Consider the following 1,153,433-nt stretch of genomic DNA (forward strand, 5'->3'; position numbering starts at 1 on the left):
TTATAATTTAACTATCACAGTGATACACCTATGGCCAGGTGGCTAAAAATTGTAATGATTTGCAGTTTATAGCTGGAAATTACAGAATATAATAATATAAACATTTAGAATTATTTAAAGATTATAATCTCTACTATGGATTTAATTAATGTACATTGATGACGATAATTAGACACTTAGTTACACTTACTAAAAATACGACTGTGTACACACCTATCAAACCGTATCTCGTTTCACCTTTAGGATCTCTGTGTTCTTCTTACTGTTCAGTTTACTTTACAAAATGTTTGCACCAATTCACACTCTCCTTTTTATCATGCAGGACACAGTGGATTATGCTGACTTAAAAAAAAAGCCAAAATCTCAGATTAAAACTAGATTTATTTCTCATTCATGACGCATTTCTTTGTTGGGTTACTGAGGCTTTTCCTCTAGCTCTCCTCACTAGCGGCCCAGGCTAGTAGGGAAGTGGCCAGCACCTAACCCATGCTTTGACAAATCACAGCCCACAGGCCACATACAACATGCTGTCTGTTTCTGTAAATACATTTTTATTGAGATTCAGCCATACCCATCTATTTACATATTCTTTCTGGCTAATTTTAACTAAAACAGCACAGTAAAATACTTGCATCAGAGACCCTAAAGCCTGCCAAGCCTAAAATATTTGCTATGTGACCCTTTTCGGAAAGTTTATTGACCCCAATCTAGTACATTTCTTTGGCTGACTGTGGTAAATGGAAAGAAATTGGGTCTGGTGAGCCATTCTCTGGCTCCTAAAGTTTAATTCCTAAATTGATTGAATTTCATCACATTTTATCTTTTAAGCACGGGATCATATGTTCTATTTACCTTGACTTATTCTCAGTTTAGCAGTATCTGCCTATTAATTTTATACTGTAAGGACAGCTAAACTGAGGATAAAAAAGTTGGATCATGTTATTTTTCCCCTGGAATATTTCAGTCTTTAGTTTTTTGTCTCATGATATTGGATACTGATGAGAAGTCTTAGACTGGTCTGATTTTCTCTCTCCCACTCCCCACAGCCTCTCTCCCTTTTACTTTTGTGTGCAGTGACCTGAAAAATTATTTTCTTATCTTGAAAATAACAGCATTTTAACCAGGGTGTGTCTCAGTGTATAATGTTTCCTCAATAATCCAATCAGTTTTTTTTTTTTTTAGTAACACCACATGCCTTTTCAATATACTTATTTAATTCTTCCTTCATTGGAAGAAAATGTTATTCTGTCATAGCCTTTAATAATTTTTTTCTCTTCCATGTGTTGGGTGGTCTACCAAAGAGACAAAGATTATCCGGATAGTGGATAATCTGTGTCCTCCTTACCCACTATATTCTTTCTAGTTATCTTAATTAGTTCTTTTTCCACTGTTTGGCATTCACTGTAATTTTTAAGTCCTTTCTCTGTGCCATTTTATTTCAGCCATTTTTATTCACTTTCTTGTCTCAGGCTCATTGCTTTTGTAGTATTGTTGGCTTGGTTCATGATTTTGTTCCTGTAAGTCTAAAATCCTCCTATTCATTTAATTTGGCACTTTAATCATCTCATGTTTAATATCTCATTTCATTAAAAATATGCTGTCTTTAAATTCTTCTGTGGAAACAACCATAACATTAGTAGGGTTATTTTTGTGTGTCTGGGTTTTGTTTAATCTCAAACTTGACTATTTCATCACTCTGTGGTCTTTAGTTTACCTTCTTAGATTGTTGTGAGTAGATGTCATTCTGCCTCTTTTCTCCTTTCACTCATTTCTAACTCGAACAATTTTATTAACGTTTTGTTTTCCTGATATGGTACGGTTAAATTCTCCTTAACTCTCTTTACTACATTATCTAAGACTTGTTTGTATCTAACATTTTGTTTGAGAGATATAAATTATATGTCCTCTTTGGTGTTCCAAGAGCCTGAGCATGGGCCAGTGTTTGTGTAGGGGAAGGTGGGAGTGGGTTAGGGTCAACAGTGCTACGTTAGAACTATGTATTCAGTCTGGGAACCGGCAGTTTGTCAGGAGTTCTGTTACAGGGCTTACACCACCTGGTTGGAATATGTTCCATCCTTTCTTGAGATATTTTTGAGCTTTGAATTTTTCCCCAGTGCATTTGGATCCTTTTGCTTCTGGAAAACACACAACCCAGATATCCTCGTCAATTAATTTTGTTAGTTTTTGAGTTAGGAAATTCCAGGATGAGCCAGTCTTTACTCTGCCATATTAGTTAGGAAATGCCAGGATCAGCCAGTCTTTACTCTGTCACATTAGTTAGGATGTTAAAAACTATTACAAATGTCTTAATTTTGTCAATTTTAGAAATGCCTCAAATTACTTTTGGAGGAAAGCAATATATAAATAATAAATGATAGAAATGTTAGCCCTGTATAGCTGGTTCTCTCGTATAAAACCTCTATCAGTAGTTGGAATGTGGCTTCACGTTATGCCAACAAAATGTTTTGAATGAAATTTAAACAAAGCCTCTTAAACAGATTTCTAACATAACTTTTTTTTCTTTTATAATCCATTACATTGCTTGATATGAAAGTGGCAGGAGTATTAGCTGGCAAGGTGATACATAATTATTATTGAGAGTACAGAATGGAATCAAATAGTCTTGGGTTCAAACTTGGTTGTTTCTGACCAATGGAATGACTTTGGGTGAATCACTTTACCTCTCTGATCTCTAGTCTCCTCTTATATTATCCATATCATTGGTTTGTTGTGACTTCAACTGTAGGTGAAGTACCTGGTATAGTCTGTCATAGAATATCCTCAATGAATAGTAGTTATTACCGTTAGTTAATAATTTACAGTTTTATTCAATTTAGTAAAAGCATAAAGTGACAACTATACTGTGGCTTTGCCATAAATGTAAAAACACATAGATTTGTATAAATGTTGTAGCTACATCTTGCCACGGTAAGATATGAAGAATAATTTTTGAGAAATTTGGAGACCTGGAAAAAAGTGTGTAAAAATTTTTCCATATGTTTTCTTAGTATAGTAGAACTGAAATAGTTCAAATAAATCTCATCTATATTAGAAGGTAAACGATTCTTCAATTATTTAATTTTCAGTTATTTTAAAATAACTTGATTCTCATTTATTGTGATTCTTTCCCATTTGGAATAGTAATTTCAGTTTAAAATCTCATAACCATTTTATACATATTTTAATTATTTAGAAAACTGAAATGTTAACAAAATATCTTTTAGAGTCACATGCTTTCCAGCTTTTCTTCTTTGGTAGTCAGTTCTCTCATATCTTCTTTGGTGAGAGAAACCTCCACTTGCGACTTATGAATGAACAAGTGAAGTACATGAATTGATAAATGTAAATTAAATTAACTGAGTTTATTGACTGTTGATCTTTGCAAAACCCTCAACATCTACCAAAGAAAATAATTTATAAAAAGCCCCACATGTTTGGATAGAGCAGTCTTCTGCCAAAACAAAACGGTAATGGTTAATAATGTTACATTTTTCTTAGTGCATTTTTTAGTTTCCTACAAGATAATCAGAGAAAAGACAGTTTTTCATATACTGGTTATGGGTGATTCATGTTTTCTTCCTTAGATTTATTTGTTACTACTACATTTCAAAAAATCAATAGAAAATATTTTAAAAATCAAAAGCAAAGTTAATTTAAAACTTTTTATGGGAAAAGTACACTTAAAAATCAGAACATTTGATTTACAGAAACCTTTGATTTTACAGAGAAAAAGCGTTTTATAAACAAACCCCACCTAATTACGTTATTTCAGTGTTCATAAGAATTATGTTTGTCTATTTATTCACTTATTATTTTATTTTGAATTTTTACCTTGTTTTTAGATATTGACTTTCCACTTGTATATACATCAACAGATCCACTTGAATTCTTACAATATACACCCAGTGATCTGCTAAATCAAATTCAGAAGGACAACTGCTATGAAATTTTGGTAGATTTTGTTGAACTTTAATTTCCTTTTTAGTATGGCTATGGATCTCTAGGCCTGTGACCTTTAATCTGTTGTGTAAAACAGGAATACTACTTTACCTTCATATTTACAATTTCCTGTAAATTTTTTCCTGAAAATAACTTATTTCTGCCTAATAATGCAATCATAAGGGTTTGTTCATTATAAAGTGTTATTCATAATTTTATTGAGGAACTTATTTTCAGGATTCTAATAAATCATTGTTTCCATACAGAAAAGTTTTATAGGCAGTTCTTAATCCATAAGTGCAGATTTTTCAAGGTGCATAACTTAACTCCATAAGTGCAGATTTCACAAAGCGAGACAACCTGTCTTTAACCCTCTGAGAAATGCTTCCAAGTGATAATGGTCCACCCTTTGGTATTATTCTGCCAATACGTATCACTTGTCTTGAAGCATTAGGTTCTACTAAGGATGTGCTACCCGTGGCAGGTTGACCTTTCACAGAGCAGTTGAGCTTCTTTAAAAATGCAATCACTATATATTAAGCAGTAAAAATAGAGATAATGCATACCTGCTGATCTAGAGGGTCTTCAGATTTTTTCATTACCTCTGTCTTTGTCTTTTCCCCCACTTTCAGAAACTGTAACATATTAAATGCATTCCATGATGGAGAAGTTAGAAGCAGCGTTCTCATAGCAATTACCCATTGACTTTAGACTTTGATACTAAGGATAGAACTGAGCCCAACTTATGGCACTAAATACAACCTTTCATATTGCATATCTTCAACAAAACATAACCCAAAATACAAAATAAACAAAATAAACCCAAAATACATCATCAGAAAATTAACATATAGTAATCCATTTTATAGATCCAAGAGCCATTGCCCTTTGAAGGATCAAGTAATCACTGTTTTTCCCATTCTTTGTCTCCCTCATAGGACAATTATGGCGTCGTACTTGGAAAAACCAGAACCCTGTCTAAAATGGCTTATGGCATTTAATAATATAAATCTCCATTTTCAGTGCTTGCATAAATCTAATGATTTTTTTCTCTTGAGCAAAGAGACTTTAATGCCTTCCTGGTGTGTTTTGCAGAGCACTGGATCAACATCACACATGGAATATATTTGTAAAGAGACAGACAGAATTATGTCATACCCAGAAGGGATAATAATCAGGTAACAAGCCTGCATTTGCTGCATTAATCATATTTTTGTGACTAAGAGAATTAAGAATAGAGTTGGTTATTATACTCAGGTTGACCTTGTTCTCAGTCTCCAGTTTTAGTGTGGCAAATCTGTTGCCCTGTGTCACTGATAAAGTAAGGCTAATAATGCTTAATACCTCCTCATTCGCTTAGGACTTTGCTTTGGAAAGTAAAATTTCACATTTCGCATGTTACTTGAAAATGTTTATGTTATTCAGGTGCTAATGGCTCTGCTGGCAAAGAAAACTAAGGCGTACTCTCTTATGATGATTTGAAAACGATTTTAAGTGAATAATTGCATTAATATTTTAAGTCAGTTGCACTTCATATTTAAATCATAGGATTTAGGGTTATTAGCATTAAGAAAACTTAAAATGTAGATCTTAGGGGTATTAGGATTGAGGGAAATGATAAAATGGGATTATAAGGAGAAATCTCATTTTGGGTAAGATAATGTTACACCTGGTAAAAGATAATTTAGTAAATATTTTTGGGTACAATTTAGCATTCAATAGCAAATGAGAGTGACTGGAAATGTCATGGTTTATTAATAAGCTTTGGGGATAAATTTGGTGGAATAAACGTATAAAACAGTGTGGTTGCAATACTCGTCAACAAACTATCAGTTGAACTAGAGTTATAAGCACTGCACTAATAAGGTATTTGTTAATCTAAAGTCATATAATAGTGATGCTCATAACTGATAAAACTCAAAAGCGTTTGAAAAGCCATGGATGAAGAGTCTTCCTATTAAGAGATGGTCAGTTTCCTAAATGATGCCTCATTGCAAAGCAGTTGCACATGTCTGTCAATGTCAGCTTGCATAGAGAGAAGAATACAGAATGGGGTAGAGCCTGTGTAGACTTTATAGCCATTTCTCATTTTTCTTGTTAACAGAACTCCAATTCTGTGCAGGCACTGAATAGCCATATACTAAAGAGAAGGTCATATATTTCAGAATGTACATACCAGGGGCTAATTTTGTTCAGCTAAGCCTATGATTATAATTCAGTTTTCATGCTGATGGCTCAAACATGTGGTTCACTTCTGGCTCAATAGAGATGAGGAAAAATCTGCAAGGAGGATTCTGGAAAAGACTGTTATTCTCACTGATATCAAGGAAAAGTAGAGGCAAAATAGAAGTCTTCTCTCTGATGGATTCTTTTGTGACACCTGAAATTTTGGCACTCATTTTGGGAACATAAGTTGAGCCAGCATAAAAGAATTGGTCAACATACCTGTAGGCAGAGAAAAAGCATAGAAAGACTGACTCATTATGATGTTATGTATCCATTAAATAAGGCAGTCATTCTGCCTCTGATCTTTTTATATGCAATATGAAATTTCTATACTGCCAAGTTAGCTTGGTTTGGTTCTTCTCTAACTTCCATATAGTTGATGCTCAGTATTCAGTATATTGAAGCAGTTATTTGTGTTAGACATTCTTTCTGAGTGGATTTGAAAGCATTGAAAGTTTAAATCAGTGGCATGGGTATGTAAATTAGGGTTGCATTCATCCAAGTGTATAGGACAACTTTTAGGTAATATTATTCAAGTTTAGAGCAGAGAGGACCTAAGATAACATTTCCTGAATTTTCTTCCATCTCACCATTTTACAGTGAATACAGTGAACTCCAGAAATGTTAACAGGCTTACCAAAGATAGCCTAGCTTTCTGTACTTAGAACTTTATTTAGATCTATGTTTAAATACTTGTCTTTATTCCTGGATCAATTTTCTTTACATTATACTATGCTTTATCTTGAAGCTTAGGAACTAAATCAAATGTCTGATTTTAATTATTGCCTCAGAACCTTATAATGTAGTTGAGTCTTCTTTAAAAACCTTGGTGGTATTTATGAATTTTCCATATTAACCAACAGCCTGGGCTTAACTATTGGTGTGTGCTAGTCACTGTCCATGGTGCTATCGTAGTGGAAAGAAGAAAAGAACTTCCTAATAATGACTTGATTCTTACTTTTTAATATTAGACAGTCATATTCCTATGGCACCATTTATATTAAATTTATATGCTAATTATTGCCCATTTTAAAAATAACTTATTCACTGTATTTGTCTTGAAATTAAGATTTTTAAATTGTCTTTATTATATTGGGAAGAGTTTAGATTAATTTCTTCTCAGTTTCTATATGGTCTGTAGTAGAATAGTTTAAAATTATAACAGGATAATATAGAAATTACGTGATTGAGTTTTACTTAGAAGTTTTCGGCAATGGTTTAGAAGTGGTGATTTAATATATTTTCTTTAATTTTTTTCACAAGTATATTGACATCTCATGCTGCCATAAATGAATTATTCATATTAAGTTTAAGGAAAGTTACATACTTTCCTCAAAGTATTGTAATTTCCTTACCAAGGCCAATGAGACATATATGATCTAGCCTCCCTAGCCTCTTTCATGTCCTCCTAAGCTCCTCCTTTATTACTTGTTCCAGCAACAATTGCCTTCTTGCTGTTCCTGAAATACACCAGCATGCTCTAGTTTACAGTCTTAACTCTAAATTGTTCCCCCTTATAGACGTCTCTTTTCTTCAAGTATGCGAGGACTCACTCACCTCCTTCCTTCTGGTATTAGTTAAAATGTCACTTTCTCTGAATAGATGGCAAAAAACAGAATTAAAATTGATTAAAAATATTGACAACATTGTTATAAGTCATATGATAAAAGGCCCAATAAACTGTTTTCATAAACCCCCTAAATTGTTTTCATGTTGCTGATAATAGATGTACCATAAGTGCTTCTTTGACCCTAATAGCACAGAACAGCTCTCTTTGTAGTTATTTATTCAGCTCAAGTATGAAGAATTTCATGTATAGTTTTTCATTTATACAATTCGATATGAGAACCCACTTTAGAGATAAAGTAGAGGACAAGGTAACTTTCCCAAAGCTGCTTGGCTTGTAAGTAATATAACTGGGAGTATACATGTTTTTAAATAACAGAGATATTTTAATTTCTAAAAAGCATAATATTTATTTTAAAAATTTAAAAGTTATGATTGAACTTTCCTTCTCTTCAGCAAACTTTATTTCTTTTTTTGGTAAGAGCATTTTAGTGCTTTTCAGAAATAGGTTACATTATTTTGCTTCAAAATGTTTTCTCTTTTTTTCTTAAACTATTTTCAAGATAGAAGAATCTTTATCCAGTCATATGCAAAATTCAATAAAGCATAACTTTACATAAAAATGTAGAATTTTGGGATTTCCCTGGTGGTCCAGTGGTACAGAATCCGGCTTACAGTGCAGGGGTTGTGGGTTCGATCACTGGTCAGGGAAATAAGCCCACGTGCCACAACTGCTGAGCTCGCGCGCCTCAACTGGAGAGCCCACGTGCTGCAAACTACAGAGCCAATGTGCTCTAGAATCTGCACACCACAACTAGAGAAGAGAAAACCCGCACACCACAAGTAGAGAGAAGCCGGTGCACCGCAACGAAGAGCCCATGCCTCAACAAAAGAGATCCCTCATGCCTCAACGAAGATCCCCCGTGCCGTAACTAAGACCCTACACAACCAAAAAATAAATAAAAATAAATATTTTTTTTAAATGTAGAATTTTATGTCATCCAGATCTTTAAAAATCTATAGAATTTAAGCCAGCATTGTTGAGTCCCATAAACATTAAAGTTCTCACCTTGACCCTGGACTCCAGCTCAGTTTCAGATATGGCTCCATTTTTTGTAAAGGATATGAGCAAGACAATGATTTAAAAGAGAATACACTGCAGGAATCTCTAATAATCCTAAAAGAGGCATTAAGTAAACCATGAAGATCATGTCTGAGTATGACCCCAGTGGATCCAAGAAAAGATTCATGGTAACATGGGAAATTTTGAGTATCTCTGTTTCACATGAGCAAAGTGGTAACAGCCCAGATAATTTAGAAACATCAAATGAATTGGATCAACTGACTTCATTAAAGCATGACAAGTTTATACTGTGATAATTCAAGTTTTTCATTAAAATGACTTACATTAGTCCATGACCGTGTATTCTGTTTGCCCACAAATGTAAATACAGTTATTTGAAACTCTGTTATTTATGAAGCCAGAAGTAAACTTTTTTTTTTTTTTTTTTTTTTTTTTTGCGGTACGCGGGCCTCTCCCTGTTGTGGCCTCTCCTGTTACGGAGCACAGGCTCCGGACGGGCAGGCTCAGCAACCATGGCTCACGGGCCCAGCCGCTCCAGGGCATGTGGGATCTTCCCGGACCGGGGCACGAACACGTGTCCCCTGCATCGGCAGGCGGACTCTCAACCACTGCGCCACCAGGGAAGCCCTGAAATAAACATTTTTAAAAATCAAAATGAAGAAGCGTGTTTGAAAGGGAATTTTTTTAAAAACTTAGAGAATTATGATACTGGGGCAAGTAGGGAAATAAAAGGAGGAGTGGTGGAGATTTTTTTATAGGAAAGAATTACTGAGGAGCATATGCATAGGTGAAAACAAGTGTTGTTTTCCTAAATTCCATCATTATTTGCTCTGAGAGACAGTTAACAGTAGTTCTTCCACATATCTACCTGTTTTGACACATTGCCTATTGAATAAGCCAGATATGTGCCAGATAAATGGTTTTCTGACCATGATTCTGCTGGCTTGGGTGTAATTGCCCTGCCACAATTTGTTTATATACTTCATTCTACACTTTCCTTTTTCTGCTGCCTCTTAACCTTCCTGCTTCAGTTTGCCATAGTGGTTGATGCTAAAATGTGTAGCCCTGAGGAGACAATCCCAAAATGAATAAGACAGTTGGAGCCTTATACCATCAAGTAAAACAGACTCCTAATACTTGAGTTGTCTCAGTCTAAACGTAATGAAGCTTGCAGCTTGTCCTAAAATAAAAATTTAAAAAACTGTTTGAAAAACCTGTATTAAACTGACTAAAAAGGAAAATGGCTTGATTATTCTGATAGGATATTGGACAGAAAATGTTGCCCAGGACATGGTCTGTCTGTTAGCACTGATGGCAAAATGACCTTCTCTTTGACTTAAGAGATCACATGTCTCAACTTGATGCTTCAATAATTTCTCATCTACCAGTACTTAATGGTGTTCCCAGAGTCTCCCAACATTACTAGAACAGTGTAGGTGAGACCAGATAGATATTGAATGGGAACTGACATTTTAGTAAAATCCTTAATACCACTCAGACCTAGCTAGCTATAAAAATACCTTTTCCTTTCTTTTCATCTCTTTTGCCTTTTCTTTTTCTTTTGCATTGTCATGAGAAAAGCTGAGATCGCTTAAGTCCATAAATAGAAAAGCTTTCTGACTCCTCTAATTTACAGAACATCATACTTTTGTGATTTTCTTCTTACTTCTGTGACTTTTTCTTCTCAACTTTTTTTTTTCTGATTCCTGTTCCTTATTTTACTCTCTAGATGGAATATATTTGGCTGTTTTGAATCTTTCTCTTTTCTATATACATAATAATGTATACATGATATATTTTCTCTCCATATGCAATGTGTCATCTCTGTATAATGCATCTCTATACTCATAGTATATCTTCTCTACGTACACACAAATGTATCACTCGTTAATATGCTGTTGAAAAATAAAGGAATATTTAATTATAGCCAAACAGATTCATGACATATTAGCTTCTAAAAACTTGGAAAACAATTGTGATCAATCAAATAGCATGTTATATAATAGAGAATATGCTTTCTGATATTCAGATTGTTTATATTTTAAGAGGTTGGACAGTAATTTTTTATCATTATTATTATCTTATGCTATTTATTTCATTTTCTATATATGTATACATATATAGTATATGTATATCATAATTCACATATATTTGTATACAGTAGAATAGCAAAAATATTCTTAAAACATAATAGATCAATGAATAAAATGATTCTTAAAATTTTTACACATTACCCCATTGTTTATTTAGCTGATTTTTAGATACAGATTTTAGCCGTTTTTTAGATACAGATTTTATTAGACTCAATGGATATTCTGTGGCATTTATGATGGAATGATAAGGGATTAAAATTTTTACCAATGTATCATGTGTTAATCATATTTGGTGGTTCAAATGATCAAAATCACTAAGTTAAAATATTTGTCACTAAATATACTCATCACCTGACTATATTTTCTGTAACTCTCCTACACTACTTTGGCCTTTTCCAAAGAGTTGTAATTGGAGCTATAAATTGGAATCAAGCTAAAATAATTTATTGCTTAAAATGGCATATCAACTTTCTTTGGACAGTCTAATGCTGAATTATCAAATACATGAAAACTCAATGGCTTAAAACAATAAGCATTTATTAGACCATGAGTCTGCAGTTCAGTGATTTAGCTGGGGTTAGCTGGGGAGTTCTGTTCATTTTGGCTGGACTTATTCTCAGGTCTGGGAATCAACCAGCTGTAAACTGATGTAGGCTGGCTATGGGAAAATTGGTGCAACTGACTCTGCTCCATGTGCCCTTAAATGTCTGGGTTGAGCATATTCTCTTAGTGAGGACAGACATGCAAGGGCACAATTGAAAGCTTGGAAGTACTTCTCAAGTCTCTGTTTTTAAAACACTTGCTAATATTCCATTGGCCAAAGCAAGTTTTATGCCCAAATCCATAGTAAGGGTGGGAGAGTACTGTTTGGTTTTAGGTCAAAAAACATGGACACTGGGTGGGGAGTAGAATAAGGTCAATAATGAAAACAGTCTACCACCTATGGTATGAACACATTGGATACTACTGTAAGGGATTATAATCATCTGTGGAACATATTAACCTAAACATACATAATATCTCTCCCTCAAAAATTCTCATTCAAAGTGTATATGTGTTCAAAAATCCATACAGATGATTGAAATGTATAATCTGATTGGGAATCTCTAGCCTAATAAAATTAATACCAAGAGATGTGGTGTGGCAATTTGATTGGCCTTAAACAGAATATACTTAGATTTTTGGAATTGTCAAGTAATTTACCAGATTCAGGGCATCCACAAAAATTTTAGGAGAAGTAAGCCATGGATACAAGGGAAACTTTCTTCCTTATGGCTTGTGATTTATCCCTTGTGCTTTTCAAAATATAAAAATCAAGAACAGTAATATATCTAACATCAATAAAATGTTCCTCCTAGATGCCTTGTTTCATGTTTTCACTTGGTTTACTACTTCATTTTCTTATCCAGTTTTTTCCTTTATCCAGACTTCCCAAAGGATCTGTCTTCATTCTATGACTTGCTCTGATTCAATAGACTATTCTAATAATAACTTTGTAATAAACTCTAACTCAAGCCTGTGCCACAAAATAAATTTACCTTTAGTATTTTAGTGTCATTCGAATTAATAATATGAGAATGTTATTTTCCAATTCCATCATAAAATGTTATTTTAGTACAAATATCTTGGTATGCCAGAAGTCAGGTTGAAAATACAGAAATAAGAAAAATATATGTGAAAATTGATTTATGAATACACATAAATATATGCCAGGATTCTACTAAGTTTTAACATAGGAAAAAAAAACATAGACTGTTTTCTCTTTTAATTTTTCCATTTTTTTAATGTACTTCATTTACTGGCTTTAAAATAATCTATCATCAAGAAACTTCAATTCTTATGAAAAAATAAGGTTATTTTTCGTGGTCAAGAATATTATTGGTGTAGTTCCAGTTTTTGCCTACTTTTGCTTTTGTTGCCTGTGCCTTGGTGTTTTATGTGTGAAATCATTGCCAAGATGTCATGAAGCTTTTCTGCCTGTGTTTTCATCTAGAAACTTTATAGTTTGGGGAGTTATGTTTAAGTCTTTAATCAATTTTAAGTTGATTTTTGTTTATGGTGGAAGATCAGGGTCCAATTCCACTTTTATGCATGGGGATATACATTTTTCTAAACACCATTTATTGAAGAGACCAGCCTTTCCTCATTGTGCACTCTTGGCACCCTCATCGAAGATCAGTTGACCATATGATGTGTAGATTTATTTCTGGGTTTTCTGTATTCTGTTCCTTTGGTCTAAATGTCTTTCCTTACGCTAATACCATACTGGTTTAATTACTGTAGCTTTGTAATGTATTTTGAAACAAGGATTGTGTGATACCTTCAGCTTTGTCCTCCCTTCTCCAGATTTTTGGGTTATTTGGGTCTTTTGTGCTTCCAAATACAGATTAGATTGTCTTTTTCTGTGTCTATAAAAAATGCCATTGGGGTTTTGATAAGGATTGCATTGAATCTATAGATTGCTTTTGGTAGTATGGACAGTTTAACTATATTAAGTATTCCAATCAAACTAAAAATCTTCACCACAGAAAAAGAAACAATCAATAGATTGAAACAACTAACAGTAGCATTAAAAAATGAACTAAGAATTTGAATAGACATGTTTCCAAAGAAGAAATACAAATGGCCAACAGGTTTATGAAAAGATGGTCAACATCGTTAATCATTAGGTAAATACAAATCAAAACTACAGTGAGGTATCACTTCCCTGTTAGGATGGATATTAAAGGAAAAAGACAATAAGTGTTGAGGATGTGAAGAAATTGGAACCCTTGTACCAGTTTGCATTTTTTAGAATGCAAAATGGTGAAGCCACTATGGAAAACAGTATGGAGGTCCCTCAAAAGATTAAAAATAAAACTACCTCATGATCCAGCAATCTCACTTCTGGGTATTTATCTAAAATAATTGAAATTAGGGTCTCAAAGAGATAGTAGCACTCCCGTATTGTAGCACTATTCACAATAGCCAGATATGGAAACCAATCTATCCATCAGTGGATGATTGGATTAAGAAAATGTGGTATAAACACACAATGGAATATTATTCAGCCTTAAAAAAGAAGGAAATTGTGCAATATGTGAAAACATGGGTGAATTTTAATGATGTGCTAAGTGAAATAAGCCATCCACAGGAGGATAAATACAGCATGATTACACTTTTATGAGATATCTAAAGCAGTCAGACTCACAGAAGTAGGGAGCAGAATGGTGGTTGCCAGGGACAGGAGGGAAGAGAAAATGGGAAGCTTCTAACAAATGGGTATGGAGTTTCAGTAATGCAAGCTGAATACATTCTTGAGATCTGCTGTACGCTCTCATGCCTAGAGTTAATAATATTGTATTATACACTTAAAAATCTATTAGGAGGATAAATCTCATGTTAATTTTTACAGTAATTAACACAGTATAATACAAATAAAAAATAATATTATTGGGTAAATTAGAATTAAATGCCATATTTGAAGAAGCTATTTAAATGCCTGATCTACAAGTCCTGGTTTCAGAAAGATGGACCAGAGAAACTCTAAAGTGCTTGAGGCATGTTTCCTGGCACCATCTTCCGTCACCTTTTTGGAGGCTGAAGCCAAGACTCATAGCTTAAAGGGTGGGATTGTTGATTGTCAATGTGTTACTAATCAAAAGCTGAGCCCCCAGATTTCCAAACCAGACATATTTGCAAAACCATTGCAATTTCTTGTTTTTCTTCCTGTACCAGCTCTTCATCTCACACTCCTGAAAAGCCATGCATGACTTCATTCATTATGATCTATGCTTCAGTTTGAACAGTTCAGGAATATTCATCAAGATTTGCCATTAATCAGTTAAAGATGTTCATAAACAAAGCCAATGAATAATTCATATAAAATCAAGTACATGTGCTCTCATGATGAATAATCATGAACTGATCTGGAATTTGTTAATGACTTATGAATATTTATCTCTCGATGGTACTCGTGTGCAATTAACAATTCCATGAAAACCGCCTCCTTTTAGGTTTCACCTTGTACTTTTGCTGAAGACGCCTTTGGGACCATTAAGTATCTTTTCTAAAGGATTATAATACAATAAAAATTGTGAATGTGCTGTCATCTGCAGGACGTACTAAACACACACAAAATCTAATTTATTTCCATAGTCTCAGTCTGGCAGATTTTTCTTAGATAATATTGTGTTTCACCATATGATCTTCTTATATGACAGGAAGATTGCTATGTGAGGCTCACTTAACCAGTCAGATGTGAAAAAATAAATCAAACGGAAAACCAAATGCCGGAAATAACATTTTCCTTAAGCAGCTGCTAATCTTATGCCAGGTGCAGAATGTGCTACTCTTCAGTGAATGTCTTCTTCGTATGCCCTCTGGCCACTTGCAAATTGGAAATTTCACAACAACTTTGGATTAGGTATTTATGTGCCATGAGATACTTCAGCCTAGAATTGTCATCAGCTGGCCCTTCTCAGGATGAGGAGAATTAACAAGCAACATTTTTGGAACACTTCAAGTGTTCCAAGTGCTTGGTAATCATTTACCAGTTAATCCTCCTTTGAGGGAGGTCAGCCCTCTGCCCGAATTTTTGCATGAAGTATTTCACACAGATGTGAAATAATCTGTAAAAAGGCCCCAGTGCAGCAAATCTGGGGAAAAAGAAATAATCGGACACAGACCTGGGCCAAATTGAGGAGCAAGAAAATTACACCTTTGGTTGCCCATGTGGATGTTCTTTCTGCAAGCTTCTCTTATTCTAAGCACAACCAGGAGTCAATTTATTCTTCACTGCAATCCTAAGAAGTTGGTACTAGCATTGTCTCTATTACACAGATGAGTAAACTCAGGCACACAATGGGTAAATCAACTGTTCAGTACACTGCTAGTAAGTGACAGAGGTGGAATTCAAATCCATGCAGCAGGGCTCCAGACTGGGCTTGTAACCATTCTGATATGCTATCTCTACTTCCCTGTGATGCCTCTGCTCCCCCATTTTGTGTCCTGCCAATCAGGATCATGCCACCATATCTAGTCCACCCTAGCAATCAACTGTATACACATTTCTGCAAAGTTTTCCCAAAAAAGCTTGTTTTATGTCCAGTTACTCTCTTTTCTCTGTTAGGGAACTACTAAATTATCCCTACTATGCCCCTCTATTTGCTCCCTGAAGTGTTTTGAAAAAGAAACCTTTGGAAATGCTTTTAAAATACCATATAAGTAGGTATGTACTGTGTCTGTTTTAAAAGACTAGCTATTCAGAAAAACTGTGGAATTTTATATCATTGTTTACTCCAGAAAATCCTAAAATGTATCTGGCTCCTTAGAATGGTGGGGTGCTTTTGCAGTTAAGCCAGGGAGGGGATCATAACTAACTGGGTGTGCACACAGTAGTGATGAGGGCAGGATTGAACCAGTAAAGATCACGTGTTCTTCCAGACCTTATATCCAAGATGCCAGGACATTTTTATAAGTGTAAGTGTGGTATTGTTGGGTGTATTCAGGCAAACGACTTTGAGACTATAAATCCCATTGATGTCACACATTGGGTGGTTAAATTCCTCAATTTACAATGAAAGTTAATGGTTGCTATGAGCTCAGTCTCTATTCATAATTATTATTCTATTTGGAGGGAGAAGGGAGAGGTCTATGAACTATTTTGCTTTCCTTAGAGTTCAGAACAATTTCACACACTTTTAAGTGTTTATCTCTGGACCAGATATGTATGCAGATTTTTAAAACACTTCTCTCCCATTTCATCAAAAGGTTAGTAGTGTTTTTTATAATCAATCATTTTTAATAAATATTAATGGTACAATGGAAAGGATATCTTATTGTTTCAAAAGGGCCGTTAATATATAATGGTCAATATAAAGATATAACAAAGAAAGTATGAAGTCTAATTAAGAGGCTGAATTGAAAAAACTAGGTTCTTAGGAACATTTCTAAAATTACCCAAAATGCTGATCTTCATAGAGTATCTTTTTTTTTTAACAGCTTTATTGGAGTATATTTGCGTTATAGTGTTGTGTTAGTTTCTGCTTTATAACAAAGTGAATCAGTTACATGCATATGAATATCCCTATATCCCCTCCCTCTTGCGTCTCCCTCCCACCCTGCTTATCCCACCCCTCTAGGTGGTAGCAAAGCACTGAGCTGATCTCCCTGTACCATGCACCTGCTTCCCACTAGCTATCTATTTTACATTTGGTAGTGTATATATGTCAATGCTACTCTCTCACTTCGTCCCAGCTTACCCTTCCCCCTCCCTGTGTCCTTAAGTCCATTCTCTATGTCTGTGTCTTTATTCCTGTCCTGCCGCTAGGTTCTTCAGAACCATTTTTATTTTTTTGAATTCCATATACATGTGTTAGCATATGGCATTTGTTTTTCTCTTTCTGACTTACTTCACTCTGTATGACAGTCTCTTAAGTCCATCTACCTCACTACGAATAACTCAATTTCGTTTCCTTTTATGGCTGAGTAATATTCCATTGTATATATGTACCACATCTTATTTATCCATTCATCTGTTGATGGACACTTAGGTTGCTTCCATGTCCTGGCTATTGTAAATAGAGCTGAAATGAACATTGTGGTACGTGACTCTTTTTGAATTATGGTTTTCTCAGGGTATATGCCCAGTAGTGAGATTGCTGTGTTGTATGGTAGTTCTATTTCTGGTTTTTTAAGGAACCTCCATAGTGGCTGTATCAATTTACATTCCCACCAACAGTGCAAGAGGGTTCCCTTTTCTCCACACCCTCCCCAGCATTTATTGTTTGTAGATTTTTTGATGATGGCCATTCTGAGCGGTGTGAGGGGATGCCTTATTGTAGTTTTGATTTGTATTTCTCTAATGATTAGTGATGTTGAGCATCCTGTCATGTGTTTCCTGACAATCTGTAGATCTTTTTTGGAGAAATGTCTATTTAGGTCTTCTGCCCATTTTTGCATTGGGTGGTTTGGTTTTTGTTTTTTTGTTTTTTTTGTTTTTTTTTTTTTTGATATTGAGCTGCTTGTATATTTTGGAGATTAATCCTTTGTCAGTTGCTTCATTTGCAAATATTGTCTCCCATTCTGAGGGTTGTCTTTTTTATGGTTTCCTTTGCTGTACAAAAGCTTTTACGTTTCATTAGGTCCCATTTGTTTATTTTTGTTTTTATCTCCATTTCTCTAGGAGGTGGGTCCAAAAGGATTTTGCTGTGATTTATTTCATAGAGTGTTCTGCCTATGCTTTCCTCTAAGAGGTTTATAGTGTCTGACCTTACATTTAGGTCTTTAATCCATTTGGAGTTGATTTTTGTGTATGGTGTTAAGGAGTGTTCTAATTTCATTCTTTTACATGTAGCTGTCCAGTTTTCCCAGCAGCACTTATTGAAGAGGCTGTTTTTTCTCCATTGTATATTCTTTACTCCTTTGTCATAGATTAGGTGACCATTTGTGTGTGGGTTTATCTCTGGGCTTACTGTCTTGTTCCATTGATCTATATTTCTGTTTTTGTGCCAGTACCATACTGTCTTGATTACTGTAGCTTTGTAGTATAGTCTGAAGTCCAGGATTCCTCCAGCTCTGTTTTTCTTTGTCAGGATCGTTTTGTCTATTCAGGGTGTTTTGTGTTTCTATACAAATTGTGAGTTTTTTGTTCTAGTTCTGTGGAAAATGCCTGTGTTCTATTTCTGTGAAAAATAGGGATTGCATTGAATCTGTAGATTGCTTTGGGTAGTAGAGTCATTTTCACAATGTTGATTCTTCCAATCCAAGACAATGGTATATCTCTCCATCTGTTTGTATCACCTTTAATTTCTTTCATCAGTGTCTTAAAGTTTTCTGCATACAGACAGGTCTTTTGTCTCCTTAGGTAGGTTTACTCCTAGATATTTTATTCTTTTTGTTGCAGTGGTAAATGGGAGTGTTTTCTTAATTTCACTTTCAGATTTTTCATCATTAGTGTATAGGAATGCTAGAGATTTCTGTGCATTACTTTTGTATCCTGCTACTTTACCAAATTCATTGATTAGCTCTAGTAGTTTTCTGGTAGCATCTTTAGGATTCTCTACGTATAGTATCATGTCATCTGCAAACAGTGACAGCTTTACTTCTTCTTTTCCGATTTGGATTCCTTTTATTTCTTTTTCTTCTCTGATTGTTGTGGCTAAAACTTCCAAAACTATGTTGAATAATAGTGGTGAGAGTGGGCAACCTTGTCTTGTTCCTGATCTTAGTGGAAAAGGTATCAGTTTTTCACCATTGAGGACGATGTTTGCTGTGGGTTTGTCATATATGGCCTTTATTATATTGAGGAAAGTTCCCTCTATGCCTACTTTCTGGAGGGTTTTTATAATAAATGGTGTTGAATTTTGTCGAAAGCTTTCTCTGCATCTACTGTGATTGTCATATGGTTTTTATCCTTCAATTTGTTAATATGGTGTATCACATTGATTGATTTGCGTATATTGAAGAATCCTTGCATTCCTGGGATAAACCCCACTTCATCATGGTGTATGACCCTTTTAATGTGCTGTTGGATTCTGTTTGCCAGGATGTTGTTGAGGATTTTTGCATCTATGTTCATCAGTGATATTGGCCTGTAGTTTTCTTTTTTGTGACATCTTTGTCTGGCTTTGGTATCAGGTTGATGGTGGCCTCACAGAATGAGTTGGGAGTGTTCCTCCCTCTGCTATATTTTGGAAGAGTTTGAGAAGGATAGGTGTTAGCTCTTCTCTAAATGTTCGATAGAATTTGCCTGTGAAGCCATATGGTCCTGGGCTTTTGTGTGTTGGAAGATTTTTAATCACAGTTTCCATTTCAGTGCTTGTGATTGGTCTCTTTATATTTTCTCTTTCTTCCTGGTTCAGTCTCGGAAGGTTGTGCTCTTCTAAGAATTTGTCCATTTCTTCCAGGTTGTCCATATTATTGGCATATAGTTGCTTGTTGTAATCTCTTATGATCCTTTGTATTTCTGCAGTGTCAGTTGTTACTTCTCGTTTGTCATTTCTAACTCTGTTGATAGGAGTCTTCTCCCCTGTTTCTTGATGAGTCTTGCTAATGGTATATCAATGTTGTTTATCTTCTTGAAGAACCAGCTTTTACTTTTATTGATCTTTGCTATCGTTTCCTTCATTTCCTTTTCATTTATTTCTGATCTGATCATTATGACTTCTTTCCTTTTACTAACTTTGGGGTTTTTTTGTTTTTCTTTCTCTAATTGGTGTAAGGTTATGTTGTTCATTTGAGATGTTTCTTGTTTCTTGAGGTAGGATTGTATTGCTATAAAGTTCCCTCTTAGAACTGCTTTTGCTGCATCCCATAGGTTTTGGTTCGTCGTGTGGTCATTGTGATTTGTTTGTAGGTATTTTTTGATTTCCTCTTTGATTTTTTTCAGTGATCTCTTGGTTATTTAGTAGCGTATTGTTTAGGCTCCATGTGTTTGTATTTTTTACAGATTTTTTCTCGTAACTGTTTCTAGTCTCATAGCATTGTGATTGGAAAAAGTACTTGATACAATTTCAATTTTCTTAAATTTACTAAGGCTTGATTTGTGACCCAAGAGATCATCTATCCTGGAGAATGTTCCTTGAGCGCTTGAGATGAAAGTGTATTCTGTTGGTTTTGGATGTTTTTTATGTTATTGCTTATAATTATCAATTAAGTCCACCTTGTTTAATGTGTCATTTAAAGTTTGTGTTTCCTTATTTATTTCATTTTGGATGATCTGTCCATTGGTGAAAGTGGGGTGTTAAACTTCCCTACTGTAATTTTGTTACTGTCATTTTCCCCTTTTATGGCTGCTAGTATTTGCCTTATGTGTTGAGGTGCCCCTGTGTTGGGTGCATAAATATTTACAATTTTTATATCTTCTTCTTGGACTGATCATTATGTAGTGTTCTTCTTTGTCTCTTGTAATAGTCCTTATTTTAAAGTCTATTTTGTCTGGTATGAGAATTGCTACTCCAGCTTTCTTTTGATATCCATTTGCATGGAATATCTTTTTCCATCCCTTCACTTCCAGTCTGTATGTGTCCCTAAGTCTGAAGTGGGTCTCTTGTAGACATCATATGTACAGGTCTGGTTTTTGTATCCATTCAGCCAGTCTTTGTCTTTTGGTTGGAGCATTTAATCCATTTACATTTAAGGTAATTATTGATATGTATGTTCCTATTACCATTTTCTTAATTGTTTTGTGTTTGTTTTTGTAGGTCTTTTCCTCCTCTTGTGTTTCCTGCCTAGAGAAGTTCCTTTAGCGTTTGTTGTAAACCTGGTTTGGTGGTGCTGAATTCTCTTGCCTTTGTTTGTCTGTAAAGGTTTTAATTTCTCTGTTGAATGTGAATGAGATCCTTGCTGGGAAGAGTAATCTTGGTTGTAGGTTTTTCCCTTTCATCACTTTACATATGTCCTGCCACTCCCTTCTGGCTTGCAGAGTTTCTGCTGAAAGATCACCTGTTAACCTTATGGGGATTCCTTTGTATGTTATTTGTTGCTTTTCCCTTTCTGCTTTTAATATTTTTTCTTTGTATTTAATTTTTGAAAGTTTGATTAATATGTATCTTAGACGCAAGACGGAAGAGATATGGGAACATATGTATATGTATAACTGATTCACTTTGTTATAAAGCAGAAACTAACACACCATTGTATAGCAATTATACTCCAATAAAGATGTTAAAAATTTTTTTTAAAAATGAAAAGTAAAAAAAAAAAAAAAAATGTATCTTGGCGTGTTTCTCCTGGTTTCATGCTGCATGGGACTCTCTACGCTTCCTGGACTTGATTGACTATTTTCTTTCCCATGTTATGGAAGTTTTCGACTGTAACCTCTTCAAATATTTTCTCAGACCCTTTCTTTTTCTCTTCTTCTTCTGGACCCTATAATCCAAATGTTTAATGTTGTCCCAGAGGTCTCTGAGACTGTCCTCAATTCTTTTCATTATTTTTTCTTTATTCTGATCCCTGGCAGTTATTTCCACCATTTTATCTTCCAGCTCATGTATTCATTCTTCTGACTCAGTTATTGTGTTATTGATTCCTTCTGGAGGATTTTTCATTTCAGTAATTGTGTTGTTCATCCCTGTTTGTTTGTTCTTTAGTTCTTGTAGATCCTTGTTAAATGTTTCCTGTAGTTTCTCCATTTTGTTTCCAAGATTTGGAATCATCTTTACTATTATTACTCTGAATTCTTTTTCAGGTAGTTTGCCTATTTGTCTTCATTTATTTGGTCTTATAGGTTTTTACCTTGCTCCTTCAACTGTAACATTTCTTTTGTCATTTCTTTTTTTTTCTTTTTTTTTTTGATGGGTAGTGCTGTTTTCCTGTCTTACTGGTGGTTTGTCCTGAGACATCCAGCCCTGGAGTTTGCAGGTAGTGGATAGAGCTGGGTCTTGGTGCTGCGTTGAGTGCAGGCAGTGGATAGAGCTGGGTCTTGGTGCTGAGTTGAGGATCTCCGGGACTCCTCGCTCCGACTGATATACCTTGGGGTCTGAGGTTCTTTTAGTCCAGCAGTTTGGACTCAGAGCTCCCACCACAGGAGGTCCAGCCTTTACTTTTGCTCCCCCTTCTCTCCCTCCCACTCCCTCAGGACCTGTGCAGCTGGAGGGGTACTCAGTGGGCAGAGGATCAGGCCCAGTATCTCAGCAGGTTCGTGGGGGCCCAAGTGAGCAGGGGAAACCTGACCACGCTCCCTTTTGATCCTGTGCCCTCCCAATGGTTCCCCAATTTCCCCCTTCAGGTGTTGGATCCCTTCTCCTCCCCCAGCTGCCCCTCAGGGGCACCAGTCCCGTTCCACCTCCACTTCTCCTCCTCCTTCACTCCCCCCCATGCCCGACGTCCTACCCAGTTGCTGGTGGTTCCTCCCGTCCCCTTAGGTGTCTGTGGTCCCCCACTGGTGCCTGGTAGGTGCCCTAGTTCTCTTTCATTTATATATTAGTTTAACATTGTCTCCCTAAGAAAGAATATGTAAGGACCAGTGGTCTTCTAAATATCTATAAAATTTTATGAAAATTGTTCTATTCACCTTTTTCATAAAGACGTTGTATGCCATGGTCTCCAAATAAAATAGCTTGATTCAGCAGCCTGAAAACATAGCTTTTATTATTAGAATTAATAATAATTTTAAATAGACTGATTTCATATTCAGGATTTTTCAAAATTTTTCTCTTTCAGTTTGGTGACACTTTGTATAGATCTTAGACATTACTAATACAGATTATTCGTTTGTAAATCTATTGTAAAGATATTGCTTTCTCATTTATATTTATTACTTAAAAACTGTAATTGCTATTTTAGCAAAGTAAAATATGTTTTTGAAATAAATGTCTTGTATTAGTTCATTTACCCTCTCTTATGTCTCACATGTAGTTACTGTTATTACTATGCCTATATTAAGAAGGAAAAAAATCGACACAGATTTATTTAGTTACCCAGAGTTGCAGTTAGTAAGTGGCCAAGTTCAGGTTATACATAGGCCTTTTAAATATAGAACTTGCATTCTTAAGCAATAATAGGTTTTGGTTTTATTTTATTTTACATTACTTTTTCTCCACCTTTATTGAATCATAATTGACAAATCCTCTTTTTTTTATCTTTATTAGAGTATAATTGCTTTACAATGGTGTGTTAGTTTCTGCTTTATTACAAAGTGAAACTGCTTCCCACTAGCTATCTACTTTACGTTTGGTAGTGTATATATGTCCATGCCTCTCTCTCGCTTTGTCACAGCTTACCCTTCCCCCTCCCCATATCCTCAAGTCCGTTCTCTAGTAGGTCTGTGTCTTTATTCCTGTCTTACCCCTAGGTTCTTCATGACATTTTTTTTTCTTAAATTCCATATATATGTGTTAGCATACGGTATTTGTCTTTCTCTTTCTGACTTACTTCACTCTCTCTGACAGACTCTAGGTCTATCCACCTCGTTACAAATAGCTCAATTTCGTTTCTTTTTATGGCTGAATAATATTCCATTGTATATATGTGCCACATCTTCTTTATCCATTCATCTGATGATGGACGCTTAGGTTGTTTCCATCTTCGGGCTATTGTAAATAGAGCTGCAATGAACATTTTGGTACATGGCTCTTTTTGCATTATGGTTTTCTCAGGGTATATGCCCAGTAGTGGGATTGCTGGGTCATATGGTAGTTCTATTTGTAGTTTTTTAAGGAACCTCCATACTGTTCTCCATAGTGGCTGTACCAATTCACATTCCCACCAGTAGTGCAAGAAGGTTCCCTTTTCTCCACACCCTCTCCAGCATTTATTGTTTCTAGATTTTTTGAAGATGGCCATTCTGACTGGTGTGAGATGATCTCTCATTGTAGTTTTGATTTGCATTTCTCTAATGATTAATGATGTTGAGCATTCTTTCATGTGTTTGTTGGCAGTCTGTATATCTTCTTTGGAGAAATGTCTATTTAGGTCTTCTGCCCATTTTTGGATTGGGTTGTTTGTTTTTTTGTTACTGAGCTGCATGAGCTGCTTATAAATTTTGGAGATTAATCCTTTGTCAGTTGCTTCATTTGCAAATATTTTCTCCCATTCTGAAGGTTGTCTTTTGGTCTTGTTTATGGTTTCCTTTGCTGTGCAAAAGCTTTGAAGTTTCATTAGGTCCCATTTGTTTATTTTTATTTCCATTTCTCTAGGAGGTGGGTCAAAAAGGATCTTTTGTTTTTAAATCTCTAATAGTAATACACAGCTGGTAATAAAAATGCCTCTTTTTTATCCGTTCCCAGTTACTACTTCCTTTATGCCTCCATCTTCCTCTTTTAAAAACTGTCTCCACGTTTCTAACTAATGTAGTTTATAGAGCTCTGTCTTTATTTTTTACTGTTAGACATTACTTATTATCTTACATTATAGAAGAGGATTTAGCTTGTAGAGTTCATCTTGCCTTTGGGACTCTACTTCTGTAGCCTTATTCCTAAAATACTAATATCCAACTTCCTGGTGAAGTCAGATTTCAGTGTTTACATTTTTATGGTTTTGCAGATATTGCAGTTGAGCCATTGTCAGAACTCTCACACTTAATTGACATACTAAAGATACTAACACCTCATTTTTCTTAATTGATACATTTTATTACAACAAAATTAATTTCTGTTCAATAAAGGATACCATCAACAAATTTGCAGTACATAACAAAACACATTATCCTCAGAGTCCCTATAGAGTGTGAAAAGTAAGAGCAGTCTGACAAGATTTGTTACATCTAAATGTAAGCATCACAATTGTCAGTTTAACACTTCATTTCTTTTATGAGTTTTTCTTTATCTTGGAATTACTTCATTCACTTCAGTTGCTTTATTCTATATACTTATCACTAAGTCAGCACCCAGATGCTTACAAAGAACTGTAAAATTATTTTCAGTATGGCCCAATACTTCATATACATCTATAAGTTTTATTGTTTTTCCCTTGCTGTGTCCCTCTGGGACCTCTCTGTCCCCCTGCTCCCATCTGACCTGATTTTCCACAAAGCCTACCGCACATATGGCTTTGAAACGTTACTTTTCTTTCGTCATCCTGAGAATTTTCTTCCTCTGACTTCCCTGTTGGATCTCATGTCTTCCTTTTTGGTGCTTACTTCCTAATTTTGGTGGAGTATATTCTCTAAGAGATCAGAAGTAAAGCATTTAAAGACCTTATATGTCTAATCATGACTTGACTTTACATTAAATATATAGAGTCATAGGCTGGAATTATTTCATCGGCTTTTAGTTTTCTACGTTTATCTTTAGAAATGTCCTGCAAATTCTGTGTGTAATCTTTTTCCTTCTCTGGAAAGGAGATCTGAATGTAGGTCTAAAGTGTCACTATGATCTTGCCTGACTTGCTGTGGTGTTTTTCTTCCTGTGTTATGTGGCGTAATCAGAGAGCCCTTACAGTCTGAATACCCATAGGTTTCAAGTCTGAGAAATTTCCCTCCCTGTATCTTTCTTTGTTATTTCTTTCTGGAACTGTTAATTGCTGGTTAAAATTTTTGATGATCAAATATTTTCTCTTGGTCAGGGGTCAGCAAATGTTTCTGTAAAGGGCTAGATATTAATATCTTAGGCTGTGGCAGGCTGTAGAGTCTCTGGTACAACTACTCTAACTCTGCAAAAGCAGCCATAGAAAACACCTGAAGGAATGGGTGTGGCTATGTTCCAGTAAAGTTAACAAATACCGTCAGTAGGCTGATTTGGTTTGTAGGTAATCATTTCCCAGCCCTGATCTTGATCCACATCCACTTTAGTGAAATCATTAATTTTAATTTTTATAATTTTCCAAATTATTGTTTTGGATATACTAGGCAAAATAACTCAAACAACATTTGCATAAACAAAACAGAACAAAAATATAGATTTGTTCTTTTCATTGGTACAACACTCTTTTAAAAACACATTTTTTTTGGCCAGATGTACCAAATGAAGGACTTTAAAATAACATTGACAGCAACATTGTAATTTTAATGTGAATAATTCTAGTATCATATTAGCTTGTAGTTTAAGGGGATTTCTTTTTTATTTTCTAAATAATTTTAAGTACAGGTTTTTTTTTGTTTGTTTGTTTTTTTGCGGTACGTGGGCCTCTCACTGCTGTGGCCTCTCCCATTGCGGAGCACAGGCTCCAGACGCGCAGGCTCAGCGGCCATGGCTCATGGGCCCAGCCGCTCGGCGGCATGTGGGATCTTCCTGGACTGGGGCACGAACCCGTCCCCCCTGCATCGGCAGGCAGACTCTCAACCACTGTGCCACCAGGGAAGCCCTTAAGTACAGTTTAATTGAATTCCCTAGAGACAGACATCTATTAAGGTAATCATGCTCATTTTTTCCTAGTCACCTGGGATATAATGTAGTGATTATATAACATTATTATTTAATTGATAGGCTAAATCTAGGTTAATCATGGTGTTTGATTCCAGTTGCTTAGAATTTAAGTAAGATTTTAACATATATATTTATCTTACTGTTCCTATACAATCTTTTTTAAACATATATGTAATTGATTGCTTGAATCCATGCTTTGTGTATATGGAGCCTATATTAAAAAAATGTACTCAATCTAGGTGATCAGTAATGGATGTTGACTTACCCTAAATAGTTTTACGTTTTTTAATCTCTTCTCACCATGAGACATTTGAATTCAGAGCTAACAAAGAGAAAAGAAGTCATTAAGACAAAAGTAGATTAAAAATCAAAAAGTGGTCGGTGTAAATAAGAAATGCTAGATTAGATAGTAATAATAAATATCTGCCAAGGATAAGGTAAGATGTATTGATCACTTTTATGCTGAGTAGTCTACCAGTTCATATTTTGTGAGGTTTGATTGTTCAGCTATTTCAGTTTTTAATTTCTTTATACATACGTATAATAAATTCCCATCACCCAAATTAGGTTTTAGATACACTGTTAACCTAAAAAACTTTAAAATGCATGTATGAATTATATAATGTGCAATTAGCTGTTCTTGTAAAGCTTGGAAGAACTCACTGGTGAGTTATATAATCCCAGAGCTTTATTTGGATGTAATTTTTTAATTCTTTCAACGTTTTCTGCAGTTATTGATTTATTCATATTTTCTCTTTATTGAGTCAATTTTTTCTTTACATATGTTTAGAAAAACATTAACTTAATGAGATTTCAAATTAATTAACCTATGTGTGGGCATGGTATTGATATTTTCTTAAAATATTCTACATCTCTTTTAAATATGTTAGAAATGTAGGGATCTAGAATGACAGTGGTTTTTATTGTCTCTGAAAGTTAAAATGTTCAGTCACCTGGAAACATTGTAAAACTCTTTTGAGGGTTACCTGCTCAGATTACCTCACACTTGAAGGTGGTTTCTCAATTGTTTCTTTGCAGAAATAAATAGCACTTTTCAAACCCAGATAGGTATTATTGGCATAAGTCCAAAGGCAATTATAGCATAAATTCACCTTGAAGAATATTTGAGAATTCTGATATTCCTCAGTTTAGACCTCTTTGTCAAAGAAATCCTTGATATTTTTTGTTCCCGTATATATTTGTGAGTCTGAATTTTCAGGACATATGGCCATTAAAATAAGAATAAAACTGGTTAAATAGAGACAATTACATGTGCATTGTCATTTTTCAAATTCTTCCACATTTTCAAATACTTATTTAAGCTTCATTTTAGCATATTTATTTTGAAAATCACTTTTGAGTATAATTAAATTTTACTTTTGCTTTATTGTATAACTTGTATGAATTTCCTTTTTTCTGATGTGGTAATCAACTTTTTGATAAAAAAAATGGTAGGAGAAATATGTCTTTGTAATACTGTTTCTGTATTATATATAAATAATAACTGAATTTCAAAGGGATAAAATATGTTTCATACAAAATTTTGTATCTTTGAAGATTATATGGCATTTTTTCCCCAGGAAAGAATAATAATTATCAGATTCCCAAAGGAGACTGATGCACAAAAAAGTTTTAGAATCACTGATTTACTTTGTGAGACTTTAGTAATGCTCCCATTGATTAAATATGTTAGCTCTTATTTTTTCCTCTAATCTATATTAGCTAACACTTTTCAGTTAAATAAAAGTATTCCTAGCAGCAGTTATTACAGTACTTTTTCAGTTAATAGAAATGTCTCTTTTTTACCATTTAGCATGATTTTTATCATCTGATTATAAATTGTGTTAAGTAATATTCTTCTACTGATATTTTAATAAGAGTTTTATTTGTTTTATAATCAGGACTGGACAGTGATTTATATTATAGAATTTGACATTTCTTTAATTCATGATATTTTTCCTCCTTTGAACCATGTTAGCAATGAAGCATATTCATAGATTTCCTGGTAGAAAATGAATTTCTAGATTAAAGAAGCACACAATGATCATAAGGCAAATACAATAAATTTTTCATTCATGATGGATATATGGTATAAAACAAACCCACCATTAGCTAAATTGATGAAGAGAAAACAGAAGAAGGCATAAATATTCAAACTAAGAAATACCAAGGATAGCCATTGAAACATAAGAAATTTAAAGAGACTACTTTGCAGACCTCTATGCAAACAAATTTGAAAACCTCAATGAAATGGATAATTTCTTAGGGAAATACAGCTTAACAGAATTAACCCCAGTAGCTTCAATAGGGCAATTTCCTAATCAAGAAAATTATTAAGGAACTATCACAGAAGTGCCAGACCCAAATGGTTTCACAAAGGAATTCTACCAAACCTTCAAAAACCAGATTGTCTCATTGCTCTATAAATCATTCCAAAGCAATAGCAATGAGGAAAAATTTTAAATTCCTTTTAAAAAGCAAGTATAACACCAATAGCTTAGGCTCCTTCTTCTCTTTGCTGTGGTTTTTCATCCTTTGCTTTCTTTCCCATAAGCCTCTTGACAGGGAGGAAGTGACATGATAGTGTGAGAGATCATATGCTGCTATGTGGTGAATTATTATTTTTCTTTACTCAAGTTATTTTAAAGCCTCTGCATTCTCTGTCATCAAACTATAGTGAGGGTGTTATTTGTGTAGAATGTGATTTTTCATTTTGGTTTGTTGATACTTGATTATTACTGGTTAGAGGTACGTAGAGTGAATTTGGGCTCATTTTCATTAGATGTATAATGTTATTGCTCCACTGTTGGCATGTTTTTAATCCTTTTGCCTTTGTGATGTGCACACTTGCTTATATTAGAGTGTGACTTCTTTCCACATTTATTGCTTTTTGCTGTGAATGCTACTTTGCTTGAAAATTATAATTCACCATCTTTATTTTTCATGATTTTCTCATGTAGCCTTTTCTCTCCTTTTATTTTAAAACTTTCTAAGTCATAGTATCTATGGCATAAGGTTTGATGTGGAGTAAATGATTTAATGTATGTAATTTTCTTGTGCTTTTTAGAACTTCTTGAGTTCTGTCCTGATTAATTGATTTCCATTGCATGATGATTTTCTGAAATAACCCATGATCACATGACTTAGTAACTCAGTAACATATAGCTTATGGATGGCAGTTTAGAACTTGCTTCAGATCCCTCTTTTCCTTTGGGATCTACTCTCAGCTAGCAGCCATTCACAACTTGTGATAAATGAGCTAGGATATTATTCTCAAGTGTATTATATGCTACTTCGGAAATCTCAAAAGGCCTAAAACTGTTGTCTTAGTTTTTTGTAGCAGGAAGTACAATGTAAAGGACTTGCTTTTTATCTTAGATATCCCAAAACATCATAGAACATTGTCATCCAGACCTCCGAAATTTCACCAGTGCAGTAAACCCCTTAATATCTGTAGAGTTTCTCCAATAGTGTACTGGTAAATGTTTAACAATCAGCTCTGTAGGGAAGAAAAAAAGTAGCGGTTTTTAGATATGTAAATTCTTTCATGGAAATACTCCCACCATGGCTGATTTCAGATTATCAAAGGGGCATTCCAAAATGTGTACTTGTGAAGAACTATGCACATTTGGATCTCACAAGCTGTTGCAAGCCAGCTCCAAGAAATATCTTTTATATTCTGACAATGAATTACTAGGTTATCTAGGATACTTGTAGCATTCTGCTCACCAGGATCAATATGGTGTTATTGATAGTAGATTGTGTGTGATATTCTGTAGACCACATCTAAGAACATCATACGTGATTCTGTGTGGCATATCAAAGAAAATCAAAGTCTGTGTGGATATATTATGATAGAAGAAGAGAATGAATCTGAGTTCTACATTGAAGTTGTACTGCTGGCCTTAACATATAAAAGCAAACTGCTGGGGGCTTCCCTGGTGGCGCAGTGGTTGAGAGTCCGCCTGCCGATGCAGGGGACGCGGGTTCGTGCCCCGGTCTGGGAAGATCCCACATGCCGCGGAGCGGCTAGGCCCGTGAGCCATGGCCGCTGAGCCTGCGCGTCCGGAGCCTGTGCTCCACAACGGGAGAGGCCACAACAGTGAGAGGCCCGCGTACAGCACAAAAAAAAAAAAAAAAAAAAAAAAAAAAAGCAAACTGCTTTTGGTCTCCCCATCTTGGAGCTCAAGAAGGAAATTTTTGCCAAATCAATTGCTGCATGCTAAGTGCCAAAGACTGTGCTAATCTGAGTTATTCCATGTGGGGCACGGCAGTTTTAATTTAGATTACCATTTTGATAACACTGTCATTCTTTACATCGTCATCCACCATGATTCATATGGTTTTAACCAGAGGCCATATAAGAGAACTGAAGGGGATATAATGGGGCCAACCACAATGAAGCCTTCAATTTTTTTTTTTTAAATGTAGGTACACTGCTAATTGCTATATTATATATTGATATATTTTATAACTAAAACCAAATACAGGTACAGTAAAACTCTGATTTTTATTTTAATTATGAATGATAATTATTTGAAAAGAAACCTTTGGTTCAAAGAAGTTTATCATAGAGCTATCTTTGAAATAGTAAGAGTTACAAACAGTTTTATGTATTATATTTTCATAATTATAATTCCACAATATTTTGTCTTTCTTCATTCTCATAGAAATGTTCAGAAGACAAGCTTTCATTTTTTTAACTTTCATCAAGCAAAGAACATATCTCAAGGGTCAAACTCAATGAGTATTCACCAAATTGAACACAGTACTGGAACTAGCACCCAGGTCGAGAGACAGGGCATTATTAGGCTACCAGAAATCTTTCTTGGGTACCGCATTACACTTAGTACCCCCAGCAATAAAGATAACTGCTATCCTGACTTCTAAGAGCTTAGATTAGTTCTGCCTTTTTTGTTATTAATAGAACCATACATTATGTACACTTTCGTTTCTGACTTCTTTGTCTCAACATTTTACTTGTGAAATTTATCCATGCTGTTGCATGTATTAAGAGTTGCACATCATTCCTGTTATTGTGTTGTATTTTTCTGTAAGTATGTTACATTTTAGTCAATCTAGAGATTTATAAGTAACAATAAGGAATACCTTTTCAGATATTTGTTGGCTTTTTAAATAGTACCTTTTGTGAATATCTGCTTGAGTCTTTTGTACATTCTTCTGTTGGATTCTCTTTCTTTCTCCTATAGTAAATTTGTTTTGGATGTCATTTTTTTGTTAGATATATATACTGCAAATGTTTTTTCCACTCTGTGGGTTGTGGTATCTTTTGCCAAGTATTAAGATGGTAATACAAGTTTGATTAAAAGAGGAGCTCTTAAAAAATTGTATTTGCATGTATTCCATCCTTCCCTATTTATTTTCTTAAAGAGATGATTTTATCCCTTGATATATTCAAGAACGAGCATATTCTTTTTACCAGTATCTAAAAGAAAAACTTTTTCCCCATTGCCTCTCTGTTATCTGAATTATCAGACTATTTTGCCCAAGAGAGGCCATTAGTATACTAAGTAGTTTTTTACCAAATAGGTAAAATTCAGATATATTAATTTTTAGTAAACCAGCATATTGTTGATATTGTTATCAGTAATGGTACCAACTAATTCCTAGATGTCAACACTTCAGGCAAATTATTTCATATGTTAGATTCCGTTTCCCCAAGCAAATTATTATAATTGTCTCCTCTCACCTTATTTTTTAGTAGATGAATTGAGAATTCTGCCATTTTATGGTTGAATGCATATAGATATGTGTCTGTATCATGCAGTGACACACACATACATATAATTTAAAATAGCGATTTACTAGAACTACCATACAACCCAGCAATCCCACTACTGGGCATATACCTTGAGAAAACCATAATTCAAAAAGAGTCATGTACCAAAGTGTTCATTTCAGCTCTATTTACAATAGCCAGGTCATGGAAGCAACCTAGGTGTCCATCAACAGATGAATGGATAAAGAAGATGTGGCACATATATACAATGGAATATTACTCAGCCATAAAAAGAAACAAAATTATTTGTAGTAAGGTGGATGGACCTAGAGTCTGTCATACAGAGTGAAGTAAGTCATAAAGGGAAAAACAACAAATACTGTATGCTAACCTATATATATGGAATCTAAAAAAAAAAAAAAAAAAAACGGTCATGAAGAACCTAGGGGCAAGACAGGAATAAAGACACAGACCTACTAGAGAATGGACTTGAGCATATGGGGAAGGGGAAGGGTAAGCTGGGGCAAAGTGAGAGAGTGGCATGGACATATATACAATACCAAATGTAAAATAGATAGCTAGTGGGAAGCAGCTGCATAGCACAGGGAGATCAGCTCAGTGCTTTGTGACCACCTAGAGGGGTGGGATAGGGAGGACGGGAGGGAGGCACAAGAAGGAGGAGTTATGGAGGTATATGTATATGTATAGCTGATTCACTTTGTTATCAAGCAGAAGCTAACACACCATTGTAAAGCAATTATACTCCAATAAAGATGTTTAAAGAAATAAAAAATAATAAAATAGCGATTTACTTGAGGATAAGTGCAAATAATATTTCAGGCCTGTAAAATATTTAATTACAGGTATGAGTTTGACAGCATTTATTACTGTGATTTGCAACAAGTATGTAGGATTGAAATATAAAGATGTTAAATTTCCTCTAAGCAAAGGCATTGGTCTTAAGACTTTTAACTTCTTATATCCATACATGCATAACTCTTTTCCGCTTGACAAAATAAATTGGAAAAGTGTGGGAAAGGCCATATGGAGCTATTTGCCATTAAATACTTTAAGGCACTGCGTTTTTTTCAAAGTGTGCCTTAATAATAATCATTATTAAAAGAAATCATTAAATAGAAGTATAAGTAGGAATGAGAATAAAACACAATAGGGAATTAGTAATACCAGGATCATTTAGATTTTGCAAATTTAAAATGTCTAGTCTTTGAAAGTAGCCTAATATTTCCTGCAAATTGCATTAAAATAATTGTACAAATTCTTTTCTTCTGCATTGACTTTTTTGTGTGACTAAATGATTTAAGAACCAAAACAAATGTTCCTTTGAATTATTTTTCAGTTTCAATCCATTCCTTAGGGGCCATTTTTTTCTTTCTTTCTCTATTGCTTGAATTGGAAATTTTAAATCTAAGGCCAAAATGTTCTCTGGTGCATTATAAACATATTTTTCCCCTATGCTTTTGAGTTTGCCTAGATGGATAAGATAAAGTCATAAAAGAATGGAGGCATAAGATGTTTTTAGAATTGTCTAACATACAGCTACTTCTCTAAATTGAAGAAGTACTCTTTCCAAGTAAAGTTCTCTTCATATACACACATACACATATTCATGCATAAAAATCAGCTAAATAAGTCACATGAGACATTTTCCTTCTAAGAGTTTTATTTCAGAAAACATACAAACCAGCTGAAAGGAAATAGATTACAGAAAATATACAGCTAATTTATTGTCAAATTCATTCAAGTTAAAGGGCTCAGTGGAGCCAGCAGTCATCAAGAGGAAGGAGGGAAATAACGTAACAGAAATATCTACAGCGTATTATTTAACCAACAGAGAAATGTAATGGAAGAAAAGTGTGGGAGTTCTGAGTGGGGGGCTCCCTCTGGAGTGTGTTAGGGCACTTGTTGTCCGTCTGTTTTACAGGAGAATGCAACTGGGCCTCCAGTCACTTCATTTTGTACTTGATCTTTTTGGGGGTGGAATGCTTCCTAATCTCTGTGATATAAAAATACCTGTGATAGTGTCCTGCTGAGAGCAAATGTATACAGTGTCCAAATGACTATACTAATCTTCATGTTGGCACATCTCACATATTTTTTGGACATTTCATTGTAGTCATTTTGTTAGAATGAATACAGCTGGTTTTTATTAATTTAGCTAATGAATCAGCACATTTAAATTAATCTTCTTGTAGTTTAATAGCTTCCTTCTCTAAAGTTCCAAACAAGAATTTCTTCATCTGAGAATTTATTTCAGAAACTTTTAGCCCTTTAGAAACAGGCTAACCAATATCTTTGAAACCTCAGAACAATTTACAATTTCAAAAACAGCATCAACATATTATGATCTCACTATTCAACACAGCCTACTTTTCTTTCCTAAGTTTATCCTTTGAAGGTAGGATAGACAATTATCTTGTGTTTTTCTTCAAACTTTTAAATGCTGTATAAAGATCCTTCCATAAAAGACTGCTAGGCCTAACACTACTTTTTTGGAAATCCTTAAAATTTCTCTAATGGTTGGTACAATTTGTGCAAACTGAAAATGTCAGCAGGGAAAAAAAGAATTACTAGAAAGAATTAGAAACTCTTCAAAACCAAAAGCAACCTAAGATACATTTTCTTTGTCTGAAAATTGAATTCTCTTTAAGTGATAAATTTCATTGCCACAGAAAATTCGTAATAAAAATTTTTTTCTTCAGTCTTATACTCACAAATGCAACAGGAATGTAGCAAAAGATGAGGTTTCTTTTTCCATTTAGGAAATCCTTACTTGAAGTAAAATTCTGATAAATCCATTTTTATTCAGTTTTCTTTTCTGCTTCACCCAAAGTAACATAAAAATAAAGTATAAAATTTTTTCTAAGAAAATTTTTATTGCCTTTATGCAACTGGGCTTCCATTGTAATAGGATATTTTGTAGGACAATGGAATGTAGCCCTTTCCTTCAAGGGAATGTTCAGAGTGTGGTTAGGAAAAGGTGGAAAAGTGGTGCTGAGTTTCTATTTTCAGAGTATTTAGGATATAGCATTGATGTGTCTGTTCTCCTCCGTCATTCACTTACAGACTGCCACTACCTGACAGACCTAGTCCACATAACTTAGTAAGAAGACATGACCAATAGTGTCAGGGAGGGTAAAAATACTTCTGATCAATGCAAGAGAACAGTAGTGCCCTTGAGCATATCTGAGAGATTGCCTAATACCACTGTATCTTGAATCTATATTCTGTATTTCAGATATATTGCGGGTGGCCGGGGTGCTCAATACCAAATAACTGTGACTATTTTTAGATATGAAAGAACAAAAAAATGGAATTTCCTCGTCTTAAAATATTACAACAAGAGATAATGTATCCCCCCACCCTGCAAAAACCAGCTTTGCTATATCAGATACAATATAATTTAGTTCTTTGGGACTTTTTTTCTGGTAACAAAGTAATATAAAATCAATGTAAACATTAAAAAATACAGAAATTAGTATGTCAAATTCACCTTCTCAAAGCATATTTTTCGAAAACTTGACTCTTGTATAGAATGAACATGTCAAAGAATTTTTAACTCATTAATGAAGGAACCAGTAGGAGTTAAACTGTAGTTACCAGTGTAACTGAGTATTTTTATACATTTTTAAACAGAGAATATTAGAAGATCTCTAGTTTAGATATAAAACTTGTTAATGTTTTACAGGGCAATAAAATCCCACTGGGCATATCTTTTCTCCCAGACAGAAATCTCCAAGTGACCATGTCACTTCTTAGTTTTTTGAGCTGAAATTAGATGGTACATCACAACATCAAACACAGGTACTTTCTTCTAGAGAATTTAATAACCCTCAACTGAACCTATGAAAACAGTACTCTGGTACGACATTGAAAGAACATCATGTACTTTCTTTTGCCTTTTTTCCAAATTTTGGATAGTTTTTCTTAATAGTCCGCCCATTTTGCTAAATAGTCTCTAAAGAATGTTCTTGGTCACAAAGGTTGACCACATTATGGTTGGATGACTTATTTGTGTAGTTACAGTAAGAGGTGTTTATTGACAATTTAAGTCTCCATAAGCACCCAGTTTTGCACCATTTTGAGTAACTACTGAACATCTACTGGAGAATTAAATCTGTCTAGAAATTTTCATAAAGAAGTTCCGTTTGGATTTTTACAAGATTATGTTGTTTGTTCTTTTATACCAAGGCTAGGAAACCAAGACCAATAAAGTCTCTCCTGTAAACTTTGGGGAATTTTACTTTCTTTGAGGTATATAAAATCTGTTAAGGTCTCTGGTCTGTCAGGAAGGAGCTTCCTTACTGGTGGGGCTAGAAATGTGTAAGAGGTAAGCGGGCTAGTTTACCTGAGAGGCCCCTGTGAGCATTGACTCCGCGTGGGAGCTTCTTCCTTAAATGTGGGCTTGACATATTCTGATTAAATGAGCAGCATTCCCAATATGACACTCTAGGTATGACCTTGGATTCACCATTGATATCTCCAATTAGACCTTAGTAAAAGGATAAGTGATTTTTATTTAACTTCTGCAAATATATTTTCATGAAAAGTGCAGACACTCAGAAGAATATGTTTCTGTAATATGAGGGATAAAAGAGACTAGTAAATTGAGGATACATATAGATTAAGAGGAAGAGAATGAGCTTACTTATATACCCATCAGAAAAATAGAACAATGAAATTAAATCAGTAATATTGCAAAGAACCACAAATTCCCATTCTTAGTTCATTCAGCCCAATGGGATTAATTCTTTTACCTAGTCTTAAGTCAGCTGTCTATAAAGTTTTCTGCTTCTAGATTTGGGAAAAAAAAAAAAAAGCCTAGCTATCCAGATTGAATCTCCTGGTACAGTCTGACAGTTTTCTAAATGACGGCAGGTTTAAGCTCCAGAGCCTGTAACTGTGAGTCTATTCCTTGAAGTATCAGTAGTTTTAAAACACCTTGTTTATTGCTTTCCAGGAGACCTAGCATACCTTTCTTTGCTGAAGACGAACATTTCTCTATATTCTATATAGAACCTTCAGGCAAGCATGAGATAAAAGCAGAAAACATCTGTAGATGAGTCTGAATGACTGTACTTAATTTATTACAGAATCGATGATATCAGTGTGGAGAGGAGTGCAATGAATAATTCATTGGGTCGCAATGAATAATTCTTTCGTAAGAATTTTATCAGTGTTGCCTCTGAGAACATATTAAGGACAGCGAGGGCACTGACAAAACTTTAGGGCTTTCAAATCCATTTTGAAAATTGTAAAATCTCTGAAATATTTATATAATTCACAATTTACTTGTATAAAATCATCCTTTGGTTTGAAATGTCTTTCCATGCATCTTTTATAATAGTGTTAAGCTAGCCAAGAAACATGGAGCTTATCAAATGAATCTAATTTTTTCTATTTCCCTTTTGATTAAGATGAAAAAACAAGCCTGTTTTGTTCCCAGAAACTCTCTGAGAACTCTAAACTTAGTTTTAGATATAAAAGACATGCAATTTTTCCGACTACATTTAGCATCTGATTTAAAGGAAAACAAAAAAGATTAGCAAGCAAGATTTCGTGATTTGATTAAAATAGACTCCTCGGTGCCTAAGAACAATTAACCAGTGTGGCAATATAATGTTTTAAGTAAACATGAGAGAAGGAACCTCAGTTCCTTCAGATATGAGCAATACATCTTCATTGTTTAAATATCAAGGACATGACAGAGTCAAAACAGAAAATTATGTAGTTACTCTGATGAGGCATGAAAATGCAGACATTTGGACATACTGTTTTAATACCCCTTGTTAAGGAATGACAACATACTTGTCATATTAATTGATATCCAAATTCAGTTTTGCATTATTATGTGGCAATTAAAAATGCATAAGCTCCTTTTAAAATGTATTATTAAGGTCATCAATACTAATATTATGCCAAATTTTTCACATATTTCTTTGCTTCTTTTTAGATTTATTATTTGCAGGCAGATTATTTCCAAGGTAAATAAAATCAGCTTCTCTCAAACCTTCTAAAACTTGCTATACACGTTCAAGTGTTTCTCTTTACTTGATTTTGTATATTCTGAAATGACCTGACAAATTTACTTGCGGAGAAAACTACTCTCTTTTTTCTCTTAAAATCAAGAACTTATCGCATACATACAGTCATTTTTTCCATGCCATTATAATTCCTGGTCTAATCTCAAAAATTAATATTAATTATAACTTTCAGTCAGTGTAAGTTCTGTTGCAAGGAGGAAACTGGAACGTAGTGATTGGTAACTGACTGTTAATGCCAAGCATGTTGACAGACAGCAAAGGATCCTGAGCAAAATAATGTGCTACCTACTGATAACCACACCCCTTTTATTAATTCTTAATTGACTAAATGGGCATGTTCATTAACTTGGCCCTAACATACTAAAGTAACATACTAAAGTAACAAAAAAGGTGTCTATATACATATGTGTGTAAATATTTATATATAATTCAGTCTTAATTTTATACAGAAATAAAATTCAGTCTTAATATTTTATGAAGTATCTAAATATTATTTATTAATTATTTGATTTAACATTTGTCCAGGTCCTTAAGTAAGAATATTTATTGGATGTTATATTAAGCTTACATACCAAAATGGTACTGAATATTTATTAATTCTTAATTAATAATACTTATCAATTCCTAAAATACTAGCGTAAAGTTTTAGGAGTTCAGTTGTTTTTGTTCCCAAAGTTTCCCTAATTCTTGGGTTCCCTAATACTTGGTTTATGTGACCTTCATTAGTCTCTATAAGCTAATTAAACAAAGCCCCTTCAAGTTAAGAGATTTTATAATTCGGTATATTGCTATAACATGAAAGAAGGAAGAATTTCAAACTCATATCAAGAGGTACAGGTGTTTCCTAATTATAAACACACAGATATGTAGAGCTTGCAGGTTCGTTTTTACCACCTCAGTCACAAGTTAAAAATGGACACAAAACAATTACAAAAAATCACTGCTGTCTCAAAGGGCTGTTCTCCTTTCAGTGGGCAAGAAATGTTTTCTTCATTGAGTTAAGTTCACAAATAGAAAATAACACAAAATAAAAAACTAAATAACCAGTTTATCTATCATCTCTCACATGACTGAAAAAGAAAAAATTCCCATCCCCTCAGTAAATATTGTCAGATGTTCGGATTGTAAAACTAGAATCCTAATCACTGCTGCTACCCAGTTAGAAATAAGTTATTGGCCATACGCAGACCAGAATCAGAACCAAACTTGATCAAGTACCTGAAACAAAATGAAAACAGAATTGGGGAGAACACGAACAGGAGCAAGGGTGAAAGGGGGGAATGGGGGGTAGCTTAAAGTACTGTTGGAATTTTGGCACTTGGAAATAACTGTAAGGATCCGCCCTACACCCCAATAAAATGTCAAAGGTCTAACACCCATTAATGAGGAAATCACTAAAATGAAAATAGTAAAGCTTATTCCAAGAGCATTTGAGAAGCTGAGAATTTATAGGTGTATAAGAAGGTAAAGCCCAGGGGTAAGACAGGAATAAAGACACAGACTTACTAGAGAATGGAGTTGAGGATATAGGGAAGGGGAAGGGTAAGCTGTGACAAGGTGAGTGAGTGGCCTGGACATATATACACTACCAAACGTAAGGTAGATAGCTAGTGGGAAGCAGCCGCATAGCACAGGGAGATCAGCTCGGTGCTTTGTGACCACCTAGAGGGGTGGGATAGGGAGGGTGGGAGGGAGGGAGACGCGAGGGGGAAGGGATATGGGAACATATGTATGTGTGTGACACTTTATTATGAAGCAGAAACTAACACACCATTGTAAAGCAATTATACTCCAGTAAAGATGCAAAAAAAAAAAAAAGGTAAAGGAGGAGTAGGAGGAAGAGCAGGAGAAGAATGTTGTAAGGGTTAGATTGTTAATTAGGTACAATCCTGGTTACCGTGTTACATGGCAGTAAATCCATAACCTTTGGGCTAGTCTTGTCTACCAGATGGAAATTCACAAGTTAATATGTAACGTCACAGTTTGTAGACTACAATTAAATAATAAATAGAAAAGTAAAAAAACAGATACATTCTCTTGGGTCCTAGAAAATGAAAAGATCCTTATTAGAAAAGGTACATGATGACATTAAAAGGGCATACTATATTCCATTTTGTTTTGTTTTTTCTTTTCCTATTTGCACATTTGTATATTATTCCTTAATATCTTGTACTTCTAAGTGCCAGAGATTACTGTTTGGTGTATAGATTTTTTTCTTATATATATACTTATACTTGGGAACTTTGTATGGGATCTTATAATATGCAGTTTAAGAGCCTCACACTTTTCATGGTGGGGTATTAACTGTCTATTTCATGTTAGACCTCCTAATTCATTAATATGGCCAAATGATTTTACAGATTTTCCATTTTATCCTAGTGTGTCTCCATTCATTATATTATTACATCATATATACACAGTAAAAATTTAAATTCATAATGCTTTTAATCTTAGATTAAAGAGAAATAATTTTAGAACATAAGTATTTCTAAATTTTCAATCATTAGTATAGTGGGAGGTATTTTTCTCTATTTTGTGTTATTTTTAGTTGAGGCATCTGTCTCAATGGTCAGTGAGTAAATGATTTGTTAATACGTGAATCCTTGAACCGCCTTCATTGTGTTTACCATTTTGTATGAAAATGACAAATATACTTGTGTTCAACTGGTTTCTCAGTAATCGTGTACATTCACTTACTTTTTCTTTAGTTTGCTTCCTCAACCAAGCAAGAGAAGCTATGTCTAGTGAGACTGTTGTTCTCTACAAAGTTGCTATGCATATCTGAAGGCTAGCAGTAATGTTATGATTTAACTAGAAATTCTTGAGATGAATAAGGATGTTTTGAATGTTGGAAAAGGATGTGCAGTAGAGGAGTGGAAGGAGAATAGAAAGGGAAAAGAGGGAAAAGGAAAAAAATACTTCATATTACAAAACCTCAGGAACAAGTAAAACTAAATATATACTATCATCCCCACCTCAGTAAATTCATTATAGGTTTATTGCAGTCCTTTTGTAATCTCTACATATAATTTTAATCTGTAGGAAAAAATTATATTGAAAATGATAAATTTTTTTTCTGCCCTTTTAATCCATAAAAGGAAAATATTTCTTAAATAGTTTTAAATTGCCACCATTACTTTATATTTATAGAGTTTATCTCCTAATATTCTTGAAATCTGTGGGCTACTAAATGAGATTTTATAATCTCTCCTTCTAAAATATGCACACATTTTTTTCATGTTATAGAATTTATTAGGATAGTTCTTTCGATTCAAATGAATAATTTTTCCCAGACATATTTATACTCACTAAATTGCTGGGTTGGTCTGATTCTGGTTCTCAATACTACCAATCCCAATCTAAAATGTTTATCCTCAATCCTGATGCTAAACTGGTCTTTCTATGCCAGACATTTTCCATTATGGAGAAATCTGTCACACATCTCATTGGTTTCCTACAGTTTGGTTTCTGTTTGTTCCTCCAAGTCTATCAAATATATCTGTGTATATCCTAATGTCAGTTATGGACTTCAAAACTAATTTCCCTCAAAGGGCTCCCCAAAGATTTCCATATAAATTAGTGTGCACTATTTGGTACTTGTAAGTTCACCTGTTAGGTGTATTCCCTCTCTGCTCTCACCCAAAACAGGCACATTGCTATGTGTAAAAATAATGCATAATATAATTTGAGCTTCTTTGATTTTTAGTATTAGTAACTTTACGTGATATATTCTGGGATATTATGGCTTAATATTTTGTTAGTAAAAATAGAAATATATAAATGTTTCCATATTTTTCCTTGAACTTAAGAACCAGCTCCCTCACAATGCATTGCATAGAGTGTAACAAATTCACAAGTTGACATATTTCACAAAAAAGGACCCAAATCATTGATATCTGGGAGCCTAGAACTTATTACTAAATATTTGATGAACATCAGCATGGTCGTTTACTCCAGAAGCAAATTAACTGAACAATTTCTCACTGACAGATACGTTAAAAGAAAATAATTTAGTTTTTACTTGAGCAGTGTATTTGGAACTCAAGCTTCATGTTACTTTTCTACACTTTATTAATATTACTTTCCGTGTTCTCTGTTATAATCTAAATATCTTTATTACTTTATTATATTTTTATGTGTTTAGGTTTCGCAGATACCCTATTTGTAAAAGGCAAAACACAGCTGTTGAAATATAGACACTTTGGGTTTTAGATGCTATTATGGTGTGTACAGGTTAATACAAATATACTTCAATATTTATCGTGCCTATAGTTATTTCCTTTGGGGGTCTAAAATGAGCTCTCTTATATTTTCATTTCTTTCCTCATGCTTCATAGTTTGTTTCATTTTTCTATTCAAGAGTGATTGTATAAAATAAATCTAAAACAGTGTTCAACTCTATTTGTGTATGAATATATAATTAATATATGTTACACAATATAAACGAAGTATTTCTGTGAGCCTGCTATGTGCAGGTCCCTGTGAGAGGCTTTAAGGAGATTAAGAGAGAAATAAAACCCTCTTTAGAATATATACAATATATTAAATGAAATCATTAATATAATTTTTAATTTATACATATTTTTACCCATTGGAAATTGAGGTAAATTGCTAGGCCTGCTTCTTGGGTCCACACTTGCCAAATCAGTCACACCCAACTTTAGGAATGCTTCATACAATTCCTTAATGCCTCACACTTTTCAGCGCTCTACATGTTTCAAGGAGCTTTCAAATTCAATGTCTTATTTAACTTTTACATCCTTATGAAGGAAAGCAGGCAGAAAAAGAAACAGATCCAGGGTTGTAAAGTGACTTGTTTGGGGCCAAAAACAGAGTGACAAGTGCCTATGAACTTACTTTTGACTTTGAATCCAGGTTCAGGTCTTTCTTCACATAACTTTAGTTCCTTTTTCAAAAATACATTGTTTATGCTGAAAATGAAACTGTTGGTGGTTGCCTGGGGCCACTTCTCTTCTTCAGTCTCAATGGCATCTTTGTTCCCCAGTAGAGAGGACATTGACATGCTTAAAGGACTGTGTGTGAGGTACAATATACAGACACACAGGAACCCAAATTTCAGATTTGATATTTTCTCACACTAATATTGAGAATTTGGACAAGTGTAGATTTCTCTGGTTCCATTTCCCACTCTATGATGAAATGAAGAACTGTTCAACTAAATGTTTGTTCAAGTCAATTCCAGCCAGATTATTGTTTTACAAACTGGTTATTACTCTGTTACAAAATTGAACTTGGCAGCAAATTGATGGGTCTTATTTGTCAACAAGTCATGGCTAACTCTTCATTTCTGTATGTTTCATTATGCGGGTAAATATCTAAAGTGTACTTAATAAAGTGATAAACCTTCAGTGTAGAGAGAAGGTCTCAATGGGAGAAAAACTGTGTGTATAGTCAAAGCACTTATATATGCTGGAGAATATCTTGAAACACATGTAATTATTCTAAAAATCAGTGTTGACCTTCTCTACAAATACTACTTCCCAACAGTAAATAGGATAAATCATTTATTTATGAAAAGCTAGTATAGCACAATTACTGACTTTTGTTACAAATTTGAGATTAAAAATGTCCCAAATCTTGCACAGTGTGTATTTTAAATATCTTGAATTGCTAGTCTTTTGAACAAGAATGTTTCTTTTCAAAATACCCTCAGCCTGATATATTGTTACTATGACATGTCAAATTGAGTTACATCATGTAATAAAACATACTTAGAAGGGTACATTATTTTAGAGTACAGTAGTCTCTCCTTATCCGAGGTTTCATTTTCCATGGTCCGAGTTCCAAAAATATTAAATGGAAAATTCCAGAAATAAATAACTCATAAGTTTTAAATTGCACATCATTCTGAGTAACATGATGAAATCTCATGTTGTCCCACCCAGGACATGAATCAACTTTTTGTCCAACATATCCTGCCCATTAGTCACTTAGTAGCATCTTCATTGTCAGATCTACTGCCTGATATCACAGTGCTTGTGTTCAAGTCACCCTTATTTTACTTAGTGGCCCCAATGCACAAGAGCAGTGATGCTGGTAATTTAGTTATGCCAAAGGGAAGCCATAAAGTGAAAAAGTGAATATTCTTGACTTAATGAGATAAGGAAAAAAATCATGTGCTGAGATTGCTAAGATGTACAGTAAGAACAAGTCTTCTGTGAAATTGTGGCAAAAGAAAAAGAAATTTGTGGTAGTTTTGCTGTTGCACCTCAAAGTGAAAAAGTAGAGCCACAGTGCATAAATGCTCAGTTAAGATGGAAAAGGCTTTACATTTGTGCAATAAGATATTTTGAGAGAAGTAGAGACCACATTCACATAACTTTTATTGCGGTATATTATTATAATTGTTCTACTTTATTGGTAATCATTGTTTTTAATCTCATAGTGTGCATAACTTATAAACTAAACTTTACCAGGGATATGTACCTATAGGAGAAAACATAGTATACGTAGGGTTTGGTACTAGGCTCATTTTCAGGCATCCACTGTGAGTCTTGGAATGTATCACCCCAGGTAAAGGGGGACTACGCTAGTATTCTTCCAAAACTTAGGAAAAAAGCATCTTTTATAAAAGATACAGATGTGCATACCTTAAATTTCCCCACCTGCATCTTTTTCACTAGAAAAAAATCAATATGCCATAAGTATATAAGCAAATCATATGTAAATTGAGGTATCACATTAGCATATCTTTATCAGACTCTTTAAAACATTCCTTACTGAGAAATGGCCTGTATGAAACATTTTTTCTTAGGAAACACCAGATTTTGGTAAGGAACATTTGGAAAATTGAGTGTTTAGAAGAAAGTGTCGTCGCTTCCTTCACAACAGGTACACGTTGTCAACAAGGATTACTTTTCATTCCTTGTTTGACAGCAAGTTAATCCTGTCTGCCTCTTCAGTGCAGAGCAGTTCCATATGAAACCCATGAGGAAACGTACAAGCTTGCACTCACAGAAGATTTAGACGTGATGACAGTTTATTTGCCCTAATTTCTAATTTGTCTCACTAAGAAACTTTATCTCTGATTAGATTTCCTGTCTTAAGTGAGGCCAATATGTAGAAAAGATTATATACCCCCTTATCAATTTAAAATTCCCATTGTTTCGATGTACATTTGCAGTGGATTTTCTATGGCCAGATTTTACATTTCTAGAGACTCTTATCAATACTTACATTTAAGGACACAAGGGTAGAAATTTGGAAAACTATTTCTAGAAATATAAAGAGGATAATATTGAAATAGCTTTAAACTCTTGAAGATATTGAATAAAGCAAATATGTCGTCTTCTTAACATTGTTTAAAAATTCAAAAAATTACAACATGTGAGGGGGAAGTGGAAAGGTTCTTCTTACCACTTAACTATTTCCTCAAGTCCTTACTAGTCTTGGTAACTCTCTGATGCCTTTCAAAATAAGGTTTTATTTGTCTTTTATTAGCTTTGCTAATTATTCTTGACAAGAAAATTGGTCCGATATTAGCAAACCCCCCTTGCAGGATGCACATGTCTCTTTCTGAAATTTAAAGATAAAACATTAATTACAAGAGGACTTGAAGATTTCAACTATATCAATAAACATGTACAATCAAGGCTTCTGGTATAATAATAGGCAAAATTGAGTAATTCATTTCAAATGACTCAGCTGTATTTCAAACTGCACATATGGGGGAAATATTACTTAAAGCCACACCGTATTTTCCATTCAAGCCATTTGTGGATAATAAGAGGAACACTTTATAATGATAAAATGGAATTCATAACAATTTTAGGTGTGTATTCACATAGAAAAATAGTCTCAAAGTATGTAAATATTTTCAAATGTTGAGTAAAGCTTGAGTACTTAGAATCAATTCCACTTGGTCATGGTGTATAATTCTTTTTATACATTGTTGAGTTTGACTTGCTTATGTTTTGTTAAGGATTTTAGTATCTATGATTGTGAGAAATATTGGTCTGCAGTTTTCCTTTCTTATAATGTCTTTGCCTGGTTTGGGTATTAGGGTAATATTGACCTCATAGAATGAGTTAAGAAATGTTCCCTCTGTTATTTTCTGGAACAGACTGTAGAGAATTGGTATCATTTCTTTACATATTTGGTAGATTCACCAGTGAACCCATCTGGGCAAGGTACTTTATCTTTGAAAAGTTATTAATTAGTGATTCAATTTTTCTAATCGATTTAGGCCTATTGAGATTGTCTATTTTCTCCTTGTGTGACTTTTGGTGGATTGCATCTTTCAGAAAAGGTCAATTTCTTCTAAGTTACCAAATTTGTGAGCATAGTGTTGTTTATAATATTCCTTTATTATCCTTTTAATGTACATGGGATTGGTAGTGATGGCTAGTCTTTCACTTTTGTATTTGTATCATCTTAACTTTTTTTTTAATTCTTAGCATTTGAAACACTTATATTACCTATCTGGTCTTGCATATTGTCCACTTTTTCCATTATATCCCTTAGCATATTAATCATAGGTGTTTTAAATTCCCAGCCTTATAATTCTAGCATCTCTGCCATAACTGAGTCTGGTTCTGATACTTGTTCTATCTCTTTGGACTGGGTTTTTGGCATTCAGCACATCTTTTTACTTTTTGTTACAAGTCAGACATCCTGTATCAAGTTAAAGGAACTGAGGTAGGCTGTTAGCTTTATGTTTAACTTGCTAGGAGTTAGGCTGGGTTTACTCTTTGCTGTATCTGTGGTATCAGAGACTAAATTTCCTTTAATGTCCTTGTTTTTATCTCCCATGTTTTCTTTGGGTCTAGAATCCTTAAATAAGGTCTAAGACTTGTATGTATATGTTGTAATCCCTAACTACTATACAAGAGCCCTAGTAAGGTGTGGAAGAAGGGGAAGCATTCTGTATGCCTGTGATTAGGTCTCAGTCTTTTAGTGAGCTTGAGCTGGGTATTTCTCCTCCCCCATATCAAAGGCTAGAGAAGGCTATATTTGCGTATTTCCCTTCCTCCAGGTATGTTCAGCTTAGGTAAAACCCCAGACAGTTAGGCTCAGGTAAAATAGATTCTCTCGAGGGCAGTTCTCTTGTTAAAAAACATAGGGAGCTCTAGGCATATTTAAAAACATACTTTTTCAGTTTTTCCAGCTTTTTTTGGTGTGAGGACTGGAGTGATGACTTAGAAGCTCCTTACATATTAGATGGAAAATCAAAAGTCCTTGCCAGGTTTTTACTATAGTTGCTCTATGATAGTGTGCTCAAATGATATCCTGTCACTCTAGTCATCAGGCCCAGTGCTTCAAATATAAAGCTATTTGTGGTTTTGAAAATCACAGGTCAATTTTTTGACTATCTTTGATGTAGTGTTCTCTTTACCTTGAACACTCTATCCTCTGGTCTTAGGACTGGAATTAACTAATTTCTACTTTTCTTTCAAAGCTCACTTCATTGTCATTCTCCATGGTACTGAGCCTTTGGTCCATCTCCCTAGGCTTGTACTAGCTTCTCTGATAACACTTTTCACAGTATGTTCTGGTTGTCTTTTAACTTGCTTGTCTCCTTGACCAGACTATTTTGTAACACTAGTACTTGTCACATAGGAGTTGTTCCGTTACGGATCATCAAATGGATGCATGAATGATACATGTGATAGACACTTTACTGTTGTATTAAAAAGATGAAAAGAATGGGATTAGAGGATTTTTGAGTTTCATGGCCTATAGACATTGTTTACCAAGCTCTTCATTTTCATAGTGGAGGATGGGTGAGTAGGTTGTCTATATGTAGAAGTATTTCTTAAAAACTCTAAACTTGGAGTCAGTTGATTTTTATTAAAAATCAAACCCTGCAACTTAATAGTTGGTGTCTTTGACCAAGCCATTTAACCTGTCCAAGTGTAAGTTTATCCATTAATAGAGATTTAACGGCCTCATAGGATGATGGACTTGATAGGATTTTCAACCTCATGGGATTGCCAACCTTATAGGATAGTGGGGCTTAAATAGAATACTCCAAAGGAAGGTAATTTATAATCTGCATTGTGTTCCTCATATTGGTTGTGGTTTTCAAGTCTGAAGTCATGAAGTTGTTGAGCAAACAGAAGCAGAACTAGAAACCCAGTTTAATTCATTTTTAGTTCTATAGGTTTGATTATGGCATGGTTCCGCCTACATCCTCATGGTTAACCTGTGGGTCACAGCCTGTGGCTGGTCTTCTCTGGCTATAATCAGACATTTTCATTTCCCCCTGTATACTACAAATAATAACCCTTTCTACTTGTGCAGCGACCAGAACAAAATTAAAGAGTACTAGGTTATAAACTTGCCCTCCTTCCTTGCCCCATAGCCCCACTGATGGTCTGTCTTAGTTGTTAGACACTTGTTTTAAGGTACAGTACTCACAGGGTTCTAGGCAGGAAGTTGTAGTCCACAGGGTGCTGGCCAGAGGCAGTGACTTTTGGAGCCTTGGAAGGCCTGACCTGCCGATGGCCACAAACATGTCTTTCCAGCCAGTCTTGTGGCAGCTGTGGAGTGCTCAGATGGTATTGTCTCAATTATAGACACAAGCCTCAAGTGTGCTTGATTTTTCCCTTGGAAATCTTGATTGCTTTTGTTATAAAAAGACAATGTACTTTGAGGAAAAAAAGAGCTAACCATGAGACTTGCTGCTTGAGTTGAAGAGTCACGAAAAGTCAGTTAGATGGTTAGACCCATTACATACACCTTTGAAGCCCTGGAGTCACCTGTGATAGAAGACAGTCACCTGGAGTTACAAACTCTGTGTTTGGCAGCACTTAGTAGAGATGCAAACAGGTCTACCTTTTCCCTGTGGGATACAGTAGACCTTCTCGATCAAGGACAGAAAAGCGAGTCCACCACAAATTTCACTTCATGAGATAATGATGGCTAGTCTTAAAAGACAGACACAGTCACTCAAAAGAGGTGTCAAACTCCCCAGTCTCAAGTGACTGAGGCCTAAAATATCTTAAAGTCATTTCAGAAGACTACAGAACAAAATCAGAAAGAAATAATGTCTTTAATGAAAATGTTCAGCTGCTTGCCCAAAAAGATGCTGAAAGGAAAAGAGTACAGAAGTTGAAGGAACAGAAAAAAAATAACAGAAAATGTCAACACACAAAGGGAACAAGAAGTCAGCTCTAAAGAGAGCCAGTTAAAAATCTCTGGTTGGGGGCTTCCCTGGTGGCGCAGTGGTTGAGAGTCCGCCTGCCGATGCAGGGGACACAGGTTCGTGCCCCGGTCCGGGAAGATCCCACATGCCGCGGAGCGGCTGGGCTCGTGAGCCATGGCCGCTGAGCCTGCGCGTCTGGAGCCTGTGCTCCGCAACAGGAGAGGCCAAAACAGTGAGAGGCCCGCGTACCTCAAAAAAAAAAAAAAAAAAATCTCTGGTTGAATCTGTGCTTAAGATGATAACTTACCCGCTCTCTTTAGAGAAGATTACACAGATGATGACAAGCTGGCATTGGACAAAAAGGATGTCAGAAATGGAAACCAAGATTATTAGAGGTCAATTTGAAGAATCTCATTGATGCTGTTAACTTAAATGTATCCTTAAATAAAATTAAATGAAAGAAAGAACGAGTATTTAAAAAGTTCCCAAACAAAACAGCCATCTTTCTGTGCAGTGAGAAAATGCACAGTTTGGAAGAGAGATTCAAAAGCTTCCCTTGATTCTCCAGACACTGCCAGAGCTAAATCAGCAATATGAAATGCAGTTTTTCAGAAAATCAATTGAGGAAGTAATTTACTTCTTAGAAGTGGAGGAGAAATTTTACATAGTTTACGAAAACATTAACCTTTTGTATCAAAGCCTTAACTTCTACAGAAAGATGGTCAAAGACCTGGAGAAACAACTGGGTATTCTGTTTCCTTCAACCCAAGGTGGATCAATTCCCATGAGAAAATAGCTCAAGAAAGTTTGTTGGCTATAATATTGACCCAGAGAAAACTCAATGATCTAAGGAAAGAAAATGGTCACAACAGGCAAACGTTGGCTGAATTAGAGTTTTAAATCCAACTTTTTCCAAGTGGCCCCTTTGTTTCTGCTGTTCTACATGAGGCCTAGGGCAGTGGCCCTAGGGAGTTCGGTTATTCTCTCTCTCTCATTAGGACCTCAAGAGAGTAGGAGGGGTGAGATGTGAATTCTCAGGGATCCAGGGTGGTGTGTAGGTTTGACTGAGGCTTAAAGCAGCCAAATCCCAAATATTTATACACTCAGAAGGAATCTGATTTGTTTTCTGTCTTTAAATTAATTCTGATGGATCCCCTTTTGGTTTAACTTGTTACTTAATTGAAGTTGCATTTACTCTTTTGAAATTTTATACAATTATAAACTCTAAGATACTGTTTCCAGAATATAGATGGCTATACTATAATTTTTACAATATATAATTTTATTTCCTTAAACCCTCTAGAATTAGATCATATAATTATTATTTTTGATTTACTTAATTGATATATTATTACTTAAATTATAACTGAAGTTGGACCTGATCAGGTGGACTTTTAAAAAAATAAAGACCATTTCTATATGCTATGGAATATAACCCATCTATAAAAGTAACCTAATGTTTACCTCAATAAATATTGACTGGCCTTAAAATACTATAGGTAAAAAAAAAACCAAAATAAAAACCCCAAACCAACACAACCACATCCCCAGCTAAACTTATTATTATTCTTGTTAGTTCAGGCCTAATTCCACAGATTAATGTTGGGAAGTTAACATTGGCAACCGTTTGTTTCTTAGTTATTCTTTGTGACTTTTGCTTTGTTGCTTATAATATCATTTACTGTTTAAACATTTCTAAATTTTATTCAGTCAAAATTAAGTGTGCTTGTATGACTCTTGAGTTTCGTTTTTCTCCTGGAAACTATCTCCTCAATCTAATTTTAATTTTCTTTTCGTCTCTGTTATTTTTATGGTTACAAATTTTTATATTAAAGTTTGATCCCACTCTGCTTTGCCTAAGGAAGGAGTTAACGAGACTGCACATTATTTCCCCTCACCCCAAATTCCTATTCAGTTTTCCCATAGGGTTTATGAGGAAATTTACGCTTTCTAATTATTTAAAATATCACCTTTTTCAGGTAATAAATTCCCATTTATTTTTAAGTCTGTTACCACTGGGTTTGTTTTTTTTTTTTGATTTGATTTGATTTTACTTGAAGTGTAGTTGGTTTACAAGATTGTTTTAGTTTTTGGTGTACAGCAAAGTGATTCAGTTATACACATGTATTATTTTTCATATTCTTTTACATTATAGTTTATTACAAGATATTGAATATAGTTCCCTGTGCTATACAGTAGGGCCTTGTTGTTCATGTACTTTATATATAGCAGTGTTATATCTATTAATCCTAAATTCTTAAGTTATCCCTCCCTCTACTCCTTACCCCTTTGGTATCCATAAGTTTATTTTCTATGTCTGTGAGTCTATTTCTGCTTTGTAAATAGTTCTTTTGTATCATATTTTAGATTTCACATATAAGTGATGTATTTGTTTTTCTCTGACTTCACTTAGTATGATAATCTCTAGGTCCATCCATGTTGCTGCAAATGGCATTATTTCATTCTTTTTTATGGCTGAATAGTATTCCGTGGTATATATGTACCACATCTTTTTTATCCATTCATCTGTTGATGGACATTTGGGTTGCTTCCATGTCTTAGCTATTGGAAATAGTGCTACTGTGAACATTGGGGTGCAGGTATCTTTTTGAATTAGAGTTTTTATCTTTTCCAGATATATACCCAGGAGTGGGATTGCTGGATCATATGGTAACTCTGTTTTTAGTTTTTTAAGGAACCTCTGTACTGTTCTCCATGGTGGCTGCGCTAACTTACATTCCCACCAACAGTGTAGGAGGGTCTCCTTTTCTCCACACCCTCTCCAGCATGTTTTATTATTTGTAGACTTCTTGATGATGAGCATTCTGACTGGTGTGAGATCATACCTCATTGTAGTTTTGATTTGCATTTCTCTGGTAATTAGCGATGTTGAACATCTTTTCATGTGCCTGTTATCACCACTGTGTCAGTGCTCGTGACAACAGCAAGAGGAGTAGCAGTGTGGAAGACGGGCAAGGATACTACTCTTGCCTAAACAACGTGCTCCTTGATAAACAACCTGGTTCCATGCATAATTCTCCCTGGGCTGGTGGGCTCCATTTCTGCATACTTGGTCCATCTCCCTATCTCAGAGGTGCACAATGACAAAAAATTATCCGAATGGCTGCACCGGGCATCCAGTGACAGTCACCAGGCTAGATGCAGTGACTGGAGAGCTCTAGCCTGACCCTTGGTAAGCAGGACTCAAGCTTAGATTGATTAAGGCACTGTGTCATTGCTGCCTTAACAGTGGGAGCCTCAGAGATGACCTGCGAAATACAGTCTGAACCTGAGAGTCATACGGGGTACAGTCACTTAACAGCAGTTCTCACCTTAGAGATGAGAATATCTTAGGATTGGTAGAGTTGGCAACACCCAAAGAAGACAACAAAGTGTACACGAGCATTTGTATAATTGTAGCACTTATATATGCTAGAGAAACCTGACAGCAGTTGTCCCAGGCAGGCTTCAGTGTATCACAGAGCAAGTTAGTGGGCCAAGACCAGTTCGTTAAAGCTAACCAAGTATCCTAGGTTGTGGCTGGGTTGTGCTGTTCATTATGCCAGCGTTTTAAATGCCTCCTGTTCATCCTACTGGTGAGGAAGGGGTTCCATCCTAGGTTAAGGGGATGGCCATACACATGACACGTGACACTAAGATGAGATTAAAGCAGTTTATTAGTCACATAAAGTCACAGCATGCAGTAGGAAGACGCTGCACACCATGCCAGACCAGCCAGGTTTACACTTGGGAAGGGTGAACAAGCAAGGGCTGTGTGGTATCAAGAAGGTAGGATGGCCCCTCGTTCCAGTGGTTGATGTGTTTGGCTTGTTTGAATAGTTCTGTGGCCTACCTAACTGAAGGCAGGTGTTTGGAGATAAGCAAGAACTGTGCCTGGTTCCCTTGGACTGTAGACTTATACATGGTATCAGAGTCCAGGGGGAGAATTGGCAGTTAGAGCATTCAAAAACCTTTTGATTTCACCAGATGTCTTTAGCACATAATTTTGGGTTCTGTTTTTAGGCCTTACACCATATATGGATTCTCTCAGTTTTTGCTGAAAGTATTTTGAAATTCTGTTGTTAGGTATATTAACATTTAGTCCTATTGCCTCTTCTTGGAGCATAATCCCTTTATCATAATATTTACAAATCATATAGTTGATAGGGGACTCATATGCAGAATACATAAAGAACTCTTACAACTCAACAAGAAAGACAAATAACCAAATTGAAAAATGAACACAGGGTTTGAACAAACATTACTCCAAAAAGTGGCCATTGAGCACATGAAAAGATGCTCAACATCATTATTCATTAGGCAAACACAAATCAAAACCACAATTAGATATCAATTAACACTATAGGATGACTATAATAAAAAAACATATAATAACAAGTTGTAGAGAATGGGCAGAAGTTGGAAACTTCACACACTGTTGGTGAGGATTTAAAATAGTGCAGCTGCTTTGGAAAAGAGTTTGGCAGTTACTCAAAAGGTTAAGCGTAGATTTATCATATGACCCATCAAGTCCACTCCTAGGTATATACTCAAGAGAATTGGAAACATGTCTATAGCAAAACTTGTACATGATTGTTAATAGCAGCCTTGTCCATATTATCCAAAAAATGGAGACAACTCAAAATTTGTCTATCAGGACTTCCCTGGTGGCGCAGTGGTTGGGAACCCACCTGCCAATGCGGGGGGCACGGGTTTGAGCCCCAGTCCCGGAGGATCCCACATGCCGCGGAGCAACTAAGCCCGTGTGCCACAACTACTGAGACTGCGCTCTGAGAAGCCTACGCACCGCAACGAAGAGTGGCACCCACTGCCCACAACTAGAGAAAGCCCGCATGCAGCAGTGAAGACCCAACACAGCCAATAAATAAGTCAGTAAATAATTTTTTAAAAATCTGTCTATCAACTGGCGAACAGTTAAATAAAATGTGGTATATACATCCATACAGGAAAACATTATTTGCCAATAAGAACTAATGAAATACTGATGCATGCTACAACGTTCATGCACCTTGAAAATATTACACTAAGTGTAACACATGAGTCACAAAAGACCACATTTTTTATGATTTCGTTTATATGAAAAGTCTATATTTGGCAAATCTGTATAGTTGGAAAGTAGATTAGTGGTTGCTTAGGTTTGTAGGGGTTGAGAATAAATGGGAAGGATAAAGGATATGGGGTTTCTTTTCAGAGTGATCAGTATGTTCCAAAACTGACTGTAGTGGTTATTGTACCATTCTGTGAATATAAGAAAAAAGTTGAATTGCAAACTTTATATGGGTAGTGGAATATGAGTTATGGTTCTATAGAGCTGTTTTATTGTTTTTTAAAAGGCATGATACAAAGAAAACAGACTAGAGGATTTCATTGGTGAATTTAAGAAATAATTTCTATACAATTTATACAAGATAGAAAAGAAGGGAGTACTTCCCAATTCATTTTTTTTTTTTGTGGTACGCGAGCCTCTCACTGTTGTGGCCTCTCCCGTTGCAGAGCACAGGCTCCGGACGTGTAGGCTCAGCGGCCATGGCTCATGGGCCCAGCCGCTCTGCATCATGTGGGATCCTCCCGGACTGGGGCACGAACCCGTGTCCCCTGCATCGGCAGGCGGACTCTCAACCACTGCGCCACCAGGAAAGCCCCTTCCCAATTCATTTTATGTGGCCAGCATAATGTTGAGATCAAAACCTGGCAAAGACCTTAAAGGAAATTTGCAGGCTGATCTTTCTAGTGAACATAGATGCTAAAATACAAATAAATCAACAACAACAATAAAAAACAAATGCAACAATATGTAAAAGACATATCAAAACTAAGTTGGATTTATTTTAGATATACAAGGCAGGTTTAACCATCAAAAATTAGTGTACTTTACATATTTGTAGGATAAAAAAAGAGATTCATATGCTTTTATTAATGCAGAATAAGCGCTTGATAAAATTGAACAGTGAAACATGATTTTTTTTAAAAACTCCTCTTAAGCACCCCTGGGGAAAAACTAACTTTCTCAATCAGATACAACATACCCACAAATTTCTACAGCCTATATTATATGCACTAGTGAAATTTCAAAAACTTGCCCCTCCAGAGCTGGAAGGGTACAAAGATGCTCAGTCTTACTCTTCTTGTCACCCATTTTTCTAGAAGTCCTAATTTTTACCACAAAGCCAGAAAATGAAATAAATATATAGGAATAGAAAATAAAATGGAAAAAAGCTTTCATTGTAGTATGTGGACAACGTATATATGTAGAAAACCGAAAACAATCTGCATGAGATAAAATTAGTCTGTTAATTAACCAAGATTGCAAGACAAAGGGTCAATATATAAAATCCTATTGCATTTCCAAAATAAGATCAATTAATAGAAAATATTTTTAAATGACAGTGTTTAAATTAGCATCAGAAATAGGCAGTACTTGGGAATGAACATGAAAATGTGTGCAAGAACTTTACAGTGGAAATCTATAAAACATTATAGCGATGAACCAAAGCCTAAATAGATGGCAGGATATACCATACTCATAGCTGGAAGGCTTGTAAGGTAAAGATGTGATTTGTCTCCTAATTTCTCTACATAATTAATACAATCCATATCAAAATTCTAGCAGGTTATTTTTGTGGAAATTAACGAAACTTTTCTAAAGTGGTTGTGGAAGTGTAAAGCAAGACTTTTAGGACCATGACTAGGTGAATTTTCTTTTCATAGTTTCTTTTCTTATTTTGGGATCCCCTTTTTCTTATGGCAGTACTCTACTTCCACAACCCCAATGCTCTTAGAGTTTTCCACATCAAAACGTCTACATTTCATTTGGTGAATTTTATTCCCCTGGTGAAGCCATGGCAAACACTGGAGCCAGCAGCATTTAGAGAAGGAAAATAAGAGTAGTTGTTTTGACACCCTTTGGCAGACTACATAAAGCAAACAGTCCTCAGTCCCCTTCTGATGGTGATTCCAAGATTCTGTTATGAAAACTCACCTTTGAAGCTGATTTCTGTCGTTGGGCGGCATGGACTTACCAACTCGTCAGTTATCCTAATTTTCACAATCATACTGACCCCTTTTAGTTCTCAGTCAATTCCTTTAATCCTTCAGTTCTCTTGTTTACTAAGTCCTTGCAGTCTTCAGAGGTCACTAGCACAGGTATTATTTTATTAGTATTTATTTTGGGCATTTCAATATGTTTTTCAAAAGGAGTAGAGAAAAACCTGAGTATTCAGTCACCCATCTTGACCTAAATGCTTCATTATGCAGATATTTTCTACCAGTCTTTAATTACTATTCAAATTAATTTAAAAGTAATAAGCAAATTCCTGACACCCAACTGTTGACTGAAAGTCAATAGAAGAACAAAAGAAAGAGCAAAACAACTTCCATCCTTCAAAAACTTTAGTAATGTTTTCTGATTATTGAGAATTTTTATAAGCTTCACACTGAATTTTTTGTTTAATGGAATTAAGCATTTCATACTTTACAAAAAGATTATAAAATAAAGCCCTCAGCAAAATACCTCTAATTCGTATACCTATTGACTTAAGCTCTGGAATTTATTATTAAAACAGCCAAATATAAGCAAGCATACCCTGAACATTATGAAGTACGTTTATACATTTTTATGAATTGGTTACTTTATTAGCTGGTTTCAGGGCCTCCATAAAATTGAATGCCTGAAGGATTTTAATAGCAAATCATTGACTTTCCATTCATTTATTACTGCTACCCCTCATTTATATTTTCTTGGCACGAAATTATCTTAACCATAACAGCATATATAACAGCATATATAACAGCATATAATTTTGACATAAGTGGAAATTGACATTATTTACAAAGGGGAGCATTAGCCTGTTATAATCGAAATATTGGACTGCCTTACTATAGGTTAAATACAAACTATTGTATGTGCTCATTCAAGCACCTTTTAATATTCTTGGTTTCCCACCTCCATGTCACGACCTCAGTTCCGTTTCAGTTATTTCCTTTCTAGATTCTTAGAAGACCTCCCCTCTGTTCGACCTATATCCATCTTGCTCTTGTCCAATTATTTCCCACTTAAGAGCCAGAAAGACTTTAATAATATGCAAAACAAAGCATGCCATTTTCTTGCTTAAAATTTTTCAACATATGCTCATTTCTCTTAGGAAAAAAGACAAAATTCCCTCACAGAAAAATTGAGAAACTGCAGAATCAGATCCCTTCCAAGCCTTCCACCCTCCTCACCCTCCATGTTTCACTCAATGTAGTTTTCTTTTTTTCTTTTTCTTTTTTAAAATTTTTGACTGCGTTGGGCCTTCATTGCTGTGTGTGGGCCCCCTCTAGTTGCAGCGAGTGGGGGCCTCTCCCCACTGCAGTGTGCAGGCTTCTCATTGCGGTGGCTTCTCTTGTTGCAGAGCACAGGCTCTAGGTGCACAGGCTTCAGTAGTTGCGGCACACGGGCTCAGTAGTTGTGGCTTGCAGGCTCAGTAGTTGTGGCACAAGGGCCTAGTTGCTCCACAGCATGTGAGATCTTCCTGGACCAGGGCTTGAACCTGTGTCTCTTGCATTGGCAGGCAGATTCTTAACCACTGCACCACCAGGGAAGCCCCTTTTTTTAAATTTTATTTTGGAGTATAATTAATTAACAATGTGTGTTAGTTTAGTTTCCTTTTTCATAGCTCCTTCATTCAGATAAGATTCTAACTATTTCAGAGTGTTTGCATATGCTGTTACCTCTGCTTGGAAAATACTTGGGCTTTTATTTTATAACCGGATTAGTCTCATATTTATCTTTTTACTCAAGAAACTGCTATTTACTACTTACAGAATACCAGGAGCTATGATAATATTGCTGATACAGTTGTGAGCACATAAGACACAGTCATTGGCCCCAAGAATATTAGAATAAAATAGGAAAACAGACCTGGAGCAAGTTCTTGCACAAATAACCTGACAGTTATGAAAGTGCTCCAAAAGAAAAGCATGGGACAGTATGAGCACATAAAATAAGAGTGTAATAAGGATATTTCACCTAATCATAGACGTCAGAGAAAGTTCCCATGAAGAAATGATGATGAACTGAGCTGTGGATGAATAACAGTTAAAGAGGCAAAGTGGAGGGAACAGCCGCAGAAAGGCACTCATGTGGGAAAGATCAAGCAAAAGTGAAGAAATGCATTTCACTTTGTGATTGCTAGTGTGCGGCATTTGCATTTGCCACAAAATGCAAATGTTGAATCTGTACCCCACCAATGTGATGATATTTGGAGATGGGACTTTTAGGAGGTAATTAAGCTTAAATGAGATCATAAGGGTGAGGAGGTTCTAATCAGATTGATGGGGGGACTTATAAGAAGAAGAGGAAGGCCAAGAGAGGACATAGCAAGAAGGTGGCCATCTACAAGCCAGGAAGAGAGCACTCCTCAGAAACCAAATCTGCCAACACTTGCTGTTGGGCTTCCAAACTTCCAGAACTGTGAGAAATAAATACCTATAAATAATACTAATGGAATTTCGTTATGGCAGCCCAGGTAGACTAAGTGACTGATCAAAGGCCTCCTTGACACCCCAGATCTCAAAAATCTGCCCCTGTAAATCAGTTTCATTGCAACCTGCCCTTCTCTTGATCTCCTTTTTTATTTCTGTTTAGTTTGTGTGTTGTGTTTCTTCCTTCCATTGACAAACTTCTGCCCTGTGGCTTGAGAAAATGCTGCTCCAAGTTCCAAGTTTACTTTATGGAGATTACCTTCTAGAGCAGAAGTTAATCTCCCCTTTGAACCCCCAATATTCATATAAAAATTCCAGAGAAGGGCACTGATTGGTCCTGCTGGGTCATGTGCCTGGCATTATTGTGGAGTATGTCTAGGCACTGGGCTCACTCTGTAGCCAGAGTTAAGAGTCTTTTCTAGAAGAAGGAGCAGGTGAGAAAACCATACTGGGCAATCAGAAGCAATCACCATGACAGCCCAGCACTATGCTCAGGTTTTAACCCCCTCCACCACTTTTTGACTCTGTACTTTACTCATTTCTTTGAGAGTATTTCACTTTGAACAGTGGCTTAGTCTTTAAATATTTAGAAAATCATGACACTTAAAGAAACTCTCAGAATCCATTTACAATGTGACTAGTGTAAATATTTTTTTACTTGATTTCAAGTATGTTACAGTGGAATATCTGAAATCATATTGTATATTCGAATTCAGAAGCATTGTATAACTGCAAGAAAAACAGAAAATTAGAAGCTAACTTTTCCAGCTTTTATAAGCACCAAACCTTTTTCTGCACTCACTCGTATGACAAGAATTGGTTATACTCACTTTTCCATTTGTATTGAAAATGATGATTTTACCCATGAAATCTCTCAACACCTAGTAAATTCCTCCCTAGAGAAAATAGTTTATCAAATACGGAAATATTTCACCATCCTTAACAAATTGTAATATGGATAAAAATACAAATGAAGAAAATAAACAGTTTATAGTAAAATAGATAAATTTAGATAGGTTGTAATGTTAACTGTTAATTTAACAGCTGCCAATATATGTTGCTTATCATAAATTCTAGAATAGAGAGTGGTGTTTTGCTTTATGCTTCAGGATCCCTAGGAATCGTTCAAGTGTACAAAGAAAATAAATTCCAGATTACTTATAGAAATCTAAATTTATCTAAAACTTATACTAAAACTATACATAGGAACAATTTTATTTAATGAGAGCGAGTTGTTAACAATATGTAAAATTGAGTGCTTCCTTTATGCTTGGCATTGTTATAGGTACTTGGGATACATCAGTGAATAAAACAAAGTTGCTTGCACTCACAGAGCTGAAGTTCTAAAAGATTCTAATAATGATTTATAGTATAGGTGAAAATTTCAAAGATATCTCACAATAAATGAGGGATCTGGGATTGTGTGCCTATCAGACAGGCCTCTATAAATTGGCTCTTACCTTTGTGAAATCAACTCATTTCACAGTCTAGCCTTCAACCACATAGGTACAGAAACCTGATGTTGCACATACCAAATGGTGCCATATCTGTCTCTCACAGGTGAAATCAAATTAAACTCAACAACACCAGTGTCTGTAACAAGAACACTGATTTACTGGCTTACATTAAAAACTTTAAAGGCTGCTTTTTAGGGACTAAGCTCCTGTATGCATTCTTTCTCTGGACAAAATCTAGAAAAGCCAAGCTATAATCAGAAGATTGCTTGTAGAGCATAAAATTACAACATGGGAATTGAAGAGATGTTTCAGACATTTGCAATATCAGATTTTAAAAAATCTGCTAATATTAGCCTTCTATGAAGTGCCTAGCTCCAATTTTTGTGCAAATTATTTTGAATTCTCTAATACACGTAGGGTGGGAGGGAGGCGCAAGAGGAGGGGATATGGGGATATATGTATACGTATAGCTGATTCACTTCGTTATACAGCAGAAACTAACATACCATTGTGAAGCAATTATATTCCAATAAAGATGTTAATAAAAAGAATAAAATGTACACATAGATAAACACAAACATGCTTACTTCTAGTGACCAATTCTGTGAAGAGCTCTCCCTTTGTCTAGTTAGGAACATGATTCCTCAGTCTCTCCACTGTCCCTCCCTCAGATCTGCTCCCTGGGAAAAGAAAAGGAAAAGGGTGCAGAAAATGTGCTTGTCTCTGCTTTAAATAGTTGTACGATCTTCATTACCTTGCAGTAGACCTGCCTTAGCAAATGTAACACAGGATTTCAATCTGGAACTCCCTCTTGTTTCTCTGAATCTTCAGTTAATATCTAATATCCTCTAATTTCTAACTGATTTGTTTTTTAATGTTATTTTCCCAATCTGTAACACTTTCTGTATTTCTGGGCTTAGTCTCTGAAAGTGGATTTTGTACACTCTTAATAATAGTCCTCACTTTTTCTGCACCGACCACAGGTTTATTATTTTACCAAACTTTCACCAGTCTTTTCACTGTCAACTGTACTTTAAAATTGTCCTTCTTACATGTTTCTGCTGCATCCTCTCTGGATGAATTTATTGTCTTTACTAATTTCCCCAGTTATTGTGTCCTATGACTTTGTGAGGAGTTGAAGTAAGTCTGGTTTATATACAGAGCACAATAAATGCTCCCCAAAGAAGACAATGGCATTTGTGCAAAGGGTGGTACTTTCAATAAAGTACAGCTGGAAAAAGCATTTGTGATACCGGATTCCATATGGGTTATTCATATTCAGCAAAATCAATGGTGCGCTTGTCCTTAATGGATCACTCTGAAACTGGCTTCTAATTCACAGTACAACCCAGGCTTCTCAAATTAACATTTGGAGATCTGCTATACATCATTGCCCAAAGTCTTCATATCGTGACCTGGAAGATAAACCTGAACTGACCTTTGCTTATCGGTATGTCATGGACTTACCCAGGACATGCTGCTTTACTAGTGAAATCATTGTTGCTGCTAGAATATTTATTTTATTTTATTCATTCAGTTAGATGGTTAGTTAGCTACTTATGGTAGACATAGAAGTGCATCAAGATCCCTCTTCAAGCAAGCACTCGTTGTCTAGCCACAAGGACTTTGGAGAGCCTTCTAGCTTTAACTCTGTCAGGTCCACCTCAGCTTTTGAACTGAAGACACGCTTTCTACAGGAAGGCCCCAGCCAATGACTGAGCAAGACTGTGACGTCAGGACATAGTCATTTCTGCTCAGAGTGGTACTTTTCCAGTTCATTTCACGTTTTGCAGACTCTTTGAGCTACACCATGGTTTGATGACTACCCCGTCCCAATCCTGCTCCTCCCATTTTCCTTTCTCAGATATGTCTTCCCAATATAACTGTTGTACATCTAACAACATTTTGGTATCTGACTCTTAGAGGACTCGATGCCAGAACTGGAGTTTTAGAACTGGATTGCTTCCTGCCCAGCTGGAAATGATAACCATATGTCAGGAGGACTGTGGGGCATGGATATTCCCCAGCTCAAGCTGGTAGCTGGTTACTAAAATTTCAGCACGTCACTGGTGCAAATACAGAGACAATAATGCATACAAGGCCAGTTGAATCTGTTGATTGAAATTAAATTTCATTGATACCCTAACTGAAAGATGTTGAAAGTTTAAAAGCTTTTAACAAATAATTGAAAACTAAGTGTGAGAGCCAGAGGGCTTTATCTCCTGCAGGGGGAGAGAAGAGAAAATAAACTAAGGATTTAATAGAGTTTTTAAGTTTCAGTGACATTTTAATATTCAGCTGAGCAGGTCTGTTGTGCCAAGGTCATGACCCTGGTTGGGAGAACCTGGGACCCTGATGCATGGAATCTTGGTGAACCTCAGAGTCTGCATACGTGGCCAGTTCTCCCTTTTAAGAGCTTGCGATCTCCCTGTGAGGGAAGACACTGCAGAAACCTCTCCCAACCAAAGCAACAGGGGTTAACTTGAGGACCTAGCCTTACCTCCTCTCCTGTCTTCAAGCCACTAACAAGGGATAAGTAACAGCATATCTTAGGAATAGGCCACATATCTTAAGGGAGAAAAAGGGCTATATGTCAAAAGAGCTATAATGATTAGCTGCCAGGTATTGTTAGGAACTAGGAGAGTACAAGTAGGACTCAATTTCGAGGGTGCTTGATCAAGACGGTCATATAAGACTGGATAAGAGTGCCTTTATTGCCTTGGGACCTCTTTTGAGATACAGGATTTAACACCACAGGAAGAACTCTAAAATTTACTGCTGAGATGGTACTAGAAACCTCCAGAAAGTGATGGCTTTGCTACACCAAGTTGAAATGCCAGAAATGCTTTGGCAGACAGTTGATAAATGAATTAAAAAGCTCAGGGCAGTGGGCATGAATGAATATTCTGGGTAAAGCATGCTGATCTACCAAAAGATTACATTTCTGGGAAGACCTGAAAGACACCACTGTGAAAGGGATCATATTTTATCCACATTCATATCATCCTTCTAAGTGTCCCCTCACAAAGGCAAGGGCACTCAAATTCTGGATAAGGGCTCCCCAGATGTGTATGGATAAGTGGACTCATGTGGCACATGGGGAGGACAGTGGCAGATTTGGAGATGTGCCACTCAGCTCTTCTTCAAGAAAGGACTCTGACCAGTCGCAAGGACTGTGGTTGTGCCATCAGCCTCAGGTACTAACTCCTTCAGGCCAGCCTCCACTTTTGAGCTAAGATCACGCTCTTCTGGTGGTGGCCCCAGTCACTGACTGCAAAACACTGTGGTACAGAGGCCCAGTCATTTCCATCCAAAGCAGGACTTCTCTGAGGGCTATTCCCTCCTCCGTATTGAGCTGTCAGAATTCATCATTTCTGCATTAGGGCCTGATGGCTCCCCATTCCCAATCCTGCTTCTACCTATTTCCTTTCACTAGTATAACTCGCCAACAAATCTGTTGTACTCCTAACTCTCCTAACTCAGCATCTCCTTCTCAGAGGACCCGATGCACATAGTTTTTTGGGTTTTTTTACAAAGGAACCAAAATGTCAGAGAAGGAAAATCAAAATTTGGTGTCCTGAGTTTAGGTTGGTTCCACAGCCAAAACCTAGAAAAAGTTTCTACTGAGATATCAAAAATAATTACATTTGGAATTTTTACTTAAAACTTTTTGTATTCAGAGAAATTTCCACTTCTGGACTATGATGTAGTAACTAGTAGCAGACTAGCCCTTATGCACTAAACAACTAAAACCTTGAACCAAATATACTAAAAGAAAAAACTTTTCAATATTGTACAATAGGCAGAACAGGGATATTTAATAGAGGGGAAACAGATTTATTATGCCCATAATCACCCTGGTTTCTGCTTGGGAGCACTTCTGGACCATGGAGCATTAAGTGTGTACTGGTTTGAATAGAATCTCCCCCAAACGTATGTTCACCTAGAACGTCACGATGTCACCATTTTTGGAAATAGGTTCTTTGCAGATGTAGTTGGTTAAGATGAGATCATATTGGGTAAGAATGGGCACTGGAACCAACACATACATACAGTATGATTCAATTTGTATGAAGTTTTAGAACTGACAAAAATACAACAGTTTTCTTTGGATGATAAGGTTGTAGGGAGTACAGAGAGAAGGGGTGGAGATTTCTGGGAAGATAAATTAGGGGTACTTCTGGGGTGATACAGTTTTTTTAATATCTTGAGAGGCGTACGGGCTACACTTTTGTGTGTGTATTTGTTTAACTTCACCAAACTTTACTCCACTGTAACTTTCACTCTGTGTACATTGTATCTCACTTTTTTTTTTTTTTTTTTTGCGGTATGCGGGCCTCTCACTGTCGTGGCCTCTCCCATTGCGGAGCACAGGCTCCGGACGCGCAGGCTCAGTGGCCATGGCTCACGGGCCCAGCCGCTCCGCGGCATGTGGGATCTTCCCAGACCAGGGCACGAACCCGTGTCCCCTGCATCGGCAGGCGGACTCTCAACCACTGCACCACCAGGGAAGCCCTGTATCTCACTTTTTAAAGTTTATCGAAAAACTGTGTGTGTGTGTGTGTATATATATATACACACACACGCATATATGTAGTGTATTATTCTGTGAATACCTGAAAAATGCCCTATGTAGTCATCATGTCTTTTTTTGTTTGTTTATATTTTATTTTATTTATTTACTTATTTATTTTTGGCTGTGTTGGGTCTTCGTTGCTGTGTGCAGGCTTTCTCTAGTTGCGCTGAGCGGGGGCCACTCTTTGTTGCAGTGTGTGGTCCTCTCATTGTCATGGCTTCTCTTCTTGTGGAGCACAGGCTCCAGGCGTGTGGGCCTCAGTAGCTGTGGCACACGGGCTCAGTAGTTGTGGCTTGCGGGCTCTAGAGCTCAGGCTCAGTAGCCGTGGAGCACAAGCCCAGTTGCTCCACGGCATGTGGGATCCTCCCTGGCCAGGGCTCGAACTCATGTCCCCTGCATCGGCAGGCAGACTCCCAATCACTGCGCCACCAGGGAATCCCATGCCTTTTCTTAATCTATGAATTCTTCATGATGCCATAACCAAATTTATTTCAATGCAAATAGGTTGCTATATATATATTATTCCTTTTAAATTCTACTTTTATTAATGCTTTAACAATATTTGTTAAACATTAAAATAGAGAGTTTGATATAAACATTATACCAAATACACTGCCTTCTATAAGCACCTAACTGATCAGCAAGTATTAGTTGAGGACCTTTGTAAACAGTCCTCTGCTAGGCACTGTGAACAGAGGAAGAAGTAAACAGAAAACACACTTTAAAAGAAATCAATTACTTGATCCATATGAGACACATAATATTGCTGGTGGAAAATACCTACCATACACTGAGAAAATAAATGACAGTACAGTTTTAAATAGTGCAATACAGTTTTAAAGACAGCTGAAATTGTGACAAGCAACTTTTCAGGAAAGTAGGACTTGAATAGGTTCTGAAAGATCGGTAGCACTTCCTTTTATCCAACCAAATCTGTCTCTTAACAGCCTGACATGCCTAACTTTTGTGTCTGCATGTATGCCAAAAAATAAATAAATAAATCAGTGACCAGGAACTATTTACAGTACAATTTCTTCAAAGCTAACACATTTCTGTAAAATTTATGATATTTTCAGTAACTTAAAGGCCTTCATACAAACACACAAAGTTCTTTTCACATACAAAGTTCATTTAGATAGCCAAAAAATGGTGTTTTGAGGTTTGATGATTTGCTGAAACTTTCCTGCACTTACACTTGGAGATATCTTAAAAATCTCCAGAATAGGGGACCTTCAAGATGGAGGAGGAATAAGCCATGGAGATCACCTTCCTCCCCACAAATACATCAGAAATACATCTACATGGGGAACAGCTCCTACAGAACACCTGTTGAATGCTGGCAGAAGACCTCAGACTTCCCCAAAGGCAAGAAACTCCCCACGTACCTGGGTAGGGCAAAAGAAAAAGCAGAGACAAAAGAATAGGGACGGGATCTGCACCTCTGGGAGGGAGCTGTGAAGGAGGAAAGGTTTCCACACACTAGGAAGCCCCTTCACTGGGGAAGACGGGGAATGGCGGGGGTGGGGGGGGGACCTTCAGAGCCACGGAGGAGAGCGCAGCAGCAGGGGTGCAGAAGGAAAGCGGAGAGATTCCTGCACAGAGGATCGGTGCCAACCAGCACTGATCCAGCCTGAGAGGCTTGCCTCCTCACCCAACGGGGGGCGGTTGGGTGCTGGGAGCTGAGGCTTGGGCTTCAGAGGTCGGATCCCAGGCAGAGGAGACTGGGGTTGGTTATGTGAACACAGCCTGAAGGGGACTGGTGCACCACAGCTAGCCAGGAGAGAGTCCAGAAAAAATCCTGGAACTGCCTAAGAGGCAAGAGACCATTGTTTTGGGGTGCACGAGGAGAGGGGATTAAGAGCACAGCCTAAATGAGCTCCAGAGACGGGCGCGAGCCGCGGCTAACAGCGCAGACCCCAGAGACAGGCATGAGACGCTAAGGCTGCTGCTGCCGCCCCCAAGAAGCCTGTGTGCAAGCACAGGTCACTATCCACACCTCCCCTCCCGGGAGCCTGTGCAGCCCACCACTGCCAGGGTCCCATGATCCAGGGACAACTTCCTGGGAGAACACACGGTGCACCTCAGGCTGTTACAACGTCACCCTGGTCTCTGCTGCCGCAGGCTCTGTACCCCTCCGTCCTCCCCAGCCCAAGTGAGCCAGAACCCCCTAAACAGCCACTCCTTTAATCCCCTCCTGTCTGGGTAGGGGACAGATGCCCTCAGGCAACTTACATGCAGAGGCAGGGCCAAATCCAAAGCTGAACCCCAGGAGCTGTGCGAACAAAGAAGAGAAAGGGAAATCTCTCCCAGCAGCGGATTAAATCTCCACAATCAACTAGATGTATCCTGCATCTGTGGAATATCTGAATAGACAACGAATCATCCCAAAATTGAGGCTGTGGACTTTGGGAGCACCTGTAGACTTGGGGTTTGCTTTCTGCATCTAATTTGTTTCTGGTTTTATGTTTATCTTAGTTTGATATTTAGAGTTTATTATCATTGGTAGATTTGTTTATTGATTTGCTTGCTCTCTTTTTTTTTAATTTTAATATATTTAAATATATTTTCCTTTTTCTCTTTTTTGAGTGTGTATGTATATGCTTCTTTGTGTGATTTTGTCTGCATATCTTTGCTTTTACCATTTGTCCTAGGGTTCTTTTTTTTGTTTTTTAAGCATAGTTTTTAGAGCTTGTTATCATTGGTGAATTTGTTTTCTGGTTTAGTTGCTGTTTCTTTCTTTATTACTTTTTCTATTCTTAATAATATTAAGTTTTTTTTTATTTTAATGACTTTATTTTATTTTTTTCTTTCTTTCTTTCTTTCTTTTCCCACTTTTCTTCTGAGCCGTGTGGCTGACAGGGTCTTGGTGCTCCGGCTGGGTGTCAGGTCTGAGCTTCTGAGATGGGAGAGCCAAGTTCATGACATTGGTCCACCAGAGACCTCCCGGCCCCATGTAATATCATAAGGCAGAAGCTCTCCCAGAGATCTCATCTCAGTGCTAAGACCCAGCTCTACTCAACTACCAGCAAGCTACAGTGCTGAACACCGCATGCCAAACAACTAGCAAGACAGGAACACAACCCCACCCATTAGCAGAGAGGCTGCCTAAAATCATAATAAGTTCACAAAAACCCCAAAACACACCACCGGACGTGGTCCTGCCCACCAGAAAGACAAGATCCAGCCTCATCCACCAGAATACAGGAACCAGTCCCCTCACCAGGAAGTCTACACACCCAATGAACCAACCTTACCCACAGGGGGCAGACACCAAAAACGGGAACTACGAACCTGCAGCCTACGAAAAGGAGACGCAAAACACAGTAAGTTAAGCAAAATGAGAAGACAGAGAAATACACAGCAGATGAAGGAGCAAGGTAAAAACCCACAAGACCAAATAAATGAAAAGGAAATAGTCTACCTGAAAAAGAATTCAGAGTAATGATAGTAAAGATGATCCAAAGTCTTGGAAATAGAACGGAGAAAATACAAGAAACATTTAACGAGGACCTAGAAGGACTAAAGAGCAAACAAACGATGGACAACACAATAAATGAAATTAAAAATTCTCTAGAAGGAATCAGTAGCAGAATAATTGATGCAGAAAACAGGTAAGTGACCTGGAAGATAAAATAGTGGAAACAACTACCGCAGAGCAGAATAAAGAAAAAACAATGGAAAGAATTGACGACAGTCTCAGACACCTCTGAGACAACATTAAAAACACCAAAATTTGAATTACAGGGGTCCCAGAAGAAGAAGAGAAAAAAGGGACTGAGAAAATATTTGAAGAGATTGTAGTTGAAAACTTCCCTAATATGGGAAAGGAAATAGTCAATCAAGTCCAGGAAGTGCAGAGAGTCCCATATAGGATACACCCTAGGAGAAACACACTAAGACACATATTAATCAAACTATCAAAAATTAAATGCAAAGAAAAAATGTTAAAAGCAACAAGGGAAAAGCAACAAATAACATACAAGGGAATCCTCATAAGGTTAACAGCTGCTCTTTCATCAGAAACTCTGCAAGCCAGAAGGGAGTGGCAGGACATATGTAAAGTGATGAAAGGGAAAAACCTACAACCAAGAATACTCTACCCAGCAATGATCTCATTCACATTTGATGGAGAAATTAAAAACTTTGCAGACAAGCAAAAGCTAAGTGAATTTGGCACCACCAAAGCAGGTTTACAACAAATGCTAAAGGAACTTCTCTAGGCAGGAAACAAAAGAGGAGGAAAGACCTACAAAAACAAACAAACAGTTAAGAAAACTGGTAATGGGAACATACATATCAATAATTACCTTAAATGTAAATGGATTAAATTCTCCAACCAAAAGACAATGACTGGCTGAATGGATACAAAAAGAAGACCTGTATGTATGACGTCTACAAGAGACCTACTTTGGACTTAGGGACACATACAGACTGAAAGTGTGGGGATGGAAAAAGATATTCCATGCAAATGGAAATCAAAAGAAAGCTGGAGTAGCAATTCTCATATCAGACAAAATAGACTTTAAACACTCCGAAACCTATTTTACAAGGCCACCATCAACCTGATACCAAAACCAGACAAAGATGTCACAAAAAAAGAAAACTACAGGCCAATATCACTAAAGAACATAGATGAAAAGATCCTCAACAAAATACTGGCAAACAGAATCTAACAGCACATTAAAAGGATCATACACCATGATCAAGTGGGGTTTATCCCAGGAATGCAAAAATTCTTCGATACAGGCAAATTAATCAATGTGATACACCATGTTAACGAATTGAAGGAGAAGAATCATATGACAATCTCAATAGATGCAGAAAACGCTTTTGACAAAATTCAACACCCATTTATGATAAAAACTCTCCAGAAAGTAGGCAAAGAGGGAGTGTACCTCAACATATTAAAGGCCCTATATGACAGACCCATAGACAACATTATTCTCAATAGTGAAAAACTGAAACAATTTCCTCTATGATCAGGAACAAGACAAGGTTACCCACTATCACCACTGTTATTCAACATAATTTTGGAAGTTTTAGCCACAGCAGTGAGAGATGAAAAAGAAATAAAAGGAATCCAAACCAGAAAAGAAGAAATAAAACTCTCACTGTTTGCAGATGACATGATACTATACATAGAGAACCCTAAAGATGCTACCAGAAAACTACTAGAGCTAATCAATGAATTTGGTAGAGTAGCAGGATACAAAATTAATGACAGAAATCTGTTGCATTCCTATACACTACTGATGAAAAATCCGAAAGAGAAATTAAGGAAACATTCCCATTTACCATTGCAACAAACAGATTAAAATACCTAGGAATAAAGCTACCTAAGGAGACAAAGACCTGTATGCAGAAAACTTTAAGACACTGATGAAAAAATATAAAGAAGATACAAGAAGATGGAGAGATATACTACGTTCTTGGATTGGAAGAATCAACATTGTGAAAATGACTCTTCTACCCAAAGCAATCTACAGATTCAATGCAATACCTATCAGACTACCAATGGCATTTTTCACAGAACTAGAACAAAAAATTCCACAATTTATATGGAAACACAAAAGACCCTGAATAGCCAAAACGATCTTGAGAAAGATAAACAGAGCTGGAGGAATCAGGCTCCCAGACTTCAGAGTATACTCCAAAGCTACAGTAACTAAGATAGTCTGGTACTGGCACAAAAACAGAAATATAGACCAATGGAACAAGATAGTAAGCCCAGAGATAAACCCATGCACATATGGTCATCTAAGCTATGACAAAGGAGGCAAGAACATACAATGTAGAAAAGACAGCCTCTTCAGTAAGTGATGCTGGGAAAACTGGGCAACTAAATGTAAAAGAATGAAATTAGAACACTGCCTAACACCATACACAAAAATAAACTCAAAATGGATTAAAAACCTAAATGTAAGGCCAGACACTATAAAACTGTTAGAGGAAAACATAGGCAGAATACTCTATGACATAAATCACAGCAAGATCCTTTTGGACCCACCTCCTAGAGAAATGGAAATAAAAACAAAAATAAACAAATGGGAGCTAATGAAACTTAAAAGCTTTTGCACAGCAAAGGAAACCATAAAAAAGACAACCTTCAGAATAGGAGACAGTATTTGCAAATGAAGCAACCAACAAAGGATTAATCTCCAAAATATACAAGCAGCTCATGCAGCTCCATATCAAAAAAAAAACAGACAACCCAATCCAAAAATGGGCAGAAGACCTAAATAGACATTTCTTCAAAGAAGATATACAGATTGCCAACAAACACATGAAAAGATTCTCAACATCACTAAACTTTAGAGAAATACAAATCAAAAGTACAATGAGGTATCACCTCACTCTGGTCAGAACGGCCACCATCAAAAAAATCTACAAATGATAAATGCTGGAGAGTGTGGAAAAAAGGGAGCCCTCTTGCACTGTTGGTAGGAATGTAAATTGATACAGCCACTATGGAGAACAGTATGGAGGTTCCTTAAAAATCTAAAAATAGAACTACCATACGACCCATCAATCCCACTACTGGGCATATACCCTGAGAAAACCATAATTCAAAAAGAGTCATGTACCACAGTGTTCATTGCAGCTCTATTTACAATAGCCAGGACAAGGAAGCAACCTAAGTGTCCATCAACAGATGAATGGATACAGAAGACGTGGCACATATATACAATGGAATATTACTCAGCCATAAAAAGAAACAAAATTGAGTTATCTGTGGTGAGGTGGATGGACCTAGAGACTGTCATACAGTAAGAGTGAAGTAAGTCAGAAAGAGGAAAACAAATACCGTATGCTAACACATATATATGGAATCTAAAAAAAAAAAAAAAAAAAAAAGATTCTAAAGAGCCTGGGGCAGGACATGAATAAAGATGCAGACATAGAGAATGGACTTGAGGACATGGGGTGGGGGGGCAAGGGTAAGCAGGGGCGAACTGTGAGAGTGGCATGGACGTATATACACTACCAAATGTAAAGTATATAGTCAGTGGGAAGCACCCACATAGGACAGGGAGATCAGATCAGTGCTTTGTGATGACCTAGTTGGGTGGGATAGGGAGCAGGGAGGGAGACACAAGAGGAAGGATATACGGGGATATTTGTATATGTATAGCTGATTCACTTTATTATACAGCAGAAAGTAACACACCATTGTAAAGCAATTATGCTCCAATAAAGATATTAAAGAAAAAGTCTCCAAAATATTACCCAGGAGAATAGGAATATGAGTACAGATTTTCCAAGAACACATATATTGGGAGTGAAGTTAAGTTAGAGCTAAAAGTAATGCCATTTCCTTGCAGTTAGTTGACCTGATTTACCATCCATTGGATAGAAGGCACACGCTGTTTCCTTCCTGCTGGCTGTCCCTCTGCTTCTGTGCTTCTCACAATCGGATTACCTCGTGATTTCCTCAGATATATCCTTTGCTCTCTACTCCATCCTGTGGACTGTTGTTTAATTGGTTTGTCTTTCCAATCAATTTTAGATGACATCTAGTGCTGTATTTCTAAAACTGCTTGCAGTAACACTTGACCTCAGTTCTATCCTTTGAACAATGAGTGGTCAGTAAAGACTGATGTAGTTAAAAAAAAAAAAGAAACTTTTAAAGTAATTTAAAAACAATCAGTGATTTTTTTTTAAAAGGCAGTGAGAATAATTTTACTGAGTCATTAACTATAGATAGATTGAGAATGAGTTTTTTAAACTTCCTCATTTTTCAAACGTCCTATAATATTCTTATAATTTTGCACTTATTTTTTATCAGTTTTTCCTTAGCAAGTTGAATTGTCTCTAATGTGCTAATATACAGTTTAGAATTTAATACTTAAATTTAACATTCCAATACAAAGGAAGAAAAATGATAGAGCATCTTCTTTATGGGATATTTCTTTATTTTTATACAATTTTTAAAGGTTATTTTCCATTTACAGTTATTATAAAATATTGGCTATCTTCCCTGTGTTGTACAACACATCCTTGAGCCTGTCTTACACCAAGTAGTTTGTACCTCCCAGTCCCCAATTCTTCTGTTGCCCCACCACCACCACTGGTAACCACTAGTTTGTTCTCTGTATCTGTAACTCTGCTTCATTTTTGCTATATTCACTAGTTTGCTGTATTTTTTTTAGATTCCACATGTAAGTGATATCACAGAGTATTTTTCTTTCTCTGTCTGACTTATTCCACTTATTGTAATGCCCTCCAAGTCCATCTATGTTGCTGCACATAGCAATGTTTCATCTTTTTATGGCTGAGTAGTATTCCATTGTATGTATGTGTATACACACACACACCATCTTCTTTATCCATTCATCTGTTGTTGGACACTTAAGTTGTTTCCGTATCTTGGCAATTGTAAATAATTCTGCTATGAACATTGGGGGGCATATATCTTTTCAAATTAGTGTTTTTGTTTTTTTCAGATATATACCCAGGAGTGGAATTGATGGGTCATATGGTAGTTCTGTTTTTAGTTTTTTGAAAAACCTCCATACATTTTCCACAGTGGCTGCACCAATTTACATTTCCATCAACAGTGCACAAGGGTTCCCTTTTCTCCACATCCTTGCCAACATTTGTTATTTGTGTGTTTTTTTGTTGTTGTTGATAGGCATTCTGACAGGTGTGAGGTAATACCTCATTATGGTTTTGATTTACATGTCTCTGATGACTGACTATGTTGAGCATCTTTTCATGTGTCTGCATATGAAATTTTTTCTTTGGAAAATGTCTGCTCAGTTCTTCTGCCCATTTTTAAATCAGGTTGTTTGTTTGTTTGTTTTGATGTTGAGTTGTATGAGTTGTTTGTATATGTTGGATATTAATCCCTTGTTAGTCATATCATTTGAAAATATTTTCTCCCATTTGGTAGGTTGTCTTTTCATTTTGTTGGTGGTTTCCTTTGTTGTGCAAAACCTTTTTAAGTTTAAGTAAGTCCCATTTGTTTATTTTTGCTTTATTTTCTTTACCTTAGGCGGTGGATCCAAAAAATATTGATGCAATTAATGTCAAAGAGTGTTCTGCTTATGTTTTCCTCAAGGTGTTTTATAGTATCTAGTCTTTCATTTGGGACTTTAACCTATTTTGAGTTTATTTTTGTATATGGTGTCAGAGAATGTTCTAATTTCATTATTTTACATGTAGCTGTCCAGTTTCCTCAGCACCACATATTGAAGTGATTGTCTTTTCTCCATGGAATATTCTTGCTTCCTTTGTCGTAGGTTAATTGATCACAGTGCATGGTTTTATTTCTGGGCTGTATTCTGTTCTGTTGATCTATGTGTCTGTTTTTGTGCCAGCACCATACTGTTTTGATTACTGTAGCTTTGTAGTATAATCTGAAGTCAGTGAATATGATTCCCCCAGCTCTATTCTTCTTTCTCAAGATTGTTTTGGCTATTTGGGGTCTTTTGTGTTTCCATAAAAAGTTTAAGATTTTTTTGTTGTAGTTCTGTGGAAAATGCCATTGGTATTTTGGTAGGGATTGCATTGAATCTGTAGATTGCCTTGGGTAGTGTGGTCATTTTAACAATATTGATTCTTCCACTCCAAGAACATGGTATTTCTTTCCATGTGTATGTGTCATCTTCAATTTCTTTCATCAGTTTCATATAGTTTTCAGAGTACAGGTCTTTTTCTTCCCTATGTAGGTTTATTCCTATGTTTTTTATTCTTTTTGATACAGTGGTAAATGGGATTATTTCCTTAATTTCTCTTTCTGATAGTTCTTTTTTAGTGTATAGTTTAGAATTTAATAGTTAAAATTAACATTCAATCATACATAGGAAGAAAAATGATAGAGCAATCTTTTGAGTGCTAGCTGGATAAATGGCAGTTTTATCATTTATTGGTTACATTGTTTTAAAGGAAGAGAAACCTCAGTGACTTAGAAGGTAGAATTTCAGAAATGATGAGAAAGTTTTGAAGACATCAGAAATGTATGAGATGAAGATTGAAAAAAGTTGATATAAAGGAAAGAAGGATGGGAGTAAAAACTTACATGATTTAGTCTTGATTCTCTTAAAAATTGGGAAGGAAGAAGGTTTATCGTCATTTTTGCATATATTTATCAATTTTACCTATCAGTTCTAGAATACTCCAATGTAATCTCATTTTATATCTTCAAACTATCCTTGTGTCAGACTCAATCCTCCTTTTAATTTTCTTTTGTTCTCTATTCTTCCTAATAGTGCTCTCACATTTTGTCTTTTAACCACATATTTTACATTCTCATCTCCATTTATTCTAGTCATTATGGATTTTCCTCTAAGGCTTAATTTAGTTTCCCTCATCAGCACACGCAAAAGCAGTCCACTACATTACAAAGAATTACTGAAATATGTGGATATGTAAATCTTTCTTAACTTTCAACTGTGGATATTCTGTTTTTCTCTTAGCTTGTATTGTTGAACGTCATATAATACTCTGTAAGATCTAAATTCTTTTGTCATTATGCATTTGTTTATTGATATGATTCCTTGGCTATATTATTCATAAGTGCAAATAATCAAGGGATAGACTCTTTCCCTGTTATGTAGACAGTAACTCTCTGGTACTCACTAAGATTTTTAATTATGAGGATGGTACATACGTACTCTAATTTAACTCTCTCAGTGATACTTACATTCCAACATCATTTAGGACCGTGTAATGACTGAAATGGGAATGGACAGTAAACAGGACATTTCCAAACTCACTCCTGAATAATTCATTTCAAAAATTCATTGCTTTGGTAATATGCCATTTATTTAAAAGGTGCGATAGAAACTAAAAAAAGTGGAATACATTTTTTTAAACAGGGTTTAGAGAGACCTTTGAAAGTATCTTGAAATTCCATCTCTTCTTTGTTTTCCTAGAGCTGTTTGGCAGTGGGAGATTTAATATAGATTTCAAAACTGTTTATAAAAATTCTGAGGCCTACTCATGAAAAAATGCATAAAGATAAAAGTAATTATCTCCTAGTGAGCATTGAAAATGAAAGTGAGGAACTATTTTGTAATTTAACAGTTGAACTTTCAGGAAATTGAGATTATTCACATATCATTTATGATTAATTTCTTATTTTAAGTAGATGGTTGTATGACTACTTCATTTAAAACACACAAAAACCTTGAGTTTAGCTGTCCAAAGAGACTTATCAATTTCCTGAGCATGTAGTTTTTAGAATTATCACATTTAAATTTTTGCAAGCTTTTACGTATTTTAATGCACAGTATGGACATTGACTTAGTTATTATGTCAGTATTTAATTCTTCCAAATATGTTGATACTGAAAGCAAATTTAAGAATTATATGAGTATGATATTTTTCCTCTTCCATGTTTTTCTGTTTCATTTCACCAAATCAGCCACTTTTGCTAACAGTTACCAAGTTATCTCTCTCCTCCATGTTCTCCCCCTCAGTCCCTCTTTTCCTTCTCCCTTCCTTTTTACTATTTTTTCCCAGCCTCTACTGGCACTTAGATTCCCTGCTCATTTAAAAATGATACAGAATTTTTAGATCGGCAGTCACATTCTGCTGGTTAATTATCACAGCGTTTCCATTTGTTTGTTTGTCTTCACGTCTTCTATTATCAGTGAAAGGTGAAAGTTCTCCTGGAAGTTAAACCCTTGAACTCTTAACATGGGACCTCAAGCACATTGAGAGTTAGGGGGGAAAAAAAAAAAAAAGCCTCTTGCAATCCTAGGTATTTAATACAGTAGTTCCACATCAAAAATACCCACAGGGCCAGTTGTTAACCTTTGCCATCACGTCACTGAGTGGGCTCACGTTACCCTCCAACTGTAGCTGTATATCTTCCAAATGTTGCCTCACGTGTGCCCTAAATCCATTGATCCATTGTTGAGATCCATCATTCATCTACTCTCTCTACCCCACAAACTGTTCAAAATGGGGCAGGGGAGGAATAGGGACAAAGTGGGTTTCTCCTCAATGCCAGCAGAAATTGATCTTCAGTTAAACTAGATATAGGTCCTAGTTTAGTCTGTTTCTCATTGTACTACAAACTCCTGTAAGAGAGCAAACTAGGAAACCTGATATATCACAATGAATAGCAGAGCTCTGTTCCCCTGTTATTCTTTTTTTTTTTTTTCCTGTTATTCTTTTAAAATGGTTTTGGATATTACTGACAAAAAATTAAATGAACACGTACATATAAAGAAGTCTTTAGAAAAGTAAATCCAAGTTTTCCATCTGGAGATGAAAGTTTTTGTTGTTATACACACTTCCAAAGAATAATTCAAACATATAGTTAATTTTTAGGAAATGCTTTCACCCATATATAAGTTATATCAATCAATAGATTGTTTTCATCCAACAAAGGAGAAAGAGCAGAATGATTTACATAAAAGATGAGAGAAGAAAACAAATACAGATGATTTAGTAAAAGTAATTTTTTTTTTTTAGATTGGCTAGTAGCAGCTAGCAGGAAAGAGGACGTTCAGAGTGTTCCGCCCTTGGACGGCTTGATGGGTCTTGAAAGAAAACCATTTTAATTGTTCAAAAGTTCTCCTGACAATCTTTGGGACGTATCTAACAGGCTGTCTCTGTAAAATATCTGAGTCCTTTCTTAACACCTCCTTCTCAGGACTATAAGTGCTTCTCTTATCAGAATTTCCCAAACTGGAGCTGAGAATCACATGACACGGCTATACTTGTTAATGAACACTGTACCATCTTTAGAAATGACATAACTGTCGTTTACTTATTCTTGGACTGTATTTTATAAAATCAGGATGAGAGTTCCATGTCCATCAGTATACAGATATGGTGTCACTCTGAAGGAATAGGTATTCCAGACTCCTGATTTCAAAACCAAACTTCTAAATGAAACACTCCCTGCTAACAATAATCTTCTCCTTTCTCAGTCTTTTCCGTGCAGTTTATTTTATTTTTTTTAATTGTCTGAGTAAAGAAAATTAAGAATTGTTAAATTTTTGAGCCTAATGGCATGTTTACTGAACAGCCAGGAGGTCAGTGTGGCTGGGCCTTACCTTAGCAGAAGAGCAGCAGACAAAGCATCAGATGAAGTCCCATAGCCTGTAGAGGCCCTGCTCTTGGAGGGTTTGTAGACCATTGCAAAAACTCTTGCTTTTACTTGGGTGGATTTGATGTGGTTTACATTTTAACAGGATCCCTCTAATGGGTATTGAGAATAGAATGCAGGCTTGAAAGGACAGAGTAGATGGAATCTATTAATGTGATTCACTGTAATAACCCAGGCAGGAGTTGATTATAGTACTAAAGCGTAGCTACAGAGGTGATGAGAAGAGTTTGGATGCTGGATAAAGGATCTGTTGATGGAAAGGATGTGGGGTGTGAGAGAAAGAGGGAAATTAAGATGGACTCTAGTCTTGTCATTTTATGTGCCTTGAACACGCTACTGAAGCAGCTTTAATAGGATTGTGTGTTTGAACCTGTTATAAAAATAGCCTAAATATTAGATCAGCTGCATTCATTCACATTATTTCAGCCGTCTAGATATGGGATATCTAGTCATCTAGATGTGTTCTAAACAATGGAAAGGATGCTCAATCCCACTCACATTTAAATAAATGCAGTTAAAACAACAAAGAGATGTTTTTATCCTATTACTTTGGCAAAAGCACATTTTGATAGTACACAGATAAGGGTGTGGGAAGGCAGGAATTTCCGTACACCGTACGAATGTGGGAGAGCAGCTTGGTAGGACCGTAGAGGGGTGATATGGCAATAGCCATAAAAATTAGAAGTTCATATCTAACTTTTAACTAAAAAATTTAGAGTTCAAAATTTAGGCCACAGATAGATTTTCAGATATGTTTCATGCAAATATATTGGGGCTTTTTTTTTTTTTAATAACAAAACACTGAAAGTGACTTAACTTCCCATAAGTCATTGGTTGAATAAAGCATTCATCCATTTAATAAATTACTATGCAATAACTTTTAAAAGGTATACAATTTATCTCTAAGATGTATTCTTAAGTAAAAAGTAAAAGGTAGAGAAATGTTTATACTGTACTTTTTAGTGTAAAAAGGTCTATATATGTATTAATATACAATTACTATGTATGTATGCTTTTATACGCATTGAAAATTTTTTAAAGAATACACAGATGTTTAACAGGCATAGCCATTGTGAGGAGAATTTATTACCTCAGGAGAGATCCTTATGTTTGACCTTTTTTGCAGTGCTGGATTTTTTTTCAGGTGCATGTATTATACATTTAGTTAATTTAGTTAAAAATACAAACATTTGACCATCACATAGAGGTGGTATGACCTAATATAAAGCACAATAATCTATAAATGTCCTTTTGTTAGCTTTTGAATTGTTTTAATTTTAATTTATTCTGAAATATCGGCAATGTCTAAGGTATGTGGTCAAAATTACCTGAGTAATTATTTTTATTAAATATATCAAGTTCTATTTTGTGCTCAAAGTTAGCATTGAGTTCCTCTTGTGTAGCTAATAGAGACTGGAGCATTGGAACACCAACCACTTCTTATTTATTAAACTTGTTTGCTTTTCAAACTTGATTTGATCTCCTTCAAGCATTGCATTGCATTGGCCACCACCTACTGGTAGTTACTGTGTTCTATCTTGACTTCAAGATGACCACTCTCTCTTGATTTTTTTTTCCCCCTCCCAACTCCTTTTCTTAAGTTCTTTAACTGGCAGCTGCTTCTCCTATGTGTCCCCCTTAAGGATCAGTTCTCCGCAGGGTTCTGTCAGTCCAAGTTAGGTATTCTTAACTTGAAGTTCACAGACCTAAAAGCCATTCTTATAATTCACGGAGACCTATGGATTTGGATAAGAAAAAGCATCGCAAGGCTTCCCTGGTGGTGCAGTGTTTAAGAATCCACTTGCCAGTGCAGGGGACACGGGTTCGAGCTCTAGTCCAGGAAGATCCCACATGCTGCAGGGCAACTAAGCCCGTGCACCACAACTACTGAGCCTGCGCTCTAGAGCCCACAAGCCACAACTACTGAAGCCCATGAGCCTAGAGCCCATGCTGCGCAACAAGAGAAGCCACCGCAATGAGAAGCCCAGGCACAGTAACGAAGACCCAATGCAGCCAAAAATAATAAATAAATAAATTTATAAAAAAAGAAAAAGCATTACAACTGTATTCATTAACCTTTAGTTTAAAATTTGAAGGTAGGCAAAAACCACAGTAGTGGTAACAGTACCTGTATCTTTGTGACTAATAGAAATTGAATATTTTTATATCACATGACAGTTATTGTAGATACCCAATATATCATTTATACCCACCACTAGTCTGAAATTACAGTAGCTATTAGGTTTTCCACAGGAGTTTGTTATTGATTTATTAGTAAAGAGGCAGATCTGTGATCATAACTCAAATGTGTTTTGTAAATATTTTGATAATTGTATTTTAATAAGTGGTTTTCTTTGTGACCCTATTTATTTAATTCTACACATTTCAATGATTTACTTAAGGCTTTCATAGAGTTTACCAATCTGTCAAAGGAGTGAATAACACTGTGAAAAGGTAAAGAAAGTTAAGTCTTTCTATGGGTGAGCACATCACTTCCAAGACTTCAGTAGTCATCAAGATTCTAGTGATCCTTGAATCTGTATCTTTAATAAAGACTTCTTTCCTGAATTAGACCATCTAGAAGTCTCACGGGAATGTTAAATTCAACTTGTCCCAGTCTGAACTCACTGTCTGTCTACCACTCCTCCCCCTCCTTACCTCAGCCTTCAGATCTGAATAGTCCTGTATCCCCTTGATTTAGTTATATTGCCCACATTCATCTAGTTTCACAAACCAGATCATGTAGTCATTCTTTATTTGAATGGCTTAACAAAAATTAAAAAAAATATGATTCCATCTGGCAGTTTTTGTGCCAGGAGCTATTTGGGATTTGCATCTCAATTTCATTGTATCTTCACACAATTCTACACAAAAAGAAGGTTATTGGCCCCTTGGTAGGCTGAGAAACACTAGCTTAGAGAAACTAGGTATTATTCAATGAGAAAATCAAGATTCAAGTCCAGGTTTGTCTGATTCAAAACCCATGTTGTCTCGATCACATAGGAAGTCAGTAGAGTACATTACGGCTCTTTTCATCCTAGTAGGAATGCAAGAAAGCAAGAGCCATGCTTCTCCCATTCATTCTTCAAACATTTATTGAGCCCCTGCCGTGCTTTAGAGGGTCTCATCTCTCTGTTAGGAGAAAAGATAAAGTTGAATGAGGCATGATACCGACTCTTAAGTACCTTATAGTTTAATCTTTTTGCAACTTAAACCTCTTCAAGCAGAGTGAATTACAAAAATTGGAAAAACATTGTTTTAGCAATTGGATAGGATAATGATAATAATACCAATTTTTTAATGCCAACTGAAATAATGAAAAAAAAGTATAGCTTCAAAGCAGCAGTTACAGGATTTCTTCTGCTGTCTTAAATTTGTTACTCAATCATGTTCTTATTTGTGAACGTATTTCAAAGTTTCCAGCACTGTCTCACGTAATAAATTTGCATACAAATTTATAGACTACCATGACAGAGACCATATATTATTGTCAGTGATTAAAATCTGAGTTTCTACATTATTCTTACTGTGATTAAAACAAACAAAACCAGCACACATTAGTAGGTCCTTGAGAATTCCCTCTATAACAGTTATGCCTATATTTAAATATTTGAATAATGTTTTCAAAATGAACTTATTATTTTCTAAAAATAATGCATGTTTGCTATTTTTAAAAATGCATCAAATCCAAATGAAAAAAGTAAAAGATTATCTGGTATTTATATGCAAGTAAATACTGTTAAAAATTAGATTAACACAATTCCATGCATTTCTCTCATATGTGCCAAGAGAAGAACACATGGATAGATAGCTAGAAATACGTAGATGGAAAATTTTTAATAAAAATTGGGTTATACATGCCATTTTAATGCAAAGTATAAATAGTTAAGTAAAAAAAATTATTTTTCCTCTCAAAGAAGTTTAATTTCTTAGTGTTTTTCAAACAAAAGGAGAAAACCTAGTTCAGTCTAAGAATGTGTTTAGTTTCCCAGTTGAGTGAAGAAAATCTGTTATAATTGCTTCTTTGAAGGCATCAAATATTGTTTACAAGCCATCCAGTAACACTAATTAAAGAAGAAATCATTAGCTCAGTAATTGGGAGGAAGGAAAATCTTGTCCTTGGAAAAAACCCTAAGAGCTGATCCATTTCAATAGCTATCCTCATGCTCTCCACAGAATCACTTTTGCCATGAGCCTGACCTTGTTGGTGGGTCATTCTGATTCTGTCTACTACTGTGTTTACCCTTGGACAACAGGGGCATCATCATCATTCCTGCATCTATTTTCTCTTTGTGAAGCCAGACGCTACCATTTGACAAGCATTTATCACCTCCCTTAACTTCCTCCTCCATTTACAGCCATAATTACCTTTTGGTTAAGAGTGTCTATCTTTCCAGAGACTGATAATTCACGCATGAAGGAATTAATGCATCTTTGTACCCATGTAAGTTGCTTTCACAAACTGTATGTCTACACTGTACCAAAAAGAAGTCGTTGCTGAGCATACTTAGTTTTACAAATATTTAAGGTGCTTTGTAAAGAAGCCCTTTGTCTCATCAGAGTGTACTAGTCTCACAAAAGTCTTCAGAAGGAAATAAGGTATATTGCTCCCTTTTAAAAGATGGAGAAATTTAAAGGGTAGTAATTTCATAATTTACTGGAATTCATAGACTATATTATAACACAAGCAGAATCAGGAACCAAATGTCCTTGTTTCTAAAGGAGGACGTTCTCCAGTACATCCAAGACTAATCCTTGGATTGCTATTACTAGTGAGGGTGCAAGTAGTAAGAAATTCTTAGGAAAATACAGGGAGAATACTGCTTATTGCATTTCAGTATATATGAACTATTCATGCTATCACAAATTTATTAAGACTCCAACAGATTAGTGTTAATTTGATTCAGGAAAGGCATTTTACTTGATTTCTTTTGTTTTTGTTTTTGTTTTGCGGTACGCGGGCCTCTCGCTGTTGTGGCCTCTCCCACTGCGGAGCACAGGTTCCGGACGCGCAGGCTCAGCGGCCATGGCTCACGGGCCCAGCCGCTGCGCGGCATGTGGGATGTTCCCGGACCGGGGCACCAGCCCGTGTCCCCTGCATCGGCAGGCGGACTCTCAACCCCTGCACCATCAGGGAAGCCCTACTTGATTTCTTTTAATGCACTGCAGTCATTTCCTTTGAGAAAGCTCATTAACTGAACCAAAAATAGAAGAATCGGTTATTCCATGCCATCTAGAACATTTGTAACTAGCTGCAAAAATTTTTTTCACAGTTGATTCTTAATGGAACCAAATATTATTATGCCTGCTAGGAAAAGAATTTTGGGATAGGTAAAATTAAGTATATTAAGTTTGATTGATGACTTTTTAATATAAGGTTATATTTTTCTTCCTGAGATAAGACACTTAATTTCAGAACCTTATAATTTGGTCAAACACTGAACATTTTAAGTGTCCATAACCTGGCAAATCAGAGATCCTTAGTCCTAACGCAGAATGATGAATGATTTGTCTTTCCGGAATATAAAAGTAGGCTTAGAAAAATTGTTAATGTAGGGAAATCATTTTAATGGAACCCCGGTCTTTCTTTTCCTGGTTCCTTTTGCCCAGCTCTCTACACAGTCCAGGACTTGTATATTTGTAGTCTGGCTGTCCTTCAAAATCCATTCAGGCCCAGTCATTATCCTCAACTATGATGATGACTTATCTGAAAGTAGGGTCTATTGATTGAAGGACTTCATTTTCTTCTTGAGCTGTGTTCATTGTGATTGCTCTGTTGAACCTATATATGAGGTGAGAGCTGTTCCTCAGGGCTGCCAAATCTTTGACACCTCCATACCTGCTTGAAACAGACTGCCAGCTGAAATCTAGACTTGGGTTTCATGGCTTAATAGGCTCCAAAGGATTATCTTTGCACCATGGTTTTGTTTTAAGTTTATAATCCTTACAAGACTATAGACCATTCACTATAGCAGCTGTGGGACAAATCACCAAGTTTTTTATATTGAATCCTAGAATGTCAAAGTGTGTGACCTTGGCAATAATTTCCCCCCACCCCCTTTTTTTTTTTTTAAATAATGGAATGAGGATGCTTCAGTAGATCTAGCCCTGAATTATCTGGGAAGTTTTTTTCACTATACAGAAGGTCGGATCTCACCTCCAGAGTTTCTGACTTAACTTGTCTGGGTTGGGCCTCAGCCACTGGTAAATGTTAAAGGATCCTTAGGTGACTGTCATTTCCAGCCAAGGTTAACGCCCACTGATATAGTCTCAGTGATGATAGATATTCATCAGCTGAGTAGGAGACAAGACGTCAAGTAATGGTCTAAGCTAGGACCTACTTGCTTTCTCTTTCAAACAAGATCCCAGAAAAGTACATACAAGATATCAATCTCATAACCATACAAATATTAGAAAAATAACTGGCACGAGTTATTTGACTTGGAATTACTTCTCTTTTGTTATGTTTAAACTCCAAATACAATAGGTGTTCACTTTATTTATATAACTGGGATTTGGCTGGTTTTTCTGTAGATAAGTGATAGGTTGGGTTTAGTGGCTTTGGTCTCTTAGTATTCCACTATGCCAAGAATAGGAATAGGAATATAAATATAATGATTTCAACTGTCCTTATCCTCATTTGCTTTAAGGATAGTGTTGCTACCAAGTATTGTGAGCGTGAGTACTTTGGGCACGAGAAACTTAGTTTGGTTTTATATGTATGTGTGTGTGTGTATATATATATTACATAAGAACAAAAAGGATGACTTCCACATAGGTTATTTTTTTAAAAGGACCTATACTTATGTTGGAATTCTAGAGAATGAGCTCACAACTGAGCAAACAAATCTGAGGTTTTGAGATTTAAAGAATATTAGAAACTGGAAGAATGGAAAAAGACACCAAAGAAAGGCTAGGAAAGCAATTGCAAAGCCAGTGTGTGGTAAAATATCTCGGTTCCCATTTGGGATGTGCATGTGTGTGGGCTGGAAAGGGGGAGGAGGCCGTGGATAAAAAAAGCTTTCCCAGAAAAGGAAAATATTTTGTTAAAAAGGTAATATATTTTTTGAAAGGATTGGGTGAAATGTAATAATTTAGAGGGCAACGTATGAGTTGTATTAGCCCTATTTAATACAGTGAGGTTGTAAAATGTGTGATTTTGTTTGGTTAAATACAATGATCAAGTAACTATCATTCATGTGTCCTTAGAACAAAGTGTTGCAATCTTTTCAAACTGAGATTATTTTTAGAGAATCTACTAATGCTAAATCTCTCCTCCCTCCATCTCCGTTCCCTGATTGCATGATACTTCATGCCAAGGAGACACGAAGTTTCCTTTCGGTACTCGAAAGGAGTAATACCTACATAAAGATGCGTTTTTAAAAAAAAAAACGCTCATGATCATTTACGATATCTGTCCTATCTTGAAATATGATTTGGGGGAAATTTGACCAGTAGTTTTTATGTATGAACTAGAAAGCTTCATATATATTACATAAATATGTATATATATTTCTGCGTGATTCTTTCTTGGTACCCTGCCCCACCCACCAGGAACAAGAGTATGTTCACTGATGAAGGGTATGGTTTATACCAGATTTGGTACTGCTGTCAGCTAGCATCTGGGGGGAATGGTGTGAAAACTAGAGGAAAGCTGTGAAGTGGCTGCTATTATTCAGTAATGATGACATCACACAAGTCATGACTTGTAAATCAATAGGAGATGAAAGTCAAGTAAATCCTAGGAGATGTAAGTCAAGTAAATGCTAGGAGATGCCACTGCTGAGTATGCACTTGAGTGTCTCGGGGTGAAGAGCCTTGTAGGGGACTGTCTCTGTCCACCTCCATGTTATTTAAATCTCCAATGATGGCTAAGCAAGCTTTTCAAGAGGTTTTAGAATCAGACTGAAATTAAATAAATACATAATATGAAAAAGCGTAGTTTGTTATTGAAAACCTTAAGTGAATATAGATATGTATGTGAATGTATACATGTTTACACATCCATTTTCTGTTACTATAATTTAGGCATGATTGGTCCTAATTAGAAACTTGCCTTGGTTTAAATCATATTTCTTATAACACAAAGTACTTTACTGAAAAGAAGAAATTGTCCTTGATTCACCTTCTGTTTGTCATGGAAATAAATGCTAGCTCGGGGCTTCATGGATTAATCATAGGGATGATCCTCAGAAATCCTTTCCCTACAATGTAAAATCAGATACTGTGCAAAAGGGAAGAGAGATGATTAGCTGTTTTTCTCCTAGTGTAGACAGTCCCATAGTCTAATCAATGCCTAAAAGAGAAAATTATTTTTTTCTAGAGGACAGCTGTGGATGGGCATCTGGCTTAGAATTAGAAGACCAGGTGTTGTTTCTGTCACAGCTATGTGATATCTTAGGCCCATGATTTATCTTCTCTGACTCTCTAAACTCTCACTGATAAAGTGAAAGTGGTAATTCTACCTCATAGAGAAATTTTAAGCATTAAATTTATATCCTTTTTCAACTGTAATGAACTATGCAAATGATTGTTTTCTACTATGGTTATTAGAATTTATTAAGGGCGTATGAGGTATCAAATATGTAGCACTTCACATAATTTTGTGCATCAGGAATTTGGAAAGTCTCGGCTGGGAAGTGTGTCTCTGACCCTCTTGGTATCAGATGGAGCAGCTGGAACCAGAGGATCCGTTTCCAGTGTGGCTTCTTCACTCACAGGTGTGGTGTTTAGGTGCCCCTTGGCTTCCCTCTCTCTACCTGGCATTACATCTGTTAGGGCCTCCCCATGTGGCTCTGACATCTCACAACATGGTGATCTCAGGGTAGTCACTCTTTTTATGTAGTGGCTGGCTTCCAAGAGAGAGCAGCTGGGCTTCCCTGGTGGCACAGTGGTTGAGAGTCCGCCTGCTGATGCAGGGGACGTGGGTTCGTGCCCCGGTCCAGGAAGATCCCACGTGCTGCGGAGCGGCTGGGCCCGTGAGCCATGGCCGCTGAGCCTGCGCGTCCGGAGCCTGTGCTCCGCAACGGGAGAGGCCACAAAGTGAGAGGCCCGCATACTGCAAAAAAAAAAAAAAAAAAAAAAGAGAGCAGCTGTCAACACCAGTTCAAGGCTGCACCCAGAACTGGCACAGCATCCTCTCCACTGTATGCTCCTGGTCAAAGCCATCTTCAGGACTGCACAGGTGCAGTGGGGAGAAGGAACAGATGCTGTCTCTTGATAGGGTGGTGGCCAGGCCAACTGGGCTTTGAATCAGATCTGACCCGTTATCTTCTACTGCTTACATTTGTTTTTTCTGATATGCATTTAATAAATGAACACTTATAGCTTCTTACATAATACACAAAACGTGCGTGCACACAAAACAGTGTACGCAGAGGCAGCTGTTGCCTGCTATTTTATCTTCTGGCAACATCCAGTCCCTTCACATTTGCACGTGCCTTTGTTACCATGACAGTTGATAGTTGTATGATGTTGAAAGTGTGTGGAATATCAAGGTCGAATATCTGTACTTTATTTTGGCTAGGCTAGTCTAAGTCTAAGGAATAATAGAAGTTGGATGTTTAAGACAGCTTGGTGATGAAAGTATTTTAAGATGTGGGTACTATGGAGGCAGCTACGTCCTCTGCATAAGACTAGTCATCCTTTTCATAAATTTGTGGAAATACATTTGTGGTGTATATGGTATATGTGTTACTTCATCCTTTTCCATTCATTCTGGGGAAATTTCAATACCAGTCTTCCTCTGCTATTCTTTGCCTTGCCTTCTTGATGTCCGTTTTCTTTTGCTTTCTCTTCTCATCTTCTGCTACCTCCCTTCCTGATAGGATCTGAAGGAAGATTCACATCATTGGAAAGTGGCAAGACCTTGAACCCTGTGACAGGGGCCTCTTTTGCCCTGTGTCTACATTCCCGTTCTCTTCTGTGCTGTGAAATCTGATTTCACTACCTGTAAGTGCCTCACAGGAAACAGATGAATAAGAAGAATCATGCAGGCTGGATACAAATAAAACAGCATCTTCAGGATTACCTATTTTCTCCCTGTTTGGTTCAGACATGAGTAAATGGAAATATTTTTCTACTAGAAAAAAAATTATCAGTGATAATTGACACTTAGACTAATTGTAGAAGAGACAATGGGGAGTGGTGGAGAGTGTGGCAGATAGAAGGGCAAAAGCCCTTCAGGAGAGGCACAGGCATTACTCAGCTCCAGGTCACTAGAATCTTGTGAGAATGCAGAGCTATTATTACCAGATCCCATTTTTTGTGAATTCTCCCAATTTTTAAATGTTGATGACTATTTTAAAACAAAATAAAATTCTATATAAATCAATAAAATATATCTTTAGACCAAATTTTGCCCATGGACCCCGGTCTATAAAGTTGACTTGACTCTTGACTCTTTTCTTCCTCTTGAGCTTTAGATTAATGTCCAGCCTCTCCTACGACATCTTCATGAAATATCTAAAATTCATCATGCTTAACATGTCCAAATCAGAGCTCTTACTATTTCCCCCTAAGTTTTCTTATCTCCGGAAATGGCACCATTATCAGTTTAGGAATCTACCTTCATCATCTTTCTATTCCTCCCCATAACCCAGTTTGTCAACAAGTTATACCATTTCTAATCTCCAAAATTTAGCTAGAACACGTCTACTTCTCCCCATCTTCACCACCACTCTTAATGTTTGCTCCATTTCACTTTCCTGGACCAACGCAATAGCCTTTAGGTTGGTCTCTCTGCTTCCATTCTTTTCCCTTTTCATCCATACTATATCAGCGCTGGAGAAATAGTAGACGACCGCAACAAAAACAAGAACATTATTCTTCCACTGGAATCTTTCAATGACTTCCCATTCCCATCGGAATAAAAGCCGTAATCTTTTCCACGGCCTGCTTTTTATAATACCACTCTCTTGCTCACTATTTCTGAGCCACATTAGTCTTCCCTGTGTCATCGAAGAGGACAAGCTCTTGTCCATCTCGGGATCATAGTGGTTGCTTTTCTCCTGGAGCTTTGAATAGTTGGCTTCCTCTCATATCATGTCTCAGCCCAAGTGTCTCCTCAAAGAGGAGTTTCCTGACCATCTTATCTAAAGTAGCCCCTTCTACTCAGTTTTCTCTATCACATCTTGATTTATTTTCTCCATTAATAAACTACTGTTAATTTGATTTTTATGAATTTTTTACTAGTTATAACTTCCCCCCCTTGAATGTAAACTCTGTTAAAGGAGAAATCTCATCTGTCTTGTTTGCTCAGAATTCCTGGAAATTCTCAAATCATAAACTATTCTATGTCTTCTTTCAAAAAATTGAAATATAAATTGATATATAATGTTGTATTAGTTTTAGGTGTACCATATATTAAAAAGAATTTTTTTAATTTTTAAAAGTTTATTTCAAAGTATAGTTGATTTACAGTGTTGTGTTAGTTCGTATGTTTTTTTTACAACACTTTATTCTCACATTTTAAAAATAATGTGAGTACATAGTAAACTAATTCATTTTTCCGTGATAGGGTCTAGTCTGGATCTAGCCATAGGATCTAGCCTGGCATGTGGTATTTGAGAATAAATATTTGAGGGAATAAATGGTTTGAGTACTTATACATATTTAGCATGAAGACATCACTACTTTACAAAAAGCCTCTAATTCTTAACATGCCCTGTGTTAACCTGGACGTGCCGACATTAATCACTGCAGTCAGCACCAACTTTCCTCACTCTCTGTGGACCAGCCACATAATTCCCTCACTTGGCATCATCACAGCTATTGTTTCTTCTGCTCAAAATGATCCTTCAACTCAGACTCCTTTCAGCTAGCCGACTTTTATTCTGTTCTTCCTTCAGATCTCAACTGAATGTTGCTTACGGTAAAGATTCCCTTGCCTGCCTCACATCCCATCACCTGAGGCTTGCATTGGTTTTCCCCAAATATATACTTTCATGTGCTTTTTATTTGTATCCCTTATCCCAATTATAATTAACCAACTTTCTTGTTATAATTTGTTTACCATCTGTAAGGACCAAGTCCGTCTTGTTTACTGGAACATTACAGACTTCCTAGAGCAGAGTCAAAACTGAATACATATTCATTCACAAACATTTGTCAATTTATAGTTGAAAATACAGAACTCACTTTTCTGCCATTTCTGTTCTCCCAGAGTACAGATTAATTACCATTAATAGAAATTAATTAACATGTCATCCTCAATTACTAATACAGGACCTTCATTTCCTAAAAAAGTCCTCCTCCATTACTTTTGGGAGATCTTGAGGGATTTGCATGTGGGCTCATGAACCATTCCTGTCAGCCCCCATAAAGTCTGCTGTTTCCTTTCCTCCTCTCTGACCCTCTCCTCTATTAATATTTGCCACTAGAGGACCCGTGTGAAGGGACTCTGCCACTGTCCCCCAAGCTCTCAGCAAGTTGAATTCCATTTGTTCCTTTAGGGCACCATTGGAATACCATTGAGGATCCTCATACCACCACCACCCCCTCCACATTTTGTGTCAGTAAGAAAACAACCATGGCAGCCAGGCAGATTCAGACCTGTGTTGAAATCTAATGGAAAATGCTTTGCAATTGAAGGATAGGAAAAATAATTTTCCCTCTACCCTTCTAAGTTCTTGGCTGGAACCACCACCCACCCCTCCCTGCACCCCCTCCCGCCCCACAGTAATAAAAGACAGATTTAACAGGAGAAAAACAAACAGAAGTTTAATAACATATATACCTCCTGTATACATGGGAGATAACCAGAAAAACTGAGTAACTCTTCAGAATGACGGAAGTCAGCACCTTAAATACTTCCTCCAGCTAAAGACAAAGGAAAGATGTTGGGGGCAGGGAGGCAGGTTATGGGAAGTGACCAGGAAACACCCAGCCAACAAGGTTATGAAGGGAATGGTGGTTAAGCAGATTTTAAGTTCTTGCCTTCTCCACTGATAAGAGTTGCTAGAGATTTAGAAATTTTCCCTTATAAATGTAAATTTCTCTTACAAAAGAGTCATTTCTACTCGTTTTTCAGAGGTTTTCTTCTGTCTGCTGTTTCTTAAAAATCATCAGCCTAAAATAGCCCTTAAGCCAAGGGAGGCATATTTTGAGGTGGCAGATTCTGCTCACCTTCACAATTCCAGCATGATGAACCACCCCGTACTGATAAATACTGTGACAGTATACAAAGACAAAGTAATGAATGCAGTTTAAGGATCACAGAGCCTGTAATGGGCCTAGGTTTCAGATATATTTATAGCAAATCCATCAAAATGATCAGGGATCCCAGCCAAAGCCGCCTCCTTTCTCCCTTTCCCCATACCATCACTGATGATTGCAAGGAATTTCATAGGCTTATAAAAGTGAAAAACACTGATGTGAGACCAAAGACTAGGAATGGTGCGGAATCTGCTCTTTGGCAGGCAATGTTTTTCCAATATGTACAGTGACTAAACTTTTCCATAGAAAAAATTTTCCACTCAGATAAATCTGCCATGCTTTATGACCAAATGCAAAACAGAATGATAGACACTGAGCAGCCTAGAGACGGCCTGACCTGCCTTTTACAGCCTTGCGGGAGCCAATTTGATTTCTGAGCAGTGAAATGCGTCAGTGCCTGAGAAATACAGAAACACCAGGTGAGAATTCAGAAGAGGTCTGTTGTTAAAATGCAGGAGTTGGAACAAAATAGAAATCTTACTCTTAGAAAATTAGTAGAGATGGAACAACCTGGGAGAGCAAATGTTTAAATCAAAGGAGATAAAAATAATTAAGGGAAACAAAAATAGACTGAAGAGGTGGCCAGTTCTTAGGCTCTGCTTGTAAATAAAGATCAGAGGGAAAAGTGAATATGTCTAGAAATGAAAAGCATTACCGTGAGCAACTTACTTCAGCGTGGATCTCACACGTATTACTTTTGAGATGTTTAAATGTATTGCGTGACTTTTGAATGTGTCCACACAGCAGTTGCAGCTGCATGCTTTGTAATGTCTTTGTTGACTTTTACCACCTGCCAAGTGATGGAAGCTAATACTTCAGTTCAGTGATGAGGGAGTATAAGAAAGCATTATTCACAGTAGGTACTGTTGTATTCAGATGTGCTTAGCCTCTCAGATTCTTGCTGTCATTAAATGAAAGACCCACCAGGGGGAGTGAGGGAACAAATCTCCAAGCCCTGTCCAGGCACCTTTCCAACTGAAGGCACACTGGATTCCAGAGTGAACTGCTCAATATTCCCTCCACCCTCCACCACTTCCCCACCACCACCCCGGTGAATTATTTGCAGCCTGCATTTCCCTGTGGGCAGTTTCTTTCAGATTTACTTTCTCTAGTTTTTCAGCTGCTTTTTTAAGTTGTAAATCCATGCTATGGTTGAGCACCAAGCAATATTCCAGCAAACTCCAGCAGGGAAATATTTTCTTACAGGATCTCTAAAACCTTGCATAGTCACCAGAGCCTCCCCCAGTGCCTTGGCAAAGGTAGCATTCTGGTAACTGAGCCTGGGGACTGGGAGAGGCGACAAAATTAGATGGGAAGGCGATAACACTGCTTAGGGAAGCTCTGGGAACGGCTTAATGACTCAGAATGAAGAACTGGGGAAGCAGGCCGGTCAGCACAATAGATGCAATTAGCAAATGCAATTGTCATCACCATATAAATCCCTCCGTCTTGACTTTCTTCTTTGTATTGCCAAGGCAACCCAGGCAGCCTCCTCCTTTCCCACCCCCTCTATTCCAACAACCCCAGTCCCCTGCCCCTCTCACTTGCTGCCTCTGCCCTTGGAGTTGATTTTAAACAGGTTGCACCTGGATTAGCACCTGTCTGGGGTGGAGGAAGGGCAAAATGGGCGGGGAGAGCGAAGACCTAGGCTTTGCAGCTGAGGTTTTTTGCCGTTGGTTCACACTCTTTCAGGAGTGCCAGTTTAGGAATATTTTATTCCTTTTTGGGATCCTTGCCGGGCATGAAAAACACCTTTCTTTTCATCCTAACATGGGAGTTTGCAGATGGAGAGAAGTGCACCCAGGTGCTTCACTATATGCGCCAGGTGCACCTTTTGCACATTTAAATCTGTCGTTAGAGCTAGTTTGTTGTAAGATGGGCAGTGTTTCGAGTTCATTTTCATGGTCACTGATAGCCAGAAATTGCGAAGAGCAAAGTCACAACTCAGGAAAAGAAATGGAAATGACTAAAAAAAATTGTGTATATATTTATATATGGATATAAACAATAGTAACATCTGAGTGAGAAGTGGTATTGAGGAAAAAAGTAAGCACTTTAATTTTCTGACTTAAACAGTTTTGCCTTTTATTAAACAAATATGTAATACTTTTAAAAATACAAAACTAACCCCAAAATTAAAGTAAAATTCCCTTAAAAATAAAGACAGTCTCCCAGCAATCCCACTACTGGGCATATGCCCTGAGAAAACCATAATTCAAAAAGAGTCATGTACCAAAATGTTCACTGCAGCTCTATTTACAATAGCCCGGAGATGGAAACAACCTAAGTGTCCATCATTGGATGAATGGATAAAGAAGATGTGGCACATGTATACAATGGAATATTACTCAGCCATAAAAAGAAACGAAATTGAGTTATTTGTAGTGAGGTGGATGGACCTAGAGTCTGTCATACAGAGTGAAGTAAGTCAGAAAGAGAAAAAGAAATACCGTATGCTAACACATATATATGGAATCTAAGGAAAAAAAAACGGTCATGAAGAACCTAGGGGTAAGACGGGAATAAAGACACAGACCTACTAGAGAATGGACTTGAGGGTATGGGGAGGGGTAGGGTAAGCTGTGACAAAGTGAGAGAGTGGCATGGACATATATACACTACCAAACGTAAAATACCTAGTGGGAAGCAGATGCATAGCAAAGGGAGATCAGCTCGGTGCTCTGTGACCACCTTGAGGGGTGGGATAGGGAGGGTGGGAGGGAGGGAGACGCAAGAGGGAAGAGATATGGGAACATATGTATATGTATAACTGATTCAGTTTGTTATAAAGCAGAAACTAACACACCGTTGTAAAGCAATTATACTCCAATAAAGATGTTAAAAATAAATAAATAAGTAAAAATAAAAATAATAAAGACATTCTGATCAGTTGGGGAAAAAGTAAGATGTAGAATCGAAGTGAAGCCAATAGCTCCAATAATAGCAAAGCCTTCCCTGAATGCTTTCTGTGTGCCAGGCAGTATTCTAAGCCCTCATTTGATTCTCACAACCACCCTGGGATGTAAGTATTTTTATCTCTTTTTTGTCAGATGAAAAATGAGGAACAGAGACAACTAGCCCAAGATTACTTAATGCTCTGAACTACCAAGTGATACTGCCTTTCATTTTCAAAATTATCTGCTGTGATTTGTTTATAACATTGTATTTGTCCATTATTCCTTTAGGAGAGAAAGAGCAAAGGAAAGGTAGGCAGCTTGATAACATTAAACATAATTAACCCTCAGGTCAACTTGACTTTGGTCTAGCAAATAATTGTATGGATTTTTGGAGTCAGCTATAGGTAGGTGCATACCTAGGCTTCACCACTCAGTAGACTGGCAGGCTAGCTTCTCAGCCTTAGTATCCAGATGTGTACAATGGATTGAATAATAGTTACCCACCTTCTAGACTACCCACTTTCCTTTAGGTTCTCATCCCACCCACCCTGTACCTGCCTACACCTGCCCCCATATTTTGGTTACTTTCTTCCCTCTTGATGGAGAAGAAAGGGCTGGATAAACTCATTCAGATAACATTTTAGTTGCACGGTGCCTTTCTGAGGGGTATTGACACTCTAAAATAGAACCCAGCTAGAAACAAAAATGCTACACCAAAGGCGCCGTTGATTATGAAATATTGTGGGAACGAGATCCTTACAGCAACTACACCCTGATTTGCACCTCTCTTTGTCATTTGCATTTTCTACCTAAGACTTCACTGTAGTTTTTCCACATTAGTCACAGATATAACACATTACAGAGACGTAGAAATGAGGGGAGAAAAGTGAGAGACTTTGTAGAACATTCCTCATACCTGCATGGCCTCCCCATAAGCGTGCTGAGTCTTGGCTCTAAAGGGTGATACGGCCCAAATAAGGTCTCTTTTTTCAACCGGTTTTTCCCTTCAGAGGCTGTTTTATGGGAAAAAATAAAAGGCTGCCCATTTATGTTTTCCCAGCTTTATTGAGGTATACTTGACATAGTACTATTACACTGATATATCGCAAAATGATCGCCACCATAGTGTTAGCTAACACCTGCATCACATCACCTAATTACTATTTCTTTTTTATGGTGAGAATATTTAAGGTCTACTCTCTTAGCAACTTTCAAGTATATAGTACAGTATTATTAACTGTAACCACCGAGTTGTACCTTTTAGATCCCTAGAACCGATTCATCTTGTAACTGGATGTTTGCACTCTTTAACCAACATCTCCCCTTTCCCTCCACCCCCAGCCTCTGGTAACTACCATTCTAGTCTCTATGAGTTCATCTGTTTCAGATTCCATATATAAGTGATATCATACAGTATTTGTCTTTCTGTGTGTGACTTATTTCACTTAATGCCCTCAAGTTCCACCCATGTTGTCACAAACGTCAGGATGTCTTTTCTCATGGCTGAATAATATTCCACTATATATATAAAATCTCACATCTTCTTTATTCATTCATCCATTGACAGACACTTAGCACTTAGGTTGTTTTCATATCTTGGCTATTGTAAATAATGCTGCAATGAACATAGGAGTACAGGTATCTCTTCAAGATTCTGCTTTCATTTCCTTAGGATATATACCCAGAAGTAGGACTGCTGGATCATATGATAGTTCTATTTTTAATTTTTGAGGTACCTCCGTAGTGTTTTCCATAGTGACTGCACTGACTTACATTTCCACCTACAGTGCACAAGGGTTCCTTTTTTCCACATCCTTGCCAACAGTTGTTATTTCTTGTCTTTTAGATGATAGTGATCCTAACAGGTGTAGAGGAATATCTCACTGTGGTTTTAATTTGCATTTTTCTGATGATTAGTGATATCGAGTACCTTTTCATATACCCGTTGGCCATTTGTATCTCTTCTTTGGAAAATGTCTATTCAGTTCCTCTGCCCAGTTTTTAATCATTTTTTGTTGCTTTTTTTTTGCTATTGAGTTGTGTGAGTTCTTTTTATATTTTGACTATTAACGCCTTATCTGGTATTTGATTTGCAAATACTTTCTCCCATTTCATAGGTTGCTTTTGCCCTTAATTTTAGAGACCATCCTTGAATGGGATGTTAAATGGTTTAATCTCATAGAAAAACCTGCTGCCCTCGTGGCGGACTTTGGATTGAGAGGTAAACAACTATTAGTTCAGAACCGACCCACATCAGTTCACTGGCTCAAATACCTGCTTCTAGCCACCAAGGATCTGAAACTTTCCTTGAGCTATATTCAGGCTACAACTTGATAAACACTAGGAAAAAAATACTACATAGTGTTTCTTGTGTAGATCGTGAATTTGGTTGTATGTCCCAGCTGTTCTATTGAGGCCATAGGGTTGGCCTCCCTGAGAACGGTGTGATTTTGGAAGTAGAAAATATAAATTTGGAGGAGAGCCGTCCGCTCCCAATACACACACACACACACACACACACACACACACACACACACACACACACACACGGGTCTCTATCTCTTTGACTTGAATTTTCAGGGAATATTAACATGGAACCTGGAGGTTACAGTAGGGACTTTGGTTTAGATTCAGAGACAGATGAGGAATCATAGAAAGATTTTCAGCCTTATACAAACCTCTTGACTTACCTTGTTTTGGAGAACAGACACAGGAAGGTAGGATAAGAAGCAGGGAGACCAGACAGAGGAGGACTGCGGCAATAAACAGATGAATGACGGCTGCAGTTTGGATCAAGGTCGGTGAATCTTGAAAGAGAATGGATTCTGGATAGACATATATAAGTAGCCTCAAAGGAGGCAGTGACAGGATGAATATAGTACTTGAAAGAAAGAGGAGCCAGAGATAACTGCAGAGTATGGGGTACTCTTTTCTTTGAGAAAACAGGGTTTCATTGCTTTCTTGATTATCATTAGATGGCACTTAGTGGCACAGTGCTACCTGTAAATTGTCAAAATGGGTTAAATCTAGAGAAAAACTATTCCATAGTTTTTTAAGGACCATGCTTCTGTACCGATTGAGTCCCCTGCTGCTAAATGGGCTGGGGTTCTGCATTTCAATCCTGGCGCTGATAGTATCTCACTCTGTTACCTTGGGCAAGTCACGTCAGCTTTCTGGATCTCATTCCATTTCATTTGCAAAAGTAAAATGGCTTTACCAGGTTATCTGAGGTCCATTTCAGTTCAACAACATTCTATTAATCTTTGTGCCTATTACCTGATGAGGCAAACAGCTCACTCTTCATATGTAATTGAGACTAATTGTAAAAATGTCACACAGAAGATTGTCAAATGACTTTCTGTCAAAATGAGTTTGGGAAGTATTTTATTTCAGAAATGAAAACAGAATTATTTTAAAGCATTACCAGTCCGTAAATTGTAGACATTTCTAAAGGTCAGAATATTGAGCCTCAGAAATAAGTGTTTACCAATAAGATAATTGTTAGAATAAATTGCAATTTTTGCTTCCCCCCCAAGAAAGACTTTCCTGTTGGTCTTTTTAGCTTAATTGTAAACCATCAAGAAGAAATGTTAATTAAAACCAGAGGCATTAGTTTTTTCCTCAGTGTTTAAGAGTTTAAAAAAACTCACTCCAAATTCATTGATAGATTCTCCAGTTTGCATTCTTCATTAACTTAGCTCTATGATATTTATTTATTAGACATCAATCCAGGATTTACACTTTCTGAGCACAAAGGTTGTATTTTATGATCAAAGTCCGCCTTCAATGAGTAATTTCAAAATAGTAGAATTTTTATTTTTTCCTCCTGCCCAAGGATCTAATCTCATATTTGCCAAGGAACTATTTTTTTAAATAAATTATTCCATAGGTTGGCTGTTTAAAAGCTATTAATTCTTTCATTCACTCAATATATTATACTATGTGCCAGGTACTATTTTATGTAGTAGGGATAGAACTGCAAACAAAGTCCCTAGGCCTCTGGAACTTTGCTATAGTCTATTTCATGTTCACCTTCTACGTGTCAAATGAACAAACTTAGGAGAACCTAGGGTACGATATTGTCTCTAGGTGTTTAGAATTATAATTCTTAAACAGATGTTGCTGCCTCATGTGTTTAAATCCACGTATTAACTACTATTTGTCATTCTTCCTTCTTTAACTTTCAGTACGCTTAACTCTGAGTACTCTTACCTACCACTGCTAGGTAAGCTGAAATTTTTAGTTAGTTTTTCATAGACAGTGGATCTTTCAACTAGGCCAATGGACCTTGTGCATTTCAATAAATAAAGGTACCATGGTTAAGAGTAAAGAAATTGGGTTGAGAATCAAAAGTTTAAGCCCTGGACCTGTCGTGTACTGTGGACTCAGGCAGTTTACTTATTAACTTGTCTGAGCTGACTCCTCATTTATAAAATGGGTACCTCTTGAAGTTTTCTTAAGGTTCTCGTGAAATGATATATCCTATTATTCTAAACTCTAAAAGGGCATTCTGTCATGCTCATGTCTAAAACACTGATTCTTAGTTTTAAAAGTAGCAACCAAATTTGTTGTAGACCTATAATGTAATACATACACATTAAAGAGAATAAAAATGAATAGCTTTTAATAAACTTGAAAATTTTAATCATCACATTATTTTGTTCATCAAGTATATAGGGTCAGAGAACTTTCCAAGACATATCAATTTGTTTCCATTTTCTTTAACTTGGAATGGGCAAATCAGAACAGCACACTCAAAACAGAGCGTGACAGAAAAGAAAATGTGTTTACCTCTGTTTATCTAAAAGAGGATGAACAAGGCTAATTTGTTTAAAAATGAGAGTTTTATGCATTTCAAATAGTACAAATGGCTTGTGGACACATTTTTCTCATTTCTAGGGTGATATTACCCTTCAGAGGTTTACTGAAAATGACATAGGTGTTCCACAGGTACTGTTGATTACTCATCAGGATGTATTAGGCTCAATGAGATCATAAAATAAGGTACTCATTGAGAGATTTTAGAGTCTCAATAGAGAATGGAAAATGAACGGCACTATCCCTGCAGATAAGTTAAAATGGTCTTTGAGCTTTCCACAGTAAATTTGAAGACTCCAATGGGCAGAACAAAAGAATGGCAGTGGGTGGGATGAAGCACAGGTTACATGCTAAGACCATATCAGTCATCTCAAGCAGGACAAGCCATCATTTTTAGCTGAACGTTAGCCTTATATTTTACTCTCTTTGTCTCCAAGAATGTCGTAGTTCTACTGTCTTACTAGGGAAAGTGTTTTATTTCAGAATATATACTTTAAATATTTGCAGGGAAGCATTTTATCTTTACCTATGTAACATTCCTCATAAATGGTACAAGACTTCAAGGAGATATCACAGACACTGGTGCCTGAAAGAAGAAAAAAAAATCTAAATGGATGGAGCACATTGTTAAATAGTGTTTCTTATTATAAAAGAAGTTGGTATCTAGTCATGTGATTCACACCTGAAAATAATTTATTACATGTTCATGTTTGCTTGATGAAGTACTAGACATAGCCTTTATGGATCAGGAAATAGGAATATGCAGCAGGAAACAGACTAGCATAGATCACCACTGAGGTGATGTTCAGAAACTGAATGAAGGAAAAACAAAACCAATACAAATATCCTACATGGTTGTTTTACATTATATCACCAGGTAAATAAATTAATCAAATGGTAACCGTCTCATGTAGAAACCAAATAAATGTATTTGGGGAAAGTTTCAGCTCATAAATTGATATGTGATGTATGTCTCACACAAACACCTCTGAAGCTGTTCCTTTCTTCCATGCACTAGCAATTGAATGCTCAGTGGCTGCACTTGGCAAGTTGCTCGTCTCATGCAGCCTTCTACCAATTTTGAATAAGAAGAAGAGCAAAATTAGAACTCAGCTCTTATGCCATTGACAAAATAATAAATAGGAACCCACCAAAAATGTGATTAAAGAACAAAGGCATGAGCAACCCAGTTCTGAAGATGTTCATCCTCACCACGCATAAATCTAGTTTAATCTTTCAAAGAATAAATACAGACAGGAGAGCGAGGTGAAAACAGTTGTCAAACCGCAGCACGACAGTCTACATGCAGAAAGGAGAAGGGGTAGTTATTTTAAGAATGTCTTATTTTTGCATTTGATAATATAGACTCATTCAAACTTCTTTCCTCAATAAGTCTTAAATTAATATTTACTTTATTTCCTCAAAGGGCAAATAGAAGACATTTGAAGACAGATAATATGTCCTAAAACACAGGAGTAGATAAATTTGTAAATTTACTGTAGTGGATGTTAAGGTCCACTCAATAGACCCCCCTTTAGAAACAATGCACTCGTTCCCTCCACAGCTGAGGGTGTTCCTGGCTCACAACCCTCCCCAAGAATTGCCTTCTGCCAAAGGGAGCTTTGTCTCCACAACAGGTGGAGGAGTAAAAGGGAACAAAAGTTGAGCACCCTTGCCTCAATTTGGGAAATCTCTTAAGGGGAACGCCAACTCCAGAGCCCCCCAGGGAACCAGATCAGTCCTCTGTGGTCACCCTTTCACAGTCTGTCTATTTCCTCTGACCAGTCCTGCTTGCTTACCTCTCTTTTGGTTGTTGTTCTGAAGAGCACTGCTCAATACACCACATGCAAGCAAGTGTCAGTCTCAGAGTCTGCCTCCTAGGGCATTGACCTTGGCACTGGCCTCCTCCCTAATTAATTATAATTTGAAACTGTGTACACTCTAACAGGAAATTGGAAAATCTCTGCATTTTCTCATTACCTTACCATCATTTTATTAAATTACTTTGCTCATTTGTCTCAAAACATACTGCTTCCCTTTTATTCATCTTTCACAATCTTGATCAAATTCTGATCACATCAAGAATGCAGGATGCTGACTTTTTCTTTTCTGGATGCATGATTTAATAAGGACAAAATTTTGAAAGGTCATTGAGTCCAGTTTTAGTTCTAGTTTTCAAAAGCCAATAGACTATGAACATTCTATTCAGTCCTCCAAATTAGCATTAGTTGTCCCTATTCAAGATGTCCCTGTCTGACAGTTCATTCAGATTTATATTCCCAGACATGGGCTACTACGAAAATTGAATTTAAAAGAAATAAACCAGGAGTTATATCAGGAGCACTGCCAATTCTATTAGGTACAATTTGTATTTTTAAAAACAACTTAAATATACCAATAAAATGATTACCCACTATCTACTAATGTTTACTATCTAGTATATATCACACTAGGTACTTTTCCCCTATTGTCCCTAAACCTCACTACATACTACGGGATAAGTATTATCAGTATTATACAAGGGAAGAGAAATAAGGTTCATGACTATTAAGTAAATAGGCCAAGATTGCATGTTTCATTCGTGGTAGTTTTGAAGCCCATTGGCCAGAGGCTACCAAGGATACATCTGTAGTAATACAACGCCACGTTTATTTAGCTTGGTGTAGCAAGGGAGGACACTCCACAGGCAAACCTTGGGAGTTTCTCAATCTGAGGAAATAATGACAAGCTTTTACAGGGTATTGGGGCTTGCTTTGAGTGGTTTTAAAATGAGCTTTATACACAATGTTCATTGCTTGCAGCACTATTTACAATAGCCAGGACATGGAAACAACCTACGTGTCCATCAACAGATAAATGGATAATGAAGATGTGGCACTTATATACAATGGAATATTACTCAGCCATAAAAAGAAACGAAATTGAGTTATTTGCAGCAAGGTGGATGGACCTAGAGTCTGTCATACAGAGTGAAGTAAGTCAGAAAAACAAATACCGTATGCTAACACATCTATGGAATCTAAAAAAAAAAAAAAGGTTCTGAAGAACCTAGGGGCAGGACAGGAATAAAGATGCAGACGTAGAGAATGGACTGGAGGACACGGGGAGGGGGAAGGGTAAGCTGGGACGAAGTGAGAGAGTGGCATGGACATATATACACTACCAAATGTAAAATAAATAGCTAGTGGGAAGCAGCCGCATAGCACAGGGAGATCAGCTTGGTGCTTTGTGTCTACCTAGAGGGGTGGGATAGGGAGGGTGGGAGGGAGACGCAAGAGGGAGGAGATATGGAGGTGTATGTATATGTATAGCTGATTCACTTTGTTATACAGCAGAAACTAACACACCATTGTAAAGCAATTATACTCCAATAAAGATGTTAAAAAAAAAAAGTAGCCTGAAGCCAACCTAAGAAAACATCTGTTCCTGGGTTCCATGCCAGACTTACTTAATCAGAATCTTTGGGAATGGGCTCTAGAACCAGCATTTTAAATATGTATATCAGATCATCCCAATGCACTCCAAAGTTTAAAAACCACTACTCTACAATATGACATCAAGGAAACAGCCAAGAGGAAAACATTTTAAAGCTATAGACATATAATTGATATAAAAATATTGAAAATAGGATTTTGATTTTTTTCCTACATATTTTTTATTTCCTAGGAGTGTACAAAGGATTTTAGACTGTTTGTTTCCCCTTTCATTTGAGTCTTAAACATTTTGAAATTAAAAATTAAATGTTAAAGATGTTAAGCATATGAATGTCTATCAATTGAAAAGTTTCCCAAAGTTGCCAAATAATAAATGATCTCTATAATAGTAAAGCGAAAAAAAAAAAAGTTGAGCTGTACAAAACAGAGTATCAGTTGAGACTGGTAGGTTGAGAGAAGCAGGAGGTATTTACTGATTGGTTGAAGGCTCTTAGTAGAGATATTTTAACCACGGGGAAATGTTTCCTGTAGTTTTCCTTGGTCCATAAGTCTGTCATTGTGATATATGAGCTAATACCCATTAGAGGGCCCATCAAGCAGTTTCTCAATTGACTTAAAACCCATGGCAGTGGGGCTTCCCTGGTGGCGCAGTGGTTGAGAGTCTGCCTGCCGATGCAGGGGACACGGGTTCGAGCCCTGGTCTGGGAAGATCCCACATGCCGCAGAGCGACTGGGCCTGTGAGCCACAATTACTGAGCCTGCGCATCTGGAGCCTATGCTCCGCAACAAGAGGCCGCGATAGTGAGAGGCCTGCGCACCGCGATGAAGAGTGGCCCCCGCTTGCCACAACTAGAGAAAGCCCTCGCACAGAAACAAAGACCCAACACAGCCATAAATAAATAAATTTTAAAAAAAATTAAAAAAAAAAAAAAAAAAAAAAAAACCCATGGCAGTGATCTGAAAGCAGCCAATGGACATGAGCCCGTTTTACCTCTTCAACTCTATCATGCTACCTTCAACCTGGGCAGATATAAGAATGTAACTTTTACCTCTTCAGGATTGGATCTTATTTACCACAGTTAAATATGCTGACCAGCAGTTTATTTATTTATTTTTATTATTTATTTGTGTATTTGGCTGCTTTGGGTCTTAATTGTGGCCCACGGGATCTTTGTTACAGCATGCAGGATCTTTTGTTGCGGCATGCAGGCTCTTCGTTGCAGTGCGTGGGCTCCAGAGTTCACGGGCTCAGGAGTTGCAGCACATGGGCTCTGTAGTTGTGGCGCGTGGGCTCCAGAGCACGCAGGCTCAGTAGATGCAGTGTGCAGGCTTAAGTTGCCCTGCGGCTTGTGGGATCTTAGTTCCCTGACCAGGGATTGAACCCATGTCCCCTATATTGGAAGGCAGATGCTTAACCACTGGACCACCAGGGAAGTCTCTGACCAGCAGTTTAAAAAAAAGTAAATTTTGGAGTAGACAGGAGAAAATACTATAGAACTATGGAAGGACATGAAAACAAGGATAAGTTGATTTTTAATATCATTTATAATTAGGAATTATTGAAAGGTTTTAAGGTAGAAAACGATATCATGAAAGTATTAGTGGAATGAATTTGGGAAACTATGAAAAAGGTAGTGAAGATATCAAACCCATAAATGGGGATTAGGCAAAGATTTTACAATAGATTTTTTAAATGGTCGATATTACAGAGTTCTGATATTAATTTTACTTGAGCAATACAGTAGTTGAAAATGGTTCTAAGGTCTTGAATCTAACTGACTGAACAGTCAGGGTTAGCTCTTTTCTAAAGAGGAAAGTCCAGTTGATCTGCTTTAGAGCCCCTGATTTTGAAGGGCATATACACTGACACATCTGTCCTTCTCAGTTTCTCCTAGACCTTGTAAAGCAGAACATGAGTGATTTTGCATGCTCATTATAACATTACATAGTTTTGATTTACTGTGCAAGTGGTAAGACATTCATTTCCACAGTTCATCACTGTGGCCACTGCAAACAGACAGTGCGTCCCGTTCTGGAGTTAAATCTGGTGACATGGCTTGACAAAGACGATTTTCAAACATATAAGGTAATTATGCTAAAGTCAGGATGACTTACTTAGGAGACGTTATGGTTACCTATTGTCCTAATAAACTGCCCTACAGGTTAGTGGGTGAGAAAAACAACTACTTTAATATATCTTCTGCTTTAGGGGTCAGGAATTCAGGTAGAGCTCATCTGGACAGTTCTGCTCTCTGTGGAAATGATTTGGATCACTAGGTGGTATTCAGCTGTTAGCTGAGCTGAACTGGGGAGTCTGAGACTGTTTCACTTATATGTCTTACGTCTTGGTGGGGATTGCTGGGGGGCTGGGCTCAGCTGGGCTTCTCTTCCTTTCTTTTGTCATGCAATGTTAGGGCCTCACCATATGATATCTCTAGCAAGGTAGTTGGACTATTTATGTGGACGTTTGGGGCTCCCAGAGACCACGGTGGAAGCTGCCCACATTCTTAAAAGCTAAGCCCAGAACTGGAATAGTTTCACTGTGCCAAACTCTATTGGTCAGTTGTCGTCGGCCAGCCCATATTAAGGGGCAGGGTTGCGAGACCCCAATTCTTAATGGGAAGAGGGCCAAAGCATTTGTGGTCATATTTAGTTGGCCATGGCAGAGTGAGAAGTTGGGTGAGGCCTCCACCCACTGCTGCTTCCAACCTGGCAGGTCCTCTCCCTGCACGAGCAGAGTCCCCCTGCTCATCACCTTCTGACACATCAACCCTAAAGGAACCAGTGATGCTAGAAAGGCCATCCTTAATGAGCGGTACCCATCCTGAAGCCTTTAGTATTTTCGGTGAAAATATATTGTTTGACCTTATCATGGAAAAATGTAGCTTGTAAACAATGTAGAGTGCTCATATTTACCAACTCTCAAAACAACTGAATTGACTTATAATGTAGATAGTTGGAACTAGTGGAAATGTCTGGGATAGCAATATGTATTTAAATAGTATGTGAACTCTGCTTTTAATTTTTGTAGATCAGATAACCAATATATATTTCAATTTTATTTAGATAACTTTTACCAACCTCAATTTTAAAAAGAAATTGGATTCTTGAATGAGATATTTTTAAAACAGGCAACAATTTTGAATGTTTTTACTTAAAGATATCTCTAAATCTAGAATCCTATAGTGGGCAGTGTGCTCATTTAAACAAAATTGTATATATATATATATATATATATATATATATTATGTATATATATACATATATATAATATATATATGGTGACTAATTGAAATAACAGGTAAATACCACGTGTTCTTATTTTCAATCAACAATTCGTTAACAGGGACATTAGTTTAAATGACAAACATCTTAAAAACAATAAATTTAGAGTTGCTGGTTTGTAAACATGTCACCAAGTTAAACTGTTCATTCTAACCTGTATAATTGAAAGTGCATCATAGACTACTGTTGTTATTTAAAGGCTGTCATTGCTTTCATTTTAAGAAACATGTGTTTTTATGAATTTATCTATATTCATTGAACATAAAAATACCACAGATTAAAATATGAAGTCCAACTGGAATTGAAATATTTTCCTATTTTCATAATTATTAGAGATCTACATGCATGTTTGTAGTACCGTATACTTCTTCCCTGTGTATGAGAAAATAATCTCTCTCCTGCATGCATCCTATAGTTACTCAATTTTCAGAAAATGATTATGAGAGAAACATTTTCAACAACTTTCTTCAAGTTAAGTGGTAAAAAGATAAGTTATATATTCGTGGTCTTTAAAATAAATGTTGTATACAGATTATCATTTATCCTCTGTCATAGATGTTATAAAGAAAAAAATAGAAGTTTCTGATAAACAGTCACAGGACTTCACCATTTTTACTACAATCTTTGGGTAGATGATACACATATTCAAAAATGTATTTGTGGGCTTCCCTGGTGGCGCAGTGGTTGAGAGTCCGCCTGCTGATGCGGGGGACACGGGTTCGTGCCCCGGTCCGGGAAGATCCCACATGCCGCAGAGCGGCTGGGCCCGTGAGCCATGGCCGCTGAGCCTGCGCGTCCGGAGCCTGTGCTCCGCAATGGGAGAGGCCACAACAGTGAGAGGCCCGCGTACCGCCAAAAAAAAAAAAAAAAAAAAAAAGTATTTGTTTATCTTACCAGTTAGATATGAAACAACTGTGTATCTACCACTGTTTCTCAAACTAATTAAATAGAATTAGTGTTGGTATTTAATGAGATTTATACATCCCCTTAATGCACTTGATAAACATTAATTGAGCTCCTACTCTTATCAGTCTCTTCTAGGAGTATAATGATGAACAAGGCAGAATTAACCCCCCTTGTCCCGAAGCTCATATTGTTCTAGAGGGAGCAGACAATAAAATAATAAATAAAATAAATACATATAATTTGAGAGAGTAATTAGTGCCATAAAATTTAATTCAGGCAAAAAGAGAGAGAAAGCTAGGTAGGGGGGCAGTGACCCTGTTTTAGATCATGTGGTCAATCAAGTCCTTTATGGAGGTGACATTTGACAGTGCTGTATACATGGAGAGCGTGGACTGTCCATGATCCTGCCCTCCCCCAGTATTTTATCTCTCCTTCCCTGCCTGAGTTCTTTAGTGGCACTAATTAATATCATATATCTATAAATATATATCATAATATTGTATATAAAATGATTTTATTGTCTGCTCCCTTGAAGAGAATGTGAACTTCTAAACTTAAGGATGGCAGATGCCAAGTCAGTCTTATCCATCATTATATTTCTAGAGGGAGTGTTATAAGTATATCTAGTTCTACAGATGAGGCAGCAGGGACTCTTTAGTGATCGGGTGTCTTAACCAAAATCATACAACCTACTAAACAGGATGAGGAGGTAGAAGGAAGAAAGTGAACACATGAGATTTATACATCCCCTTAATTCACTTGATAAACATTAATTGAGCTCCTACATTGAGCTGAGTGTTAATATGTGCCAGACATCACGGTGGGTACTTTATGTATATTATCTAATTTAATCCTTAAAGCAACTGTCGTAGGCTGAATGTTGGCCTCCTAAATATCCACATCCTAGTCCTCAGAACTTGTAAATGATACCTGGTAACAAAAAGAGACCTTATACATGTGATTTAGCTAAGGATCTTGAGATGAGGAGACTAAGTTGGATCATCCAGGTGGGCTGTAGTACGTCTTTGAAGGGGTCTTAAAAGAGGGAAGCAGGAGATCAGAGAGGAGGCAGATACTACTTCGGAAACAAGAGGTTGCAGTGATGTGAGGCCAATGAATGCAGCTGACCTCTAGAAGCTAGAAAAGGCAAACAAATGAATACTCCCCTAGAGCCTCTAGAAGGAATGAGCCCTGTCAACACCATGACTTTAGCCCAGGGAAACTGATTTGAGACTTCTGTCATCCAAAGCAGTAAGAGAATAACTTTGCATTGTTTTAAGCCACCAAATTGGCGGTAGTTTCTTATAGCGCTCCTAGGACATTAATACAGCAGCCCAGCTGGGGAACTCAGGTAAAGGTTAGGTAACTTGTCCAATATCACGACACCTCGGTAACGGAAAGTTAAGTGTTCTATTTCTGTGCTCTCAGATCGTGCTCCAGAGTTTATCATTGTAGGCAGGAATTGCTCCCCTGTTTTAGAGTGTCAAGTAGTTAGAAGTAATTCTTACAGTACTTAAAAAAAGATGGCACAGTAAGTGTGTGGTTTTGTTTTGCTGGGGTTTTTTGATGGGGAAATATTTATTCGTTGTAGGTTTTCACAAACTCAGCATCAAATACACTTCTTCCGCAACAGAGACCACCTGCTCCAGCGGACCAGCAGCCCTTCATGAATTAGACCTCCGATAGCACTCGTCAACCCAGAAGTGCTCTGCTTCCTTCTCAGCAAAACGGACCTAACACTGTCAACAAGGTAATTCTAGCAAGATTGTGCAGCAATGACAGTGCTTACTGGGGTATGAGATCATTCCAAAGTCTAGTGCTGTAGGCTTAGAATGATTGAGTATCAGTATTAGTGGGGTAAAACAGCTGAAAATTCTGTGACAATAATTCTTTTTTTTTTAACATCTTTATTGGAGTATAATTTCTTTACAATGGTGTGTTAGTTTCTGCTGTATAACAAAGTGAGTCAGCTATACATACACATATATCCCCATATCTCTTCCCTCTTGCGTCTCCCTCCCACCCTCCCTATCCCACCCCTCTAGGTGGGCACAAAGCACTGAGCTGATCTCCCTTGCTATGTGACTGCTTCCCACTAGCTATCGGTTTTACATTTGGTCGTATATATAACGTGACGATAATTCTTTAGAGGAGGCCATCAAGCGGATGCACAGCACCCAGTCCTCTTTTCTGGAGGTAAGTGAGGGAAGTGATCGTAGTCCATGTGGCTTATTTTTGGTGTGTCATCCTCAAATCAGATCCCTTGTCTTAAATGGACTTGCCTCCCCTCTGACGCTTCCTTGTTGCTTTGATAAAATAGAAGGTACTGTGCCATATGCTTCTTCATATTCACTTAACACGGTTCTGTTGACCTTCACGCTCACATCCCATTCAGCCTAAATAAGGTCTAGAAGAGTTTATGGAGATGGGATTCATCTGGGTTGTTGAGCTGGGAGCTCAGAAGAAAATACTGGGACATGGAGACTCTTTCCCTCCCAAGGGAAGGTGACCTAAGAAAAGCGTACAGAGACTGGCAGTGTCTCTAAGAAAAGCAGACTACAGCACACCATGGTTGAATGCTTTAAGAGGCATAAAACCTCAGCCTCATCTTGCAACTTCCCTTGTAGTTGAACGTGAGACATTGCTTAATGGAATCTGGGCAGAGGGGAAGCATTCATGTACATGAAGACTTAGGCCTGTTTATTGCCTGGAGTCTTCTGTGGGTAGGAGAAAAGGTAGAACAGTCCACCATTGCAGAGAGACCTGAGGGGGTGAAGTGGCTTGCATTCCTGCTGTTGGAAATGACAAGGGTTCATAGGCCAATGGATGCAGAATAGAGTAGCCCAGCTCAAGTCTTCTTAAATGTGCCCCGTGAAAGAGGGAAGCTGCCAACAAGAGTCCCCAGAGCCTAGCTTCCACACTACAATCCTATGCATTGTGGAGATCCCCCCCGGCCCTCTGAAAAGTCCACACATATGCCCTAAGAGAGCAAACATATAGGAATGCTGTCATGAAAGACAACAAAGGCCTGACTACAAAAATATAAGGAAAGACTGTTGCCCCTCTTCCTCCAATTCCCCCTTTCTCACCTCAGTACAAGAGGAAGCAGAAAAGGAAGGAGGAGAAGGATAAAGGAAAGTGAAGTAAAAATGCCTTTTCTCACGGGAAGACTTTGAGCCATGGGCCAGTCTTGAGTTGTGGAGGAGAAACAAGCTTTGAATAGAATTAGAGATTGAAGCTCTGATTTAGACTGGATTGATCTTTTGAATAAAGTTGACTGAGGGTGAGTCATAATGATTGAAGAGGAAATAGAAGTGACTTGGAAGTTATGAGACTTGTATAATGTTCCATCAGGGAGCAGGGAAGCATCAAAAAGGAATGACAAGTGGAATCGTTGCTTAAAAATAAAGAGACTTCCAGAACACATTTCCATCAAATTTAGTTCACTCCGTAAACCAGTCAATCTCGTAAGATGTGGGATAGAACAGTTAGGGCTTGAGATCAGACCTCCCATATTGCTTTCAGGTTTTCTGGGCTCTGATATCCTTAGAAATCACACTAACATGAGAATTTAGTCTCTCGTATCTTTTATTTCCATTGAATGTGCTTCTATAATACATTGTACAGTGCAGTGACTTTAGTGGTCATCTGTCAGTTCTCTTCCTGCTTTACAAAATCAGATTAACTTTAGATTTCCTTGGTAGGTGTTTTCTCATTTTATTGTTTCAATTTCTGGTTTGCCTAACTTGCCACACTTTGTTCTTGCTTGGAAATTTTTCCATTTTCTCATGTAATAGTCAAACGGGAGAGAGACATGGGATGATGAGAAGTTATAAGATATACTTTTAGGAGCAAAATTTAGAGTATCTTTGATAACACAAAGACAATATTTGGGACTTCCCTAGTGGCACAGTGGTTAAGAATCTGCCTGCCAGTGCAGGGGACATGGGTTTGTTCCCTGGTCCAGGAAGATCCCACATGCCACAGAGCAACTAAACCCATGAGCCACAACTACTGAGCCTGCGCTCTAGAGCCTGCAAGCCACAACTACTGAGTCCACTTGCCCCAACTACTGCTACTCACCGTAGTTGCAGTGAGCCCACGCACTGTGACTACTGAAGTCTGCATGCTCTAGGGCCCGCGTGCTGCAACTACTCAACCCAAGTGCAGCAACTCCCGAAGCCCACGCACCTAGAGCCCGTGCTCCGCGACAAGAGAAGCCACCGCAATGAGAAGCCCACGCACCGCAATGAGAAGCCCACGCACCACAAGGAAGAGTAGCCCCCACTAGCCACAACTAGAGAAAGCCCGCACACAGCAACAAAGACTCAGTGCAGCCCAAAAAATAAATACTAAATAAAATTTTAAAAAAAGAAATAGTGAAAAAAAACCCCAATATTTTTGTTTCTTTAGGGTTTATGCTTTTAACCTAAGGAGAGAAGGAGTAAAGGAGTCATTACTTTGTCTGAATGGTTTCTTGAAAAATTTAAGGTGTCTTGAATGTCATCCAATAAAGAGACTGTCGATTTAAATAACTCAATCATGGTTATATGAAATAGATGGAGAATCACAATGGGAAAGGGAAAACCTATGTTCAGTCATTAAGTGGCCTTAGGACATTTAGAAGATAATTAAATAAAAGCGTCTCCTAAACCTGAGGCAAATTTAAACACTAAATATTAGTAAAGCTGTCATACAAACTGTCTTTAAAGAAGGAAAGCTCTCTTCCCTTTCCTGTACTACTTGGAAATTATAAGAATCAGCATGTCTCAACTTTCCGTTTCAAGCTTCAAATTTTATTCCCCCACCAAAAAAGAAAAAAAATCCAAGGCGTTTAAACTGAAATATGTCAGGTTTAAGGATGGAATTCTCTCGCTATTCTAGTTAAATGTCATGAAAAGCATATCTGTCCATCAAAAATGCTTTCAGCCTACTATATATGTGTCATTGCAGGATGGTAAAGATCTATTCTTTTCCCTGTTATAAAATAAGCAGTTCAGCAACAGAGTCAGATTGTCAAATCTGGTTGGGATCTTAGGGCTTGTCTAGATCACTCCCCGTGTGGTTGAACTCAGTAGTCCAAGGTTTCTCATCTGCTCAGTTACAGGATTTGAATCACTGACCATTTCTGCTGACTCCTCTCCAGTATACCCATTCTCTCTGGAGAGCATTTGTAATTTGTATCCTGGTTCCAAATAGCATACACATTCTTTCCCCAACCCCAGATACTCCCACCCAAAAATACCAAATAAATTTTGGAATGAATTTTATTTTTCTAAATATTTTTTAGTTTCAAAATTCACAATCATGTTGCTTTGTGAAGTACCTTTTCCCCTCCATTTTTTGTCTCCCTATTTCTTCTGCTCTAAGCCTTAATTCCTTAATTATTTACACATTTGAGCATCTTTGGACGGTATTGTGGCCTAGAAGCTGGAGGTCAGTTTTAGGGGAAATAGGACAATCTGTAGGAAGATGACAAAACAGAGAACTTAGACAATTTGACCCATTTCCCAGTCGCTCAATGTGCTTCCAAGGTTGTTGTATTTTGTGTCAAATTGGCTACTCGTACCAGCATGAAAATAAGATAATTTTGATCATGTTTCCGTAATCATTTCTGAATTAGATAGGGGAAGCTTAAGTCCTTTAGCAATAGACTCCGAATTTAATGGCTGAAAAAAGAGACATAAAAGACTTTTGTTTCTTTTTGCGTAGTAGTCTAGGACAGCACTTCTCAAAGTATAAGAAAGAAAATTGTCAGGAAAGTAGATTCTCGAGCCCCACTCTAGATCTGCTGAATCAGAAACTCTGGTGTAGAGGGCCAGCAATGTGTGTTAAACTTTCCAGGTGTTTCTGATGTACATTAAAGTCTGTGGGAAAATTTTTCAGCCCAAGGAGATGTATGTTTATGACAGTGAAAGGGGGTTATCTCTGCTTCACTTAGTCGTTCAGAGATCTGAGCTGACTATATCTTTGCCATGTTCGACTTGCCCCCACGAAACAGGTAAGAGCACAGAGCAGGATATGTGGGAAGTTTCATAGGACCATTGTAGTGCTTCTTACCTAACTTTGGGGGGAATTTCAGCAAATGGCCACAGCGAGCTGCAAGAGAAGCTGAAAAATGTAATGAACTGGTCATATTATGTCCAGTTACTACTAAAGAAAGGAGAAGGGACTTTGGTGGATAGTCTATGCAACAGTCATCAGGTTTGCTGGTGATGTGTTTCATCTCTTTTCTTCTTAAATTCCTACTGATGTTGCTTTCGCTCAGGTACTTTAATTCTGGCATTGTACAAGAGTATTGCATCATGGGAGCTAAAGTAAGAGGGTAATACAAGAAAGAGTAAACAGTTAGCAGTGCCAGATGCTGCCGAGAAATCAATGAAATGAGCACTAAAAATGTCCCCTAGATTTGGCCTGGGGCCAAAAAATGGAGGCCATTGATGACCTTAGGAAGGATTGTTCCATAAATAAATGGTACAAAAGCTGTGTTGGCATAAATTACGTTAGTAAATGTATAGGAGATGAAAAAACAAAGACAGCAAAACATAATTTTTTTAAAAGAGATTAACAGTGGAATGGCAGAGAGATAGGGCTGTAAGTAAGGATGATATGGGATAGAGGCGTAGGAATGATTCCATATAGATGGAAAAGATCTAGTTGAGAAGGTTTGGTTGAATATTCAGGAAAGGGAAGTTGGGTAATACTATTGAAAAATTATAATGGGGTCCAAACACACAGATGGGAGGAGTTACCCTAGATAGGAAAAGAAAAACTGCCTCTAATGTAACAGGAAAGAAAGAGGAAGGAGGGAAAGAGAAAAAAAAATTGAAGTAATAATTGGGGAAATTGAGAGATGAAGTTTCTAGATTAACACAGATGGATTGCTGAGCAGTATGAAGTATGTAATTGAAGTTACTTTGCACAACTCTACATAAAATCATCGTAGTAGCCTGTTAATGTTATATTGGGTTGCTATATTAATTTGGCTGCTATAAGCCCTAAAACTTACATTTATTGGAGTGTGTCTGTTAATTTTTTAGAAACATTTAAAAACTGACCAAGAGTAGGGAAACTATGATATTTTATTTTTGCCTAACCCTGCTGAATTAATCTGTGGTAAGATTTCCTTAGTCAGCAGGTTCATTACAAATATAGCACTTTGTGAAATTCAGTAACTCTCTTAAGGCTTCAAAATGAACACTCATATGGGAGGTTTTTAAGAGCTGACATCATTTCTCCGTATTTTATTGGAATTTTAGAAAATTCTGGAATCTCGTCAAATGAACCAGTATTTCATGTTTATAAAAAAGTAATTAAGAAAATTGTGCCTAATTTAAACATGCAGTTTATGTGCCAAGAAATGGAAAAAAAAATAGGCCTTTGTCAATCATTAAACAAATTTTTTAAATTAAATCTCTAGGTGCCTATAAATTGTGAAGGGACCTGGATATTTATCCAGTGCCAGGCTTTCAGTGCGGCTGCTGTCGGCCTCTGAGTGTAGGATGCGCTTTGCTAGAGCCCACCGTGTGCTCTGAAAAGTTAACTTCACTTACCAGGCGCTCATACTCTGGGCCACGTGGCATCACCCTAATCACTGCAAGTACCAGACTAGGGATAAGCCCTACACTAAATGATTCAAATCAGCCAGTCCTCAGGAAGCCTGCAAAACCTAACTAACCCCACACTGCTTGCCAAAGCTGCCTACCTAGCTGCACCCCACAACTCTAGTTTGCTGTGACTCCCTCCCTGAGTGTCATTCCCTGTGTGGCCCTGCCCAGCAGCCATCTCTCTCAGTAGCATTAAGTAACAAAACATTCAGCCTTTCATCTGCTTGAATCAGTGTGTTGTATCCCACCATCAAAAGAATTCTTAAAGTCTTATAATACAGTTGGCACTATGGCCACAACTACTGACTCTTGGATAACTTCTTTCGAGACTGCTCTTGGCTCACTAATTGGCTCTAGACCACAGGGAGAGCAGTTTGGGATGGAATTTGAGCTTGGGCTTTGGTCTTGCAGCCTGAGGCTACTTGAGCTGTGCTTTCCAGGCTGGAAGATTTGGTGGTTCTGCTTTTAGTCACAGTCTGTGTTTGGCAGAGACCTATTCCAGGGGACTCTCCTTGATGGTGGTGGTGTTTCTTCATCATTATTTGGGGCAGAACTCTGGTTGGTCTGTGTGTTTCAGGGGACTCCTGTGCAGGAAGATGTTGGCTGGGCTCCCACCATGGGAGAGAAATGGCAGCTGGGTGTCATTTTGATGTTGCTCAGGTGTGGGTAGCACCTACCTCTCTTTGTTGCTGCGTATCTCCTTGCTGTCCACAGAGAGCTTTATGCTCCCTAGACTGTCAGGAATATCACAGGCTGCACCTTCTAAGACCAGCCACCCAACATGTAATCCAGAGGGGCCCTCTGGCTCAAGGAAACAAAGATTTCATCCCAGCAACCCCCTTCAGAACACCTGCCAGGTATCCAATTACTTAAATAATACAAGACCACTAACCATTGTGCTTGGGCCTTAGTAAGCGCCCCAACATAACATGCGAAGGGACTGATACTTCTGACACTGGGTCTTACTGCACTGTCCCAAGGAGAGGCTGCAAACCCTAGTCCTCTAGGGGTGGACTGGGAAGGCCTGGAGTAAGAGCCGGCTGCCTAAAGGCAGGCCATGAGCCCCTACCCCTCGTTTCCTATAACCACCTACATGCTTTACACTGAGTGATCAGACAGAGACAAACTGAAAACACAGGCATAGGTGCCTAGAAGCCCAAAACAGAGGGAAAATAATGGAATGAAAGGAAAAAAACCTAGATACAGAGGGAGAAAATAAAAAATGAATTATATATGTGTGTGTGTATAATATTTTTTAAACAAAGGTCCATAACTTAAAACAATTGAAAATCCAAAATTTACTAAAATAATTTCTATGACAAAAAGATAAAAAGGGTGCTGATTGCCTTTTCTGCCTCTACAGCATAGGTGCTAAATTAACTTTAACAACTGCTAAAATGCACCAGTTGACAAAGCTTCATAGATTTAATCATACTGGATCCCATATTACAGTTTTATCAGAAGATCCTACTAAATTTAAACATGGAACTCCCTATAACCCTAGGAGAGTAACTAAACATAAAATACAGGAAAAAAGGGTATTCCTTATTTTATGTTAGAGTCCCGACTAAGTTTCCCATAGTCGTAATATCTATTGCCCTAAAATATTCTATATTGGAAATAGACACTCTGAAATAATGAGTAATAAATTGAAGCTAAGTAAAGTCTTTGGCACTTAGAAACTGGCTTGACAGAAAAAGACCCAGTTAAAATATTAAAGTGGTCCAATTTAAGTTAAAACAGGGCCTTCAAGAACTCAAACTTCATATAAGACCTAATTAATAAAGGGGTGATTATGTCCACCGCCTCTCCATTTAATAGGCAAATTCGCCTGTTCTTAAAGCTTCAAAAATTGAAGGAAAAAAAAAAAAAAGAATAATGCCTCACAGTGGATTCCTGCAACTTTAATACTATGGTCCCATCCATTAAGGTCCCCATTCCCAATACCCGATATTATTAAAATTACTGATGTCATCCAATTAACAACCAGTAAATATTTTGATAGTAAAAGGTTTGGCTAATATGTTCTCTTCAGTGCCTATTTTAACAGCTTCTCAGCATCAGTTTGCCTTCGCCCCCAAGGGAAGCAATGCACCTTTTCCAGCCACCTTCTAGAGTAAGGACCTCTTTGCAATTGTACACAATCTCTGCAGACAACATCTAACTGCATCCACTGTTCTCCATCAGCACGGATATGATATTCCAGCGATGATATCCTCCTTTAAGGACGTTTGTTAACACACTCATTAAGGACATAAAACTCCAGCATCGTTTAGTCAGTGTTGCATTCTGGAGCCAATATAGTCCTTGTGTAGAGATTCTACTTACTCTGATACTGTTACTTACTAATCAGCCTGCCTTGAATGGGGCCCCCTCCAACAAAAGGCTATAAAACTGGTCCAAATTAACATCGATAGGCCCCACGGGGAAACATTCCAGAATGTACACCTGGGTAGTATGTGGGGTTGGTCCAGAGTGGTTCACTCTGGCCAGAGTCTTGGCTGCCTGAACATGGTGACCACAAGGGGCCACACGTGTGATTGTCTTCTTGGCCCTGCACGGTGCTCCCTGGGGTGCCTGGCTTTGATTTCGGGGGCAGTGTCCTTCCTGCCCGTCACTGACGTGTTCTATGCAGATGTTGTTCACTGGGATAGGCAGTAGCCCAGCCCCACCCCACCCCTGCCCTTGCTCCCTCCCCCACTCCCCATGGTCCCCAGGAGGTTCTTTTGCTCCTTACCAGACTCCAGAGCCAATCGCAGTAGGCCTGAAAGCTAGATATGCACCTGTGCAAGCACATGGGGAGAGGGCATGGGTTTGTGATAATGAAGAGTGTAGCCAAGCCATCACCAGGGACTACCCTGGGAGATGCCACATCCTGATCCACATGGGAGAACAGCTATTTATTCTTCCGAGAGTGGTTGTGATTAAAAATTCAACACAAGGGAATTCCCTGGTGCTCCAGTGGTTAGGTCTCTGTGCTCTCACTGCCGAGGGCCTAGGTTCAGTCCATGGTTAGGGAACTAGGATCCCACAAGCTGCGCCGTGAGGCCAAAAACATTTTTAAAAATAAAAATTCAGGGCTTCCCTGGTGGCGCAGTGGTTGAGCGTCCGCCTGCCGATGCAGGGGACGCGGGTTCGTGCTCCGGTCCGGGAAGATCCCACATGCCGTGGAGCGGCTGGGCCCGTGGGCCGTGGCCGCTGAGCCTGCGCATCCGGAGCCTGTGCTCCACAACGGGAGAGGCCACAACAGTGAGAGGCCCACGTACCGCAAAAAAAAAATAATAATAAAAAAATAAAAATTCAACAAAATCAAGCTTGAAGAAGCATTTTGAGTGCAAACATGAAAATCAGCAAAAACAATACGTATGCCAGTTTGAAGGTTGTAAGAAGACCTTTAAGAACATCAGCAGCTAGAAATCCATCAGTGCCAGCAGAAAAATGAATCACTGTTCAAGTGAAACCCTGAAAGAAATGGCAAGCACTTTGTTTCACCCGGCAGTCTGAAACGATGAGAAGAAAAGTCTACGAGAGCCACGTTATGTCAAAAGGGATGTTCATTGTGGCAAAAACATTTGAGAGAAACCCGCTATAAAGAAAATAACATGTGAAGTATGCCAGAAAACATTCAAGCAGAGAGGTGAGGGTAAGCAACACGTGAAAACTCGTGTCCCGGAAAGGAATGTGTGTCAGTGTCCAAGAGAAGACCATCGTGGCTGTGCAACATGCTTGGTCTCAAGAGCCATATTTTCTCTCTGCCTGAGGAAAAGCACCCATTTATGTGTGAATATGCTGGCTGGTGCAAAAGGTTTGCAATAAAACACAGTCCCACAAGGCATGCCGACATGAAGAAAATGAAAATCAAAGTAAAAGCGTCTCATGAAAAATCAAGTTGGGCCTTTCATCTCAGTGGATGTATCTCTTCTAAAAGGAAACACCAGTGAGGCTTCTTTTTGCCTAAATACAGAGAGTTACTGAATGGTATTGATCTCAGTAATTACTCTCAGCTAAATAATCAGGTTGTAGTGTTGAAAGGACTACAAACCAACAAGCTCAGTTACTTTCTCTCAGAAGCACATTTCCCTTTATTAAAAACATTGATTTAGAAAAAAAAAATTGACAGGCACTCGTGTTACTCTCCTCAGAGGCTCCTTCACTACAGAAGTTTTAGCAACCTCTTCTCACACCTCCAGGAGCCTCAGGACTCTTATGAAGGCCATAGGTTGCCTTTGGGCTTCTGATGATAGAAAGTAACCTTGGCTCTGTGCTGTACACCGTTAGAGCAAAATCACTGGCCACATACTGGTCTTTCCTAGAAATTGTGGTTCTGATGGATCCTTGAGCCTGTGACTTTCTATACCCAGTTGCCCATTATGCCTTGGGTCATAAATGCAGCACCCCTCAATCTGAGCACCTCTACTTAGACCTCCTTGATAAAGAATGGAACCAGACCTGGGCCTTCTGGAATATTCCACCTGGAGGAGGGGTTTGTCTCTCCTCTCCTCAGTTTCTTGCCAGATGCCAGGCTGCAGGATGAGGTTGCCCTTCTCCCAGTTACCTTAGCTACCTGGGGAGTCCCTTGGGATCAACTGATGGAACAGCAGTGAAACTTCATAGACTGTATGGGTGGCATTGCCACCATCATAACTGATGCTCAGCGGTATGGCGCTGCTTTCCATCTCCTAACTGGTATGTCCATGATAAAGGACAGGGCCCAAGAGTCAGAAAATTTGCCATTCCACCCCCATAGCGCTGGAGGCCAGATGTAGGGTACATAATCTTCTGGGACCCATTAACCATAGACTGTCCCATGGGCCAGGAACCTGCCCATCTGACATGTGACTCATTTGAGCCTAAACTTCTACCACTCAAAAAATCTTCATCAGTATTCAGGTTATAAGGGATAGATAATTAATCCTGGCTCTCCATCTGATTCCCTCCAGAAAATTAAAATTATTTTTCCCGGACTATTCCCTCAGACAGTGTGGGCTGCTAGGGAGCTAGGAAACTGGACTTGGTAAATAAAAATGGAGATAATATTAGGAGATAATAATAAAATCAACACCATATCCCATAATGATGAAGCCAGACAAGCCTTCATGGGTAATAATACAAGCCAGAGAAGAATTGACATCAAACAGCAAAGGTCTATCAAGTGCAGCCACACACTATTTTGTTGGTCTCATCGCTATTGGTCTGGATGCGTTCATTGGTTTGAAGTCCAGAGGCTCCAACACTCCAAGTAAACCATCGTTTTAACCAAACTTAGCAGATCCTGGAGCCCACACCCCTACAACCTGAAGTCTTCACTGGCTTGTCCATTACCAACCAAGCCAACAACTGAGGCAGAGGGCCCATGGTAATTGCCTAAATTGGAGGGCCTGCCTATAGGCTATGCTGGAGGTCAAAGCTCAGCCACAGATATTTTAATTGACAAACATACCATCCTATTAACAAGATGCACCCCAAATAGGCCATGTGATTTAAAAACCTATCTGCAGTAGAATCCCTCTCATCACCCATCTGGACAGAAACTTGGACAGTTGGGAGCTTTTAGATTTGGCCACCCTTAATCAGGGATTTAATTATGTCAGTTGGGTTCTGGTGCTTCGGTTCAATGATAGCAACTTCGTTGAGGCAAGCGTCATCTTTGCTAGTTGTGCACCCACGAAGCCTTTGTTTGAAAGATATTTATAAGTCGAGCTCCCAGGACCAAAATCACCTTGATATTTTACAAGAAGCTCAGTCTTGTTATAATACCACAGAGCCACAAAAACAAAACCCATGTTGACTTGAGTGGGTATCCACTTATAAAGGATACCCCCAGTGCCATATCCCAAACCACATTGCCCTGGACCAGGAGCTTGTTCTTGAGAAGGTATCACCCTTGATGACACTACTTGGGCCAAAGACTGCACCACTGGAAATGACTTTGCACCCTGTGACAGAAACAACTACTCCCTGGACACTGAGACCACCATACCAGCCACACCCACCAGTTGCCTCTCCTAAGATGCTGACATGAAACAGTTATTGTTGTTTTTTTTCGTTGGACATTAGGGATTCTGTATTTCCTGCGTTTGCTGTTTACTTAGCTTGTGGTATGCTCCTTGTTCTATAGCTATACTTGCATACCTAAAGGGAAATCTTATAAAGGTTACTGCTCTCTGTGCTATTAAAAAATTAATGGAAATTAGTTCTTCCCCAGGTAGGTAACTTCCTCACATTGGTCCACCCTTCAGTTGGACCTCCCACTCCCCAGGGCCTACTCCTACTTCCCTTCTCGCTCTACCTTGCCCCCCACAAGTGCCCACCCTGTGTCTACGACCACCAAAACCACCCCTTCCCCATGGCTACAAACAAGTACGACTCACCTATACCTTGCTGAACTAGCAGTTCACACTCTCCATCAACAAAACTGCTGTACCTACCACCTTGACTCAAGGGATACACCAAGATATTATTATCGAAAACTACATAATTCATACTGTCACACACCTTACAAGTCCACCATGATCTTGTTAGAGACCCCCAAACTTCAGATCTGTTTTTGCCATATAAACAGTAAACTTGGATACGGTTGACCTATTTATACTTCTACTTGTCTCCCTCCTTCTGACTGCCATAATAAAATGTTTTCCTAGGCAGTTTAGGGGCATTTATATGCCACTCTGTAAAAGTCTCCTCTACTACTTGGGCTACTGGAATTCTTCAGATAATTGAACTCAAAACGGATGCCAAGACAACAAGAGGTCAACTGTAAGAGAGGTTTGTTTTTGCGCTGTCTTGACCCAGTTTTCAGGACCTGACTAAAAGCTGGTCAGTTCTGCTTCTTGAGTGGCTGATTAAGTCCACAATCCAGCCACCTCCCTTATCAGGCTCTCACATTCAGGATCACGGTGCATCCATGCTAACTGCTTCAGGGTCAGGAACCAGACAAAACTGAGGACCGTCCCTATGCCCTGAGCCTGAAAAATCATCCAAATTAGCCAACCCACAGGGATCCCTCCGAGCCTCGCTGACTCTCTCCCCTTTATCCCCTACAGCTATAGCTTGCTGATACCTGCTGGGGTGGTAGAGAGGGCAGTTCTTCTGTGTCCCTGTCTGGCAGCCATCTCTCCTCTGGAGTGCTAAATAGCAGACTTCTCCCTTTCATCTATCCAAATGTCCATGTGTTCTGTTCCTCTATCAAAAAGATCTTTAAATCTCATAAAACATGTAGTTCGTTTTCTTTTACTATAAATCAATGACAGGAATGTTTCAGCCAAATCTGAAGTTTCTAAATTCTTAGAATTGCCCCAAAGCAAAAATAAGTCACATCAAGTTGCTGAAAAATTAGATAAGACATTTCTACCTCCAATAAAGCCATGTAATGTAAATGTCAAAGAAACCTAAATGTCAAAAGAAGATTAAACTCTTATAGGCATTGATTCATCATAATCATTTTCCTTTTTTGTCTTAGTATTTCTTCTGTCCTTCTGTTCAAACCGGTTTTATCTGTTCCCTGTAACCTCAATTTCTTTGAGTCATCGGTATTCTAGAATTGCACTCTTCGATACACTAGCTCCTAGTCAAAGTTAAATAAAATAAAATTGAACGATTTTTTCCTTAGGTACACTGACCACATTTCTAGGTCTCAGTAGGCACGTGCTACTAGTTGTGACTGTGTTGGTGGGTGCAGAAGAGAATTTCCTGCAGAGCAGAGAGTCCTATTGGACAGTTCTCTTCTGCAATACCAGTGCCTAGTAATGCCCTCAACTACTTCCAGTATTATTTGTAGGAATAATTTTATGGAGTATATCAGGTATTTTAGGTGAATGTTTGCTAGTTGAAGGATAAGATAGGACAATCTAGGAGGAAAAGTGATGAGAAGTAAGAAAACATGCAGTTAGGGAAAAAAATCATCTTTAAGCTAAAGAAGACAGATATACCAATTATGATAAAAGATTCTGTGCAATCTTGATATCTCAAATCTTTTTGAATTCATCTTTCTTTCTCTTTTCCTTTTTTTTTTTTTTTTCCTACCAGAGAGTGTGTTATCTTGGATTTGATCTCTTCTGGGTGGTAAATGTTTTCCTGGGCACATGTTTAATAATACAAAACAAAAACAAAGCGAGCCTATGCTCTTATGCAGCATCCAGAAGACTTTACTGAATGGGTCTGAAACTATGCTCCAGACAATATGGTTAGCCATCCAGACAGAGCATGTGCACAATGTAAACAGGCTGTCATGCATCGTTTAGGGTTGTACCGTCTAGCAAGTCTTGCTGAGTGGAAGTATGGTGACTTTCCCAAATAGATATGTATTGCAGCAAGATACATTCATCGCAGTTCAGCAAACCACACGTTTAGTTACAACATACAAGAAACAGTGTCCAGCACTGGTACTGGTTTTGAGGTCGCCTGAGCATGTGTCTGAAAATTGGGACGCTTCACCACATGCCATGCTTAAGATTAAACCTTGATACATTAACATTTTGTAAGATGCAACTTACTTGAGCTACTTTTCTGAGCAACAGTATGTGGCCATGATGATCAGCTTGTTTCATGTATCCTGTGTGTGTGCGTGTGTGCGTGTGTGCGTGTGTGTGTGTGTGAATAGCAGTGTTTCTACCCCATGACGCTATTGACATTTGAGGCATTTGAGACCACGTCAGTCTCTGTTGTGAGGGCCTGTTCTATGCATTGCAGACTGTTTAGCACCATCCATGTCCTCTACCTCATAGATGCCAGTAGCACCCTCTCTTACCCAGTTGTGACAAACAAAAATATCTCCAGATATTGACACATGCCTCCTGGGTGGCAAAATAGTCTCCATTTGGGAAGCTCTGATCTATGATAATTTCTCAGGAGTATGAATATATTCATATGTATGTTTCTATAGATGTAAGTATAGTGAGCAAACAGGCTCCTGACAGCAAACATTCAGTATTGCTTTTGGCCTCCAGTCCCTCCACACTAAACCGGTCTGAGATGGTATGGCATAAAGTAAATGCTCAAAACTGCAAATATCAATTCTGTGACTTGTGAAATTGCCTACATGGAAATAAAACCCTTGATTAATAATACTGAATCAAAATCAGCTCGATGAAATCTATCTTTATTAACAGAGCCCTGAGTAAACACATCCTTTTTTTTTTTTTTTTGCGGTACACGGGCCTCTCACTGTTGTGGCCGCTCCAGTAGTGGAGCACAGGCTCCGGACGCGCAGGCTCAACGGCCATGGCTCACGGGCCCAGCCAATCCGTGGCATGTGGGATCTTCCTGGACTGGGGCAGGAACCCGTGTCCCCTGCATCGGCAGGCGGACTTTCAACCACTGCGCCACCAGGGAAGCCCAACACATCCTTTTTTTTAATCAACTAAGAGATATTCCTGTCAGTGCAGAGAGTTTATCGTGTTTGGCCATGTGTAAGTCACCGTTTTTGAAGTGAAATTACAAGGCTGGCAAAGAAGCAATGCTACTTTTCAGAGTCCAACCAATGAGAATAATTAATGAAGCAAATAGCTAACTTAAAGTAATCCAGTTACGGTTTTCATAGTTTATCCTCCAAAAATTGATAGATTTTTTTAAACATCTTTATTGGAGTATAATTGCTTTACCATGGTGTGTTAGTTTCTGCTTTATAACAAAGTGAATCAACTATTCATATACATATATCCCCATATCTCCTCCCTTTTGCATCTCCCTCCCACCCTCCCTATCCCACCCCTCTAGGTGGTCACAAAGCACCGAGCTGATCTCCCTGTGCTATGCGGCTGCTTCCCACTAGCTATCTATTTTACATTTGGTAGTGTATATATGTCCATGCCACTCTCTCACTTCGTCCCAGCTTACCCTTCCCCCTCCCCGTGTTTAGATTTTGCACAAACCAGAAAGTATAAATTTAAAAAACAACAAATAAAACTTCTGAGTCTGGAATTTGGGTATGGTAAGGTCTACTTTGCCCTGAGTGCCTCTGATATCCCTTTATTTAAATTAGGATTAATTACTCATAGATAAAGCATTATGACTGGCCATATTCACACATGCATGAAGGCATTAAGGTCTGAGAATGAGGTTGTACCATCAGTTACAGAGACTCGCTGCCTGGATTGGAAAAGAGAGTAATGTTCTTCCAGATTTCAGCATGGGATCCCTTACTGGTTAATATCCACGGTTCATTATGAATTATTATTTTTAAAATAAATCCTATAATTCTGTGTGAAAAGCTTAATTATTGTATCACAGTTTGATGTTAAAATAGTTTATAAAAAGAAACCATTTTAAATACACAAAATTATAACCCTTTTTGTTTATATATGTTGTTTTCATTTTTAATGTGCTGGTGACCTAAAAACGGGGGATTCCTCTCCATCTCAGAGAGGTTCTGCCAATGTTCTTCTCGTTGCTTATTGTGACATTAGTCTGCAAGGCATTGGAGTAAGAGGTAATTGAACTACCAAGTATAACATCTGAAGTTTCAGTAACAACCCTTTGGCATGAAAGGTGAGGACTGAAAGTGTTTTGCCAAGATTGTGAGGGATGGAATCCAGAATTCAGGACTGTCACCACCATATCACTTTTGGAGTCCAAAGAAATTAAAAAGGATTTAACAAAATAATTAAACCGAGCCCATGACTTGAGGAGCTTTTGTGTTTGGCAAAGGCACTTGAGAGCAGGATCTTCCTTAGCAACCGGTTAATCATGATCTCCTGGCTTGTTCATCAGTATCCCCTTTATCCATTCAGATGCTTTTTTTAATGTACATTTTGCAGATACATGGATCAATCAATCTGTCTAGAGTTTTGGTCTGCTTTACTTAAGTAAAGCCCATTTACCTGTAATATATTAAATAGTATATTTTTCAGCATTTTCAAATGTAAAACACATCAGGAATCAGCACTAATATTTTCTCAGATAAATCGCTGCACTGATTACCATGAAGTACATTGATGTCACTATCACTATGACAACATTATGGCAAGAACTAGTCACTCTAAGCTACCTAGTAAGAGGAATTGTCATCTATATTTCCGAATAAAATGTAACACATATTAGGACCCCTACTTTCTTGCATAAATTAGTACCTTAATGATTAGGGAATGTTGAATCACACTTGGATGAGGAAACCATTGACATTTATGTTTCTCTAAAGGTAAGATTTGAATATTTGAGGACTGTATCCTGTAACTTTTCAGTCGGTTAGAAAGGAAGCAATTGTTTTACCATTATAAGGAGCTATTTGAGGCAATAAATACCCTTCTTTTTACCTGCTTTTTTGTTTTGTTTGTTTTGCATTTAAGAAAGGACAGTGTTGTGATATCAACGAGTAGTCTAAATAAATAAGTGAGCTTTGAGATCTATATGAAGGCTTTTATGTGAAGTAGTATTTGAATCAGTCTTTTAGGATATTACACATATACTTTTAGGATATTGCTTAATTTTTAATTTTCAGCTCCTTATGATAGAAGTGAGTCACCCTCTTGTACTGTTCCATTTTTAATTAAGCAAGGATTCAAAATCTTTTTTTCATTGTTAACTTTAAAAATAACTTGACTCTCAAGTGTTCTCTGTTCCCCTCCCACTAAGGATGTCCTATAGAAAATATATAAAGGTGTACCAGAGCCTTCGGAAGAAATTATTAGTCATCACTAACTCCATTCATCTAGAAATGTACTGCTGCCAATATTTTTAGATTATTTATGCTCAATTTTGTACTTTAGTTTGTACAGTAGAGTGTCAGCATTCTGACATTTGTTGTGTAGAGAACTGTATCACCACACGATATGACATGCAACAGTTGACAAATGGCAATTTTCCCAGTAATGTTTGCCTTTTTTATTTGATCTGAGCCAAATAGAAACTCTGTACAGGAATTCCTTCCTTGTAAGATATGGTTGATTATACAAAGAAAAACAAAGGTATAACCTATCTTGATTTTAAAAGTCTACTTTTCATATTGAGCCGTTAGAGAATATGACAGGCAGGTAAGTGATAGGAGCTGTAATCATGGAGATGGACACTGTGTTACCTTAATTACAAAATTCTTAATGAACATTATCGAAACACTGTTTCTTTTATTGTAAATTTATGTTGTATCGTTAGGTGCTAGAAATGCTGAAAGAAAAACAAACATTCTCGGCAAAGGGTGTGCTATTCTGAGTATATTATTTGATGCAAAAACTCAAGTATGTTTTTTGTATTATTCAAGTATCTATCTGGAACAATTGGGAAAAATAATTGCAAAAATTTGAACATGGATAATATTTATCTATAAACAGCCTGAAGTTTCTCTGAGAAGTGATACGACTAATTCAACATTCAATATATATATATTTTTGTGTGTGTGTAAATGTCTGTATTAGATCACAAATGTACATAATCTGATTATAACATTTCCCCCAGTTATACTATTTTTAGTAGAAAACTAAACAACTTTTGTTTTCTAAATTCTACTTATATAGCTGTATTATACACCATATAGACAAAGAAGAAAATAAATATCATTTCAATAGAAGACATTTTAAATATGCTTCAATTAGCATTTTAAAAAAATTAAACATAGATAAGCATAGATACAGAGAAGAAAAAGAATCAAAGTCTATTGGATATGCAAAAGCTTCAAGAGGAATTTCAGAGTTGTATTTTTAGTGAAAAAAAAAGTCAAATTGATTGCTTTAAGAGATTTGTTTCCATGAGTCATAATTTCCTTGCAAATTATAGTTTCTATTTTAAAGTAAGCCTTTAGCAGAGCATATTGTATATCACTAAAAAATCTGTTCAATACATTCATCTAACCTATTTTTATCATATAATAACACAAGCATTAGATTTCCTGTATCCTATATAAAGTTAACCTAATTTCTACAGTCTTCCCCGCACACACATACAGAAACATACACTTACATGCTTTTGTGTTTATTCTTCTCTGTAATCCAAGTGATATATTTTACAATAATATTATTTTTATGTCTCTCCTTAGAAATTCTTATAGACGTAAACAAATTTAAAACTCAGTACCCTGAGAACAGTTTTTTTATTTGAAGATTTAAGCAACAGTAGATTTTTTGGTAATCTCTGAGAAAGCTAGGGCATCAAAATCATAAAGCAGCTCAAATCTTAAGGAATATATCGTTCAGATCTCATAGGATATTAGTCCTATATTTTATTAATCATTTTAATGTGATGATTACTCCCTCACCTAGTGTTTTAAATTTACTTAAGTTCTGTGATTTTGTAGCAAGTCAGAAATAGAAGGCAACAAAGTACTGTCTTCTTTTTCTTTCTTTAGGCTTTAAACAGCAAGTGTTTTAGTTAATTGCTCTGGAAATAAATAAAATCTGCTGCTTATACATTTAGGGTAAAAGGACAGCAAAATCTTTGTGTTATACACGGACTCTGATTTATTACATTTTGCCTGCTTAAGCTATATCAAATAGCTTTTATAGTACACAAGGAATCCTAACGTTTAAAAAAATTTAAAATGGAAACTTTTTTCTAGTATGTATGTTAGAGTATATATCAAGCCTTAGTTTATTTGCAGTGCATGGTAAAAGTGGCATTTGTGACTAGAATGACAAGCATTCCAGACACTGATTTTTGTCACATCCAGTTCCTAAGGCAAAGTAGTCTGTCATTATTTTACTAAGACAATATCATCTTGATTTACCTTAAAGTTACATTCAGTGTTCTTTTACAAGCAGGTTTAGGCATGACTGTGACTTAAAGATCCCGCGTAACGAAAAAAAAAAAAAAAAAAAAAAAAGGCCTTCATGAATCCAGGAATTTTTCCACATACAGTATTGCATTTCATAAGCTTAATGTTAATACACTTAATTATTTTTCCTTTCTTTTTTCTTGAATAAACCTAATTGGTTTCACAAATGTTTGTTTTAAATTCATTTCTTTTTTATAGATTTTTTTTTTTAATAAATTTATTTGTTTGTTTATTTTTGGCCGCGTTGGGTCTTCGTTGCTGTGCGCGGGCTTTCTCTACTTGCGGCGAGCCGGGGCTACTCTTTGTTGCAGTGTGTGGGCTTCTCATTGCTGTGGCTTCTTTTGTTGAGGAGCACGGGCTCTAGGCACATGGGCTTCAGTAGTTGTAGCATGTGGGCTCAGTAGTTGTGGCTCGCGGGCTCTAGAGCGCAGGCTCAGTAGCTGTGGCACACAGGCTTAGTTGCTCCGCAGCGTGTGGGATCTTTCCGGGCCAGGGCTTGAAACCGTGACCCCTGCATCGGCAGGCGGATTCTTAACCACTGCGCCACCAGGGAAGCCCTAAATTCAGTTGATTCTGTCTTGTAGTTAGGAAATGGAAAATCGACTAGATATTTTTGCTCACCTACAAATTTTAAACCAAATAACCATTTAAAAAGTACTATATTTAGTGTCCACAAAGCAGATATCTTGTGGCCAGAATTTTCTGCCAGGAATACACCATAAGTCTTTTGTTAGTATTGTGAGGAAGTAAGAAAGGACATAGGAAATTTTATTTTCTGCAATATAAATGAGATTCTTTTCCTCTACGATCTCAGAGCTCAGTAAACATAGGGACACCTTAAAATATATTTATTTATGATATTTATTTCATGAGCCCAGGCACTTTCCAGCCTCTGAAGTACACAGGCCTTATTTATTGCTGTATCACCATCTGTCAGAAAATATTTTGAGTTGAACAGAAACAGCAAAAGAACAATCCAACTTGCAGATGTTGTTCAACTGAGAAATTAATTCCAACGACTAAAATTGTCATTTAGGGAGCATGGGTTTATTTGTTTTTTTCATTTTGATACAATAGTTTACATGATCTGACTCCTTGGGATAAGGAAAGAAAATGCTAATTAGTTTTCATTTAGATTTGCATTTGAAATTGCACTTTAGGGCTTTACACAAAAATGTTTCAAGAGCCCTGTGACACCTCCTGTTGCCCTGTGTTCTCTGTTAGCCTACTGTAAACAGCTGATCTGCACTCCAGAGAGAGATTTATAAATACTCTCCATGGCAGGAAGAGTTCAGGGCCATCTTTTGGAAGAGAGTCTAGGAATAATACACAGTGTGTTCTCAACAAGATTTGTTTCCCTGTTGAAACAAGAATAGCCCTTCCAGGGGAAAAGTCACAAAAAGGCAACTTTGGGGAATGGACAGGAAATTCTGAGGGGCAGTTTTATCTGCATTCTCTTTGAGATTGATGGGTGGGCATTTTGAGAACGATTTCTGTCCTATTTGTCTTTTTCTCCTCCAAATCATTCATTCATTCATTCATTTCCTTTTTCCCTCGTGGCGTTCATTTTTTAATTTATTCATTCAACTAACATTTATTAAGCAATTTAGCATTATGAGCCACTTTTTAATGTTATTTAACAAATTTGTTCCAACTACAAGACTTTACATTTTCCTATTACAATATTTTATTTCTTCAAAGCATTCGTCACGGCTTGATACCATCCAAACAAATGTTGCTACATTGTCTGTTGCCCTCTCACAAATTGTACTTTGACAGAAAAAGAAATTCTCTGTGTTGTTCAGTGCTGAAGTTCCCAGATCTGGGGGGCATCTAGTGATAGTAGTGTTGATAGTAAATAATAGTAATAATAATAATTATTATTAATAGCAACTGCCTTTTGCTAAAATTTTTAAATGTTCAGAAATGAATGAATGAAGTCATACTAGAGAAATCACTGGCATTAATTAGGTCCAAATCATGTTAATGCACTTAATGACCAATTGATCCCATAAATTTTCACTTTCAAATAACCCAGAGTTTCCTATAGTCAGAGGGTTTCTGCAATCACTCCTTTTTACCATTCCTCCAGCATATTTGTATCCAACAGGAATTAGAATTACTTTTTTGTGTGAGATCTTAACAATGTATTAAATGAATGATCACTTGAGGCTGGGGCCCTAATTGTCTTTACATTGTATATGATTCAAGAATCCTTAAAGAGGACTGATGGTAACACCAAGAGTCTACCCTTGCTTTGATTCCGGCATCATCTGTTCCTTGCACAGTTGTTGTTATCGGAGTTTTTGTTAATTCTTTTACAAATGGCAGAATGCAGGACAGGACAGTGAAAGTTCAGGTGAGGAATGAACAATCAAAATAATTGTGACACATGGAAAACAAGTCAAAATAGCGAGCTAGTGTTTTACAAAAATTAATGGAAATTCTTGTATTTAAGTTAAAAAAATAGTTGACAATACATAATAAGAAAATGCCCAGAATAATAGTATTATTGTGAGAACAAAATACATCACATTCTTTGAATGATGAAAATGTATGGTGGATATGCTAAAAGCATGAAATGTTATGTTCTTTGATAAAAATGTATGCTCAAATAAAGGATACCATACATTGCATTTATAAGGTGGTTACTAAAAATTTACTTCCATTTCAGCAGGGTCAATTTAATTTAGTCCATGCTTTCCCAAAGAAAGGGGCCTGACTCTCACCACAAAGAAATCCTTGGGTAAAGAATAAATAACTGTCTCTCAGTCAGGTTATAGGTAGAATTCAGGCAATGGATAGTAGAAAGGAGTGGATGATACTCAAGTCACTTCCACGTCTGAGATTTGATTATTGGCTAGATAATTCAAGACTAAAAACCAAAAAAACCCCAAATAGTAACAACAACAAAAACCCCTGAAGGTAAGTGGGAAAAGACAGAATCTTTTATTTCCAGCCATCAAAGGTAGAGGATATATTAATTTTTTTAATCAAAAGAGCTCTCTTGAGAACCTATGATTTTAGTTTCATCTTCTATATTAAAAAGAGCTACGAATGGGTAATTATCACAGATATTTTACTTCTCACTGTGAAAAGAGCACTATTACATGTAGCTTGAATCAGTTAGCCACACATACAAACACAGTAAGTCAAAGATCTTTCAAATACAATTTTCTAAAGCCTCAAGTTAGGAGCTCATTTTTTTTTACTTGTTCACATTCTAATTGTTGCTTATCATCTAAGAGCAGGCTTGTTATATTGTGTTTCTTGACTATGATAAGAGTTAAGTCAACGGAAGCTTGTTTTTATTATCTTTTTGTTTGTTTGTTGTTTTTTGTTTTTATTACCTTAATATGTATTTCAGTATCTGGTGGGGGAAAATGGAAGGGAGAAAAGAGATCAAACTTGTCTGAGATAAAAAGATATGAGAATAATAGAAACATTTGTGAATTCTCTGCTGTCACTACCATTAAGCAGAAGGTGGGCACAGATATTTCAGTTCTGAATTTCTCTAATATTTGGAATATGGCTGAGTGGGCTGCCACACTTTCCTCTCCATGCCTTTGTCAGAAAGAAGAATATTCCATTCACAGATCCCCAGCAACTATTAGAGTAGGTTCCTACCTTGGACTAACCGTACACCTGTCTGTCTGTCTGTCTGTCTTTCTCCCTCTCGGTTTCTCAAATACCTTTTGCTCTAATTATTTTTCTGGCTAATATTCTCCAGTGGAATTCATTAGTTTTATATACTTTACTGATTTTTACATTTTAAACAAGATTGTTCACCAGCAAAGATAATTCAAGTCTTTTTAAGCTCTACAGTTACATTTTGCCCCCAAATCCTCTGAAATTGTCAAATAATTTTTATAGTTGTTTTTAAAAATTATGAAAAACATCCACCTTAAGTGAGTCGATCACATTTTCTAAAGTTAGAGAGTACTTCTTGTTTAGGGTGTGATGTGGGGAAAAATAGTTTGTTTACATTCTGTGGGAGTTTTTCAATCCTCTTAGATTTTTCCCTAGCACATTTATTTTAAATTTTTCATTTAAAATTGTCTCCATCTTTCATGTAAAAAAAAAAAAAATTCTGTAGATAACCAGCTGAAATTTCCGTCTAAAACTTAAAGTTAGTATTCATTCAGTAGTTCAACGGAACCGATAGCTACTATGAGGCATATCACTAAAATTCATTCATTTCAGATAACTGGCTCCTGCAAAAATTTGCATTATGTGTAGAATGAATGAAATGTGTCAGAATCTGTTGTAAAAAGTACAATTTATGCGTATTATGTCCTTAAGATAAAATTCTAAAGGGCTTTAGCTATTAAGAATCTTTTATCATTTTATTTTTATATAATGTTGTGTAACATAGATTTTATATGGTATATTTTAACAAAATTGTGTTAACAATCAAACGGAAGTATTTCCTTCTCTAATTCTCAGTTATTTGTCTTTACAACATCCCTGTACTTGAGGTGACCAAGAAAGAAAATCAAAAATTAATTAGACTGCCTGAGGTTGTCGTGGAATGGGGCCAAGGAAAAAAATCCTGCTCGATCTCTCATCTGGTCATTCTCTTCTAATAGAAGTAGCACAAACTCAGGGAGTATGCGACATTGATTGAACATCCTCTTAAAAACTTCTACCATTGCTGTTTAATTAGGATTTTTCCTTGAACAAGCAAAATGATGCCAATCCATTCTGATATCACCAGCATGAATCACTGAAAAGTTATTTAGCAAAATTTTGCTATGCCTTTAGTACTGTGCTATGTGAAATATAAAAAAGCCTTTTAAGACAGTCCTTCCATCAAGGCGCTGTGTCTAACAAGGGAGATAAATTTAAAAGCTAAATTGTATCTTGCTCCTTCACTCCTAGGAAATAAGAGAAGGAAATGATTAGCATGGGCTGTTATAGTAAATCACCGTGGAAGAAAAAAGCTCGAGCCAGGCCTTGAGAATTTGGGAGGATATCGTTGTGTTGATAGAAGAATGAAAGGCATGTCATGATGGGATAAAATACAATTAAATGTATGGAGTCAGGAAGAAAATAGAGCATTTAAGCGGGAGGAGGGAGCGGCCGTTTTCGAGTGTGGCTGCGGAGTGTGAGTTGGAAACGGTTTTTAATATATGGGAGTGCTGCCAAATAGTGGAGAGCATTGAGAAGTCAAATACATGACTTTAGAACTGATCAGAAGGTTTTCTCATAATGTTTTCTATTCTTTTGATGCTAGGCCTATAATAATTTAATAGACATGGATAGTGGTGTTAACATATGTTACTGTCACTCAGTTCTATTTTCTTTTTCTGTGTTTTGAATCAAATTATATATTTCCTTATGACAACTAGGTGGTACGTATATGTGATGAATACAAACCATCACTAAACCACAATTAAGAGACAAGTGTTTCGGTTTTGTTTTGTTTGTTTTAGTTAAGGTCTGTTCTAAAGCGTTTTTCTTAGAAATCATGCTGTAAACGATGCTCAGGTTCCTATCATTAATCTTCAATCTTGGGTGTCACTGATTTGGTTAAAGAAATTATACTTCTTGCCCCCGATCTCATTTAATGGCCAACAGTTAGTTACTCATGAATCTTTTTTACATACTCTTGCCAGCAAGATCTCTTTAAAATTAAAATTAAAAAAATTTTTTTCACTGCCCCTAGCTCACCCAACTCCTGTTTAAAATTTTTTAATTATGTTGGAATAAATTCCAATATTCTTTTCATAACCTATAAGAACTTTCTTTTTCTGGCTTTGGCTATCCATATAACTCTATCTATTAAGCTTACTCACGTGTTTTTTTCTCCATTTATCTGAAATAGTTACAATTATTCAAAGTGCTGTGTTATTCTGTGACTCTATGCCTTAGCACTTTATGTTCTTATTTATAAAATTCAACTGTTAAACACATCAATTCTTCCAGATGTTCATCAGGCATCATCTCAATGTAGAATCTCTCCTTACTCCCAAATTTCTACCCTTTTCTCCTAAAGATAATCAAGTTTACTAATGTAAAGTTTTACATATAAATTTCTTATAGCAAATATCATATATATTTACATTTTTTTAAATTTTTACATTTTTTCTTCCTTATTGTATTATATACTACCTCAGGGAAATGTCTATACTATATTTATCCACATATTTCCAGTGCTTAATGCAGTGTCTGCAGTATGGTAGATTGTTATTAATATTGGAATTAGAATAAATTTTCCACCTACTGAAAGGAAGAATAAAAAATGTTTGATACATGTTAGCTGTGGAATGGGTATAGAGAACATGTTAACACCAGGAGCTCTAGAGCATGCTTATTTGTCAATCAAATCTTGCTCCATCACTCCCTAGCATATCAAACAGTTGTCACACAATTGCCTTTGGATTTTAGTAAGGTAACTGATTCTCAAGGACAAATATACCACCCACCCCCAATCCAATGTGAATTTATGAAAAAAGCAAGTAGGCCAAGAGAGGCAAATATGAGCAATGGAGAGAGAGAGAGACAGAAAGAGGGGCAGAGAGCACAACTGGTTCACAAGTTCTTGGTTCTTGGTGGCCGTAGTCCACATCTGGCCTAAGATCATTTTACCTGCATTTCTATCACTTGAAACCAATAGAATCCTAAATAATAAAATATACATCAGCATCTGTGAGATTTTGTATATTTGTTGAAAATAAGATGTAAAATGAAAACCACCACTTGAAATAATTGTAGGAGCATTTATTAGCCTTGCTACTAGTACTGTCTTATTTTGTATGTATACACACACACACACACACACACACACACACACACACACACACCCCTACATGCACATCTACACCTACATCTACTTACAAAGAATTCCATAAACATTAATGTGTTCTAAAGAGACACAGGGAGATGTTTCATTATATTTTGAATGAGTTACATCAAAAACTGGATTTGCTAGGGTCACGATGAAAAGCTTATGCTTTTTAATGTAAACACGTACTCTCTACCCCAGAATAAATCATTTTATTCAAAACATAAAATGTTAAAGTAATTTTGATCTTTGAAAAAAGCAATGCTGTGCTTTTGCTGTTGTTGCTGCTGTTGTTTTAAGGTAAAATAGGATGTCCTCTACACTTCTGCAGCTGAAGTGAAGAATGACATTGAAAACAGCTCTTTTCGAACTGGAAAGTACCATATTCATTTCTGAAACTGTAGAAATAGGGGAACTTATAATATGGATGTATAATTTATTTCTCATGTTTGAGGGTCTGAAGTACCTCATAAAAATATGTAAACCATCACACACTTAATATAATAAACCAAACTGATGATTATCGATGATTATAGACTTTGTCACACATTATTCATATTGACAAGTATATTTTTACAATTCTAGACAAATGGTTGTACGGTTGGTGAGACTGTGATTATAAAGGACTTATAAATATATCATCCCAAAAAAAAAAAAAAAAAAAAAAAAAAAAAAAAAAAAATATATCATCCCACATGATATCAAAGGTAGAGCAGAAGTGTTTTTACCCAGTGGATAAATGTCATAATTCAGTAGCCTGCACTAATGTGTTTTCATGTTATGCAATTTGGACCCTCTGAGAAGTAGATGCTGAGGATCTACTCAGAAGGGCTACAGAGGTTTATTGTGGAGTAACACCTGTAACATAAAGAGGGGGAGAAGAAGCAGGATTCTGCAGGAGAAACTTTCAGGCCAGATTTTGGATTTATTAAATTTTGCCAATCCAACAGAGAGGTCTGAATGAAAGGTTGCGTGTTAGAAGAGTCCTTTGTTAAGCAGAAATGACACAACCTCTGTACCACAGTTTACTCAACTATCCGCTGCATCCAAAGAGTGGCCTTGGCTCAAAATTTGTGGTGAATGAGAAAGACTTAACAAGCGGAAGCTGTCATCTGAACCACACTCTCCAGAGCTGGACAGGGAGTCTATCCTTGCATCATCATGGCACATCTCCGTGACTGCCACATTGGAGATATATAGGTTAATAAGAAAGGTATATTTTCATCAAGTTAGTGAGTACAACTCTTTGAGAGACAGGACCATTGCCTAGAATTCCAAATTGTGTGTTTTTAAATTAGAAAGGTTTTGCTTACTGAACTACAGCAGGAAGTGCTTGAGTGGAAAATGGAAGGAGAGATATGGAAATAAAGTCAATATTCTGTTCAATAAAACTTTATTATGTAAAAAACAAGCAGTTGGGACTTCCCTGGTGGTCCACTGGTTAAGAATCCGCCTTCCAATGCAGGGGACGTGGGTTCGATCCCTGGTTGGGGAACTAAGATCCCACATGCCACAACTACTGAGCCCGTGCGCTCTAGATCCCGTGTGCCACAACTAGAGAGCCTGTGTGCTGCAACTCCTGAGCCCGCGCACTCTGGAGCCTGTGCACCACAACTAGAGAGAAGCCCGTGAGCCGCAACGAAGATCCCACGTGCCGCAACTAAGACCCGACACAGCGAAACAAATAAATATTTAAAACAGAAGACAAATACAAACAAGCAGTTAACGTGCATGCACAGTAATCTACAAAACAAGTGAAACACAAGGCCATTTTCAAAATAGGATAAAAATTCAAGAATAAAAGGAAAGACAAAACGAATATAAGTAGAGTTATGCCAAAGAAAAATGCAATAAAGAAAGAACCTAAAAAAATAATTTCTAAACTGGTACACACATTAAATAAACCATACAACCCCTAAAATAACTATCACTTCCAAGAATGGGATTGTCAGGTGTGAAAGTGAGTGTGTGGAATTAAAACATATAATAAATCTTTAAGTTGGGATGTCATGTTGTCTGGTGTTTGTCCTGAGCCCTTCTGCCTGAGATCCTGGGTAATGAAAAATTTATCAGTGCCTTATATTTGATTTGATTTGACAGCAAAAGAAGTATTTGTTATTATAACTTTCAAAATCTGGGTAGAGAAGATAAGTGGATTCACAGTAGTAAGAATACAGTATTCACATCAACTTTAGAATGAATAAAAAGACAATGCTATGTGACAGTGACAGTAGTATCACACTAGTCAGTATCAATTGAAATTTTGGAGGAAAATCACAATTGTCGTTGTCATTTTCACTCCTTGGCTAGACTTTCTCTATTAAATAAAGTAATATTTGAAGATTAAATTTTCTCAAATTACAGTATAAACAAGTTTATATTTGCATTCTTTTCTACTTTCAGTGATAAAATCTAACTTTGGAGCTTTTTTTTTTTTTTTTTTTGCGGTATGCGGGCCTCTCACTGTTGTGGCCTCTCCCGTGGCAGAGCACAGGCTCCGGACGCGCAGGCTCAGTGACCATGGCTCACGGGCCCAGCCGCTCCGCGGCATGTGGGATCTTCCCGGACTGGGACACAAACCCGTGTCCCCTGCATTGGCAGGCGGACTCTCAACCACTGCGCCACCAGGGAAGCCCTAACTTTGGAGCTTTTCATTTCTTTTGACAGCAAGGATTGTGGAAGAATAGACGTAAAATGTTTAAATTACTGAGATTTCCAGTGACCTCTTTCAGGTGGGCATATTGGAGCAGTTACTTAGTCAGCTAGCACCACAATGTGTAATTTAGTAACAAAAATGGTTACTAGGTTACAAATGAGTTATGTTGTCCTTAATGGACTGTAGGGCTGTGAATACCCAAATTAGTTTCCTCCCCCAAATTTAAAAATATTATTCAGGAAACTGGATCATGATGGCAGATTGAGTGAATAAAGGCATATAACTCTCATTTTCTTAAAATATCCCAAAAGGATGAAAAATGTATTTTTAAAAAAATCTCTCTACTACACTGGCAAACAAGAGAGTCATGACCCAGGTATAAAATCATTCTGTCAGAATCAACAGTTTTCATATAAACTAGCTATAGGCAATTAGATAATGTAACTGAAAAATAACAAACTATAAAATACCTAGAAATAGACCTATCAGTAAAGATGCACTGATTTTATGAAGAAATTTACAGTATTTGACTAAATTATATAAAAGATCTGAGCAAGTGGAAACGTATTCACTATTCCTAAATGTGAAGACACATTTGTAAAGATGTCAGGTTTCATCCAGCTTCCCTTCCTGTTGATCTATAACTCAGTGAAATCCCAAACAAAATAACCAAAAAAATACTGAATCAACATCAGTGATTTTTCCACAAAAAGAAATTAATGCCAGAAACAATGTCCACATTGAAACTTTGGCATTATGTAGTTAGGTTCTTTCTTGGCTTTTGATGTAAGAATAAAGATTATTTATTGAGATATGAACTGGGACATTTCCTTATGCCTAGAATTTTAGCCCACCTAAATGTTCCTTCTCCAGAGAAGCTCCTTGTTAAGGACGAGGAGACCACGGTACAATATGCGGCAACAACATCCAGCTGTGCGCCCAGCAGGTGGCAGGAATCATCATGAAAAGAGCTCTATTCACATATGAGGAGATGAGATGATAAAAATTGGCTAAGGATGTGCACGGTACTCATGTGGAGATGATCTACAAAGAGGCTGGAGTTGAAAACCCTGAACTAATGAAAATGCAGTTTACTTTAAGAAAATGGAAATGGCATCTTTGGGACATTTGGTCATAAAACCAGTCATTAAAGAAGAAGATCAGGTAGTTTTGGCTTAAAATAGTGAAACAAATTTCCTGAGGGTTTGACTTTCCCTCCCTCTCTCTGTCTCTCTCTCTCTCCACGCCCCCCTTCCCTCTCTCTCTCTTTGCTATTTTAGTAACATCTTCTGGAAGGGGTGTGCATGTGTGTAGAGGTATTGGTGGAGAGGGGTGTTAATGTAATTAAACAGGAAGGCCATTAGACTGAGGTGGCTCTAATGCCTCGGTAGCTTATGTAAGCAAACCAAAATCTAAGTCAGAGTCAATGCAGTCAGCTCTGAGGAGATGAAACCCAAGAACAACCCATCACAAATAGCCAACTAGGCTTTCCCATTTAAGGCAGCTGTCTAAGATTTAGCCATTCAATGTCCTTGCTTCCCTTCCTCATCTTCTCTCTAAAAAGGTCTCCCCTGATTCCTCTCAGTAGAGCACTCTTAACTACATTGGGTTTCATGCTGCTCAATTCAAACTGATGTATGCTCAAATAAACTCTTGAAAATTTAAATGTGCTCAGCTTATCTTTTAACAGGGGGTGCTTAACAATTTAGGAAACCACTCAATTCCTTTTTGCGTGTTCACCATCCGCCATCAACTTTGTCTGAAACTAAACTACCATGTCTCATGTAAGGGTCCCTCACGAAGAGCCCATCCTCGTGAGATCACAGGTACCTCCTGGAGACCTTCTTAGTTACATCGTGGAGAACTTTGCAGATGGAAGGGAAACTAATGCCTATCACAGCAGTTGGGGATGCTTATGGGTACAGTGATATGGGTGCCAGGGTTGACTGGATGTTGACTTAATTCTTACCAAAATTGTTTGAATAATATAAGAACGCTTTAGAAGTTGTATAAGGGTTTCAAAACAGTGCATTTAAATTGTACGTGTACAAAATAACAGATTCTACAGTTTAACAGATTCTGTGCAACTATAAAGTGTGAACTTAATTTTGAAATTTCACTGTATGTTATATTCACCTATTCATTTATAACTCTATAAATGAGACTATTTGCCTTATTGTCAAATTATATATTTTAGGCATCTTATATATATAATATTTTGGGACAGGTATAAAATCTGTAATATATAGAAATAGCCATGGTAATAAATCATAACAGTCTCATGTACAAAAGAAGAGCTTACAAAACACAATATATGTCAATATGTAATGTGAGGAAAGAGTATCAGGACCATTGTTAGGTGAATAATAGCTAGTTTCAGAAAATACATTCATAATCCCACCCCATCCTTGTAGACACTTTCCTGTAGTCTTTCTCAGTCTTCCTTGGTTGGAATTAATCTCTCCATTTCTTTCTCCTCATGTTCTTTTGCTCCCCAATTCTTACTTTTAAGGAGGTATTCTACTTTATATTACAGTTGGTTGTATAAGAAAATGTCTCCAATACTAGGCAACATTATTTATTTTACCATCCCAAAGGTGTCACAAGATAAATAACTCTTTAAGTGGGTCAAAAGAGTTGACCACACACTTCTCCTTGCAACATTTCCAAATAGCTTCAGAAATAATATAGTTAGAAAGAAAAAAAGGAGTGTCAGCCATTTTCAAAGTTTGTCTGGGAACTAAGTTTTGGAGGCATTGAAACAGACTAAGAATTTTTTAACGTTTCTTATGCCATCTTTGTTTAAAAAAATGAAGCAAAATATTTAATAAGACAATACATTTAGAAATAGGAAATTTCAACCGTGGAACTAGAAAACTAAGAGACTCCCAAGTTCAGATTTGGGCCTTTGATAGCCCATGTTAGCATATGATTGGCATGCCTCAGGTTAGAGATTTCATTCCTTTTGCAGTGGAACTGTGAAGGTTGAATTAGAGGAAGCCAGAAAGAGAGAGACAAGAAGGAAGGCTGCAAGAATCTTTAACTTTGTTCTCTGCTCATTTGCCTTTTGTATTTTTTTTTTTCCATGAAAAGCCTTTTCTCCCTTTTTTTTACCTAAGTGAAGTCTCCATGCTTCAGATACAACCAGAACTTCATCTTAACATCTGCCATGCTGCACGCATGGGTATATTTATCTTTCTCTTCTCTAAGAGCCTGTGTATTTTTATGCAATTACTTTGGTCTGTGATGTTACAATAATATTTCTTGTACAGGCACTGGAACGTTGTTAGAGGATAAGAACTTCTAATTAAAAGCTGAGAAGCTGTCTTATTCACGTAGCCTCTCTGGTACAGAGAAAATGCATATTAATTTTTGGATAAATGGAATTAATTGGCAGCTCACTTTCACATCCCCTAAAAATTTGGGCCCCTATAATATATTACTACTTGGCAGCAGATTTTGAATTTTAACAAAGGCTTCATAAAATCTTTACCAGATATTGAGTGATACTAATTAAATCACAGCATATAGGTGTGATGGTAATCAACTTTACTGTAACCGTACTCAGTCTTTTAACAAATTTAGTCTTTTACTATGTGGACATCAGAGTCGTGAGGAGGCAAAACTAATTTTGGTTTTGGAAAGATTTTGCTACATAAATCACTGTATTTGAAATTCTTTGAAAAGTGTCAAGTATCCTACACATGAATGGCAATGGCAATTATTTTAGTTAATCTCCCAGTCTCTATCCAATTTTGCACTTCTGTCAAAGCAATCATGCTTCTTAAAGTTACTGGACATGGGTCTTAACATACTTTGAATTATATTTTTTGATACATCTTGTTATCACTTGAGCTTTGCCAACCTTAGTTTTAATATCTCTCTTAGAATAATCCCTTTTTCCACATTACAGGTATTACTCTCCTCCAGACGACACACATCTCATACCTGCTTCTTCAATGTAACTTCTAGTAGTTCTTTCTAAATAGTTAAACTCTAATGACCTAAAATCAAATTAAGAGATGTCCACCTTCAGATATGCCTTCTACTTATAGTATTTGTAACAGCAAATACTTATATGGTTATTACCTGTATATTCATTCATGATCATATGCATCTTCTGTGAATGTCGTCTGAGCACAGTTTCAGTCAGATATTTTAACTGGCTGTCTTTATCACTGCCCTTCTTTTCTCATTGGGTGTTGAAGTTTTAAAGCATCCCTTTTTGTTCCTTCAGCTCCTGCACTCCTTCTTTCCAGCTAACATATTCTTGGACAAGCAGCTTTAGATTTTCCTGAAGCTGAATGTTCACATGAATAATATTAAATGTTTCCCTCTGATGTTCTACGGTCTTCTGAGATGTTTTTAAGATGTTTTTGGACTCAATCACTTTGGAATGGAGTAATTTTGATGGCTTTGAGTGACCTTGACTGTCCTTCAAGATAAGCCATCATCACTCCATGAAGTAAAATTTTATAGGACTGGCTTTTCTGTTCTCAGTCAAGAAGGTTGACTCTATCCCCCAGTGAAAAGTTAGACCTGTTCCCATCAATATTAAATTCTGCCAGACACAGAGTTTACAGCATCAGAGGACTGGCCTCCACTGCAGATGGTTCAAGGGCATCAAAGGTGTATGTAATGAGTTTTTTCCTCCTACTGACTTTAAGATACTCTATCCTTTAGGCATCAGATCCTTTGGCTAGGTCATTTTCCCTCAAAGTGCATCAACTTTTTACTGTACAATCAATCAAAGCAGCATAAACCAAAAATTTCAAGGGATGCTCAAAGAGACTTAAGCCTTGTATCCATAATTCAGATAATACCATCAAAGTACCATGCAGCTGCTGCAGGAGTAGTTGGAAAGACATTTTCATGACCATAAACAGGCCCTCCTTGGTTCCAAAGGGCACTGAAGCTCTGCCTCTGGCCAGTAGCTTCAGGGTTACAGCTGCCTGCCCAGAACCCTGTTAGTGTTCTACTTTAAAAGCAGTCAGTGCCTGGCAACCAGGACAGATCATTGGTGGGCAGTGGGGCTGGGGGAGGTGGACTGGTTTTGTAAGCTAGTGATATCTAACTTTGATGCAGTCAGTGCACAACTAGAAAGTGTTATAATTTGTATTGTACATTGGGAAAATGGAAAAGGCCAGTTACAGCCAGAGCAGATGAATTGTGACCACTCTAGGCCCACATGGCCCCACTGGAAATCTAGGAGATCCAAGCAGTGCTATGCCCAAACCAAACCTGTAGAAACTAGATTTCTGGTCCTGGTTCTACCTCTTCAATAGCTTCGTGACCTGGGTCTTCAAAATTACAACCAATATTTGATAAAAGCAATGGAGAGCATAAATCATTTTCTTATGCAGTATCTTATCTGAAAGCCTGACTATCCTGTGAGCTTGACCATTGTGTTAATTCATTCAGGCTGCTATATCAGAATCTCAGAACCTGGGTAGCATAAACAATAAATATTTCTCACTGTTCTAGAGGCTGGGAAGTTACATGATCTGGGTGCAAACATTCAGTTCTTGGTGAGGGCTCCATTCCTGCCTTGAAGACAGCCACCTTCTTTTATCCTCTAATGGTGGAGAGAGAGAGAGAGCGCTCTGGTCTCTTCCTCTTCTTATAAGTACACTGATCCCATAATGGGGCCCCACCCTCATGACCTCGTCTATACCTAATTGCCTCCCAAAGGTCCACCTCTGAATATCGTCACGCTAGAGGTGGGGTTAGGTCTTCAAGATATGAATTTGAGGAGGACAGATTCAGTCTATAACACCATCCTATGAGGTTATTAAATCTCTTAACTGACAAACTTAGGTTAAATGGTTTCCCAAGGTCATTAACTGTTACATTGCAGTTGGATTTTGAATCAAGATCATCTGTCTCCAACTATCATTTTTTGTTTTAAACCATTCTATATGACTTAATAATTTCACCCCACTTTTACAACAAAGTATGTTAAACAGTTTTTACGGTCTATGTAACTTTATAATTCTCTAATCCCAACAACGTTCTTTTTGACTCTTAATACAATAGCAAAGCAACCATTTTTTGTCACACGTAGTATTCACCCATTTCCTTAACAAGCATTAATAGAATTACTCCTATATGACAAGTACTAGTGCTTCAAAGAAAAGGAGCTCACAGTTTGGTCAAGGGGACAAACAAGTTAACACACAATTACAATTTTCAAAAAGTGCTATAATAGAAACAGTACAAACCTGGGGAGGATGCCTAGCCAGCAGGGGTTGGAGAAGGGAGATGGGCCAAAAGCTCAGTTAATATGGGAAATTATACCTGTACTGAGTTTTGAAAGATGAGTAGGAGTTAGTTAATTTCAGATGGTGTGGCCGAAAGAGTTTTGAGCATAAAGGAGAGAATTCATGTAAAAACAGAAAGAAATAATACAGTACTTTGGGAAACTGGTTGCTTTATGGTTTAAGAATTTTGTATGGCAGTGGAAGTGGTAGGATATAGTTTGAGTAGATTGTTAAGGGGGAGTGATGTTTTAAAAATTGTTCATTTTGCTAAGGAATTGTGGATTTCCTCCTGGTTGCACTGAGAAACCAACATATTTCAAGAAAGGGAAGTAAGATGATCAAATTTGACTCAAGTAATGCATTTAATTTGGAGAGTAAATTGTGAGAGGAAGAGGACTGTAGACTGGAAAAACAAAATTGAGGTAGATTGAAAAAAGAAAGGTTGAAAAGAAAGATTAAAAAAAAATCATATAGGTTGAAAAAAAAAAAAGACTGGCATAGGAATAGAATCCTTGGTAGAGTAGTAAGAGAGACAAAAATCAACAGGACATCTGAATGTCTGTATTTAGTCATGGAAAAGACTAGAAAGTCAAAGAGAACTCCCAAGTTTCTGACTTGAGCAACTTCACTGAAGCTGTTGCCAGTCACAATAAAAGGATGATGATCAAGAATGTGTGTGTTTATTTGGGGTGAGGACTCGGAGTTGAAGTACCACTGAGAATTTCACAATAGAAATCCATTTCCAGAAAGAAGTTAGGTGAATGTAACGAAATAGCTCTGAGGTCAAAGTTTTGCTTAAAGGAAAAGATAGAGTTCAGATAACTTATGAAAGTGTGTAGAATGAAATTCAAAGAGAGGAATCCCAACATTTAAGAAATTAAAAGAGAATTGAGCTTGCAAAAGAGATTGAGAAGCACTAACTTTGACAAGAATTGTTCGCAAGGGTTCTCTCTACTTCTCTTCTTACTGCAGTTGAAAAAAATCTGATTTCTACCCTGAAGTTTGCATTGGACTTGCTCCTGCAAATTATCTCCATTGTTAAATCAAATGTGTGCTTCCAAGTCCTAAATTTATTTGACATCTCAACAGCTTATCACAGTGTTGGTCTCACATTATTCTAGACAGTTTCTTTTCTTGCCTTTATAACCTGATAGTCTTCTGGGAGTTCTTCCTAACTCTTTGGCTTCTTTTCTTAAGCCTCCTTTGTTGGCCACTCTTCCTCTAGAAAATCTTTTAATTTTAGACTTCATTCAGGCTCAATTGTATGCCAGCTTCTCTTTGTATACTCTCCCCACAGCTTCAATGTATTTTTTTTTTTTTTTGCGGTACGCGGGCCTCTCACTGTTGTGGCCTCTCCCGTTGCGGAGCAACAGGCTCCGGACGCACAGGCTCAGCGGCCATGGCTCACGGGCCCAGCCGCTCCGCAGCATGTGGGCTCTTCCCGGACCGGGTCACGAACCTGTGTCCCCTGCATCGGCAGGCGGACTCTCAACCACTGTGCCACCAGGGAAGCCCTTCAATGTATTTTTTTAAATATCTACATACAAGTGACACCCACGTTTGATCTTGAACTCAAACTTCTCTTCAGAGCTCCAGACATGTATAGACAACTATTAACTCATTATCCCCACTTGGCTATCTAGTAGGTACCTACTTTACATATTTTGTATATTTTATACTTTCACATTTAATATATTTCATTATATATGCATTATTCATATCTACTTTTGTCTTTACCTAATATCTAACATATCAATAATTATTGATTTTGGTTCTTTCTCCAGAATATGTCTCAAACATGTCCACATGTGCTTATCTTGTCACCATATATATAATTCAATAAAATCACCACACTTACCTGAATGACTCTAATACCCTTCTATTAATCTTCTAACTTTCACTTTTTCTTTCCTTGCAGTTTATTCTCAATTTAGTGGCTGGAGTGATTATTTTAAATGCAAATCTACACTGCTTAAATCTATTGATGACTTACCATAACTTATGATAAAATTTACCACCTTTGTGTTCCTTACAAGGCTTTGTGTAATTTTACTTTTTATTTTTTAGCCTCATCTCATAACTCTCTACCTGACATTTAATGTATTTCTCCAAACTCTCTCATCCTCGATGCTCATCTCCCTGAAATGCTGTCCACCCACTATTAAAAGACTGTTCTCATAGTCAGTGTCATGGACATCAGTTGTCATCTTATTAGAAATGCAGCATCTCAGCACATCGTGAACAATTTAACTTGGGGGTCGAGGAGTCAGAAATGCAGACCTACATCATTTTCCCTCTTCACTCCTGCTTAAAACCTGAAGTCCCAAAATAGATAAAACTTCTTTTGGAAAAGCCTTCTTTGATCCCCTGATAAAGTGATTCTCAAATTAGAGCAGCGTCAAAATCATCTGGAGGGCTTAGTAAATCACAAATTGCTGTAGCCCACCCCCAGAGTGTCTTATTCAGCAGGGCTGGTGTGAAAGGCTGAAATCGGTGTTTCTCGCAAGCTCCCAGGTGATGTTGGTGCTGCAGGTCCAGGGACCACACATGAAGGATCCTTTTGCTCTACTAAGTAGTTCTCAACCTTATCTGCACAGTAGAGAAATACCTGGTGGAGTTATAAAAAACCTTGATGCCTGTACCATATCAAAAGTCAATTGGATAAACATTTCTGGGACCTTGCTATGGGTCCTGAAGTTCCTGCGGCAAGCTTAAGCTTCTTCAGATACCTGGGGGACCTGTAAATAGCATACTGATGTCTGATTGCTGATATTTTAAGGTAAAACACGTTATGTTTTATATTTTCCTTGTCTCTTACCTCTGCTAGAAGTTAAACTTCATATTTGTTGTTGTTGTTTTACAGTTTGGAAATTTCCTTCACGTTTTAATGAACCCAATAGCGCATTAAACTTTTTGTATGTTGTAGTTAATACGGAGACTTAATATATTTTAGCAGGGTGAGGTGGTGCGAGAGGATCGGTTTGCCAAATCACTATTTTAAATGCCATACTGCTAAGTTTGAAATTAAAAATAAAATTTCAGTAGAAACGTAAGAGGGAAAAATTAAGAATTTTCATAACGAGTGGATTTAAAGTAAATGATCTTTTAGTCCAGATTAGGAAAAAAAATAGTGAAGATGGAAAGGGGATAAGATTAGCGTGTTTGTAATCTCAGTTTTGTTATTCTGTTTCCGGTGCTCTGATACATTCTTCCTACTGAATCTCATTTTCTAGGCTCCATAAATATTATTTGCCTTCTGTTGACAAGTTTCCTTTCAGATGAAGAAAATACAATTCTCAATATGTTATACTTAGATTTGTAAGCTACCTAGGTAAAGAGAATTGCTTCAGATGTGTTGGTTGAACAAATGACTTTTTATCCTTTATTCTTTTGACCCTTGGGAGGAGTATTTTTCCCTTTCGCTCTTCATAATATGCTTATTTTATGTGGAAGCCAGTGAATGGGAAAGAATAAGAATTAGTATGAAAGGTTCTGCAGTGAAAGCAGTAGATTAATGATAATGGGCTGAGTGGGATTATTGAACTCATTGATATAAGGAAAAAAAGTAAGAGATGCTTGGACAAAAAAAGAATAAGAGGAACTGAGAACATTCTCTTATGTCTAGTATATCTCTTTCAACGTTTGCTTTTCCCCAACTTCTCTTTGAATGTACATGATAAACTATATGTTATATAAATTAAGATACACACATACATATATTTTCAGGTTTGTTTGATTTTAAAGCTATTCACATATGTAAACATAGAAGAGTGTTTTTCTTATATAGGTATTATTCAGTACCTACTATTGTATGCCATATAACTACATTAATTTGACTCCAGTGTGCTCAGAATAATCGTATTAATGCAAGGATAACACTTAAATATATATATATATACATATTTTCTGTACGTTTCGAAAAGTTAAGCATGCAAAAATAAATCTTATTAGGTAAAAATTTACATTTAAACAATAATTGATCCAGAAACAAGTGGAATGCCAGAGACATAAAAGGTTCATAACAGAACAGTTTTGTTTTTCCGTTTCTATATAAAGGAGTTTGTTTTACAAGCAAAGTAACAAATGGCTTATAACAATCTTCTTGTTGCTAGGCTCTTAGATACCTAAGCAGACCTTATACTTTTTAGGTTTAAGCATAACAAACTGAAACATTATGAAGATGCTTAGTAAAATCAGAAGGTGACACACTACAAAAATTAGAATTTCTCTTTTCTACTAGAAGTTCTTGACATTGTATACAACAAATATTAATTTCTTTTTCAGATTTTCTCCCTTGTTTGTTAATCCTCGTGACAACAACAACATAGCTATGTGAATTAATTTCTTTTAAAAAATATAATGCCCTTTAAATAATTTCTTAGATTATAGCGGTAAACTATCTCCATGGATAGCTGTATATATTTATAAATTATGCATAAAATTTCCACAGTGAACACTCTCCACGAAATCCATTTAAGTACCCTTTAATTCTGTGAACCTCGTGATAGGAATTCTGATTTAAATTAATATTTTAGAAAATTATTTATTTTTTTTTAAAAATCATGTAAAACCACATATTGTATTCTCTTATGGATAAGGCAGTCTCTTCATAAAACCTCCCCCATACAATCTCAAGCTAAGATTCTTTTTTTCATTATATAAAGCACTATTGATTCAATAATTTAATTTTTTTACATGTGCTCGAACAGATGCAATTTTTATGACAATATCAATTCTATTTGTAATCACTCTTACTGTCCATGCCCTGTTGAAGTTAGTTGACCTTTGCTTTGAGCAAGAATAAATAATTCATCTCATAAATTTTCATGAAAAAATATAACTCTGTCTTCCTCACATCTAATATTTAAATCATGGTCCTTTGTGTTCTGTTTTCTCTCTTAGATGTCATTTCTAAAAGTACATTTAAAAGTCCTTTCACGGCCTTTTGGAAATAGGCAACATAAGCATATTTTTAAGCAATTTGAAATTGTATGTGTGTTGAAGAGTTACGGACAATACGCAGTATGTCCATAGATTTCTGTATCACTCACTGCATCTGTGTGAGTATAAACACATGTGCCTCCTCGGGTCCTAGTGTGTTGTATATACGTCACATATACTATAGCTGGGCAGAGAGAGAGGCTGTGAAAACAGTAGAGGAAAGAAAAGATAAGGAAAAAATGTCTTATTTATTGCTTGTTTGTGTCAGGTTCTGTCCAGGCATATTATATAAATATTTCATTTAATCTTTGCAACAGTGCTATGAAGCTGGTATTAATCATTTTCCTATTTTACAAATGAGATAAATTAGATAATGTATGTTATATGTATCATATATGTTTTGGAGAACATATATATTATATATATTTTTTGGAATATGTCATGAAAGAAACAACAATGAACTTGGAGTTAGAAAATCTACATCCATATGTACATGTGAGCATGATTGTCCAGTGGCTGGAGCTGACTTGCCCAATTATGTTAACCATACAGTCTAGCTAGATTTTTATAAATATAGATGCATGCTTTCTCTTCCTTTCAAAGGGGATCATCTTTCCTTAGGAAACTGTCCCTCCATATAAACTTCATATTCAAAAAGGATTTGAATCCGTGTAAAAATTAAGCTGCATTTATTGATGTAAACAGAAAGATGGCATTTATTTTTATCTTAACTCTATTAGTAATAAATCAGTAGATTAATGCATTGATAGTATTGTGTTGTAAAAGCCCTGGATATATTATGTATTATGTGAAATACTAAAAAGATGAAAATGTAGGATAATTGTAAATCTAATCGTATAATAATGTCATTCCCATGATGCTCAGTAATCTAAGGAAGAAGTCAAGTCCAGTTGATTTGGGATGAAAAATAATGATCAGATCAAAAGTGAGTTTCCATAACACTTTAGCAGAAAGTCATTATAAGGGGATATTTAACCAGCTCCAAAGTGAGTTTTAAATAGATTTCCATAAAGGTAAAATCGTATTTTGTCACATAATTTTCTAAAACTACTGAAAGGCAAAATTGAGCATGGAGTCATTAATTTTTGCACACTAACATGGGGGGCTCATCATTCTACTTGCTCACATTAATCAACATACTCCCCCAATTTTGATTTATTTTAGAAAAACTGAACCATGTATTTACCTTTCTTTAATAACCATATGCTTTTTACCAGCTAAAGATTTCTGAGATGCAGGAATACTGATGGCGCTAAAATTTTCTTGAAAATTCTGAATTTGTCAGCATTGCCACTCCTTCAGGGCTGTCTGTTCCGTTAAATTTTCTCAGAATTTGAGCATTGCATAAAGAAGATTTTAAATAGAGAAAAACATTTTAACCACCAAGGTTAAGAATAAAACACTTAAGGGAGTTTTGGACATTTCACAAACCACTAACTATATGTTATCAAATATAAGTGCAAGTGATGATTTTAGCATTGAGACTAACTCTTTATAACATACAGAAAAAAGATCTGATCTATTACTGACTCTTTCATACTGGGGAAAGATGTATATTTATTGATCACCGACTTGATTGTCACAGAATTAAATGCATGGAACAGAAATATAATGAAGAGGTAGTCTAGCTTTGAAGAGTTAAAATTTGGTGGGGAAGGTGACTTTATATCATTTAATATGATATAAGGTATGCACACAGAATGCTAGAAAAGCATGCAAGAAGAACATTTAACTGTATGGAGGTTTGAAGTCATCTTTCTAGTAAGAATGAGTAAGTCTATTTATCTATATTAAATATTTCTTATTGTTGCTTGTAAGAAGCTACCAAGTAAGTCAAATTGTCACCTCCAGTACTTAGTACTGCATTAGGTAAGGTTCTGTGGTTGCAAAACTAATTTTGAGCAAGTATGTTTAAAAAGAATACAAAAAGAAAAAGAAGAAAATTAGACTCAGAGTTAAACCTTCACATCATGGGAGGAACAAAGACGAGGGCAGGGAGCTCAGTGATAGGAATTAAAGGCCAGTCTCCCATAAATCCCACAAATGGAATGATTTTACTTTAATCATCCTCTATCCTGGTGTCATACTCCTAGAATATTTCTGGAAAGGCAAGTTTTTTGTTTTGTTTTTGTTTTTGCGGTACGCGGGCCTCTCACTGCTGTGGCCTCTCCCGCTGCGGAGCACAGGCTCCGGACGCCCAGGCTCAGCGGCCATGGCTCACGGGCCCAGCCGCTCGGCGGCATGTGGGATCGTCCCGGCCAGGGGCACGAACCCCTGTCCCCTGCATCGGCAGGCGGACTCTCAACCACTGCGCCACCAGGGAAGCCCCAAGGCAAGTTTTATTGACCTGGAAACTTGGACTCCTGAGTAACAGTTTGAGCAGGATCACACAAAATGGGCAAAGGATAGTCTCCCAAAGGGAAGCCTACATCTGCTCCCAAAAGAAGGTGGAAAGGATGCTGAGCCGGGAGATGGGCTTGCCCTATGTTTACATGCAACCCTAAACTGTGATCTCTTCCCTCTCAATTCCTCTTTTCCTTCCTTTCATGTTTTCTTTAGGGAGTAGAAGAATGATCTGTATAGACAAATCAAAATTATGCAGGACATTTAAGGACTGACAAAGGAACAGAAAGTACACTCTAGAAATACCTGTCTGACACTCCCCTGGTCTCCCCCGTTGTAACATGTAGAAGCTTCCAAGCACTTTCTTTACCTTCATCCTCCTCTCCATCCTGCTCCTGAAATAAGAGTTCCTCTTCATTCAGGTGGAGTATGTTCACTTGTGATTTTGATCCAGTTTAGTCAGTTTTTTACAGGAACTGTTCTCCATCAGTTTCCTTCATTCTCATTTGTACAGTCCCCAGCTGGTGCGCTGAAGCTTGCCCTTTGCAGAGAAAGCAAAACAAAAGAAATCTTTCCTTCAACCTTGTTACCCTCTCAGTCTCTCTTTTTCTCCTCATTGCTTTTTTTTTTTTTTTTTTTAATTACTCTATACCTGCTAGGTTCATTGACTCATCTCTATTTTTTACCTACACTTTGGTATCTGATACTGAATACTCCACAAGTTGTTTTTAAAAAGACTTCTTGGACTACCCTGGTGGCGCAGTGGTTGAGAGTCCGCCTGCCGATGCAGGGGACGCGGGCTCGTGCCCCGGTCCGGGAAGATCCCACATGCCACGGAGCGGCTGGGCCCATGAGCCATGGCCGCTGAGCCTGCGCATCCGGAGCCTGTGCTCCGCAATGGGAGAGAGGCCACAGCAGTGAGAGGCCCACGTACCGCAAAAAAAAAAAAAAAAAAAAAAAGACTTCTTAACTAGCAAATAAAATCATTTCATGTATTTCTTATCCTTTGTACTCTCAAGTTCTCTGTATTTTCTGAAAGCACCAGATTGAAACTTTCTTCTTTTCAGGCACTTCATATGTGGTTATCCTCCTACCTCTGATAGCTCCTTCTCTGTCTCTTCTGTGACATTTCTTACATTACCTACCTCCAAAGTGTGTGTTTTCTAAGCTCTATTTTTCAACCATTTTTGTTTCATTCCACTATCATGCTTAGACACTAACTAAATTGAGAGGTACAAGTCTAACTTCACCACTAAAAACTTTATTTCTAACTATTGGTTAAGGGTCTTCACCTAATCATGCTGATGCCTCAACCATGCCAAAATGGAACTCGCCTTACAGGTCAAATCCACTGAGAATACTGACACCTCTATTTCTGCTAATAATATCATCTTTCTTCTTGTCAACCATATTAATACCCGGAGATACTGCTTATCACTGAAGCTCATAGCTCTGAAAAACCACTCTCCTGTTTTATAGTCACACCATTCCCTGATTGGCTGCCCATTATCTTTTGCCTAGATTAACATTTCTCAGAATGAATCCTATATTCTTGCTACTCAAAGTGTGGTTGACAGACCAGCAATATAGGCCCCAGCAGGTAATGTTGTAGGAATGAAGAGTCCCCACACCCTGCTGACTTAGAATCTACATTTTAAGTAAGATCCTTTTTTTTGAAGTGACTTGTTTAGAGAAGCACTTTTCTGTCAAATACGAGTTCCGTGAAATTTTTTGGAGAGAGACGGACAGAAATGGAGAAGGAGGGAGGGAAGGAGGAAGGTAAAGAGGGAGGGAGGGAGGGAGGAAGAGAGGAGGAGGGGCGGTCAGGGGAAGGGAAAGAAGGGAAGGGAACAGAAGAAGGCAGAAGAGGACAGAAGAGGGGGAAGAGAAGAGAGAGGACATGTTGTTTTTCCTCTTAAATATTCACAATGTCATTAGCCTGCTTAAAGCCTTACAGCAAAGAAAGAATATTCTGCATGTAATATACTTTAGAGGTCTTATAAAGAGCATGTAGAACACTGTTCTACATTCACTGACTCCCTCATTTTCTGTTTTTATATGGAATTATTGCTCTTATTCATGATGACCAAACCCCACTATAAACAGCCGATGGAAAGATTTACGTGAATACTTTAGGTCAAGAATGCATGTAATAGTTTCATTATATTATTTTTATGTAAACATTTTTTGTCAGGAATTACATGGTAGGATATTTTTAGAAAAAACTCTTGACAGATATTCTCATATTTGAGGCGTGTTATTGAGCCTTGGTGAGACTCATTTGCAGTCCATTCAAAACCTACAGAGTTCATCCTGCTGTTGCTGTAAAAGGAATTTAATTTTTCTCCTTGGTTTAAAAAAAAAAACAGTGTGACACACCCACATGTCTTACACATTTCACAATAAATGCTGTCTTCCTTCTTTGGAGATTTCCTATAAAAACATTGTGAATTCACAGATCGATAAGGCTGCCAAAGCCACTTTAAATTGAGATCCCATTTGCAAGCTCATTAAAGCCCACAGTGATACAGGACCCTGGTCACCACTGATTTGTCAGCTGATGTGTCCGGAATAAAGAAGGCACTGGAATGCTTTCTTGTCCAATAAAACTCAAATTGGCTTTAAGCCTTGTCTTAGCATTCGTAATACGGTTTTAGAACCACAAGACTCCAGATGTCACATTACGCTGTAGATAAAATGATAACTGCAAACAAAACTGTTATGTGGGGTTTTTTTGTTTGCTTCAGTCACTGATGAAAATCACTGAATTAAAAAACTTGGGTAGATGTCAAGTACAGATCAATATACCACATGGAGTTTTAAATCAAGTTAAGGGGACTGATTGAAACAGACATTTCTTATTGTAATTGTTTGGCTTTGTTTTTCATTTGCTTGAGTATTCATTCAGAAATATGCCCATTTTTTGCATATTATTTTTACATGACAAAATTTATTATATTATGCAGATTATATTTTAGAGAGATATAAACAGGAACAAATTATGGTAGGATGTATATAAAAAGATTCACTCTTGATTATTCTTAAAATTAGCATTGAATGATTTCCTATTGCTTATAAATTGTCTATTTGGGGTCCTCAATCAACACATTCAAAAAGCAGTAGCTTAATCTCACAACAATAACTGAAAAATAAATACATGAAAATGAATTTTTAATTCAGTGAGATCGTATTGATGACTTACAGCACGCCAAGCACTTCTGTATGCAAAGAATTGATAGGCAGGTTATCAGACAATTGCATTTATAAATAGCATACTTTTTATTCTTATTATAAATGCTTATTTAGCATATTAAAATGTATTTTAGCATATTTTCATATAAATAGATAAGGTTTGTCATTAAAATTTTTAAAGTAGTATTCATCCCCTGTGAGCTATTTATTAAATTAGTAATCTTGAGTGTTAGAGATGTTAAAAAGGAAAAATAATTGAAACTATTTTTCTATTGATCAAATGGACGTTGAAATTATTCATGAGGTTGAAATACTGAAACCTGGTTTATTGAATCCAGAGCTGACAGGTACTTTAAATGCTCACTTTTTCCTGAGCACACTGATCATGTGCAGTTATAAAGCAATGAAGGGGATTCAGAAAGGTTGTCATTTTTTGTGATACCGTGAAGAAAAATTACTACTAACAGAACATCCTTTTTCTACAGAGTCAGGGGTAGATTCCGGAGAGGATGTACTGAGGTGTTGCATTGTTAGGGAGACAGCCTTTCCCAGTTCTTCACTTATATGCCATAATTGATAAAAGAAAAAGTAACAAAGCCAATGCCTAGCAATTTTCAAACATCAACTGAATAGAGAAACTTCCGGATGCCACTGAAAGTGAAGTATGTTTGCTCTCTTAAATATTAATTATAATTAACGAGCAGAAAAGCGGAAAGTAGAAAAACTGAAAAAAAAATGGAGTTCTGAAGCTAGTTGAAATTTTGTCTTCCTAAAATTAACATTTGTGAGTATATGAACATTTTCTTTTCTTCTCTTTGTATACATCAGTTTTGGAAATTCCATCAATTGATGAGCACTTAACATCTGGGACTGCAGATATGAGTAAGACATCATTTCTTCCCTTAAGGAACTTGTAAACTGATAAAACTAGCACAATAATTATTTAAAGAAAAAGGAGGAATGTAGTAACCTTGAGAGGGGTCCAAATGTAGCTGGAAAATGCACTTTATTCAAGCAACACACAGTTCCCATAGACTATATGTGAAGCACTATGCTAAGAATAAAAATTTAACTCTGGGGATAAAGAAAATCTGTATAGACAAATCAAGTTTAAGAGAGAACCTAAAGGATTGATAGATACAATTTCCAGTGATAAAGAGAGAACAGGAAGAGTACTCCAGGGATACGAAGTTGTCGTGATATGATGTGCATAATGGCAAGTTTAAGTGTGTTCAGGTGATAGAGAATAATCTAATCGGGAATAATAAGTGGTGATGGCTTTAGTAGATGATTACTCTGGAAGCAAAGGTTTATCATAAGTGAAGTATACTCTGGTGGTTATTGTTTCTCATTGCCATGTTCACCAATTTTATAATATTCTCTGTGATATTAGAATGGGAATCTGCAAACTCCATTTCTGAAATTCCCTTACTGTCTGGAAAGCAATGGTGTGTGATTGGAAAGTTAGAGAAGAGAAGGGACTGTCTTTCTGCCTGTAGCTTCTGTCAGCATCCTTGCAGCATCAGCAGACTGTAGCGGCTCTAGTGCTGATTGGTACTTCTAGAGCCAGCCACATAGCACTTTCCAAAGTGGCCCAAGAATTACCCATAAAGTTTCCACTTCATTCACTCACCTCTTGTTCTTTTACGCCAATCCCCAGCCAGGTTCCAACATGCCACCTGGAAGCCCCTTGGTCATCATCGCAGTAGCTTTGTTGAACTCCTAGTTTCTGGTGATACTTTTGGGACTTTGTTTCTCAAGTCGTAGGGGCCTCAGCTACTTCTTTCATATCCCATTTTTGCTTTAGCCTTTTGATATCTGAGTAACCAATTATTTATAGTAAATAATCTATGTTTGAAAAGCCTAGCTTGGTTTCCAATTCTTGAATGTCCCTTAACTGATATGAAAAGCATTGGGAAATACAACAAATTAGTGAATGTAGCAGAGAAGAAACAGACTCCGAGACATGGAGAACAAACTAGTGGTTACAAGTGGGGAGAGGGAAGGGGGGAGGGGCAATATAGGGGTATGGTATTAAGAGGTACAAATTATTATGTATAAAATAATCTGTAAGGGCATATTGTATAACAAAGGGAATACAGCCAATCTTTTATAATAACTGTAAATCGAGTATAACCTTTAAAAATTGTAAGTCACTATATTGTACACCTGTAACTTACATAATATTGTACAGCAACTATACTTCAGTTAAAACAGCATTGGGAGGGGCTTCCCTGGTGGTGCAGTGGTTAAGAATCCGCCTGCCAGTGCAGGGGACATGGGTTCGAGCCCTGGTCCGGGAAAATCCTACGTTCTGTGGAGCAACTAAGCCCGTGCACCACAACTACTGAGCCTGCACTCTAGAGCCCACGAGCCACAACTACTGAGCCTGCATGCCACAACTACTGAAGCCCATGCACCTAGAGCCCATGCTCTGCAACAAGAGAAGCCACCACAATGAGAAGCCCGTGCACTGGAGCGAAGAGTAGCCCCCGCTCACCACAACTAGAGAAAGCCTGCACGCAGCAATGAAGACCCAATGCAGCCAAAAATAAATAAATAAATAAACTAAATTTATTAAAAAAAAAAAAAGTCAGGGACAAAACTTAATTAAAATAAAAAGCATTGGGAGATTTTGCCCGTGGAGGTGGCATAACCAGTAATGTGTGTTACAAAGTGTAACAGTTTGCAAGATTAATAGAATGTATGAAAATCTGGAAGTGTGGTATGCATTTGGGAAACTATTAGTAATTCAGGTAAAGAGAAGAAAATGTGAGTTGATTTGACAAAAGAGAGGTCCTTGCTGACATTGTTAAGAGTGGTTTAAATGACACATAGAACACAGAATACAGAGAAGAGTGTGTTGAAGCACTGAGGATATTAATCCAGCCTGTGTATATCTCTATTAAAAAAGGTTTGCTTTGAAAGAACAGAGAAATTCAATAACATACAAAGAAATTTGTGTGATCAAGGAAATTTTAATAATCTAACAGAGAAAAGAACATATTTATTTATTATTTTGAGAGGCTAATGGTTTCATTAAAATACTGGGAAAATTTTGATATAGTTAGAGTATTGCTAGGATAACTAGGTATTTATATGGTTAATATTTCTTGTGTATATGATGAGTCCTTACATTACCATAACTGCTACTAAATAAATTTCTATAAACTCACCTACTGGGATGCACGTTCCATGAGGCCATGGCCTTATGTTCATTTCTGAATTACTAGTGCCTGGCAAATAATAGTTGCTCACTAAATATTTGTTGAAAGACTTACTCTATATTTTAGTATATCTATTTTCATTAACTTTTATATATAAATGTAATTTTAAATAGGTTTTTGTTGCCAAGTTGAAAGGACTTCCGCAATAAAATTTTATTTAATTAGATTTCTCAGAATCCCAAGTGACTCCATTAGTTACTCTTATCATAGAATCTAGACATAGTACTTTGAGAGATATGTTCGTAATAGGAATACAGGGGACAGAGGGCAAAAGCCTAGGGCCCACTCATTGTGGAGGAGACCACCATCCTCCCCATCTTGCATAAAATCAGGATGCACAAAATCTAAATCATAATTGAAACAGGTAAGTAGAAATATCCATCTCCCAGCAGCTCCAGCAACAGGAAACTCTAAAATTGCCTGTATTGACACTTGATGCTTGATGTAGAAGGAGAAAAGAATCACACAGACACACACACACAGACACACACACACACACACACACACACACATTTAATGGTAATATATTCAGAAGTCTTAGAGAGTCACCACATGCCACAGGGGGCCAGATGAGAGGAACCCTAAGGGAATGGGTTCAACCAAGCAGTGGCAAGCTGAGAGAAAGCAAGGACCTGTGGACAAACGCCTTTTTTGGGGGGTCAGGTGGTGTACACAAACAGAAACTGTGAGGAGAGTTCTTTGGTGCATTTGAATGTCGCGAAGTCTCGCTCATAGGAAAGTGAAAAGGGGAATTTGTGGCAGGAGCAAGCCTTATCACATTGGTTCTTATCATCTGGGTGGGGTGCTCATAGCCTGTTTGTGGGGATGTTGAAGCAGCCAGAAAATATAAAGTTCTAAAAATTTACAATGCAAGTTAACGTTCCCATCATCTAATCTCAGAAGCAGAGAAGACAGAAGTGGGACTAGAGAAATATGCAAAGAAATGACAGTTGAAAACTTAACAAATTTGGTTAGAGTCATAAACCTAAAAACTAAGGCTAAGTTACATTTTAAAAAGGATAAACTCAAAGGAATCAAAGACACATTATAATTAAGCTTATGAAAACTAAAGACAAAGAAAAAATTCTCAAAAGTGACCACAGAGAAGCAACCCATTAATTATAGTGGAACCACTAATTTGAATGACAGTAGACCTCTTATCTGAAATTTATGGGGACCAGAAGGAAGTACGTGGCATTTTTCAAGTTTTGGAAGACAAATGTCAACCACAAATTCTTTGTGAAAATAAATATCAGGGATGAAGAGGAAATAAAGACATTCCCAGACAAAACAAAACTAAAACAAAATTATCGTCAGTCAACATACACTTAAGATTCCACTTTAAAAGTGAGAAAGGTAAAGCATTCTAAAGAAAAGTAAGATCTTTAAACTTTCTTGAAGCAGGATATATTGTAATACTACAACAGTCACTAAGAAGCATATACAAAACAATATACTCAAAAACATCATGAATAAATCAAGATGAAGTCCTAAAAAAATTTTTAAGTCACCTATAGGAATGTAAGAAAAGGGAAAAAGAGTAAACCAACAACAACAAAAATAAAATGTCATACTTAAGATCTAACATGTGAATAATTACTAATAGGTAAATAGTCAAAATACAACAATTAAAAGACAGATTAAAATAAACATAATCCAACAGTATTCATCTACAGCAATTTTATTTTAAATATACAGAGGTTGAAAGTAAAAGAAATAATACTTTGTAGATATTAGTAGAAAAATGCAGGAATGATTATATTAATATCAAATAAAGTAGACTACAGAACAAAGGAAATTACTAGAGACTGAGAGCCATTACATAATGAAAAAAGTTTCCATCTACCAAGAATGCATAGTGATCCTAACTATACATGAGGCTGTATTCTCAACAAAGCCTCAAAATATATGGCTTCTGCTGCCATATAAAACAAATGCCATTGATTTCCATTTGTTCAGATTTGTCTTGATGTGAGGAGAGGAGTGACAACTTCCAAGCTCTTTATATATCAAGGGTAACATTCTAAGTCAAGAGACTATCTTTTTATTTCATTTAGCAATTCATCCTTGAAAATTCTCCTCAAATGTCAAGTACCTAATGAAAAGTTCCATGTCATTTTCTTCCCATTTTTATTTGATTTGATTTACATCATACCCTTCTTTACTCTCCTGGCCCTACTTTTGCTATTGCTATCACCTTCATCTGTAGTCTTTGAATTGCTTGGTGAGCTCTTGATGTTAGGAAAATATGTATCTTTCATCTCTGTATTTATAATGCCTAGCACCATATCTAGCAGGCAGGGCATAATTTCCATGTGTAAGAATAATGAATATTATGATCAGTGTGATGCCTAACCTCAAGAAGTTACATATTTTAGTTGGAGTAACAGGGAAACTAATAGGCATTTTATATACAAGGTGAAAGATACAAGAATTGCTGAGTGCACAGGTGCTATGAGAGTTAACAGGAGGATAAATTGTATGTTTTCTAGAGGAGAGAAGACCTGAACTCGATATGAAAGCAAGAGTTGCTTGACCCAAACAAAGCAAAAGAGGGTCACGGGGGACCAATTTTGAAAGGACAGAGGAAACATCTTGAGTTAAGAGTGTGAATGTGAGTGACAACATTGTGGGGTGAAGACTCACTGACCTATATCTTGTAACATTATGTGTAAGTCTGGCTGAAGCTGAGCAGAATGGTTGATAGCATCACCTTTCTTGATGAGGTGGAAGACATGGTCATTTGCTATGAGTAAGAAGGTCGTGCAAAGTGGGAGTCTCGAAGAGAACCATAAAGTCTGAAATAGTCTATTAAGGAAATGAGAGTAGTGACCTTTTGACAAGTTAAATAAGGGACAGTGATTTGAAACAAGAAGGGGCAAGTTAATGAGAACAGAGAAGAATTTGTTGCACAAGGCGATGTAAGAGATGGTTTGTAGGTAGGGAAGAGGTAGGTAAGTGAGGGGCCATCATATATGCGGGACACTTAGCACTCTACAAAAGAAATAGAGCCTGGAGCCACCATCGAAATCATGAGAATGATAATGGTGAGGAAGCAGACAACTCAACTGGTTTCCACTAAAATACTTAGCTTTGACATTGGCATCTACTTAGTCCTACTCAGTTGTAGCTAGGGAAGAAACAAAAATGATGAATTTTGTGGCTGACTCTATATAACACTAAATACCTTGCATTTTAACTTCATTAAGACAGTTCTGGCTTCTCATGTAAACTTTTCAATAGCATCCTGTATTATTCTCCTCGTGCTTGTCTCTTTTTATTCTAATACATTCTACTCATGGTCACCAGGTGAATCACCCTAACCATTCTCCCAATGTGGTCATTCTTCTGATGCACATTCTGAGTGTTTCATCATTGCTGGATCTAGCTGCTAACGTTCTTGTTGCAGAAAAGTTAAACAGATTGTGGCTGCTTGATGCAAGATAGTATCATTCAGCAAAGATAAAGTGGTTCATAAACTAAAATAAACCACAGTAGGACCAGGCTTAGAAAGGTTAGGAAACAGGCTGACTTGAAGATCTAGATAGAAAGATTTGAAGATGTATCAACTGCAGTACCTTCACGTAGTTTGGGAAACTCAAATTTCTAGGGAGAGAATGCGAGTGGCTTAACTTAGGTCCCTTTACCTTAGGAACAGGGTATCTTTACATTGCAACAAAATTGTTTCCAAAGGAAAACCAGAGTTTTTTACCAAAAGACAGGGAAGTAGAGCTAAGTGGGAGTAAGCAGAAACTAAAACCAGTCCAAAAATCAAAACTGTTGTGGCCTCTCCCGTTGCGGAGTGCAGGCTCTGGATGCGCAGGCTCACCAGCCATGGCTCACAGGCCTAGCCGCTCCGCGGCATGTGGGATCTTCCCGGACCGGGGCACGAACCCATGTCCCCTGCATCGGCAGACGGACTCTCAACCACTGCGCCACCAGGGGAGCCCAACCCCTTCTTTTTTATGGCTTCTATGCACTGTTTTAGTGTCATACAACATTCCAATGTATTGTATAAATAAAGTCAGAAAATGAGTAATAGACAATGGTCCATTAATTCAGTTACTTACTCTCACTTTTATTTTGAATCTTTGGTCTCCTATCTTAGGTTAAATGAAATATAGTGTTGCTACAACTTGGCTTCTCTGGGTCATGGTACCCAGATATTTATCCTGTAGCTTAAGGCACTCATGAAAGCCTCAGGTGATCATACACATCTTTCTAAGATGATTTAGACTTGGAAAAGACAGTGTGTTTTTTGAAGGGAAACAAAGATAAAAGACTTTCCAACTCTTCCTGAATTTATTAATTTTATTTAGATGTGGGTAATTAATAGATAAAATTAATAGATCATTAAACTTGAGTGACCATCTGCCAGGCGTTGAGCTAAGTGTTGGAGCTATAGCGGTTAAAAAAAAAAATTATAATCCTCCCTCTGGTAGAGTTTACGAGTTAGTGAAATTGACAAATATTAAGCAAACAAACAACAAATACACTGTATAATTATCCTAAGCCCTCAAAAGGAAAATATACTTACTTTTCAACACCAGATTATAACATTTACATAATGTAAAATCAACTGCTTAAAGTATTTTCAGCATTTGGACAGATCCTTACACAAATACATTTATTGATGCTGTGGTAATTTTGGCAATGTTTCTAATCCCAACTTTTTTTCAAAGAACTAAAGCTACAAAGGCAAATGAGATATAGTCCTTCCCTCACTGAGTTTACAGTGTAATGAGGGAGAGCCACAGAGAAACTACCTGTACTACTGTACCGTGTTCCATTACAATGTATGCATTGTAAATTTAACAGTTATTAAAATGCATAAATTAATGGCTCTATTAATTATTCTTTACCTTGGTATGACATTTATCTGCTACAGACTATCAGTTACAATAAATATGCATATGCTTGAAATAAATTTTAACATGAGAAATGTAAGGAATCTTGAATTTGTAGTTTAATTAAAATAGTAAATTGTCAAGAAATCTACTTCCAAGTAATTTAAAGTTAATATAAATTACTGACATTTCAAGTGTTAATAACATCCTGAACGGATTAAGCATAGATTAATCAATTATGTGTTATATTGCTGTAAGCATTCTGATTTAATATCTTAAATGATATTTACCTGTTAGAAGTAGAGAAGCGATATTGCAGAGCTTAAGAATATGACATCTGCAGCCAACTTATAAAGTTCCAGTGCCTTTGCCATCACTCATCACTGAATCTGGTCCTTGGATAAACTACTTAAGTTCTCAGTACTTTGTTTCTTCATCTGAAAATTGGAAGTAACAATAGTATCTGCCTCATAAGGTAGTTCTGATTGTTAAATGAGGTGCCATGGTGTAATATATAGCTCTTTGATTAGTGCCTAGAATACTGGAAAAGGATTTGTTCTTATTGAAAATGAATATATTTTGGTGGACAAAAGGTTAACATAAAGGTTTATGCTCTATCAAACCTTTTAAAAAGTATTTTTGAATAAATCTTTCCAAGAAAAAATTTGCTTACTATAGGTGTTAGTTTCCCTGCTTTTAAAACAATATCATGTATTTTGTTTGTATAAAGTATCATGACATCACAGCTTCCCAGGATTATCATAATATGTGAAAAATTTTCCATAAGAGTTTGACGTCAATTCCCATTGATGTAAAGATGCTTATGTACCAGTGTTTCACGGAACTATTCAACCTCAAAAGCCATTTTTAGATAAATCATCCAGGGCAAATATGGTGCCTGAATTCAGGTCATGCCAACTGAGGAAAAGTGACTGATTTTTTAAAATATATTTAGTCATTGTCTTTTAATTATGCAGTTTATTTTTAGTTTGCAAGCTGGCATGTAATGAAGCCCATTTGCAAATTTAATTTTTCATGCTGGCCAAGAAATCTTAGTTCTAAACATTGAGCTGGGTGTAACTAGTAAATCTACGATGAAAAATATTGTTCTTTCTGTTTCTCCCCATAATACTCTAAGAAGATCGACAAAGCTGAATCTCAATAATGTGATATATACCTGATATTGATATATCTAAGAAGAATGCCAAGGCTATAAAAAGCATATAAGAATGATTAGAAAAAGACAACAGTGCACCAAAACACCCCCTCTTTCAGGAGATCTTTTCTTTATGCTGAGTTTTTTGAGAATCTGGCTTTTAAAAATATGGTTACAATCTAAAGATAAGAAATTATTCACTGTAGGGTGAAATGAATTGAGTTTAATAGACATAGCTGTTTAGGGTGTGCAGGTCACATACATGATCATCCTTTCCCTCCTTCAAACTCTTCAAGCTTGATGCAGGGAAATCATAGACTAGAAATCCATCACAAAGAAATAAGAATTCAGTTTAAAACAAACAAACAAAAAAACATGTTTAATTGAGGCTTAGAATGAGGGGCTCTATTTTGTGTACATACTTAATATTTTAATATTTATATTTATCTCTCAGTCAGTATGGACTGAGAAGGTTAATTGAAAAAATACATCCTCAGTTTCTCAAACTAACTTCAAGGACAAATACAACCACAGTTGGCTGATTTCACAGTAGTGAATATAAAGATAATGAATCTTGTTAAAAGTTTCATGATCGTAAAGCATTTGTCTTATCAATGAAGTGCTTTGTTAAATTCACCCAAAACAATTTTTATGTGTATGCATTTTTAATGCATAATGCAAGTGGATATAATTACTGTTGCAAATTTTAATACAGGTTCTTTTTTTCAGGTTACCTGCCATTCTAGAAGTTACAGAAATCTAAGTTTCAGTTTAGTAAAAGTTTAAGGTTTAATGACATAAAGGATACAATAGAAAGCTATTCAAGCTCTGCCCCCAACTTAAGGCAGTCTTTCCTAAACTGTAAATGATATAAACCATATTTAACCAGTTAAATAGCTAAAGCTAAAGTATCTATTATCTTGAAATTTATGGCATTCAGTTATAAATATTTAGCTGTTAAATGAAGGCTTATATTCTCTTTCAAAAATGGCATTTAAAAGGATTATTTGTTACAACTCTGTATCAATGCAATTGAAAAATCTTTGAGTACTTTCTGTTTGTAGGCTGTGTGCAAATATAAATATAATTTGGCCTATAAGTCCAGCGAAAGACAAACAAATAAATGGCCTCTAGAGTATTAGGGAGAATGATGGGATGCTGTTCTAGGGTTAGAGAAGACAAAGGAGAATTAGTTAAATTTACCTATTTGGTTTCTTAGGAACAAAAACACATTCATGAACGAATATGTATGCTTTGTCTTCTTTTAAACCATTGGTCTAAATAATAATGTGAGATCATACAATATAAAATACGGCCATTTTCAGGAATTTCTCCTGAAATTGACTATGTGAATGACCATTGTTAAATGAATTATGGTGTAATCTACATCTCTCATGGAGACAGCCAAATGAATGGCTAGGCTGTATTAGAGTCTGCTAATTTCCCACATAAAACTTCAGTTTCAATACTACAGTTTCTCTGTCATAGGCTCTCTATTTTGTGCTTTAAATCGTGTTTTGCTGCATTTTCTATGGTTCCTTAAGTATGTATGTAGCTTAGGACTTCACATACTGTGGATGCTTTATAAAGTTTGATTGAATGGTTTCTTCAGTAATTCATGTTATCACTGTTCCATCAGACCTCTGTAACACCATTTACCTTCTTTGAAGTAGACAAGGAATTCTCCCTGATTTTAAAAAGGAGCATTCCTTAGGTCAGCAATGTGCTTGCTGCCCCTAAGTGAGTCATGCAGAGTCCACCATCGTTATTCGTTTAAAAAAATTAAATAACTGGAAAGTCCTTTACTTAAACATTAACCTCATAAATTATGACTCCAGTGAAGAGAAGTAACAACCACAAAACTGATAGTCCGCGTGTGTGTGCGCGTGTGAATGTGTGTGTGTGTATGCATGCACAGGAATGCATGTGCGTGGGCACATTAGAACTCTACCAGGCAGTGTGCTGTGTACTTTACATGTGCCAAATTCTTTGATTCTCTAAACCACTTTATGGGGTAGGTGCTATTATTCTCTCATTCTGGGAGGGATCAAGATGGCAACATAGGAGGCTCCTGAACTTCTTTCCTCTCATGGCTGCACCAGTTGTACAGCAGCTACATATACAGAGCTGAGAGAAATCCAGAAACTAGCTGAGTGACTCCTCCACATCGGGTGAATGAGAAAGTACCCACATCAAAATGGGTAGAAAAGGTTGAGACATACTTTCCCCATAAACCCCACTCATAGCACAGGGCTGTGAAATTGGGAAGGAACCCCTAACTCTCAGCTTCTCCCTGAGGAGTGAATGGTTTGAAACACACATCTTGTGCCCCAACTTTTAAGGCTTCCACTCAAGGGATCTGAAAGCCGAAGGGGTTTGCATCCACAAGACCAGCAGGGCTATAGGAAACAAAGAAGCAGTTCTTAACAGGCACTCAGGCACTAGCCACACCCTCACCCCAGGGCTCAGCACAGAGGGAGCAGGCAAAAATACCCATTTATCAGTCTTTTCTTGGAAGGTATTTTATTACATACTTTACTTGATACTGCCTGAGCATCCTGCTTCTAATTTGCATGCTTCTCGGGGCTGGCTGTGATCCTTCACGTTGCCAGAGGGAGCCAGTGGGCACTTCTGCTGCTTTTTCCCTCTAGTGCACTCCAACTATATAAAACCACATCACTCACATCTTTCTTGAAGTAGCTTGTACACATACCCTGGGTGCCAACTTTTATGACAGGCACCTGAGGGACATGGCCATCAGATCACCTGGCCCTGAGAGCCAATGGGGCTTGCATTCACAACTCCAACAGGACTATAGCAAACAGTAGTTTTTGTTGTTGTTCTGTTTGTTTTTTGCTTGTTTTTAAAAATTGAAGTATAGTTGATTTACAGTGCTGTGTTTCAGGTGTACAGCAAAGTGATTTTATATATATATATATATATATATATATATACACTTTTTAATATGCTTTTCCCTTATAAGTTGTTACAAAATATTGAGTATAGTGTAGTTCTCTGTGCTGTACAATAGGCCCTTGATGGTTATCTGTTTTATATATAATTGTGTGTGTATGTTAACCTCAAACTCGCAATTTATCCCTCCCCCTCTCTTTCCCCTTTGGTAACCATAAGGTTGTTGTTTATGTCTGTGGGTCTATTTCTGTTTTGTATATAAGTTCGTAGTTTTTATTTAAATTTTGTTTTAAATTTCAGCCTTATTGATATATAATTGACAGTAAAATTATAACATATTTAAAGTGTATATTGTGGTGATTTGACATGTGTATCTAAATGAAAGGATTCCCATCTAGTTAATTAACACATTCATCACCTCAATTTTTATTCATTCATTCATTCAATCAGTCACTCATTCATTCAACTTACTGAAAACATTTGAGTTCTGTTTTCTTAGCAAATTTCAATTCCACAATACAGTGTTATCAACTGTAGTCACCATGTTTTACATTAGCTCGTCAGACCTTGTTCATCTTACAGCTGAAAGTTTGTACTCTTTTACCAACTTTTCTCTATTTCCCTCACCCTACTCTGCTGTCCCTGACAACCACTTTTCTATTCTCTGTTTCTATAAGTTTGACTTTTTAGAAAAGATTCCACATATAAGTGGTATCATGCGGTATTTGTCTTCTTTTGTCTTACTTATTTCACTCAGCGTAATGCCATCAAGGTGCATCCATGTTGTTGGAAATGGCAGTATTGTCTTCTTTCTCACCACTGAATGAGATTCCACTGTGTGTGTGTGTATGTATGCGTGATAGATACATACACATTGCATCCTTATCCATTCATTCTTTGATGGACTCTTAGGTTGTTTCCATATCTTGGCTATTGTGAATGATGATGCCATGAACGGGGGGTGCAGATGTCTCTTTGAGATTGTCTTCTCATTTTTTGGATCTCTATGTAGTAGTGGGAATTCTGGGTCATATGGTAGTTCTCTATTTAATTTTTTGCGGAACTTCCATACTGTTCTCCATACTGGCTTCACCAATTTATATTCCCATCCACAGTGCCCAAGGGTACCCTTTTGTCCGTATCCTCATGAACACTTGTTATCTCTTGTCTTTTTGATGATAGACATCCTAACAGGTATGAGATAATACATCACTGTAGTCTTAATTTGCACAACCCTAATGACTTGTGATGTTGAGCACTTTTTCACATATCTATTACCATTTGTATGTCTTCTTCAGAAAAATGTCTATTCACATTCTTTTCCCATTTTGTAATTGAGTTATTAGTTTTTGGTTACTGAGTTATGTAAGTGTCTTTTATATTTTGGATATTAACCCCTTCTGGATATGTGGTCTGCACATGTACTCTCCCATTCCATAGGTTGCCTTTGCATTTTGTTGACGGTTTTCTTTGCTGTGCAGAAGCTTTTAGTTTGATGTAGTCCACTTTTTTTATTTTTGCTTTTGTTGCCCATGCTTTTGGTATTATATACAAAAAAATCTTTGCCAGAAACCATGTCAAGGAGCGTACCCCCTATGGTTTCTTCTAGAAGTTTTATGGTTTCAGTTCTTACGTTCAAGTCTCCATTTTGAGTTGATCTTTGTGTATGGTATAAGAAAGGAGTCCAGTTTCATTCTTTTGCATGTAGTTGTTTAGTTTTCCAAACCCCATTTATTGAAGAGATTATCCTTTCCACATTGTATATTCTTGGCTCTTTTGTTGCAGATTAACTGACTATATATCTATGCATGAGCTTATTTCTAGGCTCTCTAGTCTGTTCCATTTATCTATGTGTTTGTTTTCATGACAACACCTTACTATTTTGATGATATAGTTTCATAATAAAGTTTGAAATTAGGAAGTCCAGTGCCAGCTTTGTTCTTCTTTCTCAGGATTGCTGAGGCTATTGGAAGTGTTTTGCAATTTCATATTAATTTTAGGATTGTTTGTTCTATTTCTGTGAAAAATGCCATTGGGATTTTGATAGGGATTATATTTAATCAGTAGATTGCTTTGGGTAGTATGGTCATTTTAACAACATTAATTCTTTGAATCCATGAGCACAGGATATCTTTCCATTTATTTGTGTCTTCTAAAGAAGCAGTTTTTTTTTTTGTTTTTTCGTATTTTTGCGGTACGTGGGCCTCTCACTGTTGTGGCCTCTCCCGTTGCGGAGCACAGGCTCCAGACGCGCAGGCTTAGCGGCCATGGCTCACGGGCCCAGCTGCTCTGCGGCATGCGGGATCTTCACGGACCGGGGCACGAACCCGTGTCCCCTGCATCGGCAGGCAGACTCTCAACCACTGCGCCACCAGGGAAGCCCCTAAAGAAGCAGTGTTAAATGGGAGCAGGAGCACCCCACCTGCACACCATGGTTTACACCCATACTTGGCACAGAAGAAGCACGCAAAAATGCCCATCTGCCAGTTTTCCCCTGGGAGAGGCTTAAATGCATACTTTCCCAGCTGCTAGCAGAGGATCTGGCTTCTAATTACCCAGCATCGAGGTGCTGACTGCAATCATCCCTCTTAGGGCACTGACAGGTCTTGGAACACTCTCAAATACTGGGAACCACTAAGAACAAAGAGTGCAGCTTGGATGATCACAAAGGATTGAGAGACAACCCGGAGCTTGGATCGGACTGATTGATAAGCTTTATCTCCTACAAGAGAGCAGTCTGTCAAGACTATGAGAGGTGGCTGTCTTATCTAAGTTCAGAAACCAACTTGGAGAGACAAGGAAAATGAAGAAATATGGGAATATGTTCCAAACAAAAGAACAAGATAAATCTTTAGAAACCGATCTTAGTGAAACAGAGATAAGTGATTTACCCAATAGAGAGTTCATGCAGATAAGCCAAAGAAAGCAGAGGTAGTTATATTTATATCAAACAAAATAGACTTTAAGCCAAGATGGCAACAAGAGACAAAGAAGGCCATTATATAATGATAAAGAGGCCAATTCGTCAAGATTATATGACAATTATAAATATTTATGCACCCAAATGTCAGAGTTCCTAAATGTATAAAGCAAATATTAACAGATCTGGAGAGAGATATAGACAGCAATACAATAATAATGGGGGACTTCAGTACCCCACTTTCAATAATGGTTTGCTTATCCAGAGAGAAAATCAGTAAGGAAACGGTAGACTTAAACTACACTATAGATCTAACAAGCATACATGGAACATTCATTCCAACACTAGCATTCCTTCACAATGCCCATGGAACATTTTCCGAGATAGATCATATGTTAGGCCACAAAACAAGTCTTAATAAATTTAAGAGGATCGAAATTGTATCAGGCATTTTTTTCAACCACCATGGTATAAAACTAGAAATCAATTACAAGAAGAAAAAGTGAAAGTTCACAGATCTGTAGAGATTAAACAACATACTCCTTAACAACCAATGGATCAAAAAGGAATCAGAGGAAAAATCAAAAACAACTTGAGACAAATGAAAATGGAAACATAACATACAACTTACGAGGTGTAGCAGAATCAGACGTAAGAGGGAATTTGGTAGTGATAAACGCCTACATTAAGAAAAAAGAAAGGTCTGAAATAAACAACCTAACTTTACACCTCAAGGAACTAGAAAAAGAAGAACAAACTAATCCCATTAGTAGAAGGAAGGAAATAACAAAGATCAGAGCAGAAATAAATGAAATAGGGACTAAAAGATAATAGAGAAAAGATAAACAGAATTGACAAACCTGAAAAGATGCTCAACAATCAGTAATCATTAGGGAAATGCAAATCAAAACCACAATGATATGTCACCTTACACCTGTTAGGATGGCTGTTATCAAAAAGAAAAACGGTAAATGCTGGAAAGGATGTGAAAAAAGAGGACTCTTGTGAATTGTGGGTGGGAATGTCAATTGGTGTAGCCGCTATAGAAAACAGTATAGAAGTTCCTCGAAAAATTAAAAATAGAGCTACTATATGATCTGACATTCTCACTTCTCTGTATATATATCCAAAGGAAAGGAAATCATGATCTTGAAGACGTATCTCTACTCCCCTGTTCATGACAGCATTGTTCACAATAGCCAAGGTATGGAAATGACCTAAGTGCCTGTGGACCAATGAATACCTAAAGAAAATTATATATATATGCCCACACATAACAGGATGTGCCTCCACCTCAGCATATGGACCTTTTCTGGCTGCTGCAGAGTATCTGCTTCTCCTTGGCCTTCATTCTGAGTTGCACTTCTCATCCTAGACTTCCTATCCTGTGTCCTTTGATGGGTACCCTGCAGGAACCAGGGGGTGGCTCTCACTCCAGTAAGCAGCACTAACTGGGACCACTGCAAGAGTCAGCAGTGAGGTCACTGTGAGTCCCACCCATGACCTGCCAGCAGTGTTAATCCAACAGGAGCTTTCTCCTTTTTGTGGCCTCCACCACTCAGCACTTACCCAGGGGATGGATGTATGATATATATATATATCATATGACATATATATGATTGATATATATGTATATATCATATACATATATATATATATATATATATATATATATATATATATATATATATATATATAATTCAGCCTTAAAAGGAAGGAAATTCTATGATTTGCAACAACATGAGTGATCCTGGAGGGCATTGTGCTAAGTGAAATAAGCCAGACAGAGAAAAATAAATGCTACATGATTTTACTTATATATGGAATTAAAAAAAAAAATAGTTGCAGGCTTCCCTGGTGGCACAGTGGGTGAGAGTCCGCCTGCTGATGCAGGGGACACGGGTTCGTGCCCTAGTCCAGGAAGATCCCACATGCCGCAGAGCGGCTGGGCCCGTGAGCCATGGCTGCTGAGCCTGTGCGTCCAGAGCCTGTGCTCTGCAACGGGAGAGGCCACAGCAGTGAGAGGCCTGCGTACCACAGGGGGAAAAAAAAAAAAAAGTTGCACTATTAACAGCAGAATGATTGTTACCATGGGCTGGGGGTGGGGGAAATAGGGAGAGGCTGGTAAAAGGTTACCAACTTTCAGTTTTAAAATGAATACATTGTGAGGATCTAATATATAAGATGGTGACATAGTCAATAGGACTGTATTGTATGATTGAAATTTGCTAAGAGTATAGAAATGTTTAGTGTTTTCACACACACACACAAAATCAAATATGTGAAGTGATGGATGTGTTAATTAAGTTGATAGTCGGAATCCTTCCATAATGTATGTGTACCTCAAATCATCACACTGTACACTTTAAATATATTCCAGTTTTGTTAATTATACCTCAATGAAGCTGAAAAAAATTATCCTCATTTTACCTAGGAGAAAACTGAAGTGTAGAAAAGTAATTTTCTCAAGACCATGCAACTAGTCATTGACATACCTGAGAATCAAAGCATGATTTTTCTGTGCCAGAGCTTTGAATGTCTAATACTGTGCTATTCCTCACCAGTGGAGAAACTGGTAAATGGCCGTCGCAGCAATAAGCCATGATGAACTAAGATGTTAGTTTCCTGTCCTATAAAATATGAGAATTGGACTAGATGAGGTCAAAGGATCTATCCATATCCAACGTGTTACGACTATTATTTTTTAAAGGTAGTTCCATAAGATTTTATCTTTTCTGGATCTTCCCCAACCTCCCAGCCTACATCTACTGAGTCATGGATTGGAAACCAGTGGAAAATTTCCCATGTGACAGTCTGCTCAATTTAGGAAGTAGCTCGCCTTTCATCATTTAAGTCAACTTTGGCTAGGGTTTAAATCATGTTTGATATAAATTTGAGCTATTTTATCTTTCTGAAACAATATACTTAAATCAAAAAATTTTAATTACAAAGTAGGAATACATTTCTTTATAGGGCCATATGTCCTTTAAAAGCAGTTGCTGTGACTGGACTGTGTTTCTCTTTCCAATGCTTTGCACTAAATTGATGCTCAGTAAATGTTTGTTGAATAAAATTAACATAAGGTGTTTTTAAACACCAGTTTACATGAAAGTCTGTGATTGAATATGGATTTATATTTACTGTAAGTAATCTATGAAATTTTGTTATTTAAGCTCTGTTTCTCATAATTTTTTGTTTGTTAGCTTATTTCCATTTGTAAAAGGTCAACAAAGGCCTTGCTTGTAATCGCTGATTCAGGACTATTATTTTAGAAACACACACACACACACACACACACACACACACACTTAAATGTGTAACATTCTATTTTCTTTAAGTGTGTGGTCCGGTACTCGATAGACTAGTTGCAGATTTGAGACTCAAAAGTGGGGGGAAACCATGTGTTTCTTCGAGACTATATGGGTCCTAATGTTAGCATTTGTAAAATGCTCAGGAAATGAGATTCTAGAGAATTTTATTGATTGAACTTGTATAGTAGAAAAAACATTTTGGAGGAATACTGGGGGCAGACATTTATTACACAGTGTTGTGGAGTCTGTGAGTGATACGCCTGAAAGGATGCTTTGAGACCACAAGAAGTGAGTCACTTGCCTAAAGTGCCACAGTTACTTACCAGCAGAGTAGAGGCTGGGAGAATTTAAACATCTTTATTCCCAGTTCACTTATCTTCCCAATGCCCTGCATTCAGAGGTTATTTCATTTACTCATTCTCTCATTTATTAAAAATCTATTTGCTATGCACACATCATATTCTAAGCACTTTGATGGTTTCCAGAGGTACCTGAGTGAACTAAACAAACAGGGCTTCTGCCGTTGTAGGTTTACCGACCTTTGGCTTTTCTTCAGTGATTGAATATTATTAAATTATGGAATTTAGTTTGGGAATACATGTTTCTGTGATAAAAGAGATTTAGTTGAAAATTAAGAAATTATTTCTTTCTATATTCCCATAAATTGTGGATTTTGTTGACTAATGGGAATTTATAGAGCAAGTTCATTTTTCTATCACTATTTTTTTTAGATTGATTAATTATACAATGATCCTTATGAAGTTTCTGAAAATTTAGCCACCGTAGAGCAATGAGGATGGGGTTATAAAACAGTGATTTATAAGTTTTCCTACAAAATGGAAAATCCTGAATGGCAGGAGTCAGAGATTAAGGGTCAGCCATTAATCCCCAGCTGAAGATTTTCTTCTTCCGTTACCAAACCTCAGGGACTGTGTGATAGTTTTGTTAAGAAAGCTGTTTCTTCTTTAAATCTCAATAATGTTGTAAACAGTGTTTTAAAAACTAGCCAAATTGGTGTGAAATGCTCTTGACCAATTATTTCAGTACTTCCTGGTTTTTCCTTCTCTACTGCGCCTGGATGTTTAGTTTCCTGCTTGTCTGTAATAAAGATAACTAATAAATTCTCTCTCTCAAGAATGTTTAAATTGTAACTGTTCTTCCTAAATATATTTGAATTTTAAAATAGGAGTAAAAGTAAAGCCAAAAAAAGTAAAGCCAAAATAATAAACTATGGAATTTGAAGGGCAGGATAACCTTCACATCACATCACCTATGGATAAAGTTAGCCTCTGTGTCAAATTATCTCTAGTGTACACTACTTTTGCCTACTTTCTTACATTCCGTTATATATAAGTATGAAAATGTGAAGTTATTCTTCATATTTTTAATATTGATTGTATGTTGTATAATATTTAATAGACAAAAATTGAGGCAAAAATATGTGGCTATTTGACATCATTTTTCATTAGGATTTTGACATTTAAAAAGTTCTGGATACTCTCAATTTACTGTATTGCATGATTTTTAAAAGAAAATATTTTTCTGTTACAATTGTAAATAGGTTGGTTTTGGTCAATTGATATTTATTGGATAATTGAGAAATGCTTTGCACGTTAACTGACCTTTGTTTAGGCCAGTTGTGATTTTCTTTGTTGTGATTTTCTAAGGTAAACAGATCAGGAAAAGATGTATTATCTATTCCTTTTGGGTTCCTTTCCTTCTTCTGGGTTCTCTGTTTCCAGGGTCTTTCTTTTTTCTGCATTAACACCTGTTCAGTTTGATCCTGACTATACAATTCCTAACAACTGGAAGAATGTATGGCAAATACGAAAATTGCTCAGAGCAAGGCAGAAATACTTAAAGGTGTTCATTACTAATAAAATCAAAAGGAATTAAGTTTATTTTTAGCTCAGAAAATTGAATGCTGAAAGTGGATTAATAGTACTATTCAATTAAGTGGTGTGTGTGTGTGTGTGTGTGTATGTGTGTGTGTGTGTGTGTTTATTTAGGAGGGATTGTTTGTAGTCTCCTGATCTATTACAGAAACAAGAACATGAAGGCAAACTGTTGTTAAAGCAAATCACGTTAGTCATTAAGAAGTATTCTTGTCTCTGGGGGTTTGGAGAACGTCTTTAATTTGTAAGTTCTGAATATCACCTTATGTGAGAATAATCTGGAGATATAACAGGGCAGAGAATGAGCAACCAATAAGAAGAAAGGGAGTGTTCGGCAGTGGTAACCAGTAGATTTCACCAGAATTTGTAGCTGACGGTGATATTAACACACGGAAATCACACTAGATATAACACAGGGGAGCTGAGGGGCACGTTTGTATCAAGATACTCTGCAGTTAAGCTGTTAAACACGCTCCTGAATAACTAGCTGGCTTTGCACACATTTTGTAAAACAGGCATCGTTATTTACCGGCTTGCCTTTTTGTTACCCCAATGCATTATTTTACACACAGAGCTCAAAATTTGCATTTTTATCTGTGCCCTAATTGGTTAGACATACATACAACTCTTTTAGTATTCACTTACTCTCCCCCATACTTTTCCTTCTTCATCCTCATCCATCCCCCAATCACCTGTTCCCAGGTTACCAAGTTCTAATATAGAAATAGAGTGTGCAGCTTCTACAGTTGCTAGAAGTGGGTTAGGCAGGTGTTTGATGCAAAATGACCCATCAAGGACTATAGTTAGTAGAAGGGAGAGGGGAGACAGGTATCAGGTTTCCTGTTGGAGGGGAATTGTATCCTGAATGGTAGTAATTGCCGTGAATCAAGCTCAATGTTTCAACAACAGCTGGTCACACCTGCACAGTCTCCTCCCATGTCTTATAACGGGTCCAGCAGTTAAATAGCTGTAAAGCACTGTCTCCCTGTCTCATTTCCCCTGAGTTCCAACAGCAATAGTAGCAATAGCAGCTGTAGAAGCGGCAGCCAGAGATAGGCAGGGCTGTTGCTTGCAGCCGCTGCATGGCGGATTGCCTCGTCGACACACACACACACACACACACACACACACACACACACCCAAACACACACACACACACACCCGCACAGATTTCCAATATCAGCGCATCTTGATATCAATCAAGGACTCAAAGACAGGAGAGAAGAGCATTAGTCATGGACAACAGGTATTTCATCTCTGACAAATTCCTCCTGATGCTTGTTGGTTTGGATAACAAAATAATCATTCTTGATACCTAGCTTGAGTGGGAGACTGGAGGTGGCCACGATAGAGGAGGGGGGAAGTGGGAGGAGTGAGGGGTGGCGAAGGGGACTGCCAAAGCTGACTTTCAGGCTCCGGAAACCTACATCTTTCAGCCTCCGCTGTTTTTGAGTTGCAAATTGTCAGGAACCGGGGGATTGCAGGCAGCCCTTGTGGTTGACTGGAAATCGATTTCCATCTCTCAGACACTAGTTAGAATGGGCTGTGTGTTCTGGAAGGGGGTGGAAGTAAGGAGGAGGAGGTGCTGTGAGCAGAGTTCTTGAAGCTCCACTCCTCTGGGGAAGCCGAGCCGTGAGGGGGACTCCTGACTGAGCGGAGCGTGTGAATTGGAAAGGATCCTGCTAGCTGGCTAGTCCCAGTTCCTCTCCAGAAAAGCAGTTGCTCTGGCTTCAGAGATGTGCCCAGCCTTCGCCTGCATCACACTGCAGTAAGTTCAACTCGACACGGTTGGCAGTTTGAGTGGCTTCTGGGTATGTAGTGCGGGGGAAGGGAAGCTGACAAGAAATGGTGAGGAAAGTTAGAAAAGCAGAGCTTTGAATTCCGCATGAGATATTAAATCGGTTTGTCTCCTTGACTCCTGTCCTAGTTACGGTATAGTCGAGTTACTCTCAGTTATTGGCAGACAGAGACCGCTTGTTGGTTAGGTCTGCAAGAAGCACCCTGTTCGTGGTGATTTTCGGCAACAAAACTGGTACATGCATTCTAGATTTAATTACAAGAGTGGGCTTCTGAAAGTTACTAACGGATAGCAGCTTGCATTTTCAATAGAAAATTTGTAAACAGGTTGGCTTAGATCTTCAAATGCCCAGTTAATTAAGTTTCATTCCAGACTTGTTCCTAACCTGTAAAGAAGCAATCAAACAAAACAAAAGTCTTTGATTTACTTCATTAAATTAAAATAAAATGTGAAGTAGGTCTTTAGATAATTGCTAGGCAACAGTCGAGGCGAGACTGATGTTATGATAAACATTCAAGTACTCTTTAGTGGGTGCAGGATTCCCCCAGTTTCTTACTACTGCAATCATCTCCTCCACTTGCTAAATGGTGCCTTCCTTGTGATTTCTAAGTGGTGGTTTTTTACATGGATGGCTTTATACTTAGAAACAAGCTGCATGGTGTTCACTGGCAAAAAGTGAGGCTTAAAAAACTTTTTTAAAAATGACTTCTACTGGTGGCTCAAATTGCAGATAACCAACTTTTAAAAGGAGGTAAAAACAGGTCAGCAAAGGCCAGCCCATTGTAAAGCAAATGACCAAATGAATGTGAATGCAGGCAGAATACTAAAGGTCTTTTTCAGAAAGGAAACTAGAAATAATTAATCTGAAAACGTTGGGGTAATTCTAACCAGGTCCTCTTTTACACTGACTAGATTTTTATAATGGAGAAAAAAAATGGGAATCTCTTAAGCAGAAAGAATATGTCACAAAAATACGAGACTTAGCTACAGGATCACTGAAGAAAGTACTATATTACTATAGTTTTCTCCAAGAAATATTAATGGAAAAACAGAGGTTATCTACAACAGAATCCAGGATTTTAAGCTGAACACTTTCATGTGTACTTCCATAAATTCTATAGGTTAAAAGGGTGTCAAAACTTAGGAAACAACTATTGTGAAATGCAAAGTAACCTGAAATTCTCCATAATTAGAAAAGAGGAAACTAAAGGTCAGTCTCCTCCAATTAGTTCAGTTTTCAGTTGTGTTAATCTTTTCCTAACCCACCTAATCTTATTTTATTAAAAACATATTCTGAATATAATACGAATTACTTTGCCTACTCATCTTGGGGATCTCCAGATATATTTGTGTTATTATTGAAATATCCAACTTTTTAGAGGTAACCCATTCCACACATGCATAATTTCTTGGTGCAAAAAACTGTCCGTATGACTTAGTAAATCACCAAGTCAAATGTAATCCAGGGGATATATTTGTTATGATAGTGCATGCATGATGGTGGTTAAAATTTTTAGCAAAAAACAAAAAAGAAACAAAAAAGAAAAGGAAACATCTATACAAAGACTAAAAGAACATGTTTGGAGTGAGTTTGCAAGCAGTTCCCTGCTACTCTAGAATAAATCATTACCTGAACCTTAAGAATTTAGCTAAAGAGAAGAAAAATCAGGCTGAGAGCCTGATTGGAATTGATAAGAATTTAGGTTGGATAGGAGTTTGTCAGAATTTCTTTAAAGATAGAAACTTAGGTAGGTGGCATTGAGTTTCGGGAATACCTTTGCTTCATATTTTGGTTGTCCTGCTGGTAAACAAACCTCATGTTATATCTGAGGAGAAGATTTCCAAAACCATTTTTGAAATAAGTAATTATTTTAAAGTTTAAAACATTGGTAAGTTTTGCTGGAAGAGTGTCTGAACTAGACGAGTATCCTGTGACTCATGCTTTTCCTTGCACACTTGAAAGAAGGAAGACTTGTGGCCAGACAAGCCAGACAAAGATCAGCTGGTCCCTCCGTCTAATTCTGCCTACTAATCATGACTGTGATGTTGATACATAAGCTTGAAATGACATTTTAAGAATATCATTTCCTGGATGCTTATTTTCCTGGCTACAGGAACAGAACTGGAACAGAACTGTGCTTATGTATGCTTGATACTCTTGCATTCTTCTCTTAAGCGTAATACCTTTAGCTTAGAAGCATCTGTCTGCAGGAAGCTCTAGATAAGCTATTGAAGAAACGACTTCCTGTTGCCCCTCTCCTATCTATGGCATTTTCTTTCTCTTGTAAAACACCAACCTAAAATATGACCTCAAGTAAGAATCCCATACACCTGTTCACCCTTAGGTATTTTATTTGTCTATCTATCTGTCTATTTATTTATTTATTTTTGGCTGCGTTGGGTCTTCGTTGCTGTGCATGGGCTTTCTCTAGTTGCAGCGAGTGGTGGCTACTCTTTGTTGCAGAGCACGGGCTCTAGGTGTGTGGGCTTCAGTAGTTGGGCTACGTGGGCTCAGTAGTTGTGGCTTGCGGGCTCTAGAGCACAGGCTCAGTAGTTGTGGCACACAGGCTTAGTTGCTCCGTGGCCTGTGGGTTCTTCCCGGACCAGGGCTCGAACCTGTGTCCCCTCTGTTGGCAGGCAGATTCTTAACCACTGCGCCACCAGGGAAGTCCCCACCCTTAGGTATTGACCGGTTACCACTGCAACTCCTTGATAACTCCTTGGATTATTTGCATGTATGATTTTCTCACCACACAATGCATGACTAGTTCCTAGTTACTGTGAGTGCACAAATGCCAGGCCCTAGGTTAAGCACTTTGCTTTTTAATTGAAATGTAGTTCATTTACAATATGAGTTTCAGGTGTACAACATAGTGGTTCAATATTCCTATGATTACGTTCCATTTAAAGTTATAAAACACTGGCTGTACTCCCCGAACTGTATATTACATCCTTGTGTTTTATTTATTTTAAACGTAGTAGTTTGTATCTTCCCCTGTCTTGCCCCTCCCAAGGTTAAGCACTTTAAATGTCTTCTCATTTATGGGATAAAAGCTACAGGAGCGAGATGGCATGCTCTCCCATTTATAAGAAATTCAACCCCAGAGGGAACAAGCGAATTACCTAAAACAGCATATTTAGTAAATGGTGGGCTAGGATTAGCCCCCAAGTGTGACTAGCTCTAACTCTTAGTGACTTTGCCACATTGTTTTATTAAGACGGTACTCTACCATGGATCAAGTGGAATGAGCCTATTGTTTTGCGGATGGTGTGGGTTGAGAGTGCTTGAAAAATTGTATCAGTCAGGAGAGAACTCCCAGCTGTACTGACACCCAAGATTGGATCTACCTACATAGGAGCCTAAATTGACTCTAGATCCAAACGTGGCATACTTTGCAATTCCAATTTCAGTGTTCTGCTGTGGCTTCGTGAACCTTGGCAGTGAAGCTGGGGCGTCTTTGCTGGGACGAAAGATGATGGAGTTATTGTGGGAGTAAAATAAAGAGATCGCATGGCGGGAGGCTGGGACGAGAACTTGTCCAGATTCTGTGTTCCAAGGGACTCTAGGAAACAACCTCTTCGGGCTATGTGTGGGGTGGAGATTTTTAAAAACACACATGAAGCAGAGACTCAGAATATCTCCTTACATATGTCTGATTATAAAAATTAGATTAGCTTGTTTTCAGATAATCTCCTTTGTGTGTGTGTGTGTGTGTGTGTGTGTGTGTGTGTGTGTGTATGTGTATGTGTATGTGTGTGTTTAGGAGGAAAAATGATGATTCAAAGGAAAGTAGGGAGAAAGGCCAGATGATGACTGAAGAGGTAAAACAGTGCTTGGAAATATTACTGGTTCTTGCATAATCACTTTCTGAAAATTTGCCAGGAAATGAAAGGCCATCTTTAAGTGGTGAGGATAAAAACAAAATAGTTCATTTAGGTAAAATTCGAGTCTTAAGGAGAATAGCGTGAATACTGTCATTTGTCATCTTATCACAGAAGACAAATACTAACAAGGAATAAAATGAAAATGTTATGGGCATAAGCCAAACAATATTTTAAGATTGGTCTTTCTCAGCATGCTAAATTTAAACAGATGAAATTCTTTTTCAAGTATTATCTGAGTCAACAGTTGGAAATGAAGAATTTGCCTTTTAGCAGGGAGTCTGTATTGCATTGTAAATTCGAAACAGTGTCCTTGACTCAGTTATTTCATATTGGCAATATGCCAATCACTACAGATCAAGGAGCACAAAAGCTCTCATCTTCAAAATCAAAGTATATTTATACTTTTGTACATGCTCCATAAGGAAAGTTGATGCTACTGAGCTATTATTGTCATAGATCTCGATGGTGATGGGGCTTTGCAAATACATTCACATTGTCAGCCCTGATTCTTTCTCTTTTCCCTTGTCATTTGTGACACTGCAGGTCGAGGTTAGAAGTAGTTAGTTTCAAGCGTTGGTTTTTGAATGTGGTGCTTTGGCTCTCTTGCCCTCATAGTTTAAAAATAATGATAGTAACTTTTATTGTGTGCTTACTACATGCCAGTTGCTTGTATAAGCATCTTGGGCATATAATCTTGAAAACACTCTTATGTGATAATCCTATTATCATCATTATTTCCATTTTATAAGAGAGAAAACTGAGGTGTAAGAGGGTTAAAGGACTTACCACCCACAGTTAGAAATTAGAATTGAGCTGGGACGTGAACCAGGCAGTCTGGCCCTAGAGCCCATGCTTTTAACCAAAAGGCTCCAGGTCTACTCGTAACTGTCACTGGCTTGTTATGTGATTTGGAAATATGCTTACGGTGCAAGCTATTTGTTCACCTCTTTTGTCTCTGCTTACACCTATCTCTGTCTATAACTTCTTTCTGGACACCCAGATCCCCCTGCCCTCAGTCTGTTAGGTTTTACCTGATGATACATCTATATCCCTTAAGCTTCTGCTCTAGCATCATGACCTTCTTGAATTCTATTTGTATTCTACCACTGGCCCAACTGTCCTTCTCTGTGGTTCCACTGAACTGTGTGCTTGACTTTAAAATTGAATATGCCGCAGAAGGTTGAAATAATCTTATCTACACTGAGGAAGGAAACAAAATCTTTTTTTTTTATCTCTGGGACTTCAGTGCTGAGCCTAGCGTCTAATACATTATTAGAGTTCAGTAAACACTTCTTTTATAAACAATTCAAAGCTCTAATTCAATTCTCTGAAGAAATAAGGAGTTCCACTTTCACAGGCTTTACCCCCCAAAAAGACTAGAGAATGGTCTTTCAAATGCAAGTTACAAGGTCTGAGCCACATAGTATATTTTAATACATTGAACTCATAATTAGTATAAAATTACTCAAAAGACATTTATCACCCTCTCTGGTATTGCATATCTAGAGTTTAGGAGATAACGTTTTAGAATATGACAGATGGCGTACTTGCTTCCAAATCATAATATTGAAACTTTTAGTGATATCTAATTTCTGGTACCAATGTATCTTTAAGGGGGAAAAACAAATATTAGCATAAATTGTTCATTAAAGATGTTTTGCTCTGTGGGACAATAAAGTTGTGAAACGGTGCTTTTTATAAATTGTTTCCTGAACTCTTACTTCTTTTGAGGAAAAGTCCTGAGAGTTTGATTCAGTCGTAGCTGAAAAATACTGAGTCATATCAGTGAGCAGACATTAGAAACTTGACTACCACTAGAGAAAAATGAAGAAATGGTGGGAAAAATCAATCCCCATTTCCCCTCCCCCAAAAGAACCTTTTTCCGTTTATGGGATAATTTGGGTTTTACTTATTAATGACTTTGTAAATTTCTTTCAGTAAGTATTCAAGTATTATAACAATGCGACTGGATAGACGTCATGTAAGGTTTTCCAAAATACAATATTTTTATTAAAGGTGTCATCTTAGGTCAAATAATTCTATTTTAGTCTCTTTCCAATCCACGTGAATTAGTTATGAAATATGAAATTATAACCAGGAAAAGGACAGATGGAAGGAAAAGTGTGGTAGCTATTTAAAATCTCTTTGAAATTCCATCAACAGACTAATCTCAGGATGAGGTTACTCCATTGAGGTAGCTAGGCCTTCTTTTGTAATGTAAGTACAATTACATTTAAAGAATCTCAGCTTGTATCATGTTTTTTTTTTTTAATTTTTAAAAAAAAATTACTTTAGTTATTTATTTATTTTTGGCTGTGTTGGGTCTTCGTTTCTGTGTGAGGGCTTTCTCTAGTTGCAGTGAGTGGGGGCCACTCTTCATCGCGGTGCGCGGGCCTCTCACTGTCGCGGCCTCTCTTGTTGTGGAGCCCAGGCTCTAGACACGCAGGCTCATCAGTTGTGGCTCACGAGCCTAGTTGCTCCACGGCATGTGGGATCTTCCCAGACCAGGGCTCGAACCCGTGTCCCCTGCATTGGCAGGCAGATCCTCAACCACTGTGCCACCAGGGAAGCCCTTGTACCATGTTTTGATGATTCATGATGAAGGTGTGGAGAAATTGACTCCGTGTATAATTTCTCAGTACGCAAAGATGCTCATTTGAATTTCATCATTCCGTTCTTACACACTGTGATATAGGGTTTAAACTTATTTATTTACTTATTTTTTGTGTTCAGATTGCCTGGCCTCAAATCTTTACTACTTGTATGACCTTGAGCAAGTTTTATTTAAATTCTATGCTTTAGAGTTCTCTTTGAAAAGCAGGGAGAAATGAAAATGATACCCATGTCGTAGAATTACATGATTTAATCATGTAAGGGGCTGAGAACAGAAGGGACGTAATAAATAAGCAAAAGTATTAGCTATTTATTTATTTTAAAAATTTATTTATTTATTTATTTATGGCTGCATTGGGTCTTTGTTGCTGCGCGTGGGCCTTCTCTAGTTACGGCGAGCGGGGGCTACTCTTCCTTGCCGTGCGTGGGCTCCTCATTAAGGTGGCTTTTCTTTGTTGCGGAGCACCAGCTCTAGGCACGCGGACTTCAGTACTTGTGGGCGTGTGGGCTCAGTAGTTGTGACTCGCGGGCTCTAGAGCGCAGGGTCAGTAGTTGGGACACACGGGCTTAGTTGCTCCACAGCATGTGGAATCTTCCTGGACCAGGGATTGAACCTGTGTACCCTGCATTGGCAGGTGGATTCTTAACTAGTGTGCCACCAGGGAAGTCCCATTAGCTATTTATGGTTTCCTGTTAATTTGGGATATTGCCTCAGGTAAAGAAGGAAGTATCAATAGCAGAGAAAATGTTCTAAATGAAATCTAAATCTATAGGTAGTTTTCGTTTTAGTTTTATATTAATAAAAATGTGACTCATAAAATCTATTAAATGTTACAATAAACACCCTCTATATAGTGTCTTCTTTACTTACTCTTTTGCCCAAAAGGGTTTTATTGAATTACAAAAGAATGATAACAGTTAACAGAGAATAATTAGATAACACATGAAAACACCCCTCAGGAGAGTGGCTGGCACACAATCAACCTTGAGAAATTTAAATTCCCCTCCTCTTAAATGAAAAGCCTCTTATTAAGGGTTTAGTTTTCTTCCTCTTCTTAAAATTTGGTCACAGCTATCATTCATTTAAGGTACAAAATGATCTTCTGTTTTCATCTATATTGACTACTCTGCTGTTTGTACCCAATCAGACTGGGAAAATGTGACCTCTTCTGTGAGGACATTTATTACTACCTAGGTCAGCTCCTTTTGAATTATATGAACTGGAAAGGAGGAAGAAACAGAGGTGCTGTGGAGAAGCATTGCAGGATCCTTGCCCTGAAAACAGACTTCAAGCACAAAAGATGAGTTTGTAGTTTATTCAGCAACTTGTTTTGCTGAGACAGAGGATGTAAGGAAATGTTCTTCCTGAGCTTTTGACCAAGGAATCCCTTTGCTGATTCCTTAATGAAAAGAAATAAGAGCTGGAGAATTCTCACTTGCCTGCCTCTCCTAGTGTGTGTTTTAGAGATTGCAAGCAACCCTCAGCTACTTCTGGGAAATTTAAGGTTCAGTAGGCATAGTTATTAAAAGCATCACCTTAAGAAACAGAACTGCTAACACCATGACACTGTATTCTGTTTCATCCCTCAGTCATGGATGGGCTAGTGTTATTGTCAGGCATGGTGCCAGGCTCAGGGAAGGAAGAGTGAAATAACAGGCAAGTTCCTACGGTACTGAACTCACATCAGTGAAAGAGAAAAACACAGAAGCAAATATACTAAACAAGGAAGCAAGAACATGATTTGTTGTTGTTGTTGTAGTAGTAAGTGCTATGAAAGAAACAAAAAGCTGAAATAGAGAACAAAGGTCCTGTTTACTGGAGGACAGACTGGTTTCAAGACTCATAGGAGCTACTCCCCCCAGCCATGGTTTTATTCATTATAGAGCAGGTTTCTGGTGTTGACAGTGAGTAGAAGGGGATTATACCCATGAAGTAATCCTTAAAACCAAGACAGATGAACTCATGGTGAATCAGAATTTCAGAATTACTGAGCAAAACATTTTCATTCAGTCAAAAACATGACTCCCACATTGCTTTTCCCTTTACCTTTATGTTACAGGACTATTCAGCTTGTGGCAGCTTTAAAAGATTAGAAAAATGCAAGTACTTAATGTTGCTTAGTAACTTCTCTTGCCTGTCATTTAGGGCTGCACATAAACAACTGTAACTTCCCCACACTTGTCCCAAATTACTAGAATCGGGAAAGAGCACACAAGCTGATGAGTCACTTTGCTATCCTGTTGTTCTTAATAAGAGTTCTGATTACCAGGATGGGTTCTTTACTGTTATATAATGTTATCTGCCACACCATATGTCAGAACTTTCTGTTTGGCAAGTAGAGGTTCCTTCCCTGTCACACATGGAAGAAAGCATAGCAGAAAAGTCATTCAGAGGAGGACTGTTGTTTTGTTTTGGGTCCTTGGTTTTAAATGTACTCTGTCCAAACTGTATTAGACAATATTTTATGGGAGTAAAGTGGTAAGTTGTTTGAGCTTCAAGTGGGGATTGTGTCTTGGAGCTATCAGTGCTTCTTTCATTCAAGCTACCTGCATAAGTGCCTGGTGGCACATTTGGTTTTTAGGTTAACAATATTATTTTTATAAGAGCAGTTTCAAAAAATATATAAAATAATGGTTTCAGTGTGGCTCTAATAATTTTTCTATTTTATATGGTTAAATTCTTGAAATTAGTAACTTTGTAAAAGAAGAAAACAATAAGAAGGAAGATCCCCCATGCTGCGGAGCAACTAAGCCCGTGCGCCACAACTACTGAGCCTGCGCTCTAGAGCCTGTGAGCCACAACTACTGAGCCCGCATGCTACAACTACTGAAGCCCTTGTGCCTAGAGCCTGTGCTCTGCAACAAGGGAAGCCACTGCAATGAGAAGCCTGTGCACTGCAATGAAGGGTAGCCCCCTGCTCACCACAACTAGAGAAAGCCCGCGAGCAGCAACGAAGACCCAACTCAGCCAAAAAAATAATGAAATAAAATTTAAAAATAAATAAATAAAAGGTGAGTCAGAGCTATTATTGAAGGAATTAGCACCTGTGTCTTACCATTGAGGAGCATCCTGGGTAAAGAGGATGTGCCATACCCTCTGGTTCTTTAACATCTGTTTTGCTGATCCTAATAAGTTAAAATCCAAACTATCGCAAGACATGAGGAAAAAATGTTTGAGGAATACTAATATGTGTTTTAAAAGAAGAAAGGGGAAGAAATCTTTCCTTATGTAAACATTAAAGTTAAATAGTTTTCTATATTAAGGACTTCTTATAGTTCTTCAGATGCAAGTGTGTGTTAGACTCCCTAGGAGTGGGATTTAGTACAAACTTCCCTGACCTTATTTAATTATAGAATCTCTCCTTCTGGGAGCATCTATTATCTTTGAAAACCCCAGAACACAATTTGTTGTTCGTTGTTGGCGTTCAGTTATTCATTTAAAAAATTTCAAGCATCTAGCATACCTCAGATTAGTAAGTTCTGGGAAGAAAATTATAAATAGAATGTGGCCCTAACATTAAGTAACTCCTGAAGTGGGCATTGGAGGAAGACACATAGATATAGAAGTTATAACACAATGGGCTACGTGCAGCAATAAAAGTAGGTGCAGAGGATTACATGTAAGATTGCTATAGGAGATGAGGAAATAAGAGACAAAAATTAATCACAGATAATTTAGAATTTGAGTTGGATCTTGAGGGAAATTTGGAATTTATCAAAAAAAAGGACAATAAAAGCATTTACAAAGATATATTTAGAGAGCATTATTCTTTTACCCTCTTGTGGAAACCAGTACTCCTTTCATTCATCTAGCATAACTCTTGAGTGAACAGTTGGCTACATGAATAAAGAGATGAGGGCAGCAAACAGGGAAAGAGATGTATAAATTTTGTGATACAGATGATAATCCATTTCTTTGGAATAGATAAGAATCTGAAAAATAATGTAGAATGAGAAAGAAGATAATTTTAGGAATGAATCTTGATGAATTCTAGTATTTCAGAGTGTATTAGAGTAGATGGGATTGTGAAGGAAGAAAATGAATTGTCACAGAGGAGGAAAACAATAACAGATTTGTGGTATATCAAAGAACAGAGAAAAACCTCCCATAAGAAAGACAAATTAATCATCACTGCCAGATATTGCTGAGAGGTTAATTAAGATGAGGAATGAAAAAAAAAAAAATCCTTGGGTTTGAACACAGAGAGATCATTGCTGATCTTAGCTAATGATGTGATTGGGGTGAAACCCCAATGAACATGTTTTAAGGATTCAGTAGGAGCTCAGGAAATGGCGAGAGTGACCCATTCAAAAAATCTGTCTATGAAGCTTTTGAAAAAAGATAGAGCTGGTTCTGGAGAATAATAGAATTTTGAGGGAACTTTTTCTCTCATAAAGTGGGAGCTTTTTGAGCATGTTTAAATATGTATGAGAAGTTGAGATCATTCAAAATATAGAAGCTAAAAGGGAATGTTTGATGGATACTACAGAATGTGGAATTAAATTGGTTTAAAGACATAAGGGATATGAGTTGACTTTGACCAGGAGTAACACTCTCTGTAAAGAAAGAGGAAAGGAAGGAGAAAAAGAGCAATCTGAATACGTGTGCATGTTTTGTAGTGCTAAATTGAGGATATTTCTGGAATTTAAATTTGCTTTATAGAATTTGTACAAAGTGGATAAAGTTTGAAGTTTTTGGATAGTGTTGGAGGATTTACTGACCAGAGACATCTACTAGAATCTGGATAATATTGGGGGGCTATTTACAATGATAAAAATTTACCTCAATGTGTGACTCCCTTCAGCAGTTCAGGATATGTCATAAGAAAACAGTTTATCCAAGATACATTGTTTTATTTGCTTTGCCTTTTATCAATATATCATCATCACCTACCCTCTTTAGTATCATCTGTCATCTTCTTTATTACTCTTTCAAATTTAGAAATCTGGATGACACTTTTTCTTTATATCCCCTGTCTTGATTATGATTGATTAAAGTATATAGGTTGACAAGTCAATTAATACCCTACAGAAATGCCTTAACCACCTTACCTTCTTAGACATTTCACTCTATTCCGTGTTAACCACTGGACAGTGACTCCATTCCTGATATGGAATGATATTACCTGAAACTTATCATCTTTGAAATGATGAATCATGAAACAATCATCACCTCATTCTCTCTACCTCCCACCAGTCTCCAGTACCTTGACCTACCTTGTTTTCTTCCAGTGATTCTTTTCTCATTCACCCTTGCTGTACTATCCAGGCAAGATCTAGTATACAACTTAAATAACTCTTTTGCCCAAGTCTTTATTCCTTTGTATTCTTTTCTTTCCTTACCTTTTCTCGATTGAGCATTCTGGCTTTGCTTTTTCACTTGGGGTATTGAATGCTATTGAAAATCACAAAACCATGAAAGCTAGTGTCATAATAAATTTGTGATCTCCCATCTTAGTCTGACCTTGGTAATTCTGAGTTCCCATGTTTAATTTCCCTTGCCATTCTCCACAGTAGCCTTCGCATAAAGCCCTGCCACACGTGTACTTTATATTTCCTTAAGAAAAAGAAGTGCTTGAGTATCTGTAACCTTTTCCTCTTTGTGTCATTTACTTTTTTTTTTTTGTATTGACATTTAAATATTTTAATTAAATTTGGTTTTAATGTAAAAAATATTAATATCCACAGTTACTTCAACCCCCTCTCCCATTGCCACCCACCTTCTCTGTACCCTTGCTTTTAGACAAAGCTCCATGACATGGCCCCTCTCTATCTCTTCAGTAATGTCTATCGCCACTCTATCCTCTTCCAATCCAGTGTTCCTTTGACATGAAGCTGCTTAAAATACCCTTTCTGTCAGTGCTCCTTTCTCACCTTGCTTGTGTTCCATTGTGTCTTGGGTTCTTTATTTTCTCAGGGCTTAGAACAGTAGCTGGTACAAAACAGGTACCTAAAAAAAAACCACTGAATAAATAAGTGAACTTTGAAAATGCCTCTTTTTTGAGTAGGGCCAATGAGTTAACTTGTAAAGCATCTCTCTGGGTCAATGTTTTTATTCTTGATTCTCTGAAAGCTACTCTTTCTTACCTCCTCTCTGCCTTTTTTCAGTATGGTTCTTACTAATTCTGAACAACTGTCTGTGCTTCAGCATATGTTTTCCCCTTGATACATAATAATAAATATGTTTGCGCATTCTGGAGATAATAATCACGTGATTCTGTTTTGAGAGAATGAGATTATTTTTAATTTGACCAAGTGTAGTAATTAGAGCTTTATTTCTCCAAGTTTAGCAGCTTATGTTAGATTTAGGCATTTGTTTTATTTGTGACACATTCTGTGGATTGATTATTGGCATTCAGTTGTGAAACTGCATATAAAGAAGTAAAAGGATCAGGGTTGTTTTTAGTATTTGACAAGAACAAGCACGGAGACTTTGAGGGCTTCTAGGAAGTAAACAGAAAGCTGAGAGGTCACATATGTGGAGAAAATAGAAAATACCCTAGTCTGTTTTCCCCGGTGCTTAGTCATTTTCTCAGAGCCTCATTTAAATGATGATGTGCCAATGACAGAAAGAAAATATTTTTCTTAGCCACATCAACTACTTATTATAAGAAATGTGGGAAAATTCTTATAGAAATCTTTCATTGTGGTTTCTAGGCACAATTTATGAGTGAGTGGTCACTTGTTCAGATTCTTGCTTTCCCATAACCCTGTCCACCCTCCATTCTTTCCGTAGAAGCAGATATCAACTAAGAAGATACATGAAGGCATTTCTGGGGGGAAACAGTATTCATGTCAACTTTAACTTTAAGTGGATTTATTCATAGCAGTACACTAGTCTACTTTGCAAGTGTGGATTTTTCACTTACGTGTAGCTTCAGAAATCATAGACTGAGGTTGTCCCCGAAAAAAACTTTTGAATTTCTAGTATTTCTCTTCTGTGTACTTTTACCTAAGCAATATAAATAAATAAGGTTAGCTGTGACCTAGAAAAAGTACAGTTAGTCATTTTGTTTAGAACACAATATAGTATGTGCCCTCATTAATTTTATTTGTGGGATTTGAAAAAGTGTAACTTTCCAAGGAAGTGAAAACTGTGTGGAAAGAGAAGCCTTTCAACCTGGGAAACTATTAGATTTTAGGATTAGGTAAATTCTCATAAGCTGATACATCGTTAATGCATATGCTAGATTTTTTTTCTCTTTTTTATTGGATTTATACATCCCTGAAAGAGGTTAATGTATTTCTGTATAATATTTCTTCTAGGCCAAACAGGAAAAAAAATGAAAAACTAATTTTCAGGTTTGAAAAATGAATTCCTTCTTAGGCCTGAGTTGAAGGTGGTAGAGGTCGTAGAGGTCAAGGTTCCCTCTGTCTTACGTGTCCAGATTCTGCTCATTCCACCGTTTTTGTTTTTGTCGGTTGGGGGTGGGATTTTATTTTCTTATTTTAAGAGTCTTTTTCTTTCACTTTCCACTTTATATTGCCAAGGGATTAATTACAAACTATCCATTGATGCCTCTGAAGACTTGTTCTTTCTTATACACTGAGCAAAATGGTGTTGGTCTGTTACTACCCAAGGAATGTTCATTGCCTGTTAGCTAATATGCAGTTCTGTTTCTTAAACTGAGTACCGATTTGTGAGATGAGCTTCCTTTCCTCCCATCTATTTTGGGGCTGGAGGCGATTTTCCAGGTGGAGTTTGTGGTGGGCTAGAGCCAGACCTGCTGAACTTTACGTTTGGTTGACCTGATGAAGCATCAGAAAGAGAAGACAGAAGTATCTATCTGTGGTGCAGCAAGAATGCCACTAAAACGAAGAGGGCTGGCATTTTAGTGCTGACACGGGCCCCCTACCCAGATGGTGATAAAAGACCAAAATCCCAGGTCCTGCACTGTGTTAACTGGGAGGATTCCGCCCTCTGCATGGCATTCTGGTAGTATTGAACTTTGACTGCCCTTGTGTGGAATAACACAAAGCCTCAGGGAGCATTTACTTACCTGCATTCTTAATCCTGTGTTTATTCTCTGCAAGGATTATTTGCTAGTGTAATTGTAAATAGAAGTGAAAGCCAAATGTAGCTGAGTCGTGGTGCTAATTCTTGCCAATGCTAGAATCTGAACCAGACTTTTTTCTTTTGACCAGATAAGAGTCAGTGATACAAAAGATCTTTACTGAGCTAGACATAGATTCCTTGACACTTCCTGTATAACATCAGCACTTCCTGGCGCTTGCTGTTCCATGGTGTTCCTCTTTATCCATATCATACCCCCTAGAGTGCAAGCTATATAGTCTTGTTAAATGTTACAGAAATCATTAAGTTTAAAAAAATTCTGACAAGCCAGTAGACAGTTACCAGCCCTTATTTACTTATACTTCCTAATTTCAGTATTTAAATAAGAGGGCTCAAACACTACCTACATGCAGCCAACTTTGAAACTTAACTTTATAGCAGCGTTCTGCATTCTAAGCAATGACCTAATTCCTAACTTACAGATGCATGGCTCTTTATTCACACAAAGATAAAAATGAAGATGGTCAGTTCTTTCAGGTTTAAAATGCCATTGGGAAAGAGGACTGGTTAAGTATGGGGAAAAGAGGCATTAGAGTCCCAGTTGATTGAATGGTGCAGGAAATATCAACACTGGCAGGGACAGTGAAGGAGACCCAGGTGTTAAGAATAATATCTACTATAGAATTCTTACCCTGGGGTCTTCTGTCTCTGTACATCCCACTAATACCTTAGACAATTATAATTGCTGTCAGTATGCACTTTACAGTTGGCCTTAAAATTTATTAGTAATTTCTGAATTATCAGGTGCATTTACCTTTTATAATTTCTTGTCATCTTCAGCCTCTTCAGCATTTGCCATTTCTGATTGCTGCACTCACTGTTGTGACTCTATCCTTCTTTGTCATGGGTAAGACTGCACTACTATGATAGTATTTCTATTTATTCAGACAGTCAAAAAGCATTTATTGACCATTATTTGCCAGGCACTCAGAAAACAATGCTGTTCAAACACATAAATAATTTCTGTTGCCAGTGACTTTATAGTTTAGTGAGATGGATTGATATTAATGATCTATTTAGTTTAATAAATATACTTGAGCACCTACTTCGTGTAGTTTCTATTCTAGGCATCAGAAATGCAGTGTAAAAATAGTCCATTCAAAAACTTCCATTTTCTTGGAGTAGAGAGAAAGTAAAAATTAAATATATAATATAATTTTATATATGAGTGTCATGAAGAAAGGAAGTCAGGGCAAGTGGAAAGTGATAGAGAATGGGTGCTAATTTAAATAACGTACTATTTTTATTATTAATTTTTTTTTTTTTTTCTTTTTGCGGTACGCGGGACCCTCACCGCTGTGGCCTCTCCCGTTGCGGAGCACAGGCTCCGGACGCGCAGGCTCAGCAGCCATGGCTCACGGGCCCAGCCGCTCCGCGGCATGTGGGACCCTCCTGGACTGGGGCACGAACCCGCGTCCGCTGCATCGGCAGGCGGACTCGCAACCACTGCGCCACCAGGGAAGCCCAATAACGTACTATTTTATGTTTATTTTTAAAATGTCTCATTCTTCTGTGTACATATTACATTTGAACTGTTTTATTTTAATTGAAGTATAGTTGATTCACAATGTTGTGTTAGTTTCAGGTGTACAGCAAAGTGATTCAGTTATATATGTGTGTGTGTGTGTGTTTGTGTGTGTGTATATATGTGTGTGTGTGTATATATATATATATATATTCTTTTTCATGACCTTTTCCGTTACGATGTATCACAGGATATTGAATATAGTTCCCTGTGCCATACAGTAGGACCTTGTTGTTTATCTATTTTGTATGTAATAGTTTGCTGAAATGTTTTTAATATACCCAATAGGTGCTATTAAGGAGGCAGTTGGATAAACAAGGCTGAAATTAAGGGAAGTTGTCGGAGACAGAAATGTCAGTGTCAACAAAATAAATGAACAAACCAAACTGAACAAAAACAGAAACAGAGAGAACAGAGTGTACTGGTTACCAAAGGGGGAGGATTGGAAGGGAGGGAGAAATGGGTAAAGGGGATCAACTGTGATGGGTGGAAACGAAATTGTTGGTCACGATCATGGTACAGGTACACAGAAATAGAAATCTAGTGTTGTACACGTGAAACTTATATAATGTTATAAATCAGTGTTACCTCAATTAAAAAAAAAAATGTGAACTTCGTTTATAGACCTGGAACCAAGAGAGGTCACCTAGAGATTGAATGTAGGTAGAGAAAGTGCAATGCTGAGGCTTGGGGTAAACCAGCATTTCATGGGGTAGAGAAGAGGTGGAGGAATCTGCAAAGGTAAGTGAGAAGGGGCAGCAGGAGAAAGCCAGGAGAACGTACTTTCCAGGATGCCACATAAGAAAGTGTTTCAATAAGAAGAGGCTATTGAAATGTGTCAGTTGCTACTGAGAAGACCAGTGAGATGGCTGCAGATTGACTACAGGACTGGAAAAGAGAGGTCTTGGTTGACTTTGCAAAGGGCTGTTTCAGGGAAGTGATGGAGCAAAAGTCAGACTGAAGCAGATCAAAATGTGAGTGGTTGGTGTTAAAGTACAGAGAAAACAAATTAAACCCCAGTACAAATAAGTCGGAAATTGCACATGAAATGAGTGGTCCAAATATAACAGTATTGTTTGAGCTAGTCAGGAGGGTTTGAAAGGTTTTATGAAGCGATAATAAAGTGAGGTCTGAAGGTATTAACTACATAATAAGACAAGAGTAGAAAAGCATATAAGAAGGCTGTATTGTATGGCAAACTTGAGGGCTGAAAGAAGTCCATGCAGTTTGGAGTGGGTATGTATGGGTTTAAAGAGGAGACAGATGGTACAAGGCTGTTTTGTCTTTAACCTTAGAGTACTGGACATAACTGATGATTTAAGGGAGATGTAGATACGTGGACCACATTATCTGTTTTGATGAGGTTACTCTAGCTGTAGTGTGTATAGGATGAATTGCAGGTTGACCAGATGGACATTGAGTAGCCCATTAGCAAGCCATTGTGGTAATAAAGGTTAGTGATTTTTTTAGCCTAGATTACAGCAGTAACAGTGTAAGTGGAGAGAAAGATAAATCTGACATTTATGAAGTGAATAGTGCTCATGACAATCTGGATATGAGTACATGAGGAAATGAGGTGGAGAAGTCCAAAATGACCTCTAAGCTTCTGGCATTTGTCATAGAGAGGCAGTGTCTTGGCACCATTTGAGAGAAAATTGGAGCAGGGTTCCATGGGTTTGCTGTTATTTTTGTGGGCCATTTTCATCTGCCTACTAGGATTTTCTGTCTATTATCCCACTGACCCCTCAAGAATATTATTAAAACTGAGTTTATTTTCATTCTCCCAGCTTTCTCCTTCCCGTGATCCCAGACTCAGTCATACTGAAGTGTTCCCTCTTCCTAGTACCCTCTCAGCTTCCATATCAGCTGACTCAGTTCCATCTCTTGATCTTTCCCGTCTTCTATCTCACATTTCTTCCTTCTTTTCCATTTTTCCCCCTACCAGGCAATTTCAGACTCTTAAATTTCACTCACCTGTACTCTTAACGTGCTATGTGGTCTCATCATGTTCAATCCATTCCTTGCTTTATACTTCTTTTTTAATCCTCAGTATCAATTTTTCTGTATAAGATTCTGATTTTCTCGTGTCCTTGCTCAAAATAATTCAGTGTCTCCCCTTTTCCTTCTAAATAAGCTGTAGGTTCACCTTGGGATGGCATTCAGGCTAAAAAAAATAAAATCTGTTGGTACGCCTTAACCTGCCACACTGTATAAGACAGTCCTTAGGAACTGCCTGGTTTAAATCCTGACTTTAGCACTTACCAGTTGTGTGATTGGGGTTGAGTTGTTTAGTTACAATTTTCTATTTACAAATGGGGTTAATAAAAGCAACTCATTTACATGGTGGTTTTAAAGTCAAAATTCATGAAATTCTGTTAGCTCAGCCCCTGGCACAAAGCTGGCAATCAGTTAATACAGCTTCTGTGATGATTCTGTGAGCCTCCCACTATGCCCCCTGTATGTTTAACCGCTTCAGAGCACAGCTTTTGTTTCTGTTAGGTGCCACACTAGCCTCCTTGCATGCTTCCCCTTAGAATGCGTTCTCCTTCTTCTTTTTGAAGACTCCCCCCCCACCACAGGATTTCCTCCTGTCTCAATTCTTTCATCTCTTCAAGGACCAGTTCTAATCTCTCTCTGTAGTAAACATTCCTTTCTTACTCAGCCCTTCCCCCTCCCCAATCCCAGGTTCTGTTCCGCCACATTTTTGTGTACTTCGACATATATCTTATCAGCTCCTTGTCTGTAATCCTGCATGTTGCTTTCTTATAGTAACCACACAGTGGTCTTTGAACATAGGAAATTTATTTGTAGAGTATCCATAGTGCTTCCAATATTTGTGAACAAATGACTACAACGTAAGTGGGCAATTCCTTCAGCCACCTGTACATATTCTCTCTTTTCCTTCTCACACAGACTGGTTTTGGCTCTACTCCCCATCAAGAAACATAAAGTTACCTGTCCCAGATCTTTTTCCTTAAGGATAGGAGCTTTCAAGTCACCAGTCTTCTAAACCAATCATTGCTAATGTGTTTTCCTGTGCTCTCAGGAACTGAGTACATTTAACTAAGCCCTTCTGGCAAAGTGGCCCTGCTTTTGTGTTCCAGGTCATCAGTCTGGAGATTTGGGGGTGTTTTTCCCCTCAGTTATACATAATTTGAAGGAAGCAGCCTTAGGAGAAGTAACCAAGCATCAAGCTTAATACTGTTCCACTCAGAGATCTCCAATAATTGGCTTCTTGAAAAAAAGAAAAAAGTGTCATAAGAAAAGAATATTTAACATCTTTTCTGTTTCCTGCCTAATTTCCTGTGGTCTAAGTTCTGCTGAGCACTGGCCTTTGGAGCCTGAGCTGCCGTTTTTTAGGATGTTCCAAAAACATGAATCAGGATTGATTCCTATTTTATTCATGGCTATACTTGGTGGTAATTTGCGCAGCCTGAGATGAGGGTTTATTTTTCCCCTCTGAAGGTTTCAGGGATGTTTCTGTCAGGTTTTGGAAAATGTGCTCTAGGAGAGTGATACATTGAGTGCTGCCTTAGAAAAAGTCAGGCTGTCAGGGAACGTATTTATCTCCATGTTTGGGAAGCAGACCAGGATAAGTACAGACCTTTTAAAAACCTGTGTGAGAACTTTCTAAGGTAAAGGAGAAGGTCAGCCTGACATGGCTTTATGTCCATTTTATTTATAATTTATGGGCTGCCTGGGCATAAAGAATAATCTGGAATCTATGATTATTCAGAGATGAACATTTTTTTTTCCCTGCAGTACTGCTGTGCTGAGGAAGACTTGCTAGTTAAATGGTTCTGCTTCTTTCTGTTTCAAGAATAGATACCATGATATAAGAGAAATAAATAATTATATTAAAAAATAATCTCGGGCTTCCCCGGTGGCGCAGTGGTTGAGAGTCCGCCTGCCGATGGCAGGGGACACGGGTTCGTGCCCCGGTCCGGGAAGATCCCACATGCCACGGAGCGGCTGGGCCCGTGAGCCATGGCCGCTGAGCCTGCGTGTCCAGAGCCTGTGCTCCACAACGGGAGAGGCCACAACAGTGAGAGGCCCGCGTACCGCAAAAAAAAAAAAACAAAAAAAAAAACAAACTCCCAGGTTTTCCTAAAGGAGAGGTCTGCCTGTTTTTGTAAATAGAATGTATTGGAACATGGCTGAAGTCATTTGTTGACGTACTGTTTGTGGCGGCTTTCGCACTCCAACAGCAGTTATGTAGCTGCAACAGAGACCTTTCGGCCTTCAAAGCCTAAGCCTTAAAGCCTTTCTGATCCTTTAAGAAAAAGATTGTTTACCCCTGGCCTAGAAGGAAACTTCGTCCTAAAAGGACATTTCTATTGTGTTTTCTGTAATGACATGAATAGAAAGCTTGCTCTAATTGTGACAAAAGACAGAATTGTGATGAGAGCATCTATTTATTATTGGTATCTTATTCTACTGATTCATTGGTTTGTTGGGTATAATTGTGTTTAGAATAGGGCTAAAAGTGAAAAGACAGTACATTTACATCTGCCTCATCCAGCTAAAGCATTGATTAGGGGCTTAATTAGATATCACAGAGTTAGGTATTATTTGCAGAATTAGTCTACTGGTGTGAGCAAAATGCCAATTAAACATCTAGGTTCAGGTCACCTCTTCTAATAAGAGGTTTCAAAAAAGTGATTCTCCAGTTTGTTCAAAAGTACAAATGGTCACAGTGGTTAATATGAAACCCCAAATCTTTGAGTGCAGACTCCTAGAAAAGCCCGGCAGATTATCTCTATCTCTGCCTGTACCTCTGTCTCTCTTTCCATCTCTGTCACTCTCATCTCTGTCTCTAACATCTCTACCTGTGTGTGTGTATTCTTCCATCTTAAATATTTATTCAGAGAAACTAGAAAATTTGAATTTATTAATGTCTCTTACATCTATATATTGTATATTCTAGTTATGTATTGTTTACAAGCAGTCATTAGTGATCATCTAATCAAATATTAGCACTGTGATAGGTACTAAAGGGGAGCAAAAAGGCATAGCTCCCAACTTCATCAAACCTTCGTAATTGGAGAGGATAAATTTAATACATTGCAAACAAATTGTGTATATATATATATATATACACACACACACACACACACACACACACACACACACACACACACACACATACATATGTATAGCTTTCCTCTTTTTACCTTTTTATCTGAGAGGAGAGGCACGGATCTTAAGTGTATGGCTCCATGAAATACTCACAGGCTGCACACACCCATGTAACCAACCCAGATCAAGAAACAGAAAGTTCCCAGCAGTCCCCCAGGTGTCCCTTCCTGGTCATCCCCACTCTTCAAGGAAAAGCACTTGCCTGACTTCTAACCTCAGAGATTCAAACCTGAAGTTCCTAAAACACTGAGTTTCTGATATGTATAAACCAGGAAATCTGCGTGTCTGTCATCCTTTGGGAAAGCAGATTTGGATATCCTGGGTGTGTGTACTCCCTTCTTGAAGCAGTGACCTACTGGAGAGGAGCAGTTATCCCTTAGGGAGGGCGTGGCTTCTCCATGGCCACCTGGGTCACCTCATTTTGTCACCTTTTGGCCTGCTGGTCACAACACTTGTCTTTCTTCACCTCTAGATAATAATTTCAATGTCTTTGTAATTTTGACCACCCTGAGCCTTTTGTCTGACAATGTAGTATTAGTTGAATAAATAAGGACATCAAAAAAAAAATATATATATACACTAAGTACTTCACTCTAATAATCCTATTAATTTTTTTCTGGAAAGCTTGTTTTTGTATGCTTAAAAATGACAACCTTTCCATTCTTCTTAAAATTTCAACCGTTACTTTTCATCCAACTCTCAGATCGTCATGACTCATATTTCATGTAGAAACACACAACAGAAATTCAAACATTAAAACAGGAAATTCAGCACTGCCTACCAAATTATAACATGATTCCATCCCCACCCCTCCTTCTTTCTGCTAGTATGAGAGAGGAAGATTTGGTCCTCCTGTGGAATCTCAGGTCTTAGTCTATGCTCTGTCAAACACTCTCCCCTTCTTGTGGACTGCCTTCCATCACTTATTCACTCTCATTCTTTCTCTCTCTCTCTCTCTCACCCTTCATTCCTCTTTCTCCCTTATACTCAAATATATTCATATTTATTTTTTTTAACCTGCAAAATCCACTACTCTTTATTTTCATCACTCTATTTGAGACCACCAAAATTTCTTGCTGAGGAAACTTCTGTTAAAAATATGACTTTCATAAAAATACAAAATGACCACATTCCAAAGATTTTATTTGTCATCAATTAATGAACAAATTTGTAAAATGCCCGGACTGATTCAAAAGAGAATTAGATGATGTGAGGTTTACAGAGTTCGTCACTTAAAGGAATGAAGAAATGAATTTAAGAAATGATACAAATGTGGTTAAAGTCATACAAGAAAATAAATAGTAACCGTTGAGTTTTGATATAGAAGGCATTTGCATTTCTCTTGGACAGAAACCATTTAAAATTTTCTTAAAGAAGGGTCATCAGCGTTTCAGTCAGTTCTGCAAGTTAACTCTTATGTAGTTGTAGCATATCCTGATCAATAGTAAATAGGAAGTTGAACAAAGGTACACAACCCTAGAAAGTCAGAAAATCTCCAGTTAGGGTGTGTCGGCTATATAACACCTAGCCACTATACTGAAATGACACCTAGTAATCCTTTTACCTGTTTCCAAATGTAGACACAAGTGTATGATTTAATAGTTCTGTGTACACTCTTAACTCCTAATATTTTCTCAAGGAACCTGCAAAATGTTATTTTGACAGTTTTATTATGTAGAAATTTAAAACACCTTTATGAAAAAAAGTATCAATTAAAATTTTAAAAATGAATGATTTGTTGGGAGAAAATACATTTTATTCATAAAATGAGGAAAGTGTTAAATTCGCTAATATACAATGTTGTACAAAAACCAATTTTAAAAAAGTTACAGAGCCATAAAAATGATTCAACAGGATAAGAACAATTTATAAAAGTGATTCTGATATCTAAGCCTGTGAAAAGATACCCAATCTCAATTGTCACAGAAACAAAATGATGACCATACAACTACCAACAACAGTAATATAGTCCAGAATTCACCCATTAGATTGGAGAAATTTAACAACATTTAAATACATCCAGTATTGACAAGGGTGTAATGAAATTGCTCTCTTATGAGCAAGTTATCAGCAATTCTGTAAATACTGTGGAGAATTTGGAAATCATTTTGCCATAACTTATTAAAATTCAAATTTCTCATCATTTTTGGCCCAACAGCTCCATTATTTTTTATGCAGTAAAGATACTTGGATATAAAATATTGCAGGGATTTTTTATTGCAGCATTATCTATTAGAGTATAAAACTGGAAATAAGGGCTTCCCTGGTGGCGCAGTGGCTGAGAGTCCGCCTGCCGATTCAGGGGACGTGGGTTCGTGCCCCGGTCCGGGAAGATCCCACGTGCCGCAGAGCGGCTGGGCCCGTGAACTGTGGCCGCTGGGCCTGTGTGTCTGGAGCCTGCGTGTCCAGAGCCTGTGCTCTGCAACCGGAGAGGCCACAGCAGTGAGAGGCCTACGTACCGCAAACAAAAAAAACTGGAAATAAGAGCAAATAAGCATCAGTAGAGATATTACTGAGTAAATTATACGTCCATACTATATAATATTCTGTGGATGTCATAAAGAATGAGTTAGAATCACCTGTATGTCTATTCTACTTTTAAAGTAAAAATGGTAAATTGTAGAATGTGTAGCCTATGATCAAATCTTTTTTTCTTTCAGTTTTATTGACATATAATTGACATATTGCATTGTATAAGTTTGAGGTGTACAGCATAATGATTTGACTTACATAAAGATCATATCTTTAAAAAATAAAAACAACTACTAGAAAAGCAATATTCCCTATTTATGATGAGGTTGTATCAGCAAAGAAAAGGTATACACAAAGCTTTACCAATGGTTAGATTAAGGTTATGAGATTGCTATGAGGCTCCTAAAGACCTTTTTAATTTTGATACTTTAGCATTTTATTTAAATGAACATTAATTTTATGATTATACCTGTAATTTTTTCTTTCAAGGCGCTTCTTATGGCATTAGAATGCAATCCAAACTTCTTAACCCCAGTCTGTAAGTCCTTTGTGATTCAGTTCTGCTCCAGCTTGACCTTGAGCAACTCTAGCACTCTTTAACTGCATTTAGGAACAATAGCTAGTTTTTAGTTTATTTTGAAAAAGTGTAATTCTTTCTTACCTTAAAGGCTTCCTATTTACTACCATACACTCTGGCTGGAACCACATTTTCCAAAATTTGTTCGGCTGATTTAGTTTAAATGTCACTTGCCTACAATTGTCACTTTGATCCTTCAATAGAGATTATGTCCCCCAGTCATGAACTCTCATAAGGATTCTGAAGAAGGTAGTTTTTTGTTTTGTTTTGTTTTGTTTTTGCGGCACGTGGGCCTCCCACTGCTGTGGCCTCTCCCGTTGCGGAGCACAGGCTCCGGACGCGCAGGCTGAGCGGCCATGGCTCACGGGCCCATTAAATGTAATTTTTAAAAAGTAGGATCCTATTATGAGAGAAAACAAGGATCGGGCGTCTAATTGTCATTTATTACTTACATTGACAGTTTCTGGATTGTTTCACTTAGAAAGAATTTTGACTTGTCATACAAAAGTCTCATGTGACAGGATTATTTCAACATAGGGTTAATTTACCTTGGAGAATAATGAATGCCCTTGCTTGATTTTTAGCCCCAGCTATAAGGTAGTTATTGTAAACATTTTTGTTGGATAAAAGAAAGGAGTTTTACAAGTTCGTTTACTAACATAAATATTCAAGATCATAGGCATATTCGTTGGACTTTATAACCCTTGGTCATTTCAGATTAAAAAAAAAGTTTTGGCCATTTGTATTAGAACCTTCTAAAGACATAAATACTTAGAATGAAAGTATTATTTTAGATGTTCTGACAAGATGAAGTATAAACTATCCAAATAAGTTGGAAAAGAGAAGTGTTTTATACTTAGGGGGTGAACTCCCATCTGAAGTGATAGAAACAGTCTCTCTTTCAAGTGATATATCTGACCACAGTCATTTACTGAATGCGAAGAGTGGAAGCTTATCATGTTAAATTGTCTCATTAGATAGGCCTGGCTAACTAACCATAGACAAATCAGGTATCTAAACAGGATAATATCCTTTACCTCAGGTCATGAATATTTTGAAACTCTTTAATATAGATCATTTTTATTTGTCATTATTTGGAAAGAGTTACATTACCTTGAGCTGTGAGCCTGGATACACAATATTTCCTTAATAAAAACAAATATATCAGGAATCTGTGTGATACATTATTCTGTCTGGTAACGTGAGACCATGAGTATATCATTTATTCTTTATCAAAGAAAGCATGGATTTTTGAGCCCTAAAATAGAATGACTTATACAGCTATAGGTTTTATTTTGGTGACGGTGATGTTTAAATAGTTGTTGGCATTTGATATGAAGTTGAATGGCTTGGGGGGAATCTTATGACCTACAGCTCCTAAGCTAAAATATATGCAAGGTACAAAATGAATTCAATAAGAGGAAAGCAAAATTAGTTTGTAAGATATTTTAATAGATCACATAATATAAATGATATCTATCTCTGAGTTTTTTACATCCAATAAAAGTGTAGTTTAGGGCTTCCCTGGTGGCGCAGTGGTTGAGAGTCCGCCTTCCAATTCAGGGGACACGGGTTCGTGCCCCGGTCCGGGAAGATCCCACATGCCGCGGAGCGGCTGGGCCCGTGAGCCATGGCCGCTGAGCCTGCGCGTCCGGAGCCTGTGCCCCGCAATGGGAGAGGCCACAACAGTGAGAGGCCCGCGTACTACAGGAAAAAAAAAAAAAAAAAAAAAAAAGTGTAGTTTATAAGGCCTTTCTACCAACTTATAAACTTTGCAGTAAAATGTGTACTCATATAACTAACCTAGTTGCTGACATCATTTAAAGCTTCAATGCAGGAACATTAGAGCAATTGGAAAAGAGAAAGAACAATTGGTACAAGTTTTACTCTGCTATTTATAAATGCAGATAAAATAAAAAGGTGGAAGTGTTAACTTCTGGATTATTATTGACATGCATTTTTTCTGGTTAGCTTGATTTATATATTCATATGTTTAACAGACATAAAGAATGTTTGTTGACAGACTGTATTTGTATATGTGCATATTTCACTGATAAAATGTTATTGGCACATTTCCCTTCTTACTGGACAATTCCAAAGTCACTGTAAGTTAAACAAAATGAAAAGTCTGTTTTTGCCCTTCTGTAAAAATTGGCACAAGTATGAATTCTTTTTTGAACACATACTTATATAAACTAGGCACTAGAGATAACAAAAAGTCATAAAATGATAATCAGTCCCTCAAAGCTGGGCTTTGATTTAATTCTCCTATTTGTGATTTTTCCTCATAACAAACCAACATATTTTCAAAAGCTTCAAGGTGCTGTTATTTGTAGAACTCTGCACTGTGGAGCGTTATTTAATTATCCCCTGGGAAAATTTTTAAATTTGAAGTTACCTTAGTCAATAAACATTAAGCATCTATCATACGCTTGATTTTTTTCTGTAAAACATTCCAAAGCAAAAGAAGTTATATATAAGTTATAAGCCACTGACACATGCAGACCGGCACAAGCTGTGCACAAGGTGACGGAAGTGCAATGCCAGAGTGATTGCCCCAAACAGAATTTTTCAAAAGAATATTTAAGTAGGGATGAGACCAAAAAATTTGGCCAAATTCAGCAATAATATTGTAGAGGGCAAATCACATATGTGAATTCTCGGAGACTGCAGTGACAATATTCGGTAGTTATGAAACTTCCCCTAGCATCCCCAGCATTGTTTCATAAGAAAAATAACCCTCAATTAACTGTGGTCATGTAAATCCTTTGACTATATTTTTTTCACATGCAAGTCTAAAAATATTAATGTCTTCTTATTATCTTTCCAGCACTAAACACAGTTCTAAGCACAGAAAAAGCATGGAGATCTTGAAATGGCAGACATTGACTAGTTTTTATTTTCAAAAACAGAATTTGGTGGATGTTACTAATCTTCGTTAAATAATACACAGCATATGAAAAACGTAGTTTGAGATATAGATTAAAATTTTATTTATAATTTGATTCAATTGATTACAGATATTTACATCGAATGTACTATAGTAGTGCTAGGCATAGTGGACTTGAAGTACAGAATATGTATGTAGCCTGGCTGTTAAGGAGACATGCCCATGTCATCGAATGACCCTATAGAGCATCATATAGTTCAATTTGAATATCAGTTGTACACAAAAGACAAGTCCAGAAATGCAAGTAAGTTATATTGAGTTGAATTTGTTACAACTTATAATTTAAAAAAACAACAATATAAAACTGATTTGGTAGCACTGATGTAAATAAGCATGAAAACCTCAGAAATAGGAAAGTTGGTTGAGTTCTAGCTTGTTTAGGAAAGTTTAGGAAAGTTGGTTGAGTTCTAGCTTGACTCTTAGTACTCAACGCAAAAATGTAGCCATGATAGTTACAAAGGTCTTATTATTGACTTGAATGACGCTTAATAGTGTATTAGGAAAAATCACTTCTTTCTATCCTAATACAGGTCATTTTGAGATAAGGATGTAGTATGTGTATGCAAAATCTAACATGTATGTGCATATTAATTCACATAAATTTCATAATGACCTTTATTGACAATTATTGAGCAACAAGACTGATGGTGGTCTTGATGGTTTTGCATTATTTATTTTTACAAATAAGTAAATGTGAAAACATAAGACATACCGACCAGTAGTTAACAAAAGCTTTTTTATTTTACAGAAGGGTGCAAATTGGTATAGTTCAAATATATACTGTTGAGTTATCTTTGGTTTAATAAAAAAAAAAAAAAAGCATGATGACTTCTAAAAAGTGAATAAAGTATTCCTAGATTTTAAGGTACAAGCAGATACAGGAAGCAGAATTTCCCTTCCAAAATAAAAAAAATAGCATTTGGCATTCAGTGAGGATGTCTGAAAAAGAATAGAAGGTCCTAGATGGTGAATAGTTTTAGAGGAACAGACTTATTTTGTCCGTGGCTTGTAGAGACAGCTTCATTCCTTTATAATCACTTCTTGTAATACGACGTTGATTGAACTGTTGTTAAATTATCTTATTCTTTGTATGCTGTCCTGGATTTCAGGGAAATTCATTTTGACCCCATCACACTGAAATTCTTAATGACACATCAAACGCCTTTGTAGATGATGAGTATTATTTTCTCAAACAGAAGAAAAATCCCTTACCATGCAAAGATGCTTATGGAATTATGCAAAATATCTAATTGTTTAATTATTTTTCCTTAACCTAGCAAGATGAAAAAAGAGTTTGGGAAGGGAAGATATTGCAGAGCTATTTTTTCCTCATACTTATTTTAGAGGAACAACTTGAAAATTTACATGCAGGGGACTGTGTGATCTAAGTTTTTTAATGTATCTAATAATAAATCTATGTGGGGGGGTTGATTATGAATAGTGCCTGCAAGCTCAGGGCACAGTAAATTTTGTTGCAATTGTTACTTTTTTTCAGTTTTTACTGAAAAAAGCCATATTTCAGATGACTGCTATCTTTCGTAGCAATACTCTCCTACTTTTTAAAAATCATATATGTGTACATAGTATCATATGTTAATATTTAGTTTTATATATTAATAGTATATTATTTACTGCACTTTAAAGTAGTGTAGTATTTTTCCTCTTTATAATCTCATGGTGAGATTTTATAGATAAGAAAATTGGAATTCTCATGCATTAATCGCATCTGACATAGTAAGACGAATGAAAACAGTATGTTTATATTGTTTACCTTAATGGATTGAATTTGAAACTTGGAAAATATATACTGTTTCCAATGCTAAGCTGTATCAACAAACTTTTCTCCACAAAAATTGTGTCATAGTGAATGCATGTCCACCGAAATGATCCATGAGATCAGTCGTGATAAAATAAATCCTGATTAAAGAGAAGTGGATGAGGCAACTAAAGAGATAGAGCAGAGGAACTCAGGTCCTTATTTTTTGAGCATTTTCAAAACAGATTTCTCAAGGACAAACGTGTGTGTGTGCGTGCGCATATGGCAGGGTAACTGGATACATCTCTTTATCTTTAACTAGAGAAATTCAACCTCTGATGCATTGACTGTACTAGTAGAATTTTATTCAAAGAAAAAAATACTATTACTAAAAATATTTTTAAATCACCACTGTATATTTTTGATTCATTCTTAGTAACTCAACATTGTTTTTTTTCACATTTTGACTACTTAATAAAAATCATTATTCTATATCTGTGTTCTAACCACCTATGTAATAATTTATAATTAACTTACTAATAGAATACATAAATACTGCCATTACTGAATTCTACCAATTATATTTCTTTAAAGAAACCTAATGACTTTTAAATAATTTCACTCAATTCAGAGATCTTCAGTAATAATGAATCTATAATTTTGGACTGTAAGGGTAACTTTGCCTAGAGATAGTGGAGCTCAAAATTAACTATGTCGTTGTACACGTACATGTCATGGAAAAGCATGTGCATATGCATATGTATGTATATATAAATATGTGTATGCATGTGTGTGTATATATAAAGAATATATATAAAAAGTGGATTGGGACAGTTGATACTAGATTGGTGATATTTGTATTTGTTCTTTCCATTTGAAACTTTTCCCACCAAAATCTTAGGTATATTGTTAAAAAAAAGTAATGTATTTGAGCTTTTACTATTTGCTGTACTTGAGTAACATTCTAAATTTATAGCAGCTTTATTATCTTCCTGCCTTATCTATTTACTTTGTCATTGTGATCAGAGTATAGGGTGTTAATACATTAAATGTTTTAAGATGTTAATTATGGTACTACTAAGCAGGATACTTTCATGATTAAGAACAAAATGTGAAAATTTTTATTTGTCCTTTGTACCAGAACAAGTAAAGATGGCTAAATTGAGGGATTGCATATTTGAATGGAAGACTGCAGAGGGGTAATAGAAAGAGGTGCTGTCTGTGTTGACCTTATGTGCCAAAAAGTAATTTCCAAAACAAGAACTTCCTGAAGATAATATTTGATTCCTAAGAAGTTTAACAGAGATTTTAGAAAGTTCTATTGCTGAGCCAGGGTACTTTTCTTTGAGGGTGATTTGAATTTTCCATTACATGAGTCAATTCTTGTAGTTGATTCTACTCTTCGATTACTTTTTTGAACTTACATTTTGGCATTAGAGGCAAGGGATTGCATTTTAGTGTGTTATGATTGTCACTAAATAGTTGTATTCCTACTCTGTTGATTATCAAATAAGATGTTGAATTCTTAATGCCTTTCATATTGGCTATTTCAAAGTTGAAGAAGCTTCTCAGAGAAATATGTATTATTTATAACATGTGAATATTTTAATAAACAGGTTTCTTTGCTGGGAGCTAGGAGTGAGGCTAGAATAGTCTTAGAGAAAAGGCACCTATAGAGGGCACAATTCTGAAAATAACTAATGGCAGCAAAACAGGCGAAGTTCATTTTCAGAATTTTTGGAGCCACTTGGGTTCTTTAAACAGTGATGATGATGTCACTACTATAGAAATATTCACCGGTAATTACATTATTCATTCAACAAACATTTATCTAGTACCTACCCTAAATCAGTAACTGTACTGGGCATTTGGAGTATAATACAGTATATGACAGACACTTTGTCTAGCTACTTCCTGTAAATTCTGTGATTTTAGAGCAGCTAAGGAATAGGTTTCATTACATATGCCAACAGTAATCAACTGGTAGTATTTGCCTCCAGTGCTTTGTACGGAGGAAATGTCTGAGCCTGCCTCTTGGCTCAACAGTAAAATATTTTAATTATTTATTTATTATCTTGGCTGTTTGAGTGTCTAGTGGTAGCAGGTATATCATGTATTTGTTACCCCAGTTCTACCATTTTCTTACTTAGAATCAGCATTTCATTGGAAAAAATAGGTATACTTTATAGGTAGCATATTTGTGTAATGAACAATATGAGGAGATTAATAAATGATAGTTCTTTTATTAAACTGCAGAAATGACTTACGATGCTCAACTCTTCATCCTTTGCAAACTCATATTTATTTTTGGATCTAATGAATCACCATTTGCCCTTTGCTTCGCAAAGAACTTAGGGAGGTGAATGTTCTTGAGAATCTCAGTCCTGTCTTGATGATAGCTTATTTTTGGCAAAGTGCCATATCCATGATAGAAATTTTAGCGAAAAGCGTTAGAGAATGTTAACATTTCAAACTTCTAAAGGTCATTTAAGATAAAAGTACAGAAACGAAATGGGTAAACATTAAAATTCATTTTGATAATGATCAGGTGTTGTCTGCACCATGCCATCCGTCTTTATATCTTCTCATACGTAGCAATTAAAATAAATATGTTAATATTTTCACAAAATCTAAACAGTGCTGGGCACTTAGTAAAGGCTCACTGAATGCTTGTTATTTGATAGATGGGTGATCTGTGTGTTCCAAGAATTTTTTTCAGCACTATGCTAAGCATGTTTTATAAAAAACAAGAAGCCTGATCCTTCTGAGTCCAAATTCTAGACAGTATTAGCATACCAAGCGTGTAGGCATATGAACGTTACCAAAAGCAGAGAGCAGCAAGCATTTTATAAGTAAATAATAAGCTGTATGGGACTGACCTTAAGGATAGTAAATCAGAATAAGGTTAATCTTGGAACCTAGAGACAAATTTTCTCAAGGTCAGACTTAAGTTAGTCTATGTCAGGATTTCCATAGTTAGAGAAAATGGGAAGAGAGTTTTTTCAAAGATGGTAGGGAAAATATTCTCAATAGAAGGCCAAAGTATTTTCTAAAGAATTAACTCATTATTTCATGTGTTTATTTCATTTCACTCATTTATTCAATGTCCACAAAATTGCTTGTGTACCTACAGCACAGTGCAGGTTATAGGAAGCTACAAGATGGGATTAAACAGGGGAGTGGAGAGAGCACTTCGTATAAGTTATCTGTGGGATACCTAGATGAAAATCTCAGTTTAATATATGGCTCTGTGGGCTTGGATGTCAGGTGAGAATTAGGGGTTCAGATAAGTTTAGAAGGCTTTTTTATATAGGTGCCAGTGGATCCATAGACGTGAGTGAGGTCACTCAGGGAAAGTGTATGTAAAGCCAAGACCCCCAAGATACAACTCTGGGTCAAGGTGTTACATAAAGGGAGAAAAGTTGATAAAGGAAATTAGAAAATAGAGAGGTAGAAGAACAGTCAAAGAGTGTGTAATATAAGTGCCAGATTATAAAACATTATTTAACATTGTCTCCCAAATCATAAACTAGATCTGACATAGCATGAGCGTTAGTGGGTTATCTCTTGTTTGTTTATTGCTGTGTCATGATCCATTGATAGTGGCTAGATACAAGTAAATTATTATAAATGCAAAGCATAATTAATTTAAAAATATGAATATATTTTGTGTATATAATTGTTTCAAAGATAAATTAGGCATGGAACAGAGAAATGCCCATATACAGTAAATGTATGTATATATTCTTTGCTACTAATGAACTACTTCTATATAATTCAATGAGAATAAACTTTCAGAAAAGATTTTATTGAGATGATTGATCATATTTTTTCAGAGTGAAGTACTTAATTGATATGAATTGATTGATTCATTTAAGAATGGGCATTGATAACAACACTATGAAATAGCATTACAGCTTAAACATTTTCCTACAAGAGGAAAGAATGTTTTCTTTTGGGAGGAATGTATGCTCAATTACAAAATTGTGATAAAATGAGTTAGTAAAAAAAAAAAACCTTTAAATTTAAAAATGCACAGGAAATTATGGACCCAGTTAAGCCTTAAGTATTTAATTGTCAAAACATGATAAAGTCTCAAAGTCTCTAAGGTGGGCCCTAATGTGAAATAAAAACCAAGACTGAATTATTAATTGCATTTTCCAAGAATTACATGGGCTGTTTTTAGTTTTTCATTACTCGTTTTGTTGAGGAACATGATTTTTTTTACTTTGTATATAATATTCCCTTTGACAAGCTGCCATTGCTCATCTCTGTGGGTTTGGTTATTTTAGTGATTGTCATCGCAAGGATTTATAACATCAAGTTACGAAGAATTCTGACAATGTTTAGATTATAATATCTAGAAGGACTGTCCTTGCAGTTTGATAAAAATGTTCTATCTTTACCTCTAAGACACAGAGGATTTCCTTTTTCAGTGTCTTCCTGGAATTGTTTTATGTCTTCATCTTCCTTAAGGTATCTGGAATTTGCATTTGTGCAAGGAAGCAAGGAGCTAACAATTGACTAACATTGACTGAGTGCTGAAATATGCAGCAGAGACTATGGTAGATTCTTAGGGTTTCACTTTAATTTCACAAGAATCTCTTGCCGTAGGTACTGTTTTCTCATATCACATATAAGGGAGGATTTACCCTCTTTCCCACTTCTAAAGAGGGAGACTGGAAAATGGAAAAATAGAGAAGTTGAAGGGAAGGGAAATGGTTCATAAAGGTAAAGTGGAGAGTTAAAGGAAGATGGGAGGAAGGCATGAGATTGGGAGCAGAGCCAGAGCTGCTGTGCCTAGACGGTCTCTAAAGTGAGAATCCATCTCAGAGGGGACCGGTAAGCATGGGGGAGCTACAGAAGGAGCAGTGGCCAACGGGAGGTTAAAGGAAAATGTGTGCAGTAGTTTCTTCTGTACTTTATCACAAAACCTTCCATACAGTCCACATATTGTCAGTGAAAGACTGACCTCAGGAGGGTTCTTGGTCAGATGAGAGCCGGAACGAAGTCCACTGACATGGAGATTACATGTTGATGATGAAACGGAGATGCAGAGATGTTAAAGACAGAATTCAATCCAGGCCTGTCTGATTCCAAATCTCGTAATTTGTTACTACATCACGTTGCGTACAATTTGAAATCAGCTATAAATCCAAGGGGTAACACCTCAGAAACGCTGCAGTATCCTTTGTTGATGATACCTTACTTATTATTCTGTTAACGATATCTGGATAGCTGATTTGATTGTTTTGGCAGATATCTCAGAATTAGACATCAGTCAAGGACTCAGTGCTAGTGCTTCTTGCATGTATATCCTAAGAAACTATTTCCTCATCTCTGCTGGTATTATTAATAAGGGTGATTCTCAAAGGAGTAAACAGAAGCCTAAGTTAGTTTCATATTCTATTAAACGTAAAGGAGAAAATATGTTTCATTTCAGATATTTATCTAGGTTAATTACATTTGCTTTTAATTTATAAATATTCAGAGCTTTATTACTGTTTTTCACAAACACTGTTAAGCAAATGACTTTGAAAAATTAGTGTTCCAATTTCAGAAAGCACAAAGTCACTTTTTAAATTTAAAGAGTAATTTAGCAAGTACCATCTTATAAAATAAAACACATTTCAAGAATGTATTATTATTTTTTTTAATGTAAGCCAAAAAATATTGGCCTTAATATATTCTTTATGCTGCTGGAAATTAGTTCTTAAAGTGCTTGAAACCCAAGATACATGACATTTCAGAAAGACAGTTTAAGTAGAAAATGGGTATTTTCTGAAAGTATTTCATAAATTTATGTGACTGCATTAAGAAACAGGACCACTCTCTTCAAATAATTAAATGGCCTATAAAATAGTCACCAGCATCATAAAAATAGTAATTCACCTGGGATTATGCATATCAATAGGTAAAAAGCACCAGTTTACATTGCAGTGCTTTGTAACAGGATTTCTCAACCTTGCTACTAGTAACATCCGGGGCCAGGACCTCCCTGGTGGCGCAGTGGTTGAGAATCTGCCTGCCAATGCAGGAAACATGGGTTCAAGCCCTGGTCCCGGAAGATCCTGCATGCCACAGAGCAACTAAGCCCATGTGCCACAACTACTGAGCCTGTGCTCTAGAGCCTGCAAGCCACAACTACTGAGGGCACGTGCCACAACTACTGAAGACAATGTGCCTACAGCCCGTTCTTCTCAACAAAGACAAGCCACCGCAGTGAGAAGCCCACACACTGCAATGGAGTAGCCCCCGCTCGCCGCAACTAGAGGAAACCCGTGTGTAGCAACGAAGACCCAAGATGGCCAAATATAAATAAATAAATTTTTTTTTTTAAAAAAAAGAAGGATAGGAAAAGTTCCTAACCTATATAAAAAAAAAAAAAAAAATGGGGGGCCAGATAATTCTTTGGGACTTGTCATGTGCAACGCTGGGTGTGTAGTAACATCCCTGGCCTTTACCCACTAGATGTCAAAGTGTCCCCACACCCACCCCACAGTCTTAATCAGAACTCTCTCCAGACATTGCCACTTATCTCCTAGGGGCAAAATTGTCACAGGTTGAGAACTATTGCCCTATCAAAATAATCATTTAACTCCATTTGAGCTACTTTCATACATGATTTTAAGGCTTAATACTTACTTATATTATTCGTAATTATTACAAAATAATTTAGACTTCCTATTTGTGCTTACTTTCCACAAGCTTTGTATAATGTTGTAGCTCAAAAGTTAGTACTAGCACGTGACAGTCTCCATCTCTGTCAATCAAGAAGATTATTTACTACTAATGAATGAATGAATGAAAGTCGTTTTATTTGAGGATGCTCTTCAGAAGACTTAAAATAATGTTTGTGGAACATTCTGCATGTGACTGGATTTATTTTGATGACTGTCAGTTTCTTTGACAACTACTCATTTTACTTTTTAGAAATGGACATTATATCTAAGGGAGAGCCCAATAAATTCAAATATAACTAAAAAGTTAGGTGCCATCTGTATTCTAAACTTAATTGAAACTAATTTTTCTGACTTTCTTGTGTGAGCTGGTTTCTGAATGGGAATTATGTCATGGTTTGCTAAACTCAGGTAGCAAGGGAGCCAGGAACTGTAGTAGGAGAAACAGGGACTGGAAATAAACAAAGACGGGAACTCACAGGTCTCAAAAATATAAGGTAATTTCATTAAAGTCATTTTATTAACCATAACACAAATCCATTGCTTTTCCAGAGTCCCATTAATGGAATTACTATTCACCTGGCTTGTTTGTGATCATCTTTTAGTTCATCAATAGGTCATCAGTTCTTTACAGATTTAGCTCTAGAATATCTTTAGAATTTGCCATTTCCTCTTCATCCCCACCACAATGACTTTTGTGTCTCTCCCTAACGTAGCTCTACTTGTACCCCTGCAAAGCTGCCTCACCAGCAGCTCTGCCTCTAGCTCACCTTTCTATTTTCATTGCCAGCACAGTTCTGTCTGGAATACGAATAAAACCATGAAATTCTCCTACTTCTACTTCTACAAGAGTTACCGATTGCCCAAAGAATAACATCTTAAGGCCTCTACCTGGTTTCTGACTACATGATTTCCCCCAGTTATCATCAGTCACCGCTTTGTGCATAGCCTCTCTTTAGTCCTGTTAACTGGCTTATAACACCCTTAGATAATACACGTGTTTTTCTGTCTTTATATATATCGTTCCTTCAGCCTGGCTAGTTCCTAGTGCTTCTCTAAGGATTCTGCTCAAATACCTCATTTTTTGTGAAACCTTTTCTCTAATGACCAGACATACATACTCTATTTGTATTTATCTCCTAGCGTTTTAAGAATTTATATATATATATATATATATATATATATATATATATATATATGCTCTGTCATTTAAGTGATTTAAGAACAAGTAGGAATACCTACAAAAACATATCTATTATATAAAATAAAGATGATTATAAAGTAACTTCTGTAGCCAAATTAAACTAAGATAAAAATTCTTAAATAACTTTAATTTTGCAAAGTCAATGTCCCACTTTTAATTTAGTATCTTTTTAATTTTAACATATGCTACCTCAAACTTTAAAATTATATTTTGATTCATATTATAATATTCTTAAAGTTTTTATACAATCATAAGTATGTAGTAAATATCAATCCTCTTGGGTTTGAAGTGATTTTCCCATTTTCTCACATTAAATAGTATGTTGTGAAATTTTAGTTTTATATTTAATTCTAAAATATGTAACTTTTATGGAGATAATATTAGTTTTGTTTTTGTTTTATTTAGTTTTTGAGGCTTGGGCTCTGGCTTTGAAGCAGCAGGTTTAGCAGATAACCTTACACATCTTCTCTGTGGTTCATCCTTCACCTTGACTTTATATCCTTTAGCATCCCCTTCAGCCTGGAAGGTGGTCCACTCAGGGTGAGGGCTCGAGGGGGAGACTCCCTGCAGAGGTGCTGTACTACTGCAGTGGGGCAGGTAGGAGCTGTCCTTTCAGCACCCATTGCTCAGCTGTCTCCCCAAATGCCAACAAAGCCCCCCCCAAAGTCTGTCAGGTGGCTCCCTTAGCTCCTTATGTTCCCAGACCATAGAACCCTGCCACGGAATGATCTAGTGCTTTTCCTTTTACTGTAATTGCAAACTATACCCAGTATTTTTGAAATTTAAATGAGAGAAATACAACACATGAGACACAAATGATTAATACCTAGTATAAAATATTAAGAAAACAGCATCCCAGTGGGAAAATGGACAAAGTGAAAAAGAAGAGCCTATTCATATATGTACAAAAAATTACAAATGTCTAATAAATATTAAAAGTTTCACAACTTCACTAAAACTAAAAGAAGTGTAATTAAAAGTGGTTTACCATTTCTGGACCATCAAATAAAAATAAAGAGTAATTTTATTAAAATAATTTAAGCATTTCCTTAGGGCTCAGTGCCATGAGCAGGTTTGCATTTCCTGACTCTGTGCTAGTGCTCTTATCATCACCTCTTGTAGTGTCTAATAGAAAATGAGTTCTACTGAAAATTATTTTAAATAATCTTCCCTGAGGGAAAGCACAGAAAAAAACAAAAGTAAATTTAATGATTTGTGTGACCTGTGTAATCCATTTAAGGCAATAGAACTAAAGTGGTTGAAATAAAACACAAATATACAAAAACTGTAAAGGTGAGTGAGGAGATACAACTGCACTATATGTTAAAAAAAAAGAATTTGTAAAGAGAAGTGATGTGGGCCCATTAGTTTATTGTTTATTTATTGATCATTTACTGTTTTAATTTTTTAAACCATGTCACAAATCTCTTAAATATGGATTATGCTGAAAGTTAAACATTTAAGCATATATTCTTATATTATAAAATCTATTTAATACACTTATTTGAAAGTATAACTGAGCAGAAATATTTTTGTACATTTTACTGGCTGCCTCAGAGTCTGAGAAATATATAAAAAATACAAACAGGGCTTCCCTGGTGGCGCAGTGGTTGAGAGTCCGCCTGCCGATGTAGGGGACACGGGTTCGTGCTCCGGTCTGGGAAGATCCCACATGCTGCAGAGCGGCTGGGCCTGTGAGCCATGGCCGCTGAGCCTGCGCATCCAGAGCCTGTGCTCTGCAATGGCAGAGGCCACAACAATGAGAGGCCCGCGTACCACAGAAAAAAAAAAAAAAAATGCAAACAGTGAAAAACCCAATACATTTATATGAGTCATATACTAGATTTTGTGGCCAAAGAATTTCAGTGGCCTATAATTTATATACATATGCCAGCTACCTTGAAATATAATGAAATTGTGGGAAAATCATCCTGAATTTGAATTCTGAGTTTGAATTTCCCCTGCAATGATGTTCTTCATCACTGCTAAGAGTCATTTTCTTACCAGGATATAGTTAATATAGGGATGTAATGTATCATTCACTGTTTATGAAGGAAGTATATGGCATCATTTAAAATTCCCAGGTGATGTCAATATTTAGAATCTTAGAAGCTTTAAAGAATGTCACAAAATCTATGAATTTTCTCTTCTAAGTTTGTACACATAGTCACACAATTTTGCCCATATTAACAGGGTGTTCAAATATCCCCTGACACTGTCCATGAACAATTTAATATCCTGAGGGGAAAAAGTCAAGGAAGGAGATAATTGTATGTGATCCTCTAAATGTAAATAACATTTAACTATGCCATTTGAAACTATAAAACTGATAAATAAGTAACAGTAAAAGCATCCAATTAAACATTTCTCTAGATTAATGTTGTTTCACTGAAATACTCATCCCTTGGGATTTACCTATCATCCAATTTTACAGTGTAATAAAAAGAATAGAATATTTGTCTTTAGAAAATGATGCCAAAATACCATTTAAAAATCATTTTCTTCCTGACGTATCTCAGTTTTTGTCTGCCCTTCACAAGGTAATTTACTGAGCACCAAATTATTAGGCATTATACACACATATAAAAGAAATAAGTAATGGGAGATAAGTAAAGATGTATATGATTGTTATCAGAGTTCAGGTTTTGTCCAAAAAAGCAGTTATGTTGCAAAAGAGGCAATGAATTATCAAGAATGAGTGACATTTGTGTTTGGTGAGAAAATATTTACTCCCTTAGAGATCTAAAATGTAAAACATTTTTAACTGAGTGCTTTAAGTTAGAAAATTTCACAATTTCTAAAATGACAGAAATGATAGATGATATTTGAAGTATTTATTATGCTGTCCTTTATGGTCAAAGAAGGAAATACCTGGCACATTGTTGTTAGAATGTATCACTTAAGCATGAAAATATAAAGCTGCTTTTTCCATATATCTATAGTTAATGAAATTGTTTCTTGTTGTCATTTTGTTTGTGACGGTGAAAATGAGTAAGATGTCATCAAAACAATAAGATGTCATCAAATTATTTCTTATTTCTTGGTACAATTTTCTGGTCATATGGCTGTTTATTGAAATCACCTAAATTTCTGCTACTAGGCCTTTGTTACAACTTTGGCTATATGTTGCATCTCTTTGGGTGCCCTTAGAGTGTATTGTAAGTGACATCATAACATAAATGGGATCCTTGGATCTAACACAGCTATTGCAAGATGTACATTTAATCTATTTCAGGTGTTTGCATTTAGTCAGGAAAGGAGATGAGAAAGGAAGATATTTATTAAACAACACAGAGATTCCACAATTAAAGGAGCAGTAATCTTTAGTGGTTTGGTAGGAGGAGATTGGAGAAGGAAATCTGTGAACTCTTAAAATGATGGAAAAAACAAACAAAACCCAAAATGTCTTTCCCAGCATCGTACCCCACTCGTTACCTCCTCCACTCTTGTATAGGCTGAAGATAAAAAGCAGTGATCCCTGTACTTCAGCTCTCTTGGTTCATCTTTTGAAGTCAAACTTTCCTATCTTTTTTCTGGCTCACTTACAAGTCTGTTTCTGACTCTGAACAAATATATATTTAATAAAGTAATGACAGTATACACTTGTCCCTGGGTATCCACTGGGGATTGGTTCCAGGACACGCCTCCCTCCCCATCCGAGGATGTATTTTCACATATGACTGAGGAATCAAATCTTATTACCAAGACTAACAAGGAGACCCAGCTCTGACACTGCCCCCCTTTACCTTCTTCTTTTCTTGGTATTCAGATGTCTTGTCCAGGCACCCATCTCTTTTTTGCCCAGATTCTGGTTTCTCTTCCTGACATACCCCACAACCGTCCTCTCTGCCTGTATCATCTCTTGATTGCTGATCGCAGTGTTTCTGCTGCCTGGAAAGCCCTCTGTCATGTTCTCTCTCTCCTGGTGAACATGTGATTCAAGGTCAAACTTGGACCGTGCACTTCCTCTTTGTAGCTCTCCTTAATCTTCTCAGTCAGAATCACTCCCACCTTTGTGCTTCCAAAGCACAGTTATTCACCAGGGTGCCTCATGTAAAGGTGAACGTGTTTAGGTTTGTCTTTCCAAATAGACTGTGAGGTCACTGAGATCCAAGAACACTGCCTAATCATGTTTATTTCCCCCAGAACCCATGACAGTGACATGCACCTGTCACTTGATGACTGTGTGATTTGAAAATCTGCACCTTATCTACTCTGGCTAGTTTTTATCAACTCCCTTGATGATCTACCTTGTCGCTGTATCTTGGTCATTAACTGAGGTTCCTATTCATATCTCTTGGCTTACTGCTATTCTAGTGGTTCTTTCTCTTTTCTCTCACTCCTTGATCTGTTGCCATCTGACACCATGACAACTTAATATCCCTCATGGTGCTCTGCCACCTAATTATAACACACATTTTGCAGGCCAAGTAATTATACTCCCTTCAAAGCTGCCACCTCATTTAACAAATTTTGTTTGTGTTCCACAGGGCAGGATCTTAATCTAATGTAGTTGACTGTCCACTTTTACGTATGTCTTCCATTGCTTTTACCTGTATTCCTATCTCTGTATATACATACTTTCTATTTTTACTTTCCTCAGGAGATATACATTCATATCCTAAAACGAACATGAGAAGAGTATAATCATGCTAGTTTTTTGACTATATTACTGTTGGTCTTCAAAGTCCTTTTAACTGTAGTTATTTTTGAACCTTGGGATCTGTGGACGATCTCTGGAGCAGCATCTTATGGAGCAATTGGAAACAAAAGATATATTAGAAACAAAAGAACCTAAAGCATTGTTCTTGGGTATTTTTTTTTTATAGTGTTGTAGACCAATATTAGAAAACAGTCTTACTTCATAGTCCCAATTCTTACCACAATCTTGAATATTTGTTTGCATTATGTTGAAAAAATGCTATCATAGATCCCTAGAGTATGAACCTTAATTATAACTGAGCGCTAGTATCTTTTAAGTTAATTTTAAGTTAAGTTAATTTTAAGAGGTCACAGGTCAAGTAAGAAATTACCCATACAACAGAAGATTCATTTGCTTTGGACATTTATATTTTCTAGACTTCTGTCTCTTGAGATATTTAGAATTGCATGTGGTACTAAAAATGTATAATAAATTATAAAATAAAAATATGTACACTTAAATTAAAATTTAAAATCCTGATGATAAAGTTACCATCAAAAACTGAGATATACTTAAAGCAATAAACTCATATGAACACTCCTATATATGAAAAAGAAAAATGAAAATAACCCAGTAGAAACATGGAAACATGATGTGAATAAGTAGCTTATTGGAAAGGATATATAACTGGCCAAGGAACACATGAGAAGGTGCTAAGTGTTCTAGAATCTGAAATATGTAAACTAAAACAAAAATAATGGGCCATCTTGTAACCATTGTATTACTTTTACATACCTCCTTAACAGATTACTACAAATTTTTCAGCTTCAAATAACATCCATTTAGTATCTCTTAGTTGTGCCCAGATTCCTGATCCTGATTCATAACTTAGCTAAATTCTCTGCTCAGGGTCTCACAAGGCTGAAATCAAGGTGTTGTCAGGGCTACGTTCTCACCTGGAGGTTTGACTAGTGAAGGATCTACTTTTGTGTTGCCTCAGGTTGTTGGCAGAATTTCTTTTTGTGAGGCTGTAGAATTCATGGAAGCTTGCTTCTTCAAAGCCAGGAACAGAGAGAGAAAGAGACTCTGCTGCTTTAAGTCTCTGACTTCTAGACCCTCTTTCAAAGGGCTTGCTCACCTGACTAGTTTGAGTCCACTCAGAATGATCTTCCTTTTGATGAACTTGAAGTCAGCTGATTAGGGACTTCTACAATCTACAAAACCTCTTGGCATGTAATGAAACCTAATCAAGGGAGTGACCATCGCCATATTCCATTGGTTAAAAGTAAGTCACAGCTCCCACCAAGATTTAAGGGGAGGGGATTATCTAAGTGCATGACCCATTGGGGTTCACCCTCCAGTGTATCTGTCACACTCATGGGCAAAAAGTTAATAAGCTCACTAAAGGAAGTTCATTGTGAAGAGGAATTTGTCACCATATAGTGAAGGGTACTCTACAATCCAGCAATTGCATGTATAGTTATATATATATAGTTATATATAGTTATATATATATAGTTATATAACATGTATAGTTATGTGCCCGGAAAATACATGCAAAAATGTCCAATTGCATTATTTTTTTAATAATGAAAAATTAGTCATAAAATTAAATTCTATAAATAGACTAGATGAATAAATTTGGTACATTCATACAATGAATACTTTTTAAAAGATTTATTGAAATATAATTGATTTATAATGTTGTGTTAGTTTCAGGTATACAGCAAAGTGATTCCATATATATATATATACTTTTTTAGATTCTTTTCCACCGTGCTATACAGTAGTTCCTTGTTGGTTATCTATTTTATATGTAGTAGTATGTATATTTTAATCCCTCCTAATTTATCCCTCCCAATCCCGTTTCCCCTCTGGTAACCATAAGTTTGTTTTATATGTCTGTGAGTCTATTTCTATTTTGTAAATAAGTTCATTTGTATCATTTTTTTAGATTCCACATATAAGTGATCTCATATGGTATATGTCTTTGTCTGACTTCACTTAGTATGATGATCTGTAGGTCCATCTATGTTGCTGCAAATGGCATATTTCATTCATTTTTATGGCTGAATAATATTCCATTGTGTATATATACCACATCCTCTTTATCTAGTCGTCTGTCAATGGACACTCAGGTTGCTCCCATGCATTGGTATTGTAAATAGTGCTGCTATAAACATTGGGGTGCATATATCTTTTGAATTATAGTTTTCTCTGGATATATGCTCAGAATTGGGATTGCAGGATCATATGGTAACTCTATTTTTAGTTTTGTAAGGAACCTCCATACTGTTCTCCCTAGTGGCTGCACCATTTTACATTCCTACCAACAGTGTAGGAGGGTTCCTTTTTCTCCACACCCTCTCCAGCATTTATTATTTGTAGACATTTTGATGATGGCCATTTTCACCAGAGTGAGATGATACCTCATTGTAGTTTTGATTTGCATTTCTGTAATAATTAGCAATGTTGAGCATCTTTTCATGTGCCTGTTGGACATCTGTATGTCTTCTTAGGAGAAGTCTATTTAGGTCTTTGGCCCATTTTTTGATTGGGTTGTTTGTTTTTTTGATATTGAGTTATGTGAGCTGTTTGTGTATCTTGGAAATTAAGCCCTTGGTGTTCACCTAGTTTGCAATCTGTAGGTTTTCTTTTTGTTTATTTTATGGTTTCCTTTGCTATGCAAAAGCTTGTAAGTTTGATTAGGTCCCATTTGATTATTTTCGTTTTTATTTCCATTGCTCTAGGATCCAGATCCAAAAAAATATTGCTGTGATTTATATCAAAGAGTGTTCTGCCTGTATTTTCCTCTACGAGTTTTATAGGATCCGGTTTTACATTTAGGTCTTTACTTCATTTTGAGTTTATTTTTGTATGTGGTGTTAGAGGATGTTCTAATTTCATTCTTTTACATGTAGCTGTCCAATTTTCCCAGTACCACTTGTTGAAGAGACTGTCTTTTCTCCTCGTGTGTATTCTTGCTTCTTTTGTCATAGATTAATTCATCATAAGCACATGGGTTTATTTCTGAGTTTTCTATACTGTTCTGTTGATCTGTATGTCTGTTTTTGTGCTAGTACCATACTGTTTTGCTGACTGTAGCTTTGTAGCATAGGCTGAAGTCAACGAGCCTGATTTCTCCAGCTCTCTTCTTCTTTCTAAAGATTGCTTTGGCTATTCGGGGTCTTTTGTGTTTCCATACAAATTAAAAAGTTTTTGTTCTAGTTCTATGAAAAATGCCACTGGTAATTTGATAGAACTTGCATTGAATGTATAGATTGCCTTGGATAGTATGGTCATTTTTAACAGTATTGATTTTTTTTTTTAATTAATTAATTTATTTATTTATTTATTTTTGGCTGTGTTGGGTCTTCGTTTCTGTGCGAGGGCTTTCTCTAGTTGCGGCAAGCGGGGGCCCCTCCTCATCGCGGTGCGCAGGCCTCTCACCGTCGCGGCCTCTCTTGTTGCGGAGCAGAGGCTCCAGACGCGCAGGCTCAGCAGTTGTGGTCCACGGGCCCCGTTGCTCCGCGGCACGTGGGATCTTCCCAGACCAGAGCTCGAACCCGTGTCCGCCGCATCGGCAGGCAGACTCTCAACCACTGCGCCACCAGGGAAGCCCCAACAGTATTGATTTTTTAATCCAAGAACATGGTATATCTTTCCATCTGTTTGTGTCTCCCTCAATTTCATCAGCGTCTTATAGTTTTCAGAGTACAGGTCTTTTGCCTCATTAGGTAGATTTATTCCTAGGTGTTTTATTCTTTTTGATGCAACGTACAATGAATACTTTTGCTCCACAGCAGTAAAGATGAATGAATCAGAGCTACATATTCACATATATATTTATTTATGGAAGAATTTAGTGAAAAAATGCAAGTTACAGAAAAAGATAATGTGATAAAAATTATATAAAGTAACAAAACATGTAAAATGGTACTTATACAGTGTTCATTATATATACATATATACACACAGATATGTATATGTAATGTATGTATATATATATATATATATATATACCCACACACACACACACACTGATGTTGCAAACACAGTAAAAGAATAAAGGAAGCTAGAAATAATACATAGCAGCGTTAATATCTGGACTTTAAAAGATGTGAGTGAGTTTGTGTGATTGAAAATAATATATGCTTACCAATTAGAAAAAAGATCAGTTGTAACTGTGAACTTTTATATTTGTATTTCAATGAGAAAATTTTTTCAAAGGACATCTTAGGATCTATGTGTTATATTCCAACGAGACAGTTTTTAAAATTTAATCTGGGATTTTTCAGTTCTTAGAAATTAAGCCTCAGGAGGCTAATAAGGCAGAGTTTATTAATTGAAATTTGTTCGTTTATGAGTTCCCTTGTATAAAGTATCTTGAATGCTATCAGATTTCATATTTGATTACAGCATTATTTCTATCATTAAAACTGATAGACATACGTGCTTCAGAGATTCAGTTGTACTATAGGTTCAGGAAAAATTTAATTACTAGTATTCATTACATCATCTAAATTAGCACATTGACACTAAATACCATCGTATTTCTATAAAATGATATTTTTATATATTGTCTTCTGCATGTTTTACATTAAAATTTATGTTTTTATTACTTATTCCCTGTTCTCAGGATAAATTCCTTTTAAAGTACACATGAGACGCTCTTCAAAAGAAAAGAAAGAAAATTTTGTCAAGTCATATCCAATCAAAATTAAATAGGGTGTTAATATTTAGAAATGAAAATGAGAACAGTGAGTTAAGTATGGAAAGAATCTGATCTTTCCAAAAGCATTATATTCAAAAAAACTTTGGGTAAATATCTGAGCTATATAATGAGTTATATAGCTCAGGAAAGCAAAATGCTCAGTTAGTTTCTGACAGAATGTGTACGTGTGTGTTTGTGTATGTGAGTGTATGTGTGTGTGTGTGTTAATTCTGTTGAGAGTCAGCTATGTCTGTTGGTCAATGGAAATACAAATTTACAGAATCAACTTTCCAGGTCTTCCTCCTTTTCGAGTATGTCACAGAAACATAATTGTAACAAATATCTCAAGATCAAAACTGTGTGCTTAAGTGGAAGGAATATATTCTTTCTGAAAGAACTTTGAAGATGGAATCTGTTAGTTGGAAGTAGATCTCACGGCTGATTTAAGCTCTCCCTGGATTTACAAGTGCTGCTATATTTAGGCCATTCTAACCAGGAGAGGCTGAGGTGTGCTATTTCTTTGCTGATCTCCAAACAGCTGCTACTGTTTCTCAATCTTTTTTGAGTTAGACCTGATTTAAAATATTACAACCTCATTTCACACCTTGAATTCTTCTCAGAAAGAGTAATTTAATTTCAGTCTCTTTTTTTAGAAACCCACATTAAAACCTTTGTAATATGGTTCAGTTTGTCACTGTTTCTGGTTTTTGAAGGATGTCCTACAGGCTCTCTTGAATGCATTATACTAGGAATTATTCTAGTTTAGAATCATTTTTTTACGTTTCTTTGGTTATAAAAACTTTCACATTTTTTTTCTTTAGGACAAGTAACATAGACCATAGCCTAATTTCATTAGTCGATTTGTTCTTTTGAAAGAAATCCTTCTTCTTTCAGTCATCCACTATAATAAGCATGGTGCCCTTCCACTACATATTTAACCCTCCTGAGATTATTTGTATTATCATTTTGCCCAATATGTGAATAGAATATAAGGAAGTTAAATATTGTTCAAATTGACAGTTTTAGGGCAAATATAGCTTCAAAGTTACCTTATTAAAATAGTGTTCTCTTAGCCAGTTTAGAATTTATGGTTGAGTTATATATGTTTAACAATGAAAACTGGACATTTATCCTATAGGTAATAAAGAACCATTAAAGGATGTCATATGTAGGAGTCACAAATGCTGATGGATTTTTAGAAAGGGTACCTTGATTGCAGTGCTGATAATGGAATAGAGAAGGCCTAGGACAAATGAATGAAGGAAGACGGCATATAGGTGTTTCGTAATGCAATGACCAGAGGGATGGAGACAGTGTATATTTTGCTTATAGAATGTCATGTGAAATTTAAACTAATCACCATTTTTTACATAAATTTTAGAGAAAAGTGGTTATATTCCAAAAGTTTCTCAAGCTCACTTCTAGAAGTTTCTGTAGTTCATGGTAAAAAAAAAATCGCTAATTTTAAAAGATGTTTAATATCCTTCTATGGCTGTCATCTATCTCTGTGTCTGTAAATTGAATCCAGCTCTGTGTTTTTATACTGTGGATTTACTGCAAGCATTACTTGTTTCTCAGAGCAGACATCAAATTTCATTTAGTAAAAAGGCCCCTAGCGTACTTCAATAATGATTTTCCTTAGGCAGTTGTGTACTGTAACTTGATGTTGAATAACATCTTTAGAGTTGATTATTTTCTAGGGAGTAAAGGTGTGAAAGATATTAGTTCCTTACCAGCAGTCATCAATTTCCAGGAAATGCCTGAGACTGAATTTATTATTTTTTTAATTAACAGAAGAAGATTGTAAACACGTGCATATTTAATTCAACACAAAATCTGAATGTATTATATCAGAGGCTCTTCAGGGAAACAGTTAATATTTGGAGAAATATTTTTACTGATTTTCTGCTTTCTTAAGTTAGGCATGGAAAACAGTAAAGATAAATTTATCAACTTACAATAATCAACATTCTAGGAAGTATCTGTTCCTGTTGAAAAAGTCCCAGGTCAAATAGATTGAAAAAAGCCATTTAATGGCCTTCTTCCTTAATCAGTATCCCATCCTGGGGGTGGAAAGAAAGGGTTATTCTTTTTCATTTTCTCCTCTTTATTTGGGGTTAAATTTGTATTTGGAAAATGTTTATAGAAGACACAAACAGGCCTTCTTCCCTGTCAAAATATAACAACAAAAAAAATGGCATAGGAAATGAATCTTTTCTCTTTCTGGGTTCAGTATCTTTGCCTTTTTCCAATATATTCTGCTAGGTTTTTATTTTTTGCTCTAACATTCTCAGTCTTTCAGCAATCCATTGCTGTAAAGTCCAGAGTTAGAAGAAAACCTGTGTTATTTATACTCAGCCCCCAAAGGCTCTATTCCTCTCTTCAGAGGGAGATGGAAAATACATAGCAATATGAACTTGACCATATAATGTAAGAATGGTAAATTAAAAGTTAAACACACATACACTCATATACATTTTTCATATTTGAGCATACATGAAAATGTAATCATCATCGTCGTAGTAGAATAACAGTTTTTTGTACTTTTGTATGTTTCAAATATTGCTCTAAGTTACTTGTTCTTTTCATTATCCCATAACAAACTACAAAATACTCTGTGCTTTAAAACAACCATTTATTGTGCTCATGGATTTAGTGGGTCAGGCTTTTAGAATGGGCTTAATGGGTTGGCTTGTTTCTGTTCCACTCTATTTGGTGCCTCATCTGGGGAGACTGCCAGCTTGGAGAAGGGGGCTACTTGATAGCTTGGGGTGGGATCGTCTGAAGGCATCTTCACTCACATACTTGAGGGATGATACTGGTTATTGACTGAGACTTCACTAGACTGTTGGCTTGTGCACCTATGTGTGTTGTCTCCAAGTGGTCTCTTCACATGACTAGTTAGCGCTTTCTTCTAGAAAGTCATAGAGTATTACTTCCACTGTAATCTGTTGATTAAAAGGTAGTCATAAAGGTACTCACAAGTACACGGGGAAGAAACAGGGATCACCTGTTGGAAGAGTCTAGCAAGTTTCTAGAAGGGCACTTTACATTCAGGGTACTTTACACTCAATATTTCACACTGAGAGAAGTTCTACCTAGTACATGATCACCATTTTCCCCTCACCTTATGTTCTTTATTCTAAGAGGTGTCCTCCTTAAAACAGTGTGTGGAAAGAAAGAGAAAATTCACTTAAAGTAATTTTCTTAAGAAGAATAAAATAAAATAATAATCCAAATTAAAAACCAGGACTACAAAATGTAGACAATACAAAGCTTGATAGATATATTTCCCTGTTTTGCACTATGAAAGCGTTCCCTTAGAAGTGTCAGCAGAGTTCAGAAATAACACAATTATGAATCTTATATTTAGCCACCCCATAATCTTTTGAAAGGTTTGTAGACTTCTAATCTATTTCCCCCATATGCATACTATATATATGTTCAAATTAAATACTATAGATATAGCTTATATCCTTAGTTACAAAAGCAAGGAGAAAATACCCTCTATTGAGAATCTTTTGTTTATTATGCATCGTGCACATGTTATTTCATTAAATGTTAATACCTCTGGGAGGTGGGCGGCATTATCCACTTTTCATGAAAAAGGAATTAGATAGGTTAAGTGAATTGCCTTACCTAGGAAAGACAGCTCAGAACTTGAATGAGTATACAGATCTATCGGATTCAGAAGTGGTAGGTTAAGAATGTGATTAATTGTCCTTTAGTTGCCTTAGTCTATAAACTAATCATTTAAAATCAGGCTGTTATAGTTTTAAATTAATGGATAGCAATATCACATTAGCTTTTAACTCTGCCTGCTCTGTTTACTATATGCCTTTAATGAGCTCACTTCATGACATTTGTATGTAATTTTTTCATATCTTCCCACTGTTACTTTCCTCTTCCCCCATCATTGCCAAACTAATCTGTCAGCTAATAACATACATAGAGATATAAAAATTGTGAAAACCTAAGTCATCAACCAGAAATCTTCCATTTTCTAATTACCAAATCTATAAAACCACTTGCATCTGTACACATTGGTAAGATTAATTTTGGTCTTCAGATATTTTATGGAGCTTCTCTTTCTATTAGGGACTTTTGAAGTCCTTTTTATTTTTTAAGGTCTTTGAAACAGCAGTCAGTTTCTCTCTCCTGAAGCTTGAACCATTCCTACTATAAATTCTTCTCTTCAATTTACAAATTTTTCCAGTGATTCCTACAAAGAAACAAACAAATGAAATCTATTGGTTCCATATTCTTCTCTCCATCGCTACTTTTAGCTCTCCACTCCCCCTCACAATCACACTTATCAAGGAGTTGATGATATTCAATCTTCCCAGACTCAATTCTACCATGCAACCCATTCCAGTCTGGCTTGCTTGGCCTCAGAGAAATTGTTTTGCTAAGGTCACCAGTGGCCAGCATGTTCCTTTTGGATATTTCAATTCTCTTCATATTTAAGTACTCAGCAACTGTTGAAAAGTGCCTTCTATCTTCTCTTTAAAGGATTCTTTTCTTCCTTTTCTGTAGTCTATCTGACACCCTATTCTTTTTTTTTTTTTTTTTTTTTTCCCAGTGTTTTTCCACTTCTAATTGCTAATATGGGAATTCCTTGGAGCTTTGTCCTGGGCACACTTTCTCATACCACACACTTTCTGCAGATGTGCTTCATATTTCATATTTGTCCCTTCAGATTCCCTATGTATCCTCTTCCCATTTTGCTCGGTGACTCATGGGGCAATTTTATATAAACTGCACCAACGGCTGTCTCCGCCTTCTGGCTTATGATTGGGTTTGGTCAGTGAGAGGCACTGAAGGATATTGGAGAGGTGGAAGATGACAGGATGAGGGAAGTTATTTTCCCATCTCCTGCCCAGCTAAGTCATTCGAAGAGGGATATATCCTGCTACCTAAGTCCATGGCTCCTATCAAATGATCTTGTATACTCTGGGGTTTCTTAGCTGCAACATCCCTAGTCCCTTCAGGCTTAGGGTCATTAAGTTCCCAGCTTTTGCTAGATCAGGATACTGCACCAGCTTCTATTAGCTGTTTTAACCTCTGTCCACACTTCCTAAATAATCCTTTTATTAAACTCCTACTTATTCATTTTAAGGGTACCGTCTGTTTCCTATTGGGATCCTGACACGTGGCATCCTTCACCAGGAAACAAAGACTTAGGTGGAGTTACAATTATAAAGGCTTATCCGGAAATTATTCCTGTGAAAGATAAAAAGGAAGAAAAGCAGGATCAGGCAAAAAGAGCCTTCAAACAACGAGGCAGAACTAATATCTGGGAAAAGAAAGAAGGTGGGAGATGCAGTGTTGGTTATGAAAAGCTTCAGGTTATAATGCAGACATGACAGTCTCAGCTGGTCCACTGGGGTGTTCTGGAGCAAATAGAGATCATTAAAGGATTCCCCCATTGGACAAAACTGGCATGACCCTCATGCATCCATCATCTTTAATCATTGACCTCTACCTGTGAAGAGTATGACCTTGGTTCCAAAGCTGAATGTATTCTAAAGGCAAAAGAGCTCGAGGCTGTCAGTTAACTGTACTCTTTGCAGCTGAATGCAAGTTCTTTCCTGAAGGCAGAGCTTAGTAGCACAGCTTCATGGCTGCCATATCAGGCAAACTTATGTATTTCTTCCACATCTTTAAACATCGTCTGTATCAGACAACTCACAATATCATACCTCTGTCTCTCTTTTATTAGCCCTAGGCCTATGTCACTGTCTACTAATCCTTTAAACTTAGATGTCTCTTCATGAATTTAGCACATCCCAAAACAAATACACTGATTTTTCTATTCTTCTCACACCTGATACTGTTCTAGTATTTAGGAACTTTAAACTCCACCTTTTTTGTACCTTGTGCTCAAGCCAAAACTATAGGAGCCATTCTTGATCCCCTCATCCTGCATACAACGTATCCTATTCATTATCAGATCTGGCTACAGAAATGTATCTTGAGTTTGGCTTTTTACCTTCATCTTTACTATGACTTTCCTAGCTAAAGCCACTACCAGCTGTCATCCAGTTACTGGAATAGCCTCCTATTTGGCCTTCCCACTTCCATTCCTGTCACCTTCCAATCCACTGATTAGAAAAAAACTTCTTAAAATATATGTGGACCATGTTTATCTCCTCCTCAGAATATGTCAATGGCTTCATAACTTACTTAAGATAAATCCTCAGTATGGCCTCTAAGAATGTCCATAATGTGGATATGTCCATATGTGGTCTAATCATGTGCCTCTTTCCCTCTTACTCACCAGGCTCCAGTCACACTTGCCTTCTCTGGACTCTTCTAATATTTCTGTTTTTTTGTCTGTTTGTTTGTTTCCTCACTTCCAGATTCTGCTCAGAATGTTCCTCTCACTCAAGTTTATAACTATTACTCAACTTTTATGATTTAATTTAAATAAAACTTTCCTGTGGATTGCACTCTGAATCTCTTAATCTAAATCAGGGCTGTCTTTTGTACTCTCATAGAATTCCATTACCTGTATTTCATATAACTTATCACAGTTTATAATTATTTATTTGTGCAGTTGGTTTGTTTAATGTGGATCTTTCCCCCAAACAAGATTCAGGAACTGTCTTACTTATAACGACATCACCAGCACTTGGCTCAGTCCCTAGCATGTCACTGGGTCTCAATTTAGACTTCTTTTCATGGATAAATGAACAAATAATTATAAATCAAGTGATAACAGTAATATTCCATTTAATTTCGTCCTATTTTTCTTTCAGAGGTTCTACGATTGATATTTTGGGTCTCATCCTTTTTCACTTCTGTGATTTTTCCATGGGTTACCTTATATTTTGGGATTTATGACCCTTGAGACCCAGTAAATATTTTCAGTCATCCTAATACCTTAAATTCATATACATAGAGTCTCCAGTGTGCCTTAGTGTGTATTAACTTTACTCAATGATCGGAGTCATCACATGCTGACTTTGAATAAATATTTAGAAATCTACACTTAATGCGACTAACATACAGTGCATCCAACCAGCCAGATCCATTTATCTAGACATTGCTTGTACCTTATTCATGAGGAAGTTGATTTCCTTTACTAACTATGGAGACTGTGTTTTAGTCCAGGTACAATAGGCCAAAGAGACTTCTCCAACTCCTCCAGTATAATTATTTCCTGCCACCAACTCACTGAAGTGGCACACCCATTCACTAGATGAGAATGCACTCCAACAGCCAGCAAAGTGGATTCTTCTTGGCTTTCATTTTATATGCCTAAAGAAAACCCCTTGCAGAGGAACAGGAAGTCTGTGAAAGCATCTTAGGGAATCTCAACTGAATACTCTCGTTTTCTTTCTATACATTTATAAAGAGGCAGAGACTATAAGGAAATGTTGCCATCATTCCCATCTCCTTCTGAGGCATAGAAAATAGCTGTGGCTTTTGATTTAATATTACACATGCAACATTTCTCTTTACAGACTTATGATATGTTAGTTCAACTAGTTTAAAAGATTTGATTAGGAGAAGCTTCTCCATTTGTACCCCACCCTTGATTTTTTTCTTATCTGGCTGCATGTCATATGATGAGAACTACCAGAATTGTGAGAAACCAAAGGCTTCCAGGCACCCATTAGGAGAAGGATGAGAAGTTTTATTCAAAGCATATGGGTGTTGGGATTAACCAAATCTAAGAACCAGAGAATTTACTGTGCATGGTTCAGGGATGCCATTACTCTCTAAATACCTCTTGCTAGAATGCAAATGCATTAGATCAATCCAGAAATGCTGTTCTTGATACAAAAAGTAAAGACCTACGTCGACAAGATCATGCTAAATAAAGGAAAGCTAAGTAGTGTTTTTGTTAAATATCTACACGTAAGTTAAATATTGTCCTGATGCTCATGTGCGAGTGTTATCATAAACTGCTTAACTGACATCTCAATTATGGCATTCCTTGGAAATGATTCTCATTTGTACAAAGTCAGTTATATTTCACAACCCAACATAAAACCTCTACGAAATAAAGCTTTTTGTCTTTTCCAACTGTAAAAGCTTTGTATCTCTAAGCACAACTTCTTTTTTTTTTTTTTTTTTTTTGCGGTACGCGGGCCTCTCACTGTTGTGGCCTCTCCCGTTGCGGAGCACAGGCTCCGGATGCGCAGGCTCAGCGGCCATGGCTCACGGGCCCAGCCGCTCCACGGCATGTGGGATCTTCCCACACCGGGGCGCGAACCCTCATCCCCTGCATCGGCAGGCGGACTCTCAACCACTGCGCCACCAGGAAAGCCCTAAGCACAACTTCTTTTGTTTATGTCCATTCAGTTGAAGGGAAGGGGTGAGGCCTCTCAGGAAAGTGAAACCCATAGTGACTTCTGTTCCCGACTCCTTCCTTATGAGCCATTTTCTCTTTATCAACCTCAGGGGCTCCTTCTAACTCTCCTACCCATGTTTTTCATTATGAAAAAAGCCTTTAAGTGAATTCATTCTATAAATATTTATATATACCAAGCACTCTTCCAAGCACTGGGAAATAGCACTGAACAAACAGATAAAAATCCCTCCTCTCATGGGGTGTGTATCTTAGAGCCCATGAGAGGATGGTGGCACAAAATCTAACACATACGTTCAGATGAATATCAAGGGCAAACTCAATACGTATTTTTAGTTGTTTTGTTCTTTTTGTGGAATCCCATCAGGGCTTAAAACCACTTAACGTTACCCCTAATTCTAGTGTGAGGAGACAAATATTAAATAATATAAATAACTTAAATATTTGATAAGATGTTATATTCAAAACAAAAGTGTGATGGAGGGATGGTGTGTAGGAATGTTAAATTTTAAATTTACTGAGAAGATAGCATTCATCTAAAGATCTGTAGGATGTCAGTTAAGCAGTCATTTTGTTTGTTTTTTTTTTTTTTGCGGTACACGGGCCTCTCACTGTTGTGGCCTCTCCCGCTGCGGAGCACAGGCTCCGGACACGCAGGCCCAGTGGCCGTGGCTCACGGGCCCAGCTGCTCCGCGGCATGTGGGATCCTCCCGGACCGGGGCACAAACCCGTGTCCCCTGCAGCGGTGGCAGGCGGACTCTCAACCACTGCGCCACCAGGGAAGCCCAACCAGTCATTTTAAATTTGAGTTTCTTACACTAAATTAACTGGGGAATTTTAATAAATTTCAGCACAGGTAGCCAGGTGGAAAACTATAATTAATTAAGTAATGAATTACTATTCTAATTTATTAATTAACTTGTTGGTAATTTATCAGACAGACCTCTGGAATCATCTCAGTTCATGACTACCCATGGGTGGTAAGGGGTAGGCCATGTTAAGGAAAGGAGAGAGCTCAGGGGGCCAGTTAAGAAGCTATCACAATCCAAGTGAAAGAGAAAGAATCTGAATGAAGACACTGATATTTTTCCAAAATGACATTTTCCCAAAGTAATCCGGTTTCTGGCTTTTTTTGTGTTCTTTCATTGCTCCTTACTACCTTTAGAATAGTGCCCAAACCTCTTTGTTTGACATTGAAATCCTTTCAAAAATTGGCTGCTTACTGGTTTCTCTAATAGATGTGTCTGTATTCCAATAAAACTTTATTTACAAAACTAGATTGTGGGCCAGTGTTTACTGCAGTCAGCTGTTTGCCTACCCCTGGTCTACTTTATGGGACTCTCTCAGTCTTAGCACATGGCTTCCATTCTAAAAGTTATCTCACTAGTATCAGAAACTGCTGAATTCACAGCCGGTTTGTCAACATTCCAGGTAAGAAGTTGGAGGAAGAGAAAAAAGATTAAAAGAGCACTTGTTAGCTCTTTCCTCAAATAGAACCTTCCTATATATCTCACCCAACATCCACTTACATCTCACTGGCCACTTCTTCGTGCAAAGAACCTGAGGAATATAGCTGTTTAGATGGATATATTTTCATTTAATAAAATTAGGGTTCTGTTACCAAGGAAGAAAGAAAGAATGGATATTGGGTGGGTTTCTAGCAGTCTCTGTCATATCTATCAGATTTTAATCACCCGGTGTCAGTTTCTTCATTTGTCAAAATGGAACACTATTAGCACCTCACAGAGTTGTTTGGTGAAGGTTGAATGATCCAACACAGGAATGCTGTTAGGAGAATGCCATGCATACTGTAAGCTCTCAGTAGAACTGACACATTGTTGGAATTAGCCTTATTTTCGTCTTTTGTGTGTTTTGATCTTTGTTGTATTTCCAGTGCCTAGAATGCTTTCTAGCACATAGGAGATCAATAAACACTTTTTTTTTTTGAATGAATAAATGAACCACCATTATCATCAGTTTAGATTTTTAGATAGCAGGCAACAGAAACTGATTCTGGCCCACTTAATCCCTTATTAAAATAATGGTACTTACTTCTAGAAGTGACAAGATACCTGGAGAGTCAGACTCAGACAGGGACAGGTATCCTATTATTGCTGTAATCATTTAGACCAGAGCTATTTTCACACTGTGCTTGGATAACTCCACTCAACATTTAAAGCCCCATGAGATGGAGTCTAATGATCAAAATGTGACGGAATCATCTGTCTCCCTTTGGATAGGAGAGAACGGAGCACCTTTTTTTATAGTCCCACCAAAATGGCATGTACCTGGGGAGAAGCAAAGAATTAGGATGAGATCCATGTGAAGGATGAAATCAGCAGGAAGAAACTGGGTGGAAAGCACAAAGAAATATCCATCACATGTTCTTATAAGTGCATCCCCTGGGAAGAAAAAAGACCTATAGCAATTTGGCCTCTGTTAATGCATCAGTATCTGCATTTTTTTCCATTTAAAAAGCCAACTACCACCTTGTAAAACTGATTGCAGGAACCCTGAAGAGATGAGACCAACAAGAGTTTTTTTGTTTTTTTTCTTAAGGATAAGATGACAGAATTATGACAGTGAGGTTGTGGGATTGATAGAGAACAGTAAATAGATATCGAAAAAAGGTTAGGCACTAATGCCAAATACAGGCACCATGCCTTTAGGTAATGACATTTATATGCATAATCCTTCCAGTCATTTAATTTCATAAATTATCTAAGTAATTGTTTCTAAATATTTTAGTTTCTATGATGATGACAGTGCCAGTCTGCTTTGTCACTGAGCAATTGATTACTGTCTCTGATAAAAAGTTGAAACCAGATGGTTTTTCATTTTGTTTGCCTTTTCAGAGGTAGCAGTGAATGTAGGTCCATGACAACCTCGGGGTTTATTTTTAAGCATGATTCACAGTAGTTCCATCTACTATCATTATGAAAGTCTGTCAGACATTTGGAATTGCTTTAATTTGGTAAATTTTATTGAGATTTTTATAGATGGTAAAATTAAAATTATTGGGTTTTTTTAATTGTTAGGGGAAAAAAACCCAATTTATATAACCTGCCCAAATTGATTTGCATAATTGCAAATACATGTGCTACCACGGATGACCATTCCAAACCATTGTTGGAAAGCTGGTAGACTAGCAGACTGTATATTTAGGGAACTTTAGAGCTTATTTAGCTTCATTTAATAATCTGCGTCTAAACATAACATTTGTTTAGATATTAAAAAATTGATAAGTTTAGATTGATAACAATGACACCATTCTTTGCTCTTGGAATGTGGAGTTTAAAAAACTGAACCAAAAAAAAGTCTCCTTGTATGAAACTAGACCTTATAAAATTTTCTTCACACTGTATTTTTAATCATATTTCTTCTATGATTTGGTGTTAGAAAATGTGTATAAAATGCCATTAGAGTGAGCAATTAAACATTATTATGCAAAATGGAATAACTGTAATATATTATTTAGGGATTAAAAATCTTTAACATTCTTTAACTTGTCAGTTTTTTTCTTTGTTTAATGATACTAATCTTTCAATCTTTCTTTTTCTTTCTGCAGTGCTTTAATACGTTATTGAAACTACAAACCCATATCCACAGTGGTCTCATTGTTGACAGATTGCATATTTTGAAAGCTTGAGGTATTTTATAATGAAACATGCCATGTGGAAACTTTGAAGCATAAATTCTGCCAAACATCTGAATAAAGAATTTCTCACCTGGTATGTAAGAGATCTCCTCACCACCACCATGACAAACCAGGAAAAATGGGTCCATCTCAGCCCCTCAGAATTTTCCCAGCTTCAGAAATATGCTGAATGTAAGTATTCATATTGATAATATGATTTGACTTGGTATTTGCGCTAAACAACGTAATTATTTACTTACCAAAACAGCTTATAAATCCCGTTCAGCATTGGGATAAATACAGGTGTGTCTTTTCTGTTTTCAAGTAAGTGAACTTGAGACTACCAGTTTGGCATGAGAAAAAGGAAAAGGTAAACTTAAATCGAACATTAGATCTCAAAGAAAAAGAACTAGAACTTTAGATGCAAAAGTGAACTTGGAAACACTCCCGCTGTAATAGATGTGAAGCAAAGGATAAGATAGTTTGGGAGAATGGAGACTGGTGAGTCTGTAACCAAGAAGAAGGATAAGCAGAAGTAAGGGGAAAAGTGAGATTTTTTTTTTTCCTGCATAACATTTCAAAACGATTGGGAGTAGGGAGTCATACATACATCATGGCATTGAAATTAGAGGTTGTAAAAGAAAGAGAAGGTGTAGGATCTTACACCACGTTGTTTAGTGTGTGTATTGATACAAAAGATAGGCCATGGTGATTCACTTTATAGTATGCAATTTTTAAATATGATAAGGTTCTTTACACATAAACAGTAAAATTGTATTTATTTATTGTTTTTACCATGGATTTTCAAAAATACATCTGTTTCACAAATTGAGTTTCAACAGTAAATATGGGTAGCAACTGTGTCAAGGTGTTGAAGAGAGAAAATGAAGCAACTAATAAATAGGAGGGAGCAAAAGGCTGGGAGCACGATGAGTAGAGAAAAAATAATATGCAGGGAATGTAATAAGAATGGTGAGTGTTAGAGAATAAAATGCAAGAAGTGGAAAGCAAAAAAAGAACCAATTGCACGCAATAGTGAAAGAGGCAAAAACTGGAACAGCTGGAGGTGCCTATGCAGAGAATTGGGTCATGTAGGAGAGAAGTGTCAGGAGTGAATTGAATCATATTATGAAGAGGCAGAGGAAAGGATTAAACTCAAATGGAGGATTGGAATAATAAGAAATGGATATGTGAGTGAATAATAACACATTTACGGGGTACATAGTATAAGTCAGGAACATTAATAAACAATGTATATCATCCGAAGAGGCCAATTTCATAGGTTTTCCAGACTTTTCCTAACTGGAGAGCTGAAGTGTTCTGGGTGAGGTTATCAGAGTGCTGGTGGGTATTTGTAAGGAAGATGCAAACCCATGTAACCTGTAAGTTTTCTCCATCAATAATGATAAAAATACAGTAACTATTAAATGGAGGGGAGAATCAGAAATTGTTGACATCAAAATGTGGTCCTTATACTGAAAAACTGTTTTGAGCCACTAAAAGCACAATTCATCTACTTATCACATGAAGACAATTTATCCCAGAATGGCTGAATTCTTGTCTGCATGTTTATACTCAGTGATTTCTAAACTGGCTAAAAATGATTTACCTATGTTTTGTAATTACTATATGCTCTTTACTGTTGTGATATATCCAATAATTAAGTAAATATTTCTGAACATCTTCTTTAGGGAGAATATTCTGCTTGGCACTGTAGGAGATGCAAATATGAACAGATATGGACCCTCCCTTTTTGGAATTTACAGTTTAATGAAGGCTAGAAACTAATAGATAAACAATTCTAGGATAAACGATATCTAGGTGAAATATCTAAGTGCTACAAGCAAAGTTTAGGGATCTGTAGGGCAATAGTATGCAGCTAGAGATGGAAAAAGGGAAGGCTTCATGGAAGAAGTAGAATTTGAAATGAATCTTAAAAAATAGATTCATGGTAAATGCAGAAAAAATGATATAAATTAAAAGAAAAAATTAGCATATATTTGAGGAAGTGAGATGAGCTACATTTAGCCACACTACAAATTAAGGGAGTAAGTGGAGGTAAGGTTATAAAAATGAGATAGAATTTAAATATACAACGCTCAACTTGAGTAAGGCAGTGAAGAGTAATTGTAGAATTAAGCGTAGGGCGACATGAACAATGCTATGCTCCAAGAAGCTTAATTTACAAATACAAAAATAGTATATGTGACAAAGAGACTGAAATTAGGCCAGTGGGCTACTGGAATAGACTAAAAAAAGGTGGATGGAGATTGATGACCAGAAAAGCATAGATTCAAATATTACATCATTAAAACTAGTGGAAGAGAACTTGGGCAATAATAAAATACGAGAATTGAGAGAGAGAGAGAGAGAGTGAGAGAGAGAGAGAGAGAGGCAGAAAGAGACAGTTCTAAAATTTAGCTCTAAAAATTTGACTTGGAGGACAGAGGAATTTGGTGACATAATCTCCCAAGTAAAATAAACATAATGGTTTGGTTTAGATTATGCTAAATTTAGCTGGATTATTAAAATATATTTTCCAGTGTTCGGGTACTTACAAGAAACATGCCTGTGGAGGCACTAGTATAAAATAGATAAATTATTGCCATAATAGCTAAATTATTATTTACAATAACTTTTGCTTAGATAGTCAAATTGCATTTGAACTGATAAACAGAATTTAGTACTAAAGTATTAAATATATTACAGGCTGCCACTCTTATTTTATTGGCTAAGGAATATGGAGGTACATTTAATTATATCATTAAAATGCTTGATTTAGTAATAGGTTTGCAGAAATACCTAAGACAAGTGGTAAAAAGAATTGTCATAAATGTAAAAGTTCTAACCTCTTGAGACAAAGATTAATGGGCATTCAATAAGTTGGTAGTGAGTAGTGACACAGTGAGTATAAGAACATGGTTAAAATGGATCTTACGAAAAGACATTTTAACTGTGAAGGAAATGAATAGTGCTGATTCCATGATCATTAGACTTGCTACTCTTTTTTAAATAACCAAGACAACAATGAAGAGTGTTAGACCGAATCCTCTAAGAAGTTTCCTGTATAATTAAATAGCAAAGAATATTATGATTAGATGGATCTTTGTGTATTAAATTGCCATTGTCAAAACATAACAGAAAACAAACTTATTATCCTGAAGATTATAAAAGTGGTATATTTTCCATGCTATTCAGTACATGTGATCAGTTTATCAGCAGCATTTAAGGACCAGATTTTTCATGTTGCAATGCAGTGTTGGCAAAGTGACATCCCTCTGTAGTCTATTAGAAAAGTGATATATTAGATTTTAATCGTTTTGTAACTTTCCATAAGAAATTGTTTATATGTATTAAATGACTAAATTTTAAAAAAGTTATTAATTTAAGTTTAAATTTGCAGCATGCTAAGATTATATCTGATGAATTTCAAATAAGTGTTCTATACTCTTTTGGGGAATGGGGTGGGGTCGTCAGATTCTTGGTTGAGATGAATGAGTTCATGAAACCGCTACCCACAAAACCAAATCATTCAGTGTTGGACTTAAATAATACCATAAAGATCTTTTTCTCAAGTTATCTGATCTTGAGTTCTCTCCACAAGTGCCACAGTATATCGTGCCGTATTCTGTTTAGGCTGCTATAACGAAGTACCATAGACTGGGTGACTTATAAACAACAGAAAATTATTTCTCATAGTTCTGGAGGCTGGAAGTTTGAGATTAGGGTGCAAGCATGGATTCTGGTAAAGGTCCTCTTTGGGGCTGCAAACTGCCAACTTCTTGTATTCTCACATGTTGGAAGGAGCAAGAGAAGAGCAGCAAGCTCTCCTGGGATTCTTATAAGGGCACTAATCCAGTTCATCAGGGTTCTACCCTAAGAACCTCATCTAATTCTATTTACCTCTCAAAGATCCCTCATACTGTGAGGTACGGTTTCAACATATGCATTAGGGAAGACACAAATTTTAGTCCATTACACCCTGTAACTATACATATTGTTTCAGTTTCTAGGCTTTCCTCATAATTAATTGGGGGAAAATTAGAGGGACGTTGGCACAGCATTCCTGGCTAGGCAGGTAGCACATCAGACAGCTGTGTTCAAATCCTGGTCGTACCATATTTTAGATGTCTGACTTTCAAGTTATATAACATCTCTGTCTCCCAATTTTCATACTTGTAAAATGGGAAAAATAATAATGTCGAATGTTGTAAGGATTAAATTGAATGAGTTAATATATGTCAAGTAATGAGAACAGTGCCTGGTGAGTTGCAAGTTATATAACTGTTTACGATTATTATTTTAATAGAGAGGGAGTGAGTGTGTTATGTTGGCTGTTTGAACATATTGTTGATGATCAAGTTAAAAAGTGCTGCATTTTAGAGCATTAAGAGCCAATGTCTATTTTTTCTGCTAAAAGACCACATTCTTCCCACAAGGTAGAAGCTTCTGGTGCTGTTGGCAGCCTCGGATCTGTGTTGTCCCCACAAAGGCTGAAGGCAGCTAATGTGAAGCCTGCTGTGGCTGCCTACAACATGCTGAGCCCATGCTCCTGTTTAGGGTTTCAGGCTGAGTCCCTCTGTGGGGAGCATTTCCATTGATATGTGGGAGAGGAGTATCCTTTTCTTTTCCACTCTTCATAAAAAGTCATCCAGACTGTTGTGATAAGACGGACAGCTCTCACTCCTGCCGTGTAGAGAATTGAGCTTATCACATTATTAGTTTGTCGTTGCTTCCTAGAATCTCTTCATGGATAACAATATTTTCTATGTAAAATCTACACAGTATTTCCAAGTGATTCATTATCTGCCCACGTATCGTCACTTAGGATTAGCTTTTTATTTGCTGTATACAAAGCGTGTTATATAGCGTGTACTTTATTTTTGAAAAATACTATGTTATTACAGTGGGAACACTTCCAAACTCTCATAAATTTCATACTTTTTATAGCAGCTGGCATTGTAGAGAGTTGCAGAATTATTTGATGACTTGTTCTTTTCAGTAAGGACCAGCATGCCTAATATTTGGACCTAGTGTACAGTTTCTTCCATTGAAGTGAGGTGTGTGTTGTGGCTTAGTGGAAAGAGCACAGGCTTTGTAGGCAAACTAATATTCGACAGTGTTGAACCACAGCCCCAACTTCAACTTACTAGCCTTGGGACCTTGGGAAGCTTACATGTACTACCTGTGCCTCAGCTTCCTCACCTGGAAAAGTAGAATTCTACCTCACAGTGTTGTAGGATTTAATGAGACAGTAATCATCATTATCATAAATAATCGATTTTTAGTACCCTATTCTAAATAATATACAAATATTAATTCATTTAATTCTCACAATAAGCCTTAGAGGTGAAGGATGATCTCCGTCAGGCACATTGCCTGGCCTATTGCTATGGCACAATAAGCAATAACAAAGATCAAAACAGTAGTAATTCATTTATATTTCTTACAGAGATCACTTTGTTAATAAAGATTGTTAATCATGTTTCTGAAATAGGGGAATCTAGAACCCAGGATTCAGGTCCTCTTATCTCCATCAGCCACAGCCATCTCTCAAAGGGCTTTTGTACACAGGACAAAGCAAAGAAGCAAAGCTTCTAACTATGGCTTTGGCCCCAGAATACCTTTCTGCTCCCTTATCCTGCTACATGGCGGGGATCCTGTGTCAACCTCCGTGAGCAGTTTTCATCATTCTACCCACGCTGCTTTTCTCCCGTCTCTGGAACCTCCTTCACTCTTCCTTATGAAAAACATAGGAGGGAAAAGAGAGGAGAATAAACTCAGGAAGCAGTTATAATAAAAAGTTTGGTAATGTGCTTGGCCATTTTAAGTAGCTTTCCTCTCCCAAGAAACCCCACCCTCTAGCATGATGATCTGTGTCTTTGAGATGTGTTTTGTGCTTAATCCATACATGATGGGTTAAGGAGACTGGAGGGAGAGACTAGACCTCCTGACCTGTGCATATTCAGTTTATTGTTAAGCAAGTTTAGATCACATGTTAGCCCTCTTTCTAATTTGTTCCACTGGGATTAGCTCTTACGTTTGTGCTAGGCCCTTTGTTACTGTACACTGACTCTATTTTGGGAGGCCAAGCCACTTAATTACTCTCTTTGTACAAGACAGAAGAATAAATGGCACAGAGTCAATTAACATAGTGGCTGAGGACACGTAATTTGGTGTTAGACTAGACTGGGTTTGAGTTCCAGTGCTGTGATGTACACCTCATTTTCTTCACCTTTGTCCTAGGATTGCAATGATGATTAAGGGTGAAGAGGCCTGTAAAGTGCTCAGGACTCAATCAGTTATTGTTTTGATGAGGCTCAGGATGGTGGTGACTGTGGTGGTTTAATATCAAATGAGGACTTTTTGTTCTTTGATTTATGACTCCTCAGTTATACTACTTATGTGGAATGTCTTGATTTTGCCCTGACACTTGTCTGAAATCAGGATCTCTGACTCTATTTTAGATAATACATGTCTCTCATTTCCGACCCTGTTTCTTCTGATTCACATTGATTAGCTCGGCAGTTCCTGGCTCTGACCCAGATTTTATTTCTGGAATGTATGTTGACTGCATAATCTCTTTCGCCTCATCTCTGTCTCCAGTTCCTATTTGTTGTACTGCTTCAGACTGAATTTCCTGTTGGTGGCTTCTCTGGGTCCATATACCTTAAGGTTTTCAATACCTAAATCTGCAGTAGTAAAAGAAAGTAATCACTATGAATGTCTAAGTCTCCATTATTTCAGTATCCTAAAAATATATCATTTTCAATGATTTTTAAACATCTTTTCCAGCTTTTCAAACTTGCCCGCAAACCTTAAATTAAGATTTATGGTCAAACAAACTTTAATAGTGAAGTTAGGACTTCTGTGAAGTATTTTGGTCAAAGTGGACCAAATTAGACTGTGATTGAAAAATTCACAAAATCTCAGTGGCTTAACAAAACAGAAGTTTATTTCTTGCTCCTATTACATTTCCAAATCTGAATCAGCAAATGGTTTAATTTCACATTATCCTTGATCAAAAGTCCCAGTCAGATGGAGCAGTCATCAACTTTAAAATTGGCAGATGCTGTGACAGAGAAATAGACTTTGTGCAATGGGTGCTAGCTCTTAAGGCTTCTCCCTGATAATGTTTTGCTTACGTTTCTTTGGCCAAAGCAACCCACATGACCACATCTAACTTCAAGGGAGTAGAGAAATGCATTCCTTCTGTCTGCCCAGCATTGGGGGAGACTGAACTACTTGGTGAAAACTACTAATGTGGACAGTATCACACAAATAAAATATAACCTATTCTTTACCTTGGAACCTTAAGCAAGTCATCACGATCACTTTAAGCTTGTTTCTTCATCTTATAGAAGGAGGACAGTGCTCCCCACCTATAAATAATTACTCTTGTTTTTATTACTAATATTAGTATGACAGATTGTAACAAAAGTTATCGCAAAGATTCATACAGATTAAATTATGTACTTCATCCTTAATTCAGCTGTAGATTAAAGGTTGTGATTTACTAGAAGTTTCCTTAGATGCCACCACCCACATTACAGCAGGAAGTGCCACACACACACACAAATATGAGTATACAGACTTACACGGACTTAATTTTACTTGCTGATCGTTATTCAGCCAACAGTACTGAATACCCTTCACTCTTAAGCATTATGCTTGGTTCTAGGTAATACAGAAATGGATATCGTAGTTCTTTCAATCAAAGAGGTTAATCTATTCAGAGAGACAAATATCATGGCAAACGATGATAAAGCAGTGAAATACTTACTCCGGATATTATATATGCAAGATTCTTTTTAATTGAGGTACAATTTACATAAAACGCTGTTTTACGTATACAACATAATGATTTGATATGTATTGCAAATGATTACCACAATAAATTTAACTAACATCCATCACCACACAGGTAAAATTCTTTTTCTTGAGATGAGAACTTGCTCTCTCTTAGCAACTTTCCAATATACAATACAGCATTGTTAACTATAGTCACGGTGCTCTGCTATACTTATAACTGGAAGTTTGTACCTTTTAAACACCTTTACCCATTTCACACCCCCCCCACCCCCGGCCCCTTGCCTTGGGGAACCACCATTTTGTTCGTTGTAAGTTAAATTCTGTAAGATTCCACATGTAAGTGAGATTTTACAGTATTTGTCTTTGTCTTTTCTGACTTATTTCACTTAACATAATGCCCTCAAGGTCTACCCATGTTGTTGTCACAAATGGCAGGATGTCCTTCTTTCTAATGGGTAGATTATATATGTATACAAATAAGTTGTAAAGAAAATTATATATAAAATATTAAATGCCATTTATATACCATTTATCTGTCTTTACCATTATCTTTACCATTTATTTGTCTGCGGACACTTAGGTTGTTTCCATGTCTTGGCTATTGCAAATAATGCCGCAGTGAAAATGAAGATGCAGATATCTCTTCAGGATATTGATTTTATTTCTTTCAGGTATATACCCAGAAGTGGAATTGCTGGAAAATATGATAGTTCTATTTTTAAATTTTGGAAAACCCTCCATACTGTTTTCCATAGTGGCTGCACCAATTTACATTTCCATCGGCAGTGTACAAGGTTCTTGTGCATATCCTTGCCAATACTTGTTATCTCTTATCTTTTTGATGATAGCCATTCTGACAGGTGTGAAGTGTTATTGTGGTTTTTAAAATTATTTATTTATTTATTTATTTAATTTTTGGCTGCATTGGATCTTTGTTGCTGCGCACGGGCTTTCTCTAGTTTCAGCTAGCGGGGGCTACTCTTTGTTGAGGTGTGTGGCATCTCATTGCGGAGGCTTCTCGTTGCAGAACACAGACTCTAGGCTCGTGGGCTTCATTCAGTAGCCGTGGCTCGCAGGCTCTAGAGTGCAGACTCAGTAGTTGTGGCACACGGGCTTAGTTGCTCGGCGGCATGTGGGAACTTCCCGGACCAGGGCTCGAACCCGTGTCCCCTGCATTGGCAGGCGGATTCTTTTTTTTTTTTTTTTTTTTTTTTTTTTGCGGTACACGGGCCTCTCACTGTTGTGGCCTCTCCCGTTGCGAGCGGCCATGGCTCACGGGCCCAGCCGCTCTGCGGCATGTGGGATCCTCCGGACTGGGGCACGAACCCGTGTCCCCTGCATCAGCAGGCGGACTCTCAACCACTGTGCCACCAGGGAAGCCCCCTCATTGTGATTTTGATTGGCATTTTCTTGATGATGAGTGATGTAGAGCACCCTTAGGTACCTGTTGGTACATGATCTGCAAATAGGCATCTTTCTCTGAGACACTGTGTGTTTCACTCTGTAGCCTCTATGCTGTGCCCTGGGGATCAGGCAGTTAAGAATGGATTCTCTGTTACAGGCTTGTGGGACCCCAGAACATAAACCTCACTGGCCACCAGAGCCAGTTAATAAAGGGATGCATCCCCTGGGCCCAGCTGCAAAAGCTGGGGCGCTAGACCTGTGTGCAAGCTCCTTTCTGGTATATTAAGCAACCTGGAGTGAGGCAGGGGGAGACAGAGCAAAGGTGGTGCCTGCCTCTGCAGAGTATTGCAGTCAGCCCCTAGATGTGTATTAAATTAGATACTTGCTCCTCAGGCCACAGCTTTTAAGATAAGCAAGTAGTCCTTTTTAATGGAAAGACTGGACATCTTTCCTACACAAAATGTTGCATACTCTCTCCTGGAAGAAACCATTTTACTCATTTAAAATTCTGTATCACTCCATGATCTCCTCCCTGTGGTATTGATCACATTAATGTGTACCTGTATCTGTATCTCTCTATCTATGTACAGACATCTGATAGGCAATACATAATATATTCTCATTTTGAAATTTGAGCATTACAGATTTTAACCTGCTGCCTCTGCACTGGACCTGGGGGCTTAGCCACAGGGAGTCCACCTGAGCCTGTGAAGAGCAGTTTCTCAGTTCCCTATAGCCTGTGGGTCTCTTAGACACAAGCCCCACTGGCTTTCAAAGCTAGATGTTTTGGGGGCCTGTCTCTCAGGTGGAAGTATTCAAAGTTGGGGCACCACATGTGGAGTTCAAACCCCTGGCTCCTCAGGGAGAAGCTGGGAGTTGTGAGCTCCCTCCCAGTTGTGTGTCACCACAGTAGGGGTGGGGTTCATGGCAAGCTTGTGCCTCAGCCTCTCCTACCTATTTTTATTTTTTTAATTAATTAATTAATTAACTATTTTTGGCTGTGTTGAGTCTTCGTTTCTGTGCGTGGGCTTTTCTCTAGTTGCGGCAAGCGGGGGCCACTCTTCATTGTGGTGCGCGGGCCTCTCCCTGTCGCGGCCTCTCTTGTTGCGGAGCACAAGCTCCAGATGCGCAGGCTCAGTAGTTGTGGCGCACAGGCCTAGTTGCTCCGCGGCATGTGGGATCTTCCAAGAGCAGGTCTCGAACCCGTGTCCCTTGCATTGGCAGGCAGATTCTCAACCACTGCGCCACCAGGGAAGCCCTTTCCTACCTATTCTGATGTTGGTTTTTTCTTGTTTACCCTATGCATAGGGGTCGTTCACGTTCACCTAGTTTACAGAGTTCTTTCAGAGCAAATTATTCCATATGTAGCTGTAGATTTGGTGTGTCCACGGGAGGAGGTGAGTTCAGCAGCCTCCTGTGTCACTATCTTGAACCAAAATCTATGCAAGACTCTCCAAGAGCTTTTAACTCTTCTTGTGGATAGGTATTGAAAGGGGAGTGGAATTGTAATTTTAATTGAAAGTATTGAATGGGGGTTAAAAAAGCAGAGAAACTCCAATTAAATATCAGAGCATGTGCTGAGGCATGAAAGAAAGTGACACATTAGGGTAGAATTGGAAATATGTGTTGGTATATGTACCTATTTGTGTCTGAGCATGTATGTGTGCACATGGACATGTGTATAAACACTGAGGGCAAGATCGAAGAATTCAGCAAGTCATAAAATATGGATCTATGAATGGCATTAGTAAAACATTGTCTATCGACATACAGTCATTGGGAGAAAGTAAAGATATTAACTGAGTGGAAAAGAAGAGAGGCAGAGAGAATACCTAAACTACAATTGTAGAATCTTAGCTGTGGAAAAAAAAAAAAAAAAGAGGAAGGATCATATCTAAAGTTAATAGAATAAAAAGAGGGATTTTGTTCTTTCACGTAAGAGAAAAACACATGTTTATAGGGAACAAGGAGGGCAGCATATAAAGGGAAAAACTTGGTGCTGAAAGATTCTGAGCTTATGGCCAAATCTAGATTTTTGTTTTGGTTTTATTCAGTTTTCTTAAGTACTTCTCTACTGTTTATTTACTTAATGTATTCGTTTTGGCCGCTAGCAAGTTACATAACCTTTCTAAAGTTTAATTTTCTCTGCTGTGTAATTAAGAAAATAATAAAACCTACTCACAAGAATGTTGTAAGACTCAAATAAAATAATATGTGCGGAAATGCTTTGTAAAATGCAAACTACCATATGTAAGTTAATTATTGCTTTCATTGTTATTATCATTAGAATGTTCTGAGTTATCTTTCTACTATTTCTTTTCTTTTTCTGTAGTTCAGTATCTCTGCTTCTCCCAAATACACGTTTCTAATTTTATTATTTATTGAATTTTACGTTTGCGTCTATGAGATTATGTGAGAAATACATTCCTACTTCTTGTGGCCCAGTTTTCCAGTTTCTCATCAAATCCTGTGGCCTCTTTCAGAGCCTTGCCTAGGCATCTTCAGGTGCAAGGATTATTTTCTCATACCCAAAAATGTATTTTATAAGGAAGAACATTGCCAAGACTGTAGCGGTCTGAGATCTTACCCTACTTACAGTGTAAGAAGTTAGCTTGCTGAGGCATCGTGATGCTAGAAGAAGATGCAAGACGCCTGGGGCAGAGAAAGAGGACTTTGTTCATCATGTCACAGAAAACATCATGTACCTCGTGCTTTTATTGGCTCCCTACTTTCTTTTATTTTTAATTAATTTATTTATTTTTGGCTGTGTTGGGTCTTTGTTGCTGCACGCGGGCTCTCCCTAGCTGCGGCAAGCAGGGTCCACTCCTTGTTGCGGCGCACGGGCCTCTCACCGCGGTGGCCTCTCCTGTTGTGGAGCGCGGGCTCTAGGTGCGCAGGCTTCAGTGGTTGTGGCACGCGGGCTCAGTAGTTGTGGCTCGCAGGCTCTAGAGTGCAGGCTCAGTAGTTGTGGTGCACGGGCTCAGCTGCTCCGCGGCATGTGGGATCCTCCCAGACCAGGGCTCGAACCCGTGTCCCCTCCATTGGCAGGTGGATTCCTAACCACTGTGCCACCAGGGAAGCCCCCTACTTTAGTTTTCACAGGGAAAGATGAAAAGGGCCAGGTAACCTTTGCAGAAGCAGTGGGTTGAGTCATAGGAGAACTCCAAGTTTAGGGAAGCTGAATGTTTTTTAATAGACAGTAAACAAACCTTCCGTTTGCTCAACAGAGGGTCACAATCAGTGTCTCTCAAGGTTTTTCACTCCAAAAACATCCTTGAAATGATAGTTTAGAGGAAAGAAAGTAGTCTGTGCCCCTCCTTGTAAAACCTGCAGAAACATGAAAGAAACGTTGAGAATTGTCTCCCAAAGAATATAAGCTTATAATAGTCTTTACCACCATAATCAGTAGCCCAGAAGTTGATGAAAACACATATTTTCCCACCAGGTTGCCTTTCATTCTGTATAAAGGCAGCCTCACACTTGTGCCCGGAGGTCTCCTCATCTTGGTCTCTGATCCCTCTTTTTTCCCTGTGCCCTACCACTGGGTTTTCAGATCCATCCTATTTGTGCCCTACTTTTCAAGCTAGGAGACTCACCTACTTTTCTGTATTCATCCAGGGAGGATGAAGGGGAACCCATTTACTTACAGGTATTTTAGAGTCTACTCTGAAAAATAGGCTTAATTCGTAAATTTTATTTAAAAAAATTAGTTTCTTAAAACACATTTATGCACACACACACACCTTTTTCTTACAAGTAGCAATCACCATTAATTTATTTTTCAGTGCTTTATATTATAGAATGAACACAGGAAGGAAGGATCTGGGAGAAAGTGACAAATAGCTCCACTCCAGGCAAAGTCTCCCATTTTGCTGAATGCTTTGAGAACTCCTTGCAACTGAATGAATGTTGAGAGTCCTGCCCCATGTCATAAGTGCCTTTGGAGCAGAATATGTTACTGTTTGAGCTTCTACAGCTGCCAAATGATAAATGACTTCTAGACCTTTTTAAGGCTTAGTTTCTTACTAAATTAGGATACTTCACTGTCCCTTGAAACCTGCCCCCAAACTGAATACAGTGGGAAATCAAAACTCTCAAATGAAAAAAAAAAAAAAAAAATCAGGAAAAGAGTAAAATGCTGGTAGCCACGGCTTTGACTTGGAGAGGAGAGTCCTCCAGATGTTTACACAATTCTGCCAAATCTTTCTCGTTTATAGTTTCCCTATGGATATCAGAGATTAGTAGTGGTATTTTTTAATTTTTGCCAAATGAAAGTCTTTCTCTAGAAATTTACTCATAAAAGCTCTGCTTTAGTTAGAAGATATTCAAGGAGGTAGCCTGTAATGAAAGGAATCCCAAAGAAAGCATAGAACAAAGGATATATTCTGATTATTGGTGGGATATGATTTGATGTGATTACTGAAATACCATATTACCAATATCAAATTAACTGGTTGTGATGGGAAAAAATACTGCATACATTTTTTTTAAACTTATGAGCCTGAATTATTTTAAATAAACCTTTCTGGGAGGGCACATTTTTCCTTCCACTCCCCTCGTATTCACTTCACGGGTGGCAGAATTTTAAAAAAATTAAACGTCTTAAACATTGTGGGCTCTTTGGGGTCAGAAAATTTGTACTCTAATGATCTCCAGTCTTTTTTCTCTTCTTGGGTGTCAAAGACATCAGGTGTTGCTCTCAGCGTCTCTGGGAAGTATTTCGGAAGCAGCAGTGACTGCTTCCATAGGTCATTTATGAGGCACTATTATATGGTACAGCTCTACTGAATGATAATTTCTGCTATTTCCAAAGTTGCTTTCTGGTGAAGGGAACCTTTCAGAATTCTTCCTTCTTTTTCTACTATTGGCTGCCATCACCATTATATTGAGTTTTCTGCTAATTTTCCTTGTATTACCTTATCTCCCAGTGTGATCTAAAAAGCATAGAGTTGAGAAGTAAAAGACAATACCATTAACTTAAGAGTTCCTTAATGTAGTCCCTCAAAGAATCCATCTTGGAGAAACAGACATTCGTAAATTGATCACTGGTAAAATTCCATGTGTCCTGTAATTGTATGTTGCTTCAGTGCTTCTGAGTCCAAATTCCACATTAAGCGAAAGAACTCTTTCTCCTACTTTGTAGTTTCCCTTTCATCTACTCTTTTCAGTTCCTTGGGTATCTGAAAACTTTCAGTATCAAAAAAAGTTTGCACTTTGTGTTTGGCTTCTTTTCACTGTAGTCTGTAGGCTGAAATATTTGGAACTGCTCTCATGATATTTTTGACCTCTAACTGACCATACAGGTTGGCACAGAGGCATGTAAGGAGAGCGTGAGAAGATGCCAGTCAGTCTCTCCTGTAAGAGGTGAAGAATAGGGCAATACCTAAAAGAAGTTGGAATTAACCTTAGTTAGCAACATTAGTCTGCTTAACAGGCGCTGGGTCCACGTGCACCGTTTTTCTGACCCCTTCTTTGTCCTCTGGCAACAACAGAGGCTTCTCAGTGCAGTCAGCCCAGGTGCACAGAACCTTGTACATTCAGACCACTGAGAGTTATGTCCATAGTCTTTCTAGGGAAATGTGGACAGTAATGCCCAGAGATGAACTAAATAATAATAGTCCCCTGAGACTCTGTCCAGAATTCTTCCTCTGTTAGTGCAGACACCTTGGGCTCTTTACACTTTTCTCAGGGTCTTGCAAGTCAGGGGCACCAGTAGGACTCTATTACAGGAAGCCCAGTCAGATCCAATAGGATGGTATTTTGTCCAGCTCTAGGAAAGAATCCGTTCGAAACATAATTTATACATATAGCCTGTGCTATGCATTCCTCCCGATTGCACTGGTAGCAGTAGGTGTGGTGTCCTTTTGAAGTGGATCCCATAGCTTGCCCATGGTGTCACCTCTACTCATGAGGTGAGGTTTGGAAGTTCTCATTTCAGCCACCTAATGTGTCCACTAACATCTCAGCTCTCAATTAGCCATATCTTATGGGTTGATATATGATCCCTCCTCCTTCAACTCTTTCTGTTTTTTTCCTGGTTCTGCATAACCTCTGACTTTTCTTGATCCCCTTGAATTAATAAAAACCACAGAGATATCCAGACATCTTGGAGAGATTGATCGCTGGCAGAGCTTAGCTCTGGGCCATGGAATTGCTCCTACCAGGTCTTGTTTGAGTCTTAACTGGCTTTCTTTTCCTAAACTATCCTCTCTAGCATATTTTGTAAAAACTTTCTAGTGTATCACAGAATTGCATATATTTATTTTATCTTCTCTTGCCCAGGTGATTAAGAACTTAGCATATGTATCTCAACATTTCCTAATTTAATGAAAATTTGCTTTCTAAACTACTGATAGCACAGAGCTCAATATACAGAGATGCTGCCACTTTCTCAAGATTTCTCCAGATTCTCCTCCATATATACATATCCGTACACACACACACACACACACACACACACACACACACACACACATCCTCCACATAATATAGCTTGCTCCTAACTTTGGAGTGGACACAGCATTTTCAAAGCCTATGTTTCTTCTTCAGGTTCACTGCAGAGTCCAAGATGACTCCATGTTGTCAGTACTTTTCTCTTAAAATGCTCTATGTCTCTCTAGTGTCAGTTTAAATGCCACAGTGGAAGCTTCTGGAACTTTCTATAGGATGCTTGATGTAGGTGTAGCCATTCCACAAAATGTCAAAAATCCTGGGCAATGCCTTCTCCAACTGTTCCCATGCTATTACTCCATACAATGTTTAAAGGGTGTTTGGGAACAGTCCATGTTTCACAAAGAATGTAACACCACTAGTATCTGATCAAAAATGTACCTAGAGTACAAAGAAGGAGACAAAACATTTATTCATCTAGTCTGCCCTTTCTTCTCCTGTTTTGTTTCCTCTTTTTATAGCCCTTTGTAGTGTCTTGGCTCCATCTTGCCTTAGTTCCACAGGATCAGCGCTGGCAAGACCATTATTTTGGTGTTCTATGTAGTCACGATCAGCTATTATTCATGGCTTCATCCCATGAGGACAAAAGATAGCTCATTGCAGACCTTGGGTCTATTTTAGAGTATTCAGAATGGTGCACTTTTAAAGCAAGCCAGATGTTTGCATGCTGATATTTATTATTGCTCAGAACACATCTTGGATGGCAAATATAGTATACTATCTAATACTTATAAAGAGATTCTCATGAGTTCACTTTGGTCACATTTTTCTAAGTACCTATGCTTTAACATGTTTAATCCCCATGGCAGTTCTATGAGGCCAGCAATTATTATGATTATCTCCATTTTACAGATGAGGAAATTGAAGCTCTGAGAAATTAAATAACTTGCCTAAGATCATAGAGGTATTAAATTATAGAGCCATGGCTCAAATCAGGTGGACTGTGTCTTGGATCCATGCATTTAATCACTCTGCTGTACTGATTCTTTATATGTTATCCTTTGGGTGATCATTAGTTTAAAAACAAAGTGTAAACAAACAAAATTGCTCTCCAACAGGAATGAGAATAGGAAGGGGAAAAATGAATAAAGGGACTAGGAAGTTCAAATTATTCATAAAGGATGCACATGTTTGCTCTGGCTAAGAAGACAAAATATAAAGTTGATATTTCTTGGAGGCTGCTGGGCTGAGAAATGGATCATTTTCCATGTGTTTTCAGTACACCTTTTAAGGCAGCCTTGAGATAGTTCCGATGGGCAGGGAGTTGGAGTCACTTTGAAAGCAGTAAGAGACTCATGAAAAAATCAGAGATTGTGGGCAGAAGCTTCGATGGAGAAGGTACATTTCTTCTTGGCAGAATCCACTTCCAGGCTTTAGTAGGGAGAAATATGAAGAGGTCCGCCAAAGTTGTTTGAGTATGCATTTAAAGGCTTGACTCCTCTTTATTGCAAGTTTAACACTACAGCTCTGTGCAAGCCCCTGAGCAGGGTAGGTAAAATCAGATAGGCTGCCTCAGGCAACGGTAGTAACAAGAAATGTTGAAGGTATAATCCAGTAAGTGGGCAAAGGGAAGTTTGCATTTGGAGAGTTAATGCAATTGACAAAAATGAAATGAATTAGTCAGGAAGCCCAGGATAGCTCTGTATTTGTGTTCCTTCAGTCCTCCACCTCACAGTCTAGCCTTTGTTGCTGTAATTACAGGTAAGAATTCAGTTATGTTTTTGTTTTCAAAAGGTAGGAATTCGATTTTACTTTTGTTTTGAATAGAGCGTTAATTTTAAGGAAAGAAGAAATTGCCCGCCTCACTTGTTTAACTTGTGAACCTTGAAAAAATATTTTTGGAGGGTGGTGGCAGTGCCTTATTAGGAAGCAGCCAATGAACAGTCTGGTGTATCTGAAACACCATCCTGCTCTAGAGAGGAGCTCTTCAGTTCAAGCCTGTTGGGTGCCATGTATTTCCCACCACCCAGGAAAACATGCAGAACAACAGCTGAATGACTGTTCTGTAGTATCTCTGCTCACCTGTACATCGTTTTCTTAGTTTGTCTCCAATTTATACGTCCATCAAACAAGCTGTTTCTCTTGGGACTGATCCGTGTGGAACAGGTCATTTATCATGAGAATTGAAAAGTCTAAAATTATGATTTTTATAATCAATAAAAATAGAGTCCTAAGTGATGTTGTATATAAGTTTAATGTGATCTTAAATGACAAAGACTAAATCAATTTAGTAATTTAAAAAATAGTAGGTGTAAATAAACTTAATATGTCTTCTAATCTCTGATGTAACTTGCCTTGGTAATTACACATCAAACCATATATACAAATTTCTCCAAGTCTAGGCTAATGAAGGAACTTTTGAGGATCTTAATAATTTTTTTAGCTATATAATGTAATATCTGAATTCTGATCAGTAATGAAGATATTTTGCTGCTAATTTTCTTCTCCAAAATAACTAAATTTGATCCATCTCTCACCCTCCCTTTTTCTCAGTCTGTATTCCCTCTTCATTCTACTTCATTCCTATTTTCTTCCCTCAATCACTGTTTTTCTTTATCATAATCCTGAGAGAGAAAATTAGTATCCTAGAGAAAAATTAGTATCTTAATTGGCAAAACTAAAATTATTACATTCTCAGACATGGGATCTTACTTCATTTATCACTTCTGTTTATTTAGGGAGAAAAAAATGAGGAGAAAAAGATTATGCAACTAAAAGAAAAGTCAATGTGGTTACAGTTATGCTAATGTAGACTGGGGAGTAGGAGCAATTAAAGGAATTAAAATTTATTTTTAAAGGCCATATATATTCTTTGCAGGTAATCTGCAAAATATGGAGAAACAGGGAAAATTTTAATACCTTTAGTTTCACTTCCTTCTCAATTGTTAATCTAGTTATTTTTGTGAGAGTTGTTTAGGGGTAATTGATTTTAAACATCGCCATTTTTTCTCAGTTAAGAAAATAATCATAAATTTAAAAATTTATCTCTGACATTGTATTGTCAACTTTTTACATTTTCTCAGTTGAAATTAACTAAAATATAAAATCTTGTGTCCTTGTGTTTTTTTTTTTTACCTTTAGTAAGATGCTATAATAACTGCTTTTCCCCCCAAAGGTTAATTTCTGTTGCAACAAAAGTATCCTCTCTCTCTCTGTGTGTGTGTGTGTGTGTGTGTGTGTGTGTGTATATATATATAAAATGTGTTACATGTAATATATATTATAATGTATTTTATATATATATATATAATGACACATATATTCAGTAGACCACAGAGATAAATTTTTTTTGAGAAAACACTTTAAAAATCTTGTTTAGGAATAAAAATTTATAATTGAAGATACAAGACATGAAAATCAATTAAAAATTAAATCTTGCAGCTTATCTACATATTTCAATATTCTATCCCTTAATTTAGTTATTTCTTTGTCCTACCTAATTTAAGTTTAGTTTGTACTGAGATTGCATTGCTTTCTCAGTTATAGTTTCTGAACAGTTTTTTTTTTCCACTTAGTTTTAATGTACAAAGATATTCTAGGCTCTTTATACTTGTATGAAATGACATAAGTAGATATAAATTTAATTCTTAAATTATGAGATGAATTGTTCACAATTGTCCACAAAAAAATGAATCAGTTGATCTAAGGAAGAAATGGAAAATTTTATCTGAGCCAAATTGAGGATTATAACCCAGCAGCAGCATCTTAGAAAGCTCTGAGAACTGTTCCCGTCCATTAGAAGTCAAAGCACAGTTATATAAGTTTTTTGAAAAAGAGGGCTATACATTGAATGATGTATTATTGACAGTTTACACAATCCAGATCTGCAAGTATAAAGTGGTGGATCATCATGACCCACCAAGATCAAGAAGGAATGTTATCTTCTTTTTTTTAATTTTTAAAATTTTTGGTTGCGTTGGGTCTTCTTTACTGCACGTGGACTTTCTCTAGTTATGGCGAGCAAGGGCTACTCTTCGTTGCAGTGCATGGGCTTCTCATTGCGGTGGCTTCTCTTCTTGAGGAGCACGGGCTTCAGTAGTTGCGGTACACGGTCTCTAGAGCGCAGGCTCAGTAGTTGTGGCACACGGGCTCTAGAACAAGCTCAGTAGTTGTGGTGCACGGGCTTAGTTGCTCTGAAGCGTGTGGGATCTTCCCGGACCAGGGGTCGAACCCATGTCCCCTGCATTGTCAGATGGATTCTTAATCACTGCACCACAAGGAAAGTCCCAGAATGTTATATTTTTAAGGAGTTGTCTTGTTGATGCTAGGAGAATATTGTTCTTTATGGTTGAGCAGGTATTTCCGCTGATGGGGAGGTTTGGTCAATGCATAATGCAGATACACAATGCACAGTCGTGGGGAGAGAGGAGGTTAAAGGGCAGAGAAACATTTTTTATATTTCAATTTTTTCATGTTTTGCCATAAAATATGAATTTTATTTCACACAATAAAAATATATAAATTGGCTTAAATCCTTGGTGAATTCACCTGAGAATAGATTACATCATCCAACTATACTTAAAATATTGAGTAGAAAAATGTTGTAGTTGAAGACAGCCCTGATTTCTGAGATGAAAGAAAAATCTTCCTAGAAATAAACCTTCATAATCAGAACTTCAAGTCTTTAATTTGTGGTTTTGAGCTTGTAAGAACAATGGTAGAAGGCTCTAATACTAGTATTCGTCATTTGGTAGTTTATACTTATCCTTTCATAAGCTCCCTTACCCCATTCTGTAGTCCCTCACCTATTTAATTATTCTTTAACTATGAGGGGGAACAGAAATGCCATACCCAAATATACCGCTTCAACATAAGCATGATTTTGAGATGGTTATTTTTAAGAAACTGCAGATAAAGGAGAAGCTCTGAAAACCAAGTTAAAGTTATCCTTTTGTAAGAGAGATTCACATTTATAAGAGAAATCTTCATTTGTAAAGGCATCTCCCTCTTTGTACTAGGAAGAGAAGGATGACCAAATCTCTAGAAACTCTTGTCACTGGAGAAAGCACCAACTTAAATCTGAATAAGAAATACACCCTGCTTTACTGTGCTTTTCCTGGTAATCTCCCATAACTGGCCTCCCCTACTTCAACATCTTTCTTTTGTCTTTAACTTGAAATGGTATTTAAGGTGGTGGCTTGGGTCATCTTGGAGAGTTACTCAGTTTTCCTGTGTATCTTTTTGGAAATGTTTTTTAGATGTTAGTAAAGTTCCATCATTTAAGTTAGCAAAACTCTAAAGTTTCAAGTTACCAAAAATATTTGGAAGCTGTTTTTAAGTACACCTACCCTAAAACATAATTATTGCAAAGGCTTACCTAAAAACTCTTATCCTACTTACATCTATCTAAATCACTTGCTTCCAACAGTTGTGTTTAGATTACTCGTTAAAACTTCATGAGACATTAGACAAAGTCAGCCATCATCTCGAGCTAATTTTCTCGTTGACAAATTTTGTAAAAGATAAAAGATGAATTTATTTGACTAGTAAACTCAGGCAAAATAAAAGTTGTATGCATTGTATTTAATGCTTATAACTCTGAGACATGCCTATTTTAATTAAGCCAACAAACTTCAACTAGCTTTTATTTATCGAAGATTATCCCACATCATATGAACTTGAAAAACATTTAGTTAGTTTCTATATTACTGAGAATTTTGGAATACCCCAATCCTTATAAATGCTTGCCTTCAACCCAATTAAATAGAGCTCTTTTACAAATTAATGTTGGCAATACCATCCAGTTGTAGAAAAATAACACATATCTACAGTATACATATATAGACACAAATAATCTTATAGACAGGCACAGATACCTTGTATAGTTACTATTATTTGTAGAAAAGATTTTTCACTTGCCCAGTTTCCAAATGTCCTCCTCCTTTTATTTATTTATTTATTTTGATGAGAAACAGCTTCCTAAAATTTGCGCTTCAAGGAATGGTCCTAGAGAACAGGAGCGGGTGGAAAAATCTACATCAGAAAAGCACAGAGAAAGTATCCAGGTTTCGCCCCCCCCCCCCCCATGATGGAGTTTTGGGGCATATTTCCCTATTATCAGAGGTCTAGAGTACTAACCATTTAATTTTTTTTTTTTTTCTCAAGTGCAGAACAATTCTGTTTCTAATCTCCCAATACCTGCAGGCATTTTGGGATGAGTAGGGGAGGTTTGGGTCTTGGTAGTGCTTTGAATTGCCTGTGGAGCCACACCTCTGGCCTTGTGGAGATTTGACAGACAGGATGGTTACTTGCAAATTCTCAAAGAATTGGACTGCAGACTGAATATCAAGGGCTGACCCACCCAACTAAATTATCTTCAATTTTCTTTATTATATCCTGTTGAAGATTTCCAGCTAAGGTGGAAACCAAAAGATTTATGCCTTTGTAAAGTCTGGATAAAACATTCTAACAAAGGCCTTTGGGTGTTCTTTTTCTGAGTGCATAATTCAATCTTAGACCAATTCACTTTAGCGGGGAAAGCCTCTAATATGGCTTCTATCAAGCCTTGAATATCAATCAGCCTGCAGCATCTACACCACACTATGTGGTCTCAGGCAGTTTTGTTGATTCCCTTTAACATGTCCAATTAATATTGCTTAGATTTACATGCCTTCTGCTTTACAATATTAGGTAGAGGATACATTCTCCAGTGAGCTACAGGGTTCATCCCCATAATGCAGTCAGGTAGAAGAGACACAACCACTTCACATAAAGCTTGTTCACATAGACCATTTTTCCTAATGTCCCTGAAAAGTTAATCAGTCGGTCTAAGAAAGAAGTGGAAAATTTTGTTTGAGCCAAATTGAGGATTATAACCCTGCAGCAGGATCTCAGAATGCTCCCAGAACTGTTCTACCAGCTAGAAGTCAAAGCAGCTATTTAAGTGTTTTGAAACAGAAGGCTACACATTAGATGACATATTATTGACAGTTTACACAATGCAGATCTGCCAGTGCAAAGTGGTGGGTCACCATGACCCCTTACAAGATCAAGAAGGAATGTTATCTTTTAAGGAGTTGTTTTGTTGGTGCCAGGAGAATGTTGCTCTTTATGGTTGAGCAGGTATTTCTGCTGATGCGGAGGTTTGGTCGATGCCTAATGCAGATACACAATGCACAATAGACAGGAGAGAGGAGGCCAAAGGGCAGAGAATAATTTTTTGTGTTTAATTTTTTCATGTTTTGCCATAAAATATGAATTTTATTTCACACTACAAACTTTGAACTTCATTCCATCAACTCTTACATCCTATCTATAGGAATATAGTTAGGACTACACCAACATGTTTTGGTTTCACAATACCGAGGAGGAGAAGTGCTCTTGGCCAGACATAATATCCATTCCCATAAAGCATTCAGGTAAAGTTCACACAAATTCTTTACATAAAGCCTGTTTAAACATTACAGTTTTTTAGGATCCTGTCAACCCTTGCATTTCTATAGTCTTTCAATCCATTTGTTACCCACATTCACCAATGGCTTTTGTGCCACAGCGCATGGGTCTCCTGTAGAGTCCTGGAAACATTTTTTTCTTCACCTCATGACCATTTTACTCACTCCTGTGTAAAAAGCTTTGGGGACTCAGAAAGGAATTGAGCCAAGGGACCTTGGCCCTTTTGTCAGTGTTAACTTGACTCACCGGCCTAACTACTGACCCAAATGGTTGCTTTCTGCCTTCTAGTTTTTAAATTTCTTCAAGCTGGGGTAAATAGAGTAGACTAGTTTGGGGCACTTTAACGTTGGGGGAACAGCAGGAGGGTCCCTATTGGCCCACTCAACCTTTGATTGTGTTGTATCAAAACCTTTGTTTTAACTCCATCAATGTCCATTTTATTTATCCAATTCTTAATAACCATCTAAAGATGTCTACACTGCTGGGATGAGTCCTCGTATTCTCCCCTTTCTGTTTCCTCTTTGTTTTGCCCCAATCAATATTCAATTTATTCACTCTATTCTTTAATTATCATTTAAAAATTTCCAGTGTTGGGAAGAGTCCCTTTCCTCTCCCCTTGGCCTCTTCTCATTCTCTTGTTAATTAACTTAATGTTTTTATTAGCATCTGTAAGACCCATGAGGGGAAGCTGAGACAGCAAGTTTAATAAGGTTTCCCAAAACTGTTTTTCGGTTTCACAACAATAAGATTATATCAGATGCTCCTTTGAAAGGGACCCCTTAATTACAGCATTTACTATGTGACCGGAGTAGTGAGATCTCGGCTCTGTATCAACCTAAATGTGCTCTTCTGTTCTGCAGTGCTCAAAGCTAAAGAAAGGGCTCCCAAACAAGTGATAGTGTAACAGGGAAGAGCTAAATCGGACTCCACAATGGATGTTTCTTTGACTTTTCGTTGCTTTTGTTATTATAATCTTACATAAAGGCCTGCCTCAGGGAACCCTGCCCACCAGCAAATGGCTGCAAGACAAAAGAAACTAACACATTCCCTCACCAAGGCTGGTCATTCCAGATGTTTTGCAAGGCTGATGGCCCTTTTACTTTATTTCCCCACCTCCTCTCCCTCTTCAATTCTATAAAGAAACTGGCATCCAGACCCAGATAAGATGGTTTATCGGAGATAACTAGTCTGCAGTCTTCGAGGTCTGCCTGCTTTCCGAATAAAGTCCTGTTCCTTGCCTCAGCACCTCGTCTCCAATTCATTGGCCTGCCACGCGGCAAGCAGAGCGAGCTTGGACTCGGTAACAACAGTTGACCCTTGAACAACACAGGTTTGAACTGCATGGGTCCACTTATTACAGATGTTTTAAATAAATATGTACAGTAGTACTACAGAATCTGTAGTAGATTGAATCCATGAAAGCAGAACCACAAATACTGAGGGATGAGAGTAAAGTTATACATGGATTTTCAACCGTGTGAGGTGTTGGTGCCCCTAAACCCTGCATTGTCCAAGGATCAACTGCACCCTCATAATCCATTTCAATAAAGGTTCCTCAGGAAGCTGATGATACTGATCTACAAAATGAAACGATTCCTTCACAATGCACCCTCTGGTTTCAGTAGTTTTTTGAAGATCTGCAGCTGTCCAGGGAACCTGAATTATTTGCAGTGGGAATTCAGGATACGTCTGCAGAGGACATTGTGTAGAAATGTCTGAAGCTGGCAGAGCCTGATTACAGAGGCTTGGGAAGTAGGAGTGTTACTGAACTCAGGTTTGGCTCCTTGCAGCTCAAAAGCCAATACTCAAGAGGCAAGTGTCGGCTGGAAAGGAGGGATTGCTTTATCCAAGAGGCCGGCAACCTGGGGAGAAGGTGGACTCATGTCCAAAAACCAACTCTGAGGCTTCTGCTCGACCATGAAGCTTTTTAAAGGGAGAGTCGTTTGGGGAGGGGATCAGAGTCTTCATTATCTTCCACTGTGTGCAGACTTTCTTCTGATTGTTGGTGGTGAGGTAACAGGATGGTGCTCCAGGAATCTTGTGTTCAACCTGAAGTTACCATCCTCCACCTGGGTGGGGGCGTTAGGTCCTTAGTTCCTTAGTTTTAAGAAGAACTTAATGATATTGGTATGTATATTCCTTGAGGAGAAACCAGAACCCGGCCCCAAGACTGCACTGTTTGTTTCTTGACTGCTCCTCCTTTGTTTCTGCATTCCCTCCCTTTCCTGATTAGCGACTGTTTGAATCTGCCCTTTGGAACCCTGGGAAGTTTAGGGAGGCTAAATGAGGCTTATTTCCTACACACAAGAGACAGGGGACATGGAAAGAGTTTGTACTTGGGAGGGTCCCACAGGGTCCTGCTCCTTTCAGGAGGAGTGGTAAGAAACAGTAAAGTGAGCCCTACCGCCTGTCCCAGGAGCTTCTGCTAAATTTATCTCCTGGCTTTCAGTATTTACATGACTAACCTGTGTACCAAGGTCCTGGAGATCAGGCTGGAGTGCTTTCTATAAATCTTGTAAGAAAAGGGAAGTTAAAACAGGCAGATGGGGTGAGATTTTGAGAAAGGAATTTAGATTGGATGTTGGCCTTACTTCTTGTTCTAAGTCCAATTTTTGTTGTTTCATTCCATTAAGGAACTCCTAAGGCCAGCTGTTAATAATTCTTTGTCCTCTTTCCAATTTGATCTTTCTGTAGGTACCAGTAAAAGAATTGTGCAGGATGAGAGCACTCTAAAAACCTTTTAAAAATAGTCCTATCCAAAAGATCCATTGTCTGCCCATTGATGAGTAAGATCTATTAGTATCAATAGTGATTCAAACTAATATGCCTTTTTGTGGCTTGACTAAGGGTGTAAGAGGCAAACCACAAGAATAGTGCAGCCCTCACAAGATTCAGAAAGTTCACTCGCAAAGTTAGCCTCAGAAAGCGAGGACTTTCCTTGTCACGGGCGGTTAAGAATGGTGTAGTGCAAACAGTATCTCCAGGTTCCCAGGAGAATGTGAGATACCTCCAGCAACAGACCCACTAATCTGTGACATTGTACAGGTGCTACCTGAATGGTACTTTTCCAGGACTAACAAAACAACAAGGGTTGAAATGACAAAGGCCCATTATGGACTGGAACCCCCTTATGACAAACTCCCCTGAGCGCTGTCATGGCTGGACAAAGAGAATGCTGCTTACTGGATCCATGGCCTATTCAGCTATCCACCAAATGCATGCCAGTATGTGCATCCTCCAGTTGTTGGAGACCAGAGAGAATATTCTCACTGGAAACAAAGCCAGTCTATCAGGACACAGAACAAGATGAAAGGGAAACCTCATCAGACCTGTGGTTTTCCTCCTTACACCAATGACACACCAAACAATGACCATCTCTGGGCCATCAATAGAAAACAAGAGTACTCATAAATTATTACCAAAGTCGATATACACAATTAGTTTCACAAGTGTTTTCTCCTGCTAATCTAAATTTAGAAAAAGGAAAGGACTCCCACTTTCATCAGACCCTGTAGGCAGAGATTTGTGAACTGACATCATAAGAATTCTTACCTTTTCTGGCTTTTGTCAGAGGTCCCAGGATCGCTCAGCTGCAGTAGTAGTCTTTTAGCAAGCAGTGTCTGGGCAGTAAAGTCCCTTTGTGGGTTGCCAGCTTAAGGATGAAAACTTTTCCCATCTTCCCTTTTAGATTCTTTGGCTCGTGTAGTAATTAACTTGATGTAAGACAGATTAATGGGAGAAAAGCAAACAAAATTTTAATAACATGGCCACCTTCTATATATGTGGGAGACACCTAGGAAAGCTGAGTAAATCTCTGAAATGGCTGAAGCCATCACCTTAAATAGCATCTTCAGCTAAAGAGAGATGTTGGGAGTGGGGATTCAGTTATGGGAGGTGTACTGGGAAAAACACAGTAAACATGGGTAAGGTTGGTTTGCAGATTTAAGTTGATGCCTTCTCCGTTGGTAACAGTTTCTAGAGATTTGGTCATCCTCCTCTTCCTGGTACAGTGAGGGAAAAACCCTTACAAATGGAGGTTTCTCTAATAAATGAAATTTCTTTTTGTTACCAAAAAGTAACTTGTACTCAGTTTTCAGAGCTTCACTTGTGTCTACTGTTTCTTAAAACAGCCAGTTTAAAATAATCACTAGGACAAAGAGGCATATATTTTGTTCCTATTCACTTACCTTCTAAAACTCAACTTTCATTTCCTCTAAATGAAATGTGTGTGACAATAACTTCCAGATATATATTTCTAACCCAATCGTCTCCTCTCAACTTCAGCTCTAACTATGCAGCTGTCTAGCTGACAACCTCAATGGGATGTCTCCTTGACATTTCACATTTAACAGATGTAAAATTGAATTCTTGATTCCCTTCTGTTCCATCAAAATAAAACAAAAATTAAAACACAATTCTGTTACTCCATTAGGTTGTTGCATTTTGAATTTGTGCTATTATCGTTCCATAACTTTAGAATTCACAGATATATATCCAACTTGTGAACATAACATTTAACACACAGTGGGCACTCAGTAAATATGAATCTAATTAACTAATTAAACTTAAGATAGAGAAAATTGTTTTAGTCTGTATATATAGAAAGGGACATGATAGGGTACTCGAAAATAAACAAAAGTAAACTTTTGATATAAAAATAAACTTTTCTGATTTTAAGATTCCCCTCTTCCTAGTCATGGGTATGTTATTGACTTAGATTTGAAGAATGTGAATAGACCTTTTTTATTTTTCTTTTTTAAAAAATCTCCAAGTAATTAAGTGTAGGTAGACCTTTCTGGAATCTGGTTGAATATGTTCACAGAGTACAGAGGGCTTAGCATACTTATTGCAAATACATGAGATGTTTCTAAAATGCCTAGTCTGAGGTTATCACCATGAAATTTTGGTCAAAAAGTATTCAGTGGATTCACTGCAGTTTTCCAGGTCTAGCTTGACTTAACAACAGAGCCATACTTTGTTCTACACTTTTCAAAGTGCTAGTTCTGAGATAAATCTCTTTAATAATTTTAGATTAACTTTGTTAGAGTTTCTTGCCTTAAACCCAATAGAAAAGTCATATCAAGGAAAGAGCACTATCCCCCATAACATTTCATGCACAATCCATTCACATTAAAAGTTCTCCATCTGTCCACCCAGTGATCAACTATAAGTTCATTAAGAATGTGCTTAAGAATTTCTTGTGCTTGTCTTTGAAATGAAATAATTTGAATTTTTCAACAAACTTATTTAATATAAGAGTTTAGCTAGGGCTTCCCTGGTGGCGCAGTGGTTGAGAGTCCGCCTGCCGATGCAGGGGACACGGGTTCGTGCCCCGGTCCGGGAGGATCCCACGTGCCGCGGAGCGGCTGGGCCCGTGAGCCATGGCCGCTGAGCCTGCGCGTCTGGAGCCTGTGCTCCGCAACGGGAGAGGCCACAGCAGTGACAGGCCTGCGTACCGCAAAAAAAAAAAAAAAAAAAAAAGAGTTTAGCTAACTGGAAACCATAAATGATAAACACTATTTCCTGATTATATGTGCAGTTAAAAAAATTTTTTTGAAATGCCTTAAAACGCCCAACCCAAGGGAATTTTTCCAAGTGTTATAATATCAGGCATTGCAAAATACCACTGCCAAATTGTTTTGGTTTTGTTTTGTTTTAGGATTTTAGCACTTACTGGACTAGATTATAGAGACAGTCAACTCTAAGTCGAAATAAAGTGTGGTATAAGCAATTTGGAAAACAATGAAACACGACTGTATCCCGATGTTATATAATACAAGATTGCCATATATACACTAATATATATAAAATGGATAACTAATAAGAACCTGCTGTATATAAAATAAATAAAATTCTAAAATTAAAAAAAAAATACAAGATTTCCTGCATATTATTATACTAAAGGGGTAGGATTTTCTGGATGGTGTATAAAAAAAGAGCAAATTTAAACTGGGTTTAAAAGGTTTTTTGTTGATCCAGAATCTCTGTTGTTTATATAGAAGGTGACCAAGCATGCCCTAAAGCATAGAGAATGATTAGAAGATGGATGATTGAAGGCTACTAGGTAATTTCTATAATGAACTGGCATAGGGCAGTGTGATGAAAGGGTGGAAAAAAATTTGGTAACTTCTTTCTCTCTTCTTCCAACCTTCTATTTCTTCTTTTTCTACCTTTCTCTCCTCCCCACAAGATCTCCAAACATTACATCAGGTGAGGGAGGAGGGTTTTCTCACTGAATATTTCAACCTGTCCTAATCTCTGTCTTTTCAGAATTCATTACATATATTGATTATACCATTCATTTCACTCTTCATGTAATGACTTAACCTAATGTTTATGTACTTTTTTTTTTTTTTAACACTCTTAAGGCATATGATATAGTGGTTAAGAATGTGGTCTTAGAATTATACTGCTTAGGTTTGAATTTTGATTTACAAACTAAGCAGCTTTGGGCAAATTGCTTCATTTCTGTTCCTCAGTTTCCCCATCTGTAAAATGTAGATAATTATAGTATATATGTCATAGGGACATAGGGCTAGTAAGTATAATTTTTACCACTTATCGTTATTGGTCAATAAACCAATTAGTTTATCAACATAGAATACGTATAACTGGAAGTCAATGCCTCTATGTCCATTTATCCCCCTTTTGTATCATATACACTAGGTACTCTGTATGTATTATAAAAATGGAAGATATTGGTCAAAAGAAATCAAATATGGAAAGTGAATGAATCATTTGCATCTGGAAATGGTAGGGAATGGAATAAGGGAAACCAAAAGGAAGAGAAAAGTGGGCAGAGGAGTAGAATAAAGGAAAGAGCAAATATCCTAATGATTAGATGTAATCAGTTCTTTTAATGAATAATTAAATATTTGCTACATTATATTCATTTTTAAACTGCAGTAGAACTATGCCTGTTTTTGTAATAGGCACATATGTCTGACTTTTTGTTTCTGCACATCTACCATCATCTATAGTTATTTTCTCTGTGCCTCAAATAGTACCATCCCTAATACATAGATTTTGAGCATACAGTAGTCCAAATATTGTTTCAACAACATTTACATGCTCTTGTCTTTATCATCATTCCCTTCTCCTCGCTTGCAAAGTGGAAACTTCCACTTGACAACTAAAAGTTGGATTTAGAATCCTGACTGATATAATAATTGGACTGGAGACAATTGTATTCTTTGGTTCTTTTTCTTCACCAGACAGCCATTGCCTCTGCTTCTGTTTCCCTCATGCTGCAGCTATTTTATAATTCCTTTCTTCACATTCTCTACCCACAGCCTTACCCAGAAGTTTTCCAACACTGTGGCAGGAGGGCAGGAGGCAGAATGGAAGGGGGCACCTGCAGGGTTCTATTAGGCTAAGTTTCTCCACGCTGCTGGGGAGCATAGGAGGCCACCCCGCCTATCTCTTTATTGCTCTCCTTTGATGTACATTGGTTGGCATTCTCATCATAGCCTGCTGGTTCAAGATTCTAGAACTGCATGAGTTAGAGGGGGCAGAATTAATAAAGAATAGAAATTGGACCACCCCTGATTTAGCCATTTCATTTTTATTTCTGGAAAATAACTTTCAACAGTCCCTTGTAGGAGGATTGTGACAATGGCCCAATTTCCCTTGATATTTTTGAAACAAGTGTGTTTAGTTGTTAAGGGCCACCCTTCAGTGAGCCTATAGAGGTTTCAGGCTGTTAAGAATTCATGTTCTGATCTTCTGGAACATTGGTATTATCACAGTTTCCTAGCAGAAGTCATGATTTGTATACCCAAGAGAAAATCTGGAGTTTTTCCCAGTTGGTATCTGGGTTGCTTTCTTTTATATTAGCACATAGTAGAGCAATTCAGAATTAGACTTGGCAGATACATGTGACGCCTACTGATTTTTTTTATTGTTATTGTTACCAGAATTGATTCTTGCTGTCAGCATCATGCCATAATCTGTGTGCTTCTGCATGCACATGTACATTTGTATTATTATATTTTACTGGGAATTGATTAAAAATAGACTTTACTTTGTACTGTATCATTATTGTCAATATCTGTGGCAGGGATATGGGAATAGACACTAAGTAGACAATTGGTTTTGACAGTATAATCTAAACATTGTGTCATTCGTGCTTATTATAGATGAAAACATGTATTTCCCTAGTAAAAAGGAAAAAAGTATGTTAATTAACATATCTACTTCTGATTCAAATTCTAAAATCAGTATATTATTGTAGAAGCATAGATATTAGACACCTCAAAAAAGAAAATTCTTTTAAAACTTTGCAAACCAAAATCTAATATTTGCTCAGTTTTTTTTATTACTAATTTCTCCTTGATCATTTTTGTTGTAGTTAATCCCTTAGAATCTTTTATGTTTTTACTTATATTTGGTTGTTTGATTTTTTAAAAATATGGTAATAATATCTGACTCGATTTCATCTTCTTTTAACTAAAGTCAAATATTGTACCTGTGCTTTTTGTAATTAAATTGTTATTCTAATGTAGCTAGACATATATTATGACTGACAAATTGAAACTTGCAACATTTACTAGACTATGAGATGCATTCTTAGCGGGACAAATGACTTAAAGTATCTCAGTGGCATTTAGTCTTACATATGTGTGTGTGGTAGATACAGCTGTAAACCAATATCCTCAGAAGTGAAGGTCTCCATCCCTGAGAGAGATTATAATCAAATTAAAGTAACTTGGAGATGAACTTCATAATACTCTTAGCCCTTAGGTATTTCTTGAAATCTGAAAAAATTGGAATTAGGTCTGAACTTTAGCAAGGATTTGAAATGAGAATAAAAAGGCAAATATTGATGCATAATATGAAATGGAGCACATTACAGACAGAAAACTGTGTCAGTAGTCCATGAGCTTTTCTGTATTAAGTGTGTCCCATCAGCAACGTAGAGCATAAAGTCATACTTCTCATCAGGAGTTCATCCCTGAATGATATTCGCATAAATATGTCGGGTTACCTAGAGGGCATTTTTGGTTCAGAGGTTTCTTGTTCGTTTGTTTGTTTTTTGCAAACATTATTGTTATAAGCAATGTTTGTTCAGAGGTTTCTTTTTTGTTTGTGTGTTTGTCTTTGCTGTTACAATAAAAGCATTCACAGAGAATGTAGGTATCATCCTATAATACCATACATCCGTATGTAAAACAGTGTGCTATGTCCTTGGCTTGCACTATTTTATTTAATCTTTACATTAAACCTAGGAGATATTATTTATACTGTTTTCCAGACTAATAAGATTAAGGCTTAGAGAGGTGGCTTGCTTTACCACGTAGTCAGAAATGGAACTTGGGTCTGTCTGATTACATAGCCCATCCTCTTTTTTCACTTGCTATTCTGACTAGTACTCACCATTCCTTCTGCCTTACAACAAATGGACACCAAAAAACAATCATCAATGATAGGTTCAGTAACTTCCAACCATCAACATGGTTAAGAAATCAGAAAAACTTGGGGCAAAATGTCAAGCTGGTGGTGAATGAAAAGGAACATAAAGATAATGCCTAATAAGCATGCAGAGGGACTCTGTTGCTATTCTCTACAGATAGACAGTAAAAGTGTATTATAACAGCCTGCAGTATAAGCCTTTTATACTTAAAATCTGCACCTTTCTTCTGCAGTTTAACCCAAGGTTATATTTTATCCATTTTCCGGTGTCCAATAAATCTGGTCCAGGGATTTGTCTCTCACAATATTTTCCCAACTGCTTCCTTTATTTTCATGATTGTACACAGTCTGTGATCTCATGACTCCTTTTTGTTGCTGTTGATAGAAGGAGATGAGGAAGGAGAGGAGGAAAGAGTGTTGAGCCTAGCTGGTGGCTAGTTCTGTGGTTTCACGTCCTTTGACCCCCAAGATTAAAGCCAGGGGACTGGGTGTCCAAGAGAACCACTCCTAGAGATCAGAATGGTGGAAGAAGAGATTAAGACACGCTTCTCTCTGTTAGGATCCTGTCTTAGGCAGTAGGTTTGTTCATGTGCCAGGCACCTGCCTAACGCAAGAGGAAAAATAATCATATGAAACGAGTGGCTGGAAGAAGTGAGGCAGACGAGGGGCAACCTATACCTCATCTTTTGGCATGGCAGGGACATGTGAGTTTCCCTTTGGTTAAATGGATTTAGTGAAAGCTGGCCAGGCTTGAATTATATTGGAAGTGCTGTACCCCCACAGGGAGGCCTCCTGGTAAGGGGACCTTGGAAGAGGACCTTGACTAGCTTAGGGTGGGAGGAGAGGATGAGCTGGAGGCAGGTTTCCAGTGTCAGAAGAATGTGCAGTGGGAGGCCCTGAATGATGATTTCATACCTGCACAGGAAACTGTGGGCCCTGCATGCCTGCCCTGTAGTGAATGACAACCAGCAGCCCTAGTCAGATAGGCAGCAGCCATCAAGATGTAAACAAGAAAGCAACAAAGAAGCAAACAAGCAATAATGGATCCCCTCCTTCCTAATGCCTCCATTTTCTGATTATAACCCTTTGTTTTTATTTGTAGTTCATAATATTTCATGTGTAATTCATAATGTTTTCTTTTAAATAATGTAGAACACCAGGAAAATAGTAAATATGAAGACTAGAGAAATTATAAAATACTGTATGTAATTGAAATGCCAGAATAAAAGAGCAGAAGAAATTGATCATGAACATTAATTAATTATGTATTAGAATATGCCCTTCTGCGCTGACGAAGGACAGAAGTCTACTGACAAAAGGGGTTGATAGGATTAATGAAAAGAAACATTTACCTAGAATACTCTCATAATACTTTTAAATTTGAAGGATAAAGAAAACATTTATAAGCACTTAAGCAGGTGATTTCTAAGTAAGGACATTTGATCTAGTTTCAGATTTCTCAACCAATTTTCAGAAGAAAATAAAGTTACATTAGTTAAATGTTGAGTGGAAAATGACTCCAAAATCTAAACCCAACCACAGTTCCATTCATACATGGATACAGGAGACCAATACCCAAATGTTTATATAAGATTTTGTGATCTTGAAATCAGTCAGTCCTTTATTAATCAAAATAGTATTACTTGAAGAAATTTTTACTGTCGAGACTATCTTCAGCCACAATAATACAAATCCTGGCTCAAAGTGGCCACAATACATGTATGCCTATATTTTTTTCCACGTCATCTCTCTCTCTCTCACTGCTTTTCATTTATGTGGGAGCATGATGTTCCCAAGAGCAATCCTGGCTGGGAAGGTTGAGGAAATATGCCTGATAGGTGTACTAAATATGAGAGTAGTTTTCTTCTGAAGTTGAGGCAAAAATTAAATGTTGCATTATTTACATCTGCTCATCTGTACTTCCCTTCCTCTCCTACTAAGGCTCGCTAAAAGAAATAGCTGGAAGTAAGGAATATTGAATGTGTTAGAAATTCAGGAAGTCAAGGTCCTTGGAATAGTTCTGGTTATTAATAAGATTATCATATGCTTCGCACAAGTCTTTGAACACTTTAAATATGGCATCGCAAAAGTAAGAGAACAGTCTGCTTTTGCTTTGAGGATCAGTTCTGAAGATTTCATGAGCTTTGTTTTCTTATTTTTAGATCATGCTTGGTACATGACTGTGTTAATTTTTCTCCAAGGTTTGGATCATACGTCCTCAAAGCTGTATTTCCTAGAGGGGAAGAGATTACAATCGAATCGGAGTTGTGGATTGGGGATAAAACGGAACGGGTGATGGGAGAAGCACTTACTGATGCTGCAAAATTGCTAAGGTGCAGTTTCACAAGGCTAAATTTAACCTAACCAAGCACACATGGTATTTTAGTTGTTGAAATTGTATTGCTTTAAAAATGAGTTCTTAATACCAAGAATAGTTCACATGTGGGAGCTGAGAGAACTAATAGAGTGAAGAGAGTTGAAAGATTGAAGCCTAAAGTATGTGATAAGATAAATTCCAACCAAAATGTGAAACTGGGATAATTTATCTGGGAACCAGGGAGCTGTAGGTTAGAGTATTCTGCAGATATTTTTAATTTTCAGAATTCATTATGCTAATATTTCTACATGTGCAGTGACTTAATATTAAAGCATGATGACCTTAAAAGAATATAGTAGAATAAGAACTAGGGAAAAAGGGGCAGATAAAATTTAAGTTTTCAGGGGAATAAATTTATCTGTTCTGTTAGGAAAAATACTGTGTATATTACCAGCACAAAGAGGAGAGATTTTATTTTATTTTTTACTACCTTTTTTTTTGGGCCCGTCCATGTGGCTTGCAGGATCTTAGTTCCCCGACCAGGGATGGAACCCATGGCCCTGCAGTGGAAGCACGGAGTCCTAACCACTGGAGTGCCAGGGAAGTCCCTTATCTTATTTTAAAGTGAAAGAAATATCTGCCACCATCTTAATGAAAGAAAAATAGGAAAAATAAGTGGTCCACAAACTTAGGACAGGTAATAAAAGTAAAAGCCCAGGACTCAGATATTTGTACACTCAAGTTCATAGCAGCATTTTTCACAAAACTGAAAGGTAGAAGCAACCCAGGTGTCCATCAAATGATGCATATATAAACAAAATGTGTTTTGTATATAGAAAGAAATATTAGCCTTAAAAAGAAGGAAGTTCTGACACCTGCTTGTACTTGGATGTACCTTGAAGACCTTATGCTGAGTGAAACACGTCAGTCTCAGAGGCACCTCTTGTATGATTCCACTTAGGTACCTAGAGTAGTCGAAGTCCTAGGAACAGAGAGTAGAATGATAATTTCCAGGGGCTGGGAGGAGAAGGGAATGGAGAGTTAATGTTTAATGGGTAGAACATGTCATGTCCTTGGGGGAGGAATGAAAAAGTTCTGGAGATGGATGCTGGTGATGCTCGCAGAACAATGTGAGTGTACTTAATTCACAGAACTATACACTTAAAAATGGTTACAGCAGTAAATTTTATGTTATGTGTATCTTACCACAATAAAAAACAGTGGGGCTTCCCTGGTGGCGCAGTCGTTGAGATTCCGCCTGCCGATGAAGGGGACACGGGTTCGTGCCCCAGTCCGGGAAGATCCCACATGCCACGGAGCGGCTGGGGCCGTGAGCCATGGCCGCTGAGCCTGCGCGTCCGGAGCCTGTGCTCCGCAACGGGAGATGCCACAACAGTGAAGCCCCAGTTTTAGAAACTTCAAGTGATGGGATGAAAATGGTCAACTTAGGAAATTGTGATTTTAGGCTGTTTTAACAAATTACGTAGCTAATTTGAATATTCTTTCATTCAGAGTGGATAGAATTTATTCATTCTCCATTTCCACTTTATAAATATAGAATAAATAAGACAAACTATTAAAAGGCCTTCGTATCTGAATAATAAAAACATTGTGAGAAGCATGGATTTTGTTTTAGAAGAGCCAATATTTAAAAGTATGTACTGTTCTTACTGTATAACTCTTAGTTATAATTCTTTACCATTAAACACTGAAAACAATTTAAATATTATTAAAATTGCCCTTACTATTTTTTTTTAATAGAAGTATAGTTGATTTAAAATGTAGTGTTAGTTTCAGGTGTACAGCAAAGTGATTCGGTTATACATACATATATATCAATATCTATCTTTTTTTCAGATTCTTTTCCCTTATAAGTTGTTATAAACTATTGAGTAGAATTTCCTGTGCTATACAGTAGGTCCTTGTTGGTTATCTATTTTATATAGAGTAGTGTGTGTATGTTAATACCAAACACCTAATTTATCTCTCACTATTTGGTTTTAAAGCAACACAACTTTACAAGGATTGTATTAATAGAGAGTGAGAAATGCAGCGTATTTCAAATAGGTCTCTCCTGGGCCTCCAGAGCTCCAGCTTTTAGTTATACCATGATAATCAAAGAGCATTTAAAAAATCTTCAAGCTCATGGCACTCTGCTTGGCAGTGTTTTTAAAGCGTTTGAAACCTTAACATTCCAGAACTGTATTGTCGGATACAGTAGCTGCAGGCCACGTGCGGCTATTGAGCATGTGAAATATCATTACTCTAATTGCTCGTAAATGAAATGAACACTACATTTGAAAGACTTAGTAAGATAAAGGTATCCATTCATATTTTGATATATCAATTACATGTTGAAATGTTAATATTTTGGAAATATTGAATTACATAAGTTATTAAAATTAATTTTACCCATTTATTTTTACTTTTTCTAAGTGTGGCTACTACAAAGTTTTAACTAACTTTTGTGACACACCTTTGTGTCTTGTGTTATATTTAGATGACAGCAAGTGCTGTCCTAGAATGTTATAACCTAAACATAGCCGAGCACCACAATGAGAAAACCAGTTCAGGATGAGACATACTCAGGATAGAGATTAATTGTCAGGAGTGACTAGGTTTCACTAGAGTATCAGAAACCAGACCATAGCTTACCTGTCTTGTTCTATAGTCATTGCCATTCTTTGAGAGTGGCAACATGGGAGCTTCTGCCACTGATCTCTGAATACAGCCTTGGAGAATCATCTTTCCTAGTTTCAGGCAAGTTTCTAAGTATAGTAAGTCATTCATGTTTTCAATATGGATACGTTCTTTCACTTCTCTAGGTAAAACTTAAATAAAGGACTAAAAAAAGTAGAATTCAGTCATCTAAAGGAGCTAACAGAAGATCCTAAGTTACTTAACAGTGATTTGCTTGTACACCAGAGTTAGTGGAAAACAGGGAAGTAAGCACAATCCTAGAAGTTTCATATTGGAAATCTACGTAGACATGTTGTTCCTGTTAATGCAGCATCCTGACATTGCTAAAATATGACAGGGGATGCTGAGTAAAGGATCTGTTACTCACTTTCATACATGTAATCTAAAGGAACAATATCAGAATTTTCTTGAGGAAAGAACTACATTTACTGTTTTTGTTTTTGTTTTAAATTTATTTATTTGTTTTTGGCTGCGTTGGGTCTTCGTTGCTGCACACGGGCTTCCTCTAGTTGTGGCACGCGGGGGCTACTCTTTGTTGCAGCGTGCAGGCTTCTCCTTGCGGTGGCTTCTCTTGTTGTGGAGCATGGTCTGTAGGCGCACGGGCTCAGTAGTTGTGGCTCGTGGGCTCTAGAGCGCATGCTCAGTAGTTGTGGCACACGGGCTTAGTGGCTCCGCGGCATGTGGAATCCTCCCGGACCAGGGCTCGAACCCGCGTCCCCTGCATTGGCAGGCGGATTCTCAACCACTGCACCACCAGGGAAGTCCACATTTACTGTTTTTAATGTTCCTCATTCCCTATCCTTTTACAGCCTAAAACTCTGCTGCATTATTGGCTCTAAATTACTATATATTTTTATTTGATATCTATTTGTCAGGCATATATTCAAGCTGAATTTGTAAAACATATTTTCTAAAACCTAAGAATGAAATACTTTTTGGCAAAAAAAAAATTGCCTACTGTTATGCATTCTTTATTAATGAACACTTATGAGAGGATCCCAGATGTGTTAGAATATTTGCTGTCAAAAACCCTACATTTCTTACTTGGGTGGAAGGTAAAATAAGACCTCCATGTTCCTGGGGATGATGACACATCCCATATAATTCACAGACTCCTTTGCCCTAGTTTCAGTTGAACTTGAAATCTTAAACTTGATGTTTCACTCACTCCTTTTGATATGGCCTTGAAAATATGGCCTCTGTTAGTATTTGGCCTGAAATATCAGATATTAACCCCTCGCCTATAGCAAGAAACCTAGTGCTTATGGGGGAATAGTTAATACTGTTGTAAATTAAATCACAATTGAATTGCACATACAAAGAAATATTTACATATAAACAGTTATTTATAAATAATTTAGTAAAAATACTTAAATTTCTATATAGACTTTCTTATGAGATATTCTGATCTATATTTGTCTCTTAGTTTTATTACACTTTTCCACAATAGCTATAAAGAGGATGCTAGGAGAAAACTTGGCCTACATTAAAGTTAACACTTTCTCAAGTTTTGTTTCTAAAGTTCTCTTTAAGTCCCATTAAAAAATAAGTGCTTTTATATCCACATCATTTGAAAACTTTAAGAAACTTTGAGAGTGTTTGAAGGATGTTTGATATGGCAGAGCCACTCATTCCTGAAGTAAGAGGAACTTGGAGCTGTTACCTTAGTTGTCATCTATTTTGCCCCCTTAGATTTCAGGTGAGAACTTTGAGGTCTAGGTACTTTTCCTGAGTTATACAAGGCCACACAGCTAATTAGTGACATGTCTTGTGTAAGGACCTGGAATACCTGTATCTTAGTACAGTTATTTCCACCGTTTCTGAAGAGCCTCTTGGCCTTTCTTGGCAAAATGAAGCCTATGAATTAAAAGCAAACATTCTACCCTTGTCAGTTTTTACCTGGGTTGCTGTAACAGCCTATGTCCATGCTTTACTTCATTTTTGTAATCTCTTGTGCTATGTTCATTTTTTCCCCCCAATTATTATCTTCATCAAGTTTTCATCCTGTACAAAAACTCCTTCACTGGCTACTGATTCCAGCTCAGTGTCCTTATACTGTCCTTGAAATCATTTAGGTTTGCAATCTCTCTTTCCCTTTTTTTAAAATTCAGTCTTACTACATTTCTTTTGAACTCTTCAGTGTTTTAATGGAGGCTGATGAACATTTAGTAGTATTTATGCATGACTTGAATAGCTCAGAATCTTTTTTTACAGCTGTCCACAGCTTGTTAACCCGTGTGCCCTCTTCGTATTGCTAATTATTTATTACTTTTGTATAGAACTCTTCTTCTTTAAGAACTTATTTGTTTCATAGTAATATTTTCTGTGCTGTAAACATTAACATTTTTTGGAAATAGTATTTTGGGGAATGTTCAGGAAAGGATAATCCAGTCTATTCATTCATAGAAATGTTACTCAACAGAAATCCCATTAGTCTACAATAAAGAGACTGAATAACCATTTGCAACGCATGGATCTAGTTTAAAAAAGGAAGCTCTAAAGGGCATTTTTGTGACAAATGGGGATATTTGAATATGGTTTAGATACTAGATATGAATTGTCAGTTATTTTAGGTGTCATAGTGGCATTGTGACATTGTCATTACCCTTACTCCTAGGAGTTGCATGATGAAGAATGTATAGGTGAGGTGTCGTTATGTCTATAACTTACTATAAAGTGACACCAAAATACGTAAATACACAGATAAATGACAGATAAACAAATATGACAAAATACTACAATTACTGAAGCTAGTTTGAAGGCATGTTTTTCATACTGTGAAATATTTCATAAGCAAAACCAAAACCAAAAAATGACTCTTGTTCTAAGAAGATTCTCTAAAGCAGTAATACCCAAATGTTTCTTACCATATTTGTTGGATAATATAATTCTGGAATGCAGGAGCTCTGTGGTAGAGATGAGAGGATGTGTGTTATGAGGCATTTCCAGGACTTTCAACACCATCCCTTTCTATGTCACTTATCTCATTTCTGATATACATCAATACTGATCTTACCTCATCAGTGTGATTTGACACCATAGTTGATAACTATTTTTCTAATCTGATAATCCAGTTGTTCATGATAATCCCCCATGGGGCAGTGTAGAAGGAAAATAATATTTATTTGGTGCCAATTCAAGATGTTTAACTCAGGATTGTAGACAAAATTATCAATTATTTTAAATTAATAATAACTAGTATTATAGCTATAAAAATGAATGCATTTTTGTAACTATAAAAATGAATAAAAAATCATTTGTTCTTTTTTAATTATTAGAGTTGGACACTATGATAGAAACTGAACATAAAATGGTTAACAAGGCATCATCTCTGTTCTCAAGAGACATAATATAGTGGGTGATACAGAGGAGAGAACAGGCAATTATATGATCTGTGAGGTAAAACTCCTGCAGTTACAGAGAAACTAAACTCTATTTGTCTACTACAAAAGAGAGAATGAGAGAAAGACAGAATTTACCTAATTAACTGAAAAATTATAGGACCGTTAGAGCTTTGGGCTCTAACACTTCCTGCCCTCAGAGTGTGCCTCCATCTGTCAGCTCTGATTTTTCTCTCCAAAAGCATCCTTGTCTCTTCTTCTGGTAGCAGGATGACTCGAGCAGTGATTGATGAATACTTTACTGGGTTATAAATCTGGCAGAAAGAGCTGTCATTGTTTCTAATTGTTCAGGGAAATCCTAGAGCTGATGATGCTAGATGGTGTCTCAGCTCACTTTCTCATCGCCAGGAGTGCTGTGGCTTTCATTGTCTGGGCCTCGATTATAGTGTTATTCCTGTAGCTGTGGAATAGGGAGGGCTTCTGGAACAACACAGTCTGAGAGTAGGAGCAATGCAGATTCTTAAAGGAAATTGGTGTGTCACCGGTAAAGAGAGGGCAGACTATGAATACCAAGTAGGCAAATATGACAGCCATTCATTACAGAAAATAAGATGTGACAATTACAAGGTACCCTGGGAAAGCAAAGGAGGAACACTATACACCAACCAAGGAAATGCCATGTGAATTAAGAACATGAGTACAATGTCATATTTAAAATTTTTCCTCTTACGAACTATAGCACTGTAGGTGCCATTCATATGGCTTTTATAAAGCAGAGAATAATTATAAGTTGTCTGTTTGTGTTTACTTTTCCTTTTATTTAGAATCACATATTTACAGAGCTAGTTATGAAGAACAAGGTATTGTGTCATGACCTTCACTGCATTTTAATTTATACATGTATAAGATCCAGATTCTTTTCAGGAACTTTATTATAGGATCTATAGCCATATAATCATTAGATATAGTACAATGCTCGGCAATAATCCCTTATACATATGTGAAAGAATATTAGTTAGAATTATTCAGATATGAATTGGTTAAAGAACATTTTTTGATCTTTCTGAACCTCACTTTGAATTAAAAAGTTAGCTCTTTTAAAACATAATTACAAATATAGGATATATTTTAATTAAAAAGATATAAATATACTTGAGATTCAAGTTCTGTGAATTCTTAGTAAAATTACTTTGGAAGGAAGTTATAGGCTTAAAAATTGTGAGAACCAAAATGAAGCATAGGGGTCATTTCCTTGGAATACTTATCAAGATGGAATTGTAAGTTCACACCCTTTTGTTACAAAAGCTTACTAGTGTTGATAAATTAGGTATTTCAAAAATTGAAAACAAAATGACAGTTTACCTAAAAAAAAGCTATGCCTGACTTTATTTTTAAAATGACTGGGGGCTGACATCCTCTTCAATGAGAGATATCACAACACAATGAAAAAATAATTGAAAATGCTCAAGAAAATTAACTGTTAAAGTATAATTTTATAACTTGGTATTTATTGCTTCAAGAGTATAGGCAAGTAAAATACTCAGTCTCAAAATTTTGCACAAAAAGTCCCGGAATGAAAGAACTACTAACAAAAACACCAAAAACAAAGAGTGAACTCAGTGTGAAGAAACAATACAAGAGGTAAATCTAATGCACTATTGAGTGGAATAATTAATAACAAGTAATTTTTTTTAAGTTTCAAAAGAAAGTATTAAAATTCTAGACAGTAGTTACAAGGAAAATAAGGGACATCTTCATTTGTGACTGAAATATGCTAACGTTCTTTTGGAAAAGTAATAGAAAAATTGAACTATTTTAGACATTGTTAGAAAAATTATATTGATTATTTGTATTAAACATATAAGACTAATCAAGTTAAAAAGTGGTATCTAGTTTTCTAAAGATATAAAGCAAAGAAAAATCACGATAGATAAGACATACACACACGTACTACACACACTCCCATACACCAGGTGATAGAAATAAATTTAATTAAAAAGCAGTCATAATAAATTCAAACAGATTAATTCAGTAATGAAGAAGAGACGGTGTCTAACAAATTTGAAGAAAAAGAAAGCCATTTGATGTTTTAAAATCAACCAAAAACAAGGAAATGAGAAACAAACAAGACAGGGTGAAGTTAAAATAATGGCAGGAGTTATTTAGGTAAGTTATAATCACTCCTTGCACATAAACGTACTGACAAAATTAGCTAGTATAGCAACGTTAGATAAAAGGCAAAAGCATTAATAAAAATAAAGAAAGCTGTATCCTGGTATTGAGAGATCCAAACCAATGTAATAATAGAGGAGGAAAATAAACCACTCGTGCTTCTTAAAATGTTTGCTCAAATGACACCTTCTCCAGGAGACTTACATTCATTCCTGTATTTAAATTGCAAACTACCCCTAGCTCACACACTCCAAACCCTCCTTTTCTGCTTTATTTTTTCAGCACTGTCACTTCTAAGATTTTTCATTATGTTTATGCTAAAAAAATTTACAAAAATAAAAACTTTTATGTAAATATTAAATATTTACTGTCTCTCTGTATATGGATACATAAATAAATATAATAAATAAACATGCAGCAAATGTAAAAAGAATCAGGATGGTGAAGATCCACTTCAGTTTTAGGACTGGTTATTTCCAGGTAGGATTGAGAGGAATGTGTATACAGGCTTTGGTGAATCTGTAATTTTTTGTGTTGAGTTTTGTAAATGAACTGAAGAAAAATATAACATTTTAACATTTGTTAAGTCTGTGTGGTGGGTACACAGATGTTCATGGTTTTATGCTTTAAACTTCTCCACATATTTGAAATATTACTATGGAATGATAATTTCATCTATCAGAATTTGGTAAAATTTCAACCTTGTTTTTTAAACTAATTATATTAAGAATGATAATAAGTAAAGATTTAAAAAAAATATTCCAAGAGGTTCACAGAAATTAAAAATAATATTTTGCAAATTTTTCACAAAATAGGCTGAGATAAGCCAAATACCTACACTATTGACCTTGCTAATGTTAGGCTGGCTAGATTTTAATGGGTCTATCAACCTAAATGCTGTAGCCCCACATTCCTACTGATTGCAGTGGACATTTGCACAAAAATAATTGCATTTGTAAAATTAATAACAAAAGAAAAATAAGAGAGGCAAAAAAGAATTGTAGAAATGATTGCTCCTTTAAAATTAGGTTGCAGTTATAGTAGTGGCAATAATTTTATAAGCTGGAAATTAAATCAAGTATAGAAATTTTAAAAATCATCTTAATAGTCTTTAATTTGTAATAAAATAGCAAACACTTGATTTAAAAGGAACATAAATTAGGGGCAAGATCCCAGACTTTGACAGTAATTGTAACATTAGACGTAATACAAGAATTTCTCATGGAGATTGTTAATCTTATCATAATTCTGCTTTTAAAACTTGTACATACACTTTTTGTAAAACCTGAGATGTGTGTACATCTCTCTGATTCTGGCAAGCAATATTAATCATCTTCATAAAAAACTCTTAAGTACTAAGAATACAAAATATTTGAGTGACACTTTAAAAATCATACAATCTTCCCTGATTTCTAAAAGCTGAATATCCTAGTAAGGTTCAGAAACCCAGACACAGAAGGCAAAAGCAGAGTCAGTACATTCAGGAAGCTGGAGAGAAAATGTAGTATTTGAATACCACAAGTGAGTCATGGAGGGAGAAGAGGCAGGAGGGTTTGTTTGGGACAGTAGTGGTGGATTGACACTCCCTGATAAGGCAAGATGAAGTGAGGAATCCCATTCCAGTGGTTTTGTCTTTTCTGAATCTGAGAAGTTCCACGTACCATTTCTTTTTTTTTTTTTTGAATTTTTGAATTTTATTTTATTTTACTTTTTATACAGCAGGTTCTTCTTAGTCATCCATTTTATACACATCAGTGTATACATGTCAATCCCAATCTCCCAATTCATCACACCACCCGTACCCCCCACCGCTTTCCTCTCTTGGTGTCCATACATTTGTTCTCTACATCTGTGTCTCTATTTCTGCCCTGCAAACCGGTTCATCTGTACCATTTTTCTACGTTCCACATATATGCGTTAATATGCGATATTTGTTTTTCTCTTTCTGACTTCACTCTGTATGACAGTCTCTAGACGCATCCACGTCTCTACAAATGACCCAATTTCGTTCCTTTTTATGGCTGAGTAATATTCCATTGTATATATGTACCACATCTTCTTTATCCATTCGTCTGTCGATGGGCATTTAGGTTGCTTCTGTGACCTGGCTATTGTAAACAGTGCTGCAATGAACATTGAAGTGCATGTGTCTTTTTGAATTATGGTTTTCTCTGGGTATATGCCCAGTAGTGGGATTGCTGGATCATATGGTAATTCTATTTCTAGTTTTTTTTTTTTTCTTAACATTTTTATTGGAGTATAATTGCTTTACAATGGTGTGTTAGTTTCTGCTTTATAACAAAGTGAATCAGTTATACATATACATATATCCCCATATCTTTTCCCTCTTGCATCTCCCTCCCTCCCACCCTCCCTATCCCACTATTCTAGCTGGTCACAAAGCACCGAGCTGGTCTCCCTGTGCTGCGACTGCTTTCCACTAGCTATCTATTTTACATTTGGCAGTGTATGTAGTGTATATATATCTATATATACACTACCACTCTCTCACTTAGTCCCAGCTTACTCTTCCCCCTCCCCATGTCCTCAAGTCCATCCTCTAGTAGATCTGCATCTTTATTCCCGTCTTGCCTCTAGTTTCTTTTTTTGTGTGTGGTATGCGGGCCTCTCACTGTTGTGGCCTCTCCCATTGCAGAGCACAGGCTACGGATGCACAGGCTCAGTGGCCATGGCTCACGGGCCTAGCTGCTCTGTGGCATGTGGTATCTTCCCAGACCAGGGCATGCACCTGTGTCCCCTGCATTGGCAGGTGGACTCTCAACCACTGTGCCACCAGGGAAGCCCACGCCCTAGGTTCTTCATGACCATTTTTTTTTTAGATTCCATATATATGTGTTGGCATAAGGTATTTGTTTTTCTCTTTCAGACTTCACTCTGTATGACAGACTCTGGGTCCATCCACCTCACTACAAATAACTCAATTTTGTTTCTTTTTATGGCTGAGTAATATTCCATTGTATATATGTGCCACAGCTTCTTTATACATTCATCTGTCGGTGTACACTTAATGTTGCTTCCATGTCCTGGCTATTGTAAATGGAGCTGCAGTAAACATTGTGGTACATGACTCTTTTTGAATTCTGGTTTTCTCAGGGTATATGCCCAGTAGCTGGATTGCTCGGATGTATGGTAGTTCTATTTTTAGTTTTTTAAGGAACCTCCATACTGTTCTCCATAGTGGCTGTATCAATTTACATTCCCACCAACAGTGCAAGAGGGTTCCCTTTTCTCCACACCCTCTCCAGCATTTGTTGTTTGTAGATTTTCTGATGATGCCCATTCTAACTGGTGTGAGGTGATACCTCATTGTAGTTTTGATTTGCATTTCTCTAATAATTAGTGATGTTGAGCAGGTTTTCATGTGCCTCTTGGCCATCTATATGTCCTCTTTGGAGAAATGTCTATTTAGGTCCTCTGCCCGTTTTTGGATTGGGTTGTTTCTTTTTTTAATATTGAGGTGCATGAGCTCTTTATATATTTTGGAGATTAATCCTTTGTTGATTCATTTGCAAATATTTTCTCCCATTCTGAGGGTTGTCTTCTTCTTTGTAGTTTCCTTTGCTTTGCAAAAGCTTTTAAGTTTCATTAGGTCCCATTGTTTCCTTTTGTTTTTATTTCCATTACTCTAAGAGGTGGATCAAAAAAGATCTTGCTGTGATTTATGTCAAAGAGTGTTCTTCCTATGTTTTCCTCTAAGAGTTTTATAATGTCTAGTCTTACATTTAGGTCTTTAATCCATTTTCAGTTTACTTTTGTGTATGGTGTTTGCGAGTGTTCTAATTTCATTTTTTTACATGTAGCTGTCCAGTTTTCCCAGCACCACTTATTGAAGAGACTGTCTTTTCTCCATTGTATATCCTTGCCTCCTTTGTTATAGATTAGTTGACCATAGGTGTGTGGGTTTATCTCTGGGCTTTCTGTCCTGTTCCATTGATCTATATTCCTGTTTTTGTGCCAGTACCATACTGTCTTGATTACTGTCACTTTGTAGCATAGTCTGAAGTCAGGGAGTCTCATTCTTCCAGCTCCGTTTTTTTCCCTCACGACTGCTTTGGCTATTTGACTATAGATACCAATGTGTCTCCATACAAATTTTATGATTTTTTGTTCCAGGTCTGTAAAAAATGTCACTGGTAATTTCATAGGGATTGCATTGAATCTTTAGATTGCTTTGGGTAGTATAGTCATTTTCACAATGTTGATTCTTCCAATCCAAGAACATGGTATATCTCTCCATCTGTTGGTATCATCTTTAATTTCTTTCATCAGTGTCTTATAGTTTTCTGCATACAGGTCTTTTGTCTTCTTAGGTGGGTTTATTCCTAGGTATTTTATTCTTTTTGTTGCAGTGGTAAATGGGAGCGTTTCCTTAATTTCTCTTCCTGATCTTTCATTGTTAGTGTATAGGAATGAAAGAGATTTCTGTGCATTAATTTTGTATCCTACAACCTTACCAAATTCATTGATTAGTTCTAGTAATTTTCTGGTGGCATCGTTAGGATTTCCTATGTGTAGTATCATGTCATCTGCAAAGAGTGACAATTTTACTTCTTCTTTTCCAATTTGTATTCCTTTTGTTTCTTTTTCTTCTCTGATCGCCATGGCTAGGATTTCCAAAACTATGTTGAATAATAGTGGCGAGAGTGGACATCCTTGTCTTGTTCCTGATCTTAGAGTAAATGCTTTCAGTTTTTCACCATTGAGAATGATGTTTGCTGTGGGTTTGTCATATATGGCCTTTATTATGTCGAGCTGAGTTCCCTCTATGCCCACTTTCTGGAGAGTTTTTATCATAGTGCGTGTTGAATTTTGTCAAAACCTTTTTCTGCATCTATTGAGATGATCATATAGTTTTTATTCTTCAATTTGTTAATATGATGTATCACATTGATTGATTTGCATATATTGAATCCTTGCATCTCTGCAATAAATCCCACTTGATCATGGTGTATGATTCTTTTAATGTGTTGTTGGATTCTGTTTGGTAGTATTTTGTTGAGGAATTTTGCATCTATATTCATCAGTGATATTGGTCTATAATTTTCTTTTCTTGTAGTATCATTGTCTGATTTTGGTATCAGGGTGATGGTGGCCTTGTAGAATGTGTTTGGGAGTGTTCTTGCTCTGCAATTTTTTGGAAGAGTTGGAGAAGGATGGGTGTTAGCTCTTCTCTAAATGTTTGATAGAATTCACCTGTGAAGCCATCTGGTCCTGGACTTTTGCTTGTTGGAAGATATTTAATCAAAGTTTCCATTTCATTACTTGTGATTGGTCTGTTCATATTTTCTGTTTCTTGTCTTGGAAGGTTATACCTTTCTCAGAATTTGTCCATTTCTTCCAGATTGTCCATTTTATTGGCATATAGTTACTTGTAGTAGTCTCTTAGGATGCTTTGTATTTCTGTGGTGTCTGTTGTAACTTCTCCTTTTTCATTTCTGATTTTATTGATGTGAGTCCTCTCCCTCTTTTTCTTGATGAGTTTGGCTAATGGTTTATCAATTTTGTTTATCTTCTCAAAGAACCAGCTTTTAATTTTATTGATCTTTGCTATTGTTTTCTTTGTTTCTGTTTCATTTATTTCTGCTCTGATATTTGTGATTTCTTTCCTTCTGCTAACTTTGGATTTTGTTTGTTTTTTTTGTTCCTTTAGGTGTAAGTTCAGATTGTTTATTTGAGATTTTTCTTGTTTCTTGAGGTAGGCTTGCATAGCTATAAACTTCCCTTTAGAACTGCTTTTGCTGCATCCCATAGGTTTTGGATTGTCGTGTTTTTTTATTATCATTTGTCTCTAGGTATTTTTTGATTTCCTCTTTGATTTCTTCAGTGGTCTGTTGGTTATTTAGTAATGTATTGTTTAGCCTCCATATGTTTGTGTTTTTTACTTTTTTTTCCTATAATTGATTTCTAATCTCATAGCGTTGTGGTCAGAAAAGATGCTTGATATGATTTCAATTTTCTTAAATTTACTGAGGCCTGATTTGTGACCCAAGATGTGATCTATCCTGGAGAATGTTTCCTGCGTACTTGAGAAGAAAATGTAATCTGCTGTTTTCGGATGGAATGTCCTATAAATATCAATTAAATCTATCTGGTCTATTGTGTCATTTAAAGCTTGTATTTCCTTATTAATTTTCTGTTTGGATGATCTGTCCGTTCGTGTAAGTGAGGTGTTAAAGTCCCTCACTATTATTTTGTTACTATTGATTTCCTCTTTTATAGCTGTTAGCAGTTGCTTTATGCATTGAGGTGCTCCTATGTTGGGTGCATATATATCTATAATTGTTATATCTTCTTGGATTTATCCCTTGCTCATTACGTAGTGTCCTTCCTTGTCTCTTGTAACATTCTTTATTTTAAAGTCTATTTTATCTGATAGGAGTATTGCTCCTCCAGTTTTCTTTTGACTTCCATGTGCATGGAATATTTTTTTCCATCCCCTCACTTTCAGTCTGAATGCATCCCTAGGTCTGAGGTGGGTCTCTTGTAGACAGCATATATATGGGTCTTGTTTTTGTATCCATTCAGCAAGCCTGTTTCTTTTGGTTGGAGCATTTAATCCATTCACGTTTAAGGTAATTATCGACATGTATGTTCCTATTACCATTTTGTTAATTGTTTGGGGTTTGTTTTTGTAGGTCCTTTTCTTCCCTTGTGTTTCCAACATAGAGAAGTTCCTTTAGCATTTGTTGTAGAGCTGGTCTGGTGATGTTGCATTCTCTTAGCTTTTGCCTGTCTGTAAAGCTTTTGATTTCTCCATTGAATCTGAATGAGATCCTTGCCTGGTAGAGTAATTTTGGTTGTAGGTTCTTCCCTTTCATCACTTTAAATATATCATGCCACTCCTTTCTGGCTTGTAGAGTTTCTGCTGAAAAATCAGCTGTTAACCTTATGGAAGTTCCCTTGTATGTTATTTGTCATTTTTCCCTTGCTGCTTTCAATAATATTTCTTTGTCTTTAAGTTTTGCCAGTTTGATTACTATGTGTCACGGTGTGTTTCTCCTTGGGTTTATCCTGTATGGGAATTTCTGCACTTCCTGGACGTCGCTGACTGAACTTTCCCATGTTAGGGAAGTTTTTGACTATAATCTCTTCAAATATTTTCTCAGGTCCTTTCTCTCTCTCTCTTCTCCTTCTGGGACCCCTATAATGCGAATGTTGTTGTGTTTAATGTTGTCCCAGAGGTCTCTTAGACTGTCTTTGTTCCTTTTCATTCTTTTTTCTGTTCCACAGCAGTGAATTCCACCATTTTGTCTTCCAGGTCACTTATCCATTCTTCTGCCTCAGTTATTCTGCCATTGATTCCTTCTAGTGTAGTTTTTATTTCAGTTATTGTGTTGTTCATCTCTGCTTGTTCTTTAATTCTTCTAGATCTTTTTTAAGCATTTCTTGCGTCATCTCGATCTTTGCCTCCATTCTTTGTCTGAGATCCTGGATCATCTTCACTATCATTATTCTGAATTCTTTTTCTGGAATGTTGCCTATCTCCACTTCCTTTAGTTGTTTTTCTGGGGTTTTATCTTGTTCCTTCATCTGGTACATAGCCCTCTGCCTTTTCATCTTGTCTCCCTTTCTGTGAATGTGGTTTTTGTTTCACAGGTTGCACAATTGTAGTTTTTCTTCTGCTGTCTGCCCTCTGGTGGATGAGGCTATCTAAGATGCTTGTGCAAGTTTCCTGATGGGAGGGATTGGTGGTGGGTAGAATTGGCTGTTGCTCCGGTGGGCAGAGCTCAGTAAAACTTTAATCCACTGGTCTTTTGATGGGTGGGGCTGGATTTCCTCCTTGTTGGTTGTTTGGCCTGAGGCAACCCAGTACTGGAGGCTACCTGGCTCTTTTGTGGGGCTAATAGTGGACTCTGGGAGGGCTCATGACAAGGAGTACTTCCCAGAACATCTGCTGCCAGTGTCCTTGTCCTCACGGTGAGCCACAGCCACCCCCCGCCTCTGCAGGAGACCCTCCAACAGTAGCAGGTTAGTCTGGTTCTGTCTCCTATGGGGTCACTGCTCCTTCCCCTGGGTCCTGATGAGCACAGTACTTTGTGTGTGCCTCCAAGAGTGGAGTCTGTTTCCCCCAGTCCTGTCGAAATCCTGCAATCAAATCCCAGTAGCCTTCAAAGTCTGATTCTCTATGAATTCCTCCTCCCATTTCCAGACCCCCAGGTTTGGAAGTCTGATGTGGGGCTCAGAACCTTCACTGCAGTGGATGGACTTCTGTGGTATAAGTGTTCTCCACTTGTGAGTCACCCACCCAGCAGTTATGGGATTTGATTTTATTGTGATTGCGCCCCTCCTGCTATCTCATTGTGGCTTCTCCTTTGTCTTTGGATGTAGGGAATCTTTTTTGGTGAGTTCCAGTTTCTTCATGTCAATGATTGTTCATCGGTTAGTTGTGATTCTGGTGTTCTTGCAAGAGGGAGTGAAAGCACATCCTTCTATTCCGCCATCTTGAACCAATCCCAAGACACATTTTCACCATTTCTTATACAATGCATTTTCAATAGTTTTGCCAGAATGGCTGCCATTATTTTTCTTAAAATTCAGTACAGTATTTATGCAGAGTAGCAAATGCACTTTTTTCCTGTTAGAATTCTAAGAAGCTTCTCTAGCTCTTGTCTCTGATGTTTTCAGTTCCTCTTCCTCTAAGATGTATATTATACACAAGTATGGTTAGTATGTGCAGTCCTTTGTCAAGCATCTCAATTGGTAATTTCGTCTCACCTGACTTTTTTTTTTTGTTTTTTTTTGCGGTACACGGGCCTCTCACTGTTGTGGCCTCTCCCGTTGCGGAGCACAGGCTCCGGACGCGCAGGCTCAGCGGCCATGGCTCACGGGCCCAGCCGCTCCGCGGCATGTGGGATCTTCCCAGACCGGGGCACGAACCCGTGTTCCCTGCATCGGCAGGCGGACTCCCAACCACTGCGCCACCAGGGAAGCCCTCACCTGACTTTTTGTATTATTTATATATTTTCTCATACCTGTGCTTTCCCTTTTTCCTTAATTAGAATGTCAGTGCTCTGCTGCAAGAACATTTTCTTTAAATTCAATTAATTGCTGAATTCAAGAAATTCAGTTTAACATGGAAATAATTTCCTATAGTATTTCTTTTTTAAAGAAATATATTTATTTCATTTATTTATTTCTGGCTGCATTGGGTTTTTGTTGGTGTGCACGGGCCCTCTCTAATTGCAGTGAGTGGGGGCCAGTCTTTCCTGCGGTGCACGGGCCTCTCTCTGCGTTAGCCTCTCTTGTTGCGGAGCACGGGCTCCAGGTGGGCGCATCTCAGTAGTTGTGGTGCATGGGCCTAGCCGCTCTGTGGCATGTGGGATCCTCTCAGACCAAGGCTCAAACTCATGTCCCCTTCCTTGGCAGGCAGACTCCTGACCACTGCGCCACCAGGGAAGCCCTAATATTTCTTCTTATGAGATCAATATTATGTTTCTATGGGGGAAATTTTTCTAGTGGATTGAATTAAAAGTATTTGCGAAGAAGTAGTATGAAGGGCCTAATGATAATTCTGTAGATACGATGCCTTTTCCTTAAAGCCACTTTGCAAAAAGATGAGGTGTCAGTATATTAAGCAAACCCAAAGTATTCTGATATTACATTTATAAAGTAAGTTTTAAAGTTTGCTCAACAGATTTTTGTTTGTTTGCCTTAGTGTTCATCTTTTGACTTGAGTCTACCAGCCTATTTTAACTGGTACTGTTTCCCTAGCAGTCTAGAAAGACCTTTCTCACTGTTTCTTTATAGCTACATTGTATTCTTTATTACCTAATGAAGTTTTCTCTCTAACAGTCCTTTTTCAATGATTCCCAAAGCTATATACATTTGTTTTAGTAATTGGGCAGGATCCTTCTTTCACTCCTGGCAGTTAACAAATTCATCTTGTACTTGTACATAATTGTAGAGACAAAGTCATTTAAAATAGATATCTCAAAGATACAGTAATATGATTAAAAGAGAATGTAGTTTTTGAGAAGTTAATTGATAAATTAAAAAGTGGAATTATATAATGATAGGTTTGGGAGACCCCCAAAACCCCTAAAATATAGCTTAGTCATTAGGATCAGAGAGACCTGGATTTGAAGTCTTCTCTGATACTTATTGAATCCATGGACACAGATAAATTGTTTAGCATCTCTGATCTTTATTTACCTCCTTTGTAAAATGGAGAATATAATAGGTACCTCAGAAGATCATGATGAGGATAAATGAAATAATTAATATGAATCTGAAGCGTATATGGCATATAGTAGCCATATAGTAGGCATATAGTAGAAAATTATGTTTTCTTTCTTCCCTCTATTGTATTATTCAAGTTCATATTGCAAAAATATGAGTATTGTCTGCTTTTCCATCTTCCTCATCTTATCTTGTCATTGAATGGTTTAAGATGAGAATGTCTTTCTTGGTATATATCAATGTGGATTTCTTTGGGACTGTTATGTAGTCTCCATCTTTCTATTTGGTCTCATTCTCTTTCTCTGCTGAGCTCTTAGTGATTTTATAAGAAGCATCTTAAGTGATCAAGGCCACCCACTGTTTTTAATCAGAGCCACAGAACTGCATGTAGCTGAAAAAGCATTAGAAGGGTAGCTACATGACAAGGTTGAATGCTAATTGGATTTGGGGATTAGAGTGGCATGAATAAGCTCGGCACTTGTTCATTCTCATATATGGTGACTGTTAGAACATTTTGCTCTGGGAAGGCAAAGCAAATGATAGGTTTGAAACAAGGTGAATGACTGTACAACTATCAATCAGAATTCTGTCAAGGTTTCCTGCCACTTGTAAGCAAATCTATTCATGGAACAGTAATAACCACCACACCCACCTACTTGGCTATTTTAAGTAATACAGTACTGAAAATGTCAGAAAATTCTTCAGACAGTTTAAAGTGGCAAGTTGGCCTCTGATCTGTGATTCATCTGATTGTCCATTTTTTATTGCTTTGGAACATTTGACAGAAGAATAACCAATAAGGAGACAGATGTGCTCATATTCAATTTCTAATGGAAACTGTTGGATGTGTTATGTTAGAGCTGAAAACAACCTCTATGAACCTATCAGAAAAGCAGATTAAAGACAATTTTTAAGATGCACCAAATAGTTTTTCTTTTTACTTACAACATATTTATAGATGTCAGCAAAATAAAGCTGATTATTCTGCTTTTCCTGTGCTTTTATTGTCTCTCTTCAAGGACTGGTTTACATTTTCTTAGGTCCCTCAGTTTTACTCTTTAACCTTCTTGCTCTCATGACCATGCCCGTGAATGTCAGCCTTTAAAACATATTGTTGGATTTTTTTTACTTACATGCAACACTTATTCTGCTTGAGGTGTAAAGTTTTAAAAATCATATACTAGCATAGCATAGTATATTCATGTAAGGAATATAGGATATGATTAGTCAGTCCAATTGCTGCTTTACTGCCTCTACTAACTTTCCCAAGATTAGTGACCTTAGGGAAATTGTAGGTTCTCTCTGAGCTGCAGTCCCATTAGGTTTAAATAACAAAAGGATAGCACGAGCTATGTAGGAAAGTTCACATGATGATTACGTGAGATAATGTATGAAATCATTTTGCAAAGTACTTTAGACATGTAGTAATATGATTTTAAGTGCTTTGAATTTTTAATTTGCAATTTCCATCATCTCATAGAGTTCCTTCCCTGCAGCCCACTTTATGTCAGTTCATACCTACCACATGCAGCCTGTGGTACCACTAATTTGATTCTTGTCTTTATAGTTTTTTCTTTAAGTATGTCATAAAAATGGAGTCATATATTGTTTTCATTTTGTTGTTGTTTTCTTTTCTCCTTTCACTCAGCATAATGCTTTTGAATACATCCTCATTGCTTGCATCAGTAGTTGACTCTTATTTCTGCTGCTATATTTCACTGTATTGATGTACCACAATTTGTTTATGAGTTTACTTGTGAATTTAATGTTATCAGCTTTCAGCAATTAAGGATAATCCTGCTTTGAACATTTGAGTACAAGTCTTTTTATTTCTAAATATTTTCGTTTTTCTTGGCAAACCAAATGTATGTAGAAGAAATATTTAAAACAATTATATTATTAACAGGGGAGGTAAAGGCATGTAGAAGAGGGTCAGTTTCCTACATTTCACTTAACTGGCAAAATGGTGACACCAGTTGATTATGATAACCTATATGTGTGTAGTATACTTCCTAGAGAAACTACTAAAACCTCTTGAAGGGATACACTCACAAACATAAACACTAAAGAGAAATCATAATGGAATTCTAAAAGATGTTCAAGTAACCCACGAGAAGACAAGAGAAAGAAAAGGGAGAAACAAAAACAGAGAAAACAAAACAAAAATTCAGACTTAAGCCACTAAATACAAATAGTCTAAGTGAGTCAATTAAAACATATATAGTTCCAGAGTAGATTAAAAATCATGACCAACTGTATGCTGTCCACAAGGAACCCAATTCGAATATAAGGATATAGGCAGATTGAGAGTAAAAAGATGAAAAATATATTTATAATGCAAATATTAAAATAAAATAAGAATGGAAAAATTAATAGCAGAAAATGTAGACTCAGAGCAAAGAATAGTTCCATAAGTAGAGAGGCACATCATATAAAAGCAAAAGGAATAATCTACTGAGAAGACAGAGCAGTCCTTATGAATTTACAGCAAACAATTAGCTTCACAATGTGTAAAGCAAAACTGAAAGAACTGTAAGTAGAAATATTCAAATCTGTGGTTAGAGTTGGAACGTCAAAACTTCTTTTTCAAAAATTGATAGAACAACTAGACATAAAAAAGCAAGGATATAAAAAACTTAACCACACCGTCAACCAATAGGATACAATCATTTTTTAATTGAACTTTCTATGCAACAGTAGCAGAATACTTACATGGCACTTTTCAAGTGCCCATAGAACATGCAACAAGATAGACCATATCCTGGGCCATAAAACAAAATTTAACACATCTGAAAGAATTGAAATTGTATTCGCTGGGCACAATGGAACCAAACTAGAGATCCATAACAGGAAGCTAATAGGAAATCTCAAAACACTTGGAAACCAAACAACATGTTTTTAAATAAACAGTGGGTCAAAGAGGAACTTCCACAGGCAATAAAAATTTAGATTGAACTTAATGAAAATGCAAATAACGGTATTTGTGGGACACAGCTAATGAAGACTGAGAGGGAAATTTACAGCACTTAAATGCATATATTAGAAAAGAGGAAAAATTCAAATAAATATTCTAATCTCTCAGTTCAAGAACCTAGAAAAACAAGACCAAACGAAATCCAAAGGAAGGATGGAGGATGAAATAATAAAGATAGCAGAAGTCAATGGAGTTGAAAACAAAACAAAACAAAAAAAATAAAAATGAAAGAAGAGCTGGTTCTTTGAAAAGATCAATAAAAATTCACAAATCTCTGGAAAGAGTGACAAAATAAAGAGAGAGAAGACACAGATTGACAATATCAGGAATGAAGCAGAGGATACCACTGTAGATCCTGCACACATTAAAGGATAAGTAGGGAATACCATGAACAACTCTACACACGTAAGTTTGACAACCTAGGTGAATTCTTCAAAAACCAGAAACTATCATAAATTCCATAATATGAAGTGGATAGTTTGAATAACCCTATAACTATCAACGAAATTGAATTCATGATTTAATAACTCCCCTAAAAGAAATCCTTGGACCCAGATGATTTCATTGGAGAATTCTATGAAATATTTAAAGAAGAAATAACACCAATTCTATACATACTCTTCCATTAAATAGGAAGGAAGGAAATAGCAGTTCATTTAAGAAGCTAGTATTACCCTTATCCCAGAACCAGATGGAGACAGTACAAAATCAGAAACTATAGACCAACATCCCTCATAAATATGATACAAAATATCTTAACAAAATATCAGCAAACAAAATATGTAAAATGATGCACTATAGTCAAGTTTGGCTGTATTCCAGGGATATCAGATTGGTTCAATATTAAGAAAATCAAACAGTATACCGTTTTGACAGGCTAAAGAATGAAAATCTCATAATTCTATCAATCAGTGCACAAAAGTCATTTTTTAAAATTAAATGTGTATCATAAAGAAATGCTTTCAGGAAAACAGGAATAAAAAGGAATATTCTAATCTTGATAAAGAACATCTACAAAAAAGATACAGCTAACATTCTACTTAATGTTGAAAGACAAATGTTTTTTCCCCAAGATTGGGAACAAGGGAAGTATGTTTACTTTCACCATTCTAATTCAAATAGTGTTTGAATTTCTAGCCAGTGCAATAAGGGAAGGAAGGAAATGAAAAAGCATATAGATTAGAAAAGAAGAAATGAAACTATAGCTATTTGCAGATGACATAGTTGTCTTTGTTGAAAATCCTCAGAAATCATTTTTTAAAACTCTTAAAATTATTAAAGGCGTTTATAATGTTTTCAGGATAAAAGAAACATTTAAATGTCAATTATAATTCAGTGAATTAGAAAAGAACATATGGACACTGAAATTCAAAACAATACCCTTCATAATTACTCAAAAATATACTTATATATAATTCTAACAAAATATGCACAGGACTTATGTGCTCAGAAGTAAAAATTCAGATGAAGGAAATCTAAGACAATCTAAGTAAATGGACAGATACGTTCATGGTCTGGTAGTCTTAACATAGCAAAGATAGAAATTATCCCTATAATAATATACAGATTGAATGCAATTACTATCAAAACCCCAGCAAGATTTCTTTAGTAGATATAGACAATATTATTCTAAAATTTATATGAAAAAGGTAAAGGAACTAGAATAGCCAGAACAATTTAGAAAAAGAATAAAGTGGGAGGAATTAAACTACTCACTTTCAAGATTTTATTGTATCGCCACAATCATCAAGACTGTGTAGTATTTTCAGGTTAGAGACATGATTATTGGAGACAGAGAACACTGAAATATACCCACAAAAACTATGTCCAGCTAATTTTTGACAAAAGGTTCAAAACTCAATGGAGAAAAGAGCTTTTCAAAAAGTGCTTAAGCGATTGGGCATCTTTTATATAAAGAAACCAACAAACAAATGAGCCTAAATTTTAAATCTTATTAAAAAAATTAACTCAAATCACAGCCTTATATTTTAGATATAAAACCTTTAGGAGAAAAACAAATAGAAGAAAATCTTAGGGATCTAGTGCTAGGCAAAAATTTGTTAGACTTGACACTAAAAACACAGTGCATAAAAGGAAAAATAGATAAAATGGATTTCATCAAAATAAAAAACTTGTGCAATACTTTGTTATAAGGAAGAAACGACAAGCTACACATTGGGAAAAATACTTGCAAAACACCTGAGAAAAAGGACCACTATGTAAAGTATATAATGAATTCTCAAAACTCAACAGTAGGGGAGGAGTCATGATGGCGGCGTAGGAAGATGTGGAGTTAGCGTCTCCCCACAGCTAGGGTGCCTGCCAGCCGCTAGTGGGGAATGCTGACCCCCAAGGAGACAGAAGGAACCCCACAGTGAACCAGTAGTATGTAGAGGGACCAAGTGGGGGGGGGGGAGAAGTAGAGGCCAGACAAGATTGGTGCCCCTGAAGCCAGGAAGATCAGGAGAGGCAGGTGGGAGAGTTCCTCAAGGAGGAGCGGGAGAGAAGTGGAGGGCGACTGTCCCACCCACTCAGACACGGGGAGCCTGCTGGGCTCCCAGGTGAAGTCCCCTGCCCTCTGAGATCAGGGATTCGGGCCACACCTGGGCCTCTTTTGTTCCTTGAGCCTAAGCTCCACCCCTCACAGGCCCCAGGGCCTTTTCCAGCCCTGTGGGTCCTGAGCATTCGCCCTGCCCACTGCCCAAACCTCTCTCTTGCTCAGGCCCCACTCTCCACAGCCAAGGCCTTCTTCCCCGTCCTTTTTTTTTTTTTACCTTTTTCCTCCTCTTTATTACTATTGTGGTAGTAATGTACCTTCCAGTTATTGATTCATCTATATTTTTAGTTTTACATTCTTTCTAACATATCTGTTAGTTTCCTAGTCTAATTTTATTTTTTAATTTGTTATTGTTCTTTTTTTTTTTGCCACCCCACGGGGCTTGCGGGATCTTGATTTGTGAGCATGGGTTTGGGTGGAAGCTCTTATGGTGGTAGCTCCGAGTCCAAACCACTGGACTAACAGAGAACCTCAGACCCAAGGGAATATTCATCGGAGTGAAGTCTCACAGAGTTCCTCATCTCAGCACCAAGACCCAGCGCTACCCAATAGCCTACAAACTCCAGTGCTGGAAGCGTCAGGCCAAATTACCAGTAAAACAGGAAAACAACTCCACACATTAAAAAAAAAAAAAAAAATTAGACGGCAAAGAAACATGTCACAGATGAAGAGGCAAGGTAAAAACTTAGAAGACCAAATAAATGAAGGGGGAATACACAATCTACCTGAAAAAGAATTCAGACTAATGATAGTAAAGATGATCCAGAATCAAGGAAATAGAATGGAAGCACGGATTGAGAAAATACAAGAAATGTTTAACAATTAACAAAGATGTAGAAGAACTAAAGAATAAACAGAGATGAACAACACAATAACTGAAATGAAAAATACACTAGAAGGAATCAATAACAGAATAACAGAGGCAAAAGAACGAATAAGTGAGCTGGAAGACAAAACGGTGGAAATAACTGCTGAGGAGCAGAGTAAAGAAAGAAGAATGAAAAGAATTGAAAACAATCTCAGAGACCTCTGGGACAGCACTAAATGCACCAACATTCGAATTATAGTGGTCCCAGAAGAAGAAGAGAAAAGAAGAGAAAATATTTGAAGAGATTACACTTGAAAACTTCCCTAACATGGTAAAGAAAATAGTCACCCAAGGCCAGGAAGCACGGAGAGTCCCATAGAGGACAAACCCTAGGAAAAACACATGAAGACACATATTAATCAAACTAACAGAAATTAAATTCAAAAAAAAATTAAAAGCAACAAGTAAAAAACAAAAAATAACATACAAATGAATCACCATAAGGTTATCAGCTGACTTTTCAGTGGAAACTCTGCAGGCCAGAAGGAAGTGGCAGGATATACTTAAAGTGATGAAAGACAAAAACCTGCAACCAAGATTACTCTACCCAGCAAGGATCTCATTCAGATTTGATGGAGAAATTAAAACCTTTACAGACAAGCAAAAGCTGAGAGAGTTCAGCACCACCAAACCAGTTTTACAACAAATGCGAAAGATACTTCTCTAAGCGGGGAAACACAAGAGAAGAAAAAGACCAACGAAAACAAACCCAAAACAATTAAGAAAATGGTAATAGGAGAATACATATCGATAATAACCTTGAATGTAAATGGATTAAATGCCTCAACCAAAAGGTACAGACTGGCAGAATGGATACAAAAACATGACCCATATACATGCTGTCTACAAGAGACCCACTTCAGACCTAGGGACACTTTCAGACTGAAACTGAAGGGATGGAAAATTATATTCCACGCAAATAGAAATCAAAAGAAACCTGGAGTAGCAATACTCATATCAGATAAAATAGACTTTAAAATAAAGACTCTTACAAGAGATAAGGAAGGGCATTACATAATGATCAAGGTATCAATCCAAGAAGAAGATGTAACATTTATTAATGTTTATGCAGCCAACATAGGAGTAACTCAATATATAAGGCAAATGCTAACAACCATGAAAGGAGAAATTGATAGTAACACAATAATAGTAGGGGACTTTAACACCCCACTTACACCAATAGACAGACCGTCCAAACAGAAAATAAATAAGGAAACACAAGCTTTAAATAATACAATAGACCAGATAGATTTAATTGATATTTATAGAACATTCCACCCAAACTTAGCAGAATACACTTTCTTCTCAAGTGCACATGGAACATTTTCCAGGATAGATCACATCTTGGGTCACAAATCCAGCCTCGGAATATTTAAGAAAGTTGAAATCATATCAAGCATCTTTTCTGACCACAACACTATGGAATTGGAAATCAATTACAGGAAAACAAAAAACTGTAAAAAACACAGATACATGGAGGCTAAACAGTGCACTACTAAATAACCAAGAGATCACTGAAGAAATCAAAGAAGAAATAAAAAAATATATAGAAACAAATGACAATGAAAACATGACAACCCACAACCTATGGGATGCAGCAAAAACAGTTCTAAGAGGGAAGTTTATACCAGTTCAATCTCACCTCAAGAAAGAAGAAAAATCTCAAATAAACAATCTATCCCTACACTTTAAACAACTAGAGAAAGAGGAACAAAGAAAACCCAAAGTCAGTAGAAGGAAAGAAATCATAAAGATCAGAGCAGAAACAAATGAAATAGAAACGAAGAAAACAATAGCAAAGATCAATAAAATTAAAAGCTGGTTCTTTGAGAAGATAAAATTGATAAACCCTTAGCCTGACTCATCAAGAAAAAAAGGGAGAGGATGCAAATCAATAAAATTAGAAATGAAAAAGGAGAAATCACAACTGGCACTGCAGAAATACAAAGATTATAAAAGACTACTGCCAATAAAATGAACAACCAGGAAGAAATAGACAAATTCTTGGAAAGGTACAATTTTCCAAGACTGAACCAGAAAAAATTAGAAAATGTAAACAGACCTATCACAAGTAGTTAAATTGAAACCATGATTAAAAATCTTCCAACAAACAAGGGTCCAGGAGCAGATGGCTTCACAGGCCGATTCTATCAAACATTTAGAGAAGAGCTAACTCCAATCCTTCTCAAACTCTTCCAAAAAATTGCAGAGGGAGAAACACTCCCAAATTCATTCTACGAAGCCACAATCACCCTGATACCAAAACCAGAAAAAGGTATCACACACACAAAAATTTATAGACCAATATCACTGATGAACATAGATGCAAAAATCCTAAACAAAATACTAGCAAACAGAATCTGACAGAACTTTAATACATACACCATACACCATGATCAAGTGGGATTTATCCCAGGGATGCAAGGATTCTTCAATGTATGCAAATCAATCAATGTGATACACCACATTAACAAATCAAGGAATAAAAACCATATGATCATCTCAATAGATGCAGAAAAATCTTTTAACAAAATTCAACACCCATTTATGATAAAAACTCTCCAGCATGTGGACATAGAGGGAACGTACCTCTACGTAATAATGGCCATATATGACAAACCCACAGCAAGCATCGTACTCAATGGTGAAAAACTGAAAGCATTTTCACTAAGATCAGGAACAAGACAAGGATGGCCACTCTCGCCACTCTTATTTAACATAGTTTTGTAAGTCCTAGCCACGGCAATCAGAGATGAAAAAGAAATAAGAGGAATACAAATTGGAAAAGAAGTAAAACTGTCACTGTTTGCCCATGACATGATACCATACACAGAAAATCCAGAGATGCCACCAGAGAACTAGTAGAACTAAGCAATGAATTTGATAAGGTTGCAGGTTACAAAATTAATCCACAGAATTTTCTGGCATTCCTATACACCAACAAGGAGAAATCAGAAAGAGAAATTAAGGAAACTCTCCCATTTACTACTGCAACAAAAAGAATAAAATACCTAGGAATAAAACTGCCTCAGGAGGCTAGAGATTTGTATTCAGAAAACTATAAAACACTGATGAAATAAAGCAAAGATGACATAAACAGATGGAGAAATATAACATGCTCTTGGATTGGAAGAATCAATATCGTGAAAATGACTATACTACACAAAGCAATCTACAGATTCAGTGCAATCCCTATCAAGGTACCAATGGCATTCTTCACAGAATTAGAAAAAAAACTTACAATTCATACGGAAACACAAAAGACTCCAAATAGCCAAAGCAATCTTGAGAAAGTAAAATGGAGCTGGAGGAATTGGGCTCCGTGACTTCAGACTATACTATAAGGCTACAGTAACAAGACAGTGTGGTACTGGCAGAAAAACAGAAATATAGATCAATGGTTAGGATAGAATGCCCAGATTTAATGCCCAGAAAAAGTAGGAAAAGAACACATGAGATATCTCTGCCTTATTTGTTAGAACTACATATACATCTACCATTATCTCAAATTTAAATGTTGAATTAAAAAAATTTCCCCAGTAGTAAACTGCAGCTTTATTTTGCTGAAGGTCAGGTCTGGAATGCTGAGGTTGTTTTCTCAGTGTCCTTGCTCCACTGCCATCTTTCAGCAGATGCTCAGTACCTGTGGCACAGGTGAAACTTTCTGCTGCCTCCCACTCGTCAGATGTAGACTGCTGTCGTGTGTCATTTGGTGTAAGGTGTTTCTAAAAATATATTATATTAGACAACTGATGGGAACGTACTGTATAGCACAGGGAACTCTACCTAATGCACTGTGGTGTTCTAAATGGGAGGGAAGTCCAAAAAGGGAGGGGGTATCTGTATGTGTATGGCTGATTCATTTTGTGGTGCAGTGGGAGCTAACACGACCTGGTAAAGCAACAATACTCTGATGAAAATTAATGTAAAAAAATAGATTATATTATTATTAGGTGTGGCAAGGCCAACAGATCAGGGAATGATTGCCATTGGGCAGATAGTTTGTTGCACTTACAGATCCTAAGAGAAGGGGGCACACCCTGTGACAAGGGGCCACTTGGGGAAGCACCAGGGTCAATCAGGAGGCAGAGGGAGTAAGGAGAAAACTTGAGTGAGAGCCTTTATTGTGATTTCTGTGGGAAAGAATGGGTGAGGCAGGGTAAGCCAGTTTAGGATTGGTTAATTTGAATAATTTCAGCAGGCTGTCATTGGGCCTGTCCCTAGTTGTCTGGTACTTGGCTCTGGGGTAAGGAGAGCAGATGGATTGTGGTCCAGAGTGAGAGCCTGACTAAGGTCATAGTTGGGATATAAGCTCTGTATTGAGATGAAAGCTGCACTCACAGGCAAGGCTTTTGCTCTCTCTAGGAATTAGCTAACCCTGAAAGGAACCATCCCTCCAGGTTCAGCAAGGCCCTAAGATACCAAAGCACCAGAATACAGAAAACCAAGACATGATTAATACACATGGCTTTAGGTGGGATGGGGATGACAGCAAAGGGTTTCCTATCATCTGCTGTGTCCTCGGACTGAGAGATTCTGTATACGTGATCCTCAGGGCTTGTAAGGTTCCAGATTTTCCTGGCCTTACCCCAAAGGCAACATACCTCTGCTTAGTATCTGGGCAAAGTTCTAAAGGGCGAGCTTTTCCTGCTCCTTCTCCAACAGCAGCAAGCTTTTGCTTGGGATCAGGGTACAGGAAGGCTATCCTTCTCTTTCCCAGCAGTGTCCTACTGTGGCTTGTTACTCCGTGCAGTGTCCCTGCGGTCTGGGGTGTGTCTTTGTTCTGCTCCAGCCTCAGTCTTAGCCATGAATTTTTTCACAATCTGTAATACTGTAAGGGTATATGTTTGTGTGTGTGTGTGTGTATTCCTGAAAATTGTTCTGACCTTTGCGTCCTATGAAGTTTGTAACACAGGAGATCTCTGTACCATTGGTTAGAAATGTCATGAAGAGCAAAAAAAGACAGATGACTCTCCCAAATGATTTTCTGCCAAAGAGTTCAAAAACTATTTCGTAAATAATTCTTGGAGCTTATGGGACAAAAAGTTGTAATATAGCCTTCTTTTATCCATAGGTCTTTCAGCTGTAGCTAAAAAGAAAAATTCTTCTTCCTTTCATATCTGAATATTGCACTTTCCAATACTATTCAGATAAATTTGAGTTACCCCAAGTTTTGAAAAGTGAGATAAATATTTACCTTAATCTGGTATTTCAGAAATAATCTTATGATTTTTTGAATGTACAGTATCTGTATATTTTGAGATTATGATTCAATATTTTATTTTCTATTTCAGAATTTTAGCTTGGAACAGTGGGCTTAACTTTCTTTGTGTTACACTCTTCCTGTTATGTGCTCTTTCTCACAAGTTTTTGATGCAGGTGGACTTGGATTTCTAGTTCAGTTCTCTATTACATATTTATGTCATATATATATATGTATATATATATACACACACACACACACACACATATATACATATATGATTTTAATGAACTACCTAGATGGAATGAATCAGTATTAGAACCAAAATATTTTACTTAAAAATAAATCAAATGACAAGGCAAGGTTAGAAAAGGCAAGACCAAAACCATTTCCTAGATTTAGTAAATTTTGCCATTTTCTATACTTTTCTTGAGATACTAAGAATAAGATACCTGAAAATGATTTTAAAAAGCCAATTAGCTGTTTCTAAATCTTTGAAGTATCGTATTTTTATATGCTATTACTTTTTACTGTATATTTTTCTGAGACTTTGATATGATAATCATATGATAAAATAAGTGTAAACTGCCAAGGGAAAATGGAAAATAGAGATGAAAGTCACTCAGAATATTTAGATGACTCTTTCTTGCTCTTTTTCAAAGAAATTACATTGGTACCTTCATCTCACACTACCTAGGGATGTAGGACATGTTACTGTGACACAGCCAGAACCTTAGTTGATGACAACTGTGCTCTAGTAAAACAATAAGAGACTCTTTCATCAGTGTGGCAGTCTAGCCATATTGAGAAGTCTTTAAAAAGTAAGCATGCATTAAAATATATTGTTGTTGAACTCACAAAAAGCGTGGAAAATTCCCAAAGTCCAAAAAAGAAAAAAAAAAAAAAATCTAGCATAAGATGGGTAATAGAATAAAGAAGCCAAGTTGCCCTGGGAAAAAGATTAATACCAGAAAGTTAAACCAATGTTAAGTCTATACATAATCATGATAATTTCTTATGATGACTAATAAATATATAACTAAAACTAATTGATATAGCATATAGTTTGGAAGGGAGGTGATTATGTTTAAAGTGTCCAGTGGCTCTCTTATTGTTCAGATTTTATATTAAAATTAGGCTTTTCCAATATAAGTATGCATAGTCTTATCTCAAGTGTAACCATTCAAAGAATATATTACAGGATACAACATACAAAGCAGAAGGGTACAAGAAAGAACATATGGGGGCTTCCCTGGTGGTGCAGTGGTTAGGAATCCGCCTGCCAATGCAGGGGACATGGGTTCGAGCCCTGGTCCGGGAAGATCCCACATGCTGTGGAGCACCTAAGCCCGCAAGGCACAACTACTGAGCCCACATGCCACAACTACTGAAGCTGATGCGCCTAGAGCCCATGCTCCACACAAGAGAAGCCTCCATAATGAGAAGCCCACGCACTGTAACAAAGAGTAGCCCCGGCTCAGCACACCTAGAGAAAGCCCACGCACAGCAACGAAGACCCTATACAGCCAAAAAATAAATAAATAAAATAAATAAATTTAAAAAAAGAATGTGGGCTGAGGAGGACAAGTCAATAGATTGTGATAATTGAAAAAAATACAGTATATCCTAATCTCACTACATTTACTCTAGGAATGAAAGAGTTTTTGACACTTAAAATGCAGTTAATTTCAATTTACAATAAGAGATTCATGTTGAAAAAGAAACATTAAAAGCATTTAATAAAACTCAATAGATATTCATGACTAAAAATTTTTTATAAGCCAGAAAAACAGAAAATGTCTTCAACTTGATTAAAAGTATTTAACAGAACAATATAAGTATCATCTTGAATGGCAAAACCGTATAGGTATTCCCTCTAAAATCTGGACCTCAGCAAGGATGTCCATTGTCACTACTTATGTTGAACATTATAATGGAGGTCCTTGTCAGTAAAGTAAGAAAAGAAACAAAAGATATAAGGGTTGGAATAGGAGGAGCAAATTATCATAGTATATGGATGATATGGTTATCTATATTTAAAATTCATGGTAACTGGACTTACAGTGATGATCATTTTGAAATGTATGGAAATACTAATCACCTAATTGTATGAAAGGAATTACAGCAGTGTTGCAGGGTAATTATACTTCAAAAACAAACAGACAAATAAACAAACAAACTCATAGGAAAAGAGATCGGATCTGTGGTTACCAGAAGCAGGGGTAAGGGGGAGGGGAAATTGAAGGAAGGCAGCCAAAAGGTACAAACTTCCAGTTATAGGATAAATAAGTACTAGGGCTGTAATGTACAGCATGATAAATATAATTAACCCTGCTGTATGTTATATGTGAATGTTGTTAAGAGAGTGAATTCTAAGAGTTCTCATCACAAGCAAAACAGTTCTTCTCTTTATTTAATGTTGTACTTGTATGAGATGATGGATGTTCACTAATTGTGGTCATCATGATGTATATAAATCAAATCATGTTGTACACCTTACACTTACATAGTGCTGTAAGTCAATTATATCTCAGTAAAACTGGAAGAAAGGTAAAAATATATACATTAACCCAAGGGAGGGTGGAGAAAATTTCTGCTTGCACTTTCTTATTGCTTTTGTATATTTATTTACAACTAATTTGTACAGCTTTTGTAATTTAAAAAATAATAATATTAATGATAAAGGAAAAAATTCAAACATTTTATAAACACATTTTGAGAATTAATAATTGAAGTAACCAGGTGCTGGATGTAAGATAAATATAGAAAAAAGCTCTATGTTCCAAAAACAGCAACCAGAAAATGTAATTTTAAAAAGAGATGTCATTCAAAATAACAACAAAAATATACTGTACCTAAAAATAAATCTAACAAAATTTGTATAACATCTAATGGAGAAAGTTAGAAAGTTTTATGAAAACTTACTAAAGCTGACATAAATAAAAGGAATAATATTTCATATTCATCCTAGGAAGACCCAATATTGAAAAAATATTAATTTTCCGCTAAAGTATAGGTTTAATTAATATTATAAAAAAGCATTTGTAAGTATTATTGTTAGTGAGATTTAAGAGAATGTTGCATCACAAAACAGGAAAATTTATGATGAAATAGAAACAAAGATTAGGAAAACATCTCTGAAATTAAAATTATGATGCCAATGTTAAAAAAATGTTGAGTAATACAATATATATTTGAAGAAGACCTTAATGCTTTGACTGTAAATAGTGGATCCAGTTTACACAAAGGGCAAAATAACAGAGAGATATAAGGTCTAGTATTCATTTAGTAAAAACTCAGAATAAAGAAAGGCATTAAGGAATTTTGAAAAAATATTGATACATAAAAATATCATGTTCAAAATACCATGCAAACTAAAAGGTGTGGCATGGTTTGAGCTGTTGATTGAATATAAGAAAATGGAATCTACTTGATGCTTGAAACATTCTTTTTCAAGTGACATAAGATTAATTTAGCTTTCAGCTCCTTCCCTTAGGGACAAATCACACTGTTTGGTTAAGAAGTAAATTATACTATTATATGCTTATTTTTATAAATGCTAAGTGGTTTTGAAATTTTAGAATCAAAAACCAGGCAAAATATTGAAGTGTGTTACGGTGGGCTAAGATGTGAAAACAGAGAGACCAAACTTTCTGAGATTTAAAGAACAAGGAAGTTTATATCCTTCCTACACAAAATACATGGGGCATGTTCCAGATCTGTGGGTGGTTCTACATCACAGAGTACTTTTATCCTGTGGCCTTGCCATTTAGGCTGGGAGTAGGTCCTGTTCATTTTCCAGGTGGCAAAAACAGGGAAGACAAAGCATGAAGAAGGTGTATCACTATTTAAGTGTCCCAATTTGGAATTAGCACAGATGACTTTCTTGCATTCCATGCCCCAGTTTTACATCTAAGTTGGCCATACGCCCAACTACAAATTTAATTATAGAGGAGGAATCTCCATCACAGAATAAAAATGCAAACATAAAGGTGTGGTTAAGAAAAGTTGGAAAAAGGAATAGAGAAATAGATTGTAGGCCAAACAATTTTCCCAGACTTCATAGAGAGCAGACAACAGATACTTTGAAATTGAAGGCTCAAGAAATAGAGTTTTAGTGAATTATTTGCAGTTATCAGTTATAAAATGTCAATCAGGAGAACTAAAGCTAGTCATATAACCATTAAAATTTTGAATAGATCTGTGTGTTTTGGGGGACGTGTATATAAAACATAGCTCTTTTATATCAAGTAATAAATAGATATTGTGACAAGAAACAAATCACTAAGCAGAATAGAAATGGTGAAAATAGTTAATTCTGGGGTTTCGGTGAGCCTTTACTTTTATACCCTGTGGTACTGATCGAATATTTTAATCAAGTTACTTTAACCATATTACTCTTAAATGATGATTATAAGCATACTACTTCCATAATTAAAAATAGAGTAATAGAATAATGTTAAAACAGGGCAGCTATGTCTCTTAATTAAACCTTTCAATTTCCCTTTGTTAATTTAAGCAATTGACATAAAAATAAAAACAAATATTTTCTTCTTTCTACTAATTCATAATATATTTAAAAGTCACAGAAATGAAGCAATACATACCTTGAAAATGCAGAGCTATCTATACAAGAGTAGAAGTTAAAGGCCAGTTCCCTCTTCAATTCTCTCTTTAAGCTGAAGGCGAGAAATATAAAAACAAATGCTTTCTTAGTTGACTGAATATTTTGTATCAGTAAATGTTACATGGGACCTCAACCTTTTTCTCTTTACTTTCTAGAAAAAAATCAAGCAACTTGTAAGAATGATTCCATCTGCAAAGGGTTATAGAGTAATTAATACTGTAAAATCAAGTCTTAGTTTATTTTGATACAATCCTATGAAATGAGATTTGCTTAATAAGCAGCTAGCATACTCATTTACAAAGAGATTTTAATGTAATCTGTGTAGCATATAAAAATGACTTTTATGGAAGTACTTTATGTGCCAGGTGCTATGGGAAAAATTAAGAAAGTAAGTCATGGTCATTAGCTTAATGCAGCTTGCAATGTAGCATATATAGAGTGTTTTACAACTGGAAAAGGCTTAGAAATTGCACAATCTATCATCTTTATGTACAGATAAGAAAAATTAGGTCCAAGGAATATATTGCCCTAGTAGTACAGGTCTCCAAACTCTGAATGTTATGCTCATTCCACTTGAGAGCACTTTTATTCTTCAATGCCTTTATCTTGATAATCTTTAAGAGCATGATGCTGAGTAATCACTCTGCTACAATGCAAGAAAAAATAGAGAATTTATATACTAGTAATACCTACGTCTACTTAATTATTCATAGCAATATGGAATCTGAAATTAATGTGTCATTTTTACTTCAGCACGTGATTAATGTAGTTAGAATGCAAGTAGATTTGCACCACATTTGAATCATGTACAGATTCTATACACATTAACAAACATCTTCTACTTACACACTGTTATGACAAATTAAATTGGTACAAACTTGCTGAAGAGCAAATCAGCATGATGTAAAAAAGCCTTAGGGCTTCCCTGGTGGCGCAGTGGTTGAGAGTCTGCCTGCCGATGCAGGGGACACGGGTTCGTGCCCCGGTCCGGGAGGATCCCATGTACCGCAGAGCGGCTGGGCCCGTGAGCCATGGCCACTGAGCCTGCGCGTCCGGAGCCTGTGCTCTGCAACGGGAGAGGCCACAACAGTGAGAGGCCTGCGTAGCGCAAAAAAAAAAAAAAAAAAAGCTTTAAAATATATAAAACCTTTGACCCATGTATGTGTCCTTCAGGAATTTATCCTAAGGATGGAACCAAATATGATGTAATGATACGTGTATATATCATGTTTATTATACTTTTAACATTAATGTAAATTTTAAATAATTTCAGTGCTTAAATATAAGAGATTAGTAAATGAAACACAGACAGACAAGGACACTCTGTTCAGCCAATACTAGTGATACTAATGGTTTGGATATATGTTTATTAACATGAAAGAATATTTAAAATACATTAAATATAAAAGCAACTTGAAAAATGCCATGTAACCTGTAATCCCATTTTTCATAACTTCTGATGCCAGTTTTATAACTGTATTTATACATGCATATTGAAAATATTCCAAGAGGATATCACAATGATAATAATAGTCATTTGCAGATAGAGACATTATAGATGGTTATCTTCTTGTATTTAAGTGCATTCCTTTTTTTTTAATGGGCATTATTATCTATATATTCATAAAAAATACAGTAATCTTGCCTTCATACTTGAAAATCTTAATGGCAGAGGGACACATGCCACTTAATATGATGTCATCCGGGGCAATGAGAGCCGGGGCATGTAAAGTAATCTGTGACAGAAAGGGAGGAAAGGAATCGCAGAATTCTAAAGACAATAACAAATTATTGTTTTTTATATTATGAATTTGGATAAATTTGCTGCCAATTTCGTGTAATTGGCCATCTGTCTTGGTTAATTCAGACTCTTAGAAAATCTAATAATTTGGGAAAGATCCTTGCATATGACTACATAGATTCTTAAATTTAAAAAGGGTAATTGATATTCAACTATAATCTGCTCAAGATTTAAATAACAGTTGCAAAGCGACAGTTGTTGAAAAGGTAATCCGATAACCTCCTTCAGAGTAACATTCAAGCAAAACCAGTAAGTATGCCATAGCAAAATGACAATAATAGTAATATATGAATAAGAGAAAACCTAAAATCTTTCACACTTTCCACTTCACACTGCCTCTTCTCAGGTTGTCCATAATTTCAGATTTTAACTGAAACAAATATCCAAACAATTTAGAATTTTCTTTATAGTTGTATATGTGCTAGAATAATGTGCCTTAGGTAAAGCTCTTACTAGGTAATAATGGAAGTTTATTTTAATTTCTTGGAATTCTCTTAATTTAACTTTAACTTTGGAGGAGATACTTTCCCAGTCTTTCTCAGGTTCTTCCTATCATAAAAACAACATCAAGATGATTTCTCCACAGCGTGTAAATCTCTTATGCACATTCAGACTTGTAACTTGTCATTATACTCCTCCCAATTCTGTAGGTGAGACCAGATAACACTAAAGCAAGTCAGAGCCAAAAAACTAACAAGGCAGCTGGCTGTCACACATTCTAGTAACTCAAGCCAGTTTACAAAAGTCACACTGTCAGGAAAATGAGCTTACTGTCCTTTATTTTTTCTCCTTTGCAGCGGACACTACAAAAATTTTGTGAGGCAGTATGGGTTTATGAGAACGTCGCTGTCTAGTATAAACATGATTTTATCGTGATGTTTGACAGGTTGCAACACAAAAGAATTTCCCACAGTTATTGGACAGTATAGTCATTTTTACTTAAGGTTCATTTATACTTCCTGGTGATCTCATCTTTGGTCCACTGCAGAAGCCCTCCCATACTCATCTCCTGAAGTTTTCTATGGTATAGATGGTTTGTTTATGCAGTTCTCTGTTCCTCATTATTGATTACTTAGAACAGGTTTATTTGACTCCTCCAATTGGCTGGCTTATATTCCAACTCTGTTCTTGGCTTTTCTCACACTTGTGGTCTCTTCCTCATTACCTTCTTGGTTATTCTTTAGTTACTTTGAATTCACTGACTTTATACATTCTGTTTCTACTTAGTAGGTGTAATGTATTCATCCCTCATTATCTGAATCAAATCCATTATTGAAAATGTGTTGACTATTGATTTTTTTAAATAGTAGTAGCTTCTATGCCATTATTTTTAATAGGAAAGTTAACATGCATTCCCAGCCTATAAAAACACCCAACCAAATCTTCCAAAGTAGTAATAAATACTGAAGCACCTATACAAAACTCAACAGACTTTTGCATAATATAAAGCACTAATGCGCCAATTACTTAACCATTTAACACCTAATTATTTAGCACTTTTTGAGCTTATTAGTGTATATGTGTGTAGTATATAATGATACTGCTGTGTAAACTATTAGCTACGAATTACCTATTCCCCCTAAGCGGAAACGTGAAGAACGATTAAGTTACAGATGCAGTAAATAAAAATAACCCTTAAAACAAAAACAACAAAGAAACGAGGTAGATTTTTTTTTTTTGCGGTATGTGGGCCTCTCACTGCTGCGGCCTCTCCCATTGCGGAGCAAAGGCTCTGGACGCGCAGGCTCAGCGGCCATGGCTTACGGGCCCAGCCGCTCCGCGGCATGTGGGATCTTCCCAGACCGGGGCACGAACCCGTGTCCCCTGCATTGGCAGGCGGACTCTCAACCACTGCGCCATCAGGGAAGCCCCTATGAGGTAGATTTTAAAATTAAACTCTTGCAGACTTCTTGATTGAAGTGAAAAGTGGGGTGGAAGATGTAGTCAAAGCTGCTGCTTGCTGAAGGGGGAGGATGAGCAGAAGGGGGCTAGAGAGGCAGGAATAAATGCCTGAGGTTTGACCATGTCCAAGTACATGGAACTAGTGGACAGTTTTGTCTTGTTGGCTCTTTTAACTCTAGAAATGGGTGGTTGTAAACTACCAGCTGATGCCGGAGACCACAACAATAAGAGGCTTAAAGCTTGAATTCCGCATCTGTTTCCATTCCCTTTGTTTGTGTCAATAAAACTGGTGATAATATGATAATATGAGATGCTCATATTCCTGTCATGATCACATGCATTTGTCAAATTATTTTTCAAATTTATTTATTTAAGAATGTCCTTGAAGAAATATTACAAATAATCAGTTTAATTAAATCATTGCTGTTGAGTGCATCTTCTTAATGTTCTATGTAATAAAATAGGAAGTATGCATAAGTAATTCTGATTGACACGGAAATATGTTGTCCCAAGGAAAAGCACTTGCTTTGATTATTGGAGGTGCAAGTTGAATTATTCACTTTTCTCATAGTATACCATTTTTAGTTGAAAGAATAATTGGCAGACTGTTTATTCAGGTATTTTGCCAAATTATTTTTATCTGCATGATCTAAAATTTATTTAGAGATTTGTACCAAGTATTTATATTTTCTTTGAATTCACAGTAATAATTACACTGAATGAATTTCTTGCTGTAATTTCTTGCTATTGCATACAAACCAATTCTGCAACATTTTCACTGTTCACAGTAGTAAATCTGGCCTTTTATACTAGACCCAAGATGTGTGTTTCATTAGTTCTCTTCATAAAACTTTTGGAAGTTTACCAAATAGTATAGAACAGTGTGTTTTTCCATACTTTATTAGGCATGAGGTCTGTTTTAAAGCCCAGTTGATTAATATGAGTACCTTCTTGCTCTCAGGACCATTTCACTAATCCTTTGTTAGAGCAGAGTCACCTCCATTAGCACCTCACTGCACATAATGCATCACTCATATCGTATAATATGCCTTCAAGGTTGTCAGTACCCCTGGCTGTAACAGTAACAGTGGTAATGGGAGATGTAAAGATCACTTGTACGTTATCTCAAAATCAACAATCCTGGAAGGATGTCCTTGAGCAGAACATACCCTAGATATATCAAAAGAGCTGTTTGCAGATTTTTCCTTCTTCTTGAATTCTTCTTGAAACTTTTTTTTTTTTTGGGGGGGGGGGTACGGGGGCCTCTCACTGTTGCAGCCTCTCCCGTTGCGGAGCACAGGCTCCGGACGCGCAGGCTCAGCGGCCATGGGTCACGGGCCCAGCCGCTCCGCGGCATGTGGGATCTTCCCGGACCGGGGCACGAACCCACGTCCCCTGCATCGGCAGGTGGACTCTCAACCACTGCGCCACCAGGGAAGCCCTTTCTTGAAACTTTTTGATGAATGGTGACAGAAAGCTTTTCACTGAGCGTTGACTACCTCTTCATCATTTAGCATTACACTTTGGACTTACTACAGTATTGATGCTGAGGCCATGCTCTCCCTGGATTGCTCCCAGGCAGTGACCAAGCACAGTGGTGTTGGCCTGGGGTCCAACCAGGAGCTCACTACTTTCTCAGAGCTTCACCACTTCTGAGGCCTGCCTACCCAGTTTTCATCTTCTTGTCTCCTTTCCCAAGTGCTAGACCTGCTTTAGAATGTAAAGGCTCTCCCTGTCTATGCCCAGTCCCTTTTATTTTTCACAGATATCTCTCCAGTGTCTTTCATGAACGTCTCAGAGAATCTGAACTAACATACCTTTTAATAAAAAATAACTTTACAAAATTCCATTAAGATCCCTGGGGTTTACAAAGTAATGCTTTGGCTGAACATCACCTTTAAAGTTTCTACCCAAATCTAGTGTGTAGTGAGTTGAATAGTGCCTGCCCCCTCCCAGCCCCCTCCACAAAAGATATGCCCAAATTCTAACCCCTGGAACCAGTGAAGGTAACCTTATTTGGGAAAAGGGTCTTTGCAAATATCATTAAAAAATCTCAGGATGAGCTCATCCTGGGTTTAGCGCAGGCTCTAAGTCCAATGGCCAGTGTCCTTATAAAAGGCAGAAGAGGAGGGAGGCGGAGTCAAGATGGCGGTGTGGGAAGACGCAAAGTTAGCGTCCCTCCACAACTAGGGTGCCTGCCAGCAGCTGGTGGGGGACTCTGATGCCCAAGGAGACGGGAGGAACCCCAAAGTAAACTGGCAGCTTGTGGGATCTTCGTTCATGAGCCGAAGCTCCTGCGGTGGGAGCTTCGAGTCCAAACCACTGGACTTATAGAGAACCTCAGACCCCAGGGAATATTCATCGAAGTGAGGTCTCACGGAGTTCCTCATCTCAGCACCAAGACCCAGCTCTACCCAACAGCCTACCAATTCCAATGTTGGAAGCCTCAGGTCAAACACTCAGTAAGACAGGAACACAATTCCACTCATAAAAAAAAAAGAAAAAATGAGACGGCAAAACAATATGTCACAGATGAAGGAGCAAGGTAAAAACCTACAAGACCAAATAAATGAAGAGGAAATACACAATCTACCTGAAAAAGAATTTGGAGTAATGATAGTAAAGATGATACAGGATCTTGGAAGTAGAATGGAGGCACGGATTCAGAAAATATAAGAAATTTTTAACAAAGATCTAGAAGAACTAAAGAACAAACAGAGATGAACAACACAATAACTGAAATGAAAAATACACTAGAAGGAATCAATAACAGAAAAATGGAGGCAGAAGAACGAATAAGTGAGCTGGAAGACAAAGTGGTGGAAATAACTGCCAAGGAGCAGAATAAAGAAAAAAGAATGAAAAGAATTGAAGACAATTTCAGAGACCTCTGGGACAACACTAAATGCACCAACATTCGAATTATAGGGGTCCCAGAGGAAGAGAAAAAGAAAGGGTCTGAGAAAATATTTGAAGAGATTATAGTTGAAAACATCCCTAACATGGGAAAGGAAGTAGTCACCCAAGTCAAGAAAGCACAGAGAGTCCCATACAGGAGAAACTGTAGGGAAAACATACCAAGACACATGTTAATCAAACTAACAAAAATTAAATTCAAAGAAAAAATATTAAAAGCAGCAAGGGAAAAACAAAGAATAACATAACGGAATCCCCATAAGGTTATCAGCTGATTTTTCAGCAGAAACTCTGCAGGCCAGAAGGGAGTGGCAGGATATACTTAAAGTGATGAAAGAGAAAAACCTACAACCAAGATTACTCTCCCCAGCAAGGATCTCATTCAGATTTGATGGAGAAGTCAAAAGCTTTTCAGACAAGCAAAAGCTAAGAGAATTCAGCCCCACCAAACCTGCTTTACAACAAACGCTGAAGAAATTTCTTTAGGCGGAAAACACAAGAGAAGAAAAGACCCACAAAAACAAACCCAAAACAATTAAGAAAATGGTAATAGGAACATACATATCTATTATAACCTTGAAAGTAAATGGATTAAATACCCCAACAAAAAAGCACAGACTGGCTGAGTGGATACTAATACATGACCCATATATATGCTGTCTACAAGAGACCCACTTCAGACCTAGGGACACTTCCAGACTGAAAGTGAAGGAATGGAAAAAGATATCCCATGCAAATGAAAATCAAAAGAAAGCTGGAGTAGCAATACTCGTAGCAGATAAAATAAACTTTAAAAGAAAGACTGTTACAAAAGATAAAAAGGGACACTAGATAATGATCAAAGGATCAATCCAAGAAGAGGATATAACAATTATAAATGTTTATGCACCCAACATAGGAGCAACTCAATACATAAGTCAAATGCTAACAACCATGAAAGGAGAAATCAACAGTAACACAATAATAATAGGGGACATTAACACCCCACTTATACCATGGACAGATTATCCAAACAGAATATAAATAGGGAAACACAAGCTTTAAATGGCACAATAGACCAAATAGATCAAATTGATATTGATAGAACATTCCTCCCCAAAAGTGGCAGAATACACTTTCTTCTCAAGTGCACATGGAACATTTTCCAGGATAGATCACATTTGGGTCGCAAATCAATCCTCAGAATATTTAAGAAAATAGAAATCGTACCAAGCATCTTTTCTGATGACAACACTGTAAGATTGGAAATAAATTACAGGAAAAAAACTGTAAAAAACACAAATGCACGGAAGCTAAACAGTGAGCTACTAAATAACCAAGAGATCATTGAAGAAAATAAAAGAGAAATTAAAAAAAATTCATAGAAACAAATGACAACAAGAACACGATGACCCAAAACCTATTGGATGCAGCAAAAGCAGTTCTAAGAGGGAAGTTTATAGCAATACAATCCCACCTCAAGAAACAAGAAAAATCTCAAACAATGTAACCCTACACTTAAAACAACTAGAGAAAGAACAAAGAAAACCCAAAGTCAGTAGAAGGAAAGAAATCATAAAGACCAGGGCAGAAGTAAATGAAATAGAAATGAAGAAGACCCAGGCAAAGATCAATAAAACTAAAAGCTGGTTCTTTAAGAAGATAAACAAAATTGATAAACCCTTAGATTCATCAAGAAAAAAAGGAAGATGATGCAAATCAAGCAATTTAGAAATGAAAAAGTTGCAATCACAACTGACAATGCAGAAGTACAAAGGATTATAAGAGAGTACTACAAATAACTATATGCCAATAAAATGGACAACCAGGAAGAAATGGACAAATTCTTGGAAAGGTACAATTTTCCAAGACTGAACCAGGAAGAATTAGAAAATATAAACAGACCTATCACAGGTAATGAAATTGAAACCATAATTAACAATCTTCCAACAAGCAAAAGTCCAGGACCAGATGGCTTCACAGGTGAATTCTATCAAACATTTAGAGAAGAGCTAACACTGATCCTTCTCAAACTCTTCCAAAAAATCGCAGAGGGAGAAACACTCCTAAATTTGTTCTATGAAGCCACCATTACCCTAATAGCAAAACTAGAAAAAGGTATCACACACACACAAAATTATAGACCAATATCACTGATGAATATAGATGCAAAAATCTGAAACAAAATACTAGCAAACAGAATCTGACAGAACATTAAAAGGATCATACACCATGATCAAGTGGGATTTATCCCAAGGATGCAAGGATTCTTCAATATACGCAAATCAATCATTGTGATACACCACGTTAACAAATTAAGGAATAAAAACCATATGATCATCTCAATAGATGCAGAAAAATCTTTTGACAAAATTCAACACCCATTTATGATAAAAACTCTCCAGCAAGTGGACATAGAGGGAACCTACCTCAACATAATAATGGCCATATATGGCAAACCCACAGCAAGTATCATACTCAATGGTGAAAAACTGAAAGCATTTCCACTAATATCAGGAACAAGACAAGGATGGTCACTCTCGCCACTCTTATTTAACATAGTTTTGTAAGTCCTAGCCACGGCAATCAGAGATGAAAAAGAAATAAAAGGAATACAAATTGGAAAAGAAGAAGTAAAACTGTCACTGTTTGCCCATGATGTGATACCATACACAGAAAATCCAGAGATGCCACCAGAGAACTAGTAGAACTAAGCAATGAATTTGGTAAGGTTGCAGGTTACAAAATTAATCCACAGAATTTTCTGGCATTCCTATACACCAACAAGGACAAATCAGAAAGAGAAATTAAGGAAACACTCCCATTTACCACTGCAACAAAAAGAATAAAATACCTAGGAATAAAACTGCCTCAGGAGGCTAAAGATTTGTATTCAGAAAACTATAAAACACTGATGAAATAAATCAAAGATGACATAAACAGATGGAGAAGTATACCATGTTGTTGGATTGGAAGAATCAATATTGTGATAATGGCTATACTACCCAAAGCAATCTACACATTCAGTGCAATCCGTATCAAAATACCAATGGCATTCTTCACAGAATTAGGACAAAAAATTTTACAATTTGTATGGAAACACAAAAGACCCCGAATAGCCAAAGCAATCTTGAGAAAGAAAAATGGAGTTTGAGGATTCAGGCTCCCTGAGTTCAAACTATACCACAAAGCTACAGTAATCTAGACAGTATGGTACTGACACGAAAACAGAAATATAGATCAGTGGTACAGGATAGAATGCCCAGAGATAAACCCTCATTCCTATGGGCACCTAATTTATGACAAAGAAGGCAACAATATACAGTGGAGAAAAGACAACCTCTTCAATAAGTGGTGTTGGGAAAACTGGACAGCTACATATAAAAGAATGAAATTAGAGCACTACCTAACATTTAACACAAAATGAAACTCCACATGGATTAAAGACTTAAGTGTAAGACCAGACACTATAAAACTCTTACAGGAAAACACTCTTTGACATAAACCACAGCAAAATCTTTTGGATCCCCCTCCTAGAGTAATGGAAATTAAAAAAAATAAACAAGTGGGACCTAATGAAACTTAAAAGCTTTTGCAAACAAAGGAAACCATAAACAAGACGAAAAGACAACCCTCAGAACGGGAGAAAATATTTGCAAATGAACCAACAGACAAAGGATTAATCTCCAGAATATACAACCAGCTCATGGAGCTCAATATCAAAAAAACAAACAACCCAATCCAAAAATGTGTGGAAGACCTAAACAGACATTTCTCCAAAAAAGATATACAGATTGCACACAAACACATAAAAGGATGGTCAATATCACTAATTATTAGAGAAATGCAAATCAAAACTACAATGAGGTACCACCTTATGCCGGTCAGAATGGCCATCATCAAAAAAGCTAGAAACAATAAATGCTGGAGAGGGAGTGGTGAAAAGGGAACCCTCTTGTACTGTTGGTTGGAATGTAAATTGATACAGCCACTATGGAGAACAGTATAGAGGTTCCTTAAAAAACTAAAAAGTAGAACTACCATATGAACCAGCAATCCCACTACTGGGCATATACCCTAAGAAAACCATAATTCAAAAAGTGTCATATACCACAATGTTCATTGCAGCACTATTTACAATAGCCATGACATGGAAGCATCCTAAGTGTCCATCAACAGATGAATGGATAAAGAAGATGTGGCACATATGTGCATTGGAATATTAGTCAGCCATAAAAAGAAACAAAATTGAGTTATTTGTAGTGAGGTGGATGGATCTAGAGTCTGTCATACAGAGTGAAGTAAGTCAGAAAGAGAAAAACAAATACCATATGCTAACACATGTATATGGAATCTTAAAAAAAAAAAAGAAAAAAAGTTTTTGATGAACCTAGTTGCAGGGCAGGAATAAAGAGGTAGACATGGAAAATGGACTTGAGGACATGAGGTGGGAGGGCAAATTTGGGGAGAAGTGAGAGTAGCATCAACCTATGTATACTACCGAATGTAAAACATTTGGCTGGTTGAAAGCAACAGCATAGCATAGGGAGATGGGCTCGGTGCTTTGCGATGATGTATATGGCTCGGATAGGGAGGATGGGAGGGAGGCTCAAGAGGGAGGGGATATGGGGACATGTGTATGCATATGGCTGATTTGCTTTGTTGTGAAACAGAAACTAACACAGTATTGTGAAGCAATTATAGTCCAATAAAGAGCTATTAAATAAATAAATAAATAAATAAAAGGCAGAAGAGAAGAAGACACAGAGAAATGGAGAAGACTATGTTCCGACAGGGACAGACATCAATGTGATGGGTCAACAAAGCCAAGATTGCCAAGGATTTTCAGCAGCCACTGGAAGCTAAGGGAGAGGCATGAGACAGATTCTTCCTCAAAGCCTCCAGAAGGAACCATCCTTGCAGTTACCTAATATCAGATCTCTGGCCTCCCGAACTATGAGAAAATAAATTTCTGTTGTTTTAAGGCACGAAATTTGTGGTAATTTTTTACAGCAGCCTAAGAAACTTACAAACAGTGTTAGCTTACTTTCAGCAGCTTTTGTGTTCCTGGCAGGTATTTTTTTTTCTCCCCCAAAATGACCGAGAATTTTCTCTGTAGTAGATAGAAGCACATTGATCAGTGGATTCCTGCAGTTCCCTGGGAGGCTGCTACAGCCTCATTCATCTTCTCATTTCTGATTCGTAACTTGTGCAATGGTACACAGTCCTTAAACCATCTCTGAGTGCTCTGTAACTAAATTCCTTTACAAAATTATCACTATTAATCATTTCCTTCTTTTTTTAGATCTCCAGAAATATTTAAACAATGTGGGAGAAGCCTTTATCCTAATAGGTAAATGGCTGGAATATAGCTAAATTGCATCAGAAATCCTCTCACTTAGAATAGCCAGCTCATTTATTAGCGTATTAGCATTTTTTAAAAATTTGATCACAAATTATGGCAAAGTTTCTTGGAAGCATTATAGCAAATATACCAATGTAAGATGTGGACTGTGAGAGATACCATTAAAAAACCCACCACCACCATAAATTTCCTTTCTGAACACTGCCTGATAGGGATATTCAGAAAACCAAGCGACAGTATCCAAACACAGTGTTTCATCTTCAGTCTGCTCTCTGATCGATAACGTGTAAACATATAAAGATTGATTGTCTCATGGTAGGTAAATTCCTCAGCTTAAAGTTGTCAACTGAAGGGAACTTAAAGCCAATCACTTTTCAGAGTAGTAAGTATAATTCTAAATACATTTCTCGATTATAATACCAGTACTAATATTATTAGAGGTTCTAATGTCCTGGAGAATTTGCCATGCCAGAAAAACATATTCCTTTCTGAACTGGAATTCTTGCTGCTTTCTCCTTTTTTCAGTTTATCTGGTAGTGGGATTAGACATCTCCAGATTCCTCAATCTGAACTTTCTGTTCGAAAGTTGGATAAGACTTAAGACAAGTAAGAATTAGAGATGGGAATATTTAGGAGGGGGATATTTAGGGGGTGTGGAGCTGAGTATCCTTCTAGGGTATCTGGAGATGTTTTAAATTATGAATCATAGACTGTTGTGGCTGGAAGAGTCCTAAAATATTGTGTCTTCTAATCTCTCAGTGTTAGAGGGACAAAATCGAGGTCTGTTTTATGAGAGGACTCTCCTACAGCTCATCTGAGAACCAGGGTCTAGAATAATTCCATGTATAGTTACATCCCGCCTTTTCACATTAAAGCTTTCACAGCCTCCAGAGGCATGGTACGGATGAGTGTGGGTACAGAAAGCCACAAGATAAATGTGCTCCTTCTCCTTGAGTTCTATTTTGAATTTAAAATTTGGGGACAGTCTTTTGGAGTTTTACGTTCTTTAAAATATCTATGTGAACAAATTATATTCTTTGAAATATGTATGCCAGCAAAGTAAATAGTTTTCTATTTTTCCAGGTTGCATAATATTGTGTTTGTTGGTAAATGTACAGAGAGCTGCCAATTTTTATGGTCAGAAACTACTTAGAAATTTTGGTAATTTTGTATTGTCTTAAAACAGGACATTATTATCGTTACGACTACAGAATATACTATTGTTTCCAGAATGTCTGATTCCTCAGTAAATGTTCTGCAACTCACAAAAGAACTTGAAAAATAAAACAAAACTTTCATCTTCTGAACTAGCGTGGGTTTCAAGATTTTTAATGGTGTACAGATTTAAAATTGTAACTCAGAGTTGCATTTCATTAAATATTTTGATTGAAACACATATAATGACTGCACTTAATGCTATTGCCTATGAAAGTGAATTTTCCATAACAAGGTCAAAATTGATAATTTAAATATAACTTTAATTGAAATCATTTTACGTTGTATCTTGGTTGTTGCAGATAGGAAGTTTAAAGCATCTAGTGAAAATGCAAAAGTAAATGAAAATTGATAATAATCTGAAATTAAGTTTATGGTTAAAAAAACTTTCCCAGAGCTCAGTATAAATCTGACAGCAGAGATGAGGTTAAGGGCTCACAGTTAATATAATAATACTTAATGTGCACCAGGTACTAATCTCAGCAGAAGCACAAGGAAGATATTATTATTATCATCCCCATTTACTAATAGCAACATTGTCATCACAAATAGTGAATGGTGGTTAATTAGCACTAGCGAATCTAAAAATCTTGATATTTAGTTGAAAATGAGCTCATTAGTTTGAAGATGCCACATCATATTTGTGAAGGAACGACTTGAACAATACTGCATGATCATTTCTTGCAACTATATATATATATATATATATATATATATATATATATAAATCTAGTCTATCTCTCTGGAAAAATACAGTGAATTCAATTTGTAAAACCTACCCTCACTGAATCTAATAAATGACTCAAAATAACTTTTAAAAAGAAAGAAAAAAATATAGGGAATAAAAGAGCAGACTTTAACTTCAAGGAGTGGGGAAAAAATATGTAACTTCAACCATACAAGTTATAAAGTGTTGTCAAGGAACAGAAAGTGTCAATTATCTCCCTGTTACTTTTCAGCCTCTCCAAAATGAACTGAGTGAGTGTGTGCTGGCATGGGTAGAGTCGTCAGAAAGGAAGGGAAGAGCAGGGGTGGTGGAAAAAGGGACAAGAGGCTTATGCCTCTCTAGAGAAATAACCCTTTTCATTACTAACAGTGATGGGTCTACGTAGACCTTAACTACTTGAGCTTTCTATTTTATCCTCTGGACAAGGGGGAAGGCTGAAAAGACAGTTATTAAACAGAATGTTATGTGTCCAAGCATAATTGGCCACTTAAGAGAATGGAGAAAAGTTGAAGGGAAGGGGACAAAAAGAAAGACAAGAACCACCGAGGTACTGTTAGCTCTGGGGAAACACACATAGAAAACAACCTGAAGTACCAGTTTCTCTCTTTCATATCCCATTATGGCTGGTACAAAGCAGGTTGGCGTCTGAGTAGAGGGCATAAAGCTCTGAAAAGCACAGTAACTGCCCAAAATTGTTCTCTCAGACTGAAGAGAATGACCAGCGGAGTCACAGGGGACTCTTCCTGAGTTGAAGTAATGATCTAACACCCGAGGGCAGTGCCCCATGAGAAGTCATTGAAATAGTCTCCTTGTTTCCCCCCATAACTCTCTTGCCCCTCTCACTCCATAGCACTTGGATGGACAAACCACAACCCTAGTTAATTTTAACTCTCCCCCTATTTTATAGCTGACTTAGCCTTCCGTGTGGCCTGACAGTCATGCCCCATTTCCCTTGTCCATTCACTTCCGCTGTCTTTTCAACACCTCACACCTCTCCTCAAATCACCATCTTTTCCTTTGTCCTCTTTGCTCAGCTCATGGCCTTTCTTTCTCCTCCATTGGCTAAAGTAATCAGAGGAAAACTTTACACACACCAACTGGACATCTATCTCCCGCATCACATGAATCCATATATTGTCCCATCTCACTTAGGTAAACTGTCCATGCCCCGCACCCTAAGCCAGACCTTCTGACTTCCTGCTGTGAATGAGATTGTGTTCTTTCTTATTCACTTAAGGACACCATTTTAGTGGCTTTCCCTTCTTTTCCCTTCATTTTCAATTGTTCCCAGTCTACTGGATCATTTCTATCAGCATGCTGTTTTCTTTTTTCTCCTCTTAAAGAATTATCTTGAGTCCACTTCCTGCAGTCCAGCTACTGCTCCAAATTCTTCGCTTCCATTTGTAGCAAATCTTTTTGAATGAGTTGCCTCTGTTTGCTGCCTCCCACCCCTCCCATCTTATTTTCTCTTAACTCACTGTGATAGAGCTTTTGTCTCAGCACTAAACTGAAACATTTCTTGACAGGACACGAATGACTTTCTTCTTGCTAAATCCAGTGATCAGTTTCTGCCCCTCATCTTACTTGACATTATGTGACACTGAATTCATGCCACTTGCTTCTCCTGGTTTTCTTGCTATCTCACTCAATACTCATTCTTAGTCTCCTTGCATGTTCCCCTTCTTTTCCTGATGTCTGAAATTCAGAGTGTTCCATGTCTCAGTCCTTGGTATCTTTCCTACATTTATTCTCTATGTGATATCATCCAGCTCTGGATTTAAACATCATTTATACAAATAACACTCAAAGTTAGTTTTTTAGCTCAGACCCTCTTCTGAATTCCACACTTACGTATAATTGCTTCCTTGATTGCTACACTTGGATGTCTAATAGATTTCTCAATTGTAAAATCCCTAAAACTAGAGTTGAGAACTCTCCATCCCAAGCCTGCTCCCTCTGTAGTGTTCCCCATTTCTCTTTATCCAGTTCTTCAAACATAAAACCTTGAGATCCTCTTGACTCTTCACTTTCACAACCCATATCCAATCCATCAGGAAACGCTTTTGGCTCTGCTTACAAAATACTCTGTCAAAATAAAACAAAAAAAAAATTAAAAAAAAAAAGAAGAAGGGGACTTCCCTGGTGGCACAGTGGTTAAGAATCTGCCTGCCAATGCAGGGGACATGGGTTTGATCCATGGTCCGGGAAGATCCCACATGCTGTGGAGCAACTAAGCCCGTGAGCCGCAACTACTGAGCCTGAGCTCAGAGCCCACGAGCCACAACTACTGAGCCAGCAGGCTGCAACTACTGAAACCTGTGAGCCTAGAGCCCATGCTCCTCAACAAGAGAAGCCTCCTCAATGAGAAGCCCGCGCACCGCAACGAAGAGAAGCCCCCGCTCGCTGCAACTAGAGAAAGCCAGCGTGCAGCAACGAAGACCCAATGCAGCCAAAAATAAATAAATAAATAAAATTAATAATAATAATAATAAATACCCTGCTCCATCACTAATACCTTCAAGCAAAGTCATATCTCTAGACTGGATTAATATAGTAATTGCATAATTATTTTCCTGCTTTTATCCTTGTCTTCTGCAGTCTGTATTCAATACGGTAGAGTGCTCCTTTAAAATAATATTTTGAAGTAATGATAGATTCACAGAAACTTACCAAAAAATATGTACAGGAGGCCCCATGTACCAGCTGCAGATGGTTATATCTTACATAAATATGGTTTATAAAATTCTATCAAAACACTGGTATAATGCACAAAGCTTATTCAGATTTCATTAGTTTTATGTGAACAGAGTGCTTCTTTTAAAACATAAATTAGATTCAGTGTTTTGCCCAAGTCTCGCCTTTTCACAAAAGTCTACTCTAACCTTGTTGTTTAAAATCACAAACTGTCCTGCAAGCTGATAATCCCTTTTACCTTGTACTATTTTTCCATAATAGTTGAAATCTTTTAACATTTTGTATTATGTTTGTTTTCTATCTTCTTGCACTAGAATATAAACCATGTGACCCAGAATAATTTTGGTTTTGTGCAATAATATATTCCAGGTACTTAGAATACTACTTGTTTTAAACTCAATTCATGCCTCTCAAATACTTGAGAGAATAATTGCACACTTGCAGCTGGGGCTTTTGTTTATGCCCTTTATCTTTATTTGTTTTGAAAGACTTGTTCTTTCTCCCTAGAGTATATAAAATTTTATGTTCATTAGTTCATTAACTACTGCTCATACGAGTCCAATGTTATCGTCTCTTGCCAACTCCACACTCACGGTGTCATATCATACTGAAGGCTTGAAATGGCCATGATGGGAATATTTATAAGAGCTAAATCAGCAAACATTTCAAGTCAGCACTCTGTACCCTCAGCAGTTGTTAAACATTTGCCAGCACTCCACTGAATCTAACCAGTCAATTCAGCACCAATTAAAATTCTTTTTTTAATTAATTAATTAATTAATTTATTTATTTTTGGCTGCATTGGGTCTTTGTTGCTGCGTGCGGGCTATCTCTAGTTGCAGCGAGAGGGGGCTACTCTTCATTGCAGTGCACGGGCTTCTCATTGTGGAGGCTTCTCTTGTTGTGGAGCACGGGCTCTAGGTGCACGGGCTTCAGTAGTGGTTGCACACAGGCTCAGTAGTTGTGGCTCGCGGGCTCTAGAGCGCAGGCTCAGTAGTTGTGGCGCTCGGGCTTAGTTGCTCGGTGGCATGTGGAATCTTCCCGGACCAGGGCTTGAACCCGTGTCCCCTGCATTGGCAGGCGGATTCTTAACCCCTGCACCATCGGGCAAGTCCTAAAATTCTTAATTAAAATTGTTTTCCATATCAACTTTTTGTTATTGTATAGATGAGTGGCTCAAATGAGAGCATATATTTTCCTGGTGAATTTCCTATACATTACAATATGCATATGCAGTATAAGTTATTTCACGGGTTCTTAGGACAGTGTCCAGCTGGCTTAGGTTTATTAACAAAATTCTCAGATATTTTGTTTACCTAAGATTCACTCCTACAGACATTTTGTCCAAGGCATTGCAGTAGATGCACACATCAAAAGGTTAAGCATAGGTAGATGAAGAAGGGAAAAAATAATAGCAAACGCATAAAAGTGTTTTAAGGTCTAGTTGTTTAAGAGTATTATCAGCAAATAATGATATTAAAAGGAGAAAGGAGATTTTCTTCATGGTCTCAGATCAAGTTATTCTGGAGTTAAATAGTTGTCTTTCCAGGTAAATAGACGTAGCTAGCTACTGCAATGTGTATAGCCCTTTTCTGGAAGATATTATGGCCATTGTCTTTTCAAGTTAACAATGATCCCAAGAACTTGCAAGAACACGTGGAGAGGAAACTTATACTAAGGACACCTTAAGAGATTATTTTACATCTTTTCCTAGTGTAGTTGTATCATTAGAATATTCTTCTTAGGGTGTATTTTAAAATCCAAGTGTATAGATTTCAACTAGCATATAAGGTGCTACAGTGTGACTTTTTTTTAGCAATAGTTACCCTTTTTTTTTCAGTCTCTTGGTAGTTTTATTAAAATTTTCACGCAAGTAGATGTGAACTTCTGTCTCTTGATGACTAGTTCTCCAAATGTTTTATTCAATACTGCTGTAGGTGTTTCTTTTCTGCTGCTGACTACAATTTAAGTAGAGCATCTTCTGTATCGCCTGAGGAATTGCATTAATAGCAATGTCAACTTCTGGAATTTCAAAATACTATTTTTTGCCATTGTGTCCGGAGGTGAGAGTAGAAAAATTTTTATGTAAAATGTTCTAATAAGTTTTTGTTTCCCTGATAGAAGCCCACTGAGAAACAACCAGACAAAATATATATACATATATAGGAAAATATAGCAGGAAAAATTTGCTGATTAACTCTGTTTCTTTGTGTATCTTTTTTAAGAATCAGAGCAATGGTTAATTCAACCTTACCTGAATATGAGAATCATGTGAGGAGCTTTTTAAAAATCCTTATTTAAAAATCCTTATGTCTGAGATCCACCCCAGACCAATGCAATCTGTATCACTGTGTTTTGGGCCCAGGCATCAGTGTATTTTAAAAATTACTCAGGTGATCGTAAGATGGATCCAGGTTTGAGTACCGCTGGTTTAAAAACAAAACTGTTGTGGTTAGACAAAGATAAAGCTCTTTTGCTGATTTTAAGTACTATATGTAGCTAAGGGAAATGTTAATTATCAAATTTAATTTTGTATCATTTACAGATGGTTCTCAACTTACGATGGGTTAATTTAATGATTTTTTGACTTTATGGTGGTGCAAAAGAAATATATATTCAATAGAAACTGTACTTTGAATTTTAGATTTTGATCTCTTTCCAGGCCAGCCATATGTAGTACATTACTCTCCCATGATGCCAGGTAGCAGCAGTAAGCTGTAGCTCTCACTCAGCCATGGGATTGCAAGGGTTAACAACCCATGTAATTAGAACCATTCTCTACGCATACAACCATTCTGTTTTTTCACTTTCGGTAAATGTTCAATAAATTACACGAGATATTCAATACTTTACTATAAAATTGTTTTTGCGTTTGATGATTTTGCCCAGTCGTACGTTAATGTAAATGTTGTGACCACATCTTCATTAGGCTATGCTATGCTATGATGTTTGCTAGGTTGGGTGTATTCAATGCGTTTGTTTGTTTTTTTGCGGTACGCAGACCCCTCACTGTTATGGCCTCTCCCATTGCGGAGCACAGGCTCAGCGGCCATGGCTTACGGGCCCAACCGCTCTGCAGCATGTGGGATCTTCCCGCACCGGGGCACGAACCCGTGGCCCCTGCATCGGCAGGCGGACTCTCAACCACTGCGCCACCAGGGAAGCCCAATTTTGAGTTTTAAATGACATAAGAAGATCAAACACTTTGCAATCTCCAAAACACTCTACACATGCAAACTTTAATTCATAGTGTTAATAGTACTCAATGCATAAATCGAGTATAGATTCTAAGAGAATTATTATGAGGAGTTCCACACAGGGCAAATTGCTGTCTGCTGTAGTTGAAGGTGGCCGTGAGAAGTTTTGCAGACAAGGTGGCAGGTAAACTATGGCATATATTATGCTTGAACTTCATTTGACATTGAAGGGAATGCTGGCAAAAAGAACATAATGAGAAAAGGAAGGACTCTGGAATCATGAGATACCGTGGGAATTGGATGTCTATATATTGAATTGTAAATATGCAAGGCACAGAAAATAAATATCTCTAGGTACGTTTGGATCATATTTTGAGACATCTATGATGCCAATTGTGCTTCAATTCAAAGACAAAAGGAAATATTGAATGATGATGATGTGTTTGAAGTCTGTTTAGGATGGAACAAAGGAACAGGAATCTACTGGGCACTAGACACTTTGCTAGACACACTATTTCAAGGTCTGTATCATTATTCCAATTTCAAGTATTAGAAAACTGAGCCACAGAGAGGTTAAATATATGCCCAGGGACATTCAGCCAAGAGTTCTGGAGCCAAGACTCAAATCCAAATTTATCTGGCTTTAAATCTTTCCATTACTCCATGGGGCCTTTGCAATTAATCTGACAAACACATGTTGAGTTTTTTGGAATAAAGAAGCAAAGAGGCAGTAAAATCACAAGGGAAGCTTATTCAAGATGCAACAGACACCTAAAGAGATAGGAAGTAAACTAAAAGTGTTCTATTTTTTTATGTAGCATTCTTTAGGACCCATTAGCTTGCTTCTTCTATTTTCTAATCATTGCCAATTTCAATTTACTTTTCAATTTACTTTTATGTCAGAATTATATGAAAGGATTTAAATTTTCCTTGAAAATCATGTACACATTCAGAATATTCCTAACTGAACATTTCTGAAATGTAGCTACTTTAACTCTCATGGCATTGAATATTATGTGACTTAGCCAAACATGAGAGGATTCACAGGGAGCGAGTACTCTAGAGGACCTCTGGGGCGACTCATGCACTAGAGCAGGTGCTAGAAAGACAAGCCAGAATCTCCTCTCTCAATCCCCAGGTAGATTTCCTCCATTTCAGCATATATCAAAAGTGTTTGCACAACAGAATTACTCCTGCTTTTGGGCTTAGTACCACCTTACTTTTTAGATGATGCTGAGAGTGATGGAAAAGACAACCTAAAATGTGTTCTCTTTGTTGTGGTTAATAACATTAAATTACTTCCTCGTAAGATGGATATGCTAGTCAGAAGGCAGCCATTGGTATCCAGTGTTCTTCTCTAAGTTTTCTGCCCTAGTAGCCAAGGCAAGCATTGTTGACTCTGCAATTAGCCCTCTATTTCAGAATTGCCTCGTCATGATCCTCCTTTGCTTTCTAGGAGACCCAATAGTTTGTGCTGAGCATATGTCCTAATCCCTTATCCCAAGGGTTAAAGCAGCTGTTTTAACCTGGCTGCCTGGCATTTCAGTTGCCAATCTTTTTTGGAAGCCGGACCTTTGTCCCATTACAAATACGTATTAACGGTGAATTGATCTCCCGGTTCACAGCTGCCTGCCTGTCTGGCTTCCTGCTTGGATTTCTCAGCCCAGAATCTGTCACTGTGCTCTCATACTTGAAGTTCCAGTATTAGCTCAAATATGACTGAAACGATGTCTTTCACTCAACTACTATCTATTCATCTAGGTGTCACTTCCTTGGTATGTCTTGTACTAGTGGGTAGGTTGGACATAGTTATGCATCCTTTCTTCTCTTTGCTGTCCCAGTGTATTTTTGCTTTTGTTTTTTGACCAAGCCATGTGGTTTGCAGGACCTTAGTTCCCGTACCAAAGATCAAATCTGTGCCCCTTGCAGTGGAAGCACAATGTTCCGCCCACTGGGCTGCTGGGAATTCCCGCCCAATGTTGTTTTGGACAGACAGTTGATTATAATCAAAAGTTAGGAATGTTTATGATGATAGGTAATAGGAACAAATTCAGAAAAGCAATTGAGTTACAAAATAAGTGTGTGTTCCTATAAAGATACTAGAACACAGCAGTAGGTATTTCACAATCCAGTGCAATTTGGGAATCCAAGCAGATATGTAGACAGTTTACGTAAGGGAATTCTGTTTAAATAATACAGGGCTAAGGCAAGATATCTGGAACCCTCTGATGTTCCATGTACGATCTCCATCTATAGAAGATTGGCTGGAAAAGTCAAGACTTTAGTCTCAGGGAGGTTGGACCCAAAGAGTTTACTGGGACGTGAATAGAAGAGCAAGATAAGGCTCCAGGTTCTAAACTAGATTGTGAAGTGGGAATTGGATTGTGGGTAAACTTCAGATGTCAAGATGTTAAAAATGGAACTTGAGAATTGGAAAAGGAGCAAGTTGAGTTGATGGTGATTCATCTGAATATGAATCAGAGCTTCTTAAATTGTCCCAGACCAAGATCATCACTGAGCCTCGGCTCATGGAAAATGCAGTCACAGAAATAGAGATTTTGGCTCTTAATTCATTAATTTATTCCTAGCGGTCTCCCACTAAGAATATTCCAGTGTAAACTATGACCAGTAAACTGTTAAAAAGTGACGTGAATAATTTTGAAGGCTGTTGTTTTCTCCAGGGCATTTATAAATGATTACTGATTGTGTATTCCTATGCATATGTGAAATGAAAAGCCCATCTTCAGGTGGTATCTTCTTCCCCTTAAGTTTTATCATGGAGCCAAGCTATGTTTAAAATAGTCTATTGGGATATATTATTCCAGGATTTACACGTCTATATATGTATGTCTCTGTAGGTATGTACAGAAGGGTCTGAATCTACATCTATAAACAAGAGGAAGTAAAAGGTGTTCTGCTAACTTAGAATAGTGCTTTATCATCCCCAGAAAAGGATTTGGGAGTAAGGAGTCAGCTTCATGTCTCTTTTTAATATAGCACCTGGTCTCTGAAGTAGTATAAGTTTCTGCCAAGGTACACATCAAAGCAATTACTGTAATTTGTTGTATTTTAGGAATAGTTGTGATTATTTCAATCCCAATATTTATTGCAATTCTATTGTTCCAGCTTTGTAATAAATTGAATGCTGTGCAAAAATGAATATGTGCTTTTTCTTCCATAGGGAAACCTTCAATTTAGCAAGGGACACAGAATAACAAATTAACTTTGATCACAGTATTGAAAGTGCTGGCAAGATATATAATGAAAAATATTTATATATAGGAATCTGTTATAGTGCGTGCACACACACACACACACACACACACACACACACACACACCCAGAGAATCTCAACAAAAAGACAAACAACCCAGTTAAAAAATGGTCCAATGGCCAATAATCACGTGAAGAGGTGTTCAAGATCATTAGTCATTAGTAAATGACTACTCAAGTGCAAATCAAAACCATTTTATATCCATAGGATGGCTTTAATTAAAAAACTAAAAAATAACAAGTGTTGGCAAAGATACAGAAAAACTGGAACCCTCATACGTTGCTGATAGTGACGTAAAATAGTACAGCCCTGTGAAAATCTGTTTGGCGGTTCCTCAAAACGTTAAACATAGAAATACCATATGACCCAGCAATTCTCCTCTTAGGCGTATACCCAAGAGAACTGAAGCATGTATTTGAACAAAAACATGTATACGCTAATGTTCATAGCATCATTATTCATGGAAACAGCTCAAATGCACATCAGCTGATGAATGAATAAGCAAAATGTGGTATATTCATAAAATGGAATATTTTTTACCTGTAAAGAGGAATGAACTACTGACACATGCTACAACTTACATTAACTTTATGCTAAGTGAAAGAAGTCAAACACAAAGACAATACATTATATAATTCCATTTGTATGAAAAGTCCAGGGTTTTGGGGTTTCTTTTGGGGATGAAGAAAATGTTCTGGAAATAGATAGTGGTGATGGTTGCACAGCATTGTGAATATACTAATGAACCACTGAATTGTATACTTTAAAATGGTTATTAAAGTGGTAAACTTGTGTTGTGTGAATTTTATCACAATAAAAAAATACAGTCACATACATATAAAACTAAACAGGATTTACTGTATAAAGAAACAAATGTATAAATACAAATGAAAGTATAATTTATAAAATACAGGCATGATGCATTTGATGGGCGTCTAAGAGTGAATTTTTAAAGAGTGTTTCAAAAGCTCATTTGTAAATTAGTTTTCTGGGAACTGGAACATGTTTTATGATGATTCAAAAATCACTGAGTCTTAGGAGGTAGGCAGGAAAGATTATATTCAAATGCTAGGAAATAATATCCATGCCCTGTTTCCTAATAGGAAACTAAGAATCTTTTATTTCCCACATTTTAATTTCAAGCTGTTTTTATCACTGTTATTTAAACTGATTGAGTATTGAAATGACAGCAGTATTTGTTAGGTGTTGTTTTCCTCTCATTTAAATATATAATTCTGAGATTTCTTAGTGAAAATTATATTTTGATAACTATGAGAACATTATGTTAGTAGATTGAATACATATATTTTATTATATTTATATATAATTTTTAAGTCTCATAATATTTGTGTTCTTCCATGACATTATTTCATGCATTAAGATTCTTTTGTTACCATATTAATATGATGAAACTCCTGAAAATTATAAAAATTTTGACAAAACATAATTTAAAATACTTTTCATAACATCTAAACTTTTTTCTTAATTGATATAAAATAAGTTGAGCTTTATGTATGTTTAGAAAATTCTCTCTAAAAATGCCTGCAAAATACTAAGATCTATAGTTTGCCTCTGAATGGATTCTATTTTTCTTATTTATTCAGCAGGGCTATTATTAGTTAATAGACTGATTCTTGAAAAATGCACTGTGTATTGTTAAGTTTAACAAAGAATACCTATTTTTTTTAAAAAACTAAGACTATTTCATTAATTTAGAAGTTATGTTATCAAAAGAAACAGGGAAGAAGCATGCTACCTATTCATTTATTTGCACATTAATTCGTATAATACATAGGCAGTGTCCCCATTCTTGGTCAAAACATACTTTTTCCTGTTTGTTTGGGGTTTTTTTGGTCCTGCAGTGCAGCTTGTGGGATTTTAGTTCCCTGATCAGGGATTGAACCTGGCCCTGGGCCGTGAAAGCACCGAGTGCTAACCACTGGACTGCCAGGGAGTTCCCCTGTTTCTTTTTTTGTGATTGCCTTTTCCAATTAGATAGCCCTTCAAAAATGGTAAAGAACATTTTGCATGTTTGTCTTAAAATTTAATATCTGGTGATATTTATTTATATTTTAAGAAGTCTTTGTTTCTGGACTGTATTATATAACCACAGTAGCATATGTAAATAATTTGTGTGTTTTCTATTTCTTATAGATTCTACAAAGAAATTAAAAGACGTTCTTGAAGAATTCCATGGTAATGGTGTGCTTGCAAAGTATAATCCTGAAGGGGTAAAACCTTTTTTCTTTATTTAAGTTTCATATAGATGTTTGGGGGAGGGATTTCTTAATAAAGAATCCTTGGAAATAGATATTCATATACAAAATGAAATTCATAATGAAATGCTATTCTGGAAGATACATTAAATGGTGTACTACTTTTTTCACTCAAAAGCATTTTGCTAATGAAAAGAACATTTCTATATTGTGTGCTTGGAAGTGTATAGATTATTTATAATATATGCTAGGTTCTTTTCCTAAAAGTCAGAAAACAGTTTTAGAACGGGAGAGAAAGTGTGTCTGACTCTCTCTCTCTCTGACATACAGATGTTAACCCCAAATGAACATTGGCATGGGGCAGGCAGTATTCCCTTGACTGAAGAAAGATTCTGTGATGGCTTTAAGTGGTCTCTTACTTTAAAGAGCAGGCTTGGCTACAAAGAGAGGAATTTTTTTCTCCTTATCTTGTTTTAGCCTGTTACCAATAAGCTTATGAATCTCTCCCTGTAAAAACTTGATGTCCTGTCAATTGCTTTGAAGCATCTTACTTGAATGAATGTCTTTCCCTCCCTAATTATTTGTTAATAACCTTGTCTTTAAGACAAGGTTAGCTGAGAAATGTTACATATTAAATGTTTGATCATCATTGCTGTAAGTTCTTTTGCAGCTTCACCAAGTGACAGTTGGGTTGCATGGGAGCTAAAAGAAACTGCCCTTTGTAGAAGACTCTTTTGCCTGGATATATTATCTAGCCATTCATTAGATAGATTTGTTTGCTGATTAAAATGTGATCTGTTTTTTGTTTTCGTTACCATTGTGGTTTTGAATGTTTACAAAAGCACAGTTCTTGGCTATCCTTAATATTTAACTTCTCTGGGATTCATAGAACTAACATTTTAGTCAAAACCGAATCTCTAAATTCTGACCTCAAAATGTTCATATTGTTTTATAATTTCCTTTTAGTATTTCCAGTACTTACTATTCTTACTCCAATATTTACTATTTTTCCATCCATATTTTTATTCTGTCTGCATTCTAATACACAATTATACTTTTTAAAGCTCTTTAACCTAAGATTTATTTTCTTTTTTAAAAATAAAGTTAATGTTTAGTGCCTACAAATGATGCAGAAAATAGACAATTTAAAGCTACTCCCATTTGCCTATATCATGAGGGAAAAAAGCAGGCATCTGGCCTACATTTTCCTCACATTTCATTTTCCTAGATGCTTTAGAGTGAGAGAAAGAATGTTGGCAGATAAATTGGTAGAACTGAAAATCTCGAAGACCAAGAAAGCAGGGTTGGAAAGGTAAAGATGACAGCTTTACTGAATTGCTGTAAGACCCCAAAAATTCATTAATATTTACATTTCCCAATCATAGTTGAAAACATGCATGTTATCTAATCTACATACAGAGAGAAAAACAGTTTTTTCCCCCTAAAGATAGCTGTCGGCTATAAATTCAGTTGGAACGTGATCTTGTTTGTTTCAATTATTTCTTATTTAAAGGACTCTCAAGACTTAGTCTTACTGATATTATATGTTTCATGGGGATTATTAGTCACCATGTACTGGATTTATTGAGGTAATTACTAGATTCATTGTTAGACACACATATGATGTCAGCCTTTTCAATAATGTAATACCTCTCCATAAGTGCACAGGTCTGCTCTTGAAGTGCATTATTAAAATAATGACAGTTGAAAAACAAAAAAGTTAGATCTCATTAGGACCCAAAAGTATTTCTAATTTAAAAGTGAAATCACTCTCAAATTTTAAAGCTGATAGGTATTTTCCCGTCAGGAGAAAAATTTAAAGTTTTTATGAGTCTTTTAAACACTAGTATGTATTTTACAAAAGCTAATAGGAAATATTTAGGAATATTCAGTTTTAGAAATAAATCTTTAAGGCCTAGAGATTCTGTTGAGTACATGCCTTCATCAAGTTTATAAAAGGTTACTTTAATAGTAGGAAATAATTCATACTGTCAACTCACATGTGCAGTTACCACTCTCTATTGACTGGTCAAGTTGAGCCCAAAGTAGGCATAGACGAGTGACTACCTAATTGATGTTCAGTTGTACAAGAAAAGTGATTAATCTAGTCTTGCTTTGGAGTAAATGACTAATACTTTGTTTTCTAAAATGGAGGTGGCTTGTATCATCCATATAAAATGTATTTACAAAGAGAAAACAACCTAAATGTCTTTTAAAATTGCTTCTCCCCTTTACAAAGTAAAGCTGCTTAAATAGTAGATGCATTATTTTTCTTATGATTCACTTGAACTACTGAATTATAAAAGCTCTGTGTATAAAAGCTTAATCCAATGAAAATGTGACCTGTTTAAGTCTATTTGAATAGAGGAGAAATATTGTGTAATATATGGATGACTCATTTATTTTTAATTTCTATGAGGAAATAAATGACAGACTCATAAAATATAAATTTAAACAATGGCTTTAAAGATTCTTTAAGAATAAAAACTTGAGAAAGGTGTTGAGATAACCAAACAAATATGATTATAAAGTTTTTAAGTAAAGAAACTCATCTTAAGAAAAGTAAAATGGGGCTTTCCTGGTGGCGCAGTGGTTGAGAGTCCGCCTGCCGATTCAGAGGACACGGGTTCGTGCCACGGTCCGGGAAGATCCCACAGGCCGCGGAGCGGCTGGGCCCGTGAGCCATGGCCGCTGAGCCTGCATGTCCGGAGCCTGTGCTCCACGACGGCAGGGGCCACAGCAGTGAGAGGCCCGCGTACCGCAAAAAAAAAAAAAAAAAAAAAAAGTAAAATGACTTTCCCAAGATTAACCATCTAGGTTTGTGACAATAACTGTAGTTGAAATCTGGTTGTCTGGGATCCCAGTCTAAGACGTTTCCTCTTCACTTAATTGGCTAGGCCATTAGAATGAGAGGGAAGACCTGAGGAGATGAGAAGGATAAGGGGAAGGGAAAGGTATTTCACATGCACTGAATGACATTGCATGTCATTGCAAGCATTGCATTGCTTCTGTAATGAGCACAACATTGTTCCATTGCACATAATTATTACCGACTCATGCTCTACAAGGTAAGAGATGCCTATCAGTTTCCACCTAATCTTATGTGGACAATATAAAGAGTACGATTACAGGTAGATTGTAGTGGCCATCCAGTCCTTGTGAGAAGGTTCATAGTAAAACACACTCAGAACATCTCAGATGTAACTGATTCATGAGAGTCATCGAATTTTATACTATGAGAAAGAATCAGTTTGGCATTGCATATATAAATATTTTTTCCCTGGATTCCAAATTCCACACCAAATTATTTCATTGACATCTAAATAGATGGGAAGAAATTAAGCAGTGGCTTATGTATAGAAAGATATTTGTCTTTAAAGGGGTGGAGAGAGGCTGGGTATGTTATTCTAATAGAAGGAAATAGGAGTGGGGAATAAGTATAATCAAATTTATCTATATATATGCTGTTATGTTTTCACATTCTTCTCTGGAAGGTTTTAATTATACTGTATGTGTTATTCATTATATTTATCTCATGTCAATTAGAACTGTTTGCTTATTACATTCTAAGATTGATTGATTCAGTGATTCTCAAATTTTAGCTGGCATCAGAATCACCTGGGGGGTCTTCTTAAAACAGAGGTTGTTGCCTCCTCACCTTAGTTTCTGGAATGGGGCTCAGAATTTTCTGTTTTCATCAGTTTCCCAGCTGATGCTGAAGCTGCTATTTTCGAACCACATTTTTAGACCCATGGATCTAGGGTATGCTTTAAAATCAATGTGTAAACTTGACTTTTTAGTTAAATTATCAGCAATATGAGATGATAAGTATAAATTATCTTACCTTAACGCATGTATTCTTTCTTTCCTTGCATGCGCAGAAACAAGACATTCTTAAACAAGTAAGACATTTTCTTTTCTATTAAAATCTGTCCTTTCTTTATTCTGATGTGAGCTATGAATTTCTTATCTGTATCACTGAGCTATACTTCTGTACCAATAAGATTCGTATAATATACAATATTAACTGTAATACTTATAAAGTTATAAGTGACTGGTTTTTGTTTAAATTAAAGACTCAAATGGAGGAGCTGATTCCTCAGTAGAATCAAAAAGGGTCCAGAGTGCCGGCTTCAGTTTTGTAGACTCTTGAACTTAATTTTCTAATTTCACCAAAATAGAATCAGGCTCTGGTAAAATGATCTATTTAATGAAAGTCTTAACTTATTATTTTACAGTGGGAGATTTAATAATTGCTTTTAAATGAGATGGATAAGGACTTTTTAATTGGTCTACAGTGCTGTTAGAATCTGTGAAGAAAATATGAGTGAAAAGCTCTTGATTTTAGCCCTCCTGGGAAAAAGAGCAATCCATCTGTTGTTTCAACCAGTCTCTCCTAGTAAAGTCCATTTTGTCAAGGAAGTTTTAGGTCCATAGTTCTGTTGGATCCCTAGAATTACAACACATTTTTGAGTTCTCTAAATGGAGATGTTTATATCCTGCTGGGAATATATCTTACTAAAGTGCATGAGCTGTCTAAAACCATAACATTGTCTCCCTTGGACAATACTGGCTATGTACTAGTTGCTTCTTATTCACAAGTTTCCCTGTTGTTTCAATGACAACAAGCACTGCAGTTTCATCCCCAACACGTCCCAGTACAATTGATTACATCAGAATGATCTTGACTGACTTATTAGACACTGGTCCTACATACTACAGTCTCCTAGGATGAAGCACAACTGAAATGGCAACTCATTGACGGTGATGATTTTTACCAGCCCCTTTCACAGGATGGCCTTTCCCTGATCTCTTCCCTGACCTCTGTGGAAACCTACTAGCTCCCCCAAAGACTGTCTACATGAGCTTTATGTTGTTAGGAGGCAACTCCTCAGAGTAAACAGTTGCTTTTATTAAGCAGGTCCTAGTTTTTAAAGGGCATTTGTTGAACACCTTACTCAACAAACACTATTTTGCGCAACCTTCATCCCTGCTCCAGGCTGCTTGAAAACTGGTGACAAATGAGCGTCTCTTCTTGGGGTCAGTAGAATGAGCTTCTTCCTTCCTTTTCCTGGCTCAGCCTTTGTTCCATATGCAGTTGTTTAGTAGGGAAGGAATTTCAGTTGCAGAGTAGAAAGAATGTGGAAAGCTGAGGGTAGTCAAAAGGAAAAAGAATGAGGGCATGCATACTTATTACTCTATGTGTGTTCTTTGTTTATCAGTGTTCTGTGAGTGTAGGGTTTTCTTTTTACATTTCCTGTCATTAGATGATTCTTGGCCTAAGGCTGAGTTAAATTTTCATAGCTCCCTGGGTGTACTCTATCTTTGTACTCAGTACTCTGTACTGGGTTTGTGTTATTCAGACAAGTGAGTTGCTTCAACCCCTTAATAAGAAACCTGGGATTTCAGAACCTACATTTTGTAGTGCTGCTGCCTAAAGTATATTTTAAATGTCTTTAACAAGGATATTGACACTATTATAATTATTAGCAATGATATAAACACCCTTGTATTGTAAGGTATAATTGTACTTCCAGAACCAAATTCAACCTTTACCATTAAAGAAAGCACCTGGAAAGTATAACAGAGAAAACATGGTCTTAGGGGTCTTAGGTTTCCAACTGAACTGAGCTCAAATCCATATCTGCCACATATGAGCAGGTCTTGGACAAGTTACTTCATCTCTCCTAGCCTGAGTTTGTTCACCTATAAAATGAAGACAGTATTGTCTCTACTGGGTTGTTAAAAGGGTTAAATTCTAAAGTATATGCAGAATACTTAAGTCTCTGTCTGCCAGGTGTTCCATTGATGTTTTGAGGCAGTGGCTGTGAATCACGCTGTAAGGAGCAACACAATTTCATATGATAGTTCTGGAAAATTTAGGAAAGGTGAAAGGGAGAATATCTGAGACACACCCCAACCAATCCTGTAACCTTGATTTTCTCAGAGCCTCACTTTCCTCATCTATAAAGTAGTAAATATAACGCTGTCACTCTAATGTCTTCCCAATGCTAAATTAATTTCCTTCTACCGTGAGGTATGAGTGGAAGACATGACATGGGATTTGCTTCCCCTGTCAGGCCTGATTGCAATCCAGAGCGCTGTCCTGGCAATAGTTATGGTGTCTGTTGTATTTGCTCCACCTCTCACAACTGCATAAATGCCGGGACAATTAGTTAGCAAGGAATGGATGTAACATGTTAACCAGTATTTCTGCTTCTCTTCCCTATTACTATCAACACAATTTCAGTCATCTTCCTCCTCTTATCAAAGCTACAACCAGAACACAGTTTTGAAAACGTACCAGCAAATTGAAGAATAAAATGCCTACTACAATTGTTATTAACCCAATTTTGACTGTGTATTACTTATTGTTAAATACATAGTAACTTTTATTTCGCCATGTTGCTTCAGTCTTTATGCCTTGATACTCAGAGAATTGCTCTTGCATAGAATGGAACCACATCCAACAATTTGAGAAAATACTTGCATGGATACTTGTGAGATTAATTAGTTATGTCATAATTAAACAAATCAAGTTGAATAACTTCTTGCAGGTTTCTTTTAATTGCACTGAGGATCAAATCTCAACATTTACAAATAAAACAAACTATTTTATATCTCTGAAAACATCTAGAATTTGAGAACGGACCATCTGCTACATCTATCCTAAATTGAAAGCTTGGATTAATGATGTGACTGCTTCACGTGGCTAGGTGATATCTGTTACAGTTGATATGTCACAGTTGATCCATTTCTCCCTTAGTGTTCTGTAATAAATATACAGAAATTTAACAATAGGTAAATATTTAGGGTATATAAAATACAATTATACTAATTGCTTCCAATTGCTTTCTCTACAGATGAGTTTTAAAAACAAGGTTAAATAATTTGAAAAATAAACTAGTAACTCTCTTGAGTTTAATCATAACAGCTAACTTTGATAAGCAGTATTTAAACATTCTGTGTAGGTTGCTCTTTCATTTCTTTCATAACATTTATTAAATAATTTATATGACTTAAAAATCAGGTTAGAGAAGAAGTGACGCTGGGATCTTCAGGTGATCTTTTTCACTTGTTCAGGGACAAGTAGAGCAAACTCTTTAGGTGCTTGCTACAACTAAAACTTATCTTAAGGTTTGTATGTTGTTTCTGTTTGTGTGTTTTCATCAACAGGAATAGTTGTTTTGAGCAGAAGTACATTTAAGGATATTAGGGGAAAATAAATCTAGAGATTTGTGTAGAAAAGCCTAGAGTGTCTAAGGATTTTAAGGGTTTTTTTTTAATAGGTAAAGGAAATCATGAATGATATTCCTAAGATCAACGAGTTCAATTTTCCACGTAGGAAAATACTTCTAAAGCCAATGTGAACAACAGGCTTAAGTTAAAGAGAAGACCAGGTATGAGTTATTGAAGCAGTCCAATCAAATGATGAAAACTGGGAGGGCAATTGGGATTGTAATAGAGGCTGGGGACAGAGTTAGAACACATTGCAGATATATGGTCAAAAGTAATAGGTTAAAAAAAAAAAGTAATAGGTTACACTTAGTATGTCAAAAAGAGTTACAGTCAACTCAGTTTTCAAGATTGTGGAACTGAGTAGAGGTAGTTATGCCATTACTTTTTATTTTTATACTTTATTTTATTTCCCTTTTTCTCTAATGGCTAGTTTATTGATACACTAGTCGATACATTTGACGGTGATAAACCAGTTGTACTAGGTATGAATATTTAAAAATCAAAATCTGTCTATAGAATTATACTTTGATTAACTATAACATAGTAGCCTTTGAAGTCAGAAATATTTAGGTCCTTGGCACTAACTAGGAGCTTCTGGCTTTGGGCAATTTGCTTGACTTTTCCGAGCCTCAGATTTCTGTCTATAAAATAGGAGTGGTAGTAGCATTTACTTAAGGGGTTATCGTGAGGATTGAAGTATAGCATACACATAACATATTAATACTTAGTGCAGTTCCTGGAACACAATAACATTTAGAGAGTTTCCATTATATGCAACAAACATATTAAGCAAACACCTAATTTTATTTTTCCACTTATGGATAATAGAGTGTATCACTAACTATGAAGATTAAAAGGAGATATTGGAGGCTTTAAGAAAGAGTTTGGCATAAAAGCATGCACTGGTGAGAGATAAATATACAGAAAGTGAGAAAAGCACTTGGAACAAAAATAATTGGGTTGCGTCCCAAATGCATTTATTGCATGTATGTTATATACTGGATATTGTATCTGGACCTGTGGGAGAAATAGAAATGGTTAAGATGATCTTTGCTATCAAAAAGTGTCAAACTATTAAATATATTTTCAAATTGCTGACAAAATGCTTCAACTCAGGGAATTCTTAAGCCCTGAATTCTTAAGTCTTTACCCAGTTGTAAAATGTCAATCCATCACTCTCACATGCTGGCTGAGTATTTCCTAGTCTGCCTTCTACACCTTCCCATGTTGATTTTTCTCCCAATAATAACCCTGGTATATTTGGGCCTTGATGGATTAGAAAGAATAGAATTTATAGGATAGTATATATTTGAAACCATTCCAAATTTTTGGTTATTTTGTTATCATTAGTTTTATTGATTTTATTTTAATCTACAATATTAAATATATAACCATATGCTATTATATTTTAAAGTAATCTCATTTGAGATTTATTAAGTGAAACAGTATATTCCTGCTCAGAAGCTTTTTCTATTTCACAAATTCTTACCATCCTACCTGAATCAGTTTTCTTTGTTGCTAGATTTCCTACAAAGAGGTAATTGAGTGAAATTGTGCTATTTTTTTTCTTCTTTTTTTGCTATTCCAGTGTCCATACTTCAAATATATAAGGAGGACTTACAATGTAAAAGACACTATTTTAGGCACCACGTGATGCAGTGTTGTGTTGGATCTTATAGTCTAGCAGGGAAGAAGAGATACTTGCAATTCTGCCTGCACACATACCTTCATTAAGAGAACTCCCTTTGGAAATTTTCTTTCAAAATAAAGATGCAAGTAAGCAGTCATTAAAAACTGACATTGTTAATGAAAATTGTATATGCATAGTTGTTCCCAAAATCTTTATTGAGTTTTCGAGGAGAAATAATTTTTAGAGCATATGGTGTGTGCCTCAGTAACAGCTCACAGCAGTTCTAGTGACAGCACTGAAACATAGGCAAGACAACGCCCTACTCTGTGAAAGTAGGACGGATTCCTGCTAAGTACAAAATGTAGTTGGATACAGACTCTTGATCACAAGATATACTGAAAATCACGATAAAAATAATCTGCTTAAAATTCTTCTAATCCATTATTTGTATTTCATAATTACTAAAATAACTTGGAGTAGCATTGTTTGTTATTCTTGCCATTTATCGTCTTACTGAAAAACGTGTTTCTAATTTTCTCTTTACTGAGACTTAATAAATGTTAGTTTTAGGTAAAGACAAGTACAACTAATAAATTATGCACCTCTGAGGTAGTAAAAATAATTTCATTTGCCAAAACTAAGCTTTAAAAATCCAATGTGAAATTCACACTTTCACTTTCACTCTTTATCTTTAACAGAAGTTTCTCCATGGCAGTTTTAGGAGACTATCAAGGAGCTCTCTGAAATTTGAAGTAATGAACAATAAATTGCAATACAAAATAAGCATAAACAATGAGACATTTAAAGTGCACAGTTTTCTTCTGAAAGTATTTTAATATAAAAAAATATGTATTTGAAATCTCAGGAAGTTAGCCATGCATGCTACATATTAATTTATATACTTTGGTTCAGTGACCTTTACATCAATGTTCAATTTAATATAATTAGTTAATGATATAAATTAGACAGCAGAATTGAAATGGAAATGGTGAAAGAAAGCCTCTAATTTAAGTTACTGCCTACCTCATTTGATCAGAGTTCTTTTGCCCAGTAGCCAACAGTATTGTACACATAGCAGGTACTCAGTCCATACTTGCTGGTAAATGAATTAAAGTCGTTTCTTTGTGAATGGTTTTAGCTAGTACCTTAATCTATAATAGTTCAATGATTCCTTTTTTCTTTTAAAGATCACTTATTAATCAGCTGTGTATACAAGTTTGTTAGAAAGTGTGAAAATTGGACAATCTTTTGTGTGATATGAAAGTTGTAAGATCCTATTATATAAAATGATCCTATTATATAAAAGAGTCTTATGATCCTATTATGGTCATATGATCCTGTTAAAATGTGTTAGACCATGTGATCTCCTGCTGCAATCCCTCCAGTAACTGTTCCTCTCTACCTTAAAACCATAATGCTTTATTGACTGTCTAGTACATGTTACAGGATCAGCCCCCATCCACACACCACCAAAGATCCTATCTCTCTAGTCCTCCCTCAGTCCTGCTCGGGACCCCTGCTTTTCCTCACTAGCTCCTACAGCAAATCCTCTACAACAGGACCATCTTAATACCTCAGGATATTCGCACCACCTGTTTGATCTGGAACGTTCTTTCTCCAAATATGTGCGAAGCTCTCTCCCTCATCTCATTTAAATCTTTATTCAAAGAATAATTCTCACTTCCTAGTCCTCAGATTTAAAACTGTAAGCACCCCTCCCCCATATATAAACCTTTCCTTCTTTATTTTTTTAGGCAACATTTAATACCTTCAGACACTGTACTTTTATCCTGTTTATTTTGGATTTTTTCTTATTCCCTTCATTAGAAGATAAGCCTCCTGGTGGAAGGAGTTTTGCATATATCAGTAACATTTTTATCACACCACTGAGAACAGAGCCCAGTACAAAGTGGATGTATGCATGATGAACATTTGCTGAATATGAGAAAATCTTCATCCCAAGACTGCCAAAATAAATTAAAGTAATGATAGGATGACGACATTTATTTTCATTCACTTTGAATCTACTTGGATGAATACTAGAGTTATTTCTTTAGTATTAGCAGGGATTTAAACACCAAGAAACCAGATGGTCAGATATAGTAATGAAAGGCATATAGAAATGTGTTTTTGGGTTTGTGCCAACTTGGCAACAACATCTGAGCAGCTTCCCAAGTTTGTATTCTTTACAGATTCTCTGTGTTATCTCCCTAAATAGTCTGTGCCTGTTCCTTCAGGAAAAAAAAATGAAAAAGCAGTTTTCAAAATTTTAAACATCATTTGATGTATCTGTCTTTGAGCTTACAGCCAGTTCGATTTTTGAACACTCATTCAATTGCCTGACCCTACTTTTTTCATTAGTGTTTCGATTGCTATGCATATAAATGATCTCATTCTATTTAAAGGTCACAGTCTTCAAAAACCAATGCTAATGCTGCTAGATGATAGCAGTAGAAAATAAGATACTTAAATTTCAAGATATTCTGCTAAATCGTGAGATAAGGAAAATGTTTAGATTGAGGACATTATCCACTTACAGAAATGTTTGGTACTTTGGACAACATAGAATTTTAGAAAAGATTGGAAAATCTTTTGCTAATAAGAAAAAAATGGGTTAACCAGGAAAGGCATTGAAGATTAATTCCTCAGTGAATCTGAAACACTGAAGCAGCTGCCTTTTGGCTCTGAAGAAGTTTGGGGTTTGCAGCATTTTAAGCTGTGTGTAATGACAGGAAGTGTAAGAGAAAGGAAGTTTGCTGCCACCAATAATGTAAAGAAGTTGGAGGAAGAAGTTGACATCATCAGTAAAACTTCAGTCATGAATAGGATGACATCATCTCATGGAAATCATTTAAGAACTAGGGAAATCTTTATTCTATTCTTATGTCTATGATAAGTTTTTATTTTTTTTTTAAAGTAAGATAATCTATTTTTAAAGGCTTGCTTTCTGAAGGCAGTAATTTGCCAATGTTGCCTGACACAGAAAAATTACAGCAAAATATCTAAGACCCCAAAAACAGAGGGTTAGATTTGGAAAAATGCAATGAAATTCTAGTTTCTTGGACCAATAAAGAGGTGGGCAAATTAAGATAATGAAAAAACCCATCTAACCTCAAACAAGTGCTTCTTTTTACTTATTCCTTTTTTTCTTTTACTATTTTATTTCTTTTACATCCTATGTGTCCAAGGGTGCGTTAAGTGCTTTACGTCAATTTATTATTACGTTTAGGCAGCAATGCTGAACAGTTGATCTTATATGGAGGAAATTAAGGTGTAGTGATGTCAGATAATAAAACTAAGCTATTTTTTGATTGCTGAGCAAGGGAGAGCTACAACACCGGAGAAAATTCTGAAAGTTTTCCTGAGATCTGAAAAAAGAAGGACCAAGGAGAAATGTATTCCTTATTAAGAGGGATGTCATGCATTAAGTTCACTTCTTCCTTTTGGTTGTCTATTTTTCTGGTTTTCATCATGAAATCACAAGCACCAATTTCAAGGAGGTCCTATGTGGGTTATCACACTTGGGATGTGGCAGATTTTTCCTTAAAAAGAGAAAATATGTTTCTTGCCCCAAATCACTCAGGTGGTGAGTGGAGGTATTGGAATATGAAACAAAATCGTTTTATTCTGGAGTCCTTGTTTTTGTTTTCGTTGGTTGTTTGGTTAGTTGTTGTTGTTTTCCTGCTCCCACATCAAACCCTTGGCTTGAAATAATTGTTTTAAAATATAATCTTATTGTAAAAGAAGATTCAGAGAAAAAAATTTCAGCAATTATAGTCTTTGTTCACATTTTGTTACCTGGTTTCTCAAAAAACGAAACAAAAAAAAGTGAAAAACAAGTAAACAACGACAATTTTAAAAAACACCCACCCAAGAAAACAATGAACCGTGTAATGATTTGTTAAATGCAAATGGAAACATTTAAGTTAATATGGTTTTAAGGCCCATTCGTCAAATACCATGTGGAATTCTTCCTAACAAATCAAGAGGTTGGTATTATAGATGAAGAATTTGAGGCACAGAGAACTTAATAAGTTGCCCACTGTCACACAGTTGGAAAGTGTTGGATCTGAGAGTTGATCTAGGTAGTCTGACTTAAAAACCATGCTCTATCATCTGTTATGTTTCCAAACACAGTGCTGACTACAAAAGGGTACAGGAAGAAAAGCAACTATAAGTAACTTTGATTTTAATCACAATGCTTGTGAATGTTTACCATATAAATTTCCTATAACTTTGCATATAGCATTAACTCCTGCGTTCCCCATAGACCTTCTCACATGTTGAAGATTATTGACAAGTGTTGGTCACTCATCCAGCTGAGTGTGGATTACTTCTCTTTTGATACGCCATCCTGAGGAATCCTATTAGTAAGAATAGGTGCCCAGCTCAAGGCAACTTATTTGGATATACTAGTCTGGCTTCTGGCCTCATTTGTGTATTTTGAAACCTTGGCTTCATTCATTGTGGCAATTTGCTTTTTGAAAGTACTTCTGCTAATTGATGCTATTCTTTATATATTCATATTATTCACAGTTTTGAGTTTTGTGGTTCAATCCACTAGTAGAATTTACAATATTCTGTGGTGGAGGTGATTCATTAAATATGGAAGGAAATGAAGTCTTTTTACCACCACCAATATAAACATCTGAAGTGCCCTTCTGAGAATTAATAAGCAAAACAAGACTAAGTTAAGTTTAACCAAAAATGTCAGATTAAGTTGTAGACAGAGTCTTGGAACCATTAATAAATAAAGTGACGTTTTTGGTTTTGTTTTGTATTAGCTTGAGGTTATGTTAGGTACAAAAGCATACACAGTAGATATACTTAAAGGGCATGCGATCTAATCTGCAAAAATTTCCTTTCTCCTAATGATACCCCTGTATGTCTGATTCCCTTTTAGGTTTATTCAAAACAGTACAATAATAAAATTGGCTGTTCTCTACCACCTTATCCCAATATTTTTACATAGGAAAAATAGACTTTTTGTATCCAAAATATCAGTTTATGGAATTAATTTTATTCTCCTCTGCCAGAATTCTGTAAAAATTTAGGAGCCTTAACCTGCCAAGTTTTATTTTTTCCTTATTTTTAGTTTCATGTCAGTTACGTTAAACCGGGTAATAAAAAAAGTGCCCCTCAAGGGCTTCCTATGAGGCCTATAGCCCTTGCAGTCTCTTGATCTGGACAGATGTGGCTTTATCTCAGTTTCTTCTCTGTAGGTTTCCTAGTCCCTTCAAATGGACTACTGGATAGTATCCAGCACAGCTCCAGGGGCCTTCTCTTCCGTGAGGTCTACAGCTATTTCCTAGGCAACATTTATGCATTACTGTCCCTGCAGTCACAAGGAGGGTTGGCCAAGCCCAGTACAATACCATTTTCTTTTCTTTGTCCCAAGTACCTGTAGCCTTGTCCTCCGTTTCCCAGGCAGGAGTCAGATCCTGGCCCACTGTCCTCATTTACTTGGAGAAAGCAAGCTCTCCTAGTAGCTCCTGTGAAATCCTCTCATTAACTTGAGGATAGAAGTGGCTCCCATAACCATTTCCCCAAGTGGACATGGAGATTCCCTAAGTAGCAATGGTTCTTTGCATGTAAATGTCGACGCTTTTATAGTCCTGCAATGAGTAAGAGTGAGCATGGATCGTGAAGTAGATTTCTTTGAAAATCTGCATAGGAAGATTTAGAATTTCACTTTAGAATTTTATATCCATTCGTCTTGGTGTTAGGGTGAACCTTTCATGTCAACCACTTTCTCCAATTGTCAAAAACAATGTTCAGACAAAGAAGGGAGATGAGAGAAATACCTTTCTTTCTGAGTATTCGTGCTGTGTTCATGACTCTGCATTGGCATCTTCACATAATTGTCTGATTTAATCATCATAACAACTTTACGGGATTGGGAATATTATACCCAATTTACAGAGGAGGAAATTAAGTTTCAAAGAGTAAAAATGTTAAGGCCACATAGATACTGTGGATGTCTGAGTGAAAAGCTCCTGGTTTTCCTGCTCCATTATTGCAGGTAAGACATACAAATCTACTCACCAGTGTCAACCTAGGACTGACTGCCCGATTTACTTCTCAAATAGTTACCTTCCTCTTGTAGACTTGGATTTAAAAATGTTTGAGGTCGTGTCTCCTACTAATGATTTTGAGCATAGCACAGAATCTTAACATTGGCTGAGTCTTAAAATATATGTTTAAATTTTTTTTCCAGACAATAGATTTTGAAGGTTTCAAGCTATTTATGAAGACATTCCTGGAAGCCGAGCTTCCTGATGATTTCACAACACACCTTTTCATGTCATTTAGCAACAAGTTTCCTCATTCTAGTCCAATGGTAAAAAGTAAGCCTGCTCTCCTCTCAGGTGGTAAGTTTAATTATTTACTTTAAAAATGTATGTAATGCAAAAACCTCAAAGGGAAAAATCATTATAAGTTCTCTGTAAGCTGAGATGATTTGTTTAAAAATTACCTTTATTGCAGGATTTATCCTTTCATACTAAGACTGTGCAACTAAACATTAGAGAAAATATACTTTATCATTATTCATCACTTGTCGTTTCAATGTCTTAGAAGTCTAGGTTTAGGTAATAATTTTAAGAGATACTCCCATCAAATATAGGAAAGTGCTCTTTTAAATGACTGGAATATATATATATGTGTGTGTGTGTGTGTATATATATATATATAAATATAAATATATGTAGTCACAAGGCAGTTATGTAAAAACATAGTATTTAATATCATTTGTTCAAATTACCAATATACTTTCACATTTTTAGATTTGTAAACTCAGAACAGAGTTTAGATTTTTCTCTTAGATACTTAATTCAGTTTGTCACCATAGAGATGGTTGGTTCTCTCATTAGGTGTAGCTTTTTAGAGATGCCTAATGCATTACTACCTGTCACTAATTGTATCACTCTCCACACAGTCAGGAAAATAGAAATCTCACTATATTACTTTAGAAAATGTGCAATAGGAAACTGGTTAAACAGTGTCGGAGAGTTGAAAAAGTGAAGATGAGCACTGAGACACACTGAGGTAGAACCAGAGGCCTCCCCTGGGTTGGAGTCTTCAAAACCCAGAAGCTTGGAAGGAGGACCTCTAGGACCTGGGAGGCAGAGTTGGGGGGTGGATGTTGCCTGGCAGGTCTCACTGTCAGACTCCTGTGGAGGGGATCCTTCCTGATTGGCTCTGATAGCTCAGGAGCTCAGGGAGGAGTGTGCAGCCCTGGAAGTCAGACCTCTTACAGCATCACCATGGTCTGTGCAGGACTGAATTGCGGGAGCTCACTGCGCCTTCTTGGTGTGGCAGTAAGCTGCCACAAGACTAGAGCGCCTTGCTACTGGCACCAGATCCTGGGACGGTGGGATGCTGGAGAGATCTAACAGATAAGTGCAGGTAGACCAGCAGGAACTTGTCCCTTCTCCCTCCTCCCTTCTCTTGTCTCTCTAGTGCCCCCTGTGAACACAACAGGTTTCCATATGGCAATGGAGAAATATAGTCTACAGCAGTGTTTCCAAAACTCTTTGATCTCAGGACTCTTTTAGGCTCTTGAAAATTATTGAGGACCCCAAAATGCTCTTGTTTATATGGGTGATATTTATTTCTATTTACCATATTAAAGATGACACATTCTAGAAATTACAATGATCGTCCCCTCAGATGTTGACAAAAATAACATCTTTATGAAAAATGACTGTTTTCAAAAACAAAAAAAAAATTAGTGAGAAGATTGACATTATTTCACACTGTTGCAAATGACTAACATCCAACTCCATAGAAGACAGCTGAATAACCACGTCCGCTGCTGCGTTGCCATATCATGTCAGGTAGCCCCTTGAAAAGTCCACTGTACACCCATGAGAGAATGAGAGTGAAGAAAGCAAATGATATCTCAGAATCATCACTGATAGCGTTTTGACCTTACAGATCCCCTGAGAGGGGATTAAGTATCCTGTGGGAGCCTCTGGTCGAGACTTCCCGTCCTAGCGTCACAACATAGAATATCGAAGTGTGGGTAAAGAGGTGAGGAGAATTTTACTAATTAGCATTCTAATAAATAAAAAGCTTCAAACATATAATTAAGAAATAGGTGATTGAGCCAGAAACAAAACTTGGGCAATCTGATGGGGAGTCCACACTATTAAGCCTTACGTTGTGCTGCTTCCCTTTCTGTTAATGGAGTAAAATATTCTTCCTCGAGCAATCACATGTTGGTCCAAGCTTTTTAAAACAGATGATCCCTTCAAAATACAGAGCAATTCATATGCTTATAACCTTTAACTACCCATCAAATATTTTTTGTTCCTGAAATGATTCCCCTTATACCATGAACTGAGAGGACTCCCCACACTTGCTGTTTTCTCTGAATGAGTTCCGTTTAGTTTGTCCTAAAGTGTGGTTTCAGAGCTTACAAGTGTTCTGGGCTGAAAATTTTTATATGAGACAGGTTTTTACTTGGATCTAGAAATGAAAACTTCTGTGTTCTCCATTTCATGCTATAAATGGATTGCATATTCCTTAGAAATAACAAAGTTGTCCCTTATTTAAATTTACATGAAGCAATACTGTCCTTGGGAAACACTGTCTTCTTTAAGAAGACAGATACTGTCTTGAGGAAGAAGGGGGAACATTTTTTGATATGTTGTCTCTCTGAGTCAACAGACTCAGACTAATTGTGTCACACTTGGAGGAAAGAGACAATCTAATTACTTTGGTAGTTTTATAAGAAATTCAGGGCTTCCCTGGTGGCGCAGTGGTTGAGAGTCCGCCTGCCGATGCAGGGGACACGGGTTCGCGCCCCGGTCTGGGAGGATCCCACATGCCACGGAGCGGCTGGGCCCATGAGCCATGGCCGCTGAGCCTGCGCATCCGGAGCCTGTGCTCTGCAACGGGAGAGACCACAACAGTGAGAGGCCCGCGTACCGCAAAAAAAAAAAAAAAAAAAAAATTCAAACCTCAAACCCTCTTTTCTTCAGATAGCACATAGTAAGTACTACGTAGAAGATACCAAATTTACAAGGAGTAGAGGTCAAACCATGTTTCAAAATGGGAAAAAAAAATAAGGAATAACAAATTGTACTTCTTTTGGGACAATCACACATCCTGCATAGACCTACTTGAAAGGAATTGTAAGATAGGCTGCGTAACCCTCATGCAGCAATAATAAATTAAACTGTGATGGCTTTTCAAAGCGTGGCCTCCACATTTTAAGACATAGGTGCATAGTGTCCTTTGTAGGACTATTTCTCATCCTGTGTATTTTCAGAATTACCTTTGATAGTGGTTTTTATTCTGGGAAATAAGGAACCCTAGACAGTAATAAAATTTTCAAGGCCTGGGGTAGCCTTGACTCAGAAACTGAAAGATACATAGATTTTTATTCCTAGAAACTTGCTTTGCAATAATCTAAGTTATCTACGCAAGATGTATTTGTGGTTGAAAAAAATTACAAATGAATTTTGAATAAAGAGGTGCTATGTAATCTGCTTTGTTTATCTGCTCTGAGAGTTCACATGTTTCATTACCACATTACCATCAGGAATATGGTAGCCATTCTTGATTCTGTATATCAATTGAACAATAAAGGTTTCTCAATAAGAAGACAAACTTTTTAAAAGGAAAAAAATGTTATTCTTGTTAATGAACAATGATCACATATTTGGTAAAAGTAAAGCATTTAGTTTTTATAGAATAAAACATTTAAAAATAATTATAAATAGGTATAAAAGTTACGAGTGTGTATGTAGTTGTGTTTCATTGAACCTAATGATCCAGCTGGCATTTCATGTAGTGGATTATGTATTGTTTTGGAACATTTTGTTTCCGTTAAGTGCCTCTTATCTCCTATTTAAATATAAGATGATTAATTCTGCTGTTCCCATGTTGGTCTTTTAGTTTTTAAATATATCCCCAATATACCATTTTTCCAGCTTTCTTATAACCTTTTCTGCTTCATTGTAAATCCCAAATCCCTAATCCTAAACCTCTCTGCTAGTCCAACAACCAATTTCTGATCTCACCTTCATCCCTAGAATCTATCACTTGAACTATTATCTTTACAGAAATGTTTAATTATTTGGAATCCTTTTTTTTTTCCGCAAGTGGCTCACAAACCCTCAACCATGGGTCACTATTATGATCCCATATCTCAGTCCCTGCTATTTGCACACTGAGCATATCCAGGGAGAAATCTCATAAATATGCATGCAGGCTGTTGTCACTACACATTCCTAACACCCAGTATTAACATGGCCTTAACACCTCTTCAGCTTTTAAAAAAATCTATTCTGAAAAGTATTTATTCTTGATACTGTCTCCTAGATCAATCAGGTTAAACTTTTTAAACCTCCTTTAGTTTATTCATATCTTTCCCCTCACTCTCAACAGATGCCATTTTTTTTTTCACATCATACAAAAAAACAGGTGCTGTCTAAAATAAAATGCTCAATTGTTTCCCACACAACCCAAAACGGTTTCTTCAGCTCACAGAGAATACATATTACTAGATTCCAGATGGAGCCCTTCATCTGAGTGAGTGTTCCATAAGGAGTCAAACTAAGTGGATTGGAAAGTCAAATAATTATATTCTACCCAAATCTGCTTCTATTCCTGTCTTCTTTCTGGTTGAAAGGAACCTGAGTATTTATCAATTTCCCTACCCTAAAATCTTGGACCCTTCCTACCCTTCACTGCCTCACTACTTAGGTTTAGTTCATCACAAAATGCTATTACTCGTTGTAACTTCTTCTCAAACATTCTGCCTGTGTCAGTTCGATACATCATTGTTTGTGTCCTAGACTATCAATTAGCATGACTCCCAGCCAGGCCCTGCCCTCCCATCTGGAAAATGTTCTTTCTGACACAGAAGCCTGACGATAATTATTCATGGGTTCCCAAGTACAGACTTTCACAATCACCTTGTGGAATGTTTTTTAAACCTTTATTTCCCAAGTAAACATAAATCCTTGATATTTAAAGCCGATTAAAGCAGAGTTACTTTGCTTTGAGGGTGGTGCAGGAGAGGTCTGAGTACAGGGAGTCCTAGTCACTCTGCCTTCCCCCTGCCTCTGGAGACACCCCTCCTGAAGTGACCTTACAGAGACTCCAGGACCTGGGCAGTGCAGTTAAGAAGATGATAAAATCTGAGTTCCATAGCATTAAGCCAATGCCATGCAGCTTATAGAGTCTGCCTACCGTCCTCATTCTCTGTCTCCTTGCCCCATGCACCCAGATTCTTTTCATATCCAACTGTTTGCGGTGACTTAAAACCTGCTGTGCTTACTCAGGACTCTGGGCTTTTCTGCATGATGTTCCCTCTGCCCTTATTTCACAGCAAAACCCAGCTCCTTCAGGTCTCAGCTAATGCTTCATTTTAATTCAAGAGCATATGCTGTGTACCATGCTATGGATGCAGTGATCAGTAAGATGGGATACCTAGAGAGTGTAGCTGGGAAGCAACCCTGTCACCCTTGTTAAAGTCCCACCATCTGCCTCTTGTAGATTAGCTGGGACATCCCTGCCTCTCTCCAAATCCCACCTTTGACAGTTGTCACACAGAAACTCCTGGAATTAACCCTCTTCAGCTAAATTGTTTTTCTTTTTGTGTAGGATAGCAATTAACAGCAGCTATTAATAACAATTACTTTCTCTAAGAATATGGCAATTAGAAGAGAATGTGATGTGATTTATTAACTGGTTCAGACACTCATACTATATATTCCTGTTGGGCTCCCCAGTGTCCAAAACATTGACTTTATAACAGGAACATCCTTTATTAACCGTAGGTCAGTGTAAGAGTTTTTGTTATTTCTTATTAGTTGTTTTATAGCACACAAAGAGAAGATTTTCCTAGCACCGTTTAAATCAGATCATGTAGTGAATTGACCAGTCGTACCATTTAATTATTCATTTTATTATTTCCTTAATTTATGCATCCAACCATTCATTTTTAAAAACACATTATGTGCCAGGAATTCCACAAGAAAGCTGAGGATGCTTTAGAGTCACGGAAAAAAACAGATAAGTGGTCAGTTTTACTACAATAAAACAAGTGCTGTGCTGTATGTGTCAGGAGCATGTGACTGAGATATTAACCATAAATTGAAATTATCCAGGTAGAGGTAGTGGGAGGGATGGGGAGTGGATTAGAAGGGAGTTCCAAGAAGAGAAAGCAACATATACAATTTCTGTTTAAATCTTAAAATCATGTCCCATCAAAGGACAGTGCACAAACTTTAAGACATTCAATATTTATGCATTCAAAAATATTTATTGATCACTTAACAATGTGTCAGGTACTATTCAAATTACTGGGAGTACATCAGTGAGCAAAACAGAGCTACCCCTCCCATAGTCATATACATTCTAGTGGTGAGAGAAAGAGTCCTAAAAATAAAAATTTGTGGCACGTCAAATGGAATGAATGCTGTTGGCGAAAATGAATCAGATAGAAAGTGCAGGTCAAGGCTGAGGATGACTGAAAGTCCTAGGTTTCTCATGACTGACTGAAACTGGGATGAGGGTCATAAGGTCATTTTTGATGGGCCCAGAGTAGATAGTAGTCATGACCTTGGAAGTATTGGGCACAGCCTGGCGGTAGAGTTGGGGGAGCAATCCTGGCAGGATTAGAGTCCTGACTGCCTTCAGAGAGTGGAGGAAGGTAGACTTCTGGGGAGTCCTGAGAGATCTGGGGCTGTGCCTTGACTCAGTTGGGCTGGGACAGATGATGTGACTGGAGGAGAGATGAGGTGGGTAGCCAGGACCCCATGGTAGAGAGTGTTGTCCGTCATGCTATGTTTTGAATTTTATCCAGAAGAAATTGGAGAGCCATGAAAAGGATGTAAGCCAGAAAATAATTACACTGTCAGTGGTGTGGAAGCTGTCATGAAGACAGATGAGGCTAAAGATATATAAAAAAGTTCCAGGGCTTCCCTGGTGGCGCAGTGGTTGGGAGTCCGCCTGCCGATGCAGGAGACGCAGGTTCGTGCCCCGGTCCGGGAAGATCCCAAATGCCGCGGAGTGGCTGGGCCCGTGAGCCATGGCTGCTGAGCCTGCGCGTCTGGAGCTTGTGCTCCGCAACGGGAGAGGCCACAACAGTGAGAGGCCTGCGTACCGCAAAAAAAAAAAAAAAAAAAAAAAGTCCCAAAGATATTTAAGATTGAGAATAATAAAAACTATCTCTGAAAAACTTCAGGTACTTTATCTTGGGTCCCCTCTCATTGCTCATTTGATGTGGCAATGGTTAGTGAATTCTGTGAAGCTACAATATCAGTCATGGTATTTAGCTCTTTTCATGTTGTCTGTACAACCAGAGAGTCATACCACAATGGCATTTTTTAGACAGAAAAGGAGAAACAATGCCCTTTTGTCCATAAGGAAGTTAATCAAGTTAAGAACAGAAAATTGTGCAATGAAAATGAAGTACTTAAACCTTTGGGAAAATGTTCTTTTGCCAAATGACCTTACTGAGTGTTCTTGCCAGAAGACACACTTCATTAACTGTGCTGAGAAGAAAGTATTACTCTTATCAGTACTGTTTTAAGGATAGTAAAAATGTTTGTGTGTGTGTGTGTGTGTGTGTGTGTGTGTGTGTGTGTGTGTGTAGTGTAAAGTAGCTTTATAGGCCTTTTGTGTCTAATAAGCTACTTCAGTTTCCACCATGCAAACAGGGGCAGGCCAGTTTCCATAAAACACAAATTGAACAGAGTACAAGACTTATGCAACTATGAGATGCGGAGATTCTTGGCACACAGTAGGGCATTTCATATATATTTGTGCTTTTATCACTGTTGATATGCTTTATTGATAATAACAATTATAGTCTGCAGCTTATATACCTACATACAAATTCCCTAGAAATAAAGATACAAGAATTTCTATCCATTGGCCAATAAGCATTTATGTATGTCAGCCATTACATTTTTTATGCCTCTATAGTACCAAATTCAGACTTCTAATCATTATTATTAGTAGTAGTAATCTAAAAATTATTTTACTCCAATAAATTTTTTATCCTGAAACCCTGAAAGCCCTAAAAATCCTTCCCTGAAACCAGAGAAAACTCCGTAACTTCAAGGCCCCATTGATGATAAAATTACTGTCGGTAAAAGAAAAGTTTCTCCCAAATCTCCTCTTTAATTATTAAATGGGTTTGAATATACTGAACTTGATTATATAGGTTTCTTTATTGTTCTGTCTGAATATGCTAAGTAAAATTTTGGTTTTCAAAGTGTTCATTTTTGCTATTAAATTTATTGACCCAAAATAAAGGGGTTTTGTATTTTGAATTGCATCTTAATAATTACATATTAAATGATAGTGTTATCTTAAGATTTTTGCATAATATGTTAAATACTTATTTTCAGTTTTTGAGATCCTCATGAGGGCAATAAGATATTTAGTACTTTACAGAGTCTCAAATCAATCATAATATTATTTAATTCGTGTTATGCTCTAAAAATACTTAGTAGCAAGCTAGAAAATGAGCTATGGTATTGAGCATTTGCTTTGATCTGCTAGAAGAAAAACCCTATGAAAATGGGAGTTTTCATCTCCTTTGTTCAGTACTTTATCTCCAATGCCTGGAACCTGGTTTTACATGCCTGGAACCTGGTTTTACATGACTAATATTAAAGGACCTTAATATTTATTTAGGTTTATGTTTATAAAGGATATGTTAGTTGTATACCTATTAAAAAACACAGTTAAGAAAAATCATTCATAATCCATTTCCCATAAGAAAATGCAAGTAAAGATTTGGTAAATATGTATTTTCGTGGATGTATTAAGTGGATGGCCCAAGGACTGATCTCAATGGAAGATGAATTTAGAGCTCTCAGCCATGGCTAGGATTTCTAATTTCCTTCCAAAGGTTTATGAAATAATGTATGCACTCTCAAGAGTCTTGAAAACCAGACCCTTAAAACAAAAGGTCATTTATTGAGAGGCAGGAGACAGATTTTTCTGCTTTATCTTTCTCTCTCTAGCCCCACAAAATTATACTTAAAGCATGAAATCCCACATCAGGCTGCCTTTTGAATTGTGGATGCACAACTGGTCTTTGTTTTCTCAAATGCGAAATGGAGATAAGAAGTATATGTATCTTACTGGGTATTGTGGGACTCAAAAACGTAATGCATTAGGTACCTTAGGAATGCCAACTTTTACCATTATTAATTAAACAGATCATTTTCCTGTGTTTTAGTTTGCAAACACAGGATAAAGGTCAAATTCAATATAGTTTTTTTTTTCCACTAAGATGTCATACATCCTGAAAGAATACAGTCAAATTTAAGGAGTATTATTGGGATTTCTTTTTAATGTGACAAATATACAAATTTGGGTAGCATGACTTCTTTTCATATATGGTGGCTTAATTCCCATGGTTAGGTATAGTCACGAAACAGAGTAATTCAACCAACTCTCAATTCTCTGCCTGTAGACAGTGTGTCACCTGCATTATGGTTGCCACCAGCCCAATGTAACTTTGAAATCTAAGTTAGTTAACAATCAATTAAAACAATTCAGTTCTTCAGTCAAACGCCAGCCACATTTCATGTGTTCAACAACCATATGTGGTTAATACTACTATATTGAACAAGGTGTACATAGAACGTTTCTATCATTGAAGACTATTTTACTGGACAGGACTGATAGAGCAAGTCTTCCTTTTACTGCTTTTGAAAAGAGCTCAAAATTTGGAGTTAGATGGCCTGTCTTCAACTCTGAACTCCTGGGATTGCTATGTGACTATCAGTAGTTCACTCTCTGATTTTCCACTCTTTTTTTTTTTAATTTTATTTTTTAACATCTTTATTGGAGTGTAATTGCTTTACAATGGTTTTCTCTCACAAATGGAATTGCAGGGTCAGTGTTGCTGGCACACAGCCAGGAATGTTGTCCTTGCTCCTTTGCAGAGTTTGTTCTGCTCCTAGAACATCACCCCCAAAGACCTGCTTCAAGCCCTGTTCCTTATAATTGCTTGTTTCAGGTTTTTGCCAGTGGCCAAAAAGATGAAACCCATATGATGTTCTTAGAGAGATTTTGCTGGCCCTAGTCTCTTGTCAAGGACTGTATCCACTGCCTGTCCTCATTTTATGAGGAATCACAGTCTAGTTTACCCAGGCTATCTCATCTTGCTGCAGGTTTGTATAAGCATAAAAAAAAATTGTTTAAATTATATTATTTTAAGACAAGCATGGTTAGAAGGTTGTCTAAAAATCATGAAATGTGTGATAATATGAAGTAACTGTTGTTATTCTTGGTTATCTGTGCCACTCATCATGACTATTAATATGAATATTGGAAGTATGATATGTGACTACACTATGTGACAAATTGCTTCATAAGCCTGTTAAATTTCTGCAAATTGAACCAGTATAAAAAAATGGAAAAACCAAGTTGCCAGAGTGTTTTATTGCCTTATAAGTTTAGAATTTTAATTCATATCAGTATTTCATAGTAATAATAACAGTTTTGAATATTTCATTTTAATAGATGAAGGGAAACAGTGGAGATAACGCTACCGTTTTCATTATCTGGAATGCAAGTGTTTGAAAATAAAATAAACTGGAGCAGAGGCAGAAATTGAACATGTACCCAAAACTGATTTGCTAACAATTGAACCTTGAGACTAGAATTAGAAGTATCTATTAGAATAAAACTTTTTAGGTCATTGTTTTAAGAAATGGAGTGTCTATATTGGAATACAGTGAAAATCGTGTGCTTGAAGAATGTGATAATCGTAGGCAATATTCAGTTTGACTGACGCTAACTCTTTTTGTAGTTAAAACTTTGAAGAGAATAATGGTTATATATAGATATATATGTGTATATACATATATATAATCATCATAAAAAACAGAAAAATGCCATCGAAGTACAAGATAATTATTCCTCATAAAACTAATAGACTCTAATTACTTTGCCTGTTTTTCACTTTATTTTGTACTTTGTTGTACCTTGTAATGTATATTATATGTGTATAGGTATATATGGGTCACTTTTGTGGGGAAATATTTAAAGAAGCACAGCCTTGGGCAAGTCAGAGAACCTACAAATTTGGATGTCAGTCACATGATCTTCAGAGCTAAATATTGACCACTTGAGGCAAAAAAAAAACAAAAACACATTGTGTTTTACCTAGCTTCATGTGCAGTTCCAATTCTAAAGAGTTTCACTGATGCTTGGATGGGTTAAAATGGCCTTTGTTAAAGGGAAGTAGACCTTTGCTTTAAATTATTTATTTATTTATTTATTTATGGCTGTGTTGGGTCTTCGTTGCTGTGCGGGAGCTTCCTCTAGTTGTGGCAAGCGGGGGCTATGCTTCATTCTAGTGCGCGGGCTTCTCATTGCAGTGGCTTGTTGCGGAGCATGGGATCTAGATGCGTGGACTTAAGTATTTGCAGCACGTGGGCTCAGTAGTTGTGGCTCGCAGGCTCTAGAGCACAGGCTCAGTAGTTGTGGCACATGGGTTTAGTTGCTCTGGGGCATGTAGGATCTTCCCGGACCAGGGCTCGAACCTGTGTCCCCTGCATTGGCAGATGGATTCTTAACCACTGCACCACCAGAGAAGTCCCAAGGGAAGTAGACTTTTGAACCTCTTCTTCAGAGGCTATTACTGCTAAAGAGAAGTGTAAGATTCCATTTACCGTCTCGTTTCATTGAGGAGCTGCAGCCAAGAAACCAGGCTTGCTATGTTCTGTTTGCCGGTTACATGGTCTCGTGTGTGTCCTGTATAAGCCTTAGCACAAACTGCTTAAAAGGAAAAGGGCTTTTCTTCTGGGAAGTGAACTTTCCTAGAGGGAGGTAAATACTGGGAAAGAGCTACAGCCAAGTTTAGGGACAGGAAAAAAAAAATTTTGAAAGGGTAGAATAGGGTGTAAAAACAACCTCTCTGAAGACAGATTGAGGCCCTAGGGCCTGCTCTCAAAATATTAAGTGAAAATATAAGGAAACATTTTCACCACTTAAGAGAAAGTGGGCTGATCTAGGGTAGGGGGTTAGGAGCTGAAACAAACCTATGAGCTTTTTCAACGCAACACGTCAAGATTTAGTGGTCCAGCTCTATAATTGTTTTGTTGTAAAGTAATTGTGGAAAAGCTCATTGACATTTTATTTTTCTTTCTCTGATGCACCCTATAAATCATTGCGAAAAGTATATGTTTTACCTCTCAAATTTAGCTGAAATTGCACTTAAGGAAAAACTGATTAGTTTTTCATTGTGTGTTGTCATACATGCCCATAATTTCTTTTTAAAATAACCTTTAAATTCTTTTAAATGTTAAACTATGACACAGTTCAGTGCATGATACAACTTTTTGTTTACAACCTCTCATGAACAGAAAATGGCAAATAGTCAACTCATTTTGTCAAACAAAATAATTTTAGTATAGTAACATGTTTCTTGTTCAAAAGTAGTGTTAAGTTGAAATTATACATTAATGTTCATATTCAGTATGTACATTACATACAGGAAAAGCAAACAGAAAATTATGATACTCATATTTTCCAAATGTTTGTGTTTAGTATTATGAAAATTGATAATGAAATACCATAGCCTTCATTTTATATATACAAATGATCATAAGTGAATATATATAAGTGAAAATATATACCTTTTGGCATTCTTTCAAATGAATGTGATGATACATGCTTTTTATTCTTGTTTTACGCTGAGTTTTTGTATAAAAGAGTTAAATCAAGCTGATTAAATCATTTCAGTACCATAAGCGGGGAGCATAGAAGAGAGGATTAGCTCATCAGGCAGTCTGGGTTAGGTCATAGTTTATCCAACCATAATTCAAGGGCTGTGTTCTCCGAGTCTGGAAGTTATGGTCATGTGAAGGATCAGTGCCAAAATGTCTTTTATCATAAGTTGAAACTGCTTATTTCTGCAGCTGGCTAGGCTTTAGATGATTAGTTAGAATTAGTCAGGTATTTTCTTTTCAAAGCTCAGGATTGTCTTCTGTTCTCTGCCTTTGGTTTATAAAAGTGACTATGTTAGTTTGTATCGGATATACAGTGACACTTTTGTTAAGGGAGGAAATCCATTTATAATATGTGTATATATATATGTATCTTTTTCAATAACTATAAACAAGTGGAATCAATGTGAAGCATAGAGATGTATTTGAAATAAAGAAGACTTTGGTAAAAAAATGAAAGATGTAGAGCATTGTTTTTCAAACTGTCAATTGTGGCCCATGGTGGGTAATGAATTCAGTTTAAGGGGTCTTTGACAGAATTTTAAGAATGGAATAAAAAAGAAGAGAATAAGTTAACACAGAAAACATTGGCACAGTTATGAAACCTACTAGTGTGTGTGTGTGTGTGTGTGTGTGTGTGTGTGTGTGTGTTATTTGTGCTGGATTAAGATGTAAACTCTTTTTCTTACTTTTCCTTACTATTGGCCTTGAACAAAAATAATCTATAAGCTATTAGTGTAGAATAAAAAGGATAAAGTTGCTAGTTATGAAACGCTGGGCAGTTCATCTCCCTAAGCCTGTTTCTCATCTGTAAAATGGGATTCATGCAATCTCCCCTCACAGGGTTAATGGGAGAATGAACTGAAATGATACATGTTCAAGTGCCCAGCATGGTTCCTGCCACATAGCGTACATTCAATAAATGGTACATTTTATTAGTAGTAACATTGTGACTACTAAACTAATTAACTGCTGGCTTTTCAGCATGCATTAAATTATACTCCGGGATATCTTGAAATGGCTGAAGGAAATCACAGGTGTTCAATCAAAGTTATACATGGAAAGAGATAGACCAGAGCAAGAGATGTGGTCAGGTGGAGGTGTGCTGATGAATGCCAGATGAATGACAGGCTTGAAGAACTGTATTTGGTTAAGATTATTCCCTGCATTCCAGTAACTCCTGGTTAATTAGGAATCGAATAGCCATTCAGCCCATCAGCCATCTAACCCACATACCTTTTATATGGCCAAGTAGACCTCAAAGGATAATTGGGGTTTACCGTGAGGTCTTGTCAGATACATATGATCTGGTTTCAGAGACTTCTCTGTAAGATGGAACTATTTATTGTGAAAGAGTTTCGATTTGATTATCAGATACTCTGCAGTCGTCAGCTGTTGTGAACAGATATTCAGGTTCTCTACCCTTGTCTTGGAACAGGCACAATGAATGGATGTAATAAATAAAGTATGGACCATATTAAAACCAAACTACAGTTGTATGTTCTTACCTCTCTAATTAAATCTGTCATGTTTATCCAGAATTTTGTTTACGTTCTCTTTCTCTCTTATTCATGGGCAGATTCCTTGATGGCAAAAAGGATGTCTTATTCACGGTGCTGGCAACCGTTTGACATAAATACATGTTTTTATGTATGAATGATTCCTGACCATCAATATATAAATCATATTGGGACAGACTCACATTTCTTCAGTTTTTTTGTGAAAGACCATTTTTCAGTCTTCCCCGCTGATTGACAGCTGTCACTGCCTAAGGCAGAGAAAAGTGGATAGGAAAGTAGTTCTTCATGCTTTGAAATCTGTCTACCAACTAACTCTGGGCGATAGGATTCTGGCCCAGACACCATCCAGTGAGTAGGCAGAGCAGTCCCTATGTCCCCAAATCCCAAAGAACTCTCCATTACTTAAAGGAATCATAGAATGTCTGTCTCTGTTATACTAGAGACCGGAGAATTTGGTTATTTTACGCCTCAGAAGTATATAGTTTCTCTACATCGTCTAGGCATTATCTCTCTATTTCCTTTGTTGGTTTTTGTTTGAGAGCGCTGTGAATATTTTTAAGTATATGAAGACAAATCTTTTTTTCCAGGTCTGAGAATGAATAAAGGTGCCATCACCTCTCCCCGTACTTCTCCAGCAAATACGTGTTCCCCAGAAGTAATCCACCTGAAGGATATTGTCTGTTACCTGTCTCTCCTTGAAAGAGGAAGACCTGAGGATAAACTGGAGTGTATGTGTTTCTTCATTTAGTTTACTTATCACGGTTGGGGTGGGGGATAGGACTGGATATTGACAAACTTAAAATTGTATATACTGTGGTTGTTTACATTCTTATTAAGTAAAGTGACCTTGGTTAATAATTATAAAAAAATTCTCCAATTGAAAATCAGACAATTAAAAGATATTAAGAATCTATCAATTTTAGGTTATTATTGATCAAGGTCCATTTATTACTAAGTATTTCTTGAGCATGTTTATCAATTGATGGTTTTTGTTTTTGAATTTGCTCAGTTTGGTAACCAGACGATATTGAAAAGTATCCTTTGTGTTGTTTTGAAAATACACTTATTTCTGGTATGTAAGAGGTCTTCCCATTAGGCAGAAAAAGGGTTCACTATCCATAGGCAAACTGAGCCTTTCTCTCTGGAAATCTTCCTTGAAACCTTCCATACTAACTTTCATTGCCGTGGACAAATAATTTCTTAAATGCCAAGCATGAGAGTTTCATTTCTAGAAGTTGACTCTGAATATTATAAATAATTAAACAATAGCTTATTTTTCTTTTACCACGTAGCAGGCGTTTCAGATAGAGAATTTCAATCTAGTTGAAAGGAAATAAGTGCTCTCTTTAATAAAATACAGTGACTGAGCTCTCTCTGGTGGCAAACTGTAGTCATTGCAAGGCAAGAAAATATTTTTCAAACCTTTACTGCAAGCCCCATCATTTAATAATCTATTCTCTCTCCAAAGCCCCTGCTAAATACAGAGCTGGTGGTTTGTTCAATAAGCTGATTAACCTGATTGTATTAGATATCATTCAAATGAATTACATTTTTTTGCTACTGCAATGATAGTAAAGATAATGAATCCTAAATTTGACATTTCTAAAGTAAATGTAGAATATTGTGACACCTCAGAATTATGATTGGGTAGCCTGTTTAGTTTAACAGTAACTTTCGATAATATTTCTCTTACTAATAAAGAATTTAATGTAATATGATTATTTAATAGTAACACCTGCTTAAGTTATGAATAAACCATATTAACATCATTCTTTAAATACATATTTATTAGTTCTAAATGTTGAATATTTGCATTTCAAGATTTATTTGTTTTCCTAAGAACCTACAGAAATCTCTCTCATTCCAAAATAAATATTAATGTTTAGTGAATTTTTATTGAAGTAATGGCCAGAGAGAAAGTTTTCTCAGGTGTTATTAGGACTGTGTTTGGGATGATTTTACAAATACAAAGATTCGGGCTTCCCTGGTGGCGCAGTGGTTGAGAGTCCGCCTGCTGATGCAGGGGACATGGGTTTGTGCCCCGGTCCGGGAGGATCCCACATGCCGCGGAGCGACTAGGCCCGTGAGCCATGGCCCCTGAGCCTGTGTGTCCAGAGCCTGTGCTTCGCAACGGGAGAGGCCACAACAGTGAGAGGCCCGCGTACCGCAAAAAAACAAAACAAAACAAAGATTCCATTCCGGGTCTGAGAATAAATAAAGACACCATTACTTCTCCCCAGCATGGTCTTTGTGATGCAGTTTAATTATTTTTAGATCAACTGCAAGTATTTTGTTTTTAAGGTAGAATTCCTAAGAGGTATGTTGTAAGTTCTCAATGTGAATCTGTGTCTCAGCAGTCCTCGTCCACAGTTGCCAGGCATAATGTTAACCCACAAGTGATTCAGAAACACTTAATGAATCAAGTTGAACCTGACCTGCCACTTACCTCTCTTCAGTGTTATCAATCCCCTTTCCTCCGTTCTTTAAGTTTTCCAGCTCTTTTTCGAGCTTATACCATTCATTTCTTTAGACTTCCCGCATAGACAGACTTGTTACCACCTGGCATTACTTCTGTGATTTTCACCAGACTCTTGAAAGAAAATGCATTTCTATTTCAGAAACTCATTAAGGTTCTAGCTCTGTTCTAGTTTTCTTCTCTACTCTCCTCAAGTGTGGAGGACCTTAACCTGGTCCTTACTCATATGGAGCTTGTGTTTGTTTTCTAAATGCCAGTGCCAGGCTTTTTCCTACATCAGTTAAATCAGAATCCATTTCTTTCGCCCAGTTTCTTAGCTATGTACTAATATATTTTTCCCTTCTACGGTTGCGCATTTACAAATTCCTAACATTCATATAGTATATTATAGTTATAGATTCTAAAATTTTTTTCAATGTCTTTAAAGAAATCTAATGGTTGTTCATTTAATATATATTTCCAAAATGGTTATGACTTATTAAACATAATGTATACTAGAGGAAAGAAAAGAAGAAAATAATTAAAATTAACACAGAAGTAGATATAATCAAGCATCTAATATAGTTAACTTTTGCAGGTGAGTGATGTTTTTGAATCTCAATTTCTAAGCAGCTAAGCAGAAAGGAGTACAGACGTGTTGTCTTAGGCCAGAGGTTCTTGAACTTTATCGCCCATAAGAATCACCTGCAGGGCTTATGAACACACAGCTTGCTCCGCCCCAACTTGAGTATATGTGATTCAGCAAGCCTGGAATAGGACTTCAGAGTTTTCATTTCAGGTCATGCTGATGTTGCAGGGACCACATTTTGAGAAGCATTGGTTTATGCAGTTCCTTCAGTCCAATGAAAACACACACACACACACACACACACATAATTCATCTGAAACTACAATTGTTCTTGGAATTGTTGGTGGCATTATTTGATACGTTCTTTTACCTGGGTTATTAGATAAATTAATGACATGTTTTAAATATTTTTCCCCCAAAAACAATGTTTTATAAATCTATTCAGTGCTTACTGCCACTTCTAATCTCCCCCACCTCTCTCTTCTGCCAGGCATTTACAAAAAAGCATTTTTTTTTTTCATTGAAAGGAAACTAACAAACAAACGCTTTGAACTTTCCACTGATTATATGCCATTTCTTCAACTTGCTTTCCTTCACTCAATCTTTGACTCGATCCTAATGCCTCCCTGTGGTCTTTGCCAGTTCTGAGGCCCCGTCAAGTAGAAGGTATTTATTTACCTGTTCCCACGAACCCTTGGAAAGTATGTGTGCATGCATGTGTGTGTGTCCTGAAGTTGTGGAGGAATTCTATTTTTGTCTTGGTGGAAGTTACCAACCATCAAGGTGCATAGATAAGAACATTGTACCAGGTCTGGTTTGCCCTCTTCACCTTAAGCCCACTACAGTACTTTATGGAGAGCCATTCAATACATCCCTCTTTGAGTCTCCTTAGATTCCGCAAATACTGTGACCTCAACTCCATTTTATTTCAGTCACCCACTTTTGTTGCAATACCCCAAGTCTTTTAATTCCCAAAGACTGCTCTTATTCTATAAATTTAAATTCTAGCATTTTACTTTGACCACAGCCTAAGCTCACGTAACTTTTTACTTTTCTGCTTTGAGTTTAAATATAGCATAGCAAGTACTCAAGAGCTTGGACCCTTCACTTCACTAACTGAATGAATCTTAGCTTTGACCCTTACTATCTGAGTGACCCAGGCACATTGTTAAAACCTCTCAGGCCTCAGCTTCCCCAGCTGTAAAATTGGGATCATAATAATGTCTATCTTGTATGTTTGCTATGAGAATTAAATGAACCAATATTTGCTCACATAAATTCCTTCACATTTATGTGAATGTTAAATGAAATAAAAGTAAGTTAATGGGCTTCCCTGGTGGCGCAGTGGTTGAGAGTCCGCCTGCCGATGCAGGGGACACGGGTTCGTGCCCTGGTCCGTGAAGATCCCGCATGCCGCAGAGCGGCTGGGCCCGTGAGCCATGGCCGCTGAGCCTGCGCGTCCGGAGCCTGTGCTCCACAACGGGAGAGGCCACAACAGTGAGAGGCCCGCATACAGCAAGAAAAAAAAAAAAAAAAGTAAGTTAAGAATTCTTGCTCCTTGACCGCTTCACTTCCTCCTGAACTTGCTTGCTGCTTTTGGGCCTCCCACCCCTTCAAATGTAGACTGACCCTGTAATTCGTGAGGTCAGTCATTCCTTCTCATTTAGTTTTGAACATCCAATTTATTTGCTCATATACTGAGCTGCCAGAGATTTTGTGAAATGATAATATAATTCTGTGGATTAGAACTCTTCTCAAAACCTCAGCTGGCCTTCAGTGCCTTCAGTGTTTCTCTGGTCATTGACTTCTCCTAGTTAAAAGTTCATTCAGATGCTTTGTTACTTCAAACACCTACCTAATTAATCATCATCTCACTCATTAGCTGTAAATTCTTATAACTTTCTCTCATGTTGCCTAAAACTTGTCAACTTCTATACCTGTTCTTTCCTCTTCTTCTGACTCAGGAAGAATGGGTCCCTTTTGTAGTTCCCTATTGAATAATACATCAAAGTAAGTCCTTAACTTAGCATCCATAAACTAATCTGGCTCCACAATTTGACCCCAACCTACTTGCATTTGGCTGTGACCTGCACAAAAAAGTCCCAGTCATATGAATCTACTTTTTAATTATCAGACAAACTCTGAACTTTTCCACCTTCATGCCTTTGCTTATAATGTGCATTTGCTAGGGGTGTATATCTTTCCCAGTGTGTATCAGATCCAGTCCAGTCTACACTTGAAGCCTAGCTCACATCATGAGTCCTCTTGCCATCTCTAATCAGATTATTTTACTCTCCTTCCTTGTACCATTGCACTGTGTGTAACTTCCCACTCTAGCACCTACCACTTATATATGTGTGTTTTTCAAAAGATAGATGCTCAGTAAATGCTAGTTAAATGGAACTGTATTGAAGTCTATGGGTGCTTGACAAGAGGAAGATAATGTGAATTATTGAAGGCATCAAATAGTACTAAATTTATACTTTTATTTAAAAGTATAAATGTGGCATTCACATTGGGATTAATGTTTATCAAATTATTAATGACTTAGCTAGAATAACTTTAAGTTAGCTTACAGTTACTGAAAATATATCACTAAAAAGAAATCAATAGGAAAATGTCTAGAAACATACACAATTGACATGCAGATAATGAGGACTACTCTGTATGTTAAAGTTACGGCTCTGTCTAGTATTAATCTTAGAACCACTGAAATTTAATATTGAAAAGTCCTCAGATATCATCTAGTTAACCTTCCTATATTGTCAATGAAAAATTTAAAGCCCAGAGAGATTGGTTATTAATTATACCACCAGTTTAGCTATCTGTGACTAAAATGTATGATTTCTGACCTGCTGTGTAGGTGCCCTTTTTATTTTGAAAAGCTGCCTTTCCTTGTTTAGATTATTGTTTCTTTTTTTTTTTCGGTACGCGGGCCTCTCACTGTTGCCTCTCCCGTTGCGGAGCACAGGCTCCGGACGTGCAGGCTCAGCGGCCATGGCTCACGGACCCAGCCGCTCCGCGGCATGTGGAATCCTCCCGGACCGGCGCACGAACCCATGTCCCCTGCATCGGCAGGTGGACTCTCAACCGCTGCGCCACCAGGGAAACCCTATTGTTTCCTTTTGTGGAGAAAAGAAGAAAGTATAACACCATTATATTAGATGTAAAAAACTCCAAACAAATGATTTTCACCTCCGCCCTTGTGGTTTATTAGATAGGTCTTGAAATACATAAAACAGTAAAAAATTGTGAGTTAAACAAATTCTGGCTTAAATGCTTTTTAAAATATATACTTTATAATCTTTAAAAACAATTTCCATAATAATATTTTCATATCAGTAACATATTATACAAAGTACAAAAACATATTCTATGGGAAAATAGATTAAAAACTTGCACATCTTTTGGAAAAGAAACAAATTCTAGATATAAAGAATTACCCTCATATTGTGTAATGTGCCTTTCCTTTGAGCTTTTAACCAAATTCATGTGTGGGCACATAATTGTTTCTATATAAAGTGTAATTGCATGAGCATAAAAATAGAAAAAATGTGGGTTAAACTGGTTTGTAACTTTTTAAGAGGTACCCACCTTTGGAAGCTATCATGTTGACAGAATAATTTTAATATTGGGCTTAAATTATTTTTGCACCTAAAAATCTATATCCTTATATGTTGGTTTTAAAAATAAAACCTCTTTGTTCAATGATTCACTTGACCTTGGAGACTAACTTTACTTTTAAATTCTAAGGAAAAAATAGTCTTATTATAATGTTTGAGGATCACTATAAATTTTATCAGTATTATTCAGATATGCTTTTAAAAGGGAAAGGTTCTATAGGCTTACCAAGCCAAACAATTTTTATTTTCTGTGGTGTTAATAACTGCCTTTTTTTTCTCTTTATTTGATTAGTTTCTTTATTCCTATATAACTAACTAATTCCTAAATCCTCCACCATAAATTCTGGTTTGGAAACTTGTGCTCTCCATCTATTCCTTCATCTTTTCATTGTTAGTTACCTTCTCCTTTATTTTACTTGTTCAGTCTTTCTGAAATCACTATTTTTAGATGTTCAAACTCCATAACAGAACTTTGACTTATTATATTTTTTAATTTTCCTGTTTTCCAACTTCTTTTCTTTTATGTCTTTCATTTGACATCTGGTACATCTTCTACACCTAGGATGACTTTTTTTTTTTTTTCGTACTCTTTCTAGCATAATTTTCACTTAACAGAGAATCCTTTTTGTTGTCGGCACCATCCTTATTTGCTATTTTTCTTATTTTATCGATTGAGTCTTCCTCTTATTTATAAGGTTCCCCTCTCCCTGCTTTGCTGGTTTCTTCCAAATTACTTCGTTTTGAAACAACTACTTGGTGGTTGTGGGTAGGTGGGTGGGTAGATGAGGTTTAAGTCTGACTCATTAGAGATGAGCAAGGGGACTTAACATTTCTCAATGTTCAGTATATCCATTTTCACATGATTACACTCTTTGGTATTGGACCCCTACCATCAGAATGCCTGAGTACCCTGAACTCAGAGTCCCTGTGGCTTGACTGCTAAAAAGCTCAAAGATCCAGTCTGCTTTAAGGTAGAGGGCTGGCATACCCTCAGGTGCAAGCTGTGAGGGGTAGTGTTTAAAGGTCTAATTTCTTTTCATGAAGATTATGTTTCCTTTTCTGTGTGAATCTGTGCCTCCTCTTTACCACCAGCTTACGTCTATATTTCTCAGGTTTCTACATCAGACACCATGTGTTTTCCAGCTTCTAAAATTTTATTTTTCTTGTCTCCTCTCACGTTTTCTTTGTACTTGTGGGTTTATGCCTGTTTCATCCCTTACTGTTACTGTAGTGGACCTTCAATAGAAAGGCAATGTAAATATGTGTGTTCAATATTTCTTGTTTTGCATGACCCCACTACAATTTTAAATTAGGAAAGTAGACTTACCTCTGAAAATTAAAGTTCTAGAATTCCTCTCTCGCATCGGAATCAAAGGAAAGTTTTATCATTGATTTATAATTGGTGATATTTAGACTACAAGATACTTAGTGCTCAATATATGTATACTGTTTTTATTATTGCTATAATTATTAACTAGAACTTAAAGTTCTCCAACTTTGTTCCTTGGTGAATTAGACAGGATTTATAGACAGCCATTAACTCCTGTTAATGTGTGTAGAAATTAATATAAAAATATACTAGGGCTTCTACTTCATACAACAGTAAAGTGTTCTCAGACCAACTTTTCTGCTAGAAACAACTAGAACATTTAAACTCAATATTCTTTTTTAAAAAATCTGTTTGTAAATTTTAGGAAATTATTAAGGCAAGTTGGATTTGTGGGTTAAATTTCTGGGAGCGGGGAGCCAGGCTTTTGCCAGTATTTTTAAACTGTAAATTCTTAGGCACCTTAGAGGCTGAGAAGGTAAGCAGCTTTGGTAGACTGGTCTTGGGGAAAAAACTTGAATTCTGGAGTCTTTTTAGAAGGCATATGATGGTCTCTAATTGTGGTTTAAATTTCCATTTTCTTTACGATTGATGTTGTTGAGTACTTTGTTATGACTGACTACTCACCTCTCTTCCATTTTTGAAGCATCTGTTCGACTTTTTGCCTCTTTACTAATTGGGTTGTTTGCTATTTTATTACTGAGCTAGGGTTTGCTCATATATTGTAGAAACAAGTCCTTTGTTAGATATATGTGTTCTGAAAATTTTTTTTCAAATCTGCAGCTGGCTTATTTATTTTCTTAATAGTCTTCTATTTTTCTTTTTGATGAGCAGAAGTTCCAATTTTGATGAAGTTTAATTTACCTATTTTTTAAAAATCTTTGATGGTTCATATTGGCTTATGTTGAGGTTATGAAGATATTGTCCTGTATTTTCTTTTAGAAGGTTTATAGTGCTGCTTTAATGTTAAAGTCTAGTTTCAAAAAATTTTAGTTTTAAAGTTAAAATTCAGTTAGACCTAATGTTCATGTTTGGTGTGAAGTAAGGGTCAAGGTACTTTTTTTTATATGAATATCCATCCAGCTGTTCCATCATCATTTTTTGAAAAGACTTTTCTTATCTCATTGAATTGCTTTTGTCCCTGTTGACCATAAGTGTGTGGAATTGCTTTTGTCCCTGTTGACCATAAGTGTGTGGATCTCTACCTTTATTCCTATTTCCCATTGTTCTGTTGTGTAGCCCTTAGTCAGCATGTCACTATCTTGATTCACTTGATCTTTAGCAACTCTTGAAGTCAGGTCATGTAAATCCTTCTCATTTGTTCTCCCTTTTCAGGGTTGTTTGGGGTATTGTAAGTCTTTTTTATTTTTATGTAAGTTTTAGAATCAGCCATGTTAATATTTAAAACAAAGCTACTGGTATTTTTATTGAGATTGTATCTGTTATATAGAACAATCTGTGGAGAATTTACATTTTAATGATATTGAATCTTCCAATTCATGAACATAATACATCTTTTCACTTATATAGGTTTTCTATAATTTTTCTTGGTGAAGTTTTATATTTTTTGCACAGAGGTCTTGTCCAACTCTTGATAAATTTATCTTATATATTTAGGTTTTTGGATGTTATTGTAAATGATATGTTTTATGTTTCATTTTCTAACTGTTCTTCACTAGTACGTAAAACTGCAACTGACTTTTTAATCTGACCACATCACTAAATACATATACTTATGTATATTTATATATAAACATATATGTCTTAGTATTTATACGTTATATAATTTCTAATATAAAACATATAACCTATATGTTATATAAGATCTAATTATATAGTTATATAAGTTCTAGTATAAGATATAATACATATCATATATGTTCTAATAATAAGATATAGGTAACATATCAGTTACATAAGTTCTAATACGTATATACATAATGTAAATTCTTATATAAAATATGTATATATATACGTCCCAATTCTTTTTGATGATTCAATAGAATTTTCTAATTGTACAAACATATCATTTGTAAGTAAAGATAGTTACATGTGACAACCCATCACTGCTTCTTTGTGGACAGACAGAGCACCTTTCAGTGCTACCATCCCTGTCACACACCCCTTTCTTCAATTACTGCTGTTGCTGCTGCCTCTCATCAGCATGGATTCTGTGAAGCCCCTTTTTTCTTGGGTCACTAGCATCTGATTAATCATCTGGGCTTGTGTTTCTGATTGGTAGAGGCTGGGTCATGTGCAAACCCTATTTTCAAGTCAGGCTAGTAAAGGAAGGTATCTGGCCTTTCATCTGTTATTGTGCTTTATAAAGTCTGGCTTTCAGAATTTAGGAAGATGTTTCAGATGCTGCCCAAAATGAATGACAGGTACCACACACCCACCCCACCTGGGTGTACGTCTTTGAGCTCATGTTTCCAACAAGATTTACCAGTAGACATAGGTAAATGTCCATATACCTGAGCTGTATGAAATGGTTTAGCAGTCATTTACTCCAATAAGGATTAACAGAGTCACAAGCATCCCTCATTCTAAAATATAGTTAGGTTTTGGAAGTCCTTGCCTTGTTCCTGGTACTTAACCCCTTCTCTGAATGGTGTATGAATTTTTGCCACTTAAAAAGGTATTTTTACCATTTTATGCTACACTAGAAAATCTTGAAATGCTTAGTATCCATGTTGTGGTAAGTTTTTTTGTTTGTTTCTTTCGTTCTTTCTGAATTTTATTCTCATTTAATATATAACAGAGAACAGTTATCATGGTTTGCAAATCAAGATATTTACATTCTTTAGCAAACCTAACATTCTATCCTTTAATTCAATAGGTATACATTTCCCCTTATGTTTCAACATCTTTAAAGTCTGTTTCCATTTTACAGTGAATAGAACACGTTAGCTAGATTGGCAGCATTTTTTTCCTTTTAGTGATGTGCAGACTAGTTTTGCATCTTATAAATATCTTAGAATTTTTGAAATATAATACTTATTTTTAAATATAAAAATAACAATGAGTTACAGATTAAGGTCATTGCATAATTATGTCTCCTAGTTGTCAATGTCTTTGGTTAATATTATAGACCTCAGACATCAAGACTCTCCAGGAAATTATACAAACCCAACACAAACCCTCATTTCCACTCCTCTATTTTTACAGCTGTGTCATTCTTCTCTGTTTATCTCAAAACGGCACCTGCAGCCTCTTCTGTAGTCTCCTGGTGGTGTGTGAATTATACAAGGGAATCCTCAGGCCAGGCATGGACCTCTGCCATCCTGCTTTCCTGAGCTCCCTAGCACAGAGCCAATAGTGTCTTTTTCCTCATTTGATTAGTTCAAAGAGTGGTTACCCTATGAAACTACATCTCCGATTTAAACAAATACACCATTATACCCATGATAATAATGCCATTTATGTCTTTGCATCCCCTATCAGGAAAATTCCCTTATTTTGCACTAATTTTTCCTTTCCCATACTGCTTAAGGATTAATCAAAACAATGGCTTATATTTGTGTAGTGACCTACAGCTTTTGATCCACCTTTGTGTGTATCATCTCACTTTCACAACAAATGTGTCTTTTTTTTTAAAATTTTCATTGGAGTATAGTTGATTTACAATGTTGTGTTAGTTTCAGGTGTACAGCAAAGTGAATCAGTTATACATATACATACATATATCCAGCTGACTTACAGCATTATGTAAGTTTCAGATGTGCAACATAGTGATTCACAGTTTTTAAAGATTATACGCCATTTATAATTATTATAAAATATTGGCTATATTTCTTGCCTTGTACAGTATATCCTTATAGCTTATTTTATGCATAGTCGTTTATACCTCTTAACCCCTATCCCTAACAAATGTGTGTCTTATGACAGAGTGATTATCCTTATTTTATAGATAGGAAAACAGCATTTGACTAAGCTCACATAACAGTGAATGGTAGATTCAAAATTATAATTGATTTCCAGACCTCTGAATTAGTTATTTCTTCTTATCCACCCTGTCCTTTCATATTCAGACTCTGAATGTCTGAATTCCTTCTCTTCTGTTATTTTGAATTTCCATTTAATGATCTTGTAATACAAAATTGAACAGACAATAGCACTTTTTAGTGTTTTCTAGCTATATAACAAAAATTGGTAGAATTTATATCTGATATCCAGTATTTTTATGAATGATTAATTCATCTTTAAGCTTGAGAAATGTTCCCAAAATCAATTGCTTTGAGGAGGGGAGGGATTTAGTAGTATTTGTTTTTGACAGAAAATAAATTTTAAAGAATATGTCTTATTCTAGCATTGATCTTACTCACCTATAATCTTTTTTTCAACACCTCTTTTATTTCTAGTTATGTTTCGCCTCTATGACACGGATGGAAATGGCTTCCTGGACAGCTCGGTAATTTTTTTCTTCAAATTTTCTGTGAAAATTTCAAAGTAGTTTGTTCTGAAAAATGCAATGAATAAATTTATAGCTATTACCACAGAAGATACAATATAATTTCCATGCACTCACACAGCATTTTTATCATCTGACTTTTTGAAAGCAAGTGATCTGAGGAAACTGTTAGGATTACAGTTTCTATTGAATAATTTGACTACAAAAAAGTGACTTTTTTATGTACAGAAAGATAAAAAAGACTTCAACCCTGTCTGAATAAAATATAAGAGAAAGATGAGACCATTGATGTAAAAAGAAAAAAAATGTGTGTGTGTGTGTGTGTATATATATATATATACATATATATATATACACATATATAGGAAAGTATCAAGAATACAGGTAGAATTTAAAGGAATTATGAAGTTGATTCAATCATTTTATTATTTTCCCACTTTTTAAGTACTGTTACTCACATACGTTGATGAAATGGGTAATTATATTTAAAACTGCTTTGGCAAACTTCCCTTCTCATCCGATTTTAAATCCAACTTGCACTCTATCTATAATTTTACTCATAAAAATCAATAGAAGAAAAATAGCATCTCACAGAAAGTAATAATTAAATGTTTATTTTATTTGTAGTATATGCAAATCATTGACAGTTTTCAGAGGAGAAGTTAGACTCTTAGTTCTCAAATCAGGGCCTCCTGAGTATATCCATCTCAGTTTCCACCAATGATGTATTTTCTATTTAACATTTTGTATATTATATCATGTCCTGTTTTATGAAGGTAATATAAGAATATTAACAAAAGAGTAAGTGTCACATTATGGAAATTTTGAAGTACATAGGTACATGTAAAAACAAATGTTTTGATATATTTAATATTGATTAAAATAAACATTATTTCTGATAATGAGTTTCTCTCATCATCTGATATGTCTCTCTATGGCAGAACTCAAAGACTATTACAAGCAAAGCAGTGAAGTTAGAGACATATTTATGTAACACTGAGTAGGATAATGGTGCATTCGTTTCTCCAGAGAGAGATAAAAATATATAATTCCTACTCTAGGAAATGACCACCAATCTGAATTGTTGCTGTGATTGTGGGATTTCTTATGTTAGGGTCTTTCTAATTTTTCAAATGCTGTTATTTTTAAGTGCCTAGTAGTGTTCAGTTTTCCACTTAGGAATATTAAACAACATGATACATTTGCTCATTTTCTGGTAGCATTTCATGGCTAGAAGTTTAGATTTCTTCTACATATGTCAATATGCTTATTGTAACATTTCTGACTACACTAATGCAAATTATATTTTTAATGCAGATTTGTTTTCTTTTTCTTTTTAATTAAATTAAAACAATGTTTCTTTACTAGGCTCTTAGCCATGGGTTGGCAGCTGATTAGAAAATTTAGTCAAATGCTTTTCTTGGTCTCTGGCCATTTTTTGGTTAACATATAGTAGATTACTAGCAATATTTATAACTATATTCCCAATATTAAACAATGAGCTGAGGATAAATAAGTTTGTTTATGATTAAATTAGTCTTTTTTAAAATAAAGGTCTGGATTTAATTTCTATGATTTTCTCCATATAACTTACTGCCCCAGGATGTTTCCTTCACTGTCAGGTAGGAAGCACACCTTCTGATATCATTTGTCTTTGAAATTTAAAGGCTATGTTCATATACTGGAGATACAACAGAAGAAAATTAATACTTTGAGAAATGACCAGTATGTCTAATAATGCTAGTTAATGTTTATTGATCACTTGTGCCAGATAAGATAAATGTATTTCATGTAACAGCATATTTAATCTTGGTAGCAACTCTATGAACTAGGTACTATTACAATACCCATTTTACTGTTGAGGAAACTTAGAGAGGTTAAATGACTTATCTAGTACCACATGTGTACACAATAGTCCACCAAAAATAGCTTCTGTTCCTCCAAACATATCCAGAGACTTTAACAGTTCCAAACCATTAAGGCATATATAAGCAAAGATAAAGTAACTGGAAGATTAGTTACACACACACACACACACACACACACACACACACACACACTTCTAGCCTCTAATTGCAAGGGATTAGTGTTTAAAATTTTTTCTCATCTGTAATAAACACATTTATATTTGCATTGTTTCTGTGATGACCTGTGTTATATAACATTTTCATGATTTCATATATATATATATATATATATATTTTTTTTTTTTTTTTTTTTTTTTTGCGGTACGCGGGCCTCTCACTGTTGAGAGGCTCAGCGCCATGGCTCTCACTGTTGAGAGGCTCAGCGGCCATGGCTCACGGGCCCAGCCGCCCCACGGCATGTGGGATCTTCCCGGACCGGGGCACGAACCCGTGTCCCCTGCATCGGCAGGCGGACTCTCAACCACTGCGCCACCAGGGAAGCCCCCATATATATTTTTTTGGAGAGAGAGAGTGTAGCTTTCATCAGCTTCTCAGAGGGATCCATGAATCCCCCCCCAAAAAAAACCCTCTTTTACTATATTTTCTTCTTCATTTTATGCATATTAAGCACGTACATTAGATCAGAGGTTTTAGAAGAATAAATTTTATTAATATACTTTCAAGCCTTATTCTTTATACTTCTTATATTTTAAATTATCATACTATGAAATACCGCTTTTAATTGTCATGGACAGACTACCCTTAAAATTATTAGCATTCACAAAGTATGTTTAATCTTTTCTGAAGATACAGAAAAATTAAAACATTAAATAAATCGGTATGAAAAAATGTTATAATTTATTTAGCCAAGGCATATATATTAACCAGCAGTTCTTCAAAGAGTTGACGTTGAGCAGAAGAATGTGAAAATTCAGACTAAAATTCTATCCCCTCATAAAATAAACTCTGCATGCACTTAGCCTCCAAACCTTAACCTGAACACACCTCTAGCAGAGCAAATTTTACCAGTAAATGGCTAGAACCATCAGTATACGTTCTCAGTGTATCAGAATAAAAATAAAACTCTCAGCTGCCCTCAAACCCTTCCTCCCACCCTTGGTTTTCAAGCTGTGGGGTCAGGATACTCAGTACTTAAAAATCACAGCTTTTTGTGAAAATATGCAGGCTCCTACTTTCATCAGATGCTGCTTTCCAAACAAAAATTTTCTTAAAAATCTTCTCCTGGAAGAAAACCTTTCTTTGTATAGTTGTGCCCTCTCCTGGTGAAGGTTTCTAGACAAAGTACAAAGGAATGTATATTTAGGCTCTTCTTTTATGTATAGTTAAGTAGGTCTTTAAAATGCAGAGGTATATATTTACTTTTTATATAAAATTAATCATCTCACTCCTTTAGATTTTGAGCTACATGTTGAACAAATCAATTCCTGTAAGTCAAAGTTGAAGAACTTACTAAGACCTTGTATTCATTTTCCCTCTCCTTCCTTCCCTCCCTCCCCTTCCCTTCCCTCTCCTCCAGGAACTAGAAAATATCATCAGTCAGATGATGCATGTGGCAGAGTACCTTGAATGGGACGTCACTGAACTTAATCCAGTAGGTATAGGAATGATTTAACTGTTGGCTACATTCTAGAAGACCCCTTTCTCTTTCATCTTTTTTGCAATCCTAATATATTACTGGCATTTGATTTTTTAAAACTTTTTTATTGGAGTATAGTTGATTTACAATGTTGTGTTAGTTTCAGGTGTACAGCAAAGCGCATCAGTTATACGTATACATGTATCCACTCTTTGTTAGATTCTTTTCCCATATAGGTCATTACAGAGTATTGAGTAGAGTTCCCTGTGCTATACAGTAGGTCCTTATTAGTTTTCTATTTTATATATAATAGTGTGTATATGTCTTTTGATAACTCTAAGTTACTATTTCTAATCAATAGCTGAAGTGGATTCTGAACAAGAAGAAGTATATGTGGTTTTCTGAAGCCCTTAGTGATAATAACTTTTGCTTTTCTTCCTCATGGAAATTAATTTGCATGGTAGTCTAATAGAGGTGTAGGTGAACAGAAGCTGCTGATGACACTGCTAAGGTCATACCATGCCACAAGAAAGTCAGAACTGACATGTTTATTATGATCGCCATGATTTTCCTTATATGGAAATAGCTAAAATATTCCATCTAAAAGAGGATGAAGGCGATTAAGAAGACACTAATGATGGTTTACTATGCACAGTGCACTCTTATCTTTGCATATGTGTTATTTAAGGCTCATAACTCTACAAGGTAGATACTACTATTTTATTCATTTTACAGATGAGGAAATTGAGACCCCCAATTTTTCTTCATTTATTTTATTAAAGTATAGTTGCTTTACAATGTTGTATTAATTTCTACTGTACAGCAAAGTGATTCAGTTTTATATATATATATATAAAACTATATTCCCATTTGGGGAATATAGAAAGTATATATATATATATATATATATATATATATATATATATATATACACATTCTTTTTCATATTCTTTTCCATTCTGGTTTATCACAGGATATTGAATATAGTTCCCTGTGCTATACAGTGGGACCTTGTTGTTTATCCATTCTATATATAATAGTTTGTATCTGCTAACCCCAAACTCCCAATCCATCCCTCCCCACACACCTCCCCCTTGACAGCCACAAGTCTGTTCTCTATGTCTGTGAGTCTGTTTCTGTTTTGTAGTTAAGTTCATTTGTGTCATATTTTAGATTCCACATATAAGTGATATCATTTGGTATTTATCTCTTTGTCAGGCTTACTTCGCTTAGTATTATAATCTCTAGCTCCATCCATGTTGCTCCAGTGGCATTATTTCATTCTTTTTTTGTCTGAGTAATATTCCATTGTATATATGTACCACATCTTCTTTATCCTTTCATCTGTTGGTGGACACTTAGGTCACTTCCATGTCCTGGCTATTGTAAATAGTGCTGCTCTGAACATAGGGGTGCATATATCTTTTCGAGTTATAGTTTTGTCTGGATATATGCCCAGGAGTGGGCTTGCTGGGAGGCCCCAAAATGTTAGTTACTTGCCCAAAACTCTGCAGCTAGTTAAAGATTGAGCTAGGAAACTTTAATCAAATTGTTTCAAGAAATAGTATCTAACAATGCCTATAAGAGCATTAAAAACCTCTTATTTTCAGTAGATTTATACCAAAGCTACAACATCATTCAAATGTGTATTAAAACAAACATGATTCGCAACTTTTACTTTGGCCACAAGAATATTTGGGGGAGAATATTATTATTGATTTTAGTTTCTCTTTGAAACCAACTAAGTTTAGCATATTGTACATTAATTAAGTAAATACAAATCAATTTTATGTAAATGGTTTACATTTTGTATGAATTCAAAGAGCCTATTTAACCACATAAATTCACATTTATGCAGTCAACAGCATGGTAATGGCATGATTATGTGATAGGAGCGGTCTGATAGCTTTTCCCTTGCTTTGCAAACTAATGCGGTTAAAGTACAACAAAGTCAATGCAATGTCATGGAAAGGGAGAGCACCTTTCTTACTGGGATTAGGGTTTTCCAAGTTTTAACTCAGCTGATTTTTCTTTTTCCTTTTTTTATTTTTGAACATGGAAACACACACGCTGTGCACATGATGAGTGGCGGGTATCATTAACAAAATTGCAGTATGCGTATGGAATAATAAAGTAGATGGTAACGTATTTAATTCTAAGAATACCGTTTGATTCATCTTAATACTATTTTCACTGAAATCAAAGGACTCATAAGTTCTGCTGCCTTTTCTGGTTATGTTAATGTAAAACACAACATTGTAAATGTAAAAGATACATGCACTTTTATGTTCATGTGAATATAATTCACCTATCAATCAAGGCTCTTGTCCTCACTGGAGTAACAGAGGGAAGGGGGTCTTTTTCAATCAGCTTTGAAAGCAGAAGGAGGCACCACCACATCACCATATTTGGCGGTGGGGGGTTTGAGAAAAGAGGGATCTGGATGCTCTAAAGAAGGAACAGTTAGTGGTTGGGCAGTCTAATTAGGACAAATACCTACTGGAAAATACAAATAAAAAGCTATATAGCATTATTAGTCATTTGTGACACATACTGACAAGTCTGCCCTTTCTGTGGACAGTATAAAGAGTAAAGATAAAAGACGGCTGTTTGCTGTCATAGTAACTGCCTCATCCTGCCTGATGATTCAGCAGCTCTCCCCATTTTAAACACATGTGTACATTTGTACACGTTGTCTGACTCCTGGTAAGTTTGCATAATAACTAAAGAGAATTGTACATTTCAGGTTAATGGCTCAGGGTAGACTGAGATGCCCTCGAAGGGAGTTTTTAAAAACTAACCCAGGTTCTACCATTAGATTTATTTAGTACAGTATGAAAGTATCAGCCCTCTGAAACAAGCACTCTGTGTTTTACTTCTCTCCTCATCTGTTCATTTCTGCTGGTTCATCAGAGTGTCTTCAAGGGGGAGGGCCTTGTAATGAGACCTTATGCCATTTTGCCCAATTCTAAATGATTTCCCTTGTCTTTCATTTTGAGTGTGATGAAATAATTATTTCAACATCACTTTGTTCCGAAGAGTCTCTTTCTGCTACCTATAGATAAGTTTGTTTCAATGAAGGAAAATAATCTGATTTTCAAAAACTTGCTGAGGAAAGACACCAATCCACTAAGTTCAGGGATGTTGAGGCAAATAATACTTCTGTCCACATATCAAGTTATTCCATTTATTGCACCTTTTCAAATTTTTCTTCTAATGCTCTCTGTACTTCTTTCTTTTTTCAAGTTGATTAAAAGCTCCATATTAGATAAATGTGGTGAGTTACTTCCTTCACTGCATTCTACCATGTTTGCCACTTTGGTGCCATTAGATGGGAGGTACTTTGCCTTCCCAGCAGCCAGGGGTAATATGTTTGGGTAATATATATTAGCAAATATAATTTCTGCTAATATAACACTAACAACACCTATATTACACTTACTATATATGCTAGATACTCTTCAAAGATACTTATAATGTATTAGCGCCTTTGACCTCACAACAGCCCTTCGAATTAACAGCTAATATTAGCGCTATGCAGCCGAGAGATAAATACATTACAGACAGACACTACGGAGAGCACTTTAGGACACTCTGTGCAAGTCTTCCTTAGAAAAGAAATCGAATCAAAAAATTATTTGTTTGTTTATCTTCTTGGCTCCATTAAGTTCTGATAGGCAGTTAAAAGCAACTTAATTCCTCCGCCCCACACCACTTAGCGAAGAATTATTTCAGCTCTTTGCCGTGAAGTTAATTTGGTCTGTCATTGTCTGGCATATATTTGAATTTTTTAAAGTAATCTAGAGAAAGCAATTAAAGATCACTTTCATGCTTAGAGATACCTTCTTGTCTAAGCTGTACCATCCAGTGACAAAATATTAATAAGTTAAGCGTTTATTTATAAAAGCTGATCAGTGTAAGTAGTCAGGTTTTTGAAATCATAGCAAAGCTGCTATATGCTCAATAATAGGATTAACATGGTTCCGAGTTATTTAGATATTTACCTCAACTCTCTACTTAGCTGCTAGTCACAGTTTATTATAACCAATTCAGTGCAATACTTTGTTGTGTCATATGAAATTTATTTTATTGGTTTATTTCAAGTTTTTCCTCATCTCCTCTTCTCCAGATCCTTCATGAAATGATGGAAGAAATTGACTATGATCATGATGGAACAGTCTCTCTGGAGGAATGGATTCAAGGAGGCATGACAACAATTCCACTTCTTGTGCTCCTGGGCTTAGAAAATGTAAGCATTTACAGAGAGGGGGTGGCCTGGTGGTAAGTCAGTGGGGTTCTCTTTTATACATTTTGATTATAAATTCATCTGGCTATTTTCTACCATTAAGTATATAGTGAGTGCCTGCTTCTAATACGTATGTCACAGTACAAGTTGACAATAACTCCTTGTATAGTAATACTTGCCACGAATATATTAATTCTTTTTAGGTATTACCGTATTATTTAATACATAATCTCTCTCTTTTTTCCCACTATTTAAAGTGCAATCTTGTTAAAAGAAAACATTGACCTTATTTTATCTAATGGAAGAAACATCCCAGTATTATTGCATTCTGTGCTCCCCCTCCCCATGAAGATCTATTTTATTAATAACCAAACCCATACTTGGGGGAGCCAATTATATATAGAGGTGGTTGAGTATATATGCTTGTGTGTGTGTGTGCGTGTGCGTGTGCGTGTGTGTGTGTAAATGTTTTCCTTACATATCAACAGTCTGTCAAGTTCTTCCTTCTAAGCCTGTCGAAATTTTCTTATATCATTGCCTCCAGTGATAATTAAAACTGGTGGTTTGGGGAATAAAGTAGATCAATATAAGATCAGAATGTGATATGATAGTGACTTTGAGTCCAAATCTTGCTGCCCCGGCTTAGTGTGAATTTTAGTAATAATTAATTTAAAAATCCAATGAGTCAACGCTAGATTTTTATACTTAGCTTAATAAATAAGAATTAACTATAACATGAGTATAGTAAAATTTATACTTAGATTCAAAGAGTATTACTGATGGAGAGCACCCTAACACATAGAATATTTAGAGTTTTGAGATGCAAGAGTGTAATGTCCACCACTTTGCTGCTGACCTCCACATTTTTCATGCTTCCCGTTACCAGCAATGATTTTTCAGATTCAAGACTATATACCACAGTTACTCAAGACACCAATTTTTTTTTAAAGACAGTTCTCAAGAGATCTTGCAGTCTGTGTTTGTAAAACATGTGAGAGTATATAAAAATAGGTTTGTACATATTTACATAGGGGTTTGGGAATATATAAATGGGTTTCAGATGGTAGAATTTGTCTCCAGTTCACCTTCAAATTCGTTTACATTCAGGTTAATCTTAGCCTTCATGAGGCCCATGGGATTTTAGACATGGTCAGAGGCAGGAAAAGAAAAATTACTAATAGATGATAAATAGGAAATTACCCTTAAAGTAAATAATTTATTAAAACAAAACTAATATAGACCTTATTGTTAATAGATACATATTTCTACTTTTTACAAATTAATGAAGCAATACTTCCTGTATCTGATGTTCTTATACTATACATAACCTAGTATCTTTTGTAATAACTTACTATATATCTCTGTATCATAAATATGTGTTTATTGTTTGATATACCTTCTGTCAAAAGCATATGTAAATCAGACTGTTGGGAGAAAACAGAAAGAAAACTGACTAAATGTTAACTTTGTAAGGTTTGGTGTATATTCTATACTGAAAAATAGTTGGCAAATGACTATTCAAGAAATTCTATTGATAATGGTTCCCAAAGGGAATTTTATATTTTTAAAGATAAAATGTTTTTATTCTAAATATTTATGGAAATTCTTGTATGAGAGAATGAAAGAAGTAAGTAAATCATTTGGTAGTTGAGAGTTGGACAGGAAAGTACAGAAATGGAGATATAGTCATCTATATTTTTAATATCACAGAAAGATTTTGAAATAATGTTTTCTTTTGGAAAATATTACTTAGAAATTCCTTAGTTTTATTCATAAATACATATATTTGTGAAATTATGAAAATAGCATTGGTAAATATAGTCCACAAATCTATGTGGATTTAACTAAAAATATTTTAAACAAATACAATGTACCTCATCAGTTTCTAGTGTAGCAGTAACTTTATTTCAACGGAATGACAGTTCTTTGCCATTAATGTCCATCAGGTTAATGATACATAATTTACTTTATATTCATATTCTTAGATTTATATTTTATGTTTTTCGTTAAAAGATTTTTTTTTGGAGCTAATAGGAGAAATCGATTCAGGGTTTCAAAGAAACCCAAGCTGTGTTCCAAAGTTGTGTTCCCAGTGATGGCCACTAGATGGCAGGGCTACATTATTTAACATTTGTAGATCAACTTGAATATGAGGTTGGATGGTTCCCCTGTGAAGAACAATTCTGAGAGTATTTTTTCACTTCTTCAAAAAAGAATAAGTCAATAATGTTTTTAAAATTGGCTTTTAATAAAATGGAAAATCTATGTAATTATGATCACAAATCAGAGCATCTATTTGTTAAAAACAGCTTTTTAATTCCCAGGCATGGTAAGTGTTTTACAAACCGGTAATGACACAATGACAACTGAGTGATGAGGGCCTTTTTTAGTAACTGAGATTTATTTCCTTTTCTGTAGGCAGTAAATGTGTTTTGTTATTACCTGTAGAGAATTTGATTCATGGTGTCATTCCCTCCTACTTCGCCCCCCACTTTTGCTTATGAGATTGGAAATCTAGAAGCTTTAGGTTGAATTCAGCCATTTATTGTGAGGCCTGTCTTGTTATGTTGTCCTATATATTCTTGTCTATTGTCAATTATGAGCTCAGGGAGTAGATGCTAATTGATAGTGCATGTTAAATACCACAGTGTATTTGAAAGTGACCGTGGTGTATTAGCCCAATTACCCCGATAAGAATATTGCCCTGGGAGAGCAGTCCTCACGTGAAATGTAAGGTAGAGCAGTTGTGATTTTATTGTAGTTCATTTTTCTCCATCAACAGAATTTTTTAAAGTACTCTATTTTACCTAATACCCATTGTGGTGCTAGGATCAGAATTGTAGTTTATCAGAACCTAATTCTTTATCAAATGCTAGGGAGTAGAAGTCATTTCCTTTCTCTTACAAGAAGTTCTTCACACTTCATGAGACCCAGTATGAAATGGTATAGTCTCTTACATCTGAAGTAAAATCGAGTGTTTGGGTGGCATATGTGATTTTGATTACAATGAAAAATTTATGCTTTAAATAACTGTATCTAGCAATAAACTCTGCTCTAGTGATTGGCAAACTTTGCCTGTAAAAGGACAGATAGTTAATAGTTTAGGCTTTGTGGGTCATAAGGTCTCTGTTGCAACTGCTAGACTCTGCCACTACAGTGCAAAAGCCACCACAGACACCACCTAAATGACAGCAGGGCTGTGTTTCAATAAAACTTTATTTACAAAATAGCTTGCTGGCCATATTTGACCCAAGGGCCATAGTTTTGCTGACTCCCAAGTTATTCTATCATTAATCTGTCATACAAGCAGAATGAGTGTTAACTGTTTTACAATTATCTTGGAAAGAGAAATCTGATTTTTTTTTTTTTTTCAGTTTAGCTCAATTAGACCACCCCAGCAAGACATAAGGACTAATGAAGAGATAGTAGAGTGGCAGTGAACGTTATCAAATTGGCCTTCACCCTGGCTTGATTATTAACTAACTAGGTCACTTTTTTGCCAGTCATCTTATCTGGACATGTAAAAAGAAATTAGTCAGGAATATCACTTTCCTTTTCTGATATTCTCTCAGTTCAAACATTTGTTTTCCTCGATGAACAGGATAATTAGTAATGCTCCAATTCCTGAAATCTGGAATCTTGGATCATTATTAGGTTTTCCAAGGAAAATTCCTGAATTCATATTATCATAAAAACAGGAATACACATTTAAATAGGAGCCTGGCTTAAAATAAGGATACCTTCACTTCTTAGTGTTGGATTGTTGGGCCCAAGTCTGGCCTGTATGATTTTTGAAAGGTTATGTATGTTGATTTCACTATATGTTCTCAGAGTCCTGGTCTTTAATCCCTATATATAGTTTAAACTTTGCCATTGATTGAAATGTTTTAGGATACAGTTTTTTGCCTGATTCGATAAAGTAGAAGTAATTCTTTGGTTTGCTTCCTGATTTCTGATGAAATGTGTCCCTTGATGAGTATGAGGGAAAGCAGAAGATTATGTATTCTTAATAGACTAAGCTATATTTGGAAAACTAATGTTTCACACTCTATTTTTTAAAATTTAATTTGATTAAGATGTTGTTCTGCTGTTTGCACAATCTGGAAAGGAGTTATGAAGCTGGATAAATGCAACAATTCTTGAGATTCCACACTGGGTCATTCAAGGAGAATAACCGCGTGATGCTACTGAGAGTTGAAATGGCATTTGAACCTTAAGACTATAAGGGTCTGAGCCTGACTTCAGAAAGTGGGATCTGGAGATGGGCAGTTGATTGCAGCTCCACTCAGAATTTTAAAACTTCTTTCTGCATTCTCTTTTCTCAGGCTTGATATAGTTCATCTTTTTGTCAAAAAGAACAGTTTCTTTCATATCATTATAATTTGGGGGAGACCTTGAACAGAAAAGTAAGGTAAATTAATGGCACTTATTATTTCTTGAGTTGGAATCCATGTGCGACCTTAGCTCTTCTATGTGTCATAAGTGAGGTCAGTTGGAACAGGGACCTGGCTAGGCAGGGGGATGGGAGCATTTTGGCTGTGACATCAGTGAAATTTCTCCTTGAGGTCCTTCGAAAAAAATGATATTATTTATAACAGCCCTAGTTCACTTGAACACTGTCTGCAATCTTTGAGGTATTTACAGAAAAAACTAATACTTCAGAAATCACTAAGATAATGAAATAGTTTTCAATATTTTCCAGAAAGCATTCGTCCCTTCAAAGCCTCCTTGTGACTTACAAGGGATTAGAAGGCGAGGAAGACCCTGGCACTCCCTCTCTCTGTGTTAATTTGCCTGTGTTTCATTAAACGTTTCTCTGACACATGCACAGAACTGAACTGCTTCATTATAAAATACAGTGTTTACTAAATATCAGGAATAAATTTTTATTAAGAGTAATGTCTGGTAATGAAAAAACCAGTAGAACACACTTTTATGAAATAAAGTATCATAAACCTACCAACATCCTTCTCAAATCTTTTGGCTGAAACACTGGGATGTTATACAACTCAACCCAATTGATGGTAATGATATTTGCTGTTTATATAACACCAGTCTTCTGAGGAGCTAAATTGACTTCACAGGTATTGTATAATGAAACCTCACACCATGGCCTGGGTGAGGAAAGTGGTTACTTTCATTTTATTAGAGAGGAAAATAAGAAAGGTGAAATGGCTTATCCACATTTTCATCAGAGGCCAGGAATCAAGCCTTCCAGATTCCCTCTTCATTGCTTTTTTATAAAAATGAATTCCTCTCTATGACAATAAATATTTATTTGCAGTGGAAGTACTAAGAGGCATATGCTCTACTGGCTGATAGAATATAGTAAGGGACAGAGTCTCCCCCTTCCCCAGTAAGTTTACCATCTAAATAAGACAAACAAGACAAGACATGAAAATACATAGCGTTGGCGTTTAATTTGCGCTGCTTAGAAGTAGTTGGCTCCTGGTTTCAATTTCTTCTCTTGAAGTCACATACATATTTCATCCTCTGAATATTCTGGCAATGTATCCGGCTAAGAGCTATAAAGTGATTTAATTTGTTTTTTGGTAGAGCATTTTATGTCGGGGTAATGGATTTGTGCATCAGTGGCAGCCTGTAACATGGCTAAGTGTTCTGATTGACAGAACACCCACGTTCAGACTTGTTTATTTTTTGATAAGGAAAATGCCAGCTAACTTAGTCCATATGTGCTCTTCAACAAGAGAAGGCTTATTCACATGTAATGGACACTCATTTAAAAATAAAATGACAAGGCTTATGAGAACAGTAATACATAAGAAAATTAAATTTTCTTTTCTCCTTTTCACTTAAAAATGTCTTTTTAAGCATTAATCTAATTATTTAAGCTAATACTTAATGCTGACTATCAATATGTTTGAAAAAAATTAACCTCTTTAACTTTTAACATCAGGGTATCTTACTCTTATTTGAAGGAATAGAAATTTTAAAACATAGATAGTTTGGAAGCTATAGCAAAATTAAACAAATATATAAAGCATTCCTTTCACATAATAAAGATACTAGAAATCATATGACTTGAGCAGACCAGAACTGGATTCAGAAATTACTATAAAATCTATTTCTTAAGCTTTGGGAAAAAAACCTGAAACACCATTGTCTTCTGATGGCACCTTCTGCAGAAGTGCTTTTGCTGAGAACTTGTTAGTTCTTTGTCAGGAAAATGAGGCTGAGCATTGTCAAGAACCATGAAGGGTCTGAGAGTTACCCTACTTGCAAGTGAACAAGTGAGCTTGCCACAGTTCCATGGGTGCTGGCAGAGGACATGAGCACCTGGGTCAGAAGCAAAAACTTGTTTACTCACAGCAAAGAAGCAATAGGAGCTTCACATCTGAGCTAGTTCTCCTGGCCCATAAAGTCTCTTAGGGGTGATGGAGAGAGGTCCAAGTAATTGCCTTGCACAGCATCAGAGGTCAGAGCCCCTGGCTTGGGGAAACTAAATCTTTTATAATACACAGTAAACAAACTTGCTAAACCTTTGCTTAGAAGGGAGAAATTATCTTTATTACACCGGACAGTAAGGAAACCTGCCCTCTGCACATCTCTGTTGTGCAAGGCTGTATGTTATTCAAACAACTTTGAAAAGATAACTTGGAGAAAAGGACAGTTCTTCTGCTTACAAAATGTGCAGAAATCCAAGAGACCCATGGAGAATTACCTCCCAGAAAGCATTTTCATTAATGTTTTATATTATGATGCAAATTTGACATTTCTGGTTCTAATGTAGGAATTAGTTACTGTGGATTCAATTGGGTACTTCAAATCTGGTGGTTTATCTCTTGATAGGGAATAGGAAAAAGTAGTTAGGAAGCATTATTATTAATATTTTATTATCCAGAGGAACAAAATGATGTGGGCATGTTTATACTGTCTCACTACCACAGAATTTGTATTAGTGCCCCAGCACATAATAGGTGCTCAAAAAAATATTAGCTCAACGTGTTTTAAGAAGTATGGCAACTTGACTAACCTAAAAAACCATGACCTGCAGTGGTTTCTATAGAATACCAATAAATGATGTCTAAAATTAATCTGAGTTTGATATAGTTTGGTACATGATGTACAAGGACTACATGTTAATACAGAAAATGATGGTAATAAAAGTAATGATGTATAAAACTTCATTTAATATCTTCACCTCCTTGTAAGGAATCTTAAGCATCATATTATTTCATTTTACTTCAATGTATCTAATGTATCTAATAGAGAATAGCTATTATAATATTATATAGAGTTTTACTTAGAAGAATAAATAATAATTACAGTCGTCTTGCTAAAATGTGAATTCATTGAACTCAAGGTTTTATTGTGGCAAATAATGGTAGAGACTGTTATAAGTAAATACAGTAATATAGTTGTAATATTTTTGCCATCTTTCCATGAGATTAAAATCATTCATATTTTGTAAAAGAGAAGTAAAATAATAATGTAATTAGAGCCTCATAAAAGTTTATGTTTTTAAATTTTCTATTTGAGACATACAAAAATATATTAGTGTCAATTATAACATGTAAGGAATCCCCCAACTGAAGCCTTAGAATATCATGAATAACTTACTTTTAAGTGTCATTCTTTCCCATCCCATCCCACCCTTCTACCTCCTTATAAGAGCTAACCACCATCATGAAATTTGCCTATTCCTACCATTAAGCAAGGGTTAACATATTCTGTCAAGGTTTTCATCTCTCAGAATCTTCCACTCAAGAGTATTTTCTCTTCCTTTATTCACTGATTTGTTTATGGAGTTGTGCTAGGAGTAAAGTATACAGAGGTGAGGCAAACACGCCTCTGTTCTGAGGAGTGCTCAGTGTGGCGCACGGTTATGATGGTTGGGACCTGCTGTTGAACTGTTGATATTAGGCAAGAATTTGTGGGTTGCTATAGCATCCGATATTTGTTAGCAGGATCTCATTCCACTAGAGCACATGTGGTTTTCTAGACTCTGTGGCAATCTTGGAGAAAGTCAGAGATGAAATAACAGATTGTCTTCAAATGCTTCAGTCCAGCTCTGAATTTTATTGGCACTTACATATTCCACTGTTTACTTCATTAAGTGAAATCTTTTTCTCTTGCGTCCCATGCAGAATGTGAAGGATGACGGACAGCACGTGTGGCGACTCAAGCACTTTAACAAACCTGCCTACTGCAATCTTTGCTTGAACATGCTGATCGGCGTGGGGAAGCAGGGCCTCTGCTGCTCCTGTGAGTATGTTTGCTTTGCCCGGATGTCATCACCTCTGGTGAGAAGCGATTGATTTCGTGGAATAGTCCTATTTGTAGACGGAGTTAAGAAATCACCTGACCCTTCCCGTACCTATGATTTATCTTTCCCTGAAGTATGTTTCTGAAGGTTTAGATCACTCTAGTTTTAACTTTCTTCAATTTTGGAAAACCTTCTTCTTGGAAAAGAAATAAGGACATTTCCCAATTCACTAGCCATTTTCTTTCCACTGTAGTTTAATTTATTCATGGTTCCCATTTCTTCTGGGAGTATTATGAAAATATCCATTGGTCTCTCATATTTATATCTTATGCATGTTTGTCTTTTTTCTCTCCCTAAGTTATCGCTTTATTCACGTTGTCTTCCTATAATGAGCTAATTCCTTTCAGTTTTTTAAAGATGATTGACTGATTATCAGTTTCCATTCAAGCTAAGAAATCACAAGGAACACGCACTCATCTTATACCTCAGGCACACGATTCTTAATTCTATAACGAAGAAAATCTAATATACGGTTAATGGATATTAGACCCCAAAGTGTTGCCAGTTCATGAATTGTGGCCATTATTTTTATTTCGGTACACTTATCTTTACAATATTTATTTTATTCTATGGTGTACTTTTTGGTAGTATAGGTAACAATTTATAAAAGGCACTTAAGAAGTTTTAAATAAACAACATGTATACCTGAGGAACTTTTGCATTCCCTGATGCCTCTGCTAAAACAGAGGGAGGGCTTCCCTGGTGGCGCAGTGGTTGAGAGTCCACCTGCCGATGCAGGGGACACGGGTTCGTGCCCCGGTCCGGGAAGATCCCACATTCCGCGGAGCGGCTGGGCCCGTGAGCCATGGCCGCTGAGCCTGTGCATCCGGAGCCTGTGCTCCGCAACGGGAGAGGCCACAACAGTGCTCTCACTGTTGAGAGAGAGTCTCCCGCGTACCGCCAAAAAAAAAAAAACAGAGGGAATATTGAGTCCTCTTCACTAAAGTGTGACTTTGTCTTGGTCCAGCACGTTGTCCATCCACGCCCTTTTCTGCAGTGTATGGAGTTACTGAAATTGTCAGGTTTATTAGACATATCCCATTTTCGTGCATTTATATTAAATCTAATTTTTTACCTGGCTTCCATATAATACATAATTTTCAGATATTATTTTTAGCTAACAGCTTCTTTGGTAGCATATTTGGGAGTTGACTTTCTCTCAGATGTTTTATTTTACATTAAAAACCATATAGTAGGTACACTTTTAAATGATTTCTTACGTGTTTAAGGATTTTAATAAAGTTACGTAAAATTACCTCGTGCCGCTTTAGAGGGCAGTTTCTAGTGGCCACATTTAAAAGGCTATGTATACCAGAACATTCTCCATGTACAAAGGAAGTAATTTGTTTTCAAAGTTTTATTATTTTTAAGGAAAATAATTTTTCATGGCACTGTCTATTGATGGGAGCTTATGAAACAAAATGGTAATTCTCAAATAACATGGGCAATATCATATAAGAGTGAGAACCTTGCTCACAAATCTTAACTGATTACTGTGCAAATGTAATACTCAACATTATTGCCAATATGGAAGAGAAGAGAAACTGCATTTTCTTCCTCAGTGTTGCCAAAGGAAATCACAGAAGTGGATATCTGGGAATAGTTTTACTATAGAAATATTATATTTTCATTCTAACTTCATGCAGTAGTTAATTTTTGTTTGTTATATTGAGAGAGCTGCTTGGTTGTTTTTTACTTAATTTTTATTCTATGTGTTTATGCATTTAGAATTCTTAATTTGAAACCAGTGTTTTATTAAAGAATATCTGTATATGACCCTGAGTTATATTGAGAATCAAGCCATGAAGTAATTTAAAGATGCCAATAAAGTGTACGTGTTGGTTTTTTTATATACATTATATGTTTTATATACACACAGATACATATGTTTATACATGTGTTTCTATACATATTTGCAGATACATATAAAATTTTGCATATATATATATACAGTATGCTGCCCAGCAAAGGTTGTTCCTTTTGGACAAACAGTGCCACGATGGCAATGAGGGATGAAGTTTAACTGAAGGCCTGGCATATGATGAAATCTATTCTCTAGAAATAGACTAATCAGCCATTTAAGGTTTAGATAAATCAATAGACGAAATAGCATAAACTCATGGGCTTTTATTCCCATGCCCGCCAGCTGCTCTCATGCCTATACTTTGTAAAATATAGATCTCTTCCTTCTAGCAAATGACACCAAGCCATTTGGCAGTCATCAATTTGTCTTTAGTATGTTTGTCATCTGGGAATTATTGTGAAAAATTTGAGTGAGGCCTGATTTAATTAAGCATTTCCTGCTATTGCCATGATAGAGGAGTCTTGGTTCTTCACATGCATAATATTTCCTGTACTAATTGGCCTTTTGTATTCCATGGTAAAAAACAGTCGAGTTGGACTTTTCCTTCATGTGGCTGATTGGATTGATTAGGGAGCAGTGGCTATGAAACGAGCTTCTGTTAATGTCATTCTTTCTGTATAAAATTGCAATCAGGACCAGGATTAGCTCTGAATTTGCGTACATGTTTCCTTTCAGTTTGCAAGTACACAGTCCATGAGCGCTGCGTGGCTAGAGCACCTCCTTCTTGCATCAAGACTTACGTAAAGTCCAAGAAGAACACTGATGTAAGTGTGTGGCCATGCTTGCTTTTTGAGGGTGGTGTTTATGGATGCCTCCTCTTACCACAGTGCTTCTGTTGTGTTCTAGGTGATGCATCATTACTGGGTTGAAGGCAACTGCCCAACCAAGTGTGATAAGTGCCACAAAACAGTTAAATGTTACCAGGGCTTGACAGGACTGCATTGTGTTTGGTGTCAGATCACAGTGAGTAACATCGGAGGATAAATCTCTAGCATTCACTCAAGATGAAGATGGTATATCCCATGTTCTCTGATGAGTCCTATCCTGTAAGGCCATCCTGAATTTTAGACTAAGTCCAAGTTAGCATAAATTCATGGGGGCCTCTTATACCATGTGTGGCTCCCAAAGGGATAAATGTCAAGGTCAGATTTGTCCTCATAGAATCGAGAATTTTAGAGCTAGTGACAACCTTAGAGGTAATACTGTCATAAGGTGTTCAATCTGTGCTCCATGGAGTTCTAGGAGCTGCCAGGAAGGTAAGACACCATGGCTGTGGGTGGGCAGTGAGCCTGGGATACTGACTGGGTAGAGCTCAGCTATCCCTCTGCCCGAAAACACTATTCTGGTAAAATTTTCTATTCTATATGTTCTAAATTTATTCCAATCATAGAATCTATGGGCTTAAAAAGGGTAGCACAATGAATAATGTGGTACAAATGTGGTATATTAATTTTATAGTGAGGACACTAAGACCAAGAAAAATCTATGCAAATCATCAATGACCACATGACGAGGTAGAGATGCAGGTGGTCCATATTTTAGTTCTTGATGCTTCTAAGAACTCACCTAACCCTTCTTTACAACATGGTGTTGCCTTGCTCCTTTATTTAAATCATAAATTGAGGGATAACAGATACGGATGTAAGCGCTAGTCATTAATGGTATTGACAATCGAGAAAGGAGAGGTCACTTGGTCTTTCCCAGGAAATCTTAGCACTCTACCTAGTTTGCTTAATTGTCAAAGCTGCTTCAAGTAACTTCTGGAATAAATGCAGCTGTTAGATGGTACCTCTAGTGTTTCATATTGTACTTCTAGAAATTAATTAGAATGTACATTTTTAAGAATAGCCATGTTTTACAGTTTGGTTCAAAAACGTTTATGGGGCTGGGTTTTTCCCCCCGTCGGTTGTGTTTTCTTTTTACAGCTAGTGTATGAGTCATCTTGTTATAGGACAAATTATTCTTGCTTTTGTGGGAATAAAACGGTAGGGAGCGTTGTTTCAGTTAAGCAGATACGTTTCTCTGTAGTGCCCCTCAACACCCCTCCCCAACACACACGCCATTTAAAAATTTTTCTTAAACACACACACACACATACACACAGGATAATGAGAAAAACAAACTGTGACTTGCATTTCAAAAGTACAATTAAGTACTTTTTTTAAAATGAACACATTTTCTTCAATCATTTTCAGCTATTACTCAGTCAAATTATATTTACATTTGAAATTTCCTCAATTATGAAAGACAGTTTTATTTTTTTGAAGTGTTTGGTTATTGTAATAAAACGTCTAACAGTGATTAAATTACACATAGAAATTACTTAAACATGTTGAGTTCTCAGTTTTAAGAAGACCAAAACTATTTCATTTATTAAAAAATTTGGGCCATTAAAAAATATTAGTTTTCTTTTTTTTTTCTTGCTAAGCATCTATAAAAATATTTCGGTTTTATTTCTGATCTTGTAGGAGCCCGTTCCTCTTACTTTCCCCATAAAGTGCATCTTTCATTAATTATATCTTTACTATAAACTGAAGTTAGAGAATATCAGAATTTATTTCTTTGTTGTATTTCAAGTTATTTTGCCATCCTTCATACATTTCTTTTTTTTTTTTATTTTTGTGGTACGTGGGCCTCTCACCGTTTTGGCCTCTCCCGTTGCGGAGCACAGGCTCCGGACGCGCAGGCTCAGCGGCCATGGCTCACAGGCCCAGGCGCTCCGCGGCATGTGGGATCTTCCCGGACTGGGGCACGAACCCGTGTCCCCTGCATCGGCAGGCAGACTCTCAACCACTGCGCCACCGGGGAAGCCCCTCCTATTTTTATTTCTTGAAAAAAAAACAATGTGTTTAAAGTTTGAACGCTCTAAAAATATGCATTGGTGGGCTTCCCTGGTGGCGCAGTGGTTAAGAATCTGCCTGCCAATGCAGAAGACATGGGTTTGATCCCTGGCCCGGGAAGATCCCACATGCCACGGACCAACAAAGCCTGTGTGCTACAACTACTGAGCCTGTGCTCTAGAGCCCGCGAGCCACAACTACTGAAACCCACACACCACAACTACTGAAACCCGCACACCACAACTACTGAAGCCCATGCACCTAGAGCCCATGCTCCGCCACAAGAGTAGCCATGACAATGAGAGGCCCACACACCGCAACGAAGAGTAGCCCCTTCGCGCCACAACTAGAGAAAGGCCACGTGCAGCAACAAAGACCCAGCACAGCCAAAAATAAAAATAAATAAATTTAAAGAAAATTAAATAAAACTATGCATTGCTACCTTTCCTAATAGAAAAGCTTTTGGAGATTTTAAGTTTCTTTACTTGACTCCTCTTCTCCGTCCCCCATTTAATCTCTGTGAGGTATATCTTCTGCCCTTTTCATTCTATGGGAATCATTCTCCTCAAAGTTACCATTGCTAACGGTCTTATTGATAATCAGGGCATCTTGAAATTGTTTTCTTGTTTTATATTACATTTTGTTTTTCTTGTTTTCTTTCTTTTGTTTTAGTGGTTCCTCTCATCTGTGACTCCAAAATCTATATTTCTAGCCCAGGCACTCTCCAGTTACATATTTATATTTGGTCTTGATCCTGTTCCTAGTGTTGTAAGAAATTAGGCCTTTCCTTTTATAGGAAAGAAGGTGCTACCTCTGGATAAACTCTGCTTTTTAAAATCTAAGGATTTCATATCTAATTCAGTTCAGACAGCATGTCCCTAACATCTTATTCTTAACAAAAGATCAGAGTGTACATGAAGATGACTCTTTGGTCACTACAGCAAAGCACAATATAAGCTGTAAATGTATTTAAATCCTGAGTTCTACTCAGGACACAGGCTAACCAGGGACCACTGAAGGGTGTAAGGCGGAGTCAGGGAAAAGTGGCTGCCCTCTTACTAAGCTCTCCCAAGACCCGAGGCTTCCGGCTAACTTTAGCCTGATTTGCTGTAAACCATGATCTCTGGGGTTCCTGTGGGTGTTTGGTTCATGAAACAAGACTTGATATTTTTATATAAGTCCTCATGTATCCAGAAGAATATATATAGCCTTCTTAAAAATAACTTCAGCCTCTGTGCTGTTTTGGCTTTTAATGTTAAGCAATTATAAGACTATGTCTATTAATTTATAGATTTTTTGGCCTAGGTTAAACAGAGGATATTTACCTCTAAACATTTATGTATTTAGTATAATCTATACTTTCTTCCTGAACTATTGTATGAAAATTTTGGTATAAAGTTGATCTGCTTTTGACTGACACTTACACTACTGGTTGCCTTTAAACAAACTGAATCTACTTTCTTATGTCTTAATGCTTCCCAGAAAGTGCTATTAATATAACAAAGAACTAGCAGAAGTTGTGATGGGATATGGCACCGTCAAAGCTGAGCTTTAGTAAGACCTATCTGAATGGAGTCCATGAGGAATAGATTGCAGAGAGAAACAAAGATAACGAAACCTGGCTTCATTTCAGTGGTTTTCCAAATGCCATCACTTCCTTTGTACATATGACTTTTGGAAATGGCTTGAGTTTTAACTTAGTCATAAGTTAGACTGACCAGATTCTTGAGAATGTCTCTGTCCAACCAGTAAGATAGTAGCTGTACAATCTTGGGCCAAATATGTAAAAAGTTTCGGCCAGCTTCCTAATTTGTAAAATGGACTTAATGATACCTATTTTGTAAGATTTTTGTAAGAATTAAATGGCTTTTTTAAAAAAATCTATGTCATTGTGTTCAGGGAAGGCCCTATACCTACTAGTGCTTATGGAAGGACAATTATTATCGTAGTGAAAACTAGCTAAAATGTCATGTGAGGGCACAAAACCCATCCCGTGGCTCACAGAGGGCACTCCATGAATGTTACTCGTTACTCATGCCATCTCTTACTCACTTCTGGAAGGGTCTGTAGCTGCCCAGTCTAAGAATAGCACCTGCATATTCTAAAAGCACCCAGAACCATGTGGTCCCGAATATCACTAAATCCTAGACTAAGCTGATTTATTTATATTCACTAAGAACAGCTATTCCAACTGTATTCGATCAGACATGGTAACATCAGGCTTGCAATCATTGGAAACAGAAGTCAATCTCTTTTATCCTTGTCTTTCACCTCTATTTCATATATCCAACCTATCTCTGAGACTTTAAGTTTTCCCCTTAAAATATCTCTCTCAGATTTGAGTTTTTTGTCTTCACCATTCACAGCCCACGTGCAGGCTCTTAGCACCTCTTAACTAGATTAGAGTCAGAAATCTTGGCTTATCTCCCTAACAGAAGGTACTTTTCCTATAACACAGGCTGCAAACCACCTCCAGAGTCATCTTCTGAAAATACTAGTTTGTTATCATATGCCACCTTCAGCAACCTATAATAGTCCTGTGATAATAAATGCAGCTCTCACCTCTTCCTACCTCAACCTGGTTTTTAATTCTCCAAATATCCGACCCAAACCTAAGCACATGACATATATAGTAGTCCCCTGTATGCCCAGTCCCTGCTGTAGCCGAGCATGTCTGTTGACAGGCCTCTGGGAAAGCCATGCTTCCCCCCTATTTTGCTTACTCTAGTACTGCCCTGAATGCACCCACCTCAAGTTTTGACTATACCTCAGGAATCAAATTAAGTTCCACATTTTCCTTGAAATTTTCCTTGATAATAATGTTTGCCATTTTCTAAACACTTTCTAGGCTTTTATTCCACACCAAAGGAAAGACTGAAATGCTGTCCGGCAGTGTCACGTCTGCATGCTAGTGTCATCTACACTGTTAGACTACAATTTCATCCAGCTCCGGGTCCAGTATACACATTTTTCTTCTAATAACCCTAAATCTTGATGGAGTGCTGAGTTTAGAGGAGGTCCTCGATAATTCACTTTTATGACTGATAACACTGTTCTTCTTACTGCTAAATAGTGAATTTTAAATGCATGATTTAAATTTTTTTTTAAATCATCCTGTAATACTCAAATCTGCATCAAATATACAAGTAAGTGTAGACAAATGCTTAAAGATAAAAAAACCATTTTAGCACCCCTTTTTTATTCAGAACCTGTGGCTTCTTGATATAATACTATTTACCATTATGTAGATAGAATGTTAGGCTCTTAGAACTGGGTTTTATCTCCTTTTGTAAATCTAACCACTTAAAAAATAAAAACAGAAAAATCCTAAGTGAGAGCAGTATAAACTACCTTCTACCATTAGGCAACCATTTCCCCTGGGCTTTATAATTCAATCAGCCGGGCTGAATGTCATCATTGCTTCTCTCCTCCTCCCCTTGCTTACGTTCTCTGATTCTTAAGATCACACTGTTTATACCTGTTCATTTCTGCCATGAACATATTTTCTTGACATGTAAAACCTCTATTTAAAACATGTTATCATTTGCTCCGGTTGCGGTAAAATACCCGCGGTCAGGCAGGACTCACAGGATAGGAGGATGATACATGTCATTTGAGCTTCGCAAACGAAAGCTTATACGATGACTATGGATTATTGACTTTTGGTATCATGTAGGGCTTCTACTTCTTTTAAAATAGTAACTCCTTATTTCTATTCCTGCCTTGCCCCTAGGTTCTTCATGACCATTTTTTGTTTTTTTAGATTCCATATATATGTGTTAGCATACGGTATTTGTTTTTCTCTTTCTGACTTCATTCTGTATGACAGAATAAAGACGCAGACCTACTAGAGAATGGACTTGAGGACACGGGGAGGGGAAAGGGTAAGCTGGGACAAAGTGAGAGAGTGGCATGGGCATATATACACTACCAAATGTAAAATACATAGCTAGTGGGAAGCAGCCGCATAGCACAGGGAGATCAGCTCAGTGCTTTGTGACCAGCTGGGGGGGTGGGATAGGGAGGGTGGGAGGGAGGGAGACACAAGAGACAGTAGATATGGGGATATATGTGTACATATAGCTGATTCACTTTTGTTATACAGCAGAAACTAACCATTGTAAAGCAATTATACTCCAATAAAGATGTTAAAAAATTAAAAAGTGAGGCAAATACCCCCCCAAAAAATAAAAAAATAATAACTCCTAACAATAATGTTTAAAGGTTTCCGATGCCTTTAAAATAGAAAGGTTCATGCTTTAGCCAATGCCAGCATTAAGGCAGCACCCTGAAATGGCAAAATGTTAGAAAAAATGTATATAAACCAGCAAATGTGCCTCTAAATCTGGTCACTTCATTTTTCTGTAGGAAAATGATTTATTTCTTTTTTGACTCCAAATTCTCATGAAATTTTTTTTTCTATTTTTCTCCCTTTTGACTTCTTAGATTACATTGCTTTCTTCTCAATACAATGCCTTCACTCTTTTCTCAACTCCATCCAGTAAACACACACACACACACACACACACACACACACACACACACACATCATTCACACATTTTCTTTTTCTTCCTAAATTGAGACAGCTGTTTTCAATAAACATAGACCTGGCTCTAAATTAGGTGCTATTGGAAATTGTCGTAAACTCTGAAATTATTTCCAAGTATTTAATTCACTTCCAGGAATAGCTGGTTTATATTTTATGAATTTCCTAGATAAGGGACTGATTCCCTTAACATGAATGGACGTTTCTGTACATATAATAAAATAACAACCTGAGATTTTTATGCCTTACTCTTTAAAAATGCAGAGGTAGATGTGAACAAAAATAAAAACACTTTTAAAAAGGTAACGATTTCCTTTCTCTGGGGCTTCATTGGCCATTGCATTTAAGAGGCAGGATTCATCAGTGTTCTAGTTTATTTCTCTTCTTGATGAGGCTTTTTCTGTTTTGCTGATTTGGGATCTGGGTTATCTTTAAGACAATTGTCAGACTTCAGTATCTTATTGACACTGAGAAGGACTCAGCTGTGCTGTGTCTTTTTCTGTAAAATGTCGTGGTGACCAGTGTAAGCAACTTGTTTTTATTGCTGGTTATATTCACTTTTTTTTTCCTTTTTACAGTTATATTGAAAAATAACATACACGCAGAAAAGTATAAATATCTTAAGGGTAGAGCTCAATGAGTTTTCCACAAATGAGCACCCTGTGTAGCCACCATCTAATCAAGAAACAGAACATAACCCGTTTTGGGGTAGTTTTGGGGGAAAGTACCTTTTAAATTCTATTATATGGTTTCTATTTTGTTGATATTTGCTCTTTTTTTAAAAAAGAGACTTTATGCAGAAGTTTTAGTTTCACAGCAAAAATGAGGTTCGCTTTTAATCTTAATAAATAGTCCTGGGAACTATAAGCATTTTCTCACTGGGTTTCACATTTTATATTTTGTCCTCAAGTATGTCTCTGAGCAGTATGATAAATGCACTAGACCTGCTATACACATTGTGGAATGATCCGTATTTTCCAACATGGTGTCCTCTGGTTTGACACTCCTGGTTATAAATAATTTCATGATGTTGATGGACATCCAACTATATTTAGCAGCTTCCAGACTCCAGTCTTCATAAAAGTATAAGGCACCTTGCACATTATTAGTTAATACAGACTTCTTGGGGAGGAGAATTTTCTTGCACTGCGTCTCCCTGTTTCACTGATGATGATATGGTTACTCACCTCCTTGTAGACCCTGCTATATGCCTATGTTCTTGCAAGACTCTGCCTTGCAGCTGCCTAGACAAAACTTGGGAATATGGACCACGTGACAATCAAGCTGGACAATGCCATGCTGGTTTTATTTAGCTCTGCAGAGAGCAGTATTTCATAGGACCATTTGCTGGTACCTATGCTCTGAAACCCTCCAACTTCAATACGAAGAGTTACCCTTTACACACACATTCTGTTTGACTTATCAACTGTGTGATTCTACCTGAGTCGTCAGTTCCTTTTTTTTTTACCTCCTGCTGGGAAACTAGCCTAAATGCCAAAAAGCTGTCATTAAATTCATGTCATCTTTGTTATCTTTCCTTACATCTGGTAACCCTCAAATAACTGTATAGAGAGGTTAGTCATCCCTTATCATATCAGTTGTAGATTGTTAGAAACACATGGTATGGAGGCATGGAGGAGGCTGAGGCCCTCAGCTTATGTACCTGTGGTCAGTGCCCTGCATCTCTGTCCTTCAGAGTTGCATGTAAAGCTTCACTAACTACAGTCAAGAGTGAAAATCAGTACTTTCTCAATGCGTACAGACAGAATTTTTTTCTTACATCTCTCTATTTGTAGAGGCTTCGTAGAGCCTTGCATTGTCAGTTTTAAATAGGTGGTACATGCTCAAAAATCAGAAGCTTTTTCTCTGTGACACCACATTACAAAAGAGTCTTCAGAACACACAGCCTGTCTTTGGTTTGGGTTCAATTTTCATAATGATTGGTATATTCGTTTCCTAGGGTTGCCATAACAAAATACCACAAAATAAGAAAAGAAATTTATTCTCTCATCGTTCTGGAGGCTAGAAACCCAAGGTAAAGATGTCAGCAGGGTCAGGCTCCCTCTGAAGGCTGTAAGGAAGAATACTCCCTCGCCTCTTCCTGATTCTGTTAGTGGCCCACGATCCTTGGTGTCCCTTGGTCTGTGGCTCCATCACCAAATCTCTGCCTCCGTTGTCACATGGCTTTCTTCCCTTCATATCTGTCTCCTTATGTCCAGATTTCTCTCTTCTTATAAGGACACCAGTCATTGGATTAGGACCCAACCTAATTCAGTATAACTTCAACTGAACTTGAATACATCTACAAAGATATTTCCAAATGAGTTCATATTCACAAGTACTAGGATTTAGGAAATCAGTTGGGGAAAGACCAATTTAACCTGCAACACTTGGTAATCTATTGGTTTAAATCCAAAATTTCAGGGCCATGATTTATTCTAAGAAAATTAAGTCCAATAAATTAATATATTTAAGCCAGTCACTGATTTTATTTGGAGGAAACTATGCATTTGCATTTGCCAAGTGAGTGTCTGTTAATTTATTCCTATTTTGCATGTGACTTCAACTGCTTCTTTATCTTCAATACCTCCTGCCTCTTGACAAAGATCAGCAATGCCTGATAAGATTAAACCACTTTTTCAAAAGGAGTTTACATCCACGGAGAAGCAGAGCTGCTAATTATTGATGAATGTGTAAAGATACTTTTATTTCATGTTATGTGGCCTAGTGTGAGTTAATTACTGTGCAAGTAGCCTTAACTCCAAGGCAGGACGTGACAGATGTTTTAGATTCAAGGACAACAGAAATACCCCTTCAATAGTGGTGAGCTATACTATTGCTAACAGTAGATCAACCCCATTAGACTCCTATGGTTGGTTGTTAATTAACTGTTACAAAGGTAGGTTTGTTGCGGAAATTAATTAATGTAATCATGACGTAAACGGGGTGGCTTTGGATTCAAAACTGAAAAATGAAGCAGCTCCTTTTTGGTTTTGAACGAGACGTTATTTTATTAATATGTATAATTTTTCTAAAGTATGGATATTTATATTAAACTGATAGGTAGTAGGGGGCAGATATACCCGCAGATGCCTTTAAACAACTACTACTTTAGCAATTCTGTATGGTTCCAATAAGAATTATCATCTCAATTTTTAAAAAATCACTATTTAATATACTATGTTATAACACCTTAATTTAAACTTGTGACAAGGTTGATAAAAATACCAGCTTAGATTTTTACATGTAGAAAAGGAAATAACATGTTACATGATTATACACATACTTAATGTAGAGCTGATAAATATAAATTTTTATAATCATAATCGTCTTCTTATATTTATATCCTGCTCCTACTGAGATGAATCTCTGGCTACATTTACATATTGAATTAGAAAGTTAAAACTAATGATGGGATCAATTATGCCCCATACTGAGCTGTGCACTTTGGAATGACTTTGAGAAAACAGGAGGGTCAAAAAAAAAAAAAAAAGCATCCACAGTGCATAGTAGTTTCAAGATTATGCTAACAGATAAGCCAAGGAAGGACTGTAATGGACAATAATGTGTGTTTCTCAAAGGAATCAGGCTTTTTGGTAGAAAACCTAAAGCGCATATCTAATATAAACATTTCTGAGAATTGGAAAATGTGTAGGCTGGGTCACGGAAGTTGCTAAACAGTTTATTTAAGGTAGAATATATATAAGGGCAAATGTAGTATGAATCCCTTTATGATCTTGTTGGTTTGTTCTTGTAATTCTTTAAATATATTTGCTGTATCTTGGGCAAAATATAATCTGCTTCATGTTTGCTGTTGCCATGCAAAATTTGATAGTGTCCTCTTTCTCCTTTCCTAGCTGCATAATAAATGTGCTTCTCATCTGAAACCTGAATGTGACTGTGGACCTTTGAAGGACCATATTTTACCACCTACAACAATTTGTCCAGTGGTACTGGTGAGTTTTTCCTTCTCATCATTCTGCTATAACTTGGGGTGTCTGTGACTAACTGGTACACTCTACCACTCAATGCTTCCAGAGATCATTTTTCCATTGATCAGGGCAGAACTCAATAGACCTAAAATACCTCATGGCTTCAGAAAATACCCCTTTGCCCACTATATTTCCTTTTTCCTTCATGGTACAATAAACGTCTTAGTAAGGTATGCTGTAACTGAAGCTGACTCAGGTTTTATCACGTAGTCATGCTGTAGTTACCAGAAATTGTATGGGAAGAACACTTCCACATTTTACATGTTTTATAGATCTGGCTTCCCAGATAATGAAGTTATTCTTATGGACAGTTTTGCTGGTGATGCACATTATGTATCTGCAGTCGGGAGGTCTTTCACCTGAGTCAGAGGCGACTTAGAATGAGGACACACACCTTGAAGAGAGTTACGAACTGCCATTAGGTGTATTTTATCTTTCATTAGTGAGCAATAAATTTACCTGCAAAATAATTCCTTGATTTAATAAATATACAAGGGAAAAATGTGTAAGTGAGGTAATCCTGTAAAGAACAAATCTTGATAGAAAGAGAAGCAGCTATTCAAAGATAATATTCATATCACATTTCAAAATCCAGATTTTTTCTAAAGTGAAACAGTTATTTTACAAAACAAACTATCATATCTATAACACAGTTCTCATTTTTTTAAAACAACATGGAAGTTAACTAGCTGGAACTTCAGTTTGATATAATAAAAATACAACAAGTAAGAAATGTTAGACAAATACTTTTCTAAAGGTCAACTTAGAAATTAATCAAATTACTCAATTTGTACCCACTTATGATTCATTTTGTAATTATCTGTAAAATGCTGGTTGTATCTAAATTCCTTTATTTAAAAAAAATAAAACTCTCTTCTCAAACTGCAAGTATAAAGCAGAAGTAAATACCTCCATGGAGCTGAGGAGAGCAGTAACTAATTCTAAATTTCCTTTCTTCATGTAAGATTTATTATACATCTTGTAGTAAATAAGATTAATTAAAAATAATGAGAGCCATATTAAAATACATTTTAGATGAATTTTTTATTATGTTCTTTTGTAGTGTTTTCTTAAAGAGAAAGAACTTATAAAATTTTTATATATTTGCATTCTCTTTAAGAAGTGTAGTAATTTTACTGTTTTAGATGCATCTTTGTGCTCAGATTTTAACTATAAGAAGAAATCTATTATGTCATTCTGTTATCCAGCTATCTAGGTATAAAGCCCTGTTCAATTCAGTGAGACTACTTCTTTGGCCTACTTATATCAACCTCTGGTCTTATAAGTTCAAACATGACATACATTCTTTTATTATTCCATCCTTGCTTTCTTTGAGAGAATCAAAGGTAAAGAACATGGGTTAAATGAATAGTCCTGTCTCTAACAATCTTGCAAACTCTTTCATTGCTTTTGTAGATACTTTTGATTCTGAAGATTTATTTTCATTCATTAAATCTTCCTGTGGTATTTATCATGATTTGTAGCTCGACATTTGCTACGTTATCATTTCCTTGGTACTATATACTCTGAAGTATTAGGCACTGCTAACCACGAGTGTCTACCTTACCTTGACACCCATTATACTATCGTCTCCTTATTCTTCTTCTGCTTCTCTGGATACTTCCTTTTAATATCTTTCCTAGCTTTCAAGATTTCAACCTGCCCCATGTTGGCTCATCCGTACGCCCTGCCCTCACATGCCACAGCTTTCTGCTCTTACAATTTTTCCCAGGAGGATCTTGTTTATTTATTTATTTCATTACCGTATTAATTTATATTAAGTTCCTCCTCCTATTCTGAATCTCAAGTGCTGAAACCTGGAGGTTCCATGTTGTTTACGTGCCTGATATGTTATCATTATTATAAATAATCACAGCAACTTATTTACTGAGCACATATACTCTACCAGCTACTATGCTAAATATATTAATCAAAAAGTATTTATTGAATGTCTAGTATGTACCCAGTAGTATTAACAGTAGAAGGAAAAACAGTAAAAACCCAAATCAAATCTTTGCCTTCGTAGAGTCTTCATTCCGGTGGAGTGAAATAGGCAATAAACAAAGCAATAAGTACAGTATTTAATACCTGGTTATATTAAATTACTGGTGGTATGTAAAGCTTAAAGGACGAAATTAAAGTAGGAAAAGAAGAGAAGAAATGCTGGAACTACAATTATAAAAGAAGTAGTTAAGAGTTCACCAAGGAAATAATTGAGTAAAGAGTTGAGGAATGTGAGGGAGTCATCGATGTGGCTCTCTGGGGCCAGCACTTTGTAGACAGAGTCGTCACCAAAGAAGGACAAGCAAGGACTCAGAAGCAGGAGAAGCCTGACATAGCTGAAGTGCATAAAAGAAATTAGTGACTGGGTCTCCTTCTGCAGGGGGAATATTAGTAGAGAAGGTGAAATATGTCTTAAGATTTTCATATGTGTAGGACAATTTAGGCTATTCTAAGGTCCTTAGCTTTTCTTGTGAAAGAAGTTGGAAGCCATTAGAGGCTTTTGACCAAAAGAGAGAGTGATCTGACTTACATGTTTAAAAGAACAATCAATCTAACTGGTGTGTTCAGGGGGTAACAATGGAATAAAGATATGACACTTAGATTTTCTTAGAAAAGTAGGAAGGTGGGTCATTGCTAAGAGCAAAGACGGTATGAGAGTTTTGAGGATCAGGAACGAGTTACACACGAGTCACCTGGGAGAGTGGGAGCTACGTGGATCAAGAAATACCATATGATTGCCAGGGAATAATGAAAAGTCTCTTCCTGTTAATAACTGTGGATTTAGAACAAGATCAGTCAGCTTGGATGGGTATATTTCTCTGGTCACATTCAGTCATATTTCTCCAGTTACGTTCTAGGCCCAGGAGTAGAATAGGCATGGGGCAGCCTTAACGAGACTGTGTTTTGCCCAATATGATGAAATGAGAGAGAAGCAAAGGAGTTGAGAGTATGAGCAAGGGAGTAATTATAGGGATTGGCCATGGAAATTAAGCTGGGAAACAAGGAAGTGAGGACATGAAGAGTGAAGTACAGTAAGGGGTGTTAGGAAAATACATTGTGGATTACAATGGAATCAGAGATTGTTGGGGGGCTTCCCTGGTGGCACAGTGGTTGAGAGTCCACCTGCCGATGCAGGGGACATGGGTTCGTGCCCTGGTCCGGGAAGATCCCACATGCCGCAGAGCGGCTGGACCTGTGAGCCATGGCCACTGAGCCTGCGCGTCCGGAGCCTGTGCTCCGCAATGGGAGAGGCCACAACAGTGAGAGGCCCGCGTACCGCAAAAAAAAAAAAAAAAAGATAGCTGGAATCAAGGTTTTTGGTGTCAAGTTACAAGAATGAGTGAGGTAACAAACAGTTGAGATTATGAAGGGTTTGCAGTTATTGATAATGATTTGTATGAATTAATTTAATCATCACAGCGGCACCATAAGGTAAATGTTGTAACTATCTCTATTTTACCTATGCGGAAACTGAGAAACAGATTAAGTAATTTCCTACGTCACATGGCTATGAAGTGACAATTCAGGACCGGAACTCAAGAACGATCGGAACCCAAGACCCAGAGCTCATACCCCGAGCTCATCATTTCTGCCCTTTCTCCAAATCCCAATATAGGCCTTCTCCTATTTGCCTTATCTAGAACCTTCATTCCCCAACTTTCCCAAGCCAGAAACCTAAGAATTATAATTGGTGCCTCATCTTGATTATCAAATTAATCATTAGACAGCCTATTCTGATGTTCTTTCTCTTTTCTTCAGCCCAACTGTAACTGTCGCATATGTCACCCAAAAGTTGTTCTCCAGAATTCTCCTAGTACTAATAGCATAATCTCTGAATTTCCTCTTTTCTTTGCATTCTCGATACTACTCCCTGGATCCACTTTCAAAAATACAATAAAATATTTTCCTTCTTAAATATTTAAAGTATTTTACATCAATGCCAAACTCTCTAGCATGGTAAACAAGGCTCTTTAACTGGACCAACCCGTCTAATCCCTCACACACCACCTTACACACTAGAATCAAGGATTTGAACTACTTGTAATTCTCTAAGTACACCTGCTCTTTGAAGTCCTTGTGGTTTTGTACATGTCAATAAATTAGCCTGAATCACTTTACCTTGCTGCCTTGCTAAGTAGAAATTAAAGTTTACTTTCCAATCATGGAATAAGTACATTGACTCTTAAACTCATTAACTGTTTAAATACTAAAACTTTAAACAAATTAATAAAGTTGTTTTGCACACAAAATTGCTTAATATGCTACAACTGATGGGCTCAGGAAGCTTTTCAATTTGTGAACTCTCATTAACTTCCCAGGAATGATTTCACACTGTATCACCTGCTGTAAATTTTTAAAATTTCATTGAAGGAAAACAGTTAGTCCTCACAAATAATATGAGTTTTTCATGATCATGTTCTCTAAGAAGAGCAGGTGAGTTTCAAACTCAATTATTGCAAAGTGGTCATCAATATCATTTCTAGCTTATTCTAGAAAATATGAAATGAAGAACTTAAGACATAAGATTTTATTGAAGTTTTTTATCCCTTGCTTTTGACCCTGTGGTCAGGAATTGGTTATTCAATGAGCAATATAAACTCATTACAGATCCCTTTTTGCTGGTTGAAGCATTTTAATGACACACTTTAAGGTCGAGGTCCATAGCAGCAGTCTTCTTATATTTTAGAACATCTCTTCAGGTATTATTTTTTTTTATTTATTGTTTAAAATTTCTGTACCTCTCTTTTCATCCCTCAATCCCTCCTCAACACTTATTAACTTTAATGATTCAGTACGTACGTGCTCACCTGTTATGAAGATTAGCAAGGTCAGCATCTTCTTTGCACTGATGACCTGCTTTTATAAGCATGCACTAAAATAGGATTCCACAAATAATTAAATAGGATTCCACAAATAATTTGTCTTGATGATGCTTATGGCCACAAAAATGGATTAAAACCAACTACTCTGAAATTAAAATAGAAATGTAATCAGTGATTCCATACATCAAATATAATCACGGATTTCTGGAGTTGCAGTTGGCTTCTAGTATATTTTGAGAATACTGTCACAAAAAGCTTCATTGCTTAAAATTTATCAAGATTCTTTGTGACCACGTTTAGGTACTTATAATGCTGTCTTTGAGAATTTTCCAGCAAAAAATGATTGGAACCACAGTCTATTTACTGCCATATTGAAGATAATTCTGAACTGTTTACAGAGGTATTGCATAGCTCATCCCACCTCCAAACAAGTAGAAAGTGAATCTAATGCAGTCAGTCAGGACTCTTGATCAACAACTTGATTTCCGGAAAAGGCCATTAACCTTTACCAATTGATTGTCAAAACAGATGTTCTGCCTTTGATGGACTCCATCAAAAATGCATTCCTGATTCTTTTTTTGGATCACACTCAGAAATCTCTGCTGTCCAATCCCAATCAAATGTCAACGCAAAAAACTGTAGCAGTTTCACATAAAACATGACCTGATGAGCATGCAGTTTGCCCACTTCTTTATGTTCCAAGTTTTACCCCTAACTCAAGACAGACTTGGTCCATGTTGTGCTAGTCCCTCACAGATTTGCTTTAATTAAATTTGGACTCACCATTATGTCATCAACCTGCACTGAAAGGCTTTAAAAAAAATTATATGAAATTCCCTCGTTGTAACAAAAAAGGTATGTTTTTGGAGATGACTTCATTACCTGACAGAAGTCCCCCTCTGCTCTGTTTATCATGGTTTGTTATCTTTCGAACCCTATGAGCCTTATTACTATCATGTTTTATCTTCTATCCTTGAGAAGAGTAGAGTTCAGTTTATACTGACATTTGAACATGATGATGGGATGTGTGTTTATTTCTGTGTGCTAATCTGTAAGTCTGTTGTTGTCCTTTTCATAAATTTTTCTTCACTGTAAGAAAAAATTAGTAAAATTTAGAAAAATTTAGCCTCATTTAGTACTTTAAAACTATTTTTGTTAGTATATAACTTTTTTAGTTTCCAGAAATCAATAGAATAAGCTAGATAGAGTCCCTCTGATTCTCAGAATAATTTTATAGTGGAAGCTGTATATTTGATCAACTTCTCTAGAGCTGTGGTGTAGTCTTACATTCATTATAAATTTTATGTATTTTTTAAATTATCAGGCTAACTGGGTCTCTGTGATTACACGTGTTTTTATACTGATTCTTCAATTTGGGTTAGGCTTTTATTCAATTAATTCTGCTGCTGTCAACAAATGAATACTTGAGATGTCTCATGAAGAAGTAGCTTTTTAAATTTTATATTTGAACAGCAAAAGCAGATCATCATTAAAATCATTTCTATTATATTTAGCTCTGTGATTTAGTTTTCTTTTTATAAAATATTTTACATTATAATTTAAAAGCAAGGTTCTAGTCTGTAAATAAGGGGTTAATTATTAATAATTTTCTGCATCAACATATATTAGTAAAGTTGATAAAATACATCATGTAATGTTGATTACTTTAAACTTGGGTTTTTTACATTTAAGTATCCACTCTTCATATAACTGTTACGACTATGCCTTTAAAGAATTTTTAAGATCATTACTGATAATAAATGTACATTATTTTTATTTACAATATCTTCAGTGCCAGTTTCCTTTTGTTTTTTTCTTCTCTTTCCTTCTTTCTTTCTTCCTTCCTTCCACTGGCTTTTATTAAAGTAACTGGAGCTAAAAATTCAGATAAGAACAGTTCTTTTATTTACTGTAATTTCGAGTCTGTTGGGCAAGACAGGCAGGGAGGTTACATATTATCGTGAGGTAAATATTAACTTACTGAGGCTTTAGTGAAGAGAATCTTCATCTATCCTGAGTGTAATTCAAAGAGTAAATGAAAACTTTCTTGAAGATATGATGTCTGAGCTGAATCTTGAATAAAACAAGAATTTGGCCAGCAAATACAAAGTGAACTTTATATGAATAGCCTCAGAAATAAGAGAGTACAGAGTGAGATCTTGAAACAGCAAAATGTTTATTAAGTCGTATGAGTAAAGGTGAGGTGTGGAGAGACAGGCAAGACAAGGTCTGAGATGGTGATAAGCCTGACCTTTCTTGTCAAGGATTTGGGCTTTATCCAGTATAAATAAGAGACTACATGATCAGATTTTGTTTTGGAAAGATAATTCGGCTAACAGTGTGAATTACAACCAATTTAAAGCAGGGAGCAGAGGAGATATGAGAATATAATTACTGGGTTGTGAGGCAAATCATCAGAAAACACCAACAGAGGAAGAAAATGAGGGAAACAGGAGAGAAGATTGTAGCAGAGAGCAGAATATTAGGGTTAGATGTGATTTCAGAATCAGCCGTGGATCTGGGTGGCTCAGCTGGTGTGCAGAGAGGAGGTTCGCTAGGTGTTAGGAGGTCAAGGAACTCTGGGCATGGTCTGTTTCATCTTGTCCATAAAACCACCTGGGATGATTACAGGGTCTTGGTGGAAAGGTTGCTGTATCACAGTAACGAATAAGAGTAGAGGGGAGAACTATTGGATTCCGTGAGTCTCAAATGATAAGAGTTTCTACTTTGGGGCTGGAAGAATGATGATTTTAATGCAGAGCCAAGCTAGTCCACAAAAACCAAAACCAAACCAAACAAACACAAAACGATCAAAACAATAGAACAAGTAATGTTTGAGAGAATGAGCAACCTCGGAAGTGTTAGAGAGGCAGTGGCAGGGACTTAGAAAGAAAGAATAATTAGTTTGTTTCGAGCAAAGTTTCCAGAGACCCCAATGAAAAGTTTTAGAAATGAAGTATGGAAGATCAATTGAAGAGAAAGAAAGCAGAAGTAAGCGTGGGATGGTGATAGCCAGAAAGGATAGAAGACCAGAAACTTAAGTTTCTAGCATGAACTCTGGATTTCTAGGCAAGTTATTTCAAGTGGTTACAGCCTGGTGACAAATGATTTGTGTCCAGAATATAAAGATAATTTACATAAACCAATGATAAGCCACAAACAATCTAATCCAAAAGGGCAAAAGATCTAAAGAAACATTTGAATAAAATATATATACACATATCACCTATAAACATATGAATATATGCTCACCATCTTTACTCGTCAGGAGAGTGCATGTTTAAATCTCAAGAGATAACACTACACACCCATCAGGATGATTAAGATAATTAAAAATCCTAAGTTTGGAAAGGACACGAAGCAATCAGATTGTTCATACTTTGCAAGTGTGAGAGTGAATTGGTTCAACCCAATTAAAGCTAGCAGTATACTGTCTGTTTTTGAGCCCTGGCTTTTTCACTAGTTTTAAGACGTGAAACAAGTTATTAACATTTTGTTCCTATGCATTCCATCTGGAAAATGGACTTAAGTGAATTAATTCATGAAAATTTCTTAGAACTATGCCTAAATATAATAAGTTCTCAGTCGTTATCATCTAATATTACTACTATTGTAAGCATTATGTTGAACCAGAAAGTGAATTTTAACCCTTTATTAAAAGAGAACTATGCATTTATTAAATAAAATTTATAAAAACAATATAAGTTGAAAAGGAAGACATTTAAAAATCTCTAAAGCAGTTATATAGGAACCATTATTAATGTATAAATAGAACCACTATTAAAGTTTGCCTCTTGATTTTTAAATGTATATTTTGGCATTTTTGTAATTAAACTTGACATATCATGTGACACCCTATTTTTACATTTAAACTGATATCATTAAGTGCTTATGTATTTCTGTATACTATGTAACATCGCTATTAATGGCTGCATAATATCTCATTAGTTGAAGATATTATAATTCAGTTGAAACAGTGTTTATATTTAGCATGTTTGCAATTCCTTATTTTAATCTCATAAATAACACCTTAGTGAACATCTTTATGAAGAGTGGCTTCTCCAAGTTACTCTCTAATCTATACTGGAAAGTATCGTTTTTTCCCAAAATGTACTTATTTGGTTGTTCAAATGAGTCAGATTTCACACTTGTTTAGTTCTTTCTGTACTGTAAACACATCTCCGAATCAGGAACACAGTGCTTGAAATGAATCCTAAAGCCAAAAGTTAGTTTTACGATAAACTATTAATTATTTAAACATTTAAAAAACGAATTTGGTGGGATTATTTTATCTTACTTTTAAACAGACATGATATCAGAATATACAGTAAATATAGTGTTCATTGGCAGGAAGTGATATAAAACAAAGAATATGTTCATCATTGTGCTTCTTTTGGACCAATTGTGGTGTGTTCTTCCTGGAATACTTTCTCTTATTATAATACCCTATATTACCTTAAATTAACCTTTAAGAATGCCAGCAAGATAAATGATAAAACTTGTTAGATCAGAGAAAGGAAAACAAAACTATTGAGAAAATATAAATTTTAAACATAGTCTTTAGATCTGATTCAGATGGTTCCAGTTCTACCTCTCTCTCTTCTTTACTGTAACTCTGTAAACTTGGCCAAGTGATGGTGTTGCTGAAGCAGCAATCTATGTATCTCTAGGTATAACACCCTCAGAGAACCATATGTCTACATTAACTTTTCCTCTTCTTCCGATCTTGCTTGCTCTTCCACTATTATAAGAATTCTACTAAATTATTCATTGTAGATATGGTAAGTCTTAAATAGCATAGAGTATGTTAAATCTTTCCTTCGAGCATGTGTTTACTCCTCAGTGATGTCAGGGGCCTGTTAGGGAGTGGCAGTATAGCATGCATTTCTTTCTCATGGTCCAAGGATTATGGCCTCTTCCTGTCTTATCTTTCACTTAACCCTAACCAGCAACAGTTAATAATGACAACTTCAATACCAAACATCAGCTAATTAAAAGAGGGAGGGAGATATTCGAATTCTCTGTAATTCTGAAAGTTGGATATTGAATTCTCAGTAACCTTATTTCCTGAACTAGTTAGAGAGCTCCCAGAAGTGAGGAGAGCCTGGTGGAGAGGTGTGAACAGTTGGCTAAGGTTGTGACTTGCCGCACTGAGCTTCAGGTTTTATTTAACATCCATTTCAGCTGCTTCACTCTTCTTTTCCATTTACCTCTTTAACCTTAACCATAGTAACTGAAGTCATCTATTTTCTTGAAAATTCTTTATGTAAGGTACCATGGGTTTGTGCCTATGCAATTTTCTTTTTTGTCTAAAGAGTGGGATAAAGCACATTGTCAGTGCTCAATAATGTTTCATCAATGTCATTACTTAATATTCATTTAATTAATATTCATTATAGATCAATTCATAATTGTCATCAGAGTAATGATAGGCAAGAAGGAATCTCATTTTTTCCCCATATTTTGAAACTCTAACTCAGACTCAATTTCATGGTATTATACATAAAGGATACCTGCTTTTTATTTATTTTTTTAAGTATGTAGAATTAAATTCTTAATGTTCTTCTATTTTTTTGCCTATCATTTTCTGCTTCAAAATCCAATGAAGGATATATTCAGCACTAAAGAGCGATAATGTTTATAAAATATGTGTAGATCCATTTTGGTTGGGCATAGTCTTCCATGTACATACACTTTAAAGGCACATAGTAAAAGAAATCTGAAAACGCCCCAGCACCACTAAGTGATGATTCCATCATCTGCATTGTGAGATGAACCATTTATCTGTTACATTGTCTTAATTAGATTGGTTTTATTGGTTTATAGCCCATCTTTATGCTAACCTAGGCTATATTATATAGAATATGTATACCCATAAGCAGGATCTAATATAAAAGAATAAGTTCATATATCATGGCTAATGATACTTTTTACCTAATGAATATAATAGAATTCTATTTTTAGGACTCTAAATAGAAGTTTTAGTTTATTTTTTAATAGGCTAAAAAAATACTCCTACAAGTTTCTATGATAATTTATGCTTAAAATGTTGCTGTATCCAGAGCAAGTTATAATAATTTTTTAAGGAAAGAAACATGTACGTTCTTGGTTTTGTCATGATTTACAGAAGGTCAAAAACAAAAGGCTATGACATAAACTGGAAGTTCAGCTAAGTGAAAATGTGATAGAGATCTAAAACATGTAGACAAAAATAAGCATTATCTAAAGAAGGATTAAAAATATTCAAAATTTAAAATCTATAAAATAGACTCAAACAAAATAAAGGGTATCATATATGTCTGATTCAAAAGTGAGGAGGCAAGATTATCTATTAGTGAATTGTTATTCTACAACTTCTTACCAACAATTTTCAAGGCAGCTTATGTGAATATACAATAAGCAGCAATATAAAACATAATAAGTTTGTGCCAAAATTAAGTTAGACTTAGAAATTCATATCACAGTATCCTAAAAAGTTGACAGAGGTGGTTTGCAAATTTCCAAAGTAGCCTTTGGAAAAGGGGGGAAATATTGGCTTGACAATTGTTTTAAGTTGTGAAGACTCACAACTTAAGAAAAACCATTCACTTAGAGGAACACTTTTTTCTTGTTACTGTTATTACTAAGACCCGAGATTCATTTCTTCAATGTGAAGTTGTATTGGTACAGGACTACACTTCAATAATATTGCTCTAATTGGTATAGTACTTGTTTCCTTTGGTTTTGCTTTTTTATAACAACTGTCATGCAGACTGATGGCTTATGGCCAAAGTGCATTTTAGTGTAAATAAGTACCTATTGCCAAAATAAAATAGTAATAATTCTGCAACAAGAAAACAAAGAAACATGCATAGCAGTTAAAAGTTAGAAGGATGTCATACATGAAGATTCATTGCAGCAAGCAGGTGAAAATGTTAATAATTTTACATGACCAAGGATACTAAAGAAAACATCTCTTTCACAGTATACTGATTTGAAAGGGATATCTAGAAGGTTAAGAATGTAGAGAAAAAAGTAAAGCCTTATCAGAAACTAAAATGTATCAGTATCTGCATAGGGAAAGGTCAGCATTGAGAACAACTGAATCAGTATTTGGAGGAGAAGGTTAAGAAAATCTCCTATAGTACAAAGGAGAATGAAAACAAGGTTGAAGGAGACCTTGCTACCCCTAAACAAAAAATTAAAAGTATTCTCTTAAGTCTAAGTATACTGAAGAAAATCAAGTTGAACTAAAAAGGACCTACATTTCTTCACATTCACTCATCTACTTAATTCAATTTCCATGTAATGTTTTTTGCTTGACAAAAGTATTCCAAAGTTTGCCTGGAAGAATAAATGTGCACAAACGTAAATTCTGAGAAAGAAGAGTAGTAAGAAAAGACCTGTTTTAACAAATGTTAAGAATATGTTTACTAAAGCTACAGTGATCAAAATGATGTAATAGTGGCTCTAGGAGATACAAAGAACTGGTAGAAAGTCTAAAACACATTGAACTCTATGTAATGGTATGGTATATGATGAAGGTCGCATATCAAATCTGGTAGGGGCTAGTGGAGATTAGGGGAGTTGAGATTACTGTATAACCATATGGGAAGCTAAATTAAGATAAATTCTGCTTCATACCTATTCCAAAATAAATCAAACATGGATTGAAGATTTAATTTTTGCCTTTAGAAGGCCTTTTTATCTTTTCTCCTAAAAAGAGAAATAAAAAGTTGACAGCTTTGGCCAATCAAAAGTTTCTTTAGAAAATGGTAAAGACCAAAATTTACAAATCAAGATAAACATAAGCATTATAACAAAAAAGCCCTGTTTTGTAATATTAATGCAAATAACTAAAAAATAGTTTTAAAACCTAAAGCTTATAAATATTCAAGACTATCAAACTGAAAAATGAAATAAACTTTTTCCTTCCATTTTGGCAAATATTTTTAAAATGATAATACTCAGTGTTGGCAAGGATGTACAAAATTGGCTATTCTCATTAAACGTTGGTAAGACCAAATGGCCCCAAACTGTCATAAAAACTCCCAAGGATACCTTTGTGTTGGTATTTCTGCTTATACCCCCCAAAGAAAGATTGGGGTTAGTGCAGGGCAATTATCCAGATCTGGTTTCATTACAGTAGAAATAAATGCTTTATATCATTCACATCTTCTAAGTTTTAAATTTTGAGTTCAGTAAAAATGAGTCCCTTCACCACTAGACACTTAAGAATAAATTCTGCCTTGCAAAGGTAACCTTTGTGGTTTTAATGATTCCAGGTGAAATGGTGGTGCTCATGAAGTATTTAGATACATGCTTTCCTCTGTTTTACTATTAAATATAACTTGTCTATTCTCAAATTTCACTTGAAACCTGAGCCAGAATTAATTTATATATAACTTTTTGTCCATACAGCAGTTTCATGCATAGTGAAGTGATTTTTGGCTCAATCCTGTGTTCATTCCTTAGTTCAACCTCTTTTCCCTTTATATGGAATAAGGATAGTTTAGTTCTATGGGAGACCTCCATGCCCACTCCTTGCTATTCAGTCTAGATGATAAAATCTATCATTTTAAATTCTGTTCCTAATACTCACAGGAGCTTTCACCAATTCCTTCTCATTTGCCCAAGGAAACCCAAATTCTGGAGGAATACAGCTGATCACCTAGTGTTCTATTCCCTATGACATTACTCCTATTTCATCCCAACCACCAATATTCTCAAGTTATTTCATTTGGTTACCAGTTCTCCAACATCCTTGAGTCATCCAAGGCCTACATTCCTCCAGTTTCTTTCATTTGAGCATTTTCTGCCCCTCTCTCTCCTAGAACTCCCCATTTTTCTCCCTTTATGGCATTAGTCACAATCTGATAATATACTGATCTGTGAGCTTCCAATTGAAAAAAACTCAAACAAGGTGTAGTCCAACATGCTCATATTAGGTAGCATTTGACAGCACTATAATTTGAGTCCAGGACTTGAACTTCTCTGTTTATACCCTTAGTTACTTGTCTGTCAAAGAACCCATACCAGAGGAAGAATTGTTCTTTCTCCTGTACAGTGTTATTTTCAATATTTGTGTATGATGTGGTCTTTGCCTGCCTCTTAATGTAGCCATAAGTATATGCAGGTGTAAAGATACCTTCGCTGTGTCAAATTTCCTCCTTTCTCTTCAGCCCACATTATTCTAATTTCTGACCGTAAAATGAGTCTGAAACTATTCTGGCCATCCATCCTAAATCCAATGGCACTCTTTTTAGTTGGATTCCCAAGGAGTAGAACATGAACCGGGATTTAGTTATGTGTGATATATAAAGAGAGGAATGTTTCTTTATTTTAAAAAGAAAATCTTTAAGGGAGGAGGAAGCAGAAGAGGAAAGAGGCAGGCTTTGAGCAAAGAAGTGGTCACAGAGAGAGTTTAAGCCTTGGCCTAAACCTTGGGGGCTCTGGAACAAAATCATACCATAGGATTTTTCTCAACTTAAAACAAGGGGCTGGCATTTTGTAACCCGTGTCAGTCATTATTAGCCGTGGCCTCCTGCAGGATAGGTGGTGCTCCCTGGAGAGCCTGCTGCAGTGAGCAAAGGCTAATTCTGCAGAAAATGGGACAGATGGGAGTTCTCAGCACTCGACACTCAGAGCAGCTGAGGGTAGATGCCCTGGCCAGGTAACTAAGGATCTGCCTTGGAATACCAGAAGCATCTACTAGACATCCTTTCCAAGAATGATCTTTTTTGAATCCCCTGCAGCATTTGAGAGTATTTGAAATGTCTGGTCTCATATGTCTGTCATCTAAGACATTTCTACTAGCTTTTCTTCTACCTCTTTGGCCACACTATCCGTATTGCTAAACTCCTAGACCTCTTTCTGTTCTTAAATATGTTTAGGTTTCCATTTTTTAACTATATTCTAATGTCATTATGCTCTGTATAAATTACCTTGTACAATTTCATGGCTACAATTACCACCTTTGAATATATCTAAGCTTGTTCTCCCTTAAACCCTCTAGATCCGAATACTCAGCATCATGTTGTAAATTTCCTCTTGGGTATTCCACAGAGATCTGAAAGCCAACATACTACACCTAATTCAATTTGACGTGAAGTAGGTGCTCAACAAATATTTCCTGAGTTAATGAATAACATTTAGTCAGCTCTTTTACTCCAACAGTCATCGCTCTTTTTCCTGAGTCAAGAAGAAAATACATCAGACAGTGATATAAATATTAAATACAAACCAAAATGAATATGCAACAGGGAAGCTTATGTTTTTAAAGTCATTGATAACCCATGATAATTGAATTTTATTGTTATAGGCTAATACAATTGAGTTTAAAGTGTATAATGATGAGATAATGTTAATGAATGTCAAATTAGCATTGTGTTTAGTTTCCGGAGTAGCATTTGAAGTATTTTATACTTATTACTAAATTTTGAAAAGCTTGTGATTGTTATGTTGTTGCAGTAGTATAAAGTATCCAATAGATGGTACTGTAAAATGCCTAATATTTAAAAGAAAGTGGTATTGCAGCTAGAGAGTTTAAATGAACAGTTCAAAATTCTGGGGAGAATTAAGACATTTTCCTCTGGATATTAAATTATATTTAAAACCAGATTTTTAAAAATATAGATTAAGTAATACAGTAGTCCATGTGAAATATTATAAATACTCTCTTAATTCTCAGAAGATGAAAGTTGATGTTTACTACAAGATGCAATTTTAAAACTGTTCATATTATATTAGAAATTTTTTTGTTCTTTTTGTGATGATTACCATTAGTAAATGTGGTACTTTAGTTAATGTTAGTCAAATCACAGCATTTTCAGCAAGGAACTATAGTTGCATGTCTTTGTTACTGAAGTTCTAAAAAAACTTTTCATGTTCAAAATAAATCAAACCTGTCTGCAGTAATCTCCCTTCTTGCTTAGCAAGAGTGTGTTCATTATTTCTTTCAGTTTTTGGTCTTGCCTAAGACCAATCTAATATCTGAAAGAAACATTATACCATTTTGTAAATATAACATACATTGAGAACGTTTAAGAATATACAACTTTATGGAGTTAAAATTTCTTTAAAAACAAGCAATAATTAGCAATAATTGACAGATTGGTTGGAGTTTGCTTCTAAGGCATATATTAAAAAGAGTAATTTGTAGACGGCTTAATTTATCTTAGAGCTCATTCAGAATTTCCACTGCATATTTATTTATAAGTATGAATACCAAATTTTGATTACCAGAATAAAGTTTTATAAAACCTACTTCTAAAGCTAAAGATGTCTGGAGAATTATGCAACAACATAGAAAGTTTGAAATTCTCTGTATATCTTACTATACAGAGATGCTACATAGCTTTAAATTTTTTTCTACTGTTTATGATATCGCTCTTGAATAATGCTGAGTATTCCTTTGTATTATGGTTATTTATTTATTCAATAAAATGTTATTGCATATGACAATATGACAGGTTTAAAGAAACCAAGATAAATAGCTTTTAGGAAGAATGATTTTATGTGAATCGGCAGCTTCCCATGGGACGTGGATCATATGTCCTATGGCTTCCTTATGCATTTACTATTTTTTCCGTGTTTTGTGTAATTGGAATGTGTGGTATGATACCATGCATACTGTTAAAAGGAATATATTCTTAGGTGCATAAGAACCTTCTGCTTAAAGAAAATATGCGATTGACATCACTTGATCTAGCCTGAGTAATTGAGGCTATTTTCTCAATTAACAAAAAAAAAAAGTAGTTAGTGCTTTGGTAAGTCTAGACTTTCCCAACCATCATGTCCTAAGCCAGATCAGAATAAATAGGTCAGACTTGTAATAAAAAGGTATGAGATGAACAACTAATTACCTGAATACTTCAAGTAAAAATGACTTTTGTCCACCAAATATGTTCCATTTGATGGTAACAAATTTGTAGATTCATCAGGGAGTGGTGGGGCCTTTGGAATTCTACCCAGATTCTTTAAGATGTTTGTATTCATTGTGTATTATGTTCTCTTCAAAAACAATGGCACACACTGACTCATTTACTCAGATTTCCTAGCATACTGGATATATGTAACATTACGTGGCAAAGCTCCTACTTGAGCTAAATGGGTTTAAATATAAACTGTGCATGCAGATCTCAAGTGATAGTCTCTTAATAGATATCAGATACTCTTTATCGCTGCCCTCTTTTATTTCAGTAACATTTTAATTAATTCACACTGATTGAATAAATGTACATTGAGACTTGTTTCCTAATGAGGGCGCATTTAGAGGAAAGGTTTTGCATCATTCTGATATCCTGTGGGTAATTATATTCTAATTATATGGTCGGGGGAAAAGAGTCTATAACTCAGTACTGATATTGTTCGTTGGACCCAATTAATTACATGCACATAATGAAAGTTCATGATAAGGTTGACTGGCAGTCAGTGTAAAATTTTAAGTCAATTGAATCTAAGCCTAATGTGAGTACACAATTGGACTTTAACCTGGTTAGAAAATGCTTTGGTGTGAGATCAGTGGATATTTAGAGGGGCAAAGGATGAGAACAAATCTCATTATAACTTATTAGTTTTTAAATTCAAAGTCTTTTCCAAGATTGATGAAAATGAAAACTTAGCAGCGTAATACTTTAATTCTAAATATTATTTTTAATATTCTTTCATTACCTTCAGTGATTTTTCTGTATTTTAGAAAGCAGTGGTACACTAACGATACAATGGTACATTTCTAGAACAGGTTCGTATATTTGTTGAGAGAAAAAATAGGCATAGCAGGGAGTATTATTGATTCATTTTATGAATGTAAATTCAGTAGGTACTAATCTATTCTATTTGGGTGCTTTTTTATTTCAAACCACCGACTGCATTTGGACTCCTGTGCCCAAAATTCACAAACAATTATATATACACACACATACCCATAAATAGGTAACTCTTAATTATCTATTTGTAAAATAAGAGTTCCAAAGAATAATATGAAAAAATAATGATGTGTATGTTTCATTTTGAAATGCATTTTGGAATTATCTGAATCTGATATTTAAGAATTCTGCAGTACTTCAAACACAAAACTAAAGCCATGGTCTAAATATTGACTCCCATCTTTCCTTTACTCATTGTTTCCTTTGCTCAGATTTTGGAAGAGACAGTCTGTAAGATTAAGGAGACTGTCTTCTTCCCACCCTCTTCGAAGCCTCTCCGCTCCCCCTCTCCTTTTGGTTCATTGCTTTCTGGCTTTGATCTCTTCTCCCCACTCCCTCCCTTTCCTTCCTTCTGTCTCTTCTAATAGCCCTCACATAGATGCTTTCATTAAAAGATAAATATGTCGGGTCCCTCCTTATTAGCAACAAAAATATTTTCAGATGAAGAAAGTGCAGTCAGTCCTTTCTTGCTGAGCCCCTAAGCAGGCAGTGGAAATATTTGGGTTCTACAGTTAATAAAACAATTACCATTTATTGAGAATTTATTAGCTAGACATCCTTTTAATTCTAATGGTAGGTATAATTATGATACTCCCTCTACATTTGAAGAGAGTAAGAAACTTAGAGAGATTAAGAAATTTACCTAAAGTCACAGAACCTGCAAGTGTCAGAAGCAATACCTGCCTTACCCTGAATCCCATGTTTTAAACTTATCTTTTATGTTTGTGCTGCCGCCCCCTCCCCCAAAAGAAATTGGTGAGGTATGAAATAAATTTAGGGGCTCTATACCTTCAAAAAAGGAATGGGAAGAAAAATAATGAAGTAAAGTAGAGGAGAATAGAAATGAAAAAAGAGAATAATAGATCAGAGAGTGGCACACACTGCGTAAGTGGTCTTTGTGAAATTATTTTACAAGTGTGTAAATATACAAATATTTATTGTGGATCACAGCCAGAAAGAAATTGAAGAAAACTTCTGTAACCATATTGGCTTCTGAAAATTTTACGAGACCTAACCAAGTAGGATAACATTTCTAATGGCTTTATTTCACTAGATAATCAAGTAGGCAAGACAATAACATTATTCTTGCTGATTGCTTTTATATGTAGAAATCTGTGTTTGAAATGATTTTAATATCACTTTTAAACATATTTTTATTGAAAACATTTGGCACCACCTAAGTCTCCAAATGTCCATTGTACTTTGCCTGACGGTTCAAGGTGCTTTCTTTCTGGACAGAGATGTGAATGTTGAGGGAGCTGTTAAGGAGGGAGCTTCACATGCCCTTCTCTTCAGTATCTCCTGAACGAAACTCTGCAAATATGTATAAACAATCACAGTAACAAGAGTAAGAATAGAACATTTTTGTGAGCAGTTATAAGAGTAGTGAAATCATCTCAGTTAAAAATGTTTTTTATCTTTCAATTTATGTTGGTGCAAACTTCAAAATTTGGCTCCAGTGAGAAGTGGTTAGGCAAAGGATGCTGGATAAGATTACAATATGTGTATTTTCTAAAACAATTTTTTATTGAAGTATAGTTGATTTACAATGCTGTTTTAGTTTCTGGTGTACAGCAAGGTGATTCAGTTATATATATATATATATATATATATATATATATATATATTCATTATATTCAATATATTCAATATATATATTCTTTTTCATATGCTTTTCCCTTATGGTTTATTACAGGATTTTGTATTTAAGCCCTTAAAAGGCATTTTTATTTTTTAATTTTTTTCCATTTTATTATTTTTTTAACATCTTTATTGTAGTATAATTGCTTTACAATGTTGTGTTAGTTTCTGCTGTATAATGAAGTGAATTAGCTATACATACACATATATCCCCATATCTCCTCCCTCTTTCATCTCCTTCCCACTCTCCCTATCCCACCTCTCTAGGTGGTCACAAAGCACTGAGCTGATCTCCCTGTGCCATGCAGCTGCTTCCCACTAGCTATCTATTTTACATTTGGTAGTGTATATATGTCAGTATATATACTACTCTCTCACTTCGTCCCAGCTTACCCTTCCCCCTCCCCGTGTCCTCAAGTCCATTCTCTAGGTCTGCGTCTTTATTCCTGTCCTGCCCCTAGGTTCATCAGAACCATGGTTTTTTTTTAGATTCCATACATATGTGTTAGCATACGGTATTTGTTTTTCTCTTTCTGACTTACTTCACTCTGTATGACAGACTCTAGGTCCATCCACCTCACTACAAATAACTCAATTTCATGTCTTTTTATGGCTGGGTAATATTCCATTGTATATATGTGCCACGTCTTCTGTATCCATTCATCTGTTGATGGACACTTAGGTTGCTTCCATGTCCTGACTACTGTAAATAGTGCTGCAATGAACACTGTGGTACATGTCTCTTCTTGAATTATGGTTTTCTCAGGGTATATGCCCAGTAGTGGGATTGCTGGGTCATATGGTAGTTCTATTTGTAGTTTTTTAAGGAACCTTCATACTGTTCTCCATAGTGGCTGTATCAATTTACATTCCCACCAACAGTGCAAGAGGGTTCCCTTTTCTCCACACCCTCTCCAGCATTTATTGTTTGTAGATTTTTTGATGGTGGCCATTCTGACTGGTGTGAGGTGATAACCTCATTGTAGTTTCGATTTGCATTTCTCTAATGATTAGAGATGTTGAGCATCCTTCCATGTGTTTGTTGGCAATCTATTACAGGATATTGAATATAGTTCCCTGTGCTATACAGTAGGATCTTGCTTTTTATCTGTTCTCTATATAATAGTTTGCATCTGCTAGTCCCAAACTCCCAATCCAACCCTCCCCCGCACATATTTATTAGATATGTCAAGGACCAGTTGAAAAGAAAAATAATTTATGTTTCTTCTAATTGATACACTTGTCATACACTGAAATAACCTTTGATTAAAGATGTTAATAAATGCAATAGTAGTATAAAAATCACTTCTGATCCATTTCTTTTTAAAATTTGTATTGTGTTTAGATGTGTGGGTGTACACACTTAAGGATGTGTGAAATCATAAAAGGTTAAAGAAATTATGAAGCTTCAATGTAAAAATAAAATTCATGGAAACCAAATATGTATTTAGTTTCTATACCTAGAGATGCCCTGGATACATTTTATTATCATGTGTGAGGAAGGAACAGCTTCCCCTCTTACACTGAGGCAGTGCAGCATTTTAGGAAGACAGTTGTTCTTTTCCCAAACCTGCTTTTCTGTCTCTCACTTTTTTTAATGCCAGGGATATCCAGTTATATAAGGAAAAGAAGCTATTTTAAATAGTTTCATTTGGCCAGTTTACATTTATCATGGCACTGGAGTTACTGTATTCAGCTACTGCATACTGATATCCAAGCCTGTCAGAACCAGTAATACTTTGTGGTTTCTAAATATTTGGAGTGTTCATCAACATTTAAACTAATTTTATTTCCAGATCGCTTAAAAAATGAGACATGGCTAAAAAGAAACCTTTGAAAAAAAGTTCTTGTTGAACCCTGCTGTTCTTTTAATAAATGAAGCCTGCAAAGGGAAGCAATAGATTTGGATTCTGCCACTAACTTAATTTTCTTGGCTAGTCATCTAAACTTTCTGATTCTCAGTTTTCCAATCTGGAAAATGGGATTTCTTGTTTTGTTGGGAGGATTAAATGAGACCATAAACATGAAAGCAATTTTTTAAAAATATGAACATCCTTATATAGGTAGAAGGTATAATTCTGTTCATTTTTCTTGAAATAATTGATGACCCTTTTAATGTGAGTACTATACTCTTATTATAGTTAAACTAAGTCAAACCTCTAATAATCTCTCCATCAAAGATTTTTTTCTTTGTCCTATGACAATTTGAATTAAATTGTCAATTTAAAATGATTACATGTTAGGAAATATGAAGACAAGAGATATCTCAATACTTAAGAATAATAAGACTTTTAAAAATTCTTGATATTAGGTTAAACTTAATAAGTGCCCTGAAGGCAAATGCATCTTTTAAACTAATTATCTGTACTGTGTATTCTATTTAATATTAAAATGATACTGATTAAATAAAATCAATCACATTCCTCTGTAGTCACACCTCACATTTGATTAAATAAAAAATACACACTTCCTGTATTAATTCTGATTAAAAATACATTACATTTAGAATTACACACGTGATAATTTTCAAAAAACTGAAACATTTACTCTGTTCATCCTAGATATTTAAAAAGCATACGTGGTAGAATAAAAAAGAAGTATGTAATTTCTGAATTTGTTTTCTGTCAACTTGCTTCTTTTTCTTTTGCCCAGATGCCGTGGTTTTCTTATTGTAACTCAGGGTTAGGCTACTGATGAGCATGTTAATTTAATGTATACTCTTTGCCTACATATCTTGATTGAAAGTGAGCTCATATATATGTTCTTTTCATCCCCCTTATTCTTGGAATGAATTTCTAGTGTTGCTCTCAGACGGCTGAGGATTACTGGAGAAATTCTCAGAGCTGGTGGCTTTCTCTTTTACATATTTATTACTTCTAGTTCCAGCTGAGCCCTTAATTTCGCTTGATCCTGTTACTCATCAGCTGCTTTCCCATTCTCAGAGAAGTAGTGACAAAATCTCTACTATTTTCTTACTTTCTTCATCTTGCTACCTCTCTGCCAATTTCGCTCGCTCTCTCTGTAGATAATTCACATCACCACTACTCTGAGAAAAACGAAGGCTGCAAACATGAATATCTGTAAATTACAGATTCTCTATGAAAGTGGTAGCAACATGGCAGCCAGGCTTCAATTTCATCCCATCGTGTTTCTGTAAGGGATGTCTTAAAGTGGGATTTTTATTATCCAACTTGGCACAGTCTTTGCCTTTTCGTGGCATTGGGCCCATTTGTATTACCTTCTTGGCCCCTGTATATTTTTGCACTTGAAACCACTGTGAATAAAAACTCAGAACTCTTTTTCCATCATTATACACTCCCTCAAAATGAACAGATTTGGAAAAGGCTAATACCTGACTATATGAACTTCTGCCTCATCTGAAACATTATTTTTTTAAGGAACCCCTTTTATCATTTATTTCCAAATGGTCCCTCTCTGTCTCTCTCTGCTGCTTTTTCCCAGCAAGCTAGACGCTTACCTATATTTCTTTATAAGATGTTACGGAAAAACCCGAACAAAGTTTTTGGCCAACCCAATACACACATACACACACACACACGCACACACACACACACACACACACATATATTTTATTTCGTTGTAGAAACATTTTTGCACTCTTTTAGGAATAAAAGGATGTATAAAAAAGTTAGAAAGGGAGATCAGTTTTTCTCCCAAATTTCATTACAAAAATTCTCAAACAAAATACAGTGAATGCAGTATATCCTCAACCTATATGAACTAATTATTATTTTTCAATCATTCTTTATATATATGTATATATATGACTATGTATGCATATATATACATTTTTACAATATACACATAATATATAATAAGTTGGACCTTTTGAAAGTAAATTGCAGGTAGTATGACACAACATCAGCAGGCACATTCTAAGATAAGAACAATTTTCTATACATTTACAAGTGTTATCACACCTGAAAATATTAACTATTCCATAATATCAGTAGTTATTCTGTCGATATCATATGCCCATAATTAGCTCAAAAATATCCTTTATTGATTGATTTATTATTTTTTTTTTTTTGGTGGTAGTGGTGGGGTGGATAGGAGCTATGCTATTTGAAGTCCTTGCACTGCAATTCGTTGTTAGTCTGAATCATTTGGTTACTATAGTCTTTTCACTTGGCTTTCTATTGACTTGCTCTGTACAGACATATGCACAGTGAGCATTGACGCTTCCCAAGATAGAAGGCATCTGAGACTCATGCCCTAGAAACTGCCTGATGGGTATCTTAGTTTGATTGCTTGAGAGTCCCTGGTCAATGGGATGGGATAGCATAAGGCACTTAATCTGGATTTGAGGAGATCAAATATTTGTATATTATGATAAAGATGGAAGGGCTACATTCATGTCTTTAAATGTTTATTTAGGTCTAAGCTTCAACCAAGAAATAAGAAGGAAAGAAGGCTGACAAAATGCTTTGAGCTGGTCCCGACTGAAGCAAACGCAAACATTTTCCCCACCACCCATTGCCCCAGGTGTTATATAGGCTGACTTGGACTCAGAAATCCAGAATATTACTGACATCAGAAGCTTTCAGTGAAAGTTCTACCAAACCTGTTGTCAATCCATCTGAGAAACAACAGCAATGGCCCTCATAGGCTTCTCCTGTTAATGGGTTAGTTGACTCGAGTTCATCCTCCCAGACTTCATGATTTTTTTTTTTACTAAAAATCTGTTGCTGCAGAATTTTTTACTTATATTATGGAAATATATTCTTTTATTTTATTTTTTTTTTTGCGGTACGCGGGCCTCTCACTGCTTTGGCCTCTCCCGTTGCGGAGCACAGGCTCCGGACGCTCAGGCTCAGTGGCCATGGCTCACGGGCGCAGCGACTCCGCAGCATGTGGGATCTTCCCGGACCGGGGCACGAACCTGTGTCCCCTGCATCGGCAGGTGGACTCTTAACTACTGCGCCACCAGGGAAGCCCCTGGAAATATATTCCAAATAGAATTGTATTCCTGGACACTTTAATTTTCTCTAGGGTTGCCCTAGACTACTTCTCCTTCTGTTCTACTTTTGGGTACATTGGATCCTTCTACTCCATATCTGTACAAGCAGCCATGAAGCCTCACATGGAGCTATTTATTCTTTTGTGTTTTGTTGCCTTCCTGGAGTTCTACTGGGTAAGGCAGTAAGCTAATAACTGTGCTCTCAGATCTTTCATTCTCATTTTGGGAGTGTCACACACATAGCTTGGTCCAGGAGAGGAAACTCAAATATACTGACTGCTCTCTTCTTTCTAGAGACACACAATGTCTAAGGACTAGCTTCCCATCCAGCTTTCCTCCTCCCTGCAACCAAGGAAAATCTTTATCTAGTATTGAGTGTGATTTATCACCTATTCTTCCAAATTTGTGTTTTATGTTATAAAGTCCCACAGGACGCAGGCTTTTGGAATTTGGTAACCTTTTCTGTTTCTTGACAGAAAAAAACTTTCCCAATGTGACTTAGAAAAGGAAGGGTGGTGGGTAATTGAAGACATGCTATCATGAAGACTGGTTTTAGTGTATTTAACCTAATCTTTTAATAATTACTCTCAAGTAAAATTTTGCTACTTATTTATCTTTTTATTTTTTACTGCTATTAATGGAATATATATTTTTTTATTTCCAGAGTATCACAAAATAAAATCAGCACCATAAGCTGTGTCTATATCAACCCTTTGTAGAAAGGGTTGAAAGTTGGACTACAAAGTGAAATGGTGGGCTGTGTAAATGGGCAACTTAAAATATTAGTAAGGATGGTTTATGAAGGATAATGGAACTTGGAGATGAGTTCTCATTCCAAAATATGAATGTAATACATCAGTATTATTGTAGAGAGGTCTGTGAAGCTGGCCAAAGATTAGTCTACTTTAAGTATATGAAATTGTATTTTGGATAAGTAATTCTACAGTCTAATCGCCTCTGCATTAGAATGTTCCTTATTTCATGAAAAGATTTTGGTTTATTAATGGAAGTAAGCAGAAAAATTATGACAAGGAAATGTGTTTGTAATGTATTCATTTATTTCACACGTGTGTAGTGATATAAGAACCTTCACTGGTACTTGTTTTCAGTATGACTTTTTTTGTTCAGCTTTAATATGAGCTTCTCTTTTTTCAGCAGACTCTGCCCACTTCAGGAGTTTCAGTCCCTGAGGTGCGTAAGCAAAGGTTTTCACACTTGCAATTATAGGTCATTTATACATCTCGTATTGTTATAAAGAACATTTTGGGCTGTATCAGTGACATACTAAAATTAATTTGTAGGCTTTATTTTTTCTCATATTTTGATATTTGAAATTGGGATCTTTGTATTTTCATGTGGGATAGACTTGCAGCCTTTATAATCAACATTTGTGACAAGCATTAGGGAAACAAGAAGATAAATGGCACAAAGTATGCAGGAAAAAATAAAGGTTACTTTGCAGAGTTTTGACCAGTGTGTAAGAATAGCATTATTCCTATCTGTCACATTTAAACCTTGCAGAAAACCCAAACAGTTTACTCCTATAAGCCATAAAAATGTAGCTTTTTTCAATGATAGAAAATTGAGAAACTCTTGCTCACTTTGAAGTCCTCATCACTTTTAAGTAGGTCTACATTAATCACTTAGCATATGACATTGCATAGAAAGTCAATGGAATAAAATATAGTCACAGGGCTTCCCTGGTGGCGCAGTGGTTGAGAGTCCGCCTGCCGATGCAGGGGACATGGGTTCGTGCCCCAGTCCGGGAGGATCCCACATGCCGCGGAGCGGCTGGGCCCGTGAGCCATGGCCGCTGAGCCTGTGCATCCGGAGCCTGTGCTCCGCAACGGGAGAGGCCACGACAGTGAGAGGCCCGCATACCACACACACACACAAAATATATATAGTCACAAAGTAAATGACTTTGATTTTGAAAATAAATGTAGGCATTGCCACAACATTTATTTTCAGTAAAGTGTTAACTTTACCTTTTAATTAATTAAGCAAAGCCTCCGCATTGTTCTGTGACAATATCCCATTCAATTGCTGTTATCTCTAAAGGATATCCTCAGGTGGTATTCTTTCGCCTCAATTTATAATTTGAATCTGCTTGCTTAGAAAATATTACTCGTAATATCTGAATACTATATGAGTATGATTTATTTAGAGGATAACATAATTGCACAAAAATGTAATAACCTCTCTTCCTTCCCCATGAAACGTTTTCTAATCAGTGTAGACTGCCTCATTAAAATTTCTTAAAATTTCATTTTGTAACCATAGATATACTTACAAATATACTAGGAGCTATACTTGAAATATAATGTTTCTACTCTAAGAGAGATGTTAAACTGTTTTTATATTCTTTAAGTCAGTTGATACCATCATTATCATAATTATTATAAAGTAGACGTTAAATTACACACTCAGGTGACAAAGGTATTAGGAAAGTTTATTATTTAGGCTAATTATTTAAGTGTCAGAGAATTCACTTTATATGTTAAGATCCTTGAGTTTATTTTTGCCCCTATCATAGCTCATCCAATGATGAACTGAGAGATTTAAAGTTTGCTCTTTAGACTTGTTAATCTCAAAATATCTCCCACATTTAGTTAAATAATTTGTATTATTATAGATTGAATAAATAGACCAAAACTGCTGTTTTCAAAACATGCTTTTTTTATTTGTCAAGAAAAACTCTTTGCTATAAAGTTTTTAAAAGTCTTCCTATACTGTTTTTTGTTTGTTTGTTTTGTTTTGTTTTGGCAAGCTGTATTGGTTTACATTAACTTAAACTTTCTACCGTGTCCGAAATCATTATATAAGCTTTTTTCAACTATGTTGTTCCAAAAATTTCTTTAAGCGCATGTATAGATATATACATGGGTGACTGTGTGAATACACACACACACACACACACACACACAAGAAGCCTTATATACCACCATCAAGAACAATTGCTTTTTGGTTAATTGAAAATGTGGTTAAAGTGTATGTAGGGGAACTTATAGAAAAATGTGTATATACCTTAAACATTTTACTTAAAATATGTAAACGTATATTCATTGGCTAAACTTTTCACATAGGATCAAGGGCTTTTCTATGTGGATACATCTATTATTTGGAAATGGCATATACCCTTTCTTGCATATAGCACAGCCTTAACACGCTTGATAAGTTTCAATTATCAATTGTTTTAAAGTATAACAAAAGCATTCCTTATTTTGTGAAAAGATATTTGTTTATTAATGAAAGTAATTGCTTTCAATTACTTTCAATTGTTTTAAAGTATAAGAAAAACTCACAGGCATCTGCAAAGCAATTTGAGTGTAAAAAAAAAAATCTGTTTCTATTATTAATTCTCAAATCTTTTAGTCATTGTGTCCAGCCCAACTTAACTGCTCTTCCTACACACACACACACACACACACACACACACACACACACACACACACACAATCTTGTTTTATTGTGCCTTTCCAAAGGATGCAAGTAATTTTTCATGGAAATAACTTATTTTACATTCAAAACTCAATAGTTTGAGTGCTAATTAAATTCCACAGTACCAATAATAAAATAAATTCTACTTAGAACTTGAATAAACAGATTGGGGACTACATAGAAATCACTAGGTTAAGCATTTAACTCAACTGGCAGAAAGAGATGATGAGTACGAATATACAAGAGAGCTGCCTCTTGGCTTTTAAGCTTCGGCTTATGGTGGCCATCAATTATTATAGTTTACAAAGGGAATGGAGAGTGAGTAAGGTTGAGGTCCATACACTCACACATAATTTTATGGTGGCCCAACCATATGCTAGTAAACATAGCCCAAATAAATGATTTAGGCATGGACCTTCCCATTCCTAAATTTCATTTCTTCCAATCAGGATTTCTTGAACAGAAATCTCGTAAATGGTTCACACTCAGTATGAAATTATCCTAGGAGAGAATACGCACATCATGTGCGATGTATGAAAACCAGGGCTGTGGATCAAGACGTAAATTATACCTTCAGGCTGAGTTGGTGAGTAGTACCTGCAAGTACGTTAAGACTAGGATTGACTCTGTCTAGTTTGTTGTCTTCTATCCTCCTACAAAAGACTCAGATTGGGCTTCCCTGGTGGTGCAGTGGTTGAGAGTATGCCTGCTGATGCAGGAGACACGGGTTCGTGCCCCGGTCTGGGAAGATCCCACATGTCGTGGAGCGGCTGGGCCCATGAGCCATGGCTGCTGAGCCTGCGGGTCCGGAGCTTGTGCTCCGCAACAGGAGAGGCCACAAAAGTGAGAGGCCCGCGTACCATAAAAAAAACAAACAAAAACAAACAAAAAAACAAAAAAAGACTCAGATTATCACAACAATTATCCCAAGTTATGGTGACATAGTGGACAAACAAATAAAATACTATAAGGTAAATAAAGTACTTCTTCATAATACCTATCTTTACTATAATCCAAGCAGTTTACCTGGGTTAAACTTAATGATAAAACATACCAATTTCTTTTATATTTTACAAATTACTGCCATTTACTGAGTGCCTAATTTATGCTGGTACCTTCATTGACATTTTCTCCATTTGTCATCTCATGAACCCTCCCATTTTATAGATTAATTAAATGATGGCTTAGAGATAGTAAATAACTTTCCCAAGTCTTTACAGAGACAAAGCTAGAATTCGGCCTCCAAGCCCATATTTTTATCTCTGCCCAAAGTAATTTTTGTTTTTGTTTTTGAATAAGTACTTATTTAACTGATTAAAAAGAAATGGAAATCTTTATATCATTTATTATAGTTATGTTTAAAACTTTATAAAAGTATTTCTAAAAACCAAGACTACTTTGCTACTCAGCCATGTCTCGCTGCAACTTCTAAGGATTTCTAGTAGATTTAAAGTCTTTGCCATTTTTGAAATGAATTAATGTTTTTCATCAGTGTTCAAATCCCATAATAAGGTTGCGATAATTAAAGGTGCAGCTGTCATTAAGTTGGTTTCTTGGAGCTCATAACTTGTATAAGTCCAGATGAACATGGTAACACTCCTGCTTCAGGAAGATCTTTTATATTGTGAATATCCATATGTTCCTCAGGTTAAAATTCTAGTGTTCCTGGGAAATTCTTGGGGCCTAGATCCAGTGGCTGAATGGGCTAAGTCTCCATTTGGGCAAGCGGTGCAGTAGCAGAGAAAGCAAGTTCCAGGGTTCCAGTAAAGGATGCTCTTGGCAGCCAAGCACCGCCTACCCCCACCCTTTGTGGCTTTGTACCAATAGTGGTGCTTTGCTGCTGCCTGTCTCTCATGCTGAGGTTGGACAAAAAGAAGAAAACCCTGTGCTTGAGGTAATTATCACTTGCTGCTTGTCGTTTGTGAGTGATCGATAACAGCAGGCTTAAGTATTGTGGTAAGCATCGCTTTTGTGAAAGCAGTTTTCAACAACTTACAAATACCCTGCTTCTGAGAATCAGCATGATATAGAAGAAGACTTATTTTAGAGCACATATTTAAAGTGACATCTTTTTATTTCATTTATTTCATCTTTCTGTTTTCTGTGAACGGCCTTTCAGCTTTTCTTCTCAGTTCATTATGATGATTATTCTTTTGGAATTCTAATACAATATATTCCCCAGTTAAGATCTGTTGCTCTACTTGTAGTCTAAGGATCACAAAACATTGAATTCTATATTTTAAATGTCTGCATAGCAAACACAAATGGTTGATATTTGAAAATGCTGAAATATCAATAACTGTATTTTATATTTTGTTGTTATATCTTCTATATTCTTTCATGATTTTCTTGTTAGAGTACCCCTTTTCAGTGTTTGAATAATTTCTATTGATTAAAGCAATCATTTTCCAACTCTTTATTTTTTTTTTTTGCGGTACGTGGGCCTCTCCCGTTGGGGAGCACAGGCTCCGGACGCGCAGGCTCAGCAGCCATGGCTCACGGGCCCAGCCGCTCCGTGGCATGTGGGATCTTCCCGGACCGGGACACGAACCTGTGTCCCCTGCATTGGCAGGCGGACTCTCAACCACTGCACCACCAGGGAAGCCCACTCTTTATATTTGGGATAATTTATCTAGCAGAATAAAATTTGCCTTAATTATAACAAAATAATTTATTTTGTGATTTAGAGCCCAAAAACTTTAAAAAAAAAAAAAAAGAACTGACAGTGAAGTGATAAGCACTGCCCCCTATTATTAGAGAGCAATTTTATCCTGAATAAAGGTGCAGAATAACGCTGGTGAGCTCTTCCTGAAACTTTTCAGTAACTTCAACATAGGAAGTAACTTTCTTAAATATCATCATAGAACTCAGTCAGTCAGGGTGAATTTACCCCCCGAAGAGGCCAGTGAAATTTTTGTGAACATCAGATTTTTCAAAGATGCAATTACTTCACCCTTCCTGTCCCTCATATAAAAGAGGAAAGAAGTAAAGATTTTCTTAGTGGAAATAGGAAAAAGTATCCAACTACCCTCCTGTTAGCTTATGCTGCTTAAGTAGAATACAGTGAATAGTTCAGAGAGACTTCCATACAATTTGGAAATAAACCTAAAACAAATGAGTATAATAAAGAGAGAACCATGGGAAAAATTAAATGATTATGAGTCTCTCCTGTTTTTAAATTGTCAGCCTTGATTAATTCCACAAATTCTACCCACTAAGCATATTTCCCTCAAAGAAACCACTTGCTTTTCTTGATTGTGTGTGTGTGTATGTGTGTGTGTGTTTAAACTAATGTAAGTTTTAGTATTATCCAGATTATGTAATAAAATTCACCTGCCAATGGGTAGACTGAAGATTTTTTTATTAACTTGTTATATACCTCTTATGAGTCTAGATTTCAAAAAGAAAATCTTATCAATTGAAAACACAATTTAGAGTTTTAAAATTTCTTTTTATATTTCAGTTGCTACAGTTGCTACTAGAAAGCATTAGTTTAGTTTAGTCCACAATTTATTCAGAGGGATGACTCCCTGGAGAGACATGAAACCACTTAATCAACTGCTAACTGTTAGCTGGAGATTCTCACCACACAGGATTCTCCCTAGCTATATGCATAGCTAAGAATAAAATAGTATTAATAGATAATTTGGTAACTCTTTACAGACATATACTTACATGTCTTAAATTTCCAGAATTACATTTATAAATAGTCTGGTCACAAATACCAAGTTCCATTGTGACTAAAATTTTATTTTAGTTCTTATAACCTAAGCATTTAGGAATTAAATACTAAATAACAATTGTTGGATTACATGGCAGAATATAAGACATATAAGATAAGTTATAACTTTCACAATATAGATTTTTATAGAACATTGTTCCCATGTTTTATTTACCTGCATGCTAGAACCCAGAAAAAAATTATTCCCATACCCACCAACAGTGTTACATGCTTGCACTCAGCACAAGCTGCTATGGATTTTCTAATATAAACATTGAGCTTTACTTATTTAAATATATGCCTGTTGTAACTAGTGGATTTTTTCATATATATGTATTTGGAAATATAACAAGCATTTTGCATAATGGTGACATTGATGAGCACCGTAATGGAAGAACCATACCTATTTTACATAATTCACAATAACTTTCATTTATTGAGCACATACACTAATATAGGCACAATATTGGAACTTTATACATTTTCTGTCAAGCCATACACAACTTTGAGAAATAGGTATTACTAACTCCATTTTGAATAAGAATACGTTCTCTAAGTCTACATAGTATTTAAGTAGCAGAGATGGGATTCCACTTGGGATGTCTGATTCCAAACCTCATCCTATAATTCACTCATTTATGCATTATACCCTTAACTATCTATGGACAAAATGTTATTTGCAAGCTTAGAAAAAATGATCTATTTTTTAAAATATCAATATTTTTGCCAGAAATTATGCTTATATGAAAGTACATCATTTTCCAAAGAATTTGAATTTCAGGAATCCTATTACACCATCCATTTTCAGCCACACAAAAAATATATTCAGTATTTTTGCACCATGAATTTGCAAGGACTATAAAAGGACTACACTGATTAGCATTTATTTTGGTCTGAGACGTTTTCTGTTCCATCTGGCCCTAATATATTTAAAAAGAGCTTTACTTTTAAAATATTTCCACTTAAAATATTTTCCTAAATTACAGTAATTGAAAAGTAATCGACAAGATATATGTAAATATAGGAACAGAAATGTATATATATCTGAATAAGTGATAGGAAATACGTGGCACTCAAACTTTTAAGCACACATGGCAGACATTGCTAATTGATCAGGACAGTTTTTCACAACAAATCTAGACATGCCCCAGGAGTCCTTCTCAACACAATATTTCAGGCACTTTAAATTTTTTGATTTTTTAGTGTTAAGATTAATTTATTTCCCCATTCATTTATGGGGATTTTATCAGGCACTGATCTAGGATCTGATGTGAAACAGTGCGCACGCACACACACACACACACACACACACAGGAATAGGGTAGCCTGTCTTACATTTGACCAGGAGCAAGAACAGTCCAGCAGAGTTCAGAGTGGTTGCAAGGTCCCTGTTTTAAGAGCACAAATGTGAGCAAGAAACAAAGGTGAGGTAGTTGTAGCTGGAGTGGAGGAAAAAGGGATGTGTGGCTGTTATATAGAAAATTGACTGTAGGGAGACAAAAGATGGATGCTGATTGGTCCATTAAGGTGATGGCTACGATAATTAAGGCAAATAACGGGTGCTTAAACCATGTGATGATGCATGTGGTGAATAATCGTCCAGTTTGGGATTTATTTTTAAGGTGGGTAGGCAAGTCTTCATTATCAAAGTGAAATTGAAAGCCTTGGTTTTAAATGAAGTTACCTAGGGAGTGAGTATAGATTGTGGAGATGAGCGGTCCAAGAGAGAGGTCAAGTGTTAAACGTTACAGATTATAAAGCTGGAGGAGAAATCAACAAAAAAGACTATGAGGGAGCAGTTAGTCAAGTAAGAGGAGAGCTAAGAGAAAGAAGTGTCCCGGAACCCAGTTGAGGCATGTTTTCTAGAGGGTAGATGTCAATTCTGTCAAACTCTGTTTAAAAATTGAGAAGGTGAAGACTGACCAGCAGGTGAAGCGCAAATGAGCAGGTCATTGGTGATTTTAATAAAAGCTGATTTAGTGGATTAATGGTGATAAAAGTTTATTGGGTTGTGGTGAAAAGAGAGGAAATAGAAACAGGAAGAATACCACTATAAAAAATTTTTCTATTATGGTGAACGTAGCAATTAGCTGGGATGGAATGTGTGTTTTAAGTTATGTGCCATTCTTGATAATCAATAGTAGCTTAAGGGTCCATCATGTATTCATTTTCAATATTGCATGTATTTATAAGCATTATTTTCAGTGCTCAGTACCAAATCCTTTACATTACAATCCTGTATTATTATCTGCACCACTGTTTTTGAAAATGATTAGCTTTAGTGTTCTTTAATAATTTTTAACAGAGTCATAATTGGGTACCTAGGGATAATACAGTTTGGTTTTCTTTCACATCCTTTCTTTAACTGATATTTTGATCATACATCTATCATATATTTTGAGCCAGTAGAAAACATTAGCTTTCATATTATTCACTAGAAACTCCAAATTTGGAACCTGGGCCCAAGTTTGTAGCCATGAAATTCTTCTCTATGTTGCCCATTGTAGTGAAACAATTCAGTATTTTTATAAAAGATTTTTTCCTTACAGGAAAGACAGGCAACAGTGAAAAAGGAAAAGGGTGGTTCCCAGCTGTCAAACAAAGTGATTGACAAGAACAAAATGCAAAGAGCCAACTCTGTTACTGTGGATGGACAAGGCCTACAGGTATGATTTTTTTTAATCCAAATGTTTGTAGCTTTCATATTTGTTACTTCCATGCTCTTAGAAGGGCATATGTCCAGCTATCAACACATTTATTTAATGTGCAAATTCGTTCAGTTGACAATTTCAGAAACATTTTTATTAATTTATCAAGATGTCAGTTTTATAGTTGATTGACAGAGTGACATTCTGCTTGGATTAATCATTTATGATGTTATCTCCATTTAAACTCAACTTGGTAAGAGATCTTGTGTCAGTCTGAAGTTTTGGCAAATTATTACTACATATATACCTTTATTATATACATATGCATTATTTATTTCTATGTATACGTTCTCCGCACATATTATTATATCTATTTGGAAGTGATTTTGACTCACAAAATGTCTTCAGAAAATAATAAAATGAACTCTACTTGTGTGGAATTTTTTTCTAAATCAATAATAAAAATAAAGAATCTGGGCTTCCCTGGTGGCACAGTGGTTAAGAATCCACCTGCCAATGCAGGGGACACGGGTTCGAGCCCTGGTCTGGGAATATCCCACATGCCTTGGAGCAACTAAGCCCATGTGCCACAATTACTGAGCCTGCGCTCTAGAGCCTGCAAGCCACAACTAGTGAGCCCGAGTGCCACAGCTACTGAAGTCCACACACCTAGAGCCCATGCTCTACAACGAAGAGTAGCCCCCGCTCACCACAGCTAGAGAAAGCCCGCGCGCAGCAACGAAGACCCAACACAGCCGTAAATAAATTAATTTTACAAAAAAGAAAGTTTATTTAATAAAATCTATTATAATTTATCCATATCTTCCAATATTTTAAGTTGAAATTGAAACTCCATGTATATTTCTAGTTTAAATTAACACAGGTAGCTCAAAATCATGTTTTGAGTACTTTAAGAACCTCTAAATTACCCCTAGGGTCTCTGACATCAAAAGTAACATTTCTTTCCATCTGTATTTTAAGACATCCTACAGATTGAATCTATTGTAATTATTTGCCTCTGTTTCTCAGTCAAACATGAGCACAAAGAATTTGGCTTAATCTATGGATTAAGTTCTTTCGTTTTGTTTTCCTACCTATACGTTCCTCTCTTCCAATTTTTAATTCCTTTCCTTAAGAATAGGCTTCAAGTTTCATGTTCTCCAAGAAAATTTACCAACCTCTTACCGCACAAAGATATATTATGTCACATAGTTGTGTTCAGTATACATGATTTTATATCTTTTTTTCATTTATTATTTTATCTGTGATTCTGTGGGTTATTATGTCTTTTATATTTCTTAATTTACAAGCACAGTTGAGAGCACACAGTAGTTGCCTAGATGCTTGCTTCTTCATTGTTTTGAATATCTCATTGAAAATTTAATAGTTATTGCTTAAATATTGATAACCAGTTTACTGCTTTGTTTTGACATAATAAAACACATTGAGAATAGAATATTGTTCATGAATTATTAAACTCAAATGTAAAAAGAGGAAATTGGGAACAATAAATTTATTTACATTGGTTAGAGACTATAGAAGTTAATTATCGAAAGAGAAAATCAGTGTCCACACCTTTTGAAAGGCATACTTGGGTGTTAAGCGATCTCATTGAAAGCCCCAAATATGAAATCTATTCATAATTTTGATAGCAAAAGCTTTTAGTTTGTTAAGTGATCCTGTGAAATTTTTAGTGGAAAATAATCAACATTTGTAGTTTTTTTTATAAATTTATTTATTATTTATTTATATTTTTGGCTGTGTTGGGTCTTTGTGTGGTGCACGGGCTTCTCATTGTTGCGGCTCCCCCTGCTGCGGAGCACAGGCTCTAGGCACACGGGCTTCAGTACCTGTGGCATGCGGGCCCAGTAGTTGTGGTGCACGGGCTCAGTTGCTCCACGACACGTGGGATCTTCCCGGGCCAGGGCTCAAACCCGTGCCCCCTGCATCGGCCAGGCAGACTCTCAACCACTGCGCCACCAGGGAAGTTCAACATTTGTAGTTTTAATAAGTCAATTGACAATATCAATTAGTTTAAATCTTTAGTCGCTCTGGGTTCCTGCAATGAAAATAACAAAAGGGAAACCTAATTTTAAAATTCAAGTATATTTTACATATGGCGTGGCACATACTTCTCAACCTGGAAGGGAAACACGCATCATTTGTTAAACAGTATATGCTAGGCACTGTGATATTTTATGTGGATTAAGTGACACCTCTCAATGAACATATGAGACAATTATGAATTCTTAACTCTCTAACATATGATGAATATTATTATTAGCATTTTAAAAATGGGCATATTGATGTTCTGAAGTCAAATTATTCCTAGGGCCTCACAGTTAGTGAGGTGTGAATGAGGACCATGTGACTCAGAGTTTGTTTTACTCCTAAAATCCCTGTCTCCTTGGTTAACAAATTTTAACAGGTCCAGGAATGCTATATTTCTGACCACCTTGCTCTTCCGTGTACTATTACATTCTTGCAAAGTTTGAAATAAAAAGCATGAATGCACTAGAATTATAACTGCTTTAGTCTCAGTTTCCTAAGATTTGTATAGTTACATCTGACTTTACGCAGACATCAGAACCAAAATTAAATGGTGCAGGCAGAGTGTTCTAAAGACTTTAAACTGACATAGCAATATAAGTTGTTTTTTATTCAAAAAGGATCCAAAATTTTCTATCTTATTACAACTAAATTAGTCACATCAAAAACAATAGGTGATTAACTTTCTCTGTGGATGTGTTTCATTTCTCTAACCAGATAGTAACTTTTCATAGCTTTCTTTGACATATAAAATTGTCCGGTAAAGTTGTCAGTTAGCAAAGGGAAGACATCAGCCCTTATAAAACAGCAGTAAGTAAATACTGTAATCATCATCATTAACATTTTTTTACTTAAAACAAAATTGGTATATAATCACACGCAGTGGTCTGTTTCACCTCAGCAGAATGGACTAAAATATGATGCACATAGGTATTCACATAATTTGGGAGAAAATATTTAAAAGGTAAGAGAATAAAATTATTGGATAGCCATTTCATACAAAATGGAAAAATAAGTCATTTTTGTTGTGGTAATCAATTTTAAAATAATAAAATGCTTATTCTTTATCATAAAAGGTAAAAAGTTCTTACAGAAAATTAATTCTTTCTGCAAGTTTTAAAAATTATATATATCATAAAAAAGCATTGAGTTGCAGCCCAGTTTGCATATAACTCAGTGACAGAAGAGATTCACACTACTTAAAGACTATTAATCATAGTTAAGCACATTCATCTTACTTCTTTCCAGCTAACCAGCATAATGATCAGGATTATTATTTCTAATTAGAGGAAGTAATAGATCATGTATAACCTTAGGATGAGTCTCATTAATTAACCCCAGTCCTAGGGGACTTCAAATAGAGGTGGTTAGGTACTCCGTCTTTGTCATCACTCATACCATAGGTTTACACTTAATACATATGATCAAATGTCATTGAAACTACAATTCCTTAACGTGCAATAGATGTGAAAATACAGATGATTATCCACATGTGAACAAATAAGTAAAAAAACAGAACTGTTGTTTAAACTGTATTAAGCCGACGTTACTGTGTCCCTAATTATTCTTTGAAAAAAGTTTCCAAGCATAAGTATCACTTGCAAACCAAAAAGTCTAGTTTGTAATACTCTTAGCAAAAGATAAAAAGGGGAACTTTTATACTGAAAGATCTAAAATAGAACTAGTGTTTTCCCCACCACAACTGCTTTTCTCTATCCCTACTGTCTTTATTATTTGTAATATCTCATCCTTATAGTTCCCAATACTGTAAACATACATATATGTACTATACAGAAATGTATAGAGTGTGTATAAAATTAACTCCTTTTCTTTGATGATATGTGTGTGTATGCCCACTTGGAGTCCTCAGGCCTGTTGATTCTTATAATCAGCTCTTCACTGTCATTTTAACTCCCTCTCTAAGTCCAGAATTACTATTCTACACTTTGAGTATACAACAACCTTTAAAATGAGTCCATGTCTCCATCCATATAATGTGCTAGGTTATAAATGGAATGAAAAAAATGGAACTGAATAAGATAAGCTGTGTCAGGGCTGAGAGTTGGAGTTGTCTATAATTTTAAGTCAGATAGTGGGATTAGGCCTCATTAAGAAGTGAAGAGTAGGGACATCTCCAAGAACTTTGGCCCATGAAACTGAAATGATAAAGTTGCCATTGACTGAGATGGAAAAGGATCCGGATGAAGAAAGTTTGGAACGAAATTTCTGATGCTGTTAGATACCCAAATGGAAATGTCGAGCAGGCAGACAGATATGTGAATCTAGAATTCAGGGGCGAGGACGGATATGAATTTGGGAGTGAAAGGCGTATTGATGGCACTAAGGGAGAGCATATCTGTAGAAAGGAATGGTTGAACTGGGATCCCAAACCAGTCTGACCCTAAAGTCCTATTCTTCAGTGTTTATATGATTGAAACTGCCCCTTTATGTGAATAAATACAATCTCACGTGATTAGCTCTATTCTTTATAGAGGAGAATCCATTCTGTTTGCTCTTGCAGTGTCCTTCACACCTAATTTATAACCATTCTGCAAGATTTCAAGTACCACACATGCTGTAAAATATTCCTGAACACTTTCTCCCACCGTCAGTATTTTCTTTGTTATACTGTATTACCCTATCCTGATGTGTTTTTTTTGTTTGTTTTTTTTGCGGTACGCAGGCCTCTCACTGTTGTGGCCTCTCCCATTGCGGAGCACAGGCTCTGGACGCACAGGTTCAGCGGCCATGGCTCACTGGCCTAGCCGCTCCGTGGCATGTGGGATCTTCCCGGACCGGGGCACGAACCCGTGTCCCCTGCATTGGCAGGCGGACTCTCAACCACTGCGCCACCAGGGAATCCCCCCGATGTTTTTTTAAAAAACTGTTTTGAGAAGCCCAGGACTCTGTAGAGATGCCTCAAGCACAAGAGTGGGGTGATGGGAAGCTGAGAACAGGTTCAGGGTTCTTTCACACTTCAGACATAGTAATTTGCTTTTCATCTGTTTTATATACTGTTCCACTTGAAATTACTTCAAGTGCTATAAAAATACTTACTTCCAAGATCAAATAGTTTTAGGCTAACAGAATTTTTAAAAGACTTGTATTTTTGTCTAACTGCTTCCCATCCCACTGAAGTCTATAACAAAATGCATATGACATTTTAGGATTGCAGTACATCACTTTCCAAAATAAATGAGTTTTATATCTTATTTCAGAATTATTGTATGAAAGTAAAAAACCAAAATTTGTCCTGTTAAAGACTATATTAGATACAGTTCAAAAGAGAATTAGTGAACTTGAATATAAAATTGATACGTTAGTGCTATCTAATCCTTAGATCCCATTCAAGTTTCAACAATTGTCTCAATAATGGCTTTTATAACAAAAGCAGCTAGTCCAGAATCGTGTTAAGTTCTTTATTTTGGTGGTCGTGCTATGTTTACATAAGAGAATGTCCTCATATGTGGGCAATCCTAAAACTCAGGGATCTTTTACTAAGGATGAAGAGGAATACGAGAATTAAGTGACAAATTGCAGTCTCTGTCACTAAGATGCTGCTTCTTATTTCAGGACTATTAGTGAACACAGAAGTTGTTTATTTTTAACTTGTAGATTTGAAAATGGCCATGCAGTACTGTAGGTCTTTGACTCTCAAATCTAAAAAACGCTGCCTTTGGTCTCCTGGCACCTAAATTTACTCTGCTACATTGACCTTCTTTTTATAGTACCAAAGTTTAGCAGAATTTAAAAGCTTTTTGAATGAGCATTGAAAAAGATGCCGATTTGCCTGAAACCTTGACATTTCTTGTATAAATACCACCATTAAATGATCCCCTAAAACCAGAGTTTTAGTGGGTTTGATATTGAATCACATACTACTCCTTAAATGGAGATTACATTAGGTCAGGTGTTTTAATCTGTTAGAATCATTGTCAAAGGGGTATTCCATTGTCCCTGATAACTTACAAATAAATATCTAAAGTTTCCAATTTTTAATTTTTATACAGTCTTATTTTACAAGCATAATTTATGTTAAGGGGATATGTGAGGAAAAGTTGGCTAATTTGATTTTATTATTTCCTGTACTTCCGTTTTGGGTTCTTGACTTTTATCACTTGTAGAGTATCATCGTTATCCTAAATTCTTTATCTAGATTCTATCCTATTTTTCTAATCCATTTGATCTAATTATCCACCTACTCACCCCTATAGGTTTTTATATTTTTATATTTTTATATTTTCAGATCCTCTACAGACTATAATATAGTTTAGTGGGATCTTTATTTGTTTGTAATAATGTTTCCTCAGAACACAATTTTCTGTAGCGTGGTGCTGTCCTTTATTTGATAAGTCATAATTATGCCTTTAAACACTTCAATTAATAAATATTTCTGAAAGTTATTCCAAAATATATTTTCAAATGAATATGGAAATTTGCCCAAATGAACTTAATGTAATCTCATGTAATGGTAAGCTGAATATTGAATTTTGGGACGATCATCCTAATTAGTATTTGGATTCAGATGTTATGTTTTGCTAAAATATTTTATTTACCTTGAGAATCTCCCCTCTCTTTAAAAATAAGGAATAACAATTCAAATTAAACGCAAAAATCAACTAAAATCCACATTTGTTAGTCTGACTTTTTGCATGTGAAAACTTTAGGAGTCTATCTGATTTTGTAATAGAATGAGAAGTAAAGGAAACTGAATACTAGTAGCCAGAGGTGTGTTTTGGTGTTTCTTTTAATGGGGGGAGGGGGAAGTCACATTGCAAGTTTATAGCACAGTGTCTTAAGCTAGTAGGTACTTTCTGTCCAGTAGCTGATTGAGCACATGGAGTTCAAGGGTGAAGAGCTGAGGAGTTACTACAGATCCAGCTTGTCCATCTCATCTCCCAACTGAATGAGAGACAAATCAGGAACAAAACCCATGTGTCCTCCTTACAAGAGGAAGTAAAACAGAGTCAGAAAGAATAGATTGTAATGGGAACAAGTTGGGTAAGAGTATAAGAACTGAGAATATTTTACTCAACCTTCTCATATAGTGTGAAGATTTCAACAATTTCCCAGTGCCTATACTCATTAGAAAAATGGCATTTCACAAGAATTGGAGGAAAATATGTTGGTAGGGTATTTTAACTTATATTGTTTAAACAAAAGGAAGAACCTGATGTGGTAAAATGGTTGTTTTTAGTCTTCTCATTAAATATTTCAGGTACTTTCTAAGGGAAAAATACTAGAGCAATGAAGGACACTTTGACTCTACTTTCAAAAAGTAAATTGATCTAAAACTTTTCAACTTAATATTTAGAGGACTGCATTGGTTGCATATTTTTGTTATTAAAATATTGTTTTATCAAACTATGTTTAGATGGGAGTTACATAGGTATACACTGAATAGGAATACTCTTATTTAAAACAGCTTACTTCTTAACATTGAATTCAAGTAAAATACAAGTGTTCTCCTTTGCCACTCTATCAAAAACAGTTTCTGCCCCCAACGGATGAAGTGCTAGCACCTTACCTGCTTTATTTCTGGTGATACTTTTCACTACAAAATGTATATTTATTTGTTTGTTTCTCTTTTTAAAACTATTTATTTATTTATTTATTTTGGCTGCGTCGGGTTTTAGTTGCAGCATGTGGGATCTTTGCTGTGGCACGTGGGGTCTTTCCCTGCAGCACGGGCTTCTCTCTAGTTGTGGCGCGTGGGCTTCCCCACAGCGTGTGGGATCATAGTTCCCTGACCAGGGATTGAACCTGTGTGCCCTGCATTGGAAGGTGGATTCTTAACCACTGGACTACTAGGAAAGTCCCTATTTGTTTGTTTCTTGTCTGTTTCTCCACCAGAATATAAGCTCCACTAAGACAGGTACTTTTTTTGGTTAAAAGGAGAATGTATAGTGATGAAAGCAGTGCATGGCATATAGGGACACAGTCAATTTAATGGATTCCTGTTTAGCAAATAGACTGGATTAACTGGCATCTCTTCTCAAGCAGGAAAAGAAAGCATGGAGGAAACATCGTATAGATGGGGACTCTGACTGAAAGTGGCCTCAAACCATCTTATTTAGATTCTAGTTCACAAGTGGTTGGGAAGACGGATTCCAAATGTGCTATAAAGCTCTAAAGTAGGGATTGTCTATAAGAGTAGAGCTCACTTTTATACTTTGATCCCTTTCTTTTCTAATCTTTTTTACCACCATAATCCGCTCTATTCTGGATGGTTTACTCACGATCCCACGAATCGTACCTATTGTTTTCATCTCCTAGCTATTGAGAGGTTATTCCCTTTTCATAGCTGCCTTCCCCTCTGCCCTATTCCTAGCTAGAAAAATCACCTCTTAGTGGAGTGGGTATTTATTTTGATATATATGGAGGCAAAGCACAGGATTTAATTATGTTGCTAATTAGATCTATCTGTTATCTATCTATCCTCTATCCACATTACAGAACAAAAGAACCATATTCTTGAATTTGCTAATTGGCATTTCACGACTTAGAAATAACGGGGGGGTTCTCTTTATATATAATATAAATAATTTGTCCACATATTCAACTTTTCTTCTAGATCACTCCTGTTCCTGGTACTCATCCACTTTTAGTTTTTGTGAACCCCAAAAGTGGTGGGAAGCAAGGAGAACGGTATGTTTTTAAAAATCACATTTATTTACTATGTTATATATCTGTAAAAAGATAAACTAAATTTATAGTATAAAAACATTTAAAAATATTATACCTCATGGTTCACTAATTTTAATGTGAAATAAGTGTTGCTATCATCTCTATATAACAATGTATATTGGTATGATCTCTCCTTGTTTTTACAGTTGAAATTTTAATATAATAATGGCCTTTTGTAGATATTTTTATTATCATATCTCAGGTGTCTGAATTCTCTCTACCCTGCCTATCACCCCTAGCCATTAACAAGGAGCATTACATACAACATGACTCCATAAATACTGTTGAATGAAAATTGGTTCTCTAAATGATCAACAAGGTGACTTCAGGTAAATGATTGCCCAGTAGTTAGAAACAGAATTTATATCCAGCTTCTAGACAAAATATAATGATTTTCTGCATGTCCATTTGGAGAACATGATGCCATATATCTTGGAGAAGCACAGTATATTTAATCAGAATAACAATGAGCTGCATTACCAGGTATCTCAGTATTCATGTGGACAACAAAAAATTTTCCTTTTTGTAAAATTAATGATTAAATCATAATATTTAATAAAAATCTGAAAATCACCACATTGAAGAGTAAATCTTATGTCCTTCTAAGAAGGAGTGTCAGAAACAGAAATGCAGTTGTACCTTTCTTAATAATTTCTAGAACTCTTTACTAATTCCAGCCAAAAAATGAGCAATCAGATAAAAGCACTCACACAGACGCTATGATAATAAAATAGAAATTTACATTGTGGTTTCACCAAATAATGAAATTGAAATGTTTCCATGAATAAAGGAATTTTGAAAAGTAATTTCCTTTCTTACCATTTAACTTTCCAGCTTCATTTCAATTAAATGAAGAATGGTCATTTTCTATTCAACAAAATATTATTTCTGCTTAAAAAGTTTTCCCTTTTATCACTGTATAGTTATACTTTTAACTCTGCTAAACAAGACAAGTTATTTTAAATAACTAGTGACTTAATAATATAAAATATTTACAATGCTTTATTAAAGAGAATAGTTGCCTCACTTTTAGGTATATAAATGAATAATGATGCTAAAATTATTTTCTCCTTTCCTACTCACAGTTTATTAGTTGTATATATTATGGATATCTTGAAAAAGAAGTAAATGCTTCACAAAGCATTAGATGAGACTTAAATTCATGTTGGAAATTAGAAACAAATGAAGTATCAAGTGAAAAAATATATATTTCGAATGGAAACATTCCCCTCAAATTAAGATAACATTAATAATGTAGAATGACCCTTAGTTGAATATCTGCCTCCCTCTTCTCCCAGTACATAAAAATAATTTTCTTTAAATTAAAAAATATATATCTACAGATAGATACACTGAAGTCATCAGTAAATTAAAGTTAATGGGGGAGAGGGAGGATATTTGAGTGCTCCTATATGCACACCCACTTATGCTTTGTCCTTTATACACCTACAGGGATCATTCAGAGTCAAAAGAATTATAGATATGTTTAAAGGAGATCTATTATTAATGCAGTCATAAATTCTCCTGAATGCATAAGAAGCATCTTTCACAAATAACGGAATTCTATTCAGGGTTTTCCTTTCAAAATATGTAGGTTTTCTTCTTCGATGTATTACATAAGCAGAAAAAGGTAACAATTATATATTCACACATAGTTTCCCATACCAGTCAACAGGTGTGAAAATGTTCACACATCATTCAGACAGCAACACTTGAGGGAATCCAGTCTCTACTAGGAACTGGGGATGAGACAGAAGACACGGTCATACAGGGAGGCAGACACGTAAACAGATTTACTACAGTAACCCCAAGGCAAAAGCTAAGCTAGGAATGTTTAAAATAAAAGTGCTATGGAAGTTCAGAGGAAGAAATGATTGTCTCTGAAGACTCAGAAGTCTAGCTTTTGAGTTGGTTCTGATATAAGTAGATGTTTGCCAGGTGAAAGAAGAAAAAAGACAGATTGCGGAAAGAGGTGTGGTGTTTTGGTAGGGAACCAAGAGATATTCAGCAAGGTTGAAGTTTAAGAGGAAGGAGGAGAAAGACGAGACATAAACTATTTTAAATATAATAAAATATTTAATAAGTAACTTGCGGGCTTCCCTGGTGGCGCAGTGGTTGAGAGTCCGCCTGCCAATGCAGGGGACACGGGTTCGTGCCCCTGTCCGGGAAGATCTCACATGCTGCAGAGCAGCCGGGCCCGTGAGCCACGGCCGCTGAGCCTGCGCGTCCGGAGCCTGTGCTCCACAACGGGAGAGGCCACAACAGTGAGAGGCCCACATACTGCAAAAAAAAAAAAAAAGTAACTTGCCACTGACAGGAACTTTTCATCATGGAAACAACATGACTGTACTTAAATAGAAGTACAGAAGAAGGCTGAATAGGCAAGACTTTTACAAAGCTGGTGAGAGAACTTGTAAGGCAGTGAGAGTAACCAGGTAGGATAGACATTACTCAGTTAGAAGGTGCAAGATTGTCCTTGATTTTGGGTGCTGGGGAAAAGGAGGTACTGAGAATGACTCGAAGATCATTCTTGAGATGCTAGGTGATATCATTATTCAAGATCTAGAATGTGAGGGTATTGCACAAGGACGTGGGAGGAGATAAGTAGATATTTGGAGAGTTTCAGTACACATAATATGAATATGTTAAGATATATAGTAATATTTTCACATGTATATATAAAAACATTTTAAAAACCAAGTATATTCCTTCACTTTTAATATTTTGTCTCAGAATTCTGATATGGGATGTGTGTGTACTTAGAAACATTTCTGTTGCATTTGTTATGCAAAGATTGAGTTCTTTCAGAAAAAAATGAATTATCTAATATGTGCCTGTAGAAATCGTTTAGCAGTTTTGTGATCTAGCTCATCAAGATGATTGTTCATGTGAAATAATTAAGCAGCTAAAGTCACAGTCTTTACTTTCATGCATACAGTGTCCAATCCCATTTTACATATGGGATAAGTAACTTTCATCTCTGTTAGATTGGCCCAATAATCTGTAAATTTCCCAAGGATCTATTAAGAGAAGATATTTAACTAATTGTATACTGATATTTTAAAATATTAATTTGAACTCTTATTAGCTAAATAACATTCAAAAGCAGGATAAAGAGTGTTCTAAATGCATGTGCATATTTAGAATAAAAATATCACTAAATTTTATTTTTTCCTTCCATATTTTCATCTTTATAGAATTTACAGAAAATTCCAATATCTGCTAAATCCTCGTCAGGTTTACAGTCTTGCTGGAAATGGACCAATGCCAGGGTAAGCCTGTATATATTATTACCATTAATTCATTTAACACTAATTAATTAAATAAGCAGCCAGACAAACCTAGAAGTAATTTTATTCAAATACAGCAGCCAGATTAGTATACAAAACAGCGTTGAATATCAACTACATAAGAGAAACTAACGCAGGTGCTGTTTTTCAAAACGGCCTGTTTCAATAAGATTTTCCTCCTTTCTAAATATTGTGAAGTAATTCTCATACTGCTAGTAGTAATATTAATAAGAATAATCACACCACAGGCTTACACATACATTAGCTGGGTCCTTAAATTACTAAACCATCTATGTGTTAGGAGAACTGCTCTCCTTCCCTTTATTAAATATAGGACATAGATCTACTACAGGATAAAAAAAACTTTTTTTTAATTCTTCTCGTTAACAAAGAATGGAAATCATAATATGATTTTTTCACTTACTACTTACAAACTCTAATACATATCACTCTTTTATAAGATACTTTATTAATAGGCAAGGTGTAGTGAAATACAATTATTTTTCAACAGATACCATATACTTTTGATATCACAAGTATGCACTGAAATAATTCATCATTAACTTGGCCTAGTTAACTAATTAATGTCATTTTCTTCCACTGATCTGATTTCTCTCTATCAACATGATAGTAAACATTAGACCAGATGAAGTAGACAAAAGCTCTATAAATAAACTTCTTTAAAAAAAACAAAATCGGTATGATTAAAATAAGTCTTCCATTGCCTGCTACCTGTTGTCCAGGGCTAGTTTCCAAATGCTGAGCCATGATGTGTGGAACTCCTTGCTGTAGAAGGCAGGCTCACCACAGGAATTTAGTTCAGAACACTGCTTTTGTCAAACTCCAGACTCCACCAGGTAGAGGATCAGGGTCAGATTATTGGCTAAGTGAGACACATGCTGGACGTTCCAGTCTAGTTAAAGACAAGGAAAAGTAAAGTCTTGATATTAACACAGAAGCTCAGTCAGGATGCCTCTTTTTCTTGTTCTTTAGTATTCTCTGAACTTCAGAGAAGTAGCTCTTCATCTGCAGGATTAAGGAATTTTGCATTAAGAAGTTTAGCTACTCCAAGACCTCTGTAGGTCCACCAGACCAAGTAAATCCAGGATTTGCTTGTATTTTATAGTTAAACTAAATACGTAACGAATCTGCTAATTATAAACCTTATCATTTAACCACCCTGTGTCGTCATGGTCTTTTCCGTGAAATGAAGGAATAGTACCTGCCTCATTGGCTAGTTATAAAATTAAGTTGGGTGTTACCCATGAAGCATATAAAAATGTGCTTACCACATAATATGTCCTCGATGACTGTTATTTGTTATCAATATCATTTATTAATTAATAATCAATAATATCACTTTGTAGCTCTATGTAAATTTATTGCAATAACCTTGATTTTAGCCTTGTTTTCTCATTTCATTTCATTTTTTTTCTACTCCACTTTAAATATCTATTACATGTTTCCTTTTACTCTTTAACTGTTAGCCATCCTATTATCTTCTCTAGTTTAATATACTGACAAATAAAAGTAGTACAATTCCACGCTTACAATGAATATTATTTAGAAATTAAGTTAAGGGCCCCCCCTTTAAGCACTACCACCTCTCAAGGATATTATTGTGAATTGTTTGTGCATATCCTCCAAGAACTTCTATAAATATAAAAACTACTCTATGTATAGAATGTATTCATATATATACAATGTATTCGTATATAGACACACACATATATGTGTTGCATAGATAAATGGATTTTTAAATATAACTTAGACTGTAGTTTTTTTATTGCTCTGCAACTTGCTTCCTTTTACTCAAAAGTATATGGTGGATATTGTTTGAGTTTCAGTAGATATTGATCAGTTTAAATGTTTTTAAGAACTGCACAGTATTCCATAGTTTTGTTAACTATTCTGTTATTGGGAAATATTTATATTGCCTGCACTTTTAAATAATTGGCATAATTTAAGTTAATGTCTATCAATTTTATCTGTTTTTAGAAGCATATTCAAATATTTTCAGTTTTACTTCTCAGGTTCTGCCAAATTACTATACAAAAAAGTTTATATCAAATTATAATCCCAGCAGCAATATATAATGTCTTATTTCCCACGCCCTACTTTAAATTGGCTATCTTCAGTAATTTTTATTATTGTTAAATATACTAGGTGAAAATATATCCTTATCATTTTTATTTGCATGGCTAATCAATTATAAAGTTGAATATGGCATTAGTTAGATTGACTTTTCTATAAACAACAGATATATAATCTGGCTTATGATCCAAAATAGAGTTTACTGGAAAATTATGAAGTAGCTCATATAATTAATGGAAAAATGAAGAACTGTGTTTCAGAAAGGATAGGAATCAGGACAATTTGAGGAAATCATGACTAAAAAGACAGAGTCCGTAGGAGTCACTGCTAAGAGAAATTGATTCCAATTGTTTCTGGTATTCTTGCTTTTATATTCAAAATTTATATCCCCAGGAGAAGCATATTTATTAGCCTCTCTTGTTTTCCCATGCCACAGCCTGGGCTACTTTTGGGATGGAGCATCTTGACTAACAGTCCTGTCAAGGACTATTATCTAAATTGTTTTGTCTCCTCAAAGCCAAATGAGGATGCTATACAACCTGAGGATGAAAGATGAATTCTCGGTGGGAATAAACAATAGGTGTTCACCACGGTCCCAACCATTGAGTTATCCAATATCTCTTCTTTTCTGAACATAAAAGTTGAAAAAAAATATACCATTCAACATATTGCTACTGCTAAATATGTAGTCAAAAATACACATCCTCCTAAAATGTAGACGACCCCAAGTCTCGTATTGTTACTATATCCAGCTTCAAGTCCTGGTTCTCTAAAACATCTCTGGGATGACTACTTTCTCCTTTCCCTTCATCCATTTGGTCTCAATATACAGAAATGTAATTGAGAAAATTACATATTTAAACTCCAAATATGAATTTCATTAAATGATATTCTTAATAATACAAAGAATAAAACACATGTAAAGTCTATAGTCCTGGTTTTACTACTGATTGAAAACTGTAGCTGAAACATAAAACATTTCTCAGCTTCTTGGAAATGTTTCCCCAGTGTAGTGACTCAAATATTTTTACCTGATAGGTCTGAGATTTTGGTAGTACTGCTTGTATAGGGCTGAATTTGTTTCTCGTGTGCCTTGAATGACAGGCATGGTAGTACCTGACGGTATTAGTACTGTTTATCAAATATTTCCAGGTCTTCTGCCAGGCACTTGGTCTTGATTTCAGTCCTTTCACCTTAGGCATTACAAGTGGCTATATGGCTTTCTCTTACAATAAACTGTGAGCAGAAAGTAAATTTTCCACTCTTTCTTTTCCTCTACCACAGTGACCAGCAGTATTCAATATTGGCCTGTTGGTTAGCTTGGATGCCAGAGTGAAAACCATGCGAGAGAGCCCCTACCCCCAGCCCCGCTTACCCCACATCCCTGTAGAATGGATGATAAAGAAGCCTCTGTGAGATTATGCCATGAAGATTTTGGGTTGTTTGTGACTGTATGTAACCTAGCCCTTACAACTAAACCAATGATCGGAGTAGAGGTCCTATTAGTACTCCCTTTTCCCATTATATAGCAGCAAACCTAATTTCTCCTTGGGAATCAGAGTCAGTTATACCAGTTAACACCCTATCTGTCTTTTTGCCTGTTAGTCTAGTGGTACGAGGAGCCTCAAAATGCCCAAGTGTTAGCTTCAATTCAATGAAAATTTTACTGTCTCATATGCTACCATTCCTCTTTGGTGTTAAAACATCTCAACCATAAGAGTTCAAAACCAAGGGAACGTGAAGCAAAATATTTGAAAGTGAATGTATTAGTCAGTGTTCTTTAGTAAAACAGACCAATAGTACATATGTATAGAGAGAAATTTATTATAAGGAATTGGCTCACATGCTAATTGAGGTTGACAAATCCAAATCTGTAATTTGATCTTCCAGTTTGAGTCCAAAGGCTGGCAAGCTGCTGTAGAACTTGGAAGAATCAACATCCCAGTTCAAAGGTGATCAGGCTGGAGAATTTTCTCTTTCTTGGGTTAGGGTCTGCCTTTTGTTCTATCAGGCCTTCAGCTGATTAGATGGGGGTCACCCATTAGTGAGGGCAGTCTGCTTTATGAAGTCTACTGATTTAAATGTTAAATCTCATCTAAAAGTACCCTCGCAGAAGCACTCAAAATAATGCTTGATCAACTTTCTGGGCATCCGTGGCCCAGCCAATTTGGCACATAAATTTAAGATTCACAGTGTAATTGTAAGTTTCCTCACCAAGCTTTACATTTAGGTTCCAGAACCGTGTTTTCTGAATTGGGTAAAGCAGCATCGTGTAGTTCAGAGCACATGATATAGCTGTTTGATCATACACCATTTAAGTACCCCCGCTGATTCAGAGTCTTTAGTAGGTTATTTCAGTGTTCTATGGACAACTGTTTCTCCCTGATAAAACATATAAGAAGGCCTTTATGTCACAGGGGCATCAGTCCACTGTCTTTCTTCCTTCTCTGTGAATGGTATTCCTTGAAAGGAGACAGCAATATGTGAGACACTGTGATAGTGGTTAAGGCATTCAGTAAGTCATTTGCTATGACCATTGACACAGGCATAATGGGAAAGAAAAGTAAATCCAATTGCTAGAACAAATGTCTAGTTAGTGAGGACAAATGGCTGCAGTTGCATTATGGAAAGGGTCCAGGGATTTTAGGCTACCCTTAAGTAGCTGGCTTAGGTTCCCTTGAGGTATAGCAACATATTGGAATTCACTAATTGGTTCATTTGATGACAGTTGAGTACTCCAGAGTCAGTACCTACTCTTCTTGTTGAAGATAAATTCATGTTGTTTATCTCTTCCAAAGCTTCCAGCCCTACCAACATGAACGTGAGTGTTTTGAACACTCACTGGGAGTGACTAAGAAAACTTGCTAACTGGCATTCCTTTGGAGCAATTATACTCCCAATTATGGGTCCATTCTGAGAAATTCACTCATATAAATTTTGCTTCCATCACTAATTCTCCATTCTTATCCTTTCCGAGTCCTTAATAGTGTAAGAAATATTTGTTAGTCAGTACTATTGAATTGGTATGTTTCCTAAACTCTAAACATCTCTCTGTCCAGAAAAGGTAAACAGGACATTTTATTGTTTGAGATACTGCCCAGAGGTCAATTGGCATTCTTTTCTGTCCTCAAATTATTCCCAGTTTATTTGTACTGCCATAGCAGCCTACCACCAGCTACTTCTGATATATCATGGAGAGGCACTGGTAAATCTGTTTTTTTATCCTTAAACTGTGAGAATGGAGAACTCCCTATGAGGGCATAAGTATGGGTTGAAGGAGGTGTTGGGAGTATAGCCAGATTCAGAATATCTGAGTGGTGGGCCTAGGCACTTCAATTTCTTAAAAGCTCCCCAGCTGATTATGTGGAGACAGCATGGAAAACCACCGATTTAGTAGATTAATTACTATATAATAGGTATTATAGGCCATATTGATAAGCTACAATTAGAGTAACTTCCCCATTAAATTTATAATAATTACTTTAAATTCTTAGACAAGCATTAGTTTTTTGCACCAGCAACCTATCGTGATCTTTGTGTTTCACATTTTTCAAATTTAGAAAAGAAGTGTCTCATAGGCCTAGGTTTAGCCATGTGCCTACTGCATTGTTTGGGTCAATGCAGTTGGTTACCTTGTTTGATAGACGTACCAAAACTGTATTCAGCAACATGTTTCCCCACAGTCAAATAAGGCAAAACCAACAGATGCTCCAAACAAGCATTTTGTCTTATATGTACTAAACTTTTGATTTCTTATGTAAAGCGTATGCTCTTTTTTTCTTTTTTGTAACATCTTTATTGGAGTATAATTGCTTTACAATGGTGTGTTAGTTTCTGCTTTATAACAAAGTGAATCAGCTATATATATACATATATCCCCATATCTCTTCCCTCTTGCATCTCCCTCCCTTCCACCCTCCCTATCCCACCCCTCTAGGGGGTCACAAAGCACCGAGCTGATCTCCCTGAGCTGATCTCCCTGTGCTATGCGGCTGTTTCCCACTAGCTATCAGTTTTACACGTGTGCTCTTTTATTTGCCTATTTTCCTTTTGATTTGTCTTTTTTGTGTTCATTTTAAAATCTTAGTATATAACTATTATCATCATTTTATATATGTTGCAAGTGTTTTCTTCTCATTTGTTCTGTGTGCTTTCAGTTTATATATTTTGTTCTTTTTCTTGTCCATATAAATATATAAAATTTTCATTGCTAATTCCACACTGAATGATTTCTCAACTTTATATTTTAGAAAAACCTTTTCTCAAGCCAAAATTACTGAAATATTTTTGTATCTTTTATTAATTTTTCATTTTGTTTTCAATTTCTAACCTTTAATCTTTAAAGATTACATTTTTCTTAGAGATGCGTTGACAGACTAGGATGAGGTAGGCATGGAACATTTTTTTCCTTCAGATTGAAATCTAGCTGTCCCAACGAAAGCTGTTCATTTGTCCACTGTTTCACCACTGATTTGACATACTTTATATATGGTGAAATAATATATATGTTAGACTGTTGCTGCCCTTTCCTTTGCTTCATGGATCTATTTGTTGAGTCTCACTGGAGACTGTTTTATATAATGTAACTCCCTAATTATTCTCTCAAAATTTAATGATATTTACTCTCTTCAATGTGTTGTTATTGTCTCGAGTTTTTAAAGTATGAGTTTGAATGCAATTGTATTCAACTTCTACTTTCATCTCGATAACTATGAGAATGCCCTGTTTTATATCTGATGCCAGTGCCCAGGCTGCATGCCCAGTGGTAGACGTGAACTTCTGTTAGAGAGCTGTTCCTCAGTTGTCATCCAGGAGGCAAACCCCCCAGGTAGCTCCTCTGAAATGGGACCCTGGCCAGGCTATGCTGTAATCCTTCACTTAATCCCATAGCTGACCTCACATGTCGTAACTCTTCCCACCCCTGTTTCTAGCTGTGCCATCCCTGATCCTGGGTCAGCCATGGGCGCAGAGGGTGCCTTTTGCAGCAGTTCCCTTTCAATGTATTGCTTTCTAAGTTCTATTCTGTAAGGTCTCTTTACTACTCTAATTTGTGATTTAATTTCATTTCTATTCCTGGTTTATTACTTTTCCAATGGTACTGTAGATACACTTTTTAAAAAAAATTTATCTGCCACCCTGAGCCTGCAGTTATTCATTCTTTTAATTTCCTTTTTTTCCCCATTATTCCTCTTCACCATACCAAATTTTTAGATCTTTTTGTATGCCTCTCTTCTCTTGTCCTATCTTTATTCTTCTTTCCTGACATTTTGTTTAGATGCTTTTCTTGATGTATCGAAACTCTGCTAATCCCTAGTGTAAATTATCTAGTAAATACCAAAACTCTCTGGTCACTTCCCTTTTTATCTTTGTTTTCAAGATAGAAATACACGTTTATTTGTTTGTCTTTACTGTATCTCTTTACATAAATTCTCTCACTCTGATAATGACTACTTAAAGATATCTGAAACTAGAGTCTGTATCATGTAAGTTGTTTCTTCTTGATGAAGCATATTATAATTGAATGAATGGTTTTGAGGTATAAATTAGTTGCAAAAATGAAATATAAAACATATCACTCATTGGTCTTCACAGAATGAGATTTTTTTCCTTCGCAACATTAAAATAAATATGCACATCTCTAGCTGTTATACCAACTGCATATGCTAATGTGACTTATGAAAAGTTAATATCAAGTTTTTTGTATACTCGTGATGTTGGTTGTTTCCTTCTGACTATCAGCTTCATGAAAGTACAGATGGCTTTTTCTCATATCATCCCTAAAATGTTTAAGTAAAAAATAACAAGTATTTATTGAATTGAAAAAATATATAAGATAAATATTTTTTAATTATTTTCCAGATTGTTCAGCATAGTGAACAGTCACAACAATGAATTGTTTGTGAAATAGATGCTTTAAAAAAAACTTTGGTTTCACCTACCTGAACTAAATGTAAAACATATATAATTTAAAAAATAAAATTTAACAGTCAACATACAGATTCACATATTCCAAGTATCACACATATTTCCATAGTAAAGCCTTGGAATACGTTCTCCTGTTAAAATAAATTTGTAATTTCGAAAACACATTCCACAGATTTCATTACTTTCTTAATTTAAAATATCATTTTATATAACAAAGTTTCTACCATATTTTACTTAAATAAAAACCCTCTTGAATCAGAACTATGACATATTACATATGTCTCTTGTTATGAAATCTTGTTGTGTCAGAGAGCTGAACAAAATCCTCAAAATGCTAAGAAAATGTTCATCAAAATTCAATCCAGCTCTACTGCAAATTTCCAGGAAAAAAAATCGTTGCTTTACTAATGTAAAAACAAGGCACTCGATTGACCCTTTCAGTCCTAATGATTAATCATAAAATATGATGCATATGATTTTGCAATCCCCCTCAATTAGATGTGTGAGCATAATTTTGTCTCTGCCTTGATCAATGGAGTGACTGAGTTTGAGAAGTGATATATGTGTCTGTATTAAAGGTCAACATGTGAAATACAAGTAACAAAATGTAACACGCTTCTACAGTTAATAGTCCTATAACTTCTAGCCTCGTGAAAGAATTTTGGGCATTACAAGTCTATAGTCACTTTCCACAAACATCAACAAATCGATTATTACTTTAAAGATGTTGAAAACTCTGAACTTTTGTTACTCATTTCACAGAGAAAAGAACAACTCAATAACAGACTATAGATCCATGTGTTATTGTTTAGAGGTGATTTTTTATCCAAATTCCTTGAACACTGTAGAAAAATAACATTTTCTCCTAAGTTGGCTGTTGGAAATAACCAATGCATTTGTGTATATCCTTCTACCTGTTTCTTATTTTATTCTACAAAAGTCAAGTTTCTAATAAGTATCATAAACTATTTTATTTGACTATCCTCAGTTTGCTATTATTATCTAAGCCTGTCCAGCAAGCTCCCTGGCACAACTTTATCGTCAGCTCCAGGGAGTCAAATAACAGCATCTTACTAATGAGTGAAAATAAGAAAACTCATAGCAGATGATTATCTCAGAATCCTTTATTAATGATAATGTAGTAATGTACTCCTATAATTTAATTAGAAATAATAACAGTGGACTATTGAATGTAGTCCACACTCAAACAGAATAATGATTCAACAACTAAGTAAAAGTGAAATGGTAGTTTAACAATAACAACAGCAATCTATATCTATATCTATATATATATAGTATTAGTAATATAAATTGATTCAGCATGTATTAATTCAATGGCTACCAGGTGTCAGGAAAAAGTCTTAGCACTGCCAATTCACTATGAACAAAAGAAACATCACTTCCTGCCCTCATGGTCTTAGTGGAGGAAGGCACACATTAAACTAATAAAATATACACATGTCAGCAGGGAAGGTAAACAGAGTGTACATTGGTAGTGAGTGATCTGTGATGGTTATTTTAAATAGGCTGAGCAGGGAAAGACTCACTGAGTATATAGACATGAAGGAGATGAGGAAGCAAGCCATTTGGTCATCACATAGAATCACATTTAAAGCAGAGGGAGGAGCAAGACGAAAAGCACCAGGATGGGAGAATATTTGACACGATTGGGGAACATTAGCAGGAAGGCCAGCATGGCTGGAGCGGAATGGATAGAGATAGCATATTAGAATAGCACTGACGGGCCAAATCACATAGGGTCTTACAACTACTGTGACCATAATAATTAAGTTTACCCAGGACTCTTCTGGTTTATTCCTGGTGTCCCAGCATCCAACTCAATTTAGTATTAGCATAAGAATTTTGTATTTTTAGTTTAAGTATTATTATTAATGGATACATTATAATAAACTTGAGGGGTTTGAGAGCTAATTTGCACATTCCTGCTTCTGCTGTTATCCTCCAGTCAGATGTAAGACACATATATGTCCAGTGAACACAGTTCTCACTTTAACCTATAATCATTTCATCTAAAAAAGCAACAAAACTTTCTCTTCCCAATCCTTCCCGCATACAAGCAACAACTTCTTCTGAAATACAGTGTACAGAGTATTCAAAGACAAAAATAAATGTTCACTGAAAGCCCTTGTTGGCCAACTGGTAGACTTGTTATGCCAGTCCATTATGCTGTGGCCTGTGCCTCTCCTCTCCTTGTGAGATGCAAATGGGAACAAATATAGCAATCAGCCTCGTCAGTGGAGATGTAGGAAATCACAGGTTAGATGTACATGAAATATATGTGAGGAAGAGAAGATGAGCAGTCGTGCCAAGAACGTTTAATGAAGTTTGAATACTCTTCCTTGGTGTCTTACAAATTAAACATGTAGTTTATAAATACTGTGTTATATTATGCATTTTTATTTTGCAATAAAACTTTTCAGCAAATATATCTCAAAAATGAAAATGCATATTAAATGAAAAATTAAGTTCTGCATTTCTATGAATTTTTGTTTTAAAAAGTGTTGATGATGAATACATAACTTCTATGAAATATTTATCAATCTTTACTGTCAGCGATGGGAACTCTAGTGATAACACTGACCATGTGGAAACCATAAACACAAAAATGCTAAAGAAGCATCAGTATCTGCCTCAAATTAATAGCGAACTCTCTGCTTGAAGGCAGTCATTTAAGCTGCGGAAAATCCCTTTGTATAACACTCTTTTAAGCATGATTTTTCATTTAGATCAAATGTGAGTTTTAAATTAATGTGCATTTTCAATTTCAAGTTTTCTTATGTGTGTTGTAAGTGAAGTAATAGCTGTTAAGAATTTGGTCGACTAGCAAAAGAAGAACTTTAAAAAGATCAAGTAATGCCATTTTTACATTAGAGTGATCAGATGTTTTAAATAGAAAATTCATTTATTGCAATTATGATTTGAGTGCATGCAACTTGTGGACCCCCAATCAAGTTTTTGGAAGTTCATTTGGATGATGGTAAAACATTGGACATTACTGATCACGTTATCACAGACTCAGTTAAAAAGTTCAGCGCTTAAGATTCAATTATTTGTTCCTATGGTGATAATTGGAATACAGAGTTTGGTGGAGCACATCATCATGACAAAAATATGTGTTTTACTAATGTAAGGAACATACAGATAAAAATATATGCTTTGCATTGGTTTTGGTATGCACATAAATCATAATTGCTTTCAAAGACACTTTAATAGTCTGTGAATTACAATGAAGGCCTCGATTGTCAAGTTGTATGCACGTGCACATACACACATTCACAAATTATTCAGTCATTCTCTTATTGATCCTACAGGTGCTAAGGGACCTTTGGGGGAAAAAGAAGTAAGACTCAATTCTTAGGTCACTGAAGTAATGAAGTCTTTAACATTTCTGTGGATAACACTATACTAATTAGACTTTTTCAAATTATACCCTGCTCTTCCGTTTAAAACTCTAAAACTCAAGAAGCATGAAAGTTTAAGGCAATTTAATATAGAGGCAATCAGCTTATAGAAATCTACAATTTGATCTCATCTTTTTATTTCTTCATAAATATGTTATTCAAAATGGTTCATAGGAAAAGCCAATAAATGGAAAATTTTTAAGTATATCAAGCTAATTAATTATTATGTTTTTATTCTAGATCATATGATGTCATATCTGTGAGCTATCTTAAATTTTCAGTTTGTTGTGATTTCTTATTTTAAATAACTATGTATATATTCATATATTACATTTATATATTTATATATAATTTATCTAAACCTAAATTTATATACACTTTTTGCATATTTTTTCTTAAAGAGGGTTTCAGATTTTTCTAAACATCACATTCCACAAAACCAGTATTCATCCCTGATCCTAATTCATCAATCAGAGGCCATGGCAAGTAAATTATTCTAACTTATTTTCCTTACTCCTACCCTTATGAATACATTGATATTCATACCCATCCTGACTTCCTTCCCTCTCACTGGGTGAGGCATCTCTCCTCCTAAATAAGGTTCATTCAACTTCTGTTCTGGATCCCTGTTCCTCTTGGTTCTTTGATACTTAATTTATTATCCCCACCCTCTTATTATTACATCTTGAGCTGTTCCTATTCTAATGGCTTTTTAGCTCAAGTATGTAATCCCTTTTTAACATATGACTACTCTGTATTAAAATGACTTGGATTAGTTTATGAAAACCTGTGCGATGATGAAAGTGTTATAATAATCACAAATTACAACAGGAATGGTTAAAGGATAGAGGTTCAAGACCAAAAGGAAAACAGAAAAACAATTCCCAGGTCATTGTGGAGTTGCAAAAACATGAGCAACATGTGAAATTGAGGATACTCTCATTTTTAATTTGAAAAATCTCTATGGAAATGTATAGCTACTTACCTTCTCAACTCTTTTGTCTCTTCACAACTACATTTTTAATAAAATGGGCTATTCTTTCACTTTTCCATCACCTCTTCAGTGCAGTTGGGGTTTTGACTTTACTCTCCACTGACATTGCTATTGTCACTGATAAATTGCTAAGTGTTAAGTCACGTAGTTTTAGCTGTTTTCACCTATCTTAAAAGTCTCATCTCCCTTGGATATTAGAAAATCAATGTCTCCTATCTCTGAGGTGCTGCTTATTATATATCTGGATACATTCTCCTTAGTCACTTCTTTTAATATCATTTTTTCTTAGAATTTCACACTCAGAACTTCGTTCGTTTCATGTATATATGCTTTCTTAATTTTATAATAATCATAGTGATTTGTTGGTTGTATGCTAGGGAATATGCAAAATACTATCACTTTAAGAGTTAAGCATTTTCTCCTTTTGCCAATAAGGAAACTCATGATCAGGGAGCTTAAGGTTTGCTCAAGGTTTTAGTCTCATAAAAGAGCAAATCCATGTCTGTTGTACTGCAACATGATCTTTTATTTTTTTTAATTTAAGTTATTGAAGAATAGTTGATTTACAATGTGTTAGTTTCTGATATACAGCAAAGAGATTCAGATATATATATATATGTATATGTATGTGTTTGCATTTGCTAATCCCAAACTCCCAATCAATGCCTCTCCCTCCCCCTTGGCAACCACAAGTCTGTTCTCTATGTCTGTGAGTCTGTTTCTGTTTCATAGGTAAGTTCATTTGCATTATAATTTAGATTCCACATATAAGTGATATCATATGGTATTCATCTTTCTCTTTCTGACTTACCTCATTTAGTATGAGAATCTGTAGGTGCATCCATGTTGCTGCAAATTGTATTATCTCATTCTTTTTTATGGTGGAGTAGTATTCCATTGTATGTATGTACCACATCTTCTTTATCCATTCCTCCATCGATGCACCTTTAGGTTGTTTCCATGTCTTGGCTATTGTAAATAGTGCTGCTATAAACATAGGGGTGCATGTATCTTTTCAAATTATAGTTTTGTCCAGCTATATGCCCAGGAGTGGGATTGCTGGATAATATGGCAATTCTATTTTTAATTTTTTGAGGTACTTGCATACTGTTTTCCACAGTGGCTGTACCACTTTACATTCCCACCAACAGTGTGGGAGGGTTCCATTTTCTCCACTCTCCAGCATTTTTTTTTTATATATTGGAGTGTAGGTTTTTTACAATGTTGTGTTAGTTTCAAATGTACAATAAAGTGCATCAGTTATACATATTTTCAAATATACAACAAAGCGCTTCAGTTATATGTATACATATATCTATTCTTTTTCAGATTCTTTTACCATATAGGTTATTACAGAGTATTGAGTAGAGTTCCCTGTGCTATACAGTAGGTCCTTGTTGATTATCCATTTTATATATAGTAGTGTGTATATATTAATCTCAACCTCCTAATTTATCCATCCCCCCACACCTTTCCCCTTTAGTAACCATATGTTTGTTTTCTAAGTCTGTGAGTCTGTTTCTGTTTTGTAAATAAGTTTAGTCATATCATTTATTTTAGATTCCGCATATAAGTAATACCAGATGATATTTGTCTGTCTCTGTCTGACTTACTTCACTTAGTATGATAATCTCTAGGTCCATCCATGTAGTTGCAAATGTCATTATTTCATTCTTTTTTATGGCTGAGTAATATTCTATTGTATATATGTACCATATCTTCTTTATCTATTCCTCTGTCAGTGGACATTTAGGTTGCTTTCATGTCTTGGCTATTGTAAATAGTGCTGTAGTGAACATTGAGATGCAGGTATCTTTCCAAATTATGGTTTTCTCTGGATATACGTCCAGGATTGGGATTGCTGGGTCATATAGTAGCCCTATTTTCAGTTGTTTAAGGAACCTTATGGTTTCCTTTGCTGCAATACAACTCTGTGTTCCTTCTTCTTATTCTCTTTTCATGATTTTGATCATCAAGTGTACACGGATTGCTTCCGACTATCTTCTTCCATCTCAGATTTCTCTGTCCATGTAGGTTTATTTGACTTAGTCTACATTTCCATGTTAATGTCCCATAGGTATCTCAAATTTCACATTCTAATACTAAACTCATTTTCTCACCCTTTTCTAAACCTGTTCACTAGCTTTATTCACTAACTTGATGCATGGAAAGACCATTCACTTTTCCATCCCCTCTGACAATGCATTTATCCTCTTCTAGTTATTCTGCATTAACTGCATTAACTGTTTTCAAAACATCCCATAGCAATGTGAATCAGATGTTTTCTTGTCTGCCTTCTCAATTAAGATACTTGATGGCAAGGACTCTTATCTTGCTTTTGAGTCTCTGGACTCTAACCCAGTTCCTGATACACAGTTGTAGTTAATAAATGCATATTAAATAAGCGAATTGATGCAGGTGCTATATCATTCATAAAATTACTTTTCTAGGTATATGGATTTTCCATGAAATGTATCTCTCTTTCTTAGGCATAGTTATTCTTTTGTATTTGATTCTAGTCAAAGTAATTTTCTAAAATAGATGTCTAGATGTATTTATTAATTCAAAATAACTTCTTCACATTCTAAAGTTAACTTGGTGGAATGATCTGATGCATATAAAATAAAACTCACTAAGTATTCCTTTGTTTATATTCACTCACAACTGACTTGAAAGGGCTTCCGTGGTGGCACAGTGGTTGAGAGTCCGCCTGCCGATGCAGGGGACACGGGTTCGTGCCCCGGTCCGGGAGGATCCCACATGCCGCGGAGCAGCTAGGCCAGTGAGCCATGGCCGCTGAGCCTGCGCATCCGGAGCCTGTGCTCCGCAACGGGAGAGGCCACAGCAGTGAGAGGCCCGTGTACCGCAAAAAGAAAAAAAAAAAATGACTTGAATGCATTTGATATTCATTTTAACACATTAATTTTCCAAAAAGTATGTGCACCATTCAAAGAAGGAACAAATATTTGGGTTACTTTACAGAGCTTATTTATTGACTTCTTTCTATTTTGTATTACACTAGGGAGAATACTGAAGTTATTTAATGGCATAATATCATAGGTTTCCCAAGAGTAAATATTCATTCATTTTCTGTCTCTTATCTCTTTTTGTCATTTTTCTCTGCCTCTCTCCCTTTTTCTTCTAAAATACACATACACATATGAGATGTTTTTGAGATTTCCAGAGATAATGAAGTTAATGTTTCAATTATTAATGGCTCATTGGGATATATATTTTCTCAAATACTCTGAAAGTTTTTCTGAATATGATGAGAACAGCATTAAATTTTACTGGGTTCATAATGATGAGTCCAAATAACATTTTGTTTATAACCATTCCACTGTTTACATTAAATGCCCCCCCAAAACAGTATGAATTCATCTTCATACAATATCCTCAAAAGACTAGCCAAATTCGTTGAAACAGGTGAACTTCCTTATTTACCTAAACTTTGTAATTTATTGGTAAAATAGATTCAAGATGGGAAGACATAGCTATAATTAGTTTTACTTTAAGCTGAAATGATGGGGAAGGTACATTAAAGTTGATGAGTCATCACTTTGAAGCTGACATTATCAAAATCCACAGAAAAAGATGGCATATCCCCCCTCCCTTTTTAAATATATAGCATAGAGAAACTTTGAGGGACATAATTGCTTCATGCATAGATTTTGTCAGAGTGGCTGCAGCAGCAGTAATAATATCAGTGACACCAAGGTATGTATAGATACAGTTAGGGTATTAGAAAACGAGTTGGAAGGTATTAAGAATTGGTTTTCTAGACCAAAAAAAAAAAAAAAGTTTAATAAACAATAGCAACATCACAGACCAGGAAATTCTGCCTGATTTTAGTGAGACAGTTGTGAAGCCATCTAATCCTATAACTGTAAGAATAATATATAACTGTGTACATACAGGTATGAATATGAATTGAGCTGAATAATAAGAGATAAGTATGCTGTATCTGGCTCAAAATGTTTAAATCAAAATGCAGACCTTTCTTAAGGCAAGCTCTTTAAGTAAACTATTTTTTCTAAACAAAGAGGAGGAAGAAGAGGAAGAGAGTTGATGACATATGATAAAATCATTTTTGATCCTTCAGCCTTGTGTTTCTTAATACAAAGGAATAAATATGTACAATTAAATGAGCATTCACTCTGGAGTATTATGCTAACAGTATTTATCAATCGCACATTGGTTTCCTTTAAGTATTAAAGAATATAACTTTATAACATATAATGTACAGTATGTACACTCTTTAGTAGCCATACATTTATTATATTTATATGCTCAATCTGATACATCAAAATTAGATATAAATGGCAGGTATCACTTATTTTCCTTGAATAATAAAATGTGCTATTGGAATAAAAAGAAATTTCTACACATTGTCATTTAAGAAATCTCATTATTAGACACTTTCCAAGATAATGGAATCAGTACTGCAGTTTTTCTTTCTTAACGAGTTGTTGCAGTGTGCTTTTTAGATACTATTGTCAGACACTAATTTTTCTATATCAGTTTTATCCTAAAACTTATTTAAAATGGAAAGTAGACTTCTGAATCTTAGATGAAATATTTTGACTTGCTTTTAGTGGTATTAAGCATTATAATCTCACCACCCACTTTTTTTTAGGGTGTGCTGTAGTGGTGGCTGTTGAGCATATGTGATAAGAAGGCACTGGACACAGAGCTACTAAACATACATTAACATAGGTTCTTTTTTCAAATTTAGCTATCATGGATAAATTAAAAAACTCTCTAGGAGAACCAGTGCTATAATTACGAACACTGAAGACTCAAGAATAATTATCTGCTTTAAAAATCGTTTTAATTTTTAAAAATTTCCATAAAACGGCAAAAATAAATTCAGGAGCCATGAATGATTATTTCATTACAAAATGTTCATACCTACTAGTTTTTCAAGTGAAACGTTGAAATTGATAGGTGGAACGTACAGTGTATGGTAGTAAAGTTTCCGGAAAGGGGAGTCTTTTCAGACACTCCACATGGCTTCACCTTCCCCATCGTTAGGATGACCTATGAAGTGGGAGCCTCACATCTGCTGGTCTTTGCAGCTTAATGAATGAAAAGTCAATGGTCACATAAAGCCCTGCATTTTGACTCTTTCCACGTCTCTTGCATTTGTTTGTTCTCAGTCAGAGCTGTTATCATCTGAACTTACTGTCCCCAGTGCCATAAATAGGTCTCCTAATAGTATCAGCTTGGAGGTAGGAGAAGTCTCATTAATGTCCATCCAGCTTCGCTTGTTATAAAATTCTCTTCCTGACTATTTTGCCAGAATGCTGTGGGTGGGAGAGGTGGTAAAATAGAGGAGTGGCAATCTGACCTATGAAATATGTTTACTCCTTTTAATAAAGATAAAATTATTAAATTAATAATAACCTCTGGATAGTACAATGTAATTTACATACACACTTTGTTTATTCCTTAAAACAGCCCAACAGAGCAGGTGGTATTAATTTAATTTTAAAGATAAGAAAACTGAAGCTCAGAATGATTAAATAATTATCCAAGGCTACTATTCAAGGAATGAATGAAATAAGAAATGAGTGACTCTCCAGGGAAAACTGCATGGATGAAGTGGATTAAGAAGTTAAGATAGAGAAGTCCATTTTCAACCCATTTAGCAATCAACTTACAGAGAGTAAGCTGGTCTGACAGTCACATGGGGTTTATGTTTGGGGTTAGGATGCTGCTGAAGAACCAAAGATGACAATTTTAAAAGAAAACAGATGAAACATCATCATGGATGGAAGAGCGGTGGTGAGTCATGTGGATGGTTAGGCTTTCACCAGAAACAACTGTGGTAAACTTTCCAGCTCTATGATAAACTTTTCAGCTACTGGCTTAATTTGTAAAGCTTTTGTAGGTTTCAGTGACAAGGTCTTTGAAAACTTAGGAGATAGAGAAATTCAAGCAAAAATGTAATTGGTAAAAACTGATTTAGAAAGAATTAGAAAATAGGATCTTTTTCAGTGATGATTAAATGAATTGAAACATTTAATACCTCTTAATTAAAAAAAAAGAAAGACTCACTAGAAACTGGATAGTTGATATGCAAGTGCTACCAGTTTTAAGGAACTTCCAAAATTATATAGATGCCTCCAAAAAATGGAAAATAAGGGCATATTCTACAATTCATTTTATGAGACAGAAAAATTTTGATAAAAAGTTAGACAGGTGGTATGAAGAAGAAAAATAGTCTGTTGTATTCATGAATGTAGATAAAAACTTCTGAACAAAATGTTAGCAAAGCAAAACCAATTTTCTATAACAATATTAATAAACTGTCCAATTTGGGTATATGAAAGTATTATAAGAATGTTTTAATAATGCAGAAATATGTAAGTGTATATGCCCACATTACCAATGAAATGAAATCATCTCAATATCTCACAAGGTGCAGAGAATATTAACATTGATTCATAATAAAAATTCTATATAACAGAAATAGAAGAAAACTTTATTACCTGTATGAAAGGTGTCGCTCAAAAAAGAAAAAGAAAATCCATCCAACAAACATCATCCTAAGTTGGGAAATTATGAAAGTATTCCATTTAAATTCCGGGACAAGATATGGATATTCTGTATAAATACTCTAATTCAATAAAGTATTGAAGCTCTGGCCAGCACAATAAGACAGGGAGAGAAATAACAATTATAAGGATTGAAGATCACTAATAGTACCATTGTTATTAGCATATGATACAGTTGTTTACGTAGAAATCCAAATGAATCTACAAACATAATATAGGCAATAGAAAAGAGGAGTAATGTGGCTGTTTGTGAGATCAATATATAAAAGTCAAATATATTTATATATACCAGCAACAAAAACATTAATTTTAATAAACAATTTAAAAATTTAAGGTACCGACATAAACTTTAAGACAACCAAGAATAAATCTAACAACGACCTGCAAGCAAAAAAATGTTGTAATTTATTTAAGGATATTAAAGAATAAGTTGATTGAAAAATCCTATATTCATGGATGAGGAATTAACACCATATAGATGTTATTTCTCCTAAAACTGATCAATAGACTTCATGTAATGCAATTTTTTAAAACATTTATGATTTTTGTGTGTGTGTTTTTATTTTCACCCTTATGGGATATGACAAGTTAAATTCAATATGTGTACAGTAAAGCAAAGAAAAAAATAATAGCTAAGATTTCATGTTCAATGAGACATAGATTAACTATAAAGCTATAGTGTTGTAAGAATGTGGTACTGGTTCAGAGATGGACAAATTCATGAATAAAATAGAACAGATTCTAAAAAGAAAAATACCCACATATGGAAATTTGATTTATGATGGATTTGCATGATAGAAAACTGAATTATCCAAAACATGAAAAGATGGATTTAAAAATGAAAAGAAAAATAGTTGCACAACACCCAAAAGGACAGAAGGAAGGAGGCAAGAATGGGAGGAATGGAGAAAGAGAAAGGGAGGGCAGAGGGATGAAAGAAGGCAGTGAAGAAGGGAAAAGAAAAAAGGGATCACTACTAGACAGAACCACTCTAGAGTATTGTGTATATTTTATATATATTATCTATTCTATTCCAATAACTCACACCATCCTATCTTACATCACCACATTAAATTTCTATGTCAAAATTAAAACTAAGGGGCTTCCCTGGTGACTCAGTGGTTAAGAATCCACCTGCCAACGCATGGGACACGGGTTCAAGCCGTGTGGGAAGATCCCACATGCCGCAGAGCAACTAAGTCCGTGCGCCACAACTACTGAGCCTGCGCTCTAGAACCCACGAGCCACAACTACTCAGCCCACGTGCCACAACTACTGAAGTCTGCATGCCTAGAGCCCGTGCTCCACAACAAGAAAAGCCGCCGCAATGAGAAGCCCACGCACCGCAACGAAGAGTAGCCCCTGCTCACCACAACTAGAGAAGCCCACGTGCAACAATGAAGACCCAACGCAACCAAAAATAAAATAAATTAAATAAATTTTTTAAAAAATTAAAACTGAAATTTTAGGAGAGTAAATGTGAACTCTCTTCTGTCCACTGAGGAAACATTGTTTGTTACACAAAGCAGGCCAAAGTGCTAGCCATTTATCAAAAGATTGATAAACTTGAATACCTTAAAACTAAAATGATACTTGTTAAAATATACATTAAGGAAAGTAAAAAACTTTAAACCTATAGGAAATATTTGCTCCAAAAAAGAGAAAAAAACCCAAAAGGATTAAAATCAAGAAGTAAAGAATTTTTACAAATCAACAAGTGAAAAAGGAGTAAAGATATGAAAAGGCATTTCACAAACGAGGAAACACATAAAATTACCAAGTATGACATTACAAGTGTTAGGATGGGCTCGGCACAGTTTTTTTCCACCTTCTTTTACGTACCTACATTGGTACAACTTCTATAGGAAACAGTTTGGCATGATATTGTAAAGTTGCAAAAGTGGTCACTGTCCATGAGCACCAGAAAATATGTCCAAAATGCATTTTTTATGAGAACATAAAGCTAATCAATCCAAATATCCATTGTATGGATTTTAAAAAGCATACCCACATAAATGGTATTAAACACAGCAGTAGAAATAAAATAACTCTTCAACTACACGTGGATGGACATTCAGCTACTACATGGAGGAGTGTTAGTAACAATGCTGAGATGAAAAAGCAACATACAAACAATGTGTTGTTTATGGCATACACATGCTAACCTGAAATTCAGAATAGTGGTCACCTTTGTTAACGAGGAAGGGGGTGCTATAGGGAAGGAACGCAGGTATATGTAAGTTATTAGGAATATTCTACTCTCTGGGTTGGGCAACTGGTATATAGGTGTTTATTATATTGCTTATATAACAGCAAACTAACCAGTGATAGCCTGGAAGAAAATATTTCAATATGTCTAATGAAAGGTAAATGTCCACAATACAGTGCATGAGGAAATACAGGAAATTTTCATGTTCTAAATATTTGTGGCTCTTAGTATCAGGGGATGGGGTTTTAGTTGATTTGTTTACATTTCTATTATGTTTACGCACTGTTTGTATTACATTAACCAAATGTTTTTTTCCAATGATGCTAACTTAAATTAAAATATCACTCATGATACGTAGAGTTTATAAGATAATAAAATGCAATTTATGGAAAAGGACAAGGCTTTAAAGATGCAGTTCACAAAGGAGGTCACACATGTGTAAACCTACGAAAATATGTTCAACCTACTAGTAAACAGGCATGTGATAATGCAATAACAGCACCATGGTATTTTTCACTTTTTGAAGAAACATCATAAAGTTGTTTATATGTAGTGTTTTGGAGTTTCAAGGAAGTGGGCCCTTACATTTTCTACAGTGGGCGCCATTCAGAGGGTATCATAATGTTGTAGTGGAGTATTTCCCTTATAGAAGATTAGCTTTCAGAACATAATGCACTTGTTCACATAAATGTATTCAAATAATGTTAACTACAATACCTGGTTTTTTGTGACAGTGAAACACCAAAGAGTTTAAAAGTACATGAAATGGCTTATTTAATCATAGAATATATACCCTATTTAATACATTCACTTATAATAAATCTTTATATATACACTGACACAGAAAGATCTCTGACGTTTTTAAGTCAAAAAATGCACACGGATAAATTAAAAGGATGTATAGCATAATCCCATTTATGTTAAAAATATGTGTGATAAAATTTACATGTGTACATTTATATATGTAATCCTATAGAAAATGTTCTTGTGGTATCCGCAGGGGATGGGTTCCAGGACTCTCCAGATACCAAAATCCACAGATGCTCTTAGTCCCTTATATAAAAAGGCATAGTGTTTGCGCATACTTTAAATCGTCTTTAGGTTACTACAGTACGTAATAAAATGTAAATGATATGTAAATAGGTGTAAATACAATATAAATGCTTTGTAAATATATAGTTGCGGCTCACCAAATTCGAGTTTTGCTTTTTGAAACTTTCTGGATTTTTTTTTTAAGATTTTTGATCCCTGGTTGGTTGAATCTGCATATGTGGAACTTGTAGATATGGAGGGCCAACTGTATTATATTGTTACCATTGGGGCAAGAAAGGTGAAGAGGCACATTCTAAATATTCTGTCCTATTTCAATTCTTTTTTTTTTTTTTTTTTGCAAGAAAATAAGCATGTATGATTGTATAACTGGATGCACTACCTACCTTTGTAATTTTCCCCAAGGTAGGTTGCATTAATAAGCACACTGCATGCAGTAGCAGCAGAAGCAGTGGACATTTATCACAGCTGACCCCGCAATTAGTCTTGAGTATTCCTGGGTGGCAAACACTGCCAGGCAGGTCAAAAGACAGTGGGAAGCCTGGCTTCTAGTTGCAGATTCAGTCAGAAGGAAACACTGAATACAGTTGGCTAAAACCTCATATGCAGCCTGATCATTTTCTCCCAGTAACGGAGAAGGCAGAAAACTCTCAAAGACATATTTACTGACCTATTGGTCACATTTATATAATTATTCAAAAGAATTGTTTATCAATAAAAATTAGTAAATGGGGCTTCCCTGGTGGCACAGTGGTTGAGAATCTGCCTGCCAAGGCAGGGGACACAGGTTCGAGCCCTGGTCCGGGAAGATCCCATATGCTGCGGAGCAACAAAGCCAGCGCGCCACAATTACTGAGCCTGTGCTCTAGAGCCCGCGAGCCACAACTACTGAGCCCAAGCACCACAACTACTGAAGCCCGCGTGCCTAGAGCCTGTGCTCTGCAACAAGAGAAGCCACCGCAATGAAAGCCCACGCACCACAACGAAGAGTAGCCCCCGCTCACCGCAACTAGAGAAAGCCCATGCACAGCAAAGAAGACCCAACACAACCAAAAATAAATAAATAAAAATTTAAAAAAAAAAAAAAAAAAAAAAAAAAAAAAAAAAAAATTAGTAAATGAAACAATTTTGTATATGTCACTCTGCATTATGTGAACTGCATACCACATATGGGAGTATATTTTAATGAAAATTATTATATTATTATAATTTATTAACTTTATTTTTTTAACTTTAGAGTTGATAAAAGAAAAAATATATTTATTATAGAATATAGAGTATATAATGCCAATGTTTAACTTAGGACATGTTAATACTTTTATTTTAGAATTTCATTCTACATAAGAATTTAATGTTTTTCAATAAAATCAAAATCTTTCATTAGATGAAATGCTAAATATACAAAACTAAAAATGTCCTAATTTTGAAATATCAATCATGTGCCATAACATGCTTATTTTTCAGGTTAAACTTTTTCCGTGATGTTCCTGATTTCAGAGTGTTAGCCTGCGGTGGAGATGGAACTGTGGGGTGGATTTTGGACTGCATAGGTAATGAAGACACACATTTAACGTAGCTGGGGTGAGAGTGGTAACCTTAAATTCTGTGTATTTTGTTTGTTTATTTAGTGCATCCATATCTTTGGATGTGGATGCATTAAATAAACAAAATACATAGTGATACACTTAGACATCTGGAATGTTACACACTGTTTACTGGCTTAATTTATTCATCTATATTTCAAATTTTTAACTGACAAAATAATTTACAAGTAACTAGAAATCCTTCTTTTCTCATTCATTTCTCTTGGAATTTAATAAGCTCTCAAATATTTCTGGATCTGCATTGACCAATCTTTTTTAAAAATAGGCCTCTTCATAAAAAGGAAAGATTGATTCAAAAGAAGTTTCACTATCTATATATATTGAAGCAAACTTTTATTTAGTCAGTGCAGTTGAGAATATTTTACCTTTTCATACTCTCAAAAATATTCAAATTAGGGCTTCCCTGGTGGCACAGTGGTTGAGAGTCTGTCTGCCGATGCAGGGGACACGGGTTCATGCCCCAGTCTGGGAAGATCCCACATGCCACAGAGCGGCTGGGCCCGTGAGCCATGGCCGCTGAGCCTGCGCGTCCGGAGCCTGTGCTCCGCAACGGGAGAGGCCACAACAGTGAGAGGCCCGCGTACCGGAAAAAAAAAATAATAAAATAAATATTCAAATTAAAAATGAATACATATTGTCAGCACACTTTGGGTACGCATCTAACGACTTTAATCTACTAACATTTTTAAAACAGGTAAAATTGTATTCTTTGGCCTTCCAATAATCAATGTCAGTAGTGTTAATATATTTAAGGAGAAAAACCAGAGTTCAAGAACTGCAAAAATTAAGGAGTTGCTTGAACAATATCTGAGAACTTGTAAGAATTTTAGTGAAAACAGGAGGATATTGTTGGTTTGCATTAGCCCTCAAAATCTAAGCCTTGGCTAGTACACTGTGGCACATCCCTACATAATCTATTCCCTCCCCGTTCCTACACACCCACATATGCTTACTTTGAAGGGCTGAGAAGAGAGAAAAATAAAGAAAAATAATATATGTTTGTGAGATTTGCTCAGTGATTCAAACAAAAGCATGTGGAATTTCAGTGGCAAATATCTTTACTGGACTCAAACACTATGTTGTATAATGTTGAACCTCAAACAAAACCTGGTAATCTTTTACGTCGTTGACTCTGACACAGAGCAGCACAAAACCATTGTTAGTGTTTTACTAACTTTTAGAATTCCACTACTTTCAAAATATTTTATTCCTTAAAGTGTACCTCGAGTTGATGCTGCAAAGGACTTTTTATAGGAAGCTACTTCTCCACTCTGCTTACGTCCTTGTATGAATATTCCTGTGTTGCATATACCTGCATCCTTGAGAATTTGAACGGAGTTAATTCAAACACGCTACAATTTTTAACTGAATTAACATATTTAAAAGGCTTTCCTCATGCATAAGTCTTGAAAATTCCTGTCACTCTGTGAATTTTGGTATTTATTTGTTTTATAAATTGCTAGAAATACATACAAATTAATCAATTTATAATTGTATATAACTATAAAATAGAACGTTTTATGTTTATAAGTACCTGGTGGAATGCCTTCCATGCCAAGCTGTGTTTATTTCATTGTTGTTCTGTCTGTGATCAAAAATTTATTTTATTTCAATTTTTCAATTCTACAGAAAAGGCAAATGTAGTCAAGCATCCTCCAGTGGCTATTCTGCCTCTCGGGACCGGCAATGATCTAGCAAGATGCCTGCGATGGGGAGGAGGTAAAATAGCTAAAAAAAAAAAAAAAAAAAAAAAAACTTAAAAAACAGAGATATAGTACAGAGCACCCTTCCCCCCAAAACTAAATCCAGCATTTCTTCACTGCATGACAGCTGCCATGTGATTTCAGCAAACATAATTGCTGTCAGATATGTAGTATAATTTTGAACAATCGTCTAGGGTAGAGCAACAAATAGTGGACCAAGAGTTAGACTGTGAGTGCTAATTATATACTTGATGGGGCAGGCAAGCTTCCAACCCTTTTTGGTTTTGGGGTTTCCAGTTTAAGAAATGAGATAAGCATGGGATAACTCTAAAATAATGTTCACATTCGTAATCTCTGAGTGTGTGAGAAAATCACAAACAAAGGAAAAAAACTGAAAGGCTAACAAATGACTTGTCCAGGAATAAGTACAAGAGGTAACACATTTTCTGAGACCCACTTTGCACCAGGTGGTGTGTTCTGCACTTGGGGTACAGGGTTAAGAATAGAAAGAAAACAATATCTGCTTTCAACAGAGCCTTAAATTCTAGTGGAACATGAAGTTATGTATAAATTGTGAGACTTCCTACTGACAAGTAAGATGATAATCAACATAATGAACGACCTCACCTAGGAATTGATGAGGTGACATAAGAAGAATCCTAATAGGTGGATAATGACGGAGCCATATAGAACTGGGGGTGGACGTTATAGGCAGAGGGAACATCAAGTCCAAAGGCCCAGAAATACAAAGGCACTTGACATTACTGAAGGAACTGAAAATGGAATAGTGTAGATGGAACAGGTGAGTAAGGGGAGAATATTTCAAGATGAGATCTTAAAATAATTTGAAGTGTCATTAACAGGCTAAACTTACCAGAAGATATCAAAGAAAAGAAAACCATATTTTGCTAAATAAACAAGAACCTAATTCTAAATATTTTTAGCATCTAAACTCAGAGAAGTTTGAAAAGTGTCTAGTAAGACACTGTAAATCAGAAGCCCTTGGGAAGCTTGTTAAAAAATATAGTGGACCGACCTTACTTCAAATATGCTAAATGGAACTCTCTAGAGATGGGACCCAGGCAGTTGATTTTTTTTTTTAAGCAAACTCCCTAAGTAACTTGATTTACAACAAAATTTGAGAAGAATTGTTCCATGAATACCTGGGCAACTTGTGAACTCTAAGATGTATATACATGTATTTGTGTATTTGACGGAATTTGAAACCAAGTTAAAAAACATGGTATATGATATATTTGTAACTTTCATTAAGGATATAACTTAGTAGAAGAATATTATAAAATACTGAGTTAAATTGTATAAATCTAAAGATAGATATAGATAGATAGATACAATGAACCATTGCTTACGAGATGCTTATATTTGCCAATGTTAATATACGTGTATTGATTAAAAAGAAGAGAATCATGCATGTGGCTTCTTACGTATTCCTCTGGAAATATTTTTGATATTTGAAAATTAATAATTTTATTTTGGTTTCAAGCTGGCAAATGACTTAAATCTCAAAATTGATATAGAAGTTCCATTCAGGGCATCTTCTAATTATTTCCTTGTAAACAGTTTTAAAGATATTCTTATCAGTGGCCAAAGACACATGGATTATAGTATATGTCAAAGTGTATATTGATGATGAACTCTTTGTGCATGTCTAGCATGTGCTGGCACTCTTCTAGGTGGTGGATATTAAATGAGAAAATAAAGGGTTCTTACCCTTTTGGAGGTTACATTTTCATTGAGTACACAGACAATAAATCACTGAATAATGAAATATATAATTACAAAATAAGGTCAAGGTTATGAAAGAATCAGAGTGTATTTTCAGAGAATAACCGAGGGGAACTATTCAGCTATATGGTCAAGAAGACCTCTCTGAGGAAGTAACATTTAAGCTGGATTTAAAATATGAGGAAGAAAGAGTGAGCTCTTTGTACTGAAAGGACTGAAGGAAGGCTGATGTAACTCTAAGAGGTCATGGGGCAGTGGGTAGGTATGGCCTCAGCGGGGTGAATAGGATGACGTTGGAGAGAGAATCAGGAGGTAGATTATGCAGGTCTTAATGGTCATGGTAAAAATTTTATGTGATTGACTTTGCAACACACAGTGAAACTTTGGAAGAGTTTCAAAAGCAGAGTGGCACAGTGACATTTGTGTTTTCAAAATAGGTTAATTTGGGGGCATAAAAGACTGTTAAGAAAATGTGGCAATGTGGGGAAGCATAGTTTTTGAAAGGAGAATTTGGATTACCATTGTATTTAGAGGATAAATGGGCTGGGCTAGGGTGGGGGTAGTACAAATGAGACAAGTGCCCACACTGACATTTTCAGGGATAGACTGATACAACGTGCCAATGGATTGGGTAGGGACTTTGGGGAAAGTGAGGTATCAAGGGGGACCTTGGGCAAGATGCCCAAGGTGAGCAATTAGGAAAATGGAGGTGCGATCTGCTAGAGTTTACTAATAAAGAAACATGCTCTGGGGTGGCATTGTTTCTTGTCAGGCATCTAACTTTGAGCAAGTTGTTTAACAACTGTGTGCCTCAGACTCCTCATCAGAACTTGAAGAAAATAATGGTATCTGCCTTGGAGGTTCTTAACACCCAACTATCAAATTGTTTCCCCAGTGTCTGGGCTGAGTCCTTCCTGTAATTATAGTAATTATCATTATACTTAACATTTGGGAAAGAAATTACTTTATTCAACCAATAATCCTTTTGTTCATGTAATATCACTGGAATCTATTGACTGGAAGCTTAATTTTTATGAGTATATTTACATATTTTGGAAAACATAACACTGTACACATATAAGATGTTGTAGGACGTTTGAAAAAAATACTTAATTTACATTCTCTTTGCAATTTTTCTGGCAATGATTAATCTCTCAAGCAAAATTCTGAAGTTTACTGCAAGAAAAATGTTGTTTTGTGAAGAGTAAGGGGGTAGGAGGCAGAATTTTACATGGAACACACTCTTACAAATATATGTTTTTGCTTTTTTTTATGTGATTTTAAATTTGTAAAAATTTCTATGACATTTTAGATAGAATCAGTCATTATGATAGCATCATATCATTAAAGCGAAGATAAATACTAATTACTTTTTCTTTTGGTTGCTTAGCCTAGAGTGATTATAGGCTTTAAATCAAAATAATGGAGCAAAATAGCATCATTCTTTTCTGGAACAAGCTTTGTTTGCATATTTAGTAAGTTTAATTTATCTTTTTTTAAAAAAGATAATCTTTTTGAGTTCAGGAATCCTATTTATAGTTATGGATCATTATTAAACAAGCTTGAGCACAGATAAATCTAAACAAGTAGGGCATAGATATTTGTTAAATGGGGAACTACAATTTGGAATTCTTCACCTTTGAGAATTAGCACTGAACTGCAGGTATGATTCTCCAAATAGATTTATTGCCTCTCTCTTTCCATTTTTACTTGGCTAGAAGACTGATTGATACCAGCCTTTTACATACATAGCCATAAAAACTTTGAGAACATATCCAGTGCTAAAGAATTTAAGTTAATTGACCCTACTTAATCTAGCTGTATTAATTCTTTCATTAAATTCAATTCTATTATGTTGTCTCCTGGTCGGTTGCCATTCGTACATTTTTCCAGTGTTATGCTGAACAATGCTTCTATTAACCTGAGATGTAGCTGAGGACGAGCTCAATGTTTGTTTTACAGCATTATCATTTACTCATATTTCTGCTGAGTGGGTTTGTGTATAATACTGTATATTAAATATACTGTATTTTCATACTATATTATACATTAGTTTAATGTATATAAATTCATTTATATCTAAAACGATCATACTTATTTTCAAACAAGAGTAGAATTTGGAAAATAGGTGAATATATTTAACTGTTTTTAATTCAATGCAATAGGTAAACATATATATATATATATATATATATATGTAATTTATTTGGGGGGCATTAAAAGAAATTAAAAAGAAAATAAACATTGGGAATGAGGGTGGAACTATTAAGAAACACCTGAAAAATAAGTACGCTTAATTACTATACTCTTGTAGTTTAAACAATTCAGTGTTTTATCACTGAGTACAATTATATGTATATTATGTAAGTTCATAATTTTTGAATTATGCTATAAAATATGGTATGACATTTATTGAAATGGTTTTTAATACTTTTAATGTTTATATCTGTGTAGTCGTTGTTTGTTGTACTCTTTGCTGTGTGTATTGAATGGTGCATAATTAGTTTCTAGACCTGTGTAAGGTAAGAAGAGATGGTAGGCTCCAAGATACGTATTCCTGGTTTCTGGCTGCCTTGCCCCTCTAATAGTTAATTCAACAAATACAGCATAAATGTAATTTATTCTTGCCATATTACAGTGCCTATTCCCTTTTCTTTTAATGCAATCGGTTTTTCCAGAGTTATGTGTGCTAACACATCTAACGAGGACTCATAGCCTCTGGCATTTTCTTGTTCAACAAATAAATTATTAAAATATAGAATGAAGTTGGACACGGAAAAAGATCTATGAAAATATTGTTGCTACTCAAAATATCATTGTAAGAATGTGTATAGAGTTAGAAAGATTATTTAACTTAGTACAACCTCTCAAATTCTAATGTCATTGTCAGTATTTTTGTTGACAACTTTCTATTCTTTTGCCTTATATACTAAGACCTTTTATGCATTTTCTCATTTTTTTTCTCATTTAATTCTCACACCAAACCTAAGTTTTTACAGAGGGAGAAACTGTTTAGAATGTTAAAAGCAGACACTGAAGTAAATAACACAGCCAGGATTAGGCTACAGCCCTAATTAACTATAATGTTAGATACCTAAAGGTACATTTAAGAGAAAGTATAATATTAAGCAACAAATTTCTTTTCTGGCCATGGTGACTATCTATAGTAGATTTATTTAAAAGTGGATTTGTTGGACATTTACTGCAGGGCACACCTGGTAAAAGGAACTTGTGGGGAGAAAAATGAAAATAACTATAGTGCACCATGCTAGTTCTATGGTAGGGCTAGTTTTGAGAACTGTGTACTGTGGTACTGTACAGAATCCATTATTTTGGGAGGGTGGCTTCTGGAAAAAAGTGTTATCAAATATAAAGCCTGCAGAGGGAGTAGAAGCAAGGGACAAGTCTAACATGGCATCCAGGCTTTTTACTATAGCAACTGGGTGGAGGGGAAAGTCAGCTGTTTTTCGGAGGCAGAGTTCACAGGAGGATGATACCAAAGCACATCATTAATTCCACTTTGAATAAATACATTGATAAAAAGTTTTGTGAGGGGTATGCATTGGAGATGTTCATTTGGCAGTTGGCTGTACTGTGAATTTGTCCCACAGGAGCGAAATATGAGTTACAAATTAAAGCTAAAGATAAAATATTGGTATGAGTATAATAAGATTATAGTTAATTCTTCAACCTGTGTTAGAATTTGCTTTAAAATGCATTATTTAGCTTTAGAATGATACACGCATATTCACACGCTTAAACATATATAATTATAGCTTTTGTTATTTGGTTATAATTTTTCTCAAGATAATTTTTTTTTCATTAGGTTATGAAGGTGAGAATCTGATGAAAATCTTAAAAGACATTGAAAACAGCACAGAAATCATGTTGGACAGGTGGAAGTTTGAAGTCATACCTAATGACAAAGATGAGAAGGGAGACCCAGTGCCTTACAGTATCATCAATAATTACTTTTCCATTGGCGTGGTAAGATTTTCCACTAACCATTCTTTTTTTACCAGTTCTGGATAATCACTGATGTAAACTCTTATACTATGAAGATTTACTGATTATAAATAATTTATTTTATCTTTGTGTCAGCAAAGCACCTCTTCTAATGGGTAATAGTAAAGCTTATGAATTTATTTAAAGTCAGAGAATCAGTGATGATTTTTTCATGTGTTAAACAAAGGAAAGAAGCTATATTTTATGTAATTGGCTTGACCATTTGTGTTAGTAAAATGAAGCTTAGAATGGTTTATAAGGTAGTTATAAGTTTTAGAGTATAAGCTACAGTTTCACATTACTAAAAATGTGAAAACAATGCATCAGATTTTTTCTTATTTTGAAATCTACATTATAATATCATAACCTATTAGGTTTTTATTTATAGACATTATTTTAAAATTTATGGTTTAGTGTAAAGTCTAAGAAAAATGCTGCTAGTATTCTCAAGTGGTTAATAAGTCAAAAGGTTAATTTTTCACTTACTTTCTTGAAAAATTTGAGACCGAAATTAAAATATCTTTTGGCAATTTAAAGAGTTATTGAAATTTCAATCCCTAAGAAATTAATAATTTTAACAGTAATTTTACTTGTATTTATATATATATTACCCAGTAATTATGAAGTCTTAAAATATATTATCTACAGCATTATATTCCATTGAACATATTTTCTCAATGTTAATCTTACATCATGTCTCATTTCTCTCTTATGCATGTGCATGTGCACACATACACACACAGACACAACTAGCAAACTATAAAAAGCATTGGTTGAGTCCATGAACTTAGGAGTCAAGCTACCTTTAGCAATTTCTTTTTCCTCTTAGTGTGCATTCATTTAGCCGTATCATGGTAGTTATTATTTTCTCTCTCATAGTTGTAAATAATGTGATTATACATTTAAAGAGCCTCGTGTAATGATGCATAATGAAGGCTAAATATACAATCTTTACTAATACTATGATAATGATTATTATTTGCAAGAAAAATGTAATGCATTTGATCCATTAAAATTCTATTTATATTTGATATGAATAACAATATTTTAACAGCTTTATTGGCAAATAACTTACACACAACCTAATTCACTCATTTTAAGTAAACCTTTTAATGATTTAATAAATCTATCCCATATTAGAGTGTTTTCATCGCCAAGACAAGAACCCTCATGCCCACTTCTAGTCAATTCTGGGTCCTTTCCCCAGTTCCAAGCAAAGCTCTAATCTTTCTACCTCTAAGATTTGTCTTTTATGGATAGTTCATATAAAAGAAATAATATTTTTTTTTGCACCTGGCTTCTTTCACTTCACATAATGTTTTGAGGTTCACTTATATGAACTAATGAATACTGTATTCCTTTTATTGCTGAGTAGTAAGTATCCTGTTGTGTGGATATATCATATATTGTTTATCTCTTCACAGGTTGATGTATATTTAGATTGCTTCTGGTCTTTGGATATTATGAATAATGCCACTGTCTTGAGTCCCTATAGTTAATTTTTAATTTTGCTTATTGTACTTTTTGACTCAAGAATTTCTATTTGGTTCTTTTTTATATTTCTAGGTCTTTAATTGATATTTTCTATTTGAATAGTCATTGTTCTTATACTTTCCTTTATTATTTAAGCATAGTTTACATTAGTTTTTTTGATCAATTTATAATAGCTGTTTTGAAGTCTTTATCTGCTAAGTCCAACATCTAAAGTCCGTCAGAGATATTGTTTGCTTTTTCCAAAGTATGTGAAACACTTTCCCATTCCTCTGCATATTTGCCAATTTTTTGTTGGAAACAAGAGATTTTATATAATATATCATAACAACTGTGGATTTGCATTCTCCCATAGGTGTTACGCTTGTAACACCTAAGGAGCCTTTCTCCCCTGTAGTGTATGGATATACTGATGCCTCAGTATTTTTGTTTTTGTTTTTTCTTCTTGCTTTTATATTAATCCTGGTTTCTAGGGATCATTCCTGTGTCAGCATGATTGACCAACGTTTGTGCTTAAACACCTTGAGACAGTTCATCCCTTTGCCACTGAACCTGTATGTTCATTGGGGAACACATACAAACTGCAGGCAATTATTAATCTGATTCAGCTTTTAATATCTGCTGGCCTTTTTGTCTCTTCTGCTCATGTAGAAGGCCTCTCACTTAGCCAAAGATGTATAAATAACTATGGCCCTCTTTGGACTTTCCTGAACATATGTGCGACCTTGTACATTCATATAGCCTTTCAGACAGCCAGGAATATGTGACAGAATATCAAGGCCCATTATGGCTGTCTCATTCTCAAGATCTCCTTGAATATCTGGCTAGTTGGCTGGTTAGTTGCTTGCCTTAATCATTTTCGCAAACTGAGGCAAGCTGCTACATTTGCCACTGAGATTACTATTATTTTGGATAACTCTGGGTCATGGAGTTTTTCCAGCTTCCACTCCAAGTCATGTTAGCTCCCCTGACAGTAAAGTTACTTGCTTTCATAACTTGCCCCATCCTGGTAGATCTTTAGTACTGATGGAGGTGGAGGGTAAGGTAGCAGCTCAAGGTTGAAACATCACAGATGGCCAGTGTTCTTCTCTTAGGTTCAGTAGTTTTTCTTGAATAAATAGTTCTCAGTTTGTTATATGCCTTTGATCAATTTTCAGTGGTCCTCAACAGAAGTTATTTCCTTTTCATCACAGGAGACATTTGGCAGTGTTTGGACACACATTTGATAGCCATGACTAAGAGAGGATTCCTACTGGAAGCTAGTGGGTAGAGGATAGGGATGCTGATAAACACTCCCAGTTCATAGAATAGCCCCCCAAACACATAAGAAAGAATTACATAGCTCAAAATGTCAATAGGGCTGAGGTTGAGAAACCTGGTATCAACAAACCAATATTACATATAAAACTCAAGATGTTGGAAAAGGGGAAATAGCTAACACATGAAGAAAAGGAAAGCTGTAATAGAAATAAGACAGGACATACAGCAAAGAATAACAAGAGGAAAAAAAATTGAGTATGTTAGTGAAACCAAAAACTGGATTTTTGAAAGTAATTAATCAAATCTACTGCAAAATTGATTTTATAAAAATATTGTAAAGAGAATTGCAAATAAATAATATAGAGTGAAAAAAGACCAAAAATCCCCCCCGTAAAGACAAAACATAATATCCCAACTGAAAATATTTTAGGATTAAATAAGGAAGTGTAGCAAAGTTACTAAATATAAAATCAACTTAAATATTCAATATTATTCTATTATATAAGCAATAATCTATACATTTACAAAAACAGCAACCAAAAAATTAGAACTATCCAGAAATTAATAAAGAATATACAAGACCTAAAAACAGAAACATTAAAACTCTCTACAAAGACATAAAAGATCAGAATAAACAGAGACATTTTCTATTCTTAGATGGGATAGCTTAATAATTTGTAATATGCAAATTAATGTATACCTTTAACCTGTAAGTAATCAAAATTAGAGCTGGATTTTATGACAAATTTGAAAAACTTTTTCCAAAATATATATAACAAAGTAGCTCAGTCAATTTTAATAAAAAGAAATGGAGAACTGTTTTACCAAATAAGACATGTTACAAATGAATTGGATAATTATAATAAAATAGTGCAATGAATGAACAGAGGAAGGACTCAGTGGAGAAGCAGAGAGACACATATTGAAACTCAGTGTAGATGTGGAGAAATCTCACTGGAGAAATAATGGTGCTTAGTTGATAAGTGTTCAAAAACTACCTTTCTAGGGGGAGAAAATTTTGTTAGAACTCTACAGTAGATAGGAAATTGCTGGATATATTGAAGTACTAAATTTGAAATGCAAGGTTTAGGACCTAATTCAAGAATATGTAATAGCATTCATTTATGATTTTAAGGTAGAACAGAACTAAACAAGGTAGATTTTGATTGCATTTCTTTAGAAGGGTCCTGTTCCATTTAAGTTGGAGCCTTTTCACTGAGTTTGACATGGGAGGGAGAGGTGTGAAGAGAGGGAGAGCATCCTTCCCTGAAATATTTGCCTCTGTCCTAGCAAGACGGAGGATCAACACTCAGGGTCACAATCAGACCAGTAGACCTTATAGAGAGTTCAAGGTTTGGCTGTCACTCAGCCAGGCCAACTTCTATTTAGCAACTTACATTCCTCTGCCCCAGTGAGTGAATCCAGCAAACAACAAAAAGAAATGAATTGTGTACCTCAAGCTTATATATTCCTGAATATATAAGAAACAGTGGAACTGGAGCATTGAAAGAATAAGGGGGACATTTCAACTTTTTTTTTTTTTTTTTGCGGTATGCGGGCCTCTCACCGTTGTGGCCTCTCCCATTGCGGAGCACAGGCTCCGGACGCGCAGGCCCAGCGGCCATGGCTCACGGGCCAAACTGAAGATGGCACATAATTTGTACTTGAAATTATCTCTAGGAACCCTCCTACCCCCTAGTTACAAGGTCGTCTCAAAACTTGACTCTACTGTCAGTGTCGTTTTCATTATTTCAATGATTGCCTTTTATATACTGACTGTAAGTGATTTACAGTGTAAATAAAACCTTACTTCAAATTTTTAGAGAACCTGTGAGGCAAACCTCAAAATATTAGTGGTCTGACAACAACTAAAAATTAGTTCTTCCCTCACGTTAGGACAGCAGGGGTTGACTTTTGAGGAGAGGCTCTGCTCCACTTGGTCAGTCATTGACCCAGGGTCCTTCTATCTTGTGGCTCCACCCTCTTCTTGATCCACAGAGCCCTCTCCATTTCAACAGTTGGGCAACAAAAGAGGGTGAAGTGTTGGTGTTTGTGTTTTTTTTGTTTGTTTGTTTGTTTGTTTTTAATAGACCAGGCCTGTAAGATGTTCAGCTTGTAACCCATTGGCCATATCCAAATCAATTAGATGCACCTAATTGTAAGGAAGCTGGGAAAGGAATTCTGTCTGCCCAAGAAGAGAAGGGAAATTGGTGAATAACTAGCCAGTTTCTGCTAATTTCTTTTTTTAATGCCTTTCACTTTTAGCCAGAACAATTGGAAATAATTCTGAAATCATAATTAAATCTGAGAATAGGTATTCATCTACACATTTATTTATTACCTTCTATGTGCCAGATACCGTTTGAGGGTTGGCAGTGAACAAGAGAGAAAAAGTCTATATAATCACTAAACATATTATTGTGAGGTGAGAGAGAATTCTCATGAGAAACTTAACAGCTGGATGTTAGAAATATAGATTATAGAAGTTAATAAGAAAAACTGCTATGTTCTACCTTTCATTCTGATTTTGCACTTTAATAACTATAGATAATCTCAAAGATCACGGTTAGAAAATTGTTTACCCATTGCATCACCATCAAATTCATACATGCCATTAGTTTTATCCTCACTGTTGATTCTTCATTCATTTGCTTAATAAACAAAAAAACTAAGTACCTTTTTTTTTTGGTCAGGCCCTGGAGTTATAGAAGTGAAAAAAAGAGATCACCTCATTATTAGAACTTGGAGTTTAATGGTAGAAAAAGCATTGAAAAACAAATGCACAAATACAAGTTTTTTGGAAAATTATGATGTATACTGTGAAAGAAAACAAAAGTTGCCATGAGCTAGAATAAGGGACAACAACATTAGGTCTCATGGTCAAGGAAGGCCTATATAAGGAAGATACATTTAAGAGAGGATCTATGGAATACACATAAGTCAGGTGGACACCAAAGAGATGGAAAGAGCATACCAAGCAGGTATAACTGTATGTGAAAAGCTCAAGGAGAGAAAAGGCCCGTTGTGTTCAAAGACCTATAAGGTCAGTGTGCCTGGAACATAAAGATAGAAGGTGGGAATGAATGACAAAAAAGGCAGTAGCAGAAGTGGCTGCTGCCATGTCTTGAAGACTTGGAAGCCAAGGTGTGGTGTCTGTCTTTTAAGAGAGGCCACTGAATGATTCAATGAATATAATCGGGAAATGAAATCCAATATATGTACAGCAGGAGTTTGTCTACGAGAGGTAATAGTTAGACATTAATTAAAAGGTAAAACAAGTGTCATAAAAAAGGTACACATAACTTTGGATATTTCATTTAACCTAAAACCTATAAATATAATTGAATTGACGAATTTTTTCTTATAGGTCCAGCTCATGTCCTTTCTTTAAATGTGCATCATCGACTGGGGTTCTACAAAGTTTGCTTGTATAAATCACATTCCATAATAAACCATCTGTGATTTCCATTTTTAGTTTCTTTTAAGTGGAACAAAAATTCAAAAGATACTTGTGAAGCAATCAGTATAAAATCCTTTAAGATTTTTACAATAGTTTAAAAAATCTTTTATAATGATTTTTCTTACATATGATTTTATAACAAAGAATATATAATTCTATAACAGTTTTAGAATTGCATTTATATCAGATCTTCCCAAATCATCTTCGTTTTCATATAAAATACTTTCTTTTTGTAATCATATTTTCCATTTATATAATAGGTAATTGAATGATATAATAAAGACTAAAACTGGCATAAACAGTGTTGGGAACAACACAAATGACTGTTGGTAAGTGTAAACCTCAAAATGTGGAAACACTGCCAGATGTAGTAGCTGAGAGGGGCTGGAACTGAGTTACAGGCTGCTTCAATATCCACAGTGGGCAATAGGAAGGACGTAGATGGGCATGTCTCCCTCTGGGTCCCTGAGGAGACAGGACCACTGGGACCACTGCTAAGAAGGACTGAGGCCAGGTTACAGGGCTGCTTCAAGATCCATAGTATGCATTTTACAAAGCGGTCACCTTTTCCAGTCTTTACTGACTGGCCTGGGCATAGAAACACCTTGTCATAGCAGCTAAGGATTCTGAGGCGCTGTCGGATTTTTTCTATAGATGGACCTACTCCCCGCCTCTTGTTCCCTCTTTGGGAAGGTGGGGGGAGGCATTCTTAACATTCTTTGCTTTCTCTCCATCCCCCAAAGACAGGGTGGGTGCTGAGAGCCTTCTGTGTGTTTTCCTTAGGGCAGAGCCCTGAAATGCGCAGATCTGGGGAACTTCGGACAATCCCGCGGAGCTGAGCCATCCGTCCGCGCATGCTCACCAGCAGTCCGCAGGGGCTCGGCCTCCCACGCGGCACACACGCATAGGGCACGCATGGCGCGTCAGCCAGGAGGCGGGGCGGGCTGAGGCACGCAGAGCGTTGCAGGCGCCAGGTGGGCTGAAATCATCAGTTGAGGCTTCCAGATCAGCTTGTTCGCCAGCCTCCTGAAGCAGTCCGTGCATTGGTCTGTAGGCTCTGTAGGCTCCAGCGCCCCTTGTTGAGGTCCAGGCCCTTGTGGCTCTGAGTCCTCCTCTCGCCTACCTGCTCCCAGCCTCTTCCGACACCGCAGCTTGTGCTGAGACCCTCGCTATTCCCGGTGAGGCAAGAAAGAAGTGGCCTTTGGGGCAGCGTCCTGGAGGCGTGGGAAGCTGAACACTCACTCCCAACGCTCCCACTTTCCCTACCCCCGGGGGAAGTCTCGGGCTTAGTGGAGCCCTTCTTGGCACTGAGCTGTGCCACTCTGGGGGAGAGGCCGTGCAGGTAAAGGGAAAAGTGTTCTTACCCCCTTCAATGGGTCTGATCTCGGATTTTTTGCTCACGTGGTGTGCTGGAATTTCTCCGCTGGACTCCCCGACTCCCAACAAAGGTATTATTATCTATTCCTTAGTGGTTGTCAAAATCTATGTTCGTTCAGGCGGGGGTGGGGGGGTGATGGCTGAAAACGCCGCTTCCGCCATCTTGCTGACTCGTCTCTCCAAGAATTTTGTTTTTAAAACATAAAGAAACACAGAGCATAATAAATTTGAAAATATAACCACAGCTATGGAAAATATTTAAATAATTATGAGTATATCCTGTGCATCTGTGCTAGTAACCTTTATCATGTGGAAGAAATTTGAGTATTGTCTGTCCAAATGAAGAAAGCTGAAATATGCTGAAGAGGAAGGGGTAGGAAATCTAAGGCAGTAGTTCTTAAACTTAAGCACGTATCAGAATCACCTGAAGGGCTTGTTAAAATGCAGACTGAGGATCCTCAAACCCAGGCTTTCAGTAGGTCTGAGCTGGGGTCCAAGAATTTGTAGTTCTAACAAGCTCCCAGGTGATCCCAATATTTCCTATCCGTGGTCATACTTTGAGAACCATTTCTCTAAGCACATAGCCAGAGAGGAAGAGGTAAAAATGTAGTAAAAGAACTATTAAAACTGCTGTCATTTCAAATGATTTTTCATAGAACAAATAATTCTTACATTTTAAAAATTGTTCCAGAATATAGATTAAGATGGAATGTTTTCCCATTCTTTTTACATAGCTGGCAAACCTCAGTATCAATACCTCAAACACAACCCCCCAAAAGAGCACACATATGTGTATATAAATACAACAGTTGCAAACATCAAAATTAGCAAATAAATTCAGGTATTCTGTTTAACTAAAACCTATTGACTGTGTAGGGTTTATTTCAATAAAGTCAAAATGGGTCAATGTTAGTATAATTAGTTAAATAAAAAATAGGTTTGCTATTATTGTGTGTGTGTGTGTGTGTGGTACCCGGGCGTCTCACTGTTGTGGCCTCTCCCGTTGCGGAGCGCAGGCTCAGCGGCCATGGCTCACGGGCCCAGCCACTCCGCGGCATGTGGGATCCTGCCGGACCGGAGCACGAACCCGTGTCCCCTGCATCGGCAGGCGGACCCTCAACCACTGCGCCACCAGGGAAGCCCAGGTTTGCTATTTTTTATAATTGAAAACTACTGAAAATGTGTAAAACATTTTCTGCAAATTAATAGTTAATATTATAGTAGTAGTGGCATACTAGAGGCATCCCAAATAAAATCAGGAAGAATACAGGGATTTTTCTATCACCACTCTAGTTAATCACTTTTAGAAAAGTGAGCTAATAATAATAAAAATTTAAATGTCATAAATATTGACAAGAGACAAGCTTATTGTTATTTGAAGATGATACGATGACGTATATAGTAAATATGCATCAACTAAAAATGAAACTAGTAAATCAACTTAAGCTGCCAAATACTAGATAAATATACAGAAAAATGACCCTGAAGCCTTCCTTTATAAAATTACCTGTTAGGGCTTCCCTTGGGCGCAGTGGTTGAGAGTCCGCCTGCCGATGCAGGGGACGCGGGTTCGGGCCCCGGTCTGGGAGGATCCCACATGCCGCGGAGCGGCTGGGCCCGTGAGCCATGGCCGCTGAGCCTGCGCGTCCGGGGCCTGTGCTCCGCAGCGGGAGAGGCCACAATAGTGAGAGGCCCAAGTACCACCAAAAAAAAAAAAAAAAAAAATTACCTGTTAATATAAATTTAGTTAATGATATCAGAAAACTATGAAGTATCAAGGTTTACATCTAGTAAGAAAGACACCGAGCTTATAGGGAGAAAACTAATTTAATACAGAGTTATAAAATAAAACCTGAATAAGTCATCTCATGTTCCTATATGGGAAGAAATCAAGACTCCTCGAATTAATTTATAAATTTAGTCCATTGCTACTGAGAGCTCTAGTAGGATTACTGGTAGTTGTTTTGATAAATGATAATTTACAATTATACAAAAATGCCTTTATATTTTTGCGATAATTAATATCCTTTAATGGTCAGTTTCCTTGCCATGTGCAGAATACTATCAAGTTAATGTAACTAAAATATGATAGTACAAAAAATAGATAAATAGCAAATAATGTAAAATTAGACCAAAACGATGACAAAGATATGCAGAGAATTTAGTACTTGTAAAATGTTGAAATTTCAGATCATTGGATAAAAATGTGCACAGTAAATTAGGTGACAGAATTGGTTACTCTTTTGAATGAAAATAAACTTATATTTGCATTCATATCTATGTAAAATATACATCCACTAGATTAAAAATGCAAATTATATCATAAATTAATATATAGTATAAGATAATGTTAATATAATAAGTAATACATTTATAAGATATTAGAAGAAAATATCAAAGTATATTGCTTAGGGTAGGAGAAACCTGTGTGAGGCAAACCAGAAACTTAGAACCCATAAAAGAAAAGGAAATTAAAATTACTTTTCATAATCTTTCATTTTAAAAAGTATATTAAAACTCATTAACAAAAGTCAAAGAATATTTCCAACACAAGTAATAAACATGGTGTTAATAAATTAAAATATGGAATTCTTAATAAAAAACATCTAATAGAAAAGTAGACTAAGACTATGAAAATTACAATGAATAGCCAGATAAAAAGATTCCTGTTATTAATTTATAAGGAAATGAAAAATTATACAATGGGTTATCTTGTTTCAGATTATTGAAAATTACAAAGAGTGGTAGTATCTAATGTCAATGAGTGTATACAAAAATAGGCACATTCATAATTGTGTGGTGGGTCTGTCAATTTAATCTTTTGGAGAGTAATTTGATTGTATCTGTTAAAATGTGAATACCCTTTGAGCCATCAGTCCCATTTCTAAGAATCCATTCTGCAGAAGTAAATGATACAAAAGCCTAAACTGTACCAATTATATTTAGTGACATACAATTGGGAACAACCTAAAAGTTTATCATTTTGAACAGGAAAAGAGGTCTCAAAATTATAATGGTAAATCACAAAAGCAAATTGTCCGTAATTAAGCACTCTTTTTCCTATTCTTTAGAGAATGAGGATAATAGCTGTCTTAAGGAAGTATTGGAGATTGAGTGAGGGACTCTTAAAACTCTTACAACAGTATCTGGTACTGATGCTCAATAAATGTTAAGAATGATGATGGTGATAAAATATGAACGGTTTTTTATGTAGCTTTGCCTCTAAGAACATATAAAAGAGTCAGCAAACGTATATGCCAAAATGTTAACGATATTAACATTCTTACATAGGGATTTGGAAAGGGAAATGATACTTTCTCCTCTTAATATGATTCAAAATATTGTATGACCATGGGCAATCTTTAAAATTTCACAGGATTTTTCAAATGTATCGAAGTCTCTAAACCTGCTACCATGATGCTTAAATTCTCCTTCAGATATTCACTCTGACCTGTTCTATATCCCTGCCTCTTATAAAAATTGTTCTAATAATGATTTGAGATTTGATGTGGTTTTATTTGCTTATTTTAAGTGGATAGACTTTACTAAATTATACTTGCCATTCTGTTGATTCTTGTTTCATACATTCTCATCTTTTCCTTAAATTTCTTTATGTTCACTATGTGCTGGACATTCTTTAAACGTTTGGTACTATAGTGAAAAATCAGTATTGGAGAATAGAGCAGACATAACTTCAGTTCTTATTCAATCTGCATTTTCACGGGGGGTGAGACAAACAAATGAATTTGAAGTAGTGGTAAGTGTTATGCAGGAAAAGATGCAAGGTACTATGATAGAAAGTGACTAAGCGTGTGCATGGTCTTTCACTGCTGAATGGAAAATATTTTCTGTTTTGTATGATATTATTTGGTGCACTTTGCACAGTGAATTCATCTGTACTGGGCTGCCTGTACCAGACCATAACAAAGGCTTCTGTTTAAGTGTTGTTGCCTTTGCCTCCTCTTGTTTTCTTTCTTTTTTTATTGAGGTATAATTGACATATAGCATTATGTTTGTTTCAGGTGTACAACGTGATTCAATATTTGTATACACTGCAAAATGAACATGACAGTAACTCTAGTTAACATCCATTACCATACACAATTACACAATTTTTTTCTTTTTTTTGTTTTGTGATGAGAACTTTTAAGACCTACTTTCTTACTTAGTACCTTTGACATATGCAGTGTGGTGTTACTGACTGTAGCCACCTTGCTGTACATTACACTCCCATGACAATTATTTTATAGCTGGCGGCTTATACCTTTTGACCCCCTTCACCCATTTTGCATCCCCTCTCCTGGCATCCACCAGTCTGTTTTCTGTATCTATGAGCTTGGTTTTGTTTGTATTATTTTTTTAGATTCTACATACAAGTGAGATCATACAGTATTTGTCTTTCTCTGACTTAATCTCACTTAGCATAATGTTCTCAAGGTCCATCCATGTTGTCGCAAATGACAAGATTTCATTCTTTTTATGGCTAATATTCCATTGTGCACGTATACCACGTCTCCTTTATCCATTCATCCATCAGTTCAACTTAGGTTGTTTCGATATCTTGGTTATTGTAAACAATGCACGAATGAAATTGGAGGTGCATGTATCTTTTCAAATTAGTGTTTTCTCCATTTGCAACAGCTCCACTTTCTCTTTGGCCATCTCCCCTTTGCCGATTTGGCCTTATGCATCCCAAAGTTATCAAGGCCCTCATTGTTAGCCTTAAGACCACTGGCTCATTAATTTTACTTTTCACCTTTCTGGTTTTGTTGATAACTGTGACTTTCCCAGTCCATAACTACAGTGACCCTGACTTCTTATGTTTTTGTCCTTGTGGCTTTGAGCTGGAGAGTCAATTTCTGGAAAAGATACTGGTGGGAACTTGAACATCTGGGAACTGTAGAACCCAGGCTCCATGGGCGTTCCCTGTTGAAAAACATTCCCTTTTGTCACCAGTACAGAAAGCAAGAGAGATTATATATTTAAAATGCAAAGGATATAGTTCAAATTAATAATAGCTGCCTCACATACACAAAGGATCATTTTAAGTCCTTTTAACCATTAACTTTTTCCTGTCGTGTGAGTAATCATCCACCCAAGCAACACATGCCATATTGCAACAAGGAGAGTATAAATGTGTAATGTCAGGGAGGGAAGGGTGTTAGAACACAAAGGTACTCCTAGTGGAGGATCCACTTTAACAGAACAGCAGAATATTCCTCTTATGGGCCATTTACCAGGATTTATAAATGGCGTTGTTGAATAAATATTTCTTAACTTCTGATGGCGTATACTGTACTTACATTAGTATAAAAAATTCTAAAATATTGAGTCATCGTGGTCATTTAGTACTCTAGTTCTGATTAGTATTTTAGTCAGAAAAGAGTTCATTTATTAGATTATTCCACAAATACTTATTCAGTGCCTGCTGTAATTCCTGGATAAGCGTCACAGTGGATACAAAGATGAACATCATGCCAGAAAGAAGTGTGAATTCCAGCATATTGGACGTAAAACATTACACACATGCATCTTCCCTTAAATGTGGCTACAAGAGATACAAATAAGTAACGTTTCAAGGAATTAATCTTTGTCCCTTTAAACTGTCAGCATATTTATCTTGTTATTTTAAATTTATGATATTAAGTTATTATAAAGAGCATAATTATTATAAAGAATATTTAGCCCTAGAAAAATAGATATAAAGGATTTTTAGGATGTATGTCAGCCATTACCTTACTGTTAATTGGGGCATCAGTGTATAATAAACCAAATACACAAACATCTGTATTACCTTTCAGTTTAATTTGTGGAGAAAAAATTTTAAGACTCATTTTGAGTTAGACTGTGGTAGCAATAGTGTGACATAGTATTTCAACCATAATAAATGTGAAAATAATAAAAGATTTAAGTAAACGTGTTTCTCACTAAGTATATCAGTGATCATCTTTGCAACTGAGAATATGCATAATTATGCATAATTAAAACCTATGACTCCCCACCCCCTAGGTCTCTGAGGCTGACTCTGAAAAGCCCATGGATTATATCCATGGAAATGCTTCTACTAACATAAATTATATCTGGCTTGCTGACATCGATAGATATTCAGCCACAGAATAGTGCTCATGTAAGATTGTCTTAGCCCAATTCTGTTTTCCCTACATAGAGTATTGATTTTGTAGCAGCTGTTAATCATCCCAGTAAGTTCCAATTTGGATACTCTTCAACACAGACGTCAGCACTGTGAGCAGAAACAAGCAAGGCAATAAGAATTTCAAAGGCTTCTGGAAAGGTCCTCCATTTTTTGTAGAACATATCCAGAAACAAGTTAGTATCGCATGCTGTGTAAAAAGTGAAAGCCAACATGAAATTTAAAACCTTTTCCATATTAGTACTTCTGAAATTGGAAATGGGTCTGTGCTCTCTGTGGAATTACTCTCTGAGTCTGGAAGAAATCTGACAAAGACTAGTGGACTTCTAGTGCACCATTTATATTACCACCCAAATGTCCTATCAAATAGATACTTGCATAGTTATGATTTAATATCCTTCAGCCTTAGTCACTAAAAGCCTCTTACTCCTCCAGTGTAGCAAAAATGTGACTACTGAATTCTCATAACTATAAATTTCAAGTTAGTGGAATAGTTAGCAATCAGAATTCCTTTAGTTATTAGCCCTTTCTTACATTACTTATTTCCTTGTGCCTTTACTGAAGATACAAAGGAAGTATCTTAACCATATAAATTTAGTTATGATCACAGACTGGTTAAGAACATAGTTTGGGGGCTTCCCTGGTGGCGCAGTGGTTGAAGGTCCGCCTGCCGATGCAGGGGACGCGGGTTCATGCCCCGGTCTGGGAAGATCCCACATGCCTCGGAGCGGCTAGGCCCGTGAGCCATGGCCGCTGAGCCTGCGCGTCCGGAGCCTGTGCTCCACAACGGGAGAGGCCACAGCAGTGAGAGGCCCGCGTACAGAAAAAAAAAAAAAAAAAAAAAAAAAACATAGAGTTTTTGGTCTGGTCCTGAAATCAATAAAATTAGACTCTGAACACGATCAAATCTATTTTTTTAAATCTCATTTCCTTTTCTATATCCACTTCATCTATGATTTTATTATAAACATATTTTTTAAGCTACCACCCTTTTATTACTTAACTTTAAATTTGTTTTGGCCAAATTCTGTTGGTCTAAAGATAATTCTGTTATTAAGCCAACAATAATTTATGTGTTTTCCTAAGTGAGGAACTTGGATTATACATTTGAGAAATTGAAAACATTAATCAAGTAAAGCCTATAATTCTCATTATAGAAAGACATGGTTTTCAAAAGTTTTTCACGTTTTATGACAAGAAGAAATTTATAATGACATTAATGCTGTATTGGATAATATGTTTTTCCTGGATAGTCTACTTCATACTTTTATTGGAAGATTCTGTTTCATAGGACATTTGTTTCTGAAATAGGTTATTTATCTTAAGATTCACGGTATTTGAATAAATTGTCTGTCACCAAAAGATTACTAATCTCAGATGCTTGATAATTTTACCTCACAGCAGTTTATTTTACCTACAAAATTTTAATGTAAATTCAGTTCTAATCATTTTCTTATGATTACATAGTGTGTCTCTTTTTTTGGCTAGGCCACATTAAACCCTTCAGTAAATTATTTAAAAAATAATTAACTTACTCTTTACTGAATGATAAGTTAGTCATTAAGGAACAAGCAAAATATTGAGAATTTTTTCAAAACAGATCCATCATATAAAAACCAATAGTGAATACTATAATTTGATTTTACCCCCAAAACCAAAAACCCCAAACTAGAAATTTGAATCTAAAGCTGAAAAACAATTGTTCGTGTTTTATTAATAAATTTTCAACTATTGCTCTTTCATTAAGCAACTGATTGCTATATTTTCCAATTTTTTTTTCCCTACCAGGTATTCTGTTTTTTCTTCTTTTTTTTTTTTAATGTGCAGACTTAAATACTTTTGAGTTACTTTTCCTGTACTTTCTTTATCACTCAAGAAAGTTTATAGTGGGTTTTGATTATTGACACAAATTTTTGATCTCTGAAGATGATACAATGCAGTGTTTAATTTAAAATATTTAATTAAAATATAAAATATTTGGGGAAAGAAGTGCAAAACCCACATTACATTTAAAAAAGGAAATATTTATTCCCAGATAATTTCTGAGTCCAAAACAATTAATTTTAGTTGTCCCCACTTCATCTCGCATTTGCTGAACCAATGCAAGCTGGCTTTGTATCTTGCTACTTAGTGTCTCACATACTAACGTTCCTGAAACTTCTCTGTCTCTTGTTACCCTTGACCTTCAAATGTACCAGTTCAGTAACACTATCTTTCTCAATATTTTGCTTCATTTAACCTTGAATCACTTTCTGCTTCTTGAATTTCTTTACTTCCTTTGGCTTCCTCAATCCCATACCCTCTCGAAACTTATAATTCTTTTCTGACCACCTTGCTGAGTATGTGTCACCTTCATGTGCTTTTCTGACTTCATCTGCCCTTTAATTGTGAAAGATTACCAGGACTGCTTTTCAGTTCTGCTCTTTCCTCTCCATATCTGCCTGGGTTATTTCATTCCCCATGATTTCAAACATCATCGGAAAATAGGCCAGCATTCACTGTACCACTCACATAGATCTCGTCTTGGAGTTTCACAGATCTCCAAACCTAATGGAGGACTTCTGATGATTCTGTATCTGAATATTCTCTTAAGTATTTTCTTTTCCTTTTTTTTTTTTAGCCCTGAAGGAGCTCAAACCCTTATCACCTCTAATTTTCACTATTGCAGTGCTTCCTTGTGGTTCTTCTCTGCCTCCAGTCCTAATTCTTCAGGTCCATGCCCTGCTTAGACAGCCATGCCTCTAGTGGCCCACTATTTCATACAGATGAATTCCAAGCTCCTTATCGTGTTCTGGCCCTGACACATCTTCAGCCTCATCTCCATTTTGGAAACTGCCAGTAGTTTCTAAAATGCTTCTTCGTGATCTGTAGTTTTACTCATGTCATCAAGTCTGTCTGGGTGAAACCGATCCCCTTCATCCCTCCCCCAGCCCCGACCACTAACTTCTCACAAATATATCCACCCTTTTCTAGTTAGCAAATTATAAGGTCAGCAGCTGTCCATTTGTGAATAATCAACTCAGGCTATTTTTCCCTTAAAAAGTCTTTCCTGAGCTATCAAAGTGGGTTTGCCGCTCTTTTTTGGTACCTCATGTTACTCTTCACAGATCTTTATTTAACATTAATCACATTTTCATGTTTTTATAGTCATCTGTTTGTCTGTCTTTCCCTAGAATCTGAGCACCTTGCCATCAGGAATGTAAGTTATTCAAATGTGCCTACTCTTTGCACATACATTAGCATACAGCATTTCCCAATAGATAATTAAATGATCATTTACTGTTAATGAATAAATGTTCCACTCTCTTCCAGGCTACAGACAGATCTCTTTGGTTCCTCTTCTCGCTCGTATTTAATTAAGAACATTCTCATTGTTAGAGAAAAGCAAGCATTATAAAATTTCCATCATAATTTAAACAAAATTTTCTATATGTGTATAAAGGTTAGCATGTTATTCTTTTGACTATTTCTAACAATTTTAGAAAATAGGCATATTGAAAAGCTGCTTAATGTGCATAAAGGAATTCATAATGTGCTGTACATTTTCTGTACATATATTTCAAAGCATGGGATCTTCCCAAAAAAGCTATAAATGTAGGAGAGGCCTTTGTCTGACTTGAATGATTTTTAACAGAATTTTTATTTTGTTTTTTTTACAGTCATTTAATTTCTGGGACATGGACTTTCCTAATGTTCCATAACTAATTTAATCTCACCTGGTTTTAGCTGTCATGTGCTTTTAATGACTATACTTGCAAAATGTATCATAGCTAAGGAATTTTTTTTAATATTAAAAAAAAAAGCCCTACACACTTGCTAAGAGCTACAATGCTACAAGTGACAATGATAAATGAGAGTGTATTTTTGAAGATGTAATTAATCTGCAGCAGGGTCAGAACAGCTCCTTAGGTAAATGAAACTAAATCAGCTGTGTAGTCTATAATTAACTTACAACCATATTAGTCCAAGTGTAATGTTATTCATTATATATGTAAGGTATTATTTTCTCCATACGAAAGTGGTAATTTGCTAAGTAATGATTAACAATCCATCTTAATACATTAGTCATATTATCATAATATAATTGTCATACATTTGCATTTTATTCCATTTACCGTTTCTGTTTGAAAGGCAGGAGTAGATGTCTATTCTTTATATTGTATGTACAGAAATGAATAAATTGAAGATAAAGCCTGATTTCTTGTGATTAGGTTAGTTCTCTCTTGCACTCCATGCATCAGGTCTATTTTGGATTATTTGAGAATGTGGAGATTTTTACAATAAGCATTAAAGCAGAGGTATGGCATCATCTGCACTGAGTACGTGTAAGAAAAATTCAAAGAAATAAAGTAAGGAATTAGTGACTTTTCAAACCCATAACCAGATTTTTATTCCATACATATCATTACATATTGAGCCCTGAATCTATAACAAGTTCAGGCATTCAGTGATTGTTATGGATATCAATTAACCAGGAAAGCTTACTTTATGCAAAGTATAGTGCTTTTCCAAGAATATTTTAGCAAATTAGGGAAACAAATGAGACTCAACACAGAAATAAAACATGTTTTCTAAGGACTGCTTGGGATTCACATGACCAAAACCCCAGTCGTGCTAGTTTAAGCTAAAATGGGAACATGTTGACTTACATAACTGATCCAGGAGTGTTTCAGGCTTCAAGCTGGGTTTGGAGGCTCAACACAGTCATCAATACCATATTACTTATTCTGTCCCATGGCTCAGTTGATCTTTGATTTATTTTCTAGCTTGGGTCCAGACAGTATTGTCTGGATTCAGTTTCTCTGTTTTCAGATCTGCTTACTACAGACTCGTCCCATCTAGTGGAAGAAATCACTTCCTGAAATTCTACATCCATAGTAGAAAGATGCAGTCTTACCTCACAGTTCCAGCAGCAAACCCTAGGGAAGTATTTGATTGAAAAAGTTTTGGACATATACTGAAGATGGGCTACATAATTTGTAAGGCCCAGTGTAAAATGAAAAGAAAAAGCTTAACTTGTTCAAAAGTTAAGAGTTCAAGAATGAAGCAGTAGAACCTATTGAAAGACCGTCCTGGTGGTGAGGCTCCTTTTGATTACACAAGTCCTATGCCCCTGAAGCCCAGCCCTGCATAGACTCATTCCTAAAGGAATCACTGTGTCCTGAGGTACTATTGCATCAAAGAAGGGTATTCCTGATGGTGATGAGTTTATTTCTACTTGAGTCACAAGGAATAAGTTGTCCATTATAAAGAGAGATTTTATTCTGAAAAAGAGGGAAGGGATATTTGATAGGCAAAGCCAGATATATGCTGACCAGAAGTCATTAAGAACTTGGGAAGTCACTTAAGAAGGAAACTGAGAGATTAATTCAAGTAAAAATCAATTCAAATCCTTGGTTTCTATATACATGCAAGTAATTGTCCTATTTGGTAAGAATATTACTTAAGTACCATAATAAGTGATATTTCCTCTAAAGAACATTGCAGTATAGCTGAGAAGATTTGAAAAACTATGAAAAAATTGAGTTGTTATTTTTGACTTTAGTTTTTTACAGATGCAGTTACTAGGTAAAAGCAGAATAACAAGTTAAATAAAAGTAATATGTGTATTTGCCAAGATAGACTAGGTTATGCTGAGCAAACAAACCCTCAAAATCTAGGAGCTTAAAAAAAAAAAAACCAAAGGTTTGTTTCTTGCTAATGTGTTATATATATCCCTCATGGTCCAAAAGGCACTGTATTATAGGTCTGCTGTTTCAGGGGACTCAGGCTGATAGAGTCTTCCCCTTCTGGAACATCTCCTTTCACTATGACAGGGGAAATGGTAAATTCATATTGGATTTTAAAGGCTTTTACCCAAAGCTGGCATGAAAGAGTTTTACATTATTACTAAAGGAAGTATGCAGCCACAGGTAACTACAAGGGGGCTGGGGAGTTTATTTTTACTGTAACCCGTTAGAAGAACAAGAATATTGAGGGATATGTCCAGTGATGATCAGAATCAGGTCTTTTGGTTAGAAAATACTCAGTTTAATCTCTGCCCCACACCCAGTACTGTCGTGCCCTGATCAAGGATGCTAACCCTATACTCCTAGTCAGTCACGTCCAAACTGGTCGGAGTCCACGATCTCAGCCTAATCGGACTTTTCTTCAGGAGGTGAGGAAGTAGTCTACCTCAGTTCTTTGGGTGACCTCTCTTGAGTTAGAAACGTAGAATTAAAAATAACAGTTGTCTGCCCTCGTTCTCACCTGATATATGGTGACTCAGGAACAGGATAACCGCAGTGCATGTTCCCAGAAAGGAAAAGAATGGAAGTCACCCAGCTGAGCCTGCTTTTTAGCGTTTCTTAAAGGTTGCTGAGCATATAACTGTGAGGATTCCAACACTGGGAATGTGAAATGGAAGCTAATTAAACCTTTTTTCTGCTTTGAAGGGACCCCGTTGTCCATTGTTCACAGTCCCTTTGCTTTAGTCTTTTTCATTGTCCTCTTGGGCTACTTCTGGGATAGGCATTTAGAAACTGGTCTCTCTTGAGAGATGATATGTTTGCTCAGCACAGATTCTACTCATAGATTGTTGGGGCCTCATCGGTCATCTCAATCTTCTACACTTATCTCCTTTAGTTCATGCTTTTTAAAATATTTTGACTACTTAGTTGACTAGCTGTTCGACTCCAGTCAGCGACATGGTCTACTACCTACACCGAGTCCCTTTTAATTGAGGGTACTTTATTTATGTAAACTTCAGCTATAGACACTCAACCTTAATCTTTTTTTTCCTTGAGCCATCTTTTGCAATTAAAAGAATTTACTATGTGCCACACACATTAGCCTGACTTTTCTCTAATGAATGTTAATCTTTCAGAGGTTCTAAAAATGTGCATGAAGACTATAACCTGAATCACAGCCTTATCCTGAGTCAGTTTAATAAATTGAAAGTTTTTAATAATAGCTCTAAATCCATATTTTTTTTCTTTACAAAAGCTGAGTTTTAATCTGCTTTTGTGTCTCTAAAGCTGTCTCAGTTTTATCTTGTACGGTTTGAGAAGTTTCCTCTCCTGCCCTAATGAATTCTCTCTTTATATTCTTTTATTCTTCCTTGCAAAATCTCCAGTTCTTTTTTGTGTTCATTTCTTCCTTGAAATACCTTGCCAGATACCAGCAGTGACAACCGACACAGAGTACCTACATTTTTAAAAATCTTTTTCTCTTATAGCTCAAGATATTTAGTACATGATCCACTTCACTTTCACCAAAGTATAACGTGAATGATCTTGTTTCCTACTACCTCTGATAATAGTTTCCTCACTACATAGCATCCTACACCTAACAGCTAAGCCAATGTCATATGTGGTTTTTTTCTTTACTTAAAATATCATGATAACATCCTCCATAAGATAACAATTTCTGTTACAGTGTGGTAACAAAAAGCCCTCCAAGTCTCAGTGGATTAAAAACAGTTTATTTTTCATTCAAGCTGTGTGTCCAGCATATGTTGCCAGGATTCTCTGATCCATATCATCCTCATCCATGGACCCATAATTGAATGTTGTCTCCACAACTTGGAAAGTTGATGGTTGCCTTGGCAGCAAAAAAGAGATAGAGTGAATTACACACAGGCTCTTCAAGGGATCTGACTGACAGTGATATGTATCACTTTGGTTCACTTACTATTTTTTTTCCTTTAGCAAGTCACGTGTCCACTCCTAATTCCTGATAGTGCCCAGAGAAAGACTGAAATATGGATAAACAGTCCTAATGACTATCCTAGCATGAATGCATAAAGAGGAGTAGAAGTAAATGCAGTTTAAGGAGAATCTGTGAAAGAGATAAAACATCTAGCAATAGAGGGAGTTAGAGGGGATGGTGATAGAAAGGGTGGAATAGCAGGTATAAAGGAAATGGGAAACGTTCAAAAGCTGTATTGAAAAAAAATACATATCTTGGCACGAGCATGAAGAAGCATCTGACAGTAGAAATACAAGTGGGAGTGAATGAAAGGGAAAATTGACATTTGGGAGCAAGCCTAGAAAGCAAAGAAAGAACTGACTTTTAGGTGGAAAAAATAGTGTGATAGGCCTAAAAAGCAAAAATGGAGTTCTATAAAAGAGAAAACGCCACTACTGAGGAATTTATTAACACCCTTGTCCTAGAAGAATTTTCCCATCAAAAACAGTGTGTGAAGTTTTATCATTACTATTTTCGTGCCCCAGGATTTTTGACTATCCGTATAATCCAAATAATAAATGTGCCAGATAATCTGGATATTCTTTGAAAACTAACCTGAATTGTTTTCCATTAGACACAAAAATTTGGCTTGCATATCAGCTATGTTAGGGGTCCATGAGAATAAAAGATGTTATTGACATTTTTTATACACAAAAATGAGTGACTCCAAACATGTGTTAATGAATTTTAAATTCCTATCATGAAGATTTTTGTATTGTTTAAATGATTCTGTATGTTAGGTTTATTCACTTTGTTTTATAAGCACATATCACTTGATAAATATCTTCAAGTCTTATGAAAACCACTGCTGTTCTACTACACATTTACAAATACAAAATTCCAACTTTACTGGGATATAAATGATATCACATTGTCAGAGTTAAAGATGTACAGCATGTTTATTTGATACACTTATATAGTACAAAATGATTACCACCATAGAGTTAACTAACACCTGCACCACATCACATAATTACTATTTCTTTTTGTGATTATGTGTGTTTCTTTTTGAGATTATGTATGTGTATGTGTATGTAGAGAGATCTACTCTCTTAGCAACTTTCAGTATATAAAACAGGGTTATTAACTATAATCACCATGTTCTACATTAGATCCCCAGGACTTAATTCATCTTATAGCTGGAAATTTGTGCTATTTGAAAAATGTCTCTCCATTTCCCCCAACCTTCAGCTGCTGGTAACTGCCATTCTAGTTTCTGTTTCTATGAGTTTGGCTTTTTTTAGATTCTATATATAAGTCATATCATACACTATTTGTCTTTCCCTGATTTATTTCACTTAGTGTAATGCCTTCCATGTCCAACCATGTCACAAACAGCAGAATGGCCTTTCTCATAGCTGAATAATATTCCATTTTATATTCCATTTGTGTGTGTGTGTATATATATATACACACACACACACACATATACATACACACACCATATCTTCCTTAGATGGACATTTAGACTGTTTCTGTATCTTGACTATTGTGAATAATGCTGCGGTAAGTATGGCAGTGCAGGTCTCTCTTCAAGATACTGTTTTTATTTACCTGACATATATCCCCAGAAATGGGTTTGCTGGATCATATGGCAGTTCTACTTTTAATTTCTTAAGGAATTTCCGTATTGTTTTCCATAGTGACCGTACCAATTTACATTTCCACCAGCTAAATATTTATAAATACAAAATTATAAGAATTTATATTGTGTAATTTTTATTAGATGAGGTTTGTCAGTTAATATTCTCAGTGACTGCACCGAAATAGAAGGAATTTTCTTCTTTCATTGTTATAACCTGTACCAACACAAAGACTTTCTTCTGATGTTCTGCTGAAATTTCCTAAATATATGTGATTACATATCTGATGGTTATCTTATAACTGTAACTTGAATATTTTTTAATTATCTCAAGGTCATTTGAAATTTCAGAATTAATGGCTAGATTATAGAGAAGTAAAAATTCTATCCTGAAAGCAATGTAATGTGTTTAATAATATATTAAAAAGGAATTTTAGTTAATATCTTTATTTTTTATCAAGATGAAATTTTTAAAAGATGCTTATGGTGTCCTACACTTAAAATCTTCTTTGTGTCCTTTTGAGATCCCTGAGGTATATGCAGTTGTGTCCAGAAAGAATTTGTGGAGCTTTCTCTCTAGCATGTACAATTGGTCGTTACCTTCTGAGCTAGCCATATCTTGAGTTTTAAATTTATTGCCATAATAATGAGCTGTTGTTTATTGAGCTGCTACTATACGTGAGCGTATTTGGTACTAGATGCTTTACAAATTTTACTTCATTTAATTATCTCCACATCACTGTGAGCTAGTCACTGCTACTCCTGTCTCATTCCTGCTGATGAGAAAACTGAGGTTCAGGGGGGTCAATTTTCTCATCTTCATGCAGCTGGTAAGGGGGAGGGCAATATCAAAATTCAGTCTTTTTTTCCATTCTTTCAGGTAGGTTTTCTGACTCCATGAACTCTAAAGTTTTTTAAGTACCGTAGCCTTGATAGAATGGAAATTTGTTCATCATTGTGTATTTAGAAATTATTTTAATTTCTGACCTTTTTAAGACGGAATAAAACATGACGTGGACCTGTAATGTGTTGTGGCCCATAGCATGAAACTGTGCAAGTAAATCTTTATCTCAGATTCCTTAAATAGTTCCAGTGGACCTATCCACTCTTTTTTCGAAGCCATCACAGCAAAGTCAGATAAACACAGATTTGGGAGCAGTTTAGCTGTAGAGACAGGACATTTTATTTGCGCACCACAATCTCCTGAAGTACCTTGACCTCAATGGTAACTTAGCTGGCAATCTGCTGGGGGAGTGGAGGGGAGGCATGATTGACGTCTCAGGAAGATAGTCCCAAGCAGAATCTTCCCCAACAGAAAATCCTCCGGTTGTGTGCCTGGACCACTGGCAGGCAGAAGTGTTATATTCATATTTGAATATCTGAATCTTTTGCCTCTGCAAGAGAAAGGCAGCTACAGCTTGGTTCAGGTGACCAAGCAACGTAGTGAAATGCAAAACTGGTAAAATTATATGGAAAATCTTCTCCTGGATTATTCAAGGGCATGTAGGAATTAAATAGGAAAATAAAGTACGCAAGAGTTTCCTGGGCAAGAAGAATGATGTGAGCAAAGTTATCAAGTGGGCAATTTAGGTAGCATGAACAATGTTTAGGGGAGAGTGACCACTGTGACTTGACAGGTTTTTGCAGGTAGATGATCATGTGAGAGTTCAAAAACAGCAGTCTGGTTCACCATGAAAAAATTGATAAGGAGTTTGGAAGTTAAGGTGTAGTCTATAAAGAACCATTGGAAGATTTTGGGAAAACATTGGAAAGGAGTGGTATTTTAGGAAGAAGAATCTGACTTCAGCCAATAAAATGTATTTAAAAGTGCTGGCAGGGAGGCCAATAATGAGTTCAGAGGCCAGCAGTTTCCATGGTATGCAGTGATGATGTGATGAAACAGAACAGGATTTTTAGAATGGGAATATTAGAAATCAGTGTGCTAAGGACCACAGGAACAATTGAGAAATTTTGATGATGGATCTGAATTGAGGTTGACATGGCTATTGAAGATGTTTTGACTTCAGAAACACTCTGGTACTGATTGAGTTCAGAAATACTCTGGTACTGATTGAGTTGGAAATTCAGGTCTGTAACACAAGAGGATGTGGTGGTAAAATTTGAGAGTAGGTTAATGTGGATATGATTGGGAAAATCCTATAGAATGTAAAACAAAGTGGCTGAGAGAATAAGTCATTTACATACTTTGGGAAATTTTTAAATCTTTAGGTTGCTTCTGTATAGCTCTCTTTAAATATCAGTCTATTGTTTCTTAATATAAGAACTCTAAAAGACAAATAATTACTTTAAAGTGTTATTCCATACATGTATTCATGGGGAAATATCAGTGATATTTTATCTTTTATTGTTTACCCTCAGTGGGCTCAGTTCATTCTTGCTTCATTTGTTATGTTTAACAAGTAGCAAGGTATATTTCCTACAGTCCCATGTTTCCATTTGGGCTCCAAGCCACTGCCAAATCTTCTAATCCAGTTTGGAAGCATTTCACTGTGCCTCACAAGTGAAATGGTACTCTAACTGACCTGTGTGAATCATTTTTATTTCAGTGTTCATTAACATGAACGAATCATCGTTTTCATAATTCTCAAGTAAATTGCTCTTTACTTAAGTTATTGTATGTTCCCATGAATGAAGGAATATCACATATCTTTGGACAGGTTATCGCTTATGATATGAGTCTATCTGGAAGAAAAGAGACACAACATTTTTAATGCAGTATTTTTCAAAGTGTAAACCATGGACCACTAGTGGATCTTTATAACCTATCAAATGTCAACCAGGTGTCTGGTGGCTTTGATGAAACCACAGTGAAATTTTTTTCACATGTATTGCACAAATTTGAAAATAACATTAATTACTATTTTCATAGATACCCTATTATACTACTAAAAATAGTTGCATTTGAAAGGGTATATGCATGCTAAAAGGACAGTGTTGATCAGTTTATCCTAGAACATGTTCAGATAACAGGGTAAATTTCCTTTCACCTAATATTTTCATATTATTTGCATTTATTGCTTGTGTGTTTTAAATATGCATTTGTCATTTTTACAGTTACATTGAGTTTTATCCACAGTTCATTGGGAATTAATCAAAGCTTCAAAATAAACCATTCGAATATAAATATGATGAAATCAGTCATGAAGTTGTAACTCAAACTGTGAACCAGACTCTTACAGGTGTAGAAGGTAAAACTGAATATTCTCAGGGAAGCAAATTAACAAGTGTGATGACTTTGCACCAGTAGCCAAAACAGAAAATGATATGATAGGAATTATGAAGATAAAAATCTTTTAAAATTAGATTTTATTGTATTAATGATTTTTTTTTTAGCTCACCCTAGAGGTTTTTAGGTCAGATGTCTCTGACAATTGGGGGTATGAACTTTTGCTTAATTTTCAAACAAAACACAATAACCTCTCTGGTAAACCAATTGAGTTATTTCAGGACAATCATAATACAATGTTTACAAAATTGATTACTATTACTTTTGCCAAAGGCAAGGAAAAGACCATTTCAAAGGCATCATTAAAGTCACATTTTCATAGTAAATATGTCACATGGTTGCTGAGAGTATTATAACAACATCTGCAAGGTTAGTAAATTTTATACCCCCAAAATGATGTATGGGAAAACTCCTTTATCAAATGATACTGTTGACTATGGCATAATGTCATTGGCCTACACCTTGCAAGAGCAAACCCAGGGTTTTTGCATACTATCAAATATTTCACTTAAGTGAAACCAATGATGTGATAATGGAAACGGGCTTGATGTTTTTTTCTACTTATCACATGAAAATTCATGTTATAGGAGATTATTCAAAATTATTTTACAAATTATTACATAGAATTAAAAGTATATTGTGATCAGTAATTTAAAAGTCTAAGTATTGGGCTTCCCTGGTGGCGCAGTGGTTGAGAGTCCGCCTGCCGATGCAGGGGACACGGGTTCGTGCCCCGGTCCGGGAAGATCCCACATGCCGCGGAGAGGCTGGGCCCGTGAGCCATGGCCGCTGAGCCTGCGCGTCCGGAGCCTGTGCTCCACAACGGGAGAGGCCACAACAGTGAGAGGCCCGCGTACTGCAAAAAAAAAAAAAAAGTCTAAGTATTACATCCTGAAGGGGTTAACCCTAAAAGACAATCAGTCCACATACTGTGACTATTTAATGGTCAGATATACACCTCTGGATCTTGAGTAAGTGTAGAAGCAAATCAGTAATTTGAAGGTGACCAAAAGACATGTCCTAAGTAGAAACCATTTTAGTGTGCTGTTTGAGGAATTGGATAGCAACTCCAGGATTGAGCTTTTTATTACTGAATCACTATGGCTGTCAAGAAGAATGAGCATTACATGGGTCTTTTTGAAATTAAAAATGAAAAAATTTTAAATTGTGGATAATGTAAGTAATTTTCTCAACTTTCATATCTCAGCAATATTTTAAAAACATTTAGGATATATAATTTACACACCATAGAATTAACCCATTTAAGGGTAAAGTTCAGTGATTTTTATTAAATTTATATAATTGTGCAACCATATGCATAAAACAGTTGTAAAACATTTCTGTCATCCCCAAAAGTTCCTCATGTTCTTGCAGTCAGTCTCTGCTCCCACCTCCAACCTTAGGCAGCCATGAGTCTCCTTTCTCTCTCTTTTGTTTCCTACTTTATTGCACTGGCTAGAATCCAGTGAGTAGGTATACTTTCCTTGTTTACAATATTAAGGAAGAGACACCCAGTCTTTGGCAATTAAATTTGAGTTTAGCAATTAAATTCCAGTGTCTTTTGCAAAGCTGAGGAAGTTCCTTGTTAATGCTAGATTGTTGATAGATTTTTTTATCCTGATGAGTTTTATTGCATTTTATCAAATGATTTTTCTGTATCTATAGAAACGATAGTTTTAGATACCAGTTTCCCTCTGTGCACTGCTTTACCTGCAACCCATACTTTTTTTTTTATGTTTTGATATGTGTTCAGAAATTTTCTAGTTTCCTTCATGATTTCCTTTTAGATCAATGGGTATTTAGAAGTGTGGTGTTTAAGAAATGTTTGGAGATTTCTCTTTTTTTTGTTTCTCATGTGGTTGATTTCCAGTTTCATGTTGTTGTAGTGGAAGTGCATCCTTTGGCCCATTACAGTAAATTTAAAATTGTTGATACTTTTTACTGGTTTAATGTATAGTTTATCTTGGATAATACTCCTTGTGCACTTGAAAAGAATCTGTAGCTTCTGTTGGGTATAGTGTTCAAGAAATGTCAGCTTAGTCAATATGGTTGGTAGCGTTGTTTTAGCCATCTATTTTTGAATTGTTTTACCTAATATTAAGAGTGGGTTATTTGACTCTCCAAATACAATTGTTAAATTGTCTGTTTTTCTTTCAATTTTGTTGCTTTTTATTTTATGTATCTTGGGATCTATTGTTATGTGTGCATACTTTATGATTATTGTATCTTCCTTATGTTTGACAGTTTATTAATGTGATACCTCATTTTCTTGGCCTCTAACAATATTTCATGTTTCAAAGTTTATTTTCTTACATATTACTATGTTGACTCTAGCTCTCTTACATGGTATAACTGTTTGTCACCCCTTTGCTTCCAACCTATTTGTGTCTTCGAACCTAAAGCCTGTTTCTTGTAGAGAGAATATAGTTGGATCTTGTTTTGTATCCAGACTGACCATCTCTACTTTTTGATGCAAGTGATGGTCCTTTCGTATTTCTATAATTACTGATATTGTTGTTTTCACATCTGCCATTTTGTCTTTATTTTCTATAGGTCTCATGAAATTTTGTTCCTTTGTTCCATGTTTACTGCTCTTTTTTGGGGGGGATTTTAACAAATTTCTGTTCTGTATCATTTTTATTCCTCTAATGTTTTTTTTAATAGCAATTGAGGTATAATTTACATGGTCTAAGATTCAGTTATTTTAAGTGCACAGTTCAGTGGTTTCTTAGTGTTCATTTGAAGTTACTACCAACTCCCATCTTCAGTCACAGACTATCACTGATATACTTTCTGTCTCTATAAATTTGTCTTGCCTAGACATTTTATTGAGATATAACTGACATCCAGCACTGTGTAAGTTTAAGGCATACAGCATAATGATTTGAATAATATACATTATGAAATGGTTACCACAATAAGTTTAGTGAACATCCATCATCTCATATAGATATAAAGTTAAAGAAGGAGAGAATACATTTTTCCCTGTGCTGAGCTCTTCAGATTTACTCTCAACAACTTTCATATATAACATACAGCAGTGTTAATTATCATGTTGTACATTCCTGGTACTTATTTATCTTTTAACTGGAAGTTTGTACCTTTTGACTGCCTTCATCTAATTCCCACTCTCCCCACACCCACCGCTGGTAACCACAAGCCCGATCTCTTTTTCTGTGACTTTTTGTTGGTTTGTTTGTTTTTGAAGTATAATTGATCTACAACAATATGGTAGTTCCTGGTAAACAACATACTGATTTGATATTTCTATACATTTCAAAATTGTCACCACAATAAGTCTAGTTACCATCTGTCACCATACAAAGATATTACATAATTATTGACTATTTTTCCCACACTGTACATTTTGTAGCATGACTCATGTATTTTGTCAACTGGAAGTTTGTACCTCTTAATCTCCCTCAACCATTTCTCTCCTCTCTCCACCCCTCCCCTCAGGCAACCACCTGCTTATTCTCTGTATCGACTGTGTTTCTATTTTGTTATATTTGTTCATTTTTTGTGTTGTTTAGATTCCATATATAAGTGAAATCCTACAGTATTTGTCTTTCTCTGTCTGACTTATTTTACTTAGCATAATACCCTCTAGGTACATTCATGTTGTTGCACAGGTCAAGATTTTGTCTTTTGTATGGCTGAGTAATATTCTATTATGTATATGCATATATTTTTATGTGTCTTATATGTATATAAATTATATACACACACCACATCTTTATCCATTCGTCTATGGATGAACACTTAGCTTGATTGTGTATTTTGGCTGTTGTAAATAATGCTGCAGGGAACATAAGGGTGTACATCTTTTCTAATTGGTGTTTTCGTTTTCTTTGGATAAATACTTAGGTGTGGAAGTGCTGGATTTTATGGTGGTTCTATATTTAATTTTTTGAGGAATCTCCATACTATTTTCCATAGTGACTGTACCAATTTACATTCCACCAATAGAGCAAGAAGTTTCCCTTTTCTCCGCATCCTTGCCAACACTTGTTATTTGTTGTCTTTTTGATAATAGACATTCTGACAGGTGTGAGGTGATGTCTCATTGTGGTTTTGATTGGCATTTCCTTGCTGATTAGTGAAGTTGAACATTTTTTCATGTGCTTGTTGGCCACCTATATGTCTACTTTGGAAAAATGTCTATAAACATTTATAGAATTAGAATCATAAATATGCAGTCTTTTGCATCTGGTTTCTTTCATTTAGCATAATGTTTTAAGTTCATTAATATAGCATACATCAGTAGTTCATTTTTTAAAAAATATTGAGTGGCGTTCTATATAGTTAAATCAAGTAGTGTACATCCTTTCATTAATTAATGTGTATTTGGATTATTCCCAGTTTGGGCTGTTAGTATCATAAATAATGATGCATTCACATGCATTCCTTTGTGTGGACATATATCTTCTCTTCATTGCTATTGGATAGACTCCTAAGAGTAGAATTGCTTAGTTGTTTGGCAAGTACCTGTTGAACAGTTTAAGAAACTGTGAAACTGTTCTTCAAAGGGGCTCTGTGTGCCATTTTACATTCCCACCTGCATTACATGAACAATTCAGTTTCTCCGTGTCATCACTAACTCTTGATATAGTCGTTCCTTGAGCCATTGTGGTAGGTGTGTTGTGGTATCTCATTATGACTTTAATTTGTATTTTCCTAATGACAAATGATGATCATTTATTCACATGCATGTTAGCCACTGATATACCTTTTTTGATTAAATACTCAAATCTTTGTTCCATTTTTAAAACTTGGGTCTTTAGTGTTGATTATAAGAGATCTTTATGTATTCTGGATATAATCCCATTATCAGATATATGTTTGAATATTTTCTTCCATTCTGTGACTTGTCTTCCATTTCTGAATGGTATCTTTTGATGTACAACAGTTTTAATTTTAATGAAGTCCAATTTAAAAATTTTTTGGTGGATCATTGTTTTTTTGGTGTCATGTCTAAGAACTCTTTGTCCAACCCAAAGGTCATGAAGATTTTCTCCTATATTTTCTTCCAGAAGTTCAGTAGTTTTAACTCATCTATTCAGATGTGGGATCCATTTTCAGCTAATTTTTGTATACGCTTTGAAAGAAAAGCCTAAGTTCTTCTTCCTTTTTTTTTTTTTTGCATATTGTTATCCAGTTATCCCACTGCCATTTGCTAAAAATTCTGTCCTCTACCCCATTTGAACCAATTCGATGTCTTTGTCAAAATTCTATTGACTATAAATGTAAGGGTTTATTTTGGGACTCGTAAATGTGTTCTATTGGTCTATATGCCTATCCTTATACCAATACCATACTCCCCGTTGCTATAGCTTTTTAGTAAGCTCTGAAATCAGATAGTTTTAAGTCTTTCAATTTTCTTCTTTTAAAAAATCGTTTTGACTATCCTGGGTTCTTTTTATTTCCACATAGGTTATAGGATCATCTTGTCAATTTCTCCAAAATAAACTACTGGCATTTTGATAAGGATTTCATTAAATTTATAGGATATTTCTGTAAAATTGCTATCTTGACACTACTGTTTTCCAATCCATGAACGTAAACTATCTCTCACTTTATTTAGACTTTCTTCAGTTCTCTTAGCAATATTTTGTACAGGTTTTCCCCTTTTTTTAAATGTATTTTTGAGAATTTAGTCTTAGGAACTATTATAAATAAAATTATTTTCTTGATTTTACTTTAAGATTGTTCATTACTAGTATATAGAAATAGAGTTGATTTTTCTAGATTGATTTTTTTATCATGTTTTAGTAATTGTTGGGCTTGTTGGATTGGAATTTTCTACGATTACGTTATCTGCAAATAAAATATAGTTTTCCTTTCTTCTTTCCAATTTGGATGTTTGTAATTCCTTTCTTTTCTTTATTGCTCTAGCTATAAACTCCAGTGGAATGTTTGAATATAAGTGGTGAAAGTGGATATTCCATTTAGTGTAGCAGTTTTTCAAGGGATAGATTCAAGTGTATTTGAGGACATAAACTTTCCTTTATATGCATTTGCCAGTATAAAAATGTAAAAATAATTGCAAAAATTTTTTGACAGACTATTAAACGGACTAAAATTACTTTCTTTTTATTCCACATTATATAGCAGGTTTTTATATGGTTTACTTTAGATTTAGATTCTTTAGCTCTACTATATATTTTCTTAAGATACTTTATAGGGGAAACAGCCTAGATAAAATGAGCTGGAAAACTTTGTATCCATTTATGACATTTTCTGCTAGCTTCTTTGTTTTCTGAGAAACGCCATCCTGTACGAGAGCAATGAATTAGTAGGGGAAAATGAAAACAAAGAAGAGGTTTAGTCTAATGGTAAATTACATAAATGATTCATGGTGCGATTGTTAAGAAGTGAGTTTGAGCCACCTTTGCTGTCTTTTGTATGATGGCACATTTCTTCTCAGGAACTTAATGTAGTGGGTAGCTTGATCTCATGGATGTGTTCATGAGACGCCCAGTATTGTATGGTAAACTCACTTAAAGCATCTTTTCATATTTTATATATGCCATTCACTTTTCAGCTTTCCTTTCTCATAAAGGAGACAGGAATTTTAAATTGTAGGCTGTATCAGTTGACAGGTGATCAAGGAAGAAGGCGACTTGAGATGAGTTATTGTGTACACAGAATGGCTAGCCATGTTAATTGCTTACTACCTCCCTTCCTCAGCCTGACCAAAGGCATTACCCAATGCATGATCTTTATTTATGACCTCCCAATTTTTTATGCTTCATGAAACAGTGTATAGTAATTTATTTTAAAAATTAACAGTGGAACGATTCACTGTGGAAAAGCAATTATAAATAAGTTTTGGTTACAACATGAGAAAATATAGTCTCAGTAAAATGGCATTCCTGTCTTTGAAGGATTATTGATGTTTTTATATAAGACAGAAACCTTTAATGAGATCTCAATCAAAGAAAATACTTCATTAATGATACGAGAATTAATCGATGCTGATCAAATAAATCTACCCCAGTCCATTTTGGATTTCACTTTATGAATAGCTGCTCAGGTTAAAAGATTAACAAGTTCGTAAGTGACTACTAATAGCATTTCATTTGACTATGCATTTGTATCTGGCTAACTATACAAGACAGTATTTGAAAGTACTTCAGATTGCAGTTTATTGTAGTGTAGAATTCCTTGGAGTAGGAACATAGCAGGCAAAACAATATAAATCAAGGCTTAATCTAAAATAAACCATGCAAAAATACTTGAAGGTATATATTGTATTTCATGGGGCTGTGGCAGAAAATAGAAAAATACTAAAAAATAGTAGCATTAAGACTATGTTGAAAAATTTAGCAAAGAATTTGAAAGTAACCAAGCTCCATTTTGATAGCATTATCATTTCTTTGGATGCTGTCAACTCAGCCTTATCCTTTAGAGAAGGAATTTTTATCTATTGCTGAAAGACATTTTTTCATGGCAAATGATGGTATTAACACATTCTAGAGCTCCATGCCAACATTACATACAAAATGTCATCATAATTACTTTGTAATGGAATCAACATGATCTTTATTTCAGGGCTCATATTATTGGTTTTTTAATCATATCACTAAAGAAGAAATAGTTACTTAAAAGGTTTTACAGATTATTAATTTTTAGCACCATTCCTCAGCGAAATAGTTGATCTTCACCCTCAGCAAACACATATGTAAACCATATTCCATGAAATCCTTCTCCTGGTATCCTTGCCACTCCACAGTTTTTGTATTTGTTTAGGTTTCTGAATTCAGCCTATATCAGACAACTTTTCAGGAGAGGATCCTTTATTATTCCCTTTCCAAACTTAAGGTTGAAGCTTTGAAAATAATTTTAAGTAAATATCTTTAGTGTGTTTCAGTACCATTTTAAATAGTTATCCAGACAGTTCTCATGTCACTTAGTAATTTCAGGAAGAGAAGACAGTGAGGGTGTATATAAATGATTCCAACTTGGGTCCTACCAGTTAGTAATGAATTTAAGCTACACTCTTCATTTGGATTAAGCCACTAAACCCCAGTGCAAATGATCAATTTCTTAACTTTGTCTCCTTTGACCTTATAGTATTCATTCCACTTCTCTATCCCTGTCTCAGTTATTTGCCCTATCACGTTTTTTTGAAGTAGTGTGCAAAGAAGCAGTCGCATAGCACAGGGAATCAGCTCAGTGCTTTGTGACCACCTAGAGGGGTGGGATGGGGGGGTGGGAGGGAGACGCAAGAGGGAGGAGATATGGGAATATAAGTATATGTATAGCTGATTCACTTTGTTATACAACAGAAACTAACACAACAATGTAAAGCAATTATACTCCAATAAAGATGTTTAAAAAATGAGTATTAAAAGATACAATAGTATTCTGTATTTTATAGGTAAACCATAACAATTCCTATTTCAGAGACTGATTACCTATCTTGTAAAATATATATCCCCATTCCCATGTTTTTCTAATGAGTTGTGTAATATTTTTGGTTACCCATATTTATGCTCTATTAGTATAAAGTATTGATTTTTTTCTGTCATCACTTTATAGAATATATATTACAATATAGGTATTTTGCAATTACTGTTGAGAACCACAATACAAATACCATTTCTACAGATTACTTCATAATTATACTTCAAGTTAGCATTTTTATATCTTGTAAGCCTACAGTTTAAAAGACAGGAATAATCAGATAATTAGTCTTTGATTACATAGTACTCACCCTGTTCTTAAATGTACTTAAATGGCCAGTAATTACCATGTAATTACAGAGCAATTATTGTAGTGCATTCACACCAGCATATGTAAGGCAGCATGTCAGTGATTTCATCCCCTGTGTTTAGGGATTTATGACTCAGGCATGGCAAGGTCACTGCAGGCTGCCTTGGGGAAGAACTGCCTGAGCGAGTGGGCCATGTTGTGAAGGTGAGAGCAGGTGGCATTGCAGTAGAAAAGCCTATTAAAGTAGTGGTGACTGCTTTTTGAGATTTTTGACATGGATAATAAATACAAATATGTACAGAAAGAGAAAATCCAGAGTTTATATTAACTGTTGAAAATTTTGTAGTCCATCAGTTTGTTCATTTTTGCTAAAGTATCTCTTTTCATTTTACCCAAAGATGCTTTTTGGGAGGCTACTAATAGACCATTTTAAATTACACAGTACAAGGTTCACACACTAAAAATTTCCATCTCACTTTCTTATAGCAAGAAGTTTTAAGTGCCAGCACCTGGCACTCAGCAAAAGATCATAGTTAGCACATTTTCTTTTTATTGAGTTGTTGCATGGCAAGAATTGATAATTTTCCACTTTGAGAGTTAAATAAAAGTTGATGCTTTAAAAATAGCTTTACATGGTTGAATTTCCTACTGAACTATGTATGTAATTCTTTTAATTCTGTAATGCTTTATTTTCTACATGTTTATTTTAATTACAGCCATGTTTGATTAAAAGAAATTGGCATTATTGGTGTTAACAGGGAAAAGTATATCCTAAACCGAACCAAACTTATATAACATTTACGGTAATATTGTCCTGCACTTTCTTTGAAACTCCCCAAAGTAATTCAGAGTCAGGCATGTATAAAAATTCCAGGAAAACTTTGAGTTGAAATCCGTTCTAACCTTAATTTGCTGGTGCCAAAAGTTGCTATTTCACCAGCAGTTGTGGATATTTACTTTTTTTATTATTTATTTATTTATTTATATTTTATATGTATATATATATATTTTTTGCGGTATGCGGGCTCCTCACTGCTGTGGCCTCTCCCGTTGCGGAGCGCAGACTCAGCGGCCATGGGTCACGGGCCCAGCTGCTCTGCGGCACGTGGGATCCTCCCGGACCGGGGCATGAACCCGTGTCCCCTGCATTGGCAGGCGGACTCTCAACCACTGCGCCACCAGGGAAGCCCTACTTTTATTATTTTTTAATTTTGGCTTTTCTTTCATGGAGACGCTAAAAGCTAAGGTGACTACAAAACAGGAAAAATGTTCCTCGGTTTAAGTCTTAAGTATTCTCTCAGGCTTTATTCTGTTCCCAGTGCTTTTCTTTGTACAGTGGACAATGCTAACCAAACGAGCTTCCTATGTAGTTGTAGAGATGAAATAAATCAACTAGAGATCAATGCTAAGATATGCAAGCATATTCAAGGTAGTTCAAGGCTATCTTTGAACATAAATGCTGAGTATATTTAGAATAAGATAAAGATCCTCAAAAGCCAGATAAATGAATTGAATATGTTATTACTTGTAGGCTTTGTAAATACATAAGAGTAAGTTCAGTTAGCTCTTCAAGTAACCATATTTAACATTATCACTTGATAGTTTAAAAAGGATGGTGGGAGAAACAGGTGAAATGCTAGGTAAGTAAAAAGTCAGTTTATTCATATCAAAGTGTGTGTGTGTATTTACCAGTGACCAATTTTGGCTTTTATGTATGAAGGTTTAAAATTCATTCCTTTTCTGTGATGAACTGTTCTAGATGAAGGTATAGCAAAGCAAATTGATGAAAAATGCATGGCTTGCCATCCTACTATTTCCTGGGCTTTGTAAGCAACTTAGACTTTCAAGCAACAGCTCATTGTGGCGCTCTCTTATAGATCCTCACATTCAGTACACATTACTTGAAATTATTTTGTTTAGAAATGTTTTTAGTCGAAAACCTATTTCTTACCGCAACGCCTTTCTCAAAATTCTTCATTTCTTTTTTTAAATTTTATTTCTTTTTTTGGCTCCACTGGGTCTTCGTTGCTGTGCGCGGGCTCTCTCTAGTTGCGGCGAGCAGGGGCTACTCTTCGTTGCTGCGTGCGGGCTTCTCATTGCAGTGGCTTCTCTTGCGTGCAGAGCACAGGCTCTGGGCGCTGTCTTCAGTAGCTGTGGCACGCAGACCCAGCAGTTGCGGCTCGCAGGCTGTAGAGCACAGGCTCAGCAGCTGTGGCACATGGGCTCAGTTGCTCTGTCGCATGTGGGATCTTCCCGGACCAGGGCTCGAACCCGTGTCCCTTGCATTGGCAGGCAGATTCTTAACCACTGTACCACCAGGGAAGCCCCTTCATTTCTTATTCTTGTTTAACTCTTGCTATTTTTTGAGTTATAATCCTTTGGTAGTAATTAGAATTTAGGTAGATGCAAAGCAATATGCACCTTAAAGCATTGGTTCTCAACAGCGGGTAATTTTGTCTCCCTAGGGACATCTGGCAATGTCTGGAGACATTTTTGGTTATCATAGACTTGGTAGGAGGGGTATTACTGACATCTATTAAGTAGAAACCATGGATGTTCCTAAATATCCAACAATACAATATCTACAGTATCTTCACTGTAGAGGGCTGTAGACAGCCCTCTATAATCTCTTAGAAATGGTTGTGCTGTTTGTGTTCATGGTAGGACCACCAAACCAGAGATAATGTTAAAACTATGTTATCACACACCATTGTAAAGCAATTATACTCCAATAAAGAGGTTAAAAAAAAAAGGAAAAAGAAAAACAAAGTAGCCATAGTTAAAAAAAAAAAAAAAAAAAATTAACTTTTTACTCTGGAAACGTTCAACTACACCACAAAATGGAGAGAAGAGTAAAATGAAGGTTATGTACATTTAAGCAGCTTCAGTAATTATCAAAGTCTTGCCAATCTTTATTTTACCGGTAAATATTTTAGTATGTGTCTCTAACTGCTAAAGGCATTATTATACAGTTACCATACATTTATCATATCTAACAAAATTAACAATAATTCCTTAATATTTTAACAATCCTAATAAGAAACAGATGGTACCATTCAAATTGGGATAATTGAAAGTAGAGTTTAATGAATGAACTATTTTGAAATATGTAGGTGGGATCTGGGGATTTCACAAGTAACAAATAGCCTGGCTCATGTTTGGGAAAAGAGTGTTGTTTTTACAATTCCCTTGTCTGGAATTCAGAAAGGAGTGAGAACAGTTACCTACACTCAGAGAAAGAAACTATAACCAATTCACTGGGAATGCTATTTCCCAAGAACATTGGATTTTCTTTTTTTCAAACTTAAATTTAAACTGCTAGTGTGTTTCCTAAGAAACTATTTTGGAATATGAAATGCATCTTATATTTTGAATATAACACAATAAATATACAGTACAAAAATTTAATAGACAATCATTTCTCAGCTCTTAATAAATCAGTGTGAGATATTTCCAAAATGGTTATTTGAGGAGGTACACAACAATCGGTTTATTCAGTATCCCTGCATGCCTCCATTCAGAGCTAGGGGATGTAGAGAGAAGGGTAGTTATTACCTCGGGTCTATAATGTCAGATACTTTAATAAATATCTCTATATAGTGTAGTATCAATTTGTTATTAGAGAAATACAGTATAGGTAATATTGCAATCCTTGTTAGTAAGATGAGGAATCTAAAACAGAGAAGGGCTAAATCACCCAGCTAATAGGTAGTAGAATTGGAATTCAAGCGCTGATAAGTCTGACTCTGAAACTCAAGGTCTTTCTACTACAGTATTCAGTGTTTCATATGAAACATATTCAGCAGCAGTTTGATATCTTATGACTCATAATTATTTGCAGAGAACATTTGTATGCAATAATTATATCCAAACAAGATGGCATATGACTGTTTTATTGATATTCTTCATATTACACTATGTTCTAATATATAAACATATTTTGTATGTAGCCTTGTTTTGGAGTGTAGTTTTAACGCAGATATTCTCAGGGATCCTGAGCTTACTGTAAGTAAATCTAACTTCTGGACTGTTAACTGTATAAAGGAAGCAGTTCTTCAGAATAGAGGAATAACCTATTTTTTGTCAATCACGAAGGCTGTACCTGTGACAAACGTGCATGTGGAATGTCTTGTACCAGCTATTAGAAAGACTAATCTCTTCAGTTTAAACAACTTTCATGAACAAGGGAAATGGAAGTCTCTTCTCAGATGGTTTCCATGATACCTTCTGTCAAAGGAGATGTTATCAAAATTAAGTGATTTTTAGAGAACTTGTGACTGATAACTTAGTTTTTACCTTCAAATATGTTTTTAAAGAGAATTTATTATTTAGCAAAGAGAGGAAAGGATGTTATCCATTTGATCTGGATTCACAGCTTCCTATTATTGAAGGTTATCTTTTATTTTAGCATCAACAGCTATCGACTATAATAGTTCTGACTCCTTTGGCTCAGGAAGCATAATGAGATAGATGGTATGGGGCTGTTAAAGTTGGGTTTAGATTCAACTTGGTCAAAAACTTTTAGTTCAGATCTGGTCAGTTTTATACTTGTCTCAATTTTTTCTTCTGCACAAAAAGAGGTCGGTTTCTTGATCTTAAAAACGTATTTTATTTTTTAGTAATCCTGTATAAATCAATCAAAAGTCAATGGATGGCATGACCAAGTGAGGGGTCAATAAATCCTTTCACCCCCAAAACAAGTATAAGGCTGGATAAACTTAATAGCAAACAGTTCTTTGCTCTAGGATTAAACCAAAAATATAAAGCGAAGGGTGCTGATTCATGAAAAATTTGAACTTAAGGCAAGAAAAATTCAAGTCTATTGTATTATTGCCTGGATACGCTATCACTCCCTTCCCCGGCTGTATCAATCTTGTAGTTAAATCAGGAGGGGCCTGCCTTGCTGCCACTGCCAAATGTGGCTCATTTAATTTGAAGTGTTGTCAGTTAAAGTGGTCAGCTCAGTAGCAAATGAACAGGGATGATTTAGTACTTTTCTAAGACTTAGTGTGCAAGCCCATATGGCATATGCCGGGCCAGTAGACTGTCCAAAAACTTGACAGAGAAGTATGTGAGGGACAGACATAAAGGGCTTGGTAAACTTGCTATATATCACAAGTTGACAAAAACTTAAGTGCATGCTCTTAACAGAATAGTCCTAAGCAACCCACAGTCTCTGGCCTGTAGAGCCTCTGTCTGTGTGGCAGAGATGTCTTAGAGCCTTATAAGAAGTAAAACCCTGAGCAAACTTGTAAACACAGTCTAAAGTTTAAATGTACTATCTGGGTCACAAATAGATCCATCAGCAAAAAATAAAAAACTTAATGGCCGAGGTAGGTGAGGACAAACTTTGACCAAACTTCATTGGAACACTGAGGTATATGATCACGAAGGTGACTATTACAATGCCAGGTTTTAAAAAAAAAACAAACAAGCTGAACGATACATTATAGGACATCATGCATTGCTGGAGAGAGAGATTTCACAGATTTAGTCCAGGCAAGTTAGTTAAACAAACTAGCAAAACAACAATAACAATAGCCTTAAGGACAGAAACGCATAATCCATGATTGTTTTATTATCTAAAAAGTTCAGTATTCAACAAAATTATGAGATGTGCAAAGAAATAAAATGTGGGGCTTCCCTGGTGGTGCAGTGGTTGAGAGTCCGCCTGCCGATGCAGCGGACACGGGTTCGTGCTCCGGTCCGGGAAGATCCCACATGCCGCGGAGCGGCAGGGCCTGTGAGCCATGGCCGCTGAGCCTGCACGTCCAGAGCTTGTGCTCCGCAACGGGAGAGGCCACAACAGTGAAAGGCCCGCGTACCGCAAAAAAAATAATAATAATAAAATGTGACCCATTCTTAGGGAAAAAAAAGTCAGTAGAGAGTGCCTGAATTTTCCCAGATGTTGAAAATAGTGGACCAAGTTTTTGAAGTAGCTATTATAAATATGTTAAAAAATAAAATGAACTTTATTTAAAGAATGAAAATATATATGAAAATAATGACTCAGTGAATAGATTATATCAAAGGAGAAAAAATTATTTAAAAAGCAGTGGGAATTGTGGAATAGTACAGTAACAAAGATGAAAAATTGACTAGAAGGACTCAATAGCAGATCTATGTAAAAAGAGAAGGAAAAAAGAACCAATGAACATGAAAACAGATGAATGATAATTTTCTAATCTGAATGCACAGAAAGACTGAAGATAAATGAACAGAGTATGAAACTTTTGGGACAATATTACATATACCAATATACAGGTAATAAGAGTCCTAGAAGAAGAGGAAAGGGGCGGGGGGTAATTTGAGATACAGTGGTTGAAAACTCTCGAAACTTGATGAAAAAGAGTAATCTACAGATCCTGGAAATCAACAAATAAGCAAATAAGATAAATACTAAGTGAATCAAACTGAGACATGCCATAATATGTCATACTATTAGAAGACAGTGAAAATCTTGAAAGTAGCAAGAGAGAAACAACTCATACAGGGGAATGACTACAGAAAATGGCTGACATCTGACCAGAAGCAATTAAGATGAAAAGAGTGGAATAATGTATTCAGACTACTGCAAGAAAAAAACCCGTCAACAAGAGTAATATATTGAGCAATATTATCCTTTAGTAATAAATGTGAATAAAGATCTTTGCAGATAAAGACTGAAAGATTTCATATAGGATTTCTTGCCATACAAAAAGTACTACAGGAAGTCTTTCATGATGAGAGAAAGTGACACCAGTGAATAACTCATTTACAGGAAGAAGTTAAGACTGCTGGAAATGATAAATGTATGAGTAAATATAAAAGTTTCTATAAATTTGTTTTTTTTTTCTTGTTCTATTACTTTAAAATACATAATATGGTATAAAGCAATTATAATTTGGCATTATTATATAGAGAGATTATTGTAATATATTGATTATAACAATACATATGGCAATAAGAACATAAAATGGAGAGGGGGGAAAAGGAGATATATTGGAGCAAAATTTCTGTATTTTAGCAGAATTAAGTTGAATTAGATTTAGATAAGCTTAGATACATATTGTTATCGCTAAAAAAACCACTGAGAAAAGTATCATTTTTTAAATCAGCAGAGAGGTTAAACTGATACACTGAAAATATTTGTCACAAAATAAGGCAGTAAATGAGAAACAAAAGAGTAAAATGTCATTAGACAAGAAGAAACTAACAAAATAGCAGACATAAATTCAGCCTTATTAATACTTATATTAAATGGGAATGGACTAAATACCCAAATCAAAAAGTAGAGATTGTTAGACTGGATTTTAAAAATCCAATTATATAGGGCTTCCCTGGTGGTGCAGTGGTTAAGAATCCGCCTGCCAATGCAGGGGACATGGGTTCGAGCCCTGGTCTGGGAAGATCGCACATGCGGTGGAGCGGCTAAGCCCGTGAGCCACAACTCTTGAGCCTGAGCTCTAGAGCCTGCGAGCCACAACTACTGAAGCCCGCACGCCTAGAGCCTGTGCTCCGCAACAAGAGAAGCCACTGCAATGAGAACCCTGCGCACTGCAACTAGAGAAAGCCTGTGTGCAGCAACGAAGAGCCAACGCAGCCAAAAATAAATTAAATAAATAAATTTTTTAAAAATCCAATTGTCGGGCTTCCCTGGTGGCACAGTGGTTGAGAGTCCTCCTGCCGATGCAGGGGACACGGGTTCGTGCCCCGGTCCGGGAGGATCCCGCATGCCGCAGAGCGGCTGGGCCCGTGAGCCATGGCCACTGAGCCTGCGCATCCAGAGCCTGTGCTCTGCAACGGGAGAGGCCACAACAGTGACAGGCCTGCGTACCGCAAAAAAAAAAAAAAAAAAAAAAAAAAAATCCAATTGTCTATATGTTATATATGAGACTCACATTAAATTCAAATGCACAAATAGGCTACAAGTAAAAGAATAGTAAAAGATATACCATGCAAACAGTAACCATAAGAGAACTGGAGTGTTAAAGATGACAAATGGCAGTACATCACGACTATATAAGACTTAAAAATGTACATGCGCCCTTGGAATACAGGATGTAAATGTACATGCACTTCTAAATGTATAGAACCCCTATATATATGAAGCAAGAACTGAAAGATTAAAAGAAGAAATGAAAACTTTAACAACATTGCCTGGATTTTTCGATACTTCACTCTTCGTAATTTATAGGAAAACTAGACAGAAAATAGCAACGATATAGGAGTCTTCAACAGCACTGTCAACCAACTATGTTAAATTGGCATATAGAGAACACTCCACCAAATGACTGCAGAATACACATTCTGTTCACTCACTCACACTCACGGAACATTTTACAGTAGAAACAGTTTGCTGTTCTGCAAAACAAGTCTCAATGAATGTAAAAATATTGACATACAAGGCGTTGCTTTGACCACAGCAAAATTATATTAAAAATCTACAACAGAAGGAAATCTGGGATAACCCCAAATAGTGGAAATTAAACGAGATACTTCTAATCATACATGATCAAAGGAAAAAATCCCAAAGAAAATTTAAAATATTTTTAACTGAATGAAAATAAACCCCCAGCATATGAAAACTTATAGGATGTAGCTAAAGCAGTGTTTAGAAGGGAATTTATAGATTTAAATGCCTATATTAGAAGAGATGTCTCAAATCAATAACGTAAGTTTCCACCATAAGAAACCAAACTAAATCCAAAGCAAACAGAAGGAATGAAATAATAAATATTGGAGCAGAAATCAATGAAATAGAAGATAGAAAAGTAATAGAAAAAAATCAGTGAAACCAATCAAAGATTTAGTCTCTGATAAAATGAACAAAACTGATGAAATCTAGCTAGACCAAAAAAATATGAGAAAAGATACAAGTTACCAAAATCCAGAATAATAACTAAAAATATAGAGGAAAACTGGTGAACATCTTTGTGACTTTGGGTTAGGCAAAGTGTACTTAGACACAGTAGTGAAAGCATGACCCATGAACTAAAAATTGATAAATTGGAGTCTAATAAGAGTAAAAATGCTTGTGCTTTAAAAGACACCATTAAAAAAATAAAAAGACAAGCTATAGTGGGGAAAATATTTGTAAATCATGTCTGATAAATGACTTTTATCCATATAATATAAATAACATCCAAGAATAATAAGACAACTCCATTTATAAAATGGACAAATGACTTGAATAGACATTTCACCAAAAAAGCTATTTTTAAAAGCTAGTAAGCAGATGAAGAACACAACATGATTCATCTTTAGGAAAATGCAAAGTGAAGTTCCAGTAATACACTGCTGCATACCTACTAGGACGTCTGTAATCAAAAGCCAGATAATACTAAGTGATGGAGGGAATATGCAAAACCCGAAACCCTCATTAATTTCTGATGGGTTATGTGAATCAGCCACTTTCCAAAAGTTAGGCAGTTTCTTAAAAATTTAATTCATTCAAGAGAAATGAAAAGTTATGTCCATGTAAATACTTGTATTGATGTTTACTTCAGTAACGTTTAAAAATTTTAATGGAATCTTACGATTTGTTACTTTTCATTAAAAAAGAAGATAGGACAATGTACATCAGGGTAGCAGCAGCAGCAGCACCATCACCTGGGAACTTGTTGGAAATGCAAATTATCAGACCTTTACCCCAGACCTACTGAATCAGAAACTTCGGGCAACGGATGCAGCAATCTGCCTTTTTAACAAGGCTTCTAGGTGATTCTGCTACATGCTAAAATTTGGGAGCCATATACCTTCATAGTCCAACAGTAGTGTGGTTGTCTCTCTCTTTGGGAAAAAATTCTTACCTCCTGAGTCCCCTCAACGCCAAATGCTATTTTTAGTTGTTTTTTTTTTTTTAAAGTTTTAAAGTGCAAACACTTTTTAAACGGAAGTATTACGTATAAAATTCAAATTTCGTGTTTCTCTTGGAAAATCACAAGATGAGGCAGTACTCCTCTGGTCTTCCCTACATGGCAGTATTGAGCTGGAGGAGATTCTGTGTATCCCTTGAGACAAAATGGGCTCTTCAGTGTGCATGTGTCCCACACAGCTTTCTTCATGCATCTTCATTATCTGCATGGCCCATTTGGGTCTAATTTGTTTACTCTTGATCTTCAATTAAAACCCAAACTACTTGAGTGCAAATTACAGATTTTGGAAAGTACATTGGATTCTCCAAGTATGCAAGAAAGTATTTTTAAGATAGTACTGTTATAATGGTTCTGGAAGAATATGTAGAGTTTGATTTATATGGCTGTATTTTCAGTTAGTTCAGTGACTTTGTTCAAATTATGTGCTCTTTGTGGGGAGGATTACTTTTTGTTTTATGTCCCGGGAATCTCAATAATAGTTTACTTATTCCTAGAGTGGATAGATTGTTCTTTACTTGTGTTGTAAAACAATTGGTTTTGCCTTTAAAAAAAATAGGACTTCTGTGATAGCAATTTGAAATGAGAAATCTTCTTACATTTCTGCAATAACCATGTCATTTATTTATAATCTAAGTAGCTTTAAGAAAAATAGCCAAGGTAATTATTCAAAGAATTTAGTGATAAAGTTCTTATTTCTAGATGAAAAGGCAGAAGGTTGAGATGTTGCACAGATTGTAGCAATGCTGTGTGAATACTTTGGTATTAGACACTTGAAATGTGAAATTTATTGATTTTTTCCCTCTCCCCCATTCATACATTTTTTGATAAAGTGCCTAAGTCCTTTTTGAAAACAGTGATATTCTAGTTAATAGACTAATGAAAAGATAGTTTAATAACTTTAAATTATTAAACATGTTAGCTTGTTTGAATCAATTTCTGGTTTGTTCATAATAATGGGTGTGGGGTGGGGGGGAGTGTCTGATCTGCCTGTCAGGAGCACCTAAGAGACAATCCATCTCAAAGCAAACAGCTCCCTTCCGTATTTTGAGATCTTGAACACTGCCACTGCTGATTTCATTATTCTCCTGGCAAATAGTCACAGAATCTGCTATAATCAATTTCCTCAAAGATGTTGAATAATTTTCCTGAAATTGCTAATGAAATAGAAAAAAATGAAACAATATATTCATGTCATAATGAGTGTTCCCATTTTTAATTTTTGTTACCTGATTTTAATATTTTAACTGACTTTATAATGTTCTAAACATGAGAACCATTAGTTAAGAAATCTTTATTGTTGAGGGAATGTCCCACCTCTGAGTGGGAAGTTAGTAGCACCTTTCTTGTAAAGTTGTAGTAAAAATTAATTCAGAGCATTCTTTTTATTACTATACTTAATACAGGGTAAAATTAAAAATAGGTTCATTTGATTAAAAAAATAGCTCAATATGTTAATATCTTTGAGATTCTGATAAGCATGTTTTGCTCATAAATATTTAATTGTTTTATAATTAGATTACCAATCCATAATACATTTTATATTCAGATATTTAAATAAAAGATTACTTGCAGTTACAATCAAATTCTGTGGAGTGCAAGTAATAGTTGGAAATATCCATACATTGTTCAAATAATGCAGTTGATAGTTCTACTTGTGTATAGCTTTTAAGAAAGTCAAGTTAATGTCCTATTTTTTAAGTTATTTTCAGTTGGGAATGTGATCCTTATATATTTTCATTTGTCAATTCTGAAGTAAAATTTTTGAATTTTGGAAAACAGCTTTTTTTTACGGTGGGTGGGTACCTGCATAATTTTAAAAGAATATCAAAGTTTGGTTTATTATTTACATCACAATTTAGAAAAATGTTTTAGGAGTATTTCATTGGCTAGAACTAAAAAGAGCGATTTAAATAGCATCTGAAATATAATCAGTTCTCATGTTAATTAGTAGGGTTTTCATTGGCGCTTTTATACATTTAACATTTATAATTTATCTCATGAGTTTAAAAGATTTTAATTTGCCTTGTAAAGAAATGTAACTTTAAAACAAGAATCAGGTTACTCTTTGGTAATTAACTGCCTAGAAATGTCTGTAGCTCAAAAGCAGAACCAACAAATTTAGGCACAAAATAGCAGGTAGAACATTTTAACCACTAGTAATCAGTGGAACATAGTAACTGCATAGAGGACTTTTATATTTAGAAAATCATCCATATGTTCACCATTTTAGTTTCATTCTAACACTCTTTTATTAAATGAAACATTATGCCACGTCTCAAGGAGTATACAAAGATGAACATGTAGTTCTACCTGTAAAAACAGTTACAACCTAGTAAAAAAATGTATTTCAATATAAAATTTTGACAACACTCATGATAAAAAATTGGCATTCAACTATAGTGTTTAAAATCCAGTAGGTATGTTGAAAAAAATCTTGTTTTAGTAAAACCATTGTGTTGGTATAACAGGAAAATACAGGTAATAATTATTTGTCCTAACTGCTTCCAGAATTAGACTGTGTGACTGTGTCTTTAAAGTGAATAAGTTCTCAAAAAACGTCCCCTCATGCTCACAGAGCTAATTCATTTTGTTATTTTTTTAGTGAGAAAGTGAAAATTATACAACAAATTTGCATTCAGTAAAAGCAGAATAAGCTGTTGACATAAATATGATTGCTCTAAATGGACACGGGCATCTACTATGTCCTATAGAGATTTAAAAAAATGTTTTTTAGTTTTATTCTTAATTGTATGTAATACCCCCAAATGTGGTCAAACCTACTTAATACATGTAGAAGATAGAATAATAAAGTATGGATTCTGTCTTAATCACTTTGCTCTATTAAATATTAAAGGTCTGTTATTAATAGCACTTTTGTAATGGATGACATTTTCTACCTTGAATGAAAATCTCATCTCCTTTCATGTATTCATTGCAGAAGTTATATAATCTTTCCAATTCTGAATCTTGTACCAAAGGAATTTTCTTTTGGCTACGTACTGTATTTTCTTTGTATTCAATAACTGCCCCAGTTCTTGACATGTAATAAATGCTCAACAGTTACTTGGTGAATGCATAAATGGCCATATGATTGAATGATGGAAGGAATAAAAAAGAATAAATGAATTGTCACAGAGCAAAATCTCTTTGTTTAGTTCAAATAAGCTGTTTTCAGGTTTTGGTGTGTAAACTTCTGCTGTCAGGGAGATTTTATGATTTGTGGTCTTTCAGAACCTCTGTAATGGTTAGCTGTGTTATAATTGAGTTCTGCAATATATTAATGGACAGGGAGTCTCTTAATTACATTTAGTAGGGAAAATTGACGAAACAGTAAGTTTTTACCAGTTGTATACCTTAATTATAATTTGAGAAATCTGTAAAGTACTCTACTAGATTCTTTGTTTGAGGAATGGCTGTAAGCCACTTTCTAAAATCTGAGCTATCTATAGGAATGTTTTAAGACAAATTAAAAATAAAAGAAACTGAGTTTTCAGGGTGAAATTTTAGAAGATTCAAGCAACCTTAGGGCATTCTAATCCTATCTCATATCCAAGTAAACTTCAAGAGTAAACCTATTTCTTAACATTTTAGTATCTTTCAAGAAAAACAAATTTATGATTGCAAAAACTTTACTCTCTGGGTAGGCTCTGAATATATGTCACTTATACAAATCCTCTTTGGTAATCAAATGTAGCCAAATAATTCCATCTTGTAGGAAAATAAGGATTAAAGTAGACTTCTCAAACACCAGTTTCTGTGACTATGTTTGATGTTCTGCAAACGTGAATGTGTTACACTGGAAGTATGTATTCATTATTTGGTAAACAAAATACTCTATAGACAATGGACATAAATTGACCTGGAATCAAGATTCAAACAATAGTGAAGTGTCTAATCATAGAAGAGACTAAATGTGTGTACTATATGCTATGGAATTTAAGAAAATTATGGAAATGTAACGTGATTTAACCAGCCACTTAGAAAGGACAATTTATTTTCTCCATTCTCCTTTGAAATCTTGCACTTACATGCTAGTAGTCATTTAATAAATGGTCTCTTGAAAATTGAATATAATATTCCTATTCACATCTTTAACTCTAAAAGTTAAATAAATGAACTAGTTCAACTCTGTAAAATGGCAGGATGATAGGATAATAACAATAGCACTGGATTTGGGCTCAAGAGACCTGAGTTAAATATATTACTCACTCACTCTGAACATATTAAATAGGTTATCTAGGTCCTGAATTAATTTTCTATTTTCAACCTCAAGAAGTTCAGTATCAACTTATTTAATAGATGTTCTCTCTGAAACCAATTTAATAGGAATTGTCCTTAGTACAGCTTATGAGTAAGGTGAAGGGATTCTGGGGGTCTTTCCCACTAGGTCCTGAGGGCCTTTGCTGCAATAATTACACCTCATCTATCCCCCAAATCCAAAGTCTTCTGTTCTATTTTCCCTAATAAAACATTTTCCTTCTAACAGGCACCTTCAGGAGATAAAATAGCTTAACCTAACTAAGTGACAATAATTTAAGAAATTTCAGGCAAACTGCCAAGGCAGCAGGGAAGGCATTCTGTAAGTGGGTGATCCATTTAAAGATCCTCAAATCACGGACTGTCCATTTCTTGTGCTCACAGGTCCAATCCTGATAATAAAGTTGACTGGTTTTAAAACAATACAGTTTTGATCACACAGACATAAGGGTCAAAGATGAGTATTTAACAGCCACCATTTGGAGCCTGCTGTGCAGTCTTTGGTCCTAGCATGTAGTTTAGTGACATTTGTCTTCTGTTTTTATTGCACAGTATATATGAATAAAGCCAAGATACACTTTTTCCATTTATTTAAAACTGATTTAGTTAGAAACAGTTTTTTTTTTTTTAAACGTCTTGCCTATTTGTCTTTTGAAGAGTCACCTGGGTAATGACAAAAGATTGAACACCAAGCTTTGTGGAGTTACTGCCTTGTAGCTATCCTCAGCAGCCAAAGGTGGCTTTAAAAAATATTTTATAAAATTAATCTGTCAGTGCTAGATTATTGTTGACAAATCTGCGTGTCTGTAAGTATGTACTGTAAGCTTAGGATGGACAAGTGTTTGGACTTACATGTCTGGGAATTATGCCATCAGTACCCACAGTTGATTCACATGTTTTTTTTGGCTCTTTCCCCCATACCATCTGTGTGTTTGGCATTCTGCCTGCTTGCAAGTTGGTCAGACCTGTGCCAACATAATGGAATGTAGATAGATGGTACGTAGAATGCTGCAAAATGTAGCATTTTAAAGAGGAAAACTTACTTCAGGGGGTACCACGTTGGTTCAACATATGGCCTTCTGTGGATACCTGAGGAGAAAGGGTGAACAAAGACATGGAATCCACAGATACTCCCAAATGGCATCAAGAATAAGAACACTGTGAAAATCTCTATGCAAGTACAAAATGAAAACATCCTCACACACCTCATGGCTTGACATATTTAACATTAAGTCATATGTGGATTCTCCATGAAAATGCTGATTAGTAATAGACCATTTTACATGGCACATTTAATATTTCAGGAGCATCTCTTAACAGTATGCTCAGGAGAGTTATGTATTCCATTAAAATTGCAACGTTCCTTGGAGAAAATATCAGAGCTTAAATGCTTACGTTTTGAGGGCCAGAGAATAAGATGCTAGGTTTTGGAATTGTCATGAAAAGCACTGACTGATCTTAATTTTTTATGTCAGTGAGTGAGAATTTTAATATTATATAGTTTGAATTAAGCATGTTATGCTAGGTTATGCTGCAAGAAAAAAAACAAGCCTTTAAATCTCTATGGCTTAACCCAGTAGAAGTTATACCTTGTCCATGGGTTAGATAGTTGTCCTCTAAATAGCCCAGGTACTTGCAGCCAGTACCTGTGCTATATTGTAAGTACAGTGTCACCTTGGCAGCATCCAGCGTACAGATGGAGTGGGAAACAGGGCAAAAAGAAGGAATCCTGGACAGGTAACTACTCCTGGTTACAGGTGATACTTATTACCCCTGTTTCCTCCAGTTACAATCTACTGGCCAGAACTAGTCAATGGTTAAGCTGCTAGGAAATACAGAAGAGAACAGAATATCAAGGAATATCAACAGCCACTTCTATAGCAGAGGATGTCAGCACTGAATCTTTTTTGTGTGGAAAATCCAAGGGAGTAATGATGTTCCTACCCATTCACCTACTAACAGAATCTTGAATTTTCAGGTACCCTAGGCATCCCAGGTGTGACCTCCTCAGAGGTCTGTGTATTGGACTTCTAATTCTGTGTTTCCAGTGCCTTGCACAGCCTATGGCATATCTTTGTTTTGTGAATGAATGAAATCTGAACTCCTGTTTTACTAATCAGAAGCGATTAAGTGATTCTCATAAATTCCCAGACTTAAGCAGATCTTCTGACTCCCGGTGTCACGCTGTGTCAATATAGGGACACTTTATTTGCATATTTTCTACCTTTTTTTTTTTTTGCGTAAATGTTTTGAGACTAGAGGACATACTTGTTCCCTTTAAAAAGTTTAAAAAACGATTAAGTAGTAGTTTTTGACTGTAGGAGTTTGCCGTTTTGCCTCCCCAAAATGTACTTTGCGTGGAGGTCTGGACTTGCTCTGAGCATGCTCTGTGGAGTCAGGACAGCATCCGTCCTGTGGTGAGTTTACATTTATTGGTTTGGGGAAGGCCTGGAATTTTGTTCTTCCCTAATAAGAGGATTCTGCCAAAATCTTTATTCCGAGTTACCAGGAAGTGTGGTTAGTCATAGCGTTAGTGCACACTGTAAGCTAGAGAATATGCGTTTAATAATGCCATAGGTCCTGCCTTGTAGTACTTACACTTGAAAATATGATGCAGGCCTACAGAAGTATCTGGCTGTAGCTCAAAGCGAAAGCATTTTAAATCACATTACTGGCAGGGGAAGAATGTTGCTCTGTCTTTAGAATCAGCAGTAAAGAGATCTAGAAATTAAACAAGTACACTGCAGATCAGAGAGAGGATAGAGAATTTATATGAGGACATTGTAAAGAAGCAAATAAACTGGGGTTTTGAGCTTCATTCACATTTGTACTTCACCAGCACTTTTCTATTTCCATATCTTCTTGAGGAAGATCTGCTAAAGATTTGTTTTCTGTTTCAAGAAGAGGAAGAGGCTAAAGGACATTAAATCAAACTCCAAGGCAAATAATTATATACGTATACATTTAGGAGGCAATTTTTTTTTTTTTTTTTTTTTTTTGCAGTACGCGGGCCTCTCACTGTTGTGGCCTCTCCCATTGCGGAGCACAGGCTCCGGACACGCAGGCTCAGCGGCCATGGCTCATGGGCCCTGCCGCTCTGCGGCATATGGGATCCCCCCGGACCGGGGCACGAACCCGTGTCCCCTGCATTGGCAGGCGGACCCCCAACCACTGCGCCACCAGGGAAGCCCTGGGAGGCAATTTTAAACTGATTTTTGGAGGTGGAAGTTGGAAAACGTGGACTAAGCTTTTTTTTTTTTTTTCCAGATGTTGGGGGTAGGAGTTTATTAATTAATTTATTTATTTTTGCTGTGTTGGGTCTTCGTTTCTGTGCGAGGGCTTTCTCTAGTTGTGGCAAGCGGGGGCCACTCTTCATCGCGGTGCACGGGCCTCTCACTATTGCGGCCTCTCTCGTTGTGGAGCACAGGCTCCAGACACACAGGCTCAGTAGTTGTGGCTCACGGGCCTAGTCTCTCTGCGGCATGCGGGATCCTCCCAGACCAGGGCTCGAACCCGTGTGCCCTGGATTAGCAGGTAGACTCTCAACCACTGCGCCACCAGGGAAGCCCCGAGGACTAAGCATTTTTAACATCTTCACAAAGACAGTGAACTTGTGACAAGTAGAAGGTAGTCTGCAGGATAAGGGAGGATGAGGATGAGAGTGGGAAATAAGGTTAGGCAATCCTGAAACAAAGTGAAACCAAAAAAATTGAGTACATGAAATAAATAGTTGACCAGTTCAAAACATGGGATATTATTTCTGAGCTCTATGCTTTGACTGCAGCAGGGGGTAAAAGAAGAACATTGGAGAGCTTTACTGTAATGTGAAGGCTTGTTTTCTGCTTCTGACCTTTAGAGAGTAACAGGTATTGAATTCAAGTTCTTGTTACCTTGAGGATTTGAAAAAGTTTTAGCATGTTCAAGGGATGATTACATACAGAATTAACTAACTTACACTGATGCACTTTATCTAGTTTGTTAGGTTGAAAGAAATTTAGTTTGCTGTGACATGTAAACTAGTGTAGCTACAGTCAAATCTTGGAAATTATTCACTACAATACTTGCAAGGAAGAGTCTTTAAATAAAAATCAATTTCAGTTCAACTATAAACTTTTTCTGAGAATCATGTCTTTCTCTGTTTGGTTTAAAAAAAACAGTACTTTTTGGTGATGCTTTTGTTTTCATATAGTGACAACTTATTGATGCATGTGACTACTTGCTTTTGGAATATTTGTTCACTTTAAAAACAGTAATGGAAGAGTACTTAAAATTTTATAGTACATTAGTAATCACACATCTCAAATAGATGAATGATACCCTGTGAATCACAAGGAGAAAGCTATAGGGGAAAAAAGTCAACAAGTTCATTTCTAGACACCTCTTAGCTATAAACCTCTAAGCACTCTTCATTTGTCAATACCGAACTTTAATGAGTCCGGATAAGAAGCTAGTCAATGGATATCCATTTAGCTGGAGATAATCTGAACTCCAGCTGATTGTCCTAGCAGCTGTGTGACTTCATTACCATTAGAAAGGCATACAGCCAAGCCAGCTGGTGCCCAAACCGGCTACTCAATACACAGAGCATATCTATTTGTTGGTTTACATATCAGAATTACACAGGCTCCATGAAAAGTTTGGAGTATGAAATAGAATCTGCATAAAGATTTAATTTAAAGGGCTTATCATTACTATGCCAAGTACAGCTAGTTTATTTTGTTTCTGCTACGATACAGTGTATTGTGGTTGTTTTTGGTTCTTCCATAAATGCAGCCTACATGCAGAATTTGTATTTAGATACCAAACATAACTGCACATCATAATTTCCCAGTTAAGAAAACATCTTTTTGGTTGTTTGCTTTAGTGCTTACAACAGTGCATTTTCATTTTTTTAAGGCAGCTTTAATAGAAAACAGTTGCAGGAACGTATTAATAGCTAGTTTAGCTTCCATCTGTCCCCTCCTTTCCATCCCCAATTCCACTGTCTAGATCAGGCTTCTGGTGGCTCTCCTTTGCACTTTTGCAAAGGTTTTCTAACTCGATCTGCTCTCTAGTCTCTCACCGCTTTATGTTACTATTAGAAAATTGTCTTGACTCTCATCCTCATTGCACAGAACAGTGTTTATAGTATAGTCTCTGGACCAGAAACATCTGGAGTGCAGATTTTAACCCCATTCCAGATCTCCTGAATAAATCTAAGAGATGATCTTATTTATATTAATCTTTGAAAATCACTCTATAATAAGAATACCGCAGGTAATTCTTCCTTAAAATGTACTCCCAATTTAATAAGATGATTAACACTTTTGCTTAAGTAAAAATGAGTCAAAATATAGATCGTAAATTCAAAGTATGTGACAAATCAGTATATGTAAGTAATCCATGCAGTGTTATAGTAGAGAGCAAGAGGTTTGTTAATCTCCTCTTAAGGGTAACACAATATACAAGGATGGATCAGTTCCTGGAGGAGATAGTCACACAAATATGGAGTTTGTGCAAGCATGCAGATGTTTCTAAAGCAAGGACTAACAACAACATACAGTCACTTACATAAATTAAATCCTGGAGAGGCACAAAATCACAAGGGGAAAAAAAGACAGGAACTTAATTGCTGGAGTGAAAGTAAAAAATCAAAAGAACAGCACAAACCCTTTGAAATCTTAAGCTGTCTAGTGGTGCTTTCATTGATTCTAGTTTTCTATAAGTAAACTGATCCTTGAAGGGAAGATTGGAGTTCAAGCTGAGGGTAGTAGAAAGTTCTTAAGTGAAGGAGAAAGGAAGTCTGAGAGTCAGAATACTAGGTAAGGTTTTTCAAAGATGGTAGGAATTGTGCTGGGCTTTGAATGATAAGTACAGGTACCAAGAGGGTTTTTGCAGTTGGGATGCACTTTGATGGGAGCAGTGGTATAGGTCGTATCATATTTTCAAGGACTGTGTATTGGCATTTTAACTGCAATTATAAAACCCAAGACAATGGAAACCAAACTTTGAATTAAGTTGTCAATCTAATGTCAATTTTTATGATCTTTTTATTTCTGTCAACTGCATTTAAGGCTCCAACTTTTATAAATTGCATTGTAGTGCCCGAAAAAACAACTGTTACCAAAAGTATTTCAGAATTGTAAGTGAATACTATAGGTGTGTTTGGCTTGAGTTATTTATTGTTGTGTAACACACTACTTCAAACTGTAAGGACTTAAAATGACAATTTTATCTTACAGTTTTGTAGGGCAGGGATTTGGAAAGTGATCAGTGGGTGATTTATCTCTGATTCATGAACATTAGCTCTGGCAGCTGGGGCTGGAGGATCCAATTACAAAACAGTTTCTTCACCCCATGTCTGGTACCTTGGTACTTGACTTTTCTCTCTCCCTCCAGGATGCTTGACTTATCTCTCTCCCTTCAGGGTGGGAAGGCCTCTTCTCTCACTTCTCACATCATGGAGGTCTCAAGTTAGTTGAGCTTCTTACTTGGAGGTTGGGTGGGTCCCCTGGAAAGCACACATTTCAGAAACAGCTTTCCAAGAGACAAAGGTGGAAGCTTCAAGGCCTAGATTGTCACTTCCACTGCATTCTGTCAGTTAGGCCAAGGTTCAGAAAGATGGAAATAGACTGTACCTTTCATTGGGGTATGACATGTGATCAGATAGGCATAGAATCTATTGACAACTGCTATTGAGAGAAGCTGCAGCATTCACCCTCTCCCCCCCCAACAAATTTATGGCCATATCACACACAAAATATACTATCTCCCAAGACCCTCAAAAACCTCATCGATTATGACATCAGCTCAAATTCCAGAAGCTTGTTATTTAAATCAGGTGCAGGCATAGATGAGGTTCCTGAGTGTACTTCCTCTAGTACAGCTCCTTGAGTATGATTTATCTTGAAATAAAGATCTATTAACTAAAGAGACAAATTATCTCTACGCTCTGTACACACCCAACATACAATGGCGTGGGATAATAGGCCATAGACACTTCCATTCAAAAAGTAAGGAAATGCAAAGTACATAGCAGTTACTGGTTCTTAATAATTCTGAAATTCAGCAGAGCACATATTGTCAGTTTCTTGTTTACTACCTAGCTCAGCTTCCTGCAGATGATTCTCTTAACTCTTAGTTCTGCTGTCTGAGACACTATGTCTTTTCCAGAAAAAAATAGCCTATGTTTTCTGTTAAACAGTTTTCTCAGCCTGCTACCTTCCCATATAGTAGGTTGGAGCTTCAACAACTTCTTTTCATTTTGTACTGTCTCTGTCCCCATCAGTCCAATTGGAAGAGTTCCTTTAAAAACTTTTCATGCTTCCTGTGTGTCAAATTATAAATCCACTCCACTAGACAACAGACCATACCCCTATATATCTTCCTGATAGACTTTTCTCTAACTTGGGTTGCCTAAGAGCGTGCTGTGGGAGGATTCCCTTAAGATTCTTAAAATCCCTATTACCTGAAAGTCTATAAAGCAGACTCTTTAGAAGATCCACTAAGCAAGACCTTAAAATTTTTTAGGCCTTAACAAACAATTTTAGTAACAACTTGGTGATCTTAAGCCTGAGTTCATGTGTTATTTGTAGTGCCTGGATTTTATCTTCTCTCTGAAGCCAGTTCTTGAGAATCTTTTGATGGGAGGGGCTGAAAATGAGAAACAGTTTTTTCAAACCGATCAAGTCCTGGCTCATTAATTTTTTTCTTTAAATTTTGCTTCAAAACTTAAGTTGCTTTGTTATTTGTTCCATCTTTCTCTCCCTCCCTCCCTCCCTCCCTCCCTCCCTCTCTCCCTCTCTCTCTCTCTCTCTCTCTCTCTCTCTCTCTCTTTCTCTCTCTCTCTCTCCCTCTCTCTCTCCCTCTCTCTCTCTCTCTCTCTCTCTCTCTCTCTGTCTTGCATTTTACTATAGGCAGCTGGAAGATGTGAAATTGTTTTCTACATTTTGCCTAGAAATTTTCGCAGCTGTATTCATGAGTTTATTAGATACCATTCCTATCTTACATGTAACAAGAAGGAGAAATGTTGCTAGACAGTTTGCCACTCTACAACACAGGTCCTCTTTTCTCCAGTTCCCAGTAAAATTTTCCGCACTGTATTCAGATCCCCACCAGTAGGCTCCCTGATGTCCTTTGAGCGTCTGCCCACCAGCCAGTCCCCAGACCAACACTTCCAGGCAAAATGCTTACAATACCTCTAGATTGCTTATGTTTAGGAGTAGTATATATCATTTAGTTTTAATTTATATTATTGTTAACAATAATAGTAAAATCAAAAGGGTGGAGTTGAGATTTCACAAAGTATACGGAAATGCTACTAGAGTTACTTCTTGTACTTCTTTCTGATTATTCCACTTTAGGAAAGTTACGATAGCAACAGGAAAGCAAGGAGCTCTTCAATCATGTCTGTTTTCTTATCTCAAGCCCTTGCTCTGGTACCAAACATATATTAAAAATTAAGTGAATAAGTGAATTAATAGTAAACTATGAGCAATTTTTAAATGCAGAGAAAGGTAAATAATTTTATTTGAAAGGTTGATCAATAAACATATGAAAGTCTTATGAACTTTTTATCCAAAAAGTTGAAGTTTAAGATAACTTGTAGTCTAGGTCGGTAAAGTTATAAGGGCAAAGATGTTAATCAAACTAAAAATACAAGAAAATAAGCCATTGTTTGATTCTTAAAAGTTAACATTGACTTATAGCAAATAAACAGTCAAGAATATTCATAGGAGCATATAAAATTGGGAAACAAAAATATATAAAAATATTCAAAAAAGCTAGAACAAATTCATGAATAATAACTCCACAGGGGCAAACAGGCTGTTGAGTTATAGTCTCAGTTCAGCTTATTTTCCAATTTTGAGATTGACCTGTGGGAGGAGAAATGTGTCCTCTTCTTATTGCCATGGCCAGAAAGAAAACACTGGGATGAGCTGGGTGTCTGATCCACTTCGGCAGTTCTTAGGTTTTCTGTTTTCAGTATGTGGAAAAGTATTTAATTGTTCTATCCTTTATCTTAACTTCACTCAGCCATGCTTTGAGCAACTTCTGCCACTCACTTTTCAGAAGGTATTTGATTTAGTTATTTACTACTAGGCCTTAAAGTTAGATTATGTAGTCTAAGGGTGTACACTAGGAATCAAGAGACAGTTATCTCTGCCACAGCTCATTAACTATTTGCAAATCATTCCATTCAGGGTATTTCCCCCAGTTTTCTTGCTTGTAAAAGAAATTTTCAAACGATGATCTGTGAGATTACATCTTTATGATTCAGTTAATCTATCCCTGATCTGGGATATCTTAATTTCATTTTTGGTGTTGAAGAAGACTTGGACCAGAAGACAGAGGAGTCAAACCAAAAGTGAATCTTTCAGAAGTGATATTGATAGCCAATAAAAATCATGTCTTTGTAGATTGTGGGAGCAAAAAAAAAACCTCACCCATCTCTCTCTTGAAGAGTTCCAAATGAGCAAAATGTACTGAAAAAATGGAACCATATATTATTTTAATCAAATGAAGCCTTGCGTCCCACCAAAGCTGGTAATGCTCTGCCTCAGACAACTACTTCATGCCGTCTCAGATCAAACTGAGTTATATTGCTGGGCAAAAACCAGTAAAAAAGGACAGAAAAGGAAGTTTGAGCATAAATACATTTGGAACATTATTTGCTACATGTTACCGCTTCAGAAACATGTAAAAACCTTTTATTCATGTAGTAATAAGGTAAGCTTTCCAAAACAGAGTCACAGCTGTCTTTTTAGATTGAGGCCCATCTCTAAGATATACGTTTCCCCTCCCTCTGTTCAAGAAATTACGATGAGGACTCAATCGTCAATCAAATCAAATTAAAACTCTACCTTCACATTGTCAAAGCCTTTCATGTTTACACAAATGTCTTTTCTTTCTCTTCAAAATCCAGTTTTTTTCTAGCTTCATCTCCAAGCGATTCCTCGCCTTCCCTATCAATTATAATTTGTTCCCCACATGGGAGCAATTAATACATTTCCGTATTAATTAAGGCAAGTATATAGATACACCAGTATTTAAAGTAATTAGTAGTTTTGACGTTTTCAGTCTGTTGAGGTGAATGTCTTCTCATTGTACAATCCAAATTAGTTTGGTCCTGTGTGTCCTTGCTAGCAAAAAGCTGACAAGTGCTTATGGATAAATCCTAGTACTCGTTGATAGAATTTTACACTTTTTGAGGCAGAAAAACTCCAAACACAACAAATTGATAATTCCCTGAAGTTACATTAAATGACTTTAATTCAGATGATTTAATGTAAAATAGAAAGAATGCCTGCATTTTAATTTAGAAGGCTTTTGTTGTACTCCTGGTTCAGCACTAACATTTAGACAGGTTATTTTACTCTCTGAATCTCTGAGTTTGAATCTCTAAAAACTCTTCAAGTTTTTAGAATTCAATAGCTTATTACCTGTGCTGTTTTTCTTTTTGATTTGTATCTCTATAATTTTATAAAACTGTGTGTTAATTAAGTTAGCTATATTAATGCATCATTAGTAGAGCAGTTTTTAAAAATGGAACACATATTTGTGAATATATTTTAATGAGCTTTAAAGACATTTAAGCAAGGTAAGCATCTTCAACAAATGCTATGAAGGAGAATGTGTAAGGCAGCAAACTTGCTTTACCAAGACAATGTTTATTTGCTTTAAAAGATACTTTTCACAAATTAAGGAATAGATATAAATTACATGCCTTTTGACAGAAAATATTCCTGTACTGACCTAAACCCTTCAAATAGAATAAAACGTGATTATTTTCCATGTATCTTAAAAGTATAAGAATTTAATTCAGTACAAATGGGATGTAAAAATCTAAAATAAGTAAAACTATGTTTTTATTAATAAAGTTAAGTGTACAACCAAACTTTTGCTTTGAGGTTTAGTAGTGATAGAACATCAATTGTCCTTCCTTCAGTGGCATTTGGTGATAGACAGCAGTTCTTTCAGCGCACAGTGATATTGTGTAAATAAGATAACCAGCCGTCTCCTAGAAGAGAGCTGAGTTTGAATACCATTTGAAGCCAGATACTGATTTTGCAACATTGCATGATTTACCCAGCATTGTTGAACATCAGTTTGCTCAGCTATATGTATAGTGATATCCAACTTTCGATACCTTCAGTAGATTATATTTTTATTTTTATTTTTTAATTAATTTTTATTGGAGTACAGTTGATTTTCAATGTTGTGTTAGTTTCAGGTGTCCAGCAAAGTGAATCAGTTATACGTATACATATATCCACTCTTTTTTAGATTATTTTCCCGTATAGGTCATTACAGAGTATTGAGTAGAGTTTCCTGTGCTATATAGTAGGTTCTTATTATTTATTTTACATATAGTAGGGTGTATATGTCAATCCCAATCTCCCAATTTATCCCTTCCCTCCCCTTACCCCCTTGGTAACCATAAGTTTGTTTTCTACATCTGTGACTCTACTTCTGTTTTGTAAATACGTTCATTTGTCCCATTTCTTTTTTAGCTTCCACATATAAGCAATATCATATGATATTTGTCTCTGACTTACTTCACTCAGTCTGGCAATGTCTGTGTTACTGCAGATGGTATTATTTCATTCCTTTTTATGGCTGAGTAATATTCCATTGTATATAGGTACCACATCTTCTTTATCCATTCCTCTGTTGATTGACATTTAGGTTGCTTCCATGTCCTGGCTATTGTAAATAAGCTGCAGTGAACATTGGGGTGCATGTATCTTTTTGAATTATGGTTTTCTCTGGTTATTATTCTCGGTGATCCTGCCATGTTCCAATTCTTGCCTATAAGCTCTGGGTCATTTGGTGTTCTCTTATGTAGCAGAGGCTCTTTAAGCTCACTTGTGCCTGTCTAGATGTGTAGTAGGGAATATAGTGACACATTTTGTCAAGTTGCCCTGTTTGAAGAACCCAGGAGCATAACATTGACCAAAGAAGACATTCTCTGTATTGTGGGGAATGGAATTCAGAGTTTGGTGTAGTTTTCCCAAAAGAATAATGTAATGTCAACATGGAGGGCTAGTGTTGAAAACTAAAGATTTTCACTTTTCATACCACTCTCCTGCCTTGTACAGTCTATATCTTGAAGCACCCTCACACATTTTTAGAAATACATTCCTATTAGGTATATTGATTTTTGATACCTTACCTGAAAATAGAATTGCATAATCACTGACATAATTTTAGTAGTAATTGAACTTCTGTAAATATCTGAAGCAACTCTGCTCATCTTCTATTTTCAGTTTTATTGCAAAAAATACTGCTTCTACTGTTCCCAAGAACTTCAGAGTATTGTTCCTGCCTCTTTGTCACTGTTGCATCCCCAGTGAGGCTCAAAGAAAAATAAGACAGGGAAGTAGAGATTTACAACTTTTGTGATTTTCCTAAGCACAGGTCTAAGTGTATTTAATGTTGTCAACTTGGAACCAAGCACAATGTTTGGCCAATAGTAGGTGCTCAATAAATATTTATTCAAAAAATGACTTTGAAAGTTAGTTTTATGAAAATGGTCATTTTGAACAAAGTATCTATAATAATATACCACTGCACCATTCTTTTTTTGCCTGAAACACTCTGATTTTAATAAAAGAACCCTAAAAGTGCTCTGTTTGTAAAGAAATAAAAGCCATTTGTTACTGAGAGACAAATACTCATCCATCGTACTATCTTATCACCTTTTATATTTTTAATATGCCACTGAGGTTTATCTTTAAAAATCCAAGAACAAATTGCTTCAGGCAGTTATTATAAGTTTGACCATATGGGCATTACGTCTGCAATCTACATTTGCAATAGGAAAACAAATCTTTTGCACATGTTTTATAAAACATGAACTATTTATTAAAGGTAAGGCAAGAAAATGCTAGTTCAATAAATTTTTAAAAATTGCAAGTCAGTAGGTTAAATATTAATTTCAGTGTCTACAATAATGGGTACCTCTCCTATTTAAGGAAGTCATTATTCTGTGTAGTCAACAAGCATATTGATTAGAATTAATTCCCTGCAAAAAGTCTGCAATCATTTTTAACCTAAGTTTTTCCTCTTTAACAGTAGCCTGAAGCTTGTCTCTTTTTTTGAGTGTGGTCAGTTTAGCAACAAATTTGCAATTAATCATTTGCTGATTGCAATGAATGGTCTGTCAATAAGATGCAACTCACATTGCTAAAAGGATTATACTGAGCTTTGTTGTTTTCTTTTTGTCTCTGGAATGCTTTGTCTAACTATATTTCCTAGAATGGATTTAAATAGTTGTTTTGAGGTAATGCATGCCAGTTTTAAAGAGACACCACAGGCTGCTCTGAGGGTATTAATCAAGATATGCCCTAACTCTCTTTTGGCATTACAATATTTGGACATCTGTTCTGACTCCTTATATGTGAAATAAAACTCATACCAGATAGCAGAATAAATGAAGGGTTTCATTATCTTAAATGTCATAACATTTGTTTGAATTATCATTTGTAAATTTTAAATGCTGAAATTGTCATTTTGGTTTTGTTTCATCTATTTTTCTGTCCTTTCAAAAGACTAAGCCTGAAAAATTCTTTTTTCTATTGAATTAATAATTTAAAAGAAATAATTTACTATTTTACGCAATAACAGTGAAATTGTTGTGGATGAGCTATATAGTCTGGTAATTTATAAAAGCATAAATATTTTACTGAGAGAAACATACCCTTTTAAAGCACAAAAGGTTTTTTGTTATAATGGCAGTGTATTTAGTGACAAATAGTACATTTTTAAAAAGCCATTTGTTGACTATTATTATAGTTCTCTTTGTGTAATGGTATTATAGATTCTTTGGTATTCACTTATTAAAGTCTTTCCCATTGTGTGTATCAGGAAAGACTTGTTTCTGGATTCTGTGGTGCCACTAATTAGTGGCAACTGCATCTAGATGTTCACAGGTCAACTTGAAATATAATAGGAATGTATTTGGACTTTTCATTTAAACAACAAAAATAAATAATTTGATTGTGGTAGATATCAAGAATAATATCAAATTTGACTTAAACCACCTCTTAATACCTTTGCCTTTCTCAAGAGCTGTTTTTTGTTTGTTTGTTGAACCAATATTGCTAATTATGGGAAATAACTGTTTATCATGAAGCCATATCACATACATCCACTAGGATTGCAAACACTAGTAGTACTAGATACCAGTTTGGTGTCTATATTTTTTTTTCATTTCACATTAAAGCAAAAGAATAGCATATAATTTGACATACAGAAAATGATTTAACTAAATCATGGAAGCAAAGTACTGTTTTACAAATGTATAATTTTGAATATCTTTAGAAAGTCATATGCACTTTCATTCTTCTGTTCACTTTGTATATTTGATGTCAGAGAGTCAGTGATGTTTTGCCTAGCAAAACATTTCAGTCCAAGGTGCCCCATAATATTTTGTTTATGAGACTAATTTTAAGCGGTTATAATTCTTAATTGAAAACCATTTTTATAAATGTTTATTTGAAAAGAGGTGAGCAAAGTTTAGATTAAATTTATGTTCTTATATTGGCAAAAACTGAGAAATTTTGTACCTCTTTTAGATAGTGGGGTCCTGAATTAAGATCAGCACAAAGGAAAAAAATTATCCCATTTGAAGTATTAAATATGGTTTGTCTTAAGCTGTGCATACATTTTGAGTGAGACATCAAAAATCTTGTCATTTTATAAAGCACTAAATAAACTAAAATGCCACATTACCATATAAGATTAAATGGTAAATACTAAATGAGATAAAATACTGAATGTAGTAGAAAATTCATTCTTTAAAGGAAAACTTTTATAAGACAGTACATTTTAGTCATACATCTTCTCTAAGCAGGGAGAATATATAACTTTAGTTGAAGAACATTTTTACATGTTTGAACCTTCAAAGCCCTTAAAAGATTGACACTAATATGTTGGTGCCAAAATACTATGGAACTTTTTGCCCATTCATGTATTTATAGATCTTGTATTGGATTATGGCATTTGATTAAGATCACATTTCTGTTTATTTGCCCTGATGAGTAAATAGCCACAATATGTAATTCTGTGATTAATTTTTTTGTACCTAGAGTTAAAAGTGATAGTTTTATATGTGGAACTTTTCATGGTGAATTAAGTCCAGAGACATAGAAAGTTCTTTTTAGTTTTCACACAGCAATGTGGAACATGAAACTCATTTTTAATCCGTAATTTATTCAAATAAGCGTAATTGAACATTTATTTGTCTGCTTAATCATAGAACCATTTTGCTAAACACATTGACACAAAATGATTTTATCAGAAGTAGCAACACTAGGCAAATATGTCTCTAAAAGTGTTTGCATAGGTTAAACATTCAAAGTAGATGTATTGAAAATGGTTATGTCTGTATATGTTACAGTTTTACTTCTACAAAATTTGACTGTGGTTGTAACTATTCATAAAACATACAAAGAATATAATTAATATTTTTTTACTTTTTCAACTCAAGTTTATTTCCATGTACTATAAATATATAATTTTTATGATTTTTATTGCTATTGAATATGAAATATCCAGGTGATTTAAATTTCTTGTCACCTATTTCTTTTTTTTTTTTTTTTTTTTTTTTGCGGTACGCGGGCCTCTCACTGTTGTGGCCTCTCCCGTTGCAGAGCACAGGCTCCAGATGTGCAGGCTCAGGGGCCATGGTTCACGGGCCCAGCCGCTCCACGGCATGTGGGATCTTCCCGGACCGGGGCACAAACCCGCGTCCCCTGCATCGGCAGGCGGACTCTGAACCACTGCGCCACCAGGGAAGCCCGTATCACATAAGTTTTGATTTGAGATTCTAATATTCTTCTTAATATTTAGTTAACACAGACTCTCTAAATATTCTCATTAACTATCGATCTAGTCCACTGTTTGTTTAATTATTTAAAAGTTATTAACACACACCATCACAGTTATAGTTGCACATAAGTTCATGAATGCCAGAAATAACTTTAAATAGGCTTTTAGCCATTCAGCCTTTCAAAGACATAGGCAGTGACTCTAGTCAAATCTCATATTTTACCATAATATTTAGGTGACGCTGTTATTCTTTGTGTTTGTGTGTGTGTGTGTGTGTAATTTTTATGTATGACCTACACTTGAGTCAAGTGAACACTCACTAGAAAATGTTATAGGACTAAAAGTCAACTTCTTATGATGGGACTGGACTTCTGGAGACCACACAAATGTGCTATTTTTTTTTCAATCTGGATGTTGGTTACACAGTTGTGTCCATTTATTCATTGTATATACTTTTTTAAACTAGATGTTAAATTTCACTGAAAAGTTAAGCAAAAAGCTTCATTGTGACCAAAGAAGACTTTGTCATCTCTGATGAACTTCCAATTCTTATTCTATATCACCTGGAGGCCCCATATCAATCAAATTACTCAAACCCAAAACCAGCGAGTCATTTCTAATACTTTCCTCCTACTTAGCACTCAATCAATCAATCATCAAAGCCAGTATTTATCTCTTAAATATGTCATGAATATTCCTTTCCATCCACACTACTACTATTAATACTGTTCTAATTCAGCAGTTATTTTATATCTTCCTAACATTGAGCCCACCAAAAAAATCATTCATAGTGTCCAAGTAATTGTTCTAAAATGCAAATAAGATGTGCTGTTTAAAACATTTCTGTAGTGTCTTGTTTTTGGAATCAAGTCTCATCTCCCTAACATGAGTAGCCTTTTCAGACCCACTTGTGTAGAGTTCGAAAAAAGAGTATGAGGACAGAATTCCAAGGAAAGCCATTATTGAAGAGATAGGCAGGAGAGTAACCAAGTAAACTGAGATGAAATGGCCTGGAAAATAGGAGGAAAACTAGGAGTTGGTCTGATCCTAGTCAAGGAAAGAGTGTTAAAGAAAGGAGGGAAACAAATTAGAGTCAAATTTGCCTCAGGATCGAGGATATCAGTTATAATGGAGTGATAAATTACACTCTAGATGGCAGTAGGATAGGGAGTAAAAGTTAGTAGAGAAAGCAAAGAGAGAAATCATAGTTGAAAATTTTAAGTTGTGATGTAGAAAGCCAGACTTCAGTAGGGTCAGAGGGAGTGAGGAAGTGAAGTCAGAAATTCTAGTCAGTATTTTTAAGAAGTTTGGGTGAAAGGTAAAAACAAAAGTGCCAATATTTTGCAAGCACAGGAGGTTAAGGGATTTTTGTTTACATTATAGATACCTGAAGAATCTTAATGTTATGGAAAAAGAGCCTATAAAGAAGCAGAGGATGAAGTACTGGAGAGAAAGGATATAAACTCCTAATGTATTGTGATTCCTAAGAGATGGATAAGGGATAGGATCCAAGCACGGGTCAGGGGACTGGTCTTGGAATGGAGGAAGGGGACCTGTGATGTAACAGAGGGAAGGAGAACCAGGTATGTTTGGAAAGTTCCTTTGGTTAGCTGTGTGTGTGTGTTTGTTTGTGTGTTTGTGTTTGTGATGGAGATGAGGCCACCTTCACAGGTGTAAAAAGAGTGAGAAAGTCTAATATGTCCAAAAAGTCAAAATCTGTGTGTGAAACACTATTGACCAACTAGCTTATTTTGGAGCAAAGTTGAATTTAAAGGATGACCCAAAAGAATCTTTCATCTATATTCACATTTCCCTTGAACACAACACATATGAACATCGTTGGGTCCACTCCCATTCTCCAGCACCTCTCAACTCTCCAATTCCAATAGCACTCACTGGTTTCCCTCCCATTATGTTGCCTTCTCTTGATCTTTTCACTCTTTTTGATGACACACCCCCACAGGGTGTGCATCAGATGTATTATATTCCCTTTCAGATGTGTTATATTCCCATTCAGATGTATTGTATTCCCCCTCTGGGGATAGTAATTATTTTTATGTTATTATTTTATTTTATTGTGGAAAGAACACTGAGATCCAGCCTCTTAACAAAATTTTAAGTGTCCAGTATATTATTGACTCAGGTACAGTGTTGTACAGCAGATCTCTAAAGTTTATTCACCTTGTTTGACTGAAGCTTTATACCCTTTAATTAATAACTCTGTTTTTTCCTCTCCCCAGCCCCTGCCAACAACCATTCCACTGTTTGCTTCTATGAAGTTGACTCTTTTAGATATCTCATAAGAAATGTAATTTTTTTTTTTTTAGTGCTTTTCTCCAGAAAGTCAGTTTAAGAGGCATCTGAACTTTCTTTTTGCAGTAGATAGGGGAAGAGGGAAAAAAATCAGTGGGCAAACAGCAGAAGAGGAAGTTGTGAGTCCTTGTGTGTTAACAGTTTGTGTTCTATCACAAATAGTGTTGTATACATTATAAGATTTAAGGGTTATATGTCTTTATTTGCCACTATGATAAATCTTGTAGGACACACAGTACTGAATCGTGTGTAATAACTGCTCAGGAATGGCATGTGGAAGATATTTAGGAGTTTGAGATTTTACTGCCTCTCTTCTTATGGACATCCCAGGAATACTTCACAGGGGTTCATGATTTGTGCAAGGCAGAGATTAAAGTAATGTCTCTAATATTCATTAATTCTATACGTCTGTGTAATCTGTAATACACTAATAAATGTGACAACTGTGTTTACTTATCTTCAAACAAGCCAAAATGCAAGATACTTTCCCTTGCATAAGGATTAGGCCTTTACTTTTAGGTTGGAAAAACATGACCAAGTATTTTAAATGTTACTGAAGCAATTTTGATATGTTCTTTTATTTTTATTTATGGATTTTCCTTTAGTGCTTTTAATTAGAGCTATCATCTCCGCCCCAGACTCTAGCTCCCCCCTCCTCCCAGTAGGATTGCTTCTTCCTTCAGTAAATAAAACTTGTTGAAAAGATTGCTACTTTCTCTGCTGCCCATCACAAGGCCCTTAAGACTACTTACAGCCCTCTTTTGGAGTTGTAAAAAGCAGACAAACAGGAATTACTTTCCCTTATAATTTTATTTTTTTTCAAGATACTGAGTAGACTTTAATTTTTATATTACATTAGAAGAAAAGTAATTTTATCTCTGAAATCTTTTGCAAATTCACTTACCAATATTATTCATTCATAAGGGTGATGTATATAGCTCTTTATCCTCTTTGAAGTACTAGTTTACTGATGTGGGAGTTCTGTAGTCACTTTGTATGATGTCCTTTATAGCGTCAAGGCCTGAGGTAGTTTTGCTGAGTGATTTTGGAGTCAAGTTCTTCTAACTTAAGTTAGATAAATTTGGAGCCTCTGATTATGGTCTCAAGCTACTGACTTACTGATTTTATTCTCTTGAAGGAGAAAATATGATTTTTTATTCTCTTCGAGAAAATATGATTACAAGAAAGGACAGTTAACATTATATTTGTTCTTGAGGACAAATAATAAGGACAGATGTATTTATTTAACAATTACCAATCAACATCATTTTGTTTCCCAACATCACCTAGGAAATACATCATTAATTAAATGAAACCTACTATTAGATTACAAATAGAATTATGGATGCAAGCAGCTTCTCCTGATTTTCTGAATAATATTAGTTGTTTTAGGAAATATGATATGCTAATGGCATTAACAGCAGTTAATGCTGAAACACCTCTTGACAAGAACGTGATCAAAAGGAGCATTAAGTGAATATCCATATTGCTGGGTTAAATAAGGGAGTCACACCCTGAGCCACGGATTGCCCTTCTGGAGAGCTGCATAACCTCAGGAAGGTCTGTTAAACCCAGATAGATCTTTTCCTTCTGAAATAAAGATATAAATATCTGTTTCTGTCAAAAAAGCCAAATATCTAATTTAGCAAAAGTAATCAGGTGAAAACAGATAATTTTCCAGAAATCCTTTAGAAATCATGTCTCTGTATAAATATAACATTGTAATTTTAAGCATAAGGAAAAATTATTGAGTGAAATATTTCCCAGCAATCACCATTACAGAATCTGCAGACTCCCTGACTTTGTGTTTTCAGAGGAATGAGTTGCTAGGGAATGTATCACCTTATTTTTTCGTTATTTTGTGTTTGGCTTCATGGAGCAATAACAAAATTACAAGTTAGGGGATTCTTTTCTCGGGAGGACATCTGGAGGAAGTCACTTCAGAGCTACTGTGGCCATCAAGATGTTTTAAAGGACCAGACTCCTTATTTTTTCCCTTGCAGTTTTCAGCAGTGGCCTTTATCCTTAACTTATCTGCTTATATACCTCTTAGGAATTACATCCACTTTCCTGCAAGTAAATTGGTGGTGGTGGTGGTGATGGTGGGTAGATAGGAACTATATCTATATGACCATTCTTTGCTATAAAGAGGAACCATGAGGATTTAGGGTTTGTTTGCTTGTTTGCTTGCTTGTTTATTAGCTGGGGATATGGCCGGCCAGATGAAATAAGAGTTCTGTTGGTTAAAAAGAGGAGAGAAGGGCTTCCCTGGTGGCGCAGTGGTTGAGAGTCTGCCTGCCGATGCAGGGGACACAGGTTCGCGCCCCAGTCTGGGAGGATCCCACATGCCACGGAGCGGCTGAGTCCGTGAGCCATGGCCACTGAGCCTGCGTGTCCAAAGCCTGTGCTCCGCAACGGGAGAGGCCACAACAGTGAGAGGCCCGCGTACCGCAAAAAAAAAAAAAAAAAAAAAAAGAGGAGGGAAATAGATATTGGGAAGGCAACAAGCAGCATCTGCCACAGCCCAGTTTTACCCAGTTAGAACCATATCCCTTGGGTAGGTAGACAGTTCTAGGAAAGGAATATTTTATAGAAAAAAAGATGAAATCTACCTAAGGAACTTTGCTATGTGATGACAGATAGGAAGGAGAAGGTGGAGGGACAGGAGTGGGAAAGAGGAAAGAGAATGAAACGTAGTGCAATACTCTTCAATGAGTTTTTCCCCTAAGATAGACCAAATAAAAACATATGCTGTCACTTTCAAATACCTTACTGAGATCAACCAACCAAATTAGTATCATCATTTTTCAGATACAAAGAATATAATCTTATTTGGAAATCATTCCTGTAATAAAACTAGAATCATTTTGGAAGCAATTGGCCTTTAGAGACAGTGGACTACATGACTATAAACTATTTATATGTATGTGTGTGTGTGTGTGTGTATATATGTATGTATGGCTACTCCAACTTGATGACTTAGGTTATACAAACTGGTGAACCCTTCAGTATTTTCTTTTATCATCGTATTTACCTTATAGATTTAAATAGGATAAAGACTATATAATTGCACCTTGTACTTAATGCTTGGTGCATCATTGGGACTACTGGCATTCATTGACTTTATGAATGTTTTATAGAGAGCCTTACTTTTATACTTTTTCCATGAAAATCATACTAGTTCTCTTTTTGGTTTTGTTAAACTACTTATCTCCCAGCATCACTGTTGTCCTCCAGGGGACTCCCCCCACCTCCTGTTTTACATGCAGGCTTACTTCCACCCTCATCTCTGACAACTACTCTCTTCTCTACTTACAGACAGTAAATAAAAATCCTGTTGTTTTCAAACTTTCAGTTCCCCTCTTCCTTCGTGTCCACCTCAGCTCCTACTGCTGCCCATTTCACTACATCTTCCTTCACCCCATCTCACTCCAGTTTTCTTGTTGCACTCATATCAACTTGGCCATTCTCACCTTCAGTTTAATGACTGGTGATCATACACCAGGTGTCAAATTAGATTCATTTTGCAAAAGCAAGAATTATTCCTTACTTGAGATATTATGGAAATGGTCCCTGTCTTGTGTCCTTATGCTGTAACATTATGTGCAGTATTCCAGGTTCTCATGCCCTGGGGTCCTGGCCTGGTATCATTGACTCTGGTCCTATCCTACATCTTAACTGTGAAACAAGGGTTGACTTCTTTCTTGTCGGTCATGGGGAGGGTATCTTCCTATTATACTAACTCATATACCCCTCTGTAGTCTCTTCTGACTACATCTGAACCCTCTGAAAGGGAATATCTAGGGTTTCCCTTTCCAGGACTGCTCTGTAACACTACAGTACCTCTTGAGAAGTTCAGGTTTACATCAGGTTTTAGGCACGTTGATTTTCTCTACTAGAGTAATTTAATCAGGGCATCACCAAAACTACGAGAGTTGATTTAAATATTCCTGTGCTACTTAGGTATCAACTTCTGTGTCTTTATTATATAACCTGCACACCTTTTCTTTAGTTCTCATCCATCTTAGGCTCTATAGAAAGAGAGCTCCTGATCTAATATATATATATATTCTTTTACAGATTCCTTTCCCTTATAGGTTATTACGAACTATTGTGCTATACAGTAGGTCCTTGTTGGTTATCTATTTTATATATAGTAGTGTGCATATGTTAATCCCAAACTCCTAATTTATCCCTGCCTCCTTTCCCCTTTGGTAACTACTTTTTTGTTTTCTCTGTCTGTGGGTCTATGTCTGTTTTGTATATAAGGTCATTTGCATCATTTTTTTTTGCATTTTTGAGTGTTTTATTTCTATCAAACTGGATAAAATGTGTGTATTTCTCAGACAGAAAAGACATGTTGAGGTAGAAATGTACCTTTCAACTATTCATGGGTACACAAGTACACTGGGGAGATTGTAAAAGTGCAGATTGTGATTCAGTAGGTCTGGTGGGCCTGAGTTCTAGTTTTTTCACAAGCTCATTTTTAACTAGTGATGCCACAGTCTCTGATTCATTAACCACAATTGTGAATAGCAGAGACATAATTATAAAGGTAAAAATTCATATTTAACTTTGAACTTAAAGTGTTTTATGGATTTTACATGTTTAATACAATAGTAAGCACAGCAGCAAGTCATTTGTGATATTTACTGTAGACTGTGTATCTTTTTTTATTTTTTTAGCATCTTTATTGGAGTATAATTGCTTTACAATGGTGTGTTAGTTTCTGCTTTATAACAAAGTGAATCAGCTATACATATACATGTGTTCCCATATCTCTTCCCTCTTGCGTCTCCCTCCCTCCCACTGTTCCTATCCCACCCCTCCAGGCGGTCACAAAGCACCGAGCTGATATCCCTGTGCTATGCGGCTGCTTCCCACTAGCTATCTATTTTACGTTTGGTAGTGTGTATATGTCCATGCCACTCTCTCACTTTGTCACAGCTTACCCTTCCCCCTCCCCATATCCTCAAGTCCATTCTCTAGTAGGTCTGTGTCTTTATTCCCATCTTACCCCTAGGTTCTTCATGACCCTTTTTTTTTTTCCTTAGATTCCATATGTATGTGTTAGCATACGGTATTTGTCTTTCTCTTTCTGACCTACTTCACTCTGTATGACAGACTCTAGGTCTATCCACCTCACTACAAATAATTCAATTTCGTTTCTTTTTATGGCTGAGTAATATTCCATTGTATATATGTGCCACATCTTCTTTATCCATTCATCTGTTGATGGACACTTAGGTTGCTTCCGTGTCCTGGCTATTGTAAATAGAGCATCATATTTTTAGATTCCATATGTAAGCAATACCATATGATATTTGTCTTTCTCTGTCTGACTTACTTCACTTAGTAAGATAATCTCTGGGTCCATCCATGTTACTACAGATGGCATTATTTAATTCTTTTTGATGGCTGAGTAATATTCCATTGTATAAATATACCACATCTTCTTTATTCATTCATCTGTCGATGGACATTTAAATGTTTTCATGTCTTGGGTGTTGTGAATAGTGCTGCAGTGAACATTGAGGGGGTGCATGTATCTTTTCGAATTATGGTTTTCATGGATTTTTCAAGATCTCCTTACATCATTTCCTGTTAGGAATCAAACTGAAATTACAAAAGCAATCATTTGGATTACACTTCAGTCACCAATTATGTTATCTATACTGTTTACTAAATTTGAGATTTCTTGGCCTTCAAATTTAGGAATTTTTAACCGAAAGAAGCACTTTGAGAGAAATTTAGTTTTTTTTTTCTTTCAGTTAAAAACCAGTCAGGAATTGGCGAAGTAAAACAAAATTATATATAAGGGAGCATTTTGACCATAGAAATCATACAGTTGTGATACTAGTAAGTGTATAGTAAGTTTATTATTCTTTCTACAAATTTGTTCACAGAATTTAAGGTTAATATGAACTGTTCTAGAAGCTTTCTGACACTGCTAATCCCACGTATTGTGTGTGACAAAGAGCAGGATCATGACTTGTGATTTAAGTGCTCTTCTTGGCTTGTGTCTCTCTCTTCCCTATAGTCAAATCTTCTTTCCAGTGACCTGAACTAGTCTGTCTGGTTTCATGAGCTCTTCTGTATTAAATACATGTAAACAAGAGGAATTTTCAGTAAGATTGTTAAAATTTAGGTGAAATCTTCTCATTTTACTATATAATTTTAGGTATGGGTGTTCTGTTTTGGAATTTAAACTCGGACTAATCATTTGTACTTTTTCTTTCGCTCTTGTCAAAATCTCTTACAATTTTAACAGATTTTTATTTATAGGAGATGAAAAATATAATACTTACATTCCGGTAATGTTTATCAAAGATAATTTTAAATAGCTTTGGCTTTTTGGAATAAAATGGCAATCTAGGAAGTTGAGTACAATAAAATGCTTAGGAATAGTTATAATAATGAACTGTAATTTCATGCACAGAATTCCTGAAATTCACTTATAGGGGAACACTATAGACTCTTCTACCACCTTTTATCCTTATTGACCATATTCCAGACCTGTATTGGCTTTGTTTAATCTACTTTGCTCATCTAGGTTATGAGCAGTGTTTGAGGTTAATTCTATATTTAAAATTCTAAGGTTCTATTTCTTCTCAAAATATGAAAAGTGGGATTATGAAACGGAAGGAAACTGCTAGGGACACGCCTGTTTTTTGGAGCAAAAATGAAAGATAATAGTTTAACATGATAGAAGAGGAAAGGAATGAAAAATCCTAAGAAAACTAGGAAACACCACAACATAGCAGTCTGGAGTCATTCAGTGTAGAGTGAACAGCCCTTCACCCAAAGTCTGTGATATTTAATAGGGTGACCCTAGCCATTAGGAGTAGCTTAAAGGTGATGCTATATATCAATTTCAATGAGATAAAATATTAAATTAATCTATAAGTTAAATTTATATATTTCATAAAATACTTTTTAATCCCAAATTAATAAAGTTTAAAAGTCTAGTGTATAATATATGGTGGTAATATATTTATGTGGAATACATCATTCTTTGATAAAGCCAGAAAATTTGATAAAGCCAGGCATGTGACTTTTTAAAATAAGAAAGTTCAGTGTTTATTTTCAGGTACTATGTTATACTGTTTTATTTAATTAATCCAAAATTTTATATATCATTTTGTAATCATGTGTATATTATATACATACATATATAGACACAATTTATACTTTATAGTCCAATGGACATCTTAGTTGTCGATTATTTTTTATATATTTGGTGCTTATGTTTCTTAGACTTTTCTGTTCTTATACATAGTTTTACATTCTGCTGTAAGCACTGAATCTTTAGGGCTAAGTCCTCCATTCTGGATTGCTTGTGTGCCTCTCTAGATTCTCTCTCTGCCTTTCTCCATCTTTCTTTCTGCTTGAGCAGTATCCTGTACAGACATCAGATTCCTCTTGCCCTCTTCCTTCTGATTTGCTTGGCCAGTTGCGAGCCCCAGGGGGAGATGGAAGGGAGGAAAATACGGTTAGTGTATTTATATTCCTGCTTACCTCAATCAAAACTCACCTGCAACTGGATGTCTTTTTCTTTCAAGGCCATCTTCTCCAGGTAACTCTATTCTTCTGGGTCTGGTAACTGCCTCCTTACATTGTCTGAAGGACTTAAGTGTGGTAACAGCTTCCATTTACTTATCCCAGTATTCTGCATGAGGCTGTTAGTTTTCCAAAGACTTTTTGATAATCATTTAATGAGAATAAACTTTCCTTCATTTAGGATAAATGTACCTTGTCAGATTAGTGTATATCATCTCTTCTTTGATGGAGTACTGATGATGTACTTTCTTTCAATGTAAAGCTGCCATTTCCCCAAGGGTCTCTTCATAAACGGGAGACAGAGTGGAAAGACGCTGAAGTGGGGATGGGCCTCATCTCACTTATAATTCCAAGTCTCACCTCCCTCTGCAACAGGGTCACCTAGAGTGGCATGACTCTCTCTAACTTCATTAAATAATTGGGGAAAAAAAAAGAAAACTAAAGAGTATTATAAAATTTGAATGCAATAATTTAAGCTAAATGCTAAATTTAACATTTGTCATCATCCAAGAGAAAGTAATTTAAAGAAATTTCTTAATTTAAAAAATTAAGTAATTCACGAGAAGCCAGCTCAAAGTGAAGACTTTTTGCAAGATTCTCCCATTGAAAACTCTGCTTTTGAATCTGTGTCTACCATTTAGCAAATCCTGTATCCTACCCCAAAGACTGACTTTATTCTAAGACCTTTCTTCTTGCTCTCGGTCATGTATATCTCTAAGTCTGAGTTTTTAATTCTAGAAAAAGGCCCTGGTTGTCCCAGGAATGTAATCCAAAGCTAACTAACAGAGGTCCACAATGGGTTCCATCCAGAGTACTCACAGCAGGATAAGTTGCAGATACACAACTTGATGTCTCTGAGTTCCTTTGGAATCACATACACGTATGCACACGCACACACCTACATACTAAAAACCAGTTCCGAGACAGTAAATGCAATCTAATAGAGAAAAGTCCACCTGTTTCCACTGATACTCAAGTTCAGAAGAAACTTACCACCCCTCACGTCTTTGAACCCCAACTCCTTAAGTCATTGCAGCTCAGGATGGTATGCATTTCCATTGATTGTTCTTCTGTTTCCTTCAGTACTTCTCATTTTTTTCTGTGGGACTTGCAATGGTAGGGTTTTTTTCCCCTTGATATTTGTAATCGTTGTTGTCGTGAGTGGGATAATTGTCCCTTACTTTGTTTTAATGTAGTTAGTTCTACTAATTTTATATGCTATTCGTATATGTGTATAACTCTTTAAACTCTTAACTTACGTGGATTTCAAATGAGTCCTTTGGATTTTCTATATAGGGCATTATGTCATCTATAAATAATTACAGTTTTTCTCTTTCTTCGTAATACTTACACCTTTTCTTATTTTTTCCTTGACCTATTGCATTTCTAAAGACCTCCAATGCAATGTTAATAAATACTAATCAGGGTTTTCTAAGGTTGAATTCTTTCTTGTCCAAGCAAGAGATTCTGCTTGTCTAAGATTTTTCTGTTTGACTGTTTCATCCCGCTGTATGTATTTGACATACAGAATTTGTTATGCCTATTTTAATCTTCTCATATGCCTTTTTGCTAAATTACAGGTTCCAAACATCATGTTAAATATAAAAAATAATGCAATTAGAATTGAGAATAAAAATAACTGGATTCAGACAAAATTAAAATATTGTTAGATAATGTTTTTCTCAAAACAACTGTAGGAATAGACGATGTATTAGTTTCCTATGCCTGCTGTAAGAAATTACCCCAGACTTGTGGCTTAAAACAACAGATATTTATTCTCTCACAAATCGAGAGAATAGAAGTCCAAATTTAGTATCCTTGGGCAGAAATCAAGGTGTCAACAGGTTTGTGCTCCTTCTGGAGGCTGTAGAGGAGAATACATTCGTTGCCACTTGCAGCTTCTGGTAGCTGCCAGCATTCCTTGACTTGTGCTTGTATCACTCCAGTCTCTGCCTCATCCTCTTCGGTCTGTAAAATCTCTCTCTGTCTCTGTCTCACGAGAACACTTGTAAGGGCATTTAGGTCCCACCTGGATAATTTAGAATAATCTCCTCTTTTCGTGATCCTTAGTTGAATCACATTTGCAAAAAGTTTACCATATAAGGTAACATTTCTAGGTTCCAAGGATTAGTGACAGATATATTTAGGGGTTACCATTCATCCCACTACTATCTGCGTTCTGACCCCAAAAGATTCAATTCTGTCCCACTTGCAAAATGTTTTCACATCATCTGAGTATCTCCAATGTCTCAATCTGTTATATTATCAACTCAAGTCAAAAGTCTTATCTGAATATCATCACCTCAGAGTCCCAAATCCTGTCTTTTAAATCATCAAAATCAGTTATAGGCGAGACTCAGTATTATGCATTCCGAGGAAAAATTGTGAACTTGTAAAACTAGAAAACAAGTTATCTGCTTTAAACAGTGATGAAACAAGCATAGTATAACAGTTAGTCATTCCTACTCTAAAGGAAAGAAAGAATAAGATAGAAAGGAGTCACCGGCCCCAAGCAATATTAATACTTGACTTGATCACATCTGCAAAAACTTTACAAGGTTCCAAGGATTAGGTTTTGATACCTTTGGGGGGCCACCATTCCGCCCACTGCAGATGACATCGTGAAAAATATTAACTTACATATAAAGAGAAAACCTAAATAGATCATAGAAATTTTTAAAAATTGTCATAATGTTGCTTCCAAAAACCACCAGGCCAGCGATTCACAAATGATTCTTTAAAACCTTCAAAGAACAAATCCTATGCACTATTAACTATTTTGAACCATAAAAATGGAAACCTTCTGATTCCCTTTATTAAGCCAACACAATAAATATCAATATCTGACAAAATCTGCCTATGAAACAATCCCATTTGTAGCTATTGGTGTAATTTTCTTAAATAATACATTAACAGAGAGGACATTATGTAATTCGGACATTCAGGTAAAGATTGTCAGGAGAGCAAAGATTGTTTATTGCAGATGGTAAATATATTATGGGACTCTAATCTCATATTTAAAATTTCAAAATATAACCTTGGAAAACATGTTCTTTGTAGTGTTAATTTATCTTTCTTTAAGTCAGTATTCATATGTACTAGTACAGAAATATGTGAATTTTACAGTGTGTTGTTCCCTCTGGGTTTGTTATTTAATGTGTCACATATGCACAGGATAGCCTTTTTAAAGTCCACAGAGTTTTAAATAGCAAAGCACAGCTGTCTCTAGGTACTTCATCCAATGCACATAGGAATTTATTTAATTTACTATATCAATAAACCAAAAGAGAAAATCATGTGAATCTTAAAATGATAACTATATTTCTATAGTAATAAGAGCTAACATTTATTTCCTTGCTTTATACATGCCAGATGCTGTTTTAGCTATCTTCCCGGTATTAGAACATCACATCTTCATAATAAAGCAGGTACTATTAGTATCACTCCTATTTTAAAGGTAGGAAATTAGAAACGCTGATATCCTGAGAAACTTTTCAAGGTCAAAGATCCGTTAATTTTAGAGCCAGGTCTTGAACCCAGACATTTTAACTCCAGAGTCCAAGTTCTTAACCTCTCTGCTATGCACATTGTCAGTCAGTATCTGGTGGTCATTTTAATCATTTGTCCATTCATTCAGTCAATCACAATTTGAGTGCTTGGTCTTTCCTAGGCTAGTAATATGATATGATATCTAGTTCTGTGATATGGCAGTGAATAAAACATGTCATGTCCTCATAGAGCTTACATAACCTTACACAAAGCTTAAGAGGAGGGCTTCCCTGGTGGTGCAGTGGTTGAGAGTCTGCCTACCGATGCAGGGGACGCGGGTTCGTGTCCCGGTCGGGGAGGATCCCACGTGCCGCGGAGCGTCTGGGCCCGTGAGCTACGGCCGCTGAGCCTGCGCGTCCGGAGCCTGTGCTCCGCAGCGGGAGAGGCTACGGCAGTGAGAGGCCCGCGTACCGCAAAAAAAAAAAAAAAAAAAAAAGCTTAAGAGGAGAAGATTAAAAAGCTGCAAAAGAAAAATACATAGCATGTCAGATTGTGTTAACATGCTGTATGTTAAGATGGTAATGGGTATGGAAAAATATATCAAGAAAGGGAGACAAACTCTTAATAAAATATAACTAGATGAATCATTTCCAAGCCTGATAAAAACTTAATTTCTCAAAAGTAAAGCATTTTTCTTTACATCTTTATTGGAGTATAATTGCTTTACAATGGTGTGTTGGTTTCTGCTTTATAACAAAGTGAAGTTATACATATACTTATGTTCCCATATCTCTTCCCTCTTGCATCTCCCTCCCTCCCACCCTCCCTATCCCACCCCTCCAGCGGTCACAAAGCACAGAGCTGATCTCCCTGTGCTATGCAAAAGCCAGCATTTTGATTAATAATAATATACTGCATATATCTCATTAAATTAAATCTGCAAAAGCGTACCAGCATTTCCATTTGGTATTGTTCTGCATGTACTATATAAAGCAATTAGATAAGAAAGAAAGACTTAGAGATGGAAATGTTTGAACAGAGCCAGAGCATGTATCATTATTTATAGATGATAGGACTGTATTCCCAGAAAAATATGAATCAATTGAAAGGAACCATAAAATAACAGAATTATAAGGTTTAAAAGATTAATAATAATCAAAATGTTTTCTGGGCTTCCCTGGTGGCGCAGTGGTTGAGGGTCCGCCTGCCGATGCAGGGGACGCGGGTTCGTGCCCCGGTCCGGGAAGATCCCACGTGCCGCGGAGTGCCTAGGCCCGTGAGCCGTGGCCGCTGAGCCTGCTCGTCCGGAGCCTGTGCTCCGCAACGGGAGAGGTCATGGCGGTGAGAGGCCCGTGTACCGCGCAAAAAAAAAAAAAAATGTTTTCTATATAAAACATAGCCAGTTAAAAAGATAAAATAAGAAAGGGGTATATTACAGTAGATACAAAAGTAAGATAAATATGTATGAAATTAACATAAATAAATACATTGGACTTAATATGAAGGAAACTTTGGCGCCTACTAAGAATCATATGAGAAAACATAGTAAGCAGGAAAATATATATTTTAAAAGATAGGACCTGATACTATAAAATATCCCAGTTCTCCCAAAATTTATCTATCAAATCAGATCTAATTGCAATACCAAAGGATTTTGGCTGGGTATTCATAGCAAGGTAATTTGAATAAAAATGATGTCAAATTTTACCAGAAAGTACAAATCTTCTATATAACCATAAAATTTTTTAAAAGAGTAAAATAGGGCTTCCCTGGTGGCGCAGTGGTTGAGAGTCCGCCTACCGATGCAGGGGACGCAGGTTCGTGCCCCGGTCAGGGAAGATCCCACATGCCGCAGAGCGGCTGGGCCCGTGAGCCATGGCCGCTGAGCCTGTGCGTCCGGCCCCTGTGCTCTGCAACGGGAGAGGCCACAGCAGTGAGAGGCATGCGTACCAAAAAAAAAAAAAAAAAAAAAAAAAAAAAAAGAGTAAAATAAATGGGGAATGTGACACTTGCCCATCCAGATATGAAAATTGATTACAAAACTACATTTAAGATAGTTTAGTATACTGGTTCAGAGTAACAGAGATGCAGAGATGGAAATTTATTATGTAATAAATTCTGTCTTTCAAACAGAGGGAAAAGTAAATTATTCAAAAACCCTATTAATATACATAATATGTATTTTGGAAAAAATTCGGCAAGATTTCTACTTAACTCTTATGCCAAAATAATACAAAATGATTCAAATATTACACTGTAAAATATGAAGTCATAAAGGCCAAAACATACAAAAAGTAGTAGTAGTATTCCTAATTCTGGAGAAATGAAAGATGTTTCTAAGCATGACTCAAAGCTCAGAAAGAAAATGTTGATATATCTGAAATAAAAACATTTAAAACTCTACAAGGTACAACAAAGTAAAAAAACAAACTTGTAAAATATTTGCAATGCATGACTTTGTCTACACTAGTAAAAAGCATAAAATGCCTGGGTTCTAGAGGCAGTTTCCTGTATTCAACTGTTAATTCCACAACCTCTTCCTGTATGGTCTAGAATGATTCTAAGATCCATAAGCCTCAGTTTTCTCATTCATAACACATAGGTAACAATAGATAGCTCATAAAAATTTTTATGAGGTTAAATGAAATACTACATGTAAAGCTTTTAAAACAGTGCTTTAACAGTAGTAAATATTGAATTATTATTCATTGTTATCATTATGGTTATTAATATAAATAAATGTTTCCTTAATGTACACAGACAAAATGGATAATGTACTTGAATAGGTAGTCCACGTAAGAATAAATATGAACAAAGCATATGAAAAGATAGTCAATTTCAATCAACAATAATGAAAATTTATTTAAACAATTGTGACATACCTTTTAGCCCGTCAGATTCAGAAATTGATAAACTTAATGATAACCAGTCATCTTAGACACTACTAGTGGGAATATGTTAGCTTTTTGGAGAATAATTTTTCACTCTATAATAAAATGTAATATTTACATACACTTTTAGCCAGGAATTCCACTTGAGTATTTGTTGTAAAGAAGTATTGACAGAGCTGCATAAAGGTTGTATAGAATTTGGTATCAAAATATTAAACAACATCAAATTTGGTAGCAAAATATTAAACCCAAACCACTACCGGTAGGAAAATAGCTACATAAATAATGGCACATCCATTAAAGGAAAGAGGTTCCTGACTCTAAAAACTTCAGGAAAATACCAGTTTACTGATATAACAAGATGTCTGAGCTTTATTTATAAGTGAAAAAAACCCCAGTTTCAGCACAGTTTGTATAATATAAACCTATTTTTGTAAATATACATATGTGCATATATATTTTCATACATGTATACTTTATATATAGACAGTTTTCAAAATGATGCATGAGAAAGGGTCTTGGTTATTATCTCTAGGAATTAAAATTGGGGAAATGTGAGACTCACTTTTCATTCCATATACTTTTATATATATTGAATTTTTTTAACATTACTTTTATTTAAAGTATAGTTTAACCAAAGAAAAAGATCATAATCAATTTGAGAGCTCAGAGTTCTTCAAGGGAGACCCTAAGCACATATTCTCTGAATATCTTTTGGAGGAATTTAATAGAAAAAAAAATTCTTTGAAACCCTTGAGGTTGTGCATGGGGTGAGCGTGGGGTTGAATGCACAAATGGACTTCCAGAGACTGCTCATTGCTATTTTGGAATTGTTGAACAGCATAAATGAGAAAATATACTAAAAGCTGTGAAGATGAATCAATTGGGATGGAACTGGGAACATTTATTAAGTCTGTACCAGAACTTGCATATCGTATAGTTTCATCAGAATTGGCAGACCTCTCTGCCAAAGCAGATGGTGCTGACTCATAAGGGTTAAGGTTCCAAGAAAGGATACCACTGCATATTTATTAGGATGGTAAAATTAAAAAGACTGTCAAGAGTTGGTGTTGATATGGAGTGTTGGTAAAGATGTGGAGTAACTGGAACTCTCATACTTTACTAGTAGGAATGCAAAATGGTACAAGTACTTTGAAAAATAATGTGGCAGTTTCTTTTAAAGTTAAATATACACATACCATATAACTCAGCGGTCTCATTCCTAAGTGTTTACCCAAAAGACATAATCACACATGTCTACAAAAAGAATTGTGCTGAAAAGTTCATAGCAGCTTTATACATAAAAGCCAAATGTCAGCAACTAATGAATAAACAGATTGTGGTATACTTATTTAATAGAATACTACTTAGCAATAAAAAGGGACAAACCACTGACACTGGAACAAATGGCTGAATCTCAAAAGCATTATAGTAAGTGAAAGAAGCCAGACATAAGAGAGTACTTTTAAATTCCATTTATAGGAAATATTAGAAAAGGCAAACGATAATGACAGCAGATCAGTGATTTTTAAGGGTGGAGGAGTGTTTGTGTGTGTGTATATATATATATATATATATATATATATATATATATATATATATATACATACAAGCATACATATACATATACGTGTGTGTGTGTGTGTGTGTGTGTGTGTTTGTGTGTATATAAATGCAAAGGGCCTTAGGAAACTTTTGGGGGTGATGGAAATTTTCTATATCATGATGGTGAAAATGGTTATTGATACCTCTAACATTTAATTGTACACTTAACTTAAAATTGCTTTATTGTATGTAAATAATACCTCAAAAATTCAGTTGGAAATCTTTAAAAATATTCAACAAATAAAACACCACAAACTTGAGCTTTTGAAGCTCCTTAGCAAATTGCAATTATTTTTTTTTTGTTTTGTTTTGTTTTTTGTTTTTTTTTTTTTGGCGGTACGCGGGCCTCTCACTGTTGTGCCCTCTCCCGTTGCGGAGCAACAGGCTCCGGACGCGCAGACTCAGCGGCCGTGGCTCACGGGCCCAGCCGCCCCGCGGCATGTGGGATCTTCCCGGACCGGGGCACGAACTCGTGTCCCCTGCATCGGCAGGCGGACTCTCAACCACCGTGCCACCAGGGAAGCCCAAATTGCAATTATTAAAGGAAAAAAAGCTCACACACAGGAAGACGTGATTTATCCATCCAAAAGTAAGGAGGAACTGAACTATTTCAAGAAATCAATGAAAATTCATTCACCTAGCATACAAGGTTCAGTTTTAAATTCTGTGATTGCATTTTGGAATAACTCTTGATAATACTTATTTGTAATTGGCTAGATTTATATTCTATCCTAAAATGGAATGAATTGAGAAGATATTTAATTTGGTATAATAATAATACAGTTTCCAGAAATACAAATTATTTGGCAAGTTTTGTAAAAATATTTGTCAGATAAAGTTTCTTTAAATGGATTAAAAAATATAGTACCTATGATGTATTTGGGCAAATATATTTTACACTTCAAGAAAAAGATTAGTATTGATAATGTCCTCCTCTTAGTAGAATTCGCTGTATATAGGTATCTAGCACTTTTATATTCTCAATTTAAAATGTTATGATCCACAGAAAATAATGAAGTTTTTCAAATTACTAACTTAAAATGCAATTTTGGGGATTTAGGGTAAGTTTATTTTAAAAAAACAATGATAAGCCCTTACAGGAGAAGAAAAAAATCAGTCTTTAGAAAAATACCAGTGCAGAGTATTAAAGGCAGATGTGGCTAAGAAGCTGATTCTCTGATATATGTATACCTGTGTGTGTGTGTGTGTGTGTGTGTGTGTATATACACACACGCGTGCACATATTTGCATATATATAAAGTAACATACAAATTACTACACAGACTACTTTGAAAATGAACATAATGGGATTTATTTTTTTTTACTTTAATAAAGATGGATATGTTTTAGTTCTTAGATCTGATTTTATTTTTTAAATTAAAACGAAAGTATAAATTCAGGAAATAATAAAACCAAATTGAGAGTCAGTAAATACATCTTTCATATTTATGCAATTCAACTCTTTTTTAGCACCCTCTTTTTACTTTAAGTAACAGTCTAGTATGGATATAGAATATATGAACACCCCAGCTATAACAGAACACTACTGCAATTGCTATACAGAATAATCTCAGAAAATCTCACTACAATACTATAGAGGGGTATCAGTATCCTCTTTTAAAGATAGGAAGCTGTGACTCATGGTAAATAAGCAATTTGCTCACAGTCACAACTCTTGGAAGTGAAAGTCTGTCCAAATTCAAAGTTTATCCGTTCTAGGATATGAAAATGATGCCAATTTAATTTCTGTTTCCTACAAACCGCAGTGCATAGAGACCGAACGTGCAAAGTTTATGTAAAAAACCAACATTACTTTAGCTTTTTCTTGTTTGGTCTCTTTTTAGAGACGCGTTAGTGCCCCTGAAATATGGCTGCTGGATAAGTTTGCAGGGTTTGGCAGTTCTCTTTCAAGCCTCTTGGGGTTATGCCAAAAGGACAGGGTCCCATGGGAATTTGGTCTGAATTTTCATCCAAATGAACACCTGCTGTCATTGTTCCTTATCCATCCTGTAGTCAGCAAGGCCAGCTCTCTCTTTGTGGGTGGGACCCATTCAACACACGGAAAAGGCATACCAGTGTTCCTCGCGAGTTTTTATTTTTCCCCTCTCTTTCCTACATGATTCTTTGCCGGAGTGTCTTGGAGATAGAGGAGCGAAGGTTAAGTTTATCTTTGGCCATTTGGTGTTCTGTATGTCTAGGAATTTAGGCAGTTATAGTCTAGTCTACATAAATGGTCTTCTTTTGATACTCTCTCTTTCCTCCTTCCTCCTCTCTTTTCCTTTCTCCCTCTCTCTGTACTATTTGTGTTGCTTTGGAAAGGAGGAGATCTGTTATTGCAAAAGTGTATGCTTATAAAGCAAATTATCTGACACAATCTGCTTTTAGAAGTTTCAGTGCTATAACTTACAGAAACAAATAATTCAAGCAGAGGTAAATTCAATGATAGTCTCCCTGTGGATAACTAATATTGATCATTCATTCTTAGTACTTGATTCATATTTCTTTACTTTTGTTTAACTGGTCTGTTGGATGTATGCATTTAATTATAAGGTATTCCAGATTGATTTTGAACCAGATTAGGGATAAAGTCAAAATAAGTGATTTTTAAAATTAATGATAATGCCACATAATATACCATACTCAGATTTTTTCTATAATTTCATACCACAGTAAGACAAGTGCACATTCTCAAAAAAGTATATTTATGACTTATTAGTGAGAATTTTTTAAAGAGGAAGAAACTCTGTGACTGGGTTTTAGAGCTGTTGAACCAATAGAGGTGAACACCTTGATATTCTTACTTAGCAAACCAGGAAGTTGACCACACATATATAACAGAGTTATATCTTAGGATATCAAACCATAGAATTTTTAAATAACTTTTTTTATTTTACAAGTGTTGTTTCAGTATGCACCTATCTATACCTTTGTGTCCTTTACACGTGGATTAATTCAATTACTCAACAATTTTTAGAGGATAAAATTGTACAGAAAAAAACTAGAGTTCTATCACAGCTCTATCTTGCAGGGAAAAGCAGCTCTCGGTCTGCCATCTGCAGCGGGCATTGGTCCCTCTCTTGTTGTGCCTCATGCTTTGTTATGCATGAGTAAGCACATTAGCCTTTTCATTTCATTCATTAGACTTTTAATCCTTGATTAGTGTTTTCAGGATTCTCTCAAATATACAACTTCTTTATTTCCTTTGTGTTTGGTTTTTCTTTTTCTTTTATCTCTACTATGAAACGAAATTAACCGTTAATCTCTAAAATAGTCCCATTTCCTTTGAGATTACTGGTAAATATATTAGTTTCTCATTGGAGTGATTAATCATGTGTAGATGAAGCATGGGAAATTATCTCTCTGCTTGGAATAACAGGGCCAACTATTAAAAGTCAGCAAGAACAGTCTGTACTTGAAAAGCCTGAATCAAAGTATTCTACCAGTTTCACACGTTGTGTGATTCTGTATCATAGAAACTCTGAATGAATTTCCTAAAAGGGAGAAACATCCATTAGGGTGCAGAACTGGTGCATTTGAGGTCTCAGAGTTCAGTTACACTTGTCCCCAGTTCTCTAAAAATAAATTTTTCCCTTTGTTGTTTTTCTCCATTAAGCAAGATATGTCAGAAAGTAGCTTGTGGAATGAACAGTTAATAATTACACATCCCGTACACTCTCAGCCAACTTTGAAGCCACATATTAAACTTACCTTTACTAGATATGCACCCTCAAATGATACTTTTACCCATAATTAATCTCAAAGGACTAGTAGCTTCTCCACCTGATCATTTATCCACTTAAGCCATTCTTCTAGTTTTTGTGTAACAATATTTTCAACTACTTTTAGACATTTATGTTCATATGAACTATCTTAAACATACTTTAAGCATGAGGCCAAAACCAATTATTAAAGGAGATATATAAATTAAATAGAAATCAGGGCATTCCCTGGTGGCGCAGTGGTTGAGAGTCCGCCTGCCGACGCAGGGGACATGGGTTCGTGCCCTGGTCCGGGAAGATCCCACATGCCGGGGAGCGGCTAGGCCCGTGAGCCATGGCTGCGGGGCCTGCGCGTCTGGAGCCTGTGCTCCACAACAGGAGAGGTCACAGCAGTGAGAGGCCCGCGTACTGCCAAAAAAAAAAAAAAAAAAAATTAAATAGAAATCAATTCCTAGAAGTAAATATGAAAAGTAACCAATGGTGACTAAATCACACTTGCACAGAATTTATGTGGATTACACATTTCTGCCTAATAGCAGAATATCTTCTTTGCAATGACATTGTTTAGGAAAAGTTAATTTAAAATATTAGTCTTCAATTTTTTCTCTTTTAATCGTTATTTCCACAAGATAATAGGATCATAAACTGTCTTATTTTTCGTTTCTGTTTCTCTTCTTAGGATGCTTCCATTGCTCACAGATTCCACATCATGAGAGAAAAACACCCAGAAAAATTCAATAGTAGGTAAGATAACATATTTTAATTATGGTTGCTGTTGATGAACTATGTCATAAAAAAGATCACTATATGGTATAAAGCACTTTACATATAATGACTGAATAAGGCTTGGTGTACGTGTAAGTATTAAGACAGAAGTGTTCATTTTTCTTGTTAGGTTTTAGTGAGGTTATAATGAGGAATACAGTGTGGTCATATCTAAGCCCATTCTTATGTGCTGAGAAGAAAGATTTCAAGTGTAAGGTAAAAATAGTACCTTATTAAGATACACTGGAAGTCTGTACGTGGCTAAGTATATGAGGAGTGAGCATCCTAAATCCCAAGGAAAAACATGAGGCTCTGATTTGATCATGATGAGTAACTGTACATTACGTAGGTATCATATAAGACCTTTAATCTTCGTACTATCAGTCCTATATGGGCCTCAGCTAAATGGAAAATAAACCAGAGAAATACCAATGCTGACAAAAACTACTTTTAAAGACTTTGTCTTCCCAGTGAAAAAGCCTTGAAGACCAAAATAGGCAGAAATTATTTCCTCTAAAATGTAGATGTTGACTTTTTTCTGATACTCAGGGAAGTAGAGAAAGCTTTGGCTTTGTTATCTTCCCCATTTCTAGAAGGAAATATGGCTATCTCCACCCCACTGGCCAGGAAAAATTGGGCAGAAGCAGTGAATCATCTTTTGCTTCAGTTATACCCATTTCTACTCTGTTCATTTCACAGAGGTAGAAAATCATAATCAGCATTTATATAGAGTTATTTAAGTGCTTTATATATTACTGTTCAAAGTCAATATGGTCTCTGTATTTGGCTACATTGACATTGTACCATAAATGTTACAGAACACATAAGACAACTGCTCCTGGAAATTCTTATGTTTATTTCAGTTTTGTCATACACTAGTAGATTGACATAGTTTTCTTCCATGTAGTTTCATAATAAATAAATGCTGTTAAAATGTATTTTTGAATCTGTTTTAGATTTTTCTTAACTGTAGACTTTAGTGTACTACTTTATATAAGAATCATCATATTAAATAGTTTCATGGTTAGTGAGACCCTATCTGATTTTTCATTATATTGATCTATTTAAATGTTTTAGCAAGACATATGAAAACATATTTGTAAAATGTGCCTTAGGTATTGCCTTAATGATAAATCATGATGCTGTGGTTTGCTCTTTCTTTCATAGTTCAGACATCTATGATTTTTGTTTTAAGGAAAATGGAAAAAGTGTATAATGAATATGTGTATGTGCACATAATATCTTTAGAAGGATTCACAAAACTCTTTTAACTTTGGTTTCTTCTGGAAAAGAGAACTCCCAAGTGGTTGGGATGGATACTGAATTTTTATTGTACTGTTTGAATTTTATGCCATGTATCTTACAAAATTAAAAGTCAAAAGTAATTTCATTAAAATTTTACACCTTTTTTTTATATCTAGAATAGACACTTTCATTTTACAAGATTTAATTTTATTTCATGAAATCTATGAAAAAAATTGATGTAACAATGAAATTATATTCACTTTGTAGTGTATTTCAGCACTTGATGACCCATCTTGAATGTTCTGGAAATGAACATATTTTTTAATGCACATAAAGCCATACTATAGAATCAGCTATCCTATGCTTACTCCAGTGCCATTCTGTGAAGCATTCATGTGTTGATATTCATATATTAAAATAGGTTTCTAGCAAAAAAAAAAAATGGTATTTGAAAAATGCTGCATACAGTATGCCCCACCAGGAGTTTTACACTTTAAAAGCCCATTAAAGGAATTAAGAAATGCTTAAGGGGGAAAATTTTTGTCCCAAACTTATTCAGCAGAGGGAGGAGAGAAGAGAGAAGGAGGGAGGGGAGAAAACCAGAGAAACAGAGAAAGAGAGACATGGAGGAGGGGGGATGTATCAGTATGTTTAGGTGATGCTCAAATTTGACAGCCTATATTTAAGAATGCCAATATTTATGATCCTCCCTCAAGTATAAAAGGTAATCAGTTCTGTTCTCCAGAATAATTTTAATTCTTTTTAATAAGACTTCTGTTATTTACATATATCTATTTAAGTTTTTATTTTCAATTGCAGTACTAATTTATGACATTGCTCACTGCCCAACATGTGGTTAGATGCCATTTACTACTAATGTGTTTCCTAATGTGTTTATATAGCCCGATGAATTTATAAGATGTGACATTACATCTTATTGAAACTTACTTGTAAATTTAAGTCACAAGTAAATCTTGCTTATATAGTTTAAAGGGGATATTTCATTTGGAACAGTAATAACGTAGAAAACACCTTCTAGATTGTTATAGGTCACATGTTTCTGTTGTGAGTTCAAAGAATGCCAGGTATATCAGTGGATGCTCAGTAAATTATCGCCAACTGTTTTTTAAGCCCTAAATTTATATACATCACCAAGTTAATTATCCATATACATTTCAATCTGTACTTTTGTAGGTTGTCTTCACTCAGAGTTACAAGCATTTAGGTAATTCTCTAAACTGCAGTACAACATATTCAGATTATGAAAATGTTCTCATAAATTTCTATGAGGAAGACATGCCAAGCTTGTGCACAAGCAGTTTCATACTTACAAGGACAGATTTCCAGATTTCAACATTGAGACAGGTTCAGCTATAGCACTTTCATATTTTCAGGAATTTGCAAATGGATTTTTTTAAGTACTCCGAATAATGGTGTTTCAGATCAGATCTCTTGTCACAATAAATCACACGCCATTAATATTATCCTCTAGCATGCTCACCTTGAAATTCATTTATATTTTAAAGAACATGATGTTTCTAACATTATCTTAAGGAAATTAATTACCAAAATATATAGTTCTGCTCTCTATGCTTCTTATGACAGAAATTGAAAGAACTGGGAAAGATAATGATTTTTCCGGTGGTGCTTAAGAGAGTGCTAGTTGAGAGGTTTATATCATATTCTTTTCCAAATTTCTACGTAAATCTAAGTTAGCTGTTAAAAGGAAATATGCTGTTCAACTTTCTAAACTTTAAGATAGTCTTCAAACTGAATTTAAACAAATGTTTCTGTTGTTTTAAGCTGGAAAAAAATAATTCTTAAAGTATCTATGCTACTATTTAAAACCATTTATTACATAATATTGGTATATAAAATATTTATATAACTTGACTATTACTATTTACCATCACACTGATGCTCATAATTCAAATATATTACACATTTCCGGGTTTTATTTAGTAAAAGCATTTTAAGTTCTTGCTTTTTTTAAAAAAAGATATTAACAGTTGTACATAAACACACTATAATATCTGTCTATTAACATTATAATTATGAAGGGTTATAATAATTTTGGAGAAAATGTAAAATGGTTGAATTCCATGTGTAAATCTGTGTATCATTGACAAGGATTTACAGGTACTATGCAAAATGGAACTAACTATAGAAAAAGTATCGGTGGTTTACAAAGATTTCTTAATATTGTAGTCATAGCTTATTTTTAAAGAACCAATTCAAATTCTTAATACACAACACTTAATACACCTGCTAGCAAACACTGAGGGTTAGCAATATTGCACAAAGATACTATTTCATTGTCACATTGATCACTTAAAACTATCTGGTCGGGCTTCCCTCGTGGCGCAGTCGTTGAGGGTCCGCCTGCTGATGCAGGGGAGGCGGGTTCGTGCCCCGGTCTGGGAGGATCCCACATGCCGCGGAGTGGCTGGGCCCGTGAGCCATGGCCACTGAGCCTGCGCGTCCGGAACCTGTGCTTCGCAGCGGGGAAACTCTCTGGTCTCTAACTCCCTGAATGAAACAAAGATCGTTTTCTTAGCCCCCTGTTCAAGAGGTATGTGCCTTGTTTCTGTACTACTTTCAGCTTTTTTGTGAAGACATCTACAACTAGAAAACTGAAACGGATATGTAAATTTAAGTAAGGCAGTTTAACTCAGAATCTAGGTAGTGATATAAGATATGACAGAGGGGCTTGCCTTCTAAATGTGTGAGAAGAAAGAAAACTGAAAAATTGGTGTTCCAGACTGTTAATTTGGTGTTACTATATTAATAAAAACTAATTTTGAAAAGATTCTGTGCTCTACACATTACTCAAGAAATTAAATTAGTCTACATGAATTTAGAAAATGTGCCTATACCTTTAAGATGACACTCATTCTGTGGAATGATTCTTGATTTTTTTTTCTGACAATAGGCTTTAAGATCATGGAATGAGACTCTCTTTGGGACGTTAGTATCTACACAGTGCATGGAATATAATGAGCACTCAGTAGATACTTGCTAAATGTATTCATTACATTATTTAGTAGTAAGTGGTGTATTTGTTTCAAAATATCTTACTACTTTTATAGTTTGTGCTTTTTACAGTGCCAAAAAAGATAATAGAAAGAAGAGTTGAAATATGCCTAGAATGAGTTTTGATCCTCAATAACTATTCTTTTAGATACTAAAAGGTTTTTTGGTATTCTTTTTTTTTTTTTTTTTGCTATACGCGGGCCTCTCACCGTTGTGGCCTCTCCCGCTGCGGAGCACAGGCTCCGGACGCGCAGGACCATGCGGACGCCCAGCGGCCATGGCTCACGGGCCCAGCCGCTCCGCGGCACGTGGGATCCCCCCCAGACCAGGCACGAACCCGCGTCCCCTGCATCGGCAGGCGGACTCCCAAGCACTGCGCCACCAGGGAAGCCCTGGTATTCTTGTATTTAATATCCAAAGACCCCAGCCAGCAGTGTTAACAAACAAAAATTTTACAGTATAAATCCCTGAGCTCTGTGAATGCCTTGCTAATGAATGCTTACTTATAGATTTGTTTTAGCACTTGTATTATCAACTTTATCGGTTAGCAATAATTCTTAATGATTATTAATTATTTATTAGTCAAAACAGGTCACAATATATTCTTACAATTCAACAAAATAAATGTTCAAATCTTCACAAGCAGTGTTTAAATTCTGTGTGGCATTTTATTTTAGGCATTTGACCTCACTTTTGCATCCATCAGTCAAGACAACTTCATTATTGTATAATGAAGCATTTTTTTCTATTTAAAAATGTAAATTATGTTTCATTGTAAGCTTCCACATTTGTAAATGGTACCATCTTTATAAACCAACTAGGGAAATGGCACTCTTGATATTAAAAGTTTAAACATCTGTCTTGTTCAGTTTTCGGAATAAAATCTATATTCATTATAATTGTTCACATTGTACAGGGACCTTTTGGACAAAATTATATAGTCATGAGACTCCCATGAGCTAAGGCATTTTTTATTTCTTTATTTTCTGTGTACGTACCCAACTTTGGTCTATTTTTTAAAATAAAACTTACTCATTTTTCATTATCACTTAGCATGACTACTCAATTATATCCTTTAAATAACGTTTCTTGAATTTTTTTGTGTAAGCGTTATTAAGTCAGCTTTTCCAGATGATGAAACTATTATCCTCATATAAGCCATATAGTGTGTAGATAAATAGATGGGTAGATAATATATAGATTTATACATGTGTGTACATATATATATATGTGATGCATAGATTTATTTGTGTATGTATATGCTACATACATTTTCTGTGAGTTTTTCATATTATCATATTTATGTAAGCTTTTCATAATTATATGTATTCTTGCTACAATATAGTTCTAATATAAGACCTTTAAAATAATTTACTATCTATGCTATTCTCTCCATATAGTTTCATTTGTATGTTGAGACTCGTTTAAATATGTCTGATCTGAGCAGATGAAAATATGGTTAAGTGAGTTAGAGCTGTGTGCACATTGATGCAAGGGATTCAATTCACCTGAATCTTTCTGCATTATTTCCTGGCATCATTAAACCATAATGCTCAGTTTTATGTCCGAGCTGTTCAAAATCATGTTTGTAAGATAACTCTTTGGAATAGAGTGTGTGAGAACTGGAGGATAAATTAGGAAGAGATTCAGTAACTTTTCATCCTTCTTTACCTCTCACTCCGTCTTTTCTTCATTCTCTCTAGATTTCTTATTCCTGCTCTCTTGTTTTCTTGCCTTTATTTTTGACACTGCAGGGGAGTAACAAAAGAATCAGTGAAGGTCCTGAAGTTTGGATAAAGCATTGCTGTCTCCTATTGATTTGGTTGATTATTCTGCAGACATTTAATAAGGAGTTCTTTTTATGTGATGGGCATCCAGCTAGACCCTGTATTTTTTGACTCTCTAAGGCAAATGTGGAAAATGAATTTGGGGTTACATAGAAACCTTAGATGTTTATAGGTTCTGCAGAAGAATGTCAACTGGAAGAAAAGTCTACATTGTAACAGTACAGATGGGTATTTTCTGGGACTCCTAAGTTAAGGTGAGCATTGAGCTGTAAAGGGTATAGGTTGAAGTAAGGGTTGCTTATATATTCTCTGATTTAGCTGAAGAAGAAACATTTATTTCAGTTCTTGTTTGCAAGATACTTACATATTATTAGTATCATCTCCATGCAAATATTCTAAATTTTTTCTTCCTTGATTTTGCCTTTCTATTACCAGGATTTGTGTTTTTGCTTTACATGAATTTGCAAGTGTTTTATGCAAAAATTTTATACGCATACACAAACACATACACACCCACTTCCTAGGATACCAAATTAAAAAACAAGATTTGTGAAGTTACAGTAGTTAATTCAGAAATGTTGGAAAAATCACAACTGAATAATCCAAGATATACAGTGTTTTCTTATAGGGAAGGGTACTAAACAGAAGGCAGTTTAAGAAAACAATTTCTGCTCATTATTATAGGTCCTATGCCTACATGGAAACTTACAGGAAATAATTATCAAATTAAAAGTAAATTATTTCTTGTTTATTATAAGCTGACAGCAAATATATATATAATATATAAATTTATACATATTATAGATATATAATTTCAAGTAGTCCTTAATGAATTATCACTTTTAAGGGAAAAACCAACTTAGCCAGCAGTTAAAGCTGCTGTATCTAAGAACCCTGTCCTCAATTTACCAAGTGTTTTTGTGTTGAAAACACTGAAGCTTCTATTTCCTTTGTGTTCAGGCCTACTCCCTGGCTTAGCATTAGTGTCTCTAACTGTAACAAGAACCAGGTGTGCTCTGGGGGCTGAGGGGATCCACTAAAGTAATTAGACAGTGGACAGCTGACTTTGGGGAATGAGCCTGTAACACTGACCAGTGTGAACAACAGAAATGTTTTTTCCTTTGATTTTGTAGATAATCTAGAGGCTAGCATTTGTAATTCGTTAGAGTTAATTGTTACATTCTTTAGTATAAAGTTAGTTCCATATAAGTTAGTTAATTTGATATGAAGTTTAAATGCCTAATTTATAGTATCTAGATGCTTTACGATTTATTCCATCAACAGTGTAAGCATTTTGGGTTCTTCTAGAATAAAATCTGTTGATTCTTGTTAGAAATTATCCCTGGCGTGGAACCTTGAGGACCTTTGTTATACCACTTCTATATAGGATATATTAAGTATAAAGTAAGTCTATCTTGAACTCTTTCCAAAGAGGTTAATCACCTCATTATAAGGTAATTTTACCTGGAAAGTAATCCTCTGGCATGGCTAATTGGAACTGATTAGGTGCTCTCCATTGTTTCTTGCTCCACCTAAGCATTAGTTACTAATGCTTTTCCTTTTAGAATACACGTTCTTATAAGGATGTGTTCAGCATTATTTTCTGACTGAATATAATAATTCTAAAATATTAACCTTGAATGGTAGGTTTACTTTTTAAAAACAGGCTTCCTCACATACTTTTTTCTTTGAAGAGAAAGATAATATTCTTGAATATGCAGCATTTTGAAGTTTGTATTTTCTGCTTTGTATTTCTACATGAGCAGCGTTTTCACAAAGTAGGGAATCTTATTTAAGCCACCCTCATAATTCTATGCAGTAGCCCTAAAATATGAAGAAAATTTCCTTAATGGGTAAATTTCTGAGGAGACTTAGAAAGTAGAAATACAAAATCTTGATTTATTATGAATTTTTAAGTTTAATATCTTAAAAATCTCTTCCTCCCCACCTCAGCTTCTAGCAAGAAAAATAGCAGACATGCTATAACTTTTGTATTTTTAAAGATTTTATTTGACAAACACTTATAAGCAGCCAAAAATATGCTAATTGCCAAGGTATTCCCTTTACTATTGCTCCATAGCAAGCTTTCTGCCACCATATAATGAGTTCAGTTTCTTCCCCTCTCCCATAGCTTTGTTCCTATATTGTTCAAGCCCTCACTAGCAGTATCCTAAGGCTTGGCAGTGTCCTCCTGTCTCTTCCAGGTTCTTCTCACCCTTCAGTTCCAAAGCAAATGTCACATGTTTTCTGTTTTCGTTGTGGTGGCCATTCACTTTCACGTATCAAAAACTCTTTTGCTTACTATTGCTAAATAATGAACTACTTGAGGGCTTGGCAATGTAAAACGATCATTTTATTACATGCATAGCTTCTGTGGGTCAGCAGTTCAAACAGGGTGAAGCAAGGATGGCTTGTCTTTGCTTCATCATGTCTGGGCCTTCAGCTGGGAAGACTCGCTGGTTGGAAGTTACTTGATAGCTAGTGGATGGAATCTTGGTTACTCTCATGTCTGGTGGCTGATGCTGGACTAAAACGTCCAAGAATCTACCTTCTGCAATCTGGAGACCCAGGAAAGCAGTGGTGTAATTCAGTCTGAGTCTAAAGGCCTAAGAACCAGGGGAGCAGATGGTGTTAATCTCAGTTGGAAGGTCAGATGTCCCAGTTCAGTCGGTGAGGCAGGGGAAAAGGGGGCAGATTCCTCCTTCATCTGCCTTTTATTCTATTCAGACCCTTCACAGTATGGGTGATGCCTACCCAGACTGGGGAGGGTAATTTACTTTACTGAGTCCAACAATTCAAATGCTAATCTCATCCAGAAACACTCTCACAAACACACCTAGAAATAATGTTTAATTTGAGCACCCTGTAGCCAAATTGTCACATAAAATCAACTATCACAAGTACCTACAAAATGGCTTCTCCATGTGGCCTAGGCATTTTCAAAGTGTGGTGGCCTAGGATAGCCAGACTTCTGACATGGCAGCTCAGGCCTCTAAAAGTTAGTATCCTGAGAGAACAGGGAAAAGCTCTATGGCATTTTCTTCACTTCGCTTTGGAAGTCACAGAGTTTCATATTCACTGCACTTTTTATTGATTGAAGTGGTCAAAAGCTCGCTCAGATTCAAAGGGAGGGGATATAGATATCACTTTTCAATCGGAGGACTGTTAAAACATGTTCTGTAACGTTCACAGAGGGGATTCAATGATGAATAATACTAGGTTCTTGTTTCAAAGGAGCTTAGAGTTTAATGGCAATAATATTGCAACATATAATTATAATGAAGGCTACTATTTATTTAAGAATAACACTTCCACATCCTTAAATCATTTTTATCATATGATGTCTTCTTTAATCCTCAAAGTAAGTCTACTCTGTAACAGTTGCTATTTTCATTTTATGGAGGTGAATACTGTCCACATAATACTTCATAGTAGGAAAACCAGAAGCTCATGCTCTTAATACATATGCACAGTCAGGAGTAAACTGTGCCTCTACAATGTCTCCTTGTTTCTCCATGTCCTGCCCTTGTTCCTATGGCACTTACTTTCTTTTGGTTCTTGACTTAAAGCTTCTGTTGGAATTCCCAATTGTCTTCTTCATTTTTGGGTCCCTCTGCATCTGGTAGCATTTAAGTAATCTTAATGCTGGTTGCATTTCACTAGCAGCAGCTACTGCTAAACACTGATGCTGACCTTGAGACCTGTCCTGTACACCCATATCTTCACCGCGCTAGGCCTGATCATAGGGTGCCTATAATTTGCTAAGGATTGGTGAGGGTGGCAAACGGAATGCTAGATTTTATGTATAATCATCTTCAGATAGATTATATAAATGACATAGAAACTGATTCATCTCTATAGACAGAACTGCAATGGTCTGGTTTGGAAAACAGGCTACTGTAACTAAAGGACAACTTAAATTTTAAAAACAACTTCTTATTTTGGGGCAACTACTGGCACTTTATCCCCAACTCTATTGGGTTAATGACTTTCATCTCAGAGCTTCTGAAGAAGGAACAACTGCTTCAGTGATCCTAGGCATAGAGCCTTTCCAGAAACTGAGCAACTCTCCTCCACATCAGTGCTAATCCTGCTGTGTCAGATGTTCCACCAGCATGACTCTGTCATGTGAATTGTGGCCATAGGTGCCATTTTGTCTTATCTAGGGTAAAAGTATACATTATATTTTATATAAATACAAATGTATACATTTGTTTACATATTACTTATATTTTATCTAAATAAACATTGTTATAATAAATCATATATAAATAATAAACATAAATAAAATTTTAAAATAAATATATATTTGTCAAAAATAAGCATATAATAAATTTTTAAGTTTATATAGATCTGTATATAATAATTATAAGATATAAATAGGTAAATATATAGTATACTTATATACAAGTTTTTGTCCTTTTATATTTTTATTTAACAGGTTTAAGGTACTGTCTAGAAGTCTTCATTTTTGTTAAATAAATCTAGAAATTGTGAAAAACATGGTCTAAGAGCTACTCTTTAAGGAGCACAACTTTAGATTACTCCTTAGAAACTTCTGTAGCTTGACTGTTCAGAATAAATTCCCTTGATCACAGCAATAAGGTACCAAGCAGAATTTATCCAGCTTCTGTGTATAAACACCATCGTATGTAGTATTTGCTGTTTGAAAGTTTGGACCTCAGCTGTATGGATACCTGCTATATCCAGAGTAGGCACTGCATCAGAACTTGGCAGTATGTTTTGACTGACTTACTGACACATGAAACCAGTTTGATTTTCTCATTCCTATGCTTTGTCCACCTAACCACTGACAACTCCTGCCTGGTTTAAATTCCCTTGGGTTTATGGTCCCTGGAAGTAGCTTTGGAGCTGAAATAATTAAAATTTAAATAATAATACGTTGTTTATTCAGAATATTTCTTTGGAAATGGTACTTAAGCCCTCCAAACCCCGTAAGATCTAAAGGAGAGCTATATGGAAAAGATAGACCTCAGGTTTCCTGAGGCCACCTTGTGCATTTATTCATGATCTTCTCACAGTTGATGGCTCAGTTCTGTCCTCAGGCCAGTTTGTGTGAACATCCAAACGTCTATTTGCAACTCATGAAAATCCCGTGGATTATGTCTCCTATAAAGTCTTAATATTTGTGGTGTATGCGAACAGCTAGGAGTGGCACTCGTTATATATCATATGAAGCAGTGAGCTGTATTTCACCATGCAGTTAGAACTAATAAGCAGGGAATCTTGAAAAGCCATACGTGTATCTCCTTGACTGAATTCTTTTCTCCCCCAGACAGACACATATGTGTGCTAGTTAGAGCTCTGGAGCCTGTCTTCCTGGCTTCAGATCTTGGCTCTTCCCGTTCAAAAATCAGTTGTGTGACTTCTGAAAGACTGCTCATCTTTCTGTGCCCCAAATCTCTAATCACGTAACGAGGATTGTTACTAATAGCACTGGTCATGGGAGGTTGTTTCTACGTAAGAAACAGTGGATGAAGAGCACTCAAGGGATAAGACGGAAATAAAGACACAGACCTACTAGAGAATGGACTTGAGGATATGGGGAGGGGGAAGGGTAAGCTGAGACAAAGCGAGAGAGAGGCATGGACATATATACACTACCAAACGTAAGGTAGATAGCTAGTGGGAAGCAGCCACATAGCACAGGGAGATCAGCTCGGTGCTCTGTGACCACCTAGAGGGGTGGGATAGGGAGGGTGGGAGGGAGGGAGACGCAAGAGGGAAGAGATATGGGAACATATGTATATGTATAACTGATTCACTTTGTTACAAAGCAGAAACTAACACACCATTGTAAAGCAATTATACTCCAATAAAGATGTAAAAAAAAAATAAACTAAACTAAAAAAAAAAAAGTGACTAGCGAATACCAAGTTCCTGATGAGTACGAGCAGTTAGGATTTATGACCTCTTCACTCACTGCCTACAACCACCACAGGACACATCAGTGCTCTCTCTCACACTGTCTTCACCTTGCCTCTCTGATTGTTCTTAGAGAGTCTGAGTTTACCTTCAAGGCCTTTCTTGCAGACTCCTATTCCTGGTGAATGGCAAGGAATATGGCCTCTAATAAAGCCAGACCTGGACCCCTGCAACATGTATGCTCGGCAACTCTTAGTGTCTGTGTTCGGTTACCTGAACTTCAGGCCAAGTTTGATCCAAAGATAAATAAAATTATTAGGTTCTAATTTCATTTTTCTTTTATTTTCTGGTCTTTGTCCTGCTTCACATGTTAACTTAGTCCTCAGACAGACTTAGGTTATAGTAGTCAAATATTTCCAAGATTTACATGTACAAACGCACACTGTCTAGAGAGAAAGAGAGAAAGGAAGTTCTGATTGTCACTCTTATTGGCTCTGCATCTGTTACATGCCTGCCGCTGGACCGGTCACTTTCACCAGAGGATGGAAATGACTTTCCTTAGAACCATGTAGATCTCTAGATGGCAACAGAGTGATTGGGGATTGGGAAATAGATGCTGCTGTGTTCACTGTACATACTAATAAGCAATTGTAATCATCAGTTACTAAACTTGGGTCCTTATGTTACAACATTTTTACTTTCTTTTTGACTTTTTCTAAACCTGTTCTTCTGTACATAAATCTTAATACTACCTTACAGAGTCTGGTCTGAAAGTGTCATTCACTAGAAAATACCTGATGCTGTTCTTACATGTTTATTATTTCAACCACTGTTGCCAGCAAGCTAAACTTATTTCCTCTTCTACTGATTTCCATTGGCGAAAGCTTAGCTCTGTATTTACCCAGTTGACTCCCTTCCCCATAACTCATTGGGATGTTGAACTTTACTGCAGAAAATCACAAAACAAGACCAAACTTATCTGAGTGTTCAGTAACGAATGGTAATCCTACATCTATTTGCTTATCCAGTTCCTTCCCTCCACCTCCACAACACCACCCATTTCCAACATTACTCACTCTATACAAACCTTTCCTCCTGGTAATGATCCTGATTTATACTGCAATGAAAAAAATATTGATAGAAATAGAAACCACAAGTTAAACAGTGATTAACCCAACTCCCAAATCACAAACCAATAGTCTATCTACATCAACGTCCATCTTTCCCTCGTCCTTTCTAACATAACAGATAAGTTAGCCATCCATTAACCTAGGGCCAATCCCTACCTCTTGTGAGCCATATCTCTTCCATACCACCACCATCTTCTTTTTCTCTATACCTGAAGCATACTTTATTCCTCTCTCCCAGATCTTTTATATCCTACTATTTCAAGCTCTTTCCTAACATCTTCCCGTCAAGTTCTACCTAGGTTTTCTCTTTATACTTAAAAAAAAAGAGAGAAAAAAAATCAGTCTCCTGACCTTCCTTTTTTTCCAGCTATACCTGATTCAGCTTAATCTCTTTATAACCAAACTCTTTTAATAAGTTCTATACACTTTCCCATTGTCCGTTCATTCCCTTATGAAAACCAATTTGATGTGGATTCTCTTGAAGGGAAAATGTTCTCATTAAGGTTACAGAAGATCTCTCAGTTACTCTATCCAATATATAGATTTTTTTTTTTTACCTCTACAGAAATTGACTTTGAATTTGTCACTCTCTTTCTAAACCTTGTGTTGTCTTAATCCATAAAACATACCATCTTACCTGTTCCTGCTAAGTTTTTAGTTTCATTATGGCTGCTTCTGCTGTCTAACCAAGCCATAATTGTTAGCGATCCTCAGAATTCTGGGAGTTTATGCTCTCTTCTCTAGTCTCTTGCAACTTCTTTGAGAGTGATCTTTTTAAAAAGCTAACTTACCTTGCTTTATCAAACTCATTAATTTCTCAAACTTTACTAGTTTACAAGGTGATCTAAGATCTGGTTCCTGGCCTGACTTTTGACCTTTTCTCTGTCCTTTGCTGTTTCTGCCCTTCCCTGAGTTTTAGATTGGCTGTTTCTATTCATTAGAATGAATCCACTCAATTGCTGCTTCCTAAGGATCGTTCACTATCCTTAGAAAAAATTTTTCATTATAAATTTATTTATTTTTGGCTGTGTTGGGTCTTTGTTGCGGTGCGCAGGCTTCTCATTGCGGTGGCTTCTCTTGTTGCAGAGCACGGGCTCTAGGCATGCAGACTTCAGTAGTTGTGGCACACAGGCTCAATAGTTGTGGTGCACAGGCTCAGTAGTTGTGGCACACAGGCTCAGTAGTTGTGGCGCACAGGCTTAGTTGCTCCACGGCATGTGGAATCTTCCCAGACCAGGGCTCGAACCCATGTCCCCAGCACTGGCAGGTGGATTCTTAACCACTGCGCTAGCAGGCAAGTCCTCCTTGAAGAATTTTGATTTAACTTCCTGGCCCTTCCTTTTTCCAAACTGTATTTTAATGCAACTACTACTTCATGATAGGGTTAAAAAGGAAGGGATCACAATTCTCAGTTATTAAATTTCAAAAGACTTGAAATTCATGTCAGAGACAAAAGTTTGAGAGTAGATTTGAAAATTTCATAACTCTGGCTTGTGAATATCGAAAGTGGAGGCCTGAAGGACTCAGGGCATGAAATTTATGTTATAATCATAATTCTGATATTACAGAGTCTCTGAAGTGATCTCAAACAATAGAAAAGCTTTATTTAAAAAATGCATGTATTTTTTATGACCCTTCAAAGGAATTTGGCAATAAAGAGCAAAGTACTTAAACAGGAAACTAATGTTGGAGTTGGTGGTGCACAGGGAAGAATGCCAACTGCGTTAGGCCATAAAAACATTAAAAATAAAGGAAGATCTTACTGATTGCTATTTCCAATGTTCTTTCTAGTTGTTAGAATTTTCTATTTTTACTTTTAAAATCTGATTATGGTTGTTTCAGAATTCCAAATTTTCAAAGTTTTCAAACTTCAGTTTTTTAATGTAAGCTTCATCATATACAAAACCTAACAACTTTGTAGAATTCATTATGCGGAATAAAAACTCTTTTATTTATGTAGACACATTTATATGGCTTTTGTTAAAGCCACAGGAATGAAGCCAGATGTTTATTTTGTTTTAGGGAATTTTTTTCAAAATTTGATATTTTGTATTTTAACTATTTGTTTTTAATTGTGGTAAAACATATATAACAAAAAATGTACCACTTTAACTACTTTTATGTGTACAGTTTAGTGGCATTTGGTACATTCACATTGCTGTGCAGCCATTACCACCACCCATCTCCAGAACTTTTCTTTCTTTCCAAACTAAAGCTCTGTACCCTTTAAACAAATAACGCGCCTTTCTCACCCGCCTCCAGTTGTCCCTGGCAACCACCATTCTACTTTCTGTCTCTGTGATCTGACTACCTCATGTAAGTGGAACCATACAATATTTGTCATTCAAATCTGTCCCTTCTTTCACTTAGCATAATGTCTTCAAGGTTAATCCATATTGTAGCATTTTGTAGCGTATTGTAGTCAGAATTTCTTTCCATTTTAAGGCTGAATAATATTCTGTTGTATGTATATACTACATTTTGTTTATTCATTCATCTGTTGATGGACATTTGGGTTCTTTTCACCTTTGAGCTAGTGTGAATAATGCTACTATGAATATTGGTATATAAGTATCTGTCCAAGTCCTAAGCTCATTTATAAAAGTAATTTTAAACTTTCTGAAAATTTAAAAGCAGTTACGATCTACATTAAAATAATTTTATTCTATAAAAGACATTGGATAGGGTCTAGCATACCTGAATCCGCAAATAATTAGGTAATGTGGATCTTCAAATAATTAAGTAAATGTGTATTCTTTGGGTTTGATTTTTTTTCCTGATCTCTCTTTCTGTTTCTCTCTCTGTCTCTCCTCTCTGTCTTTGATGTGGAACAGAAAAAGAAGGACTTATTCAACACTGATTTTTGTTAATAGCTTATATTTTATTTTAATATTTATTTGACTTGCTGTGTAACACATCTTTTAAAAGTAGGTTTCTGCTCTGCTCCTCTCAGAAAATCTTTCTAAGTGCTGAGGGAAACTTGAGTTTAAGTATTCAAGAAACTGTTCAATCATCAAATAGATTTACCATATAACCAAAATAGAAATGTTTCAGGCATACACATCAAATATACATCATTTTCTTAGGCAAATATTGACCTCAGAAAATTAAGCAATTCTTAGTTTATGGCCCAATGTTTTAATATTCTAAGAATACTAATATTTATTCAGTAAAGAGTTAAAGTTTTACACAGTTATATCCTTTTACTTATAAAAACAAAATGATTACTACCAAATTTTGTAAAACAAAAAAACCCCACAACTTTAACACAAAAACCCTTAATACAATTTCATTTTTTTTCTGTTATTTTTAATGTGTAACATGAGAGAAATATTTACTACAGGCAGGTCTGTAATGTAAAAGTGTTTGGAAGATAAATAAGGTTAATAATTAAATATCCTTCCTGCCCTTGAAAAGCCTGCAGGCCAGTGGGGAAGACAAACCAAACATGTAATCACAATAAAATGTGGTAAAAACTATCACTGAAGTTAAGTGCAAAATTAAGTACATTGTGCTACCAGAAGGATGTGTCTGTTTCTGTCTGAGGTGAGAAAGAAAGAGGTTATCCCCCCAAAAAGATAGTCTTCTCATACCCATGTCCACTGCTTACAGCATCGTCACCAAGTTCCTCCACTGAAAGTCACACATGTCACTTCTGCTCATGTTATGACTTAGTGAAGCAGCCATCCTGAAAGACAAGAGCTCAGGAAAATGTGGTCTCCCACTGTGGGGTCATGGGCCCACCTAAAGCCTGGGAGGCTTAGTACACACAGAAAGAAAGGAAAATGGAATTTGATTAGCAGTCTCTGCCAAAATCGTCACGTATTGTGAAAGTGAGTTGGGCTGTTCATAGACTTTAGGATTCTTAGTTCACTCTCTTGGGTTTAGGAAGCCACTTACATCTAAATTTCTGTGGTCCTCATCTTCTATTGCATCTATTTAATGTAGTAAAAATACAGATACTATGAGAAAACATTATATGATAAAACCTGTTTGTAGTGCAAGCAGTCAGTCCCACATTTATCACCTTTGTAACTTTAAATCTTTATATGTCCATTTATTTCTAGGCAGGGCACATGCCACTTATGCCACCCTTCTAATTTGCTGATAAGTTTCTTATTCACTGTGATGGCATAATTTGTTTAGTTTTTACACACAGACCTAATCAATTCTTTACAAGTGTTTTTTGCATATTTATTTTCATTAACTTTTTTCTTGTTCTGCTTTAATTTTTAAGACATATTCAAATTACAAAGGTCATTTGTAGTTTCTGTAACTTCTAAGGTACGGAAATATTCATGTCCTGTAATTCATTTAATCTGTGAATTTATTAATATGAAATATATTTATATTCTTGCTCAATTACTTTACATTATCAGCTTTTTTACATTTCAAACTAGATGTTTTAGCCTGTTTTGTATTTGCTTAATGATCTAAAATATATTCAAATATACATAAGCTAACTGAAACTATTATATGAGGGAAAGAATGCAAAGTCTAATGAAAACTCTATTGATTTCTCTTTATCTGTTAATCTTATCAATCTTTATGAGAAAAATTATTGCATTAAGGAAAAAACCTTGGGTTACCATGACCCCTTAAAATAATGTCACGATAGTTAGTACCCATCTTATTTTCATTATGAATTCTTGTAGCCTAGTAGTTATAAATCTAATAGTTGTCTTTTGTTCTAACAATGTACTATAATAAAACTCATCACTAGTATGTTTTAAAGGCTGCACTGTGTTCCAGATACTCTACCAAATTGTTTTCCTGGATTATTTTATTTAAGTCATACACAACCCTAGGCGATGGTTACTATTATTATTCCCACTCTGTATATTAGAAAACAGAGTTAGAATTTCAAGGAACTTCTCTAGGATACACATGCAGCAAGTTACTAACCATTCTGTCCAGATGAACAGTCATTTAATACATATCTACTAACCAGAAAATATTTTTATTTTTCAGGGTAACAGATGAGTTCGATATCATTCCAGCCTCTTAGAGTTTGTGGCTTAGTAGGGGAAAGATACATGCAAACAATACGTGTAGTACGTGAGATGAATGCAGTAACCAAAATATCGTACCTAAGGATACAAAGGAGAAAATAATTTTCATGTGGTGGTGGTGTGGTGCTGTGAGGGAAAACTTTGTAGAAAACATAATTCCTGAACATGGTTCTAAAAGATGATTAGGTGCTTTACAAGAGTCTGTGGAGTTAATAGAAGCAATGTCATGTATTAAGGTAAAGCGGCATAAAACATACCAGTATGTGGTGGGAACCATAAATAGTTGTAGGTAGGTAGGTAGGTAGATGGATGGACGGATGGATGGATGGATGGATGGTTGGATAGATAGATAGATAGATAGATAGATAGATAGATAGATAGATAGATAGATAGTGTTTGAAATGTAAGAAACGGAAAATTGAAGGGGATTTGTTGATCAAACTCAGATCCCAGAGAACTTGAATAGTCCCATTGGAAACTGGGACTTACATCCCTTGAGGTTATATGAAACAACTGTAGGGTTTAAAACAAGGACATAAGACTACGGAAATGGATTTTTAGAAGAGAAAAGTGACTACTGTTAATCAAATTTAGTAATTGATACGGCTGTGAATGTGGATGTTGAAGGGAATGGTGAATGAAAGCAGAATGGTAGCAACACCACCCAGGAGGTGAGTGTAGGAAGAAGAGGTGGTATGTGGGCAGAAGATTATGAATTTGATGCTGTGCTTGTCGAATGTGAGGTATCTATCTGTGGAATATCCAGGTCAGTTCCATAGACAGTAGATCCTTTAACTGGCGCGTGGCATTATGTGGGATGTCTGGGATTGAGATGAACAGCTAGTAAAATAAGAGTCATTTTTGCTCCATCATCTGTAAACTGAAGCATTGGTAAAATCCAGATTAGTGAAAACTGGGTTATGTGACTGGGTTTGGTTATTTTGAACTATGCTTGTTATAATCAGCTATGCTTTTTGAAGACACTGACTTAAGTCATTGGTGAATTATATTTTCATATATTATGAGATAAAACTATATTACATATAATTATAGTAATATATGTAATTGCATACATTATTATTAATAGTTTTATCAGAGGCATTTATTTAGCATGTATTTAGATTGTTTTATTTATTTGCTTATTTAAACTATTTTATCAGAAGCATTTATTTATTATTTAAGCATATTATTAAATTGTTTCTTTAACTTTTAGGATAAGGAATGTAAGAATCTACCTTTATTGTGACCCTCACAGAAAGCTTCCTTTTATTAGAATTCTTGGAATTAAGTTTAAAGTTCAAATTCTTATATAGTTTCCATAGATCCTTAATTACAGAAAGAAAGAAGCTTTAGGACATCATTATAAGCAAGTCTTGAAAAGATTCTCTAAGTACTTTAAAGAAGTTGAAGAATCCAACCAGCAGAGGGCGATGGCCTACATGCACTCAGTCATTGCAGCAATCCTTGAGCTCAAGACAAGGCGGGAAGAGTCCTTTCTTAATAAGCACACTGTCAAAGTAATTGTTTTGCTGAGTGTTGCGTTAATGGCAGAGGTAGATATTTATACCAGTAGCCCTTCTCTTGTGTAAATATGCATCTCTTTTAGCAAAGTGTAATTTGAGTTTTATTTGAATGCCAGCCAACGGACTTGAGAGTTTGTTACAAAAAGCCAAAATCTGAGCAATCTGTGTTGAGAGGTCAAAGGCCGTTTGTGTACCATAGTCCTGCTAACTAATTGAGGTTTTGATCACATTTGATAGACAAGACCAGTTTTAATTTGATGTGGGAAGGACATTACTTAAGTCAAACTAAAAGTCAGAGTTTTGATACTTTCTTAATTGTAGCATTACTAATTAAAGCCAAAATGTCTGTAACAGTTTTCTTATTGGAACTGAGGGCATTCTAAGAAAAAATTCTTAGAATAATTAAAATATTAATAATTATAATAATAAGAATAATTAAAAATAAATAATTTTTAAAATCTTAGATAATTAAAGCTAGGAATAATAGCATTACTATGATATAATACATTAATTATTTATAAGACTTTTTCAACATACCTCTTTGGTTTAGAATATTTAATGATCTTGCAAAATTTTCATTTTATAAATATTTTAAAAAGTAATACTGTACTTCTTCAGAATGCATTTTAGCAAATCTCTTATTTTACATATATTTTTTATTATAATTTTCTTAAATTTTCCATTTAGATAAGAAAATAAGGAAAACAGTTATTTGTTAAGCACATAGAAGCTTTTTAATGTACAGAAATTATTGGCAACTGTGTGTTTTAGGTAATTGCTTAATAATATCAATTAGTTTTTAATGATGCAGGCCCTTTTACATGCCATCTTTACTAGTACATGATGATTTCTTATTATTGTAACATGCAGCATACTTTTAAACTGTGTACAATTAAATATATGATATATCTGTGTAGTGTCTGAAATCTGTTTACTTTTAAAAGATGTGAAATATGTTTACTTTGTATGTTATAAAGAGAACTTAATGCTGTCATTTCTACTTTATGATCCAACACAGTGAAAGTGTAGTAAACTGTTTAGAAACCTGTGGGAAGTTAATTTTAATGTTTAATAGTGTGAGGGGGTCCCGTCTCTTTTCTTCATTTGATGAAGCTTATAACAATTTTATTTGCCAAGATGATGATTATTTAATAAAGTGACAAACTGTCCCACTGATAGGATGCATTAATTTGCCCCTAAAGCTGTTCCTCGTCCTCCATAATAAGGTGATAATTAGGTTTTCAGATTAGAATAAAATAATCATGTCAGTTATGTAGATGCTTGTTAAAATATATTTAATCCTTTATATAAACTTGAAACCGTTAAAAGCTATAAAATATGTTTCTATGTGAACTTTCAGGTGAATACAGCTAATATAACAAGTTGATTTTAAGCTAGCATGACTCATTGGAAGGTTAACAATTGAAAAAATAACGTGAGAGATGATTAACTTTTCAAGTAAAGCAATAGTGTTAGGCTTTGCTGGAACATCTACGTAGTAAAACTGCACTCATTCATATCCTAATTTAATTTGCTCTGTCCACAAAGGGTATGCAGTTTAATCTTTCAGCAGTCGCATAGAATCAGTTTGTGCATGTATATTAGCAGCCTCAATTTCTAATATTGTTGAGGGCTTAAACTGCTGTCAGATACTACAAATGATTACATTTCAAGTTTAGCTTTATATTACACAAAATTAACTCATTCCCACAGGTAAGAGTCTAAAAAATACTATATGGTGTTTGAATTTCCAACAGTGAAAACACAATTTACAAAAGCAAAACGTGACTTTTTGAAAAGAAAGACTCTTTTCATTGCCTTGGGCTTAATGATAGCACATTGTCTTAAAGTTCTAAAGCCCAATTTTCTCTAGCTTTAAATAACGAAAGGTAATTTCCTCTTAAAGTTTGCAGGGTATTAAAAACTTTCCTAAATCTATTTCCTGAACCAAGTTGGAGACTGTTCGGTGCACATTCATTTAAAATACCTTTAAACGTTCTGATTCGATTACTTTTAATAGAGTGGAGAAAGTTTGGTGTAGCTTTGAGTGCACAGCATGAAAGGTGGGGTTTTAGTTAGGAAACATACAGAATTAGTTCCTGTGCAAAGGTAATCTCTAGAGAACTGTAAGTAACCAGAAAACCTTGTTGGAGACCATTACATGTACTGCTAATGTCATGTACTTTCTTTGTACATGTTATGTACAGAATTACAACATAAATGCAGTTATGGTAAGACACTGGCAAGATAAAATAAAAAGATATTTTTGTTGATAATACGCAAAAATGCCACATCTGTTTTTTTTCATTCTGCAATTATTTCTCTGAGGGAGATTTTATATAGCTGTGAAAACCTGGAGAGTTTTGTACAAAACAACTTGACAAGTGTTCATGATTCCACACCAATGAAATGTGTTTTAATTTCATTCAGAATGTTTCAAGCTCTTTAGCTCATAAACAGTAATAAAACTCATATTGAAGTTATTTCTGTGATTTTTAACTTTATTGTTTAAATGATACAAGCAAGTTTTCCTGGTCCTCATTAAGAAATATAGAGAATTCTAAGCAGAGTTGACATAAGAAAAAGTATATTGATGATTTGGAAGTTGGGAACTGGTATGTCTTGATGTCATACAAAGTGCACACAACGTGTGAATTCTGATTCTGCTTCTTACCAGCTCTGAAACTTTGTGCAAATTATTTAGAATTACCTCCATTTTATCACCTGTAACAACAGAAACATTTCCAGAATAACAACAGAATTCCTAGTTCTCAGGGTTGTTATAAGATTACATTAAATTGAATAATGCATAAGGTACAGCTAAAGTAATACCACTTTCTTTCCTTTTTATCCCCATCAGAATGTACTGTCAAAACTATCATTTGAATGAAGTGCATGAGGAACAGTGATGTCCTCATTACAGGGGCCAATAATTCTTTAGGAATTTAGGAAGGCAGGTCAGAAATACTAAGTGATTTGTAGGAAGTTTTTGAACACCAATTTAGTATTTAAGAGGTAGCAAGTATCTGATAATAATCACATACGATTTTTCTATGTAATTCAAAAAGTATGTTATATAGTAACACGAGCAGAGACTTTACATTAAGAAGCTATATTAGGGCTTCCCTGGTGGCGCAGTGGTTGAGAGTCCGCCTGCCGATGCATGGGACACGGGTTCGTGCCCCGGTCTGGGAAGTTCCCACATGCCGCGGAGCGGCTGGGCCCGTGAGCCATGGCCGCTGAGCCTGCGTGTCCGGAGCCTGTGCTCCGCAGAGGGAGGGGCCACAACAGTGAGAGGCCCGTGTACTGCAAAAAAAAAAAAAAAGGAAGCTATATTTTTATTCCTGGTTGTGGGAGTAACCTCCTCTGTAAATTGGAATGATTTTGGTCAGGCACCTCACAGGGTTATTGTAGCTATCTAGTGTGATAATGTTTGTGAAAATACCGACTATCCAAGAACTGGCCCAAGATGATTTTCCAGTAAAAATCATGGTCAAAAGAGAAGATAAAATTAATAGAGACATACAGGGAATGCTGTAGAATTAAGTGGCTTCTCTAGATGGGAGAGCATTTTCAAATTATACTTCCCTCCCAAAAAGCAGCACCAGATATAAACACTTCCCAATGTAGCATAGCAAGATATATTAGGAACCGGAAAGCTATGGCACATGCACCAATTCCAGTCCTCTGCTTGCTTTGTGAAAAAAGTTTTGTTGGAACACACCCAAGCTCATGGGTTTTCCTGCTCTCTATGTCTGTGTTCAAACCACAAGGGCAGAGTTGAATTGTGACAGAGACCACGTGATCCTCATAGCCTAAATATTTACTATCTGGTCCTTTACAGAAGAAATTTACCCCCTGGAATATATGGAAAACTGTAACTGTGGAGAAAATGTTCAAAAGAGTGTGGACAGATATCAGAGCATATGAAAGCAGGGGAAATCTCAAGTTCTAGAACATAGGGACATAAACAATAGGTATAATTGAGAAATACAGGTTTCCCTCGCTATCCAAAAGTAGACCGTTTGTATGAAATCTTTTGTAAGCCAAAATAGCGTAAAGCGAAGAGGCTTGCTAGTGGATGCACAAAATAGTTCAAGGTAAAGCACAGATGCTCACACACACAGTTTAAAGCTACGGTGACTTGATACTGAGATGCTGAGTTCAGTTCCCAGGGAAGGAGCTTGGAGGTGTTACTCTGCTGCTAGGGTGCCCGCTTCTTGCTGCAAAACAAATCTGAACGCTATTTTTGCTTTTGTCTTTTTTTTTTTTGTAAAAGTGAAAATCCTCTTAGGCTTTCTTTAGGTTAGGGAGAACAGGTACTCATGTAGGTCTTTTGCAAAAGTGAAGTGACGTAAAGCAAACGTTCAAAAAGTGGGTGCTACTTGTACAGTGGATGAGGAATTTAAGTAGATTTCTCATCTTAAGTAGTGTGTGAAATTTGAGCAATTGTGGAGAAACTGAGATTCTATGCAAAAAGTAACACATTCTAGTTCAGATCTATTTGTGTTACACAAAATTGTTAGCTACGACAATATGTGAAATAGATACTCTTGAGTGTTTAGTTCGTATCTGTGTCAGCTTTGTTTATTTGTTTGTTAGGAAAAGCAGTATGTACCAGAACCATTTAATTTGATCTTTGAAATGGCTATAGTGGTGACAGGGACACACTCTGGAACCTGACAGCCTAAATCTAAGTCCAGGCTTCTTTGCTTACCAGTTGGGTGACCCTGGGCAAAGAGCTTAGCCCCCTCTGTGCCTCAGTTTCCTTCTCTGTAAAAAAAGGCATGACAGTAGTTCCTACCCTGGAGAGTAGAAAGGAGTATGTAAGTTAATGTAAAACTCAGAGAACAGTGACTGGCATGCAGTAACCGTGATATGCATGAGCCATTACTACTTCCATTTCTATGCATATGCATATATTAGTTTATATTAGCTGTTTCATTTTTATTTACTATTTATGATTTTCATTGTGTAGTGTGAATTCAGTCAGTCTCATTTGGTCCGTTTTTTGTCTTCATAGGGCTCTGATTTAAATTTACCTTCAGATAGATATATCTGTTTGGACAAACGGAATCTTATCTAAAAATTTCAGTCAAGGAAGTGTATTATAAAATGATTTGCAAACAGTAGTTATCCAAATGTTAGTTGCTATATAAATACTTCTTTGGGGCCTTAATAAATGAAGTGAAGCATAAATACTTTTGTAATAAATGACACAATTTGCAAATCAAGGGTCACAGGTTTTTCCTTAATTTCAAAATAAATGTTATCTTGTAATGCATAGTTGAATAATTTGGAATTCATATGAGAATAAAGTTGTTAACCTATCCTAAGTAATTATCTGCTTGTTTTATGTTCTAAGAAAATTTTCTGACCCTTATCATTATTGTTTAAATAATAAAACACATGTGCCTACTGATTTACAGTTTTAAATTTGCTTTTTATGCATTATTTTATGTGATCTTGAGATGTTTAAGCATAGAGATGTATGCCATGCATGCTCTTTTCTATTTGGCAGGAAGTATTGCAAGCATATTGATGGTGATAATTAATATTTTCTAAACAGTCAGAAAACAGGTGTACCTTTCCAAATAAATCCAAATAAATTTCAAAACAAACTTGTTGAAAGACTTCAAAAAGAACTTTAAAAAAGTAGAAATTGTCTTTAAAGTCTTCAAATTAGGAATATTGTTAGAAATAATTACTATGTTAAATTTTTAAAGATAAGAATCATGCTTTATTCATCTTTATATCTTCTCTGCTTATCAGGTGCCTAACACACAGTAGGTATTCAACGGGTTTTAAATGATACACATTATAGGGCTTCACTGGTGGTGCAGTGGTTGAGAGTCCGCCTGCCAATGCAGGGGAAACGGGTTCGTGCCCCGGTCTGGGAAGGTCCCACATGCCGCGGAGCGACTAGGCCCGTGAGCCATGGCTGCTGAGCCTGCACGTCCAGAGCCTGTGCTCCGCAACGGGAGAGGCCACAACAGTGAGAGGCCCGCGTACTGCAAAAAAAAAAGATACACATTTTAAACTTCTCTTGTTATCTTTCAGTGGAAGTTTTAATGATCTCTAAGTATTTGTGGGCTAGAGGTAATGGTAAGAGTAGCTAAGTTAATTTCACATTATTATATAAAAATTACAAGCCTTGACAATAGCCATATTAATACAAGCAGTAAAATATAAAGCAATCATAAATTACATGTGCAAAAAGAGTGCCTTTCTTTAATTTCTATTTTTCTTTTTGCGGTACGCGGACCTCTCACTGTTGTGGCCTCTCCCGTTGTGGAGCACAGGCTCCGGACGCGCAGGCTCAGCGGCCACAGCTCACAGGCCCAGCCTCTCCGCGGCATGTGGGGTCTTCCCGGACCGGGGCACGAACCCGTGTTGCCTGCATCGGCAGGTGGACTCCCAAGCACTGTGCCACCAGGGAAGCCCTAATTTCTATTATTGATCTCATCGTGTTTTTGAGTCCCCATTCTCACTGATGGAATAAACAATTGGTTCTGTCAATTAAAATACTTGTCTTTTCTGATTTAAAAATTTTTTTCTCTTTCATTTAACAACCCAGTTTTTCTAGGTATCAGTCTCTCTTCACTGGCTTTGTCCTGCCTGTTTTCCTTCCCAGAACAATATTTGGATGCGAAGGGCATAATCCATTTCCTGTTAACCTAGGAAAAATCTCTCTCTCTGCTCTCTATTAGGCGGTCTCTCTCTCTGATGAAGTGTAGCAGAAGTCAGGCAGTCCTCGGACATCTTCCCCTGGTATCCTCTGTGGAGACCCACTTGGTAGTTTAGGCATCTGGCTGATACCTGCTCCCCATGATTGTGGACTGTGTAACTGCCTTCTTTCTCAGTGGTCCACACACTCAACCACCAACTTGTCCTAAATCTGTGGCTCCTCCTCCTTCGTCCTCTTAACACTTTTGAGTCCACATTGTGGAAGGGTCTTATAATTCCAAGATGCTTATTCACCACAGTAAGGTCTCTGCGACCCTCAGGGCCTTTCTCCAGATCCATGTGACTGGACACCTCCTTCACCATTGCTACTTCACTAAGCCTATGCCATGTAGGGCACAGAATTATGAAAACATTTTTCTTTCCACCCACAGGTAGGATATCCCAAGGCTATTCTTAGGTTCTTTGATTGTCTCATCCTACTTAGGTATTTTCCTTTCCTACTCTGAGGGGTTGACCTGAAGAATGAGGAGGCCAACACTTATATCTAACCTCTTTTCTTTCCATTACCAGCATTTTGGCTCCCATCTTGTCACCCATCACTTCCACCCAGCAATACCAGGGCTTTGCCCTTCTAGTTTAGCAGAAATTCCCACTGTGTATCCTTATTTTATAGCTTCCATGCATTAATTCTTCTCAGTTTTCTGACACCTGTCTCTTGATCTGTAAATCCCAGCTCTGGAAATACAAAGAAGGCCCTTTATCTTTCAGCTAGGCCTGATTTATGCAGAGGTTAAAAATGCATGTCTTTAGATTAGTTTATAAGCTGGATAATGCCATCCCCACAAAGTTATGCATATTTACACAAGTAGTAGGGATTCACAGGCATGCAAGATTTTGTTATTAGCCAGCATGACAATACATGCATTTCATATTTCAAAAATTAGAAGAAATTCTCTGTTGGATCTCTTTTGCATAATCATAAAATGTGTTCTTGTCATATTTTTATTTTTTATTCTATGAAACTGTTTATCAAAAATATCATAATATCACAATTTGTTGTTGCCTAGAAAGTAAACCATACTGAACTTTGAAAATCGAAGTCCACTGATTTAATTAAACAGTTTACTACATTGTTTACTTTCTATGCTATGTAGTATGTCCATGAAGCATCCAATTAGATAGTTGCACTGAGTGTTCTCCATGAGAGTTTGGCACAACACCGAGATCAGAATAACTAACTGGGTTGGCTAAACATTTTGATCCAAGAGCCCACACACAAATTCAAAGTTAATTCTCTTACTCTTTTGAAGCTGATATTTCCTTAATCTGTCGTAAAAGAAAAGCTTGCAAGAATATGCATTAAGGGAATGTAGATGTTTGAGGGGAGGTTAAATACCACTATAAGATATTTAGAAAATATCTTGTCTTATGGATTTTGTAATGGTAAAATATGTCAGCTGTGCTCAAGAAAGTGGATGTAGAGATTACAGGCAACTGAAAGTAGTAGGTGGTTATTTTAGCTGGAATGCCTCCCAGAACAGATGGTTTTTTAGGAGTTTTTGAAGGAGAAGAGCAAGGTGGCCTGCCTGCCTGGCGTATATTAATTGAGTGCCTGTTCCAAGTGTAGGGGGTGGTTGGAAGAATGTGTGATATCTTGAGTGGGTGAATGATACAAACAGGCATAACTTCAAAATAACCTGGAATTTATATCCCACAAAGCTTACAGACAATTCACAAAGACACAGTTTCGGCTGTAAGGAATCAGTAAAATGTGAAGTTACACAAACAGAAAGTTAACGCCACATAGAATAGAACCTAGCAAACCGTGGTCAATATTTTCACATTTAACACTTGGCTCTTGCTTTTCAACAAAAATTCATTTCCTAATTAGGAAAACCATACTAAAACTACTTCTGAGTTTGAGTTTTAAAAGAACAGATTTTATCAAGCATTTAAAAGATATGATTATTAACTTCTAATGTTTTTATGTATATTTGTACACATAGATTCTTTGAGAAGTGACATGGTTTAACTTATCGTATCGTCATTATATTCCGTTTTTTGAGTTCATAATGACTCTTGAATTTTTCCCATTCAGCCATTACTTACAGCCCCAATTCTGGTTTAAATCACATTACCCCATGCAAGTACTGCTGAAAATTCGTCTAACTGAAGTCCATTCCCAGACTTTCCAGTTCTTTTAAGACACCTTTATGTTGCACTCAGATTGATTTTCTCAAAGATTTGTTTTGCTCATTCATTCACTTGATAGAGTCATGGAAAGAAACATAGAACCTGGTTGAGTCCCAGTCCTGCCTCTCCTTGTTGGGACCTTGGGCAACTTACTTAACTTCTCAGTTTCTTAGCTCTCTAACTATGTATCATATACATGGATGATAAAATTAGTTACCTTACAGAGTTGTTATTGATGCGGAAAACTCAGCTTCTGTGCCCCAGTGCCAAATCAAATCTGAGACAGAGTTTCGAGTGAGGTATAAAAGAATACCTTTATTGCTTTGCCAGGCAAAGGGGGACCACAGCGGGCTTGTGCCGTCAAAAACTGTGTGTCCCAACCTGGGGGCAATTTAGTGAGGAGTTTTATAGCAGTGGTTGGAGGGCAGGGTTGCTGTTAAGGATCAGGGTGTGTTCAGGGCCTGCATTCCTCTAATCTGGCCTCCGGTTGTCTCCTGATGAGCTTCTGTGATTTTCAAGGTTATCAAACTGTGACCTTCTCTCTGGAATGAAGAAGGCTTCATCAAGTAGTTAATGTCTTCCATTTGTTGGGGGGTTTTAGTTCTGTGGAAGAGCTCAAAGATATTGTTATATGTATCCCTTGAAGTGGAACCGGGACCCTGCCCCAAGGCCGCACTGTTGTTTCTGGACTGCTCTTCCATTGTCTCTCCATCCCCTCCCTTCCCTGATTAGCAAATGTTTGAACCTGCCCTTTGGAACTCAGGGAAGGTCATGGAGGCTGAAGCCTATTTTCTGCAAACAAGAAGCGGGGGACACACAGAGAAAGGCTTCTGTGCCCAGGGTCCCACTCGGTTTCATTGTGAAGAATAAATGCGTTATTATTCACAAACGATTTTAAACAGTGCTGGACACCTCACAAGTGTGTTTAGCTAAAGGTCATGATCATGCTTAGGAAACTTTAGGACTCCCTGTTGCATAACAGAAAGTTCAGAATTCTTAGTAAGGCATTCAAGGTCTTTTCAACTGTCTGTGTTTGATTTTCCTGCCTTAACCAACCTTGTTTGCAGGGGCAAGCATGCTAGTGTCAGTATTCCATTCCTTTTGTATTTTCTTGCTTGCATCTTTTAACCTGTAGCTTCCTCAAACTAGGTTGCTGATCAGCCTTCCAATACTACACCCATATCCACCCACAAGCTATATATTACATCACGCACAACATTCAGATGTCTCCTTTAACCCATCTCCTGTATAATGGTTTTCTTTTTCACACTCTTCCTATGTGATCTTCCCCTTCCAAATTCCTCCAACACTAATAGCTTAAGCTACACATATAAAAACATTCAGTTGTACTAAGTTCTTTCTGTAATTCATAGTATCTCTCCAGCTAAGTTGCTAAATTCTTAATGAGCATAGCATCAACACTTAGTGTATGTCCTTGCACCCAAAAGGTGCTCCTAAGTATATGGTGAATAAGGGAATGAATAAGCAGATAAGTAAATACATGCATAAATTGGAGTATCCAACAAAGGGATTTCTTGTGTTTTAAAGAGATTAGATGGTCTAAGTTTCTTGGAATTTCAGTGTCACTCTGTCAGGCTTTAGATAATATCTCTTTAGTCAAGAGCTTACTAAAAATCAGATACATGGTTTAAAATTTCCAGTGAAGGTACAGAATTAGTGTTGCTTGAGATGACCAAAGTCGGGGAAATATTCTAATACACATAGAAGCTTACAACCAGCTAATGGGTTTTATCTTCTAGAATGCCAGTGGGTGTGCTATGACAGAAGCAGCTGTGGTAGCCATTGCATGATTATCAGCATAGGTCTGTTCATATCTGGAAGGGTTTTCAATATTTCAAGTCTGAGAACCGGATGTGCTGGTAGTTGTACTTTTAGTACCCAGTGACTGAGAAAATATAAAGTTATACAAAGTAACATAAATATACCAATGCTTTAAAATGAGTGCATCTTAATATTCTAATTAAGATAACTATCTCTGAAAATTATCAGTGTATATAGGTGCAACATAGTATTTCTACAGTTGTTTTTCTGCATATGTGAATTTTCAGACCCATTGTAATACATTGATGTATCCGACCCATAATCCACATTTTGGAAGCTTTTAGAATTGAGCCTGGCATTAATGAGGCCAAATTTATGAGCTTTTTTTTTTTTTTTTTTTAATTTAAGTATAGTTGATTTACAATGTTGTGTTAGTGTTACTGAACCCAAGTTTGTGTGCCCCACACACAGTGAGGCCAAACGAACCAAAACGTTGGAGCTTGGAGCAGAGAAGGGTTTATTACAGGGCCAAGCAAGGAGCATAGGTGTCTTGTGCTCAAAAACCCTGAACTTATGGTTTTCAGGGAGAAGTTTCTAAAGGCAAAATTTGTTGTGAGGGCTGCAGGGTGTGTGACTTTCTTATGATTGGCTGGTGCTGAGGTAACAGGGTGGTGTTCCAGGAATCTTGTGTTCACTGTGTTCAGCTTGAAGTTACCATCTTCCACCTGGGTTGGGGCCTTAGTTCCTACAGAAGAGCTCAAAGATAACGTTATGTATATTCCTTCAGGAGGAACCAGGACCCTGCCCCAAGGCTGTAATTGACTGCTCCTCCTTTCTTTCTGCATTTCCTCCCTTCCCTGATTAGCAACTGTTTGAATCTGCCCTTTAGAATGCAGGAAAGGTCAAGGGCGCTGAATGAAGCTTATTTTCTACAGACAAGAAACAGGGGACATGGACAGAATTTGTACCAGGGAGGGCCCTTACAGGGTCCTGCTCCATCTCATTGGTTTCTAGTGTACAGCAAAGTGATTCAGTTTTATATACATCAATACACGTATATATTTCAGATCCTTTTCCATTATAGTTTATTACAAGGTATTAAATAAGTTCCCTTGCTGTACAGTAGATCCTTGTTGCTTATCTATTTTATACATAGTAGCGTGTATCTGCTAATCCCAAACTCTTAATTTATCCTTCCCCCAACTTTTCCCCTTTGGTAACCATAAGTTTGTTTTCTATGTCCATGAGTCTGTTTCTATTTTGTAAATAAGCTCATTTGTATCATTTTTTTTTTAGATTCCACATATAAGTGATATATATTTGTCTTTCTGTGTCTGACTTCATTTAGTATGAAAATCTCTAGGTCCATCCATGTTGCTGCAACATTCTTTTTTATGACTGAATAATATTCCCTTATATAAATATACCACATCTTTATCCACTCATCTGTAGATGAACACTTAGGTTGCTTCCATGTCTTGGCTATTGTAATAGTGCTGCTATGAACATTGGGGGTGCATGTATCTTTTTTAATTAGAATTTTCTCTGGATATATGCCCAGGAGTGGGAGTGCTGGATCATATGGTGGCTCTGTTTCTAGTTTTTGAAGGAACCTCCATACTGTTTTCCATAGTGGCTGCACCAATTTGCATTCCCAGCAACAGTGTAGGAAGGTTCCCGTTTCTCTGCAACCTCTCCAACATTTATTGTTTGTAGACTTTTTGGTGATGGCCATTCTGACCTGTGGGAGATGATATCTATGAGCTTGTTTTTATTTGACCCTCTACATGCCCTTGGACAAATTCTTACCCGGAGCCCTGGAGGAGGGACTTCACATGTGTCCTTAGATACAAATTGAGCAAATGGTAAGCTGGGTAAGAGAGAAATACAGAAAGCTCTTAGAACACATGGAATAGAAGTTGGTATTTTATCATAATTTATTGTATATATCATTAGTCAAAGATTTGATCATTTGTCAATGTTTAGTTGAATTGTTTTTTAAATGGGCATTCATGATAACACCAGTTTCTGGCTGCATGCCATGTGTTAAAGTAATATGTGGAGTGTGTAAAAGCTAACAAAGCAAGTTTCTATTAAAGAAAACTATACCTCTTTTCCCTATTGTATCACTCTTAAGGAGTTAATAGAGCAGCTGATAAAAAACTGAGTAAACCAATTTACCTAAGTTCTCAGGAAGGTTTGATGAGGATCTTAGAAGTGGTTTTAAGGATGTACAAATAACTGTCCTAGAAAAGAATACATTTTGTTTGAGTGGAACATTAGTTAAGCTTTTCAAAATACAAAAAGTGCGTATGGCACTTGGGTCCACTGTTGACAGGATTTTCTCCATGCCTTTTAGAGCACAAACTGACTTCAAAGGGAATCCTTTTATGAAGTATGGAGAGACCCTATACCTTTACTAAACAGGAGATTGCTAGAAGTGTTTGGAGACAATTTTGGTTGTCGTGTGTATAAAAGATAGGCTAAACAGCCAAGGAAGTCAGTGAAACATGGCTTTTCCTCATATTACAAATTATGGTGATTGAAGTTTAACTTAAAAGTAAAACGAAAAAAAGCCTAACAATTCAGTGTAGACATCCTCTTCTGATAGGACTTTGAACTCTAGGGAATTTCTGCAGCAAAAAGTAGTTGAGTTTCACAGAAGGCATTACTTTTAGGACTTGCTTTTTTGGAAAATCACAATTCTAACCAAAAAAAATAGCTTTTTGATAGATGCCTTGGTTTATAAGGAACATGAAACTTGTGGCTGTGTTTAATGTATATATGTCATTAGGGATACTTTACCTTTTAAGATGCAGGGTTCTCTTTATGATCCTTGGAAACAGGTTCCACCTTTTAAGATAAAAAATGATTTATCTAGTCTTGTAATCACAGTTAATTAAAGCCAAACTTCATGCATTTTAGCTTCATTTTGGGCTCCATTATTATGGCCTTCTCTCCATTATTTCCTTTGTGCTTGTTCTTCTTATTTAAGTATATTTCTGAATTTTGTGTGTCCTAGTAAAACATCATTAAATAATTTGGAAAAATAAAAAGAAATATAGTTGACAAGCTAATAAAAAAGATTATAGCAAAATCGGGATATTTCTACTTGGATTTTTTTTTTCAGTATAGGTCAACTTTTGCTTTAATAATGATTACTAATTTCACCTTGCACATAATAATGCAATGGAATGTGGGCAGTCTTTGAGACAGTGTATCCAAAATATATTGTGAAGATACAGGAAATTAAGAGATCAGAGGATTTACTTCTTTATTTTCTTCACCGTTTGTCATCCTAGAAGACATGCAGGTTTTAAAAGACACATCATGACAAGGTACCACAAAGAAAAACAGCAAGAATTAAGAAACAAGCTAGGGAAAAGATTAGTTCAAATTTTTAAGAACATTTTCTCTGAAATGATTTTACAGTAGGTAATGAGTTGATGTTAAACAGAGATTTTGTACAACTGGGGCATTAGTACTTGGGAACTTTTTCCCAATTTTCTTTCCTATTAAATGTCTGTACAGAATAGTCACCTGCTAAAAGATGTTGCTAAAATTTGCCCTCACAAATTTTTCCTGGGACTGTTTAATGAATTTTTTATTAAATTGGCCATAATAACTTCTAATGAGCATTCTAAATGCTCATTTATCTTTGGACAATTCCCTGAAAATAGTCCTCTTGATGAAGGTCCAGTGTAGTTTATATGATTATATGAACTTAAAGTAAGGAATCATTCAAGGATTAACATTGTGAGTGACTGTTGATAGTTGCTTTGTTTTCTATGATAAGTTTTAAAATTCTTCAGATGTGTGATCCTATGTATTAGTCAATCTTTCTAATTAAAATTTTATCTTTTGTCTTCCGTGTTTTGTAATTTAAATGCCTTCATTTTATAACCAATAGATATGTATTTGTTTTGATATGTTTTATAGTACTTCAGACTCATTCAGTGAAGAAAAACAATAAATACAGTCCTTTTTCATTTATAACATGGAAAATATGAGATGATACTTTTTATAAAAATCATCATAATTTATAGACCCTATACTTTAGAAAAATAAGATTAGCCTTCTCTCCTTGATTTTTATTATTTTGACCTTCAAAGTATACTCTGCTATTCATTTTTTGTTAGTGTAAGAAAACCTAGGAATTGGTATCAGGTAACCATAATGATCAGAAAAGAAATTAGTCTTGGATCTTATAGGCAGAGAAAGGAACCATCATGATGGCTAGTAAAGGAAGCATTAAGAGTATACAAATGACAGAGGTGTGGGGGACAATAGTGGTACTGATAGATAGTCTGAAATAGATTAAGGATTAATGCCATTTCTCTATCACTCATTAATTGGAAAAGAAGCATTTTTTATTTAGTAACCAAAGAGTTAATTATTGTACTTCTCAAATGAATTTGCTACAGGGAATAAACAGGTATATTCAGTGGTGGTTTAGGGCATTTCAGATATGATAATATATTATTTATTATGTTTATGCCTTTTTATATAGCACTCCTAAGATCACAGTATTCATGAGTTTATATGGAAATTGTAGGGATTTAAACTTAGTAATACTAGCTATAATAATACGTAAGAATAACAAATACTATTTGTTGGGGCATTTATAATGTAGTAAGTATTAAGCTAAGGGCTTTACATGCATCATATATATTTGTAAAGTGGGAGTAACAATAGGACCTCCTTTGTAGTCTCCTGTGAAGGTGAAAATGTCCGATCAATATCAAATACTTAGTGCAGTGTTCAGTAAATGCCCAGTGTTATCTGTTTCGTTGTTGTTGTTGTTGTTATTGTTGTTGTTGTTACTTTAGCACTTAATGCTACAATATTTAGTATCCAAATTTTCCAGATTAGGAACTGAAGGTAAGTTGTAAAACTTGTTGTTGGATACAACATCTGAATTCTTATCTATCCATCTTTAAAAATCTATCCATCTTCAAAGTGTATGCATTTGGCAACCATGCTATAATGTTGTTAATGAACACATACCTTATCTTTTTGTCACACATGATATTGCTATAACATTAAAGTTTTACTAAGAAAAATAGTATAAAATTATCAGTAAGAAAAAAATAGTACTAATACATTGCAACTGAATAATACTAAAAATTTTAACTACCATATACAATATCAAAATCTGACACAAAAATTTAGAGATTTTGGAGATGAAAAATTTTAAAACCTCATGTGACTTTATTTCATCTTACAGATGAGTAATCATTATGAATATTTTTGAGAACCATTATTATCAAATTGCTACAGTTGTAGCTATAAAAAGGATTTATAAAATTTGGTAGTATGATAACCAAAATTGTTGACATCATCATCTAACATATATGCATATAAACGAGAGTATTTGCAGTGAACAAGGTGATTTTAAATTATATGTATAAAGTATAATTATTTTATAATTATTTTAATAATAAAATAATTTATAATAATTATTATTTTAATAATGATATAATAGCCAATGTTTATAAACTTTTTTCCAAAGTCAGAAATGCAAATAATTAAATATAGTCTTTTATTTCTTGGCATTGTGGTGGATAGATGTCCTGAAAACCCTCAAACCAAACACTTAAAAATGCTGGGTAAAATATAAATGCCTAGCTATGATAAAATGCAAAATATAAATGCATGGGGCTTCCCTGGTGGCACAGTGGTTGAGAGTCTGCCTGCCGATGCAGGGGACACGGGTTCATGCCCCGGTCCAGGAAGATCCCACATGCTGCGGAGCGGCTGGGCCCGTGAGCCATGGCCGCTGAGCCTGCGCGTCCGGAGCCTGTGCTCCGCAACAGGAGAGGCCACAGCAGTGAGAGGCCCGCGAACCAAAAAAAAAAAAAAAAATATATATATATATATATATATATATATATATAAATGCATGGCTATTTTGCAAGTAAGAGGGAATTTCTCAATGTTCAAGAACTGAGAGAGGAAAATTGGTGATCTAAGTTTAACTGGAAGTGAAGCTGCTTTGGGCATGTCTACAAAATTTAGTTTTCTCAAATATTGCGTTTTATCTGTTCCATTGGGGTCATAAGACAAGATCCTCAGCCCCTTTAATTTGGTGTTAGAAGGTTACCTTCACACAAAGCTAAGCATTTGAAATGCTCTAAACTGAATGAAAAGACAGAGTCGAAGGAAAAATCCATCCTCAGCAAGAAGAAATGACAAAAGGTACTTGTTTCAGCCTGGACACAAAGTTGGTACAGTAAAAATTCATGTAGAAGTAAAAACCACAGACTGAACTTCCTGCAAATTTGGAACTGAAGTTTCTATACTCTCTGGAGGTACGAAAAAAACCCAAGGTGAGAATTTAAAGTAATTCTGGGTTGATATCACCACTGGTTACCTTGCAGAGCCAAAAGCAAATTCTACCTGGAGAGATTAACTCTCAACGTAGGACTTGTACAGTTCCCACCCACTAAATAAGAAGCCTCAATGAATAAGAAGTCACAATAGAAAATTTAAAAGTGGTTGAGAATATAAATTGTCATGAACAAAAGACAGGAGAAACAGAACGAAGCAGATTTATACCAAAAGAAACAAAAAAACTCCCAAAAGGTATAATACTAAAATTAGCAGAAATTAAAAGTAAGTATTTTTTAAAGGTTAATTTAAAAAAATTAAAACTTGAGAAAGAAACATGATTATTTTAAAAAAATACCAGTCTGGAAAACAAACTAAATGCAATGTCTATAAATATAAAATGGTTATTGAAATTTGTAAAAGAATTCTCAATGGAGGATTAATAAGCATATTAGAACACAGTTGAAGATAGTATTAGTGAAATGAAAGAACAACACATGGGGAAACAAATTTTTAAAATGAGAAATAATTAAATGTTAACTAGAGAAGCATGTGATTGGATTCTAGAAGTAGATAATAAAGAGATGAGAGAACTAATATTGGTAATGATAGTGCAAAAACATTTTGCGGAGTTAACAAAGAACATAAATTCTGAATCCAGAAATCATAATAAATTCTTCACAGGATAATGACAGCACAAAAACAAAGAAGGAAACAAAACTTCCAGATTCATCTTAGTTAAAACTACAGAGTACCAGAGAAAGAGAAACAGAGAATGAGAGAACCTTAAAAGTGCCAGAAAGGACAAATTATCTTCAAAAGAACACAACACAAGGGACACTTGATTATTCAACATCAACAATAAAAGCCAGAGTACTGCAGAATATCTTCACATTTCTGAGAAAGTAATTGTCAGCCCATGATTTGAAAATCAGCTGACTTAACATTTTGGCACTAGAAGGCACATGAAAACATGTATCTACAAAAGCTAAGAGAGCTTATCTGCAATAAACTTGCACTTCAGGAAGTTCTCAATTTAATTCTCAGAATAAAAGATTTAGCATGTGAGAAGAAAAGAAATTTGTATAAAAGTAGACACATCTAAATAAGCATTGGATGAATAAATCAGTAGTCTAAATGAGAGGTAGACAACAAAGTATAATTCAAACATGTGAGTTGAGAGAGAAATGATGGGATTTAAAGGTTCTAAGTTTACCATATGCTTTAGAAGTAGAACCCTACTTCCAAACCAGTAAAGGAAAAAATAAGGAAATAAATGTCAAGTAAAGCAAAGGAAGATAACAGGATTTATAAAAGATCCCTAGAAAAGGCAATAAAAATAGAAAACACAAAGGCATATCCAACATATCATTTTGAGTTAAATTTGACAGATACAAAACAGGGATTGGCAGTTTGTGTTTATCAAATTGACCAATATGTAAATGATGCTACATTTTCAAGAATCATTATCATGTAAACTGTATTTTCATACAAAAAGTTAATCATTGAAATGAATTACCATATAGAACAGAAAGAAAATATGTAAAACCCTTATTTAGAAATTCAAAATTACACATAAATTGTAGATCAAAGAAAGTAGTCATATGGACAGTAGAAAATACTTAGAAATGAAGCATAATGAAAATATATATTAAAACTTTTGTGATAGAGTTACTGTGTAATTAAAGGAAAGTTATAGCTGTAAATGCTTATTTTAGGGGAAAGGCAAAAATTTAATGAGCCAATCATTTAACTTAAAAAGTTAGAATACACTCAAATACATTTGAAGATATCTTAAAATATTTGTAAGAGATGTTATTAAAGATATAGAACAAAACCTAAATTCAAAACACATTAAATATTTTTTTATGGAAAAGACAAAAATTCTAGCAAGATAGGTCACACAGAAATAATAAAGAATTTCAGGAATTTTATAAGAGAATTAAAATGCAGAAGTAAAAATAATAAATATAAAATAATATTATAGTAAAGAACTTTATTATAGTGCATTTGAAAAAAACGATTTGCAAGAATAATACAATTTTTGAAACTGTTAACTGAAGAAAATTTATTAGACATAAAGTAATTAAATCAGTAGTTAAAAATTAATACACCCTTCCATTCACTGATGTTTTTTAAAACGACTTTGAACAAATACTCAAGGAAGTGTTAATTTAAATAGCATGCATACCAACTAGAGGGTATATAAGAGGAAATTCTTACCCATTTGCTTTATGTGTGAACATATTGATAAACGTAATCTAAGACAGGATGAGAAAGGAAAATTAAATCTAATTTCAAATATTAACATAGATGTAAAATTCTAAGAAAATACATGGAAATCAAATCCTAAAACAAATACATTTTAAAGTATCAACTACATCATAATCAAGTTGGATTATCCCAAGAATACAAGAATGGTTCAAAATTAGGATATTATAGTAGACATATCAAAAGTGAACATGTTTTAAAATAATTTATTAAATAGCTCATTAAAATGAAAAAAGAAAGGCAGTAAATAAAATTAAGTATCCACTAATTAAAATTCTTAGCAACTGGGAGTAAAAGATGAAGAATAACTATTAGAAAATCTAACAAGCCTGATACATAATGATGAAAATTGAAGGTACATCCTTATGATTGAGGAATGATACAAAGATGCTTACAATCTAATTATTTCTGTAGAACACTGTACTAGAACTTATCAGTAAGTCAAAAACATGAAGTAAAACAAAATAAAATTTATTATGACTGGGAAAGAAGAAACTAGATTGTCCTTATTTGTCATTTGTCATATACATGATTCTGTGGAAAACATTAACTAGTCTACAAATTATTAGAAATAATATGAGCCATCTGATATTTAACAGGTAGTTATCATATATAATTGAAAGGAAAGAGAATTAGGTCCTATTTACAAATATGCCAGAAAATACAAATTACATTGGAATAAATCTAACAAAGTTGCATAAGACCTTTAAGAACAAAAAAATGATGCATTTATGGAAAGGTGTTAAAACCCTATTCATTGGTAAGAAGACTATCATCAAAATGTCAGTTCTCCTCGTTTTTTAATTCATTTATAATCCTAAAAGAGTATTTTTTGAAAGGAACTGGACAAGCTTGTCTTAAAATGTATATGGAAGGCAAATGTTTAAAAACAATCAAGACAGAGTTCGAGAGTTTTTCTTACCAAATACCAATATGTATTATGAAGCTGTGATAATTAAGGTTATATGGAATGTGGCATTGGTGCAAGCATAGAAAAATACTATTAGAAAGGAGTGCCTGGAAACACGCCCCCTCCATAGGAAAGCATGTCTATAACTGACAAAGGATTATTATTTAGAATATGAAGAGGCTTTCTGTGGTTATAAACAGAAAAGTGAGGTTTTTTTATTAAAATGGGAAGAAGATATGAAAACAGCATTTCTAAAGGAGGAAAAATGAATACCCAGTAAACACAAGAAAAACTATTCAATTGATTTCAATTAAGAAAAAGGAAATGAAAAGCTACCATTTTATAGCTATCAGAATAATTAAAATTAAAAGTCCGACAATACCAAGTGTTGGCATGCATGAGGAGCAAAGGCAAATCTTAAAAACTGCCTATCATGTTTTTGTTGATAGAAACACTTTGAAGAGCAGTTTTTCAGTTAGATATAAAGTTAAAGATGTGCATATGCTTAGACCCAGCACTTCTGTTCCTAGCTATGTATTCTAGAGAAATTCTCACATATGTATACCATAAGACTTGTTTTAAAATGTCATTCTTTGCATTGTTTATACTTGCAAGATAAATTCGAGTCATCCTACTGTGCCATCAACAGTAGGTCAGTAAGTAAAGTGTGGTAGCAAATTCAAACAATGGAATATCATTCAACAATGATAATGAAAGAGTCTGAGTTACATCTGTCAACCTGAATGTATCTCACAAACCCCAATGCTGGATTTGAAAGAGCAAAGTACAGAAAAATACATAACTCTGAAAACATTTCCAGAAAAGTTTTAAAACTTGCAAAATTTTTAAAATGTTTTAGAGATTCATACATATATAGAGAAAGCATAATTCATGTAAATGACAAATGTCAAACTAAAGAAAGTGGTTATCTATGTGGAGAGACGAGGGGAACTATGTGAGGGGAATACAGGTATTTTTATATTATTTTCATTTATCGTTTTATATCTGAAATATTCTATGATAATCTTTCAATAGAAATAAAAATATTTATTACCTTTATATTGAAATTCTTCTTTAACAAACATTTGCAAATGCCATAAAAACCTCATTTTCTTCTCTACTGAAGTAGGAGTAATATTAACAGTACATCAGCTTATATCAGGAATGAGTGTTATGAAGAATAAATATAAAGAGGCAGTTTGGATATAAGTACATGTAATAAAAGCAAGCCTACCTTAGGAAAACCACACCCCCCTTTCATGTTTGTTTCCCTTAAACACACTTTAGTTGGAGAAGTCTCATCTGGCTATGTTTTCAATGAAATATAAGGCACTCTTGCCTTGGAAAGAGCGTGGATTAAAAAAAAAAAATAGTAAAGCTTTCCCTACTATTATGTAATTTCTTCATCATTATAGGATTTGAAATGTTTAAAAAATCCTAGAAATTGTTAAAGGTTAGAGCGTATATTCAGGTCACTGTATTATTTTCTCATTACTTAGATTTTAGAATATGGAAGTGTTAACCTTTCAAAAGCTATAGAGAAGATAATTAGGTGATACTTAATTGTCTGTTTCTTTAAGGAATATATTTCTAGATTGAAACCTATTCTTGCTGCCAACACTTACTTAGATTGCTAGAAGGACATCTTGCTTCACCAATGTCAGCTCTAATTTGAGATGAAATAATGCATCTAACTATGCTGTCATCTATAATTCATGGCCGCTTCTAAGTGTAGTTCATTGAAATCTCACGCGTGCCCCAACCTCTGTCACTCCAGGAAGCAAGATTCACTGCACTTTCTGTTTTTATCTAAATTACTATGTTAACTGTATAATGGGTTTGGGTAGTAAATTGTTCTCAGTAACACATAAGTCTAGGTGGATAGTATCCCTTTAATAGTATCCCTTGATAGTATCCCTTTAATAAGAGAGTCTGCATTTACATTTTTTTTTTGCTTTTTAAAACATGAATACAAAAATAACAGTATTTTTGATGGTTTCTCTACTAAGTCCTCTTCCGAATGTCACATGTTTGGTTAGACTGTTTAAAAAAAAAAAAAAGACTGCCTTTGCTCTCTTGACTTACTAATGTGACTCCATCAGGCTCACTAAGCAATGACAGGGTACAACCTGATACCAAGGCAGAGAGCTTGAGCCCCACTTTCTTAATCCTGGCTCTTCTAGTGCTAGACTGACAAGTTGGATCAGCAATCTGTCAAGTTTGAATTAATTTGTCCTAGTATCCCTGAGTTTCTATTTGATTTAGGTACATACTTATAGAATAAAATACTTAAAAACTTCACAGACTTCAGGGTTGATAATAAGGCTTTGCCATCTAGGTACTATCACATATTAATGGTTTTAGTCATTTTGGTATCTTGCAATAAAAGATTTAATTTTGTAATTTCATCTTTCCTATGCTGAGGGGAAAATATTAAACTCTAAGCTTCAATTTCTTTGTCTTATTTTTCAGTTACTTAAAGGCCAATAAATTTTGCCTTTAAAATGCTTTCCCTAGAATTCTCTAAGGCACAATCTTCTTATTTCCTAAGAAGGACTTAAAGGAGAATGCTAGGGGCAATTTGGGGAGTTATAGAGTACGTTGGGAATTAACTTTTGAAAGTCGCATGATAAATTGTTGAAAATATTTTAACTCCCCAGAGATTACCTTGAAGACAATTCTCTGTGTTGAAGATTCCCTTTAAAGATGCCAATTAACATAATTATCTTAGTTGAAAACGTATTTGGGAGATACGCAATCAAAATAATAAATCAGTTAAAGAAAGCTGGCATGTGCAGTCACATTTGCTAATAATTTCTAATGAGAAACTTTAAGGAATATGTTTAGCATACTTTTAAGAGTGGAACGTATTTTCTGCAGAGTCAGTATTGCTCCTCAGCTTAAACTAAATTTTACTTTTTTAATCCAGAAACCAGTAAATGTGGAGAGAACTCGAAATCAGTATAAAAGCATGAATAGTTTTAGGATTATCAAAGTCATTTTATGTTAATTCTGCCGTACTTGAGTAATGGAAAAATTGATTCTCTACTCTCATGGATTTGGTTACTGAATGAATCAATCCAGCTTAATTTTTAATTACAATCACTTTTTCTGGGTCTTAATATAAGGATTTTTTTTTCTGTTCTTATCGTTTCAGCTCCCTTGTATATTTAAAAATGAAATGCATCTCCATAAATCATAGTGTCTTGGTTCCCAGAAAAGTGTTTTGTGTATAAAAGTGAAATTTATGGTTTGCTGAGGTTGCAGTTCTTTACTGCAGAAACACACAAATAAGCAAAAAGAAAATCAGAAAAGAGATAGAAAAGCCTACATGCAAACTGAGTAAGTTCATCAAGGAAGGTGAAATTAGTTGTCTTAGTAAATTCTGTGAAAGCATTTTAACAATGATATAGTTGTTAATAATTCACTTAAGTAATTTCACTCTGAGATTCCATTAAATATTTTCAAGTATTATGCTCGCTTTTTTGTTTTCCAGTACTTTTAATAATATAATACTGCAAACCCTCTACTTAAAACAAAGGTCAGCCTCCTAGAGTTTGAGCTAAGGCAAGACTACCTTAAATGAATTTTATTGTAGAAATAGGTATACAACTTGCAGATGAATCACTAGGAAGTCACCGAGTGAAATGAAAAACTTAGTTTAAAAACAAAACACTGTATTTTTTTAAAAAGGGTGGCCTCTCTGACAGAAGGCTAGAGAGCAGTCAGGGCTTTATGGCACCCTGTCCCCAAGTGGATGACATGCCAATGTGACTATCCAAGGAGTCAGAAATGCCTATGAAGACAGGGAGCAAGAATTCTCAGTCCTCAGCCAGACAGGAGGTGTGATATCCATTCTGTTGCTAAATAAATCCAACTATTGTAATAAATATTAGTTTGATGAATTTAATTTTTAGCTTCTATTTATTTTATAATGGTCTTTGCTTAGAGTTAAACATTCAGTACTATTAAAAATAAATAGGAAATAATGATTGGTATTGGGAATTAATTTTTTAAATTCTGCAATTTCTAAATAATATGCTAATACATGTAATGGGTAGAGTTAGGCATTAAATTCCATTTGAAATACTCTCTGCCTGAAGAACACTGATAATTTCTGTTGATCTTTTCTTTGATATTTTTCTAAATCATAATCAATAACAATACTCATTTGCCCTATATTTCCGGAAAAGAAATATTAGTACAATATGTGCCCAAAATTTACAACTATACCTTATTCTTGGGAGCTTGGAATACATTTCCAGAGATTGCTCTCATAAGTAAATTCAGAAAACTTGCTTTCTGTCATGATTTACAATAGAAAATTGAATATTATTTTTAAATATAATTAAATTTTCCAATTGATAAAAGCAAGTAATTTCACTTTTTTTCTTGCACAAGGGAAATAGCATAAATTAGAAGAATATGTGGACATGAGCAGATAAACCATTGAAGATAATATGACATTCAGTATCATATTGGGAGCATTGTCAAGGCATTATTTATTAATTTCATTGATTCTTATAATAAAAAATAATTAAAAATCATTTATTAATAAACTGTAAGTTTATTTTTCTATTTAGTTGCCACAGTACTTTAAGTGCATTTACTGTACTCAGAATCACCCTGTTGGGTCAGTGTATCCTGCTTTTCAGAAGAGATAATTGTGACTTAGACATTGAAACAAACTTCTGGACATCAGATACTGACCAAACAGGGGAGCAAAAACTGAACTTAGGTCTGTCTGACTTCACTTAGTCCTGTGCATATTGCCTCCTTATCCAGAACTTAGTCTTATGTTCAAATGACATACAAATGTAGAGATTTCTTTAATTGTGATTGATCAACAGACGGTTAGTTAAGATTATCGTTTTTCTTTGTGATATGAATAAGCAACAACGAAAAGGAAGTGAGAGCAATGCTTACTTCTGGAAAAATACGAAGAGAAAAGTTAACTTAGGTAGGGGTTGATAAGAGCTAAAAATCTAGATCAAGAGCTAATTTCAGATAACTGGGTGCTGATATTAAGCCCCCCCAAAAATAAATAAAGTAACAAACAAAAGTAGGGAAATAAACTTTTCTGATGTTCCTCCACGTGATAGTTTTATAGACTGGGAACAACATCACTTTTCTGGTGTATGTGTGAATTTGAAGGGAGGTGGGGAGAAGAGGGCACATTGGAAGGGCAAGAGAATGGAACTGGCCGAATAAGCTTAGAGTGGGAAAAGTATGATGCAGATTTTATTCAACCATTGGCGTAGAACAAATATATTTTAGTCCAGTCATTTATGTTTTTCTTTCACTGTTTTCCCAACCTTAGTCCCTACATACAGACCTAGACCTGGTTTAGTTCTTGAGAATCTTACTGTGAGTCATGAAGGTTGTACTAGTTTTCTCTTGCTACTGTATAAATTACCTCAAACCTAGTGGCTTAAAACAACACAAAGCTTTATTATTTTGCAGTTCTCTAGGTCAGATATTTTTGACACACTGTGTTAAGGACAAGGTATTGGCAGGGCTGCATTCCTTTCTGTAGGCTCTAGAGAAGAATCCATTTCCATGACTTTTCCGGCATAACCTCCTTTCTCCATCTTCAGATCCATCAATGACAGGCTGAGTTCTTCTCACATCACATCTTCTAATCTCTTTTGTAGTGTCACATACCCCTTTGATGTTCTTCTGCCTCCTACTTTTAAGAACTCTTGTGTTCATAGTGAGCTCACCCAGATATCCAGAATAATCTCCCCATCTCAAAGTCCTAAATTTAATCATACCTGCAAAGCTCTTTTGACTAAGTAGACTCACAAATTCATAGGTTCAGGGGGTGAGGACATAAAAAGATTGGACAACTTTGGGGAAGGTAGGGGTTATTCTGCCTGATACAAAGAGTAAGCTTTCCTGGTCAAAATAAAGATAACTCAGCAGTGTCAAACTGCTTGTCTAGCTTTAGTTTATTGGTCCAGTTAAAATAACTGAAGATCTTTTTGATTCTGAGATGACTATCTTATATTCCAAAAATTGTAATTAGTTGTTTTTAATAATCAGTATATGTTCTTGATTGCCCTCTGATTTTCTTCAACCTCTCTAAAGTTAGAAAGGGATTTTTTTTTTTTTTTAATTATTGAGGATCTCTTCTGCAAAATGATGTGTTTTAAATATATTATTTAATTTTTCACTTAAGTCATTTTTTTTCAGATAGTCAGGTTACATAAGTCCATGACGTCATTCTCATAAAATACAATACCATTGCCTTCATGTTACCATTTTTTGTTGATAGAAGCTGAGGAAACTGAAAAGCCAAAGGTCACAGAGCAAGTTAAAAGTGCTTGGTTTCGGGCTTCCCTGGTGGCGCAGTGGTTGGGAGTCCGCCTGCCGATGCAGGGGACGCGGGTTCGTGCCCCGGTCTGGGAGGATCCCACATGCCGCGGAGCGGCTGGGCCCGTGAGCCATGGCCGCTGAGCCTGCGCGTCCGGAGCCTGTCCTCCGCAACGGGAGAGGCCACGACAGTGAGAGGCCCGCGTAACGCATTAAAAAAAAAAAAAAAAAAAAAAAAAAAGTGCTTGGTTTCAAACCCAGATTTCTCTGACCCCAAAGCCTATAGTTTCAAGTCAAGTTCCCTAGAAAAAAAATTTCTGAAATGGAGATTTGTTTACAGGAAATGCATTGGTATCAACACTATTGAGGGAACAAAAGAAATTGGATTGGGAAGAGTTGAATTTTAATTAAATCTCAAAAAGGCTTCAGCTGATCCCATGGAGAGCTCTAGAGCAGAAATGGCCCATGAGAATCATTCTTAAAACAAAGGGTGAAACTTTTTTGTCTTGGATTGACCAGTTATCATCTTCCCTGGGAGAAGCTATGATGTAGGCCTAAGAGGTTCTTCCCTGCCCAGCTGTTGTCAGCTGTCAGTATTTCCAGCAGCTCTACAGCAGAAACTAACACAACATTTTAAAGCAATTGTACTCCAATAAAGATGTTTAAATAAAATTAAAATAAATACATGAAAGAAGGTAATGGTTGGGCTTCCCTGATGGCACAGTGGTTGAGAGTCCGCCTGCCAATGCAGGGAACACGGGTTTGTGCTCCTGTCCGGGAAGATCCCACATGCTGCGGAGCAGCTGGGTCTGTGAGCCATGGCTGCTGGGCCTGCGTGTCCAGAGCGTGTGCTCCACAACGGGAGGGACCGCAACAGTGAGAGGCCCGCGTACCGCAAAAAAAAAAAAAAAAAAAGGAATGAAAACTTTAGTCTTCAAAGGTGGGAACTGGGAAGATCCCCAAAACACTCATGTGCTCTTTCTATCTGTGCTTATTGGAGTTCCTTCCATTCACTGCATTTGATTTTCTTCCCTAGGACTGGTTTTTGGGCTTCATATTTCCTTATCCCTCCTAGGTGGCACATCTGGAATGTGTCACTTGAGAAAGAAAAATGGCTCTGGAGCAGACTGTAAATATGGAAGAAGGAGGAGAGATAGAAAGGGAAGTATGAGGTGAGGGAAATGGAGGAAATGAAATCAGAGCAAGGCTAAAGAAATCAAAACTTTGGCAGTGGGTGGAAGCACATGGGAACCACTCCTGAAATTCCTTCTTTGGGTGATTATGGTTAATTGACTGGCTCTTAGAGGTCAATTTCTGTGTATACCTTTTAAAAGTAGTAGCAAGCCAAGAAATATAGTGGGTAGAATTAAAGTCAAAGGCCATGAAGGGTAATTGAAAATCTTTCGGGGACATGAGAGCCACAGACCAAACCTGGGGAAGTAGTCGAATCATGAATAAGAAACAGAGAAGAGTTGGAAACAGTTTGGGGCTGAATCAGTTTACAAGTATTTCCTGAAAGAGCAAAGACATTTGGAAAAGACTGCCACACACATTGGTAGTGTTTGCAGCCCGATTTTTCACTGAAAGGACGTGGTGGTGGTGCATGAGTACATGACTCAAGGAAGGGTTTTTATATGGACTTCTCATTACTTTCTCTTTGAAAATTGTAACAATTCATAGTCAGAGTGACAAAGAGAACATTTTACAGGAGCCATAGTGCAACAACAAGGACAGAAAGTTACAAAGGGAAATATTTCTGATTTGATGGTAGCAATTTCTTTACCTACTAGCGAGAAACCAATAATTTGCAAGGGATTTTGCAAACTGGGAATGTTGCATATATGAAAGCATATTGAAGTCTATTTTTATCAACAGAAATACAAATATGTAACTATTAGGAGAAGAGACATCATCATTTTTATATTTCTGGGCAAGCACTTACATTTTCCACTGAAGCATATCTGGCATAGCCTTTCACAGTTAACAAATGTCAAGACCTTGCAAAACGTACACTTATAAGTAATAATATAAATGTGCAAGTGAAGAGCATAATAAAGACATGATCTCTCATACCATGTATTCATGTGGCCTTCCCATGATTACATACATATAAATTATTTTTGCTTCAGTATAATTTTTATGAGCAATCTCATATAAATCAATATATACATCTTTTTCCTCAAGAATTTATCAATACTTTAGTAATATATGTATAACTTAATCAATTTAATTATTGGATTAAGCATAAATCTGTTTAAAATATTGTCAGAAATTTTATGGTTAATAATTATAGATAAAGCTTAACGATTAAGGCTGCTACAGCATTGCCTTAAAGAAAGTAAATACTTAGTGTTATCTGAAGATAATGTAAAAGTCTACTATGTAAGAGCTATCAGATTGTTCCTTTTAGTTCATGAAATGGTTTCAGAGAGTTGAAGTAGAGTAGTTTGAATTTCCAAACATTTTCAGCAGCACAGTTTACATCTATCCTTAAGATTAGGTTGATCCAATTAAATTCCTGTTATTCAGCCACTTTTTCACTTTTTAATTGTAATATAATGATTCAATACTTTTATAGATTATATTCCATTTAAAGTTATTGTAAAATACTGACTATATTCCCTGTACTGTACAGTGTATCCTTGTAGCTTATTTATTTTACATATGGTAGTTTGTATCTCTTAATCTCCTATCTCTACATTGCCCCTTCCCCTTCCCCTCTCCCCACTGGTAACCACTAGTTCATTCTCTGTATCTGTGAATCTATTTCTGTTTTGTTATATTCATTCATTTAGTTTACTTAATGTTTGGGCCATACCAAAGATTTCCTTTTTGTTGTTTTTTTGGTCACACTGTGCAGCATGTTGGATCTTAGTTCCCCAACTAGGGGTCGAACCTGTGCCACCTGCATTGAGAGTAGCGTGGAGTGTTAACCGCTGGACTGCAGGGGACATCCGCATTCATTTATTTTTTTATATTCCACATATAAGCGATAGTATACAGTATTTGTCTTTCTCTCTCTGACTTATTTCACTAGGCACAATACCATGTAGGTCCATCCATGTTGCAAATGGCAAATTTTCATTCTTTTTTATGGGTGAGTTGTATTCCATTGTGTGTATTTACCACATCATCTTTATCCATTCATCTGTTGATGGACACTTAGGTTGCATCCATATCTTGGCTATTGTAAATAATGCTGCTATGAACATTGGGGTGCATACATCTTTTAGAATTAGTATTTTCTTTTCCTTGGATGTATACTCAGACATGGAATTGCTGAATCACAGGGTAGTTCTGTTTTTAGTGTTTTGAGGAATGGCCATGCTATATTCCATTGTGGTTGCACCAATTTATGTTCCCACCATGAGTGTACTAAGGTTCTCTTTTATCCATGTCCTCACCAACACTTGTTATTTGTGTTCACTTTGATGGTAGCCATTCTGACAGGTTTGAGATGATATCTCGTCATTTTGATTTGCATTTCTCTGATGATTAGTTGTGTTCAGCATCTTTTTATTTGCTTGTTGGCCATCTGTATGTCTTCTTTGGAAAACTGTCTATTCAGGTCTGCTGCCCATTTTTTAATTGAGTTTGTTTGATATTGAGTTCTATGATCTGTTTATGTATCTGGGTATTAACCCCTTATTGGTCATAGGTCATATCCTATGCAAATATTTTCTCCCATTCAGTAGGTTGTGTATTCGTTTTGTCAGTGGTTTCCTTTGCTGTGCAAAAAGCATTTATATTTAATTAGGTCCCATTTGTTTATTTTTATTTCCTTTGATTAAGGAGGCAGAGCCAAAAAAATATTCCTGCAATTTATATCAAAGAGTGTTCTTGCCTACATTTTCTTCTAGGAGTTTTATGGTTTCCAGTCTTACGTTTATGTCTTTAATCCATTTAGAGTTCATTTTTGTATATGGTATGAGAAAATGTACTAACTTCATTCTTTTACATGTAGCTGTCCAGTTTTCCCACCACCACTTACTGAAGAGAGGGTCTTTCCCCCTTGTATATGCTTGCTCCGTTTGTTGTAGATTAATTGACCATAAGTGCATGGGTTTATTTCTGAGCTCTCTGTTCTGTTCCATTGATCTATGTGTCTGTTTTTGTGCCAGTACTATAACTTTGTAGAATAGTCTGAAGTAAGGAAGTGTAACACCTTCAACTTTCTTTTTTCTCAAAATTGCTTTGGCTATTCAAGATCTTTTGTGGTTCTGTATAAATTTTAGGATCATTCTAGTTTTGTGGAAAATGTTGTGGCTATTTTGTTAGGGATTGCATTAAATCTATATATTGCTTTGGGTAGTATGGACATTTAAAAATACTAGTTTTTCCAGTCCTTGAAAACGGGATATCTTTTCATTTCTTTATATCTTCAGTTTCCTTCATCAGTGTTTTATAGTTTTTCATAGTTTTTCAGAGTACAGGTCTTTCTTTCACCTCCTTGGTTAAGTTTATTCCTGGGTTTTTTATCTTTCTGATGCAATTTTAAACCAGATTGCTTCTTTGTCTTTCTCTCTTAGATAATTCATTATTAGTGAATAGAATAGCAACAGATTTCTGTTTATTAATCTTATATCCTGGAACTTTACTGAATTCATTTATCAGTTCTAATAGTTTTTTGGTGGAGAGTTAGGGTTTTCTATATATGGTATGATGTCATCTGCAAATGGTGACACTTTTACTTCTTCCCTTCCAGTTTTGATGCCTTTTATTTGTGTTTTGCCTGATCGCTATGGAGGACTTTTGATACTATGTTAAATAGAAGCGGTGGGAATGTGAAATATTTTTAAAAGACTAGTGTATATTAGGATATAAAAGCGTAGGTGTTGTTCTGAGTCTTACTTCGTTTTGCTCAGAAAGGTGCCATTGATATGTGGAAGTGCAAGCTAACCATCATCCTGCCAGGGGCCAAAATCAGCCAAAAAAAGGACTTAGCATACTTTAACAACAAAATACAGTCTAAGCTAACCCAACAATGAAAGAATGAAAGTAAGAAGTGTAGAAAAGGCAAAGAATGAGTAAATCCAATGGTTTACTAAGGGAAGCCAGAACGATATGTGTTAAAACTAGTAGGCTTGCCGTTATTTCCCCCAAATAGGTTTTCTTATGTACTCTAGAGTCCATCAGAAAGTAGAAAAATCCCAGGGTGAAGTGTAGATTATTAAATATCTTTAATATGTATATTAAATATCTTTAAGATATTTATTACATGTGACAAGGATTAAAGACATCCATAGCATTCATAAATTACTATCATTAATAACACAAAAATTCCTCTATTTCCTATCAAAATAGATTTTTTCCTTCCCAAGACAACTGTCCTGATTATTAATTCTCTGAAGGTCACTGGCTGCAAGGCTCAATTTCTTTTGCTCTCAGGTCTTCCCTTAATCTGAATCAGTAACTATCAAGATTAAAGGAGGAGGGGGTTTATAATATAATACACAAATGCATACATGCACACGCTTACACAAATATCTATTTCTGCCCTAAGAAGCTTTCTCTAAATCAGGACAAAAAGATCTCTGCTCTTCTGCAGTAGAATCCCCAACTCATCCCCATGGTCCAAATGAAGTAAATACTTCACTTAAGATGAATAATGAAGAAAATGTACCAGTACAGACTATACAATGATACAGGAATAGAAAAGGGGAGAAAAATACAGGCTGAGAAAGCCCACCAGGAAAATATTGCATGAGCAGAAAGTAATCACATCTGTCTTATTATCACGAAACATCCACTCACCCAGGCCCATCAAAAGCCTCAGTGCAACAAGTCAAGGGAAAAATTCAATATCTCAGGATGTACAAAGATAAAATCTGAACTGGAAGAGGGAAATTAAGAAAGGCATGGAAGATGTATGTATATAAAACAATTACAGAAATGAAGCCAAAATGAGAGTAGCACAAAAAAGGCACTGATGGAAGGAGTAAGGGATGCAGAGAACAGAATTGATTAAGCAAAGCAAACTGAAATGAAATAAAAGTGGAAGTGAATAAGACTGTAGTGAGAAGTTTTTCCATCATGTATATATATATGTATATATGTATATACACACACACACACATATACATACATACATACACAGAAAAGGTTATAAAACAGAGTCTAGAACAGTCAGTGCCTAGTGCATAACAACAGTAAGTCCTTATTATTGCTAACTGCCAGTTGAACAAATGAATAAACCAATACAAAATTGATGTTCTGAAAGAAAACGACCGCATACATAAAAAAAATACAAATACATACTTTAAAAAGTTTCCAGAAGTGAATGTAAACTTGAATTTATAGTTTTAAAGGGCCAAATGTGTTTAAAGACAGTTTAAAATGAAATGACTGACACGAAAACATATTACATTAGGTTTGAAATATAGAAAAAGACTCTCTGGAGTATCTGGGCCAAAAATTTCAAGTTGATGCTAAAGATTTTTGGTTGGTCTCAGACTTGTCACAAAAAGCATACATTTTTAGAAGATAGTAGGAAGATTTACCTACAAAATTCTTAAATATGTAAAAAGTGAGCCCCCCAATTTTTAACCAGCTAAAATGTTGCTTGGACGCAAATATTTTTGAACATGCAAAAAACATTCCTAACAATACTGTAGGAACAAGTTGCATACAAGTTATTTAATAAGACTGATAATTACATTCTGTAAATATTATTTATAAAACAAATGAAAATATAAATAAAAACAAATAGAAGCTGGAAAGTTAATAGATTTTGTTTAAGAAAATTCAGCTGAGTGAATTTGAGGATCTAACCAGATTTATTCAGCAATTCATGAATCAGGCAGCATCCTATCTAGCAAGTAGAAGGGCACTGGGAAGTGCTGTACAAAATGGAAGGCTTTTATAGGCAGAAACGGAGTTGGACAAGAGGGGTATTAGCAAAAGTAAAGAACAGATTGTTTCAGACAAGATCACCTTCCCTTTGGGAACAGGAAGTACAGGGGTCTTATCAGGCAGATTATTCACTAATATGGATCAGGAAATTCCAGACTGATAGGTTTAAAATTCTACTGGGAGAGGCTAAAACAAAACTGCAGTTAGGTTAGGTATTAAGTCTTGATGGGGCTAAGCATAAGTGACTCCATTTTGGGTCACTTGTTTCTCTTTAACAATTTTATTTAAATAATGAGGAAATATAGGTGTATAAATTTATTTAATAATGTATGAAGTATATTTATTATTATAGTATATAAAGTAATTTATTATAAGCTTAACTATTTTAATTTATCTTAGTTAAAATTTTAGTTGAAATCATAAGCAAGTCAGAAAAGCCTTCATACAGAGACTTCGAGAAAGTTGTTCAAATAAGTGCTTTTGAGAAATGAAAGTACTTAGTTCCTTTGTCTTAACCAGCTGCATTTAATCAATCCTTATTTGAGAAGAATTGGATCTAAGATATCAAGATTCATGTAAATATGCATAATAAAATAATTCATAGGGACAACTTTATGATTAGAAACAGCAAAATGGTCACCGATTTATATTAACCATTGTTTCAGTGTTTATATGAATATTATGGTCAGATTTAATTATCATATTGGAGATATGAGTTATTCAAACTAAACTGTCAAACAAATAAAATATTACAAAACAATTCAAGCCAAAACAAATGCAAGTTAATGGAAACTTGAATAGATCGAATTAAAGTAAAATAAATAAAGAATAAGGAAAAGGCTTAAATACCTTAAGTTGGGAAGACTCTTAAATGATACCTTTTAGTGATATAAGAAATATTTAATTATTTCAGGCCTTGAATCCCTACATTTTTTTTTCTTTCTGCAGATAGATTTGTTTCAAATCATGTTTTTATAAAAAAAGGTCAGGTAATTTTTCGGTCATTAAACAATAAAACAATGAGAAAGAAACGGATTTAGAGATATGACTGTCCTTAAGTAAAAATAAAGTTTCAGTAGTAGTATTGATTAATACAGAGTTGGTAGAAGTAATTGTACTAGATTCAACAAACTTTAAACTCAACGCTCGGTGATAGCTTTCATGAGGATCTGTAATCTGCTTAATAGTTTGTCTTTACTCATAATTTGAGGAGAAATGACTGGAATACTTCATTATCAAGAAATCACTTAGGGCTTCCCTGGTGGCGCAGTGGTTGAGAGTCCGCCTGCCGATGCAGGGGACACAGGTTCGTGCCCCAGTCTGGGAAGATCCCACATGCCGCGGAGCGGCTGGGCCCGTGAGCCGTGGCCGCTGAGCCTGCGTCTCTGGAGCCTGTGCTCCGCAACGGGAGAGGCCACAACAGTGAGAGGCCTGCGTACCGCAAAAAAAACAAAACTAAACAAACAAACAAAAAAAGAAATCACTTAAATCTGAGGCAGGGCAGAGGGGTGATGGGGTAAGGTGTAAGATCTTTTAGTCAAGTCATTTTGCAAAGGCTTGTTATTTCCCTCTGTGCCCTTAATTATTGTGATGGGTGGCTTTCTTATGCGACGAAGTCATGTCATCCATTCATACATTCATTTAACAAACATTTATTGACTTCCTGCTATATTCCAGGGGAAGTTTATTTATACAGTAAAGCATCAGGTTTTGATTTCATATATCTCACATGCAGATTGCATGGCTTCAAATCATTTAGCTTAGTATACAAATTTCTAAGTCCAGTTTTACCCTTTAATACACAAATAGCAAATTTCTATTGCAATGAGCTTGTATTGCCAAAAGTAGACTGAACAACCTTCTCAAATGCCTACAGGTAATTTGGGTTAGGTAATTCATGAAACTACATATGAGGACTACATATGAAACTGGTCTGTGGTATATTCCTCTTGAATCAAATATTCCTTTTTCTATTTATATAAATATATGTCCACAATGGTGGCTTAAATCTAGATTTAAAAAACAACAACAAAATGAGTTTGAGGTTAAAAGTCCAATTTCAGTAATCCTAAATACTTGTAGTATTTTTTTTTCAAACTATTGCAGAAAAATTTAGATGAAAATGTTGTTATTTGGGATGGCTTTGAGAGGAATGGAGTAAAACTGTTATTACTAATACTAACTTAAAATGATGTAAAATATTCCTTTTTGTGTGCTGATATGGGACTATACTTATTAGGCACCAAAGACACTTGTAATCGTCTTTAATGCAAGTCTGATTACAGCATAATGTTAATGACACACTGCAGAATGTTGTCACAAGACAGCTTGTCTTCTTTCTCCTGCTATTGGATAAATGTTGAGAAAATAGGAGATAACTAATCTTGTAACCAAGTTCTAGTTTAATGACTTTATGTGTAATAGGGACTAAGAGATTATTGTTTGTAGCTGATTGGTTCCGTGTGTTGGATGTAGATAGACCAGGTACATCTCAGTATATCTTTGTATAAATTTATAAATGTATGCCCTTTCTGTTAGATTATGTTTGATTCTAGTGTATAAATGGGATTTTTCACCCATGATAATTATTAAATTCAATGAAATATGTAAAGGCTGGTTTATGTATAAAACAAATGTATTGCACAATCGATCTTTATCTTTCACTAAATATACAAGCAATAAAAGATAATTTGTGTTATGGCCTTAATGCCGGTGGTACATTACAAAGATTCTAAAAGAATATGCTTTATATTATGGTTAAAGGTGTATTTAAAGGGTTTCCTAGTTTTTATTTTAGAGAAATTTTAATTCAGTTGCCCAGTATGGACATTGAAAAATGAGAAGTTTAGCAGTTATGTTATTAAGAGGGTAGAATGAATTAGCCAATAAAAGAAGGAAAAATCAATGGGAATCGTAAAGCGCAACTCTAAATAATTTCTAGGATAAAGTCAGTATTAGTAATGTTCTTTATAATATGAATACTTTTCTTACATTTCTACCCCAACCAAACCATAGAACTGAAATAATCATTTACTTACATGAGACTTGGGTAAGTAAGTAAAAAGCCCAGAATACATGCAGAGTGAACACATGTTTTATCTTTAGATGTTGATTGCCAGTAGTGACGATGTCTCCTCTTCCTTAAGAAGGCAGTGTGATGCAGGGGAGTAATCGCCAGATTTGTTCAACCTGGGTTTGAATCCCTTTTCTACCATCTACTTGCTGTGTGGTCTTGAACAATTATCTTGAATTCTTCACCGTCATGTCCCTCTTTGTAAAACTGGGAGAATTCTGAAGAATAAACAGGATTGGGTAGTTGATATAGAACAAGGGCTGAAGAATCTTGAGACCCAGTTTGAATCTTAGCTGCATGTCTAGATAATTGTGTAAATTTTAGAAAGTTACATAACTTCTCCAGTCTTCTAGTTGAAAGAGAAAGAATAAAACCTACTTCTTCTAATTGTTCTGAAGATTATGAGATAATGTAAATAATACATTTAGCAGAGTGCCTGGAATATTAATATAATAAAGCTTCCAGATAGAGAGTTGATGGAGTTTAACTGTTTTATATAAGGGGGGTCAAAGAAGGCTTTTTGCTAAATGGCATTTGGGCAGAGACTTAGAAAAGGGAAGGGGATGTGACATACAGAAGATCTGGAGGGAAGAGTATTTTGAGCAGCGAGGAGAACTGGTATGAAGGTCCAGGAACAAATCCAGGCTTGGTATATTCAAGGCAAGGGGGCAATGAGGTAGGAGCAGAGTGAGCAAGAGGAAAAATGGGGGTGGGGAGAATGAGGACAGAAGAGCAGACATCCAGGCCACTTATGGCCTCATGATGGTGAGCATTAGGTTTTACTGATTGGTGGGGTTTGGCAAGTTGTACCAGGTCAGTTCTGGTTTCTGCATGGAATAATGACTGAATGGGAGTAAGGATTTAAGTGGCAAGACCAGTTACGAGACTGTCACCAAGTCTAGGTAGGGAGTGATGCTGGTTAGAGTAAGCAGTGATGGTGGTGAGTGAAGGGGATGGGATGAGGCTGGATTCTGGATATGTTTTGAAGGTGATATTAATGGGATTCACTGATTGATTATATGTGGGGTATGAAAGAGAAATAGTAGTAAATTTTAAAATTTAGGCCTGAACAACTAGAAGAGTAGAGGAACCATTTATTAAGGGGAGAATATTATAGGAGAACCAGATTGATGAAGAAGAGATCAAGAGTTTTATTTTCAATTTATTTCCATGTACCAGATTCAAAGATTGGAGAAGTTATAAATGTTAAATGTATGTCAGTGGTTTCGATGTAATCATCATTGTGTGAAATGTCAACGGTTTCAGTTAACTTTTTTCAGAAATTCTCCTTTCTGAATTTTAGTTCAGCTTTATATGGAATAACATTCTTGTGAGTTGAAAGATGCAAACCTATTACTAATTCTTTCAAAATATTTCCAAACCAGTTTAATGAACTACAAAGGAGTAATTACACAGTTAAATAAAAAATTTATGCATAACTAGATTCATTGGCTTTTATATACTAATTATGGACCAGATGATATTTGAGCACCTATTTGGTAAAGACTAAAAGTGTAAGAGTTATGAAGCCATTTAAAACTTCTTAAATGTCAGATAATTTTATTAGTGTTCATGTAATTAATATTCCATTGCTGATTTCAAAAGGTAAATAGCATTATTCTTTTCGACAGTTATTTTAAAGATAGGACATTTTTTTAATCTTACCTTTCAGACTGGAATACAAAGGTGTGTAATAAACTTAAAGACTGATTTCTAGAATGACAAAAAAATATTACGAATTTGAAAATCACAAAGAGATATTGTATTATTTACTGTCTGGCCATCTGGCTATCTTGTCATCTAGTTATCCATCTATTACTTGGATCAGCTATACTGTTCCTATTGTTAGGACCTTTAATTTACCAAATCATAATGGTGTTCTTCTACAAGAGAGATAGGTAGAGCATGATCATGAAATGCAGGCTTTATCCTCAGAATAAAGTTTGAGTCCCAGAGTTTTCCAGTGTTTAGCTATACAATACTGTATCAGTCATTTTGTACCCTAGATCCCTGTTTTCCCATCAAAATATGCATTGACCTCATAGAGTTATTTTGGTAATTTAATGAGATAATGAATATAAAGAACTTTAACACTGTACCAGAGATATAGAAAGTACTCAATAAAAGGTACTTGCTATTAGTATTCCTTGTATTGTTATTAATCATCCTCATCATTATTATTAGATTTTGAAGATTCTATTCTATCCATAGAATTTTTAATGGCCCAAACTCATGCATGAATAACACGGCCTTAAGCACTATAAATGTCTTAATGGGAGAACTTTTTAGCAGTTAAGATTAAAAATATCCTGTGGGAGAAATAGAATCTTAAAACTGTACTATCATGTAAAATACAACAAAGGCATTTTCTTTTCAAGAGGGTCCTTTGATATTTGAAATAAATAAAGCCTGGGAGTTCTCTTTGTTACCTTGGTGCTGTATGTGAGTGACTGTGGGAAAATTGGATGGTCTTTTACCTGAATAAAATGTTTATGAATTTCAAGTTTTTCTGATTCTAAAGTAATCATCTAAAGACAATATATATATTTCCTATTATGTCTCTTCATTTATTTAATAGAATAGCAGAGTTTCTGTTTGCATACAATTTTTGCAACGGCAGTGCTCAACAATAACAACACAAAAATAAACTTCAAAAAAAATATATGAGTTTATTCCCATTGAAGGGGATTGGTCCTTCTCTTGATTTTTCTAGAGGCCAGCAAGCAAATTCTGAAGTAGTACTTTGTTGACACTAGATTAATCATATTTAGAAACAATTGAAAGGACACTGAATTTAATTGTATTTTTCCTTTTAGGTTAATGGAACTGAAGAAGGTAATATGATTCAGCAAACTGATAAAGGAGATTAGTTGTCACAAGTGCATTTTTAAAAATAAGTAAACATAATATATCAATATTTATATGTATACATTCTATAAATATTCTTATTATTTTCCCAGGAGGCTGTAATAGCTTTTTTGGATGCTAAGTAGTGCCTGAAGTGAATTTTTATGGCCCATTATAAACTCCTAAAAGAAGGGTTTATAATGGGAACATGGTGAGACATTTAATATCAGCACTGAAATAGGTACTTTTGAGTTCCATATTTGTTTGAGAATAGTAACAGCAGTCAGAGTTTCTCCCAAAGGTATATTTTCTTTAGCTGCATGTCTAAGTATGTCTGATTACAGGAGTATGCTTTTGCCTATTCAATGTTGATACTAAACATTGTTTTCCATTACAATATTCTTATTTTAGAGCTTTTAAAATATACTCTACCCAATAAAATATCAGTGGAAATTATATTTTGAGATTGAGTGAAATGTTTTTCCATTGATAAAGGTTGAAAGGCAAAATGTTTCCTTCTTTTTTAAACAGAAATTCTAGAGACAGTTGACCCAAGACGTTTGAATAACTTGTTTTAGAACAAATATCTACTTTCTACTTTATCTGACTGGGAAAAAAAAAAAAGGTCAATAACAAGTGATAAATTATGTAATCGTTTACAGTTTACTAAGTACTTTTAACATAAATTATTTTATTAAGCCTGAACAAAATCCTGTTTCATGTGTTACCTTTATCATTCTGTCTATCTATCTACCTGTCTGTATATCTATCTATCTATAAAAGTCATTTGTTTATGGCCAAACAGCTAGTAACTAGCAGATACAAGGCTTCACTATTTAAAGCCATTTGAATATCAGAGTCCCTGTTCTTTAGAGTTATTAACTTTTCCAAAATACCATGAGACTTTTCAGTGACTGAACAAGTAAAATTCTGAGACACTAATTTAAAAATTAAAACAAGCATATACATTTGTAAAGTATGAGTGATTGGCTTCTTTCTCATCAGCTAGATAAGGATTTAGTTACTTAATATCTGAATTGAAATAAATCAACATCTTAGCCATATGTAGTTGAAGCCTAAATTTAAAGTTTAAGGTAAATGAAACTGTGCAGTATGCAATGTGTTTGAGAATTTCTACCTGAGGCTTCTGAATTTATATCATGGATGAGGTAGAACATTAAGGACAGTGCAGTCACTTTCACATTCAAATCTACTGTGGTGATTCAGTTCAGAAATACAGAGAAACAACATTCTGAAAGCTGTATTGGAATAAATGAGACAGAGACCCCAAAAGTCTGCTCACTGAATTTATAGTAAGCAGACAGGTGTTTTACCTAGATTCTCTCTAAAGTGATTTTCTAGAATATATATTGGCAAATGAATTGAAACTGAAATCTGAAACCCTCCTGCATATTATCTTTGAAAGACTGAGGGTCAGTGAGAAAAGGATTCTTCACAAGATTCAAAATATATTTTTTAGTCACATCACAATGAAAATATTGCCACCTAAATTCATCTTTGATATAGAGTAGATAATATATATATTTTTCTTCCATGAAATCATTTTTAGGAGCTTTACTCTCATGTAGCAAGTCTAGAATACGAACCTTTTTTTAAACACCAGTTTTCTGTGCCTAGGGCTGCATTTTAGTTCAAATTTTTTTAATATATAAAATACAAAAATATTGATGGTTGTCCCTTGAAGTTTCAGTTTGGATATATTTAAAGTGTCAAATGTATCTGTCAAGTAAAAGTGCTGCAGTACACGACATTACTTAAGAAGTCGCATGCTCTCCTCCCTTCCCCCCCCCACCATGTTCCAAGTACCGTGTAGAATGTCCATTTCATTTTTTGATCTGACCAAGTATGTATCTCTTTGGCAACACATAGACCACAGTTATGGAGCATAGGGTGGACTTTTTGGACTGTTATTTGGTATTTAGCACTCTTTTTTCACATACTTTGTATCTTGATAGGGAGAGGGCCATTTTTTAGAGCTAATTAGGAGCCTCTAAATCTAATTCAATTGTTAGTGAACCACTTCCTGGTCATGGTTTCATTAAAATTTGTAGAACACCATCAGTGCTTCTCCAATACTGTTTTCAAATTAAATATCTTTACTTTGAATAATTTCAACACAGTTTCACAGAGAACATCCAGTTTAGTGATGATCACCAGGCCCAAACCAAATAACATTTTTTTCACTTTGTCTTTGGCCACGTAGCAAGTATCAACAAATAGATGATTACAATCTCCTTCATTACGACTAAAAGCCAAAAAGGAATTATGATCTGAGCTTTTGCAAAACTGAAGTTTGTACCTCCCAAACTCAGTAGTTTTATAGTTGACAAGAACTGGATAAAAAATATTGTAGAATGTCTGCGTATATATTCCTAAAGTTTTCTTTTTTCATTTTTTTCATTTTTTCATTTTTATTTTTTTATTGAAGTATAGTTGATTTACAATGTTGTGTTACTTTCTGGTTTACAGCAAAGTGATTCAGTTATACATATTTATAACTATATATATTCTTTTTTTCATAATTTTCCATTACAGTTTATTATAAGATATTGAATGTAGTTCCCTGTGCTTTATAGTAGGACCTTGTAGTTTATCTATTTTGTATATAGTAGTTTGTATCTGATAATCCTAACCTCCTAATTTATCCTCCCCTCCCCTCCCCTCCCCCCCTTTCCCCAATGGTAACCATAAGTTTGTTTTCTGTGTCTGTGGGTCTTTTCCTATTTTGTGAGTAAGTTCATTTGTATCATTTTTTAGATTCCTCATATAAATGATAATGTGATATTTGTCTTTGTTTGACTTACTTAGTATGATAATTTATAGGTCAACCCATGTTGCTGCAAATAGCATTATTTTATTCATTTTGATGGCTGAGTAATATTACGTGTGTGTGTGTGTGTGTGTGTGTGTGTGTGTGTGTGTTGTGTGTATACACACATCTTCTTTATCCATTCATCTGTCAATGGACTTTTAGGTTGCTTCCATGTCTTGGCTGTTGTAAACAGTGCTGCTGTGAACATTGGGGTGCATGTTATCTTTTTGAATTAGAATTTTCTCCAGATATGTGCCCAGGAATGGGATTGCTGAATCATATGGCAGCTCTATTTTTAGTTTTTTTTTTTTTTTTTTTTTTTTTTTTTGCGATACGCGGGCCTCTCACTGTTGTGGCCTCTACTGTTGAGGAGCACAGGCTCCAGACGCACAGGCTCAGCGGCCATGGCTCATGGGCCCAGCCGCTCCGCAGCATGTGGGATCTTCCCAGACTGGGGTACGAACCCATGTCCCCTGCATCGGCAGGCAGACTCTCAACTACTGTGCCACCAGGGAAGCCCAATTATGGGCTTCTTAATGGAGGTGGGTCCTATCTCTGCGATGAGCTATGCAGAACACATGACCTGGAATGTTGTGAATGTTTACAGATGTTTGTAGTTCAAGAAGCAGCCTTATATCCTGATTTCAGGTTCAGCTAGCTGTTATTGAATGCCTTCTATGTTATTAGACCATTTCTCATATTTTTATCACCTAGATTTTTTATTTCTCATATTTTATTTATTTTATTTCTCATATTTCTCATAAATCTGTGAGGTAAATATTATTGTTCCCACTTGATATCTAACAGAAGTTCAGAGGGATAACAAGGATAATGAATCTAACACAGCTCGTAATTAACATACCCAGCATTAAACCCAGGAGTTTTTTTACTCCAAAGCTAATCATCTTCAACATAGTTCAGAGTAGTTTGTGTGTTTATTTATATTTACAGCAGAACAATAGATTAAAAATAAATGAGTGGATTGATGTAAACTTTCCATGGTTATTTAATAGTAATAATGATAACCAACAATTATAAAGTGGTTGCTGAGTATCAGACACTGTTTTGCTTTGCACTGTATGCTTTATTATTTTAATTAGAGGGAATTGAGATTATATACCCTGCCATAAATGAAACACAGAGATCTTTCCCTCCCTGCCCTATCCCCCCCACCCATGTATATTCACACACACACACACACACACACACACACGCAGGTATACGTACATTTATATGTATATATATAATTTAGACATATTTTAAGGAAACATCTGGAAGCATTATAATCTGTACTTAATGCAGAGACATAGAGACCTACACGGGGTGCTACAAACACCACTGTGCTGCAGAAAACTACATTCATTCATAAACAAAGATGACTTGGCATAATCAAGCCCAAGTTTACTTAATGTTTGTAACTCCCTGATTTATCAGAAAACATCAAATGAGTACATAATATATTCAGTGTTTGCATTCAAGCTAGGTTAAAAGTTTTTTGTTTTCTTTCCTTTGTTGCTGAATGTTATATACCCTCAAATTTCCAGAAGACACAGCTATCCAAACCATCCTACTCATCCAAAATTCTGGAGAAGATAGCTTTACTGACGTTTACTTTGAATTTCTTCCTAGCATTCTTGGCAAGATAAATGTATAGTATGCACATTAAAAAGTAAAGTAATTACCAGAAAAATTTATTATAGGTCCCAATTGTAACATGCCAATGCAGAATTTTAAGCAAAATTGAACTGTAGATCATTATTTATAAAGTTCCTTAAATTGAGTGAATGATTTTTTATTTTTTTTTTTTCGGTACGCGGGCCTCTCCCGTTGCAGAGCACAGGCTCCGGACACGCAGGCTCAGCGGCCATGGCTCACGGGCCGAGCCGCTCCGCGGCATGTGGGATTCTCCCAGACTGGGGCACGAACCCTCGTCCCCTGCATCGGCAGGCGGACTCTCAACCACTGCGCCACCAGGGAAGCCCCCGAGTGAATGATTTTTAAAAAATTTTTATTGGAGTATAGTTGATTTACAATGTTGTGGTAGTTTCAGGTGTACAGAAAAGTGAATCAGTTATGCATATACATATATCCACTCTTTTTTAGATTCCTTTCTCACATAGGCTGTTACAGAGTACTACGTAGAGTTCCCTGTGCTATATAGCAGATTCTCATTAGTTATCTATTTTATATACAGTAGTATATATATGTCAGTCCCAACCTCCCAGTTTATCCCTTTCCCCTTATCCCTGGTAACAGTAAGTTTGCTTTCTACATCTGTGACTCTACTTCCATTTTGTGAATAAGTTCATTTGTGTGATGAATGATTTTTAATCATTGTAAATGTTATTTATCAAATCTCTTTGTTGAAGTTCAAAAATAATGTTTCCCAAGTGAAGTAGACAAGGAAAACATTGAGAAACTATATCAAAATTTTTATATTCTGAATTAGTAGATACTTCCTAATTCCAATGGCTCTTACTACTCAAAAATTTCATAGCTTATCTCACTGAACCAAGATAACAGTATGTTTTGTCATGTTTCCTGAAGTGTTGTATGTGAACATTGAAGTTGCTGCTTATTTCACAGTTTTTGTTTTATTCTAGTACAGTGTCTACATATAACAACATCAAGATATGTGTAAACAAGGAAATCTTTGATATTATGGAATTAATCATCATAAATATACTCAAAAATGTAGAATCCTATAACTTTAGAGGGAGTGGGATTTCAGAAAACACTTAATCTTTACTAAAAACAGTAGAGGAGCAGAGAACTTAAATGTCTTCCCCAAGGTCATAGAGCGCTTTATTGGAAAAGCTAAAATATAATATATGTTCCTATGATCCTAGTCCTTTCCATTAGGTATAGGTACCTTTCATATCAATGATATGCATGGTAACTGTTACAGTGCAATAGTATTGGATACTTAGCATGAAGGAAGAAAGTCATCCCATGAGTGATGCCTGGTGAGCAGAGCATAGCCTTGACCAGTAAAGGCATGAGTTGCAGCTTAGAAAAGTTTTCAGTGGGTCGCCAGAGGAAATGTTGAGTAAATTTGCTTAGAGCTATAGAAGTGAACTAATTTAAACTGTTCAAGAACGAATTAAGGCTAAGAGCAAGATTCTGATCCTGACACATAATCTTAAGAACATTTTAAAGTATATACTTTCAAGCAGTATATAGTTTACAAAGTTAAGAGATAATTGTTAAGAATGGAAGTGGATTCCTCTTCCAGAATTTCAGAATTTACCTAGTTCTATGAAACACAGCTGAGAAGAAGCACCACAGAATTTTATTCATTTATATATAATGAAATCAAAGTAAAGCCCTATTTAAAAATACATAAATATAATGTGACTCAAAGTTAATCATTATTTCTTGCATAAAGCCAAACCAATTTTAATACTTACTAGAAAATAAAACTTCCAAAAAAGAATAGATGTATTTACTTATAGTTACTTTATATGTCATCCATTCACTATTTTTTACATGCTTATTTTAACATGTTTACTTCAAGAAATACATGTGTTAGCTTTCCAAATTCATTCTTTACTGATACTCTATTGTAGTGTTTTGTTGGTTTAAACATAGATGTCATTAAAAAGTCTTAAAATGACTAGCTGTCTTATTCAGAGTATTTAAATTGTATGTAGTTGTAAAATTATGTGCACAAGAGATAGGATTTTAATGGATAAAGTTACACAAGGGATAAAGTCAAATGACTCAGCTTGTCAGAAATGTGAAGTGCCCTTCACACATCCCTAAGTCTGGAGAATGTCATTTCACACCTCTATTCAGAATTAAGTCGAGGAATGTGTGGAGCTTTTATTCCCAGTTACACAGGGACCTACAATAAAAAGTTCTGGTAATATCATGCTATACAGATCCTTAAGGTTACAGCAGTGTTTTTTTGTTTTTGTTTTGTTTTGTCTTCTTGCAGCATAGCTTTACTCTTCTTTTGGTAGCAGAAGTAAAGAATTTTAATGTTGTAAGAGGCAGATAATACAGGAAAATTCTTTAATTACACATGTAAAGAAATTAAAGCTTAGATTAGTTAAATGGCAAACAAGTGCCCCTCATTGTTGGCAGAGATGAGAGCAAACCCTTGTACCTGACTTTTGGAGCATTGGGGGGAGGGGTGGGCTTTAGCTGTACCATACTGTACCATCTCCAGAACAATTTGGATGTCACATAGTAGTGAAACTGCCTTCTTGATATCATGGGATTCTTTTCATCTGTCTTTTAATTGTTCAAATACATTAAAAAACTTTCCAAAGTCTGCTCTATTCTTTCAGAGGGTAAATAAACTTTGCTTAACCTCCTTCATACTCCTTATACTCAACTTATCTCTGACCTGTCCCACCCCAGTCTCTTAAGTGAGCTTTCACTTTCCAAGCTCTAGACATTTGGAAAGGATGCACATTAGTCCTTAATGTTCATCTACTTCATCTTTTTATTGTTAGGTATTGAAATGTCTTTTACTAGAATTTATTTAATTTTTTCTTGAATTACCTGTGAAAGATTGTAACCCTGTAAACTTAAAATATGTGCAATCTATTTCAAACAGCATGAATACTGTTGATTTAGTTCTTCTCCCCATTTTTAATAGGTTTGTTTGTTTTATTGATGTTGAGTTGTATGAGCTGTTTATATATGTTGAATATTAACCCCTTATTGGTCATATCATTTGCAAATATCTTCTCCCATTCAGTAGGTTGTCTTTTGGTTTTGTCAGTAGTTTTCTTTGCAGTGTGAAAGGTTTTAAGCTTAACTAGGTCCCATTTGTTTATTTTTGCTTTTGTTTTCTTTGTGATGGATACAAAAATATATTGTTGTGATTTTTTTTCAATGTATTTATTTTTGGCTGCATTGGGTCCTCGTTGCTGCGTGCGGGCTTTCTTTAGTTGCGGCGAGCAGGGGCTACTATTTGTTGTGGTGTGAGGGCTGCTCATTGCGGTGGCTTCTCCTTGCGGAGCATGGGCTCTAGGCGCACAGGCTTCAGTAGCTGTGGCTCGCGGGCTCTAGAGTGCAGGCTCAGTAATTGCGGTGCACGGGCTTAGTTGCTCCATGGTATGTGGGATCTTCCTGGATCAGGGCTTGAACCTGTGTCCCCTGCATTGGCAGGCGGATTCTTAACCCCTGCACCACCAGGGAAGCCCTATTGTTGCAATTTTTATCAAAGAGTGTTCTGCCTATGTTTTCCCGTAGGAGTTTTATAGGACCTGGTCTTACATTTAGGTCTTTAATCCATTTTGAGTTTATTTTTGTATCTGATGTTAGAGAATGTTCTGATTTCATTGTTTTGCAAGTAGCTGCCCAGTGTTCCCAGCATCACTTATTGTAGAGACTGTCTTTTCTCCGTTGCACTTCTTGCTCCTTTGTCATAGAGTAATTGACGACAAAGGGGCTTATTTCTGGTCTCGATTACTGTAGATTTAGCCTTTAACTTCTAAGAGCAAATCTCCATTCTTAATATGCCCAAGTCTCTATCATTAGAAAACAAATTCTTTTCTTTGCATAGCGTGTGCCCTTCTAGCTAATATTCTTTATTGCCTCTCTTCCTTATAGCTAAAATGCTGAAGGTGTTTTCTACATTTTCTGTTTTCACTAGTCAAGTCTCATCCAATCTTGTCTACATGGATCTCTCTTGCTCTGAGTGCCAGTGACCTTCATGTCACTTTCTTCAGTGAGATTTCTTTTAAATGCCTCTTACATGAGCTCCCTGCAGGATTCATTACAGTTAGATACTTCTAAAAACACTTCTTTTTTCACTCGGCTACTGTGATACCATATCTCTAGCCACTTCTGCTCTATCACTTCTTCAGGATTGTTCTCCTTTTATCTGGAATAGCTAAAGACTTGTTATTAGGCCCTTTTAACTTTATTGACCCCTTATGTAATTCCCAAATCTATATACAATCCAGATCTCTCCTCAGAACCAGGCTAATTTATCCAACGGCCTCATTGGCATCTGCTCTTGCATATTTTGAAGGTAATTCAAGGTCAGGATATGTAACACTGAATTAATAATTTTCCTTCTGAAACTTGATGCTCTTCCAACATTTCCCAGCTCGTGAATGGCAGCACTGTTCTCATTATGCAAGTTAGGGTCCTATAAACCACCTTCATCGGCTCCTTCGCACTCAGTATCAGTCCCGTTCTGTGCCTGGCCCTGTACTGAGCACTTAAGTGACTTATTGTTTTTTATTTCTCGTGACTCCAGAAGGAAGATATTATAATTTTCTTTCCTCTGCACTCTCCATATCCAATCCATTGCTATATAATTTTAGTTTTGCCTTATAAGTAACTTCTAGATCCATCACTTCATTCTATTTCTCCCAACCCCTTCCTGATCTAGGGCCCTGTAATCTCTTCCTTGCATCACTCAGGTAACTTCACAGTTCTCTTCACTGACTTGCTCACCTTCAATCTGTAGCCAGAGTAATGTTTTTCAAACAGATCTTTGATCATTTCACCTATATGAACACCTCCTTAAATCTCAATAACGCCCTGTAAGCCCTGTGGGATCTGTCACTCACCTGACCCTCCAGCCTCACTGGATACAATGCTTATCTATTAAAACCACGCTGAAGTCCCTTGCATTTTTCCAACTCGGGGCATTCTCTGAGCTATCTTTCATCCAGTTTTTACTGTGTATATCCTGTTCTTCCTTCAGATTTCAGTTTCATTCTGTCTTTAGTAGGGAAGCCTGATCTGACTTCCTTTTAGAAGTCAATGTCCCTGTTACATGCTTTTCTATATGTCTTTGTAGCATTATTCTAGTTACAATTTGAAATCTGTTCATGAGATTATTCTAACAATATCTGTCTTCTCAATATATTGTTTGCTGTTATACAAGTTTGTGTTTGTGTTTGTCTTTTCTGAGAATTTTATCACCAGAAATTAGTGTGGTATCTGCTTCATAGCAGGGATTCATTATATATTTTTGGATAAATGAATGTTTATAGACATCTGGTTTTTCTCTGTGCTTATACATACACACTGTGACATATGCATACACATCATATCATGTCCAAACACGACCTACACACATAAATACCTGCTCTTACTCATATCCCATACACATGTAGACAAAATCGTGATAATAAAACATATTATTTATACAATCTGATATTTTTGTTATACCAGTATGGCCTGACTATTTTTACTAAATAATTTTATTATTTTTTCTGTAATAATACTGAAGTGGCTGTGTATTATCCCACCATATGAATGCAACAAGATGTATTAAATCAACATCCTCTTATTTTACTGTTAGAGTTAATAACTTGGTTAACATCTTTGTATATTAAGCTCTGTTTGTATGTGTAATTAGTTCCAGAGGAAAATAAGGAGATAGAGGAGAATAATGAAATACTAGCAGTTTTTACCTGAAGAGTGATTATTGTTTGTCAGATCTATATGTTTATTGTTTATTTGACAACCATCCTGTAAGGTGGTTATTATGATCCCTATTATACAGAAAGGTAAGTTAAAACTCATGGCACAAAGTAAGTTACTGGGATTATAGAACAAGCAAATGGCAGACCAACAATTTGAGTCCTAGACTGTCTGATTACACTGAGACTTATTAATAATAGGCTATACTCATTTTAAATTTCTTGATGTTTATTGTCATGCCCTCAGAGAATTTGTATTAATCTTCTCTACTGTATCTGTACTCTCATTACTATTGCTCTTCCTATTGTTACTAAGGAAATATATTTTTTCCATTTAAAGATATATGAATTTATTTTTAGTACATCATTGTATGTTTGAATACAAGCAAGTGAGGTTCAGTACATTTGTATCTTTCTCTGAGTTGTCTATTATCATTTTTATTATTATTTTTTAATGTGATTCATTCTTCATAGCTCTTTCTATATTAAGGGCATTAACTGTGTACCTCATATATTGCAAGTATTTTCCTATTTTGTCAATTTTCTTTTAATTTTGTTTATGTAGTATATGTGTGCGCTTATGTGTGTACTTTTAATATTGCAGTCATTTTTACTCTTTTGTTTAGCCAAATAATTTAAAACTATGCTTCTGTCATATTCAGGATTTGACTTTTGAAAACATTTTGATGATGGATAAAGGTTAAATAATTCTTGAAAGAAATGTGCTTTTATAAATATGGTTGGTTATATAAGCAAATGTAGATGAAATTTATTTTAGATGTGTCTTGCTGAGTAAAAATGTCTTAGAGATAGGAATAGCAAAAGATTTTAGAAATAGAATGAATGTACACATGAAATGAATTTGGAACAAAATGAATAGAAAGTTACCCATAACCAGACTTTATAAAAATATACAGCTATTATAAATTTTTAAATCTGTTAAAAGATTCTGCTGAAAGATTATTTTCATAAAGTATATATATGTATACATATATATATGTAAACAGCCCTGGTGTGATTAAAATGTCAGAAAATTTGATAGAAGAATAGCTAAGGGATTTGCATATGGATGGGATTTTGTTCATTGTAGTATCATAGTGTTTGTTGAAATCCAATGACTATTGCAATAATGAACAACAAAAATGCAAAATGTTTAAAAATTAAAATTAAAAAAAATGCAGTGAACTAGAAGAATAGGATTATAAAACAAGTTAGAAATGGCAATTGTTCCATAAATTTTGAAGGTTATTAGGTGTACCTCCCCAAAGTATTTTGCCCTCCCCTCAGTATAATAATCCAAACATTTCCTGTTCACCTAAATGCCTGGTAGCTTTACTAATGTCGTCAACTTCACTCTGATGTAACCTGTGAATATGAATGTTTTGTTTTATAATCCTTCCATATTCCCTATTGTAACTAAACCATACTGGTCATATAGTAGTAAATAAAAAAATAATTATTTGCTTATTGATTTGAAAAATTTCTTTACATCTGTGCTTACTCTCCCCGAGATAAAATTCTGAGTACTTCCATGATAATTGACTTGTCCCCGATGCTTCTGACACCCAGAGGTTATTAATAATGCCTAGCTCTACAAAGTCCCAACCAATCATAGTTCCTCTAACACTCATACCTTCAGAGACCAAAACTTCAAATGATCACTGCACTCTGAGTGAGGGATATGTTTACTTTATCAAGAACCACTGTATTCTTTCTTCACAACTTTATGTGCTAAAATGTGTTCTACCTTCTTAGAGTATGTGTTATACAGTGTTAGCTCCTGGTTACTAATAATTATCAATATGGACTCCAAGAATTGAAAAGTGATGTCTTCCAGACTTGTTGGATTTTGTGTTCAGTACAAAACTACTTTAGAGTTGATGATTTTCTCCCCTCTAACATCCACCTGTGTCAATACCCATCCTTTCCAACAAGTGTATATTATTGATCACATACTGTTTATATACCTGCGAGGAAGATACAGAGGGCAAAGTTAACACAAAGTTAGTCACACACACCCTCTCGCTCCTTCCCAGAGGATGGGGGCTTCTATTCTTAACATTGCCTTATTGTTCTATCTAGACTGTTATTCTTCTGTTTTCTTTTAGAGGAGGGCGGGAAGGAGTAATCTTTGAAATTTACTACCTACTTCTATTTATTCTATCTCTCCTTGTTGGTGGTGTCTGTTGACCTCTCATTCACTTCCCTCTCGTCTCAAGGAACCATCAAGGCATCTGATTTATAGTATTTGTCTTCGTTCTTATTGCATCATCGTTTGAATTCTTCACTCACTGTTTTTTTTTTTTTTTTTTTTTTTTTTTGCATTATGCGGGCCTCTCACTGTTGTGGCCTCTCCCGTTGCGGAGCACAGGCTCCGGACACGCAGGCTTAGCTGCCATGGCTCACGGGCCCAGCCGCTCCACGATATGTGGGATCTTCCCGGACCGGGGCACAAACCCGTGTCCCCTGCATCGGCAGGCGGACTCTCAACCACTGCGCCACCAGGGAAGCCCCACTCACTGTCTTTAATCACAGATTTTGCCTTATCAGTTTGTAATACGACTCATTAGAAAAGGTGGATTATTTTTCTCCACCTCATTAATTTCAGTTTGAGTCATGCAGTTTATTTTGGCCAGTGGAATGTTAGCATATATTAATTGAGTTAAGGCTTTAATTTGTTTGTATGGTTAGGCTTGCCTCTTGTGCTCCTGTCACCCAAAATGGGAAGAGCATGCCCAGGTAGCTTCTTTTCCATCAGCCTGGCCTCTTGAATGAACAACATGGAAGAGACCTAGATACTGCAGCAAAGCCCCACCGCACAGGCACCTTGCAGCAGAGTAGCCCAGGTGAGCCCAGCCTTGATCAACTAAATACAGTCAAACTGAAGACCCATGGGCTTAAGACAAAATGTTTATTATATACCAGTGAGACTTTTGAGATTGTTTATTAATCAGATATTATAAACACGTAATACATTTGATGAATCCAAATCCATTTGGCTTCAACTTTTTAGCTCCCTGAGATTATAGTTTCTGAAACCTATGAACTAGAAAAACTATCCTTTCTATGGTGTTCATCTACTCCCTGTCATATTCATACAGTAAACTATATCATTGCCCTCACTCTCTGACTTCTTTTTCTTATCCTTTCAGCTCTCTCCCTCCTGCACTCCTTAACTGCTCTTTGACCTCGTAAAGACCTCATGTACTCGACTCCTGCATTTTCTCCCAAAACTATCAGCATCTCCTTGAACTAAGTTTTCTGTTCAGTACCGAACCCATAGTCACTCACTTGACTGTATCCTCAAGCAATCTGTTCCTCTTTCATTTGCTATATATCTTTCCTGAAAACTGCAAACATAGATCGAGCCACAATTTATCCTCTTTACTTCTTCATTCAGCCTAGTAACATAACACTTGGGAAATTGTATGTTACTTAAATAATTCCACAAAATGAGATGCAAATATGGTGGTATCTCATATCATATAGATGAATTATTCAAGATGTCACTTAGCTTAATAGCAGAAAGTTTAGGATCTTCTGGAGGTTTCTCTCACTGTGCATTTACCAGAATGAAATGGTTTAGACAGCCCCAAAGCGGGCCAGTCCTCTGCACCCTAAGAGCTTGTTTTTCTTTTAAAGAAATAAAGGTCACCATCAAAATTTATTTCTAGTTTTTCATCTTTCTGGAAGTCAGCCAGATAGGGCCTGTTAGTGTGGTCTTGACCAGGAGTATACCAAGTCACAGACCCCAATCATTTGTCTGAGCTTCCCAATTGCTTATATCCGGGATAGGCAGTATTTTTCTTTAAAATGTAATATTTCCAGATCCATCCTCTTTCCCTTCACAGTAAGGTCCTTTTCCCAAAGTATTAAATGAGGTGAGCCTTAAAGACCTGAAGAATCTTACGCCACTTCTGGCCCAACATGTTCTCAGATCAGTTCCTTGTCCTTTGCTTTTTCTACTGGTATATCGGGGGCTGAATTGTTCAGGTATATTGTGTCAACTGGCATCTGATTTGGTTCAGCCACTGCAAATCATTGATAATGGAGACTTTATTGATAATGGGATAATGGAGGAAGGGCTAAAGGGGAGTTTTAAAGCTCTCTCTCCTTCTCGCTTTCTCAGTCAGCATTCCTAGCAAGTGGCTTTCCTCACTGACTCCAGCTTCCTTTGGGCAGACCACCTCAGATGACATCTTACGGTGAGAGTGAACCTTTGCCTGGGCTCTGGTCATCCTGTGTCTCCTTTTTGTCCCTGCAGGTTAGAGGTAGTAGAAACTTCACTGCTCTTGCTAATCTTGCATTGCCTTGCCAGTCCCAGTTTGTAGTTGCATCTATTCCTAAAAGATAGCAATTTCTTTACTGCCATAGTTTCTTTGTCCTTCTTATTGCTCTGATGTAGAATGCCTTTTTTCACTTTTTTCATAGAGAGCTCTTTCTCCTTTATGTCTCATCTTAACCACTGCATTGGGAAGTTTGTTAATGAAATGAGGCTGCACCTCTGTTTTCATCACTGGACTCAGTTTCTGGTATACAGAGACTACCCAGTAAATGTTAATTTCACACAACAAAGATTGCCTTGAATATTGAGTTACAATTTGATTTGAGGAATAATTTATAGCAGAGTGAGCAATTGAGTACATATGCTAATTTGCTCTTAGGGAGAATGAAAAATGAAATAAAGTCCATTTGTGGATTTGCTCTTTTAAACACTTGGTTACAGCACATTGGAAAGATATGGATGACATAGCATAACATTCAATAAAGAAAAGGGAATGGTAACATTTTTATTTCAGATGTTGGCGGAGGAAGGAAGGGCATTGCATCTGAAGGAAACAGTAGGTTAAATGGAGATAATCTGAGGGTGCGTGTGGATGCCTCTCACAATATCAGCATTCAGCAGTTTCTAGCTTATTCTACTCTTACTTTTGGTCTTATATCTGTGTTTGACTCTAAGAGGAAATTAGGTATTCAACCTTTGTAAATCAGCTTTGCATATCACAGTAAGCATGCCTTTGGCCAAAAAGCCACCCTCTTCTTTCTGACATGATAAAATGGATGAACTTTCTGAAAACTATCTTCCTCAAAGGAATCTTTTACTTCTTTCTTAAAAGGAGGTCTCATTCTCCTGGCTAAAGAATTATAATAATTAGATAAGTGCGGTGCTACTATAATGTAATCTTACATAAGAGAAAAGTAAAGAATATAATCACTAAGCAAATTAACCAAGCTTAGATGAGTGTCACTGGTCCTGATTTTAGGTGTCTTTATCCTGGCAGATTCCATGATTCATGTAGGGTTCAGTGGTTTAAATAACAATCTTTATCAAAGGATATTTGAAAAGAGCAAGTCACTGTGGTGATTAGATAGATAGCAAAGAGGTCATATGTAAATATTTTCCAAGGTCTTTACATGAGTTTACTTCCTTATTGAAAACTAATGGATACTATGGAACACTAATTAGTGTTCTCTAAGAGTTCTCCAAGAGGAGTTGCATTGGAGTTGATGTGAATTGGCAGAAAGCATCATAAATTGATTTGATCACTAAAAGGCCTTACATTTGGGGCTTTCTTTTTAAAGTGGAAAATGGTTCCCCAATGAAAATATATCATAGGAGAATGAGAGGAAGAGAAGATAAAGAAAATTGAATGTTCGTCACTGATCAATTATTCAGAAACAATTATGGTTTGCTAGGGAAAGCATGCTGTGCCGAAGCCAAACCAAACTCAAGTAGGCATGAGAATTAATTACTTTCATGCTTGCATAAGGCTAGAGGAAGGAGGACGTGGTATCTATTGGCAGAAATGTCCTCCTCTCTTAGAGCAGGAAATGATGATGACACAATGAGAGACCTTACTCCAAAATGTCAGACATTTTCTTATCAGGGAAGAGATTCTGAGCTCAGTTTATAAGAGAGGTATTAGTCCGAGTTCTCTAGAGAAATAGAACCAGTAGGATGGATGTATATTATAATATATATGTAACATGTAATAAAATACATAAAAACATTACATATATGTACATTATATATATGTATGTATGTGTATATATATGAGAGAAAGAAAGAGATTTATTTTAAGGAATTACCTCAAGCAGCTGGACTGTGAGGGCTAACAAAATTCGCAAGGCACGCTAGCAAGCTGGGAATTTTGGCTAAAGTTGGCGTTGCAGTCGTGAATCCAAAGACTGGAAACTCAGGCAGAATTTGTGTTGCAATCTGGAGAGCAGAATCCCTTCCTGCACAGGGACCTTTGTCTTTTCTCTGAATGCCTTCAACTGATTGGATAAGGCCCACCCACATTATGGAAGGTTACCTACTTTATTCCAAATCACCTGGCTTAAATGTTAATCTAAAAAATATCTTTACAACAGCCTGTAAACTGCTGTCTGACCAAACACCAATGTTTGACTGAGCATCATAGACTGGCCAACTTGACATATAAAATTAACTAGCACACTTAACTGTAACTACTTATGGCCCAGGTCTGTGCTATGGATAATAACCTCTCACATTTTGATAACTATTTTTACACACTATCATAGTCATACATTTCATATTCTGACAACATTATTGTAAGTTATGCAGGGAAGCAAGTTTGGCTCCATTGACATAAATAAGGAAACAGAATCATTAAAAATATAAAATTCTTAAACTTTATATTGAAGTTCACATCCAGTGTCATAAAGAATATAATGAGCAGCCAATAAAAAAATTGTTAGTAAGAAAATATATTCTTGGAATTAAAATTAGGTGTTATTTGATGTGGATAGGAGTGTCATCTTTATCATTAAATTAAAATTATTCTGTGTATTTGATTTGTAAGCAACTTCAGTTTAGCTTGAAATATTTTCACTTACAGAAACTGGTAAACTGTGATAAAACAATTTTAACGATAAGAATGTTACTGTCTTTTCTTTTGAAAAACATTAAAATCATACAAGAAACGAAATAGATCTACTTCTCTCAGATAACCTGTATCTAAAGAGAAGAAGAGAGAGAGAATTAAAGAGAAAGTGGCAATTGTCAATCCCTGCAAAGGAATCTGAAGTCCCCCTCCCATTGAGGGAGATTTAAAAGGCTTTTCACCACAATTAAAAAGAAAAAGGGCAATGATTCATATTAGTTGAACAGGATGTGTGTATGTGTGTGTGTATATAAATTATTGGGTTTTTTTCCCACTTGAGATAGGTTTTTTTCCCCTTATGGAATTGCTGTTAGTCACAGGTGTCATATATAAAGGGAGAAAAAGTTCGATCAGTATTTAGGAAGTCTCCCCCAGTGAGGCAGTGTTTCCCTTTCACTGCCGTGGAGTTGAATTTTTTTGAGCTGAGAAAATTTGAAGAGCGTCTCCATTTTTAGAGAGTGAATTGGTTAACTATAATGCTAGAAAGAGACTATTATACCAATTATTTAAAACATTTTAAAACTGGCCTAATGCAAGCGATTATGTTTGGAGTTAATGAAGCACCGATTCCCCTAATGTAGTTGAGTAAAGGAAAGAAAGATCTTTTGCCAATAAAAATCTCATCAGGTGATGCCCTTGACAGAACATCCCACTATTCCTGTCAGCCAGAGCTGTCATAAACAAACCACTGATGAGACAATGACAATAATTAACACTGTGTTAATGGGCTATGGAGCCTCACAGTTATTTTTTCAGCTACAGTGAACTGAATGAATGCCAGGCAGTGCACATGGCTTAACATCATAACATGTTTCTCTTTTATTTACTGCGGTTACGTTGGCTCTCTTGTGTTACAAATCAGAGATATGCTTTCTTAGACTCATGGGATGGTAGATAAGGATACTAAATGCTGGAAATCCAATAGCTATGTTCATATCACCATTAAAGGTTAAGAGTAAAGAAACTGGCTTAATCTGGACTTTGTTTTGATAAGGCTATGGTAGTTTGACCCAGCACAATGGAAGACACTTTGGGTTATGATTGTAACTCTAGGGGAGAACATTTTTTTAAAAATCAGAAATTTGAACCCACAATTAAAATAATCACAGGCAATGGGTTTTGTTAGAGATGTGGCCACTGGCAGAATCAGGTTACTAAAGTCAGGAGAGGTGCTGGCTGCTGCTGCTACAAGCAGGCATTTTGGGTGGCAGTTTTTGTAACAAGATATCACATTCTAGTACAGGGCAGCAAATTGAGTTAAGAAGGGGTCAAGGATGACCTGCCACATAGGTTCCCTGAAACTCCCTCTACTGTGCATCTCTAGAGCCATCATTTCAGTCTAACCTGTTTATACTCTACTGTATTTTCAAGTGTATATCTAAAATATCTCTCCCTCTTGGCATTGCGACTTTTCAATAAGATATTTATGGAACACATTTCAGGCTTAATAAATTTCATCTTACACAAGGAACAAACATGGTAAGTCTAGACAATTTTTTTTTTTTCGTTTTAGCTTCCCTGCTTGAACTCAAATCAAAGGAAGTAACTGTATTACATAAAATGCATTCACTTGTAGAAGTGGAAATGTTTTGATCTCTATTAAATACTGGATAATTAAGGAAAAAGTTTGAATGTACTGTGAAAAGTGGGATTATTTTTACCATCCTGAATGACAAATCTTTCTGAACAGGCTTTCCAGCAATTAGTCTTGCTCTAATGCTATTTCTACACTGGCAAGATGAAGTCTGTTACTTGCCAGATATCTGGAGAATATGGTGCTTTCTGTACAGGCACCAGTATTTGTCCAAAAGCCAGAGTAGACGCTTGTACTTGGCCAGTGTAGAAACAGCAGAAGAGGCCTGAAGTACTCAAATTTTGACTGGATTAGTTGGGTGATTTCTCTAAGGAATCACTGCTTTACTTCTCTGAGAGTCACAAATTATTAAACATAATGCAAGGAAATCTGTGGGTTATTCTGACTGTTTACTGAATATGCATTATGTTTGGCATTACTGACAGTTGGAAGGAAGTAAAATCATGATCCTGACTCTGAGGGAGACCATAAAGGGTGTTTTTATCTTAGACTCGCAACTTAATTGAAGAGGTTTATATGGTATTTCAAAATGGATTTTTAGAAAACTATTATTATACACACTGTAGTGTAAAAATGCTTTTATTTTGATAGTCTTTTAAATATTTGTGTAGACCGTCCCTTAAAATAGATTGAAAAGAAATTCTAGTATTCTTGTTAGAATTCATGGTTGTTTTCATAATAATCTAAATTTTTTGTTAATATTGTCATCGTGTATCTCTCCTATTAAAAGGGAAAAAAAAGTGGCAGTCTGAGCATTGTTAAAAATTTTTTCATTTTGTTAAATTCAAAGGCTTCAAAATAATCTGTTTCGTGTCCTGTGTCTCTTTGAGAACTTCAAGAGAAATGGATTTTTCAAAGAGCACCATGTTGAAGCAGATTTTCTTTGCCATTCTAGAAACACATACTTTGAATGTCACTCCATAGTCTGTCTCAATTAAAGTACTGTCAACCTTTAAGTTTTCTCTTTTCTTAAGCCAAAATTAAAGCTCACTTTTTCATGGGAGTAAGTGTATAGGACAGTCAATGTACAATCACTGTACAATCATGGTAATCAATCTCCTTGTTTTCTCGAACCTTAGTACTTGGCTGTGGAATTAGTTAAAGGTTACAGTGTGGTTCAATATGGAGTCTAAATGTTCATCTTTGTTTCCATTATAGAAATATCCTTTTTTTAGAATTGAGGTACTCAGTAATCTTAAGTGTTAATGATAAAATATAATTATTCTGGATTTACTAATATCATAAATACTTGTAACATTTAGGTTGATAGCATAAAACAGAGCTATAGATAATTATGAAAGAACTGAACACTCAAGTGGAGTGCTGGATTCTTTTTTTTTCCATAGTTAGATCCATATCCAAAACCATGGTGGATATATAATTTTTCTTATGTATTTATAATAATAGATACTAAAATACTGTTTTATGTACTAAAGTGCTTTCAGATATATTCTCAAAAGCTAGAGAGTACTTTTGTTTCAGGAGTAGTAATGGTGGTGATGATAATAGTGGTATTCCCATTTTACCAGTGAGAAAATGAGGCTTAGAGAAGTTAAAATATTGGTTTAGATTTATATGTTTTATAAATTGCAGGGCAAACTCATTAGATTCATATTTCTTGATTCAAAATTTCTTACTAATTTCATCACACCTTTCTTTTGTGTCCACCAGGTGTAAATGGGAGTAGGATTCCTAGATCTGCAGGATTTGCAGGCATGTTTCAGGACGACTTCCTAAAGTTGTACTTAAATACTCCCTAGATCTTACCTAGACTCAGACTGGGCCCACCACTGACAGCCAGCTTAGAAACCTAAATGACTTTCAAACTCAAGGCCTTTCAGAGACCATTACCTTTTGTTCCTGCATTTTCTTAGTCATAGGCTATGGGTTAGAATCTAAGCTCACATTACTTCATAGATGACTCCAGATAATAAATGTCAACCTCTGTTCTTTCTAATTCCATTCCCGTGATGTGTTTCTAACCACTATTCTGTCTGCAACCTCATTCTAGCTCATCAGAGATAAATTACTACTAAGTCTTTTACTTCAGTAGATGATTTTCTTATTTGAGAAGACCAAACACAGAGTCCAAGGTTTTGCCTTCACACATCCCAGTTAGTTTTTCTTTTTATGAAAGTAGTCGTAGCTCTGCCTCACTGTTCATTTTCAAAATGATAGTGTGAATTTGTCAAAATCATAAATGTGAATTTGTGCTCAAAGCGTTGTCAGTTGCTCATCCTTTGAATGAATTATACCTTTAGAACCATGTACCAATCATACTGATGTTCATTATAAGGTGTCTTTCTATTTTCCTAATTACACATTTTGTATTTGCAAGGACATTTTCAAAGCCTCAGCTCATAGGAAACATAGGAGACTATTTATTGGTAAATGTCGTGTAGCATAATGTTTCACAATGGATACTATGAAACTGGGCATTTCTTCTTTTTACCATCTTTAAGCTTTCAACCAGTCATTATCATTGATCAAAATCATTCAAGAGGGTGAGATCAAAGTAGATATTTAGGTAGTTGCATGCAGTATGTGAGCAATTTATGGTGCTAATGTCACATTTTCTGCAATGCATAAAGCATTCTTTGAAGTGAATCCAATATTTATATCAATGCTGAGTGTTCAGAGATTGCAGTAAAATTTTGGCTATCTGTAACCAGACTTCTTGTTCCCCCATTCATCTTGAAAGAGCATAAATACGTGAGGCTTCCAACTCCTTGAAAACAAAGTCTAATGGTTGGGCAACTAAGAGCAATCAAAGTTATATAAAAGAAGTAGAACACTCAAAGATTACACTTGATATAATAAAGCAGCCAAATAGTAAATACTTTGATTAGCTGATGAGAACAATCCACTTTTTTCACATGAAAGCCAAGAAGCAAAGGAGCAGCAGCATTAAACAAAACATACCCAAATAAAAGTGAAAATGTGTAGTGAAAAGGGAGGACACACGGCAAAGAAGTGTCCATTGGACCATCGTGGTAATGATGCAGGTCAATGATAGTGATGAAAGTGGTGAATGAGACTGTAATGCTGAAGAAAATGAACCATGAAGAGGCACAGTAGGAAAAGCAGCTTTGTTGGTAGAAGGCGACAGTGGTTCTGGACTCTAGAACTCAAGGAAAGCATAGCCTAGAGATGAGCTACCTTAAAAGGAGAGGGCTTCCCTGGTGACGCAGTGGTTGAGAGTCCGCCTGCCGATGCAGGGGACACGGGTTCATGCCCCGGTCCGGGAAGATCCCACATGCCACGGAGCGGCTGGGCCCGTGAGCCATGGCTGCTGAGCCTGCGCGTCCAGCGCCTGTGCTCCGCAACGGGAGAGGCCACAACAGTGAGAGGCCCACGTACCGCAAAAAACAAAAGGAGAGAAGGAGCAAAGAGCTAACTAACCACATTAGAACCTGAAGATACACCCATAGATTATTTCTAATGACTGGGTAATGGAAAGGGGGAAAGATGTAAATGTGCAAGAACTTCTGTGCCCCCCAAATAGTCTACATGTTAAAAGTAGGCCAACCACTATGGTTAAACAGTCTGAGGGCAGCAGACATCCACAGCTAATGCACTGGCAGTTCTTACCCCTATTCAGGGGATAATACTTATACACAAGTATTAATGCTAATAAGGTAATCTGTCATCAAGAAAGTTTGTCATGTTCTGACTACCTATGTAAAATTGAAAGAAAACATAATTCTTACGGAGATTTCTGTCCCCCAGTTTGTGTAAATAAATATAAAACTCAGAAAACTTGAAAAGTTCCTTGTACAGAATATTATATCCCTCCAATATTTTCATGTAACGTAATTTTTACAATAAAAAGCTTGGGGATTGATCAGTAGACAATTTCTCAACCCGGTTCAGAGTTGGGAATTCTCCCTGCTCTGAGTCAGTCAGATGTAGAAAACAGGGCAACATATTCTGCTTCTTTTATTCAGTGAAAAACCTGTATGGTTTTATTCTTTCCTTGGTCTTTAGTGTTATCTTACTCTATCAACTTAGTAGATACTTGCATAGCATGGCAGCTTCCGCTATGGAAGAGCTGGGTGTGAATTAAAGCATATTGCCACCCTAGTATGAAATGCACCAAGAAGCACTATAAAGCACAGTTCATACAGCATTTTAAAAATAAAATACTGATTCTTTTTAAATGTGCTTTCTGCTTTGACCTACGTGTCATCAATGTTGTTAAATATTATGCTATTTGAAAAATCCCAATCAACAAACAAAAGCTCATAACAGCCTTTTGGCCCATAACAACATAGAGCTGAGGTTCTTCCTGCTTTGGGGTGAGCTTGAGTATTGTCTTTGTACTAGATCCCGGTATGTAAGGTTTAACTAATAATGCCTCTGAATCCGTAATTAATGAGATTCCTAATGGTAAGCCAACATACTTTACTTAGAAAAGATAATCTTTTAATAATTGAGAAAAATGGCGTAAAATATTTGTTCTATGTAAAGTTTTGATCACTTATACACCATGCAGAGCTAGACTTCTCTGCCTCTTACATCCTATAAGATATGCTATTGTATTTTCACCTTGACACTAATTGTTTTTTTTCAAATAAATAAATCTTCAGTAAAATTTAGAATAACATTTGGGATTTCTCAGGTAACATTTTGCAATCGGACTAGACTCTGGGAATTTGTTTTTACTTTCATTTAGTTATTATATTTAAAAGATATTATTTCCTAACCAGTTAACTTACTCTTCATATAAAGAAGAAAATAGCATCCTTAAGGATATGTAAGGTTGACCTGCTCTACCTTTGGTGACATAGTCACTTAATTACAGTCTAGGAGAGCAAACTTTAATTCATATATTGCTGACTCACAGTGGAAAAATTTATATTGAAGGTAGTTCTTCAAATGCATATTTTATAACCAAGAAATTTCATGTTATTGAAGTGATATATAGAGTAGCTTGTATTGCTTACAGTGAAGTCATTTTTAGGGGGAAATATTTACCCTTTTTCTTGGAGAAATTCAATAGGTTAGGCCTAAATGTTCAAGGATTTTACTTATCTTAAATTCACCAAGTTTATTATCAGTTAAATAATTCATATCTTGGTTTCTTTCAGAAAATATGAATAATAAATTAATTCAACCTAAAAATGACTTTAATTGATCCAAGTATCTAAAATATTGCATATTTGGAATTTGTACATATTTATACATATGGTAAGGTACATATTTATACATATGGTAAGGTATTATTTAGACACGATGGTTCTCTAAAATGTTTTCTTCTGGATTTCAGAGTGTTGGGATTCTCCCATGAAAGCTTACATGGTAAATTCAAACATCAACATTTTATAATTAGCTACTTTAAAAACTTTACCCAGATCTTTATAAAATCAGATTTTTAAATTTTCTTACATTTACTCCAGAAACAGTATCAAACTATTAAATAATAGATTTATCTATTGTAAATAAAAAAGTGTAGTAATAAAATTATGAAGAAATAATTTTAACCAAAATTTCCTTTGAATTACAAAGATTAAAGATTTTTCTAATGTGTGAGCACGGAAAAGAGCAAATGGTGGTATGGGAGTAAGAGGTGCTAGTGAAAATCATTGTGTTCATTACCATAAATCAAAGCCACTGTAAGATTTGCCTTTATGTTTGGAAGAACAAGCTTTTTATTGACTGTCTTTCATAATTAATAGCATTTACTGTTTAAATCAGATTAGTCCACTTTTCCTATTAAAGCCTTACTGTAGGATCATTTTTTAAAGCACAAAATGACCTTGACAAAAATGAAGGATCGATAATATGTTGATTAGGAGTCTATTTGCTCTAATAGCAAATGTTTCCTTGTTATTAGTTCCTGTTACAACACTCTCAGAGGTCATAGTTCATTACTATCTCCTGGCAGGGGTATTTTCTCAGTGGTGTTTTATAGAGAAAAAGGTGATCCTACTGAACAAAACACTGATGGATTGACTTAGTCATATATATGGAATTTCTTAATACTTCTTTAATCAGCTAATTTTTGGATTCAAGGTTGTGTTACAGGATATCCATCAATTGGGCAGGAAGAAGAGAACGATATGCTGGGGAACCTAGCATCCTCAGAATTTCTTGAGTTAGACTTAATCAATGAAGGGTAGTGGGGCTGTGCTTTACTGCAGAAAAAGAAACACAATGTGATTGAGGTTTCAGAAAATCAAAACGTGAGCATTGATGGGGAAACGGATAGCAGGAGGGAAATGCACGTGTATAAGAAAGTGCAAGTTACATAGGTGTTCATGGTTTGACGTGTTGAAAAATAAAGCTAGAAAAGGTTGTATATAAGCCCCTGGAATGCTTGCTGAATTTAAGCAATTTTCCTATGAAATGTGGTAATTTTTAATACAAAGGGGTCTCCTTTTCGCAGTAGTTTGAGCAAAGGAGCACAGGTGTTTATGCAACAACACAATAAACAGAAAGCATTACTGATACATTCTTTCTCAGTAATATATGTGGACTTAGCTGGTGTAAAATATAGTCAAAGAAAAAATAATAGTTTGCTTTGGGTAGCCAAGGGGAATAAAGGAAAAATGAGATGCAATTAAGCACAGAACAATTTAGTATAATTCTAATAGCAAAGTCTTTAATGATGCTTTGGTACAGATGAATTTGATTTAGAAATATCTCCCAAGTTAAGTTGTGGAAACCTATCTCTTCAGTCACATAAATTTGGACAGGCCAACGTTATTATGCTGAATGAGAAAATTGGAACCTTGGAAGGGAACTAAATGACCTAATTGATCTTCTTTTCCATCACTGATTTCTAGATACTACTATGAGTTAAATGGAAAAAGGTTAATTTTGCTATTTAAGATAAAAAGAAATGAACTGAACTTACGAGTGCTTACATTTTTTAAAAATTCAGCATAAAGCTGTGTCTATAATCTCCTTCTGGCCTGTGTCATTGGACTCATGTTGTTCTTAGTCATGTGGCTCTGAGGTGGTATACACAAGATTCATGTTATATAAGTCACTTCAGAGAGCTTGCTTATAGTTTTTCTGTAACAGAATAGTAGTCACAGTTTCCTGTCTTGATTTAGAAACAAGTCATTAGAGACTATAAAAACATTATCCGTGGCTGCTCCATAAGCAACTGGTGGACCAATAAGACAGGTAAATAAATGGTGAAGGAAACGCAGAAAACATGAAGGCCCAAAGATGTTGTATCAAGTAAATTAGCAATGTAAATATTTTATGATCTTTAGGGAGTAGAGCAGTATCCTGAAAAAAGGGTAGGCAAACTTTTTCTGTAAAGGCCAAATGGTAAATAGGGGTTTCAGGCCAAGATGCAAAATTAAGGATTTTATATACATTATTAAGTAACAAGAAGGAAAACAAATTTTCATACATTTTTATTGATAACATTAAAATATATTTATTGAGTGCTGTACTGGTAATACATGTTTACTAATGAGAAGCATGGATTTTCTGTTTTGAGGGAGTAACATTTTGCTTTATTGGGGTTCAAATTTTGTGTTCCTTGTCATCAAATCAATTGCAAATGTACAGGCTATACAGAAACAGATTTGTTTTGAGCTGCAAGCCAAAATTTGCCAAGTCCTTTACTAAAATACTTACAGGGTAGAGCTATATCTGTAGAAGTTTTATCTCCTGTATAGGAAAATTAGGTAAATTCTTAGCCCAAAGTTATCTAAAATATCTATATTTGTACCCCAAAGTAGATCTGTACCTAAAGTGTAGAATAGAGGTTTTTCTGGTCAATTAAATGTGATCAAATATCCTTGAATTCTTATTTTTTTTAGTTGTAATTGTGTATCGGAACCACTTTTTGCCAATGCGTTTTGGAATTTCCAATAGAATTTGAGCCAAATCATTTATTTTCAACTACTCTTCACTCCCTGAGCGCAGATAAGAGCACCACATCTGTTTCACTTGCTGAATTCGCTCAGTGTCTCTTGATGCCCAAGTGAAACCCAAGGGGTCCATGGATAAATGGCCTAAGCTTCTGTTACAGAAACAAAATAATTGCTAATTTATATACATTAATTTACTTATTAATTATTTATACATTCTTCAACAGTCACGTTGAATGCATAGAATGTCCCACTCGCTGGTAATTATGAGGACACAGATATTTTGTGAATATTTTCCTTAGATGAGTGATTACATCATGATATTAACTAGATAGCAGAGTAAACTAGACCCTTGCTACCTTTTTAAAGCACTGTTATCTAGTATTCACAGTTCCCAGATAAAGGTTACAATCGTATAATCTTAAAAAGTTTTGCCTGACATATTCAACCATGTTACTATAGCAATATTTTCTCTATAAATTAGTTTTTCAGACATCAGAATAAAATGAAGCAAATAAAAGTGGAAAATTTACATGCTTTAAAATTTCTAAACCAGTTAATATCAAAAGTATAGATGAAACTTTCTTGACAAACAAAATGTGGTCATGTACTCTTTGGCGCTGTCAGGCTATTCATACCATATTCTTTGAGGAAGCATATGAAATTTATATTAAAAATGTACGAGGAGGTATTGCTCTTATGTATATTTTCAAACGATATATTTTTTTGTGGCCTCTCCCATTGCGGAGCACAGGCTCCGGGCGCACAGGCTCAGCGGCCATGGCTCACGGGCCCAGCCACTCCGCGGCATGTGGGATCTTCCCGGACCGGGGCACGAACCCGTGTCCCCTGCATCGGCAGGTGGACTCTCAACCGCTGCACCTCCTCAAGCGATTTTAATATAACTATTTTAACAGAGATGTTCAAGTACAGTTAGAGATAAAAATCAACTCAATTTTCTAAATCAATTATTTGTCTAGTTTTCATTCATATGTTTACTAGAGTTTCTCAGTATTATATCTTTCCAATCCAGTGTTACAATGAGAACATAGAATTTTTCAATCATTTTATCTTTACATATGTATATTATTAAGAATTAGAAGTATGAATTTTAAGTATCCATATGTCATGTCTGAAAGACACAAAACAGCCGTTTTTCATTATCTTTCAACTTACCTTCTTCCATCCTCCTTAGAACATCATCGCTCACGTGGGATGGAGAATATGAAAGGTTGTGGGGAGAGAAAGTGGGCTCAACTTTCAAGTGGCAAAATTTCAGTCAGACTCTTACCATAGACTTACAAAACACAGCAAAAACAAAATAGATAAAATTATACATTTCCATACAGAATTAATTCTGTCAATTCTTAGAAGTGAATTAATGTGATATTGTTACTAAATTTAATATTTTAATCACAAAAATACCTCTAGCAAGTAGAGATAATAAATATGTCAAACTGAATATATAGTGGTTTTATGTTGATTTTTCTTGAATTAATTTTTACTAAAAACAAATTTCTAAAGACTTAAATATTTTGTCTAATTTAAGATATAATTTATTTGAAGCTAAAACAAACATTCCAGAAATTGAAGAGGTGAGTTCTTAAAGAAGGAAACAGCAAAAACCTATCCTCAGATTGAGTCATTTTACCTCCTCTAAATCAATACCGATTAATTGGTACACTTTCTCTCCTAAATGAGTATATTTTGCATGCTTATTCCATCTTCTAAATTCTTCTGCAGTATTTTACTCAAATAATTGTATTTCCTCTTCTCAATTCTGTTGTGATAATTTTACTTAAATAAAGCTGTGGAAAAGATGTCTGAATGAGGGCTTCCCTGCTGGCGCAATGGTTGAGAGTCCGCCTGCCGATGCAGGGGACGCGGGTTCGTGCCCCGGTCCGGGAAGATCCCACATGCCGCGGAGCGGCGGGGCCCGTGAGCCGTGGCCGCTGAGCCTGCGCGTCTGGAGCCAGTGCTCCGCAACGGGAGAGGCCACAACAGTGAGAGGCCCGCGTATCGCAAAAAAAAAAAAAAAAAAAAAAAGATGTTTGAATGAAATGTAGACCAAGATATAATGAAAGATACCTGTGACTCTTGGATGCATGAAAAGTAACCCCGAATTTGTTCTGTTTTGTTGTTGTGGCTGTCATTTTGTTGAAGAAATGTCTTGTACACTCTAAATATCTATGTTTGAAATTTCAAATGATTATAATTCATCTTTTTCTCTGTGGTTCTTATCAAGAAATCAATACAATGACATAAGAATTAAGTGTATAAAATAGTTCAAAGAAAAATTATTCCTTCATTATATCTTTCTCAGGTTAAGCCATGGATGGCACTTTAAAGGAGAATTTTAGTTTATCAAGCTGAAAACAACAAGTAAAAATTAATTTCTTCAAGGAAATCTCTTTTCCCCAAGATTCTCCTCTTCTAGAATCCTCAAGAACTTTATTATCAAGCTATTAAAACAAATTATTAAAGTGAAATTAATAAAAGTATGAGAGATTTTCATTTGCTGACATGACGACAGGGAGCTAGTTTGGTTTGCAGCATCAGCAGAGAAGAAAGTTCTGAATAGCTCTTACCGTTTGGAATCACACCAGTATTTAAATAGAAATATTGAAGAAAGACTAGTAGGCATAGTGAAAGATTCTGTTACCATATAGCTTTATGTGTATATCATACTTTACTCAGAAATGGGTACGTAGTATTTTCTCTCTGGAAACAGCTGTGGTATATGTCTTCTCACACTCAAATTGCTACCTGCACCCCACTTAGGGTTTGGAGGTCATTTGCCAACCAGTTATAATGTCCCCCTATATATGTTGGAAGTGTTTCACTATAAAGGGGCTTGAATGGCATGCCTCATCTTTTAACTTTAACAAGGGCCATTGATGGATGTGGTCCATTTAAATGTACAACAGAGAGCTGAACTAGATAACGAACTTATTATTCCTCTCGGAGGATTATAGGTTAGTCCCGAAGGAGAACAGTAAGCCAGAGCAAATCCATATCTACTGGCTAAACAATAGCCAGAAGGCTGACTGGAAATATTGATTTACTTTCTAGGCCATTTAGGCCTTAATGGCGGAGAAAAGCTGAAGTGCTGTTTACTTTTCTGCCTGAATCGACCAAACAACCAGTCCATTTTTTACAGGTTTTTGATTGATTTCGCTTAGAGGAATTAGAGGTGATTTATTTTTAAGCTGAAAGCAACTCGTAAATATCTTCAACTGCATGGGTTCCCTGAGAGGAAATGTTAAGTGGAAATGCTTATTGAGAAAGACTTTGTTGCAAATCAATGGAAACAGGTATCATGCCTCACTATGAGCAGTCAGATGTCAGACACCTTTCCAGAGCGCTGTCAGGACTATAATCTCATCCCTTCAGCTACTCTCCTTTTGAAAGCTCTCAAGTTCACCAAGCTTGAATAAGTTTAATCGCCTGACTGAATTTCAGCCAGATGCACCCTGCTGACTTTCAAAGGGTCCTAGATGGGACAACATAATGGCGTGCAAAGCTCGTATGGAGCATTTTCAAAGTTTGATGGGTGAAAACAGTAATTTATCACACAAGTGGCAATTTTCCATGATTCTTCAATCCCACACACAGAAAATGTGGAACTCCAACAAAGGAATGAAGCAGACACACAAAAGAGGGCTCATCCCAAATGCTACCATGTTAGTCTGACTTTTAGAAAAGATGTCAACTCTTAAATCAGTAGTAATATTGAAAGACATGCTTCAGCAATAACAACAACAAATTGTTTGTGACTTGCTGTTCACTCTGGCAGGGTGACAACGCCATAATGAAGAGGCAGTTTGTTTTTTAAATGATCTTCCCAAGAGTGCTTGCCTTCATGTTTAGAATGAGTTAACAAAGGGGTAAAGGACAACAGTTGAAATTCTATGTAAAAGTTCTCTATTCTGTGTTGGCAGCAGAGGGAGAAAAGAGTTGAATAAGCTTCAGATTTCATCTCTCTGCTCTCTTCTTAGTTGTCATCACCATATCTATTGTCTTTTAAAGTTTTTGAAATGGTGCTGCTTGGGAAAGTTGTCAGTGATTCTTTTTTCCCCACCTTACTAAAAGAATTTTAAAAATCATATTATCAGTAAAAAATCAGTTGAGACCTTTGCATTCATCAATCTACTTATTCTTATAATTTTCAAAGATATACAATTATCTTTATAATGTTTTCTTTTTCTGACAATAAAACCATATTTACATGTTGTAGAAAATTTAGTTAATACATAAAATTTTAAGTATTAAAAAGATCACCCATAATTCCTTCAGCCTGGAATAAGCACTGTTGTCTTTTTAGTATTTTTCCTTTCAGTCTTTTTTGGGGAGGGGGAGCTAGGTTTTTATGTATATTTGCTTAATATTAAAAGCCAAAAATTTGGAAAAACTGCATATTGTTTCACTTAACATTATTTCAAGAGCATTTTATATAATCTGTAAAAGAATTTTCCTTCAAATAATAGTTCCACCGTTTTCTAGCGGTGGGTGTTTGAAAAGGACACTTCTCCATCTGACAATAATAACCTGTAAAATGGGAATAATAACAGAGCACATACCACGTGAGATTTTTGAGAGGATGAAAATATTTTAAAACATCATAGCAGTGGTGATCAGTCATTTGAGTGTGTAGCTTAAAAACTGCTTTCTCTGATTTTTTAATTTATTTTCATTTCACAGTATAAAATTTAGCTCCCTGCCTGTTTTCTGTTACATCTATTAGTTGTCACTAAAATGGCAAGCACCAGTTAGAGAAATCAAAAAATAGAAGCCTCCTATTATATAGACCATTTAAATATAACAATTGCAAAAATCTAATTAATGTTAATAATCTTTTTGTTTCTCTCCCCCTGCCCTTTTGTCCTTTATTTCCTCCATCAAAATATTTGATCATTTAAAAGAGACCGGGCCTCCTGGGAGAGGAGCTGTACATGTCAAGCTGATAAGCTTGAAAAAACCATGCTTGCTGGAGTTCACCAGAGGGACAGTCAGCTACCACTTTGCTGTAATTACTGTAGACCAGGGGCAGCAGTAATTCACGGACTGACAACTTACACTTTCTTTCTCACTTATCTTTTGCTTTTTACTAAAATCTGTGCAACTGTTTCAGCAAATGGCACATAGTTGTGTCACAATTCCCGTGCCAAAAAATACCTTCTCACCACAGATCTTTCTTGATGAATGAGTTCACTGAATTAGAAAGGAATCGTCTTTGATACATAGTCATGTGTTGGGGCAAAAGGTCACAATCAGCCTAGAATCCCTAAATGTAGAGGTGTGAAACAACTCATTTTTCCTTTTATCCTGGGAGTTTAAATGGAGATACTTCATACGAACAACTGTGAAGCTCAAAGAAAATTCTAAAAATTTATTTCTGAAAGTGAAATAGTAAAGAAAACAACAGCTGTTATCATCGAGTTGAACTGGATTTGAAAATGCTAGTTTAAAACAATGATTGTAAATGCAGTACTGCAGTATGACATTAGAAGCTTCCAGGTTCAGAGCAGAATTTCCCACATACCATGTGGAACTGTGTTTTTGAAATAAATTAATAGTTCCCATATTGTTGTATTCATATACAAGTTCACATAAGTCCTACAACCCTCACTCTTGGAAATTCACAATCAGCATAACATTTTAAAGGCTCTGTGATGTTTTATATGTTAGTTTTTACTTCTCACTGAAATTAAGTATTTCCTTCAATTTGCATGAAGACAAAAAACTCCAGGAGTAACAGCCATACCTGAGAGTTTGTCTCCAATTAAAAATCACAGATGTTTTCATATCAAATTATAGTTGTTGCAACTATTATGAAAAATTGTTTATACTCAAGTCTATTTCAAAATGTTCATAGTTATTAGACCTACTACTAGGTCTTATTTGATGTGTTAATAAAGAAATACTTGCATTAATATGCCACACATTTATTTTTATATTTTGATAATTGTACTTCGATACAATTCATTTCCTTTGAAGCCCTATACATTTTGTTTTATGTATTTAATAACATTATTCTGAGAAGGGATCTATGACTGTCAAAAGGATTTGTCACATAAAAATGGCTAAAACCATTGCTTGAATATAAATAAACTTATTAAACTATGTCTAACCTAGTTATCTCCAAACTTATTTATTTAGGAATCCTTATTTTTCCCACTGATGACCAAGTTGGAATGAGTCATCCTGGGAACACTGTTTAGAAAATTCTGGCATGCCCTTTGCTCCACTGATCTACTACATTTATTTTAGAGCTCTGTCCATAACTGGCTGCCCCAACAGGATCCACATGCCCTAAGTTCATAGGTTTCTTCACCACCAGACTTCTCAGAGCCTTTTCCTTGTATGTGGTGAATCTCCAAGGTGGTGATGTTATGATATTATTAGCATCCTTCCCCCAGTTCTTTTGGCCATGGAATCCTTTTCTCTTTCAGAGCAGAACTTAGGAGCTAGCATTTAACATGATACCCTTTGTGAGAAACATTGTGGCAGTACATTTTAAGTGATGAATGGAAAACATTGAGTTGATAAGTGCAAGTAAAAATGGTGTTTTAGTTCAGGGAGGAAAAAACATAAGGGAACATAGCAAAGCTACCACCACTGAGATAGACTACCACAGGACACTTTCTTTCAAGGGACGTGATTGCTAATTGGCAACCACCTGTTCACATTCTCACTTGCCACCGGGTTTCTCAACATTAGCACTATTGACAGGTAGGGCCAGATAGTTATGGTGGGCTGCTGTGTCCTGTGCATTGCAGGATGCTTAGCAGCACCCCTGGACTCCACTCACTAGACGCCAGTGGCAGCTTCTTACACCCTTCCCTGCCCCAGTTGTGACAAATAAAAACATCTCCAGATGTTGCCAGATGTCTCGTGGGCAAAATTGCACCCATTTGAGAAACACTGGAGTAAACGTTTTTAAGAGGAAGGAATTTGTCATTCTTTAAGAACAAGTCAGAGTCAAGGTAAAAACTGATGAATCTACTATATAATTAAATGGCACAGCTATATAAGCAGTTTTTCAAGAGAGTTCTGTGGGCTCTTCTAAGTGTGAGAAAAATTCAGTATGTCCTGTTATTTATTTTGTTATGCCTTTACCAGGATTAGCACACTTCTTTCTATATCAGTCTAATAGTAAATATTTCAGGCCTTGTGGGTCAGACTGTCTGACACAGCTGCTCGGTTCTGCCATCATACAGTGAAAGTAACCACAGACAATATGTAAACACTTGAGTGTTCCAGTAAAACTTTATTTACACAGAAACATGGTAAGCCAAATTTGGCCAGCAACATGTATTTCTCACCCTTCCTTTAAATACTTTTTATTAGGTCTTTTTATTAGGTCTAGAATAGGAAAGATGCTTTTTAAGAAGCTGTTATTTTATGTATTTGATATATATTCAACTAATAATTCAATCACACTGATTTTCAAAATTGACACTGTGTCTTATCTAAAAGTTTATTTACATAAATTAATGGATCAGTTTGGCCTATTCCTCACAGATTTGTTAACATTTAGGTATCTTGTGCTTGAAAGTAAGGTAGAAATGAGTAAGTGGGTTGTTACAGAAATGCTAGGCAGTGCATACCTCATCTTTAAAAGCCTCTCAGTCCATGATTGATGGTGACCAAAGACTGCCACACAGTATAGTCAATCTTGGTTCTTATAAACAAACTACATGCTTTATTATAACATCAGTATGAAAGCCAATTAGCATGTCCTCTATAAACAGGCTATGTTAAACGATACCACTCCATAGCCATGTTCCCCTTTCTCCTTAGAAATAGAACCCTGAGTTTAATTCAGGGTGATAATGCATTCAGCTAAAAGACTAGATTTCTCAGCCTCTTCTGCAATTTTATGTGACTGTGTGACTTAAGTTACGGCCTATGAGACATGTACAGATATGCTGTATGGGACATTCAGGAAGGATGCAAAAAAGGTTGACTAGCAAGGAGGCTCTTTTTGCTCTCCTTGGCATCTTCATTCTCCTGGCCTGGTATGTTGACATGAGGGCTAGAGCAATAGAGGCCATGCTGAACAAAGGGCATAGAAACCACACATTGATGATGGCTGAGCAAAAAGATAGAAATCTGGGTCCCTGATGACACTGAGAAGCCAACACAAAGGACTGTGTACCTCCTGATGTCTGCTACATGAAAAATGAACAAAATCCTGTCTTTCTAAACTGGTGTGGTTTTGGGTTTTATATTATGTGCTCTAAAATATGATCATACTTGATTGAATTAGTCATAAGTTTGAAAATGATTCTAATATTCATTTGATGATTGTGTGAAATTCTGACTTCCTGAGTACTTAAGGAACTGGTATACCTCAGATAGACTACCTGGGCATCAGTCCCAAAAGAAAAGAGGTAAGGAGACATGAAATGATATTTAGAAACCCTGTGTTCTCCAGAGATGTTCTTCCCCGAGAGTGAAATAAGCCATTAAAAATAGGAACTGTTACTGAAAAACAACTTTGCTGTTGAGTTTTGTTTTTACCACAGATCTTACTCTTCAGGCTACTCTAAAAGGAAAGAAGGAAGTTCTTTTTGCTAAGAAGTACCAAAATGTTACCAAATTGGCAGTCAGAACAGGAATGAGATTATTCAGTTTCTTGCCTGACCATAGCTGAGAGTCGCCACCATTGTCCATTCAGATTCAGAAACATGTCCCAGAACCCCCAGGCACCTTCTGTTATTTCTCCTCAATCTAGAACTACAGAGGAAAGCCCGTGGCAATAAAAACTCACAAGCTTTATGATCCTTCCTACTGTAAACACTCTTCTTTTAAAAAATACCTTTGGGTCCTCTCAAATGCTTAATTTCCTGAGTTGTTTTTCTGGTTTTAATACTCCCTTAGTAAGTGTTCCTTAACTGATCATACCTATCAATAGAACGTGTAGAAATTACTTTTGTGAATGGGATCAAACCTTTTTCTTGCGTAAGTCCACCTATACTTTATGTTTTAGGATGTGTGTGTTTATGTGTGTGTGAGTGCATGTGTGCATATGTACACAAGTACTCAGAAGATCATTGGGGATGGTTGATGAGAAAGTAAAAGGAAAGTATATACGAATGAATAAGAGGCATATTCCTCTCTATATGTTGTATTTGCCTCACTGAGTAACACTTTGGTGGACAAAAATGCTACCTTCTGTGTATATGTGGACGAGAACTGTATGAATTGTGGATAAGAAATTCGTAGACGGTGTACTCCAACACCCGTTTTCTAAATTGCTCTTTCCTACTGCATCCATGTGCAACTCCATTGTCCTTGTCTGTAGAGCCATTCAGGCAGCTGCTACCAGACTGTCAGAGGCGAAATCTGCTATGAAAGCTGTTTGCAGTCTAAGCCTAAATTGTCTTGTAAAAATTAGTTGGAGAAGAAAGATGGCTGAATTTGAACGCGTATGAAACACATACTTCAGGATTCAGAAAGATATCACACTGATAAAATGAAAAGATTGCATTATTACAAAGAGTTGGCAGAATCAGTAACTAAAGCTAAAGACTGCTTGAGTTTGGATGCTCTCCCACTTCAAGCACAGAAGAAATTGAAACTGTGGCAAACATCATCACCAATCCTCTAAGACCAATATATTTTGGGGAAAAGTTTGTGATTAGGCCATGTCTAAATACAGGAAGAAATTGGGGAGGACATCTACTTCCTGAATGCCAAAAAAAGAAGCATTCCTACAAACTGTGACTAAAAGGAAAATCTGTTCGTAAGATAGATTCCATTTTCCATTTTCTCATCTCTAAAATGTGTGTACAAATTGTTCCTATCTCAGTGGGTTGTTATCTGAATCAAAATAGTACACGTAGAACTTCTTACATAGTGTCTGACACATAGAAGCCATTCAATAAGTCTTAGTCGCTGGAATTATTATTCTCAGGGTTGTTCCTGAGGTTTTTAGGACCTGGAAGAAAAGTAAAATGGAGGTCCACATACCATACGTATATCTAAATATTTAAAAGTTTTAAATCAATCCAACCAATCTAATCAATCTAATCTATTTTATTTAACATCAACTTGTTTATGGATGTTAAGTAAACTAGGCTGTATCTGATTACCTTGGTACAACAACATAGAGGACCAGGTTCCAACTCTTTGACGTTTCTCACCTGGATATGACAGCGCAGAGAGAATGAGGCCCTGGCCGCAGCTCTCAGCAATGGCCTTTCCTCTTTTCCCACGCCCAGCTCCATGGTGCATTGTAAGGAGCTTAGCTTTCATCCGCAGGACACCTCAGTCTGCATATACCTCCTGTACACAGCATCTCCTTGGACAACGCTTGAGCCTAAGGGTGCACACCTGCACATTCTGTCATCAGGAGAGAGGAATGTCCAGTCTCTAGAGGTAGGCATAGGTCTAGAAGAGATTAAAAGAGGATTATTGTATTAAAATCAATTGCTTAAAGCCAACTGAAGTCATCAACTCACCAGACGCTTGACATCAGTCAGGACTCCCCCCACTCTCTTTCCTCCTTCCCTGAATCATCAAATTTCCAAGTATGGGCAAGAAATGAAAGTGGGGAAAAAAACAACTCCATAATTTCTTTGAGGCACCTAATGATGGATTTCATCTTACACTTTCTAGTAACTGTGGTGTATGAATAGGAAAGTTGGTGCAACGAAAGTGATTTTGTACGTGGAGGACTTACAGATGATGAAAAGAAATAGGAGCTCTTATTTAAAGAGGGCTCAAAACAAACACTCACTGAATTTAGCTTAATGAGACAAGAAAGTGAAGCCAATGAAATGAATTCGACTTACAAATAACAAATTTAGAAAATGAAGGTATCTATTGTAATGGGAAAAAAATGTCTTAAAATGTGTATGTGGCATAATTGTCTCCAGTACTCTCAAAAAAGGATGTTGGTGAAGAATAAAAATTAAAAAAAATTCTTCCTCAGGTGACATTTTCCTCAATGTCATTATGCTTTATTTTTAACCAACATTTCCTCCTATTCTTTCAAGCCAACTTTGCTAACAACTGTTTTTCTACTTCACCAAAATGGGTAAATATTTACAAAGGACAAGAACAAATACAGGGTTTTTTTTTTTTTTCCTCCCCTTCTTAATCCTGTTTGCATAATCACTTAGTAAAAAGGAGGTCTGAAGAAAATAAGTAGGTAAATGTTTTCAAGTACACAGTTTATTTAAAATAAGAGTTGGTTTTGGTCCTTTTGAGTTTTTAAGTTTTCAGTCCGTATCCCACTGCATGCATTCCCCTGGATCTCTCAGTGTGTTATACAGAAATATTTCCACTGAGGATTTTGATGTTAGTCTCTAATGAAAACAGTCAGTATATCTAGGATAGGTATTAGATAATTTTCTGTCCTTTATATGGACTGATTGCATCATTCCCTAGTGTGTATTTAACTTTTTGAATTACTGGAGATCACTTCTATCACTAAATAATTTTTTCAGTAAAATATTTATTTTGGAAAAAGTTTTGATTTACAGAAAGGTTGCAAAGATGGCATAGAGAATTTCTATATACCTTCTACCCACTTTCCCCTAAAGTTAACATCTTAGGTAGTCATAATACATTTGCCAAAATAAGAAGTAAACATCCGAAACTGAGAAATTAACATTACTATATGTTTTTTTTTTTTACTGTGTTTACATATGCAAATGGATTAGAATGTCATTCTCTTCCCCTAGAAATGACTGAATCTCCAAAGAGAATCAGTGTTCGTAAAGAGGTCAGCTTCAAAATTAGTAGGGAGGAAAAGGGGTGTCATGAGCGTCAAATTAAATTCATTTGTCTTTCATTATTTTCTGCTTTCAGTAGAAGCCTTTCTTCTGTGCAGCTACACAGTTTACACAATTTTGGCTGGGCCATTCTGAGCAAAATCTAAACTATCTTGAGACTGTCTGACTGAATAACTTTGAGATACTTCAGCTGCACTGCAGAATCACAGGAGGCACTGAGTAGTCTGGCAGATCCAATACATTTCCATTCAGGAAAGCCCTTTGTGGATTGAAAAGACAGAAATTTTAGGACATCATGCAAGCAGCACTGTGAAGAAGGAAAAGTATTGTACTATCTACAAAGACACTTCAGAGGGAAAATCCCTGGCTGTGAACAGTTTTGCACATGGCAAGGGGAGCATAACCTACCATGGGAGCTGGGAACTGGATTTGGCAAGAATCTCCAGAAGATCCTGCAAGAATCTCTGAAATATCCCAGGGATCCGGGAGAGGGGCCCAGCCAATGTAAGGTACATGATTATTGATGGGCGACAAGGTGCTTCGTTGTTACCACCGATAACTTGGGGTCCTGGTTAGGTATGTTGTTTTGGTATGCACTGTTTTTATATGCATCTTTTGGGGCTGCATTTGTTATCAAGTTTGAAATACATATTACCAGTTTTTATTAAAGTCACTTAAGTGTTTTCATACCTGTTCTTAGAAAGATAAGACTATACACTGAGGAAGACAAAAGCATGGCCCTCAAGAAAAGCAAGTCCATACTTTAAGTCATAAAGCAAATCAAAAAAGTTTAAAAGACTACCATCATTGCAATTTTTCATCTTTCGTTTTAAATTAAATCATGGGAATAAAACAATTTTCTTTTTTCTTTCTCTCTTAAGAGCTTAGTACATTATAATAGATATGACATTGAGTGATTGCTAAATTAATGAAACCATTGTTAGAGTTCTCTACAAGTTTAGAGGTAGATTTATAAAAGGTACATTTGGCTGCTCGGCCCTATTTTTGTCCCTTTTAGCTTTGAAGGAGCCTAATTAGGAAACAATTCTGTACAGTGGGTCAAAGGATAAAATCCCTTGAGAGAGAACTGAGAATATCATGGCACAAAATTGTCTCAAATTTAGGGGTTCTCGTGGTTCAGAACCCCCTATACTGTAACCCAAGTGCTATAACATCATTACTTGAACCTGCATAATGCAGACAGTCATGCACTTAGGCTTCCTAAATATTGGCTTAAGTTACAGAGGCCATGGGTGGCCTTGTGCCATGAATCTCCTGGAATTTTTCCCCATGGCTTTGGGGACCAGGAAGAGTCCCCAGACTGTCACACCAACTGAAGTTTTCTCTTCCAAGTTTGGTCATTTATAGAAAGACCACTTCTGCTTTAAGAAACATTACAATTGGAGTATTCGATCAACCTCTCACCAATCTGCCTGCATGGAAATATCTGGGTATTTCTTTATCACCTTAGAAAATTATTTAGCACGAAAGTCTTCATAAGTTTAGATTTGAATAAGCAACACACATAGTGCTGAAAGGGGCAGGGGGCAGGGACAGTCTTGGTTTTTATAAGGCTTTTATAATTCTATTTCCTAAAGTTTAGAGCACTGTTAACAATGGTTTCATTAATTTGTGAATCATTCAGTGTTATCTCTGCTATAAAATATTGGACTTTTAATGGGTTTAGGGAGAAAGGAAAATTATTCCTATGATTTAATTTAAAATGAAAAATTGCATAGTTAGTAACTTCGTTAAATTGGGGGGGCTACTGGTAAAATCTTCATCCGACGTAAGGTTATTTTTGTGATGAAAGTATGCATCTGTTTTCATAATCTTTGTGACAAGAAATATAGAAAATACATTTAAAATACTGCATGATGGATTAGGTTATTTATGAAATTAAAGAGAGTTTTGAGAAATATAAATGGTTATTATGGTGCATTATCATAGTAAGTGACTTTGGTGCTTATGAAGAATTCTCTCTGTCCACCTCCAGTTTCAGCCACAACTGTCTTGGATTTTCTGTGCCAGCTGAGACCCTCCTTAAGCGGCAGCCCTCCACAAGGGCAAGCCGGGTACCCACCTGCTTTCTGCCTAGGAGCCTAGCTCCCTGGGCAGAAACGAGAGAGGTAGAAGAGAGCCACTTCTCTCTCCCATCCTAGATTTTCTGTATAATATTTGTACAGCCGGTATCCTGATTTGTAGAAAATTGAAAGGAAATCATTCTTGAAACAAGTCTGAGCCAATATTTTAACCCAGGTCTCTGTGCTGTCTGGTCTGGTTCAAATACTAAGACCCCCAGGGCTTCCCTGGCGGCGCAGTGGTTGAGAGTCCGCCTGCCGATGCAGGGGACATGGGTTCGTGCCCCAGTCCGGGAAGATCCCACATGCCACAGAACAGCTGGGCCCATGAGCCATGGCCGCTGAGCCTGCGCGTCCGGAGCCTGTGCTCTGCAACAGGAGAGGCCAAAACAGTGAGAGGCCCGCGTACCGCAAAAAACAAAACAAAACAAATACTAAGACCCTCCCCATGTTGAACTGGAAATGTATTTGTGTATTTATTCAACAAATATTTATGGAGAACTTAACAAATGTGAGACATGTTGTAGGCACTGAGGATATAGTCATGAAACAAAATCATTTTCCTCAAAGAACTTCTAGTCTATTTGGGGAGGCAGATAATCAACAAGTACATCAGTATTTCAGAAAGTAGGAAGTTCTACAGAAGAAAGCAAGACAGGGAATACCAGTTTAGGGTCAAGGATTATAATTTTAAACAGAGCAGCCAGGTCTTCCCTTGTGGCACAGTGGTTGAGAGTCCGCCTGCCGATGCAGGGGACGCGGGTTCGTGCCCCGGTCCGGGAAGATCCCATATGCTGCGGAGCGGCTGGGCCCATGAGCCTGTGCTCCGCAACGGGGAGAAGCCACAACAGTGAGAGGCCCGCGTACCTAAAAAAAAAAAAAAAAAAAAAAAGCAGCCAAAAAGTTCTCTCTAAGAAGGTGGCATTTGAATAGAGACCTGGATGGCATGTGGTTGTTTGGCGGGAAGAAAATTCAGGGAGAGGGAACAGCGAGTATAAAGAATGAAGAAAAGTCTCTTCCTGGCCTGAGCAAAGTTCAACAATGAAACCAATGCCTGACCCTGAGCTAATAATTTATTCTCTGTGTCTCAGTTTTGTCTTTTGTAAAATAAAGGTAATACCCTTAGCAGTATCACTGTGAGAATTGAATGTATCATTTTACATAAGACGCATAGTATATGTTCAATAAGTGCTAGCTCTTATTATTATTGCTTACTCAGTTTCATCTATCCCACTTGAAAAGGAAACATCAGCAAAAGCTTTGGATTCAGCAAATTGCGTATCTAAAAGAAAATTAAAACTGTTACACTTGGCCTGGAAGGCTCTCCCAGCAGTCTTGGCTTTCTCCTCAGACTTCAGTTGCATTAGCAATGGCCTCATTTTGTTGTTCTCACTTTGGTGTGCGTTGTATGCCACATACCAACCACTGAAAAGTGGACAGGAAGGGGAGGAGATTATTTAAATAAAAAAACCCAAAACCAATCTAGTCACAAAGGAAAAATGAAGTACGGGATGCTTTATAACAAGAAGAGCTGATTTAGTTTGGGTCAGCCAACTCTAAGATGAGTAAGAATTTTCTAGATGAAGAATGAGAAAAAGAAACCTTGGCAAAGGACGTATCCTATGTGGTTTCTAAGGCAATGGGTAGACGTGTGTCCCTTCGTCAGGGAACGTTTAGCCGTGTCTGGAGACATTTTTGACGGCCACAAGGGGGAAATGCTACCGGCATATAATAGGTAGAGGCCAGGGATACTGCTAAACATTCTGCAACACACAGGACAATCCCCACAACGAAGAATGATCTGGCCCTTACCCTGCTGTAAGTCAAGAAAGTGCTCTCATGCAAGAATAAAAGAAGACTCCTATGACTAGCTCTTACTATCACAGCATGGTTAAGACAAGCAGTCACGCAGGACTTTATAGGCTTAACTAGATTGTATCCTAAATTCAGATGAAGTCACTGAAGGAGTTTAGTCAGTATTTGGGGGGTGGGGGTGGGATGAAGTTGCGGAGGAGCAGGTGGATTTGGCAAAACTCGACTTATATTTGGAACAGATTATTGTAATGGGAGCTGCAGCTGAGGCACGTTCAGTCCAAAGAGAGGTGTTAATACAGAACCAACTTGTGAATTGTTAAAATAGTCTACCACACCGAAGCATAAGAGAGCCAGTGGGTGGACTTCCCTGGTGGCGCAGTGGTTGAGAGTCCGCCTGCCGATGCAGGGGACACAGGTTCGTGCCCCGGTCCGGGAAGATCCCACATGCCGCGGAGGGCTGGGCCCGTGAGCCATGGCCGCTGAGCCTGCGCGTCCGGAGCCTGTGCTCCGCAACGGGAGAGGCCACAACAGTGAGAGGCCCACGTACCGCAAAAAGAAAAAAAGAGCCAATGGGTATAAACTGGAAGATTATTAAAGTGGATTCCTCTGGAGGAAGATATGCTGTCAGGATCTCTTTACCCTCCTCGTGAAGTCAGCCCCTACAAAACCCACCTAACCTAGCGTCGGGAGAGGAGGTTTCAGGAGCTTCCTTGGGGATCTCTGTGTGTCTCTGCTTCCTTGTAGGCCATGGTGTGTGTGATTCGTATCTGAGAGAGGTGAAGGGCAGGAGACTGACTGAAGGGGCTATTGATAGCAGAGCAGAGGACTGCAGTGTGGGAAGCGTTGTGGTCTCCGAGTCCGCCAGGGCAAAACATGCAGCCTGAGGGCTAGATATGTGCGCTGTGTGAGGACGGGAGGAGGGGGTCGCAGAGGGGAGAACAGAAGGTGCCTTGGGATTGTTTTAGATCCTTTAGAAACGACAAAGTGGCTGCAGTGCAAGGAAATGGAAGTTAGATGGACAGCCATCCAGAGGATGTGGAGGAGGGCAAGATGAGCTGGAGTGGAAATGCACCTGACCATGTCAAGGGACTGTGGTCGAAATATCTCCAGGGTTGGGGGGAAGGGGTGGAAGGCAGTGCTGGGAGAAATCTTTGAAGAATGAAAGCATAGGGCTGAAGGGAGAAGCAAATTTTTTTTTTTTTTTTTTTCCCTGCGGTACGCAGGCCTGTCACTGTTGTGGCCTCTCCCGTTGCGGAGCACAGGCTCCGGACGCACAGGCTCAGCGGCCATGGCTCACGGGCCCAGCCGCTCTGCGGCATGTGGGATCTTCCCGGACCGGGGCACGAACCCGTGTCCCCTGCATCGGCAGGCAGACTCTCAACCATTGCGCCACCAGGGAAGCCCGCGAATTTTTAAACTACAACAGAACTAGCAAACACTAGTGGAAGTTTTCCCACTGTGGTACAAATCAACTAATAACTATCTTACTCTCCTTACCTTCCCCTGCTCCATGCTCTGAATCAGAAAGGTCAGAGGACAGGGTAGTAAGATAGGGCAGGAAGAGAATAAATCCTAGGTCAGAAAGGAGAGAAGCATTTACCTCCCCTTTCCTTACCATAGGCATTCTGCTTACATCAGCCACTAGCTATGGCTGGGAAGAGATTTCCACTTTAAGTTAGGAGTCTTGATGAAACCAGCATTTTAATTAAGTAAAACTTTATTTTGAGTAAAGAACTAATTATAGAATAAATTTAAAGACAGATTTCAGAAATTAATTTTGTGATAACATCACTTTAATCATTTTAATTCAATATAACAGTTACTATTTCACAAATTAAAACAAATGAACAAAAACAAGGCTACCTTTTGGAGAATAGTTTGGGAGTAGAACAACATGTTTGAAAATATATGTTAGAGCATGTTTTGCACATGTTAGGAAGTATTATACTAAGATAATAACCCCAAACTAAGGGTGACTGAAAACCACAAAAGATTCCTCTCCATCGCGTTCCAAGTTCTTTGCAGGGACAGTGGAGCTTTGTTACTCTATTCAGTCAAGGATCCAAGTTGATAGCACAGCCATGTACTTGTACTTTGTCATTCAATGTGCAGAAAAGGGAAGAGAATTCCAGAGGAGCTTACTTTGGCAATTAAATGTTCCAGTCCTAAAATGACCTACATCGTGTTCATTAACATCTCATTAGTCAGAAGTCACCACATGGCCCCATCCCACCATAAAGGGGGCAAGAAGTATAATTACACCTTGTTCCCAAAAGAGAGAATATTTATCAAATTGTGTGATGAAATAAGGCAATTGATGATAATGACTTAAAGTAATAGAAATAAAACTTAAATGGCCAGATTTGAAGGATATACTTGAATAAATTCTTCTAGAGCCATAATTTTTAAAACATTTACCATTTATATTTTGTCTAAGGTAGTATATGAACACCTAAAACAATGTGAATATGTAAAGTAATAGATTCATAACTTATATTTGTTACCTTCTAATTGCTCTAAGAAATGCCTTAGGAAATTACCATTATCTTGAATTCTTCCTATATATACATTGCTCTAGTGGCAAAGATATCACAAAACAAGCAGAAGCAAAGTAACAAGGATGCAAATATTTCTGACTGCAATGTTTTGGCATGTTTCTGAACTCTGCTGCTTGTTGCCACAAGTTATGATGTACTTGCATTATAGGCTGTATCGCCAGCTATATGTTCCTTCACATTTTGCTTTAAAGAATTTCTCATATTTTTAACACAATCAGGTATATAATTATAAAAGTATATTTCTTTCTGGAGGAAATCTTTGAAGAAATCTTTAAGTTCAGAACTAATATTTAGCTTTTACTATCATCTCTCTTTAGTAAAAATTGATTATTTTTAAAATGTTACTAATTACAACATTAGATGCCATAAAATTGCTTTGCACTTCATATTATTTGTGGAATTGAGACTAGACTAGGATTTGGCTTCAGGTATAATTTGTAAAATGAAACAAAGATTATTAGTTCTTTGCTATGTATTAAAATCAATGAGAGAAAAAGACAGATCAAAGTGGAAATAATACGATATGTTTACAAATGCTCCTCTCTAACAGCACATTAGGTTCTAATAAGTCAAATGCCAGTGTGTTTTGGGGATATAGCAATGTAAATTTGAGGGAGACACAATTACAGACTGAGGGTTAAAACCCACTCATAAAATGTAATCAACTCTCATTTTGTAACTTCTTGTTAGAATAGTAAAACACTATGTAACTACATATGTAATATCGTGTCCTCACATCTACGAAATAGTAAAATGTGCCTGTCTTCTCAACTTTGAATGAAAACAACCATCAATTTATTTCATGTAGATAATGGGAAAGCACAGTTTGAAAACTGCATGTGTGATCAAACATGATAAATGCTGGTACCAAGTAACTTTGAATAAGAAATTAAAAATAATTTACAAGGAATTCCCCGGTGGTCCAGTGGTTAGGACTTGGCACTTTCACTGCCTTGGCCTGGGTTCAGTCCCTGGTCAGGGAACTAAGATCCCACAAGCTGTGTGGCACAGCCAAAAAAGAAATTTACATTAAAGGTCTGTCATTTATAATACATACCACCTCACATTTTTGTCAGTTCTCAAGGTTGCAAATATGACCATAGTTATAACTTGTAACTTGAATTTACATGGTTCTGGGCACTGTGAGTAGAATTCAGGAAGACTGTAAAACTTCTGAAATTTTAGGCATAATCCTTTACATATGTGTCGTGTGTATTTCAGAAAAGAAGTTTCATGACTCATCAAATTCTTAAGGTATCCATGACCCACAGATAATTAAGAACCATTGCTCTTTGTATCCACCCCAGTAATTCATAAAGCTAGTTACAGACTAATTGGCTGTTGTTTTCTAATTTATTTTTACAAAAGTGAGAGAAAAGACTTTTTAGCACTTCGCTAGAATTCCTGCATATGTAGTAACAAGTGGAGAATGATGAAGTCATGTTACGCTGGGGATGGTAGGGAATTCAGGTTGACTCAAGTGTTACTAGAAATCCCACACCTCATTTTTACCTGTGATTCCAGGTCCTTGCTTTTGTTATTATTTGCAAAGGGTTAAGAATATAATCATTAATAATCACGGGGATAGATATCCATGTTTTACACTAGCATGTAGAAAAAGGTCAATGTTTTGTCAAATGCTCAAGACTTGAATCCATTTTTTGTGAAAGAATTTGATTGATTCTGTAGATGGTGGCCTGTCCTTGCCCCTCTATTTCTGTCTTGATCCATATTGTGGATATTACCCCAATAGTGGTTGAGTGAGCCCTGAAGTGGAGGATTATGATGACAGAAACAGAAAGTCTTAGAAGACATTGTCATATTGGTTGATTCTCAAAAGACTTGAGTCTAATCCTATGTCTGGCACAAATTCTACCCGGTTTAGATCTGGCTTCCTCATTCACTGGGAAAAAAAAAATCTGTTAGTACTTTTCTGCTCTAAAAGTGGGATTCCACAATTAATCCGTTTATTTCCATCACTGATTTTCTAAGTATTGAGTACTTCTAAGTCACTTTGGAGAAGATTAAAATGAAATTAGCATGGGGAACTCCAACCCTTAAAACGGTGACTCTCTAGGAGGAAACCATAAATGAACATGATAGTTTAGAGTGGTCAGGTTTCAAAAGAAAGGTATATATATATTTGATGTTTATAGCCAGTGTCATAAAGTGGTATTAGGTCTACCAAATATATTCATTTATGTGACACATTTGCCGATGGTGACCTTCTATATGATAATCTTGGTACATTGCCTTAGAAAATTCTGTTTTTCTGAAGTCTGTTGCTCCATGACTTTCGGTTCTTGAGATTTATGCTCCCATGCAGCCTGGGCCTGAGCTTCATTAGCACCTGATTTACCACGAGTGCAGATGGTTATTGGAAATAAAAAGTCAGCCATTTCCTATGATTAAATCTCTCACGGGCTGCATCTCCCTCTTAGCTATTTCCTTACTATTGCATATGATTCATTCGCAAGCAGAACAGTGATTATTATATGATTGTTAAATCTAAAGTGGAAAGGAAAGTAGATTATTAGAAAAAGTCTGGTAGCTTATTAATATATATTATGTGCTACAATGAAATGATTTTACCGAAGTATTAGCAGGATGACAGATTTATAGATGATGAGACAAAATTACTCTATTGTGACGATTGAATGTAACAAAAAGAATTCAGATTTTTTTCTTTTCTTTCTTTTTTCTTTTTGCTTGCCTTGCTTTAAGGGGTGATTGCTTAAACCAGTAATCTCCCCAAATGCCTCCTCATCCTTCTGAGCAGTATTATTGTGAGTCAATAAGCAAAGGAGGGGAACTCCAGGAATATTAATTTGCTATGTCTGTAGTTTTTGAGCTGAGAGGAAAGCAAGACTTTGTTCCCAACAGAAATATTTCAGTAGTTTGATCTGATTGGAAATAATTGGCTGTTACTTTTTCACTCGACACTTTCCTTTTATGTGAACAATAAGAGTTTGAGAATTTTTATCTCCCCTTCAGAATTTTGCATACTCTTTATATTATACTAAATTAATGAAATTGATGACCACATAGTACAGAGTCAACTTGTACAACAGAGACTTGTTGATTTGCCTGGTTATTACCGTACTTAATTGACCTATCATATTCCTTTTCTTCTACATAAAAGTCTAAATTGTTCAATTGAAAGATGAATACAACCACAATTACCAGAGCTCTTTTCTGTCTAATTCATTTCCATCATTACATTTACTTAGGTTACTTAGTTTCAGCTCTGAGGCTTTAGATATGCAAGGAGTTTTAACAATGAAATACAAGCATTGCTCTGCTGATCTTTTAGGAACATATTGTGTTGCCACTTCCTGAATGCTCATGCAGCAAATAGTTGCATCAAAAAGAAACAATACACATAGATAAAGACATACCAATTCAGTACAAGCACTGCTGCTGCCAGTATTCATCATAAGACAAACATGCTCTGCAGTGAAGTGTCTGGCCCTAATCTAGCAGCACTTACTCACACTGAGCTACCATTCTCTCTCTTCTAGGTTCTTTGGCCTCCTTAACGTGGCTTTAGGTATGTTTTCTGCCACAGGGCCTTTGTGCTGACAGCCACCTGTGCCAGAAATGTGCTTCCCTCCCGGGAATTATAACCTCTCATGAAATACTTCCACTTTTCCTCCTTCCCATGGTACCATAGCAATTTCACAATATTTGTGTGCTTGAGGAATTACTGTCTTTCCCACTACACTGTAGGGCAGAGTCTGTAAGGCAGAATTTATGGAAGCTTTTGCTGACTTCTGTATATGTTGTGGTTAGCGTGTTCCAAGATATATGATAAGTTTGTGTGTCTTTCATCCATTTTTACACAGCACACCACCCCAAAACTTTGCACCTGAAAATGACAGCAGTTTATTATTTTTCTGACTTCTTTGGGTGAACTAGGCAGCTCTTCATATGCAATAAGTTAGTGGATGAGCTGGGCCTGGGCTCAACTAGGTTATTAGATCTTCCTCTTCACGTCATTTTCCACTCTGGATGTCTTCACAACAAGGAGTTCTCAGGACAGTGCTCCAAGAGAGGGAAAGTGTCATTTACAAGGCCATTGAGGCCTAGGCTGTGGAACTTGTACAACATCACTTCTGTTACATGCTGTTGGTCAAAGTCACTAAAGCTAGTCCAGATGCAGGGGGGTGAAGAAAGAGATCTACCTCTGGAAGGGAGATGTGGCATAGTCCCGTTTCATAATGGCTTGCATACAGGATTGGGAAGAATTTGTGTCCATTTAAACAATCTACTGCTGTATTCAATAATACTTTAATTATAAAGGCAATTATAATTTAGTTTTGAAAACTAGTCCAGGAATTGGCTGGTATAAATGTTTTATAATTTTTTGTATTTGTTTTGGATTTTCATTTTATATATGCTCTGCTCTAAGAATGAGAAGAAATGGAGAGAGTGGTTCATCAATTCTAAGTGATAATAGGCAATCTAATCTCACCTTTAAACAAATAAAAGCTATTAGCAATATAAGAGCAGGAACTTCATCACTAATGAATTACCAGCAACTAGAACAGTGCCTGTCACATAAGAGGTATTCAGTAAATATCTGTTGAATGAATGAATGAGCAAAAATAATAGAAATCCCTTTCTCTGGTCTCCCCTTTTATGTTCCTAAGCAAGTCGCTTTTTGTTTTCATCTGTCTCAAATGATTAGGTTCTAAATTTGGGGGGAGATAGCTGAATGAAAAGTAGTGTTCTTGGGCTTCCCTGGTGGCGCAGTGGTTGAGAGTCCGCCTGCCGATGCAGGGGACGCGGGTTCCTGCCCCGGTCCGTGAAGATCCCGCATGCCGCGGAGCGGCTGGGCCCGTGAGCCATGGCCGCTGACCCTGCGCGTCCAGAGCCTGTGCTCCGCAGCGGGAGAGGCCACAACAGTGAGAGGCCCGCGTACCGCAAAAAAAAAAAAAAAAAAAAGAAAAGTAGTGTTCTTGCTCACGTACGTATTTCCATGAATCCATAATAATGAACTCTGGCAAGATTTAGCAACACTGAAACATATTATATAGGTATGAGTACCCTTATGATTATTTTACATTTGATGACTTACTGAAAAGAGCCTACAAGAGATTTTGTTTTCGTACTGATAGATAAAAATAACAAGGAGTTATCCTCTGCAATCTCTGTAATCTGTTCATAATAGGAAACATCTCTGAGTCACCTAAATGAGCGACTATAAATATCCAATAATATTTTGGATGAAATGACTTCAATACTGTATCTAGGTTCAGATTATATACTACTTTTTTGAACAATGGTATCGTTTTGTTCTTCTCAAGTGAAAGATACAGATGACTTTTTATTTAAATTCTGGAAAGCGATACAACGTGTTGCTAAGTATATTAATATGACAAAAAATGTTGGTTTATTGATTTGTTGATGGTAATGCAAATTGAAAGGTTTTATCTTGTAAAATATCTTCAACTGTAATTCATCTCCATTTATTATCTGCTTATTTGGGCATAATTTCAAACAGGAGAAAATAGTATATGGGCTAGGCTTATTTTTAAAATAAAAAATAGATAATACTAGAGAGAAAAGGAAAGGAAATGTTTCTTAGAATTACCCAACATGTACTTGAGTGTACCAGCACAATGATTAATCTCCAAATAATAATGCCTACATCTGTCAATTAGTTTATATACAAGTCAGCCTGAATATTTTATATAAATTATAGCATCTTGACTGGAAACAAAAACAGATCATGATATTTCCGGGAGTCATCTGGGTCCCTCAGGACATAAATCAGTGACAAAAAATGCAATCTAAATAATAATGGGCTTACTGATTCATATGTTAGACTATATAATTCTTCAGTTTGATTAAAAGTATCAATATTTTCAATATAACTCAAGTAGTCTGATTCTTATTCTTATCGTTTTCCTACAAGATAATTAATGTGTGTGTAAAACCAGTCCTCTGTAGCATTGGGAAAAGGAGGATTGCCCCATTTTTTAATTCTAGTGTGAGAGAAGTTTTAAGGTTAACAGTATTTTCAAAATGCAAAGTTGTGGTTCTTGTTACAAAATTGGAAAAGGACTGCTGATGTGTGAAGAAAAACAGAAGGTAGAACACTTAACTAATTTTCAGAAAATAGAAACAAGTTTTATTAGAAGTTTTTTTTTAAGTTGTGAAGCTGTGTTAGTCGTCACAGAATATAGGTAAGGAAAATGATGTGTGAAGGAGCTAGAGACGTGTAATTTTTTTCTTTATTTTTGAAAGTTTTACAAAACATAGCATCTAAAAATTGGTTAGGAGAAACATTTAAAATGTAGCAAGGTATAATATGTTCTAATGATTCATAATTATTGATTTTAAATTATTCTATGACACTGAGGGTAGTAATAGAAAAGAATTAATTGGCCTTTCAGTGATGAAAAGTAGATGTGTTTTTTAAAACTATTTGTATAATCTCCTTTTTCACATGTTGAATTCCTTGTGTTTGAAACCGCTTTGTGTAGTGATTTCAGATGTCATTAATATTTTAACATGCAAAGCAAATGCTGTCAGGCACAGTTGTTTAATAATGTTGACTCCTTCTCGTAGTCAAATGCAGAAAGTTACCAGTTAATTCATATTCTAGTTGTAAAGAGTTGTCCATGGGTCAGGTCAGAAAACTGGAGCTGTTTTTACTCTAAGTGTACCTGAACTATTACATTTAATTAACTTCCCTGAAACTAAGTAGGTGCTCCTTAATTATCTGTCAAACTATATATTAACACTAAAGAACCTTTATATTCTTATATCTGGTGCTTAAATAATTGATTGGTTTAGTACATTCAGTAAAAGCAAATAAAAAAGACAGAGAAAGAGGGAGACAGAGACAGAGTGAGAGAGAGAGACAAATATAACCAAGAAAGTCAATTGGTAAATGGTAGAAAGAGAGGGGATGTTGCAAGCACTTCTTTCACAGTCTAGGTCAGCATATTCAATTTATTATCCAGCTAGTTGTCCCAGCTGCCTGTGAAGGCCTTCCAGCAGTCATCCTAGGGAGCAGTATGTTAAGTGTGTGACCGTAGTCCAGTCTCGTCCTCATTTTTAGTAAATGAAGAAACATCATTTTATCATGGCACCCAGAAGTGATCAGGCTTTTAATCACTTGCTCAACTTACCAAGGGAAAGTGGTGGTGATTCCTTTCCAGAGAGTAGAATACACACAATTCCATAGTTCAGGACAGCATATCAAAATCCATGGAAAGCAAAATTAACTCCACATTGCTTGGTAACTGTGGAATTAGAGCAAAGGAAGGAGGATGGGTTAAGGAACTCTGTTACCTAGACTCTTTGAAAAATCTGGCCAATTTCCTTCCTTAAAGAAATTTTGCTGTTCCCTTTTATTGTGTTCACTCTTTTTTTTTTTTTAAACATCTTTATTGGGGTATAATTGCTTTACAATGGTGTGTTAGTTTCTGCTTTGTAACAAAGTGAATCAGTTATACATATACATATGTTCCCATATGTCTTCCCTCTTGCGTCTGCCTCCCTCCCACCCTCCCTATCCCACCCCTCCAGGCTGTCACAAAGCACCGAGCTAATATCCCTGTGCCTTGCGGCTGCTTCCCCCTAGCTATCTACCTTACTACGTTTGTTAGTGTGTATATGTCCATGACTCTCTCTCGCCCTGTCAAAGCTCACCCTTCCCCCTCCCCATATCCTCAAGTCCATTCTCCAGTAGGTCTGCGTCTTTATTCCTGTCTTACCCCTAGGTTCTTCATGACATTTTTTTTTCCCTTAAATTCCATATATATGTGTTAGCATACGGTATTTGTCTTTTTCTTTCTGACTTACTTCACTCTGTATGACAGACTCTAGGTCTATCCATCTCATTACAAATAGCTCAATTTCATTTCTTTTTAAGGCTGAGTAATATTCCATTGTATATATGTGCCACATCTTCTTTATCCATTCATCCGATGATGGGCGCTTAGGTTGTTTCCATCTCTGGGCTATTGTAAATAGAACTGCAATGAACATTTTGGTACATGACTCTTTTTGAATTTTGGTTTTCTCAGGGTATATGCCCAGTAGTGGGATTGCTGGGTCATGTGGTAATTCTATTTGTAGTTTTTTAAGGAACCTCCATACTGTTCTCCATAGTGGCTGAGCCAATTCACATTCCCACCAGCAGTGCAAGAGTGTTCCCTTTTCTCCACACCCTCTCCAGCATTCATTGTTTCTAGATTTTTTGATGGTGACCATTCTGACTGGTGTGAGATGATATCTCATTGTAGTTTTGATTTGCATTTCTCTAATGATTAATGATGTTGAGCATTCTTTCATGTGTTTGTTGGCATTCTGTATATCATCTTTGGAGAAATGTCTATTTAGGTCTTCTGCCCATTTTTGGATTGGGTTGTTTGTTTTGTTGTTATTGAGCTGCATGAGCTGCTTGTAAATTTTGGAGATTAATCCTTTGTCAGTTGCTTCATCTGCAAATATTTTCTCCCATTCTGAGGGTTGTCTTTTGGTCTTGATTATGGTTTCCTTTGCTGTGCAAAAGCTCTGAAGTTTCATGAGGTCCCATTTGTTTATTTTTGTTTTTATTTCCATTTCTCTAGGAGGTGGGTCAGAATATTGTGTTCACTCTTAACAGCATCCTATAAACCTCCTTTTTTAGAACTTAGCACAATTGATATTAAATCATTTTGTATATTTTTTCCTGACTAAAAATTAACTGTAATGTGAGCAGAGACTTCTTCTGTCGTATGTACAAATGTAATTCCATTGCCTATCACAGTACCATGTCTAGAGTAGGTGCTCAGAACGTTGGATAAATGATTTTTTTTACCACTAGAGAGAACAGTCTAGTTTCCCCTGACGTTCAGAGTTAGGCATGGAGACTTGCTAATTCCTGCATTTGTGGTGCCTTCCTCTTTTTGTTTTTATACATACTGAAGAGAGTTTTTGTGTTGTGGACATTTTCTATTTATGAATACAATAATCCCTTTAAAAGAAGTAGAGCTTTATTTTATATTGATGCATACAAACCTTCATTACATTTTCACTATCAATTTTGGCTAGGCTCTACATGTGTCTATTTATATTAGTGAGAAATACTCTACCTTAAATATTTCTGTATATAATCTCAGACATCGTGGTATATTTTATTAATTCAAACATCACCCACTGACTCTATTTCTAAGTTTTTGGATATGGAAGAGGGGAAGGTGAGAAGTATGAACTTACCAACTGCTTACTAGTCTGTGACTCTGATAAAAGCATCAGTTGCAAATTTGGGACACTGCAAAAAGGGATGTTTTGTGAGTTTTTTCCCAAGATTATTTCAAGTATATAAACATGGAAATAATTCTTTAAAAATTCAGGGGATAGCAAGTCAGATGAGGAAAGCATATTCGTTGATATTTGCATATCTAGTCACAAGATAAGCACAGGGAATTATGCTGAACAGAAATTCTCTACCTTAACTCCTTTATTTCAGTTACCACCAAATTTCGCACCTAGAAAAATAGGATTGTATAACAAATATATCACCTCATTTGGATTTTCCAAATATCTCATTGATAATAATATATGTGAAAATTCTCTTAGAACTATAATGGAGAGTGCTGTCAGTGTGCTTTTGGCTACAAGTAACAGAATACACAAAATAAATAATAAGAGTCCATTTATAAATCTCACATGAGTAGAGATCCAGAAATGGACTGTTTCAGAATTGACTGATTAGGAAGTTCAACTCTCTTCAGGAATCTGGATCAGCATCTCTGGGTATCCCTTGCCTTTCCTTTCATGGTGGTGAGATGGCTGCTCCATTTCCAATTAGAATCTCCTTCCTTGACAACATGCAAAAACGGGAAAGAATGGGCCTAGCTTTCCCATTGTACATGTCTCTGTTTCAGAATGGGAGATCTCTCAGGTCCTGTTTGTCAGCGCTAGATTACATTGTCATCCTTAGTTGACTTATTTCAGGAAAGGGGAATTAAAAATACTTCTAGGGCTTCCCTGGTGGCACAGTGGTTGAGAGTCCGCCTGCCGATGCAGGGGACACGGGTTTGTGCCCCGGTCCGGGAGGATCCCACATGCCGCGGAGCGGCTGGGCCCATGGGCCATGGCCACTGGGCCTGCACGTCTGGAGCCTGTGCTCCGCAACGGGAGAGGCCGCAGCAGTGAGAGGCCCACGTACTGCAAAAAAAAAAAAGTACTTCTAAAGTAGAAATATGAACAAAAGAACAATTTAATGATGATCACCCATCTCACCTATAACATTTCCCTTATGGCTTAGAAAAAAGTTTCATGTGATGCTGCATTCATTATTATATTTAATGAGAGACAGTATGGGAAAAAAGCTAGAATTCCTGAGTTACGTTTTGCACTTCCCATATGATGTTGGGTGAGTGACTTCTAAACCTCATTGGGTTTAACCTGTGACAGTGCCATGCTCAGTAACAGCAGAAAATATGGCTATCACAAATTTCATTTCATCTCCCTAACAGTTTTCTTAAAGAACTTTTTATGATTATGAAATACTTATTTTAATAATAGAGATCTAATTATTATTGAAAGATATTCAGGTCTAAACATCTTGGACACCATTTAAACATTTTATAGGTTTAGTTTTACATTTCATATAATTATTAATTTATCATTGTTCTTTGGGGACTTACTATGTATGTATACTTCTTTAGATTCTGCAGTATGGCATTACTACTGCTTTTGTACTTTTCCATTAGAATATCCATCTCTTTTTACATACCAAGGTAGAATATTTTATGGTTCTGTCTGAAGTTTCTGTAGCCTGTTTCATTGTCTTTTGAGTGCTTAACAAGCATACCTTAAGAATGAACATTAGATACAAGCATTTTTATATGTCATTTAAAAAATATATCTTTACCTGTGGTGTACAAACATGAAAAATGTTTGCTGTCTTCGGTGTGAATATAAAATGTCCCCACTGTAGTAATTACAGCCATGTTCCTTCCTTATGAAATAATGTTATCAATATTATTCTTTTGCTATGAGAGTGTATAAATTGCTATTTTTAAAAAACATAGGTTTGAGGGTTTCAATAAAATGTAGTTCTTTTTATAAAATATAATCATATTAAGAGCAATACCTCACTACATTTAGGAATAAATGAGTAACCGTATAACCAATGTCTGGTGTAACGTCTCTTGGCAAGAAAAACAAAAGTGAATTGAGTTCTATGACATAAATGTACCATTTTAAACACCCTATTGCTGTAAGTCAACAGTGACACGTCTCTCATCATCACTATTGTTAGCCAAATTCAAAATTCCTGCTATGTTTCTAGAGTATTCCATCAAATTGTAAGACTAAATTTTGTATTAAAATAAAGTTATCGAATTGTTAGAAACATTGTTCTCCATGAGAAAATAATTTTAAAACCAGTTTTGAAATGACTGTTGAAATGCTTTCATAACAGGACAAAAATGAAGCAAACTAATGTAAATGATGAGATTTTTGAAACATCTTTAATGAGTAAAAAATATTCATTTAAAATCCATTTTCACTAAACTACTTAGGACATTATGTTTTTGCTTTCATTTTAAAAGCAAAGGTCGGGGCTTCCCTGGTGGCCCAGTGGTTAGGAATCCGCCTGCCAATGCAAGGGACACGGGTTCAATCCCTGGTCTGGGAAGATCCCACATGCCATGGAGCAACTAAGCCTGTGCGCTACAACTGCTGAGCCTGCACTCTAGAGCCTGTGAGCCACAACTACTGATGCCCGCACACGTAGAGCCAGTGCTCTGCAACAAGAGACGCCCCCGCAATGAGAAGCTCACTCGTTGCAGCTAGAGAAAGCCCGCTTGCAGCAATGAAGACCCAACACAGCCAAAAATAAAATAAATTTTAAAAATAAATAGAATTTAAAGATAAAATAAAAGCAAAGGTCGGGGCTTCCCTGGTGGCTTAGTGGTTAAGGATCCGCCTGCCAATGCAGGGGACATGTGTTTGAGCCCTGACCCGGGAAGATCCCACATGCCGCGGAACAACTAAGCCCATGTGCCACAACTACTGAGACTGTGCTCTAGAGCCTGTGAGCCACAACTACTGAAGCCCACGCGCCTAGAGCCCATGCTCCGCAACAAGAGAATCCACAGCAACAAGAAGCCTGTGTACCGCGATGAGGAGTAGCATCCTCTCGCTGCAACTAGAGAAAGCCCACTCACAGCAATGAAGACCCAACGCAGCCAAAAGTAAATAAATAAATAAACTTATAAAAAAATAAATAATAAGCAGAGGTCAGAGGATTTTATTATCTGATGATCATGTTATTCATACAGTATAGATAGAATCAGTTAAGGATGCTTGAAAAGGGATTCAAGTGTCTTTTAGAAGAGTTCAGTTTTATACATATATAAATGGTCTTCCAAAGATGCTATATCATCACTAAATACATGAAAATAATAAAAGAAGCACACCTGTGAGAAAAAGTTGACATTTAATTTAAGAGTAATTTCATTGCATTAAAACTTTCTGTGTGTTTATGACTTTAGAGTTTTCTACAGTAAGGTAAATGAGGCAATTTCACCCTTTTTATGTTGCATCTTTGTTAGGAGTGAGCATCATATCTAATTAGGTTCTTTGGTATTATTTTTGGTAAATGCACTGGCAGTTCATGTTTTGTTTGTTTTGTTTTATGTTTGCTGCATTAGCATTACTTAGCAGACAAAGTTTAAAAAAAAAACAACAGAAAACCTTTGTAAACCAGGAAGAAAAGTTCCAAGGAAAATATATTGCTAGAAATTAAAATGCGTATTTGAACAGAACTTGTAGAACTAAATATTAACTAAATTTCATTATGACAGGAATAATTGTTTTGCCTGAGCAATACTTCTGATAGTTCACATTTTCCTGAAGATATATAAAAGAAGCAGAATTACTGGTAGTAAGAAAATGCCTGGTAAATGGGAGCTAATTTTATTTTTACCTGACCATCTGGTAGCCAAGCACTTTAAATATTAAACTGAAGCCTGTAGACTTACAATTAAATTCATTGAAATACGGTTTAGTATATTAATGACTTAAAATTATAACAGTATGAATCATTTTTTTGGTAGGACATTTGTCATCATACCTGTATCCACAAAACCTGTGTAAGAACACAATAAATTTGACTCTGGTGTGAACATTTCATAGTGGGTTAAATGTCCAGTTACCTTTTTCTTAAAATCCACAGCTATATGTTTTCTCTGACAAATCTGAGTTTGAATTATTTGGATCATTTTCTAATGTGAGCCATAAAAATAAATAGCATACATGCTTAAATGTGCGTTTTTGCATTTCTACAACCTAAAGACCAGTTGGGTTGGAAAAAAAATAAAATTTAACAGCTTTTAATTTGTCATGTGGAATCTGATTCTGTGTGCTTTTTATTACCTCCATATATTTATCTGAGTGAAACATAAATGGTTGTAATAATGGAGAATTTAAAGCAGCTTTTGCACACGAGCAGTAATGCTAACTAATATGGTGAATAAAGACTGAATGTAAATTCTCAGAATTTCTGTTTCTTGTGATGTGTTTGCTAAAATGAGTATATTTTGGTTAGCTGATACAAGCTCCTCGTCATCCTGGTTAAGCTATGAAGAAATTTGATGGACAGAATGGAAAAAAAAAAAATAGGGAGTAACCATTTACATGCATTTAGAAGCCATATATGTGTATGTATGTATATATATAATTTTCAAACTGTGATACAGTGTACATTACATCATTATGTCACAGAACCTGTCAAAATGTAGACTCATAGCCCTTTCTTTGCTGGAGTAATGCTTTGATATTCCCACATATACCTCTAGAGATAACCTAGATATGGCAGAAATCAGTATAATCTAATACCACCAGTTCCTATTGATTCTCCCTCATTTATGTCTCTTAAATTCAGTCTCTCCTTTCCATTTTCCTTGCCCCTTGGTTTAGGCCTTGAATTTTATTTCATTTGTACTATTCCAACAGCCACGTTTCTGTCCACAGCACCAACATTTTCGCCATTCCAGCCCAATTATTCATTTCTATGAGTTTTATTTATCCAACAAAGCTGGCTATGTCTCTTCACTGCTAACAGAATTCTTTTAGACATCCTATAAATCTATAATATCAAGTCCAAACCCCTTAACTTGGCATACCCATTCTGAAAAAGACCCTAGTTAGCCCATACTTAGGCAATCTGTTAAGTCACACTGCACTCCTAAAAACACCAGAACTTGTCTCACCTTCCTCCTGTTTGCCTTCTACTTATCCATTATAACGCTCTCGTCTTCTAAAGCTTTCTGGACCCCTCAAGGCAAAAGCAGGTGATTCACTGAAGTGTTTTTTCACAATATTTTGCTCATATCTAATTTAGAGAATTAACTTTTCAATTATTTTATATGCCCATAATCTTAACCATTCTGAGCTCCTTAGAGACAAAGATAATCGTGTTCATATTTGTATCTTTAGAACTAAACATAGTATATGGAAGTGAATGTTCTCACTAAACATTTGTTGAATGAATGACTGGGTGAATAAATGAATCCAGGAAGGTCTGGATAAAAGGCCAACAGAAAGATATTATTAGAAAACTTGTTGAATGTAGAAAGATAATTCCAAACAGTCATAAAACATATACTACATATTATTCTGATTGTCTGGAGACCATTTCACACCGAACAATATTTTCCTCTCATATCATGCTGAATGATATATTTTTCCTGATAATGATGAATCAATAGGAAAATATTTTTAATTTTCCATAAACTAAATTTTCCATTAACTTCAGCCATTGTATAGATTTGTAAAACTACATTTATTCTATAAAGTACATTATTTGCATTAATTTAATATAAACTTACATGTAAACTCAGGCCCACAGATTTTACTGTTAAATGTTTGCCCTGTTCTATCTAACTAGCTATCATCTATTTCTGTCCACTCAGATATACTAAATCAGGCCATAATCCAAGGAGATATTCTCTAGAAAAGAATAATGATTCATGGTGCTAGAGTCCTATGAAACTTATCTTGGTTTTCAGATTATTGGCCTTAATATGGTGATCAATGCAAGAAGGGCTAGTGAAAATTTTGTAAGCAAATAAAACCTTGTATGAGGCTAAATATTATTGGGTATGTCTAGATAGATAAGATTACTTTTATAGTTTGTAATTTTATATCAGAGAACTCTATACAACACAGCATAATAATAAGCACCGTATTAGGTTCCGTGTCATCTTATGTAACAAGTAAGAGGGTTGCATTAAGCAGTAAGGTCCTTGCCAAGTGTCTTTTTTAATTGTTGAAATGTTTTACATTCCAATGTGAAAAGTACATATCCATGTTTATAAGGAAAAAATAATTTGTTGTGAGAGAGATATTTGAATATCATTATAAGAATTTCTTTTTGTTTTGCCTTCATGTGAGGAAGCATGTATCCCATTTTACCTGTATTTTCTCCTAACTGAGGGCGTGATAGCTTGTTAGACTATGTATAATTAAAAACTGCAGCTTTTCGTGAGAATGAATTTTTAAATCCACTCCTGGCTAATATAAAAATCTAGTCAGCCTTTGTAAAATTACATTAAACGATCATTAATTTAATTATCTGGTACAAAGAAACAAAGATATGGTCATTGATTTGTGGGAGAAAATAAATTTTGAGCATCTTACTTCCGGATTAAATACTGAAATAGTTTAAACTATATTTTCTTTATAACTGTATGTTGATAAAATATATTATTTCTTTAGTTCTTTCATGCTGTATCATAATTTCCCATTATTGTTCATATAACAGAGGACAGTATCTTTAAAAAATAATTAATAGTTATCCAAAAATTACTAAATTTTATCTTTATGGATAACTACTATTTTTTCTTTTTAATATACTTTCCAATCATGATAGTTTCTAATGAATGCATAGGCATCTAGAAAAATTGAGCATATTTAAGTTTGGTCTCCTTTTCCTCATGAAAAGCCTAGACTTTTCTTTTTTTTCTCTCTCTTTATGATTACAGAGTGGCTGGTCTAAAATCAAGTTGTCTAAGAACAAGCTAAGAATCATAAGCACTAAAACCATATTTCAAAATCTGAGCAACCAATATTATAGAAAAGGCAAAGATATACTTGAATCTGTCAGATCAGTACATTCTTATAATCCCCTCCGGGACAATCATATAATTTGATGCTTACACTTAAACTCTGAAAATTATGTGGCCATCTATTACGTAATGGATGGGACGTGTCCTCAAACCTTTTTTATCACTTATAATACAAGACAGGCCTACCCCATTTTTAAAAATCCCTCCTGTTATTGATAATTGCCTAAGATGCTTCTTCCTTTCCTTTTTCAGAATGAAGAACAAATTTTGGTATTTTGAGTTTGGCACATCTGAAACTTTCTCAGCCACCTGCAAGAAGCTACATGAATCTGTAGAAATAGAAGTAAGAAAATGAATTATCTTTATAATACTATGAAATGGCTTGAGTTTGATTATTAATATGTTGTCCTAGCCCATGGAAGGAGTTAGAATTTTAGCGACTCATATAGCTTTACCCAAGATTCTAAAACGTCATTTCTGTCACTCATTGAGAATCTAGCACATCTGAAATACTAATATAAAGTTAAGTTTGAGTATGAGTTGTTTAATACAGCGTAAAAGAATGAGAGGTGGAACACAACTTTAGAAATCAGTGGGCATAGTATGGACAGAAAAATGTAAGATAAAAGGAAGTACTTGAAGGGAAAGAAAAAAAGTTGCAAAATACATTTTTAAAAACTTATTATTTTCAGGTCTCAATATCTTATAACCTTTAAAACACAGTTCACTAAAATTGTACTTACTTTTATGAATAAAGTTTAAAACATATACTTTTCCATTCCCATTCCCATTCATTAACTAGGTCTTTTCTGAGTTCCTGAGGTTGCCATTTCCCCATTACATTTGTAGGAAGTGGAAAAGCCAAGAAAGAGAGCAAAGATAGCAAGAAAAGATACACTTTAAAAAGATTTAGAGCAAATTCGTCTACCAAAAATATAGACATTGTAGGACTAAAAATTTTGGAGACAAGTTGTAATAGAAAATGAGTTAGTTTTATTGAGAGATTTTTAGGGGTTAAAGAAAAAGGAAAAGTTACATTTTGTTAAGTTGTGAAGACAAATCAAAGGAACAGAATTATGAAACAGGGACACCTAATGACTAGCTGATATGAATTGAGAAATACTGGCTTTAACACTTTTCTTTTTAAAAAGAAATAAATAACTTGTCTACTGAGACCTAAATCATTAGTGGCAACTATTAGGGTAATAAGTTGGGTAGACAAAAGTAGTTATGGACCACAGAGAGTCATAATGATGGTCTGGCTAGGTTCTTCATTATCCCAGCTTTCTAACTTACTATAAATGATAATAACAGCAAAAGTGGTACTATTTCAGAATGTAATCTTTTGGGACTTTTTCCTCATCATGATTGACAAATAAATTGAAGTATTAGGGGTAGAATTGATTGTCATAGAATGGAAAAAGCTCTTCATGAGTGAATCAGATCATAACCCTGAAAAGGGATATACTCACAAAAGGTAAAGGATTTGGGCTTAATAGGCACTTACTGTGATTGCTATTTGTGGTGATAAATATGTGTATGTTTTATATATATGTATATAATACTTATACAGCTATATGTACATTTATATTTATAAAAATCATCTAAGACCTCCCTTTACCTTCAAAGCTCATTATTTAAGAAATCATTATATAGTAGATTTTGAGCATTTCTGCCCTCAGAAACCGATGCTTGAAGAAAATCTGCAGCAAAAGGCAAAAATGACAAAAAATTAAGGTATGGCTTCTGGTTGAATATAGGGTGGATACCCTGAAGCCTCTTGTGCCTCTCCTTACTTTCGCCTACCACTGAATGTAGATTGAAAAAAAATTATTTAAGAGAGATGTTTCATGTTCATGGATAGGTAAACTCAACATTGTTGTGATGTTAGTTCTTCTCAACTTCACCTAAAGGTTTAATATAATCCCCAAATTCCAGTAAATTATTCTGTGAATATCAACAAACTGATTCTAAAGTTTATCCTGAGAGTCTAAAGACTCAGAATAGCGAACACAATATTGAAGGAGAAGAACAAATTTGGAGGACTGACACTACCTGACTTCAAGACTTACTATAAAGTAGTCAAAACAGTGTGATATTGGTGAAAGAACAGACAAATCAATGAAACAGAATATAGAGCCAAGAAATAGATTCCCATAAATACAGTCTGCTCTTCTTTGACAAAGGATGAAAGGCAAGACAATGGAGCAAAGAAGGTTTTTTAAACAAATGGTGCTGTGATGACTGGACATCCACAGGCCAAAAAAAAAAATCTATTCACATTTCTTCACCCTTAACAGAAATGAACCCAAAATGGATCACAGAGCTAAATGTAAAATGCAAAACTTTAAAACTTCTAGAAGATAACATAGGAGGAAACCTAGATGGCCTTGGATATAGTGATGCCTTTTAGATACAACACCAAAGGCACAATCCATGAAAGAAATAATTGGTAAGTTGGACTTCACTGATATTAAAAATGTCTGCTCTTTGAAAGACAATGTCAGGAGAATGAGAAAACAGGCCACAGACTAAGAGAAAATATTTGCAAAAGACATATCTGATAAAGGACTTCGTATATTCAAAATATACAAAGAACTCCTACAACTCAACAATGAGAAAATAAACAACCGTCTTGAAAACTGGGCCAAAGACTTTAACTGATACCTCACCCGAGGAGCTATACAGATGGCAAATAAGCAGCTGAAATGACACTCCATATCATATTTCATCAGGGAAATGCAAATTAAAACAGCAGTGAAATACCACTACACACCTATTAGGGTATTGAAAACCCTAAAAGCTGGTGGGGATGTGGAGCAATAGGAAGTCTGATTCACTGCTGGTGGGAATGCAGAATGGTACCGCCACTTTGGAAGTTTGGAAGTTTCTTACAAAGCTAAACATGCCCTTACTTTATGATCCAGCAATCATACAGTATATATGGTATATACCTAAAGGAGTTGAAAACGTTATGTTAACACAAAAACATGCACATGGATGTTAGTAACAGCTTATTAATAATTGCCAAAACTTGGAAGCAAACAAAAAGTCCTTTAGTAGATGAATGGGAAAATAAGTTGTGCTATCCAGACAATGGAATATTATTCAGTGCTGAAAAGCTACGAAGCTGTGAAAAGACATGGAGCAACCTTAAATACATTTTCCGAAGTGAAAGAAGCCAATGTGAAAAGCCTACATACTGTATGATGTGAACATATGGCATTCTGGAAAAGGTAAAACTATGAAGACAGTAAAAAGATCAGTGGTTGCCAGTTAAGGGGGACAGAGGAAGGAATAGGCAGAGCACAGAGGATTTTTAGGACAATAAAAATACTCCGTGTGATGCAATGGTGGTGGCTACAGGTCATTATACATTTGTTCAAAGCCATAGAATGTATACCAAGAGTGAACCCTAATGGACACTGTAAACTTTGGGTGATTATGATGTGTTAATGTAGGTTCATCAGTTGTAACAAATGTACCACTTTGGTGGGGATGTTGATAATGGGAGAGGCTGTGCATTTGTGGGGACAGGGTGTATACAGGAAACCTCTGTACCTTCCCCTCAATTTTGCCATGAGCTTTAAACTGCTCTAAAAAGTAAAGTCTCAATTTACAAAAAACAAACATCGATCTATAGTATAATATTATGTATGTCACAAAGTGAAAAATGTCCAAGGAAAAGTTTGTGTCACATAGCAAAAGACGTGTGATAAAAATAGGTATGGAAAACATTGATTTTAACATTACAAGTGATAAAATTTGGTGATTTTGTTCCACTGAGCTTTACATCTCGAGAAGAACTCTTTCGGGTCATGTTTCTACACGCCCTCCAAGTCTGGCTTCCCAGCTCTGCATTTACTGCCTTATTCTATGCACCACTGGAGTAGCATTTATAAATCAGAGACAGCACTGTGCACTCCCCATTCTATTGTTGCATATTTTGAAATACTGTTATAATTTTATGAATTTATCTTAATTCTAAAGCTTGTTTTTTGTATGTGTGTGTGTGTGTGTGTGTGTGTGTGTGTGTGGAAGGATGGTAATGTAAAATCTGCTTCTCTACTCACTTTTTAATGAATCCAGTCTATCATATTAGCAGAATACGCCTTTCTACCCTCAAGGTTACTTCATAATTAAATATAATAAAAACAGCAGTTTGGAAATTTGATTCTGTTTGCTGTTGCTTCCTGGCCTAAAATTATACCAACTATGGTTTGAAAATATATGAGAGAATAAAACCACTTCAGTACAAGAGTACCTCAAGTAATGGATATATGTTTTAATGACAGCTTCTTCCAAGCAAAGCATTTGCTGTGTGACCCTTTACCTCATATCTCTCTTTCATTTAGGAAGCTGTTTTCTGAAAAAGGTGAATATTTGGAATAATATTAATATCACAGGCTAATAGTTGATAAAAACAATAGCTAAGATTTATCTATTATTAAATATACCTCATGCTTGGAGCTAAGCAGTGCACATCCATTACCTGTCTTAGTCTTCGTCTGAATCCTATGATTTAGAGATCCTCTTGCATCTCTATTGCAGAGACACACATATGAGCATTTTCTTTCATGATTTAAAAAAAGAAAACAAGAATTGTGTTGCTTTCTGCCAAAATGTTTAAGGAAACAAATCAATTGGAGAATCGAAATATAAATATATACATAGAGAGATGAACAAAGGTGAAATTTTTAATTTTAAGAATTTCAGGGGCTTTCCTGGTGTGGTGACACAGTGGTTGAGAGTCCGCCTGCCGATGCAGGGGGCACGGGTTCATGTCCCGGTCCGGGAAGATCCCACATGCCACAGAGTGGCTGGGCCCGTGAGCCATGGCCGCTGAGCCTGCACGTCCGAAGCCTGTGCTCCGAAACGGGAGAGGGCACAACATTAAGAAGCCCGCGTACCTCAAAAAAAAAAAAAAGAATTTCAGTTATCTTTTAACTTTGTAACAAAAGATAAAGAAATAAAAAGATTAAATGAAAAGCTTTATATTTACAAGATAATATATTAAAAGCAAAGTTTGTGTAAAACTACCTGGGGCATGGATATGTACCTGAGAATCTCAGGTCACCATCTGGGATTGAAGCTTACAAAGTTCATGAGTTTTTTATTTGTTCCATGTACCAGGCAAAGTTCATGAGAGAATAAAATGGCCTATTCTCCAAAGTCTTTGAGTCTTTTGGTGTTTGGTAAGACTTGGGAGGGTGGTATATTTTAAGGCCAGGAATTTCCTCAGATACTGACCTTTGTCTTAATGATTAAGTATTTCTACAAAACCTAAATGAGCTCAAGAATTAACAAATTGCAAGAAGAGTGTCAGGGACACAAAATAAATTAGCAGAATTTGAAAGATAAGATTCTGATTGCCCAGTAACCTGGAAAGCACAGAGTTATTAAAAGCAGTAGGGCAGATTTTCACAGCTTAGTCTGTGCTTCACCTATATCAAAATCATCCTGGACGGTCTCTCAGCATGCATTCAGAGAACCGTAGCCCATCCTTACCGCTACCAAAACACCATCTTGGAGTAGTAGAAATGAAACGTGTGAATGAACATTCTTTTTTAAACCCTTTATTGAGGCATAGTTGACCTACAAAAAGCTGTACATATTTAATGTAGACAACTTAATGAGTTTGGAGAAAAGAATATACCCATGAAACTATAATCATAATCAAAGCCATCAACATTTCATCACCTCCAAAAGTATCTCCCTGCCCTCTTTCTGTGTGTGTGTGTGTGTGTGTGTGCGCACGCATGTGCGCGCGTGTGTGATAAGAACAGGCAAAAGATCTTCCCTCTCTTCTAAAGCTTCCCAGGTGATTTCTCTTTTTTTTTTGCAATGAAATTCTAGAAACAATGATGAAGGGAGACATTAAAGGTGTAGACCTCAACAAAGATGGTCCTAGTAATCAAAAATTGGACTCATCAAGTCTAAAACAAAAAAATACCTCCCTGTTCCAGGAAAGTACAAGAAATGTGGGGTTGAGGTACTGTTACCGTTTCATTAAGATAAATACATTATAATTTTTCTTAGGAGAGTGAGGAAGAAATGAGACAGATGAAACGTGACCAAAGGTGAAATTTCTCTTCTTTAGTTACCACAAGTTGTTTTTAATGAGATAACTTTTGGTAAGAAATTTAATATTCCAGCAATAATTTCTGGCTTTCACAGAATCTCCTGAAAGAGAGAAACATGTAAAATTAAAGTGCTTTTCTGCTGATACTTATAGCTAATGCTTGATATCTTTTTTTTTTTTTTTTTTTTTTTTGCGGTACGCGGGCCTCTCACTGTTGTGGCCTCTCCCGTTGCGGGGCACAGGCTCCGGACGCGCAGGCTCAGCGGCCATGGCTCACGGGCCCAGCCACTCCACGGCATGTGGGATCTTCCCCAACCGGGGCATGAACCCGTGTCCCCTGCATTGGCAGGCGGACTCTCAACCACTGCGCCACCAGGGAAGCCCCAATGCTTGATATCTTGAACCAGCAGTGTTATCGTTACTATCAACATGTTCAGCAACTGTGTGTGTGCATACATGGTACCAGTTTCAAATATTCCTGTTTTCCAAATGTGCTTCCATCTTCCTCTCCTTTACCAGTTATCTCCCATTCCACTCTAAAAATAATGTTGCAATTATCTGCAATCAGCACTTTTGTCACCATCACTGGACTGCCAGCTAACAGTAAAATCACCTAAAAGGCATGTTCTGGGTCCCTATATCACACTGTGTTTTGTGGGTAATACTTTTCAAATGCATTTCAGAAAACACGGAGCTTAATCACTGGGAAAATATAGAATACCACAGCCTTCTAATCCCGTTAAGCCATTTATATGTACGTTTTAATTTGTAGGTTTGCTGCTATAGTTTTCTGCAAAATAAAAATAATTTTATCCTATGAATTATGTATGAATTTGCAGAAAATCTTCTAAAAGCAGGTATATTTAAGTCATTTTACACCATACCATTTTAAACAATGAACAAAGCAATGTTTTTATGTTTCATTAAGTAAAATTATGAATAAATTTTATCTGACCTGGGCATAGAATTAGACTCACTATGAAAAAATATTTACAGTTTATCATTAATCATATCTCATCAGATTTATTATTCACACTTTTATGGTTCTCCAAAGTTCTTCACATGTTTTAAATATTTCTGTCAAGTGACATGTTAACTGAATCTAAAACACTAAAATCACATATAAAAGTTTGTCTTTAACACTTCTGTGTAATGTGGTGCAGGGTATATTTATAAACTAGGATTAAAATATATTGGAAGAAAAATTTAAACCATATTCTTTTAGGTAAATTTGTCTCTAGAATAAGATCTTCCATTTCAAAACTGTAAAGAGTGGACAATGGCCTCACAACATTGCACTCTGAAAATAGCTCCCATAGTAGTGTACGTTAACGACCTCTCTTCAACATAATAAAAATATTCAGGATTTATTGACTAACCAAGGCTGTTAGCTTTTAAGCTTTTATATTCCTTTTCTCTGTAGCTACCTTTTTAAAAATCATAAATCTTCAAAGTGGATGAAAATATTATCTGACACAGTATTATAACTTGTTTATATTTCATAGCCTTCACCTCAGCTTTTATTTCCATGCACTCAACTGGTGTGCTCTACAACTCCTGGTCTTCATCAGAGCCAGCACTGGAAATTTCCAGACTAATGAACATAACGTTAAAGCAAACAGAGGAAGGTAGCCTGGGGTCAAGAACTAGTGGAAACAAATTATTAATAAGTAAGGATTTATGTAAGTACACTGTCCTCTCACAGGAACCTCAGTGTTCTCCATTGGTCCTTCTTCTTTGGAATTTCTTAAGAATTTTTTTCACTTTTCACAGAGCTGCTTACTGTTTCCTTAAAACTACACGTGCCAAGACTCTGAAGACTGAAAACATGAATAATAGTATACACTGATGTTTTTCAGTTGTCACATGTGATTCCCCTAATTCAGTTTAAAAAAAAAAAAAAAGCCTATTTGCAACATGCTCTCCTTTTTTGCCGATGAACAAAGGAATACTCCTTCACTAATTCTGAAAGTAACTTGTCACAGTGGGGTTCGAAGGCCTAGTCAAATAATTGTCTTAGTGTACTACCTGCTGTGTTCAATATTGAGTGAAAATGGAAGCCAGGCCTCAACTCCAGCTTATTTCACAATTCTTCTGTTATTTAAATGATTTTAGTCAGTTTGGGGGAAGCCAGACCTTTATAAATTAACAGCAGGGAAATACCAAAGGTGTCAGATTGCATATTTATCGTCTTTTTCGTGTAATACTTAAATATGTATTAAGAAGTGACTGACATAAATTAGGCAGATTTCAGAAGCCACAGGCCGTGGCTTGTAGAGGACCCCCTTCTGCTTGACATTTCATCCTTGTCAAAGATCAAATTATTTTAATTTAGGCTGCAAATTATAAGGAATGAAGACTTCTTTGTGGGAATTCCCTGTGGTAATCTGACTTTTGTTGTTACTGCTGCTTGTCAGTGTGCAAAAGATATAATATGCATGCAAATAAGGTTAAAAAATATGTACTATCTAATTATCCAGCCAGTACATTCCACTTGAAGACAGTAGGAGGCCTGACACACAGTATGTGTTTGATTCATTGAGGCCTGCAGGGTATTTACACAAGATTACTTTTAATTATGAAATTAATATCTGTTTATCTAGAATATATAGCAGTAAGTGAGTATACACATGAGCAGAATTCTTTAGTAAAAAGAAGTCATCTTAATTTAATACATGAAAAGAAGGGGAAAAAAATCAGTTGTTTCTAGGGGGAGAAAAGGCATCATCCAGACCTTGGTTTCACCCTCGTTGAAATAAATTGAATGAAAACTTGGCACCATCTCTAGAATTTGTTTCTAGCCCTGCCAAGTCGGCTCAAGATGTGTTGCTTTATTTCACAGTTTTTATATTTTAGTGAACAAGATACAGTATTAGATTCAGTATGATGAGGAAAATGTAGAAAAAGAGAGGGTTTTTGTTTGTTTTTTGTTTTTGTAATTTTCGTAAAGGATTATCTCTTCCAGTTTCAAAAATCATGATTATGGTGAGAAAGAGAATGATGAAATTGTATCCACCTTTTTTTTTTTTAACTGTAATAAAACATATAGCAAATAAAACAATCCCGCTGCAGATATACTTTAACTGATGAAATGCATATCCCTAACAAAGTTTGTTTGTAAAGCATAGTGTTACATATTGACATCTCTGCTCATATTGACGTCTAACTGAAAATGGGAGGACAGTATCTGGGCTATATTATAATAAGTACCATTTTAGGAAACTCAAAGCAAATGAATAAATAAATCATAATTACAAAAATACAGTATAGCCTTGTCACTTTCCACACATGCGCATCAGTAGAAATGTATGGAAAATTCAAAAAAGTAAAAAGTGATCACGCTGAGTATTGCAAAGCATTGTCTGGTAGAGTGTTCCATATTTTCCATAGTGAAAGGGTGTCTTCTCACCAGGCAAACAAAAAAATCTGGCTGACTGATTTTACTTTTCATTTTTTCGTTAAAGCAGCTATAAAGTAATGATAGGTTGGAGATTCCTTTTTTTTTTTTTTTTTTTTTTTTTTTTGCGGCACGCGGGCCTCTCACTGTTGTGACCTCTCCCGTTGCGGAGCACAGGATCCGGACGCGCAGGCTTAGCGGCCATGGCTCACGGGCCCAGCCGCTCCGCGGCATGTGGGATCTTCCCGGACCGGGGCACGAGCCCGCGTCCCCTGCATCGGCAGGCGGACTCTCAACCACTGCGCCACCAGGGAAGCCCCTGGAGATTACTTTTACTGCTGCTGCTCTTGGCATTTGCTTCACTCAGCCTGCCTGGTTCTCCATGTTCATTTAGATAACCATACCTCTCGTTGCCTTTGACAATGTGCTTGGAACTTAATCTAGTTCAAGAAACCATCCTTGCCCACTTCATTGTAATTCAGATCTCTTTGAATTGCTGTTTTTCTTTTTTCAAAAGTCTCTTAAGCCATTTCTTTCTCTGCTCCCCCAAAATGAGACCCTAATTATGAATTCTGTTTCTTTATTTTCCCCCAATAGTACCTTGCAGTGTGTTCTAAATAGGAGCAGTCCTTAAAATTTCCGCCTGAAATTTGACAAAACTTTCCAGAATCAACCTCTTTGTAACACATTGGAAATTTGCAGCTGGTTATATATGCAGACACTAAACTGGGCCCCTTTTCGAAGGTTCTCTGTAAACAGAGATACACTGATGATTTAATTTGATCATTTTTAAAGACTCTTTATGATGCCCGGTAAATGTTATTGGTTGCTTTATCTTTTATATTGACCTTTAGGGTAACCATTTAAGTGTTCTTGAAAGGTTTATTTAGAAAGGACAAGATTACAGATTTTAAAATTCTTATTAAAAGATAAGGAAATACAAAAGATGAAATCAAATTGTTTCTGTTCTTTTCCTTTTTCTAATCAGTGTGATGGAGTACAGATTGATTTAATAAACATCTCTCTGGAAGGAATTGCTATTTTGAATATACCAAGCATGCATGGAGGGTCCAATCTTTGGGGAGAGTCTAAGAAAAGACGAAGCCATCGCCGAACAGAGAAAAAAGGGTCTGACAAAAGGACCACGCTCACAGATGCCAAAGAGTTGAAGTTTGCAAGTCAAGGTAAGTTTTCTAACATTTAATTGTTGCTTCTTAATCGGCTCTTAAAGACTACTTTAAATGTAAGAGTTTTCCATTGCACTATATATATTTATGCAGTTGTATTTTTTATATCAGATATGCAAGTGTGATTAATATTATAATAGATTCTAAAATCATGTATAAACTGGCTATATTTTCATGGATTTTGTTCTCCTTTATTCTCTTTTTTGTGGGTATAGCTCTTGACTCAGAAAATAAAATATACGTGGGGATTTAGTGGATAATAATATAGGATGTATTGTACATTAAATTCTGGAATGTGATCATCTTGGTCAGATGTTTGAGTTGCTATAACAAGGGCCTAGTTAAGGCTTTTCTGAGGTGTGTTGCAAGTTTTATTTTTGGCTTTCTTCAGTCAGGCTATGATTAGGAAGCTATCTTACATGAAACTGTTGTCCTAAATATTATATATAATGGCATTTTAAAATATCCCACGATCAGTTTTGGTTATCTGCTTCTAGTTTTCCAGAAATTGAGTAAAAAGTAGAATACCTGGGAAACAAAGGGCAAAGGACTAACAAAATAGGGTAGAATAACTATGGATCAGTTTTCAACTCCATTGAATTACACTTCACATTGGGACATGACAACTAATTCTTGTTGATAGACTGTACAAACAAAGACACCAAATTGTTATTATAATCTTTTGGTATTATAATAATTGATCATGCCCCAATTTATGTATAGTATTCATACTATTTTTTTTAACCTTCCAGAATCTATCTAATACCTTTGATGGCATTCAGATGGCCAAGAAAACGTATTGGCTCAGCTCAGTGTAGCAAAGGCAAAATATGAAGAGATCACAGCCTTATGGACTCAATAAAAATAAATATTTTTTTAAATAAAGAAAATAAAATGTGAGGATGGTTGATAGGCTTGGCGGTGGTAGGAAATAGCTTTATGTTTTGGCGGTGACTTCTGTTAGATGGCACTTGGTGACCATGAAGGTGAAAAAAGATTGACAGAGAAAGTATTAAGTATCCTCTTGAAAGAAGTGCTTACTACAGCCTGCCAATAACAGAAGGTTTTGATGCTCACTAAATGTATGGGTGATCCTAAAGAGGCAAATCCTGAAGAGTTGTGTAATTTAATGCAAGAAAGTTATACCAAATTAATTAAGATGCTTTCTATTCAGAACGAATATAACCGTATGAAAACATGGAGGAAAATGGTTTTTTGAAGAAGTACGTAGAAAAAATGAATAGGCTTGTGCTATATGAATTTTAAATGAGAGAAATTAGGTATAATTACTAATTTCTAGGATTTATTGACATTAATAATGCATTTATATTTAAATGTAAATGCAGATTTCTATAAAGATTCCTGAAAATTTTCTAAGTTTAAAAATTAGTTCAAGGACCATACTAAGACCAAACCTAAAAAATCTCTGCTTCTATCCCTAAGGAAGCAATGAGTACATATAGTAATATAGTCCATATAGTTAAAAAATAGTTTTACATATATTATATATATAAAATGATAATTCTAGGTTTATTTTTCTGTTTGGTCCCTGCCTATTAATACTTGGTATGTCCTTTGCATGTAGACATTTCAGATATGTATCTGAATTGATTCTCAGCGCTCAGCCGCCAACTGTGTTAGCCCAAGGAGATGCTAAAGTTTGTAAAACTCATGGCTGTGCTCCACCAGGACAAGTGCCTGTATACTGTGGAGCTACTGCAGACATGCTGTCTGTTGGTCTCACTCATCCCCCTTTGTATGCTAAGGAATACACGTTTGGAATGAAGCACACACAAATCAGCCAGAAGTATTGTATAGACTGTCGGTGCCCATAACCCTAGGAAAAGGTCTCTCTTCCCATTCTGTCTTCTTGCTTTGTACTATGAAACTATTGGGACCAAGTTTCCATAAACTTGGGAAAGAAGGAGGAATGAAGTGAGAACCTACAGGGTTTGTGACTTAGGGATACGTTTTTCTCAGTACAGAGATTGGGAAAAGCATTAGAAATCAGAGTTTTTGAAGGTCATTGTATGAGTAATAACAAAAGCATGCTTTATAATTGATTTGGCTCAACTTTTATTTCCCTCTCTAAACCAACTATGCTTGTAAGTTTAGATTTAGTTTTATTTCAAGATCAGTGTAATTGAATGCTTAAAATGACTTTATCAGCTGAATATTTTAAAAAGACTTCTGTGTTAATCAGTCTTTTATTAATTTTATCAAGATTTTTTTCATTTTGATATATTTTACAACAAAATAGCTAAAAGTATATCAAAATGCTTCAAAGTTTTGATTTCACATTTATTCTGTTAATTCTTAAATGTTACACTTAATAATCAGAAATGAAAGAAATTTACTACTTAAAATATCTGCATGTATCCCTTCCCGAAATGGGTAAATGTTTCTATCATTTGATATTGTTTTCAATTTCTTGACACAAAGACAATAGTATTAAATGTAAGGGTCAATCAGTATTTTAAATCTAAATATATTTTCAGATTTACACAGAATGGTTACAGGTATGGCCTTTAGAATGAAATAACAGAAACTGTAATTCTAGTCCAACAACTTTTCTTAACCCAGATTCAAATTAGTAACTTCACTCTTGGAAAAATATAAGTAAATAAATGAACAAATTAATAATGTAAATTTCTTCTTTTTAAGTTGTACTTTCTTGAAATATTAACTAGCAACTTTTCTGATATAGCTCTGTAAAAAATTTGAAGTTTAAACTGAATGTTTACTATATTAGAATGGATGCTTGTTTCCATAAACTTTAGAAAGCTTTTGGTGGTGGAGAGAATGGGGGAAGCATACCTAACTATAGATTCTTGAAGTAAAGATAATTTTTTTAATTTAGTAGAAGGATTTAAGTTAAGAAAAAAGTTTACAAGTTTGTTTTAATTTTAAAAATGTCATAGATCAAAGGTACAAGATCAGGTTTGGAGCATTACATACTCATTTATACTTCGCCCTACATAAACTGGAACTCCTGCACAATTTTTTTGCTTGCAATCTTTGAGGACATTCACACATAAGATCAGAGTATCTTCAATTAATAAATTCACTGCTTGGAAATTTTACAGTTGACTTAATTCGAGTTGATCAAAATTATAAGTAATTAATTTAATTACATTATTGTTTTAGCAAAATACTCTAAAACAGATGCAGTTCTGAAACATACACATACATTCATCTAATTCAGACACTTTCTTTGTGGGTTTGTCTTTTTCTTTTGTTTTTGTTGTTGTCTGTTTTGTTTTACTTCTTTTGGAAATAAAAATGAGTGTATCATATGTAGATGTCATGGTCTTTAAGCAAAATTGTAAAGTAGGCAAATTAGATCTTCAGTGCTCTTAGCCTTAATATTCAGTCTTTCCCATTTCTTTCAGTTGCTGAGTTAATCTTTGCCTCCTCTTCTTCTGCATTAAATCCAAGTCTCAGAAAGATATCTAATAAATTTGTTCACATTAATATATAAATGACTGATTGCAGGTGAAAGTAGAGGTATTTGCATTTTAAAAGAAATAAAAGCCTTCAGATAAACCATTATTTTTCAAACTGTGTTCCATTGAGCTATGACTGCAGTTCTTCAGAGGTTCTGTAAAAACTTGGTTTAAATTGATTTCTGTCATATTTTGGAACAATAACATAAAAACCTATAATAAAAACACTGTAAAGTGTGTTCTATAAAAACATTTTGTCATACTGACAATTCCCAAATCATCAAATTGTGTTACCAGACAAAAATAACTTCCTGGGCTTCCCTGGTGGCGCAGTGGTCGAGAGTCCGCCTGCCGATGCAGGGGACACGGGTTCGTGCCCCAGTCAGGGAGGATCCCACATGCCGCGGAGCGGCTGAGCCCATGAGCCATGGCCGCTGAGCCTGCACGTCCGGAGCCTGTGCTCCGCAATGGGAGCGGCCACATCAGTGAGAGGCCCACGTACCGCAAAAAAAAAAGAAAAAAAAAGAAAAATAACTTCCTTTCCTCCTCCGGTTCCACCTCCTCTTCTTCTTCCTGATGGGTGTATTGATCCATAGATAGATGGATAAAATGATAGTTATACCTTTCCACACATATGTTTGTAAACATACACACATCTAAATAAAAAACAACTCAGTAACTATGACATTAATTGCAAAGTCTGTAGCTCTGCAATGCTCGTTTTAAAATACATCTTTGTATATTCCATGATGTACCAAGGGGAACATTACCACCACAGTGTATGTGAATCACGAGGAATTAAAAGGCCTGCAAGCTCAGGTACTTTTGTTTGACACAAGCAATAAAGAGTGCATAACAATCAATGGAAGTGAAAACAAGGTGACAATACTAATGTTTTTTATGAAAATGGAAATCACTCCTTAGAAAAGTTTTTGCTCATAAAAAATTGCATTAGTTAACTAGCTCCCCAAAATAACAGACTTGTACTAGTTTGTATATCAAATGCACTTTTAACAGAGATGTAGGATATAAACATGCTCACAACTCCTGGTAAAGAACCAGTGATAAAATTGAAACAAAGTTTCAGCTAAATATGCAGAATAAGGTAAATTTGACTAATTGAAACTTCTAGTTAACATCTGAGGCAAACAGCAAGTAAATTTGTATTAACTAAGTTGAAAAACTATATTAAAAGTACACCTGTGAACGTGCTTTTTGACAGCGAGGACCTCTCAAGTAATACGAGCAGTTTTTAGGCATTCTAATGGTTTTAAGCTTTGATGATACAAGTCCAGCTATACCATTTTCCAGTAATGAATGCAGAATGGTGCAGGACTGCCAAGTGAGATGTAAAAAGTTCGTATCATTTATGATTACATATCTATCTGGATCAGGATATTTCCAGTATCATACAATAAAAACAAACTGCAGAGATCATTGAAAAATAGGATACCTATAACACTGCAACTATCCTTATCAAATAACTGTGTTATTCTCATAGATTGACTATATCACAAGTGTTAGCAATTTAAACGTGTAAAATATATTTGCACAAATAAAATTCTAATTTTCTCTTTAATTTACTGGTCTTAAAAATATTGCTTCATTTGAAAAACAGAAAAGGTTGACTGCTTTAAAAAATTTGAAAGCCACTGAGCAAAAGTAATTACATTCAAGCCGTAGAATTTCAAACATTTGCCAGAAGCTAAGGGCGGTACTGTCGGGAGCAGCTGGACTTCCTGCTTGAAACCTTATTAACTGGGGGCATGTCTACTCCACATAAGGATACAGATAGAAAAGTTTATTTTGAAAACTAATTAACATGATATTGTCCATGCAATTTTCAGTGATTTAATTCCCATTTACCAATGAAAATTCTTTTCTTTGGGCAGAATTTCTCAAAGTGTAGTATACACTACACTGATGGAAAATTGAGCTACTTTAAGCAGTACCCAGATGAATATTTTAAAGTATGACAGTTTTTATATGTACTATTGCAGTTGTTTTCTCTTTATGGTAAGGAATGCTTTTTTCTTAGTTTGTAATTTTAAATAATTTTATTTTTGAAATAAATTTGTTGAAGTAAATATGGAGTAAAAGCCAAAACTAAAAAATAATAGAGGAGTGCATGGATATGGAAAAAATTGTGACGGTGGAACCAGAAAGGCTAAAGTATAGAAAACACCACTAGGCTAATAGTACAGATTCCACCACTTTGTATAATTTGCATAGCCCCAATTTTGAATACTTAGTGAACACATTATTTTTATTCTTCATTATCTTGCATAAAATGTACTATGTATAAGTTCCCCCCAAAGAAGCTTACACTGCACATACCCCTACCCCACCTTATTTGATGTCTGTGCTCTGTACTGGGGAAGATTAAAATCCTGATTCTTTTTAGGAGCTAGAGGGGAGAGACTATAGATCTGATTGACTGTCAAGGACTCTGTCTATATCAAATGACTTTATTGTTTTGAAAACTCTGAAGAAGTAGGAAGAAAAAAGAGGTCAATCCAAGCCAAACTGATCAAAGAGAACAAATGAGTTGATGTCTATGAAAGCTTGGCCAAAGATGAATGTCTTTTGCCGCTGAAGAAAAATCAGGTTATTGGCTTCAAGGTCTTCATCTTTGAAATGGAGATTGTGAGTTCTGGAAGAGCTGAGATTAACTTATGTGTGCTGTCCATTCTATTGCCTGGAAAATTACACAAAGAGCATTTAAATAGTAAGTCTAACACTTTCTGCTCCTTTTTTAAGTTATACTTACCTGAAAGTTGGTGGTAATGGATATTTGTCATGCACTACTATCAATTTTTCTAGACATTTCTCTGGGTTATTTAGGGTAATTTAGAAGGCAGTGTTTTAAGTTGTCTAAATATAACTGCAACATTCATCTTAGAACTGTAGATAATGTATTTGGCATTCAGACACCAGCAAGCAGAACAATTTCCAAGCATTTAAATTCAGTGATTAAATCAATTAAATTTAGAAGCAAGAAAAGGATTTCATGTTACATTATTATACCTGGAAGTTAAAATTGTTGAGAAAAGATCATGGCATTTGAGATGTTGCATTTTACAGAAATATATGCATATACTAATACCATGATAATTGCATTAGTTGAAAATACATAGATCCAAACATTTGTTATCTAGTAACCTTTAAGGAGATGTCTCAAAATGAATTTCTAATTGTATGTTTTTAAACTACCTTCCTTGAAATTTTCCAGGACTAGATAATGCAAATAATAGCAAGTACTTGTTAAAGCTATCTAAATATCAAAATTTCTGTTTGCATTTGAAGATTGCATCATAACCTGGATATCTTAATGTGATAGCTCTCTCTCTCTCTCTTTTTTTTTTTACAAAAGGCATGCCTTTAAAGTTTATAAAACAGAAGTAAAAAGAAATTAGAAAATACAAGACATTTTTCTTGTATGTAAAAATAAAAATACATTTTCAAAATATAAGATCAGGTACTCTTATATTTGGCCTAGTTGTCCTATAAAACCATTTATATTTTGATGAAGCATTTATGAAATTTCTATTTGTCATGACACTATAAAGACTTCACAGAAACTGCTAGCCTCCTGGAAATTTGAAAACAGAAACCATAAATATGAATAAATTAATATTTTAGTAACAAAACAGATGACAGTCTTCAGAATATTCTTATATTCCTTCTGGAGCTATATAGAATACCATTCTGTGGCTGGGATTATTGACAAATACCCCATGTTCAACAGTCAAATTTTCAAAATCTGACATACAGTATAATTCTAGAAACAAAATCTGACGTGCAGTACAATTCTCAACTTCTTATAGTGAAATTGGTAAGGCCACGAGATCATTTTGGATATAATATAGTAAGTAAGTAATCATTTAAACAGGAAAGTGGTGTTTTCTAATATGTGAATGAGATCATTGAAATCAAAGGTTTATTCTTGAAAGCAAATTGAAGTTAAGGAAATGGAGAAAGTTCAAAGAACAGGTAGGTAGGAATGACAGAACAAGGAGCCGCTTGCTTTTGCCTAATGAATCTGGGAAAACTTGAAAAAAAAATGAGTTTTTAGTAACAGTTGCATTTTGAAAAATATATGCTTTGGCAATCGATTTAATAGATGCAAGGGAAGAAGGAAAGGAATTTGTTTACTTGAGGTTTTAAATTAAGGCTCATCTGTTAACCTTCTCTGACTTCTGAGGCAGAATACCTTCTTTATTTTCAAAATGCTAATACTATTCTGAGACTCTTCTGCATTTGTAACTATTGATTTTAATTGTAACTTCAGAGAAAGATGTAAAATAGAAATGCTTTAATGGGTCATTTTCTCTATGATGCTGATGTCTAATATCAGTGATAAAACAACCATCTTACTTGTTTCTGTAATATCCAATCCAACATAATATCCAATTCTGAGTCTTTTGAAGATAATGGCAGGTCATTTACACAGGCTAAAACTGCATTATAATTTTTAGTAAATTTAACCTATGCATGGTAGAAATATAAAACATATTTCCAAGTTAAATAAATATTGACTGATTATATAGGCCTCAACTAATTAACACTTGTAGAGCATCTTTCAAATAGTACTCACATGAAGTTTCCAAATATGAGGGCTGTCACAGAAGTGTCCTAAATATAAAACCCTGTAGTAACTTTGTCAATTGAGGGTGATGGTTTGGAGCTCAGGTAATAGGTGTGTCCCAGGGAAGTTAAAATAATTTTCCTGTAATCAGGACATATGAAAATAATTTAGGGAGGATTTTTTTTTAAAGAGTAAACATGAAAGAACTATCAAAAAACATGAAATCAGCTACATAAATTGTTAAATATAAGTCATGATTGTATTTTTTTCTATTTGTATTAAAAACCATGTTTTCTTTTCCATCAAGATAGAAAATAGCCAAGAAAAACTATAATCTTATTGAGAATGAAACTTTAATTGCACCAACTTTTGGAGTGATTTCTTATTTAGAGATTTCATGTCATGCCAGGAGAGAAATTGAACTTTTATTTTACCCCTCTTTATTTATGTCTTTTTTTTTTTCTGGTTACCTTAATGGATGTAATGAAAACACCACAGTCTAGCACCCGGTACTCCTTGCACTCATTTGTCTTACTACCAAAGGCTTCCAGGTGCGTCCAGCAAAGAGCAAAGAGACTTTTTTCTGGAAAAAATCAAATCCCACCATCTACTTAATTATCTTTGAGCTGTATGTGCCTTTGAGTTAACCAAAACAACTAACCACTAGAGTTCCATTGCCATGAATTTAGTATTTACAGATACAGTCTTTTATTGTATAGAGCTAGTTAACAAAGAAATGATAGCTTCTTGGACAGTATCCAGCCAACTCTGTTCTTGTGGAAATTGATAGAGATTCATATAGACCACCATTCCCTCCAAACTGAATAATTATTCCCCTGGTTTAATAAAAATAGTTACATTGGTCTTCCTTTGATAAATTGTAGATTTATAAACTGGGGGGGGGGGGTTAGTGTCTGTTTTAGGCAGTATCTAAAACAATGTCTATTGGCTACTGTACAGTACAGCTATTAATTAGAGTAAGCTAAAGATTGAGGCTTGAGCGTTGTAAGGTGACAGTCATTTGAAATAAGACTAAAAATCTCTATAGATAAACATAACTAATTTAAATGAGCCCCCAGGGAGCTTTTTTGAGAAAGTTCAAATGCCTGATGAATGCTGCACTGTTATTCTAATCATCCTGTAATATGGTATAAAATAACAACCTCATTTTATCCTTGTATTTATAAAGCTGCTCCCATTATCATTATATTTTACCTGTTCAAGTTCTGAACGAGTGCTACTCATTGAGAGATTCATTAAGAGAATGATTACATTTCACAGATTGGCAGAAAGAAAATGTATCTTTGAACAATTCCATTTCCCTGAACAGTTGTTCATTTCAAGGTCGAAGACAAGTCTATTAAGTATCTTCTACCCTTTTTAAACATGTCAAAGCTAACCATTAATAATGAAATTAGCAGTTTGGTTCTGATTTAATGAAAGAATCAGCTGCTATTTGTAGAACTCAATTTCTGTGAATGAAACAAACATTTTTTTAATATCGAATAACAAAAAGTATTTAAGAATCCTTTTATGTACAATGATTTAAATCCGCGTCTGTTCGGATAGTTAAAGCCCTTAGCATACTGACTTCTTCCCTACTGTTGTTTGAAAATGCATACTTCTCCATCCAAAATATTACATCATACATTTTCTTACTAAGTGTCATTCACATTTTCAGAATATCTTTTTAGAATAGTAAGAGGTAGAAAATCAACCAATATCAAAGAACATTCCATTTTTAAATTTACTGCAAGAAAGGTTCATGGGATTTGTGACTAAATGTCATTTCAAAATTAAAAGCAAATTCATATGCACAAAAATGTGACTTCAATAGAAAATAGGTCTAAGCCATATCACCTCATATTTGAACATGTTGGTGCTGTGAAATAAGCCTACCCATGGTCACATGCAAGTAAATACCTTAACTCATCTTAAATCTGGTAAGTAATTGAGCAGTAATAAAATAATATATTAATCATGGATGGTTTTGCCAAGCCTGCTATACTTGATGATAAACATTTCCTTCCAAAGAGTTCTTATATTGTAGTCTTAACATCATCCAGGCAAACTCACTAAGACTGAAGTACAGGATATCTGGTGAGCTTAGTGGGAAGCAAGGAGTCAATGCATCTTTTATTCAGTATAAAAGTATGAAAGATGCTGTTTGATTTTTTAAAGATAGTAATTGAATCAAATTTAAACATGTGTAGGATTTGAAGAACTCTCAGAGCTAGGAAATGAGTTAATCTGTATGTCTCACTTTAAACGTATGTAACTAAAATATGCTGACATATTAACAATGCTATTTTGAGTCAAAGGTTGAATATGAGGTTTTGTACAATTTTGTAGTTAGGTATTATTTTATAATTCTTCATTAATATATTTTCTGTCCTTTTTATTAATGAAACCTGTTTTTTCTAGAGGGATTATATAGGTCTTCATCTTTTTTGTTTTGTTAAGATAAACTATTTTAGATTTCTATTGCTTTTTTTGGTTTCATTTTTATTTTTGCTGTTTGGTTTCTGAATATTTTATATATGTAATCTTTGTAAACTCTTCATCCAAATGTTCATCCAAAAGTTAGGAATTAACAAGGAATTATAATAGGTGTTTTCATTCTTGAGGAAGGGAATGAATATTTTGTTTATGGTAGATACTGAAATTTAATTTCCATTGCAAGCCAAGAAGTTAAGTTATCCAAAATTGCAAACCAAAAAAATGAAATAAATGTGTTAGTTTAGGCATAAAAATTGAATTAAATTTTAAAAAAATCTGACATTTTAAATACCTCTGGCAGACTTTATAGAAGAGTGTATTTACTAGTGAGTACTCAGATAAAATGCCTTGATCACGCATATGCTGTGACAGAGTTTGTGTGTGTGAGTGTGTATCTGTGCAGGTGTGTATATATACCGACTTCACTTATGGGGAAAAACATATAGACATGCAGATATCAAAATGATGCATGGAAGCAAAGCATCACTTGAACACAATTTATTTTGGAAAGCCCCAATCAGAAAGAAAACCAGGGGAACCAAAGCATTGTTTTAGGAAAGGAAGGGGAATTTTATTTTTGTTTTAATAGCAGTAGAGAAAAGTGTGATAGAACAAAGTATTCTCTAAAATACAAATCATTATCCCATTTTTCAAGGGAAAAAAGAGATGAAAATAGGTAGAAGGGAATTCTTCATTCTGTCTTCCTTTCCTTTTTTTCCGTTGCGTGTCATCCTTTGGGAATAATGCTTTCTTCAGATTCCGTTACTCTTCCTCCTTCAGATGAGAAAGCCCATCCCAGAGTGACCCTGCTAAAGCAGCTGAACAGCTCACTCTTGATCGATCCTTGTAGCACATTTACACCTACTTATGGACCAGAAGACAGTAGCTTCTGGAGGTGTGTAGGAAAATTGTGTACCAAGACAGTATTGACATTTCTTTTTCTCATTTTTAAAGTTGAGATATAATTGACATAAAACTTGGGTAAATTTAAGTTGTACAATGTGTTGATTTGATGCATTTATATTTTGCAGTATGATCACCACCATCGTGTTAGCTAAACCTCTATCATGTCACACAATTATCATTTCTTTTTTGTGTGAAAAATAATTAAGATCTAATTTCTTAGCAACTTTGAAGTTTATAGTACCGTGTTGTTGACTATACTGTATTGACTTTTTTCTTTTTTGGTTTTATGTCTTCCCATGAGGTGTATGATAAAAAGAAGTTATATTCCATGGCAAGAAAAAAACCAAGCAAAATAATATCACACCAATTGTCTTACACAGAATTCTCTCCCAATCCAGGCTGTCTGCCTCTTACTTTTTTTTCAAGTCAGCCGCCCCTGAGGGAAAAGACTTTTGACGTGAACATTGTAGGCCAGTGGATTTCTTAGAGATAGCCTTTAGTTTTTAGTTTTCTGGACTATAAGAATATGGTTAAAAAAAAAAAAAAAAAAGAATATGGTTATAATAAGTTCTATGGTGAAAAGAGAAAGAAGTCTGTGACCTCAGACCAAGTATTAACTTGGCAAAGTCTGTTTCCTAACCTGTATGTAAGTGAAAATAATCTTTTCGGAATTTTTTTTTACCTTATAGAGTGATTTGTGGATCTTAACACATTTCAAATAATTTACTATAGAAATGTAAGGTGTCTTATATTTATTTCATCAACTTAAGGATATTCACAAAGCTATCACACTAGAATATGTGAAGCACTTCTAATATTTGGCCCACATTTGCGAGTAAGGAGGCAAAGGTTAAGGGATCATTCTCCAGCTATGGAAAAAATAGCCCTTCTAAGAATTAATCCTGACTCCACAGAATTATAAATAAGACTCTTACTTCAGATTATGACAAATTTTTCCTTTCCTGAGAAACTATTTTATGGTTAAATAGTAGAATTCTCAGTACTCAAAACCTTTAAATGAGATCCGATGAGGAGTATAGTACTGACTGCGTTGTGATCCAACTTTGAATTAAAACAGTTATTTATCATCCTTTCCCAGGAAAGCGGCAATTCCTATTAAAATATTTGTGCCAATGAAAGTTGATTAAAATACAGTTCACTCTTTCCAGGTGTTGGGATGATTGACATATTTTGTTTATGCTGCTTAGTTTCTTGGTGCCTCATCTGCTCATTCATTCCTCTCTTCCTCATGGTGAATCATGGAACACATTGTTTGCTTTCTGTACTCCCTTTGGTGGCACACCTTCCATCTCTCACTTTCTCACATAGATCTTAAGATTGTGGTGGCCACGGTACTGATTCCCTGGGAACCAAATAAGCAAATTCCCCCACGACCACTCCCCATTGATTTTGCAGCCAAGACCAAGTCACCTGAGCCATCAATTCAGGTTGTACTCACTGCTCTTAAATTTCGGTTTCCCTCCTGGCGGCATTACTCATGATTCACAGAGATGTTTATAAGAGCCCCCTGTTAAGTAGGCTGTACTGGAGAGTACAAGCTGCCTGACAAATTACCGATGTTGTGAGGTGCTGCCTGCTGGGGTGAAAATAAATTCTAAGAGAGTACAGGGGACAGGTCATGGGCCCCAGCTAGGCTGCAAAACTCTTGTCAACCCGGTACTGTGTGCCAATAGATGTGGCAAGAACTGTCAACAAGTTTTATGGCCCTTTAACATAGACTCAGTAAGAAGGGGAAAGTCGGAGTTTTGTGATTTTCTTTAAAGCCTCCTGCTTTTGAACAACTCTTTCTAGGCAGAAGGGGTATAATCTCATTGCAGGCCATTCACAATTCTCAGGGAAGCTCTTTGTATGGTCTCAAGACTTTGAATTTTTATTGTTCTTGCATGTGTTGTTTTACCGTTGTTGGTACTGTTGACACTAGTATTTTTAAATTAAAAAGGAAAAATTCTCACAGAGTTGGAGTGTGGGATGTGTAGGTTCTCTTAAAATGTAGAAAGTATAATTGTTGTTCATATTCTTTTGCCCTCAGAATAAGTTTCGGTTGTCTCAGATGTCATTGCCTGATCTTGGACTACCCTAGTATAAATTGTCCTTAAGAATAATATGTCCCGGGCTTCCCTGGTGGCGCAGTGGTTGAGAGTCCGCCTGCCGAAGCAGGGGACACGGGTTCGTGCCCCGGTCAGGGAAGATCCCACATGCCGCGGAGCGGCTGGGCCCGTGAGCCATGGCCACTGAGCCTGCGCATCCCAAGAATAATATGTCCCTTTAAAGAATGATTTTCTGCTTTTCTGTTTCCATTATTACTGGTGTCGGGTCTTAAATCTAGCATTATCTCTATACAAACCCTTCATATGTATGTATAAAATGTGCATATAATCCTTTTTTCCATAAATGATCAGTGAATGAGCAGATTATGCTTTTATCAACACTTTTTTTCTCAATCTAGCTATTTTCTTGATTAACTGATGGTTTCTGTCTTCATTAGGAATTGTGTAGGATGGACAAAGCTTTAAAGATTGAATGAAACAGGAATAAGCTCTTAAATTGAGCACATTTATTACCCTCATTTTAAATCTGTTTTTCTAAGGTTAGTAGATAGGGTTTTTAAAATCATTTTACAATGTGCTATGTATATTTAATGGACAGATAACAAAGAACATCATGTTAAGACCAGAAGTGTCAATATGCACATAAGTTACTCATTCAGTAGTTTAATATGTGCCCAGCCAATCTGATCTGTGACCATCTCCTTCTCACTTCCTCCACTCAAGCCAAATTGACCTTTTTGATGCTCATTGCATATACCAAGCGTGGTACCATCTCAGAGCCTTTGCACTGATACTCCCTCTGCCTGGAATATTCTTACCTTAGATCTTCACATAGTTTCACGTGGCTTCATCCTCGCTTCTTTCAGATTGCTGATAAAATATGCTCCCCTGGGAAAAGGTTTCCCTGACCACTTACCTAGAATGTCCTCTCCCACTCCCTACTCCCTGCCTTACTATGTGTTATCCTTTTTAAAAACCTGAACACTTTACTGAACTATAACATTTGTACAGAGAACTGTACACATCATAGTTGTACAGTTGGTGAATTTTGACAAGCGATCACATCTATGTAGCTACTCTTCCAGATCAAGAATTAAAATATTAGCAACCCCACAGAACTCTACCCACCAAGCCCATGTCCTCCTCAATATCCTGGCTTCTAAAACAATAAGTTTTGCCAGTTTTTAAATTTTATATAAATAGAATCATGTAGCATATATTCATTTACGTCTAGCTCTTTAATTTCTATTTTCTTTATTCAAGTGTATTCATTATATTAGTATACAGCTTTTTTCCAGTGTGCAGCTATTATAAATGCTATGAACATTATTGCACAGGTCTTTTGATGTGGATATGTATTTCTTCTGGGTATAGACTAAGAAATGAAAATTGCTGGATCATAGGGTATGTGTATATTCAGCTTTAGTAGATACTGTTAAAAGTGGTTTTACTAATTTACACTCCAGTCAGCAGGCAAGGCTTCCAATTGGCTCTGTATCCTCACCAACACTTTGTATGATGAGTCTTTTTAATCTGGCCATTCTGGTTTATTGTGTTTTAAATATGCATATTACTGATTGACTAATGATGTGGAGTACTGTTTTATGTGACCAGGCTATTTGGATATCCTCTAGTCTCCTGCCTATTTCTTATTGGGTCGATCTAGCTAGCTCGCTATGTATTTGTATTTGAAAGAACTAGAGTCTTTTGTTGGTTCTATAGGTTGCAAATATATTCTCCCACTGTATGGCTTACCTCTTTATTAATGATGCCTTTTGAAAATCAGAACATCTTGATTTGATTTTATTGAAGTTTAGTGTATTAATTTATTCCTTTTTGATTATTGCTTTTTATCAGCAGTTTTTTAAAAATCTTTTTAACGTCTCCTGTGTTATTTTGAAGAAGCTTTACTTGTTTGACTTTTAAATGAAATTGATTTTTGTGCATGGTTTAAGATTGAAGTCAAGAATAATTTCTTCTTGCATATCATTATTCAATTTACATAGCACTATTTGTTGAAAAGGCTCCTACCCCATTGCTTGGTGGTAACATAATCTTGATGCCAAGTTCCATTTATGTATTGATTTATTTCTGGACTCTATATTCTACACTAAAAATAGGCAAACTTCTCTAGTGTCAGATAGCAAATATTTTAAATTTTGGGGTCAGATGCTCTCTGTCGCATCTACACAACTCTAGCACAGAAGCAGTCAAAGACAATATATAAATAAATGGACATGGCTGTGTTACAATAAAACTACTTACAAAAACAGGCAGCAAGGCAGATTTGACTCACAGCTACAGTTTTCTGACCATTGTCAGTTCTACACCATTGGTCTATTTGACGTTCATGTCAATACTACACTGTCCTGATTAATGTCTTATTTTTCAAGAACAACATCCCCTTTAAATTTTTCTTACACATTTTAGAATCAGCATGTTAATTCCTCCAATCTAAAAATAAGTAGGTAAATAAATAAATAACTGTGGGGACTGTGGGAATTGCATTGGCGAATTTAGGGAAAATTAATACCTTTACAATCTGTGCCTTCCAATTCATGAACATACTATCTCTTTCCATTGATTTAGCTTTTAAAAAAAATTTCTCATAATAATGATTTATAATTTTTGATGTAGTAGTCTTATGTCTAGATATTTGATGTTTGGGTATGCTATTCTAAATAGTATCTTTTCTAATATTTACTTTCTAATTGTCACTGTATACAGATACAAAACTTTCTGAAGCCACTTATCAGTTCTGATAGTATATGCATAGATTCTGTTGGATTTTAAATATTTGTAATCATGTCAGATATAAGTGATGACAGTTTCATTTCTTCTTTTTCTACTCTTAGACCTTTTCATTTTCCTCTTCTTATTTCCCTGCTTAAGGTTGACAGTACAACACAGAATGCAGGTGGTGATAATGGATATTGATTTTGGAAGGTGAAAAGGTGGATTTCAGTATTTCACCATTTATCTGATGTTTGCTGTATACTTTTATAAATACATCTTAGACTAAAGATTTCCCCTTTATTTCTAGTTTACTAAGTTTCTACTATAAATGGGTGTTGAATTTTATCAAATTCTGGTTCTGTATGCATTGAGAAAATCATACAAATTTATTTTTCATTCTGTGAATTACTTTTTTTAATTTTAAAGCAACCATGTATTCCATAAATAAATCTAACTTGGCATGATGTGTTATTTTCTCTACATAGCACTGTATTGAATTTACTACTACTAATAGATTTAGAATTTTTCATCTATGTTCATGAAAATCATCACTACTTACTTTCTTATAATGTTATTATTTAGGTTGAATTAACAAGGTTAACCAGATTGAGTTAGTTAGCTAGGTTAACTAGTTTAAAGTTATTATGCCAGCCTTGTAATACAGGTTAAGGAGTATATTATCTTACTGTATTCTCTGAAACCATCTACACCCAAAGTTTTTCTTATGATGTTTGAAAATGTAATTACCTTAAAATATATATATAACGTTATATAAATTTTCCATATTTCCTCTTTTGTCAGTTTGGGAGCTTTTTCTTTCCCTTGGAATTATCTTCTAATGACACAACTTTTCATTACTCACCTTTGTAATATCTTTTTCTTTCTCCTACTTTCTTTAGTTTTAGTTTGCCGTTCTTTTTCTGACATTCTTAGTTGACTTCTTAGCTGATTGATTTTAGTTTTTCTTCCTTTCAAATATATACATTGATGGCTCTGCATTGCCTCCTAAGCATGGCTCTAGTGGGATTCTGTAGATTTTGATATTTTATTATTATCGTGTTATCTAATTCTAATTTCATTTTTTCTTTGACCCACGGTCACTTAGGGCCTCATTACTTTACTTCTAATAGTTTTGAGAATTTTTGTTTGTTTGTTGTTGACTTCTAGCTTGATAGCACTGTAGTCAGGAACATACTGTCAAAGATTTCAGTCTTTGGAAATGTGACCAGACTTGCTTTATGACCCACCACATGATCAGCTTGGGCACATATTTCACGTACATGTGTTCATCAAAGCTTTTTAAAATTAAATTGATTTTGATCTACTATTCCTATCAGCTATGGATTGAGGTATTTTCTCACTGTGATGATGTTTTGATGTATTTTTCCTTATAGTTTTGTCAATTGGTTTTTACTCATGTCAGTGCTATGTTTTAGGTTCATACATATTTTGGATATGCATATTTAGAAGGTTTCATTGTTCTTATTGTTCGTTGGTTTACTCTTTTCATCACTATGATGTATCCCTCTTCGCCTATTGTAAATATGCTTCTTACCTTAAGATGATTTTGCCTTATATTAACATAGGTAAAAACAGCTTTATTTGGTTATCTTTGCATGGCAAATCCCTTTCTATCCTTTATTCTCAACATTTTTATATAACTTTAAGGTATGTCTCTTATGAGCAGCATGCAATTAAGTTCGTTATCTCAAAAAGACAAAATTTTTGACACACCTGATTTGTGTGATACTTTTGTCACATTTTAATTATACATATATTTTCAATCCCCTTAAATATTATTCTATTATCAGTCTCCCTATATATTTTGTTTAATGCGGGTGTACCGATGTCTTAGATTGGATTCTTTGGAAACTGTGACTTTGAGGCAGCGAGTTTCATGCAAAAAGTTTACTGGAGAAGAGTCTCAGGAGTGACACATGTAAGAAGTGAGGAAGTCAGGTTTGGGAAGACAGAAAAGCAGATCCACAAATGTATTGTAACTGAGACCTCAGAGTGATCCTCCAGGACCTGGGACAGCCCTTTTGAGTTGTCCTGGATTGTCGGTTGGGCTTTTGAATATTTCCATCAACCTCCTTCTGAATAGATGCCTCCTAAAAGGGAGAGTAGATATCATTGAGTCAGTTCCCTGGGATAGATGACAGATCCCAGGATGGGGGTGCAGCTATTAAGTGGCCAGCAGCCATTATTCCTAGAAGATGGGAGCTGGGTGCTTCGGTCATGACATAAGGTAGATTTGCATGGAACAGCAGAATATCTAATTTACCCACTGAACCACTCAATCAAATTGCTTCTTATAGTTTGCCCCACTTACGGGCAACTTCTCCAGGATTCAAGGCAGACTTTAGTTCCTGGGGATCTTACGAGAGATGTGTTAATGAGATTAACAGAAGTCTCTGCCACAGCAGTTGATCTCAAGGCCACAATAATTCTTACCCTCCTCTTCCACCACCACCATTCTAGCGCCCTCTTACTCAGCTAGTACCTCTGCTGAACTAGGCAGCTTATCTGACGGATTTGCCCAGATCCTCATCTTTCCTGGGCTATGGCTTCTGTACTTGTCCCTTTTTCATTAAATCGGGTCATGGAAGCATCAAGATACAATCCCGTAGTAACCTAAACATCAGACATATTGTTCCCTCCTCCCTTTGTGTAGCAGCATCCATTTTCCCCTTGGATACCAGGGTCTCTAGATCCATAGAGCCTGAAGCTGCAAGGATGAGAAGTACAGATTCCCAAGGTGGGTCATTAGGAGGGAGGGTAAATAAGACCACTTGTACTTTCTTTCTTTTGTTCCCAGATCCATGCATTCTAAGTATTGGGAACAAAGCACCATACAATAGTTATTAATTTAGGATGTATACTGTGTCTAGAGGGTGACACTTTATCCTTGCAGGGTATCATCTCCTGATCGGTACTTTGGCTGAGTCTTTAAGTAGCACTCTATTTTTGTATCAGTTCAGCATTTTCTTGGTAGCTGAAGTAACTGGACCAGTGTATTCCACAATAATATGCCCTCTGCTCTACTTCTTTGCTGAAAGAGGGGTCTCTTGGCAATGTGATTAGTTTCCCCTATCAGCTAACTGAGTCATTCTGTCTATCTGGTTATATTGTAGAGGAACCTCTATGGTGGGTGTTCATCTATGATACAGAGATCTTCAGACTTTGTTCCCATTCCTTTAAATCTATACACAAGCATCTTTGGAACTCCTTGTCCATATATACATGAATCCATCTAAATTCTAGCCTTCCACAACTCCTCTTTCCACACAAAGGATGACTAGGTACGCTTCCCAAAACTCTGCTCATTGGGAGAATTTCCCTTTACCTCCATCCTTAAGCATTTTAGTAGAACAGCAGCCCATTTTGATGCATACTAACATAACAAGACAAACCATCTATGAAACCTGCTTAAACTTTTTCCTTCTTTGACATCTAGTCCTAAGAGTTATAGAAAGGAGCTGAAGGAGAGGTGCTGGTCCAGCAGTGGTAGAGACAGGGCCACCTTTTCATGCAACTTTCCATACTTTCTGACCCTACTCATGTCTGATCCAGGTGTACTACTTCTATCTTGCAATGGGTTTCTGAGCTTATGACTCAATGGGTCCTTCCATTTGCATTATGACAGTGGTCAAGAGAGTTAACAGGGCCCCAGACTAAGACTCTGTAGTTTACTGTTGTCTGTTCCACATGGACCTAAACTTATTTTGATTCTTCTTTCTGAAAGAGATAGAAATGAATACATGTTCCATACCTCACACTGAAGGCTGTGTTACTCTGCTCCAGAAAAATACTGTATCTTGTAAAGCAAATGCAGTTGAGATTACTATTTGATCAAGTTTAGTTTTCCACTGTCACATGCCATAATCCATCCCTTATTTTTAATAAGTCTAGACTGGTGTCATAAAAGAGAATATGCCAGAGACTCCTACCTCTGCTTTCTTTAAATCTTTGTGGATGGCATTAATTGATAGTTCTTATATACAGGACAAGAAACCAATGTGAAGGATCCGCCAGTTTGCAAGGGTGTGCAATCCAACAATACATTTGGAGGTCTTGGAAAAGACCACCTGATGGGTCTGTGGACTACCATGTGCCAGCTGCAGGCCAGAACTCCATTTATTATCTGGCTCCCTCCCATGTGCTTTCTTTCTATTAGGAGGACTGTTGGATCAGTTTGGGCCTCAGTTTTAATTTTGACTCTGAATTAGCAGTCCTCAAAAGTTCTGGATATTTTTCTTTCCCTAGTGCATAGTCACTTGAGTAAATGACCTTTAGTATCTTTCAGAAAGGACTGGGGGAATTACTGCCCCATGCTCTCATGGTATTGCTAGGTACTCTGTCTTAGAGATCTGCCCTGTCCTTCAGTAAATAGTCTTCACACAAAAGTCTGAGACTCAACTCAGATCTACAAACTGAGCAAGAGATAGTGTTTGGGGAACAGGAGCAGGGTAGAGGGAGGAACAGAGAAAGGATTTATTTTCATTGTATAAATTGAGTGACACCCTGCCCATCTGTCTCGATTTAGGGGCTCCATATTCTGTTGATTTACTCTATCTTTTTTCTTAAGGTTATACCCCAGGTTTGTCACTCCCATGTTCCTGTTCATTGCAATGATTGCGCCTACCTTTCTTCTGGCCATTAAGAGCCACTTCTTGGTATTTATTATTTAGAGATTCTGTCATTCCCATTTTTATGAGGAATCCCAATTCTGCAGTGTCATTTCCTACCCTGCCTACAGAAGACAGCTACCACTGAGCTTCTCAGTGATACCGATGTGTCCCTCTCCATAGCACATACATTACTGTTTGGTACATGGAGTGTCTGATGGGCTATCCTGTAGATTCTAGTTAGCTGGTTGGGTTTCTAGCCTTACGTATATATTTTTTCTCAGCCAACTGAGTCTTTTGATCTCTTCCTCCTTCGTATCCCATGGCAGTTCTGGAATTTCCACCCACTTAGCATAGGTCATAAATTTTTCCAGGCTTACAAGAACCATCCTGGCAGCTGTTAACACCATCTCCTAGGATATGTGCCAGGGTTTTAAATTCTGTATCACAGGAGAGTGCTCTCATATCAATTAACTACTGTATCTAAATGTAGATTTTATCACCTGTTGACCTGCAGGACCCATGCTGTGCACACTCTCCCAGCTCCTGCAGATCCTTCAGCAGTTTCACTGATAGCCCCCTCTCCTCTCTTGGCAGCCCCATAGCATCTCTGTTCTGGTTGTGCTGGTATTTGACCGTTAACGTTTGTCTGGTTGTCAGGGGGACTAATGTCAGCAAATCCTGAGGGAAGGCAGGATTCTTTTATAAGAAACCTGCCTCTTGTCAGGTCTCTACATGATCTTCAAGTTGGGGTGTGGAGAATAGTATCTAGTAAAAAGAGACATAGAGCCACTTTTTACAAGCCCAGAGAGAATCTAGGAGATCTAATTTCTGAATTGCATCTGTCCAGGTAACCGTATATCACTATTGCAGCTCTCAGGGTTCTGATCATGGAATAGGAAACCAAACTTCTCTGAAGTCCAATGCTTTCATGACTGAGTGCCAGGCCTGGTCCTTTGCTCTCCTTGCTCTCTGGATACAGAAGGTTAGATCTCCTTAAATCTTGCAAAAGAAGCCCTCTGGCTTTCACTTTTTGCCTGGAATTGGTGATTCATCAGTATGGTATCTGCTTTCACTTAAGCCATTAAAAGAATTGTATGCAAGATTTACTACATTGCTAGCCCCTGAGTATACATGATGAACAAGAGAGTACTCTGCAGATCATTTCCTTTAGTCCTAACAACAATCCTACAAAGAAAGGAGTGTTTTGCCAATTTTTAAGATGAAGAAACTCAAATCATTTATCTATAGTAGAATAGAGAGCATAGAGACTGTTAGAGACCTACCCGGGGAACTGAGAAAAATGTGTCCCATATTTTTAGCTTATTCTAGAAACAAGACCTCATTCTACCCTGGCAGAGCCTCTAAGGGTTTTCTCCCCTTAAGTTTCCCATCAGGTTTAATATTCCCTTGTTCTTCCCTCACGTAGCCCATACATTTCCCCTCTATCTACATAAAGATTTACAGTTTCATACTTGTTTCTAGGTTTACCTGATAGTTTTGAAACTACTGTTTGATGTTTGTCATCTTGTAACTAATTCCATATCCTCACCTCATACATGTTAAAAAAGATGCTTAGACCTCAATATTACTTTCTCTTTTATTACAAGACTCAGCAAAGATGTTTGTGATTAAAAGAAAAATTGCATTTCTATGTTGGCTGTTCTCTGAACATATATTTTTATACCATTAAATAACATGTTAATATTAGGAATATACTATAAAAAAGATTTAGATCCTTTAATAAACATTATTAGAGAAATCTATTACAAGCTAATAAGTAGAGAAATGATTTATATCTAAATATATTCATTTCATAAAGAGAAATTATGTAAATGTCCAAATTTAGGGAAAATGTTATATTAATCATGGCATAGCCATTAAAAGCATATTTTATATGTATATAGGGGTAAGTACTGGTGATAGAAATATATACTAGGAGCTCCAAAGCTTGTGGAAGAGATTAGGGAAGTTAGAAAATACATGATACTAAGCTGAGACTTGAAGAATGAGAATGAATTAGGTACCCAAAGAGGGAGAGAAATGTTTATATTATTCTAGGTTTCTGGTGGGGCAAGAGGACACATTTGAAGAGCTAAAGACATTCAGCAAGAAGTCACAATAGAATTAGCTAATTACTGGCCTGATTACTTGGACTGTGTTCCTTTCTCTCCTACTAAACCGTAAAAATTATGAGGGCAGGGAATATATCTCTTTTGTTTCCTTTTGTATTCCCCAGGACTGAGCTTGGTTCCTGGTACACAGTTAGTAACCCAATGATTATTTGTGGGGGGACAAAAAAAAAACCCCAGCAGAACCAGGGGAGAACCGGAAACCCATGAAGCTGAGGAAAAACTTTGTGCACATCACAGGGATACTTCAATGTTGACCTTACAGGTGATGCAACTGACGCAGCTTTTAAAATAGTGCTCAAACTTCAAACTCATAAAGTGGCTATATAGTGAAGTGAGGTTAAGAACTCAATTCTATCCAAAGCCAGTGTAGTTTCCAGTATACATTATAATTCTTAGAAAACAAAAACAAAAACACAGGCCTAGTTCTGAAGTATGGAGCCAGTGGATCCAGGGAACATTTCACTTTAGTTCTCTGCTCTATCAACCCAGCCAGCCAAAAATTCTGAGAAAAAAACTCACTTCACTTGATGAAAGCTGAACTATAAACATATAATAACCAATATCAATATCTATTTTATTCTTATAAATATTGGCCAAAATAAAAAATCACTGTTCAAATCACAGCCAAATTCTTGCTACATTAATTAACAGCCCCTTCTTAGAAACCAATTGTAGAATCATTAATTTCTCCAGTAACTCTTTTGCTTTTCAACTAATATCTTTTATTCCCTTTTTGCTCACTTTATTTTAGTTTTATACATTATTAAGCTTTTTGTTGATTCTAGTCTGTTTAACTTCTTTATCTTGTTTTACTGACAATATAATACATATATAGTATATATATATGGGGGGGGAACAGAGGGAGAGAGGGACTCTGACTGACTCAATGCCACTGGGATAAAACTGAATGATTCCAAATAAGTAAATAGTTTCTCAAAAAATTTAACTGCTTTAGAATGAACTAAATCCTACTTGGGACTGTCACCTCTAAGGGAAAAGATAAAAAATATCATTTAGATTTCAGGCCAACTAGATGAATAAATCTAATCTTCAAATTTAAGTCCTAGAATTAAACTAGGTCTTATCCATTCACTTTAACCCTCGAAAGTCCATCTGCTTTTGCTCTCTGCTTTTCTCGTACAAACTGACATTAATCATTTAGGTAAAAGTTTAAATATGAATGTCTGAAAAAATAAAGTCAAACAGACTGGCAATCTAGTCATCTTGTCAAGCTGTGGAAATTACTGTGGAGTCTTCTTCTTTCTAATATTTGTCTTTTAAAATAAGAAACCTGAAAAGACTATAATGATCAGTACTATGGTAAGATTGTTAGCAAATCAGGATCTTAAAATTACACTGACGCAACGTGTTGGGACACTGCCAAGAAGACCTTCTAGTCCCTGAAGCTAGTGGCAACTTTGCCATTTGATGGATCACAAACTACTAGATCTATAAATGAATGCCGTCGTTAAACATTTCTGTGTTCAGAAAGCTTTGAATTTCTGCATTTGAACAGTGATTCCGAACATACCCTCTATATCCACATACATGAGAGAGGTCACTGTCTTTAAAATCAGTTCATTCTAATCATGAGTGCATTACTGTCCCCCATGTCAACCTCACACCTAACTACCAGAGATTAGACCTCTACTTAATATCATTAGAAATGAGGTAAAAAAAAAAAAAAAAGCAAACAAGCAGACAAAACAAAAATATTGTGCAAGTAGATTAACTAAATAATAACAGCTAATAACAACAACAACAAAAATAAATAAGTTCAGAACCTAAAGTAGTATTTTTGCGATATGTATGTACTTGGAGTGAATAGTCACAGATAATACAGTAATAACCTGTATAAACTTCAAAACTGGAGACTGCTTCTATCTTTGAAATAATTCTGTAGTATTGCCAAAGCTAATCAGTGTCAATAATCTAAATTCCTTAGTGGTTTTCACTAGGCTTAAAGTAGGCCTACCGTGTCATAAATGGACAAATTTTTATTTTATCGAGAAGTTGAAAAATTCCACAAATTTTCCATTAAAATTCACAGTATATTGAAATAGACATTTTATTTCTCATTTTAAAAATCAAAAGTCAAATTACATTTATGAACTCACTGCTGGACACTAAACCGGCAGTGATTGCTTACCAGGGGAAGTATCTGTGAACTGAGCTTTGGCTAACATTTGAAGAGAAAACAATCTGCTTGGACTCTAATGTAATAAACTAAACCAGTGGACTTCCCTGGTGGCGCAGTGGTTGAGAGTCCGCCTGCCAACGCAGGGGACATGGGTTCGTGCCCCGGTCCGGGAAGATCCCACATGCCGCGGAGTGGCTGGGCCCATGAGCCATGGCCACTGAGTCTGCACGTCCGGAGCCTGTGCTCCGCAATGGGAGAGGCCACAACCGTGAGAGGCCCACATACCGCAAAAAAAAAAAACTAAACCAGCAATTTCTTTTCTCGGAGCTCATCTCATTACCTGGCTTTCCGAGGCAGAAAACTGCATGTAAGTGAATGCTGTGAGGCTTAGCACAAAGTGAGACAGTGGAATGTTATGTATTATGACAAGAAAATCTGGTAATATTTCAGAAATCAAAATGCTCTTAATGGTGCAATAAAAAAAAATCTATAAAACACCACACTATAAAAATAAGCTATCTTATATTAACGGGTGTAATGATGCCAAATGTAGAACCCTGACAGCCTAGGCAGATCTCAAAAAAATAAATAAAATCTAAAAAAGATAATTCATCTGAAAGTTAGTCATTTTAACTTGAAGCAAATGGATAAACCTTACCATTAACTTGAAGAATTACAGGTTGATTTGTTATTTTTGAAAAAGAAAATTTGCAGCCTCCTTCTTAAGGTTTGTGTATGTATCAGTGTGTGTGTGTGTATGTGTGTGATGCTAATTCTACAAGAGGAAGCTGTATAGACTACAGACATATAACATAAAAAATAAAATAAGAATGAAGAAGCCCATTTTCTAATTTAGGATTCCATTACAACATTAAATTATTTGTGTGTATGATAGTATATCCCCTCTAATACTTGATAGATTTTTCAGTCCTCAGGTGATAAATAGCTGGGATAAATAAATATCTTTTTTGCCTTGCAGTATATCTATGATAACCAAATTATATAATGAGATGTTAGGCTTCTCGTAACTTCCATCGTCTAGTAGACTAATCTCAAGAATCTTTTTTTTTTTTAAGATTTATTTATTTAGGCTGCACCGAGTCTTAACTGTGACATGTGGGATCTTCATTGTGGCATGTTCAGTTGCAGCATGCAGGATCTTTAGTTGCAGCTTGTGGGACTCCTAGTCGCAGCATGCATGCAGTATCTAGTTCCCTGACCAGGGAAGGAACCCAGGCCCCCTGCATTGGGAGTGTGGAGTCTTACCCACTGGACCACCAGGGAAGTCCCTAATCTCAAGAATCTTAAAGATATTTTTTCTTGGCCGAAGATTCATTCGTGTTGAGAATAAAGACCAAAAGAATACCTGCCATCATAGATCTTAAATTATAGCAAAGATTTTACAGTAAGTAAAAGATAAAAAATATATGCAAAAACTTCTAAATTCAGCTTCATCATATGGAGCTTTCTAATATGAGGGAAATAAACAAGGTGATATAGAGTAATTGGTGGATGGCTTTGCATTTAGAATGAGTGGTCAAGGAATGCATCTCTAAGAAAGCTGCAATTAATTTTAAGCTGAAAAACGAGGAAACGGTTATGTGACAAGCCAACAAAAGTGTCTTGCTGGAAGAGAAGGAAGTTCAAGTGCAGAGACCGATGTGGGTAAAATTTTTTTGTCTCTTTGAGCAGGAGCAAGGAGCTCTGTTTGCCTAGAGTGGAATGAGCAGGGGGAAAGCAGGCTATTTTCAGATGAGAGTAGGAGACAGACAATGGCAGGTTATTGGAAGGTTTCCAGTAGGGAACAACATGATCTAATAAACACTTTAATAGTCTTGGGATAAAATATAGCACTCATGTATGTACACAAGTGTCAACAAAAAATACACTTCAGTGATTTGTCACAGAGTGATCACCTGTGTAAACATCACCAAAAAACAGATCAGCAGCATCCCAGAAAATTCCCTTATGTCCTCTCTTCAGTTGCAAGCCACTGCTCACCGCATTAGAGACCATTATCCTGACTCTGATTATAAATGCTTTCTTGATTTTCCATGTAATTTTAACACCTAACAAGGCATCCCTAAACATTATAGTTTAATTTGCATGTTGAAATAAATTCAGTCATTCAGTATTTATTCTTCTATATCTACATTTATTTATTTGATATTTTTGTGAAATTTGCTTGTTTTGTTGTCTTTGGCTTTAGTTTGTTCATATTTGTTGCTATAAAGTATTACAGAGACTGAGAGAATCACAACAGAATTGGAGTCCCTGGGAGAGTCTGCCTAATTCCAATTGGCTCTTATTGCTGAGTACTGCCATTTGGGGTCCCAAATGAAGAAAAAGAGTGTTTCCCAAGCCACCTACTTTCCTGGCCTGGAACTCAGTCCCATGAGTGTGACAGAAACACTCTTTACTCTATCAGCCACCCCTCCTGGAATGAATGAAAGCCCACAGGGCAAAAGTCGTCCACCCGCCCTGGGGATCTCCATCCATAGTCAGATGGTGGCCCAGTTTCTTTACTCTCTTATTAGCTTTCTGAGCCTTCAAGTAGATGGATGTATACATATAAACACACATGTACACACATACACATAAATCTGTTCGTGTATATGTACATGAATATGTTTATGTATATGCATGCATATGTATATAACAGTACTAGTTGTTCTCTTTGTAGGATTGACCCAAATTACCTAGTTCTTATTACAATAAGTAAAGTCTCCCTAATTTGTATTTAAAAAAAATACTGACTGCCTTAAGGAGAATGGATTTATTTAAGTGGTAAAAGTTGAAGACAGGATATAAACTGGACCAGTAATGCTGTTGTTTGCGCAACAGATGAAGATGTCTTTGGCTAGATATGATAGCTGTAGAGAGAGATTTTTTTTCTTTAGGTAGAAATCTCAGGACTTGCCAATTGTTAGGATACGTATGATATGGGAAATAGAGGTTTTAAAGAGGTTGACTTCCGAGGGAAAATTGCTTCTAGGATCAACTATTCCTATTCCACTGCAACTAGGTATCTTAGTCAAATGAGATTATCTTCTTTGGTGTTATTCTTTAACATTGTATTTTTAAAATATATTCTCAGATTTTAGGTTTTGGAAATATATTTATAAGATGATACATGTGTTAAAACAAATAAAATTTCAAATACCACAAACAGATAAACTAAAGGAAGAATAGTACAGTCTTTTATTTTTAAAACCTTGGCTATTAAAATCATGTCAAGTATATACGAATATATTGCAGGCTGCATGTGTTATATGAAACTCTGATGCCTGATAGTGTAGGAAAGCTAAAATCCAATCAAATCTGCATCCAGTTAAAGGATTTCCTTAAGAAAACCCACCTGGTTCAAAACAAATGTAGTCTTTGATAAACTATTGTCTAATGAGTTTCTCTGCTGAGTGAGTCATTGAATTCAACAGCCATTTGCTTTAGTTGAAATGAGGTACCTGAAAGTTCATTGTTGAGACTAGAAATAAAACTATTCAAAACCAGGAAATTAAGAAAGAGTAGCGCCATAGAGGAGACATTTCTATGAATGATATATTTGTTAAAACTGGATTCTGGATGTCTAAGAAAGTCAGGATTAAAGGCAAGAAGGACAAGTATTAAAGAACAAAAGAAATGTCTAATATAGGAATGAAATATAAAGTCAAGAGAAAATTTTAAATTTGACTGAAAGTATTGAGAGATATATAGAAGAGTTAACTTTATCGGGTAAGTTTATAATTACTAATTACTAATAAAATAAATGATCATTTTCACAAAGGGCTTTTAAATGTGGAGTAAGTGGTACACTGGGTAACTGTAACAGTATCACTGTACGCATCAATCTGTGAATCATATCATTGACCATTTAAGAAATATCATAATAATGATTAGAGGAGAAAGAAGTGAAACAGGACAAATAAGGTGTACTTTGCTATCATACTTAAAACAATGGTGACATCTAAAATAGAAACAAACATTCCTTGAGTTAATTTTATTAGGAAATATTTACATCACATAAGATTGGAAAATATTGGTGGACTTCAGAAATTACAGTAGAGATTTTTATAATTCTTGGTAGATTTCTTTTGGCAATCATAAAAGGGCAATTATATTCTTCTCTGTGAGTTTGGAAGTAGTTCGTATACGATTATCATGACCTTATGGTCCTGTATTATAGGGGATCATGCCATTTTAAAATACTTTCTTCCTATGGTTGTAAATGCAGGGATTTGGGGGGATGTTTTGTTTCTGTTTTGGCTCAGTAATACTAATAATTATAATACAAATTATTAACAATAGCTCTATAGACAATACTTCTCAGGAGTGAAGAGTGGAGGGTATGCCCCATGGAGACCTGTAGTAACACAATATAAGAGAGGTAGCAAGTGTAAAAGTAAACCCCAAGTGAGTTTATAACTGTGGCCCCTTTCTGTCTTTCCCAAAACCCCTCATATACTCTCCTATCCATTTAGTCAAACCATGTGACTCAGTTTTTGATTCATAAAATATTACCACCATGGGTATAACATGGTGTGTGGGTGTGGGTGTGGAGAGAGAGAGAAGGAGGGAGGGAGAGGGAGAGAGAAAGAAAATATGAGAATGAACGATGAGCTGAAATGCGGATAACACTTCGTAGTTGTTGTTGGTCTAAATGAAGCACATTAGTAGTTTTGTTAACCTTATTTAGCTTTCTGTGTTGAAACTAATCTGGCTTTTCCCCCAGAACATTGGTTAATATATTCTGTAATTTATTCATCACCCTTTTAATATTGAGTCCTTAAAATGAATCAAAAACGACTCCAGAAGATTATGATACATTGGTCAAATGACTTGTTATAGAAATGTAATTCTACATTTATTTAGGCTTTTCTACATGGGGCTTTTTTCCTCTACTTTTCTCCCTAGAAACTATACATTGTAGCCATTTTGAACTGTTATAAAATGTACCTTTACTTTTTCTACCTGCTAGTACCTACCTTTCCTCCAATACTCTACTTCCATAGCCAGCACCTCCACTAACTTTGGATAGATATAAATTAAAATTATGAGGATGGGTTAGAAAATAACCAATTATAGAAAAGAACATAAAGCTCATGAAACAAGGTGGAGGGTTGAAGATTCAGATACTTATTTACTGGGAGGCAAGAGTAAGCTCTATGTTTTTGACAGCGTGTACTGAAAATAAACTACTGCAGAAAACCATGTCCAAGAAAAAAAATAAGTGAAGTTGCAGGTCCCATAACCCTGAACTCAGACAGAAAATGAAGATAAGTAAAAATCTAAACCACACAGGCCTTTTAACAGCTTCCTGTTAGCTACATGCAGTTTTGTATAACTCAAACACATTTTTGGTCCCTGAAACACATTTAAGAAATAAAAGGAGAAGGGCCTTCAAGGTGGCAGAGGAGTAAGATGTGGAGATCAACTTCCTCCCCACAAATAGATCAAAGATACATCTATATGTGGAACAATTCCTACAGAACACCTACTGAATGCTGGAAGAAGACCTCAGACTTCCCAAAAGGCAAGAAACTCCCCACGTTCCTGACCGAGTGGCTGACAGGGTCTTGGTGCTCCAACCTAGTGTCAGTCCTGAGCCTCTGAGGTGGGAGAGCCAAGTTCAGGACACTTGACCACCAGAGACCTCCTGGCCCCGCATAATATCAGTCAGCGAGAGCCCTCCCAGAGATCTCCGTCTCAACGCTAAGACCCAGCTCCACTCAATGACCAGCAAGCTCCAGTGCTGGATACCCCATGACAAACAACTAGCAAGACAGGAACACACCTGCAACCATTAGCAGAGAGGCTGCCTAAACTTACAATAAGTTCACAGACACCACCAAAACACACCACTGGACGCAGTCCTGCCCACCAGAAAGACAAGATCCAGCCCCACCAACAAGAATACAGGCACCAGTCCCCTCCACCAGGAAGCCTACACAAACCACTGAACCAACCTTAACCACTGTGGGCAGACACCAAAAACAATGGGAACTATATACCTGCAGCCCCCAAAAGGAGAAAAGGAGACCCCAAACACAGTAAGTAAGACAAAATGAGAAGACAGAGAAATACACAGCAGATGAAGGAGCAAAGTAAAAAGTAAAAACCCACCAGACCAAATAAATGAAGAGGAAATGGGCAATCCACCTGAAGAAGAATTCAGAGTAATAATAGTAAATATGATCCAAAATCTTGGAAATAGGATGGAAAAAATACAAGAAACGTTTAACAAGGACCTAGAAGAACTAAAGAGCAAACAAACAATGATGAACAACACAATAAATGAAATAAAATTTCTCTAGAAGGAATCAATAGCAGAATAACTGAGGCAGAATGGATAACTAACCTAGAACATAAAATAGTGGGAATAACTACCACAGAGCAGAATAAAGAAAAATGAATCAAAAGAATTGAGGATAGTCTCAGAGACCTCTGGGGCAACTTTAAACGCATCAACATTTGAATAATAAGGGTCCCAGAAGAAGAAGAGAAAAAGAAAGGGATTGAGAAGATATTTGAAGAGATTATAGTTGAAAACGTCACTAATATGGGAAAGGAAATAATCAAGTCTGGGAAGTGCAGAGAGTCCCATACAAGATAAATCCAAGGAGAAACACACCAAGACACAAATTAATCAAACTATCAAAAATTAAACACAAAGAAAAAATATTAAAAGCAGTAAGGGAAAAGCAGCAAATTGCATACAAGGGAATCCCCACAAGGTTAACAGCTGATCTTTCAGCAGAAACTCTGCAAACCAGAAGGGAGTGGTGGGACATATTTAGAGTGATGAAAGGGAAAAACCTACAACCAATATTAGTCTACCCAGCAAGGATCTCATTCAGATTTGATGGAGAAATTAAAACCTTTACAGACAAGCAAAAGCTAAGAGAATTCAGCACCACCAAACCAGCTTTACAACAAATGCTAAAGGAACTTCTCTAGGCAGGAAACAGAAGAGAAGTAAAAGACCTGCAAAAACTAACCCAAAACAATTAAGAAAATGGTAATAGGAACACACATACTGATAATTACCTGAAAGGTGAATGGCTGAAACGCTCCATCCAAAAGACATAGACTGGCTGAATGGATAAAAAAACAAGACCCGTATATATTGCGATCTATGAGAGACCCACTTCAGACCTAGGGATACATACAGACTTAAAGAGTGGGGATGGAAAAAGATATTGCATGCAAATGGAAATCAAAAGAAAGCTGGAGGAGCAATTCTCATATCAGACAACATAGACTTTAAAGTAAAGACTATTACAAGAGACAAAATTGGACACTACATAATGATCAAGGGATCAATCCAAGAAGAAAATATAACAATTGTAAATATTTATGCACCCAACATAGGAGCACCTCATTACATAAATCAAATGGTAAGAGCCATAAAGGGGAAATCAACAGTAACACAATCATACTAGGGGGCTTTAACACCCCACTTTCACCAATGAACAGATCATCCAAAATGAAAATAAGGAAACACAAGCTTTAAATGACCCATTAAACAAGATGAACTTAATTGATATTTATAGGATATTCTATCCAAAAACAACAGAATACACTTTTTCTCAAGGGTTCATGGAACATTCTCCAGGATAGATCATATCTTGGGTAACAAATCAAGCCTTGGTAAATTTAAGGAAATTGAAATTGTATCAAGTATGTTTTCCGACCACAATGTTATGAGACTAGGTATCAATTACAGGAAAACTGTAAAAAATACAAACACAGGGATACTAAATTAAATAACCAAGAGATCACTGAAGAAATCAAAGAGGAAATCAGAAAATACCTAGAAACAAATGACAGTGAAAACATGACGACCCAAAACCTATGGGATGCAGCAAAAGCAGTTCGAAGAGAGAAGTTTATAGCTATACAAGCCTACCTCAAGAAACAAGAAACATCTCAAATAAATAACCTAACCTTACACCTAAAGCAACTAGAGAAAGAGGAAAAAAAAACCCAAAGTTAGCAGAAGGAAAGCAGTCATAAAGATCAGATCAGAAATAAATGAAAAAGAAATGAAGGAAACGATAGCAAAGATCAATAAAACTAAAACCTGGTTCTTTGAGAAGATAAAAAAAATTGATAAACCATTACCCAGACTCATCAAGAAAAAAAGGGAGAAGACTCAAGTCAACAGAATTAGAAATGAAAAAGGAGAAGTAACAACTGACACTGCAGAAATACAGAGGATCATGAGAGATTACTACAAGCAACTATATGCCAATAAAATGGACAACCTGGAAGAAATGGACAAATTCTTAGAAAAGTACAACCTTCCGAGACTGAACCGAAAGAAATAGAAAATATAAACAGACCAATCAAAAGCACTGAAATTGAGACTTTGATTAAAAATCTTCCAACAAACAGAAGCCCAGGACCAGATGGCTTCACAGGCGAATTCTATCAAACATTTAGAGAAGAGCTAACACCTATCCTTCTCAAACTCTTCCAAAATATAGCAGAGGGAGGAATACCCCCAAACTCATTCTACAAGGCCAACGTCACCCTGATACCAAAACCAGACAAAGATGTCACAATGAAAGAAAACTACAGGCCAATATCACTGATGAACATAGATGCAAAAATCCTCAACAAAATACTAGCAAGCAGAATTCAGCAGCACATTAAAAGGATCATACACCATGACCAAGTGGGGTTTATCCCAGGAATGCAAGGATTCTTCAGTACATGCAAATCAGTCAATGTGAAACACCATAGTAATAAACTGAAGATAAAAACCATATGATCATCTCAATAGATGCAGAAAAAGCTTTTGACAAATTCAACACCAATTTATGATAAAAGCCCTCCACAAAGTAGGCATAGAGGGAACTTACCTCAACATAAAAAAAGGCCATATATGACAAACCCACAGCCAACATCGTTCTCAATGGTGACAAACTGAAACCATTTCCACTAAGATCAAGAACAAGACAAGGTTGTCCACTGTCACCACTATTATTCAACATAGTTGTGGAAGATTTAGCCACAGCAGTCAGAGAATAAAAGAAATAAAAGGAATCCAAATAAGGAAAGAAGAAGTAAAGCTGTCGCTGTTTGCAGATGACATGGTACTATACATAGAGAATCCTAAAGATGCTACCTGAAAACTGCTAGAGCTAATCAATGAATTTTGTAAAGTAGCAGGATACAAAATTAATGCACAGAAATCTCTTCTATTCCTATACACTGATGATGAAAAATCTGAAAGTGAAATTAAGGAAACATTCCCATTCACCACTGCAACAAAAAGAATAAAATACCTACGAATAAACCTAGCTAAGGAGACAAAAGACCTGCATGCAGAAAACTATAAAACACTGATGTAAGAAATTAAAGATGATACAAACAGATGGAGAGATACACCGTGTTCTTGGATTGGAAGAATCAACATTGTGAAAATGACTATACTACAAAAAGCAGTCTACTGATTCAGTGCAATCCCTATCAAACTATCAATGGCATTTTTCACAGAACTAGAACAAAAAATTTCACAATTTATATGGAAACACAAAAGACCCAGAATAGCCAAAGCAATCTGTAGAAAGCAAAACGGGGCTGGAGGAATCAGACTCCCTGACTTCAGACTATACTACATAGCTACAGTAATCAAGACAGTATGGTACTGGCACAAAAAAACAGAAATATAGATCAATGGAACAGGATAGAAAGCCCAGAGATAAACCCATGCACATATGGTCACCTTATTTTTGATAAAGGAGGCAAGAATATACAGTGGAGAAAAGACAGCCTCTTCTTCAATAAGTGGTGCTGGGAAAACTGGACAGCAACATGTAAAAGAATGAAATTAGAATACTCCCTATCACCATACACACAAAAAAACTCAAAATGGATTAAAGACGTAAATCTAAGGCCAGACACTGTAAAACTCTTAGAGGAAAACATAGGCAGAACACTCTATGACATAAATCACAGGAAGATCCTTTTTAACCCACCTCCTAGAGAAATGGAAATAAAAACAAAATAAACAAATGGGACCTAATGAAACTTAAAAGCTTTTGCACAGCAAAGGAAACCATAAACAAGATGAAAAGACAACCCCCAGAATGGGAGAAAATATTTGCAAATGAAGCAACTGACAAAGGATTAATCTGCAAAATTTGCAAGGCAGCTCATGCAGCTCAGTATCAATAAAACAAACAACCCAATCCAAAAATTTTCAGAAGACCTAAATAGACATTTCTCCAAAGAAGATATACAGATTGCCAAGAAACTCATGAAGGGATGCTCAACATCACTAATCATTAGAGAATTGCTAATCAAAACTACAGTGAGGTCTCACCTCACACTTGTCAGAATGGCCATCATCAAAAACTCTACAAACAATATGGGGCTTCCCTGGTGGTGCAGTGATTGAGAGTCCGCCTGCCGATGCAGGGGACGTGGGTTCATGCCCTGGTCCGGGAAGATCCCACATTCCGCGGAGCGGCTGGGCCCATGAGCCATGGCCGCTGAGCCTGCTCATCCGGAGCCTGTGCTCCACAACGGGAGACGCCACAACAGTGAGAGGCCCGCGTACCACAAAAAAAAAAAGTACTAGAAAGCCAAACCATTTGTTACCATTACCTATTTTGAATGGTTACAGGTCAGGTGATTCATATGTTTTCTTTTTTATTTTTTCTTTCTGTTTTACAAGTTTCTTTATTGAGCATATTTTACATAAGTACTCTTTAAAAAATAGCAATATATGGCATAGGACTTGGAGAATAAATCAGCCACAGGTATGAGATATTAGTTCCTATCCTGTGAAGAGAAAAGATGACATTGGGTAATGCACAGTGGAATGAAATACAGAAACCATGGGAAGATTTCATGGTTTTCCCTCTTTGCCTTCATCTTGGCAGGTACAAATAGAAGTTGGGCACTGAAATATTTTTATCATGCACCTGCAGACTCAGGTAAACTGTTTTTCTTGACATGATTTCTCAGAAGTTTTTATATTTTTATGTGAGCAAATTTATAAAAGAACCTTTATTTCCAGACTATTCAGTGATTTGCTGTTTCTAAGCTTAATGTCTGTACTAAACTAATAATGTGCATTTTCAACAAATAACAATATCTCTACTTTAAATATAAAGAAAATTATTTTTTAAACACATATATTTGAAGGGACATGTCAGTAGGTGTCTACTGAACTTCTTTCTTTTTTTCATTTATCCTCTCATCCAAAGAATTATTTACATGAGGCTTCCCTAGCAGTGCTGTGGTTAAGACTCCGTGCTCCCAATGCAGGGGGCACGGGTTCGATCCCTGGTCGGGGAACTGAGATTCCACTTGGCACACAGCGCTGCCAAAAAGTAAAATCAAAATAAAATTTTTAAAAATTACCGATACATTCTAATTCAAAAAAAAAAAAAAAAACAGAATGATTTACACACAATCATTTGAGCTTTCTCAGTCTTTGATTCGGCCATCCAGAAAGCCCAGAACACTAGTTCACTAATTTTTGATCTGGCGTTTTGCATCATGCAGAGATGGCCCAAAATGAAACCAGTAGTGGCCAAAGCTCTGCATACTTATCTTATATGTTCTTTAATGAAGTAGGAGCCACTGTCAAGACCAGCACCTCTGAGAAACCTGATTTCAAAACCAGAAACCTCTCATCTCATCATCTGAAATCAGATAGAAGGTATGCAGAGGCTCTCTCCAAGTGCAGATAGGTTAAATAGTTTTCTTAGGATGGCAGTACAATTCATCCATAAGTAAGACCACCCAGAATCTGAATTGAATGAGCCATTTAATAAAATGTACTTTCACCTGCTGGTTTAAGTATTGATACTCCCAGAGAAAGAATGGTATAGATCTGTCCAAAAACTGGTTCCCTGATTAGGAGTTCCAAAACACTGCTGAAATATGCCTTTTATTTTGGGGACAATTTATTAAAAAAAAAAAAAAGCACAGGTTTGAATTGTAGTCAATCCAAGATATGAATATGAGCAAATAGAGTTCAGCTGACAGAGAATGGGAATTTTGCTGCGACACTTTTCACAGCTTGAATACACTTAAAATACTGTGAGAAAGACAGGCTTACCCTGTTTTGCATTCTTAGTCAGTGCTGACAGTGTCGTGCCATTTTGCAAGGGAAGATCCAGCAGAAGAAAGAGAAGGCAACATAAGTGAATCATGTCATATCCACTATAGATGAAAATGCAGTGAAAGAGAGAACTTCTCATAGAGAAGGACTTTTGAACTTTAACATTATAATTAATATCTTCCCAAAAGACATTCACAATTACTTTTTAAAACCAAAAATATTAGACCAAAGTGACCTTTCACAAACAGAATGAATAAGTTGTCATAATTTCTACTGTTTCCACTGCATTGATAAACATAACATTCAAACTTCAAAAGTGAGCATTTGTCCCTCAGAGATTGTGCCTCTTTTGTGAAGAAATTGAAAAGAAGGTAAATAGTAGATGTTACTAGCAATTTCCAGAAGGTACTCTATCTGAAACTCCTGAGATTAGCTCTTAGCTCTCTATGCCAATGTTTGCTTTGTTGTCTAAAATGACATTATGGTCTGCTGCTTACAGAAGCAAAACATTTATTGCAACAAGATATTTGTTGCCTACTTATAGGGTTTGTGATTTTTTTACTAGCAATGGCAGAATTTTCTGCTTACATTGAATAATTTACCTGGATGTATTCCTGCCGTTTACTATTTTACTATTTAGAAATCTATAAAAATTTCTGAGAATGAAATTTTAAAATTGGGACTTTTATCTGAGTCACATAAAAGGAATTACACTGAAATTTTTTTTCATCAAAACAAAAATGGTAGGGGCTTCCCTGGTGGTCCGGTGAGTAAGACTCCACGCTCCCAATGCAGGGGGCCTGGATTTGATCCATGGTCGGGGAACTAGATCCTGCATGCATGCTGCAACTAAGAGTCCGCGTGCCACAACTAAGAAGTCCGCATGGTGCAACTAAAGGTCTCACGTGCCACAACTAAGACCTGGCACAGCCTAAATAAGTAAATAAATAAATGTTTTTTTAAAAAAACTGGTAGAGAGAAACAGTTTCAAGCTTCCATTTGGTCTAGGTCTTCAAGTACCGAAAACTATAGATTCCTGTAAGACTGGTTGGAGAATTTACTCTAAGGAGGATTTAAGATTCCTGAACCCAAAAAATTTGGGATTACCAAGGAAAGAGCCAAAGTCTGAGAAGACATTTTAGGACCCATTTCACTTCAAGCTCGTGTCTACTTGAGACATAAATGAAATTTTTTCATGTACCTGGGCCAATAATAAAGAAATTCCTTGAATTAATGTTTCATCTCTGTGTTTTTAACAATGAACAGCATTCGCCTACTTTTAGATAGTGTGATATTTTGGCACTTCTTCCCTAATATTTTAGGGTGGGGGGCACAATGGATCCGTTATTTGTGATCATTTTCCTTGACCACAGAATTACAGTCCATCCAAGTGTCTCACTAGCATTCCCTGATTTAGTCCACCGTGGCAGTCAATTCCTCTATCTCACTCCTGGAAATTATGTTGCCTGATGCCATCTGTGGTAAACTGTATTATTGTTCACAGACTTTCCCCTGATAGAAGAAAGTGTTACATTTGCTCGTATAACTTCTTGACTTCCGGTGTGACATGAGACTCTCATTGCCGAATAGCATATGAGCAGAAGTAGTGGGTGTCTCCTCTGGGCAGAACCTTTAAGAACCAGTGTATAGTTAGCATGTCCTTTCTTCCCCGCCGTTGCAACAGCTAGCAGTGTTCCAGGTAGACTGAAGGAAATATGCAGCCAACTTACAAATTCATCTTGGATGTGTAGCACGAATAAAAAATAAAACCTCGGGCTTCCCTGGTGACGCAGTGGTTGGGAGTCCGCCTGCCGATGCAGAGGACACGGGTTCGTGTCCCGGTCCGGGAAGATCCCACATGCCGCGGAGCGGCTGTGCCGGTGAGCCATGGCCGCTGGGCCTGCACATCCGGAGCCTGTGCTCCGCAACGTGAGAGGCCATACCAGTGAGAGGCCCACGTACCGCAAAAAAAAAAATAGATAAATAAATAATTAAATAAAACCTTTTGGTTGTAAGTCACCAAGACCTTAGGTTCTTTGTGCAACAGGATAACCTAGCCTTTCTTGACTGGTACAACATTCATCTCTCAGAGTTTGTAGGTTTTCCAGGGCCAAAAGTAAAGTCCAAGAAGTCATTCTTATACAAGATGTTCAAATTGTAGAAGATGAAATAATTAACTTTCAGTCTCTGGAATTCAATTTCGTATCTTTCACAAAGAGAGTTAAGAGAGGTAATGCTCACTCTTTCATTTCCAAATCACTTTCTTGGAACGCAGTGCCTTGAAAATCTGAGGTTGCTTGGAATAAGGAATTCAGCTTTTCACCCAGTGCCTGTGTTGGGCTTTTGCGTCAAGGCAGAGTCTCCCTTTCCTTCACTGTGTCTGTGAGCATCCTTCCATACATGTGGTTCCATGTTGGTTGTAATGTATGCCAGATTTATAAAAGTGCTACATACACTTTGGATTGGGCTATAGCATTTGATTTTGTACATTTCTGAAATGTCAATTAATGAGTTTGTAGTTCAGGTTGACCACCCTAGAGTAACAAACATAAAGGACAGAAAAATACAGCTGGGTTTTCCTTGATAATAATCATACAGATTGGCAAAGTCCCACTTATATCTTATCAAGGCATTTTCTTAGAAGGGTCTAAAGATATGTGTCTCTAACCACACTACTCCTACAGAATTGCTTTAGTTAGAGAGTTATTTTTTGGAATTTTTCTTATTTATTTTTCTTTTATTTTTAAAGTATAGTGATAAATAAAGAAAGGGATATTTTTAAAAACTAGACCTAAGACAGTGTTTTTTAATGGTATTATCCTTTTTTTGTTATGGCATGTTACCATGACTTAGAACAAAATATTTACTGATTAAATGTGTGTTATTAACCCGTATGTATAATATTCAAAAAAGAATGTGTAAATGGCCGGAAGTGTTTAATTTTTAAACAGGATTTTAGTATGGTATGTAATATAAATGCATACTTATGCAAATATATTAGTTTTGTTCAGAAATTGCCTGTTGTAAAATGCATTCAAATATATTTGCCTTAGTTCTTAAGTATATTTTACATTTGTTGATAAATCTTCACCACATTTTTTCAGTTAGAGCCAAAGATCATTGTATTTGTCTCATTAATATTCCTCTTTCCCCACTCTGAAAAAAAAACCTAAAAATTAGGTGGTTTGTTCAAGTAGGCGTCTCTGTTGCAACATTTCAAAACAACTTCTAAGACATCTACAATAAATATTGAGTTTAATATTAAATCGATCAATTGCCTCCAAATCTATAGACATTCTTAAGACTGATTCTATAATAAACTATGTGTCTTGGGAAATTAGGAGAAATATTGTTCTTCGATTCTGAAGAGCTATGCCAAAGAACAGCATGCTACAAACAGTACTCCAAAACTGTGTCGTCGTCACATCTTTCTGTATCACTGTATGTTCTAAGGGCTAAGTGTTGGCTGAGACCCAGACCGTGTGGATGCTATCGCAAGCCTTGCACTCAGGAGCAGCATTGCATATGGGTGTGGGCTGTTCTTTCTGGTAGCAGAACCAGCCTGACCCACCGCAACACATCAAGGAACCTCCTGTTTGGATGCATCTGTCTGTGGGGAGGTTTCCAGCTGGTCTATTTGCTATACATTCGGATGCTTTCATGTAAACAGTGAAAACATTGAGGGACTTGCCCATGGAGACTGACTGACAAGCAAAGGCTGACTTTGGCTGCTCTACAAGGATAAAATAATGAAGGTAAAGAGAGTAGAAAGAGGGTGTAAAGAAGGTGGACGGTTAAGAGGGAAACACAGAAAAGCAGGAGAAAAGTTGCAAGGAAGAAAATAGGATAGGGTAATGGTTAAAAGTGCAAGGGGCACTTTATTATTCCTGGGAAAATACATAGTTGGTCAGAAGTAAATAATAGCAATTGCCAATTAGGCCTGACTACTAAAATATATTCTTACAATCAATTCCTGAGTGAGTTCTTTTCAAATTAGGAATTTGAACTTAGTATATTCATTCAATGTATGAAATATACCAGAAACACGGCACTAAAAGATATTGCAAAAATAAATATATTATAGTCTTTCTCTCCCAGGCCAAAGCCATCTAGGACTATAACAGTAAAAACTCAAATAGAGGCCTCACTTTATAGAATGTCAAGAATTCTAACACCTTCAAATTCTTCCCAGCCAGTTCAGCAAGTTCAAGGTGTGATTTCTCATATACCTGCAAACATGATCTTCCTGGCTCGGACATAGTATTTGCCATTTTCTCCATTTCTGATCCTGATAACATTAGAATCATAAGAATCTTAAGAAAATTTGCAGAGAAACCCTCTATCATTCCTGAAGTGTCACAGCCTCAGCTGCCTCTGCCATTTCCTACCCATTATATATTCCAGTGTACCCCAAAAGAACCAAGGTGCAAATGAGGCAATGCCATGGGATCACATTGTGTTTAAAATTCTCACCTTTCAGATATACTTCACAGTAGCTTCTGTGAGGCCAGGATGCCCTTCTATTAAATTAAAATTATTAAAATGCCTTAGATCTAAAAAAGCATGTTAATGAAATATGATATAACAATTTGGCACCAAGTTCTAGAAGGTCCTATGTCAGCACCATTTCAATTTTCAGTTAAAATGTACCCTGGGCATCTACTTTATACCATAAATATATTTTAATAGAATTTCAGTGGTGTTTAATATTCCATCATGTAGATCTACTGTAATTTAACTCAAGTTTTATCATGTCTTTATAAACTAAAAAAATGCTTTTTGGAAAAAAGTGGATTGTCAAGAAATCCTTACCTATTGAAAGAAGTTTGAGGGGAGGAGATAGGTTATAAAAATATATGTAGTTCTACAATTCAACAAGAATGATAAACAGGTTTGCTTGTTATTATAGGGAATAGGGAGCTGTGTGGTATCATTGATGAAAAAAATTTCTGTCACTAAATAGCCTATAGCTCTTAGTGGAGGCAGATGTAACTGTGTTAAGAAACAATAAAGCTTCAACTACTACATCACAGTAAAACATGAACTTAATACATTCTGAATTTTAAGTATTAAAAAAAAAGAACAAAATATTTTCTGTATACTAATAGGTCTAGTACCGTAGTATAGAATTCTGGCTAGCAACTACAATTACGAATGAGATCTCAGAACTTCTTGCATTTATATTCATAAAGAATAAAGAAATTTCTCTTTATGAATGAAGAATTAGAAAAGTACTCACTTTAAAAGACATGATTGGGACTTCCCTGGTGGCACAGTGGTTAAGAATCCACCTGCCAGTGCAGGGGACGCAGGTTCGATCCCTGGTCTGGGAAGATCCCACGTGCCGCGGAGCAACTAAGCTCGTGTCCCGCAACTACTGAAGCCTGCGTGCCTAGAACCCAGAGCCCGTGCTCCGCAACAGAAGAAGCCACCAAAATGAGAAGACCACACACCACAACGAAGAGTACCCCCGCTTGCCACAACTAGAGAAAGCCCACGCACAGCAACAAAGACCCAATGCAGCCCAAAACAAATAAATTTATTTTTTAAAAAAATTTTTTAAAAAAAGGACATGATTAAATGACAGTTTAGTTTGTTACTTACAATTGACATTGTCCTAAAATTTGATTAGCTTCATCATCATTATGAACTAGCTTTGGAGATGTGTTTTCAAACTTCTGGAATTCTTCTAATCTTTACTGGCAGGACATCATTGACATTGTGGATTTGGTAAGGTCTCTTAAGAATTGCTAGTTGATTTTGTTAAGAAACTCTTATTTTTTCTTAGTTGTTTCTTATCTTCTGTCAGATGTCCGAGGCAGAGAAAGTATGGCTGTTCCAGAGGCAGAGACCCTGTATGAATTGAAACTATTAAAATTTACACACATGGAGTTCATTTGACTCATTCTATACATGCTGCAATTAAGTGCTTGCTAAATGTTGCTTTCCTCTCTCTGAATGAAAAGCAATTAAAGGGGGAAAATGTGGAAAGATTTAAGTGTAAGCCTGGTTTAGCTGAAGAAATAGGCTCATGCTGAATTATAACCGAGTACCTTGTGTTCTGTCACTGGGAAAAGAAAGCTTATGATTAAATATTAGTTGACCAAGTTTTCATACGAAGACTTTGTATTGATTAACAACTCTGTGTCAGGGTGTGCGGTAGGAATTGGGACTGCAAAGATATATGAGCTGTGGTGTCTGCCTCAAGATTCAAGAAGATATGCACATTTAAAAACAGAATAAAACAAACAAAACTATGGAAGTTAAGTATATTCAAAGCAATGGAAACGTAAAAAGTGTTAATTACTTCTGCCCAAAGGTGGTAGAGGGAAGTTTCAGAGGCAGTGATGCTTAATCTCAATTTTAAACAAAGAAGAGAAATTTATCTAAGGCAATGGAGAAGACCATTCAAAGTAGAAGAAGCTGCATTTGTAACACACACACAGGCAGAAACAGCACAGCGTGAGAAACTGGAAGTCTGATGTTAATGAGAAAAAGTATCAAGTGATAAAAAAAAATATAAAGTCAGGTAGGCATGAGTCAGTTCATAAAGGGTCTTTTTTGGTGTACCAACAAATCTGAATTGGGGTAACTAGAAATCACTGAAGATCTTTTATAGATTAGAGGAGGTATGCATCTTAGTAAAAAAAACTCTGGCCAGGTATAAGAAGGTAGGATTAGTTATTACAAGAGAAAAAGTAAGGTAAAATTTGGAGGCTATTGCCAAAAACAGAACAGATCATTGCATATTACCTGCAAGGAACCATCTGGATACAGTGCCAAAATCCAAACGAAGAAAGTGAAGCATGGGACTGTCAGATTTCGGGGGGAGCTACTCTGGAGCAAGCGGGCAGTCAGTGACCACACAGGCAGGTACCTCTTCAAATCCTGGACTGTTCCTGCACCCAAGCAGGCAAGTACATTGCTCAAGCCCTCGGAAGGGGACTTAGATGCTCAAATCTAGGGCAGTCTTCCACAATACGATGAAATATAAATATGCTTCCAATAATTTAAATCCCTCTAAAAATCATTCTGCAAGTAAAATTTTAAAATAATTAACTCCATATATGATCATATTGCTTATCTGTGGGTGCAAAAAGAAATTACTAATATGCAGATATATCTTTATATAAATGTACACACACTCTCCCCAGCATGAGCAAAGGAAGGAAGGAGGGAGGGAGGGAGGAAGGAAGGAAGGAAGAAAGGAAGGAAGGAAAGGAAGGTAGGACCACTTACTAGTAACAACTGAGTAATATCTTGTCTGTACAATTTTAGAACATGCCTTTTCAGAACAAGAGAAATGAATTTTACCATGAAAATTTATACACAGCATTTGTACGTAGAGTTGTCAGTCAATTAAAATCTGTTCTCTATGCCTTATTACATGAAGACCCACCATTATAATGATACTATGCTAACCAGAATGGTAAGATCCTAATCAACCCCAAACCCAGCACTCTAGCTTTGCTGTCATTATAAGCACAACGTGATAAACCAGAGAGCTCACAGTGCTTGATAGAAACATATTGGCTACGAGTATCAAGCAATCAACCTGAATCCATAAACTACACGTGCACATCAGTTTCATGGTCTTTCTTACTCTATTATTGAATCTCATCTGAAACGAGATTGCCAAAACATCATCACATCTCCTATTGAGGAAAATTGTGATCCTTGTTGTGAATTTAGACTAATAGGGGGACAAACATATTGGCTTGCATTATCTTCATCTCCTGGTTCTGCTATACCAAATATCCTATTATCAGAAACATCCATTCATTCATCTATCTGCCCCCAAAAATAGGCTCCCAATCTCAATACTACCATCTACAAACTATATTCTTCTTTCCCTTTTAGATCTTTTATTATTCACAAGGCATTTGTAGTTGGAATCTTTCATTTAAGAATGCTAGGGCAGCAGCCATTTGTAGAAGATAAAAATTGTTAAACGTCAATATTGTGCACTATGAACATCTCATGGTCCTTATGTCACTTATTTTGTTACATGGAGACACTAAGGGGTCAGAGAAAAAAACGTTGTCAGCCGTGGATAACATCTTGTTTAAACAACAAAAATAGAGTGAAAATGGGCATAGTGAAAGAGGTTCTAACAATGTGGCAGATAAAGAAACTACTGTACAATGTAATCTTCAACCTACTATGTGCGTGGCTTCTTCAAAGACATAAATCTCAACAAAAAATGATTGGAAGATATGTTTTTCTGATCTAAATCTTTAAAAGTTCTTTCATAGTTTATGGTCATGTATATAGATTTAGAAAACACATTCCTTTTTTATCATATGAGATTTTTCTTCCAACTAATAATTTTGCATATATTATTATTTTGTATATGGCAGTAATAATGCCTGGCATTTGTATAGAATTTTTTATAATTAAAGAACTTTAGTACTGAGAATCTGTGAACAGATTGGGATATTAAAAGGTTACTTTCACATATATCTTTTATATATTTCTCTAAATTGACAGACCATTAATTCATCTAATTCTCCAAATAAATATACTATCATCATGTGTTGTTTGTGAAAGATAATATATAAAGGACATAATTAGCAAGAGTTATTTGCTTTTTAGTCTCATTGCTGCCTTTCAAATCAGATTAAATTAAACCACATCTTCACGTATAGTACTGTATGCTTGTTTACTTGTTTCAAATCAAAGTGTCAAGGAAAGTAGAGGCCAAAAGACATGTAACGGTAATGCTAACACACTGAAGGGGTATGGTTGTATGCATGATCTTTCAATAACCAAAACAGGCAAGAGCACCAAAATGTCTCTTCTGCTTTCTTTATCTTCATTAGCAAAATGTTAAAGTTTTGTTCTAAATAAGAAACATAGTATTGTTAGATTTTTGGCAAATGATAGTTTGCCTATATCCTCACCCCCTCAGCACCAGCATACATAACAAAAGGAAACCAATTTATTGGAATTTGTTTTCTTTTTTCCTTATAAATCCCAACTAAAAGCTTTTGTGTTTGAGGCATTTAAGCAGAGAATACCTTTTTTGTAGTGCTCTCTTTGAAAGTACTCAGGCCATGTGCTCTACCATTATTTTAGAATGGTAATGCTTTCCCTTTAAACGGTGCTTCCCTTGCCCCTCAAAGGCACCATTGTCTGCCTGGGATCCTTAGTTCGGTTGCTTTTAGCCCCTGATAAATTAGCGATGGAACAGAATAGGAGGCATTGTGGCTTCAGTGCCCTGTTATTAAATTGTGGTATGGTGCTAAAATGTACACACCACAGCCTCTGTAATGACAGGTAACTGTTTGACTAATTGCATCAGATTCAATAGAATCACAGAGGTACACGGATCTTCAAATTCTTCGGTCTAGTCATTTCATGTTTTTAAGGAAGACTGAGGCCTTGGAAATTAAAAGTCTTGTACAAGAACATAAAAACAGCAAGCAGCATAGCTTGGACCACGGCATGTTCTCTTTCTCATATTATTTTCCCTTTGAATGGAAGTTCTGATATCTGTTATAGTATTAAGAAAATGAATTTAAACTTGACCATAGACTTTTTATAAAAAAAAGTTCTGAGAGGCTTATAAAATATTTTTCAAAGTTCAAGGCAGCTTTTAAAAATCTTTTGGTCAGTCATCAATTCCTAAATTGTTGTTTACTCATAAGAGAGCCTGTGTTGCCATAGGAATCTATTCTTTTCAAAACTTGTCCCTACAGTCCTTTCCCTTCAAGCGTGTACCCATTTTATGTCAGTTGAAATATTTTCTATAAAGTAGTTAAGGAAGATATTACTATCTATGATTTATCTACTTCTAATCTGAACCCTAATAGCTATATATTTAAATTCTCTCTCTTTTAAAAAATCGCTTTCTACCTCATATTTTATTTATTTGTTTACATGCTACATCCCTCCTATTAATCACTTTTGAAGGTAAACAGACTTCTTAAGCATCTTTCAAGACTCCACAAGTTTTAGTCATAGCTTCACAGAAATAAGCCTTCAATATGTCTATTTAGTTAAAAAAATTAATTTCTCTTTGACAGATAAAACATGTATAAAAATATTTTCTTAAGGTCATATAGGAAATTAGTAGAAGAGATAGGACTAAAATATTGTTTCCATTTATTCACCTATTTATTTAGCATTGTACTACTTGGGCAAGGCCTCAGAATGAATGCCTTTATTACCAAAAAACCCCTGCTGAGAGGAGCAAATTTTCCAGGTCTCTTCCTAAAGAGGCAGCATTTTGCAACCCCTGTGCCCACGTGTGCCCCGGTCAGAGCTGACTGATCGAAAGGATGGGTGGGGTCCTGACCCAAATTACACAACACAGAAGCTAGGCTGAGGAGTGCCTTAACAGCTGAAATGCATGGTTTACAGAGGGGTGAGAGCAGCCAGGATACCAAAGGCCAGCTGAAGTTGGGAGGAAATGGAAACTATGATTAAGCAGAAGAGCCTAGTTAGGAGGGAGAAGGAGATGAAAATGTAGCATATGTGCAGTGAAAATGCCGTGAGAGACAGAGTGTGCAACCTGTGAGAGAGAAATAGAGTAGCCCGATGCTGGAGCTGCATCACTTTGGACGGCTGTACTTTTCTGTTTCCTCTCTTATCCACGCACATCTTGAAAATTAAACCCCTTTCCCATGAGGTAAATTGATAGACATCCTTCTCTCATAACAGCAACAATAAAAGCCTTATAATAAACTTAGTTAAAGGCGTAGGATTCCTTGACCCCTGATTAGAAAAGTCAGTATATTTCCATCTTTCCACAGTGCCTACCCATTAATTCTCTATCTTATGGAACGTTACAGAATTTTTAATACAGATAATTAAATATTTGTGACCTATCTTAAGAAGTGTCGTAAAACCTTCTCTATGTAGCTAATTCTAAGATGTATTTTAGATTCAAATCACATCCCGATATTTCTCAGGAGTAAAACCAAATTTCCCTAACAAGTAAAACAAAGAGGAAAAATGGATTGCATCTAAATAAAAAGTTTCTAAATCTATGAACTACAATTCAGTGCTGGTTGTTCTCCTCTGATCCAGCTAATACCTTGACCTGGATTGCTCCCACACTGCCAGAATGTGAAGTTGCACTTCGAGAGAATATGTTTGATTTTTGTGACACTCAGTGGTGGAGCTGGAGGAATGGTGAATTCAGAGAAAGCCCCTGATCGTTCTTTCTCATCCCTCCCTCTGCCGTGTCATGAGGCTGCTGAAGTAGCCCTATGGAGAGATCTACCGGGCAAGGGACTAAGGCCTCTGCCCACAACCAGCGAGGGACCGAGGCATCCAGCCAATGGCCATTTGAGTGAGCCATCACAGAAGCAGATCAGCCTGGTAAATCTTCAGATGCTTGATGACAGCTTGGCTGCAACCTCATGAGAAACTCTAAGCCAGAATCATACTGTTAAGCCACTCCCAAATTCCTGACCAACAGAAACTCTGAGTTTATACATGCTTGCAGTTTTAAGCTGCTATAATAACTAGTATGTTACCCTTACAGCCTATAGAGAGACCAACAAACTCAAAGATACTTAATGTTCTGATATTCAGATTGTTTTTCAATAACCCCTTCCCTGTTAGAAGTGATGCATAAAGTAACTTATTTTCCAAATGTTAGGTGTGTGTTCTAAATATGTTATACTTTGTATACTTTGTGAATGTTATACTTTTAAATTGTTCAACCACTGGAAGACTTACATGTTTTTCTTAAAGGAAAAGCAAAATTAACTTTCTCCAAAACTGATTAGTAATTCTAGGAATTCCCAAAGATTCTACATCCTCTAACATATTTATTTTATTTCTTAAATTGTGCTAGCTTCATTTTTAAATTTTAAAAGAAACCAAGTAGAAGAAGAATTTCTTACATGTTTTTACATTTTTATTCTGAGAATTCTTTGGGAACCTCTTCATTTTGAATTCTAAACCAGTAACCTTGCATATACTTGAAGCATCTCTTTGTATTTATATACATATATATGAATACTAAAATGTACATGTTGTTTTTCATTCCATTGTTTTATTTATTTATTTATTTATTTATTTATTGCTGTTGAAGATTAATTCCTCCCCAGAAGCAGCTGCCTGTGGGTGGTGGGTGAATTCATTGCTTAGTTCACAGAATCTTTACAAGATGACTTATAAAACACTTTATAATCTGGTGATATGAAAGAAGTATTTGGAGTGTGTGTGTGTTTGTGTGTGTTATTTTAATGTTTAAGATAGACATTTAAAATCTACAAGTCAGATAGTTCTATTCAGTGGTTAGATCAACGGGCTAGAAACTAACAGACCTGACTTATCTCCAAAACAAATAGAAAAACCGGGTAATACTTGGTTGGCAACCCTGATTTTTTTCTTTAGCCCTGGAATTATGGACTTAATTATTTCAATATTTCTATATATTCTTGTAGTGAGTTATTTTCTGATATTTAGATGTTTGGCCTATTGTAACCTAGTTAGTAGAATAGTTCTGAAATAGTTTCATGAAAGAGAATCACAAAATGAAGTGTCAGCCCAGAGAATCACACCATTTACCCTATGTTCTGATTATTTGTTGTTCTATAACAAACACTCAAAGCTTAGTGGCTTAAAACAGCAACCATTTATTAAAACTCATGGTTTTGTGGGTCAGTAATTTGGTTGGTAATTCTTCTGCTCCCTGTGGCGTGACCAGGCTCACTTTCTGGGCTTCAGTTTGGCACCTTAGTATAGAGGGCTGAAACCCTGAGTAGATGTGGGTCCATCTATGGTCCATGTAGTTCCAAGAGACAGGAGGTGGAAGATGCCAGTTTTTCCTAAGGGCTGGCCCAGGAATTGGCACAGTATCACTTCTGCTGTTGTCTTTTAGTTTAACCAGTCACAGAACCTTCTAAGACTTGATAAGAGAAACATCAAAGAATTGTGGCATCTTTAATCTGCCACACCCTGGAAGACACGCAGAGACATCCGCTTATGCACCAGTAAATCTCATATACAACAGATATCTCTAGAGGGAAACCAACTTGTTCATAATCTATATTTCAAGTCAAATTGGCTTTAAAATATAAGGTAATGCTCATATGACAAAGAAATTAAAACCCAAAAACTTCAGTTACACTGAAGCACATTAGCTTGCTTAAATGCAGGTGTATTGTAATGCTGCTGGTGATCATTTATATCAAGGAAATTGATTAGACAATGATGATTTTAAATTATGAGGCTATATTGAAATGAACGGCATTGTCCATTTAGTTAAACCAATGTATATTTCTTTGTGTATTAAAAGGCGACTGAACCATTAAAATAACCATTAAAATAATCAGAGGGTAAAAATATATAAAAATATAAATTGATACAGCGGAATGTTGTCATTTTATTTTGAACATGTTGGATAAATAATGGTGGATATATTTTGGTACATTGGTATTTAGAATCTCAATAGAAATACTTAAAAGGTCCAACACACAGAAACCTCTTTACCTGTAGCAGCAAAATGACATCATCTCTAGCCTTTATAGCTACAAACATTTTTCAAAGACAGCAATTTATGAATGCACTTCTAAGAACCAGTCGATATATTAGCTTTCTTTAAAATATACAGCTGCAGCAGTAAGCCACATATATTTTATTTGGCCTTGCTAATTTTCTCTGAGTTCTAGGAGCTATGGATTTTTGAGATATTTGGCTGAAACTCAAAGTGAAAAATCATTTTAAAAAATAGAAAAGCATTTCATTCTTTAAAAATGCTAAAAATATATGATGAAAAATGTCATAGTTTGGCTGTAATAGCAAAATTCTTAGAATCAATCAGTCAAAAATAACTGTGTTATTTAAGCGCAATTTGAAGGCATACAAACTAAAAACAGTATTTTTAAACCATCTATAAGAACTTGATGGCTTCTCTACACACTGATAGCTATTTGCTTTGTAAAAATAACAATTGAATGAGCGCAGAGAATAGACCACCATAGAAAAGGTTGCCTTTTATGCAGCACTAACATGCACTCAGTAGTATTTACCTACTTAATCTTGGCCAAGGGCAAGAGGGTACTTCAACAACAACCCAAACTCCCCTATTTTAACCACCATTCTCACTATATAATCCCCTTTCAGTAAAAGCAAGAAGCACACTAAAACTCATATAAACACCACAAATTGGAAGACGTTTTATGTATGTTTACTTTGCCAGAAAGAAAATTATATTTAGGAAAAAGTACAAAAGTAGTTGGCTTGATCATTTATTCATTTTTACTTATTCATTTATTCAGAATATATTTATTTAAAGACCCTACTGTGTGCCAGATACTATTTTCAACCTTGGGGGTAGAGAGAAACAGACATAGCTCTTGTCTTCAATTTAGTGAGAATCTAAGGGGAAAGATACATATAAAACAGACAGTTTAAAAATGCAGTTACTGGGGCAAGGATGGGATATCATAGGATCCTAACTCAACTTTGGAAAAGTGGGTAGAGATTTCCCAAATGAAGTACCAGAAGGACATTTGGGAATTAGCTCAGTCAAGGAAAGGATTTGGAAGGCACAATATGAAAGGAATATGAATATCAGGGGGTTAGAAAAAGATGTGTTAGCTGGAGCAATGAACACAGTATGGGGTGGGTAGCAGAGAAGTATGGAAGTTTAAGGAGTAAGATGAATAACATCTGAACTGAAACTACTGAGGAAAGAAAAAAAATGGGAGAATGCAAGACAAAGGGAAGCATTCCAAACATAGAGAAAAGTTCCTAAAGCCAAAAAGTGTGTACTTAGGATTAGGACCAGAGAAATAAGCACAATCACAAAGTACCAGGTATGAAAATGAAAAATTGTATCCAACTCCTAATGAAGTTACTTTGAAAGGTTTTAAATCTGACATCGTCAGATTTGTTTTTAGAATGAGCTCTGGCTTGGGGGAAAAAAACGGACCAGAGACAGGAAGATGAAGTTGCTGTCGCATAATGGGAGCTGGGGATGGAAAGCTGAAAGAAGCAGCCTTCCAGCTCTCATAACAATCTTCTCAAAGTCCTTCCAGATTCTGCCCAGTCCCCATGACAAAGACAATGCCACATTTTCTTTCCCCCCCGGTACACCAGCCTCTCACTGTCGTGGCCTTTCCCGTTGCGGAACACAGCCTCCGGACGCGCAGGCTCAGCGGCCATAGCTCACTGGCCCAGCCGCTCTGCGGCACGTGGGATCTTCCCGGACCGGGACACGAACCCGTGTCCCCTGCATCGGCAGGCGGACTCTCAACCACTGCACCACCAGGGAAGCCCAATGCCACATATTTTTGATTTGTGTTTCAGCAAAACCCTACTTCTGGTAAAGTTTCAGCTTTATTACGTATTGCTGTATGGTAAACCAACCCAAATTTGAGTGGCTTAAAAACAACAACCATTTTTTTTCTCGTGATTCTGTGCGTTTACTGGACCCAGCTTGGCAGTTTTTCTGCTCCCGGTGATGTTGGCTGGGGCTATGATCATTTAGGTGCACAGATGGGCTGAAACGTCCAAGGTGGCTCACTCACACCTGCACTTCTGCTGGGACACTTGGACAGCTTGGCCTCTCTTCCTTTCCATGTAGTCCTGAGACTCTCATTCTCCACATGACCTCTCTAAAAGTCAGTCCATAAGAATAGCCAGATTTCTTGTATGGTGAGTCAGAGTTCCCAAAAGTGCAAGAACAGTAGCTACTTGGCCTTTTTAAGGGTTGGGCCCTGTTCTTTGACGATCTCTGCCACTCACAGGTATAGTTGAGCCTATACTCTGAGTGAGAACCTTAATTATGATCAGGACTTATAAACATCTTTTTAGGAATCCTGCCTGGAAAACAAAGCAACAGGAGCATCCCTAGATGTCCTACCGAGGTCCCGAGAAGCAGGTGTTTTCATTTGTCTTTGGGCTTTGTTAAGGTAGAAAGTCTGAACTGAGAATATTTGTTATGGCTATTTCAGAGAGATTTCTGTTAAAATATATGAATACTAAAAAGTTGGTCTTCTCATGGTTTCCTCCTTCACCTAGTGGTAGGATACGTCATTGCGAAATAAAGAACATGGTAGTCATAACAATCCTGCCTGCTTTTGTATGCTTGCAAACTCACAGTTTACTCAGGTATGTAGAAGACATTTAGTTTATTTTACCAATTAATCAAGTCTAATTTACTGCCATCTGCTAAGTAGCAGGAAAGAAAACATATAGTGCTATCTATTTTAAACTGTGCTTGTTATGCCACTTAATGAATCTCTTTACATAATGTTCAGTTATTCTAAGATAAAATGTTTAGCCCCTCAGAGTTCTTAGCCACCTGTCCCCTTCCTCAGATTTCCAGATCTCATCTGGATGTGTGAAGGGAGGGGTGCGGCCTAACTCACCTCATGATGGTAAGGGAAAGTTTGACTTGTTGGATAAAGTGTCTTCTAGCTCCCTTGGGTCTGAGGGCAGTAACCCTTGTCTCGCTCATTGCTGCTTGCCCAGTTGGTGTTCTGAGCTATAGTTTGATTCAGTTTAATGTGGTCTGACTAGTAAGAGCTGATTTGGCCAGAATTCTGAGTCCATCATCTCATATCCAGTCCCTGTCTGGATGTTTCACCTCTATCTGCTTGAACTATACTTTGCAATAGCCCTGTAGTAGGTTTCTGACCCTGAGCCCAGAAGGCTTCCCAGCCATTCCTGCAGGGACAGTGTATAAATCTGGGTTCCATCCATGCTGCAAGGTAAGAGAGATAGCTCTTTCCACTCAACACCATTGGATATTAAGTTTATTTTGTGAAGCTGAAAATTCCAATTCTGTGTTATCATCTGGGGATCTGTTACTCTCCAGAGGACTCCCTCTGCCCTCACTACACCTATCTTAACCTAAAGCCAGAGAAGATAAATCCCTGCTATTAATTGTTCACCACAAAACTCAGGATTTATTCAAAGTCTTCTGTAACATTTAAAGCACAATTTCACTAAGCATAATCTTATTCTCACAGTTTGTTCTTCAGTTGTTTAATTAGGAAGCTTTACAGGGAAGAATTTTTTTCTGCTTTGTGTTCTAAGGACATTTAATGCCAATTGCTTTTCAGAAAAGAATATAGTAATATAAGCTTTTCAACTACATGTCTAGTTGAAAAAAATCAGACAGACAGTTAAAAAAGAATCCTGGTACTTAAAATTTAAAAGATACCACCAGATTATTGTATCCCTTTTTAAAACATCAAAAGTTATATTCTATGTTAGAATAAAATATAGCTTTATAAAATATGTTTTGGTTTCTTCTTACATCCATTTTAAGAAAGAGGACCTTGCTCAATCTTATTTTATATTTGATCATGTATATACTACATATTAACTTTATTATGGACTAGTAGAATCTAAATATAATGTCTATTTTAATTCCTAAATAACATATCAAGTCAATCATTGAAAAATCAAAAATTACCAACTCAACTCTAGGTGGTTTTGAGTAGATGTGTCCAAAACTTCCGTCTCTCATCCTTCACCATTGAGCATAGAATATCTAAAGATTACAAAGGGAGAATATTACATTGCTTCAAATAATTCATGCTAGCACTTAGTTATGTCTGCATAAAAATATGAAGGCGCTAGCTATACATTTTGAAAACATTGCTTGAAAAGTAACAAACACAGCCTAAGCACTAGTTACTTTATTTCTATGATACCAAAACATTTATATTTGACTTTTTTTTACTGAAATGACAGGTTTTCGCCACTGTAAATAAATATTTGTCTAAATTATTTTGGCATCGAGCAACCCAACATGTTGAAGAAGAGAATGAAAACAATTCCTTGCATAATTTAAAGCAGTTAAAACATGGTTAAAATCATCTAGCAATTGCTCGGTTCATTTAGTTAATTTTCTTACATTCTGCACGTGTAAATGCAGTCATTCTGAAGAAGCTTTGTCATTTATTTAGTTAATTTAATCAAGTAAGCCATTAGCTGCACTTAGTGAATAAAGTCCCAGACCTATTTTTTTTATAATGGTTTTCTTGACTTTTGATTGCATTAAATGCATAGTTAACAATATTCCCCTTTCTATTGGGTAGACAAAATCTTAATGAGCGATAAAGCATCTCTTTTTGTGGGCTTAAAGCAAGTTTTAATCGTAACCTTACCTGAGTTAAATGTTAACATTTTGGTTAGTAGTCAGGTTCACAATAATGAAATGTTACTGTAATTCCATGGTATTATGTGGCCACACTTAGACCAAAGGGTTGCTAAAATTAACTAAAAATGCCTAGTTGCCTGACCTTTAATAAGCTGAAGTCTCACTTTTAATTATATTGGTTGAAAGTTCCTAACTTAACTGATGTGATAAGAATTGAAAGCTAGAGAAGCTGCCTTATTTTATTATTTGTAATAATGCCTATTGTTTGAATGATGAAAAATGTCTAAGAGTTCTTATGAAATCTTGAATGTCATGAAAACAACAGCCTCATCTAGCTCTGAGCCCATTGGCTTGTGTTGCTGGATGATCACCAGCAAGGTTTAATTTTAAACTTGGTAACACAAAATAGTAACTAGAAAGCAGTTTGTTTCGTTTTTTTCTTAGTGAAATTATGATGGAAAACTGTTCACCTGGGAAAATCCAAATTCATATCATAAACATAATGCTGCTTATAAGGAGTACTAATGATATACTTTATGAATTTTAATTTCTGTTTGGAAGTCAGCAAGTGTGCGTTCTATAAATGTAAACCATCTGTTGGCACCTCCTAAAAGACTAGATTTCAGTCCATCCCAACATGAATTATTTATTTTGATGGATTTCTTTCCTAAGCAAATTCAAGGAAGGGTGTGTGTGTGTGTGTGTGTGTGTGTGTGTGTGTGTGTGTGTGTGTTTTAATCTGTTTTTAATCTGCAATAAAGTTTCAAAGTCAGGACATGCATATTTGCCAACCAAGAAGATAAAAGTGCTCAACAATTTAAAATGTATTTATTTTACATAATAAGATTCTTGTGAAATTAAGGCACACCATTTAACATTAGATCAAAGGTGAAAAGAGAAATAGGAGGAAACAATTTAAAATTTCTTTAATATTAATGTTCCAGTGACAATATCAGAAATTCCTATTACTTACCAAAAGAGAGAAACCCGTAGCTTTCCATTGACAGTATTAGGTGCTCCAGAGTTATAAGGCAAATGCAATGACAATGAACAGTTTAAATGTATTCACTTAACTAGATGAACATTGACTGTATTTTGAACAAATACAAAAAAATCTTATTGGGATTAACTTAACAGACCTTGTTACATTGCCAATATTGCATTTTTTTAAAAAATAATTCTTGTTGATAAATATGTAAAATAGCCCCTTATATGTCAAAGATTACTGAACATAGTTGTACTTTTTTGAGTTTACATTTAACTTTTTTCTTTCAATGAAAATTTTCATTAGGTAGGACAAGAGATTGTCAATGCACATTAGTGAATCTGTACCCTATTCAAGGTAGGAAGGAGATGTCCAGGGGATTTCTCAAGGTAGGAAGGGTGTCCAAGGGATTTCTGAAACCACATTCAACAGGGAATGGTATAGAGTTCAAGGGAAAAAAACCTTGTGCTATAACATAGTTGCTTCAAACCTGTTGAACAAATGTCATAGACAAATACATAAGACATGTACGTTACAAATTAGCAGGACTGGAATCAGGTTTTAAGAATCAAAAATTTCTTGGTTTAAAATAAATGCCTCCCGATAATAATTTAAAAGCTGCAGATTTTCCTAGGGCTAATAACATTTCTTCTAGAGAGGTGGATCCTGGTTGAAGCAACACACCCTAGAGCTACGGATCCTTTTTTCATTCCTTATAGGGTCATTATTCCATTTTGTAACATGGGCAAATTAAATCAACTGTGAAAGGTCTGTTCCTCTTTGTACCAAACACCAAGTTTCTGCTGTACATAGACTTGATTGTGCTTATGTGTATTTCCACAACACATGCTGCTATTGGTGAGCTACAGCTGCAGTTGCCATCTCTGGGTTGTTCCCTCCCATCTCTTTCACCCTCCAGCAATTTTTGTTCTCTTCCATTCAGGCAGATTTGAACTGATTAAATGTTCTTGGATTATGCAAGGAAGCTATAGGACAAAGTGTCCTGTTGCATTTCACCCTAATTTCAGCAGTCTGTAAATTGTATCTGTTGTCTTTGAAAATATATCTTTAATTACTCCTCTGGGCAACAAGTCTAAAATGTATTTAATTCAGACTTTTTATTGATTCTTGACTCTGAAAAAAATCTTAAGGCCCCAACAAAAAGAATCTGTATTCCTCTTCTTATCCAAAGTACCTTCACCAAGCACGGTCTTCCTATCCCTAACACAAACACGAAGTCTTCTTGTTCTGGGTGCCCATGAAAAATTAAGCTCAACCAAGTATATCAAGGAAATGATATCTAACATAAAATCTTATTGGTTTTCAAAGACGTGAATGTTGAACAGGATTTATTAATATAAAGCCTTTTCACAAAGTTCTCTTACTCTTATGCATGTCAACTTATACTCGTCATGGTCCTTTGGTTTATTTTATTTTTCCTGTTCAGAGACTCTTCCAAATAAAGAATGTCATTATTTTATATTGACATCATTTAAGGTCTGTTTACTAAGATAATAAAAATATATCTTTGTTTTTGTTAAAGGTGGAAATCATTAGTGCAGGCTCAGATAACTTAAATCTTAGACCCAACATGAGTTACTCTTATTATTTAATTAATTAGAAAGGACTCATATTGAGAAAGCAGAGAGCGCAGGACTCATATAGAGAAAGTACTTGCTCCTGGCCCTTGCTTACCCTTGACACACTTTTTTCTTAATGTTTTTCATGATGCTGCTGCTTACCTTGTCTGTTGTAATTTCAATTTTATTTTATGTCTGTCCACTCCTTCTCTATCTTCACTATGTACATCCTTATAAAAATATCATTCTCTCTCAAACTACTGCAATAACCTCCAGTTTACCTCCCAACATCTACTCTGGCCACTATCACCACAAAAGCCAGAGTAACCTTAAAACACATAAAGCAGATCATTTTATTCTCCCACTTAAAATATTTTTTAAAAAAAATAAAAATGTTACACTTGAAATATTCATAATTTGGAAAATTTAAGACATCAAAATGAAATTAAAATATTAGAATGAAATTAAATGTAAAATGCTATGGATTAAATTTGAGTGTCAGCTCAAATAGTAGAGGGAAAATTATCTAGCTATAATGTAAGTACTAGGAATGAAGAAAGATTGAAAATAATGAGCTAATAAATCAACTTAGAAGGTTAGGAAAATAGAATAAATGCAAAAAATACGCAAGGGTGAAATAATATAAAAAGTAAGAGTAAAAATTGATTTAATAGAAAACAAAGATTTAATAGATAAGCAAATAAAACAAACTGGTTCTTTGAAAGTGTGATAATATAATGGAAAAAACTCTGCTAAGATTTAAAAGGAATGATAAATAAGGAATGAGGAGAATCATAAGAGGACATTATGATAAAGAGATTGAAACAAGAGAATTTCTGGAATATAGAGTTGTTCACAAGCCTCCGAAAGGTCAAGAGAAGAGGGACTGAAATATATGTGCATTATGTCTCGCACTTAGTAGGACCTCCGTGACCTTTGCAGGCACAGATTCAGTGGGGTCAGAGCACATGATCAAAGCTTGAATGCAATTACAGAAGGGTGAATGGCAGGTGAGGAAGTGTAGAAAATAAAGCACAGGTAACTGTGCTAAAAGCTTAGCTATGAAGGGAAGAGAAGGGAAAAAAGCTGGGAGGATAATGCAGTAAAGAAGCAGAGCTTTTTCACAAGCTACAGTGAAGGGATTAGTAGAGAGAGGTAAGTTTGGGAGCTAGAAGTTGGTACCCATAGTGTTATTTTGTGTGTGAAAGTCTTTGGAAAGGGCATTATTTTAGCCTTGTTTTTCACTCTTACCTTCACAACAGCAGAGAGGTCTTCAAGTAACCTCTGGCTATGCTTCCTGTTTACAGGTCTCTGAAAATATTTCAAGACCTTTTTATGCTTTTTTTTTCTTCCCATTTAGTTAGGGACCAAGGGGGATGCTTCGAGTAGAGTGATATGTCTTTAACTGAATTCTATGTCTTGGGTTTTTGGTTTTTTTTTTTTTTTCTCTGCGGTACGCGGGCCTCTCACTGTTGTGGCCTCTCCCGCTGCGGAGCACAGGCTCCGGATGCACAGGCTCAGCGGCCATGGCTCACGGGCCTAGCTGCTCCGCGGCATGTGGGATCTTCCCAGACCGGGGCACGAACCCATGTCCCCTGCATCGGCAGGACTCCCAACCCTGCGCCACCCGGGAAGCCCTGTGTCTTGGTTTTTGTCATCATAAGAGTATACATGTATTGACTCTGCTGATTGCATTATGTGTAGTAGCAATACACATAATGTAGTAACAAAGGAGAGTGATTAATATTAAAATATTTTAATCATTAAAACACCTCCAATTAAATTATTTTTTCAGGGATAATATGGGAATGTTTTTATCTTTGTTGCAACGTTTATATCTTTCAACAAGACTTTTTCAAGTTTGTTGATTGAAAATAATTCTTAGCCCAGCAATGGGGAACAGCTTTAAGAGAAGGTGAATTTAATTGGTTTAACACAACACTTAGACTTCATCACATTGTCCTCATTACCGTACTCAAACCTCTAATCCGGCAAGAGGGGAAAAAGAAATTGGTTGCCAGAGAGACTTCTGACATAAGAGCATTAAGGATAGAGAAATAGGGAGCTGTAGCTATTTCAGTGGTTAATAATCAATTATTACGAGTAGATAATATGGGCCTTCAAGGAAATGTTAGATAATCCAGTGCTGATAGCCAAGGCCAGACAGCTGGGAGCCAGAGGAAGGTATAGGCCCGAAACTCACGTGTCTGATCTCTGTGCCAAACTTCTTAAAGTTACTCCCAGTTCCTTAGCCCAAAGCAAAACAAAAACAAAAAGCAAAAACATAGAACTTGATTTTAAAAGCTACTGAATGTATTCTTTTCAATTATAATTTGTTACATAGTTTTATAGTAAATTATATGCCATTCTTAGCACAGAAGATGAATTTAGGCATTTTCGGTAGTCTGATAGGCAGTTTGATACAGTGGTTATGAATGTGCCTACAGAAGCTTGATTAGCTGCTTCTGAATTCTGGCTCCTCCACTTACCACCTGTATGATGGTGGGCAAGATTCTTAATGTTTCTGTCCTTCAGTCCCCTCATCCATAAAATGAGATTGGTTTTAAATTCATAACACAAAGCCATTTTCAAGATTAGATGTGGGGCTTCCCTGGTGACGCAGTGGTTGAGAGTCCGCCTGCTGGTGCAGGGGACACAGGTGCGTGCCCCGGTCCAGGAAGATCCCACATGCCGCGGAGCAGCTGGGCCCGTGAACCATGGCCGCTGAACCTGCGTGTCCGGAGCCTGTGCTCCACAACAGGAGAGGCCACAACAGTGAGAGGCCCACGTACCACAAAAAAAAAAAAGATTAGATGTGAAGTACTTAGAGCACTACCTGTCAAATAATCATCACCCAATAAACATTAGCCATTACACTTAGATTTAATTTTTCTTTTTTTTCACTTTCCAGAAATAATTTTATTAGTTTAATTATTAAATCTGATAATACAGAATTACATGAGATCAGAAGATTTATGTTATAAAACTTTTCACCAGCAATAACATTTTTACTAGCACATATCAATGTCACCCTCTCCTTTGAACTCTTACTATGACATAATCATAAAAATAACATGACATTTATTGAATGCTTACTATGTGCAGGCACTCTGTTAAGTGCTATATATGTATTATCTCATTTAATCTTCATAATACCCTCAATATAGGTATTATTAAACCCATTTTACTCATGAGAAAATTAAGGCTCAGAGAAGTTAAGTTGACTTGCTCAGTAAGACAGCTACGAAGTGGTAGAGGCTGTATAGGCAATAGTCAGCCCAGATCTGTCTGACTCCTGATTCCTTTCCCCATCATTTCTTTTTTTTTTTTTTTAACATCTTTATTGGGGTATAATTGCCTTACAATGGTGTGTTAGTTTCTGGTTTATAACAAAGTGAATCAGCTATACATATACATATGTTCCCATATCTCTTCCCTCTTGCGTCTCCCTCCCTCCTACCCTCCCTATCTCACGCCTCCAGGCAGTCTCAAAGCACCGAGCTGATATCCCTGTGCTATGTGGCTGCTTCCCATTAGCTATCTACCTTACATTTGGTAGTGTATATATGTCCATGCCTCTCTCTCGGTTTGTCACAGCTCACCCTTCCCCCTCCCCATATCCTCAAGTCCGTCTGTGTCTTTATCCCTGTCTAGGTTCTTCATGATATTTTTTTCTTAAATTCCATATATATGTGTTAGCATACGGTATTTGTCTTTCTCTTTCTGACTTACTTCACTCTGTATGACAGACTGTAGGTCCATCCACCTCATTACAAATAGCTCAATTTCGTTTCTTTTTATGGCTGAGTAATATTCCATTTATATATGTGCCACATCTTCTTTATCCATTCATCCGATGATGGGCACTTACGTTGTTTCCATCTCCGGGCTATTGTAAATAGAGCTGCAGTGAACATTTTGGTACATGACTCTTTTTGAATTATGGTTTTCTTAGGGTATATGCCCAGTAGTGGGATTGCTGGGTCATATGGTAGTTCTATTTGTAGTTTTTTAAGGAACCTCCATATTGTTCTCCATAGTGGCTGTACCAATTCACACTCCCACCAGCAGTGCAGGAGTGTTCCTTTTCTCCACACCCTCTCCAGCATTTATTGTTTCTAGATTTTTTGATGATGGCCATTCTGACTGGTGTGAGATGATATCTCATTGTAGTTTTGATTTGCATTTCCCTAATAATTAATGATGTTGAGCATTCTTTCGTGTGTTTGTTGGTAGTCTGTATATCTTCTTTGGAGAAATGTCTATTTAGGTCTTCTGCCCATTTTTGGATTGGGTTGTTTGTTTTTTTGTTATTGAGCTGCATGAGCTGCTTGTAAATTTTGGAGATTAATCCTTTGTCAGTTGCTTCATTTGCAAATATTTTCTCCCATTCTGAGGGTTGTCTTTTGGTCTTATTTATGGTTTCCTTTGCTGTGCAAAAGCTTTGAAGTTTCATTAGGTCCCATTTGTTTATTTTTGTTTTTATTTCCATTTCTCTAGGAGGTGGGTGAAAAAGGATCTTGCAGTGATTTATGTGATAGAGTTTTCTGCCTATGTTTTCCTCTAAGAGTTTGATAGTTTCTGGCCTTACATTTAGGTCTTTAATCCATTTTGAGCTTATTTTTTTGTATGGTGTTAGGGAGTGATCTAATCTCATACTTTTCCATGTACCTGTCCAGTTTTCCCAGCACCACTTATTGAAGAGGCTGTCCTTTCTCCACTGTACATTCCTGTCTCCTTTATCAAAGATAAGGTGACCATATGTGCGTGGGTTTATCTCTGGGCTTTCTATCCTGTTCCATTGATCTATCTTTCTGATTTTGTGCCAGTACCATACTGTCTTGATTACCGTAGCTTTGTAATATAGTCTGAAGTCAGGGAGCCTGATTCCTCTAGCTCCGCTTTTCGTTCTCAAGATTGCTTTGGCTATTCGGGGTCTTTTGTGTTTCCATACAAATTGTGAACTTTTTTGTTCTAGTTCTGTGAAAAATGTCAGTGGTAGTTTGATAGGAATTGCACTGAATCTGTAGATTGCTTTGGGTAGTAGAGTCATTTTCACAATGTTGATTCCTCCAATCCAAGAACATGGTATATCTCTCCATCTATTTGTATCATCTTTAATTTCTTTCATCAGTGTCTTATAATTTTCTGCATACAGGTCTTTTGTCTCCTTAGGTAGGTTTATTTCTAGATATTTTGTTCTTTTTGTTGCAGTGGTAAATGGGAGTGTTTTCTTGATTTCACTTTCAGATTTTTCATCATTAGTGTATAGGAATGCAAGAGATTTCTGTGCATTAATTTTGTATCCTGCAACTTTACCAAATTCATTGATTAGCTCCAGTAGTTTTCTGGTAGCATCTTTAGGATTTTCTATGTATAGTATCATGTCATCTGCAAACAGTGACAGCTTTAATTCTTCTTTTCCAATTTGGATTCCTTTTATTTCCTTTTCTTCTCTGATTGCTGTGGCTAAAACTTCCAAAACTATATTGAATAAGAGTGGTGAGAGTGGGCAACCTTGTCTTTTGCTGATCTTAGTGGAAATGCTTTCAGTTTTTCACCATTGAGGATGATGTTGGCTGTGGGTTTGTCATATATGGCCTATATTATGTTGAGGAAAGTTCCTTTTATGCCTACTTTCTGCAGGGTTTTTATCATAAATGGGTGTTGAATTTTATCAAAAGCTTTTTCTGCATCTATTGAGATGATCATATGGTTTTTCTCCTTCAATTTCTTAATATGGTTTATCACATTGATTGATTTGCGTATATTGAAGAATCCTTGCATTCCTGGTTAAACCCCACTTGAATTTTTCTAACATCTAACCAGTACTGATATTTTAAAAAATTCTAGCAATGTTACATATAGATCCCTGGGCTGATTGAATCAGTTGTGAACATTGCAGACAAACCAGCTAAGAAATGTCCCTTAAGAAGTCCTCTTTCTTTTGTTATATGGAAAGCCAATTTATGACGAGAATGTCAGTTCTTATTTAGGATGAGATACAGTTGTCAAATAAATCTGTTTTCACTCTGATCTAGCCATTACATTTTCTTCATGAAGACATATTAAATGGAGAGTAAAATTATTATAATTTTTGTTGGCAAACTTGTTCATTAGTTAAAATAGCTTGAAGAACTCTTACTCATTAATCCACTGGTCTTGCCAAGAAAACCGTAATGTTTGAACGTTGGAGGCCAGTTGGATAGTCTCCTCACCTTTTGGCCTGCACCGGCTTCTAGGATTCCCCTTTCCCTATGCTTACCTGGCTTATTCATCTCCTTTCTTTTAGTTTGTGTGGGATTTTTCCCCAAAGGGCATGATGTAATTAAAACATGTCATTTTGTTGTTGTTTTTACTTAATCAATTGCAGTCAAATTTCAATCTTCTTTACCAGACCTTATCCCTAAGTAATTATAATTAGAGTTTGGGGCTTCAGCAAAGTTTTCAGCAGGATATTTACTGTAGCAGATAGCCTTTTCTTTTGTTATTGCCAAAGATTATCATGGTGTGTGTGAGTGTGTGTGTGTGTGTGTGTGTGTGTGTGTGTGTATTTCCCTCGTATAAATAAATCTGATGGATAAATTAGTTTCAAAATTTGGGAAGACTCCTCTATGACAGTTCCATGAATCTCATTCCTCCCTTCATTCAAAAATTGCTCCCTACATCTCTTTCTCTACAGGTGAGTAAAGGTAATGAAAGTTGTGGAAAAATGAGTGGTTGGTATTTAGTGACACTGTGCTCAAAGATTTTATGAAAAAATAATTTTGAGAAAACTTTTAACAAGCACAATGATGGTGGGTAAATTCATTCTTACTTCCTTCTCTAGCTTTTTAACATTCTTCTCATTATTCAAGACCTGGGTCATGTTCTATTTCCTCTTTATGTCTTCCGCAGTCTTTCTCATTTTGCCAGAAGTCACCTTATTCTCTTTATGTAACAATAAGCACTTGTAAAGTAGATCTCTGCTCCCGCATCACCCACAAAATCTCTCATCATACCTTATGCATATAGAAGGAAAATATCAATAATAGAAGTTTAGATTTAGCAATCTTCAACTCCTCCATTTAATAAATAAAGAGTAAAGTTAGAAGATCTGACCAGTATCAAGTAGCAAAGGTGGAACTAGATATCAGTTATTATGACTCTCAGTTTAGGTTCAGATTATGGCAATGGCTGTAGAAATAAAAAGGACAAAGTAAGCGTCATTTTGAAGGAAGAATTGACAATATTATGGGCTTAATTTCTGGAAGAAGCTACAGTCAAAGGTGATTGTAGTCTCAGTTTTATTGGGAGGGCAGTAGTAATGTTAAGAGGGGAGATTTTTATTTATCAGATGCAGTGTGCTAAGGAAATAATCCAACTTGAATATTTTCTGTCTAAATGAAGTATTTGAATAGCAGTGTGCTTTGATGTGCTAATGCTTCAGAAGACATTCCTTAATCTGTTTGTTTTGGAAACCGAAATGCCATATCAGGAGCTAAAAGTGTGCTTCGCCTACTTTGAGTAAGTCTTAGGTGGATGAAATGCTGGTAATTTCAGCATATGAACTTGACTTCTAAAGATAAAAATCAGGATATCTGAGTTAGTTACTTGATGTTAAAAGCAAATAAAAAACATCCATCTAGCTCTGGGAATTTTTAAATGTCTCCGTATTGCTTGTTTCTCATCAGCAGTCCATCACCTCCTTTGATTTGCCTGTGCCTTGAGGGAACTACAAGTTCTGTTCCGTCCACAGGAGCAATAGGTTTCCAGAGTTTGGAGGCACAGCACACAGCACTTTCTTAAGTGCCAATTCTGTTTCCCACACATTAGTAGGTGCTGGGCACAGCTTTGGCAACATTTGTACAGCCTCAGAGCAACATGTAAATTTCTCTCGAAGTCTCTCCTTTTCCATTTTAATTTCTCCTTTTCCATCTCTCTTTTTGTCTAAGAAAAGGTAAATTGCCTAAAAATAGGCTTAATGCTCATGGACTTCCTCATTTATTTGCATTTAATGTCTGAAACTGCATTTTTTTAAAAAGATTATTCTATCGCTGCAATTCTTTCCCCATCATATCCTCTTCCGATCGCCAATCTTCATATTGTCACCTTTATTAAGGAATATGTGTCTGCTTCGTATTTGCATGAAGTGCAAATTCTGAACATTTGTAGTATTTCAGGAACACCCAGAAAGCTTCATATATATATGTGTGTGTATATATGTGTGTATATATATATATATATCTCTATATATAGATAGATATAAAGCCTTCATATATTTGGATGTGGTTCTTGTATATTTACTGCTGCTGACACTTCTATTGAATTTAGAAACACTAACATCATCTTCAGTTATTATTATTGACTTGGAAGTTATGAAGGGTATAGGTGAATTTAAGAACTATGACCTTTCTCCAAGGTCACCAATTAAATTTTATAACTTACCTTATGAAAAGCCAGAGCCAAAAAAAGAACAGAATAACTTTTTCTTCCTTCAGGTTGTAATATAATTTATGAACAACCGTCAGGATTTGCTCAAAGTATTTCCACAATGTAAGATATTGCTTTGAAGGGCTTGGGTGGCATTACTGGATGAATTCTGACCTAGATTCCTAAGAGAAGCAGGCCTCCAGCTCTCCGCTCCTTCTCAGACAAACAGTAATCTGATTCTCAAGCACAGAAAACTGTCATGATTTGTGACCTTTACTGTGAGTGATATAAGCTACACCAAAGTGGAGACAGAATTACCTCTTACCTCGTGGAAAGTCATTCTTGAGGTCATTTTCAGGACAATGTAAGGATAGGTGCCCTACTGCTTCTTTGCCCTGTTAGGCCTTTCTGTTTGGCTGATTTATCCATCCTAGGGTACACCCCACTCCAGTAATTCAAAGAGAACTCATCCTGCACTGGATGAGATCAAGTCTGGTAACCACCAGAGACTGGTTTCTTTGAAAGAAAATTATGTCAGCCTGCAGGCAGGTCAGGGACTCATGGAATCAAATGAAATCAGCTTAGGTTTTCTTGTTCGTCAGGCATCATCTGCCTAATACATATGGACCAGAGAATGTTGATTTGCTTCATGTTGGCCTTTTTGTATAGATGTATTGAAATACATAAATTACTGCAGGTCAGCAACCTAATGCAATTTGTCCTATTATCCCAGCTAGCTATTTTATATTTGTTACTTCAAAAAATAATTTATTGCAAGGAATTTTCTTTATACTTTATTATTTAATCATTAATTTGCAGTCATTTATAATATTTGTGAAATTGTTTCTTTCTTAATATTTTCTTCTGAAGTTCATAGGTTATATCTCTAACACTCTGCTTCTTTCTGTTCTTATGTCTGCATAAATGTTCTCATGATATATTTGTAAGTTCCCTGGAGTTCAGGCAAATCACTTTTACTCATTCATTTTATTTTGCTTTTCTACTTTCAGGTAAAAGTCAACTAGCTAAAACAAAACATTTTAAATTAAATTAAAATTTTAAAGCCTTTTAATTTGTACTGTTTCTTGTTGAAGTGTGCATAAGCTGCTTAAAAGTCAGCTTATTTCTTAAGGACAATTTTAGGACGTGCATAATAAGTGTTATAGGATATTACTTATATGTCATTTTTCATAAGTGGAATGAGTTGGGTTTAGGAACGTAACATTCACGTGCATAATTTTAATATATTAGGGTTTATGTAGGGCTCCTTCACGTGGTCAAAGTTATTCAGGATTTTGATAGCCTTTATAGAATAATGGATCACCATGGAAGAAAACGCTAAGGTAAAAATCTTAGGTAGGAAAAATTATATGTTTGACCTACTAAGTGAAAATCAGGCTACTGATTGTTTTTATTTTGTGAGCTTTTATCTGATATACAGTGTGCATAGGGATTATTAATGTTATAATGAGCATTTACTTTAATTAGATGCTCATGAAGTGAGCTTAAGAGAAGGATCCATACATTTAATTAATGATCTAAGTCAGAATGCAGTTAAGTTACTTCGGACCATTTCCTTATGGTTGCTTCAGTTTCTAACCACTAGTAGGCATTTATTACCAAGAGTCAAAAAAAGAGGACAGGGCTTCCCTGGTGGCGCAGTGGTTGAGAGTCCGCCTGCCGATGCAGGGGACACGGGTTCACGCCCCGGTCCGGGAAGATCCCACATGCCGTGGAGCGGCTGGGCCCGTGAGCCATAGCCGCTGAGCCTGCGCGTCCGGAGCCTGTGCTCTGCAACGGGAGAGGCCACAGCAGTGAGAGGCCCGCATACTGCAAAAAAGAAAAAAAAAAAAAAAGGACAAAAGTCACATAGACATTAAGGCTATATCTGTGGTCATAGCTACTTGAAAGAGACTTGAAGAGACCCTCCCTCAAAGGTTTGTGAAATGATTAACTCACAGATTCTACAAATTCACTAAGAGGCACATATAAAAATTTCCAGAGAATTCTTTGGCTTATTAAGTTTTTTTTAAAAATAGCACCTCTATTAATCCTTCTAAATTGTAACCATTTACTGAGCATGTCACTTAGCTTATCTAGAGTTAATTACTGAGCAACTGAAAGACAACAAAGAAGAGCAAGATGACAGGGCAAAGGCAGCTTCTTCTCACCACTTGCTTTTTGTCTCTTTTTTGCTGAAAGTAAATAGGAGACCCAAATGGCAGAAGTTAAGCCCTTTCACCAAGGATCTTTCTTTTGGGAGGGAACAAAAGGTAAGGGGCACTTTCTGGCATTTCTGGTTGAGAGCACTGAAAGAGGGAAGTAGTTTATTTTTTCTTACGAGTCATCTTGTGCCACAGTGACAGCTCTGATAACAATGAGGAAGCATGAACGTAGGTTTCTGAGAAGAATCCTGGATATCACGGGCCAAAATAAAATCATTTTGCCACTTATCACTGAATGATAGATTAACCACTCCAAAGATAATAACTTTTTAAATAAGCAACTATATAAACATTGACGTTTCTTGGTTATTTTGGATGCAATGCAAATGGCTTGTTAAAATCCTGTGATTTTTCACAAGTGCTACTAGTTACCAAAGAAAAATTCTATTTTGTTTGTTTGTTTGTTTTTTGCGGTACGCGGGCCTCTCACTGTTGTGGCCTCTCCCGTTGCGGAGTACAGGCTCCGGACGCGCAGGCTCAGTGGCCATGGCTCACGGGCCCAGCCTCTCCGCGGCATGTGGGATCTTCCCGGACTGGGGCACGAACCCGTGTCCCCTGCATCGGCAGACAGACTCTCAACCACAGCGCTACCGGGGAAGCCCGAAAAATTCTTTTAAACTGAACCTTGGCTTTACAGGATTGCTTTGTTATTTTCTTGCAGCTACGGGATGTAGAAGGTTGAAATAATTTAACAGAGAGGGTTAATAATGAAATCTCCTAAGCATAAAAGTGTTTTCTGAATAATGGCAGTATATTAGCAATACATAATTGGTGAGGGGGCATATAGAATATTTGGGTACCTCTGCTGTGCTGTCTTCTCCCCTTCCTCACTTTTCCATTTCCATTAATGTTTTAAATACAACTTATGTATGGTGGCTGGTCAGGTAATCACGTTATTTTAAAATTATATCTCCCGTCAACATTAAATATGTTCCTCTTGTAGGATCTATAAACTGCAATGTGGTAAAATGCATATATCTCTATAGATTTAACTTTAAACTCCAATCTCATATGAATCCCCTATACCTACTAAATTTCAATCTCATAATAATCAGGCCAACTGAAGACTTGGTCTCATCACCAATGACCCCATCTCAGCATTGTTTTAGAAATCACAACCTATCGTAATAGGCTCCAGTAGAAGTCTTTGGAATTTAATGAAAGAATTAGTACTGTTTTCAATTTGAGAAGTCCTTTAGGCTTCCCAAACCATGGAATATTTTGCATCATTCGGAAAAAATTCCTGCCCTAGTTAGAACCAATTGTGTGTGTCTTTTTCAACATTTTTAACTCAACCAAGCCTAAATAGTACACAAGGACTTCATCATGATTTTCATTGTTTCTTTTATTGTGGTTATCAAAATTTAAGGAATTTAATACTGTCACGATTAATTGGCCTTGCATTTGAAGGAATAACATTGCAGTTGCCTTTTTGTTTGTTTGTTTGTTTTTTGCGGTACACGGGCCTCTCACTGTTGTGGCCTCTCCCGTGGCGGAGCACAGACTCCGGATGCGCAGGCTCAGCGCGGCTCACGGACCCAGCCGCTTCGCGGCATGTGGGATCTTCCCGGACCGGGGCACGAACCTGTGTCCCCTGCATCGGCAGGCGGACTCTCAACCACTGCGCCACCAGGGAAGCCCTGCAGTTGCCTTTGAGTAGTTCTTCATGTTCTTCATAGTCATGAAGGCTTATTGAACAGATTAACAAGTATCTGAATAAGGAAAATAGCAATTACTCCTAATAATCTGCAGATTATCTCATGTAAACATATGAAGTTTTCACAAAGAAACAAGTGTTAAGCCTATTCCGAATGCATGAGTTTATACAGATGTCTTGCTTTTGAGTATTTGAATAGGTTTTATGTACCTTCAATTTTTTTTTCTGTAAATAACCTAACATTATGTTGGGCTCAACCTAGCATGTTGAATCAGATTCTTAAGAAACAATATAGTTTGAGGAGACCAAATTAATCATACAGAGTTGAAGTTTTTATTCTGGGGTGAATGGAAGGGCTTCAGAGAATCCATTATCCCTCTGATATAAAAGGTAAAATTTTTGTGTTCTGGGATAATGGACCTTAATTACCAATAGAGTCTTACTGAATTGGGGAACACAATAATAGTTTAAAATCACACAAAGAACTATGCTTACATAATCTAAGAGTTCCAAATTATATTTCACTCCCACTGGCACACAAGAAGCCTGCGGCAACTTTATTGTGAGGATTCTCCTGGCCCACACCAGGCTGGATGGGTGTCAGGTAAATGTAGATTCTAGTCTAGGCCCAGAGATTCATTGACCTTTTGACCTTAGCACATAATTTAACATCCTTACTCTCCTTTTTTGCCTTCATATGAAGATGCTGATTATCTCCCTAGAAGGTTCAGAGGACATAATGGATGAATAAACACATAATAAAATTATGAAATGCTATATAAATGTAAGGAATTACTGTGACTGCATTGCTTGAGATTTTGGTATGAAAATGTACAGTGTACAGAAAATTGCCCAAGGCAGTCTTCCGTGTCAAGATCAAACAATAGTGAGCTGTTTTAGAAAGCACTTTTTAAATTCCTTGCTCTCAAGTTTTCAAATTTATCATACCTATGAGCTTTAAACTTTGCTGAATGCATTTTAACATTTTTTTTAAACTTTTTGAAATCAGCAGTAACGTTCCTAGAGCCTTTAAACATGATGTTCCAACTGCACTTTTTTATAAGCTTTGTACCCTTTTCTTGATTTTATTGCCAAAACAACCCATGGAAACAAAAGATGCAGAAAAGATATGAAAGGAAGTAACGACTGCTGAGCAGTTATCCTGTAGATGAATAATAGACAAGTACATAAACAGATGCAAGCCTAATATGGATGCAAAATGAATGAGAGGAAACAAACAGCAAAAGCAGTTACAAAGTTAGGCTTTGGGAGTGGGCATTCATCTGTCTCCCTTGGAAGAAGCTCTATTGCTGACAGAACAAAATCCCTCTTCACTGTAATATAATCATTGCTCTATATGCCTCTGTCTTCTTTTGACAAGTTAAAAAAAAAAAGAAAGAAAAAATTTTGAGACCTAAGACAAAGCATGCTAACTTTCTTAGGCTGTTATTCCTGTGGTACTTCAACAAGCATCTGAAAGTTAATCACCATTTATACATAGGTATAATATGTAGTTATCAACTGATATTTTCCTCAGATAGTACCCAGCTACTGCTTTGACATATGCTTTTACTAGGAATTACCTGTTTTGATTAACTGAGTTCACCTATTCTATGGTAAAGTTTATTAAAATGGTAGAGAGTTGAAAGGAGGAAAACTTCTGTAAACTCCTGCCATAATGTGATGAATCCAATTGCATAAAATGCAGTATTGTGTCATTGTGAAGTTAATTAAGTCGCTTTGGTTGCTTCTATACAACTACCCGTCTGGAAAACCACAGGTGTGGGTACATCATCCTTATCTTTCTGTATTTCAGTCGGGTTTGGTACCTGGAGACAGTTGTCTCCTCTGGTTTAAAATATCAGCAGGGATAGTACAGATCTTGTAACTCACTGCAACTTCCAGGCCAGTAGCAGTGAGGCCAAGAATGTTCCTGCCCACCAACCTAATCCAGGGAGATTGGGCCAGAAGGTTCTGAGGACTCAAGGACCAACCCACCACCACCCAGACACCCAACATAGAGAATGTTGCCTTTAACTTCTCTGCCTGAATTCAGGTTCAATTCCACTTCGCTGCTCCCTTCGGAAGATAAAAACTCGACCCTTTTGTCCTATACTCTTTTGAGAATGGTTATTTGCTATAAGCATTGCTGAGTTTTCTTATTAAATCAGAAAATATACTCCAAGAAAGGTTATTATAGTTGAGCCCGAAATTTAGCCCTGGGATTCATGGAAACCAAGGCAAAAATAACAGTTTTCACTAATTTTTATTTCTGATAAAAGGAAGTTCATGGGTTTAAAAGAAACTTTTTGCTTTCACCAACCTCTGAGAGATATTTATTATACGATTGTATATAGAGAGGATACCAACCGATTTAATAGATATATTCAAAATATAAATTATTTTGTTAGGTTTCAATGACATACATAGTAATAACAAGTAGCCTTTAATAATTATAAACTCTTAGAGACCACACATTTCTTGACTATGTTTGTGTTTAATATTGAATGAATGATTAACACTCACTAAACACTACAATGATTATAAAAAATATATACATGAAATTAAAAAACCTTTATATCATCTTTAAAAGGTGAACTTGATGATAATTTCTAATCTTTGTTGCCAAATTAATGATGTATTTTGATGGCTTGTACCACATCTCAGATAATCACATTGTTGATTCCTTCATATAAATGATTGCATTGCTGTCAGACCTGTTTCTGATTCTTATTCAAAATATCTTGGGTAAACTGCATGAACCTTATATGAATTGAAATTCAAATGGTATTTTAAGAAGTTATCTTTTGAATAATTATAAAATATTACCCAAAAAATGAAGTATATATTATTTATACTTACTCAAGACAATATTTTCTCACATTAGTGACTATTTGGTGGCTACACAGGCACATTAGTGGACTGACCATACTACCTTAAAGAGTAAGTGCCTCATTTATTAGTGTTTTCCCAGCTGGTCACATGGGAGGAAGAAAAAACAATACACAAACCAGAAAGTAATGAAAAATAATGGGAAGGAAAGAAGGGACATAGGGAAGGAGGAAAGTATGGACAAATTGAGTATAACGTTCATGTCCATGCTCCTTGTTCCACTGGAGTCAATTTCAACTTTATTCTTTATATTTATACATAAGTAATATATACACATAGATGTTTTATATCTATACATATGTACATATTTTTAAAAGAGTAACAGGTTATTATGAGTAATTAGTATAGAAAAATGTTAGGCAAGTGTAATGCTGGACTGCAGGATGTTACATATGGCTTTAAAAATAAACCTTATTTACAAGAAGAGAATAAATGTAAGAAATCTCAGAAAGTTGTTTCTCTATACCCCAAACTGATTACTAGGGTTAGTATACCAGATTGATTTATTGGTCTTCTACCATGCTGAGAAAAATTTCAGAAAGTAGAGGGTAAATATTACATTAAGACTTAAGAAAGGAAATAAGAAAAGTGACAAGGAGGGGAAAAAAAAGACGCAATATTCTGAAAATGTTTAGTGACCCACATGCTTATTTTCGTTAAAACTTTTTTCCATTTAGTTTCAGTTTTTGAGATTTCATCAAGCTATTAGTATTGCTGGTAGAAGAACTAAATTGGCTTAAGTGTGTTGAGTTGATAAGGTTGATAAATCTTTTGCTAATAACTATGTCAGAAAAGAGAAATCTGGAATTAAATTACTTCTTTCTCGTACATAGTTCATAGTTGGGAAAAGTTTAATTGCTTTGATTTTTAGAACATTTTATGAACTTTTTTTTTCAGATAAAGATTTCTTACTATTTCTAAAATCATTTCATTAAAATTACAGGAACTGTGTTACATTTATCAGCTACGTGAAATTTGATTCTCAATTTGATTTTAATTTAACAGCCAGAATTATCCTTTTATCAAAATATATATTGTTTTTTTTTTCCTTTTTTCTTCTTCAGTGACATTATGATAAATTATATGTTCTGGAACAATAATGATTGTTCAAAGGGTCTCTGGTTCCTCTTAGCTTTGATAATATTTTCCCAGTTTTTTGGCAGAAATAATAGTTTGTTATTACTTTTCTTCCTTAATTGTACTGAATAATCTCTTCACTTTTCTAAGAAAATTGCTGTGCCTTCCCTACTTATTTGGGAAGTGATAAGCTGCCTTTTTTGTTGATAGTTACAATTTAACCAAGCATCAGAACAAGTAACAATTATAATTCATTTTAAATGATGATTATGAAGTATTATTGGTTCCTCAAATGATATCTATAATTTGAAAAGTCAGTAACTGCAAAATAGTGACATCACTCTTTAAATTCTATTTTAAAATCAGAATTAAAATGCATATTTTGCAGTAACATTTGAAAAAAAATATCAAATAAGTAAATGAGCTCATTTTTATTTATTTTATTTCAGAACTCATCCTGACTTAGTAGTATCATAAATTGCATATGTTTGTGTGTTGTGTGCACTGCATGTGTTCATATATGTGCACATGCAAGGGATAAACACTCCAGAAATGTGGTTTGCTATTAATGCACATCACTTATATTGCCACAGATTTTTATAGATTCACATAACATCCAAATTAGCTTCAGGAAGCTAAACATTAATACATTGTTTTTAAGTATGCAAGGATAGATTAGCTTTTTAGAGGGTTTCCTGATTATACTTTCAGCAACTACCATATACTGCAATGATGTTTAATTATAAAATGTTATTAATGAAATTATGAGCCCCTAGTTTTCCAGGGAGTAGTGATCAAATACTGGCATTGTACTTCACTGATGTTGATGAAACCCCTGATAAAATTGACATTCACTCCCGCATCCTGAAATAGGGTCCCATCTCTGAAGCCTTTCTTCTGTTGTACAGAATGACAGTCTAGTTTCTTAATATCAAATTCTTTTGCCTGTTCCAAGCAAAACAGATGGTTAAGATAATTATAATGGAAATGGCATGCTGAGAAAAGTGTGGGGAGACCATTCCATTCTTCTGTCCTTCCTTTTTCCTCTTTCTAAATGCAATGGATAAAGGTATGGGACAGTAAACAAAATATGCAAGTCAAAAAAAAGTGAGTCCTAGCCTTGACTCTGCGAAGATGACCTGTGAGACTCAGATGGAGTCAGCTGATCTCTGTGGCTCTCAGTTTCCTCTTCCATAAAATCAAGATGAGAGAGTTATTTACTTAGGTGGAACCTCAGCATCCACCTGGCAAAGGCTTCCTGGAGGAAGAGGAGGAGTCGGCTTGCGCAGAGGGATGGCTCCTTCAAAATCAAACCCAAGTTACTTTTTTGTTGACCAAAAGAATTTTTATGCAAAAGGCATTTCAAGTGCATTTAAAACAGAGAGCAGAAATGAATCTGAAATGCCTAACGTATGCTTTTTCAGCACTTTCTAGCAATTATGACAATTTAGGTGGTTATGTAAATTACACAATTCTTGTAAAATGACATAATTATGAAATGTTGGGGCAGAAACAGAAAAGGATTACATTGCTTTAAAGTGAATACTGCAATGATATAAGACTAGGAATACACCCCCTCCATCACCTTTTCTATCTTCTTTGGGATTTTAGTGTTGCCAGTGGAAAAGTATCAATAGGAAGTAACTTTCCAAGGGTGTAAGTATTGATAAAATCTGGATAGGGTGGTGTAATATAATGAGGCTATTTTAAACTGAATTTTATTGTTTTGTTTCAGATATTAAATCTATGTATAAACAATCCATTCACATGAAGCTTTTTTCAAAAACATTATTGTTTTTCTAGTAATTTATTTGGCATTTGGAGCATTTAAAACACTGGGGAGGGCTTCCCTGGTGGCGCAGTGGTTGAGAGTCCGCCTGCCGATGCAGGGGACGCGGGTTCGTGCCCCGGTCCGGGAAGATCCCACATGCCGCGGAGCGGCTGGACCCGTGAGCCATGGCCGCTGAGCCTGCGCGTCCGGAGCCTGTGCTCCGCAACGGGAGAGGCCACAACAGTGAGAGGCCCGCGTACCGCAAAAAAAAAAAAAACACTGGGGAAATGTTTGTAGTAAGTATTTCACTTGGCATTGTGTGGTTCACGTTTTCAAGAAGAGGAAAATTTATTGGGGAGATATTGCTAAGATAGTTCCAAATAGTCTAAGAACCAAAACAATACAGATGTGTATTTGCAAATTTCAAGAATTCATACTTACTTTTGGAGAATAGTATATGAAATTTATTCTCCTCTTAAATCTGTGGTTAACACCTTATCCTTAATTCCCCAGTTACCTAACAATGGCAAGTATGTATGTGACTGTGTTTGTGAGGGGGAATAGAGGATTTTTTTTTTCTTTACTGTTTATGTAATATGTTGAATTTCAAAGTCTATCACAAAGTTCCCTACTTTTCCTCCAGGATGGAAAGTTTCATCCCAAGGAAAGGTAGAAGAACGAACATGCAGACAGAGGTTTGTAGCTCACAAGGGCTGTTATTTGCCTGGCAAAGAGTACTCTGAAGATACCATGCCTTCTAGGCATCTTGGGTTCCTTTTTTGAACCCAAACTAGGTGTGCGTCTCACTCGGAGGATCACAGTTAACATTGCCCTTGCCAAGCCTTTCGTCTAGTTGAGTGCAGTTGTGATGTGGGGAGTGACAAGCAGAAGCTTTATTTCCTGCTTTCTTTCCCTTTCTGGAGGTAGGAGCAGGGATGGCAGGGAGAGAGGTAGGGAGCACTCTTCTCTCCATCTACCTAGGGATGCACTTCACTCACTCTCCCTCTACTCTGGTTCCTATTTCTTGACGTTTGGTTCTTAATTATATAGGTAATTTTCCTCTGGGACTACCTGCCCCCCTCCCAGCTCCATATAGCTTATACTTCATATTCTTAGATAGTGATCATCATATTTAAGCAATTTATAGAGGAGCATAGAATATTTATTTCAGTGGATACCATGCATATCTACATTATTTTAACAGATGGAATGCATGTCTACGTTATTACCTATACCTCGGGGATTTATTTTCAGTCTCTCTGACTAAGAATAGTTATTACTCCCTCTGAGGCTTATGAACCAATGATGAGGAAGGACTTTTCCCCAATCACACTCTCTCACACTTGCTAAGTAGAAAAAGACAAAAGGAGCAAGTGAGAACATTTATCTTGTTAAGTTTGCAACTTAAAGTGGTGAAAAATGAGGCCTGGGACTCAAAGGAACATCAAAAAGGAAATTCTGGGACCCAGTGTATGGGAAAGAAGAGACATTGGCATGAATTCTTTACAAAACAGCAAATATGAACATCCTCCCTTGGCTAAGATGTAAAGTACAAAGAAAAAGAAAGACAGAGAGACTTTTACACTGCTCTTCACTCAGTCGCTTCAGATAGTCCAGCTTGTCATGGGCTAACCAGACTAGGGTGGAGAATTGTCTGAAAAAATCATTTTCCCACTACTTCCTTTCTATGTTCCTTTTCTTCTTTCTTTGCCCGCTCATAGCTTAAGGCAAGCCTGTTTTATACATAGGCTCACATTGTCTTGAGTTCCCTTCATGTGTTCCCCTCTGTCTTCCAACTCTAGCCAAGATACCTCAAGAAATCATTCTTCCATTTTTAAACCACGAAAGCAAAATATCAAGCGTGGATAATAAGCTTGAGTTGTCTCTGTGTGGCAAGGACAAAATGCTGTTTTCAAGTGGCCAGCAGATTCTTCCTGTTGCTCTGGATGTAGTCTAGATCTTAAAATTGTTGGAGCTTGGAAACTGACATCTTAGGGCTTGTGAAGAATTTTTGCTTGTAAAGTGGAGCCTGGAATTTGTCCTTAAAGCACTTGTGCTCATCATTCTGGGAGCTGCACTTTACAGAGCACTTTTTAGTCATACAAGTACCTTTTCATGGCTTTGAGATAAACCTTGAACTAGTAAAATAATCAGAAAATTCACAGTAAATATTAAGTTTTCTTAATGTATTTTGGGTGCTTCCTTAGCAGCACTGTGCCCTTAAAGCGTTAGTGTTTTGCTTTCCAAATTAGGAATTTGAGCTCATCATGTCTTAGTGCATGCTACATGGCAGGTAGAGTAAGACAATCACACAGATTTTGAGAAGCAATTGGTCTTCTTTAAAGATTCACTTACCTTTGTCTCCAGAGTCTGGATCACCCTGTTTGGTGGGATGGGAATTTTCTCCTATAGTAAATGCATAGTCACACTGTTAATCTTACCAGCTTCATACACACACACACACACACACACACACACACACACAGAGAGAGAGAGAGAGAGAGAGAGAGAGGCAACATTGGGCTCCCGAAGGAAAGAACTTTCTTTCTTTCTCCCAAACTTCCCTGGACTTTGAAGGGAAGGGATTTTGAGCAGTCATTTGTCTACTGAAGACACATGGCTTCTGAAACTTCCAAGCACTGAAGGATTGAGGATAAAGAGGGCCCAGAGGTTGGACTTCCTGGGGTGGCAAGAGTTACGCATTCTGGAAGAGGGGATATTTAATATCCACTTTAACCTTTTGCTTTTCTTCATTTAATTCCCTTCTCTTAAATCTTTATTTAATTGTATCGTAGATGGGAGGGGAATTAAAGGAGAGGCAGAAGGATGCAGAAGGAATCCAGCAATCTGAACAAGTGGTTCAGAGCTAGCTTGAGTGGACCAGCAGAAAAATCTGGGCAGTGGTTACCAGGAGCTAAGCACCTGGCAGATTTGCGTGGCATGAAAGCATTCCTAAGAACTCTTAAGAATATTAATAGGAAAATTCAGTAAAACCTCATCAACTTCTCTCCAACTCAGAGGATGGGGCTTCAGCCAAATTGAACATTATAAGACAGACTTGATAACTTTGGGATATTTGAATAACATTTTTTAAATTATTTATTTATTTTGGCTGTGTTGGGTCTTCATTGCTGCATGCAGGCTTTCTCTAGTTGCAGCGAGTAGGGACTACTCTTCGTTGTGGTGCGTGGGCTTCCATTGCAGTGGCTTCTCGTGTTGCAGAGCACAGGCTCTAGGCACGTGGGCTTCAGTAGTTGTGGCTTGTGAGCTCAGTAGTTGTGGCTCACGGGCTCTAGAGCACAGGCTCAGTAGTTGTGGCGCACGGGCTTAGTTGCTCCGTGGCATGTGGGATCTTCTTGGCTCAGGGCTTGAGCCCATGTCCCCTGCATTGGCAGGCGGATTCTTAACCATTGCACCACCAGGGAAGCCCACTGAATAGTATTATTGATATACTTCCAATAGTATGTACTTTTCTCCTTATAAATGCACATCAACTAAGTTTTTCTTTTTCCTTGTGAAAACCAGTAAGCATGTTTTCCTGTCATCAGAATTACTGTATAGTGAACCTGAAGGCATTGTCAGAGAATATAACACTGTAATTAGTTTAAAGCAATATTTTTCCTGAATAGCAGAAAATTATCTTCCATTCCATACCAAGAGACTATATATATAAACATATATATGTACAACACACACATATATGTATATATACACCATATATGTATATACACACAGATATAGCATATATGTGCAAATACATACAAATGTATATACACATAATTAATTTTCAATATGCCAAAATATTCTTTTGTAGATGTTATTTCATTAATTTCTGATATAGTCAGTTCTTTAAAATGCTAATAAATTACATTTTAATGGAATAGTTTTATTTTATAGAATAGTATTAAAAAATATGGCATCACCTGAATAGTCCTTAAAAAGTACATTCCTGTTTAATCCAATCTGTCATCCAAAAATGAACATCACAGAGACTTGATATATGTCCTACAGGAGGAATTACAGCATAATAACAAAGATAAAAATAATTACATAGTAATTAATTGTTGTAAAGATATTTTTAATAGATCTTCACGTTAGGGACATGTCTCATTTGGTAGCAGAGGAAGGAAGACTGCCCTGAAGTATTTGGACTTAGCAGGAAATAGGGAGAAGGTCATTTTCCAGACAGATATAATAGCATGTATGAGAGCTACACTGCGTAGAGGAGGTTGGTTCTTAATAGGAACTGAAATAAGGAAAGTAAACATCAAAGAGAATGAAAAGGGACAAGAGTAGTGAGGATGGTCTACTAATCTAGCCAGTTTGTTCTGAAGTTTTAGTTAACATTTTTAAATACTTGTGAATTGATGTTGCTATATGAAATGTGGCAAAGTTGTTACTGTTTCAATAATTTTCTGGTTATACCAGTTTTTCAAATGAAATAGTTTAGTTATTGTTCTGTCTTATCTTGGTGTCATTAATTTCTCCTTTTTCTTAATTTGTGGAAGATGTTTGACTTTACAGATTACCTCACATAATAATTCTTCAATTAATGACTTTTCACAACAGCTTTTGAAAATATATACCGTTTTTCAGACTAGATTTCTCTTTTATCACAGTGAAATGACTTTTTCCCCAAGAATATACTATGTGACTAGACCATAAGAAGTTTTATATTGACATTAGTGTTTTAGGCAAAAATGCATTCATCAATTTGTGGAAAGTCACATTTTCTAATAAAATAAATCATGCAAAATAAATTTGATTTGTGTGAATTTGCCAAGTGAGGGACTGAAGAGAAAGAATCTTTTACAACACTTTGAGTTAATCCTCCTGTTTTGAGGCAAACTTGTGTTAAACGTTTTTTTATCCCAATAATGTTTTCTGGCTCCTGTTCTATGACTTTATTTTTTTAAACCTATTTTTAGTGCAATTTTAGATTTACAGCAAAATTGAGAGGAAGATACAGAGATTTCCCCTATCACCCCTGCTTCCCACATATGCAGAGGGTCTCTCATTATCAGTATCCCACACCAGAGTGGTACACTTGTTACAATCGGTGAACCTCCACTGAGACATAATAATTACCCAAAGTTCATAATTTACATTAGGGTTCATGTTGGTATTGTACATTCTGTGCACTTAAATAAATGTATAATAACATGTAGTCAACATTATGGTCTCATACAGAGTATTTTCATGGCCCTAAAAATCCTGTGCGCTCCACCTATTCGTTTTTCCCTCCCCACTAATATCTGGCAACCGCTGGTCTTTTTTCAGATTGGCTTTTTTCACTTAGTAATATGCATTTAAGTTTCCTCCATGGCTTTTCATGGCTTGATAGCTCGTTTCTTTTTACTACTGAATAATATTCCACTGTCTGGATTACCGTAGTTAACATACCCAGTCACCTGCTTAAGGACATCTTGGTTGCTTCCAAGTTTTAGCAGTTATGAATAAAGCTGCTATAGACATTCATGTTCATATTTTTGTGCAGACCTAAGTTTTAGACTCCTTTGGATTAATACCAAAGAGCATGATTGCTGGATTCTATGGTAAGAGTATGTTTAGTTTTATAAGAAACCTCCTAACACTCTTTCAAAGTAGCTGTACCATTTTGCATTCCCACCAGCAAAGTATGACAGTTCTCATTGCTCCACATACTTGTCAGCATTTGGTGTTGTCACTGTTCTGGATTTCGGCCATTCTGACAGGTGTGTAGTGGTATCTCATCGTTTGTTTAATTTGCATTTGCCTGATGATATATAATGTGAAGCATCTTTTCATATGCTCATTTTTCATCTGTATATCATTTTGATGAGGTGTCTGTTAAGGTCTTTGGCCAATTTTTTAATTGGGTTATTTGGTTTTTTACTGTTGATTTTTAAGAGTTCGTAGTACATTTTGGATAACCATCTTTTATCAGATGTGTCCTTTGCAAATATTTTCCTCTTGTCTGTGGTTCCTCTAATTCTTTTGATGTGGTCTTTTTCAGAGCAAAAGTTTCTAATTTTAATGGAGTACAGCTTATCAACTGTTTCTTTTATGGATCGTGCCTTCAGTATTGTGCCTAAAAATGGTATTCCCAAGGTCATCTAGGTCCTCTCATCTTGTGATGACAGGACTGTGATCCATTTTTAGTTAATCTTTATGAAGAGTGTAAGGTCTCTGTCTAGATTCACTTTTTCTTTATGTGGATGTCCAGTTTTCCAATACCATTTGTTTAAAAGACCACCTTTGCCCCATTGTATTGCCTTTGCTCCTTTGCCAAAGATGAATGGACTGTATTTATGAGGGTCTCTTTCTGAGTTCTCTATTCTGTTCCACTGATTTATTTTTCTGTTATTTCACTAATATCACACTGTCTTGATCAGTGTAGATTTATAGCAAGTCCTTAAGTCAGGTAACGTTAGTTTTCTAACCTCAGTCGTTCTTCTCCTTCGATATTGTGTTGGCTATTCTGAGTCTTTTACCTCTCCATATAAACTTCAGACTCAATTTGTCAATATCCATAAAACAGTTTGCTGGGATTTGATTGGAATTGCATTGACTATTATAGATCAATTAGGGAAGAATTGATACTTTGACAATATTGAGTTTTTCTATCCATGAACATGGAATATCTCCATTTATTTAGTTGGTCAGTTTTGTTTATTGAAGTTTTATAGTATTCCTCATATAGATCTTGTATATATTTTGTTAGATTTAAATTTTGGGGGTGCAAATGTAAATGGTATTTTGTTTTTAATTTCAAATTTCACTTGTACATTGTTTTTATTTAGGAAAGCAACTGATATTGTACATTAACGTTGTGTTCTGCAACTTTGCTGTAATTGCTTATTAGCTCCAGGAGTTCATGGGGTTTTTTTGCCATTTTTTTCAAATTTTCTCTATAGATGATCATGTCATCTGATAACAAAGACAATTTTATGTCTTTTTTCCCTGTCTGTGCACCATTTCTTTTCCATTTCCTGCTTTATTGCATTAAGAAAGACTTCCAGTATGATGTTGACAAGGAGTGATAAGAGGGGACATCTTTATACCTGATCTTAGCAAGAAAGTTTTGAATTTCTCACTATTAATATATGATGTTAGCTGTAGGTTTCCTGTAGATATCATCTTTATCAACTTGAGAAAGCTCTCCTCTGTTCTTAGTTTACTGAGAATTTTTATCAAGAATGGGTGTTGGATTTTTGTCTGTTGATGTGATGCAAGACATAATTGATTTTCCCATGTTAAACCAGTCTTGCATAACTGGGATAAATCCTACTTGGTCATGGTGTATAATACTTTTAATACCTTTTTGGACTCAATTTGCTAGTATTTTGTTGAGAATTTTTTCATCTAAGTTTATGAGAGATGGTGATAGTTTTCTTATAATGTCACTGTTCAGTTTTGGTATTACAGTAACACTAGTCTCATAGAATGAGTTAGGAAGTATTCCCTCTGCATCAAAGAAATAATATAGAATTGGTATAGTTTCTTTCTTAAATGTTTGGTAAAATTCACTGTTGAACGCGTGTGGGCCTGGTACTTTCTGTTTTGGAAGATCATCTATTTCTTCTTGTGTGAGTTTTGGCAGATTGTGTCATTGATGTTTTCAAATTTGTGAGCACAGAAGTGTTCATAATATTCCTCTATTATCCTTTAAATTTCTGTGGCATCTGTAGTGATATCCGTTCCTTCATTTTCTGATATTAGTAATTAGCACCCTGTCTCTTTTTTCCTACTTAGCCTGGCTCGTTGATTTTATTGACCTTTTCAAAAAGCCAGCTTTTGGTTTCATAGATTTTTCTATACTGATTTCCTGTTTTCAGTTTCATTAGTTTCTGCTCTAGTTATTTTTGTTTTCTTCTGCTTACTTCAAATTTAATTTGTTCTTCTTTTCCTAGTTCTTAGGATGAAAAGTTACATTATTGATTTTAGATCTTTCTTCTGTTGTACTGTATGCATTCAATGCTGTAAATGTCCCTCTAAGCACAGCTTTTGCTGAATCCCAGAAATAAGTTGTGTTTTGATTTTCATTTAATTCTTTGACCCATGTATTATTTAGAAGTGTATTGCTCATTCTCCATGTACTTTGGAATTTTCCAGTTATCTTTCTGTTACTGATTTCTAGTTTAATTACATTGTGATCTGAGAGCAGACGTTGTAAGAATAAGATTTTTTTTTAATTAAAGTGTGTTTTATTGCACAGAATGTAGTCTACTTTGGTGATGTTCTCTGTGATCTTGAGAAAAATGTGTATTCTTCTATTGTTCAATGACATAGTCTGTAGGTATCAATTATATTCAGTTGATTTGATGATAGTGTTGAGTTCAGCTATGTCCTTCCTGATTATCTGCCTCCAGGATCTGTCTGCTTCTGAGGAGGAGGTGTTGAAGTCTCCAACTATGATAGTGGATTCATCTATTTTTTCTTGCAGTTCTATCAGTTTTTGCCTCATGTCATTTGACACTCTGTTATTAGGCACATACACATTAAGAACTGTTTTATCTTCTCGGAGAATTGATGCCTATATGATTATGTAGTGCACTTCTTTATCTCTGAAAAATTTCCATGCTTTAAAGTCTGCTCTGTCTGATATTAATATAACTACTTCTGCTTTCTTTTGATTAGTGTTAACATGGTATATTTTGCTTCATCTATTTACTTTTAATCTGTGTGTCCTTATATTTAAAGTGGTTTTCTCATAGACAACATACAGTTGGGTTGTGGTTTTTGATCCTCTCTGGCAAGCTCTGTCTTTTTTTTCTTTTTTTTTTTTTTTGCGGTACGCGGGCCTCTCACTGTTGTGGCCTCTCCCGTTGCAGAGCACAGGCTCCGGACGTGCAGGCTCAGCAGACATGGCTCACGGGCCCAGCTGCTCCGTGGCACTAACCCGTGTCCCCTGCATTGGCAGGCAGACTCTCAACCACTGCACCACCAGGGAAGCCCAAGCTCTGTCTTTTAATTAGGGCATTTAGACCCTTGACGTTCAAAGTGATTATTGATGCAGTTGGATTAACAACTACAATATTAATTACTGTTTTCTATTTGTTGCCCTTGGTCTTTGTTCCTGTTTTTGTCTTCCACTCTTTTTCTGCTTTCTGTGATTTTAATCGAGCATTTCATATGATTCCATTTTCTCTCCTTAGTATATCAGTTATAGTTGTGTTTTTTTTCTAACTTTCTCTAGTGGTTATTAAAAGCCCACTTTCAAATGAAACCATACCACTTCATCCATAGTGTGGGTACCTTACAATAACAAAATAATTCTAATTCCTTCCCCTCATCCCTTTTATCGTTGCTGTCACTTATTTTACATATATAAGCACATATAAGCATATATATGAATACATTGTTGCAGTTATTTTGAACAAACTGTTATCTGTTAGATTGATTATGAATTAGAAAAATAAAAGTGTTTCTTTAACCTTCACTTATTTCTTCTTGTTGGTCATCCCTTTCTCCGTATAGATCTGAGTTTCTGACCTGTATTATTTTCCTTCTCTCTAAAGAACTCCTTTTGACATTTCTTACAAGGCAAGTACAGGCAATATATTTCCTCTATTTTTGTTTGTCCAAGAAAGTCTTTATTTCCTCCTCACTTTTGAAGAGTAATTTTGCTGGTTACAGAATTCTAGGTTGGTGGGGGAGGGGGGTTCCAACAATTTAGGTGTTTTATCTACTCTCTTCTTACTTGCCTGATTTCTCAGGAGAAGTTGGATGTAACTCTTATTTTTGTTGCTCTATAGGTTTAATGTGTTTTTTTCCTCTGCCTTCTTTCAGGATTTTTTTCTTTGTCTTTGATTTTCTCTAATTTGAAAATAATATGCCTGGATATAGGGTTTTTTGGGGCATTTATCTTGCTTGGTGTTCTCTATGCTTCCTGGATCTGTGGTTTGATGTCTAACATTAATTTGGGGAAATTCTCAATCATTATTGTTTCAAATATTTCTTCTCTTCCTTTCTCTCTTTCTTCTCCTGATATTCCCATTACATGTATCTTACACCTTTTGTAGTTGTCCTACAGTCCTTGGATATGCTGTTCTGTGTTTTTCAGTCTTAATTCAGATTCCTCCCTCAATTATGTTCAGTTAAGCCAATAAAAAGCATTTTCAAAACTTTTGCTACAGTGCTGTCTTTTTTAATGTCTAGAATTTCCTTGGGATTTCTTTATTAGGATTCCCATCTCTCTGCTTACGTTCTCTGTTCTTGCATACTGTCCTCATTAGAGCACTAGCATATTAATCACAGTTGTTTAAAATTCCTGGTCGGAAAATTCCAGCATCCCTGCTGTGTCTGGTTTTGATGCTTGTTCTTTCTCTTCAAATTTTGCTTTTTGCATTTATCTATGCCTTGTGAAATTTTCTTGATAGTGGGATGTGATGTACCAAGTAAAAGGAATGGCTATAAATTGTGTAAATTAGTAATGTGGTAGTGAGTTGTAAGGGGAAGGGAGCATTCTATAGTCCTGCATTACGTCTCAGTCTTTTAGTTCTCTTGACTGTGAACTTTAGAAGTATTTTTGCTTTTTGCTCCCTTCTTGGGTGGTTCAGGATGGCTACAGTGGGCTAGAGTTGCGTGTTTCCCTTTCGCTGGCTGGTTAAGCTCTAATAATACTGCAGCAGGTTAAGCTGTGACTAATTAGTCCATCCCCTCTTCCCAAGACAGGTTTTGTTAAAAAGAACAAAACACTCCACAGAAATCTCTTGCATTCCTATACACTAATGATGAAAAATCTGAAAGTGAAATTAAAACACTCCCATTTACCATTGCAACAAAAAGAATAAAATATCTAGGAATACACCTACCTAAGGAAACAAAGGACATGTATGCAGAAAATTATAAGACACTGATGAAAGAAATTAAAGATGATACAAATAGATGGAGAGATATACAATGTTCTTGGATTGGAAGAATCGACATTGTGAAAATGACTCTACTACAAAAAGCAATCTGTAGATTCAGTGCAATCCCTATCAAACTACCAATGGCATTTTTCACAGAACTAGAACAAAAAATTTCACAATTTCTATGGAAACACAAAAGACCCCGATAGCCAAAGCAATCTTGAGAAAGAAAAACGGAGCTGAATGAATCAGGCTCCTCGACTTCAGACAATACTACAAAGCTATGGTAATCAAGACAGTATGGTACTGGCACAGAAACAGAAATATAGATCAATGGAACAGGATAGAAAGCCCAGAGATAAACCCACGCACATATGGTCACCTTATCTTTGATAAAGGAGGCAAGAATATACAGTGGAGAAAAGACAGCCTCTTTGATAAGTGGTGCTGGGAAAACTGGACAGCAACATGTAAAAGAATGAAATTAGAACACTCCCTAACACCATACATAAAAATAATCTCAAAATGAATTAAAGACCTAAATGTAAGGCCAGACACCATCAAACTCTTAGAGGAAAACATAGGCAGAACACTCTATGACATAAATCACAGCAAGATTCTTTTTGACCCACTTCCTAGAGAAATGGAAATAAAAGCAAAAATAAGCAAATGGGACCTAGTGAAACTTGGAAGCTTTTGCACAGCAAAGGAAACCATACACAAGACGAAAAGACAACCCTCAGAATGGGAGAAAATATTTGCAAATGAAGTAACTGACAAAGGATTAATCTCCAAAACATATAAGCAACTCATGCAGCTCAATATCAAAAAAACAAACAACCCAATCCAAAAATGGGCCAAATACCAAAATAGACATTTCTCCAAAGAAGATATACAGATTTCCAACAGACACATGTAAGAATGCTCAACATCATTAATCATTAGAGAAATGCAAATCAAAACTACAATGAGGGCTTCCCCGGTGGCACAGTGGTTGAGAGTCCGCCTGCCAATGCAGGGGACATGGGTTCGTGCGCCGGTCCGGGAAGATCCCACATGCCACGGAGCAGCTAGGCCCGTGAGCCATGGCCGCTGAGCCTGCGCGTCCGGAGCCTGTGCTCCGCGACGGGAGAAGCCACAACAGTGAGAGGCCCGTGTACCGCAAAAAAAAAAAAAAAAAAAAACTACCATGAGCTATCATCTCACACCAGTCAGAATGGCCATCATCAAAAAATCTAGAAACAATAAATGCTGGAGAGGGTGTGGAGAAAAGGGAAGCCTCTTGCACTGTTGGTGGGAATGTAAATTGATACAGCCACTATGGAGAACAGTATGGAGGTTCCTTAAAAAACTAAAAATAGAGCTACCATACAACCCAGCAATCCCACTACTGGGCATATGCCCTGAGAAAACCATAATTCAAAAAGAGTCATGTACCAAAATGTTCATTGCAACTCTATTTACAATAGCCAGGACATGGAAGCAACCTAAGTGTCCATTGACAGATGAATAGATAAAGAACATGTGGCACATATATACAATGGAATATTACTCAGCCATAAAAAGGAATGAAACTGAGTTATTTGTAGTGAGGTGGATGGACCTAGAGACTGTCATACAGAGGGAAGTAAGTCAGAAGGAGAAAAACAAATACCTTATGCTAACACATATATATGGAATCTAAAAAACAAAAAAAACAAGGTCATGAAGAACCTAGGGCCAAGACGGGAATAAAGATGCAGACCTACTAGAGAATGGACTTGAGGATACGGGGAGGGGGAAGGGGTAAGCTGTGACAAAGTGAGAGAGTGGCATGGACATATATACACTACCAAACGTAAAATAGTTAGCTAGTGGGAAGCAGCTGCATAGCACAGGGATATCAACTCGGTGCTTTGTGACCACCTAGAGGGGTGGGATAGGGAGGGTAGGAGGGAGGGAGATGAAAGAGGGAAGAGGTATGGGGACATATGTATATGTATAACTGATTCACTTTGTTGTAAAACAGAAACTAACACACCATTGTAAAACAGTTATGCTCCAGTAAAGATGTTAAAAAAAAAACAAAGCAAAACAAAACACTGGTATATTTTTAAATGGTTCCTTTTACCCCCTGCATGTGCAGAGCCCAACAGGATTTTTCTCCAATATTTACTGTGGGAATCTGGTAAAGTTTTTGGAGGTAAGTCTTACAATATTCAAAGGACCCCCTGTGACTGGAGGCCCCTGGAAGTTTTAACTTTCTGAGTTGTTCTCACTGAGCCTCCAGAAATTCATCATTTACCATTTAGCTTTTGCTACCCCAGCACTGTTTCCCACAGCAGTTTTTGCTTGTGAGTTAAGTTCTGCCCCAGTAAGCCTAGACTCCCTACATTTGGCTGTGTCTCCAGTCTTGGAGACCAATTTTCTCTGTGTTCTCCTGTCACTTAGGGATCCAAGAAGAGTTGACTTTTTCAGTCTGTTCAGGTTTTTACTTGTTGTTAGGACAGAGTGGTTGACATCTTAGCTCCTTATATATGGAAACAAAAATCCCCAACCTCTGTGAGTTTATTTTAAGTTAGTTTTAGTACAGGAGAAGCATGAGCCCGTATGAGTTAAAAATATATACATGGTGGAAAAAAATTGTGCAGTAAGAATGAACTTTCCAAGAACTAACTTTTTCATACCTCCTCCACCAACCATCTCTCACTATAAAGTTACTCTGCTTTTTTGGCAAAGAAAATTAAATTTCATTACATTGTAGTTTATGCACAAACTAATGTTTATTTACTTTTGAATTATCATTAATTACATATACACTTCTTTTTGTTATTCAGTTCACGTATTTTTCTTATAGTGAAAATTATTTGTTTATCTTAGCTTAGGATGGAATACAGCATAATTTATCTCAGTACAATTAATTTTTTAAAATTATTTAAGAACTTTTCACTTAGCAACACCCTTCTTGGGAATGAATGACAGTCATTGAACAAAAGATAAATATAGTTTGTAGTTATTGATAAAGCAATAGTCCATAACAATTAACCCAGAGAATCTTCTCCTTGGATTAATTTTCTTGCATTTCTACCGTGGTGTAAATTCCATAGAACAAAATAAATGAATGATATATGCATAAGTATGCATATCCATATATATATTCTTATATATATATACATATCAGTAATGATGAGAAAATTTTATGAACAAGTGAAATAATGTACAATGATTAAAATTAGAAAACACCTTTAACAAATAAATAATCAAATCTGATTTTTATATAGAAAATAAATTTATTTGGGATAAATATAAAATGTGTTATACTGCTGTTTTGTGCAATATACAGTATAAAATTATACTTTTACACATATATACCTTGATTTTCTCCTTTATAAAATGTAGGAACCAGACTACATTATATCTAAGCTTCCTTTAAAATCTTCATTATTATACTAAAAAAATTATATATGCATGTGTGTATATATATGTATAATTTCACATATACATATATGCATACATATATACATATGTATATGTGTGTATATGTGTGTGTGTATGTATATATATATATATATATATAATTTCAGTACCAACTGATCATTTTCTCAATTTCTTAATGAAATTTGTGTGGTCAAATTTACTATAACTTATCCTAAATGCTTTTCTTCTTAATTCATTGCCACTATTCATAGGAAAATATTTGAAAACACACATACACACAAACAAAAAAGAAAAAAAACTGATGTCAGGTGGTTTTAAGGTTTAATGTTCTTTGTAAGTAACAGAAGTAATGAGTTTTGAAACAGAAGAATTTTTTAAATGTTTAATACGTTCTATACAATGGCAGAGGTTGAATGTTCATTTGTCCCGGGAAACCTTACTGTTCATTTTTCTCTTATGATTTCTCTGATTACCACAAAAGACAAAAGCATCTGCCAATTATACTTCTGCTCAGTTCTACTCTTATGGGTAAGGCTACTTTTCATTGTGGGTAGTGCTGTTTGGACAACCATCATCATGATGCATTCAGTGTAGTATTATACATTGTGTGTGCACGTACGTGTGCACGCACTTATGTGGGCATGCTATCAACATAGCTCTAGAGGTTTTTGGACTACCCATACTAAATTTAGTGTCTATTCAAATTAGAGTCTGCAATTTTACAAAAACATAATGAGATGAAACTGCCAGTCACAAGAGACAGGCTACTTCAGAAGGTTGAAGTATTAAAATAATAATGAGTACATTTTCTACATCAACGTAGAACATGTAGCAATGGGAAGTGGACTGTGTACCAGAGTATGTCCACTAGCAACTTAGTTGTTGTCCTTCAGTGTTGTCAGCCTCTATATTTATTTCCTTCAAATTGAGGAAATAATCAGTAGCATGCACTCTAGCTGTTTCTATCCTGTGGTCGCTAGGCAAACAGGCATCAGTTATAAAATAAAATAAAAATAAGTTACAGAGAACCCTGTTGTCAGAGGAATTAGTGAGCCACAGAAGCTCATGACATAATAACCTTAGTCTTCAAAGCCAGAAATTCTCTATGATGCTGACATTGAGAGTTCTGAGCCTAAAGAATATGAGTGGTTAAATCACTCTTTACAGTAGCTAATCAGCATAGACAGTGGCTTGATAAATGCTGTCTTAATTGATGATATTCTTGGCAGACACAACTAACAACAGCAAATGAAATTTGCTAAATTATTTTACTTAATATTTTTCAGTAGCACACATAGTTGTCCAGAACTCTGAAGACAGATGTGATCTTCCATGCAAGAGCTGAAAAAGAGTAGATCAAACTTTAACAGGACTTCAAGTTTTAAGTGTCCCATTATTTTTCCTGCGGTTTTCTGTTTGAATGAAATGAATAAATATTACATATATTTATATGAGATGTATATAAATCATACACGGTGGTTCCATGCATTTGGTATTTGCATATTTTTTTCATGGAGTCCAACATAAAGGACTGGAGCAACAAAGATTGCTGATTCTCTTTCTCCCTTCTTCCTCCTTCCTTTTTTCCCCTCCTTTTTGTGTAATTTTATCAGGGTAGAACCCAGTGAGCCTTAGTTATTCCATACTTGAAATGGAAACTCAATTGACTCTTATTTCCTGATGAATTGACCTTAAAAAATCATTTTTGTTTATTTTTATTGTAGTCTATTTTTCTAAATTTAAATTGGCTCGTTTTTTTGGCTATTTGCTCATAGATTTCTCTAGTAGCTTGCACATTTCGGAATTGTTTTGAAACTGAAACACTTAGCCATTATGATTGAGTAAAAATTTAAGAAAAATAAACCTTTTTTAAAGTGTAAATCTAGTTTTAGTTTCCAGTGTGGTGTCAGTGAGAATGAAGCAACCATATATATCTCAAACCCTCCAAAGTGAGATTTTCTGGACAGGAGTTCATCAAGGTTATGAAAGAAGCATAGTAGGGTTCAAAGTAGAATGGACCAAGACTTTGGTAACCTGTAGTCTAACCCTGGATGCCTCACTAAATAGCTGTAGGTCTTTAGATAAATTATGTAAACTGTAGACCTCAGCTTTCTTATCTTTAAAGTTAAATATTTTAACCACATGACCTATTAGCTACCAGCTTTGAAAGTTTATGATTCTAAGTAAATGTTAAAAACAGCAGAAATTCCTCATCTAAAAAGTAATTATAGAAATTAATTGCAATGCCATGATGTATTTTTCACATATGATTCAGCTCATGTATTATAAGTAAGACTACTGGATATTGATAAATATTTGCTAATTATCTGGAAAATTTGGCCAACATAGATTTGGTGAACTATGGATTCAGTTTGACATGTGTATACATCATAAAATAATTATAAAAATATTTACATTATCATTTGCTTTGTGAGGGCTTGATTTTAAATCTTTCTTCAAGAAAAATAGTCATGAGGCTAAAATTTAAAAGAGAATTATGGAATGCCAATTAAAATACTTAAATGTGTAATTACTTTAAAAAATTGATACTGAAAACCATCCTATCTCTTTATCAATTTAGTTGTAATTCACATTTCAAACCTAAATAATCTACATGCCTTTAAAAAGTCTTAGAATCAGAAAGAGAGAAAATATCTATTTTGCTTACATATGATCCTCTTAACATTCACATGCCAGATGGTGTTTCATATCAGGTCAGAAATAATGAAGGAATCTGGCTTTAAATCTAAGAATCTGGGGTAAAATGAGAAACTAGGGATTACATATTTGTAATAGCATTTTTCCCTGAAATTCAGCCATTTGTAATAATTCTTGATATGCTTCTGTCTGTGTGTAGGGGGTTATTTTTACTTATTTCATTTCTATTATACTTTGTTGGGATTCTGAAAGGTTATTTATGTTGTGATTAGACATATTTTCAATTCCTGGATCACTATAGCCAAGTAATAATTTGACCTTCAGATATTTCAAACCAAAACTCAGTGACTAGTCTAGAAACTAGAAAATCAGTGACTCATGGGGAGGGAAAAATAAATAGAAATTCTATTAAGTATGGAGGAGAGTAATATTTTTCTAATTCATTTCAGAGAAACTAATTATAAAATTAAATGGCCTGAATTCTTCTGCTAAAAAAATAAATTCCCTTCATGTAACAATAGCACATTTCATAGGCAAAAACCTGGCTGACTTTAGAGAATAAATTTAAGTCTTCTTTGGTGTAGGGAAAACAGAAATTTGTACTCTTAGTTAACTCATTTTTATTATTGTCTTGATTTCTATCACTTCCTCTTAATAGATCATGTGATTGTCTTTGTCTTTAGCTAACCTGATCAAAACTAATTTATCACAATATTTTACTGGTCACTCTCTTTTTAATGTCTATATATAATAATTATCTGGTTCTGTAGCTTGACTGCATCCAAGCTGTAAAAAAGGACAAACATATCAAGTAATAAATGTGGCTGGATTATGTAAATCCAGTCCCAAATCTCAACCAAAAAAAAAAGAAAAAATGAAAGTTTCACTTTTGACATGATAGCACAAAAAGCTCTGTGGACTCACTCCCTAGTGAAACTGATAAAAATTGTTTTAAAAAAATTAAGTCTTCAGAAATGATCCTAGGGGAACATTCAGAGTCTCTGAAGTGGTTCTAAGGAAGGCAAACATAGGTCATGTAATGAACAAATTAAGCAACACTCAAAATCTGCTAGAACTACTGTGCCCTGTCCCATCAATTGAATATTCAGCTCATAAAGTGGAGGTGTTACTCAGAGAGAAGTATCCTATTGTCCCCACTTCTGCTTCAGAGCTGTAGCTCAGAGATTTTGCAGTGGGAAAAAAAAAGCACGTTGTAAAATAGAGAGCTCCGCATCTCTTCCCACAGGAACTGACTTCACTAGCAATATAATGTGGAGAAGTTTAGAGTGAAGGATGGTCTCAGAAACAGTGGTGGTTATGATAAAAGGCAGTTGGGAGGAGACTGATAGCTTCATTGGAGATATAGACTAAACTTTAAGTTGGGTACTTCGCTGGGGAGAATCAGGCATAGATGCATCTGGAAAGTATCTTCCTTGGATCAGAACAGATTTCAAACAGGAATCTCAGGAAGTGTCTTTCTGGATGGTCCCAAGTTTGATTGGATCAGTCCATCAAGCAGTTCATGCCTCAGGGAAAATAAGAGCACAAATAAGCTTACCAAGTATTAGATCTTACTGTGGTAATGGAAGGAGACAAAGAGAACGCTGAAAAAATCATTGTCATCCCAGAGTGATTATAGGTGTATCCAAGTCTGTGTTCTCTGAGGAGCAACATCAGAGGCTGCATGCTAGAGGGTGGGAGTGGGGGGTTGGTTGTAGTGGGAAAATTGACTTCACTGAAATAATCACTAAACATATAAATAAGCAAATAACAATAACAAGCCCCTAGGGTAAGAGGGAAGTACCCAAAGTTTCCAAAGTGTATTATCTAAAGTGTCAAGTTTCCAATAAAAAATATATATATATACTAGAACTGCAGAGAAGCCAGAAAGTATGATCCATACACGAGGGGGGAAAAGCGGACAACAGAAACTGCCTGTGATTGCAACCAAAAGTTAGATTCAACAGACAGAATCTTCAAAGTAACCATTTAAATATATTCAAAGAAGTAAAGAAATCATGATAAAAGAAGTAAAGTTATGATGACAATGTTACATCATAAAGACATCTATTTAAAAAAATGGACAATCTAAAAGTTGAATATTACATTTTATTCAGCAGACTTACTGAGGATTTAAGCCTGGGAGACAGACTTTCAGATAGTTCTGAGGGACTGTTTCAAAGAGGTAAGGGATATATAGGAGTCTCTGCAATAAAAACCAGGTAGGCAGAACATCCAAAGATTACTGTTAACTAAAGAAATACCAGATGTCTCAAGTTGATGAATTTAGCACTTTTCTATATATGGGAATATGCAAGTTTCTGGGCTCACTGAAATCATTTCTTTGATATGCATGCACCTTAACTGTCTTTTTTTTTTTCCATCCTGAATCCCCCTCAGGGTGCACAGTCAGGGTGACTGCAGTGACTGATGGCTTGATGGCCAGAACACCCTTTGTTTACCTATATGGCAGGCGACATTCTTTGTCCACACAGACAATGTCTATAAGAGGTAGAAATTAGTTTTTTAAAAAGAACCAAATTTAAATACTGGGGCTAAAAGATGCAGTAGCTGAAGTGAAAAATTCAGTACATTTGAGCTACCTTAATGGCTTGAAAATTGATTGATAAAGATTATGCAATCTGAAGAATAAAGAAAAAATTAAGAAAAATGCAATACAGAAAAATAATGAGACACCATCAAGTGCACCAAAATAAGCATAATAGGAGTACCAGAAGGAAAGGAGAAAGAAGCATAAAAACTATTAAAAAGAAATAATGGCTAAAATCTTCCCAAATTTATTGAAAACATTAATCTACACATCTAGGAAACTCAACAGATTCCAAGGTGTATAAACACAAAGAGATCCACAATCAGACACATCACAGTATAAATATTGAATCCAAAGATAAGGAGAAAATCTTGGAATCAGCAAGAAGTAAAACCACTCTAATTTACAATGGAATTCCAGTAAGATTAATAGGTGACTTCCCATCAGAACAGTGGAAGCCAAAAAAAGGGGGGGATAACATACTAAAAGTGCTCAAAGAAAAAAATGTCACTAAGAATTCTGTATTGAGCAAAGCTGTGATTTATAAATGAAGGCAAAATAAGCATATTCCCAAATAAAAGCATGAGGATTTGTTGCTAACAAACCCACATGATATGAAATACTAAAGAAAATCTTTAGGTTGAAAGCAGTTGACCCCAGACAGTAACTTGAATTCACATGAACATATGAAAAACAGTAATAAAGATAATAATGTAACTATATAATATAGCATATTTATATATTTCTTCTCCTTTCTTAACTGATTTTAAAAGCTATTTATAAAACATTATACAGGGAATGTATTGTTTGACCTATGACTTACACATATGTGTTACATTTGGCAAACTTATACAACAGAGGTGAGTAATCTAAGCTGTTTTGGCTAGGAAGTTAATTCCGAATAGTAGCTTGATCCACAGGAACAAATGAAGAGATCCAGAAATTATAAATAAGGTTAATTAGCAAAACCTATACTTATTTGCTCCCCTTTCTTCTCTCAACGTCTTTAAAAGACAGTAAATTATATAACGTAATAATTTTAAATGTAATATTAAAATATTATTAACATTTATAGATATATAATGTAAAGAATATGAAAATAGTATCACAAAAGGATAGAAAAGGGAGTAGAGTTGCAGGAGTAATACTTTTATGGCTCACTGGAATTGAGTTAAACTAAATTTGAAGCTGATTCTTATAAATAAAGATGTATGTGGTAGGCCTCAGGGCAAATACTGACATCACTCAAGAAAATATAGTGGAAAAAGTCATTGAAGTAATTAAATCATTAAATTAATTGAAATACTATATTAAAAAATATTCACTTGCGAAAAAGCAGTAAAGAGGTACAAAAAAGATATGAGACATACCAAAAGAAACACAAACAAAAAGGTAAAATGGCAAACATAAATCCAACTATATAAAAAAGATATTAAATGTGAATGGATTAAAAGCCTAATCAAAAGACAGAGATTGTCAGAAAGGAAAAACAAACAAACAAATTAAAAAACCGTAATCCAACTCTATACTATCTATAGAAGACATACTTAAGATTCAAAGATAAAAATAGATTGAAAGTAGAAGACTGGGAGAATATATACAAACAGCAATCACAAGACAGCTGGAGTGACTATACTAACATCACAAAGAAAAACAGTTTACAAAAAGACTGTTTATTAGAGATACAGAGGGACACTTTATAATGATAAAGGATCAACTCATCAGTAGGATATAATTATTATAAACATATGTGCACATAACATAGTGTACCAAAATACGTGAAGCAAAAACTGACAGAAATTAAGGGGGAAATAGACCATTCAAAAATAGTCAGATACATATGTACTCTACTTGCAATAATGGTTGAACAGCCAGGTAGAAGCTCAACAAGGAAATAGAACATTTGAACAATGCTATGAACTACTATATAACATCTGAACAAACACCTATATAGAAAAAAATCTATATAATATATTTACAACATTCCATGTAACAACAAGAGACTATACATTCTTCTCAAGAGCACAAGGAACATTCTCCAGGATAGACCATATGCTAGGCCATAAAACAAACCTCAGTAAAATTTAAAAGGCAGAAATAATATGAAGTATGTTTTCTGACTACAATGGAACAAAATTAGAAATTGATAACAATAGACATTGGAAAAACCCCACTAATATATGAATTAAACAACATAGTCCAAAATAACCAATAGGTCAAAGAAAAAAATCAAAAGGGAAATTGAGATGAATGAAAATAAAGACAAAAGATTCCAGATTTACAGGTTGTAGTGCTTAGAAAAAAATGGAAAAGTAATAATGTTGAATATGTATTTTTTAAAAGGGGGAAAGATATCAAATCAGTAAGCTCACCTTCCATCTTAAGACAGTGGGGAAAAAGAAGAGCAAAGTAAATTTAAAGCAAACAAAAGGAAGGGGAAAAAAAATAAAGGTTAAAGCAGAAATTAGCGAAATACATAATAGAAAATCAAGGAAACCAAGACCTGGTTCTTTAATTAATCAACAAAATTAATAAAACTTTAGACTGACCAAGAAAAAGAGAATATTCAAATTACTAGACTCAGAAATGAAGGAGGGGATATTAGTACTTTCCATAAGAAAAAAAAAGAAAAAGACTATAAAAGAATACTATGAAAAATTATTTGCCAGTAAATTAGATCAACTAGATGGAGTGGATAAATTTGTAGAAAGACACAAACTACAGAAATTGTCTCATAAAGAAATAGACAAGACAATTGATAAGTAAATTAAAATAATGTTAAAATCTACAAACAAAGAAAAGTGCAGGCCCAGATGGCTACATTAGTGAATTCTATCCAACAGTTAATGAAGAATTAGTATTAATTATTCACAAACTGTTCCAAAAAATAAAAGAGGAGGGAGTACTTCCTAACTCATTCTATGAGGTCAGTATTACCATGACACCAAAACCCCACACAAAGACAGAACAAGAAAATAAAACTACAAACCAGTATCTTTTATGAATATAGATATAAAAATCCTCAACAAAAAACTAGCAAAGCAAATCCAGCAACATATACAATGAATTATACACCATGACTAAGTGTTATTTATCTTAAGAATGTAAGTTGGTTTAACAACTGAAAATCAATTAAAGTAATACATCGTATCACTGGAGTAAAACCAAAAATCACATGATTTTCTCAACAGACACAGAAAAACACATTCAGCAAATTCTGATATCTTTTCATGATTAAAAACATTCAACAAACTAGTATAAAAATTTTCAACATGATAAAGGGCATCTGTTTTTAAAAATCCACAGCTAATATCATATGTAATGGTGAAAGACTAGATACTTTTCCCCCTAAGAACAAATAAAACAAGGATGTCCACTTTCATTATTTCTATACAACATTGTACTAGGGGTTCCAGCTAGGGCAGTTAGGAAAGAAAAATAAATGGCACCCAGTTGGGGAAGAAAGTAGTAAAAATCTCTCTTCTTACATAACATGATCTTTTATTTATGAATTTTTATAAATCTACTAAAATACTATTAGAACTGATAAATGAGCAGGCTTGTCATATACTAGATCATTACATTAAAATCTGTTGTATTTCTAACATTTGCAATTAAGAATCAAAAAAATGAAATGAAGGAAACAATTTCATTTATATAATAATAGCATCATAAAATACTAGGAATTAAACAATTCAAACCTCAACTAATACTCTGAAAACCACAAAACATTGTTGAAAGAAATTAAATAAACTCTAAATTAAATATTTCATGTTCATAGATTGAAAATTTTTAAATTGTTAAGAAGGTAATACTCCCCACATTAATCTATAGACTCAGTGTGATCACTGTCAGAAGCACAGCTGGCTTCTTTGTAGAAATTGACAAGCTGATTCTAAAATTCATACGGAATTACACAGGATCCAGGACGACCAAAACAATCATGAAAAAGATGAACAAATTTGGAATACTCACACTTCCCAATTTCAAAACTTAGTATAAGGCACTAAGTAATCAAGACAGTGTGGCACTTGGATAAGGATAGACATATAGATCAATGGAATAGAAATTAGAAACCCATGTGTCTCTGGTCAACTGATTTTGACAAGGGCACCAAGACCATTAAATGGGGAAATGAGTCTTTTGAACAGACAGTGCTGCAACAACTGGACAAGCCACCCACATATAAAGAATGGAATTGGAACCTTACCTTATACCATATACCAAAATTAACTTGAGTCAAAGACCTGAATGTAAGATCTAAAACTATAAAATTCTTTGGACAGTACATAGGGGTAGATCTTGATTTCTTAATTTGGCACTGAATTCTCATATAAGACAGCAGTAGGAGACCTTCAAGATGGCAGAGGAGTAAGACATGGAGATCACCTTCCTCCCTCAGAAATACATCTATATGTGGAACAACTCCTACAGAACACCTATTGAACGCTGGCAGAAGACCTCAGACTTCCCAAAAGGCAAAAAACTTCCCACGTCCCTGGGTAGGGCAAAAGAAAAAAGAAAAAACAGGGACAAAAGAATAGGGACGGGACTTGCACCTCTGGGAGGGAGCTGTGAAGGAGGAACGGTTTCCACAGACTAGGAAGCCCCTTCACTGGTGGAGATGGGGTGGGGGGAAGCTTCGGAGCCACAGAGGAGAGAGCAGCAGCAATAGGGGTACAGAGGGCAAAGTGGAGAGAATCCCGCACAGATGATCGGTGCTGACCAGCACTCAACAGACTGAGAGGCTTGTCTGCTCACCTGCCGGGGCATTTGAGGGCTGGGGGCTGAGGCTAAGGATTCAGAGGTCAGATCCCAGGGAGTCCAGGCCTGGGGGTGGCTGCATGAACAGCCTGAAGGGCGCTGGTGCACCACACCTAGCCAGGAGGGAGTCCAGGAAAGTCTGGACCTGCCTAGGAGGCAAGAGACCATTGTGTTGGGGTGCGCAAGGAGAGGGGATTCAGAGCACTGGCTAAACAAGCTCCAGAGACAGGTGTGAGCCGCCACTATCAGCATGGACACCAGAGATGGGCATGAAGAACAGACGCCCTCAGGAGACCTACATGCAGAGGTGGGGCTAAATCCAAACGTGAACCCCAGGAGCTGTGCGAACAAAGAAGAGAAAGGGAAATTTCTCCCAGCAGCCTCAGGAGCAGCAGATTAAATCTCTACAATCAACTTGATGTACCTTGCATCTGTGTAATACCTTGAATAGACAACGAATCACCCCAAAGTTGAGGTGGTGGACTTGGTGTGATTTTCTCTGTATAGCTTTGCTTTTAACATTTGTCCTAGGGTTCTGTCTGTCCGGTTTTTTTTGTTTGTTTGTTTTTTTCTGTTTTTTTTAGTTTAGTATTTAGCACTTGTTATCATTGGTGGATTTGTTTTTTGGTTTGGTTCCTCTTTTTATTTTTAATTTTTAAATTTTTAATATTTTATTTTTTAATAACTTTATTTTATTTTGTCTTTTTCTTTCTTTCTTTCTTTCTTGTTTTCTCCATTTTCTTCTGAGCCACGTGGCTGACAGGGTCTTGGTGCTCCAGCCAGGTGTCAGGCCTGTGCCTCTGAGGTGGGAGAGCTGAGTTCAGGACACTGGTCCACCAGAGACATCCTGGCTCCACATAATATCAAACTATGAAAGCTCTCCCAGAGATCTGCATCTCAGTGCTAAGACCCATCTCCACTCAACAACCATCAAGCTACAGTGCTGTACACCCTATGCCAAACAACTATTAAGACAGGAACACAACCCCACCCACTAGGAGAGAGGCTGCCCAAAATCATAATAAGTACACAGACACCCTAAAACACACCACCAGATGCAATCCTGCCCACCAGAAGGACAATATCCAGCCTCATCCACCAGGACAGAGGCACCAGTCCCCTTCAAGGGGAAGCCTACACAACCCACTAAACCACCCTTAGCCACTGAGGTCAGACACCAAAAACAACGGGAACTACAAACCTGCAGCCTATGAAAGGGAGATCCCAAACACAGTAAGTTAAGCAAAATGAGAAGACAGAGAAACACACAGCAGATGAAAGAGCAAGGTAAAAGCCCACCAGACCAAACAAATAAAGAGTAAATAGGCAGTCTACCTGAAAAAGAATTCAGAGTAATGATAGTAAAGATGATCCAAAATCTTGGAAATAGAATGGAGAAAATACAAGAAATGTTTAACAAAGACCTAGAAGAACTAAAGAGCAAACAATGATGAACAACACAATAAATGAAATAAAAAATTCTTTAGAAGGAATCAGTAGCAGAATAAATGAGGGAGAAGAACGGATAAGTGACCTGGAAGATAAAATACTGGAAATAACTACCACAGAGCAGAATAAAGAAAAAGGAATGAAAAGAACTGAGGACAATCTGAGACACCTCTGGGACAATATTAAAGGCATCAACATTCGAATTATATGGGTCCCAGAAGAAGAAAAGAAAAAGAAAGGGACTGAGAAAATATTTGAAGAGATTATAGTTGAACACTTCCCTAATATGGGGAAGGAAATGGTTAATCAAGTCTAGGAAGCACAGAGAGTCCCATACAGAATAAATCCAGGGAGAATCACGCCAAGACACATATTAATCAAACTATCCAAAATTGAATACAAAGAAAACATATTAAAAGCAACAAGGAAAGAACAACAAATAACATACAAGGGATCCCGTAAGGTTAACAGGTGATCTTTCAGCAGAAACTCTGCAAGACAGAAGGGACTGGCAAGACATATTTAAAGTGATGAAAGGGGAAAACCTGCAACCGAGATTACTCCACCCAGCAAGGATCTCAGTCAGATTCGACGGAGAAATTAAAACCTTTACAAACAAGCAAAAGCTAAGAGAATTCAGCACCACCAAACCAAATTTACAACAAATGCTAAAGGAACTTATCTAAGCAGGAAACACAAGAGAAGGAAAAGGCCTACAATAACAAACCCAAAAGAATTAAGAAAATGGTAATAGGAACATACATATCGATAATTACCTTAAATGTAAATGGATTATATGCTCCAACCAAAAGATGTAGACTGGCTGAATGGATACAAAAAAACAAGACCTGTATATATGCTGTCTACAAGAGACCCACTTCAGACCTGGGGACACGTACAGACTGAAAGTGAGGGGATGGAAAAAGACATTCCATGTAAATGGAAATCAAAAGAAAGCTGGAGTAGCAATTCTCATATCAGACGAAATAGACTTTAAAATAAAGACTATTACAAGAGACAAAGAAGGACACTGTATAATGATCAAGGGATCAATCCAAGAAGAGGATATAACAATTGTAAATATTTATGCATCCAACACAGGAGCACCTCATTACCTAAGGCAAATGCTAACAGCCATAAAAGGGGAAATCGACAGTAACACAATCATAGTAGGGGACTTTAACACCCCACTTTCACCAATGGACAGATCCTCCAATTTGAAAATAAATAAGGAAACACAAGCTTTAAATGATACATTAAACAAGATGGACTCAGAGAGTGGCATGGACATATATACACTACCAAATGTAAAGTAGATAGGTAGTGGGAAGCAGCCACATAGTACAGGGAGATTAGCTCAGTGCTTTGTGACCACCTAGAGGGCTGGGATATGGAGGGTGGGAAGGAGACATGAGAGGTAGGAGATACGGGGATATATGTATATGTATAGCTAATTCACTTTGTCATGAAGCAGAAACTAACACACCATTGTAAGGCAATTATACTCCAATAAAGACGTTAAAAAAAAAAAAGGACACCAGTAGCATGAGCAGCAAAAGAAAAAAATATATAAATTAAACTTCATCAAAATTAAAAACTTGTGCTTCAAAGAACACTATCTAGAAAGTAAAATGACAGCACACAGATAAGAGAAGATATAAGAAGACTTATATCTACAATATATAAAGAACTCTTACATCTCAATAACAAAAAGTTGAATACCGAATTCAAAAATGAGGAAAGGTTCCGAATAGATATTTCTCCTTAGAAAATATTACAAATGGCCAATAAGCACATGCGAAAGTGCTTGACATCATTGCTGATCAAGGAAATGCAAATCAAAACCACAATGAACTACCACTCCCCATCCACTAGGATAGCTAAAATCAAAAGGTGAGATTAATAATAAGTGTTGAAGAAGATGTAAAGTAATCATAACCCTTGTTCCTTGCTGGTTGGATTGTAAAATGTTTCCACTTTGGAAAATAGTCTGGCAGTTCCTCAAATGGTTAAACATAGAGTTAGCATATGACCTAGAAATTCCACTCCTAGGTAAATTTCCAAGAGAAATGAAAGCATGTGGTCAAGCAAAGACTTACACATTAAGGTTTATAGCAACATTATTTATAGAAGCCAAAAGGTGGGAACAACCAAAATGTCCATCATTGGAAAAATAAACAAAATATAGTATATTCATGCAATGAATTATTATTCATCCATAAAAAGGAATAAAGTATTGATGCATGCTATAATATAGATGACCCTTAAAAGCACTATACTAAGTGAAAGAAGCAAATCACAAAAGGTGGCATATCATATGATTCCATTTATATGAAATATCCAGAATAGGGAGATTTATAGATATTGAAAGTAGATTAGTAATTGCTGGGGAGAGAGTGAGACAAAGAGATTTGGAGATTAGGGACTAAGGGGACAATATCTAAAGGATACAGGGTATCTTTTAGAGGAGATGAAAATGTTCTAACATTTAATGTGGTAATTGTGCACATATCTGTGAGTATACTGAAAACATTGAATTGTGTATTTTAAATGGGTGAATTGTATGGTATGTGAATTATATTTCAATAAAGCTGTACAAAAAAAGTCTCTGTCCCAGGAATGGTGGTTTAAATACTTTCTCAAAGGATGTAATGTAATATCTTCGTGTAGAATCTCCATAAATGGGCAAAAGTATGATCAGCTTCCCCTTATCTTCCTTCAAGCCACCTCTGATTCATTATGGACAAGAGCCACTTCCAAAGCAGATCAGGTCTTCATTCCCATTAGCATTTGGCCTTTGGTCAATTTACAGCACAAAAAGAGCTTTCTTTGGCAGACAGCTTTAGACCACCAACAAATTCACCTACCAGGTTGAGCAAATGTCATTGTGGTTTTCACAATTCTTTTTATTAGGGTGATATTTTTATATAACTATTGAGTGCTTTTTCAAAATTATTTCAATGTTGAGACACAAGATCTTGATCAAGATTTATAACTTTTTAAAACTCTAACCTTGTAAATATGATTTCAAGTGTCATAGCTAAGTTAGGCCAGAGCTCAGATTTATTATCCATTTGGAAAAGATTTCAAATTCTTTCTGCATTTCCTCTCAATAAACCAATACATTCCTTTTTCTGTTCTCTATTTTGAACACATAAATATTAAATAACTCATATTGAAAATGATTATTCTGTTTGCTCAAATTCTCTTTGAAAACTGCAGTCTTAGCAACAAAAGCCATGTCTGATAGGTGTATCTGTGTTTATATGAATCTACCTTACCAAATAAAACTTATCTTATTTCAAAGTCAAATGAAATCTAACATTTGTGCATTAGTAAGGGTCCTAACAGGAGACAGATTAAACACTCAAGTAAGGTTACCTTGAGGTGGTTTTATTCACAAAGGACTTATTACAAAGTACTATGGGTAGGACTATGAGATCAGATGCAGTGAAGTTGTTACCACCTAGACCTCAATGGATAAAGGGAGGAAAAAGGAAAAGGAAAGTGGGAAAAAGAATGATGGCGAATCAGCTGCCTTGAGAGGAGCATAACTTTCTGTCAAGGCTCAGTCCACCTGGCAAACTTGTGGTGACTTCACAAGGAGAGAAGGAAATTGATAGCTGCAACTATAAATGGAAATTTTCATATGTCTATACATGGAGGAGTGATGCCATTTTTAAAGACTTGTGTATACATTTCTTTTAGCTTATTTTGAGATCTGTTTTGCTGTTTTCCATTTATGTTCTAGCCAGATCTTTTGGAATTTCCCCTGTGACCTCATCATAGACTTTTTTTCTTCCAGTTTTATTGAGATATAATTGACATGTAGCACTTTACATGTTTAAGGTGTACAGCATAATGATTTGACTTACGTCATGAGATGATTATCACAGCAATTTCAGTGAACATATCTCATATAGATAAAAATTAAAGAAATAGGAAAAATTTTTTTCCTTGTGATGAGAACTCTTAGGGTTCAGTCCCTTAACTTTCATATTGATATATAACATACAACAGTGTTAATTACCTTTATCATATTGTACATTACGTCCCTAGTATTTATTTATTTTATAACTGTATCATCCAATTTCCCTTCCCTGACCCACTACCTCTGGTAACAGTGAATCTGATCTCTTTGAGTTGTTTGCTTTTGAAGTATAATTTACTACAACACTGTGTTAGTTCCTGTTACGTAGTGATTTGGTATTTCTGTACATTTTGAAATGAGCACCAGGATAAGTCTAGTTACCATCCGTCAACCTACAAAGATATTACATAAGTACTAGCTATATTCCCCACACTGTACATTTCTTACTCGTGACATTTATTTTGCAACTAGAAGTTTGTATCTCTTTATCTTGCTCACATATTTCTCTTCTTCCCCCACTCCCAGCCCCTTTGGCAACTAGCTGTTTGTCCTTTGTATCTATGAGTCTGTTTCTGTTTTGTCATATTTGTTCATTTGTTTTGGTTTTCAGATTCCATGTGTAAGTGAAATCATACAGTATTTGTCTTTCTCTGTCTGACTTATTTCACTTAGCATAATTCCCTGTAGGTCTGTCCATTGTTGCTGCAGATGGCAAGATTTCATTCTTTTATATGGCTGAGTAATAGTCCGTTGTATATATATACCACCTCTTCTTTATCCATTCATCTACAGATGGGCACTTAGATTGTTTCCATATCTTGGCTATTGTAAATAATGCTACAGTGAACATAATGGTGCACATATCTTTTCTAATTAGCATTCTCAATTTCTTTGAATAAATATCTGGGAGTGGAATTGCTGGCTCATATAATAGTTCTATTTTTAATTTTTTGTGGAATTTCCATACTGTTTTCTATAGTGGATGCACCAATTTACACTCCCACCGACAATATGTGAAGTTTCCCTTCTCTCCACATCCTGGCCAAGACTTGTTATTTGTTGTCTTTTTGATAGTAGCCACTCTGACAGGTTTTGGATGATAATCTCATTTTGGTGTTTTTTTTTTTTTTTTTTTTTTGCGGTATGTGGGCCTCTCCTGTTGTGGCCTCTCCCGTTGTGGAGCAGCAGGCTCCGGACGCGCAGGCTCAGCGGCCATGGCTCACGGGCACAGCCGCTCCGCGGCATGTGGGATCCTCCCAGACCGGGGCACGAACCCGTGTCCCCTGCATCGGCAGGCAGACCCTCAACCACTGCGCCACCAGGGAAGCCCTCATTTTTGTTTTGATTTGCATTTCCCTGATAACTAGTGATGTTAAGCCTCTTTTCATTTATCTGTTGGCCATCTGTATATCTTCACTGGAAAAATGTCTATTCTGATCCTCTGCCCTTTTCTAATCAGGTTGTTTATTTTCAATATTGAGTTACATAAGTTCTTTGTATATTTTGGATATTAACACCTTATCTGATATATTGTTAGCAAATATCTTCTCTCAGTTAGTAGGCAGCCTTTTCATTTTGTTGATAATGTCCCTCACTGTGCAAAAGCTTTTTAGTTTGATGTAGTCCCACTTGTTTATTTTTGCTTTTGTTTCCATTGCCAGAGGAGACATATCCAAAAACGTACTACTAAGCCCAGTGTCAAAGAGCAAACTGTCTATGATTTCTTCCAGAAGCTTTATGATTTCAGGTCTTACATATAAGTCTTTAATCCGTTTTGAATATATTTTTGTGCATGGTGTGAAAGAGAAGTCCAGTTTGATTCTTTTGCATATATCTGTCAAGTTTCCCCAACACCATTTACTGAATAGGCTGTCTTTTCCCCGTTGTAGATCCTTCCCTCCTTTGTTGTAGAATAATGGCTCTTGTAAGTGTGGGTTCATTTCAGGGCTCTCTGTTCTATTCCATTGATCTATGTGTCTGTTTTTGTGCCAGCACCGTATTGTTTTAAATACCATAGTTTTGTAATATAGTCTAAAATTAGCTTTATTCTTTTTTTTTTTGCAATATGTGGGCTTCTCACTGTTGTGGCCTGTCCCATTGTGGAGCACAGGCTCTGGACGTGCAGGCTCAGTGGCCATGGCTTACGGGCCCAGCTGCTCCGCAGCATGTGGGATCTTCCCAGACTGGGGCACAAACCCGTGTCCCCTGCATCAGCAGGTGGACTCTCAACAACTGCGCCACCAGGGAAGCCCCAGCTTTGTTCTTCTTTATCGAGATTGTTTTGGCTATGTTCAGGTTCTTTTGTGTTTCTGTACAAATTTTAGAATTATTTGTTCTAGTTCTGTGGAAAAATGCCATTGGTATTTTGATAAGGATTGCACTGAATCTGTGGATTGTCTTGGGTAGTATGATTATTTTAACAATATTAATTCTTCTAGCTCATGAGCACAGTATACCTTTCCATCTGTTTGTGTTCTCTTTAATGTCTTTCATCAGTGTCTTATAGCTTTCCAAGTATAGTTCTTTTGCCTCCATTGTTAGATTTATTCCTAGGTATTTTATACTTTTTGATACGATTATAAATGGAATTGTTTCCTTAATTTCTCTTTCTGATAGTGCATTGTTAATATATAGAAATGCAACATATTTCTTTGTATTAATTTTGTATCCTACAACTTTACCAGATTCGTTGATGAGTTCTAGTAGTTTTTTTTGGTGGCGTCTTTAGGATTTACTATGTATGGTATCATATCATCTGCAAACAGTGACAGTTGTAGTTCTGCCTTTCCAGTTTGGATTTTTGTTATTTGTTTTTCTTGTCTGGTTGCTGTGGCTAGAATTTCCAATACTCTGTTGAATAAAAGTAGTGAAAATAGGTATTCTTGTCTTGTTACTAATCTTAGACAAAATGCTTTCAGCTTTTCACCACTCAGTATAATGTTAGCTGTGGGCTTGCCATATATGGCCTTTACCATGTTGAGATAGGTTCCCCACCCACCCACTTTGTTGAGAGGCTTTATCATAAATGGATCTTAAATTTTGTCAAAAGTTTTTCCCACATTTATTGAGATGATTATATGGTTTTTGTTTTTCAATTTATTAATATCCTCTATCCCCATTGATTGATTTGCAGATTGAAAAATCTCTTCAGCTTTAGTGATTTCCACTATTATGCTTTCCGTTCACTGATCCATTCCTCTGTATCATCTAATCTACTCATGATTTCTTCTAGTGTATTTTGTATTTCAGTTGCTGTATTCTTCAGCTTTGTTGGTTCTTCTTTATATTTTCGAACTCTGTTAAAAACTTCTAACTTCTTACTCTGTTTAGCCATTCTTCTCCCAAGCTCTTTGAGCATCCTTATGATCATTACCTTGAACTCTTCTTTGGGTAGACTGCTTATCTCCATTTCACTTAGTTCTTCTGTACTTTTATCTTGTTCCTAAACTTGGAATATAGTCCCCTGTTACCTCATTTTGCTTGATTTACTGTTTTTATTTCTATGCATTTGGTAATTTGGTTATGTTTCCTGATCATGAAGAAGTGGACTTTTGTAGGGTATGTCTTTTGCATCCCAGCAGTGCATTCCCCTCTTGTCACCAGAGCTGCATGCTCTAGGAGTGCCCCCTATGTGGGCTGCATGGGCCTTCTGTTATAGCAGGCCATGGCTGGCCTCTGGTCTGGGTGGTTGCCATACCCTACCTTGTGTGGAGGCTGTCTGGCCACCGGTGGGTGAGGAAGTCTGTGGAGCCCCAGGGGTTCCTAGGGCTAGTGCTGGTGCACTAGTAGGTGCAACTGGGTCCTGAGGTGGGTGGTTGCAGAGCTGGATGTCGCAGATCTAGTGTTGGCCTGCTGGTTAGCAGGCCAGTTCCCGACATGGCTGGCTGCAGGTTGTCCCAAAGCTGGTATTGGCCCACCGGTGAGTGGGGCCAGATCCTGGACTTGGAGCAGGGTCCAAGGTGTCTCACAGCTGATGTTGGCCTGCTGGTGTGTAGGGCCTGGGCTCTGGGGTCCCGGGTTCATCCTGGCTTGATGGTACGTGGGCCTGTGTTCTCATCCAGCTTGCTGTTGGCCTGAGTTGTCCCAGTACTGGTGTAGAAAGGCTGGTGGGTGGGGCCCAGGCCCAGTACTAATAAGCTAGAAGAGGATTTTAAAATGGAACTTGCTAGCTCCATTGTCTTCATGGTAGAACAAGCTCCTCAAAACGGCTGCCACCATGGTCTGTGTCCCCAAGATGAGCTTCACTTGCCTCCTGCCTTTCCTAGAGGCTTTCCAAGATCAGCAGGTGGACCTGACCCAGGCTGTTTTCACATTACTGCTTTTGTCCTGGGTCTTGGAGCATGTGAGATTTTGTGTGCATCCTTTAAGAATGGAGTCTCAATTTCCTACAGACCTCTAGCTCTCCCAAAAAGTACACCCCACTGGCCTTCAAAGCCAAACTTTCTGGGGTCTTTTCTTCCCAGTGCAGAACCCCTGGGCTGGGGAGCCCATTGTGGGCTCTCTCCTTGGGGAGAACCTGTGCAGTTATAATTATCCTCACGTTTGTGGGTTGCCCACCCCCAGGTATGGGTCTTGACTTTACCATATCTCTTTCTCCTACTCATCTTGCTGTGCTTCCTTCTTTATATCTTTGGTTGTAGCAGGTCTTTTCTGCTTTTCAAGTCTTTCTCATCAATAGTTACTCTGCAAATAGTTGTAATTTTGGTGTTCCAGTGGGATGAGGTGCGCTCATGATCTTCCTACTCCACCATCTTTACCACTGTTTTCCAGCTCAGCAGAGTACTGTGTGATGATAAATTTTTCAGTGCTGCATGTAAAAATAGATCTTTTCTAGGTTCTTGAGGCACCTGAATTTCTTGACTCCTGGCACCCTTCTTCTCACTCTGCTACTCTCATCATAGACTTTTATATAAACCTGGTATGTTTAATCATTTCAGAAGTTGATAGTGGTCACAAAAGATTTGTAAATACTTTGCTAGTCCAGATTAGCAACAAAGAATATTTGTGATATTGCTTTTCTTATAGGTTAATGAAAATGGGAAAAGTGAAATTGTAGAGATTACAACTGGAGTACAAGCTTCAGAGACTTGGTGTCTAGAAAAAAATCCATATTACAAGGAAGCAAACAAAAATCCAAGCATTAAATTTAATTAAGGTAGAGAAAATCAGTGGACAGTTGCTCACAATTATTAAAATTATTACTGGAAAAGATGATATTATTTATAAATAAAACTTTGAATTATTCTCACTTTTTAAAATTTAATATCCAGATATAGTACTTTAGAATCCTCACATATATCCTTTAGAAATACAATGTGCTTTGTATCTGTAAGTTGCCTTAGAGACCCTCTAGCCTTTTCTCTTGTTGTTTGATGCATACATTGGAATGTGAAGAGAAAAATGACTTTCTCAACCCCTTCAAGTTCTCATTCAGTGGGCAAGATGAAATAAGAATCTAGGTTAGAGGTTCAGAAGAATTTTTTATATAATACATTATGTGATTTTTTAAATTAAATGTAATATTTTAAATTGATAAATTGTATAGAAAACATGTAGTTTTGAAAAGTAACAAAATATCATTCATAATTCCATCTTTCGAAGGTAACCATGACCAAAACATTGGTACAAATCCTTCAAATTATTTTCTGAACATACACCTCCCTCCCCAGGCCCCTCCCCCACATGCTCATTGATGAAAGTGGTAACATACTGTCTGTAATTTCATAAGCACCTTTTTCATTCTATAATTTGTGTTTATAATAATATTTTAAGCAAAATTTATCACTCATGACATAACCAATACACTAGCATAAGCTTGAAGTCCAAAAAGTATCAGGCATGGCTGAGATTTGAGTAATATTCACCATATTTTACCAATGTCATTCTATTTTTTTCCTAAACACATTACTTACCTTCAACTTCCTACCTTATTAAAAAGGTAAAGGAAAAAAATCAAAATTGTCCCCTTATTATTCTTTCCCATCATTGCATATTGTTCATTTCCTTCATAGTATTGATTATAATCTGTTATCCTCATTAGACAGTAAACCCCCGGAAGGCAGGAATGGGATCTAATTGTTTTCAACCATTTAAAGTCCTAGCACAAGGCTTGACACATAGTAAGAGCTTGGTAACTATTTGTGAGTGAATCTGCAAATCAGTCTGCTTAAAGAAGTAATATCCAGGCCATATGTACACAGTGGCACACTTATAGAGAAAACAAGTTTAGCATTGTATAAACAAATATGTTTGAAAATGTTTGACTTTTGTGAATAAAATATAGGCCTTCCGAGTTTTTTTTTCATATATATATATATATATATATATATATATATATATATATGATTTCAGTACACAGAGAAGTAACATTAGTACTAATTGTATTAGGTAAGACATCAAATCCAAAATCAGAATGCCTGCTTGCAAATCCCAGCTCCACCATTAATTAACTAGGCCAGTTAATTAACTCTATCTCAGTTTTCTCATCTGTAAAATGGAGATACTAGTACCCTCTTTACAGGACTATTTGAGGATTAAATGAGGTAAAACATATAAAACAGTTGCACTTATTAAATGTTCTAAATAGTAATGATTATATTGTTATCATTACCATCCTTATTATTATGGGCTCATCTGCGTGCATAGACTGCTCTGAAATTTGAGAGAAAGGAGATGTGCATATAAGAGATGGAAGAGAAAGAATACTAACATTTATGCTTACCATGGGCCTGCACTTTGTGAGGTGTTCTTAATGTATTATCCATATTTTACTCTTGAGAAAAATGTGTCTCAGAACTTTAATTTTCTCCTGGGTTTTTCACTAACCAACTTGGCACGCATGCATACTGATACTACAGGTTCCTCTCTTAACGAAGTTGTTTTTATTTGCCCTAACCTGCAGTATTCTTCTTGTTTTCCCTGTATGAAAAATCTCACTGCATCCCTCAGCCACCAAACAAGTGTCCACATTTTCCTCAAGACTCCACTCAACTAGTACCTCTCATCATAATCATTGCCTTCATGCTTTTGTTTTATCATTTGCCATCATAGTGAGGGTAGGTGTTTATAGATCAACTCCTCCATTTCACCATGAACTCCTTCGACTGGATTAGCAGCATTCTTGCACTGGGATAGTGATTATTAAGTGTTGAGTGGGAGGAAGAGCAAAGGAGTGCGAGCAAGAGGGTGGGAGACATAAATGGAAGCCAAGACAGTACTATGTGACGCTAAAACCTATGAAGCAGTCGACAGACTTTTCTCTCAACTTCATGCTGTGTTTCCTTAGTTCTTAGGAATTTAAAGTTAGTTTAGGTGAGGATAAAGAAGCAGTTCTTACACTTAATCTTCTCTTGGTATTTTCAGATTTGTGCTACGTTCTTGCAGGTAGAACCATGGACCACATTTGAAATTTCATTGTTTTGTTTTAATAATGTGATAGAAGAGTGCATAATAGAAGGAAAAAACAGATTTTGAGAAAAATATTTCTTACTAATAGAGTAAAATGTGTTTGTTGCAGAAAAGGGAAGAAGAAATTAAAATAACTACTGATAAAATGAGAAATATGTAGTGATCCTACTACCCAGAAATAACTGCCATGTAGCATTTCCATATGTGTTCTTCCTGTACTTCTTTTTTTTTGTTTGTATTAAATGTACAACCAGGCTTCCCTGGTGGCGCAGTGGTTGAGAGTCCGCCTGCCGATGCGGGGGACACGGGTTCGTGCCCCGCTCCGGGAGGATCGCGCATGCCGCGGAGTGGCTGGGCCCGTGGGCCATGGCCGCTGAGCCTGCGCGTCTGGAGCCTGTGCTCCGCGACGGGAGAGGCCACGGCAGTGAGAGGCCCGTGTACCGCAAAAAAAAAAAAAAAAAAGTTAAATGTACAACCAAAACACATTTTTTATTTCTTATTTCCAAAACATGAAATCATAATAAATTTCTCTGAAAACATGAATTCGAAATAGCATATTGCATTTGATTTCATAAATGGATGAACATCCCCCAAACAACACTGACATATTTGAGAAAGCGAAAAGCTATGTTTGCTGTAGAAAATGATGACAAGAATGGCAACGGATCGAGCTAGAGAGGTGAGCAGGGAGAAGAAAATATGAAGCCATGTTGGCCCTGTCAAGTGTTTGGAGTTTTGTCCTAAGGATAATCAGAAAGACTAAGTGTGTTTAAGCAGGGAAGCGATGTGATCAGATCTGCATTCTGCATTTGAGGGAGACCGAATGATGCAAGACTACCAGTTAGGAAGCTATTACAGTTACTTTGGACTAGGATGGTGGTATCAGAGAACAAAAGTAAAAACAGTATCAGGAGTAACTGGGAAGGAGCAAATGGAAAGAGAGAAGGGGAGAGAAACATGTACCACCTCACTATACTAATAACCAAGGAAACACAAACTAAAACAGTGAGATACCATTTTTCTCCTGTTTGGAAATAAACTGTAAGCTATAAATTATTGGCTACAATATGGGGAAGATTGTATTCTCCATACCCTTATGATGAGAATATAAACTATACAGCCATTGCCACCATTTTATAAAAATGCTGGTGGAAGACACAAGAATCCTGAATTACAGATGAAGTATAGTTTTATACTCATAACAATAGAGTAGCCAGAACATCAGCAGCTTTGCATTGGTTTCCCAAGTCCTAATTCCCACAGGACAACTCAGAGAAGGCCGGGTAACATTTGCCCATGCAATGAGTTACATTATAGGGAAGAACTCTGAGCTTAGGGAAAGCATATTATACTGTAGGGTAAGCATGCCTTCCTTTTGCTCTGGAGGGAGACATGTTATCTTCCAAGAATGTTCACTATTTATGCTTGAAAAGATAGCGCAGAACAAAACAGAAATTGGGAGATCTGAAAAGAATTGTCTCCCAACACTACTTGGGAGTATTATCTCTATTCTTCAACCTTGAGAAACACTCATATAAGGAGTCATGTACAATTATACTCATTGCAGCATTATAATTGAAAAAGGAGAAAGCCTGAGTTTAGACGGAAGAAAGTCTTAACAGTGGGACATTTATACTGTGGTATTTTGTGCATTAACTAAAATGAGACAAATCTTTATATACAAAAATAATTCCACAGGACGTGTTTTTGTCTGAATAAATCAAATTACAGAGTATGTACAGAGTATAATATAATATAATTATACAGAGTATAATTTTTTTGGGTAAAAAACTGACATACAAACTAATCATATATTTGAAATTGAACTGGTACATACATGAATACATAAAAGAATAGACAAAACATTTGGATGAATATACACCAAATTCATACAATTTTACCTTTAGATAAAGAAAAAGATGGACAAATATTGGAAGTAATGGACATTTTTGCCATTTTTTATAAAGTACATATTCATGTATAACTTGTTTAATTTATGAAAGTTAGCTGACAAGTCTTGGTAATTGTTAGATTTGAGGAAGGAGAAAGACAGGTGTCAAAACCCAGCTTAAGTTATCTGGCTTAATTAATTGGGTGGATGGTAGTGAAATTTGGAAGAATTGAAGACTTTAGAAAAGAAATAAGTATTTGGGGGGGTAATGGGAATGATGAGTTAACTTCAGAAGTGTTGGGTTTGGAGTACTTACGAGTCATTCAAATTCAGATGCTGAATGACTAGTTTGTTGTTACGGCCTGAATTTTAGAAAACTGGAAATTAAAATGAGTAGGGCAGCTACAAAATGGTGGTAACTGAAGCCACGTTGGTGAATGAGAATCTCTAAAAAGAGTATAGTGAAAAGATGACTCAAGACAAAACCTTGCAGGATTCCATCCTTTAATTGTTAGAGGAAACAGGGAGAGAAAAGGCAACTAGGAATAAGTGGCCAGAGATGTAGGAAACAAAACAAAACGTGAGAGTGTGTTACAAAGCAGAGGCTAGGTGACTGCCTGAGAAATAGTAGTCATATATGTCAAATGCTGCAATGTCTCTATTAGGATGATGAAGTCCTTTGATTTTTAGCAGCATAAAGGATGACTTATGAAATCAACATGATGAATTTTAATGAAATGTTAAGGAAAACAGCCAGAGTTGAATGGTTTGAGAGGTGAGTAGGAGGGGAACAAGGTAAGGAAACTTATAAAAATGTTTAGTTGAAAAAGAGGAGAGCAGTGGTGAAAGGTGACCGTTATAGGGAAACAAGCATCTATAGAGGTTTCTTTTAAGGAGAGAATCCTGAGTGGGTTAAAATTCAGATGGCAAGGAATCCAGTGAAGAGAGAGAGAGAGTGAATGAAAATTCAAGTAAAGGTGAGGATATAATGCAGGTGTCAACGGGCTTGTTCTGTAAAGATAAAGAGCCCACAAATCTATTGTAACAGGAAACAAAGGGGAAAAGGTGGGTGCTGGTTTGTGTAGGCTCTAAAATGGTGGAATGTTGAAGCAGCCCCGCTAGTGACTTCTAGTTTCTCAGCAGTAGATGGCATGATCATTTCTTGAGGGTAAGTGAGATTTGAAGACTTGAAGAGAGGGACATAATCTATGTGAAGCTCCGTGCTGTGGAGACTGTTGGATGGAGGATCTCCAGCATCCTCACCCTACCACACTGATTGATTCTGAAATGAGTTGTATATAGAGACTCCACATCGAGCCAAGTCACATTAAAACTCTCTTACGATTCTCACGACACATTCAAATTTGGTTCTTTTCCTGGCAATAATACTTAGAGACAGAAATTTAAACTGAAGAGTTAACCTTCTCCAGATTATGCACATGGATATGTATCTAACTAAACTGAAAGGCCAAAAGCATCCATCTTCCTGGAGTGCTGTCGGCTAAACAGTATCATAGAATTGGCTGGCTGCCCTTGATCCTAAAAACAATTCCTGTTTGCCTTTGTGTTGAGTTAAAGAGTCAGGCGTTTGCCTCCGGTAATGGAGGTGTCTCTACTTTGTGCTTGGCCACTGCACCACCAGATGTATCACATAAATACTCTAACGGATAGTGGTGGACTAGAAACGTAGGAGATAATCTGATGCAGGCAGATGCTAGCAGTCAAGATTACTCAAGCTGTATTGAAATTTCCTTTGCACCTGGCACTGGAGGTGTTAGCCATGCCAGTTCAGTCCCCCCAACACAGATGTTCTTGTTGTACCACTTTGTATGTATAACATTTAGGTTTCTGCTCAGCTTTGCCATAGTACACATAAATACTGTAATCCAAAGACCACCCATTTATTAGTGCACCTGCATCTTCAACCAGATTTCTTTCACTCTTTTCAGTGAACGCTCCACATTTTTTAAAACATGAGACAGCTATAGGGTGAATAACCTTCTGTATCTGCCAGATAACTTAACAAAATGATGATGATGATGTTGATAATGATAAAAGTAACAATACCAGATCTCTCCCCTACTAAAATAATAATAAAATAAAACCGTTACTAAGACATGGAAGTAAACTGAACTATGTATAAGCAAAGATATTTTATTAACTTTTTTAAGCTTTTATTTCTGATCAGTGAAGATAGATTATATAAATAGATTATTTTGTTCAAAACTAAATTCTCCGTTTTTTTCTTCAAATGGGAGATTGGTAGAGCTTACCTCTTAAGGAGAGGATTTTCCTGTATGTGAACCTCTGAAGCCCCTATTTTAAATTAACAGGAGTGGGGCTCTGTGCAGCTGGAGACTGGATATGACCTCCTGAATACGGGATAAAAAAAATCTTTGGAGGGAGGCAAGATCATTACTCTAGAGAACAGACTTATGTAGTTGCTGTCCTACTGAAGTAGGGAAAGGCCATCAGACTGTTTGATCTTGTTTTTATAGTTGCAAGCTGTGTCTGTATCCTTCCAAATACCTAATTTTGAAATAACTCTCCATGAAAAGGAATTTCAATGCTACTTAATTTTGGTTTAGGGGGAGATGGAACTGCCTTTCATTATTCATTTGAAACAAATAAATGTTTAAACATGAGCTACATTTTAAAAATTGATGAGTGGTGATGGTTTTTAGAGTTTTTTTCATCAGTAGTAATAGTTTCCCAGGTTTATATTCATGTCCTGCTTACTTCCCACTCTGCATATGGCCACAATTATATTCTGTCTGAGATTTATACATGCACCCACAGAGAAAAAGGGAAACAATGCATTCCATTATATTACCCTGGTAATTTAGGAATTCATGGTGCAGAATATAGAGGCTATCAAGAAACCAGCTAATTAAGGGATGAAGTGGAAAGAAGAGGAGAATCCAAAAGGAAGAAAGAAGAAGCAAAAGAAAGTAAATGAAAAAAATTAAAACTAGTCATATCCAGAAGGCTATGAATGTCCTTTTGTTTACTTCTGACAACTCTTGGGGCACTAGGATAGGGCTGAACAAACACTAGCAGTGTGTTCAGTGAATAGTTAGAGAATCAGGCTGGCTGCAGAGGTTACCTAGTAGTGCTGTATTCCAAAATTAAAGACATAAAGCTAGAATGCAGAAAAATGAAGAAGAAAGCAGTAAAAGCCAGTTTCCAAAATATTCTAAAATTAGTGCACTATTTCCGTTTAGAACTCTGATTCAATACAAAAATGCTGGCATATGTGTACACACAGGCAGAAAGAAACATGAATCCATAAATTAGAAGAAAGAAAGAAGAAGATGTATAAAGAGGAAGAAATCAGGGCTCTCTGGCAGTCACTGTCATCCAGTAAAATGGATGGAAGATGCTTGAAGTAGAACTTGAGCCTCCATTAATCCTTCCTGCCTCCTACTTCAAAAATGAGGATAAAATAGAATGTATTGTACTTCTTTATCCTAGACTAGTCTTTGTGCCTTTTGACTTTTTTAAGGCCTTCTAATACTGCACTCCCAGTCTAGAATCTAAAGTACTAATACTCACTATTCCTGTTCAACCCTTGGAATGCTTTCCTAGCTAAATGAAATGTTTTTATTGCTAATGATACTAACAACTATTGAAGACCTGTCTTGTACCAAGCATGGTGCTTTTCTGAATATATTGTCTTATAGATATTTTTATTTCATTTTACAAACAAAGGGACAGGTGCTTGCAAAGTCACACAATTAGTAACTTAGGGAGCAGAAGTGTGGTCTCAGATTTCATAAGGTTTGAATGTTTAATCACTAAAAACCTTTACTAAGAAGATAATAGAGTGGAGTTTTACAAACAACATTCTGTAGACATATTCAAGGATCACATGAGAAATTGTGTTGATAAGTTGAAATTTTAAGAACACCAATTTTTTTTTTTTTTTTTTTTTTGTGGTACACGGGCCTCTCACTGTTGTGGCCTCTCCCATTGCAGAGCACAGGCTCCGGACGCGCAGGCCCAGCGGCCATGGCTCACAGGCCCAGCTGCTCCGCGGCCTGTGGGATCTTCCCGGACTGGGGCACGAACCCGTGTCCCCTGCATCGGCAGGTGGACTCTCAACCACTGCGCCACCAAGGAAGCCCAAGAACACCAATTTTTAAAAATATGTTTTACTTTACTTTGAGGATATAGTATTGGGATGCATGTTTTTCTCCTTTTGTTCCACATTTACACTCTCACCCTACTTCCCAAGTACAATAATGCAGTAGCACTAAAAAGTTGCCATCTCAGGATAAAATCATAGTCTTACTTTGACATATATATCAGGATTTTCAGTTGCAAACAACAGGATTCAGTCTAACTTGTGCAAGAAAGAAGGGATTTATTTAATGTTATTAGTAGCACCAGTGTCTCTCAAAAGGACAGAGAATCAGGCCTAAAAGCTGCACTGCCAGGAACCACAGGCAAAGTGCATCACCTGACTTTTCCACAGGGAACTTGTCTGTCACTGCTTCTGTGTAGGAGTACAATGCCTTACCACAGAGATGAAGGACGCAGTATGCTACACTCTGACACTCCTCCCACAGGAAACACTATCTCCATGCCATCCTGGCCAGAGTCATTTCTGCCTGGCACCTCCTTCTTCAAGCCACTGCATTCCAAACCAAAGCCTCACGCTGGTGCACCTGATTGGCGAAGCCCTTGTCACAGCCTGGTGGATCACACTCTGGTGGGTCACGTGCAGATCGATCACGTGCTGGTGGGCTACACGCTAATGAATCATATGCTGACTCCAAAGAAGGCAGGGCAGGTGAGCTTCTGCTGTCTGGTAAAGGCAGATTTTATATTCCCGAAACGATTACTTTAAAAGTGGTAGGAACAAAATGCACAACAAATGTCTTCAGCACCCAATAAGAGAAACAATATAAAAGGTTAATTAAAAGTTCTTGCCAGAAAAAAAAAAAAAAGTTCTTGCCGGGGCTTCCCTGGTGGCGCAGTGGTTGAGAGTCCGCCTGCCGATGCAGGGGACGTGGGTTCGTGCCCCGGTCCGGGAAGATCCCACATGCCGCGGAGCGGCTGGGCCGAAGATCCCACATGCCGCGGAGCGGCTGGGCCCGTGAGCCATTGCCGCTGAGCCTGCGCGTCTGGAGCCTGTACTCCGCAACAGTGGAGGCCACAACAGTGAGAGGCCCGCGTACCACACACACAAAAAAAAGTTCTTGGCCACACCTTTAATCTCCATCTCATATATTTTTACCCTAATATTTATGTTTTCTGTAAATATCTGTCTTTCTCTTAGTTGAGTATATGCTAGTGACTGCTTAAGTTGTACTTTACTACTGTTGTCTTATAAAATTTAGTTACCCATCAGAGATCTTGCTACAAAAATAGTTGAAAGAAGTGAATTTTATTCAGTATGAGGTTTGCTTATATCTTAGAGTTTGCTGAACTTTAACATGTATTATATTATTTGATCTTTGCAATAATCCAATAAGGCAAGCATGTTAAATGACATTATTTCCACTTTACAGATTGAAGAAACTGGATTTCAGAGGGGTCTCAGTGCCAAAAACCTGATTATGCTCTCTGCTACATAAAATATTTCAGTGGAGGGCCAACAGCCCTTCAACATAAATTCAAACTCTTTAAGATAGTTTATAAAACCATGTGCCCAGCACTTGCTTACTTTCTAAACCTAATTTGCCTTTCCCTCATAACCCTTGAACTTCCATGCTGCAGCCATATTGAACAATTTCTGAGTCATTTTAAGCATCAGGATTTATCTCACCTTTCTTTTGCCCTTACACATGCTGTGGCTCTGCCTGAGACCACCCTCTTGCCTATCTGTTCACCTGACTGAGTCTCATTCTCAGGTTGTTGCTGACACGTGAGTTCCTCTGGGAAATCTGCCCTTAAGGATTTCCCTTCCGACAAGCTACCTAATTAGCCCTGTCTTAATCCCTGTCACCTTTTCTCATTTGGTGTTTTAATGAACTGTTTGCCTGTATGGATTCCCCACACCACCTCCTCTCTTTATTAGGCTAGAATCTCTATGAGGACACATACCATGCCTTTCTAATTCATCTCAGAAATGCCAACTCTTTAAGGAATTGACAGCTTTTATTTAGTACACACATTTTTCTTTTGAATATGTGCATTATTAAGTTAATTATCACCTGGTTAGTATAAAATAGCAGGAATTACGTTATTCAAAGTCTATAGTTTTTCTTGCTTACATCTATCTGCCTATTCATCTCTCTGTCTGCATTCTGTCAAGTTTATACACAACATATTATTATTTGACTTGTCTGCCTGTATTTTGCCATTCCCAGTTTTACGGATATAGTAAGACTCTTCCACATTCCAGCCTGGGACTTTTTGCAATTAGCATTCTAAGCTCAGAAGGCAAAGACACAAATGGCAAGTGAGGCCAGAAGTGAAACACTGTGGGCAGGAACTTGTTTGAACCAGACAAGGAGATTTGCAAGATGGGCAGGTCAGCCCAGCGTTGCCGGATCTTCCAATCTTTCAAGAATCTGAGAATTACATGTTTATGTGGACTCTACTTATTTTCTAAAAAATGTTAACCAGAATGGAAGAAAAATATTTGCAAACTATGTGCCTGATTAAGAGTAAATATCCAAAATGTAGAAGGAAGTCCCACAACTTATTAGCAAAACCAGAACAAAAATACAGTAGGCATTTCTCCAATGAAAGTATATAAATGAAGAATAGGTATATGAAAAGGTGTTCAACATCGCTGATCATCAGGGAAATATGAATCAAAACCACAGTGCCATATCACCTCGCACCTGTTAGGATGGCTATTCTTTTTAAAAAAGAAAGAAAAAAGTGTCAGTGAAGATGTGGAGAAAAGGCAGCCCTTGTAAACTGTTGATGGAAATATAAAAATTGGTGCAGCCACTATGGAAAACAGTATGGAAGTTCCTCAGAAATTAATAGAACTACCATATGATCCAGCAATTCCACTTTTGGGTATATTTCTACAGGAATTGAAATCGGAATCTTGAAGCAGTATCTGTATTCTCATGTTCATTGCAGCCTTATTCACAATAGGGAAGACATGGAAGGAACCTAAATGTTTATTAATGGATGAATGGATTAAGAAAATGTGGTATATACATACAGTGGAATATTGTTCGACCCTAAAAAGGAAGGAAATCCTGCTATTTGTGACAGTATGGATGGAATGGAAGACTTTATGCTAAGGGAAATAAGCCACACAAAGAAGAACAAATACTGCATGATCCCACTTATATGAGGAATCTAAAATAGTCAAGTTCATAGAAGTAGATCATAGAAATGGGGTTACCAGGGACTGGAGGGGAAGGGAAACAGGTAGGTGTTGTTCAAAGGGTGCAAAGTTTCAGATGTACCAGAAGAATAACTCCTAGAGATCTAGCGTACGGCATAGAGCCTATAGTTAACTACACTGTATTGTATACTTTACAAGTTTGCTAAGAGAATAGATCTGAAGTGTTCTTATCACCAAAAAAGAGGGGAGGAAACTTTGGGAACTGATGGATGTTTGTGCCATAGATTGTGGTGATGGTTCCACGGGTGTATACTTATTTCCATACTCATCAAATTGTATACATTAAATATATACAGCTTCCATATGTCAATTACACTTCAACTGAGTGGTTTTAAAAAAAGAAAAAGAGGGCTTCACTGGTGGCGCGGTGGCTGAGAGTCCGCCTGCTGATGCAGGGGACACGGGTTTGTGCCCCGGTCCAGGAAGGTCCCACATGCCGCGGAGCGGCTGGGCCCATGAGCCATGGCCGCTGGGCCTGTGCGTCCAGAGCCTGTGCTCCGCAACGGGAGAGGCCACAACAGTGAGAGGCTCGCGTACCGCAAAAAAAAAAAAAAAAAAAAAAAAAAATTGAGAGATTAATAAAAGATGTTAACAACAATTAAAAATTTTAGAACATGTTATAGTACGAGTCAAACAAGTCTGCGTAGCAGATTCAGCCCTCTGGCCAACAATTTGTGACTTTTGCTCTCTGAAGAGATAATATGAGATGTTCCAAAGAAAGAGGAACTTTTAGGGAAAAGGAAAGAGAGAGGAGAGGTTCTGCTAGGCCAGCCAGGGGAAAAGGTTGCTGTGGGTGTGTCCTAAGAACAGTATAGCACCACAGTCGGCTCCCTGGAAGAGTCCTGAGAAGGTGGTAAGATGTCCTCAGATGGAAGAGCTGGGAAAAAGCCCCAGAACAAGTCTCCACAAGTTTCCTCAGTCCCACATGTTCCTGGCATCAGAATGCAAACATGTACACTGTGAATAACAGTGGCAAGATGACACTGAGAGGCTGTTTTCAAATTTTCCTGGCTATTATACAACCTTTAAAGTGGAAATTGTTCTTTAAAATACCTGAGATGAAATTTACAGAGAAGATGGAGTAATGGGAAAATGGAGACAGAATTAAGTTGATTAACAGGAAATAAAGACTATGATATTTTTGTTAAACACCTGACGTGAGCTGATACACACACATATATACACCCACAGAATGCTTTATTCAAATGATTAAAATTTTTCCAAATAAAACTACATCCCCTAATTTCAAAGAGTTACATGAAAATAACTACCAGAGATAAAGAACAGAAACAATTCACCTGATATATTTCTTTTTCTCCTTGAATCGATCCACTTGAGCATATGTTCCCCTCCCATACCCATGACCCTGCTTTTAATATCCTTTTTTGTGTGGAAAGTAATAGCTAACCTTTTGTTAAAACAAGGGAACTGGCTCTCTCATGACATTTCAAAAACACTGGCTAATCTCCTTTTAGCCGGTTCTAAGAACTTGAACCTTTTAGTTCTCATGGGCAAAGAGCCAATGAAGATTTTTATGAGACAATTTAGATCATATTAACTCTTCACCAAATCGTAAACCATATATTTTCTCAGCAGTTTTATATTTCCCAATTTAAAATGTGTGTGGGGAATGGGTCTCATGTAATGGACTGAAGTATGGCCACTGACTTAACCAGAAGCCTCAGGCTAATCATTTCCTCGCTCATTTTTGTCTAGATAGACGCACACACATAAGACACACTTAGAATGTTCAGTTTACTGAGGGCTACTTGTAGATATGTGTAGAAGAGCTGCAATAAATCAGAACAGTTAAGCCTTATGTCATGTCAGAGTTGAACATGCTTGCATATATTAGGCCTTAGTATACAAGTTTCCATATGAAGCACTTGCACCTCATTTATTCCATCTAAATAAACCTCTTCACATTTCCTACAGCTTCATGACATTTTCCAGCGCCCAAGTGTTTATGATGGTATAGGATGTGCTCTGTAAAATCTGAGGAGATACCATTCACTTGACAAGGATGTGAATGGTGACCCTAGAGAGATGTGGTATACAACCTGGACAGCTGCACGCACTGGCCTACAGCTTTAGTGACCTCTAGGATCAGAAGCTTTTCTTTTTGTTACTGTATCCTTGGCTGGCTCACTCCAATTTAAATGCTTTAATGCTGAATATTTCTGGTTTATACATATGAAACTTCTCTAAACATGGATGAATCATTTGCTGCCCTTGGAATTTATTCATTATCAGAATAGAAGTATAAGAATGAGATAAAATCAAAATATATATCCATCTCTAAGTGCTATTATTGATTTTATAGTTTATTATTTGCTCCTTATTCCAATTTATTATTGGCTAATCCAGTTATCAGTATTAGGGAAAATCCTGAGAATGTTCTTGTGTGTGTCCTCTAATGTGGCACAGAAAACTTTAGAGTATAGAAAGAATAAAAGTTGGAACATTTTTTTGGGAGGGGGGCTACTGTTCTTTCTGATACTGGCCCGCAAGAAGAGATTATTCGCACATCTGTTGGTTTTTCTTTTCACGTTGCACACATTTGCACCTTTTTTTTTAATGTTGACTGAATCACTTAATTGTAGAGGAGCATTCATTTTAATGTAAATCTTACAGTATTACATGAGTGAATGTATGAAAATAGCTTGGAACAGTTTAAATTGGGCAGAATTCTGCTTTGATCATAATGTGCCTCTTCAGCATTAAAATAAACTTGCAACATATGCTGAAAACCATGTGTAATAAGTAAGTGCCTCTTGCATGGTGACTTATCTGGGAAAAATAAATCATCATTTAATAGAATTCAAAATTCATAAAATACTTCTAACAACTAACAATGTGAGGATATGATTAGCATCTTAGAATGACAAGTACCTCTTTCTAATTTAAAGAAAGAATTTTTAAATTTTAAAAACGTTATCAAATTATAATCATTTTTGGAGGAGCTTCAAGATGGCGGAAGAGTAGGACGCGGAGATCACCTTCCTCCCCACAAATACATCAGAAATACATCTACATGTAGAACAACTCCTACAGAACACCTACTGAACGCTGGCAGAAGACCTTAGACCTCCCAGAAGGCAAGAAACTCCCCCACGTACCTGGGTAGGGCAAAAGAAAAAAGAATAAACAGAGTCAAAAGAATAGGGACGGGACCTGCACCAGCGGGAAGGAGCTGTGAAGGAGGAAAGGGTTCCACACACTAGAAAGCCCCTTCATGGGCAGAGACTGCGGGTGGCGGAGGGGGGAAGCTTCAGAGCCACGGAGGAGAGCGCAGCAACAGGGGTGCGGAGGGCAAAGCGGAGAGATTCCCGCACAGAGGATCGGGGCCGACCAGCACTCACCAGACCAAGAGGCTTGTCTGCTCACCTGCCGGGACAGGCGGAGGCTGGGAGCTGAGGCTCGGGCTTCGGAGGTCGGATCCCAGGGAGAGGACTGGGGTTGGCGGCGTGAACACAGCCTGCAGGGGCTTAGTGCACCACAGCTAGCCAGGAGGGAGTCCAAGAAAATGTCTGGAGCTGCCAAAGAGGCAAGAGACTTTTTCTTGCCTCTTTGTTTCCTGGTGCGCCGCTTAAAGGAGCTCCAGAGTCGAGTGCAAGCCGCTGCTATCAGCGCAGACCCGAGAGACGGGCTTGAGGTGCTAAGGCTGCTGCTGCCGCCACCAAGAAGCCTGTATGCAAGCACAGGTCACTATCCACACCCCGCTTCCGGGGAACCTGTACTGCCCACCACTGCCAGGGTCCCGTGATCCAGGGACAACTTCCCCGGGAGAACGCACGGCACGCCTCAGGCTGGTGCAACGTCACACTGGCCTCTGCTGCCGCAGGCTCGCCCCATATCCGTACCCTTCCCTCCCCCCCGGCCTGAGTGAGCCAGAACCCCCCAATCAGCTGCTCCTTTAACCCCGTCCTGTCTGAGCGAAGAACAGATGCCCTCAGGCGACCTACACGCGGAGGCGGGTCCAAATGCAAAGCTGAACCCCAGGAGCTGTGCCAACAAAGAAAAGAAAGAGAAATCACTCCGAGCAGCCTCAGGAGCAGCGGATTAAATCTCCACAATCAACTTGATGTACCCTGCATCTATGGAATACATGAATAGACAACAAATCATCCCAAATTGAGGAGGTGGACTTTGGGAGCAACGATATATTTTTTTTTCCCTTTTTTTCTTTTTGTGAGTGTGTATGTGTATGCTTCTGTGTGAGATTTTGTCTCTATAGCTTTGCTTTTACCATTTGTCCTAGGGTTGTCTGTCTGGTTTTTTTTTGTTGTTTTTCTCTATTTCTTAAAAAATATTTATTCTTAACAATTATTTTTTATTTTAATTATTTTATTTTATTTTACTTTATTTTATCTTCTTCTTTCTTTCTTTTTTTTTTTCTCTCCCTTTTATTCTGAGATGTGTGGATGAAAGGCTCTTGGTGCTCCAGCCAGGCATCAGGGTTGTGCCACTGAGGTGGGAGAGCCAAGTTCAGGACACCGGTCCACAAGAGACTTTGCAGCTCTGCGTAATATCAAACGGTGAAAATCTCCCAGAGATCTCCATCTCAACACTAATACCCAGCTCCACTCAATGGCCAACAAGCTACAGTGCTGGACACCCTATGCCAAACAACTAGCAAAACAGGAACACAACCCCAACCATTAGCACAGAGGCTGCCTAAAATCATGATAAGGTCACAGACACCCCAAGACACACCACCAGACGTGGACCTGCCCATGAGAAAGACAAGATCCAGCCTCATCCACCAGAACACAGGCACTAGTCCCCTCCACCAGGAAACCTACACAACCCACTGAACCAGCCTTAGTCACTGGGGACAGACACCAAAAACAACAGGAACTATGAACCTGCAGCATGCAAAAAGGAGACCCCAAACATAGTAAGTTAAGCAAAATGAGAAAACAGAGAAACACACAGCAGATGAAGGAGCAAGGTAAAAACCCACCAGACCTAACAAATAAAGAGGAAATAGGCAGTCTACCTGAAAAAGAATTCAGAATAATGATAGTAAAGATGATCCAAAATCTTGGAAATAGAATAGAGAAAATACAAGAAACGTTTAACAAGGACCTAGAAGAACTAAAGAGCAAACAAACAATGATGAACAACACAATAAACGAAATTAAAAATTCTCTAGAAGGGATCAATAGCAGAATAACTGAGGCAGAAGAACGGATAAGTGACCTGGAAGATAAAATAGTGGAAATAACTACAGCAGAGCAGGATAAAGAAAAAAGATTGAAAAGAATTGAGGACAGTCTCAGAGACCTCTGGAACAACATTAAACACACCAACATTTGAATTATAGGGGTTCCAGAAGAAGAAGAGAAAAAGGAAGGAACTGAGAACATATTTGAAGAGATTATAGTTGAAAACGTCACTAATATGGGAAAAGAAATAGTTAATCAAGTCCAGGAGCAGAGAGAGTACCATACAGGATAAATCCAAGGAGAAAAATGCCAAGACACATATTAATCAAACTATCAAAAATTAAATACAAAGAACAAATATTAAAAGCAGCAAGGGAAAAACAAGTAACACATAAGGGAATCCCCATAAGGTTAACAGGTGATCTTTCAGCAGAAACTCTGCAAGCCAGAAGGGAGTGGCAGGACATATTTAAAGTGATGAAACAGAAAAAGCTACAACCAAGATTACTCTACCCAGCAAGGATCTCATTCAGATTGGATGGAGAAATTAAAAGCTTTACAGGCAAGCAAAAGCTGAGAGAGTTCAGCACCACCAAACCAGCTTTACAACAAATGCTAAAGGACCTTCTCTAAGCAAGAAACACAAGAAAAGGGAAAGACCTACAATAATAAACCCAAAACAATTAAGAAAATGGTAATAGGAACATACATATGGATAATTACCTTAAATGTAAATGGATTATATGCTCCAACCAAAAGATGTAGACTGGCTGAATGGATACAAAAACAAGACCCGTATATATGCTGGCTACAAGAGACCCACTTCAGACTTAGGGACACATACAGACTGAAAGTGAGGGGATGAAAAAGATATTCTATGCAAATGGAAATCAAAAGAAAGCTGGAGTAGCAATTCTCATATAAGAAAAAGTAGACTTTAAAACAAAGACTATTAGAAGAGACAAAGAAGGACACTACCTAATGATCAAGGGATCAATCCAAGAAGAAGATATTACAATTGTAAATATTTATGCACCCAACATAGGAGCACCTCAGTAAATAAGGCAAATGTTAATAGCAATAAAAGGGGAAATCGACAGTAACACAACCATAGTAGGGGACTTTAACACCCCACTTTCACCAGTGGACAGATCATCCAAAATGAAAATAAATAAGGAAACACAAGCTTTAAATGATACATTAAACAAGATGGACTTAATTGATATTTATAGGACATTCCATCCAAAAACAACAGAATACACATTCTTCTCAAGTGCTCATGGAACATTCTCCAGGTTAGATCATATCTTGGGTCACAAATCAAGCCTTGGAAAATTTAAGAAAATTGAAATTGTATCAAGTATCTTTTCTGACCACAACACTATGAGACCAGATATCAATTACAGGAAAAAATCTGTAAGAAATACAAACACATGGAGGCTAAACAACACACTACTTAATAACCAAGAGATCACTGAAGAAATCAAAGAGGAAATCAGAAAATACCTAGAAACAAATGACAGTGTAAACACAATGACCCAAATCCTATGGGATGCAGCAAAAGCAGTTCTTAGAGGGAAGTTTATAGCTATACAAGCCTACCTTAAGAAACAAGAAACATCTCAAATAAACAACCTAACCTTACACCTAAAGCAATTAGAGAAAGAAGAACAAAAAACCCCCAAAGTTTGCAGAAGGAAAGCAGTCATAAAGATCAGATCAGAAATTAATGAAAAAGAAATGAAGGAATTGATACCAAAGATCAGTAAAACTAAAAGCTGGTTCTTTGAGAAGATAAACAAAATTGATAATCCGTTATCCATACTCATCAAGAAAAAAAGGGAGAAGACTCAAATCAGTAGAATTAGAAATGAAAAAAGGAGAAGTAACAACTGACACTGCAGAAATACAAAGGATCATGAGAGATTACTACAAGCAACTATATGCCAATAAAATGGACAACCTGGAAGAAATGGACAAATTCTTAGAAATGCACAACCTTCCGAGACTGAACCAGGAAGAAATAGAAAATATGAACAGACCAATCACAAGCACTGGAATTGAAACTGTGATTAAAAATGTTTCAACAAACAAAAGTCCAGGACCAGATGGCTTCACAGGCAAATTCTGTCAAACATTTAGAGAAGAGCTAACACCTATCCTTCTCAATCTCTTCCAAAATACAGCAGAGAGAGGAACACTTCCAAACTCATTTTACGAGGCCACCATCACCCTGATACCAAAACCAGACAAAGATGTTACAAAGAAATAAAACTACAGTACAATATCACTGACGAAAATAGATGCAAAAATCCTCAATAAAATACTAGCAAACAGAATCCAACAGCACATTAAAAGGATCATACACCATTATCAAGTGGGGTTTATCCCGGGAATGCAAGGATTCTTCAATATAAGCAAATCAATCTACATGATACACCATATTAACAAATTGAAGGAGAAAAACCATATGATCATCTCAATAGATGCAGAGAAAGCTTTTGACAAAATTCAACACCCATTTATAGTAAAAACCCTCCAGAAAGTAGGCATAGAGGGAACTCTCCTCAACATAATAAAGGCCATATATGACAGACCCACAGCCAACATTGTCCTCAATGGTGAACAATTGAAATCATTTCCACTAAGATCAGGAATAAGACAAGGTTGCCCACTCTCACCACTGTTACTCAACATAGTTTTGGAAGTTTTAGACATGGCAATCAGAGAAGAAAAAGGAATAAAAGGAATCCAAATTGGAAAAGAAGAATTAAAGCTGTCACTGTTTGCAGATGACATGATACTATACATAGAGACTCCTAAAGATGCTACCAGAAAACTGCTAGAGCTAATCATTTTATTTGGCAAAGTAACAGGATACAAAATTAATTCACAGAAATCTCTTGCATTTCTATACACTAATGATGAAAAATCTGAAAGTAATTAAGGAAACACTCCCATTTACCATTGCATCAAAAAGAATAAAATACCTAGGAATAAACCTACCTAAGGAGGCAAAAGACCTATATGCAGAAAACTATAGGACACTGATGAAAGAAATTAAAGATGTTACAAATAGATGGAGAGATATACCATGTTCTTGGATTGGAAGAATGAACATTGTGAAAATGACTCTACTAACCAAAGCAATCTACAGATTCAATGCAATCCCTATCAAACTACCACTGGCATTTTTTGTTGTTGTTTTTTGTTTTTGCGGTATGCGGGCCCCTCACTGTTGTGGCCTCTCCCGTTGTGGAGCACAGGCTCCGGACATGCAGGCTCAGCAGCCATTGCTCACGGGCCCAGCCGCTCCATGACATGTGGGATCTTCCCGGACTGGGATACGAACCCGTGTCCTCTGCATCAGCAGGCGGACTCTCAACCACTGTGCCACCAGGGAAGCCCTACCACTGGCATTTTTCACAGAACTAGAACAAAAAATTTCACAGTTTGTATGGAAACACAAAAGACCCCGAATAGCCAAAGCAATCTTGAGAAAGAAAAATGGAGCTGGAGGAATCAGGCTCCCAGACTTCAGTCTGTACTACAGAGCTACGGTAATCAAGACAGTATGGTACTGGCACAAAAAACAGAAATATAGATCAATGGAACAGCATAGAAAGCCCAGAGATAAACCCATGCACATATGGTCACCTTATCTTTGATAAAGGAGGCAAGAATATACAGTGGAGAAAAGACAGCCTCTTCAATAAGTGGTGCTGGGAAAACTGGACGGCTACATATGAAAGAATGAAATTAGAACACTCCCTAACACCATACGCAAAAATAAACTCAAGATGGTTAAGGACCTAAATGTAATGCCAGACACCATCAAACTCTTAGAGGAAAACACAGGCAGAACAGTCTATGACATAAATCACAGCAAGATTCTTTTTGACCCTCCTCCTTAGAGAAATGGAAATAAAAGCAAAAATAAACAAATGGGACCTAGTGGAACTTAGAAGCTTTTGCACAGCAAAGGAAACCATAAACAAGATGAAAAGGCAACCCTCAGAATGGGAGAAAATTTTGCAAATGAAACAACTGACAAAGGATTAATCTCCAAAACATACAAGCAACTCATGCAGCTCAATATCAAAAAAACAAACAACCCAATCCAAAAATGGGCAAAAGACTGAAATAGACATTTCTCCAAAGAAGATATACAGACTGCCAACAGACACATGAAAGAATGCTCAACATCATTAATCATTAGAGAAATGCAAATCAAAACTACAATGAGATATCATCTCACAGCGGTCAGAATGGCCATCATCAAAAAATCTAGAAACAATAAATGCTGGAGCGGGTGTGGAGAAAAGTGAGCCCTCTTGCACTGTTTGTGGGAATGTAAATTGATACAGCCACTATGGAGAACAGTATGGAGGTTCCTTAAAAAACTAAAAATAGAACTACCATACGACTCAGCAATCTCTCTACTGAGCATATACCCTGAGAAAACCATAATTCAAAAAGTGTCATGTCATATACCACAATGTTCATTGCAGCTCTATTTACAATAGCCAGGACATGGAAGCAACCTAAGTGTCCATCAACAGATGAGTGGTTAAAGATGTGGCACGTGTATACAATGGAATATTACTCAGCCATGAAAAGGAATGAAACTGAGTTATTTGTAGTGAGGTAGGTGGACCTAGAGACTGTCATACAGAGTGAAGTAAGTCAGAAAGAGAAAAACAAATACCATATGCTAACACATATATATGGAATCTAAAAAAAAAGAAAGAAAATGGTCAGAAGAACCTATGGGCAAGACGGGAATAAAGATGCAGACCTACTAGAGAATGGACTTGAGGATACGGGGAGGGGAAAGGGTAAGCTTGGACGAAGTGAGAGAGTGGCATGGACATATATACACTACCAAATGTAAGATAGATAGCTAGTGGGAAGCAGCCACATAGCACAGGGAGGTCAGCTCGATGCTTTGTGACCACCTAGAGGGGTGGGATAGCGAGGGTGGGTGGGAGACGCAAGAGGTAAGAGATATGGTGACATATGTATATGTATATCTGATTCACTTTGTTATAGAGCAGAAACTGACACACCATTATAAAGCAATGGTACTCTAATAAAGATGTTAAAAAAATTATAATCATTTTTGGAAACATTTGAAAACAAAACATTTAGTTGGTAGTTATATAATACTTTATTGTATTATAGACTTAATCCTAATTTACTTATGCTATTTAACATATACCAACGAAAGTGGCCAACTGATTTCAATCTTTACAGTAGTCAGTAAAAATAATGAAGTTATCAATATTTTGAATCATGTCGAAGGTTGAGAAGAATTAGTAATGACAAAGGAGTTTCCTAAAACAAAATGGCTAGATAAGAAGAGCTTTTGCCTTTGAAAATTACCTTCACATTATTAACTAATGACAGTTATCCAGATTCCAAAGAATCTTTCCACCAGTATGCTTGAGATGCAGGGAGTAAATGTAATATCCTGAGAAGAACCCTAGACACCCTAATTTATCTTCTGTGACTTCTTTTCTCCCTCTATAAAATTGTATCAGTAAGAAATCTTCCATTGCAAGTTAAAAAAAAGTTCATCTGACAATGGCTTAACCATAGTTCTTAATACTATGAGTGTATTAAATCATGAAAAAATGTGGGAAACAAAACAGAGCCAGGTAAATGTAAGAAGTTACTATATAAAAGATAATCTATGAATATTTATCTTTAATCAAAAACAATACGTTGTTTGTCACTTCAAGAATGTTTCTCTAAAATCATGAGGCTTTTTTTTCCCAGCGAGTACTCATTATAAAACAAATTCAAAGGTGAGTCTGTCTTTTTTTGGAAGACTTATAGAGGCCTATCAGAAAAGCTTCAAGTGTACTTAATACAGTACATTTTTACTAATTTAACGTATGCTTATTGATTGTCTGCTGTGTGCCAGGTTGTACATTTGGGGATCTAGAAACAAAACAAAACAACAGCAAACTCCAAAACAGCAGTGTATGATTCTCAACCTTTTAAGATTTTAAGTTAATTTAGAGATAGTGTTCATATCTATAGATATGTTTTCTCCAAGCAGTCCTCTCTGGACTTTCACAGGGCTCTTTGTGAATGTCCCACAGAGACCATGATATCAGCATATCCTAAGCCAAACTCACCCTGTTCTCTGCTTTCCCACTGGCTTTCCGCCAGCTTCCCTCATCTTGGTTGATAGCATTGCCATCGGCTTGCATCACAAGCATGAACCCGGACATCATCGTCCCTTCCAACACTCCCCATCTCCCAGTTCACGACACTGCCAGTGCTATCTCCTACGCAACTTTCCCTTCCATGCACATGGTCGTGGCCTTATTTATGTCTTTGTCATCCCTCACCAGGGTTATTTCAGCGGTGCTCTAACTGACCACTCTGCTTCTTACCTCCTTTCTTTGCAGTCTATCTTCCACATCACTCCCTAAATGTTACTTTTAATTTTAAATGTAATCACTTCTCTACTTAGTTTAGAAATCTTAACTGGCCCTCCATCAAATGCAGGGAAAACCAAGGATCCAATCAAGGTTTATAAGGCCCTTCATGACTGAGTCCTCATTACCTCATTTCTCACAACTCTTCCTCGTGCTACTTACAATCCAGGAAAATGGAGACTTTTATAATTCACTGAACATACCATGTCATTTTAAATGTCATTGTGTTTCCATACTCTTTTCTCATCCTGGAAGAGCTTCACTTAACCCAGCATCAGAAAACTAAAATTTACCATCAATATCATCAGTCCAGAAAGACTTCCCCTAAACTTCTCCTATCCAAATTCTCCCCACCCCAGCTACCATCCGTAGAATTAAACACTCAGCATTTTTGTCAGTGTATACATAGAATATGTGTCTATTGTAGCACTAAGTATGCTATGTTACAGTTTTTTGTTTTTGTTTTTTTTTTTTTTTTTACTCTTTTTATCCTTTCTCTTAAGGATACTAACACGTTTGAAGTTAGGAACTGTAACATCTTTCACATCAGTCTCAGTTGCTTTCCACAGTACCTGGGATGTATTGATCTACTGAGAATCTGTTTGGTATTCAGTGTAATTTTGTAGCATGAAATGAATGGATAAATGAGCAATGAATGTTAGTTATTCTGAAACAATATGTATGATATAACAAAATACAGAGATGAACTTTAAACCAGGAAAATAAAAATTCTTGCCAAAATTCCTAATCAGGATGGAACAAAATGAGATCATCGGAAATTCATAATAGCTATGTAAAAATTGGGATTACTTTTATGAGTAGTGGGGGGGAATCATAATTGGACTAAAATATTGGTAATGATTATGCTCAACAGTTAGGAGCTCTCATATAGTCCATTAGGCAATGAGATGACCAAAGTGAAAAGTGACATGTGTCATTTTTTAACTGCTTGGTCTTGCGCTCCAGGTCCATTTTTAACTGCTAGGTCTTGCACTCCAGGTCCACCTTATGTGAATCTTTGTTACTGTGTTTGCTGCCTCACAGTGTGTGTTGAGTGTCAAAAGGGTCATAAAGATAGAGTGTTTTTATAACATTTAGCAGCGGGTTGGTGACATAAAAGAAAGCATTACAGAAGAGGTGTTATTAAACTGAACCTTAAAGGACTAACAGAGTTTACTTTAGAGAGGAAAAAGCTTTCCTTAATATTGAGGAGTAGAGTAGTAGCAATGGGACCTATTTTAGGGAACAGAAAAATAGTAGTTTGAACAAGGTGTGAACAAGAGGAACATTGGAAATAAAGTTAAGATTATGGCTAGCTGAATGCCAAGGTTCTTGCACTTTAGTGAATACAAATCAATGAAATGTGTCAGGGAAGGAGAATGATACCACCAGAGTACACTGAGGAGGGTGAATCTGGCAATGCTAAGAACCGGAAGTCATGACACTCAGGTGCCATTCAGTTGTAAGTGAGGGAAACCCAGTTCAACTGGCTAAATAACACTACCGAATGTAAAATAGTTAGCGGCTTCCCTGGTGGCGCAGTAGTTGAGAGTCCGCCTGCCGATGCAGGGGACGCGGGTTCGTGCCCCGGTCTGGGAGGATCCCACGTGCCGCGGAGTGGCTGGGCCCGTGAGCCATGGCCGCTGAGCCTGCGCGTCCAGAGCCTGTGCTCCGCGACGGGAGAGGCCACAACAGTGAGAGGCCCGTTTACCGCAATAGTTAGCTAGTGGGAAACAGCAGCATAGCACAGGGAGATCATCTCGGTGCTTTGTGATGACCTAGAGGGGTGGGATAGGGAGGATGGAAGGGAGGCTCAAGACGGAGGGGATATGGGGACATGTGTAGGGATATGGGGACATGTGTATGCATATGGCTGATTCTCTTTGATGTACAACAGAAACTAACACAGTATTGTGAAGCAATTATACTCCAATAGAGATCTATTAAAGAAAAAAAACACTAGACTGTTATTTTAAATGTTTGAAATGATTTTGGAAGATAGAAAGTGTATATATTTGGTCATATAGAAAAAAAAAAAAAATCACTGGCAAGGTTCAGGAATGGCTGAATCTAAGTGCTCAAACAATTTATTAACCAGAATGGCTCCTCCCAGGTAGTAGCATGTTGCCCTCTAGGAGCTCCAGACCTATGTTCATTTTTGAACCTACACTGAAATGTGAACTTCTGCTTCCCAAAGATGGTATTCAGTCTTTATTTATGTTTTGCTCACCCACTGTATCCTTAGCACCTAGCTTAGCAACTGATATGTATGGTTTTAATTTTTCTCTGATATTTTTTGTTTTGACATTTTTGTTTTTGTTATTCCTGAGATTATAATAAGCATGTGGAAAATAACAAATGTCTTATTTTCTAATATTCTACCCAGAGATCTAAAATATCGTATACTTTATTGTATACTTTGTCATCACTACTACTTTTATTTCAAAACTCATAAAGAGTAACAGTTAAGTTATTGTATTAACTTAATAGAGTAATAAAGATATTCTTTACAGTAGACTGCCCCTAGCCCAGTTATGGTACAGCTTTGTTCTACATACCAGTTCAATCCCACTGAATTTTTGGTTCTGTGTGTCTTGCACCAGAAACACCGGGGCATCATCTCTTCATCCTCATTCCTTGTGGAAATAACACGAGTCTGGGTTTTACTTCTGCCCCTGGGTTGACAGTGAGCCCGATCCTATCCCAAGAAGCCTGCAGAACGCGGACCTAGTTTCTCTATCCCCCTTTGACTCTAAGCTGGAAATGCTCTTTGCTTCACCTTTTGGAAACTGAGGTTCAGGGGGCTGACAGCAGTGTTGTGGGTAATAAAGTCTTGGGTCTCTGACTCCAGAAATTCATGTTTCCTGCCAGACTTTCCCAAATTGTGGAAAGCTAACATGTTAGCTTTCAAGAAAGGTAAACTTCTTGTCAGTGATATACATTCCGTAATGAAGAGTTCTCCTCTCACATGGGTTCTCTCTAGACACCTGCTCTTTAATTCTTCCTTATTATTCTCATTCCTTGGCTTCAGAAATTTCTTCTTTTTATTGATGATCATTGCAGAACAGAGTCTTTTTACTTGCAACTTAAATTAACATTCCATTATGAATCTGTTTAGTCCCAAATGCTAGTTTTATTGAATCCTTTGCTAAAAGAAAAAAAATAAAATAAGGAAAGAACTGAATATCTGAGTACAGCTCTGAGATTCTACCAAATAATTCAGCTCTTTGACCTGATCCCCACATACTTCAAGCCCAAGAGTATGAATTTGTCAGTCCAGAATGAGTCCCTAGGCTCATTTCCCTTGCATACATGGGTCTGTTTCACACCTACTGACCTTAGTTAGGTAGCCTACATCAGAGAGAAGTTGAAAATCCTTTTGTAACGTTTGCTCAGTAATATGTATGTACCTTTCCACTGGATGGGTGCATACCTACCAACTTGTCCAACAGAAGCCACTAGTAGGTATTCTTTGAAATGTGAATCTCAGCTATACAAATACTATTTGAGGAATAGAACTTTCTAATAATATTTTTCCAGTGAAATTGATACTCATTCTGCATTTTTACCCAACTAAGAGGAAAAAAATGAATAGGAAGGTTCTGCACAGGAGCTTTAAACTATCGGGTAAAAGTGGCGATCCGTCCAAACACATTAAAATTCTATTTTCCTTTCCAAGTGTTTGCTGCAGATGACCCCCACTGATCTTAAATATATTTCTGTATCTGTAACTGAATAGAGGTTTTCCGTACAGCATGTTCTAATGGCACTCTGGCCTTTAGCCAACAAGGCACTGAATAAGACTATTTTTAAAATACAGAAACTGGGAACAGCTGCAGCAATCAAATTTGATAAAAACAGAGAGGAACTTTGCTTTTTTTTTATGATTTGTCCAAGTTTAGACTTCTTTCATAGAACTGCTTTTGTTCAGTTGTATGAAGGGCTACAAGACCAATACAGTGAAGCCCTTTTAAATAAATAACTTTTAAAAGTATACTACTAAATAGAATAAATTTTCTTTGTACCGAGAGTATCAACACAGTAGTACTTTAAACTATTTTTTAAAAAGGATATATCTCTTATATGAGGAGGTAGGAGAAGAATGAATTATATTCGTACATTTTGTACTATGAAAGAGGTTTTGGCTTCCACTACCCCCAAAGGCACTCCTTGAAAGGGGAGATAAAGTCCTGAGTTTCTCAGTTTGGAAATCTGAAAGTTTACATTTGAACTTCTCTTACGTTCTCAAGTGTTGTTAGGGATGAACATACTTTGAATGTTCCATTTCTGCTTTTCATGTTACTATTAGTCATGAATGTTGTTGCTGTATTTCCTAAAAGATGAATTAGTATCAGTGTAGTTCTTTTATAAAGATAAAATGACATGCTTTTTAAAATGTAAAGAAAAACTTTTTCACAGAGACCTTTTGTACTTATTTGAATCCCTCAACATGTCTACAAACAAGGGCTTATTCTTTATTTTTTAAAAATTCAAGCTCTTTGGAAACTTGTCAGTACATGATTAATAAGCACCATGAGGTGAATAGACACTGAAAATCTCCTACACAGTAATAGGTTACAAGTTCTCTCTTCTAAGTGATTTCACGTGTGGAATGGATTTCTCTGCTAACTTTGTAATTGACATGACAAAGGATATTGAATTTCTTATAAGTATTTACAAATGGGATTAATTTAAAAAGGCCATCCAAATAAAACTACTTATGTCAACATCAATTCAATTTAGTAATCCAAGATGTAATATAATTCTTCTTCTGTAGCTATAAAGTCATGAAACAGAATTCTCTTACAGCATAAGAAAGAAAAGAGGGAGGATATGTACAAAACAGAAGAATTCAGGTGTGTTTAAATCTATACTAACTTGTCAACCGGTAGCCTGTTAAAGATGTTGGCCCATCTGTCTATAATCTACCATAAGCCTAAAAGAATGAAAAGCCAAATGAAGCAGTGTCTTCTCTGACTTGAATGAATCAAGAAGCGTTCATCGGGCTTCCCTGGTGGCAAAGTGGTTGAGAGTCCGCCTGCCGATGCAGGGGACACGGGTTCGTGCCCCGGTCCGGGAAGATCCTACATAACGCGGAGCGGCTGGGCCCGTGAGCCATAGCCACTGAGCCTGCGCGTCCGGAGCCTGTGCTCCGCAATGGGAGAGGCCACAACAGTGAGAGGCCCAAGTACCGCAAAATAAATAAATAAAAAAGAAGCGTTCGTCTTTTTTTTTTTTTTTCCGTTCGTTCATCTTTAAGTGGCGAGGCAATGACGATGTTAAGTGTGTTGTTAGTGCCTGAGGCCATCACAGTTCCTGTCTCAGTCCTGCCCTCGTGCCCTGTCCACAGTTGTGGGGATTGGGGTGGAGTCCTTGCTCCTGCAAAACATTAAAACTCCTTAAACCCACACCGTTCTCATCAGAAACTGGGACTCCTGTTGTGCAGAGCCTTGAACTCAGCAGGTTTTCAAGGGCTCTCTGGCAGGACACCAGATTTCAGGATATAATCCTGTATTTTAACCGCTGTCAGAAAGTTCCAAAGAAGATTTGGATTTCATTCTATCTAGTTATGTAGCCTCCTTTCTGAAGACAGACTGCCAGAAGACTAGGATTTACTTCTGACCAGCAGTGCTTTTATGCAAATGGCCTGAGAAAGCACAGTAACCCCAATGTATTAGAGTTCCTCAGTCTCTTGCTAGGGGTATAATATTTATATGTTACCAGGTATAATTGGATATCCAAACCAGCTCTTTTATACAGGACGATTTTTAGTATAAATCACTATTCTTCACAATTATATTTTGTCTTTAATTTATAGCCTTAAGTTTATAAATTAGTTCAAATGTATTACCATGATTTAAAATTTTTACCTTTTCACAAGTGTGTTTCATATTTTGTTGAAATTAAAATAAGGCGACAGTAAATCTATACTATTATATTCTGTAATACATTTCAATAAAAAACTGGTGTGCATAGTGCTTCTGGAAATTGAATATAAAGATCACATACATAGCCATATGTAAAATAATATTGGCACTACCCTCCACTAAATTGGATTTTAAGTTGTTTTTTAATTGTTGGAACTGCTTAATTCTTTTTTTTTTTAAAGATGGTAGCCAATTTTTTTTTTTTTTTTTTTTATTGGCCGTGTTGGGTCTTCGTTGCTGCGCGTGGGCTTTCTCTAGTTGTGGCGAGTGGGGGCCACCCTTCGTTGCAATGCATGGGCTTCTCATTGCAGTGGCTTCTTCTGCTGCAGAGCATGGGCTCCAGGCGCGTGGGCTTCAGCAGTTGCAGCGCATGGGCTCAGTAGTTGTGGCTCACGGGCTCCCGAGCGCAGGCTCAGCAGTTGTGGCGCATGGGCCTAGTTGCTCCACGGCATGTGGGATCCTCCCGGACCAGGGCTCAAACCCATGTCCCCTGCATTGGCAGGCAGATTCCTAACCACTGCACTACCAGGGAAGCCCTGCAACTGCTTAATTCTTAGGAGAGTAAGGATTGTTGGTGACTTTAGCCCCTTAGCAGGCATCAGTGTTACGATGCAGGATGCCCCTCCAGAAGTTAACTCAGAATTTGCTGACATCAGCCTTCATACATGGGCACTCGCTTTGTTTAGTGATGGCACTAATATGAGGAGACACATGAAGTAGCTTGGTTTATGGAAGAGGGCAAGGGAGGCATGGTGCTGTGAAAACATCCCCTCACACACTAATGGCTCATTCACACAGAAAACAAGCGACAGCCTTCACTCCCTCCACCAAGCGTAACGAGAACAAACTGACTCAAGATCCCAGAAGCAGCAGTGTTCAGATTCACTGCTAGCTTGTGCTCATAAACTCTCTGCTTACATTTACTGATAATCCACGTTGCCAGTTGTAATAGACTGCTGTGGGAAGTCTTTAAGCTGGCTCTTTATGGCCTTGTGAATGAAATGCGTACGATTTCTTGGGTTGTGTGTCCTGAGGTGAAGGTCATCTTTCAAGTATGCCATAACAAAATGATTGCAGGCCCTGAACTACTTTTGTCACAATAGAGAGGTGTTGACAGTATACCACACTATGATTTCTGGTCTTTACTTTTTTTTTGGATCCATTTAGGGAAGTTCAGAATTTTAGAATGAAAATACACGAAGTTATAGTCAGCTCTAGCTGGTTGTTTTTAAAAAACAGATGGCTTTAAAAGAGATGATGAAATCTATTCTTTAAAAGTCATTTTTAAAGTCAGGCATGTGATTCCACTGTATATATATATTTATGTATATACCTTAATTCCTTATTTTTTCAGATTTCAGCAAAGAATGGGATATTTCACTCTGCTAGATTTTCATAACTCTCTCTAATCCATTTGTGTACTACATTCTAAACTTTTTCATTTTTATTTTCTGACTACTTTGGATAGAAGTCCTTTCAAAAAGTATTTTGTGTTTCTCAGCCTTCTTATAGACTCTTCAGAGTATAATTCACACACATGACCTGGAGTAGCATTGTGAATGAGAGTTTTATACCGTATTATAATTTGGTGGCAGCATCTGAAATGATTTACTGATGGGATTATTAATGGTACCATTTTAAGGTATCACATATTTCTTTGTAGTATTTTTTCTTTCAATTACTGGTAACATTTAATTGGTTAGTTCTTACTGTGGTCAATATGTACAATAACATGGATTTTGGAGTCAAGAATCCTAGCTGGAAAACCAGATTTTCAACTATGTGTGAAGACTTGAACTGGTAACATAGTTTCCTCATCAATAAAATGGGGAGAATGATACCAGCCTCAAGGAATTATTGGGAGTCTTAAATGGAAAAAATGCCTGTAAATCCCTTAGAAGAGAGCCTGCTCATAGTAGGCGTACCATATATATAATCTCCATTTTCTTGATAGACCTGTAATTGTATAGTAGGTTCCCTGAGGTGCTAAAATTTTGCTTTAAATATACTTGTACTGTGAAACACAGAGTTCATATTAATACATTTTTGCTTAGCTCTGTCCACTCGGGCCCTTTGCTAATTGCATTTTCTAATTTTTGGAGGTAGGGGAAAATAGCTATTTATATTCATGGGGAGTACATCTAAATTAAGAATCAATGGGCAGGGCTTCCCTGGTGGCGCAGTGGTTGGGAGCCTGGCTGCCAATGCAGGGGACACGGGTTCGAGCCCTGGTCTGGGAAGATTGTGGAGCAGCTGGGCCCGTGAGCCGCAGCTGCTGGTCCTGCACTCTAGAGCCAGAGAGCCGTAGCTGCTGAAGCCCGCACGCCTAGAGCCCGTGCTCTGCAGCAAGAGAAGCCACCGCAACGAGAAGCCCGCACACCGCAACAAAGAGTAGTCCCTGCTCGCCGCAGCTAGAGGAAGCCTGCACCCAGCAACAAAGACCCAACGCAGCCAAAAATAAATAAATAAATTTATTAAAAAAAATAAATAAAAATCAACGGGCAATAGATGGACATGTTAGAAAAGAATCCTTGAAGCATTTGCTTTGATGGAGGAATTTCATACATCCCTTGGCTTTTTAAAAGTTTATTCTGGATCCTCAGGCATGTTTCAAATGTCTGCTAGATAAAACGAGCATCACTGGAAGGCATATAATCTACCCACAATCAGAAGGTACAACTCTATAGCTAGCTTCGTCTCGCCCTGGCCAAATAAGGACTTAATTGTTGGTGATACAATTAGCAATTTAGGTGATGACAAAATGTCCTTGCTGAGTCAATGAGTGTGCCCCAGGACATAGCTGCCCCCTGTGTTGCAGCATGTTGCTGGACACCATGCATGAAGGAGTATGTCCTGCCCTGCCTCCACCCCATTCCTCTCCCTTCAGTACACACTATATTCAACGAAATGCCAAAATGCTACAACCCACATTCAGTCTGTGTTCGTAATGCATCCTCTTCTGTTCCCTACATATGGCAGTCTGAAACAATTACATAATGAGACATATTATCAGGGTATAACTGTCAAAAATGAAGAGCCTAAGCTATGAATAAATATTATCCATTTATTAGCTGTTCTGCTCCTGTGTTCTCAAATCTATACCGCACCCCTGACTTTCAGATTTTACGTTTCATACCCCTGATTCCCTGTGTAACACTAATGCAGCACTTACAATGTTCAGGAAAAGATATACAAAGTCATAAGGCAAATTAAACTCTAAAGTAGAGTTTCTTATCATTTTTGAATTATAGTCCTTTTTGCCAGTCTGGTGAAATCTACTGACTCTCAGAGTAATGTTTTTAAATTCACAAAAAAATATGCAGGATTACAAAGGAAATCAATTATATTGAAATGTTAAGATTTTGATTTAGTAATATATGTGCTTCTTTTAAAAATATTTTTATTGGAGTATAGTTGATTTACAGTGGTATACAACAAAGTGAATCAGTTATACATATATCCACTCTTTTTTAGATTCTTTTCCCATATTAATAAATTACCTTTAGAAATCTAGGAGGGGCTCAATAATTCTTAAGGTGTCAGTAAAGATTAGTATAAATAGAATTTTGAAATATTGCAACAACTGTAATGTGATATGGAAATATCTATGATATCTGTCAGTGACAAAGTCAGAGATATTTCTACTACGACTATGGTTTCTTGCCTAAATTTATAATTGAAAGAAGTGCTTAATTTCAATTACATGTTAGTGAAAAAGTTACATTCCTCTGCATTCAGAGTCACTGACCCGTGTTAAGAATCTTGCTGTACTATATGCCAGTTTTGCTTATTTCATTAAGTTTCTTCCCTCTGAAGCACCTCTTCTAGACTCTCTATTTTAAATATGAAAATACCAAATTTGGCAGATTCTGTTGCCTCTGTTGTACCCCTGGAGCAATTTGGAAAGATATGCTAACTCTTTCAGGAACGTACTATTTTTCCCCTTTAGAAGTATATCTCATATCATTAATTGATCAAAAGCACTATCTTCCTTGGAATAGACACACTTCCCAATATCAGGAGGTCAGGCTTTCTCAGTGCTCAGCGGATGACTCCCCCAGGGGGAGCTCTCACCTGCAACTCCTGGCCCAGATGCAACTTCTGCCTTCCTACCTATGATTCTACTTTCACACGCAAGAAAGCCAAGCAGATGCAATGACTGAGCATAATGCTGAATGTGAAGCTGCTCTAGTTTCTTTTGTAACCGAGTTATTTAGAAACTTTGGTATTATGTGATTGATAACAAACTGATTATAAGAAACCTCACAGCACACGAGTGTGGTGAGATGCCATGGTTGAGAGCAGCTCTTTTACGCACCAATACACACACTGAGGAATGAGTGCTCGGACATTATGTCTTTCAGGCCACTCACTGTGATGCCATTAGGATTTATAGTGGCAGAACTAAAGTGAAAAACTCAGTGGCCCAAAATAGTTAATGTTTTCTTAAGCAGAGTTTGGCACTTTCTCTCTAAAGGTCCAAATAATAAATATTGCAGGTTTTCTGGGCCATGTGATTTCTGCTGCAGCCACTCTCTTCCACCATTGTAGTGTGAAAGCAGACATAGACAAAACCTAAATGAATGAGTGGCTGTGTCCCAATAAAAACTAATTTGTGAATGGTGACATTTGAATTCAATGTATCTTCAGATGTCACGATATGTCATTTAATTTTTTTTTTTTCCATTTGTAAACATGTAAAAACCATTCTTGCAAGCCATACAAAAACAGGCAGTGGTCTGGATTCGGTTCATGGGCTGTAGTTCACTACTCCTACGTTTAAGTATGAAAGCAATAGCCAGGTAGCAGACCAATTAAGGAGGTGAATCTGGTTGGTTATGACATCCCAAGGGACCTGCACTTAAAGTAAATTTTAGCTAGAATGTGACGTGAGGAAGTCTTTGATGTTTCTAGATGGTACCACATGTAGAAACAGAATTCAAAATTATATAGAAATTATCTTTGTCTGAAGCCAGTCAGGACCCTGACCTCAAAGACAGTATGTAAGAGGCAGCAGTTGTACACAGACGTTGCAGGCTTCTGTATAAAAAAATGTAGAAGTGTTTATGGGAACAAATTTATGCAGCACAAATTAGAATTTCTTTTTTTTCTGAACAACTTAATTAGAAGGAATATGGTATTTATTTACTTTGACCAGAGCTGGTAAATAGACCACCATTTCTCTACAGTTCTTTGTGTTAGCAAGAACATGAAAGTTTGAAAGCCTAGGTCTTCTAAATCTGTAAGAAATGTCTCCATTACCAATTATTAATGGTAGAATTGATTTTCATGGCATTTTTGCAGGGAGAAAAACAAAGACAAATTAAAAGAAAGAAAAAAATCAGAAGGAGGGTGGTAGACAGTAGCAATATGGTGTGGGTGTAGACAATCCCTGTGATTCATGGAGAAGTTAGGGCTTATACAGATTAACTCTCTTGTGAGAAAGTATTTCATTTCTTGTAGAATAGTTTCCATCAACCAGATCCTTACAGAAATCAGCATAACATTTCACCTATTTAAGAATCAAGCAGTGGAAAATATGTAATACTAAATATGAACTTCACTTTTGTGGTGGTGGTTGTTTTATAAATATCACCAGACACACATCTGGGGTTTTAGTGCTTGCCACAGTGCAGTTTGCTGGTTGACATGTATCTAAAAAATGCGTATATTAACACCCAGGCTATAGAGCCAAGCACATTTTAGTGCCGGCTACAGCTGAAAGAATATGTTTCCATTCCTTGTCCATCTGTTCTTGGCAACATAAATTTAAACTAGAAACACAGAATAAGTTTCATGAGAAGTAAGTCTAAATAGGGTTTAGAACAGCAAGGTGAATGTTCTCGGTTATTAGGACTTGTTAACATTTGATCTGGTAGCTGAATGATCGTGTCCACGTGAAGAAATCTCATGCTGCAGCTAGAGCTTAAAGTTTAAAAAATAATAGTTTTTTTAAAGTCAGTTCTCTTCAAAAAAAATACAGTGGATTGGTTACACTTTTTGTTTTCAGGGCCTATATAAAATTTGCCAAAGATCATGGGCCTAGCAAACCTTGAGATTTCAAAGTGCTATCCACCACACATTTGAACAACGCTGAAAATATATCATTTATTTCTCTCAACTTCGTGCTCAAATGGATTCATTAGTGGGGAATGAGGGCTTTCTGTACAAAATGGAGTACATACAACACACACATGCTGGTTTTTCTTGAAGTCCACCCTCAGCTATGACTAGCTATTATCTGTATAATCATCATGGCCTACCCTGTGCCACTCTATGCCACCCCCTCCAGCTTTTGTTACTACTAAAACAATATTAAACAATTTATTGACATTTGAAAATACATGGGATTACATGAAAATATCAGTATAGAAAAGGATCATATATGTGCATCTAGAATTTTACCTTCAAATCAAGGGTTCAGGCGTCCTGAGCCAGATAAGTAAGCGAAGGGGCTATGTGCTGAGATCGCACTCTGTCGGCTTTTACTGACGTGAGTACTTCCTCTGCTTTCCCACTGAGTGAAAGTCTTCAGGTTGAAAAGGGACTTTGGAGCTCACACAGAACACTCTCACTCCCTAAATGAGAAATATTTCTATAAGTTTTAAAAGTCTCTCTCTTTGGTACGGCTCATTTATCAAATACAGCATTGCGGTTAGGCCTCAGAGTGATTGGATTCAAATTTTGGCTCTGTCACTTCCTATGTATGTTAATACGAATAAATTCACTTCTCTAATTTTTAGCTTCTCTATCTGTAAATTCTAATAATCATATCTGTCTTAAACTGGTTTTGCGGGGGGAGCCAGTAAGGTGATATACAGAGAGTGACTAATCCAGTGACAGGTACTTAGGAAACAGTCGACAAACAGTATGTAATACTATTAGCCTCTTTTTACTGTCCTCTGGTAAAAAAAAAAAAAAAAAAAAAAATTATGATTGTATTGTGCTAATTATCAAACCTACTCCCAAGTAGAATTTGGTAGCACATTCCTTATCATAAAAAAAAAATTTCTTTTTTTCAAATTCAAGAAAAACTTGACATCCTGCTCAAGTTTACCTATGACTTTGGACGATTCACTCAATGATTTAGGGCCTCAAGTCTTATCTTTAAATTGAGAAACTTTAATTCCATGATCTCTAAGGTCTTTTTTTCGAGTAATTTAACAAAATCATGTTTGACAGCATATCCTCATACTTTATTTATAGTATTGAAATGTGTATTTGCTGCCAAATGTCTGATGTGGGATGTAAAATGTTCCATATATACATGTGGAATAACGTTAAGTTTGTTGATGTTAAAAACTACTGGTATATTTTTTGGCATTATTTGGCTCAGAATCCATTCTTCCCGTTTTGTTTTAGAATAAGCTGACAGCACATCTTTTCCCACAGCACCTCAGGGTCTGGTTAAACTGAGAGTTTCAAAAGTAGGCCATCTTTTCGTTACTTTTAGTAGAGTATCCAAGACAGAGAAGCTTTCTTTGTGAAATAGCTTTCATTTTTCATTTCCGTAACATCTAATGACATGAAATTGTGCACATATTTGTATGCACTGTAATTTACAAGGTTTCTGTTTTCTTTCAGATCTGAGTGATCAGCTGCTGGAGGTGGTTGGCTTGGAAGGAGCTATGGAGATGGGGCAAATATACACGGGACTGAAAAGTGCTGGGCGGCGGCTGGCTCAGTGCTCCTCTGTGGTCATCAGGTAGCTCTTTCTCTACAATTGAGGAAGGAGGTTGACATGGCATAACTACAAATTCATTAAAGCCATACAAGTCTCTCATAACCATGTTTGTTTTATCTGTGCCTCAAGTTATCAGTGATTAATGCTGATATATTTCAAAATAATGAAAATGACAGTATTTACAAAGTTTTGGTTCACTGTTACTTACCATGTCCATTGGAATTTGATTCTCTTTTGTTGAGACCGTGGATACAATTCTAACATACAAATTCTACCCCCTCTAATCTGGCTCACACTCAGTTTAATTTACTGAAGCATCAAAGCATCTACTAGGCAAATTACCCAATGAAGACACTGTTGACGCACCATTAACTTACATTCTTTCATAGACTAAAGTCTACCATTGCTTCTATAAATTAAATAATGGATTATTATAAAGTAAGATTTTATATGTGTATTACATTTAAACCTTTACAAAAAACATTTTTTCAAAATTTTACCTGTAGAGAAAAGTTCTATTTTTACCCTAACATAAAACCACAGATTATAGCACAGATATAATTGGTGTTATATATATGAAAGTGTTGATACTGGAAAATCTGAGATGTCAAACACTTTTTCTCCACATTTACAATGTGGGTTTGCATGAAAACAAGGGAGGCCCTTTTGGCTGTAGGAATTCTGATTGTGGCATTAAACATAAACACTACATTTGTCTTTTGGCATCCAGAATTTTTGTTTATATCACGACAGTTACCAGGAAACTCTTTAACATTCCTGTAACTAAGACACCTTTCAAGGTATTCATTAATAGTCAAGAGTTGAAGTTCCAGGACTTCCCTGGTGGTCCAGTGGTTAAGACTCCGAGCTTCCAGTGGGGGGGGGGGGGGTGGGGGGGGGTGGGGGGGGGGTGGGGGGGGTGGGGGGGGTGGGGGGGGTTTGATCCCTGGTTGGGAAACTAAGATCCCATATGCCACGTGGTGTGGCAAAAAAAAAAAGTTGAAGTTCCTTTCAAAGAGGTAACTTGAGTGCAGAGGCAAGTTATTACCATATTTGCATTCCCTGGTCTCATAATTTTTTATGGGACATATAGTCTGTTGTATCAAGTATTTCCATGTTAAACTTAAAATGAAATATTTTTCCCCAGGACTAGCAAGTCTCTGCCAATGCAGATCGATGGGGAACCATGGATGCAGACCCCATGCACCGTGAGTACAGAGTAATTAAAATGCTGTCACTTTCAATTTTGCTTCCCAGATACTATATATTCCCATAACTAACTAATCACATACTCCTATAAGTAAATAATCACAATACCTAAGCTTTGGACCTATCACCCAGTACCGTTTTTTTTTTTTTTGGCAATGATTAGCATTTGAATGTGTTGGTGAAAGTATAATCTTTGGCTACCGTAGATCAATTATAAACTCTGGAACTAAGCAAAATTGATAAAGTTTCTCTTAACCTTTCTTGTACTTATTTCAGAACGCCTTATAAGAAAAATATTTATGGGATCGTCAAACATAATTCTCCCTGAATTTATTGCCCATCTGTTCTTTTGCCTCCATTTGGGGATTTGAGGTCTTCCTTCTCTATAGAAAAATGACCATTGTAGTTGTTCTCTGCATAATGAGATATTATTTCACTCAGACATTTAGATCTCCCTAAATTTCATTTGTATAGTGAACATTTTATTACATTTCAATAATATGCTGGGCACTTCTCTTGGCACTAAGAATAGAAACCTGATCAATAATATACGTCATGATCAATAATAAAACATAGGAATAATAGAACATGGAATAGAACGTATTCAATAATAGAATTGTCCTCAAGGAACTTACATTCTGATAATAGGAGATTAAATAAATTAATAAATATAAACAAACACACGCATAATAAATATAACTTTTGATTACTAGCGTTATGAAAAATGACAAAGAGGAACTGGGTGGAGTATGAAGAGTACTACTTTTTTTTTTTTTTTTTTTTTTTTTTTGCGGTATGCGGGCCTCTCACTGTTGTGGCCTTTCCCCTTGAGTACAGGCTCCGGACGCGCAGGCTCAGCGGCCATGGCTCACGGGCCCAGCTGCTCCGCGGCATTTGGGATCTTCCCGGACTGGGGCATGAACCCGTGTCCCCTGCATCGGCCTTTTTGAAAGAAGGGTCAAAAGCTCAGTATGTTAAACAGTAAGAAGGATGATGGAACGACAGTTTTTAGAGGTAGGGTGAGAGTGTAAGAGGTAAAGTAGAAAAGATGGGCAGGGGACAGATCAAGTAGAAAAAATGATGGTAAAGAATTAGCATCTGATTCTAACTGCAGTAGGAAACTATTGAAAGATTTAAGCATCATCTGATTTACATGTTTAAAATTTACCTTAGCTGCTGTGTGGAGAATGGATTGTACTGAGTAGCAGCTGGGAGACAGGGTTTATCAGAGTGGTCTGGGCTTCGGCAGCAGTAGGGGCCAGGAAGTGGATGGATTTGAGCTACACTGTGGAGGTGAAACAGGGAGAATTTGTTAATGAGTTCCCTTTGTGTTGAGGGATTGGAATGAGGGAAAGGGATGAATGGAGGGTAGCTGTTATCTGTGAATGAAGGTACTACTTACTCCATGGTTAAAACTGGGGGTGGGGGTGGGGAAGTGTTTAGGGAGTGACAAGATTCTTTTTTTTTTTTAATTTTTTTTTAGAGGTAGGTAGGTCTTAATCTTAGATTAATACAAGCATTGTGCTAAGTGCTGGTGTTAACATGGTTACAGGTGAGTGGTGTTGGGGGTTTTTGGAGAAATAATTGACATACAACATTATATTAGTATTCATTAAATATTCACACAAACTCTAAATAACGGATATCACCATTTTTCAGATGGAGAAAACTGAGTCATTAGGAGGTCAGATAACTTACTCAAGGTCAGGTATGTAGCACATAATGGAACTCAAACCCAGGACTCTGATTACAGCCCGTTCTCTTAACCACTAGTTAGCTACCAATTTCAAAGAGCACAGCTTAGCATATAACATGGGAGTCTTAATTTTTACCTTTCTGTTGGTTTTACTCTGAAGCGTTTGGCTCAATCTTTGTGTACAGCACATAAATATGACTTTTTGTTTACTCCTGGTATATTCCTTTAGCTAATTGAACCCTAAGTTTGTGAAATCCATTAATTATGTAATACTAATGTAAGACAAACTTGTCAAAAAATCTTTCAAAAATGATTACTTCCTATGCTTACTGCTATCTCTGTACTTGGTTCCAAATATCCTTTAAAAAAATTCCTGTTCCTCCTTTTACTAGCATGTATATATTTACATCTTGTTTTTCTTCACTCTCCCAGTGATACTTCTGAGTTCACGTGTACACTCACATGGATATTAAAGGTCTTGTTTTTGTTTCCAGTGGTGGTGATGATGTGCTGATGGTAAAGATTAGGATGATGGTGCTAGGGGTAACATCACGATGGTGATGATGGAAAAAGTGGTGAAACTTATGGTGACGGTAGTTCTGATGATGCTGGTGGTGGTGGTGATGGTGGTGATGGTGGTAATGATGAACTGGTAGAGTTGCTATCACTGATGGTGGTGGTGGTGATGGTGGTCATGATGCAGGATGGTAGTGGCAGTGGTAGTAGCAGTATTCTTGTCTTAATGAAAGGTCACTTTTCTTCAGCCTGGGTCACAAAAGAATAAATGAAAGCCAGTGAAACAGAACACCTTCCATGAGTACTTTGCATTCCTTTGGACTCTTCTCAGGGAGAAGGGAAATTTAGTCCCTGTGCCATGTTTTAAATCAAGAAGGATTAATGGCAATAAAAATACCTAACATTTATTAAGCTTTTAGTTTGTGCCACATAGTTTGAGACACTTGACCTGTATTGACAAATTTAATTCTCACAGAAATCCTATAATAAGCTTCATTTTGTGGATAAAGCAACTGAGGCAGACGAAGGTTAAATAGTTTGCCTGATTCCACCCAGATAGTAAGTGGCAGAGTAGAACTTGAAACGCATGTAGCCTGGCTCCACTGTCTGCACTCTTCATGGCTACTCCCCACCCTGGATCTCCACCTGAGAAGGCCCCAGGCCATCCCCTGTGACCCTCCACTCCAGAGTATGACCTTTGATAAATCACTTACTGCCTCTCCCTAGCTTTAAAAAGTCTTTATCTATTAAAATGTAATTAGTGCATTATATAATACTTGTAGCTTATTTCACACAAGCTCTTCTAATGACTCTTTTGTTAACTTTTCTCTCAGCGAATTAACAGGATATTCATTTCACCTATTAATTATCATTATCTAAACAATTGTTAAGTTACTAATTTTTATATAACGACTATTTAGTTTTCTCTCCGTGTAAACTCTCTTATTCATTTAAAACATTTATTGCAGTCAACACAGTGGACCAAGAACTGTACTAGACTATGGCTCATTATTGTTATTTCACATTCTGGCCTACTCTTCTTTTCCTAGAACCACATGGAGATCTGAACTTTAAATTTCACTTTAACTAAAGAGAGTATTTAGTATTCAGAGTTGGTATGGTTGAACTTAAGAGTGTTCTTTGCTTCAACTGAATAACACGTTTCTCTTACAGAACATAAAAATGGTAGAATGTTAAAATTCTTCGCTGAATTTAAATATCCATAAGCTGATACTCAATTTATGAAGAAATTGCTCTAGATATAATTTTAGAGCACAGCAGAAGTTCTGCTTTTCTTTGAGTGGAATATATAAAATAGAAAAGCATGTGATGAGTGGGTCTTGATTCTTACATCAGTTAATATTTTTTTAAGAATCGGAGTAGTATAAATTCTGAAGGTAGGTGTGTTGATGGTTGCACGACAGTGTGAATGTACTTATGCCATTGAACTGTATACTTAAAAATGGTTAAAATGGTAAATTCTATATTACATATATTTTATCACAATAAAAAAAGTAATTGAAAAAAAAAAGATAATATTTACTTACAAATTTCACTAACCCTAAGTTCCAATTACCAGGAAAAACAAAAACCAAAAAGCTTAAAACTGTCTCTTCACATGTTGTAATTATTTTTAGGACCTTTTAAATTATCTCACTGTAAAGTAGTCAACAGAAACTTGTTAGATACTCCTTTGTTCACAGTTTTGTAATAGTCACTGAGTTAACAGAGGATGGATTTTAGCCATTTAACAGTTAGCTATGTTAATAAGCATAACAAACTAAAGACACAATTAATTCTAGAAGACATTGTATTGAAACAGTTCATGAAGAGCCTTTCTTTAGGGTGGACTCCAGAGCCTAACTATATTCCCCTTCCTATCTTCCTCCCCATTCCTTCCTCCCGAGCACTTCAAACATACTCTGTTGTCCATATGTTCCCATTGTGGGGAGAAAAAAATGAACAGCTTAGGGGGGAGACAAGGAAGAGCAGTAATAGATGGGAGGTCAGACACTCGGTCAGATTTCATTTTGTATCTGCACACCCAGCCCTCTCACCCCAATTTATTCTGAGTGATGGGTGTCTAGTAAAGTTTCATTAAGTGAGGAGTGACCATGCTAAGCCTCAAATTCAGTGTAACCAAAATGAACGCATCATGTACCTCCTTCCATCTCCTCCCCATATAATGACTTTTTCTTACAATTCCAAAATTCCTGCTCCTCCCTTTACCATATTGAGTTAGTGGAGCCCAGTGTTTCCTAAGCTAGAAATCTGAGAGTCATCCTGTACTTCTCTCCATACCCTAAAATTCACTAACTGTGCCCACTTGATAATATGGCATATTTCTGGACTCTTTTCTTTTCATCCCTACCACCATTGTCCTAGATTTGGCCCATTTCATTTCTCCTCACTCTCAGCAATAGCCACATCAATCTTTCCCCATCCCCATTTTTTTTTTCTATTTAGATCCATCCTTCACTTTTCTACCAAAACGATCACTAGAAAATGCTAATCTCACCACGACACTCTTCCAATTAGAACGTTTAATTACTTTCTATCTGATAAAATATAATTTGAATCGGGCTTCCTGTTTCACTGCTATCGTCACTTACTTCTTTTTCATATTTTCATATACTTTCCTCTTACCCAAATAAACCTTTCTTCTTCTTTAGTTGAGTTACACAACTCATCTTTTGAGACTCATTTCATGCTGCCACTCCTCCATAAATTCTGTTTTGAATATCACCCCTCCCTTCACTCTATCCCGTCCCTGACCCCAACTAGTCTAAAAGCGCAGCCCCAGTGCTTCATAGCTTTATCAAAGAACTAACTACGTTAAATTGAAGTTATCGGCTTTTCTGACTAGCTTCTGGGTAGACGTAAGCTTATTAAGGTCAGGCACTATGATTTTAGTCATCCCTGTACCTGCAGAGCATAGCACTGTGCCTCACACATCATTGGGCTGCCAACACCATGTGCATTTTGAATTCGTGAGTTTCTTAAATAATTCTTGGGGTAGTATAATAATTTTAAAAACTGCTTTCTACTAAATCTTTCACTGAACATAATGTAGGTTGGCTAGCAATTCATTCACATATTTTTCATATATACATACATGTAAAAGTTATTTTGAGTTATCTTTATTCATTACATTCGCAAAGCAAAGAATTTTGAATGTATCGAAGAAGAAATACTTTCTCAACCTTAAAAGATGTAATCTTTCTGTTTCCTGAAATAGGACGATTAAACTTTTACACATTGTATAGGCTACATTCTGTTAACACACTGAAGTATTAATAGTCATGTACTAGTTATTACTTGTGTTACTTTTATGAAAAGTAATGCCAAACAGGTTGTAATGCAATATCACTCTGGGTGCTTTGTCTATGATTAAGTCAGAAAGGACTCCTGAAACTTTCTTCCACGTGGTAGAGAATGGGAGGGACGTCACAAACAGATCATAAGCTAAATGGTGAAATGACCACAGGTAAAATATGAAAGTGATAGCTGAAGTCAAGGCAACTTCTGGAAGGCATTTACATGTGTTTTGGTCTCTCTTTGCCTGTTTTAAATACCTTCCTTGGTATAATGCTTCTCAGGACTAGGACCCACTTGCCCAGTCTCAGCCTCTACTATTAAATACCTTCAACACTCAACTCAGCCCTGAGCTGGTAATTAGGCAATCCCCGCCAAGCCTGGTAGTCTTACTGCTTTAAGTGTGATCCCTAGTATTCTTGGAACAGATACTTGGTCATTTAGTGCCCTAAGAGCCACTGCCTCCTTCAGTCCCCATTTCCACTGAGTGGACCATTCTATAAGATGCTGCTTTCTGACTTGCATGCCACTTTGCTTCTCTGGCTCTAGCTTCTAGTTGATTCACACATCGGCTAGTTGCCTAGCCTTTGCTCGTACCCTCTCTTAGGAAGGCTGGATCTTTTTCCTATGGCCCTAGACACTGCAGTTACTTGGAGTTTATCTTCATTTTGACACTCGTTTTTGCAAAGAGAATATATTCAGCACAGCTTTAAAATGTAAGCTCTTTAAAAAGAGGAACAGTGTTTCAGGGCCTATTAAATTTTTTCTTATGTGTTTGTTGTAATTATTTAAAATAATCATAATTTTAAAGTGTTATTTAATCTTAACTCATTTCCTGAAATACAATTTAATCTCAGGACATTAAGGTAGAAAATAAACATTTTATAAATGTAATATTTTCCAGTCCCAGGAATTTAGTGATATGTAGATGAAGGCTAATTGAATTTACAAAACACTGAGATGTCGTTGAGATGTTTGGAAGAAACCATGGTAATAATGCTTAACAGTATTTACCATCATTTATGATATACCAGTTTCTGTTCTGTATATTCATATTGATTTTTATTTAATCCTCAAAACAGCCCTAAGAAGTCAGTAAAGTTATTATAACTCCCATATCATAAATTTAAAAAAAAAACAACCCTGAAGCAGATAAGCCAAGCAACTTGACCAAGGCCACACAGTTAGAGGTAGTCAGTGGGCTCTAATGCCCTTTCCCTTAATTATGATGTTTTGTTGCCTCACTCAGTGGCTTGTATTAGTAATCAGTTACAACTCTATCATTTATAAGAGAATTCAGTTCTTTTTCACCTTATTTACATTTTTTCTCTTTACTTAATACATTATTTTTTGCTTCCCAGTATAGCCAAAGCCATCCATCACATTGCCAGAATTACTGCTGAACAACATAACTATGATCATCCAACTCCCTGATCTCAAAGTTCATTGCCTCCTCATTTCACACAGCGTAGAGTTCAATATCCTTGTCATGGCATTAAATCATTCTCCCAAGGCTTCCATCAGCCAGCCATGCCTCATAGGGACCACTTTCCAAAGGCTTTCTACTCATACTGCTTAATTATGTACCTGCAATCTCCATCCCCTATTTTGTGGTTTAGAAATAGACACATTTTTCTGGCCTTCAAGCAGGCTCCCAGGAAATCTGTGGTTTCTTCCAGCAGTTCTGTAAGACCCATGGTTTGCATTTCTTTCATTTAATCTTACCTACAGTTTATTATTTTGCCTGAATCAATTATCCTGTGCTGTTGGGATATATATATATATATTTTTATAAGTTACTTCAAAATCTTTCTGGAAAGTGATGGGATATAAATACATATATACTAAAAATAAAATAAAATCCCTTCCTTCAATGCCAAACTTAGTGACAATTTCCTCATGAAACCTTTTAACTCCCCATCTGTCAGAAATAACTGCCTGATCCTTTATACTCCTGTGACTCTGTTAATATCTTCTTAATGCCATCCCAATGCACAGCTTTGTATTTCAGCAATGCATGTATGTGTCCAGCTCTTCTGACTTAATTGTAAACATTTTATGATTTCATCCTTAATTCTTCATCATACCTCACATAGTGTCTTTTACATAATACGGTTTCAGATGAGAAGTCCACATGTGAATCCTTGCTCTGCAATAGGTAATGCATCATTTTTCTCAGACTGCTTTCAGGAATGTTTCCCCTTGTCTTTAATTTTCAGTACTTTGATTTTGTTGAGTGGGCATGGATTTCTTTAAGCTTATTCTGTTTTAGTTTCTCTGAACTTCATGAATCTGTAGGTTTATGTCTTTTGCCCAATTGGGAAATTTTTAGCCATTATTTCTTCAAATACTGATTTAAGCACCACAGTCTTTCTCCTTTCCTTCTAAACTCTGATGACATGTTTTAGATATTTCTGTAGTATCCCAATATCTGAGTCTCAGTTAATTTTTTCTTTCCTCTTTATTCTTTCTATTGCTCATATTGGATAATATCTATTCATCTATATTCAAGCTCACTGACTTTTTCCTCTCTTATCTCCATGCTGTTCTTGAGCCCATGCAGTTAACTTTTATTTTGGTCGTTGAGTTTTTCTGTTGTAAAATTTTCAGTTGGTTCCTTTTTTTTTTTTTTTTTTCCATATGCTCTATTTCTCAGCTGACAGTCTCTATCTTACCTTTCATTTCAAGAGTGTGTGCCTTTACTTCTTGGAGCATGGTTATAGTTGCTGCTGTAAATTTCTTGTCTGGTAATTCCAACACTTTTATCATCTCAGAGGTTGCATCACTGGCTGTCTTTCCCCTTGGGAGTTCTTGAGATTTTCCTAGATCATCATATATTGAAAAATGTTGGACTGTATCCTAACAATGATACGATCATGTTATTAGACTCTAGGTGTTGTTTAATTCTTGTGGGGAATATTGATTTGTTATTGTTGTTGCTATTTTAGCAGGTAACTGACCCAGTTAGGTTCAGGCCACAAATCCGGGTCTGCTGCCTGTGAGCTGTGGTTCTAATGTCAGTTCAATTTTCAAAGTTTTTGCAGTGTTATTTAGATTTATCTTACATGTACAAGATCCACAGGCTTATCTGGAACCTGGGTGGTGGTCTATCCCCTAATTCAGTTCTCTACATTGTCAGTATGCTTCATAAGGTCAAATCTGTGCACACACTGCTCAGGGGCAAACTCAGGAGATCACATAACAACTTTAAGAGATAGTCTTTTTGAGGCCCTCTCCACTCTAGGATCTCCCTGATGTTTTTTGACTCCCGGGGCTCCTCTGACTAGAAATAGAAGGTTTTCATTTCTCTGAACTGCCATGTACTTCTTCATATAGTATCTGCTTCCAGGGCCCTGTGGTAAGGGGATGAAGAGAGAAAAAAATCAGCAGGTATTTGCCCATGCTTTTGGGACTATAGTTTCACTGACCAGAGAGAAGGGCTTTCCTTCAGTGGAGTTGTAGGCACCTGCCACTGCTATGGAATTGCCAGGGGACTGGGATGGAGAGATTGGGGTGGCAGGGGGAGGGGGAGAAGTGACACAAGATACTTCTCTCACCGTCTCTGACCTCTCCCTGTATGTCCTTCATTTCCTACCCCAGAAACACAGGGCTTTTCTTGGAGCTCTCCATCTGTACTTGGTATACAGTTCCAGGTTTTGAGCTGCCTTTAATTCCAGACTGGGGAATATGAGAAGGGAGAAAAAACAGAAAGGTCATCACTGGCTCAGTGGCACTTCACGCTCTGGTTTCCTTCCCCAATCTACGTGCTGTCATTTGCTTTTCACCAATCCTCAGTTAGCTGCTCCGTGCATTCTGTGCAGGGTTTGTAGTTGCCTTCAGTGGGAGAGGCAGGGTAGCACGTGCTTACTTCTTCTTGACTAGAACTGAAAACACCACCACTCTTCTTAGATTTTGTATATGGCCATTTTGAGATCTGCATGAATAGTCCCCATCAGATTGGTATATTATTGGCCGGAAGTACTTATCTGCCAACTTACAGATTTCACAGTACAGTCCCCATTTACATATATTTTACAGAAATTCTAAATAAGTCTGAGAAGTGCTCTAAACCTTGAATTATAAATCTTATCCATTTTGAGAAAACTTCATTAATTTTTTCCCATTCTTATGTCCTGCATTTAGGCAGTTGAGACTACACTTACCTTGTTATTTGAGTGAAAATAATTGACCAAAAAGGCAGAGATTCTCTACTCACCTATAAAGATAAAGTTAAGTTTTATGTATTTCTCTAGGCAGTAATGATGTGGATGACCACATGAGATGTTTTTTTAGATTACTTTGTCTGTAGGCAAACATTTTAAGAGTATTGCAAGTGAGTTATGTGATTATATGGGAGGCTTTTAGACCGTGGAGGTGAGGTTAGGTGAATGTTCAAGGTCATGAAGCAAAGAGTTATAAAACTGGGACTGTTTCTAACTTGTTTTTCTACTCCCAAACCTGTCATCAGTTTATTAGGCTTATTTGCCTAAGGATAAAAAGTTGAGAGAAGAAAATACAAGGTCTCTGAAATTTTCTGTGATGCATAGTAGTGAGTGTAAAACAGGCAGAGGCAGTGAGACTTTCTCTGGCAGCTCTAACCACAGCAAACCAAACATAGGGCACTTACAGTTGAGAAGCAAATTAAGCAATTTTCAGAAAGAGATTGTTTTAACAGCCCTTTCAACTCACTTGTAAAGCTGAATATCATGAAAAACCTTTCTGCTTGGGAATACCATTTGAATGAGAATTTCACATGATATTATATTAGGAAGTACAAGGATATCAGACAGATTACTTGTTTCCATAGTTTGTATGCTTACATCTCGCTTGATTACTAAAGTTACAATAAATACTTTTAAAGGCAAAGTGTGGCTAGAACAATGTTTCCTGAAAAGAAGCTACTAAATCCTAAATATAAACAGAACATTAAAAGATTTATGGGGAGAATGGGGCAAATTTGAGAAGTAGGAAAACAGCTAGAATTTGCTTATCTTTATGGCAGGTGGGTCTCCTTATACCTACTACCTGGATTAACTGATCACAGACCTGGGAATAGAAAACAGGTTAGAAATTACAAACCCTTACCACTCTTTAATTATAGAATCTCAACCATTTTATTACAACTTCTGTATGCCAGCTTTTTATTTGAAACCCATTCTAGGTTTTAATATTTTAGAAGTTAGTTTGAGCAAGCTGGCATCCACAACTAAAATGGTCCACTTCTCTAGACCATTAGCAGCAATGCAAAGTAGTCTGAGGTTAAAAATATTTTTCACTCCTTGAAAACAGTGTTTTATGGGATTTGTACATGAAGGGGAGGAAAAAACTGCTTAGTCATAATGCTGTGCAAAATAACTAGATCCCAATGGGTAGAAAACAGAAATAAAGGCCAGAATCCAGTGTCTCATATATGTTGTATCAGTGACCTCTGGACTTCAGAGAATTACTTAATATTGGAACTATTTCCTTATTCCTAAAACCAGCTACCTACAGATCACAAGAGAGTGTTGAAGGGTTGTTGAAAATTACTTTGCATCACGTTTATCAACACTAAGGAAGTATTAATTATTTTGTGGTGTATATTAAGTATTGTTATATTTTATAATGCACCTGAATTTTCTTCTTTTTCATTGTTTGGACTAACTTTCTTGTTATCCTGAATCATACAGGGAAAAAATAGTTAAACTCATGTTATTTTATGTTGGGATAATATACGACATCTATGTGAGATTTAGCCAAAGTACTATAGAAAATGTAGCAGTGACTTTTACTGTTTTCCTATAATCACAGATAAACTCATACTGGAAAAAGATATCATTTCCCCATAATATTTAACATCTTTAGTAATTATCTAAAAGGAAAATTATATTAAAACTCATGCAGAATAGAATAGTGCATGAAACCTGCAGGTTACCTAACTCTTGAATCTCCCAAGACCCTTGCGTTAAGTCTATTAAGTTTAAATAATATTAAATAATAGCTAATGTACCAGGTTGATTTCCTGGAAATTAGGCTTATTTTGAAAATTTTATAAGTATATTATTTTCTCATTAAAAGCTACACAGCTATTGAAACATGACACTTGCTGCCTTTGCAGACACACCATATTTTTTAACCCTCAGTAGATATTTATTAATAAATTAATAAGAAACTCCTATTGAGCTGTTGTTGCATTTTCAAAGTAAGTTATACCATTGAACTAGTAGTACTTGCGTAAGCCATTGAAATCAGAGAAAATTGGCACTCTTTTTTTTTTTTTAGGTAAGAAGTGGATTTATCTAGAGAGATACAATTTCCACAGACAGAATGCAGTCTGTCTCAAAAGGCAAGAGCAGCCCTGAAATATGGGGTGGTTAGTTTTTATGGGCTGGGTAAATTTCTTAGGCTAAAGAGTAGGAGGATTATTCCAGCTCTTTTGGGGAAGGGGTGGGGATTTCCAGGAATTGGTCACTGCCCACTTTTTGGCCTTTTATGGTTGGCCTCCAGAACTGTCATGGCGCCTGGGGATGACGGACACATCATTTTTAAAGAATCTTAAGCGGCTCTGATGGCTTACTTTAGAGGGGGAAAAGCAGGCAAGGTAACATGTGTATTTTTAGTGATAAAAGAAAAAGAGTAACCCATAAATTATCGGTAGGAAAATTGTTAATAGGTAGGTGTAGACAGTGAATATTTTTTTGATATGCCTGGAAATTGCATTTTGCCTAATACTTAAATACAAAATAAGAATAAATCTTAAGAAAACACTGCCATTTGTTATTCCATGAGTCTAAATCTTGATATTTTGAGGAACAGAAAATTAACTAACAGTCTTCTGTCATCTTGAGACATATTTGGATAATCAGATTGCTGTTCTGGTGGGTATACTTTTTAAGGTGTGAGTGGTAGTGAGACTCCAAAAGCAGTTGAATAAAACATAAACTAAAAGTGTCCCGTTACCTAAGACTTCACTGGTAAATACTCTTACATAATTTTGCATTTCTAAGCCTTTTTTCCCCAAAGACTGGCACGTTAGTGTTTAGTGGCATTAGTTTGCGTGTTCCGTTCCCCTGTTACTTATGCATTAATTAGTTTTGTTTACCTGTGCATCATTTTTTCCTAATTTCACAACAGTTTTTTTTTTGGGTAATTGACAATGCAATTTACTGCATATGCACTTTCTGGCCCCCAAACAAGAATGTTAAGGTGTAAAGCACCAACTTCTTCATCTCAGACTGTTAAGAAAAAGGATTGGTTGTGACTAATTTCCAATTAATTTGCAGTGGTTACAGGGAACACAACAATTGCACCTACTAATTAAAATTTAAAATATTCCAAAGGGTCATCTTTAAGTGTCTTTGGAATACATAATTTCCATTTTGGTTCATTGCTGGATCTGTAACACCCATGAGCTTGACAGCTCTATTAATTTAAAGACTCAGTAATACCTATTAGTACAAAACATGAAAAAAAATACCATTAATCATTTATTTTAATTTTGCAGCTCTGTCATTTTCTCAGTATGTTTTAAAATTATCATGACACCATAATGTGCACAAATCGACTTGGATGAAGGGGAAGCGGATCACACTACTTAGGAGAGATACTGAAGTATGTTATTAGAGCTTAATTAATGCCAAACTGATTAGATTTGATTGCATTTTACACAAAAATATTTTAAAGAATTTTTTCTTACTATATTATATTTTAAAAGTTATCCCAAACAGGTTATATTTACAATTATACTTACCTTTTTATAGCTCTTTCCTTTAATACATTCTATTTAAACATTATGAAACAAACCTACATTGTTCTCTTATTTTTCATTGTGCAACCTGAATTAATCTACTCATTTTTAATTTAGAAAAGTTCATTTCAGTTTAGCTCAAAGAAAATAGCATCTCTCATAGATACGTTCTTTGATAGGAACTCCTAACCCAAAGTGGACACAATGTCCAAAGACACGAAAGGGCAAAAATTGAAATGAGAAATGTACTAAGTATATAATACCTTATGCATTTATACTGATGTGATCCAGGACTGCTAAACACACTAAAAGTGATCAAATTATATGCACTTAACAGAATTATGTCATTAGCTTTCTAGAATACCAGTAGTTATTTTATTTATATTTACATCTGGTTCAAAATTGAATATATTTCTCTAGAATGCGTAAAGTTAATAGTCTCTTAGTTGATGTGCATCATCGTACTAGTATGTAGATTTGATTTCTTTCCAGAGCAGTTAGAGGTCTCTCTTCTTGTGGCTACAAACTGTAGAATCATTAGGCCTGAGCCTGACTTTTCTCCCACAGTCTGCCTTGTGGAAGACCTTTTCTAGCTCTTCATTTCTTCTGATTTTGTGTATTACAATTAGAAAATATGGCTAACATATTCTAAGCTTTTCCCTCAAAAGGCAACTTACTGTATTGTCGCAAGTTTTAAAGAGTAAGCTTTCTTATCCACTAACAGAGCACAGTGTTTCATAGAGATATTCCCAGGATGGGTTACCAATTTCAAACAAGAATTTGAATGAAAAAACTTAACAAAAATACACTGAACAGAATTTAATAATTTATTGTTTTTATTTTCTTGAATAGTCAGAACACAGTTGCACATGTCTTATTTGAGAAGACTTTAAAAAAATGAGAGGATTTTAACATGTTACAGATACACCTCGGAGATATTGCAGGTTCAGTTCCAGACCACTACAATAAAGCAAATATTGCAGTAAAGCAAGTCACATGAATGTTTTTGGTTTCCCAGTGCCTATAAGTTATGTTTATAGTATACTGTAGTCTATTAAGTATACAATAGCACTGTTTCTAAAATAGAATGTACAAACCTAAATTTAAAAATACTTTCTTGTTAAAAAATGCTAACTATCATTTGATCCTTCAGTGAGTCATATCTTTTTGCTGGAGGAGGGTCTTGCCTGGATGTTGATGGCTGCTGACTGATCAGGGTGGTGGTTGCTGAAGGTTGTGGTGGTTTTGGCAATTTCTTAAAATAAGACAGTGATGAAGTTTGCTGCATCGATGGACTCTTCCTTTCACGGTCAAGTTCTCTGTAGCATCAATACTGTTTGATAGCATTTTACCTACAAGAGAACTTGTTTCAAAACTGGGGTCAATCCTCTCAAACCCTGCCACTGCTTTATCAACTAAATTTATGTAATATTCTAAGCCCTTTGTTGTCATTTCAACAGTCTTCACAGCATCTTCACCAGGAGTAGATTCCATCTCAAGAAACCATTTTCTTTGCTCATCCTTAAGAAGCAACTCCTCATCTGTGAAAGCTTTATCATGAGATTGTAGCAATTCAGTCACATCTTCAGGCTCCATTTCTAATTCTAGTTCTTCTAGTTCTCTTGCTATTTTCACCACATCTATAGTTACTTCCTCCACTGAAGTCTCGAACCCCTCAAAGTCATATATGAAGGTTGGATCAACTTCTTCCAAACTCCTATCAATGTTGATATTTTGACCTCTTCCCATCAATCAGGTATGTTCTTAGTGGCATCTAGAATGGTAAATCCTTCCCAGAAGGTTTTCAGTTTACTTTGCCCAGATCCTTCAGAGGAACCACTATCTATGGCAGCTATAACCTTACAAAATGTGTTTCTTAAATAATAAGACTTGAAGGTCAAAATTACTTCTCGATCTATGGACTGCAGAATGGATGTTGTGTTCACAGGCATGAAAACAACAGTAGTCTCATTGTACCTCTCCATCAGAGCCCTTGGATGACCAGGTACACTGTCGATGAGCAGTAATATTTTGAAAGGAACCTTTTTTTCTGTGCATTAGGTCTCAACACTGGGCTTAAACTATTCAGCACACCATGTTATAAACAGATGTGCTGTCATCCAGGCTTTGTTCCATTTAGAGAACACAAGCAGAGTAGATTCAGCATAATTTTTAAGGGGCCTAACATTTTCAGAATGGTCAATGAGCGTTGGCTTCAACTTAAAGTCACCAGCTGCGTTAGCCCCTAACAAGAGGCAGTCAGCCTGTCCTTTGAAACTTTGAAGCCAGGCGTTCACTTCTCCTCTACAGCTATAAAAGCCCCAGATGGCATCTTCCAGTGTAAGGCTGTTTTGTCTACATTGAAACTTTGTTGTTTAGTATTGCCACCTTCATTAACTATCTTAGCTAGATCTTCTGGATAATTTGCTGCTTCCCCTTGTACTTTTTTGTAATGGAGACGGCTTCTTTCCCTAAACCTCACAAACCAACCTCTGCTAGCCTCAAACTTTTCTCCTGCAGCTTCCTCACCTCGCTCAGCCTCCATAGAAATGAGAGTTAGGGCCTTGCTCTGGATCAGGCTTTGGCTTAAGGGAATGTTGTGGCTGATTGTCTTCTGTCAGACCGCTAAAACTTTCTCCATCTCAATAATAAGGCTGTTTTGCTTTCTTATCATTCATGTGTTAGCTGGAATAACACTTTTGGTTTCCTTCAAGAACTTTTTCGCTGCATTCACAACTTGGCTGTTTTGTACAAGAGGCCTAGCTTTTCGCTTGTCTCAGCTTTTGGCATGCCTTCCTCATTAAGCTTAATCATTTCTAGCTTTGGATTTAAAGTGAAAGACATGTGACTCTTCCTTTCATCTGAACATTTAGAGGCCCTTGTAGGGTCATTAACGGGCCAAATTTCAATATTGTTGTGTCTTAGGGGATAGGGAGGCCCGAGGAGCGGGAGAGAGATGGGGGAATGGCCAGTCATTGGAACAGTTAAAACACAAAATTTATCTGTTAAGTTTGCCATCTTATATGGGCACAGTTCATGTTGCCCCAAAACAATTACAATAGTAACATCAGAGGTAACTGAGCACAGATCACCACAACAAATAGAATAATAATGAAAAAGCTTGAAACATTGTGACAATTGCCAAAATGTGACACAGGTACATGAAGTGAATGAACGCTCTTGGAAAAATGGTGTGCACAGACTTGCTTGATAGAGGGTTGCCACAAGCTTTCAATTTGTAGAGAGAGAAAAAAAACAGCAATATCTGCAAAGCACAATTAAGTGAAGTGCAGTAAAAGGAGGTATGCCTAAAAAAAAAAAAAGGAGGTATGCCTATACATTGCTTTATCCTTGTCACAATTTCATGGGGTAAACAAAACAGATATTTACTATTAAATGTGATTTTGAAATCAGTAAATAAAAATTAAGAAAAGAGTACAACTACTTAATCCAAGTCAGGCATATCAGTGATTGATTTCTTCATTCCTTCAGCAAATTCTTACTGAATTTCTTCTTTATAAACGTGCTGAATTTTGTCCTAGAGTGTTATAATGGAGAGAAAACAAAACAAAGACATGATCTCTGAACTCTTTTCAGGTATTCATTACTCAAAGAATCACACAAATATAAAAATTCAAGAAAGATGTAAGGTGCGTGAATGAAAGGTTCATGGTACTGTGAACTGTGACACTATGGAACTATGTTAATAAGAGGAGGTACAGCAGAGAGATTTGACCTTGTCAGAGGAGATCCAAGAAGACTTTCAAAGAAACTCGAAATAGACCTGAGAACTACAGGATGAGAAGCATATGACTAGGCATAACAGAGGGAAGAGTGTTCAATGCAGAGGGAACAACATGGGTGGGAGGGAGCATGACGTTTACAAGGAAGGATTCGAAAGATGACATGATGGCTGTGGAACAGAAGAAGGGAGTTGTGGGGTGAGGCAGGTGATTCCATGGGAATCTGAGCTGCAGGACCTTCAATCATACAGGAAGAATTTTTAGCTTTAGTTTAAGAGTCAGGTGGAACTAAAGAGAGTTTAAGCAGGAAGGTGATGTGATCAGATTTGCATGGTGATAAGATCACTGTAGGTGGGGAATAGATTGGAAGGGAAGACAACGAATCAGGAGATTTCTGCAATTGTTCAGGCCTTAGGATGGTGGTAATGGAAAGACGAAAAAAACAGTCAAGAGATACAGAAAATATTTGAGGGATAAAATTGATCAGACTTTGTAATAGATTGGTTATAGGAGGAAAAGGAAGATGCCAGGGATGATCCATATTTCTGGCTTGAACGACTGAATAAATGATGGAACAGTTATCTGAAATAGGAGAATTTGGAAAGTAATCAGGCTATGTCCTCTCTACTCCAATTTAATTCAAATAATTATGCTCCCTAATCAATATCTTAGTCACATTATTAGGAATATCAATTATCATTGCATTATGGGATTGCAATTTTTTATGAGTAACATGTCAACATGTTGACTAGATTACCATGAAATAGTTTAACGTTGATGAGAAAGTCTTTCGGTCAATGCTGTGATGCTCCAAATAATTAAGGATCTAGCTGAGAGTAGAAATTGGGTCATTAAAGAAGTTTCTTCTCACATTTTTGTCAATATGGGCTTTTGGTCTCCCTTGGTTTAAAACATCCATACTTTCTGGGGGTTAGTAAATGCCTGACATGGATTTTTTTCTAGTCTTTCCTTTGGTAGACCTGGAGCCTGGCATGTGACTGAAATCCTACCAGGTGCTTCTGGCCTCCTCAGCGAGAAGGCAGATGGCCATAAATGTCATCTCTCAGTGTCACCCAAGGAATCCCAAAAGCCTTGTTGTCTCAGATGGGAGAGAGGTTAGCAAAATGTGTTTTCCATTGGACTAAACATAATTATGTTTAAAATAATAGGTAACAGTTATTAAGCATATAAATGACAGGCATGGCCTCTTTTGGTACTTGTAGTGGTCTTTTTAAGTAGGTGTATCATTATCCTCATTTAGTAAATAGAGACTGAGGCTCAAAAATATTAGATCCTTTGGCCAGTGGCCAAGCTGGCACTCAAACCCTTGCCTCATGTCCTGAATCCATAATCTTAACCCCAATGCTACGTGAAAAAACCTTGTAAAAAAGGATATATGAAATATTATGAAGAAGTAGAATCACAAGTTGTGAATATATCGCTAATATTCTCTGGTTATAGTCAAAGAGGAGAATTTTTTGTATTGTTTTGTTCTTTTTTAAAGTTTTTGTTTCTTTTTTCCCACATAACAAAATATTTGGAGAGACCCTAGGAAAAGAAAAATAATTACTGTGTTAAAGTTGTGGGTATAATTTTTCTGTAAAGACATGAAAATTATAAAAACATTTTTTAAAATGTCATTGACCTTCCCTGGTAACCAACTTACAACCATAAAATAAAAGGAGAACCAAATTTATATCTTAAAAGAGATTTCAAATCCAGGTATGATTATTTCCCATGCAATGTGGCCAAATAGCCCATCACTTTCAGGAGAAAGTTTCTCTTTTCTTATTACCATACCTATTTAAAATTCCTGTGAATTTAATCAGCAAGTAAACCTCTCAAACCCATTTGTTAGAGATTTTATTGTAAATCTTCACAATGATTTCTTTGAATCTGATGTTAGATCAAAGACTTTGACATTAAATTTGGAAATTACTATCATTCCAGAAAATAATGGCTGGAATCATAAAGAAGCTGGCACAGGGATTTTAGAAAATTGTTATGTTTCATTGCTTTGCTTTTTGGCAGTTATGGACCTGAAAATTTTAGCGTGCTCTTTATTCCTGCTGTCATATGGCTCAGCTACATGCATGAATTCAAAATGGTTTCCATTATTGGAAAGAGACAGTCTTACTCCAGAATCAAGCTAGGTAACTTTTAATGTTCCAGGTAATTGCTAAATTAAGCTTTCCCTACAGATATTTTATGGCATTTATTTTGCTCTGAAAACCCCATTCATTTTTAAGGTAGCTGAATAAATCCAGTGATAATAAACTCTTAAAGAGGTGAATCAAGGAAAGAAAATTTTGGCTAGTTACGGGGAGAATATTTAAAAAGGAAAATGCTACCTGCTGATGTACTTTCTAAGAAACACAGTATCATTAAGCCCACCGTGGTACAAAGCAATAAAGAGATTAAACATTTAAGCCAAATTTGATCAGTTGATATGTTACCAAAATTGGGAAAGCTAGTATATGTTCTCATTCAGAATTTTCACAGAAGGAATTCTGAATGGTGGCACTCAGTATAGCAAAGACATGCCATTTGAAACTATTTCCACTTTTATTCATCTTTTAGCTATTGACCAATTAAGTCATAATTTTAAATTAAAATTGCTTTCTTCCACCTTATGCCTCATAATTCTAGATGCAGTTTTCAGTACTTGACTGTAATTGCATCAGGGGTCAGCAGGTAATGGTCTTTGGGCCAGATCTGCACAGCTACCTGTTTTTGCATAGTCAAGGACTTAAGAATATATTTTGCATTTTTAAATGGTTGAAAAAAATCAAAAGAATAATAATAGTTCATAATGTTAAAATTACATGAAATTCAAATTTTAGTTTCCATACATAAAGTTTTACTGGAACACAGTCACATCCATGTATTTACATTAAGTCTGTGGATACTTTTGTGCTACAGTGGCAGAGACCTCATAGACCACAAAGCCTAAAATATTTACCATATAGACCTTTACAGAAAATGCTTGCCAACCCCTAAATTGCATAAGTATCCTATAGTATATAACTCAAATATGATTTCTAGATTTAGAATTAATATAAACAGTTTAGTAGCTTACATCACTTATATGCAAACGATTGTGACAAATGGAGGCATGCCTAGCCTAGATACATGTAATTTGAAGGTCTCACCCTCAATAGAAGAAGAATAGGCCTCTCTGAAGATTGATTGGAAATGTTTGTATGATGGTACTTCTTTCCTTTTTTTTTTCCTCCTACCTCCCTGGCTACTGGTCTGCATATTCTTTCATAGTATCTCACTCCTACTTCACTATTATATGTCCATGTTCCTCCGTTATGCAGTCTAATGTCTGATATTCACATTCGATACACATTTGTCCTTTAGTAATCTCTTTTCAATGGATGATGTTATTTATAGGATTGTTACACCCAAATCTGTCTCGAGACCTGTTCTCCCTTCTGAACACCAGACTTTCATATCCCAAAGACACTAAGCAGCTCCTTTAGAATGTCACACTCAACAGAGTTCACTAACTTCCTGGTTCTCACTCCTGCCAAAAATACATCTCTTTCTATAAAAAAACCACCACCACACACACATAGCAAACAAAGCTAAAAGCATGAAAGTCATACTAGAATCTTTCTCTTTTCCAATACTCCACACATCCATCATGTCCTGCAGATTGTACCTCCTTGCTATCTCTCAGATCTGCCCTGTATTCTATCCCCACTGCCACTGCTGCAAGTAAAATCCATTTTACTTCTTTCTAGATTATTTTATTCACCTCCCACCTGATCTCCCTGTCTCTGTTATGGCACACAGCCCCTAAGCTACACTTCCAGAGTGACGCTGCTAAGACTCAGTTTAATTAAGTCCGCTCCTTCCCCCATGATCTTAATGGCATTGTCTTGTGCTCGCATTGCATTCTGAGAATATCTCCATAGCACAATGCGTGTTACATCCTACCACTGCATGTGTTACCATCATTTGACTATGTGCACCTCAGTTATGTTTTAAAAAGTATCTGTTCAACTTGGAATCGCCAGCACTAAGCTGAAATAAGCTGGTACCTAGTAGATTAACAATAAGGCTAATTAAACGAGTTAAATTAGGTTATTTAGTTCCATTGATATTAGCTTTCAGCTATATGTTTGGGGGGTGAGTATAAGAAGGTGCTGGTCATTCGTTTAGTCAGTCAGATTTTGATAGGTCTTACCCCTTAGAAAGAGAAGTAAATGACAAATTGAAGCATGCATGTGAATCACCTAGGGATCTTGTTACAAAGCAGAATCTGATTCAGGTCTTGGGTGGGACTGGAAGTCTGCATTTCTAACAATGAAGTCAGTGTCCCTGGTTTGTGAACCACATTAGGAGAACCAAAGCACTAGAGAGGAAGACAGTTCACTGCAGAGCGATTTTTGCTTTTGCTGTTGTTAATTTTTTTTGTTTTTAATTGTCTGTGGCTCTATTTTTTCCTTTCATCTTTTTAATTTTTATTTTTAACATCTTTATTGGAGTATAATTGCTTTACATTACAATGTTGTGTTAGTTTCTGCTGTATAACAAAATGAATCAGCTGTATGTATGCACATATCCCCATATCCCCTCCCTCTTGTGACTCCCTCCCACCCTCTCTATCCCACCCCTGTAGTGGGTCACAAAGCACTAGGCTGATCTCCCTGTGCTATGTGGCTGCTTCCCACTGATATCTGTTTTACATTTGGTAGCGTATATGTGTCAATGCTACTCTCTCACTTTGTCCCAGTTTAACTTTCCCCCTCCCCGTGTCCTGAGGTCCATTCTGTACATCTGCATCTTTACTCCTGTCCTGCCTCTAGGTTCATGAGAACTTTTTTTTTTTTGATTCCATATATATGTGTTAGCAAACGGTAATTCTTTTTCTCTTTCTGACTTACTTCACTCTGTATGACACACTCTAGATCCATCCACCTCACTACAAATAACTCAATTTCGTGTCTTTTTATGGCTGAGTAATATTCCATTGTATATATGTGCCACATCTTTTTTATCCATTCATCTGTCAATGGACACTTAGTTTGCTTCGATGTCCTGGCTATTGTAAATAGAGCTGCAATGCACATTTTGGTACATGACTGTTTTTGAATTATGGTTTTCTCAGGGTATATGCCCAGTAGTGGGGTTGCTGTGTCATATTGTAGTTCTATTTGCAGATTTTTAAGGAACCTCCATACGGTTCTCCATAGTGGCTGTATCAATTTACATTTCCACCAACAGTGCGAAAGCATTCCCTTTTCTCCACACCCTCTCCAGCCTTTTTTGTACGTAGATTTTTTTGATGATGGCCATTCTTACCTGTGTGAGGTGATACCTCATTATAGTTTTGATTTGCATTTCTCTAATGATTAATGATGTTGAGCATCCTTTCATGTGTTTGTTGGCAATCTGTATATCTTCATTGGAGAAATGTCTATTTAGGTCTTCTGCCCATTTTTGGATTGGGTTGTTTGTTTTTTTGATATTGAGCTGCATGAGCTGCTTGTATATTTTGCAGATTAATCCTTTGTCCATTGCTTCGTTTGCAAATGTTTTCTCCCATTCGGAGGGTTGTCTTTTTGTCTTGTTTATAGTTTCCTTTGCTGTTCAAAAGCTTTGAAGTTTCATTACGTCCTATTGTTTATTTTTGTTTTTATTTCCATTTCTCTAGGAGGTGGGTCAAAAAGGATCTTGCTGTGATTTATATCATAGAGTGTTCTACCTATGTTTTCCACTAAGAGTTTTATAGTGTCTGGCCTTAGATTTAGGTCTTTAATCCATTTTGAGTTTATGTTTGTGTGTGGTGTTAGGAAGTGTTCTAATTTCATTCTTTTATATGTAACTGTCTAGTTTTCCCAGCACCACTTATTGAAGAGGCTGTCTTTTCTCCATTGTATACTCTTGCCTACTTTATCAAAAATAAGGTGGACATATGTGCTTGGGTTTATCTCTGGACTTTCTATCCTGTTCCATTGATCTATATTTCTGTTTTTGTGCCAGTGCCATACTGTCTTGATTACTGTAGCTTTGTAGTATAGTCGGAAGTCATGGAGACTGATTCCTCCAGCTCCATTTTTCTTTCTCAAGATTGCTTTGGCTATTCGGGGTCTTTTGTGTTTCCATACAAACTGTGAAATTTTTTGTCCTAGTTCTGTGAAGAATGCCATTGGTAGTTTGACAGGGATTGCACTGAATCTGTAGATTGCTTTGGGTAGTATTGTCATTTTCACAATGTTGATTCTTCCAATCCAAGAATATGGTATATCTCTCCATCTGTTTGTATCATCTTTAATATCTTTCATCAGTGTCTTCTAGTTTTCTGCATACAGGTCTTCTGTCACCTTAGGTAGGTTTATTCCTACATATTTTATTCTTTTCGTTGCATTGGTAAATGGGAGTGTTTCCTTAATTTCTTTTTCGGATTTTTCATAATTAGTGTATAGGAATGCAAGAAACTTCTGTACATTAATTTTGTATCCTGCTACTCAACCAAATTGATTGATTAGTTCTAGTAGTTTCCTGGTAGCATCTTTAAGATTCTGTATGTATAGTATCATGTCATCTGCAAACTGACAGTTTTACCTCTTCTTTTCTGATTGGGATTCCTTTTATTTCTTTTTCTTCTCTGATTGCTGTGGCTAAAACTTCCAAAACTATGTTGAATAATAGCAGTGAGAGTGGGAAACCTTGTCTTGTTCCTGATCTTAGTGTAAATGGTTTCAGTTTTTCACCATAGAGAATGATGTTGGCTGTGGGTTTGTCATATGTGGCCTTTATTATGTTAAGGTAGGTTCCCTCTATGCCTACTCTCTGGAGCATTTTTATCATAAGTAGATGTTGAATTTTGTCAAAAGCTTTTTCTGCATCTATTGAGATTGTCATGTGGTTTTTATCCTTCAGTTTGTTAATATGGTGTATCACATTGATTGATTTGCATATATTGAAGAATTCTTGCATTCCTGGGATAAACCCCACTTGATCATGGTGTATGATCCTTTTAATGTGCTGTTGGATTCTGTTGGCTAGTATTTTGTTGAGGATTTTTGCATCTATGTTCATCAGTGATATTGGCCTGTAATTTTCTTTTTTTGTGACATCTTCATCTGGTTTTGGTATCAGGGTGATGGTGGCCTGAAGAATAAGTTTTTTTGTTTTTGTTTTGTTTTGTTTTGTTTTTGTGGTACGCGGGCCTCTTACTGTTGTGGCCTCTCCCGTTGCAGAGCAACAGGCTCCAGATGTGCAGGCTCAGCAGCCATGGCTCACGGGCCCAGCCACTCCTCAGCATGTGGGATCTTCCCAGACCGGGGCACGAACCCGTGTCCCCTGCATCGGCAGGTGGACTCTCAACCACCGTGCCACCAGGGAAGCCCAAGAATAAGTTTAAAAGTGGTTTTCCCTCTGCTTTATTTTGGAAGAGTTTGAGAAGGATAGGTGTTAGCTCTTCTCTAAATGTTTGATAGGATTCACCTGTGCAGCCATCTTGTCCTGGGCTTTTGTTTGTTGGAAGATTTTTAATCACAGTTCCAATTTCAGTGCCTGTGATTGGTCCGTTTATATTTTCTACTTCTTCCTGGTTCAAGAAGAACCAGGAAGGTTGTGCTTTTCTAAGAATTTATCCATTTCTTCCAGGTTGTCCCTTTTATTGGCATATAGTTGCTTGTAGTAATCTCTCATGATCCTTTGTATTTCTGCAGTGTCAGTTGTGACTTCTCCTTTTTCATTTCTAATTCTGTTAACTTGAGTCTTCTTCCTTTTTTTCTTGGTGAGTCTGGCTACTGGTTTTTCAGTTTTGTTTATCTTCTCAAGGAACCATCTTTTAGTTTTATTGATCTTTGCTATCGTTTCCCTCATTTCTTTTTCATTTATTTCTGATCTGATCTTTATGATTCTTTCCTTCTGCTAATGTTGGGGTTTTTTGGTTCTTTTTTCTCTAATTGTTTTAGGTGTTAGGTTAGGTTGTTTATATGAGAGTTTTCTTGTTTCTTGAGATAGGATTGTATTGCTGTAAACTTCCCTCTTATTAGTGCTTTTGCTGCATTCCATAGGTTATGGGTCATCATGTTTTCATTGTCATTTGTTTCTAGGTATTTTTTGATTTCCTCTTTGATTTCTTCAGTGATCTCTTGGTTATTTAGTAGCGTATTGTTTGACCTCAATGTGTTTGTATTTTTTTTTTTTTTTTTTTTTTTTTTTTTTTTTTTTTTTGCGGTACACAGGCCTCTCACCGCTGTGGCCTCGCCCGTTGCGGAGCACAGGCTCCGGACGCGCAGGCTCAGCGGCCATGGCTCACGGGCCCAGCCACTCCTGTTTGTATTTTTTACAGATTTTTTTTCCTGTAATTGATATCTAGTCTCATAGCATTGTGGTCAGAAAAGATACTTAATACAATTTCAATTTTCTTAAATTTTCCAAGGCTTGATTTGTGACCCAAGATATGGTCTATCCTGGAGAATGTTCCATGAGCACTTGAGAAGAAAGTGTATTCTGTTGTTTTGGGATGGAATGTTCTATAAATATCAGTTAGATCTATCTGGTCTATTGTGTCATTTAAAGCTTGTGTTTCCTTATTTATTTTCATTTTGGATGATCTGTCCATTGGTGTAATTGAGGTGTTAAAGTCCCCTACTATGATTGTGTTACTGTCAATTTCCCCTATTATGACTGTTAGCATTTGCCTTATATATTGAGGTGCTCCTATGTTGAGTGCATAAATACTTACAATTCTTCTATCTTCTTCTTGGATTGATCCCTTGATCACTATGTAGTGTCCTTCTTTGTCTCTTGTAATAATCTTTATTTTAAAGTCTGTTTTGTCTGATATGAGAATTGCTACTCTAGCTTTCTTTTGATTTCCATTTGCATGGACTCTGTTTTTCCATCCCCTCACGTTCAGTCTGTGTGTGTCTCTAGGTCTGAAGTGTGTTTCTTGTAGACAGCATATATACAGGTCTTGTTTTCGTATCCATTCAACCAGTCTATGTCCTTTGGTTGGAGCATTTAATCCATTTACATTTAAGGTAATTATGATATGTATGTTCCTATTACCATTTTCTTTACTGTTTTGGGATTGTTATAGTAGGTCTTTTCCTTCTCTTGTGTTTCCTTCCTAGAGAAGTTCCTTTAGTGTTTGTTGTAATGCTGGTTTAGTGGTGCTGAATTCTCTTAACTTTTGCTTGTCTGTAAAGGTTTTAATTTCTCCATCAACTGAATGAGATCCTTGCTGGATAGAGTAATGTTGGTTGTAGGTTTTTCCATTTTATTACTTTAAATATGTTCTGCCACTCCCTTCTGGCTTGCAGAGTTTCTGCTGAAAGGTCGGCTGTTAACCTTATGGGGATTCCCTTGTATGTTATTTGCTGCTTCTCCTTTGCTTCTTTTAATATTTTTTCTGTGTATTTAATTTTTGATAGTTTGATTCATATGTGTCTTGGCGTGTTTCCCCTTGGATTTATCCTTTATGGGACTCTGCACTTCCTGGTCTTGATTGACTGTTTCCTTTTCCATGTTAGGGAAGTTTTCAACTAAAAGCTCTTCAAATATTTTCTCAGACCATTTCTTTTTCTCTTCTTCTTCTGGGACCCCTATTATTCAAATGTTGGTGCGTTTAATTTTGTCCCAGAGGTCTCTGAGACTGTCCTCAGTTCTTTTCATTCTTTTTTCTTTATTCTGCTCTGAGGTAGTTATTTCCAGTATTTTATCTTCCAGGTCACTTATCTGTTCTTCTGCCTCAGTTATTCTGCTATTGATTCCTTCTAGAGAATATTTAATTTCATTTATTGTGTTCTTCATCATTGTTTGTTTGCTTTTTAGTTCTTCTGGGCCCTTGTTAAATATTTCTTGTATTTTCTCCATTCCTTTTCCAAGATTATGGATCATCTTTACTATCATTACTCTTGAGTTCTTTTTCACGTAGACTGCCCATTTCCTCTTCATTTGTTTGGTCTGGTGGGTTTTTACCTTGCTCCTTCATCTGCTGCATATTTCTCTGTCTTCTCATTTTATTTAACTTACTGTGTTTGGGGTCTCCTTTTCACAGGCTGCTTGTTCATAATTCCCGTTGTTTTTGGTGTCTGCCTCTGTGGGTGAGGTTGGTTCAGTGGCTTGTGTAGGCTTCCTGGTGGAGGGGACTGGTGGCTGTGTTCTGGTGGGTGGGGCTGGATCTTATCTTTCTGGTGGGCAGGACCACGTCAGGTGGTGTGTTAGGGGTTTCTGTGAAGTTATTATGATTTTAGGCAGCCTCTTTGCTAATGGGCGTGGTTGTGTTCCTGTCTTGCTAGTTGTTTGGTATGGGGTGTCCAGCACTGGAGTTTGCTGGCTGTTGGGTGGAGCTGGGTATTAGCGCTGAGACAGAGATCTCTGGGAGAGCTCTCACCGATTGATATTACATGGGGATGGGAGTTCTCTGGTGGTCCAGTGTCCTGAACTTGGCTCTCCCACCTCGGAGGCTCTGGCCTGACAGCAAGCCGGAGCACCAAGACCCTGTCAGCCACACGGCTCAGAAGAAAAGGGAGAGCAAACGAAAGAAAAAAAAATAGAAAAAAAGAAATTAATTTTAGAAAGGAAAAGAAATTTTTTAATAGAAAATAACAATAATTTTAAAAAAGAGAGCCACAAAACCAATAAGGAAATCCACCAATGATAACAAGCGCTAAACACTAAACTAAGATAAACATAAAAATCAGAAACAAGTCAGTTGCAGACAGCAAACCCCAAGTCTACAGTTGCTCCTAAAGTCCACCGCCACAATTGTGAGATGATTCGTTGTCTATTCAGGTATTCCATAGATGCAGGGTACATCAAGTTGATTGTAGGGATTTAATCCACTGCTCCTGAGGCTTCTGGGAGAGATTTCCCTTTCTCTTCTTTGTTCGCCCAGCTCCTGGGGTTCAGCTTTGGTTTCGGCCCCACCTCTGCATGTATGTCACCCTTAGGCGTCTGTTCCCCACCCAGACAGGAGGGGGTTAAAGCAGCGGCTGATTAGGGGGCTCTTGGTCATTCAGGCCAGGGGGAGGGAAGGGTACAGTAGTCATAATTGGAATGCAGGGCCAGCCTGTGGTGGCAGAGGCCGGTGTGACGTTGCAGCAGCCTCAGGCATGCCCTGTGTTCTCCCGGGGATGTTGTCCCTGGATCAGGGACCCTGGCAGTGGCGGGCTGCACAGGCTCCTGGGGTGGGAGGTGGTGTGGATAGTAACCTGTGCTTGCACACAGGCTTCTTGGTGGCTGCAGCAGCAGGCGTTAGCGTCTCATGCCCATCTCCGGGGTCCGAGCTGATAGCCGCAGCTTGCGCCTGTCTGCGAAGCTTGTTTAGGCAGTGCTCTGAATCCCCTCTCCTCGTGTCCCCCTGAAAAATGGTCTCTTGCCTCTTAGGCAGTTCCAGACCTTTTCCCGGACTCCCTCCCAGCTAGCTCTAGCGCCCTTCAGTCTGTGTTCACACAGCCAAACCCAGTCCTCTCCCTGGGATCTGACCTCCAAAGCCTGAGCCTCAGCTCTGAGACCCCCACCCCGGCGGGTGAGCAGACAAGCCTCTCGGGCTGGTGAGTGCTGCTCGACACTGATCCTCTGTGCGGGAATCTCTCCGCTTTGCCCTCTGCACCCCTGTTGATGTGCTCTCCTCCGTGGCTCCACAGCTTCCCCCCTGCCCACCCCCAGTCTCCACTGGTGAAGTGGCTTCCTAGTGTGTGGACACCTTTCCTCCTTCACAGCTCCCTCCCACTGGTGCAGGTCCTGTCCGTATCCTTTCGTCTCTGTTTATTCTTTTTTCTTTTGCCCTACCCAGGTACGTGGGGAGTTTCTTGCCTTTTGGGAGGTCTGAGGTCTTCTGCCAGCATTTAGTAGGTGCTCTGTAGGAATTGTTCCACATGTAGATGTATTTTTGATGTACTTGTGGGGAGGATGGTGATCTCCACGTCTTACTCCTCTGCCATCTTGAAGGTCCCCTCATTGTTAATTTTTTTAATACTTATATCAAAATAATATGTGCACATTAAAAAAAACAGAATGTATAGCGCTCCAAGAAAAACAGCTAGCCTCTGTCCCATCATTTCTGTGTCACCAGGTCCACTCTTTGATTCTTTGGCTGTCTCTTCTTATTGTTTACTGCATGTCTGTAAACAATCTGCTTTGCTGTAATTTTTTTGACTTAATAGTTTTAGGTATAGTCTACTTAATTTATGCTATAGAAAGTGGTTTTTAATACTCTTACATTACTCCATTTAACTCTTAATAATAGTTAATATGTACTGAGTGATTTTTATGTGCCAGGTAACATTCTAAGCATTTTGTGTACATTGATTCATTTAGTCCTTACAAGAAACCAATGAAATGGACACTATATTAAAGTCTCTATAGTATTTTTTTTAATGGAACTTTATTTTATTTATTTATTTTTGGCTGCATTGGGTCTTTGCTGCTGTGCGTGGGCTTTAGTTGTGGCGAGCGGGGGCTACTCTTCGTTGTGGTGCACGAACTTCTCATTTCAGTGGCTTCTCTTGTTGCAGAGCATGGGCTGTAGGCACGTGGGCTTCAGTAGTTGTGGCACACGGGCTCAGTAGTTGTGGCTCATGGGCTCTAGAGCACAGGTTCAAAAGTTGTGGCGCACGGGCTTAGTTGCTCCATGGCATGTGGGATCTTCCCGGGCCAGGGCTTGAACCCCTGTCCCCTGCATTGACAGGCGGATTCTTAACCACCGTGCCACCAGGGAATCCCAAAGTCTCTACAGTATTGATGAGGGAAATGAATTATAGTCATCTGCCCAAAGTCTCCAGATAGGAAGTGGTGGACCCTGGCAGTCTGATTTTTAACCAGTACGCTGTTCTGCTTCTGAAGAAAAATTTTATTTAAATCAATATAAAACATGTAATGATTGAGATTATGAAAATGTTGTCAACTGTAGAACCAAGTACTGTCACACAATTACATTTCCTTTCCTATAAAGCTTTTATAATCTCTTTTTTCTTTGTAAAGTCATCATTATAATAATTCTAATTTTTTAAAACTATGCAGTATCAATTAATCTGTAATCCCCACTCCCTTCTTTATATGGCAGAAGCCCTTCCCTGCACGTTTCTTGCTAGATTTCTTGCAGATCTCTCATCCTGGGTCTCAGTTGGATACTCTTTTTGTTGTTATTCTTGTTCTTAATAAACTTAATTTTTACAGCACTTTTAGGTCCGCCATAAAATTGAGACAAAGGTACAGAGATTCCCCATATACCTCCCACCACCCGACACACATAGCCTCCCCACTAGCAGAATTCCCCACTGAAATGGTATCTTTGATATAATCAATGAACCTACATTGACACATCATAATCATCCAAAGTCCATGGTTTGCACTAGGGTTCACTCTTGGTGTTGTTCATTCTATGAGCTTGGACAAATGTGTAATGTCTTGTATCCATCATTATAACATCCTAAATAATATTTTCACTGCCCTAAAAATCCCCTGTGCTTCATCTATTCATCACTCTCCCCCATAAACCCTGGCAACCACTTACCTTTTTACTGTCCCCGTAGTTTTCCCTTCTCTAGAATGTCATATAATTGGAATCATACAGGATGTAGCCTTCTCACATTGACGTCTTTCACTTAATAATATGCATTTAAGTTTCCTCCATGTCTTTTCATGGCTTGATAGGTCATTTCTTTTTAGCACTGAATAATATTCCTTTGTCTGGATATACCACAGTTTATATATCCGTTCACCTACTGAAGAGCCTCTTGGTTGCTTCCAAGTTTTGGCAGTTATGAAAAAAGCTGCTGCAGACATCTGTGTACAGGTTTTTGTGCAGACATATGTTTTCACCTTTTTTGGTTAAATCCCAGGAGTGCAGACACTGGATCGTATGATAAGAGTATATTTAGTTTTGTAAGAAACCTCCATACTGTCTTCCAAAGTGGCTGCGCCATTTTGCATTCCCAGCACCTATGTATGGGAGTTCCTGTTGCTCCACATCCTCACCAGCATTTGGTGTTGTCAATGTGACCCTCTGTTTTTTTAATCTTTCTTAGCTCACGCATCTGTTCTGCTGGAGAACACACTCAAAAATGTTTCAAAGGACACATAAATGGTAAACTCTCTAGAACCTTTTATGAATGAAAGTATCTTCATTGTACCCATGCATTTAATCAATCCACTGACTAAGTATAGAATTCTAAGATAAAATTAACTTTTCTTCTGGGGTTTGAAGGTTTTTCTCCATTTTCTTCTACCACTCATGTTTTTGAGAAGCTTAATGCCATGCTGATTTTTATTTTTCTGTAAGTGACCTGTTTTTCCTCTCAGAGGGCATTTAGAATCTTCTTTATCTCACTAAGCTTTGAAATTTCAAAATAATGTGTTATTTGAGCTGGGAAGGACAGGGGTCAAAGTTTGAGGGAAGGTTCTCCAAAGCACTAATTGACACAGAAGTGCAGAGGTGGGAATTAACAAGGAGTGCTTGGGAGATTTGAGTCAGCTTTCAAAACCCAGCTCTTGTACTTACCAACTTGAGTGGTGTAGTGCAAGTTACAGAACCTAAGTTTCTGTCCTGTATTGTAAAATAAGGGTGTTGACACCTACCTCCCAGGGTTGTTGAGAGGGTAAAATTAGATAATATATTTTAAAAATTATGAAAAAATATTCTTTTGATATTAGGTATGAGAATTCCTTGAAGACAGAATAGATCCATCTTTATTCAGATCTTATCAGGATGCTTTGATAAGCACTTGCTTCGGTAGATGTGTCATTCAGGGACTGGGTGTTAAGTAGGGTGTTCCTATCACATGAGGAAGAAAAATAACTACTCTTCACAATGAAGAGTATTAGGAATAGTTGATCCTGAGAGACAGGGAGCTAGGAAAGAAAATTGCAATGAGCTGGGCCAAATAACTGCTTGGAGAATGAGTGCAGGAAGACCTTCCAGTCTTCCTCAATTTTAGTTGGACTAAAAGTCTTCAGAGAGAACATGAAAGTCTAGTGGGACTAGACACTGTTCACCGTGTACTGTAAGATATAAACCTCTCTTCTATCCCTTTTAGGACATCATTTTTCAATTCTATGTTCTTTGATAATATTACTTTTATGGGAGTAGACTTTTGTCAAGAGCAACTCAAAGAGCTGGATGAAACAGGTAGCATGTGAATAACGTGTGTAAAGCACTTAGCATAATACTCAGCACACAGTAAAAGCCAAATCTTGTTATTTTTATTCTTGTTATTATTGGTCATATTACAGTTATGAAGTGGAGCTCTCTATCACACCATGCAACCCTGACAATGTCACAGAAACAAGAAAACTGTGCCTTATAATCCTTCATCTGGTTTCTATATGTGAATTTTTATTTCATATTGAATAATTGTAAAACTGAAATCAATTTTTTTCTGTTTATATTTTTAGATGTGTCCAATCTTAATTTGAAATAGGAAGACAGAAGTAGAAAGAGTCATGAGACTTTTGCTGCTGTTGTTTTCCAAAGGAATAGATGATAAGTAAAAATGAAGAGTTCTTAATAGAACATCATTCTAATTCTGACAGTATCTATCTTGCATTTTTAGCAATGCTCTTCGACCTTCGTACAGCCATTCCAGCTCCTAGGAGCCCCATCACCATTGCTTATGAGTGCCCACAATTCTCTCTCAATTATAATCTCAGGTTCTCTTCCAAACTAAACAGTCTTGCAAACTGCCTTGCCCATAGCTGGTGCTCCATAAATATTTGATGTATTGAGAAACAACTAAGAAGTAACTACCTGACTCTTAAAAAAATGGAAACACTCAAAGAGAACGTAATGTTTGGTTCATGCTTTCAGATTGCTGAGACTTAATATAATAAAATCTTTGGGGGATAAAGTCTGCTCCTTACTCCGTATTGTTTTTCTTGTAGATAACAGGTTCTCAAAAAAAGTAGTAATAAAAATATAAGGATGTGGAGTTGAAACAGGCATGTGAGTCATTATCCCATGCCTGGTGAGGCGCCCTTAACCAGGTTCCCCCAACACGGGCCATCTGAACCTAAATTACACTTAAGTCTCTACAGCTTTCTGAAACCTCACCTGGACTTGCTGTGACTACAGTACCAACAGTTCACCTGGACTGGAGTTTTTCTCATCCTCAATGGAGTAGTTTTTGCTCTGCTCAAATATACAAAGACCTATAATTATCTGATGACATAATGTATGCAAAGAGCCTGGATACATACTAGACATCTCATGAGTGTGAGTTTCCTCCATGTAATCTCCCCTAAGAGGAAAACAGCCAATTGTTTCTCATTTTTATGAATAACAGACAGAAAGATGTAGATTGCATTTTGTACGGAAATAATGTTAAATTAAAGAAAGAGTTGTGTACCTTGACCATAGGAGTGCTTAAACAACCAAGAAGATAGATTACAGATAATTTTAAAAATAGGACCATTGTCCTGCTTTGAAACTACAACCTAGAATTCGAATTAGTCAGTAGTATGGATTAAGGGTCCCACTGTGTCAGGAGTACTGAATGAGATACTGTGCTATTTTTCAAAGGAATAGCAACATGTGATTTCTTTTAAAAGGGGTTGTTAATAAAAAGATAGCTATGATCAAAGAAAATCCAAATAACTTAAAAAATACAAAGGGCAAACAAAATCTCATACACAATAAGTTGCGGTGTTTTGGCTATGCTTTGTCATAAACTGATGCTAATCTTTTGTGACTAGAATGATATATTTCTTCCAACATCTTAACAACAATAATTTGTTAATAATTATCTTGTTTTCCAAGAGGCCCTAATATTATCATACCCTCTAAAGGATTTAGTCCAGCAACCGTGAATCAGAAATCTTTGTTTTTTTACCTTAGCTACTTACGTTCTGTTTGAATCTAAGGTTATGACATAAGTAATATGTGTTAACTGCCTCATCAGGTACTCATTTTAAACTAACATTTTTTTATAAAAAGATTCATTTTTATTTTCAGCGTTAAAAAAAAAATAGTGCCTTTCTGCTTAGCCTTGTATTTCAGCATCTATAACACTATTGAACGTGCTTGTTAAATTTCTCTTTATTACTTGACTATAATTTACTGAGGGTAGAGATTGTACTTTGTCTGTTTGTTAGAGGTTCATGGTACAGTGCCTGAGGCACAGTAGGGGCTTGATACATTTTGTGAAATGAATAAATGAGTGAATGATGGTGTATTAGGTTTTATACTCTAGAGGAGTATAAAATCAATGGCATAAGGTAGGGCATAATTTGAAAGTGAATTATTAGCAGAGAAAATCTGGTAGAGATCTTTTTCAATCTACATAGATAGGTGCATTCTAGCATCTTAACTGTCTGGCTATTGATTCCCCAATTCATAAGATAAGAAAAATAAAATAAAATGAAATCAGATATCCAGAGAGTTTGAGGCTGGTTTAGCCTGGTGGCCTTTTACAGGTGCAATTTATCTTTACAGTACAAAGAACACTGAATCTTCCCAGAATAACCTGATTCCAACAGAGTTAAATAAAGAGTTGTTCGTTTATCCTGATTTTTAACATAGTTCTGTCTTTCTAGACTGTGAAATAAATCTCCATTTCCCAGCAGCCCCAGTGCTGATTTTAATGATCGTGTCCACGTGACATCCACTTTTTTTTGTTTCATTGCTATTAGTCAATGACAAGTGAAGGATATTCAGTTTAACTTGAAAATGTCAGCTATGCACTTTAAGAGATATATTTTTGCAGCTTTTAATGAGGTGGTGTTTCTTTTTGAAAGAAATACTCATCTCTGATGCGGGTGCTGTGCTGGTGACAACTGATATTTAATAAGCGATGGTTCTTATATTAGTCGCAGTTCTCTAAAGAAAATGTCTCAGATTGCTTTTGAAAAACTCTTAGCGTCACTAGCCCAAAGGCAAGATGTGACCTTTTTATTACATAATGAGAATCATTTATTATCTTACAATGTATCTTAAAGTCACAGACAAAATGCCACTTTGATAATTGCTTTCAATTAGCTTTGAGCATAGCATATATTCATAAAATGTCTTCTCTAATTTAGGCTTGAATTAGAGAAAATTGCAGACATAATCTACTTTAAGGTTGTCTCATTTAAGGTGATTCGTAGTTTTATTTCAAAGAAATCAAAAAGAGTAGCTTTAGAACAGTCTCTCAGAATGTTTTAAGCAGGCTTTTCAATATTTGATTCTATTCTATTACCAATTAATTAACAAATTAGAAAGCTAGTTCATCATTTCTGACCTTTTATGCACGCTAACTTTTGACTTTCATTCGTAATGATTGTTTTGAAATTAAGCCCTGCAGTTCATATTGAAAGAGAGAAACAATCTGATTAGCGGAGTAAATAAGGCTTGCCTTGATATCAAGTACCTCTTGATGTTGGGCTATAACTGGGATTCTGAATGCTATAATGGTGCAGCCTTTCCTATCTTAAGTAAATAATACATGACTAATGGTCAATAAATTATACTAGATAATCACGTGGCATGAACAAGGAATTTGGGGGTGTTATTACAAGAGAGGTTAGAAGTAATATGATATTTAAAATGTAATTTCAATTAAATTTAATTTCTTGGTATCACCCTGAGCATTGGAATATAGTTTAAATAACATACCTTATCTTCCTTAAAAATATTTTTGAAATAATAGAAACTCTGAAAATACATTTTGCACTTGTGTTGTTTCAGTAATTCAGGGGATATTATTAGCCTTAAGAGAGATTCTCAGAAATTGGTGTTGTATCTGGAGATTACTGTACCCTCTTTGTCTTTTTTTTCCCTAGATAAAAATTATGCACAAGAACCAAGCCCCGATGCTGATGGGCCCTCCTCCAAAAACCGGGTTGTTCTGCTCCCTCATCAAAAGAACAAGAAACCGAAGCAAGGAATAATCCTGTATCTTTTCATTCTTAGAGATTTAATTAGCATAATTGGGCCATGGAACACTTATGCTGGAAATCGTTGAACGATTTCAAGTCTCCTGCTCATGCAAAATCATGGAATTGGTTTAACAGTTTTTGTTACTGAGCTAATGTAAAATCCAGCTATTAGAAAATTTAATGTCTCAGTTTTTATAAGCATCTTTGCATGAAGAAAGCAGAAGTTTACATGAAGTGATACTGCCTATTTTTGTTGCATGCATTCCCATAAATTTTTTTGTCTCCTACCCATTCCTTCTCCAATTTCCATTTACTAACCTGTAAAAAAAACCTGTACAACAAAAAAAGGAAATATCACGGGAAATGTGATTCCAGTTATTAATAGGCACTACTTAATAATGCTACAATAATCATAATTGCAGATTGCTATACTTTTCCCTTTAGAATCAAACAGTATATCAATGATCTTTGACCTGTGAGTTGAGGAGAAGCTTTTAATTGAAAGGTTTTGTTAAATAGTTGTCTACTTGCTGTATCTAAGTAGTTTTCCTTCGACATCTTGATGCTTCTGAGTGGAATTTAAGATATCAGGTATAAAGTATTCTTATGCTAAGAAGTAGGAAGTGGTTTTTAGTTTGTTTACTTTTGTTTTTAATTCCAGACATAAGTGGAAACATATTACTTGGCAGTAAAGTATGTTAACATGGCAAGCCTTATTCCCTTCTGCATGTGAATTTAGAAGAAAATTCTTAATCATAACAGTAACCAAATAGATGTTTGAAACTATGTGCCTAATAAACTGTGTTTCCCACCAAAGATTCAGAAAAAGATGCTTTGAGAGAAATGGGTCAATGCATAATTAATTAAGCATTGCGGAGAAAATCTATGGTTCTAAAGTGCAATTTTGTGATGACTAAAACTCTGGAAGAGAGTGAATTACCCATTAATTATAATTAAAATTCTCACTTTTCACAGACAATAAGCCGTACAACACAATCAAAGCTCAATGGCTGATTTCTTGCTTTTTTGGTCATTTATAAGTATAGACGTCTGTAATTTTTAATGGGTCAGTTAAGTACACTTGAGAAAGTAAATGATTGTATCAGTTCCTTTCTAGTATAAATTGATACCTGTAATAATATTGAGCTCATTGAAGTTAATCATGCATGTATTTGCACCCTCCCCCTCACCGCCTCTACTCCCATCTCTGTGACATTTCAAATATTTATTTGGAAATAACGGCCTAGATTGTTGTTAAAGTATTTCATGGCCTGGGTGGATTCTCTAATTGTTTGAAGAAATTATGGAATAGTATTTTTTAAGTGTTTCATTAAGCCTATGATATAAAATGAAATGCTATTCTGAGCAGATTTGGTATTGTTCATTCATATTGACCTGCATCTTATCATTGTATGTTTTATGTTTTCAAACGTGCCATAAGGAAAACAAGTGCTTGAAGTGCATGATTTATTAGTTTCTCTCTCCGCTCTGCATTAAAGTACTAATGATTTATCAGTTCTATTTTTCTATTGATTCATTCATCTTTGAATTCCAAATAACATTTAGTGATTCTGTTGAACATAATCCTGAGCATGGATTTATGGATTTCAAGTGAAATTGCTATAATTTTTGTTCTTTGATTTGAAGACTCAACTGAATGCTGTTATGTAAAATGGCTACCCTCAAGCATTGTGCTATAATGGAAGATTATGTATAAAGCGTATTCTTTTAGTGTTCCAGGAGCATTGGATGGTAAATATCAATCAACAATAAGTTTAATTGCTTTGAAAATAAAATCTTTTGAATAAATTAAGACATAATTTAACATTCTCAGGAAAATTATCATTACAATTGCAAATGTAGCACAGAAATCACTTGCCCTTGTATAATAAAAAAAAAAGTTATTTGGCAGAGCTGTAATCAAGACCAGAAGAAATCTCAAAGCAGTAACAAATGCATTACTGATGTCATGTTACATAACACACACATTGATTTTGTGTATCTATGGTTACAGGTAATAAATATTTTCACATAAATTGTCAAAATTTTCTACAATGGGCAGGCAGGCTTTGTGTCAAAAACATATTCTGAAGCCACTAATTACTTTACGTTCAGTACAACATACCGTTATTTCTTGGCTACCTTTTGTAGTATATAGTTTGAAGGCAGCAACAGTTTGTGAATCATTTTTAACAGTCTGTGCAATGAAAAGCTGTTGAATAGACAGTGGGATGAGAGAAATCAAACAGCTGGCCTATCAGACTTCAATCGTTGAAATAATGGGATGCAGCTTTACTTCACTGTAGCTATATCATAATTAGTGATGATCGTAGTTACATTCTCAGTCAGTAGGATTCATTGGTACCAATAATAAATGTTCAAATAGGAATCAAACTTTACTTTTCCCAACTCATTTTCTAAAGATACTGATGAGCTTGCCCTTCGAGTATACTACTCCTGGGGTTTGGAAAGTAGTTTTTAAAAACCTACTTTGATGGTTTTGAAATCAGAGAAGGTGTTCTCCCCATTTTTATGACAGCTTCAAGTGAAGGATATATATTTTAAGAAAAACTCCAAACTGAAAGCTCCATGGTATATAGGAATATTAAATAATGTTAGCTTTGGAAGATGGAAACTTTTCTTACGTGTGTGTGGGTGAGTGTTTGCGTTGTTGAGTCAACCTCTTTTAAATACAGCAGATACAGTTGTACAAAGTTTTAAGTGGATGAAGCTCTTGAGTAAAAATTAAACGGGGATCGCAGGGGTCAGAGGAAAAGGGGAAAAGAGATATGCACTTTGCTAAACATTGCCATACACTGAGCAGATAAATAGAGATTCCAGAATAAACCTGGATATCTATGCTTCTAACAGGAAAGGAGGTGTCTGTAGATCCAGGAATTTTAAAGGACATAAATGTATCGCTCCACTTACATGTGTGTGCCATGTGTATCTGACGCTAAGAGTGCTGGTCAATTTATTGTGGCAGGAGAAAATATCTGGAAGAAAGTGAAGAAAACAGAATATTAAAAGTTTTTATTTTTTAAACAGTTGATGTGATTATAGCCAGAATAAAGCAAAAGACTCAGATATTTAGTGTATTCTACTGCAGGGGGAGATTTAAATCCAATGAGAATTAATGAATGACATATATTTTTTTGCATTTTGTTCTTTTGTCCTTGTTTAGGAGGATGGGAAACAACTGCAGTTTTCAAGGAAGAATCTGTTTTGAATCTCAGACTGTATTCTACTTGAGTAAGACGAAACTTATGACCCCATTCCTTTTTGTGTCAAAGTTAGTTTGTTTTTAATTGGTTATTAAAAGGACAATGTACCTTTCTTGGCACATATTAGCCCAAAGAGCTATTCAAATACACTACGTATGTTCTAAATTAAAATATTAAGCCCTTGTAATATATGTTGAGGATGTAAAGTTTAAATAAATAAATAAACAAACAAACTTGCAGGAGAACTTTTATTTTGTGAAATGCAGAAATCACCCCTTAAATCTCTCAATTAACGTGCATTGTATTTAAATAAAGTTTGAATAAACTCACATTTAAAGGATTCTGTACATCTGTATTGTGCTTAAAAACATGGAATTCATTTCATTATACTATCTTAATTATTTTCTCAGAAAGTGTTATATACAGTATCCTGCTTTTTTGAAATAAAAATGTTAACCATTCAGTTGTGTCATTCCTTACCGCCATTTTGCCCTGATTTTTTCCGTAAATGAACTCTCCAAGCAATTGACAGTCAGTCTACCCCAGTGAATATCCACTGGGGGTACCAGACAGACCACCTGTCTTTTGTCAGGGAGAAAGGAGGCTGGGTATTTGGGGGCGGAATTTGTTGTCATTAAGAATCAAACCATTCTACTTTGTGGTGCTTTGGCCCCAAGGTGCTGCTGTGAACATTATTCCACCAATTTCAGAGATTCCAGGAATGCCAGCAAACCGGATGATAGAATCATGGGGACTGAAAGACTAGGCTGGGGGTTCTTTCTGTAAGGGCTTACATTGAGTTTTCTGGATGAAACTGATATCTGATTTTATTTTGTGTAACTGACTTCAGCAGATATCTCATGGGCACTGACTAGGTACACGGTATTTTACAAAGGGGTTGAAGAAATTAAAGAATTTTTTTAATGATACAATCTCTTCTTTAAGTGTCATTCCATCTACTGGAAGAGTTAAGTAAATTATTGACCAAGGTAAGAACCAAGGTAAGCAATATATGATACGTATTCAAATGAGGACAGGTGATTTGGTTGAAGGTGTTTTAAAAAATCCTCTAGAGAAGGTAAATCTGTAAATGGCTTTCCAGGGTAACTAGACTTTTACATGAAGAGAGGAGAAAGAAGGAGCTCCTGAATCGGAGAATGTGAGTGAGGGCATAGGGATAGAAACCAGGTCCTGCGTGCTTCATTGCCTCAATTCATTAAAAGTTTAGGGAATTCATAAATCAGGCATTTGAATAGTGGGTTTATTTTAAATTATTAGGAAGGAGCAAGAGAAGAGGATGAAAAAGGGGGAAGCAGGGGAAAAATAAAGAAGGGAAGTAATGAAGGAGGGAGAAAGAATAAGGCAAAACCCCAAATTAGGATTAAGTGTCTGTCAATTAATTTTGCATTCTGGAAGAGAGACAAAACAACAACAACTACCAAGTCTGACTTAGAAAGCCTCAAAGCAATATCTGGCCATTCTACATTTTCAGAGAGTTTTGTTAAAATAATGTAAGTAATTTTATAAACTCTAAAACTTACAGAAAACTAAAGTAATAGAGAATACTAGTTGTAAAATGTGTTAATGCTAAGTGTATAAAAATTAAATATTTAGAAAACCCATATAAAATAATACAAGTTAAAAATTCATAATATAATAATAGACTAGAATAATAGAAAAAAAATCCTAGTAGAATAATATACTCTAACATCTTACAAATGGAAGCAGAGTCGTAGCAGGTTCAAAAGTCTCTCTCTCTTACTCCATTTTTCTATCCAGATATCCAGTTGATCTCATTGAGTCAATTGCTCTAAGAAAAAACACATTCAGGGTTGACTAGTGACTACAAACGTATAAAGAAGTTGTTGGAAGAGTTTGATGTTGTTCCCATGTCAGAGCACAGTTCAAGGACCAGAGTTATTCAACTAGCAACAGCTACATCAGATGAAACAAGTGAGTTGAAAATCATTGGAAAAATTTGATAGATTACTTACACCAAAATACATTCCATTAGAGGAGTAGATAGATATTAGATAGATAGGTATATAGATACATAGATAGAAATCTTTGGAGAATTAGATATTTTCTTTGAAAAATTAAAGGGAATTTAAAATATTTTGATCCACTCATACTTTTATATAGGTTATTAAATATTTTTAATTTCAGCCCAGGCTCATTGGCTTCTCTCTCTCCATCTATCATTGCCTTCCCCAACCCTGTTTTACTCATTATATATGTTTCCTTATATTTACTGCGTAAACATCACCTAATTTATGGTTTTAAATATACCTATACACCTAGGACTCCCTATTCTGTATCTCTAATTCAACTGTTTTTGAATTCAGTTTATATTTTTGCTGCCTATTTACTTTTCTTGAGTATGCCACAGGCGTATCGAACTAAAAATCTTCAAAATAATACAAATCTTTTTCCACCTACTGTACAAATTTCTAGGTGAATTGCACCAGTTTGGTCTCTGAAGTGAGAATTGAGGGAAAGGCCCAACCATTCCTAAATACCACTCCTACCCGTCCACTCAGTCCCATCCCCTCTACCACCTAATATTTATCAAGTCCCTTCCCTACTCATCATCCCTGTGGTCTTTGTCCAGATCCTCATTTCCTACCTAAATTATAATTGTAGTCCGGGGTCGATCCACATCCTTTTTGTCCTGAACCTCATAAAATTTAGTGACATCTCATTAAAAAATAATAATAATAATACAAAATTACAAAGCAAAATATCTTTTTAGAAAGAGAAGTAATTGCCCAGTCCACTTCCCTGTTTTTCCCTACACTTTTTGGCTGCATCCTCTTTGGTCCTCTCCTTGTAGGTAACAGTTTTGTAATATTTTTCACAGAGCAAATAGAAAGATAATCTTTTCTCTAGGATGGTTGAATAAGCTTTTTAATTGATTGTTTCAAAATTTATTTTGGCTTCCTAACTCCCGTTGATAATGTTCCAATGTAATTTCTCCAAAGTAACCTTTTTGTGTGGTTGAATTAATTTTTTTAATTTTTATTTTACATTGGAGCATAGTTGATTAACAATGTTGTGTTAGTTTCAGGTGTACAGCAAACTGATTCAGTGTCACATATGCATATATCTATTCTTTTTCAAATTCTTTTCCCATTTAGGTTACAGTATGTTGAGCAGAGTTCCCTGTACTATACAGTAGGTCCTCGTTGGTTATCCATTTTAAATATAGCAGTGTGTACATGTCAGTCCCAAACTCCCAGTTTATCCCTCCCCCCACCCCATTCTTCCCCCCTGGTACCCATAAGTTTGTTCTCTAAGTCTGGGGGTCTGTTTCTGTTTTGTAAATAAGTTCATTTGCATCATTTTTGTTTTAGATTCTGCATATTAGCGATATCATCCCAGGTGGTTTCTCAGCGAATTCCAGCCCTTTGACCCCAGTAGTCGTGGTCTAGCTCATTCAGATCCTCACAGGACCCAGAGGCCAGTAGGCCAAGGTGAAAATGGCCTCTAAGCTTGGAGTAGAGCAGCATCTCTTGGGGTTCATTTTACTTGAGGTCAAGATTATTGTGGATGCTCCCCTAGGCTACACAGGGTGTTGTCTTGTGTCCTGGTGGGTGTGGTGGTCCCCAGAGTGAAACAGTGCTCTGTGACTCTGCCATGTGACTGGGCAGGTTGCTGCTTCCTCCCTCTATTCATCAAGTTTGGGGATGGGCCCATGCCAGTAAGATAACCAGAAGATTCAGCGTGAGAACTTCAAGATAAATCTGCCTTTGGGAACTTTAAGAGGATTCTGGGCACAGGGGTATACATTTTGATCCCAGCTGCTTGTTTTACAGAATACGTTTCAGGAGAAAATTAATCTCTCTAAGCCTCAGTTTTCTCACTGTGAAGATTAAGTAGAGATAATTTTCAAAATTATTTTCTATTGGCAAACATTCAACTTCTTTCAGCTTCAAAGGAAATGTAATAGTATTAATTGTAGTAGTGGTAGTAGTAGCAACAGCAGGAAAATCCTATTTGTCCCTACCTCAATCCTTCATCTACGATGCGAACTGTATTTTTCTAGAAATAGATGATATTCCTTATTGGGTCACCCTTTTTTACATGATAGAAGCTCAAAACTCTCATGTACACAAGGGCTTTCATAAACTGGACCTTGTCAACCTTTCCTGTATCCTCTTCCCTCTTATCCCCGTGTGCAAAACGTAGTTCCAGCTACACTGTTCTACTTATTCACTAGATATGCCATGTTCTTCCATGACTGTGCACCTTGTAAGATTTTATAATGATTGACACATTCCCTTCCTCAAGGTTTGTTCACCTCCATTCGGAAGGATTTCTGGAACCACCCTGGTCTCGAATGCATTGGAATGAGTTTTTCTGGTGAGTCGTTTGTGCTCCTTTAAGACTCTGACACCTATGCTAAAGATCTTTGACTTGTATTTTAAATGGTTACTTATCTGATTCTCTCATTAAACTTGTGAGTCCTTTGAAAGCCAGTCTTGGGTCCTCATCACTACTGTTCCCCTGGGGCCATCCCATATCAGATACCCAATAATCTTTGAATGAGTAAATAACAGACAGCCACTAAAACAAGTCCCAAGTCACTATAAAATGCATTGCTTGTTTCAGAAGAAAATATATTAAAAGGAAGGAAAAAATAGTTTGTATTTAGTGTAGCTGCCTTCTATTCTCCAGGGAATGGTGAGGAGCTGATAGGCAGAATAATGAGCCCCTAATCTTTGGAACCTGTGAATATGTTATGTGACACAGCAACAGGGAACTACCGTTTCAGATAGAGTCAAGAATGCCAATCAGCTGACTTTAAGATGGAGTGTTCTGAACTATCCAGGTGAGCGTAATGTGATCCTAAGGGTCCTTTAAAGTAGAAGAGTTCAGAGGTCAGAGTCAAAAAGGGATTTGAAGGTGCTGTAGTGCTGCGTCGGAATCTACAGCAGGATGGAGATCACAAGCCGAGGAGTGCGGAGGCCTCCAGATGCTGCAAAAGGTAAGGAAACGGATTGTTATCTGTAGCCTCTAGAAGGAACCTAACACTTTGATTTTAGCCCAGTGAGACCCATTTTGGACTTCTGATTTGCAGCACTGTGAGATAATAAATTTGTGATGTTGTAAGCCACTAAATTAGTGGTAATTTGTTACAGCAGCAAGAGGAAACTAACATAAGGAGGTAGGCAAGTAGAATGATCATGTTCAGAGCTGTTGCTACAAGTTGATGCCTTTTAAAATAGAGTAAAAGTTCTCTCACTTTAATCCTTGATACATTTGAAGTGCTTAATCCTCACTTAAATGCATTTGGATTACCAGAATCCAGTACACAAGTCTCACCTTGGACCCTATGTATATAAATTGATGGGGGCGAGGGGAAGGGGAAGAAGGGGAGAGCAATGTTATTTCTCAGTTCATTCGTTTTTGAGTGATGCCACTCTAGCAAGGAAAAAGTGAAAAAAATAAAAGCATCTGCTGTGATGAGACCTATTTTGCTGAAGACGATGATCTCAGTAATTTATTTCTTTCTGGTGATATGCTTAGTCCTGGTTTTAGTTTTGTGGAAGCTTGCAATGTAATAATTATTTTTTCTCCTTCTCTGGACACCTAAGACACTTTCTACTTTGGCCGGTAGGAATAAGAAATAATAAAAGGTGACTGTAAATGAGAGGTTTAGAGTACTTCTCCTAAGTTACATTACTTATGTTATGTCTGCCCCACGTTTTCCTGCACGTTCACTTTGCAAGTTCAGCTTCAGCAGGAGCAATAGCTGAATAGAGTCGGCTAATGAAGCTGCCCCTACCTGCTGGGTCAGAGCCTTACTTTTGCTTTTGGTTTGCTGTCCCAGTTTGAAGCTTTTGAAGAGTGTGCTTGGCAAATGCTAATGAATTTAAGCTGGTTCATATGAAAATTATTAGGTGTTTTGAGGGGGAAATTAAGGTACTTTGCAAATATTTTACAGTGTAAAAGACGTTCCGGGCCTCTTATTCATAGACGAGAGTTTCCCGAGTCAAAGAAGGTTGCCAGCCAGATGAAAACTTAGCATATCTTTAACTTGAGTGCTTTTCCTATTCCAGAGCCTTTATTATTGTGAGTTTCACACATCGCTATTGCCACCCACACAGCTGGGAGACATTAATAAATTCGGTGGTCTTCTCAGTATATTTTAGTGACAGAAACTCCCTCCTTGAACGTCAGGCTCCCCTGAGTGCTTTTCCAACTAGGCCTGAACTTTTGGACTTCTTTGTCTCTGCATTGTCCAGTTTTAGCAAGAATCTTGCTGAGTCAGTTTAGCCAGATTCCTCAAACTCCACAGCTGATCACTCCGTAGCTGATCACTCTATAGCTAATCATGTTTCTCATCCCCCACTACTGCCCAGGTGATACTTGTTTACCCTGCCTGCCTTCAACAAGAATGCCCCCTTGCCCTGGATCTCTCTCCCCTATCGTATAATTCCACTGCAGTTCTGTTACCGAACCAAACTTGGGTCTGCTGGCTTGCACGGTAAAGCCAATCTATCGGTACTAACACTGGTTTGTGATGAAGCAAAGTGCAGCTTTTACTGCAGGGCACCAAGCAAGGAGTCAAGGCAGCTAGTGGGCAAAAGGCCTGAATTCCCTGATGGCTTTCAGGGAAGGGTTTTTAATGACAGGGTAAGGCAGAGTTACCAGGTGTGTGACCAGCTTGTGGACATTGTTCTGACTGGTTGCTGGTGAGGAAATTGGGAGTCAACATCATGGGGACTTCCCTGGTGATACAGTGGTTAAGAATCTGCCTGCCAATGCAGGGGACATGGGTTTGAGCCCTGGTCTGGGAAGATCCCACATGCCAGGGAGCAGCTAAGCCCGTGCGCCACAACTACTGAGCCTGCGCTCTAGAGCCTGCGAGCCACGACTACTGAAGTCTGTGCGCCCAGGGCCGGTGCTCCGTAACAAGAGAAGCCACTGCAATGAGAAGCCCGTGCACCACAACCAAGAGTAGCCCCTGCTTGCCACAACTAGAGAAAGTCCGTGCACAGCAACGAAGACCCAACTCAGCCAAAAACAAATAAATAAATTTAATAAAATCATGAACCTTCTGGTTCCAGCCGGTCTGGGGTCTATGTGCTTGTGGGCAACATGCAATTAACTTCTTCCACCTGGTGGAGGTTTCAGTATCTGCAAAGCAGCTCAAAGTATATGGCTCAGGGTATTATCTAGAGCCCTTGAGGAGGCAGTAAAGGTCCTTGACTTTGTTAATGGCTAACTTATTATTATTTTGTCTTGCTTGAATGTTTTCCTTTGTTTCTGCATTTTCTCACTTCTCTGATTAAATTTATCCTTTGCAACTTGGAGGAGGCCTAGGAAGCTAAGGTGTTTCTACAAGCAAGTGGCAGTTGGAGGTCATGGGTGAGGGAGGTCTGTCCCAGGAAGGCTCCATAGGGTCCTGCTCGGTTACAGTTCCTGTACCTATCCCCCAGCTCCTCGCCCAGTAAAGTCTTCCTTAGCAGGCTTTAACAAGTGTCAGTGAATAATTTTTTCTTTGACATTAGTCTTTGGTGTAATGGAAAATTGGTATAATATAGGCAGCATATTACCAGAGTCTAAGGACTGTCTCCAAGTTCCAGCCCTATAAAATAATATTCCCTATGGAAATTCACCTTGTATTCCTACTGATGTAGATTAAATACAAACAAAAAATAATTTGAAAAAATCAGAGTGTAGAAAGTAGTGTTACTGCCCATGCAAAGATTTAAGACATTGATCATTTGCAATTCCATAATACAGGAGGTGGTAAAAGGGCCATATCCCCCAGATCCTACCTGAGTTTACCGGCAGTTCTGGAAAGTTCGCTACAGGCTGATCATTCACTGCCAGAGAACACTCTCCTGCAAGGAAGCAAACATCCTGGGGGCTCTACCCAGAAGTGTGTGCTGCCCAGTAATATCCACCAGCTCAGCTTTCATCCAATCAGGGATGGAAGTCCCCTGATGAGTGTCCCAGCCTCCCTTGTCCTTTTAGGTCTGACAATTCAGAGGTGTGGTTTCTTAGAGGGTTCCCAGTGGGACTGAGTCCCATTTGCCCACACAGCAGTAGCCTCCTTTATGAGCTTGTCTTGGGTCTCTTGCTTTTCCCTGTTTCTCACTTGTTTTTCCTGGCATTATCTTCCAAATGAACAACTAACACCCAACCTCAGGCTCTGCTTTGGACGGAACCTTGTTTTGAGGGAGCTTTTTTGAGCACAAAGACAGCATTAATGTCCCACCTAAGCCCACCACTCTTGTAAAGAGAACTAGATGTCAAAGGTGAAGGGAAAGGTGGCACATCAAATGCCTAAGGGCGTTAAAAGATAAACTGAGGCATGTTAAAAATGTTAAGAGTTTATTTCAGCAAAACTCCGTTAGAATCAGGCAGCATCTAGTTTAGCAGGTAGAAAGGAGTTCCAAGGATCTGTACAAAAGGAAAACCTTTCATAGGCAGAAGGGAGCAGGAACAAAAAAGTAATTCCAGGCAAAAAATCTGAGTGGTTATTGCAAGGTTCCTTTCCTTGAGTGAACGGCAGGGATCTATTAGGCAGTTACCTAACTACTGCTGATTGGGAGATTCCTGACTGATTGGTTTCAGATTCCATTTCTGCAAGAGCTGGAACTATATTTAGGTCTCGGTTTGGTGATGTAAAGCTTAGCATAAGCAACTCCATTTGAGGCCTGTTGTATTGTTTTTTAAACAAAGGTAACATAGCGTAGCTCACCAGGTAAACCTCATGAGTGGGCATCGGATAACAGTGAGAACTGTGTTGGAACTAGCCCACTCACACGTGGTTTGTAGGGGGTGGAGCCACTCGGGGCAAGCAGATTTTTACCAAATGAGAAAGGTATTGTACACTGGCATCGCCATTTCTTCCACTTCCCAAGAGAAGTGGCGAACTAAGATTTTTGTATGAAGTCTTAATTTTAAAATGCTGTGTGGCTGACAAACATAAGCAAAAACACGTGTAAATTTTGTTCGGCTCATGGGCTCTGAAAGGTACTCAATACCTTTTATTTAAGAATCTTTTCCTCTGTAAAACATCACTTCTGCAGTCAGAAGGAGAACTACTTGTCTACTTGGTAATGATGAGACTCACTACTGTCCTACCACTCTCCCTTTCTCTGCTAAGAAGTCTGGATCATTGTTTACATGAATTGTTTCAACTGAGATGAAATATGCCGAAATACTGAGACAGAGATGATGTCTGTCTCTTACTGGTTCCTTTAACAAGTCTAGTACCTGTTTACAAGATGCCTGTGAGCTCAGGAAACATCCGTGACTAAAATAAAGTCCGTTGTCCTCATGTGGGTTATATTCTAGCTGATGGGACCGTTAAACCATCTCTGTAAGCCATTTGAAATCGCAGTATCTAAAAGTTGTGATGAAAAACTTTTCATGAGGCTGTACTAGGGAAGTTTATAAGCAAGTATTTTACAGCAGAAGCAGTAACTTTCATATTATTATTAGGTTTAGAATATTTTTCATTCTTTACTCAATTTTCCCAGTCAAATTTTATTGACTCGTATTTTCACTCAGGACTTTTACTGAAAGGGCTTTACATACTGAAAGCAAAAGGACAAAAAAAATCAATATGGTAGATGTTTACATTACATGATGTCGCTATTTTTAATTACTGGAGCTGAAGATAACCTCCTTATGGTCATATAGCTGCAACTAGGAATTGAGTATAGGCTTAAATCACTGCAAAGTACTTGTCACGACTCAATGTATACATGCCTTTTAAGGTAGGGTAGTAACAATGTGCCAAAGAATGAGCATCTTTGGGACTCACACATTTACCTAAGATTTGGGGAAAAAAAATTTATGTAAAATCCAACACAAATCCATATACATGTTTAAAACGGAACAAATATTAAAGTGAAACTTAAGGTTTGCAATAGGTCAATTCAAATAGTCCCCCCAAGTTTCCTGGTTTATGTAGTCAGAACTTTGGAAGATGCTTTGGGGAAAGCACCGCCCCATACTCAAATCTTGAGGAACAGCCCGATCTCATTTGTAAGTTGCAGTCCCGTATGCAACTGACTCCTGGTATGCTCCCCGGGTATCGCAAGTTGCCTCCTCCGCATTCTCAAGTGACAGCCTTCTCCCCTGTCTGTATCTGCTTTTTCACTTAATGGAAATGACACGACCCACTCTTCCATATCTAACCCGTCACCCCGGGTTTTCTATTTGGTTTATTTCGCACCTTTTCCTTCATCTTCTACTTTTCTATTCCCCCTACTGTTGTCTAACTTTTGGTCCTTACCCCTCATGTGAACTTTTTTCAGTAATTACCTAACTGATCTATGTGCTTTCGCTTTGTTCTGCTTTCAATGATCCTACCACACGATGCAAGGGTTTTTTCTGAAACACCAATATATTACTGATACACTACTAATAACATACTGAAAAATGACTATATACTGAATAAAATGAAGTTATTTTTCATATAAATGTGAATAGCTTTCAAAATTCTTAAATGATAATGCCTTTACTTGCTAGAATTAGAATAAGCTAGTTTGACTGAAGGAGGAAAGAACGAGAACAAAAGAAATATGTAGCAATCATCTCATCAAAATCACAATCCAGAGCCGAGTTAGGTGTGTGATAGTGATGAGGGGACTTTAACCACCACATAGATAGGAAAAGCGTTGAATAATAGCTGACCTAGAAGACTTCTAGGAGTCTTCTCAACAACTTGGAGCTCTCTAAGGAATTCCAAGGCCTCGACCCTCATATTTCCTTTACCCTCTAACATCCCTGCAATCTTAGAAAATGCAGGGCTTTTAATATCTTATTGTTTATTAGAGAATTCATTGATGTATTCCAAACTTGTTTCCCTGCCTCTAGTCATTAAACGAATTGTGACTTATCATGCAATCGGTGCAAGAAATAATGGATAAAATAGGAGTTTAAAGCACTTAGCATCTGTAAAGAGCTGCAGAGGGGCAAAATAATATTTTCAAAATGTTTATATATATCTGTAACTTTTTCTATGCTCTCTAGTAACTGCTTGCTGGGACCTCTGTTGGGTTTTGGCTTGTAATATTTTAGATTACCTTAACATATGCAGCTCTAAATATCTGGCATTTCTTTTAAAGTTGTTGCAGCATAGATATGTTTTTCTTATTCTCAGTATGTGTCTTCTACCTTTTAGAGAGTTTCTGAGAGAAAGACAAAAGTTTTGTCTACCTCTCATTTATTCACACACGTAACCATGCCACCTCACACAATTTGGCAGAATAAATCTAATTGAACAATGGGGGAGTCAGGTATAGCCTATATTAATTTCAAGGCTTTAAACTTTATATTGCAGAAAGGAATTTTGAATGTTATTGGAAAATGCTCATTCAATTGTTAGTTTATTTATTTTCATATAAGAAAACAAATAGGCCAAATAGAGGCTCCCTTTTGTTCATGCAGCTGGAAGATCAGTGGTGATCTTCAGTTTAAAAAAAAAAAATGCTGTTGCTTAACAAATGCATAAATGAAGGTTTCTAAATGATCCTTTGGTTTCAAATAACTTTGCCGCTGAACACATAGTATTGACATTTAAGAACAATAACATTTATAAATTCAAGAATAAATTCTTAACTCTTTTGATTTTATGTTGATTTTATTCTCTAGTTTATAAATACTCCTACACTGGAAACCTCTGTTGACTTTAAAGAAAATAGAAAACAATAACATCAAATCAATATTCCTTGCTAAAACTCAATCTTCCATTGGTTTCTAGTCCATATATTTTTAAAAAAGCATAATAGCATCTAATATTATAATTCTTAAATTGTTGGACATTTTCATTTTTGAACAATTTTGAAATTTGACTTTTTCAAATTTGAAAAACAATTTTTAATAACTCAGTTTTTAAATTATGTATTCCTTTTCTAAGTCTTGGGATTTGTACTTCAGATATGTGAACAGAATTCTCATTCTCTGGTGTCTTTATCTTGTCAAAATTATTTCTATCATATTGTTAATTTCTCTAAATTAGTCCCAGTAATACTTTGCACGTTTTAGAAGCAGATATTTAGGGCGGTAAGAAGACCTCATTAAACATACCTTGAGGGCTTCCCTGGTGGCGCAGTGGTTGAGAGTCCGCCTGCCGATGCAGGGGGCACAGGTTTGTGCCCTGGTCTGGGAAGATCCCACATGCCGCGGAGCGGCTGGGCCCGTGGCCCATGGCCACTGAGCTTGCGCGTCCGGAGCCTGTGCTCCGCAACGGGAGAGGCCACAGCAGTGAAAGGCCCAAGTACCGCAAAAAAAAAAAAAAAAAAAACATACCTTGAAAAATTATGCCTGCATAGCTTAAGTTCTTCGGCTGCATTCTCACAGTTAACTAGGAATAAAACACCCACCTATTCCAAAACTACTCCCATCTCCATAAATATTTCCAAATGGTTAAAAAGAAAAAATACGATGAGACTTTTAAAATAGAAGGATTTTCAGTTAAATCTGAATTCTCCAATAAAAGTATATGGTAGAATAGTTATTTCCGAAATATTTGGTTTTAGAGAATATTTAATTTTAGAGGCAATTTGCATAATTATGTTTTATTAGGCAAATACTAAAATTTACTTCTCCTGAATAAACCATGCCTGATAATATGGATAATTGAGGAGTGGGGTTGACAGGAGTTGGCAAGGTTTTTCAGAGTTTTAATATGTCTTGGGTAAAATGCAAAACCCCAAATCAGATAGGTAATTGAAAGTTATAATTGAAATAACTAAGAATAGCAACAACAAGAAGAGAACCTAATCATGCATATACTTATATTAACTATTGATTATTTGTTATTTTAAAAGTTTAGACTTCCAGATTCTTTCAAGCTTTTTTTTTTTTGGTTTAGAAAAATTGGTTAAGAAACACTACAGCCAGGTATGATGCTATCCAATCATAATGGTAAGAGCAAAGTTACAACATTATTTGATTTTTAGATTACAGAAGAGCATATTTTTATTTATTTTAACTTTAAAAACGTATTTCTTTAAAAACTGATTTGAAGCAATTTTACCAATAAAACAGAGTCCTTAGTTTAACACTTTAAAGAGTAAATACCTCATAAATATTTTGTAGTATATGCACTCACTTTTAGCTTATCTCTACCAACTTAACATGCATTTTAAATTAAGGTCAAAGTCACTCCCAAGGCTTGTTATCAATCTTTGGTTGCATGGAAATGACAGGAAAGTGTCTCCTTTTCCACCATTGCCTGTGCTTACATGGACATGCATTCTTAGTCTGCTTCCCTTCTGCTGATGGTGTCTGTATCACTAGCTCGTGCCCTTTCAGTGGATTAACAGTGTTCTCGCAGATACAGAAGAAAAGGTGTATGTATTCAATCTTTGACCTTCTCTATCAACTCAGGATTCAGATACAGTCACATAGCATTTATTTTTATAATTGATTGCTCATGTTTTCACGTATCCTGTTCACATGAAAACCAAGTTATACCTCCTTCTGGTGCAGGAATCACCAGGATCCCGTAGTATGAAGAGAAAGAGGCATGGGGTGATGGCACAGAGAGAGGCCAAGATGAGTCTTGATGCCTGCAATTGTGCCATTGTTTGTTTCAGCCACTAGGTGACACCGCTAAAGGGTGTCCACAAACTCCTGGAGGTGATGCCTATGCTGGTGCAGATTCCTGAGTGCTCTAAGAGTGACTGCACCCCAAGCACAGGTTCTAAAGTTGTGCTTCCTTTCCTTTACTCACAATGTTTGGCCATTTCCCCAAATATAAAACATAACGCCATGCAACGTTTGCTCTGCGGGGGTATGCTTCCTCCTCCAAGCGAAAGTTGTGTTCGCACAACTTTCACTGCTTAGATCTTTGTCTGCTTAGATCTTTGTCTTCATCTAAACACCAGCTTAGGTTTTACCTTTCCTCACAGCTATTTTCTTTTAGGAGTGAAGTTTACTTTCCCTGCCAGTAGGTCTTTCTGAAAACATCCTGTTCTACTCTGGTCTCTTTACCTTTAAATTTAAGGGAGCCAGGGGTCAGGATTTCTAATCTCCCACAGTTATACCTATTGCTTCCTTCTTTTTTCCTGTCACCAGTGAGGAACCTCAGGAAATCCGTCATGATGAAGTCACAAGAGGTTCTATCCTACCATTTTGTAGGGTTCCTGCTCTCCTAGCTCCTCCCTTTCACAATTCCATAATGCAGATCAACTTATCTGCAGCTCTTTTTGGAGAAGCCATACATACATACCTACACACATGCATAGATGCAATCATAAATGCTGCCTGATCAAGCACCTTTTATTCTGGCATGTGTATACTGATCTGGCCTTGGTCAAAATTGCAAATTCAGCAGAGCTTACCTTCCTTCAATGTTTGTCATCTTCTCTAAGGGTGCCCTTGCCAATCCCAACTATAAATGGTTGCATTCTACCAAAAATGTGTAGTGTTTCCCACTGAAACAGATCTTACTTGCCTCTGGGAACAAAAAATTGGTAACACAATCCACGTCTGTAGGGACTGTTTATAGCCACATCTTTAGATAGGGATTTAGTTTTTATAAAGTGCTTCCTTTGAGAAACAGCCTTGCATAGCAGAAAGTTTACTGGGTTTTCAGTCAGCTTGACTCAACTCCAGATTCCTAAGAAAAATAAAATAATGAGAGAAGGAAAATAAGGAACCGAGTAAGAGCCCAAAGATGAATGAGAAAAGGAAAAGCTGCACTCATGCTCTAGTTATTACTGTATTTGGACTCTACCACTTGGAAACTAATGAATAATGTGGTATTTATATTTAAAGGGAGTTTGCCATGAACTTGAGCAGTATAAATAATAAATACTGAATTTTTCAGAAGGTATGCATAGTGAAACTTTAAGGGAAATGCCAGGAAAAAAGTATGATGACTTCAACTTTAACAACAACAAAAAAATCCTTGTTACATAACAAATAAACCAGATGTCATCAGGAGCAGATGCCAATGAAAATGTTCACTACTGAATTTAATAAAAGGAAGCATCATCTGTGACCGTTTCCTTCCATGAAAAAGGAGGTTGATCAAGTCCTTAGGATTCAAGTTCATGGTGTCAAACGAAATCCACAAGTAGAAGCCAATTTAAATAAAAATTATTGAAGTATTAAAAGAAAATGCTTTAAAACTAAGGATAATTACTTGCATACCATAGGGGATAGTGAAATGCATTAAGTGAAAAAGATAATTCAAGAGATCAATTTTTCTATAACTCTAACTTGGTTTGGAATAAGTAGACTCTAATTCATGTTAGTTGACACAAAGTGTTTGGATTTCATTGTTGTTTTTTTTCTTTAGTCAATAGCGTTCTCAGATTATATACATATATATATACACACACACACATATATATAAAATATACTTACTTACATCTATGTAACAATTTATACACACACCTAAACTTCTAACTTTCTTGTGAGTATTTGTTTGCTGCCCTGGTAGTGGTTTATTGCATTTCACGGACACATGCCATGTTAATTTATACTGAAATAAGATAGACTATTTGTCAAGCATTCATCAGTTTTAAGAAAAAATATCTTCAGATTCCTGGAAGCTTTGTACAATTTGCTCTAACATCAAATCAGAAGAATGATTTTTCTTTTCCCTTGTGAAGTTTTTTTTCAGTCATTTGCTAATGTCCTACTTTTTTTTTCACCAGAAATGTAACTGTTCTTTGGGAAGTAATTCAGAGTAAATAAATTATCGCTAGCCTTGGGTTTTGGGAACCCAAGTGTTAATGTTAGCAAATACCACAAGCTGCATTTGATTTCTAAGCTTTTCCTGTTATTTACCGAGTGTCTCCTTCTGTGCCATAAATAATTTAGAGTTCAAAGTGAACTTTGCCACTAAGTGCTAGAAAGCTCCAAATCACGTTGATTTTGTTTGTTAATGTTTCCCTCATATAACCAAACTCTGAAACCATTGCACTTGCCCTCTAATCTTAAACAAAAGTCTTACAATGCCAGCTGTAAGCTTACTTCTGGCAAGGAGTAGAAGAATAAATCCAATAACCAAAGTGAATTGATTATAGAATAGTTCTTTTATGTATTATTAGTAGTGACAATATAATTTTCTTACTATATGCAACTCATGTAGGGAAATCTACATTTAACATGACCAAAACAAAGAAAGATATGAAAACTCAACATGGATTGATTGGGAAAAGGTTTTATTGATAAGCTATTCAACAGTGGCATATAAAATAAAAGAATTAAATTTACATGTATTTTGAGTCAACGTGTACATAACCAACCTGCAACACTTGAAAGAATAAAATTACAATTTTAATTGAGTATTTCTTAAAACATTGTCTCATGAATAATCTTAAATATTCACTTCAGCTGGTTTTGAAAAATGACACAGCAGATTCTTCACAGTAGTGGGAAACATTTTGCTACTTTACTGTAGTGATTTCCTTGTCAAAGAGCAGTCATTTCAAATGATTTGTTTGTTTTATTTATATGACCTTGAAACGCTTTTTGAAGAAGAGACCTAACAGAAAATCAAGATCATACTTTCAATGACTGTGTAAAGAGAGGTTCAAAAAGTTTTCACTTTGCCAAAGTTAGAAAGTTAAATTGCAGCAGGTTTGGAATGAAAACCCAAGATTGTGGTGGTCTGCTCTGGCCTCTCTACTGCCTCTTAGGAGGGTTGTGAAGTTCTAAACCTTTTACAGATATGTACCACAGGCAAGTTTAAGATGCTAATAGTAAGGTGTCATTATTAAAAAAAAAAAAAAAAAGTACTCCAAAAGAACATCTAACTTTGTCAGTAATTTAAATGTCTTACTTGAAACCAAAATATAGAAAATTCTTTTTTCTCTTCCATTTTAAGTCAGATTAGAAAATAATAGTTTTTAAAAATGAGCTAGAACTTATTACTTGTGTACAGGGGCTTACATCTGCATTTTATCTCCTACATGTAAGAAGAACAATAAGCAGCACTGCCAACTCTCTCTAAGATTGTTTGCTTGTTTATAAGATGTTTCCTATTACTTGAGGGCTTGTGTACAGACTGGCAGTCAGGATGGATGTAAGAAACTAACCTAGTACCTATTTTGGTTTCAGTTAGTGTTACTAAGTGAATGGCTTTACTGAATCATCATCCCCTAAGATTATCTGATTCAATTGCTCTTTTACATGAAACATCTTTTCTTGTTCATGTCCATAAACTCTTTAGCTACCACAACCCACAGTTAACATCAAGAACTCCATTATGAAAGGGAAAGAGACTAACTTAATCTCTCTCAAACGTCTGCAATGAGGCAAGCGTGGTCCTAGGTGTTTCATAGATTATTCACTTTGATTCTCTCAAAAATCCTATAAGATAGGTATAAAGCCCCCCAATGTCTTATCATGGACACTCAGTTCAAAGCAATTGACTTAACTAAAACTCCATTGTGATATAAGAGTAGCTGAATTCAAATTTAGCTATGCCTGCTTTGAAGTCTATCAATTTTCTAGTCTATCAGGTGACTTCAAAACCCAAAAGATCATGTAACTTAAAAGCTAAAAGAGAACTATGTACTCCTCTAGTAGAAAAACAAACACTGTTTAGAAGCACATCAAATTCCATCTCAATGTGTCATCCAACATCAATGAAAAACAGCCTGAGAATCAATTTTTTAAAACATCTTTATTGGAGTATAATTGCTTTACAATGGTGCGTTAGTTTCTGCTTTATAACAAAGAGAATCAGTTATACATATACATATGTTCCCATATCTCTTCCCTCTTGGGTCTCCCTCCCTCCCACCCTCCCTATCCCACCCCTCTAGGTGGTCACAAAGCACGAGCTGATCTCCCTGTGCTATGCGGCTGCTTCCCACTAGCTATCTATTTTACGTTTCGTAGTGTATATATGTCCATGCCACTCTCTTGCTTTGTCACAGCTTACCCTTCCCCCTCTCCATATCCTCAAGTCCATTCTCTAGTAGGTCTGTGTCTTTATTCCTCTCTTGCCCCTAGGTTCTTCATGATATTTTTTCCCTTAAATTCCATATATATGTTAGCATACGGTATTTGTCTTTCTCCTTCTGACTTACTTCACTCTGTATGACAGACTGTAGGTCCATCCACCTCATTACAAATAGCTCAATTTCGTTTCTTTTTATGGCTGAGTAATATTCCATTGTATATATGTGCCACATCTTCTTTATCCATTCATCCGATGATGGACAATTAGGTTATTTCCATCTCTGGGCTATTGTACATAGAGCTGCAATGACCATTTTGGTACATGACTCTTTTTGAATGATGGTTTTCTCAGGGTATATGCCCAGTCGTGGGATTGCTGGGTCATATGGTAGTTCTATTTGTAGATTTTTAAGGAACCTCCATACTGTTCTGCATAGTGGCTGTACCAATTCACATTCCCACCAGCAGTGCAAGAGTGTTCCCTTTTCTCCACACCCTCTCCAGCATTTATAGTTTCTAGATTTTTTGATGATGGCCATTCTGACTGGTGTGAGATGATATCTCGTTGTAGTTTTCATTTGCATTTCTCTAATGATTACTGATGTTTAGCATTCTTTCATGTGTTTGTTGGCAGTCTGTATATCTTCTTTGGAGAAATGTCTATTTAGGTCTTCTGCCCATTTTTGGATTGTGTTGTTTCTTTTTTTGTTATTGAGCTGCATAAGCTGCTTGTAAATTTTGGAGATTAATCCTTTGTCAGTTGCTTCATTTGCAAATATTTTCTCCCATTTTGAGGGTTGTCTTTTGGTCTTGTTTATGGTTTCCTTTGCTGTGCAAAAGCTTTGAAGTTTCATTAGGTCCCATTTGTTTTTTTTTTTTTTTTAATTTTTATTTATTTATTTATTTATGACTGTGTTGGGTCTTCGTTTCTGTGCGTGGGCTTTCTCTAGCTGTGGCGAGCGGGGGCCAATCTTCATCACGGTGCATGGGCCTCTCACTGTCGCGGCCTCTCTTGTTGTGGAGCACAAGCTCCAGACGTGCAGGCTCAGTACTTGTGGCTCACGGGCCCAGTCGCTCCGCGGCATGTGGGATCCTCCCAGACCAGGGCTCGAACCTGTGTCCCCTGAATTGGCAGGCAGATTCTCAACCACTGTGCCACCAGGGAAGCCCCCCATTTGTTTATTTTTGTTTTTATTTCCATTTCTCTAGGAGGTGGGTCAAAAAGGATCTTGCTGTGATTTATGTCATAGAGTGTTCTGCCTATGTTTTCCTCTAAGAGTTTGATAGTTTCTGGCCTTACATAGGTCTTTAATTCATTTTGAGCTTACTTTTGTATATGGTGTTAGGGAGTGATCTAATCTCATACTTTTACATGTACCTGTCCAGTTTTCCCAGCACCACTTATTGAAGAGGCTGTCCTTTCTCCACTGTACATTCCTGCCTCGTTTATAAAAGATAAGGTGACCATATGTGTGTGGGTTTATCTCTGGGCTTTCTATCCTGTTCCATTGATCTATCTTTCTGTTTTTGTGCCACAACCATACTGTCTTGATTACTGTAGCTCTGTAGTATAGTCTGAAGTCAGGGAGCCTGATTCCTCCAGCTCCGTTTTTCTTTCTCAAGATTGCTTTGGCTATTCGGGGTCTTTTGTGTTTTCATACAAATTGTGAAATTTCTTGTTCTCGTTCTGTGAAAAATGCCAATGGTAGTTTGATAGGGATTGCATTGAATCTGTAGATTGCTTTGGGTAGTAGAGTCATTTTCACAATGTTGATTCTTCCAATGCAAGAACATGGTATATCTCTCCATCTATTTGTATCATCTTTAATTTCTTTCATCACTGTCTTATAATTTTCTACATACAGGTCTTGTCTCCTTAAGTAGGTTTATTCCTAGATATTTTATTCTTTTTGTTGCAATGGTAAATGGGAGTGTTTTCTTGATTTCACTTTCAGATTTTTCATCATTAGTGTATAGGAATGCCAGAGATTTCTGTGCATTAATTTTGTATCCTGCTACTTTACCAAATTCATTGATTAGCTCCAGTAGTTTTCTGGTAGCATCTCTAGGATTCTCTGTGTATAGTATCATGTCATCTGCAAACAGTGACAGCTTTACTTCTTCTTTTCCGATTTGGATTCGTTTTATTTCCTTTTCTTCTCTGATTGCTGTGGCTAAAACTTCCAAAACTATGTTAAATAAGAGTGGTGGGAGTGGGCAACCTTGTCTGTTCCTGATCTTAGTGGAAATGCTTTCAGTTTTTCACCATTGAGGACGATGTTGGCTGTGGGTTTGTCATATATGGCCTTTATTATATTGAGGAAAGTTCCCTCTATGCCTACTTTCTGCAGGGTTTTTATTATAAATGGGTGTTGAATTTTGTCAAAAGCTTTTTCTGCATCTATTGAGATGATCATATGGTTTTTCTCCTTCAATTTGTTAATATGGTGTATCACGTTGATTGATTTGCATATATTGAAGAATGTTTGCATTCTTGGAATAAACCCCACTTGATCATGGTGTATGATCCTTTTAATGTGCTGTTGGATTCTGTTTGCTAGTATTTTGTTGAGGGTTTTTGCATCTATGTTCATCAGTGATATTGGCCTGTAGTTTTATTTCTTTGTGACATCCTTGTCTGGTTTTGGTATCAGGGTGATGGTGGCCTCGTAGAATGAGTTTGGGAGTGCTCCTCCCTCTGCTGTATTTTGGAAGAGATTGAGAAGGATAGGTGTTAGCTCTTCTCTAAATGTTTGATAGAATTCGCCTGTGAAGCCATCTGCTCCTGGGCTTTTGTTTGTTGGAAGATTTTTAATCAGTTTCAATTCCAGTGCTTGTGATTGGTCTGTTCATATTTTCTGTTTCTTCCTGATTCAGTCTTGGCAGGTTGTGCGTTTCTAAGAATTTGTCCATTTCTTCCAGGTTGTTCATTCTATTGGCATAGAGTTGCTTGTTGTAATCTCTCATGATCTTTTGTATTTCTGCAGTGTCAGTTGTTACTTCTCCTTTTTCATTTCTAATTCTGTTGATTTGAGTCTTCTCCCTTTTTTTCTTGATGAGTGTGGCTAATGGTTTATCAATTTTGTTTATCTTCTCAAAGAACCAGGTTTTAGTTTTATTGATCTTTGTTATCATTTCCTTCGTTTGTTTTTCATTTATTTCTGATCTGATTTTTATGACTTCTTTCCTTCTGCTACCTTTGGGGTTTTTTTTGTTCTTCTTTCTCTAATTGCTTTAGGTGCAAGGTTAGGTTGTTTATTCGAGATGTTTCCTGTTTCTTAAGGTAGGATTGTATTGCTATAAACTTCCCTCTTAGAACTGCTTTTGCTGCATTCCACAGGTTTTGTGTCATCGTGTCTCCATTGTCATTTGTTTCTAGGTTTTTTTTGATTTCCTCTTTGATTTCTTCAGTGATCACTTGGTTATTAAGGAGTGTATTGTTTAGCCTCCATCTGTTTGTATTTTTTACAGATCTTTTCCTGTAATTGACATATACTCTCATAGCGTTGTGGTTGGAAAAGATTCTTGATACAATTTCAATTTTCTTAAATTTACCAAGGCTTGATTTGTGACCCAAGATATGATCTATCCTGGAGAATGTTCCATGAGCACTTGAGAAGAATGTGTATTCTGTTGTTTTTGGATGGAATGTCTTATACATATCAGTTAAGTCCATCTTGTTTGATGTATCATTTAAACTTGTGTTTCCTTATTTTCATTTAGGATGATCTGTCCATTGGTGAATGTGGGGTGTTAAAGTCCCCTACTATGAATGTGTTACTGTTGATTTCCCCTTTTGTGGCTGTTAGTGTTTGCCTTATGTATTGAGGTGCTCCTATGTCGTGTGCATAAATATTTACAATTGTTATATCTTCTTCTTGGATCGATCCCTTGATTATTACGTAGTGTCCTTCTTTTTTTTTTTTTTTTTTTTTTTGCGGTACGCGGGCCTCTCACTGCTGTGGCCTCTCCCGTTGTGGAGCACAGGCTCCAGACGCACAGCCCCAGCGTCCGTGGCTCACGGGCCCAGCTGCTCCACGGCATGTGGGATCTTCCCGGACCAGGGCACGAACCCGCGTCCCCTGCATCGGCAGGCGGACTCTCAACCACTGCGCCACCAGGGAAGCCCTGTCCTTCTTTATCTCTTCTAATAGTCTTTATTTTAAAGTCTATTTTGTCTGATATGAGAATTGCTACTCCAGCTTTCTTTTGCTTTCCATTTGCATGGAATATCTTTTTCCATCCCCTTACTTTCAGTCTGTATGAGTCTCTAGGTCTGAAGTGGGTCTCTTGTAAACAGCATATATATGGCTCTTGTTTTTGTATCCATTTAGTCAATCTGTGTCTTTTGGTGGGAGCATTTAGTCCATTTAAATTTAAGGTAATGATTGATATGTGTGTTCCTATTCCCATTTTCTTAATTGTTTTGGGTTCGTTATTGTAGGTCTTTTCCTTCTCTTGTGTTTCTTGCCTAGAGAAATTCCTTTAGCATTTGTTGTAAAGCTGGTTTGGTGGTGTTGAACTCTCTCAGCTTTTGCTTGTCTGTAAAGCTTTTAATTTCTCTGTCGAAACTGACTGAGATCCTCTCTGGGTAGAGTAATCTTGGTTGCAGGTTTTTCCCCTCATCACTTTAAATATGTCCTGCCACTCCCTTCAGGCTTGCAGAGTTTCTGCTGAAAGATCAGCTGTTAACCTTGTGGGGATTCCCTTGTGTGTTATTTGTTGTTTTTCCCTTGCTGCTTTTAATATGTTTTCTTTGTATTTAATTTTTGGTAGTTTGATTAATGTGTGTCTTGGCGTATTTCTCCTTGGATTTATCCTGTATGGGACTCTCTGTGCTTCCTGGACTTGATTAACTATTTCCTTTCCCATATTAGGGAACTTTTCAACTAGAATCTCTTCAAATATTTTCTCAGTCCCTTTCTTATTCTCTTCTTCTTCTGGAACCCCTATAATTTGAATGTTGGTGTGTTTAATGTTGTCCCAGAAGTCTCTGAGACTGTCCTCAGTTCTTTTCATTCTTTTTTCTTTATTCTGCTCTGCAGTAGTTATTTCCACTATTTTATCTTCCAGGTCACTTATCCATTCTTCTGCCTCAGTTATTCTGCTATTGATCCCATCTAGAGTATTTTTAATTTCATTTATTGTGTTGTTCATCGTTGCTTGTTTCATCTTTAGTTTTTCTATGTCCAGGTTAAATGTTTCTTGCATTTTGTCTATTCTATTTCCAAGATTTTGGATCACCTTTGCTATCATTATTCTGAATTCTTTTTCAGGTAGACTGCCTATTTCCTCTTCATTTGTTAGGTCTGGTGGGTTTTTATCTTGCTCCTTCATCTGTTGTGTGTTTTTCTGTCTTCTAATTTTGCTTATCTTACTGTGTTTGGGGTCTCCTTTTTGCAGGCTGCAGGTTCGTGGTTCCCATTGTTTTTGGTGTCTGTCCCCAGTGGCTAAAGTTGGTTCAGTGGGTTGTGTAGGCTTCCTGGTGGAGGGGACTAGTGCCTGTGTTCTGGTGGATGAGGCTGGATCTTGTCTTTCTGGTGGGCAGGTCCACGTCTGGTGGTGTGTTTTGGGTTGTCTGTGGACTTATTATGATTTTAGGCAGCCTTTCTGCTAATGGGTAGGGTTGTGTTCCTGTCTTGCTAGTTGTTTGGCATAGGGTGTCCAGCTGTAGCTTGCTGGTCGTTGAGTGAAGCTGGGTGCTGGTGTTGAGATGGAGATCTCTGGGAGATTTTCGCTGTTTGATATTATGTGGAACTGGGAGGTCTGTTGTGGACCAGTGTCTTAAAGTTGGCTCTTCCACCTCAGAGGCACAGCACTGACTCCTGGCTGCAGCAGCAAGAGCTGTTCATCCACATGGCTCAGAATAAAAGGGAGAAAAAGAAGAAAGAAAGAAAGAAAGAAAAAGAAAGAAAGAAAGGAGATAAAATAAAATAAAAAGTAAGATAAAGTAAACTAAAGTTATTAAAATAAAAAATAAATATTCAGAAAAATAAATTTTTTTAAAGAAAAAAAAAGACGGGTAGAACCCTAGGACAAATGGTGGAAGCAAAGCTATACAGACAAAATCTCACACAGAAGCATACACATACACACTCAGAAAAAGAGGAAAAGGGGAAAAAATGATAAATCTTGCTCTCAAAGTCCACCTCCTCAATTTGGGATGATTCGTTGTCTATTCAGGTATTCCACAGATGCAGGGTACATCAAGTTGATTGTGGAGCTTTAATCCGCTGCTTCTGAGGCTGCTGGGAGAGATTTCCCTTTTTCTTTGTTCTCACAGCTCCCAGGGCTCAGCTTTGGATTTGGCCCCGCCTCTGCGTGTAGGTCACCGGAGGGCGTCTGTTCTTGGCTCAGACAAGACGGGGTTAAAGGAGCACCTGCTTCGCAGGCTCTGGCTCACTCAGGCTGGGGGGGAGGGAGGGGCACAGAATGTGGGGCAGGCCTGCAGTGGCAGAGGCCAGCGTGACATTGCACCAGCCTGAGGCGCGCCATGTGTTCTCCCGGGGAAGTTGTCCCTGGAAGGGGGGTGTGGATAGTGACCTGTGCTCGCACACAGGCTTCTTGGTGGTGTCAGCAGCAGCCTTAGCGTCTCATGCCTGTCTCTGGGGTCTGCGCTTTTAGCTGCGGCTTGCGCCCGTTTCTGGAGGTCATTTAAGCAGCGCTCTTAATTCCTTCTCCTCGTGCACCAGGAAACAAAGGGGGAGGAAAAAGTTTCTTGCCTCTTCGGCAGCTCCAGACTTCTCCCCGGACTCCCTCCCGGCTAGCCGTGGCGCACTAACCCCCTGCAGGCTGTGTTCACACCGCCAACTCCAGTCCTCTCCCTGCGCTTTGACGGAAGCCCAAGCCTCAGCTCCCAGCCGCGCCCGTCCCGGCAGGTGAGCAGACAAGCCTCTTGGGCTGTGAGTGCCGGTCGACACCGATCCTCTCTGCGGGAATCTCTCCACTTTGCCTTCTGCACCCCTGTTGCCGTGCTCTCCTCCGCGGCTCCGAAGCTTAACCCCTCCGCCACCCGCAGTCTCTGCTCGCGAAGGGGTTTCTAGTGTGTGGAAACCTTTCCTCCTTCACAGCTCCCTCCCACTGGTGCAGGTCCCGTCCCTATCCTTTTGTCTCTGTTTATTCTTTTTTCTGTTGCCCTACCGAGGTACGTGGGGACTTTCTTGCCTTTTGGGAGGTCTGAGGTCTTCTGCCAGCGTTTAGTAGGTGTTCTGTAGGAGTTGTTCCACGTGTAGATGTATTTCTGGTGTATCTGTGGGGAGGAAGGTGATCTCCGCGTCTTACTCCTCCGCCTTATCCCCCTCGTCCTCTGGAGAATCAGTTTCTGAATGTTGTTCCCAACTCCCCTGTGCTGTAAATTTTGAGGTCAGACTTAGAATTTTGTAATTTCTGTCTGCTTTTACATGATTTTGAATTCTCTTTCCCCCTCGAATGCCAAAAGCAAACACTACACACACACACACACACACACACACACACACAGAGTCATCTGCCTCATTTCCTTCATGAAAGACAAAGCTTTCTTTATATGATAAGAATCATGCCTCACTATACAACAAAACCTGACCTCCTGCCATTTTCAGGGTGTCCCATTAGAGCCTTCAGGACACTTTCTCAGCCCCTTCGTAAGCCCTTTGAACGTGAGTCCTAGTTTCTGAACATTGAAAATCAATTCATATGGGCTTCCCTGGCGGTGCAGTGGTTGAGAGTCCGCCTGCCGATGCGGGGGACGCGGGTTCGTGCCCCGGTCCGGGAGGATCCCACACGCCTCGGAGCGGCTGGGCCCGTGAGCCATGGCCGCTGAGCCTGCGCGTCCGGAGCCTGTGCTCCACAATGGGAGAGGCCACAACAGTGAGAGGCCCGCGTACCACAAAAAAAAAAAAAGAAAATCAATTCATAAAGAAATTTCTCCAGCTTGCACACGAATAAGAAGATCAATTGCCTTTCTTTAGGAATATGTTCCACGTATTATACTAAGCACTTTGCACACGTTCTGTTGTCTAACAGCTGGAATAACTGAATACCATAGACGCTGGTCCTCACCCCTATTTTTCAAATGGGTAAACTCAGAAAGGCAAAACAGATAAAGCAACAGAATAAGTAAGAGAAGGTTCAGGAATACAAGCCAGAACTAGCAGGGATGCTTCCACAGTCTATCTTCCAAGGCTTACGTTGGGTAAGCCAACTCCCAGGATACTCACGCGTGAGCCTAGGAACATCACCTTGGAGAATCTCCTCAAGCAACAGGGAGTATCTTCTCATTTCCATGTCCCCAACTTTTTCCAACAAGCAAATAAAAACCCAGGTATTCAAAACTGTGTGCATGGAGAACAGGAAGCTGTGATATGTGATCATTTCATTTCCTTGACATTGTTGGGTCAAGTTACTGTTACTACCCAATGTCTCTGTAACAATATCAGGTAGTTTGCTTCATGAAAGAAACTGTGGCCATCTTAATCCCCATGTATTAAATGTGCTGTCTTTGGAAACCATAATGTGTATATGAAACGAAAGGAATAAAAATCTCCACAAACTTTACACTCTAAAATATACATACTGTCAAACTTTCCAACTGATCATAGAAAAACCATTTTCAAGTTTAGTTATGATGCATGTTGCCGGGGAAATTTTGCATTTGTTCTATTTGTGCTCAGATGGCTGTAATGCAGACAGCTGCTGGAGAAATTTGGCAGGTGTACAAACGAAGTTAGGAATGTACATGTTTGTCACTTTGATGCTGCGTATACCTACTGTTCTTCTTTACCAGAAGATAACACTTCCACATTTTGTAGGCAGTTGTCTTTCCTTTCTTGTCCCAGAGGCTCACCAAAATTCAATACGTTTATTTTAGTGAAAACCACCTTGCTGCCCTCAGCATCTTGCCTAAGCAAAATTCCTTAAAATAAAATGAGCAGGAACCGTTTAGCAGAGTAAACAAAGCCAACATCATCATGAGCCCGCTGCTTTCCAAATGAGCTCATTACTATTAATTTCTCCTGTCCTTAGAGAATATTTGGAGAAACAAGTTCATCAGGAGAGCGAAACAAATGTAGAAACAATGTTGGTAAAAATATCTCTCCGCTTTAAAATTGCATCCTAAGTAAGGCGATCCCATAGGACACTAACTCTCAAGGGCACAGGCTCTGAATACATATTTTAGATGATGAGCTGTGCAAGATGCCAGGATGTTTGGACACGGGTATCAAACAGGAGTGAAATGTTTGTAGAAGCACCTCAGTAAATGCACATAATGCCACAGATTCCCTTCTCAAAGACTTAGGACTTTCCCTCCTTGGAAATCTAGAGAAACTCTGTCATAGGAAAGACTATTAGTAATAGAGGCCAAGAGTTAAATAAATGATGACATTTAAAGACTTCCTTACTGTGAGTCAAATTCCCAGCCGTCCCTACCCTGCCCTAAGGAGGACAGGTGGGTGGGTGGTATGCAGGATGGGGCGCGTGGCTCAAGGGCACGGCTTGAGGTGGGAAGAAGGAGGTGAATAAAGCATTGTCTTTGATTCCTCCCCACGCTTATCTTTTGAACGCCAGCTCCCCCACTTACAAGCTGTTTGACAGTGGACTTCTACTCAAATCTTAGCACTCTCGGTTTTTAATCTATAAAATGAGAATAGTAGTAGTTCTTGGGTTATAAAAATAAAATATTAAATGTAAATAGCCTAGGACATCACTTGGCATGTGGTAAGATCCAGAAAAATGTTGATCATTAATTTTATGGATTTGGACAGCATTCCCCGTCTCCTCTGTTTCTTTCCAAGTGGAGAGTCTAGGAAGGTAAGCATAGATCTGCTTCTCTGCCTTTGGAAAGTTGAGCAGGACGGGGTGGGGTTTGGAGCCACAAAGGAGGTGAGGTGCAGCCTGTGCACACAAGTTTTTGAGGGAGGGAGATATTCTTTTTCTCTGAGTTGAATCTTCTATGGTTTCTTACCATATGAAGGGAGTCAATCTTCAGATAAAAGGTTGGGAGGAAAATCATGGTAGACTGTATGAGTTTGACTTAATCTGAGCCTTAAAGAAGCAAAAGGATTTTTCTTAGTTCTCACAAGGTCCAGCCTACTTTATGAACATGAACCACCAGCTAGGGATTTGGAGCTCGTAGCGGCATTCTCTACTACATAAATGTGCTCCTCCTGTGGGCCTGTAGCAACACAGGGAGCCACTGAAAATGAGGAGCTGGGGATTCTCGTTACTGACTTTAAGATAACATGTTTAATCCGCCTCCCCACGCCCACCTCCTCTGCTCCAAATTATTATTTCTTTCCCAGCAGAGAGAATTGCATCATTATCAAAACTTCTTCTGGCTCTGTTCCCCGATGAGTTGACTTAATATTAGACCAGATGAAGTACCAACACACCCAAAGTTAGAACGAAACTGGTTAGCTGTCTATGAGTAATGCTGTCAATGATTTCAAGAACAGAAACACACATTTCAAAGAAGTGGCTGCCCCTCTTTAATAGCATTCAAGCCATTAAAGCTAGTAGAAAATGGAAATTGGAAAAGTATTATTTCATTTAAAAGCTAGGGATGGCCAAGGATTAAGTAAGAAAATGTCACACCAATGACGCATGCTTGTCAAAATCCAAAGCAGTAAATTCATTTTGACTTCTAGGGCTTGAGATGATAGTTTAAATGTTTATATACCTAGACATCACTAATGCAAGGTTTTCAGAGCAGATGCTCCAAACCAAACAAAGATGAGGCAATCATCGAAATGTATATACATTTATTTTTATTCTATAAGACTGAAAAAATTTAAGTCATAAATGAAGTTTTTTTAGCCTACTTGACAGATTGAATTACCAATAAGATCAAATATGTTAAGCATGAAATAGAAACTTCCATCCCAGGCTACACACTTCCCTAAACTCTACAACATTTCACTGAGGAAGGCCTTGAAGAACACCTTGCAGAAAAAGACTCTGCTCCTGATCATCCAAAAAGCAGAGGCGGTGGCTTCCCTGGTGGCGCAGTGGTTGAGAGTCCGCCTGCCGATGCAGGGGACACGGGTTCGTGCCCCGGTCCAGGAGGATCCCACATGCCGCGGAGCGTCTGGGCCCATGAGCCATGGCCGCTGGGCCTGCGCGTCCAGAGCCTGTGCTCCGCAACGGGAGAGGCCACAGCAGTGAGAGGCCCGTGTACAGCAAAAAAAAAAAAAATAGAGGGGGTTTTGAATAATTTATCCAAAGTTGTCAATTCACATGCCTTAATACAGTCTTTCAACATAAATGCCATAATAGGTGAAAGATCCAACTCAGTGCTTTCATTTGTGCTCAAACATTGTACTTCTTGAAAATATCCTAACAATAGCTAAAACCCTTGCATGAAGGAGGAAATCAGGGAAGATCATCTAATAATCAAATCTCTGATTTTTTTTTAAAAAAGATGGTACCTTATTTGTAGCCCTCCAAATATTATTTAGTTTTTCTCTCTCCTTGGGCATCAAGCAAATGCATAAAATGAGATGCATTTTATAGAGATCAGTTTCAAACTCCAGAAGTTTAATTCTTTTTAAATTCAATGCATTGCCCACATTTTATTTGATTGATTTTCTCATAAGTAGATTCCCAGGTGCAGCCATTGTTCCTCAGCTATAAACAAAGTACAATATAAAACTTTTGCCTGACTTCCTGGGGAAACCACCATCCAGTCCAAATGCTTTCTGTACATGATTCAAGATGCTTAAACTACAAATTAATACTCAGTTATAAATGGTAGAGGATGAACAATGTAGGAACTGCTCTGTATCGTTCTGTTTATTAGACATTATGATGGTTCAATATAAAGTGATCACAGAAGAAGTAAGAAAAAAAGTCTGGGTTCTAGAGAGGAAAGTCAGGGTATCAATACATGCAAGAGTAGAAGAACCTGGCCCAAGTGGCTTTCGAACTTGGACCACAGGCCAAAGCCAAGAAATATATTTTTTACTTCATTATCCAGTAACACACACACAGTCACATGCACACGCATGTGAGGAAGAACTGAAATACCACCTTGATGAAATAACACTTGGCATTATTACTTGTGACATATCTGGTATTTTCTGATCTATCCTATCCCCTGTCATCTCATCCCATCCTATTCTATTCTGTTTACTTGTGTTGGAGCGACTTAATGTTCTCCACCTATTTACTATGGTCTTTGCTGTGCAACCAGAAGCTAGTATTTGCCTTGGTTGCATCAGGTGTTTCTTGCTTTCTGCCATGGGGCTTCTCAACCACCTCTGCTTAGAACTAGATGAGAACACCATCAACTATTCTGATGCATGATACTAAAAGTGTGAGGTAATTAATTCATTTTTGGAGTATCTTTGATTGTGAGGGGATAGGAGCCAGTGGAAAACCATTCCTCTTCCATGCCTCTCCTGAGGCACATGACTCATGGCTTTTCAGAGTCACTCCGGTGGGCTCTAGCCCCTGGTGCCTGTAGTAATGACCAAGACGACACACCTGGGGGTTGGTTTTTCTCTTCTTGTTTTCACAGCTCTTAAGTCCCCGACTACTATTTCTTGGGATCAAACCCCAAATAAGCCACTTGCACATATACTCAAGACTCAACTTCTCCTTTTGGGGGAGAGAGGCATGGGAGGGACTCTGGCTAAGGTATCACTTGATTTAAGAAATGCTAATCATAAACTGGTTTCCTGATTCATTAGTATTAGTTCGTAAAACAGTGATCCAGGCCTTGGGAAGAAGGAGAAACCAAGGGGAAAGGATGATTCTTAGGGGACGGGAGAGGTGAAGAATTCTCATTTTAGTCAGAGAACTTGTCAAAATACCCATTGGTGAATGGTACTCAAGAGGCAAGTATAGCTGAGCTAGTAAGAAAGTATCTCTCTACCCTGTGGTATATATCAACTCTAATCACTGCTACCTCTTTTATGACTTCATATGAAGAACATAAACATGTATTTTAATGCAGTGTAGCAAATATTTATTGAGTTTCTATAATGCTGAAGGTTGGAATGTTTCTAGAAGAGAGCGGAAACATAACTTACATATCTTTGTAATAAGAAATTGGAAATCTCCTGGGCACTGCTGGTGCTTTTGAACTTTTCGTTAGGAGAAATAAGGGGATTGGAAAGGATATAAAGAAATTAGAGATGACTCTGTGTATGTATGTGTGTGTGTGTGTGTGTGTGTGTGTGTGTGTGTGTATGTTTATGATTAGGGAAAAGATTGAAATAAAATTTGATGGCTTGAGTTAAAATTCACAGAAAAAGAAATACATAGAAAAGAAAATAGAGTAGCTAGTACAGAAAAAAACTGAACAAGTGTCAGGAACACAAATTGTAGCATCAGATTCTTAATGTACATGAATACCCAGGGAATGGAAATAAGATACATGTGAAAAGTAACTACATGTGTCCACATATGTATTACAGGGCTTCCCAGATCATTGAGGAGGTTCACTATCTATGCACATTCCCTCTTCTGTGAATGGTATCGTTTTATCATTGCCTGTCAGTCTGATTGTTAGTTCCTTTCTATGGCTCTGTAGAATTTTAATATATTCTGTCAGTCACGTGTGTTACAGATGAAGGAATCTTACTTCATTAGTATTCCAAAAGAGTCCCAGTAGCATCTAACAAACTCTTTACTTGCCAGGCTGAATTTAAGTCAAAAATAGATAATGAGCCTAAAAGAGGGCAGTGACTGTTTCAAGTTTTATCTCTTGTTGGTCAAAAGGGTTCAAACTTCCAGTTATAAAATGAGTAAGTTTTGAGCATCTAATGTACAGCATTGTGATTATAGTTAACAATACTGTATTGTATATTTGAAAATTGCTAAGCGAGTAGATCTCAAATGCTCTCATCACAAAAAAGAAATGGTAATCACGTGACACGATGGAGGTGGTGGCTAGCACTGTGGGGGTAATCATTTTTCAATAGAAATGTATCGAATCAACACATTGTGCCCTTTAAATCTGCATCATGTTACGTAAATTATATCTCAATAAAACTGCAAAATAAAGTTTTATCTCTGGTCCAGAAATGTAATATCCAAGGGTTCTAAGAAATCTCCTAGAGCCCCTGTCATTATATTGGATGCAGTATGATGACCAGTGGAGAGGCCAAAGGGTGAAAACTGTGCAGAAACAGTGCTGGTAGACCAAGGATCTTATCCTCCATCTTGAGCTAAAGTTCAGAATATTTAAAAAACACAAGGGAAAGGAAAAAAACAAAGAAAAAGATAAAGCACCTCTTATACTTGCCCTGGTTCAGCACAGGGCTTGCTAGAGCCTTGCCCAGTGCCTTGGCATGCAGTAAGTGCTAAATAAAGACTTACTGCACAGTAGACTGCTACTGTGGGCACTGCATCTCAAGAAGGATGCCAACAAGTGGGAGCACATCCAGTGATGGACGATGAAGGTAATGAAGGGTCCAAAGGCCATGCCCTGTGATGAGTCATCGGAAAAAATGAATTTATTTAGCCTGAGAGAAAACATGAAGGTAGTGGCGTGGTGGTGTGTCATGACTACACGGTTTGGATTTGGAAGTGATAACTAGGATATTAGTCTCCCAATGGCAGGAGAGGCCCATGGAAGGAAGTTCAAAGGGGAAGATAAACTTGGACATAAATTCAACAGCAACAAAAAAACATTGAAGCATGTATTATATACTGAACAATGCACCTGATGCAGAGGTAAAAAAGTACATGAGACAAAATATCATGTCTCAAAGAGGTTTCAATCAGGCAGTAGAGACTAGTATCTATACTATTAAAATTAATAAAATGTGATAAATTAATGCAATATACTAAGGGAGTGCTGAGGATGTAGTGATTAATTCATTTAAATACAATCAATCGGTTAATGAGTTACCTCGAGAGATAGTGAGATCCCAAATACAGAGGGCCTTTGAGCTAATTGTGAACTGGACTCAAACGCACTTGGACGTGGCCAATAAACACAATTGTTTCAAAGTTGACTGAGTTTGAAACAACAGAGTGTAAGTTGGCTGTATTTCCAAGAACATGTTTGCTTAATGGATTTCATTCTTAAAACAAACACACACACATAAACTCGATAGTAATCAAAGGAAACGACTATTGTTTTCATGTAGGCCCGGGTTACCAGTGTATGATCCATAGTCTAAATCAGGGGTTGGAAAACTATGGCTCATGGGTCAAATCCAGGTATCTGCCTGTTTTTTTTTTGTTTTTTTTGTTTTTTTTTATCTGCCTGTTTTTGTAAATACAGTTGTACTGGAACACAGCCATGCTCATTAATTTATGTATAGCCCATGGCTCTTTGAGTACTTGTGGAAGAATACCTTGTCCTCAGATCTAAAATACTTGGTATCAGACCCTTTACAGAAATAGTTGGCTGAGTGCTAGTCTAGATGACTACCTGTTACTTATGTTAGACTAGGTTATTTTGAACTTTACATGATGCCTTAAAATTGTGATTATTCTGTATTTTTCTTGTTAGATCTTGAGCAAATTGTTTTACTAATGTGGATAATCATCTTCTTATCTGTTAATAAGTAAAAAACAGCACTAACTCCCTGAGAGTTATGAAATTCTCAGTTTCATTAATCCAGTTCAATTGGATCGTGTATGTTTTTTCCTCCAACCTAAAAATTACGTTATAAATTTACAGATTACTTGGGTTACACCACTATTTCTGCTCAAAAATACTCTTAAATTGATTAGAAAGAACAGTTGAAGTGATAGTGCTATAGCAACAGGACCTATATGATGACGTAATGCTTGCTGGACATTTAATGTGAAATTAATGAGAATTACGCACCCATGACTACTCTCAGAGTGCCAGTAATAGATGTTTTATTATGACGTGAGCAGAGAGATCCCGTCTTGTCACCGTTTTGCTCTTACTCTGATTGATGTGGCCAAGCTTCCTGAAGAATTGAATGCTGAGATATATTTTGAATGCAGGCAGGGAAGTATGAATTGAAAACTATTTTTTAAACATAAACAGCTACGTTAAATATTTTTCTAACATTAGAAAAGTCCATTTATCCAGGCCTCAGCATTTAGACCCATCCTCTCAAAAATAGAATGCTCTTGCTAGAAATAAGAGACCTGGTTCTCCCACGGGCAGCTGTGGGAGCCAGCCTCCACAATGGTCCCTGATGGTCCTCACCTCCTGATAAACACACACTTTTATTGGGCCCTCCCATATTAAGTGGGGCTGACATATGCAATCAACAGGCTACTGCAGAAATGATGAAATGTGGTGTCTAAAGCTAGGTAATAAAAGACATTGCGTCTTCCACCTTGCTCTCTTGGATCACTCGATTACAGAGAAGCCAGGTATTGTTAGAGAAGGATACTCAAGTAGGCTTGTGGGGAAGAAGTGTCACCGGGAAAGGAGGCCTCTTGCCAAGAGTCAAGAACAACTTGCCAGCTACGTGGGAGAACAACCTTAGGAGATCCTTCAGCCACAGTTATGCCTTCAGATGATGGCAGATATCTTGACTGAAACCTCATGAGAGACTTAAAGCCAGAACCACCCAGTTATGTTGCTCCCAAATCCATGAAATACAGAAACTGAAAGATGATAAATGTTTATTATTCTAAGCCATTATGTGTGGAGATAAATTGTTATGTACAGTAGATGGCTAATATAGCAGCAATACCCAGTGTTGAACAGTTATGGAGCCCTGCCTCACTGAAAGGATCGAGCCACACTAAAGAGCCTTTGGCACCTTGGAAGGGAATGTCCCGTGCCGATGGCCGTACAGCAACTTTGTGCCCTAGAGATGAAACCCTCCTCCTCTCTGGGTAGATTCAGCCCAATCAGGATGCCTGGCTTATTGCTGGGAATGATGCAAAGGGAAGTGTTTTGAGCTGCGAGACTGGCTAAGATACCAATTCTACTCATTTAAAGCCATATGACATTAGCTGTGGCACATAGCTTTTTTTTTTTTAACATCTTTATTGGAGTATAATTGCTTTACTTTACAATGTTGTGTTAGTTTCTTCTGTATAACAAAGTGAATCAGCTGTATGTATACCATATCCCCATATCCCCCTCCCTCTTGCGTCTCCCTCCCACCCTCCCTATCCCACCTCTCTAGGTGGTCACAAAGCACCGAGCTGTCACAAAGCTCCCTGTGCCATGTGGCTGCTTCCCACTAGCTATCTATTTTACATGTGGTAGTGTATATATGTCCATGCCACTCTCTCACTTCGTCCCAGCTTAGCCTTCCCCCTCCCCATGTCCTCAAGTCCATTCTCTACGTCTGTGTCTTTATTCCTGTCCTGCCCCTATGGCACATAACTTCTAAACTTCATTTCTGTAGTTGAAATGATTCTTTGCCTTTTTCCAAGGCAAATAAGGGAACACGTGATAATGTGTTTGAAAATAGTAAAGAGCTCTATGCCCCCATCAGTGACTGCTAGTCCTTAGCACCTTATTTAAAAGGTGAATGCTGGCTCCTGCTAGTTTATAAGTGTTGATAAAACTGTGCATTTTTCTTGGTCTGAATTATTGGATACATGGGTAGCTCATAAAATTATCTTCCGTACCTTGATCTTCCCACCACGTGAGTACCTGAACTGATTGACTCTCAGTTTTAACTCTGAAGCCACAGAAAATATTCCTTTCGTGTCCTAATTGTCCTCATGTTTCCCCTTCTAACCATTTTCATCCTGGCCTGCCATATCTATCCAGTCTTAGAAGACCCTGTATCTCCATTCTTAATCATTTCTGTATTGAACCACCCATTTCTAAACACCTCTAAAGGAATAAAAGGAACACACTTTTAGTATATGTTGCTCATACCATCATGAATGTAAAAAAAAAAAAACCTTTTGCAACATTAATTCATTCATTTTATAACATTACTTTGTGTAATAAATTAACATAGATACCACTAATATTTATATTCTGCATCAGGCTCTATTCTAGATGCTAGAAGTACAGCTGTGAACAAAGCAGAATCCATACTTTCACAGGGCTCTTAGTTTATTAGTGAGTGAATGCAGATCATAAGTAAACTATATGAAATACATAGTATATTAGATGACGCTATTGGAAAAAAATGAAAGAATGGTAGGGAATGCATGGAAGGTACAATTTTAAATAGAGTTGCAAAAAGTCTTCCTGGGGAAGGGGACGTATGAGCCAAGATCTGGTGGAGGTAAAAAGTGACATATGGGTCCCTAAGAAGAACATTGCCATCAGAGGAAACAGCAAGAAGAAAGGCCCTCATGTGGAAGCATGTCTGACTTGTCTCAGGGAGAGAAAGCAAGTTAATATGCCTTAAATAAAGTGAGAAAGTGAGATATTGTAACAGGTGAGGCCAGAAGCGTTAACAGAAGGCCAGATCGTTTCCAGTGACTTGGCTTGTACATGGAATGAGATGGGAAGCCTCTGAAGACTCATGAGCAGAAGGATGATCTGATCTCATTTATATCTTATAAGAAGCATTCTAACAGTTGGGATAAGAACAGAGTGAGAAGGCCCGTGGCAGATGCTGGGTAATCGGTAAGAAGGTTTGAGCATTAATTTGAGTGAATAATAATGGAGGCTTGGACTAGAGAGGTTTAAAAAAAAAAAAAGTGGTGGTGAGAGGTGGCTAAATTCTGGATACGTTTTGAAGGTAAAGCCAAAAGAAGTTACTGACAGGTAGAACGAGGATGTCAGAGGATGATTCCAAAGATATTTGGCATGAGCAACTGGAAGAATGGGTTTAAGTGATGATAAAGATTGCAGGGAAATGGGATGTGGAAGGTTAGAACCTAAGGAGTTCATTTTATAATATGTGAACTTGACGACTCCCATTAGACGTTCAGGTGTAAAGGTCAAGTAGGCAGTTTGTTGTTCAAGTTGGGAGTTCAGGGATGAGGTCTGGGCTGAAGATGTTCACTTAGAATTCATCAAGATTTAAATGATCTTAAGGTTGAGATTTATGAGAAAAAAATATGTTGTTTAAAAAGAGAAGTGGTCCAAAGATTGAGCCCTGGAACACTCTAAGTTTACAGGTAGGCAAGGAGAGGAGAGCCCAGCGTAAAAAAGCTTACGAGAAGAGCAACCTGTTACACAGGAGAAAATCCATGACAACTGGAAGCCAAGTTAAGACAGTGTTTTAAGGATGAGAGACCCATTAACTCTGTCAAATGCTATTGATAGTCCAGTAAATGGGGACTAAGAATAGAAGCAATGCAGAGGTTATTGGTGACACTGACAAGTCATTTCAGTGGAATTGGAAGCATGAAAACCTGAATGAGGTGAGTTCAAGGTAGAAGAAAGGAAGAGAATTTAGAGAGTGCTATGAAGATGACTATTCTGAGACGTTTTTCTGTAAAGTAATGGAAAAAATCTGATGTAGTATCTAAAGAAAGAAGAGAGCTCCAAGGAAAATTGTTTTAAGGTGAGAGTTAATAGAGAATATTTTGTGTTTATGAGAAAAATCTCAGAGAAGAAACAATGATGGAGCAGAGGGAGAAGATTGGCCAAAGCAATGTGCTGGAGTGGTTGAGTAGAAACCAGCACGTAAGTGGAAAGGTTGATCACTGCTTGGAGTACAAACAGTTTATAGCAATAGACACAGTTCATAGGCACAGGGACAGATAGTAGGTACATGCATTTGTTGGGGCATTTTGAAATTCTCTTCTGTTGCTTCATTAGTCTCAGAAAAACAGCATGCTACATCACGGACTAAGAATGTGCATGAAAGAGTAGGTGTTGGAGATTTGAGGAGAGAGAAGACGATTTGAAATAGTTATCTAGGAAAATGGAAGAGACACTAGATTGGGGAAATACAGTGTTAATTCCAGGCATCATGAAAAACTCATTGGTAGTCATATTTAAAGACATGTGGTATGTTTTTCTCCAGTGTGTTCAGCTGTATGTGTCTGGGCAGGACTGGAAAATGAGACAAGTTGGATGTAAACAGATACATATACAGGCTTTGCCAAGAGAACAAAGAAAATGAGTGAAAGTCAAGGTAGCTAAGGGTGGAGGTCAGGGAGTGGTTATAGTGACTGAATATGGAATTTAAGCAGAATAAGGAGAGAAGTAGAAACATGAGGATGGGTGAGCGATAATCAAAGATGGTGCAGTCAATGGGTTATAGACCCATGAGCCTATATAGACCATTGTTATAGACCATTGTTGGAGTTGGAATTTTAGACTAAGTGAACTGGAAAGACAGGATGTGGTTGCTGGGGGAAAAAAGAATACTTATGAATGGAATGTGGAGGGACTGTAGTTCCTGGCAAGGACAAGCTTTAGGGCGTGGACCTTGAAAGTGAATAGCTGGAGACACAGGCATTGGAGGGAAGGATGTCAAAGAACTCTAGGCAAAGATATTGAAAGGACCATCTAAGTGGATACTGAAATTCTTTAGAAGTGTGGCAGAAGTAGTGGTGGAGAGAGTGACCATGAACCAGGAGCTAAAATTTTCCAGGAATGAAAGAAAGTGATGAGAGAGCCAAACACCAACTGCAGCAAGGAAGGATACTTGATAGGATACTCTCATGACATGGAGTCATGGGCATAAAAAGTGGATTTTGTTTTAAAGAAAAAGGAGCAGGAAAGCGGCTGATTGCACCTCCGGGAGAGGAACGTGCAGTCTGTGAAGAAGCAAACCTATGCCACTTGAAACGATTCCAAGGTAGGCAGATTTCAGCTTCTGCAAAAAAGTCAAGAACGTGAGAGATGTCACTGATGACCAATTGTCGGTGGAACAAGCAGTTAAAAAGTTTTCATAGTCCGTTCTTTAGTAACTTGATTATACATTCAAGAAAATAGGTGTAAAGGAGAAATAACGTGTACACGTGCAGGTACTACTGAACCAGAGCACAGTTCAATTGCATTAATTATTCACCTGCAACTATGCACTCGTGACCCAGGTGATGGATTCGAGAGTGCAGAGTCAGAACAGCCTCTGGTCTTTCTGAACCATTTCTAGTTCTGTAGCTTCATAGTGTTTTCATGATAGAGAAAAGCATGTTCCTTCGGCTAGTCAGATGGAAAGTAAGAAAATCGTGTAAGATTTTGAGAATAAAATAGCAACTATGATATCAAATGTAAATTTGGCACGCTGATAAAAGTATGTCTAAAACAAGCAGCAAGACGATAAAGAAGTGGTAAAAAACCTCTACTAGATGAGTTCTAGCATCATTCCTCCCACTTTTGACCCAATCGCATTGGGCTTTGATTTTTCAATAGGAAAAATATATACAGTATAAACTGAGAGGGTGAGACCAGGTAAATCCTAAGATCCTGGCTCTAAAATTTTAGTGTCTTAACCTACTGACAAGGAAAATAATTTTAAAATGTTTCACTGTAATAACTTTCCTTTATACTACTCTGCTTTAAACTATTTGAAAATTGTTTATATAATTTTTAAAATTGGAACTCTCAATAAATAATATTAAATAAACATTGTTTTTGTTATAGAAAGCAAGCGAAAAAATGACATAAATGCCAATACAGAACAAAAAGAGTAAAATTTATCTTTCCCTAACCCCAGGCAAAGGAAAGCATTTTCCTAGATATTTCTCTCTCCTAACCATTTCCATGATATTTAATGATCAGCATTGTAACTAATTTCCTATTATATATGAAACCAATATAAATCTTAGAAAAGAATGATAAAAGGAATAGTGGATGATAAAGATGAAAGGGAAAAATGGTAAACATTAAATTTAAAAAAGAAACCATTTCTCTAAAAATTATAGTTGTAAATTTTTACCCTTCATCTACCACACGTGACAGGTAATGAAACAAACAAGCACTATGCTCCCAGAGTATACTCTTCAATGGGATTTTTTAGGGACCTTTTATACTAAGATTTAGTCTTTCCTTATGCATGCAGTCAAATTACAGCTTTTGTGAACTGAGCTACAGGTGATAACCCTTTTTTTATTTTTTTTTTGTGGTACGCGGGCCTCTAGCTGTTGTGACCTCTCCCCTTGAGTACAGGCTCTGGACACGCAGGCTCAACGGCCATGGCTCACGGTCCCAGCCGCTCCGTGGCATGTGGGATCTTCCTGGACCGGGGCACGAACCCGTGTGCCCTGCATCAACAGGCGGACTCTCAACCACTGCGCCACCAGGGAAGACCCGGTGATAACTCTTAATAAGGCTGGAATGTAGCCTAGAGCAGTGTAATCCAACGTGAGGTCAGAAGACTGGTTGCGCATCTGCAAACTGTTTCTTGCTAGTCTACAGCAAGATAAGGACCTTGGTAGAATGTGCGTGATGAGATAAGGAGCTTGTACCAGAATATAAGTTACCTATATCATGAGGCACACTCTTAACTTCAGTTGCTATTTTTTTCTTAGTAAGACTTTTGCAGTGAAGGCAACAGTGTGTTGATTTCCATTCAGGCACACTCATGTACCTCCTCATAGACAAGAATTTTGAGTAGCACAGGCAAAGAGATTAAATGTGGAGGGCCTTTCTGCTAGCTACAATGTGGATATGCTGAATCACTCCAATTCTTCATTTTATAGCATAAATCAATTACATACATTATAGATTAACTTCTCTGTAAAGTCCTTAGTGTCTATAGCATTCACTGCTACATTCCCACTACCAGGCACAGAGCTGGACTTCAGTAAATGTCTGTTGAATGAATTAGCTGCAAAAAAGAAAAAGAGAGAAACGAGCACTACCCTTGAGACTATTTATTCCATCATATTAAAGCCATCTTTAATAGGAATTCATATTTGTTTCTATTACATTATTTTTCTTTTGCAATTTAAGCAGAGAACTATAGGAACCAAGTTCATAGTAGAATGTATATATATATACATATATATAATAGACGTTTATCTCCATCATTAACTCAAAGGGTAGATGCTAAAGAATGAAAGTATATCATGGCTAAGTATTATCTATTGCTGTTACTAGGACTTCCAGTACTAAGTTGAATAAACATGGTGAGAATGGGCCTTGTTCCTGATCTTGGAGGAAAAGTTCTCAAATTTTCACCATTGAGGGCTTCCCTGGTGGCGCAATGGTTGAGAGTCTGCCTGCCGATGCAGGGGACACGGTTTTGTGCCCCGGTCCTGGAAGATCCCACATGCTGCGAAGCGGCTGGGCCCGTGAGCCATGGCCGCTGAGCCTGCGCGTCCGGAGCCTGTGCTCCGCAACGGGAGAGGCCACAACAGTGAGAGGCCCGCATACTGCAAAAAAAAAAAAAAAATTTTCACCATTGAGTATGGTGTTAGCTAAGGGCTTGTCATATATGGCCTTTATCATGTTGAGATATGTTCCCTCTTCACCAATTTTGTTGAGGATTTTTATCATGAAAGGATGTTGAATTTTGTGAAATGTTTCCTCTGCATCTATTGAGATGATCATATGCTTTTTTTTCCTTCATTTTGTTAATGTGTTGTATCACATCAATTGATTTGCAGTTGTTGAACCATCCTTGCATCCCTTGGGTAAATCCCAGTTGATCGTGGTGTGTGATACCTTTAATGTACTGTTGAATTCAACTTACCAATATTTTGTTGAGGATTTTTGCGTCTATGTTCATCAAAGACATTGGCCTGTAGTTTTCTTTCCTTGTAATGTCCTTGTCTGGTTCCCCAAAACTTTAGTCTCAAAAAAGCAACACACTCTTAAACTCTCATGGCTTATATGGGTCATGAATTCAGGAGCAGCTTGGATGGGCAGTTCTGGCTTGATGTTTCTCATGATACTGTAGTTAGATATTAGTCAAGTGAGAAGTTATCTGGTGTCTCTGACTCTGTCAGAAATATCCAGTTCCAAGGTGGCTCACTTATATCATTGGCAAGTTGGTGCTGGCTGTCATTGAGAGGCCTCAGCTCTCTGCATAAACCTTCCTCAGGGCTGCTTGAGTATCCTCATATTATAGCAACTGGTTTCCTCTAGAAGTGATAACAAAAAATTTGTCCTTTTTGAGGCCTAGCCTTGGTTTTCACCACATTTTGTTTATTAAAAATGGTTCACAAGTCCAGCCCACATTCTAGGGTAGGGAAATTAGACTCCTTTTGAAAAAAGAAATGTCAGTGAATTTGCAGAAATACTTTTAAATCACCAAAGATTATTTGGGAGATTAAAATTTCCTCATTTTTTAACTTAAAATACTGATTACTTTAGTCTAAAAGCTAGTAAGTTTACTAAAACATAATTGGCTTTTTCAATAAATTGAACTTTCTTTTTCTTTCTTTCTTTCCTCCTTTCCTCCTTTCCTTCCTTCCTTCCTTCCTTCCTTCCTTCCTTCCTTCCTTCCTTCCTTCCTTCCTCCTTTCCTTCTTTCTCCTCAGCTCCTCCTCTCTTTTCTAAAATCTGCTATTTTGCCCAATTGGCCACCTCAGTTGTCTGTTTGGAAATCTAGTAGGTATAACTTACGTGTTCTTTCCAAGGTCACCCAGCAGAATGTGGAACTCTAAGTTTTCCAAGTGGCAGATTCACTCATATTATTTTTAGTTATTTTGAAATAACCTATCAATGACAGCAGTTGTACTTTTTTCCCAAGGCTCTGGGATTGTGAATACAAGATTCAAGGAAGTGAGTTTCTAATGACTGTGAGACAGACACTGGGGTGGGGGAAAAAACTTAAAGTGATAAGGTCAGAAAGAGTTTTTGTCACCCACATCATTTAAGTCTGGATGCATGATGTGGTAAAAACAAACTGATGACTAGATAATGCACTACAGACCTTTCAAATAGCAGGAGCAAAAGTCATTTTTTCTTTTATTTCTTATTTATTTCAATTAATAATGCATGATGGTGATCTCAGCAGTTTAACACAGCAAGTTCCAGTCGTCTCATTTTCTATCTGCAGTAGAGAGATGTTACTCTGTCTTCAATACAGGTTGTGGCATTTGTTACATAATAAAAACCAGAATCATATTTAGTGTGGCTAACTTTTTGAACCTCTCTATAACAAAAGGATACATTGTTGTCTTAGGCAAAGAGATGATGTCATGTCATTTCTTGTTAGAGATAAGGGGGTAAAGTTTATACAGTGAGCAGAGGCAGGGGGCTGAGAGAGCCATTCTCTGAATATCGCTTCAGAGTTTCATAGAATATCATAGGTGAGCCATATTAAAGCAGTATAAGATACTTATATAACTACTATATGTATTAACATATTTCACATTTAATTTCTAGTAAATTAGGTTTCGAAAGCTAAAATGTTTAGCCAAGACCAGCAAAACTTTTCAAACCTATAGATATTTTTGCTTCTCTCAAGCTAGGTTTATGTTGTAGCTCCATCTGAATTTCAGCGCACATGGATCAAATACTGGCATCATGAGAACTTTCTCGGACACTAAAGGTCAGAAACGTCAAAAATAGTACTAATAGAATAAGAAATAACAGAGAGGTGCTATCCAAGAATGTCTGCATTTAGTGTACATCCAGACAGCTGAGTAATTTTCCCATAGTTATGTTATAAAGTAGATACCCTCATCCCAACTTGCATTCGAAGAATTTTTCAGTGGTTTCTGATGATAAAGAACTTCAATCCCAGTTGTTGAAAAGCAACACGATTGTCAGTGTTTATTCTATGCAATTTACAAGAATAGGAATGACCTGTGAACGTGAAAGCAGTGCTAACTTGTGTTATAGCAGAGTGCCTTCTAATACAAGATAGTTTAATATCATAGACAGTTTTGAGACTTAAGGAAAAGAAATTACCAACTGCTAATGGATTTTTAGACTCATCTTCCCTTTTAGGGCTCTAGATTTTAAGACAATTGTGGGGAAATTGAAAATTTTCATTCAAATGTTTCTAAACAGTAAAAGAATAGTAGCATTTTTGAGCATAGGGCTAGAGCAGACTATTGTAGGAACATATCACTGAGTTTAAATTTAAACATTTGCCAGAAGATGCATTTTAGATAGTGCAAAATTCTGAGAGAAAAACCTACCTAAATTACATAACTTAGTCACTCAGAAAATTATTCTAGCATAAAAACAAAAATTTCAAAATCTTAGGTAATTTGTGAATCCCAAAGAGCTAATTACCATTGTTTTTTTCTTCTCAATCTTTTTCCTAACATGGAAGAAAGAAAAACCTAAGAATAGGTGATTCAGGAAAGACAAGAGAAGCCCTATCTGAGTTTTATCAGACTAGGTAACGGCAGAGTTTGTTGCTAATAGGAGACATTGCCACCATTTCTTTTTTCATAAAGAGAAGAAAGTCAGCTGATAAAATGGAAGCTTTCCTTGATGAGCCTAAGTTCTAATTAAAATCTTTTCATGATTTGGCTGAATACGGAAGCACACTAGAATCTCTTGACGTAGCGTACAGGGCAGTGGGCAGGAAAGAGTTAGGCTGTAAAATTTTGTGCCATTTCAGGTGGAGTAGAGAATGGAGATGCTGTTTGAAGCTTCAATTCAAGATGTATCAAAGAAGGCTGAGGGTCAAAGGCGATCTTAAAGCTTCTTTCTTTCATCTAAAAGACAGCCTGGACCATACTATTCCTCCCAGTTTTTCTGACTAGGAGAAGAGTATAGAAGAGAGCAAAGAAAATATTCAAAGTAAAGATACAGTCAGACAAAGAGAAACGACCTTATACTTTCCAAGGGTCAAAGTCAGGAGAATTTTTAGCAGAGTAGACAATGCAGGCGCAGATGGCATCACTAATACCAGTAGAATCCAGAGCGGCTAGAACCATAGAAATATAGGTGACAAAGTCTGAGAAATTGTAGAAATAAACGGTTGTGGAACATTGGCACTGAGAGCTACAGATGCGGGACCAGTAGTGCAAAAGAAGGGGATGCAATGCAAAAGGGATTCAGATAAGACTACCATGTTTACACAGAAATTCTTCCTTAAGATGTTGATTTCACCACAGTAAGGGATTGAAAGAATGAAAGGTGTGTGTGTGTGTGTGTGTGTGTGTGTGTGTGTGTGTGTTTTACCCTCTTTCCTTAGGGCTCAATTGTTTTAGGGGTCCAGAACAGAGATCTTCCACCTCTAAAACAATATTATTCCATCATCTGGATTTAAATATATAGTTTATACGTGTGTGTGTGTGTGTGTGCGTGTGTGCGTGTGTAGGAAGGGAATGGAATTGAGCAGATGCTATTGAGCATAGGTGGTGGACCCGAAAGGCAGCACTTTTCATCTTCCTTGACTAGGAAGGTAAGAGGTTTCGGTGAAGTTCGTGTAGTTTTCTCAGTGATGATGCAGGGCCCCTGTTTGTTCTTGACAGACAGGAGGCGGGGTGCAGGGCAGGATGCTTGGGAAGCCTGGATCCCAGACATGAGCCCTGCAGAGCCGCAGCAAGTTTCTTTATGTCTAAGTCTGCTAGGAGTGAGATTCATCTTTGAGCCTCTCAGAGGCATCATTGCTTGACACAAATAGGAAGAGCAGGTGTTCATTAGTTGTGATTGGAAGGAGAAACAGCAATAATCGGATTTACCGTGATTTAAGGAGCAAATCCTCCCGTGTTCCAAGCACTGTGTAAACCTCAAAGATTCTGCCTTAGAGTGGCAGAGGGATCCAAACTTCTCATATTGGGAATCTCAATTTGCTTTTAGATAACCATAATGGTACTTCTTGCTCTTGAGTGTTGAGCAAATACCTATTAAATACATAAATTATGCTTAGTGCCTGTAAAAAGTTTGCTGTCTGAGTTTTATTTGTACGTGGGTTTATTTGTACAAAAAACAATGTTAAAACTTTGGTGACTTGAAATGGACAAACAGGTTTCCCTTCTAAAGGAAAGGAAAAAAAAAAAGAGTAAAATGGCAATATAAGCATGAGAGTATACCAGAAATAAAAAATTTCTGTGATGTGCTGTAGAATGAAAGATAAAATAAAAAGGAGTGACAATCAGTGATTCTATTTCTCACATCTCCAAAAAGAATGTGGAGAAAATGAAATACGTAATAGAATACGATATTTCCAAAGAAGTTGGAGAGCCCTCAAAAATCTTTCCATAATGGACTTCCGTGGTGGTACAGTGGTTAAGACTCCATGCTCCCAGTGCAGGGGGACAGGGTTTGATCCCTGGTCAGGGAACTAGATTCCACATGCATGCCGCAACTAAGAGTTCGCATGCCGCAACTAAAAGATCCCACAGGCCACAACAAAGATCCCAAGTGCCGCAACTAAGAGCCGGCAGAGCCAAATAAATAAATTAAATAAATAAATATTTTCAAAAATCTTTCCATAATACACAATGCCTGTCTCCTTCTAATGTTTTTTTTACTTTTTTTACTTCTGTTAACTCTCAACTCTGTTTCTTCAAATTGTTAAGAATTTGTCAATTTTATCTTTTATCTTTTGGCTATCAGATGTATCTCAACTTTACCACTTAAAAAATATCTCCCTGGCTTTTAAAATTTTCCTCATTTTGAGTATTATTTTATTCTAACTTACAAATTCTTAGTCTTATAGTTTTCCAAATTTTAGTCTCTGGTCTTAATTTTTGGTTATCTCTTTCTCATTTAAATCAATTGTTAGGTTTAAAATTTTGCTTTAATACTGGTTGAATGTTTTCCCTTTCTTTTTTTGTTTTTTTTTTTTGTTTGTTTGTTTGTTTTGTGTTATGCGGGCCTCTTACTGCTGTGGCCTCTCCCGTTGCGGAGCACAGGCTCTGCACACGCAGGCTCAGCAGCCATGGCTCACGGGCCCAGCCGCTCCGCGTCATGTGGGATCTTCCCGGACCGGGACACGAACCCGTGTCCCCTGCATTGGCAGGAGGACTCTCAACCACTGCGCCACCAGGGAAGGCCCTACCTTTCCTTTAATAACCGTATTCCCTTCTGAAAGTTACCCATTCCTTATTTTTATTTTTCTGACTTATCTTGATCATAGCTGAACAGTGGACAGAATGGCCATCATGTGTAAGAGGATGACATCTTTTTTGATCTTGCTGTTCTAATGGGTGCCACCCCTGTTTCCCAAGCCTTGTTGTATTTATGTGTTTGTTTTAAATAGACAGTGATTTTTGTATGAGCAGAGTGGTACAGAAATCCAATTTAGCTTTTTCCATATGCATAATTGTCCCAGTGCCATTTATTCCATAGATTTGTCCCAATGATCTCTTAATACCATCTTTGTTATGTATCATATTTTCATATAGGTGTTAGCTTCAGAGCTCACTATTGAATTTTCATTGGTTAATTTTTCTAAAATAAGGTATATATATATATGAGTATATTTATATAAACATATACATATATGGTTATATTCAGACACCTACATACATGCAATAACCATAAGAAAAATCGAGAGCAGTCAGGATTGTGATTACATGGGGGAATTGGGTAGGAGATGGATCTGAGAGGGTCATGCAAAGGACATCAAAGTTCCTAATATTAATCTATTTATTAGGGTCAGTAGCATGTACGTATGTATTTACTTGGTTCATAGTCATTTAATAGTCATTAAATTGTACATATATTATGTACCTATCTATCTTTTGTACATCTGTTGTATTTTTCAACAGTAAATAGATGAGCAAGATAATGATTTATTTTTCCTGTTTACTAAAATGCACAATCACGTGGAATGCAAGGTAGAGATCTGAGACAAAAGTAAAATTCTGTTCTGTTTACTTAAGTTGCAGATAGTTGTGAAATATCTCAGCACAGACAGACATTCATTTTCTGGAGCTCAAAGTAGGAGTTCATGCTGCAGATAACAGTTTGGAAATCTTAGCCCCGGGAATAGGTACGTAAGCCAGGAATGAACGAGTGCGGAGGAAATGAGGATGGCTCAAGACTGTAGCCTGAAGGCAACTTCCCTTCAGAAGACAAGGAGAAGAATCCAGCCAAAAGACAGCAAAATCCCTGCCAGTGAATTAAGAGCAGTTTGTTTCAGGGAAGCCCAGAGGGGAAAATATTTTTTTTAAAAGCCAGTGGACAGTCTTAGTAAATTATGTTGGGAGATCAAGAAAGACAAGTTCAAAGAATTGCTTATTTTTTCCACAAGGAGATTACTGTACCCCTGATGCGAGCAGAGGAGTGATGGGAGCAGTTTGGAAGGATTAGGAGTGAATCGAGAATTTTACCCTAAGAAATTCCTCACAAAATCTATCTCTTGTCTCCTAGAGTAAAACCCATGATAAAATTTATAAATAGTGGTCAAACAAGCAATAATAACCTAAATTAGTAAACTGGGTAAAGGAAAAAGTATAGGACTCTATACCAGAGTAGAAAGAGAGAGCATGGTACGGATCCTGTCCCTCCCTGTGATGGTTAATTTTATGTTTCAACTTGACTGGGCTAAGGGGTACCCAGGGGATTGGTAAAACATTATTTCTGGGTGTGTCTGTGAGGGTGTTTCTGGAACAGGTTTGTATTTGAATCAGTAGATTGAGTAGAGAAGATGGCTTTCACCAATGTGGGTGGACCTCATCCAATCCACTGAGGGCCGAATAGAACAAAAAGTCAAAGGAGGGGCAAATTGTCTTTCTCTTCTCCAGCTGGGAAGTCCATCTTCTCCTGCCCTTAGACTTGGGAGCTCCTGGTTCTTGGGCCTCCAGACTCTGGGTATACCAGTGGCCTCCCCATTTCTCAGGCCTCTGTACTCAGACTGAATTATACCACTGGCTTTCCTTTTTCTCCAGCTTACAGACAGCAGATCTTAGGACTTCTCATTTTCCATGATGACGTGAACCAATTCCTAAAATATATCTCCTCATATGTATATTATCAATATATGTATCTTCCTCGTTCTGTTTCTCTGGAGAACCTTGACTCAGACATGCTGACATTTGCACAGACAATCCCGAGCAATATGGCAAAATCTTGAGTGAAGCCACCAAAGGTGGTACACTCTCTTTTTCTTCTTCTGATCATGAAACAAAGGAAACAGCATCTGGAAAGTGCTGTAGAGTTATGTAAAGTGGAGAAAGAAAACAGAAGGTGACTCTGCTAGAGAGAAAGGCATCAAGACTATACATTGCATAAGAAAAATAATCTTGAATCACATGGGTACGGAATTAAGGCAGCACCTAGTTAAGGCAGATTTACTATAAGGTAATAAAGCTTAAGCTTCAGGTTTCACTCACTTACGTGAGTCCCTTTTAAGGCCTTGAACCTAATTTTATTTTCATAATTTTGCCTTATGTTCCTTAACAAGGGCCCTAAAATTTGTATAAGCTCACTAAATGTCAGTTTACCCTTGCCTATAACTAACAAGAGGAAACCTTGGTAGTGTACATAAAAAATTCATAAAGGAAAAAGCAGAGATTCTGTTAGAAGTAACACCACCACCTCTACCCTCTTGACTGTTCCCTGTCCCACAGAAATTGGATAGAGACAATTATTCAGCCTTCACACCATATCTCAGGGAGAAAATAAAGCAGTGCTGGCCTCGATACTGCAGGAAAATAGCTAAGTTACTTTCACAATTAGGCAAGCAAATGTAGTGTCTAGATAGGCACAACCAGGAATAAGAAAGAAAAAATTAACTGTCATGGCATCTAAGCAAATACACTATGGCAAAAAACTTAAGAAAGAAAGCATGGGAAGAAAGAAAAAGAGCTCATCCAATAGGAAATCATTACTTGAAGAACGAAATGAAATTCTTCCCAACTGCTTCACGTTGTAGAACAAATTAAGAACAAATTAAGAAATGTGGTTTCTATAAAAAAGCTCCAAGAGGAAATGATAAGATAAAAATTAATTTGAAAAGAATTGCAAATGTGGGGGCTTCCCTGGTGGCGCAGTGGTTGAGAGTCCACCTGCCGATGCGGGGGACATGGGTTCGTGCCCCGGTCTGGGAAGATGCCACATGCCGCGGAGCGGCTGGGCCCGTGAGCCATGGCCGCTGAGCCTGCGCGTCCGGAGCCTGTGCTCCACAACGGGAGAGGCCACAACAGTGAGAGGCCCGCATACCGCAAAAAAAAAAAAAGAATTGCAAATGTAAGGGGGAATGAGGATTGAAGCATCATAATAGAATTAATAAATTAATTAGAAACAAAGAACAAAAAAAACAAAAATAAAATTGCTGACATAGAGCAAGTGTTTGAAATAATCACAGGTTTTAAAAAAAGCTTAAAGAAACAGAATGAAACAATTGGACACGGATGATAGAGCAAGATAAGCTGACATTAAGTATAATTTTTCTCAGTGTTGAAAAACTCAACATTAGAACAAAAGATTATTTTTAAATTTAATACAAGAGGAGTTCCCTGAGATAAAGAAATAATTAAATCTGAAAATTGAAAGAGAACGCTCTTCAAGGATTTGACATAGAAATGTCAAGACCAACGTATATTCTAAATCAGCTATTTAAGTGGTATTTTTAAAGAAGTCTTTTTAGAGCATCTAGACTTAAAAATCAACTCACCTACAACAGGAGAAAATCAGGCTCACATCAAAATTCTCCTTAGCAAACTGCAAGGCCAGAAGACAATGAAGTAGTTTCCACAACAGTCTTAGAAAAGGGTGACCCAACAATATTATGCCCAAAGTATCAGTCAAGTATAAAGGCAACAGGGATATATTCTCAGCTGTGAAAAATATCAGGGAATACACAACCTAAACACCCTTCTTGGAGGGAAACAACGTTTGACAAAGAAATTCAGAAAATTAAGAGAAGGATGAAAATGAAGACAAAAGCATAAAATAATTAGTGGTAAACATTAAACCAAAAAAAAAAAAACCCACAGAAATCTAATTGTAAACAACATTGAAAATAATTATTTTTATAAAAGAAGTCATAGGTTTGCAGAATATAAAATATTAATAGCAAAATTCAAATGAAGCATCTTATTTAAAATAATATGTACAATATGATCCCATTTCTATAAAAAATATCAATCATTCATTTTTACATGTATTGAAATATGCGTTTGCTTTGTATAAATGAAGATAATTTCAGATGTATTTGGAGATTTTTTCCAAATCTTTCATCTTTATAATTTCTCTGCAAAACTTAAACTTTATAACTTGTATTTATCACTTTGAAAAACAAAGTTATTTTAAAAAGTAAAATCATAAATTTCATAATGTTATCAGCGTTAAGGGTGGTAGACATGTGAATGATTATTTTCTTCTTTGTGTTTTTTTTTCCTGCGGTGTTCTGAATCCCCTCACCCCACTTTACTGTCAAAAAATTATAAAACATGCATGTAAGGAAAGTGTTAAATGGGTAAATGTAAGAAAGTATCTGAAAAGGTTTGGTTAAGTCAGAGAAAATGGTATAATTGAAAGGAAATGTGGACTTAAGGGAGGGTTTTTGGTATTTTGTTTTTGCGGTACGCGGGCCTCTCACTGCTGTGTCCTCTCCCATTGCGGAGCACAGGCTCCGGACGTGCAGGCTCAGCGGCCATGGCTCACGGGCCCAGCCACTCCGCGGCATGTGGGATCTTCCCGGACCGGGGCCCGCACCCGTGTCCCCTCCATCGGCAGGCGGACTCTCAACCACTGCGCCACCAGGGGAGCCCAAGGCAGGGTTTTTATTAGAGGATTAGAGCATGTTTGTATGCTAATGTGAAAGATCCTATGTAGCTAGAAATTGATGCTGTGGGTGAGATGGAGATAATTAAGTGAGGGGCCACAGTTCCTTAAAGAGGTTATAAAGGATAGAACACAGAACGTTAGCAGAGTGACTGTCCTTGGAAACAAGGAGGGCTAATCATTCCACTGTAACAAAAGAGAAGAAGGAAAAAATGGGTACTAATGTAAGCAGGTTGTTTAGGGATGGAGAAATGGAGAGAATTTGCTCCTGGTGGTTTCAATTTTCTTAATGAATTGTATATTACCTGACCATACACTAGGAGGAAATAATATTCTATTAGAATATAAATACTAGTTATTATAAAAAAACAAACCCCAACTTCTCAGCAGCTGAAAATAACAAAAAAACCCCACCTATTTATTGTGTACACAAACCCAATGTGAATATTCCCGATAGACAAGTTATTTTTTTCGTAGTCACTCATGACCCAGGTTCTTTCCAACTTGTGACTTCACCATCTTCTAGGTCCTCACTGTGCTTTTCCATTCAGCCCACAGAAAGAGAAGGATTGTATGTAGAAGATATTTATGGGCCAGGTCCCAAAGTGATGGATATATCTTCTGCCTACATTCCATTGCCCAGAACTCAGGAACATGACGACTTCCAGCTGCAAAGGAGGCAAGGGGAGCTTGTGAGTCCAGGAGAAAAACAAAATGATTTGGAGAGGAGTTAACCAATTTTTGCCCCAAGATAGCGGTATAAAATAATTTCAGGTAGTGGGGCAATAAGTCTATTTGAGATGTAATATGATTATTGGGCCACACTGAGTGCAAATCAAAAAATCTTAAATTAACCATGTTAAATTTGTAAATGTGAATGTCACACGTATGCAGCAAAATCTCCTTGGCTCAGGTGGGTGACTTCCTCAATAGCTATTCTGCAGTTCAGTTCACATACAGAAAAGAGAGCTGTTAGGGCTCATCCAGACCTACTAGTTGAGAAAAGTAGAGGGAAAGCCACACAACCAATTGAGAATATTTGCAAAAGCGAGATGTTATTTATGGACCATAGAAACCAGGCTGATCTAGGAAGCAGATGGATACTGAAAAAGTGATGGAGTTAACATATCGGAGGTCAGATATTTGTAGCCATAGAAATATTTGATAGAAAAGCTATAAAAATGAAGTTGTTGATCTCACAGTGGATTACTTTAAGTCTACTTTAAAAGTTTCTAGTGATAACAAGGTTTATTCATATTATCAGAAGAGTTAATGGCAGCACTAAAATGGATGAAAAGGTCATTGGAAAAGAGAACGGCAGAAAACTGAAAGACCAGGGGAGAGGATTTGTACATATTGAAGTTGGAAAGAAAAGTGACATGAGTAGGGAGAAAAATTATTAGGTAAGTTCTAGCGTTCAATGAATGAGCTGAGTGAAAGGAAGACTGTTAGATGACACTGTGAATGAGAAGGATGAAGTAACTTATCCAGAGGAACAAATCTGAAAAAAATGAAGTTGAAGTAATGGATTGCAAGGAATATTGGGAAGAGGAGAAAGAAAACAACCTCAAATTAAGAATAGGAAGAAGTTACCCCAGTAGATATCTGGAGTTTACATGAGGCAAGGAGAAGAGAAGAAAATTTCAAGGGGAGGTTAAAGGTACTAGGGAGCTTTGTAATCACAGTGGGTGAACTGGTAGTTGTGGGGTTTTTGTGAAGAAGACTGTGTGGGTGCTTGGGTCAGATGAATGGATACCAAGCATGGAGAGGAAAGTAGAATGGTAATACCTGGAAAGCTCCCACATCTGGTCATGACCGGGATGAGCAGAGATAGAAAGTATGATGCAGTTATAGGACTGTAAGTATTATAAGTGATAGTCTTAGTATTATTCTGGATTCTTCTTTAAGGAAGCTGATCCTGGCATGAGGGGAGAATGCAGAGAAAAGAAATAAGACAAATGCGAGAATATTGGAAGGGTAAAATACAGAGTTACTGGTGACTGAGTAGAAGAGATAAAAGAAATAAAAAAGGATGACTCCCTCATTTCTGGTTTAAACAATGGAATGGCTATTGGTGTAATCATCAAATATAGGAAACATTGCCCCAGGAGCATAGGTATCGTGGTCTGTTTTTGTTTTTGAAAGAGGAAGAGGACAAATTAATTATTCAAATGGAGATGGAGATGTTTCATTAAATATCTGCAAAAAAGTTCAGGAGAGATATGTGCTGTGGATATAGAAGAACATCAACGTTTACAGGTTGAGTAGAAGGGGAAAGCAAAGAAGACTCAGAAGAAACAGCCAGAGAAATAAGAGAAAAACAAGTAGGGACCTGTATTATAAGAGTCATACAACAAGAGGGAGAGATAAATCAATAAGGTAAAAAAATGCCAACAGGTAAATAAGCAAGAAGGTTCAAAAGTGTTAATTGATTTGTGTGACATGGGACACATATCGTTCCTGCTTCTGTAGTTGCCCCAAATTTTCTGGAATGAGACTCTACTGGATTTTCAGGTTTTCTGAAAATCATTCTACTATATTCAAATATATCTTAATTTCATCAATGTATGCTTAATCTATTTTTAAAAGATTGTATCAGATATAGTAATTTAAATAACACTATTATCAGATAATATATTTAAGTATAGCAGTTTAAAAATACGTCACCCTCTGCAAATGCCATTTTCAGTACAGATACTAGTTCAAGTTTTTAGAGTAAACTCCAAATACTCATCAATAGTGGAGAAATAATTTGTAAAGTAAAATAATCCATCACATATGATCATTATGCAGCACAGTTTCTGCATGAAATACAACATCTATGGGAATTTTGTATGAAACTGTCTGGATTTGTAATTCAAATTTCCATTTCCTAATAAATTATTATACGTATAGTAAATATACCTTAAGTGACTATTTTTTCAAAGGCCAAAAAAAAAAAAACCCACAGAAATTAATGGAAATGTAACTTACATGGGAAAAGGAATTTAACTTAAAACTGCTATAGATCCTGTCAGATCCTCAGATACTCTTTTGCAATAATCAGTTTACCAAAGAGAAGCTGAATTTGAAGCAGCAGGAAGTGCTTTGACAATTTAGGAAATGCCTCTCTCAAGTCTGACAGCTTTATTAACACTACTTTTTTTTCCCCTACAAATGCATATTTATTATTTGCTCAGTACTATAATGACTTATGGACCCAGCAGATTCAAAATTTGTTTTTACAATACAGGGCTTGATGCCAAGTATGTGTCTACTTTTTAACCTTTTTTCCGCCTTCTTTTCTATTTCTTAAGGCAGCCTTAGATTCATAATATATTTATTCCACTGCTGAAATGCAAGGCAGCAATCTGCTTGTGTGGGTTGCAGGGAGTCCCAGATACTAGCTTTTTAAGACTGTCTAGATTATTTTCAATTTTTGGACCACAGAAGTCTACATTATCATACTTCTATTCTCATTTTGACAAGGATCATAAGGCAGCCAATATGGTTTTGGAAGGTCAGTAAGGCAATGCAAAAAGTAAAAAATCACAAGTGGCTAGCCATATGAGAATATGTAAAGCTTTCTTGAGTTTGCTCATTGGTTTAACAAACTTAGCTACACTAGAACTATGTGGGAGAGCTAAGTAATTACACTTTCTCAGATTTGCAAGCCAAAGTCGATGGCAAAAGATTTTTTGCAAAATCAATCCTCTTTCTAAATGGGGCAATCCTTTACATTTATCCTATAGAGTTATTTCTTTTTAAATAATAAGGACAACACCAAAGGGAATATTTTTAACCAGTATAGCTGATTAAGAATTCTTCTGAATGATGTATTCCAATTCTAATGAACTAAATCAGCTTTATTAATTCAAAAATTACGGTTCTGGGACTTCCCTGGTGGCTCAGTGATTAAGAATCTGCCTGCCAATGCAGAGGACACGGGTTCGATCCCTGACCAGGGAAGATCCCACATGCCACGGAGCAACTAAGCCCGTGCGCCACAGCTACTGGGCCTGTTAGCCACAACTACTGAAGTCTGTGTGCCTAGAGCCCGTGTTCCACAACAAGAGAAACCACCGCAATGAGAAGCCTGCGCACCGCAACGAAGAGTAGCCCCCGCTTGCTGCAACTAGAGAAAGCCCGTGTTCAGCAACGAAGACCCAAAGCAGCCAAAAATAAATAACTTATATTAAAAAAATTTCGGTTCCACCTGACTGACAATGGAATATAGCTCCAGAGAACCATAGCATGAATGTTTAAGAACAGGAACATTGTAAAAGGTCTGTGTGTGTGGCTTTGATTCCCAGTTCTGCCAATGTCTGTATGACTTGGCTGAAGTTACTAGCCTCTCTGTGCCTCAGTTTCTTCATCTGTAAATGGGAATAATAATGACATCTTTCACATACGGTTGAGTAAGGACTAAATTAGCCAATATATGTAAAGAATTTAGGACATAGCTTGGCATGAATTAAACTCTACCTGAATATTAGCTACAATAGGTATTAGCTAGAATAAAATTTTTCTCTATCATTTTCAAAAAAGCAACCTCACTTCCTCTTAAATTTGGGCAATTAATTTCTTGGGCAAAGTCCTGCCATCATCTGTTGCAGAACTTGTAGCAAAGAAATTCCAGAGGATGTAACTAGTATCTGGGGAACATTACTCATAGGTCAATCCAACAAGCATTTAGTAACAGCCTACTAGGTGACAGGTGGCTCTTAGTTGCTAAAGTAGAAAAAATGGACAAGTCTTTGCTCTAGGACTGCTCCATCATATTTGCAAACATCTAAGGAGATAGATTGCATCAAGAAGTGATGGGTGTTGGGCTTCCCTGGTGGCGCAGTGGTTGAGAGTCCGCCTGCCGATGCAGGGGACACAGGTTCGTGCCCTGGTCTGGGAAGATCCCACATGCCGCCGAGCGGCTGGGCCCATGAGCCATGGCCGCTGAGCCTGCGCGTCCGGAACCTGTGCTCTGCAACAGGAGAGGCCACAGCAGTGAGAGGCCCGCGTACCACAAAAAAAAAAAAAAAAAAAAAAAGAAGTGATGGGTACTAAGGTGCATGTTCACCATGTGGACTGGGAGAGGGCGGTGGAGTCTGCTCAGGGGAGGCAAGCAAGGTTCAGAGGGGGTCCCATGTGAACAGAACCTGAAGCCTGACTACAAACCCCAGCCTATTTCAGTGATTAAACATCTTAGCTATCAAGGAACATGGTAAAAATCTCTGCCCTTTAAAATTAAATGTGTAATGGAACTTGACCTTAGCACCTCTCTTGCAATTTTAGGTGAAGGCATGGGGTTCGCACCAGCTCTAGACGCCTTGCTCCTCTTTAATTCTCTGTCACAAGAGTCACAGATGAGTACAGAGCAACAGTGATTTGTATGATGAAACCCATTATTTCCCCCTCCTTATATTTCTTCACAGATAAAATGCCACAAACATTATTCTCAAGGATAAAATGCTGAGGTGGCAGGGGGAACACTATAGAAATATTTGAATATAAAAATGGATTTAGGGCTTCCCTGGTGGCGCAGTGGTTGAGAGTCCGCCTGCCGATGCAGGGGACATGGGTTCGTGCCCCGGTCTGGGAGGATCCCACGTGCTGCGGAGCTGTTGGGCCCGTGAGCCACGGCCGCTGAGCCTGCACGTCCGGAGCCTGTGCTCTGCAGCGGGAGAGGCCGCAGCGGTGAGAGGCCCGCGTACCGCAAGAAACAAAAACAAAACAAAACAAAACAAAAAAACAACAACAAAAATGGATTTAAAGGACAGAATACTATCATTGAATACATAGTTAAAGTGTTGATGGAATCATAGACAGTTGTCATACCATTTAACTTTTTCTGTGTTTTAGGCTAATGTTCAAATCCACAGTTTCATCGTGTTTGGCTTGGCAGGCACATCCCACTCACTCTGAGGGCGTGTGGCAGGGAAAAGGAGCCAGGCTGCTCGCAGAGTAGATGGATCCCAATTGCTTACTCATCTCGTGACAGAAAGGCTTTTTTTAGTTGTAGTGCTGCCAGCATGTAAAGTGAGAAGCAGCTGAAACGATTTAGAATCACCTGCAGATACTTTGGGACCTTGGTATTTAGTTTTTAGACAGAGAACATCAGAGGAAGCATGACAGCCTAGAGTTAGAAGGGACCCACTTGAGTTCACTACTCCACCCTTCACCCCTACAGTTAAAAGAGAAAGCATCCACACCCAGGAAAGAATAAGTGCCCTGAACAAAATGGCACATCTATCTGGTACCAATATCAAGGCTAGAATCCAGATTTGGTGGATCATGTTTTATTTCCACTCCACCATGAATTCTTCCTGATAATTATGAGTGAAATACAGTAGAGCTTTCATATTCTGGTAAAGTGCTTTCTGAGACTTTCTCAAATTTGAGAACACAGCTCTAAGCATATATGCTTTCAAATGCAATAGCATATAACTGAAAAATGCCAGTGATATCTTTGGACTTTTCATGCATGTGTTATATGGGACTACTGTTTGTTTATACAGCTGTTAAAATACGTGTCTCCAAAAGCACGTTTCCTTCTGAAGTTACATATTTCTTACTAGGAGTTAACTGCTTTTTCAGATTTTACTAAAGTTTTATCTTTCACAATAAGAACAGATTTTTGACTATTTAGAACATTTGCTGAATTAGATTCACAAATCACTTATTTTTGTTTTCATGTAAAACTTATGGTGCGTTTGAAAACTTCAGATTTCCAAGCCAATATATAAGGTGACAATCCACTTTGAATTTACCCAAAATGTTAATTTATGGATAAAAACATTAATACTTTTAATGAATATCTACCACTAGCAGCTGGATTTCTTTCCAGAGTCATTATTCACAATAAAACACAGTTTTATAGCACTTCATTAGGATTTTATAAACTATAAATGTTAGACAAGAACTCAAATCTACAATGAATGTGGGTGCTCAGTGGTCATCTCACTCACTAGCTGAAGTTCATTTCTATCCATCAGACTTGGGCTGTAAGTCACTCTCACAATTAGCAAAATTAAATATTGCTATATAACACAGATGTGCACAATGACTCAGTAATCTAAAGCAGTGTGTTAACTGCATCATGTCAAGATATCTTTTACTCTTATTACGTCCATCTTCTAGCCTGTACCTCAGAGTGCAGTGTTTTCCGCATTTGACAAGTGGAAACTGAATTAGCATTAAGTTTGATTACACAAAGTGTGTCCCTGTGTACCTTTTTTTTTTTAACATCTTTTTTGGAGTAAAATTGCTTTACAATGGTGTATTACTTTCTGCTTTATAACACAGTGAATCAGCTATACATATACATATATGACCATAGCTCTCCCTCTTGGGTCTCCCTCCCACCCCTCTAGGTGGTCACAAAGCACCGAGCTGATCTCCCTGTGCTATGTGGCTGCTTCCCACTAGCTATCTATTTTACATTTGGTACTATATATAAGTCCATGCCACTGTCTCACTTCATCCCAGCTTACCCTTCCCCCTCACCGTGTCCTCAAGTCCATTCTCTACATCTGCATCTTTATTCCTGTCCTGCCCCTAAGTTCTACAAAACCATTTTTTTTCTTTTAAATTCCATATACATGTGTTAGCATACGCTATTTATTTTTCTCTTTCTGACTTACTTCACTCTGTATGACAGACTGTAAGTCCATCCACCTCACTAAAACTAACTCAATTTCATTTTTTTTTATGGCTGAGTAATATTCCATTGTATATATGTGCCACATCTTCTTTATCCATTCATCTGTCGATGGACACTTAGATTGCTTCCATGTCCTGGCCATTGTAAATAGAGCTGCAATGAACATTGTGGTACATGACTCTTTTTGAATTATGGTTTTCTTAGGGTATATGCCCAGTAGTGGGATTGCTGGGTCTTATGGCAGTTCTATTTTTAGTTTTTTAAGGAACCTCCATACTGTTCTCCATAGTGGCTGTATCAATTAACATTCCAACCAGCAGTGCAAGAGGGTTCCCTTTTCTCCACACCCTCTCCAGCAATTATGGTTTGTAGAATTTTTGATGATGGCCATTCTGATGGGTGTGAGGTGATACCTCATTGTAGTTTTGATTTGCATTTCTCTAATGATTAGTAATGTTGAGCATCCTTTCATGTGTTTCTTGGCGATCTGTATATCTTCTTTGGAGAAATGTCTGTTTAGGTTTTCTGCCCATTTTTGGATTGGGTTGTTTGTTTTTTTGATATTGAGCTGCATGAGCTGCTTGTAAATTTTGGAGATTAATCCTTTGTCAGTTGCTTCATTTACAAATACTTTCTCCCATTCTGAGGGTTGTCTTTTCGTCTTGTTTATAGTTTCCTTTGCTGTGCAAAAGCTTTTAAGTGGGTCAGAAAGGATCTTAATGTGATTTATGTCATAGAGTGTTCTGCCTATGTTTTCCTCTAAGAGTATTATAGTGTCTGGCCTTACATTTAGGTCTTTAATCCATTTTGAGTTTATTATTGTGTATGGTGTTAGGGAGTGTTCTAATTTCATTCTTTTACATGTAGCTGTCCAGTTTTCCAAGCACCACTTATTGAAGAGACTGTCTGTTATCCATTGTATATTTTTGCTTCCTTTATCAAAAATAAGGTGACATATGTGTGTGGGTTTATCTCTGGACTTTCTATCCTGTTCCATTGATCTATATTTCTGTTTTTGTGCCAGTACCATACTGTCTTGATTACTGTAGCTTTGTAGTATAGTCTGAAGTCAGGGAGCCTGATTCCTCCAGCTCCAGTTTTCTTTCTCAAGATTGCTTTGGCTATTCGAGATCTTTTGTGTTTCCATACAAATTGTGAAACTTTTTGTTCTAGTTCTGTGAAAAATGTCATTGGTAGTTTGATAGGGATTGCATTGACTCTGTAGATTGATTTGGGTAGTAGAGTCATTTTCACAATGTTGATTCTTCCAATCCAAGAACATGGTATATCTCTCCATCTGTTTGTATCATCTTTAATTTCTTTAATCAGTGTCTTATAGTTTTCTGCATACAGGTCTTTTGTCTCCTTAGGTAAGTTTATTCCTAGGTATGTTATTCTTTTTTGTTGCAATGGTAAATGGGAGTGTTTCCTTAATTTCTCTTTCAGATTTTTCATCATTAGTGTATAAGAATGTGCATTAATTTTGTATCCTGCTACTTTACCATATTCAATGATTAGCTCTTGTAGTTTTCTGGTAGCATTTTTAGGATTCTCTACGTATACTATCATGTCATCTTCAAACAGTGACAGCTTTACTTCTTCTTTTCTGATTCAGATTCCTTTTATTTCTTTTTCTTCTCTGATTGCTGTGGCTAAAACTTCCTAAACTATGTTGAATAGTGGTGAGAGTGGACAACCTTGTCTTCTTCTTGATATTAGAGGAAATGGTTTCAGTTGTTCACCATTGAGAACGATGTTGGCTGTGGGTTTGTCATATATGGCATTTATTATGTTTAGGTACGTTCCCTCTATGCCTGCTTTCTGGAGGGTTTTTATCATAAATAGGTATTGAATTTGATCAAAAGCTTTTTCTGCATCTATTGAGATGATCATATGGTTTTTCTCCTTCAATTTGTTAATATGGTTTATCTCATTGATTGATTTGTGTATATTGAAGACTCCTTGCATTCCTGGGATAAACTACACTTGATCATGGTGTATTATCCATTTAATGTGCTGTTGGATTCTATTTGCTACTATTTTGTTGAGGATTTTTGTATCTGTGTTCATCAGTGACATTGGCCTGTAGTTTTCTTTCTTTGTGACATCTTTGTCTGGTTTTGGTATCAGGGTTATGGTGGCCTTGTAGAATGAGTTTGGGAGTGTTCCTCCCTTTGCTATATTTTGGAAGAGTTTGACAAGGATTGGTGTTAGCTCTTCTCTACAAGTTTCATAGAATTCCCCTGTGAAGCCATTTGGTCCTTGGCTTCTGTTTGTTGGAAGTTGTTTTTTTTTTTTTTTTTTTTTTTTTGTGGTACGCAGTCCTCTCACTGTTGTGGCCTCTCCCGTTGCGGGGCACAGGCTCAGGACACTCAGGTCCAGCGGCCATGGCTCATGGGCCTAGCCGCTCCGTGGCATGTGGGATCTTCCCAGACCAGGACACGAACCCGTGTCCCCTGCATCGGCAGGTGGACTGTCCACCGCTGCACCACCAGGGAAGCCCTGTTGGAAGTCTTTTAATCACAGTCTCAATTTCAGTGCTTATGATTGGTCTGTGTATATTTTCTATTTCTTCCTGGTTCAGTCTTGGAAGGTTGTGCTTTTCTAAGAATTTGTCCATTTCTTCCAGGTTGTCCATTTTATTGGCATATAGTTACTTGTAGTAATCTCTCATGATCCTTTGTATTTCTGCAGTGTCAGTTGTGACTTCTCCTTTTTCATTTCTAATTCTGTTGATTTGAGTCTTCTCACTTTTTTGCTTCATGAGTCTGGCTAATGGTTTATCAATTTTGTTTATCTTCTCAAAAAACCAGCTTTTAGTTTTATGGATCTTTGCTGTCATTTCCTTCATTTATTTTTCATTTATTTCTGATCTGATCTTTATGATTTCTTTCCTTCTGCTAACTTTGGGAGGTTTTTTGTTCTTTTTTCTCTAATTGCTTTTGTTGTAAGGTTAGGTTGTTTATTTGAGATGTTTTTTGTTTTATGAGGTATGATCGTATTGCTATGAACTTTACTCTTAGAACTACTTTTGCTGCATTCCATAGGTTTTGGGTCGTCGTGTTTTTATTGTCATTGGATCCTAAGTATTTTTTGATTTCCTCAGTGACCTCTTGTTTATTAAGTAGTGTATTGTTTAGCCTCCATGTGTTTGTATTTTTTTACAGATTTTTTCCTATAATTGATATCTAGTCTCAAAACATTGTGGTTGGAAACAATACTTGATACTATTTCGATTCTCTTAAATTTACCAAGCCTTGATTTGTGACCCAAGATATGTTCTATCCTGGAGAATGTTCCATGAGCACTTGAGAAAGAGGTTTATTCTATTCTTTTTGGATGGAATGTCCTATAAATAACAATTAAGTCCATCTTGTTTAATGTATCATTTAAAGCTTGTGTTTCCTTATTTATTTTCATTTTGGATGATCTGTCCATTGGTGAAAGTGGGGTGTTAAAGTCCCCTACTATGGTTGTGTTACTGTTGATTTCCCCTTTTATGGCTGTTTGCATTTGCCTTATGTATTGAGGTGTTCCTACGTTGGGTGCATAAATATTTACAATTGTTATATCTTCTGTTTGGATGGATCCCTTGATCATTATGTAGTGTCCTTCCTTGTCTCCTGTAACATTCTTTACTTTAAGGTCTATTTTTTCTGATATAAGAATTGCTACTCTAACTTTTTTTTTTTTTTTTTTGGTGGTACACGGGCCTCTCACTGTTGTGGCCTCTCCTGTTGCAGAGCACAGGCTCCAGATGCACAGGGTCAGCGGCCATGGGTCACGGGCCTAGCTGCTCCGTGGCATGTGGGATCTTCCTGGACCGGGGCATGAACCCATGTCCCCTGCATCAGCAGGCGGACTCTCAACCACTGCGCCACTAGGGAAGCTCTCTAGCTTTCTTTTGATTGCCATTTGCATGGAATATCTTTTTCCATCCTGTCACTTCCAGTCTTTATGTGTCCCTAGGTCTGAAGTGGGTCTCTTGTGGACAGCATATATATGGGTCTTTTTTTTGGTTTCCATTCAGCCAGTCTATGTCTTTTGGTGGAGCATTTAATCCATTTACATTTAAGTTAATTATTGATATGTATGTTCCTGTTACCATTTTCTTAATTCTGGGTTTTTTTTTTTTTTTTTTGTAGGTATTTTCCTTCTCTTGTGTTTCCTGCCTAGAGAAGTTCCTTTAGCATTTGTTGTAAAGCTGGTTTGGTGGTGCTGAATTCTCTTAGCTTTTGCTTGTCTGTAAAATTAAAACTTTTACAGACAAGCAAATCTGAATGAGATCAAATCTGAATGAGATCCTTGTTGGGTAAAATAATCTTGTTTGTAGTTTTTTCCCTTTCATCACTTTAAATATGTCCTGCCACTCTCTTCTGGCTTGCAGAGTTTCTGCTGAAAGATCACCTGTTAACCTTATGGGGATTCCCTTGTATGTTATTTGTTGTTTTTCCCTTGCTGCTTTTAATATTTTTTCTTTGTATTTAATTTTTGATAGTTTAATTAATATATGTCTTGGCGTGTTTCTCCTTGGATTTATCCTGTATGGGACTCTCTGTACTTCCTGGACTTGACTCACTGCTTCCTTTCCCATGTTAGGGAAGTTTTCAACCATAATCTCTTCAAATATTTTCTCAGTCCCTTTCTTTTTCTCTTCTTCTGGGACCCCTATAATTTGAACGTTGGTGCGTTTAATGTTGTCCCAGAGGTCTCTAAGACTGTCCTCAATTCTTTTAATTCTTTTTTCTTTATTCTGCTCTGCGGTAGTTATTTCCTCTATTTTACCTTCCAGGTCACTTATCTGTTCTTCTGCCTCAGTTATTCTGCTGTTGATTCCTTCTAGAGAATTTTTAATTTCATTTATTGTGTTGTTCATCATTGTTTGTTTGCTCTTTAGTTCTTCTATGTCCTTGTTAAATGTTTCTTGCATTTTGTCTGTTCTATTTCCAAGATTTTGGATCATCTTTACTAACATTATTCTGAATTCTTTTTCAGGTAGACTGCCTATTTCCTCTTCATTTGTTAGGTCTGGTGGGTTTTTATCTTGCTCTTTCATCTGCTTTGTGTTTCTCTGTCTTCTCATTTTGCTTAACTTACTGTGTTTGGGGTCTCCTTTTTGCAGGTGGCAAGTTCGTTGTTTTTGGTGTCTGTCCCCAGTGGCTAAGGTTGGTTCAGTGGGTTGTGTAGGCTTCCTGGTGGAGGGGACTAGTGCCTGTGTTCTGGTGGATGAGGCTGGATCTTGTCTTTCTGTTGGGCAGGACCACATCTGGTAGTGTGTTTTGGGGTGTCTGTGACCTTATTATGATTTTAAGCAGCCTCTCTGCTAATGGGTGGTATTGTGTTCCTGTCTTCCTAGTTGTTTGGCCTAGGTCATCCAGCACTGTAGCTTGCTGGCTGTTGAGTGGAGTTGCATCTTAGCGTTGAGATGGAGATCTCTGGGAGAGCTTTCGCCATTTGTTATTATGTTGAGCTGGGAGGTCTCTGGTGGACCAGTGTCCTGAACTCGGCTCTCCCACCTCAGAGGCACAGGCCTGACACCCGGCTGGAGCAGCAAGACCCTGTCAGCCACACGGCTCAGAATAAAAGAGAGAAAAAAAGAAAGAAAGAAAGAAACAAGGGAACAACCAACCAAACACAAATCCACCAATGATAACAAGCCCTAAAAACTACATTAAAAAAAAAAAAGAAAAACGGACAGAACCCTAGGACAAATGGTAAAAGCAAAGCTATACAGACAAAATCACACAAAGAAGCATACACATACACACTCACAAAAAGAGAAAAAGGACAAATATATATATATCTACAGATAATAAACATAAAACCAGAAACCAGTCAGTCACATACAGCAAACTCCAAGTCTCCAGTTGCTCCCAAACTCCACTGCCTCAATTTGGGATGATTCGTTGTCTATTCAGGTATTCCACAGATGCAGGGTACATCAAGTTGACTGTGGAGATTTAATCTGCTGCTCCAGAGGCTGCTGGGAGAGATTTCCCTTTCTCTTCTTTGTCTGCACAGCTCCTGGGATTCAGCTTTCGATTTGGCCCCGCTTCTGCATGTAGGTCACCTGAGAGCGTCTCTTCCCCACCCAGACTGGATGGGTTTTTTGTTTTGTTTTGTTTTGTTTTTGCGGTACGCGGGCCTCTCACTGTTGTGACCTCTCCCGTTGTGGAGCACAGGCTCTGGACGTGCAGGCTCAGCGGCCATGGCTCACGGGCCCAGCCGCTCTGCGGCATGTGGGATCTTCCTGGACCAGGGCACAAACCCGTGTCCCCCGCATCAGCAGGCGAACTCTCAACCACTGCGCCACCAGGGAAGCCCCAAGGACAGGTTTAAAGTAGCAGCTTACTAGGGGCCTCTGGCTCACTCAGGCCGAGCGGACGGAGGGGTACAGAATGTGGGGCGAGCCTGCGGCGGCAGAGGCCAGCACGACGTTACACAAGCCTGAGGCGTGCCGGGTGTTCTCCTGGGGAAGTTGTCCCTGGATCACGGGACCCTGGCAGTGGTGGGCTGCACAGGCTCCCGGTGGGGGAGGTGTGGGCAGTGACCTGTGCTTGCACACAGGCTTCTTGGTGGTGCAGCAGCACCTTTAGCGTCTCATGCCCATGTCTCGGGTCCGCGCTGATAGCCATGGCTCATGCCCATCTCTGGAGCTCCTTTAAGCGGCGCTCTTAATTTCCTCTCCTTGTGCACCCCAAAACAATGGTCTCTTGCCTCTTCGGTCCAGACTTTCCCCCGGACTCTCTCCCCACTAGCTGTGGCGCATTAGACCCCTTCAGGCTGTGTTCACGCAGCCAACCCCAGTCCTTTCCATGGGATCCGACCTCTGAAGCCCAAGCCTCAGCTCCCAGCCCCCGCCCACCCTGGCGGGTGAGCAGACAAGCCTCTCGGGCTGGTGAGTGCTGGTCGGCACCGATCCTCTGTGCGGAAATCTGTCCGCTTTGCCCTCCGCACCCCTGTTGCTGTGCTCTCCTCTGCAGCCCTGAAGCTTCCCCCCTCTGCCACCCGCAGTCTCCTCCCACTAAGGGGATTCCTAGTGTGTGGAAACCTTTCCTCCTTCACAGCTCCCTCCCACTGGTGCACGTCCCGTCCCTATTCTTTTGTCTCTGTTTTATCTCTTTTCTTTTGCCCTACATAGGTACGTGGGGAGTTTCTTGCCTTTTGGGAAGTCTGAGGTTTTCGGTCAGCATTCAATAGGTGTTCTGTAGGAGTTGTTCCTCATGTAGATGTAGTTCTGATGTATTTGTGGGGAGGAAGGTGATCTCCACGTCTTACTCCTCTGCCATCTTGAAGGTCTTCCCCTTTCTTAACCTATATATATACACAGTGGATATTTCAAGACCTGTAAAGTTTTTCAAATCAAGCATGGCACATTACATAACAAAATCCTTTCTTCTCCCTCTTTCAACTAAAGAACTTTTAGCTGTTAGATATATTGAGTCTCTGAAGAAACCCTTCTATGATGTATTCGAAGTATTTTTGGAATGAGGCAACAAAATTTCAGCAAGTTCATTCCAATAGGAGAGAGCTTCTTTCTTTCTTTTTCCACTTTTTGTAAAACTTTAATTTCTGAGCATTTGGTGCCGAAACCCAGGAGAGAGCTTATTTCCATGATCACCTCCCCAAATTTTCCTTTTGTGGTTCTTCTCTCTGTTCTTACGGCTTTGATCCTTTTCTGAAATAGGCGTTTTTATCTCTAGATTACATGTCTTCAATGCAGTTGTCCCAGGTTCCTGCTGATCTTTACGGTTCTTTATTCTACTTCTTACTGGTTGGTAGTGATCTCTTTGTACTTAAGATATTCCTCTTTCCAACAGGCAAGTCCTCCTCTTCATGTCAATACAGTTTAATCTATTACTATTGGTGTTTTGGATAATTTATAGATTTGGTAGTACATGGAAGAGATTGTGCAGAATAACCTTTCCTTGAGGACATAAGTTATATGCAGTCTTTTAAAATTTACAGGGCTCAATCAAAACACTGTAATAAATTTGAACTTATATGTAGTCTTTTAAAATTTGCAGGACTCAAACTAAACACTATAATAAATATGAGCTTATGACACAATCACAGTAAAAATAATTGCTTCTTAGAGTTTACATTCTACATTTGTGCTAATATTCCATATAAGTTCAGAAATGAACTCCCAAATTTAGAAGATGTAAAAAAGAAAAAGTAACATTTTACATTTTCACAGGGCCTCACCCTTTCATTTGTGTTCTACCAAGACAGCTGTCCAATCTATTGGTATTTATTCTAATAGAACAAAAATCTTCCTTATGATTTCATAATATTGTGTATCAGAAGGCAGAATTTTGAAGCCTTTAGTTACATGGGAAAGAGCAATTTTAAAGTGAAGAATTTGTCTTTCAAGTGTCACTTGAAAAAGTAATTGACTTCATGTAACCTAAAGCTTTGAAAATATATATATATTATAGTTTGAAATAAGAGCAAGAGGTCTATTTTTAAAAAGAATGTTATGTTTAAGATTGAAATGTGTTATAACTAATGTGTATTTCCTTGGTAATTCTTCAAAAATGGACTTAAGATATATGATCTAAATCAGGCTAAACAAATTATTTTCTGGGGCATTTGCTGAAGTTTTCAAAAGTAAAGCTAGTGTTTTGGGAATGAAGGTGGTAATATTAACCTGGAGTTGTTGTAGCCATCTCTCTACTGGGAGACTGTTGCCTGAAAATAAAAAAGAACCTATAAGAAATGGAGATTAGAAATGGAAGAGAGAGATCTTGCTCATTCCTAGGATTTCATTTATGAAAGTCAATGTATTCCATTAATTTCTTAAGCAAAAGTAGATGATTAAGATTTATCTGTCATGGAAAATTGACAGCAGAAAAGAGAAAGACCAAAGTGAATGAATAGAACAGTTAAGCCCACAGAAAGGAATATAATATAAGAAGTAAAAGAATTTAAGAATTATAATATTTTCAGAGTGTTTGGAAGTTACTATACCTAGAAAAATAAAAAAGAAAATGGGATTATAGGAAAGATTCAAAGTATGAACAAGAAACAGTTAAAATGTCTTGCCAAAATAAAAATTTACTAGAGTAAAATCATAAGTAGATGAAGAATAAATAGTACTATACAAGATAAAATCAAATTTCTGGACTACAGAGTGAAACCAAAAAAAGTGTAGGTTATCAAGTTGAAAGACATAATGTTCTCAGAAAATACAGCATCTCATCCCCAGAGGGTTAGAAGGAAAAGAATGCAAAGGAAGAAATTTGAAAAGAAGGAAAGAAAATGAGAGAGAGAACAGCTAAAAAACATTTTCCCAAGATGAAGAAAAGACTCAAGTCTTAAAATGGAAAGGAAATATCAAAGACAAAATTGAAATATAAGGAAGAAAACATATATAGATACATACTACACGGAAGTTCAGAATAAAAAGCATAGAATATCTTAGAGGCTATTTATTACAGTTCACCCTCCGACATCCAAAATTCACAACACTTCCACAGGCAAAATATTCTCATCCCCTCCCAAGTTCCCCCAAATTCTCATCCCAGAAAAGTATATAAGCTCCAGAATCCAGAATCTCATCTCTATCAGTTCCAGGTAAGAATAAAGCACCTCTAATGTAGTTCCTTATTCAAATCACCTAATTACTATAACCATCCCATTTCATGGAAGGGAACAGAGATCTTAACTATTTATTGTAGCCACACAACAGGTCCTGGGAAGGCACTGGTAGCCCTCTGTAGGAGGTGATACAAAGATCTAAGGCCACTTAAGAAACTCCCAGGTCCTAGACCAAACCAATCATGTGTAAAAAAGAGGAGTTTTTAAATCTTTAAAAAATTAATAGTGTATGATTCCTTCAAAAAAGAAGAAAAAAGGAAAATAAGAAATCAACATCAGGCTTCTCATCACAAGCAGGAAGTCAAATGAAAATGAAAAAAGAAAAATTCACATACATGAAATCTATATAATTATCATCTTTTTAAACATGTTTTTGGAGGTCCTGGCCAATGTAATAGAGTAAGAAAAGGAAAAAAATGGTGTTTCACCCTAGGTTAAGAAGCAGACCTTAAGGCAAAAGTTCTTGTGCTGCTGCTTTTTTAAGGAGTACAATCATAAGGAAGCAGGAGTGAGTTAGGAAAGAAAAACAACCAATACAAGGTTGCATTCCTGAGCTGGCCATCACTTGGTGTCGAGCACAATTAGTTGCTCTGTCTCATAGAACTATCTTTAAAAAGTCTCGTCGGGGAGGAAAATTAAGCTAAAGATTTAGCCAGTGACTTCTATGACCCTTTGGTCTCCCATAGTGAGCTAACACACCCAAACTTTTTGTTTTTAAATACTTGAGAATCAATAGGGTTTCATACCTTCATTATTAAGAAGGAAGCACTGAAGTCTGTGGCTGGGGTGAACAGTGGGAGCCTTGGCAAGACTAGAGATAGGTGAGTGAAAGAGGATCTAAAGCCTCACATAAGATGTGTGTAATACAAGGGGTATAAATGTTAGAAAGTAAGAGATAAAACTGTTTGCAAAACATATGATTGCCTTCTTTGAAATCTAAGGCACATCAAACTCTGATACATGGTTAATTTTGAGGAGAAGATGGCAATTGGTGGGGACCAAGAGGATTTTTATATTTCATTCTAAACATGTTGGTTTCAGTTCTATAATGGACAATTTCACTATATAATCATTATTAAATATAAAACGTTAATGTATTTTAAAAGGGCACAGTCTTAGGGGGATTGCCCACATTTTTATGAGTTTTACCTTCAGGATCCTCACCAGATTCTCATGGTAAAGATCAGAGAAAAGTCCCCTTGTGCTCCAGAATGGCAAAAGGAGGAAAGTAACCATTTCAAAATATGACTAGCGCCTTCAGGTCTCCATGTCGAAGGTGGATCCTCAAGGCAAACTACCTTGGCAAAGCCTTATCTAGCCTAGAGCGAGAGCTATTAGACAATTCCAGCCATGCTAGCCTTCCTGTCTACATAAGGGAAGGAAAAAAAAAGGCTAAGAAACTCTGAAAATCATATACCAGAAATTAAGGCCTCTTTAAAAAACCTGAGATCTAAGCAAAATATTATAGAATACTTCATCTTCCCAATGCCTACCAACACATCAAGAGACCCTAAGAAAATAACAGTAGATTACAACAAAGAGAGGTGAAAGACACCAACTTTAAGATGGAGTTTCTATGGAACCCCAAAGGTAATAACAAGAACACTAGAAGATAAACATAAAACCTCATAGTAAAGGCCTATTTATCTCAGTTCCTGTTACCTGATACATCTTGTCTGGCTTTAAACAAAAAAATTGCAAGGCATGCTTAAAGCTAGAGAAAACACAGTCTAGAGGGACAAAGCAAGCATTAGAACCAGTTGCAGACATGGCAGAGATTTTGGAATTATCAGGCTGGGAATTTAAAACAGGATTAATACGTTAAATGCTCTAATGGAAAAAATAATTGACAATATGCAAAAACAGAGGGGTAATATAAGCAGAGAAATAGACACACTAAGGAAGAATCAAAATGGAATGCTAGAAATCAAAATCACTGTAACAAATGAAGAATGCATTTGATGGCCTGTTTAGTAGACTGAACACAGCAGAGGAGTGAATCAGTGAGCTTGAAGATATGTCAATAAAACTTGTCTAACTGAAAAGCCAAGAGGCAAAAAGAACAACAAGAAATAGAAGATCCAAAAACTGGGACAATTACAAAGGTGTAATACACACATAATGAGAATAACAGAAGGAAAAGAGAGAAAAAAATCAGAAAAATATTTGAAGTGATATGGGCTAAAAATTTTTCAAACTCAATCACAGACACCAAACCACAGATCTAAGAAGCTTAAAGAATATCAGACAAGATAAACACCAAAAAATTCTACACCTAGGGACATCATGTTCAAGCTGCAGAAACCAAAGACAAACAGCAAATCTTGACCTATGCAGGCAGAGGTTAAGAATTACATCATACATCTGTTCAGAAACCATGCAAGCAAGAAATGAGTGGAGTAAATTATTTAGTTTGAAAGAAAAAGAAAGGCTGGGTCTGGATGAGTTTGACCTTTAGTCAGACCTTCATCTGGGTTTTTGATTGAGAGCCTGGCAGATCTCTGCTTCCTTGGTCCTGAAACACTGGGAGGGATTAATTTCCACCATTATTAGGTTTTGAGAAAAGCTTTTTAAACTTCTACCCTGTGGAGGTTCAAAATATGACATATATCTAGAGACAGAGATGACTGTGAATTTGAAGCAGTCCCTCTAGGAGAACTTTCTCTTAAGTACCACAAAGCTACAGAATATTTCACTCTGCCTTTAAAATGTTTCTCAGTCCTCAGCTTCCCACACCACCATAGAAGTCAGCAAATATCCCAGGATGAAAGCCAGTCATGCATTTGAGATTCCTCAAATATCAATCCATCATTTAAAAAGTACAGTTGTTTAAAGCTCTGCTGGTTTCCCTTTCCCCCAAGTAGGGACCCTCTTCCTAAACCAAGCTAACCTCAGCTCATACCAATATTTGGCAAATACTCCCAGGAAAGGAAACAGCTAGAGGTCTGGAGCTCTCCCAGAGAGCACTTTCATTTCTGGAATTTTATTTCACTTAGTCTTTGCTAATCCAGAGTACTCTGATGTTCTCAAAATTAGTTTTCTTTATGATATCCTTTTGAAGTTTAGTTGTTATACCTACCACGATGTATTACATCCAACACAGAAGCCACTTAATCCTTTAAGATATAGATATAAATAATATATAATATATATTTTATAATGTAGCTTGAATGCTAGAATAAAAGTACAGGTTTATTCTTTATTACCAAAATTAATACATATATACAGGGGGTACATACTTTAAAATGTTTCACTAATATTGATATATGATCAGCAGTGTTTAGAGATCAGTTTATGAGAATTACCCTGTTACACTGCTCCAAAAACCACCCATATTTGACTCCTTAGCATGTTCACAAATCTGCTCCAGAAGAAATTAAGCTTTTCAGTGGTCTTTGCTGAAAATTTTTGATACATATGTAGAATCTGATTTTATAGGACATATATATCCACAGAAATTTGCAGCTGTCCTTAAATAAAGATATAGCAATGTTCTGTACTGGAAGAATTTTTTTTCTTGAAAGAATGATGAACTATAGGAACACTTTTAAAAAAGAAGATAAGAATCATATTCCTTTTGCTGAGAATCATTTTACTTATTAAAACAAGTAACCAACATACTAGTTTTCTTCTTGTTGAATTCTTGGTGTGCACAACTGATGGCCTAATAAAAGAAGTATATTATGTTTCTTACTATTCAAGTTAAATAAATTATGATGAGCTTTATCTTTCATAAAGTGAGCCTAAACTGGTTGTTCTATTTCCTAGTGCATCTTCTGCATATCTTCCAGATGTTCCCATCACCAAGATTTTTTGAATATCTACTCCTTTATGGTGGGTTCATATTTCTCAAACTTCAGTAGTGTTTTGTGTTTTTTTTAATCTCTTGCCTTACTTTACTTTCTTGGAGTTATTCTGTGAATCTTTTTGTGCCGTTTGAAAAGCACTCAGCTATCTGAACATCTGGAAATAGAACTTTGCAATTAACAGTCACATTTTCATCTCTGGAAGCCTGATAGTTTGTAAACATCTTGTTGTTGCCTTTTTACTAGGTATGTTGAGAAACTGCACCATCTGGGTCTAATGAAGGAAAGGAAAACTGAGCATCAGAATACTCATGGCACGGTTGCCCAAAACATCCCTGTACCTTATTTCACCTTTGCATTTATTTTACCTTTCTTGGGCTAAGTGCTTTTTTCCTCTATATTGCTGAATTGCCATTGACGCAAAATAAGTAACAATGCCCTTTCAACAATTATTTAAAATTTAAATGCTTTGATAAAACTGGGGTTCTTAACCTGAGTTCTGAATTTTAATAAGACGACGTATTTCTTTTGTGTATCTAGTCTTGTTTTGACTTGAACTAAATACGATTTGAGTATGAGATTTAGGAATCTCATACTTTCTCTTGGCTGTCTCACAAAAAAATGGGATCTACTTTAATTTATGAGGCTCTAGGCTACTGTATCTCAAACTCTGACCCCCTTACTACAGAAATATAAAATATCACATTGCTGTATTTTTATGTTACTTAGTCCTGAAACCTTGCAGGGACAAATTAGAAATGACATCTTATTTAATTCCTTTAAATAATTAGAAATTTGCTAATATATTAGACTGATTTTAGGTGAATCATTTACATGTAAATTAGGTTTTGTACTTGGGATTTTAAGTCAATAAATGAAATTGACAATAGTTGAATCCATAGGTTTTTCAAATTGAGGTAAATGGATTTCTGGTAATTTCAAAGAGTCCCTTTGGGTGGGGATTTAATGGAAACAAGAGTGGGGGAATGTGGATAATAGAAGTAAGCAGGGTTCCTCTAGGCCTTCCCATCATGATCAGAGAAGCTTAACTTTCATCTGTTTTTGCATATTGTTTCTTTGTAAGATTTGATTTGAAAGAACTTTCCAGGACCTTAAAAAAAAAAAAAAATTGAAGTCATTGACATTATCAATGTCTCACTCTGGAGTCTAAAAGCAAACAAACAAACAAAAAGGAAACCTAGAGATGAAGGGCTTTCTCAGAGGCTAATTCACAGCTAACCCATGAGAGAATTTTGACAGTTTCTCCTAACTTTAAGTTTTATGGTTATTCAAATGGACCAACTAGAGAACTGAAGAAAGTACACAAAAATAGAAAGAAATACAGGAAAGCACCAAATTTATAACATCATTTAAATTAATAAAGAATTTGCAGAGACATTTATAAAATGCCATTTTTGAGGAAAAGAGTTGTTAATGACTCTAGACAACTATCTATAGCTTCACTTCTCGAAATCTATACGTATGTGTGTGTTATTTCCTTAAAAATAGCCAAGTAATTAGATATGTGGTAAGATAGCTGGTAGAAATATTTACATCACTTTTTACTCAACAGTTCTTTTTTTCCTCAAAACTGTTCTGAAAATCCCCAATGTGCTCAATAAGCATCTTATCAAAAAACATTTTAAAAAATATGTTATAGTTAATATTTATTATCCAATATGGTACTAACTATTCCAACTTGGGATACAGGTCTCAAAACCATTAAGATAAACTTAACAGACAAGTCCTTCAGTGTAGCTGTAGAAAAGGCAATAATAATTGAATACTGTAACTCTACAGTTGATGTCATAAAAATTATATAATAAATGGCAGAAGTATCAGATTTTAAAATAACTATCATACCAGTTTTAATCATTTAGTATGAATAAAGGAATTGACCTTTCCCCTATATTCCTTAAAATCTAACAAATATTTTTTTTTTTTTTTTTTTTTTGCTACGCGGGCCTCTCACTGTTGCGGCCTCTCCCGTTGCGGAGCATAGGCTCAGGACGCTCAGGCTCAGCGGCCATGGCCCACGGGCCCAGCCGCTCCGTGGCACGTTGGATCCTCCCCGACCAGGGCACCAACCCCCGCACCCTGCATCGGCAGGCGGACTCTCAACCACTGCGCCACCAGGGAAGCCCCAATCTAACAGATTTTTAAAAAATCTATCAGCATGTACTGTTCTTTAGAGGAAGAATAGAACTAAAAAGTAGAAATATCTTTCGTATAGGAAGACAGGCCACAAATGACAATTATTCCTGTGTATATGTCATTCCACAAAACCTAGTAGTGGTAGGAAACAAAGTATACAGTTTGGGTCAAATGTGCATGTATTATGGTGAAATAATAGATTCAGAAGTGATAGTGATTCCATTAGTCATTAACTGTCCCCTTGTCTGACAACACTGCATAATTAAATACACAATTAAGATGTCCTACAGATTACATTTTGTACTTTTGTAATAGTTGGTATGGATTTAAACAGACAGCTGAATCATCCCATTACATTAGCACAAACTTTCTTGTATTTTTGTACTAACTTTACAATTCTTTTGCATCTCTGATCTTCAGCTATCTGTACTTTATGGTACACATTTGCTGAGTGATTAACAACTATAATAAGTCTAAAAAAATATAGCAGTAGGGCTTCCCTGGTGGCGCGGTGGTTGAGAGTCCGCCTGCCGATGCAGGGGACGTGGGTTCGTGCCCCGGTCCAGGAGGATCCCACGTGCCGCGGAGCGCCTGGGCCCGTGAGCCATGGCCGCTGAGCCTGTGCGTCTGGAGCCTGTGCTCTGCAACGGGAGAGGCCACAATAGTGAGAGGCCCGCGTACCGCTAAAAAAAAAAAGAAAAAAAAAAAATATATATACATATATACATATATATATATATACACATATATATATTAGTAGTCAAATCTGAATCTTCTTCAGGGCAATTCTCCTCCATAGATGTAAAGACCTGGGGAGGTTTTCACTTAATCTACCCATGCAATTTACATCAATATCAGTGGTTTTAAAAAATTTTTAATTGTAGCAGAAAGAAAAATACAAAATTCACCCTCTTAACCATTTTTAAGTGTACAGTTCAGTAGTGTTAACTGTATTTAATTATTATAGATCTCTAGAACTCTTTCATCTGGCAAAACTAAAACTCTATACCGACTTCCTCCTCATTGCCCAGCCCCAGAAACCACCGTTCCATTTTCTGTTTTCATGATTTTGAGTACACTAGGTATCTCATATAGTGGAATCATATGGTAATAGTCCTTTTGTTACTGGCTCATTTAACGCAGAATAATGTCTTCAAATTTCAATGATATTGTAGCATGTGACAGTATTTCTTTCTTATTCAAGGCTAAATAATATTGCATTGTATGTATATACCACATTTTCTTTATTCATCTGTCCATGGATATTTGGGCTTCTTCCAATTCTTGGCTATCAAGAATAATGCTGCAATGAATATGAGTGTACAGATATCTCTTTGATATTCTGCTTTCAACTCTTCTGTGTATATGTGTATACCTAGAAGTGGAATTGCAGGATCATGTGGTAGTTCTATCTTTAATGCTTTGAGGCACCTCCATACTATTTTTCATAGCGGCTGCAACATTTTGCATTCCCACCTACCGTGTACCACCATTCCAATTTCTCCACATCTTCATGAACACTTGTTGTTTTATAATGATCATCCTAATGGGTGTGAAGTGATAGCTCATTGTGGATTTGATTTGCATTTCTCTAATGATTAGATTTTAGTGTCTTTGCATATACTTGATGGCCATTTGTATATCCTCTTTGGAGAAGTATCTGTTCTGGTCCTTTGTTAATCTTAAAATTGGGTTACATGTTTTTGTTGTTGTTTAGTTGCATTAATATCAGTTTTATCTTAAGTTTTATTAAATTTTACAATATTAATTTCTACCCACAAAAACAGGACAATTACCTATTTTTATATATAATATTATGACAGTTGGGACATGCAGCAGATAATCTTACACGAGCAAATCTCAGCACCTTTTTAAGCTTTTACCCTCACAATTAATGGCCTCACAGTGTTTATTCAGATTATTATGAATTTGTGTTCTCCAGATTGTACTGAGTAAATATTCCCTGTAAGTTTCTTCCTTTCATGTCTCTTTGGTAATAGACACATCCTGGAAAATTAGAATCAAAATACATAACCATGTTAATATTGTTTCATATGATCATAGTCAGAGCTCCTATCATTTTATCCAGTTTGAGTACACAGACAACTCCTGAATGTGTTGAATGGCTGCATTCCACCTCACTACTTAGTTCTTTACATGAGGAGGAAATTTCAAGAGTGCTTCCCTCCAAGTGCATATGAGTCAAATCTAAGGTAGCTATTATTTTTCTCCAAGTTTCTTTCAAGGCACCAAAATTATATTAGCATTTCCCTTTTGTTATATGCATTGACTGACTCCTTCTCCCTCAGTTTACAATCTCTTTTTTCTTTCATTTATCATTTTCATCTAAACCTTTCCTGCTGAGATAGGTTCAGGCACTGACCCTTCATATTACTGGTAGCTAGATGAAACATCTCCTTTATTCCATTTCTGCCTACGGAGGGTCAGATTGAACAAATACTCGGAATGGGACTATCACATTCACTACGCAACAAAACATTTACAGCCATCAGCCCCAACTTGGCAAGGTATGGAGAAGAAATAATCCATCCCACTCATCCCTTTGGAATTTTTTTAGATAGGTTCAGATTAACAGATATAATTTCTCATTTTGGGCATTTCACGTTCTGGGACAGTAGCTCTAGTCTAGGAACTACTAAGACTGGCATTGAAAAAATATTGTGCTTAAATATAAGTCTTGAATATAAGCTCCTGTATCCTCCCTCATTCCCTTTTCCCCAATTTCACCACAATTGCATAACAATTTAGCTAATGAAGAACCATAATTAGACCTCTTGATATTAAATTGCAAAATATAAGGCCGGAAGTTTGTAGACTAGCCCTTTAATCTTTTGTCACCATCAATCATTTTAAACAGATATTTTAATTGACCATGTCAGTTATTATGTAAAGAATATGAAATGTTTATTGTTAGTGATGTTTCTATACCCACTGCTGCATTAGGTGGATAGAGAAGTGAATGCGTTGATCTGATGAAATGTAACTGGGAAGACCAAACTGGTACAATATTTTTTTGTCCTAGTCTTTTTATAGTATTAGCATTGACTCCTTTTTGTCCCAGTCTTTTAATAGTATTAACAACATTGGCTTCAGTTTACTGGGTATGGAAATCCAAACCCGGAACATGAATCAAGTCCTGTCAGTGTCCATTTAAGTACACTTCCCTACCTCCAGCCATAAGTAAAAAGCAAAAGTAATCTACTAGCCCACTATGTGCTGGCAAGGGTAAACTTTAGACTTTGCCTTTTCTGGTTGTTAAACGTTTGACTTTGGTGGGGGCTACCAGTACATATCACCATTTGGCACATGGTTGCATGACTTGAGTTCCCTTACGTCTGTTCCTGTCATGGACCTAAGCTGCCACTTCAAGAGATCAAACTAGAGTGTCAACTTCTTGACTGTGATCATCTTCAGATCCTGGCCATAGGGTTGTTTTGGTTAAGTGTCAGCATACCTCACTTTGATTTTATCTCAGAATTTCCATAGAGATTTTCAAAGAGTAGTATCCCTTATAAAGGTCCTTTTCATGACCCGTTTTGCAGAACAAATTACAAGCCCAAGAGTCAGTATACCCAAATAGTAGGGCTTTTATTTTTTTGCCAGTTCTTTTATCATTGCAAGGAGCAGAGCCTGTAATTCAGCTCTTACATGAGGATTTTACTATTTGCTGTTTGCAGGGTAGCTGACTTTTACACTGAGTCACGGCCCAGTCATGCTTCTGGAACTGCGCTCTCTAAACCAGACCAATTGCCTGGCATCTTTAGGCACCTGGTCAAAAGCAAGCCCATTAAGCAATAGCTATCAGTAAGTCCTCAGGCAGCTCTACAGTAGGTTATAGGAGAAATGAGACTACTTGCTTATGAATGCAGTGACCCTTTCTTGCAGAAAAAAAAAAAAGCATGTTCTTGTACATACCATTTGCCTTCCATCTTGTGAGGAAGCTTCTTTAGGTGTTGCCCTCTGTTGGAATGCCTTCCTGCTATCACCTATGGTTATAGGTATTTCAGGTCTTAATACAATCTTAAGCATTTACTTATTTTGGCTGTCTGCAAAGGTGATCGATAATAAGTCAGTAACTGTCTTTCAAAGGGAGTATTCCAGAGAACCGCATCTGATAATTTTCTAGTCCAAAAGACTAGATAGGTTGCCATTAAGTAGTAGTAGTAGGTTTAGACTTTTGTGAGAGGTTCCAGTTGGCATGAGTGTAGGTGGCCAACACTTGTTAATGTCATTTCAACATTAGGGTAGTCATAAAGAAATAGCTTGATTTACAACCTTCCGCTGTTCTAAGAACACTTGTTTTTGCTCAAGCTTCCAGTTAAATATGGACTTTCTTTCAATGGTTTTAAGGATTCTAGCCAACAGTATCCCAAAGCAAGGAGTATGAATTCTCCGAACGTCAAGAAATTCCAATAGGCATGGTTCATACTGAGAGACAGGCAGTGAAAACGATTTGTTTTTAGTGATCTGTGATAAGCCATATGCTGCTCCCATCCAAGTAATCCTTAAGAGCCTCACAGCCTATGTGGGGTTCTGGATTTTTGTGGGGTTAATCAATAATCCCTGATTATCATGTGATTTATGACCATAGTAAGGTTGCTTTGAGTTTGAGCCTCAATTTCAGAAATAATTATAATATCATCAGTATAGTATATTATAATTTTGCCAGTTGCATTAGACTTCGTCCCACCTCATTAGATTGTGACAATATAAGGGAGAGTTCAAATATTCATCAGTTGAATAGGTTATATCATCTCACAAAGTGAGGATATTGAGAATACTGAGTTATTAAGTGTCTTGTAATTTACTGTTGGTGTCTTAATTCCATTGGCTTGCCTCACTGTCCACACCAGGCTATTATACAATGAGTTCTGAGCACTAATACACCTGAATCTGATGTCTTCTGATTTGGGTTGGCTTGGGTAATTCTGATTCAATTTTACTTGTCTACTTAGCATTTGACAAAGGCAAGGTATCTTTTCATGTGTACCTGGTTAGGAGGAATTTTCATTCAGATATTATGTCTATACCAATTATCCACTCAAGTAATGCAGATGCCACCAGGACATACATTTTTTTTTTATCATACATTCCAAAATTTAACCAGACATTTATTTTTTCCCAACTACTGTAGCATCTCCATATCCCCATACATTCATTCTACACCTGGAACAGGCTTACTAGCAGGTCTATGCAGTACTCTACACTGTACTCCTCTATCTAATAGGCTTAAACATTTCTATTCAGTCTTCAAACCATTGCACCCAATATTGGGGTAACTTATTGGAGACTGGGTCAAGGGACCCTGACGTTCATGTCAATTTTCTTCTTATATTACAAACTTAATGTTAAAAGAGGACATTTTGACAACCAATACTGGAGTCACATCAGAACTTTTCTTAGTTATTGGTCTAAGCTCAGACTGAGCGTATGTGCCTTGAGGTTTTTATATCCTAGAAAGTTCGAGGTTAGAGAGTTGTGAGTTCCTAAATTTCCTTTAAAATTCCACCTAGCTTTCAGTGAACACACTGTCAATTTTCTCCTTATACATACCATTTATAATTAACCATCTCGAAACTCCCATGTAATTATGCCCTGAATAGCTGTCTCCTTTTATTATGTTAAAGCCCCTTATGAGGAAGCTGGGAAACAAGATCTGTGATGGCTGCTTTTACATTTTCCTACAGTTCTCACAGCAAAAGTCACTTTAGTGCTTTCCTAGTAGGAGTCCTTTTATTACGGTATAATTATAGTTGGGTGGGGGACAAGCATCCATTAGGGGTTTCATTTCCATAGTGGTGGAATGTCACAAGCAGGAACCTGTGGGCCTGAGATTTTCGTACTGAGCAACACAAAGGAGACGGCTTTGGTTAAATCCCTATCCCATCCATTCCCCCAGGCAATACCAGCAAGAAGCAGTGAGAGCCCCCGTAGCATAAGATGAACCAAGAAGCCCAAAATAAAACCATGAAGGCAAACAAAACAAAAAAAACCCCACAAAATTAAACTGTCAATGGAACAAAACTAGGCTGAAATCTGCATGCTAAACAGAGTGAATGATTGCTAAAACAGAATATTTAAAGATCTGATTGGAACCAGAGCCTCCTAACACAATGGGAAAGCTTATAGGGTACAAGCAAAACTTATACGGTATAAGCAAAAATCACTTATCATAGTAAGAACTAGGGAAATAAAAAGTAGAATGGAAAAAAGACAATCAACTTACGTCATCACTGAGATAAATCAGATGTTGGAATTGCCAGCATTCAGTTTAAAGCAGTTCATAAAAATACTTCAAGATCAATTATAAATTGTCTTGAAACAAATGAAAAGAGAAAACTCAGGAAAGAAAGGAAGTTATAAAAAAGAGAACCAGCAGAAGAAAATGGAAAATATAGAACTGAAAATTTCAGTAAGTAAATTTCATATTATAGCAAAATATGTGGGAGGCAGCAACAACCATGTGAGAAAAAAATGTATAGCACTAAATGCTTACTTTAGAAATTTGGAAAGGTCTCAGATCAATTTTCTAGGTTCCCACATGGAGAATCTAGAAAAAAGGAAAGAGCAAAAGGAACCCAAAGAAAGTAGAAGGAGGGAAATAAAGAAAAGAGCAGAAATCAATAAATTAAAAACAAGGGAACAATAGAGAAAATCAATTAGACAAAAGTGGGCCTTCAAAAGAAGTCTATAAAATTGACAAATCTCTAGCAAGACTGACAACAATAAAAACAAAAGGACACAAATCACTAATGTCCAGAATGAAACAGGGAATGTCACCTTAGGTCCTATAGCCATTAAAAGAATATTAAGGAAATAGGACAAACAACTTTATGCTCATGCATTTGACAACTTAGAAGAAATGTACCAATTTCTGGAAAACTGTGAACTACCTAATCTGAACCGAGGTGAAATAGATCATCTGAATAGTCCCATAACTATTAAAGAAATTGAATCCATATTTTAAAATCTCCCAAAGAGGAAAGTGGAAATCACCAGCACCATCTGGTTTCACTGGAAAATTCTACCAACACTTCAAGAAAAATTAACACCAATTTTACAAATTTTACACTATCTGTGTCAGAAATAGAAGAGGAAGGGACACTTCCCAACCTATTTTGTGAATGAGAGAATTATTCTGATACCACAGTCAGACAGTACTAAAAAATGACAGACCACTGTCTCTCAAGACTTTCTACGTAAAAATCCTCGATACCAACATTAGTGAAACTTACCCAACCAAGTACTGAAAGAACTTTTTCCATGACCAAGTGGTAACTATTCTGAATATACAAGGGTAGTTAAATATTCGACTATCAATCAGTATAATCCATCATACTGAGGCAGGAGACAGACGGGCCCCGGGGCAAATGGTTTGAGTTTGTTCCCTGTGGACCAATACTCTGAGATGGGAATAACAGGACAATTGAGAGAGGAGGCTGGGCCCTGCCCAGATAGAAGATAAGAGACCACATATTCCTCATTCTCAAAGTCAGGAGACCTCCCTGACTACACATGGTGCAGAAAGGCTCCTTGGAGGTCAAAAGGGGAATGATGCCAAGTGACTAAACCTACCCATAGGCCTCTTCCTTAGAATCCATCTTGGCTAAGAGATGTGTGTGCACACATCGGAAAATCCTGAGCTATACCAAAAACGGACTTTGAACAAGGCAAATCAAAATGATTGGCCAAAGGAAACCCAGAAGAAATGCCCCATATAAGTGATTTAAACTGCCATGAGGGTGCGACTCTCTCTTTGAGCTTGCCCATGTGTCTATCAACACGTAGTGTACTTCTTTTTTCCCTAATAAATCCTTTACTTATATCACTACTTTCCGTCTTTGTGGGAATTCTTTTATGCAAAGCAGAAGGGCGAGGGCCTTGTCACTGACCACCCGTCTAGTGGCTAAGATTCAGTGCTCACACCGCTGCGACCCAACCTCAGTTTCTGGCTGGGAACTGAAACCATGCTTCAAGCCGCTGCAGGCCGAGGCCACCCGAGATTAATATCAATAGTCTGAAAAGGAAATCATATGGATCATTTCAATTGGCCCAGAAGAAGAAGTTAACAAAATCCAACACCAATTCAGGAAAAAAATTTCAGCAAACCAGGAATAAAAGACAGTCACCTGAATTGCTAACAAGCGTCTATACAATAACCTGTAGCCAACATCACAGTACTTAATGGTGAAAGACTGGATCATTTTCCCTTAAGATCAGGAAGAAGGAAAGAATATCCACTCTCATCACTCATATTCAACATATTACTGGAAGATTTAGTTACCGTAGTAGGATAAGAAAAGAAAATAGAAGGCACACAGTTAGGAAAGGAAAAAATAAAACTTCCCTATTTGCAGCCAAATGGCTGCAGCAATTCCAGACTTCTTATGTGTATACCATACCGTCCAGAGCAAAAGAGAAATCTTTTCTTCCCTTCCCCTTCCAAACATTTGACTCTGAGCTGTAGTGTTGTGGCCAGGAGGTTGTCTTGTACTGAATAGCTTAGGTCTGGGTTACTGACCTTTCCTGAACCATTTACTCTGGCAAGGGTGGAGAAGTTATTCTGTTGAATTTGTGGCCATCAAGACCCCCACTGGAGCTGAGGAATATCAGTGCCAAGCACCGACATCACTGTTGTTAATGGATAATTGGGGGTTTGGGCTGGGGGACAGTGCAACTCTCTTCTTGACAAGTAAATCCATCTGTGGAAATGACATTTTAAGATAATGTAAATGCTATAAAAATTATTCAATAGATAATGAGACAGATACTGACTGTAGGTAGGACATGCTGTTTTTTAGACAGAATGGTAAAAAAAAAAAAAAAAAAAGCCATCTTAGAGAAGATACCATTGGAGCTAAGGCCTGAAAGTGAAGGAGCAGGTCTTTTGAAGAGCTTGGGCAAGAACAATCTAGGCAGATCGATTATGGTCTGGTTGCTCATTTCGTTGTGCATCTCCTCTACAGATCATCACTAAAGATCATTGGACCATGCTGGCTAACTCCCTGCTATACCTAGCAGGGCCTTGCAAAGATTAGGTATTCAAATGTTCCTGGTTAAAGAATGAGGAGGAAGGGAATTCCAAGCACAAAGACTCAGTGAAATGCTTTGGAGCTGTTTCTGAAAGAATGGAAAAGAGAAAGCTGGTTTAGGCCAATGGAACAGATCAACAAATCCATGTCACTTGTAGGAAAGAATGGGTAATCTCAAGTGCAACAGATGTGATATAATGTGGGGGAAAAAGGAAAGGAGCTCAAATAAATAAAATGGGCTTCAATTACAGAAGTTTTAGAATCCAAATAGAACTTAGCTCTGATGGCCTATGCAGTAGGGAAGCATTATTCTTGAACAGTGAAATAGAATGATGAAAAATTAAATAAGACTATTCTGGAAGGAATGAATAGGCTGATTGAATCGATAATTATGATCTTTAATTATCACTGTGTCATGTGTGTATAAAAATCAATGCTGTTGAAAGGTTACTAAATAAATCAGACTGTAGGGACTTCTTTGGCAGTCCAGTGGTTAAGACTCTGTGCTTCTAACGCAGGGGACATGGGTTTGATCCCTGGTTGGGGAGCTAAGATCCCACATGCTGCGTGGAGCGGCAAAAAAACCAAAAACCAAAAAAATCAGACTGTATTCTAATAATATTGAGTGGCTACTATGAGTTATACACTGTTCTAACCACTTTATATGTGCTTACTTGATACATCACCTTACAAGACAGGTGTTATTTTCCCATTTTACAGGTGGCAGCTAAGGTACAGAGAGCTAAGAAAATTATCCAAGTTCAGCCAGGTAATAAGGTGTGGAGCTAAGTGGAACTGTACACTTAACCAACATGTGATGTTACCCTTCCAGAGTCCTGTGGAAATAAAAAGCTTTCAGAGTTTTCAAAAGAACAGGAATGGACAACATTTGGACTCATATGTTGAATATTTCAATTTTGGCTCAGTATCTCTAAGGAATAATTGAGTTCTTTTCCCAAACTCATCTATTAGCTCTTGAACTATACTCTCCAGAAATTCAATTATAAAAAAACAAGGCATAAGGGTTTCACTTTCTGTATATATTTTCATTTTGTTCTTTCCACAAGTTTATTTTTATCTAGAGCCTGAGTTAGACATTTAATATTTTCCCCTACTATCTTTTTTTTTTCTTTTTGCATTCAAGTATTTTTCACTAACAATCTGTAGTTCTTACTTTTCGGGGAGTTTTCTTTCAATCATTTTAATTTAAATTTTGTTGAACACTTAAAATTTCGGAACACCTTTGATTTATACCCAAAGTATGTAATTCTACTTGTAAATAGTATGTTTAAGTTAAGAAATATCCCCACAAAATACTGCGTGCTCTTCAGAGCAAGAATACTTGCATTAGAAATGTATTATTCCGTACGTTCTTAAAATTATAGTTAAATAATATCTGTGTGCTTAATTCAGGAGAAATAATTTCTCTGATAATCCAAATTGGTACTCCACTTCTCACCAAAAATGCTCATGCCTTTATTCTTTTTATCTTGAGATAGTAGAAGTGTTGATCTCAGTTAAATGTTATTTCAAGAATATTTCTTAAGGCATTTTAAAAACCTTTTCCTTACATTTTACTATGAAAAAGTAAATTATGCAGAAAGACATCTTTCATCAGTTCTTTCAGTGTCACTCTCTAATATGGCATGACCTAGCCATAATTTTCTTTGAGGTAGTTAATATTTCAGTACTAATTTTTGATGTGCTGCAAATATCATATTGATTGCACACTATAATGTTTAATCAGATTTTCTAAGCAGAAATGCTCTTCATCTTTTCATATTCTGTAAGATGTTTTACCTGTAATTAAAGAGTCAGCTATACTGAAAATAACTGTACTTTGCTCTTTCTAGTATTATTACATAATTATTGATTGTCGGACTAGTTTTAATTCTCCCTTGTTAGTATAAACTACATCACTTTAAAATATTATATAAAAATCCCCAAAATATTGTGTTATATCCATTTTTCCTAAAATGATTGAATATTTTTATATCAGTGCTAATTTTAAAAAATATTGTATAGCAAATTTTTAGCTTGTTAGTTGATGTAATTAATGACTAAGCATATTTAAAAATAGAAAGGGTTGATATGTTATAGGAGCTTTGTTCCAAATCTCCACCTTTCAAAGTTTTCTGTGCCAAAGTGGACCTACGTCTGTGAATCTAATTTTGCAGAAATTTGTTGGGCATACATCTTAATGAGATCAATCATTGATAATTATTGAAGGTATTTTGTCATTTTTTATTTCTTAAATGAAAGAATTGACCTGCAGCCCCAGAGCATATGGGTATATCAGGAAAATTACTTGCTTTCTCAAAGGATACATTAACCTGCATGACTAACAATTCATCTGGGGAAACTTGAGCAAATCCTGTTTGAATATTTACTCTTTCTGTATGTCTTTGCTTTAGCTCATTGATTCATGAACCTGAACAGAGTTAAAATAGAAATAAGGACACACTAAGCTTCTCTCAGTCAGTTATTCCACATACCCTTAACCTTAATTATATAGGTTTGCCCTTCTCCTGTGGTTGTTTAAGTATTATAGTATGCACAACTCTTCCTGGTACTATTGACAAATATGTCAAACCTTGTGTTCATCAAGACTGATCTAAGTGTTCTATACCTTGGCGCGTACAGTCAGGTCTAGGCCTTGAGGTCAGTTTCATGAAATTCCGTGGGTGTCAAAGAAAAGGGCAGAAGCGTCTGAATCTCAGAGTGAATTAAGTGGTGTGTCCCGGCCGCTTGAATCCAGCTCTTGTGATCACAAGATATAGAAATTGATTGAAGTTAGCCCGAGAGAAATGGAATTTACTATAAAGAAGGTGAATCCATCTGAGTCCAATAAGGAGAAAAAAGTCACAGCAGTTTGAGTGTGTACAAATTTTAGTATAATGAATGATTAAATTAAGATGGGGAGAAACTACAAGGATGTACAGAGAACTCTGTGGGTTAATTAAGGGCAGAGGAAAAGTATGCAGTGAAGGACAAGGTTGGACAAGGGGATTCCAAGGTAGTCATTGAATCTCATTGGAGAAGTTGTGGTTGCAGCCTCCTGGAAAGTTTGTGAGGTTACTTAGGTCAGAGATAGTCCACCACAGCAGCTGAGCCAGAAGGATGTAAGGTCGCAGCTTGCCAAGATTCCTAAGTAAGGGGATACAGAGGGAGTAGGGGCGGAGCTGTCACTGGAGAATTAGAGCCTGTGGTGTCTGCGTAGACAGGGCCCTCGGAAGCAGCTTTTCCAGGTGTACAGACAAACCGATGCTGGAGTAGGTGCACAGAGTGCATAAGGACTGCCGTGAGCCCTGAAGTGCTTGGTGTTCATAGGCAGGGCTGTGGGAAAAACTGTCCAAGGCGCAGGCCAGTGGGCAAGCACGCAGAGCAGGGAACATTACGTACGTGATGTGTTCCAGGACAGAAGGCCACCTAGATGGTCACCAGAGAGCCATGGGGGCGTGGTCACTGAGGGACTGCAAGTTCTGGGGGTACAGCTGGGACAGTATCAGTGGATATCCCTACACTTCCACCACTGACAGAACATACAGCAGGAGCCAAAAATAAAATACAAAATAAAGGGCAGCACCCCAGAGTCAGCAGCCTTCTTCCTCCCCCCGTGCCTCTCTTGTGCCCTCTACTGAGGGTTTAATATGTGTTCCTGTAAGGGAGAAATGCTTGATGTCAAATCCATTATCGCAGAGCAGGTACTGAAGGGTGAATTTGGAGCTGAGAGGCACTCAAGTGATAAGTGGCACGATTGTGAATGGAATGAACCTATAACTGACACTAGAAAATCGTAAGCAATCAAGTCTGCAGTTAGGGACCCGTTCCTTTTTTTTCCTTCTCCTGACTGTAAGTCTTGTCTCAAGATCTCTCTCTTAAATCTACCCTTCTCTCTTCATTCTTGGGTTCCTTCTTTATCATTGTAACTTGTATATGTTCAACATAGTCTCTCTAACTGCTTTCTGTGGGAGACATTTCTGCTTCAACTTACATTTCTAACAGGTGTATTCTACCAGGACCTAGTGTCCAAGTCCTTAAAAGAGGGAATCTGTTTAGCAAAGTTCATTGTTTTGCTCCAGACATCATTAAGCATACAGATTAACTGTCCTCAAGACCATTCCTAGTCTAATTGGTTCTGTACCTGGGGATTGGGTCACACGGTATAAACCGTGGCTCCCAGGAAAGGCTTCAGCAGGAGTCATAGAGAAATAATTCCCCATCGATTGCAAGGGGAGGAGCCACATACTGAGAGACATAATGATTGATGATATCACTATTAAATTTGGTGTATATGTATTATATACATGGTGAAATTTTCCTAGAAAGCAGTCAACCATGTCTAAGCACGTTTATATTTTATTTCCTCTAGATATGTTACAAATCCTATTCATAAAATTCATTTTCCTACCTCATAAAACTTTTTCACTACACCATCTTCAGTGCTTTTATAACTTCTCTTTGTGGTATGCAAACATCAAAATAAATCTAAGTTAATTTATAGTGAAAGAATTATATCCTGATCTTTCTTTGACGTACTTTTCTGCATTGCTAAGGATCTTTAGAGTTGTGAAAGAAGGGAACAACTAAAATCAGTCTAAGTCAGAGAGGGAGATTTGTTATCTCAAGTATCTGAAAAATACTGACTTCAGTTCCTGCTGGATTCCAGACTCAAATGGTATTACCCGTTTCTCAGGTCAGCTTTCCTCTGTGTTGGCTTCATCCTCTATAGTTTTCCTCTACATGAGGGCCCTCACTACTCTCGACTTCTATCGTTTTTAAAAGAGTGTCAGAGCAGTTTCAGGCTGGGGTTGCTGCCCGCAGGAGTGACAGCAATGTCAAGGAGGACCACCGTCAGGCTGCCCAAGTAAAAGCAACAGAAGTGTAAAATTTGGTTTTGCTTATGTACTTTTCTTTCTGTGGATTTCTTTAGCTTATATGTAAACACGTGATTATCTTTTTAACTGAAAGGGCAGCTAATTTACAAACAAATACCTATTATTAATTTCCCTTTGCTAAATTGGATGCACACTTTATGTGATCTAAATTGCTTTAGAAAACATTTGGTTTATGTATTGCTACTGTGCCATCCCTTGCAAATATCCCTGTACCAGTGGTTCTCAACCAAGGGCAGTTTTGCTTCCTAGGGGATATATACCAATGTTTGGAGACATTTTTAGTTGTCACAACTGGGTGGAGAGTAGAGGCCAAAGATTCTCCTAAACATCCTACAGTGCATAGAACAGCAGCCCACAGCCCACCACAAAAAATGTTCACCTCTAATGTCAGTTGTGGGAGGTCGAGAAGCCCTGTTCTACATGATCATGCCCCCTTCTCTCTCTCTCTCAGTCAAGTATATATACCTCAAATTCCCTCTCAACCCAATATCCCAGGCAGCTAGTTCCAATAGGGACCATAGTTGGAATTCAAAATGAAACCTGTTGACTACTATCTAGAGCCTGCTGGGGAAACAGTAATTATACTGGGCCCGAGTCTTTTGGTTGCATGTGACATAAACAATATTTTGTCTCTCATAACTAACAAAAAAGATCATTAATATAAGATACTGTGTCTCATGAACTCAAGAACAAGAACGTGCCTGGGTGAGAGGAGCCGCTAGATACAGGGATGCAAATGTCACAGGATATTCTCAGCGTCTCTCAACTCTGCTCTTCTTTGAGCTTTATTCTTCACTTTTCTTCAGGTCAGCCAAAATAGAGCTCACACTTTACATGTTACAGTTGTCATTAGAAAGAGACAAACAGTATTCTGGATGACAATGCTGAAAATCCTGAGACAGGGTTCTGGAGAACCAGACTTAAGTCAGATGCCCATTTTTAGATGGATAAACTGTGACAAGAGGGACAGAGGCAGACTATCTCAAACTGCTCACCCACTCCCCCCGTAACCGTACATATGAGGATAGGAGGTAATTTTCCAAAGTAGGGAGTATTGGCCATCAGTCTCATGGAGGGAAATCAGACACATGGAAAATCACACCTACCTGTCCTCATCCCCTTATGCTCACTTGATCAAAAAATTCTGATTGTCTTGGATAAAAATATTCTCAAAAAAGAAAAAAAAACCATCTGGTAATTACTCTTCTAAGTATATCACTTCTTTTCTACCATATCCTCCCACACACAAAAAAGAATTGCATTAAAAAAAATTCTGAGTTCAAAGAAATTGGAGAAAGCCTATTCAACTACTATAAAACTTGAATTCTTGACTGTTTTTAAAAGATACATATAATCATTTCTGAACACACAACAAGCTTGCGAAAATAATGTAGATATTTTTCTCTAGTAGGTAGAAAATAATTTAAAATGAGGATGGCAAAGAACCAAGCTAAATTGAACAATACCTAAGACTAAAATTAGATGCTTTATAATGAAGGTATAATTCAGATGACTGAAAAATTTATCACAAGTTTAAACCAGCTAGTTCTCTTAAGAGAGAAGTATTTTCCTCTGCAACATAACACATAAGCTCACTAGTTCAGTAAGTCCCTTTTTTTCCTTTGGAAAATAAAAATAAAGTTCTATCTAGCCATATTTGTCCAACTTATCTCAAATTCTAAAACAGAACTTGGTTAGCAACTGTAGAAGAACCTTTACCATGACTTCTCAGTATAGACCATAAGGTGATATGAGGTAGGCTGCTACCTGAAAAACTAAAAAATGACATGGCAAAAATTCCCCCAGGTACATCAATTTCACATATAAAGAAGAAGAAACATCTCAGGCAAGTATTGTGTTCCATATACGTTAATTGGGAAGCATGTATTTAAGCAAACCAACACTCATGGCCTGATGGAACTAATGAAAATGAAATATTCCAAAATTAATTATCTTAATGATAATTATCAGTAATCATTAAGATAAAAATTAATGATCATTATCATATCATTTCATTAGAAAGGAAAAGGACTCCAACCAAAATCTTATAGCTATTTAATTGAATGGTAAAGTAAAAGGTCAGTTCAGTGGAGGGCACGTGGTAAGAGGCAGATTAGGTAGGTGAATAAGTTGGGACGGAGGGCAGGCAATCATCTATTTCAAGTTAAGCTTCCATTGTGTGCAACCAGAGGGTCCGACTGAACACAACAATTTCCAATTAAGATGATCGGAGTGTAGACTTCAACAGAGTCTATTCAGTGTGGCATACTCAATTATTTAATACATCAGATACAGACAAAACAGCTTAGGGGGAATAGAAATATTTTCCCTTTGTGTCTACTTCACGTTACATTCATTCCCTCAACATTTATTGGATGTCCTCTCTGTTTCTGACACCGTGTTTTTACTGGAGATAAAGCAGGGAACATAATTTTCTACCCTAGTTTGTAAACTCATTAAAGTTTTTACATTCTTGTGTGCTACTCATATGCCCCTCAGGGTGATCCTTCCCTCAGCTACCAGGGGGTTTTGCCCCCTGAAGGCCCAGACCTCTCTCCCTCTCCGGGAACCGCCGTTGGTGTAAGGAGGCTGCCTTTTTAAAGTTATAGCCCCTCTAGCCGCTGCACTGGTGGCTGGTGGATGGGGCAGAACAAAGCCCTGGTCCTTAACCCAACTGGGACTACTCTTCATGGCCTGGCTTCCAGAGTGCCTCCTTGGAGTCACTGAGACCTCTGTTGTGATTTCCTCACCGTTCAGCCTCTTCCTTTGCCAGTCCAGCTACTCTCACCCCTCACAGATGTTCTTCCCCAAATTAACCTCTTGTCAAAAAAACTCAGAGTCTTTCCCAGGGAGTCTAGCCCATGGTACTTATTTTATAATCAGTAAAGTTTTATATGAAATACTTTAAAAGAAAGTCATATTGAGTTATTCCAGAATTATCCAAACAAAAGTTGGCTAAAATAAAAATGTAAATGTGAAAAGTAAAACTACAATTTTATAAGAAAACAAAAAAATTTTATAAGCTTGAGGTAAGAAAATTTTCTTAATAGCGACTCCAAAATCACTAACACTAAAATGATTCTAAAGTAATGTCTGTTCATCAAGAAATACCACAAAGAAAGTGAAAATAGAATCTACAACCTCGCAGAAAGTGTTTCAAATCATGCTAATAATAAAGGATTATAGATAACCAGATTAAAGCTTTACATTAATAATTGTAAAAAGTCAACCCATGAAAAAGGACAAAAATAGATGATCTACTATTGATACTTCACAGAGAAGTTTCACAGTAAATAATACAAAAAGTTTTCAACTGCACTAGTACTCAGGAAAACACGTACTAAAATCAAGATGATGTTGGTTTTACTAACTACACAGGCAAAATTTAAGAACTCTAAAAGTTCTTGCTTTGGTAAAGATGTGCTACAATGGGAATTCTAATAAACTGCTAGTGGGAGTATTAATTGGTCTAATCACTTTGATAAACAATTTGGCATTATTTTGCATAGTTGAATGAGATGATAACCTGTGATCTAGCAATGTCATTCTTTGGTTAATATTATAGACATTCTTCTACATGTGTAATAGGAGACACATAGTTAATAATAGGAAAAAATACTAGACAGAAACAAAATGTTCCTAAACAGGAGAGTGGATAAATAAACGATGATAGTAATTCTATGAAGGATTACACAGCAGTGAAAATGAATTAATTGCAGCTGTGCAAAACAATGCAGACGAAACTTAGAAATTTTATGTTGCATGAAAAGAAAACTACAGTATGCAATATTTTCTTACAGCTTAAAAACTAGTAAAACTAAACAACATATTGTTTAAGAACACATATGTGGCAAAACTATTTTTTTAAAGAGGAGTAAAGCAAGGAAATGATAAATATAAAATCAAGCATAGTGCTACTTTTTGATACAGTGGCACAGGGTTTGAACAGGGGAGAGGAAAACAGGTAGTTTCATCAGTGTTGATAAATTCTAGTTCTTGAGTTGGGATTTGGGGTTCAGATAATTTGTTGTATTATCTGCTTTGTATCTTTCCTATATGTTATGTGTATATTCTTCTGTGGGTACTAACATCACATCATGTTTTTTCCAAAGAGAATTGTCCACATAATTTGGATACTAATTCAAACAAACCAACAAAGAAATATGAGAAAATCGGGGAAATCTGAAGTCTAAACATCGGACTGACATTAAGGGATTTTTTGGTTAATATTTTAGTTGTGCGTGGGTTATGATTTTTTTCGAGTTCTAGAGTTACGTCATAAAATATTTATAGGTTAAATGATACCGTGACTGAGATTTGCATCAGTATAATCTGGGCGCTGAAGGGGAAGTTTAATGAAACAAGATCGGGCATGTGTTGATTCTTGTTGAAGTGGATTTTAAAAACACATAGATTTATCAGATTAGTCTTTCTACTTTGCGTTAAGTTTGGAACTTCTATAATAAGAGAGCAAGAGAAAAAAGCAATTTATTTCCAAGTAAAATTTTTATTCAATGAATTTTAACTCTGATTCTGTTGAATGACAATTATTCCCTGTTAAAAAAAAATTGCCACTTTTACAGACAACGCAGAATCAGTTCCTTCTCCTAACTTCCCTCTTTGTCAATAATATTATCCTACTCTTAATCAGTCCAACTTAAAACTGCCAACAAGCTATTTTATGTCAGTGATCAATGCCATCAAGACCTACTAAATGTCTTCTATTGAAAAGCCTCTTGCTTATTTCACTTTTTTTTTTTTTTTTTTTTTTTTTGTGGTACGCGGGCCTCTCACTGTTGTGGCCTCTCCCGTTGCGGAGCACAGGCTCCGGACGCGCAGGCTCAGCGGCCATGGCTCACGGGCCCAGCCGCTCCGTGGCGTGTGGGATCTTCCCGGACCGGGGAACCAACCCGTGTCCCCTGCATCGGCAGGCGAACTCTTTTTTTTTTTTTTTTTTGCGGTACGCGGGCCCCTCACTGTTGTGGCCTCTCCCGTTGTGGAGCACAGGCTCCAGACGCACAGGCTCAGTGGCCATGGCTTACGGGCCCAGCCGCTCCGCGGCATGTGGGATCCTCCTGGACTGGGGCACGAACCCGTGTCCCCTGCATCGGCAGGCGGACTCTCAACCACTGCACCACCAGGGAAGCCTCCGGCAGGCGAACTCTTAACCGCTGCGCCACCAGGGAAACCCTCACCTTATTTTTTTCAACAACCTGCCCCACCTATAACTTTCACCAGTTCTACTGGCTCTCATGTTTCTTACACCCTACTCCATCCACAAAGACCCTGTATACACTAGCATTTCTGCTCCCATGCTCAAACTCTTCTAGCTGTCTTCAGTAAGTAGCTAAAAATTGTTCCTTCTAATTCAAAATAGATTTACCTTTCAAGGCCCTTCCTTTCCTATTAAACCTCCCCTGACCATTCTAGATTTCAGTAACCTCCCTCCTTGTTGAAACATCTTCTTCCCTTGGCATTTATAATGCCATGCCCATCTGAGTATCCTTTTTTTTTTTTTTTTTCTGAGTATCCTTTTGATTGACCTCTCCTGCTCAGTATTCTTTATTTTATTCATCAATAAAACTTCTGTTTTATTTGATGCCAGCAGATGTGAACCCACAGGATGCTTTCCTGCCCTATTTCTTTTATCTACTAAGGAAGCTTGTCCTGTCCCATGTTCATTATCTAAACACCAGTGACTCCAAAATCTATATCTCCAGCTCTGATCTTTTTCTCTTGAAATCCAGAAAGTAGGATTCTTGATTATTCTCCCTATATTAGTCAGAGTTTGTTTAGGAAAATATTAACCACTCTAAGCATTTCATACAGGAAATGACTTAATTCAGGCAACTAGAGAACCACACAACCACTAGCAAGTCTGGGGAAGCCCCAAGGAGGGATGAAATTGAAGTAAGCAGGAGACTACTGTTACCAATCTTAGCTGCCCAGGAAGCTGAAAGTCACTGGGAAAGTTCTGTACCTGCTGTTTCCAATGGCCATGCAGCTGCTTACAGCTCCCACCGAAAATTAATGATGCCTCTTCCTTGTCCAATTTCCAAACCACACACAAGGATCCCTCACGGGCAAACCTGAAATCAGTACCTGCTGAAAAGTGAGTTGGAGTACTGTTGGTTCCATGTTTTCAGTCATTGCAAAACAGGACAATTTAAAAGTGTAGAGTTTATTGTGAGACAATAAATAATATTTAGGTGCAACCAAACTTCTTACTCCCCAGTCGTTCTAATTTATTAAATACAGTTCATCAGCACGGTCCATCAACTTAATCCCTAAAACTGTCCTAAGTCTCCCCGCTTTTTGCCATCTCCACTGACACCTTCCTTGTCTAGGCCTCCATTTCTCACCTAGGTGATTGCTAATTGCGATAGTCTACTGATTTGTAGCCCGTCTTCCACTTGTGTCTGCCTACAACAAATGCAACCAAACTGATCTTAGTAAATAAGATCGTGCTGCTTCTCTTCTTAAGAACTTTCTGTGGTTTCCTATCCCTCCTAGAGTATAATCCAAAATCCTCAATCTAAAATGTCTGGGCTCTACATCTCAACCATTATGCTCTAGTCACACTATCATAAAATTTCCTCAAATTTACCAAGTTTATTACACTGAGCTGCAATATTGCCCCCTCCCCAATATTCACATGACTGGTATCATTTTGTTATTTACATCTTGCTTAATACCTATCCCTGAGAGACTTTCTTTCTCAATCTAGAATAACAGCCGGCACTTTGCTTCTCTTCATTGCAGTCATTGCCATCAGAAATTCTTTTATTTACTTGTTTATTGTCCATCTTGTCCTCCAGCATTAAGTATCATACAAGCAAGGACCTTATGGATTTTGTTTACCACTATGGCATAGTGCCTAGAACAGTGTATGGAGATAAAAGTTGCTCCATAAATATGTGTTGAATGACTGACCACTCTAGCATGCATTGTGGTAATTGTTCTATTTTTAACATGATAATGATGTTTCTTATGCCGTTAGATTTTACTGAATACATCATTCTTGACGCCAACCATTCCTTGTTGATAGCCTCTGCTAAAGAGTTAGTCCTTAGGACTCAGTCTTGGTTTTCTGTATATTCCATTTTCTTGCATAAATACTAGTAAATGTTTTCAACTGCATGAATTAACCTAAAATTTTTATACTGAATGCATGAGATGAGATAGCGGTATTTCTGACATTATTTTCTGAAAGATGTGAGGAAAATGTTAAATCCAAATTACTGATAGTAGCCATTGATCCTGAAATAGAGATTTGTCGAGAGAGCCAATGGCATATTATCTTGTCTCCAATTAAAATTGATATGTTAAACATATTTTTTTAAAAAGCATTCGTCCCTAGGAAACGATTTTGTAAAATAAGACACTGACTGCCATTGTACCAGATGATATTCTAAGAGTGTGTCTGAAACAAAGACAGCCAATTCTTAGACTGACCAGTTACCTAAATTGTAAAAATATCCACTAGAGGATTATATCTCTTATGATTTACATGTAAGAGAGAAAAGTAAACAGCAGTGAAGCTGAAAGTTCCTGATATATAAAGCCAGAAGTGGGGTGGGCGTGACATGGGCTATGTTCAAGCCAAAGGCATGAGAGAATAAAACTCTACAATGCAGAAAAGAATACATTGTCTGAAAGTAGGTTAGCAGGATGGGAGAAAAAGTGGTGAGACCTGCCCAGAGTTGCTGAATCAAGTAAATGGTTCAGTGCTTAAGTGAGGATCCACAAATTCTTACAGCCCATGTCCCCTGAACTGACTTGGAATAACCTGGTAATAAACCTCAGAATTCCTGACTTCCTGGTATATATACCCACAATCACTACCTCGTAACCTGGAGAAGCTTGGCTGAACTTCCCTTCTTTATATCAATATAAGCATAACTGGATAGTTTGCGGCTCTGATTTCCCTATTTTTTGTCTTGTCATTTAATCTTTTATTCAACAAACATTTATTGAGTAACATTAGGCACTGTTTTAAGTTTTAGGATAAGATGCTGAATAAAGAAAGACAAAAATAAATTCCTGATCTCCTGAAAATTATGTTACAGAAAGTGATATTCCATAAAGAAGATGAATAAGTTAAACATACTTTATAAGATAGTGATAATGCTAAGAAAAACAGTAAATAAGACAAAGGAAGGGAATATGAAACAATGAAGGAGGGAGGGTGGGATGTTGAGTTTTAAAGTGGCCAGAATAGGCCACAGGGAGACCATGACTTTTGAATAAAGACTTTAAGTAAATAAGAGCATTACTATGAGCATACTTGGAAAATCCTATGCAGACAGAGGGGAAAACAAACACAGAGGCCTCGTGCCAGGTATTTTCTAAGACTAGCAGAATAAACAAGGGGAAGAATGTTAGGAGATGAGGTCAGAGAGCCTCGGGCATGGGGAGGTGGGACCAGGAGGGAGTGAGACGTAGAGCCACAGATCACGATGAGCCTTTTCCGTCCCAGTACAGATTCTGGTTTTTATTTCAGGTGAGGTGGGTTATTGGAAGTTCTGAGTAGAGAAGTGGAACGTTCTGACAAGTTGTAAGAGCGTCGCTTTGGTTACTGTGTTGATGACAGACAACAGGTGCCTAAGGGAACAGAGAAAGGGGAGTTAAGAGGCCTTTGCTGTAGTCGAGATGAGAGCTGAATGGTCGCTGTAGACCAGGGTGGTGGCAACGGGGGTGTTGGGAAGCAACCAAATTCTACATATATTTTGAAAATATTACTGAAAGAATTGGCTTTTAGGTGCATTTGTGGGGATGAGGGAAAAAAACGAATCAAGATTTGGGGCCTGAAATGGGAAGACTGTAGGAAGAGCTGATATAGCACTAGGTAGCAGGCAGGTATATCAGGAACTCAGTCTTAAGCTTAAGGCATGTTAAATTTAAGACGTCAAATCTGAGTGGAAATGTCAAATAGGTCAGTGAGAGATAGAGATCTGGAGTTCTGGGGAGCTTTCTGGACTTGAGATATATAAATCTGATAGAAAGGTGGATAAATAGACAGATGGACAGATTATAAAGCCATGAAATGTGGTGAGCTTCCCTAGTCACACCCCAACACTTGGGGGTCAGTGAGATGAGAAGGAAACAAGTGAGACACTGCAGTCAGAAAGGTAGGGAGAAAGACTACCCCACAGTGATATCCTGGAATCCCAGAGAAGGATGTGTTTCAGAGAAGAGTAGTCCTCACTATCAAATGATGCAAATAACTCACCTAAGATAAGGGGCAGATGCAAGGAGATAGATCACACGTGGCTGAGGGAGCTTGAGTACGTTCTCTCCTGAGACTTTCTATGTTCTTGATGGAATGGAGAGCAAAGTCATCATCTGAGAGTAAGGATGGAGGTGGTGTTGGGATTTTCCTGTAAATTTCCAATTATAATGCTTTTCACTTATTGATTAGTGCTCAATATTTTTGGCTTATGGAGCTGACACAAAAAAATTAAAACGAGAGTGAGGAGATAGGGGTTAGAGGCCCCGCTCCAGTCCCTATTGTGTTAAGTAAGTCACTTACTTTCTCCACTCTGCAAGATTCAGTGTTCCCATTAATAAAGTTAGGCTAATAATAGCTACTTAGTAGAGGAAAAAGACCCCTGATTGATAGAATTTGTGGTAATTAGGAAATGATGAGTCTTGAGTATTTAGTACCTTTGTTTCAAGTATAATTTATGTGATTATAAGATGTATAGCTTAATATTTAATTTTATTAAACTTATTTCTGAAAATTTAGCAGTTGGGTCTCAGGAGCTGAGACAGGCTGGCTCCAGAACACTGCTGTATCTACTCCTGAGTTTTAGTAAGAATTGAATAAAATAATGTATGAGGGAGAGCCTACATTTGTTAAGAATCGATTCGTACAAACATCAAGGATCATTATTATTGTGAGATGTTTTAGAGAAAGTAAGAAAAGCAAAAGTTACAGTTCTTGCCTTATTTGTGTTGGAATTTATGACGCATCCTCAAACAGAGAATAACTAACAAGCTAATGAACGAGTTAAATTTCCCTAGGTGAGAGAGAGAAAAGGCTTTCTGATCATAAAAACGCAGGGAGATTTTAACCTTTTGTTCACTCAAGGTCTAAAAAATTGATTAATTCAGTCGTTCTTTCTTGTAACTTTACTGTTTAAACGTGCTTCTCTCTATAGATAGAAGGACCAACTATAAAACTTCTGAAAGACTTAAGTTATGAGTCAGTTTTTTCTGGAATGCTGGGTAGCCTTCAATTTCAAGACTCCTTTCTATTTGGTAATAAGAGATACGGTGAAAAAGAGTTAACTACTAACACTTCAAAAAGTGACATCTTTTTCATGGTACGTAGAAGGTACCCCATGTTGTTCAACTCTCTATATTTTATTGTCAGTTTGTGGCTCATATGTTGTTTTCCAAAGTGGAAAAATAAATATAAACTAGATGGTGGTTGAATATCTGTGGCTCTGGTTTCATAATTTCTGAATTAATTTACCCCATTTTTAAAAAAAGGAATATTTCTGGTTTAACCTCTCATAAAACACACCTTGAAAACAATCCCAATGGAGAGATTAAAGGTTATCATAATATCTATTTTGGTGTATTATGGTTAGATTATGGTTAGAAGAGCTGGTATACACAGTACCATTAACTTTTCAAGCAAGATTAAAATATCTCGTTATCATTCTTCCTCACCCCTTTACTTCACTCCACAAGTTCAAGAAAGATAGATACAGAGAAAAAGAAATTAGAGGATATTAGGGTCATGTTCACGTACAAATCATGACTACTATGCAAATGACTATGTAACAGAGTATGGCTTTCCTAAAATGAATAGTATTTATTTACCCTATTTTCAAGGCCAGTATTTTTTTGAATTAGGTTTGTAATGCCTTGACCTCACAATCAATTTGTTGTTGATGTTGGGGCTTATTTTTTTGTCATTATGCTTCCTTTTTATCTTCAGAACCAATCTGGTGACTTCTCACTGCCTATAGAGTTTTTTCAAATGCTACAGTCACATAAAAGACATTTTATGTCCACTTTAAAAAGCAAAACTCAAGGAAAAAAACAACATCTCAATAATTCCTCAGAAATTAAAAAAGAAAATGGAAAAATTTCAGTTATCTCTTTCTAGAAGTAGAGATGCTCTTAAGAGTAAAGATGGATGGAAATCTTATTCTTGGGGATCCAAATTCAATGTTACATTTAAAGTTTTTTTTTTCTTTTAGGTTTACAAAAAGACACCTGTTTTTTTTGGTATATTTCCGTCACAAGGGCAATAGTGTCTAGAAAATTTCTCAACAAAAATGTGCAAACAATACAGAAGTTGATGTTAAATATATCAAAAGCTCTGTGAGAGAATTTTCACACATGTCTCTTCAAAGGCAATGTCAAAGTAATGGAAAGTGAGTGTTGTCTTTTCTCTGGCAGACACATATTCATACTACAGAAATTGTGTGAGAGAGATAAGAAAGCTTTCCTATTCTGGCACAGGGTCAGAATTTTAGGATTGTATTAGTATGCTTTATTGGAAGATAGTTACCCTCCCACCATTTAATAATACATATAAACTTATAAGTTTCATTTATATTCTTTTCAATAGTGCTTTTTTAAAATTGACATTGTTATACCATTTTGAGAATTTTAAGGAAAATTTCCCCCAATTCTTTTTATTTTGTCCTTGAAATTGGTTTAGAACACAAATCTGAGCAGAATATACTAATTTAATACAGAATATCAGACATTCTTAACATTTTTTTGTGTCATGGACCTTTTTGGTATTCACTTATTGACTAAGTTCTAAGGATGATGTTTTGAAATGCATAAAACAAAGCATATAGGATTATAAAAAAAGCAAAGCCAATTATATTAAAATGCAGCTATTTAATTTTTTAAAACGGTGTGACTCCATTAACACATTAAATAATAAGACTTAGCAATGTGTAAAATCACTGTCAAAACAGTGTGAGCATAAACAGTAGCTGGTGATATCACCAACAACTGTAATGTGATTTTAAATATCTCTGATTTCTTTTGGTGATTAAATTATATGTAGTGCTCCTTTGGTTGCCTGCATTTATAATTGAAGGAAATGTAAATTTCATTTGGAGGATAATGAAAATAAAGGTGTAATTTTTCCTCATACAAGTTCACACAGCCCTTGAAATTTGTTTATGGATCCAGGGGTTAGTGGATGTGAGGTTATGAACCCCTGATGTAGAATTTCATTTTAAAATGTCGTTCTTGTAATAGCTGCAATTTAGAATATCTTCCAACAAGTCATTTAGTCTTTTAGATTACTTTTGCAGTGGATGTAGATTTGATTCCTTCCTTTTCTTTCTTCCCAACCCTTTAGCATCTGTTTGACTCAAATGCAAAACTCTCTGAATGCTAGTTGAGTGGCCAGTTTGAAAGGAAGCAAAAATGTCTCAGTTTTTCAATCTACATGGCATGACTAGGACATAATGTTTAGGTGAGGAAACCATAGCCTAGATGCCCTGCTGCATACTAGTTGCGTGTCTGCTGAAATGTTCATTTTAGGACTAGTTGTGCCATAAATTTTTTATTTTAAAGAAAGGGCTGAACCTTCACACACAAGTATGAATAAGACCTTGTTAAAAGAAGAGAAAATTAAGGCTTCCCATTTATTTACTTTGATGAGATGCTTTGAAAATAATATATAAGAAAGGAAGCTGAGATGCTAAGAATTTAAGTCATTTGGTTCGAAATCACAGTTACTATGCAGTTAAACCTCAATCTGGTTTTCGGAAAGTCAGTCCAGGGACTTTTAGGTTCCCATTATGTAAAAGATTTTCTAAAATATTTCCCCAAACGATAAACGTTTCAGTGAAATTATGTGTATTCTTTCTTCTCTGATAAGTGATCATTACTTGTCATCTATATGATATCAAAAAAACCTAGTATATTATGATTTTCTTTTGTTCATAAAGAACAAAGTTATAATGATTAGCCAAAAGGATTCCATAAGAGACTATTCCATTACTTAATTAGATATAACTTATCAGCTATGAATCTGAGAGAATTATGGAAATGTTTGTAAGTTTTGTCAATACTACAGTATTCCCAGATAAAAAAACCTGTTGCAGTACAGACCTGAAATGTGCTCATTCATTTGGATATTTCATACAATTAATATTATAGCACGTCGAAACTGAAAATATAACATGGAAAATGATAAGAAAGTGAAATAAAATAACGTAATAGCAGAAAAAGTAAAGACTAACTTCAGAATCAACAATTTAAGAGGTAGACACTCTTCTCATACCTAGTAGTGTAGTGATCCAAGGTTTGAAACAAGACATACTGCTCATGGAACTGAACCCTCATACGAAAATAGCTTCAACAAGTAGTTTTTGAAAACCTACTGTATTGAAGGCCATTGGTATTATTAAAAAATGTGAAATGATGCCTGCCTTTAAAAACCATTCTCCCTGCATGTCTCTGCTTCTTCATATGGTGATCTTTTTATAAAAACACCAGTCATATTGGAGTAGGGGCCTATCCTACTACAGTATGACCTAATCTTAACTCATTATATCTGCAAAATCTCTATTTGCAAATAAAGTCACATTCTGAGGTACTGGGAGTTAGAACTTCAACATACCTTATTTTTTGGACTGAGAATATACAATTTAACCCATAACATGTCAATTCTGTTGATGTAAGAATGCTGGAACCATATGTTCAATTTTATAACAACAATCAAAAGAATAGTCAGTATTCTTTTAGCTAAAAGTAACTGTAACCCTACTTAAAAAGAAAAAAAGTTTGGAGGGAAGCTCACAAAATTAAAGAGAGTGACTGAATCAAAGGGCAGCTCTGGGACTCTCTCTCTCTGCCTCTCACCTTTACTTCTCTCTGGGTACCTGATGACTATGGCTGTTATAAGGTGCTAGGGTCACAGCCTAGCCTAGTCATAAGCTCAACCCTTCTGTCCAACACAGTAAGTCTGAAACAAGAGGAGAAATTTGGGGAGATATATAGGACTGCCATAACAAAACAGTACAGGCTTTAATAACAGACATTTAATTCCTCATAGATAGACAAGCCAGATGTCCAATATCAAGGTGCCATCATGGTTGATTGCTTCTGCAGCCTCCTTCCTTGGCTTGTGAGTAGCTGACTTCTCTCTACTCTGTGTACCCACACATCTGTGTCAAAATCTCTTCTTTTGAGGGAACATCATTCATGTTGGATTAGGGCCCACCCATATGACCTCATTTTACTTTAATCGCCTCCTTAAAGGCCCTATTTCCAAATACAGACACATTCTGAGTTACTGAACATTAGGACTTCAATAGGACTTTTGGGGGAACATAAATCAGCTCATAACAATAGATAAAGTCTGATAAGAGCCAACAAGCATTTGCCTGAAAACCACTGTCTCCTGTGAGACAGCTGCTCTGCTAAACAGACTATATCATGGAATCGTTCCAAGAATCTCCCAAGATTGACACTATCATTGCCCAGAATTTTACATATAAATTTAAATTTTAGAAAAGCTAATATTTTGTTCAAGGTAATACAGGAAAGCTGAGATTCAAACCCGAGTTAACTGCGTTCCAAATTCGACATGTTCCACAACTATATTGTCATGACAGAATTTGTTTTGGGTTTTTAGTTTTGGATTTTGGCTTGCGTTCGTGTTACTTTTTGTAATGGCGGAGAGTGATACTAAAGCAAAGAACACATTTAAGTCCTATAGTATTTTGCATTACAGACTTTTGGGGGCCTTAGAGAAACTCTTAAGAATTTTCAAATTGTCTCAATAAATAATCTTAGTTCACAGCTGCAAATGAGGCTGATTATTTCAGGGGAAAGTTGATAAAGTTATTTCTTAAGAAAACATGAAAAGTTTAAAGAACATATTTAATGATGCTGCGGCAAAAATTTATTTTAAATGGAAGCTTATATCAACCTATACGTTTTTACTTGGAGAGCTGCATTAACTGGCAAAATACATCTTATCTTTTGTTCAGTGAATAAAGACCATTTCAGTTCAGTGGCATCTATAAAATGGCCTTACATTCCAACGGCCAAAATTCAGTATATTGTATTTCAGGTGGAGCATTTCTTACTGTTTATACTTGAATTTCCCAAACACAGAACTATAGGAAATCTTCTTATAAAAAAAGGTAATTTTAGGGCTTCCCTGGTGACGCAGTGGTTGAGAGTCCGCCTGCCGATGCAGGGGACACGGGTTTGTGCCCCGGTCTGGGAAGATCCCACATGCCGCGGAGCGGCTGGGCCCGTGAGCCGTGGCCGCTGAGCCTGCGCGTCCGGAGCGTGTGCTCCGCAACGGGAGAGGCCACAACGGTGAGAGGCCCGCGTACCGCAAAAAAAAAAAAAAAAGGTAATTTTAGAGTCTCATTGCAAAAATAAACTGCGCATTAATGGTATATAATAATAAAAAACACTTTTTTCGTAGCGCACCTATGCTAATCTTTTCGGGGGCAGAAAGAAGTTTGTAGCTGGCTATAATATCAGGCTGATTATTATGGAGACTAAAGGGGGGAAGAGGGCCACATTCATTTGTTTGCTTGTTGATGATGTATGCTCCAGATCAATATCTGAGACCTCACATAAGGTAAGAAGACTAAGCAGTTTTATTTCATAATAGGTTGTGGAAAGCGACCACAGTTCACATTTCCTGACTTTGTGGTGATTTGGGGCTTTCAGTGGCTCCATCAACATAAAGAAAATGAGAGTCTAGTGATCTTCACCTTCATAGTTCTGCAAAAGTACATGGAAAAACTAACAATCAGGAGGAAGCAGACAGATCTATATGGTAGTTCAAGTTTCATTCCAAACTCCATCTGCATCTTCACATTATTTCAAAGTGCTTAAAACTTGTAAATATTATATAGGCCAAACTATTGGCACTTGGAACTTATCAGTTCTCTGAAAATTAATGATGCTGCATTGTCTTTGAGCAGAGGGAATGCTCTCTTGAATTCAGTGTGTTGAACTAACTACACTGAGTTCATCATTTAATTGACGATCACTTACTATTAAACTAGCTTTATTTACTGAGAAAAACTAAGTTCAGAATTAAGAACTTTATGACCTTCTCAGAATTAAGTTCAGAATTAAGAACTTTATGACCTTCTCAGCTCAAACTTTTGAAAGGGTGGAATTGACAAATATGTCTGATCATTCTTTTTTTTTTTTTTCTGCAGCTTTATCGGGGTATAATTGACCAATGAAATGATAGTGTACTTTGTGAAGCAATTCCCACCGAGTTAATTAATACATCCACTAATTCACATATTTATGTGTTTTCTGTTGGTTTTTTGAGAACTCTTAAGTTCAACTCTTAGGAAATTTTAATTACACAATACAATGTTGTCAACTATAGTCACCATGCTATACATTAGATCATCCGCCCCAATTCATCTTGTAACTAAAAGTTTGTACTTTTTAACAGCCTCTCCTTATTTCCCTCACCCCCAGCTCTTGGCAACCACCATTCTAATCTCTGTCTCTATTTTTATTTTTTTCTCATGCCACATATAGTGAAAACATGCAGTATTTGTCTTTTTCTGTCTGGCTTATTTCACTTAGCCCTCCAGTTTCATCCACAAATGGCAGGCCAATAATATCCATATTCATATTCATAAATTCATTAATTTTTCATTATTAGTTCGTACATCTACAGAAACTTAGGTTGTTTCCATACCTTTGTGAATAATATTGCAATGAATATAGGACTACAGATTTTCTCTTTGAGATTGTGATTTCACCATATATATATATTCGTCCCAGCTTACCCCTGCCCCTCCCTGTGTCCTCAGGTCCATTCTCTATGTCTGCATCTTTATTCCTGTCCTGCCGCTAGGTTCTCCAAGAAGTGGACCTACTGGATCATGTGGTAGTTCTGTTTTTAATTTTTTGAGGAACCTCCATACTATTTCCCACAGTGGCTGTACCAGTTTACATTCCCACCAACAGTGTACCAGGATTGCCTTTTCTCCACATCTTCACCAGTATTTGTTATCTCTTGTCTTTTTGAAGGTGTAGCCTTTTGAAGGTGTAAAGTGATATCTCACTGTGGTTTTGATTTGAATTTCCCTGATAATTAGTGATGTTATTTTCTCATGTACTTGTTGGCCATTTGTACGTCTTCCTTGAAAAAAAGGTCTATTCAGATTCTCTGCCCATTTTTAAATTGGATTATTTGGGTTTTTTGCTATCGAGTTGTATGCGCTCCTTGTATATTTTGCATATTAACCTCTCATCAGACATGTGGTTTGCAAATATTTTCTCCCATTCCGTAAGTTGTCTTTTCGTTGATGGTTTCCCTTGCTGGGCAGAAGCTTTTTAGTTTGATGTAGTCCCATTTGCTTATTTTTGCTTTTGTTGCCTTTGATTTTGGTATCAAATCCACAAAAATCATTGCTAAGACCAATGTCAAAGAGCTTAACCTCTATGTTTACTTCTAGGACTTCTTAGGTTTTAGATCTTACGTTCAAATTTTTAATCAAACATTTTGAGTTGACTTCTCTGTATGGTGTAAGATGGGGGTCAGTTTCATTATTTTGCATGTGGATATCCAGTTTTCCCAGCACCATTTATCAAAAAGACTATCCTTTCTCCATTGTATATTCTTGGCTCCTTTGTTGAAAATTAATCACACATATTTATTTCCGGGCTGTCTATTCTGTTGCATTGATCTACATGTCTGTTTTTATGGTGAAACCATCCTATTTTGATTACTATAACTTTGTAATATAGTTTGAAATCAGAAATTGTGGTGCCTCCAGCTTTTCTTTATCATGATTGCTTTGGCTATTCAGGATCTTCTGTGGTTCCATATGCTGTCTGATCATTCTTAATATTCCAATAATCTAAAAATCTGATTAAACCAAGAGAACTGCAAGGATAGCATAATAGAATATTATACACATACATATATATCAGGATTTGAGGTTGGAAAGTTAGTAAGATATTAGCCAAAGAGTAAGACACATCGTGTTAATATTAAGATAAAAGTGTTACCATGTTGACTTTTATTACAAACCAATGTAAGATAACTAGTATTTGATTTCCTTATTACTGATGTAATAACAGTTAGATGGCAAAAAATAATTCTAGAACACCCCCGGCAGTACAGAAATAATAGAAGTGAATGAAACGCCAGCACACTGCATAGAACTACACAAAGCACAACCATTTCAAGCCCTTGAAATAATTATACTTGATAATCCTTATGTCTGGGAGCATACTAATTACTTAGCTTTCTAGGCAGAAAATGAAAGAAACATCTCTTTTGGGGCTTTTTAAATTTGGTCTCCAGCTAAAACAGAGAGTTTCTAGCTCTAAGTTTCCAAAAAAAGGTGTAGCTACATTGTTATCCTCACCCAAGAGCAGCATATTCGCCCTGCTGCTAATAAGAAAAATGTAAGAGATTTGGATCATCATTGATCAGCCTTGACTAGTGGCAAAAACTCTGAGGCTTGCATAACCAACGTGCTATATAGTTCTTTTATTTCCTGGTCCTACATGTTAACACAGTGACACAACATTTAGATATGTATTACCCCAAGCAAACTTTAGAATCTACTAAAGTTTATTGTGGCCATAACTGAACTTTATATATGACCTTTGGTCTATACTTGGAATAAGCAATAAAAGGCCTTGTTTCCATCTATTTTAATTTTATTTCATGGTTCCACCTCAGAAAGGTTTAAAACATATTTAAGTGCCTGATGTACGTAACCCTATATTGTTTTGATTAATATGTTGGCAGTTCTACAAAATGTTTGTTTTTAATTACCAAAAGGAACCAATCCATATTAAAAATTAAATGGTTGAATTTTTTAAAGCTCTGGCTGCTTATTAAGCTAGAGTTAGCCATAAAAACATTTTTGGCTCCCCTACAATAGAAGAGAGATTTATCTAAGCTACACTATTTAAAAATCCATTTAGGCTGTCAACAAGTATGTCAAATATCAACCGAATATGATTTAAAGATTCAAAGCCATAAAAGAGAAATATTCCTTGGATGTCTTCAGAATCTGTATGGTTTCAAAGAATCAGAGGAGAGTGACAGGCTGGTGCAAGGACAAGAAGATAATCAACAGTTACCTAGGGTAGTAGAGTTTGAGGGCTGGCCAAATCCTCTGTGTGTGCCTGTTGTCTGGCCCAGCTGGGCTATGACCTCCATTTTCCCTGATTCTGTTTCCTCTGTGTGTGCATTCCTGTCGAGCTTCTATGCCAGTTTACCTTTACAATTATGGCTTTATTAGTCTCATTTTAAGTATATTTTGTATTGTAATTCCATTTGTATTTTCCCCTAGTACCACTTTCCTTCTATCAAATACAGAGGCATTGAGTATTTGCCATAATTTCTAGGAGTAGTAAGTGATAAGGATTTGATTCCAGCCCTTAGAGAGCTCACAAACTAGCAATCGTCTGGTAAAGCTATTGAGGAAAAGCTAGACCACGAATAAACCTTTACAATGTCACCTTTTCAACTTCCTTTATTCCCAAGTTCCTCTAAATACATTACTTAATCCTCACAGTCTCTTTTTTCCTTAGGTCAAAATTATTAGTCCTCATTTGTAGATACATAAAGTAACATGCCTTGGTTTTCAGTCTACTGCCATGTCCATTAAATAAATAGCTGTATAATAACAAACATGAATGTATTATCTTAGAAATGAGGTAAGATAATAAGAAATCTTTGACTTCTTCGTGAAATCAATACTACTTCATTTTCTATTAGACTCTAAAATATTTTTAAGGAACCAACCTTACATTTTGGCAGTAATCCCACACCCAAACAAGAAGGAGGTAAACTGAAAAGAAAATTCAAGAATTTTTATGTATACAGAAATAAAGCAGTGTAAATTTAGTGTTTACAATTGAATTGCCCTTGTGACATCAAAATATGTACTTAATAATGGTGTTCAGTACTCTTTCCCTAATGTATTACAAAAACTATAATATGCCTAGTATACAGAATTATACTCAGAGTACCGTTCATATTGGATGAATAAACACCTCTTGATACAGCTACCAAAGTCATAACAATGTTGTCCTCTTTTCAGAAAAGCTTCAATTCATAGTGAAATGCTCCAATTCTTGCTCCTTTTGGCCTCTTGTTCCAGAGGTGGCTGGAGGCTCAAGTCAAGTCAAGCTAGTCCAGATACTCCACCCTAAGAACATGCAATTTTGAACCCAGAGACAGGGAAAAGGGAAGTTTAGAAGGCTGAATCATATCAATGGCAATACTTTGCTAAGCAGCCCATGGCTGGCTACTGCTGAGGCCACTGATGCTGCTATGATCACAAAGCTTTTTAAATATCAACGATTCGCCTCTTCCAGAAAAGGCAATGATGTTTTACATCATCCTTCCAATACATTGCTGTGTTTGAGCTAACAGGAAGTAATTACTTTGAGACTATAATAAAATAGTAGACTTTTAGAGCTGAAAGAGATCTCAGTTATTCATACTTGCTGTAAAAGATGAGGAAATTGAAGCATAGAGAGAATAAGTACTTGGCCCAAATTTATGAAAAATATGTATATGTATACATATGTGTGTATATATGTATATATATATATAAGTTTATATTTAAGTTAGCATTTCCTGCCTCAGTACAATGTGATAACAGGAAAGCTGGTATATTTCATCTTTTAAAGAATATTATCCACAAATTGAAATAATTTGTTATTTGATTGAATTGAAAAATTGACCTCATACGACATGATAAAATATTACTTTCTTTGGTTTAAGTTGCTAGAAATAGCATTTGGTCATATGTTTGAGAGAACATATAGACTTGGTTGAAAATTTGCCAAATTGTTTCTGAAGTTCATCAGACATAAACCCTTACGTCTGATATTGAGAAAATGGCCAAGATAGTAAGTGAATAAAGGCAAAGTACATCACAAATGCTATTATTTTATGAGAATAAAAGGAAAATATATTTATGTGTTTTGTTTTTTTTACTGCATAGAATGTCTCTAATAAGAGGAATTGTCTCCAATAAGAGGTTAAAGAGCTGGCAGAGAGGTGTACAAAGAGGCTTTTCTCTGTATTTCCTTTTGTAAATTTTGTAATACACGTACATATTACCAAATCCTAAAAGGAATAAAGTTCATCAAGAAACATAAGTGTGCGAAAATAGCTAAGAAAATTGTAGGAAAATGACAAAAATAATTAGAGGGGACTTTATTATTAAATGTTAAAATAATCTATAAAGCTATTATCATTAAAAGAGCATATTACCACAAGACAAAAAAATAACTAGCTAGGTAGCATGGAATGAAGAACCCAGGCAGAGAGGGGAATTTAATATATGGTTTTCAAAGGAGGATATCAAACTTTGAAAGCATTTACTAAACCTTGATGAGACAATTAACTGTCAGTTTGGGAGAAAAATAACATACCCCATAACAAAAGTAAATCCCAACTGGATTTAATACGTAAGTAGCAACAACAAAGAAATGATAAAAGTACTGGAAGAAAATATATGATACCACTTTTACTACCTTGGGTATGTTAAAGTACACCATGAATAAATTTATTAAAAAACAGATAAAAACTAAAGAACATAGAAGAAATAATAAATATACAAGCAGAACTTAATAAAATAAAAACAAATTTACAATAGCGGCTCAACCAAGAACAACAAAATTTGTTCTTTGAAGAAAACTATGTAATGTACAATCTTCTAATAAGACTAATAAAGAAAAAAAGAAAAAGACAATTTAGAAATGGGACATAATTAGGGATAAAATGAAGGATAAACAGTAGTAAACACTACGAAATACTTCATTAATATTAAAAGTATACAAAAAATGGAAAATTCCTAGAAAAAAATCTTATCAAAAGTGATTAAAACCTATGGACAAAACCCCTGAAATTTCCTATATTCATTAATTAAATTTAATTATTAATTAAAAATCTTCTCACAAAGAAGGCACCAGTCTCAACCTGCTTTTTTTTAGGATAATTCTACCAAATATTTCTGGAACAGATAATTGAGAACATGTATAGACTCACCCAGATAAAGAAGAAAAGCTTCCCAAACTACATTAAGACTAACTAAGGGTATTATATTGCCAAATGGTATGTATAAAGTTAAACTACCACTTGTACACAGATACAATATCCCGAAGAAAATACCAGCAAACTACATCTAACATTATGTAAAGAAGATAATAGATAATCACCAAGTTAGGTTACCAAGGGAATAAAGGGTATCAGCACAAGAAAATTTCTTGTGTAAATATGTAAATTTCATTTACATATTAACAGGTAAAGGAGGAAGGAAAAAAAATCATCTCCCTAGGTGCAGAAAACCTGCTGGAATATTAAAAAACTATGATGAGAACTCTTAGCAAACTTGAAATAGAAAAGAACTGTCTAAAAAAAAAAAAAAGAAAAGAACTGTCTAACCTATCAAAGGTATCTATTAAAAAAAAACCACAAGAACAAAAAAACTTACAGCAATCATCTGATTCAATGATAAAAAAAGTTAGGGACCAGACTAAAGTGCCTACAATATGATGGGCTCGTGGACCCTGTTTGTATAGGCTCAAAGAGAGTTCTTTAGGTATGCCTTCTCCCTCTTCCCATCTCCAAGATACTATTGGTAGCTTGAAAATGGCTATGGTTATTTGCATTACTGAATCTGGCAAATATTACAAATCAAGGATTTCAGGGTAGAGGGTGGGGGAAAATGGGGCTCAGTAGGAGGAAGCTGGTTTGTCAAAACACGACCTAGTAGAGAGGGCTGGGTAAGATCAGTTAAAGAAGAAAAATGAATGAGATAGCAGTTGGGGTGGAAGAAATAAAACAGTCATTACTTAATGGTGTTATGATCGCCCACATAGAAAACACAACAAAGTACATGGATCATCTATTATAATTAAAAATAGGGTTTAGCCAGTTTTTTGAACATAAGAGTAATACATGAAAAGAAATGAACTTCAGCTACAAATATCAACGTGAATTCAACTTTGGAAATATATCATTGCGTGAAAAAAGCAAGATACGGAAGAATATAAACAGTACAATTCCATGTTTTTAGAATTCAAAAACAAGCAAAATTCAGCAGCATGTTGTCCAGGAATACATACATATGTGCTAAAATTATATTTTATGAAAAAGAGCAAGAAATGAGAAAAGAAATTTCTAGACAATTATCTCTGTGGAGTGGGAACAGGTAAGAGGATGTGATTAGGAGACAGCACAGAGTTCTTTCGTAAGAAAAACGACCATACGACCCAGCAATTCCACTACTGGGCATATACCCTGAGAAAACCGTAATTCAAAAAGAGTCATGTACCACAGTGTTCATTGCAGCTCTATTTACAATAACCAGGACATGGAAGCAACCTAAGTGTCCAACAACAGATGAATGGATAAAGAAATTTGGCACAAATATACAATGGAATATTACTCAGCCATAAAAAGAAACAAAATTGAGTTATTTGTAGTGAGGTGGATGGACCTAGAGTCTGTCATACAGAGTCAAGTAAGTCAGAAAGAGAAAAACAAATGCCATATGCTAACATATGTATATGGAATCTAAAAAAAATTGTTCTGAAGAACCTAGGGGCAGGACAGGAATAAAGACGCAGATGTAGAGAATGGACTTGAGGACATGGGGAAGTAGAAGGGTAAGCTGGGACAAAGAGAGAGTGACATGGACATGTATACACTACCAAATGTAAAATAGCTAGTGGGAAGCAGCCGCATAGCACATGGAGATCAGCTCGGTGCTTTCTGTCCACCTAGAGGGGTGGGATAGGGAGGGTGGGAGGGAGATGCAAGAGGGAGGGAATATGGGGATATATGTGTATGTATAGCTGGTTCACTTTGTTGTAAGGCAGAAACTAACACACCATTGTAAAGCAGCTGTACTCCAATAAAGATGTGAAAAATAAAAGAAAAACAAATGGAAAAAATAATAGGCAGGTGAAAAACATTTGCAACAACTATAACAGATCTGTTGAGACATAAATACAGAGATATAAAATTTGCCAAATCATTAGATACAAAATCAATGCAAAAAAAGATGGCCCAACTCAAAAATGGGCAAAGGTTATGTAGCAATCGTTATTCCCACTAAAAATTAAGTAAGTACCACTTTAATATTTTTTACCCATCATAGTTAAAAAATTTAAAAATATTTTGGCATAGATTATTGAAGAAAAGATACTCTCAAAACGTGTTGATGAGAGTACAAATTTGATACTTTTATATACCTGTCTTTTATAACAGGTAAATTTGTTTCTTATTACTCAATAATTCCACTTAAAAAATTATGCTCTAGTAAAAAAAAAAAAGTGTAAGTTTGTGCCTCTGTGTTTATGTTCATTGCACCATTGATTGTAATAGGGTAAAGAAAAAAATCCTACATGTCTGTCAATGAAGAAATCAATAAATAAAATAGAGGAATATTCTGTAAGCTATTAAGATTAATGAGAAAGCTATGTATGTTGATCTGGAACAATGTCAGTGATATATAATTATCAAAATCAAAACATATGGCACAATGCCAGTTAATGACAGGAATAAAAGAACAGAGTGGTAGGAGCTGGGAATTCTGGTGGACATAAAATAGTTAACAGTAATGGCCTTTGAGACTTGGGGTTAGAGGAAAAGTGTAGGGAATTTTCTCCTCTTGATCTATTTCCCGCAAATGTGATGTGAATATGAATCAGTAATAATACATAAAAACATGGATCAACAAAAATAATAATTAGTGATTTCTCAAGTAAGTGAGGGGTGTTCTTGCTGATTCTGAGGAATATGCAATAAGTGTTTTAAGCAAGGATTGGTTAACTATTGGAAAAAGAAATATATTAGAAGCTGAAGTTATTGAAATGTGAGCACATTACTTTAATCCCAGTATTTTTTTTTTCTGCTTTGGGAATATAAATAAAATGCTGGGCATTTTTGTTGTTGGTAACTGAGGACAAATGGCAAAGCTAACAGCTGCCAGGAAGGAAACTCTACTTAAAGTATCCTAAAAACCTTATTTTGATTTTTTAAAACTTCATAAGATACAGAAAGAGAAATTGGAAATAATTATGCATATATATGGACATATATTTATGTCTCTAAATCAAATTTTATATATAATACACATAAATTTTTTTCTTATATACAACATATATTTAAGTAAAATTTATATAAATATAAACGTCCAAATTTGAGATTCATTTAGAAAGCTGGGGAAAAGGGCACTATGTGGGTTACCTAGTCGTCAAAGATTGCCATAGTAAAATCCAGAAGAATTTGGAAGGAAGAATATGAATTTCCTAGACATAGTCCAGTTTAGACGATGTAGAAAAAAATTAATGATGAGTGTAGTAGGACACACATCTGCATTGCTAGAAATACCGCAAGGAAATGGGTGCCAATTGTGCCAGCCAGGGGATTTCCAGATAGGAAAACCCAGACAGGAAAGCATACATTCACATTGCTTGATCATGGTCTGCTCTCCAGCGAGGCTGGAGGAAGGCACAGGACGAATCCATGGTTTCTTCCAGCCCAGCAGTTCCCTCCTCATTCCTTAAGCCGCCTCAGTAAAGGGACACACCCACATCAAATGACATCCAGTGCTAACTCTAAGTCTGGAAGGAACCCCATTCTTACTTTGAACATAACGTCTACTGCGTATATTAAGTTCCTCTCTTTTACATTGATCCAATATACCTGCAGGCTTCATGATTCTATTTGAAAACTTTCTCATAATTAATCTTTTATCGACAGCTTTGCTTTTAGTCTTTCTGTGGTCTTTCAGCTACTAAATTTATAAAGGTCTTGTTGCTATATGAGTCAGGAGGGATTCATAAGAATGTAGGTGTCTCTGTATCACCATTATCATACTAGAGTCAGTCCCAGGTGAGAGCTAAATAGAGAAGTAGGAAACACAAGAGTCTCCAGGAAATTGTCTACCTTGCTTATTGGGGCTAGAGTTTGTTTTTATCCTGCAACGAATGTACAACTGGATTAGGTAATGCAAACTTCTCCTGGTTGTTTAGTTGTGTTTCTCTCAGAAGAGGCCAAATATAAACTCAGTTAAAAATGCAGGAGGCTGGAAGGTAACCATAGATTTTTAAACCCACAGCTGTGGTAATTTATCCTCCCAGGAAAGATATGTCCCACATACACCTGAATCCTTCCTGTTGATAGAGCATTTCACAAGTTTTAAAGACTTCTTCCTTGTATTTGACGGAAATTGACTCTGAAACTTCTGTATACTTACTTCATTTGATCTGTAGTGTCCATAAAAATTAAGAGTGATGTCCCCTCCACATTACAACACTTCAATGTCAAAAATAATGACCATAGCTCCTGTACTGTACTGCTCCTATACGGTCATGCCTAACTTTTTCAAGCATTCTTCATGTGACATGGTTTGGAGTAAATATAGCAGATTGAAAAATAATGGTTTACAGCTTCTTCCCATCCCTGTATGCACGTGCCTTTGTAGCTTGTCACAAGAAGTGAGAGATAGAGTTGCTCCACCGCTTTGAATCCGGGTTGGCCTTGCAGCTTGCTTTGACCAATAAAATACGGTAGAAGTGAAGTTATGAGAGGCTTGAATATAAACCTAAAGAGGTCTTGTTGCCTCTAGTCTCACTTTCCTGGAATCTGAGACATCCGTGTGAAGATGCCTGGGCTGGTCTCTGGGAAGATGAGAGCGGCTCAGCTGTTAGCCACCACAAATTGTTAGACACATAAAGGAGGTCTCTAGTCCTAGTCTAGTGACCAGATGACTGTAGTTGTACGAATGACCCCCAACAAGACGAGCAGAAGATCTGCCTGGCTGAGCCCAGCTCAAATTGCTGATTTCCAGAATCATGAACAAACGAAATGATTGTTGTTTGAAACCACAAAGATTTGGTTTCAAATCTACCTACCAATGAATAACCGATACAGTAAATTGCCCATTACTCATTCCATTACTCCATCCTTGGAGTATCTATCCCTTGAAAGTATGATACAGAATACAGTATTCTCATTTCCAATCTGACTAAAACAGAATAGATCAAAATTAGCCTCTCCTACATTATACATAATTCATTTCATTTGTTAATGTTTCAAAATTGCTCTAAATTTTATAGTATCACATTTTCTGATCTCTATTATAACCATTCTTTATAAATAAAAGTACTATAGACTAGAAAATATTAAAATATGCTCAAAACTTTATGAATTTTTTAAAAGTATTTATAATTTCTCAAAATTTTTCTTTTGTTGCTTCTTTGATAATTGAACTTCCTTCTCTTTTGTGTCTTTCCAGAAAACTCTCTTTGTTGGATGTTTGTCACTTGGGATCAATCCTTTGATTTTATTTTTTCTTTATTTTTCACTTCTTGCTTCATTGTTCTAATTTATGAGATTTTCTCTTTTTATCTTTCTACCTTTGATTTATAGTCATGGTCATACTTTTCATTTTAAGAGATTTCCTTTTATTCTATCACTGCTCCTTTATAATAGCATTCCGTTCCCATTTTGGAGATGTAATAAATATTCTTATCCCTCTGATGCTATTAAATGTAAGTATCCTTCTATTTCATGTGTTAGGTCTGTTGCCTCCAGGTTCCTATTCTGGAGTTTTCTTTTTCGTTTTTAATGTTTTATTTGGTGTCTTTTTCTTTTGTGTCAGAGACTTTCTTGCAATAACTGGTGATCTTTAGCTGAAAAACCACATATAATAATAAAATGCTGAAAAGCTGAGAGGAGCTGGGGTGGGGAGGAGAGATTGGAAAGGAGAGACAGGGAAGTGAGGTTTGAGAACTTCGTTTGTTTGTTTACAACACAAAATTTTACTTCCTTGCTTATATTTTATGTCATATGTATTCTACTCTGTTTCACATGCTTTATTTATACTGGAGCCAGGCTGAAGGAGAAAAATCCTATCTTCTGGAAAAAGGAAAAGAAAAATAGCAAATTCATGTGATTGTTCTTGAAGTTTCTAATTGAATATAGCTTACGTATATGTCTAGAGTAAGTCATATAAACAAGTATGATGCTCGTGATCTGCAAAAGTATATTCCTTCCTTAGGGAGGCATAGCAAATGATGCAGTAAGGAGCAGACATATATAATCCTTCTACTGGAAAGGAGTTGGGAACAACAGACAACCTGTGAAAATTACTTTTATAACAATAGCAACTCGCCTGTATTTTTTTGTCTCAGTTTAGTAATTGATTAATTGAAGATAACGATAATCATTCCACAAGATTGTCATTGAGAATAAATCAGTATGTACGTGTTTCAGATGCTTATCTTACCACTTGATGCATTGTGTTTAATTAATATTGAATAATTATATTCTTCTTTTCCAATTTTAATGATCTTTATCCTGAGCTCTAGGACCCAGATTTTTCATTGTTTGATGTTTTATTCTCACCATATCATCCCAGTATGTCATAATCCACTTGCCCTTAGTCTGAGGTTTGAGAATTTAGGGTGAATAACTGAGACCCTCATATGTTAAGACATAGTGGGGGGTTTTTTAATTAATTAATTTATTTGTGGCTGCATTGGGTTTTCGTTGCTGTACACGGGCTCTCTCTAGTTGTGGCGAGCGGGGACTACTCTTCGTTGCGGTGCGCGGGCTTCTCGTTGCGGGGCCTTCTCTTGCTGTGGAGCACGGGCTCTAGGTGTGCGGGCTTCAGTAGTTGTGGCTCGTGAGCTCTAGAGCACAGGCTCAGTAGTTGTGGTGCACAGGCTCTAGAGCTCAGGCTCAGTGGTTGTGGCACACGGGCTTAGTTGCTCCGTGGCATGTGGGATCCTGCCAGACCAGGGCTCAAACCCAAGACCCCTGCATTGGCAGGCAGACTCTCAACCACTGCGCCACCAGGGAAGTCCTTTTGTGGGGCTTTTTTGTTTTCTCTTTTCTTCTCCAGGACTTTTAGTTTCTCAGGAGAAGTCTCCTTGGGCTTTTGGCTGGTGTTCTGGGAACAAGGTACAAGGAAGCCTAGAGGATCTCAAATTCACTGTGCTGACTGGAGCTTGATCTCCCTGCTTTCTGGCCCATTCCTCTCCAGCTCCCCATCAGACTGGATGTCCCTGAGCCCTGAGCTTCTCTGGCTCAGTTACTTCCAAGTAAATGTCCAGTACCTACTAATTATGGAGACACTGAAGGGACGTAAGGCTGTGAGACAGTTGGACCCTGGGAGTGGGAAAAAGGCAACTACACTTTTTATATGCAAACTGTAATCCAATCTTTGCTTCCATGCCTCACATCTTAACTTCCTTGTCAACTTGCCCTGATACTTGCCTTCAAGTGCTGAGCCTCCCGGTACTTTGCACCCTGAAGCTGGGATCAGCCCTCTCCCCTGCAGGTACTTTACGCTTAGCTTCCTCCACTAATCTGACTCAACACCACTCCCTCTGGTTCCCTTCTTCCAAAAATGGGCTTAGAATTTTGGCCCATCATTTTACTCCTCTGGTTCTCTGTAACCTTGTGAGTTTATACCTTTTAAAATTCTTTATTTAACACTGAAGTATAGCTGCCGTCCAATATTATTTAAGTTTCAGGTGTACAGTAGAGTGAATCACGATTTTTACAGGTTATACTCCATTTATAGTTATTATAAAACATTGACTATATCCCCTGTGCTGCATGATGTGTCTTCGTAGCTTATTTTGTACCTAATAGTTTGCACCTCTTCATTCCCTCCTCCTATATTGCCCCTCCCCCCTTCCCTCTCCTCACTGGTAATCACTAGTTTGTTCTCTATATCCGTGAGTCTGCTTCCTTTTTGTTACATTTGCTAGTTTGTTTTCAATTCTTTTATTGGCGTTTCATTGGGACTCTGAAGAGACAAAAATGAGTGATGAGACAAATGGGTGTGAGGGTCAAAGGTTTGGAAAGGTTCAGATTAAGAAGGAATATAATGTGTTATTTAAAGTCTGTAGGGAATTCTCTGGTGGTCCAGTGGTTGGGACTCCACGCTTTCACTGCCAAGGGCGCAGGTTCCATCCCTGGTCGGGGAACTAAGATCCCACAAGCAGTGCAAAATGGCCAAAAAAAAAGTTTAAACTCTGTATATTGTCTAATTCTCTCCTAAAAATAGGATGCCAGTGATAACGCTAAGATAACTATTAAAAAAAAAGAAATCTGAGAAAGGTTAAGATATTTTCTTTTTTAAAAGTTATGCCAACTCAGCAGGTCTCTAGATATCACTTAGGAAAACCAGAACTCTCAGACTTTGATGGTGCTCTTATTACAGAACTTGAAATACTCCTGAACTGAAATGCCATAGCATATCACCATCTTGGTCCTTCATTCTGCAATCACCATGCTTTAGATAGGGTCAACAAACTACAGCCCATGGGCCAATGATCTGTTTTTGTGAATAAAATTTTATTGAAACATGGCTACTTCCGTTCAGTCGCCTATTGTCTGTGGCTGCTTTCATGCTACAAACCCTAGGGTTTACACCAGAATCGTGTAGTTACAAAAACATTTACTGCCTGGCTCTTTACAGAAGAAGCTTGCTGACACCTGCTTTAGAGGCCAAGTTGCAGGAATATAAGAGTTGGTGGCTATTTTGTTAAAAAATAAGTAAGTGGAAAATCAGCTGTGAAGAGTAGCAAATATTTTCTTGTTATTTCTGAATTAGGTAAAAATGATTATTAAACTTATGTTACCTCTTAAATATAAAAGGCAGATGCAGTATAATGCCTCATGTGCAGACTATATTTGAAACATACTAAAGTCAAAACCAGAACTCTGTATACCATTAATCTAATTACATAAAGGATCAAAGTATTGATATCTGGCAACCCGAATGAATTCTTTCATTTTAATCATAGTGGACCCAGCACTATACAAGGGATAAAGGACACATGAGTTTGATTCTTGTATGTGCTATTTACATACTCGATGGCCTTGAACAAGTCACAATGCCTCTAAATTTAAATTTCCTTGTCCATAGATACAGGGGATTAAATTGCATGGTTTTGCATCAGCTGTGATTCCATAAGGTTGTGAAAACACAGCAGTTAACATCTTCCTTGCTTGCACATGATGTTATTAGGCTGTTCCACTGGTTTTAATATTTAAAAGAAAAGCATCAAGCACTAAAATTAGGAATACTGTGGCTATGTTATGATTCTTCTACCCCTATACTTTATTTGGGTTCCCTTCGAAAAATCATTTATGCAATTCCATGCTCCAGTTTCCTTTTTACTAAAGCAGCAATAATAGTGTTTGTATTTTTAGTATATCAAGATACACTATTCTTTTTGGAAAAGCTGTTTGGAAAGACTTGAAAGAAAAGAAGTACATGAATATTAAATTTTGTTTTGAAGTTAATTTAGGTTATTATATTATTTCAAAAAGTACTTACCCTTGCCCTTTAAAATATTGTGTACAGAATGCAACTTAAATGCTAAATTTTACATAGTCCTTACTCATGTGTGAAAAAATTAGATATTCTGCATCGTAGACAACTCTTCTGAAATAATGTCACCATGTAATATCGCTGTTAGCTTTCCCAGCTGAGAAATGCTGTTTTCATGAATAGTGATAAGAGGGGAATTTGAATGGAATTTTACATTCTCATGCCTTGTTACATAAAATTGTCACTCAGGACTATAAATTTTATCCCTTTTATACCAAATATAAACTATCAATTTCAAACGTGTAGTATAGATTTAGATGCATTTCTTCCCATTTTTAAATGTCAGGTGAACCATGTTAGGTAAAGAGAACTCTGAATATGATTAGCTAGCATTAGAAATATTTAATCCAAACCATGACCCCTTTCCATTACCATATAATATTAAAAACCTTACTATTTATGTGCTATAGAGCAACTGGGAATGTTTGCCTTAGTAGTCTAACTTACAGTGAACTTTTACAGAGTAAGAATTTTTAAAGGTCTAGAACTTTTAATACTATGGTAAAATTACTTCTCTTTAAGTATTCTTTCTTAGTGTTTGATACTTACACTGGTAATTATACTCAAATTTTACCTGATATTTAAATAGAAAATATGAGTTCATAATAAATACGCTATAAATGTTTTGTAGGAGATAGCAACTTAGTGAAAAAGATATACTCTAAATAATCATACTATTTTTTTATTTGTTTATCTGTAGATAATGTAATGGGAAAATGTAGTGCTATTGTTGAAGATCCTGTCATTGTTTGCTGAGTTGAAATTAATTATTTAATACTTATTAATTGTCAGTAAAGTTCCATGGAAACCCACAAAGCCTGATCTTTGTCTGAAGGAATATCTGCTAATGTAGCCAACCTTTATAAGGAGTTACTAATGAAAGAGCTGGTGGAACAAAGGCAAGATATTGTATCAAACTGGAGCTCTTATAATACTATTGTCCTTTCGACTTTCTCGCTTCCTCTCACTGTTCCATCAGAACATGTTAATGATGTGTACTATTTCACAGTCACAATTTAGGTACTCATCTCTGGCCTTGCTTCTATAATAATGGTATATTTTACCCCTATCCTATCATATTCACTTTTCAGTTCATTCACAGGCTTTCTAGGTTGTCTGTAGCCTTTGCTTCAAGTCCGGTGAAGCTCAACCTGGTAAACTTTTATAATAGTTTTGCTTTCCTCTTGGTTTTTTGTTTGTTTGTTTATTGCTGTTGATCATTCTGAACATTGCAGCCACCATGACATTCTTATCTTAACTAATGAACAAGCTCTGGGATAATTGAGATTCACTTCCTACCTGCTGGTAAAATCATAACTGGTCAAGAGAATCCTGCAGTTCACAAGGCCAGCTCCATATGACTTCTGAGGTACTTTCCATCATGCACGATGCTGTGAGTTCATGGTACTACTTCACATAGCCTAGTTTCAGCAGCAAGATACTAAACATGCTCCTGATTTCAGGACAACAGTGGATTCCTATGAAGCTGAGAAGAGATAACTACCATCCTTGATCCTCCAGACAACTTCTTAGGATTTGGGTGCAACGTTTAAAAATCAAAAATCTCTTCAACCTGTCTAGCCCAAATGGCCTGAGAGGGTATAGCTCACACATGGGATATCCATGGAGCCTATGTAATTAAAGCAGAGCGACTGAGATGAAAATGGCAAGAGAAAAAGCCACGTGTGTAATAGAAGAGGGGCAGTCATTTGCTGTGGGCCGCTTTTAAGTTGGTTCCCAATGATGCCCACCTCCTGGCATTCATGCTCGTGTTTCACTACCAACGATTTAGTGTGAGCTGGACCTAGTGACTTGTTTCTGGTAAAGAAAATAAAGCAGAAATCCTGGGATATCACTTCCAAGGTTAAGTGTAAAAAGACTCTGGTTCTAAATTTCCTTTACTTCTCTTCCTTGCTTGCTTGATCTGGTGGAAGCCAGCCGCCATGTTGTGAACTGACCTAAGGAGAGGCCTGTGACAAAACTAGGGGAGACCTCCATCCAACAGTCAGCAAGGAACTGAAGCCTGCCAACAACCACCTGAGTGAGACTAGAAGTGGGTCTTCCACAGTGGACCCTTTCTATGAGACAACAGCCCTGGCTGACACCTTGATTACAGCTTTCTAAGAGACCCTGAGCTGGAGGAACCAACTAAGTTGCCCCCAGATTCCTGACCTACAAAAATTGTGATTTATAAGCATTTCTTTTCTTAAGCCTCTAAGTTTTGGGGTAAGTTGTTATATAGCCATAGATGGCTAATATATCATTTAAGATCCTATAGGCCACTGTGGTGACATTTTGTCTCTCTGGGTGAGATGAAAAGCTCTTGCAAAATTTTGGGCAGAGCTGTGATGACTTACATTTTGAAAGGATTCTGCTTGCTGCTCTACTGGCAATAATTTCAGGGGAATATGGACATAAGCAAGAAGAAGAGTATCTTAGTACTTTCAGGCTGCTATGACAAAACATCATAAATTAGGTGGCCTATAAACAGCAGAAATATATTGCTCACAATTCTGGAGGCTTTAAGTGTAAATGAGGTACCAGCATAGTTGGGTTCTGGTGAGAACCCTCTTCTTCCAGGTTGTAGACTGCTGAGTTCTTGTTGTATCTTCACATGCTAAAAGGAGCTACAGAGTTGGGCAGGGCCTCTTTTTTTTTTTTGTGGTAAGCAGGCCTCTCACTGTTGTGGCCTCTCCCATTGCGGAGCACAGGCTCCGGACGCACAGGCTCAGCGGCCATGGCTTATGGGCCCAGCTGCTCCACGGCATGTGGGATCTTCCCGCACCGGGGCACGAACGTGTGTCCCCTGCATCGGCAGGCAGACTCTCAACCACTGCGCCACCAGAGAAGCCCAGGACCTCTTTTATAAGAGCACTAATACCTTTCTTAAGGGCTCCACTCTTGTGTCCTAAGTGCCTCTCAAAGATGCCACCTCCTAATATCATTATATTGGGCACTAGGTTTCAACATATGAATTGAGGGGACACAAACATGCAGTCCATTGCAAAGTTTTAAGAGGCTTTTGCTTGCTCTAGTTCAAGCGAGAAGATGGAGGCTTAATCTAGGGTGACAGTAGTGGATGTGTTAAGAAGTGATCAGAATCTGATACATTTAAGAAAAAGCCAAAAGACTTTGCTGATGGAATAGATGGGGGGTATGGAAAGGAAAGAAAAATGTCAAGAATGTCTCCAAAGTATCTGGCGAGATGGATCTGCCATCTACAGAGATGGGGAAATGCTATGAGAGAAGCAGGTTTGGAGGTGATGGAAATAGGAGCTGAGTCTGACAACTGTCCATTGACTATGCCTAATGCACATCCAAGTGAAGCTTCAAGTCATCAATTGAATGTATGAGTCAGATAACAAGGGAAAGGACCCAATCGCGAACATGAATTTGGGAATGTTCAGAATACCTGTAGGTGGTATTTAAAGACTTGAGTTTAGATAAGACCACCTAGAACTTACATATCAACAGAAAAAAGATCTAAGGACCAAACTGGGAGTCACCCCAAAATTTAAAGATCAGGGAGCTGAGGAAGATCCATAAGAAGGAGCCTGAGAGGAAGAAAACTGTAAGGAAATAGGAAGACTAGGAGAGTGTGGTATCCTGGAGGTCAGGAGAAAAACATGCCTCAACTCGCTGTGTTTAAGGAGGCTGACAGGTCAAATACAGTAAGGACTGGGAAAGGACAATTAGTTTTAGTAACATGGATGTTGGATGTCATGTTGCTTGGTGATCTTGATAAAAGCATTCTGGTGGAGAGTTAGGGTGAATTGAAGAAAGACTAGATAGAGGGAAACTTTAAAAATATAGACAAATCTTTGGTGGAGTACTGCTGTAAAGAGAAAGAGGAAACAAATGGCAGCTTGAGGAATACGTGAGGTTGAGAGAGATTTTTCTAAACTGAAAAAAATAAAACAAGTATTGCAGGCTGATAATTCACTTAAAGAATATAAGTTGCTGCTAGAAAATGAAACAAAAGTTGGAGATAGAAAGTCATTCCATCAAAAAGAAAATGCACTTATTTATTTTTATAAGAAAAATCTAATCGGGATATTGAGTGGAATTGTGCTAAATTTATAGGATTCACTTGGAATGGATCAAAATCTTTGCAATATTGAGTATTCACATCTGCTATCTCTTCATTTATGCAAATGTTACATAAAGAGATAATAATTTTCTAGAGATTTTTCATATAATTTCTGTCCATTTTTTAGGTTTATTACTTTGTATTTTTTTGCTAGGAGTGGGATATTCTTTTTATTATTGATGTATTTTTTTGATAAATGTAAGAATATTGATTTAGATGTATTCATTTTGTATCTGCTTTTCGTATTTATACATTGGTTTTAAACAGTTTCAGTTGATTCTCTTTGGTGTCATAATAAATAAAATCATATCCTAAGTAAATAACTATGGCACCCTGTTGTCAGTCTTCCATTTCTAGAACTACTGCCAGACTCTCTCCACATTATCAAGTAATCAAAAAGTTTATACTGAAGTATAAACCAGAGGACATATGTAAAATGGGATCTTGAAGGATTATCTGATACATCTTCTGTCAGCCCCAAATGTCTATCATCTCTGATGAATGATTCTTTTAAAGGAATTAGAGAAATTCAGCCACTCTCATTTGATAGGTTTTTCAAATATACATACTTTATCATATATCAAAATTTCTGTTCATGGTACTGAGTAGACTTTAATTTTTCCCTTATGCTTGAAGAGTTAATAAGCTCCTGGAGGATAAAAGAAGATACACAGCAAGCTGGATACAAATGGAAAGCAAAGCAGAGAAATCAGTACCCACCAGGGCTCTGCATATAGTTTAGCACAGTGTCTGGGACATAGTTGGTTCTAAATAAACTTTAAATAAAAGCTCCCGAGGAATTAAGATGTCAGTTTAGGAAAATGCAGGGTTAGAGTCTCCCCACAACTATGGTGCCTGCCGGCCACTGGTGGGGAGCTCTGACCCCCAAGGAGATGGGAGGAACCCTGGAATGAACTGGTAGGACATAGGGGGACCGAAGGGGGGAGGAGAAGTGGAGGCCAGACAAGATTGGTGCCCCTGAACTTGGGGAGATCAGGAGAGGCAGGTGGGAGGGACTTTCCAGGAAGAGCAGGAGAGGAGTGGAGGGTGATCGCCTGGTCCACTTGGGCGGGGGAGCTTGCTGAGCTCCAAGCTGAGCTGGTTCCCCCACCTCCAAAGCCCCATCCAGGCAGTGTGGTTCCTGGAGGCATAGGAGGGAGGCCGGGGAGATCAGGAGTGGCAGGTGGGAGGGGACTTCCCAGACCCCAGACCAGAGGAGCAGGAGAGGAGAGGAGAGGAAGGCATTTGCCCCACCCACTTGAGCCCAGGAAGCCTGCTGGGCTCCCGGGTGAGGTCCCCTGCCCTCTGAGACAAGGGGTGGGGGACATGCCTGGGCCCCTTCTGTTCCTTGAGCCTAAGCCCCATCTCCCACAGTTCCCAGGGCATTTTCCAGCCCTGTGGGTCCTGAGCATTGGCCCCACAAACCACACAAACCTCGCAGTTGCTTAGCCCCGCTCACCACAGCCAAGGCCTTTCCTGCCCCACCCCCGCCTTTTTTTTTTTTTCTTTTCCCTCCTCCTCTGTTTTACTGTTGTGGTACTGATATACCTTCTGGTTGTTGATTCATCTGTATTTTTTTTTTTACATACTTTCTAACATATCTCTTAATTTCCTAGCCTAATTTTATTTTTTACTTTGTTATTCTCTCTTTTTTTTTTTCTTGCTGCCCCACGTGCCTGGTGGAATCTTGATTCATGAGCCTGGGGTCGGGGGGTAGCTCCTGCAGTGGGACCTCCAATGCCGAACCACTGAGCTAACAGAGAACCTCAGACCCCAGGGAATATTCATCGGCGTGAGGTCTCACAGAGCTCCTCATCTCAGCACCAAGACCCAGCTCTACAAAATAGCCTACAAACTTCAGTGTTGGAAGCCTCAGACCAAACAACCAGTAAAACAGGAACACAATCCCACTCATAAAAAAAAAAAAAAAAGAGAGATGTTAAAAAAATATGTCACAGATGAAGGAGCAAGGTAAAAACCTACAAGACCAAATAAATGAAGAGGAAATAGGAAATCTACTTGAAAAAGAACTCAGAGTAAAGATAGTAAAGATGATCCAGAATCTCTGAAATAGAATGGAAGCACGGATTGAGAAAATACAAGAAATGTTTAACAAAGATCTAGAAGAACTAAAGAACAAACAAACAGAGATGAACAATACAATAACTGAAATTAAAAATACACTAGAAGGAATCAATAACAATAATGGAGACAGAAGAACGAATAAGTGACCTGGAAGACAAAATGGTGGAAATAACTGCTGAGGAGCAGAAGAAAGAATGAAAAGAATTGAAGACAATCTCAGAGACCTCTGGGACAACACTAAATGCACCAACATTCAAATTACAGGGGTCCCAGAAGAGGAAGAGAAAAAGAAAGGGTCTGAGAAAATATTTGAAGAGATTATAGTGGAAAACTTCCCTAACATGGGGAAAGAAATAGTCACCCAAGTCCAGGAAGCACAGAAAGTCCCATACAGGATAGACAGTAGGAGAAACACACCAAGATACATATTAATCAAACTAACAAAAATTAAATTCAAAGAAAAAATATTAAAAGCAGCAACAGAAAAACAAAAAATAACATACAAAGGAATCCCCATAAGGTTACCAGCTGATTTTTCAGTGCAAACTCTGCAAGCCAGAAGGAAGTGGCAGGATATACTTAAAGTGATTAAAGAGAAAAACCTACAACCAGGATTACTCTACCCAGCAAGGATCTCATTCAGATTCAACAGAGAAATTAAAACCTTTACAGACAAGCAGAAGCTAAAAGAATTCAGCACCACCAAACCAGCTTTACAATAAATGCTAAAGAAACTTCTCTGAGCAGGAAACACTAGAGAAGAAAAAGACCCACAAAAACAAACCAAAAGCAATTAAGAAAATGGTAATAGGAACATACATATCGATAATAACCTTGAATGTAAATGGATTAAATGCCCCAACCAAAAGACACAGACTGGCTGAATGCATACAAAAACCAGACCCATATATATGCTGTCTACAAGAGACCCACTTCAGACCTAGGGACACATACGGACTGAAAGTGAAGTGATGGTAAAACATATTCCACGCAAATAGAAATCAAAAGAAAGCTGGAGTAGCAATAGTCATGTCAGATAAAATAGACTTTAAAATGAAGACTGTTACAAGAGATAAGGAGGGACACTACATAATGGTCAAAGGATCAATCCAAGAAGAAGATATAACAATTATAAATGTTTATGCACCCAACATAGGAGCATCTCAGTACATAGGCAAATGCTACCAAACATGAAAGGAGAAATTGACAGTAACACAATAATAGTAGGGGACTTTTAACACCCCAGTTACACCAAAGGAAAGATCATCCAAACAGAAAATAAATAAGGAAAAACAAGCTGTAAATGACACAATAGACCAGATACATGTTATTCATATTTATAGAACATTCCACCCCAGAGTGTCAGAATACATTTTCTTCTCAAGTGCACATGGAACAGTCTCCAGGATAGATCACATCTTGGGTCACAAATCAAGCCTCAGAAAATTTAAGAAAATTGAAATCATATCAAGCATCTTTTCTGATGACAACGCTATGTGGTTGGAAATCAATTACAGAAAAAATACATGGAGGCTAAACAGTGCACTACTAAATAACCAAGAGATCACTGAAGAAATCAAAGAAGAAATAAAAAAATACATAGAAACAAATGACAATGAAAACACGACAACCCAAAACGTAGGGGACACAGCAAAAGCAGTTCTAAGAGGGAAGTTTATAGCAATTCAGTCTCACCTCAAGAAACAAGAAAAATCTCAAATAAACAATCTACACTACACTTAAAACAACTAAAGAAGAACAAAGAAAACCCAAAGTTAGTAGAAGGAAAGAAATCATAAAGATCAGAGCAGAAATAAATGAAATAGAAACGGAGAAAACAATAGCAAAGATCAATAAAACTAAAAGCTGGTTCTTTGAGGAGATAAACAAAATGATAAACCCGTAGACTCACCAAGAAAAAAAGGGAGAGGACGCAAATCAATAAAATTAGAAATGAAAAAGGAGAAATCACAACAGACACCACAGAAATACAAAGGATAATGAGACTACTATAAACAACCATATGCCACTAAAATGGACAACCACGAAGAAATAGACAAATTCTCGGAAAGGTAAAATTTTCTAAGGCTGAACCAGGAAAAATTAGAAAACATAAACAGACCTATCACAAGTAATGAAATTGAAACTGTAATTAAAAATCTTCCAGCAAACAAAAGTCCAGGACAAGGTGGCTTCACAGGTGAATTCTATCAAACATTTAGAGAAGAGCTAACACCAATGCTTCTCAAAATCTTCCAAAAAACTGCAGATGGAGAACTACTCCCAAATTCATTCTACAAAGCCACCATCACCTAAATACCAAAAGCAGAAAACGATATCACACAAAAAAAGAAAATTATAGGCCAATATCACTGATGAACATAGATGCAAAAATCCTCAACAAAATACTAGCAAACAGAATCCAACAGTGCATTAAAAGGATCATCCACCATCAAGTGGGATTTATTCCAGGAATGCAAGCATTCTTCAGTATATGCAAATCAATCAATGTGATATACCACATTAACAAATTAATGAATAAAAACCATATGGTCATCTCAATAGATGCAGAAAAAGCTTTTGGCAAAATTCAACACCCATTTTTGGTAAAAAAAACTCTCCAGAAAATGGGCATTGACGGAACCTACCTCAACATAATAAAGGCCATATATGACAAACCCACAGCAAGCATCATACTCAATGGTGAAAAACTGAAAGCATTTTCACTAGGATCAGGAACAAGACGAGGATGTTCACTCAAGCCACTCTTATTCAGCATAGTTTTGGAAGTCCAAGCCACGGCAATCAGGGGAGAAAAAGAAATAAAAGGAATACAAATTGGAAAAGAAGTAAAACTGTCACTGTTTGCAGATGACATGATACTATACATAGAGAATCCTAAAGATGACACCAGAAAACTGCTAGAGCTAATCAATGAATTTAGTAAGATGGCAGGATACAAAATTAATGCACAGGGCTTCCCTGGTGGCGCAGTGATTGAGAGTCCGCCTGCCAATGCAGGGGACATGGGTTCATGCCCTGGTCCGGGGGGATCCCACATGCCACGGAGTGGCTGGGCCCATAAGCCATGGCCGCTGAGCCTGTGCGTCTGGAGCCCATGCTCCACAACGGGAGAGGCCACAGCAGTGAGAGGCCCGCATACCGCCAAAAAAAAAAAAAAAAAAAAAAATTAATGCACAGAAATCTTTTGCATTTCTATACACTAATGATGAAAAACCTGAAAGAGAAATTAAGGAAACACTCCCATTTACCATTGTAATGAAAAGAATAAAATACCTAGGAATAAACCTGCCTAAGGAGGTGAAAGACTTGTACTCAGAAAACTATAAAACACTGATGAAAGAAATCAAACATGACATAAACAGATGGAGAAATATACCATGTTCTTGGATTGGAAGAATCAGTATTGTGAAGATGACTATACTACCCAAAGCAATCTACAGATTCAATGCAATCCCTATCAAACTACTAATGGCATTCTTCACAGATTAGAACAAAAAAATCTTGCAATTCATGTGGAAACACAAAAGACCCCAAACAGCCAAAGCAATCTTGAGAAAGAAAAATGGAGTTGGAGGAATCAGGCTCCCCAACTTCAAACTATACCACAAAGCTACAGTAATCAAGACAGTATGGTACTGGCACAAAAACAGAAATATAGATCAATGGTACAGGATAGAATGCCCAGAGACAAACCCATGAACATATGGGCACCTAATTTATGACACAGGAGGCAAGAACATATGATGGAGAAAAGACAGCCTCTTCAATAAGTCGTGCTGTGAAAACTGGACAGCTACATGTAAATGAATGAAATTAGAACACTCCCTAACACGATATGCAAAAATAAACTCAAAATGGATTAAAGACTTAAATGTAAGGCTGATACTATAAAACTCTTAGAGGAAAACATAGGCAGAACACAGCAAGATCCTTTTTGACCCACCTCCTAGAGAAATGGAAATAACAAAAATAAACAAGTGGGACCTAATGAAACTTAAAAGCTTTTGCACAGCAAAGGAAATCATAAACAAGATAAAAAGACAATCCTCAGAATGGGAGAAAATATTTGCAAATGAGGCAACTGACAAACGATTAATCTCCAAAATTTACATGCAGCTCAATATCAAAAAAACAAACAGCCCAATCCAAAAATGGGCAGAAGACCTAAATAGACATTTCTCTAAAGAAGATATACAGATTGCCAAGAAACACATGAAAGGATTCTCAACATCACTAATTAGAGAAATGCAAATCAAAACTACAGTGAGGTATCACCTCACACCAGTCAGAATGGCCATCATGAAAAAATCTAGAAACAATGCTGGAGAGGGTGTGGAGAAAAGGGAACCCTCTTGCACTGTTGGTGGGAATGTAAATTGATACAGCCACTATGGAGAACACTATGGAGGTTCCTTAAAAAACTAAAAATAGGACTACCACAAGACCCAGCAATCCCACTACTGGGCATATACCCTGAGAAAACCATAATTCAAAGAGTCATGTGCCACAATGTTCATTGCAGCTCTATTTACAATAGACAGGACATGGAAGCAACCTAAGTGTCCATCAACAGATGAATGGATAAAGAAGATGTGACACATATATACAATGGAATATTAGTCAGCCATAAAAAGAAACAAAATTGAGTTATTTGTAGTAAGGTGGATGGACCTAGAGTCTGTCTTACAGAGTGAAGTCAGAAAGAGAAAAACAAATACTGTATGCTAACACATATACATGGAATCTAAAAAATAAAATGGTTCTGAAGAACCTAGGGGCGGGACAGGAATAAAGATGCAGATGTAGAGAATGGACTTGAGGACACAGGGAGGGGGAAGGGTAAGCTGGGATGAAGTGAGAGAGTGGCATGGACATATGTACACTACCAAATGTAAAATAGATAGCTAGTGGGAAGCAGCCACGTAGCACAGGGAGATCAGCTTGGTGCTTTGTGACCACCTAGAGGGGTGGGATAGGGAGGGTGGGAGAGAGATGCAAGAGTGAGGGGATCTAGGGATATATGTATATGTATAGCTGATTCACTTTGTTATAAAGCAGAAACTAACACACCCTCGTAAAGCACTTATACTCCAATAAAGTTGTGGGAAAAAAAAGGAATCTTAAAAAAAAAAAATGGTACTGATGAATGTAGTTGCAGGGCAGGAACAAAGAGGTAGACATAGAGAATGGACTTGATGATATGGGGTGGGAGGGCAAAGCTGAGGCAAAGTGAGTGTAGCATCGAGGTATATACACTACCGAATGTAAAATAGTTGGCTCGTGGGAAGCAGCAGCATGGCACAAGGAGATCCGCCCAGTGCTTTGCGGTGAACTCAAGGGGTGGGATAGGGAGGATTCTAGGGAGGCTCAAGGGGGTGGAGATATGGGGACATACGTATGCATATGGCTGGCTTGCTTTGTTGTGCAACAGAAGCTAACACAATATTGTGAAGCAACTTTACTCCAATAAAGATGTATTAGAAAAAAATAAAAGAAGCTCCCTCTACATGGCCTAGAAAATACAATGAAAACTTTGTAAATGGACCTTGATTAGTAAGTCTGAAATTAAAAGGAAATTTTTCTAACACTATCCTTTTCACTTGCGGAGCAAGGGAACTACTGGAAAGAATATCATTGATAAGAAAAGCAAATAAAAATTCTATTATCAGTTTAAAGTGACAACATACTACCATCACCTTTTTCTCAGTCATCATCTTCAAGAACAAATAACAATGAACAGTTGTTGGGTTTGAAACTGGAAAATTACAACTGATAACAGATATCAATTGCTTCTCCAACTCTGGAAAATTTTTGAGTTCATTTCTCCTTAAATTTTTGGAGAAAAGAATCTGTTAATGATTCCCACTTTAGGCCTTTTTCTCAGTGTGTTTGTAAAGTCTTTTCTGGGTTGATTGGACTTTGAATAGTGGCACATAACATATTTAACTCATTTCCTTTACTTCAAACACCGTAAGCTACTACTGCTTCCATTATCATAGGAAATGTAGATAAATGACTGGACCTTCAGTCTTAAAAAAAAAATAGTAGCTTAGGTCAAGAGATAGTTAAGAAGAATAAATTAAATCTAAATTTTAGCATGTTTTATTGTGGACCATTCCTTTCAACAATTAATGCTTCAAATTCTAGATGATGGATTTATTTTGAGCTGTCAGTTTTAAGACAGAAAGAAAAATGAGAGAAAAATGTTCTAGGCAATGATAACGTCCTACTTTAAAGTTCTTATGTGTTTGCTTAAATAGTTACAATAACACATGCTGCAGAAATTTCCTATATTTATTTTAGAATTACTGCTATGCACATATGTATTATTCTTGGTAGGATGGGCATCTTCATATCTAGGGCATCCCACTATGATGACTGATTATGTTCCAGCTGGTCTTTCTCTACTTAGGAATGAAATTTTTTACTGGAGTAAATTTAATCAGAAAATCCTGTTAAATGTGGCACTCGTCCCAATCAGTTGAAAGTTTCGAAAAGAGAAAGTATAAGAAGAGAGGCAAAAGCTACAGTCTTTAATAACATGAACTTATCCAATGTGAGTTCTGAAGTTGGACAGTCTTTGACTCTTCTTCTGAATTCATCACTTATTAACTCTATGACTTTTAAAGTGCTGTAAAACCCCTCTAATTCTTGGTTTTTTGTAACTTTGGGAAATAATATTAATAGCTACATTTTAGGTTTCCTAAAAGGGTAAAATGAGATACTGTATACATGTATTTAGCCAAGTGGGCAGTAAGTGTTTCCTTTTATTGTTACTGTTATATATTCCAACCGGTGTCAAAGAATGATTTGCAAACCACTTGCATTGTTACCTGTTGAGGTACTTATTAAACTACAAATGCTGGGTCTCTCTCAGAACCAACTGTTTCAAGATCTCTAGGGCTGAGGCCCAGAAATCTGCATTTTTCAAAGAACCCCAGGTGATTCTTATGCATATTAAAACTTTTTTCCAATTTTAATCAGTTTTTTTTATTTTTAAAATTGAAGTATAGTTGATTTACAATGTTATATTAGTTTATATTATATATTATATTAGTTTCAGGGGTACAGCCTAGTGATTCAATTATACATATATACATGTATAATGTGTGTGTATATATATATGTATACACACACACACATCTGTTCTTTTTCAGATTCTTTTCCCTTACAGGTTATTACAAAATATTGAGTATAGTTCCCTGTGCTATACAGTAGGTCCTTGTTGGTTATCTCTTTTATGTATAGCGGTGTGCATATGTTAATCTCAGCCTCCTAATTTATCCCTCCCTCCCCTCATTTCCCCTTTGCTAACCATAAGTGTGCTTTCTATGTCTGTGAATCTATATCTGTTTTGTAAATAAGTTGATTTGTATCATTTTTTTTTTTGGATTGCACATACAAGCGATATCATATTATATTTGTCTTTCTCTGTCTGGCTTACTTCACTTAGTATGATAATCTCTAGGTCCACCCATGTTGCTTCAAATTGCATTATTTCATTCCTTTTTATGGCTTAGTAGTATTCTATTGTGTATATGTACCACGTCTTCTTTATCCATTCCTCTGTCGATGGACATTTAGGTTGCTTCCATGTCTTGGCTATTGTAAATAGTGCTGCTATGAACATTGATGTTTATGTATATTTTCTCTTACTTAAGTTTTATTGGCGTACAGTTGATTTACAATGTTGTGTTAGTTTCAGGTGTATGGCAGAGTGATTCATTTATACATATACATATATTCATTCTTTTTCAAATTCTTTTCCCATATAGGTTATTATAGAATATTGAGTAGTGTTTCCTGTGCTATATAGTAGGTCCTTGTTGGTTATCTGTTTTATATATAGTAGTGTGTATATGTTAATCCCAAACTCATCATTTATCCCTCCCACCCATGTTTCCCCTTTGGTAACCATAAGTTTGTTTTCAAACTCTGTGAGTCTGTCTCAGTTTTGTAAATAAGTTCATTTGTATTATTTTTTTAATTAGATTCCACATATGAGTGATATATGATATTTGTCTTTCTCTGACTTATTTCACTTAGTATGATAATCTCTAGGTCCATCCATGTTGCTGCAAATGGCATTATTTTGTTCTTTTTGTACGGTTGAGTAATATTCCATTGTATATATGTACCACATCTTCTTTATCCAATCCTCTGTTGATGCACATTTAGGTTGCTTCCATGTCTTAGCTGTTGTAAATAGTGCTGCAATGAACATCGGAGTGCATGTATCTTTTTGAATGATGCTTTTCTCTGAATATATGTCCAGGAGTGAGATTGCTGGATCATATGGTAGTTCTATTTTTAGTTTTTTAAGGAACCTCCCTACTGTTCTCCATAATGATTTTACCAATTTACATTCCCACCAACAGTGTAGGAGGCTTCCCTTTTCTCCACACCCTTTCCAGCATTTATTCTTTGTAGACTTCAATGATGGCTCTTCTTACTGGTGTGAGGTGATAACTCATTGTAGTTTTGATTGGCATTTCTCCAATAATTAGTGAGCACTTTTTCATGTGCTTTTTGGCCATCTGTATGTCTTCTTTGGAGAAATGTCTATTTGGATCTTCTGCCCATTTTTTGATTGGGTTGTTTTTTTTTTTTTTGATGTAGAGCTGCATGAGTTGTTTGTATATTTGGGGGAATAATCCCTTGTAGGTTGCTTCATTTGCAAATATTTTCTTCCAGTCAGTAGGTTGTCTTTCTGTTTTGTTTATGGTTTCCTTTGCTGTGCAAAAGAGTTTAAGTTTATTTAGGTTCCATTTGTTTATTTTTGTTGTTATTTTTATTACTCTAGGAGGTAGATCCAAAAAGATTTTGGTGCACTTTATTGCAGAGTGTTCTTCCTGTGTTTTCCTCTAAGAGTTTTATAGTGTCTGGCCTTACATTTAGGGATTTAATATATTTTGAGTTTATTTTTGTGTATGGTGTTAAAGAATGTTTTAATTTAATTCTTTTACATGTAGCTGTCTAGTTTTTCCAGCACCACTTATTGAAGAGACTGTCTTTTCTCCACTGTATATTCTTGCCTCCTTTTTCAAAGATTAATTTAATGGGTTTATTACTGGGATTTCTATCCTGTTCCATTGATCTATATTTCTGTTTTTGTGCCAGTACCATACTGTTTTCGTGCCAGTACCAGACTGTTTTCATTACTGTAGCTTTGTAGTATAGTCTGAAGCCAGGGAGCCTGATTCCTCCAACTCCTTTTTTTTCCCCAGGATTGCTTTGGCTATTTGTAGTCTTTTGTGTTTCCATACAAATTAAAAAATTTTTAGTTCTAGTTCTGTGAAAAATGTCATTGGTAATTTGATAAGGATTGCATTAAATTGGTAGATTGCCTTGGGCATTTTAGTTATTTTAACAGTATTGATTCTTTAATCCAAAACATGGTATATCTTTCCATCTGTTTGTGTGGTCTTCAGTTTTTTTCATTAGCATCTTAGACTTTTCATGGTACAAATCTTTTTCCTCCTTAAGTAGGTTTATTCCTTGGTATTTTATTCTTTTTGAGGTGACAGTAAATGAGATTGTTTCCTTAATTTCACTGTCTGATCTGTTGTTGTTAGTGTATAGAAATGCAACAGATTTCTGTGTATTAATTTTGTATCCTGCAACTCTACCCAATTCACTGATGAGCTCTAGTAGTTTACTGATAATGTCATATTTTCTATGTATAGTATGTCATCTGCAAACAGTGATAGTTTTACTTCTTCTATTAAAGTTTGAGAAACATTACTTTAATACTTGAATTTCCTTTTTTAAAATGCTGTTTTCTTATCATCTGGCAGTAGTTTAAAGTCACTCTTTAGTAAATCCATTTTATCTTATCAATATGCTATCTTCCTGAAAGAAAATAAATGCACATTGCTGGGGTTTGTATTTAAAATGCCCCCTTCCCTGAATAGCCAAAATGATCTTGATAAAGAACAAGAAAGCTGGAGGTATCATGTGCCCTGATTTCAAACTATACTACAAAGCTACAATAATCAAAACAGTACTGTACTAGGCCAAAAACAGACATATATATCAATGAAACAGAATAAAGAGGCCAGAATGAACCTGTGCTTATATGAACAATTAATCTAGGACAAAAGTGGCAAGAATATATAATGGGGAAAAGACAGCCTCTTCAATAAATGGTGCTGGGAAAACTGGACAGCTATATGCAAAAGAATCAAGCAGGACTACTTCCTCACACCATGCACAAAAATAAATTCAAAATAGATTAAAGACTTAAATATAAGCCCTGAAACCATAAAAATTCTAGAAGAAAACATACGTAGTAACTTCTCTGACATCAGTTACAGTAATATATTTTTGGATTTATCTCCTCAGGCAAGAAAAAACAAAAATAAACAAGTGGGATTAAATAAACTAAGCAAACAAATGGGACATCAAACTAAAAAGCTTTTGCACAGTGAACAAAACAAAAAGTCCGCCTACACCTTAAAAGTACACAGAGCTGTAGTCAATTATATCTCAGTAAAACTGGAGGAAAAAATTAAATTAAAATGCCTGTTACCCCCCCCACTCACCTTAGCTCAGGCCCATTGAAAACTGCTTCCAACTCCCCTTGTGTCTTCCTCATCTCTTTTCTTCCTGCATATAACCCATAGGAACTTTCTAGCACTCACTATGCACACTTCAAGATTTTTAGTTGTTAATCATCCTGTACATGATAAAGTCTAAGCTTCTGAACATAGAAATCAAAATCCTCAAAATATATCCCCTACCTCTCTTTTAAGCCATATATCTGCCCTGTCCCTGACACAGTATACTCTACTGAAAGAAAAGAAAAAGAAAAAAAACGCTCAGCATTTCAAATAAATAGTTCTGCCCTGTTTCAATGCCCTTCCTTCAGTCAACAAATGACTTAAAATTTCTTCCCGTTGAAATCATGTCCACCAAGATCCAGTGTGAATGGCACTTCCTCCCAAGAGCTTTTCCTAATCTCTTCAGCTGCAAGAGATTACCTTCTTAAAGCCCTTAGTTTGTAATATTCTTAAAACACTTAGATTTTTCTTTTTTGTATTATGTCACCTGTTAGGTTTTTCAGTTCTTACAGACCAAAAAACACATCATTATCTCTTTCTCTTCATCCCTTGTTGTGCTTGGCATAAATACTGGACTCAGGATGGTTGTTTCAAAGGAACCACTGAATGAATTAATGATCGTAACACGTAACTTGCAATAATAGTTTTCTAGAGACGCTCAACTTATGAAATATTTATCTTTGGCACTTTTAATTACTCTTGGAATGCAAGAGTGTTCTTGCTTTATCGACTGTATATGGACCTTAAAAACTACCCCATCCAACACTAGCAAGACAGTTGAGAAATATGAGTAACACAATGACTTGCCCAAATCATACTGATAAGGATGACACTGAGTCCAGAAGTATATTGGACTAATTCTCTGTTCAGATGATTTATACACTTATTTCATTTGTATATATGTACATTTATACATCAGTATATTTATTTTTCACATTTCTATAAGTGTCCTGTATAAGCTTATTCTATTGTTTCGACAATGCTGTATAATCATCACAGTTCTACTGGCATACAACAAGAAGCATTGATCCTCATGTTTAGGAGATTGATGTCCACTGTTCTTCAGCTGAACTACACTGAATTCTGCATTAGGCTACAATTCAGCTGGGCTTAGCTACAGACTGATGCTTGGGTTCAGGTTTTCTTCATGTGTCTTCTTTCTGATGGGAAGCGAAAGGGGCAGCAGCTACCTAGGGCATGCTGTTTTGCTTTTTTCTGATTTGTCAAACTATCATTTCTGCCCACATTCCATTGACCAAAGGAAGTAATTTTTATTATGTTTACATTTATATTTAATATCTGAAATATGTATATATGTCAAAATGGTTTAACTTCTAAAGATACAATTCTAGATATTCCTTGTAATAAGTGCAACGTGTAAGAAAATAAATGAAAATTAACCAATATAGAAATTTAGTTTCTGTATCTCCATTATGAAACTGAAAAATATATATATATATATTCAGTTTTATCTTCATACTTGACAAAATGTTTATATGACTGGCCTATACTGATTATTTTTGATTATTCATATTTCTACTAGTGTGAGAAATTACAGTGACTTCATTTAAATGCTAGCAATTTTTTTTTTTTTTTTTTTGCTGTACGCGGGCCTCTCACTGTCGCGGCCTCTCCTGCCGTGGAGCATAGGCTCTGGATGTGCAGGCTCAGCAGCCATGGCTCACGGGCCCAGCCGCTCCGTGGCATGTGGGATCTTCCCGGACCGGGGCACGAACCCGTGTTCCCTGCATCAGCAGGCGGACTCAACCACTGCACCACCAGGGAAGCCCCAATGCTAGCAATTTAATTTATTTATTTATTTATTTATTTTTGCGGTACGTGGGCCTCTCACTGTTGTGGCCTCTCCCGTTGCGGAGCACAGGCTCCGGACGCGCAGGCTCAGCGGCCATGGCTCACGGGCCCAGCCGCTCCGCGGCATGTGGGATCTTCCCGGACCGGGGCACGATCCTGTGTCCCCTGCATCGGCAGGTGGACTCTCAACCACTGCGCCACCAGGGAAGCCCCCAATGCTAGCAATTTAAATGAGTAAAACTATGTTTTAAAATATTGAGGGATTTGGATTTTGTTTTCTGTTTGCACCAAACAGAAGAATGAAAAGGTATAATTTTTAATCTGCAGTAATAAAATTCATGAGAAAATTGCTTAAGATCTGAACTTTTAACAATTACTCAGATTAATTCTGATACACGTTACCCAAAATCAGTTTCAGTCAACCCTTCCTTAAAAGGGAAACCTCGTGAATCATGTTTATATAGATACACTCCAGAATATTTTACACATTTAAATTGACTTCCATGTGAAAATGTCATCATTAAACAAAATATCCAGCATTTATTAATTTTACCAAAACTTTGCCTCCCTGAGTGATTGCTAGTGATTGCCTGTAGTCTAATCAAAATATTATATGAGAAGCAAAATACTATATATCATACAATTTTATTTCAAAATTCCTACTACTTTGCCATGATACTTAGTAAGATCTACCACTATACATTTAGCTATATTTTTCATTAATAATACTGAGATGGTCAAACCCTTAAATTGCTTTTAAACCCCTTATATACAAGATGGAACCGTTTTAGAAAGCTCAAAATAATGAGAATTTAGAGATTAACTGTTCTTTTTCCCCTTGGAAATTAATATGCAGCTAGTAATTATTGTACAACACTCACACTGAAGACCTGGGGTCTGAAAACTGAAAATATAAAGTTGTTTAAATGGTGTTACTGTAACTTAAAGATTCAGTACTGAAATTTCTCTCTCAGTTATTTTATATTTGTTTGGGTTGGCTATCCAACCCAGAAATCCTTTGCCCAGTTTTATTAGAAATTTCTTGTCAAAATGGGCCTAACAATTCTGACTTTTTTTTTCCTCACAGTTTAATAATTGCTGTTCTCTCTCTCTCTCTCTTGTTTTTATAAGGAACTCTGAAGAGGGTAACCCATCAAGTATGTTATTTGCGCCCAGTTGCCATGGTTAGAGAAAAGGTAAGGCAGATTCCATAAGAAAGTGGGGCCCCCAAACTATCATTACATCATTAAAGAGGAAACACAACCACCGGTAATACCTATAAATGTGTTCATAATTCAGCTGCAGTAAAGGGATTTACTAGATGACAGTGTAAAAGTGGTTATTTTCTATTCCTATCTGTACTTTTTGAAAGACCTGGATTTTTGTGACCTATACTGTATGAATATTTGTTTCAATTAAAAGGTGCTTTCTCTTTCAAAAAAAAAAAAAGAGGAAACAAACAAAAAATTCATTTTTTCATGCCTATTCATGTTGATTTTCTGCTTTCTCTATAAGGTGGGGTGGAGAGGCAGGAAGAATGTTCTAATTTGAAGTAATTTGTAATGAAAATTAATTGTATATTTCTATGCATTTATTCAATGTTTTATTGATTGATTTTAACTAGAGTTTAAGTCTATATCAGGGAAGAGCTATGTGCAAATTACTCTGAAACTATTGTCAAGTTTGGCAGTGTTGGTGCTTTAAGAAATTCTTTGGTCTTCATTGGAGTCATTTATTCCTATTGATAAGGAAAAGTGTTTGAATTTCTCTAATAAAAAGTTGCTGCACTGGGAGTTAATACTAACTTTACCAAAGTATATGATGGTAAGAATGAAGATGTCTCACTCTGGATCTTAGTTTCATTTCCTATAAAATGGGGAATTGATACTGTATCAGCTTCAGAGTCCCTTCTAATGATAGGATACTGGAGTAGTAAAGAATTGTGTTTAACCATTATTTTTATATACCAGTGTTTATAATGATCAAAATACAATGTACATTCATGGCAGAATGTGTGATAGGATTATTTATTGAAATATTAATTTGTGTTTCATTTTCACTGCTATGGAAGGATCAGAAAGAACAAGAATTATTTTTATTTTGACATTTCTATTACATTCCCGTCCTCATTCCAGTAAGTGACCAGAATTTGTGTTCCTTTTGTTACCTGAAGATAAACTCACTCCCCAGCTTTTGTTTCCAGTTTACTGAGGAGTTATACTAGAGATTGGAGAGACAGAGAGAGAGAGAGAGAGAGGAATGGAGAAAGATGCAAGGTAGAAGAAGCATTAAAGGAAGGGAATGGAAGACTACCGAACCCTTGATTTATAGGGATCCAGGCCTCAGGCCTTGCAGAAACCCCAAGAGTACGGAAGAAGCTGGGGGAGGTTGGTTGAGTACACGGGACTTCTAGGGAGGTTGCTCTTGAAGGACTTAACAAAGATTCCTTTCACTGGAACTACCTACCTTCAAGAAGAAGTGGGTGGGGAGGGAGACGCAAGAGGGAAGACATATGGGAACATATGTATATGTATAACTGATTCACTTTGTTGTAAAGCAGAAACTAACACACCATTGTAAAGCAATTATACCCCAATAAAGATGTTAAAAAAAAAAAAAAAGAAGAAGTGGGTGGGTGGGAGGGAGGGAGAGAGACACAAGAGGGAAGAGATATGGGAACATATGTATATGTATAACTGATTCACTTTGTTATAAAGCAGAAAGTAACACACCATCGTAAAGCAATTATACTCAAAGATGTAAAAAAAAAAAAAAAACAGAAGTGGGCTTGGTCACTAAATCATAAAAGAAGAAAGCAAGAGAAGAAGAAAGGAACAGAGAGGAACTTCAAAAACAGCCAGAAACAATTAACAAAATGGCAGTAAGCATAAATTGATCAGTAATTATTTCAAATGTAAATAGATGAAATTCTCCAATTAAAAGCCACAGAGTGGCTGAATGGATTTAAAACAAAAACAAAAGCAAAACCCATCTATATGCTGCCTACAAGTGACTCACTTAGATGTAAGGAAACACATAGACTGAAAGTGAAGAGATGGAAAAAGTTATTCCATACAACTGGAAACAAAAAGAAAGCTGGAATGGCCATATTTAATCAGACAAACTACATTTTAAAACAAATACTATGATAAGAGACAAAGAAGAGCATTACATAATGATAAAGGAGTCAATCCACCAAGAAGATATAACATTTGTAAATATTTATTCACCCAACATAGTAGCAACTAAATATATAGAGCAAATATTAACAGACCTAAAGAAAGAAATAGACATCAATACAGTAATAATAGGGGACTATAATATCCCACTTACATCAATGGATAGATCATCCAGACAGAAAATCAATAAAGAAACATCAGCCTTAAATGATATAGACCTAATAGGTACTTACAGAACATTCCATACAAAACCAAGAGAATACAGTTGATCCTTATACAGCATGAGTTGAACTGCTTGGATCCACTTATATATAGATTCTTTTTAATAAAGATATTGGAAAATCTTTTGGAGATTTGAAACAATTTGAAAAACTCACAGGTGAACTGCATAGCCTAGAAATATCAAAAAAATAAGAAAAAGGTATGTTATGAATGAATAAAAATGTAGATATACAAAATACAGGTCAATCATCTGTTTATGTTATCAGTAAAGCTTCTGATCAACAGTAGGTTATAAAGTTTCTGGAAAGTCAAAAGTTGTACAGGAATTTTTGGCTGCACCAAAGGGTCAGCACCCCTACCTAACCACTGTATTGTTCAAGGGTCAATTGTATATGTTCTTCTCAAGGGCACATGGAAAACTTTCCAAGATAGATCATGTTACGCCATAAAACAAGTCTTAGTAAATTTAAGAGGATTGAGATAATAGTAAGCATCATTTCTGACCACAGTGTTATGAAACTAGAAATTAATTACACAAGGAAAATTGGAAAATTCATAAGTATGAGGAGATTAAGCAACACGCTTCTAAACAACCAATGGGTCAAAGAAGAAATCAAAGAATACCCTGAGACAAATGGAAATAGAAAATTAACATACCAACATTTATGGCATGCAGCAAAAGCAGTTCCAGGAGGGAAGTTCATAAAGATAAATGCTTACCTCAAGAGACAAGAAAGGGGCTTCCCTGGTGGCACAGTGGTTAAGAATCTGCCTGCCAATGCAGGGGACACGGGTTCGAGCCCTGGCCTGGAAAGATCCCACATGCCACGGAACAACTAGGCCCATGAGCCACAACTACTGAGCCTGTGCTCTAGGGCCTACGAGCCATAACTGCTGAGCCTGCATGCCACAACTACTGGATCCCACGCACCTAGTGCCCATGCTCCACAACAAGAGAAGCCACCGAAACAACAAAGAGTAGCCCCCACTCGCCACAACTAGAGAAAGCCTGTGCACAGCAACGAAGACCCAACACAGCCAGAAATAAAGAAAGAAAGAAAGAAACAAACAAACAAGAAAGGTCTCAAATAAACAACCTAACGTTACAACTCAAGGAACTAGAAAAAGAAGAAGAAAGCCCAAAGTTAGTGGAAGGAAGGGAATAAAATGTCAGATCAGAAATAAATGAATTTACAGACTAAATAGAAAAGATCAATGAAACTAGGAGCTGGTTCTTTGAAAAGGTAAACAAAATTGACAAACTTTTAGTTAGACTCACCAATAAAAAGGAGACTCAACTTAAAAAAATCAAAAATGAAAGAGATATTATAACTGATACCACAGAAATACAAAGGATCATAAGAGACTACCATGAATAATCACTTACAAATTGGACAACCTAAAGAAATGGATAAATTCCTAGAAACTTACAGCCTACCAACACTGAATCATGATACAATAGAAAATCTGAATATATGTTGATTGTTAGTAAGGAGATTGAATCAGTAATCAAAAACCTCCCAACAAACAAAAATCCAGGACCAGACTGCTTCACTGGTAACTTTTATTAAACATTCAAAGAATTAATACCAATCCTTCCAAACTATTCCAAGAAAAATTGAAGTGGAAGGAGCTCTTCCAAACTCATTTTACAAGTCCAGCATGACCCTGATACCAAAACGAAACACACCACAAGAAAAAAAATTACAGGCCAATACCCCTGAGGATCACAGATGCAAAAATCCTCAACAAAGTATTAGCAAACTGGATTCAAAAATACGTTAAAAGGATCATACACCACCACAACCAAGTGAGATTTATTCCAGGGATGCAAGAATAAACCAACATCCACAAATCAGTCAATGTGATACACCACATTAACAAATTGAAGAATAAAAGTCATAGGATCATCTCAGTAGGCGCATAAAAAGCATTTGACAAGGTTCAACATCCATTTGTGATCAAAGCTCTCAACAAAGTGAGTAGAGAGAGAACATACCTCAACGTAATAAAGTCCATGTATGGTAAGCCCACAGCTAACATCATACTCAGTGGTTACAAGCTGAAAGCTATTCCTCTGAGATCAGGAATAACACAAAGATGCCCACTCTTGCCACTTTTATTCAACATAGTTTTAGATGTCCTAGCCAGAACGATTAGGCAGGAAAAAATAACTCACCCATGGAAAGGAGGAAGGAAAAGTGTCACTATCTGCAGTTGACCTGATGTTATATATAAAAAAACATGAGAGACTCCATTAAAAACCTGTTAGAACTAATAAAAATTTTAGTAAAGTTGTAGTTATAAATCAGTACACAAATCTGTTGTGTTTCTATACGCTAATAATGAACAATCAAGGAAATTAAGAAAACAGTGCCATTTACAAATGCCTCAAAAAGAACAAAATATCTAGGAATAAATTTAATTAAAGAGGTGAAAGACCTGTATATTAAAAATTATAAGACATCAGTGAAAAAAAATGAAAGAAGACCAAATAAATGGAAAGATATTCCATGCTCATGGATTGGAAGAATTAATATTGTTAAAATGTCCATACTACCCAAAGCAATATACAGATTCAATGCAATCCCTGTCAAAATTCCAATGCCATTTTTCACAGAACTAGAACAAAAAAATCTTAAAATTTGTGTGGAACCATAAAAGACCCCAAACAGCCAAAGCAATCCTGAAAAAAAAGAGCAAGCCTGGAGGCATCACGCTACCTGATTTCAAAGTATTACAAAGGTATAGTAATTAAAACAGTATGGTATTGGCATAAAAGCAGACACATAGATCAATGGAACAGAATAAACCCATACATATATGGTCAATTAATTTATGACAAGGAGCCAAGAATAAACAATGGGCAAAGGAGAGTATTTTCAATGTGTGGTATTGGGAAAATTGGACAGCCACAAGCAAAAGAATGAAACTGGAATACTATTTTATACTATATACAAAAACTAACTCAAAATGGATTAAAGACTTACAGACTGTAAGACCTGAAACCATAAAACTCCTAGTAGGAAACATAGGCCGTAAACTCCTTGACATAGGTCTTGTTGATGATTTTTGAATCTGACGCCAAAAGCAAAAGCAGCAAAAGCAACAAAAGCAAAAATAAACAAGTGGGACTACATCAAACTAAAAAGCTCTGCACAGCAAAGGAAACTATCAACAAAATGAAAAGGTAACCTACTGAGAGAAAATATTTGCAAATCATGTATCTGATAAGGGACTAGTATGCGAAATATATAAAGAACTCATACAACTCAAGCAAACAAAAACAATTTTAAAAATGGCAGAAAAAATGAATAGACTTTTTTCCATAGAAGACATGCAGATAGCCAACAGGTACATGAAAAGATGCTCAACGTCATTAATCATCAAGGAAATGCAAATCAAAACCACAATGAGATACCACTTCATACTTGTTAGAATGGATATTATAAAAAAGACTAGAAGTAACAAGTGTTGGCGAGGATGTGAGAAGAAGGGAACCATTGTGTATTGTTGGTGGAAATGTAAATTGGTACAGCCACTATGGAAAACACTATCTCAAAAATTAAAAATAGGACTACTATATGTTCCAGCAGTTCTGCTGGGTATTTATTTAAAGAACACCAAAACACTACTTCAGAAAGATATGTAGCCTCATGTTCATTGAAGCATTATTTACAATAGCTCAGATATAGAAGCAACTTAAGTGTCCATCAATGCATGAATGAATAAAGAAGAGGGGGTGTGTGTATACACACACTCACACACACACACACACACAATGGAATATTACTCAGCCGTAAAATACAATGAAATCATGCTATCTGCAACAACATGGATGGAACTCAAGGACCTTATGCTAAGTGAAATAAGTCAGATAGAGAAAGACAAATACTATGTGTGTGTGTGTGTGTGTTAGTGCATAAAAAAGAATAAACCAAAAACTAAGTTTATAGGTCCAAAAACAGAGTAGTGGTTGCCAGAGCTGGGGATGGGAATGGGATAAATGAAAGAACTGTTTGTTTGTTTTTAGTTTAAATAAGTTGACTAAAAAATAAAATTAAAATATAATTTATTTTTTAGGAAAAAAACTGGGGTTGGATATTGAGCATATCACAAAAGTCATATTTGACTAAAGAACTGAGGCCTTCTTCCATGTTCCAGTCTTCCTATTAAATACGTGGATTTCTGTGTGGTCCTAGAGAGGCAGATGGATGTTGCCCAAATGACTGAATTTGGATCTCTTACCAGCCAAACAAGGAGAGGCTTGGAGTCAGATGCAATTTGATTTAACGACAAGAAAGATAATGTGACATTTCTTGCTCATGTACTTAGAAACTGAAAATTATAATGGCTGCAAGTATTGAGCAATAAAAATTCCTTTGAAAATTAACTATAAACATAACTCTGAATAATTAAATTAGAATTACTTTCCTCTGCTATAAATATCAAAAGGCAAAGTTCAAACTATATACATCAAATAAACATATATGATCCAATAGAATGAAAGTAGTGTTCTGTTAGAATGCATCATCGTAGGTAAAAACTCTCTAGGACTTTCCAATGCACAGAAAAATTTAAAGCTCTCAAATTTGTTTTTACAAGCTGCAGGGGTGAGACCTAACATAAAAAAAAATACAGCATTCTTTAGCCCTTATCTGTGTACATCATTACACATTCAAGAGATCTGCCTCTACAGAGCTTTGTTATTTTGAGAGACAGCCCAGTGAACTTGTCACCATTCATGATGCACTGGTGCGAAAAAAACTCTACTGTGTGTCAGGTATCCTAACTCTAGTCCCAGTTTCTGATTTTACATCTGTGGACTTGGTTAAATTGCTTAATTCTTCTGATTCTCAAAAGTATCCTCTGTAAGTTAAAAAGATCGTGATAAGAGGCTCCAAAGCTTCAGCCAACTTGAATTTTCTATTATAATGGTAATTTTTTCCGAATACTTTGTTTCCCTGGCCTTTAGCCCAATATCCTAAGAACTGCCATCTTAACTGCCATTCACGTATTAATGTTGAAAGTTAAAGGAGTCACTACAATGATTCTCTCATCAGCTAACAGTTTTGGAATTCCCTTTTCTTATTGTCTTCAGCGTCCATCTGAGTTACACAACAGAGTGAGTCTCAATACTAGTACGTTAAACTCACATCAGTGTTTGAACAAAAGCAACATTACCCACTTTGTTTTGTTTTGTTTTGCGGTACGCGGGCCTCTCACTGTTGTGGCCTCTCCCGTTGCGGAGCACAGGCTTCGGACGCGCAGGCTCAGCGGCCATGGCTCACGGGCCCAGCCGCTCCGCGGCACGTGGGATCTTCCCAGACCAGGGCACGAACCCGTGTCCCCTGCATCGGCAGGCGGACTCTCAACCACTGCGCCACCAGGGAAGCCCCCACTTTGTCTTATTCACAAGATGCCCTCCAAAAGGTTTTAGTTGTTTCAAAGAAAATCCATACTCAAAGACTCCCTTATGTTAAAATTATTCAATAAGAATATCCTGCCAGCATTGATGCCAGCTACAAAGGATGAAATCTGAAAGTGCTTTAGGTGATGGCGGTGTCTTTGAAATAAACATCATCCTTTAGTCTATAGATTGTATTCAACTCACTAAATATAAGGAATGTATATTTGCCTTATTTATGATTTTCTTCAAGAAATGCCCTTTTCTAGAAGCATCTGTTAGGCATATGCCCACTGCTAACCAAAGAGCCAAAATATCAAAGCGCCAGCATTCTTTTGAATTGAAAGATCTAGAATGTCTGCTGGAAATCAGCTCAATAATGACACAATCACAATATGCATACATATTTTTTGTACATTAGCTTTTATCAATGGGAACTGTTTGCAATACTTTAACGAGACTAAAACAAGGGCATTCATTTGAACTCAATACTCAGAGGAGTCCACAGGATTTGAGGTCAGGAAAGAAAGCGGAGAAGGTAGTAATTCCATCTTATCGTTGGGAAAACTGAAGCAGAGGCATAATTGAGTTCCAAAACTTATGGAGGAGGTGATGTTAAATCTAGAACATAAAGAATTATTTTTCAAGTCATAGGCAGTTTTATTGCAAAAGGACCCTGTACACATTTATCAGTTCTAGTACCTTAATAGCTACCCAACGAGTCATTTTTTTGAAAAATATATAACTAATAAAGACATTTAAATTAACATAACTCTAATATTGACTATGGCCTTTTTTTTCTTCTCTTTCTATCTGAGTTGAAGATCAGTGTCCCAAGACACCTTAAATAAAATCTATGTAAGAACAGTAAACTTGTGAGGCAAATGCAGCTGCCATGTTCCACTGCCCTTCCTCTCAGCCAGGACAGATTATTGTCTGGTTGTTGTCTCAAATCCTCCCATTAAAACATTCTGGAGCCCCTTTCATGTATCAGGACCAAAATATGAGACTCCGAGAAATCAAGAGCAATCGATGTGGACTTCAGTTAGCATGTGACATCAACAGAACTGCTGAAATTTTCAATGGAAAATCCACAAAAATGTACAGCAACAATACTTCCATTAAAAAAAAAAAAAGAAGCGTAAGCCATTTATCTTCCATTGGATGAAAAGAAATAAAGTTAGATTAAGTCTCGCAGTAAAACTTTCTGGCTATACTTTGTACTTACTGAAGTACAAGAATATTTAGCCAATAAGGCGAGTTTTTGCCCATTCCCTAAAGGAAAATTATATGACTAACTAACACAAAATAGATAATACGGGGGTGGGGGGGGAATGCAGTCTGTCTTCTGAAGTGTGTATGAAATTTTTACATCTAAACAGCAAAGAAATCATATCTTTGGTTTCTTTAACCCACAGAAAATAAGCAGTCAAATTGTAGAAACTTGTATGAATAGACAAATGTCATAAATATTTTTCTTTCTCCCCATATTTAAAAAATGTCTTTATATTTGTATATTTATCTATGCACACATAGACTTACCCTAAAGTACCCATATTTTCAATCTGTGATTTAAAATTCTCACCTCATGGGGACTGCCCTGGCAGTCCAGTGGATAAGACTTTGCCTTCCAATGCAGGGGTGAAGGTTCGATCCCTGGTCGGGGAGCTAAGCTCCCACATGCCTTGGGGTCAAAAAAACAAAACATGAAACAGAAGCAATATTGTCACAAATTCAATAAGGACTTTAAAAATTGTCCACGTCAAAAAATCTTTAAAAAAATAAATAAAATTCACAACTCTTTTTTTTAAAGACTTAAAAATTACGTCTGTGTGTATGATATTATTTGGAAAACAAATCTTTTGTAATAGTATATAACTACCTCCTGACAATATTAGCAGTCACTTCCTAAATTCTATATATTGTATTCACTTTACCAAATAGGAAATGCAAATTGCCCTTCTTTGTTATTCTTCCATTAAAGATATGCCATTTCATTGAATTAAAGACTTGTTGAACATAAGCCAACCATTAGAATGAGGTTATGAATACCAAATGTACATAGGTGTCGTACGCCTTTTCATTCTTAAAAGTGTGGAAGAATAGAAGGGAATAGAAGAGACTTATGAAGCATCCAAGCAGTTCTGTCCTTAGACAAGAGGGGACTCATACTTGACAAGGGTCCCACACTTATATAGGCCTTCACATGAATTTTTATCCCCAAATATAATTTTGCCCTGAAAAGATTGACTAGCTTGCATTTAAACGTCATTTCAGCCACTCTTGGTAATGATCATACATCAGAGATTCTTCTTTAGAACCAATGATGTATACAGCAAATGTCATTGGAAGTTACACTTAATATTTCCCTCTTACAGCCTCATTCCTCACACTCCACCACTTTTGTATTTTAGTAATGGCTAAATTGATAATACAAATCAAGAAAGGATTTGTGCTTGTGGAGATCGGCGAGAAAATGGAGACAAAGAATTTTTTAATGATAAAAAATTTGTATTTATACTGTAAAATTTCCTTAGTTTCATAGTTCCTTACACACTTTGGATCAGGGAGGCTACTCTGGGCTCCCCAACTACAGCTACTGCTGTCACTCCATAGCGTTGAGGCCAACACTCGGGATTCCAAGGAAAGGTGGAAGTAATAAGGGAGAACTAAAGTGCAGAACAGCTGGTAGAAAGTTAAGAAATAAAAATAATTGTTGGGCTTCCCTGGTGGCGCAGTGGTTGAGAGTCCGCCTGCTGATGCAAGGGACACGGTTCGTGCCCCGGTCCGGGAAGATCCCACGTGCCGCGGAGCGGCTGGGCCCGTGAGCCATGGCCGCTGAGCCTGCGCGTCCGGAGCCTGTGCTCCGCAGCAGGAGAGGCCACAACAGTGAGAGGCCCGCGTACTGCAAAGAAAAAATATATAAATAAAATAATTGCTGATAGTATGTAGCTGTTATTATAAGTATATCATAAACTGGTCATTTCAATTAACAAAGACCTTATAAACTGGATGCTTTTTTTTTTTTTTTTTTGTGGTACGCAGGCCTCTCACTGTTGTGGCCTCTCCTCTTTGGAGCACAGGCTCCAGACGCGCAGGCTCAGTGGCCATGGCTCACGGGCCTAGCTGCTCCGCAGCATGTGGGATCCTCCCGGACCGGGGCACGAACCCGTGTCCGCTGCATTGGCAGGCGGACTCTCAACCACTGTGCCACCAGGGAAGCCCCTGGATGCTATTTTTATCCGCATTTCAAAAATGTAGAAACAGGGCTTAGAGGGATTAAGCAACCTGCCCAGGATCACACAGCTGTTAAATGGCTGAAGCAAGTTTGGGATCAGGCAATGTAGCCCCAGGAATTCATCCTTCTCAATGTCCACCTCCTCTTCCATCTTCTCTCAGCTGAATGCAACACATTTCTTTATTATTATTTGTCTTCCTGGGCAAGGAGAAGCCTGTTTCTATTCAAAAGAACTTCAACTCCAATATCAGCCATTTTTAATTTGATAAAATAAATTGGTATAACCTACTAGAAAGTGAATGTGCCAAGCACTGATCTAAGCACTTGACAAGAGATAATTCCTTTTATCAACTCTGTGATGGAGGTATTTAATTATCCCCATTTTGCAGAAGAACAGATAACGGCGCAGAAACGTAAAATAACTTGCCCAAGGTCACACAGCTGCTAAGTAGAAAAGCTAGGATTTGCAACATGGCAGTCTGGCTTCAGAACCTACATTCTTAAGCAGGGCTGACTTCTCATTAGGCACATAGACATAGAGCCAAGGGCCTGCCATATTTTAGAGGACCATAAAAAGCGTTTCAATTTAAGTTTCTTTTAAAATCAGAAGCAAAAACTGAATTTAATAATAGCTAGATAATAAGTATAATATCAAGTGTATAATATAACTAATATAACACTGAATATATAATTTCAGATTTCTTATGCCAAGACAGTCTTAAAATGTAACAATATCATTTTATAGTTTTACTATTAATTTTTAATGGAGGAAGGAGCCCATGAAAACAAAGATATTCAGGGTTCAAAGAAGTCAAATCTAGCCATGTTCTTAACCATTGTGCTATACTGCCTCTCATTAAAAACTAAAGTTCACAGTCAAACACTCTAAAGTTTTGTTGTAGAAATAACTTTCCCCAAAAGTTATCTGCCTATTATTTAGCATCCTTCATATTTCCCAGGCAATGGCATGCTATTATCTTTTCCCAACCAAAACAAATTAAGAAATAAGAATCATCCTTTTCATGCAAATATCACTTATAACTTTTAAACCCATACTGACAATCATAAGGAAAAGTAGACACAATAAAAGGTAGCTGAGGTCAATTTCACAAAGCCTAGGACTCAGGTCAAACAAGTTCATTCTCTAAGTCTGTGAGCCTGTTTCTCTTTTGTAAATAAGTTCATTTGTATCTTTTTAAATTTAGATTCTGCATGTAAGTGATATCAGTGATATTTGTCTTTGTCTGACTTACTTCACTTAGTATGATGACCTCCAGGTCCATCCAAGTTGCTGCAAATGTCATTATTTCATTCTTTTTAGTGGCTGAGTAATATTCCCTTGTATATATGTACCACATCTTCTTTATCCATTCTTCTGTCGATGGACATTTAGGTTGCTTCCATGTCTTGGCGATTGTAAACAATGCTGCAGTGAACATTGGGGTGCATGTATCCTTTTGAACCATGTTTTTCTCCAGATGTATGCCCAGGAGTAGGATTGCTGGATCATATGGTAGCTCTACTTTTAGTTTTTTAAGGAACCTCCATACTGGTCTCCATAGTGGCTGTGCCAATTTACATTCCCACCAACAGTGTAGGAGCATTCGAAAAGGGTGTCTTTTGTGTTCACGTGGTAACATTGGATCAGTATAATTAGCAGCCCTCATTGTAAACTCCTTCAGAATTGCTGCTTTTTTTTTGCTCTAATAATTTACGCAAGTATTTTACAAACTGTAACCCATAGGGCTTTAGTCCTAAAAATGTTCTAAGAGGGAAAAATGTTAGATGATCAACTACTTCTGGAAATTTTATTGTACTGTCTCAATCCAGGTCCCCACCTTCCCCATCTCTAGGGGGCTCTAAACCACCACCATGGAGATTTAATTCACCCAGAGCATTAGTGCGTTGAGGGTTCTGATAAGTGCCAAAGGGTTATTTGCTTTCGTTTGTTTTGTCGTAAATTGATTTGTGTTCCCTTCAGGATTTCTCAAACTTTCGAACCTACCCTGGCAACTTTTTCCTCTCCAGATATCTATTAGTATTTCAAGATCAAGTCCTTCCCTCAAGAAAAACTTTGGGGAACTCTGTTCTGTTTATTGTGTAGTCACATTTGTCCCGACTACACATTAGAAAGTGCTTCAAACCAGACTTGAGCACTTATTCAGCAGCCAATTATTCATGGTCTTGAGGTGCCTGGGAGTCATATGAGCTGAGGTTTGCAGCTCTGTTCCTCCACTTGATGGCTCTGTGACTTCGGGTGATTCCTTTTCCTTTTTTTTATCAGTTTCCTAGACTGTAAAATGGGACACCAGTACCACTGTTGCAGTATTGTTCTGAAGATCTAGTGAGAGAAATCGTGCAGTGCATAATATGCCCACTGCACAGCTTAGCACAGAGCAGAACTCAATGTTTTTTTTTTCACAAATAAACAGTTAAATATTAACCAAAAAAAATTCTGATTAAAAAAAGCCTTTCCTATCCCAGTTTTATAAATTCCTAGGTAATGGTTAATTTACTTATTTGCGTTAGTGGGCTACCTGGCAATTTCCATGACTACTGAAAAATAATTTTACATGAGACTAATTATAAAGCAGATCAATTTTTAGAACAAATGTCCTTGAAAACATCTCTTTAATTTCCATTTAATTTGAACAGATTCATCTGCAACCCTTATTCATGCAAAACTCCCATTGATGTCACTTCATTCCAAACTAAATTAGGTGATCCAAAGATGAAGTAGAATCACTGAACAGACACGAGAATACTGTGCTTGTACTGTGGCTCCAGAGCTTAAAAAGCCGGAAGAAGAGGACGGAGCGAAGGGGAAAAACAATGATCAAAATATTGAAAGGCCAGAACTTAAGTGAAAGCGTAAATGAACAAAGTAGAATTTTAGGCCTTGTCATGGACAGTTTGAGACAGGATTTATAGAAAAGCGTAACAGATCCCATCTTGCCTTGAACGTACCTCTAGTTAACTGTATTCATTCAGTGTGTATTTGGTGAATGCTTCGTTTGAGCTCAGTCCAATTCCAGGCAGGTTTGTAAATAAAATAATCAACAAGACCACCAGGATCCACCCAACTTTCCTGGAGTTACATCTTGTAGTGGGTAAGGAGGAGTCAGGGAACAAACAAAAACCAGGACCTGTATGTAAACAAGTGGGAATATTTTAAACAAGCTAAATCCTATGATGAATAAAGCAGATTAATATGCCGGAGAAACAGTGAGTTAGGGGAAACACGGGGTGAGTCACGGAGGGCCCCTCTAAAAGGCTGCTTGGCTGGGATATCTCTGCTTCTAGCTTACGTTTTTCATCTATTGGGGATGCTATGTTGTTTGTGTCTTCCTCATATAACACAGTGCCTGGTATGCTGTGATGATGAGTGCTGAGACCTGCAGCTGCACTTCTTCATTTGCTGAACAGAGAATTTAATAAGAGGAAATAAGTTTCCACTTCAGCATAAGGGATTTAGTTTAGCTATTACTAAGCACATCCCAATCCTGAAGCGGTAAATCCCTAAATGGTGTTGTAATTTGAAGTTCTTGTAGTTTTCTCGGGCTGCCACAACAAAATACCACAGACTGGCTTAACAATGGAAATTTATCTTCTCACAGTTGCGAAGATTGGAAATCCAGGATCTGGGTGCCAACATGGTCATGTTCTGGTGAGAGCTCTCTTCCTGGCTTGGCTTTTCACTGTGCTCAAGAAGCTGTGAGTGGAGAGGGAGGGAGGGAAGGGATTTGAGAGAGAGAGAGAATGGGAGTTCCTTTCTTTTCCTCCTTCTTCTTCTTATGAGGCCACGAAACCCATCGTGAGGGCCCTACCCCCATGAACTAATCTAACCCTAATTACCTCCCAATACCATCAGAATGGGGGTTAGAGCTTCAACATAAGAATTTGGGGAGGAGGGACACAAACATTCAGTCCATACACGCATCTTTAACAAGAGGATGTGTTTAATAAGTCCTTTAACAGTCATCCCTCAGGGATGACTGAGGTGATAGAAATACAGCCATGAGTAACATGAAGTCCCTGTTCTCTTGGAGCCTTGGGTCTAATTGTGGAAGCCACTTTGCATAAATTAAAATGGCAGGTAAATCTGTGTTCAATCTGTGATAGATTGGACATTTGAAAGAAAAAAGTTCTTATAGTCAGCCTCTACGATTGCCACCAGTGATCCCAGCTTCCTAATATTCACACCTTTGTGCCATCTCTCTCTCACATTGTATTAGTCTGTATGACCAATAGTCTATGGCAGAACTGATGGTTTGTCACTTCCGAGATTAGGTGGTAAAAGACTGATTTCCATCTTGAGCTGTCTCTCTTGGATTATTGGTACTTGAAAGCCTTGTCATCAGCAGCCCTATGGAGAAACACACATGGTGAAAAACTGAGCTATGTGGCCAATAGTCACAAGAAACTGAGAGCACCAGCCACCACATGAGTGAGCCTGGCAGCAGATTTCCTAGCTCCAGATCACAGCTTGACTACAGCCTTGGGAGAGACCCTGAGCCAGAAATACCCAGCTAGGTTTTTTTAGATTCCTGATTCACAGAAATAGTGAGATAATAAATGTGGAGTAACTTAAGCCATTAAATTTGGAGATAGTTTGTAACTCAGTGATGGATAACTAATGCTGGTCTTTCACTGCAGATAATTTGAGAGACAGTGATCTAGAATGTTCTTGATCAGTGATCAGATATGGAAGGCTTAAGTAAGAATTGATAAGCTCTAAATAAGTATGGCTCTATGTATTGGAAAATAAGAAGAGTAGTGATGGCATTGATAACAAACTTGATGAGCTACTGATGCCCCTTTGAGCTATAAGACTGAATTATCTCGAAACCAAGCACGGATATCTCACATTACATCACGAATGAGTCAAATAACAAGAGCTATTTGTAACGAATGTCATGGCCTTTTCCTCTGTTTTAACTGATAACACTTATTATTTTAAGAATTCTGATATTTCAGTAGGAGTGGGTGTGAGAATATGTATAGGAAAGAATATCTTTGTTTTAACTCTGAATGCAAAATTATTTTTAGGTCTCATCCATATACATACCTGCTTCCTGAATGCCTTTCTGATAATGCCTTCCTTTATGGACTCAAATGATGTCAAGAGTGTCAGATACAAATCTTTCCTAACAAAGGTAAGACTCTCATCATAAATAACTTATTTTTCTGGGTGGACTATGTTGCTCCAAGATATATTTGATAAACTTATGAGCATTGATATTATTTGACACAAGAGAAATAGGGAGTAATTTCATTTTAGAATATAAAAGTGAACCAAGAATAAAAACCTGAGTTGTATTTAGAGTGTGTCATACAGATACAAAGAAGATTTGTAGCTTTCTTTGATGTGCTCACATGAAATGCCTGTAGTCAAAGGGCTATTTTTAAACTTGAGAAGAAATTCAGGACAAAAGGAACATTTTAAATATAAAAGAGAATTCAGGAAGATCACAAAGAAGTGAAATCACTATTACAAAGTTCAAAGACACATTGTTCTTCAAATACCAAGAAACTGACTTAAGGATCATTGGTGACCCTCATTCAGGGAAGACTCTCTAGGTATTAAGGAAGTGAGGGACACGACGCTCTTCTTTTGCCCCCTTTGCAGAAACTGCTCTGTTTGGACAACTTTTCTGTTTTACTTTCTTGAGACTAATTCCTCTGTTGTGCACTGCCGTCAAGCAGCATTTTCTCTCTCCTTCAGCTGCTGTGCTAGAGTTTTGAACTCAGCAAGGAGATCTTAACTGCAAGATAATTGGCATGTGGTGTCAGGCGTCACGTTGGCTGATCACTGGAGACCAGGGAGAGGAATCTGATGTGTCAGTCCCCTGCCTGAGCAGGATAAGTATTGGAGACCAGGAATTGACCTCCACATTGATAGGAAGCTAGAAAATTATTTTAAACATGGACAGGAAGTCCATGACAGGAAGTCAGGCTGACCGTTCTTAGGTATTAAGGACAGTTCTAAAAGTCATCTGGAAGGTCACAGGGATAGATCTGTGACATTAGGCCAAGGAGGACTGACCCAGAGAGGAGAAATCTTTTGTCTTATGTCAGAGAAAATCTCTAACACACAGGACAAGAAAGGCAACTTCTATGAGTACCAACTCTGTGAGGCAATTTAAATACATTAGCTCATTTCTTCCTCAGCAATTTTGGAAAAGAGGTTTTATATCCATTATATAGCTGTGGAAACTGAGACTCAGAGACATGACATAATTTAGCTTGTGTTGGACCGGCATTCAGATCTATGACCATCTGATACAAAATCCTCTTTCCACTACACCACTGTTTTTTTTCCTCTGAGTGACTTTATCACAGTCATTGACTAAAAATAAGATAGGAGACTTCTTTCATAAGGGATCTCAAGGGTATCTATTACAAACCCTTCATTTAATACATTTAAAAAAGAAAGAAAGGTTACACTGGTACAAGTTATGATTCTGAATTATATACTTCAGATACTTTGCTGTCAGTCACAAATATCAGATCCTGAGAAATCACAAAGAATGTTTCTCTGTGTCAAAAAAAAAATGAAAGAAACCTATACATAGGAGAAATATATTTAGCTCAAGGCAGCTTTTAATTTTCTTTTCGATAATAATTCAAGAACAAACTTTTATCAAAAAGCCATTTGTACTCAGGTAAATCGGCCCTTTTCAGTTGTCCAGCAAACTTTTATTTGTTTTCAGAACAGTCATTGCCTACAACATTGCTTAGTTAATATTTGAAATGTGTTTATATTTGTAGAGTGAGGCAGTTCAGTAGTAGGCTATCCATTCACTGATTCATTCATCCTACAGCAAGCATTAAACACCTTCTATATGCCAGTGGCTAAGATACTTGTAATCAGGTCCTAAGTACTGAATGAAGGACAGTTATTAACATTTACACAGAATTTAGAGCTATGAAAAAATGCCAGCTCTGAGAGGCCACAAGAAGAAATTCCCCTAAAGCTACCTTGGGATTCAGAACTGGGGAAAACAAACTATTTCCAGGAGGACCACCCAGAGGAGGTACTTTGGGCAGCCAGCCTGGAAATAGTCCTCCCAATGTGTAATACACATAAAAGATTAACTTTATTGTTGGTGACTTAGATTGTTCTAAATCAAGTTGTGTCCCAGGAGAATAAAATTCCATTTCTAAAGTGGACTTTTAGAATCATTTTTTCCCTTTGTTACTAACCTCTCTTTTACATGAGGAAAGCACCTCCACCAAACCTGCATCTCTCACAGTGGTCCAGAAAACAACTACAAGGGTAGAGATTGGTGAACTCTGCTGATGTCTTACTGTTTAATGTTACCAATGCCATGCCTTCAAATGCAAGTAGTCCTCTTTCCAAAGAAAGGTAAAAGATTTGTTTTGTTCCTTGTTCATTATTTATTCTAAAATTTACAAATCACTCAAAGTTAAGATCCATGACTATCTAGATATATTGTTATTCTATAAATGAAAATTTCTATGGTTCTTACAAAATTAACTCTAAATTACTAATGTGTTCACCCCTTAAATGGATTAAAAAATGACTGATACATGCATGTTGTAACAAACCATTCCACGTGCTAAAAGAAAAATATGATTATCTTTTTTTATAAATTTCTTTGTTTGGTTTTTTTTTTTTTGGTTGTGTTGGGTCTTTGTTGCTGTGTGCAGGCTTTCTCTAGTTGCCGCGAGTGGCGGCTACTCTTCATTGCGGTGCGCGGGCTTCTCTTGTTGCGGAGCACAGGCTGTAGGCACGCAGGCTTCAGTAGTTGTGGCATGTGGGGTCAGTAGTTGTGGCTTGCGGGCTCTAGAGCACAGGCTCAGTAGTTGTGGCACACGGGCTTAGTTGCTCCACGGCATGTGGGATCTTCCCAGGCCAGGGCTCGAACCCATGTCCCTTGTATTGGCAGGCAGATTCTTAACCACTGCGCCACCAGGGAAGCCCCCTATGATTATCTTTTACCTCACACCTCCAATCAGACCTACTAGAGGTACCTGTAACTAATAATAAGAGATGGATGTGTATTCTTTGGGATGATAAAAATCCATATTTTTAGCTAAATATAGTATCTATAGAAAGAGAAAAGTAAAGGTATATATTATACATTCTCAATGGGGGTGATATTGCCCCCAAGTGTTGAAAATTGGTTCTTGGAGGAATAAATGTTAGATATTACACTAATTTGTGACCTTCCAAAGGATTAAGGATATAAACAAATATATAGTATATCTGTAGTATTAAAATTTAATGGGAGGGGGGCAATTAGAAATAAAAAATGTCCACAAAGCCTCTTTGGGGAGGCAGTAATGAAAAATTGTTGACAAACACTGGTGTATAGGTATATATACACATATGTCTCCTATATGTGTATACAGGCACCTTTATGCACACTATTTTTTCTTTTGAACAAAAACAGAATATATGATACTCTATATTCTGTCCCTTGCTTTTATTAACATGCTATGCCACGTGTAATTCGGGATTGACACATGCAAATGCTCACAGGGGTCAGGTGGGTAACATAAATAACATAACATAAATAAGAAAAACAGGGATTAGGGAAGAGTGTGGGCCATGGCAAAACTGAAACCCATGCTCCTTCACAAGAGCTTCACAAGCTCCAGCTGATGGTTGCTATTTGGGAATTTAGTCTCAGTGTTATCATATTCTCTGATTTGTCAAGCAATAGTGGAAATCGAAATTTTACGTGTTGATGATGAAATTTCCAAGCATGTCAACATTATGTGGGTCAAGCAAAACATGTCCAAACTAGTAAACCTTACAGGTCTCCCTTTGGATTTCTGGTAGAGGTCCAACCCAGGGTTTCCCCAGAAAGATTCAGAGGCCAACTACAACAAAATCCTCTGCAACAGAATTTTCATGTGATGTGCTTGCTGGGCCCAAGTTCAGGTCTACTGAATCGGAAACTCTGTGGGTCCATGCAGGAATCTGAAGTTTTAACAAGGAGTTTCTTAAGTAATCTCAAGTTTGAGAACCAAGAACACAGCATACTTTTTAACAGCTATATAAGCACCATAATTGAATTCCAAAGTATGAAATGATCATACTATGTTAAAAACCATGTCCTTATTGGTGGGTATTGAAGTTGCTTCTAAATTTCCCCCTCTATACATAATACTTCAGTAAATGTCCTTATGCACATTGCTCTTATTTTTATAGAACAGATTTCCCAAATCAGGATTATTGGGTCTAATTAAGGTCTAATAGATACTGTACATTTTGGGGTCTAGTAGATACTGACTTCATACTTACTTTAGACATTTTAGGGTCTAGTAGATACTTGCTTTATAAAGGTTGCAGAAAGTCACATTCCGACCAGCAATACATGTGAGTGCCCTTATCCCAACACTAACATCCCTGGACATTAGAATTTTTTTCCAATTTGATGGGATAAAGATGTTTTAAATTTTTTTAATGAATAATGTACTGACTTCCAGTGCAGTTAACAATTTTTTAAATCACATTTCCTCTACAAGGGAATATTGGAGATATTCCCCTGCTGAGAATGGCAGGGTTAGAGTGGGAGCTAACACCTTGTACACAGTGTCAACTTTCTTGATACCCTTACCTTCTTCCTAGGGTCTACCCTCCTCTCAAATCCCTGCTTCTCTTCCCACAGGGAGCCCACTATAGCCACTCATTATCTTTCACTATTCTGGCAGGTTTCTAAGTTTTCTTTTAAAATTATATTCACCTGTTCATTCCTATGCCCACTTGTCTATTTAATGGTCTGTCTTTTCCTTATCTATTTGATGTAGCTCTGTGCAAACTAGGCCGTTAACAGTTTGCTTATAAAGAATTCAAAAAATTATACAGGTTACTCTTTTACTTAATAATCAACCCAATTTGAACAAATTTCATTTAATTTTAATCATATTAACCATTTCAAACTATCAGTAGTACCATTTTAGTTTGTTTCTGCTGCTTTTAGAAATGTGCTTTAACATCAGGCATTTTCAGTATAATGCTATAATAAGTTAACTGCAGAAAAGCCACTAATGAATTTTAGTTTATTAAATAACAGCAAAGGAACTATAAAGATTTAAATAGCTTTTTGTGCAAGTTAAAAACTTTCCAAACTCAGAAATGGATTTTTATGGGGGGCGGAGGGGGGGAGGTGGGCTTTCTCTCAAGAGCTCTAATTTCAAAACCCAAATGGAATTTCAAAATACAAGTAAATAAATGTCAAAGCCTCTTGGCCTCTGCTCTGCCATTCTATGCCTGAAATCCTGCCAAAATGAAATTTTCCATTCAAGAAGGACTGGCGTTTACTAAGCTGATTTTTAAAGACTCACTTTCAAAAGTAGTGGAAACTTTGTGCAACTTTTGACGTTCCTCTCTGTGGATAGAACAGCTGCCTCTGTAGACATTTTCCACAATGGTAACAATTTCTGAAAAACGAATTTTTAGCCCTTCCAATGCCTTCAGCCACTAGGTCTACTGGTTTTTCCCAGCGCCAAGCAGAGAAGGTAAACAGAAGCCAAACTAAAAGCTAGCATCTCACTAAGTATCACGGCACAAAAAGGACAGAAAGAGAAAGGGCAGAAGAGAAAGTGGGAGGGAGGAGGGAGCGTGGTCCGATAGTCCACTTGCTAGAGGGAAACATTAATCTCAAAACTGTGTGCTGTTTCAACAAAACTGAGCTGTAGTGAGACTGGCTTGTCTGCTTATTCACATATTATCATATTCAGTTACTGTTAAGATCAAATAGTTAGAAAAGCTGAGTTCGTTTAAAGAATACAAAGGGAAAATATGGAGCCCCTGCAATACGTAGTCAAATCCGAGGATTAAGGCTCAGCTTCTCTTGGTCAGTCCAGCGTAGGTGGGAAGTAGGGGTAGTGCTTTTGGGGGCCGGTGAAAGAGTGAAGCCTTGGCAAATGGAAACTAAAACTGTCAGCCAGTGAAAACCTGCAGTGTGCCTAAAAGAAGCTTTAAAAAGTTAACAAACTATGGGATAAATCTAAGGTAGGAATGAAAATTAGAGTGTTGTGAGAAAACTGAAATCCATTTACTCTTTGACAGTCTAAAAGCAATGACTTGAAGCAGCAAGCCTAAGTTCCTAGTTTGTCCTTAAGGCTTTCTCCCCACTCCTTTATTCTCTTCCTTTCCTCTTTCGCAGCTTTTCTCATATGCAGTGTATGTACCCCGTAATTATCTCCCTGTGAGTCTTCCTTTAATTTCGGACTTATTTTTTTTCCCCCGTCTTTGTTGCTCCCAGACCCAAGCCTCCTTTTCCTCATATTCTAGTGTTTGTCCGTTGACGGAACAGAGAGGGGGTAGCGAGGCAGAAAAGTTTTGCGGTTTGGAAAACTTGGGCCTTTGTTGTGTCATTTCCCCTGCCCCGTCACGCCCCCAACCACGTGACCAAGAAAGGCCGGAATTTTGTGAATGGAACCGAAAGGTGGCTGCAGGGCGGGAGAGGCTCCGCCTCTTTTCCTAAAGCGGCCAATCTCTTAGCGGAGCGCTGCGGGGTCAGCAATAAACAACAATGGGCTGGGAACAGACGGTAAATTATTGGCTACCGAGAGAACCTCGCGGGGGCTGAGTCTGAAGCTCCGCCCCCTCCCGGTTACCATCGTTACCCGTCAGGCTCCAGCCGCAGAGAAGGTCTTTGGAAACTGTTGGTCAGGTTACGGGGGCTGGGTTATCCCGGGAGTGCTGGGCGGCGGGACACACTTGCCGCCTGACTGCACCCTCAGAAAGTACCCTAGAGCCTCACGATGCCAGCCTCGAGGCCAGGCTGCGCCCGAACCCCTCCCCGACTCGGGTAAATGTGCAGTTCCCGCTCAAAATACTTGTAGGTGCGCGCCTTAGGACAGGCTAACTCTGATTTACTACTTTCAGGGAACGCACGGTGTGTGTCCTTGCTGTCCATAGTTAATGGGTGTTTCCCCAGTAATAAGTTTTTTTTTAATATTAAAAAATTTTTTGACCCATGACCTCCATGGGTCCGGAATTGAGTCTTGTGCGCTCACACTCCTGTTTAATACGGCTCCATAACGTTCCATTTAAGGAAGGAAACTTTCAGTTAGAAATAAAGAACTGCAGCACGTTTCTCAAAGGGCTGAACAGCTGCCGGAAACATCCTTTGGTCTCTAGCTCTGGTCGCCACCAGGATCACAAATGAATTTCAACACCATTGAGTCCCTGGTCCCATCCCCGAGGCCTCTCATCCGCGGTTGGGCCGAGGCTTCTTAAGTGTCTCTTTACAGCTCTAAGCCCCGTAGGAGGGTCAGGGCAAGTGATTTCAGAATTGCAGCCCTCACTTTTTAACGTCCTAGTCATTGTCCTTGAAACCCGACCCCCCTCGCCTCTCTCCCCCAACTCCCGGCTCTGGCTGTTTAAAAGCTGGAGAGGAAGTGAAAGCGTCAAGTACAGTAAGTGATACCCTCCGCCTCCGTGTATACATAACAAAAGCTCAGGAAACGTGCGGGTCCCTAGGATATCCGAGCCACCCCAACCTATCCCTGCTCCTCCCCACCTCCACCAGGGACTGGAAACACCTCGTCCCAGTGCACACGTGGGACAAATTTTATTTTAATACTTTACCTCACCTAGATCGCTCTGTAGTTCTCCCTTCCAACGCAACCACTCCTGAAGCAATTCCTCTGCTTCTCCCAGGTGCTTTCCCCATAGATTTTACTGTCCCATGAAAGATTTACTTGAGGATGACGTTAAAAAAATAATGTTTTTGATGCGCCATAATGGTTATGGTGGGTGTTGAAAAATGGGAAGAGAACCTGGGCCAAAAACTTAGTGGGAACGAGGCTATAGTGTGAGGTGGGCTCCTTATCAGGTTCAAAGTAGAGGGGCTGGAGATCTTGAGGGAGGGGTGGTGGGAGACTAAGGAGGCACGGTCTTGGTGGATCGCACTTCAGAGTATATATCTGACCCGAACGAATGTGCTTTAGGAAATCAGCCCAATTAGTGGACCAAACACACCAGTAAGGAGAACTGGCGAGTCGAAACACATGGCTTCGGTGTCCCCGGGCGCCTTAACAATAAGCAGCGGGTTAGGACGGCAGTCGATTTGCTCTGTGGCGTTTCCAGGCTGTGGTCACCGCGCCAGCCGGCGGAGCACGGGTATGGGCAGAGGGGCGCGGGAGATTCACGAGCAGGGGCAGCAAGCCTCCTGATTGACAGCCCGAAATCCGATCTTGTGAAAGAGACGCGGAGCCAATGGGAGGCAGCGATCCATCAGTTTGGATTGGAGGCCCCTGGAGGAGAAGTAGAGGAAAAACCACCGAATTGAGCTCTGTCAGAGGCGCTTTCGGCTTCCAAGGGGGAAGTGCTGGGCAATAATTAATGTTTTTATTAAAATTGGAGGGAATTTTTTGCAGCCGTTCGCCTAGCGTGGCCTTCAGGTGGGTCTTTCCAACAACTTTTTATGTCTCTCCAGATAATTGCATGGTTGTGGGTTGCAAAAACTATCCTTATGAAAGAGGTGTCTCCGTCTCTTTAGTCCCGTTAGGTGCAAAGCAAGTCTCGTTGATCGCCATTGCTAGTTTTGCACACGTTTGCGAATCAGAGCTGCCCGGGGTACACCGACCGCGCAGGGGAACATCGAGAGTGTAAATAAATACATCGCCTCTGGTTCGGATTTTTGCTACTGCCGAAAATATGTAAATTGTGAACTCTCTTGTCTCTCTTTGGATCCAGGTGAAGGAGGCGGTGTAGGGAGGGTTATTTTTGTGAATGGGACTGTCGGAGGGTAATTAGCTATGCAAATTCAAGAGCTTCATTCATGATTTTTTTTTTTTTTTTTGTAGCCTAAAAGCCATCTTGTTCCCCTCTAGGTTGATAGAAGTCCAGATCCCGAGGAAATCTCCAGCTAAATGCTCAAAATATAAAATACTGAGCTGAGATTTGCGAAGAGCAGCAGAATGGATGGATTTTATGACCAGCAAGTGCCTTACATGGTCACCAATGTGAGTGATCAGTTCGAAAGTTGCTGTTTATAAACTTGACTCCGACGGAGGGGGTGGGGTGGGGAGGAGGGAGAGAATGAGGAGGGAGGGGGCAAGGGGGCTGGGATTGCAGATACTTTATCTGCTTTGTTGCCACTGTAGGGCGACTCTGCTTCTAGAAGCCCAATCTTCAAAATGAGCTTACCTTTCAGTGATCTGGATAAGGCATAGTTTTGTTTTTAAGACTCCTTTTTCTGATTAAAGTGCTCAAGATGAGTGGAAGAGGAGATGGGGGGCAGCAGCAGCTGCTGCTCTCAAAGTTTTTGGCTGGGTTTGTCTGCCACATTGAAAAGAATGAAGTTGAGACAAATGCTGACACTTTTTGTTTATATGGGGTGTTTATTTTTTTCTTTTTTTTTTTCATTGTCTCTCTTACATTTTTCATTTCACCACTCTGTTTTTGTTCTTTTTTTAGGGGTGTTTCAGGGAGAATAAAATTCACTGTGTTTTAATCTAGCGTTGATCCAGCCTAAAACGACTTTAAGTGTAATTGCTTAATGTTGTTTTGATGTTGAGATACCATGGATATATGACTGATAAATAGTGTATTACCATCGGCACAGGGGAGCAACTCTCCCTGGCTGTTGAGTTCTCAGCATAAGCTTTCACTGTCAAATGAACACAGAAAATGATTATTGGAATTGATACGATGGACTTTTATTTTTCTATTTAGGGAGAAGATCCAGTAGACTTTTGTATGCATGTGTGTTTCTATGTGTGTGTGCCATGTGAGGTTTACATTCTTTTAAAGGATTTTATCTTTCCCTTTGTAGAATCAGCGTGGGAGAAATTGTAACGAGAAACCAACAAATGTCAGGAAAAGAAAATTCATTAACAGAGATCTGGCTCATGATTCAGAAGGTGAGGTTTGATTTTGGGCTGAATCCCCCCTCTTTACCTACACTTCCCACCCTCATAAAGAAGAGAAGCACTTCAGTCTTACCTTAAGAATAATACACTTTCAAATTACTGCATTTAACCAAGACTTTTATTTGGAGCAATTAACATGATGTGACAGTTTGCGTTGAGAGATATTTTATGGCTCTGTCACAAACTAATGCAAGAGGGAAATAAAAACAGTGACAACCTTCTTTTAATCATTCTTTTGTGTTTAAATACCTTTGTCCATATGGCATACAAGTAATCCCATACACTAAGGTCACAATTTTGAAATATCCAACACAGTGGGACAAATTAGGCAGCTGTGCACACTGCTTAATTTCTCTTTTCTCCTGTGTTAGAAGTTGAGCAATGTAAGTGATTGTTTGATTTCCCATCCCCTTACACTAAAACCATATACTGTTATCAAACTTTTCACTGATGATTTTGATGACCACATGGTGAGGCCTTAAAATGTTCAATGAATCATAATCAAGGCCTAATTAGTAATTATAATACCTATTTGGGAAATTGGGTCACAGATTCTTTTTATGAACTCTTGGTAGGAGGTCAATATATTATAAATTATTCCAGCCCTATGCAGGCATTCATAATAAACTTATCATACTTAGATTTAATTACCAAAGTTCAGTTTGCCATTTAGATTAGGTATATTGGATTCTGAAACATCCTCAAATCTTCATATAAGTATAAATAAGTTACACATGCCTCTCCCTCCCTACTATGACAGAATACACAGATTTGGACTTGATAATAATCAGGTACCAGAGAATTATCTCTCTGACTTTTGTAAACCCATTCCTGTAGAAATTTTCTTCCAAAATCTTGTATTTAAAAGTTGTCCCTTTTAGTTTTGAGGCGTTGAACTTCAAAACATATAGTACTTTGAGAATTATACAATGTACTGTTACATGTTTTATATAAGATTCGGAAGATAGAAATAAAACGTTTTTCAGTCGTTCTCATTTTTCCCCTACTACTGTTTTAGCAAGAGTTGAATATATTTAAGAAAGGTTTCTGTGGATAGACATGCCTTTACCTCAGCCTTTTTGAGTTCTAGTGTATGCGTGTTGTTTGATGTCCCTAAGCTTATTTATTAAGCTAATGTTAAAAAGGGGAAAAAAAAGATATTGAGAAGTGTTGCTTAATAGGCATCAAAATGGGCAGGATTATTGATATAATTAAGTTATAAATCCTGATTTCTTTTTATATTGACGCCCCTCCCCAAATTAAATTGATCTATAGTACTATTTAATGTAGGCTAAAGGTTTGCAAATCTTTTGTTTATGTCTTTGACTTGTTTTTTAGAACTCTTTCAAGATCTAAGTCAATTACAGGAAACATGGCTTGCAGAAGGTAAGGCAAAAAATTGCTTTCAAAGGAGGGGAAAAGCAACTCTAGAAGGGGAGGGAAAAAAAGTCCTGAACTTGCTGTCTTAATGTTCAGCCCAATTAATTGAGCTCTAAAAGAGCCACCTCATGTGTCATGCATACATTAGAGCCTCTGATGAGTTTGTCTTCGGGGAATCTGGGACTGCACTACCCAGTGTCATCACAAATTACCAGGAGAAATTGCTTCCAGCTCACAATCACATCTGCTTTTGGCAAGAACTAATGCACCAAGACTTCAAGTTCTAAGCCTCTGTTCAGATTTTAATTGCAATTGATCAGGTTTATATTATTGTACCTCGAGAGACCTCCTAGAGCCAGAACTCAGCTTGCTGTTTCCTTTAGAGCAGCGCATATCATTATTTGGTGTTCTGGCGGAGGACTTTTCTGATGGCAGAAATTAGTTTCTCTGGGTTCATCAGGACGGGATGCTTCAAGATTTAAGTGCAAGTGTCTTCTTTCCACCTTGTTCACAACACAGAACGTTAGGTGTGTATCCAATGCTAAGGAAATCCATGGCTTTAAAATAAATCTTGGGGGGATTGGAGGATTTTTAAAATGTTTTCTGTTTGTTACTATAATGTGATGTTTGTTGAAATTGACCTTTGCTATTATAACAATTTTATTAGGATTTATTTAATATAGCAAGGAGATATTTAAAGGCATTACTTTTATTTTTGATTGCTTTTTGATAAAATTTTGTGTTGCAGTCTATTGTATCTTTTTTTGTGAAACTTTATTTTATAGGAAGAAGGAGCTATTGCGTCAGTACAGCTTTATACAACTTGAGAAATGTCTAATGTTGAGGGACTTTTGTTGGCGTCTATAATTTGAAATTTTTCTTTTGGATTTGGTACACTAAATGTGAAATAATAATTTTATCCTACGATGTGTTCTGTGGGAAATACAAAGAGAAAATTATAGATATTTAGGTATTGAGTATAGTTGTGTTATTTCTGTCTCTGCATTACATGGGAAACATGCAATTTTTGGAACAGATTTTTAAGATGGTTCAAAGAAGAGAGAGGGTCTCTTTAAATGGAACCCAAGCATTGCTGTTGCTACTTTGAGGCAGACTGCTGTGTTTTTTCTAGTGGTCTTGCTTGCAGTTGATCAAGTTGCTGTTAGCATGTAAAATAAGTTTCTTTGTTTTGCTGATATTCTAGTTCTTCCAAAGGGCTTCTGCAATCTTTAGAAAGCTTTTAAGTTAAATAGCTTTTCCAGTATCGCTTTGCAAGGGTGATTGTATTTGTATGTTAATGAAAGGTAAGTATTAATGAAAGTTTTAGTTACATTTAAAGGTCATTTTGCTTGTCACTGTAAATGAAACTTATTGCAATAGATTACTTATTATTGCAACATAAGCCGTATATTCAAATGTAACTTTCTCAAGAAAAATCTGCACAGAGGCTCTTGCATGAATTTTATCTGTTAGTTTTGCAAAGTTAAATGTTGTGAGAACATTATGTTTATGAGGGAATTTATTCGCTTATCCAGAATACCTTCAGATATCTATTTTAATTGTTCTGGAAGGTTTGTTGGTTCTTAAGATGTTTAAGTCTCATTGATTCCAAGTCAGTGCACTTGCTGGCAGATTTTGAATGTGCACAGCAACTCTGTTCCTGGAATTAAAAAATGTGGAATCTGTGACAGACTCTTACCATTTTATAATCAGTTTCAGTGCAGTGTTTTACTTTTGACTTGTTTTGTTTCTTTGTCCCTCAGATAAGTGATTTGGTAATTTATCCAAGTTTATTTTAAAACCCTGCACTGAATATTCTTACCCATGATAATTAACTTACCTGTAAATCAGATCTGAAGATTTAGCTTTATGTAAAATAAACCTAGAAAATGATTGATGTATTTGAAAGAACATGGACTTTTACTTAGAAAAGAATTTATAAGCTTAAATAAGTTCAGGAATTAATCCTCGAAGTGTTTTATTGAATACCCAGGTGGGCTCCTATTTACAAACCATGAGTAAGATTGCATTTGAGGATAATTTAAACATTTGTTCAGAATACTTTACGTTAATTTATCCTGTCATGATATAAGCATAACAATTAATTTTATTTTTTAAAATCTAAGAGTAAGAAGAGAGGTGGGTTTTTAAAATTATCTGTTAATGAACTGCATTTATTTTTAGCAATTTTATATAATTATGCTATTTGCATTAGCATGTTAACTTATCCCACATCTTGAACAATATTAGCTAAGAAGAGATCTCAAAATTATACTAGTTTATTTGTAGCTAGATCTGTTCATTTATGTTCTTCTGGTCATCCAGAAATTAAAACATTGCCAAGCTGGCAGACTATAAACTGTTTACATATTTCTTTTCATAATTCTTTATTGCCAAGGAAGGGACCATGGAATTTTAAGGCATCTTGACCCTTTTTAAAAAGACCATTGGCAATTAACCAAGTTTCTCCCTTAAGAATCCCACTGGGAAGTTAAACAGGTCTAAAAATGTTACTAGGCAGGAGAGTCAAGGTACTTGTAATGTGTCATATGAATTTTTAAAAAATTATCGAAGTCCCTAAATACTTGGGAAATAATATATTGTTTCAGGTTTAATTTATTTTTTTCCTGTAAAAATTTTTATAAGGTAGACCCGAAGTGTAACATGGATTGGTCAGAGGTAAATTATTATGGATTATGAAATGTGTTTTATGTCCAAGGAAAAATTTGGATAGATAAGGTAGGACTTATTTGAGGGTGGAGTTGGAACCAGTATTTTCAATTCACTAAAGTCCTCTCCAAAAAATATGCTTCCATTCTTCCCCCAAATTTCTAAACAGGGATCAAAAATATGTTTTTGAAGAATATAACTTTATATTAGTATCAGTTTTGAAGTACTAACACTGCAATTTTAAGGTTTTTTAACATATACACCACAATTTTAAAAAATCACATCTTATTCTGAAGAAAATTGAAAAGGTAATGTTTTCAGTGACCAGAGTAGCAGTTAAAAAAGTGAAGAATGTGCTTATTTTAAATTTTGCCATAGCCACTTTATATTGTCATTTTACTGTGTACAATTCTTTATTTATTGATTCTTTGACTTTTGAATTAGATTGCCACTGACAGAAAGGCAATTCCAATTATTTGATCCCATGAAATAATGAGTTCAAATATCAATTCTATCAACATCCTGGTAACGTCCTGTTTTTTTAAGTGGTGCTTTAAGGAAGGGCGTCCTAGAAATTCATAGTTAAAATGGAACCTTTTGTGTGGGGGGGACAGAAATAGAAGGATGTAAAATTGAGTTAAAAGAGGATCACGTTCTTTTAAAGTTGCTTGTTAAAGTCTACCTTTAACACAACTTAAAGAAAAAGAATACATTTCATATGTATCTAATATAAATACATAGCAACTTTTGAGTGTCATTTTTGATGTTGGTCTAGATGTCCTTGAGGTTTCTTTTCATCAGTAATATTAAGGAAAATTGTCGATAGTGATTCGCTGCCATCAGGGTAGAATGTTTTTCAATTGTGTGGTAAGTCAAGTTTCGTGATGCCAGGACACTTTAGTCAAAGTTGTGCCTCCAAGAATAACCTTTCTACACTAAAGATTATTATTACCTCATGCCCTCATGCCGATAAGCTTTTTTCCTTTTGTTTTATGTGACCTTCTATTAATAGTCAGGTTTGCTGAAAAGTAGAGATGTCATTCTATCTCATCAGTTCACTTTAGTGGCTGATACTAAATTTATAATCGAAATCATTTATTATGAATTTCATCAAATAATATGTGCTCTTGTTACTCAATATACATAATGCCACCCATAATACACAGTAGTCATAATGTACTCATTTTTATTTTTTAAAAACTAGACTTTCTTTTTGAAACGGAACATAAATTGGGTATGTACTCACGATTTTTTAAAAAATGTGAGGCAGTAAGGAGAAAAAGCTTTAAAAACTACATTATTTTGTGTGGTTTAAATAAAAAAGGAATTGAGAGTTAGGCATTAAATTACAGAAGTCCATACTATTTCTTAGAGTTGAGCAAGAGTCATTGTATGGGGGGAGGGGGGAGCTACTATCCATCTTTTTCTTGTACCAGGAAATACTCTAAACTATGAAACAAAGACTTCTTGTTTGGACTTCATTAAAGGATAGCAGGTAGAGTAGATGTATTCTGTTTCTCAACATTTATTGGAAGTATATAAATGCATTTTCATCTAGTGCAAATACTTCTATTTGCAAAATAGAAAAATTTGTTAAAAATAGAATTCGGATTTGATGTAGCCTAGATATCGGTTTTCCAGAGGGTCCTAATACATGTTAATGAAATATTGCTGAACTTTTCTAATTCAGTTACAGAAAATGTATAATTTCTTGAATTTCATAATATAACTTTATTTCCTTTGATCTATGCACAACATTGTAATTAAAATAATAATAATGATAATAATAATAGAAGTCAGACCTCAGTAGCATTAGAGAAAATATATGGATAATAACAACAGCTCTGAGCTACGCTTAAGTTTTCAAGCCTCTCTATAGGTTAGTTAGGAAATTGAAGTTGATTTGAGACTAAAGACAACTAAAACTTACTGTTTTCTTTCTTTTAGAGCATACAGAAAGAATGCCTTTATCAATACTAAAGATGTTTTTGTCATGGGGAAAATGCCCCCCCTTTTTTCATCTGTTTCAATGTATTTATACTTCTGCATTAATTAATGTTTATACATTGGTACAATCATTTTAATGTTAAAAGCGATGTGGTATAAAACCAGGCTTAGCGGCCTCATGATTATTTCCTTCCATGGCCTGAAGCTTCATTTTAGGATTAAACAAAATATGACTGTGTGAAGGTTGATTTTCTTGTTGTTTTACTTTTATTTAAAAGAAAATTTAAATTTCTTTAGAGAAACTTGTTTCTTAACCCTGTGAAATGCTACTAAGTTCATCAATAAGCTATTATAATCTTAAGATAAAAAGAGCATTTGAATAATAAGAAAAATAAGGTATTTCTTTAATGGTTTGGCTTTTTTTCCCCCTTCCTTCTTTCCTTCCTTCCTTCCATCCACCCATCCATCCACCCATCCATCCATCCGTCTATCTTTACCTCTTTTCTTTTTTCCTTCTTAGTTTTATACATTCAAGTTTCTGTGACAAATTACCCTATAAAGCAGGATGGGTTAAACATATGTAAATATATATATGGATTTAATTTTGTCATTTATTTAAACGTGTACCTTAATGGATTTGAGCTGTATTTGAGACAGAGCAATAAAACTGGTATGTTTATACTGCAAGTTCAAGTTGACTTGCTTTAGCTCTCTGGAAGGGTGTGACATGAAAAGATTGCGGTTGGGCCCCATGGCTCATGCTGGACTGTGTTTTTGTGAATGGAGGCGGAACTCCAGCTCTGCCTGCTTGTCTGGAGGAATTGCTGAGGAGATCAGCTGTCTCATTCACGGGCAGAAAGAATGACTCATACATCTTCCGCCTTGTTTGGCTCCAGGTCATTGTTACAGTGGATAGAACTGGTTTTAATTAAATATTAACCCCTTTTCAACTTGACATTTGTTTCAGTTGTAATTTTTCCACTTTTTCCCTAGCTTTAAAAGAAAACCTGACAGGCGCCTAGTTTGTAAGGAAAAGGGGGTTTTTACTTGCTTGCAGCCAAACTTGGAAAATATTTCAACACTCACCTTTCCTTAAGTAATGATTATTACTTTATTTGAAGGTTTAAAATAAGCACAAAAGACGGACAAACTCTGTTTAAAAATTGTCCACTCCCCACCCCAGCCCCGCCCAAGAAATGTTAGTTAAGAAAGTATATTAAAATTCAAAAATAAGGGTTAGTGATTCTGTGACATCAAGATTGTGATTAATATTTTCATGGGTTTCTTTCTCATAATATGTATTGCGATGTAGTAGAACTAGAGAGAGAGAGAGAGAGAGACAGAGAGAGAGAGAAGAAACAACTTTGGATAATAATGTAGGTAAATGGCTGAGAGTGCAAATACTTCCCTTATAAAGGCGAAGTCCTGAGACTTGATGGCAACTTGTCTATTAATGTGTGATGAACTGATAGAAGTGCTCCAGCTATTACCAGTAAAATCCACATGCTTCATCTTCTTGAAAGCCTTTTATTGGTCTTTTGGTATATACTTTCTCTTCTCCTTTCTTACTCTTTCCCCTTCCTCTTTAATTACAGAGTGTGGGGAAACATTTTCATTCCCCAAAGGTGATTATTCCAAGCATAGTTTATTATAGATAGCAGTGAAAAAACTAATTTATTTTTAGGTTGGCCTCTATTGTTAATTTTCCACTTTGGAGTTGGTATGGCTTGCCGCAAATTTTCAGGAAGCTGTAGTTTGCTACTTCACAGAATTCCCCGTGAATGGAGGAAAAAAAGGAAATGTACGATACGAGTGTGGCAATACTTTGTCATATTTTCCTTGCCCAGATCCAACTTGTGTTTTTCGTTAGCTGCTTTCCTTTGACTCTAACTTGAAGTTAGAGGTAGACTTCAGCTTTTGTCCATTTAAGTAGCATGCTGCTTCATTTGGTCTATTCAGTTTCTTAAGATTAGCTTCTGTGAAAATGTGAGTCATATGTTTTTTGTTAAAATTCTGGAATATGTTCAGGCATAAGTGTGAAGTATTTATTCAGTATGTTAAGGAGTTAGAACAGAAATAGCAGTTCTTATTCTTTTTACAAAATTGTTGGTATGTAGCTATTTTCTGTATTTGTGAGGTATAACTTCTGGTTTCTTCTCCTCCTGAAGTTTTCCCTCCCCATCTCCCATCTCCCAACATACGCTGCTTATCCATCAGCGATTTTTATGCCTTTCTTGCAGTGATATATATCATTGAATTGCAACTTTGTCTTCTGATAGTAAGAAAAAAAAAGTCTGGCCTTTGGGACAGTCATACCAGCATATTCTGTTACAAATACATTTTTGTTACTCACCCGCTATTTTTAGCTATTCCTGTAAAGGGATATTAAGTTTTTATTAGATTCTTGTAAATGTTGGCTTTTTAAAAGCATAGTAATTGCTGTGGTTGATAATTTTGCATCTCAGTAGTTATCTGGGTTTAGCCGTTAATTTCAAAGGAAAACCAAAACCTGTGGATATGGTGGGAAAAATGTGTAGGATTTGATTCTGTCTGCCTGCTGTTATTTATTAAATAGATATTAAAAACACTTTGTAATTTTTTTGGTGAAAAGACTTATTTTAATGGTTACTCCTCCACTTATAATTTGTGAGTCTTTGAGAAAAATCAGGTTTACTGTACTGTCAAAAAAATGTTTATAGCTAAGAGAATGCTAATGTACAAATTTTAGCTGCGATTTTTATCCGTCTCCAATATAATTCATTAGAAGTAAAGATATTAAACTTGCATTGTAATGATTTGAGTAGTACTGCATGTGTGAATTGAAAAAAAGGGATGGGTGGTGGAGGTTTGGAAAGAAGAATATAAGTAATGTTTCTTGAGTATCTGATATTGTGTCTGGCGTTGTGTTTAGACTATTCCATTTAATCCTCATGAAAAACCTATATTATCACTGTTAAACTGATGAGTAAAATGGAGTTCAAAGAGGTTAAATAATGTTACACAGTGTACACAGCGTAACATAGAACAATGATTTGAAGGTTGTTGGCCTTTAGTTAACCTTGGTATCAGGTATTAGTGGAATCGGAAGAAAAAAATACCTCTTCCTCCAGTACAGGCTGATCAAATAGGTATCAGTTCTAATTTGGAAAAAAGCACTTAATTTGTTTGGTTTTCTTAAGTGGCAGAGGATGGAATTTGTCTTCAATAAACTTAAGTATTGGTGTACAGAAGAAAGTTGTTAGAAAATAATTGAATGTCAAACTGCATATGTCTTGGTAATAGGCAAGATTATCGTTTGTTCCACTCTTAATAATATAACATAAATTTTATTCAACCAAATATTTGTTTTTTTAAATCCTATTAAATAAGCTGACACAACAGACATTTTAATTCTATGTATGTTGTGTTCCTTTTTTATACAGAATTTTTTAAATGTAGAATTACTTTTTATATGAATTTTTTTTCTTAATTACCAACACAAAACTTTTTCAACAAAGACTGATTATGTTAATAAGAATTCCCCATACAGAATAAGCACTTTAAAAAAAATTAATTGACATCTGTTTTAGTATGACTTGACTGGATAAAAAGTTTCACTCTTAGATAATACTAGTAAAGTAATACTAACTAATCAGGTTATAGCTAAAGTTAATTAGGATTATAACTCATTATAAACCCAGCTTTTATATAGCTTGTATGTCGGTAAGTGTGCATATTTGCGTGTGCAGATGAAAACTCATTTTTTTAATATGTCAATTTGGAATAGGTTATTTTGACATCTAAATTAACTGTGATGAAAATATTCTAGAAGTGAAAAATGTACTTGTGTTTTGATTGCCGAATACATTAAGTTCTTGCTCTTCAGAATTTTTTTCCTTTACTAAAAATAGGGTAGTCATTTGACATTAGGACTGATGAAATAGTGATATTTTTTTGTTAGTACTAGTCACCTGGAAAATATTTTGCATGAAAAGATGGAGTTTGTTTTTATTATTTATTATTTTTATTATTGTGACCATAATCATTGAGATATAATATTTTATTATATATGACCAAAATCAATGATAATCTTTTCATGTAAAAAACTTTGTCACATATTTTGGCCAAATTTAGGGCAAACATTTTTAATTATGGTAGTCTAATTGGCAGTAGACCGAACATATCAAAAGCAGATATTTCTAAAAAGCAGAGGGATATGTGTAGTAATTACACACCATTTGGAAGAATTGTGTGGTTAATTTAAATGGGCCGCTTAAGCACAGGCAGTAGGTGCATTGAAATACTTCTTACTCCATTCTTGCAAAAACAAAAAACAAAAAATACCCCACTGCATCTAATGGAATTCCTGTAGCTTCTTTTATTTTGCATGTTTCTTTTATTTCCACGTGGCAGGTGAAATTCAGAGGGACTACAACTTCCACCATTTTATTTCTGACATACGTGTTTTCTGGGTGACATTGATGATGGCTTCTATTTCTCCTCCCAAATATTGCTGTCAATGCCATTTTAAATATGAGCTCATTGGCAAATAATCATAGGTTTGGTCTCAGTCTAAAAAGCTCTTCCATGAGAGATCTTACTTGACATTCTTTATGGCAGTTTCTCTCTTAATTTTGGCAGTTTCTCTCTTAATTTTGTTTTCATTTTTTTTTTTCTCAGCTCAGGTACCTGACAATGATGAGCAGTTTGTGCCGGACTATCAGGCTGAAAGTTGTAAGTATACTATGACTCATCTCTTGAACTTTTCTTTGTCTTTGTTTCCTGTTTTTATCCTTTCTCTTTGGTTGGTCTCCACTTCCAGTGTCTTTTCTTGCATTGTGTCCATGCCTTTTTAGCTTACAGTCATGAGGTGATTGTATTTGTCAGGTTGTGACCTCAGTAGAACCCCTGTAGGATCTGAAAAGAGCTTAGGAAAACTGATTGGATTAAAAGAGGGTCCTGTTCTCTATTTCGTTAATATCCTTGGAGAAGAAACAGGGTGTGATCCATGAACATGCAAGTGTTTACGTCCAGCTTTTCAGTATGTCCAGCAGGAAAAGTGTGTGTGCTGATGGGAGACGGTCAGTAGTTCAAATCCTCATGAGATTTATTGTATAACATAAAAATCTTAGACCACACATCCTCTGGCTTATTGTTTTATTTTACACTCATGAACTTTCACCTGCTTGGATTTAATTTTTAGCCTCATTATCTGCTTCCCGGTTGCAGTCACACAAATGCAAGTAGCCATTGGCTTCTCTTAGGATCCCTTCTGTGTTTCTTTCCCTGAGCCTTGCTCCAGGGCTTGTCATAGCATGCAAGAGGAGTGATTCAGGGGTTCTCCCCTCCTCTAATCAAAGAATGAGCATTTTGCCTGTATCAACATGGTTGCCTCGGGGTTTGCTTCCGATATTTATGGTTTGCCTCTATCAGCAAACTGCAGCTATTGACCTGAGGTGTGAATAGTAAAGATAAGGGTATAAATGCCATCCTGATTATAAAACTGACGTAATACATTTTTGTTCTTTTAGCACCAATTAAAGCTCTAACTTGTTTCATTTTTCCAGGCCATTGACGGTTTCACAGGAGGCAGTAGCAACAGCAACAACAGATGCTTAATACCTTACAACTTATCAAACCCATATTTTCACACCTAATATCATAAATCTAACACAAATACCTACGTTACTTTGAGTAACAGATGTTCGTGTGCAATGTTTTCAGCTTTTATGTTTGCTATCTTACATTTCCCAGGTGTCAAGGGTTGTAAGAGGTTTCTTCCAGATTCTCTCCCGTGTTACATATTTTAGTTCGGCGTCATTACAATTTTTTTTCATTTGTGGTAAAATATATATTACAGAAATTTAAATCATTTGAATCATTTTCAAGTGTGCATTTCAATGGCAGTCACGTTGTTGTGCAAACATCAACACCATCCATTTCCAGAACTTTCTTATCATCCCTACTGAAAGTCTGTACTTACTAAAAACTAACTCCCCACTTACCCTGCCCCCAGCACCTGGTAACTGCTGTTGTATCAGCTTGATTTTTGATCTGAGAAGAGAATTTTCTGTACTGTTTGATATATTTATTAGACATAGGACTTCAAGAAACCTGTTCAGCTAAGGTTTAGACCTTAATTAGAGACTCTTAGAAATTCCCGGAAGGATGATGGCTAAGGATGACAGCTAGGCAAGGTCTCCCTTTCTTCGGTGAAGTGTGGGAAGAGAATGGTCACATTTCCACATGTCCCTTCCTGTGAGGCACTGGAGTTCTTTCTAAAAACTAAACCTGTCATCTGAGTGGGAGAGTTAGTCTCACGGAGTCATTTTATATCTGAAGAAATTGGTAATGATTTTAATACTCTACCATGACTAAAGGTAATTTTTTATTCCTTTTCTCATTTGCCGTCTTTTTGTTTTTTCGTATTCTTGATTAATTCGTCTCCTTGAACTCACTTCTCTAGGTTCATAGCATATGATTTTCTCTTTCTTTCTTTATTCCTTTGATTACTCCTTCTCAAGTCACTCATCCACTTTCTCTGTCTTTCCCAGGCTCCTGTCCCCAGACCTTTCCTCTTCTTTTTCTTATGCCGTGCCAGCACAGTCCCACGGAACTTTCTGCGATGATGGGAATAATCTATGTCTGTACCGTTCAGTATAGGAGCCACTAACCACATTCCTCATTGAGCACTTGAACTGTGGCTAATGGGACTGAAGAAATTAATTTTTAATTTATTTATTTTTTATGACTTTAAATGTATGTGAACACATGTGGCTATCAGCTACTGTGGTCAGCATGCTTCTGTTGAGCTATGTCTCCTACGTCGTTTTCTCTAGTGCGGGTCTCCAGTCTGTCCCCGTCTACTGAACGTCTGGTGCCCCTGATCCACCACTGAGGTCCTGGTGCAAATTAGAAAAACGCAGCACCTCTGCACTCACCCCCTCCGCCCTCAGCTGAGCATCAGCATAAAACACCATTTACATAGCACCCCCAGTTTTCAATGTGATTCTCCACTGACAGTACACTCTCAGTAAGGCCAATGGTGAAATCTTTACTTTTTTTCTGCCCAGCATCTCTCTTCAACTTCTGTTGCCCTTCTAAGTTGATGGCATCACCAATCCAAGCTGAAAACCTTTACCTTCAGTCCGTCCCAGTTCTTTACCATTAACCTCCCTTTGCTTACCAAGTTGTTAATTCTGCGTCTCAAAAGTATCGTAATTTCATGGCTTCGACTCCATTTCTAATATTTCACTGCCTTAGTTCACACCCACTTTCTGCCTCCACGGAACCTGTGAATCAGCCTTTCTGTTGGTGTTCTTGCCTTCGGGTTTCCCTCCTTCCAGTCTGCTCTCTGCAATGATATTAACACACAGCCATGTGACCTTGTTAATTTTCTCTTTAAACTTCTTTCAGGACAAAGTCCTAATTCTTTAGCTGTACAGAACATTGTTCTATAACCTGGGCCTTGGCTATCTTTTCAGTTTTAACTCTTGCTATCCCAGCACCCTGTGTCTCTCCATTCTCTAAACTTGAGCCTTTCTAATTTTTCAGTCCCCCAAACAGAGTGAGCTCTCTTATGCCTCTTTACCTTTGCACGTGTTCATTTTGCTTTAAAATTTTTTAAAATTTTGCTTTGCAGTCTGGTGTACCTCCAACTCCAGACTCAGCTGCGAGTTCACCGCGCTGAGGTCTTTCTTGACCTTTCTTTGCGTCCTTACCCTGCAGAGTTAGACTCTATAACATCTTGTATCTTCTGTTTATTATAATATTGTAGATACATGTCAGTAAGACGGTGAACTTCTTGAGGATTAGGAGCATGTCATAGTCAGTATGCCTGGCATGTTTCAGAAGCACAATAAGTAAAATTGTTGTCATAACCACGATCAGCTTCTTAGTGCTGATTTTCTCCTAAGTATTTTCAAAGTCCTAATTCCCTTCCTAAGGTAGAAACATCTGATCATGCCTTAAAGCATTATATATAGTGTCCTTCTGGAAAAACGTGCTAAAACCGTGAATGTTTAGCCAAGCACTTTCAGAATGCTGAAATTTTATTTTACTTCAATGAGTGAGTATTTACAGTTTAACAAATATGGCTCTAGGACTTGTGAATAAAACACCTAATTATAAAGGGAAACCTATAAACACACGTAAAAATAAATCTGAAATAGTCTAATAAGAAGAAAGTGGAGATATGATTTAAGTTTCACTGACTTAAAGGACTATTGTTCGGATGATGGTGACCAGCTAATTTCTGTCTTCACTGAGGATGGAGAAAGAGGGAAATAATTTAAATAGAGGAATAGGGCATATGGATTAGACTCTAAAGAGCATTTCTGGATGGAGAAGGTTATCAAATATTGGAATTGAAAGGCCATCTTGTCTCCTAAATGCCCTTTGCAAATGTTTGATACTTGTCTGTCTGGAAAAGCTTAGTGGGGCAGAGGGATCCTATCTCTAGGAACAGAAGGAAACTCCATCCCCTCTGTGTGGCCCGTCTATAACTTCTATGGGGCTATTTTTTTCCGATGGGAATAATCAGATTTCCTTACATACCTCAATCGAATAAAATGCTTCTGTTTTTGCTTTTATTGCTTTAGCCCTTTGGTAAATGTAGGTTAGGAGAATGAATGGCAAGTTTCTGCCCAGCGCTGTATTACAGAACATACATTCGAGTGTAACGTGTATAAACATACGTAGAAGAGTAGTGAACAGAGCATTCAAAAAATCTGAAAAATGAAATTAAACCATAACACTGGGGTATTGCCTAAAAATTTTCCTGAGCATCTCTTATTATTTATAAAGTTTTTCTGTTGGAAACCTGGAATCTTAATGATGTCATGCTATAGTTTGGTAACCTTTGAAGGATGCTGACGTTTGAAGCATGTATAGACATTAAAAACAAATGAAAACAAACAAAAACATCATACAAGCCCATCCTAGGAATTGAATGGAGGTTAAGAAAAACAATTGTGTGGCTCAAACATACTGTTTCTTAGAAATGAATCTTTTCAGAATTCAGACACTGTGGAAAAAGATAGAATAACTTTAGGATATGCTTTAGTCCAGAGGAAGTAGAATTATATCTCTTCAGAAAAGAGAATTAAAAGAGTATTTAGAAAAATAGATGAGCCTTATCTTTCCAAAGTAGATACAAATTTGTGTATAGACTGAATTTTTGTAAATCATGTGTTTTAAATTCAGTACATCAATAATCTTATATTTTAAGTCATATACTTTTTATTTAGTTATATCACTAGTCTTAAAATCTACCACCCCTCATTTTCTTCATTTACAAAGTTGTGTGTTACTGTTTTTCTAACTTGTTCGTTTCCATTTGATTACATTAGTTCCTTTCCATGTTTCCTCTACAGTGATTCACATGATAGATGATATTCACATTTACATTTTATGTTCTCCCAGAACATTCCCAGGGGTTTAGCCAGGGTTATGCAAAATTCCCAGTAGGATAGATCCTTGTAACTCTACACCTTTCTTTCACACCCGAGAAAGAACACTGGAATGCAAATCAATTAGAATGATGTCATTAAAGGAAGAATAACCTTGACTCTTCTCTGATATATTTATGAAAGTAAATATAAAAAGTTTGCAAATTTCTCTACTTTAACTGAAGTTTGTAACACAATACTAGTGACCCATTCTGAAAATAATCAAGACAAACCAGTGTGTGCGGACTCAACTGTTTAAAGCCATTATTGCACGCGTGATACGTTGTCTATGTAAATGAAAGTCCTAGCTGCACTTCATCTTCGTAGGAATTAAAAAAAAAAAAAATAACACTTGGGGTGCTTTTTGCAGTGAAGTGGAGGAAAAAAATACCTTAACAGATTCATGTTACAAATCTGCTTCTGAAAAAAGCTGAAGTTAGGTCTATGCAGACCCTGACTGAATAATTCCTTTTATATTAACATGCGTTTGTCCTGGGTTGGAAAGTTCCACTTAGTGTTTCTTAATTTTCTTCCTTTCTACTAAGCTACCTTCCTGCATTCTGTTCCTTTCTACACAGACAGTGAGTACTTTATAAAATTGACTTTTTGTTACTAATTTTGAAACCTTTACTTACCTGATTCATGTTTTGGATGTGACTGGTCAGGAAGATTTTGTCTTTTATTTCTCTAACTGCTTTTACCAGAAGGTGAGCACACATTCACAGAGGAATTCCGTTTCTGAGATTTGAGGAAATGAGTTTGTTACTGTGTTTTGTCTTCTTTTTAAACATTTTTGGAGGTAAATTTAAGCATGTCACCATCATCAGACTTAAACTATCCATTTCAAGGTTGAAGTGTCTTCTGCCTTTCTCACCTGCGATCATACATATGTGTACGATCTCAGCCATTGCCAGCCCTTGAAGGTTGATTTTTGTTGTGGTTTTTGGTCTGTTTGTTGCTTTGGGTTTTTTTTATTGTTTTTTTTTTTTTTTTTACAGTTTAAATATTTTATCAAAGCAATATATTGATAGAGTAGGAAAACACAAGTAAGATCATTCCCCATTTTTCACAGTTCCCTTCTCTAGAGGCAACCATTTTTTTTTCCTTTGTAGTTGGCTCACATACTAAATAATGTAATTGTACTGCAACTTATTGATTTATCAGTTTTAGGGTTTTTTTGTTTGTCCTGTTCAGATAGATAATCATTTTGGGTAGGTTTAAATTATTTTCCTGAAAGTCATCAGCTATGTAATTTTACATGAGTCCAGTAACCTTATTCACACTTGAGTGTGAATATGAATTATTTGGGAAGTTTATTCAAATGCAGCTTTATGGTCCCTATCTGTGAGAGTTTGACCGTTTAGGTCTGGAATTGGGCCCTGTAATTTCTAACGAGCTGTTAGGTGATTCTGATGCAGGCCTTCCAAGGAGCACAACGTTAGAAATTTTACTATCCTGTTATTTACTTATTTGTAGAATAAAGATAGCAGCATCAATTTTTTGCAATTAAGTTGTAAGATGGACTTGGCTATTCATACACAATTCATTATGTAATAGATACAGTTTCTGAAGATGTTATTAAGTAATATATTGTCATCTAATTGAAATATACTAGGGAATTAAATCTATATTAAAATGATACTGTTGAAGTGGTTTCTTCATTTTTATCATTTTTACTTGAGTTACTTGTGTTTTCCAATTGCAAAGACTATTTTCTACTTATTTTCTCTTACCTTTAGCTATAAGAAAGTCATGGCTGATTGTAGATCCCTGTCATCCTTCAATCAATTCTACTTTAGAAGGCTACCTAGTAAATTGTGAATTTTCCCAATCTGGTTAGAGAGAACCAAGCATTGGGGGCCCCATCCTTTTCCAAGTACATTCATTAGGGATTCTTGTTATTAGATAGTTTACTCTTCCATTGGTAGTGCACATCTGCCCTATCTATGCCAGTTTTGAGTCCAGCAGCCACATTTTCAGCAAAAAAAATTTAATTTGGTGCTTGATTGTTTCACAAGGAACGTATTTTTCAAACTAAAATAGAAACCCAGTGAAAAATGAGCTGCATCTTGCAATAATTTTCTTTTTAGATAACCTCCCAGGAATCCACGAAGTTTTAGAGAAGAAAGAAAATCTAAATAATACACCTTGGGCCTGTTTCTTAATCTTTATTTACTTATCCGTAAAATGACAAAGAAATAATCTCTCGAACCCAGGCAACATTGTGATTGTGACTCTTTTTCCACGCTCAAGGGAAAAAAGGAAGGGTAACATCTAAATATGGTAAATGCTTGCTTGAATTTGAAAGTGGACTTTAGAAAAAACATAATGGGGAAGTGTATAAATAGAAATTACAATAAATTACTATGTACTTATAAGTAAACAGTTGGATCAATTTTATTAAGATCTGCTCTAGGAGAGAGATCCCTTTCACAAATTTTGGTTCTACCGGTTTAGTCTTCATAAGGTAGATAGTTCAGACTCAGTGCCAAAGTGAAAACCAAAAGACAAAGGAAAACAACCCCACCGTCCAAAAAAAATTGGAGTTTGTTGTTTCCTTATAGCTGAAAGCTAAAATTACGTATCTCAACCCAAGATTGTAGCTTTTTGTTTCCTATTTTCTTTATCGTTCTTTAATTTTGCCTTTAGTATAACAAATTATCCTAGAAATTAACTTCAGAAACATGCTCAAAGTGAGTACGTCAACAAATGCTTTCCACTTAGCCTGCCTATAATTAGTAACAAATTATTTTGAGAAAAGTGTTCTGTGCCTTCTTTGGTTGAACGTTACTCAGTATTAAATAAGTATACCGTTATGCAGTAACTGGATTTATTAGTCTGAAAGCCAAACAGTATTTATTGGAAAATTTAGGTAAGGGATGAAGGTGGAAAAGTATTTGCAGAAGCAAAGTTATGTTCTTTGTTCTAGTATTTTTAATATATACAGAGATGCGTATATATATATATATAGATGAATAAAAAAAGCAAAAACAACATTTATTAGTATTTGCAAATAAAGCCAAAGCAGTCGTGAAAATGAGGACATTTGGGGGCCACCAAATGTATGTGAATTTCATGAAATCAGATATAAAGGACCGATGAAGAGATAATCTGAGCTAAACTGGTACATGAGAATCTTTATGTCATAATTGTATGTTTAGTGTTCTTATGGGGTTTTATTTATATCATTCTTTCTTTTCCATTTTTTCCCTTTTATAACATTAACGTCTACTTAATATGCACAGTGCTTATTTGCTTCTGTCTGTTAATGAATTTTCTCCTAATGAGAGTTTGTGCTGTGTCTCACTAAGTAAAAATGGTTGGTTTGATGGGGTTGCTTTTTTAAATCTAATGAATTGTGCCCCAGCAAGCACTCCTTTGCTTTGGCATTAGCTGAGGCTTTTGTGAACTCAAGAACGTATGTATCGACGATTTATCAGGAGTGGCTAGATTAAACATCCTACTTATATAATGTCTGATTAAAGTTTAAGAAAAACTGCTTTTGTGTGCTAATGATTTTGTATGCCATCTTTAACTCTTACTTAAATCTAAGGTTAGCAAAGTTCATTTTGCCATAGATACTACATTGTTAAACCGTTCAGGTTGGTTTCATAATTACTCCTAGTTGTTGAATTTACTGTGCTTTTAAGAGCGATTTTTAGATCCCATGGGAGGGGTTTGAATTGTGATTGTTCCTTTATGTTTTATAGGGAAATATTATATTCATATTTCTGTTTGCAAAATTGGAGTGCTTATGTACGCTTACCAGCGTGAGCCATATCCATTATCTTCATTTTTGTTATTTAAAATATGAATAATAAATCTTAGTAGTATAAACATTTTTATTTTACTTATGAGATTTTGATTTAACTTATTTACTGATACATACGTCTATACAGTTGTATATTAAGGATGCTAAGTGAGTTTATAAGACACTAAAAGTTTATTCATTCAGCGAATGTGTTTTGAGCCTATTATATGCCGTGTTTTGTTCTAGGCATTGCTGATACAGTGGTGGGCAAACCAGAAAAATACCTCTGCTCTCGTGAAGCTTTCGTTCTTATTGCATGTAACTGATAAAGTCTCATTCATCCCATGTTGAGGGATGTGAAATTGTATCGGGATCAGTGTGTATTCATAGTCATTGTCTGTTCAGACTCTGATCTGTTATGTTCTGAAGAAAATGTACTTAGGTGTTTTTTTCAAATTTTATGTTTATTTCCACAGAAAGCACTCTGCTTAAAGGTGTAGCCACTGGATTTCCCAGTGGATGACTCTCTGTGTTCATACCTCTTTAGCCTAAGCCTAAATTTCTGTGATGGTTGACTAAGAAGAATATTTTACAGCTTTTTAAAAATTATGTACTCTCATGTTAATATTGGGTTGGCCAGGAAGTTCGTGTAACATCGTACGGAAAATGCCGAATGAACTCTCTGGCCAACCCAATACTATACATTGTATATTACTATATACAGTGTATTAACCTCTACATTTTGAGATCATACTCGTTCTTTAAGATTCCGTTCATATGTCATTTATTCCTTAATTATGTTCGAATTAATGACTTCTGTGTGCCCATAAATGCTTTGTGTGCATCTCAATTTAAACACTATTTCAGTTGGCTTGTAGAGGATGGATCATGTCCTACTCATCCTTGTATGATTCACATGTTGTGGCGATTGAATGAGTATTGAAATGAATGAATAGCTTCTTGGGTGCTTAGACTCTTTTTAAAAACATATTCATGCACAGGTGGCTTAAGTTGTTTGAAATCTAACGCAGACATCTTCTTTTATTTTCCATGTTTCATTTTTATTTGAAGGATAATGGAAAGCTGTTCGCATTTGTGTAACATTAGAGCCAAGTCTCAGTTATCAGATTAGGGCTCTCTGATAAATATTATTTAAGACTCATATCTCACATTTCTCAGTAATCTCTATTTAGCACGAATACTCTGAAATAACTTGGTATTGTTCCAGTTTTATACAGAGAGAAACCTAGGATGTAAAATAATTCAGCAGGTAAAGCATGTGATGACTGATATTACAGAGGTCAGACCCCAACTCCTACTTGCTTTCTCTGTGGAAATCTTCCTTCCCTGAGAGCCCTTCCTTAGCCCACTTGTAAAGATTTCAAAACTGTTATTACCCTTGGGAGAAAACCTACATTGCTAAAAAAGAATGTTCTTCATATGGGACATCAATATTGTTTGAAAATTCTTCTTATCAAGGCGTGATAAATTGACAGAGACCAAGAGAGCCAGGCGTTCGTCCCAAGAAAGATAGTCTGTGAACTGATACGAGCTAATTACCTACAGGAAAGCAAGATGGGAGGACTTGGTATTTGGGGACTATTGCCAATCCTTATCTAAGCTACAGTGCTTTCTTTCCTCTTCCTCAAATATTTTATCTTACTTTTCCAGCATTTGAGAGGTTTATGACAACACTATATATTTTCATGTTTATGTGCAGGTTTTGACTTCAGAAATGTTCCAGACCTGGCATATTTTCCTCGCAGGAGGTGGAGGGAGAAGAATAGTTTGGGTAATTATGACAGTGGTAGTAGTTAGCAGCAGCAGAATTAGTGAGAGTACTAGTCACAGTCGTAGTGTCCATGGAATTGCCAAGATAGTAGTAAATATTCATGAAAATCCCAAAGCTGCAGCTTGAAGAGACATTATAGATTAGTGATATCAACATTCTTATGTTAAAGATGAAAAACTGAAATCCAGAAATATTATTGGGCTGTCTCTGGTTTTAAAAAGAGTATATGCTCTCACTTGTGTGTAGGTAAAACAGCAAATAAAAATTCTATGAACCTAGACACTGTCACTTATATGTGTGACCTTTTCTTTATCAAATTCTGTTTGTAACCCTGGAATAAAAAATATTTTTCTCAACCATTTTCTCATTCAAGAAGGTACTTTTAAACTCTGCAACTTTATTAGCACAAATGTGTATTTTTCAGATAAAGGAATGAATTTAATTCAATACATCTTTATGGTAGGCTTTTGTTTATCTGCTTTACCAATTTTAGTGTGTCTGTATTTAATTCTTAGTTTACTGTTATTTAGCTTTTTCACATTAAGTATGATCAACATCTATAAACTGCTACAAAATTCTGGATACATTTTGATCAGAAAGAAATATATACCCTGCTTTGTCCACTTTTCCCTCTGAACTTCTCAACACTGACATTTAATCCTAAACCATAATACGCTCTTCTTAGATTGTCTTCCAGCTATAGAGTTGCCAGGAAAAGTTCTGTCAAACACTCTCAAGGCAACTGGACTCGGTTAAAAGTGGCTCTTTCTTATCAAGATGTATGGATAATATTGAAGCAAACCTTTCAATAGTGTTAGCTTTTCCTTTGAAATGGAGGTCATGCTGTGAAGTGAACTCTACTGCTGTTTGAGGTTGTTTTCCTCCATCCTCATGGACACAACAGCCTTATTACGTTGATTTGATTTGATTCTCTAGTCCATGGCACTGGGGCTAGAATGTCAGGTGACTCAGTTGTCTCAACTGACAGGGCTGCAGGGAAAGCCAAGTAACTGGATGTCATTGCTCCCTTTTTTCTGAATGTTTTTGCCTTCCTCAGTCTCTCCACATTCTTGTTTTCTTCTAGGGTAATCAAACCTTATTTTCCTTTCTGAAAGCTCTACGTTCGTTCACTGTTTTATTGCAGATTAAAGGCTGGTGCATTAGGAGGTTATCAGCTAATCAATAAACTTCAGGCATCCCAGCTTGTGATAAAACTGTTTCATTGATCAAAGTGGAAATTAGGCCCTTAGCCTTTAAATGGCAGTTTCTGAAGGTTTGGAGAATGTGCTTATGGAATGTATAGCCCAATCCTCTTATGTATATTGAGAGGTAGTCGTGTGAGTTTAATGTGTGTGTGATGTACACAGAAGCAGATCCACATATAAAAATGTCTTTAGGGCTTCCCTGGTGGCGCAGTGGTTGAGAGTCCGCCTGCCGATGCGGGGGACACGCGTTCGTGCCCCCGGCCGGGAAGATCTCACATGCCGCAGAGCGGCTGGGCCCGTGGGCCATGGCCGCTGAGCCTGCACGTCTGGAGCCTGTGCTCCGCAACGGGAGAGGCCACAACAGTGAGAGGCCCGCGTACCGCAAAAAAAAAAAAGTCTTTAACTGTATTTTATTTAACATATCGTTCTCACTTTTCTTAAATTTTTTTTTTCAAATTCTGATCAGTAAACCTCTCTCTCCCTATCTCTCTAAATATATAAAACCTATTTTTGTTAAGACTGGTATTAAGATGTCTTCTAAACCCCTAAAGTGAATTTTCAATAATTGCACACATAGTAGATAAAGGTTCAAATGCTGATTGTGAAATCAGAAAAATAATACTCTTATTTTCATATTAATTACGTAGTTAGATAATAGCTTAACAATCTTAAGATTTCGCTTCTTTATTTTGGTAAATCGAAGCTTGCTCTTTTGGTTGAGTTCCTACCATTGCTTTTTTTTCCTCCATAATGAAAAGTAGGTTTTGCCAACAAATATTCATAGTGCCAGGCATTATGCTAGGTGCTATAGAATGAAATTTAAAAACAATATTTGGGATAGTACTAATCTCTATTTGTTTAGCAATTTAGAATTCATAGATCATTTTCACACCCACGTTTCATTTGTACCTCGCAGTGGTCCTGGGATGTGGGCAGAGCAGACAATGTCATACAGGTTTCGTGAGATTCCCAAAGTCTCATAGATGGTGAATGTCAGAACCAACTCATCTTGTAGCATTTTCTCTTACACGCATCTGAGCAGAATGTGATAACCCATCATTCCTTGAAATGCTAAGACTAGACAAGTGAATAAAAAACATAAGTAGTTCTTCCATTTGCATGTATACATACATAAATTTATGTTTGTATAATATAATAAATTAAAGGAAAAATGGAAAACATCCAAAAGTTTCCTACTGTTTATAGATTTCTTCTAATTTATAACAATGTACAAAATAACATATATGGAAAGCACGGGTGGAGTAGACAGTCCTTTAAGTTCCCTATTACTCTATGAAAATCATGCTCATACTTTGAGTTGTAGAGAGGTATGGTTAACTCCTGTGTATACGTAAGCCTTCAGCTTCAGGAATCCTGAATGTTTGATTAACAAAATAATGAAGCTCTCAAAAGAGAATTTTAAAATTTTGGGTTGGAACACTATTTCTCTTTGGGCATTGTATAATTTGGCCAGAAATAATTCCTAATATTGTGTAGAAATTAATTGAACATTATATTTGACATTTTGTCTGGTACAACTTTTTTATGTCTATTCATGCTGTTTTATAGTATTAATGCTATAGACACTAAACCCATGTAATATAAACATGGGATCCTTTCAGGGGACCAAGGGCAGTGTACTACATAAGAGCAAGGCATTGGACCTAGGATGCTTGAGTTGAAATCTCTATTTACTAGGTGTGTGGCTTTGTATAAGCAACTTAAGATCATTGTGCCTCAGTTTCCTCCTGTTTAAAACCTGGATAATAATGTTCCCATCCCTTAGGGTCACTTGTGTATGTTTATATAAAATATGTAAGTAATGAACAGTGAGTAATAAACTACTATTCCATTTTAAGTAAGGACTTGAGCATTGGGATTTTGGTATCCATGGGTGGGAACAGATCCTAGAACTAATACCCTGAGGATGTCTAGGCAACAACTGTATGTCTGGCACATAGAAAACACCATATAAGCTTTTATTCTATATATACACAAATATATATGAAATACACAATTCACATTATAATATTTCACAAATGCATTTATTTTGATCAACTTACTTTTCTGTGTTGTTTTTGTTTGTTTGTTTGCTTTTGCCATATTCAGAAGTTATCTATACCTCCCAACTTACAGGCTTATCTACACATATTGTAAAATAGTAGAAGAATACTATTTTAAAAGGTCAAAAGAATAGTATTTGACCTTTTACTGTTGGTCACACTAAGCAGTTCGGTGCATATCCACAGTGATACTGTCAGAAGACATTCAGAAGTGTTGTTTGTTCAAACGTACTGTCATTTTGACTCTAAGGATTCATAAACAGAAGGTTGACCTGGAAACATTCGGTACTTGAAAAACAGACCTGATTATAGGATCAGTTAACATCTTACATTTTAGATTATGGGTTATGCATTCTGGTTGATCAAGGACACCCTGATTTGTGGGTCTAGCAAAATTGCCTGCATCTTCAATGTTTTTGTTGATTTTGAAGTTGATGTATTCATTGAAAGGGAAAAAAAGTGTTGATTTTTCAAGATGCAACCTTTACAGTGCAAAGGGATAATAATTATAGTGTTCACTCAGCCTGAAGAAAAAAGTTCACCAGTTAAATAGCAATAATCAAGATGAGAACTATATTAGAAGGGTGCTAATTTTATGATCCTCTCTTATTTAAATAATAAAAATTAATCTCCAGGACCTTTGCTGTAACACTACGTGCTATGAAAAGGTATTCAGCTTTAGATGTGGCCTGTGGAAGCCCATTTAAAAGGAATTGGTTGCTTAAGTTGTGAATGACCTAAGATCATCCTTATCAAATAGGATGAATGAATTAGTTAGGCAGTGGCTGGGCTTCTACCAGACCCGTTGTGTTCGACCTAAGAATTGGACTCTGCGTGCTAAATTTAAGAAAAGTTGATTCTAGCTGTACCTAAAACAGGACTGGAATTACTAATGTTGGATGCTTGTTCAGCACTGAAGTAAATAAAGATCTTAAAGTAGCTATAATCTCACAAGGCAACACGTTGGCTTTAGGTTCAAATCTTAAGTTCTGCAATTTACCGTATTTGTGATCTTGGGCTAATTACTTAACTTCTTTAACCCTTGTAAGTAAGAAGAGAAAGTAAATGGATTGGTGTAATGATTAAATGAGATATTTTATGTCAAGACTTTGGCATGCAAGTTAGTATTTGATAACTCAGTAACTCTATAGAAGTAAGACGTTATCGATGTCTATACTCTTTTGAGGCCAGAGGATTTCATAAGCTACAGTGAGAGTTTCAGAATAGTAATGCTAATAATACAGTTAAAAACAATTGAAAATGACTGCATTTGATTGACCTAGTGGTGAAGAAATTTGGTTTGTGTTGTCATTCCTGCTACCTAACCACCTGTTGGTAATATACCTACTCGAGATAGAGATAATCAATAGATGGTTCTTTAAAAAGTAAACCTCACCCTCCTTTCCATTATGCTCCATTACCAACCCACAAGGAAGAAACACTACAGATGTAGCAGCGTATACATTACAAAATTGTGGAAGATCCTGCTCTTTCTCTAGTTGGTGTGGTAGGTTGTCTATGCCCAGTGCTTGAAGTTTTTCCTGTAGGAAAGATAAACACTGTATTCGTGACTCACAATTGGGGGAAAAAAAAAAAAGGTGGTTTGACAGACCCAACCATTTTTATTTATTTTATTTTATTTTTTATCGGCAGAGGCACATTTAATTTACAGTGATTATACTATCTATTATTCAGCACAGTTTTAAGTACTACAAGCTCCCTGGAGAACGGGGTGGGGGGAAAATGCATGTAAAAAGAACCCAACCCTCTCCCAAATCACACAATGCAGAAGAATCTCAGTGACAAGATACAATTCATGGCACAATACTGTATTTTAAAGTACTTTATATTTATCAATTCTGTATTTCATTCCCATGAGGAACTAAGTTTATTTATTTTTTTTTCTGAATTTTATTTTTTTTATACAGCAGGTTCTTATTAGTTATCCATCTTATACAGATTATATATGTCAATCCCAATCTCTCAGTTCATCACACCACCACCACCATCCTCCACTGCTTCCCCCCTTGGTGTCCATACGTTTGTTCTCTACATCTGGGTCTCAATTTCTTCCCTGCAAACTGGTTCATCTGTACCATTTTTCTAGGTTCCACATATATGCGTTAATATACCATATTTGTTTTTCTCTTTCTGACTTACTTCACTCTGTATGACAGTCTCTAGATTCATCCACGTCTCTACAAATGACCCAATTTTGTTCCTTTTCATGGCTGAGTAATATTCTATTATATGTATGTACCACATCTTTTTTTTTCTTTTTTGGTTCCACATCTTCTTTATTCATCTGTCAGTGGGCATTTAGGTTGCTTCCATGACCTGGCTATTGTAAAGAGTGCTGCAATGAACATTGGGGTGCATGTGTCTTTTTGAATTATGGTTTTCTCTGGGTATATGCCTAGTAGTGGGATTGCTGGGTCATATGGTAATTCTATTTTTAGTTTTCTAAGGAACCTCCATACTGTTTTCCATAGTGGCTGTATCAATTTACATTCCCACCAACAGTGCAAGAGGCTTCCCTTTTCTCCACACCCTCTCCAGCATTTATTGTTTGTAGATTTTCTGATGATGCCCATTCTAATGGGTGTGAGGTGATACCTCATTGTAATTATGATTTGCATTTCTCTAATGATTAGTGATGTTGAGCAGCTTTTCATGTGCTTCTTGGCCATCTGTATGTCTTCTTTGGAGAAATGTCTGTTTAGGGCTTCTGCCCATTTTTGGATTGGTTTTTTTTTTTTTTAATATTGAGCTGTGTGAGCTGTTTATATATTTTGGAGATTAATCCTTTGTCCGTTGATTCGTTTGCAAATATTTTTTCCCATTCTGAGGGTTGTCTTTTTGTCTTGTTTGTAGTTTCCTTTGCCGTGCAAAAGCTTTTAATTTTCATTAGGTCCCATTTGTTTATTTCTGTTTTTATTTCCATTACTCTAGGAGCTGGGTCAAAAAAGATCTTGCTGTGATTTATGTCAAAGAGTGTTCTTCCTATGTTTTCCTCTAAGAGTTTTATAGTGCCCAGTCTTACATTTAGATCTTTAATCCATCTTGAGTTTATTTTTGTGTACGGTGTTAGGGAGTGTTCCAGTTTCATTCTTTACATGTAGCTGTCCAGTTTTCCCAGCACCACTTATTGAAGAGACTGTCTTTTCTGTGTTGTATATCCTTGCCTCCTTTGTCATAGATTAGTTGACCATAGGTGCATGGGTTTATCTCTGGGCTTTCTGTCCTGTTACATTGATCTATATTTCTGTTTTTGTGCCAGTACCATACTGTCTTAATTACTGTACCTTTGTAGTATAGTCTGAAGTCAGGGAGTCTGATTCCTCCAGCTCCATTTTTTTCCCTGAAGACTGCTTTGGCTATTCGGGGTCTTTTGTGTCTCCATACAAATTTTAAGTTTTTTTGTTCTAGTTCTGTAAATAATGCCATTGGTAATTTGCTAGGGATTGCATTGAATCTGTAGATTGCTTTGGGTAGTATAGTAATTTTCACAATATTGATTCTTTCAATCTAAGAACATGGTATATCTCTCCATCTGTTTATAGCATCTTTAATTTCTTTCATCAGTGTCTTATAGTTTTCTGCATACAGGTCTTTTGCCTCCCTAGGCAGGTTTATTCCTATGTATTTTATTGTTTTTTTTGCAATCGTAATTTGGAGTGTTTCCTTAATTTCTCTCTCAGATTTTTCATCATTAGTGTATAGGAATGCAATTGATTTCTGTGCATTAATTTTGTATCCTGCTACTTTACCAAATTCATTGATTAGCTCTAGTAGTTTTCTGGTGGCATCTTTAGGATTTTCTATGTATAGTATTGTGTCATCTGCAAACAGTGACAGTTTTACTTCTTCTTTTCTGGTTTGTATTCCTTTTATTTCTTTTTCTTCTCTGATTGCTGTGGTTAGGACTTCCAAAACTATGTTGAATAATAGTGGTGAGAGTGGACATACTTGTCTTGTTGCTGTTCTTAGAGGAAATGCTTTCACTTTTTCACTATTGAGAATGATGTTTGCTGTGGGTTTGTCATATATGGCCTTTATTAAGTTGAGGTAGGTTCCCTCTGTGCCCACTTTCTGGAGAGTTTTTATTATAAATCGGTGTGGAATTTTGTCAAAAGATTTTTCTGCATCTATTGAGATGATCGTGTGGTTTTTATTCCTTAATTTGTTAATGTGGTGTATCACATTGATTGATTTGCGTATATCGAAGAATCCTTGCATCCCTGGGATAAATCCCACTTGATCATGCTGTATGATCCTTTTAATGTGTTGTTCGATTCTGTTTGCTAGTATTTTGTTCATGATTTTTGCATGTATGTTCATCAGTAATATTGGTCTGTAGTTTTCTTTTTTTGTAGTATCTTTGTCTGGTTTTGGTGTCAGGGTGATGGTGGCCTCATTGAATGAGTTTGGGAGTGTTCCTTCCTCTGCAGTATTTTGGAAGAGTTTGAGGATAGGTGTTAGCTCTTCTCTAAATGTTTGATAGAATTCACCTTTGAAGCCATCTGGTCCTGGACTTTTGTTTGTTGGAAGATTTTTAATCACAGTTTCAATTTCATTACTTGTGATTGTTCTGTTCATATTTTTCATTTCTTCCTGGTTCAGTCTTGGAAGGTTATACCTTGCTAAGGATTTGTCCACTTCTTCCAGGTCGTCCATTTTATTGGCATAGAGCTGCTTGCAGTAGTCTCTTAGGATGCTTTGTATTTCTGAGGTGTCTGTTATAACTTCTCCTTTTTCATTTCTAATTTTATTGATTTGAGTCCTCTCCCTCTTCTTCTTGATGAGTCTGGCTAATGGTTTATCAATTTTATTTATCTTCTCAAAGAACCAGATTTTGGTTTTATTGATCTTTGCTATTGTTTTCTTTGTTTCTATTTCATTTATTTCTGCTCTGATCTTTATAATTTCTTTCCTTCTGTTACCTTTGGGTTTTGATTGTTCTTCTTTCTCTAGTTCCTTTAAGTGTAAGGTTAGATTGTTTATTTGAGATTTTTCTTGTTTCTTGAGGTAGGCTTGTATTGCTATAAAGTTCCCTCTTAGAACTGCTTTTGCTGCATCCCATAGGCTTTGGATCGTCGTGTTTTCATTGTCATTTGTTTCTAGGTATTTTTTGATTTCCTCTTTGATTTCTTCAGTGATCTCTTGGTTACTTAGTAATGTATTGTTTAGTCTCCATGTGTTTGTGTTTTTTACGTTTTTTTCCCCTGTAATTGATTTCTAATCTCATAGTCTTGAGGTCAGAAAAGATGCTTGATATGATTTCAATTTTCTTAAATTTGCTGAAGCTTGATTTGTGATCAAGATGTGATCTACCCTGGAGAATGTTCCATGCACACTTGAGAAGAAAGTGTAATCTGCTGTTTTGGGATGGAATGTCCTATAAATATCAATTAAGTCCATCTTGTTTAATGTATCATTTAACGCTTGTGTTTCCTTATTAATTTTCTGTCTGGATGATCTGTCCATTGGTGTAAGTGAGATGTTCAAGTCCCCGACTATTATTGTTACTGTTGATTTCCTCTTTTATAGCTGTTAGCCGTAGCCTTATGTATTGAGGTGCTTCTATATTGGGTGCACATCTATTTATAATTGTTATATCTTCTTGGATTGATCCCTTGATCATTATGTAGTGTCCTTCCTTGCCTCTTGTAGCATTCTTTATTTTAAAGTCTATTTTATCTGATATGAGTATTGCTACTCCAGCTTTCTTTTGATTTCCATTTGCATGGAATATCTTTTTCCCTCAGTTTATTTCTAGTAGAGGAAAAAAAGTATATCAACAATTTAGAATTCTGAGACCCAGCCATTTTTAAACCATGGTTAAGAGTCATTCCATTTTAGAAATTGTGTGAATTATTTGCATAGATGTAGTGCCAAGATAAAGATAGACAAATATTTAAGTCTTTATTTACATGGAATACAGTTCTTGTGCATAAAAATATGTTAAAAACCAAAACCATGATCCTTGAATTCAAAAAACATAGTGGGAAGTTTGGAAGAAGAGGGTGAAATATGCCTGGGATAGTTAAGATACAGTAGAGTGAGGAGTTAACATAGCAGCTAAGAGTACAGGTTCTGGGGTCCTACTAGTTAGGCTCATAACTTGATCTACTACTTTCTAATTCAGTGATCTTAGTAAGTCACTTAGTCTCCCAATACTTCCATTTCCTCAGCTTACAAAAAGGCTCTCAATGGTAAGGATGCTATAGATGTGGAACAAGGAAAGAAGCATACAACTAATCAGGGCGTTCATAATTATTGACACTATTACTATTATAAAATTAATAAAAGTCCCGCATGACTAACAAATTAAATAAATGTTACATAACTTCTATAGCTTTTTTAAGAGATTAATGTAAATTGGAGTAGTTGAGAATGTCTTCATGAAGCAAATGAAACATGACCTGGAACTAGAAACCCAGATTCATGGAATGAAATGATCCATGAAATGAAATGAACCTAGAGATTATCCACCCTTCATGGGCAGTAGTAGTGAATACTTGTTTAGTGCTCCCTGTGTGCTGGGTACTTTCCTAAGCACTTTTTATATATCTTCATGCATCATCCAATCTTTACAACAACCTTGTGTACTGCAAACTATTAGTTCCTTTTTTTCAGGTGGGAAGATTGAGGCACAGAGTGGTTAAGTGGATTGTTTCTGATCACACAGTGACCAAGTTGCAGATCTGACTCTAGAGTTTACACCCATAACTACTATCCTATGCTGTTCGAGATAGAGTTTTGTGCCAAAACTAAGGTTGGTGGGGGAAAACGATTTGCTCAAGGTGACTAGTAGTTAGTGCCCAAGAAGTTAGGCACGTAATCCTTCTTAGCGCCCAATTTGCAATACTTCTGTGCATCCGCCACCTCAACTGGCTCTTCGTGATTTGTGTGATTTCCCCAGTCATGATGGGAGGGCCCGTGAGGTGAGATGAAGGCCAGGTGTTAATTTCTCTGAAGAAGGCCTGAGCATGTTCTGTCCTTTGGGGGGAAAGGCAGCAGTATTTGGAGATTAGGTGTGCATTGGATAGTGGGAAGATGAAATGTGATAGGTCACAGTCAACATTTGTGAGTCAGCAAAAGTCCGTCAGGTACATTTGGGATTTATTCCTAAGGACAAACAGGCCAGCCTGGAAATTTCTAAGCATGAAATCAGATGTCATGTTATTGAGGAAGAGAAAGTGGAGAGAAAAAAACAAAGGCGCATAATATATATATTTTTTTCTTTTTTTTTTTTTTTTCATCGGTACGCGTTCCTCTCATCGCTCTGGCCCCTCCCACTGCGGAGCACAGGCTCCGGACATGCAGGCCCAGCGGCCATGGCTCACGGGCCCAGCCGCTCCGCGGCATGTGGGATCTTCCCCGACTGGGGCACGAACCCGCGTCCCCTGCATCGGCAGGCGGATTCCCAACCACCGCGCCACCAGGGAAGCCCTATGTGTTTTGTTCATATATTTCAGCATATAAGCACACTGTAGCTAACCGTATTTAAAAGAGATACATACTAAGTAATGCACCTGTATCAGAAATGTTATAATTATGTCGGTGGAATCTAATGTGGTAAATTTGAAGAAATGTGCAGTGGCTAAGAATTTATATGCATGCAGTTGTAAAGAGAGAGGGGAATCAAGCTTAATCTGACAATATTTATCCCTATGCACACCCTCAGTTTACAAAGCTTCGATTAACTTCAAAGGAACGAGGTGGAGAATGCAAACCAGGCCTGTTTTGTTTGTGATCATACACTTGTTTTGTGGGTGGTACCTTGTGTTTCTCCAAAGTTCATCTTTTCTATTTGCACACACGGAAGGAGAGCCGAGTCCTCTTTCATCTTCATATTTTTCTAGTTTCTTGGAAATGTCAGTTACAAAGGAGGGCTGTATAAATCTTCTTTGTGTGGTTTAAGTGCTAATATAAGCTGCCAAACATATCAGCTGGCTATAGTATTTGACACACTTAATAGTGACTTTACACCTGCAGTTATAGCAGACGCATTGGTAGAGCTCTGTGTTCCAAAGAATGAGATTATATTTCAGAATACAACATACAAAAGAAATATAAAAAAGTCCATTTTACTCACGAGTTTCCTACATTGTGTTACATCGGTAAAACATTAAGCGGCTTGAAAAAACGCTGTTTGTTTTCATTGTCTGTCATCCTCTGATCACTAAGTTGTAGAAAAAATGATTATTCCTGTATAATTTGTGATCTACAGTAGGCATTATAATATCCGTTTATTCACAGGGGCTTGCTGTTAACATCTAAGCATCTCAAGAGGCAAATTTTAAATAGGTGCTTTAGGTTGACACAGCAGTAAATCTAGTTTTGACAGTTTTAAAAGAAAGCAGTTAAACATGCGAATACATTGATTGTTTGGATATACCAACTCATTTGAGCATGGAGATCCATTTATATATACCTTACATCTTTAATTTTTTAAATCCACAAGGAGTATTAGTAACTAATATTTATTTAAGTGAAATTTATGTGAAAATACAATCCAATGCAGAATTTATTTCCCAGTTAGTGCATCTATATTTTATGAATAACATAAAGACTTGCATTGTGCAAAGATTAGTATGATTTGATATGTATCTTGATGTTACCACAAAACACTTTGTCCAAAGTAGAAGTAAAAAGATTTGTAATATACAAATATTATTGCCTCCGTGCTGTGATTTTCTATTTCCAATAACACCTGTACAATACTGCTACCTAGTTATGCTCTACCTTTTATGTTTAATGTGGTAATCTAATTTCCCCTTATTTGCAATTAGCAAGTCAAAGTAAAAAATGTACATTGGAAAGTTGCCATGACACTATTGCTCTGGAGCCAAATTTAGTAACCTGTGAGAAATCTTGGTTCCTATCAGACAGGGCTGGTTCCTGAAGGACCAAGCAGAATGATCTTATTACATGGCGTTTCCCCCTGTAAGGTAACCTCAAGGATGCACTTGTGGGATCATGCAATAGGAAGGCTCTAGAGTAGGGGAAAAAAGGAACAGACTTCCTTTGAACTAGCAGCTGCGAAGTTACATCAACAACTCTATGAAGTGTAATAAAAATTTGGGGATAATTTTCTACACATTTAAGAAGCCCTTCTGGAATACTGTGAATAGGGTGAAAATTAAGGAAATTTCTAAGGTTATCAGTGTGTGTAATTAATAAATAGTTGTGTAATACTTGATTTCGTATTTTCAGCTATTTTCATGATTATATATCCCTAGATCATAGCAAGTAAGCCACCTATAATTGTAAATTTATATAAATATGTCTTGAGATAAATTGGGCTGCAGGGTATAAAAATCATATTTAAAAAGTATATCCATGGTTAAAGTCTTTCTCAATAACTGTTCATTGTGAAGGTTGTGAAAGTGGACAAGAGTAGTCTCTTAAACTCTTTATGTAGTACCATAAACTGACTTGGTGCATTTGTGATTCATAACTCCCAACAGTTATGCCAATTAAAAATTAGAGATGTCTTCCTGTAGAAAAAAATTAATTTGATCTATAATATAATACATTTTTAAAAAATTATATTCAAAGGAAGCAATCTATTTTTTTTTTATGAATTTATTTATTTATTTATTTATGGCTGCATTCGGTGTTCGTTGCTGTGTGCAGGCTTTCTCTAGTTGTAGCAAGCAGGCTTCTCATTGCAGTGGCTTCTCTTGTTGCGGAGCGTGGGCTCTAGGCACGCGGGCTTCAGTAGTTGTGGCACGTGGGCTCAGTAGTTGTGGCTTGCGGGCTCTAGAGCACAGGCTGAGTAGTTGTGGCACACGGGCTTAGTTGCTCCGTGGCATGTGGGATATTCCCGGACCGGGACTCGAACCCATGTCCCCTGCACTGGCAGGCGGATTCTTAACCACTGCGCCACCAGGGAAGCCCTGGAAGCAATCTTTTAAAAATAAGTATGTTAAGAAATCACAGAAACCACTTAAAAAATGCTAGTGTAATTCTGAGACTCTTCATCCCAGTAACAGTTTTCTTGGGATTATATCCTTTAGCTGTGGAAATGCGATCTGTGTATACACTGATTGTTTACATTTGCTTTCTGAAACATTTGCAAAGTAAAATCAGCTCCTTAAATACTGTATCTTATGTGGTATCTCTTGACTGTTTATTTCATGGCCATGTTTAAGCCTATCCAAAGCTCCCTTCATCCTTTGGCTTGTTTACTTGTTTTATTTATGAAGGCTGGGCCTGTGTCAGTAGAGACTTTTTAGAGTTATTCTGATATCACTCGTGCCATAGATTTTTTAAGTTAATATTTATTGTTAAGAAATGACAAAAGGGCTTGATTGGCATCTGGAGGTGCTGATGGTATTGTCACAGTTTAGGAAGCGAACATTCTACTTAGCTATGAGTCTCATTTTTTAAGAAAATCTTATGGATTTTCATAAGGAAGTTTGGTCAGCAGTATTATCTGCTGTATGAAAAACAACGTGCACTTTTCTAAATGTTTCTACGTAATAATGAAACATTTTTTTCTTCATAAAGGCTATTTTGGGGTTAAAAATGTGGCTCCCAAATCACAGTATTTACTTTTATATTTCATGAATCTCCCTTTTCTTGGAGAGAGTTCTTAATCTGGTACAGTTAAATAACCATTTTTCAAGATGGGCAAAATAGTTTGGATAAAATCTTTTCTGTAAGAATGGTAATTTCTCATGGAAAATGCTCTAGTGTACCTTGAATTCAATATTACAGGGCATATTTAAAGAAAATCCCCAAATTTATTTTGGGGAAGAAATTCTAAAAATTTTGTACCAAATTAGTAGTTGGTTTAAGTAAGATGTGTTTGTGGGATTTATCCTCATTAGTAGTAACATCTGTAACAATTGAGGCCAAGTGACAGATAATTTCTTTTTTAAGAAGGTGTTTATTGTCAGGAAAATTACAAAGTTTCCTTTGTAATTACTCTTTGTTATTTTGGCAGCCTGTAAAGTTTTATTGGCATTTACTGAAAGGTACTTTTTTTGGCTCTAGGCAGCTGCCTTTCTTTGTGGGGTAAACTTTTCTAGCTCTGGTATTCACAATATTTTCAACTTTGTCTCCCGATGGTGTCTTTTTGAACAAGGAGCCAAGTGGCTAATAATGTCTGAATTGTTCTCAATCATGTCTTCAGGAGAGTGACATCAGAATACTGCAGGTGTACTTCAGCCATTTGAGTGTTGTATCCTACTTATCCCGTGTATCATTTTGGAACTAAAGTGGTCAATTTAAGACCATGCAAATTACAGTCTCTTTCACATACAGCCTGGAGGAAAAGTATGTTGAAATTATGAATCGAAAGTGAGGATTCACTAATTTGAAAGAAAATAGAATCTTTCAAACAGTACCGGGTCACCAAATCAGAATTGAAAGATTCTTTTCAAGAGGTGAATATTAAAAGAAGTAAAGCCCAAACATTGAAGAAATGGTGCTATAATAGAATTTTGTTAGACTTGGGAGTGTGACATATACGTTTGGAATTTCAGTTGTCTTGGTGGTGGTATTCACTCTGTCGCCCATGTACCATTTCTCTTACCTCTGGGCTCATTTAAAGACTTTTCTAGTTCAAGCCATTACATGTGAGATGAATTCTAAATTTAGAATTATACTGCTCTAGTTCTGAAGACCACCAAATTCGTTTAAGCAAGTCTTTGCATCACTAATGACTTATTTCATTGCTTTGAAAATAATACTGGAGAAAGTGTTTATACTTTATTTCATAAAAACTTATTTATTTGACTACTTGTTCTTAGTGAGTAAGACTTACAAATCATAGAAAACTGCTGGTCTTTTTACTAATTATTATTCCAAAGTGATGACAGGCATGTTAGTAATTGGCAGTCTTCTTTGGCAATGAAATATCATCTTAATTTTGTTTTTTATGTTACTATGGTCTATAGAGTAATTAATGTAAAATTTTAGGTTGGAGCTTCTGTATTTGTGATTTAATAAAAAAGGAAAATTAAAGATTACATTTATTGTTTGCTACTTCTAAGTAAAAATATCCTTAGATACTACTATCTGCCTTGGTTCTTCTCTACTGTCGTCTACTTTCTTTTTTTTAATCAATAGATTTCAAAGAATATATTTACCACCTTTTATCTGAACCACTTGTTAGAGATCTATACAGATAGTTTGCAGAGGGTGGTACTCTGGGGTTTGTTCTGGAGAGCTGGACGAGGCAGGGGGGTGCAGGATAGAAGAAGCCCACCTTTTACATGTCCTTCCTATGGGAAGGAGCTGTCTTCATGGTCACACAGTATCGAGGACAGAGCACTCTTGGTGTCTGGGTATTCAGCAGGGCCCATCTGTCGTGGCCTTCTTCAGAACTTCTTCATGCTAGACTGAGAAACACCAGGTAGTGTTGGCATCTTCCAAGTCAGCTAGGAATAATAAGATACTGGTCAGCCTTTTCCAAGACAGTGTTGTCCATTATTTGAAAGAAATTACAGAATTACAAGGTAGAGAAGTAATATTAATTTTTGTAACCGTATAGGTCTTAACGAGTATCCATATCAAAGCACAATGGAACAATTTCTGCAGAAGAGGTATCTTGTGTATTTATAAAGGTCGTAAGTAGGTAATTGATGAAGTAGGGCAGTTTTTGAGGGGTGTGGGTTTGGGTGGGCATCTTGATTCAGAACTTCATTTCAGTTTATTAGATCTGTTTCTCAAATAGCTGCAGCTTGTTCAGGTTTGATTCCTGCCAGCTGGATATGAAGTACTCTCTGTTTGGGCTCGCTGTACAGAATCTCTTTCCAAAAAAATAGTGTCGTGCTGCTTTCCATCTACTGGACCAGTAGGGGAAGGAAGATCTGATTTGAAGCCAGTACAGAATGCAAAACTGATTCGATTTGGATTGTTTTTACATTAGGTCTTCTTTTCCCTGTTCTTACCCTTTTCCAGATGGAAGAACCAGTTTCCCACCAGGGCACTTTCTCCTGGCAGTTAAATTGTGAAGGTGAGGATCGTTTAGCACCACTACTGCTGAAGTACTGTTATAGTAGGATTAGGCTTTAAAATTCAGAGGAATGAATCAACACTGTCCGAGGTCTCTCTATTTTTAAATTAATGGTGCTTGTGATGCTTTTAAACTAGGAATATAACTTTTTGATTCTGCTTTTTATTTTATCAACATAATAACATTACTTTTCATCATCAGCTGGAAAGAAGGTGGTCCATGAAATGCCTTTTAAAGCATCAAGTGTTTTAAAATGTTAACCCTATGTACACCTTTCTAATGTGCATTATGCACCCTCCTTTCTTGAATATAGTAGATTACACCCAATTTTGCCTTTTCTTGGTGATTAAGTCTCATTATGAATTTCAGTGACCACCATTTGCTAAAATCCAGTAATGCCCTCGGGGATTATTGAGGTGCTTAGAGCTGTGTAGCCTCAGAAGTTATGCCCTCTGACTTCTTGCATCAGATTTTTACATTTTTCTTTGACATCAGCAGCAAGCAGGTACTTAACCCAGAGTTACATTTTAGAACTACAAGATTGCTTAGTCTGATGCTTTCGTTTTGGAGATGAGGAACAGAAGCCCAGAGAGGTTGCACACTGTGCCTGGGGTCACACAGCTAGTTAGCGGTGGTAGGAATTAGGTACAGAGTACTTGACTCCTTATCCAACGCTCATTCTGCCAGGCCACACTTTGCTTTTTCCTCTCGTCAAGGTACCTTCCTTATAGATTCTTCTCCATGTGTACATTTTTTGTTCTTAGTGAGTAGTTGACTTGACATAACTACTGTGAAGTAGTATGTGTAGTATGTGTGAAGTTTCCCTATGAAATTGGAAACAAGATGAAATAGAAAACGTAGTATGGTAACACTCTGATGGTTGAAGTCCCGTTCCTATCATTGGTCACTTTACTTTCTTGAGTTTCAGTTTATCTTCTGTGAAAGGAAGTGCTTGGAGTAATAATGGTAATAACTAACGTTTCCTGAGTTCTTACCACGTGCCAGGTACTCTTCAGAGTTCTCCTGTGCCTTACCTCATTTAATTCTCACACAAACCCCATGAGGAAGGTCTATGATAAGCCCCATATTACACAGGGAGAAACTGAATCCTGTAGCAACTACCTAGTTGACCAGAAGTCCTTAAGCTAGTAAGTAGCAAAGCCAAATTACATCTCCACGCTCTTAGCCACTGCTGTTATGTTTCTGGGTGATCTACGTGTTCTCTTTTAGCTGTCGTGTGTAAATATTCTGGGTTTGAATCATAGCAATGCCAATAGCTAATATTATTGAGCACTTACGTACTTTACACGTAGCATCCCATTTAATCTTAACAGCGACTCCACAGGGCAGGTGCTATTATCATGCCGACTTTATAAAAGAGGAAAGTGAAGTACACAGAGGCTTGCCCAGTCTTACAACTGGTAAGTAACAGTGGCAAAATTTGAAACCATGCAGATTTAAGTACTTGTTACCTTTACTGCTCTGCCCTATTGCCTGAGAACGAGTACTTGAGTACCTAAGCCAGAGCGTGTTATGAGTTTTGTAATAGTTATTTTTGCTGATTAGAGGTAATGTGTGTGTGTGTGTGTGTGTGTGTGTGTGTGTGTGTCTGGGCACATGCACATCCACATGTGGAAACACACTGACTAATGATTTCTTAGCTATGTGTTTGATGAGGTGTAAAAACTCTCAAGCTAAGCATAGAAATGAGGGAAGTGAATTTAGTGCCAGAGAGAATGGGGTGTGGAGTGGTAGCGATGGTGGGAACTGTGACAAATAGGAAAACACGGGTTGTGGCCAAAGGGGAAGCTGATATAGGGCTCAGTCAACTGCTGTCCTATTTTTCAGGCTGGAAAGTGGATTCAGTGTTGCTGGATATTGTGTTTTTTTTCTAGAGAAGCCAGAATTTTAAACCAGAAAAAGATTTTTAAGCTGATTTTTAAATGATCACAACGGGGGCTTCCCTGGTGGCGCAGTGGTTGAGAGTCCGCCTGCCGATGCAGGGAACACGGGTTCGTGCCTCGGGCCGGGAAGATCCCACATGCCGCGGAGCGGCTGGGCCCGTGAGCCATGGCCGCTGAGCCTGCGTGTCCGGATCCTGTGCTCCACAAAGGGAGAGGCCACAACAGTGAGAGGCCGGTGTACCGCAAAAAAAAAAAAAAAAAAGATCACAACGAATTGAAATTATTTGAAGCCACTATGTGAACCAAACAGAAACATTGGCAACCTCTGGTTTAGACCATCAGGACTGGTAGATAAGTGACCTTCAGATGAGTCATAGTTGGTTGCGTCTCGCTATCACCGCTAGCTTTTAAGAGGGAGGGTTCCAAATCCAGAATACTTGTCCATTCTATTCTATTAAGATGGCATAATGGTAGTCTGTGGTGTAGAGAAAGTTGAATTATGAAGTGTACTTTTAAGAAATAACTGTCTTGCGTGAGGCTTTTCTCTGTAGATTGTGAGGATTCCTGGCTTCTGATTTTGGCTCTGTCCTCAGAACTGGTTTCCACGTCTGTAGACACCACACCAGTTTCTGGATGGGGCTGTGGGGTGCAGGATGACCTCCGGGACTTTTTCAAACTCCATCCCCTCTTTTGTTCGGGTATGTACACCCCTGGCAGGACCATTCAGGAATCCCTGCAATGGAGCATGCAGTCCCTGTTACTGATAGGAGGAGTTTGGGATTAGGAAAAAAAGTTTGATATGCCCTTCTGAGAAAGGTGTGGCTTCTCTGAGATTCAGTTCTGGTTTTCAGACTGCCCAGGAAGTTCCTTGCATGTGCCGAGCATTTACTTCTGGGAGCAATGCAGGGGCAGTTTGATGACTGTTTGCCTTCCTCCAATTAAAGTAGCTCCTCTTGTTTATGTTTTTACCCATAGGGCGTCCACTTATGGTTCCTTTAGCACAGAGGTTTCTGAGTACAAACACCGGCTCAATCGCTAAAACTTGATCATATCTAATGTTTTCAATTTAAAAATTCTGAGATTGATAACAAGAGGTGAGAGTCTCCCTTACTTTACCTTTGTGATTACTACGGAGCAGCATTCTATGCGTTGCCAAAATAATATCAAAGGACCAACTAGGTATGGGATCTATCCCCACTGATAATATTCCTTTAAGAAACATTGTATCATCTTTTTGATAACTGCTTTACTCATAGAATATTCTTTCAGAAAAAATATATATCAACTTGCCGTGCAGTGGTCTAAATTTTTGTCTCGGAAATATTATAGGTGAATCTATTTCCAGATGCTGCAAATAATGGAAAATCATGGAAAGTGGAATCAGGGTCTCTGTCCTTAAATGTGTTTCAGTTTGCATTTTGATAGCAGTTTAGAAATGTTATCGCTTGTTTTGTCACAGACATAATTCACATCTTTCTTCGGGCACTGTAAACAAGAGAAATGGTTTAATGGCCCCATAGAGGCACTCTGCTGATAGCTGAGATTAGGCCCTTTAGTAATGGATGTTGGTGTGTGTATGTGTGAGTGGTATGTGTACACAGTGGGGGTGGGGAGGGCTTGGAAGAAGTAAATGTACTGGAAAAGAATCTTTGAGAGGCTCAGATGCAGCAGAAGTGCCTGCCGATTTTCTGTAAGACTTGGAAGATGGATTTACGGAGTGTGTGACACTATTGTCTTTATTTGTACACAAGCCTTCCCCTTTGCTTCTGGAATTTAACCCAGTACTAATTGAGGTCACTGCCACCCATTTATCACCTGAAATTGAAGTGATGTTAACTTAAAGTGAATGCTTTTCATCTAGTGAGTGTATTCCCAACTATATATATTTGTATAAAAGGCTACATGCATTTTTCATGCCATGCTTGTATCTGGTCTTAAATAACCTAATTTATGTATACCATTTACTTTTTCCCCTTTTTACAGAGTTTTTTTTTTAATTTGCTGATATAGCCAAGTGAAATTATTTTACAAACACTTTTGTGTCCACAGAATGATTTGTTTTGACTTCCTCAGCTATATTTTGTAGACAAGTGTAAAAAACTCTCTGCATTATACATAACCATGGTCTAAGTAAATGCCTTGAAATACCTCAAAACACATAAATTTCTAGTGTTTTAGAGCCTGAATATCATGTCATGTTTTTCACCATCTTTTTTGTGTATATCCCTTTAAATTGACTACACAGCCAGAGTAAACACAGGGTTAGTGAAGCAAAATTAAATATCCGTTGTTAACTAATTTAGCTGTTCCCTATCACTAGCAGGGGTCGCTGTACCAGATCTTTCTCCTTTCTCATTGCAGACCATAATCTAGACTAGGGATCAGCAGACATTTTTTTCTGTTTTTCTATTTTCAGATAGTAAATATTTTAGGCTTTGTGGGTCAAAGTGTTTCTGTCACAAATACCCCATTGTTACTCAAAGTAGTCCTAGACTCTACCTAAATGAATGGGTAGAATGGTGTTCCAATAAAACTTTATTTACCAAAACAGGTGGGAAGCTGGATTTGACACATGGGCTGCAATTTGCTAACCCCTGTCCTAGAATACTGTACAGTAGACCGTTCTAAAACAGACTTTTTGAGCAGACCAGAAATCGCAACATCAAACTCAGGAGACTCTCATGAAGGCTCTAAATTCCCAGCTAATATTGATTCAAAAACTACAGATGTGATTCAAAGACATAGTTTTGTTTACAGAAGTAGTAGTTAAAAATCTGATGTGCTTCTCTCTGCAGGGTAATTGTTTTGTACTCACAGAAATTACCGCTCTATTTCACTCTTAGGATAAGAGTTGGGAGGAAAGCAGAGTGAAAGGTCAGAGCTAAGACAATTTATCACCGTATTTACATTCAGTGTCCACATAGAGAAGGGGACCCATCGCTTGTGACATTTTGGTTATCAGAATCAAGGGGAAGCTTTAGATGTTGGATAGCAATGTTTTTCCTTCAGTGGAATATGAGTGGTGTGAATTTTTAAATGCCTTTGGCCACAGCAATAAATTGAAAGAAGGCAGAATGCCTAAAAGCAAGCATGAATGCTCTAAGTGTCTTCATTTAGATACAAGTGCAAGAATATATTATTAAGGTCATGTATACAGAAATATGCATAGCATGCACATGAATTGATCAAGCTTAAAGAAGACTGGCTAATTTATTTATTAGAACTTTTCTTAAAAAAACAACTAAATAAAGCTCTAATTGGACTTCTGTGAGCTCTTGGTGGTTAGGACTGTGCCTTACTGTTCAGCTTCTTCTATAGCTCCACATTCCCTGCCCCTTAGCAACTGGCATAATGTCTGGGCTGTAGAAAATGAATGAATTAATGAAGAAGTAAATGGATAAAGAAACATCTGATATAATGTAGTGGTGCTCATGCATGAAGGAGACCTTAAGTGTGCTTATTCAAAAATATATTTGAATTGTATGCTCAAGGGTTCAAGAGTTGCTGCCCAAAGCCCATGGCTTTAATTCCTAGCCTGTTATAAGTTAGTCCTCGGTCTTTAGTTGGACATGAAGCTTAGCTTCTTCATGCCTTTAAAAATTCTTTTTGCAAAATTGGAATGCTAATGTCCTTATCTTGAATGATGAGAATCGAGAGTTGGTGAAGATTCTTTGAAAACTTTATAATACTATGTAAATTTGAGTCTTTTTTTTAAAAAAAGCATTATAGCTGGTGTTTTCTAGCACTATTCCAAACTCAACCAGAGTTCAGTATGTTAACACCTACAGTTTAGCATATTATCTTTCTTAAAGTTATATCATGTTCACTATAGAAATATAAACAGAAACTCAATTCATAAGTTTCATTGTTTATTCTCTGGACTAACATGAACCAGTAAGTCATAACATGGTCTGTTCTCAATTTAGTGGTGCCAAAAAATACTCCAGGGTCATGACTGTTTAGGAAATTATTCTCCTATGAGCACATTTTTAAATTCATTATCTCCATCTCTAATATTGTAGGTGTTCACATATGACTTATATGCCTACCCTGAGCCAAAGACTTGGTTGTATACCAGCATTGTTGCATTTGTAAAGCCAAGGGGATTTCTGTGCTCCAGGAGAGCGATGACAACAAGAGTGGGTCTCTGGTCAAAAATGTGGGCAGAAAAAATGGAATCCAAGATGATGCCTCATAGTTCATAGTTCTAAAATGAAAACAATCACTAATCTAACAAATACTTTATGATGAATACCATAAACCCAAGTAAACTGTGTGAATTAAGAAGTGGTTAAGTTTATTTTGGAAGTGCATTTTTTAAAGTCCTGGTACTTTGGAGCACTTACATTTAACCATTAGAGGAATTCAGTCATTGTAAGTCAGCCTTAAGATGTGGTTTTAAAGGTCAAGCCTCCATCAAAGAAAAAATGCAAGAATCATCTCTTGAGAGTTCTCTTGGTTTCTCCTCCTAAAAATCTGATTGTCCAGAGGAGTTGCGGGTCCTAAAAGTTTGCATGGAAACGTGTTTGAGGAAGACAGCAGATTTCATAGATAAATGATCTGAACTGTCTGAAGTCAGGGATAAGGATATAATATAATATCATTGGGAACCATCACTTCTTTGTAAATGAAATGAAGGAGTTAACTCACTTGATTTGATACACTTGAAGAAGGAAAGATTCACTTTAATTAAAACTACAAACAATGCCGATTCCTGTAGCCCTGGTTCCAGAGCCAACCAGGACAGTACAGTAAGCGAGATGAAATGTACCTAAGCAGCCTCGGCAGCAGGCTGGAGCCATGTTCAGCGAAAGTAATTTAATTAGCGTTGATCATGACTCCAGATGATGGTGATTTGATAAGGAATAATTTAGTACTTAACAGCCTTTTACATGCACCAACTCCTTGTGGGAAGGTAAAGCAAATTGCACAAAATGAATGTGCTGCTTCCACTTGTGACTGTGCCAGTGAGCTGGAAAACTGCCTGTTCACAGACGCTCAGGCTCTCAGCCCTGTGATGAAATACCCAACAGGGTCTCAGCTCAGCCCTCTCTGGTGGGAGTCTCTGTACTACCCTTACTGAAGAATAATAAATAACGGAAGTCATTTTTGTGATCTAAAATCTCGAGGAAGCAGAAAAGTGAAAATGAGGAAAATAAAGTAGCTCTGGTTCTTGTGCAAAAGGTTGACGATCTTAGGCTGGCTTCTTTTTTCCCCTCAACACGGCAATTAAAAAAAAAAAATCCTAGCATTTGGCTTACGACTAGAAAAAAAAAGTCACGATTCCAAGGGCACACAGTGATTAAGAGGCCCACACACGGAGAGAGTAGGGGAGCCCTAAACTTCTTGGAGAACCTGTGAGAATCCTTGAGTGTTGGCATCTAACAGAAAGGAAGACCTTGTTAGTTTTCTTAAAAACGTCTTTTCAAGTACTGGACCTGTTTCAGTGCAGCACACACTGGATCCAGGTGTTGCCAAGCATCATAGTGGATTTGAAATTTGCCCGGTTATGAGAATCACCTAGAAACTTTTATAAGATACAGAATCCTGATCTATATACCAGCTTTAGTGAATCAGTTTCTGGGAACAGGGTATGAGTTTGCTAGGGCTGCCATAACAAGGTACCACAAACTGGGTCCCACCCTAATGACCCCATCTTAACTAATTTTCCAAATAAGGTCACATTCTGAGGTGGGGTTAGGACTTCAGGATAAAATTTGGAGGGGACACAACTGAACCTGTAACATATGGAGTATGGGAATGCCTGTTAGTTTTTTTTCAGAATTTCCCTCGGTAATCTGATGATTGGCCAAATTTGGGGAACCCCTGTTTAGGGATCTGCTTGCCTCTGATAGCACTCTGGGGATCCTTATGTGTTCTTTCTTCTAAAGTCACTTTGGGAAACTCATGGGGCCAGTCTGAAAGCACTAGAGCTCCAGATGGTGTATCTACAAGGATGGGTCATGCCTTTTGCTTCTAGGTTGATATTAATGGACATTTTGATAGGAGGCTACTGTCCTGCTAGCAACCATTCCCAATGGTATCCCAGGCTTGTCATTCCTCCCGTGAGTCATCTGGAATTATTTATTATGTGAAGTTGAAGCACATTATCAGATGTCTCTGCTGGAAGAGGAGGCCGCCAGACATTTTCAAACATCTTAATTTGTATAGCATTGTTTGATGCTTCTCATACTTTTAAATCTTTTTATGGAGATACACATTCATTGCAATGCAAAAATCTTAAGTGTATAACTTGATGAATTTTACATAGGTATATACTCATATATACACCGCCAAGAGCAAGATATAAAATATTTACAGCTCTGTAGTAGGTTACTAGTGCCCTTTCTCAGTCATGAACACTCCCATCCACCAACAGAAGGAGATTCTTTCATTATCCATTAGTTTGGTCTGTACTTGAAATTCATATACTGTGTACTCTTTGTATACTCTTTTGTGTTTGTCTTCTTTTGCTCAATTTACCATCTGTGAGACCATCCACATTTCTGCATGTGTCATCAATGTGTTCCTTGTTAATTCTTGTGGAATATTCCATGGTATGAATAAGCCACAATTTACTCATCCATTTTTCTGCTAATGAACATTGGAATTTTTCCAGTTTTTGGTATTATGAATAAAGCTGCTATGAACATGTACTTTAGTAAACATATTCAATCCTTTCTCTCTGATATCTACCTAAGATTATAGTTACTGGATCATAGTGGAGATTTATATGGAGACTTGGTAGATACTTCAAAAAGTTTTCCAAAGTGTTTTTGTCAGTTTATACTCTTAGCAGCATATATAAGCAGTTCTTATTGCTTTAGGTCTTCTTCATATCTTGGTAATGCCAGTCTTTTTCAGTTTAGCCGTTCTAGTGGGTCTATAGTGAAAACCTCGTGTGATTTTATTTGCAGTTTCCTGATGAGTAAAGATGCTGAATACTTTTTCATATATGCTTGCTTTGTTGCTCATTTGTTTGTCATTTGGGTATCTTCTTTTATGAACTGCCCGTTTGAGTCTTTTGCCCGTTTTAATTGGGTCTCTTGTTTTCTTTTATTAATTTGTAGCAATTCTTATTATGTTGAATATGATTTCTTTGTCAGATCTTTCTATAGCAAGTATTCTCTTGGTGTCTGTAACTTAGTGTCTTGAAGAAGAGAAGTTCTTAATTTCAATGAAACCTAATTCGTAGATTATTTTCTTTTATGGTTAATGCCTTTTGCATCCTGTTTACTAATCTTTTCCTACACTGTGGTCCCAAAGACTTTTAAAATATAGTAATGTTGAATATGGCAGTCTCTGGTATGTTTGATATTTTGATAAATATGATAAACTTTGCATCATACGTGGCAATTTATTAGCTTTTAAGTTCTTATCCATTTTCATTCATATAATTTAGATCTCATCTCTCAGGTATAATGATTTGTTACTTAGTTGAATGGCAAAGTGAGTTCCTTTGATGTTGCTACTGCTTTTTCTTAGGAAAATATAAAACCTACTACTTAATCTAAAGTGCTGAACTAGGGTATACACATTTTGTTGTATATGTTCAAGTAAGTAATAAACAGTGGAAAACTATTTGTTAAGAAAGCAACAAATGCATGGTTAAGATGTTACAAGATTGCATCATACAATATTTGTCATTCTAAGAAGTAGCACACACACACACAGGGAGAGAATTTTCTTATAGAATACTACTTTAAATTTTTTGTGATTTTTTTCCCCCACATTTAAAAAACATTTCATCTTGCAAATTCAGGTAAAAGTAAAGAAAATAATGTAGTGAACTCCCACCTATCCATCAGTCAGCTTTTAACATTTATCAACATTTTCCTATTTGATTCTTCCCTCATACATTTTTTTCTAGAGTATTTTAAAGAAAATCCCAGAGCTTATTTTTTATCTGTAAATATTTTATGAAGCTTTAGCTTTAAACCTTTCTTTTTGGTACAACTGCCATTTCATTATCACATCCAACAAAATTAACAATAATTTCTTAAACATCTAATACCTAGTCCACATTGAAATACCTTATTTGTTGGAAAGGTGTCTCAGTTGGTTTGTTCAAGTCAGAATCCAAACAAGTCCTCATGTTACAATTGATTCTTGAGGTTCTTAAGCCTCTTCTATCGTAACGTTTTATAAATTATAACTTTCTGACTTGGTAAAGTTAATGAACATACGAACCCTTTGCATACGAAGAGACATGTAATTTCCCCTTTGTTTCTAACTCTCTACTTTGAGTAGGTATATTAAACACACATTAAATTAGAAAAAAATACTTTGAAATAGACCACTCAGCGAAATAATTGTATTATTATTTATTAAGTTTTCCTTAGACAATTATTTAGATGAAACTTGTTTACTTCTGTGGCACATTTGTTTTCTACAATGTTTCAGATGTCTCTTGAGTACCACTGAACATTTTTGTCAAAATTATGTGCTTATGTAAGCAAATAGCATTTATCTTCCTGGAGCTTGGTAGCTCTTGATATCAATTTCTTATACTAAAATTATATATGACATTCAAGTTAGTACAAGTTCATAATGATGTAATATCATAATCAAGATTGAATGGCATTATAAGCCACAAAGCTTCTCTTGTAATATCTTCCTTTATAGTATATACACTTAATAGTTTGTTTTAATCTCAGGTTTTATAGGACTTGGAGTAACTATCCACAGTGTGTCCTTCTTGTGTTTATCCTTGATAATTCATACCTGTGCAAATTGTATGAAAATAAAATTCATTCTCATGTCTATTTTCCCCTTATCTTTTTATTCATTTTCCATTTATACTAAAACTTCAATTATTCTGAGGATCTCTAATATGCATTTGTTCAGTTTCATATAGAAGAATAAAAATATATAATCTTATTTATTTATTGGTTTGAAAGCTATGATTGCACCCCAAATATACATATTTCTTCATATTTGATGATATTGTCTTTATATTATATTGAACAGTAATGACATATGACACTAAGTCATATGAAAAAGGAGGAAACATCATTTCATATAGAATAATTGTTTTATGGTAGATTATATATGAAAAATAACTTTTAGCATATTTCTCACAATGTATCTTCACACTTGTGGTAAGTAGTTAGGCAAATAGTTTTATGTGTATTTTTATATATGAGCCCTGGCCTAAAAAGAGGTCGAGTTTTTTGTCCTTTTGTCCAAAGTATCATTAGTTACCCTGAGAACTGCATGCATCTGGATTTTCTTTCTCATAGTCCAGTTGTTATTCCATTAAACCATTACTATTGGTACATTTGAGATATTTTCCTTTCAATAATACTTAAATTTATGTTCCTGTCTTCAGTTAATTCTTGGATAATCGGCTGTATTTTTTCTGCTTTAGTCATTGGAAACCTTTCTGAAATGTTTTCAAGCTTACTTTCTGAAAACTTCTAGTATTGTCAATATCCGCTAAACCAATTACAAGTAGTTCATCTGACTTTAAGTAATGAGAGAGAGTTTAAGCATGCATTTCGTTATGCAGTAAAAGCAAACAACGAGTATATGGAGATCCTCCAGAATCTTTTCTTGCATGAAATTCATCCAACGTGATTTTTCTTATGTATGAAAGTTAATATGAAATGTTAGTGACATTTTAACCAAGAGGAGTAGAACAGATTAGTGTACTTAATTCCTAACTGTATTTCATTTTTGTGGGTATTTGTGTTTTGTTTTCTAGTGGCTTTTCATGGCCTCCCACTGAAAATCAAGAAAGAACCCCACAGTCCATGTTCAGAACTTGGCTCTGCCTGCAGTCAAGAACAGCCCTTTAAATTCAGCTATGGAGAAAAGTGCCTGTACAATGTCAGGTAAAGCAATCAGGTGTACAGAGAAGGCCTGATGGTTCTTATTGAAACACAGTTCCAGCATAATATAAAATCTCAAGTCATATTTTATGAGTTACACCTGCAGCATATAACAAGCTAATTAGGTTATGTGTTTAGCAGAACTCGGAAGGACCATTTACTGTCTGATTACATACTTTCAGAATCATTTTAATTAAAGGTCAAGTCAGAGACCTATCTTTTTTTTTTTTTGGGGTCTTTGTTGCTGTGTGGGGGCTTTCTCTAGTTGCGGCGAGGGGGGCTACTCTTCGTTGGGTTTTGCAGGCTTCTCATTGCAGTGGCTTCTCTTGTTGCAGAGCACAGGCTCTAGGCGTGCAGGCTTCAGTAGTCGTGGTGCATGGGCTCAGTAGCTGTGGCTCATGGACTCTAGAGCGCAGGCTTAGTAGTTGTGGCGCACAGGCTTAGTTGCTCCGCGGCATGTGGGATCTTCCCGGACCAGGGCTCGAATACATGTCCCCTGCATTGGCAGACGGATTCTTAACCACCGCGCCATCAGGGAAGCCCCCAGAATCATTTTAATGCAGTCATTTTTATCCAAATCATGAGTTACTTTTCTACTGTAGAGATGCACTATGGGATTGAAAAGAGGGACTGGGGACTTCCCTGGCCGTCCCGTGGTGAAGAATCCGTACTTCCACTGCAGGGGGCACTGGTTCAATCCCTGGTCGGAGAACTAAGATCCTACATGCTGTGCGGTGTGCCCAAATAAATAAATAAATAAACAAGTAAAAGAGAAAGGTGCTTCCTGTGTCTATCTTCACTTAAAAAAGAGAGAGAGAGAGAGGTTCTTACTTTGCATGCATGAATAGCTGCTGAAAGTTCTCATTAGAAAGAAAGCATTATGCACTTTAGATAGAGTGTGTAGGAAAAAACGAACCATTTGGCAGGTCTAAGCAGTACATTAGTTATCTGACAGGTTTTGCAGATGATCTATAAGATGCATTCGTGGACAATTGCAGTAAAGTTAGAATTTTATAAGGCTTAGCAGAGGCTATTATCTATTAAAAAGCCAGTTGTTCCTTCGGATGATAATAAAGGGGGGTGGAGCAGTAGAAGTTCATTGTTCATTTGTTGGAAAATTTGATAACATGCATGTTCATTAAAAACCCTTCATAGTAAATTGCATTCTGCTGCTTTTCATATCGGCCTCTAATTGCGTACAGAAAAAGTTGGCTCTGTATATATTGTATGTTATTACTCTCAATTATAGTAGAGACGTACGTAGTTCTTTAAAGGAGTTAGTTTAGAAACTTATAAAAATGATTACAAATATTTGTGGTCTTATAAATTATGTTGATTCCAGTTCATAATACATTATAATCCAAAGGAGTCTTCTATTTCCTCAGATTTTTTTTACATATATTCTTTTTTCTTTTTCGTGGAATAATTTTTTTTTCCTTTTCTTTTAAATTGAAGTATAGTTAATGTACAATATTATATAAGATAGAGGTGTACAAGATAGTGATTCACAACATTTAAAGGTTATATTCCATTTATTGTTATTATAAAATATTGGCTATATTCCCTGTGTTGTACAGTATGTCCTTGTAGCTTATTTTATGCCTAGTAGTTTGTACCTCTTAATCTCCTACCCCTGTGTTGCCCCTCTCAACTTCACTCTCCCCACTGGTAACCACTTGTTTGTTTTTTATATCTGTGAGTCTGCTTCCTTTTTGTTATATTTACTAGTTTGTTGTCCAAGATAGTTAAGATTTGAGAAACTTCGATTTGTGCAGTCTCACAGTACCTGACCAGTGCTTGGACATTCTATTACTATTTGTTCTTGCCAACTTGTCTTTTATATCTGTTTTTCTAGGAGGTTCACCAGAGCCTGAAATGATGAGGCAGTTCAGTTGAACTTCAAAGCTTTTATAAAACAGATCTCTTGTAGAAGCCAACTAATAAAACATACTGAGTTCAGATAAAACAATATTGATCAATCTGAGTTTTATTTTTATCATGTTTTTAATTTTCGCATTTTCTCCTTAAGAGTACTGTGTATTCTCGGAGTAATTATTTAACATATGGAGGAATTTTTAATTAATAAACCAAATAGGTATAGAATTGCCATTGCATTTTAGCATTGATCAGAAGTGTGACTATGAAATAACTGCTGCTTTATGGACTTAGAAAGAAGAAAGACATATCTGACTTTCATAAATTAATGGTAGAAGAATTACCTGAATATTTTGAGGTTCTTCTTGGGGACCAGTAATTCCCAAGGTGATATATGGATTAAATTTTGTTATTTCCATTTCTATACAAACAGTGTAACTCAATACAGCATTTCATAAGGGAAAAAAGTAATATTCTAGGACAGGAGATGTATCATTTTTTCTTTTTATGTGGGAATGAGACATGTGAACCATTTTATAAAAGAAGTGGGTTCACATTCAGAAATATTGGTAAGTGAAATAGGTAGGACCAAACATAATATGAGTTCCACTGACTTTGCTTTAAAGCAAGGAAGACTTACGCAGCACATACTCCTTCACTTCTATAAAGTATTTTTGCACTTGGATGTTATTCTGTTATATAGATGGTGCAACAGGGTAAATTATTAAATAAGTCAGTTTTTTTTTAAAGTTTCTTTTTTAAAGAAAAATATATATTAATGAATGCTTTTTATTTTAAAATGAAATACAGTATTTTAATCTAGAACATCTTTTTTTGTTCAGAAATTTAAGGACAATTTGTTTCCAATAAAATATTTTTTAGATTACAAAAATTAGTTAAATCATATTCCTGAGAGCTACGCTAAAGAAAGCAACTTAAATTCATAATGTATATAAAAACAAGCTTACTCATTGTATTATTTTGTAACTGTGTTCAGAAGTTAGATGATAACAGGATTTTACTCTTAAGAACATTATTTTGTACCTATTCTTATACTCTAAGAAAGTTTAAAGATATCAGAGACATAAATCTTTATTAATTTGCCTCATAAACCTTTATTATCCTATGTGAGGAAATTAATGCCAGGCGTCATTTATTTTACATTAAAAAAATGACAATAAGGCAAAAGCATGGCCTTCTTAGAGTTCTACCACAAATAAAGGCGAGCCAGGTATGATCCGCATCTCGTTAAACTGATGTGAGTTCTTATTCTAAAATCTTATGTAATATAGAAGGATTATAATATCAGAAATATTTAATGATCTAGAAAAGATCTATGAAACTTGCTTAAGGAGACATATCAAGAATAGATGGAAATAATATGCCACTGCTTTCACTGACAGAGATGTTCCTTATACTGTGTTGTTTGTATATATATTAAAAATAGATGTCTTATATTTATGCTGTTACCAAGGTATACATTCATTATCCCATTTTCTTTTTAAGTGTGTGACAGTTTCAAAGATTACGTGTTCTAGAGCTGCGGAATCCAAAAAACATGCAATTCCAACTTCCTTAAGACTTAAGCCTAAAATATTTTTTCTACCCTTGGGTTGGGGGGAAAAAAAAGTTTTAATTGCTCCCAAGAAGCACATGTTCTCTTTTCTTTCATTCCTTGGGTAGTGCCTATGATCAGAAGCCACAAGTGGGAATGAGGCCCTCCAACCCCCCAACACCATCCAGCACCCCAGTGTCCCCCCTGCACCATGCGTCTCCCAACTCAGCTCACACTTCGAAACCTGACCGCGCCTTCCCAGCTCACCTCCCTCCGTCACAGCCCATTCAAGACAGTAGCTACCCCATGGACCACAGGTAACTACAAGTACCACTTAAAAAAAATTTTTGGTTAGAGTATAGTTGATTTACAATGTTGTGTTAGTTTCTGCTGTACAGCAAAGCGGTTAAGTTATACACATACATATATCCACTGTTTTTTTAGATTCTTTTCCCATATAGGCCATTACAGAGTACTGGGTAGAGTTCCCTGTGTTATACAGTAGGTCCTTATCAGTTACTTATTTTATATGTAGTAGTGTGTATATGTTAATTCCAATCTCCCAATTTATCCCTTCTCCCATCCTTACCCCCTGGTAACTGCAAGTACCATTTAAAAAAACAAAAAACAACTGTTTTTAGCATTCTTGGAAGAAAGTCCTATTACTACCAATTCCTAAGACCTATAGTAAATTCAAGGGGAGTGTATTAATTTTGCACATCTGTGCAAAATATTTTTAGGAAGAGCTTGCTCTATCCATCTTTAGCTATAAATAATTTGTGGAGAAGGTCATTTATAAACATTTCTTTATAAACATTTAAATTGGTTGCTAAAATGGAAAATTAATCTATATACTGACATTTGAACATTTCCCTTTCACTTTGCTTGAATTAACTTGCTTCACTTAAACTTTAAATCAGATCATCCCATTTTTATGAGCATATGTGTGTACTTTTTCTATAAAGTTAGGAGACTAATTTTAGTAGGTGGCTTACAGAATTAGGTTCCTTACCTTAGATGAGTGGTTTAGCTGTACATAGTTTTGCAGAAGAAAACTTATTTGATAGAACTCTTTCCTCCTTTCCAAGTAATGAATATTTAATGTCAGTAGAGGCATGACCCTGAACGCTGAGAATATAAAGAGGTAGAGACTCAATTAGTATTACTTAGAAAGGAATAATGCAAGGCACAACATAGAGCTAAAGAGAATGTTACGGTGGATAATTCTTGACTCCTAGAGATGAAAAAATTCATATTGAAATAAAATATCGGAGGACCTTTAGAGGCCTTAATAATACAACTTAAAACACAAGTCAATTATGTATAGCATCCTTTCTTCCCCTTCTACCTTGTACTTATGTAGAGTGAGTGGTGTGCTGGTAAATGGTTAACAACAGGCTCTATGGGAGTAAACCCAAGGACCTTGATCTATAGCATTTGATGCGTCTGTGATGTAAATATTGCCCCATGGCAGACTCCAGGGTATCACTGTGACAACCTTAAATGTGGAATTGCAAAGAGATGTGTAGCAACATGCCATGAAACAGTATTTCTACCAAACAGATACAATAGACATAACCTCTAGAGCATAATTAGTATAATTAGTAGTAGAATGTAGTAAAAGAATTTGGAAGTGATGAGTTTTGAGTGTTTTCTGCCTTTGTTTTAAATATAATTTTTTAATAATTTTAAACTTACATAATTTAATTCTTAACAATGGCTGTGTTTAAGAGTTGGCTCCCATAATTCCTGAAAATTTAACAAGAAGCCCGTGCAAATTGGCTCTGACACACCATTATAAAAATAGCTCAGCCAGAGGAATCTCCCAGATCAGCAGAGGAAACCAGAAGATGTGCCGCTGGCAACTTTCGGAAAATAAGGGAATACTCAGATCTGCTTTTTATAGGTTATTTAATGGCACTCAATCTCAAGTTCAGTAACTCTTTTGATATGAAGGTAAGATGAAAGCATTCTTTCCAATGTGAGACCAAGTAATAACTTTCCTACCTTGGTTTCCATCCCTGAGTCCTCTTGTGCGTTAGTTATGAAATGCTTCCCATTATCTTTCCCTTCTCACCCTGTGGACTTGAGACTTTGTCCGAGTGTAATGGTATGTGCATCTGTGTAAACAGTTTTGTAAATACAGATGAAAGACATCTTATTGCCGGGTGGGCCATTAACAGACGCACATTGTGCAGGGCTGAAAGGGAAGAAGAGGACGACCAAAGAAAAGCCAGTTTTGTTTTGTCTACTTCTGGTGACTTCCCAGAGTTCTTGATAGCGCGTCTCACACCTCAGATGAGGGCCAGAATTAGAGATTGCATAGTCGGTGCTCTGTGCAGAATAGTTCTTTCTTATGGGAGGTGACTGCTGAACAAGCAGTATGGCTGTTTTTAGGTGAGCTAACTTGAAATGCTGTAGCCAAACCCATTTTAGTTTCTCTACTTGAACTCAAATATTTGAGACTGAGAACAGCCGGCCCGGAACTAGAAGAGGGAAGCTCAGGGTCTTTTCCCACTGCCCCCCACTGAGTGTTGAGGACAGCACCAGCTGGCCGATCCCAGGAAAATCTCTGAAGCCGTATGCTTCTGAGGAGGATTTCTTGGAGAGCTCTAGCCAACAAATGACAGTCCCTCAGTTATAATTGGCAAATTTGCTCTGGGAACAGATCCTTTCCCCCAAATAGCCCCATCCAGCCGAGGCACCCCACCTCACTCTGGGAATGCTTCATGGCCAACTGGGCGGCACCCCGCTTCCTTTCCTCAGCCTCATTCTGCTCCCTGGGCCAGCCCTTTTTCCTGAACCCACTGTGCAGGAGCCCTGTCTCTTTTTCTCAATGTTTCCCACCACTTAGGCACTGTTTTTCTTTACCCAGGAGCTCATCAGCACGCCCTCCTTACCCATGCACTCTCTCCAGAAAGCTTCTGGAGTCGCTTTCTCTTTACAATGGGTCATAAGAATGATACCACAAACTTGTAGTTTCTTACGAAGCACGTGTGTTTGATATATTCCTGGTCCTCAGTGAGTACCAACTGGAATCATGTTGACTTGTGAAAACAAATGGCTTGATTTTTCAACAAAGCTTTTAGTAGAAGTATTATTATCTTCCTTTGAAGGCTTCCCAAGTGAGCTGGTTTCTTTTTTTAACTTCAACTTACAATTTTCTTATTCATTCCTTGACAGTTCTTAATGATAATTTGTTTCTTTTTTTGGCTAATGAAATAAGCAAGCGAAGGGAAGTGAATGCAGTGCCAGTCAGCCTATTTTGCTATATCTGAGTTTCTGAGTTTATTTTCTGCGGGTGTAGGTGGAATTTCAGTGCTTTCCATGGCAGCCAGAGAGGCTAGAGTTAAATCACAGGGTGGAGTGTTCTTAGAAATGCTAAAGCAATTGCCTTGCCATTCTTTCGCTTTTACCTTGTTTTCATTTAACGTTACCAAAATTAAATGTTAACTTTCCAAATTAAAGTCTGAGGAATGCTTTTGGGGGCGGGTGCAGGGGAGTTAATAGGCTTACATTTGCTCATAGAAATGTTGGATAGGTTATTTTTAAGCACTCCTGGGCATGTTTAGAGCTGTTAAATCTTTAATTAATCCACATCTTTGCGGTGGGTCAATGATATTAGGATGAGAAACACAGAACTGAACTGATGAAGTGATTAGCCAATCAGTACACGGGATAACCAAGAAGGAAGGAGCGTAGAGACTCACTCTCAGCCTTCTGCCAAGGCCTCAGAACTTCCCCATGACCTAACAGCACGACCTGTCCCAAAGCTATGTGATGCATGCATGTTCCTTCCATCATTGGAGGTCTGCTGTAATATTTCATGCTTATTTTTATCAACTTGAGATTTTGTTTGAAAATCTTGGAAGCCAGTGAGTTCTGTGTTGCTGTTTGACAGTAAAGAAGTAGTCTTTTACAACTAGCTTGGATTTCAATCTCTATAATATTTCCCAGTTTAATTTCTCACTAGAATACAGTGTTATTTAGGACATTGTTGAATATGTAAGAGTCCTGCACATTTGAGAAGAAAGTCATTCCCTTCTCGCTCCCTTGATAACTGATGGTAAGGGAAGGAAAACCAATAAGGAGGTTTTTATGTGGTTGATTTTGTTTGTTGGTTGGTTAGTTTGATAACAGAATTAAAAGCTGGAGGCTGCAGTTTGAAATCAGATTCTTTCTGGTTCCCCTGTTTTGTTTTTCTTGTCTATAATTAATCTGAGACCCTCTTAATAAGGAAATCTGGTAAATGATCCAGTTGATTTCTAGTTGGGCATTTTAACTGTTAGAGTGTGTTATTTCTTGCAAACACTACAATGCTCTCCTAGCCTTCCCCGAAGCACATCTTTAACTTTTTGTCAGGTACTGAAATAGTGCTGAATGGAACTAATTAGAAGGGGGACACAAGGTGTATTCTGATTAGACATCACAGTGCTACTGACCCAGGAAGGAGATATCTAGCCTTTGGTGAAGATTTACACTTCGGGTCAGCTGGTGTCATGTTCATTAACTAGAAGTTAAAAATCGTGCCAGTATTTTTAAAGGGTATTCCTTGTTACTATTTTATTTGAAACATGCTCTCTTATTTCCCAGATTTCGCCGCCAACTTTCTGAACCCTGTAATTCCTTTCCTCCTTTGCCGACAATGCCAAGGGAAGGACGTCCCATGTACCAACGGCAGATGTCTGAGCCAAACATTCCCTTCCCACCTCAAGGCTTTAAGCAGGAGTACCACGACCCGGTGTATGAACACAACACCATGGTTGGTGGTGCGGCCAGTCAAAGCTTCCCCCCTCCTCTGATGATCAAACAGGAGCCCAGAGATTTTGCATATGATTCAGGTAGGCCCATGCTTTAAGTTATGTTTAAGATAAATCTTTTCACTTGCTTGTCAGTTTCATTAGTGTTGGCCACAGATTGGGTGGCTCCTGACCATTTTTTGGTGGAATATTTCTGATTTATTCCTTCTTTGAATCTTTCTCTTTATGTGAAGGGTTGGACTGTCAAACCATTTTGGCATGAGCCAATGGATGAAATAGTGTCCAGAAATGAAACCTGTCCAAAGAAGAGTACAATTTGTAAAATTACACACACTCTCAGCCCAAGAGAGTAACGTGATCATTCTTTTCTTGATTCTGGGCTTTCTTTCCATTTGCTCCTGCTGCACTGTTTAAGAACAATATTTACAGAAAGCAATATTCTTCTGTACTGAGTAACTTATTGCTTATAACTGTTTGTTTGTTTCTTTATTCTTGTGGCAAGATTCCAAGGGTCTGGAAGTAAGGATTCTTCCATATTGGGAGAGGGATAGCAAAAATAGCAATAATAGGCTTAGCTCTAGCCTCACTGAGCCCGAAAGATCTCACTAAGTAGTACGTCAAGAATGGAGAATTGTTTCCCGAAAGTAAAAAGCACTTATGTCTATTGTTAATGTTACCACCAACTTTGCCAATGTTTGACCTTAAGAACTCAGAAAAATTACTTAACTATTCTGTGCTCATTTCTCTTGTTATAATCTCAAAATCAGGACACCTGCCTTTCAGAAATCTCAGGAATTCGGGGAAAAAGTATGAAATAGAAGCTAATGCTTCTAAGAAGGGCACCAGGCAAAATATTACTAACGTTATTGTAAGCATGGTCAATAGATGGTTGTGGACTTAAAAGTATTTGAAAACAATGTGACTTCCTTTCATCTGGATACAAAGTTGTGGATGTTCTTTAGGAAGGAACTATTGCTTCTCTAGGCATAACTGCTGAGTTTTTCTATTGGTTCTACTTGAGGAAAGAAAATTGTCTCCTGGTCTTAAGTTGCCAACTTGCATAAAGTTACCTGTTTTATTATAAACTGGTCTTAAAGCTCAGCAAGAAGGAGCCCCACCGCTGAGAGTCTGCCTCTGGCCACCCTTCCTCATTGGCCAAGAAGTTGAAAAGGACTAAGGGGAATTGCCCACTGAGAGGCTATACCTCTACTTCTGGAAGGTATACCAGTCACCCAGGGCCCATGAATTCCCTGCCCAGCCAACCTTGAGTCCACTCCCAGGGCCTGAGCAAGTTTATCCCAGGCCTAGTTTTCTGAAGGCAGAGCACACTGTTCCTGTCTAGGTCCAAGGAGGTGGCCAAGGGACAGCTGCTTGTGGGAGGATGAGGATGAAGCTTGGTTGTGCCCATATGTTTGGTGTGTGAGGCCCCCGTGGTGTGGAACAAGGTGGGGTTGAGGGATAGGGAGAGAGGCAGGAAGGGGGTGTGGAGGGGCCGGGGTCTGAAGACTGAAAACTGGCTGCATACCATCCTCTTTCAGCACTAATCCTAGAGATTTCCCCAAATTCTAGGTTTGGCCTGGCCTTCCAAGTTGTTATGTTTTTATAGTTTCAAGGAATAGGAGGAGAGAACATATTTATTTATCGTTTTGTTCGGCTGGTTTATAGTTTAAAAATTTAAACATATGGTGTGAGGGACTGTACTTGAATGCTTGTCCCAGGCCCTGTAATTTGGAGACGGTCCTAGAATGTACCATAGTGTTTACACTTTAGAACCTTTTATGTTTGTCCATGATTTACGGGCATAATTAAGAACTCTGCACTACAATGGGCTTTATTATAGACACGATTCATTTTTCTCTGCAAGTTTCTAGTCCTGTTAACTGATGTTATCCTTACTCTCCAAACCACATTTTTAATTTGCTGCAGAGTTTTTTGAATTCATTGTGATTTCAAGAAACTTTACGTGGAAATCAGTTAAAATAGCCCAGATAATTGGTTGAAAAGGACTTGTAGGGCATAGCATTTTTAGAAAATTCTTTGTGTTTTTTAGAAATGTTTTTATATGTATAATCTCAGAAAGATTATCATTGAAATCATTTTCTTGATTCTGTGGTTTTCCATACATATATATATACATATACACACACATATAGATATTCTCCTTATATTTATATTGTATATAAAATTATATATAACATGATGTTGAAGACGTGTAACTTTTCCTGAGAAGATGTGAACCAAACAAGAAAAAGATTTAAATAATACATTGAGAGCAAAAAAATAGGAACTCGGGCTGTGAGGTTTAATTGCATTATTTGTGGACCATATATAATATGAATTCCAGAGTCAGCTATGGTCTGACCCTCAAAAGCACAGATTCAGTCACTTCTAACCTAAAGAAGGATAGTCCATTCCTTAGCTCAATCTGCTATAATAAAATACCATCGTCAGTGGGAAAGCTGAAGTAACAGACATTTAACTTCCACAGTTCTGCAGGCTGGGAAGTCCAAGATCAAGGTTCCAGAAGATTCATTTCCTGGTGAGGCCTCTTTTCCTGGCTTTGCAGATGGCTACTTACTCACTGTGTCCTCATGCGGCAGAGAGAGGGCTCTGGTCTCTCTTCCTCTTCTTTTATGAGGACACTAATTCCACCATGGGGACCCTACCCTCATGACCTAGTCTTATTCTAATTACCTCTCAAAGCCCCCGCCCCCCTCCAAATACCATCACTTTTGGCATTAGGGCTTCACAATGAATTATGGGGGACACGATCATTCAGTCTATAACAGTCCAGTATCCTGTTTTAAAGGCACATAGGGCATCTCTTTTGGAAGTTGCCATAAAGCTTGCAAATGACTTGTGGAATATTTGTTTAATATTTGAGAAGCTGTTAATTTATGTTACTTTCTCCCCTGTAAATTATATTTCCGATTGCTAAAGTTGGACAACACCTTTGAATTCTAATTTCAATATTGCCAATAAGATACACTTCAGTTTCGCTTGAGTAGTTAAATAGTAAAGTTGTATCTTCTGGATGGATGTGGTCTAAAGAACTGTAGTTACTGTGTAACCAGGGAAGATGAAAAATTAACCTGTGTGTTTCAAAATATGTTTTACTGGCCACCAAATTGCTGCAATTAAGTTGACGCATCTGTATACGTCATCCATTGCCGTCAAGAAGTACGATCTCCAGATGTTTTGTTTTGTTGTCATTAGTTCTTTCATCCTTGCTGACAGAATATTAAATAACCTTTTTAGGAAATCTAATGTATTTATCACTGAATCATTAAGTTCTTTGTTCACTTATTGATGTTGAACAAGTAGCACATTAGAAAATACTTTATGTGATTTAAAGACAATGCAAAAAACGTTTCATAGTCCATTTACTCAGCATCTGTGATCCAGAGTTTGTCCTTTAAGAAGGCCTCTAGAACTCGTTATCGCTTAATTCAATATAGCATAAATGTTGTGAAAATAAAAGAAGCTTTGTAAGTGAAAAGGTAGCATGATTATGCCCTAATAAAGCCTGACATTAATTATGATATGGGAAATGGAAGGTCTATTAGGTATAATTATAATTACAGGAATGCAATTTCAACTGCTGAGTATTTAAGCTAAAAAATTGCAAAATATTATGTTAGTAGAGTAGAAATTTTATTCAGGAAAAGGGACAAATCTTGGATCAGAAGACACTGAGGAGATAAAAAAAATTGATATTTAGGGCCAATTTGGTGAACCAGTACAGTGCGATCATGATTATATGATATTAAGTTCTCAGCAGTCCAGTTGCATCTATTATTGTTGTTTTCCTCCTCTGCTTCTTTAGCCTAATAGTGCTGCATAAAGCAGGACACAGGTTTTTTGTTGGTTGGTTGGTTTGTCTTGAATCCAACCTGTTTCCTCTCTTTTGCCCCTATGGCCAAGTGACTATGTAAAACGCGTTGACTAAGCATTGTGCGCTTCATATGGATGCAATGCTCCATTTTCATAAAATCGTGGTTATTTTCCCATTTTCATGCTTGCATATGAGGTTTTGCAGATTCAAAATGCCCAATGAGGTAAATATTTTAGATACTCACAACAACATATTTTATTAGAATTGTATGTGTTCGTTGATTCGTCTTTTGTTTTTGTTTTGGATAGCTTCGGGTAGTATTTTTAGGAGGGTGGTGGGCACATGAAACTAAAGTTTGACTCAAGAAAATATCAGCACACAATGTTCATGTGCTTTGATTAGTAGGTATTTTCACTCTCAGAAAATTATCTTAAGGAAGGGGAGATGCAGGATGAATGTTTAGCGGGGGGAGGAATATTACAGAGGAATTGAATGGTAATGTAAGTTATGGCTGCCAATAACAGAAATACTATGCAGCCATTAGAAGTCAGGTTTCAAAAAATATTTAGTGAAATGAGACTATTGAGTAAAAAAAATTATAAGTTTAAAGCCCGACTTATGCAAAATAAGACTCAGGACATAAATACTGTGGTTATATATGCGTGGTGCTATTATAGGCAATATTTATTTTGTCTGTAAAGTGCTTTGTCCTTCAACAGTGCTTACGTACTGCTTTCCTATTCAGACAGAGTACGTATTATATTTTAAAGTATCAACCAATTTAGAATTGAAGAAAAAAAGTGTCCCAATTAATCACATCAGTCCTATAAGTGAAAAGAATGCTAAGTTAAAGATGACACAGTCTCATTCATTGCAAACCTGACTTTCTATTCGTTTGTTTCCAGGACTGCCTTAGAGAGGGAGGAGAATGAATATGCTACTTGGTGGGTTTCAGGTTCATCCCTGCACTGTTCTTGCAGTACCATCATTTAATGCTATTACGTTCCTTTGCATTTTGGGGTGTCTTAAAAATCTTAACCTAGGAGTTGATTGGAGGGGGTGATACATTAATAAGGTGTTTTTAACACTCAGCACCTATTCTATTACTTTAATTAGTTTAAAAGGTACTTCCCAGCCCTGTGGTGGAGCAGTTTAAGCTAGGAGCTGGGAAGGAAGAGGGGAAAGAGAACTTTCAGGGACAGAATAAGGTTTCTGAAATAAGAAGAAGGGGGAAAGCGTGTGCTTGGAGCTTCGGGAGAGGAGGAAGTAGTTGTAGAGGGTAAGGGAGAAAGCTGACGTCATGTTTTCTGAAGAAAAAGTTTCTGTACTTTTTAATTGTGTTTTTTAGGGCCATGAGTCCTGGTACTGATGAGGCCTTCTTTCAGTTTGGAGGCATGTCGCATTTATGTGGTAGTAAATGTTAGCATTATTTTCAATTGGGAAATTGACACAAACAGCTGTTTCATAGAATCATAAATCTTTAAACTCATGAAAGCGCTGGGGTATCACCTAATTCACATTCCTTCTTTACGCCCTATTATACAGATAAAATGTCCGAGGCTCATTCAAGTTAACTTACCGTCAGTTACAAAGGTGTTTTGTGAAACAGCCAAAACCAGAACAAAGGTTTTCTTATTCTTAGTTTAGCGCACAGTCCACAGCCTATCTTTCTATATAATTGTCCAAAATAAAGTACTTTAATCTACAATTTGTTAGACCCTTTTCTCTAATTCTTAGAATGAGTATTTGCCTATGTCTTTTCGGTACGCGGGCCTCTCACTGTTGTGGCCCCTCCCGCTGCGGAGCACAGGCTCTGGACGCACAGGCTCAGCGGCCGTGGCTCACAGACCCAGCCGCTCCGCGGCATGTGGGATCTTCCTGAACCGGGGCACGAGCCCGCATCCCCTGCATCGGCAGGCGGACTCTCAACCACTGTGCCACCAGGGAAGCCCTGCCTATGTCTTTTAAAAGCTCTATGTGACCCAGGGCAAAGAAAGCATTTGCATTAAAACTTAAGGTGTGCTTTTCCTAATTTGGGGGTATTTATTTCACATTAGACAGTCCCCAGATTTTATTCTGTTAGGTGCTCACTGTTGTAAGGCAGGAAAATATAAAACTTCAAATGATATTTCAGATTAAAATGTGTTCTATTTCCTTTTTAAAAATACACCATAAACATTATCAAACATTGAGATTGTCAGAGAAGTAACTTTTCCTAATAGTTCTTCTGGAAAAGGCTGAACAATTATTAGAAGGAAAAGTATCAAATTGATGGCCTAGCCAGCTCGAAAATTCTTTGATTGATTATATAAACTTTGAGTTTGTCTGAGCCTTCTTTCTTATTGGACTTCACTCTCTGTTAAAACACTTGATAGCTTGATGGCTTAAAATTTAACTATAAGAGTCATTTTCAAACTTTTGTCAGCTGAAGCTATTTTTCAGCAGAAAGCTTATGAAGGACTGCAGTATCTAAAACAGATACAGGACCTCCCTGGCCGTCCAGTGGTTGGAACTCCACACTTCCACTGCAGAGGGCGAGGGTTCGATCCCTGGTTGGGGAACTAAGATCCCACATACTGTGTGGGATGGCCAAAAAATTAAAAAACAAAACAAACAAAAGAACATATAAGGAAAGCTTACATTTGGAAAAATAAGACGGGCCTTTTCTATCTTTCATTTTTAAATCCTAGCAACCCTTTCCAAGTTTCCATATACTTCATCACCTTAGGACTTTGATGAAGGCCAATAGACAAACCTTCAAATTTAGAGAGTAATTATCTGTACTTAGCATGTAGAAAAATAATTTGTAGGCAGAGAAATGATAAAATAGATGCACAATACTTAGCTCATGTTAAGTATGTTAAAACTAGGAATACGTTTAACTTTCATCTGTGAGAGCTGACAAATATATCTGGTACTCACATAGGGCCAAGCTGGCAATGTAGTCGTAACAGTTAAATAGTTTTGCGTTTCTGAAGTGGTGAGAGAAGATTTTTATGTTGTCAATGTTATTCTGTGTTTTGCTGTGTTGATGGGTACTCATCTTAAATAGCAGAGAAGATAGTGAAGTAATTCCTAATGCTGCTCTTAGTGAGCGTTGCTTGGGATTCCCCTTGCAGAATTTAGAATATGGTTTGAAGGTTAAAGTTATAGGATGAAATCAGTAGATAATAGAGCAAGAAAAACGTACTTGTTTTCTGCAGCCACATGGAAATATGAGTAAATAGTGCTTTATGTGTTTGGAGATGATTTGTCAGGGCCTCAATCAACTGGCTCAACTTGCACAAAATTACAAAAAAACAAAAACCAAAAAACACCAAAATTCAGAAGGCAAGATGTACTCAGTAGTTTATTTCTAAACTGTTACTACTATGATTGTTACTACTACTCCTGTAGTAATAGCTCAGAGATTCTGTCATCAGGATATATTATTTTTTAATGATTTCTTATTATTTACTTTTTAAGAGGGGATATATATTTTAGGGAAACTAACCTCATATATTTTATAATAAATGTTCTTATATGTCTTCTGAACAATTGAGTTATACATAAGTAAACAACCAGAAATATTGTTCAAGAAATACAAGGAATGCAGTGATGACAAAAGGAAACTGTTGAAAAATGCTCATTAAAGGTAGATGGAACAGAGAAAAGAGAAGTAAAGGCTACTGATATTTATTTTGAACTTCCAGGCTTGCCATAAACTAGCTTCTTCATTTCTGAAATGGAAGGCCCCATGACTGATAATTATGACTTTAATTTTTAAAAATATGAAATAAAAACATTTAGAAATATTAAGCTTTACTTCATCACTTGTACTTACATATCTTTGAACCGCCTTAAAAACTAATTCTTAAAAGAATACTGAAATTTTTAAAGCCAAAAAAAGAGAATGTTATTTAAGAATTAATAATTGAATGTACGTTGACTCTTCAGTGGTCTTTCTCTGTTCCATGTTTTCTCTGGATGATAGATTATAGGATTCCTTATCATCTCCCCTCCTGGCTGTGTCAAGTATTTTAATTTTAGTTTAACTTTAGTTTAAAGTTAAATATGGTAGTAACTTGATTTATTCTCTATCATTTTATTAGCCAGATATTAGAAATTGGAAGATAAATATTAAATTATAACGCCATAGTAGAAAATCTTGCACACATTTGAAACCAAAGACCATGCATTTTTCATGTTTCTCCTCATTCCTTCTTCTATAGGCATAGCAAAGATCCTATGAGAAATCAGTTAGAGATATATTCAGGGATTGTTGACTGCAGCCATTTCCCAATATGGCTTCAGGTCACTGGAAGAGAAAAGTATTTTCTTCCCTCTGGAGTCAAGGACCAAGTTACAGATGGCTGATAAAACCCATTATATGTTTTAACAGTGTTTGGTATTGGACTGACTCTTTACAACTCATTCCCATAATTGCTCATAAATAGTTTTCTTCCCTCCTAAAAACTCTGGATATTTTTAAGCATTACCATCTTTAGTAATTTCCAGCGCAGTGATGATTATGGTTCCATGAACTTTGGCTTTTTGTACCTGCTGTTTAACACTCCCACAGGCCAAGCCTTGGCCCTACTCCATTACTAAGCATCATTTGCTTATTGGCCACAGTTTCTCCTAAAACATGGCAGCTGATTTTTTGCCCTCCTAACTTTGAAACCATTGCTCCAAAATTTTCAAGTGGAGAATCACTTGGGAATTTAAAGGAATGAGCTATTGATCCTTCAGAAAAAATTAACATCTTACCTGTTTCTCTAGAATCCAAATATAATTTTCTTTTTCTCAGTGCGTGATTTGTGGACTAGTAGATCACTTAATCTCTGATATTTAGGTGCTTAAATTATGACAAGTGACGGCGATGCTTCCTAATTGATTTTGTTATTATAATAGAGCTCACACTTTGACTTTGCTTTTTATTGCTTAGCAGATCTCATATGAGTTTTCCTCATTCAGTTCTGGGTTAAAATAGCAAATCTCCCCAAACAGTACTTTGGTCCACTATATCAGTTTTTCTAAGAAATACTTCAGTATGCTCTAAATCTACAGTTACAGTAAGTGGCACTGGCTAGTGATTTGATTTGAGAATTGAGACTATGGTCTGGATTTACTCTTTATGCATTAACACAGGTCAAATGGACAGGGACTGTATTTTAAGTCAGTAATGGAAGGCTGAAGGCTGTCTTAAACCAATCATATCAGTTTTACCCATGACTGATTGATCCCTAGGGGCAGAGCCCTGTAAGCATTTCTCTTCCATGAATGGACTCTTATAGAGCCTGGAGTTTCATTCATAAAATGGAGACTGAAAGGACACACACACACACACACACACACACACACACACACACACACACACTCTTTACTCTCTGGAATGTCCATTTATACAGAGCTGAAGGGTATAGTGTTCCATCAGCTGCTGCTTTTGCCAGTTGACTGGAAGTAATGATTAATGCTCATTGGTCCTGCCTGCATGTAACCTGACACTATTTATGGCCTTGCAGTGTTCCTAATGTATAGTGAATGAGAAGGCAACATTCTCAAATCAGAAACATAAACAGGAACTGGTGGGTCTGAATTCCATTCAAATATGTCATTTCAGCCACACAGTGTTTGTCTAACTGGGATTTTACAGGCAGGAAAGGGGGAAGGGAGGGATAATCTGCTTGTGAGTTGAACTAGCATGAAAAAAGGGAATTAGAATGGGGAGGGGGGTGTACTTTTTTAGTGTAGGATTTTTAGTTTCTTTTTAAAGAAAACAACCAGGATGCTTAGGCCCAGAACTGCTTATTGCGAGTGGGTGAGATGAACATACAACTGTTTTCATATGTGCAACTAAGATTTGCAATTAAATGAGACAGTTTAAGGATGCGCATTTGGATTTCTCCCTCTGTGTGTGTGTTTCATAAACGTGAACAAGAGAGGGAAGATAAATATTTATTTTTTACAAGTATATATCTGAGTGTATATGTTTTAGGTTTAGAATATTGTTATAGAATATTTTACACTTAAAGGATCTCTATACTTAAGTGACTTAACTATTTAATAGTTTAAAGGGAGACTTTTTATTTCATAAAATATTTTTACCTAACGTAGGCATAACTTAATTGAAATCTTTTCAAGGAATTTTTTTCAGATTAAATAGATTATGGATTTTATCATGTGTGTACATGTGTGTAAATTTTCTATTTAATTGCTTCTAATACAGTCTTGAAAATTTTACAAAGATAGCTATTCAAAAACACATGTGAAAAACAAAGCAAGGCAAAACTGAAAGAATGACACGCATATATCATTATGATTTATTTACTATTCTCTTAAGTTTAGAAAAGTATCTTTGAACATTCCATTCTGCTAACCCTTCTTTGCAGTGTGTGGGCCCTCACAGTTCACTGTTTTCATCCACATGTTTTTGTTATTCTTAGCATTAAAAAATAAAACCACCCACTTGGTATGACACTGAAACATTATACTGAATCCTGGACCTGTTACCTATTTACTACTAATGTCATTTTGAGCATGTTTTGTTACCTCTTTTGTCCTCAGTTTCCTCATTCATGGAAAGGAGAAAATAATTCCTATACCTTTTGTGTTTTTGTGAGGATTAAATATGACTATGTTTGTAAAATTGCTAATATAGTGTTAGGGGTCTAGGCAATTAGAATAAGGATTTCTGTTGATATGATTTTATCTTAACTTCTAGAGATTTCCTCAGACTGTTGCTAGCTCTTGAATGAGGTGCCACTATTGTAATATTTATAAATACACTTCAGTGCTAAAGGATAAGACAAAATAAGAGAGATATTCTTATGTTAAAACAATCATATTGGGGCTTCCCTGGCGGCGCAGTGGTTGAGAGTCCGCCTGCCGATGCAGGGCACACGGGTTCGTGCCCCGGTCCGGGAAGATCCCACATGCCGCGGAGCGGCTGGGCCCGTGAGCCGTGGCCGCTGAGCCCGCGCGTCCCGGAGCCTGTTTTCCGCAACGGGAGAGGCCCCAACAGTGAGAGGCCCACGTACCGCAAAAAAACAAAACAAACAGAAAACAATCATATTGTGCATAGCCAGCAAGATAGTGTACAATTATGCTGTTTCTGACGTAGTGAAACAGTCATACTGAGCTTACTGCTAGTGTTATTCATGTTTAAAGCAAGGAGACTAAATCATCTGAATATTGAGGTGATCCAAGGAAAAATGAGTGAGAGGACAAAGCAATTCATGATGTATTTGTTTCAAATTGTGTAGGTTCCAGAAAGGGAACAATTCAGTATTGAAGCTCATCATGAAAAATTCCCCCACTTCAAAATTTTTTTTGTGGCCCGCTTTGGCAACTAATGGCATCTTTTCTCATATATATTTTTAAACTTCCGTTAATTGTCAGAGTGCAATAATATCTAATAAGTAGTCAAAGTTAAAATTGTGCTTATTTTGTGCAATTGTGTTTCCTATCATTGCAACTTTATTTTCAACTCTAACTTACTGAAACCTCCACAGGCTTGTAAAACTTGTAAAACTGTGAGCCAACTAGATCATAATAAGCTAATCCTCTTTGAATGTGGTGGTTATTTGCGTAGGATACTGTCCCCTGCAAAAAAAAAAAAAAGCCAAAAAACCCAGATGCTTACAAGAGAAGTTTGTGGTTTCTTAGGTAAAATTCTATGCTGTTGTTTTAGGTTATATAGCCTTTAAGTTTTAAAAGCATCTGAATGCAGATAACTGTGTTACTTTTTTTTTCTTTTTTAAGGTTTTGCAAGCACTATTCTAGGCATACAAAGACTGACATAGTTCTCTTTCTGTCCTCAAAGTCTGTCAACAGTAGATTCAGTACATCTGATCTGTGGCAAAAGAAATATCTCTGCAGATTTTACATTATTCATATTCACAGTTTACTAAAAATCCTAATGACAAAGCTCCCATCTAAGTGTGAATGAAGTACTACCAAATGCATCACTCTCTTAAGATTTCAGCCACCTCCAACTTTTCTGCCTTCTTTACATGTTTCAGTGACTAAGTTGTTATATTTATATAGAGCTTTTGTGACTGACAACAGATAGATCTTATAAAACTTGACTTAAAGCCTTCACACTTGAATTCAGACATATTAATACTGGGCCTTATTTTTTAGAGTTAATTACTTTCAGGTTTGTTCTATAAATAGCTTGTATGGGTGTAAAAAAAAATCCTCATGTTAGCATCCTTTTTAGAACACTTTATAAAATATATTTTCTTGATTAGTTACACGAAATCTCTTCATGTGGCAAGTAGAAATGCAGAGTACAAGGATGCTACACTAGTATGTATGTGAAGACCTGTGCATTTAAATACATCTTTATGAAGCTCATTTATTTATGCACTCTGGAAAACCTTTGGATTTTAAACATTAAACTGAATTTGCCAGGAAATGAGAAGAAACAAAAAACTTAAGTTTAAGAAAGACAAAACTTAGGCAAGATCTGTCATAATGCTCTTCTTTCTTGAATGAGATTGATACCATTAGTTCTTGGTACAGCTCAGTATTTGTTTAGATGATAAATAAATGTCTTTGAAAACTTGTTTAAACTTCTGTGTTTACATTGAAATACACACACACACACACACAAGCACATTTTTCACCAAGTACCTGTTAATTTCAGATGTATGTTGACACACACATTTTGGCCCTGGAGTTTTAATTTCCGCCATCATCATTATACCATAAACAAGTTTAGGTGGACTTGATCTTGTTACATCACCTCCTCAAGGAGTTAGTTAAGTGTGTAGTCAATCCATCTCTGCAGTGTACACTCACATGAAAGCAAAATCACATTAAAATACAACATCGAACTTATTTCTATTTTACTGGGATTTCTCATTTACTCTCAGAGATTTGAATGCTTAATTAAGTTATCACACTGATTGTTTCTCCAGGAATTTAACTAGAAGCATCAAATGAAAGAAAGGTGTTTTTTCCCCCTTATTTAGAGTTTACAATCTGAAGTGTTTTCAGCTTCGTACACTATTTGATAACAAAGAATTTCAACAAATCATAGGGATGTCCCATACAACTGTGGCAAATAGTTTCTCTCTGATCCGGCCTGTTATAGCTCCTAGAAACTTTAGGCAAACCATGCCCTGAAGAAGAAACTTCATCCTGTATATGGGGCAACGCATATGCAAATCGGAAAAGTGCCTAGCAACTTCAAAACTGCACTTTGTGGGCAGACCTTTGGTAAAGCTTCCCAAATCAGTATTATGTTTCCCAATACAGTTTTAAAATGCAAGTCAAGAAACAGCTTTTTAGTTTCATACTTGCTTATCTTAATTTAAAGGAAATTTTAACTGCGTTACTAAAGGTGAAGACTAATCAAATCAGGTAGTTTAGTGTGTTAGTTTACTTCTTCTTAACTTCCGCCACAGTGACTATGACTAGCGCATTAAAATGACAACAGTGCTTTGCTGCTTTGAATTTTTGCAGCATATTAGATCAGCTTTCATCACCATGAACTCATCTGTGACAAATTATAGGCAGTTTAGTTTCTGCAAGCTGATTTGGCCCCGTCCTAAGGTCATGCTGAAGAGCTCTTTGATCCATAAGTTTCCAAATAATAAAAAACAATCCTTTACCCTAAATTAAATATACATAATTCAATTTACAGATTGAATTTAAAACTTTTTAGACTAAAGCCATTTAGCATCAAATATCAGGGAGTAATACTGTAAAAAGAAGCTCAAAAGAGGTACCTCCAAATATTTTGAAAATATAATGGAGCTTCTCACTTAAACCTTATAAATTCATAATGAATTTAAAATCAATATATTTTAAATATCATAGGTTAATAGATTTATGAAGAATGTTACTGAATAAGTACACGAATAAGCAATGTTAACCATCTCAATAGATACATGATTTAAGAATGGCAAATTAAGTTACAAAAATAATTTTGATATGTAATTATTTCTAGTTTTAAGTACGGTGATTCACACAGTTTAAATACTTGTGAGGTTCACTTAAAAGTGGATTCTGTTAATAATAAGTACCTTATATTGAATCCTGAGTGTTAGCAGAAAGTGGGCAGAATGTTGCCCGTGGCTTACTCCATATGGTCTTCCAGAAACCCTTTGAAGGAAATCACTGTTATTCCCATTTTACAGATGTGGAGGTTGAGAGTTAAGAGGTGTTAAATAACTAACAAAATGTTATACTCCCATAAAATATCAGAACTGAGATTCAAAACCAGGTCTCTTAGATGACAAGGTGAATGTTTGTAATCACTGCTGTACTAATGTAATGATCCTAAGATTATAATTATGGATGCATATTAAGACAGTGTAAATATGCTCTCATCTTAACGTTTGTGAATAGGATAAACTGCAGCTTATTGTTGTCACTGAATTATGTAAGTTTTATTTCATGGATAAACATAAACGAATACGTATGAAATGCCTCCATTCCCTGCTACAAAACATTTCCCTTTGAAGTCGCCACTTAGCTAGTTTGGATCTGAGTTGAGCATTTAGCAAAAGTTAAAATGTAATGCCAAACTTCATTGGTTGGATTTTTTATTAGATAAGGTAGAAATGAAAGCAGCAGGCAATTTAATTAGCAGTAATTTTTCTGGGCAAGTCATTACTTTGATGAACTTCAGAGCAACGTTTATGGCTCCTAATTAACCATGTTAGTCATTTGATTGAATAATCACTTTGGAAATGTTTCTACAATTTGATTAGAGTCTGACCCACTCTGATGGTCATAAATTAACTGATATCGCTTTAGGATAACATGACTTTAGTTACTTTAGGGGAATAAGCTTCTCTTAGCCATATTTTTTTCAGGCTTCTCTGGACCATACAGAGGGTACCGATTTTAAAGATAGACTGGACTTAAACGATGCTGGCCAAGTGTCTCAATTTCAAGAGCTAGATGTTAATTTTATTTACTCTGGGGTGTAATCAACAGTATTAAGAACTAGCATAATCACAAATATATTCTCGTGTATGCATTTTTTTCTAAATTGCTGTTCAGTGCTTTTTTGTTTGGAACTTAGGCCACAAGTTGAGCCTTTGGAAACGTACTGGAGGCTGCGGCATTAGCCATATTTTATGTCATTGATTTATGATGAATTTTAAATCAGTATACTTTAAATGTCATAGAATAATAAGTAGAATTTATGAATAATATTACAGAGTAAGTACAACAGAAACCAATAAATCAGCTAGTTCAATAGACACGAGTATTAGTGAAATTATCCATCGAAGCCTATCTTTGATGTCAAATGTCTAGTTTTCCAGGATTATGATTATTTCATATGATGTTAGGGCACTTTTATAAGCCGACCCTTCAACTTTGAATAGTGGGTTTCTCAGAAACGCTCGCATTTTCTTTCTTCCGCTTTTTCTCCCCCTTTGGGGAGGAAACTACATTTAGTCACGCTAAATATATAATAGAGTTTAACCTATACATTTCCTAGCTGCCTCCAGAGCCAGCCAGCTGTTTTTACAGCCACACTCCAGCTGGGCAGCAGTCAGTAAAAGTATTTTGTGGCAGGGTGTCAACATTGGTACAACAAAATGCTTGCCTCTAAGCAGCTGCGGAGCTGATGGCAGAGTCATTAACACTCTCCTTTCCAGGCCCAGCTGCCTGAGGGAACTTACGCCTTGGTAATAAATCAAAATAACATGAAAAATTAATTTGAAGTACCTTTGGTTAAGGAGTTGGGATAAAATGCATTGCTAATCATTTGTTAACCCAGAAGATCAACTCCACTGCAACCCTATTGTAAGCACTGATATCAGAAAGCACGGTTTAACCCTGTAGGGTCAGAATTACATACTACATAATACTTTATATAAAGAAGGCGCAATGTAATAAAGTGTTTGAAAATGAGTTTTACACTATTTTCGGCTTGTAAGCTATCGATTGCCATGTACTTTTCAACGTTACTGCTATTAGGGATCGCCATTAAGCTATTTTTGACTAAAACCACATAAGATAAGCTTTTTTCTGTGAAATAATATCTCATATTTTGGTTGATATTTATCACTAGAAAAAATTTTAGAACATCAGGTAGACTTTAAAAATGGAACATTCCAGACCAAGAAAGAATGACATCTGGGCTAAACAGTGCTCATTATCTATTACAGCATGAAAGTCTGTAGATGGATAGTTAAAGAGAGATAAGGGCCTTTGGATTCCCATTCATTTAAATGTTATTACTTGTTCAGAAGTTAAGTACTTACTACAAGTGGTGGAAAGGAAGATATATTCTTATATTAAATAGCACACTTGTCATATATATTTTATACATTTATTTTTGTACATGTTGTTTTAAAAACTTAAGTAATACATACAGAAGGTAGAATCAACTTAATCACATGTGTATATATTCCTGTGGAACCTATATATGTTATATGTAGGGTTGGGCCCAGGTTTTTGGTACCTAAAACTTATAAAATTTGGGGAACCCTCTGAAAGAAAAGGAAAAGGAAATGACATATACAAAATTAGGCATAGGATTTCAGTAGGGCTCTTGCAAGTAGAGGGTCTTGAGGTTGAAACTACACTCTCTTCACCATGAATAGACCTCTGGGTATGTGAGTGAACTTCTATATTCAGAGTTAAATAACTAGGGACGATAACAGACTCAGATAACATCTCACCCAACCCTTTGTTTTATATAAACTTAGACACAAAATGGCTTATCTAAAGTCATGTAGCTTTATTAGTAGTAAACGAAGGACTTGAATTTTAATCTTTTGTCTCCTAATCTATATATCTTTCCTTTTCTCCATATCTAAAGCTACTAAACACATTAGATACACAACCATCACTATGACTCAAGTTTAACCATTAACCAAGTTGATTTTCTCAGGGATGAGTTAACTTGGTCACACAGGCAAGGCCTCACTCTTAAGGTAACAATGGTGTTTGCTAAAAAGTTGTTGGATTTCTCTTTTATAGCCTCACTGGATTTGAATCTGACCTGTGGGCTTAACAAAATGAAAAACCAGTCTTGTTTCTATCTGAAGAAAAAAGAGCAGTCACCTTACTAGGCTGGAGTAATTTTAAGAGATATAACAATTTCGTCTTCTCATAATAATCTCTAGCCAGTGTTCATGAAATAAACTATGAATGAGTCCTTTATTGATCTTTGCTTTGGATGACATTGAGTATACAAAGTTATTCCATACATGTCCTGAAATATTTTTTAAGTCATGACACTGTTTGAGGACACAGTCACATTTATGCAGGGTTGCCGGTAAAGCCACCTTTACTTTATTAAGGTTGGGGTGGGTAAAACTTTGAATTCACCTGCCTGTTCAGGAGAATCGGTATCCACCATGATATGCTTCTCATCCTTAAGTTTCTTGTGTGGGCCCTGCCTGAAACATTAACTATGTGTTGACAAGTTCCCCTCAAGAGACTCGTGTCAGTTTCTGTTACTTTTCCTTTCTGCACTCTGTCCACTGATAACAGCACATTTTCAGCTCCAGACATCTTTGACCACTGTTGTTTCCTCTTGCAGAAGTGCCTAGCTGCCACTCCATTTATATGAGGCAAGAAGGCTTCCTGGCTCATCCCAGCAGAACAGAAGTTAAGTTTTCCACTACTGAAATTCTTGTAAATACCTGTCAACATAATTGGACATCCTAAGGATGCTGTCAGATTATCACTATATTACATGGGGAAAATCACTTATGTCCACTAAAGCATTATTTTTAAACTTTTCTTTTTAAAGTAAAAGGAAGATTTTTCAGGTCATGATCTCTTATATTTGGTTGTTAACATGAGTCATGTGCATATAAACAGCTGAAAAGTGGACTTCTCTGTTCTTTTTTGCCAGCAACTACATCCTTTTGAAAGAGAACGTGTGCTTTTATAAGATCACCTTACCTTACTGCTTTCTACTGAAATGTATCTTTTAGGAATTTTCAGTTTTGCTTTAGAGACCTAAGTCATTGTTTTGAAATAAAGCACCGTTGATTTAAATACAGTCACCTTTAAATATCCTAGATTTTACATTTTGGGACAAGTCATTGTTAAGAATGGACTTTCACAGAAGAGACTTAGAAAAGGAGTTTTCTGTTGTGGATGTGTTATGGTAACCGTGGGGGGAAAGTTTTGTTCTAATGGGCATGATACCTGCAAAGTAATGAATGAAAATGATCTTATCTGGATAGACTCCCCTTTAAAGTATTTCCAGAATTACGTGCATGGTCCTTGATGTCAACACTATGTATCTTCAGTGAATGACTTAGATCCATCCTTCTAGGTTGAGTCCAGCATTGGTTGTTTTGTTTAAATAACATTAATAGAAGTAAATCCCCATGTTTAAAGGGTAGTATTATGAGATGGTAAATCCAGAAAATGTGAGGCCCAGAATTTTGCACAAATGCAATATAATTATTGTTGCTATTTTTAATATTATGTACCTACCACAGAGACCAATACTTTTGAGAAATAAAACTGTGACTAAACTATGGGAAATTTCTTCCTGGTGATGAAAGATAACAGCAATTAAATGAAGGTGCCACAGTCAAAGATATTTGGGGGAGAAAATGATTGTGAAAAGCTGTCAATTTATTTTGCATTTTTCCTATGGACTTAGTTATGTTACAGCAAAAAAGGAAAGTTTTTTTTAACTGCCTTGGCTATTGAAGATGAAAACATGAGAAAGTTAACCTAGCTAAATATTTCTCCAAAGAAGTAAGGGGGTAAACCGTACCTGTTTCAGTTCATCAGGGTCATAATGCAAGGTACATGGCAGTAATTCACTCTGATTTCCCTCTCATCTGGTTGAATAACAAAACTTGGAAGAAAATGGAAAAGGAAATGATACATTATACATCCCAGGTTTGCCAGTGTTTACGTAAACTCTATGCTTTGGTTAGTAATAATATAAATTGCTAACTCTCATGTATTACCATGTGCTAGGCAGTGTTCTAAAGTTGCATATATTAAATCACGTAATCCTCACAACAACCCTATAAGGTAGATGCTTTGTTATCATTCCCATTTTATAGATGAGGAGACTGAGGCACAGAGGTTAAATAATGTGTCCAAGGTCACGGAGTGGAAAAGTAGAAGAGTCCTTTTCTACCTCCGTTTTTGCGTTAATGGTTATATTTTGATTTATTTGTGAGTGTTGTTTCTGTCATGAGTAAATGTATTTCATTTCCCCCCACAGGCTGCATGTTTGAAAAGGGCCCCAGGCAGTTTTATGATGACACCTGTGTTGTCCCAGAGAAATTCGATGGTAGGTTTTTCATTGTGTATCAAGTTTTGATTTCTGTAAGAGGGCGAGGAGAGATCACCTTCGCCTCTCCTGAAAACAGTCAACATCGCTACTTAACGATCTTTATGCCCATCACTTACGATGCACTCAAGTCTCGCTAAACTTTGCCTCTTATAAATTCCCTTTCCTTTGCCCATTAAGAAGCTTTCTTCTTTTGTCCTATGAGAGATCCCATTTTTAGAGTTAGACAGAGTGTCATTCTTGCTGGGCTTTATGTAGAATAAGGGGGCCCTTTCCATTGCCTGGCTGAGGACATGCAGCTTGTTGCTTGAGATTTATTGAGAGCTGATCCCGTAATTAACAAAGCAGAGGAGAAAGCATGCTACTGTGGATGCATGGATGACTAATGCAGGCTCTTGCCTTTTATTGTTCACGAAAAGATGCATTATGGAACACAGGAACAATACAGCTGCCCATTTAGTTAGTGATTGTGAGTCCTCCTTTTTTGTTTTTCCCCTGGGAAGATGTTCATTACTAATGTGACATTACTTTGTAATTGCTTCAGATGGAGTTAGGAAAGCATCACTCTTTTTTTTTTTTTTTTTTTTTTTTTTTTTTTTTTTTGCCGTACGCGGGCCTCTCACTGTTGTGGCCTCTCCCGTTGCGGAGCACAGGCTCCGGACACGCAGGCTCAGCGGCCATGGCTCACGGGCTCAGCCGCTCTGTGGCATGTGGGATCTTCCTGGACCGGGGCCCGAACCCGTGTCCCCTGCATCGGCAGGTGGACTCTCAACCACTGCGCCACCAGGGAAGCCCTGCATCACTCTTTTAATATCACTTGCTGTGGCAATGAAAATGAAAATATCACCCCACACACACACGTTAGAAAGGGGTGTCAAGTTAGAATCTTCTTTTCTTGACAAGGGTGGCAGCAGTCAGCATCTACCCAGAGGCTTGGGTAAAAAGTGAACAGTTGATTGACTTAGTGGTTCTTCAGAGTGGTCTCCATATTTCCTGCTTTGATTGTTTAACAGGAAACAAGCAGGGGCCCTCTGATTAGCTGATTGCACAAACTTTAGGGATCATGGCTGTAATGGCCTGGTAGCTCTCAGGAGTTTTTAATTGTCATTATTTAAACAGCAAAGTGTATGTGCAGATTGCTTCTCAGTCTCTAATTAGTTGCTTGAAGTCTACTGTGTTCCCCAGGCTTTCGCTACAGGTAGACGTTTCAGAAGGGGTGATATAAGTCTTGGGAAGATCTGTTTCCTTAGCCTCCCTTTACATTGCTAAATTCATGCCAAGGTCACAGGGTTAAACTCCAATAGGGATCACTTTTTCAGCCTTACTCTATAATAGATGTTACTTTTAACCTTAGAGTTTCAGAGGTGTGATCTGTGTTGTTTTCTTTGGCATCATTCGCAGAGCATCAAAATCCTTAAAGTCCAGCTTTTTCTCTTGAGATAAAGCATAAAGTCTACTTTTTGGCATGACCTTCGTCAGTTTCTTTCATGCTTAGTGAGCTTAAGAAATCGCGATAATTAGTATGGGCACGTAAGGAAGGAAAATAGCTCAAAACTCTAAACAGGATTATGATATAATCTAACAGGGCAAAGTCTAAGTCACTTACATGTTTGGGGAAGCTAACTGTCTTGATTATATTTTCCCTTTGGCTTTGAAATACTCCTCAATTTTATACTAAGAAAATATTTTTGGGAAGATAGTATTGGGCTTACATTTTATAAGGAATAGAGACCAAGAAGAAAGAAGAACAAAGGGTTATTTTTTCGTTGTACAAGGCCAGTATGGTCAGTCACATTTATAGGCAGAAGAAATCTAAAGGTTAGAAAATCTGAATCTGACAGTGTTTCACTCTATCTGCATAATTGCTCAGTTACCCCCCTGAAAATTTCTAAATCTCAGAAGGAAAAACGGAGATAAATAAACCTGTCATTGAAATCAGTATGAAGAGACACTTCTATATTTTATAGCTTAGACCAAAACAACATAATGATTTTTAGCAGCTGTTGAGTGAATAATTTTGTTTTGGTTTAGGTTTTTCTTTTGCGGTACGCGGGCCTCTCACTGTTGTGGCCTCTCCCGTCGCGGAGCACAGGCACAGGCTCCGGACGCGCAGGCTCAGCGGCCATGGCTCACGGGCCCAGCCGCTCCGCGGCATGTGGGATCCTCCCGGACCGGGGATGAACCCGTGTCCCCTGCATCGGCAGGCGGACTCTCAACCACTGCGCCACCAGGGAAGCCCTGGTTTAGGTTTTTTAAGTGTTCTTTCTGTAATTATTTTAAGAGGTGTATTTCTGTCTCTTGACCAAAGGAAATTTTTAAAAAGCTCATGATTTGGTCTGGTTTATAATTCACACTTAATGTCAGAAAATCGGCTCAAATATATTCTGTCTGAATTGTTTCTTTAGTGCAGGAGAGAAATTCATGCATTAATAGTGATATGCTTGTAGGGCCCTAGACATTCAATCCCCAATGTGACTAATTCCACATATATTTGAGACAATTTGCTGGAGATAGAAGTAAATAATCAGTAGTCATGAAACTGAGTTGTGTTTTTTTTTTTTTTGGTTTGTTTGTTTTTTGGTAAAAACAAAATATCTGGCCAGATATTCCAAAGAATTGGAAACTAACACCTCTGCTGCTGTAATCTATTTAATAGAGTTTTTTACACTTTGTATGAATAACAAATAAATGTAGCACAAACAAACCTTTCTTGTTTAAAAATATAGATAACAGAAAACTCTGGTGTATTCTTTTTTGTGTGTGTATAAACATTATAAAATTGGACTTTTAGAAAAAGAATAGCAAGCTAAACTCAAATAAGTGCAATACAAACAAGAGACAAGGAAAAATGAGAGAATTTTCATTTGCTGCCAGTTGAGAAAGCAGAGTGCCAGCGAAGGTGTGGAAGGAAGATGGTATACCGGTAATCCAGTATGCCCTGAATTACCCATGACATTGTCCTAGTTTTTACTTAACTCACAGAGTCTAAGATGCTATTAACTTTGCTTTGAAGTATTTGCATTAAAATTTTCACTAGTTTGTCATGTGCAGATCAATGAGGTATTTATAAATTGCAGGATTTAATTTGTGCAAATAAAATGCACAGAGCTTAAAATTGATTACTCCCTCTGCGTTGTTACTTAGAGCAATAAGTAATAGCATTAACAATGAAGGCAAGAAGTATGATCGGATACTACAGTTTTTAAAATAGTGTCTAAAAAAAAAAAGTTATGCAGCATTTTTATAAGTAAATGACCTCCATGGATTTATTCTGGCCTTTGTGCATTTACAGTGACCTTTATATATACAGCTGTGTGTAAATTTGTAGATTCCTGGGTTATATTCACCCTTTTACCTATTTTAAATCCCTATTTAATGGTAACAGTATATTTCATAGACACCCTTAAATTGGTTGTGGTGTAACCATTTTAGTGATTGGTTTAATATAAATTTTATGTAAATATCATGGCTAATCATAGAAACTTAAAATGTTTTTAATTTAGGAGATATAAAGCAAGAGCCAGGAATGTATCGGGAAGGACCCACGTACCAGCGGCGGGGATCACTTCAGCTCTGGCAGTTTTTGGTAGCACTTCTGGACGACCCTTCCAATTCCCATTTCATTGCCTGGACTGGGAGAGGCATGGAATTTAAATTGATTGAGCCTGAAGAGGTGAGTTTAGTAGATTCTACTTAGGAAGATCAGATATGTTCTAATATAAGGAAACATAGACTTGATTAATATGCCAAAGAAGTATTTTTTAATTTTAAAACTATAGGGAAACATTGTGAATTAAAAGGTGAGCCAAAAAAAAAGCAGGAATGTATTTAAAATAAGACATGAATATGTTGCAGGCTTTTTCCAGCTGCATACCATCCTACAGGAATCGAAGGAAATCAACTGGATTATTAGCATAATCCTTTATTCAAGAGAGCAGGGCTTGGGAAGTCTCTAAAGGTGCGTCTAAGTTGGCCACGTTTGATGGTCTTTGAGGAAGAGAGATGTCTATCAAAGTTCAACTAGTTTTGGGTATGGAGGAATTGTTCTTGAGAATTAGCAGTTATTATTTGGACAGTCTTGATTTTTGTCAAGAGGGTTAGAGAGGAACATTTAGAGAACAAAGTCATGTGTTAAGAGGGTGTAGGGGAGACTTAGCTGTGGGCAATAAAGGCACACAAGGGCCACAGTGGGAAATTCTTACTCCTTAAGTGTTTCTTAGGAGACACAGACCTGTACAACCATTGTTTCCCTTTGATTATTGGTGACATCTGTTTTGAATCAGCTGGGCTGTGTACGCTCCTTTGGAAGGTAGGAATAAAGTTTAAAATGTCACCATACCTAAGAAGACTCTGGATAGAGAGAATACAGGTAAATGGAACACCTTTCATTCTGTTCAGCTGTCTTACTTCCTCCAACCCTCCCCCATGCACATACCAATGGAGTGTTCTCCTGAAAAACCTCTCAGTTCAATTTTTATTCTGCCCAGGACTAACTTTAGGCTTAAGCCTACTTTTTTTTTTTTTCTTTTCTTTTTTTGGTTGCGGCCCATGGGATCTTTGTTGAGGCAGGCAGGATCTTTTCATTACGGGATGGTCTCTTCGTTGCTGTGCTCGGGTTTCTCTCTAGTTGTGGCATGCAGGATTTCTCTTTCTCGTTGAGGTGCGTGAGCTCAATAGTTGTGGCACACGGGCTTAGTTGCCCCACGGCATGTGGGATCTTAGTTCCCCAACCAGGGATCAGACCCGTGTCCCCTTCATTGGCAGGCAGATTCCTTACCACTGGACCACTGGGGAAGTCCCAAGCCTACTATTATTATTACAACATAACCTACCGAATAGCATTTTGGACCTCAAAAGAACGGTGACTTTTATATGAAATGTTTGTGTCTTATTAAAGATGCTTTTTCTGCTGCTGTTAAAATTGACTTCAGTTTACGTTAGCTGAGAAAGCAATGGAAGACTTTTAGCTAACATGCCCATGACTGATCATATTGGCTGTAGGATCTAAACACCTCAGAAAAGTCGAAAAATTCAGAGAGAGATATCCAGCTATTTTTTAAGTCAAAGTGATTAGTTTCACGTAGACTAGACATCTACAACCTAGACTAGGCTAATGGGCCTATACATCTTGCATTTTCTGCTCTATGAGACCATGTATTTAATCATAATCAGATAACGTGTCCTAATTTGATTTCCAGAAGATAAGGTGACATTACTTATTAAGATTTAAGAGATTATCTGATTCGAATATGTATTAAATAAAGTATGAAATCAGGGGAGATGGTTAGTACAATTAAGTGTACTCCGGGTTACATCCATACCCTGGTAGCATTTGAGGGCTCAAGTTAAATCAGAAATTCAATTGAGTATAGGCTAAATGTTTGGGTGTTTGAAGTTTGTATTGCATCTAAAACTTAATTTGGCTGTCAAAAGAAATTCATTTTTTATGTAGGTGTACTTAAATGATATAAGTGAAAGAACCGCAAAAATGTGAAGCACTAAAAATTGAGACTAGAAACACTTAACGTAAAGTAATTTGAAAGCCCTTTAACATGATGGGAATGTGTGCTCTTCACCTCGTGAAAGATGTTAATAATCTCTGCAAGCGTTGGTTCATGCTAGAACTGAGGACATTCAACAGGGATTTATATCAATTACTTCCGTCCATCTGTGGTTAAAATAAGTGAGCAGAAACAGAATTTTTATTTTTGCCATCTATCTGTTAAGATGGGGGAATTGACTGAATTATGTCTGTGATTATTGATCCACTCAGAAGTGTAAAAATACTTAGGCACACGTGATTAAGTTCTTTATATAGCAATTGTTGATTTTTAAGCTGATCATGTTTGAACAAGTAGAATAGGAGACTTGACCAGGGGACCATTAAGTTACATCAAATTGTGAATTTCTGTGATTTTTTTTTTTTTAATGCCGGGAAGGAATACAATTATTTCTGTTCCATACAACAAACCAACATTTAGACACCTTTTCTGTATCAGACTCAGAAAGTAAAAAAGGACAGGGGAATTCAGAGTCAGCCTAACTCCCCGGCAATTGTGCAATAAGCGCTCAATGTCTCCTAAGGCCCTTTGTTCAAAATGAAACATTCCATTTCTGATTGCTGCATTGCTCACTGCTACAATTGCTTCCATCAGGCAATGACTGTGCTGCTTATGTTTAAGTTTCTTCTTTGGAAAATGTTTGTGAAATTTCTTTAGTCTCTGTGGCCCACGGTCACCCTCTTCTTTCAACTACACAGCAGTTAATTGAGGGTCTGTGACAGCACAGCTCATGAAAGGTGGCTCTGAAGCCATCCTTGTTGGAATTACTCATGAGTTCCGCTTTTTGTATTTCCTCTTGCAGTTTAAAATGATACTGAGTGAGACTGCAGTCTTGTGGCTGATTATCTGCTCAGTGTGTTTGGATAACTTTAGCAAGCACATAATCTTTAACATCTCTTTTTGAGATATTCGAGATAAGGAGATGTTATTTTTTAATTAATCATGGGTTCTGGGGAATTGTTCCAGGGAACAGTTATTGACATAGTGAAGCATCTGTAGGAGGCAGAGTAGAAGTCTTCTGCTAATATGCAAGCTTGTTGAGCTGGAAGAGTTATCGAGAAGTCTGATAGCCAGGCCCTGATTGTGGTTTCGAGGTTTACTGTTGCATATTCAAGCGTGATTTTAAAAATAAATTGAATAATAATTGAACGATTGCATTTTCCTGTTTAATTCATTTGGTGATAAGGATAAATGCTAGAGTGCTATAGAGATCTTTTCACTCTCCTCATTAACATCCAAAGTTTTCTTTTGAAAGAGTGTTAAAAGGAATTTACTGAAAGTATTGCCATCATCGTACCCACTCCATGTTGAAAATGGTACCTTGGCTTTTTTTTTTTTTTTTTTTTTTTACATCTTTATTGTAGTATAATTGCTTTACAATGGTGTGTCAGTTTCTGCTGTATAACAAAGTGAATCAGCTATATGTATACATATATCCCCATATCTCCTCCCTCTTGCGTCTCCCTCCAACCCTCCCTATCCCACCCCTCTAGGTGGTCACAAAGCATCGAGCAGATCTCCCTGTGCTATGCAGCTGCTTCCCACTAGCTATCTGTTTTACATTTGGTACCTTGGCTTTTAGTGGCGCCGGATATAGTGGTGATTGATGGGGTCATATGTGAGGGCTGAGTGGACTTTCTTAGTTGTTGGATGGTCTAACCTATCCTGGAAATTATTTATGTTATCTGTTCATTTTAAGTTGCAATCTTTTAAAAAAATTTTTATCATGATAGGAACACAACATGGGATCTATCTTCTTATTAAATTTTTACACGTTCAATCCAGTATCATTAACTATAGGAACAGTGCTGTACAACAGATTTCTGTATCTTACTCCTTCATCTTGCACAACTTGTCTGCATCTCTCAGGCATATGAGTATCCATTTCCCTCAACTTTATAATGAATGTGATATTGAAACAGCTCTAAGAATAAATTTGGGGGCTTCCCTGGTGGCACAGTGGTTGGGAGTCCGCCTGCCGATGCAGGGGACACGGGTTCATGCCCCGGTCCGGGAGGATCCCACATGCAGCAGAGCGGGTGGGCCCCTGAGCCATGGCCGCTGAGCCTGCACGTCCAGAGCCTGTGCTCTGCAACGGGAGAGGCCACAACAGTGAGAGGCGCGCGTACCGCAAAAAAGAAAAAAAAAGAATAAATTTGATTGTTTTAAAATGTCTACTGATACCCATGGTGCTGAGAATTAACTGGCATCATAAAAGTCAAACTCTGCTTATGGTATTAAAAAAACATCTTTCTCTCCCCAAAGACTTCCACTGTGTTGTCTTGAAGTGTGTTGCAGGTATTTTACTTTCTAGGTGCCTCCTGGTGAGCCTCTAGAAAAGTATGATTTACAAATGCATAAGTGTTCAGAAATTGTTCAATTTCAGGAGATACTAATAATGTATTTTCACATCCCCTCCAGGTTCGCAGGCTGTTCAGTTGTCATGTCTATTAAAGATTCATTGATGTCCATTGTTAGCTTTTTAAAAGACATTTTATTTAGAAATTATTGCTTTCACTTCTTATTGCCATCAGCCCATTTTGCTATTGCTTAGAACATTTACATTAAAACGAAGTTTATCTTTGGAACTTTAAGATGTACCTGTCACAGTGACTCTGTTTTGATATATAGTCACGTCCCTGTGACGTTACATCTCTCTGCTCTTAAAAAATTATACTGATATATGTGACTAAATTACATTGTATCTTCATTCAGGAAGTAGAAATTAGTGAGAGAGAAAATAGCAAGGATCAGTGTTTTTAAAAGAGAAAAAAAAAAACTCTGGAGAAAGGTTATTAATGAGGTAGAGAGAGACAGAATGATCTCTTTGCAAAGCGTTCTGTTTTAGTATATTACACGTAGCAACAACTTGGAATTCTGTGAACATGAAGGAAACGTAGCAACAACTTGGAATTCTGTGAACATGAAGGAAAACTCTAACCCTATTTAAAAATGGTGTCTCAGGGTTACCTAGGTATGCATGGCAGCTGCAATTTCTGCTCAGATGAAGCAAAAGTGGAAATTAATGCGAAGGTGACTTTAGCTGGGGTCATAGAAGCAGGCCACCCTGTTCTGGATAATGCTGCATCTAGCCAGGGTAGTGGTGAGGTAGGGGATACAGATATGTTGAGGAAGGAGGTTTTGCTGAAGCTCTGTTGAAGCTCGGACATTGTTCACTAAACAACAAAAGTGGATATTCTGCTTTAGAGATTTTTGTCTGTGGACTCATATACATGGTGACCTTCTTATTTTTAGCATCTGATTACCGTTCTTTATATGAACGCTTAATTCCCCAGTGTAGTATTGGCTACAGTTTTATCCTGATGCTGCTTCGGGCAATAAAAATTATTTGCAGTTCAGCTTACTAATTGGTATACTGTTTCCTCTGCTGTACACGCTGTGCCACTTGTTCACTCTTTTATTCAGCGTCATGCAGGATATCTATTTTCCTTTGGTTTATCATAACCTCAGAAACACCTTTACAAAGAGATCACGAAGCCACTCTTGATCTATAGATTTTATCTGAAAAGAAAAAATAAGAAGGAAAAAGCAGGGTACCTCAGAATGCGAAGCATGCCTCGACTTCAGGGTGATCGCTGAAGGCCTGGTTTAAAAAGCAAACCAGGACGCAGGATACGCAGATCATGATAGCTTTTGTGTCTTTTGTGTTTTTGATTTGGATGTGTTTTAGAGCGCTTGGAAGTAATTAATGAATTAACTAATTTTTATGAGATATGTTGCTAAGTTTATACTTAAGACTACAATGTAATTCTGTTTTGGTGGCAGGTGGCCCGGCGTTGGGGCATTCAGAAAAACAGGCCAGCTATGAACTATGATAAACTTAGCCGTTCACTCCGCTATTATTATGAGAAAGGAATCATGCAAAAGGTGAGCAGCTAATACAGCATTAAAATTCATTGAAATGTTGCGCATTCATCCGCGTGTCATACTTTAAAGCCACGTGTCATTACACTGCTGAAGCAAGGTTTCCGCCCACTTTAACATATGCTTAGCTGTTTGTTTTGCTATTACAAGCCTTTCTGTTTATAAATGCGTGGGCATTATAGACAAATGTGTAATAATATCATATACAAAGTAGTAGACTTTCTGGAAGTCCCCACTTTCCTGTGTTTGGTAGAAAAACTGTTGTTTTCGTACTAATATGGCAAGCATATATCCCCAGAAGTCGTTGATATTTTGCTACATTCTCCACAAGTATATAATTTTGAATACTATCTGAATTATTACCTTTTCCCTCTTGTTCTGGTTCTTAGAACGTTCAGAACGTTGCTTGTTCTCATTCTGAAAAACATTTTTTCTTGGCTGATTTCATTACTTGACAGCTTAACATCTTAAACCGTTGATTAAAAATAAGTATTTGAAAAAAAAATAAATAAATAAGTATTTGATCTTATTTCATTGGTATAATGAAGTTACATTTATTTTATTTCAAATGAGTGTCTCTTAATATTTCCAGGTAGCTTTTTTTAAAGGTGTGAGATAAAACAAATGAATTACACCTAGAAACAAAATATAAAATTTTTGAAGAAGGTAATGAATAAACGAATAAATAAAGATAAAACATGTGGGTATTTGTTATTGTTACATCCTTCAGCCTTGCATGCGTATTCGATCTAATAGTCTTGACTGTGAACAACGTTTAGGATTTATTCATCGTGAATATTACGTTTTAGTTTTATTATGCATCCTTTGTTCATTTGGGGGGACACAGACGTATATTACAGATTGTGGCATAGTTTTATGTCACCATGGTTCTGCCAAGAAAAACTAGACCAGTTGGTCCATGAAACTTACTAGAAGACAGGGAAACAGCATCATTGAGTTTTCTAGACCAAAGGGAATCTGTGCTCTGGAGTTAGCCAGCCTGCAAGTTAGAACTTGGAAGATCCTTAAAAGATAAGGCTGAATTAGATTCTTAATTGCTTCCTATTTCCCTGAATCTCACCTTCAAAATGTAAAACCAGTTACTATCTGCTCTGTCTTCTCCATCTCAACCCCGGAGGCTTTTTTAATTCCTCCCTTTCTCTCATCCACCACTCCCATTTGCAGCCAACCCCTTTCACGTACACCCCATTCTTTTCGTTTTCATCACCATCTTCCTAATTGGGCACATCAAGTGGGCTGGCACAGTAGGTGCTCTGCAGGTCCCCTGGGCAGTGTTACACAAAATGCAGTCATGACTTTGGTTTGCATGCTACCTTCTCATTAGATCACCTTTTTTGAACAGATTCTTCTGCTACTCAGCAGTGGTATTCTTACCTCGTGAAGCTGCTGTGATTATTAAATGAAATAATGTACTTGAGACACTTGCATTGTACCTGGCGCAAAAGTCTTCAACAAATGGTAGCTGTGAATGCATCTCACACCCTGAATCCAAGGCATATTTAGCTTGTGTGTCTTGACCAGTAAGTCCCTTACTAAATGGAGCTGTCACAGAGAGCTAAAAAGTATCGTAAAATGTCTAATCATACCTCAGGTTTTAGACACAGTATTTGAGGGGGTATCTTCAGGATGACATGTCTGGTCTTAAATATTCTCAAAGGTGTTCAAACTTATGCTTATTACTGATACCACCACTTCCATGTTCCTATTTATTTATACAGTTATCACATATCCTATTTATTTACCTCTTACTTTAATAAATTAATAAGGCAAGATGCTATCAAATAGTCAAATGACAGCATAGATGTTGAAAAAACAAAGAAAAATGTTGTGGCTCCTCACGTTTTTTCTATTAGGTTGTAATTGCCAAAGGAAACTATTAGCAACCATTTATTTGTCAGCTAATATAGGAGAGCAAAATGTTGTACATCACAGGCCTTTTGGGGTATTGCATATGATATAAGGAAAACCAGGTCGTTTAAAGGTGAAAAATGCAAAAGTTGAAGTCTACTTATAACTAGCACAACAATCAAGACTTTGGACAATTTTTACAGACGTACATATACTTATTCTTCCTTCCACGTGTTGAGCCGTTCTACTTGCCACTCTCTGACACACCTGTGACTCTCTCATTGCTTCACTCTTTTTAGAATGTCCTGCCATCTTATCTTTACCTATTAACATAATGGTTAAGTAAGTTCTAGTATAGTCATTCAGAGAAAAATTATGCAGTCCTTTAAAAAAAGAAAACTCTGATGTAGAATTATATATTTTAATGTATGGGGAAAGTGTTTATCTGACCACGCTTGTTCATGAACTTAAAACTCTGTGTGTATGTGGTGTATGTAAAAGAAAATAAAATGGAAAGATTAGAGAATAAAATAAAACCCAAATGGATCTAAACATCAAAGAAACCCTGATTATTTTAGTAGTTATGAAAGAAATAAGAAATGAAGTAATGATCATTATACCTTATAGACAGTACATGTATGAATTTCAAAATTTAGAAATGATGGGAAAAGTATATACAAACATTTAAGCATTGGTTATTTCTGGTTGATATAATCAGATTATTATTTCTTCTGGCTTAATCTGTAATTTAAAATTTTCTTCCAATATCCCTGTATTACTTCTGAAATTTTAAAAGTTAACACATAATTTAAATAGCTAGTCTTTCAAAATTCATGTTTTATCTCTCTAAGCATTGCAATTTGTGTATACTGAATGTATAGCGTTTTCCATATTATAACTGAATAACAGAAGACGTTCTGTCCCTTGGTTGGTTATCAGCCCTTGTTCTAAACTTTGTGGCGTTTAACATAGTCCAGTAATTATAGTAGTAGCCCTAAATATGTTTACTGTAAGGAAAATACAACAGTGAGTCAAGGTAGAGTCCTTAAGAGGTTTTATAATCTTGATTGCATATTATACATTTTAATTCCCCGCAGTGGTTTATCGAATCGTTTCTAATTATAACCAATAGCAACAGGTTGTACAAAAAAACTTCCAGTATCCTAAAGCAAATGCCTCCTTCTCAGCGGCTGCAGACAAAACAAAGCAGGTTATTAAATGCTCTGAGGTATGCAGGCCATTTATTTTATTTTTATTCTCAAAGTGCTTTGAACAAAGAAACACGGGAAACGAGGATTTAGTATAGTTAAGCTTTGTTTCTGATATGGTCTATTTTTACTTTTATGGTAGTTTCACCATTTCACCTTTACGAACTTAATTTCCTTTTTATGAAGGACTAAAGTTAATAAATTTATGCCAGACTCCTCTGTTTGCCATGCCCTGTGCTAGAGACTTCCATCTTAGTCTTGCAACAGGCTTTCCAAGAAGCCATTCCTGACTCCATTTCACAAAAAAAAAAGGGGAACTGGGGGCAGTTTAAGAAACATGTCCAAATTCATAAAAACTAAGTCTTGGCTGTTTTCAAGCCTAAGGATATTCAGAGTATTTGAATTCTCTAAATTGATTCCTCTTACAGGGTAAAAAAAATCCAGGGCAAAAAAACATTCTAAATCTGAGTCCAGAACAGCAGTGCTCCTTGGTAATTTTTTTTTTTTCTTCCCAAACATGCACAGATAGTTTATAAACTATGAACTCACCATACCCCCACATCACACAGCAAGTAGCAGAGGAGTTGAGTAATTTGCACCTTTCTAAAATTACTGAACTCTACATACACACAAAAAGTTACTGCCAAACTTAATACAAAGAATTGTATTCATCCACTCCCGCCCTGCCCAACCCCACCCCCCCTCCCCCGTGGGTTTTTGAGAAGCTCAGCATTGTCTATTAATGGCAGCGGGGGCAGGGCTGTATTTGTTCCACTCAATTGTTTATAATTTCCTAGAGAAGCATTACTCTTCAAAATTTAAGTTTGGGACATGTTATTTCCTACAAATTACGCCACTTCTCCTTTATTTCAGGCAGCTGTCACATTTCTTTTTTTCATTTCCTCCCTATGCATCGTGTATTTTAAATTCCTTTCACTTTTTTACACCTCTTACTTCAATTTGACACTTTATATACATCCTTACCTTCTGTCTAAGGCATCTTGCTTTCATTTTTAAAAGTGATGTACCCAGGATAATGCTGCCCTCTCGATCTATCTTTCGTTTAAATAAGGCTATGTATCTTTTTTTTCAGGTGAGAATATACAGTGCAAAAGAAAATAAAAAAAGAACAGTTCACCCTGCGAATCAGTGAATCACTAGTCTAGTCTTATTAGGAACACGATACATTTTTCTTCTGAGGTTTGGGAGTTTAGTTTTTCTACAGTTTCAGAAATATAATGTTAAGAGGGAGACACTACACTTTAAAGGCCTGGCTATTTTATAAGTACTATAGATATTACCTTTTCAAACAGAGGGGAAAAGATTGTAATGTGAGGATGCCTGCATGAAATCATTGATTTTTTTTTTCCCCCAAATAGCAGTGTAAGTTTACACTTACATGAAAACAAGCAAGCTGCTAAGCTTTCTAGCTATATCTGGAATGAATGTAATTATTACTCAAGGTCAACATTTTGCATTTCCCTCGATTGAACCGCAGTTTATCACGCAAAGTGAGGATTTTTTTTCTATCTGTTAATAGTTCATTGCTTCTTCTTTTGTTATTCATCCTTTCTGGAGTATTAAATCATGTTTTTGTTTATTTCTTTCTCTGCCCTTCCAATCTGGGAGGGTGAAGATGAGTTGTTGGGTTTTTTTAAGCTGAGATGTAGTTGACATAACAACCTCACATTAGTTTCAGGTGTACAACGCAACGATTGGATATTTGTATCTCTTGCGAAATGCTTACCACACTAAGTCTAGTTACCATCCGGCACTGCACATAAGGATGGGATTTCTCTTCCGTGTTTCCCTTAGGTGGCTGGAGAGAGATACGTCTACAAATTTGTATGTGATCCAGAAGCCCTCTTCTCCATGGCCTTTCCAGATAATCAGCGCCCACTGCTGAAGACAGACATGGAGCGTCATATCAACGAAGAGGACACGGTGCCTCTGTCCCACTTTGACGAGAGCATGGCCTATATGCCAGAAGGGGGCTGCTGCAACCCTCACCCCTATAACGAAGGCTACGTGTATTAACACAAGTGACAGTCAAGGGCCTCCTCGCGCCTCTCCTCTTTTGCGAGATGCAGAGAATCTTTGAATTCTCTTCAATCTTTGTCTGATTTTTGTTGTTTGTATTTTATTTTTAAATAATAATACACAAAAAGGGGCTTTTCCTGTTGCATTATTCTATGGTCTGCCATGGACTGTGCACTTTATTTGAGAGTGGGTGGGAGTAATCTAAACATTTATTCTGTGTAACAGGAAGGTAATGGGTGAATGGGAGGGGGGGATTCGGGGATTACTTTTTACTTAGGCTTGGGGTGGGGTCCTACAGGTTTTAAGTATGATGAAGCTCTATCATGTTGATTTGATTTCATAACAACCTAGAAAATGTTCATTTCCTCTGGGTGTCTATAGTACACAGTTAATTCACATTGTGTAAATATCCACTTGGAGACTATTTGCCTTGGGCATTTTCCCCTATCATTTCTGAGTCTCTGCAAGGTGTACAAAAAAAAACTACTGTAAAAGGCAGTTCAATTGTTAGAAATGACTGTTTTTGCACCTCTTGTAAAAAGGTATCTAGAGATTGCATTTGCTGCTTTTTGTTTCGTTTTGCTTTACATATGACTCTTAGAGGATAACCATAAGATGGGTAATTCTCTCTGAAGTTGAGTAATCACCATGACTGTAAATGAGGGGCACAATTTTGGACTCTGGCTCCAAACTGAGTCACAGGCCAGTAGCAGTATACGTATCTGGTGCCACCTTGCTCTTTAGATACAAATCATACTGTTGTTAAAGTATTTTGAAGCTCATTTCAGTTAAATAATGATATTTTTCATGGTCCTTTGAGATCTTCATTTAAATGGTAAATCTGGGATCACAACGAAGCAAAAAATATCTGTCTCCTTTCGCTTCCTTCAGTACATAAAAACATTATTTAATCAATAAGAATTAACTGTACTAAATCACATAATATGCTGTTCTAGATACAGCAAGCACTCCTTAAGAAAAATATCCAATACACTAAATAGGTACTATAGTAATTTTTAGACATGGTACCCATTGATATGCATTTAAACCTTTTACTGCTGTGTTATGTTGAAACATATATAAATATTAGATAATGCTAATGCTTCTGCTGCTGTCTTTTCTGTAATATTCTCTTTCATGCTGAATTTACTATGACCATTTATAAGCAATGCAGTTAACTACAGATAGCATTTCAGGACAAAATAGATGACTCGAACCATTTACTGCTTAAAAAATAGCTTATGCCATGCTATGCTATAAGCAGCTTTTATGCACATAGACAAAATGAAGAGTAAGCTTCAGCTTGCTAAGGGAAACTGTGGAAAATTTTGTAACTTTTGGTGAAATGGAAAATTATTTACAAACTGTCAAAGAATATGAGGAAGTTGCTGTATGACATAGTGCTGGCGCTGGTACTATCCATCATCTTGTTTTGGATGCTCGTGTAAATGTGATTGGATTGTTTGAAAGAAGATTTAAAGATTTAAAGTTTCAAAGGTTTTTGTTTTGGTTTTGTTTTGCATTTGGAGAAAATACTGAAATTAGGGTATAACAAAGCCGTAAGTAAATGGTGGTGGTACAGTATCTCTGAAGAGCTTGCTAAAATAATTCAAGCAAGAAACACGAATTTTGTTCACTCCATCAATATCCCAGAGGAACAAAAAATTTTAAAGAGTCAGTAGCAAAATTTTTAAAAAGTCCTAAACACAAAGCCAAAATTGACTTATAAAAGCTTTTCATGATGAACACAGGGAAAATTGTTGAAAGATGATCTCCTGGCTACCCATTTTCCAACATGACATGGATCACAACTCATGTCTTTAAATTGAACAGTTATTGGGAAACCCACATACCATAATCAATACTACTCACATTTAATCCTACAAAAAAAATTCTAATTTCAACACATCTATGTAACCTGTGATTTCAAGGCTTGTTCTACATTTACATTATATAGCATTAGGCCCATTATGGGCTAATAAATATGCCTTAAAAATCAGAACTTTTCCCCCCCACTTTGCTCATGTGGCCATTTACAGCACGTAGAATAAAAACAGATTTTAAAATATTCAGCTAAAGTTTTACTGGAAAGAGAATTGACACATTTGGAGAAATTGAAGGGGAAATTGAAAGTGGATACTTGAAATATGATCTAAGTGAAAATTATATTGAGTATTCTTTTTTTTTCTCTTATTTTAAAACTTCTAGTTCTAGTTTGACAGTGAGAAAATTGGGCTATGAGTTATTTTAAGGAATCAAGGAAGAATTGGTATTGATTATATAATATTTAAGGACAAATTATATATTTTGCTGTTTACGGTACTAACGCACTGAATGCAGTAAGTAATTGGCGAACATTAAGTATATTTCTCATACAGAAGGGTTCAAGACATTACATTATAAACTCTTGGGAAATGTATCTAAATTTTTTTTTTTTGGTTCTGTTCTTATTCTACTTTTTGTTTGGTTGTATTCTTATTTTCAGATAGATTAATAAATCTGGCAGCTGATTTCTGCAAGATTCTTGTGTTTTGAATTTCTAATTGAATTGGCTATTCAAACATAGAAATCAACAACATAACATTTTCCTTCAACTTGGTAAAGGAAAATAAAAGAATTACCTCCCCTCATGTTTGCTGCCTTTTGATGTTAATACCCAAAAGACTAATTACAACAAAGAATGTCACCTCTCCAATAACTAATGAAAGATGATTTTCTTTAAGTTATGCCTACAAAAATGCTTAAAAATAAAACTTCACACAGCTAACAGTGCAGAGCAGTTTTCTCAAATTATGGAAAGTTCTTGGGGGTCACTTAATTGAAACTCCTTTTTATAGATTTTTATCAGTTTCCTGTAGATGCTATAACAAATTACTACAAGTTTAATAACTTAAAGCAACACAAATTTATCCTCTTTTAGTTCCAGAGATCAGAAGTCCAAAATGAGTCTAAAGGGGCTAAAATCAAGGTGTCTGTAGGGCTGGTTCCTTCTGGAGGAAGCCCATCCTTACTTCTACTTTTAGAAGCTGTTGTCATTTCTGGCTCCTGGCTCCTGCCTTCCTTACTCCAATCTCTGCTTCTGTGGTCACATCTCTTTTTCCTCTACTGTAGTCAAATCTTCCTTGGCCTATCTCTTATAAGTATATCTGTGATTACATTTAGGGTCTACCCAGATAACGCAGGATAATCTCCCCATCTCAAGATCTTTAACTTAATCACATCTTTGACGTCCCTTTTGCCAGGTAAGTTATCATTCACAGGGATCAGGACACAGGTAAGGGGCATGGAGGAAAAGGGGTGGCTGTTATTCAGCTTACCACACAGATGAAGACATTGTGTATTAAAAATACTGATTGACTTACCTATGGACAAAAATGTTCTTATTGATGGATCTAGGGTGAGAAATTACTGAAGAACATTTTTGTTTACCATTGAGATGGTCTCACTTTACTCTGGTCTCACTTTACTCTGCATAAAAGGTAATGAAGGCATTCTATGTTAAAGTTCACCTACTCCATTAAAGCATCTGATAATCACATAGAGCTTTTAGATTATTTAATTCCCCCACATGTAAAAATTATGTAATGAGAGAAAAATATAGTGTGATAATTACAGTTATAGCACAGTTAATTATGTTATCCAAGTCGGATTTTTTTTTAATATAAAATTTGATGCTAGTATGGGTTGTTACTCTACAGCCTTAACATCTACAAGTTATTACTGTTTAAGAAAGAATGATATGTGGAATATGTTTGTTACTCAAAAGACCAATTTTAAAATATGAGTCAACTTATGTTTATATGACAAGGAAAGAAATCTATTACCAGATGTCTTAGCATTTGGCCAGATCATAGGTGCTTCTAAAATGAATGTTCTATCAGGTAGCATTTTCAGAGCGTATAATGACAAAACATTACAGAGGGGAAGACCATTTGAATGTTTCTTACTTGGTATCTCAAAAGAGAAAAACTGAAATTTGAAAATAAGAAATGAGTGAGCTATTTTCCAGTTGCAGTTTTATATGGGGAAGGGGAAAAATAGAATTGTAAGAAAAAAATAAAGATGGGTAAAAATAAGGAAGTTGAAGGCAAATGAACATATTGAGCAATTGTGATAAGAATTACATCAAAGCCAAGTTTCCATAAGATATCAGTGTTGGACATGATACTGAAGAATTCGGCTCAATTTACTCAGAACTCAACTAGTACATACTTTTAAGACTTAGCTTTTTTTTTTTCTTCTTTTTTTTAATATATGAGACTTCTTTAGAAAGATTTATTTATTTAAAAAAATTTTTATGGAAAGATGTAGTTTAAGAAGAGGAGAATTTGATCAGAGTAGTGGATGCCTTTACTGAAAAATATTGACGATTTTAGAACGTTCCATTAAAAGTATTCATAGAATAGCTGTGGTTTATAAACTCATATGTAAGATAGGGTTTTTTTTTTTTCTTTTTCTTTTTGCATATAGACTCCAATATTCTTATTTAGTTCCATCCTAAAATTATGTTTCTATGGAGAAGAAATTATTAATTCACTTGGATATATTAAAATTATACTTACGGTTTGAGAAAACATTCCATGAAGTTTATGTGATCATAGCAAACAAATATGCTCAAAATTTAAATCTAAAATAAAAGCCCAGAAGCTGAAAATATTGCACTATTGTGACCACTCTGGGAGGTGGCACATGTAAAACTGATAAATATCATCTAAGATGTTGACTTGCTTTGAATCATTTTAATCATTTAATTTATGACCAGTGTACTTGAGTAGTGTTTTGCCCTCCTGTCACTTCCCACGTGTTATTCTTTTTCTGGTAATTTAGGTCCCAGGACACCTGATAAATATTTTTCTAGTACTGTGTTCTAATCTCTTTCAACACGTGGTTTCACTTAATCTGTTCAGCAGCTACAGCAGGAAGAAATTTTGGGAAAGGAACGATCTAAATTATTTCAGTGACTCCCATGTGCCAGCCAGGGTGCATACTTGACAGATGTTACTGTTTCCATCACTGACTGGCTTTGAGGAGAAGCTGAGGCTAAAGACAAAACCAGAATGTCATTGTGTTCAAAATGTCATGTGATCACAGGCAAATTCATAAACGCTGCTCTTTTTTTTTGTAACCTGGACCTAGCTACTTTCTTGATTTAAATTTTAAATAACTAAAAAATGTATGTAAGTCTCTGCTCAGCTCAGAGAGGGACGCGGCGGCCGTGCAGGCCCCGGGGGACAGCGCTGTAGGGGCAGGGGGCGGAGTTGGTCAGCAAAGCTCTGGAACTCCTGATCGCCAGAGCAGTTCAGGTAGCCCTGGAGGCGAGGGTGGTCACCGGGGCTCAGAAGGCCGGGGTGGGCCTGGCAGAGGAGCGGGGATGGAAGTAGCTGCCGCTGGTCCCAAGGGTGAGCCGGCACCACGTGCCCTAGGACATGGTGGAGATGCAGCACCCGCGGCTGTAGGGCCTGGAAGTGGACTGCTGGTGTTCACACTCACAGTGCCTTTCCGACCCCCCTGGGGGTGGGGGCAGACATGCCCCGCAGATCTCTGATCCCAGATGCCTAATGCCACCAAGGCATGATGGTCTGCTGAAGACCTTGTCCTCTTCTGGATTTCCATCAACTCATTCCTGGATCAGCTTTCCCTGGTGATTCGGAATATTTGGCGCTTTGGGCCCCTGCCTCCCCAAAGGCTAGGCGGAGGAAAGGGGGCTGTGGCCTAACCTTGTGTCCCCTACTAGGGAAGGCATAGGGAACTCAAACTTAGAGTAACTGCCACTTTGTTATTTGGGTTTAATTTTTTGCCTCTACTGGCCCTTGGTATCTCTTGGTTCACTTGTTTTGTTTCCCTGCAGCTTGAGGAGTGGGATGCTTCAATGTTTATTACTGCAGAAAATAAAACTTAGCTACTAAAAAAAAAAAAAAAATTATGTAACAGTGACATTTTGCTGAAACACAGTCTTATTTAAAATGTATTTCTTTAAACATCTTTGATTAGTCTTTATAGAAAAATCTGAAAAAGAAATCAAGTACTACTTAAACAATAGCAATATCATAACATGAATTTTTATTTTTTGAGTCTCTAAGCATTTAGAAATCAAAATGATTGATGTATCACTTTGGTTTTTCCACTGGAGGATACAGCTTAATGATCCCCAAAGAGACAGATCAACTTCTTCAGAATGTTGTGAACACTGCCCCCATGACTTACGCTATTAGACATGACTTCTGAAAATAATAGATTGCCCAGAAAACTTTTAAAGCATGGCAGATTCGAAGTCACGTGATTCAGAAGAAGCAACAAATGAATTTTTAAAGTAGAACTGAAATCACAGCAACTATTTTCCAAAGAAATCTTAATTTTTAAAAACTATCACGTTGTTTTAGAGGGGACTATGACATCTTATGTACGTTTAAATTTTCTGAACAGCCAGTAAAACTGTTTGTCCTCTAGAAAATTTAATGTGAATTTAATTGACAGAAGACAAATATGGCACAAAAAGATGGGGAGAAAATAAGATAATGCATGTGGCATTACATTTAAAAAATTTTTTATTTATTTATTTTCTTATTTAGTTTTTTGGCTGTGTCGGGTCTTAGCTGCCACACGCGGGATTTTTGTTGCGGCATGCAGGCTTCTCTGTAGTTGTGGTATGCTGGCTCCACGGCGTGTGGGCTCTGTAGTTTGCAGGCATGTGGGCTCTCGCTGAGGCATGAGCTCAGTAGTTGTGGCATGGGCTTAGTTGGCCCACAGCATGTGGGATCTTAGTTCCCCGACCAGGGATCGAACCTGCATCCCCCTGCACTGGAAGGCAGATTCTTTACCACTGGACCACCAGGGAAGTCCTGACATTACATCTTAAACTGCACAATGCTCTCCTACTCTTAATACTTGAGAAATATTTTACTTGATATTTAAAAATATTAAATTTTTTCTATTTAAGAATGTTGTAGTAAAATATATGTAACATAAAACTTGCCATTTTAACCATTTTTAAGTGTGCGCTTCAGTGGCATTAATGACATTCTCAGTGTTGTGCAACCATCACCACTAGTATTTCCAATCCATTTAGATTATTTTATTCTTAAAGTATTTAAAAAAATACTATAGGAGATACTTTGTTATATATTAGAATTAGAAATGTAAAAAATGTAACCTTATGCTTTCTAGTAGTTCACATTACTTGTAGTTCCTTTATTAATAGGTTGGCCTTGATTTCATACTGTAGTTTAATAGCGTTATTAAAGAAAAAAAAGAACTTTATGTATAAACACTATTTCTACAAAGTCCCAATGATTGCAGGGAAAAAAAGTTCATTTAGACAAGGAGCTTACCGGATGCTTTGAAAATAACTCAGTTATGTACATCTATGTTAACAAATAAAAACGGCCCAGAACCTTAAAACGAACTACATCAAACAGAGAACTGATCTTTTGCACTCTTGTTTCTTTAGTTTGAATGGACAGATTTGATTAACACATCATAAAGACACAAACATACTGAAGCTATGCTCTTTAATACAGTGATAATTTCAGGTAACTTTTTTAAGGAAAATATTCCCAAACAGAAACATGTGAGATTTAATAAAAGTACTGAATTAATGTGAAATCAGGTTAACAAGATACACTGGGCATCACGCCACCACCCCCTCACCAAACACTAAGAACTTGCTAAATTAAAACAGAAGTTGAATATTTTTCTGTGACTTTTCAAATCTCATATATTCCTTTCAAAATCTGTCCCCTGAAATATGGTGCTTAATCACAAGGTGACTTGTTTATAATCATTCACTTATAGAGTAAATTTTGGTTTATTATTGAAAGCACAGCATCTGAAGAGAGAAGTCTATTATTTATTTTTTCCTCAGATATATAATGCCAGGCCCAAATGTGATAACATTCCACATCTGTTTGTTGATTTTTGTCTGTTTCATGAAGAGCTTGTTTGCAGGTGTAACAAATCACCCATAAAATTGCCATTTCAATTATTTCATATGCCAACATTTGAAATTCACCATCACGAAAATTATGAAGGACTTCCCTGGTGGTCCGGTGGTAAAGAAGCCGCCTTACAATGCAAGGGACGCAGGTTCGATCCCTGGTCAGGGAACTAAGATCCCACATGCTGTGGGGCAACTAAGCCCACATCCCACAACCCACACACCTCAACGAGAGTCCACGTGCCCTGGAGCCTGCGCACCACAACTAGAGAAGAGAAAATCCTCACGCCACAACTAGAGAGAAGCCCACGCACCAAAATGAAGAGCCCGTGCGCCGCAACTGAGACCCGATGCAGCCAAAAATAAATAATAAATAAATCTTAAAAAATAATAAATAAATAAATAAATCTTTTTAAAAAGTTATGAAATAGAATCAACCGAAAAAAGAATTCTTCCCTGGAATTTACTGTTTAGTTATTTTTGTAAAAATCTGTGATCATGTAGAAATCCTGAGGCAGTTTTCCAAAACCAAAACAAGGAGAAATATGAAAATAAATATTTGGATAATTTAGATCTCAAAGGAGAAATACATTGCTCACTAATTTATTCATTGAATGAGTATTAACTCACTCATATTAGAACAGACTTTGGATTATTCATTTCAATTTGTTCTTTGTTGGGAAATCCATTGATTTCATCCCTCAAAAATCCCCAATTATGAATCTTCTACAAATTGGTCTTAAGCATTGCTATAAAATCAGTTGATTGTGTACTTACTGTAATTAAGTTACCCGACCCCATAAGTAGACTCTATGGAGGATGTAGTAGATTTATAAAAGCGATCCCTGCCCTCAAACTACATAAGACTAACCCACATGAATCTAACCCACACTTAGAGAACTACATATGATATATCAGTTAGGCTGAAATAATCCATTATTTAGTGCATAAAGTCTGTGGAGAAGGAGTACGGTAACGAAGTGGTCTTTAAAATGCTAGTGACAGTGGGAAGCAGGGATACTTTTATTCAAATATAATGAGTGTTTCAGGTCAATCATGCCTGTTGCTATAAAATGAAGCTTTCAGTTAATCACTACATGCAAGTCTATGTGGCCCATCATGGACAAGAATGCTGAACATTTAACTGAAATTCAAGGCAGGGCAGACTACTGACTCATTAACTTCCAGACTGTCTTGACCCTGAGAATGTTGCCTAAAAGCATTTATCAAATGCCCACTTGCTGTGTATGTGTATCCTAGTAGCAAGAAATAATCATCAATCTATTCAGGTCACTATTACTGAAATCAAAGATTACCAACTATCGTTCCATTCTTGCATTACTTTACTCAAGATTCAGAGCCCAGGAGAGAGAACCCAAGGGTTTGCCCTTTGTGTCCTCACCCTTTGCCGGTAAAAGGGCATGGAATCTTACAGTCCCATCAAGCCCTTGCATGCTGGATGAGAAGTAATTCCCTCAAGTAACTGGCATAAACAAGAAGTGGAATTGCTGGCTGGGGGTGTTCAGTCTTTCTCAAAGTCCCTAAAAATAATATTATCTTCCATCTTCAGAATGGGAAAACTGCTGAATAGAGAATGTCCTTTTTGTTCTTCCATTTCCTTCAAGAGTATTTTGATTCCTATAGGTCCTTAAAGCCTGCTGACATGGTAATGTGCATAAAAGCAGTGATTAGCAAGAACTGGACGTATTTACCAAGTTCTAGAAGAGTATAATCTAAGAGGAATAACGATGAGAACAAACCAATATGCATATAGGACAGGTACTACATTAGTTCACTGGGGCTGCCGTAACAAAGTAGCATCAACAGGGTGGTTTGAACAGCAGAAATGTATTATCTCAAGTTCTGAGGCTAGACCTCCAAAATCAAGGTTTTGGCAGGGTTGGTATCTTCTATGGAGCTCAGTCTGTTGCAGGTCCCTCTCCTTGGCTTCTAGCTGTTCTTCTTTTTCCCATTTCTCTTCATATCGTCTTTCCCCTGCATCTGCCTCTGTGTTCATTTTCTCCTTTTCAGGATACTGGTCATATAGGGTCAGGGCTCACCCTAATGACCTCACTTTAACTTACGTCTGTAAAGACGCTGAAACCATGGTTAAATCCATTTCACCTGCCATTACTAATCAAGGCCATTTTAAGATTTGCATGCCCTCCAGGCCGCAGGTGGCCTTAATGATAAGTTGTTTGCCTGAATTGTTTTCTAGGAACTTGGTGTCAGCTGCCTCTAAATCAATCTGAATCTAAGACCCTCCAACTGGGCATGCGCTAGCGTCCTCTCGGTGACCTGAACTGACAGAGGCCTGTAGCTTAGTTACGCCTGCGCAGAACCACACACCTTCCTCCAATCACCTTTCCCCATGCTCCCCAGGCCTCAAACCGCCGTGCTTTCTCATTTGTTATCCCATCGGTACACGGAGCCCCTTGCCTTCAGGGAAGGCGGAAGGCGGAAGGCGGAAGGCGGCTTTGGGATTCGTTTTCCTGCTCCTCGCTGGACTGCCTTGCGAGTAGACGCTCTCTTCTCTGCAAACCTCGGTGTCTCAGCGCTTTGACTTGACAGGTAAGACGAGCCTGGCTCGGTAGCAATCTCATCTCCAAGTAAGGTCACTTTCAGACCTGTTGCAGTTAGGACTTCACGTTTCTTTTTGGGGGAGAACACAATTCAACCCGTAGCAAGGTATGGTCAAGCGAAAGTGAAAGAATCCATTAAAATGAAATTATTATCCATTACATGTGAGATTTAAGCTTAAGAGAGAAATTACAACGGTATCTTTCTTATATTACATGACTAATGTGGATAAAGATATTGCATAAATATAACCAAGGCATTGCCCTTTATTTTCAATGAGGATGTTCAAAATAAATTTTATTTTCATCGTCCTCTTGTCCCACTACCAATGAACACTTTTCCTAAAAAAACAGGAGAATAGAAGTAAAGGGATTGCTCACATAATAAAATGAAAATCTAATAAGAAATTGTAGGGGGACTTCCCTGGCGGTCCAGTGGTTAAGACTCTGTGCTTCCAATGCAGGGGGTGCAGGTTTGGTCCCTGGTCGGGGAACTTAACATCCCACCTGCTGCAAGGTGCAGGCAAAAAAAAAAAAAAGAAGAAAAAGTGGTACCCTAAAATAATTAGTATGTTGTTTCTGTTCTCTGGTTTTTAAGACCTAGAAACTTGCTCTGTGCTAGGAGAAAAAAATCTATGAACAAAAACACTGTAAACTTTTCTAGGCTAAAATGAGAAGTTAGATGAGGAAATTTGCGTTGAGCACTACTTATAATTTAAGGACCATCGAGCAACAAGCAGCCTGGGTTTACACAGAGCAAATCATGCCAAACAAACCTGATTGCTTTTTTTATTGAATTACAAGATTAGTGGATGAATGCAAAGTGGGAGATGTAATACATTTGGATTTTAGCAAAACATTTGTTACAGCGTCTCATGAACTCTGAAATGAATTCAAAGAGTCAGGAATATTAACACTGAGGTAAGGAATAGAAATTCAATGAAGGATTGCAAAGAAAAAGAAGTCATAATCAACCATGATATGGCAGCCTGGGAACACATCATTATAGGTACTACAGCGATCACAGGATTTATTCAGTTCATATTAACATTCATACAGCTTTCTCAGGCTTGATAAAAAGAAATGGAATAAAGGATTCAGAATGCACCCCATGATTTCAGGCCGTATGTACAGTCAATACAGATTTGGGGGAAGGAGAAAATAGCCTCAAACGTTTTTGATGCCTTTAAAAATAGTTATTTATACCACTGGATCATTTAATTCACTTAATGCTCCAAGATTTTGTTGTGATGCTATTATTTGATCCCTTTCCTGTGTCTCAAGATGAGCCAGTTTTTTGTTTTTTGTTTTTTTTTTTGCGGTACGCGGGCTTCTCACTGTTGTGGCCTCCCCCGCTGCGGAGCACAGGCTTCAGACGCACAGGCTCAGTAGCCATGGCTCACGGGCCCAGCCGCTCCGCGGCATGTGGAATTTTCCTGGACCGAGAGCACGAACCCGCGTCCCCTGCATCAGCAGGCGGACTCCCAACCACTGCGCCACCAGGGAAACCCGGGATGAGCCAGTTTTTGACATCATCCATATTCTTACGTAGGGTAAGTCATAGTGTACTTTAGTATAAGTCTGAATGGCCTTATACTAAAGATCAATGAAGAAGATAACACAAGCTCTCTTGGTTGCCCGACTTTTTAGCGTTCAGGAGACTTAAATCCCACCACCTGTGTGTGGACTTCACGTTAGATACCGCGCTCAAGGTGCAAGTTAAAAGGATACCTAATTAAGTAAATAGGAAGCAGTAGAAGCATTCCAATGAAATTCGCAGTTGATAGCTAAATTGGGAGGTGCTGCTAAAAGCAATGAGACCAGTAAAATTAAAGCTGGTCTTGTGGCACAGCTGAGAGATGTGTATGTCAAATGCAAAGCGCAAGAGTCGCTTGGAAAGGAGAAAAACATTCAGCAGAAATGCCGGAGGCGACAGGAAACAGCAAGTTGCACGTGAGTTTACAATGTCAGATATCACCCAAGGGATGTAGCAGAATGTTTGATTTATTAGATGAGTTTGAAAAAGATTCATCAGTTTCTAATACAATGCTAAAGTCCCTTCTGGAAGACTGAGCTTATTCCTTTTGGAAACATCCTTTTCCAGAATAACAAAAAGGTACAGAGGGAAATCAGAGCATAGCAACAAAAAATGATTATGAAGTGGCAGGATAGTCTCACAATGAAAGATCAAAATGTGTATAGTATTGTTAAAAGGAAAAGGAATTACACAGTTAATCTCAGATGTATAATAATATCTGTTAAGGTGAGTAGTAAAAGAGAATCAGTATTTCCTAAAGAGCAGGAAAACAGTTGAAAAAACTGAGAATAAATTTATAACCACATTAATAAAAAATTAAAATCTTGAGAAGGGGAGACACTATATATCTGAGAAAGTCTTCAAATTTCACCCTTTGATTAATTGACTTGAATATGCCAAAAAGTTAGAAATGCAATGGATTTCTTTTTGGTTATCAGATTTTTTAATTGAAGTATAGTTGATTTACAGTGTTAATTTTTGCTGTATACCAGAGTGATTCAGTTATACATATATAAATATACATACATTGTTTTTTCATATTCTTTTTCATTACGGTTTATCATAGGATACTGAATATTGTTTTCTGTGCTATATAGTAGGACCTTGTTGTTCATCCATTCAGTATATAATAGTTTACATCTGCTGATCCCAACCTCCCACTCCATCCCTTCCCCAGCCCCCTCGCCCTTGGCAATCACAAGTCTGTTCTTTATGTCCTTGATTCTGTTTCTGTTTCGCAGATAGGTTCATTTGTGTCATATTTTAGATTCCACATATAAGTGATATCATATGGTATTTGTCCTTCTGACTTCACTTAGTATAATAATCTCTAGTTGCACCCATGTTGCTACAAATGGCATTATTTCCTTCTTTTTTTTATAGCTGAGTAATATTCCATTGTATATATGTACCACATCTTCTTTATCCATTCATCTGCCGATTGACATTTAGTTTGTTTCCATGCCTTGGCTATTGTGAATAGTGCTGCTATGAACACAGGGGTTCATGTATCTTTTTGGATTAGAATTTTGTCTGGATATATGTGCAAGAGTGGGATTGCTGGGTCACGTGGTAGCTCTATTTTTAGTTTTCTAAGGAACCTCTATAGTGGCTGTATCAATTTACATTCCCGCCAACAGTGCAGGAGGGTTCCCTTTTCTCCACACTCTCTCCAGCATTTATTATTTGTAGACTTTTTAATAATGGCCATTCTGACCGGTGAGAGGTGATACCTCATTGTAGTTTTGATTTACATTTCTCTAATAATTAGTGATGTTGACCATTTTTCCATGTGCCTGTCGTCCATTTGTATTTCTTTGGAGAAATGTCTGTTTAGATCTTCTGCCCATTTTTCGATTGGGTTGTTTGTTTTTTTGTTGAGTTGTGAGTTGTTTGTACATTTTGGAAATTAAGCCCTTGTCAGTCTCATCATTTGCAAATATTTTTCCCATTTTGTAGGTTGTCTTTTCGTTTTGTGTATGGTTTCCTTTGCTGTGCAAAAGCTTGTAAGTTTGGTTAGGTCCCATTTCTTTATTTTAATTTTTATTTCTTGCAAATCAAAACTACAATGAGGTATCACCTCACACTGGTCAGAATGGCCATCACCAAAAAATCTACAAACAATAAATGCTGAAGAGGGTATGGAGAAAAGGGAACCCTCTTGCACTGTTGGTGGGAATGCAAATTGATATAGCCACTATGGAGAACAGTATGGAGGTTCCTTAAAAAACTAAAAATAGAACTACCATATGATCCAGCAATCCCACTACTGGGCATATACCTTGAGAAAACCATAATTCGAAAAGAGTGATGTACCACAGTGTTCATTGCAGCTCTGTTTACAATAGCCAGGACATGGAAGCAACCTAAGTGTCCATTGACAGATGAATGGATAATGAAGATGTGGCACATATATACAATGGAATATTAGTCAGCCATAAAAAGAAACGAAATTGAGTTATTTGTAGTGAGGTGGATGGACCTAGAGTCTGTCATACAGAGTCAAGTAAGTCAGAAAGAGAAAAATAAATACCATATGCTAATACATGTATATGGAATCTAAAAAAATAAGTGGTTCTGAAGAACCTAGGGGCAGGACAGGAATAA

General features: G+C 36.5%; 2 protein-coding genes and 1 pseudogene across 14 annotated transcripts; all 3 read left to right on the forward strand.

Moving 5' to 3' along the window:
* Positions 1 to 117,052: 117,052 nt before the first annotated feature.
* On the forward strand, positions 117,053 to 118,287 carry LOC136127895 (transcription factor IIIA-like; annotated as a pseudogene).
* Positions 118,288 to 234,619: 116,332 nt separating this feature from the next.
* On the forward strand, positions 234,620 to 880,349 carry DGKB (diacylglycerol kinase beta). Of its 6 annotated transcripts, none has more exons than XM_065884106.1 (25): positions 234,620 to 234,689; positions 329,150 to 329,226; positions 333,093 to 333,113; positions 344,298 to 344,451; positions 358,904 to 359,044; positions 370,672 to 370,721; positions 374,166 to 374,240; positions 378,355 to 378,474; positions 386,580 to 386,697; positions 389,298 to 389,386; positions 389,469 to 389,585; positions 399,867 to 399,965; positions 425,510 to 425,545; positions 434,066 to 434,182; positions 442,788 to 442,861; positions 446,098 to 446,172; positions 469,909 to 469,994; positions 471,678 to 471,767; positions 477,324 to 477,484; positions 564,700 to 564,764; positions 684,767 to 684,857; positions 694,982 to 695,177; positions 842,386 to 842,506; positions 843,633 to 843,693; positions 879,426 to 880,349. In XM_065884106.1, exons 1-25 carry the CDS (start codon positions 234,620 to 234,622, stop codon positions 879,531 to 879,533), a joined length of 2,412 nt encoding a protein of 803 aa, XP_065740178.1. In that variant the 3' UTR covers positions 879,534 to 880,349. The 6 variants fall into 6 exon arrangements, with proteins under 6 accessions (XP_065740178.1, XP_065740179.1, XP_065740183.1 ...); XM_065884107.1 differs by having other exon boundaries at positions 425,513 to 425,545; XM_065884111.1 differs by lacking the exon at positions 425,510 to 425,545.
* A 166,678-nt stretch (positions 880,350 to 1,047,027) lies between these two features.
* ETV1 (ETS variant transcription factor 1) lies at positions 1,047,028 to 1,138,774 on the forward strand. 8 transcript variants are annotated; one of them, XM_065883356.1, is made up of 13 exons: positions 1,047,055 to 1,047,099; positions 1,047,912 to 1,047,999; positions 1,049,347 to 1,049,394; positions 1,058,665 to 1,058,718; positions 1,096,831 to 1,096,960; positions 1,100,516 to 1,100,704; positions 1,104,981 to 1,105,228; positions 1,122,484 to 1,122,551; position 1,123,296; positions 1,124,146 to 1,124,214; positions 1,127,718 to 1,127,887; positions 1,133,562 to 1,133,663; positions 1,138,553 to 1,138,774. In XM_065883356.1, the coding sequence occupies exons 1-13, from the start codon at positions 1,047,055 to 1,047,057 to the stop codon at positions 1,138,772 to 1,138,774; spliced, it is 1,434 nt and encodes a 477-aa protein (XP_065739428.1). The 8 variants fall into 8 exon arrangements, with proteins under 8 accessions (XP_065739434.1, XP_065739428.1, XP_065739430.1 ...); XM_065883355.1 differs by lacking the exon at positions 1,047,055 to 1,047,099 and adding an exon at positions 1,047,351 to 1,047,437; XM_065883358.1 differs by lacking the exon at positions 1,058,665 to 1,058,718.
* Positions 1,138,775 to 1,153,433: the final 14,659 nt, after the last annotated feature.

Source organism: Phocoena phocoena, chromosome 9 (assembly GCF_963924675.1).
Source record: "Phocoena phocoena chromosome 9, mPhoPho1.1, whole genome shotgun sequence".
Classification (NCBI taxonomy): Eukaryota; Metazoa; Chordata; class Mammalia; order Artiodactyla; family Phocoenidae; genus Phocoena; species Phocoena phocoena.

What these genes read in the sequence shown, in the direction of transcription:
- DGKB (XM_065884106.1), top strand. Translation starts at nt 234,620, where the DNA reads ATGACAAACCAGGAAAAATGGGTCCATCTCAGCCCCTCAGAATTTTCC. An exon ending in ACCTGAGGATAAACTGGAGT is followed by an intron (nt 359,045 to 370,671) that starts GTATGTGTTTCT and finishes TTTTATTTCTAG; the next exon opens with TTATGTTTCGCCTCTATGAC. An exon ending in CAGGAGTTTCAGTCCCTGAG is followed by an intron (nt 425,546 to 434,065) that starts GTGCGTAAGCAA and finishes TTTTCCTTACAG; the next exon opens with GAAAGACAGGCAACAGTGAA.
- ETV1 (XM_065883355.1), top strand. Translation starts at nt 1,047,351, where the DNA reads ATGAGTGGAAGAGGAGATGGGGGGCAGCAGCAGCTGCTGCTCTCAAAG. An exon ending in AGATTTTGCATATGATTCAG is followed by an intron (nt 1,105,229 to 1,122,483) that starts GTAGGCCCATGC and finishes TTCCTCTTGCAG; the next exon opens with AAGTGCCTAGCTGCCACTCC. An exon ending in AATTGATTGAGCCTGAAGAG is followed by an intron (nt 1,127,888 to 1,133,561) that starts GTGAGTTTAGTA and finishes TTTTGGTGGCAG; the next exon opens with GTGGCCCGGCGTTGGGGCAT.